The 1,088,618-nt window shown below is 37.9% G+C and overlaps 166 protein-coding genes, 3 long non-coding RNA genes and 6 other non-coding genes across 294 annotated transcripts in view; 89 read left to right on the forward strand and 86 right to left on the reverse strand.

Annotated features, from left to right (window-relative positions):
* Positions 1-9,107: 9,107 nt before the first annotated feature.
* Positions 9,108-13,209, forward strand: LOC140764787 (BTB/POZ domain and ankyrin repeat-containing protein NPR5-like). 2 transcript variants are annotated; one of them, XM_073103539.1, is made up of 3 exons: positions 9,108-9,984; positions 10,137-11,175; positions 11,286-13,209. In XM_073103539.1, the coding sequence occupies exons 1-2, from the start codon at positions 9,499-9,501 to the stop codon at positions 11,166-11,168; spliced, it is 1,518 nt and encodes a 505-aa protein (XP_072959640.1). In that variant the 5' UTR covers positions 9,108-9,498; the 3' UTR covers positions 11,169-11,175; positions 11,286-13,209. The 2 variants fall into 2 exon arrangements, with proteins under 2 accessions (XP_072959640.1, XP_072959638.1); XM_073103537.1 differs by lacking the exon at positions 11,286-13,209 and having other exon boundaries at positions 10,137-11,272.
* Positions 13,210-16,334: 3,125 nt separating this feature from the next.
* On the forward strand, positions 16,335-44,906 carry LOC140764903 (protein CHROMATIN REMODELING 5). Of its 4 annotated transcripts, none has more exons than XM_073103743.1 (32): positions 16,335-16,863; positions 16,953-17,258; positions 17,339-17,984; positions 18,128-18,195; positions 21,768-22,199; positions 23,115-23,339; positions 23,473-23,556; positions 24,796-24,855; positions 24,960-25,063; positions 25,681-25,732; positions 27,565-27,628; positions 33,595-33,688; positions 33,780-33,867; positions 33,969-34,103; positions 35,125-35,316; positions 35,414-35,481; positions 35,766-35,859; positions 35,988-36,112; positions 36,196-36,259; positions 37,495-37,707; positions 38,618-38,860; positions 39,014-39,124; positions 39,231-39,320; positions 39,522-39,704; positions 39,791-39,871; positions 40,004-40,246; positions 40,752-40,907; positions 41,001-41,178; positions 41,259-41,440; positions 43,109-43,459; positions 43,547-43,637; positions 43,982-44,906. In XM_073103743.1, exons 3-32 carry the CDS (start codon positions 17,387-17,389, stop codon positions 44,473-44,475), a joined length of 5,163 nt encoding a protein of 1,720 aa, XP_072959844.1. In that variant the 5' UTR covers positions 16,335-16,863; positions 16,953-17,258; positions 17,339-17,386; the 3' UTR covers positions 44,476-44,906. The 4 variants fall into 4 exon arrangements, with proteins under 4 accessions (XP_072959844.1, XP_072959845.1, XP_072959843.1 ...); XM_073103744.1 differs by having other exon boundaries at positions 16,335-16,750; XM_073103742.1 differs by lacking the exon at positions 16,953-17,258 and having other exon boundaries at positions 16,335-16,750.
* LOC140764904 (uncharacterized) lies at positions 27,638-32,146 on the reverse strand. The gene is made up of 2 exons (XM_073103747.1): positions 29,793-32,146; positions 27,638-29,705 (listed from the first exon to the last, which is right to left on the reverse strand). Exons 1-2 carry the CDS (start codon positions 31,355-31,357, stop codon positions 29,102-29,104), a joined length of 2,169 nt encoding a protein of 722 aa, XP_072959848.1. The 5' UTR covers positions 31,358-32,146; the 3' UTR covers positions 27,638-29,101.
* A 2,376-nt stretch (positions 44,907-47,282) lies between the features above and the next one.
* LOC140765158 (U-box domain-containing protein 44-like) lies at positions 47,283-51,245 on the forward strand. The gene is made up of 3 exons (XM_073104102.1): positions 47,283-48,385; positions 48,480-48,780; positions 49,240-51,245. The coding sequence occupies exons 1-3, from the start codon at positions 47,735-47,737 to the stop codon at positions 50,718-50,720; spliced, it is 2,433 nt and encodes an 810-aa protein (XP_072960203.1). The 5' UTR covers positions 47,283-47,734; the 3' UTR covers positions 50,721-51,245.
* A 624-nt stretch (positions 51,246-51,869) lies between these two features.
* On the forward strand, positions 51,870-56,428 carry LOC140764205 (pyrroline-5-carboxylate reductase-like). The gene is made up of 7 exons (XM_073102641.1): positions 51,870-52,194; positions 52,991-53,039; positions 54,175-54,266; positions 54,435-54,507; positions 55,132-55,252; positions 55,385-55,490; positions 56,034-56,428. Exons 1-7 carry the CDS (start codon positions 52,015-52,017, stop codon positions 56,220-56,222), a joined length of 810 nt encoding a protein of 269 aa, XP_072958742.1. The 5' UTR covers positions 51,870-52,014; the 3' UTR covers positions 56,223-56,428.
* Positions 56,429-57,112: 684 nt separating this feature from the next.
* On the forward strand, positions 57,113-67,876 carry LOC140765623 (CSC1-like protein At3g54510). 2 transcript variants are annotated; one of them, XM_073104795.1, is made up of 10 exons: positions 57,113-57,442; positions 58,207-58,353; positions 59,817-59,880; positions 61,331-61,543; positions 61,940-62,131; positions 63,464-63,762; positions 65,125-65,404; positions 65,860-66,135; positions 66,608-66,841; positions 67,244-67,876. In XM_073104795.1, the coding sequence occupies exons 1-10, from the start codon at positions 57,159-57,161 to the stop codon at positions 67,391-67,393; spliced, it is 2,139 nt and encodes a 712-aa protein (XP_072960896.1). In that variant the 5' UTR covers positions 57,113-57,158; the 3' UTR covers positions 67,394-67,876. The 2 variants fall into 2 exon arrangements, with proteins under 2 accessions (XP_072960896.1, XP_072960897.1); XM_073104796.1 differs by having other exon boundaries at positions 65,860-66,015.
* Positions 67,877-69,737: 1,861 nt separating this feature from the next.
* On the forward strand, positions 69,738-71,256 carry LOC140765736 (UPF0481 protein At3g47200-like). Its single transcript, XM_073104955.1, has 2 exons — positions 69,738-70,573; positions 70,698-71,256. Exons 1-2 carry the CDS (start codon positions 69,774-69,776, stop codon positions 71,176-71,178), a joined length of 1,281 nt encoding a protein of 426 aa, XP_072961056.1. The 5' UTR covers positions 69,738-69,773; the 3' UTR covers positions 71,179-71,256.
* Positions 71,257-74,843: 3,587 nt separating this feature from the next.
* LOC140764440 (UPF0481 protein At3g47200-like) lies at positions 74,844-76,351 on the forward strand. The gene is made up of 2 exons (XM_073103010.1): positions 74,844-75,718; positions 75,846-76,351. The coding sequence occupies exons 1-2, from the start codon at positions 74,844-74,846 to the stop codon at positions 76,312-76,314; spliced, it is 1,344 nt and encodes a 447-aa protein (XP_072959111.1). The 3' UTR covers positions 76,315-76,351.
* Positions 76,352-76,392: 41 nt separating this feature from the next.
* LOC140765616 (probable ADP-ribosylation factor GTPase-activating protein AGD11) lies at positions 76,393-81,108 on the reverse strand. Of its 2 annotated transcripts, none has more exons than XM_073104785.1 (9): positions 80,911-81,108; positions 80,672-80,780; positions 79,757-79,850; positions 78,836-78,911; positions 77,696-77,859; positions 77,408-77,609; positions 77,166-77,282; positions 76,992-77,087; positions 76,393-76,870 (listed from the first exon to the last, which is right to left on the reverse strand). In XM_073104785.1, the coding sequence occupies exons 1-9, from the start codon at positions 80,959-80,961 to the stop codon at positions 76,589-76,591; spliced, it is 1,191 nt and encodes a 396-aa protein (XP_072960886.1). In that variant the 5' UTR covers positions 80,962-81,108; the 3' UTR covers positions 76,393-76,588. The 2 variants fall into 2 exon arrangements, with proteins under 2 accessions (XP_072960886.1, XP_072960887.1); XM_073104786.1 differs by having other exon boundaries at positions 80,672-80,784; positions 80,911-81,098.
* A 1,387-nt stretch (positions 81,109-82,495) lies between these two features.
* On the reverse strand, positions 82,496-85,749 carry LOC140765815 (uridine 5'-monophosphate synthase). Its single transcript, XM_073105068.1, has 6 exons — positions 84,714-85,749; positions 84,275-84,358; positions 84,041-84,123; positions 83,848-83,935; positions 83,499-83,753; positions 82,496-82,868 (listed from the first exon to the last, which is right to left on the reverse strand). The coding sequence occupies exons 1-6, from the start codon at positions 85,515-85,517 to the stop codon at positions 82,740-82,742; spliced, it is 1,443 nt and encodes a 480-aa protein (XP_072961169.1). The 5' UTR covers positions 85,518-85,749; the 3' UTR covers positions 82,496-82,739.
* A 1,773-nt stretch (positions 85,750-87,522) lies between these two features.
* On the forward strand, positions 87,523-87,595 carry TRNAK-CUU (transfer RNA lysine (anticodon CUU)). The gene has a single exon. It is a non-coding gene; the product is annotated as a tRNA-Lys (tRNA).
* Positions 87,596-87,715: 120 nt separating this feature from the next.
* On the reverse strand, positions 87,716-92,912 carry LOC140766223 (E3 ubiquitin-protein ligase DIS1). Of its 4 annotated transcripts, none has more exons than XM_073105699.1 (4): positions 92,819-92,912; positions 89,507-89,745; positions 88,354-88,740; positions 87,716-88,264 (listed from the first exon to the last, which is right to left on the reverse strand). In XM_073105699.1, the coding sequence occupies exons 2-4, from the start codon at positions 89,714-89,716 to the stop codon at positions 87,944-87,946; spliced, it is 918 nt and encodes a 305-aa protein (XP_072961800.1). In that variant the 5' UTR covers positions 89,717-89,745; positions 92,819-92,912; the 3' UTR covers positions 87,716-87,943. The 4 variants fall into 4 exon arrangements, with proteins under 4 accessions (XP_072961800.1, XP_072961797.1, XP_072961799.1 ...); XM_073105696.1 differs by lacking the exon at positions 92,819-92,912 and adding an exon at positions 90,848-90,990; XM_073105698.1 differs by lacking the exon at positions 92,819-92,912 and adding an exon at positions 90,082-90,400 and having other exon boundaries at positions 89,621-89,745.
* On the forward strand, positions 92,773-94,543 carry LOC140766221 (cytochrome P450 94A2-like). The gene has a single exon (XM_073105693.1). It carries the CDS (start codon positions 92,829-92,831, stop codon positions 94,344-94,346), a length of 1,518 nt encoding a protein of 505 aa, XP_072961794.1. The 5' UTR covers positions 92,773-92,828; the 3' UTR covers positions 94,347-94,543.
* LOC140766224 (annexin D4-like) lies at positions 94,481-96,217 on the reverse strand. The gene is made up of 6 exons (XM_073105700.1): positions 96,062-96,217; positions 95,757-95,941; positions 95,436-95,651; positions 95,104-95,328; positions 94,929-95,000; positions 94,481-94,844 (listed from the first exon to the last, which is right to left on the reverse strand). The coding sequence occupies exons 1-6, from the start codon at positions 96,099-96,101 to the stop codon at positions 94,641-94,643; spliced, it is 942 nt and encodes a 313-aa protein (XP_072961801.1). The 5' UTR covers positions 96,102-96,217; the 3' UTR covers positions 94,481-94,640.
* Positions 96,218-98,339: 2,122 nt separating this feature from the next.
* Positions 98,340-100,081, forward strand: LOC140766222 (annexin D3-like). Its single transcript, XM_073105694.1, has 6 exons — positions 98,340-98,576; positions 98,674-98,819; positions 98,922-99,149; positions 99,235-99,447; positions 99,555-99,644; positions 99,743-100,081. The coding sequence occupies exons 1-6, from the start codon at positions 98,384-98,386 to the stop codon at positions 99,947-99,949; spliced, it is 1,077 nt and encodes a 358-aa protein (XP_072961795.1). The 5' UTR covers positions 98,340-98,383; the 3' UTR covers positions 99,950-100,081.
* Positions 100,082-100,273: 192 nt separating this feature from the next.
* Positions 100,274-102,822, reverse strand: LOC140766225 (mitochondrial fission 1 protein A-like). The gene is made up of 5 exons (XM_073105701.1): positions 102,626-102,822; positions 101,789-101,918; positions 101,501-101,622; positions 100,728-100,791; positions 100,274-100,545 (listed from the first exon to the last, which is right to left on the reverse strand). Exons 1-5 carry the CDS (start codon positions 102,716-102,718, stop codon positions 100,460-100,462), a joined length of 495 nt encoding a protein of 164 aa, XP_072961802.1. The 5' UTR covers positions 102,719-102,822; the 3' UTR covers positions 100,274-100,459.
* Positions 102,823-103,138: 316 nt separating this feature from the next.
* Positions 103,139-104,456, forward strand: LOC140765935 (uncharacterized). Its single transcript, XM_073105273.1, has 3 exons — positions 103,139-103,194; positions 103,303-103,485; positions 103,561-104,456. The coding sequence occupies exons 2-3, from the start codon at positions 103,372-103,374 to the stop codon at positions 104,104-104,106; spliced, it is 660 nt and encodes a 219-aa protein (XP_072961374.1). The 5' UTR covers positions 103,139-103,194; positions 103,303-103,371; the 3' UTR covers positions 104,107-104,456.
* A 100-nt stretch (positions 104,457-104,556) lies between these two features.
* LOC140765923 (F-box protein At3g54460) lies at positions 104,557-113,883 on the reverse strand. Of its 3 annotated transcripts, XR_012105247.1 has the most exons (10): positions 113,174-113,882; positions 110,329-112,962; positions 110,030-110,243; positions 109,672-109,929; positions 109,531-109,590; positions 109,328-109,458; positions 108,859-108,973; positions 106,973-107,122; positions 104,977-105,183; positions 104,557-104,801 (listed from the first exon to the last, which is right to left on the reverse strand). XR_012105247.1 is itself a non-coding variant. In XM_073105256.1 (9 exons), the coding sequence occupies exons 1-8, from the start codon at positions 113,665-113,667 to the stop codon at positions 106,976-106,978; spliced, it is 4,053 nt and encodes a 1,350-aa protein (XP_072961357.1). In that variant the 5' UTR covers positions 113,668-113,883; the 3' UTR covers positions 104,557-104,801; positions 106,973-106,975. The 3 variants fall into 3 exon arrangements, 2 of the variants coding, with proteins under 2 accessions (XP_072961357.1, XP_072961356.1); XM_073105256.1 differs by lacking the exon at positions 104,977-105,183 and having other exon boundaries at positions 113,174-113,883; XM_073105255.1 differs by lacking the exon at positions 104,557-104,801 and having other exon boundaries at positions 104,808-105,183.
* Positions 113,884-114,031: 148 nt separating this feature from the next.
* LOC140765937 (uncharacterized) lies at positions 114,032-116,915 on the forward strand. The gene is made up of 3 exons (XM_073105275.1): positions 114,032-114,253; positions 115,501-115,538; positions 116,505-116,915. Exons 1-3 carry the CDS (start codon positions 114,181-114,183, stop codon positions 116,616-116,618), a joined length of 225 nt encoding a protein of 74 aa, XP_072961376.1. The 5' UTR covers positions 114,032-114,180; the 3' UTR covers positions 116,619-116,915.
* A 325-nt stretch (positions 116,916-117,240) lies between these two features.
* On the reverse strand, positions 117,241-124,606 carry LOC140765924 (condensin-1 complex subunit CAP-D2). Of its 2 annotated transcripts, none has more exons than XM_073105258.1 (17): positions 124,450-124,606; positions 124,018-124,343; positions 123,792-123,952; positions 122,567-123,707; positions 122,292-122,483; positions 120,999-121,649; positions 120,699-120,875; positions 120,486-120,553; positions 120,167-120,389; positions 119,977-120,076; positions 119,777-119,892; positions 119,630-119,687; positions 118,643-118,794; positions 118,303-118,501; positions 117,871-118,038; positions 117,687-117,777; positions 117,241-117,503 (listed from the first exon to the last, which is right to left on the reverse strand). In XM_073105258.1, the coding sequence occupies exons 1-16, from the start codon at positions 124,580-124,582 to the stop codon at positions 117,716-117,718; spliced, it is 3,927 nt and encodes a 1,308-aa protein (XP_072961359.1). In that variant the 5' UTR covers positions 124,583-124,606; the 3' UTR covers positions 117,241-117,503; positions 117,687-117,715. The 2 variants fall into 2 exon arrangements, with proteins under 2 accessions (XP_072961359.1, XP_072961358.1); XM_073105257.1 differs by having other exon boundaries at positions 117,242-117,509.
* Positions 124,607-125,671: 1,065 nt separating this feature from the next.
* Positions 125,672-136,313, reverse strand: LOC140765926 (PH, RCC1 and FYVE domains-containing protein 1). The gene is made up of 9 exons (XM_073105259.1): positions 135,908-136,313; positions 134,499-134,585; positions 133,868-133,957; positions 132,706-132,786; positions 132,361-132,555; positions 130,134-132,269; positions 128,815-128,961; positions 126,785-127,146; positions 125,672-126,149 (listed from the first exon to the last, which is right to left on the reverse strand). The coding sequence occupies exons 1-9, from the start codon at positions 135,965-135,967 to the stop codon at positions 126,017-126,019; spliced, it is 3,291 nt and encodes a 1,096-aa protein (XP_072961360.1). The 5' UTR covers positions 135,968-136,313; the 3' UTR covers positions 125,672-126,016.
* Positions 136,314-138,984: 2,671 nt separating this feature from the next.
* On the forward strand, positions 138,985-146,865 carry LOC140765928 (protein LONG AFTER FAR-RED 3). Of its 2 annotated transcripts, none has more exons than XR_012105248.1 (15): positions 138,985-139,143; positions 139,242-139,390; positions 139,814-139,915; positions 140,450-140,522; positions 141,117-141,223; positions 141,309-141,432; positions 141,694-141,888; positions 142,264-142,349; positions 142,860-142,967; positions 144,218-144,313; positions 144,401-144,499; positions 144,640-144,714; positions 145,391-145,457; positions 145,631-145,746; positions 145,901-146,042. XR_012105248.1 is itself a non-coding variant. In XM_073105263.1 (15 exons), the coding sequence occupies exons 1-15, from the start codon at positions 139,053-139,055 to the stop codon at positions 146,073-146,075; spliced, it is 1,728 nt and encodes a 575-aa protein (XP_072961364.1). In that variant the 5' UTR covers positions 138,985-139,052; the 3' UTR covers positions 146,076-146,865. The 2 variants fall into 2 exon arrangements, 1 of the variants encoding a protein (XP_072961364.1); XM_073105263.1 differs by having other exon boundaries at positions 145,391-145,522; positions 145,901-146,865.
* Positions 146,866-147,100: 235 nt separating this feature from the next.
* Positions 147,101-148,177, reverse strand: LOC140765933 (protein IRON-RELATED TRANSCRIPTION FACTOR 2-like). Of its 3 annotated transcripts, none has more exons than XM_073105271.1 (3): positions 147,887-148,177; positions 147,456-147,803; positions 147,101-147,365 (listed from the first exon to the last, which is right to left on the reverse strand). In XM_073105271.1, exons 1-3 carry the CDS (start codon positions 148,175-148,177, stop codon positions 147,279-147,281), a joined length of 726 nt encoding a protein of 241 aa, XP_072961372.1. In that variant the 3' UTR covers positions 147,101-147,278. The 3 variants fall into 3 exon arrangements, with proteins under 3 accessions (XP_072961372.1, XP_072961370.1, XP_072961369.1); XM_073105269.1 differs by having other exon boundaries at positions 147,101-147,362; positions 147,456-147,806; XM_073105268.1 differs by having other exon boundaries at positions 147,456-147,806.
* Positions 148,178-150,049: 1,872 nt separating this feature from the next.
* LOC140765931 (uncharacterized) lies at positions 150,050-154,360 on the forward strand. Its single transcript, XM_073105266.1, has 8 exons — positions 150,050-150,253; positions 150,348-150,632; positions 151,759-151,812; positions 151,903-152,112; positions 152,482-152,627; positions 152,729-152,826; positions 153,759-153,883; positions 153,966-154,360. The coding sequence occupies exons 1-8, from the start codon at positions 150,065-150,067 to the stop codon at positions 154,110-154,112; spliced, it is 1,254 nt and encodes a 417-aa protein (XP_072961367.1). The 5' UTR covers positions 150,050-150,064; the 3' UTR covers positions 154,113-154,360.
* A 378-nt stretch (positions 154,361-154,738) lies between these two features.
* Positions 154,739-157,063, forward strand: LOC140764441 (putative pentatricopeptide repeat-containing protein At3g25970). Its single transcript, XM_073103011.1, has one exon. The coding sequence runs from the start codon at positions 154,739-154,741 to the stop codon at positions 157,061-157,063; it is 2,325 nt and encodes a 774-aa protein (XP_072959112.1).
* Positions 157,064-158,161: 1,098 nt separating this feature from the next.
* LOC140765936 (NADPH:quinone oxidoreductase) lies at positions 158,162-159,736 on the reverse strand. Its single transcript, XM_073105274.1, has 3 exons — positions 159,529-159,736; positions 159,249-159,440; positions 158,162-158,677 (listed from the first exon to the last, which is right to left on the reverse strand). Exons 1-3 carry the CDS (start codon positions 159,626-159,628, stop codon positions 158,370-158,372), a joined length of 600 nt encoding a protein of 199 aa, XP_072961375.1. The 5' UTR covers positions 159,629-159,736; the 3' UTR covers positions 158,162-158,369.
* Positions 159,737-161,092: 1,356 nt separating this feature from the next.
* Positions 161,093-162,498, reverse strand: LOC140765932 (AT-hook motif nuclear-localized protein 28-like). The gene has a single exon (XM_073105267.1). It carries the CDS (start codon positions 162,305-162,307, stop codon positions 161,510-161,512), a length of 798 nt encoding a protein of 265 aa, XP_072961368.1. The 5' UTR covers positions 162,308-162,498; the 3' UTR covers positions 161,093-161,509.
* Positions 162,499-164,048: 1,550 nt separating this feature from the next.
* LOC140765927 (ABC transporter G family member 23) lies at positions 164,049-166,041 on the reverse strand. Its single transcript, XM_073105260.1, has one exon. The coding sequence runs from the start codon at positions 165,999-166,001 to the stop codon at positions 164,136-164,138; it is 1,866 nt and encodes a 621-aa protein (XP_072961361.1). The 5' UTR covers positions 166,002-166,041; the 3' UTR covers positions 164,049-164,135.
* Positions 166,042-167,655: 1,614 nt separating this feature from the next.
* Positions 167,656-171,051, forward strand: LOC140765934 (uncharacterized). Its single transcript, XM_073105272.1, has 4 exons — positions 167,656-167,886; positions 168,019-168,158; positions 170,218-170,322; positions 170,414-171,051. The coding sequence occupies exons 1-4, from the start codon at positions 167,869-167,871 to the stop codon at positions 170,838-170,840; spliced, it is 690 nt and encodes a 229-aa protein (XP_072961373.1). The 5' UTR covers positions 167,656-167,868; the 3' UTR covers positions 170,841-171,051.
* Positions 171,052-171,700: 649 nt separating this feature from the next.
* Positions 171,701-174,331, forward strand: LOC140765929 (non-specific phospholipase C2-like). Its single transcript, XM_073105264.1, has 4 exons — positions 171,701-172,409; positions 172,952-173,469; positions 173,556-173,735; positions 173,854-174,331. The coding sequence occupies exons 1-4, from the start codon at positions 171,850-171,852 to the stop codon at positions 174,174-174,176; spliced, it is 1,581 nt and encodes a 526-aa protein (XP_072961365.1). The 5' UTR covers positions 171,701-171,849; the 3' UTR covers positions 174,177-174,331.
* Positions 174,332-174,460: 129 nt separating this feature from the next.
* Positions 174,461-176,016, reverse strand: LOC140765930 (aspartyl protease AED3-like). The gene has a single exon (XM_073105265.1). The coding sequence runs from the start codon at positions 175,972-175,974 to the stop codon at positions 174,625-174,627; it is 1,350 nt and encodes a 449-aa protein (XP_072961366.1). The 5' UTR covers positions 175,975-176,016; the 3' UTR covers positions 174,461-174,624.
* Positions 176,017-177,307: 1,291 nt separating this feature from the next.
* Positions 177,308-181,785, forward strand: LOC140766101 (hydroxyproline O-arabinosyltransferase NOD3-like). Its single transcript, XM_073105519.1, has 9 exons — positions 177,308-177,532; positions 177,752-178,381; positions 178,986-179,053; positions 179,147-179,348; positions 179,570-179,667; positions 179,774-179,843; positions 179,941-180,012; positions 180,199-180,312; positions 181,365-181,785. The coding sequence occupies exons 2-9, from the start codon at positions 177,962-177,964 to the stop codon at positions 181,428-181,430; spliced, it is 1,110 nt and encodes a 369-aa protein (XP_072961620.1). The 5' UTR covers positions 177,308-177,532; positions 177,752-177,961; the 3' UTR covers positions 181,431-181,785.
* A 4,470-nt stretch (positions 181,786-186,255) lies between these two features.
* LOC140764378 (protein LATERAL ROOT PRIMORDIUM 1-like) lies at positions 186,256-194,518 on the forward strand. 4 transcript variants are annotated; one of them, XR_012105031.1, is made up of 4 exons: positions 186,256-187,906; positions 188,002-188,424; positions 188,742-188,856; positions 193,500-194,518. XR_012105031.1 is itself a non-coding variant. In XM_073102928.1 (3 exons), the coding sequence occupies exons 1-2, from the start codon at positions 187,237-187,239 to the stop codon at positions 188,379-188,381; spliced, it is 1,050 nt and encodes a 349-aa protein (XP_072959029.1). In that variant the 5' UTR covers positions 186,256-187,236; the 3' UTR covers positions 188,382-188,424; positions 193,500-194,518. The 4 variants fall into 4 exon arrangements, 3 of the variants coding, with proteins under 3 accessions (XP_072959029.1, XP_072959028.1, XP_072959026.1); XM_073102928.1 differs by lacking the exon at positions 188,742-188,856; XM_073102927.1 differs by lacking the exon at positions 193,500-194,518 and having other exon boundaries at positions 188,742-189,042.
* A 147-nt stretch (positions 194,519-194,665) lies between these two features.
* LOC140764377 (phosphatidylinositol 4-phosphate 5-kinase 6-like) lies at positions 194,666-199,074 on the reverse strand. The gene is made up of 8 exons (XM_073102924.1): positions 197,664-199,074; positions 196,935-197,099; positions 196,650-196,815; positions 196,434-196,550; positions 196,135-196,328; positions 195,913-196,019; positions 195,732-195,825; positions 194,666-195,412 (listed from the first exon to the last, which is right to left on the reverse strand). Exons 1-8 carry the CDS (start codon positions 198,884-198,886, stop codon positions 195,124-195,126), a joined length of 2,355 nt encoding a protein of 784 aa, XP_072959025.1. The 5' UTR covers positions 198,887-199,074; the 3' UTR covers positions 194,666-195,123.
* Positions 199,075-203,528: 4,454 nt separating this feature from the next.
* LOC140764635 (rho GTPase-activating protein 7) lies at positions 203,529-217,962 on the reverse strand. Of its 3 annotated transcripts, none has more exons than XM_073103301.1 (22): positions 217,445-217,961; positions 216,703-216,739; positions 215,237-215,313; positions 213,735-213,805; positions 213,555-213,633; positions 213,280-213,424; positions 213,040-213,159; positions 212,676-212,753; positions 212,458-212,513; positions 212,296-212,365; positions 211,447-211,534; positions 210,057-210,297; positions 208,769-208,990; positions 208,080-208,403; positions 207,921-207,970; positions 207,138-207,198; positions 206,961-207,044; positions 206,372-206,485; positions 206,111-206,280; positions 204,761-204,830; positions 203,951-204,139; positions 203,529-203,877 (listed from the first exon to the last, which is right to left on the reverse strand). In XM_073103301.1, the coding sequence occupies exons 1-22, from the start codon at positions 217,505-217,507 to the stop codon at positions 203,689-203,691; spliced, it is 2,598 nt and encodes an 865-aa protein (XP_072959402.1). In that variant the 5' UTR covers positions 217,508-217,961; the 3' UTR covers positions 203,529-203,688. The 3 variants fall into 3 exon arrangements, with proteins under 3 accessions (XP_072959402.1, XP_072959404.1, XP_072959405.1); XM_073103304.1 differs by having other exon boundaries at positions 203,685-203,870; positions 217,445-217,962; XM_073103303.1 differs by lacking the exons at positions 216,703-216,739; positions 217,445-217,961 and adding an exon at positions 215,675-215,876.
* A 2,000-nt stretch (positions 217,963-219,962) lies between these two features.
* Positions 219,963-221,512, forward strand: LOC140765785 (U-box domain-containing protein 16). The gene has a single exon (XM_073105017.1). It carries the CDS (start codon positions 220,231-220,233, stop codon positions 221,242-221,244), a length of 1,014 nt encoding a protein of 337 aa, XP_072961118.1. The 5' UTR covers positions 219,963-220,230; the 3' UTR covers positions 221,245-221,512.
* Positions 221,139-225,386, reverse strand: LOC140765786 (uncharacterized). Of its 2 annotated transcripts, XM_073105019.1 has the most exons (3): positions 224,528-225,386; positions 223,255-223,610; positions 221,139-221,274 (listed from the first exon to the last, which is right to left on the reverse strand). In XM_073105019.1, exons 1-2 carry the CDS (start codon positions 224,975-224,977, stop codon positions 223,263-223,265), a joined length of 798 nt encoding a protein of 265 aa, XP_072961120.1. In that variant the 5' UTR covers positions 224,978-225,386; the 3' UTR covers positions 221,139-221,274; positions 223,255-223,262. The 2 variants fall into 2 exon arrangements, with proteins under 2 accessions (XP_072961120.1, XP_072961119.1); XM_073105018.1 differs by lacking the exon at positions 221,139-221,274 and having other exon boundaries at positions 222,853-223,610; positions 224,528-225,383.
* Positions 225,387-230,437: 5,051 nt separating this feature from the next.
* On the reverse strand, positions 230,438-239,156 carry LOC140764866 (protein CLT1, chloroplastic-like). Its single transcript, XM_073103685.1, has 10 exons — positions 238,446-239,156; positions 237,599-237,744; positions 236,647-236,684; positions 236,440-236,555; positions 235,527-235,626; positions 235,399-235,434; positions 235,229-235,279; positions 235,031-235,154; positions 233,723-233,848; positions 230,438-230,820 (listed from the first exon to the last, which is right to left on the reverse strand). The coding sequence occupies exons 1-10, from the start codon at positions 238,838-238,840 to the stop codon at positions 230,642-230,644; spliced, it is 1,311 nt and encodes a 436-aa protein (XP_072959786.1). The 5' UTR covers positions 238,841-239,156; the 3' UTR covers positions 230,438-230,641.
* A 567-nt stretch (positions 239,157-239,723) lies between these two features.
* LOC140765702 (uncharacterized) lies at positions 239,724-241,866 on the reverse strand. The gene is made up of 4 exons (XM_073104909.1): positions 241,802-241,866; positions 241,548-241,671; positions 241,264-241,336; positions 239,724-240,146 (listed from the first exon to the last, which is right to left on the reverse strand). The coding sequence occupies exons 1-4, from the start codon at positions 241,830-241,832 to the stop codon at positions 239,898-239,900; spliced, it is 477 nt and encodes a 158-aa protein (XP_072961010.1). The 5' UTR covers positions 241,833-241,866; the 3' UTR covers positions 239,724-239,897.
* A 1,638-nt stretch (positions 241,867-243,504) lies between these two features.
* Positions 243,505-260,124, forward strand: LOC140764593 (protein transport protein SEC31 homolog B-like). 3 transcript variants are annotated; one of them, XM_073103236.1, is made up of 22 exons: positions 243,505-244,006; positions 244,222-244,276; positions 244,370-244,492; positions 245,562-245,658; positions 245,770-245,806; positions 245,910-246,009; positions 246,332-246,389; positions 247,888-247,985; positions 248,102-248,221; positions 249,102-249,144; positions 250,904-251,025; positions 251,095-251,222; positions 251,312-251,831; positions 251,967-252,059; positions 252,971-253,156; positions 253,238-253,451; positions 254,922-255,016; positions 255,140-255,319; positions 258,217-258,336; positions 258,419-258,701; positions 258,918-259,156; positions 259,619-260,124. In XM_073103236.1, the coding sequence occupies exons 1-22, from the start codon at positions 243,684-243,686 to the stop codon at positions 259,709-259,711; spliced, it is 3,327 nt and encodes a 1,108-aa protein (XP_072959337.1). In that variant the 5' UTR covers positions 243,505-243,683; the 3' UTR covers positions 259,712-260,124. The 3 variants fall into 3 exon arrangements, with proteins under 3 accessions (XP_072959337.1, XP_072959338.1, XP_072959336.1); XM_073103237.1 differs by having other exon boundaries at positions 255,143-255,319; XM_073103235.1 differs by having other exon boundaries at positions 243,506-244,006; positions 255,116-255,319.
* On the reverse strand, positions 259,969-261,939 carry LOC140764595 (xylan glycosyltransferase MUCI21-like). Its single transcript, XM_073103238.1, has one exon. The coding sequence runs from the start codon at positions 261,887-261,889 to the stop codon at positions 260,462-260,464; it is 1,428 nt and encodes a 475-aa protein (XP_072959339.1). The 5' UTR covers positions 261,890-261,939; the 3' UTR covers positions 259,969-260,461.
* Positions 261,940-291,700: 29,761 nt separating this feature from the next.
* Positions 291,701-295,201, reverse strand: LOC140766041 (uncharacterized). Of its 7 annotated transcripts, XR_012105273.1 has the most exons (9): positions 295,084-295,201; positions 294,686-294,988; positions 294,440-294,603; positions 293,373-293,997; positions 293,210-293,301; positions 292,964-293,115; positions 292,784-292,826; positions 292,625-292,671; positions 291,702-292,429 (listed from the first exon to the last, which is right to left on the reverse strand). XR_012105273.1 is itself a non-coding variant. In XM_073105433.1 (7 exons), exons 1-6 carry the CDS (start codon positions 295,084-295,086, stop codon positions 293,010-293,012), a joined length of 1,293 nt encoding a protein of 430 aa, XP_072961534.1. In that variant the 5' UTR covers positions 295,087-295,201; the 3' UTR covers positions 291,701-292,826; positions 292,964-293,009. The 7 variants fall into 7 exon arrangements, 2 of the variants coding, with proteins under 2 accessions (XP_072961534.1, XP_072961533.1); XR_012105272.1 differs by having other exon boundaries at positions 291,702-292,671; XR_012105271.1 differs by having other exon boundaries at positions 292,784-293,115; positions 295,084-295,200.
* Positions 295,202-298,388: 3,187 nt separating this feature from the next.
* On the forward strand, positions 298,389-302,258 carry LOC140764305 (serine/threonine-protein kinase-like protein At3g51990). Its single transcript, XM_073102792.1, has one exon. It carries the CDS (start codon positions 298,537-298,539, stop codon positions 299,977-299,979), a length of 1,443 nt encoding a protein of 480 aa, XP_072958893.1. The 5' UTR covers positions 298,389-298,536; the 3' UTR covers positions 299,980-302,258.
* Positions 302,259-302,559: 301 nt separating this feature from the next.
* LOC140764306 (protein N-terminal glutamine amidohydrolase) lies at positions 302,560-305,693 on the reverse strand. 7 transcript variants are annotated; one of them, XR_012105010.1, is made up of 7 exons: positions 305,488-305,693; positions 305,172-305,277; positions 304,749-304,826; positions 304,513-304,646; positions 304,039-304,109; positions 303,129-303,221; positions 302,864-303,002 (listed from the first exon to the last, which is right to left on the reverse strand). XR_012105010.1 is itself a non-coding variant. In XM_073102794.1 (6 exons), exons 1-6 carry the CDS (start codon positions 305,622-305,624, stop codon positions 302,815-302,817), a joined length of 714 nt encoding a protein of 237 aa, XP_072958895.1. In that variant the 5' UTR covers positions 305,625-305,691; the 3' UTR covers positions 302,560-302,814. The 7 variants fall into 7 exon arrangements, 5 of the variants coding, with proteins under 5 accessions (XP_072958895.1, XP_072958894.1, XP_072958898.1 ...); XR_012105009.1 differs by having other exon boundaries at positions 304,039-304,163; positions 305,488-305,690; XM_073102794.1 differs by lacking the exon at positions 303,129-303,221 and having other exon boundaries at positions 302,560-303,002; positions 305,488-305,691.
* Positions 305,694-308,453: 2,760 nt separating this feature from the next.
* LOC140764429 (large ribosomal subunit protein uL1c) lies at positions 308,454-312,430 on the forward strand. Its single transcript, XM_073102997.1, has 7 exons — positions 308,454-308,902; positions 308,974-309,153; positions 309,244-309,298; positions 309,679-309,806; positions 311,042-311,125; positions 311,819-311,944; positions 312,059-312,430. Exons 1-7 carry the CDS (start codon positions 308,561-308,563, stop codon positions 312,194-312,196), a joined length of 1,053 nt encoding a protein of 350 aa, XP_072959098.1. The 5' UTR covers positions 308,454-308,560; the 3' UTR covers positions 312,197-312,430.
* An 881-nt stretch (positions 312,431-313,311) lies between these two features.
* Positions 313,312-318,900, forward strand: LOC140764428 (protein RETICULATA-RELATED 4, chloroplastic-like). The gene is made up of 8 exons (XM_073102996.1): positions 313,312-313,954; positions 314,949-315,017; positions 316,060-316,191; positions 316,291-316,344; positions 316,462-316,506; positions 317,871-318,010; positions 318,364-318,489; positions 318,574-318,900. Exons 1-8 carry the CDS (start codon positions 313,433-313,435, stop codon positions 318,620-318,622), a joined length of 1,137 nt encoding a protein of 378 aa, XP_072959097.1. The 5' UTR covers positions 313,312-313,432; the 3' UTR covers positions 318,623-318,900.
* A 908-nt stretch (positions 318,901-319,808) lies between these two features.
* Positions 319,809-324,401, forward strand: LOC140765968 (AP2-like ethylene-responsive transcription factor SMOS1). 3 transcript variants are annotated; one of them, XM_073105324.1, is made up of 9 exons: positions 319,809-320,269; positions 320,758-320,840; positions 321,113-321,121; positions 321,227-321,315; positions 322,410-322,483; positions 322,565-322,615; positions 323,001-323,077; positions 323,177-323,753; positions 323,857-324,401. In XM_073105324.1, exons 1-9 carry the CDS (start codon positions 320,040-320,042, stop codon positions 323,864-323,866), a joined length of 1,200 nt encoding a protein of 399 aa, XP_072961425.1. In that variant the 5' UTR covers positions 319,809-320,039; the 3' UTR covers positions 323,867-324,401. The 3 variants fall into 3 exon arrangements, with proteins under 3 accessions (XP_072961425.1, XP_072961423.1, XP_072961424.1); XM_073105322.1 differs by having other exon boundaries at positions 319,810-320,269; positions 323,177-323,748; positions 323,853-324,401; XM_073105323.1 differs by lacking the exon at positions 321,113-321,121 and having other exon boundaries at positions 319,811-320,269; positions 323,177-323,748; positions 323,853-324,401.
* Positions 324,402-324,759: 358 nt separating this feature from the next.
* On the forward strand, positions 324,760-337,280 carry LOC140765967 (uncharacterized). Of its 2 annotated transcripts, none has more exons than XM_073105320.1 (18): positions 324,760-325,421; positions 325,890-326,433; positions 327,649-327,891; positions 328,346-328,437; positions 329,318-329,528; positions 329,612-329,793; positions 329,951-330,193; positions 330,969-331,153; positions 331,393-331,486; positions 331,585-331,641; positions 331,722-331,871; positions 332,306-332,371; positions 333,133-333,246; positions 334,277-334,438; positions 334,517-334,645; positions 334,759-334,860; positions 336,486-336,565; positions 336,652-337,280. In XM_073105320.1, exons 1-18 carry the CDS (start codon positions 324,849-324,851, stop codon positions 336,941-336,943), a joined length of 3,519 nt encoding a protein of 1,172 aa, XP_072961421.1. In that variant the 5' UTR covers positions 324,760-324,848; the 3' UTR covers positions 336,944-337,280. The 2 variants fall into 2 exon arrangements, with proteins under 2 accessions (XP_072961421.1, XP_072961422.1); XM_073105321.1 differs by having other exon boundaries at positions 331,722-331,856.
* Positions 337,281-337,721: 441 nt separating this feature from the next.
* On the reverse strand, positions 337,722-339,844 carry LOC140765970 (sm-like protein LSM5). Its single transcript, XM_073105325.1, has 4 exons — positions 339,704-339,844; positions 339,405-339,528; positions 338,403-338,475; positions 337,722-337,990 (listed from the first exon to the last, which is right to left on the reverse strand). The coding sequence occupies exons 1-4, from the start codon at positions 339,738-339,740 to the stop codon at positions 337,958-337,960; spliced, it is 267 nt and encodes an 88-aa protein (XP_072961426.1). The 5' UTR covers positions 339,741-339,844; the 3' UTR covers positions 337,722-337,957.
* A 2,096-nt stretch (positions 339,845-341,940) lies between these two features.
* LOC140765587 (villin-2) lies at positions 341,941-354,137 on the forward strand. Of its 4 annotated transcripts, none has more exons than XM_073104745.1 (24): positions 341,941-342,083; positions 342,163-342,343; positions 343,443-343,568; positions 343,775-343,874; positions 343,980-344,048; positions 344,135-344,371; positions 344,464-344,641; positions 344,742-344,874; positions 345,581-345,740; positions 345,810-345,966; positions 346,043-346,143; positions 346,248-346,406; positions 347,138-347,206; positions 347,285-347,353; positions 347,482-347,619; positions 348,810-348,938; positions 350,504-350,651; positions 350,774-350,784; positions 350,893-351,033; positions 351,113-351,238; positions 351,687-351,752; positions 352,441-352,807; positions 353,241-353,473; positions 353,638-354,137. In XM_073104745.1, the coding sequence occupies exons 3-24, from the start codon at positions 343,513-343,515 to the stop codon at positions 353,749-353,751; spliced, it is 2,961 nt and encodes a 986-aa protein (XP_072960846.1). In that variant the 5' UTR covers positions 341,941-342,083; positions 342,163-342,343; positions 343,443-343,512; the 3' UTR covers positions 353,752-354,137. The 4 variants fall into 4 exon arrangements, with proteins under 4 accessions (XP_072960846.1, XP_072960847.1, XP_072960848.1 ...); XM_073104747.1 differs by having other exon boundaries at positions 341,948-342,083; positions 342,193-342,343; XM_073104746.1 differs by lacking the exon at positions 342,163-342,343 and having other exon boundaries at positions 341,942-342,162.
* A 1,398-nt stretch (positions 354,138-355,535) lies between these two features.
* LOC140765804 (phospholipase A1-Igamma1, chloroplastic-like) lies at positions 355,536-357,757 on the reverse strand. Its single transcript, XM_073105055.1, has 3 exons — positions 356,895-357,757; positions 356,316-356,785; positions 355,536-356,023 (listed from the first exon to the last, which is right to left on the reverse strand). The coding sequence occupies exons 1-3, from the start codon at positions 357,720-357,722 to the stop codon at positions 355,780-355,782; spliced, it is 1,542 nt and encodes a 513-aa protein (XP_072961156.1). The 5' UTR covers positions 357,723-357,757; the 3' UTR covers positions 355,536-355,779.
* A 3,504-nt stretch (positions 357,758-361,261) lies between these two features.
* On the reverse strand, positions 361,262-362,896 carry LOC140765633 (microtubule-binding protein TANGLED1). Its single transcript, XM_073104807.1, has 4 exons — positions 362,730-362,896; positions 362,486-362,628; positions 362,342-362,400; positions 361,262-362,250 (listed from the first exon to the last, which is right to left on the reverse strand). The coding sequence occupies exons 1-4, from the start codon at positions 362,808-362,810 to the stop codon at positions 361,427-361,429; spliced, it is 1,107 nt and encodes a 368-aa protein (XP_072960908.1). The 5' UTR covers positions 362,811-362,896; the 3' UTR covers positions 361,262-361,426.
* A 1,203-nt stretch (positions 362,897-364,099) lies between these two features.
* LOC140765912 (glycerol-3-phosphate dehydrogenase SDP6, mitochondrial) lies at positions 364,100-371,480 on the forward strand. The gene is made up of 7 exons (XM_073105227.1): positions 364,100-364,513; positions 365,596-366,069; positions 367,233-367,564; positions 368,412-368,572; positions 369,472-369,730; positions 370,773-371,070; positions 371,156-371,480. Exons 1-7 carry the CDS (start codon positions 364,150-364,152, stop codon positions 371,158-371,160), a joined length of 1,893 nt encoding a protein of 630 aa, XP_072961328.1. The 5' UTR covers positions 364,100-364,149; the 3' UTR covers positions 371,161-371,480.
* A 1,130-nt stretch (positions 371,481-372,610) lies between these two features.
* LOC140764346 (uncharacterized) lies at positions 372,611-374,104 on the forward strand. Its single transcript, XR_012105024.1, has 2 exons — positions 372,611-373,696; positions 373,792-374,104. It is a non-coding gene; the product is annotated as an uncharacterized lncRNA (long non-coding RNA).
* Positions 374,105-374,360: 256 nt separating this feature from the next.
* On the reverse strand, positions 374,361-398,543 carry LOC140764345 (vacuolar protein sorting-associated protein 54, chloroplastic). Its single transcript, XM_073102868.1, has 19 exons — positions 397,537-398,543; positions 395,461-395,523; positions 394,867-394,946; positions 394,175-394,292; positions 393,155-393,229; positions 391,960-392,116; positions 391,777-391,865; positions 390,858-391,117; positions 389,592-389,763; positions 389,392-389,475; positions 388,867-389,222; positions 388,368-388,521; positions 384,598-384,679; positions 382,454-382,533; positions 381,207-381,368; positions 379,119-379,186; positions 377,709-377,789; positions 377,359-377,606; positions 374,361-377,197 (listed from the first exon to the last, which is right to left on the reverse strand). Exons 1-18 carry the CDS (start codon positions 398,350-398,352, stop codon positions 377,465-377,467), a joined length of 3,039 nt encoding a protein of 1,012 aa, XP_072958969.1. The 5' UTR covers positions 398,353-398,543; the 3' UTR covers positions 374,361-377,197; positions 377,359-377,464.
* Positions 398,544-399,479: 936 nt separating this feature from the next.
* On the forward strand, positions 399,480-404,258 carry LOC140765249 (cell division cycle protein 48 homolog). The gene is made up of 9 exons (XM_073104230.1): positions 399,480-399,555; positions 399,669-399,831; positions 400,204-400,432; positions 401,242-402,008; positions 402,111-402,332; positions 402,430-402,501; positions 402,587-402,868; positions 402,954-403,313; positions 403,504-404,258. Exons 1-9 carry the CDS (start codon positions 399,521-399,523, stop codon positions 403,801-403,803), a joined length of 2,430 nt encoding a protein of 809 aa, XP_072960331.1. The 5' UTR covers positions 399,480-399,520; the 3' UTR covers positions 403,804-404,258.
* Positions 404,259-404,395: 137 nt separating this feature from the next.
* Positions 404,396-407,870, forward strand: LOC140765618 (putative disease resistance RPP13-like protein 1). 3 transcript variants are annotated; one of them, XM_073104789.1, is made up of 2 exons: positions 404,396-404,807; positions 404,937-407,870. In XM_073104789.1, exons 1-2 carry the CDS (start codon positions 404,499-404,501, stop codon positions 407,244-407,246), a joined length of 2,619 nt encoding a protein of 872 aa, XP_072960890.1. In that variant the 5' UTR covers positions 404,396-404,498; the 3' UTR covers positions 407,247-407,870. The 3 variants fall into 3 exon arrangements, with proteins under 3 accessions (XP_072960890.1, XP_072960889.1, XP_072960891.1); XM_073104790.1 differs by having other exon boundaries at positions 404,673-404,807; positions 404,978-407,870; XM_073104788.1 differs by having other exon boundaries at positions 404,396-407,870.
* A 3,660-nt stretch (positions 407,871-411,530) lies between these two features.
* On the reverse strand, positions 411,531-413,337 carry LOC140764450 (polygalacturonase-like). Its single transcript, XM_073103030.1, has 4 exons — positions 412,912-413,337; positions 412,315-412,604; positions 412,002-412,230; positions 411,531-411,755 (listed from the first exon to the last, which is right to left on the reverse strand). Exons 1-4 carry the CDS (start codon positions 413,335-413,337, stop codon positions 411,531-411,533), a joined length of 1,170 nt encoding a protein of 389 aa, XP_072959131.1.
* A 2,141-nt stretch (positions 413,338-415,478) lies between these two features.
* On the forward strand, positions 415,479-417,873 carry LOC140765573 (3-hydroxyacyl-[acyl-carrier-protein] dehydratase FERN, mitochondrial). The gene is made up of 4 exons (XM_073104721.1): positions 415,479-415,797; positions 417,219-417,334; positions 417,410-417,516; positions 417,647-417,873. Exons 1-3 carry the CDS (start codon positions 415,489-415,491, stop codon positions 417,504-417,506), a joined length of 522 nt encoding a protein of 173 aa, XP_072960822.1. The 5' UTR covers positions 415,479-415,488; the 3' UTR covers positions 417,507-417,516; positions 417,647-417,873.
* Positions 417,874-418,224: 351 nt separating this feature from the next.
* On the forward strand, positions 418,225-418,746 carry LOC140764451 (uncharacterized). Its single transcript, XM_073103031.1, has one exon. It carries the CDS (start codon positions 418,225-418,227, stop codon positions 418,744-418,746), a length of 522 nt encoding a protein of 173 aa, XP_072959132.1.
* Positions 418,397-427,086, reverse strand: LOC140765604 (OVARIAN TUMOR DOMAIN-containing deubiquitinating enzyme 12-like). Of its 2 annotated transcripts, XM_073104768.1 has the most exons (13): positions 426,927-427,086; positions 424,994-425,100; positions 424,733-424,847; positions 424,478-424,647; positions 423,057-423,130; positions 422,250-422,304; positions 421,489-421,563; positions 421,251-421,324; positions 421,096-421,144; positions 420,541-420,625; positions 420,119-420,175; positions 419,465-419,498; positions 418,397-419,390 (listed from the first exon to the last, which is right to left on the reverse strand). In XM_073104768.1, the coding sequence occupies exons 2-13, from the start codon at positions 425,024-425,026 to the stop codon at positions 419,357-419,359; spliced, it is 855 nt and encodes a 284-aa protein (XP_072960869.1). In that variant the 5' UTR covers positions 425,027-425,100; positions 426,927-427,086; the 3' UTR covers positions 418,397-419,356. The 2 variants fall into 2 exon arrangements, with proteins under 2 accessions (XP_072960869.1, XP_072960868.1); XM_073104767.1 differs by having other exon boundaries at positions 424,733-425,100.
* A 596-nt stretch (positions 427,087-427,682) lies between these two features.
* LOC140764453 (probable inorganic phosphate transporter 1-4) lies at positions 427,683-429,290 on the reverse strand. The gene has a single exon (XM_073103032.1). The coding sequence runs from the start codon at positions 429,288-429,290 to the stop codon at positions 427,683-427,685; it is 1,608 nt and encodes a 535-aa protein (XP_072959133.1).
* A 466-nt stretch (positions 429,291-429,756) lies between these two features.
* Positions 429,757-432,890, forward strand: LOC140765919 (uncharacterized). Of its 2 annotated transcripts, none has more exons than XM_073105246.1 (7): positions 429,757-430,034; positions 430,197-430,340; positions 431,047-431,114; positions 431,211-431,261; positions 431,470-431,529; positions 431,630-432,079; positions 432,512-432,890. In XM_073105246.1, the coding sequence occupies exons 1-7, from the start codon at positions 429,866-429,868 to the stop codon at positions 432,599-432,601; spliced, it is 1,032 nt and encodes a 343-aa protein (XP_072961347.1). In that variant the 5' UTR covers positions 429,757-429,865; the 3' UTR covers positions 432,602-432,890. The 2 variants fall into 2 exon arrangements, with proteins under 2 accessions (XP_072961347.1, XP_072961348.1); XM_073105247.1 differs by having other exon boundaries at positions 429,758-430,034; positions 432,522-432,890.
* A 779-nt stretch (positions 432,891-433,669) lies between these two features.
* LOC140765920 (ethylene-response factor C3-like) lies at positions 433,670-434,638 on the reverse strand. The gene has a single exon (XM_073105248.1). The coding sequence runs from the start codon at positions 434,583-434,585 to the stop codon at positions 433,923-433,925; it is 663 nt and encodes a 220-aa protein (XP_072961349.1). The 5' UTR covers positions 434,586-434,638; the 3' UTR covers positions 433,670-433,922.
* Positions 434,639-440,090: 5,452 nt separating this feature from the next.
* On the reverse strand, positions 440,091-445,040 carry LOC140764999 (protein KINESIN LIGHT CHAIN-RELATED 2-like). 5 transcript variants are annotated; one of them, XR_012105121.1, is made up of 4 exons: positions 442,951-445,036; positions 442,045-442,251; positions 441,083-441,191; positions 440,091-441,006 (listed from the first exon to the last, which is right to left on the reverse strand). XR_012105121.1 is itself a non-coding variant. In XM_073103911.1 (3 exons), the coding sequence occupies exons 1-2, from the start codon at positions 444,582-444,584 to the stop codon at positions 442,071-442,073; spliced, it is 1,815 nt and encodes a 604-aa protein (XP_072960012.1). In that variant the 5' UTR covers positions 444,585-445,036; the 3' UTR covers positions 440,091-441,191; positions 442,045-442,070. The 5 variants fall into 5 exon arrangements, 2 of the variants coding, with proteins under 2 accessions (XP_072960012.1, XP_072960010.1); XR_012105120.1 differs by having other exon boundaries at positions 441,083-441,268; XM_073103911.1 differs by having other exon boundaries at positions 440,091-441,191.
* A 192-nt stretch (positions 445,041-445,232) lies between these two features.
* Positions 445,233-445,907, forward strand: LOC140765606 (uncharacterized protein At4g14450, chloroplastic-like). The gene has a single exon (XM_073104770.1). The coding sequence runs from the start codon at positions 445,429-445,431 to the stop codon at positions 445,768-445,770; it is 342 nt and encodes a 113-aa protein (XP_072960871.1). The 5' UTR covers positions 445,233-445,428; the 3' UTR covers positions 445,771-445,907.
* A 442-nt stretch (positions 445,908-446,349) lies between these two features.
* LOC140764389 (uncharacterized) lies at positions 446,350-455,323 on the reverse strand. 3 transcript variants are annotated; one of them, XR_012105032.1, is made up of 9 exons: positions 455,117-455,323; positions 454,773-454,882; positions 452,942-453,150; positions 452,750-452,838; positions 451,978-452,080; positions 451,690-451,832; positions 450,631-450,762; positions 448,364-448,466; positions 446,350-446,974 (listed from the first exon to the last, which is right to left on the reverse strand). XR_012105032.1 is itself a non-coding variant. In XM_073102944.1 (8 exons), the coding sequence occupies exons 1-7, from the start codon at positions 455,309-455,311 to the stop codon at positions 450,664-450,666; spliced, it is 948 nt and encodes a 315-aa protein (XP_072959045.1). In that variant the 5' UTR covers positions 455,312-455,323; the 3' UTR covers positions 449,105-449,244; positions 450,631-450,663. The 3 variants fall into 3 exon arrangements, 2 of the variants coding, with proteins under 2 accessions (XP_072959045.1, XP_072959044.1); XM_073102944.1 differs by lacking the exons at positions 446,350-446,974; positions 448,364-448,466 and adding an exon at positions 449,105-449,244; XM_073102943.1 differs by lacking the exons at positions 446,350-446,974; positions 448,364-448,466 and having other exon boundaries at positions 449,835-450,762.
* On the forward strand, positions 448,957-449,700 carry LOC140764454 (LOB domain-containing protein 29-like). The gene is made up of 2 exons (XM_073103033.1): positions 448,957-449,235; positions 449,341-449,700. Exons 1-2 carry the CDS (start codon positions 448,957-448,959, stop codon positions 449,698-449,700), a joined length of 639 nt encoding a protein of 212 aa, XP_072959134.1.
* A 752-nt stretch (positions 455,324-456,075) lies between the features above and the next one.
* On the forward strand, positions 456,076-456,582 carry LOC140764457 (transcriptional regulator TAC1-like). Its single transcript, XM_073103038.1, has one exon. It carries the CDS (start codon positions 456,076-456,078, stop codon positions 456,580-456,582), a length of 507 nt encoding a protein of 168 aa, XP_072959139.1.
* Positions 456,583-458,462: 1,880 nt separating this feature from the next.
* On the reverse strand, positions 458,463-459,005 carry LOC140764458 (transcriptional regulator SUPERMAN-like). The gene has a single exon (XM_073103039.1). The coding sequence runs from the start codon at positions 459,003-459,005 to the stop codon at positions 458,463-458,465; it is 543 nt and encodes a 180-aa protein (XP_072959140.1).
* A 1,380-nt stretch (positions 459,006-460,385) lies between these two features.
* LOC140765209 (probable alpha-1,6-mannosyltransferase MNN10) lies at positions 460,386-464,163 on the reverse strand. Its single transcript, XM_073104170.1, has 5 exons — positions 463,696-464,163; positions 463,507-463,539; positions 463,329-463,419; positions 460,900-461,160; positions 460,386-460,737 (listed from the first exon to the last, which is right to left on the reverse strand). Exons 1-5 carry the CDS (start codon positions 464,161-464,163, stop codon positions 460,640-460,642), a joined length of 951 nt encoding a protein of 316 aa, XP_072960271.1. The 3' UTR covers positions 460,386-460,639.
* A 248-nt stretch (positions 464,164-464,411) lies between these two features.
* Positions 464,412-466,286, reverse strand: LOC140765208 (uncharacterized alpha-1,2-galactosyltransferase C1289.13c-like). Its single transcript, XM_073104169.1, has 6 exons — positions 465,712-466,286; positions 465,381-465,413; positions 465,169-465,259; positions 464,834-465,094; positions 464,673-464,766; positions 464,412-464,553 (listed from the first exon to the last, which is right to left on the reverse strand). Exons 1-6 carry the CDS (start codon positions 466,165-466,167, stop codon positions 464,532-464,534), a joined length of 957 nt encoding a protein of 318 aa, XP_072960270.1. The 5' UTR covers positions 466,168-466,286; the 3' UTR covers positions 464,412-464,531.
* Positions 466,287-467,714: 1,428 nt separating this feature from the next.
* Positions 467,715-471,139, reverse strand: LOC140764178 (uncharacterized). 5 transcript variants are annotated; one of them, XM_073102597.1, is made up of 9 exons: positions 470,872-471,139; positions 470,704-470,763; positions 470,564-470,614; positions 468,955-469,175; positions 468,640-468,784; positions 468,414-468,541; positions 468,258-468,320; positions 468,107-468,175; positions 467,715-467,983 (listed from the first exon to the last, which is right to left on the reverse strand). In XM_073102597.1, exons 4-9 carry the CDS (start codon positions 469,144-469,146, stop codon positions 467,912-467,914), a joined length of 669 nt encoding a protein of 222 aa, XP_072958698.1. In that variant the 5' UTR covers positions 469,147-469,175; positions 470,564-470,614; positions 470,704-470,763; positions 470,872-471,139; the 3' UTR covers positions 467,715-467,911. The 5 variants fall into 5 exon arrangements, with proteins under 5 accessions (XP_072958698.1, XP_072958696.1, XP_072958697.1 ...); XM_073102595.1 differs by having other exon boundaries at positions 470,564-470,623; XM_073102596.1 differs by having other exon boundaries at positions 468,955-469,189; positions 470,564-470,623.
* A 2,686-nt stretch (positions 471,140-473,825) lies between these two features.
* Positions 473,826-478,952, forward strand: LOC140765134 (uncharacterized). Of its 3 annotated transcripts, none has more exons than XR_012105145.1 (4): positions 473,826-474,127; positions 475,211-476,955; positions 477,301-477,438; positions 478,433-478,952. XR_012105145.1 is itself a non-coding variant. In XM_073104071.1 (4 exons), the coding sequence occupies exons 1-3, from the start codon at positions 474,085-474,087 to the stop codon at positions 477,162-477,164; spliced, it is 1,872 nt and encodes a 623-aa protein (XP_072960172.1). In that variant the 5' UTR covers positions 473,828-474,084; the 3' UTR covers positions 477,165-477,201; positions 477,301-477,435. The 3 variants fall into 3 exon arrangements, 2 of the variants coding, with proteins under 2 accessions (XP_072960172.1, XP_072960171.1); XM_073104071.1 differs by lacking the exon at positions 478,433-478,952 and adding an exon at positions 477,081-477,201 and having other exon boundaries at positions 473,828-474,127; positions 477,301-477,435; XM_073104070.1 differs by lacking the exon at positions 478,433-478,952 and adding an exon at positions 477,081-477,207 and having other exon boundaries at positions 473,829-474,127; positions 477,301-477,435.
* Positions 478,953-480,261: 1,309 nt separating this feature from the next.
* Positions 480,262-483,323, forward strand: LOC140765119 (ATG8-interacting protein 1-like). Of its 2 annotated transcripts, none has more exons than XM_073104045.1 (3): positions 480,262-480,327; positions 481,044-481,819; positions 482,942-483,323. In XM_073104045.1, exons 2-3 carry the CDS (start codon positions 481,064-481,066, stop codon positions 483,047-483,049), a joined length of 864 nt encoding a protein of 287 aa, XP_072960146.1. In that variant the 5' UTR covers positions 480,262-480,327; positions 481,044-481,063; the 3' UTR covers positions 483,050-483,323. The 2 variants fall into 2 exon arrangements, with proteins under 2 accessions (XP_072960146.1, XP_072960147.1); XM_073104046.1 differs by having other exon boundaries at positions 480,271-480,327; positions 481,049-481,819.
* Positions 483,324-483,840: 517 nt separating this feature from the next.
* Positions 483,841-487,251, reverse strand: LOC140765716 (pheophorbide a oxygenase, chloroplastic). The gene is made up of 7 exons (XM_073104930.1): positions 486,674-487,251; positions 486,270-486,505; positions 486,042-486,168; positions 485,550-485,686; positions 485,011-485,170; positions 484,424-484,702; positions 483,841-484,189 (listed from the first exon to the last, which is right to left on the reverse strand). The coding sequence occupies exons 1-7, from the start codon at positions 487,088-487,090 to the stop codon at positions 483,935-483,937; spliced, it is 1,611 nt and encodes a 536-aa protein (XP_072961031.1). The 5' UTR covers positions 487,091-487,251; the 3' UTR covers positions 483,841-483,934.
* Positions 487,252-488,052: 801 nt separating this feature from the next.
* Positions 488,053-489,088, reverse strand: LOC140764459 (expansin-A16-like). The gene is made up of 3 exons (XM_073103040.1): positions 488,851-489,088; positions 488,451-488,769; positions 488,053-488,362 (listed from the first exon to the last, which is right to left on the reverse strand). The coding sequence occupies exons 1-3, from the start codon at positions 489,086-489,088 to the stop codon at positions 488,053-488,055; spliced, it is 867 nt and encodes a 288-aa protein (XP_072959141.1).
* A 1,110-nt stretch (positions 489,089-490,198) lies between these two features.
* LOC140765763 (zinc finger protein ZAT5-like) lies at positions 490,199-490,939 on the forward strand. Its single transcript, XM_073104987.1, has one exon. It carries the CDS (start codon positions 490,240-490,242, stop codon positions 490,885-490,887), a length of 648 nt encoding a protein of 215 aa, XP_072961088.1. The 5' UTR covers positions 490,199-490,239; the 3' UTR covers positions 490,888-490,939.
* An 840-nt stretch (positions 490,940-491,779) lies between these two features.
* Positions 491,780-496,721, reverse strand: LOC140765101 (uncharacterized). Of its 2 annotated transcripts, XM_073104018.1 has the most exons (12): positions 496,498-496,721; positions 495,855-496,035; positions 495,711-495,773; positions 495,498-495,603; positions 495,257-495,361; positions 495,106-495,182; positions 494,907-495,036; positions 494,373-494,445; positions 493,687-493,878; positions 492,902-493,022; positions 492,297-492,521; positions 491,780-492,221 (listed from the first exon to the last, which is right to left on the reverse strand). In XM_073104018.1, the coding sequence occupies exons 1-12, from the start codon at positions 496,572-496,574 to the stop codon at positions 492,162-492,164; spliced, it is 1,410 nt and encodes a 469-aa protein (XP_072960119.1). In that variant the 5' UTR covers positions 496,575-496,721; the 3' UTR covers positions 491,780-492,161. The 2 variants fall into 2 exon arrangements, with proteins under 2 accessions (XP_072960119.1, XP_072960120.1); XM_073104019.1 differs by lacking the exons at positions 494,907-495,036; positions 495,106-495,182.
* Positions 496,722-496,738: 17 nt separating this feature from the next.
* On the forward strand, positions 496,739-501,563 carry LOC140765100 (probable pectate lyase 5). The gene is made up of 4 exons (XM_073104017.1): positions 496,739-497,213; positions 497,299-498,184; positions 498,255-498,460; positions 501,273-501,563. The coding sequence occupies exons 1-4, from the start codon at positions 496,876-496,878 to the stop codon at positions 501,496-501,498; spliced, it is 1,656 nt and encodes a 551-aa protein (XP_072960118.1). The 5' UTR covers positions 496,739-496,875; the 3' UTR covers positions 501,499-501,563.
* Positions 501,564-502,867: 1,304 nt separating this feature from the next.
* On the forward strand, positions 502,868-505,334 carry LOC140765260 (probable pectate lyase 8). The gene is made up of 6 exons (XM_073104241.1): positions 502,868-503,122; positions 503,212-503,295; positions 503,416-503,484; positions 503,590-504,336; positions 504,419-504,557; positions 504,640-505,334. The coding sequence occupies exons 1-6, from the start codon at positions 503,007-503,009 to the stop codon at positions 504,859-504,861; spliced, it is 1,377 nt and encodes a 458-aa protein (XP_072960342.1). The 5' UTR covers positions 502,868-503,006; the 3' UTR covers positions 504,862-505,334.
* Positions 505,335-506,310: 976 nt separating this feature from the next.
* Positions 506,311-509,667, reverse strand: LOC140764222 (uncharacterized). 2 transcript variants are annotated; one of them, XM_073102671.1, is made up of 3 exons: positions 509,381-509,667; positions 508,250-508,437; positions 506,311-507,022 (listed from the first exon to the last, which is right to left on the reverse strand). In XM_073102671.1, exons 1-3 carry the CDS (start codon positions 509,596-509,598, stop codon positions 506,835-506,837), a joined length of 594 nt encoding a protein of 197 aa, XP_072958772.1. In that variant the 5' UTR covers positions 509,599-509,667; the 3' UTR covers positions 506,311-506,834. The 2 variants fall into 2 exon arrangements, with proteins under 2 accessions (XP_072958772.1, XP_072958771.1); XM_073102670.1 differs by having other exon boundaries at positions 506,311-507,025.
* A 3,251-nt stretch (positions 509,668-512,918) lies between these two features.
* LOC140764569 (uncharacterized) lies at positions 512,919-517,250 on the forward strand. Of its 3 annotated transcripts, none has more exons than XM_073103194.1 (4): positions 512,919-513,075; positions 513,795-514,051; positions 515,698-516,847; positions 516,959-517,250. In XM_073103194.1, exon 3 carries the CDS (start codon positions 515,709-515,711, stop codon positions 516,831-516,833), a length of 1,125 nt encoding a protein of 374 aa, XP_072959295.1. In that variant the 5' UTR covers positions 512,919-513,075; positions 513,795-514,051; positions 515,698-515,708; the 3' UTR covers positions 516,834-516,847; positions 516,959-517,250. The 3 variants fall into 3 exon arrangements, with proteins under 3 accessions (XP_072959295.1, XP_072959296.1, XP_072959297.1); XM_073103195.1 differs by having other exon boundaries at positions 512,926-513,075; positions 513,790-514,051; XM_073103196.1 differs by having other exon boundaries at positions 512,946-514,051; positions 516,975-517,250.
* A 1,027-nt stretch (positions 517,251-518,277) lies between these two features.
* LOC140764442 (myosin-6-like) lies at positions 518,278-547,781 on the reverse strand. 2 transcript variants are annotated; one of them, XM_073103014.1, is made up of 39 exons: positions 547,415-547,781; positions 546,937-547,065; positions 546,343-546,486; positions 546,068-546,213; positions 545,828-545,990; positions 545,658-545,716; positions 545,416-545,575; positions 541,036-541,185; positions 540,796-540,932; positions 540,562-540,708; positions 540,381-540,482; positions 536,350-536,407; positions 535,702-535,803; positions 534,626-534,663; positions 534,381-534,507; positions 532,632-532,799; positions 532,395-532,526; positions 532,161-532,270; positions 531,985-532,045; positions 529,042-529,219; positions 528,709-528,914; positions 528,260-528,379; positions 527,482-527,580; positions 526,977-527,189; positions 524,117-524,256; positions 523,873-523,996; positions 523,744-523,782; positions 523,560-523,649; positions 523,317-523,487; positions 522,520-522,675; positions 522,229-522,411; positions 520,362-520,514; positions 520,216-520,286; positions 520,034-520,133; positions 519,876-519,932; positions 519,437-519,493; positions 519,255-519,335; positions 518,860-518,930; positions 518,278-518,784 (listed from the first exon to the last, which is right to left on the reverse strand). In XM_073103014.1, exons 1-39 carry the CDS (start codon positions 547,415-547,417, stop codon positions 518,670-518,672), a joined length of 4,560 nt encoding a protein of 1,519 aa, XP_072959115.1. In that variant the 5' UTR covers positions 547,418-547,781; the 3' UTR covers positions 518,278-518,669. The 2 variants fall into 2 exon arrangements, with proteins under 2 accessions (XP_072959115.1, XP_072959114.1); XM_073103013.1 differs by having other exon boundaries at positions 523,744-523,791.
* Positions 547,782-548,835: 1,054 nt separating this feature from the next.
* Positions 548,836-552,776, reverse strand: LOC140766252 (putative pentatricopeptide repeat-containing protein At3g23330). Of its 3 annotated transcripts, none has more exons than XM_073105745.1 (3): positions 551,138-552,776; positions 550,916-551,048; positions 548,836-549,195 (listed from the first exon to the last, which is right to left on the reverse strand). In XM_073105745.1, the coding sequence occupies exon 1, from the start codon at positions 552,755-552,757 to the stop codon at positions 551,198-551,200; it is 1,560 nt and encodes a 519-aa protein (XP_072961846.1). In that variant the 5' UTR covers positions 552,758-552,776; the 3' UTR covers positions 548,836-549,195; positions 550,916-551,048; positions 551,138-551,197. The 3 variants fall into 3 exon arrangements, with proteins under 3 accessions (XP_072961846.1, XP_072961844.1, XP_072961845.1); XM_073105743.1 differs by having other exon boundaries at positions 551,133-552,776; XM_073105744.1 differs by having other exon boundaries at positions 551,129-552,776.
* A 184-nt stretch (positions 552,777-552,960) lies between these two features.
* Positions 552,961-564,170, forward strand: LOC140764802 (uncharacterized). Of its 2 annotated transcripts, none has more exons than XM_073103576.1 (11): positions 552,961-553,004; positions 555,850-555,965; positions 558,279-558,437; positions 560,372-560,467; positions 560,675-560,770; positions 561,432-561,524; positions 561,623-561,766; positions 562,410-562,517; positions 563,195-563,246; positions 563,325-563,374; positions 563,546-564,170. In XM_073103576.1, the coding sequence occupies exons 2-10, from the start codon at positions 555,870-555,872 to the stop codon at positions 563,360-563,362; spliced, it is 882 nt and encodes a 293-aa protein (XP_072959677.1). In that variant the 5' UTR covers positions 552,961-553,004; positions 555,850-555,869; the 3' UTR covers positions 563,363-563,374; positions 563,546-564,170. The 2 variants fall into 2 exon arrangements, with proteins under 2 accessions (XP_072959677.1, XP_072959678.1); XM_073103577.1 differs by having other exon boundaries at positions 552,973-553,004; positions 555,828-555,965.
* A 763-nt stretch (positions 564,171-564,933) lies between these two features.
* Positions 564,934-567,367, forward strand: LOC140764801 (crocetin glucosyltransferase 3-like). The gene has a single exon (XM_073103575.1). The coding sequence runs from the start codon at positions 565,735-565,737 to the stop codon at positions 567,196-567,198; it is 1,464 nt and encodes a 487-aa protein (XP_072959676.1). The 5' UTR covers positions 564,934-565,734; the 3' UTR covers positions 567,199-567,367.
* A 1,735-nt stretch (positions 567,368-569,102) lies between these two features.
* LOC140764780 (uncharacterized) lies at positions 569,103-575,007 on the forward strand. Its single transcript, XM_073103528.1, has 2 exons — positions 569,103-571,405; positions 574,386-575,007. The coding sequence occupies exons 1-2, from the start codon at positions 569,777-569,779 to the stop codon at positions 574,713-574,715; spliced, it is 1,959 nt and encodes a 652-aa protein (XP_072959629.1). The 5' UTR covers positions 569,103-569,776; the 3' UTR covers positions 574,716-575,007.
* An 830-nt stretch (positions 575,008-575,837) lies between these two features.
* On the reverse strand, positions 575,838-581,233 carry LOC140765102 (histone-lysine N-methyltransferase family member SUVH2-like). 2 transcript variants are annotated; one of them, XM_073104021.1, is made up of 2 exons: positions 579,076-581,233; positions 575,838-576,470 (listed from the first exon to the last, which is right to left on the reverse strand). In XM_073104021.1, exon 1 carries the CDS (start codon positions 581,069-581,071, stop codon positions 579,152-579,154), a length of 1,920 nt encoding a protein of 639 aa, XP_072960122.1. In that variant the 5' UTR covers positions 581,072-581,233; the 3' UTR covers positions 575,838-576,470; positions 579,076-579,151. The 2 variants fall into 2 exon arrangements, with proteins under 2 accessions (XP_072960122.1, XP_072960121.1); XM_073104020.1 differs by having other exon boundaries at positions 579,058-581,233.
* A 1,095-nt stretch (positions 581,234-582,328) lies between these two features.
* On the forward strand, positions 582,329-585,561 carry LOC140765104 (uncharacterized). Of its 2 annotated transcripts, XM_073104022.1 has the most exons (4): positions 582,334-582,834; positions 583,443-583,547; positions 584,502-584,558; positions 584,990-585,561. In XM_073104022.1, exons 1-4 carry the CDS (start codon positions 582,589-582,591, stop codon positions 585,317-585,319), a joined length of 738 nt encoding a protein of 245 aa, XP_072960123.1. In that variant the 5' UTR covers positions 582,334-582,588; the 3' UTR covers positions 585,320-585,561. The 2 variants fall into 2 exon arrangements, with proteins under 2 accessions (XP_072960124.1, XP_072960123.1); XM_073104023.1 differs by lacking the exon at positions 584,502-584,558 and having other exon boundaries at positions 582,329-582,834.
* A 790-nt stretch (positions 585,562-586,351) lies between these two features.
* LOC140765106 (photosystem I reaction center subunit IV-like) lies at positions 586,352-588,087 on the reverse strand. Its single transcript, XM_073104025.1, has 4 exons — positions 587,763-588,087; positions 587,252-587,317; positions 586,687-586,792; positions 586,352-586,505 (listed from the first exon to the last, which is right to left on the reverse strand). Exons 1-3 carry the CDS (start codon positions 587,937-587,939, stop codon positions 586,688-586,690), a joined length of 348 nt encoding a protein of 115 aa, XP_072960126.1. The 5' UTR covers positions 587,940-588,087; the 3' UTR covers positions 586,352-586,505; position 586,687.
* Positions 588,088-588,256: 169 nt separating this feature from the next.
* On the forward strand, positions 588,257-591,013 carry LOC140765105 (photosystem II reaction center PSB28 protein, chloroplastic). Its single transcript, XM_073104024.1, has 2 exons — positions 588,257-588,467; positions 590,320-591,013. The coding sequence occupies exons 1-2, from the start codon at positions 588,395-588,397 to the stop codon at positions 590,793-590,795; spliced, it is 549 nt and encodes a 182-aa protein (XP_072960125.1). The 5' UTR covers positions 588,257-588,394; the 3' UTR covers positions 590,796-591,013.
* A 1,130-nt stretch (positions 591,014-592,143) lies between these two features.
* LOC140764266 (probable folate-biopterin transporter 9, chloroplastic) lies at positions 592,144-595,450 on the forward strand. Its single transcript, XM_073102736.1, has 2 exons — positions 592,144-592,931; positions 594,177-595,450. The coding sequence occupies exons 1-2, from the start codon at positions 592,439-592,441 to the stop codon at positions 595,235-595,237; spliced, it is 1,554 nt and encodes a 517-aa protein (XP_072958837.1). The 5' UTR covers positions 592,144-592,438; the 3' UTR covers positions 595,238-595,450.
* A 757-nt stretch (positions 595,451-596,207) lies between these two features.
* Positions 596,208-601,839, reverse strand: LOC140764987 (uncharacterized). The gene is made up of 10 exons (XM_073103887.1): positions 601,380-601,839; positions 600,179-600,391; positions 599,868-600,068; positions 599,461-599,568; positions 599,158-599,295; positions 598,780-599,031; positions 598,327-598,647; positions 598,059-598,230; positions 597,870-597,938; positions 596,208-596,558 (listed from the first exon to the last, which is right to left on the reverse strand). The coding sequence occupies exons 1-8, from the start codon at positions 601,788-601,790 to the stop codon at positions 598,063-598,065; spliced, it is 1,812 nt and encodes a 603-aa protein (XP_072959988.1). The 5' UTR covers positions 601,791-601,839; the 3' UTR covers positions 596,208-596,558; positions 597,870-597,938; positions 598,059-598,062.
* A 508-nt stretch (positions 601,840-602,347) lies between these two features.
* LOC140764460 (membrane protein PM19L-like) lies at positions 602,348-603,077 on the reverse strand. The gene is made up of 3 exons (XM_073103041.1): positions 602,919-603,077; positions 602,651-602,828; positions 602,348-602,561 (listed from the first exon to the last, which is right to left on the reverse strand). The coding sequence occupies exons 1-3, from the start codon at positions 603,046-603,048 to the stop codon at positions 602,348-602,350; spliced, it is 522 nt and encodes a 173-aa protein (XP_072959142.1). The 5' UTR covers positions 603,049-603,077.
* Positions 603,078-604,084: 1,007 nt separating this feature from the next.
* On the forward strand, positions 604,085-612,193 carry LOC140766235 (uncharacterized). The gene is made up of 10 exons (XM_073105718.1): positions 604,085-604,260; positions 604,347-604,477; positions 605,631-609,045; positions 609,129-609,209; positions 609,842-609,994; positions 610,138-610,301; positions 610,379-610,526; positions 610,704-610,826; positions 611,049-611,136; positions 611,759-612,193. Exons 3-10 carry the CDS (start codon positions 605,980-605,982, stop codon positions 611,932-611,934), a joined length of 3,999 nt encoding a protein of 1,332 aa, XP_072961819.1. The 5' UTR covers positions 604,085-604,260; positions 604,347-604,477; positions 605,631-605,979; the 3' UTR covers positions 611,935-612,193.
* Positions 612,194-612,598: 405 nt separating this feature from the next.
* LOC140766236 (uncharacterized) lies at positions 612,599-614,702 on the reverse strand. Its single transcript, XM_073105719.1, has 6 exons — positions 614,460-614,702; positions 613,950-614,082; positions 613,575-613,712; positions 613,402-613,463; positions 613,037-613,124; positions 612,599-612,936 (listed from the first exon to the last, which is right to left on the reverse strand). The coding sequence occupies exons 1-6, from the start codon at positions 614,631-614,633 to the stop codon at positions 612,845-612,847; spliced, it is 687 nt and encodes a 228-aa protein (XP_072961820.1). The 5' UTR covers positions 614,634-614,702; the 3' UTR covers positions 612,599-612,844.
* Positions 614,703-616,861: 2,159 nt separating this feature from the next.
* Positions 616,862-618,700, forward strand: LOC140765796 (ammonium transporter 1 member 2-like). The gene is made up of 2 exons (XM_073105029.1): positions 616,862-617,693; positions 617,875-618,700. The coding sequence occupies exons 1-2, from the start codon at positions 616,945-616,947 to the stop codon at positions 618,566-618,568; spliced, it is 1,443 nt and encodes a 480-aa protein (XP_072961130.1). The 5' UTR covers positions 616,862-616,944; the 3' UTR covers positions 618,569-618,700.
* Positions 618,701-619,252: 552 nt separating this feature from the next.
* LOC140765342 (DEAD-box ATP-dependent RNA helicase 13) lies at positions 619,253-630,948 on the reverse strand. Its single transcript, XM_073104383.1, has 15 exons — positions 630,732-630,948; positions 630,387-630,653; positions 629,945-630,141; positions 629,428-629,613; positions 628,606-628,782; positions 627,063-627,451; positions 625,600-625,780; positions 624,711-624,833; positions 624,507-624,623; positions 622,437-622,541; positions 622,005-622,145; positions 621,752-621,817; positions 620,670-620,828; positions 619,816-619,897; positions 619,253-619,711 (listed from the first exon to the last, which is right to left on the reverse strand). Exons 1-15 carry the CDS (start codon positions 630,916-630,918, stop codon positions 619,656-619,658), a joined length of 2,433 nt encoding a protein of 810 aa, XP_072960484.1. The 5' UTR covers positions 630,919-630,948; the 3' UTR covers positions 619,253-619,655.
* Positions 630,949-631,930: 982 nt separating this feature from the next.
* Positions 631,931-634,869, reverse strand: LOC140765359 (uncharacterized). The gene is made up of 3 exons (XR_012105176.1): positions 634,695-634,869; positions 632,785-632,861; positions 631,931-632,638 (listed from the first exon to the last, which is right to left on the reverse strand). It is a non-coding gene; the product is annotated as an uncharacterized lncRNA (long non-coding RNA).
* Positions 634,870-635,201: 332 nt separating this feature from the next.
* Positions 635,202-636,974, reverse strand: LOC140765865 (noroxomaritidine synthase 2-like). Its single transcript, XM_073105156.1, has one exon. The coding sequence runs from the start codon at positions 636,775-636,777 to the stop codon at positions 635,281-635,283; it is 1,497 nt and encodes a 498-aa protein (XP_072961257.1). The 5' UTR covers positions 636,778-636,974; the 3' UTR covers positions 635,202-635,280.
* A 4,514-nt stretch (positions 636,975-641,488) lies between these two features.
* LOC140765406 (uncharacterized) lies at positions 641,489-644,957 on the forward strand. 2 transcript variants are annotated; one of them, XM_073104473.1, is made up of 8 exons: positions 641,489-641,868; positions 642,288-642,742; positions 642,828-642,900; positions 643,046-643,126; positions 643,241-643,304; positions 643,771-643,858; positions 644,029-644,113; positions 644,722-644,957. In XM_073104473.1, the coding sequence occupies exons 1-8, from the start codon at positions 641,755-641,757 to the stop codon at positions 644,758-644,760; spliced, it is 999 nt and encodes a 332-aa protein (XP_072960574.1). In that variant the 5' UTR covers positions 641,489-641,754; the 3' UTR covers positions 644,761-644,957. The 2 variants fall into 2 exon arrangements, 1 of the variants encoding a protein (XP_072960574.1); XR_012105182.1 differs by lacking the exon at positions 644,722-644,957 and having other exon boundaries at positions 643,781-643,858.
* A 212-nt stretch (positions 644,958-645,169) lies between these two features.
* Positions 645,170-645,243, reverse strand: TRNAI-AAU (transfer RNA isoleucine (anticodon AAU)). Its single transcript has one exon. It is a non-coding gene; the product is annotated as a tRNA-Ile (tRNA).
* A 259-nt stretch (positions 645,244-645,502) lies between these two features.
* On the reverse strand, positions 645,503-648,846 carry LOC140764639 (large ribosomal subunit protein uL14). The gene is made up of 4 exons (XM_073103310.1): positions 648,746-648,846; positions 648,264-648,548; positions 645,867-645,908; positions 645,503-645,742 (listed from the first exon to the last, which is right to left on the reverse strand). Exons 1-4 carry the CDS (start codon positions 648,756-648,758, stop codon positions 645,660-645,662), a joined length of 423 nt encoding a protein of 140 aa, XP_072959411.1. The 5' UTR covers positions 648,759-648,846; the 3' UTR covers positions 645,503-645,659.
* Positions 648,847-649,008: 162 nt separating this feature from the next.
* On the reverse strand, positions 649,009-652,605 carry LOC140764637 (probable inositol transporter 2). Of its 3 annotated transcripts, none has more exons than XM_073103308.1 (6): positions 652,475-652,605; positions 651,078-651,251; positions 650,914-650,984; positions 650,499-650,834; positions 650,316-650,423; positions 649,009-650,232 (listed from the first exon to the last, which is right to left on the reverse strand). In XM_073103308.1, the coding sequence occupies exons 2-6, from the start codon at positions 651,208-651,210 to the stop codon at positions 649,159-649,161; spliced, it is 1,722 nt and encodes a 573-aa protein (XP_072959409.1). In that variant the 5' UTR covers positions 651,211-651,251; positions 652,475-652,605; the 3' UTR covers positions 649,009-649,158. The 3 variants fall into 3 exon arrangements, with proteins under 3 accessions (XP_072959409.1, XP_072959408.1, XP_072959407.1); XM_073103307.1 differs by having other exon boundaries at positions 651,078-651,244; positions 652,333-652,605; XM_073103306.1 differs by having other exon boundaries at positions 652,333-652,605.
* Positions 652,606-653,911: 1,306 nt separating this feature from the next.
* Positions 653,912-662,855, forward strand: LOC140764636 (uncharacterized). The gene is made up of 11 exons (XM_073103305.1): positions 653,912-654,040; positions 654,627-656,049; positions 656,198-656,335; positions 659,248-659,283; positions 659,458-659,529; positions 660,608-660,649; positions 660,796-660,885; positions 660,980-661,090; positions 661,192-661,284; positions 661,444-661,523; positions 661,596-662,855. Exons 2-11 carry the CDS (start codon positions 654,715-654,717, stop codon positions 662,368-662,370), a joined length of 2,772 nt encoding a protein of 923 aa, XP_072959406.1. The 5' UTR covers positions 653,912-654,040; positions 654,627-654,714; the 3' UTR covers positions 662,371-662,855.
* A 223-nt stretch (positions 662,856-663,078) lies between these two features.
* LOC140764638 (cyclin-dependent kinase inhibitor 5-like) lies at positions 663,079-666,210 on the reverse strand. Its single transcript, XM_073103309.1, has 3 exons — positions 665,635-666,210; positions 663,614-663,814; positions 663,079-663,497 (listed from the first exon to the last, which is right to left on the reverse strand). The coding sequence occupies exons 1-3, from the start codon at positions 666,057-666,059 to the stop codon at positions 663,428-663,430; spliced, it is 696 nt and encodes a 231-aa protein (XP_072959410.1). The 5' UTR covers positions 666,060-666,210; the 3' UTR covers positions 663,079-663,427.
* A 3,841-nt stretch (positions 666,211-670,051) lies between these two features.
* On the reverse strand, positions 670,052-677,129 carry LOC140764198 (E3 ubiquitin-protein ligase PRT1). 2 transcript variants are annotated; one of them, XM_073102628.1, is made up of 8 exons: positions 676,979-677,129; positions 676,205-676,233; positions 675,946-676,125; positions 673,074-673,145; positions 672,802-672,969; positions 672,510-672,695; positions 671,429-671,544; positions 670,052-670,471 (listed from the first exon to the last, which is right to left on the reverse strand). In XM_073102628.1, the coding sequence occupies exons 1-8, from the start codon at positions 677,104-677,106 to the stop codon at positions 670,163-670,165; spliced, it is 1,188 nt and encodes a 395-aa protein (XP_072958729.1). In that variant the 5' UTR covers positions 677,107-677,129; the 3' UTR covers positions 670,052-670,162. The 2 variants fall into 2 exon arrangements, with proteins under 2 accessions (XP_072958729.1, XP_072958728.1); XM_073102627.1 differs by having other exon boundaries at positions 672,504-672,695.
* A 3,834-nt stretch (positions 677,130-680,963) lies between these two features.
* On the forward strand, positions 680,964-690,476 carry LOC140764568 (transcriptional corepressor LEUNIG_HOMOLOG-like). Of its 6 annotated transcripts, none has more exons than XM_073103191.1 (18): positions 680,964-681,123; positions 681,263-681,401; positions 681,497-681,594; positions 682,391-682,500; positions 683,443-683,741; positions 683,821-683,890; positions 683,980-684,085; positions 685,611-685,660; positions 685,744-686,037; positions 686,166-686,234; positions 686,314-686,532; positions 686,648-686,789; positions 686,861-686,970; positions 687,219-687,368; positions 688,430-688,585; positions 688,650-688,775; positions 688,915-689,112; positions 689,813-690,476. In XM_073103191.1, the coding sequence occupies exons 2-18, from the start codon at positions 681,370-681,372 to the stop codon at positions 689,954-689,956; spliced, it is 2,373 nt and encodes a 790-aa protein (XP_072959292.1). In that variant the 5' UTR covers positions 680,964-681,123; positions 681,263-681,369; the 3' UTR covers positions 689,957-690,476. The 6 variants fall into 6 exon arrangements, with proteins under 6 accessions (XP_072959292.1, XP_072959288.1, XP_072959293.1 ...); XM_073103187.1 differs by having other exon boundaries at positions 680,965-681,123; positions 686,160-686,234; XM_073103192.1 differs by having other exon boundaries at positions 680,965-681,123; positions 686,160-686,234; positions 688,659-688,775.
* Positions 690,477-691,059: 583 nt separating this feature from the next.
* On the reverse strand, positions 691,060-692,645 carry LOC140765524 (uncharacterized). Its single transcript, XM_073104662.1, has one exon. It carries the CDS (start codon positions 692,447-692,449, stop codon positions 691,301-691,303), a length of 1,149 nt encoding a protein of 382 aa, XP_072960763.1. The 5' UTR covers positions 692,450-692,645; the 3' UTR covers positions 691,060-691,300.
* A 4,905-nt stretch (positions 692,646-697,550) lies between these two features.
* Positions 697,551-697,637, forward strand: TRNAM-CAU (transfer RNA methionine (anticodon CAU)). The gene is given in 2 exon segments: positions 697,551-697,588; positions 697,602-697,637. It is a non-coding gene; the product is annotated as a tRNA-Met (tRNA).
* A 120-nt stretch (positions 697,638-697,757) lies between these two features.
* LOC140764214 (probable inactive beta-glucosidase 14) lies at positions 697,758-703,979 on the reverse strand. 2 transcript variants are annotated; one of them, XM_073102655.1, is made up of 12 exons: positions 703,415-703,979; positions 703,156-703,222; positions 702,439-702,497; positions 702,238-702,313; positions 702,087-702,161; positions 701,857-701,944; positions 701,521-701,773; positions 701,239-701,354; positions 699,604-699,853; positions 699,343-699,445; positions 698,640-698,748; positions 697,758-698,174 (listed from the first exon to the last, which is right to left on the reverse strand). In XM_073102655.1, the coding sequence occupies exons 1-12, from the start codon at positions 703,538-703,540 to the stop codon at positions 697,955-697,957; spliced, it is 1,542 nt and encodes a 513-aa protein (XP_072958756.1). In that variant the 5' UTR covers positions 703,541-703,979; the 3' UTR covers positions 697,758-697,954. The 2 variants fall into 2 exon arrangements, with proteins under 2 accessions (XP_072958756.1, XP_072958757.1); XM_073102656.1 differs by lacking the exons at positions 702,087-702,161; positions 702,238-702,313; positions 702,439-702,497 and having other exon boundaries at positions 703,415-703,978.
* A 912-nt stretch (positions 703,980-704,891) lies between these two features.
* LOC140764216 (beta-glucosidase 18-like) lies at positions 704,892-708,059 on the reverse strand. Of its 2 annotated transcripts, XM_073102657.1 has the most exons (12): positions 707,767-708,059; positions 707,596-707,662; positions 707,447-707,505; positions 707,281-707,356; positions 707,139-707,213; positions 706,968-707,055; positions 706,631-706,883; positions 706,415-706,530; positions 705,804-706,053; positions 705,563-705,665; positions 705,384-705,492; positions 704,892-705,263 (listed from the first exon to the last, which is right to left on the reverse strand). In XM_073102657.1, the coding sequence occupies exons 1-12, from the start codon at positions 707,887-707,889 to the stop codon at positions 705,044-705,046; spliced, it is 1,539 nt and encodes a 512-aa protein (XP_072958758.1). In that variant the 5' UTR covers positions 707,890-708,059; the 3' UTR covers positions 704,892-705,043. The 2 variants fall into 2 exon arrangements, with proteins under 2 accessions (XP_072958758.1, XP_072958759.1); XM_073102658.1 differs by lacking the exon at positions 707,767-708,059 and having other exon boundaries at positions 707,281-707,352; positions 707,596-707,666.
* Positions 708,060-708,078: 19 nt separating this feature from the next.
* LOC140764213 (subtilisin-like protease) lies at positions 708,079-710,744 on the reverse strand. Its single transcript, XM_073102654.1, has 2 exons — positions 708,507-710,744; positions 708,079-708,195 (listed from the first exon to the last, which is right to left on the reverse strand). Exons 1-2 carry the CDS (start codon positions 710,724-710,726, stop codon positions 708,112-708,114), a joined length of 2,304 nt encoding a protein of 767 aa, XP_072958755.1. The 5' UTR covers positions 710,727-710,744; the 3' UTR covers positions 708,079-708,111.
* Positions 710,745-712,094: 1,350 nt separating this feature from the next.
* On the forward strand, positions 712,095-724,537 carry LOC140765817 (uncharacterized). The gene is made up of 14 exons (XM_073105070.1): positions 712,095-712,183; positions 712,250-713,127; positions 713,815-713,989; positions 715,289-715,372; positions 715,487-715,728; positions 715,825-716,053; positions 716,928-717,007; positions 717,088-717,172; positions 718,340-718,471; positions 718,576-718,689; positions 718,794-718,841; positions 722,478-722,562; positions 723,200-723,253; positions 724,030-724,537. The coding sequence occupies exons 2-14, from the start codon at positions 712,925-712,927 to the stop codon at positions 724,137-724,139; spliced, it is 1,641 nt and encodes a 546-aa protein (XP_072961171.1). The 5' UTR covers positions 712,095-712,183; positions 712,250-712,924; the 3' UTR covers positions 724,140-724,537.
* Positions 724,538-727,119: 2,582 nt separating this feature from the next.
* LOC140764265 (uncharacterized protein At4g14342) lies at positions 727,120-729,134 on the forward strand. Its single transcript, XM_073102735.1, has 3 exons — positions 727,120-727,211; positions 727,297-727,420; positions 728,792-729,134. Exons 1-3 carry the CDS (start codon positions 727,120-727,122, stop codon positions 728,837-728,839), a joined length of 264 nt encoding a protein of 87 aa, XP_072958836.1. The 3' UTR covers positions 728,840-729,134.
* A 734-nt stretch (positions 729,135-729,868) lies between these two features.
* LOC140764264 (casein kinase 1-like) lies at positions 729,869-736,781 on the forward strand. Of its 2 annotated transcripts, none has more exons than XM_073102731.1 (15): positions 729,869-730,124; positions 730,535-730,649; positions 730,752-730,792; positions 731,323-731,392; positions 731,474-731,622; positions 731,772-731,867; positions 732,415-732,485; positions 732,777-732,838; positions 733,032-733,095; positions 733,218-733,302; positions 733,406-733,532; positions 733,664-733,737; positions 733,823-733,883; positions 733,958-734,091; positions 736,166-736,781. In XM_073102731.1, the coding sequence occupies exons 2-15, from the start codon at positions 730,574-730,576 to the stop codon at positions 736,463-736,465; spliced, it is 1,410 nt and encodes a 469-aa protein (XP_072958832.1). In that variant the 5' UTR covers positions 729,869-730,124; positions 730,535-730,573; the 3' UTR covers positions 736,466-736,781. The 2 variants fall into 2 exon arrangements, with proteins under 2 accessions (XP_072958832.1, XP_072958833.1); XM_073102732.1 differs by having other exon boundaries at positions 730,568-730,649.
* An 840-nt stretch (positions 736,782-737,621) lies between these two features.
* Positions 737,622-747,668, forward strand: LOC140764509 (COP1-interacting protein 7-like). The gene is made up of 13 exons (XM_073103106.1): positions 737,622-738,114; positions 738,515-738,694; positions 738,816-738,936; positions 739,012-739,051; positions 739,626-739,678; positions 739,761-739,819; positions 740,165-740,317; positions 740,957-741,162; positions 741,780-743,368; positions 743,889-745,133; positions 745,720-746,113; positions 746,776-746,838; positions 747,238-747,668. Exons 1-13 carry the CDS (start codon positions 738,056-738,058, stop codon positions 747,303-747,305), a joined length of 4,230 nt encoding a protein of 1,409 aa, XP_072959207.1. The 5' UTR covers positions 737,622-738,055; the 3' UTR covers positions 747,306-747,668.
* A 920-nt stretch (positions 747,669-748,588) lies between these two features.
* On the reverse strand, positions 748,589-751,180 carry LOC140764511 (large ribosomal subunit protein eL14y-like). Its single transcript, XM_073103107.1, has 5 exons — positions 751,051-751,180; positions 750,845-750,946; positions 749,121-749,250; positions 748,931-749,043; positions 748,589-748,849 (listed from the first exon to the last, which is right to left on the reverse strand). Exons 1-5 carry the CDS (start codon positions 751,051-751,053, stop codon positions 748,793-748,795), a joined length of 405 nt encoding a protein of 134 aa, XP_072959208.1. The 5' UTR covers positions 751,054-751,180; the 3' UTR covers positions 748,589-748,792.
* Positions 751,181-752,053: 873 nt separating this feature from the next.
* LOC140765762 (uncharacterized) lies at positions 752,054-753,649 on the forward strand. The gene is made up of 2 exons (XM_073104986.1): positions 752,054-752,249; positions 753,208-753,649. Exons 1-2 carry the CDS (start codon positions 752,121-752,123, stop codon positions 753,430-753,432), a joined length of 354 nt encoding a protein of 117 aa, XP_072961087.1. The 5' UTR covers positions 752,054-752,120; the 3' UTR covers positions 753,433-753,649.
* A 316-nt stretch (positions 753,650-753,965) lies between these two features.
* Positions 753,966-757,333, forward strand: LOC140765579 (glycolipid transfer protein 1-like). The gene is made up of 7 exons (XM_073104731.1): positions 753,966-754,171; positions 754,722-754,861; positions 755,077-755,132; positions 755,443-755,573; positions 755,666-755,801; positions 756,816-756,947; positions 757,033-757,333. The coding sequence occupies exons 2-7, from the start codon at positions 754,744-754,746 to the stop codon at positions 757,066-757,068; spliced, it is 609 nt and encodes a 202-aa protein (XP_072960832.1). The 5' UTR covers positions 753,966-754,171; positions 754,722-754,743; the 3' UTR covers positions 757,069-757,333.
* Positions 757,334-763,035: 5,702 nt separating this feature from the next.
* Positions 763,036-764,390, reverse strand: LOC140765720 (protein LIGHT-DEPENDENT SHORT HYPOCOTYLS 3-like). The gene is made up of 2 exons (XM_073104934.1): positions 764,167-764,390; positions 763,036-764,022 (listed from the first exon to the last, which is right to left on the reverse strand). The coding sequence occupies exon 2, from the start codon at positions 763,988-763,990 to the stop codon at positions 763,403-763,405; it is 588 nt and encodes a 195-aa protein (XP_072961035.1). The 5' UTR covers positions 763,991-764,022; positions 764,167-764,390; the 3' UTR covers positions 763,036-763,402.
* Positions 764,391-768,326: 3,936 nt separating this feature from the next.
* LOC140765898 (probable E3 ubiquitin-protein ligase XBOS34) lies at positions 768,327-773,082 on the reverse strand. The gene is made up of 9 exons (XM_073105201.1): positions 772,655-773,082; positions 772,448-772,562; positions 771,844-771,924; positions 771,645-771,733; positions 771,483-771,574; positions 771,225-771,306; positions 770,571-770,673; positions 769,852-769,937; positions 768,327-769,646 (listed from the first exon to the last, which is right to left on the reverse strand). Exons 1-9 carry the CDS (start codon positions 772,754-772,756, stop codon positions 768,813-768,815), a joined length of 1,584 nt encoding a protein of 527 aa, XP_072961302.1. The 5' UTR covers positions 772,757-773,082; the 3' UTR covers positions 768,327-768,812.
* A 564-nt stretch (positions 773,083-773,646) lies between these two features.
* LOC140765976 (PH, RCC1 and FYVE domains-containing protein 1-like) lies at positions 773,647-782,491 on the reverse strand. 4 transcript variants are annotated; one of them, XM_073105333.1, is made up of 10 exons: positions 782,246-782,491; positions 781,883-782,155; positions 781,180-781,266; positions 779,962-780,051; positions 779,333-779,419; positions 779,096-779,215; positions 776,353-778,398; positions 776,089-776,235; positions 775,084-775,544; positions 773,647-774,270 (listed from the first exon to the last, which is right to left on the reverse strand). In XM_073105333.1, the coding sequence occupies exons 2-10, from the start codon at positions 781,928-781,930 to the stop codon at positions 774,105-774,107; spliced, it is 3,252 nt and encodes a 1,083-aa protein (XP_072961434.1). In that variant the 5' UTR covers positions 781,931-782,155; positions 782,246-782,491; the 3' UTR covers positions 773,647-774,104. The 4 variants fall into 4 exon arrangements, with proteins under 4 accessions (XP_072961434.1, XP_072961436.1, XP_072961437.1 ...); XM_073105335.1 differs by having other exon boundaries at positions 782,242-782,491; XM_073105336.1 differs by lacking the exon at positions 779,962-780,051.
* Positions 782,492-783,379: 888 nt separating this feature from the next.
* On the reverse strand, positions 783,380-788,623 carry LOC140766024 (pre-mRNA-splicing factor SLU7). The gene is made up of 10 exons (XM_073105404.1): positions 788,485-788,623; positions 787,217-787,380; positions 787,008-787,120; positions 786,392-786,808; positions 786,131-786,266; positions 785,715-786,014; positions 784,947-785,163; positions 783,959-784,062; positions 783,813-783,881; positions 783,380-783,703 (listed from the first exon to the last, which is right to left on the reverse strand). Exons 1-10 carry the CDS (start codon positions 788,498-788,500, stop codon positions 783,626-783,628), a joined length of 1,614 nt encoding a protein of 537 aa, XP_072961505.1. The 5' UTR covers positions 788,501-788,623; the 3' UTR covers positions 783,380-783,625.
* Positions 788,624-789,904: 1,281 nt separating this feature from the next.
* On the reverse strand, positions 789,905-791,644 carry LOC140765200 (transcription factor MYB30-like). The gene is made up of 3 exons (XM_073104157.1): positions 791,119-791,644; positions 790,888-791,017; positions 789,905-790,510 (listed from the first exon to the last, which is right to left on the reverse strand). Exons 1-3 carry the CDS (start codon positions 791,249-791,251, stop codon positions 790,039-790,041), a joined length of 735 nt encoding a protein of 244 aa, XP_072960258.1. The 5' UTR covers positions 791,252-791,644; the 3' UTR covers positions 789,905-790,038.
* An 882-nt stretch (positions 791,645-792,526) lies between these two features.
* Positions 792,527-799,035, forward strand: LOC140765522 (cryptochrome-1-like). 5 transcript variants are annotated; one of them, XM_073104660.1, is made up of 8 exons: positions 792,527-793,449; positions 794,181-794,399; positions 795,155-795,867; positions 796,561-797,251; positions 797,672-797,742; positions 797,869-797,995; positions 798,082-798,705; positions 798,831-799,035. In XM_073104660.1, exons 1-5 carry the CDS (start codon positions 793,137-793,139, stop codon positions 797,680-797,682), a joined length of 1,947 nt encoding a protein of 648 aa, XP_072960761.1. In that variant the 5' UTR covers positions 792,527-793,136; the 3' UTR covers positions 797,683-797,742; positions 797,869-797,995; positions 798,082-798,705; positions 798,831-799,035. The 5 variants fall into 5 exon arrangements, with proteins under 5 accessions (XP_072960761.1, XP_072960760.1, XP_072960759.1 ...); XM_073104658.1 differs by having other exon boundaries at positions 792,529-793,449; positions 796,561-797,229; XM_073104655.1 differs by having other exon boundaries at positions 792,530-793,449; positions 796,561-797,229; positions 797,672-797,995; positions 798,082-798,276; positions 798,465-798,705.
* Positions 799,036-802,079: 3,044 nt separating this feature from the next.
* Positions 802,080-814,856, forward strand: LOC140765520 (protein ENHANCED DISEASE RESISTANCE 2-like). 3 transcript variants are annotated; one of them, XM_073104652.1, is made up of 24 exons: positions 802,094-802,201; positions 802,307-802,574; positions 803,737-803,811; positions 803,931-803,984; positions 804,089-804,154; positions 804,229-804,290; positions 805,050-805,090; positions 805,366-805,455; positions 805,522-805,568; positions 805,641-805,741; positions 806,239-806,334; positions 806,422-806,486; positions 806,568-806,639; positions 806,743-806,889; positions 807,040-807,356; positions 808,236-808,299; positions 808,387-808,559; positions 809,449-809,550; positions 809,626-809,676; positions 809,776-809,919; positions 810,022-810,117; positions 811,945-812,046; positions 812,248-812,339; positions 814,820-814,856. In XM_073104652.1, the coding sequence occupies exons 2-24, from the start codon at positions 802,401-802,403 to the stop codon at positions 814,839-814,841; spliced, it is 2,253 nt and encodes a 750-aa protein (XP_072960753.1). In that variant the 5' UTR covers positions 802,094-802,201; positions 802,307-802,400; the 3' UTR covers positions 814,842-814,856. The 3 variants fall into 3 exon arrangements, with proteins under 3 accessions (XP_072960755.1, XP_072960754.1, XP_072960753.1); XM_073104654.1 differs by lacking the exon at positions 814,820-814,856 and adding an exon at positions 812,446-812,489 and having other exon boundaries at positions 802,080-802,574; XM_073104653.1 differs by lacking the exon at positions 814,820-814,856 and having other exon boundaries at positions 802,080-802,574; positions 812,248-812,578.
* A 1,632-nt stretch (positions 814,857-816,488) lies between these two features.
* LOC140765864 (auxin response factor 18-like) lies at positions 816,489-820,459 on the forward strand. The gene is made up of 5 exons (XM_073105155.1): positions 816,489-817,319; positions 817,434-817,503; positions 817,608-818,761; positions 819,116-820,032; positions 820,265-820,459. The coding sequence occupies exons 3-5, from the start codon at positions 817,643-817,645 to the stop codon at positions 820,332-820,334; spliced, it is 2,106 nt and encodes a 701-aa protein (XP_072961256.1). The 5' UTR covers positions 816,489-817,319; positions 817,434-817,503; positions 817,608-817,642; the 3' UTR covers positions 820,335-820,459.
* Positions 820,460-821,823: 1,364 nt separating this feature from the next.
* LOC140765879 (exosome complex component RRP4 homolog) lies at positions 821,824-827,818 on the reverse strand. Of its 4 annotated transcripts, none has more exons than XM_073105171.1 (9): positions 827,686-827,818; positions 827,410-827,525; positions 825,545-825,707; positions 825,372-825,473; positions 825,152-825,197; positions 824,915-825,004; positions 824,392-824,457; positions 822,514-822,582; positions 821,824-822,406 (listed from the first exon to the last, which is right to left on the reverse strand). In XM_073105171.1, the coding sequence occupies exons 3-9, from the start codon at positions 825,694-825,696 to the stop codon at positions 821,984-821,986; spliced, it is 948 nt and encodes a 315-aa protein (XP_072961272.1). In that variant the 5' UTR covers positions 825,697-825,707; positions 827,410-827,525; positions 827,686-827,818; the 3' UTR covers positions 821,824-821,983. The 4 variants fall into 4 exon arrangements, with proteins under 4 accessions (XP_072961272.1, XP_072961273.1, XP_072961274.1 ...); XM_073105172.1 differs by having other exon boundaries at positions 825,545-825,715; XM_073105173.1 differs by having other exon boundaries at positions 827,410-827,532.
* An 811-nt stretch (positions 827,819-828,629) lies between these two features.
* On the reverse strand, positions 828,630-833,822 carry LOC140766203 (double-stranded RNA-binding protein 6-like). The gene is made up of 3 exons (XM_073105672.1): positions 833,275-833,822; positions 831,015-831,234; positions 828,630-829,872 (listed from the first exon to the last, which is right to left on the reverse strand). Exons 1-3 carry the CDS (start codon positions 833,518-833,520, stop codon positions 829,010-829,012), a joined length of 1,329 nt encoding a protein of 442 aa, XP_072961773.1. The 5' UTR covers positions 833,521-833,822; the 3' UTR covers positions 828,630-829,009.
* Positions 833,823-836,045: 2,223 nt separating this feature from the next.
* Positions 836,046-838,376, forward strand: LOC140765253 (probable aquaporin PIP2-2). Its single transcript, XM_073104233.1, has 4 exons — positions 836,046-836,433; positions 837,430-837,725; positions 837,858-837,998; positions 838,086-838,376. Exons 1-4 carry the CDS (start codon positions 836,118-836,120, stop codon positions 838,197-838,199), a joined length of 867 nt encoding a protein of 288 aa, XP_072960334.1. The 5' UTR covers positions 836,046-836,117; the 3' UTR covers positions 838,200-838,376.
* Positions 838,377-840,103: 1,727 nt separating this feature from the next.
* Positions 840,104-841,868, forward strand: LOC140764502 (small ribosomal subunit protein eS17-like). 2 transcript variants are annotated; one of them, XM_073103098.1, is made up of 2 exons: positions 840,104-840,578; positions 841,630-841,868. In XM_073103098.1, the coding sequence occupies exon 1, from the start codon at positions 840,154-840,156 to the stop codon at positions 840,571-840,573; it is 420 nt and encodes a 139-aa protein (XP_072959199.1). In that variant the 5' UTR covers positions 840,104-840,153; the 3' UTR covers positions 840,574-840,578; positions 841,630-841,868. The 2 variants fall into 2 exon arrangements, with proteins under 2 accessions (XP_072959199.1, XP_072959200.1); XM_073103099.1 differs by lacking the exon at positions 841,630-841,868 and adding an exon at positions 840,853-841,207.
* A 529-nt stretch (positions 841,869-842,397) lies between these two features.
* LOC140764499 (IAA-amino acid hydrolase ILR1-like 5) lies at positions 842,398-845,221 on the forward strand. Its single transcript, XM_073103095.1, has 5 exons — positions 842,398-842,857; positions 842,967-843,092; positions 843,732-844,046; positions 844,155-844,283; positions 844,519-845,221. The coding sequence occupies exons 1-5, from the start codon at positions 842,489-842,491 to the stop codon at positions 844,924-844,926; spliced, it is 1,347 nt and encodes a 448-aa protein (XP_072959196.1). The 5' UTR covers positions 842,398-842,488; the 3' UTR covers positions 844,927-845,221.
* Positions 844,555-847,542, forward strand: LOC140764500 (psbQ-like protein 3, chloroplastic). Of its 2 annotated transcripts, none has more exons than XM_073103096.1 (3): positions 844,555-844,696; positions 846,555-847,044; positions 847,127-847,542. In XM_073103096.1, the coding sequence occupies exons 2-3, from the start codon at positions 846,592-846,594 to the stop codon at positions 847,220-847,222; spliced, it is 549 nt and encodes a 182-aa protein (XP_072959197.1). In that variant the 5' UTR covers positions 844,555-844,696; positions 846,555-846,591; the 3' UTR covers positions 847,223-847,542. The 2 variants fall into 2 exon arrangements, with proteins under 2 accessions (XP_072959197.1, XP_072959198.1); XM_073103097.1 differs by having other exon boundaries at positions 844,557-844,696; positions 846,582-847,044.
* A 396-nt stretch (positions 847,543-847,938) lies between these two features.
* On the reverse strand, positions 847,939-850,413 carry LOC140765019 (large ribosomal subunit protein uL23). Its single transcript, XM_073103933.1, has 4 exons — positions 850,297-850,413; positions 849,457-849,498; positions 848,336-848,699; positions 847,939-848,242 (listed from the first exon to the last, which is right to left on the reverse strand). The coding sequence occupies exons 2-4, from the start codon at positions 849,473-849,475 to the stop codon at positions 848,158-848,160; spliced, it is 468 nt and encodes a 155-aa protein (XP_072960034.1). The 5' UTR covers positions 849,476-849,498; positions 850,297-850,413; the 3' UTR covers positions 847,939-848,157.
* A 7,375-nt stretch (positions 850,414-857,788) lies between these two features.
* On the forward strand, positions 857,789-861,706 carry LOC140764272 (cytokinin dehydrogenase 3-like). The gene is made up of 5 exons (XM_073102743.1): positions 857,789-859,353; positions 859,470-859,597; positions 859,698-859,958; positions 860,039-860,301; positions 861,124-861,706. Exons 1-5 carry the CDS (start codon positions 858,774-858,776, stop codon positions 861,476-861,478), a joined length of 1,587 nt encoding a protein of 528 aa, XP_072958844.1. The 5' UTR covers positions 857,789-858,773; the 3' UTR covers positions 861,479-861,706.
* Positions 861,707-862,107: 401 nt separating this feature from the next.
* On the forward strand, positions 862,108-863,020 carry LOC140764739 (uncharacterized). The gene has a single exon (XM_073103468.1). It carries the CDS (start codon positions 862,205-862,207, stop codon positions 862,727-862,729), a length of 525 nt encoding a protein of 174 aa, XP_072959569.1. The 5' UTR covers positions 862,108-862,204; the 3' UTR covers positions 862,730-863,020.
* Positions 863,021-866,436: 3,416 nt separating this feature from the next.
* Positions 866,437-867,597, forward strand: LOC140764740 (two-component response regulator ORR5-like). Its single transcript, XM_073103469.1, has 5 exons — positions 866,437-866,813; positions 866,889-866,935; positions 867,036-867,113; positions 867,213-867,283; positions 867,357-867,597. Exons 1-5 carry the CDS (start codon positions 866,675-866,677, stop codon positions 867,442-867,444), a joined length of 423 nt encoding a protein of 140 aa, XP_072959570.1. The 5' UTR covers positions 866,437-866,674; the 3' UTR covers positions 867,445-867,597.
* Positions 867,598-867,780: 183 nt separating this feature from the next.
* Positions 867,781-872,886, reverse strand: LOC140764735 (rhodanese-like domain-containing protein 8, chloroplastic). Its single transcript, XM_073103466.1, has 8 exons — positions 872,471-872,886; positions 871,768-871,821; positions 870,948-871,097; positions 869,793-869,967; positions 869,364-869,455; positions 868,528-868,631; positions 868,178-868,450; positions 867,781-868,097 (listed from the first exon to the last, which is right to left on the reverse strand). Exons 1-8 carry the CDS (start codon positions 872,822-872,824, stop codon positions 867,941-867,943), a joined length of 1,359 nt encoding a protein of 452 aa, XP_072959567.1. The 5' UTR covers positions 872,825-872,886; the 3' UTR covers positions 867,781-867,940.
* Positions 872,887-873,806: 920 nt separating this feature from the next.
* LOC140764738 (UDP-glycosyltransferase 82A1) lies at positions 873,807-876,607 on the reverse strand. Its single transcript, XM_073103467.1, has 2 exons — positions 876,009-876,607; positions 873,807-874,979 (listed from the first exon to the last, which is right to left on the reverse strand). The coding sequence occupies exons 1-2, from the start codon at positions 876,472-876,474 to the stop codon at positions 874,039-874,041; spliced, it is 1,407 nt and encodes a 468-aa protein (XP_072959568.1). The 5' UTR covers positions 876,475-876,607; the 3' UTR covers positions 873,807-874,038.
* Positions 876,608-877,665: 1,058 nt separating this feature from the next.
* LOC140766212 (cytochrome P450 86B1-like) lies at positions 877,666-880,344 on the reverse strand. The gene is made up of 2 exons (XM_073105684.1): positions 878,967-880,344; positions 877,666-878,235 (listed from the first exon to the last, which is right to left on the reverse strand). Exons 1-2 carry the CDS (start codon positions 880,173-880,175, stop codon positions 877,834-877,836), a joined length of 1,611 nt encoding a protein of 536 aa, XP_072961785.1. The 5' UTR covers positions 880,176-880,344; the 3' UTR covers positions 877,666-877,833.
* Positions 880,345-881,136: 792 nt separating this feature from the next.
* On the reverse strand, positions 881,137-885,275 carry LOC140765392 (serine carboxypeptidase-like 35). The gene is made up of 8 exons (XM_073104453.1): positions 884,960-885,275; positions 883,592-883,699; positions 883,285-883,473; positions 883,092-883,180; positions 882,521-882,820; positions 882,248-882,393; positions 881,700-881,792; positions 881,137-881,602 (listed from the first exon to the last, which is right to left on the reverse strand). The coding sequence occupies exons 1-8, from the start codon at positions 885,201-885,203 to the stop codon at positions 881,305-881,307; spliced, it is 1,467 nt and encodes a 488-aa protein (XP_072960554.1). The 5' UTR covers positions 885,204-885,275; the 3' UTR covers positions 881,137-881,304.
* Positions 885,276-885,777: 502 nt separating this feature from the next.
* Positions 885,778-885,850, forward strand: TRNAF-GAA (transfer RNA phenylalanine (anticodon GAA)). The gene has a single exon. It is a non-coding gene; the product is annotated as a tRNA-Phe (tRNA).
* Positions 885,785-887,589, reverse strand: LOC140765781 (uncharacterized). 3 transcript variants are annotated; one of them, XM_073105009.1, is made up of 4 exons: positions 887,389-887,589; positions 886,835-886,989; positions 886,617-886,717; positions 885,785-886,526 (listed from the first exon to the last, which is right to left on the reverse strand). In XM_073105009.1, exons 2-4 carry the CDS (start codon positions 886,930-886,932, stop codon positions 886,039-886,041), a joined length of 687 nt encoding a protein of 228 aa, XP_072961110.1. In that variant the 5' UTR covers positions 886,933-886,989; positions 887,389-887,589; the 3' UTR covers positions 885,785-886,038. The 3 variants fall into 3 exon arrangements, with proteins under 3 accessions (XP_072961110.1, XP_072961112.1, XP_072961111.1); XM_073105011.1 differs by having other exon boundaries at positions 886,617-886,715; positions 886,835-886,997; XM_073105010.1 differs by lacking the exon at positions 887,389-887,589 and adding an exon at positions 887,153-887,365.
* Positions 885,911-885,982, reverse strand: TRNAT-UGU (transfer RNA threonine (anticodon UGU)). Its single transcript has one exon. It is a non-coding gene; the product is annotated as a tRNA-Thr (tRNA).
* A 1,200-nt stretch (positions 887,590-888,789) lies between the features above and the next one.
* Positions 888,790-910,559, forward strand: LOC140765379 (myosin-1-like). Its single transcript, XM_073104437.1, has 23 exons — positions 888,790-889,440; positions 894,381-894,482; positions 894,570-894,713; positions 894,813-894,963; positions 895,065-895,092; positions 896,393-896,558; positions 897,014-897,077; positions 897,209-897,222; positions 897,307-897,391; positions 897,888-897,991; positions 898,063-898,201; positions 898,481-898,599; positions 898,686-898,838; positions 898,917-899,006; positions 905,520-905,597; positions 906,393-906,551; positions 906,637-906,840; positions 907,097-907,302; positions 907,379-907,514; positions 907,861-907,990; positions 908,115-908,261; positions 908,345-908,424; positions 909,595-910,559. Exons 1-23 carry the CDS (start codon positions 889,177-889,179, stop codon positions 910,267-910,269), a joined length of 3,438 nt encoding a protein of 1,145 aa, XP_072960538.1. The 5' UTR covers positions 888,790-889,176; the 3' UTR covers positions 910,270-910,559.
* A 778-nt stretch (positions 910,560-911,337) lies between these two features.
* On the forward strand, positions 911,338-912,533 carry LOC140765380 (DNA-directed RNA polymerases II, IV and V subunit 12). Its single transcript, XM_073104438.1, has 4 exons — positions 911,338-911,478; positions 911,555-911,629; positions 911,724-911,816; positions 912,193-912,533. The coding sequence occupies exons 2-4, from the start codon at positions 911,587-911,589 to the stop codon at positions 912,213-912,215; spliced, it is 159 nt and encodes a 52-aa protein (XP_072960539.1). The 5' UTR covers positions 911,338-911,478; positions 911,555-911,586; the 3' UTR covers positions 912,216-912,533.
* A 926-nt stretch (positions 912,534-913,459) lies between these two features.
* On the reverse strand, positions 913,460-914,895 carry LOC140765405 (GEM-like protein 7). Its single transcript, XM_073104472.1, has 4 exons — positions 914,632-914,895; positions 914,428-914,508; positions 914,042-914,316; positions 913,460-913,927 (listed from the first exon to the last, which is right to left on the reverse strand). The coding sequence occupies exons 1-4, from the start codon at positions 914,867-914,869 to the stop codon at positions 913,745-913,747; spliced, it is 777 nt and encodes a 258-aa protein (XP_072960573.1). The 5' UTR covers positions 914,870-914,895; the 3' UTR covers positions 913,460-913,744.
* A 4,534-nt stretch (positions 914,896-919,429) lies between these two features.
* Positions 919,430-932,161, reverse strand: LOC140764373 (protein TIC110, chloroplastic). Its single transcript, XM_073102916.1, has 15 exons — positions 931,489-932,161; positions 931,345-931,404; positions 930,229-930,352; positions 930,028-930,096; positions 929,840-929,938; positions 929,306-929,372; positions 927,346-927,410; positions 927,098-927,192; positions 924,321-924,448; positions 924,126-924,226; positions 922,905-923,118; positions 922,345-922,499; positions 921,365-921,490; positions 920,206-921,174; positions 919,430-919,894 (listed from the first exon to the last, which is right to left on the reverse strand). Exons 1-15 carry the CDS (start codon positions 931,995-931,997, stop codon positions 919,649-919,651), a joined length of 3,027 nt encoding a protein of 1,008 aa, XP_072959017.1. The 5' UTR covers positions 931,998-932,161; the 3' UTR covers positions 919,430-919,648.
* Positions 932,162-932,499: 338 nt separating this feature from the next.
* On the forward strand, positions 932,500-933,656 carry LOC140765805 (aquaporin TIP3-1). Its single transcript, XM_073105056.1, has 3 exons — positions 932,500-932,777; positions 932,876-933,123; positions 933,270-933,656. The coding sequence occupies exons 1-3, from the start codon at positions 932,645-932,647 to the stop codon at positions 933,654-933,656; spliced, it is 768 nt and encodes a 255-aa protein (XP_072961157.1). The 5' UTR covers positions 932,500-932,644.
* Positions 933,657-935,023: 1,367 nt separating this feature from the next.
* Positions 935,024-938,026, forward strand: LOC140764814 (alpha-galactosidase 1-like). The gene is made up of 15 exons (XM_073103597.1): positions 935,024-935,183; positions 935,266-935,324; positions 935,456-935,512; positions 935,755-935,789; positions 935,858-935,961; positions 936,072-936,147; positions 936,262-936,320; positions 936,393-936,458; positions 936,549-936,632; positions 936,792-936,856; positions 936,970-937,052; positions 937,146-937,236; positions 937,333-937,382; positions 937,466-937,609; positions 937,818-938,026. Exons 1-15 carry the CDS (start codon positions 935,035-935,037, stop codon positions 937,905-937,907), a joined length of 1,212 nt encoding a protein of 403 aa, XP_072959698.1. The 5' UTR covers positions 935,024-935,034; the 3' UTR covers positions 937,908-938,026.
* Positions 938,027-938,429: 403 nt separating this feature from the next.
* Positions 938,430-952,794, forward strand: LOC140764813 (uncharacterized). 3 transcript variants are annotated; one of them, XR_012105095.1, is made up of 9 exons: positions 938,430-938,959; positions 940,683-940,814; positions 942,311-942,437; positions 943,772-944,202; positions 944,584-944,660; positions 944,755-944,890; positions 950,382-950,585; positions 951,293-951,608; positions 952,244-952,794. XR_012105095.1 is itself a non-coding variant. In XM_073103595.1 (8 exons), exons 1-8 carry the CDS (start codon positions 938,495-938,497, stop codon positions 951,350-951,352), a joined length of 1,632 nt encoding a protein of 543 aa, XP_072959696.1. In that variant the 5' UTR covers positions 938,430-938,494; the 3' UTR covers positions 951,353-952,237. The 3 variants fall into 3 exon arrangements, 1 of the variants encoding a protein (XP_072959696.1); XR_012105096.1 differs by lacking the exon at positions 952,244-952,794 and having other exon boundaries at positions 951,293-951,429; positions 951,608-952,237; XM_073103595.1 differs by lacking the exon at positions 952,244-952,794 and having other exon boundaries at positions 951,293-952,237.
* Positions 952,795-954,357: 1,563 nt separating this feature from the next.
* LOC140764979 (dof zinc finger protein 1-like) lies at positions 954,358-956,294 on the forward strand. The gene is made up of 2 exons (XM_073103876.1): positions 954,358-954,572; positions 955,029-956,294. Exons 1-2 carry the CDS (start codon positions 954,549-954,551, stop codon positions 955,788-955,790), a joined length of 786 nt encoding a protein of 261 aa, XP_072959977.1. The 5' UTR covers positions 954,358-954,548; the 3' UTR covers positions 955,791-956,294.
* Positions 956,295-957,701: 1,407 nt separating this feature from the next.
* Positions 957,702-962,409, reverse strand: LOC140766061 (uncharacterized). The gene is made up of 3 exons (XM_073105465.1): positions 962,083-962,409; positions 958,990-959,138; positions 957,702-958,117 (listed from the first exon to the last, which is right to left on the reverse strand). The coding sequence occupies exons 1-3, from the start codon at positions 962,266-962,268 to the stop codon at positions 957,979-957,981; spliced, it is 474 nt and encodes a 157-aa protein (XP_072961566.1). The 5' UTR covers positions 962,269-962,409; the 3' UTR covers positions 957,702-957,978.
* A 621-nt stretch (positions 962,410-963,030) lies between these two features.
* On the forward strand, positions 963,031-965,607 carry LOC140764461 (pentatricopeptide repeat-containing protein At3g16610-like). The gene has a single exon (XM_073103042.1). It carries the CDS (start codon positions 963,031-963,033, stop codon positions 965,605-965,607), a length of 2,577 nt encoding a protein of 858 aa, XP_072959143.1.
* A 627-nt stretch (positions 965,608-966,234) lies between these two features.
* On the reverse strand, positions 966,235-971,706 carry LOC140765473 (calcium-transporting ATPase, endoplasmic reticulum-type). Its single transcript, XM_073104584.1, has 9 exons — positions 971,336-971,706; positions 969,746-971,232; positions 969,299-969,404; positions 969,100-969,221; positions 968,342-968,620; positions 967,835-968,218; positions 967,453-967,562; positions 967,151-967,379; positions 966,235-966,945 (listed from the first exon to the last, which is right to left on the reverse strand). The coding sequence occupies exons 2-9, from the start codon at positions 971,102-971,104 to the stop codon at positions 966,385-966,387; spliced, it is 3,150 nt and encodes a 1,049-aa protein (XP_072960685.1). The 5' UTR covers positions 971,105-971,232; positions 971,336-971,706; the 3' UTR covers positions 966,235-966,384.
* Positions 971,707-976,187: 4,481 nt separating this feature from the next.
* LOC140765475 (uncharacterized) lies at positions 976,188-979,220 on the forward strand. 2 transcript variants are annotated; one of them, XM_073104587.1, is made up of 4 exons: positions 976,189-976,313; positions 976,439-976,554; positions 976,652-976,739; positions 978,760-979,220. In XM_073104587.1, the coding sequence occupies exons 2-4, from the start codon at positions 976,441-976,443 to the stop codon at positions 978,888-978,890; spliced, it is 333 nt and encodes a 110-aa protein (XP_072960688.1). In that variant the 5' UTR covers positions 976,189-976,313; positions 976,439-976,440; the 3' UTR covers positions 978,891-979,220. The 2 variants fall into 2 exon arrangements, with proteins under 2 accessions (XP_072960687.1, XP_072960688.1); XM_073104586.1 differs by having other exon boundaries at positions 976,188-976,554.
* A 222-nt stretch (positions 979,221-979,442) lies between these two features.
* Positions 979,443-982,923, reverse strand: LOC140765474 (plant UBX domain-containing protein 10-like). The gene is made up of 4 exons (XM_073104585.1): positions 982,000-982,923; positions 981,171-981,341; positions 980,830-981,033; positions 979,443-979,862 (listed from the first exon to the last, which is right to left on the reverse strand). Exons 1-4 carry the CDS (start codon positions 982,774-982,776, stop codon positions 979,632-979,634), a joined length of 1,383 nt encoding a protein of 460 aa, XP_072960686.1. The 5' UTR covers positions 982,777-982,923; the 3' UTR covers positions 979,443-979,631.
* Positions 982,924-983,310: 387 nt separating this feature from the next.
* Positions 983,311-985,592, reverse strand: LOC140765308 (ycf20-like protein). Its single transcript, XM_073104324.1, has 2 exons — positions 985,333-985,592; positions 983,311-983,785 (listed from the first exon to the last, which is right to left on the reverse strand). Exons 1-2 carry the CDS (start codon positions 985,482-985,484, stop codon positions 983,341-983,343), a joined length of 597 nt encoding a protein of 198 aa, XP_072960425.1. The 5' UTR covers positions 985,485-985,592; the 3' UTR covers positions 983,311-983,340.
* A 681-nt stretch (positions 985,593-986,273) lies between these two features.
* Positions 986,274-992,398, reverse strand: LOC140765772 (26S proteasome regulatory subunit RPN13). Of its 2 annotated transcripts, none has more exons than XM_073104997.1 (14): positions 992,291-992,398; positions 992,025-992,074; positions 990,381-990,473; positions 990,221-990,280; positions 989,558-989,596; positions 989,378-989,452; positions 989,227-989,293; positions 989,054-989,144; positions 987,723-987,841; positions 987,603-987,626; positions 987,422-987,516; positions 987,268-987,336; positions 987,137-987,191; positions 986,274-986,775 (listed from the first exon to the last, which is right to left on the reverse strand). In XM_073104997.1, exons 2-14 carry the CDS (start codon positions 992,046-992,048, stop codon positions 986,627-986,629), a joined length of 960 nt encoding a protein of 319 aa, XP_072961098.1. In that variant the 5' UTR covers positions 992,049-992,074; positions 992,291-992,398; the 3' UTR covers positions 986,274-986,626. The 2 variants fall into 2 exon arrangements, with proteins under 2 accessions (XP_072961098.1, XP_072961097.1); XM_073104996.1 differs by having other exon boundaries at positions 987,268-987,345.
* A 243-nt stretch (positions 992,399-992,641) lies between these two features.
* On the forward strand, positions 992,642-997,299 carry LOC140765779 (uncharacterized). Of its 4 annotated transcripts, none has more exons than XR_012105225.1 (10): positions 992,642-992,835; positions 992,927-993,246; positions 993,864-993,953; positions 994,048-994,284; positions 994,436-994,657; positions 994,776-995,070; positions 995,147-995,352; positions 995,428-995,537; positions 995,627-995,766; positions 996,834-997,299. XR_012105225.1 is itself a non-coding variant. In XM_073105007.1 (10 exons), the coding sequence occupies exons 1-9, from the start codon at positions 992,685-992,687 to the stop codon at positions 995,740-995,742; spliced, it is 1,725 nt and encodes a 574-aa protein (XP_072961108.1). In that variant the 5' UTR covers positions 992,642-992,684; the 3' UTR covers positions 995,743-995,766; positions 996,834-997,299. The 4 variants fall into 4 exon arrangements, 3 of the variants coding, with proteins under 3 accessions (XP_072961108.1, XP_072961109.1, XP_072961107.1); XM_073105007.1 differs by having other exon boundaries at positions 992,930-993,246; positions 995,646-995,766; XM_073105008.1 differs by having other exon boundaries at positions 992,933-993,246; positions 995,646-995,766.
* Positions 997,300-1,003,543: 6,244 nt separating this feature from the next.
* Positions 1,003,544-1,007,297, forward strand: LOC140765640 (uncharacterized). Of its 4 annotated transcripts, none has more exons than XR_012105215.1 (6): positions 1,003,544-1,003,606; positions 1,004,930-1,005,150; positions 1,005,521-1,005,586; positions 1,005,658-1,005,743; positions 1,005,825-1,006,203; positions 1,006,313-1,007,297. It is a non-coding gene; the product is annotated as an uncharacterized lncRNA (long non-coding RNA). The 4 variants fall into 4 exon arrangements; XR_012105216.1 differs by lacking the exon at positions 1,003,544-1,003,606 and adding an exon at positions 1,005,336-1,005,415 and having other exon boundaries at positions 1,003,652-1,005,150; XR_012105213.1 differs by lacking the exon at positions 1,004,930-1,005,150 and having other exon boundaries at positions 1,003,559-1,003,606.
* Positions 1,007,298-1,008,046: 749 nt separating this feature from the next.
* LOC140764243 (trihelix transcription factor GT-2-like) lies at positions 1,008,047-1,010,666 on the forward strand. Of its 2 annotated transcripts, none has more exons than XM_073102705.1 (2): positions 1,008,047-1,009,021; positions 1,009,278-1,010,666. In XM_073102705.1, exons 1-2 carry the CDS (start codon positions 1,008,753-1,008,755, stop codon positions 1,010,458-1,010,460), a joined length of 1,452 nt encoding a protein of 483 aa, XP_072958806.1. In that variant the 5' UTR covers positions 1,008,047-1,008,752; the 3' UTR covers positions 1,010,461-1,010,666. The 2 variants fall into 2 exon arrangements, with proteins under 2 accessions (XP_072958806.1, XP_072958807.1); XM_073102706.1 differs by having other exon boundaries at positions 1,008,786-1,009,021; positions 1,009,274-1,010,666.
* Positions 1,010,667-1,013,204: 2,538 nt separating this feature from the next.
* Positions 1,013,205-1,026,179, reverse strand: LOC140764592 (electron transfer flavoprotein-ubiquinone oxidoreductase, mitochondrial). 2 transcript variants are annotated; one of them, XM_073103234.1, is made up of 18 exons: positions 1,025,704-1,026,179; positions 1,024,159-1,024,235; positions 1,022,620-1,022,726; positions 1,021,824-1,021,905; positions 1,021,625-1,021,733; positions 1,021,220-1,021,266; positions 1,021,001-1,021,075; positions 1,020,504-1,020,620; positions 1,018,881-1,018,949; positions 1,017,061-1,017,153; positions 1,016,548-1,016,650; positions 1,016,197-1,016,321; positions 1,015,993-1,016,042; positions 1,015,838-1,015,904; positions 1,015,621-1,015,700; positions 1,014,265-1,014,393; positions 1,014,032-1,014,098; positions 1,013,205-1,013,616 (listed from the first exon to the last, which is right to left on the reverse strand). In XM_073103234.1, the coding sequence occupies exons 1-18, from the start codon at positions 1,026,092-1,026,094 to the stop codon at positions 1,013,533-1,013,535; spliced, it is 1,872 nt and encodes a 623-aa protein (XP_072959335.1). In that variant the 5' UTR covers positions 1,026,095-1,026,179; the 3' UTR covers positions 1,013,205-1,013,532. The 2 variants fall into 2 exon arrangements, 1 of the variants encoding a protein (XP_072959335.1); XR_012105066.1 differs by lacking the exons at positions 1,013,205-1,013,616; positions 1,014,032-1,014,098 and having other exon boundaries at positions 1,014,336-1,014,393; positions 1,015,787-1,015,904.
* A 1,354-nt stretch (positions 1,026,180-1,027,533) lies between these two features.
* On the forward strand, positions 1,027,534-1,032,492 carry LOC140766134 (aldehyde dehydrogenase family 3 member F1). The gene is made up of 10 exons (XM_073105576.1): positions 1,027,534-1,027,853; positions 1,027,977-1,028,045; positions 1,029,002-1,029,098; positions 1,029,587-1,029,793; positions 1,029,932-1,030,056; positions 1,030,792-1,030,896; positions 1,031,059-1,031,219; positions 1,031,334-1,031,424; positions 1,031,497-1,031,646; positions 1,032,154-1,032,492. Exons 1-10 carry the CDS (start codon positions 1,027,659-1,027,661, stop codon positions 1,032,388-1,032,390), a joined length of 1,437 nt encoding a protein of 478 aa, XP_072961677.1. The 5' UTR covers positions 1,027,534-1,027,658; the 3' UTR covers positions 1,032,391-1,032,492.
* Positions 1,032,493-1,034,429: 1,937 nt separating this feature from the next.
* Positions 1,034,430-1,035,836, reverse strand: LOC140766132 (GATA transcription factor 2-like). Its single transcript, XM_073105572.1, has 3 exons — positions 1,035,583-1,035,836; positions 1,035,259-1,035,473; positions 1,034,430-1,035,115 (listed from the first exon to the last, which is right to left on the reverse strand). The coding sequence occupies exons 2-3, from the start codon at positions 1,035,310-1,035,312 to the stop codon at positions 1,034,537-1,034,539; spliced, it is 633 nt and encodes a 210-aa protein (XP_072961673.1). The 5' UTR covers positions 1,035,313-1,035,473; positions 1,035,583-1,035,836; the 3' UTR covers positions 1,034,430-1,034,536.
* A 4,046-nt stretch (positions 1,035,837-1,039,882) lies between these two features.
* On the reverse strand, positions 1,039,883-1,043,578 carry LOC140765371 (Golgi SNAP receptor complex member 1-2-like). The gene is made up of 8 exons (XM_073104424.1): positions 1,043,553-1,043,578; positions 1,043,278-1,043,462; positions 1,042,985-1,043,178; positions 1,040,972-1,041,061; positions 1,040,811-1,040,882; positions 1,040,618-1,040,747; positions 1,040,345-1,040,457; positions 1,039,883-1,040,258 (listed from the first exon to the last, which is right to left on the reverse strand). Exons 2-7 carry the CDS (start codon positions 1,043,408-1,043,410, stop codon positions 1,040,360-1,040,362), a joined length of 717 nt encoding a protein of 238 aa, XP_072960525.1. The 5' UTR covers positions 1,043,411-1,043,462; positions 1,043,553-1,043,578; the 3' UTR covers positions 1,039,883-1,040,258; positions 1,040,345-1,040,359.
* Positions 1,043,579-1,043,979: 401 nt separating this feature from the next.
* On the reverse strand, positions 1,043,980-1,052,942 carry LOC140764905 (probable NOT transcription complex subunit VIP2). Of its 6 annotated transcripts, none has more exons than XM_073103753.1 (14): positions 1,052,802-1,052,942; positions 1,051,195-1,051,331; positions 1,049,924-1,050,029; positions 1,049,670-1,049,836; positions 1,049,150-1,049,519; positions 1,046,934-1,047,143; positions 1,046,755-1,046,856; positions 1,045,973-1,046,058; positions 1,045,688-1,045,870; positions 1,045,145-1,045,576; positions 1,044,996-1,045,048; positions 1,044,855-1,044,896; positions 1,044,331-1,044,475; positions 1,043,980-1,044,232 (listed from the first exon to the last, which is right to left on the reverse strand). In XM_073103753.1, exons 2-14 carry the CDS (start codon positions 1,051,210-1,051,212, stop codon positions 1,044,161-1,044,163), a joined length of 1,986 nt encoding a protein of 661 aa, XP_072959854.1. In that variant the 5' UTR covers positions 1,051,213-1,051,331; positions 1,052,802-1,052,942; the 3' UTR covers positions 1,043,980-1,044,160. The 6 variants fall into 6 exon arrangements, with proteins under 6 accessions (XP_072959854.1, XP_072959851.1, XP_072959850.1 ...); XM_073103750.1 differs by having other exon boundaries at positions 1,045,688-1,045,876; XM_073103749.1 differs by having other exon boundaries at positions 1,049,670-1,049,848.
* On the forward strand, positions 1,049,924-1,050,001 carry LOC140766364 (small nucleolar RNA snoR35). The gene has a single exon (XR_012105403.1). It is a non-coding gene; the product is annotated as a small nucleolar RNA snoR35 (small nucleolar RNA).
* Positions 1,052,943-1,053,602: 660 nt separating the features above from the next.
* Positions 1,053,603-1,056,265, reverse strand: LOC140765227 (uncharacterized). The gene is made up of 6 exons (XM_073104201.1): positions 1,056,098-1,056,265; positions 1,055,950-1,056,005; positions 1,055,185-1,055,308; positions 1,054,985-1,055,091; positions 1,054,113-1,054,179; positions 1,053,603-1,054,027 (listed from the first exon to the last, which is right to left on the reverse strand). The coding sequence occupies exons 1-6, from the start codon at positions 1,056,177-1,056,179 to the stop codon at positions 1,053,951-1,053,953; spliced, it is 513 nt and encodes a 170-aa protein (XP_072960302.1). The 5' UTR covers positions 1,056,180-1,056,265; the 3' UTR covers positions 1,053,603-1,053,950.
* A 313-nt stretch (positions 1,056,266-1,056,578) lies between these two features.
* Positions 1,056,579-1,076,790, forward strand: LOC140764781 (tubulin-folding cofactor D). Its single transcript, XM_073103529.1, has 17 exons — positions 1,056,579-1,056,860; positions 1,057,174-1,057,721; positions 1,059,557-1,059,659; positions 1,061,238-1,061,414; positions 1,062,665-1,062,853; positions 1,065,160-1,065,276; positions 1,065,486-1,065,590; positions 1,066,247-1,066,417; positions 1,066,537-1,066,752; positions 1,067,313-1,067,511; positions 1,068,433-1,068,638; positions 1,068,866-1,069,090; positions 1,069,185-1,069,739; positions 1,070,697-1,070,963; positions 1,072,180-1,072,224; positions 1,075,696-1,075,881; positions 1,076,328-1,076,790. The coding sequence occupies exons 1-17, from the start codon at positions 1,056,678-1,056,680 to the stop codon at positions 1,076,616-1,076,618; spliced, it is 3,783 nt and encodes a 1,260-aa protein (XP_072959630.1). The 5' UTR covers positions 1,056,579-1,056,677; the 3' UTR covers positions 1,076,619-1,076,790.
* Positions 1,076,791-1,077,607: 817 nt separating this feature from the next.
* On the forward strand, positions 1,077,608-1,081,421 carry LOC140765263 (asparaginyl endopeptidase Rep2). The gene is made up of 9 exons (XM_073104246.1): positions 1,077,608-1,078,049; positions 1,078,394-1,078,558; positions 1,079,053-1,079,209; positions 1,079,290-1,079,375; positions 1,079,459-1,079,658; positions 1,080,034-1,080,082; positions 1,080,167-1,080,373; positions 1,080,654-1,080,860; positions 1,080,938-1,081,421. The coding sequence occupies exons 1-9, from the start codon at positions 1,077,816-1,077,818 to the stop codon at positions 1,081,118-1,081,120; spliced, it is 1,488 nt and encodes a 495-aa protein (XP_072960347.1). The 5' UTR covers positions 1,077,608-1,077,815; the 3' UTR covers positions 1,081,121-1,081,421.
* Positions 1,081,422-1,081,700: 279 nt separating this feature from the next.
* LOC140765354 (phosphatidylinositol/phosphatidylcholine transfer protein SFH11) lies at positions 1,081,701-1,087,925 on the forward strand. 5 transcript variants are annotated; one of them, XM_073104397.1, is made up of 13 exons: positions 1,081,701-1,081,823; positions 1,082,031-1,082,398; positions 1,082,624-1,082,723; positions 1,083,587-1,083,853; positions 1,084,523-1,084,600; positions 1,085,913-1,086,014; positions 1,086,100-1,086,149; positions 1,086,217-1,086,325; positions 1,086,440-1,086,532; positions 1,086,647-1,086,727; positions 1,087,263-1,087,364; positions 1,087,436-1,087,507; positions 1,087,601-1,087,925. In XM_073104397.1, the coding sequence occupies exons 2-13, from the start codon at positions 1,082,115-1,082,117 to the stop codon at positions 1,087,604-1,087,606; spliced, it is 1,344 nt and encodes a 447-aa protein (XP_072960498.1). In that variant the 5' UTR covers positions 1,081,701-1,081,823; positions 1,082,031-1,082,114; the 3' UTR covers positions 1,087,607-1,087,925. The 5 variants fall into 5 exon arrangements, with proteins under 5 accessions (XP_072960498.1, XP_072960500.1, XP_072960501.1 ...); XM_073104399.1 differs by having other exon boundaries at positions 1,086,647-1,086,715; XM_073104400.1 differs by having other exon boundaries at positions 1,086,440-1,086,493.
* A 151-nt stretch (positions 1,087,926-1,088,076) lies between these two features.
* LOC140765355 (vesicle-associated protein 1-2-like) overlaps positions 1,088,077-1,088,618 on the forward strand; it is a 3,171-nt gene continuing 2,629 nt past the window's right edge. For all 3 annotated transcript variants that reach the window (XM_073104402.1, XM_073104403.1, XM_073104404.1), the window contains exon 1: positions 1,088,077-1,088,618. This exon is cut by the window's right edge. The gene's annotated coding sequence lies outside the window, so the exon portion shown is untranslated.

Genomic DNA, 1,088,618 nt, shown 5'->3' on the forward strand with positions numbered 1-1,088,618 from the left:
CCCCCACAAGCATATCTACAAAACTGGACTGATGTTCACAAACCGACAGATCTAATCTAAATAGTCTAGTAAAATTTTAAAAAGAAAATTCTACTATTCATTGTCCCATACCTCTAGCATCCAATTGGGCCCATGAAATAATCTCCTCTTCTTTTCTTTTTCCCCTTGTTTTTTTTTCCCCCTTGAGTGGAACCCATGAAATAATCTCAATGTATACTTTGGTAACTATGCAAACTTAGCTGTACCCACTCATTGAGACAGATGGAATGAGAAAGATGGGTGGAAGGAGAGAGCCCCTCTTCTCTCCACACACAAACACACACACACACACACAAGCAGAGAGTTTGAGAGTGAGAGAGAGAGAAAGAGAACGCAACTTCTGGCACGTGATTTTCACAACCCTGACAAAGTTAGCAGTACCACCCTTTCCGGCGTCATACGTGCACGTGTCGATTGCTGCAGGGATCGCCGCAGGTGAGGGCCACCGGCACGTGTGCGTGCTGAGAGAAGAGGGAAGAGGGAAGAGGGAAGAGGGAAGAGGAGAGAGGAGCGGGATCGTGTGAAATGACTGGAAGAGTCAATGCGGGGTCCTTCACTTTCCATCCATCCATCCATCCATCTATCCATCTATCTATCCATCCATCCGCCATGGAAACCTCACCATTCCCATCCCCATCCCCATCCCCATCCCCACCTCCACCCCCCCCCCCCCCCCCTCCCTTCTTCTCCCCCCCATTTGGGGGGACCCCCATCCCCAAAGATGTCATGTCCCATCACATCCCTTTCTCTTTCTCTCTCTCTCTTCCCTACTATCCCTCTCTCCTTCTTCCTCCCCCCAGACCCAAACCCAATCTCAATCCCAATCCCAAGAACCATTCCGTGACGTGAATTTAAAGTGTGTCAGGGGGAGACACGAGGTCGGTAATGTATGCATGCTTCCGGATCCTCCATCGTGTCATGGGGCATCATGCCATGGAGATTTTCTTTTCCCTCCTCCCTCTCCATGCATTAATTACTCGTACTCATACCATTACTCCCGATACGTTTTTACTACTACGTAATGCATACATACGTACGTAACACAGTTACACCTTAGGATTTACTTAGTAATTTTTTTTTTTACTATTTCTTATTTTTATTTTTATTTTCACTTGCACTCGAAGTAATTGAGTTACAAACTTTATTTACGGGGGGAACTATATAACTTCTAAACATAAAATTGTTATTTAAATTAGTAATTTTATTTTAGATGACAAAGAATAAGTGCACGCAAATCTCAAACTAATCAATAGACTAGTGGCCACTTTATTGTTGCTAGACTATAAACACTACTGTACTTTTATTTATTTTTTCAATATATTATTAAATCTAGTTTGACCCCCGGGGTTTATATTTGATCTAGGTCAAGCTCGACTTTTTTTAATTTTTTTTTCGGGAAAAGTGGAAACTTAATGATGTCTCAATCAACCCAAAAAGTTTTATAATATGAGCGTCTTTAACTATCTAACTATTATCTTATTACCTAAGTTAAGCTCTATTGTATATTGATAACTAATTTTCTAAATAAATAGGCTAAAAGATCTAGCCGTATATAGAGATCAAACTACCTCTCGGATATCTAATTTTTACGATAATAACTCGGCAAAGTGGTGAGCAATATGAGGTAGTTGGATATCAAAGCATATGACAACGTTAATTGTTAAGCATGCAACAAAGCCCCAAAACTCATCACATGGACATGTTCTCAGGATCCCAAGCCCCTTGGCATGTAGCACATTGTTACCTTGTCTCCATTATTTCATGACAAAACCCTAAGTTTCGTTTTTTTAGGCCAAAAAAGAAGGGAAAAAAATCTAAACCCTAGTAGCAATAATTAATTGGTTGGTGGATTAATTAATCCAGTTTAATTAACTTCTTGATTCACGTAGTTGATATCGTACATTATTTGTGTTTTTAAGTCTCTAACTATTAGCATTATTCTATTTGAAAAACTTTAAACATTAATTAATGACCGTAAGCTATCGGCATTTAGCTGTTTCGATGAGGGCATATGCAACCACATTTGTCTCATCTCTTTTCTCAAGAAAAAATAAACTAATTTTCTTATCTATATAAAAACGATGACTGAGTTTTAATCTTCAAAATTTTGATCTAAAATTAGCTAAAAGTTTATCCCTAGTTAAGTCAACTGAGAGAAATGCACTTATTCTGAAACTTAATTTTCTTTTTTTTTAAAGAAAAAAAAAAGAGAGAGAGAAAGAGAGGTTGCAGATCTTGCTTCTGAACCCTAATCGAATATATCAATGAATCCAGATATAATTATTGGAAGAAGAAAAGGGAAATTTAGCGATATTGTCGAATAAAATTATAAAGGAGTCAACGAACAGATTCCTAGCAAGGAAAAAAATTATAGAGGAAGCATATATTCTACTTCCATTATGATAGCACACTGCACACAGCCGATGACAGCTATGCTAAAATCACTGTTTAGCCTCCATTAAAAAGCTCCAAGCAACTTGGCAAGAAAATAATAATAATAATAATAGTAATAACAATAATAGTAGTAGTAGTAGTAGTAGTAAATCTATAACAAAGTTGTGTTGGAAAAAGTGTCAGAAAAGTTCCCCAAATAGCAAATGTTCAACAGTTTCATAAAGCATGTCGGAGGCAAGCCAAACATGTGGATAGTCATGGAGTGATCAATCCCATGAACTGATGAAAGAAAGAAAGAATTAAAGAAAACCTTAGCTTTTATTTTTCTTATTCTTTCTCTTTCCTGTTCTTTTATACAATTCTCTGTGGAATACCCTATTCATGAATTGTTAGGGTTCTTAGCTTTGAGTTTGGCTTATTTATAAATGATTCACATATAGTAAAGCCAAACATTAGAAGCCTTATATATATATATATAGCCAATGATTCACATTTGGCCAATGATTCAAAAGGTGTCTGTCTAATTATAAGTTCTTATTTAAGATGTGTAGTCTATTATGGAAACCTATGATAAGTGCCATGGCACAATATTTGTTGGTTTCTATTTTTTCCCCTGTATATATTATCATGACAACAATTTTAATCTTGGGACAGTACAATTATAAATTGAGTTAAATTATCACAATAAAGGTGTCTTGAAATCAGAATATGATTGGTGTGCTTAGATTATATCTATGTGAAAATACTGTAAGTTTTGTTTCTAAAGGATGTTTGAAGGCCACGACTAAGAAAGATGTACACAGTTTTACTCTAATTTTTGATGAAATTGCTTTCACGGCTAAAGTTCTTATATGATTCTAGGTTATATATGGTAGAATTAAATAGCTGTTATCAATCAAATTGTGGCCTTGTTCAGTAGACCATAAGAAACATGAGGATAATGGATAAGGTCTTACCTTTGCATAGTTGAGTTGTTGAGGTCACTATAATTCTATGTTTAACCAAATACCAAGACTACTTGGCATTTAATTGAAAGGGAGAGTGGTTAAAATTTGACTTAAATGATTAGGGCACTCTTTTTCAAAGCTTACACATCATATATCTACCACCCAATTGCAACCTTTGTGGAATAAGAAAAATTTAAAATTAGATTAAAATGAGGAGTTATTTTTGAATAAAGTGACCTTATATTATAATTTTTCTTAGATGTTTGGTTGCAAAAGTAAGGATAAATGCTAAAGTAAAATATGAGATAAAACGGTGTTCCATTATGATTGTTAGGATAGGGATAAAAATCATCAAATTAACATTATCGCCTTTTTTATAGTTAAATGTAAATAGATATTTGCTATTATTTTTAGAAATATGGGGGATAGGTTTTAAATTAAATATACATTATAATTTTATTTTGAAAAATAGTATAAAAAATGGACATCCAAATTAAAATATTTCGCTATATATATATTATTCTAATATGTTATCTCCATTTTATAGTCATATTACATTATTCAACCCGAATGTAAATCATACTATATCACAATAAATAATACATAAATAATTAGTGGCAATGATAAAAAATTCTAAATAAAAGGGTTATTTTGTTTTTCTTATTCTAAAATCTTATTCCACATCTGTCATGAATTATCTAGAATAGAAGAGATTTACAAATTCAACTTATTCCCCTCGACCAAACAGCTAATTGGTCTAAATAAAAGGTGAATAAGGGATAACTTCCCTTTGGCTGAGAATTATTGGTGAAATAAAACCAAGGTTTAAAGATTTATCTCAATCATAAAATATGGCATCATTGGCTATAGAACAAAATTTTGGCCACATTTGTAAGGTGCAAGCTAGTGGTGTATTAATTGCAATGAGAGATCACTTTCCATTCACAACACTCAATAATTAAAACCATCTCATATTCCTCTCTTTCAGCATGCCAAGTAGGTGGAGAGAGCATTTGGTTGGTTAACAAAGTTTGCATTCAAGTTAGGTACTATTTCCCCTTCCTCTTCATATTCTTAGTTCTTAAGAAAATTTATTAAAAACAGCATTTATTATTCTCTTGATTTTGATTTTATCATATTTTATTGTATAATATAATAATTCTTTTGAATAAGTTAATTAATATAAAAATTTTTGTTTGGTTATTATATTACGAATGAGAATGTGAACTATAATAAATATCGAAATATGCATAATTTTATCTTATATGTATATACAAGTGAGTATTTAGTTGTGAAATATATTTATAAGAAACCTAATTCATGAGTATATATGCATAAAACAAATGCCACCATGATGTTAATAAGCCCTATTAAAAATAAAATGTAGGGTTTCATTGATAATTACTGATATGATAGGATGTGAATTAGGGTATGTAATTTTAATATTCTAGAGAAAATTCTCTTTATCTGCTACCCTCCTTGTAGGCATTCTATTTTAGCTCCCAAGATTATAATATATATATATATATAAAACACTTTATAGATATTCTACAAATAAAAACTTATTAAATCTTTGGTTTCTCTCTTAATCCCGTAACTATCACTAAAGTGTCTTTAAGCATATATATATATATATATATATATATGAATAGATAGATTGGTGGATAGATATTATTCTAATGGCAAATGATTTAACTAAAGATTAGGTTTGGTGCAGCATCTATCATAGGCATGTGAGGCAACAAGAAGCTGTAACGTCTCCGTTTATATAATGATCATTAGGGGCTCATGTCTCCCCTCATTTATGTCATATTTAGAATGGTGGGTCCTACGAAACCCTAAGCCTTGAGATCCGTTCCTTGCCAAAAATAACTCTTCTTCTACAGCACTTGGAGAGATCTACATGGGAATAGTTAGGGCCTCTCTCTCTCTCTCTCTCCCTCTCTCTCCTTTTAATATCTCAACGTGCACACAGTTGATCAATGGTGCAACTAATCATTGTGACACTATTATGCATTTTTGTTGTACTACACTGCACTCTAATGAAGTAGCTTAATGTGGAACACCTTCTAATAAATTCCTTTATCTGTACTTCCTATGGCTGTTTAGGGTAACCAACCTAATCTTAATCCCTAATTAAAAGACAAATGAATCATGTCAAGGGGAAAACTTTAGCTCCACCTACAACTAGCAGTTCAATTATATTATTAATAACCACCTGATGCTCTCGCAGGATACCAGAATTTTTTTCTTTCTTTCCCTTCCTATTCTCTTTAATACTTATTTTGAAATAATAATAATAATAAATCAAAGAAGATGACACCCATCATATGGGAAGTTATTTAAAGCGCAAGTTATTTTTTTATTATTTTTAAATTTCATTTTCTATTGAGGGATGGAAGAGTAGTTGTACAGTTGAACAGTGCAAGAGAATGGCAACCATCACAGCCGGGCCGGTGTGGGGGTGTACGATAGGAGACTAACACAGCAAAGCTTATCGAGCCCCCCCTACGGCGTATTTTATCCTCCCCCTGGCCTCTATACGTACGACGCAAGAGTAGTAGTAGTAGTAGTAGGATAAAGGAGGAGGAAGAGAAGGAGGAGAGAGAGAGAGAGTACACGCCCTTCCACCCATGAGTCGTATACGGATTGGAGAAGGATGGGGGCTAAAAGAAGAGAGAGGGAAGGAGAGGGGGGGCAGAGAGACTGGGGGATGGGATGTGAGATATGGGGAGATGCATGAGAGAGAGAGAGAGAGAGGAGGGAGTGGGATGGAAGGTCAGCAGGGAGAATGACTAGTCAAACGTCACCTCCGACTCCTCAAATCATAAGACAGTCAGTGATGTGTCAATCACTCAGATCCTTCACAACACCCCACCCCCCTCTAATTCTAGAGATAGAGAGAGAGAGTAGTAGTAGTAGTTTTCCAGGGAGTGGGATATGAGGGAACTGGCTCTTATTTTGCTTGCTTACTTGGAGACATATGGAACTTAATCGTATTTCTAATCAAACTCATCATTATATATATACTTATATATATGAACTCTTAGATCTAAGCATCGTTAAACACAAGAATGAAGAAATGTAGCTGGCGTTTGAAATGCAAAAGAGGAGGGACCGAGGGACCCGCTCAGAGTCTGAGTCCAGGCGTGCATGGCTCCCAGTCCCCGGCGTGAGGCCCGATGCCAGAAAGGCCATCGGCCCGGACGCGGAGCACGATGGCAAGGGTCGCTCGGAAGCCCCAGTCTTTTCCCCCCCCCCCCCCCCCTCTCTCTCTCTCTCCGCTGCTAGCTATAAGTATATAAGATATATTAATATTTCTTTTTTGCTATGATGTCCATCTCTCCTTTTCCCCTTCTCTCCTACGAAGACTTGCTGCTCAGTCCCTTCTCAGTCTTAACTCCGACTCCTCCTGAGCAAAACAACAACCAGTACAGTTACAAAAAGTGTGTGCCAACTTACAATAACAAATAATAATAATAATAATAATAATAATAACCCTACACCTGTCACAGCATAAATTACATATATTACCCTTCTACGAAAAGTATGTTTTTACTCTCAAATCTATATCCTTTATTTCATGACAATATATAACTTTAAATTAAAATATATTTTACTCTAGTTTAAGAAGTCGAGATTGATTGACGTATGCTCGATATTTATGCATATATGCTATGCATACTTTGACGTGAGAATTACTTTGGGAATTAAAATCTAGTTTAGCTTCTTTCCTCTCTCAAATCAATAGTTGTCGCTCATCTTTTTACTCAATTCTTTGACATCACATGAGAAATAACTTTAGTACGTCAAATCAATTGAAAATTTATAATTGCGTAGAGTGAGATTCAAACGAGCATCAATAGTAGTTAGTACCTCAAGTTAGTGTAGTCTTGATGTACGGTTACAAATCTATTCTTAATATATATTAGGAAATTATCTAACTAGCATCCAAATGCGGCCCAAGCTATCAGGACAAGTAGCCTTTAGGAAAATATAGTGTTTTGATTGTAAATAGATTTTAGTGGTGCCATAATTATACTTGATATGACAAGTATAATTAGTAAATTTAAAAGATATTTTATGTAAATAATAAATATAAATTTTATGGTGAGTGGACCAGAAGAGAGGAGAGAAGATATGGGACATAAAATATTAAAATAAAAGTTTATATTTTTAAAAGATAAAATAATATTTAATTTTTGTTGATAAATATAAAATAATTAAATAAAAAATAAAGAAGAGAATTAAGAACAACACTTTATATAAGACACGTGTTATACTTACATAATAAGATAATATCACATCATTATTATGTTCGCCGATGATAATAATGGCTGAGATGGAAAGAGAAAAGAGACATAATTATATTACGTCAAATAAAAGTGTTGTCAAGCGTTTACACTACTCTTTATATAATTAAATTTAGACCTTACGAACTATTATTTTTATTTTCGATAACATATTTAACTATATAAAAGCTTCCAAAATGTGGCTATCATGTGATTAATTTTAGTGTATTTTATCTTTACTTTAGAAAATAAATAAAGAGTAACATAATCATTTAAAATCCTTTTTATATTAACACCGTCAAACACTCTATAGAATTGATGCACAGAGGATATAAAAACTTAACCAACCTCTCTCGCCAAACTATAAGTTAAGCTAACAAAAAGTAAAACGAGGGGTAGAGAGAGAGAGAGAGAGAGAGAGAGAGAGAGAGAGAGAGAGAGAGAGAGAGAGAGGATGCAGAGGATGGAGACGAAGTGAGAGAGAGGGAGGGAGAGGGGAAAATTCCGACATGGGCCATCAGGTGTTGCCATCGGTGGCCCGGAGTCGCGTGCAAAGAAAATTTCAAATGGATCCAATCCAAGAGTGGGTCCCAATTCCTTCATCAAGAACACTGTGGAATGGTTAGCATCTCTCTCCACTGTTAGGTTCCGGGGGCCCCACCCGATGTCGACCGTTCGATCTAATCACCTCGCACAACCTTAACCCTATGTTAGTGCACACCGTGTTTAGCTTAGAGGAATTATTGACCACGTTTATATATATATATATATATATATAGTTATATAGATATTGTATTTTAGTTAAGTTTTGAGTCTGACCTTGGGAAGCTTAATTTAGATAAGATTGAGCAAAGTATTCTTGCTTGTAAGAATCGGTCTTTATCCAGGGTGTCGTTTTTATTATTTTTCTTAAGCAACTCATGACAGCACACAGCTTAAGAAATAAAATCACATCACTAATAGCTTTGTATTTGTCAACAAAAAGGGCTGTACTCTACTCCTCCCTCCCTCTCTCCCCCTTTTTCTTCCTAATTAATCACATATATCAAGAGGTTAACATCGTCTTTTGAAGTCTTCCCTCATGTTTTTATGTGTTGTTTTCTTCGGATAATTTATGGGAAGAGGAGAGGAGAGGAGAGGAGAGGAGTTATTGGACATAATAAGGGACTGTAGTAGTACTAGTGGTAGGGAAATGAGATGTTAATGAGATGTTAGTAAGAGTTAATCATGGTCGCATAATTGTGGGAGAGTGTCAGTGTTGTAATTTGAGATGTTATCTGTGGCTTTTTATATAATAAAAATAAAAATAAAAATATATAGTTATGGTTTGATATCAAATATCTGTATCCAATTTTCGCTTTTTAAACCCTCGAATTACTTAAATACCCCAGCCGCCCAGCACAACCACCCAAATTGCTTCCCCCCCCCTCCCACCCCTTCCCCTTTTCTTTTCTTTTCTATTCTCCACCTCGCCTCTCGCTTCTCTTTCTGTGTGTGTGTATATCTCTCTCTCTCTCTCTCTCTCCTTTTCCCTCTCTATCCTTCAGAGATCTCCAACCCCGTCAGCAAACGTAGTAGAAGAGAGAGTAGAAGGAAACACTGGAGAAGAATAAGAAGAAGAAGAAGAAGAAAGAGAGGAGAGAAGATAAAGGGAAAAGGGAAGAAAGAGATCGGTGATGAGGAGGAGGGGCTCGGTTCCACTAACCCTCGCCCTGACAACACTCCACTGAGAGAGAGAGAGAGAGAGAGAGAGAGAGAGAGCTTCGTATACAACCTAAAAGTCGAAAACAAAGCCCAAGGAAATTACCAAAAAGGGGTTTTTGGAGATGGAGGACTCCTTGAAATCCCTGTCGTTGGATTACCTCAACCTGCTCATCAACGGCCAGGCGTTTAGCGACGTCACCTTCTCCGTGGAGGGCCGCCTCGTCCACGCCCACCGCTGCATCCTCGCCGCCCGTAGCCTCTTCTTCCGCAAGTTCTTCTGCGGCGGCTCCGATCCACCCTCTCCGGGCATCCTCTCCCTACACGGGCCCCGCTCGCCCTCCTCCTCCGCATCGTCGCCGCGCGGCGGGGGGCCCGCCGGCGGCGCCGTGATCCCGGTCAATTCGGTCAGCTACGAGGTCTTCTTGTTGCTGCTCCAGTTCCTCTACAGTGGCCAGGTGTCGGTCGTCCCCCAGAAGCACGAGCCCCGCCCCAATTGCGGGGAGCGCGGCTGCTGGCACACCCATTGCACCGCCGCCGTCGACCTGGCCCTCGACACCCTCGCCGCCTCCCGCTCCTTCGGCGTCGAACAACTCGCCCTCTTAACCCAAGTAAATCCCAATTAACAATAATCTCCCCCACCACAATTATATAGATAGATCTTTTTTTTTTTGAGGGGGGTGGGGGGGGGAGGGGGGGGTGTAAAAATCAATCCTGTTTCTTGATGCTTATATTTTATGCTGATATACTATAATAACAACAGAAGCAACTGGCAAGCATGGTGGAGAAGGCGTCGATAGAGGACGTGATGAAGGTATTAATGGCGTCGCGGAAGCAAGACATGCACCAGCTGTGGACGACTTGCTCCCACCTCGTGGCGAAGTCGGGGCTGCCGCCGGAAGTCCTTGCGAAGCACCTCCCTATCGATGTCGTCGCGAAGATCGAGGAGCTCCGGATCAAGTCCCTCTCCCGCCGGTCCCCCTTCATGTCCCATCACCACCACCACCCACACCATCACCCCATCGACGTCGTCGGCGCCGCCTCCTCCGCCGACATCGACGACCACCACAAGATCCGCCGCATGCGCCGCGCGCTCGACTCCTCGGACGTGGAGCTCGTCAAGCTGATGGTGATGGGCGAGGGGCTCAACCTCGACGACGCCTTGGCGCTCCACTACGCCGTCGAGAATTGCAGCCGTGAGGTCGTGAAGGCGCTGCTCGAGCTCGGCGCCGCCGACGTGAATTGCCCCGCGGGTCCCGCGGGCAAGACGCCGCTCCACATCGCGGCGGAGATGGTGTGCCCGGACATGGTCGCTGTCCTCCTCGACCACCACGCCGACCCCAACATCCGCACCGTCGAGGGCGTCACGCCGCTCGACATCCTCCGCACCCTGACCTCCGACTTCCTCTTCAAGGGCGCTGTCCCGGGCTTATCCCACATCGAGCCCAACAAGCTCCGCCTCTGCCTCGAACTCGTCCAGTCCGCAGCCATGGTGATGTCCCGCGAGGAGGCTAATAACAACGGCGGCGGCGGCGGCAACGCCAATGTGGCGATCTACCCGCCCATGAATTCGGAGGGCAGCAATTGCAACAACAACAGCAACAGCAATAGCAACAGCATGGTGAATCTTAGCCTGGATTCGAGAATGGTGTATCTGAATCTTGGGATGGCTGCCCAATTAGGATGCAAGATGAATGAAGGGAGTGAGGATGACAGCAGCAGTACGAGGTCGCAAGGTGGAGGCGGTGGCATTGGTCCCTCGTCCATGTATTCTTCTCATCATGGATTTCCGTAACTACTTTGTAAGCTTTAGAAAAACAAACACCTCCCTTCTTCCCTCTCCTTCTCCTTCTCCTTCTCCTTCTGATTCTATAATATGGCATTAAATCTTTTTGTTCCTGTCTAAACGTAGAACATATTGATGATTGGGGGAGGAGGCATGGCAAGAGGCAAGGTCTTATGATCGAGGTGATGGGATTTCCTTAACACTTAGAGAATTTTATTTCGGTAGGATTAATGGGAGTTGGGTCTATGTGCAGCTGGATCTAGAGGAGAGAGATATATATCTTGATTATTATTAAGGTTTCAGTTAATGGTGTTTAGGTTTTGGGATTGTGATATTTTCTGGAGTATTGGTAAATGGGGGTGTACAGGAATGTGGGATGGATTGGGAGAGGGAGACACCGAGAATCTAAGTAAGCTTTGAGTGATGGAGGAGATGCAGGTCAATCTCGCCTGTCATCCCTTTTGTTTTTATTGCTGTTAGATTATATCATGGACAAATTGATTATTCTTAGATAACCTCTTCGATCCTCTCTTTCTATTTATCTATAATCTCTCTCTTTCTCTCTCTACCATTAATGTTGGGTTTTGATATCATGGTGGGTGTACTAGTTGCTAGCAAAATAGTTAGCAACTATTACTTCTACTAATGGTAGTTGGGATCATCTCCATTTAAGGAGGGGTTGGTTCCCCTTTTCCCCCATTGCCTTTAGTAGGCTGATTGGCCTCCCAATTGAGGCTTTTGTATTGGTAAGGATATGGCATATCCAAGTGAAAGGAAATGAGCTGTCTCCTCCCACAGTAGCTCCTTCTATAGTGCATGGATTTCTTTCTTTCTTTCTTCGTTTTTTCTTTGGTTTTTTTTTTCTCCTCTCTTTCCATGCAACATGGCCCTCTTTATTTTATGACCCTATATCTTTAATGTATATTATATAGAATAGGAGCCAAAGATATCAGTGAGCTGTAGACAAATGCTTCTCTTGTCTTGCATGAATGCAACACTGAGTGTGACTACACGACACCCCCATGGAGTGTTATTCTACTTAAATGTGGATTCCCTCTCTGTGACCTGCTTTTGTTCTCTTCCTTCTCTCTTTCTTTCCTTTTTCTCCTTGGTCTCTTTTGAGGCTCACCAAAGCCTCCTCTCGGGGAGGAGGCCTTTATGAGCACTATGTATCATCTTACCTGCAATAGTTCCCAATAGTTTTACTCCTGTGCTGGTCTTTGAGTTTCATTTTTCTAGTTTGTCGATGTTTGACTCCATTTCCTTTCCTCTTTCCCCTCCTCTCTCTCTCTCTCTCTATAAATATATATATATATATAAACTTTTCTTATCTCCTTGCTCTTGCTCTTGCACTTGTGAAGGACTTAGACTGCAACAACTTTAGCTACAAGGATGAGGCCAGAAATTAATACCAATATTAATTTAGAGGGATATAATTTGTTAGGTCATTTTGCTTTTTAATCGTAGCTAGGTGTCAGTGTACGACTTTATGGAAACACATGCAATAGTTAACTGCAGTCATGTGTATGAACCCTACTGTTTAACCCCTAAACAAATTGTTCGTTAATATTATATATAGAAGCAGGAGACTGTGATGTTTAGGTTTATGGCATTCTTTCATGTCATATTTATGATGTGGCAATTAGTGATCTTGCTTTAACCTTTTTCTTCTTCTAGCTGTTGAATATTAGATTTATGTTTATTGTTAGTTGAATCTTCGTAGTTGCATTCATTTATACTATTTGTGTCCAAAAATTAAAGAAAACAAGGATAATCTTGTAGTTTGATCTAAATTGAAAAAAAAAAGCTGTTGATGAACTATGAATTAAATGGTCTTCTTATTGTATCTTTGTGGTGCTAAAATTCTATGTGCTGGAATAGTTTTAAACCAATTATCGATATTATATGCATGGACAGTGGTTAATCATGTTCCTTATTTATTGTGATGTTCGAGAATAATAAGACGATTCATGAGGTTAATTATGAGGCTTGTAAAGGTGCTACTAATTAATTAATTATTCATAAGCGAGATAGAGATTTTAAATTGCTAAAATAGTGTGTACAACAATTGCACATAACAACACTTTCTTCCAAAGTTGAGTAAATAGTTAAGATCTATTATTACTGAAACGAAAGTTCTTGACATTTTATTTCTTTACAGGTAACTTGTGATCATGTTAACCAGCCTTGTCTATGTTATAGATTGCTATGAGCTGCATCTCATATCGATGCAATGCCATATATTTTTGCTGGCCTTTGTAGTGAACTCTAGCTCATTGTTCAGGTCACTTCCACGAACTACATTAGATCTTTATAAGGAAATTGACTTACTTCTTTGTTTCTCTTTTAACTACTTATAGATGAAAAAGTTAAGAAATATATGATGATTTACTAAATTAGGAATTTTATATATATATATGAGTTGTATAAGCTATTAGATGTCTTTGGATTTCGGATGGATACTAATAATGTTTTGGTTTTAGAGTACAGAGAGTGTCAAAAAAAAGAAAAGAAAAACGAAGCATTGATGCAGTAGGCGTCTTGGAAGGGATCCAATATATAGTTCAAGAATAATATTATTAGCTTGGTGTTAATCCAAAGCTAGCTCTCCACTTTGTTTTTCATTGTATATATCGAGATTATCTTAATACCCAATATGAAGTTAATGAAAGAAAACATCATTCAGAAGCACTGAGAAATGCCATTTCTCAGTTACTGGATATATAGTCATAACTATCAAAATTTTCAGCCTATATTTGTGGAACAATGATGAGTGTCTGATTGATTGATGATAATACTTCAGCCATTATAGAAAATTATCATTTCTTAGATATCTGTAGATAGTATCCTTTTCATTTATTTCTAATATATATATATATATATGACAGATTAGAGAGCACATATCTTGATATTATGTGAAATTAGGTATACTCACCTGTGATCGATGTGCAATTAATAGACATACTACATCCACTGTTTATCTCCTATTCTGTCATTGATTGCACTAGTATAAGAAGCATTGAAGATGTTGCAGATGAGGTCCCTCAGTTCCTTGCTGCATGTGATCCATTTTTTTCGGTGTCATCTCGACGAAGTCCGAAAAAAATATATATACACTAATGGAAGTATCATAAGAACAATTTCAGATGCTTGCAATGTGCAACTATAGCCTGAATGATTCATGTTTTGTTTCATATGAACACTATACTTTATGTCACTTCCACTCTTACAGTTACATCTCAATTATTGGAGCAAATGCAATGATAGAAGTTCTTAGTTGTTGACAAAATGAGTGCCATTTTTGAATCTGCCTCCTCATACCAATTTAGGCAATGGATCCATGGAGCCGTTTCTTCTTTGAAATTAAAATGGGAGTCTGAAAGATCTAGAGCTAAGTTTTACATTGAGTTGGCTAATCTTGTGTGCACTGCAATTGGTTGTTTTCTAGGTTACAATGATATGACCATCTGAAGCTTTAATTGAAGTCTACTGCAGTACTACTCAACTCTTGATGATTAACGCAGAAAATGACCCACTTCTTCTGTTCCTGTGAAAAAAATAGATCTTACAACTATTTAACCTATCACTGACAGGTAACTCAGAGCAGTCAATTAATTGCCCACAATGAATGGTCAAAACTATGCCGTATAACTGTATAAGTATTCAAACTATTGCATGATATAGTTATGATCCAAGTGAAGAACAAACTATCTGAATCTATATATATGCTCTTCAGTATCTCTACTTGCTCAAAACTAGGATTACTCAAAACTTGTTAATGATTTCATTTCCATCTCAATGCCAAACTAGTCGACTTAATCTCTCTCTCTCTCTCTGAGCCCATGAAGTTCTTCCATTCTCTCCATGCGATGATGCAATGCATTGTGAGCATCACGTACGTAGTCATCAAATATGAACGCAGTGAATAGCTTTGATGTCTATTTCATCCATCTTATCCTATGATATAATTAGAATAACAACAGTAACTTTACTATACAACGATGGTTATGGTGATGATTAAAGCAACTAAGATGGCGATTAGGATCGATGACGACGAAGGCAACAACCACTGCCACGACAACTAATCTTACATTTTAAATATTATTTAATAATAAAATGAAGCCAGTAGTGTGAACTTATTAGCTTACATAACATTATACCTAAAAAATATATATTATTAAATATAATCTAACTGATGGTTGATCCATCCTGGCATAAAAAATATACCTAAATATGACAATTGCAGGCGACAAATATAATGCATCCGAAAATAGTGTGACCAATCGTGACACCTTTAGTTAGTCAGCATTTGATGTTACCTACGTGACAACTACTTTTAGCATCGAATTTTGTGCAAACATTTTAATATATATATATGTGGCTACGTTCTTTGATCTTTATCAAATATTTGCCAGTAATAACACGAAGAATCTTTGAGTAGGTGGTAGATGCATCGTAAAGCGTGTAGATCGGCCCATATGCTTACTTAGCAGCCCATATGATCATATTGAGACCTCTCCCCAAACTCAAGAAGCCCAAAGCCCAGAGCCCAAAAGAGCTGTAGAAGTTTTAATAGGAGAAGAATTATAGATTAGTGGGACACTTTTGCAATATAATTACAGTTTTAATAAGATTAGTGCAAGAGAAACAGTGGCATTTTGGGATAATAATTTTTTATTTTCTGGAATTTATCAGGCCATTCTTGCCATCTCGGAGATTGTGTCGGGTTGAGTATATCGTAGTAAGCCCGATAAGGTTACCCGACCCGTTATAATGAAATTAATGGGCCAGAAGCCCAAGTAAACGTTTGAATGTGAGAAAAATAATAGTTGCGGAGTAACGGTGGAGATGACGAAAATATCCTCAGGTGATTCGAAGAAGAGAGTAGCGGTGTAATAGTTGTGTGGGGGGAATACGTCAGATGACAAATTTCCACAGAGAGTAGTGGGTAATTACGTTTATAGCCCTCAAGAAGGGAGGATTTGGGCCGGTTGGGCCTCAAGAGGGTTCGACCCGGTAAGCCGTGCACCGCCCCCAAAACTGGGTTCCCTCCACGTGTCAGTTAATAACTAGCTAATCGCATGGAATTAGGGTGTCCCCCAGACCCAACTCGCTATTGCCCAAAAAGCCGAAGGCCATCCCCCTCTAATCTCTATAAACGCGTGTACCTTTTCTAACCCTCTGCTTCTCTCTAATCTTTTCCCCTCCTCGCCTTTCTTTTCCTTTTTCTCCTCAAATATAATTTTTTTTTTCTCTTTCTTTCTTTCTTTCGATAACATCCCTCTCTTTCTCTCTCTCATCCTCTTCTCCGCTTCGCCGCCACCAAATCGGTCGATAAATCTTACGAAATCCGACACGGATTCGTTTTTCTATTCGTTCCAATCTTTCCCCCTTGTTCGATTCTTCATCGAAACTACCCCAAGGAAAAGGGAGGAAAAATCGTTTAAAAAATCAAATAATTTTGAAAAATTCGTATTTTCCCACCACCCCCTGCTCCGCTTACCTCAGCCGCGCCGCCTCCCGGCGCACGGCCGCTAACTCGCGCGCCGATCGTGTAGTTTGCTCGATTCCGCCCTCGTCCTTCTCGGGAGGTAGGTTTCTTGGCGGGGAATCCGTTGTCCTCTGAGTCGGTGTTGATCACCCCCTGTCGATTTGTGGTCCGATCCGGGGTCCGTCGCTTCCGCGTGTCGGATTAGGGTTTCGGGTATCGGTTTCGTGGTTCTTGGCCGTTATCTGTCGATCTGTTCTGGTTCCCCTTGGATTTGATCTTTCTTGTTGCTGATCGGGGTGCAGGTCCTGGAACTGATCGCGGCCGGGGTTTTCTTGATTGGATTTGGTTTGGCTCCGGATTGATTCGTTTCTGTCTCGATTGATCAGCGTATCTACTGCGCTGTTGTCGGTTTCTTGGTGGGATTTTACTGATCCCGGGTTTAAAACTCTCATTCTGGATATAAAAGAACGGACTTGAGTTCCTTGTTCCTCGCAATGGTTTTCTTTTGATGCAAACATCGTGTATTTCTTCTTTGGATATCATACTGTGACTATTCTAGTTCGTATAGTTGGTTTGCTGAGTTGTATATAGGGTCAAATTTGTATTAGGTTGGGTTTGGAGCTTCATTCTTTTATTTCTGAAATTAACTGTGGGGGTAGAGCTAAAAACTACTTCCTTGTACTTGCAGCTGTGAGAGTGTGGACTAGACCTTGTGGTACTTCTATGTGAACGTGCAATGGCATTCTTTAGGAACTTTGGGAACAAGATGGAGTCTGGTACTGACTTAAATGAGAAAGCAGATGATAGTGTAGCCGGCGGAGCTTATGTTTCTGTAGGGAATACAAATGTCGATCTGAATTCTAGTAATCAGAGCGATGATGATCAGTTTGATAGTACTTGGCAGCAGACTGGTAATTTGGATCCTAATGCCATTGAGAAGGCACCTTCTGGAATGTGGGGTTCAAATTTTTGGAAGGACTGCCAGCCGACCTGGGATTCTGCAGAAATACGTGATGACGGTGATAAGGGCGAGGGTCCCTCTGAAGCTAATTCTTCTGAATATTTGGATGGGCGTAAAGATGACGAATGGCCTAAGAAAGGCCATGTCGATGTCCCTGCAGATGATATGCTGTCTGATGATTATTATGAGCAGGACGGTGAAGATCAAAGTGACTCGTTGCATCTCAGTGGACCAAGTCGCCCAGGCAATTCTGGTTCGAGATTACCAGCAAAGCAAACTTCTGTTTCAAAAACTATGTCAAAGCGTTCAAAAGCCGTGAAGTATGATGAATATGCTGAGGATGAGGATTATGATGAAGAAGATGAGGAAGAAGGTCATACTTGCAGCTTAACATTATCCATGGTTTTGGAATTCTCCATACGATAAACTGCAATATTTGACTTAAAACCTGATATTATCTTGTGCTTCTAGTTTATATCATGTATCCTACTAAGTTCTTGTTTTTCTTGTTTGTAGAGGATGATCCAGATGATGCTGATTTTGAGCCAGACTTTGGCGAATCAGGCAAGGGTGCAAAGAAGAAGGTTGGTCAAGAAACTAAAATAGGTCATCAATTGAGTTCCACACTTCCCTTTTTCTTGATTCCTTTGAGGTTTTCTTTATCAATTGCGACCCATTATTTCATGTATAATATCTCTAAGTGTTTTGTCTATTCGATCTAAGAAAAGTGGGGAATGCACATTTGCTTGAAACATTTCCTGAACTTAGCATGCCTTATCTGACTCTATCTGATCACTGGTGAATATGTAATGCCTTTGCCACCTTTTAACTGCCGCTATCTTTTAGAACTGTGGAGCTTATGTTATTTCTCTACTTCACTTTTGGTCTATTTTACAAGTCAAAGAATGCTCAAAAAGGGGAAATCAAGAATAAGGCAAAGCTTAATTTAATTCAGCCATGATAAAGCATGATGCAGTCTTTCATATGTAATATCTCTAAGAACTTACGGCACCTTATCTGAGCTCTATCTGACTGCTTTTTAGAAAATGTAATGCTTTTCCCACTTTAAACTGCCGCTTTCATTTGGAACCTTGGAGCTCACGTTTTTTCTGTACTTCACCATAGTCTATTTTAGAAGTCAAAACATTTTGGTCAAAAAGCGCAAATCAAGACATTTAAGGTAATGATTAAATTAATTCAGTCATGATACAGCACGATGCAGTCCTTTAAATTATCAATTTTTTGCAGTAAAAAGAAGTGAAATATGGGTACCTCTTGACCTATATAATACAAAATTTTGTCATAAGGAGTTTGTAGATATTACAAGTGGGTCTGGTGCAGGTCTTTAGAATTTTGACTCAGATCTGAAAATTAATTCAAAATTTATGTCTTTTTGACAAGGTCCTATCACTCTATTATGTAGTTTTATGTATGCCATGATATTAGGAAATCATAAATAAGATAAGAGAAAAAATGAATTTGGAAAATGTAGAATTTAGTCATTTACATGTTTCAAGGACCTACTGTTTAAGTACAACAAAATATTATAGCTGCAAAACTTAAAATAATAAGGCTCAAGTAAGCCATCTGCAATCTTATTTTTAGGTTGGTCTTATATGGGTAAGCCTACTGACTGAACAGATACAGGGCCATATATACACATATATAGACCACATTTTTTGTAGCGTGGATCTTCTTTTTTTTTCAAGTGATAATGTTAACAGATGATTTTTTCTTTTTGATAAATGCTGATAGAGCTATCGTGCTAAAATATAATGAGCTGGCGGTGATGATGTTTTTGATCACCTTTGGCTTTCCTTGTCCAGTATATAATTACACTTATCAAGCAAATGATCCATTTCCTCTAGTACAACTTATTCAACTAAGATTTTGGACCTTGAAATTTTTAATTGTTATAGATCTATTAGGGTGCTCCAGAAAGTGCTGAAAAATCTGAAAGTTTGTTTACAAAAAAGTAACACTGGAATTCTATTTTCATGTTCCTATGTTGTGCGTATCATTATCTCGTCTTAAATTCCATCTGCCTAGTCCATGGTATGATCTTATGATTTGATGATGGAGAAAAATATTATCTTTTCATGAGATTAAATTGATTTACAATAACTTCTATGGATGATGAATTCTCATTACTGGTGACAAAATCTTTAATCAGTTACTCTTGTATATTGACATGGGGACATTGAGAATTTGAGATCTTGATCACAAGAGAATTGTTTATACTTTTTGTGCATAATGTAACTTACCTTGATTTAACCAAAAAAAAATTTATACTTGAATTTGACGGATTGGATGCATTTGCATGAAATTTTTTTTTATGTCGGAGTAACAAGTATTTTGATATGAGGAAAGATTAGGAGGCGTACATCGATCCATACAACGAGAGAGAAGATAGGGCATCTTGTGATTCCTTGTTGTGTTGCAATTTGATAATAAAAGAAGAGTTGAGAGCAGGGGATCCACCATAAAAGATTGAAGACAAAAAAGGATGATTGAAGAGTATACATGGAGTTCTCTACAATGTTATCTTTTTTTGAAAGAATTTCATAATCAAAATTATGTATTTTTTGATATTTTGTTGGCCTACATAAATAAATCACTGGATGACACCAGATCACGGATTAAATTAGTTTAAATCTTTCCCAATTCATTCTCATTATTAAGTTGGGACTCCTTAACAAAAATTCTACTTAAGGTAAGGCTCGAGAATAATCAAAATGTCTATCTTGATATACTGCCATGTTGTGGATTTCGAGTCTCTTATTCTGACATCCTATATCAAAATTATGTATATACAAACATAAGAAGCGCAATCTATCTACATAAATAAATAAATATAGATTTGATGACCCAGACTACCATCTTGATCCTCTTCCTCTCATTCTTTCGAATCTGCATCTGCTGCCAAAGCGGTTAAATAGTATTTCTGGTCTCTCCTTGGTGGGAATTAGATTTTGAGAAGATAAGGCATCTGATTCCTTGGTGGGTTACCTCCTTATCTTTTTCCGCATTGGCATATTTTCTCATCTCTAGGCCATATTAATTTGGTGTCAGAGCAAGTTTAAATCCGACGAATTCAATCATAAAGAAAATCTAGTTTTCAAATATCAAGACTGAGTGCATAATGATCAAGTTAACTTATGAAGTTAACTTATGTAGATTATGAAGATAATCTTGAGATGAGATTTATGCAATGAAAGTGTGATAGGAATTAGAATATTTGTCTATTTTTTATTTTCAGATGTATTTTTATCTAAAAATTAGATTTGATTTTAGAGTGTCCATTTTGGTTAAAATTCTTGAAAATCTAGGGTATTTGATTGTTAGTTGGTTTTAAGATAAATTTATTAGGATTTGATTACTTTTTAAGTTAAAAGAGTTTTAGTTTAGTCTCATATTAGACTAGAATATATATAAATATGATCAATTTGTGATGTGATGTAGTCTCCTCATCTCTATATATAGAGGTGATGGGAATTCTGAATAAAAGTGGTCAAATTTTGAGAAGTAATATTTTTGTAGAGGATTTCACAATTGTCCCTCTTCCCCCTTCTCCTTCCTATTCTCCTACTCCGTTATGCTCTCTTTTGTGGTGGATTTTATGTTTCCTTTGTTCCTCACAATCTATATGAATTTGATTTTCTCCCCCCCACAGCTCGGTTGGTTATTTTCTTTCTTTTGTATCTATCTAGCCATATTATCATGAAAACGGTACTTGGAGGTAGATAAAGAAATTCATAGAGACCCTATCTTTTCTCTTTGGAGTTGGATCTAGATACGCCCTTATCTTTTTCCATATTGGTATGTTTCCTCGTCTCTAGGCTACATCTACCCCTCCCTCCTTCCCTCCATGAATGGTTTGAGACTCAATATTCTTCTGCTTTTATTTATTATTTATCATTTAATCTATTCTTTCTTTGGTTCACAATGTGGTGGCATTGCTTTTAGGATTATTCTCCTGGGTTTTGAACTTGCTTGAGAGTCTCTGTGCCTGAGAGTTGTGCTTGACCTCCTGGTTCTGAAGGAAAGCATTGTCAATATTGTTCCTTAAAGAAATTTTGTGTTTATGATTCTATCATGTAGATAGCTAGTTGAAATGTTAATTTTGAAGTTACAAATGTTATTAACTTAATAACAGGGCAAAATGTCTGAAAGTGATTATTTTGATGAGGATGACGAGGATGAGGATCTTGATTTATTGGATGAAGATGATATTGGCTTTACAGAAAATTGCAGTCGTACAGTGCGTCGTAAACTTGCACGAAATCTAAAGCCTAAAGAAAGGAAGTCCTCTGTGCATGGTCGAAGAAAGCGTGGGAGATCATTTTCAGATGAGGAATCTTTATCAGGGGAGGAGTCAGATCATGATAGTGATGAAGACCTTTACCATAAACCAAAGAGAATGTTGCAGCAACGCAAGAAGAATGTTAGCAGAACAGATGTGTCATTAAATGCAAATTCGCATGGCAGTGAGCTTCGTACATCTGGCAGATCTGTGAGAAAGATCTCATATGCTGAAAGTGAGGAAAGTGAGGATGCTGGTGAAGAAAAATTAAACAAGTCACAGAAGGTGATGATCTGTGCTCATGATCTCAATTTCTTTCTAGACAAATTTGTTGAAGAAAATCTGAAATGATGAATAGACAGTTTTACTGGATCTGTTGTGTGGTTGATTTCAAGCTATTGTTTAATCTTTTTTTTATTTTGTTTATTTCTTCCTTTCAACTCTTGAATTTTTCATGTGCAAATATCTTTCTTAGTGTGGTTATCCTTGTCTTCTTATAGAGAAAAATGGAGATATTTTTGCTGGCAATAATAGTTAAAACTTGAGTTTAGAGCATTTGCAACAGCTTCCCTTGCCATTGTATCTAAATTTAGGCAATTTACCAATTTGGTTTCTTTATTTATTTTAGAGAACCACCTTTTTCTAATAGTCCGCATCAAATTTCCTATTCCCGGTTCTATTTTGATAGTATTTATCTCCATATTCTTTTCTCTATTAATTACTTGAAAGTTATGTTATGCCAAGTACCATTATTGCACTAGAGGAAGTAAAGAATTTTTTAAGAAATTTGGAAGATTACAGTGCCACTCTACATTTAGAGAAATGTAGCTTCCACTAGATTTAGAGAATGGATATGGAAATTGATGTGGAAGGTTTTCTTTGGCAAACCTTGTCCTCTAAATTTTGGAGCAGGGAATGAGATTGGGAAAGTGATGTGAATGTTCTTAGTGGAAAAAAAACCACTATTAGATTTGAACCATTGACTTGCATGTAACCATTCTGTTGCTCTTACCACTTATTTAAAAGCTGTTTGCTTCACTTCATGAATTAGCCATTCTCATTGTCCAATGTTTGTGTAGTATTGCCTGCTGAGTTATTTGGTTGTTTATGGTTATGGACTTATGGTAGTAGCCATCACATCAAGTTCATTTATTTTAAACCTTTGAAATATTTTGATTCTTTCTTTTCTTGGTTTCACAGGATGATGTTGAGGAGGATGACAGCGACACAATTGAAAGGGTGCTTTGGCACCAGGCAAAGGGTATGTCTGAAGAAGCTATAAGGAGGAACCAATCAACTCAACCTAGTGTGGTGAGCACCTTGTACGATTCAGATCCTGAGTGGAATGAAGTGGAGTTTTATATAAAATGGAAGGGCCAGTCTTACCTACACTGTCAATGGAAATCATTCTCTGATCTCCAAACTGTAAGACTTCAAACTTTTGTGGTGGACATGTCTTCTGCTGTTGTTGTTAATATGCAAAACATTATTCTTTTCCATTTTGTACAAACCTCCCATTCCAACGTTTAAAACCTGATTTACTTGTTGGGAATGACAGCTTACTGGATTCAAAAAGGTTCTGAACTACATTAAAAGAGTGACTGAAGAAAGCAAGTACAAAAGGGCCTTATCACGTGAGGAGGTAATAACACTTTTACTTGCTGCGTGACCCAAAATTTCAGTTGTTGAATTGAATCTAATAGTTCATACTCTCTTCTGTTTCTAATTGCTAAAGCTGGCATGTTGCCTCGTTCCCAATTTAGTTGGGTGGCTTGCAATATGAGCATAACCTCCTCATCTTGTAGAGGAGGAAAGGAGAAGAGGAGAATGCTTTTGTAGATCTATTATAGTTGAACAATGGGTCTGTACAAACATGTAATCTTTTCTAAATTCTAATGATATGTTAGGATATAGTGCTATTCATATTCTTTTTCTTCATATATTTCAGCACTTGCTCTACAGTTCTCAATACTTTAGTTAGCAAAATAGGTATTTATGATACTATGATCTACTTCACTGTACTATTCTTGCTCAAAAATCTTTTTCGGAAAGAGAGGTGTTTGATTCAGTTTTGGCAATACTCACTAGCTCAGACGGCCTTTATTGCTGTATCTTGTCGACCTCGGTGATATTCATGCCAGGAGGTATATAGCCTATTAACTATATATATGAGATCACTATATATGGATTGATAGCATAATGCCAAAATGAAGATGTGAGGAATCTGTATGATTTTGTTGGAATAATAGAATAATATATTATTGTTTTTACATATGGTTTTATAATCTAAAGATCATCTTTTTTAAAAAAATAAATAAAAATATGATATAAAATGATTTGGGCAGCATCCTGGTTAGTTTGGCTTATTAGGATTCCTATTGCTAGGTTGATCTTGTGCTTGGTTTGAGAAATTAGATTTGGGCAAGCACATGGTGGGGTTTGAGCTCCAAATCAGAACTTTGTCTGATCCTACCATTTGATACTCCTATTTATTAGAAAGGAAAATCACTATAAATTAGTCGTATTGACTGTGGTAGTCAGTAGATATTATAATTTATAATGACTTTGTTTTCATTTATTATTTGGCAGGTAGTTTTGTTTCATGAGCCATAAACAAGACATTAAAGAATGTTCCACATATTTTGATCCTTTGGATCTCCATGTTTTCTATTTTCTTCATCATTCATTGTAACATTGACATGATCCCCCTAGTTCTTGCTTCTTGAAAAGGAAGAATATATCTTCTACGATACGCCAACTTTTCATTAATGGCAAGAGCCCATCCTCAATACTCTGGTTCTTTGACATGCAAGTTCGCAATTATCAAACTTGGAGCTCTTTGTAACCTAGCTCTATAAATATAATTTCTCCCCTTTAACAGGTTGAGGTTCATGATGTGAGCAAGGAAATGGAGCTGGACCTGCTTAAGCAATACAGCCAGGTCTTATCCTCTATCAAAAATTTCCAATTTAGGTTTCTTTAGAACCATTATTTTTTGCCTCTTTGATATTCTTTATTTTATTTTTTAAATGTAAATCTGTTCAGGTGGAAAGAATATTTGCAGATAGAATCAGTAAAATTGGTGGCGATGATGTGGTACCTGAGTATTTAGTGAAGTGGCAAGGACTCTCTTATGCGGAAGCAACCTGGTATCTTTTGCACATAATTCATTATTGAATATATACATTTAGAAACTTGAGCTAGATGGAGAATATTAAAGTGTAATGCGTAATTGAGAGTGTTATTACCACTTTTATTTTGCTTTTTCAGAAATCAGAATATCTTGTATCTACATAATGTATCCATGTTGTGCATATAATCATTATGAAACTTAACATTGTTGGTAGCTTCATTGCAAGGCCGCTGTTGGTTGGTAATGAAATATTTCCCTGACCACATTATGAGTTCATTTGGTGTGAATTTAATGTGAAATTAAAGCCAGCAAGTTTTTTTCCCCCTTTTATAACAGGATTATATGATTAGATATTAGGCCTATGGTGGTTATGTTATTGGAGGATGTTTGCTATGAGTAATATTTTCTGTTGTGTTCAACTTATGGTATTAAGTGTTGATTTGACACAATTTATAGTGGCGAGTTCAATATGTGAGTCACATAAGTCATCTTGTGCTGGCAAGATGCCGATATAAGACCTCATATTGTATAGTACTGAGAAGCAAAGAGTTCCACCTTCCGCCCTTCTTTATGCTTGATTTTCTAGTGCAAGTTTGGTAACAATAATGTTAATAATTGTATGGCTTACTGCAGGGAAAAAGATACTGACATTGCATTTGCACAGGATGCAATTGATGAATACAAGGTACTTGCTGTCTTTTAGCTTTATTTCTTTTCAGAAGATATATGATTGCTTTTACTTCTTTATGTTTTATGATCAATTTAGTATGATATAGCACACATCACCATCTTTTTTATTGTTTGGATCATTGGTGTAACTTCTGGGTCACATTTAGCAATGTCGTGTCACATGCCACAATCCTTAAATCTGTTTCGGACCTCCTGACTAGCATGTATTGACATTGCCTGCTTGGCTTGGATTCTTGAGTATTTTTCTTAGATAGTGAAGCTTGTAGGACTTCTTTTTGCCTGCAGATGCTTAGCAGATTCAATTTCTTCTGGCTATTACAGACATAATTTTTTTATTACCAATGAACAAGAAAACCAAATGGATTACACCTTGTGGTGCTGTCTCTACTGACCAGATTGTTTGATCTGTAGTTGGTAAAGCATAATTGCATTGGTTGTTTTCTATGTATTAATTGTGCTATCATGTTATGAGGTGGTTCTATATGCATGTGTGCATGTTAATAGGTATGTCCTTAGACCATACATCTTGGTATGTGCACTATCAACTGGATGGGATAAACGTTTGGTTCAACAAACCATTTGCTGTTTTCTTGTGCACTATACTTGTTTGCTGTTTCTGTGAGTCGTGTTACAGAAGATAACAGGCGGAATGCATGATAGGGAGGTGGTAAATGTTTATTGTGAACTATACTTGTTGTTTCTGTGAGGGCATATTTGGTTGTTAGCAGGTGAGGAAAGTGAAGTGAGTATTTTCGGAAACTGTCTCACTTTCTATTGTTTGGTTGCTGGAAGCCTGGAAGTGAATTGGAAAGTGATTTTTCTGCATTCCCTTAAATCATCGGGCTAACTATTTTTGGCCTAATTCACTCTCCAAAAAATGGAGAATGCACTTTCCAATATTAGTTATCAATCACATGCAAAGTATTTGACTATGAAGTTTCCAGAAGGTTTTATATTTCAACCCATAGTACTTGTTTTGAGTTTTTTCCTACATGTATACCCTTCTAAAAGCTCTTATTTACATACTCCTCTAAAATTAATGTTTATGATTATCTCCTTTAAAAGACTTGGTTTTTGCATGGATACATTTTTTTTGGCTACCTCTTAAACCTAGAACTCTAAAAATTTCATCAATTTGACTGTGAAGATGACAAAAATACCCTTATTTATTGATTTTACACATTCTGTTTAGTTAATGGTATTTATGTATATGTATCCTTTGAGTACTAAAGATTTCAACTTATACTTGCCAGTAAGTAACCCAAAGGGTATCAATACCTTTCGAAGGATACACACAAATATAAAATTTAAAATGGTATATGTAGCAATAAGAAACCTTGGAGGGTATAGATGTAAACAAATTTTTTTATTCTTGTTCAGAAGTTCTAACAAAATTTTCACTTTTCTCTGCCAAACTAATAAACAACTTACAATTCTGATCTCACACTCTATGTTCTGACTAAACATTAGGAAGTGATAAGTTTTATTAGGAAGTAAGTTCCCTAAACTTCTACTTTCGAAGATCACTTTACTTTTCTCACTTTTTGACAACCAAACACGCGTTGAGTTATGTACTCATGTTAGAAAAGACAACATTTGGAATGCTTGATAGGGAGGTGGTAATTATGTTAGTAGTAAGACGCAGCTTGGCTGTTACCAAGTCTATAACATGTGAAGATAACTTTCTTTCTGATATGTGCTGAACCTTGATTACTATGCATATGGGGCATCTGTATGATTTTCTATAAAGCAATCAAATTATTCTTCACTCATAAAGGAATTTTGCATGCTTGTTCCTGTTCTAATGGGTTTTATTTTTCACTAAAGGCCCGTGAAGCTGCTACGAGTGTACAAGGAAAGATGGTTGATTTTCAGCGGAAGAAAAGCAAAGGTAGTATCCAGGTGCACTAAAATTGTAGTATTTTATTCTTATTATAGACAACAAAGTGAATGTATTCAGTTGTTTGCTTTCTTAATTCTGCATTAATATCTCAAAATTAACTAATAGAAATATTTTAAGACACTTTATTTGACATATATGAACAATAATTTGAAAATGTAGATGATATACCTTCCGTTGGGAGTTGAAAACAATCCTCAAATTTTTGTTCTTAAAACTGAATATTTGCAGATTAACTTATCTTTGTGCTGTTACATGTTGATGAATTAATATGATGTGATGTGATGTGCATTTTCTTTACAAGAAGTACTTTTTATAGTGCATAGCTAGTTCATTTGACATTTTAATCTTGCATTAAGGATTTCTTATATATGTATTTACTTAGAAAGGGGATGATTTTCAGGTAGTGAAAACAGGGTAATTCCTATTATACATATTTACTTAGAAGTTAAATATCTGACATCTTGGTGACTCATTTTGTCTGTTTACTTGTAATACCTCCTTTCATGAATATACTTCCAATGTTATCAGTTCTGTCAACTATGACACATTTTGTTCCTATGCTTTATTGTAGAAATGGTTATTCAAAATAGTTTTTCTTCAGTGACTATTCTCTTTGTTATTTATTTTCTCAGTTTTAAATCTTTCATTAAGGTTACTACTTTTCTTGTGCTTCCAATACCATGTGATGTCAACCTGCTAGAATTAGTCCAATTTTATGCTTTATGGTGGTGAAGTTTTTCCTTCTTTAGATGAGAGCTGAAATTGTGATGCTGGCCTGCTATATAATTGGCTTTTTTTGGGAAGTTCAACTTTGGTGCATATGTTAGCTTGGGAAAGTTCAACATATTGGTGCATATGTTCGCATGCTCTATGTGCGTATAATATAAGAGTGATTTGTGCACCACCTGCTTGTGGAAACAAGCAAACACACAAAAATGAGGGTAAGGCACAGCATAATATTGAATTGATTTATCAAGGTAATCTGCTATTTAATGTGACTATCATTTGTTGTACATATGACTAGCTATGAAGCACGGATACGGATACGGGATACGGATACGATACGATACGGATACGGGGATACGGCAAATTCTCAAAATATAGGATACGATACGTCTAGGATACGGCAATTAAAAAATTATATAAAAAAATTATATTCTAATGACAACATATACATAATATTGCATTCAATATTTTAATACATCTATTATCTACATAAGCATTTAATAGCAAAAATGAGAGTAATAGATATCAAAGACAATTAGACAAAGAATACATCAACGTTCAACAAATAATGCACCAAAATGAGAATAGTAGTATCATTGCATTCCATATGAGTAACTCATAGACTCATAGGTCATAGCACTAAAGTTTATAAAGTATCCACCAACATTTCACAATTTGTATGACACCAAAATGAGAGTAATAATAAGTCAGTAGTGTAATTGGCAATGACATTAATTATTCATTTCCATTTAAGCCAGTCTCCTCATTGCCTTCATCAGTGAATACAATAGCCTCCAAATCAGGTTCATCAAGCGAGAGGTCAGCAACTTCAAGAATACCCGCTCCATCGAATGAATCAAATGAATCTCCTCCAACATCCCACATTTTGGTCTCCCCTTCCATATACTCAGTCGATCTTCTAGAGAGAAGACGAAGATTGTTATGGATAAAAACTAGATCCTCTGCTCGTTGTGGAGTGATCTTGTTTCTTTTCATTGTGTGAATAAATGAATATGTGCTCCAATTCCTCTCACAACATGATGATGAACACGGTTGCCCGAGTAATTTAAGTGCTAAATTCTGAAGATTAGGTGCAAAAGCACCATGAATGACCCACCACTTCTTTGGATCAAGAATATCTCTATCTTCAATAGAGTCATAGTTATCAAAACCCTCTGTTGCAGTTGAGAAATTGGCATACTCATTATTTAAAATTCTCCTCTCTTCTCCGTTTGCAAAGAACCTCTTTAAACATTTGTTTCTCATACGAGAAATTTCTAGATCTTTGTGTGGAGGAGTGCGGTTTGGATCCTCACTAATCCAAGTATTGGTATAATACCTAGTAAGAAGAGCACAAAAGTTAAATTAACAAAACTATAAACCAAAAGAAACAACTATGTAATAAATTTTTAAGCATCGACTTTACCTTGGATTCAATGAGTGTGCTAAACAATGAAGAGGAGTATTGCTTCTATCCCATCTATCAACAAGAATTTTATGCACAACTGAGTAAAAAGCTGACTCTTCATCTTCTTTTTTTGCCTCATGTCTGTATATAGCTGTTTTCACTCTTTCAATCATATCATCCCACATTTCATAAATCAAATGGAGGCAAGGTTTGTCAGTATCAGCCAATCTCAGCATTGAATAAATAGGCTCAGTAAAAGATAATATATATTCAATTTTGTCCCACCATATATCATCAAGAACCTTCTCTTTCACAAATTGTGCTTTTGCTACATCATCCTCTCTATAAGAATTCCATTTATCATTAATAACCATCGTTTGTAGCCCACATTTGATAGTTTTGAATCTCCTCAGCATCACAATAGTTGAGGCAAAACGTGTATCAGCAACAGCAATCAACTTCAAATTTACAAATTCATTGAAAATGGCAAGTCGCATAGAGTGTTGCATGATAAAATTTTTGATGCACATCACATCCCCTGCCACAATGGATATCCAACTGCATTCATCAAAAACAAGCTCATTCCCCTCAGTGTTTTTTGATGCACATATATTTTTTAATGCAAGGTTGAGGGTATGGACAACACATGGAGTCCAAAAAATATTTGAATACTGAGCCTCTATAAGCATCCCAGCTGACTTACAAACAGGGGCATTATCAGTAATGACTTGCACCACATTTTGTGCTCCAACCTCTTCAATTACTTTACTGATCAAGCTAGATATAAAGAATTTATCTTTGTACTCCCCTTCACAGTTTACAGCTCTCAAAAACATGGGACCATTCTCAGTCACTGCCAAAAAATTGATAAGAGGTCTTCTTTGTGCATCTGTCCAGCCATCACACATAATGCTAACCCCTTTTTCCTTCCATGTGCCCTTAATGGGTTCCAATAACCTTTCAATGTTTGCCCTTTCTTGTTGCAGAAGTGTGGTTCTCAACATATTATATCCAGGAGGTAAATAACCTGCTATTTGACTATTAGTTGCAAAAGTATAAGACTTAACATAATATGGGTTCCTAGCAAGATGAAAAGGTAACCCAACAGAGTAAAACATTCTAGCAATTTGACTGTGTAATTGATTACGAGAAGCCATATTAAATGACTTCTCAAGAGCTGTTTCTCCAGACCTTCTCTTCTTTGATCCATAGGGCATGTTAGAAGAAGAAGTTGCAAGGGGCTTACTAGAAGTTCCATATTGAGTTGACATTGGCAATGGTACTGACTTTGGCATAGAGTTCTTTATTTTTAATTCAGCCTGCTCCATTATCCTTTTCATTTCCACAATATGCTGACTATTTACTTTAGGGCATGGTTTGATTCCACATCCACTAATTCTCATCACATGAGCCTTTACTCTATAATAAGATCCTTTGTATATTTGCTGACAATAATTGCATTGAAACCTCATATTCCCTCCTCCTTCTCCCATCTTTTCTAATTTGGTTACATATTTCCAAAGCGGAGCACTCTCATCTACCGCCACACTATTAGTACTAGAACTAATACTTTCAGTAGCCATTTATCTGTGATAAAAATAAAACAGAGAAATTCTAAGTTCTTACACTGTACTAATCTAACTATTAGTATTAGTTCTAACTGGTATACTAATATTTAAGAAGATGAATTCATGATTTCATGTCATTCAAATTAAATATAACCAGCTAATCTAGGAATCTAATAATGGAATAAATCTGAAAATTCAGAATTATAATACTTAAGCAACTAGAGAAGGTTTAAAGCAATAAAAATTCAGACATGCAATACTTAAGTGATCATACAGTTAAACTGTAAATAAGGCAAAGTAGAAAAGGAAAAAAAATCAGAGAAGAAATCTGCACAATCGAAGAAGAAAAAAATTCAAACATGCAATACTTAAGTGATCATACAGAATTAATTAAACTGTAAATAAGGCAAAGTAGAAAAGGAAAAAAAAATCAGAGAAGAAATCTGCACAATCGAAGAAGAAAAAATTCAGAGAAAGGAGAAAAAACTGAGAAAAGAAAAGGAAAAAAAAAACTGAGAAAAGTAACTTAAAACAGAATTTAAGAAGGGAAAGGGGAAGAAATCAAATGAAAAATTCAGAGAAGAAATCGAGGAAAAACTGAAGAAAATTGAAGAAAAAAAAAAGCTAGTTCATCGAGAGAAGAAATAAACATACCTTCGTCGAGAGAGAGGAGGAAGAAGGGAGAGCGGTGGCTTGTCGAGAGAGAAGGGGAGAACAGGGAGCGGCAACGGCGGCACGGTCGCGAGAGAGAGGGAGCAGCGTCGTCGAGAGAGAGAGAGAGAGAGAGAGGGAGAGCTAGGGCACGGTTTGAGATATCAAATTGGGGGTGGAACGACGGGGGGGGGGGGGGGGGTGGGGGTGGGTAAGTTAAATTTCTTAACGGGTTTCTTAACGGGTTTATAAAATTAAACTCACCCGATTACCCAATTAAACCCAAAACGTATCCAAAACGTATCCGAAACGTATCCAACACGTATCCAGCCGTATCCACCCCGTATCCGAAAATAAAAATTAATTATTTAAATTTAGGATACTCTGAAAACGTATCGGATACGTATCCGGGCCGTATCCGGCCCGTATCCGTATCCGATACGTATCGGATACGGATACTCCACCCAAATTGGAGTATCCGTGCTTCCCAGATGACTAGCCTACTATCTGATAATAATTTTTGGTGATCCCTTTCCCCTCTTGTATCATAGAGAAAATTCATGATAATTGCACATGTCAATACCCTGTTGAGAAATGAGAGTAAGGCACTAAGGTAGCATACGTCTTCTTTCTCTAGATCCAAAGGTAGCTGAGAGGTTAGTGTGTCGGAGGCCCCCTTTATGCCCATTGGTGTGTCTGGATCTATTGGAGCTACTGCAAGTGGGCTAATGGTAGTCTTAATCATTGATCAGCCACCATATTAGGAAGTCTTAATCATTGATTATTAATAAGTCTTTCCATAGACAGCTATGGCTGCTGTGTACTGCTGAACTCAAGATTGATTGATTGACCTTTGTGAGTGGAAAAACCAGATTGCAGCATATAGTCACTAAACAACGAACTGGGGGCTTAACCTTCTTTGATTCCTACCTATTTCATTGCCATTTTGCTTCACTTCATCCTTTTGCTTGATTATTATCTGAGATTGAGTGTTGAACGGGCATTCCGGATTTTCCTTTGTCTATAGCTGTTGAAGGACAATGACATTTTTTTATGATATTCTGGTAGACACAAAATGCTGTTGAAGGATGTTGAACCTTACCTTGGTTTTCTCTCAAGGTCATTCAAGATAAGTTTGTTTCATCAACTTCTTGAAAAACTGCCAACTGTCAACTAGAGTATGCATACAGTGATTCAAAGGTTTCACATGGTCATCATTGGCTGTGGTACTTGTTATCTTTGGTCTTTACTAGTGAAACTTCAACTAGTCTATTTATTACTTCCATCTGTGCTAGAACTTTGAGTTATAACCACTCCACTTTCAGGAAGAAGCTTGAAAAGAGTAGATAAAATATGCAGCTATGCCTAGAATTAGCTTTTATTAGAAAATGAGACCCACTACTTGGAAAACTTCCTTACAAGGTCTTCTTTGTAGACTAATTTTCTTCATAAGAACTCTTAAATTACTTTCCTATACCATTGCTCTTTGGTCTTTGATGCATCTTTATCCATTATATGTAGTATTTTGCACTTAGAATATCATTATTCGTGTTAAGAAGAAAATCAAGAGATGCAACTTGACTTTGTTTTCCCATGTTTAGCTAGTTTGCGAAAACTTGATGAACAACCTGAATGGCTGAAAGGAGGTAAACTTCGTGATTATCAGCTTGATGGCTTGAATTTTCTTGTTAACAGGTATATTTTCACTTGTATCATCCATTAAATATAGAATAGCAACCAATTGCTTTATATATGGTGTTTCAGCATTTTGTGTCTTGTAATGCAGTTGGAGAAATGACACAAATGTAATTTTAGCTGATGAAATGGGTCTTGGTAAAACAGTTCAGTCGGTTTCAATGCTAGGTTTTCTGCAGGTTTGTGCTATTATGGGTCTTTGCATTTTCTTTTCTCCTTGAACTGTCCTGTTTGTTTTTTCATATAATTTTTGTTCATTGTGCTTTGCCTTTTCTTGCAGAATGCTCAACAAATTCATGGGCCTTTTCTTGTGGTTGTACCACTATCTACGTTATCAAATTGGGCTAGAGAATTCAGAAAATGGCTTCCTGAAATGAGTATAGTAGTATACGTTGGAAATCGTGCTAGCAGAGAGGTAAACTATATTTGTACTTGTTTGTATTTTACTCTTTAATATTATTCTTGACATATATGAAATTTGCAGGTCTTCAAAATCCCCTAAATTGAACATGGATTACATTTAGGAGTTCAGTTTTAGTCAGTTACAAGAAAGTATCTTACCAAAGTTACTATTTTGGTCGGTTTTGAGTCTTATTTTAAGAAAAGAGTTATCTTTTGTTATAAATTGGATTGCGACTGATTTAAACTTGATTGCTTTGTGATTTTGTGTCATGTACTTATCTATTGTAAATGACTGAGGAGGAATCTGAAAACATGTGACCTTTATGATGAATTGTTAAGAAATTGTTTGAGGGGGGAGGGGGGATTCCAGGTGCTCCTCTTCTTTGTATCCTTCCCCGTCTTCCATCTTTGTGGTGGATTTGACCTTATACACTGTTCTTCTCTTTTTTCTTTTCTGTTTGAATTTATCTAATTCTGCCATATGGAAAAGATATTGGAGTTGTGGAAAGGGATCCCTGGCCCTTATCATTTCTATTATTTTCGAGGATCCCTTGACCTTCATCTTTGCTCATATAAACATATTGCTTGTTTCGGGCTACATCATTTCTTATATGATCAGGAAGGTTTTACTAATATTTTGTTATAAATGTTAATGTTAAATGCTATTTCATTTGTCATGATTGGTGAATGTGAAAGACCCCAGTATTTGGGTTTCTTGCAACAATCATCTCTTCAGATTTTCTTGTCATATTTCTCTTGCTTTTTCTTTTGCAGTTTTAACTAGATTGCTAGAGATACACTTGCTTTGTACAATTTAAAAAAGGTTATCTTGTACTTTCTATCTGAGGTTAGGGGTGTTATTTTCTCTACTGTTTCATCATTTCTCATTTTTCTCTATTCTTGAGGAATCATGAGTTCTCGTTGTTTTTGACTTTTTTCCTTATATTTTTCTTAATATTTTCATGTTTTCACATTTGCAAATGCTGAATTTCTGTCATACTGCCGTTTAACTTAATTTTACTTCCTCAAAGCAGGTCTGTGAACAGTATGAATTTTATACAAACAAGAAGAGTGGAAGACACATAAAATTTGATGCATTACTAACTACATATGAAGTGATATTGAAGGATAAAGCTGTATTATCTAAGATTAGGTGGAACTATCTAATGGTTGATGAAGCTCACCGACTAAAGAATTGTGAAGCATCTCTATATACAACTCTTTCAGTAAGAAGTTTTTTTGCTACTGCAATCTAAATATTTGTTGTAAAACTAACTTTAGTTGGTTTCCTAATATAGTTTTGTTGGATACTTTTTTCCTCAGGAATTCAGCACCAAGAACAAGCTTCTTATCACTGGAACGCCTTTGCAAAACAGTGTCGAGGAGCTATGGTATATAGTTTTATTGATATTATTGACAATGATGTTACTATTGCTTTCTGAATTTTCATATCTTTATACACCTCATCATTTTAAGGTATAATTATTGCTTATGTCATTCCAGGCTATGATAAGTTAGTTTTGATGATGATGGAGACTTTTATTTCATGATCCATATGTTATACATTTATTGTTGCGCTTGCCTAATCTCTTATTTCGACGGTTAACATTTGAATTGACAGACTTTTCTTTTGTTTATCTTTATTTTTTCATCTCTTTGCTGTTGTTGGTTACAGGGCCCTTCTTCATTTCCTTGATCCAGAGAAGTTCAACAATAAGGATGATTTTGTTGATAGATACAAGAATTTGAGTTCATTTAACGAGATCGAGGTGCAATATATTGATTAGTTAGTTTGTCTTACTACTTTCATGTTGGTTAAAATCTTTGAAATACAAGACAGGTTCTCTTCTGCTGTCATGTTCAACATTTCAGCTACCTCTCTCTTTCTTCTGTTTAGCTTGCTAATCTTCACAAGGAATTGAGGCCACACATTCTCCGAAGAGTCATAAAGGATGTGGAGAAGTCCTTGCCTCCAAAAATTGAGCGTATTCTTAGGGTTGAAATGACTCCCCTACAGAAACAGTAAGTTCTATAATCAACTTCACTTAAATATAAGTTGTTCCTGTTTCTTAGTATACATCCTAAATACGGGTAATGTTGTACAGGTACTACAAGTGGATTTTAGAGCGTAACTTTCACAATCTCAACAAGGGTGTTCGTGGCAATCAGGTACATTTTAGTTATATTTCATGATTTTTTTGGCTATTACAGATAATGAGATTCCATGTGTTGTAGTAGTTCAATATCTTTTCCATTTAATTAGGAATCGTCTAATGGCTTTGCCACATATATATGCAGTGCTTCTTTTCCTATTTGATATATAGTATCATTATATAGACTTAGTCTTTCATAATTTCTGACATTTAGCTTTGACCAGCAAGATTTGATGATCATGACAAGAAGATTGTGTCAAAATCCTTTTGATCGTCATGAGAAGCCAAATGCACCGCTCTGTATGTCATAGTCCAATTGATTAAAGATCATATTATCTTTTATCTTAGTAGTCACCTCGAAAATTACTTATGATCACACAACCAACATAAGTATCTTTTCTCTGGAACCATATTATTATGTCATGTGCAATGGTTATTTTAGGTGCTGCAAAGGAACTCAGATTTCTATAAGCTCCAGTTAGTTCAAAGTGATATTCCTCTATAAAATTAATCAGATTTTCTGGTTAATATTTTTTAAAAGTTTAAATAGTTCTGTTATCTTTATGATGTAAAAGATTTCATAGTGTTTGTCTTTTGATGCTTTAAATATTCTCATCCTCTTGTTTCAGAAATATCCACTAGTTTCTGTGAAGAAATTATTTTGAGTTTTTGACTATCCAACTATCTAAAGAAGTTTAGATATAAGCACATGGCCTATAGTCAATCTTAGAATTCATATATTTATTGCCATTAAGTTATCCTGAAACTGGTAATTAGGTGATATGATAAGAGCATATAACTGACTCATGAAAAGGAAAATGTACCAGATGTTTTGTTGTGGGCAACTGCAGTTGCAGGCAGATTGCAAGTGAATGTTGTTGAGTGATATTCAGATGAACTGTCGCAGAATTTTCTGCTGTTAGTGTCTGTTTTGATTCTTGACACATGACCTAGTTGGCTTTTTATCTCTTGTCCCTATTGCTTGACCGCATATCAAACATGAGATTAGAAGAATTACACCAAGCTGTTTCATCAAAGTGTGGATCCTCACTGCCCTTGTAGATAACCTTTGATGTCCATCTCTTTTTTGCTGACATAACAATGAATATGTTTGCCTTTTTTCACCTCTTAGTGGACTGAAAAGGATTTTGTGATGTGCAGTACCTGAATAGCACCTTGACTTGTTATGTGATTCTTTATCTCTACTACTTTATTGCAGTCAGATGTTCATCAGAATTTTTAATTGTGCAGGTTTCGCTGTTAAATATTGTTGTTGAGTTGAAGAAATGCTGCAATCATCCTTTCTTATTTGAAAGTGCAGATCATGGTTATGGTGGTGATACTGGCGTCGGCGATAGTAGTAAGGTTGAGCGCATTGTTTTGAGCAGTGGAAAGCTAGTTATACTTGACAAATTACTGATTAGGTTGCGTGAGACGAAGCACCGTGTTCTTATATTTTCTCAGGTTGGTTTAAACTTTAAACAAGATCTCTACAAGATACTGTAGTCGCCAATTTTTTTTTTTTTTTGGGGGTTTGTGTCTTCAACTAATGAATAACATCAAACGTGTAAAGCTACGAATGAAACAGAACCATGTTTGGAGTTCTACCATGATAGAACAGTACCATTTGAAATTTGTTGAAAAGTAATAGCTCATCGATCGAGGCTGAAATCACATTTCTGGTTTTGACCATTGTTTCAAACCACTATCAGCTGAAACCGACCCATTTAGGCCCAAAATTTCCATTTTTATAGGGACCAAAACTGAAGGCAAACTGACACCGAAATTGCAAACCATGAAGTGAAACATCCGACATAGCCAATGGCAATTGTAGGACTCCGTTCCACATTGGAGCTATAAGAATATTTGTCTTACTATTGGTACATCTCATCAACAGACACCTTTTGGGTGTAACACATTTTGCAATGGGGAGAAAACCAACTTTACCCGTCATTGTTACTCCCATGACTTTCAAGCAGATTGTCTGTATGTTCCTTTAATTTTCAAGCAAGACTGGTTATTTCTTTACTCTTCTTTTCTTGATTTAGTTACCATCATGCTATGTGAGAAGTGTCCAAGTTTGTACTGTGTATTTGGTACACATGACATTGTGGAAATATTACATAATGGTGTTTACTGTTGTACAAATTGGGAGTCGCTATGCACACTATTTTGGTACAGTTGAATGATAAAGAATTCACTTGTCTGGGCAGTATCTAATTATCTGTATATGTCATATGCTTCATCCCTGATACTTGTTTCCTTTGAATATTTGGAAATTATGTACAACTAGGGCCAAAGCTGAAGCAAACTGAATTAAATGGTTAAATATTGCTGTTTGTTTAACCGGACTGAACTCCTATTTAATGTGCAGATGGTTAGGATGCTGGACATCCTTGCGGAGTATTTATCACTTAGGGGATTCCAGTTTCAGAGGCTTGATGGTAGTACTAGAGCTGATCTTCGTCACCAGGCAATGGAACATTTCAATGCTCCGGGAAGTGATGATTTTTGTTTCCTTCTCTCAACACGTGCTGGTGGGCTTGGCATCAATCTTGCTACTGCAGATACTGTTATCATATTCGACTCAGACTGGAATCCTCAGAATGACTTGCAGGTTTTATTGCTCTCTCTCACACACATATCTTTGTAGAATTTTTATTTCACAGTTACACATTCATAGTATTCATGTGACTAAAATTTTAGTCCTGTTTATTCATTTCAGGTGTTTTAGCACCGTGCTATAGATTATGATTGATGTGTTTTTCAGGCAATGAGTAGGGCGCATAGGATTGGTCAACAAGAAGTTGTCAACATCTACCGTTTTGTCACTAGCAAGAGTGTTGAGGAGGATATCTTGGAGCGCGCCAAGAAAAAGATGGTATTTGTGTATTATTATGTGATATTTCTTTTGGATAGTCTTCTTTTGTACACCATGATTGCAGAATCTTGCATACAGGCTTCTTTATCTTCTGTTTACTTTACAGGTTCTTGATCACCTAGTTATCCAGAAGCTAAATGCTGAGGGCAGGCTTGAGAAGAAAGAAGCTAAAAAGGGCACTTCCATGTTTGACAAAGTGAGTCCCCTTTTCTAAGGTCTTGATAATGAACTATATTTTTAGTAATCATGTGTAAGTGTGAAGTCCTTTCTTCCACAACTAAAGTTTTATACACCATTTTATTTTATATTGAATTCTGCTTCTCCCTTCTTCTTTTTTCTTTTTTGGAAGTTATGCCAGAACTTATCTATTTCTAACGATTCATCTCGGTCTTTGCAGAATGAACTTTCTGCTATATTGAGGTTTGGAGCAGAGGAGTTGTTCAAGGAAGAAAAGAATGATGATGAGAGTAAGAAGGGACTTGAAAGTATGGATATTGACGAAATTCTTGAGAGGGCTGAAAAAGTGGAATCTAAAGCAATTGAAGGGGAGACTGGAAATGAATTGCTAAGCGCTTTCAAGGCAATATACTTTTGCATTTGCCAAATAAAATTTTGAGATCTTGAATGTTGTTTTATATATCCCTTTCTATTTATTTTTTATTTTAGGTTGCTAACTTTGGGAATGCTGAAGATGATGCTACATTTTGGAGTCGGTTGATACAACCAGAAGCTGCAGATCAAGCTGATGTAATCTTATAATATATTATAAATATTTACTTGTCCTATCCCTTTACATGTCCTAGCATGATCTTTTTTCAACTTTTAAATTCTGAAGTCATTAAGCCCGTGCATCTTTTTTCCTTATTAATCATATCACAGGAAGCCTTAGCACCTCGTGCTGCCAGAAATACTAAGAGCTATGCCGAAAACAATGTACAAGAGAAAAGTACGGGCCGGAAAAAGAGGGCAACTGAATCTCGAGATAAAGCTCAGAAGCGTTCCAGCAAATATTCTGACGCTCTGGTTTATTCATTACCAGTGATTGAGGGGGCAGCTGCTCACGTAAGAGAATGGTCTTTTGGGAACTTATCAAAAAAAGATGCTTCACATTTTGTTCGCACGGTAATGTGTTTATTCTCTGATGATCCAGACTTGTTATCTTTATCTGTTTGCTGAGCTACACTGTCTAGCGATGTTTTTATGACAATTTCCACTAGATACTAACATGATAAGTTTAACTTATGGGAGATAGTTCTGGTTTCCCGAAAATGATGTATCTTTATTTATTTAGATGGAGTTGTAGTATGATTTATGCTATGTTATATGCTGATGGAATAGAACTGCACTTCTGCATATGCCATATGTTATGTTTGCACTTTGTTCCTTTTCTTCTTAAGTCTTACATGAGCTTCTTTTTCATTGCATTTGCACGGAGTGCATGTATGCCATTCTGTACCCACGTACAGTAGCAGCAACTTGCCCACCTTTATTCAGCATCTGCTTTTTAAAGCATCGAATAATGATGGTCAACACTTGATAGGAGTACAGAGTCGGTAGAAACTTGTTTGTTTTCTCATGGAGACCAGTTTTTGCAGTACTTACAATATGACTTTTATTGTTCTTTCAGGTCAAGAGATTTGGAAATCCAAGTCAAATTGGCTCAATTGTGGCTGAAGTTGGTGGTATAATTGAGACAGCACCTTCTGAGGCCCAGATTGAGCTGTTTGAGTTGTTGATTGATGGATGCCAAGAAGCAGTAAGAGGCGGAAATATGGATGTTAAGGTTTTTCCTTTCAAATCTTTTTGACATGATGCTGTGCAAGGTTATTTATTCTATACAACTGAAATTGACTTCATTGTTCCGTTGTGTACATAGGGAACTCTACTGGATTTTTTTGGTGTACCTGTAAAGGCCTATGAAGTACTAGATCGCATAGAGGAACTTCAGCTTTTGGCGAAGCGCATTGGACGATACAAAGATCCTTTTAAACAGTTTCGTTTAATTACACAACATAAAAGTCCACAGTGGTCCAAAAGCTGTGGTTGGAATGCAGGTAAATGCTGTCCGATATTTGCCATTTTATTCTTTGTACATTCTCTTCTGTTAACATATATCTTTCTCATTCTTTGGCAGTTGATGATGCAAGATTGCTTCTTGGGATACATTATCATGGATATGGAAATTGGGAAAAGATAAGGTTGGACACCAGGCTTGGTCTTACAAGGAAGATTGCTCCAGTAACACTAGGTGAAAGGGAGACCTTTTTACCACGGGCTCCTAACTTGGACAATCGTGCTAGTGCTCTTCTTCAAAAGGTACATTCTTCTTGTAGTATTCTAATCCTTTTACTGAGACTAACCTACACCTATATATTGCTACGGTTGTTCATCTTTTCAGCTTTATTGTCTTGTTAATGTTTGTACCAGTTTTAGACATATGTGCATGTTGTCAGCCCATTGATTGGAACTTCTTTCACCCTCATTTGTTTCTTTAAATAACTACAATCTAGGAAACAAAGAAACTTTAAAACTTTAGTTGTATCATATCAGATACCATATTGGATATGATACTTTTCAAATACTTCATGTATACATGTCGGATTTTTCCTTTGAGTATCTGACTTGTTAACATATAAATAAAAATAGGATACACTTGGATAGTAGTAAATACATTCGGATAGTAGTAATGTATGTCTTGGGCAAGATCTGCTGTCAGATCTTGCCAATGGCATGACATCACAGGTCATGCCACTGGCTACACTACAAAAGTGTTGAGAGAGATGAAAGAGGTGGGTGAGGGGCGGCATGACTCATAATTCCCAGCATGAGGACATCACAAGTGCTGACAGCTGGGTGTTTGGGCAGCATTAAAAACCTTGATCCTGAGTTTTATCTACAAGCAGAAAACTATGTTCTGAAAGAGGGTTGATTGTTTTTTTTTTTTTTTTTTGAAGATAAAAGAGGGTTGATTGTGAAGAGGTAAAAAGATGTTAGTATTCAAAAGGAATGTCAAAACTCGGCAAAAATGCAAGACTGATGAACACTATGAATGGTACAAAATTGTGGTTGATTAATTTGGTTGCCTGTTAAATGGAGAGACTAACTATGGTTCCATGATAACTTTAACAACTTCTAATATCTCATTTGTTTATTTGGGTATTAACTGACCTTTTAAAGTTTATCCTTGTAATCGAATAACTTAATCAATCAAAATCTGAAGTATATAACTTGCAAATTTATATCCAATTGGTATGCTCCAGCAAGGGTGATTTCACATCAGGGAAAAGTTGTTATTCTCAATATAACATGCTAACCTGAGTGATTACTTCTGCTTAACTGTTAGTGCTTGGATGCTTCTAATAAAAGCACTCTTTCTTATGTTTAGTGTTGAGAATTTGATCTGTGCCCTAGTCCAACTGAGACCTAGATTTGATTGCTAAGTAGATGTGGAAACAGGAAAATCAAGCAGGAACAAGCTTCTCGTTCTTCATAAGATCATACAGATTGATCATTCAGGGAAAGATTTAGTGCATCATCAATTGAGATATGGGCCGATGCACCCGTCTTTCACAAATATCTAATACCACCTGTATGATTTATCACCACTTTAGCTAGTTTAGCAGCTTGGACTCTTTTACTTTATTACATTTAAGATGATTTTTCTCCATATTCAGTATTCTGACATTGTAAAGTTATGTGTTGTCAATTCTGCTATTTTCTTAGCCACCATTGATGAAATCTTGTTTTTTTTTTTTCTCAAATCATATTTGATCGCAGTTTGTTATGTGAAGAATAGAAGGTATGCTAAATAGTTGTCCATCTTTTATTTGTCACCCCTCATCCAGCAAATGAATTGTCAGAAATAAACTTAGACAACTGTCTGCATTGATGCTAAATATTATATCCAATGTAATTTATGTTGTTGTGGGTTGTATTTTATTTTCATGTTATTGTTCTTCTAATGAAGTAGGTTTTCTCTCATAGGAGTTTGCAAGCATTAATGGCAAGAGCTCCAAAGTTAAAGGTTCTCGTAAGTCTTCTAAGAGTGGAGGAGAAAATATATCAAGGGTAGGTGGTAGCCAACAAAGGGATCTAAATACAAAAGTTGGCTTGCCTAAAATTGATTCTAGAAAGGATCAGTTGCAGAAACATCAAAGGGTAGAGCCTGAAATGAAAGAGGAAGGTGAAATATCAGATACTGAACAATATAGGCCTCCCCCGGATAAGGAGGAAAAGTGGATTGGATGGTGTGCAGTTGTGATGGAGGATGAAGAGGAAACACTGAAGCGTTTAGAGAGGTTGCAAACTACCAGTGTAGATCTTCCAAAGGAAAAGGTTGTCTGGACTATTTTCATTTTCTTATCATTCTGAAAAGGATCTATTTGTTTTGCCGCTGTATTTTATTTTCAACATGCATTTCAGGTTCTTTCTAGGATTAGAAAGTACCTGCAACTTGTCGGAAGAAAGATTGATAAGATTGTCCAGCAACATGCAGCATCACACAAGCAACACCGTAAGTGTCCTTTTAACTGCACTCTATCATGACTGTATGTACTAACAAGTTGATAGCAGCTTTCATGGCTAAGTTAGACTTATGTAAATGCTGCAGCATAAGTTACTTTGGTATTGCGTTTTGTCCGAAGCGAAAATACTACTAGATAAGAAGCAGTGTTCCTGCTTCTGGTCTTATATTTTTGATGTTTCTGTCATGACATACCATACAATATTTAGAGGGTACTAGCTCTTTGAATATCATAGTAAAATCATCAAGTTATTTTACTTTGTCATGTGCTCTACTATGGCACAGGAGAAAAAGAAAAGGAGTAAACTCAAGGCTTTCTTAATATACTTTTGCAGGAATGACCAGAAGATTGTGGAATTACGTATCTACCTATTCAAATCTTTCTGGGGAAAGGTTATATGATATCTATTCTAAACTTAAGGAGGAACAAATGGAAGTTGGTGTGGGAACTGCCCATTTCAACAGTTTTGCACCAGGTCCCAGTGATAGGGATGGTGATGCAAGTCAGTTTCCACATTTTTACAGCGACTACCATAGAAAGCCAAGACCTTACCAGCATCTGTCTGTACCTTCAGAATCATATCATAAGAATCAAAACACAGGGAAGTCAGAATCTTGGAAACGTCGAAAGAGATCGGACCCAGATGATCACTTCCAAAACCAACCTTACCAGCAAATCAACATTGCTAATGGGAATCGAGTACCAGAGCCAAGCAACTCTGCAGGAATTCTTGGTTGGGGCCCAGTAGAAATGAGACGATATGGTAATGAAAGGCCAAATAAGGCACACACTGGTCGTTTCTTTCCTGGACAAGGGCATTTGTCATAGCACAAGTAGTTTATCACTGGGCTTACCCATTTCACACCAGAAGATGAAGCTCACACGAGTGCGAGCTCAATATAGCAATTGCTTTAAATTCTTTTCTGAAAGAAATAAAGGTCCGGCGATCTGGTTTGAGGATCTTAATGGCCCCCACGAAGTTGCTATTCCTTGAGGAAGTACTGCAGCATGTCATAAAGATGGTGATACTGAAAAAGAGTTAAGACGCTTCTGACCAAAACTACAGTTGCTTGTAGAAGGCAAAGGCAGAGAGTCTGCAAAATTTTGTCAGGAGTTTGGTAATCCATACTCCAGAGTAGAATTCTTAATCTTGGTGAAGTATTTGAAAGTTGCTTCACTGCAAAGAAGTTGGATCCATACATGTATCAACTGTTTTTACATATTGAAAAGCTTTTATATTTAAAACTTATTCTCTGGTTCGCAATGCTGTAAAGCCTCTGCATCCATCTCCATTTGGTTTGAGTTGAATATATTTACTTGTTTTGGGTTCATGCAGATCAGCTTGTCAATTGATCCGAGATGCTCTGCTCACTCTGCCAGAAGTAATGGAATCATTTTACCACACGGATCTATTGAATCTTTACTTTCTGTTTTCCCCCATTATGGTGCAGTTCAGCTTAATTCATAGTGCAATAACCTTGGAAGGTGTAGTGACGACTTATTTGCACTATTCTCAAACGGTCAGGAGCCTTTGGATTTGAAAGGAAAAGCATATTGGCTAGTGATTGGGAGGACCCAATTCTTTGACTGGATGTGACATGAAAGGCCTCTGCCCTTCCATCCTTATAGAGAGGGAGGGCAGAGCTCCAATACTCAATTCATTTTTTCTTTCTTCATGTTAGACTAATGTTAGACTAAGTGAGCTCGTGTTCATTTCTTCTTCCTTTTTTTTTTGTTCTTTCTTGAGAAGAAGATTGAGCTTGTCTTCGTATTTACTTATTCCCTTTTGAACAGTTGTAAGCAGTTTGCATTAGCAATCATGTGCTGGGCTGGACTAGCTGTATACTAAACCATTTTCCCTGAAGATGGAAAGGAATTGTAAATAGAAAGTTGTGGAATTGTGTTATTACTTCTGATCATGGGATAACTATTGAATTGACGATAAATAATTTTGACCAGGGATGATAAATAAATTTGCACCCTTGATGCGTTGTTTTCAGTTTGTGTTAGCCAACAATATGCAGCATATGAGACTAATTAAAAGAAGCTTCTCTGGTTTAAAATTTAAGCTTATTATTCTTTCTGGATAATAATTAGTAGTGAGGTGTCTATAAAGTGGAGTCATATCTCGATTACGCTAGAAGGCCAATGAGATGGAGATATCGTCGTGTATATGCAACTATCCACGTGTGCTCATTCATGGATGTCTAGTTTCTTCGTTCTCATCTCCAGTTAGTTGCCCGACAAATTAAATTCAAGGAATCATTCCAAAGTCTTATGTGTGGGGGCATCTCTCACCTCTTCTTTTGCTTATATTTAAGCCAAGGCATCTAATCTCACCAACCTTTTTAACCTTTGAAGAGGAATCCTATCCCCTGGCTCTTCACCTTTCGGCAAGAAATAAAGAGGAAAGAAAATAAAAATCTAGATGCCAAGCAGCAAAACATCAAGCCGAAAGGACTACCACATCTAAAGGGTTTTCCTTCACAAGCAAGAATAACTCATCTTCCACATTACCTCCTTTTCTCAAGACTTTTCAGACCATGAACAAGGCAAGGAAGTGGTGAAAAAGGTTATAAACATTTAATTCAACTGATTCTCCAGCCATCGACTGGCCGCCAAGTGTGTGAACTGGGGGAAGTTCTTGCACCTGGGGTTGCAGGGGATTCTTCAGCCACCTTTTAAAAAATATCTCATTGTTGGGTATATAAACATGTCCATTGTCCACACCAACTACATTCCTGTAACAAAATCACCAAGCTGATCAATACTTGACTTCCCTCCATGGATAACACTTCAGGGCCCAAAAGCAGGCAGCCTCCTCCAGGTAGTCTCTCTCTCTCTCTCTCTCTCTCTCTCTCTCTAAATAGATATATAGATAGATATATATAAGAACAGATAAATGTATGCTTGCTTACCTGGGGCTTTGTTTTCTTTTGCTATGATGATTTGAAGGCTACCCGGTTGAGACAGAGAAACCCAAGAAGAAGACATGCTGCCATCGTACAAAGAAGAGAGGAGATAGAGGGTTTATTGAAGGATGGTAAGTTTATATTATGTATATTAACTTAGAAACATGAGAGTAATTTGCTGATAAGAACTAATAAATTAATCCCACAATTGCAGTCTTGCTGCTCTTTGCTGCTGCTGGATCTGTGAGTCATGCTGCTTCTAAAGGAGAGAAGGCTAACAGGAGCTGCAACTACCATAGGAGTTATGTCATCCTAGTGGGCTTGTGAACTTGTTTCAGTGTAATAATTCTGCATACTTGATTGGTCTGACTGTGATTTATACTGTTTATTATCTGATGTATGAAATAATTTATGTTCTGATGAACTACTTGTATTATTTTGTTTAATTATCACGTTGTTGTCAGGATATATCATCTCACTATTTGAATAAGTCAAAGGCGTGAGCTACAAGGTTTTAAATCTATTTTTAAGAACCACTAGAAGTGCTCATTTCTGCTGAAAAATAAAAATGATAAATAAATACGATAATTAATCTTCTTTACATATTATAATGTGTGTATATATATATATATATCATTTAAAATTTCTTATTTGCTTGTCTAGAATTAATAGAATAAAAGGCAATAATATCCAAGAAATATGTGAAAATTAGTTTCAGAAATTATATATGGAAGCCAAGTGTCTTGGCTTTTTGAGATATTTAATATAAATAGAAGATTTTTAAAGGGTATATAACGTTAATATGTGAGTAAAAAAATAAAAATAAAACCCTTAATGTATGAGCTCTTAATAAATTGTACAAAAAATTAAATGGGGTCCACACGTTTGAGTAACTTGTGGCCAGTTAACTAATAACCGCCAAGTGGCAGAGATAAAAGATAGCGACTGCAACGTATTTTACAAGAATGCCACGCTCCGTTCCTCACTCCGACGTCTTCCTCCAAGTGGCAGAGAAGACCGGAGACTTCGTCTCTCTCTCTCGCATGCCGCCCTCCCTCTCTCCTCTTCCTCCTCCTCCAAGTGTTACTCTTTTGCGAAAAATCCCCTCTATTTGTTTGTATTTCTTCTCTACCTTCTCTCTCTTTCTGTAGTGTCTCCAAACCCCAATCGGCACCATGACTCGTAATCTCACTCGTGGCTTCTCCGACCTCCTCTCCGACCTCGATTCGTCCGCCCATGAAATCCTAGCCCTAGACTCGCCTCACCCCCTCTTCGCCGCCTTGATTTCGCGGCTCGACCCCGTGCTCGAATCCCTACGGCAGAACGAAGTCTCCGATTGGCAAATCTATGACGCGTTGGAGTCGCTCGAGTCCGAGCTCGACCGCGCCCGAGCTGTGCTGACGAGTCCGAGTGGGTCCACGGTGACCGCGCAGGACTTGGAAATCTCGATTCGTGGCATTGGGCGGTGCCTGGGGCTTGTCGTTGATGCGTGGGTGGATGCGCCGGAGGAGATTAGAGAGCGAGCTGATGAGCTGCGAAGAGAGATGGTGACGGTAACGTTTGGTGGGAGGATGGTGGATCGCGGTGGTGATGTTGTTGTTGATGCGGAAGATTTGGTGGTGCGGGTCAAGAAGGGGGATGCGGGTGAGCTCGGGGTTGTGGTTTCGGAGATTGCAGGTTTAATTGGGGAGGGGTTTTTGGTGGAGGAAGAAGGTGGGAGATTGATTCCGGCATTGTTGAATCGATTGAGCTCCGCTAAGTGCGATAACAGGGTAAAGATTATTACCGTCTTGAGGAGCTTTGCGGCGTCCAGTGATGAGAACAAGGTACTACTTTTGTCTTCGTTTTCTTTTTAGCAGAGTTAGGAAATTTTGATCAGTTTATGGCAATTCATCAACACTGCAATCTGGATCATTGCAGGAGAGAATGGCAAGTATTGAGGCGCTTACAAGCATCGTGCGGTCCTTGTCGAGGGATATTGAGGAGAGAAGAGAGGCAGTTGGATTGCTTCTGGACATATCAGCCATTGTGAAAGTTCGGCAAAAGTTAGGTAGAATACAGGGCTGTATTGTTATGTTGGTCACGCTGCGGAATGGAGATGACTCATCTGCTAAGAATGATGCGGTTAAGCTGTTGGGCATATTGTCGAGCAATACCCAGAATGTGCTTCTAATGGCAGAGGCTGGTTACTTTGCACCATTGATACACTATTTGAAAGAAGGTAATTCTAGTGTAACTATTTATGCGTCATTGTATCTTTATTCTTGATATCTCCTGTAAGAGTGCTGATATTGGATAGGATCTCATGCATGACCTCCTGGTAAATACTGAAGCTCCAGAGCCATCTTAATGTAAATAATTACCTTCCTGTTCTTTAGTGGCATTGTGCCCAACATGAAATTGTAAATTTTAAACTCATATATAAGTAGAGTTACTTGTTAACACAAATGTGGGGGGTTGGGTTTAAATATATATAAATCTTCTATCATACTTCACTGGTCGCTTATCAGGCAATATTGTGAAGTTTACATTTTTGTACTGGAATAATATTTTCTTCTATGCTCCGCAAAAATCCCACGAGAATGAAATCTTCCATTGCATCTGTAGGCCTTCTTTACCAATCTTTTTCATACATTTTCTGCTTTCTGATTCGTGCACTGGATTGGTACTTGTTCTTCAGGTTCTGATACAAACAAGGTTCTCATGGCAACTGCTATTTCTAGGATGTTACTTACAGACCAAATGAAAGCTTCCCTTGGAGAAGAGGGTTCAATTGAATCCCTTGTATATATGTTTGCTTCTGGAAAACTTGAAGCAAAGTTAGCTGCCTTAGGTGCTTTGCGAAACCTTTCAAGCGTGACAGAAAATATTGAAGACCTGATAAATTCAGGTGTGGTCGCACATCTGTTTCAACTCCTTTTCTCTGTAACATCAGTGCTGATGACTCTTAGAGAACCTGCTTCAGCTATACTTGCAACTTTAGCACAGTCTGAGCGTATCCTTCTTGTTAAAGACGTGGCTCAGCAAATTCTCTCGCTTCTAAACTTATCCTGTCCAGCTATCCAGATTCACCTTTTACAGGCACTTAATAGAATATCCAGCCATTCCAATGCTAAAAGAGTCAGAGCTAAGATTAGAGAAAATGGTGCAATGCAGCTTCTCCTACCATTTCTTACTGAGAGCAATGCCGGTATCAGGATCCTTGCCTTGAACGTAGTGTTTAATCTGTCGAAAGATTTTGGAAAAGAGTTGAATGGAAAGCTTGGGGAATCCCATTTGAATATTTTGGTGAAGATTTTCTCCTCATCAACATCTGAGAGCGAAAAGGCTGCAGCTGTTGGAATACTTAGTAATCTCCCTGTGAAGGACAAAAAGGCAACTGAAGTTCTTATGAAAGCGAACCTACTTCCACTTCTAATCTCTTCACTAGGGACAAACATCGCAACTTCCTTGACACCTGCAAGGACATGGTTACTTGAAAGCATTTCTGGTGCATTAATTCGGTTCACTGTTCCCTGGGATAAGAAACTGCAGAATATAGCAGTAGCACAGGGAGTATTTGCTTGCCTTGTGAAATTACTCTCGGATGGATCAATAGTTGCCAAGTCTAGAGCAGCAACTTCACTGGCTCAACTGTCGCAAAATTCACTTGCTTTATGTACAGCTAAGTCATCAAGATGGTTTTGTGTATCTCCTTCCTTTGAATCGCACTGTGAGATTCACAATGGTAATTGTACTGTCAAAAGCACATTCTGCTTATTCAAGGGTGGTGTCGTAGCTCCTCTAGTACAAGTATTAGAAGGCAAAGAACGTGAAGCAGATGAAGCAGTTCTAGAAGCTCTGTCTACTCTAATGCAGGATGAGATCTGGGTAAATGGAAGTAAGGTTATAGAGAAAGCATTAGGAGTTCAGGCCCTTATGAGGATTCTTGAGGTAGGTAGTTTAAAGGCCCAAGAGAAGGCAATTTGGATCCTAGAAAGGATCTTCAGGCTCGAAACTCACAGAGAACAATATGGTGAAGCTGCTCAGGTTTTATTCATCGATCTCGCCCAGAATGGAAATTTTATCTTGAAACCAATGATTGCTAAGATATTGGCTCACCTTGAGCTGCTGCAGATGCAGTCAAGCTACTTTGGAGAGGCAACAGTTTTGGCGCAGTAAGATATTGAGAAGTAGTGAGGAGAAATTTTGCAGTTTTGCTTCTGTTTATGTGTATAAATACGTCCAGATTAGATATGTGTGGTAATGCACATTGATCATGTCTTGAAGATATCTAAAGAGTGATGGTTGCTTAGGTGCTTCGAAGCCTTGAGCTCTTGGCAGATGCCCTCAGCTGAGCAGTTCTTGTTTGCAGATCTTCAGCCATGTGGCATTAATAAAGAAGATAAATACTGTGAATCTTTTCTTTCAGCAAATTATTTTTTTCCCTGTTGCATTTACAGATTACTTATGAACAAATATGGAGAAGAATTTTCCTTTTCCTCTGGAGGATGAAAGACTTCAATGGAGGGAAATGTTTGCATTCCAGAAGTTATCTTGCTTCCCTTTTGTACATATAAAATGTGAATTGTATTGTAAGTTCTTTATTGTATAGAATTCTCTTATTTCTGGGACTGAGACACGAATTGTAAGTTATGTTGCTTCTCTTTTATATTCTATATTCCAACACAAAACTTATATGTTATCAACCGCAAATATTAATTTAGGATATCAGAGTATGTGATTTTTTTATGATTGCATCTATGCTCAATGGATATGATCCCATTTTTTAGCCTGCAGGATTTAAAAGAAAAGGTTGACAAAAATTGAATATGCTTTTCCTTTAGAGCAATGATTTCATGTTAACTAATTAAAAATAATTTTTATCTTTCGATAAATGGAAAGGTATATAAGATATTTTATATATGTGACTAGATTAATCGATAAAAAAATTAGAATTTAAGTATTTTTTTATTACTTAATTTTATAACTGTTTTCTTAATAATAAAAGCGTCAATTTTTACTAATTTATTATTATTTTATTTTTTTATAAAAAATAGATAACTAAGAGAGAAATAAAATATGACTAATTTATTCTTACAATTTTGAAAAATGATCGATACTTTCGATTAATTTTATTTAGTATCATTTAATCTCAACTGTTATTAATTCTTATGAATTATTTGGCTTTCCTTTAATTTAAGTCAATACCTGAAATCAGCACATTGACTTGAACCTAGATTCGATAAAGTATAGTATTTGACTTCCGCAATTTCAAATCCCATGAATAGCGGCGACAACGACTGAAATCGGAGCGCTTCTTCCGGACTAGTCGGAATAAGTATAAAACACAAACCCATCTATCCCACTCCCACCCCTTATTCGCGTATTTCATTCATCTGCTAGGGGTTTCTTCCTTTTTCAAACTCATCCACGAGCGGCGGCGGCGGCGGATACAGTGCTCCCACCCATCGCCATGGCGGACGTGTTCAAGCTAGGGTTTATCGGGGCCGGGAACATGGCGGAGAGCATCGGGAGGGGAGTCGTCAACTCCGGCGTCCTCCAGCCGGCGAGCATCCGCACCGCCCACCGCCGCGCCGAGCGCCGGGTCGTGTTCGATTCCTTCGGCGTAAAGATCCTCGAAAGCAACGCTCAGGTGAGGGTTCGATGGATGGAGTGGTTTGGTGGCCTAAAAAGTCTCCTTTTTCTTTTCCATCTCTCCTCTTTTCTTGGTTTAGATAATGATCTCCCTTTCTGTACACATTAATATAGTATCTTAAAGGAGTGATATTTGAAGATGGCAACACATTGATCATGACAAAATACCAGAAACGTTGAAGATTTGACTTTCCCATCTACTTATTCGTTTTAGGATTTCCTAGTAACCGCACTTAATTTTCGTTTGATTACTGGCACTGGTGGAAAAGGATTCATGTAGTTTACGACCGGTTGTTTTATCATAAATCTAGCAAAAATATCGATTTACCAAAGTTCCTTCTTTTCCCGATTTTGGGTGATCATTTAAATTTTCTTTTGTCTCATGAGTTAAAAAGTCTCTTTCCTCTAATCTAATATGCAAATATGGAAATATCTTTGATATAGATATGCAGTTAAAACTAGCTATTAGTTGCTTTCCCTTACCTCTATGATGTAATTTGTAACACAAAACAATAATTTATTGATTAATATATGTTGTTTTCTCTTAGTGGAAAATTAGACTGCCATTGCAATAGCCTAATTTATAAGATCCTTAGTTGCGCCATCCAGTTTTTATTTCTTTACCTCTTTTAGTGAGTTCTGATTTGCTTAGCATCTTAAAGCTTCAACATGTTTAGGCCGACATGCATTCTTATCTCCTCTTTTAGTGAGTTCTGATTTCCATTGCATTTAATTTTTTCCTGATTTTCTGTTACCTTATGTCACAATGTTCATATATTTTTCGCCACTAACAGGTAGTTGAGGACAGCGAGATAGTTGTTATCTCTGTGAAACCTCAAGTAGGTAAGTTTTCTTGTACACCCTCAGAAAAAGAGTTCTCCTGTACTGTTTTTCTAAAATTCTCATGGAGAAAAGATTGTTTCCAGCAAAATTTGTCAAGCTAATATTACTAGATTTTCTATTGCCTTTTCAAGTTTGTACCAAGAATTTGGTTGGTCAAAGGAAAATTGTTTTATTGAGATTTGAAAAATCTGGATTCTACTCAAATGCTTATGAAATGGAAAATTTAGTTTCTAGATGTTGTGCCAATCTGTTATTTTCCTCCAACGGTTCTTTTATTATAATCTACAAATTCAAACGATTAGAAAATCTGCACTTTCTTCTCTAAGGAACTATTTCTTTCTTTCCTTTTTCTCCTAGGATTTACTAGCATCTTCTTGTAATGGAAAATTTGAAATAGAATCTTTCTCATATCTGTGCATCTTTTTGAGTATATTGTAGCTTGTTCCTACCTGCACTGAGATCTAATGTTGGTATCTGCAAAGAACAGTGATGTAATAACCTTATATATATGTACCAAGAAAAGGATTATGTTATTTATGTGCAAGCTTAAGCGCATAGTTACTCTAATAGGAAAGCTGAGTAAGATTCTGAGTAGCTTGCTTGTTTCCTTGATTAAATAAATAGATAAACAGGATTTATATCCAAAATTTTAGCTAAGGATTTATATAAAGGATCTCCAGATGTACATACACCATTTCTATTTTTCTTTGTGGTGACAGTTCAATGAACTCTTACAATAACTAGGTCTCAACTTGTACTAGTATGCTCAAATCTTAGGCCATACAAGTTAGGAAGTGAAGATCTCCAAACTTGCTCGCATTTAGAAATTTTTTCCCTTTGGTTGCTTGACAACCACAGTAAACATTTCTGAAGAGTAAAAGCATCCATAAGCATGATCTTTTATGAGTACATGTAAGGCATTACTTGGAGGTGCTTATTGAGAACCCATCTGAGTTTGTGATGGTCATGATAAGAACCAACTATAAATTACTGAGGAACAATTCTCAACTTAAGTTTTATATTATACTGTTGCTTTTATGAAATTTTATCTAGGAATTATGTTATAGTGCTTTGGCACTTTTTGCTGTTGGTATTTAATAGAATTTCTCTCAGTTACTGTTCTTTGACATTGCAGTTAAAAAGGTTCTTCTCGAGCTAAAACCTATTCTTTCAGAAGAGAAACTTCTAGTCTCAGTCGCTGCAGGAATAAAAATAAAAGATTTGCAGGTGAGTATGCAACTACGGATAATTTCTTCCCAACACTGTTCCAGGAAATGGCTGGAGAATGCATTTTAATAAATGGAAAAATAGTAAGATGGCATCTTACTAAATAGGAAAAGAGGAAGCAATAATTGCTTTCATGATTAAGTGTCTTTATTTAAATCATTCATGCAGGAGTGGTCTGGTCAACGTCGAATTATTAGGGTAATGCCAAATACACCTTCAGCTGTTGGTCAGGGAGCATCAGGTATGGTAGATTGTTGATTGCTGTTTTTAAGTCAAGCAATAGCTGCTGCTTTGGTGGGGGGGAATTATAACCTTACTTTCTTAAATATAAACAAAAGCAGAGTTAGTGATCTTGAGTGACCAATTTGTGAGCTGTAACAATACTATACACCTCGTTGGCTCATTCCTACTTCCTGTTCCTTGCAGAACTTGCACAACCACTAATGATTCAAGGTTTAATTCTAGATTTATACTCTATAGAGTGTATATTCCATTCCTCTTTCCATTCGCAAATTTGGTGCTCCCCCTATATATGGTTCATTCAATGGCTTAATATCTTTCAGGAGACTCCAAAGGAGTTTGTGGATGGGATATTAAGAAGTTTTGATAGCACTTAACCTATTAATTTTATGCACCTAATAGATTACTTCAAATGCTATTTTTACAGTTGATTGCTGTTCTAAATAGCTTATATCATATGAGGTAGGTTTTAGACTGCTGCACTCTTGTCCAAATAACATATTTGTTCTTTTGTTAAGAAGAAGCACTCTAAAATGTAACATGTAAAACTGGGGAAATATGTGATTCAGTAGAAGTTTTTGATAAAATAACGTGCTGAAATTGTTAATGTTCTTGTATTTATTAGTCATGTGTGTGGGAGAAATGGCAACAAAGAAAGATGAAGAACGTGTAGCCAGCTTGTTCAGAGCAATTGGAAAGGTATGGGTAGCTGATGAAAAGTATTTTGATGCTGTAACTGGCTTGAGGTATGATTTCAACTGTTTCTCGCATGTTGTGGATTGTGATTGTAGTCTGATGTACATTTTCTTATCTTGCATAGATTAGGTACATGATTGATCATTCATCTGAAGTTTGACTTGATATTATCTGAATTCCAGTGGTAGTGGGCCAGCTTACATATATCTAGCAATAGAAGCCATGGCTGATGGTGGGGTGGCTGCTGGCCTTCCACGAGATCTTGCTCTTGGTCTAGCTTCTCAGACGGTATGTACTAGTCTACTTACTAGATCATATTTATACCTTTTGCAAAATTCAGCTATACTGTCTTAAGAGAACAAGATATACTTTTGTATTGTTCACTTTCAAACAGTATGGAACATGGATAAAGCTCCTTGATTTTCTCGTGATATGTTTGTGTTTGTGTAAAACTGTAAATCACTAAATCTTAGATAGTCCTCTTTCTATTGCCTAATATTGATGACTTAATTTTTTTTCATCAGTGTTTGGTTAATCCTTATAATCCAAATATGATCTTTCCATCCAATAATTTCATTCCAAGTCTCCAAACTTGTGGTTACTTATTACAGTCTTTTTCTTATGAGTAAGCTGCTACAACTCATCCATGAGAAGGATGACAGGCTTGTTGACTTATAATTCATTTCTCTTTCCATTTTTTTCTCATATTTTTGGCTGTGTAGCATGTTGTCTCACCAAACAAGTGAAACTTCCATCATGTGCTTATTGTGTGAACAAAGGAAACCTTTCGACTTATCATGGTATGTTTATGACAAAATCTTTTCTGCGCAGGTGCTTGGAGCTGCAGCGATGGTAAAGCATACTGGAAAACATCCAGGTCAGCTAAAAGATGAGGTCACGTCTCCAGCAGGGACTACTATAGCAGGGATACAAGAATTGGAGAGGGGTGCATTTCGCAGTAACCTAATCAGTGCTGTTGTTGCTGCCACGAACCGATGCCGAGAACTCTCACAATCATAGTTCTACTTCTTTCGTTAAGTTCTGCTAATTGAGTAAAAGCTCCATTTAATTGATGTCGGAGATTTCTTAGAATCGTTTGTCGCAAGCAATGAATGGATCTTCTCAAATGTCGGTACATCTTCATCTAGCAGATTGGGTAAAGCAATTTCTGGAACTTGTAGACGAGCTTCCTCTGAGAATCAAATATTAAGAATGATTGTTTAGTATCTATAGTTCAGAAATGTGTTGCTTGATTTTTCATCATACCTCAGTTTGAGAGTATCTGAAAGTTGGAACATACTACAGGGGGTTATTTCTCTTTTTCCAAATAAATTCAAGGTAATTCATATTTGGCGTTATCTTCCTTCTCTATCCACATTTTATTTTTATATGGATTACAGTGAAAGTGTATTGCATTCCTATCCTCGATCCACTTCTCTCAAAAGCCAAAAGAGGCCATACGCATCCCTATTATAAGATGTATAATGTATTTTCTTCTTTTTTAATTCTCTTCTAACTTATATTATAAGCTTCTAAGCTTAATTATCCTATCTTCTGACTAATATTATAGTCATTTGATGGCTCCAATAATAGCTGAGTTAATTGTTTCGCATTAGTGATGCAAATATTAATTTAGGAAAATAGTTTGATTTTATATATAAATATATATATTTTGAGTTAATGATTTGTAATTTTTTTTAACTGAAAGTAAATTATTATTCTTTTTTCCATTACCGTGAAGTGCGGCGAAAGGCCTACGTGTCAAGTAAACGTACGGACCCCTTCTTCGGTAGCCACGTGGCATCAACTCGTTCCAGTTCCGAACCGCCCTCGTCTTCTTGCATTCAAAAGAGAAACGAGTCCCGAAACTCCTCACTCCTCTCTCTCTCTCTCTCTCTCTCTCTCTAAACCATCATACCAAGAACTCGCTCCATAGATCGATAGGTGTACGTAGAGATGAATCCAGAGAGCCTGGTGGCATCGGCAGCGATCAACTTAGGCTTGGCCTTGGTGGTGCTCTACCTCTTCTCCGTCCTGAAGAAGCAGCCGGGGAACGCGCCAGTCTACTTTGCGCGGCGCATCGCCGCAGGCGAGGAGGTCCCCGTCGACCGCCCATTCTCTCTTCGCCGCCTCCGCCCATCCGTCTCCTGGATACCCGCCGCCTTCCGTCTCTCCGAAGACGAGGTCCTCCGCCGCCGCGGCCTCGACGCCCTCGTCGTCCTCCGCCTCTTTAAGTTCGGGTATTGGAACATGATCATGCCCGCCCCTTCCTTTTCTTTATTTCTTGGTATTCCTTTCCTTCATATGATTTTCTTGTGCATTAGTTATTTCCTTTAAATGGACACCTTCTTGTTCACTCTTTTACGATAAAACGATTTATGAGAAGAAAAACTTGACCTTGGTATCGTCTTATTTCTTTCCACATAAAATGTTGATGGAGAGACCCTGTGAAGATAAACTTCTATTAGTCAAGTCTGGTTCTTCTTGACATGAACCAATACATTGCTATTAATGGGCTTCGGGAATCAGGGGTGGATATGTTTGTTGTTATTTTCCTATATGATTCCCTATATATATAATTTTCTACGTATTTTGAGCGTAAGTTCTGTTTAATGGTGATGAGTGACTTGTAGAGGAAGAGCACTTAACAGGATTGATGAATAGGTGTTCGGGAGAGAAATAATTTCAAGTGCATAACGAGACTACTGATTTCAGTCCTTGATTCATGCTTCATACTTCGTTAAAGTTACTTGTTTGATGATGTTAAAATAGCATTAGGGAATATAAAGAAAGTTTTTATTACAAGTATAGTATGATAGCCCACCGGTGATAGGTATTAATTTTCTGTGTCATTGTACCTTTTCCATTATGCGAATTCATGTTGTCTTACAAATCTGTTCTCTCACATTTGGTGGGTACTATTGAGTATTTGATTTATTTGTTGGAAACGTAGACGTGTATGTGTCCTACTAATGTGCTCTTATTCATTTTGTCTGCTATGTAGGATCAGATTTTTCACAGTTTGCTCTGTTGTTGGACTATTGATTCTTGTACCAGTGAACTACACTTGCCAAGAAGATCCTTCTAGTGTTAAATTATCACACTCCATGGATTCTTTTACAATATCTAGTGTTAGACGGGGCTCCAATAGGTGAGATGTTTTCTTCCATCATATCCTTAAATTTGTGAATGAAATTTCACCTCATTTCTGGGCCTTTTTGTGATCATATTTCGATACTTGTCTTTTTTTTGGATTTATTTTTCGAGCAAAAAAGAATGGTCAGATTGGTACAATCAAATTTATCGGTTCCAATCTTCTAGTTGTTACATTCTCTATTATTACAAATTTACAATATGGATGTATACTTGTGTGTGTGCGAGTCAATATGAGTTTGGGGAGGATATGGCTCAAAAAATGATATAATTGTGAACACTATGGTGAGGATTGAATTAAGTAGGCTTTTGATAAATAATCTAAACTCTATGAGGACCCTAGATATAAATCTTATAGTTTTCTTTCTCGTTATTTTTTTAAATCACCTTATGCCTCTCTCATTTTACCCGATCTTTACAATTGTCATGTGAAGTTTTTTGATATAAAGATCCAGTTAGTCCAATCAACCAAGTTTGATTTTTTATTTTTTGAGTGGCAAATTAGCTTATGATTTTAATATGCACTTGATAACTTGTTTTGAGCTAGATTCTTTTTTTGTTGATTGACATATTTTTCTCTTGAAGTTATTTCGGAATTTTTAAAAGTGAATCTACAAAAATATTTAGGATTTTCTGTGATTTCTTTTTTAAAATAAAAATAAGAAAAAATTGTTGCGTTCAAATGCTCATACTTTTGCGCTAGAACAGCTTGAGTTTTTGTTTAATATGGCATCTGAACCCTAAAACCCATCTTCCCCACCTTCAAAGTTCAAACCCACCATCCCACATTAACTTGGATTAATTGTATCAGATATTAAATTATGAGTTGATTGTATCATTGTTTTCCCATATCCGATTATTTTGAAGAGTGAATTATAGTTGGCAGACTTACATGCCAATTGCCTAGGTATGTCAGCAATCACATGATGTATTTTCTGAAAGAAAGCATTATCAACAGCCCATGATCATGGCAAGGTTTTTGAATTCTACTGTATTTCTATATTTCTCCCTCTATTCCAATGCTGGAATACCTTGTAGCATGCAGTTTTTGTAAAATAAATTCACCCAATTTGCTTTTTGCTTTTTCTTTAGAAGCTTCAAATTTATGCACTTTGTTAACAGTCAAACATATCTCTAAGCCAATCATGCTATCTTCATGAATATAATTCCAATGTGCTATTAACAGATGTTGGCCTCTTTGTTATTACTTTATCTTCTTTCAGGGTATTGTAATTTTAGTGATATAATTTTACTATTCAAGAAGCATGGTGCAAGTTAATGTGATGAACGTCTGTTTCCTGTCAATGTAGTGTAGTGAAGCCATTTTTTTCTTCAATTTGGATTGTTCATTCCTTCTTTCCTTTTTCTATGGACACGATTATACTCATGTTTTTTGGATAAGTGATATAAATCTTTATCTTGCTTTTCTGCAGTTATATTAGGAGATCTTTTCTTTTGCAGGTTATGGGTACATTTTTCATGCCTGTGCTTCATATCATTCTACGTAATGTATTTGCTGCATAAGGTGCGTATCCATGGATAACCTTAAAGTACCTCATATATTTGTATTAATATGATTTTTTATTTTAATGATTTTTTATTTTAATTTTTTCCAGTATATCTGTGTTGATATGTTGCTCATGTGCAAATCTTCTGCTAAATGATTTTGTTTTCTTCAAGCCTACTGTTTGGAGGCTTACGATCTTATTTAAAGAAATAAACTTCTGATGATCAGTATTTATTACATCATCTTGTTTTTTGGCATGTTGTAATAGTTTGCTAATGTTAATCCCCATGTCATAGAAGGTACCACTACATAACTCAAAGTATATGTTAAATGTTAATCACAGAATGCTTAGAGAGTTATAACGTGACCCAAGGCATGGCTTTCTTTAAGACAACAATTGGAAGGGGAATGGTAGGTGGTGGTCAATTCTTAAAGGTCAAGAAAGTTTTAAGTCTAGGTGGCTCTTTGAAAACAAGGTAACAATGAAAGGGCGTGAATGTTGTAATGCAGCTCATGTTTTTTACAAATGTCATGGTAATCAGCTGACTAGCTACATGCATTGTTCAGAAGAGATCCCCCGATTAAGTGGTTATAATGTATCATTTAATAAAGTAGAGTGCTTCACTGGTGTGATGGTAAATGTTTCAATGTTTCAACTTATGGAAACAACCTCCTCAGTAATAAGGTAAGGTTGCATACATCTTCTCTCCACATATGCTGCATCCTCGGGGGCCTCATGCTCTTGCCACAGCAACCAGCTGACTAGCAACATGCATTGTTTGGGAGAGATGTCCTGAAAATGTGGCTTATAATGTATCATTTAATAAGCTAGAGTGATTCACTTGATGTGACAGCAAAAGCTAGCCCTTTGCATCCAAGGGGGTCAAGGTTTTAAGTTGTGGAAATAACCTCCTCGGTAATAAGATAAGGCTGCATACATCAGCTGCCCATATCCTGCATCCTGAGGAGCCTCATGCTATTCGACGCCCTTTTTGGTATCATTTACGAGTTGAAAAAGTTGAAGCAAATGAGATCATCTGTTGCAGGAGAAACATATAGGTCAATCTTGAAAGGTGGACAGTTCGCATGAGATTTAATGGTGAATAGGTACAGATTATCCACTAATCACAGGATAGACAGCGGGGAAACTTTTGCGACTTAATTGCTGGAAATGGAAGTATCTTAATTCTTAAGTGAATGTTTAGTAAAATAAGAATGTCTAAGTGGGAGTGGGGAAGAAAAAGAACAACTTCTGTACCTCACGTGTATCTAACTAGAAGTTGTATCAACTTTTACCAGGCACTAAAACCTAAATCTTATAAGAAATTTCTGATACACGTTTAGTTCTCAACAAACTGAGAGCATGTAACAAGGTACTTTAGATTTAAATGTTTCATTCCAGTTGAGCATTAAACCTCTTCACTCTTCTCAGTTAATATTTTTTGCATTTCTCCTTGATTTGAAGCAGGAATACAAGAGTATACTCAAACTTAGGATTCTACAGATTGGTTATCATAGGCAGCATCCTGACCAGTTCACTGTGCTGGTTCGAGGAATTCCTTTATGCACAGAGCACGATGCCCGCGGGTGTTCTGTTGATCACTTCTTCTCCAAGTACTATCCTTTTACATATCAATCTTATCAGATAATTTATGATGGGCAAAACATTGAAGAACTGTTGGTAAGCTATTTAGCTACACAATATAGTAGAAAGTACTCATTTCTTGTGGAAATTCGATTGGATGTTCCACCTACAACATCTTTTTTGTGATACTATGGATTACTCCTTACTATTTACAAGGTAGCTCTATCTTTTTGATTTTTTGCTAAGGAACACACTGAACACACTGGCCTGTAGTTTGTGTAACCTGCTACACCCCATAGACATGTTTCAAGATTCTTTTTGGAGATTGAATGGGAACTTGCTTGAAATTTGTGGACCTGATAAGCGGTCTTGTTTTGTAAAATAAAATAAAATAAAAATCTTAGCATTAACTTTGTTATAGCTTGCTATAATAAAAAAGAAACAATTTGCTATATTCTATCAGCAATAATATTCAACCTATGCTGATTGCAGAGCTTAGCATCCTCTATTGAGATAAAAATAAAGAAATTGCAACACAAGAGATTTCAGAAATGCTATCTTGGGCACTGGTTATGTAGTAAATTCCGGTCAGATTTTGCAGATGTGGCAGTGTATGAAGAAAGACTGAAGGAGGTATGCCAGAGAATACGTCTCCTGCAGTGTGATAATATTCTTAAACATAAGGTACTCCTGCTAGTTCCCTTGAACTTTCTTAGTTAAACTGTTTCTATACTATCATGATTGTGGGAATTCTATGTCTGCACCTTAGTTATAGTTCTGGACCATTGTTCTTTTCTATTCTAAATTGCTTCTAAAATTGTTAATCTTTGTTTAATTTAGCTTTATGCTTGCTTGTCCAATCTCCTTGCAGCCTATGATTTGCAAAGACTTCCTTTTTCTCAATGTTAGCTGCTAGTTATATTAATCGCTGGAATATTGCAACGAAGTTTTGCTTAATGTTGTGAGAAACGGTATACAGAAACTGATCAGAATTTCTTATTGGTGATATGAAATGGAAAAACAGTTTCTTTTTCTGTGCACCTACTACAAGAGATGCTTCTGTTTTAAATTAAAGAGTTCCAAATTATTATACATTTGCACTATATACGTTTGTACATGGAAATAACAAGTGAGACAGGCATTAGGCTTGAACAACTGTTGGCAATTGAACTCTCTGTGATCAAGTTGTGGTTGTGGTTGGTAAAACATCTTCATGATAACTTGAATTGCGATCATTATCTATGTATTATTCACATTTAACCTTACCAAGGTATTTACCCTGTCCACATTTAGTCTGTTCTCACATTCTATCTTGTGCTTCCTATTCAACAAGCACAGGGGAAATTTTTTTGATTAACATGTCTCACAATGTTAATAATATCTTATCTTGCTTGACCATAGGATATTCAGCAAGAATTAGAGCTTCAACTCAAGATTTGGTGTGACAGATTTGTCAGCATGTATTAGAAATAGAACTATGCAAGCAATGTTTTTTTATTATTTAGAATGAGGAAGAGTGTCAGGTTGATAAGGACTCTGAGTATAATCAATTATTTTCTAGGATTATTTTGAATAGCTATTCTGAAACAGAGGTTTGTTTAATAATTGGGGCAAACTTTTAAGGATCAGGGAAGAAACCAACAATGCGAACTTTTCAATGTAAAGAATTTTGGTTGTTTATATTATCTTTCTTCAACTTCAATCATTTTCTCAAACCACAGAGGCAAATAACTACTTGATTATAACTGTACCTTTTACCTCAAGATTATAAATATTCTCTTTCAAATGAAATGGGTCTAGTTGGTGTTTTTGAATTATGCATTTCCACTTTATTAAGCCTGTTAGCTGATACAATGTCTGCATATCTATCATTTTCATATGGCATATAAGTATTCAAATTTGATGTGATAGAACCATGTCTTATATTTTGTATGCCAATTGCACCATCTGAAGTTGTATGTTCATACAAGCTATTGTAGGAAGCTTATGGGTTATATTTTTGGAATTAAATTACAGGAGTTACCTGTTGCTTTTGTCTCATTCAAGTCACGTCTGGGTGCTGCTCTGGCTGCTGAGACACAACAGCATGTAAATCCACTACTATGGATTACAGAGTTTGCTCCAGGAACAAATGATATATTGTGGCATAATCTGGCTATCCCTTATCGTCGCTTAGCTGTTCACAGAATAGGAGCTCTTATTGCAGCGGTGTTACTCATAGTTTTCTTTGCTTTTCCTGTGACGGCTGTTCAAGGAATAGTACAATTTGAAAAAGTAAAGAAGTGGTTTCCACTGGCAAGAGCTGTGCAATTGATGTAAGCAATCCTAGGAATTATTTCCTTGCCGAAATTTCCTTTATTTTTGGATTTTTCTTATGTTAATGCAAAATAGTTTACTTTCTGTTTTTCGTATGTAAATATTTGACAGTAAATAACTTCCACAATTGTAGCCTCAGTTGGAGTCAATTTTTTATTGCGTCACTTTCCATAAATAACTTAAAATATTAAGGATTTATCAAGTCTTCAAGTTCATACTTGAAGTCTGAAAACTGTGTCGAAGTAGAAAAGGCTGTTTTTGGATTCTCACTTCTTTGTCAAAAGAAGTTCTCAATGATCTTCTCCTTTTAAAATTTCTCACAATTCCTATACAATCTAGATTTTCATTTACAGATTAAATATGCAATATCATTGCCAAACTACCACTGTTTTCCTCATGCGTCATGAATCCGGGAGGGAGCTCAAGTTGGAAAATCAGAGAACTGTTGCACGATAATTATAATGTATTTGTCATAAGAGTTTAACTGAAGATACCTTAGTACCTTACATAATCCATGATTCCTTACACTATGTGGTGGCATCTGTAATGTAGCTTTTGAAATCTTGAATGACCAGTCTTCCATTGTTCTTCGTTAGTTGGCTCTGTTTATAGGCTTTTTAGGACTGTAGTTGAGAATAAGGTAGTGAAGCTTATTGAATGATGCGTTGAAAGTATAGCACATTCTGGTGTGCTACATCATGCTTAATATATATATATATATATAAATTGGATCCTCAGTAAGTCAGTAACATAGATAGCATGGTTGATGGCTTGATGCCTAAAGCACGTGTATCAGTCTATGACCGTCTCTAGCGTGATCATGCAATATTCCTACAATACTTATGGAGCATGCTTTTCTATTAACTATCTCTGCTACTACCTGAGTAATACTATTTTATATCAAGTGTTTTCTACTTTAGTATTTCCATGATCTTCTCTTCATGGGGTACACTTTATAGTTTCACCTCATCGTTCTGAACTAAGTTTTCTCTCAATTGAGACTGAAGAATCCTTGGTACAATTTATGTTTCTGCAGAGGAATCACTTTAGTATGCCATGTTTCCACAGAGGAGTCTCCTTAATAGCATACTAATTGTTTGCTTGTGATTATTCATATCTGAAGTTGAAAAGGATAATTTTTTAGGGATAGTTTCTCCTGGATGCCCCCTTGTAAATTTTTTTTATTAGGGGATCCAGGTGTAATTATCCATATTTTTAAGGGCATTTTGGTATCTAGATGTTTGAAGTATCTTGATAATAATTTATTTTTTGTGGCTAAAAGTACTTCTTTAGGTATACGTTTTGCAGGTAAATAATTCACTTACCTATGCTACTGTTCCTCTGTCCTGATTATACTGCAGACCAGGGTTGAATTCTATCTTAACGGGATATCTTCCAAGTGCAATTCTCAATGGGTTCATATATTTGATTCCTTATGCAATGCTAGCGATGGCCTCATTAGAAGGTTGTGTCTCCAAGAGCAAAAGAGACATGAAGGCGTGCAGCATGGTATTTTATTTCTTGGTAGGGAATGTATTCTTTTTGAGCTTACTGTCTGGTTCTCTACTTGACCAAATTGGAGAGTCATTTGCTCATCCCAAGGATTTTCCTAGTCATCTTGCAAGTGCTGTTTCTGCACAGGTAAGCTATATCATGAAACCTTATAAGAATATACAGATCAAAGAGTATCATCTTTGGACGTTTGTGTGTAAATTTTAAAGATACCTAAAGACAAAAACGTCTCAATACTTCGCTAACCGAAAAGAAGAATCTTTTAATCCTATTTTGTCTTCTTCTTTTTTTCCCTTTTGATGCACCTTTTTCTTTCTAGTGAATCTTATTGTTTGTACATCCATTTTCAAGTTTCATGTTGCGTGCAAGTCAAATTGTCAAACTAATGTTTAAGCCACAAATAATCGTGAAACACTAATAATTTGCAGGATGTTACAGATTAAAGAGTAATTTTCTGTGGATGACTTTATTTTAAGATACCAAAATACAAAGGGAATTTTTCTTCTTTTCCCTGGTGCTCTTTTCTCTTTTTAGTTTCTGAAGAGTGCTTAAAGATTCTTATTGTTTCTCTATTTGTTTTGCAGTCAGATTTCTTCATTACATATATTTTGACAGATGGTATGTCAGGATTTTCATTGGAAGTTCTTCAGCTTGGTTTACTTAGTTGGCATTTTATGAAGGTCTCTATTGGACAAGGAACAAAGGAAGATCCTTATCTTTATGGTTTCCCATATTACAGGGTCGTGCCCATAGTTTCACTTGCAATATTGATTGGGATGGTTTATGCTGTCATCGCACCATTGTTGCTTCCATTTCTTATAATTTACTTTTTACTTGGTTATGCCGTATACGTCAATCAAGTATGTTCTTCTCTCTATAGATAAAGATATTAAATTAATTGTGTAAGATTTCTGATATTTTTACTGTGAATCTATTGCATATTTGCTTTGTTTAAGTAACCCTTATATGGTGAAATTGGACTTCATAATCTAAGATTAATCTAAATAGGGAATTAATGGAACTACACAAGTAGTTATTCAGACTTCTATATGTAGAAATCTTTTGTGAAGAAAAACTTCTTCATACATATCTGTAGATATGCGAAAGTCTGTTCATTGACACATGCGAATTACTTTTGTGGAAAGTTCCTTTGTTCGGATCCTTGTAATAACTGAGCTTCAGCACATTAATAATTATCTTTCTGTTTTAGATAATCGCTCATAAAGGTATGGGAGGTAATTTTGTTCTTACAAGCATAGGAGTGAAATCGACTTCTTCATTTCATTTTGTTTGGTTAGCTGTATAATTAATTCTCTAATATACTTTATGCAGATGCAAGATGTATACGAAATTGTTTATGATACATGTGGACAGTACTGGCCTTACATTCATCATTATATTTTTATAACCGTCATCCTCATGCAAATTACGATGATTGGTCTTTTTGGACTGAAGTCAAAGCCAGGAGCTTCAATTTCCACAATCCCACTACTTGTTTTGAGCTGTTTGTTTAATGAGTACTGCAAGATCCGTTTTCTTCCGACGTTTTGTCATCGCCCAGTCCAGGTATCTTTTGCACTAAATAATCTATACTCCGTTTTGCAAATTAGGATTGTGTTGAGAATATGATATCTACTGGAGATTAAAACCTGATTCAATTATATTAGGTTCTTTACTTATTGGAAACAGTAGGAATTGAATAACATTAGATATATATATATATGCTGTCATTTCTATTTACTTGTTGAGATGGGTTTGATGCAATGAGAACTCTTTACTCTTGAAGGAGAGAGATTTCCTCTTATATCATCACCTATATTTGTACTGTTCATCGGAATATAAAGTTTTACTCATTGTTTTCAAGGTTATCTTATTCTGCTCGGACAGCATTAAATTTTCATCGGCCAACTTATTTTAAAGATTTGTATGTATGAGTGAGCTGTGTTTTGATGTTATCTTCCTTGTCAGAATGCCAAGGACAATGACAACCTCGACGAAATGGAAGGCCTCGCTGAAAGCAATCTAGGGAGTGCAATCAATGCTTACCAGCCGCCGTGGATGCGTCCAGTGTGTTTTACTGAAGAACCTAGTTCTATACAACCCCTTGTAACTTCTTGATTTCTTCTCTCCATATATATATATATATATATATATATATATGGAGAGAAGGAATGTGTATGTGTGTGTGCAGTAACTGCCAAATAAATTGGTATTAATATAACGTGCAGTAGATCTCATGTAGGAGTAGACTAACGGTAGGCAACGAGTTACAACCATTATACTGCTTCCACCCAAAGAATAGCCCGGCCCCGGCAGACTATATAGGATAGTCCTGCACGGGTCTTCTTTCTCTTTCCCATTTTTTCTCATCTGGCTTAGTCGTGTGTTAGCTGAGGAAGTCCAGCAAGGGTTGGGTGCTTGCGCACTACCTCTATCCTCGAGTCGACCTTCGCCCCCTTGTGCTATCATTGTCGTCGAGTTGCAGTCGTCGTTGCATATCATAATTGTTGTTATTGTTTTGGATAGAATATGCGTTATTATTCTGATTTTTAATATGAGAGAGCTAAATATTAGTATAAATTATCCTAATGTTTAGTTTAATGTTAGTATAAGAAGTGATAATATATTTTGATGTGATGCGTATTCGAAGAATAATAAATTTGTATTGAGAATTTGTGTGACAAAAATACTATGTTAAATTTATAATGATAAATAGAATTTTCTATTATGATATTTATGGAGTTAAAGTATTATCTGTATTATATGTAAAATAATTATGTACCTGAGAGGGGGTAAATCTTATATTTTGTGTGAAATAATTATACATTAGAAGAAATAAAGAGGTAGTGTGAGATAATGCAGGATTATAACTCTGTAATATATATAAAATAATTATACATTAGAGAAAATAGAGATGTATTGCAAGGTAATATGAAGTTATAATTTTATATTTTATATAAAATAACTATGCAATAAAAGAAATAAAGAGATTGCATGCTAATGCGAGGTTATAACCTTGCACTTTATCTAAAATAATCATTCACAAGAGGAAACAAAGAGACACTATGAGATAATATAAATATATAATCTCATACTATATGTAAAATAATTGTGCAATAGAAAAAATAAGGAGTACTATGGAGTAATATAGAATTATAAGTGCGCATTGTAAAAAAAAAGTGTGAGCTTAAAAGAAAAGATAGATGAGAGAGAATCTAAATTGATATTCAAAAGAAGAGATAGAGGAGAGACTGTAGCGGTTATGTATAATGAAATATTGTCTAATCTATGAGCAAAATAATAATTATGAGTTATTATTAATTATTTTTAAAAATTGTATAGAATAAGATAAAAGAATAATAAATTACTATACCAAAATAACACAAGTTATTATTTAGTTATTATACCAAAATAAAAGGACTTCATTTAGAATAAATCTATTCCTATTTCATAAGTAAACAGGGTTTATAATGTGGGAGGAGGACAAAACGTGCCTTGCTTGTGTATTTGCCTTTGGTATTGTAGTATTGGCAATTGTAGTGGCAACGGTCGACATGTGTGAGGCATGACACTCAGGTGTTTGGAGATAGGATGTGGGGAGGTTTGGTCGGGAATTTTACCACCAACACCATCTAGAGTCAACGTGTTGATCGATCTCTGATTTGAGTCATGTTATGCTTTCCCTCTTTCCATTTGGCCCTTTGGCCCTTGAGAATCTCAAGAAGGAAGGAGTTTTCTTTGTTATTGTAGGTTAGGGACTCATGTTTCTTCAGCCTTCAAAAAACTTTAGAGTTGTGAATCCATAGGCACTTTGCTCCTGGATTCACCAGAATTGTGCTATTTTATTGTAGTTAATATTTATACTTTTGGCTTGATATTTTGCTTATCTTAGTAGAGTTGTCTACTGTTGTAGCTAAACGTTAAAAAGGGTTGTCGTCCTATTCTTCCTTTTATTTTATATATTAAGCTGTAATTAGTGTATTAATGATTTTTTGTTTGATAAAATTGTATTGATAAATCTTTGTGCCTACAGGCTTTCCAGCAAAAAAAGAAATAAAATAAAATACTGGGTCTACTAATAAGATAAAATTGATTTTCTTTTTTAATTTTTAGACTTTTATCATGTTGGGCGATGTTCCTTATCAGCAGCTGGGAATCGCGTGTTGTTATTCCCTCGATCACTGAAAACATAAAAAAAAGAAGATTCCCGAGTGTAACTTCTTTTGTCTCCTCCTTTCTCATATTTGTGATTGAAGTCTCTATACAGCTTTGCAGGCTGTCATCATGCTCGTTCTAATCTTCAAGGATGAGTAAAGCAATTTTCCACGTCCCATTTATTCTTAATTCCTTATCCCGTACGTTCAATTCCTGATTCTTTGACTGTAGCGCAATCAAAGTTTTCAACACTCTTAATTTGTAGACCAACTTAATAAGAAACTAACATCGGTAGCTAGAAGTGACCACTCAAAGCAGTCGAAGGGAAACAAAAACTATACCAATGGAGGCCAACAATAACGTCGCTACTCCTGAATCTCATACGATCGAGAATAGCTTGATTTTAGAGGTGCTAAGGAGCATCGAAGCTATAGACCAAACCAGCGAGCTACAGAAGAAGTTAGAAAAAGTCCCTGAGCTCCTCCGCAAGAACAAGGAGCGAGGCAAACCCTTCGACCCGGTCAGCGTCGCCATCGGCCCTTACCACCACTTCGACGAGCATCTCGCCGGCATGGAGGACCACAAGAAGGCCGCTACGTACGATTTCACGGGGACCCAAATGGACGTGTTCTGCCACAAGGTCGCCGGCGTAGCCCAAGAAGCGAAGAGGATGTACCTCGACGTACCTCCTGAGATGAGTGAAAGTGATTTTACCCTTATGTTATTTTTCGATGGCTTTTTCGTGCTTCACTTCATTGATAAGTTCGTGAACAAGTCGAACGAGCAAAGGATGAGCAGGCACTTGCATGGATTTATCCTGCGGGATATGTTCTTGCTCGAGAACCAAATCCCTTATATTGTGTTAGATGCACTGATGAGCGTAAGGAAAGTTGATATTGACAAGTTCCTCAATCAGATCATGGGGATTGGAGCAATTGGCAATGACGTCGCCAGCCGCCCCCAAGGACGTGCTCACCTCCTCGCGCACCTGCGGGAGAAGCATTTGGGACAGAAAATCGACAACGATGTTCGTCTCTGTTGGGTAGAGGACAACTCGTGGCTGTCGTTCCGGTCGGCCAAGAAGCTCAGCGCAGCCGGAATCAAGCTATGCCAGAGCGGCAGGCCAGACATGAGGAGCGTGAGGTTTGCCATGTTAATGATATTATGCGTGTTTTTTATATGATATTTATGATCATTGAAATATTTTTAATAGGTTCAAGAAGTACATATTTATAAGTCAATATATATATCTTGATAATATATTAAGGTTCGAGCCGCACTACTTTGGGGGGAAGCTGATGCTCCCGTGGATGGTCGTCGACGACCTGACGCGGTCGCGGCTGCTGAACATGGTCGCCTTTGAGATGTGCACCCGCGTGCGGTCGGACTACGGCATCACGTCGTTCGTGTGGCTGCTCGACTTCCTCATCGACCACGCCGACGACGTGAAGGAGCTGTGCGAGAAGGGGATATTCTTCAACGCCCTCGGCAGTGACGAGCAGGTCGCCGACCTCTTCAACGAGATCGCCAGCGACCTCGTGCCTGACCAGCAGGCGTACAACCATGTCCTGAAGCAGATCGCCTGTCACACCAAGAAGAACATCAGAAACGAGATCTACAAGTGGACTCACCAGCTGATAGACACTCATTTCAGCAGTCCATGGACTGCCATTTCCTTGGTTGCTGCAGTTGTCCTTCTAGTTCTCACTGTAGTCCAGACAATTTTCACAATCCGTGCAGCAAAATAAACAAAAATCAACACCAATAACTGCATGAGATCGACTCCAATAATGTAGCATTAATTTGGTGCTTCTAGCTAAGTGAGTGAGGACTAAATATACACGATCTTGTTGTTCAGTTAATAAAATCAATTGTTCATACTTGAACACATTACAAACGCATGCATGCTTTTTCTATCATCATTAACAACTACCAAAGGAAGTGAGTTACAGTTGTATACCAAGTCAAACAAACTAGAAGAGTTGAAGCTAAATATGTTGGTCCGTTTAATTGGTGACTGACTACTGGCTGAGAGGAACGCATTCCAGCTCGATTTCCAATTCACCACGTTCAACGTTCTGAAGTCTCAGAGTGATCTTCTGCTTTACCTTGCCATCGACGAGCGAAATGAGGCTATCCTTAACCAGGGTGTTGTCGTCGTTGGCCTTCCATTTCCCTAGCTGCATCGAGTCGGAGATGGAACTAATGCGCACAATACCCAAAATTAGTTTAAAATATTTTAAATCTTTTATTAAAACTATGTTAAAGGCACGAAGATGTGCCAAATGGCACAGCCATCTTTAGTCATATGACGTATTTTCTGAAAGAAAGCATTATCAACAGCCCATGATGATGACAAGGTTTTCCAATTCTACCGTATTTCTCCCTCTATTTCAATGCTGAAATACTATGTAGCACACGGTTTTTGTAAAATAAATTCAACATGTTTATCGCCCGATTTGCTCTTTCTAGATCTACAAGCTTCAAGTTTATGCACTTTGTTAACAGTCAACATATCTCTACACCAATCATGATATCTACATGAATATAAATTCCAACGGTCTATTAACAAGTATAGATACCTTATCATTTAATAAGGTAGAGTGCTTCACTTGGTGTGATGGTAAATGTTTCAACGTTTCGAGTTATGGAAACACAATGGTTCCTTTGTGGATTGATCTGTGATCTGACGGACTAACTGCTGCTCTATTTATATAGGGGTCAGATGTGAAAAGTACGGATTAGTTTTGATAACTGAAGCTGCTGTTATGCGGAAGGTTTTGCTGTTTTTGAAAGATAAGAATTTTACCAATATTTATTTGGAGTTTGACTCTCTCGTCCTCATCAACATCATCAAGGGCATTTGTCCATCCTCATGGTTAGTGGAATCCATTACTGATGATATTCTACTATTAACCAGCAATTGTTATAATTGTGAAGTTAAGCACATCTTTTGTGAGGCCAATTCCGCTGCTGATTGGCTCGCCAACTTAGGTAGATCTTTAGGTTATCGCTGTAGGATGATGGTTTTCCCAATAATCTTTTATCTATTTTGGTCTCCGATTTTAACGGAGTTTTTTGTAAAAAATATTTATAGTTTTCCTTTTAAACAAAAAATAGACTTATGAAAACAACCTCCTCATTTATAAGGTAAGGTTGCATACATCTCCTCTCCGCAAATGCTGCATCCTCGGGGGCCTCATAATTTTCCCACAGCAACCAGCTGAAACATGCATTAACTGTTTGGGAGAAAGGTCCTGAAAGAGTAGGTTATAATGTTTCATTTAATAAGCTAGAGTGATTAACTTGAGATGCCAGTAAAAGCTAGGCCTTTGCATCAAAGAGGTCAAGGTTTCAAGTTATGGAAATAACCTCCTCGGTAATAACTAATAAGATAAGGCTGCATACATCATCTCCCCATATACTGCATCCTGTGGAGCCTCTGCTCTTCTTCAATGCCCGTTTAGGTATCATTTATAAGTTGAAAAAATTGAAGCAAATGAGATCATCTATTGCAGGAGAAACATGATATAGGTCAATCTTGAAAGGTGGACTTTGAGTGCGCATCACATTTAATGACGAAGAGATACAGATTATCCAGTAATCACAGGATAGACAGCGGGGGAACTTTTGCGACTTAATTGCTAGAAATGGAAGTGTCTTAATTCTTAAATGAATGTTTAGTAAAATAAGAAAGTCTAAGTGGGAGTGGAGAAGAAAAAGAACAACTTTCGTACCGCGTGTATCTAACTAGAAGTTGGATCAACTTTTATTTGGTACTAAAGCCTAAATCTTAATAAGAAATTTGTGATATACGTTTAGTTCTCAACAAACTGAGAGCATGTAACAAGGTGCTTCAGATTTAAATGCTTCATTTCAGTTGAGCATTAAACCTCTTCAATCTTCTCAGTTAGTATGTTCTACATTTCTCCTTTATTTGAAGCAGGAATACAAAAGTATACTCAAACTTAGGATTCTACAGATTGGTTATCACAGGCAGCATCCTGACCTGCTGGTTCGAGGAATTCCTTTATGCACATAGCACGAGGCCCGAGGGTGTTCTGTTGATCACTCCTTCTCGAAGTACTATCCTTTCACATATCAATCTTATCAGATAATCTATGATGGGCAAAACATTGAAGAACTGTTGGTAAGCTATTTAACTACACAATATGGTAGAAAATACTCATTTCTTGTGGAAACTCCATTGGAAGGATAATTCACTTACCTATGCTACTGTTCCTCTCTCCTGATTATACTGCAGACCAGGGTTGAATTCCATCTTGACGGGATATCTTCCAAGAGTGCAGTTCTCAATGGGTTCATATATTTGATTCCTTACTCAATGCTAGCGATGGCCTCATTGGAAGGTAGTGTCTCCAAGAGCAAAAGAGACATGAAGGCTTGCAGCATGGTATTTTATTTCTTGGTAGGGAATGTGTTCTTTTTGAGCTTACTATCTGGTTCTCTACTTGACCAAATTGGAGAGTCATTCGCTCATCCCAAGGATTTTCCTAGTCGTCTTGCAAGTGCTGTTTCTGCACAGGTAAGCAATATCATGAGACCTTATAAGAACATACAGATCAAAGAGTATCATCTTTGGACGTTTGTGTGTATATTTTAAAGATACCTACAGACAAAGATGTCTCAATACTCTGCTAACCAAGAAGAAGAATCTTTTAATCCTATTTTGTCTTCTTTTCTTTTTCCTTTTGATGCAACTTTGAATCTTATTGTTTGTACATCCATTTTCAAGTTTCATGTTGCGTGCAAGTCAAATTGTCAAGCTAATGTTTAAGCCACAAAAACACTAATAATTTGCAGGATGTTACAGATTAAAGAGTAATTTTCTGTGGATGACTGTACTTTAAGATACCTAAATATAAAATCTAGACACATTACATAAATATAAATTATATTTTAAAATATAATTTATTAATTATATAATTATAAATAAACCTAACAAAGTGGGTTTACTAATAGGATAAAATTGAGTTTTTTTTTTAATAATTTACGACTTTTTATCATGTTGTCGATGTACTTACCAGCAGCTGAGGGTCGCGTGTTGTTATTCCCTCGATCAATGAAAAGATAAAAAGGAAAAGAGAAGAAAGAAGAAGATTCCCGAGTACAAGAGAAGTTTGCACTTTGTCTCTCCTTTCTCATATTTGTGATTCAGTCTCTTTACAGCTTTGTAGGCTGTCATCATGCTCATTCTAATCTTGAAGGATGAGTAAAGCAATTTTTCACGTCCCATTTATTCTTAATTCCTTATCCCGTACGTTCAATACCTGATTCTTTGACTGTAGCGCAATCAACACTCTTAATTTATAGACCAACTTAATAAGAAACTAACAACGATAGCTAGAAGTGGCCACTCAAAGCAGTAGGAGGGAAAAAAAAAACTATACCAATGGAGGCCAACAAGAACGTCGCTACTCCTGAATCAAGTGATGGCCATGAACTCCTCCTCCCTGCCGAAACTCTCTTAGCAGAGCCATCTCATACGATCAAGAATTGGTTGGCCTCAGTCACAGGAAAGAGCATCGAAGCTCTAGAGCCAACCAGCGAGCGACAGAAGAAGTTACACAAAGTCCCTCAGCTTCTCCGCAAGAACAAGGAGAAAGACAAACCCTTCGACCCGGTCATCGTCGCCATCGGCCCTTACCACCACTTCGACGAGCATCTCACCGACATGGAGGACCACAAGAAGGCCGCTACGTACGATTTTGCGGGGGCCCAAATGGACCTGTACTACTACAAGGTCGCCGGCGTAGCCCAAGAAGCGAAGAGGATGTACGTCGACGTACCTCCTGAGATGAGTGAAATTGATTTTACCCTCATGTTATTTTTCGATGGCTGTTTCGTGCTTGACTTCATTGATAAGTTCGTGAAGGGCGAATCGAAGGATCTAAGGATCAGCACGCACTTGCATGGATTTATCCTGCGGGATATGCTCTTGCTCGAAAACCAAATCCCTTATATTGTGTTAGATGCACTGATGAGCGTAAGGAAAGTTGATATTGACAAGTTCCTCAATCAGATCGTGGGGATTGAAGCAAAAGGCAATGGCACCGGCGGTAACGGCAGCAGAGGCGTCGGCAGCGGCCTCCAAGGACGTGCTCACCTCCTCGCGCTCCTGCGGGAGAAGCATTTGGGAAACGACGACCAAGCTCGTCTCTATTGGGTGGAGGACAACTCGTGGCAGTCGTTCCGATCGGCCAAGGAGCTCAGCGCAGCCGGAATCAAGCTATGCCAGAGCGCCAGCCGACACATGAGGGATGTGAGGTTTGTCATCTTAATGATATTATGCGTGTTTTTTATATGATATTTATGATCATTGAAATATATTTAGTAGGTTCAAGAAGTACGTATTTATAACTCTCTCTATATATATCTCGAGAATTAAATCAAGGTTCCAGTCGTACTACTTGTGGGGGAAGCTGACGATCCCGAGGATGGTCGTCGACGACCTGACGCGGTCGCGGCTACTGAACATGGTCGCCTTTGAGATGTGCCCCGGCGCGGCGTCGGACTACGGCATCACGTCCTTCGTGTGGCTGCTCGACTGCCTCATCGACCACGCCGACGACGTGAAGGAGCTGCGCAAGAAGGGGATCCTCCTCAACGCCCTCGGCAGCGACGAGCAGGTCGCCGACCTCTTCAACGAGATCGCCACCGACCTCGCGCCGGACCAGCAGGCGTACAACCATGTCATGAAGAAGATCGCCTCGCACTGTGGGTCCAAGACTAAGGTGTTCATCTACCAGCTGATAGACACTCATTTCAGCAGTCCATGGACTGCCATTTCCTTCGTTGCTGCAGTTGTCCTTCTAGTTCTCACTGTACTCCAGACAATTTTCACAATCCGTCCAGCAAAATAAACAAAAATCAACACCAATAACTGCATGAGATCGACTCCAATAATGTAGCATTAATTTGGTGCTGCTAGCTAAGTGAGTGAGGACTAAATATACACGATCTTGTTGTTTTGTTGAAAAGAATCAATTGTTCATACTTGAACACATTACAAACGCATGCATGCTTTTTCTATCATCATTGACAACTACCAAAGGAAGTTAGTTACAGTTGTATACCAAGTCAAACAAACTAGAAGAATTGAAGCTAAATATGTTGGTCTGTTTAATTGGTGACTGACTACTGGCTTAGAGGAACACATTCCAGCTCGATTTCCAATTCACCACGTTCAACGTTCTGAAGTCTCAGAGTGATCTCCTGCTTTACCTTGCCGTCGACGAGCGAAATGACGCTATCCTTAACCAGGGTGTTGTCGTCGTTGGCCTTCCATTTCCCTAGCTGCATCGAGTCAGAGATGGAAGAATTTTCATAGGCTTTGGCTGCGGAGACCAGTGGCTGGATATCTATTTCAGCCTCCCCCATACGATCATCCGTCGAGAATGTATCCTTGTCATATACTTGCTGTATGCCAAGAGATGTGCACAAGATACTCAGTTTTACATTATATATATTATAGAATTAATGCGCACTTCATGGAGGAGGCATTTTGCCATCTTTTAATTTCAGTCACACACCAACTTACCAGTTTCAGTGGTGGGATGGGATCTGGGATTGATAGCATTATCCTTTCATTCCATACAGGATTCAAGTTGCTCTTTATCACCCTAGTTTTCATCGACTACGACAGCGAAAAAGGAGTCAAAATAACTTAAAACAGTCTCACAAAAACAAGTTAGAATCAGCATGATTGACTTACTTGGTGTCCCAAGTTCAGAATTACATAAGGATCGCTAGTCATCATATCGCGAACAGCTAAGTTGGTTCCCCTTATGACGTTGACTTTTATTAATCCAACAAATTCTACCATACCCATCTACAAAACAATGTTAATGATAAGATTCAGAATAGCTTGAATATGAGATGTCAGTATGTTGAGCAAATTAAGTTCTTGCCAAGCAAACTCAAAAAGTATAGCAAGTGTTCATTTGTGAACCGCACCTTTTTCTTTATTGCCTTATTCTCTGACTCCTTTTTTCTCCAGCTATTTCGAAAAGCCTGACCTAGACCATGACGGATACCAGTCTGCTGTTTCTCATAGTTCTTATTGCTGGACCCATTGTTCTGTGTGCTATAATTGCCAGGTAGTATACATGCAATCTGTCCATCAGAATTCACAAATTGTTGCAGCTCATACTTTCTCCTGAATATCAAAGAAAAACAATTTAACAGTTTGAATATTGCAAAAATCTTAGACACAATTACGGTAAAAAGATTGCTTTAATGTACCTAATAAAATCAGATCGTTCCTCTGTTGAACAGTCTGGTCTCGGCTTTTTAAAAGTTTCAGGCAAAAATGCCTCATATGTCATGTTCACAGCATCATTACCACCCCTATCAGCCAAAGAATTGACCTGTTCATCTGTCCACTCATCTAGCTTCACCGATAGTACCTGCAGGAGAAGCCAGTGGACCAGATAGGCAACCAGAGTAATTGATGCAAAAGCAATCAAGCCAACCTTATATGTTAATGTTCTATGATTCCATCTACTTCTAATATAACCCAAAAAAAAAATCTACAGATATTGGGAACCCATATTACATCTTCTCATCAGTTCCATACTTCCATCTACTCTATTGCTTCTAGTTGTCTTAAAAGAGAAATAGACAGATACATCTATTAGGGGTTGGTATGCAGGTAACAGATTGACAAACCTCATCCATGTTCATATGCTTTATATAGTTTTTATTCTAGCAGCAATAGCATGTAAATTATTTTTTGATACAGTAATTCTCTTCTCATGGTAGGGAGACGATGTTTTCTTATAACTTGATAATCATGCCCCTAACCCTTCTTGAGATGCTTGCTTTACATGTACCATGAAATTTCACTCGCATACCAAAGGGCATTTTCTGGAGGACAAAATCTCCAAATTTTAAAATGCATGATGAATAAATTGATAAAGAAATTTAAACATCAAGATACTTCAACAGTATTCTCTTTTAGTTTTTCAAAGTCAGCTTGTAGGTTCATATGGTCCAGAATGCCCCCCCCCCCACCACCACCCCCCACTATTATACAAGGCCAGTAAGGTCCAAAAGTGAACAGAAGCTTACTACATGGGCAATTAGGCCAACCCACAGATGACCAGTATCATCTACTTATTAGGGTTATCTATCCCTAATTTGCCTCAGGGTTTTCTTGCCTCACTCTGATGAATACACCTCCCTACTAACTTGATTAACCGGAGGGGAAACTATCATTCATTATGGATAACAAGGAACTGAAATTGCAGATAGAAAACTATAAGATCTTCGTAACGAAATTGACCATTTACGGCTTTTGCTCAGAAAAAAGAAAAGAAGGAGAAGATTATAAGATTGTGGAGAAATGGTAAATCATGAAGTACAGTTAGGATTTAGTCGTACCTTCGATATGTGTACTCCGAGGCTCCTATGAACTCCGGAACATTTGATACAAATAAATACACCAATACTCAATGACCTGAATATCATGATTTGGTTCCCCTTAGACATAGAAATATTGAATAAATATAGAGCAATAGCATAATGAGGAAGTACAACAATTTATTTCATAAGAGCACAAGAATCAAAATTCCAAAATAACTTCGCGTAAAATTTGAATAGAACAAACAAGTAGATGTAAGTGCTAACTTGCTGATGTGGAATTCTTGTCAAGCTAAAAAAAAACACCTGTTGATGAGTAATCCTAAATCATAAGTACACAATTCAAAAGCGGGATAAGGCTAGTCCAAGCTAATACTCATTCACCAAGGATTTTAGCCAGCTTAGTTGTCTAGATAATGTACTGTCCTTGAATAAGCAGTGCCATGGTTCTGATGAGGTTTGTAGTTTTCAATCCCATATTTACCAGGGACAATGGGTGGAAATGCTTCTTTTACTAATGCAATTCTAAGCTCTATTTGTGGTGCAAGCTGCCCCCTTTTCTCCCCTTAACTTCTTTGTTTACTTCTTCACCAACACACATTCCCCTGCTTCATATTTTCCCTCCCATCCCTTCTCTTATCACTTTACCCTTAAAAATAAGTAAGAAGTAGGGTACCAAAAAACTGGCAGTACGGGAAGTCTCCATCATCAACAAAGGGTTGTCTCATCCTTTCCTCCTTTATGCTGAGAAGCTGAAGCATCTCCTTCAAGAAATATGTATGCTAAAACTACTGCATAATTAAACTCTTAAAGTTACATCTTTAGTTCTGGAGATTGACATTACTAGCCAGAGATAACTTATAGCATATCGGAACATATGAATGAAAGTGTACAACAAATCAAAGAAGGCTCAGTCTTAAGTATCCAGGATTAAATTCTTACACCCATTTTGGATCTGGAGAGCCACAGTCGGCACAAAATTTGTTTGCCGGTTGGCATAACAGACTTTCTAGCCTCTTTGATGGATCAGACTGACCTGTAATTTGTAGCCATACATTTCATTATTATCAGGGACTAACATGAAGCATCAACTATAGACTCACTGTAGCATGTATGCATGTATATTTATATGTTGCAATATCAAGAATTATAGAATGAACGATAGATGTTGACGAATATATGGCATAATTTACAGCAAGAAACAAAAGAGGATCATCTAAAGCTCATTGATAAACTCAATCAGTCACCTCAACCGTCGCCTGAAGTTCAATTAGGTGGATTTAGATAAGAGTCTTCCAAAGATATGTTAGCTCTACATGTACAATTACTCAAATCGACTAGTTGGCAAAGTGCAACGAAGACTATAGAATAAATCAATAGGGAGTGATTTCCCGATTCAAGTGAAAGGGACACAAGAATGAGATACTTTCTAGGAAGCTACAGAAACAATTTTCTAAGTGTTAATTCCTTATATTGCTTAATAGCTACCCAAGAGAAAGCATTTAAAAGCAAGTTTTTCACTGGTCTAATGTACAATATCCTTAAAACACTAACAAACATTCGTCCACAAACTACATTTGGAAGTCACATTCTATCTTCTTAGATTAAAATTCTCCTTTCTTGCCAAATCCTCAGGTAGAACACTCATTCCTACCAACAGAGTTTCATGATGTTAACAATGGTAAAACCCATTTCCTAGCAAGATAAACACCCAAATTTCCAAAAATGTACCTTTGAGAACCAAATTATCAACACAGAAATTGTTCGAGAAACGATTGATGGCAACAATACCAACAAAAATCGAACGAGAAAAATGAAGAGAAAAAGAACAAATTTATAATAAATGAAAAGGAGAACCTCGAAGGTTGCTGGCATCCTGCTTTTCTCGTTGTGTCGTCATTTGCATAGAATTCCCGGGATCAAACCAGCCGGCTTTTGATAACAACAGTTTCCATTTGCTTTCGCCCTTCCTAGTGAAAAATTGAAGAAAGAAAAATATATAAATATTCCATGCCTCTTACATTTGGATCAAAGAAAGCATTGACAAAAGAAAACGAAGAATCTGGTGGAGAAAAGAGATAAATAGAACTCGATACCTCATTGGAGAGGAAAGAAATGGTTTCAGCCGTGAAGGCGATTATGATCATCCATACGATTTGATCACCAAAATCTACCCAAGAGACGAAGAAGGAAATGATTCATCGTCCTAACGTGTAATTATTTTCTTCTTCGGGTTCTTTTTTTTGGTTAAAAATTTCAATAAGAGAAAGGAAGAGAACAGAAATCGTTTTGGAGGGGGGATTAAGTCAAAGCCTGAGCGCGGGGTGGACGGAGGATGTAGAGTTCGTTCCACCGTTGAATCGGATCGTCTGCGTAACCTGTTTGAGGAGTTTCGTACAATCAATTATTTGGCAGCCGTTGGAGCGTCAATTACTTTCTACTGTTTGCCCGCCGAGGATCATTCGGCAGACCAAATGAGCTCACGAGTTCGACTCTTAGTTTAACTATTCAGTAGTGTGTTGATTTAGATAAATAAATTACCAGCACAACAATTTAAAACAGTGCTTCTATAGCGTTTAATCCGAAGTAATAAGTTGATAATATAACAATGTGGAGTTTATACCACATAATTTAATATGTTAGCTTAAAGCTTAATAGAGCCAAAAATATCTTTATATCAAGAGAAAGATCTCTTTATCTAATCTATATCAATTTTTCAAGCTCTTAAATAATTCAAATTTTTTTTATTAGTTTAGTATTTATTCAACCCATATCTAAACTTCACGCTCTTAATGATAAAAAAAAAGTAAACAAGCTATTGCAATGGATAAAAGCATAGAATAAATGGGTTAGTATGCTAACTAGAATTTATAAGGAGGATTAGCTAATTCTCGTGTCTGAGTCATAGGCCTTTGAATGATTAAAAAATAAAAAAAACTTTGGGAAACAAAGAATTTTGAAGCCAGTTGAGATTGATAGTTACACATTACGGGCTGAAAGAGCCCGTTGATAATTTGAGTGGCCGAGTTTGGGTCATTCAAGTAGAGAAACAAGGTTATTTAGTACAAAAAATATATATGATTAAATATATTTTACATGATATGCTTTGATATATTTATTTATAAGTCATAAGCTATTTGTATTATAAATGAATAATTCAGTCGACTAGCAGATTATTCATACAATAATTGAGTTATCATATGCGAATTAATAAGTTGGATAAATAAATAAGTTAATAAATTGAGATAATAAACACAAACACAACCTATTTAATAATAAAGTTAAATAAAATTAATCTATTTATCAATCAATTCAATTATATTAAACTCAAACTCAAACCTTTTTTAACCTATTTAAACTCAATTCAATTGCTTACTACTTTTAAGCCGAAGCTCTTAATCGCAAATAATCATTACCTTTCAATGTAATCCTAGTCATAGACAACATCTTCCTAGTCATCATTGTTATAAATCACTTGTACACTAAACCCAAAATTTCCTGTCTTCAGAACATCCCATTTAACTGAGGATCATCAGATTTCCTCCTCCACAAAAGAAAGAATGATACTTAATAAAATGGAAAATCTATGAGATGATGAGATACAATCACTTGAATGCAATTCATCTAACTATGTAGAAAAATGGATGACATACTACAAGCACTAAGTAGACTCACATAAAATCAATCAACTTCATAAATTAGTTAGAACTGATATATCGTCTAATAAATATTATAATAATAAGGATTATTGTAATAAGGAAAGTAGCATTACAATAGCATTAAATAAGCAAACACATAACCGCTGCGACTAATGGTTCTTAACTCTTTCCAAGCAAAATTGATCGAGAGCTATACGAGAAACACAATCAGCCACCACCTTGCACTTTATTGAAGCATAATTTAATGGAAATTGGTGCAAGAAACTTTATGAGCAACTAGATTTGTAAGCTTCCCATCCCTGAATCCGGTACTCCCTTGCTACTTTGACAGGATCACTGGCCTTTATGATTCCACGGCCAACTATGATGATATCACTACCTCTATCATTGATAACCTGCAGTTGTTATGGAAGTTAGCTGAGTAAAAATTTAGATGAGCAAACAAGTGCTATCAAGTTTTCAACAATTCATAGGGCGAAGAAATCAGAAACTTCACCAGGGGTTCAGGGGGAATCTATAGGGTGACAATTTGGTGCATGCTACATTTTATTATAAAGAGATGTGCAGCACAAAGTCACTGGCAAATTTCATAGATCATGAAAGTGCAAGAATATGAAAAGTAGCGGCCAAGTATATGTAGTGGGTAAATGCTCATATGTAAAAATAAATAAAGGATGGAAGGAGTTGGGCACAAATGGTGATGCATCTACTGTATCCTTTTCCAACAAAGGAGGGGGTGACACTTTCCAAAAATAAATGTCAATGATATCAAATGCTCAATCAAAACAAAATGTTTCTCTATCCTGATGAATGACAGTGGATGGTTTTTGTAAGACATGAATGTTCTCCTTCTATCAAGGAAAATTGCTAAAAAGTCAAAGCTCCATGAACTTTGATGATTGACCACACATGACAATACCAGGGAGACCTATTAGGCCTTATGATAGGGTTCTGATAGCATTAAGGTAAAAGAAATAAACTTGAAAGCAATAAGCAAACAAAAGAAACAATCCAAGAAAACTCACAGAATGAGGAGTGTTATATTGCTGGCCCAAAGAATCTCCTCCAGAAACCATTTGTACTCCTGGAGTTGCATGAATAAATACTGGATTTAATGGCACCTCTTTCCATGATGCTGGATTTACTGATATAAATCCAATTACAAAATCTGAATGTTGCTCAGCTATTTTAACCGCAGTAGATGTATAATCTCCATGAGCAAGGTTACCAGCTGAGCTCATTTCAGCAAGCAAAAGCAATCCCCTCCCTCGAGGCAAACCCTTTAAAAATCAGAGCAAATATGGCAATAAAGGATCAACAACTTCTCAACACAAAGTCAATGATATTAGCTGGTAGGAGATGAGATTAAGAAACCTTCAATTTCAGACCATCCACAATTCCTGGTCCAGAAATAATATGTGCATTAACAATATCAGCCCAATCCAATATGTGGAATATTCCTCTGAGACAAGAAGCACAACATATAATTATTATGATGAATTATCATAGAAAAGCTAATAGATACCAATATTCGTAAATCAACACAATAGAAAAGGGTGCATCTCACCCTTCATATTGCATGGTTACGGTATTTCCAATGTCAGCAAACTTGCGGTCTTCAAAAATCAAAAAGTTGTGCTTTTCTGCAATCTTCACATAGATAAACAATGAATGAATATCAGTGAAAGAAATCAAAGTTTGTCAGCACGGTACTTGCTGGGCCGGATAATATTGTGCCAAGACATGGTAAGCCAGGGCAGGCTTATAATACAGAGCAATGACTGATTGGTCAACAACATACCGAGCGGAGGCGAGGACCAAAGTCTGATGAAAAATCAGGTAATATATCCACATGAGTTTTCAATAAACAAATCTCTGGTCCAACCTGCATATCAATTAAGTAGATCAGGCAAATAAAATATTTACCAATAATGAGCCCCTTGTGATCAATTTACTACAAAAAATTTAAGTATCAACAGAATTTACTCCAACCTTATAGATAGGATGACTTCCACAACTAGTCAAACTACCAAGTCTTACTCCTGGGAAACAGAAATTTAATTCTATCCATAAATAGGATATGCTTACTCAGGTTTCTTAAGCGAAATAGCAACAAAAGATGACTTCTTTTTATCTCTTTGGGAACAATCAGCAATCAATAATCCATCTCTGAGCTACTTTGTCAAAATGCGAAGTTTTGTCAAGATATTCTCTTTTGCAAGTTGCAACAACATTCTTACCTTATCAGCGATTTCAAGCAATTCTTTCGCAGTCCCGACATCCGCAGCCAAGCAAAGGTTGCTCTCTTTTGCCTCCATCACCTCAAACAGCCTCTTCCCCATCGGATTCTTCGCCATCGTCGCCCTCTCCGCGTAAGGAATCCTAACCCTACTCGTCACCTTCGCTGTGGCGGGACTGGGAACCGCAACACTCCTATTGGCATCCAAGAACGCTCTCACCTCCCTGGCTTTCTCTTCCCCGACCCTCCCCTTGGCCACCAATACTCTCAACACCTCCGATAGCGTCACCAGCGCGTGCAACCTTATCCCGTTCTTCGCAAGATTCCCACTCCCTCCCTGCTCCCTATCTATGACGACGACCGCGTCTTCCACGGACAGCCCCTCGGCCCTAAGCGGCGCCGCCGTCTCGAGCACGGACGTGCCGCTCGTGACGAGGTCTTCAACAACGAGCACGACCTGCCCGGCTCGAAACGCGCCCTCAATGGCGCGGCCGGTCCCGTAGGACTTGACCTCCTTCCGCCGCATCACCATGGGGACGGACTTGCCGGCGGAGATGACGGAGGCGATGGGGAGCGCAGTGTAGGGCACGCCGCAGACGAGGTCAAAGGAGGAGGAAGCGGTGGCGAGGGTGAATAGGAGGTCGGAGATGCGGGAGAGGAGATCAGGGTAAGAGACGATAAGTCGGAGGTCGATATAGATGGGGGAGGAGATGCCGGATTTGAGGGTAAAGGTGCCGAATTTGATGCACTCGATGTCGTGGAGCTCCAAGACGAGAGACTCAACGGAGGCGGGATCCATGGCCATTAGGGTTTTGGGTTGGGGTTCAAGGAGAAGAGTGGAGGAGGAGGAGGACGACGAGGAGGAAGAGGGAGGAGAGTGGAGTGCGTGCGGCGGAGGAAGAGGATAGGTGTGGGATGGTATTAATAGGCGACGACGAGGAGTTCTTTTTTTGTTTGGGTTAATAGTGGAGGTGTCTCGGTCTTCGAGGCGCAGACGAGGGGAAGGGACCAGGACATAGGTGGTGAGCAGGGACAGCATATCGAAAAGTGCGAGATAATATTAACATTACGGAAAACACTTATATCCATTCAAATGTATAAATTAAATTATTCTTCAACATCGTCAACTATTCTTGTTATTCCGGTAAACAGATAAATATTTATTAGGGTTAATTACATTGACACCCCTAAATTATATCTAATTTTTACGTTAACCTCCTAATTTTTTTTAGATTATAAATTCACCCCTAAACTTTGGAAGAAATTTTTATATTGCACTTCCGTTAGTTTATCGTTAGAAAAAATAAGCGAATCGACTTACGTGGCAGTCATGCTAGAGTTCATCAATTGTGAAATGACCTAAATTTTATTTTGGTCTAACAATAATGAACCATTTTACCCTTCCACCTTCCTCTGTTAACACCTTGTGCTCCGCGAACATTCTACTTAGCAGCTTATCAAATCTCTTATGTAATCCCAACATCCTCCTCCCCAGCCCCTAAAGATCCATCCACGCCACTGTTGGCAAGTAGTCTCCGACGTTGACGAGCTTAGCTACAGTCATCAACTCCACCACCATCTTCTTAAACTGACTCAACTCCGACGTTGATGAGCCTACACCTCGAACACCCGTCGCTTTAGTATAACTTGCCCTATCATATTGGCCATTGAACAACATCTCCCTAAGCTCCATCTTGTCGCTTGCTCTGCTCAACTTTAATAGAGACAACAACATGAGTCCTAACTCAACTCGCCGCGCGCTGGTCCAGCCCTTAAGCACCTTTGGAGTGAACATCCCTAAGCTGCAAGTTTCACGCATGAGGCTCCACCGTGGGCCGTAGTTGATGATGAATAGGTCCTACTCATTGTAGGCGATGAGGGTTGGGGCAATGCCGATTGGGCGGTTGGAGAAGTTAAGGTCAAGAGTTTTAAGGAAAGTCTAGCTGGCAAGTGGGGTGGAAGCTATTACTCTTTTCTGTCCTAGTTTTTGATATATTAATGGGCTGTACTACTTGGCCAAGCATGACGAGGTGACGTGCGACGTATGGCCAAGCAACGGTATTATGCCTAAGATAGGAAGCCACGTGGGCCAAGTGGCAGAGGGCGGTGCACGGAAAGAAGGAGATGGCGCATGAGGTGGTGGAGGAAGTAGAGGATGATGACATAGAGGAGCGCTTCTCGTAGAATAACTAAGAGGGTATTTAGGTAATTTTATAGATTAATTCTTTTCTATTGGCTAAATTGATTACCTCATTAACTTGTTAAGGGTATGGTTGGTCATTATGCATTTTTTGTCACTATTGTTATCTATTTCACTTTGCGTCAAAGTTTATAAGTGACATTGTAACCTAAAAAAGAGTTAAAAGACGACTTCATAAAAATTGGATATACTTAGCATGATTAACCCTATTTATTATTATAAAAATAGATAAACACATTGAAAAAATAAGCATAGTTTCCTATGGGTCCATAAAAAAATATAGGCATATAGCATATAGGGCCCTATTTGGTTTAAGACTAAGTCTCGAATTTGATTAATTAGTCTCAATTTATAGTCTTAATTTTTTTAAAAATAAACTTAATTAGATATAAAAAAAATAAAAAAATATTTAATTACTGAATCAGTTTAAAAATTCTTAAATCAGTCTAGAAAGTGTCTGGGCACTAAAGAAAAGAAAAGGCCCTGAGATTGACCCAAAGATGCAAAACATGTCTTACCAGTCACGACCAATATGAAAAACAGAGGATAGACGAAATATGGAAAGTAAGAAATAGGCTTAATATAGTATTTTTTACTATAAATGCCAAATGCCCGTCTAGCTCAGTTGGTAGAGCGCAAGGCTCTTAACCTTGTGGTCGTGGGTTCGAGCCCCACGGTGGGCGTGCAGGAGAAAATAAGATACATATTTTAATAACCCTTTTTTAAATCATTCTAAAAAAAAGTAGGTTTTTCTAAATCTTAGTTTTGTTCATAACATCATCCATCAAACAGAACTTCAGCAATTAATCTATGAATCGAAAAGGAAAGACTATATGATGTTCTGCATCTGGTAGTTTTATAAATAGTTTCACGCGAGTAGGATCCAATTTATGCATAAGTTCAAAGCAAGGAGACATTGCCACCATTAATTATACATCACTGGCCCCAAAATTTTGTGTTCTTCAGACATACAGAAAAGTTGGCCACCAAGCACCAAATCGAGTAGACAATAAGATTTAAAAATAGACATCTCATTGTTCCTTCCAAATTCTTCCAGTCACCCGCAGCTTTAGTTCCTTCCGATCCCCGCCTGAGAAGAACAGGGCCATGTTCCGCTGAATGATTAACCCATCATAGCTGTCCCGTACTTTGCGGTGGCTATCTCGAATGCTGCGGGGAACTCCTTGCCAGATCATCTTGCGACCATTCCCTCCGACCTCAAGGCTATAGCTGTAGTTCTTTGCTTCTGCATCATCCCCCATAAATCTCAAGAATGCTATGTAAACAGGTGCCATGCCAAGTTGAAATGCCTCAAAGTGCAGACAGAAGTACTGGCCAAAGCAGCTAAAAACCTATTGTGGAATTACGTAGATTCACACATTATTGTCCTACAAATATAAGAATATTACATAATGGAAAACAAAATTATGAAGTATTGTACCGTTAGCATCCATGTGGCATTCTCAACCTCGTGAGGATTTGACTTAACATATCGGTGGTTGAATGTGTTTCCACTGTGCATGTCAACCTTGTGATCATCTTTTAGATGTGTTACTAGGTATGGAATGTCACCACAGACAGTGCATTCAGATCCAGCATATGGACAATTGTAGGGTCTGAACTGGCACTGTGATTCATGCTTCAGCTTGCAGTAGTAAGGGTATATACCGATACATCCAAAGGTTTGGTATTTGCATGGCAGTTCAAGAGAAGCAGCCACTTTCTCCAAAGCAAGACATCTTATGTTACCAAGCTCATGCCTGCAAGTGGGGCAACGATTGTGAACTCTAGGCTTGCAGCCGGAACACAATGTATGGCCATTGGAACACTGCATGTACAACATGAGTATGATATTATATTCTGCAAAACTTATCTAGTAATTTAAATGCTTTTGATTAAGAAGAGACACAAATACAAAAAGATAGGAACAAAGGTGTGGCAGAAAATAAGCAAGAGAAACTATTGGCTATATTTGACTTCTTATCAATCATGTAAATTTGATTTTCAGTGAGAACATGAAAGCTATTTTAGATCAGAGCAGAAAAATGTCTTGCGTAACTCTAGAAGAAAAACATTTTCTCATGACCAAAAACAATTAACATCTCGAGATTTAAAAGATACCAAATTCACTAAAATCATCTAGAAGCTACAAGCATCAAGTCAATCAAGAGTGTAATGTTAAATGAATCTTGAAACAGTGTATAAGAAGCATATCATACAAAACCAATATGGCATGCAGCATGCAAATCATTTTAATATCATTATATTATGCAGTCAGAATGGTTTCATTGACAGCGGACAGTATGTATATACAGCACAATCTTAATAGGGCCTATTTGTCTTGTAAATTTGCAGTGTATAAAACTATAAATGTGATGACTTCCATCACTAAATTGTAACTTCCAGAATAATTAGAAATGCTCAGGAACACTTGAGAAATGTTAAAAAGGAATCGAGTTATTAAGAAGGAATTACCAATTAGGACCTTAATTAGAAAAATTATACCCTCAAAACTAATGAGAAAACCAGATACATATCATGTCCAAGATGGAGGCTGAACATGTTAAGAAAGAGGGCTTGCGTAAAAAGAAAACCTGATGAATGGGAGGATACATGGCACTTAAACACACTGGACACTCCAGGAGTTCACGTACGCTGCTAGTTACAGTCACATTTGGCTTTGGTGAATGTTGAATATGGTCACTCACATGTTCACTGACATCCATCATTTCTTCATTTTTCGGGGGCTCAATAGTCTCTGGGCTGATCCTCATATCATCAAAATAAACAGCACTTGATGCCATAAGTAGGCAATTGAGACAATTGCAGCTCCCTGTTAAGAGAATAGACCAAGTTAAAGACATTAAATCTTTCATCAAATTAGGTCTTGGAAATTCTCGTCAAGCAATTAGAAATTATCGCATGCACATACTACATGCATAGCCAAGTGAAAGAATCAGTCTTGATCAACTCAAGAGACAAATCAACTTAGAGCAATGGGAAATCATGATCTTAACCTCCAGTTGGATAATTGACTAATGTCCTAGTTAAAAATGCATATTTCTCAGACATGAAGAAAAGGTCAAATTATGAAGCTCCATGGTTAAGTAGGAATAGGATCTAAAGATAAATATCGCAGATAATAAACAGAGAAAGTGGATCTAAATACATGGAGCTAAATCGCAAAAATATGATGATCCCACTATAAGGAGTACAGGAGACATGGATCTCCATCAAATTGTGTAGCAGACAAAAACCCAACTCATCCAATAATTGTTAACTAATGAACTGCAACGGGTAAGGAGGAGAAGAAGTGGGCCAATGAGAATAGAAGAATATAATATGGAGTTCACGTCTAGATAAGAATTATTTGATCAGATAGAACAAAAGGGATATATAGAGAAAATTTTCAAAAGAAGACAAGAAGACTGGACTCAAATAACTCGGTTAAAAATTTTTCAGAAGAACTTTAGACAGCAAAATAGTACATCTCGCAGGGATAACAAATACCCATCAGCCAATGCAGCTTAATTGCGCCGTTGCCACCCAATTTTTATAGCATAGATATATCAGATCGAGCGATTCAACCTCAAAAGGGCGTGGCGCCACAAGGGAGTCCAAAAGGACAGCACTCTCTATAGATCAATCAAAAACCTCATTTAAAACAGAATAGAGCATGCTCATCTGAAATTTCCACCAAGAAATGCTGCTGCATTGAAGCCCCCTTAAAAATACAAACTAACTTCAGCGAGCGAATAAAACGAAAAGAAATCTAGGAATACATATACGATGAACAAAATCCAACACTGCATTTCTTGCACAAAAACCACGCACAACGGGAAGGCCACATCCAGATAGCTCCAAACCGAACATTCCTTCAAAAATCAAAGAGAAGAAAAGGAGAAAGGAGATGCGAATCTCTGAGCCATCATTACCTCTCACGAGAGGAGAGAAGAGGGAAGAAAGCTCCAAAACCACGGAGAAGGCCAAAATCCCTTTCGGAGTTCAGAGGAGCAAACCGAAGCTTTTATGGCGAGCTTAGCAAAGAGAGTGGAAAGAATTCGAATTAAAGCTTCTCTGAGCTCTCTCTCTTTACAACTCTCTGACCCCGTTTGAGATATAAGTAAATATTTTATTCTTCGAGGGCTCGAGGAGTTATGAGAGCGGTACGGTGTACCTGCGGACCGCCGGATTTATCCTTACTTTCTACGTGCTCAATACGTACGTACCCCAAAATGATGTCCGCTACAACTATATTTTGTTCTCTTTGCAGGACAAGGGATATTAAAAGGACCGAATCTATATAAATATATTTATGAGGAAAATATATTTACCCCTTTTGCAGCAACGTTAAATTTCGAAGCGTTTTTTATTTATTTTTAGATACCTGAAACCAATTAATTCCGTCCTTTATGTATAAAATACCTACTTTATATCTATATTTGTAGAGGAGGAGATGAAGAGGTATTGTTTGGGTGTTCGTTTCCTGGATTTGAGACATAATAAATGGAATTATATGAGGAGCGCATCTACCGTCCACATTCACGTGAAGCTTATTTTAATGCTCAGCTAACTGCGCTCCTCTTTTGGTGACTTCAGTGCTTTCTTTATTATATATGAACACTGTGAAAGTATAAGATGGTCCGGCGGATCTTCAAAGTTCCAACTTCCAAGTTCCAACGGGCTTTGGAATCCTTCAATTGATTTGAATGCTCGTGGCCAGGTGGGTTGTCCGCTTTCGAAGACGGATCCCGCTTAAACTGGGGATGGATGATAGCGAGAGAGAGAGAGAGAGAGAGAGAGAGAGAGAGAGATCCCTTATTTTCAAAAACTCATGTGTACAAAAATGAAGTTTTGCCTGCTCAATCATCTCCTTAACGATTTGCATGAAAACAAAAGTCTCATAATTATAATACGGAGACTCTCTTACTCATTTAGTTATTATTGAAAGCGTGAATTTATTTATATATCTTAGCAAAATTAAAAGCATATATTTTATATATATTTTTGCATATAATATGTACCATTCTTCTTTTACTAGATTTATATAGCGTTGTCTATAGTTTTGGGACATGATCATTTTCATTTTTTTAGTTTGTTAGGACTAAATACATAAAAGAAGTGCGAAAATGTGATTCAAAAACTGAGTAATCTAAAACTATCAATACCCTAACTAAAAAAAACAGAAATCATGCAAATTGACTAATGATACAGCAACTTAACATTCTATAGCAGAAAGAATAAGTGATGCAAGTGAGATGGAGAAATAGAGAAAGCAATTTGTCGTTTAGGAAAGGTATCTTTCTCCTAAAATGTTTGATTGGAAGCTATGGCATGGTAGGGTTCATTGCAGCGTGGATTATCCGCTGGAATCGGATGGTTTTGTACGATTCCAACTGGGCTTATGAAAGTGGCAACCAGGCTACTTTACCCAGATTGATGATATATGGTCCAGGCCACTAAGTATGTGTTGCGACTTGCGAGTTAGTTTGGCTTAGTTCGGATCCGTTATGCCAGATGTGCAATCAATTACTTGCACCGGACGGCAAACATCTCACAGTCCTAAGTCCGAACCAAAATAAGCTACTTATAACTTAAATCAATCCTGACTCGAATTATTAGAGTTGCAAAATTCCGACCAGCCGAAAACCCGGTTGAGTGAGTTAGGGTAGCCCAACTTACCTAGTTGCATTAGGCTTGACCAGATGATGATTTACTTAGCCCGATCTCAATAGGGGCTTTTTGTAGGCCTCCTATTAGACTATGAACTTAGATTCGTCTAAGTGGGGCCAGCCTTTATGGAATCAGACAGATTAAAAAGTTATAAAAGTCAATACTAACTAAATGACAAAAAGCAATCCAAACAGTATACAGAGAGGCGAGTAGAGAGGAGAGAGAAGACATACCACCGAAAAAATGGAGGAATCCACAGCTCTCCTCTCTTATCTCACCATCTCCATCGTCTTCTTCTTTTATCTCCTCCTCCGCCGTCCAACCACCACAAATCACTGCCCCTACCCCAACCCCATCCTCGGGAACCTCCTCCCCTTCTTCCGCAACCGCCACCGCTTCCTCGACTGGGCCGTTGACCTCTTCCACCACTCCCCCACCTCCACCATCCAAGTCATCACCCCGCTATCCTTCTCCAACGGCGTCGCCACTGCCAACCCCCTCGTCGTTGACCACCTCCTCCGCTCCAACTTCCCTAAGTACATCAAGGGACACCGTATCCGCTCCGCCCTCTACGACCTCGTTGGCGATGGCCTCCTGGCCGCCGACGGATCCCTCTGGTTCCACCAGCGCAAGATCGCCAGCCGCGAGTTCACCACCCGATCCCTCCGCTCCTTCATCGCCGACGTCGTGAAATCTCACCTCGAGGACCGCCTCCTCCCTCTACTCTCCTCCGCCGCCGACTCTGTCGTTGACTTCCAAGACCTCCTCCGCCGCTTCGCCTTCGACAACATCTGCGCCGTCGCCTTCGGCACCGACCCTTGCTCCCTCCTCCAAAACCAGAACCAAAACCGCCACCAATCCTTCATCGACGCCTTCGACGAGGCGGTCGAGATCTCTTACGCTCGACTCTTCGCGCCCTTACCCTGGATTTGGAAAGCGAAAAGGATCCTCAACCTCGGGTCCGAGCGCCGGCTTCGCAGCGCTCTTAACGTGATCGATGATTACGCCATGCGAATCGTCGAATCGAGAAAAGAATCGCGAGAGGTCAAGAAGCAGGACCTGCTCTCGCGATTCATGGTGGCCATGGAGGAGGACGGCAACGAGCTCGGCGCGATGTTCGAGAATCCAATGAGGAAGCGGAGATTCCTAAGAGACGTCGTCGTCAGCTTCGTGCTCGCCGGCAAGGACTCGACCTCGTCGGGCCTCACCTGGTTTTTCTGGCTCCTCTCCAAGAATCCAAGATGTAAGAGTAGGATTTACGACGAGATCTCACAACAACAACAACAAGGCGGCGAAGAGGAATCGAAGGGGATGCACTACCTCCACGCGGCAATCACGGAGGCATTGCGGCTGTACCCGCCGGTGCCGATCGATTCGCGCGTGGCGGCAGTCGATGACGTGTTACCGGACGGTACGAAGGTGAAGGCCGGGTGGTTCACCGACTACTCGGCCTACGCAATGGGGAGGTCGGAGGAAATCTGGGGGCCGGAGAAGGAGGAGTTCCTGCCGGAGAGGTGGCTAGACGCGAAGGGGGAATTCGCGGGAGCGGATGCGGCGAGGTTTCCGGTGTTCCATGCGGGGCCGAGGTCTTGTCTGGGGAAGGAGATGGCGTACTTGCAGATGAAGACGGTGGCGGTGGCGGTCATGAGGAGGTTTGAGGTGGAGCCGGCGGCGGAGGAGAAGCCGGGCCCACCATATGAGGTGGCGGTGACGCTTAGGATGAAGGGGGGATTTCCGGTGCGTATTAAGAGGAGGGCGTGAGCATTAAGTAGTGGGCATTTCATCGAACAAGTAGCATGTAAGCAAATTCCACCAAGCAACTCCTCAAAAAAGTATATAGTTTAAAAGGTCTAAATGCGATCATTCTCAAATTAACAATCACCTCAGAAGTGTGATTAGTTTGTAAGTATAAATAAATATCATTGAAGGATAGAGCCACAAAAGTACATTTCTCTCAATCACTAGTTCAACTTTTTATTTGTATCTCCACACTCATGGCAGACATTAAACAGAGAAAAGCAAAAGGAAAGATTCACAAACAACGAGTTGAATCTCTCACTGGCCAACCAAGGAAAGCAATGCATCCTTGTAATGGCCATGAGTGTTCTTAGCTATCATGTCCTCAAGTTTAGCTCCATACTGCTTCTGATAAGCTTCTCTGATCTCCTCCATATCCACATCGGATCTTGACACAATCACCCGGGTAAGAGCATCCTTTGCGCGCTTATCGGCATCTTTCTTGAAAGATATATCTATCACCTGAAACCCAATTAAGCAAGCAAATATTAGGATGATCAAAGAACAGAGACAGGGACAAAATACTTGGGTCTGTTTAGACATCACCTGACTGAAATATTTAGGAGGTGAATCCAAGCACTTGACCGCTTCTTGCAAGCACACCTCATGGCTCAAATCCTGGTCAGATTCAAGAAGGAAAAAGAAAGTCACAAACACAATCAAAAGGGATAGATACATAAACAAACTTGCTAAGAAAGTAGCTGACATGCAGAAGACCAACCTCCTCAATTAACTTCTCATGCATTTGTTTGTAGTACTTGAAGACTGCTCTCAGATGTAGTTTGCTCCTGGTGGTCAGTATCCTGATCACCTCATTGTTCTCCAAAAGCTTAGCCGAACCTCCACTCTTCACGGCATGGCCGAGAACCTTGGCCTCTGATTTCGCCACCTCCTCGTCGACCCGCGGGCCTTCGTATCGATACGAGCTGACGAGCCCGACCAAGAGCTGATCATCAACCACAATAGAGAGTTGTACAATTGTTAAAAAGATTCATTTAGTGTAATGGTGATCCGGCTGTAAAATGGAGAGGAGTAAAGTATTGTATTGCAGACATTGCGGTAGTTCTCCTTGACATGGTAGGCGACGTCTTCCTCAAGCGAGTGGTGGAAGAGAGCCTGGTATGCCTTCCTTGCTCCGAGAAGCTCCTCCGATGATCGAGTGCACGCGATCTCCAAGATGATGGTGGATGGATAGGCCTTGTGGAGGACGTGGTGCGCCCAACGAGCATCCCTTTCCCATGGATGCATTGCCCAAAGCACCATGATGTTCTACGAAAGTTTGAGCATCGCGTTGAAAGTATGATGCCAAATTTGATCATCTCAGCATCAAAGACTAACAAATAGGGAAGGGGAAAAGGAAAAACAAAAGATCACCTTGAACCGGGAGAACTCGGTCTTAAGTTGGATTATGTAATCATCCTCGCACTTCTCTATGATTCCTTTGTCTGTGAAGAACCCCGGGAAGTTTCTCCTGAACTGCGCACGCTTCTCCGGTTGCTTTCGCCATTTCGCCACCGTCGACACCAATTCCGTCTCGTCGACGCCGAGCCCGCCGAGCCCTTCGCCATCATTACCACCACCACCACCATCCCAATTTGAATCATTGGTTCAGAATTCGCATTATCGTTACGTATACGATCACATCCATCAAATTTTAAGATCAAGATTACATATCATACCTGAGAAAGCCTTGGTGAGTGACTGGTACTCATCAGCCATTGTTGTAATTCTCTTCTTCCTCTGAACAAAGAAGAGAATTGAAGACAAGTTCTTTGGCTCTGATGCCTGGGAGGAGGAGTGGAACCTTAAAAAGGATCTCTTTTTATGATCAAATTAGGAGTTGACTGCAATTTTGGGGAGTCAAGAGGGCATTGATGGTATCTTACTTAAATGTTTGTTTACAAACGTAGTAATTTAATGCAATTAAGTTTGCATGCTTATAAGTTTTGATATCTAAAGTTACCTGTTATTTGTAGCATAATCAATGTAGAGGTATAAGAAATTAAGAAGAATTAAAACAAAAATAAATGGTTTTGTAGTAAAAGATCAATAGCATTTGATAAGCTAATAATGACCCTAGAAATGATGTTTATATTATTATTATATTTAGAATAAAACAAAAGATTTGTTTAGATTAAGCTGCAGTTGCTCTGTTCTCATAATTTTCTCCTCTGTGCTAATAATATTGAACATTTAATCTCTCTCTCTCTCTCCATTCTTCATGAGCTCTGTTCAGTGTTCAGAGATCTCCATGTCTCAAGATTATAATCCAAGAGACCCAAATGGCATCATTCAGACCACTAACAAACACTTGGAATTCTGAATTGTTCACATTGATTGATGTGTTCAACATGGAGCCTTTCAAGGTATGGCCCAAATATTATTCTCATTTTCACAGTAGATATCTTTCTCAATCATCCAACTAATAATTGGTGTCCTAATGTTATTGGCACACCAATAGAATATATGGAGAAATGTTGACATGGCCTTCAATTTATTAGACATTTTGTTGCATCTTTGTTTGATCCTCCTCAAGATAGAAGTTCTTCATGACATGGTGGCCATTAAAGTAGTGATTTCGAGAGCTCACCTAGTGGCATATTAAGCCACTGCTCACCAAATCTTTTATGTTCTTTTTCTTGTGGTTCTGCTCAAATTCCAGTGAAATGAAATATGAGCTACTTCAAGAATTGGCTTGCAATTTGGACACAAGACAAACACAAGTTGATTCAGCTTAACAGAGAAAAGAGGAAATAAATATTCACAAGGAATTGAATAGGAAAGGAGGAATATGCTGAGATTTGATAGAGGAGCTCTTTGTGATCAGCCAGCTATTTCTTTATTTGATTTTGTCTAGCTACTCCATAATGTCATGCAGGTATCCAAGATCAACAGGAATGACCAATGGGATGTATAATACATTATGATCATGTAGATCTTAAGTGCAATAATTTTGAAAGCTAGCTTTATCCATCTCATCAATTGAAAAGAGACAAAAGGATCCTAAGTCAAACACTCAAAGATGTAGATAAGATATACTATCATCAGCAATCCAATTAGTGTATAGGTTTGTTACAACTACTTGTACAACCAAGTGTAACACAATAAGAACATAAGATACACACCTTTGAGGATAATACATATATATATATATATATGAATATGATGATTAATTAGGCATGAGTTTGTAGTTATCTTTCTCAATCATGTAGCTATGGTGGGGAACAAATATTATCAACTTAGTCCAATAGCCAGCTTCCTTTGCTCTTCCACGTTTTTTGTCCTTCCTAATTCTTTTTTATTTTCTTGTTTCTTATGATAATTGATGTAGTGATGTGAGATCTCACCTAATGCGTCTCATTGTCAAAGCTTACTATTGAGATTATGTAGATAAGATTGAGGTATTTAATGAGGATTAATTGAGTAGAAGATAAAATGTCAAAGGTCAATATATATATTTGGTACAAAATTTTCACCCAATTGTTGTGACAGTGTTGCTTCAACCAATAACTTAGGTACTTAATTTAGGGTACAATCAATAAATTAAAGGTTATTTGCGAAGTCCCTTAATTTTTCTTTATAGATTATGAGCTCATATTAATTATTCTGATGTGTAAGTCAGAACAATTAATCTAAACTTTTTAGAAAATAGATCATAATAAATTCAAACTTTGTTGATATAATATTCTACTAACATCAATCTCAACATTAAAATACAAACCATAAACTGTATTATGAGTGAGTAGAACTCTGACTATTGGGCTACAATAATCAGCTGTCAATCTAACGTAAGGTTTAAATTGCATTTAACGTAGAAATTTAATAGTAATAAAATTAGTACCATTTTCCATTGTGATGCCAACTTCAGAATAATCATAACGTAAGGCTAGGCTGTCTTCATGCACTAAATCCAATTTAACTGGTCAAGTTGGCCAAGTCTTAAATGGGGGGAGAGAGAGAGAGAGAGAGAGAGAGGGGGAGAGAGAGAGAGAGAGAGAGAGATGTGTCTGTGTTGCTGCTTTGAGTGTCTCCCTAACGTCCCTCCATTTAACTTGATCCTCCATCAATTTAGCCATTCCTTAACACCACAACAAGAAGAAACCGAGGAAAGAGAAGCCATGGCCTCCATTCTTGTTCCCAATCCCATCCCATCCCCAACTGAGGACGCCCAGACCATAAGAGAGGCAGTCCAAGGTTATATGTTCTTCCAGTAATCCTACCATTTCGCTTAATTTATCCGAGTTCTCATGATCTATCTATCTATTACTTGGTTCGATGTGGATTGGTATAGGATTAGGAACGGATGAGAAGGCGCTTATACAAGTATTGGGTCGCCGGACGGCTTCACAGAGAGCCGAGATCGCCCGGAGCTATGAGAGACTCTACAACGAGTCGCTTATCGATCGGCTCTATTCCGAGTTATCCGGGGATTTCGGGGTATTCTTCAACCTATCGTTCGATTTTATTCCAAGTTTTCTTTTTGCACTGAGGCCCTCGTAGATTCTTCTTATTACTAAAGAGTCATAATCGGTGGCTCAGAAAGCAATGGTGTTATGGGCAATGGATCCCGCAGCGAGGGATGCAAAGTTGGCTCATGAAGCTTTGCACAACGACGGCGACCGCCGGCCGTCGGTGGTCGTGGAAGTCGCCTGCGCTTCGTCTCCAGATCATCTGATAGCTGTGAGAAAGGCCTACTGCTCCCTCTTCTCCTCCTCCATTGAAGAAGAAATCGCCTCCTGCTCTGCCTACGAAGAACCTTTGAAACAGGTTGAATAGCATCTCACTCTCATCTTAATCAATTCCTTGTCTGTTTCAATAAGATTGATCAGTGTAGAGGTTTGATATCTGGCAGTTCTTGGTGCGTCTGGTGAGCTCTTACAGATATGTAGGTGAGAATGTCGATGATAACTTAGCAAGATCTGAGGCAGCTGAGCTCTGTGATGCTATCAGAAAGAAGCAACCACTTAATGACGAAGTTATTCGAATAATTAGCTCGAGGAACAAATCGCAACTTAAAGCGACATTTCAGCATTACAAGCAAGATCATGGAAAGTCCATTGACGAGGTACTTCGAAATTTTTCAAAAAAATCCAAGAGAGCTGCAGATGATATGAAGCATTTGCGAACATGATCAAAACCAGCAAAACTCTTTTTGGTTAATTATTGTGGCAGGACATTGAGAAGCATAGTAGCAGAAAGCTTTCTGGTGTGCTGAAGGTAGCAGTTTGGTGCTTAGTTTCTCCTGAGAAGCACTTTGCAGAGGTAAATAAGAACATTTCAAGAGTAGCATTGCAGAAAGTTTTTATTTTATTTTATATGTATATATATATCTTTGTTGAAATCTTGCTGCTGTTCTTCAGGTGGTGAGGTCTTCAATCCAAGGATTTGGCACAGATGAGGACTCCCTTACAAGAGCCATAGTGTGCAGAGCTGAAATCGACATGAATAAGATCAAAGAGGAATACAAAATCCGATACAAGACGACGCTCACTCGAGATGTTATTGGTGACACCTCTGGGGATTACAAGGATATCTTGCTTACCCTAGTAGGGAATGAAGTGCCATGAAATACAATTACATGTGATCAAAAAATATTTTATGTAATTCAAATGTTATGTGCACTAGAAAACTTTGTGATGACTGGTGATTTCCTAGTCTATGCAGTTGATTTGTGAATAAAAAGAATGATCATTTTATAAGATTCTCCTAAAGTATTGCAAGTGTGATCCTCCAAAATAATTTCATCAATGTTTACTGAGTAATCGACTGGTCTATCTATACAGATACAAAACTTGTTTAGAGATCATGCCGCGCACCCTCTTCTTTTGTTACTGCAATTTCCATCTACAAAATAAATGTTTAATGCAATCAACAGGGTTTTGAAAATAATATAAAAGAACAAAAAGGGCTGCATATTTTCATATAGATGAGGGGAACCATTGAAAACAGAAGTTCACATCAGAAGGGAGTCAATATATTCTTATTGTCTACGCATATTTAAACTATTAGATCAACCACAAAACAAAAACAATTTGCAAGCAGCTGGCTTTATGGAAACAAGAGCATTAGAATTCCTTTCAGTTTTTCCTAGCAACAGCAGCAGCTATCCCACCCACTAGAAGCCCGACGGCAGTAGTAGCAATTCCGATGCCAATCAAACCATCTGTGTCATAAATATAGCAACTATAAATTCTTAACTGTACATAATAGAAGCAAATGGTATCTATGCATATCTCTACTCTCCAAAATCATTCCAATTTAATAGAAGTAAACAGAATCTTGTAGGTAATAGACTCTATATCTACATGAGTCATGCACATTTAAATCTAGGCTAATTTCGCTCACCTTTAGCAATTTTATCCTCCACAGCCTTTTTCAAAGTCAGAGCTTGCCTCCAATCAGGTGCCATCTGTAAAGCAGTGAACAAAATTAACCAAACATGTAGCAAGTATAAGAGTCTGATATCTCTTGAACACCTTGATGGAGAAATATAGTTATTTATCTTCCATTCAACCAAGGTGCATGTTAAATAGTAAGAATGAAGATCTAAAATTTTCACGTTTAAACTGCACTACGTACAATTCATGATTTAGTAAGAACTAGAAGAAAGGTACATAATATCATTTGTAATATTATCTTGATGGCATCCTTAGATCTATGCTTGTGGATCTTGTCCAGAGAAGAATAATATAAATCCAGCCCAACTTTTGCCAGATCCTTCTCTGCACTAGTTAAACTCATGGACAAAGACAGAGAGAGAGAGAGAGAAAAAAAAAAAAAAACATATCTGCACCTGAAGTTTGATTTAACCAGAAGTCTGGAAAACACACTGAATGATGGTTACTCTTGACAAAGGCAAACTTTAGGCAATACAGGGCACACAAATAAATCTGGAGTATTATTTGTTGGAAACGCATCATCTATTTTGTGTTGCATCCTAAGCTAGTACAACAAGCTAGCAATAACTTTTTCTCATAATGTAGATAAACAATATACAGAGAGAGACATGAGAACTTGACAAGCATAATCTAGATTAAAGCTCACAAATTTCACACCGATTGTTACTTCTAATAAACTCAAAAAATAAATCCACAATGAGTTGAACAATGACACCACACCTCTAAACACCGATCTGTAAGTTGCCGACTTCTTGGATAGTCTCCATTTCTATAATGCCCAACAGCTAATAAGTAAAGCTTCTCACGCGTTTGCAGTGGGCTGCTCGTACTGTCCAAAGAAGCTGCCAACACCACATTGATTTAGTGCTCAAGACAGATGCTCAAAGCAGTTGAAAAGGATGTATAGTATAACATAATGCCCAAGCAGAGAAGATCCTTCTTCCAAAAAAATAGATATAATATCAAAGAGTAACTGATGCTAAAAAATAATGAAAGCATGTATTTCACCTTCAAGCATGCCTATTCCACGATTCACATCATCCGAGTGTTTAGAATGAACAAGAGCCCAAGATAACCTCATGAGACTATCATTCTTGTGTTCTTCGGTCGCAGCCTCAGCAACCTCTTTTTCACAACCCTGAACACAAGCATAAGGTTGTCAACTTCCATAAATGGATGCTAACAGAGTAAAAGCATTCAAGTGATGGACAAAAGTACATGCAGCTAGAAAACATAAACAAGGACCATGTATGAATGTCAATATATATCTACATATAGCAGTTGGTAATTAATTTTAAACAACTACAAACTGATAAAGCATGAAACTTCAGCTTTAAAGACTTTGTTTACACCTTTGTATAGAATATATTTTCAGGGTCAGCATGCAATAAGTTCTTAGTAGCACTTGGCTAACATAGCGAGACAGGAGTATCCCCTCGATATCTAAACCGTGGATAAGTAACACCAGTGTAACCACTGCTCCACAACCTAAAAGATAGTTTCTCCACCTAGGAATCCGACAGAATGACTCGTATTATAGATCCATAAAACTTAAGAATCAGGTCACAATGCCAAATTTTCAAGTTTGAAAAAGAATAAAAGTCGAAATAAAAGTACTTCAGTTTGCTTATAAACAATCATGAAAAGCGGGACCACGACTCCAGAAGGATTCAAGTTTGCTTATAGATCACATATGAATGAAAAAGATTGGGTCCTTTTACACCCCCAACCGTCCGGAGCCAAATAGACGAACATTTAGGCCCCATGCACTTTCCCCGGTCATTTGCTCAATATCCACATGAATCAAGACAGCACGAAGACTAATTAAAGGAATAGAACTCTTACGGCGATGATATCGCGATCGCACCAGGGGATGTTATCCCCGCCTTTGAAGAAAGAACCGACGGAGTCGAAGAATTTCCCGATCTTGGCATCCATGGATCCGCTGCTGCTTGCGCTCGTCGACGAGTGCTAGGGCTTTAGTTTTTTCAGAGGAGTGGTCAGAGACGAAGGGAATCAGATGCTTCAATGCTAAGGAGAAGAAGAGGGAGACGACTCCAGATCTTTATAGATGAGGGCCCATTGGATCGTGGATTTATTTACCGTATGATGTAATTTGTGAGTCACTCCGTCGAGTTTAGCGAGTCGACTCGGAATACATATAGACCCTTTCAAAAAGAAAATGACACTAAAACCACCGCCTGAGCTATTTATCATGCTTCAAAATATCATTTCTATTTGCTTGTCGTTTTATTTTTTCTGTTTAAAATTGGAATGTGAATGACATATAAATAACGTTCTCACGCCTAATTTTTTATTAATCTTCTCTTAATATATATATTTCTCTCCCAATCTCAAATTCTAAGGCGATTTTGTTTCTAACTCCCTCTTAATATCTCTCAATTTATCTCTCGGTCAGTCAATTTCTATCAAACTCCATCCTTCTTCGCAATTTTATAAAATCAACAGCTCTTTTATTAATCGTATAACTAACTCTCTATAAATATCTGGTCATTGTTCAGCGCGTCTGGGTATAGAAAGTGAAAAAAAAAGAAGAGAAGAGGATCGTAACTCGGAAGAGCCTAGTTGCAATGGAGCAAGAAGAACTCCACTACCACTACCATTATCACTACCGCAACCCTCCGACCACCGTTATTGCTCTCAATGCTCGGCTACCCATCCCCGACCACCCACCTTACGCCGAGGTAAACTTCCTTCACTTCTTCTCCCTTCGCTTCTTCTTCCATTCTTATCTCTTGTTAACTCTTCTCCTCCACCAGATGGTCCAAATGGCGCTGCGATCTCTCTCCGATCCCGGAGGCTCCACCGAGTCCGCCATCTCAAATTACATCGTCGCATCTTATGCTGACCTCCCTCCCGGCCACGCTCGCCTCCTCCCTTACTACATTAACAAGCTCGTCGCCGCCGGCGACATAGCCGCCTCCTCCCCCGGCCGGTACCTCCTCCCTCCCCCTCCCCGTCCTAACACTGACCCTAATGCCAACCCTAGACGCCGCGGGAGGCCGCCTAAGAACAAACCTAGACCGCCCTGCCGTGGTCGGGGTAGGCCCCGCAAGAACCCGGAGATGGCGTCGAGGCCAGCACCGACTAGGCCGAGGTTTGTCATCCGGCTACGGAGGAAGAAGCCGAATTCGGAAGTCGGCGACCGTTCTGGGGGCGCACCGGCGACGTGGGCTCTGGTTGGGTGCGGTTCGGATGGTGAAGAAGAAAGCGGTGGGAATGGTGAGCTAAACAAGTCGAAAAAAGAGCAATTTGAACCGTTTGAACAAATGCCACTGTCGAAACCATTTGAGCCGGAGTTTTAAGAAACGCTTACTACGCCACCACCAATTCAAACATGGCACAAAGAAGTGGACAGATTGGCATATACCCAGTTGCAGTTGGAGCACAAGAGAAGAGAAGAGAAGGGAAGCTGAGCTTTCAGAGTCGAAGGCTAATGGTATCAGTGTTTGAGAAGAAATTGGCTTTTGTGCTCTCTTCTCTCTGGTTTTGGAGCAATAATGACTTCTGTTGTTCACTACATCCACGCAATATGAGAATTTGAGTCTATTGCCGCTTGTTTACTTGGTGAGTCTTGTGTGATAGTTAAACTAATGAAGGGAACAACTTTTCTTTCTTTTTGTAAATTCATTGGTTAAGTTTCATTAATGTTAGATTTCTTTTGTTTGGTCGGATGTTTTATTTTATTCTATATGGTTAACCGCAACCGCAACAAACTCTGTAAGTATATGTAATAAGAAACCGAAACTACGAGATGGTAAAAGATCCACTATCTTTTTAACTAAAAAGGGAGAGAGAGTGAAGAGTACTCTACTCAGCCCAGGGAACACAAAAATCCGATGATTGGGCAGTCCAATCATCTGCCGTACAGTTTAATCTTTGGATTTTAGACCGTACAAAATCTAAGGTAAAATGCAGCATCTCGCACGGGTCCGTATGACAGCCTCTAGCGATGTTGAAACTGACAAGATCGATGGGCCAACAACAACGCCATTGACTGCTGCTTATATACAGGAAGGCAATTTTAGTTATACACCACCACTAGCAAAATATACATCAAAATTACATAATCAAAGAACCAGAAAAATAAATCATTCCTGAGTACATTAGCAAAACATGGTCTGCAACAACCAGCCAAGATATGTTAGTGAAACAAAATCAAAAATTTATATAACCTGAAAATTCTCATGGATATGCTGCTTGGCTATCAAATGTCAGTTTTCTTTGCTTTCTTTTTGGAGGGGAGGAGGTTGAATACTATTTTGGTAAATCACTGGCATCTTTGAGATCAGTCAAGGCGTGATACATGGGAAACGTCTTCCTCATCCTCCTCATCAATGGGCATTAGTGGGGCGGATGGCAGTTTGTCATCTGAGGCTTAACTGAATTACAGAAAAAGCTACAACTGAACTATATGGTGACAAATAGATGACAATGCTCTAAAAGAAAGACATACACATAACAAGGGACATACAGGAAATAACAGTAATCAGTAGAATATGTGAAGATGTCCCGCATACACACAAAAACACACATGGTAAACGATACACTTGTATACTATTTCCTCACATATACACCTGCTCTTGAGAGAGAGAGAGGAGAAGAGAACACTATTGCAAAAGAGAGTTAATACTTAATACAAATGGCTCAATCTATAATTTCAAAACTAGTTTTCTTTTGTTGTCTTCGGGTTTTGGGTTTTATACCTCTAAATGACCTAAAATCAGCACGGAAAAGTAATTACTGGTCTCTTTATCTAATAGTTGAGACTGGATTCTGTTCAGAAACTTTTACAAATGACTTGAATTTGGGTAGAAGCAAGGAAGATCAAATGCCAATTTGTGTCCAAAAAATTTTCAAAACGCATAAGACCGGAAAGTCTAGCCCATGTATAGGGTTGTCCTAGCAAGTAGCAAAATGAGAACATTCGATTTATTACCTCCTTTCCAAATGAATATTCTCAAAAAAGATATTTCCACCCACTTACAAAAATGTCAAAAACCTAAAAGTGGCTGGAACTCCAGAATGTTTTTTTTTAAACAACTGAAACTGAAATTGAAACTTCTATGCTCTAACCTTTGCCGTGACTTTAGCTTTCTGTCTCTGCACTGGCTTGCTTAATTATTTACATCATTGCATTTGGATAACTCCAAGTAGGCACCTGTGGCCACAGATTTAACTTTTTTCCTTGCTTTTCTTGCTTTTCCTATTAAATACACATTCAATTTGAGACCATACTTAATTGCATTCATGACTGAAACAAATATGTTTCAGCCAGAACAAATCGGTCTCACCAAACTCAAAACCATGATTACAAACTTACTACAGGAAATGAAAATATCCATCTCGAGACATAAATGTTGAGGCCTTATAACACTGATCACTGACGTGTAGTTTGAAGAAATTCTTAGACATTGAAAGCATCTGGAATTCAACACCCAAGCACGTCAACATCGTTAAAAAAGTGTCCCATTGCATGAAGCTCCCACCTACGCTAGGTCTAGGAAGGAAAATATGTATCATATTACTTAATAAGGCTGTCTCTAGGACTTGTCCCATAACCTCCTGAATACAAGGGGCAACATATCCATAAAATTATGTGACTCCCACTCCCTCTAAAAAGGGTGCAATTATGCAACACAAGGACTCTTCCCAAGGAATCACTCATCCTAGTACCACTCTCACTTAAGCATGCTTTAACTACAGAGTTCTAATGAGATCTAATTCTCTAGTGCTGGTTTGATTGCACCTGCATCAACATATTCAAATCAATTAATAAGCCAAGATAATTCAAGACCCTTTAATGAGATATTCACCACAGTCAGTATTGGATGATTATCCTTTCCCTAATATATAGAACAAAATGTTGACTGTCATCAGATTTCTAAGGTTTCAATGACAATAAAATGATCCCCCTAACCATTTTACCTTTACAGAGTAAGACACATAATCATCTAAAAGAACATCTCTTAACAAAATAACAATATATATATGTCAACACTCGACAATCATTGTAAAACATACAGAGTATAGTAGTACTAAGGGAATGTGATATACTCCATGCTTCAAAAAACACTTCTATTTTCCTTTGCAATAAGTCAAATCAACAAGCTGCCATACTACTTATCAATTAAGATTACCAGCTTCGAAAGAGGTATTATAGCTGTGTACCTGCTATATCTGGACATTTGTCCGAACAGAACTGAGGTGAGCCAAATAATTGCTTTCAGCAAAATCATGCAGTGTACGATGAGTTCGGGTACCTTCATGTTCACGTCGAATAAATTCCTTCTTCAGAATTCTTCTACATGCATCGGGGTCCTGAAGAGGTAACTGTATTACTACTAGAGTAAGGAGAAACAGAACAGCATATACCACAAGTAGTTATGAGTATCCTTTATGAATATATTTCAGTAGGCTGATATATAGGTAAGAATGAGAAAATGCAACCCTACTTCTGAAGTTATTGGAATCCAAACTATCCTTATAGAATAATAACTAATCTGACAATTCTTGGCAAAATGTAAAAGCTAGAAGTGTGCTTGACAGAGTTTCTAGGGACTAAAGATGACTATAAATATAAACTACTACCAATGAAATTTGATGTATGATCATCTGCAACCAAATATTAGTGGTATTCTAAAACCAATGAAAAGGCTTATTAGTGCTAATTTGCACCATGTGCTCTAATTTATTTGTGAGGCTAAATACATTTTACCCCCTTATATTTACATTCAAAATCATTTTATTCTTATGAACTTCAAAAAATCCCAAACCAATCTGTATACTTACGATTAAAATGTGAGACCGTTAGTTTTTCTATCCAAGTTAACTGAACGCGCCCAAAAAATATATAAAATTAAATGGCGAGGCAAAATTCCTCCATTTCTATTTGTTTATAAACAAAAATGCCATTTTCCACTTATATAAGCATTTCTTTCTCTTCAAAAAGTACCCACATATTTTCTGTTCTTACTTTCTAGATTGTATCAATCATATAGTAAATATTACTAAGCCTAGGTTTTTATGACGTTTTGTAGTTATATCACATCTAAGAAAAAAACGAATTCAAGTTAAACAAAAATCAGACCAAAACCTTATCTGTTTTGCCTAACAAACGGAACGATCTATTTTGGTTATTTGGGTGCGCTTCGTTGACTTTGAAAGAAAAACTTATCTCACTTAGTCATAAGTATAGAGACTGCTTTGAGATTATTTAAAGTACGAGAGGAGATAAAGAGATTTTGAGAAAAATACAAAGGGTTGAAATATATTTAACCCTTATTTGTTTCACCTAATCCTGATAATTAGAACAAATATCAAATTCACCTAAGTAAGAAATTATGAATGGATATCAGAAATTATTTTACCCATCTTTGAAACTTAGATCCCTGTTAGGAGAATTATTAACTAAATCTTTACTTCTTTCCCAAGTTATATTATATATACATACCCATCTTTGAAACTTCATTCTAATAGATTGTCATATCCTTAGATTAAGCTTCAGTAACGGTTTCGTTATAGTCTTGCTTAGCCACTTACCTTTTTGTAATTTTCACTATTTCCTCATGTATGCCAAGCTATATACAATTCTATTTTCTCACAAAGAATTTTGGACCTCACTATTCCACTATCAAATCTCTTATGGACCTATTTTTTCAAAATTGGCCGTGTTGATAAAGTATCAGTGCGACAGTAGGTACATGCAAACAGGCAATAAGTGGCATTAAGAATCCTAGATCCTAGGAGAATCTGTGCAGCCAGGCTTTCAGAGATTCTGCTAAAAATCATACATTTTGCATGTTCTTCATTTTTATGCAGAACAACTATTCTTGCTAAACATGCCCTAGTTTTAGAAACTTGTTAATAAGCATTAACAGGAAACAACACCAAATCAATCAGATAAAGTTCAACTCCCTTAAATATAGAGATATTTGATTTAAACTAGAAATCACAATGAAATTAATGAAACATTCTCTGTAACCAATAAAATAGATTAACTAAATAACTTGAAGACAAAAAAAAATATCTTAATTTTAAAGAGAATTTACACTGACCTGGAGAAATTCCAACATTTGCTCTTCTATTGTGCCACGCATTGCCAAAGTTTCCACATATATTGGACGAGTAGCACCCATGCGATGAGCACGACTAATCACCTGTTCCTCCATGCTAATTGAATGCGAGGAATCAAGTTGACAGCCAAAAGACATCAATGCTATGCAAATAGAATCAAGAAGCAGGAAAAATAACCTTCCCAGAGAAAAGGGGAAGAGGAAGGCAGATATCATTTATACAATAAAGAAATTCTATTAAAATCTATATATAATTATTAAGCTGCTAAATATAGTCAATTTCTTGATAAGAAGATAATTTAGCCATCATCTTCCATTAAAAGGATCAAACATTCTATAAGCAATCTTAACCTCAAAAGCATTATTTAGTAACTTATTAGTTCTTTTCAAATGCATAATCAAAGATCTACTTATGAGCTTAGCTGATATCAGATAGAAGTACCAAAGATACCTTCTGTCCCATATTGGTTCCATCAAGAATACATATGTAACAAAGCTCAAATCAAGGCCTAAGGCAGCACTTCCATCCATTAATAAAGCCATACAATTTGGATCATGTTGAAACTCCATCAATGATTTTGCCTGTAAAGAAAGAGAGAAATAAGCAGAGATATATACTGATATGCTTCCAATAATCATTGCATTGATAACAACCTTTTTCCATGAGTGCAGGGGACTGTACATTCCAGCACATTTAATGCCAGCATGTGTCAACTGTATGAAAAACAACATCCATAACAATCTATTTAACATGGTGAACCATAAGATTGATAACTTAAACTGCTTTATATTTACCTGTTGTTCTATGACATTAATATGCTCAAGAAATTGAGAGAATATTATGACTTTTTCGGGCAATATGCTACCAGACTTGCCATCCGCTGTAGAAACAGTCTCTTGACAGGCAGAAACAGACGTAGGCACCTTGCTATCATCATTCATGTCAATGCAGTAACCACTTTTTTTATTATGTTCTAGCAGACCCTTCAATCTTTCTACTAGGTAGGCAACTTTGCTGCTCGATGTTGATTCCCAATCTGGATCCCAGTATTCCTGCATAAAATTGAATACAATCAAACAGGAGAAAATGGAACTGCTGAAAGTAGTGGTGCAGAATAAGGTCGATGGTGCTTGATGCTGCAAGATGACATGCCTGTTTATATGATGGCTGCAATTCAATGAGATCCTTAGGAACTGGCCATTTCGGATTAGGATTTTCTGGCCGTGCTAATATTTCAGGAGACTGCATCTCATAATGGTTGTTACAGCCTGGCAAAGTACACTTTTCACTATCCAAAGCTACACAATTAAGACATAATAAATGCCTACATGGTGTAATAACAGGTAACCGGCACCATTCTTTGCACCTAAGAGAGGAGAACTAAGAATAGTTAGGAAGTTAAAACAAGGAAAATAACAAATAACATGTGACTAACAAAGTGTGTCAATTACCTAAAACAGTTACATCCATTCAAAATTGAAATTCTTATGAATGTATACTCTTCTGAAAGAGGATCTAGACCATGCTGCACTAATATATCCATTGTTTCCTGGATATCCTGACCAGCATCTGTTACTTTGATATGCCCATCCACGCAGCAAGATAATCGAACATTCCTGATTGTGGCACTACGGGACTTCCATTGTTTGGGGTTCAGAAGTGATTCAACATGAGAAGGGTCATTCCAGTCCGCCATTAAAATGTTACGCCTGACAGTAACAACTAATTCATTGTAACTTTTTGCATGCTCAGCGCTAAAATTTATCAAAGTTATCTTTTTTATGCATGGAGGAATATCTTTCAGATCTACTTTTCTTGCACTAATCATGGTCCTTTGAAGTATCTGTAGAAGACGAGATCGCCCCTCCTCCATCTGTGCCTCAAAAGGTCTTTGGATGCCAGCCTCCCAACATTCCTGATTTTGGCCATAAGCCTCTTCATGAAGAAACTTAAGCATGGGTTGTAGATGGGCCACTTGACTATTTGGTGTATTAGGAGTCGGTGTACCAGTTAAAATCCACCGACTTGATGCAGCCAAAGAGCATGCCATCAGCAACTTGTTTGTCAAACTGAGGCCTGAACCAAGCGTATGCCCTTCGTCTAGCATAACCCTATACCAGTGTACTTGCATTAACACACTCCTCTTCCTTGGATCCCATTCAACACTTAATCGGTTAAATGTGGTTATGATGATGTCATAGTCCCAAGCAAGATTGTGTGCGCTAGGCTTCTTATTATCTACCCAGAAATAAACTCGCAATTGCCCAGTCTTAATATGCTTCTCTATCTGGGTCTTCCAGTGATCAACTAAATTTGCAGGGACCACAATGAGGGTTGCCCTAGATAAATACAATCTGAGCAAGTCCAAGGGCTTGGTCAGAGCAATTCTAAGTGCAGCTGAATCAAATTCCAAATTCTCGAGCATGGGCGGATAATGCCACCTACATAAGACTCTCTGAAACTTTTTTACGAGACCAAATGATTGAAATACCTTATGATATTCATGGGCATCTTTATCAGAATACAGTAGGGGTTCTAGAATTGGGCATCTCAAGCCAACTGTTTCCATCTCTAGAAGCTTCTCATGTGGGAGATTAGCCAACCAAGTCAAAGCCTTCTTTGTACCTGAATTGAACAACATAAAATGCTCTTTCAGAACACTAGTAAAAAAGAGCACATTTTCTTCTTTACCCGGTGGAGTTCCTTTCCTAAAAAATCCTGGCAAATAAGTTATTCTCCTTTTCAAGTCACAAGATTCTTGGGGATCAGCACAACTCTGACGCAAAGTGTCATCATTCATATTGCAAAACCATAATGTTTTAGCATCAAGTATACTTCCACTTCCATCTAACTGTTTCCGCCACTTTCTACAAGCATCACATTGGACCCAGATCTCATTAATATCAGATACGGCATCACTCTCTCTCTTAGACTTATTAAATGTAATACGCAGCTTTGAAGGATGTTGAATTTTTGCTGCATTTGACAAATTTGTGTTGGTTTTGACATTCTTGTTGTTCCTTCTAGTATTAAAATCTAAAACTTTGTCATATGTATCCAAAAGATTTCTTCTAACTTTGCTCAAGCTTCGAGCAGATCGAACCACACGTCTTGCTGGCATTGAGTTTGTGACAGCATAAGATGTAGTATTTGGCTTCTCACATGAAGATGCTGCTGCAAACCCCAAAGATTGATCGATGTTCATTGATCTGCCTCTCTTTCGTGAGAAGGATCTTGAAGTTTCAAGTGGACTAAGTCCAACTGGGGACTTGTTAGAACAGACTTCCCCCCTCCCAACATCTTTTCCCATAGACCTCCATGTTGACATAAACTTACCTGTCATGAAGTTGTCAGCACTGAGTTCATAATACCCATATCTCTGATCAGGTCCATGTGAGGACCATGTTACCTCTACACCATGAGGTGGATCGGCCAATGTTCCTTGAGTTTTCAAAATAAGAGATAAAGCAGTTACCGTCTTCCCTAATCCAGGTTCATCACAAAACATTCCTCCACGGAAATCACTAATAGATGGGGCTACACCCGTAAGTATCTCACCAGAAACAGTATTTACATAAAAAGAGAATCCATCCTCAGTGCAGAAATCCTTAAATAGGGGATGTGTCAGAATCTCAACGTTACACTCTCGCCTTAACATCCACTCAATGGCTGCCTGCTGGTGGGGAAACAGTTTAAGCTTCATATGGGGCATGACAGATGCAGTCAAGGACCTTAGATGATGACAAGTAGCTGCAACCCTACATAGGTCCTTTGAGCCAAGAAGATTCAATGTTCTGGTTAACACATCATCAGGAATATCCCATATACCAGGAGTTAAAGAAGCAATTTCAGGATTAACTCTTGTAGAAAGCATCTTCGTTTCCTTTCCCACACTAGGCAAACTCTTAAAAATTTCATGAAGATCAAACAAACTTTTATTACTAGATACTGATGTTCCATGATGCATCACACATTTAAGGACATGGCAGTCAGAATAGCTCCAAATGTATTGATCATCTTCATGTGGGTAATCTTGAGCACTCAAGGTAAAATCAAGCAAAGAATTTCTTAACTCCCAGTTACAGCTGTCGAGAGAAGTTCCTGAGTTTTGTTAGCATGGAAGTTTAATTAAGCAACAACAAGAAAGCTATCAGCATATGGATAGGAAAACGCGTCACATGCACCTCAATAGCAAATATCAGGAGAGTTGCATGTTTTACAAAAGAACATATTAGTTTCAAGTTGCTATGGCTTAATAAAACATTAAAACTTAGAAACATGATTCTAACTCCGAACCTCACATGCTTGAAGAGAGAAGCAGCCACGGCGGGCAACCGAGGAAACTGCCAACCAGACCACACCACGATCGGCAAGTAGACGTCAACCAGCACCACAGCCCTCACGTCCCCATCCTCCTTAGCCGAAACCCTCAAAACCCTCGCCTTAATTCTCAAGCACTTCTGCACTACAAGCGCGTGAAGCTGGTGGACCACGCTCATGCTCCCATTCACCATTGCCAAGCCCTTCCTCCGCCTTTTCCTCAAAGGGGCCTCCGAAGTCACAGAGCCGTCGCCGCTCTTGCCCTCCTCCGGCTCCGGTGACCCATTGCCGTCTCGAAGCGGGACTAGAGAGACCCCGTTCTCAGAAAGGAAGCCCACGTTGGATCCGTCGGTCAAGAGATTGCAATTAGTTCCAGGGGCTAAAATTCTGCATTGGGAAGAGGAGGCGACAGAGAGGACCGCGCGGAGGAAGCCACAGAGCTTGTGACCGTGGAGCGGATCGTCCTCCATTGGAGGAGGACGAGGAGGCGGCGAATTGGATTTAGGGTTGGGAAAAGAGAGAGATCTAGGGCTAGGATTCGCCGGGAATGAGGAAAACCTTCGGAGAGGAGATAGAGGAGGGCGGAAGACCGAAGAGAGACGAAGATTACGCCGAGAGGAGAGGAGAGGAGTGGAGAGGGAGATATCGAATCCCGATACGGTTTTCGTCTGCGGGGTTGGGCGTTATATTGGTACGGATGTAGCAGTATCCTACACGGACTCTCGCCTTGGAGTTAGGGGTTTAATGGTAATTTTCATGAGACTCTCGCCTTGGAGTTAGGGGGTTATTTTGCGAAGAAAACCTCATAAGAACTTTTATTCACCTCTTTTAAGTCCGGATAAATCTCGGTCGACAAGAACTCTCGGGTATAAAGCCCTACAATCACCGAAGCCAAGAAATCTCGGCTCGACTCCGGTTTGGTATCTCGGATTCGAACAAAGAGTCCCTTCTCCTCTTCAGCGAAGGCAAAGGCGGCGGAGGACATGGCGAGAGACAGCTGCTTGGCTCGCGTCACCGCAGGCGTAGCTGTTGGCGGCGCCGTCGGCGGAGCAGTCGGTACACTTGCTCCCCTCTTCTTTAAAACCCTAAACGCCCAACGTTTTAAGATTTCCTTTTTGCTTCTCTTTACTCTGTAGTGGATTTCATAGGGAAGGGAAAGTAGCAACCCTTTTTGAGTTTATGAAAGGTTATTAGATGGATTTGGTGCTATAATTTGTTATCGAGTTCAAGCTATGATCTTTTGGTTGTTGTTCATCAGTATCTGACGTATGATAAACAATTAGGGACTTTATTTCCTCGGGTAGATCACTTTATTCATTTGCGTAAGCGTTTGTGATCGTCCTTATTGAACCATTAACTTGCTGTAGATTTTGAAATTCTTACAGATGCTAAAAGCATCAATAAGGCGGAGTTGCCATGAATCATGGCTATAGTATTGGGGCATAGCTCAAAGAAAGCACATTGCTGGAGCAAATAAGAAACTTGCACAACGTACATTGTTATTTAAGAAATTATTATTGATCAAATATAGTGCTTTGTGTGTGTAATACTCTCTTCTTGGTGAGGACGCACTAAGAGTGCTTTGATAATGGAATGTAAGTCTATGGTTCATTCCATGGCTGCAGTAGCTTTATTTCTGCTTTGCCATCCTGATTTGTCTCTTTCATGACTAATTTACGAGCCCCTAACTTTACTCCAAGATGAATCTTCTGTTGCTACTCTGAGCCTTTAGGCCTTTGTGTCTCAAAATGCATATGTTAAGGCGAGCACCTCCATCTTCTATGATGGTTCTCCTCCAGACTAAATCATCAAGTAACAATTAGATTGCCTTTGCTCATAAACCACCTATTAAGAAACTTGACAGTGTTGACACTCTTTCTCTTCATTAACCAAATTATTAATTTTTCAGTAGCTAGCTCGTTTTTGTATTCTGCTCAATTCAGAATCATGCATCCAAACTTGTCTGGAATAATTTTGATTTTACAAATCCATATAATTTAACTCAAGGTTTAGCTTTGCAAACAACATGAGATTGGCTCCATAATTGATGGGACGATGTTCAAAGTGATAGGACATTAGTAATACCGAATGAAATTCAATCAAATCATTGACATGGGGAAAGTTGCCAGTTTTCATCATCTTGGCTGTACGGTGCAGTGCTGCACAGATTGATCTATACCCACCTTATTTTTTTTCTTTGTTTTCTTCCTCTTAACTTTGGTTCCTGTGAGTTCTACTTTGGTGTTTCTTTATCTTTGAATTGCTTAACCAAGAAAATTATTTACAAGGATTAACCTTTGCAGGTGCAGTTTATGGGACATATGAAGCTATCAGATACAAGGTATATTTCTTGATTTTCTAACCACACATCTTTCTTCTGTAAGATACAATGGGATGTTAAGTTTTAAGAAAATAATAAAATAAGTACCTACTTGTATTGGCTGCACCTTTGGCTTAGAGATCATGTGAGGTGAATGCTGTTAGCACTTGATTTTAAGCTCACTGGTTGTACTTTATCTTTTATGGTGTTACTCAAGCTTTACAATGTAAAGCCAATAGATTGGTTCTATCCCTTGAGATTTTTTCTGGTCCATCATTTGCTAACAGGTAGTACACATCACACATTCATTCGCTCAACGCTTTTTAACTGAAAGATATCATCAGCTAGTATTAACTGGTGCATGGATCTGTGCTTTGAGGCCTTTATCCTCTTAGTGACTAGTAAAATGTTGTTGATGTGTGACGCTGGCCCTTAGCATGTGAATTCAGTTGTTTCCTGGAACAGTACTTGGAATCCTTTTCTGTGATTTTGCTTATTTGGAACAGTAAGGGATTTTTCCAAATCAAAGGTGAGTAAACTACCCTATTTCCTTAAAAGACATAACACTAGCTGCTGATACACACACCCCTCAAACGTCGGTACACATCATCCCCCAGAAGGAACCAGTTGCCATATAATCATGTTGCAAAGTTCACTGAGGCATCTTTTTTCATTAAGCACCCCGTTCTTGATTCTGATCCAACAAAGAGTCCTCAATTGTAGTCTTGATGTTCACTTTCATCAATTAAGAGCTTTGTCCTGGTCTATGTTTTCATCTTCTTTTCAGAGACTTCATCTTGATTTTTTGCCTACTAGAAGAATTTAGATGTAACTTCAAGGTATTCCATCTACTTGCCTCCTTCACTGAAAGGATTCTTTTTCTGACGACATTGAGCTGACGGTTTTCCATGTACCTTTCACTGCACACTATAAAATTTTCCTCCAAAAAAATGGACCATCTACTAAAATGTTGTTTTTGCATCACAGGTCCCAGGATTACTCAAAATCAGATATATCGGGCAAACCACTCTTGGAAGTGCTGCAGTTTTTGGACTTTTCTTGGGAGCTGGGAGCTTAATACATTGTGGAAAGTCTTATTAATTACATCTGTGAAACACAGGAGCTCTTCTTCTTGGCTTTATGTTTCACAAGGTGATCTAGCTGTTTCTCTGCTTTTTGTTGCTTATGTGAAGCAACCCTGTTTGATGACTTATGGTTAAGATTAACATGTCTTGGGGAAAGAGAGGAACTATCATGATTGTGCTCAAATTAAGTTGTCTTATTAGTTAGTGTTCAAATTTGCTCAGGAAAATAATGAGCCACTCTTTTTCTAAATCCGAGGAAAATTATTTGAGGAAATCATGAAAGAAAAACTGAATGACGCTGTGTTATTACCAATTTTGTGCTTGCGTATATGTTGGAACAATCCAGAGAACATCATTTAGATGCTAATGCTTTGATCTTCTCTTTGATTCACACAAGATTATATTTTCCATGTAACTTGGTTTTAATTCTTCAGATGACTGTCATTAGATCTTTGAAATCATATTTTAGGTCAGGACTGGTAAGATATGTTGGTGTATATATCATCATGATATCATCCATACTTCAAGCTTTTTGAAAGAGAAGTTTTGATGATGGATTACCTCTTTTGAGCAGGTTAACTTTACTTTAAGAGCTAAAAAATGCCATCCACCGGAGAAGCATTACAACAATTCATGTATCTAATGTATTTCTAAAAGAAAATCAAAAAGAGCAATCCATGTATCTATTATATAACAGACTGATATATTAGAAATGGGTTCATCTGTATACAATATTTTACACCCTGAAAAATGTTCAGAAAGAAACCAAATCTTAGGAGAAGGTGTGTTGGTATATAACTGCCATGGCTAGGAAAATGACTGAGCGTGCACCAGAAGAATAGTTATCTATCAAAGCCAATTGAGATGCAACTTCCTGATGGTTAATTTAGAATAACCGTATCTGCAACTTCATAAACATACAGGTTATCAATGGCCATTTAATTGAAGTAATTTAACACGAAGAGATTTCAACTTCATTAGCAAGGGTAATCATTGCAATTTATAGGAAATCATTGCTTTACGTGGAGATGATTCAAAACTCAAACCAAACGCCAAATCTTGAAGCTAAATCAAGATGACATACCTTCTACTTGAGCTGGGGTTTTCACATCACTATCTGTTAGATCTCACAGTGGCCAAGCCTCTGCTTTTCTTTGTTCTAGATTTCAAAATACCTGAATGGCTTCCAGAATAGTGAGGCTTTGAAAGAAAAAGAAAAATGATGATGGATTTTTAACTTAAGTACCCTGTTATGGCAGTAGATTAACCTTTGCGAGAAGTTTTTGGCGATTGGACCTCCATATCATCTGCCTCAGCTTCTGTCACAACACTTGAGACACTACTCTGTTCTGACCTCGTATCATTCGTATCAGGCAGATTCTCCTTCTTTATGATTTTTCTCCCCATTGAAGTGTTAACTACTCCATCAGTTTCATCTGTAGGAAAATAAAAACCTCTTGTGCATAATGAGCAGAAAATGATATCAAGTCCAACGGTCCAATACAATAAGAAGATTGGAAAGATAAGTATTATTTCAAAAACTGAATTATACACTGATTTGGCCATGAGTTACTTTAATGACCAAATTATGTCAGATCTGACTTGGAAAGCTAAACAAAGATGGTTAGTACTTAAAAGCTTAAAATAATAATGTGAGCAAAAGACCAAGGATCAAGAAAGCAGTAATTCAAACTGATTACCTTCAGATATATTTTCATTGTTGTTTCCACCACCTCTATCATTCATCAGGAGGCCTTCTAGAGTACCGATTTTCTGCTGATGTGCCAGAGCATTTCTGGCAGTTATCTCTTGATCCTTCCTTTCCATGTGAATCTTACTAAGCTTCTCATCGAATTCCTCAATGCAAGCTTTGAACTCTGGTTTTGCAAACTTTTTGCACTATTTATGACAGGTAACATTATAAAATATGTTAGTAGCATAACAACACTTTCAAGTTGGTCGCTCCCAACCTCAGCAGTAATGCAATTTAATGCCTTCACAGATGAATAAAGAACATTAATGCTTAAGATATGTCATTACCTTGGCAATTATGCTTCTGAAGTGATTCATCACTGATTCTTCAGATAACGCATGTTCATAAGCTTTGAAATACTCAATAAGCTTTTTCAGCCCCTTTTCACTGAATGATAACTGAGAAAGGCAATAAGCTATATATTCCCACTGTCTAACATCTGCAAGAGAGGACATGATTGAAGAAAACCATCATACTCATAATTCTTGGGAAGATAAAAGCAATGAGAAGTAATTAACAAGTGCTTAAACCTTAAGACAAAGAACACCATGAGTATGGGAGAACCTAAAAGTGACTTCCTCAGATAGTAACACACAGTGAAAATAAAACATGCAGCAAATAAAAAGAGAGCAGACATAAGCTGATCAATATAACTGTACAAGAGAGGAGCCTAAAAGTGTCCAATGATTATTACTCTATTGGGGTAATTACCCTCTAACATGACTAGGCACTCTCTTTTCCTGGAAAGTGTAGAATTTAAAACTATGCTGGCTAACCACTTTACGACACCCGCATAGTATCAAAGGACATGCTGTTATTTTACTTGGAACCTTTAGCTTGTACATTGGTGCTTTACAGCAATAAAATGTCAAACTGTCATCAAGGCTAATAGGTGATATACCATTTCTTTGCTTTTATGGCAGTTCCACATTTGAAAATCTGAATGACTGAGAAGTTAGCTTGAGAGAGCAAAAAAATTTCTACACTCTTCTTAATCTAGTAGGAACTTACTAACTTTCAGAATGGTATAAAAAGTACTTATAAAAAAAGAGCTGAACAAAAAGCAGATGATTAGCATGTAAAGGATGAACTAAATAGTTGTGGCTCCAAACTTCGGTCAGATTGATTTTAGCCAATATTGTAAATCTCCTGTAAACGGAACTTAGAAGTTGGCAAGAAAGATTATTCCACAAGATGATTGAATAACCAATACCAAGGAAACTTGCAGGATACATGATAGGCAGAAGAAACTTAGGAGATGACAAGGGTCCTACCAGTTACACCAGTGAACCTATTGCAGAGCTTCTCAACAAGAGCTTCCATTTGTCTATCCTAAAGATAGTCATAACAAATTCAGGAAACAAGAGTTAGATGACAATAAACACAAATATGGATTGTCAAGAAAGAAAAGGCATCAAAACCTTCTTGATAGAACTTATTAGAAATTGCATGATGTTGCAGAAGGATTCTTCCTTAAGATTCTGGTTGCATAATCTTCCCAGGATATCTGGAAGTAGATTATAAATTGGATTGCTTCCTTCAAGAAACAAGAAATGCTGTCATCAGATGCCAGTGTGCCAGAGGCGTTAGTCAAATTTTAAATCAACCAGTAGTAAAGTACCCTTTTTTGACAACTCATGAAAGAAGAGCTTGGCAAGACTTGAGATCCTCTCATCCTTGTCTTCTATACATACAGCCATTTCATTTATGTACCCTTTGACCTGTGGAACATCTCAATTTTGTTATAATGGAAGAAAGGGAATAGAAAGAAACTAAGGAAACAGATGAGTGTCAAGTCAAGCCTCCTCAACCTTCATCATGTCATTCAGTATAAGATGAGAAAGCACCAGAACAGCATTCTTCCTTACAGATACTGAAGGATCTTGTAGTCGAGCATACATATACTCGGTCCATGGCTCTAAAAGATTAGGAAAACGAACAGCCAAGTCTCCAAGAGCCACAGTGCAATTAGAGCGAACAGTTTCTGATGGTGTGCTCTTGGCAACAGTAAAGAGGAGCTGGAGATTAGCTTCACTGTAAGTTCAGAAATTGAGATTACAAGCTGCCATCATTTGCAGCATAAATCTGAAAAGATGAAAATGTGCAATGCATGATGCATGAAATCCTTACCAAAAGTGGGAATCAATAATCATTAGTCTACAAAGAGCAAGCATCGCAGAAGCTTGCAACTGCGGAAACTACAAAACAGCAATGGCAAATGCCTCTGTGGTTAACAAAGAATGACAACAGTAACAAGAATAGGATAGCTATATTACTGTTAGAAGGAAAGTAAAATTCAATACTCAGTTTACATGTAATAAACACAGGAAACTGGGAAACAACCTTTTGCATCAAATTTAAATTTCTACAAAGCTTTGAGAGAAAAGGTGCACAATATCCTATAAGGTACTTTTCAACGGAACCACCAGAAACAATCTCTCTCTCTGCTCTTTCGGCAAGTGAATCAATCAGTGCATCTACTGATGCACCAAGGCCCAATTCATCATTTATACCTTGCACCTGTCACAATCTCAGAAAAAGAAATTGTAAGAAAATAATTACTTTTACATAACTAATTAATTCCGTGAAAATCAGTTAGTAAACGTATTGACTTTAAAGTAGTTGTACTGGGTGAAAACACACCTCAGTTGCTTCGGTTGGATGAACATGGACAGCCTCAGACAGAGAATCCAATTTTTCTTTCTTCCCCTTCTGTTTTGTAATCTTCCTAATACAAGATTCAATGTACACCAATTGATTCAGAGCAATATGACTTATGATAAACAGAAATCTACCAAGCTTTGCAGCTGGCATTGTGGAAAGAAAGTCGATGCTTTCTTCTTCTGCACCATTGGACACTTCATCTCCTCCTTTACAACTGAATACAGAACTGAGAGACCTCTTTACTACATTAACAGCAAAGATCTCAGGTGTCGGGTGTACTGAATATATGGTGCTTATTGCTTTATCAGCAGCAGCATACCAAATGTTCTCTGGGAGCCAGAAGTCAGTTATTAAGCTTTGCAGAATGCCAAAAACTCTGCTTCCAGTGCTTCTTAGTTTTTCCTTATCTTCCTCTGACAGCCTTTCAAGAGCAACACAAGCAGTTCTTGCTAGTAAAGGCTCCTCCTTAGCCCACCTTCCAAAACCAATATCAATAATATCCTGCAAATGAGCACCTAGAATACTGGGAGATGACTTTGCTGCCATACAAAGAATTGATAAAGCTCCACGGCTTTGCACTGCAACCACTCCCTTGACATTAAAGTTAAAGAAATCCCATAAAGCTGAGATCTGTAGAGAAATAAGAAAGTTCAATACAGATTAATCTTCCTGTAGCATGAATAAGCAAGAGTAATATTTTTGTAGTTTCTGTGTCTTCACAGACATATTTGTGGTACACACCATGTGTTTCCATTAATAGGTTGGTTTTATTTTACGTACATACAGGTTATTTTTAAAGATTCTCATAATGGTAACCACTATATATTTATCAGCATTCATGATCTGGGACTGCATACAAACAGCAGTTTCAGAATAAGAACATAATCATTAGACAGAAAGATATTGTGTCCCAAGTTACAATATCAACTAACCGAACTAATTGAGACATAATGATATATCTTTTATGTTAGTAAGTTACAGACTAAAAAGTGAAAACTACCACTTTGATCAAGTACTAGAATATGATTTGGATCTGCCTTGATTACAATAGTGTCTTCAAGAATCATTTATTTGGTGCAATTGGTTCATAATAGATAGATGCATGAAGAGAACTTCATAATAAAGGCCACTACCTGGTTAAAAAGTAAGAGAAAAGAAAAGGGAAAAAATAATAATACTAGCAAGTTATGAGAAATAATTAGTAAGAGGATCTCCGAATCATCTATCTATACAACAAAGAGGACCAGCAAGTTTCATAGCAAGAGTAAATACCGTGCTTGACGATATCTCCCCTTTAGATACCAAAGAACTAATTAAACATTCCAAAGCTGCAAGGTCTCCAATACTGGAACCAATTGCAACGCTCAGCAAATTTTTAGCAGTTTCCATTGGACTTTTTCTGATATATATAGTGATAAATGCATTTTCCACAGCTTCATATATAGATTTATCCTGGGAGAATACCTGTAGAGAATCAACAAAAAGGAATCAGCATGTGCCTACAAAATGTTATAGCTTTCCTACATAGAAGGTTCTTTGAGCTTTACCAGAGGCAACATTCTGCGGAGACACTCTTCTGAGCCATCAATCTGGAACTGCCTGCATCTCATCAGAAGAAGGATCGTGTTCTCCACATCAGTGGCAGAAGATGAAGCCAACAACTGGACTAGGGTCGGCATCAGTGAAGTTATGCACCTTGAGAACCGCAGACCAGCTTCTAATGAGGCTACGAGTGCCCTGATCTGCTCCAGATTACCGATATCTGGAATCGTTGCATTAGATTCTTTCTGCTCTTCACTACAGGGCAAACAACTGTCGCTAACACTTTCTTGTTGCTCCTCTACCACTTCTCCAGTTTCAGCATCATCCTTAGGAGCGTCTTCTGAAGGGCAAGAAGGCTCCATGCCATGCAACTTTTCTTTATACTTCTCTAAAGTTGCCTCAAAAGCTCCAATACGAAGCTGTGGCCCAAAAGGGTTATGCTGCAGCATAGTGATGAGCAAATTCAGTGCTGATTTCCTCACCATTGCACTCTTATCCCCCAGCCTCCCAGAAGCTATTGAGGCCACTTCATTCCACAATCCAATGGAGACAGAATTTTGCTCACATAACTCTGCCCACACCTGAAGAACCCGACTTCTCGTGTACGCTGACACATCCCGGCACCGCTCGATCAGAATCTCCAACATTGCTTGCTTTCCTCGCAAGCGCAGGGCTTTAGAGCTCATATCACCTTCAACATCCCTGTAAGCCAGTGCAACCAATTTGCCCAAGACAGCAACAAGAGCATTCCTAATCTTATAAGAGTCTCCACCAAAATGAGGGACTAGAACACCAACATTAGTGGACACAAGCTTTGGAGATAAGTGGGCCATCTCTATTAGGAACCTCCCAACATTCTCTGCTCCTACGCCATCCCTCACGTAATCCTTAGGATCAGTGCGCCCAATCTCCCTGATAAGGGCAACAGCAAGGCTTCCATCACCAAATTTCTTCTCGGCAGCAGCAACTGCTTCAGCAATGTGTGGGACAGCAAAGTCAAACTTGTGGATCAAGTTCAAGATTGACACACATGTCTGATCAATGCGGTGATGTTTAGTGGCAATAGTGCCTATGATACGACCTAGGGCATTTCTGGTATCTTCATCCTTTAACAAGTTCTGATTCTCATAAAGAGCAAAACCGCACCTAAAAATTTGTGAACAGTTGTAATGACAGAAGTAAAAGAATGGCAGATAGAAGAAATGGAGATATCACATAACAAAAGCCTACTTTGAGATAAAAGAAAGATAATTCTCATCAGTTTCAGTTGACCCGAAGAGCAAAGAAAGGTTGATTTCAAGAGAGTTGGCAATCAAATTGACAATCCGACTCCTCTGCACTTCCCAATTCCACGAGTACCCTGGATTTTTCCTTCGTCCTTGAACAGCTACCTAAACAAAGATAACAAAATTATCCTTTTCACTCAGGCCATCAAAGAAGATGAGACAGTATATACCTTGGAACTACCACCAGTCTCATTGCTGGACTCCTCCTTGAGGGCAATGGTCAGGAGGAAAAAAGAGTAGATCTTAAGGGCGTTGCGGTGGGAGGTGATGCGCTCGGCAATGGGGGTTTCCCCGCACGGTGACTGCTCAGGGGCCCGCGAAAGGGAGTCGACATTGGGAAGGAGGACGCTGAGGTTGGAGCGGAGGGTTTCGACGAGGTTGAACTTGAGGGAAGGGGAGAGGCGGGAGAAGTCCCTCACGAGGGAGTAGATGCGGTCGAATAGGTCCTGCTCCTCGATGCAGAAGAGCTCCTTGTCGGAGAGATCAAAGGCCACGCCTTTTTCACCGAATTCAACGAGTTTAGAGATTAGTGTCTTCGTTCCAAATCGAGAAAGAGAGGGAGGGAGAGGGGACGGGGAAGGGAAAGGAGGAGCAGGGCTGACCTTTGACGAGCTCTTCGAGTTCGGCAGGGCGGAGACAGGAGATCTGAACGGCGGATTCAACGCGGAGGCCGTGCTCATCTGATTCTTCTTCGAGATTTTTGAGATCGGAGGGGAAGAAGAAAGGGGGAGCCATAGGAGAGAGAGAGATGTGGAAGAGGGTGTGTGATCTTTTAAGAGAGGGAAAGTAAATGGGTTTTTGCGGTTTGAAGCAGACGATGCCTAGGACGAGAAGCGGGAAACTTTTGACGAGTTTTTGACAAAACTAGCCCCTCCCAAAGTCTTTCTTTAAACGCATTTACTCCCCTTCGAAACTTAAAATGCGTCGAATAAATCGGAGAGTTTAAGTCCCCAATTAATATATTTAAATATGAAATTTCCACAGATCACTTTTTTGCTTCAACAAATTATTTATAACGGCATTTCACTGAGATACAAGTCGCACTAACTTATATTTAAAAAATGAATACAAATTACCAAATATATTAATTTTTAATTAAGTTATTTATATTTGAAAATCAATGTCCGATTTAATATCTTTATAATTAGATACGACGACACAAAACTCACCTAAATTTATATTTAAATTATATACCAACTAGTCAAAAATTCACTTTTGCCGGATGATTTTTCTCTTTTTGTTGTTGTTAAGAGAATTTTCCTGCGTATTAAGTTATTTACCCTCATATACATGTAACATGAGAGGCCGTAGCCTTTAGACTTTATTGTCCTTTCTTAATGGAAAGATTACTTACTAGTTGGAACCCACAGGATCAAGTACAAGAAATCAAAAGTCAGCGAGATTCCTCGATTTTGGGTCTGATGACCTCAGGGTAACTTTCATTTAACCGATTGTTGAAATAATAAGCCTTCTTTCAAGAATCTAGTTCTACTTTGAAGGACAAGATAAAAGAGGGGAAAAAATCTCCTGTACTTTTAGATGACCCAAGTCTGAGTACAAACATAAATCTCACAAAAGATGCCAAATCTTTAGAACACTATTATCCTTCATGTCAAAAAAATAATAATAGATTTCTAGTACAACTACTGAAATTCACCTTGGGTAGGCAGCTGTTCAATAACTTTTCTCTGCCTCTCAAGAAAGAAATAAAAAGCAAAAGGTTTCCTCTGAATAATCCATAGATGAAAAATACGAGGTGTAGATCCGAGAGACTGCTTGCATCGTATCCAGCCATCTCCACACAATATAATACAGCTCGGTAGCTGATTCAACAGTGTTACTTTGAATTTGTCAGATGATGGAAGAAGAGAAAAAAGAAGTCAATGCTTTCGCTTATGAATTTACAAAGACCAAAATATTAGCAACCTGCCACTAAGAATTTACATTTCTCAATCTCGAACTCTCACTCTAATTTTTCACACAATAAGAAGAGGAGTAAAGATCATATAAGAGACCAACTCACAACTCTTAATCAGGCACCTATATATTCTTTAGTGGGGCTAAAATAAAATGATAGCCATGTCTACAACCGCTCGATCAATGGGAGCTTCCTTGTGATTGGAGCTTGAGTTCAATTGATAGTCCAATGCATGGGTGGTCAATCTTATATCAATGGGATACTTCTTCACTGCCAATACTAGCAGTAGACTTGTCAGCCATGCGAACGTTATACTGCTCGTATACTCTCGCACGGTTCTCGGCCCACCATTGTTCCGCTTGTTTCTCACTGAAGCGCTTCCGACTGAATTCAGAAAATGAATAAGTGGATGCTATTGAACTGAACATTAAATTTGCACTTAGAACTTGCATTTTCCCAGGTGCCACAAACCACCATTTGATTCAAGAAAGAATGTCAACTAGAAAATCAAATGCAGCAGCATTTCTATAGCTGATATAATCATTAATTAGATTACTGCTTATAATTAAGCTTAACCATTGATAGGAAGTTCAACTATTGAAAGTACTTTTGAAATATTTCTTCATGTTGTAACTTTCAACCACTACCAATTATTGGCATAAAGTATATTATAACAATATCATACATAATAGACTGCTCCTATGACTTTCCCATAATAAATATTATCTTTACTTTTAGTTCAGAGAAATCTATATTTGGACGTCGAAAATTGATAGTCTAATGAACAAAGGATTCAACTATGTAGGGTCAGGATTATATATTAATAAGATAATGTTAATACAGATTGACAACTTAAGTATGCCTTTTCTTTTTCTGAATAAGCTACTTAAAACTTGGAAACAAGCAAGAAGCAACTAAAAGTTGTGCTTCACTAAGTAGCATAAGTTTATCAAGAAACGTTAGTATGGAATGCCATGATAGTTTGCTTTTGCTTTTGGAGAGAAGGAACTTAGACATACCTGAAGCGAACTCTCTTGAGATCTTTGGCACCCCCAGGTAGAGAAGTGAGGGTAATGTACACGCCTGGCTCATCTTGCTCAACCCATTCAGACTCATGCTTAGGGTCTGACTCTGTTAATTTGGTTCCATTCTTGAGTACTTCTGAATGACCTGCTTTATTCTTGTTGCTGACGAAATTTGGTCCATTTGAAACAAGTAAACCATTTGAATCTGGTTCCCCAGAAGTTATTGGGCTGATCATACTTTCAATAGCTGCAGCTGATATGTAGCTTGAAATTGGACTACTGTTGAGGGCTGTTAAAGAAGGTAATTTAGTGTTCTTGGCTGCTCCTACAGGTAGCCTTTCAGCCATGCCCTTCAACTATTATCAACAAGAGAATCCCATAAGTACAATGGACCATGCTTTAGCATAATTCAACTGAATTAAACAAATTGATAACGATATCATTCAGAATTGCACTAGAAATTTTTTAATTTATTTACAAAGAAAAATTCAAGTTATATAAACCATGAAAGAATTCCAAGCTATCAATTTTTCTCTAGATTGAAATCTTTAGAGGAAGTCTGCAGACTAATATAAGTGAGTACCCACTGTGCAGTTTAAGTGTTTAACCTTTCACATCTATAACGAATGTGATGCAGAAACAAAAGAGGATAATTGGGTGTATCCAAAGGATTCATGATTGAAATATTATTCACCAACCTTTTTAAGAGATAATTATCAGAAATTAAATCTTACGAAGATATCCACTGAAAAAGAAATAAACTGGAGTTTGAACAGGAAAACAGGCTGTGATGAGATCAGCATTGAGTGGGATTTAGTGCTCCAAGAGAAGACGTGATTATGGTCAAAACTCACCACAACCAATGGTTATTATGACCAAAGGTGGATCTCGGCCAAAATAGATCAATTAGGTCCCCAAATCAGCGATATTACTGTATTAGGAAAGTTCTATACTTATATCTTTTAGTGTAAACTCAGAATTCAATAATGTTTGTTCCAATGTGTTCAGGTTGAGTTATGATGAGTCCTGGTCGAAACTTCTCATAAATGGAAAGTGTGTATTTTGTCGGATTAGGATTTTAAGTCTCCTTTTAGTCTTTATTTAGTCTTCCGGGCTTGTGGCCGCAAAGTGAGAAATTATTATCTTCTTTTATGAAACCTAGTTTGCTTGGAAATGCTTTCTTGATCTTAGGTGTATTTCTTCTTGTGAATGTTATTTGATATGTAGTTCTTTGTGATCTTCATTGAGTTTAACGAGGAGTCATTCTGTATCTTGTGAATTCATCTAAAGTGGTGATCATTTATCCAAAGCCTCGTGGACCACTATACATTTTCCCAGAATTTTACGACAACAGTTGGTATCATAGCATCCATATCGTTCCATTTCCAGTATCACTGTGTTTTCTTTTTCAAAGGCATGCTGCCTTTAGATCAATAATTCAGTATAATCAGATGCTCAAATGGTTTTTCTTGGCTTTAATAACAAATCCTTAGGAGTTATAGTAAGAGGTTACTGTCTTAGCAAATTAATTGACCCCCAGTCATAACAAAGTCAAAGAAACAAGACATATCACCATACATATTTTATATCCTTAAGTTGCCAACCATGCCACAACATAACATCATACTGCAACAATGATGAATATTAACCAAACACCAGAAGAATTATCTAGACAATGTTATAGTGATAAAGTGATAATGTGCCCCTCATTCAAAAGATTGATGACTTTGTGCCACTTTGGCAGCAGCTATAGTAGGATTGATTCATTAGATATGTTATGACACAGAATATGAAGATATACTACGAACCCATTTGAACATGGATATTTCATTCAAAATCAATTTAGGCTGGACAATATCGAAATGTATAATAAATTGTTGTTTAACTAAATAAGGTTGAGAAGATGGAAGTCATAGTAATATCATGAGTTCATAGAATAACCATGAGGAAAGCAAATTTATGCAAAATATTTTGCAGCTATCCAGAAACTCATCCATGTCAACACTTAAAATAAACAATCTTACCTGTGCTGTGAGAGACTTAATAACTTCTTTTGCTGCTTTGCACTTCGCAGTTTCTTCCCCTGCAATAGCAATAGCCTCCTTCAACTGTTTAGTTGTTCTGTCCAACTCAACTTCTTGAAGTTGGGATTTTCGAGTAAGAGTTTCCACCTGAAATAAGGATTCATTTATAAGGTTGCAAACTTTGGCACTTTTTAAATTTATAACTCACAACACTTAATATCAGGTTACCTAGGGAACTTCTTATGATTCACAAACTGCATAACCAGGTGAAATGGAAGACATTCAATAGACATGCATCTACTAACCAGACATCATCAGAAGAAATAAATCATACATTATAATACTAACTGAAAAGAAACTGGTTATCTCTGTACAGAAGCACATATTGGGAACTAAAGCATTCTTAATATGTAATTCAAGTAAACGTAGGTGGAAATGAAGTAGCAGCTTTAAAAATCCAATCAAAAAGCATACCAATTGGATGAATAAGTAAGCATTTATTCAGTTCTGTCAATTAACATTGTCAAGAAAGAATATAACTGTGGTTTTTTGTTATGTAAAATAAACAGTGAAGCTTCAAGCTTGCACTTGCAGTAATCTGCATAAAGTTCTTGCAGATAGAACTGCCATCTGCCTGGCAGAGCTAGCACAAGTGGCTCGTTTGGTAATTTTTTTTATTCTAGCTCAAAAAAATCTATTCTTAGGCATGTCAATTGCTTTATTCGTTTCTATTACAGAAAACTAGACATCTAGGTGTTCTTATATAGCAAGCGTTCTGCTAATGAATGACATAATTGATTCTGACTGATTTGGAGTTCACAAAGGAAGGTCAGGGCACCATGTTGTCCATTCAAGAGCTAAGAAAAGAGGGTTGTAGTGTACTACTCTACAAAGTGCAAAAAACTATAGTATTGAATCAATCCAAGAAAATGTGGTGAAGCTACTTTAAATTCTTATAGCTCCTATGATTTCTATCTACATTGTCCATCACTCCATCATGTATCTGTTGAGCTAAACCTTGGCAATAGCTTATAAGGTAACAATTTTTCACGTAGTCCATTTTGAATTTCATAATATTACTTTTATTTAATAATAGATTAATAATATAATATCCTACTATCCCTTATTTGGTTAGAAAAGCCACAGCCCAGAAGGATATATCCATTATAATCTACTTTCCTCAACAAATTAAATGTCACATAATCTGATATAGAGATCTCCTCCATAACTATGAAAGAGCAAAATGCTTTCCTAAACAAAATTAACCCAAAGATGAGTTACATAGGACTCAGAAATGGATAATATATTAAAACATGTACCTGCGCTCTCAACCTAAGAACTTCTTGGCTTAGGTTATCATCTGTTTTGTCTACATTGTCCACAACAAGTTTCTGAGAAGTTAGACCTCCCAGAGTTGGCGTTGGTGTTGTAGAACGCGGAGGGCTTGTCCTTCTTGATATCGGTGATGTTGCCCTAGAAACAATTCTGGATCCAGGAACAGAAGCTGAAAAGAATTTTTTTGATGCTCCAAATACAGGGTTGAATGACTTTGAAATGTTAAGGGCACCCCATTGTGAACTTCCATTAGGGATAGGAGATACACGACTGCCATTGAATTCAAATTTCTTGTTTCTCTTGGAAGAACTGCCTTCCACATGCTTAAAGGACTCCATAGAAGACAACCTAGATATCTGTACATTTGATCTTGCATCTAATTTATCCTCTTCAATAATATCATTGCATCCCTGGATAACATTTCCTTTCCTGGCAGTTGCAGAATAAGATATCGAGTCAGCTTCTGCTGCCCTACTCAGCTTGCTGTAGCAGCTGTCACAAACACGATATGGTTTGTTAGGATTAGGTGCCATTGAAGCCCTAAGAGTCTTTTTACTGCTGCAAGAATGGCAAAATACAAGTGCACAATTGTAGCAATTATGCCGTTTCCTCTTAAAATTAAATGTGAGGCGGCAGCCTGAGCACATAGACTGATCAACACCAGACACCCATTTATGAATACAGATAGCTGCAGTAAAATTAGTGCCACAAACAACACTCCTGACTTGTTTATCTTTTAAGGCTTCAACCAATGTAGGTGAATTTCTATCATCAGTGTCACCATGACCTAATCTGCCATTTGCTCCTTTACCCCAAGTGTACACTTCACTCCTTGAAGTCAGGACTGCTACATGATAAGCACCACAGGAGATCTCTTCAACAAAGTTTTTAAGAAGCTTTCCTTCAACTCGTACAGGGAGCTTGCCATCTGCTTGTGGATTTCCAAGTTGACCATAAACAGTGCTTCCAATTGTATAGACATGGCCTGAGGTTGTAAGTGCAACTGTTAGGCTATGGCCACAAGCAACTTGACAAAAGTTCGGCTCGACCAATGCAGCCACACAAGTAGGTACAAGTCTTGGTTCTTTGTCCCCATGTCCCAGACGACCTTTATCACCATCACCCCATGTGAAGAGCTTACCAGAAGAGCATATGCTAGAACTTGAATTCCCTGCCATAACTTCTACAACCGCAGCAGTATGCCAAACACCACAAGCTGCACGCACGGTGCGGAGCCCTTTGAGGGATTCCACTTCCTTAGGAGTCGAGAGACTTTTGCGATTTCCATGACCTAGGACACCAAAAGTTCCGTCCCCAAAGGTAAACAATTGCCCAGAAGAAGTGACAACAGCTGTATGCCAAGGTCCACAGGAAATTGATGAGACATGTATTCCCTCCAAAGGTCCATTAACCCTTTTGGGGATCCAGTGGCTTACTTCATTTCCATGACCAAGAAGTCCAAAATTAAAAGTACCATCACCCCATGTGTACAAGTCTCCAGAAAGTGTAACAGCACAAGTGTGGTGCTCCCCACATGCTACTAGTTCAATGTTCGTATTAACAAGAGCATCAATAAGTTTTGGCTGCGAGACATCAGAATCTACTCCATGTCCAAGCCTGCCTCCTGATTCCTCCCCCCAAGAGTATATCTCTCCTTGCTTGGTGACAAGTGCAGCATGTCTTCTACCACATGAGATATTCTGGACATCAAGTATTACAGCAGATTCTAATGCTTTTGGCACATGGGAATCCATTTTGGCACCTAAACTGCTACTAACTCTTGTATTTCCACCACCCAAAATTCCATCAGCAGTTCCTTCCCCCCATATGAGAACATCCCCTAAAGCATCACCATCATCATGACCAGAGCCTTGACTTGATGAACTAACGGCACTTGACAAGCTTACCCTGAACGCATCCATCGTAATGCCTCTTGAATGCCCGTTCACATTATCTGAGTATCCGGATGACAAAGAGTGGACTGACCCAGTAGTGGAATCTGATGGAAAGAACCCCTTAGGAGGAACAGCATATAATACAACATCAGAAAAGGCCTTGTCTAAACCATTCTTTGGTGGGCTATCATATGGGCTTCGGAGCTGAAAGTTGTCACTGCCATCCTGAGTTAAATAAAGGACTGAGGACTTTCCAGATTTAAGCATCATATAGCAACAATAATGAAGAAAAGAATTTAGAATGAAGATGGAAGACCTTCTGCATGCTTTCATTGCTACCAAAAGGAGAACTTAACGGTGAACTTCTACGAGTATATGTTCTTGGACTGCTTGTGCCAGTTGACACTCCATCACTTCTTGATTCTGTTCTCCATTTTCGATGATGGCTACGTGAGATCAATGTCTTTAGACCAGCAAACCAAACTTCTGCTTCATCTTTATCCTTACATATCTGATATAGGTAGGAATGAGATACTCGACCTTTATAATTGGGCAAATTCAATGGAAAATAAACAACACAGGTGCTCATAAAAGCTACACAATAAGCAGCAGTACAATCATGTGATGTTCTAACAGTACAACAGGAATAGAGACAACTTACAATATCCAATGATCTATCACTATAGATTAGAGAAAATGACTGGCATTCCTTCTCAGGCCGTGGATACCTCTGAAAGATTGCCTGGAAAACAAAAAATGCATCCCTCATCAATCCACAGTTTTTTAAGTATTACTAAATCTAAGCCAATTGATACGCTTGGTACCACAAATTAGACATCATAATTGCTGGAAAATGACTACATATTTTGAAAAAACTTTATTAGATTCTTTTGTGTTCTGTTTACTACAGAAAATATAGAATCCTGCACAAACCATACACCATTCTCATACTATTCTGACCATATCACACCTCATTCCAGAAAATTCAATGCCAAACCAAGTTTGATATATATCACGACCATCCCTGTCTCTTTCCATCTCAACTTCTCAAGAAAAAGGAGAATGAGTGTCAGATGTGTGAAATTCTGATGTCAGTAGGATCTTCAAAGCATAATGCAATATGTCCTTGCAGGGCAAACAAGAAGAAACAAGTTGTAAACTCTCACTCAGTTGGCCATAAAGTGAAGATTAGGACAGTCCTCTCACATGGACTGAATTTCCACATAATTGTCCAATACTAAACATAGTCATGAGATTCTCAAAATGACTTCTACAGATTCTAATTTAGATATATTTAAAAATACTGTTTTGGAGATCAAATATTTGCCCCTAATCAAACTTAAACGATTTGTACTAGCAAGAAAGCAAAGTAGGGATACTCAATACAAATGGCATAAAAAACAAAAGCTGTCATGGAAAAGATAAAAATCGGATGAACCAAATGATGCAAATATAGATTGGCATCTGCGGTTTCTTATGATGAAATATAGAGAAATAACTGAAAGTGTGTTTCTAATGTCCAGCGAAAGATAGAATTTGTCTAACATACAAACAAATATTTTGTCTGTATAAAGTGAAAATACCAGCAGATAAGAAAAATGACCTGAAACTCAAAAACGAAAGGTATAATTGTACATAAAAAAGTTATAAAGGAATATACTTGAAAAAATATGTATGATGTGATTGCATGGGTTACTGATTTGCTAGAGTTAAACAATCATCACCAGTGACCAGAGAAAAAATTGATACAAAAGACATCCTCTTTTCATGGCAGTTAAAATTGAATTATGAAGACTTCAGAATAAAAATATATGAATTCTTACAGTTCGTTGTCCAGGCATAATTCTGGATACATGGCTCAACTTGAGGTGTTTCTCCTCTTTTCCAGAGAACCATATTAATACAGATTCATCCTGAAAAAAGCAAAATCCAATCATTAGAAGTAAGAAATATATTCTAGCACATAAAGAAACAGAAGAAACAAACAACAAGACTAGAACATACAAGCAGACTCAAGTACTGCAGATATATATGAATGTAAGACACAAAGGACACATATCCGTCTGTGATTTCACAAAATTATGCATACAAGCATACAACTGTGGCTTAAGTTATCAAAAGAGTAGCAAATTGATATAACCATATCAATCACTTTGTCAACGACCTCCTATTTAATTGTTCACATAACCAAGATAGAACAGCTTGCAAGATTTACTTATTAATAGCAAATAAATTTTACCAAATGGGCCATTAAATTATAAGCAAGGTTTGGTTAAACATTTGTGTTTATATACAAGAAAGGTGTCCCCGGTGCACAAGGCTTCTACCAATGTGAAAATTCAGACCAGAATATAGCACATTCATAAACCATGAATAGATGGAAAACAAACAACAACAAAATTGGTCGGTGCAACTTGCTACTCTGGACAGAAAGAATTTAAATCTCAATCTCACATTGGACAGTCTAAATGGGCAAAACTTGGGCTTCCCTCTGCGCCCATACTTGAGTAAGTATGCTCCTTTCTTAAGAGCAGTGATAGCCTGTAAAATTAGAAAAAGGAAACATTCTGTCAAGATTCTATAGCAAATAATATGAATAGCGCACAACATGATATATACAAGAAGAATCAAAGAAAAGCACGGACCTAATAACACTAACAAAGCACTTTCAAAGCATAAGCAATACAATTAGTAAGTGTATGAAGACTGGAAAACAAGAATCCTATATTCCTATCAGAAAGCTGCAAAAACAAAATAAGTGAGCACAACAAATGTGTAGTTGTTCTCTGAGTAAGAGCTACAAGGTAAAGTCCAGCCAGAAAAGATTCTCCTTGTTTCATAATTCATCAATATTATATCAATTATGCAAAGTCACGTCCCTGAAAACCACCGAAGGCACAAGAAATGCACTGCAGCAACTGTAGATTGATTTCAGTCTAATTATAATATAGCTGGAAGCACGATAGGGATTAAACACAGATATTACTTGATAGCAGCTCTTCTAAAATTTTATAAACATTCTCTCTCAGACAGATACTTGAATTTCAGTTCCACAAAAAGTTGTGCAAAAAGTCTTTCCAAACATCCATATGTCCAGCTTAGGCACCCAAACATAGCTAAGTTCCTGATTCACTGCCTAGTTCACAAAGGTCTGACTTTGTAAGATATTAGGTTAGCTCTTTCTTTTCCATGGCAACATGCATAGATGAACAACAATGATCTTGTTATCCTCACATTGCTCAGAACCTATTTTGCATTTCAATCCATAAATGTTAATTTTGGTAAAGCTAACTGCCTAACTCTGCCTACTGCCTAGGCTTCTTTCACTGAACAACAGATGATCTTCCCCCTATTAGTGTGTGTGTGTATTTGTGTGTATGTGTGTGTTTCTAGCTTACCTCCTGTTTAATCATTTCTAAACTCTACATGCAGTCTTACCAAATATCTACTATATTTCCCTCACTTCTACTGCACCACAATATTCTAGTGGATTTCCAACCGCCCAGTTCAATATAAACCATAATCTAAGTATAAGAAAAGAAACACAACAGAAACAAATTGTAAAATTCCTCATAACCCCATTTCACGAAGTCCCAATATAATCTAAGCACTGAAATTAACCAGCAGATTCCCCAATTTTACAGGATTAACCAGTAGTTGTCAGGACCCCAAATTGGTTTGAGATAACTAGAGCACTCACTAAATCCCGTAGCATCAAACGCAATGCCACAAAATGCAGTTCATTGTTCATACTTTATCCAGAATCGTGTTTGGCAATCAAAACCAAGCAGTTAAATCTTGAAGGAACAAAACCATACATTTTCTTGCAAAAATATCCTACTTTTAGCAAATCGAACCATTACCTGCTCGATATCCCTCTCGACCGGCCCTGCCCGGCCAAGATCCGACGCCGCCCCCGACATCCCCTTGGCCGGCGACCAAGCATCAATATCCGCCCCCTCCTCTCCTCCCAATACGACTCGAATCCACCTCCATTATATTTAAACTAAGCCCTACCAACGATCCAATCCGATCAAAACAGAACTCGAATCGAGAAATGCCCGTCGATCGCGATTCCACCGTTGATTTCAAACTTTCCGACAACAGATTGAGTCGGGAGATCTCTGTCGCCTCTACTTCCGCTTCCTTTCTTCGATTTTGGGTTCGGATCCAAATGCCGGACGTGAAGAGACTAGTGCGTGTTTGGCGGAATCGAGTAGAAGAGAAAAAGGAGAGAGAGAGAGAGAGAGAGAGAGAGAGAGAGAGAGAGAGAGCTCCTCTTTTTTGCTTTCTTTACTGTTTACTGTTACTGTGGCTGGTCGATACTATCCCCACTAGTTTATCCAATAAGGAGGAAGGAGAAGCAGATCGCCTATAAAAACCCGACTGTACCATTCCCCTGAATGACCACGTGCCATCTCTTGGCTGGCTATTAAATCGTAATCTCAGTAAATTACTTGGATGCAGAGAGTTCCTACATCCATGGACGCATACGATCTTCTCCAAGAGAATAGCTGGAGGGGTTTAGTAATGGACCTGGTCATTCGAATTATTTACAAGGCTACCCCTCTGTACTAATTCTCATTGCGTAGTGCGGAGGGCTGATATTTCCTTTCTTCCTTATAGCAAAGTTCTCGTTTAGTTTACAATTTTTAGTACTGGAAATTACATAGCTCAAAACTGGATTCGACGACAATGACAACACGAGCTGGATTCAGATGCCATTTTGATATCCAGCTTACTTTTTTCCTATCGACAGCCTGCAAGATTGATCAATTTGTTTACTTGTCTAAGAAGCCAGCTTCTAATCCAACCAATCAATAATGGAGATCAAGATCAAAAGACTATTTGGCCTTGGTGCACTTGACGTTGACTCATTAAAGGGCGATAAAAAAAAAGGAGAGGAGAATGATCGATTACCTGCAACTCTTTTGTTGTTAGCTCCTCCAGGTTGGGAGATTTGTATAAGAGATGATGAGATAAATGTGGATAAATCTATAGAAAGAGGCAGATGGACCATTGCTAGCTAATTTGATGTGGTGGGTTGTGCTGGACACGAACAACTTCGCTTTCTAGAGACCCAAACGAGCTGTCCTTCATCTGGAGCTCGGTGTGATCAATTTCGTATTTTCGTTGTCGCCTTTTCCAAACCCAGGGAGGAGTGGCATTCTTGTAGTTTTTTCCGGTCGTTCGAGCATTTATGTAGCGCTGTCGACGAGAACGCAATTAGCAGTGATATTGTTACCCCTCGCGGAGGATATCCCCCACGTTGACATCGTCGGGTCGGATGAGCGGAAAGAGGAAAAAAGGGGCGTGAGAATAGTGGCGCCCATGAAGGGAGGGATCTTTTTTAACTTTTAACCTCGTCTCTGCGCTTTTCGGCACGCACGTGTGTCGACGTGTCGGTTATAACGCCGTTAGAGATAACGGCGGTACGTATCCAAGTCCCGCAGCCTACGGCCTATGGGCGGGCGCCACCGTGTCCCGTGGGCCCCAAACTGCCACGGCGGCCCATGGACGTGGGCGGATGATTTCCCTCATGTCGTGACAATTTTATTTATTTATTTATTTATTTATTATTTATTTTTTGGGGGCGAAGTGAGATGGGGAGTTAGTGTCTTAGTGGCGGTGGTAATAGAGATTTATTATGGACTAAACTGCAAAATTAATTGCTTAAACAACTTCCTCCACCCCCGGGCAAATCCACCAATCCCACCTCAGACGAGTACTTAGTATTAAACTGTGGAGTAGTTGTTAGGGAACCAAATGTTTTATTTAGGAGACAAAACCCAGAAAAGCATGACTCGTAGATAGGAGACATTTCAAGTCTTCTTAACCTCCAACTTGGGTCATCCATGGCATGATGCCCGGCATTGGAGGTCGTGTGAGCTCTGTTTTCATCGCAGCCTCTGTCTTTTACCTTCACAAGATTCTATAGAATCTAACAATCTCTAGTATTGCAACTGTCCACAACGCCTCAACTTGTTTCTCTTTTTTTTAAATAAACCTACTATTAAGTAGAGTATCACCCAAAACTAAAGAAAGCTTTAATTCCGAGGAACAAGCCCAGAATATACAGCAATAGTCTTAGAAACAAGTATTTCTCTTACTAATAATAAACTCCATCCTCAAAGTTACACGACTATAAACTACAACAATAAATTATGAGGCAGAAGTCTCTTGTCTCTCTTAGCCACTTTGGTTAGAGAAAGATACTAGGAAGAAGATATGTTAATAAAAAAGTGGTGGATCAGAGTGATATTCGCAAGTTAAAATTTATTGTAAAAAAAAATCAACTTAAAAGAGATAGTGCAAATTTATTAGCATGTGATAAAAATTATAAATGCTACTAGTAGTAGTCACATCATATATAAAAAAGTTAGACAGTACCACTCCTTTTATAATACAAAATATAAGAAATAATATTCTCGGTTAGTTAAAGCCTTGAGAGCACTTAGTGACTGAGTTTAACCTAGTTTGATCCCCCAATTTGCCATGAATAAAGTGGGTCGAGCCCAATTCTAAGCTCGACTAATTCTAGTAGGTCTGAGCCTAGTCCACCTGGATATATATATATATATATATATTATTTTGAAACCCAAGCCCACTTTTTATGTTCATAGCTCAACCCTGACTCATTGACCCAGCGAATAATATTAGATATCTGTAATCTAACAAATATTAACATGCTAAATATGAGAGTATATTACATTAGTAATATAAATATTATAGATAATAAAATTTAATATATTAATTTAATTAGGCTAAGCTGGATCGGGTTTCGTAATTTAAGCCCGGCCCGGCCCAATATACTAAGCATCTTTGACCCGACCCACCAAAAAAAGGGTCGGGCTACCGAAGTCTATCCATGACTTAACCGCGCCAATGTTTAATGTCACAGAGATATAGGGAAGATTCTTGTGTCGCTCTCGCTCTCGCGCGCTCTCTCTCTCTCTCTCTCTCTCTCTCTCTCTCTCTCTCTCTCTCTCTCTCTGTACCCACCCGTCCATGGCGATCACCATCAAGAATCTGCTCACCTTCATCTCCGCCGCCGCAGCTCTCTCTGCCATCATCCTCCTTCCTGCCCTCAATCCCTTATGTAATTAACTCTCACTTCGCACGCATACAGGAAAACAAAGCGAGAATCAAATTCTCTATCGTCTTTCCATCCATGACTGAAACCGTAAAAAATCGCAGGGATTGCTTGGAGACGGGGTAGTCTATCCGCGGAGCTGGTGGTGATGAACGCGACCATCTACACCAGCGACCCTTTGCTTCCCTTTGCGGAGGCCATGGCGGTTAGGGATGGCCGGATTCTACGAGTCGGAAACTATTCGTCCATGAAGGTCAATCGGGTTTCTCTTCTTTTACTTCATCTTCTTGCTTGCTTTTTGGCTATTGCAACAAGTCTTTTTTGTTGTACAGCATATTTTAGCTACTGCCTGAATTAATCTTGAAATTTGTAGACAAATTAGATGTATATGACTAAAGTTGAACCGTTTTGTGTACTGCAATCAATAATGTCTTCAGGGTTCATTCTGGGGTATGTCTGCCTAGAAAGATGCACCTGTGTGGCTTGAGATATTGCTACATTGCATTTTTCTTTTGGGCATTTTTGCAGATGTCTTATATGCGTTTGACATTCTCAAGCCCTCTGATACTTTCAGTGTCGAATTGTGTATTTTTTTCAAAAAAATTTATGTAGTTCTTGTTGCCGCTACAATATAGTCTAAAACATTCTTTCATGCAAGTTGTCATTGTCTATGCAGGACTTAAAGGTTCATGATACTTACGAATTGAATCTAAATGGGAAAGTTGTCTTACCTGGATTTATCGATTCCCATCTGCACTTGATATTTGGTGGCTTGCAGGTACTTTGTTTTTATGTTGTTGATCAAAATTTTCTTTGTTATAATATATAAACTTGGGAAGTAGGCAAGCTATACGAGTTATACATATATCGGTTATTGCCCGCCCTTCCTTTGATTCCATCACTTTGGAAAAATTATCTTGTAATTAGTTTCATGATGGCACTTGAATAGTCTAATTGCACATCCCTTTGCTAAGTTTTAGTTGGATGGAAAACAATCACCTAGGTGAGGAGGAAGGCCATTATGTAGTTGTGGTAGTTCTTTGGCATTGAAGATATTGTGCTAGCATGTGATCATATAATCATCATTTAGGTATTGTAAATGATTTTTTGTTAATATATAGAAGCCTACTAATATGGAGTCTGGACTATGGCGATGATATAGATGAACTTTCAATGCAGTATACCAATTAAATCTCCTTATGCTACCTTTTATGTACTTACTCCATGCTGTCATCAGATTGTTTCCTTTTCATAATATATTAAAATTTGTGGAGTCCTTGACTTTATTGCTTACTTGCTTATTTAATGTCAGATGGGGCGAGTGGAACTTCGAGCTGTCAAAAGCAAAAATGATTTTGTTAGGAAGATCAAGGAAGCTGTCAGAGGTTTACATTCAGCTATATATTTTATTGTTAGTAGTAGTAGTAGTTTAGTGCTGATAATTCAGCTGTTTCACTGAGATCGTAAAATCATTATTCTGGTTTATTTCCTTGGTGAACATATTATTGTTTTTTCTTTTCTAAATTTCTCTAATAGATGATTGATAATTGTTGTCCCAAAAAATGTAGTGATTGTTCCTTGCTGCTATAGTGACACAATAGTTTTGCATTTATCCTAATAAAGGGAATTGATGGCCCTAAATACAATGTTACAGCCAATTCTGAAGCATCTTGTATTCATTTTCTAAGTGCAAGCAACATATGATTGAATCAATTATAAATATTATACTTCCAGCTTTTTAAATACATTAAGATGCAAATCTAAGTAACTGATTCCGCAACATCAATTTTTGTATATATGAGGTAACTTCTGCAATTATTATCTGAATTAGTTCCTGCTTTTTGTCAATTTGAGCTTTGTTGAAGCTGTCAATTGTAACCACACTTCCTGTACTATGCGTCTTTATCTCATTAATTTGGTCCTTTAGTAATTTTTTGATTGATCTGAATATCTGATCATAGATGAACATGTTTTGTTAGATAAGCTTCCTGGTCAGTGGGTTTTAGGCGGTGGTTGGAACAATGATCTCTGGGGAGGCCAATTACCCGTTGCTTCTTGGATAGATGACATCACACCAAACAATCCTGTATGTTCATCAAACAGGCATGCATTAGATTTCTCGAGAATCTGCCGGAACTGAACCCTATTGTGAGAACTTTCATTGTCTACAGGTTTGGGTTTCACGCATGGACGGCCATATGGGAATGGCCAATTCACTCGCTCTAAAGATTGCTGGAATCAATAGAAACACCCATGATCCTGTTGGTGGAAGCATTGTGAGAGCTATAGAAGGAGGTAAGGCTATGTATTCAACCAGAGCACCAATTAGCTTGGGGCCTCTTTCATCCGTTTGATGTCTAATACATAATATATTGCCCACATGTAGTAAACAATACGATAAGCATCTTTATTCACCAGATTGTTGATTATCAAATTTTGTACCAACAGTAGTTTCTGCATGGTTGTACTCAGAAAAGATTTAATAATCACATTGTATAAAACACTAAAATGGAAATGGGGACTCATTTTAAGCTTCTATCTTATCATTATATGCAGAGCCTACTGGTCTTCTTGTTGATTCTGCGATGAAGCTTCTTCTTACTGTGATCCCTGAGGTTTCAATCCATGAAAGAAGAGATGCCTTGGTGAGAGCAAGCAGACATGCAGTGATGAGGGGGGTGACAACTGTCGTTGATTTTGGAAGATATTTCCCAGGTGCATCAGTTGATCATGTGTGGCAGGATCTTTCAGGTTATTAAACTTCTTCTTGATGAGATTTACAATTGTTGGCCCTCTTCTGTGCAAGATTCAAGTACCCCTCACTGTGTTTGTTTACCTCAATTAGGGATTACTGCCCTTCCAAGTTATCCTCTATCAGCGTTCAGCAATTGTATTCTCATTTTGTAGCATACAACAACTTCCTGAGAACCTTATTCAACATTAAATATCATATTATGAGATTATCTGGTCGTTATATATGTTCTGAAGTACAAGAGGGAACTTTTTAAGGATCTTACTTATTTTTGTTTTGATGTACAAGAGGGAATTTATTGAGGGTCTTATAGAACAAAATTTCCAAACTGGTTGTATAGTTTTCCTAACTTTGGGCATTCAATGTGTCTTCAGATGTTTTCAAATGGGCTGATTCTGCTGGAAAAATGATGATAAGGGTTTGCTTATTCTTCCCAATGCCAACATGGTCTCAACTAGTTGTAGGCACTCGCCCCTCTGCAAATCCGTAAAACTATGTCTTTTTATTATATCAACATTACTTTCCTAATTGATCTATTTTTGAATTTTGGTATGTTTTCTTCATCATAGAAAATTATAGGTTCATAGTGTTCACTTGCTGTATGCTGATCATGTCATACATACTGAGAGGGATGTAGATTTTGACTAGTAAGGAGATAGGCAAGTACTCAAACATGCTATAATTTTTTCAAAAGAATATGAATGTTTTGCATTGTAAGATAGCAATCTATTAGAGGTCAATCACTTGGTGTTATGGTGAAGCTTGACCCTTTCATTTCATTTTCAAATGGGTTCAAGCCACAGAAATGACTTCTCCAGGAATGGGCTTAAACCTATGTACTTTATTGTACTCCTTAGACCCATTACCATTAAGGCCTCATCCACTGGGACACCATCTTCAATTTATTTCAGAAAGTATATGTTTTTAGACAATATACTGCTTACATTACTTCTGTTCTTGGTCATTGTAGGATCTTATCCAAGAAAAAGGTAAATCATTGAGTCATTGGATACATCTGGGCGGTGTTAAAGCTTTTGCTGATGGTTCACTAGGTTCCAACAGTGCAATGTTTTATGAGGTGGGATCTGGGCAGTTTCTTCTGTATATTTGTTGTGCTTTAGTCCATTGAAATGCATAGCACTGCATATTACTTTACCTTTGATTTATTTACTTGGAGATAATTTTACATCAAGGATTGGGGAAACTGATTCATGGCAATATGCTCCAACCATCTTTGTTTATTAGACAAACTTTTGTAAGCGTAGAGTCAATTAGTTTCTGTTGGTTGATAATTCAGTAGATATGATTTCTGCAATACTATTTCGTTCCTAGCATTATGCAGAATGTTGTAATTTTATAGTTGACCAATTCCCCTTACTTATTTTACATATGTTTGAGCTTATCCTGACATGAATATGAGCTTAACTTTTGGTAAATCAAGTAGGCACGAACCCAATACTTTCCTCACCTAGATTGTGTTCCTATAAAATGCAGGATATCAAGGGTTAACTCTTACCGGAAAGACTGCAATTTCAGATTCTTAATATTAATTATGCAATTCTGCTCAAAGGTGAAATTCTACTGATAATTAACCTTGAGCGAGCAAGGCTAAATTGGCAGCAAATAGGAGAAGTTATCTACATAATGAGAGCAGTACCTGATGGTATTGGTAATAAATGAGAAAATGAATTGTTTCTAATCATAAACAAAACAATCAGCTTAGTAAAATAAAAATAGAAAAAATAGCAAAATGGCAGAAAATAAATACTATAGGCCAACCTTACTCCAGCTATTAGAGTATCATCCTCTCCTGGGGCCTCATACCATATTTCATGTCTCATGTGTATACCGACCAAAGAAAATATGCTATCTTAAAAGTTGATACTATTTAAACAGCACAACCATTGTTAGGGAAGCAAAGATTAAGGAGGTACAGCCAAACATTTTTCAGGACAAAGAGGAGCAGAGAGACATAAAATCATTGAGTGCAACATGCGACAACCTTGCCCTTAATTTTAGTTGCTTAATGTTTGTCCTGACTTGTGAGTACGATTAGTCTCTTCCACAATTGTATCCTAGTATCTTCATTAAGAGTAGCATTTCGATTAGCAATTGATTTCTTACTTCTTTCTTGAAGATTAAGAATTTAAGACCGCTATATCATTTTTGTTCTTGTTTTCATTGCTTTATACTGAATATCACTATTTTTCTTTTCTTTTCTACAAATAATTTGAACATGTTAGTTTAACTGTTTTCTTGTGCAGATGATTTCCAGTTCTGTATTACATTCTTGCACTTAAAGAAAAGAATTTTATTGTGTGCCTGTAGCCTTATGAAGATGATGCCAAAAATTATGGTCTACAAGTGACAAATATGGATTGGCTTCTGAATGCAACACTAGAATCAGATAAATCCGGACTTCAGGTATATTTCTGTTATTTGGAGTTTTATACTTTTAGTTGTATTTCTCCTGGGCTTTCTAGTGTTCTGATTTGTTTTAATGCAACTGAGGTTGCAATTCATGCAATTGGAGATAAAGCTAATGACATGGTGCTTGATATGTTCAACTCGGTAGTCACCTTAAATGGAATGAGGGATCACAGATTCAGGGTAATCACTTTCTTTTTTTACTTTTGTAACTCCATGAGAAATTGTTTATTGTCTGTGAATATAAGTTGCATATAGTTTTGCAATCTTCAGCTTGAATGTTTAGCGTGAACAAGGACTAACAGATGACATGAATTGATCAGATTGAACATGCCCAGCATCTGGTCCGAGGTACAACAACACGCTTTGGTAAACAAAATGTTATTGCTTCTGTACAGGTAAAATACAAGCTGGTTCATTTATTCCTTCATTTGTTCTTTGCCCTCTGTAATTATAATTGTTATTCTCAGCCATTTAACGTACTAGTATTTTGACCAGCTTTGTCCTATGATCAGATAGAAAGAAGTAAATTTATGTGAAAACATTAACAAGCAGATGCAGGGGGAAAAAGTACTATTTCAAGTTACTCATATCTGATAATAATGTAATTGCATTATGTAGAACTCGTTGCTTTCATCAAGTTGTAAATTAACAACTGACAGTTATGAAGACCACAATGTCCGGTATGGAATTTGGACATTATTTCTAGACGTCAAGATATAGAAGTTTGTATTATATACCAGAAAACGTGAAACACAGGAGCCTATTTTAGTGTGAGTACAGATTCCAAATTTTAGCTTGAACAAGGAATGGCAACATGGATATCTTAAGTTATTGATATATTTAATGACTATAAGAAATAGAACCAATGAATGAACATACTATATGCAAAGGTAGTAAGCAATACTCACTCAGATACCAGGTAGTCACACTGAGAGTGAAAGCATGTATCTCCATTTTTAAGCCAATTCATAGGGAAAATAAAACACAATATGACATTTTTTATTAGTTTTATTTTGAATCATTATTATCCTTATCATTATGTAAGAGAGCAAGCCCTTACTTCGTTTACAGCCAAATCATCTGCTGGATGATGCTGATTCTGCTGAAAAGAAGATTGGAAGAAACCGAGCTCAGCAAGGTTCTTATTTATTTCAGTCCCTTTTAGCTGGTGGTGCACAGTTAGCTTTTGGATCTGACTGGCCAGTGAGCACTTTTAACATAAACGTCTATGCTGCGTTTAAGCTCAAATGTCAATTGTTTGGTTGTATTACTGGCAACAAACATATGTATTTCTATTAAACTCATTTTCAGGTTGCAGACATTAATCCATTAGAAAGTATCAGAACTGCGCTGCTCCGTATGCCCCCTGGATGGAAAAATGCTTGGATTCCAAGTGAACGTATTGCACTGGATGATGCTCTAAAAGCGTAAGCTGTTTTACTTTTGTCTTCAGTTACAAAAAATATATTATTTTGAGTAATCGGAAACTCATCAACTAAGACTTTTCCTGGTAACCATTTTCTTAAGGATTATGTTATAAATTCTATTATGCATTCTACAACTGAATTTGATTTGTCACAGGCATACAATATGGGCTGCCTATGCTTGCTTTCTCGACCAAGATTTGGGTAGTCTGTCCTCAGGAAAATATGCAGATTTTGTCGTTTTACCTCCCAATTCGTGGAGCGAGTTTGCCAAGGAAATACCAGATGTGGTCTTGGCCACTTACGCGAATGGAAAGCAGGTGTATCCATGAGATCTCAAAAGTCTTTATTTTTATTATTGAGAATCCTCAAAAGTTGGGACATATCCAACTGTATCATATGATGCTACTACTAGCTTGATTTATCTCTTCAGAGAACAAACTTCAAACTATGGCAATTTATAGCTTTAGAAAATTGCAGAAACAACACTGGTAATTTTTTGTTTCTTAAATTTCAAGTGTATATGATCAAGTGAATTTATTTTAGAGATGATTTTGGATAACGAAATGGTAGAACATTGTGAACATTGTGCATTTTCATTTGGAGACAGTGAAAATATTTTTTGTTGGAAGTGAAAAATACAATCTGCCTTCATTTCAGATAGCAAATTCATGTTTATATCCACTTCTCTTACCAAATAATATATGCATATGATACAAATCGCCTGTCAGAAAATATCTATTTTTGGTATCTGCTCACTGTTACATGACTGTAAAATTTATTCAATTACACAGAAAAATATAGAGAATTTGTAGGAAAAATAATAATCAATCATTATGCTATTCTAGTATTTTTGGTCAGAAGAATTCGGGCACGAGAATGGACAAGGCTTGCACGAGCAGTGCACGTGCTCCCACTCGCAAGCCACGCTCTCTTCCTGTCCACGTCCATGCCTATTCTTTATGTTTTTCAATATATTAACAAGTCTTGTTTCATCATCTCCTACGTAAGCAACTGGTTAAAGATAATAATCTTAACCTTCGATCATGTATGATACTGTTATATTTGTTAAAAATATCTTCTTGTTTTATTTATCCAAGTGGTATTCTATCTTGATTCTGAGATGTTTTTAAGAGTTTATGCATGCCACGATATTCTCATAGATGCCCAGATACCGGCATAAAAAGTCTCAATCTATACTTCATTCTTGAATGGCACTTTGTTTCTTGGAAAGATTAAATGGATAGGAAACTACTTATGTAGTTATCATTAGATGTTTGAAATAGAAGATTTTAGGATACGAGAGACTTTTTTAGTTTTCCTGTTCGGTTTTCCGACAAAGATTCAAAGTTCAAAATGATAAGAAATCACCACAAAATCTTTGGATAAATTTCAGATTGAGAATAAGTAGACAAGCTTTTTCTCTCATATATATAAGTACTAAAACAGATAGTTTACATAAAGCCTATATCGTAAAGCCTGAAACTTTCTCATATATGCTTGGTGATTTGATGTCCGGAGGAACTCATCCAAGATCATTGTATGAAGGAATCGCATCTTGCTTTCTCTCTAATAACTTTCACCAGATGCTCACAAGCCATGTTTGTGCATTGCTTTATCTGCTATAAACATATGCAACCAAAACTTTAATCTGATAAAATTCTTAAAAGAAAACATCTACTAGCTAGGAGGAAATGAAATTGGATACATACCTTAAGATGCAGGCTATAGAATCTCCCGTATCCGAAAGTGGTGGAAGTTGATGCATGAATTAACTCTAGTCCCTCTCCTTCCAATACTCTCAGAATCTTAGATAGAGGAACACTAGTGACGTTCTTGTTCATGATACAAATATGAACCATGACTTCTTTGTTGCTGAGAAGAGTTGCAGAAACAACTGGAGAGTCCTCTATGCCATCTCTAATTACCTGCACTTCTTCTCGCCTCGTTGCCATCATCGCTATCTCTTCCTTCCTTCGTTTTAACCTCACAACCTCTCTTTGTAGCTCAGGAATGTACTTCAACACACGAGAAATCGTCGATGGAATGCTCAACTTCTTCTGCTACATATGTAAACAAATCACAGTCAGTACAGGAGTCTTGTACAGAATCAATTAACAGAACGAGTTCGAACGGGTTATACACTTCGATCGATCTCGGGAAGCAAGGCATGGAGAGAGGTGTACAAGGTATTGAGCTTCTTCCTGCGATCTCGCTCGTACGCGTTGTGGTTCAACTTCTTATGAGAGCTTGACGACGCTGTGGTTGTGATGGATTGTTGCAGGTGATCATCAAAGTGGTTGAGTTCTGGTTGATCGTGTGCGATGAAGTTTGCGAAAGGATCTTCGCAGGTGAACTCATGATCACGAGTGCTCATGCTGTCATCTGCTTCCCAAGCTAAGGTTGAGAAGATTCTGGGAGAGAGAGTTAACATGGAGATATACTAAACACTTCTTACTTTGCCCTAATCTTAGTGTCTGCAACCAACCTATGGTTTATATATATATATATATATGTTATATAAATGATTGATTGATATTCATTTAGTTGTATGTTAAACTTTGAGCCAAGTAATAATATTGGACTAATTAAAGATCTGAGTGAGGAGATGGCTTGCACGTGCCGGAACGAGCTTTATCCGTGTCGACATGAGCCTTGAGGAAGTAAGGTGGAGGTCTCAGCTGAGGCTCTCATACTTCCATGGTTCCTATGCTTTTCTCTTCAATTGGAGCTAAAAGTACTTCAAATATTGTATGTTGTTATGCTACCTCATTGTTTAAGCTTGTATTAAGATGTTTAATTGTAATTAAATCTGTATAGTTTAGGTGTAATTATTATATGAATAGCAGAGATATTTTGGAGAGTATAGAGGAGTGGCACAAAAGCTGGTGTGACCCAATAATTTGAAAATGTATGACCTGACTTTTAAACAGGTTTTAATTTAGTTTAATTAGGTTTAGGTCATAAATCATAACTATTAAAAAAGGTTGTGTTTGTATTTATTATCCCGACATATTTAATCTGTATATGTCCCTATTTGTCAACCCATTTATGACACGATGACTTATTTATAATTCAACTAACTCGTTTATAATATAAAAAACTCACTTATAATCTAAAAAAATCAGTTTATAATTTAAATAATTTATATAATTATGACACACGTTATATAATATGTTTGATAACTGTCATGTTCATAGAACATGTTTAGAAATTCCTACTCATTTTCTAAACTGATTGTATTAAAGTAATATTTTTCACAAGTAAAATAATAATTAATAAATATAAAGAGACTTATACCGAAATAAATTTATTCTTATTCAAATGGAAAGCAAAGCCTAAAGCATATAAAGATGCAATTATCAAGGATGCAATATTGATCTAATTATTGTTAAGAAGAATAATAGGCTTCACTCAAAGTTGTAGCAATACATGTAGCAATAACAACTATAATTGTGCCAACAAGCAAATGAATTATATGTTTGAAGAGTTACTCATACACCATAATGTAAGCATAATAATCCTACAACCCAATCATGGGAATCAAAATCAAATGGAGGTTCATGATAGAACCACATGAACGGATATGCTTGTTTTCATAGTTTCATTGAATCTTACTTTCCTCTCTCAAAGTCTTTGATCATGATCACAACTCTGCTAATATGCCTCCAAGAATGGTGGGCCAATGCATGGGCCTAATTGAATGTCCATAATGTGTATTTATTAGGCACTAAACATGGATGAAAGATATGACACGATGATTGTGAGTCTATATTTAAGCAATTATATACCCCACAAAGCTTGTTAAGAATGGTGCACTTTCCACCAACCAATCCAACCTTTTAGGTTCTTGTAGGGTGGTGGTCCACACGAGGAAAACACCATGGAAATCCTATCCAAGCTCATTGTGTTCATACATAACTTCCAATGCCATAAATATCATGGTCTTTTTTTTTATACCCAAATAGCCCCTTTCTAAACTTTATTTACCAAGTAAATCAAAATACCAAATCATTCCTTAGTAAATTATGCCACCTTTTTTTTTTTTTTTTGATATTATAAACTAGAGGTTGAATTTGAATAGTTTCAAAATTGCTGATTTGATAAGTTTTTTTAATAGATCTAAAATAAATAAAAATATATTCTTTAATTTCCTATAGCTTTGTTATTTTTAAATTTGGCCTCTAATTTGGTTAGATATGATAAAAAGAATTATTTTAATTTAGAGAATAAAATTACAGGAGTTGTTGGGCTATTTATACTCGAATGTATAACTTCTCCCCAACACACACACACACACACACACACATACACTCCGATCATGAGCTGCACCCCCTGGACTCCCCCCTCCCCTCTCAAGCTCCACCATTCTTCCTTCCCCAAGAAGAAAAAATTCCTATGTTGCAGTCTTCATGGGGATCCCAAATCCGACGCCGTTACCAGCACACTCCCCCGCCTCCTCCTCCACGACTCCCTCGACGCCGCCGGCATCGATACCCTCCACGCCAGGGTGATCCAAATCATCCGATTTGATCCGCCTTTAATCAACGAATCTTCAACTTCTTTTTATTTTGATTTTTTTTTTAATCTGGTTCTTGTTTTAGGCGGCGAGGGAGGAATTCTGCCGGCAGATCAAGCGGATGACGGCGATCGACGCGGAGACGAGCATCACGATAAGCCGGGGGCCCGACCTCGCGCGGGCGGTGCTCAACGTGGGGGCGGAGGACGACTCGCTCGTGTCGCACTCGTCGGTGCCGCTCCCGGTTGACGCGTTCATCGACCGGCTCGATGACCTCTCCATGGGTTTCTGCTCCACCTACATGCCCCCCTCTAGCGCGCCGCCCGAGGTGTACATTGACAATTTGGAGAGATACTTGTATATCCACAAGGTATGGATGGATGCGTTCTTATGGTGGTTTAAATGCACTTTATATGTTCGATGGAATAATTTCTTTTTGGCCAAAGGGGTTATTTTTTATTATCTTGGATTCAAGTCGGCTAATATTTCTGAGAATGGGATGTGTGGCTGCTCTTTTGCATACCCTGTTTTCTCCCTTTTTTGGACTCTGTTTTGTTCTTAATTGACAACTTGTTTCCTGCCTCGGTGCTTTCACATCAATCTTCTTATAGTCACTAAATCGGTCATTGCTTTCAATTTGCCAAGTTTTGCTTCTTCTTTTTTGTTAAATGGTGGATGAGACTAAATTTAAAGCTAAATGCTCCCACTTTTGGATGTGGATTAGTTTGTTTTATGGTATTAGATCTGATCTCTGAGACGAGAAACGTCATAAGTCATAACTCATAATCTGATCTAATACAGGTGGTGGTGAGTGAGGCAATTCATTTGGAGATTTCCATTTAGCTAGTGTGCCAAATAGTACTCGACAAGTCTTGAACAGGTTATAAATTACTCATGATGATGACTGCTGAGCTGTATTTGGCAACAACAAATTCATCTACCTACACTTACTAGTAGAACTGTTGTCCTATATAAACTGTGACTTATTAGTAAATAATAATGTTGAAAGTGATGGTACACCCAAAAAAGGGTGCTGATGCAATCTTGGCCGTATAGTAGAGAAATTGGGACAGCGTTGTGCTGAATTTGATCACCTAAGTTACATCAGATCTGGTATTGAAGCTAAAACGTGCTTATTAGGTAGTGAAGTCTGGTATGACAAAATGAGAAAGTGGACCAGATGTTATTTTCATCCTGAAATTTCTAGCAAAATTATTTAATTATCCTCGGGCAAAATGTTTTAGTCGTATTCAGACTCATGAATTGACGGAACAGTAATTCTTTTATAAGTTGTTCAGCTTAGTTTGTGGAAAATTATTATCTGGATGTGCTTTTCCTAGTATAACATTAGAAACCTCGGTTACTCAGAATTGTATTATTATTATTATTATTATTATTATTATTATTATTATTATTATTATTATTATTATTATTATTATTATTATTATTATTATTATTATTTCCTGCATGAGTGAATTTATTTCTCAATTCATCAGGGATTTCGCAGATCAAACGCAATGTTAGATGCTCGAGCTTTGTATCTGCACTCGGTAAGCTTTCTTCTACTTTTCTGTTCCATAATACATCATTTTAGTTCTGTTGTTGAGACATTGTTCATTCGCAATTTACCCAATGACCAGGCTCTGACATGTAGATCAGGATCAGTTGATATGCTGTCCTTAATATATTCAGAAATGTTGAAGATGCTGCGCATTTGCTCCTTTCTAGAATTTGATGTAGAGATTTACTTTCCCCATGATCTCGACAGCCTTCCTAGGGGGTACCACAAGCAGAAAAGCAAATTGTCAGATGAACATCATATTATGACATCAAAGTCTCTTCTTGTGAGGGTGAGTTATTTGATCCTGTGTTTCTGACGGAAACATTTGACATTTACTACATGAATTATATTTCTGCACATCTACATGCATACAGGTATAAGCACATGAAACATTTACCATAAACACTTGTTTAAGTATATATATATATGTATCCATTATGTAGGCTATCTTGTATCCTCTTCAAGCTGAAAATAATAGCATCAGTATATCAGCAACTTGATACCATTTTTAGTATATTCTGTAGACCATATTCAATAACCTTCTAAAAGCTCTGGTACATTATATCTGGCTTAGAATCCTACCTGTACTCAATTATTCTTCAAATGTTCAAAACATTTTGCTGCAATTTTAGTGTTTCCCTGACAATCCATTTTGCAGATACTGACAAATCTGAAAGAGGCTTTCTGGCCATTCCCGTATGATCACTCTAGTAATTTATTTCTGAGGGCCATGCGTGCTGCGAACCATATGTATGGACCTGGCAGTGTAGGTGAAATGTACTCAAGGACACATAACAATGTGAGGTTAGCTTATCTCTAGAGAAAACCTTTTTGCTTCACATGATTTTAGATTCCTCTAGTGTCACAATTGATATAATTCTTGGTATCATTTGTTTTACTATCAGTGGTTTAGAGATAGCTTCTGCTAAAGCTGCTCAGCATAGACTAGAGCGTGGAGTTTGGACTACTGCTCGTTTTGGTGATATGCGGCGTGCATTAGCAGGTATCTCTTTTTGATTCTGTTGCTTCCAATCTAATTTCACATTCCTTTTAAGCATACTTCATCCAACTTAGTGAAAAACGTTGTGGCTAGACTGCTTTTGAGTATATAGGATAACAAGAGAGATATTGAGTTAAAATAGAAATACGATGACGATGATGTAAAAGTTTTCTTTTTATCATGAAGATTACGTCGAGAGCCTTGATCAAGCTAAACAACTAGTTATATCTGTATAAGGTTGGTATATATCTCAACAATCATGAGCTCGATGCCAACTCTATTTAAACTACTTTCAAACCATTGACTAATATATATTTCTATTATGGTACATTCTCTTCATCGTCATGACAATACCAAAGTTGATACATTTTTTTTCAAAGTTGATATAATTGATATCTTGGGAGGGTGGATATATACTGACAAGTGGCTTGTTACATTGTTTGGGTTCTCAAAGTAATATACAAGCGATCACATTTTCAGTTCATCAACTTTAACTGTTCATTATTTTCTCTCTTGGATATATATTGACAAGTGGCTTGTTACATTTGTTGGGTTCTTAAAGTAGTAATAAGCGTTCACATTTTCAGCTCATCAACTTTAACTGCTATTATTCCCCCTCCTCAAATTGCTTATTAGATTGTTGAAATATGTTTTACTTTGTCATTAAGTTACGCTCCAGCTAAAAGTTAGAAGGATGATCTATTCAACTGAATGAAAGTTGAATCGACTGCTACTTCCAAGAAACCAGTCATTGCATCTCAGTGGATTCATGGACCTTATCTTATCCTTGTTGACCTGCATAGGAAAAGGAAAAGTTCTCTGTGCGTCTAGTATCACACTCACTCTTCTTACTCTGCTTAGTCATACGAATTATTCTTCACGAGACTGCCCCAAATCAATATTGATCTTATGAACTAATCAGTCTCTTTTGACAGCATGTGAGCGGCTTATACTCCTGCGTGACAGCTACCAGGAACTAAGAGACTATGCTGCTCTTCTTTACCATTGTGGCTACTACGAAGATTCTTTACAGTGTTTGACAACGTACCAAAAATCAATGGTAATAATGTCCTAAGTAAGTCATGCTAAGCCACTATATGTTGGAAGTTAACTAACATGCATCCTTATAATTCCTGGAACAGGACTCTCAATCTGATCATGTTGATTCATCGAAGGAAGACGCAGTAAAGAATCTTATGGCACGGCTAAACCTCATTTTGGCAGAGGAAGGTTGGAACAAGCACAAAATCAGCGCGAGTTATTGGAGTAACAAATATGAACCATGGTAGCACGAGTTCATAGTGAATCAACAGAACTTGTCCTGACTACGTTGCAGATGAAGAGGGCCGAATACATACTTGTGGCACTGAAAATTGGTAAAAATGGAGATATATCCATGACTGTACCCCTGTAATAGTAGATTAAGTTATATCAAGTACATATTTTGTATGATAAATGCTACCATGATGTGCAGAAACCACTTGTATAGCTATTTTTGACCTAAATACATCGATTATAGCATCTCGAAAGTTCCAAATTGGTGTCTGTTTTTATCTTTTCTCTAATCTTTTGATTTTGGTTCCTTGATTTCTCCTCACAACATTTGTGTCATTGTCTCACCATTTAGTCATGTACAGATTAAAACTCCGTTACTTGACATGTCCACATTATATGAGCATATGAATTTATGCTACAAGCATCTCTTCTCTTCTCATCCTCACTGGTAATGTAAGATTATCCTCGCGTAATAGTCTAAAACTCTTGAACATGTGCATAATTTATATAGTAGATAAAAGCACAAAAGGTTAATCTTACTATATTGGAAAACTTCTAAACAAATTGTGTTGCTTCTTTGCAAATAAAAGGGAGTTGTTTTGCAATTATAACAAAGAGGAGCACCTTTCTTTTTGTTTACATGGTGAGCACTCTCGTTCTCCATGCGCTTCCGCCCATCTCCTCCCGCAACCATCCCTCCAAGCCCCACGTCTCACCGTCCATTTCCAAACCACCGTCTTCTCCGTCTCAGCTCACCGCCCTCTCCATCAAGTCCAATGTCTTCTTCTCCAACGCAGCCCAGTCCAAACCATTACACCAGACCCTCAAGCTCTTCCACCTCCTCCCCGTCCACGACACCGTCACATGGAACACCGCCATCTCCGCTTGCCTCCGCCATCGCCGCGCCGACGCCGCCCTCCGCATCTTCCTCGATATGCTCCTCTCCACCTCGTTCCCTGACCACATCACTCTACGTTTGGTCTTGAACGCCTGTTTTGACTCGAAAGATTCCTTCTTGCTGCTCCAGATCCATGGTTACCTGATCAAGCAACGCGGATTGCTTTCTCGCTCGGAATTCACTGTGTTATGCACTAAATTAGTAAGCTTGTATTGCGAATTTGAGTTAACTGGAGTTGCCCGTAAGTTGTTTGACGGAATTCCTGATAGAGATGCTGTCGCGTTTACTTCCATGATGGTGGGTTACACTGATGCCGGTGAGTATGTTGAGCCTTTGAGAATATTTGCGGAAATGGTAAGGAGTGGTTGCCTGGAGATGAATGCATATGCCTATTCGTGTGCTCTTCGTGCCTGTGTGAGTATTCCTGCATTGTTTGAGGGCCAGCAGATTCATGGCCACATTGTCAAATCAAGAATGGGATCTGATTTGTTTGTGGGGACTGGTTTGGTGGATTTGTATGCAAAGTGTGATGAGATGGAGAGTGCAAAGAGAGTGTTTTGGGAGATTTCTGAGCCTGGTGTGGTGTCATGGAATGCTCTGATGGCTGGGAATTTGGGTAGAGAAGAGTGTCTACACTTACTTGGTCAGATGAGGGACAGCGGAGTGAGACCAGATCATGTCACCTTTGGTTGTGTTCTTCAATCTCTGAAAGAACCAAATGTTAACTTTTTCGATGTCGTGCAAGTACATGGTCTAATTGCAAAGATGATGGAGGTTAAGTTGGATGTGTTCGTGAGCAGTGCTCTTTTCGAGGCCTATATTAACTATGGTTGCTTTTATGAAGCTCAGCAAGTTATTGATGAGATGGAGGAAAAAGATGATGCGAGTTTTAATTTGGTAATCCAAGGGTATGCTAGAAATGGGCATGTCACAGAAGCTATTGATGCATTATTTGAAGCTTTGGAGATGGGCAAGGAGCTCCGTGAGGCTACTGTGAAGACACTATTAACGACAATAGGACTGCATCAGGGAATGCGGTTGCATGCTTTGGTTATCAAGTTTGGATGCTGTCAGAGTAGTTCACCCATAGTAAGCTCTCTCATTAGAATGTATACGGAGCACCATCTTTTAGATGACGCACTCCGTCTTTTTGAGCAGATCCATCAACCAGACATAGTCCAGTGGACTTCTCTTATAGCAGGATTTTCTCGAAGTGGTGAAAGTCATACAGCTTTAAAATTGTATGTCAGAATGCTATCTGATGAATTAGCACAGCCTGCAAATAGTTACACATTCGCAACTATTCTAAGTTCATGTGCAGAACTTGCAGCAGTGGAAGAAGGCAAACAGATTCATTCCCAGATAATCAAATCAGGTCTTCATGTTAGTTGCCATAATTTTATTGCTAGTAGCTTGCTGTATATGTACGCTATGTGTGGTTACATAGAAGAAGCAAGTGATATATTTGATGAGATACAATGGCGAGACTTGGCCTCCTGGAATGCCATGATTAGTAGCCTATCTCAGCATGGGTTTGCTAAAAGAGCCACTGAAGCATTTCATGAATTACTGAACATTAAGGATATGCAGCCCAACCACATCACTTTTTTAGCGGTCCTCAGTGCATGCAACCGAGGTGGAATGGTAGAAAAGGGATATGAATATTTCAAAGCTATTGAGAAACCAACTATTAACCACTATGCTTGTCTCATTGACATGTTTGGCAGGGCAGGAAGGTTTAAAGAGGCAATTGATCTTGTAGAGAGAATGCCTTTTGATGCCAACGAGTATATTTGGACATCATTACTTGCAGCTAGCAGTTTCCACAGGAATATTGAATTAGGAGAGTACTCAGCCAAACAGCTTTTGAAATTGAATCCAAAAGACCCTGGAACTTACATTGCCCTATCAAATCTGTATGCTTCTGCTGGAAGATGGAAGGAAATGAGGGAGATCAGGAAGCTAATGAAATCTCAGGCAGATAAGAAACAATCAGGAATCAGCTGGATAAGAAGGGTTAGAGGCAAAAAGTATGTTTTCTCTGCAGATAGCAGAAGCCACATCTGAAATAAGATTGTGTGCGATGGTATGAGAGTGGCATAAACTTATCAAAAGGGAAAATACTAAAGAGTTCAAGTTTATTGGATATGGAGGTAACTTCTTCTGGTTGAAACTCTGATATAGTTTCTCATAGATATGGAAGAGAGTATGGAGTTCGAGGTGAGCTTCACCAGACAAGTTATATAGATCATCTGTTGCATGCTTGCCTATAGAGAAATGTCGTCTGTACGAGCGTTTTGTTTGGTAGCAGCTTGATGATTGCAAAAGCAGTATAATTCCTAGTGGCATGCAAATTGTCTAAAAGAAGTATTAACATGGAGACTGGCGGTTGATTATGAATTAATGAAGAGGAGCTTACTGTATAGAGTATAGACCAGTTTTTCTGTACTCTCCTAAGACATACATAATGGCAAGACATTGTACAAAACATGCAATATCTGTAAATATATATATCAAGTACATAAAGGAGTGTGAATCCATTATATTTACATTTAACTTTTTTATATATATACTTAATCTGTAGCCTCACTTAAAGATACAAAATTTGTTTATCACTGCCTGCAAGATTTCAATAAAATTTGTGAAGGGTTTTGTATGAGTTTAATTTTGAATTTATGTGAGAATTGTCATGTCAGAGGACTAATTTTCTATAAGTGCATGATTTGCAGAAATCCACAATTTGGTACAGTAAATCTACTATGGAGGAAACATTATGCTTTCCTTTGGATTTAGACTACTTCAATGGAAGAAATTTGAGGGATTTGTCTTATTATGATAGAATCTATATAAAAAAATTCAGTTCCATTTTCTAATACAACTAAATAAAAATAGAGAAGAAATGCTCTAACAAGCGGGGTATTTGTATAAAAAGAAATAGTTTTTAAAATAACAAAAATAAGCATTTGTGTTTATCTTTTATATAAATTATGTGCATTTCATTATAAAAATATATACATTTGATATAGAAAATGAATGCATTCAGTTTTAAAAGCCCAATCTTATTATTACTGAAATCTAAGAAATTTTTTTTCTACAAATAGCTCCATCGGTATGTATATGATAACATAGATGACCTGAGATTGCTCCAACATGTCACACAAAAAATAGCGAATAAATACTCTTTTATTTATTAGTTCATCCAAATCATCTAACATGATTCCCCCAATTACATAGAAGAAATTGAGTTGATATGGCATCAACAAGATCTCTCTTTATCATAGTTTCAACAACAAAATGTAAACAAGAAGCATAGCATCAGCACAATATAGCTGAGATAGGTTACTTAAATGCAGTGATCTAGTGATCAAAAGATTCAACTTTTTTCACCCTTTAGCCTAAGGGTGAAAGCCTGCAATGATAGGATGATTTGCTTCAGCCGTTCTTTAATTTCAGGATCGATCAAATTCCCTTCGCTATCAAACTTTTGCGGAGGTTGGAACGCAGAGACAAACAGTTCTGGCTTATTAATGAAATGAAGATCTAGAAAAACTCCGACTTGGCGGAGATGGTATTGCGATCGTCCACCCCCGAACCCTCCTCCAGCACTCACAATAGCAGCAGGCTTGTCTGCCCAACAATTTGGGTACCTAGATGCCCAATCAATAGCATTCTTCAGAGGACCTGCATGAGCAACAGAGCAGAAATATCGATTGCACTTACTGCCTATAAATTTCCAACACTGAGACATTATTTATGCCTAACATTTTGCTTACTACTTTTATTTATCAACCTATCTCCTTGACATGCACTTGTCACAATGCTACAATTCGTATTACAGGTCATATGTCTAACAAACTAATCAAAACTAATATGCATATCTTCCAATTTCTAGTATGTCCTTTTTCGATGTATACATCACTCCCTATTGTAAAAGTACATATCTCAAATGGGCAAAAATATGCACTAAAATTATAGGATGCCTTTGTCTCTTATATTCCGAGATTATATGCACTAATTGAGTTATTCGTATAAGGCTAACAATATTAGCTACTGAATTTATCTAAACTTATTAACAAATACATAATGATGTATTCGATCACAGTAACAGTTTGACTAATGCTCTAATAGCAGCGTCAACTAATAAAAATAGATTCTTGGTCATATCCGCAAAAGTTCTCATCGACATAAACACAAACAGCTTCCGGACAATTCAGTATAACCAAACATATCGAGAATAGTACGATTTCTTTACCTGCAATAGAATAGTTATACTCCGGAGAAGCGAAAAGGTATCCATCGGCTTCGAGAATCTTCTTGCGAAACGCCTCCACCGCCGGCGGAAATGTGCCGTCGACCTCGAGATCCGTGTTGAGCAACGGGAGGGGCGCGATGTCGACGTGCTCCAACTCCACCCCGGGGATGGAGTCTTTGCAGAGCTCGACGGCTTTATCCCGAGAAGAAAGAATAAGATTAGCGCAGGGGGATAAGGTGAGACGAATAAGAATAACCAGAGAGGGGAATAGGGAGCTTGCCGGATCGGATGAGGCCACGGTTATAGGAGCCTTTCCGGAGAGAGCCACTGATGGCCGCCAACCTGATGACGGGCTTCGCCGCGAGTATTGCGCCTTCCATTTCTCGCTCTCTGATTTGGTTTCCTTCGTGTTTGCTGTTCGACTCCCGTATACCGTGCTTTTATAACTGTAAAAGGAAACGGCGTATAGAGGATAGAAGGATAAAGTCCGTCGTTTTAATAGAGAAAAAGAGAATAAGTAGCGAAAGCGAATAAAAACTAGTAATACGCTGGGTGTTTAGAATACAGACCAAGAGTAAGAATATCAAGTGAACCAAGTGGCTTCTTTGCAATTTGACAGGTCATTATTAAAATAAATAAATATTTTTTAAAAGCCTTTAGTTGGTTGAAGGTAGGAGGGGCCCATCTTAGCGTAGCATATCAACAATGGCTTATTTGCCAGGTCATTTCGGAATAAAGTTAGTAGTATTCACAGGAACACTGGAGAGGCATCTCCTTCAGATACTATTATTGCCTTTTAAGAAAGGAATCATGGACTTACTAAGTCCCGAACTAAATTAGTTAATTATATATTTTAATTATTAAATTATTATGAATATTTACTCTAATACAAAATACTGCCAATCGAATCCAAGAGTTGGAAACAGTCCGAGTCATTAATGACTAATAACTCCATTCAAAAGTCATCGGTTTTAACGATTCAAATGGATCTAATTCCCATTTGGGGGTTGGGGAGAACATGGACTTGAATGGTTGAATGTGATGGGATAGCAGCCAGTTTCTTTACAATTAGCCTTTTTTATTGACTAAAGGTCAAAAATTGCATCTCCGTGTTGTAATAACGTTGTAAGATTGGGAAAGGAGAATTCGTTATTAAAAATAATAATTAATGTATTATTTTATCTCAATTCAATATGATATATAGGAATAAATTTAGATTTTGACCTGGTAGTTGATTAGTCAACGGTCTTAGGCTAATTCCGGATAGAAACAAATCAAATGTCAATCGTTGTTATTGTAGAAGTTTCCAACGTCCTTAGACTAAGTATGGCTGCTTCGTTGAACGGAGTATTACTTTTTTAGATAAATTTATCAAAAAGCACCCTGTGTTTTATAATTATTTTAAATTGAGATTAAGACCATGAGAGGATAGCTAACCTTCAAACATTTCTGCCGACAGCTATCGGTTCCGGAAAAATCCGGAGGTCCCACCGGCCTCAAATAAACCTTACAAGAAAGTACACAGCGGAGCCCACGTTAGCCAAAAGTGGCAAACCCAATCAAGTTCGAGTACACCATCTCTCATCCCTGACGAGTAAAAGTGGAACACGGAGCAGCCGAAAGAAACTCCAACACACCTCCTCTGTTCCAAATCTTCTCTTTTCGCCATTGCCATCTTTCTTCGTCAAAAGAGACGAGGATTGCAGTACTAGATCTCTCTTTCTCTCTCTATATGTTTATATTCTCTTTCCCCCTTTCCCTTTTCCCCTTCTTTTTTTATCATCAAGTTACGGATGTGGCCATGTGGGTGCGTTATAGAAATTAAAAAGAAGTGTGAGGACCAAACTTTAATTTGACCAACTTGACTTCTGGAGTAGAACATAAGCAACCATTACAAATTGAGTTCAATATAGGGTGTTGTATGCAAAATTCAGCAAAGGAAAACCAACGAGCGAGTAGTAGTATTCACTAAAACATCCCATCTTAGTATGAAACAAGATAAAAAAAGAAATTAAAGGGGGAAAGAAAAATAGAAGGGCCAAGCTTTTACTGTCACTCGCCGTCTGATCTCTTCATACTCTTTAAGCCTGCATGGGGAGTTGGGGTGTTGTTCTTCTCTTCCCGAGGAAGGAGAAGATTTGCCACTATTTTGCTTTTTAGCCCTCGCACTATAAAAAAAATATAACGCCAAGTACCCTCTATTTTTTTCCCCTTCAAAGAAACAAGTTTGATGATTAAAAAAGAGAGTCTAATTTGCTTCATTAGTAGTGATGACTAGGAGGACGAGATGAAGAGGGCTGGGCCCACAAAACCCTCTCGTGGTGAGGGGTAACCTGACCGGAGGTGAACGGAATAACCCCACCGTAAACCTGCACCGGTTCAACCGCGGCGGCCGGCTTTATCTCTTCCTCTTCTTTCGCATCTGTTTCGTCTTCCTCCACCGGAGGTAGCCGGTAGAACTCCGGCTTCAAGAACGACGCAGCCACCACAACCACCGCAGTCGCCGCCGTCAGCGGCCCCGCCACCGTTCCCCCTATCACCTGCCCCTGCGCCCCCGCCAAGGAAACAGTGAAGGGGGATGAGCTCGCCGGGGACGGCAGGAAGCTCCCGGAGATGGAGAGGATGTCGAACCGGCCGTGGAGGGTTATGGTGGACGCCGGCGACGTGGGGTGGCGGAGCGCCACGTTGGCGACGGCGCCGGCTCCGCTGAGTACCGAGATGCCGACGCGGCGGCGAAGGGCGAAGGCGGATATGCTCCCGATGACATCGGCGCCGGCAGCGAGCTCAAAGACGACGGGCTGCATCGCCGACTCACTGTCCCGGGTGATCACCACGGGGGGCTTGGGCTTGTTCTTGGACCCGGGGGGCCGCCCCCGCGGCTTCTTCCCGGCGGAGGAGGAAGACGTCGACACAAGCGGCAGATGTGCCGGAGGCGGCGTGTCGCCGGAAGCGTGGGTTTTGCTCCCGCCGTCGTCGTCGTCGTCGGACACGTGGCTGCCCTCGCGTGCGTGGGAGAGAGGCACCATGGCATTGCTGGATCTACTAACGTACTCCGCCATTGAAAACCTTTTATAATATAATAGAAGTAAATAGTAGACGAAATCGGAGAAGATAATATTTTATATAGTGGAGACTGGAGTGAAAGAGATGGGATGCTATGGCTTTATATAGCCAGGAAAGAGACGGCAAGGCCTACGTGAGGTACGTTGCCCTCGCGGCTTTATCTTACGTTAAACTTCACCTGTACGCCATCCCAGCCGTGCGTTCGATGTGACTCCGAATCTTGATGTCGCGAAATTTGACACAACACCCTCTTTCTTCTTCCCAGTGATGCATTCCCAAATTCGTTTAAATCGTAGGGTGTGGATTTCGAGGCAGTAGAGTTACGGCGTGGGTCGAAACGTCTAATCGAAGGCCACCGAGCGAGAGAAAAAAACGTGGGGCCCCCCGGCTGGCTCTTACGTCACATCACCGGTCTCGGGTCGAGTTTTGCATGGTCAAAGTAGGGGATTTTGGGGGGAGTTATTAGTTGGACTCGTTGGTTATTACTCATTGGTGGGGGGGTTAAGCCGGCGGTTAAAGCTGCAGGATGGTTTAATTAGTGTGTGTGTGTGTGTGTTTGTTTGTGTGTGTTTGTGTTTGAGAGAGAGAGAGAGAGAGAGAGAGAGAGAGAGGTTTTGGCTCAAGATATCTATATGCCAAATTCTGATGAGAAATAGTAGTCGGATGATGCCCTGCTTTTACTGCCTCAACCGTAGAACGAGGCGAGGTCATGAGAAGATCGAGTGAGTTCCTCTTTAAAAGATACGAGCAGTTTTAGACTCATTAATTATGTACTTATTTTCTCCTTTATACTCTTCATAAGCATTATATTCCCTTTTATAAATTAAAAGCAAGAGCATCAAATCTCAAACTTCATCTCTCACCTTGATTTCAGTGACTAAAGTTTGACAATCCTTCACCCTATGTACATAACATGTAATACCTCTATAGTTAATTATTCTTTTAATAGACTAAACTCTCATGCGTTCTTCCGTTTTCATACATGTACTACTACTAGAAGCCTAAAACTGGAGGTAAATAAATTAAACCTCGGTTATATATAACAAGTTAACTCCACCACATACTATGAATAGAGTGGATGGCCAGGATGAGAGATGAAGTACTTGTACTTTGACTGCAAAAAGGGCGCACGCGAAAAATAGCCTGGAGTAAACTCGATCACAGCTGCATCCATCCGCCAAGACCTGCAGCTTTTACTGTTCTTCTATTGGTTTTAATAATTCTAGTTTTTTATATATATTTTTTCGTTCTTGCTCTCCCCTCTCTCTCTCTCTCTCTCTTTTTTTCCCCCACCTCTTGCATGCTTTTCCTTTTTCCAGTTTCCTCCCTTTGACTCCACTCACGGAATTGATGGGTTGAACTCTGCGCCGCAGTGGGATAGAGGCCAATAGAGAGCCGACGCGTGGAGTTACTGAGGCTGCAAGCGAGCGCGCATGGACGCCGGCCATCTCTTTCCACTTGACCCTTCACTGTTTGCAATATTTGCTTTCTTCGATTCTCTCTCTCTCCCCCCCTTCTTTTCTCTCTCTCTCTCTCTCAATATCGATCTGTTTTGTCTTGTCTAATCACCATGGGTCATGACTTACTAAGTAAAAAGTGCACGATTACCGAGGAGCTAATGTAATCAGATCGGCACCCCGATCGCGTGCAGGTCTGGTTGCAGAGAACTGCTGCATTCTGTAGACTAAAAAGGTTTTGGTCAAACGCGTATAACATTTCATGCGTTGGTCATAAATGTTCAACATAAATGAATTGATTTGATTTAAGAATATTTACACACAACATCCGACCGTTTTCACACCAAAGACGTTACTTTTTCATCTCTCACAGAGTTGTCCTGGAAGCCCTTCTTTGGAGTAGAATCCAACAGAGCACTCTGTAAACCAAGAAGAACCCACACATGATCCCCACGTTGACCCATCTCGTGTCCTTCTCCAAACCTCTCCCTCTCAAGATGTCGCCTCCAGTTAGCGTGCAAACGGAACGCCCACGCACTTGCTGCCAAGTGAAGCACTCCTGTCTAGCACTCCAGTACTCGTTGATGAGGAGGGAATCCAAAGGATACTTATAGAGTGAGACGTAGTACATGAAGATCCAATACTTTGGGATGCTCTCCTTCGGTATGAAGTATCCTGAGAAGAGGAAGAAAATCCCTAGGAATATAGATATGAGTGAGTTGCCTAGCATGAAGTCAGGTGAGATTGCACTCAGGAAGAGCACTAGAGAGCTAGCCATCAACACTATCAACCACACGACCAATACGAAGAACAGGAATGCAGTCAAGCTTGGATTGAGCCCTACTAGCCAATACACCGGCACGGCGAAGAGGAAGGCGACGACGAGCAAGAAGGGCAGGAAGACCGCCGTGTTTGCAAACATATAAGAGGATAGCCGATACATTCTACGAGATGATTCCCTCATGAGAACACGCCGTTCTTGGAGGAAGATAGGCAGTGCTTCGACTGTAGATGAGAGGAGGAAGCTAAGGCTGAAGGCAAAGAGGCCGAGCCTATTCGCGACGCCGTCGGCGTCGGTCTTGACATGCAAGTAGACGCTTCCTAACCCTAATCCACCCACGATTGCTTGCATCGTCCTTGCAGCAAATAACTGCTTAGTTCGATAGATAATTTTCCAAAATCTCCAAGCTAGTGAGGTTACCTCTTGCCATACGGAGCAGTAGTGGTCACGATCACGATTGTCTATATCCCCATCTAGAATTAAAAGCTCTTCATCCGAGCAATCTTCTTGCGAGAACTTTCTGTCGTAGTGCTCCTCCAGTTGCTGTGTGATCTCCATTGCGTACTCTAAAGGATTGAGTTGGGTCGGAATCTTTAGTCCCATACGTGATATGGTCTCTTCGAGTGACTTGAGACTGCCGTAGTGTGCTACAGTGCCATGCGACAGTAGCAGAAAAGTGGATACGTACCCAAGAATCCGATAACTAGGCTGGTGAATCGTGAGTATAAGTATTTGTGCCCTCGACTTAGCCATGGAAGCGAGTAGCTCAACCACTTGTAGGGCCGATCTACTATCCAACCCCGACGTCGGCTCGTCGACGAGAAGAACCGGCGGGTCGTGGATGACATCGACGGCGATCGACACGCGCTTTCGCTCTCCTCCCGATATCCCTCTGAATTCCTCGTCGCCGACGTAGCTATCGGCGATGTGATCGAGACCTAACTCTTGCATTAAGCTCATGACCCTCTCCTCCTTCTCCGACAAGCTCATGTCCTTGAGCCGGAACTTGGCCGTGAACATGAGGGTTTCTTTGACCGTGAGCAAAGGCAGGAGGTTGTCTTCTTGAGTGACGAAGCCGCACAGCTTGCGGAGTTGGGCAGGGCTAGTCATGAGCCGATCGTTGAGCGAGATGGATGTAGGGTTGAACTGGGACGCCTCGATGCGACCCGAGAGGATGCGAAGGAGAGTTGACTTCCCAGCCCCGCTCGGGCCGACGACGGCGAGGATCTCCGAGCTCCTCGCGGCGAAGGAGACGGAGGTTAGGATGCTCCCATTGCGAGGTACTCGGTAAGAGATGTTTGACACGATCAGTTTACGGGATGGGGTGATGGACTTGACAGAGGGAGGAGAGGAGTACTGGTAAAAGGAGGAAGACGGGGAGGTGGAGTCGGGTGGGGAGTCGGAGGTGGCGGAGAGGAAGGCGGAGTCGAGCTCGAGGCAGAGATTGTCCATCGTTTTTTAGTGCATTAAGATTGTGGGAATGGAGGGGGGGCTTAAAACAAGGGAGGAGAGATTTGAGTGGAGTTTTGGGCTACTACGCTGGTATAACCTAACAGGTTTGAAATCCGTTAGATGGAGGTTGGACCTAACTTGGAACCTCTAGGAATTGATTAAATTTCTTGGTAGCGTTAGGTCATCAATATTGTTTGACCGAGTTTTACAAAACTTATTCACATTTCGTGGGCCTGATGGATGAAGTCCATTTTACAATATACGGGCCTATTTTGGGGTTAAGAATCAATATCCAAGAAACATAGTCCCATTCAACAATTTAGATTGCTTAACAAGACACACAAATGACCGAAGAAAACGAGCACAGACACCACCCTTCAAATAAAAAATTGCAAGACTCATCAGAGAGCAACCAACAACTGCAACCACCACGAGTAGATGTTGATACTAACTAACTACTACCAGATGCCTTCTTCTTAGGTACATTCTCCCCGGCGCGGCCGCCGGAAGGCGGCGCTTTACTTTCCAAATTAACCCCTGCACTCGAAGCAACTTTACCCTGACCGCCGCCGCCGCCGCCGCCGCCGCCATTGGTTACATTCTCATGAGCTAACTCCTGGCATGGTTCTTGCTCCGCCACGTTGAAATCCAAAGGGAGAGCTTGAGATGCTTGTCTCCGGTGGCGAGGCATAATTAATCACTATAGAGTGAGAGAGATAGCTAGTAACAGTGTCCAGTACTACTCCTCCTCCTCCTACACTATGGTAGGTTAAATAGGCAAATAGTTGATGGGGGATGACTGGATGAAGGATGTTTTGGTGAGATGGGTGGAATGGGATTCTTTTGGAGGGGGTGAGGCGTTGGTTGGTGCAAATGAGGAGGGTGTGACATGGCCCTACACGTGTCAGTGGTGGCATCCACTCCCTTCCAAGTGTACGACCAATAATGGCCGTGATCGATCGCGATCTTGTCTGGGACAAGAGCTGGGGTTGGATCGACTTTGTGGCAATAATTAATGGCTCAAGTTTGTCACTTTTCCTCCGACTGCGTCTCCGAAGATGCTTTTGCTGTGTGTCCTGAGTCGTGGGAAGAGGGGAGTCGCACATTTGAATCATGGGCATTAACACCTCGTTCGGTGTTCGATTCGTTTGGTTGTGATTTTTTTTAGATTTGTTCGACTCGGCAAATAATTGCAAACCGGAGGAGGTAATTAAATTTATAACTGCGTTAATATACATGATGAACCGTTTAGTTAATTATTCAAAAAATTATATCTAAATTAACAAAGGATTTTAAACCCATGACTTTTATAATTAACAGGATAAGGATATTAAATTATCAGAAAGGATAAGGCTAAGCATCCTGCTTGTCCCACTGTGCGGCCAATCAGATACTAAAGATTGAAGATATACACAAACCTATCCATCTCCGGAGGAACACCAGACCTCCCCCGTGAGTCGGTGGATGCGTTTTTTTTTATTTTATTTATTTATTTATTTATTTTTGTGGATGCGTTTCCAACTACCGCCCTTTGCCTCGTCGCGCAAACCATAATCTATTAACTCAAATAATGGGATAAAGTGAGCGGAATTGGAATCTCCAGAAAATTTATTCCGTTTTTTATTCCCCGAATAAACCATCTTATCTGCCTCTTCTCCTTCCTTGCTCTTTCTTTGGTGTTCTCTAGCGGAGCCCCCCGCCCCCCAATTCGTCCCCCACCTTATCTATCTCCTTCCCCCTTCTCCTCACCCCCGTTGATGATCGAGAGGGAAGCATAATCTTTTTCCCTTCCCTTTTTACCCTTCCCCTTCCCCTTCCCCTTCCCCTTCCCCTTCCCGTCCTGCCCCATCTAAGCGCCTCCGGCTCAATGGCCACGGAGATCCCGGTATTCCATCTATTTTTTTGTCCAATAGCGCTAGATCGATCGATATCTTGTAGATCTGTGGAACTTTCGATGGAACTGAATTGGGTCGGTTGGGATTTGAGTGATTCTTGATCTCGGTGATGGTGATTTCAGGTGGGTGGTGAGGGGAAGGGGATCGGATGCGATGGGTCGAGTACGGTGGAGGAGGTGGATTTCGGGTTTTGTGCGATTTGTTTGGAGAAGATAATCTTGCAGGAGACGGCCATTGTAAAAGGTTGCGAGCATGCTTACTGGTTTGTCTAAAAACTTCTTCTTTTTAAAGTTGGAGTCTTTCTATACTTCTAGTTCTTGCTTATCTGGTGTATCTTTCTGCTTGCGATAGCAAATGTGTAATTTAGATCTAAGGACGGGGATTTCGGGATAACTGAGTTGGAATACATGTGTTGTTGATGAGAAAGTCAACCTGTGGAATTCTGGTATTTGAGGCAAATGGATTAGAGCTCGTCATATGCAACATAATAACATCACCATAACTTACAAGTATCAGCATTTTAGGCAGACATTAAGGCACAAGGATTGCTGTCATGCTGTGCTGCCATGGGTAGCATTACTTCCTGGATGACTTGTTGCCATGGTTATGTAGCTATCATTGGTGACTTATCTCATACGCTAATTGAATAGGGTAAAAGAGAGGAGAAATAGGGAGAGAGGAGTAAGGGATCAAAGTGATATTATTACTGCTCGCCATTGGAGAGCACCAACATCCACTGGATTGGTATGAAAGGATATGTAAGAAGTGTGGCTATCTCAACGTAGATAGAGGAGGGCAAAAGGTATCACTGTCCTCTTATAATTAGTTAAACCAGGTCTACCTAGGCAACCGGAGTTTTCCAAGATTGACGCAGCTAGAAGATTGAATATCTATCTGTCCTTCTTATTGACCTGATTTGCTCAAAAGCGTTATAAAATCTAGAAAATTGAACGCCTATCAGTCCTATTGATCTGATTTGCTCGAAAACATCATAAAAGGTGGTGAGTCAGCAACATAGCAAGGCGGCATGATAGTGTCTGTAAGATCGTTGGCCTTCAGTGGGCAGAATAGGTCTTGAGACGTGTCAAATCTTCAATTAGTTATGTTATATTCGAGAAGACAAGATTTCAAAAGACCCTGGGCAGTAGATGGGCAGACAAGGGGTTAGTTGACGTATAAGATGTATCTCTAAAATATATTCAATGAACTGACTGAACTCGAGGACTAATTGGACGCTTCTTAATTTTTCTTTTTACAACCATATTGGAAAAAGAGGAGTCTATTTCTATATAGGTCAACTTTAGTCTTAAAGTGCGTTTCCACAGTAAACTGCTAGCAGGAGGCAATTTCAATTAACCATTTTAAAAGGTCACTCGTGTACTATAATTCAGAATTTAAGTAGTTCAGACTTGAGATGTGTTTAGGAAGTGAAATTTAGCTTAGATGATAAGGTCCAAATGAATTGTATTAGTAAGAAATATGGAAATGATTGTATTCGTGGCAAGTTGGGCTTGAGAGTTGTCTATTGAGATCTAATTATCTCCAAATGAGACCACACAGGCGTTACTAAAGAAGAATGATTGTTAAACTAAAGGAGTCAAATGGTGGAGATGAAGACCAAAGATTATTCTATGTAATGTAGTTTTAAATGAAAGAGCTTTTCCATCTATAAGTTGAATAGCATAAAATCCTCATACTATCCCTAAGTAAGTGGAATAGTGATCTCCCACTCCTTAGTAAAGTTATGAAGAGTTAGTATTAGAAGTTTTTACTTTTCTTTTCTTTTTTGGGTTATTTGAACCTACACCTTTTCATTGATAATTGGCATTGCCAACTGCTCATATACTGGGAGATAGATATCATAAGGAAGATAATGGGCCTGTTATTTCTATATTTTTGTATGAGCCGTATTGAGTTATTAAGTACTTACATTATTAAGTCGTTAATCATAATAAGTTAATAACCTGCTAAACAGGTATTTTTATTTCTCTGAACCTTGCTGAGTTGTTGGTTATGCAGTTAAAGAGTTCTTAGTTGCTGTTTCTTCGATTAATAAGGAGCCTTATGAAAATTGAAGAGCATAAATTGAGGCTTCCTTGATATCCTCTTGAGCATGTTCTGGGGAGCTTATCATTAACCTTAGTTGTTGAATGTTCAATTCTATTGATGCAGAAATTGTACATTCAGGATAATTAGTTCTTAAACCTGAAAATTCAAATCAAGTCCAAGCAAAAGTTTTATATTAGAGTATATATATATATATTAGGTAATAATACTGCCTTTGATGCTAATGTTATTTGAGTACTGTCTGTTATGAGCAGTGTGACATGCATCCTTAGATGGGCATCTTACAATAAGAACCCTTCTTGTCCCCAATGCAAGCATCCATTTGAGTTTCTGAATGTTCACCGCTCGCTTGATGGCTGGTACGCTACCCTTTTGACCCCTTTATTGGAAAGAGTAGGCAGCTGTGCCTGAATTTGTCCCTGTAAAATAATCTACCGTTTCCTTTTGCAGTATTCATGACTACATGTTTGAGGAAAGTGTCTGCCTTCTGCTTAGAGCCACTTGGTTTGTGCCTTTGACAGTAGATCCTCGAGATGAGGTTTATGAAGAACTTGAAGATTTGTATCTATTTGAAGATGACGATCATGATGATGATCTCGAGGAAGCTTACTACATCAGCAGCTCATCTAGTATTCGAATTGGTAACAGGAGGTGGGGTGACAATGGTTATGTCAGGGCAGGAAGAAAGGAGGCACGACCCGTTACTCGCCAATTCATTGACGACTCTGATGCTGGTCCATCCCATGGCCCTAGAAAGAAAGAGGCATCGAAAGATGTGACAGGGAGACGTGCAAAGAGGGCTTTGAAGCGAGAAGCCGCAGACAAGGCAGCTGCGGCAAAGCACCAGCAACATTTGCAGAGGTTGGGCCGCAAGTAATCCTTGTTGTGAAGTATCATGCTGCTTCTGGCCGCGAATAATCTTCTTTCGGAAGCACAGCACAACGCCGCCCTTGTATAATGGCAACTCAGCCGCATATGTACAGAAATTTTAGCCTTCTTTAGTTGCGTTAGTTTCATCTGGCATTTAATCGCTGTTGTTACTGATTCTGGAGAATTTCAAATCTAATCTCCTTAGGATGTTCAAAGTTCATTGGGCTCTTTTAATTCTGTTGACTTGTGCACAGCAGAATCCTGCAATTAGCTTGCGGATAAAAGGAGAGTTTAACCGACAAGTTATGTTGTGGTCCTGGTTACTCCTAGGTTCAGCCCACCAATTTGGCTTCATATACTTGTGCTTCTATAAACATCATAACTTGATTGTTTTATAGCATATTAAACTAAACTCATCGGATGCTTGTACACAGTGGTTGTCATAGGAGATGGAATACACGCAACGCGCAAAAAAGCGTTATCATATCATATCCATCTTTGTGTTGTTGATGGTGAAAGACTTTGTACTTTGTAGGCAAGCTCTAATGGGACAAAGCGGGAACCGGATCCAAAGTAACGACAGGCTAAGTTATTTAAGGCCATTGCAGTGGGCCCCCATCCATCATGATCATCATCATCTACTACCTTGTGGGGAATTCCCTGCGTTATATCTTATGTAGACGCATCACCAAAGGTTATCTATCCCACACAACTACTCAACCAGACATGAATTAATCTCAGAATACTGGAATTTTAGTTAATACTCTTATTTATAGCTTCTCGCAGTAAAGAACCAGTAATTATATCCCACCTGTCCTCCGAAAGGATAGAGAACCACTATCCAATAAAAGCGCACCCCAAAAGGAAGGCTAGACTTAGTCACAACCATTCCCCTCGGTATTCGGGATTCCCTACACACACACACACACACACACACACACACACACTCTCTCTCTCTCTCTCTCCCTCTCTCTCTCTATTCCACTCCGAAGATAGAAAAGAGATAAGAAACAAGAATGGCGCAGCAAAGTAATCGTCGCCTCTCATGCTGCTTCTACCTTCTCTTACTCCTATTTGGGCCGCCGGCCCAAGCCGCCGGCCCAATCAAGACCGTGGTGGTGGTCGTCATGGAGAACCGCTCCTTCGACCACATGCTCGGCTGGATGAAGCGGCTCAACCCGGAGATCGACGGCGTCACGGGGACGGAGTCGAACCCGATCTCGGCCGCGGACCCGAACGCGAGCAGGGTCTACTTCAAGGACGGGGCGCACTTCGTGGATCCGGACCCGGGGCACTCGTTCCAGGCGATCCGGGAGCAGCTGTTCGGATCCGATGACACGTCGGCTTCCCCGGCGCCGATGAACGGGTTCGTGCAGAACGCGCGGTCGATGTCGGCGAACATGACGGATGCAGTCATGAACGGTTTCAGACCTGAGATGGTGGCGGTCTACAAGGCGCTGGTGGAGGAATTCGCGGTGGTCGACCGGTGGTTCGCGTCGGTCCCGGCCTCGACCCAGCCGAACCGCCTCTTCGTCCACTCCGCTACCTCCATGGGAGCCACCAGTAACAATCGCAGGTACATTTTATTAATTATCGAAAGCGATTTGAAATAATATAATCTCTCATCATGAGGTGGGCCCCAGAGTGGATGCCAAGCTTAACGATGGAAGAAAACTGTCGGTAGATCGATCGATGAATCGAGACAGAGAGAGAAAGAGAGAGATTTTAACTGGGGAACCCGCGTTAATATGTAACTTTTTGGAGATGGTGTAGTAGTAACAATAACTAGAGTTGAAAAAATGTCACACTATCACCCCTTCCATTCCATGTAGAAGAGTCATCATATGAAGTACTTTGTCAATGGTGGATGAGCTAATGATATATTTAATGACTTATTATTGCCGAGGAATGCTAGTTAGGCCAAGAAAGAAATCATGTGATTAATTAATTAGAACTTTTTGTATAGATGCTCAATGTTGGAATGATCATTATCTTAGAAATTAGAACCTTCAAATATCCTTTCATAATCAAGATCTGTACACAATTGCTTTTCTTTCTTCTTCTTTTTTTTTGTCCCCTTAGGAGAAAAATATTGACATTTGTTTAAGTACCTGGCAGTTTGCTGGTGAAGGGCTACCCCCAGAGGACTATATTTGATAACCTCGACGACGCAGGGTACTCCTTTGGCATCTACTACCAGGATCTACCAGCCACCCTCTTCTATCGCAACCTTCGCAAGCTCAAGTACCTCACCAAGTTCCATTCCTACGCCCTCGAGTTCAAGAACCACGCGAGAAAAGGATCTCTTCCCAACTACGCTGTCATCGAGCAGCACTACATGGACTCCAAGGCTCATCCTGCCAATGATGACCACCCTTCCCATGATGTATACCAAGGCCAAATGTTCATCAAGGAGATCTATGAAACCCTCCGTTCCAGCCCACAATGGAATCAGACCTTGTTAGTGATCACTTACGATGAGCATGGTGGCTTCTTTGATCACGTTCCTACGCCCGTCAGGGGTGTCCCGAGCCCTGACGGCATCGTCGGCCCGGAGCCCTTCTTCTTCACATTTAACCGATTGGGAGTACGAGTTCCGGCGATCATGGTGTCTCCTTGGATTGAAAAGGGTACTGGTAAGTTGGGGAAAACCAATGATAGATCTAATCGTTCAGCTAGTGACATACATCATGTTGATAATTTTCGTATGTTTTTGTTGCAGTTGTTCATGGTCCGAATGGTGTTCCATTTCCAACCTCAGAGTACGAGCATTCATCCATTCCTGCAACTGTTAAGAAGATCTTTGATCTACCATCACCTTACCTGACCAAGAGAGATGAATGGGCTGGAACCTTTGAAGGCATTGTGCAAACTAGGATTCAACCAAGGACGGATTGTCCAGGTGAGGATTTTCTTTTTCTTTTTCTTTTTTTCCAACAAAGAAAGAGTGGCATCTAGGATCATATATGATAGGCTATTATATATAAGTTGTTACTAACTATAATTCGTCATCAATGCAGTGGAACTCCCAATGCCCGTAAAGATCAGGGAGGGGGAAGCTAATGAGGAAGCCATGTTGAGCGAGTTCCAGCAAGAGCTCATGCAGCTTGCGTCGGTAATGAACGGCGATCATCTTCTAAAGAGCTTCGAGGAGAAGGTCATAAAGCAAATGAAAGTAAGAGAAGGCATAGCCTACATGAGGAACGCCGTCAGGCGATTCTTCGAAGCAGGCATGACTGCGACGAGGATGGGTGTTGATGAAGAACAAATCGTGCAGATGAGGCCATCTCTCACAACTAGGACCTCCTCCTCCTCCTCCTCCTCCTCTGGTTCTCATCCTTAATTAGCAACTGTGTATAATAATAAATTAAAGATGTCTAGTTATTTACATAGGTCTTGTAAAAGGCTCTACTTTAGCACCTCTAGTAATTAATTCCTGGTAGTAGATATTTCATTTGAGTTGAAGAATAACTACATGGCTGGATAGATTGCAATCTAGTAACACTCCAAATATCGAGCATGACTTTTTGGAATTATTCCGTACTCGAATCCTTTGGCAGCACTCGAGCATCGCTTGAAAGCTTAAAAGATTTACGAGACGATCCGCGTCACACTTAGATGCGATAATTACCACTAAACAGTCTTAATTGCAGAAGAATCCAAAAGCCGAAAACTAGAAAGAAGACAACGATAACAACAACATGAAACGCCAAATCTCGATCTAAGACAAACTCAGGAACGTGACTACGCGCTACACAACAATAGCGACTGAGAGCAGAGCCATCTCAATCTCAGGCAGCTGTGCAGCGCTCACGGGAGAAGCCAATCCTGGCATTGGGGACATCGAAGAGCACCCGGTGGTTCTGCTGCTGCATGTTGGCAATCACATTGAGCACGGAGTTTACCCCTTCCGGCGCCGCCGCCGCCATTGCCAGGCACGTGATGCCCCCCGCCGTGCTGTGGATGACGACGTTCTCCTCCGGCAGCGTCACCTCCATCGGTCCCGCGAACATGAACGTCACGGTGGGCACCGCCACACTCACGTTGTAGCACGTGTCGAACCCCCCGAGCGGCGGCGCCAGTGGCGCAGCTACCCGCCGCCGGAACTCGTCCCGCATCGCCGTGTAAGCCGGCGCCACCAGCCGGGTGAACATCGTCCCGGAGTCGACGATGGTCCCAGCCCCGGTGGCCGTGTCGAACGCGAGCGCCGACGCCGGGATCGGGACGACTCGCCGCCCGACTCGGATCCCGGTCATGTTGACATAGTAGAAGGAAGACCTCCTCGGATTGAATAGCAAAGGAGTCGTCTTTATGCGCAAAGGCTGGCCCTTTGGGCCGAGGCGAAGCGTGCCTGAGAAGTTCAAGGATTTAAAGCTAGGGAGGCAGTAGGAAAAGGTCGAAGCGTACATATTCTTGGTTTGGGACAAGAAAGAGAGCGGTCCGCGGCCGAGGCCGAGGAGCCCCTGAGGTGGAATAGAGCTTCCGGTGACCTTCTGCAAGCAACCGAAGGCGTAGGTGTTAATCACGTCGGACGCCAACGACAAGGAGTCCTGCGAGAGAACGGCTTGGACGGAGGAGGAGCCGTAGGTGAGGTTAAAGGCGCAAGAACTAATTTGGCAAGATGGGTTCGGGACTTGAGAGCATTGGGGAGAACCGCAGGGGATTTGGCGGAAGGTGGAGGAGAGGGATGGGGAGAAGGAGGCGGAGGCTGAGGAGCAGCCGACGCAGGAGGAGCAGGGGAACCACGCGGCGTCGTTGCTGGTGTCGAGGGCGGCGAGGAAGGACTGGGGAGGGGAACCGACACGGGCGCGGACGACGTAGTTGGGGATCTGGAGGAGCTGGCGGCCAGGGGCGATGGGGACGAAGGAGCGGTGGCCGCCACCGGCGGTGGCGAGGGAGCTGAGGAATTGGAGGCGGGAGGCGTCGCGGTCGTTCTGGGAGGTGAGGAAGGAGGCCCAGGAGGGGAAGGGGGAGGTGGGATGGAGAGGGGAGCACGGCCCGAAGGCATGGATGATGTGAAGGGTGGAGCCATGGTCCGCTGGGGTGGTGCAGGTGGTGGTCGTGGCTATGCAAGTGGAGGAGAGGAGGAGGAGGAAGAAGAAGAGAGACATGAGTGGAAGTGGAAGTGGAAGGATAGCCATTATTGAAGCGAAGTGGGATGTGCAGTGGAGAGTGGAAGTGAAGCTGGATATATAGAGGGAAACAGGGAGTGGAAGTGTATTTGGTAGTTGGTGACAATAGATGAAATGGAGGTGACCACTGAGCTTTCGATTCCCTCTCAGTTAAAAATCTATAAACTAAACAAGTTTAAACTATCGTAAAATATTACTCATTACTGTTAGATAACTTAATTATTAGTTAAAATTTAATAACTTTATATTAAACTTTTTTTAAGACGCTTTCTTATGTGAAAATGAAAGATGATAGACTTAAATGGTATGTCACGTATATACATCAAACCTTTTAAGACCATGGTAAGAAGTAGCAGTCCCATACGGTAGGAGTAAAAATAATTTACACAAAAATGGACCCTATTAATAAAAGAGTCCTTTAAAAGAACATACTACGTGATGGGTCCACTGGTCACAGTGACCCAGACCAAGAGAACATTAACTCGTAGAGTCATAGTACTCATCGGATGCCAATATCTCCCAATCAACCTCTGCCAAGTACACCAACTGCAGGAAATTCATGCATTTCTCCCCCTTCGTTCTACTTCTACCTCATGCACAGCCCGTGTGACGGTGTGAGTCGGGGGGAGGGGAAGCCAAAAATTGTTCAGCTGCATCGGTCCATACACCTCGCTCCAATCCCGACGAACCGGAAGACGCCACGTCGACACAGATCGATGATCTCATGTCACGTTACCGTTAGGATCTGGACAGCAGAATCCCTACAACATTCCCGCTCGTATTTACATAATATATATAAATTAACTAAGGCTAAGGTGGGCATGCATGTGAGCGAGAGGTGAAAAGTGGAAGAAGAAGCCAAAAGGAAGTGCACTTTCGAGATATTCTCCTGCGAATAAAAAAAAGTAGGATAAAGAAGGGGTGGGGGGGGGGGGGGAATGGGAGGGACAGGAATACCCAATCTTTTTCAAAAGTTCGTGAAGCTCAGATTGTTATTATACTTATATTTGATTATTAAAAAAAAAAAAAAGGGTAAAAGCTAAAAAAGTGGTGAAGCTTTTCCTCCCCTCCCTTCCCTTCCCATCTCTTCCTCTGGAGGATGTCTTGAAGTTTCGACAGGTATCTCGTGATTGCCAGCTCGGTGAAGTACAATAATCTATAGTATAATGTCTCAGCTAATAGTTCTTTACTGATAAAATGGGCTTTATATGCTGTAATAAATTCTCAGGGCTCATGGGCTTTTAATAAGCCTACCTATTTAGCCCGGCCCATTAGAGTCGCATTAGGATTTTTCTAGAAGCATGGTTGGTATCAACGTAAATATCTTCGAACGTAAAACGAGGAACCGGAGTGCCAAAATTTGTTGCTGAAGCATTGGCATCGGTTGTTTTCGAAGTTAAGAGAAGAATTGGGCCTTAGTTCTTGTTGTGTATAGTTTGAAAGATATAACTCTAGTATGTTCGGAAGTGGAGGCCTACAAGCATCTCTTCCCTTTTTGCTCGTTTACTTCTCGCCTCGCCTCCTCTCGGATCAAGCCCAGCGTCGCCGTGAAAATCTTCCCATTTTGGTATGCAATTTTTTTGGTTTTCTCCTTCAATTTTTCACTGATTAGTTAGTTAGTTAGTTAGTCCTTCCTCTCTCTTCTGTTTTGGCGATATATTGGGTTTACTAATGCCAAGGTTCTGATTAGTGCTTCACTTAGAATTGTTTTAGAAGGTTAAATCCTTGCAATTGTGCGTCCTGTCCCGTCTGTGCGGTTGTTTTAATGTGGGGTCTTTGCTTGTAGGAGTTTCGAGGCTGTGACTGCGTTTGATTAGGGTTTCTTGGCGACTCACTTGATGAGAAGTTTGTGATTTTTTGATGGTATAGACTAGATTTGCTTCTAGTTGGAAAATTATTACATAGGATAGAGCTGGATTTGGTCAAAAGTTCCCATCTTTGAGGCACCAATTTGTGGCGAAGCATCTGATGTTATGTGAATAGGTAGGCAGCAATAATGAATGGGAGGAAGAACACGGGGAAAGTATCCCCATTCTTGTTGGTCCTCTTGGCAATTGGGTTTTTCTTTGCCACCTACAACTTCCTCACAATAGTGATGCACAACCGGAGCGAAGATGCGGGGAGGGAATCGCTGGAGGGTGTCACCCAAGATTCCATTATTCAGAGGCCTGATGAGTTGACGAGGTTAGGGGAAAGGAGGAGGCCCAGGCCCTTCCATGTGGCCCTCACGGCGACGGATGCGCCATATAGTAAATGGCAGTGCCGGATAATGTACTACTGGTACAAGAAGATGAAGGACAGAGAGGGCTCAGAGTTGGGAGGGTTCACACGGGTGCTCCATTCAGGAAAGCCAGATAATTTGATGGAAGAGATCCCTACCTTCGTGGTGGATCCTCTCCCTGATGGTATGGATCGGGTGAGCATTTCTCATTTTATAGCAATCGTTATTTCTTCTGCTGCCTCTGTTGTTGGTTTGCATTCAAAATCTGATTTTGTAGATTATCAACTCTTGAACAAAATGCACTCTGTTCTCTCATTGTGTATCAACCCATGCATGACTGAAAATGTAGCAAACAATTTGTAGGAACAACCAACTTGAAGAATTTTGTGTTTTGCTGCTTACTGTCGTTTTCTTGTCATTATTAAGGAAGTTGTAGATGACAGAATTATGCTGAATAGAAATACGATAAAGTGTCATGGAAGTTTCAGTTCATGTCAACTATACCAGAACAAGGTCATGTACAATATAACCTCCAAGAGATTATCAGTCTGTTCATGTTCTTTTGACGAGAAGAGTTTGTCATTTGTCATTATCATGTTATAGAAGAGTTCTGACAAAATGTCTAGGTAGCTACTGCTTTTGCATAAGTTTTACAAAGTTCATAAGGAAAAAAGAAAATACTGTTCACTTAGTATGCAAAACTTGAGAAAAAGATGGCTTGCAGTAGATGTTTTTGTTGATTCACTTCTTAATTAGTTAAATTCTAAAGATGTTTGCATCTACTCAACATTTGTACCAGGGTTACATTGTCCTCAACAGACCTTGGGCTTTTGTACAGTGGCTGGAAAGAGCAAACATTGAAGAGGAGTGAGTACATGCGAATCCAGTTAGCTCTTGTCCTGTATTTATTGTTTATCTTTGTTCAGTGAAATGCTTGCATGACTGATGAAACTATTTTAGGTATATACTAATGGCGGAACCAGATCACATCATTGCTAACCCTCTACCAAACTTAGCTCGTGGAAATGACCCGGCAGGGTTTCCATTCTTCTATATTAGACCATCTAAAAATGAAAAGATCATAAGGAAGTTCTACCCAGAAGAAAAGGGCCCCGTCACAGATGTTGACCCTATTGGCAATTCTCCTGTTATTATCAAGAAGGTAGTTTCCAGTTGAAAAGTGATCTCCTCTGCAACTTGGTCGATTGTGAAGGACATTTTAGCTTGTTGGTTTTTTGGCATTCTAAAAGGGTCTATCTTTTCTCTCTTTCTGTACAACAATCTATTTTGTAGAAATTTACTGTGACTAGCAGAAGTTTTGCATACTTTTGTACTGTATTTAACTTTCTGTACTTTCTCTGTGAACAAATTGAACTACTCCAGTCCCAGCTGGAGAAGATTGCTCCTACTTGGATGAATGTTTCATTGAAAATGAAAGATGACCCAGAGACGGACAAAGCTTTCGGATGGGTTTTAGAAATGTGAGAACTACTTCTGCTACATATTCAGTTAATTATCTTATATATTTAGTTAGAGATCTATCTGATCCTTATCTATTTCATGTCTTTCTTTCCTGCTCATATCCAGGTATGCCTATGCTGTTGCCAGTGCATTGCATGGCGTGCGGCATATTCTGCGTAAAGATTTCATGATACAGGTAGAACTACTTCCTGTTTTGTTAAAAGATTAATTGTCAACATCTCAGTTATATGGTTTCTGAGTGTGCTTAAGTACCTTGAAAATGCCAATTGCAGCCCCCTTGGGACTTAAAGGTGGGAAACACATTTATCATCCACTATACTTATGGATGTGACTATTCATTAAAGGTAACTATATTCTGCTGGTAAGCATATATAATAGTTTAGCAGTAAAAGAGATCTCACGTTGATATGTCGGCCGCAGTTGAAGCTGTTCCCTGGACATTTTTCACATGATGATTTTATATGACAGTTCGTTAAACCCATCATCATGTTCTTGTTCATCATGATTTACTTCATGGAATTTTGTTTTAGGGTGAACTAACCTATGGAAAAGTTGGGGAGTGGCGCTTTGACAAAAGATCCTATCTCCGTGGCCCACCACCAAGAAATCTTTCATTGCCTCCTCCAAGAGTTCCTGAGAGTGTGGTATGTTTTACAGTTATCCAAATCTTTGAGAGTACCTTAACAACAAATTTTCAGCTTTATGAGACATCTTTCGCAGTCTTTTTACCTTCCTAATTTTTTAATTTCGGATTACGTATTAGAAATTGCGTCATTCTTATTATACTTGTTGGGCATTTCTCACTGGACTTGTATCTTTATCTCGCTACATTACCTTTGGTATCAACTGCGTAGTTGCCTATTAAAACACTTCCATAACAAGAAGAGGTACTTGCAGTCTTAGAATTTTGTCCTGATTTAGATTCTTTAGAGTAAACCTATTTGCCCATGTGTATCTTTGTATCATCAGCTTTGAAGTTAGACAATAGTAGGAGCTGCAATTTCCTTTAGTGAAAGCTAGTAATGTGCTCGTGCAAATGTAAGATGACATATACATTATTATGCTGCGAAATGATATAACTAATAATCATGAAAATGAAGAGAGCTATGTTGCTGTAATGACACTAGTATTTGCACTGGAACTTCATTAGATTAGCTTACCACCGCTCCCTTAGTTGCCTGTTTGTGCTTTATGATACCATATCCAAGCTATAATGCGGTGTACTGTTTTGCATGTAGATGACATTGATGTTATGACTGTGTGTAAATGTTTGATTATAGAGATAAAAATGGAATGAACTATTTATGAATATGTTGGCTTAGCTTGATCACATCGTGGCGAGGTTTGTCCATTAGTAGCTCTGATTGAAGAGGTGCCCTGAAAGAACTTCAAATCTCAGGTTAGCTAATAAAAGTAGAAGTTAATATTGTTTCAGTAGCCAATGAGCTATACAATCTAATCCTAAGCATACAAGAGCCAGAAAGGAGCTGCATTCAAGAAATAGTTGTTCGATGCAGTAGATATAGCTAGGTGGAAAAATAATTCTCTTGAGTCTCAACTCGAGATCTTGAACTTGTAGTGAATAAAATATTCAAAAATTTTGTGGAGCTTTATCGTTTACTTTGAATTGTTCTCCGCAAACCATACTACTAATTGTTGATTTCGTCGATACTTTCTTAATATGTCATTGAATCAGGTAACGCTGGTGAAAATGGTCAACGAGGCTACCGCTAATATTCCTGGATGGGATGATGGAAGCTAATGACATCCATGGAGGACTGCCCAAGGAGTCCACAGATACAGGAGTAATACATACAGAAACAAAAGGGTAGATGCCACTGAGCAAAACCTAAGCTGTTTCAACTGCTCTAGTGACTGTTCCGACAAGTTGAAGCAGCACTGATTGATTACCCTTGCATTTTGAGACGTCTTTCTTTTCCCTTTTTTTTTCACCTTTTTCAAATGAGTCTTGTAAAGGTGATATGCTGGTAGGTCTGGCTATATTCCCTGTAAATGTGACATAAAGCGAACCAACTCTCCTGCTAATCTCTTTTTTTAGCTTTGACTACTACACGAGTACACACTTGCAGTGAACACCACCCTGCGTTTGAGATCAATCATACGAAATTCTGGGCTTAGGCCCAATTCCTCGTCCCATCAGCCCAAACAGCCCTTATCCTTTGAAGTAAACTTTAAAATCACAAGTTGTTCTCAACTTTGAGCTATTGGAGTCAAGAATAGCAGCAGCAGCACAAAGAGAGACATTTGACTCGGATCATGCGTACACGTAACGCCAGGAGCTGGACTATATCGCTCATTCAAATCATATAGAAAAAAGTATATAAGAACATTATAATAATATCTTATCTTATTTACGTGGGACCCAGCAGTCACGTCAATGGCAGCTAAATATAAATATTTAAAAACAAAAAGAGTTCGAGAAATCAATCGCCGCTCGCTTTTTACAACTGGGGGGATACCTCCGGTCCCCTCCCAACCCTGCCATCGCGGGGCTCGAGGCCAGCTTGCCTCGGAAACCGCGATCCCGCCACTGAGATCCCTGCGACCCTTCTCCTTCCATGCCCCATGCTGCATCACCCCTTACATATCCGCCACGTACCCCTACTTATTTTCCTCGTGGAGCTAAAACGAATTAATTAATTCATATTTTTTTATTTTTTTAAAGAAAAAAAAAAAAAAAAAAAACGCCGACTCATCCGATCCCCGTACAACCCATGGAGGTTGGGTTTTGGGCTTTTGCTGCATTTCCTGCTACTTTGTCTCGGTAAAGAGTAAAGTAGTGCGATCTTCTCTAACGACAGTACGTATGAAGCTACGTAGAGTTAATACGCAGTCGATAAAGCTAGTCAAAATATATAGCCGTTGAGGGCCATCAAAGTACGTAGCCCACTTCTTCGTATATAGACCGAGGGCTTATTATTAATCTGCAAGCCCTCGAGGTAAAAGAAGGGAGCGAGGAATTTATTATAAGCTCGATAGGACAAAGTAGTGAGTACATTTAATGCACATCCATGACTAATTACTTCTCCGGCCATTTAAGGCAGATAACGACATACATATCTCGACGTAGCTTAAATAAATATAATCACCAGTTTTGACGAAGACGGAGAGGGGAGTTAAAAGTAGATGCTAGTATATAGGAACGTGGCACGCGTCATGACGTGGCCCCACCAATGATGTGATCTATCTCGAGCTTTCTCCTCCAGGAAGCTTGTCCTCATCTCGTTTAATCGCATCCATGTCTTCGATCGCCGCTCTCGTGTCTTGCATGCTTGGGATAGAAAAGAAATTTGAAGCCCATGTTTGTCATATTTGGCATCTCTCGCTTTCGTTGTACTGCTTTTGGAGCAACTGATCATCAATGTGTTTAACGTAAACAACTTTGGGGTTTGCAGGCTCTCTCACCAGTACTTACACATCTCTCTAATAATATCTTAAAAAGATTATCCCAGCATTACCTTGATAAGTGTGAGGTAATGTAGGGCTTAGAGGAAGGCTTTTTCGAAGACATGCCATTTTAATTTAGGAAGAATATAAAAGCTAAGGATCTTGATATTTTTAGACTACACACGAGTGCAATCACTATTATTTGAATAATATATATATATATATATATATGTACGATTAATATGCTGTCACGAACCAATCCCCTCTCCCAACTTGACAAGCAAATATATAATAATAACAAACAAAGCATCGTGGTCACGGAATATGATCCAAAACTCATCTTGTGAGATGGAGTTTTAGTTATTTTTATTTGTACCTCCCAACTTTAATTCCCCATTAATCTTTATCATCTTGTTATAAAGAAAAAGGTAGCCAAGGTATAAATCAAAAAGTCCACTCACAGACCTAACATTCGGTAGGGCAAAGGACTTGAGGGTGAGGGGTAAAAGGCCTAGCCTAGTATGCCTAGCTACCGTCTCCGTCTGACAAGGACCGGTTGCCTAAGTTCACCCACAGCCACAGGCCACAGGCCACAGGCCACAGGCCACGACCTAGGTGTGCGTGACTAGAGTAAGAGGGCAGGGCCCACCTGTAAACCTACCATTCATTGGACGTCAATAGGGGCTAAACGCAAGATGGAGGCAGCGAGCATTTCCATCGAACACCTTGGAGTCCTGTTAGATTTTTTGTGATTCAAACCCTTAGACCCTTGCTATACCTCCAGAAATGATTTAGGGATTCTCAAACTGGCTAAATAATCAAATTATTTCTTTTTATATCTTTAGAATCTAATTAAGCTGACTCTTTAAAAGATTAAACCAAACAAGGCCTAATTAATTTTATTAATTTTCTTTTTTTTTTTTTTTTAGTACAAGAGGTGGGTTTGATAAAATAATATCACCGTGCTCAAACTAGCATCGGTACAGTGAGTAATAGAATTGTTATTTCTAGTGGTGTGGTGTGTAAACTTCTAACAGTAAGACTAGCACAAATATAATTTGAGCAAACGTTGACAATACTAGAGATATCGATGACTGTATTAACAACTTCGAGAAGATCGTTGAAAATATAAACACTTGAGTTGGTAGAAAAAAGCAAGATACCCCGATCGAATGGATACATATTGATCCAAGCACAATCAAGCTTTTTCAGAATATATCAACCCTGACGATGAGAGTGGGTGGCCATGGAGGAGAGCTGATCGTAAGGTAGCAATTGCTTCAATTACCATAGGAAGGAGACAATAATTTTTGCTTGAAAAATCTAATTATCTATTAACTTTCATATTACCGAGAGGGTGGAGAAATTGTGAGCAAAGTTAATTAATCGAAATATAAGAATATCAGGTGATAATCTATGCATCCAAAGTAGTCAGTAACTCAGGCGATCGATGACTGGAGATGCTGGTAAAACAAAGGAGTACGGATAGAAAGAAGCCCTAGCCCACATAAAAAATTAAGATGCTAAGAGGTAACCAACCCCCCATACACCTCTCTATATGATGTTCATGATTTATAATAATCATGGCTTTTTATCATAAAATGGTAGGACACTAGGACTCATATATGTTGGGCTCCATCTTTTATTTCTTCTAATTTTAAATATAATACAGAAAAAGATTGACGAGGACATGAGAATCTATACACTATGTGTTTGTTATGTTTTCCATCACGAATAACTCGTGCCTTTTGCAGCTTATAATTAGAACTTATTTTTTAAATTAATAAATAATAATAATCTCTAAGATGTACGTGAATCATACATAGTCCACGAAAGAAACTTGTATCTGTCGTTGAATTTTTAAAACTAATTGATGTAAGACAGTAAAATGACACGGTGTAAAATGCAATAAGCACATAACACAGGGTTTTAAACAAAAAGAAAAAAATTTAATAAAGAGAGAGAGAGAGAGAGAGAGAGAGGGAGAGAAGAAAAAGGAAAGGGGGATGATGGGTGATGAGGACCACGGATTCAAAGCTCGGTGCTCTAAAACCCACCGCTCTGAGACAATCCAAGCTAAATTTACGGAGGTGGTGGAGCGCAGATGCGAGGTCCGTACCGAGACCCCCCCCCTCTCTCTCTCTCTCCCCCCCTTCCCACCTGTGGGCCCCCACACCACCAATAATTGCATTCAATCTCCTCTTTATTACTCTCTCGTATCTACCAGCCCCATCTCTTTCGCTCGCTCGCTCGCTCGCCTAATTTTGCCTTGTCACCCCTCCTCAAACAGGAGATGAGGAGCAAACAACGATTCAGATGCTACCAGGTTACTACTGCATTCACAGTCACAGTAGCTACACTTTGATTGATTTGACGGCTTTCGAGATGGAGATTAATTTTTGTTTTATCCATGCTAATGCTAGTGATGAGTCGAACCGAAGACTACTACAATATGTTACTATATTATATTATTATCTGATACAAAGAACTGGGATACATAGAGTCAGCCGGAGCATGGCTGCGTGTCCAATCCACACCAGTAATCGTCATGTCAGAAGAATTGTATAATAAAAAACTTTGGAGGGGGAGGGGGGGAGGAAGAAAGGAGGAGGATAGGTGCGGAATTCGGGTAGCATAATCTAGTGGAAGTCTCGTGCTTATCTACTATAATTGCAAGACAATGGCAATAGTAGTTATTTTTTTTGGGAGGGAGGGGGGCATATAAATTATAAAGTAAGTAGCATGCACACAAGAGCCGGGCTCTTTTTGCTAAATGGCACATAGGGTCGTTTCTGTAAATAGCGCAGCATGAAAGCTATGGCATATATTCCAACCCTTTCGTGTATTATTTTAGAGCTCCATAGGCACGAAAGCGCGTGGAAAAGTGACATAAAAGAAAGGGGAAGTAGGGGGAGGGGAATTTTCACCGATTGTATTTCAATTTAAGTGTAAATTATACTTTGTTTTGATCAGATATGCAAAAAGTCTAAGCTAGAAGAAGTATATAGATGTAGGCATTTTATTTAAAAAAAGAGAAGGACAAATTTGTATATAAAAGTAAAGTGAAAAAATATAGGGTGACAGGAGTGAGCCAAAATAGAAGAAGAGAGGGGAGGGGGACTGGGACTAGTAGTAGATCGGCAGGTCTTGGGTGAGCCGAGAGACATCCGGGGCTTGGCTTGCTGTAATACACGTGGCCCATCTCCATTGCCTGCTGCCCACCCAAGTCGTCTAGTTCGATTATTTACCGTGGACGTCCTTTGCTTCTTTACTACGTGACACGTGACACGTGACTTAGGCGGAGGATAACAATAAGGCCAATATGAGAAAGAGGGAGGAGGCAATACAAACGGGAGAGAGACAGCGAGCAAGAACGAGCCGAAAGCTGAGAGCTTATAGCTTTTAACGTAGCAGCAGCAGCAGGAGTAGCAGCCGCTGCTGCCAGAAGCAGAAGCAGAAGCAGAAGCAGAAGCAGAAACAGAGAGGCAGGAGTGAGACAGAAGCCTGCGTAGAAAGAAACAAAGAGAGAGATAGAGAGGTAGGGATAGAGAAAGACATAGGAAAAAGAAAGAAAAGGCAAGAGGAGAGATCCCGATCAGAAGGAATTTCAGAGTGTCTCCCCCATTCTTCTCTCCACTCATTATAATTATTAGTCCCGCCAAATATTTACACCAGGAGGAGGAGGAGGAGGAAGAGGAGGAGCAGGAGCAGGAGCAGGAGCAGGAGCAGGAGGAAGACAGAAGAGAAAAGAGAAGAAGAAAAAAAAAAGAAAACGAAAACGAAAAAAGAATCACCCATACCCATTAACCACCTACTATGGAGGAGGAGCAATAGCTGTGCAGGTAAATCATAGGAGCGATTTGTAGCGGAAATTGAGTAATAAATTCACTTACCCTTCTTAACTACCTACGAGGGTGGCTTCTGGGCGGCGGTTCCCATCCGATACTGGCGCCTTCGCGGACTGGGTAGCATCTTCTGCCACCGGCCGCGGCGACGATCTCTGCCTCGGATTCAATGCCGGAGGAGGAGGCGGAGGAGGAGGAGGAGGAGGAGGAGGAGGGAGCGGGAGCGGTAACCCTACCGGCGGCGGTTCCCTATGGGGTGGGACGGGGTCGTCCGCTTTGAACCCGAGGCATGCCCTAAATTACGGGATTGCGGATATGGGAATGGTCGGCCTCCGCGATGTTCTCGTCGTCGCCCCCGCCGCCTCCTTCCACCACACGCAGCACCATCACCACCATCTCCACCACCATCACCACGATTCGTCCTCGTCGTCTTCCTCAGCTAATCTCCTCTCCTCCTCCGACCACCCACTTATTCCCCTCCTCGCCACTGCCCCTTGCCTCGTCGATCCCGACAACCCCAAATCCATCCCGGGGTCCTCCGCCGCCTCGGGGATCCAGTTCTGGCAGCCCCAGCCCCACCCCGGTCCGCCCCAGCAAAACCCTAACCCTAATCCCAATCCGACCACCACGATCTCTTACCTCGGGAAGCCCGTCCCGAATCTCGAAGGCCCGGGAGTGCTCGGCGGCGTCTCCACGTGCCAGGACTGCGGCAACCAGGCCAAGAAGGACTGCATCCACCGCCGCTGCCGCACGTGCTGCAAGAGCCGCGGCTTCGAGTGCTCCACCCACGTGAAGAGCACGTGGGTCCCCGCCGCCCGCCGCCGCGAGCGGCAGCAGATCGCCGCCGCCTCAGCATCCGCGGCCTCCACCTCCGCCCCAAAGAAGCCGCGCCTCGTTCCCTCCCAGACCACCACTTCCCACACCTCCACCTCCAATACTACCCCTCCTCGAAGCTTCGATACCAGCTCCAGCCATCACCAACAAGGTAACGATAAGCTCCCCAAACTTATCCCGTGTCTATTATCTACATACTCGAGTAAGTACTTATCGAATTCCTTCCCTTCCCGCCCTTTGGTTTAGATGCAAGCTTTAGGGAGAGCTTGCCGCGGCACGTGCGAGCGCCGGCGGTGTTCAAGTGCGTGCGCGTGACGTCCATCGACGACGGGGAGGACGAGTACGCGTATCAAGCCATGGTCACCATCGGTGGCCACGTGTTCAAGGGTTTCCTCTACGACCAAGGAGTCGACGATGGCCAAAACCACGACCACGACAGCGTCGGAAACGCCGACACCACCGTCATTCCCAACATCTCGGAGCTCCACCTCGGCGGCGGCGGCAGGAACGGGGGCGCCACGTCATCGTCTCAGATGCTGGCGTCCTCCGACGTCTACGGTGCCGGGGCGTCGCAAGGCGGGGGTGGGTTCCTTGGAGTTACCAACTTTGGCAACCCAATAAATTGAGCTCTCTTTCTCTCTCTTCGCAAGTACTTACACGAGTCCAAAGGTTCTATTCTTTTTCTTATTAAGCTCTTCATCATGTGTATGTGATCATTTATGCATGGTGGCCTATGCCCATGTTGGTTTCACCTATTGTTCTTGTTGTTGTATAACATATGCGTGTTCTTATACGACTCTTTAGCTTCCTCCTCCTTAAACTGCTAACTTCTTCTGTGTTCGACATTTCGCTTCGTTTGACTGATCTTTCCTTCCTATAGAGCCAATCCATCTACTATTATCATCATGCGATCTTGTTGGCTATATAAGTTCTTCGATCTCTTGCGTGGGTTTGTTTCCAATCTGATAATTTTTAAAAAAGAGTAGGTGTAGATAGGCATGCGCTGTAGAGCATCTCATTGGAACTTGCAACGGATTGACGCTTTCACCATCCGACTGTGTTATAGTGCATGTGGTGGATGACAACTCTATTGCTACGCTGGTAAGTTTAACTATACTTGCTGCTTTACTCCTTACCTTTACTGAAGGGCGCAATGTATCATACGAAAGCATCGTCATTTTGCCATTCCCAATAGTTTGTGCAATCGCATTTATTATATTTTGCGTGCGAATCCCATCAAAGGATGTGAGATATGTTGCCTTGATATTATTGGCATTTTGCTATTCTATGTTCTAATACTCATCTGTTTTTTTTTTGGGGGGGGGGGGGAATATGCTTGTTCTAGTCACATTGAGGTTGATTTTGGACCTTCTGGATACTGTTTAAATAGTTTAAAAAGCATTGATGGAAAATGAAAGAAGAGAACACATTGATGGTGCTACTGGATCAAAGCTGAGTACTTTCACATGGTACTTTATGGACCTTTGTACGATGGACTACCATCATGACATGCAAGGGTATAAATTTTGTTTGGTAATCTACATAATTATTTGATCTTAAATGGTTTACCTTTCCCCAACTTTGTTCAAGGTTTGGACGGTTCCACTGATGAGTTGATTTTCTTTAAAAATGGAAATATATACTTTTTTTAGCCCATCTAGGTTACATTCTCTTTGACTGGCCTATTTTTTGTTTCCTTATTTTGCTTTTAGGGCATAAACTTCTGATTTAATTCCTGTCTAGTTATATAGGTTGCTATAATTTGAAACATAGCATAATCATATTCTTAAAGTCCTTCCATTTGTGCTTGTAGTATATATGCATGAAATAATACCGCTTCTTGCACCATTTATGATGATTTCGTGATCGAATTTAACAGTTTGCTGACTAGAGGCACCATTAATAGTTAAGGGTAGTACCTCATCCGGGTTAACCTATTATTAACTATATTATAAAGTTAGAATTAATTAATAAATATTCCTTATCTACTTAGTATATATCATCATTTTCTTATTTTCACCTACTCATCGTACTATGTTGATTGCAAATCATGTACAAGTTATCTTTCTTGCCATTTGGTGATAGCTTAACAAGTATGAAGAACCTGTTGAGTTAGAAGAACCCGTAATAGTTTGAGTAGATTTTTCTCTCTTTTGTAGTTATAGTGGATTGCCAGACAGCGTAGCTTGATTGAGGGAAATGTCATAGGCTACCTATTGACACTCGATATGTAATATGGTTCAGTTTTTAAGTTGTAGGAATTCTGCTGTAAATTTTATACAATGGCATTAGTTATAGAGCAACTTTGAATTTGATCATTAAATTTAGATTGCTTTTCTAGATCAAACACTTTTAAGGAACAATTGTGTAAACCATTTATCAGTTAGCACTAAGCAGGTTCGAAGCTTATTGCGCTACGTGGCTAGGATTTGAGTTTGAGCTGGTCTTTTAAAAATGGTATAATATGTTTCCAAGACAAACTGATATGTCTGCCTATGAGAGTTGTCTTTCTCATTAATGATAGTATCATAACTATTTTTTAGGAAGGACAAGGGGTCAGACCTCATAAGCCTGTTCCGGTTCCCTACTTTCTATTATTTATATTGATGGGTGTGGATGAGGTCACAAATCCTTGTCTATCATTTATCCATGTGCCCTGGATAGAGGCCACATGTGATAAGTTATGTTGAAGATGTGATCTATTATCTATCTTGTTTATTTGCTACTTAATATTTTAAGCTTTTGGGTTAATTGGTTATCTCACCATTGTTAGTGTCATTTACTATAGTAATTCAAATTATCTAATAAGTATAAATAAAGTTTGAATGATGTCTTTGTTGAATAGGTAGTATTTTTTTTTTTCCATTTATTTATTTGTGTTCTCTTGAAGGTTCATACATGCAAAATTCTTTGGCATTTAGAGATAGTAAGATACTCATTATTTTTAAAACTCACGAGTGATAATTAATTACCTTTATATCACTTCATACTTTATTTGAAAATCTCCAATTGACTAATTTATGTTTCTAAAGCTGCTAATTTTGTAGATCTCGGCTTATCTCAAGTCCATAACTATATAAAATGGTTTATAGATGTTCCCAAATTTTGTTTGTTTAATAATTAATAGTTAACAATGACAATCATCGTTAGCTCGATAAAGTCAAATTGCATTGTCTTTTAGGGTGGTTGATTTATGTGTGATTTCAGCATAATTTGTGTAGGTACTGTGATCACTGAACTGACTGGTAATATTATTACTATCAAATTAATTTTCTTGTGTAGCTGAGTCTAATCGCATGTAAATTGCACAACTAATTGAATCCCTTATTTTGTTTCAGTTAGGATTTATTGATCTAAAGATAGGCTCCAATTTTAAATATGCATGGAATTTGTTATAGTATGGTATAAACACATTAAGAAGACTCTGATCAACGTAAATTTCTAACATCTATGTGGTGCTTACTTGCTATTGGCAGCTGTTTTATTAATATAGCTAGGGACAAGTAGATATAACTGACGTGTTTAGAAGTCTGTTACAGGAAAATAAGTATTTCTTGAATCCATATAATTGTTTAGAATGTATTGTGTTTATCAAGATTGATTGAGGGTCTGTTATCCATTTCTCTCGTTTCCCTTGGTTTGCTTTGACTACATATCGTTGATATCTCAAAAATGCTTCCTTTTTTCCATAGAAGGACAATCAAAATGACCCTAAATATGGAGGAATACTTGTGAGAAATATGTTCATTCTGATTTTCTTTTTCAACATCTGTGGAGTCACTCACTCTTCATTGTCTTCAAGTATAAAATTCTCTCCCACTTCCTCTATTATTTCCTGTCTTTTCTACTTCATATTCCTCTTATGTTGTAATCTATTTAAACCTTGAAGATTACCTTTATGCCGTGCAAGGCCCTTGAGTTCACTTATCCACAGTCGTTGCATGTGTCCAGAACTAGGTGAGACATTGGTCCTTACAAAGTTACTATAGAGTGCTGATAACAAATCATCTATTGATTCTTGAATACCATGAACTTGTAATTTGGACAGACTAAAGAGTACACATGTTTGAATTAGTTTACTCCTGGATTTTATCATGTATCGAAATGTGATTCTTTGTAAATTGCATTTTGGTAGATGCCATGTGCATTGTTACACTCCAGGTTAACTTGCACATTAGAAAAACTCACACTTATTTCTTACATGTAGCCTTGAACTTTCTTTTCTGGTGGGTTACAATATTTATATGTTCTGTTACCTTTGAAGCTTCTTGATTCTCTATTGCAGATGTGAATTTCCTTGTAGAATACAAGAGATAATGCAACATACATTAGTGGAATGATTGACTGCTAATAATTTGGACAAAACATATTAATAAACTATGTTCTGGATGAAATTTTATTGTTGGCAGAGTTGACTATGCTCTTCTGGTTTCTCTTGTTGAGTACTGAAAGTGTTATCTTTAGTTAGTGTCAAAGTAGGTACTTTTGATGCCAAGAATTGCACTTGTAGGTCTAGGTGGAGGCAGATTTACTCCTAGAAGTAGTGGGAGTGTGGGAAGGAGGGACTACTTAAGTATGATAAATTAGACTTTAATGGTGACCTAAGCAGGATGTATGCTTGTACGACTAGTAATTGTGTTGTGGTATTTCTTTAACATAGTTGTGAAGCCAAGTTGCTAGTGTATAGTTTGTTCTCTTGTCTGTAAGCTTTTTAAGTTTTTACCTTTCTTTCTCTTGCTGCTGATCTCTTACATGTTTGCAGACCGAACTTTATGCTTATTTAGATATGTAGTAAATTTGCAAACTACCTATCTTTATTTCTGTGCAGATATTAGTGTCTGTAGGATTCTTAGCTGTGATTACAAGTGCTTAATAATCTCTTGTTTGATATCTACTGGTGGATCTCAAGCATGTATACTTCTGCAGGAACTTATTTAAAACTTGCCAAGAATATTTTTTTTATGTTTTATTTATGCTTAATAAGTCATATTTGTTTTTAAATTACTGTCTGTATCCTTGAAATCCGTTAGGACCAGTGGGGTTATTGAGGCTGCATTTCCTAGGTTAAAGATAATTCTGGATCTCTCAATCATATTACATGCAGGTGCACAGTTCTCTCAAAGTGATTGAAATTCAATTTAGAGTTGTATTGTTTGCTTAGGTTTGTTAAGAATGATTATGGCACTTGAGCTAAATGTTTAATCCTGTTTGAGTTACGTTTGCATGATTGTTGCTGCTGTACTTATCCATCGTCATGATGAGATGATTATTTAATTGATGTTTGGTTTATGATAAATAGAGAGATGAGTATGATATGTCCATAGTTTTCTCGTAGATAGAAGTTTTCTATTGAAAGATCTTTGTCTGGATTATATTTATACTAGTTATCAAATCATGTCTTCTTGTGAACCGTCCGACTGCTCGCAGTTTGCCCTTTTCTTTTCTTTTAGGAGTTGTGATTATTTCTAGTTTAGTGCAAACAATGATCAATTCATGATATTTATTATAGGATTATATTCTTGGATTCCCTTCTCATTTGCTCAATAAGGATATACTATTCTTGTCGTATGAATTCACTCCTGAGTGGAGTAATTTGAAAAAATGGATTGGGGAATTAAGGAGAAATTATTTAATGTTTGCTGTTATAATAAAATACTTACTGTCATCGTGATATTTCTTGTGATATATTAGGTTTTCTCCATTTGGCTGGCCACTATGATTTTATTCGTCATATTGAACTGCAGAACTAGGTCGAGTAGCTGCCGGGTGTGTATGCCAATGTAGCAGAAGCTGAGAAGATAGATTTGAATAGAAGACTGCATGCATGGAGGAAGGCTTAATAAGTTGTGTTGATAAAAAAAAGGTGCATTTATACTTACACACATACCAAGATTATGATGAAGGTCCTAAATTTCTCAAATGTTGCATACTAGACTCAATATTTAGGGGAGGAACTAGATTCCTTTATTCTAGTGCCAGAAAGTAACCAAACATAAGATTCCTTGGGATGGTAATATTTGTGACATGATATTTGGAAGGTTAATTTACTGTTTGTTATAGGTCCCTTAAGTATCTAGCCTACAAAAGATAACTGGGTTTGTAGGTTTTGGTTATAGTGAACACTAGGGACACCATTTCGCCACGCCTACTTGAGAAATCAATGGTTCCTATTTATAGCAGTAGCATGGGAAGGAACACCATCGATTCCAACTTCAATGGTGCGCTACCTTTTCTTGACATGGTATTCAAATGCTAAGGTAACAATAAATGCTCTCCTGATGAATCCTTGTGCATTCCTCTTATAATAACGTCATATTGATGCTATATTTCTGTTCTAAGTTCTTCGAAATAAAGCAACTGAAGAATAATAACCTGTGGGGAAAATGAGTAGGAATGAGTGGAGCAAGTTGGTAAACTAATCTTTGTTATTGAAAAGAAGGTGATGAGCCTATACAAAGCTACACAACGAGATTAGTTTCTTATTGATACATAAGTTACTTGAATATTAAATAGGCCACGGTGGGCCAAATAAAAGGCAATATGAGGCATCGAAGGTTCACAAGTGATTAATGCCTGGGGTTTCGTTCAATATTGCCTCGTTGTTCACGAGTCAGTGTCAGGTGGGCACTACACTGCAGGTGACAGTCTAAACTTTGCCTGCTTCCCATGTCTATTTCCATCTCACCTCCAGCAAAAACTGTCATCATCACGAATTGGCCAGACTAAAAGCTAGCTAACAATCATATGGCAGAGCTACAAGACCCCAGAATAAAGTAATCTTGTAGTCAATGAAAGCAGCCAGGGACATCAGCCCTCTTTATTGCCAGAAGCCCAGTCATTGACGCCATTATTTCATCTGCATGCCATCTGCAAATAGGTAAAGCACACATCCAGACCTGGTCGAAAGAGATACTGTACAGTGTCTTTTAGAATTACATCTTCAGCTTTCTAAGAACAAAACTGATTACAAAAAGAATGATATCTTGTACATATTACCCTCAGCTAAATCATTTACAACTATGAATCAGCTTGCGCTCTCAATTGTTACAAACTTCTATCTATAGGTTTAGTAAATATGTAAATGCTATCTATATGAGTATACATTTAGTTGACTGTATAGATATCTTCATATTTAAATGGAGATGAGAACCAAATGGTTCATTTAGACGACAAGCGCACCTCGTGCCGCTCTGATCATCCATCGATCCACTCGTCGAGAGTGGCTTCTACTAGACGCTCTGATCATCCATCGATCCACTCGTCGAGAGTGGCTTCTACTAGATGTTTCCTCTCTGATGCAGAAAAAACTATTCTGAAGCTAGCTCCATTTTTACAAGCCATGGCAGCGCCGTGCATCTCAGGGCTCTTTCAGGTGTCCTCCGAGAAAGCTTTGAATATGAAGTCGTGGAACCGCCTTGAATACTGTTTTGGATCAACAGCTGATATTGATGTCGGGTCATAGTGAATAGACTTGTATGCATGCTCTAGCTTTTTGCTGATATCATAATCTTGGAGTATATCTATGATTCCGAAATATAACACCACTTCATAAAATTCCCCTGTTGGTTCTCCAATTAGCTGGGAATCATGATCACTCCTCCTAACTGTCAGTACAGCCCTGGCTGGCATGTTTGCACCGAGTTTGATCATAGCCGACCTATGACACACAGCCGTATGTTGAGGACGTAGATTCTTACTTGTTTATCTCACATTTCTTATATGATAAAGAATTTAATTAGCAAAGCGTACATGCAGTTTTTGATAAAACTAACAAATAACTTTTTCGACAAGAAATCAATACTGATATGATTTAGAAAAGCAATAGTGTAAACTTCGGATTAGTATGTAGTCGAGTAATATCACTAATGATCACGATAATTATAGTCTCAAATTTCCTCTTTCTCATGAACCACCTATGTCGGAAATCGAAGAAAACAAAGTAGGAAATTTTTTCCAAAACAGAAACTTATAAGCACCTGTTTGGATCACAAAGAAACTGGTCCGTGTCTACTCTGAGAGGACAAGGTCCATGAGGATTTGTTTGTCTTGTGTTCTCAGCATCAACAGTACCTTAAATAAAGACAGGATTATCAGCAGCATGCATACAAAAACTAAAGAAAGAATTGTAATATAAGGCAACACGACTTTAGGATCAACCTTCAGAAAAATGCATATCTCTGGCATCTCTAAAGTGTACGCCAACCAAAAGGCTGTAATCCATGATTCTCTCATGTTCAAGAAACTCGATATCCTTATTCGCTTGCCTATATGAAAAGCATGTTTTACATCGATCAACATGAGAGGACTCAATGCTAGAACTCCATAGTGATAATAAGCTCATAATAAAACAGATTTGGAGACAAAGCAAATTTGAACTACCTCTGAAATTCCTGGAACCATGATCTTGGCAGTCTAAATATGAAATTAAGATCAAGGTCCTTCAGAGTTGTATACTCATTAATCTCTGCCTCAGGCTTATCAGTCATTCGACCATGAGAAGATCCTTTCAGATCAAAACGCCTATGAATAGCATACGTAGAGCAGAATAGATTCCCCATTATAACAAAGCGTACCTGGTTAATTATATACAAGACATACTCAAAATGCAAAACAGAAAATATCGTCTGTCTGACATCATCTGTATGACGTTACACTATTGTATGACAGTTACTTCTAACCTTCTTCTGGGAAGTCCCAGTTAATTTGACGCAGTGCAAACCAAAGAATTTGGTAACCAAAGTACTCTCAAAAGAGCGGACATGATTATAATAGGCTGGAAGCATCCTCAGAAGCACCTGTACAAGGATGAGTGATGTAAAAAGTCAGCCAAGGAAATTGTGGTCTTGTTGCGGTAAGAAGGTTGGCAAAGGAACAATTCAAAACTCAAAACCTACCTTTACTTCAGCCTTCTTCATTGTCTTAATCATGTAGCGATCGTCATTTGTGAGGTAGAAGAAGCTTCCACTCTTACCAGGAGATGAAAGTTCTCGAAGGGCGTCATTCCCACAGAGTGATATCATGTAATCAGCTGCATCAACCTTGAAAAGTTTGCGGAGCGTCCTATTCAATGCATTTCACAATAATATCTATAAACAAGCCCAAAAAAGATTTGGAGAATGAACCAAAACTGTCATTTATCATGAACACAAAGGCAAAAGTTGCATGTCTGAGGACCTAACCTAAACACCACCGGGCAGTAATCCTTCCATTTAAAATCACAAGATTGATGTGGGGGTGTATATTTTGATCCTTCAGGAGGGAACTTTGTCCATACTTTTTCCTTGGGGTCAAAGGCTGATGTCTTCAGATCAAGTGTTGTTGGACCTTGTTTTCCTACAGCACATCTGTTCCACCATACCAAGCAAAAAAGTGGTGACAATTCTGCTCAAAGGAAATAGTAATTATGAAATTGTCAACTAGCCAAGATGTATAAATTACATTATAAAAGTGGTCCAACACTGCTTCTTATAACAATTCAATTTTGGCATGACCAAAATTCAATCTTCTTTACCTAGCATGGAGTCAGTGTCATAAAAATGGTCCTACACTGCTTCCTATTAGAATTTAAAGGAGATCCATGTAGGTCTCTAAACCAAGGAAACAGAAACCAATCAAATGAAACCTCTATACTTGCTAAGAATTAGGTTTTTTTTTTTTTGCAATATGAGACAAAACTAGCACTTTCCGCTTACCATTTTTATTTTGCCTGACATGCAAATACATGCAAGGTGATCGAATTAGCTATAGAAGAACATAGACCATCTATGATAGGTAAGAAGACACAAGAAGAATTTATCACAGAATAAGATCATTCTATCTCAGAATTGACTCTGTTTCCAATTATATCAATTCGTACCAAAACCCTACCAAACCACCACAAATCAAACCAACTACGGGTGGAAATTTACCTGATCCCAAGCTGTAGATTGAGCATGAGCTCATAATTCTTATGCCCCTTGGATATCGTCTCCCCCTGCTTCTTCACCGCCGTCGGCAGCGGCCACCTTCTCTTCTCCCCCTCATCCGCTCCCATCCCCGCGCTCAGATCCTCCTCCACCTCTCTCCCACCACCCACCGCCGGATCCGTACTCCCATTAACAATGTCGCAAGTTATATCACCGTCCGACTCCCAGATGCAAATCCGATCAAACCCCTTCTTTCCCGACCTCACCGTCAACCAATTCATTGTCTTCTGCGACGGCAGGATTGAGACCGCCTCACCTGCTGACACCTTGCATTCGGGCAGCTCCGTCGCAAACACCTGGCGTGGGTCCCTTGCAGTCGGTGATGATGAAGCGATCGACGGGTAATACGCTCCTTTTTGCCTCACTTCGCCGGATTCCTTGCTCCACTCCCCGACGTAGAGGCTTCCGTCCGCCCAACGGAAGCTTCCGCTCCCCCGCGGCGATCCTTCCTCCCACCCGCCGTCGTACTGATTCCCATTAGCCCAAACTAGGGTTCCCCGGCCGTGGATTACTCCGGCGCGCCACTGGCCGATGTACTCGGTGCCGCTGGACCAAACGTATCGGCCGTTTCCGTCTTGGAGGCCGGCCTTCCATTCGCCGGCGTAGAAGTCGCCGTTGGAGTAGGACTTCTTCCCGGTGCCGTGCTTGAGGTTCATGGACCAGAGGCCGCGGTAGGTGTCGCCGGAGGCGGAGACGAAGGCACCGAAGCCGTGCATGAAGCCGGAGAGGAACTCGCCGTCGTAGGCGGCGCCGGAGGGCCAGGAGAATTTTCCTGAGCCGGTAGGCTTGCCATGCCTCCACTCACCCTCGTAGACGCATCCGTCAGACCAGAGGTACTTGCCGGTGCCGTGTGGCGCGCCGGAGCGCCACTCGCCGGAGTAGAAGTCGCCGTTGGGGAGGAGTCTCTCGCCGGAGTAGCTTGTACCGGTGGCGGAGGTACTGGTGGAATCGTTATCGTCGGCGACGGATGAGGTGGTGGCGGACGAGGAAGGGGTGTCGTCGCCGGAGGAGGTGGTGGAGGCGGCGTCGTCGGTGGTTGGGACGACGGACATGGGAGTGAAGATGCACACGCGGCGACGTCCGGGTGGGTGGGGAGGGTGTGCTTGCTGTTGAGCCTTCCGCACGGTGGACTCCCACGCCTTGGCGCGGTGGTGCTCTTTGTACATTATATATATACTATTCCCTTCTCTCTACTCCCTATACTTCTCTTCTCCTCTCCTCCTCCTCCTCCTACCACCCATTTCTCCAAGGATGCTTCTCTCAACAACACAAAGAAGAAGGAGAGAAGGCAAGGCAAAAACAAGAGACAGAGACAGAGAGAGAGAGAGAGAGAGAGGAGGAAGAAGAGACGAGAGCGATGCTGGGGAATGAAAGGCAGCACCTAGCGTTTCGCTTTTCTTTTTTTTATTTTTTTATTTTTTTATTTTTTTTTTGTCGATTATTTCCAAAGGGCTAAAAAGCAAAAAAGCCCAAAAAGAATGGAATGGAACAAGGCTGGCTTTAGTTTCCCGTCACTTTTGTTTTTCAGTATTTCCTTTTTGCCAATCGCCACCTACATTTTAGTCTTAATTACAAACGAAACCCTTCTCTCTTCTTTCCACGGGAATGGAGAAGGACAACCAAGGGAGGGTCAGTCTAATTTTTACTTTTTTGGGGGTTGTCATGGCTAATGATTCTCGTCCTCTTGCTCCTAGATTGGCTAACAGCCCCAAAGCTCTCCTACAAATGGAAGGAGGGGGTAGCAAGGCAACCCCTACTTTCTTGGGTTCCTTTCCTTTTGTCTCTCTCGTAGACTTTGAGGGTGGAAATTGCAAGAACTCTGGAGTACTTATTAGTAATATAATTTGATATCTGGAGGTAAAGTGAAAAAGGGAGAGGTCGTATATCTTAACCACTAATGGTTGTGGCTGGTTTGACCGGTTCAACGCTTCCCGGGTTGCACAACGCATAAATTATATATATATATATCTAATAATTTTAACTATATATTTAAATATATAAATATGTGATAATTACAATAAAAACGGTCGGATAATTTTTTATCACTTTTTTAATAAAAATTTAGTATCTATTTACATCCATTAAAATGCATAAAATAATTTCGAACATGAGGGAGTTAGTTTCAGCTAATTTCGAGCCTACCCTAATTTTAATGTTGCCCTAATGATATAAGTAGCATTGAGACTTAAATCTAAAATCATTCACATAATATAAACTCATTTTTTCATCCGGAGTATAAATTTCATTAATAACGATATCTCACTAATTATCGATACACAAAATTCCATCTACTTTTATAATCCTCGTAAATAAAAAATTATACATCAACAGTATTATTCGACAAATTCATAGATATCTGTAGCAACGATGTCCCTATCATTTGGATACACTCACAATTCGACAGGGAGATAGAAATCCTAGCTTAATACTGACAAAAGATGAAACAAAACTAGTGTGCAGAACCTCTAAAACCATTGGAGGTTGCAATTAACCAATTCAAGTGATTGTTTTGCCAAAAAGGATCAAATCACGAGGACGAGGATGAAGAAGGCAAGGAAGTTACGCAGATTGTTGCTAATAAGAACAAACTTACCAAATTCTTGGTAAGTTGGTATCAGTTAAAGATAAGAGAGATGGCCAAGTAGTAACTGTGTCTCTACCAATTTAGTTCCATTTCTATCGTATTCATATATAGGTAGGAGAGATCTTTCATATGCACAGATCTCTCTACTGTTGGGAAAATTGACATGATGAATGAAGTAGAAGGTCTGGATTAATTTATCCCAATGCATGAACCCAACCGGAAATTATTAAAATATTAATATTTTTTCATAGCAATCTATAAATTAATATAGTATCAATCAGAGGTCACCCCCTGCAGATAAATAGTTGGGTCTTATTAGCTTATAACAAAGGTTGTGGGATTGGTTAAATAATATAATTTATATGTTGAAAAAGTCTATGATTAATTTAAGACTTATAATATATATATATATATATATACATAAGGAAAAAAGAAAAAGGTAACATAAGTTTTGAATATGTTTCAAAATTAAAATGAGGTACTTTGAGAGGTAACAAAAAATAATACCTTTCTGTGTCATAAATATATTACCGTGAATATGAACTCAGGCATTGGAATGTAAAGAAGCAATTACCTTTTGGCAAAGCAAAGCCAAGGATTTGGTTTCTCATATCCCTTTCTTAATTACATCACGAGAAAAAAAAAATGGCACCCACTCTATGATAACTACCCGTGAAGGTGATGAATTTAGCATCTTGGACACGCGTCACAAGTACTTTCTGTTCCCTTAACACTCGTGGCATGTTTCGTTAGAGATAAATCTTCTACTTAATAATTTGCTTCTATTCATGAAGTTGGAATTTATAGTTCAATTAAAGAAGAAGGCTAATAAAATGGTGTTGATTTATAAAGTTGTATGCCTAGCCTATCTCAATAATTTGCAAGATGGCATATGAATGAGCACTGTTTGCAAGTAATAGATGTTTGCTAATTGTTATTGCTAACCTTGTTGTGGGTCACCGGTGTCTCATCGTGAAAAATCTAGGCTAATACTAATATGATCAGAAAATGTTGAGCAAGGTAAGCGCATCGGATTTACGTGGAAAACCCTAAATTTGAGTAAAACATATGAATCTTTTCACTAGGACTAGATTAACCGCTTAAATAATATAGCAAATGCAATAAATAACATACTTACAAGCTATTTGCTAAATTCCATAACTATATGAAGTTTATTGCTCGCTAGATCCTACGATAGATTACTTTTAGCGATTGGTATACTAATCTCTGTGACTCTTAAGATCGAACAAAACTGTCTCGATGAACCTCGAGACAGTTACTTATTGCATCGAAGATTGTAGTAGAAATGATGCTAAGATATTTTATCTCCTCTCATCATCGAAGAACTCACAGAACTCTCGAGAACTAACCACCACTTCTGCATAAGCATTCGAACGTCCGATAGACTGTTTGAACGCCTCGGACAAACTTGTATGCTTCAAGCAAAACCATCTGAATGCCCACGTGGTTGTTCGAATGCCAATAACTTCTCAAATGCTCTACTAGGGGCCCGTTTAAACGCGGCAGCAAGGTGAACTGTACCTCAGGGATAGGCATTGGAACACCAAGGGGGTCCGTTTTAACTCCACAAGCTAGTTTTGTTCCTTGAGCAAACACGTTTGAACGCCTTATCTTCGGTTCAAACGCCCTCTTGGAATCATTTATCTTTTGATAAATTAGATCTCCATTGTCACGCTCTCTACAAGATATTCTTACACATTCCATATTTGTTCAACTGAAAAATCTAACACAATCAACTGCAAGCTAGGCAGAGGACCAATCAGGAAATGGCAGCAGAGCAGCATCCAACGAGTAACTTGAAGAAACAAGGCATATTCTACTCTTGTGGATTGGTATGTGATAGCGATGGATTTGAAGGCATGAACGTGATGCTGTCGCAAATTCCTACTAGTGGATTGGCTCTCAGTAGAGCCCAGAAAGTGCTCTTTGTTTGCTGAGATTGTGAACACGCCTTAACAATGGGGGTGGGCTCCGCTGCTCTATCCTTTTGTCTCCTGCCTGTTTCCCTTTTGCACCACACCCTCCTCTTCCCCCCTTTCCTATCTCTCACACTAACTCGATATTCTTTGCCTGCCAAGAGAGGGAGAGAAAAAAAATAAGTGGGTTAAAGAGCCTAGGTAGGAGGTTAATTAGAGGGAAACATAGGCTATTATTTTAGCAACTTCCAGCCATGTCAAGTTGGAGATGATTGTTTGCTTTAGTGGCAACTGGGTCTATATTTCTTTAGAAAAAGGTAGATCTTGAGCCCAAGCATTATATCTTAGTGGTGGGATTCTATCTGCTCATAGAATTGATATTTGATCGCAGAAAACTATGTATCGAAAAAGGTTAGTCCTCTTCTTTTTTTTTTCTTGAAGTTTTATTATTGTAAGAGATATGATGTTCAACTCCTATATAGTTTATAAGCATTTAATGAATGGATATCAATTAACTCAAATCTGTCAGCCTTTGATACAAGACGTTGGACCGAGCTTCTTTAGGTGTGGGTTATAACAACTAACAAAGTAAGTTTAAAACTTGATTTGATTAAAAAGGAAAGAAAAAGGCCTACCTAACTGGATGACGAGGTGGGCATTTGTCGTTTGTCGAGTATAGGAAATAAGTGACGGGAATTATGATATTTAGGTGATGTTCTCTCACATCGTGCCGTGATGTGAAGCTCCATATGTTTGATTAGCTCCAACTGATAGCTAGAAGATGTAAACATTCCAACTTTTTTAAGCGGAGCAAAATTGTTTAGTTGTTAAGAGGTATTTATGCGTGAATACTATCATCAGTTTTGCATGTGTAATCTTATGGTTACTTTTTAATAATATGTAACATTTAAAACCTTTTAAGCATCCTTGCCAAGATAAAAATATATTCATATAAAAACAATGTGCTATCCGAGATATTCATATAAAATATAAATATTAGAGAGATACAAAGGATTTTAGAGAGGCATGTATGCGGAAAAGATAAAGAAAAAACCTCTTTCTACTTATAATGATCTTGAATATGGCAGCTCACAAACACCAGCAATGTCACATATTGTTTTCCACTGTGTAGAGCTCATTCAGATCACATTTCTTCACAGAACCAATATTAAATTGCATTAAAGAGAAGCATCTCTTAAAGTCCAGTGGTGGAAAAAGGAGTTAACATTAGATACACAAATGATTCGATCACTCCATGTAGAAGTGATTACGAAAGGGAAAGTGATCAAGACTAAAGATACAAAATTTACATTCTCATGAAGGGTTTTACAGAGGAAAAATGAGAAACAACCAGATCTGTTCACGTAAACCAACATCAAAACAAGAGAAATATAGAAGCAGATGACTTGATTCAAGGATATACAAATGGCAGTTATAGACGTCTCTCTCATCTTGGGCTGTTCCACGGAGGTGACGACTTGTATAAGAATCCCTGGGAAGCTGCTCCATGACTCAAATCAAGACTATGGAGTTGTTCCATTAGTTGTGATCTCCGCTCCTTGAAGAAATCAAGACGGGTCGTGAGTTCTACGAGAGTGGAGGATGCCACTGATGGTTGCCTTGGATATCCTACACCCTGAGATAAAAACTCAGCTTGGCTTTCATTCACCTAAAAGTACTCAGGTGTGTGAAACGTGGCTTATCCTTACCTCACATATTTTGGGGGTGGTAATACTCATAGCAGAATTTGCTTCCACTGACATGCTGGTGGATGCCTCCATGCCTCTTGATTCACTTGCACATGTATCTAAAGAATTTTTCCGAGAAAGCTGCTTCAAACTAGCATAGGGTAACACTTGCTGTTTGATGCTCCTCCAATCTGCTCCTGATGAGTTTTCCTGTTAATAGTTTTAACCATTAGTCATTCAGATTCAAAACAAGCAATGCTTAGCCATCTGTTTGCTTATTACAAATTTACATATCACATGCAGATACTTTTAACTAAGTATATACTGCTCATAAATAAAGACCACAAGGGGCATTGTATAAACAAATTGCAAACTACTGTAAAATTGATAAAGGCAACAAAAGGATGGCAAACTTTATAAAAACCTGACCTTTGAAATGCCTTTAATTTGTTAACTGACCCTTAAGCCACTGATATTCACATCACATCTTTGAAGTTTGAACCATATTATTATGTTCACAAGATGTAGAAACAATAAAAACAATCAATGGCAAAAGAAATATGACTTCTCTAGTCTACACAATAATTCTAGTTGTGGAGGTTGTTCCTATTACTGCAACCTGCATTAGCATGGTGCATGTCTCTAGTCTTAACAAGGCAAACTAAGTGATGACCTCACCTAAAAGTAGTAATGCTTGAATTTTGGGACAACAAGATGATATAGACACTACTGATACAAAGATACACCTAAAGCTATATGTCTGAAACTTTCTTTGCTAAAATATCCATTTTTAGAAGTAAAAAAGCAAGAGAATTGATTGAACAAACATACCACACTTCTTTGCTTCTTTTCTTGGTTGCAGAAAGCAAGGCTCATGTCAAAATCTTGTTGAACAATTTTCCTGCAGCATATTGAACCCCAAAAGAAGTGCATTACCAAGACAAAATGTTAAGAAAGACCTGGGAAACAATATAATTTCTTCACACAAGCAATAAACAATAGCACCATGCATCTGTATTGATGAGAAAGAGAAGTGCAGAATTAGCATCAATTGCCCATACAGATATATTTGAATCAGCCATTTCCCTTTTATAGAAAAATATACGAAGCACATGATAATTAATTCACAAATGATAACAAATTGTTCAATGCAACTAAGCTTGTCCAAGTGAGTGCATGTAAAGGACTCTATTTTGGTCACAAGGAATTAATTTGGGACAGCTATCAAGTTTGTTCTCAGGGCACAGACTCATCCCAACTTGAGAAATACATGACCAATTATGGTATAATCAGCATACAACTATAGAAACATGATAATACAAGTCATCCATCCTCTAAAGCAACTGTATTGCTCACTTCTCTTTCAATCAGCCATCTAGCAACTTCACTATAAAAGCTAAACTTAAGCCACAGCAGCCCCATTCAAGATATTCTAGGTTGACTAAAGTCACTTAAGCCAAATCAAAAGGAGGGTCACTAATGTATTTATAAGGCTAAATTATACTTTCACCCCTTGTATTATCATTCCACATTTTATGACAACCTTGAAGAATATAAGAATATTCATAGTTTTCTTGACAAACGTTTTCTCTGGTTGTCAACATAACACAATCCTCCTTTATCTTTGTTTAGGACTGGCTACTGAAAGATTACAGTGAATGTGCATTGGCAAACAACTGGAGAAAAAGGATCCAGATAGTTGAACCCAAATAGTTGGGACTAAAGGCTTGGTTGTTGTGATTGAAAGGAATGGTTAACTTAATTTTGTAAATTCAAATGCTTGAGGACCTTTGACAAATCCACAAGTTGACGTGCAGATCTTTTAGCAGCTTTAGAAAAGATACCACAAAAGCTCCCATATGCATTAGTCACTAAAACAAATGATAAACCTTGTGAAAACAATGCAAACATGCCATGATATTGTGAATTCTATTAGACACATTCACACGTCTCCTTGAGGAAAAAAAAATATTGGTGTGAACAAACTTAGCAGAACAATAGATGAGCTACAATAGTCTGAATATCTTACTGTTGTAAACATGCAATGAAATTTAGAATTCTATTTCACATTCACACAAGCCTCTTTGAGAAAAACATGAGCCATTCAGTACGAATTGAATATATTGGTGTGAACAAACGTAGCAGAACAATAGATGAGCCACAACAGTCTGAATATCTTACTGTTGTGAAGTTTGAGACGGAAGGTGCTGATAGCGATCATTTGCATCAGTAAAAGATTGATGGTGATGTTGGCGCTGCTGGTTAAGTTGGAGGTGGAGTTCAGCAACCTTCTGCTTCAACCTTGCTACATCTGCTTCAGCAAGTGCAATCTCCTCGAGTTCTGCCCTTGTCTTTAAAGAGATATAAACATAAGGTTGCATACACCGATTCCAACATAATAACATTAACAGAAAAATGGTAGTGATCAAGCAAAATATAGACCTTCGAATCCATAGTACGAGAGCTAGAAAACTGTCCAGAAGACATGCTTAACCCAACTTCCAGTGCAGCTCTAAGATCTCTCTCAGCTTGTAATTGCTCTTGCAGTCTTGAGACCTATAAGAGTGAACCACAGAGTACAAGGGACATTGTTTGAGTTAAGCATATAGTTACTTAAGTAAATATTTCCTACAATGCAAGTGCATTATACACAAATAATCTGAATAAGTACAGTTTGTGCACATAACGTTTCTAGAAAGCCTTCAAAATTTATCTCTTAGGCTATAATGTTTCAACCGTCTCAATGGCCCAATGAGACAAGCATGCTTTAACCAAGTCCAAGGCTTAAAACTAAGCATTTTTAAGATTTTCAGACTGACCACGACCTGTATAGTTCTCTTTTGATGTAAATACAAATAAGCTAATGAATTATTTACAAGCATTGTGTGACTTGTTAGACCTTATAACAGTGTCAACCTTTATAAAGCTCAATACTCCAAACCTTTTAAGGCTATCGAGAATATAAATAAACAAAACCCATATTTGCAGGTAATGGTGTATAGTTTAACGGAGCAGAATAACATTTGCATACATCTTGCTCTAGAGCTAACCGGCGCTCATGCAAAGCCTGCTTTCTTCTTTCCAAACTTGCTTGCAGAATAGCATTGCCTTTGGCCTGAAAAAGCCATTTTCAAATTGAGGCAGTAAGAAATCAGCCATATTATCATCAAGAGCATGTCCCCGTAACAAGGGAAGCATAAATGCATACCTCTTTTGCAATCCTAATCTGTAGGTCATTCTTTGTGATCTCAAGCCTTTGAATAGCAAGCCTACAAAATTAGAGAATAAGCTATAGTGAAAGCTAAAACTAAGTAGAAATAATTAAGACATTTTCTTATGAATGATCGTTGACTTGAAATGATTTAAGTCCTCAAATAATGATCGTCCTCCCATTTTGAAATAAGCAAAAAGAATTAGAAAGTTATCGATCTAGACTAAGTTAGATATGTAAATTAAGATAACTAGATATGTAAATTTCCAAGCATATTGACGTATTAAGTTATTGATCTAGACTATGAATGCACATGTCACAAATTTCAATTTTCATCATTATCACCATGTTGCCTTTTCCCAATAATAAGAGGGCTATGCTAGAACACAAACATGAGAAGGCTCAGTTAAGAATATCATTGCACTATTGGAAGAAAAGTGATGCATTCATATCATATAGAATGTGTATAAACACAAAAACATTAAGAACAAATCTTTTCATTTCTTCCCCTAACAAAAATTTAAGAATATCATTGCAGATTTGCTTTACTTTTATATTTTACAAACTGAAATCATCATAACATGGATAATGCACTCACTGTCCCTCGTAATTCATAAATTTATAATGTATCAGCTAAGGAAATGCACCAGACACAAGGACAACAAACATCAGAAAACCATAATATCAATACAACAGGTTCAATAAAATTATGTTTTGGTTGCATATGCACAAAATAATATTCTACAAGAAAGTGAAGAAACGGGAAAAAAAGATACTTACTCTTCTTCACCAGATGAATCAGCTGAATCTGATGGATGGTTTTTTCTGGCCTACAAAACAAGATGAAGATCAAAATCACTTTGAGGACTTATACTGACCATACCATACTCCATATAGAAGCTTCTTTCTTGAATTGATTGTAAATGTCAAGTGACTTACAGTACTGCGGCCCCAAAAATTACTATGTTTAACATGTGTAAGTGATCCATTTAGTTTGGCTTGGTGTCTGTCTACAAAATATTCAGCTCCATGACCTGGGAAAGAAATTCCAGGATCCAAGGAAGATAGGATCTCTCCCATCGACAAGGGAGTCTCACGAATAGGCAGCAGACCAGGCATACTGTTTTCAGCCAATGTCCTCTCGTTGTTTGTTGAAACCAGTTCATTAACATGAGCTTGTGAACCTTGAGCCAAATCCGGTTTTGTTGCTGAAGTTTGATTATCTCTAGGGATTTCAGTATCCGAATCATCACCAGCAAACACCTGCTTTCACATAGGGAACACGTAAATCTTGTTGTAAATCGTAACAGAAATAATGAGAGCTTTCTTCAGGCAGTACAGCATCACAAATAAAAACATAAAGCCGACCTTCATGAAAGCAGATGGCATTATTTAGGGGAATGAAGCAAGTTATCATGTCATTTTATAAGATAAAATAAAAGAGAAAGTGGTACAGAAAACCAAAATTCCATTTGATGTGTACCTGAAGTAGGATGAATTTGAAAATAACCTATCTATCACGTGTCAAACAGCAGTTAACTTCCATTACTAAAGACTGGACCTATAGAGACAAACTACAAAATTGATAGAAAAGTGAAAACATCTTGGAACACACATGAAAAGCTAACCTTATAGTCATAAAGGTCCCTGCCAGAATATCCACTGCTTTCACTAAGCTTTCCACTAAGTACTCGTTCTGCATCATCATCCATTTCTGGATCTACATCATTTTCTGCATCATGATATCCATTATCTTTCACATCTGTACTTCCATCATCTGTTGACTCTTCACTGCCACTGACTTCCACTTGAGAGTCCGGTGACACAGAGCAACTGTGTAGATTATCATCCTGAGTAAAGGCAAAATTATGTTATCATGAAATTAACAGTTCAAGACAGAAGTAACTTCAGCAATACCCATTAGAACAAACACAGTTCAGACAATGTAGATAAAAAGTAAACAACTGCTTTAAGTGCAAACAAATGTTCTGACACCTTTGTAAGTAGCCATGTAAAATAAGTGAAGAAAAGTGACCAAACAAAATGGTTCTTATGTTGGATATATTGTGGCTGACCTATCAGCCCAAGGGAGAAAGCAAAATCAAGCAGCATATTGGAGTTTATTATGAGAGCCATCAGATCCATCATATCGATACATCACTCAGTTTTGCCATCTCCATAGTTGTGATATAGATTATAGACCAGATGACATAAAGTTAGCATTTGAATATAACTTAGCAAGTCAGGTGCACGTACAGATAAAACGTGGAAAGAATATCAAAGATGATTCTGACATGTTTAACTGTGAGTATATGGTGCTACTAATAAAAAAAAGTCATTCAAATACGCAAAAAATAAGACAACAAAGATAAGAAGATCAACAGATACGAGGCTAATAAAAGTTACAAAAGTAAGAAAAGACATCCGAATCCTTCCAGTGAAGAAAAGTATGCGATATAGAACTATATGGAACTGTACATGTGCTTTCTTAAATTACAAACATCTTCAAGCTACTTGTGTAAGAATTTGTGGTCAAGGACAAATTTCCTGTATCAATATTTCACATTTCTTTCAATACTCATTGATTACTCGGACAAGCATATATTTACTGATGAGCTTATGCCTTATAGGCTTATATTACCCATGATCTGTATGTCCATGAGAGGTCTGTAGCAATTGGCAAACATATTCTGCATCCTGATAAAATTAATAATGAATTATTTCTAACAAATACCAATACCATCACTCGTTAGATAAGAAACCATGTCATACTACAAGCGTCTTGAGAAGAAAAAAGCAATTTCTTTGGTTGGTTAATGAAAGAAATCAATCAAATAAATTTAAAGAGCATAGCAAAATAATGTAAAAAATAATAAATAAATAAAATTTTAACCTGTCAGCCCGTAAGAATCTTACATCAAATATATTCTCATACTGCTCTAGGAGTGTTGTGATTATAGCTTGAGCATTGTTGGCAGCATTTGCTGCAGCAAGAAGCTGAGCAGAATTATCCCCATTCACATCAAAGTCGTCCATTTCACATTCACCAGCCAAAAGTGGACGCAGCAAAAGAGGAGCCATACAAGCAGCAACAGCCGATGGGGTCATTCGATTTTCAGCAGTGTGTGAAGCAATTGCATGCATCATCTTCAAAATCCTGAGATGCAAAAGTACTGAAGATTAAAAACTGTACCAAGTTTCTTCAAAAACAAAAGGACCAATAGACAAAGGGCGGTAAAAAGATATTTCAGTAATAGTTGCAATAATAGAATCATTAGCAGCACTAAAATGAAAGCTCCTTGCAAAGTGAGGCATGGCACACCATAACTGCCATGAAGTTTCTGAGGCGATTTTATACAAGTTTTATCAGCACATGAAAAATAAAACAGCATAAAAATGTGAATTTAACTCTAGCCTGGTAATTATTGCAGTCTAACAGAATCAAAAAAAACTTGGACCCGCCAAATAATGCATATGCAAGAAAAAGACATTGTAGAAATCCTTCTAATAGCTTGACCTGTCCTCAAAGCAACAATATTTTTGGACAAGCGAATCTGGACAATTTATTCAGCTACTAAAGTAGTTATGATAATCACATTCAATGGAAACGTTTACTCCATTTTATCTAGACTTACTCCCATGCTTGATAATTTGAGAAGAGTAAACAGGAGCAAAGCCATTTTAACAAGACCATTGCTCACTGTGAACAAGTTGAACTCTTAGCATCACAAATCTCTAGCATTATTGCTTCTCAGTTCATTTCTCACTAGGTAACACAGAAGAAGGAAGTTTCACATTATAAAATATGAGCATGTTATCATTCTATTATCCGCAATGTTATTACTCATTCTTGTTATTCATGTAATGAGCACGCTTGGTTATCTATGTATTATAAATTGTAGAACTTATATTTTTAAAGCGTGCTTTACAGATTATGATTTTCACTTGCTAGTTATATAGAATGGGTTTATCCACTGAGCTAAAAATATTAACTTATCTTAATATTTTAAATAATGATCAGCGTGGTGAATAAACACGGTGCACTGGAACTCCTTTACCAGCACTTAGAACCTTTTTTTCAAAAATCTCCACTTAGAACTTCAGTTTTCCCCTTTTTCTATCATATATGTTATCCACAGTTAACTTCTTACAAAAACTTTCAAAATTTGAAGCTCCATGACATCATTGTTTTACATTCCTAGTATTACTATATTAAAAAATTAATGTATGTAACTTAGAACAGAATTAAAGAAAACAAAGTGAGGCGCAGTAAAGCAAGAACTTTAAAAAAAAAAAAAGAATTAACCTCTGCAATAACCGTTGATTTGGTTCTGGAAATGTCTCCAATATGGCAGAACGCATAGCAGTAATGCGATCTTCCTTGGGTTCCAGCCCTTTAACAAGTAAATATCAAGGTAGACAATAAGACAATAAGGTAGACAATACGCCATTGCTAGTAAAGGAAAGGTAAACATTCAACAAATGATGCCAGAAGTGTTTTTGATATAAACTGAAACACAACTGTAATCCAGCAAAATTATATTAAGGCCAAAATGACCAAATACCTCACTGTTCTTCAAATAGTGAAATTATGAAGACTACCTATGTGTATGTGAGTAGGACAAAAGCCAAACTATGGCTACCAGCTTTCCCTTGATAGAAATCAACTATCGTTACACAATCAAAGTCAGCTGATAAACATTGACAGCATTTGCAAGATGTCTGAACAAGAAAATATCGGTCTTTTGATGAAAAGGTCCGTATGATAAAGTTGGCATTGCTCAGTGGTGTAAGAATACAACCAACTTAACATTGTTGAATTTGGACTATAAATGAAAGTTCTTAGATCTGTATTATAAATATGAGATCAACTATAGTGATACTTTAATGGTTTTTAGATTAGAACATACTGATTTGACCCAATGGTGGGGTCATCACCAAACAATAGTGTAGCTATTAGAGATCACCTCCTGCACTTTTTTCCTAGTGATATTCTAATTGCTACAGAGAAAAAAGATTCTTCAACAAGAAATAATTTAATTATACTGGGACAGAAGTCCAGAAATTTCCACAACTCTATGATGTATGATTAACAAGAAACAGATGAGATAAGTCAGTCGGGTTCTTTTGAGAACCACTTGATAAGCAGGCTTACTATAAGCTTCCAGCAATGCAGTACAGCAGGATGCAGGAACAGGAGAAGACGGCAGCTCCCGGAGAACATGCTACAAAAAGATTATAATATATCAGACTCCTGGAGAACGGGGTATATTTAGTAATCAGCAAGTCACTCATCTGGTTAAGAGGTAAAAATCACCTTGACACAGTCACCAACAACATGAGCATCCTCATCTGCTGCAAACTCTGCCCTACCTGATGGAAGAATAAATGATGCAGTTTATAAACATGCATTGAAAGACTACAGTGTTGTGCTATACTATGATGATAATAAGTTGCCGACATTAAGATGCAAAAATATACAAACTGTAGACAAAGAATAAATTCAATATATTGCAAAGAATCTGAAGTCTAAACCTTGCTCATATTCTTGTACTCTCCGATCAACTTCCTCCACATCAGCTGATTGACGCAAGATTCCTTCCACCTTAGTTCCTGGGGCAGAATATTTGTGCAGCCAATTAGTTTGTGCACTAGATCTATTAGCAATGTTCGTATAGCAAGATGGTGCTCATTTCACATCTTAGAGGTTTAAGGATTATAACCAACATATGGATAAAGACAGAAAGGCATATATCAAGATAATTTATTTGTAATATAACACTATTTTATCAGCAGTACAAGGAACCATTTGAAACAAACTATAGTTCAATACAACAAGGAAGTATCACAAAACTAGTTAGGAAAACCTATCAAAATGCGTCAAGTAATTAGTGCCTACCATATCTCTCCAAAAAGCGCAAAGCTTTTTCTAGGAAAGAAGGTCCGCCATCAATGTCTTCAAGTGCAAGCAGAATTGGCCTGCCAACAACCAGTGATTTGATCGGCCGCTTATCTCTCCCTGTATAATATATAGCAAATCAATATTAAATGGTCATCAGTAGATAATATCCACAGTAAGAAAGCAACTCCAAGTCCTATTATGTCAATTAAAGCATAATCTTGTTAAAGAGGAACTAACAATGATGGATAGATCCTTCAAATGCATCATTATTGTCGTTACGAAATATTCCATTGTGTCCCATCACAAGAGCAGCATTTGGAGCTTGTGCAAGAGCACGTTCAAGTGCAGTTTTCCATTCAAATAAATCTTCAGACGTCTCTGCCTAAAAGGTACAAAGAAAAGAAAATATAGTCAGAAAGTGCATTATACCGGAAAAAAAAAATGCAAAAGAACATAAGTTGGCAATGATGTCAAACTCATTTCATCCAAAATGAATACTAAACTAAAAGTACCTTCAGAGTGAATGCACGCCCATCACGCCCATCCGGAAATAAAACAGTCAATAACTTCTTATCTTCCCTAACTACCACACTGAAGATAAGAGATATAAAAAGATTTTCTATTATTTTATCAGAATTAAGAAAAAAAAGGAACATTTTCAAAAGAAATGTAAAGGTTAGTGAAAAATGTACCTCCCAGAATTATTCAAGTCAATGCCCCCCAAAGTAAGGTTAACTTCGCCACCTCTTTGGGGCAATGCGCTCTACAATATCACCAAATAATCATCACATTCCAAGTGCAGAACAACAGAATATTATATAAGATTCCAAAACCATAAAGAAACACAATTTGCAATGCAAAATAGACAGATTTCAGCGTGAAACATAACCACCAACAATATGACCAAAGAAGTCTGAGAAAAAGGACTCATCATTCATGCAACCTCCGCAGAAAACAACTAAGGCCCCGTTTGGTTTCTGTTTAAGGAAAAAAAACTAAAGTAGCTATTCTAATTTTTACTGTTCAAATTATGCCTCTAATCTAGAGCAGGGAAATAGGGTGTTTTGTTAGAAACTAGAATAGCGGTATAATAATTATCTTTGATATGACATAAAATTAAGGTGAAAGTACAAATAAGAAGTAAAAAATTGACTTAAAACACACTTCATTTGACTTGTAGGTATGTATTACAAACTTATATGTACTGCATACTTGAGTAAGAAATGAGATAGATGGGTGATAGGATAGAGGAGATAGATAAAAAATATTGAGCAAAAACTTCTGATTTGTGAAATAAGATGACTCATAGGTAGGTAGTAAGAGAGAGGAGAGGAGAGAATTTTTTATATGACATGTGAAATAACTTTAGTCTTTAGTCAAATCAAGAGTAAAATTATGTGTACAATATTTTGAATAGTGTTTCTAATCTAAAGTAAGAATAATTTAATGTTTGATTACAAATCTAGAGTAGTGTTCCTTAATTTATAATAGAAAATTCCCTAACCAGGAATCAAATGGGAGCTAATTTTCATAAGGAGATTGAAAGAAAAAAGATTAAAAACCTAATCAGCCTCAATCCTAACCAGACTCAACCTAACTCGTATTCATGAACTGGATCCAAGACCCAACAAGCCAAGCCCGAGCGCATCAAGTTTTGGGTTGGTTTGGATCAAGCCTAAAACACTTACAAAACCTTTTACCTTCTTCTTCCACTCCCCTCTTTGATGGTCATCAACTCACCACCATTCTATCTCCTATTCTCCTCCTCCAATTCCTCCAACTTACTTTCACTCCGCTTCCATCCCTCTCTCTCTTTTGCACTCTCCACCATCCATGGTTTATTGTTCAGTTCCACTTGGCTTCTATTCATCGCTTCTCGCTCATCATGTTGCTATCAGCATGATTCCTGTGTTGGCGGCATTAATCATGCTGCACCACCCATCTAATGCCAACAAATCCACGACATACCCCTATGAAAGATCTTTCAAGACCTTGGTAACGTTGAACTTGAACAATCATTTTTTAGTTGTAAATTTTACTGAAAGCAGTGTTCCTTATCTTTGTGTTACATACAACCCCAACATATTAATTACTATCCTGTAAAATTAGATACAACAAATATTCTCAAATAACTGTCTAGCATGACACAAAGATAAATATAGGAATATTTATATTGATTGCAATAAGTACTGACAGGGTCATTTTTGAAGAACACTAGCGAGGTTCGTGTGAGGATAAACCAACGCTTTTTCCATGATTTCCAACCAATTCCTGCAATGTACAAAAAACAAATGGCTCATTGAATAAAAGCAACAGAAAACAGAAATGTCTATAGCTAAAATGGAAATAAAGCAATAAGGTAGTGAATCTGAAGGAGATAATTTAATTAATATGCTCAGAACATCAGCAATATAATAAAAGTTAATTTTATTATATGGGATGATTTTTCACTACATTTCCAAGCCGCATAACAGGAGATGTGTGGAGATTATTGTAACAGAAAGGTGTTCAAATGGGAAACAGCGCAAGAGAAGCATAAAGCGCCATCCAAAAGGAAACTGTTTGCATTCTGAAATAAGTTTCAAGCATAGGTCTAAAAATAGGTAGAAATTAACAACGGACTGCAATTTACCATGCATGTTTGCCGCAATTTCTGTTACTACCATCTGACACATCCTTGGGACGTAGGCCCAGAGTTACTGCAGAGTGCAGAGCCATGATAGGAAGCAAGTCTGAGAGAAGGAACATATTCTTTTGTTCAAAAAAGAAGGGAACCTAGAATTTGGCAAAAGCTAATAGCCCGTGAATATGTTGTGTTATAAATATGTATCTGGTATTTTGCAACATGCTTCTGGAAATAATCATCCTATCCTTTATAAACTCCATTATATAGTAGTCCACGATATTCTATTCCAATTAATCACTGAGTGGATTAATGAGATGACAAACTGCCTTGCCTACTAACTGATAGCACTGGCCAGCCTTGAATTAGTATGTTAGACACAGCTTCTGATCCGAAGTTGGAGAAGTTCTGAATGAATTACCATGCTGAGTGCACAAGTCCATCATTCCAACGTGCCAATTTGACTGATGAATGTGATTTTCAAAACATATCCTATGTATAGAATCTATCAATTGCAAAACAGAATAAGGGAGTAATTTTCTTCATACAAAATATAATTTAGCAAATGAAACTTTACTAAGATTTCTGCTGATCTGGATGTCAATTTACCAAAATTTATAATAACATTTCTAGATTAACATTTATAAACATGTTTCTTTATGATACTTCATCATTATTACCCATATAATACTCATAATACTTTATAGGTAACTTCCGAACTTCACTATGATAATTTGTTGATGCAATCTCAGCATTCTTGATAATAATCAGAAATACATTAAGAAGTATCATTCATGTGCACTTCCCCAATCGAAGCAATCCATACTTTGCATTTTCAAAGACAAGTAACAAAAATAGATTACTGCAGCTGTCCACATATTTACCAGGACGGTGATACTAAACACCGACAGATAATTGAATACATGGGAAAAGAATGCATCCATGTTTTTCCTAAGAAATAAACCATTCTTATGAAAAATGCATTTAAGCTTCACAATTTTTAGTTACTTCCACAAAAAAATGAACAAGTAGCTGACCTTTGGATGATATGAAAAGGGGCCCGCTCTTGAAAACCTGTATATGGAGTTGGCATCAGACAAAGATACATTCAACAGAAATTTTCAGGCTGTAGCAAGAAATAGTGAACACAAGATCCTGCAAAAATACAAGATTCTTTTTCCTGTCGAGTGCTGCCCAACTTTCTATCAGACACTAGGATTTATGATCTGTAAACCTAGACGAGAATCCCATAACAAAGGGAAGCAGTAAGGCTTTCTAATACCGGTCAATTAAACAAGACAAAGATACCAAAAATTATTTTGGTGTTGTTCAATAGAGGAAAACAACTCCTCATATAGCAGTCTTCGATGCATGAGGCTGCAAATTATGCAAAAGCAGTAAATAGACAGATGCACATACCAGTTTCTGGATTAATCAAAATTTGATTTCTACGATTAGTGATTACAAGTAATAATTAATTTTCTACATGCAATCTGTAGTGAGCAACTTAATAGGACAGAATAATTAACACTGTTTAGCCATGATGCCTCCTTTTAAAGTTCGTAAAAGAAATTGCACCTGTTTAGGCAAGCAATTCTACATTTTACACCAATGTTCGAGAACTTATCCTCCAAATTTTCAAGAAACTTGCAGATAGCACATAATAAGATCTACTGGTTCGAGATTACTAACAATGTACCCATGCAACGACTTCTTGAACACAAGCTCGACAAAAGAACAACTTGAGCGCAGAATATGTTATCTTTAAACAGACCATACCGTGTTCGACGACACAGCTCGCGACCGCTCAAACGCCGGCGCAGCGGCTGGAGCCGACGACATCTCACCACGATCTCCGGCAACGAGACGGCTCCCACCAGATCAGCCGCCGCAACATCCCGATCCACTCCGAACCCTAGAATCGAGTCAAGAGACCAACTCCCAAGAAAAATAGGCCCAAACAGAGCACCCGCATTCGATCGAAACCGCGAAAAGAAGCAACCTCGTCGCAGAAAATGACGGATCGGCCCACCGATCTGGCGTGCGAAGGGGGTTTGGTTAGGGATTGAGTTAGGGTTTTGAAAGCGAAGGACGAGGGGAAGCGAGATGGGATGGATGCTGAAAGAAAGAGACACGGGCTGCTCTCTCTCTCTCTCCTCCAGCTATGGATTCCTCTACTCTTTTATATAATCCCAGTAAAAGCTTCTCGGAAAAGATTAAAAGAAGAGGAGAGAGAGGTAGATCGAGCTACTAATGCCTGCTACTAGAAGAGTGGGATTAGGTGGGCGGGACCGCAGGAGAGAAAAGAACGGTAAAGAAAAGAACGGGGTTATAAGTACTATTTTGTTTCATTAAATACGGATGGTGGATTTATTATATTCAGATTTTTATCGTTTTTTTTTAATATATATTTCTAACCTACTACAGTGTGCGTGAGCGTGTGTGCAGTGGTGGAGAAGGTGCGGGGGAACGGCTACTTTTTATTTTCCTTCCTGGATCTTTGTCTTTTTTCGAACAATAAAAATAAAAAAAATTTAAAATTCTCGGAGACAGATCGACCAACTGGTGTTTGTAACTGGAAAGCTGATGTGCCACCTTTACTTTAAGTTGGACAAATTATGGGGAACAAAACACGATAACTTCTCTAAATAGATTGGTTTAACATTTAAACAAAATAATAAATAACATTCTACATCTTAATTATATTATAAAAATAGTGAGTGGTAGTCTCTTACCTAACCTAATCATTAAAATACATGGTTATTATCTTTGTACAGTTTTGTATCTCATCAATGAGGATGATCTAACTACAAGACTACACCGACTCTCATTAAGGTCAGTTAATTAAGGTTCCCTTATACGAGTCATCATGGGCCATATCGCCCCTTAATAGAACGGCCCAATAGTAGACACTCCTACGACTAGTTATCAAATAAGAAGAGTATATTGGGTCCTACCAATTGTCGTCAGTTGAGCCAACTTGAACAACGTGCTCGATAATCTAAATGTAGTTGGTGACTCGAGCCATAATTGAACCAAACTCGATGGGCCAATTAAGCTCGAGGTGCTCATCAACACCTCGGTTGCTTTGCAGGTCAATCAAAAGAGCTGGAGAGAGCTGGATTCCACCATCCTATGTTCCGTTGGGAGATCTGTCATTCTAAACCGCCATTTGCATATAAAATAATAGAAATCATTTGGTTAATTAGCAATTTTTATTAGTAGTGAGAGAGAAAAAAATTTACCGGCTTCGTTGAACGATGTCGGTTATAATATTTGTACTCGATTAAAACAAGCTTTGGATGGACAACATAAAAGAATTTAAGTATAAGATGATTGAAGTAGTTAATGAGATTAACACATGCACACTCTTTCTCTCTCTCATTAATTTCAATATTTCATGAGTGGGTTGAGAGATGGAGGGAAGAGACGAGGAGAGTGTAGTAGGCCTCTACAGTCGTTGTCGCTGAAATATTGGTTTCGATACTATTATGGCAACATGCCATTGCTCGTCTGTCACTTTGTTAATGAAAGCTATAATAGAGTTCACGTGACAACGAAGGAGCCACTTATGCGAGGGAGGACATGTGACGTGCTACTTTCATGGGGAGCAAAGAGAGAAAATTTCTGTGACTTTCTATCTTTCTACCCGGCGATTTTATCCCGGTGAATGCTTCTATAGTTTTATCGAAGAAGCTTGGGAGTACGGACTGGATAATATTGGATCCACATTTGAATTTATATTTTTAGTTTCAATACTAATTTTAAAAGTTAGAATTATATATAACTAAATGAATATGGATAATTTTTGAATAAAAGATCGAATTTTAAAAACAAATTATAATTTTGCACATTAAATACATACAATTAATCTTTACAAATAATATATAATAACATAATATTAATATTTACTATTTAAATAAATAAATTATAAATTATTTAAAAAATATGTGAATAAATAGATATCTGATATCAATATTCGAATCCAAAATTTATATGATTCGAATCGAGCTGGAGCTCGAACACATAAGAGACCGGTCAGACACTGGCTTCATGATGGGCCTTCCCTTCCAGAAGAAAACAATTAGACAATTATGCACAAAGGCCCTTCCTTCTAACGATAAATCACGGGCAAAAAGGGCTTAGGTATACATCAGCCCAGCGGATTTTGTCAAAAGTTGCAACAAACTTCTTGTTCACAATGCCACGTGCATTAGAAGTCACCCGAAGTCAGCTGGAATCTTCATATCCCTTTCCCGTTCCCATCTTCTATATATATATATATATATATATATATATATGTATATCCAATAACACGACTTTGCGTAAATAACCCACAAAAGAGGGGTTGATCCGATAAATGTTGAATCAAAGTTGGTAGCTCGACCTGGGACATCGAGTTCGACCGCGCCACTGCCACGCCATCTATCGTAAAAGAACTCCACGAATTGTGACGTTTCCGGAATTTCTCAACTAATTCCTCCATTCACCCTATCCTGATAGAACGGAGATTTCCGATTAGATTATTACTATTAGTGTTTGGACTTGGGAATTAGAAAACGGAGATGGAGGTGAAGGAACGGACGGCGCGATCGCTTGTGCGTAAGCTTACCTCCGCCGCCGACGAGTCCGCTGTCGCCGCCGCCATCTCCGAGATCCGCCTCCTCTCCAAGCACGACGCCGAAATCCGTCCCCTCCTCGCTGATGCCGGCGCCGTGCCACTCCTCGCGGACCAACTCCTCTCCGGCGGCTGTGCCGCCGAGGACGCCGCCGCGGCCTTACTTAATCTCTCGATCTCCTCCCGCGAAGCTCTCATGGCGACCCCGATCCTCCTCGACGCGCTGGCCGCCGCCCTTCGCCTCCCACCGCCCTCGATCGCCGCCCAGCATGCCGCAGCGGTGCTCTACAGCCTCCTCTCCGTCGACTCCTACCGCCCCATCATCGGAGCCAAGCGCGATCTCATCTCCTCCCTCGTCCCCCTCCTCCGGAGCCCTAACCCTACCCGCTCCATCAAGGACTCCCTCAAAGCCCTCTTCGGGATCGCTCTCTACCCTCTCAACCGCCCGACCCTAGTCGAATCGGGTTGCGTCCAAGCCATCTTCTCACTCGTCGTCAAGGACGGGAGGAGCGGCGTGGTGGAGGACGCGACCGCCGTGATCGCGCAGGTCGCCGGTTGCGGCGAGAGCGTGGAGGCGTTTCGGAAGGTCGCCGGGGTGAGAATCCTGGTGGATCTGATGGATCCGGCGATGGCGGCGAGCAAGAGGGCGAGGGAGAACGCCGCGGCGGCTCTGCTCAATCTAGTGATGGCCGGCGGCAACAAGGCCGCGGGGGACGTGAGGGAGGTGGAAGGGGCCGAGAAGGTGGTAAAACATCTCGCCGAGGATCAGGCGGCGAGCGCGAGGGGGAAGGCGAAGGCCGAGGCGCTTCTCAGGGCGCTGGACGGCGCTCGAATGGGAAGAAGACATCATCGAATTGATGATCTCAATGGCGATGATTATGATGCATACTCATCATCCCCGTCACCATCGTCGTCGCTGGTGTCGGCTTCGTTGTCATCTTTTGCTGGCTCGGAAGGATGATCATCACAGCTTCACTAGGCAAGTAGGATTCTGTTTCATTTCACGTAGTCAAATGTGTTTGTTTGATCTGAATTCTATACTCTATGAATTGTTTGTGCATTGTAGATACATAGAGGAGGCATAGAATAGAAGTAGCACAAAATGTAAAGCTATTGGTATTGGATTGCCAAGTTCTGAGAACAATAATTCATCTTTATTGAGAACTGGCTTACATTGGTACATCTCTCCATAATATTATACATCTTGGCTGCAAGCACTAGGATTCAATAAGTGATCTACATACTTTACTAGAATAATTCTCATTCAATTTTGAATCCATTTTCTCTCTTTACTGATGTACATAATTTTAGAATTGATATATTTCATCAAAATTATTCATGTCGAAAATTGAAGAGTTCCATTAGGCGACTGGGTCCTGGAAATGGAGGTTTTTCAGAGACATCATTCTCGTTTGCCTGGTTCAATGTTTGATTCTCTGATTTGCAATCCTCTTGAGTTGGCTTGACTTTTCTTATGCCCGCTATTCTATTTCCTCAACTAAACACTTTAATTGTCTCATAAATTTGCTAACAGATAACCTGCGATTCTATTGGCTTCAGGTACGAGAATTTCTTGGAGTGATGTCTTACATTTAAATTTCATAATAGCCTTTTACTTTACTGCAATAGAACGATTACGCAATGTTAAATAAGGATACATATCTATCTCATTAAAAAAGGGGTACATTCAGAGCTTTTTTAACCCAACTATCTCAATCCCTCCGGGAAAGAAAAGGGCTTTTTTTTTTTTTAGCGTAGAGGTAATTGTTTATTTGATGAAGATCAAATGTTTAAGATCATCATGATTTTAATAGGAATACAATAAATTTAAAAGATATTATCGATTCAATAAGTAGTTATTATTATTTAAATAATATAAATAATTTATCAAGTAAAATACACATATTCTTAACTGAGAGTAATATATATATCAAAATAAGGGTATTAATATCTTTTTTATAATTAACTTGATGAAAGTTTAATTAAATTCTCTTTGATTATTTTTTATTATTTATATATATCTCTCATTAGTTTAAGTTTAATTTAAATTAAAATTTAATAACAGATTGAGATAGAGAATCATATTTAAATTGAAGTCAATCTCTAGAGAATCAAATTAAATTGTTTAGTATTAAATGATATCTCATATAATTAAAGCATAATCATATCTATTATAATCATATTTAAGAGAGAGAAATCTTAACCGAAGAAAAAAGAAACATGTAATTTGAAATTTAGGTACATGTAAGTAAATCTTCTTGACTAACATGCTCCTTAAATTAAGATTATAAATTTTAACAGGTGTATTAAAGTATTTGCAAAAAAAATGCGTCTAATATACTTTAAATTTTAAATAAGAATTAGGCGTGTTTTACCATGTTAATAAATCATTGTCTCGAACATTGCTTGTTAAATACAAGTTGCTGATTAGATTAGTAACTCATGTAGAAATTTAAATTGTCCCTTTTTAATTCAACAATTTATATTTAGAAGATGTTAAACTGAAAAGCTACTTATATAAAAATTTAAAATAAAAAAGAAAAGCTAATCCAATTAAGCTTATATTTACAAGTCAATGTTAGAATCAACAGTTTTGTTACTTATTTAATTTCGTATTTAAATTTTAAAGTGAATTAAATAAACAAAATTGGGCATACTTAAAATTGACAAAAACTCTGCATTCTTGTACCTATCTTTTGACTGTGTCGTTGATTTCAGAGGCAAGTACAATGTATTTGTACTGAATTGTCGGACTCCTTCAAATTTTGACTTCATCAAATGGTGTAGAAAGTTGACCAAAGACTATAATTCAACTAGTTAAAACTCCAATTTAACTTTGGCATCTATATATATATATGTTCCAAGTCTCTTCACCCGGGTGCGGGTTGACTGGTTTAAATTTCCTTTATCTTGCATACGCCATACAGATCAAATCAAAATTTTAAACTGGAGTATTGAAAGTGGATCAAACCTCATCAGTTATCCATAAGTCCTTGACAAGAGCTTGGCAATTTGCAATTGGGTATTGGCAATGATCTCAGTTCGCTTCAAATCCATCTCTCCTCTCATCGCCTCAGCTTTTGCCTTCATAATCTCCACCTCCCTCATTGCTTCAATTCTCCCTTGCTCCACCTTCAGCATCACCTCTGCAAACCACTGTATGCTCTCTATCACCTCTGAGCTCTCCCAAGTTCCCTTCTTCCTTCTCTTCTTTCTCTCTACTTTTTTCTCTCCCTTAGATGAATCGTCATCTGACTGCATGCTACTTCTCTCCTCTATTTGGGTCTTATTTGGATGTAGCTTGCCTCTCGTCTCTTCACTCTCATCCTGCCATAAATTATTTTATATAGATCAAAAGATGCGTTGCTTACTAAAATAAAGGCCAGCCTGGGCTTCGCAGTACACTCATTTTATACAATTATTAACTTACATTGAAGTAAAGCTTGATTTTGATAGTAGAATTACTTTGCAAATTATCTGATACCAAACCGAATAATGACTCTTAAAATCTTTGAGCTATTGTCCATTTTTATTTCTTATAACGCTTTAGATTTTTTTTTTTTAGCTACTTAATATCTCTTGTTTTCTTGATGATACTAATAAAAAATGTTAAATAATTATTTTGCCCTTAATAAAAATGAAGTAGGTTTTAGAGTGTTTAAAATGATGCTTAAAGTTGACAAAAATAAAATATTAATTTTTTTATTTAAATTAACAGTGCGGGCTCAAAAATATTTTAAAATTAAATGGAGGGTTAAATTTCCTTTATTTTTATTTTTACTTTTTTTTACAGATAAAAATATCCTTCTCTTTGTATATAAGCATATTTTTCTCTTTACAAAATATCTATATATATATATTTTTTTTTCTTTTGTTTTCTAGATTGTATTAAATATATAGTAAATTTATTAAATCTAAGTTACTAGTTATATTATATTCATGAATAAGATAAATATAGATTAAAAAATTAAATCAAAATTTTATCATTAATTTTGACAGCAAAATTATCGATTTCATTCCAGTGAAGTTGTAATTATGCTTATGCGGAGTGGTTTGAGTTTGAAGTACACTACTTATTTTCAGCATAAGTATAGGAGTAAAATTTATCTAATTCAAAATTAATTGTGAGATATTTTTTAATAAAAAAAATTAAGACAACCAACGCGAGGGACAGTTCAAAGGTTTTACATATTTAACTAATTTATATATATATATATATATATATATATTTAAAAAAATCTAACCTTCTCCGCCACGGCGGCTCCATTAAACTTGGGGGAATTCGACACCGCCACCGGGGTGTGATCGATCTCGACCAATCCTGTGGGCGGCGCCGAACACCGCACCATCCCATCGAGGCGTTCAAAGAGCGGCCACCTGGATCGGGCCGCCGCCGACTCGGAGCGGTACCTCTTCTTCATGGACTCCACCTTGTTCTTGCACTGGACCGGTGTTTTATTGCCCTTAGTCGAACCGGCCCGGTTCGACACGGTTCGGGCCACGTCCTCCCAGTCCTGACCCTTGAGCTTGGCCCGGTTCCGGAGAACCCATTTGGATTCGTAGGCGTCCAATAGGATGGTGACGGCGCCGTCACTCCACTCGTCTCGCTTGCTCCACCTTGGATGGGTTCCGGCGGCGGCGGTGGTGGCGGTGGTAGGGGTAGAATGGTCATTGTCTTGGGTTGGGCCTTCCATGATCTCTATTGTATGGTAGAGGAGGAGACGAAGGCAATGCAAATCCTACCTTTTATTTGTATTTATTTTTTATATGAGGATCTATCTCTATGTCAGATGATATCACTATAAATTGAAAGGGATTGAAATTATTTAAGTAGCATTACTGATAATTATTTGGATTTCATACTGTCGATAGATTTTTTTTGGGGGCAGTTTGGCGTAGAAATGAGGCTATTCTGACTTCCAAGGACGCGATGAGGTGACTACACCGCACAATGTGGTGCACTCTCTCTCTCTCTCTCTCTACTGGGACTTAGGATTCGTCCACTTTCTGCAAAGGCATGAGAAATGGAGGAAACTGAAACTCGGAGAGAGAGAGAGAGAGAGAGAGTGCACCACATTTCTTTCTGTGGGCTGGCTAATCCACCAAAAGAAAAGGAAAGGAAAGGAAAGGAGAGGAGAGAAAAGAACAGAGGAAAAAAAAAAGGTGAAAAAGAAAAAGGAGCGAAGTGGTGATGTGATTGATGCTCGTAGGAGTCAATTCTATCATTTATAGTCGCCGAAAGTGATCACTCCCAAGAAGACCACTGTGTATGCTCACCGCCACTACCCTACCGGTTCCTATTTCTTTCTGCCACTCTTCTGTGATGTGATAGGATGGTGTTGATGGTAACAAATTAGGTTAAAGAGTGGACAGAATTGCTGCTGCTGCTGCTGCTGTTGTTGTCGTTGAGAAAATAGCTATCAGTTTCATGATTTAGTTGGGTTGGGTTTGGGCCGGGAAACCTCAATCCAAATTGAGCCTTAAATAAATTAGATGTTGTATTATTCTAAACAACTCGGTCTCAGTCAATTACACTTAAAACTCTCAGAACTATGGTGTTTTTTTCTTCTAAACGGACACCTTTGACTGTGTAAAATATATTATTTTACTTTTATTTAGAGAGAGAGAGAGAGAGAGGAAAGAATAAAAAAGTAAGACGTCACCACTGTGCATAAGATATTAGATAGTTTAAGAGTGAAGGTCCCACGGAAATATATTACGGTTGTTGTGAAAATATGCTATAATCCAAAGTGCAAACTCATAGTTTACTTTCATATAAAAATAGTCACTTGGGCTTAATAAGAGCTTAATAATTAAAGCATTTGGACTGTTTTAATGCTAATGCCGTGCTTAGGACCGACAAGCTTCACTTATCTCCTGTTTTAGGAGGAGAAATTCGTGTACATAATGTGAAGATCATTGGCTCTCTTAACCAACGAGAAGCTCGTCTTTATAATCATTTCATTAGCCATTCTATTGAAAGCTTGAAACCTTTGATCCCCTTGGAGAAGGTGACAGGTTTTAAATTTTCAAAATTAATCCGTTGGGATTTGAAGAAAAGACTTGATGACTTGCACAGTGCTCCGGGGGTCCTACGAATGTTGTTTACAACCTATAAATAGAGGATGATTATTGTTGTTTACAACCTATTTTTAGAGGAATGATTATTTTTTTCCGAGCTCTTTGGAGTTTTTGACTAATTTAAATCTACTTCAAATATTTTTAAGAGTTTAATACATTTTAAAATTAATACACAAAATTAGTTGTATTTTGATATCATTTAGTAACTTATATGAATATTTTAAAATCACTCAAAAATTATAAGTCTCGGAAAAAACTTTTCATATAAATCACTATTTTCAAACTTCGCAGATTATTTAAAGCAATTTTAAAATTTTCATAAGCACCTTTAAAAATCGCCGACGAAGCAATAATTTGAAAATACACTTAAGGGAAAATCAAGCTCTACATTTAACCTATTTTGTTATTTGCACCATGTGTTTAAGTATTTTATAACTTGGCTCGTCATTTTCTCATATAATTTTTTTAACACTATGACGTTATTTTGACTAGCATATATTAATCAAATTACTAAAATACCATCACATCTCTACCCCTCCACATCTTCGATCATATTTCTCTTAGCCACTTCCTCTCGTGGTTGTCGCTGCCACTACTAAAGGTGTAAACGAGCTGAGCTTGAGCAAAAGCGAGCTAGGCACGTCTCAACTTGGCTTGAGAGATGAAAAGGTCCAGCTTAGCTCGTTTCGTCTCTAGCTTGGCTCAACAACAAAGGGGAGATCTTGCGGTCTTGCTGACAAAGCGGTTGTCGGGGATGAGAACAGCAACAGACGTCCACCACTCACTGTTCAAACAAATACCCCGACAAGCGAGAGAGAGAATGAGATCTCACCGTATTGACATTTTGACAATGCTCCACTTCTCGACATCACTGCATTCCTAAATGAATCATCACACGTTGTCCTAGGAAATGTCATAGAAGAAGGCAGTGCGACAGTCACCATTGGATCATCTTCTCTTGTGTCTTTCTCTTCGTCGTCAAATCTGTTGTCACCATTGCCCCGTCACCATCGACAAGGCAGGGTTGTGGAGGTGGATTGAGAGGACAAATGAGGCCAAAGAAGGAGACAGTGATAGAGTTTGGAGAGGGTTCAATGGTGAAAGGTTGGGGAGATGAAGTGTCGGAGGCTAAGATTTCTTTTAACATCATAGAACATCATAGTATCATATTAACTGTTGGATCTTAGATTATTGAGCGAGCCGATGCTGGCTTGAGCTAAGCTCTTAACAAGTCGAGTCTCACGAGCTCATGAATTTTTTTGATAGCCCTAGCCACCACCTTCCATCCTCCTTCTCCTCCTCTTCCTCCTTTACCAATTCTACGAAAAAAATGTGAAAGAATGAGAGGATAAATAAGACAAGGGGTCATGCGAATATTTCATAAAGTTATTAGCGTGTTATAATAGAATGTTCCGGTACCATTTATGTTAACTCAATATGTTAAATAAAAATTATTAAAATAATAATAATCAGATTATAAAATTCTTAAAATAAAATAGATAAAATATAAAGTGTAATTTATAATATTCCTTACATCTAATTTTGAATGAAAATTTTGAAATGCGTTAGACCCGTAAGAAAAAATTCTAAGGGCTAATTTGGTCAAAAAGTCAGTTCTTTGTACCAAGGAGGAGGACTAGGGCCACTTTGAATACTATTCAAATTGTTTAATATCCCACAGTGATACAGCTTCACAAAAGTCCGATGCCGACGGTGTGTCGTTGGATTCATTGCATCCGTAACAAACTGAAAGAAAAAGAGGCATTCTCCAGAAAAGCATGGTTGCATGCAGTCTTGACACTGGACACCACGTGGTCCCTACTTATTGCCACCACTGTTTGCTTTGCTTTTTTCTTTTTTCTTTTTTCCTCTCTTTCTTAAAAATATAAAATATAAAATATAAAATATAAAATATAAAATATAAAGTATAAAGGATGTGCCATTGGGAGCAATGGGGGCATGCATTTGGCATCTTGAGATCGTCCTGGTTGGCATAAAAGATTCGAAGGTGAGAGGAATTGAACCAAGTAGCTTGTATTGTAGTACACATTTAAGATCGTCACTTTCGTACATTCTTTTGTGCGTCACAAAAAAAAAAAATCTAATAATTAATTGCCTTAACTATTTAGTACGGTGGTTGAATTCTATCCTCCTCCTCCTCCACCATACAAAAGATACGAGGGTCAACTTCGCAAATGGTATAGGATACAATCATACAATGTATGTATATTTGGCCCATTGTTATACTGTTATTTGGAAGGATTGATTTTATTGTCTAGCTAATAAATAATCTACGGTCTTAGCAATTAATTCGTAGGATTCTTCTTCCGTGTGCCTTCTAAAATATAGAGTAAAACACATGTACAGAGGTCAGATGAGTTGGAAGACCGTGTATATGCCAATAATGGAAGAATACTGTTGGGAAGACCCGAAAAGTGTTACATACAGTTAAGTTAATAAGCTTGAGCCATTACGTACAAGTTTTGGGATATTATTATTTTTATATACCAAGCTAGTTTTTTCTTAAAATTTTTTAATTGAAATTGACCGCTCACCAAGCGTAACAGATCTATTTTATTATAACTTTTAATAAAATGCTGATAAAATCGGTGCTTTACTTTTAGATAAAAATAACAACAAATTCAGTATTTATATTTGTAAGTTTATTAAATAAAATGTTACATTTTATCAGCAATTTATATATGTAAAATGTTATACTTATCAATAATTTATTTATAAATTTTAGATGGAATATTGATATATTTAACTAAGTCTCTCTCTTTTTTTTGCGAAAGTATAGAGCATTGATCGAATTAATATTTTATATATAAAATGAAGTCGTTAAATTATTAGCATTTTCTCTTCTTAGATGAAATGTTAATAAATTTAGTATTTTACTGGCAGCTATAACAAAATAAATTATTTTTATATTAAATATAAGAAGTAGTCTATTTTAATAAAAATAAAATTTAAATCAGAGTTAGTTTAGTAAAAAAACTCAAAAGATTTGGGGAGGATATACATTTGGTTTCGTTATCTAATACCAAAGAAGATTGAAGTTCGTGAGCCAAATTGACCTGATCTCAATGTTTTAATTATGTTTGAAAGAATCTCGATGTTTAATAAAGAATAATAGTTTGAGAGGCTAGTAGTAGTAGTAGTAGAAGTAGTACCCAACATATTCACGTGCCACGGAATGGAGGCTTGTCTCCACAACCATTTAAGTTTGGATCGCCCCTGGACCCTGGTCCTCTCTTCATCCTCTTCTGTACATACAACACTCACACACTGACATATCCAGTTCATTGCATTGCTCTTTTCCCGTATCCCCGTCATATTACTTTGGCCCGCTGGTCCATAATCCCCCCTGTACTAAATCCTCTCATTTGTCCTTTTTCTCAAAAGCTCCTTGGATGGCCTCGCATCATTTCCTTAAGCTCTCCGAAACGGTGCTGAGCTTTAGCTTTAGCACGCGAGACGCACATGACAGCTGTCGAGAAAGCACCTTTTATATACACACACACACACACACACACACACACACACACACACTATATATATATATATATATGCACATGAAAGTAGAGAAAAGATCATACAAATTTTAGTATGATTGCGAACTCTTTCCTCAGGACCTCTTTTAAGGAGATCTAACAATAGAAGGAAGGAAAGAGGAGAGGAAGAGCTCATGGTTTCTTACTTCGATGCAAGTGCAGTGGCGGTGATGCTGGTGTTGACTGCTGCTCTTCTGTTGCTACCTTTGGTGCTCCCTCCTCTGCCACCTCCGCCACTGTTGCTCCTCTTGATCCCCGTGGGGATGATTCTATTACTCGCCTTTCTTGCTATTGTCCCATCTCATGATGCTTCCGTGCCTCCCAACATTCCTTAGTGAATCATAACCCATCGTTGATATATCTATATATGCAGATTTCTGATTGCTGCATCTTCCATTTCCGGCAAATGATGTAGATCCTTCAGAAGAGAGAGGAGAGAGTTGATAGATGCATTGTAAGCTACTATTTGCATCATTGAAGGAAGTGAGGACTGTATCACTTAACAGCAGTATATAAATCTTCTGCATCAAATGTTACGCTATTCTGTCTTTATTTTCTTCCACTCATGGAATAAGTGTACAAGCATGCGGGCAGGTGGCCTTAAGGAGAACTTCTGTTCTGCCCAAAGGCTATACAGATGAGCACAATAATACAAGTAAACATGAGAAGAAAGAACGAGAAGGAAGAAGGTAAAAAATTGGAGGGGGTGAAAGTTGCATTTCGCTATCCATGTGGCAGCTGTGGTGATTGTCGTCCATTGCATGAGCTCGGTGGCGGAAACAAGCAGTAAAGGAATAAGCCAGCCACGAGTACTGTCGCCCCTGCAACAAATCCTGAGGGGAGCGATGAAGCCACTCCTATGTATGGCAACGGCAGCGTGAAGGCGTAGATGGACAAGGGAACTGCAACAAAACCATCACCAGTTAACTGTTAATTTTTTTTATTTTTTCAAACTAACACGATGTAACCGGTTGCCCATGGGATGATAAAAAACTGTACAAGGGGAGAGAGAGAGAGAGAGAGAGAAAAGGAAAAAAGATGAAGAGGTACTTCTGCTAAGGCTGCTCATTATAAATTCATATTTATGTTGTTACTTTCATTTATCATGCATGTTCAACTCCATAAATAAAAAGGCAAGAAAAAATAAGATATGGCTAATGATTCATATTAATGACTTATGGTGGAAACTTTAAGAAACACCAAAAAGGCAGTTCGTGAAACCAAGTGAAATGCCAGGTAAGACAACTCCATCGTTGTCGACCACGAAGGAGCCCACATATTGGAAATACCACATCCATTCAAACTCCTGTATCTCTGAAAAGGAAAGAAGGACAGTAATGGCAGCTGTCTTAAGAGATCAATTCTTAGAATCCTAAGCCAAAAGCAACTTACTTAGAACCGGAATGGGACATGTGAACAACCATACGGTGGCACCAACCAACTAATAAGCAATATACTTCTATTTTTTGGAAGATAACTACATCATGAAAACTATATCAAATATCACGCATATAAATAAAATTCTCACTAAGTCTTCTCATTTGCATGGTTCAATCAATCATATAATATGTCTTGAGAAATCAAACTTTGCACCAAAGAAACTGTACGGCTTCTATCATCTAGCTTGATGATCTGCGAGCTCAGTTTTGCTAAGGTAATTCTAAATTTCCCATGCAACAGCAGAACTATAAGTCTAGAACACTTGGATTCCCATGTGTGTTTAAGCTATCAAACATGCATAATCTCAAGAGTGGTAAATCTCAAGGCTAAAGTAAAGGTGCATTCTGCAACCACTTCAATTGTGTGCAGTCTTTTGGCTTTATTGCACAATTTAATTAGAGAAACATGCTAACTTATAAGTTAGAAAAAAGACCATCTCTTTTTATATTTTAAGGAACCCTTTATCGAATTACCCCAACTAGGTGACGAGAGATCAATACCCTTTTTTCTTGTGTCAATGTCATAATGTGATTTCAGGGATAGTACAAGAATTACTTTTATATCATTGATTAAGCAAGCATTTCTCTCTGTAATCTATTGGCAGCAGCACTGCAATACTTTCTCCATCATAACATGGTCCTCTTCCTTCAGAACAATTAATCAGGACCATTCTGGCTGCTGACTGATCCGTACTAGATTCTTTTGTGTTCTTAGCCCAGATCCACTTTTTCTCATGTTGATCCAGGCCTGTCCATTTTGCTGCCTTGCTCTCGGATGGACTAGATTCAGATTACATACCATCATCATAATGACACAAAACGTTTTGTAGAAGAAAATAATCCTATTGGTCAGCACAAAAGATAACTAACTGCAAGTTGGAACTACCCCTATGTTAGGACCATGAAATTGCTTCGGTATTGGTCAGCACAAAAAATATCTAGTTGCAAGTTGGAATTTCCCTACTGATGGATGGACCATGAAATAGGTTATGGATAATAATAGTCCAATACCCTCACCAAAAGAATGTGAAAGATTTACATTTTTCCCCTATTAAAAAAGGGGAAAAAGATCATCTAAAAAACCACATATTTGGAAAAAAAAATTGATTTAGCTGAGTGGTTTTCTCAGAGATGGGTCGAGAACTGGCATTTCTACCTTAGAAATAAGACATCCCCTTTTCAGCAGTGTAATCAACAAAATATGGATCAGAAAGTCCAAAGACATCCTTGAAGTTGAAAACAAGGTGCTGGTAGCAAGAAGCAAAGAGATCTTAATAAAGGAAATGGGAAAACAATAGAGAAAGATCCTCTGAATGTAACTAGTTGTTGCATATTGGTGGCCTCCTGCCAGAGATGTAGACAAAGCAATGGAAAGATTTGTAAAAACCAACTTTTTCGAACTCATCAAACATCCTTCACCAGGAAGACAAGAGCAATAGCATAGAGATACTGTTGTACTATCCATAGTCCTGCTCACCTAAACTCTACATAAGAACAATTCAAAACAAATTTCTTGTTTAACTCATAAATCCGGATTAACTTGAATGCTGTCTTAACAATTTAAATTGGTGCCAATTGTGATCCAAGATCAAGCTATAGCATCAGGTTATGTAATCTATTATAGTATTGCACCAAACTCGGTCTATGGGCTTTTAACCAAGGAATTCCTTTCGATGGCATGTGTCCATACTAGTACTGAGACTGACATGGTGATTGGTGTACTCCTGCCATTTGCCTCATCTAGATGCAACAAGCAAAAACGTGCAGCTAAATCAGAGCCAGTGACTAAAATCCTTTTCCAGAAAGTTTTATCGTATTTGATTATTTGTGTATAGTTATTTTCTTTAAACTTCTCAGTGTCCAAATGCAACATTCAATGAAATATGGTTTTACCTTTTGTACAGCCAAGATATTTCTATTTCTGAAGATGTGCGCCTGTGAAGGTTCAAATCAGATATGGTCTTAAACAATATAACAACAGAAGCAGGGGGATCAGTGGGCCGCTGTACTTGGCTGCTCAACTGGTTATTAATAACAAAACCTTATCATCAACGTTATAAATGGTAATTTCTGTATTTCAAGTATCATAACCATGGGATGGAGCAGGCCTGACTACTCTCCAATAGAAGAGATGAGTAATTATAAGAAGTGATTAAAACATTTATCCTGCAAAATTTCAGGCCATAGCTTTATTACTGCTATTACACAGCACATATATATTGATGAAGTTGGCAAGTGCAAAGAAACTTGAAGCATAATTGTTTTGATAGTATCACTTCAGAAAAGAGAAAAAAAGCAGATAGATAACATAATGTAAATAGTTATATGTGGACAGGAAAGTTAAAAAAAAAAAGAGATAATAAACCTGAGAAGGTAGAAGCAAGGCAAGATACTACTGCAGAAGAGATTTTGAGAAGGTGTAGCAATGATATGTTGAATGCCATGTTAACTGCTACAAAGAGCAGTGGTAAGAGAGGTGCTCCTTCACATCCTGTTATAATCCAGCATGTCATAATATTCCTTTTCCACCAATATTCATTTTGTCAAAGACATGACCAGAATAAATTTACAGAAGATTAAAATTCATTATCTTAACTTCCATATAATGTCCTCCAAAATATCATGTGTTGAACTCATTGATAATTTTCTTGAGATGTGAATTTCAAGTAGAGGTGAAAATTTAGCAGAACAGTTATGAGTTATTCCACATTATCTGAAATATCATAAAACATGGAGACAAGGTTCTTCTAATAGACAGTAGAATTATCAATGATTTCGTTATATGAGAATATTGACACAAGTGAAAGGTGCTAATTATACCAAAGCTTTAATAGGGGTATTTGCACAAAAAATCTCCTTTAATTTTCAAAATAGTAAATATAGGCCCCTATGCGTTTTTCTTATGTAAATTGTGTACATCTAGTATAAAATATGAATGCATTCAATTTTAAGAGCCCAATCTTATTATTATGGAAACCAAAGGATTATTCTTTTCCTTCTGCAGATAGCCCACTTTAATGACATAATTAAAATTGCTCACTTTGTTTCCACTTATGTTGCGCATAAGTAGGAGTTCTCCATTCGACCAAGGATCTTATTTCTAATATTCAGCTAACATAGACCCTTATTAACATTGTTAATGTCCAGTGGATCAAGGGCATAGACATCCAAAAACCTATTTCTGTTCACTTGACTCAGAGGCTCACATACCTCATGCCCAACCTGGTTTATACTGAATTAATCACTTAATATTTTTGCTGCTAATCACAAGATATCATGATGACACTCTCCAATGATATGTTATCAATAACGAAGTCATTTATTTTGATGCTATAATAGGTAACCTTACTAACATTCTATAAGTTCATTTACGTTTCAGAAGGTGGTTGACATATAACTTGCAAATCAAACTCTAGCATATCCGAGATTGATGTACATAACAATTGCAACTAAGTTCTAGCCACTACATATCAACAATTGATGTACATAACAATTGCATTCAGCTATATTACAAAGTAATACAAACAGCTTTACATTGAATAGCAATCTCATAAGAATCATTGCTCATGTATGCTACACATCTTGACTAGAAGATAATAACCACAGTAAAATGAGTGCTGAAAGCCTGAAAGTGAAGTAAACAAAAGGAAAAAAAAAATGTGCCAAGGCATACCAGCTGACATTGATCCTATATTTAGAAAACAAGCTGCACCATCTCTAATGTATGTTGGGAGAAGGTAGAAAGGAACTCCCCATAACTTTGACAAGAAAGGTAACAAAAGACAAATAAAGAGTGCCTGCATAGAAAATGATTTCAATATGGTGCGAACAAACACAAACTCTAAAATGATCAATTGGAATTACTGTGCACCTGATAAGCAGAACCAAACGAGTTGACAACGAAAAGGTCAACTGATCCTCCCTGATACACAGGTATTACTTAATCAGTATCATTTATAACAGCCTATCAAACCATGAAGAAAAGGTAACCTGTGGATTTATGAGTTTAATCTATCAAATCAATGACATCGACAAGTATACCTTCAATTTCTTAGCAGCATCCAAGAATATTATCTCCTACAAAGTAACAATATTTTACTGCATCAGAAGAACCTTATCTTTACAGAAAGGAATAACCAGTTCTCTTTCTCTTATGTGCGCAACAATACCTTCAACACTGTATCAGCAGCTTGGAACAAAAATGATGTTATCATCAGAAGTGGCCAAAATATTCCAGCACTTTTCAATGAACTGCTAGCAGCTGACCCACTGTAATGTGACATAGACAAAACTTATTCAGTCATTTCTTGCTTACTTGCAGGCTTGCAGTTGCATAAGAGCTATTTCTGGAATATATCAAACTCTTGAACAATATATCAAGATGATGATAAATATAAATAGGAAATCAACAAGACAATAGAAGCACTTTGCTTGAAGCCAATGCGGCAATTAAGTAAGCTGAAAAGGCACTACACAATAGCCTTACAGCTTGAGGAATCATAGAAGATCTAGAATATGAACTAGCTCTTAGATACAAACTTATCCTGGAAAATATGTACTGATTGAGAGTGATTCTAGGCAGTTCAGTGCAATGGCATCACTAAGATACCCATTTAGTCCTTCACAAGTAGTTACTTCTGTGATTCTGTACTTTATGATGGCCACAGTAGCAAGTTGCAAGTTGGATGATGAAAAAACTTGGTTAACTGAAATCCTTAGTTTTTGAATGGCTAAGAGGCCAGCTTTCATAAATTGCTTTTAGCAATAAACAGAAGTCATGATGTGCTCCTAAAATGTGCACTTTCATTAAGTTCTCATTGATACAATCAGCGATGATACACAATTGTTGAAAAGAAAATATGTTTTTTCTCACAATCAAAGGATTTGATGTCACCCTTTCATGGGATGTTCATAGACTGTATTCAAGCTTATCAATTGGCCAAAAAACGAAAAAAGGAAAACTGATAACAGCCAATTTTAGTTTTCAAAATAGTGAAATCACATCATGTCAAGATTTTTCTCTTTCATGAATCAAATTGTCATTATAGTCCTACTATATGTGTGCTGTTAATAAAATACTACCTTGCTACCGTTATCATCACACCAATAGTCACAAGAAAGCATCCAAATATTTGGTTGAAACTATATCGTCTCTTTAGAAAAATAACTGACAAGAGAAGCTGCCAAACAAGAAAGGTCTGCAAAGAAATCATTAAAGACTGTATCAGGTAATCTGGATTCTATGTGCGGACAACATGATTTATACATAATGTTTATAAATATCATCACCTGAGATAGTATTGGAATTGAAGCCCCTGATAGTACAGCTATTCAAACAAAGAGCAAAAAACATAATAGTATAAGTATAAACATTCAACAATAGAAATAGGTTCAATTAACTAAAGAACTACTAAAAAGGTGAGCCTAATTAAATAAGCAATAAAGCTGCCGCACAGTGAGAAATCCTTGGGACATGATTTCAAAATATGCAACAAAAGTAACGTAAACTTGCACAATCACAAAATAGTTGCTAAATGTTGCTATAAATTGGAATGAAGTGTAAGGCAAAGCCTTTCCCTTTACATAATATTACACATTGTTCTAAAAAAGTTACAAGGCCACAATAGTGGTTTTCAAGGAAGCTCTGCCCCTCCTCACTACAATATTTGGTATGGCCATCACAAATAATCTCAAAGCTTGTACTAGGTGCTATGCTGAACCACTATTGCTCTGATTTAAGTCATTTTACCCATCTTACTTCAGGTGCTAGGGATATAATCATTAATTAGGGTAATGATGATTAAAGAACTAGATTCTCTGGAATATTACAACAGTTGATGTATCTAATGATCTTACTGGACACTGTAGATAACTGACTTTAAGAATTACTGGTGCAAGACTATTATCAATCAAAATGATTAAAATATAGCACAAAAGTTTAGTTACTCGCACTTCTTTTAGTCAGCACTTCGGCCTTCAATATGTTTTGCCAGTCTAAGTTATAATACTTAATCAAATTATATCACGAAGATTAGTTCTGAACTACATCTTGGAATTTGAGAAGTATAATACTAAGAAGAAGAAATCTACACCATCTAATTGTTAATTGAAAGAATGTAGTATTATGTCCACCACCAATATTACTTCAGATAAGTGATAGATAATCTCAGGACTGTGACGGATTGTAAGCACATGTATATGAATTAGCTGAAATGAAACAATAAAAACTCTAAACTTTTACCTCCAGCTGCCATCCCTGATACTGCACCCAGAGCTTCCAAGAGTCCTACAGCAAGAAACGGAGTCTTTGGTAGAGAAAGCATCTCTCGAGTTACAATGCCAGCATGATAGCGAATATACAGGATTGAGAAGTATACGACCACATATCTACAAACAAAATATGTGTTACAGGGCATACTATACCAGTATGGCAATATGCAAATAAAAGAATGAGTAAACCCATATATACAAGAGATCAAGAGTAGTATGATATCTAAGATGTTTCAAGACATCATTCCACTGAATGAATTCCATTTTAGATCCAGAATAAACCTATAATCCATATTTTAAGAAGTCTATATAATCAATTCATAAGACAAACAGAAATTTAAAAAAAAAAAACACATCAACTAAAGCTGTGGCAACAGCTTCTTACAGCCGCATGTTATACACGACATATGTATCATGTTTACACTCTGGAGAAGCCAATATCCTAAAGAAGAGGTGGTCACAAACACCACATGGAGCTACAAATATATTACAAAATTGCAAACAGTACTAAAATAATTGGAATCTTTTGCGTATCAGCACCTACATTTAGATCTTATTGCAAGAAAAAGGCCTCCAGCCACCTTTTTGTATATTTACATATCAACTCCTTTTCATCACATATATCCGCAAAATATCTACCGCCACACAAATTATAAGAATAAGAACGTAAAAAAGGATGGTCTTACTTGAAATACGGCTAAAAGGCAGGTACTGATAAGAAACAATTTATCATATTCGTCAAAAAGAGCATCAGACCATCAAAAAGCGGATCAATAAACGAACGATCTATGATCGAGGGTCGGTTTTGGTACACGCACCCGAACGTGGCAAGCTGGGCGAGGAAGAAGGGGTATTCCTTGAGAGGCACGAGGGCGAGCTTATACAGCACGCGATTACCGGCTCCGAGCACCGCCGTCGCCGCCGCCGCAAGAACCACCTGGACCGCCCTCCCCCTCCGCTCCTCCGCATCCCCGATCCTCTCTTTCACAGCGCAGCACCGCACCGCCCCCAATCCCCCCCTCCGCGGGAGCTTTTCCGTCTCTAGAGCTCGAATCTTGGCCTCCAGGTGTAAAGATCGGTACCCCCGAGCGATCCCATTACGCTGGATCAGGCGGTAGGAGATCGTCCGACGCGGGGGCCAAAACAGCCGCCGATCGGCTCGCGATTCCGTCATCAGAAGATGGTCGATAACTCGGCTAGTCGACGAAGCCATCGTCGATCCCGGAGCGAGTGAGAGAGGGAGCGAGAGAGATACGAGGAGACTTGTTTTTAAATATAGGGAAAGAGGAGGGGAGCACCGGATCGGATGCAATCACAGATAGCAGCAAAGAGGAACTTTCCTCGAAAATGGCGCGATGCGTGGCTGAAGTTGAATCTCACCACGTGTCGATCGGAGAGTTTATGAGGCGGCCGGAGTGGAGTTTAGCGAGGTTTATACTCACTCCTCTGATGTCACCGAATGCGTCGGAGGAGTTGCCGCATTGGTGACCGTGGCAGGGGTACACTTTTGAGATTCTCGATGCCTCCTGCTGCTTTTATTATAAATATTATGTAATATTTATTGAGTGCGTAGGACCACTGCTGGACCAGTGAGCATTGTGGCCGGTGGTGGAAACTAATAACTCTCTTAACTTTTGGGTGTGTTTGATTACTAAAAATTAGGAAAGGAAGTAATTAATTTTTAAAACTCCTTATTTTTTAATATTTAATTAAAAAAAATAATTCCATTAACTTCATTGATATCTACTTTTTAGCAACCAAATACATATTATTGTCTAATATTACGATGATAGAAAGATCGATTAAACGCCAGTGTTGCCGCTAATTCTCATGTATATTGATCTATATATAGATGTTTGAAAACGGAGAAATACTTTACATCTTCTTAAAATATCATTTTTAATCCATGCTGATATGTTAGTATTCGATATCTGGCTGGAGGATATTATCCCTAATTACGAAGAGAATAGAAGTTGATTTAAAACAGCTCTCTCTCTCTCTCTCTCTCTCTCTCTCTCTCTTGTTTCTTCCCTTTTTGACTCTTCCTTGCAGCCGCCGAGTACCAACTACGACGCTAATATAAAACCAAATTTATTGAAGAAGAAAAAGAAAGAAGAAAGCTACATGGGGGGTGTTTATATGTTGCTTATTTTGAACGTTTTGTTGAAGTACATAGTCTTAACGTTTGAAACTCGGGACCGAGTACAATATTACATACGAGAGAACAAAGAGATCTCTTTGTATGTAATTACTGTTTGGGAGATTGGCATTCACAACTTGTTGGTCTTGGTAAGAAAAAGAGCAGCGGCAGCAGTAGCAAGAGGGATGACAACGTCGTCCGAGAATGAGTTAGCTCCTGGGATGATCTTCTTACCAAAAAAGGCACATATAGGTGCACCATATATCAATGCCAGTATGTCCACTGCTTTCCCAATGTGGATGTCCTCCACTTTGATCAACTCTTTGATGATTTTTTCACATTGCGCTTTGCTCAGCGCGCCGCCGTCTTTCTTGTTCTCCTGCACGAATGTTGAAAGAGCAATGAAATGATTCGATAATAACCGATTAGTTATTAAAATTAATTTTTATATATTGATAAATTTAAAGAGATATATATATATATATATATGATATTTTACGTATGTGACTAAATTAATAGATAAAAAAATTAAAATTGAAGTATTTTTTTATTGCTTTATCTTTACAACCGTTTTTTTAGTAATAAGAGTGTCAACTTTTATTAATTTATTATTATTATTATTATTTTATAAAAAAAATAGATAGCTAAGAGATAAATAAAATATAATTAATTGACCTTCCATTTAATTTTATTTAGTATTATTTAGTCTCAACCGTTCGATTATAAGAGAGAAACTAATATTTCTTATGGAATCATTTGCGATGTTATAATAGGCCTCGTCACCGTTACATTTAATCTTTAATCAAAGTAATTATAAGAGTAGATTACAATTTATCCCTCTGTGATTCAGACTAAGTTATAAACCCTTGGTCAATTATTAACAAAAATAAGAAATACTTGATGATGGTAGCGGTAATTTGGCAATCTGTATTATTAATTTTAGACAGAAAATCTAATGGCTATAACTGATATAGACCACACGAGGTCAAGTGTTTAATTTAAAATAGATGCACATGTGTTAATTAAAATTGAGTCAAATCACTAACGGGTTAAATATAGTGTGCCCTAATTGTAAAATAATAGAACAATCAAACAAACCAAATTGTTTGATGGAGCTTAATACTTTGATTCGATAATAGTGACTATATGGAATACTTTAAACTTAAGTACTTAATCCTTTCTTGGGTTACACTAACTTATAATAATTAGCTAGTCATTAACGAGAATGTAAAAAATAATTAATTATTTGCATAGAAATACAGTCTAATTTGAGAATTATATAGACAGTTTGGTTGATTATTCACTGTTAAGTTTTGATATAAAATTTAACAATTTGGTGTAGAACACAAAAGAATTAAGTTTTTAAATCTAGGTATAGCAGGCAGGTAAGTTGAAATCGAATCAAATCACGGAGGGTAAACTGTACTTAAGCTTTATAGAATATTTAGCATTAAAAATGAGCATAATTCATTAATCTAAGTGCATAACTTTCTTACCTCGTATGCTTTCTTAATTTCAACACTAGAGCGTAACTGTACTTGTATGGCTCCGGTTCTTTTACGAAGCTCTCTGAAACATTTAAAAACAGCATCGCAAGATATAAAAGAAATGATCTTTCCACCCCCGCCAAACAAAAAAAATGTTAAGTATTAGTGTAGTTTTAATTAATAATCTCTTATTTTTATCACTCATATTCTGAAATATTATCAAGCCATGGGTTTCGCATCAGTATATATGTAGCACATTATCAGTGTTAATTTCTTCTTGAGAACAAACTTACTGGATAATTTCGTGGACTTCATGGTAGAAAGAATCAAAACTGTCTAGGCCCTCGAGGTTCCTGCCCTTTATTATATCACTCAAGGTTTTCGAGTCGCTGGATTTAATGCTGGCCTTGTCTTGTCCTATTAAAAATCAACAACAATAACAACAACGACGACGAGAAGTAAATATTCAGATGCTTAGCAGTTATATATATGTAGAAAGATTAATGCAAAACAATAAGAAGATACGATGAGGATACTCTTAGATTACCGTTCTTAGACTTGTTCATGGCCTGCCCCATCTTTTTGGTTCTGTTGGAGAAATGCTTGCTTGGGCCAAGATGGTGAGTGGCATGTATATATAGCAACCTGGATGTTCTTTGGGTACAGCAATACTAATGCATTACTCTCATGGGAAGCAAAGAGAGCCGCACAAGAATGGGAAAGCACATTTGGTAGGCATTGCCTTGAGCAATGTTAGATTCTTCATTCTTGCAATCCAACAATAAGCATGTGGCAAAAGAGAGTAAAGTAAACACGCACCGAAATTTATACATCTAAACTCCTACTGCAGTATAGGGCCTTTTCTGCATGTATGTCCTTCTGCAATCTCTTGTTTATACATATACATATATGTATGTATGTATAACTAACATTAGAAACAGAGAATAACAGAAAAAAAGGGAAAAAGAAAAAGAAAAAGTTAGTCGACCAATTCAATCTTTGCAGGACTTGGTGATCTGAAAATAAATTTGTAGGTGTAAACCACAAGTGACATGAAATTGGAAGGACATTTGGCATAGGAATTTCTGACCATAAAGAAGGGCCCACTAAGCCACTAACAAACACCCATTGAAGAAGACATAATTGACAGAGACAACATATTGGATCACTAGAGCTCCAATGTTACAAACATGGAAAAGATAATGGAGTTCTCCTGTCAAATTTTTTTTTTCTACCAGAAAATTGTGGTTTTGGGCTCAGGAAGGGTATATATCTAGACCCAAATATGAGTTCTGCCAAAGACTCAATTGAAGCCCACCATTGTATTATTTGATTTGGCTCTTAAAAGAACTCCTGATTTATGATATATTTGCAAATCAATATTTTTTTTTGGGCTCACCATCTCCCACACCATAACATAGCATCTTGGCCAATGCATCGAAAATATTTCTTTTGAATGAAGTAATTAATAAACGAGCTTTTGTACAAATAAGCACAGAAAATGGAGATGTAAATTTGCTGAAAAGAAGAATCCCTCTAAATATTAGTTTATATTCAATATTAAAAATACTAAGCGTGAAAATTTGTCGTCTAAACATTGAGAAATTAATAAATTTATAAAATTGCTGTTTGAGGCAGAGATATTTTTTATGTGGTTATTATAATTAGTACATGCAGTTAAGAGACAGAGGAGTAGAGCCTCCAGTGATTCAACACCGACTTGCAAATGTATCACAATGTACACCTCACTGAGCTCCAATTCTTCTTCTCATTCTGTATTGTAAAATTGCAAAGAGTTTTTCCCTTTTTATTATGTTATTTCATTATTCTTCTCTCTACTTCTAGGTAATTAAATAATTTCAAATGACAGACGTTCATTTATTTGGAGGTGACACTTAGTAGGAAATATTATAAGTATGGTAGGTATGTGCATCATCATCAGTTGGCATATAAGATTAATTGAAAGTACAAGCACTGAAATGTTCAAACTATTCCCTCCAACAAAATTCTGTGCAACCTTAATCGTCAAGACGTAGCCGTAAACTTGAGCTCGAAGGAAATTGATCAATATTCCGGTTTGAGAGGGTTATAAATATTAATCTTAACATCACACTAACCGACCAAGGCACCGTTTACATCACAGAAGAATGGATTCTAGCCGTTGGATCTTTACCGATATGATTGAATGAGGCAAGCGAGCCATTGATGCAGCCAGCACACGCTTGTAAATAGCGAACGAAAGCCAGGATAACACAAGTTCACCGGCGTGTTTATTCTTAATTTCGCACCTCGACGCTCCTTTTCTTCGCTCGGGATCGTCTCACTGCCCCTCCCATCTTATTTGGAGAAGGGTAACGGAGCCAAGAAAGTCTAGATCTAAACGGAAGTAGGGTTTGGCGATCCCTTTGCTGAGATCGAGATCCAATTCCATGGCGTGCATCAAGAGCGCGCAGCGATCGGCCCTGGTGGCCTTCGCCCCCGAGTCGCCGTACCTGGCGGCCGGAACCATGGCCGGCGCCGTCGACCTCTCCTTTAGCTCCTCCGCCAACCTCGAAATCTTTAAACTCGATTTCCAATCGGATGGTCCCGATCTTCCCCTCGTCGCCTCTTGTCCCAGCACCGAGCGATTCAACCGGCTTTCTTGGTCGAAGCCCGGATCTGGCGCTGGAGATGGGGAGTACTCATTGGGCCTTGTGGCCGGCGGCCTCGTGGATGGCAGCATCGGAGTTTGGAATCCGTTCAAGTTGGTTAGGTATGTGGAGTACAATTCTTGATCCTTTTCACCCTCCCCACGAGATTATGCGATCGTCTGTGATCTTGGATGGATGAATCTTCGATGAATGGCTAACTCCTAATGATGAACCTGATATTTTTCTTGGTGAATTTTGAGTTGTCCCAGTATGATAGACAGTGTTATAGGCGTAAAGGATTAACTTAGCGTCTTTTCTTGAATACTTTGCATTGCAGTTCGGAGGATCAGGATGGTGCTTTAGTTGCGCGTCTTGAGAAGCACACGGGACAAGTAATTCTGACAGTCATTTTCTCGGAGTTCATTTTATGAGGAATCTTATTGTTTACATCTTTCGGATATATATTTCATGCAAATATATTGCAGGTTCTTGGCCTGGAATTCAGTGCTCTTTCACCAAACTTGCTTGCTTCTGGGGCTGATGAAGGGGAGCTTTGCATCTGGGATCTGGCAAATCCTACAGAGCCTAATCTCTTCCCTTCCCTCAAGGTATGTGTAGGCTAGCTCTTGAAGACATCCTCAGTCGCATCATTGCAACTGTTCTGAGTTGATGATATAGGCCATTCATTTGCTTCATTCAGTCTTGGAAATTGAACCATCGTGTAAGTGTCGTATTGCTCAACTATTGCATCAGACAACTTTTCATATACTTTATTAGTAAAGTACCAAATAATTTTTCACACTTTGCCAACTCTCGTTAATATTTGGGCTCTGTAAGCTATTGATCATCTTCCAATCTTAATTAGGATGGCAGGATCTTCAATTTGCATCGATTTTGTTTGCCCTTCTTTCAATAGACATTTGAGGATGGCAACAATCTTATCGAACATTGAGGAAATCTTTGATGCAGAGTGCCCGTCACATGTTTCAATAGAAACAGGGTCAATGTCCTTCTTTTCAAAAGAAAAAGAGAAAAGAGCGCCAATCATATCTCCAGATTATTTATTCAATACATGAGTTTGCCTTCCCTTTGTTTCACTTGCTCTATTGAACTTCATGTTCTGCGAGTTATTTGTCATGATATTGGATAAAAACCACCATACCAAGCGAACCATAATAGTGGATCCTGTTGCGAGCAATGTTCCCATTAATTTGGAGCAGGTTAGAAGAACTTAAGTCCTCGTATGGTCAATTGTGTGTCCATATTGGCAGAGATCTCCATATGCTTACATCTTCCCCTCTTCACTGTCTGCATCAGCTGGAACTTTGGGCACTGAGAAGCCTATATTACTTGCTAGAGATCTCTATAATTTTGTACTAAATTAAATGCTACTCATTTAAGTTGTCCAGTATGCATTTAACTTCTCAAGCTAGAATTTTTATTTATTTTGTGGCAAATTACCTTTTGCTTCATAAAAAAGAGGTCTTTTAGGGTTAGGATTACTATATAGAAGATTGCTATATAGAAGACTTTTGATTATCTTTTTTCTGCATGATTTGATTTTCTGGCCTTTTGACACATAGTTATTCTTTTGATTTCAAACAACAATTACATATTCTCGCATGTTAGTGTAATTTTTTTTATTGTATTCTGACTCATTTTGTGATATTTATATAGAGTGTTGGTTCTGGTGCTCAAACTGAGGTCTCATATGTGTCGTGGAATCCCAAGTTCCAACACATACTAGCATCCACCTCTTACAATGGGATGACAGGTAAGAGATGCTGTCCTCTTTCCCTTTCTATCCTTTTTATCATTGTGGATCTTCATTTTTACGTCAGAAGTAAGTCATGTTGGTTTCTTCCTTCAATTCTGTCTCTTTCAGTTGTTTGGGATTTAAGACAGCAGAAGCCTGTGACAAGGCAAGTACTTTGCTCATTATTCAGATCATTTTCGTTTATCTCTATCATTTTCGTAAGTGCTAAATTTCCATGTCTAATATCAATTTTTGTTGATCTCCTGCAGCTTTTCAGATAGAAGGAGATGCTCTGTTCTGCAATGGAATCCTGATATTTCTACGCAACTAATAATTGCATCTGATGATGATAATTCACCTTCTCTTAGAGTAATGCTTAAATAAACAAGATTTTCATATTTTATTTCTGACAAAGCTATAATAAGTTTTATTTCAGTTTCCTTTTGGTTAGATTGTAACATGTTAGACAAAATTGAGCTAGCAAATTTGTTAAGTAGCTGTTTTTGTTTATCTTAAATAATTCAATTTTAATTTTATCTTCTCTATGGATATCATGCTTTTGAGAGGATTAATTGACAGTTTTAGAAAGGGATAAATCTAAACATTTTTTTCCTATATAAGAACATTGAAAAGTTATAATCTTTTGACTTAGCCTCTTTTGTTACTTGGGCTGTTTTATCACTTTGCGCAGGTTTGGGATGTGAGGAAAACAATATCTCCATTAAGAGAGTTCGTGGGGCATACAAAAGGTCGGTTCCCAATCTGTGTTATTTGTGATAGCTCCTTGACAATTTCTTTGCTCGTTTTTCTTGCCTTTAATGTATATGATGCTAGATTATTATACGAGTACAATTATGATATATCCATTAACCTTTTTTTTTTTTTCCATTTGTGAGGTGCAATATTGTTTTCAATTCATATTATTTTCTTCATTTCTAAGTTTGGGCTACATGTGACTCCACACTTTCTCCCCATATTTCTGTTCAAACTTATGTATTGTGAATAAAATTTTGGAGCTGGCCATCAAATAAATAAAGCATGGCAAAAATGCTGTTGTTGTTTGATGGTGTGATTAGAGTTGGTTAAAGAGTTGCTTGTGATTGAGATTCTACAAATGATTGCACCGGGATATGGGAAAATTTATTCAGGCTTTGCGTCCAGAACTCCAGATTAATCTTTTCAAAAGAATTGTCTCTAGTGTCTGTGATTTTCATATCCCCTTAAGCTAAAGGGAGGTTTTATAGGAGGATCGTAATGTGGTAACATCATAAAAGTTGAGTGTTGAGATGGATGATTTGATTAGTATATGAGAGAGAACAAGTAAATATTCTATTCAGTAGTTAGGGTGGTTCGTACAGAGTGATAGTAAACCTAACTAACAAATATGGGAGTTATGAAGGGGCAGGTGGAAGAAGTTATGAAACTTGCTGCTTAAACTAAGAAGCATGTGACCTTTCACGACTCTTTAGGAGTAAATAGGATTTTCCAAAAGGCTACCAAGATTTAGGCACTATACCTTCTTAGGCAAGAAATTTACAATTCTACTTATGATGTGAATCATAAGTTCATAGCATGATGCCAGTCAATTAGGGTTTCTTCTCTTCGATCCATTTCAAATTTGCAAGAGAGTTTGCACAATGAAAACGTTGTGTTTCCCATACTATGTTCCTTCAGTTTATATAGTGCTTAAATATTTTATCACATTTGGGTGAGCTTTAACATTACCGTGCCCACATGCAGTATGTAGCATGTCCTCACATGCATGTTATACCACCAGGTTGTGCTTCTCTATTGTGCCAAGTGCCAACACCTTGCAGGTATAGTATGGTTGGTTGGCAAGGACCTTTGCTCCTTAATATCTAAATCCATGGAGGTCTAATTTGTCATTCATGTGCGACATACTTGATAAATGATGTTTTCTGTGACTCTTCTATTGTTTGTGTGCTTCTTTGTTTCTTACCTTACATTACCTCTTTGGCTTTCAATTAATTCCATTGAAGCTGCTTCTAGTTTGTCTGTATGAATAACTCCTTTTCTTTTGTATCACTTTTTCTGTTTGGAATTGGCATTATCTCATTTTCAAAGTGCTGCTGTTTCTCTTTCAATTTGGAAGTTGCTACTTTTCTTTATTTTCAATGTAGGCTCTTTGCCGTTCATTTCTTTTTCGTCCTTTAGCCTTTTTCTATCCTATGCAGCCATGAAATGTTCAAAAAGATGTAATTTTTTGGAATTCCTTGTCTTAACCAGGTGTGATTGCTATGTCATGGTGCCCTTATGATAGCTCATTTTTGCTTACGTGTGCCAAAGACAACAGAACTATTTGCTGGGATACACTTAATGGGGAGGTATGGAGGCAGCAATGAGTGTTGTACTTCTTTAGTAGATATTATGTGAATGCTGAAGTTACCATTTGCTTCGCGCTGATGGCGAAGCTGTCTGTTTTCTCCATTATGTTATGCAGATAGTTAGTGAGCTGCCAGCAAGCACCAATTGGAATTTTGATATTCACTGGTACCCAAAGATTCCAGGGGTTATTGCAACATCTTCATTTGATGTCAAGATTGGGATTTATAATATTGAGGTAAATCTACCTCATATCTTCCTTTCATTCTTGTCATTCTCGAGGAGACCAAGATTGTTCAATAGCACCCTATTGACTGACTATTGAGAATTTAGACATGTTCAACTTTCAGTTGTCTTGCCATTTTTCACAACATGATGGCAGAAAGTAGGTAAAATGAAGAGAGTATAGGGTCAAACTGGCAGTTAGTCCTTGCATGTATTCTATTCTATTGGATACTGGTTCAATACTGCAGAATCTCAGGAATTACTTGTTAAGCTATTATGAAAATTATTCATCTTAGAACTGAGATATTCTATTCCCGTCAGTGTTTTGAATTTGATGCAATTGTGTGACTGACTATATGGGCATTTTTTTTTAATTTTTTAAATTTGGTTCTGTCGGTTAATTAAAAATGTTTAACTTATGTATTAAAGCCAGTAGATACAATGCTGGTCCTGTCAATGGGATAAGCCTCGATGCTTGGAACTATGTTCACTGTTTGGTGAACAACATGGAGTTACTTGCTGATAGCTAGTTATGACAAATTGTGCTCAAGCTTGTGATACTGTAGTTGGAGATTTAGACTATTTAGTAATACGTGGCTCATGATGTACTTGTTGCGAACTTTCATATTGTGATATTGGCTCTTAGTTTAATTAGCACAATTTACTAAACCACGAACCTGGTTAGTCCACATGGGGTTCTGAACTATTTGTTTCTGTTTATCTACTGATTTTAAACAACCAGCTGAGAGTTTTTTTTTTCTTTCTCATAAACACTTGGATTCTAGTTCTGCATTCAAAAGTAACCTAATTTTCTCATCTACATTTCTTCTCATGTTATGTGCTCTCTTTGAAGTTTTTGTTATTACAATTCTCCATTTGACTTTCCTTTTCAGGCTTGCAGCCAGTATACAGCTGGAGAGGGCTTTGGTACTCCAGGTAGATAGTATGCCTAATTGTATTTGGTTGTTTTTACCTCAAAACAAGCATCCTGCCTATAAGAAAATTTTGGCATTGTTCTGATTTACCTGGCTACAGTGCATCTAGGATTAGCTTAGATATGCTTTACCTATATAGCTATATGCCTTTATATAGTTCAATTTTTACATGTATAACATGATCTGACAAACATTGTTTGTTTTTATTTGTAAATGTTGCTCCTTCATAGATACTACATTACTTATAATAGAGTTCATGCCCTCACTCTTAAATATGTGGGAGGCTAGAGGAGCGAGTGTTTTTTATTGTTTCATTTTCTGTTAGCATATCTCTTGCCATAATTGTTTCAGTTATTTCCATTCTTGGATCCATCTGTTTCTTATCTTTTGAACCATAGAATTTAGATCTAATTAGTTGTGAGTTTTTTAGTAGTGATTTTATATATGACAGATACTTGACATATTTTTTCGCCGTTCTTAAGCTCTCTTGATTAAGCAGTGGTTCATCTAAACATATAATCTTTTAGAAGTCCTGTACATGATGTGTTCCTTATGACTTAGTTAACAACAATGCAAACAAAATGGGGATTTATATTCCATGCATAATCATAACAAATGTGCTTTTTAGCTTTACTTCCAATCAACGATGATCGTGTCACAAGCACGGCCTATGCCAACCGTCGGCCGGCATGGCACTGCACGGCACATGCCATAAGAAAAGGAGAGAAAAAGGTAACAACGTTGCCATCACTTGAGTTCGCATTGGGTGCCCTAGCTTCTGTGAGAGAGAAAGAGAGAGAGAGAAACTTAAGAGATTCAGATCCGCAACTTAAGTTTAAAACGATTTTAAAACGATAAACTCTCTCTCTCTCTCTCTCTTCCCCTCCCTCGGGCTAGGGCACCCGACGCAAGCTTGGGCGACGGCGAAGGCCAGCAGCGACGACGAGTTGATGGAAGCTATTAGGAGGGGTGCCGTGCGGCACCCCTCGTGCCACGTGCCGGTACGCCACCGGCACGGCCATCCATACTTCCAATGCTTGAGTAATATTGTTACACCTTATGCGAGTCCAAAACTATTTTTCCTTTTAATTACTACATAAGTACATATTATAAGGAACCTATTCCTGTTTATTGACCTCATAGCACAAAGTTTAGGATCACATGTTTCAAGGGTGACTTCATTGTCATCCCTAGTTAACCGACTTCACTATCACCTTTCTATAATATCAGATATTTGAGCGATTGTTTCCAATGCCGTTTTTGGTTTACTAAGCATACTTGCCAGCATATCATTTCTTATAGAGTTATTTCATCCTGAGATTTCGAAGTGTTTCACCTTTTCTGCTCCACATGAGATTGCAAACCTGGTTGACTGCAATAATTCCTTTCCTACAAACTTAAAGTTGCTAACAGTGGCCAATTACTGCATTCCCGCCTTAGCTTAGTATGCCCTTGTCTATTTCCACTCTTGCGCTCCACATAAGCTATTTTAGTCCTGATTTTCAAACCATTGATTTCCATGTAGTTAATACAACTTGAACAGAAATGTTAGAGCTTTTCTGTTAATCAAGTGAAACAAATTGGTCATTGATATAAATCCAGGAATGCAATAAGCTACTTCTTAATTCTTATGACATTTGGTACTTCTCTTCTTCATATTGGTGCACTTCCATGCTTCCATTTATTTTTAGGTAGGCCCCTATGCACCATGATAATAGTCTATTTTTTGTGTTATCACCTAACTGGCTTGAATTCTTCAGCACGTTTGAGAGCTCCGAAATGGTTGAAATGTTCGACGGGTGCGTCTTTTGGTTTTGGAGGCAAGTTTGTTTCATTCCATTTAAGTTCATCAGCACAAGGCGCTCAATCTTGTGCTTCCGAGGTAAAACTTCGTTTCACCATTACCTCCTCTTTTGTGCTTTGTCATGTTATCTAATTACCCTCTTTTCAGGTTTATGTGCATAATCTTGTAACTGAACATAATTTGGTAAACCGTTCGAGTGAATTTGAAGCTGCAATACAAAATGGGGAGAAAAGTTCTCTTCGAGCATTGTGTGATAAGAAGTCACAAGATTCTTTGTATGGAACCTCTGTAGGAGCATATGATAATTGGTATATAGTGTTTTAAATTCCCATTTCACTTTTTTGGATTTTTACTTTTTGAACAGATCTGAAGACGACAGAGAAACTTGGGGCTTCTTGAAGGTTATGTTTGAGGAAGAGGGAACAGCAAGGACACAGTTACTGGCTCATCTTGGTTTTAATGTGCCTAGTGAAGTAACTGAGTATGCACCTGATGATCTTGGGGAAAAGTTAACGGAGGCTCTTAATTTTGACAACAGCACACTATCTGGAGGTCGAGATAGTGAATTCCCTGTTGACAATGGCGACGACTTCTTTAACAATCCTCAACCTTCTGATGATAGCTTACTCTGTGGTGATGACAGCTCAATTAGTGGGAAACAAATACAGGAAGAATATAAGGAAAAACTAGTCACCTCTGATCCTTTAATTGACAACAATATTCAACATGCATTAGTTATTGGAGACTATAAGCAAGCAGTTGTGCAATGCATTGCGGCAAATAGAATGGCTGATGCTCTGCTAATTGCACACATGGGTGGCCCCTCATTGTGGGAAAGCACCCGCAATCAGTATCTTAAGAACAGTATCTCACCTTATCTTAAGGTTTGTTTCTTTATGTTTCATTTATTTTATTATACATGTACATGAATTAATAGTAATTTGAACTCTGTGCTTTTCATTTTTCAGTTTGCTCAGTTATCCTGAATAACTTGTGTTGTGAATTCTTTTGAAACTCAGATTGTGTCTGCAATGGTGAGCAATGATCTCATGGCCCTTGTTGGTACCAGGCCATTGGACTCATGGAAAGAAACACTCGCTCTTCTTTGCACTGTAAGCTTCTCACTTTCACTTTTAGCGAGAAATAGAAAAAGACATCGTCTAATATTCTTTGTAGCATCTTCCACTGTTTGAGTTTCTTGGAAACTATTTCATGGAGGCCATAAAGTGGAATGCATCTTCATCTATCCTAAGTCTTCTTCTTGTATTGTGTTGATTTTTCAATTTTGAATGCATGTTCAAAGCTGTTTCAACCTGGCATTCTAGGTCTTTTACTGTTTACAATGTGAAATTTGATTTGCCTGACGCTTAAGAGAGTATGTGCTGATTGACACGGTTGGCATAGGGCAGCATATAATTGCCTGGTAATTTTTGCCATTTGAGCATGGAGTGACCCAAGTTTGTAAGGGGTGGCATATGGTTGACATGGGGCAGCATGACTGCGCAACAGACAAGTAGTGCAACCATCCAGCTTATTTTTCTGGTTCTTGCAGAACCATTTCTTAGTCTTTGAGACAGGATTTAAGAGTTTTATGTTGGCTTTCAAGCTATCTAGTAGGATTTAAAAGTTTTACTCCTTTATTGTGGCTTGGAACTGGCAAGTATGTAAAAGTAAGCTACACAGCAAGAGTTTGTTTGAGTATCTTTGTTACCGAAAACAAGCTGCCGATGGGTTCACTATTGAGAAGATATTTTGACTATTTGAGGCACACCACAGATGACGGCCATACTTGTGACCCTATGGAGGTTTACTCAGACAAGATGCAGAACGATTTTTTGACAATATTAAATTATATACAGTTATTTATTATGATGATATCTCTGAGAGGTGTTTACTCTGGCAGATGCTAGATATATACGTGTCCCATGTAATTTTTATTTCATCCTGTTTATTTTAAGATTTGGTTTGCTCCATGTTACTCTGATATTTAAGGAATAACTGGTCAACTGTTATTGCCTGACAGTTTGCACAGAAGGATGAATGGACTATCCTGTGCGACACTCTTGCTTCTAGGCTCATGACAGTAGGAAACACACTTGCTGCAACTCTCTGTTATATTTGTGCTGGAAATATCAACAAAACTGTGGAAATTTGGTCTTGTGGCTTGAAAAATGAAAGTGAAGGAAGGTCTTACATTGACCTTTTCCAGGTGATCTTTTAGTACCATAATTTCAAGTGTTGCATGTATCAACACAGCCAGCTAATTGACAATTTTTTTATTATAATGAAGGATCTAATGGAAAAAACTATAGTTCTTGCCTTTGCAACTGGACATAGGAAGTTTAACACTTCCTTATCTAAGCTTGTGGAAAACTATGCTGAACTGCTAGCTAGTCAAGGACTTCTTACAACTGCAATGGAGTACTTAAAGCTCTTGGAGTCAGAAGAATCTTCGCATGAGCTAGCAATCTTGAGAGATCGAATTGCTTCCTCTGCTGAAGTTGGTAAGACTGGGAAAAGGACAGCATATATGATATATTCATATCGTCTCAAATGAATTATAACTTTATTTATGTTGACTAATTTGTGCATAAATTTTAGAAAGCTTTATTTATGCACCAGATGATTTGTTTCTATCAAATATTTCTCAATAGTCAATTGGCAACCTTAATTATCATGTGATAATTTGTATAAATTAATGGTTGCACTATTTATTATGATAGGAATTTTAAATTCTACCTTTGTTTTGGTAAAATTTAAAATGTAAATATGCGGGAATTGAAGGTTCTCTATAATATAGTAAAGTATGTTTCAATTTTTTCTTACCTTCTTTTTTACGTGCTCTCGTTTTGCTGCTTGTTCATAAAATAGGTTAGCATTCTATTATAAGTCTCTTTTAAAATTCTCTCATCCTTCTTTCATTTAAGCATGATTCTTTCCTGTCATCTTTCTTTGGAATAATCTTTTAAGGGTTTTTTACTTGTACATTCCCATGTCATCAAGAAAAGAGGCAGATTGTGGCTCAGGCCATGTATCCGTTGCTGAGTTTTAATTAAGTGCCCCTTTTGCTCTTCTACTAACCCAAAATTTATGGCTTCCACGTATGAGTAGCTTATGTGTGCACCTAGCTTCTTGCATAACCTATCTTGAGGAACCTATTCATAGATCATGACACTATGGTAAGAGAACTTATATTCCTCATGTCTAACTACGGTAGTCAATCCCTGCAGTGATGTAGTTCCTATCTCTTGCCTGCAAAGTTGCTTGGGATGTCATATAACTTGTAAAATGCAGAGCAATTTCATCATTACTGCTTGCTTGATGAAATAGTACCCAGCTGCTGATGCAGTTATTCTTTCCTATCCTTGAAGGAGAAATTCAAATTCTTGTTACTGGCTGTTAAAAACTTGATCTGGTTTTGTGTTATGTTTGGCTAAAACATTGAAAAAGATTTTATGATGTAGCAGCAACTGGACATTTAAGGGCTTATGCGCGTAACAAGTATAGCATACCTCAATATCTATCCATCTTGTACGTATATATGCATGGAACAAGTATAGCATACCTCAATATCTATCCATCTATATACATATGTATGTATATATATGTAATTGTATTATCATGAGCATATTATAAGGCTTTTCTCCTTTTCAATAGTAAATCATATAAAGATGCGTAATATGCAGCCATCTTATAGAGGCATCATAAAGTCGTAATGTGTGCATTATTATCTCTATCCCACTCTTGGGTCTTAGCCATTTTTATATTGAGATGCAGCCGGTTCTTGGCATAGCTTGCCTGAGTTGAAAAGAATCTAAAACAATTTTTTGCATGAATGCTCAGCATGCAAGTTGCATGTTCATATTTTAATTCATCAAATATTTAAGTTAGGTGGTGAGGCCCTTCCAAATTTTGCATGTTCATGTCAGTTCTACATGATATAGCATCTTAGTTGGGTTGTTCATATTTTGCAGAGAAAGATGCACCCAGAAATCTGCCTTATGAAAGCAGCACAATGGAACCTGGATCTTTTTATGGTGTTGTTGAGAACTCGCAGCATTCTTATCAGGTGTTTGTTTCTAAATTCCAAATCTCAGATAATTTTATTGTTTCTATTTTAATGTAAGTCTCATATTTCTGTATTCATCCTGCCACATTTTCTAATTAGGGTAACGCACATGTCCAACATCAGCAGAATGTTCCTGCTAATCAATATGGGGAAACCTACCAACATTCATTTGGTTCTTCCCATGGAGGGTATCAAGCTGCACCACACCAGCAACAGATCCCAGAGTACAATAACCCTGCAACTTTCCAGCCTGCACAGACAAACCAGATGTTTCTGCCATCACAGGCACAACAGACACCCCAAGTATGTCAAGTTGGTAATTAGAATACTTTCTTGCTGCCATTGCACTGTTTTACTGGACTAGATTTCTAGTATAATGAAATTGCGACACCTTGGTAAGCTCCATTCCTGCATGTACCTTACATGTACTAAGCTGATGGTTGTCTCAATTGCTGTGAATATGTGGCATGTCATGGAAGGTAATAAAGAAACATTGTTAATGTATATTATATGCCACTCATGTCCCACAAGACTTATTTAGGGATGAACAAAAATTTTAGGGCATGTGCATGAACAACTAAAAATAACTATTTAAACTGGTACAGTTCAATGATCCATACATGCCCCAGCTCAATGGCAGGTTTTTAGAGAAGTCAATCGCATAATTATAGATGTCTATGCCATTCTAGTCCTAAGGACATGAATCCAGGGTTACACTATTGCATTCTTGATGTGGCCTAGGGATAAAAAAAATGCCAAGACTGAAAAAGATAAGAAGGTACTAATTCTCTCTCAAGGAGAAAAGATAAAGCCTCTGTAGATCTCTTTTTCTACCTCGAAATATCATTTTTCAAACTAGCATGGTTAGATAGATAGAATCATAGAAAAGATAAAAGATAACTCATTAAGCCATAGGAAAGGAAGATCAAACCCACCTAGTTGTGAGGGAAAGAAGACCAACCCACTTGGCTATTAGGGAGAAGAAGAAAGTGTGGAATCCGCTACAAAGGAGATGAGGGAGGAGAGAGGAGAAAAAAGAAATCGATAAACGTGAAATCCTCCACAAGTATGATAATTTTTAATTTTTTATGAGTTCTTCTCTTTCACCTCTATATATATATAGATGGGGAGATTACATCAAATCAAAACTTATAATTATCTGAATCTTTCCTAATCTAATTTATAACTAAACTAGGATTGTTTTAACTTAAAATTCGACCAAATCCCAACAAAATTTATGTAGAAACAATGTAATGACTCAATTTCCTAGATTTTGGGAGTTTTGACCAAATATAACACTTTAAAAACAAATCTACTTTTAAGATAAAGAATACATCCGAAAATAAAAAATAATAGAAAATCTAATTCTCGTCATCTGCTTCTACTGTGCAAATCTCGTCTCTTGATTATTTTCATAATCTACATATTTGAAATTTTCTTCATAAGATATGTAGATCATTATGCATTCGATGTTAATATTTGCCAACTAGATTTCTTTTCATGATTGAATCAGCCAAATCTGAATTTGCTCTGATATCAAATTGATATGGCTTAGGGATGAAAAAACATATTGATATGAAAAAAAGATCAAGAGATACCTTGATCTACCCTGAAGGAGAAAAGTGCCTTTATAATTTTTTTTGCTTTTAAGCAATGATGGTCGTGTTAGTGACACACATTTATAATATTTTAATAATTTTTAAAAAATATTTAGAAATATTTTTGGGTCTTTGGCATGTTAATCTTTAGTTTTTGATTTAAATATATGTATTAAAATATTTTTATCTTTATATTATTTTTGTAAAGATATATTTTTATTAAAAATAAAATAATAGTTAAATATATAAATATTATTGAACACATAATATGATTGAGTACCGTCATTAAAATTAAAATTAATTATTAAATACTTCATAATATGGTTGAATACTCTATAATATAGTTAAACGCATAATATTAATTTATAATAGTTCAATAATTAAAACTAATATCTAGTTCATTGTAGCATGACGAGGAGGATCAAAGATTTCATTTGCCGGTACAAGAATAACATGAGAATATTGCACTAAATATTATCGATATTTTTTAAAACTCATTCACTGATAGTATTGCTTATTGGTATGTCTTACATGATCTTTATATAAATAAAATTTTTATAATTCTCCTATGATATGATACGAATATCGAACGTGCATATGAACTAAAGTTGATTTGATGATAATTGATGAAAATTTTTTTTTAAAAAAAGAAGGGCTCCATATGCATGTCGGATGGCATGCAGACGTGTCGGTAGGGCATGGCATGCATAATCCCCTTTTCACCTTTATATATAGAGATGAAGAGATAAGTTACATCAAATCACAACTTGAAATTATCTGGATCTTTCCTAATCTAATCTATAATTATTATTGGACTCTTTTAACTTAAAGATCAACCAAATCCTAATAAAACTTATCTTGAAATAAAATAACAACCCAATCTCTTAGATTTTAGGAGTTAATTAAATATGACACTTTACAAACAAACCTAATTTTTAAATAAAAAATACATCCGAAAATAAAATGTAATTATCAACAATTATTTTATGGAAACAAGGTATAAAATACCCATGTACTAAATCTCATCAGTAGGGGTCTAATTGCGGCTTTGCCGAGGGAAAGGTTGAACTGAGTGGCCAGTGAATGTCTCCAATTATTTAACATGAAGAGAATGAAGTCTACTGAATTAACTGTGATATCTGTCTTAGAATGTGCTGCTTCTTTCTTTCTGAAAAATGTCTCTACCTGTCTGTAAAGCATTACGCAGTGTCCAACATTTCATGATAGTCATTTACGTCCATCCAGACCAAGCTAAAGCAGGTCTTCATAAACAGCTTTTAGTGTTCTTACTCACCAGGGAACTATAGCATGAATGTAGGCAGTAAAGGTGAAGCACTTGCTGGAACATTTTAGATCTTGATACATTATTTCCTTAGCATTCATATATATAAAATATTAATACAATTTTGTGAAGCTTACCCGAAATTACTGCTGTATACCTTCATTATATTTAACTCAGATATGTTCTCAACATATATAAGGTTGAGGGAAGATTTCTGTTTGCAGGTAAAACTTCGGTTGAATTGTGTTTGTTTAAATATTGTGTGTTTTTCGTCTTTGTTTTGCCGCTATATCCGAATTGTTGATTTTCTTTTTCAACAGCAAAATTTTGTACCAGCTGCGTCGCAACCTGCTATGAAGACCTTTATTCCTTCAAGCTTACCTGGCCTTAAAAATGCAGAACAATATCAGCAACCCACCCTGGGTTCTCAGCTTTATCCGGTATGTATTGTTGGATATCTAAATTGTAAAGTGATCAATCTGTTATATGAAGTTCATAATTGAAGTTATCATTATATGTTAGGGGATTGCAAATCCTTCTTATCAATCGGGACCAGTGCTATCTTCCTCTCATGGTGTTGGTACATCTCAACTGGGCACAGTTCCTGCTCACAACTTCCCTCAATCTGTTTCAGCTACCCCAGTTTCTAGATTTGTTCCAGGAAGCAACCAAGGTTTTGCTCAGAGGCCTGGTTTGAATCCTGTGCAGCCTTCTAGTCCAACTATACCATCGCATGCGCAACCAGCTGCTGCTCCTCCAGCTCCCCCACCTACTGTGCAAACAGTGGATATTTCAAATGTGTCTGGTAATCTGTTACAGTTGTTTACTGGACGCAAAATTTTTATCTTGTCTGCTAACTAGGAATTACACCTACTTTGTCACCATAGGACATTCTTCTTAGGATGTGGTTTCTTTTCTTGTTTGTAGCCACTTGTCCCAATACGACACTACATGGATACTTTTCCTATAGATGGCTCCTTTAGTATATCAAGTGTTAAAATCCTTGGTTGTGTACTTGCAGCTGAGCTAAGACCTGTTATCACAACACTGACCAGACTCTTTGATGAGACCTCAAAAGCTCTTGGAGGACCGCAAGCAAAATTATCTCAAAAGCGCGAAATAGAGGATAATTCCAAGAAAATTGGGGCCTTGTTTGCAAAACTCAATACTGGGGACATATCTGCAAATGCTGCATCAAAGCTCATTCAGCTATGCCATGCACTGGATGGTGGAGATTTTGCTGCCGCAATGCACCTCCAGGTAAACTTATTCTGTTTCTGGAATTGTCTTAGAAATATTGAGCACCTATAGTGCAGTCGGAAGAAGTATATCACTTGTGTGACAGTATGAAAAAGGTTTCAACATGCATACACTGTGCTGCTATGTAGTGCAGATCGCCTTGACAAGTGACAGCCAATACAATGGGCGTCTACAACTGCCCAATGTGGATGACTTTCTTTCTTCTCTTTCCCCTTTTTTCCCCTTATTTTGTTGTTGGCCTCATTTATGGTCTTCCTCTGCCTCTATTACATAATGAGTTATTTCATGCTGAGACCACCTTCTTAGTACTGAAACTCCAAGGCCGTCAGTTATTTTGCACTTATGGCAGAAACATGTGCATATGCTTACGTTCTTTCAAGTTTGGTTACAACTAGAATTTTTGGAACGAATCTTTAGTCTTTTCTTGCCTTCCATTATGATAATGTGATATTGTTGTGCCAGGTGGTGCTAACAACAAGCGACTGGGATGAGTGCAATTACTGGCTGACAGCACTAAAGCGTATGATTAAAATAAGGCAGAGCATTAGACTGTAAGTTAACGAGTTGGAGCGACCTGTCATCATGAGAGTCAATGCATATATTTATGCTGGTTTTAGTACAATTTGTTTCTAGCTGTGATCGTCGGTTCATACACATCCACATTTAATTACCTCCTTGACTGAGATTCTGGAGGCCTCTTGCTGCTTAAGAAGAGTCATCTTTAATGAGCCGGGTTACTCATGCTGCTAATTCCTCTTTTTTATTTTATTTTATTTTTTTTTAATTTTCTTCTAGCAACCAACTTGTCTTAGTTTTATAACACTAATTTCTCTTCTTCTTTTTTTTTTCTCTTTCCTATATGTTTCATATTTTCTAAAATTCAGCTATTGTAGAAAATAGTTCGAGGAATTTGGCTGTTCCTTAAATATGTACTAACACAGATGATAAATGTCTGGCATTTCTCTCGACGACTTAGTTCTACAACTTGCAGCAGTGTGAGGGCATCACTTGGAGTAGGAAATCCATCTTCTTCAGTGGACTATTTGGTTGTGGATTTCACATTGGCAGGAGAAATTGGTGAAATCTGTCCCTATTTCACTTGCAAAATTACATTCTCATATCCCACTTTAGGTTGTTTGTAATTATTTTTGGCAACTATCCATACATAAGGTTCATGTTGTACGTAATTCACCTATCTTTTGCTTCAAGATTAATTACTCCTTTTATTTTACGAAAAAATCTAGATACATCTTATAACTCTTTTCTTCTACACCTGGCGAGTAGGCCAACCTGAAACAACATATGTCAAACTACATCAACCTTCTCTTCTCTTCTCTCCAAAGCTACCCTTTTGAATACTCTCGCCAGTGTCTTCCTCAGGCGTCCCGCATCCAATGTCACATTCTGACCTTTGAGGTACAACTCCTTGGTCACTTCCCAACCTTTATTGGCTCTCACGCTATCTGGATCCTTCACCACCGGATCCTCCTCCCCGTATCTTTGGTACAGAGAGCTCTCCCTTGCAAGGATTTTGTACTCCTCGTATTTTAACCCCATCTTTGTCGCTGGTTCCCCATAGCAAGTCCACGCAACTTTCTCGACTCCAAGTGGCACAATCTGAATGAACTTTGACCCCGGCCTCATGAACAAGAAGTGGGTCATCGCAGCCCCGTGCACTCCCATCATCACGTCGCATGAACTCAACAATGCATACATCCTCTTCATTGGCATAGTGTCCGCCGGAGTCACCACTTCCACATCGAATCCAACCTCCTTAGCCAATCGCACCACCTCCTCCTCGTTCTCTATTGCCCTCGTCTTCTTCCTTGATATGATCACTAGCTTAGGTGGTCCATCTCTGCGTTCTCGCTTAAAGCGAGGCTCGTATGCCTCCGCGAGCATTTGCCGGAAGTCAAACATGGTCTTGTTGTCGGGGAGCTGCGAGGGGTTGATGGAGAGCGTCTCGTGGAAGCGGAGGCCGACGGTTGCTTGACGAAAGCAGTGTGTCCTTGTGTCGGTAGAGAAGTCGATGATCGGATAACCAGAGAGGCCGGCGAGGATTTCTCGGTACTTTGGGAACCACCAGTGGCGGTAGTTGAGCACGACGAGGACGACATGGCGATGGAAGTGGTGGGAGGTGATGTAAAGAGGGATAATGCCCTCGTTGAAGTCATGGAAGATGTTGCCAGTGTAACCGCCGGCCGAGAAGAATATCGCAGGGACGTCGTGGCGTACTTCGCATTGCCGAGAATCGCCTCCTTTGCTGGCGATACGGAGATGGAGCTCGTCAATCCTATCCATGATGGGACCTTCCCATTTGCGATTGTAAGGTCTAATTCTTTCTTCCGTTATTGATATGGATTTGTTAAGTGTGCGAGGGTAGAGGAGGACAGAGGAAGAGGGAGAGTGCGTTCTTATGTCTCCTAACATGAAGCAAATGTCACCATGGTAATTTCTTCTTTCGCAGCAGATGGAGTAGTTGGGGAGAGAAGAGCAGGGAGGCTGGCTGTGGGTAGTAGTTCTAGCGGCGTCGTAGGTTTTTATATCTTTGTCTCCAAAGAAGGCGAGAAGAGAGGTGGGTGAGATTAAGAGGAAGCGGCAGGCAAAGAGAAGGGTGAATGATACGAGGAAGAAGAGGAGAAGTAGGTGGAGAGGGGTTTGCTTGCTCTTCTTGGTCTCTTCTTTCGCCTTGTGGGAATGGTGGATTTGTTGGTTGCCATGGTTGTGAGCCATGCTTTTCTCCTGTGCCTCCTGGGTGAATGCCTAATCTTTTTTGGTGAAGTATGTGGAGAGAGAGAGAGAGAGAGAGAGAGAGAGAGAGAGAGAGAGAGAGAGAGAGAGAGAGAGAGGAATAGGAAGAAATGCAGGATGTTGTTACAATTGTCAGGGAATAAAAGGGAATTTGCTGTCAACAGAAGGAAAGTTTAAATGAAGTAACAAATGATAGATTGAATATTTATCCAGCTGTAATGAGCAAGTAAGTGCTCAAAACTATACAATGTATGCGGTCATGTAGACATCAATGCAATTTAAATCAAAACTAATATAGAAATATCTCTCTGACTGTAACAACAAAGCATCAGGAGTCATCCAATTAGCGATCAGTTGGCACATTCATGCAGACAGTAATGCCCGTTTTCCAACTTAGGGAAATGGAAGGCTAACGATGACAACGCCCTGGTTAAGGATAGGCGTCGTTTCGCTCGTCGACGGCAAGGTACGTTAAGTAGGAGATCAGAACGTACGTTTGAACGTGGTGAATTGGAAATAGAGATGGAATGTGTTCCTCTCAGCCAGCAGTCACCAAACAGACCAACATATTTAGCTTCAACTCTTCTAGTTTGTTTGATTTGGTGTACAACTGTAACTAACTTCCATTGGTAGTTGCCAATGATGATAGAAAAAGCATCGACATTGCAAAAAAGCAAAACATGTCTTCATTACATAGGCGTTAATTATTCTCAGATACAACCTGCACAACAATGCACCAGTAAGTTGAAAGCTCTATTTCATTGTTATCAAGGACTAGCTAATTCCCATTTTCTCCAAAAGTTTAAGCTTAGGGAGCACAGTGTCTTTCAATTTTTTTTTTATAACATATATATTTATAAATAAATAGATTTGGAGCAATTAAAACTCAGGAACTCCTGATAAATACCTCGGATGCTTACGTGAGAAACTACTCGGTGGCGGATTTTGTCAGAGAGTGAGACCTCCTCCGGCAAGGCGACAGAGCCATGCACCTCTCCTCTCCTCATCGAGGACGGCGCCGTCGTCGTCCAAATGCTGCAGAGTGGTGCTACGAGGACATGATATGTGGGTCAACCAGGAAATTGATTTGTCGCATCGCATGACTCAAAACTAGGTCTACAGAATCTATTAAGTATCACGTATTGACCAAGTTCTATAGAAGCCCGCTATATCCTGATCAAAGTTCCAACTACCACACCGCTTACTGTATCATTATAGAGCTGACCTCTTTAGTTGACCCAATTACCCATTGATAAGTTCTCACTGTCTCACTTGGTCGAAAAAGAAACGAAAGAAAGGAAAAAACTAATACACTCAGAAAAGTCAGTATGATCATGTTTGATTTCTAGAAGTCTTTTGCTGAGAATATTTCTGATTCTGAGAAATAATCTCTCAGATTGCTGAGCAATTCACTCAGAAAAAGAATCATTGGACTACCATAAGAAACCTTCAAATTATCAACAACCAGCAAATTATCTGCAAATTATTCAACCTGAATAATGACTTCATTATTAATTCGGGACAAAGAATTTATGCAAGAAACTCTCAAGACTAGCAGAATGAAAACGCGCATTTCTCCTATGATTATTCTTGATGTGTTACTTCTCTGTTGACCTGTGAATGCTAGTTTCTCTGGGCACCACACAAACAAGAGCTATTTATTGATTTTGAACTCTTTTTACTTGACTTTCGAATTAACCGAAATAATTTGACATAGTTCATGAACTTCTATGGCTCATTTGGGATGACCCCTTGAGGTGTGGGTAATCGAGAGAAGAAAGCGTCCTCATCTCGTTCTTCGAGCTCGGAGATGAAGAGATGGGAGTAGTCCGCCGAGGAGGCGGCGGCCCCGACGGAGGAGGCCATGGAAGGCGACTCTTAAGTGGGGCAAGAGAAGGAAGACGATATAGAAGGGAGCAAGAGCCAAGAGAAAGAAAGAAATATGTACACAAATAGAATAATAGAGGAGTGTAAATGCGCTACCGGGTTTGGATTCTCTTATACCCGTTACCCGTTACCCGTTATCTTATCCACTATAAAAGCAGACCTACGCTTCTCATTTCATTTCAAACGTAGAATTCGAGATTTCGAAAATTGAGGGAGAGGGGGAGAGAGGAGAGCCGGGAGGGGTGTTCCTCGAAAACGTTTCTTTATTTTTTCCCAAATTTGGAAACGTTTCGTCGGAAACCCTCTTCTTCTTCCTACGGTGAGGGCGATTCCTTCTTATTTGAATAGTGAGGCATCTAGGATGACGGTGACGGCAACCTTTGAATAGCGAGGCAGAGGTAGGTTACTATCTCGGCCGTCCTTACGTCAACTTTTATTTCCAAATATGGAAACTCCTTCAAGAAGAGCCATTCCTTCTCCTTCTCCTTCTCCTTCTTCTTGATCGGAATTCATCTTTCTTCTTGGAGTTCTTAGATCCAATTCGGAGACAGATTTGTGTCCGTTGGATTACCAAGATTACTTATATGAGTGACAGTTTACAATGAATGGTTCTAATATATTTAGATATTTAAAGTTCTTGGTTACAATTTTGTTTTCTCTATCTCGTTTGCTGTTGCTATTTGTACTCAGAATTTTTATCGTATCTCTTGTACTTTATCTGACGTACTCTAACAGTGGATTTCTGATTGATATGTTCTGGGCATTTTGTAGATGTAATGTAATGGTGTGTTAAATTATTTAAAACCCATGATTTCTGAACCCAGTGAGACCAAGCTTTTCTTGCCTACCTAAAGGATTTTTAACTGTAGTTAATCCATGGTTTTGGTTCTAGGAATAAGGATTTTAACACTGTGGCTAGGCAAATTTGGATGGCCTGCTTCAACGCAGGCAACCATTTGCAGCCATTAGTGGGCATTGCTTTTGAAATTTGTCTTCACAATCTTATTTTAATTTATGGAGCATAGGAAATTAGCAACTATCTAGTTTGATAGATGGGCCAATATAAGTCTCATGGTAATTGCAACTACGTGGTGGCAAAATGGGCACGGTACATTAATAGACCTTTGGCGAGGCAAATTTCGGATGTCTTGCCTCTCGATAGGCAACCATTTGCAGCCATTAATATTCAGTGGGTTTGGTATTGAAACATCATACATTTCTGTCATGGAGAAGTTCCAAAACTTATATTTATATTCATTATTCGAAACATTATCATCTATAGTGATAGTTGAAAATCTGAGCAAGAGTTCAGGGAGTTATTTTGAAATATATGCATCATTTTTGTTTGCTTCTTACTTGGAAAGCTTGATATTCTTGAGTTTGGTAGAAGGCCAATGTCAATCTCTTTCACTATTCTAACCACTTAGCACTTCATGAATATGTGCCTCCCCTTCTTGTCTTTATATTTTTCATTAATATAGTAGATACATTAGAAGCTTATTAGCGTCCTTTATATTTGAAGTTTACTTTGGCTTTTTATCTTTAGTATCTGAGATGCTAGACCTTTTAATTAGTTATGGTTTCCTATCTTTTATTCATCTTTATTCTCATATAATTCTTGATTATCCTATATGATGATAGAAGGTAAGAGGGTATACTTTATTGCTGGTTCTTTTGTCTTTTCTGTTCATTTTTGTTGTTGAGTTATCTATTTGCTGGTTTGATGTCAATTATTAATATGTTCATTATTCTTTTTTATTGTCCTTTGCCTTTGGTTTTTCTTGTATGTCTAGTGCATCATAATATTGACAACATTTAATTGGTAAAAGACGTTGGGAGCACAAAAACTTTATGCTTATGTGGAAAAGCATAATCTTTTGCTGCAGATAATAGAATTTCCCTTTTCTCTTAGGTTAAGCCATTAGTTTAGATCTATTTCAGCTGCTTATTGTTCTCCTTCCTTTTGATTTCTTAACCTTTAAATATTCCATTTCCTTTTTTATTGGATTTTTGGTATGATTATGTAATAGTGGTAAAGTGTCGTGGTCGGAGTAAAAAATTGTGGGGAGAAGTTACGATTGGGAATATGATTAGAAAGTATAAAGTTGAAGCTCATTATTTTTTCTTCTCTCCGTTTTCATTCTTACATTGAAGTTATTATTTTATTGATTCATGTGTACCTTTGTTGCATTGTTTTGGATTCTTGACAATCATTTTTTTGGAGGTTTGCTTGTTGATTTTTGACTATGATGGCTTGAAAAGTTCATGCTGTATAGTAAAATCCATTTTAATTTGTGAAATTTTGTTTATAAGTACCTCTCTTTTACTCTGTTAATAAAAAAGATATCTTTTTCTTTATCTGTAGTGAAACAATGCAAAAAGTTAAGTCTTGTTAATGTGCTATGGTGTTATTAACTTTCTTATATTTCGGTATTTTCTTTTTTTATTTGTACTTCTGTTTTTGATACACTTTATGGAGTGTGTAGAGCGGTCACATGTGCATGCACAAACTTGGCCTAGTGCAGGATGCAGATTGGAAATTTGTTAATGTCCTTTATATTTGAAGTTTACATAAGTCTTACAAAGTTTTTCCTTTATAGTTTTTAACTTTGATTTGTCAGTACTATACATTTCTTGAAGGATCTATATGATGATAAAAGTTAATTGATGAGCAATCATATGCAGAAGTTAAGAGTGCAGAGGTATGACTCTGGTAAATTGATGGTTTTAGGATCATGCTATGTAGTTAGATCTATTCTAAGTGTGTAGCAATGTGAAAAGGTAAAGCTTGTGTGTTTTATACAATTTCCATAAATAGGTGTCACGCTTGTGCACAAACGAACTTTTACCTAATGCAATGCATGGACAAACGTCCTAACCCTGTCGCATGTAATCTGAATTCTCACTGTTGTACTCATGAATTTATGTGGACACACTCATGCATATCGGACGTATTAACAAGCATTACAATATAAACTTCACACATCGTACTAGGGACATGCACATCCATGTCTCTACTATAAAAAGTAAAAACATGGAACTAGGCTTCTCAAATGAGATAGAGGAGAGAGTTTTTCCAAGGGATTGATGACCTTTTCTTGGGAATTTTTTTTTCTCCTTTCCAAATTCAAAAATGCTTCTCTATCTCTCCAATTCCTTGATGACGAGGCAGCTTAGATAGCCGTGAAGGCAATCGCTGCAGCTAATTCCACCTTATGATAGATCTGGTTTGAAAGAGAGATGGGTGGCCTAGGCAGGTTACCCTCTCATATTTGTGTGCCTCAATTTTTTTTTCCAAATTTGGAAGCTCCCTCTTCTTCTTGCAAAGCCATTGAGTCAAAATCGTTCGCTCATTCTCAAGTTCTTCAGGTCTAATTTGATATCTTGATGGCATCGACAAGTAGCTCTGATGACCACAAAGGTAATTGTCCAACCATTCCACTTTGGGGTGGATCTAATTTGAGTAATATATGGGTAGACTAGAGGTAGGTTACTCTCTCATCATTGCTTGTCTCAATCTGTTTTTCAAATTTGGAAACTTATTCTTTCTTTTTGAGTAGAATCATTATCTCATTCTTAAGTTCTTCAGGTCCAAATTGAGATCTTGATGGTATGGCAAGGTAGTTTGGATGTTCACAAAAGGCAACTGCTATAGCTATTTGGCCTTATGACCGATATGATTGGAACTAGAGATTGGTAGACTAGAGGTAGGTTACATTCTCAGCCTTGCTTCTTTCAATTTTTTTTTCTTTTCGAATTTGGAATTCCCTCTCCTCAGAAAATTATTTAGTCAGAATCGTTCTCTCCTCAAGTTTTTAAAAGTCTAATTTGATATCTTGATGGCATGGCAAGATATCTTGGATGGCCACAATGGCAACCACAACAGCCATTCCATCTTAGGATGGATTTAATTTGAATATGAGAGATGGGCAGATTAGAGATAGGTTATTCTCTCATTCTTTACGAAATTTGAAACTCCTCCTTCTCAAGTTCTTCAGGTCCAATTTGAGCTCATGATGGTATGGCAGGGCAGCTTGGATGACTGTAAATGCAACCACTGTAGCCATTCCACCTTAGGATGGATTTGATTTGAATGATAAAAGGGCACACAGAGCAGTTTACCCTTTCATTGTTGCTTGGCTTAATCCTTTTTCTTAAATTTGGAGACTCGATCCTCTTAGAAAGCCATTCCTTCTTCGTGAGTAAAAATCATTCTTTCCTCAAGTTTTTCAGGTCCACTTTGAGATCTTGATGGTATGGCAAAATGGTTTGGATGACCATAAAGGCAACCGCTGTAGCCATTCTATCTTATAACGGATTTGATTAGAATTATAGATGAGCGACTAGAGGTAGGTTACTCTCTCGGCTTCGCTTCTTCTCAATCTTTTTTTAGAATTTTCTCTCATTCTCAGTAAACCATTCAGTAGAAATTATTCTCTCCTTCACAAGTTCTTCAGATCTAATTTGATATCTTGATGGTATGGTGACAGCTTGGATGGCCATAAAGGCACCGTTGCAGCCATTCCACTTTATGATTAATCTGACTTGAATGAGAGTTGGGCAGACTAGAGGTAGGTTACTCTCTCGTCCTTGTTTGCCTCAATCTTTTTTTTAAATTTGAAACCTTTTTTTCCGTCTCGAGAAGCCATTCATTCTTCCACTCAAGTATATATCCTTCTATAGTTATCGAGTTCTTTAGGTCTAATTTGAGATATTGATAGGCATGCCAAAGTGGCTTGGATACCCATGAAGCCAATCGTTGCAGTTAACTCTACCTTAGGATGATCTTGGTTTGAAAGAGAGATGTATGACCTAGGCTGGGTTACGCTCTCGGCCTTGCTTGCCTTAATTTTTTTTTGCAAATTTAGAAATCCCTATCTTTCTTGGAAAGGCGTTCAATCGAAATTGGTCACTTTTTCTCAAGTTCTTCGGGTCAAATTTGAGCTCTTGATGGCATGGCAAGGCAACAGCTTTGATGCCAATAAAGACAACCATTGTGGCCATTCTAACTTAGGATAGATTTAATTTTAATGGGAGATGAGCAGACTAGTGGTACGTCATTATTCTATCTGTGTTTGTCTTAATCTTTTTCTAGAAATTGCAAACTCGCTTTTCTTTGAAAATCATTCTTTTTTGTTGAGTAGAAATCTTTTGTCATTCTCAAGTTCTGCAGGTCCAATTTGAGATCATGATGGTATGGCAAGACTGTTTCTTGGATGGCCATATAGGCAACCGCTGCAGCCATTCCGTCTTTATGATGGATCTGATTAGAATTAGAGATGAGCAGACTAGAGGTAGGTTACTCTCTTAGCTTGCTTTCGACAATCACTTTTCTGAATTTTGAAATTCTCTTCTTCTTAGAAAGTCATTCACTCAGAATATTTCTCTCAAACTTAAGTTCTTCAGATCTAATTTGATATGCTGATGGCTTGGACGGCCATAAAGACAACCACTGCAGCCATTCCATCTTAAGTCATATCTTATATGCTGATGGCTTGGAAAGCCAGCTTGGATGACCATAAAAGCAACCGCTGCAGCCATTCCACCTTAAGTCATATCTGATTTGAATGAAAGATGGTAAACTAGAGGTAGGTTACTCTCTCATCTTAGCTTGCCTTAACATTTTCAAATTAAGAAACTTGCTTCCTTGGAAAGCCATTCCTTTTTATTGAGTAAAAACTATTCTGTCATTCTCAAGTTCTTTCGGTTCAATTTGAGATCTTGATGACATGGGCAAGGCAATTTAAATGGCCATAAAGGCAACAACTGTAGCCATTCTACCTTATGATGGATTTGATTAGAATTAGTGATAGGCCTACCAGATGTAGATTATTTTCTTACCTTGCTTCCTTCAATCTTTTTTTTTTTTGAATTTGGAAGCTCCCTCTCTTTCTCGAAAACTATTAAGTAGGAATCATTCTCTCCTCAAGTTCTTCCGGTCCAATTTGACATTTTGATGGTATGGTAAGACAGCTTGGATGACCATAAAGGCAATTGCTGTACATAAGTTCAACTTAGGATGATTTTGGTTTGAATGAGAGATGGGTAGCCTAGTCGGGTTATTCTCTCGTCCTTGCTTGCTTTAATTTTTTTTTCTAAATGTGGAACTCTCTCTCTTTCTTGGAAAAACATTGAGCTGAAATCATTCTCTCCTTCTCAAATTCTTTAGGTCCAATTTAGCTTGGATGGCCATAGAGGCAACCGCTACAGTCATTTCACATTAGGATGGATCTGATTTAAATGAGAGATGGGCAGATTAGAGGTAGGTTATTCTTTTATCTTTGTTTGCTTTAATCTTTTTTGTTTCCAAATTTGGAAGCTCACTTCCCTCAAAAGCCATTCCTTATTTTTAGAATTGTTCTGTCCTTAAGTTCAACTGTATATATCCCTTCTCGATGTATGAGATGATGGATGATTTTCTTAAGAGTATCTACCCTGTGTTGTTAATGGCTCGGTGAGCTATGATAAAACATGATTAATGCTTTGGTGAGCATGGAATGACTAAACTACTCTTTTATTGCTATGCATAACATGTGAACACTATAATTGAAGTTTGTATGAATAAAAGATTGTATCAAGCTTTAGATCTGTGTGGACTTATCTTGATATGATTAGGAGTTTGCATGTTCCAAGATAGTGACTTGTAGTCTTTATTGATTGTATTGATTTAGTAACTCATCTAGACAAGCGTATTTGTTATTGCTAGCAACTATAAACATGCATTGGATATGCACCTGTAATTTCATTGTTATATATTGTATGGATTCTATTCGTCGGGCTATGTACTCACCACATCTCGGTAGTATTATTTTAGAGCTAGGAGACAAAGGTGCGGGTAGCGATGAGTAGCTACATTTTTATTTCAGTTATGTCTATTAGTTGTATTGAGCCCCTGCGAGGGCGTTACGATTGACGTTGTATTTTAGATTTTACCGTTGTATTTTGGATGTGTATCTTAAAGGCTTGTTGTGGCCTGTGGAACTTGTATCCGGACTCTTATGGTTGAGTTTATTTATGGTATGAACTTGTGCTGCTATATGTCTTGTGAATTCCTATTACTGACAGGTAATGTGATGCACCGCGTGGGGGATTTACCCACGCGGTTTACACGTGTATTTAGAGGTTTTGGTGTTTCAACTTGGTATCACAGCCAGGTTCACCATAAATCCGGCAAGTCTTCCTAGATACTATCCAAATTCATAGGAAAGTGATAATAATAATGAACAATAGAGTCACATACGACTTTTGACATACTTCTGAATTAAGAACTAAATTGCGTTGAACTTAACAGGAATGCTGCCTAGACGTGCTCGGTCTGTGCGTGGACAGGCTTCAGCCCCCATTGACGAACCGATTGCCAGTACTTCAGCCAGCATCGAGGCTCTGAGATAGATTGTCAGACAGCAAGAGGTTAATCGAAAAATTAGTTCGAGAGCGCACGACAGCTATGTCTAGGATGCACATATCGAGGGAGCCGTCAGAGCATATTGCTCCAACCGAGCAGATTGGAGGTGGGTCCGCCTGGTCGCTGAACCGGTTCATGCAGCTCAACTCCCTTTTGTTCAGCGGCACGACAGACCCCGTGGAGGCGAATAGGTGGATTGTGGATGTGCGGAAGATCTTGACCGCTTTTAAGTGCTCGGAGAGTCGTCAGGTGACCTTTGCCACTTTCCTTCTCCGCGGAGAGGCGGAAGAGTGGTGGAGGGCCACTGAGCGTATGATGCCGGATCGCCTTACTGGGGAGTACATCACTTGAAGGACGTTTTCGGATTTCTTTGACTAGAAATATTTTCCTGCATCCCTACGTTTCGAGTTGACGAGGGAGTTTACCTAGTTGAGGCAGGGAAATATGACAGTGGCACAGTATGAGGACGGGTTCAATGCCTTATTCCGCTTTTGCCTCAGAGTCATACCTGATGATGTTGCTAGGGCTGACTAGTTTAATATGGGCCTCCAGATCGAGATCCGCAAGCAAGTGAACATAGTAAAGAATCTGACCTACGCAGAGCTGGTGGAGAATGCGGGGATAGCAGAGAGGGACTTATTGGAGGAGCGCTCACAGCGTCAGGAGCGAGTAGCGGGTCATATCGGTCGCTTTGATGGGCGTCCGCGTGGAGGTCATTCTGGTGGGAGTAGAGGTCGCGGTGGCGCACGATCGGGACCTAGCAAAGGGCGGGACAGACGTACCGGCCGAGTTTTTGCTATGACCCTGTAGGATGCTGAAGCGTCTAATGAGGTGGCCACAGGTAACTGAGTAAATTAACCATGTATTTAAGTTTTACGTATGTTCTATTTATACATGATGTTAGATCGTCTTTCCTAACCTTGTGCACATTGCATAAAGTGAAAAGTGCATTTTTCCTATTTTAGTTAAAACTTATATACGCAATGGCAGATACTATGATATTATTTGCACACGCCGTTAGGATTTTGTTTGACCTTAGGGCCACCCATTCTTTTATTTCTACATCCTTCTTGGAATATGCGAACGTGGCGCCGGGACCTCTTGTGCAGCCCTTGGTCATAGCCACCTCACTTGGTGACTTTCTAAAAGTTCACCATGTTTATCGATCTTGCATCTTGACTTTTGGCGAGTGAGATATCAAGGGGGACCTTCTACCCATTGAGATGCATGACTTTGATCTAATCCTGAGGATGGATTGGTTAGCCGCCTACCACACCAGTATTAACTATTACAGCAAAGAGATTATCTTACAATTTAATGATGGCATTGAGTGTCGATTATGTAAGGATCGACAGGTGGACCGTTCGCAGTTGGTGGCAATCATGTCCATCGAGTCAGTTGGGACCTAAGCCCTGACTGACTTACCAGTGGTACGGGAGTTTCCAAATATTTTCCCAGAGGACATTTAGGGGTTTCATCCAGACAGGAGAGTTGAGTTCACCATCGACCTGATTCCGAGGGTAGGATCGGTCTCTAAGGCACCTTACTGTATGGCTTCGAAAGAAATGGAAGAACTGAGAGAGCAAATTGATGACTTGCTAAGTAGGGGACTCATCCGGCCTAAGAGAGGGCATTCGGGTTGATCAATCCAAGATTACTGCCGTTCTCAATTGGAGGCAACCGAGTATCGTCTTGGAGGTCCTTAGTTTCCTGGGTTTGGCTGGGTATTACCGACATTTTGTGGAAGGGTTTTCAAAAATTGCCAGTCATCTTATTAGGCTGACCCGAAAGGATCAATGTTTTGTATAGACAGTTGATTGTGAGGAGAGCTTCCAAGAGCTGAAGAGAAGACTTACATTTGCACCTATCCTTATAATTTCTCATATTGGAGGGGTCTACTGGGTCTACTGTGATGCTTCATACTCGAGCTTGGGCTGTGTTCTAAAGCAGGAGAGCGGAGTTGTCGCTTATGCATTCAGGCAGCTCAAGAACTATGAGCAAAACTACCCTACCCACGACTTGGAGCTAGCAGCGGTAGTGTTCGCTCTGAAGATTTAGAGGCATTATCTCTACGGGGAGAAGTGCGAAATTTTTACTGACCATAAGAGTTTGAAGTACTTATTCACCTAGAGAGAGTTGAACATGAGACTATACAGGTGGCTTGAGCTGGTAAATGATTATGACTGCACTATTAACTATCACTCTAGGAAGGCAAATGTGATGGTTGATGCCTTGAACAGGAAGTCGGTGGGAAATTTGGCTAGTTTGATTACTCAGCAGCAAGACATCTTGCGAGATCTACAGAAGATGGACATGCACATCATAGCTAAAGATGTGGGTGCTGGACTGCTGACCCAATTAACTATGAGGTCGACTCTAGCGGAGAGGATCGGAGTTGCACAGGCAGAAGACACACCTTTACTGCAAGTCCTCCAGCAAGTTCGAGACTCAAGTAAAAAGAGTTTTTGCCTTGATGAAGTGGGAACCTTGAAGTTTGGAGGAAGCTTACCAGACCTCTTACAGTGTGCACCGTAGGGAGACGAAGATGTACCATGATGTTCGTAGATACTTCTGGTGGCCAGGACTGTAAAAGAGCATTGTAGAATTTGTATCTCGATGCTTGATTTGTCAGCAATTCAAGATCAAATATTAGAGGCTGGCTGAGATACTCAGTGAAAATGGGAGCATATCACTATGGACTTTGTAGTGGGTCTGCCGAAGACCTTGAAGAAAAAAGACTATATGGGTAATTGTGGATCGATTAACCAAGTCAGCTCACTTCCTCCCAGTCAGTACCACTGATTCTATGGATCAACGAGCCACCTTATTCCGGGATGAGATTTTTGCCCGCCATAGGTCACCAGTTTCTATAACTTCTGACCGGGACCTCAGGTTCACCTCTAGGCTGTGGCATCACTTTGCTAAGTCGCTAGGTACCAAATTGTAATTCAGCACTGCCTATCATCCTCAGACTGACGGTCAATCGGAGCGAACGATCCAGACCTTAGAGGACATGCTACGTGCTTTAGTTGTAGACTTCGGACTCTGTTGGGACCGACCCTTCCCCTAATTGAGTTCACCTATAATAATTGTCATCACTCCAGCATTGAGATCCCCCTTTATGAAGCTTTATATAGACGGAAATGTCGGACACCTGTCAGTTGGGACAAAGTGGGAGAACAGAAGATAGAGAGCTCAGAACTGATTCAAGAGACTGTGGACAAGGTGCGGAAGGTGCGGGAACATTTGCAGGTTGCCCAAAGTCGACAGAAGAGCTATGCTGACCGTTGACGTCGAGATCTGGATTTTTAAGTTGAGAACAAAATTTTTCTCAAGGTCTCGCTGTGGAAACGGGTAGTTCGGTTTGGGAAGAAAGGCAAGCTTAACCCTCGATATATAGGCCCTTATAAGATCTTGGCACGGATAGGACCGGTTGCTTACCGAGTGGATTTGCTATCGGAGCTGTCTCAGATTCATAATGTGTTCCATGTGTCGGTATTGAGGAAATATCTATATAACCCGTCAATTGCTGTCTCAGATTCATAATTTCGAGGGTGAAATTTCTTATTGTCTTCACAGTCAGCTGGTTCAATTGTCGATAATCAATACAAAGGTGGAGGGTACCATCCTTCTTTACAAATAGGACTGGAGCGCCCCAAGGGGATGAGTTAGGCCGAATGAATCCCCTACTTAGCAAGTCATCAATTTGCCCTCTCAGTTCTTCCATTTCCTTCGAAGCCATACGGTAAGGTGCCTTAGAGACCGATCCTACCCTCGGAATCAGGTCGATGGTGAACTCAACTCTCCTGTCTGGATGAAACCCCTAAATGTCCTCTGGGAAAATATTTGGAAACTCCCGTACCACTGGTAAGTCAGTCAGGGCTTAGGTCTCAACTGACTCGATGGACATGATTGCCACCAACTGCGAACGGTCCACCTGTCGATCCTTACATAATCGACACTCAATGCCATCATTAAATTGTAAGATAATCTCTTTACTGTAATAGTTATTACTGGTGTGGTAGGCGGCTAACCAATCCATCCTCAGGATTAGATCAAAGTCATGCATCTCAATGGGTAGAAGGTCCCCCTTGATATCTCACTCGCCAAAAGTCAAGATGCAAGATCGATAAACATGATGAACTTTTAGAAAGTCACCAAGTGAGGTGGCTATGACCAAGGGCTGCACAAGAGGTCCCGGCGCCACGTTCGCATATTCCAAGAAGGATGTAGAAATAAAAGAATGGGTGGCCCTAAGGTCAAACAAAATCCTAACGGCGTGTGCAAATAATATCATAGTATCTGCCATTGCGTATATAAGTTTTAACTAAAATAGGAAAAATGCACTTTTCACTTTATGCAATCTGCACAAGATTAGGAAAGAGGATCTAACATCATGTATAAATAGAACATACGTAAAACTTAAATACATGGTTAATTTACTCAGTTACCTGTGACCACCTCATTAGACGCTTCAGCATTCTGCAGGGTCATAGCAAAAACTCGGCCGGTACGTCTGCCCCGCCCTCTGCTAGGTCCCGATCGTGCGCCACCGCGACCTCTACTCGCAGCAGTACTAGCTCCCGATTCTCCAAATGTAAATGGTGTGGTAGGAGTGGCTGGCGCTCTGACCAACAAAGGACACTACGTGCGAACATACCCAGACCCTCCACACTGGAAGTAGGTAATGCGAACACTGAGGCAGTCACGAGATATGTGACCCCCCTTGTCGCAAGCAAAATAAGTCCGACCGTCAGGGGTAGACGGCCGTGCAAAACCACCACTGCTCAAAACTGCTGCTGACCTCCTATCACTAATAAAAGGTCAAGCCTTACTCGGCCCACCTGAACCCTGAGGGCTGGGTCTACTCGGGGTAACACTAGAACCTGCACCACCAGCATAGGGGTGAAACCTTGGTCGCAAGAAGGTCCCACCAGAATGACCTCCACGCGGACGCCCATCAAAGCGACCGATACGACCCGCTACTCGCTCCTGACGCTGTGAGCGCTCCTCCAGTAAGTCCCTCTCTGCTATCCCCGCATTCTCCACCAGCTCTGCGTAGGTCAGATTCTTTACTATGTTCACTTGCTTGCAGATCTCGATCTGGAGGCCCATATTAAACTAGTCAGCCCTAGCAACATCATCAGGTATGACTCTGAGGCAAAAGCGGAATAAGGCATTGAACCCGTCCTCATACTGTGCCACTGTCATATTTCCCTGCCTCAACTAGGTAAACTCCCTCGTCAACTCGAAACGTAGGGATGCAGGAAAATATTTCTAGTCAAAGAAATCCGAAAACGTCCTTCAAGTGATGTACTCCCCAGTAAGGCGATCCGGCATCATACGCTCAGTGGCCCTCCACCACTCTTCCGCCTCTCCGCGGAGAAGGAAAGTGGCAAAGGTCACCTGACGACTCTCCGAGCACTTAAAAGCGGTCAAGATCTTCCGCACATCCACAATCCACCTATTCGCCTCCACGGGGTCTGTCGTGCCGCTGAACAAAAGGGAGTTGAGCTGCATGAACCGGTTCAGCGACCAGGCGGACCCACCTCCAATCTGCTCGGTTGGAGCAATATGCTCTGACGGCTCCCTCGATATGTGCATCCTAGACATAGCTGTCGTGCGCTCTCGAACTAATTTTTCGATTAACCTCTTGCTGTCTGACAATCTATCTCAGAGCCTCGATGTTGGCTGAAGTACTGGCAATCGGTTCGTCAATGGGGGCTGAAGCCTGTCCACGCACAGACCGAGCACGTCTAGGCAGCATTCCTGTTAAGTTCAACGCAATTTAGTTCTTAATTCAGAAGTATGTCAAAAGTCGTATGTGACTCTATTGTTCATTATTATTATCACTTTCCTATGAATTTGGATAGTATCTAGGAAGACTTGCCGGATTTATGGTGAACCTGGCTGTGATACCAAGTTGAAACACCAAAACCTCTAAATACACGTGTAAACCGCGTGGGTAAATCCCCCACGCGGTGCATCACATTACCTGTCAGTAATAGGAATTCACAAGACATATAGCAGCACAAGTTCATACCATAAATAAACTCAACCATAAGAGTCCGGATACAAGTTCCACAGGCCACAACAAGCCTTTAAGATACACATCCAAAATACAACGGTAAAATCTAAAATACAACGTCAATCGTAACGCCCTCGCAGGGGCTCAATACAACTAATAGACATAACTGAAATAAAAATGTAGCTACTCATCGCTACCCGCACCTTTGTCTCCTAGCTCTAAAATAATACTACCGAGATGTGGTGAGTACATAGCCCGACGAATAGAATCCATACAATATATAACAATGAAATTACAGGTGCATATCCAATGCATGTTTATAGTTGCTAGCAATAACAAATACGCTTGTCTAGATGAGTTACTAAATCAATACAATCAATAAAGACTACAAGTCACTATCTTGGAACATGCAAACTCCTAATCATATCAAGATAAGTCCACACAGATCTAAAGCTTGATACAATCTTTTATTCATACAAACTTCAATTATAGTGTTCACATGTTATGCATAGCAATAAAAGAGTAGTTTAGTCATTCCATGCTCACCAAAGCATTAATCATGTTTTATCATAGCTCACCGAGCCATTAACAACACAGGGTAGATACTCTTAAGAAAATCATCCATCATCTCATACATCGAGAAGGGATATATACAGTTGAACTTAAGGACAGAACAATTCTAAAAATAAGGAATGGCTTTTGAGGGAAGTGAGCTTCCAAATTTGGAAACAAAAAAGATTAAAGCAAACAAAGATAAAAGAATAACCTACCTCTAATCTGCCCATCTCTCATTTAAATCAGATCCATCCTAATGTGAAATGACTGTAGCGGTTGCCTCTATGGCCATCCAAGCTAAATTGGACCTAAAGAATTTGAGAAGGAGAGAATGATTTCAGCTCAATGTTTTTCCAAGAAAGAGAGAGAGTTCCACATTTAGAAAAAAAAATTAAAGCAAGCAAGGACGAGAGAATAACCCGACTAGGCTACCCATCTCTCATTCAAACCAAAATCATCCTAAGTTGAACTTATGTACAGCAATTGCCTTTATGGTCATCCAAGCTGTCTTACCATACCATCAAAATGTCAAATTGGACCGGAAGAACTTGAGGAGAGAATGATTCCTACTTAATAGTTTTCGAGAAAGAGAGGGAGCTTCCAAATTCAAAAAAAAAAAAGATTGAAGGAAGCAAGGTAAGAAAATAATCTACATCTGGTAGGCCTATCACTAATTCTAATCAAATCCATCATAAGGTAGAATGGCTACAGTTGTTGCCTTTATGGCCATTTAAATTGCCTTGCCCATGTCATCAAGATCTCAAATTGAACCGAAAGAACTTGAGAATGACAGAATAGTTTTTACTCAATAAAAAGGAATGGCTTTCCAAGGAAGCAAGTTTCTTAATTTGAAAATGTTAAGGCAAGCTAAGATGAGAGAGTAACCTACCTCTAGTTTACCATCTTTCATTCAAATCAGATATGACTTAAGGTGGAATGGCTGCAGCGGTTGCTTTTATGGTCATCCAAGCTGGCTTTCCAAGCCATCAGCATATAAGATATGACTTAAGATGGAATGGCTGCAGTGGTTGTCTTTATGGCCGTCCAAGCCATCAGCATATCAAATTAGATCTGAAGAACTTAAGTTTGAGAGAAATATTCTGAGTGAATGACTTTCTAAGAAGAAGAGAATTTCAAAATTCAGAAAAGTGATTGTCGAAAGCAAGCTAAGAGAGTAACCTACCTCTAGTCTGCTCATCTCTAATTCTAATCAGATCCATCATAAAGACGGAATGGCTGCAGCGGTTGCCTATATGGCCATCCAAGAAACAGTCTTGCCATACCATCATGATCTCAAATTGGACCTGCAGAACTTGAGAATGACAAAAGATTTCTACTCAACAAAAAAGAATGATTTTCAAAGAAAAGCGAGTTTGCAATTTCTAGAAAAAGATTAAGACAAACACAGATAGAATAATGACGTACCACTAGTCTGCTCATCTCCCATTAAAATTAAATCTATCCTAAGTTAGAATGGCCACAATGGTTGTCTTTATTGGCATCAAAGCTGTTGCCTTGCCATGCCATCAAGAGCTCAAATTTGACCCGAAGAACTTGAGAAAAAGTGACCAATTTCGATTGAACGCCTTTCCAAGAAAGATAGGGATTTCTAAATTTGCAAAAAAAAATTAAGGCAAGCAAGGCCGAGAGCGTAACCCAGCCTAGGTCATACATCTCTCTTTCAAACCAAGATCATCCTAAGGTAGAGTTAACTGCAACGATTGGCTTCATGGGTATCCAAGCCACTTTGGCATGCCTATCAATATCTCAAATTAGACCTAAAGAACTCGATAACTATAGAAGGATATATACTTGAGTGGAAGAATGAATGGCTTCTCGAGACGGAAAAAAAGGTTTCAAATTTAAAAAAAAGATTGAGGCAAACAAGGACGAGAGAGTAACCTACCTCTAGTCTGCCCAACTCTCATTCAAGTCAGATTAATCATAAAGTGGAATGGCTGCAACGGTGCCTTTATGGCCATCCAAGCTGTCACCATACCATCAAGATATCAAATTAGATCTGAAGAACTTGTGAAGGAGAGAATAATTTCTACTGAATGGTTTACTGAGAATGAGAGAAAATTCTAAAAAAAGATTGAGAAGAAGCGAAGCCGAGAGAGTAACCTACCTCTAGTCGCTCATCTATAATTCTAATCAAATCCGTTATAAGATAGAATGGCTACAGCGGTTGCCTTTATGGTCATCCAAACCATTTTGCCATACCATCAAGATCTCAAAGTGGACCTGAAAAACTTGAGGAAAGAATGATTTTTACTCACGAAGAAGGAATGGCTTTCTAAGAGGATCGAGTCTCCAAATTTGAGAAAAAGGATTAAGCCAAGCAACAATGAAAGGGTAAACTGCTCTGTGTGCCCTTTTATCATTCAAATCAAATCCATCCTAAGGTGGAATGGCTACAGTGGTTGCATTTACAGTCATCCAAGCTGCCCTGCCATACCATCATGAGCTCAAATTGGACCTGAAGAACTTGAGAAGGAGGAGTTTCAAATTTCGTAAAGAATGAGAGAATAACCTATCTCTAATCTGCCCATCTCTCATATTCAAATTAAATCCATCCTAAGATGGAATGGCTGTTGTGGTTGCCATTGTGGCCATCCAAGATATCTTGCCATGCCATCAAGATATCAAATTAGACTTTTAAAAACTTGAGGAGAGAACGATTCTGACTAAATAATTTTCTGAGGAGAGGGAATTCCAAATTCGAAAAGAAAAAAAAATTGAAAGAAGCAAGGCTGAGAATGTAACCTACCTCTAGTCTACCAATCTCTAGTTCCAATCATATCGGTCATAAGGCCAAATAGCTATAGCAGTTGCCTTTTGTGAACATCCAAACTACCTTGCCATACCATCAAGATCTCAATTTGGACCTGAAGAACTTAAGAATGAGATAATGATTCTACTCAAAAAGAAAGAATAAGTTTCCAAATTTGAAAAACAGATTGAGACAAGCAATGATGAGAGAGTAACCTACCTCTAGTCTACCCATATATTACTCAAATTAGATCCACCCCAAAGTGGAATGGTTGGACAATTACCTTTGTGGTCATCAGAGCTACTTGTCGATGCCATCAAGATATCAAATTAGACCTGAAGAACTTGAGAATGAGCGAACGATTTTGACTCAATGGCTTTGCAAGAAGAAGAGGGAGCTTCCAAATTTGGAAAAAAAAATTGAGGCACACAAATATGAGAGGGTAACCTGCCTAGGCCACCCATCTCTCTTTCAAACCAGATCTATCATAAGGTGGAATTAGCTGCAGCGATTGCCTTCACGGCTATCTAAGCTGCCTCGTCATCAAGGAATTGGAGAGATAGAGAAGCATTTTTGAATTTGGAAAGGAGAAAAAAAAATTCCCAAGAAAAGGTCATCAATCCCTTGGAAAAACTCTCTCCTCTATCTCATTTGAGAAGCCTAGTTCCATGTTTTTACTTTTTATAGTAGAGACATGGATGTGCATGTCCCTAGTACGATGTGTGAAGTTTATATTGTAATGCTTGTTAATACGTCCGATATGCATGAGTGTGTCCACATAAATTCATGAGTACAACAGTGAGAATTCAGATTACATGCGACAGGGTTAGGACGTTTGTCCATGCATTGCATTAGGTAAAAGTTCGTTTGTGCACAAGCGTGACACCTATTTATGGAAATTGTATAAAACACACAAGCTTTACCTTTTCACATTGCTACACACTTAGAATAGATCTAACTACATAGCATGATCCTAAAACCATCAATTTACCAGAGTCATACCTCTGCACTCTTAACTTCTGCATATGATTGTTCATCAATTAACTTTTATCATCATATAGATCCTTCAAGAAATGTATAGTACTGACAAATCAAAGTTAAAAACTATAAAGGAAAAACTTTGTAAGACTTATGTAAACTTCAAATATAAAGGACATTAACAAATTTCCAATCTGCATCCTGCACTAGGCCAAGTTTGTGCATGCACATGTGACCGCTCTACACACTCCATAAAGTGTATCAAAAACAGAAGTACAAATAAAAAAAGAAAATACCGAAATATAAGAAAGTTAATAACACCATAGCACATTAACAAGACTTAACTTTTTGCATTGTTTCACTACAGATAAAGAAAAAGATATCTTTTTTATCAACAGAGTAAAAGAGAGGTACTTATAAACAAAATTTCACAAATTAAAATGGATTTTACTATACAGCATGAACTTTTCAAGCCATCATAGTCAAAAATCAACAAGCAAACCTCCAAAAAATTGATTGTCAAGAATCCAAAACAATGCAACAAAGGTACACATGAATCAATAAAATAATAACTTCAATGTAAGAATGAAAACGGAGAAAAAAAAAATAATTAGTTTCAACTTTATACTTTCTAATCATATTCCCAATCTTAACTTCTCTCGACAATTTTTTACTCAGACAATCATCACACGACAATTTGAGGTGGTGTAAACGTTACACGCTTTTGATCTAGTGACATCGACAAATAAAACGGAGGTGGACTTAGCATTGATGGATAGAGACGCCACATTGAGGAGGTGGCGTGCATATCTTAAACTTATTCAAAACCACATGAAGCAAGTTTATAATCATAGCCATAGGAAGCAGGAGTTTGACATCGGCAGTTGGGTCTTTTTGAGGGTACAACCATATCGATAGGTTACCTTAAATCCGATGCGAATCTAAAAGTTAGCACATCGCTACTTTGTTGGTCCATTTCGGGTGTTGGAGCGTATTGGTCCGGTTGCATATCGTTTGGAGCTGCCGAAGGGGTCGAGAGTGCATCCTGTCTTTTATTTTTCATTGTTGAGAGAGCGCATTGGAGATCATGAAATTGTTAGATCGGTTCTACTAGAGCTATTGGATGAGATAGAGATTGTAGAGTCAGTTCGAGTAATTACTAGACACCGACGATGACATGGTACCAGATTAGAGATAAAGATTCTAGTTGAGTGGCTTGGCAAGTCATCTGACGAGGCAACATGGGCGTTGGAGACTGATATCTTGGAGCGTTTACCCGACTTTTCACCTTGAGGGCAAGGTGGGGGAAGCCTGGTGGGCTGATACACTTAGTTATGATCTTTTCTTATTGCATTAGGTGTTTATTTTTATTAAAATAAAATTCCTGTAGGTCGTATTCGAACGCAGGTGGAGAATTTATGTTTAGGTGTATACATAAGTCAAGAGTCCTCTAAGATGAGTTCTATGTTGTCCTAAAATTCACATGATAATAAATTGTCATTACGGGGGTGGTTAGGCTAATTAATTAAGTGAAATAGAGAAATGAGGCTATAAGGTCCAAATGACCCTAAATGGGTTAAGCTCAAGCCTACCTAATAGGGCAAGGGAGGCTTTGGTGGACTAAGGTGGGCTGGGGATCTAACCGCAGCCCACTAAAGGGTTGGGTTGGTGGGTTGCAGGCACAACCCACCCGCCCACCCCGAATCTAGGTTGGTGGGCTGTAGGCGGGAAGGAGGAGGGGGGCCTAGTTTGGTTGGACGGTGGCGGCATAACCCACGCTGCGGAGGAGTCATCGCCCATCCTCCCCGCCTACAGAGAGCGGGAGTAGCTCGCCCCGCGGCTGGGGTGGTCGATGCGGCAGCGAGGCGTGCTCCATGGCCGGCGGCCATGGTAGTCCCTTCTCCCAACTCAAAGGCCCGAAGCCTGACTAGAGAGCCCCTTCCACCGGAGCTCTCGAACCGGCGACTGGATGCGAGGTCGTCGACCGCCGAGTACGATGGTGAGGGGGGTTAAACTACTAAATTACATGGTTAAAGGCTTACCACGGTTTGTGCGCTTGGCTTCGTTGGCTCCGGCGTCGGCAACCTGCGAGAAAGGAGAGGGAGAGAGGTAGCGAGGTAGAGGAGAGATGGTGCGGTGGGAGGGGGAGAAGGGAATTAATGGAGGTGGGATGGTGGCATGCACGGCAAGGGAAGAGGAAGAAGAAGGACGGGGGGGTGGCAGGGTGCTGGGGCGCACGCACACGCTCAGCGCATGTGCGAGTCCCCCCCCCCCTTTCCCTCTGTTTCTTTTTAATACGATTTGGCGTGTTATACCTCTCATTCTTGAAAAGCCATTCAATAGGAACCGTTCTCTCCTCAAGTTCTTTCGATCCAATTTGATATTTTGATGGTATAATAAGTCAGCTTGAATGGCCATAGAGGCAACCGCTGTAGCTAAGTTCCACTTATGATGGTTTTGGTTTGAATGAGTGATGAGTAGCCTAAATGGTTACCTTCTTGGTCTTGCTTGCCTTAATTTTCTTACCCAAATTTGGAACTCTTTCTCTTTCCCAGAAAGTCATTCAGTTCCCTTCTCAAGTTATTCAGATCCAATTTGAGCTCTTGATAGCATGGCAAGACAGCTTGGATGGTCATAAAAGTGTAGCCATTTTATCTTAGGATGGATCTAATTTGAATAAGAGACGAGCAGACGTGATAGGTTACTCTTTCATCCTTGCTTGGCGTAATTTTTTTTCTCTTTCAAATTTGGGAACTCATTCTTCCTGAAAAGACATTCCTTTTTGAGTAAAAATTATTATCTCCTCAAATTATTTAGGTCCAATTTGAGATCATGATAGTATGGCAAGGCAGTTTGGATGGCCACAAAGGCAACCGCTATAGCCATTTTGCCTTATATGGAACTGATTAGAATTAGAGATGGGAAGACTAGAGGTAGGTTGCTCTCTCAGCCTTGCTTCCCTTAATATTTTTTTCCTGAATTTGGAAATTCCCTCTCTTAGAAGAACATTTAACAGATGGCATGACAAGGCAACTTGAATGGCCATAAAGACAACCGCTGCCATCGTTCTATCTTAGGGCGGATCTGATTTGAATGAGAGCTGGGCAAAATGGTGTAGGTTACTCTATCATTCTTTTCTCTTATTTTCAACTCCCTCTTCCTCTCAAAAAATCATTCAGCTGGGATTGTTCTCTCCTTCTCAAGTTCTTCATATCGAATTTGATATCTTGATGGTACGGCAATGCAACTTGGATGGCATAATGGCAACCGCTGCAGCTATTCCTCCTTAGGATGGATTTTATTTGAATGAGAAATGGGCTGAATAGCGGTAGGTTACTCTCTCATCCTTTCTTGCCTCAATATTTTTTTGTCTAAATTTAGAAACCCCCCCCCCCCCCCCCCCCCTTGAAAACCATTCATTCTTCTTCTTGAGTAGAAATCCTTCTCTTTGTCGAGTTGTTTAGGTCCAATTTGAGTTTGAGTAAGAGATGGCAAGGCTGATTGGATGGTCACAATGCCAAGCGTGGCAGCTAGTCCACCTTTACAATGGTCTGGTTTGAATGAGATAGAGATGAGACCAGAGGCAAATTAGTCCCGCAGCTTCCTTCCCTCATTTTTTTTTTTTAATTTTAGCAGCTTCCTTTATCTTGATCTTGCGTTTGTATTTGATTCTGTAATTTCATTTAATTTTTGGGTGCCTGACAGTTATGAACAGATTTGCTGAAAACATAAAGGGTAGGTAAAACTTTTAGTAGATTGAGATTAATGTTCTTTGTAAATGATTTCCTTTCCCGTTTCTATTCAATTTCACTTCTGTTTTAATTTTTGACTGCTTTGTTTTATTTTGCATTGGCTTTTTGATATATTTGGTGTAAAGAAGAAGAGTAAGTCCAAGGAAAGTTAAACTATATCTATGAAAAGGTGAATGTGTGCCTTCCTTCTCTCTTTATTCTAATACGTTCCAAATTTGGTTCATATCAAAGAAGCTTCTTGGTTCAAATTACTCTTATTTAGTAGCTTACATGAGTCACAGTTTAAAATAAATAGATCCGCTATCATTATATATTTAAGCTTCTTTGCTACAATTTTGTTTTCTCATTACCAATCTCATTTGCTACTGCTATTTATACTAAGTTTTCTTATTATATCTTGTACTTTATGTGATGTATTCTAACAATTGATTTCTGATTGATAAAACTTGGGTTTTTTCAACGCGATGTATTGGTGTGTTACATACTTACATTGTGTAAAAGCCCATAATCTCCTGACCCTAATGAGCTGAGCTTTTTCTTGCCTACCTAAAAATTTTTCAACTGTAATTGATATATGATTTTGGTTCTAGGAATAAGAATAACTGTTTTTTGTTTCTCCCTTTGAAAGTTGCTCATTTCTGTTGTGCCACATTTATTTTATTTCTACTACTGGGGTCAAATTAATAATTCTCCTGATTTGGAAGAGCTGACAATGAGCCGCTTTTAACATGATGGGAGGCAAATTTGGATGGCCTGCTTCAATGTGGGCAACTATTTGGAACCATTAGGGGGTATTGCTTTTTGAAATTTCTCTTTACAATCTTAATTTTAGTTTATGGAGCATAGCAGCTCTCTAGTTTGGTAGATGGACCAATATGAGTCCCATGGTAATTGCAATTACGTGGTAGTAAAATGGGCACCATACATTAATAGAGCTTTCAAATAATATCTGAATCTACTGTTTTACATGTTGGCAAGGCAAATTTTGGATGGCCCGCATCTCGATAGGCAACCATTTGCAGCCTCTAGTATTCAGTGGATTTGATATTGAAAAGTCGTACATATATGTCATAGAGAAGTTCCAAAAATATCATTTGTATTTATAGTCATTCATATCAATCATTGAAAATTCAATTTATGAGGTCTGGGAGTTACATTGAAATATATGCGTCATTTTCTGTTTTCTACTAGACTTAGGAGGCTTGAATTTTTTGAGTTTGGTAGGAGGCCAATCTAAGTCTATTTCACTATTCTAATCACTTAGCACTTCTTAAATCTGTTCCTCCCCTTTTCTTTAGTATCTTATATACTACGTCTTTTAAAGTTTCTTCAATATGGTTTCCTATCTTTTATTTTGTCTTTATTCTCATATATTTCTTGATTATCCTATATGATGATATAAGGTAGGAGTGTACACTTTATTGCTGATTGTTTTGCCTTTATGTTCATTTCTTCTCGCACATAAGATATCTAATTGGTGGTGCGCATCAATTATTAATTTAGGATATACTCTTTGCTTATTCTTCTTTTCTTTGGTCTTCGACCTTTGATTTTTAGTAATTTGTTGGACCTCTGGTACATCATAAAACATTGGCAACATTAATGGATAGTATGGTGAAGAAGAACAATCTTATGCTACAGGTAATTGATTTTCTATTTTCTCTTCACTTATATCCTCAATTGAAGTCTTTGCTTTGGTTTACATTCCAATTGTTAATTTAGATTATTTCAGTTACTTATTATTCTTCTTTCTTTTGGTTTCTTGCCTCTTAAATGTTGTATTTTGTTTTTCATTTAATTTCTGGTGTTATTGTATAGTAGTGGTAAAGTGTATCATGTGGTGATCATTTGAGTAAAAATTTGATGTGAGAAGTTAAGATTGGTTAAGTGATTAGAAAATCAGAAATTTTTCTTGGGTTAATTCCTTTTGTTTTTCATTATATGCCTGTACGTATAGTACCATTTTATTTGGAATTTTGTTGGTTGACATTTTGCACTGTCTTGGATCATGCTGTTTAGTGAGATCCATTCAAATTGGTACAACTCAATTTATAAGTGCCTCTCTTTTACTTTGCTGTTGAGAAGGGATCATTTTCTACCCTTCTGATAGAGGTGTTGTGAAGTGAAGAAACGCAAGAAAGTAAGGCTTGTTAATGTGATGAGTTATAAATTTTCTTATCTTTCCATGTTTTTCGTATATTTAGTTTTTGTTAAACTTTACTGAATGCCAATTGTAGAGCTCACACACATTAACTTGGCCTAGAACAGGGCATGCACAATGGAATACGTTCCTTCATCTTCAAAGTTTACTTTGGTTTTTCATCTTTAGTATCTGAGTTTCTAGGTCTTGCAGAAAAATTTATTTATGGTTTCTTAACTTCGATTTGGCTCCATTCTCATATCTCTCTTGGATGTGTTATGTGTTGCTGGAAGTTTACCAGGTAGAAATCATATGCAGAAGGTTAAGTGTGGTAAAATGATTAGGTGTATGCTTTACTACTTGTTGTTCTTGACTTTCCTGTTCATTACATCATGCAGACAATTTATGAAATTGTTTGCTTGATTTGCTAGTTATCAATTTATGATATACCTTTTGTTCATTTCTTTCTCATTTTTATCTGCCTTATGATTTTTAATACTTATATTTATTCGTTGGATGTTTGGTGCGTCATAACTGTTGGCAACATTTAATGGGTAAAAACCATTGTGAGAAGGTAATCTTTCGTTGCAGATAATCTATTTTTCATTTTCTTCATCAATATTCTCTGATGAAGACATTGCTTTGACTGAAAGGTGATGAGGTATTGTAAACTTTCTTATTAGTTGCTTGTTTTCTGTGTTTTGGTACCATTTTACCGAATGCTAATTGTATTATTGAATAGCTGCCACACTTGTGCACACGCTAACAATGCATGCCCACTCTGATAAACATGGACACAGTTGTATGCTCTCACCTGCACATACTAACAGTCAAGCCTCACACGTTAAACATACGCACTCTCACGCACGCTTGGGTATGCAAACATACGCCTGTCAGCACAGCACCACACACAACACACATGCATGTGTATCATCTACACATAGGGCATGTTTAATTGTAGTTTGGATGACGGACGGACGATATATCCTTTGAGATTATTAATCCCAACTTGTAATTTGTCCAATGCTTTGTTTATACACTACTATGCATGTGATAATTAAATGAAATCCTTGATGAAGTAATTAGTAGGACCAATTATTATTCTATTTGGTGTTGCTTATCTCAAATTCAAAGTGGGTTCAATACGGACATGCATGTACTTCGGACAAAAGTTATTTTACGTCCTTGAATATTTTTTTTGTGTTAGTAAATCACTTTAAACTTTTGAGTAAATTATAACTTTTAAGTTTCCTTAACGGTATTTGTGTCTTTTTATCTAAAAGATGTTACTTGTTGAACAAAAATTATTTTATGTTTTGAACTTTTAATTTGTATTACTAAACACCGTATATTCTCTCCAAACACACATCCATTTAAAGAATTTGAGTACTAAATTCATTTTCAGTTTATATTAAATAAAGTGTAAGGAGGTAAACCGATTTTTGCCCGAAGTATATATAGAGTATGTTCAAACCATTTAAATTATATCAATAGTAATATTATTTTATATTTAGAAATATGATAATTAAATGAAATCCTTGATGAAGAAACTAATAACACCAATTATTATTCTATTTGGTGTTGATTATCTCAAATTCAAAGTGGGTCTTATACAGATGCATGTACGTCGGACAAAAATTAATTTACGTCCTTGAATATTTTTTTGTATTAGTAAATCACTTTAAACTTGACTAAATTATAATTGTTAAGTTTTCCTTAACGTATTTGTGGTCCTTTTTATCTTAAAACCAAAATTATTTTATGTTTTGAACTTTTCTTTTGTATTATGAAACACCACAAATTCTCTTCAAATACATATCCATTTTAAAAGAATTTGAAAGTAAAGTTATTTTCAGTCTATATTAAAATAAAGTTTGAGGGGGGGAAACTGATTTTTGTCCAAAGTACATGGAGTATATTCAAACCGCTTAAATTATATTAATGCTTATATTATTTTTTTTATTTATAAATACGAGATAGAAATTTGATATTAAGATAAAATTATATTAAAAATAATTAAATTCGAAATAATTATAATTAAAACTTAAAATAACAGAAATAACAAAAGAAACAATTATAAGTTAATAAATGTCAAAAAAGAAATAAATTAGAATTGAAAATGGAACACCATTTAATATAACAAAAAAAAGTAGAAAACATAAAAACTATAAAAAAATAAACATAAAAAATAGATGTTCAAGTAATTGAATTTGGTACTTGTGAATTTAAGTATAAATTAAAAAATAATATCGTACTATTTTATAGATGGATGTAATCTACCATGACAAGCAGGCTAATTTAATTAGAACTAAATTGAACCCTCAAAATAGTGTAAAGACATACTGGGAATTTCTACTGAAAAATTCATCAAATATGAGCTCCAACATTCACTAGGGAATTTCATTATCTCTATTATGAGCTAACAGAACTTGACTACTAGTTTATGATCTTTTGAAAAAATTCCCGAGTTGCTGCACTAAAAAAGAAAGCCTAACTCACTATCAGATTTTTCAGCGTTTAACTCATATACACTTCACATGCTGTTTCTATCTCACATTCATATTTTCAGTGTTTTAACGCTTACACTTCACATGCTGTTTCTAACTCATTCATACATTCAGTATTTTATCTCCTATATGCACTTCTCATGCTGTTTCTGCAGTGAGTTATATAAGTTTCTTTTTCAGCAAAATCATACAATAACTGTTGTGCTACATTGTTTTCAATTACTATTCAATGGCAATACTTATTGTCGACAACCTAAAATAATAAAAGTTGAACTCTCACCGATACTATAAAAAAAATGTGTCAATATTTACATCTATAGGTGAAATCGGCAGACATTACTCAGAAATATATCCTAAAACAGTCATTAATGAAACAGTTTTTCATTTCTGGTTGCTGCCATAGTTAGACAAGTCATTGAGAATAGGAATTACTCCGTAATAGGGAAAACTAAAGATGGCTTTAAGACTAATCTTAACACAAGACGGGAGATCCATATATTGGTGATAATCAGCAGTGCTCAGTTGACAGAAGTCATGGATAAATACAAATGAAATAGGAAATTGGTGTATGTTTCATTGAAGCATTTCCAATTGAAAGTTCTGGAATGCTTCCGGAGGTTGACATCTAACTATAGCTTTATTCCTAACCATGCTGTGGAGGTGAGGGATATGTTTAATTGTCGTATAAATAATAATCTTCCGCCTTGCCCTACGTTCAAGTATGCAGGTTGGCTAGAATTTTTCTTTGATGATGGGAGAGGAGAGAGTGGAAGAAGTTCTAATGTTGGCGGATTGAGTTCCCTGCCACGACATGGGCACTGTGCCTGGAGGTGAGGTTTTGGGCGTCGGGCTTTAAGGATGGAGAAGGTGATGGAGTCATGGCTGGGACGAGGTTTTACTTCGGGTCGGGTAATATGTAGATTTCAAGTAGATTTGATCCGAGACGAGAATTAAATTACGGGAAGTACTGTTTACCTCGAAATTTGTGGGATTTGTTTACTTTGGTAGTCATCGTGGGTATTTACAACCGTTCGAATAAGAGACAGAACCTCCCCAGTGCCAAGGTATTTAGCTCTTGATGTTGCCGACCGCGACTTTGGTTTCTCCCGAAGTCTACAATAGTTGCTACTATTAATTCGTTTAACAGTAACCAAAGTCTACAGTATTTGCTATCATTAATTCGTTTAACAGTATAACACTGAAGTATTAATTTTCCCTATTTATTGTAGTGTTTTCCGAGTTTAACTTCGTTATGAGGTTGTTTATGCTTTTGGACACCTTTGATGTTTCAGTCTCGATTAAAATTTCGATGATGCGGGACAATGTGCTCTGATGCTGCTGACGATGTCTCTGTTGTCATCGCCGTCATCATTGCCCTTCAATTCATTTTCCACGGTCCGATTGAGGAGCTCATCAAATTTAACTTTTTTTTCGCTTATCAGAGTAACCAACACAATATAAGGAATTTCGTTCTCAAGCAAGAACATGACTTGTAGGATAAATTCCCACCACAAAGTAGCCATCAAAAAATGAGGATAAAATCACTTTTGTTCGCATCTTCTTTGCCTTGTTGAAACATTCATTTTGGGGGCAAATTCAATCAAACGAAAAAACAAAAAATCCCATGAAATCGGAAGGTCCGTCATGCCATTGATATGGATGTCAAAGTAGTGGTAAGGGCCATAGGCCACTACTGTTGGAACCAAAATGCGGAATGCAAGAAGAGAATAAATAAATAAATAAATAAATAAATAATAAAGAGAAATTTTAAGTAGTTCACACAATTCGGACTACATTCATAGAGATATCACTAGTTTTACTATGTAAAATAATTCTTTCAACCCAAAAATAAGAACTCTACGCTCTTCCTCTTTTTTCTTCTACAAAGCACTCGGAATGATATCACCAACCACCTATTAAGGGATCTCACAGGCTTCTAAATTTTGTGAAAAATTACGACTCTGTTCCAACACAAAAGACTTATGGTCTATATATTTTTAAACATTCTTCCAAGGTGAATTCAAACGGCTTAAATAACTCCTTTGTAAATTAGAACAACTTCTTGAATGTGTTAGAACGACCAACAGGAGATGGGCAAATTTGTCTGACTTGTCTCAGCCCCTAACAACTAGGACCGGCCGAAAGGTCTGCCTTGTTCCTTGTTCTTGCGGAGCTCAGGGACTTTTTGTATTCTATGTTGCTCACTGGTTTGCCTAGAGCTTTAATGCTCTTATATGTGATTGAGGTCGTCCTCTTGTTTGTAGCATTCTCTTCTTTGTTAGATGGCTCTGATAAACGAGTTTGGGCAGGGAGGAAATGACCATCACTTGATTCCGGAGTAGCGACGTTCTTGTTGAAATCCGTTGGCATAGTTTTTGAGTGGCCACTTCTACTATCGTTGTTAGTTTCTCAATTAAGTGGCCAGTGATTGCAGCACTGATTGCACTCATTGGTTGCTTTCAGCATGGCCTTCCATTTCGTCGAGGTTGTCATTGTCCTTGGCATTCGGACAAAGGAGATAAAATCAAACACAGCAAAAATAATTCCTCACTAATCACATCTAATAACTTAATTAGTTCATTAATGAAAATTTAATGCTGGCCGAGCAGAACTAGATAGCATTCGAAAATAACGAATAAATTTTAAGGCCAAATAAATTGAACCAAACTAAAATAGAAATATCTCACTGTACCAACTAAGCATCGAGACCCATCCAATAAGTGATCATCCGTTTGCTTCCTTCTCCATTAAAATAATCAGGGGAAGTAGACCAGTAAAATTAGTGACGTTTGCTTGCACATAATGCATATAGAAAGAATGAACGAATGGAACTTGCATCTAAACATAATACCTATTAAACAGAATTGCCCATGTAATCAAACCTTGGCCAAGAGCTGAAATAAGAGTAATCAAGACAAAATTATATCATCCCGGCCACAAAGATGAGAAGATATCCTTCCTGACAATTGCTGAAGCCAATATATTATACACAAATGGACTGACCAGCAATAATCAGATGATAATATAATACCTCGATCTTAGTTCCATCTCATGTCATTTACTATTATCTTCTTTTCTTAGACACTTTTCCTCATGTTGCTTGCAGTAATTAGATGGTAATGCAATGGTGACATATCACCTGTCTTCCCAAATCTTTTCTCGTAACAGTCCCATAACTCAAACCTAATAGGAAGCAAATCATGGAGGACTCAGTTAAGTTAGCACTTCAAAGGTTGATGGAAATTTCATGAAGGAAAAATATGTGTGAATTGCATACCAGTATGCCAAGAATTGGAATGGTGCATACTTCCCATAGATTGCATCTATGTCCTTCTGAACAGAACGAGTGGTGGAATATCTTTTATGAAACTGCAAGAAGATTCCAAAGCCATTAATTTTTTTTATTTCTAGAAGCATGGCAAAGTCCAAGAAAAGACTACCTGTTTTAAATGCCTAATTGTTTCAGTATCAGCTGGAATTCTATGGTAGAAACCCATGCACATAAGAACATTGGCACGTGTGAAAGGACCAAAGCCGCATATTCCAGATAATTCCTCATTCAGCTTGTCATACATGAGTAGCGTGAACTCTTGACATAATTCTTCGAGCATACTCAGATCTACTTTGTGCTCCACAATATTTTGGGCAAGTGACACAATACGTTGCGCTCGATATCCAAGTTTACAGCGTTTAGCCAAACAATCTGCATCAAGGATAGCCAATTCTTCTGGCATAGGAAAATCTCCAAGTTGAGCTGATTGGCAAGGCAAATGTCCTGAAATATGATCGGCAGCAATGGCAGTATCAGTTCTACTACTGGTTAAGAGTTTGGAAGAGTTGGAGCTGCTGTTTGTTTCCCTTATAAATGAGGAGTCCAGAGAGGACTTCTCCTTCTTTTCTGAATACTTGGCTTCTAATTTCATCACCACATCATGTTTGATTTCACGTTCTCTTTTGCGTTCTCTAGACTGAGGTGTCTTTGGTTGGAAATCCTCAGAAAGAGTAGAGTGGTTGTCTAGTTGAAGCTCACATAGTGCTCTAGCCATTGACAAAGATCTTGACCACCTGCAACAAGCAGGAATTATCATCACATGAATGGCTTGCAGAATCAACCTCCAGGAGCAACAGAAAATTAATATATGGCGTCAGGATTGTTGGACCACAAGGTTTGTGGAACATTTCATTAGCTTCAATTAGAAATACCATCCTAGTCAATTAAGAGTACACAATAATGTATTAAGGTCATAGTATAAATGTTTAAACAGAAAGTTGATTAGCTAGAAGAGGGGTCAAAGGTATAAAAAGTAGCCTTCTTAAACTGTTCTAAGTCTTTGATATAGAAGAATCACCATACAAAAAGAAATTACTCACACTTTTCATACTCCAGATAGTGCATAAATGGTTGTTCTTTTCTTTCTACAAACTTATAGGACTTGCAATCATCCTTAATCTCTTTGCAATACGTCCTACAGAGTCTACATAAAGAGCAGAATGCGCATGCACTTACTGACAATTGCAGAGCAGGATGCACTTGACCATGTCTTCGAACAACGTCGGGGACCGAAATATCCGTCCGAATCCACTCTCTTTAGCCGCCTCATGGAGATTGTGGAACTCCCCGATCACTCTATCGTTCTCGTCCGATATCCGAAGCATCCGGCGCACCTGTGCCTGCAATTCCAATCTCATTCGGGTAATCTAACAAACATTAAGATTACACTGCGAAAGTATGTGGCGGTTAGTGTTCTAATACCAAGATGCCATTTTGGTCTTGAGAGGAGAGGGATGAGGTGCCGAAGACTGAGACAAGAAGAGGGTCAGAAGGAGAAGGGTGGGAGATACGGACGGGAAGGGAGAGAGAGGACGAGATGAGGCGAAGAGGGCGGAGGAGGGTTTTTGAGACTGGGTCCCAGCGGTTGGGAGCCATCATGAAGAGGCCATGGCTGCATACGGCTCTCTCCAAGTTGAAGGTGGTGGTTTCTTTGAAAGCTAGCTGGAGAGACACGACGCACCGGTTATCCGCTTTGCCGCCGGTTTCTTCTCCTTTGCTCATCTTCTGTTTGTCAAAATGCAAGAATGAAGTTTGGTTATTTTGCAACTAAAGTCAGTTGTCTGACAAAGTAGCCTAAAGTTTGACCCTTAGCAACTTGCCATGGGATTGTATCTTTGTGGCGCATATATATAACTCGAAACCGAATGCAAGCCCAACTAATTAGAGTAGATGACTCGTGAACCTCGGATGAAAAGATTTGTACGACAGCCCCAACTTAGTCTTTGGCGGATGCCTGGAGGGCTTCAAAGGCCCAAAGAAAAGATAGCTCCTTTTATCAGACCTCAATTCGAAAGGATTAATTAGCTATTTTTCTTATAACGAAGGGAGTTATGGTTTAACTTCAACTCCAAATAATATAATAGAGAAATTATTTGATGGTTTGATAGTTTAGCGGCTTTGCTTAAATGTTATCGGTTGATAGCTTAGTGGTGCGGATGGTTTAGAGGAGCAACTTAGCAACGTGATAGTTTAGAGCAGCTCTCAGCAGCGTTTGGTTTAAAATAATTGTTCAGCAATGCATTTGACTTGAATCATAAATTAGACGGTTTGCTATATTGACTAAAAGTTTCGTGAAACATAAATGACCGTCTCTATCTACCTCGTGAATAATTACAAAAAGAAAGATCGATTAAAGCATAGCATGCTATACAAAACATAATATGTATTAGAATTAAAGTTTGTAGTCCTTTTCTTTTGTTTGAAGAGATTAGAAGTTGGAACCCCTTGTCGAAGTGGTAGCTCAAACAGGCCTATATCTTAAACCTGAAGCGTCGATCTTGAGCCCACTGACATATGGATCACCAATCCCTATCAATCCAAAGTTACAAGGGCCCATCTGTGAGATCCTGCAACCTTCTACTATTGTGTAAGTTGGGTGATATCTATCGAGATCCAGAACTACTATATATGGGGAATCCCAGTGAGGTCCCAGATATCACGGGACGCTTCTCCATTATAATGGTGGGAGACATCTCCAGGAACGGAGAGGACGAGACATACGAGTGGAGTCTAATTCTGAGATGGCAGTGGAGAAATATGCTTGGAACTTCATTGGATTCCATGCAACACATTGACTTATCCGAGGGGCCAACATTTTGGCACAAGAAGAGGAAAAGCAGATGGCTGCTCTTGAGATGGAGACAAGGGTAACTCACAATTAATGAGGTGGATGATCGCTTCAATGCAACTAAGGTTGCAGGAATTTACTGCAATGCTGCGAGGTCTTCTTCACATTAGAGAGGTTGCTTTCAGCTTTAATTGTTCACCATTGTCCATTAACTAATTTGATGTTACTAGGAATAAATGATGTAGTTCTCAAGCCAACACAAAACATTATTAAGTGAACCTGAGACACCTAAGTATTAATCAAAAGGCTACTGACAGAGATTATGGATTCGATTACACTAACAAACATTATAATTAATATTTGATGAAAAATATATATGAATTAGATTTCTTTTCTATTAAAAATAAAACTACATAAATTTACCTTCAAAAAATATCCATACTGAGATACATATTGATTGCCTAAAAATTGACCAAACAACCCCTGCCCCCCTCTGTCTGTCTCTCTCTCTCTCTCTCTCTCTCTCTCCCCTCTCCTAACATCTCATCTTTTCCTTGTCTAAAGGCATAAAGTAGCCAACTGTAGCAAAGTGGCTTTAAAGTGTTGAATTTGAACTGAAGCTGGTGGAAAGTTCAACCTGCAATAAGTGGCTTTAAAAGTATGTCAAATTTTATGGATCAAAAAAGTCTTTGACCATAGTAATCCACTTTATAGCATATAAAATAATCCTTCTTTCCACACGCACACCACCCAACCCAACCCAAACAATACAACAAACTAATAGGGTGATTAGCCAATGAACTGCTAAGACTAAAAATTAAAACCAGATCTTATCTATCATCCAAGTGTAATCTTGTCTTAGAGGATCAGGGCCTTACATTTGTCCTTTAGTAAAACTATATGAACATGTCAGTGGTCATGTGGAAGAGTGGTTGTCCAAGAATTATATACTGCCACATGATGAGACAATCGAAGTTTCCTCTTTATTTCACGAGGAAAACTTAATTTACCAGTTTTATCCGAACTCTTTATAGCCAATTGCAAACAGCTGAGGTGGCGAATTTGGATAGGATTTCTCATTAATCACTCAACATGGGACCATATAGCTTGCCACTTTGTTAGTATATAATTAACTTACAATAAAGGAAGAGTAGTACAATTACAAGTCGATGGAAGTCGGATATGGGAATATTGACCATTTATTAAGTCGGATTTGGTCATATTAATTCATTGTACGGGTTAATTAACAGCGATTTTAATTGCATTCCTTGGCTAGGTTGGTAGTAATCTTTGATAAAGAATCATTTAGACATTGTCATTAGTGGGGTGGGGTGGGGGTTTGCCAATAGTCGTGCAGAAGAGATCACGAGATTCTTTTCGTCCTTTGCTCAACCCACAGCACGCAAGCATGATTGCTTTGTCTCTTTAGCATGCCAGGCGAACTCGAATCACTTAGATATTTATATGAGCTATTCAACCCTAACTAATAATTATTGTATTAGTTATGCACATCCGAATAATTTTCTAAAAATTAAACAAACGAACAGTTACTCATAGGAAACGTCACCCACCTCTTGGAATCTTGGGTTGGCCAAAGGTCCCTATTTAGAAGAAATATATAATATTTATTAATCGAACGGTTTATTTTCTTTTTAATTTCTCAGAAATAATTTTATTTAGAGATATGCAAATAAGCACTTGGCAAAGAATCTTTTGGATGAGTTATCCATCGGAGATTATTATGGGCAAAGGGACTCTTAATCTAATAATGCCAACTTAGCAATTAATAAACAAACTAATAATAGGAGTTTGTATAGGCATTACTAACTCGTTGCTTATGCTATTGAACGATAATAAAGATAGAAGGCTAGAAAAAGGTTGTATCAATGCGCCGTAGGACCACGGAAAGAAGCCTTTATCACGCAAGCACAAGATAAGGTCCGTTACTTGTCGTTCTTATCTTCTTTTCCTTTTGCACCCGGAAGTAAAGGAAATTTTCATTTACCTCCCTCTCTTTTATTGACCTGTTTTGACATAAGGTGTGAAATGTAAAATGTCTCTGACTAGGAACGAATAAACGAGCTACTACGTTAATGCTCCCCCAATAAACATAGAAGTATATATATATATATATTCTAGGGACTTATATTATTATTTTTTCATTTCACACCCTATATTGTATATTTATTGATGGGGAGTTCATTTTGTATGATTTAGCAAAGAAGGCAAGGTTTAAAATATAAATCTATTTACTGATCCAACAATAAGGTTAGAGTTTAATATTCTACTCTTTATTTATTTTTTATTTTTTCTTTTCGGTTACCACCTTCTTCTACTGTCCAAAAAGCGAAACGCACCCCAAAAGTTTTCCAACACCGATTGACCCTCAGCTGCGTCGTTTCTCTCCTCCTTCTCCCACCACCAACCCTTCTCTCTCTCCTTCTTCGATTCTTCTCTTGAGATCTCCGAGATCTTCTAATCGGCCATGGGCTACCTCTCCTGCCGCGCCGACTCTTCCGTTGCTACCTGCCGCTCCATATCCTCTGTCTCCGCCCACGCCGTCCACAGCAAGCGCGCTTCTCAAGAAGCCGGCGGAGAAGATTCCGCCGCCGTCGCCACCATCCACCGGTTCAGCTACGGCGAGCTCGAATCCGCGACCTCCAACTTCTCCGACTCCCACCTCCTCGGCCGCGGCAGCCACGGCGCCGTCTACAAGGCCGTCCTCCCTGTCTACTCCCCCCACCCCGTCGCCGTCAAGCGCCCTTCTCGCCGCCCATCCACCCCAATCCGCGACGAGGTCGAGAACGAGATCGAGATCCTCTCCTCCATCCGCAACCCTCGCCTTGTCAACCTCCTCGGCTTCTCCAATTCCACTTCCAAAGAAGTCCTCCTCGTGGTGGAATTCATGCCCAATGGCACCCTGTTCGACCTCCTCCACTCCAATCCCAACCCCCCTGGGTGGCCTCGCCGCGTTCGCCTCGCCCTCCAGACGGCGAAGGCCCTCCTCGTCCTCCACTCCGCTCGCCCCCCGGTCATACACCGCGACGTCAAGTCCGCCAACGTCCTCCTCGACCGCCACTTCCACGCCCGCCTCGCCGACTTCGGCCTCGCCATTCAGGCCGCCAATGCCGGCCTCTCAACTCCCCCCGCCGGAACCCTCGGGTATCTCGACCCTTCTTATGTGACCCCCGAGAATCTCAGCACTAAGACGGACGTGTTCAGTTTTGGGATACTGCTTCTTGAGATCATGAGCGGGAGGAAGGCCATCGATGTCGCGCATTCCCCACCATCGGTGGTGGAGTGGGCAGTTCCTCTATTAAAGAAGGGGAAGGTTGCCGCGCTCTACGACCCGCGAATTGCGCCGATGAAGGACGCGGCTATCAGGAGGCAGCTCGCCTCGCTGGCCGCCAGCTGCGTGCGCGGGTGCAAGGAGCGGCGGCCGTCGATGGCGGAGGTGGTGGTTCAGCTCGAGGGGTTGAGTAAAACGGTGTCTTCGAGGAGGGCGTGGAGTGGGTTTCCGGTCGTCGGAAACCCTTGCGCGGTTGTCGACATTGAGAGGACGGTGTCGAAGTCGAACGTTTTGGAAGAGCCGACGAACGCAGATGTTGCGGAGGAGGATGTGATGGTTAGTGTGAAGAAGGGATCCCGCCCTCTGAGGAATGCGAAGGTATTCTCTGAAGGTGGCACAAGGGAGCGAAGAAATCTGAAGGAATTATTGGCGCGGTTTGACGAAGAGCCTAAGCGGAGATCTGACATACGAAGGGCGAGGACACTGCGTGTTGCTAGTCATCATGGTGACAAGAATGGAGAAGCGCAGCTATGGAGGAACAATACCTTAAGGGGAGTCCCATCTGAATTGTTTTCGAGATCAGACGGCTTTGAGAGATTGAATGGAAAGCTTCATTCTCCAGCCAGAGATCTGCCTTAGATTTGTTCAATTATTTGAAGGCCATTTGCAGTTAAATTCTTCCTTGCTAATTATGCAATCAACATCGTACCCCGGAGAGACAGCTCAGGAGTTCTTCTGGCTGCTATCTCCAATTGTTGAGTTGGTAATTTCATTTTTTTATGCAATCTAGCAAAAAGGTTGCATTGCCCTATTTCCTGTTTTGGCATCTCAGATTAGTTGCTTGGAATAGTTCCTTCTTCCACATCCTTCGTGTTGCATCAAATTAGAATAGTATACTAGGAACTAATTGTTTCATATCCAATCGAGATAAGGCTTGATAGAAATGCACATTTAATTTAACTACCTTATCATGGATGATGTGTTTTATCACCTTATGATAAACAGAGACTGTTGTTTACTGTGCTCTAGCAAAATTAGTTTTCCAATGTAGTTGAGAGCTTGAACTTTGTCTTAAGTAGAAAACCTCTCAAAAATGAATTTCGTCATGTATATATGTACATATGCTGATTGATCCTTACTTTCCTCAGAACTTTTGCATATTGATGTTTCTGAATACAAATGGCTCTATGATATAATGAATTCCCTGTGATGAGATTACTGTATCTTGTGGATTCCTATTGTAAATCATGCTATATGTATCTGAATGACCATGTCGAGAATCTATATCTTAGGGCCTCTTAAACAGAGCATAAAGCAGATGAACTTACTACTCAAGAAACTGAAGCTATTGATGGCAATTTCCTCATCTGCGATTATCTCAATAGAAAATAAGGTGTTCATGATCTTATTGCTTCCAATCATGATTATTGACATTTTACTTGAGTTTCCTCTTCTTTCAGTTCGAGAGCTCTGGTTCCCTACATGTTCATTATTTCCATTTTTAACTAAGATATCTGGAAGTAAGATAATGGTTCTTATGCATATGTGTGATTCAACAGGGCCTCTACCTTTGGTTCTTACAAACCTTGATTAAAAGCCATTCCTATTAGTGACCAAATAAGCCTTTTAACTATTTAAAAAACTGAATAATGCATGTTCATCACTAGGATATTTAGTATATAGTTCGATTTGCCCAGCTTTGATGCTGTATTCTGTTCATCGTTTATCTTCTCTGCGTACTTTGCAGTGCAAGATACTCCAGCATTAAATCTACTTCATTATTTTCTTATGTTAAAGGCTATTACAGGCTAAGAGATTTGGAGGCTTACAAATGTTTAAGGTTGGCGAAAGGAATATTCCTTGGTACGCAGATTTGGCTATTACAGGTCTTGATATTCCTTCAGCAGAAGTGTAGAACTGCATACAACTTGAGTTACAAGATGAAGTGTTTCAGACAGCAGTTTTTTTCTTTGTTCTAACAGTCTAACTTGATCAGATCAATTTTCGTATTCTCTTAGAATTTTACTCAATCCAATATATATTGCATCCTTGTAGCTAGAATTGCATATGCTGGATGATCTGGATTATCTGTAGAATCACTACAAGATAATGGTACTAGCACATGAGGCAGCTTTTATTGGTAGGAGATCTTCTCCTTCATAAATGTTGATGGTTGACATGCTTGTATGTATCCTATCAGCAAGTATCATTTGTTTTAACATCTTTTGTTTTGTAGGCAAGAAACTTTTCCAGTATCCTGCAGAGGAAACTTTCTGATGCTATTTGAGTTTATATTTGATGGCAAGATAATTGCTCAAGTGGTATCACCTCTGCAACTTCTCTTGTCAGTGATGAAATAAATCGATCTTTTGTTATCTTTCTTCTGCAAATGGTTTGTGACATATTGAAATTTCCCCCGCCATGCAACCAAAAGCATGAAGCAGGAAAACTCGAAAAATGGCGTAAATTCTCATCCATTGCCCTCGAATTCTGACTTTAGCCCTCGAAATAGATTCCTTGTGCCATAGATCATCTCTTTCCTTTCCTCTGAAATAGCTAGTATTCTGAAATTGTCTGTATTGTGGTAATGAAATATTTTGACACTTCTCTTGCTGTTTGCAGAAATCAAGAGAAGTGCTGGCAACAAGAAGAGACAAAAGAGAGACATGATGACAAAGAGGATGAAAGATGAGCTATAAAACAAAGGAACTTGAGAAAAGGGGACAATGCAGAGAAAGGAAGCAATCGATACACCAGAAACGGACTAAAAAGCTTCAGTCTTTTGTTACAGTGCATGCTTGTTTGCACTTAAATTTTTGGTTCTTTTCTCCACATGTGGACATTGCGTGTTAGATTTTCTCTTGATTGTAGTGCCCCCAAGAAAATAATTCTCATATATGCGACGTCAGTGTTGAGCAGTAGCCTTGCAGAGAACCGAGTGGAAGGATTCTCTACCAATAAGATTAGCTGGCGTTATTAAAGGTTCTCTTTGTTGTCATGCTATAAAAGTATCGCCGGTTCTTTCCCATTCTCGTTGGTGTTTTGCTACTTGCTATATTCTCTTCCAGTAACATTTAGGCAGCAGTACAACAGCTGTTTGATAACAAGGTAAATTGCTGGTATTATCCTTTGATTTCAAGGCCACTATGGAATACATGGTACACACATTCCGGAAAATATTATGAGCTCATCGAACTGAGTTTAGGATACTGAATTGTTTGAACAAAATAATTGAATCGTTTGAACAAAAACTTGAATGCCCGTATACAAATATCAATGACAACACCAGCAGCAAAGCCTTCATTCTCTCTCAGAAGACATTTTAAATATAAGAAAACCTTTAGTCCCAACTTTTGGGGAAGTATGCGAACATTTACATCAGATTAATTCATGGAATTAAACTTGGGTTATTATCCACTTACATAAATTAGGTACAGTCGACCTCTTCACTAGCACTCTTGAACAAGTGAAATTCTAATTCGTTGTCAATTCAGAAGGCATAACATTTTTCTGATTGACTTGAGAAAAGAAAATTTCCAGCATTTCTTCACTCAACAACACGCCATATTTGTTGGAGCATACACCATCAACCAGATCGCCTAACCTTGTTATTTCTGCTGAACGCATTTGAATGTACTCTTGAAGGTTATTCGTGGTACCATCTACATCGAGATGAAAAAGGAGAATGGAAACCATAATAAGCTCTCATAACTCCAGTAAGTGTCCTGTAGGAGTTGGTGAAATTGCTGAAAAAGAACAGGAAAAAGAAAAGAAGGTAGAGACATTACATAAATTGCCTCATGTAATTTAGTCTCTTTCATCATTAATTATTGTCAAGACCCCTCAGGCCCAAGCTATATCAGTTATGATTCTCCTTAAATCTGTAAGGAAATCCACAATACCATTTTATCTGTGATTTAGACCCAATTACTTGATCAAAACAATACAAGGTAGCTATATAGAGCTCCTTGAAAAATGAAAGTAATTAACAAAATCATGTCTTTACAATGTCTCCTGGTGGGGTTCCTGACAAACCCAAATATCTTTTGAAAACTTCGCACTAGAAACAGAGAACTAAATCGAGTTACTTAATTTTTTAAAAAGTAAAAAATTAGTATCATTCTTTTACGATTCAACTGATTCCCAGGTCAGCATAGAGATTTTACAAATATTTCAAAAACAACTACTAGTTATCAACAATTTTTTAGGTCCACAAAGATTACATTATCATGCTGAACTAAAATGATACTGAATGAGACAACAATCAGGGTGTTCATACTTCTACACCTGGTAGATATTACACTAAAGAATAAAAAATTAGTATCATTATTTTACGGTATTGTCAGCATAGAGATTTTCTAAATATTTTTTTAAAAAAACTACTAGTTATCATTTATCAACTATTTTTTAGGTCCACAAAGATTACATAATCATGCTGAACTAAACTGATACTGAATAAGACAACAATCAGGGTGTTCATACTTCTACACCTGGTAGATATTACAAGATAAGCATGTTCAATGGCACTTGTATTTAACAATTAAATGATATTCAAATATTCTTATTGGTGGAACAAAATCTAGGCTCCTTGAGAACTCAAAGAAAAAAAAATCCCTTAAATTTCTGATAATGGCCTACCAAAGAAGCAACATCAATGAAGAGAAAATCGTGTATAACAGGTATGACATAACAATTTACCTTCCGCAACAATTGGTTCATAAGTAGGAGGCAAGGAAACCCAATTCCCTAAGGGATCCTTCATGTGACTTCTGTCAGATGCAAAATAACGAAGAAGTATGGGAGCATGAACAACCCGAAAAAGCCTATATAGATGACAATTGCGATCTTTAGTTAATTTTCTCAGATGGTAAAATAGGAAGCTCATATACTGATAGGATTAGATTTAAATTAATAATTCACAAAATAATGCCTGCTGAATAAATTTGTGTAACTCCGTCATACATATGTTCCTGTATAAATTTCCATACATTTGGAATTTGTGTGCACAAACATAATTTTCTGCATTTAAGTAAATTGACAACTATAGTTGAAAAAAAAATCTGTATCTATGTTTGTTAGGACTTAGGATGCATTTAAATACCTATATATGCATAGCAGGAGAAATTTAGCGAAAGTATTTCACACAATGTCAACCACATATGTAATTATTACCTTCTATAGATGGAATTACCAAACGAAAGTGGCCGGATAGCTTCATTAATATACTGCTTGAGAGGAGATGGCAATGGGAGACTTGTATCCAAATCCCACACTAGCACAAGACCATTCCCTTGATTTCGCTTCACCTTACATGGCCACCATCCACAGGTGCAAGATAAATAATTGTTTCAGTAATCAGAGAAGCTTAGCATACCAAATTTATATTAATGATAAGTTTCTGCTTTCACCTGGATACATATCACATGATAGTCCCACAAAACAAGCCCATCAATTGTTTTGCTTGCCTTTTGATACCACAATGGAATCTTGGAATGGCATGTAAAAAGAATTCATATCAGAATAAGTAACGACTCCTGGCAGCAGAAAATATGTTATGCCTTCGTAAATCCACTAAGGTTTTATCTACAACTGGAGGGGTAGGATAAGGTAAATCTACAAAGCATGTCTCCCTATAGCTAGTAAATTTCAATGTGCATCAGCTTAGTAATCCAGTTCTTCAAATGGAAGCTTTAAAAATCAGAGATTCTGTTGACTAATAAAAAAAATAAAAATCAAAGATAGGAAATAAACTTTTACTTAATTTGACTACATTTAAGCGATTTAAAACTTCCATGGAACATAAATATTTAAGAAAAATGAAAAAGATTAACCTTTTTCTCCTCATTGGATATGAACACAACGAAAAGATCAAGTCCTACTGGATCTGCAATTCCACTCGCACTAAGCTTCTTACACAAAATGTAGACATTCTCCTCACTACAAGATAACAATCAAAGTTTTCTTTGCCGTGAATAGACCCAGTATATAACTTCATTAGGGGAAAAAGCAGTGAAAAATAAAGCAATCAGTTGAGGAAAATCACATCGAATCCAGCCACACACGATTGATTACATGATAGGAAATGAGAAATAGGAAAATAAATTGTTATTCCTTAAAACAAGAAGACGGGAGAAAGAGAGGAGGTACCAGTAGAAAGGGGTGTAGGTAAATGAGGAGGCGTCGAGCGAGGATGAAGTCGATGACGAAGGGGACGGAGGAAGCGGCGGAGAGAGAGTTAGATCGTGGCTGCGTTGGTTGTTGTCGGATTCGCCGTCATCCGCCATAAAGATGAGCAAGGCTGAGAAGGGTGACTGTTCTTTACCCACAAAAATTTATGGTTTTCAAACCTGTCGGTTCTCCAATATCCACGAAATTTGTGCTCTTTTGAATGATTGAGATTCAATTAGGCCAAATCCGTGTAAGTTCGTCCGAATATGTTGTTAGATTAATACCAGCATAGTAATTGTTGATTGGCTTGCGAATTATGATAAAAATTTAGACTTTATATGTATTTAGGATGGAGAATAAGTGTATTTTAATCTCCGATGCTCGGAAGACGTTCGTAATCGCTTAGTAATTCTATAAAAAAATTTACGTTTAAAAAAAATATATGCGTGAGTTTTAGGGTTCGGATTGGGCTCAATTAAATTTTATAGCCTCTTCTACTCCCTATTTAAGTGGGCTTAGAGCCATTACATGCTCACGATGATTTGAGGCCGACTAACATTTGCGGATCAAACTAATGAGAGCTTCGCTCAAATAAAATTGCTCAGTGGTTGGGCTAGCTAAGGCAACGACAGGTCTAGGTTACCAACTTTGTATAATAGAAACCAATGAGCAATTTGCTATTGATTTCCTTGATTATTGGGTTCTGCCCTTCTCTTGTTTCCTTGATTTTGACTACTCGATTTTAGACTCTCGTTTATGCAGCTACATAGATAGTTAGCGGCATCCTCTATATCTCTCAGTTGATCTATTTCTCTTCTTCAGCATGGCTGTCCTAGCCTTTCTGGATTCAATTGTTTGTGTTCTCGTATCTCGGTTATGGAATCCCCTAAACCTTGGAACCTCACACAAACGGATGAACACGTTACGAACTTAAGCATCGCGATTGAGAGATTAGACGCCAGGAGAAGCGACGTCAACGTACAGCTCGAGATCTCGGAGAGAAATCAAGAAGCTTGTATGCAACTGTTTGTAGAAAAGGTTAGTGAGGAAATTATCAGTTCTGGTTCTGATAGTGTAATTGAAGAACTAGCTAAGGAAACACTTGCTCTTATCACAGTTGGATGGGCTATGTCGACGAACAGGACCTACCTAGAAATGGCAACATGCACTTGCATCGCTGAAGAAGTCGCGCGTACATGAGATTTCAGGTATGTCGGACCTCAGCTTTGTGCATACAAGACTAAAACTTAGTTATGACAGTTTGCAGGATGATAAGATCAAGGCTTGCTTATTGTGTTGCTCCCTATGGCCTGAGGGTTATTCCATCGCCAAATACGAACTAATGGATTGTTGGATGGGGTTAGGATTTCTGGAAAACATTGGTACACTGGATGAAACGTATAGCAAGGGCTACTCTTATCATCGAAAGCTTGAAGAAAGCTTGCTTGCTTGAGCCTGGTGATATTGAAGACATAGAGGTGAGAGTACACGACATTATCCGAGACATGGCGTTATGGATTGCTACTGGGAATGGTCAGGAGAAATGGATATTGCAAGCAGTCTCCGGAATGAAGAGATTACTGAAGGAGGACATTGAGAAGTGGAAAGAAGCTGAAAAGCTATCACTTATGTGTAACTATATCAAAGAACTACCACACACACAGCCCGAACTTCCAGTTGAAGAAATCCCAGCTTTTTTTTTCCCTAAGCATAGCAACTCTTGCATTCTTGGATTTATCTTGGGCTCCCATCAAAGAGCTCCAAGGAGAGATTGGTTTACTAGTTCAGCTAAGGTATCTCAACCTAGAGCAGACAAATATCATATGGATAACCTGAGAAGAATACCCTCTGGAGTTATACCCAAGTTTATCAAAGCTTCAAATCCTAAACCTTTATGGAAACAAATATGCAGGTCATGAAGTGGATGAGAATATACTTGAATCTGTTGGCAGTAACAAATTGATTCCAAAAAGTCATAAAAAAATTCGTTCAAATTAAATTAAATGAACTCACAGATTATAGAATAAAATTCTGAATAGTCGAGTGTAGTGTTGGACACTATCTCCTTAAGACCAATTTGCCCTCCACCAATTGCTTCTGGAACAGTGGACGTCGGTCTCCCAGGATACAACGACTACCTTGCACTGGAAAGGAAACAACTTTCTAATGCCTTGATTGAACCTAAACTGTGCTGTACTCTTTTTCGGATGCAGACTCGACTCTAGAAGGAATGAACTTTTCTTCTGATGTTGTGTTAAATTATGCAGACTGACAGCCTATTTATAGAGGTAAACAGGCTTGACGAAAAGATGCAAAATGTCACCGAAATCAATTCGGGTCAGAAACTAATTTATAGTTACATTGTGAAGGGATGCAACATTTGGGTCGAGTTTAACCAACTAACTGAATTGATTATGCAACTGGTCATGGTAAAGAGAATTTCTTCAAATAAATATTTATAGTGTTTATTTTAGACTGGGGATATCAAGTTCTAGATCGAATCTAGTACGAGCCAACCTCATGTAAATCGATTTAGGCCTATCATTTATGGGCCAATCTATTAATTGTACTTATTTAACCGTACTTATTTAACAATTTCAATCACACTTATTTAAATTATTCTTTACATATTCTATTAAATCCAATTAACACCGTTGAATATGTACAGTTAATACATGGCCACGCATCTAATAGCACCCAAATTGAATATGGCTTCACTGAAACTGCGGTCTATAATCCCATATTCCTAGGCAGTCGGCACCATTTAAAAGGTCGCAAAATTAAACTAGCGGCTAACATTGAGTAGAATGTTATTATGTTTTTTTAACCCAAAATACAATAATCCAGGCAACGGTCACAAGTTACTCCTCCCAAGTCCACATCGACCATCCAAATTAGCGAAGAACAAGATAGCGTGCACTTATACACACCCCAAGTGGCCACAATTGTATGATCTTATCCCCTCCCCTCTCCTCCCCTTCCCAACCAAAAGCCCAAAGAACCAAACCAGAGTAGCTCCATCAAGCAGCGCTAAAGCGCGGAGGCGGCGACGATGGCCACCGCTACTACCACCATCATTTCCTCTCCTCCCTCCTCTCTTCCCCAATCCGCCTCCAAACCGACCTCCTCCTCTCCTCTCTCCCTCCTCCCCTTCTCCTCCTCCTCCTCCTACCCTTCCTTGGCTCTCCACTCTCTCCACCGCCCCAATCCATGCCTCCCCATCTCCGCCAAGAGACCCACCTTTTCCCCCCTTGCCGCCGTCGCGGAGTCCGAGGTGGCGACGGAGGATGACGCTGCCTCTGACGAGGCCGGCGCAGTCGCAGTCGCAGTCGCTGTCGCCCCGCCTCCGAAGCCCAAGACGGGGAAGGCCGCTTTGCTTCTCAAGAGGGATAGGGTAATTCTTATTCTTCTTCTTTGGATATGTTTGTGAATTATGGAGGATTGACGAGTTTGGGTTTTGGGTAGACGCGGTCGAAGCGGTTCTTGGAGATACAGAAGCTGAGGGAGAACAAGAAAGAGTACGACGTGCCCACGGCCGTTGCTCTGATGAAGCAGACGTCGAGCACCAAGTTTGTGGAGTCGGCGGAGGCGCATTTCCGGCTTAATATTGATCCCAAATATAATGACCAGCAGCTGAGGGCTACGGTATTAGGATTTGGCCAGTTGTTGATTGAATAATGTTAAAAATATATATATATATTTTTTGTTTTGTTTTATTTTGTTCTGTTGGTGTAGGTGAACTTGCCTAAGGGAACAGGGCAGACTGTTAAAGTGGCTGTTCTTACTCAAGGTGGATTAGCTAGATTCTTATGATGTTGCAATTGTGCATTTGCACCTTTTTAATATTCGAGTCTTTAGTTTTTCTCTTTGATTGCTACATTTTCCTTCCGAGAAGAGTGCATATCTCATGCCTACAGAAGATAGTAGGACCAATCTGGCTAAAGGAATTGGAAATGTCATGCTCCTAGATTTTTTGTTTTTGATGACCCCGTCATTAAGTATATTTGGCATCTCTGATCAGACAGTCCATTATTTGATGAAGCTGCAGTATTAGTTGTCCATTTATTCTGTGATATTACTAATCAATCTGCCTGTATGACTCTGTGTTCTTGCATTATCAATTGATTTTAACTTTTCTCGTCCTAATATGTTTATATTTGAATTTTGTAGGTCAGAAGATAGATGAAGCAAAAAATTCAGGGGCTGATATAGTTGGTGGAGACGATCTAATAGAACAAATAAAAGGAGGATTTATGGAGTTTGACAAATTAATTGCTTCCCCAGATATGATGCCCAAGGTAGGAGAAAATGTACCTTGTGCTTAAAAAGAGTGTTTCCACCTTGCATCTTCTTATCGACTTACTTACTGAGGATGTAGTAACATTTATGAAACATGGAGATCCAGATGTCTAAGAGGACCATTTATTTGTTGGTAGTGTGTATGTTGTTCCAACAGTAGTAGTTTCAATCACTGTACTTTGGCAATTGTAATCTTACTCTGTATAAAATCATACTATCAGCAGATTATTTAGTTAAGAAAAGCTGAATATGTAGTAATGCTGCTATAATTAGTTAGATTTTCCCTTTTTTTAATATGGTATATTACTATGATCTGTAGAAACAGAATTATTGCTGGTTCTAATGGCATAATTTGCATCATTGAAATGATTCGTAGACTTTATTTTATACATTTTAGTTCTTTTTTTTTGTTCATCGCAGAAAAGGTGCTAGAAAAAATATTTGCTTTATCTATGGATTCATGGAACGTGTTCAGTTGAATGCAAAGTTCCTTTTGCATATGGCCCATCTAACTGTTGCTAATTGGTTTCTTTTATACTTTTTTTCGTAACCGTATTGGTGGTGTTTACTGTTTAGAGAAAGAAAATTAGAATTTGTATATACTAGCTCCTCTCATCACTTTCCAACTTTGAGATTCTCAGTAGGTCCAAGACCAGAACTTTAAAATAAATAGGTTTTAGCTTTGAAATTAAACAACAAATAGGTTTGGCAAATCCTGAACATAAAACTCTGCTCCTATACCATATTTACTAACCATATGCAAATGACTTGAACTTCTTTGTTTTGTTCATTCTCAAAGTACTGAGGCTGCTAGGCATGATGAATCTTATATATATCTACTGCGACAAGAACTACATGTAATTTGTGCATGGTGTATAACTCTTTATTATTTGTCTTCTTAATTCTTCTCTCAATTCAAATGCATACATATGATGAAGTTATAAGAGCATAAAAGGTCATTCTAGTCCACTTGCCCAATGCGCTTGCCTTCCTTGGAAAGAATGTTGTAGCATGTGCTGAATATGATTGGCCCACTTGAGCTAATTCAAACAGCCGAGGCAGCCTTAATGGCAATATTATTACTGAAGCATAGTTGGTCCCCAGATGACCGATAGACATTATTGCAAAGTGCTTCATGTGCTGGGGATCTATAAACTGCTTTATAGGTCTTGTGTTGTGTTCTTGCTAAATACACAATGATATAGTAATTTTGTTACTCTTGATCTCGGTTCAGGTTGCCAGTTTGGGGAAGCTTTTAGGGCCACGGGGACTTATGCCTAATCCTAAAGCGGGTACAGTTACTGCAGACATTCCTCAGGTATGTTGGGAGAGGATGCTGCATATAACTTTTTCTTGTTATGTCATTTTCACTGCTTAGTTATCCTGATATTGTTTTTTATTTTTCCTGTTGTTTGATATTGTTAATGGGTTATCATGAATAGCATCACAGTATTGTCTTTCTCACCCATTCATGCCTTAATATCTTATTCCAGTTTATTCAATGTGAAAATGGTGGATAATTGTAATGAGATTGTGATCGAAAAGGTGGGAGTGTTCACCTTTTGGGTACTCAAGAAACAGAATAAATTGATGTTCTGAAGAGTTTCGTGTTACTAGTCTGACAAGGTTTTTGTGTTTTACTTTTCCGTCGCACATGAATTCTCATGATAATGTTGATAAATCTCTCCAATTTTACTTGGACACTCATAACATCAACTTATTGATTATCTTTTGGTGTCATTATTGTTCACTTTAGTATGAATTTTCGGTCTAGAAAATATAAGACATTGTTTTTAGAATATAGATTCATAAGTTTATGCTTAATGCAAATTCCCTTTTTCAGAGATCAATGCAGCTTAAGCTTTTTTACCAAAGTTAGGTTGTTATAAACTAAACCTCACCCAAGCATCCACCGAAGGCAACAAGATCTTTGCTAATATTGCATCAACTCTCTAGTCTGCTAGATAGGAAATTGACTGGAGCTTCGCTCATGAATTTCCCACCTTTTCAGGCTATCCAAGAGTTCAAGAAAGGGAAAGTTGAATTCCGTGTAGATAAGACTGGGATTGTCCACCTACCTTTCGGAAAGGCCAACTTTTCTGATGAAGATCTTATTATAAACTTGATGGCTGCAGTGGTATGTATTCTACATTCTACAGACAGTGACTACTAAAAATTTATTATATTTATCTAATTGACATCGAGACTTACTAATGTCAATTCATGAACTCTTCTGTTTCTGTGGTTGCAGCGATCAGTAGAAACAAACAAGCCATCTGGTGCAAAAGGAGTGTACTGGAAAAGCGCACATATATGCTCATCAATGGGGCCTTCCATAAGGTTAAATATAAGAGAAATGCTCGATTACAAGCCTCCTGTTACAGTCTAGAAAACGCAAGCATCCATGGAACGATTCTTCTTCTGGAGTAGACTGCCTTCATTATTAATACTATAATGCTCACAGAAAGATGAAATGATAGGCAAAATCTTAGGGGACAGTAAGTTGGTCCAGTTTTTGTGTTATGGGTCACCAACATCATGAGTTCTCATTGCTAACCTTGGGGTGTAACTAGTCTTGTTGGTTGTATCTATTCGTTATCAGTTCTATTATTCTATTTATTAATCTGTCAGAAATTGATTAGGTATCTGCTTGTGACTAGTTAAGTCTCTCCAAGGACTCCATCTAGTCATGTTCTTTTGTTCGACTCTTGCTTAAAACAACTCAGGGTTGTCCTCCAACTGCTGACAGCCGAAACGGTATAAGATAAGCAAAGCTGGATTGGAAAAAAAAAGAAAAAAAACATTCGTCAAAATGTGCTTGTCTTCAGCTTGGAGAACGTAGTTTCTTGTTCCAGGTGGATGGGAATTAGTTGGCATGTACATTTACATTCTTCTATAATGGCGGTTGGTGTTTGTTGCTTTGCACTTATGCAAGGCCGTAGTATTTAATAGTAGTAACAGTTGGATGGATTTGAAGATGCCACTGCAGCGGTTTAAGTGTTGGTTGTTAGTTTGAATGCCTGCAAGGTGCTCGACAAATCGTCTCAATGTTTATTGTGAGAAAAAGATAATTTTATAACTCATCATCCTTCAATGACCCTTGACAACGTCTTTCCACTCCTTTCTCTGAACCTCTACTGTTATATTTTCAATGTGAACATTATATTCAACTTGCCTGCACTTTAAAGTTCAAACAACTCATATGACTGACCATCTCACAGCACCAACGTTCGCACGGCATCCAACTTTTTATTTATTTTTATTCCTCTTCTCCACCAGCTTTCTCTGACTGCTGAAGTTCCTGCGACCTCGGAGCTCTGATCAATCTTTTACGGAAGCTACCCTTCGCCACCAACTCAAAACCTTCTTCACCAACCGTCCTCCTTGCACACGAGATCTCACTCTGCCCTTAACTTGACCAATAAGAGAAAGCCACGTTCGCATCTCCCATTTGGGTGGATTTATAGGTGCGACTTAGCCGGCCACTTTTTAATGAATCTCGATTCCAAGTCAGAGAGAACGTGCGACGCACGCCCCCATCCCTCTGTCCCGCCCGAACTTTAAAGCGCCAATAAGAGGCGCCTCCACGAGCGGCGGGCTCGAGACTCGACTGTCTTACTCTCCAATGGCGGCCGCCTCCCCTTCCTCCGGACGTTTCTCCTCCTCATCTCTGCAGCTTCGCTCCCCATCCAATCCCCGCCGTCGATCTCTTTCCCTCATCCCATCCCCAGCCGTCCGATCGCCTCCCCGCTTCGCCTCCCTCCGCTTCCGCCGCGCCAGTATCCTCCCCCTCGCCGCCGGATCCGGAGGCGGAGCCGGAACAACCGGCGGATCCGGTGGCTCCGGTGGCGGAGGAGGAGGAGAAGGAGGAGAGGATGGGGATTCGAGTAGGAAGAAAAATAAGGAGGAGGCAGTGCTCGCCCTCGGCGAGATCGGGCGGTCGATGGAGAGCTTGCCTTCTGATTTGGCGGCGGCGATCGAGGACGGGAGGATCCCCGGGGCGATCGTGCACCGGTTTGCTGAGCTGGAGAAGTCGGCTCTCTTCCGGTGGCTAATGCAGTTTGGCGGATTCAAGGAGCGGCTACTTGCGGATGATCTCTTCTTGGCTAAGGTCGGCATGGAATGCGGCGTTGGAATCTTTACGAAGGTAACATTTTTTGTGTTAAATTTAATTCTCGATTCATTTAAATGTTTGTTATGATCTTATTTGCTAAATATGGAGACAATTAATGTTACATTTGTTATTTCAAGTTTTGTTAGTTTCGATCCAAATCTAGATCGTGTTATTTTCTTTTCGATGTTTACAAAGGAGGAGGAAAATCTTTTCTTGTCTGCTGAAGGTTTATAGAACTTTTCAGTGAAAGGTTGACTTGACCTATAATTTAACGAGCCTTTTGCTACTCTTTAGTCCTTACGATACCCTTGAGCACCGTGCAGTCTTTCAGAGGGACTAATGTACAAAGCTATTTTTCGTGGGTATTATAATAAAAAAAAAAGTGTGCTTGAACATGTAATTATCTAAATCTACCTGATACTCTGAGAGGTTAAGAGGGAATAAGGAGGGAATTTCTGTTGAACCCCCTAGATGCCAAAGGTCGCCTATAATAGAGGCGCCTTATTGCAACCCACCTTAGTCGGCATCTAGGCAGCCGCATTGGCCATATATTAGAATTTTGATTCCTTCCATCTTCTACTTCTTAACTCCATTTCATCCTTGAAAAATTGCTTCGACCTCATTAATGTACCTATCCAATATTATCTTTTGCCAGAACAATGTGTCTTGCTGTGATCACAAGTTGTTAGTAATATATACAAGCAACATATCATTATATGTTATGCTTTCTCAAATTTACACATCTAACTGCCCCTGTTGTTCTGGATGGACCTTTTGTCAAGTTGCTTTAAACTGAGTTTTTAGACTACTTCTTTTGTTGCACTTTTCTCCTTTTTCTCCTTAATCTCAGAGATGTTTTCTTGTGATAATGTCTAAATGCTATGAAAACAGTGGAGCATAATACCAATATTCTTGTTGACATGTTTAGTATTATGCTCCTCAGTTATTTGCTGCCTTGGTTTGTTTAAATATTCTATTATTAGTTACTGTCATACAAGTGTTAATTTGGCATATTTTGTTTTTCTAGACTGCTGCAGAGTATGACCGACGAAGAGAAAATTTTATGAAAGAACTGGATTTTGTGATTGCTGATGTGGTATGATGTCCACTGTGCTATGCAGTTCTTTCTAAACTATTATTCAATATTAAGTGTGACATACTGCAAACTATTCTTTCATTTATATGAAATATGGTTATCACTGCTGATCTAAGAGAAGGAAAAATAGTTGAAATTCTTTTCACCTAGTTCAAGAGTTCCTCAAAGAATTATTGTTGCTATTTAACACCAAGTAAATTCTGAAAGGAATTTAAGATTATCTTATCTTCAATCTTACATTGCCTGTAACATCCTCCTTTTTCACTTTTAAGGAAGGAAAATTCATTGATTTGTTCTAAGATCTTCTGGCCTACATTAGTATATGAGGTTTGTGGCACTTGGCAGCCTTGAGTAAGCACCTAAAATTTCCTACACTGCCGGTGCAATTGTGTGACAACCTTCTGTCGTTTTCCTCAAGTCACTTAGAGAAAGCAAGTGCTTAAGTATTTCCTTGCTTTTCAAATATGGTATTCAACTATTCATAATTTCGATGTCCATGCTTACATTAATCCACTAAGATTTTATGTAATGGTCAGATCTTGTTGCTTTTATTTAAATCTTAATTTTAGAAAATTATCTGTCATTTGGTGTGATCATCTTCAGTTTAAATGCCAAATTCTCATGTCACTTAGAGTAATCAAGTGCTCAACCTATTCCTTGCTTTTCAAATATGGTATTCATAAGTTCATTGTCCATCCTTACATTGTTCCATGTTAGATAAAATGTAATGAGCAGATCTTGTTGCCTTTTTAAGTCTTAATTTTAGAAAATTACCTGTCATTTGTTGTGATTATCTTCAGTTTAGATGCCAAATTCATTGCAATAAAAGTGTGAAACTATTTTACACATTCATGATTAATTGATTATACATATAGCAATTTTTATTATATTCTTCATATCAAGGAAAAATAAATAATCTTCTATGATTTTTTTTTCTTTTTTTTTCCAGCTGTTTCATATGTAGTTTATTTGTAATTTTGTAGTTCTATTTCATCTTTATCCTAATCCTTTCTGTCCTGTTTCCGATTCAAATCCCTCCAAGGTGATGGCTATAGTTGCAGATTTTATGCTTGTTTGGCTTCCTGCTCCAACTGTGTCTCTGCAACCACCTCTCTCATTTAGCGCTGGACCCATTGCTAAATTTTTCCATAGCTGTCCTGATAATGCTTTTCAGGTATGTGCTGTCTTGATCAAGTCCAACAGTTTTTGCGTTCCTTGTTCCACTTACTTTTGTAAGAGATGGTTCCTCCAACTTGTGTAACTCTTCTTGCAGATTGCTTTGGCTGGAAGATCTTACTCACTTTTGCAGAGAATAGGTGCAATTGTGGTAAGCAGCACATTTCTTGCCATCTGCTGTGACATGTAGCTTATGTTTTCTAAACAGTTTAAATGTTTAATAACTCACTGCTAATTAGTACCATCATCTAATGCAATCTTTTTTCAGAGAAATGGGTCGAAGCTTTTTGTAGTAGGGACTAGTGCATCTCTGGTGAGCCCAATAATTTCATGCTTTAGAAGATTTATATACTATATCAAGTACATTTGCTTTCATTCCTACTGTCACTGCTGGCCTCGGGTATACTTATAATGCTGGTCGTAAGGAGAAACTTGTCAAATACTAAAAAGAAGGATCTTCCTAGAAACAGTCAGATAATTCTGTAGGAAATAGAAATTTATCTTGAAATCTTGCTCGTTAGTCTAAAGTTTATAAAAAATGTTCATGTGTAGAAATAATATATGATTGAAACATTTGAAGGAAATGGTGTTGCTTTCTATGCTTATTTTGGTCAAAGTGTATGCCACTTGAAAAAACACAAGCGACAAGAGTTGTCTTTGCAGAGATCTTGCTAGTCCTTTCAAGGTTGATTGTCTGAGCATTGAGAATTTCATAGTTAAACATGGAAGTCTTTCATGTGAAATGGGGATCTTCAAAGACAAATGTTTTATGCACAGTTGATTGTACATGCAAAAGAAATTTTTTTTCACTTTAAGAAATCACCATTTGAAGAAAACATGATACTTCCTTTTAGATCTTCAATTATAGAACCCATAAAGAAGTCTGATTTGTGAACTTTCGTCACCTGATGGGATTTGGCACCAAATTTCCGTAATTAGTGACAATGTTTGACACACATCTGAAAAATATCTAATGCTCTGTCTAGAGGTCAAATTCTCATGCTGCTGCTCAGATCTCCAGAAAGCCCAATATATAAATCAAGACCTCTGAAACTACAGTAGCATTGGATTTTACTGAAGAAGATTAAATCTTAAATTATAACAAGTGCAAGGACCAAAATCTGTCTGCATATAGAAAACCAAAGTAAATGAAGCATAGTTACATATAGAAAATAATTTTTACAATACATCATATTAGATTTATATCTTACTGGACAATAAAACCAGCTAAAGTTGGAAAAGAATTTAGATTTATAGCATATATGCAAGAACAGTGAAAACAATATTATTAATTATAATATCCAGACTTTTTAACCTTTTGATTTTGAGCTTCGTAGTATTAGCTTGCTGCTGTGAACATTTCACTGCTAGCATCTCTGTACTTTTTTTGTGAACTTGTCGATGTTACTGGTTTTTATTGAGCAGGTTTAGTTGATGTATAAGGTGAAGTGTTACTTACTCTCTAAGATATTTATGAATGAAAAATGTATTTATATTTATGTGTCCAACATCTCCACATTTGATATTATCCTATGTTGTTTAATGTTGATGTTTGTAGTGTATCTTGGATACAGATTATGATAGTAACTACTAAGTGATGGAAATTCGATATTGTTGATTATTCTTTCTGGAAATTTGTTACGAAAGCTGATTGAGATTATGCTTTCCCTTCTTCAGATTGGGACTGGTGTAACCAATGCCTTAATTAAAGCTAGAACGGCAGTTGACAAGGATTTTGCTGGTGAAACAGAGGATATACCTATAGTATCAACTAGTGTTGCCTATGGTGTATACATGGCAATTTCCAGCAACCTTAGGTATGTTGATGATATTTCATTGATGTTCTTATTGCTTGATTGCTCTGCTCTAGATGAACTTCTTTTCTTAATCAAGCTTGCTTGCTTAGTATGAGTAGATTTTGTTGCTGCAATTTGTATAAAAGTGCAATGAGAGTGCAGTTCGTGGGGCGTAGGGACATAGAAATGTGCACACATACACATCCACAAACATGAGAGAGTCGGTGTCAATCACACTATGGAAATTGAATTACACTAACTCACATGACATTTTTGTGCACTTTTCTTTCATTGAAATCACCAGTGAATCCTCATCGAGATTAATATACTTACTAACAGCTTAGTCTTTGGTGGAAACAATTTGTTGTCAACAGGTATCAGATTCTGGCCGGAGTGGTGGAACAGCGGATTTTGGAGCCATTGCTGCACAATCACAAACTTATGCTGAGCGCCTTATGCTTTGCTGTTCGTACGGGAAATACATACTTGGGATCCTTACTGTGAGCAAACTTGATATCTTTTCATTTTCACCTGTATAAGTTTCGATCTGAGAACCATTTCTTAGCCAACTTTCTTTCAAGCAGGTGGGTTGACTATGCACGGTGGATAGGCATCCAAAAGATTCGTGAATAGGCAAAAACAAATAACATGCTTTTATCCATTGCCGTGACAGTATAATGAAGCTCATTTGAAATCATTGTGGAGGGCAATAATTTGCAGGGGTGAATTTAACATGCAATATTTATTTGCTGTTTAACTAAATTTATTCCATCATTGTAGCTGCTTTCTTGATTTACATCACTCAAATTTTCTCATTGCCACAGAAATCTTGTGGTTGTAGTTTGATCAACGGATTGCATCTTTTCGTTGTATGTAGCATTCCAATAATGTCGTGGTCCTCCAATTAACTACGTCAATATGTGCTTGTTTTGCTAGGAAGTTTCTGAGCATCCCTTATCTGATATCGATCTGTTCCGAGAACTCGGGTAATCCAGATGTCAAATGCTTTAATCATTTAGTTGTGCTCTTATTGGGCAAACTATTTCAAGTGTTAATTTTAAATCATTCTAGAAATAACTTTTAATCTTTTATCGAATGATGGATGGATCTTGGAATCCAAATGCGAAGGGACTAAGCTCATTTTCTGGTGATGTTTCTACTTAAGCTCATGCATTCCAAGTGACATTATCAAATGGGATTATCTTTTTGTTTCTTTTCTTAATCTTAACTGCATTCCTAGTATATTTGACCCATTACTAACAGGTGTAATTACGATATTTTAGGCGATAAATATTAGAAGCCTAGAAGATGGCACGTATTAGTAAGAAAAAATTACGATGAAAGCACGCGTCCATTGCAAGATCTAAAGCATATAGAGTTGAACTTATTAAATAACTATTAAATTCTTTCTCCTAATTCAACAGCTGACATTAAAAAGTATTAAAATAATTAACTGAAAGTACTTAGTTGCCTTTTTTTAAATAGTAACAATAAATTAGTCATATTTTATTTCTCTCTTTTAGCAGTTATAAAAATAAATAATATAACATGCTTAAATTATAGTTTACTTACATATTAATCTAGCCACATATGTAAAATATATTTTTAATTTATGAACATATAATTTTTTTTAATAACTAATTAGTATGTATCTAACCATTGTTAATTGTTAATAATGTAATTCGGTCTAATTTTAAACTAAACGGCGTACAGTCTCTCGCCTCGGATTCCAGGGTGAAGTTTCCTTGGACTTAAAATGGTCGTCGACGTCAGCAAGTATAGTACATACTAAGCCTCGGATACCCCTCGGGCTCTCTCAACTCGATGCTCCCATCTGTAGCTCGCACCGGGCCCACCTCAATCTCCGCTCTCATCCTTCTTTGTCCGAGCTCTTTCTTAACTCGTCTCTTTTCTCTCTCTATACAGTGAGCGCCCTGCTCGTTTGAAATGCATCCCATCTCCACATTTCAAACGATTCTTCTTTCACTCCTCCTTGTCACATCCCCCGATCTCGGATCCTGAGGCAAAGGCCTACACCCCTTTCTCCGCGATGGCGGCGGCTGCGGCTTCGTCGTCGTCGGCTGACGCCGGACTCCCGAAGGTGGAGGCGGCGGGAGGTGAAGGGTCGTACGACGGCGGACGGAGGGGAGCGGATCAGGTGTACGTGGCGGGGTTGAAGAAGCCGAGGAAGGAGAGGGTGTGCACCGCCAAGGAGCGGATCAGCCGGATGCCGCCCTGCGCCGCTGGGAAGCGCAGCTCCATCTACCGAGGCGTCACTCGGTATTTATCCCTCTTCACCACTTTCTACTATCTCCATTTCTTGATCTGTTTGATTTCGTTTGTGAGCATACCGATTAGTCGGACGGTTGGGGTTGTGATTTTAATCTTGGATGCTCTTAGAATGCTTGATTGGGGAATAGATCACTTGTCTTAAACATTATTTTATTGTTGCTTTTATAAATGCATGCTATTTGATTCACACTATACTGTTGTGCAGATTTTTAGCTTATTATGCTTTTCTTGATAAATTTGACTATTTGTTCAACTTTTAGTATCTTTGTATTGTAATTTTCTTTGTTATGCCCTGTTTCACTCTGCCAATTTGTAAGTTGATGTGGACACAGTATAGTTATTTTGTTATTTCTGCCTCTCTATCATAAGCTGTCCTTATAAACTATTTAGGGATGAATTACGGTGATTATAATGTATGTTGTTAACTTCATGGTAGGATCACATCTTCTTTTTACAATCTATATGTTGTGTGATAGGCATCGGTGGACGGGTCGTTATGAGGCTCATCTTTGGGACAAGAGCACCTGGAATCAGAACCAAAATAAGAAAGGGAAACAAGGTAAACATAAGAATCTTTTATTCAAAACGGCCATTCTATATAGCTGATGCCTATCTGCTCAATGCCCACAGAAGTATTAATTGCACCAAGTTTTATACATTTTGGTATTGCCAAGATGGTCTCTCACATAGGCTTATCCAGAGCATTTGATGTATCAATTTCAAGAAATTTATCTACCGGTGAAGATTCTTCAATTTGATTCTCCTTAAACATCTGACACAAATTTTCTTCATTTGCATGGACATCTATTGTTGCATGAACTGGCTATCCAGTATATTTAGGTATGGAACAACTTTTATTAAATGTTTTAGGTTCTTGCTTTTGCTGTCTTTTTAAAAAGTTCATTGGAGAGTTCTTTTTTTTCTCATTTTGCTTATACATTGTAGGTGCATATGATGATGAGGAGGCTGCAGCTAGAGCTTATGATCTTGCAGCTCTGAAATATTGGGGTGCTGGGACACTTATTAATTTTCCTGTGAGAAACATGTACATCTAACAATTATTATTATTAGTATGTAGTTTTTGATTTAATGTTTAAACTTTTTGTCCGCGTAGAATTGTCCATTATGCTTTTCTGTAGATTCACTAAGAGTAGTGTTATACTTGAGTGACTTGCATACATGCTTCTTGAGTGGCTTACATACATGCTTGAGTTGAATACTTGAATATCATGCCCAGGGAGATAACGAACCAGCATGTTTCGACAGGAATACTACCTGTCAAACTTTTTATTGTCTATTATCACAATTGTTGTGGAAGTTGGAAAACAGCAAAACATGTTCTGCTGCCAAATATGAATCTTAACTTGGTGCATAATGAATCTAACCTTTTCAATTGTATGTGCTGTCTAAGAACAGCACATACTACTGATTTTAACTACCTTATATTAGATCCAACAGATAAAACTATAAAAGGAACATGTAAAACCATGTGATTACTTGATATTTAGCTTGCAATTTCTGGGATTTAGCTATATGCTGGGATGAGTATCATCTGATATATAATTAAGTCTTGCAATTTTTTTTCCTGCCCATAGTACTGACAGTGCTCTTCATAACAAATTACAGAATATCAACCTGGTATCTTGTGCATTCTCTTTACTCCTTTGGCACTTAATTTGTGTAAAAATTGAATTGCTAAGATTATTTGAAATCTAGGGCTACACTCAGAAACAATGGCAGGATCTCTTGTTGTTGGTGTCAGTTTTTCGTTAAAACCAAGGCTATCATGATTGCTATCGGTGTAGATTTGGAGGAATTCTTGTTCATTGCTGCATGCTTGATATAATGAAAGACTTCAGAATGTATATACAATTCTTAATTTACAGCTATTGGGTTAGAGATGTATTCATATTTTTAATGCACAGAGTGAAAATGCAAAAAATTTGTCCTCTGTTCTTGCATCTTTATGTTTTCCTAATCACAAATTGTTAGTGGTTATGGATATGTTAACCTTGGACCTACAGATTGTTAGGAAGAATTTTGATTGGTTTATATATTTCATGTAAGGTCAGATTTGTTCTAGCATATGTCTTGCAATGCATATTTTTATACTTTCTTAGTTTTTCAGGTCAGTGATTATGCAAGGGATCTGGAAGAGATGCAAATGGTTTCAAAGGAGGATTATCTTGTGTCTCTTAGAAGGTATTCATCATTATTGGTAATGGAAATGTTTTTTTGACGCTTATCATTTTTAGGACTGAAAACATATCGTCGGTGTTGCAGAAAAAGCAGTGCTTTTTCGAGAGGTTTTCCTAAATATCGTGGACTTCCTAGGTATGTGTTATTAGATAGACTGACTATATATCATTCATGTTTCTCTTATACATAGAGTTCTACCCTATCTTGAATAGCGTGAGAAATTTTTCTTTCATTTCAACAAAATGACATGTATGTATGCCATCTCAATGAAAAAAAATTTAATGAAGTCTGTGCTATCTTATACTCAGAACTGTTATAGTATGAATAACATCAGAATTACTTAGATAAGATAGCTTTCTTTATCTTGAAATCTTGACTTTACTGACATACTCAACCCCAAAAAGAACAGTTATGCTAGAGACAGCTTTAGCAACCTCTAGATTCTGAAATATCAGTATTGAGATTCTTTATCTTTCTACTTTTATTTTCTAATTTTATACTACGCTTTGTGTTTTCTCAGGCAGCCACAAAGTTCACGATGGGATGCATCTTTTGGGCAGTTACTTGGTAATGACTACATCAACAATTTGAATTGTAGTAAGTCCACAAAATTTTTGATTAAGATCAGAAGGCTTTCTAAAGATCTTATGTTCAAAGAATAATATAGTGGATGGATGACTGTTGCTCCTTTGTAAGGTACCAGTAAGGATGGGGCTATAGATGGAAAATATGCTGGGGCCTTTGGTCTGGAGAGGAAAATTGATCTAACAAACTATATTAGGTGGTGGCTGCCCAAGAAAACACGCCAATCAGAATCATCTTCTACTGCAGAAGATGTTGCCCGTGAACTCCGAAGCTTTGAATGCTCAATTCCACCCACTGAGCCATACAAGATGCCTTCTCTGGGTCTTCCACGGAACCTAAAGCCTAGTTCAGGAGGCTTGTCTGCTTGCAGTATTTTATCACGGTCTGATGCCTTCAAGAATTTTCTGGAGAAGTCATCCAAATTGTCAGAAGGCAAGGATGGTAATCTTAGTAAAGAGATAGACCATGGGAAGTCAGTTCCTGCGTTATTTTCTGGTAATGGGATTGATAGATCAGTAGTTAACTTTCGCTCAAGTGAATTACCGGTCCATAGACCCCCTTACCCGTTGGCTCCTCTTCTCTCAACACCATTGAGGAACAGCTGGAATCCTGTTGATCCTGTTGCTGATCCTCTCTTCTGGAACAATCTTGTTTCACCAACTGGACAAACTTTGGCAACATCAGTTATGTTTCTGTCCACTGATTCTCTTCTTTTTGATAAGCTAAGGAAACAAAATTCATTTTCATAATGCATGCTTCTTAGGAACCTTCTTTTCCATTTCTGCAGCTAGGGAAGAATGAAATCAGTTCAAGTTATTCATATCAATGCCAGGACTGAAGCACAAAAGTTTTGGAAAGTCACATGTAGCAGTGAAATCCGAATGTCTTCGTACTCTGGTTTTAGTTTTCAGTTGCATTGCATAGAAGCCCCGGTGAATGTGAATGCCACACTTCTTTCAAAAGCATGTCTATACTCAGACTCTTCTAGAAGGTCAACCCTTTAAACTACACGATCAATAAGTTCGCCTCATACTACAATCAGACAGAATTCATCTCTCAGTACTAGTTGGATCAAGACACTACCAAACAACAAAAGATGAATTTACTTATGTATGTATGCCGAGAATTTACCTACCAGATGATATGTTGCTGGAAAATTCACTTCGTAAATCCCAATGTATGTTAGTTTGGTTTCTCTCCTAAGTGAATTAAACTGCAGCATCTGTGTAATTATTCGCAGTCTAGGTTCAACTTTCTGAAGGGCATATGAAAGGCCCTGCTCAAGTGCAACGATCACTCGTTTGGAACGCTAAGCTGTTTTTAAGTTTTTGCTCAACTAGTTTCTCAAAGTGCTGCTTCTTTCAACCAATATTGCTTGTTGATTTCAGGCATACAGGTTGTATATAAAGTTTCAATAACAATTTAGGGAGTTGGCACTCAAGCAACATCCCCCTAGATAAAATGATCAGGGTTCCTTTTTGGTTGGTTCCCTTTGAGAATATCGATTAATCCAATCTCGCTGACGCCGACTAATTTTCCAACAGAGTAGTAAACACAATTTTGGGTAAAAGACCATCCGCTTACCCGTTTTAATCGGGCCCGGATCCGAAAGGTAATAAAATACCGGATACTTTCCCAGTTTGGTGGCTATAGAATGGACCGGCTTTAACTAATCGTGCTTCCTTCCATTTACGGCCCTTTGGTCCTGTTAACTTTCCATCTCCCAGAACTTTAAATAAACCCTAAACCCCACGAGAGCCAAGAATCCATTTACTTGGACGACATGAAGAGGAGGAAACAGGAAGAAGAACCCCCGGCCATGGCGGTGGAAGCCCCTGCCGATATGGACGAAGACGAAGCCCAAGAAGAAGAATCCAACACTCTCCTCTTTTGCCAAGATGGCTCCGGCGACGTCTGCAAAGCCCTGATGGACCGCTACGCCAAGTCTTCCGCGCCGCATCACCGCCACCTCTGCGCCGTCGCCGCCGCGATGCGCTCCATCCTCCAAGAAGAATCTCTCCCCCTAACCCCTCCCGCCTACTTCGCCGCAGCCATCTCCGCCCTCTCGTCCGGCCCCTCCGACCCCGGCGCCGCGGCGGCCCTCGCCGCCTTTCTCGCCATCCTCCTCCCCCTAGTGCCGGCATCTTCCTTGCCCCCGCCCAAGGCCAAAGACGCGGCTTCTGTGCTCGCTGGATTCTTGGAGAACCCACCAAAGGGTGGGTTGGCCACCGGGACCGCGAGATCGGTGGTTAAGTCCTTGGGGTTTTTGGCGCTGCGTGTAGATTTGGAGGATTGGGGAGCCGTTGAGTTGCCCCTTGAGACGCTTCTTGGGTATTCTGTGGATAGGCGCCCCAAGGTAATGCATGGTTGTTTTTGTCGTTTGGATTGAGATAATTTGACCGGTTAGTGTGTAGAAAGTCAATTCTTGCCTCAAGTCATTATTTTGTTGTCTTGCATGCCAGAAAAAAAAAAAGAATCTCAGATTTCCTATGGCCCTTGATTGCTAACAATGAGATCCATGAGGATATAAATTTTTGTCTTTGAACAATCTTTAGATTGTCATCAGTAGTTTCTAAGTTATGGATAACGACAATGAGGATTATTGTCTTTAAACCCTTTGGTCATTTCTATTAGTTAACACATTATAATTAGGAGTTCCTCTATCCCTCAACAGTTGGTTACCATGATTTCCATCTTCTCTATTATCTCGAGACATTCTCATTTGCTTCTTGTTAGTGTTAATTCTTCTTTACATATTTGTGACCTCAATAAAGAATTGATAGTGAGGATATCTAAATTTAGGAGCTGCTAATTCTTGCTGCAGGTCCGGAGATGTGCTCAAATTTATGTGGAGAAGATCTTTAGGATATTAAAGGGTTCTGCTATTGTCAAGAAGGCTAGTGAAGCCATGCTTCATATGTATGAAAAGTACATTTCTTTGGCTAGAGAATGTGGCTCAATTGAACTTGTAGGCATGCATAAGAGTAAAAAGCTGCCAAATCCAGAGGATACAGAAATCCTCCATATGCTGAATATCTTGAAAGCTTTGGTACCGAACCTCTCTAAGAAAGTCAGGATGAAGATCTTCTCTGAAGTTTATAAGCTCTTGGGATGTCCTTTCTTTGTGCTAACAAGGCATATTCTCAAACTTATTGAGGCATTGTTGGAGCACATAGATGTAAACTTTCTTGATTCTGAATCAGAGAACTTTATTTCTGCTCTTACAGTATATATATCTTCTAAGAAGAATCCTATGGATACGATCATAAGTACATCGGAGTTACTGAAAAATTGCTTGAAGAAGCTTGATAGTACACAACCAAGCAGGTGGATACAAACTCTTCCTCAAATTGTTCTAGCAATTGCAGGTTTGTTTATGTTCTAGCTCTATGATAAAGTGGTGATCACTGATATGCCATTTATCGGCTCATGTTTCATAAGAAAAAAAGAGTTAAATAGGAAAACTCATTAAGATGTTTTTCATTTTTTTTAAAAAATTCTGAACATCCTTTAACTTATACAAGTACACTGTCTTTACGAATTAATTTTCTTTCACCTAATATTTGGATCATATCTACAATTACGACTTGGGATTTATTTCTATAAAAAGTTATGTTTACTCACTTTACTGTTATTTATTGACAATTTGATTGCTTGTATAGTACATATCAGAAAAACATTGTGCTTTTCTAGATCACTTGTTGAGTATCAGTACCCTGCATATAATTACTCTTTTTCTATTTTTCTACGTGGGTATTAATCTAGATGTATCATAGAGCACATGAATGCTTCAACAATACTATCTTTGAGGTTATTAATTGAATTACTCTTGACTTACTAAGCATTTGCTTAACTTGATTGACCCCTTCTGCATATCCAATGAATTTTCTGTAGGCTATCACAATATAAGATTATATGTGATCTAGCTAAAGACATGGACACATGGTGCTCTAAGGGCTTGTTTGGTTGAATAATGACTCTTTTTTTTTATGAATTAGGGATATCTTATTCATGGTTTGTAGCTAAAAGTCATTAAATCTGACATTAGTAATACTATGGTTAACATTCCCATGATGTTACTAATACTACAGATACTGAACTTCTTGTCCTTGTTTTCTTATTTCAACTTAGAGTTGGAATAAGGAAGATGACCATCTATCCTGATATCCTAATAGTGCAACCAAGCAGACCAAAGCTCTCTTTTTAAACCATGGATAAAGAAATGAGTATAACACTACTAATGAATTACCATATTCTGCAACCAAATGAGGCCTAAGTCCTGTGCAAGTGGGGCAACAAGACATAATCAAAGAGATTTCTTGGATGAGACTTAGAGCTCATGACTCGCGGTCCTATATCCTGTAGGTAGACCTGCAGGTTATGAGTATTGTGTTTTGATCCTCAATCTCATAATTGAGTCCCTGTTCTCTATTTTGTTTTAAATGCTGCCCAAAACATTATGTTTCAAGCACAGTGAGCATCGCTTAGTTTATCAACAGGGTTGCAGATTTATCCTTCCATTTTTTGCTTATGAATTATTTGTTTGATGATTAGAATGCTTTCATGCTTCTGGAATTTTGCAGGAAATCTTTGTTCAGATGCCAATTCTTCTAAAGATGCTGCCTCTATCCTGAAAGAACTGATTAGCTTCCATATTAACCAAAGTATATTCATGACTGCTGCAAATCAAACATGCAATTACGAGCATCTCCCTGAGGCAACTGCAATCGTATCCATCTGTTCATCATTTTATGAAATACTCAGCACTTGTGATCTTCCTTCGGAGAATATATTGACAGTTCTCTCAATGTTATTCCTCAAACTTGGTATGTTACCATTGTACACAAGAAAATGATTCTTTATAAATGCGGGAACTTATTCAAGAAATATATTAAGTGTTAAATATGACAGGCTCTTGTTTCTAGCCATTTTGTGTTGTTAGAATCAACTTTATTAATTTTATTTCTGTTTCATAATATTTTGTGTCAGATTTTTTTTTTTTTTTTTGTATAGCTATTTTTTTAGCTTTATGGATAGCTCGCTACATTACATATATTGTTCTATGATTTCAGCTGAGGTGTCTCAAACATGAATTGAGTTGTATGCCTGCATATTGTAATCTTTAATTTGCTAGTATTTGCCATTATAGTAAGTTTTCTGAGGAAAAGGCAATAGGGAGGATTCTGCATGCATTTTTTTCATGTGATGCATGTTGTTCAGAGGCATGTTGTGATGACAAACAAAATGGTGTTAATCTGTTCCACTAAACATTTTTTGCAGGGGAATTCTCATATTTCTTTACGAAGGACATTCTGCTTAAATTATCACAATGGGCAATGAACCTTGATGACAAAAAGGGAATAATGAAGCATGTGAGTTAAAGTTTCTGTTCTTTATCCCTTTTTCACCTATTATTAGCTATTGCTTGCTCTGGCATTATTTGAAAGCTGTACAAGCTTGAATAACTCATGAAAAAAGATAATGGAATCCTAATAAGTTCTTTTGCTTCTGCCTCCAGCATTCAAAAGGTATCACTTTTGTCACTGCATCTTATGAACCAACTCTCTTACCCATCCTACACCCTCTTGTCGCATTGGCTGACTCCATACTGTCCCTCTATGTTATCTTCAGTAGTCTTTTAGATCTTATATGATATTTCACATCATAACTTTGCTCCTAGCTTTCAGAATGCAGTTATTTGTTTCCTGTTCAGTGATATTGCCAAGTGATTCCAACTTTATCATCTCAGTTACACTTCTTCTCTGAACATGTTATCTAGTGGCTTTATGTTCTTGCTTGGTAATGATGTCTCGGCTTAGCCACACCCAAGTATTAAATGTTCCACTTGAATTGAGAGTTAAACTACAATCAGACCTATCTGTTTTGACCATCTATTTTGATATCTTTACTGATCTCCCTGTCCCAGTGGAACAGCAATTATGGTTGGTAGAATCAGTTCATGTATTTCCTTGGCATCACCACAACTTTTTGTTTTTTAATCCTTTGCTTAAGTATACAAACATAATGAGTGTCAAAACAAGGGAATGAAACAAGCAAACATTTTACCTTTTACAAAGTTTAGCTTTCTTGTTTCCCCAAATTGATAAACAGCCAAGTAAATTAGGTTCACTGTGGCAGTTGAGCAATTTGTGTATGCTTTCTTTTTTCCTATTTTTGGCAAAATATGTAGTATATTGACAGTTTCACTGCTTTAAGTTTTTTTGACCATCATCTATTTTATCTTTTTTGCAGATTCAGGAATGTATAGGTTGTGCTGTGATTGCTATGGGACCAGCGAAGGTTCTTTCGCTGCTGCCTATAACTCTTCATCAGGACCAGTTAACTTGTTCAAATACTTGGCTGATACCAATACTAAAAAAATATACAATTGGGGCTTCATTGCAATTTTTCATGGAGCATATTGTGCCCCTTGCTAATTCTCTCCGAAATGCGTGTAATAAAGGTATTGATTTAAACTGTGAATTAAGTTTAACCCTTTTGCATTCAAGGTAACAATAATGTACATCTTCCCTTTTTATGTTTCAGTTATGAATGTATCAAAGAAAAAAAACCTCCAGTCCTGTGTCAATGGTCTGTGGAGTTTGCTTCCTGCATTTTGCCACTATCCAACAGATACATCTCAGAATTTTGAATCTTTGGCCAAGCTGCTCGTAGTAGTTCTCAAAGATAACCCATCATTGCATGAAACAATTGCCACGGCCTTGCAGGTTTTGCTTTTCCATACTATCATGATATCTTTTATGATTTGCACTAATTTTCAATTTATTGCTTCTATTTGTCAATAGAAGTGTTATGTGCTGTTGGATCTTATTATTGCCATAATTCAATTTCATTTCTTTCATAACGTTTTTTTTATCCTCTCAGGCACTTGTAAATGGAAACAAAAGCTTAGTCAGTGGAAATCAAGATACAAGCATGCATGTTGGACTTTTGACTAACTTATTTGCTGAAGTAAATGATGTTGAATCCCAAAATTTGCCTTCTTATTTCTCAAAGAAATCTGCGCGTAAGAACATGAAGGCCCTAGCTTCCAATTCAATGGATTTAATATGGGCTCTTATTGATGCATATTGTGATTCTCCACCTGATAAGCGTTCTTACTTGAAGGTACACAGCTCCCGTCCCTTAGTTTCCTTGGACCTTAGCTTCTTGAATGTATCTTTTATTTTGCTAGTGGTCTTTCTTCTCTCTTTGTGTCTGTGAAAACTGGCATAAAGATGAAACTAAAGACTTAAACAAAACATATGTTATCTTAGATTACATTAGACTATATGTTAATTTCTACTATGGTAAAAGGAACACTTTATAAGGAGGCTATAATACCAACCATGCTTTATGAATCAAATTGTTCGACAACTAGGAGACAACATGTGCAAACATTGAGTGAAGCAGAGATTTGGATGTTGAGACGTATGTGTTGGTTATTATGAGGATAGACTATAGAGAATGAACAACTTGGGATTGTCACCTGGACTACTTGAGAATTGATTGAGATGGTTTGGACATATGATTGGGGAATTATATAAATCACCAGTAAGGAGTAATTTTACTGAAATTGAAGATGCCTTGAGAGGTATGTGACGTTGGAGAAAATAGTAAGAAAAGACATGATAACACTTAATTTAACAATAAAATTCATATAAAAGTGAGTTGTACGAAAGAAAATGATCCATATCGCTGGGCAAAAGTAATTTATAGTGTCAATAAAAATGAGTTTCCTTCCATCAGGAACGCATCTTAACTAACTTCTTTGTCTTTTAATTAGATACTCACAATTTCACAGCCTCACAGGTGTAGATTTGTGTTTCTATTTATTCTTGCATAACAAGTACTTGATGCTAACAATCAACCGACATTTAGTGCTATGCATGGTTTATTACAGGATACGCTGAAATGTTTCGCTTCAGTTATTGGGAGTGCAAATGTCTATAGCTTGTTTCTTTCATTGCTAGAGAGATTTGATCTAGCAGATAATTCCTTGAAATCTGAGAATCTGGAAAGTAAAGCTCATGATGCTGATACAGAGGGAGGAGACACAAGTAAAAGGGAAGAGCAGAAAGAAACGAGGTAAGAAACTGAGAATTATTTCGTCATATTTATAAATTACTCTTCTTTTTTTGGCTATAGGTAAGATGTAGGATTCAGAACATGTAATGATATGAATAGCCTTGCTAGTCTAGAAATTAAGTGAGGGCAGCAGTTAATCATGTTGATATAAGGCTAATAGGCTGCCTCATAGTTGTACTAGTAGTTCCACAATAGGTAATGGAGAATATCAAATGATTATAGGAGGTTTTATTATGCAGGTGTGTGGTGATGGAGCTTATTTCTGCCTTTGTTGAAGCAGCTGACAGGGATCTGATTAGCATATTCTTTGACTTCATTAGGTGTTCTTTGTTGGTAGCCCTCTGATTACTCTTTCTTTGTGGATATTAGAAATATGTATTTCTCCTTCCTGCATAACCTGTTTTATCCAATCATATAATTTCTGTCTATAGGACAGCGATGATTCTTGTCATGGTGAAGCATACTTTGCCTTAAGCCAAATTTTGAAGGTCAGAAGCGACAGATCTTTTCATGTAGAGCCAGATTATTTCTATACCTTTATTATTCCTGATTTTGTGTTACCAAGCAGGAGCACAGTTGGTTTTGTGTAGCTCGAGTTGATGAAGTAATGGTTCTTCTTCATGCTATAAAGACGCCTTTGGCAAGTACAGTTATGAAAAATCGCTTATCATGCTACCAATTTCTATTGGTTTGCATGTTGAAGGTGGGTGACTGCCTGGTATTGTTTTCCAAACTTAGTTTTATCATGAAATACATTTTAAGATATTTTTTCAAGCTCAACTTGTCAACTATTTGTGAGTAGCATATTTCATTAATCATATACCCTCAAGCATGGATGCCCGTGCCGCAAGAGAGGGAGAGAAAAAAGATGAGGGTACATGTGGCACCCCTCGTACCACATGCCGATACGCTGCTGGCACGGGCATCATTGCCCTCAAGAGTCTCAACTATGCACGAGCTAATACGAATGATATATCTATCACAGACAGACAAAATCTGCAGTGTGATCTATCTGTAGAATAGCAACCTTCTAGTGTTGCAATTATCACATGATTTTTTGCATATCCTACCAAATATTTCAGTTGCAGAGTATGCATTTCAAATAGCCTAATTCTTTTTCTTTTTTTTTTGGGTATCTGAATTATTTTGCAGATTAATGAGGAGAATATAAATGCAAAAGCTTTCTTCATTCTGAATGAGATTATACTCATACTAAAGGTTGTGTGTGCTCCTGTTTTTTGATATTGTTATAATCTTCGTTGCCGTCTATTTTGATTAGTTATACCATTGATAATTTTCTTCTTGTCCCGCAGCTTCTATATTCGCAGACCCCAATTTGTTTTTGCACACTCTGAATAGATCTAATATCTAGGTCTAGGTCAAGTCCTCAATTCAATCAATGAATCTGCAATTCACCAAGGTTGCTGTAAGTTGGTTGACTATCATCTTAAAGTTTGGACAACTAATGCATGCAATCATGCATTATCTATCTATCTCGATACCTAGTTATCTCAATCAATAAATGATGCAAACTTTTCAACTCTATGGAGAAGCAAGTCATGTTGCCCCTATAGAGCTTAGCATCTCTTATTAATAATTTCAGAGCTAGATGTTTGCTCTATGCATAGTGACTTGGATGGTGGTTAAGATATGAATATGTAAATTAAACAACATCTGAAGTTGCGACAATTTCCTTGCTGTACTTCTATAGTGGTTATCTTTTTATTTCTGTTGTTTTTGTAGACCGTTACCTTTGTGTTCTGGCTGAACTTATTGTATTGAGTCTCATTAGGATATTAAGTATGTTTTCTCAGAACCATGAACTCTAATTATAATTGTTTTGTATTTTGTTTTACTAAAAATAGTGGATGTCATATCATTACTAGCCTTCTATCTTTTGAGTGGTATGCCATATTAAAGCTATTTATTTTCTTCCTGAGGTTAATATTTGGTTGTTTTATGGGGTTACTGTTGTGCAGTCTAAGAAAGAATCGAGAAAATTGGCATATGATGTGCTCCTTGCTACAAGCTGTAGCTTAAAAAACTCTCAATCTGGTGAGGTAGAATCAGATCTTCAACGGCTATTTACAATGGTAAGGATGCAAATATGACCTGGTTTTTCTTTTTTGGCTATCACATCGTTGCAATTACTTTTAGTTTCAACTCAACATCATCACCATTGTGATCATCTATATTTAAATAGTAATAGCTGCCTTTGGTTTCTTTTGTTAGTTCTTTTATCCTTACAATTTCCCTCTGCTCTGACTATCATCTTAAGCTTGTGTTGGCATAAAGTGCTAATGCTGATTTTCAAACATACTATTGAAACCGAAGTACTACCTAGTATCCAACCTTCTTTAGAAGTATATGCAAATATGCAGGATTAACTTGGATTTTTTACTTGAAACCATGTGAAAGTATCCATTTTTTTGACAGCTGAACCTATTGATCAATATAATAGAGAAGTCAATATTCTGGATAGATTTTACTATAATCATGCAAGTGATCTCATTTCCGATATTCATGATTTTGATGAACTAATGACAACTGAACTCATGGAAGTGCCACCCTGGCACTTTGCTGTCACCTGTTCAGGATTGATGGATATTGTAACTTAGATTGTGATTATGGGACTCTAGAAATTGACTTACCACTCTCTTGGCACAAACAAACTCGAACAACTAGGCCAAAAAATCAGGTGGTGATATAAATTCGGACAAGTTCTCTGAATACCTAGAATGTCATTATGTTGAGTTGGGCTCAAATCTATTACTCAGGGCCAAATTAAATTAGCCACAAATTAATCCAGATCCAGATCAGGTTTTTACTTTCGACAGCTCTTATTTTCTACCCTATGATTATCTGAAGCCTCTTCTCTACAAAGCTTCGTCACCCTCTAGCCTCCATTGATTGTGTTGGTTACATAAACAGAGCATCTAATCTATTTGAGACCATTCTATCACCTGCGGAACAAGTTTGATCTAATTATTTTATTTATAGCAATCTTTGCAGCAAATAACAAGGATATTTGACAACTTATAAGATCTCTAAGAGCTGTAATAGACTAAGACTCTTATGCTGGAAGAAGGATATAATTATTCTTGTCTTCTTTTTTATCCTCAGGTAATGGGCTATCTTTCTAGCCCATCTCCTCACATAATCAGTGGAGCAGTTTCTGCACTTTCATTGCTTATATATAGTGATGCAGACTATTGCCTGGCAGTACCAAACCTAATACCATCAGTTTTAGTTTTGCTGCAAAATAAAGCTAATGAAGTTATCAAAGTAAGTTTCCATAAAGCTTTTTTACCCCAATATTTATATGTAGCCATATGAATTTTCACATCTTTTGACATGTTATAGGCAGCTTTAGGCTTTGTCAAGGTGTTGGTGTCATCTTTGCGTTCAGACAACCTAACAATGCTGCTAGCAGATATTGTTAATGGAGTGTTGCCATGGTCATCTGTCTCAAAGCATCATTTTAGATCAAAGGCAAGTGCACTTGGGCTAAGCTTTAGTTTATTCAGTTATTGCTTATTAAATCATCATGGTTTACTGTTAAATCTTGTGTATACTTGAAATAAGGGATGACATTGAATTTACAGGTCGGGATCATCATCGAAATACTGCTAAGGAAATGTGGTCTTGATGCTGTGGAAATGATCGTTTCTGAAAAATACAAGGGGTTTGTTAGAACTATTGCACAGGTAATGGATCTTTTATATTCACGAAACTGTCAGAGGTTATAAATTTGACTAGTTGCTTTTCTCACTTACAAGCAGTCATGTAAATCAGTAGTGTCTTCATCTGTCTTGTTATCTTGTACTAGAGAAGTCCCTATATACCAGTTTCTTCTCTTTCTAAATTTGACAACTGTTATAGTCTTAGTTGTGCCAGTCTAGTCCTTAAGAGAGCCATATATCATATAAAGGGACAAGCTAATGCACTTGGCTCTTGCTAAGTAGGGTTTCCGAGTAGCCTTATTTTTGTTTCTAAAGAAGCTTTTTCTAAAATTTTAACCATGACCTATTGGATGAGGGGACAGGCCTTTATATCAATCCAACCTACTAAGTGCACCCTTTATTTCGAATAATTGAATTTAGATGAATTGTTCCTATATGGACGTCAGCATGCAAGGCCTCGAGATTGTCTCATCTGTTCTTCCACACAATACTTCTTAGTTTTCTCCGTCGCTATTATTTCCTACAACTATATATGAGTTGTTTGCTATCTAAGGGCCTATTTTGTTGCCTATGTTGACTCTTTTTTATGGGATAAACCTCTCTTTTGTTCCAGAAAAATGCTACCAAACAAGTGTTATCTCGTTGCTTTTTAGGTGGGTTAAAAAAACTGAGATAATTCAGCAAGTTATCATATTTTGGCAAATATTCATTTTGCCCTTCTCATTTTACCCAAGTCTGATTCCGATTAATTTATGGATTAGATTTTTATTTATGTATTGATTATGGTGTTGTATTATGCCACATTTTGAAAGTTAGATTCACATAATATATGTACTTAATAATATTTTATAATATGTATGTAGTAAAAATGTTTTGATATGGGATACCAATCTGTGATACTATCTATGATGGTATATGTATTGTGTAAATTATGGTGAATTCACTGAAATTACTCTTTGGGCACAAATTTGAAAAATAATCATGAGTAGATAATATAATAGTTGTACAATTGAATTACAAATATCTATTTACATTTGAACTAAGGAAAAGGCAATAAAATCAGTTTGGTGATTTTTATCTCTTATTTCAACTATCACAACCAAGCATTATTCTTATCTCTTATTTTTATTCATTATCTCATTATATTTATCCTTCTTTTTCCAACCAAACACAAAAAAAAGGGATAGCACCCACCTTTATCCCGTGATAAGTGTATTTTATCCCTATCTCGTTTTTTTCTTATCCAGCAACCAAATAGGCCCTGTGATACTCGAGTGGGCTTCTAGTTAAATTTATTTTTCAAAGTCTGTTAGATATTGCGGTCTTCGCTATCAAGTTGTTTGGGAGATTAGAAGATATTCTTCTTAGATTTAGGTTGGCAGACTTGTCTAAGTTGTGTGCAGTTTCCCTTTAAATTTACTAAATCACTTTTCTGAGGCTGTTGACAATCTCTTAGACCCCCTCAAGTATCTGGTACATTATGGAGCTCTATTGTTTTCATAAATATTTCTCAACTTCTAAATGCTTAAATCTGATGGATGTCTTGCATCCATTCAGCACCATGTTAATCCTTGTCATGACCTTTCTTTTCTTTCTCTTCTATAGTTCTATGTTTGCTCTGACACACTTCACAATATCTTTATTTGCAGGGTCGGCACACTAAGAAGAGTACCGAGGAAGCTGTAGATTCTGGGAAAGCACCAGAATCTACAGATTCTGCCACGAGAGGGTAGATTCATTGATTATATTCTTCGTAAGAACCTGATTGGCTTATTTTCTGAAAGTTACTTACCATAGCATCCTTTATATATGCAGAGGTAAGAAATTGGGTCGTGAGGATGTAATTGGTCAAAGGAAGAAGCATTTTGTTGCAACATCAAACACAAGGATAGGGATGGCAAAGAAGCACAAAGGGAGCCTCTCCTTGCAGACCAATCAAGCTGCTGGGAAGGGAGGTAGAAACCAGTCAGAAGACACTGCCAGTCGAACTAATTCTAAGTTTGTGTTCCGAAAACATCCTAGAGATGATACTAAGAAAAGCAAGAGGGAAAATATTAATGAGAGACAAAAAGTAGGGAAGAGAAGAAAGATTAGAAGGGAAAAATAGTGGCCATATTCTATATCATACTTCCACTCTTTTAAGTGTTAACAAGCTTACGACTTCAGAGACCACAGAGTGAAAAGGTGGCATGAAGATTCACTGGTGGTGGTCGGCTGCCTTTCCGTCTTTACCAAAGAGCTGAGATTAGGCTAATATCTCGAACAGGCGACATTTGGTGGTGCGCTGCCTTCTGGTGGGTAAAGCAACTCCACCTTTTCCTTGCTTTAAATATTTAACAAGGAGGGTCCTCGCTATTGTCATATCCGGCTCTACTTTATTTACATTGAGTACTGTAGTCTATTTATTCTCTTCATTAAATCTTGAATCTCGGCTTTGTGAAACAGCTAGGTATTTCGATATGTAATTGCGTGCAAAATCCCTGAAACAGCTTTTTACACTTTGAAGTCAGTGAGAAAGCAATTTATAGTGAAAATTCGGGGCGTAAAATTCTCAAATCATGATTCATTTGATGGCTAATCCCAAATAGTTGGGATTAAATCTTGCTAATGGTAGTACTTACTTGCTGCCTGTTTTATTCTTTTGCTTGAAAAGAAGTCCAGTAAGAGAAATAATTCTGATGTAGCCATGGAAGTGATTGATTGTAGGAGTAGCCCCATTTCATGAGGTGATCTCTTCTATTTTCCAGCAATGGTCTAACTAATGTCTTCCATGTAACCGCCCGTAGTGATGACAATGATCAGGTGAACAGAAAAGAAATATAAAAGAAAAGCTAAAACCAAATGGCATCATAGCCAGTGCGCAACCACAAAGCATGCAGAGCAGATAGTAAAAGCTATGACTATCGTGCGTCATAAAAGAAAATCCGGTGCTAATAATGACCCGTTACACGTTCAGAAGGCAAGGCTAAACCTGAAAAATCAAAGAGATATCTGGCGAACGTCCCCTTACATTCTGATCTAATAGCAATTTGTTAGGTTTACAAACTGTTACAGTTTCTAAAAATCAGAAGCCCTCATAGATCTCTTTTGGCTGAAAAAGAGAAACTGCAGCATTTCTGTTTCATTCGGATTCAGGAGAACCACCCGGGACTAGCTGTAGAAGAAATAACCGATGATTTAGCAAGGGGCAGATGAAGATTATTAAAGAAATAAGGTTTGCTTCTGTACTAAGTTCCTGTTTAAATATTTATAGAACAGATAGAAAGGTCACTCGTGCTGCTCAATAAGTGTGAAGACATATTAAAGATTGCACGCATAATCTGTGACCTATCATGTAGAAAGGGTAACAAATATGAAACATTGAAAACATAGTCAAATGCCAGACAAGATTACAAATAACTATATTACCAGTTACAAGTATACTTAACTAATTGCATAAAACGATATAGTTTTAATAGACAAATGGAAGAGTGTCAGTTCTTTTTTCTTTATTTTTAAGAGCTTGCTTGTCAGGCTTTTCTGGAACTAGATACCAATTTAAATTGAATAAGACAGTGATCCCTTACAATAGCAATGTTGTTTCCGTTTAGCAGTATTTGATCAAGCTTCGTTATTCGGCGACCTTCAGCTGTGATTTCACTGCAAGAGATACAAAAAGGTGGCCAAATAAAAAATAATATTCAATGTTAAAGCTACCCTTAATTATTGATGGCATGCCTTGTATATTGCATCATCAATCCATAAAAACTTAAAAGAACACAAAACATGGTGCATGCCCTGCATGCTTAGAAGCCCCTGAACCGTTCTTTCACAGGTCCAAACCTTGGTGCAGATCCACTCAAATCTTATGCACCAAGGAAACATCCTACTTCGCTGCATCACAGTTGGATCATAGGTTATGATTTCAAATTTCCACAGTTCCAGGTCTCCTTTGATCTCATCCAAAAATTTTTTACAAACACTTTAAAAATTCATAACCTAGAAAACAACTCTCACAACTGATGGTTCAGAGACTTCTGGTCGTCCTTGATGTTTATTAATAAGCTCACGGATATTGACAGAGCAAAGCAATGATATTACAAGGCATATATCTCAGCATTTTTGAAGATATATAAAAGATAAGAAGAGCATTAGGTCCATATTGATATAAGTCTCCCATCCTAGAATCCAGATTTTGCCCATACTGAAGCCGGAGGAGAAACAGTGCTGTCCTTCCAATTTACTCCAGTAGAAAATAAGGAATATGCAGGACAAATTTATGACGTCTTGAAGGGTTATACAACATTTATGGGACCTCGGATACCATCAGAAATCCAGATATGCAAATGTTCCCACTGCTATGCAACTTCACACTAAAAAATATTATCAACTTAGATTTTTCACCACATTTTTATGAGGGCAAAACCCAAACTTGTCCAGATTGGTTGGCTACTCATGACAGCTTCTTTGCAGTACCAAGTAAGTGAAGGAACGAAAGGTTCCTCCTTTCATAATAATACCCTAATTTCACAATCAAGTCCACTAAAATACAACAATACTAGAAAGAATACGAGGGGTTAGGGTTTTACTATTCGGTGACATCTTCGAGCACCATGTTGACGTAGACGTCGAATCCTCTGAGAGTCCCCACGAGCTCTTTGTCCCCCTTCATGATCACCCATATCTTCGACCCAATGCACCGATCGATCAACTCTTCAAGATATAATTTGTGCCAAATGATTTTTAATTAAAACAAAAAAAATGAAGAACGACTACTACTACTACTACTACTACGAGAAGAAGAAGAAGAAGAAGAATGGTAGTGGAATCAAAACCTTAACAAGATTAAGTAGCGAAGAATCGAGAGGAGAGGAGAGGAGAGGTTTACCCGAAGGGAGGAGTTGAGAAGGGTTGCTGTGAGACATCGGAGAAGGCGGAAGATTTCTTCGACGGCCTCAGAATTTGACGGACTTATAATGAACCGGGCCAGGGTCGGAGTTCGCTTTCTAGGGTTCAAATTGGGCTCAAGTCCAAATCCACTCATAATGTTTTCAGATGACCCCTTCACGGTTTGACCCAAAAGCTTAAACAGCTACATACTAACATAATGCACCAAAAATAGGGCTACAATAATCTTAATTTGAACAATATTTAGGATATATTATTAAAATTATATATATGAGAATTTATTTTCTCTTCCTCCCTGTCTCTAAGGTTTGTTCACGCCTCTTCGCCAATCCAGCTCGGTAGGGTTCTGCCTTCCTGATATATTCTCATTCCTCCTTTGTTTCGGTCGGAGGGAGGTGAGCTTGTCAATTGTTTTTAGTTTGCTTTTTTCCTTTCTTCTTTCTGGTTGTCGCATCGATGTATTTTACCGGTGTTTTTGTAGAGTTATATGTGCCTAGAAATACAATTTTAATGTATTTAAAATACCGTAGATAGTTTTGATTTTTAAAGAAAATTAATTAAATATTAACATTAAATCCACCTCACTCGGAAGTTATCATTACCCAGAAAAGCTGCTTTATTTATTTTAATAATTCGCTTGAACTGGGTGAGAGCTGTAGCAACTTCGTACAACTTAGGTTGTAGGCCATCTCCCACTTTACGGAAACGTTCACACTTTTTTTTTCCCCCTTTTAATTAAGAAAAAGAAAAATAGAATAGAAAAATAAACGTTGCACATGATTCTGAGATCATATCAACCATGCTTGCGATCCACTTTTCTTGCACGTGGCTTGTTGGGCATTCCCTTCTCCCAAAGGCTTCTTCATAAAGAAGAAGAGGCCCCGGACACTCACTCTCAATCCCACAAAAAAGATACATTGCCCCCTTTTTCTTCCACACTATTCTATAATATTTCCATTCAATTCTCTCCCTCTCCCTCTCCCTCTCCTATCCTATTTAGGAGCTCCGTAAGCTGTGGGCACTAACTTTAATGCGGCCATGGGCCACATCACAAGCCAAAAGTCCCTTAAATCCAGCTTGGAGGATGACACCATGACCAAATTCCTCATTCGCCACTCGTTTCTCTTTAAAATAATTTATATCTTAAGTTTAAATAACAATAAAATATATTATATTTTCTTTTAGAGAAAAGTTGATTACGGACTAAACAGAATAAAGCGGGCAATAGGAGATCTCACCGTGAAACAAGATGGGCGGCTAGGGCTTTGTTTGCTCTGAATTTAGGGACTCCTTAGTAACCGGTTTGGTAATTAAATATTTTTTTTTATATCTAACTAAGTTGACTCTTCTAAAAATAATAACTATGAAATGAAATCAATTAGAGCTTAGCCTCAAACCAAACAAGACTTAAAGGACCGGAGATGTGGAAAACATCCATCCGGGAGTCTTAAACTAGAGGAGTGGCCATAGACGGGGGATTTCAAATGGTCAATTTTGAGCTCGACTCCGAAGAGTTGATGCACATCCTATTCCAGAAAAATCTGAAAGTTTTTGGGTCCTAATATTGATCGAGTGGATTAGGTTTGGGTTAGGAGGAATGAGACATGCCCCAGTTCTATTTGACTTTTTTTTTTTTTTTTTTTTAACATGTCTGAGGTTATAACAACTAGATTAGTCAGTTTACCTGCTCTTTTACTACTATAAAAAGGGAGATCTTACTATGGTTATATATCCTAAAAATTAAAATATTATTTATTAGAATTATGTATGATTTAATTAGGTTACATATACGGCTATATCACATTGTATAGCCTTATTATTTTCCTTTTTTCTATGGAAAACAATCAGACGTAGTAGACTGCAGACAATGTTTTGAAGGATTTCTGAAGGAAGAGAAGCATTCTCCTAATTAATAACGAATCAATATTGGCCGTCGTGGAGGGCTGTGATTTGCCTGATAGCAGTTCGCTGTTGGAAGCCGAGCAGGCGATCCTGACCAATCCTGATAGAAAGGTGAGAATCTAATGGTCGGTCGGTCGGTCGGTCCGTCGGTCGGCGTGGGTCGACCTGGCGCTTCTCGGATCCTTTCTCTTGCTGCAAGATCCGTTTCAAAGGACCTTGGCGTTTTTTTATTATTTTTATTATTATTATAATTTCGACTTTTAAATTATATATTTCTAGTTTACGCTATATATAAATAGCCAAATCTAAAAATAGCAGTGAGAGGGGAGAAAAGGGGAAGTGGATACCGAGAAAGAGAGAAGAGAGCAATCATTCGCTTTAAGCATTGTCTACCTTTTGCCACCTCGATCGCGTTGGTTTCTATTTCTTTATCGATCGTCACCCAGAGATCTTTGCAGGTGCCGATTCCGAATCGATTCAGTCTCTGTTATCCTCGCCATTTCTTGGTGGTTTTGATCGTGTTCAATATTGTTTCAGGTACCCGATCATCGGTGTGGTTAATCTTAGATCTTATTGTATACTTGTTTCTATCTCTCGCTTCTATCTGGTTACATTGCTGTGCGGATCATCCGATCGGATGTGCGACTTGATCGATTTTGGCATTCGATTGCTCTCGCCCGTCAGTTGCCCATTTTCTTGATTCTTTTCTCCTTGGATCGTAAGTGTGGTCGTTTGTTTTCTTCTTTTTCTTGCTTGGCTTTTTAATCTGTGCTCGGAGAATTAATTTGAGTGGATTTACGTATCACATTGGAGTGTAGTTAAAGTAACCTTCAAAGACGATCCTCCTTCATTAGAGATAAACTCTGTTTGGTTGTCTAATATTATTTTTGATCGATCTCCCTGGCATTCTGACGAGTTATTCTGATCCATGATGATGTTTCGGCGACAATGTTGGATATATAGTGGTTTTAGATTTACAGTTGTCCTTCTCCGTTGTAAGTTTCTGGAGCTAGAGTCCGATGTCAGTGCTCAGGAAGTGTATGTCGTGGGTTTTTCCCTTCTTTTGTTGTTAGTGAAGGAGCAAGAAGAAAGAGAAAACCAGAGAGAACCTTATGTATGGATTTGTGATTAGAGAAAGGCAAACTCCAGGACATGTTAAAGTGTGTACTTTTCTAACGTGAAAGTGATATAATAATATCTGAAGTTGAGGTCTAAGTTATGGATATGGTTTGCTTTAAATTAGGTAAATAAGTGTGTTCCTTTGGGTCCAGCTTGATCATGATAAACTTACAATCTTTTAGAATAATATCCATAAAATTGGATGTTATGTAAATCGTCTGTCTTTGCAGCAGCTGCAGCTGACTGACAAAATTTCTATCTATAGTATGCCTACTTCAACTATCCAAAGTATTTTTCCTATTAGCTTAGAACCATTGTGCACCAATTGGGATACTTTGATTTAACACTTTTAAGATCACAAGTCTTGTATTCAGAAGGAGTTCATAATAGGAATTACTTCAAGCTAAAACCGAAATTTTACTAACAGTAAATAGTTGTTTATTTAATTGGTTGTTGTTGATTTCTTTGGGGAGAAGTTCATAACTAATTGTTGTTTGACTTGCCATTTAGTTTTCAACTTATTTGCCACTGTGAAGGAGTTGGAGTTCTATTGAAGTGTGGAATATTTTTGAATTAATTTTGTTCCTTTTTATTTGATTTCCTTTTCTTCTGTGTCTGCAAATGAGCTATGAGCATTATACCCAACTGTGTATGTGAATATGTTCTAATAATTGATAATTACTTTTATTTTTTTTCAGCAAATAGTACCTATTTAGATTCCAGTGTCCACTAGAGGAAGCATTCCAGAAGATCTCTTAGGAATACAAAATGTCAGGTTCTGTGAAAAATCTGGATCCCGCTTTCCAAGGAGTTGGCCAGAGAGTGTATCCTTAGAATTAAATATATTTACATATACTTGCATTGTTTTCTCTCAAGTGTCAAGGTCTTTCACGTGACTGTCAGAGGATGTTCTCATCTGACCAGATATCTAACCATACGTTTGCTTTACTGTTCGAGGTGTTTCTGTAGTATTACATGGATATATAGTGTCTCATTAGCTTCATGTTCAATGTTCTTTAACATCACATAGAGGGACAGAGATCTGGCGTATTGAGAACTTTCAGCCTGTTCCTCTGCCGAAATCAGATTATGGTAAATTCTACTGTGGGGATTCATATATCGTTCTACAGGTGATTATTTCCTTTTTCTACCATTAGAATCATAGTCTAATATTTTTTCATTTTATTTTTTTAATTTTGGTACCTGAGTTTCTGCTTTGTTCCTGCTTACTGCAGACAACTTCTGGTAAAGGTGGTTCCTACCTCTATGATATTCATTTCTGGATTGGGAAAAATTCAAGTCAGGTATGTTAATATTATTTGTTTTCTGACAAATTATCTGTGATTCTGTGAGTTGTTCTCTTTTTTATTTATCTTGTGAATCATTGTAGGATGAAGCTGGAACTGCAGCAATCAAAACAGTTGAACTTGATGTAGTCCTTGGTGGGCGTGCTGTTCAGCACAGAGAAGTTCAAGGTCATGAATCTGACAAATTTCTTTCATACTTCAGACCATGTATTATTCCTCAGGAGGGAGGCTTTGCCTCCGGATTCAAAAAGCCAGAAGAGGAGAAATTTGAAACACGATTATATGTTTGTAGAGGAAAAAGAGTTGTGAAAGTCAAGCAGGTCGTGTAGCATTTTAGACATGTTCCTGTAAGTTCTAATATCGTACCAAGTATAGTGCACGGAAATACTAATACAAACATCGACTCATGCAGGTTCCATTTGCTCGCTCGTCACTGAATCATGATGATGTGTTTATCTTAGACTCCGAGCGGAAAATATATCAATTCAATGGTGCTAACTCAAACATTCAAGAAAGAGCTAAATCTTTAGAAGTAATACAACATTTAAAGGATAAGTACCATGAGGGAAAATGCGATGTTGCAATTATAGGTTAGAGAACTAACCTCTTACAAACATCATTCATGTGATTGTGCCTATGGCATTCATCTCCTACTTTCTTTAACTCTGACATTTGCATCAATAATATCAGATGATGGAAAGCTTGTGGCAGAATCAGATTCAGGAGAATTCTGGGTTCTTTTTGGTGGCTTTGCACCAATTGGCAAAAGAACTATTGGCGAAGATGACATTATTCCTGAAAAAACTCCTCCAATGCTTTATTGGTACTTTTTTTTTCTCATGCATGATATATGTAAAGTTAGTTGAGATAATGTATCGCTAGTTTGGTTCCTAAAATTTATATTTTAACAAAAAATATCTCTAGTTGAACTTTGTGACTGAATCTTTTTGAACGATTTCAACTGAGGGGGAAATTGTACAGCAGGTAATGCTTTTCCTTTTTAGTTGATAGAAGTTCTTATATTTTATTAAATAATGACAAGACTTAAAATACTCTTGAATGCAAACTTGTTGGATGAGGACTACAAGGTGTCTATTATTTATAATGATGTCTTTGAGAGTAACTCTGCCCATGTGCAACCACTGTTCCCCATGTTAGATAAGATGGATGTGCTAGGTGCTGGACAGTCGCCGTAAACTTTGCCAAGAAAACTATGAAATTGGACCCTTATAGATGAAAATCCATTTAGAAAGCCAAACTGTTGGGACCAAAAGTGTATTTGTTGTTTATGTTTTCACTAGCACCTCAGTTTAAATTGTTTGCTTAATAGCAGAAAAAATTTGTTTGAAGTTCTCTTAAAATTTTAAAATGTGTGGAAGCAGGTATTACTAGTTGGCTTTTGAATCTGCTCCTCACATTCCCTGCAAGTGATAGTAATGTTCAAATGAATATTGCAAAATCCTACTATGAGGAATATCTTTCTTCTATTATTATACAAATTAAAAGGCCTTTTCTTTTTTCTCTTTCAGTATTAATGATGGTCTGTTAAAGTTAGAAGAGAACGCAATCTCTAAAGCATTTCTGGAAAACAACAAATGTTATCTACTTGATTGTGGGGCTGAGATATTTGTTTGGGTTGGAAGGGTAACACAAGTCGAGGAGAGGAAAGCTGCAAGCAAAGCTGCTGAGGTAAACACTTGAATTTTCTTTTTAATGTTCTCCTAATTAGGTACCCTTCCTGACATATTTTCTTTGTAGGATTTTATTATAAATCAAAACAGACCAAGAGCCACACGCATTACTCAGATTATTCAAGGTTACGAAACACATTCATTCAAGTCCAACTTTGAATCATGGCCTGCTGGTACAGGTACAGGGACCTCTAGTGGTGATGATGGAAGAGGAAAAGTAGCAGGTAGCATTAGCTCTTATCTGGGATGAATGAATCTGTTTTCTATTGATCCTCAATAACATTTCCTTTTGTTTTATAGCTTTATTAAAGCAACAAGGTGTTGATGTTAAGGGAGTCTCAAAAGGTTCACCTGTCAATGAGGAAGTTCCTCCTTTGCTTGAAGGAGGTGGAAAACTTCAGGTGACATTTCTTTAGCCTGTAGAAATCTGCACTTTAGTGAGATTTTCTAGATTAGTGGAGAAAAATCCCTCTCTTCAAAAGTTAATTCATGCATATCCTTTCAGGTTTGGCGCATTAATGGCAGTGCCAAGACTCCAGTACTGAAGGAGGAGATTGGTAAATTTTATAGTGGAGATTGCTACCTTGTTCTTTATACATATCATTCTGGTGACAAGAAAGAGGAATATTTCTTAACGTGTTGGATAGGAAGGGACAGTAGTCAGGTAATAATGATGCTTCAGGATATAACCTCACACGAAAAAGACATTGTTTGTCATATATTTTCATACAAATACATATTTATTTATGGTACACTGCAATATTTTGCTAGTGGTAGATGGATATGATGTTCTCTCTCCAAATACATAAGAACTAGTTGACTTGAAATTTGCTTGTTTTGTTAAGACTTGAATAACTTCCATGGATTCTTCATTCTTGCGCTATGCTATTCTTATATTGTGTTACGTCACTGGCATTCCCCTGTGGCACGGGTATTATTTCCTTGTACCGAATAATGGGCAGAACTTTAATCGCTGGCTTATTGACTTAAACATCTGACCTAGGAATTGTTATCAAGTTCGTAGCTTACAAGAGGGACTTGCAATAAAAGATATAAGGCTGACTGGTGGATATTATATATATAATTGATTTTTTTTTTCACATTTGCTACTTTAACATCTTTATTATTTTCACTTATCTGTATGGGTCTTGCCATCTGTTTTATTGCTTCATACCAATTTTGCTATTTCCTCTATCTGAATAGATCTCATTCAGGAAATCACCTTGCCCTATCCCTAGAGCCATGTCAGATAGTGTATCTCAAATCAATAGCTGAACTTCTTGAAATATTGATTACCTTTCTTTTTTTAATTAATAATAGAATCACAGAATAATTATAAAACAATTGTGATTTTGTTCTGTAATAGGACCAACATGTGGTATTGTTTTCTTCCAGGATGATCAAATGACGGCGACTCGATTAGCTAATACCATGTGGAGTTCCTTAAAAGGAAGACCTGTTCAGGTACTCTTTCCATTTCTCTTGCTACTTTTTAAAATATACGAGTTACTGAAGGAGGTACTACGTCTGTGATTCCTGCAGGGCCGCGTTTATCAAGGAAATGAACCACCACAATTTGTTGCCCTCTTCCAACCCATGATTGTGTTGAAGGTACTTCTGCTGAAAGAATTTTGCCTCTCATGGTGTAAAGGAAGTGACAAATATGAACTTTTTGTTAATTACTTTACTGGAAAGAGCACTGCTGTACTGTCTTACTAAATGCTGTATGATTTATGCAGGGTGGGATTAGCTCTGGTTACAAGAAACTTATTGCGGACAAGAATCTGAATGATGAAACTTATACTTCTGATAGTATTGCACTAATTCGAGTATCTGGCACATCACTGCATAACAACAAGGCAGTTCAAGTCGATGCGGTATGCATTATTTTTTCTTTTATACTTTAGTATGCCCTCTGCTATACCGATTTCAACAGTTGGATATGTTGTGTTCTCCGGTTAATAAGAAGCTACTTATATGAATTTCTACCACAACTTTAAACATTATGAAGTTCATTTAATTTTTTTTTTCTTTCCCAAGTATGAGAGATGTGACATTGGTGTATACTTTTGCTTAATAATAGTTGAATTTTTTTGAATAGTTGATAATCTTAGCCATCTAGGATATATTAAAATAGCAAATATAGATGAAATGTGGTTATCATTGAGAACTGATGTGCTGCAATTTCACTTTAACATAAGGAGTGTTTCGTTTTCTGTAGATATTGAATGTTTGAAGGATCAGAAAAGAGGTTGATGACCGCATCCTGGCACTCTATACCTTAGTTGAGAAAATGATACTAATTTAAGCTGTAACTGTACTCGCACCTGTCCTCTTTCTTGTATGGAATGTCTGTGAAAATATATTGTATTATGTGATTTACAATTTCTCGCCCTATGAATCAGCTAATAATTTTCTGCATAAACTTTCCCCAAGGAGCCACTTGTCAGCATGCTTTGGCATTTGGCTTATTAAAGAGCTTTCTTTCAACTTGTAGAAGCACCAAGTATGCAAGTATTTATTGGTTTGCATATAATATGAATTTTAACAACAAAAAATACTTATGCAAGGAATCATTACCTAGCTGCACAACTGTTTATGTATGTCATCATATAGTTTTTATAGCTCCCTAAAATTAGTACTTCTATTGTCAGATTAATATGTATTTCACTATTTGTAGTTTTGTACTACCCAGAGAAATCTGTCCATTTGAATAGTTTACTCTTCTATAGAGCAACAGATATGCCCCTTGGATTTGCGCATCATTTAGCTTTCTTATGCCATCTAATATGTTATACTAGCAAATTGCTGCTTGGATGTAGACTGCAATCATTGATACGTTGCTTGGTTCGTACTATGGATTTTTTGCTACCTACTCTAGATTGTCCTATTTTTCCTCTCTTATTTCTCTCTCACATGTTGCTACTCCTTTATAGGTTACTTTCATTTGTCTTCAGCTGTAGAATGCTCTTTCAAATTTTATTGTTGTTGACAAAAATAGCTGATTTAAATATTTCCAATTTTCCATGTGTTTCTATTTGATGAAGTGTACTCATTATCCTTTCAGGTGGCAACATCTTTGTGCTCCACAGATTGTTTCCTGTTGCAATCTGGAAACTCATTATTCACATGGCATGGAAATTCAAGCACTCTTGAGCAGCAACAATGGGCTGCAAAAGTAGCAGAATTTTTGAAGGTCTAATTCCCACAAATTATACAGTGTTTTAGCTTTCTTGCATCTACCAAACCTAACTATGCTTCATCTTATTTTTGTATTGTTCTTACCGTTATTAAAAAAACATAGATGTTTTTGTGCTGAACCAGAATTACTAATACTGAGTTCAATAATTCACTTAATTCATTGGTGCTGTATATCATTAAACTGAGTACTCTAATACTGGACTATTTAGTTTAATGTTCTTTCCAATATGATGCTTATGATTTATTCTCCATTAATCGAACTCTTGGAAGCCCTTGTTGAGATCAAGCAGTGGAATGTGCGTGCTGCACTTACTCTTTCTAGATTTTTGGTTCTTTCTTCTGGTTGGGTGAGGTGCAATCTGACATAATTTTTCAACCTATTCTTATTGGGGTGATAATGAGCCAAGAAGCCTAGGCTTTATTTAGTTATAGGACTCTACCAACCTGTTGGGCTGCCGGCATAGTATGCATAAATCTGGCCTAAGCCTAGACACTACTGGGAGCTGCTATTGGTCCAGATGGCAATTTTTAGTTCATTCAGCCTAAATTTAGTATAGACTTCCTGAAGCTGTCATTTCTTATTTTCCCCAATCAGGCCTAGGTCCTCGAAAGCTCAAGTCTAAGTTTGAAGTTTTCGATCTCAGGCCAGGCCATTGTGCTGTTGGGCTGGTCCAACCTATTGACAAACTTACATTTTGTTCCCCGAAGGACCAACTGAGTAAAATATAAGTTGGAAACTTATGAAAGACGGTCTGTTGAAATGACCAGAGGGGAAAATTGAGGTTACAAATTTAAAAGGACTTCACTAGTTCACTCAGGAAGACAGTTCATTTGTTCTCGAGGTGAATTTGTATAGACTATAGATTTATTCCCTTTAGTTTGACCACTCGACTTATATCTAATCAACATTTCAAATTGTATTAAAAGCCTACCTTCAATTTTGATAGTTGTAAGTACTCTTTGCGTGGTATTTTGGTTTAGGACTAGCATTATGTTTTTGTGATCCATTTAAGAGTGAACCAGAGCTGATGTGCATTTAGAATTTATCTACTTGTTGGTATTAACTGACAGTTTGCCATTATTTTTACTTTTGGTCATTTCCGATAAACAAGTATATAAAAGGAAAAAGAGTTGATTGGCAGAAACATCAGGCAAAAGACTTTCTTTTGTTTTGGGTTCTATTGTCTTTAGACTTTTTTTCCATTTGACAAGTATCTATACATGGGCCAGTTTTCTCTTAACCAAAAGCACTCTTTAACCTTTTCTAAAACAAGTAGATAGATGTTATCATTATTCAACTGTTGCCTCTTTAGAAAGTCTTGGCTCATTTTCTTTTCTTCCAAAAAAATTTATAGTGAACTGTAGCTATAATGTTAAGAAATAAAAAAGAATTATCTAGCTATAATGACTAAATATAGTGTAATAGTGACAAAAATGTTTAGAAATCTTTGGTTATGACAAATTTGTTTGTATCATTGGACTCCTTTTGCTTGTTTTAGATGGATACTGGTCTTACCATCCCACTTCATTTGGCTTACTTTTTTATTTCCTATCCTACAGCCCGGTGTTGCACTGAAGCACACTAAAGAGGGAACAGAGACCTCCGCCTTTTGGTTCGCTCTTGGAGGAAAGCAAAGTCTTTCCACCAAAAAGGTCACACAAGAAGTCATTAGAGATCCTCATTTATATACCTTTTCATTAAACAAAGGTTAGATTAAATTTTGAGAATTTTCTTTTTCTTTCATGTAATTTTCAATTAGTTTATGTATTTTTACCTTTGGCCTGACCCTATCTTATCTTTGCTTTTGTGTTTGGATGACAACTCCTCAGGAAAGATAGAGGTTTGCAAACTTACCACTAGCCTGATATAATATTCAATTTCTGATTTATTTATCTCCTGCATTTTTTTTAATTCCCATATTTCAATGATTATCCTTTTCTGCTTTCAGGTTGATGAGGTTTTTAATTTCTCTCAAGATGATTTATTGACGGAGGACATATTGATACTTGATACACATGCTGAGGTCTTCGTATGGGTCGGTCATTCTGTGGATTCGAAGGAGAAACAGAAGGCACTTGATATAGGACAAGTATGTATTGAAGTTTCTCCTTTCCTGTTGATGTATACATGTAGCATCTAATCAATCAGAAGTTCTTGTTTTTCCACAGAAATACATTAACCTTGCCGTGTCTCTAGAAGGGTTATCTCATGATGTGCCACTTTATAACGTCGCAGAAGGAAATGAACCATGTTTCTTCACGACATACTTCTCCTGGGATGCCACAAAGGCGATGGTAATTTAATTTTTTTTTTATGCAGTAAAAAAATGAAATTTAATAGTGTAAGCTTACAATGTTGCCTTATAAGAAACTCTAGTGTGCATGGTAAGCAGTAGTAGGTTTTCTAATGCAGATAACTACGACACGTTTGCATAATATGTTGTAGAGATAAAGGATTTACTTGCATTGGTGTGTTTTCTCATCTTTCTGATCTGCATGAAATTTGATTTTCTTCTAGTATGTTTTACACTTTATATGCAGAACTAAAACTAATGACAACCAAACCTTTTGCCCCAACTATTTCTGGTCGGCTGTATACAGACCTATAGATGTTAAACAAATTTCATTTGTTTTTCTGATTGCTTGTTATAAACTAGAAGATTATCCTTTTTCTTGTTAAATATTGCACCATTGCATATTGCTTGCTGTTGTAGGCTAAGATGTTATCTTTGATATTAAGCAGGTTCAAGGAAATTCATTTCAAAAGAAGCTCTCACTTCTTTTTGGGACATCAGCGCATGCTTCAGAGGTAAATTGTTTCAGATCATTTGTTCTTGGTGAATGTAACTTACCTATAGCAATAATCTCAATATGCATTTGGCTATGTATACCTGGAAAGGTTTCTTACATATGATGGTGCATAGGATTGATTATAAACGGGCCACCCTTGCCCTTTAGACCACACAACCATAATGCAGCTCAGAGGCCCAAAAAACTGGTGACATATTGGCCCAACTGGGCACTAAGGCCCATATGCCAAAATTTAGTTCTCTAAACATGCACAAGAAGATCTGGATTCAATCCCATTGGCAGGGGGACAAATTTTTCACAGTTCATATCTTTATATGTCTTAAGAAATATGCCATCCTAGTGCACTGTAGTACACTGATATATCTTGTTCAAGTTCTGATCTTTTGTTCTAATTTTACAGTACCACCAGCAAATTTCTTGCTTGTGAAATGTTGTTCGCCGGTTGATGCCATCACTGTTCTTAATCTAATTGCTTAATGTACTAAAACTGGATATATTATCAGATTGTGTTTGTCCACAAATAATTATGTATGTGTATCTTAGTGATCTAGTCATATCTGCATCCTCAGTTTGAAACTTAATCGTACTAGCCTCTATTAAGTCTCACCAATATATTTGTTAATAAAGTGCTTATGTAATTATTGGCATTCATGTGTAATTAATATTCTTTTCTTTGATTATGTCAGTCTAATGATAAGTCAAACTCAAGTAATGGTGGTCCAACCCAAAGGGCATCAGCAATGGCAGCCTTATCTTCTGCACTAAATCCATCTTCCAAAGCCAAAACTGTATCTCCAAAGCCATTGCGTCCAAGCCAAGGTTCTCAAAGAGCAGCTGCAGTTGCTGCACTATCAGCTGTTCTAACTGCTGAACAAAAGGGACCCTCTGATTCCACTGCTCGATTCAGCAGAGGTTCTTCTCCAGTAGCACGGAAGACTATCAGCAGAGGTTCTTCCCCAATAGCACAGAAGAATATGAGCAGAGGTTCTTCCCCAGTACCACAGAAGAATATGAGCAGAGGTTCTTCCCCAGTACCACCAAAGACTATCACAGGTAAGATGGCTTCTTTTATTAAAAATAAATGTTACTTTTGCTGGAATATTACAAGTTTATGACCTTGCTGCCATCTTTGACTTTTTATGCTGAACAAATTTTGAATGTCATATTTAATACAATTTAAATGCAGTAATGCAAGCATATGTTATTTATGTCCAAGCTGGTATTGAGTTGCTATCATTTCAAACCTATTTATCTAAAGGGATGATTATTATGTGATATTATCCTGAATAAATTATAAGTGTAAGGTCATTTCCTGATTGCTCCTGGAGAGATCTAGGGTAAAAATTTTCAAAGTTTAATCCTGATGTTTGAGAAATCTTTAGCGTCATGGCTGTCTGAATTCCATAACATATTGAAGCAACAATAAAGTGGATTCCTTGATATAATGTAGTTCATGCATAAAGGCTTACTTTCGTAACTGATGCAGCACCTTTGAAGTCTGAAATTGCTGCCTCTGAGGCGGGGGATTCCTTAGAGGTTCCTGTTAAGAAAGAAGCTATAGAGGGAGACAGATTGGTGGCCAAGAGCAATGGAACTGATTCTGAGCCGAGACAAGAACCAAAGATAGATGAGAATGGAGGAGAAACCACATTTAGCTATGAACGGCTGAAAGCCAAGTCGAGCAACCCTGTTAGCGGAATTGATTATAAACGAAGAGAGGTTTGCAGTTCAGAACTCACTTTCTTTTAAATTACGGTATCTTTAAAGAAAAAGGACCCGGGAGTTAGAATTGTTTACAAAAGGATATTGATTTGTAATGTTTTGAATGTTCAAGGTTAAGAAAGAGTCACTCTTTTATTTTGTTTTATTGTTGCACTCTGTAGGCCTACCTATCTGATGCCGAGTTCCAGACAGTTCTTGGTATGACTAAAGAGACATTTTATAGGCAGCCCAGGTGGAAGCAAGATGTGCTGAAAAGAAAGTCGGATCTCTTCTAAGTGTATGCATTCATGACAGGGTGCAGCTCTCTAGGTCGTATATTTATTGTTATACTGTTTGTATTTTTTTGCTTTGTCATCTCTGTTCTGGGTGATGCATTCATATTTTCTATTAGGCTTTGCTTGCGGTTGATGTCATGCTGCTCCCTGGTGGTTGTGCGACATATAGGGCATTCTTCCATTTTTTTTCTGTACATGAGCGTTTGATGTTTCAACATGATGGGTCTCCATAGTTGTTCAGTTTGTTTGGAGTAAGGTTCACAAGTATATATATTTGTTTGATTTGATACATATAGATTGTATCTAGTTAAATACAGTACATAATTATGTGTATTGCATTGAGATGCAGGAGAAAGTTTTGATATAAATCCTTGTTGCTCTTACAATATTCTTTGCTATTTATGCCGTAATTTGCATGGAGGATGCCTCTGCTATATTAATCCTTGAAAGCTTTTCCTGAGTGCTTCCGTATGGCAAGATATATGACTTCTGCATTAAATCTTGGTCAAGTATGGTTTCGTATTTTTACGTTGCACGCTATTCAAATTAGACATTTTTCACTTTTGACTGAAAAGACATGGGATGGTAAGAAATGATGTTTTTGCTCACCCTTACATGCCTTTTTTTTTTTCTTTTTCTTTTTAACTCATCAAGGTTGTGTAAAGTTTAAAGCGGTAGTGTACTCCAATAATTAATCCACTTGTTTTGACCCAAAACCTAATTTATTGAGTACAGATCTTAGGATTCATATTTCGATTAGCTATTGATTTTGATTCGATCTGGTTGTTGGATTTGACATAATCCGGTGTGCAGTGTGCTTCATATTGGGGTCCATGCTATAGTATCTAATTAGTTGTTGGCTGAGTGATTCAAGAGCATCTTATCTAATTATTGCTCACAGAAGAAATGCCTGTCCTTTATGCTTTAAAGAAAAGGTCCCGTACGCTTTCATCTGAAAACAAGTAAGGTACAAAATCCCAAAGGTCGATCATTCCAATCTTTACAAAGATACCTTTTAAAAATTTAGAGATCTTCTGCAATTGATTCAAGAACGCCTAACCTAGTTCAGTAATTAAATATTTTTAAAATTTTTTTTTATGTCTAATTAAGTTTACTTTTTAAAATATCAAATCTAAAAAATATGACTAATTAATTGAATTTGAGACTTAGTCTTAAACTAAGAGAGGCAGCCTGAGCATGTGATAATAGAATGAGCAGCTTGATTGTTAGAAAGCCCTTAGAAAGGGAGACATAGACAACCACCTCTTGGACCGTAAAAAAGTGGACGTTGAAGTCTCTCTTCCCACAAAGGCTTTAACAAAAGGAGTTAAAACACGACAATTATGTGCATGTGACAAGTCGGTTCCTTGCCACCACTTCTATATATATATATTTTTTTCAAATGCACTTCTCCTTCAATTGGGTGACCTCGACATCAGAGATGACAAAACTTGATATTAAATTCAACTAACGGGACTAGAACGATAACTAAGATGACGCAGCTGATATTAAATTCAACTAACAGGGCCAGAAAGATTGATCAAATTGTTGGTATTCTTATGCCATTGCATATTCCCAGTGTCCACCCAAGCCATCAATCACCTAGAAAGGCTAAAATCATGAAGGCCAATGCCTTCTGGAAATTTCCTGCTTGTCTGACCATTTTTATGCTTGCCTCCTTCAAGTGGTTAGATAAGTTTTTCTCTTCTTTCTTTTTTGTTAAAATATTATATCCGTTCTGTCCTTTACTGCAGCATCCACTTATCAAATACCTTGGCCAAAAATTGCATATAATAGAACATATACTTCCCAATTTTAATGCACCTACGTCACATGGTAGATATACATATACATATTCTCAGGAGTGCGCTTTAAGATTCGTGCGACTCGGAGATCGATCTTTCTTCCGTCCATCGTTACATCTGGCTCACCTTTTTTTTTTTTTTTTAAGGCTTTTAAGCCCATGAGATAGATACACTGTACATACAAGCCTCGGTTATTGCTTGTGGTGCATGCAACTACTCCTCCTCAGTTATCCTTGTGGAGACCCAGGAGGCGGAGATGGTGATGCGTGTCCGGTGGGTGGTCGTCCATCTTCTGCCTCTCGGCCTGCATCCAACGCCCATCGTGAGCCCTGATCATGCCTTTGTTCTCGTCCTGCCGCCAGAAGGGCGGCACCTGGTGGTGGTCTTTAAGGAAGTCACAGGCCTTGTTCACCAGAGCTGGATCCCTCCCACTCGCTAACACAAACCTCTTACCCTTCCCGTGGTACCTATTATATTAATTATATTATTATGAAACATGCCTGACGATTAAAGTATGGACAGGATAATAATAAGTAATCATCTCAACATACACAGCTGTGTTCATTAAACTAAGTTTTCCATGGTTCAGATGACAGCTAAAGCTAATAAGTTATACATGTTACCATTTGCAATTCCCAAGAAGTGGGCTGTTTGTTTATAGTTTGACTATAACTAAGCTTTTAGCATTTTTCTTGCTGATTAAGTAGTAAATTAGCATGAGAAGATCTACCCACAGGTGAGTTAAGTAAATAAACATACCCATCGAGTAAATGGAGGTGAGCCTCCAAGTTATGGAAGCAAGAAGGATCACTAGTCTCCTTCAAGAACGGGGAGTGCTTATGATCCAAAGCCAACTCCACCCCGACGTGGCTATAACTCCACGGCAACCACTCGGCCAACCTCCTCACGGATTCGGGCATCCGCTCATTGATGAAGATCCCAGGAACCTTAGGCACCGTATCATGCACGTTCACGATTCTCAAAGCTTTCACGCCTAACCCTTCGAACCTCTCTTTGAACCTTCCATTACCAACCCTAGGTCCGGAGAAGGAGAACACGGTCGTCGCCGTTCTTTTACCGCCGGCACCGACGTTGGCCCCCGTCTCGGCAATGTCGTAGGCGCTTAGCATCGCCAAGGCGCTGCCTAAGCTGTGTCCGGTGACGGATATGCTCACCTCCTCCCCGGCATTGGTGTAGTGGTCGACGAGCTTGCGCACCTCGGTGAGCACCTATGTTATTAGAATATATAACAAAAAAATTAAAATTAAAATCTATTGTAATTTTTTTAATCGACTTTTAAGCATCATTTTAGAGTAGTCGGTGAGGTGAGCTGCAGACCTGCTCTCGCGCAGAGTACTTGCAGAAGCGGCAGTTTGGGTCCTTGTCAGTATACAAGTCGGCGAAACCGGACTCGACCTTCACTGACTCGTCCGGGCACGGGATCCCCTCGTCGGCCACCGGCCGGAGGAAGTCCATGAGGTCCGCGACCCACTCGAGCCGCGTTATCGTCCCCCGCCACGCCACCACGATGTCCCTCCGCCCGAGCCGGGCGGCCGACACGTCGGACGCCACCGCCACGTAGCCGATCCAGTTGGCGCGCTGGCTCCACGTCTTGTTGGCGGCTCTCGAGGTGGTGAAGAAGTTGGGGAGGGTGATGTTTGACGTGGCGTAGAGATACCTGGTGACTTCATACCCGCAGGCGGCCATTCCGAGGGAGGGGAAGAACTTGCGGCGGTTGTACTTGCAGCTGCCGCAGTAGCGGGAGAAGGGGTCGTAGTCGAACGCGTCGTAGCAGGCCTGTGCGAACTCCCCGTATCGGATCAGCTCGGCCCGGAGGAGCGGATCCATAGGATCCAATAACCCAGCCCAGTCGAGCACCCCTTGGATCTCGCGCCATCTCTCGGTCAACGGGTAGTGCCGCTTCCCCTCTTCTTGGTTGAGGACTTCGAGCTCCGCGAGGATGGAGGAGAGGGCGGTGGCGGAGTCGTCTCTCATGGCGGAGGGTAGACGTGTAATTTTCGATTTCTCACGGCCGCCGGCGCTTAGGGTTCGAACCGGATTGGCTTTGTAACTAGAGGAGAAGAGAGACGGAGGAGAGTGGCGGTGGCGGTCGTGGGGGATTAGGGCGGGGATAGATTGGGGGAGTTTTGGGCATGGGATTGCCATCTTGGAGTCAGTCAGGTCAGGAGGATGGAGGAGATGGAGGTTAATTTACATATATATGTGTATATATAGGGGTTTGATCGGAAAAATGCAGGGGATAATAAAGTAAATATATTTTAATCTTGGCCTCAAATGTGAAACACATGGTTGACTAATGATTGATGGTCCATAAAGTACAACGCTACAACGCCGAGTTCACGACTAAAATTGACTCATTTTTACCCCCTTTTTATTTTTTATAATCGAAATAGATTACCTTCAAACTTATTTACTAGAGAGGATCTAATTTATTATATTCCTAACAAAAACACTGAACTAATTAATTCAGTATTTTTATTATGAGATAATATTTTTTTCTAAACAGCTAAAAGACTAAGTTAAAAACATTTATATACATAAAGCGCTGAACAAATTAGCGTCGTTTTAGGACTAGACAAAAACGTCAAACTGATCAACGTTTTTACTTAGAAAAAAAAAATACCGATTAGATCAGCTTTTTTGTTAGTTGGTAAATAAGTCTCAGATATTTTGGAACAGAATTAGTTTGGTCAAAAACTGCTACAACGCCCACTCTCCATTCCTGGGGCCTGGGGGTGTATATTTTCTAAAAAGGTCCCTCTATTAGTGGGGGATGTATAGGATAAGTATTCCCAACTCAATTATTCAGGATATAGATTTTATCTCTTCTAACCACATGTTTTATTGAAGCAGTGTCAAACTAAAATACCTAACAAGTAGCAGCAGTATTGGGCTTTTCTGAAAGTGAAATGAACCAAGCTGCACCTTCCACTCACTTTCCCTGCTTTGAATTCAATACATATATTACAAAACAATTAATTTGTTATTTAGATTTATAGCTATTTCCCCAATTACCTATTGATTAATTAGAATATGAGTTAGCTTGTTGTACAAGGAGTACAGCTGGGTAGGTAAAATAGTTTATTTAATAGTAAATGCGTGTAATAATTATTAATTAAAGCACAAACAGTAGGTACCACCACCTCGCGACAACAAACGGTTGTAGGGTCGATTCCTAGATGTGGAAAAATAAAATGTTTATTTGCATGTCCGGATTAGTTTGACTCTCACCGTCGATTTGACTCAGAGTAATAGCTATTAGCCTATTACTCGATAGCGTTTAACTCGCAGGTATTGACACTCTCTGAGTAATAGTTATGATTTATATTTGACCACAAGCCCTTAAATTAATTTATTTATTATTATTATTATTTTTTAAAAAAGAAGAAGATTATTTTGTATTTTTTAGGTAATAAAATTCGGATAATATACCAGCCAACTATACATTAACTACTCTAAAAATTTAAATTATTAGACAATAGTGATTTTATATTATACATTATAATACTCTTTTTTTTTTTTTTACTTTTGAGCTTAAAAACTATTTTAATAGCCTGAACAAATGGATCTAAATTAAATAGATATATATCTTATAATTTTAGACAGCGAATTTATTTTCAGTAGGATTTAAACTCAAAGCTTTTTCTCCGATATTATTTTAATGGGAATTTTATAAATGACATCCTATATTTTATATATTTTATAATTCACATATTGTCTTTGAAGTTTTTATAATCTGACATCTATTTTTTTTATAATTCTCATTTGGTGAAAATAACGTTAGAGTGTTAAACGAGAATTATATAGAAAAAGTAGGAGTTGAGTTACAAAATTATCAAAGACGGATCGTGAATCGTAAAATAGGTAAAATATAGGATGTGATTTATATAATAACATATATTAATTTATTGACTATTTTAAACATCCTTTTCGGGATTCTTAGGAGGATGGACTCTGGTTTAAAAAAAGCACATGAGATAAAGGAGAAAAATTGGTTGCGTGCTCTAATTATTATTAGCTTTTGGCAATTATAGAAATTTATGAATAATGTCTGCCATAATAATAAAAAGGAAGACCTCGAAAAAGTTTGGGCTCAATCTTTATGTTTATCGTTGAATATATTAATAATTAACCTATCATTTCTACGAAACCAAATTTCTTTACTGTTTTGGGTGGGAACAACCACAACCCGAGTAGCAAATGGTTAATAGAAATGACTTTTTCGTGAGCTGAATAGAGTTGGCTTCGTAGTTCGACAAATTAACAGTGAGCCTATAATTATAGATATTCGATATTGATATTTTAGTTCAACACTCTATGTGGAGGCAACGAGAATGAGAGAGGCTTTACTCTTTTTATGGGGCAACACTATCCCAGATTTCTGAATTAAATCTATGACATTATTTAAACTAACTCATTATTATTAAAATTATAAAATTACTCATATATATATATATATACATACAATGTGAAGCTAATTACGTTGCTGATCGATTAGCTGAAAGGTGAAGATCAGGAGTTTTGGTTGTACTTAGGTTAGGTCTTCGATTCTAACTTTATAACCGAAATAGCTAATATATAAATTTATCTTTCTTTTATAAAATAAAAAAAAAAGGGATGGAAGAGTTCTCTTCTATCTGCTTTCAACTAGACAGGTTGTAGTGTAGCACTTTGTACAGAATTCTAGATGTTGTTCAATTAATAAATAAAAAATGAATGGCCTAACTCCTCATGAAAGCTACAATGCTTGAATCTATTGCTCCAGCTGTAAAAGCTCACTATATATCTTATCACAAGGACCACCAGTGGTCAATTCCCTATCTATTTGAGAGCAGGTAAGAGGCTAGATATGGAATCCAACCAGGTCATTATCTACTTTCCTGGTTAACCCTATTGCAGTTGGACACTAATTATCGTCAAAGTTTTCAATGGTGATTAAAAAGGAGTTTTCCAGAAAGCTTAATTATATCTTTACCTCCTTAATTTTTAGTCTATATCATTTTTACCCTCTCTCTCTCTCTCTCTCAAAAAAAAGGGCAGGTAGATGCACCCCTAAAGCTATTTAAACCTATCGAGTCTCGTCGGTTAATACTTCATTAAAAATTCTAATAGAGATAACCTTAAAATTTTGATCTAATTTAATATGCGGATAAAAAAAAATATCCATATCTTCTCTTTTAGCGATACCGGTGAAAATGATACTAAGTAATAGTATGAGACATATAAATAATTTAAGAGTGACATATTTTATTGTAACTTAGCTTATAACATTCACTTGAACCTGGAATTAAACCATTGAGAGGAAAGCTTTTGCATAGTGACTCTAATTTCCTTCATTTCCTGCAATAACTTTTTGTTAGTCTGGTCCTTTTTAAGCTTAAATAAATGCTCCGGCCTAATGGTTGGTGTGTGATTCTAAATTTGTCACGTATTGAGCATAAATGTGTGCTTGTATACCAGCTAGTGATGCTTATCAGGGTATGATGATCTACTATTGCTTTCAAGAATGTGCCATATTTATAGCCTAAATCTTCTCCATAATGTATAACAGTGACAAAAACCCTCAAATTTGCTATGATCTTGATATCCATCTCCATTATTGAAGATATGCCTGGCATCTAATAATGGACTATTCTCATCCATAATTACTTCTCAATGTATTATTTCCAAGAGCATTTTGCAAGAGAATTTACAATGTTCTGCAAATGGATTCTTTTCTGTAAGGGGGGGATAAAGTTACATATTATTGACCCATATATGAAGACAATAAGAAATATCCAATCTCATTAGCTCAATGAGGCCTCAGAAATGTTTACACAAATTTAACCATGCAAGTAAATCCATGGAGTTCAGAACCTTCTGCTGCTAGAAATCCTCACAGGAGTACTAAAACCAGGCCTCTGTTTCAAGCCAGTGATCAATCCACTGCCGCCCCTCTGAAGAGAAATCATCCTAGTCTTGAGTGGAGACACCAATCTACTCGCCAACCGAGACGGCGAAAACGAGCACCGCCGGGCCTTTGGCGCCGCCGCCGCTGCTTTCTGAGTAGGTGACTTGAGAACTACCACTGGAATTGGCTTCCTGGAATTGAGCTGTGACCTCATTGAGGTTGGTGGTGATTTGATCACAAACTTATGTGGTGGTGGTGTTTGCTGCCTTGGTCTTGCAATGATGGGAGACTTGGTCTTGTAAAATCTTTGCTTGTGGGATGATGGAGGAGATAAGGAGAGGAACAAAGGATTAGGAAAGAGCACTGTTTTCCTTGCCCATGGTCTATTCTTGGGTGATACCCTGTTTGCCATGACTGAAGGCCTACTACTACTACCACCACCACCACCATTTGTAACTTTGTCTTCCCTTCTACTTAAAGGCGAATTTGACTTGAATCGGATACGGGATCGGGCTCTGGTAAGTGTTGGAGAATCCGATTCCGTCCGGATGGACTTCAGTAGATTCTGCTTCTCCTTCATTCTCCTCGTGCGCAGCGGAGTGTTCTCGCATGTCGGTTTGCGATTTCGGCGAATAGGATTTGGAGTTTTAGGATCAGAGAACTTGGTGGTGTTTAAATTGGCAGCAGCTGCAACCACTTCTTTTGCAAATTTGCTGGCTTGGAGAATCTCCACCACGGTTTCTCCTAGCAGCATTGCCGGCAACGACATCCCTCGCCATTCCCCTGAAAGTTTCAGTTGGTAAAGATCTAAGAAATACCCAATTGCTCTAAGAAATGCAACATAAGAATTGCCTCTTTTTTGTTTTGATAATACCATTTAAACTGCCTTGGAACTTCCCTGGTGGTGATTTCTTAGCTGAGGCACCCTTCAACCTGTAATGGTGAAGTAGTGGTTCCACCCATCAAAGATAAAGTTGCAAAAGTTCGTGAAGAAAGATGGGAAAGAAAAGGAACAAACCTTAAGGATTCCTGCTTGCATCTTAGACTGGTTCTAAGATACCCTCTTGTGCTACGAGGGCTAAGGCTAATGCCAGAAACCACCTTGTTCCCACCTGTGACCGTGTACTGGAGCTCTTGGAGACGAGCCATGCATCTGTCCACCTTCAGAAAAATTGGGTTCTTTTTTTTTTCAATACCAAAAAAAAGGAGGAAAAACGGAAGTTTAATATGAAGAGATTAGTGCTAAAATATGAGAGCAGTACCTTGCTTAGTGTCTCTCTGATGAGATTGGGGTTGAGACCGGTCGCCATTCTCTTCTCCTTGGTTGGAGTCTTGGCCACCATCTTGGCTTCTTGCCTTCTTCCTTCTCCTCCTTTGTATCTCTTCTCCTCTGTTTTCGAATCCTAAAGGCAAGAGAGTAAAGTGGAGTTTGAACTGAGTAACGGATGTGGGTCTAACGGTCACTTGCTGGATACTCAAGCAAAGGCAACGGCTACTTTATTTGACTTTTATACCCTTGCTTGACAAGTGGATGACAGAGAGTAACGGGGGGTCCACGTTTTTCAAGTCAGATGATGGGCCGGCCGGGCCAAGCTATAACTTAGCCCACTAACTCTTGGGGCCGGTCTACTATAGAAAATATATTTCATTCGAAAATTTACATTTCATACCCTACGTTTGTCCAAATTTATAATTCACATCCTAGAGGAATTTTGCTATCGTCATAGAGAAATTATGCAACATTCAGTTCATACTACTATTCATCATATATACAGATATACTCGCTCTAGAGTCATATATATAAAGGAATAGAAAAAAGAAAGGGTAGAAGTGTTGGAAGCTGAGCAGGATAAGAGTCGGGCACTACACCTGATCCATGTCAGTTCCCAGACGATCTTATCAGCATCAGATTCCATTACAATCCTGTATATTCTAAGCGTACTGCTATGAGTACTTCACAACGAACTCCGTAACATTTCTATTAGATAAATAAATCTTCACTTCTAGACGAGATTATTAACAAATGAGAGGATATATATAAAAATACGCAATATGTTGTGTACTTAAGCTATTTAAGAATGTTTAACTTTAATTTCTTTGTAACATAAAAATAAGCTTTCTTAATTAAGTCTCTATTTTATGTACTAAAATTTTAAATATCTTACAAGTAAAAAGATTATGTGCCAAATATCTTCTCTAAGATTATAAAAAGAGATAAAAGATCAAAAAATTCTTATTTTTATTCTTATCGATGTAGTAGTGGATAAGCTTAAGACTTATCTAACGGCAAATAAACTTAATTCTTGTCTAATAACTATAGTGTCCCTCAAATCCAACTTTACTATTACAATGCTCGGGTTCTTGAACTAATATGGCACTTCGGATTTAATTAAACTTTCATCACAAATAATTATCTTAGGAGGTGATAGTATATATATATATATTATGGTTTTAATTATATAATCTAATATAGCATGACAATATAGGGAGGAGGTTATGTTGTTGACCCATAGCAAAGGTAATATAAAGTTCCGAGACCCAGATCGGTAATTTGCCATCCCCGTCAAAGAGGCGCTTAGTACTCTGCGCTTTTAAGCACATATATAATGTTCCGTTAACCAAGAAAAGACAACAAAATCGAGTTGGAGGGAGAGAAGAGAGGAGAGAGAAGAGAACTCCGAGATGGCCGCTTCTCGATTGAAGGGAATCGGAGCCGTCTTGGCCGTCTCCGGTGCCTCGTGGGCGGCGGTAACCCTCGCCGGACCTTCACCTGCGGCGGCGAGCGATCGATCCTCTGCCGCTTTGGAGGCGGCGAGGCGGAGGATCGCCGATCCGGCGGCTGTGGTGCCGGCGAGAGAGGTGCAAGAGGCGGCCCTGATGGGGACGAGCATGGTGAATCCGCTCGATGTGCTTGTCGTTGGCGGTGGGGCGACGGGGTGCGGGGTCGCCCTCGACGCCGCCTCGCGTGGGCTAAGGGTAGGGCTCGTGGAGAGGGAGGATTTCTCGTCAGGGACCTCGTCGAGGTCCACCAAGTTGATCCATGGAGGTGAGGGGTTTGAATTTTACTAAGTTTGTATGTTTTGCTTTGCGATTGATGCCTCAATTATAACTTGGAAGAACTTTATGGTGGTATTCTTCAATTCGATGGTTATTGTAAGACTTTGTCGTAGAAGAATATTTTGCCATCGGTGATAGCCTTAGCTTGATAATGGATTTGACCACGTAGTTTTTTCACATTGTACCATTAATTTGATGAAACATAGTGCTGGCTTCGTAAGGATGAAAATAGATGGCCAGCTTCTTGATGCTGCCTGTGGACTTATTACAATACTCTTTGGTAATGTTGTTCTTTTGCAGCATGGTGATTCCTGAGAATCACTGGGAGGAATTTTTTAAGTTAGAGTCAAATAAGATTTTCCGTCATGTTTAGGGGACAAACAAGTTAGAGCCAAATAAGATTTGGTGAAGGCCAAAAACTGTAATTATTAAAATAATTCAATTAAATTAATGATGGCTTTCACCTCTAAATCTCTTTTATCAATTTATTTTATTAGAATCCACATTCAAACTTAAATTCTGGAATTTTAGTCCTGATTAAAATTGCTAAGCTTCCCATTTGATAGTTCAATATTAGCCAAAATCAGGTCTGAAATTGTTTGAGTTTTGAAAAATTTTGAACCAAGAAGACTTGTATTGAGATGGAATAAGTTCCACTGTTATGTTTTAACCCAAATAGCATTTATATCACTGCATGCTGTTACAAGTTTTAGAGGTGTTATAGCTACTTTTTATCAAGTGCTAATTAGCAAGCACCTATTTCTTAATAGCTTCTTTGCATTCGTTGTTATTTGTAGTTGACCCTACTTATCCTATCCTGTCTTTGCTCCCAAAATATAATACTTCTATGGTAACATTTTATATAGGTAGTTCATGAAATCTTTCATAATAAGAGCAACTGCATTACTATGTACTGGACAACATGGACATCCAGCTTGTGTGTTTCAGATGATGCACGACACTATCTTTGAGCTAAAATTGGATTTTTGGAAAATTTGCATGATTTATGCTTTGCTCATTTATCCTTTACAAATGAGCTTCTGTACTGATATTCCTTAATTGTGTATTTAGGGGTGCGATACTTGGAGAAGGCAGTGTTCAATCTTGATTATGGACAGTTGAAACTTGTTTTCCATGCACTTAGGGAGCGGAAACAGGTCATTGAGAATGCTCCTCACCTATGTCATTCTTTACCGTGTATGACACCTTGCTTTGATTGGTTTGAGGCTGTATACTATTGGATGGGTTTAAAGTTATATGATCTTGTTGCCGGTCGAAGGATGCTACATTTATCACGATATTATTCTGCAAATGAGTCAGTTGAACTTTTCCCAACTCTGGCCAGAAATGGTCATGATCGAAGCCTGAAAGGAACAGTGGTTTACTATGACGGGCAAATGAATGACTCTCGTCTGAACGTTGGATTAGCATGCACTGCTTCTTTAGTGGGTGCCGCTGTCCTTAACCATGCAGAAGTTATATCCTTCATTAAGGATGAGTTTGGTGAGAGGATTATTGGTGCACACATCCGTGATACACTATCAGGTAAGACTGGATTTTCCTCTTTCTAGGAAATAAGTAAATTTAAACTTTTAATTGTTCAAAATTAGCACATGAAGGACAAATGACAGTTATATTCATGATGCTGATTCTAACAAGGTTTGGAAGGAAATACTTGCTTACTTAGTTGATATAAAATATATTGGTCTTGAGCAGACATAGATTGATGAAACTCTAAATTAAAGCTCTCTACAAGAGTGATTAGCAGTTATTTATGTCCTTGTCGAAACCATTTCTGAGGACTAATTCTTCTTACCTGAATATAACATCATTGGAGCGGTCTATATTTGAATCAGGTACATATGAAAGACTTATGCTCCTATAGGTAAGAAGCTAAACACAAATGAATTCCTAGGCATTTATTTTGTATAAGTTATATGATTCAGGAAGCTATTTTAATTTGCTGAAAGCATCAGAACTGACTTTCAGATCGTTGATTTATTTATTTGCATGATAATGTGTGCAGCAGATACTTCAATGTAGGGATGTGATGTAAAATATGTCCCTACATATTTGTATTTAAGCATCACATTATACTAGTAGGCACAAAATAAATGCACTAGTACAAGATAAATACTCTTACATATTGCATGTTAAATGAAGTAATTTTGCTGGCATAGCAGCAGTACGAATGTGTGATCCTATTAAACCGAGGCTGCCAATTTTCTATGAGAATTTGTGCTTTTTATGTTTTGCAGAATTGCCCCGCTTTCATAATTTTAGAGTGCCACCAATTGGCTACTTTGCCAAGGAAGTCTCATTCCTCAAGTATGATAGTGTTTTTCTTATGCATTGTTAATTATAGAGACTTTTGCATTTGTGTAGTGCTCAAAAGTTATAGTGTGAAGATGTACCCTGAAAACAAAGTTGCGCATATATCTTTGTAGAACTTGTGTTGTCTGAATTTAGCATCCAGAAGTCAGTAATTGCATTCATAACCTCTATAACGTCACAGTTTGTCTATAAACCATAAACCACTCTGTTTGATGTGTATGTATATTCACAAATAATCCTTTATGCGTACTTCATGAGCATCTTGCTGTTCCTACTATTCACATAGAAAGGTCTCTATATGGTTTTCTTTTGTGTAATTAGGTTAAATAGAAGAATTATTTTACTTGCTATCTTACATTGTCAGTGTGCATCAGGCAAAGAGTTTGATACATTTGCTAAAGTTGTTGTCAATGCGGCTGGACCATTTTGTGACTCGGTAAGGCAAATGGCTAACAAGAATGCGCCACCCATGATCTCTCCAAGCAGTGGTGTGCATGTAGTTCTTCCTGATTATTACTCTCCTGAAGGGATGGGGCTAATCGTTCCAAAAACTAAGGATGGCCGTGTTGTGTTCATGTTGCCCTGGTTGGGAAGAACAGTTGCTGGGACAACTGATTCTAACACCATAATAACAATGCTTCCAGAACCACATGAAGATGAAATACAATTCATACTGGATGCTATCTGCGATTACCTTAATGTTCAGGTTTGTAGTTCTGTAGGTCTTCCATTTTTCCCTTTTCTAGAATCTAGATCAATCAATTTTGTTTATTATAGCACACCTGTTGGCAATGTTGCTTATTATGTTGATGTTTGGAGATAGCTATATTGCCGTTGCTGTAAGGAATATGGTCTAAACGGTTCCCTATGCCAAAATACCATTGCATGATAAGCTACTTAACATGTACACTGCAGGCATTCAATTCTGAGTTGTTTCTAGTTTAGAATTCGAAATATTTATTGCAAAATAGAGACTACATCACTTCCTCGGGACCCTGCACATATACATGTTGAAATTGTCAAAAGTAAGTAGTAGTTTCTAGTCTAGAATTTGAAATATTTATTGCAAAATAGAGACTACATCACTTCCTCAGGACCCTGCATATATACCTGTTGAAATTGTCAAAAGTAAGTAGTAGTAAGAGGGAATAAAGTGTTTTAGTTGTGGATAAGTAGTACACATCTTTCTATGCTATGTTGCATGCAAGAATTTGACATGGTTTGGTTAATGTACTATGACTTTTATTTACCCTGAATATTTTTTATTAAAATACAAGAGTGGCATCATTCATATTTAATCTTATACTTTAACAGAAACGCTGCTGTTATAACTTGTAAATGTGATTTCAGTATGAAAACGGTGAGAGATGGTTGAAGATTATTGTGGAATATAATTTCAGTATGAAAGCAATCATAGATAGTTGAGAAGAACTATGGCCAAAAAATTTCATACCTGTGCTTTTCTGTTTATCACAATTTTACATTACAAATATTTGATTGCCCATATAAGTTATTTATAAACTAATTATATGGATAGCTGGCAATTATCTCAGGTAAGGCGCTCAGATGTTCTTTCTGCCTGGAGTGGTATACGACCATTGGCTATGGATCCATCAGCAAAGAGCACTGAGAGTATATCTAGAGATCATGTTGTATGTGAAGATTATCCTGGATTAATCACAATTACTGGTGGAAAATGGACTACATATAGAAGGTAAGAAGTTCATTTACAGGGCATTCTGTTTATCATTGGCAAATATTACTTAAATGTGCTGCTATGGGATTTCATATCCTCCAGGTTCTTTTAAAACAATTCTTTAGCATTATTTATTTTCATCAATTGGAAGGCAGCTGTGTTATTTTGATTGCCAAGGGATGAGATGGCTCATATCTTTTCAGGCAGAGTGCTTTTGTAGGAGTATGTTTAAATATGTAATAACTTAAAAGTAGATAGTCAAATTGGAAACTCTTCAAGTAGATGAAATTCTGATATCCCCCAGTACCATTGCTGGTACTCAACCGTAACCTCATATCTACCAGCACAACAATCCATGGTTTTAACTAGATAGTAACATAACTTTTTTCTCTACTCTTAAGTATTCTCTACTCCTAATGCAGGAAAATATCAGGTAACAATGGAATAGGTGAATAACAATCTATGACCCAAGCATTTGATTTAACCTTGGATTGATGTGCTAACTGATACTGTTCCTGCTGAGTACCAGCTATGGTGATGCATCATACATAGTGAAAATTTTCATTGTGAAGCTCATAGACTGCATTACCTTCTAAATGCATTATATTAGACTAGGATGAAAAATTCTGGAAATGTCTTTGCTAGAGCTATCTCTAACATACTACCCTTTGGCTAATGGGCACAGTGAGATGGTCACCATATACTTGCAACTTCAGACAACTCAGACATTAAAAAAAATGTTTCGAAACCTGTCTTCTTTCACTGAATTCATCAATTTTCATGATTATCTAATGGATTTATATGATCGTCCCTATGGTGATTCTTGTTTATTTTCCGCGATCCATGTTTATTCTTATTGTGTTATGGTGGACAATAACATAACAAGAGTTTCACTATTCTGATTTACTGTTATTCAGCATGGCCGAGGATGCAGTTAATGCAGCTATAAAGTCGGGGAAGTTGAAGCCTGTGAATGGCTGTGTGACCGACCATCTACATATTGTTGGTGCATATGGTTGGGATCCGGCATCATTCACCATACTTGCTCAGCATTATATACGCATGAAGAAGACACATCGTGGAAAGGTTATTCCTGGTGTAATGGACAGTGCTCTTTCCAAGCATTTGTCTCATGCATACGGGACTTTGGCTGAACGAGTAGCTACTATTGCTCAGGTGGGAATTATTGGATTTCATTTTGTATTTATGATAGTATACACAAGTCTTATAGTATTTTATTTGCAAAAACTCTTCTCTTTGAAATTCGACATAATGTACATCAAAATTTTCTTTTCCATTGTGTATATACTGACTTTGGAGTTGCATAGAATGACATCACATCTTAGCTAGCTTCCAGATGAACAATGAGAACTTGATATAGGTAAATTTCAAGGCATTGAATTGGTTAAGTTCCAAGTCCGTTTGCAATGATGACTTCATATGCACTCTAATCTATAAGTGTCTCACAACATTTTAGTTTTAAAAGGAACAGAAAAAATGCATTGAAGGGCTACATGAACTTGTTAGCGATTGAATAAGTAGATAATGCTATCTTCTGGTAGTTCTATTGCTTGTCATCTTATGACCTTTTATGCTAATTAGAATATTTACTTTGTAAGGTAAAGTTCATTTTCTTGAAGATGCACCTACATGTCCAGCGCTTCTTTTATTAATTAAATCCTCCCTCAATAAGAGCATCCTAAAGAATGAGGCCCTGGCGACTGTATGGTATGGTAAGGACAAGATGCACGTAGCTTTACCCCCGTGATTAAAATCCTCTTTTAATGGAGACATTGATGTAATGAAATAATTAGTAGAAGTTCTATTGAAGTTCTTTCTGCATCTACCTGAGAATATCAATAGACTAGGCAGAGGTACAACATGGATATTTAACTCTGCATGTAAGGTGAATTTTTGCCTCATCATAGCAATACTATGGATCAAACCCTGCCTATTTTTTTTACTCTAAATTGAGCCTGCATATTTTGGGTGCTTGTTCTTAAAACACCTGTTATTTTATCGAAATAGACTTCAACAGTAGCCCTAGGTTGACTCAATGATGCATTTTCAACTTACTAAATCACCGTGTCAACTTGACCAACTTGACCAACTTGACCAAAAGTTTGTTATGCATATTAACTTGCAATACTCTAACCCTAGTCGTCATACTGGAATCTTATTTGATATAGCTGATGCACTCATGCAACCTGCTTCACAGAATGAAAATCTAGGAAAGCGGCTTGCTCATGGATATCCATATCTGGAGGCTGAGGTTGCATATTGTGCTCGTCATGAGTATTGTGAATCTGCTGTTGATTTCATTGCTCGGAGGTCTCGGCTTGCTTTTCTTGATACCGATGCAGCAGGACGGGCATTGCCACGCATTATTGAGATTTTAGCTGCTGAACACAAGTGGGATAGGGCCAGGCAAAAGATGGAACTACAGAAGGCTAAAGAATTTCTAGAAACATTTAAGTCGTCTAAAAATGCACAATTTCGGGATGGAAAACATACTGGTGAGCAGCTTTCGTTTTCCCCTGTTTAGTTTTACGTGCATTTTATTTTCTGATAAACTTATGCTATTCTGTGGTTGTATTGCAGGGTAACAAGTTAAAAAGTTTCATAAACAACAATAACTTGATAGCTTGTTCTAATAACAGGGGACTGCTATCCTGGTAATTTAATTCTTTTTGTTGTTGGAAACTAGTTCTCTAAACAATTCTTTTCGTATTAAAATTGCATTATACGGGTGTCATCGTATCAAGGGTCTATTTGAAGTCATATTCTAATTGTACTTTTGTTGGAGTTTTTTCTGGAGCTTCTACAGGCGATAAACAATAAAACAACAAGTGATCATACATGTATTTGTTGGCAACCTGGCCCATAAATTGTGTATGTATGTATGTATATATATATATATATATATATATATATATATATATATATATATATATATATATATATATATATATATATATATATATATATATATATCAAACTTATATTCTGTTTTTTTCTTTCCATTACCCATGCAAATCCAAACCATCAAATTCAGGTGCATTGTATCCAATCCAAATTATGTCAATTTGAGGTTGTCTTTTCTCCAGCTCAGTTAGGTAAATAAGGACTGGGAGCTTTTTCTCTTGTCGCATTGCCAGTGGATGGATGATGTGCTTTGGCTATCTATTCTGGATTCATTGAAACGGGTGTAACACTTGAACGCTGTTAAATAGAATTACTTTTACTCTCATTTTTAGTACCTTAAATTAGTTTTAAGAAAATTGGGTATCTGGTTATAAGCTAAAATGATTCACATTATTACCTTTGTTGTAATATAAAAAAAAAGAAGAAGTTAAAAAGTATTAACTTTAGAGAAAAATTAAGGGTATGTCGTACAAAAGGATTAAAATGCTCCCTGGTTGAGCGACACAAGCCTGTAAAGGAAAGCTTGTGGACTTGTGAGTGAATTTTAACCTTAAAAGAAGTTAAAATTGTATTTAAAAAGTTTTAAATTTTTATTTTTGGCATTGCATCGTTAAGAGAGAGGGGGGCAAACTAAAATAGAGGATGTTATTATTACATCTGTAGAGATTTTTCTTTTTTTTAGACTTAATTTGTAATATGTGAATTCATTCAAACTAAGTCAAACTTATGTACATTTTATTTTTCTTTCTACTCTTATCTCTTGAACTTAGCAATATAGTATTTACTAATCAAGTTCAACTAAAATTCTTGCATGCGAAGCAAAGGGGTTTTGCAACTACATTTAATTTTTTTTTTTATAGTAATAGACACTAATATGCACCGTATATATAAGTTATATACACTTTATTATAATAAAATGTGACACAAATTACCTAAATATATTATAGATGATGGACTCATTGTCAGCCTACGAGTAGGACGTGACACAAATTGCCGAAGAAGTCTGAAGTCGTTTTGGCAAACCCAAAGCAAGAATGCTAGATGTAAAACATCTCAAATCTAATCATATGAATTCAGGGAAAGAAAATAATAATAATAATAATAATAATAATAATAAAAAATTGTCACAAACTGAAATGGTTTACACCAAGGGTTACTCATTGAATGCACTTTGAAAAATCCTCCAAGTAGTAGGAATCATGGATAATTAGTTCATGCAACAACAGGCCAATAATATTCACCTCTGTGATTGACCTCCAATTTTTGGAGCTCTTCCTCCTTACTGGTGGTTGGTGCCCCACGTCCTCAATGTTCCATCTAAAGCCCTACTGGTCCTCCCGTGGAGCAGGACTGCAATCCGGGGGAAACTCAGCAAAGTGTTTGCCCATCTAATTAAGATTCTCTAATGGCTACTGGCAGAGGGAGTATAATTGCCAGGATTCCTGTGACCTCCTGTCTTCTTTGAGGAGTTCTCGTTTCTATCGATGTAATGTTATGATTATCTTCTATATTAATAAATATCACTGAGATAAGACCACTTCTTTTTCTTTTTGTTTACAAAAGAAAGAAGGAAAGAGAAATAGAACATAATCCTAAGTGCATTGTAACTGGAGGATAATGAGACGCAAAGTAGATATTTCCTCGTCGACATGTCCACTCTCGAAAAGTGAAGGGGTTTAGCAACCACCAACTCGGTTTGCGTCGGCATATGCACAAAAAAAGAAAAGAAAAACCTCGATCCCTCCACTTGGCCAAATCCTCCATGGCTCCCTCCAATTGGCAACTCTTCCAAATCCCACGTGAATCGCCATCTTCCAACACGTGAGAGGCAACCCCACCATGCATCCAGAAGTCCAGAGCATCTCGTGCTTCTCCCCCACCTCTCCCATCTATAAATACCCTAGTGTGTTTTGCCTTGTATTCTTCAAATCAAAGAACCATCTCTCTCTCTCTCTCTCTCTCCCCTCCTCTTTTTCTCTACTTAGCTTGTTGCTTTGAAGTAGTAGTAGTTAGAGATGAGGGTTTGTGTGGTTTCTCCGGCCAGAATGCATTGATATAGCTGCATTTGCACCTGCACCTTTAGAGGAATTCAAAGAAAGAAAGAAAGAAAGAGATTGGAGTTTCCTCTACAGGTGCAGTGCATATGCAGCTGTATGCCATTTTGGGTTCTTCTCCCCTTCGTCACTAACTGGAAGGAAGCTCTCCAAGATTGCAAAAGTAAGTTGCGTGTGGTTGTCTTTTTTAGTATTACTGCTGCATTTGATCTTTCTCCCATGTCCTGTTTACTTCTTGTTCCTTTGATCTCCCTGAAGAGGTTACTGTTTGAATAGTAGCAGTGGTAGACCTTTGTGAAATTAAGCACCAAAATAGACGAGGGGGTGAAATCTTCCAGTCTTCTAATGCTGGCAGTTTGCTGCCTCCATTCAAGATGTGGATGCTCAGAGAAAAGGCACTCAACTCAAGGTAGTGGAAAGAAGTGCATATTTCAACATATTGGAGATCAATTCTCAGGCCCTCATGCTGCTGTTCAGGAAGGAGCAGACCAGACCCTATGGATATTAACTGTCAAATTCTGAACATTTAATGAGATCTCAAATCAAATGGAACTGTTAATCGACTCATTAATTTTTAATTGACTCCAAAATTAACTAACGATATTTAGTTCACACCATCAACAAAATAACTTGCTACATATAACGAAATCTTTGACTTCTTCTTTCTAATGTGAAAGCCGGTAACATTTAAAAAGAATTAAGAGAAACCCCAAACTTATAAACTACAGTCAAGCGTTAACAATTCCAAGATATAAGTTTTTATACTCAATAATAAAATACACATAATAAATAAATAAGAACATAGACATTAAGACACAAAAGAAAGATTAAAAGAAAAAAAAAAAATAGAAGATCAAGTTGAAACACTAGTGATAAGAAGTCTTACTGAATCTAACATGCACATCCATGTATTCACCGAGCCATAGAAGAGAAAGAGAGAGAGAGAGAGAAAAAGAAAAATGGTAGATTTGAGTTGTGTTTGGAAAAAATAAAATAAACTATAGAGATAATCTCCGACCGTCGATTAATGAAATGGATGACAAGATCTTGGGTCACTGCCAAACACGACAAGAAAAAAAAGGTGCTATAAGAAAGACAGAAACCAAACATTCTTTCTATCATCCAACTTTAAACCGTAGGATTCAAACGTTATTGGTCGGTGACAATTGATCACGGCTCCAACCTTCCTCTACCACACTAGTCGTAGGTTAAACACAGTCAAAGGGGGAGACTCTTGTAATAATATAAAGATCATTAATTGTTCTCTGAAAATAACTTTGAAAACTTTTCAGGGCAAGTGGTGAATTTAACATAGATAGCATCATAAATATTGTCTGTCATATCCATTTTTTATTTTAATTTTTTTTTAAAAAAATAAATATAAATATATAAATGACTGTTGTGTAAGAAAACAGTAGCAAGTGGTGAAGAAGATTCGTTGAATAATCTTTGATCAAATTAATTAAAGCAGGATGGTAGCAAAGTAATTGGCTTAGGTACATGCACGTGGAGAATATTGAGCTAGTCGATCTCTTTGACGTAGCAATGCCAACAAAGATATCCTACAACTGCCTCCTCCATTGATATCGATACTACTGCTACTGACACGTGTCCCCTCGTCAGCAACCCGTCTCCGAATCGTCCCAAGTGTCCCCCTCCTCCTCCTCCTCCTCCTCCTCCCGTTTTGAGTGGGACCCTGTCACTGGCACGTGAGCATGGCGTCATCACCACCTTCGGCTCACATAGTCGGATCGTCGACTGTTTCGTGTCATCGCACCTCCACGTGTGTCGTGTGCTGAGTCCTAGTTGGCGCGGCGTGATTGGCTGTGTCCACGTGAATTGTCGTCTTACGCCACGTGAGTGACAATCTCTGACTAAACTCGTGCTCGCTAAGCGATAAACAACACATGTGCTTCTCTCTCTCTCTCTCTCTCTCTCTCTCTCTCTCTCCTCTCTCTTGCCTATCAAAAAGCCTACTATTTTTTTTTCTCTATAAACCCCAAAAAAAAAGGAAAAAAAAATTCCGTTAAATATAAAATGATGAACCTTCTAGAATTACGCGTGGATTTCCACCTCCTGTAGTTAGTTGCCAAATCACCTCATAATTCAAATGATCACAATCCGATATATTTTTCTAGCTTTATTGGCTGCAATAAATATTCTCTCCAGTTAATTTATTCGATTGTAATATATTTTAAGTGCTAATTTTATCAGAGTCTTATTCTTGGTCAGATATGTTTGCGACTTTCTTCCGGGGGTTTGATGAGTTGACAGCTACCGTATGCAAAATATGTACCTATTTAAGGATTAAGATTTTAAGAGGTGATCTATTTAGATCCAGACATAGTTTGGACAAAATTTGTTGAGATAATTTTACAATCTTTGTCGTGCTGTCAATGTAGTAACTGTCCAGTCTCTCTAGATAGTAGGTGTCAAAGACTTTTCGCTATGCGGGGCTGTTAGACCGGCTGCCACCAATCAACACCGGCAACAAGCAGTAATAGGTGAGGTTGGGCATATTGAGGCCCAAATAATAAATTTGGAGCCACGCCATGTGTTTGTCTTGTGTTAAGAACATTTGGGTTGGGCCAGCCCGTTGGAATCATACTAGGAGAAGTAAGTCATTTTGTACAATAAAACCTTCCCATTTCTCAAGACTCGGTGTTAACAATTGTGCATAAAAGCCCTTCTAGTGATTATAATTTACCGTTGAGCTAAATTTTAATAAATAAAGCTTACTAGGATTTTGATAGTTCTCCCTTTCTGAAAGTGCGCAGTTTGGATGCCATTGGGTTTTTTTGCCCGCTAATACTTCTCCCTCTCTTAACACTTCGAAAGTACGCAGTGCCCAAAGGCCACAAGCCAGTGCCCAGTGCCCAGTTCCCCTGTTGAAAATATGAGATGATCAACTTTTTTGAATATTATGCTCGATGGAAACCGGTACAATTTTAGCAACTCCCGTCCAATTGGAGACCGGTTCGTTATCAAAACCAGATTTGACTGACTCCGTTGGACCACTGAGTGTATTCTTGACAGTATATGGTCTCAACTCACAGATGAACAAATAGAAAAACTCCTTTGATAGTCCCTGATGATATCCATCCTAAGTTCAAAGTTTTCCACTAAACAATCTGACAACAAAGTAAAAAAGAGAATATTTACTACAGAAATATGCAGGATTAAACAAAGAAAACAACAATACTAGTCCACCTTCAATCTGTTGTTCATATCAATAGTATCTTCTTTGTTGCCAACACTGACTTTTCGAGTTCAAATCTCATTCTCTATATTTTGACCAAAAAAAAATTACACCCTTCACAGAATCTAATACATGACCACCATTTAAACTCGGTGTCTGGCGGCGCTCAGGATCTTAGAGAAAGAACCTATGCATCGAATAGCTCTAGCTTCAAAGAATTTAGAGGCTTGCCAATCAATATATACTATACATTGTCGTATTGCAAACGGAACTCAAGAAATTGATCCCAAAATGGATCTACTGGTTGACTCGGGCAAAGGGTATATAACACAATATAACTATCCAAATGCATAATGATAGAAAATCTTTTCATGGAAAATAGCAACTCAAGGTAATCTAACATCTTACTCAACAATGGCAAGCGAATCAGGCAGATTCTCCATAAACAAATGATTAAGAAGCACCCTGCACAAATTCCAAAGATAAGTTACTGACCTGATATAGCTTTTAAGGATGCTTTCCTAATATTGATATTCTATGGTCATCTCAACAAGGATAAACAAAAAGATAGTATCAGAAGAGAAAAAAGAAGTGAATAGAAATGGTAAGGGAGGTTCCAATGATACCTGCAGAAAAATCGTATCATGCAAGGGGGATTTTGGAATTATTTCCATCACTGAATTGATTTCTCTTAACAACCTTTTATGGAAGACAGTTTCTACTTTTACATGATCATTCTTGGGCAACCTCTGGACCTAGTTTCTCGGCCAAAAATTCATCCAAAAGACCATAATTTGGCACGTCATCTTTACTCAAGTTATCAGAAGGCAATTTGCGGATACATCCAAGAATATGCTGAACATCTCGGTATAATCTGATTGGTTGATCAACAGAAAGAAAAGCTTCAGATAGAATGATATACAGTATTTTTTTAGCCAGAGAATCGAAGAAGAAAGGTATAATGTCTAGAAATAACCTGCTCTTAGCTTGAGGAGTATTGACCTCCAATTTTGAAAATGCTTCGGTAATATGTGAATGAAAAATTTGTACCACTTGCCTGGATGAGAGGACATAAACATGTAATGCAATATTAGCCATTTTTACTCCATGAAAGAATTATAATATTTCAGACAAACACTCTTAAATATGGCACTCAATAGTCGAAGTTCAACCAACAACTAAATACATTCCCACAGGCAACGACGTTTCTGTTTTACTACTTGATCTACTAACAATACAGAATTTTGTAATATTTCTTGATAATGTGCACACTCTCTCAACGACAAGCCAATATCATGCTTTTACTTATATCAGATTAGACATCTTTGGGCTCGCCAATTTGGTTTCACTTTTGTTGTATCTCTGAATTGGAGCAGGGCAACTATCTGATATATAAGACAGGTGGTTGCCAATCTCTTTATGGAACTTCAAGATTCGAGCAAGACCCAAAGAGACCGTGATATGCCCTAGAATAGCAGTCTATTAACTGCTGTACTTGGCTCCTATCACACTGTGTCATGCATAAGCTGCCATTGCCAAATCCCCAAGTCCTCAATAACGACAGGTTGCATATTAGCCCTTGGACTGCTAAATTTCTTACATTCATATAGTAGCAAAATGATTGGTGTATACATCCAATTAATTCTATCAAGAAATGATGAAATTAAGAACCTACATTTATATAACACAGGTCAAATAGGATCACAAGAAGCTTTAGAAGGGCAAAATGAGACTATTCAATGATAAAGCGTATTAGACAATGAAATAGACTGCACTTAAGGGATGTCGTATTAAAAATATTTCTACAGCCATATAGTGTCTAGTTTTCAAGGGTTTTCAATAGGGCTGTCAAAAAAGCTTGTTGACTTGCAAGGCTTGTGACCTCGACTCAAGCTCTAAATGAGCTAAGCCGAGCTGAGGTTTTTAGCTCGAAAACTTAATCGATCCAAGCTGAGCCGCTCAAAGCTTGAGTCAAATTAGATCAAAAATATATATATATATATATATATATATATATATATATATATAAAAAAATATATATATATATAGTTTTGCTTATTTATCTAAAGTTATTAGCACAATTGGTTATAGTATATTTATCCTTACCCAAGACACAAGTTCGAATCCTACTTACTATATTCCTCAAGATAGTGTGTTATTTATTTTAAATAAAGTTCCACTTTAGTCCCACATCGGAAACTAACAAACTTGAGATGGCCTTTATAGCTAAGCTCTTAGACTATTAAAATGTTCTCTCTCAAAGTAAAATAATATTTTTAGACATGAGGCTCTTGAGCCGAGCCCCTATTAGCCAGGTAACAAATACTATCCAGACAGTTGTAATGGAGCTGACAAAAACTCAATAATTATCATGAAGAATCTTCACCTGAAAATTGCCTGAACATCAACCTCAAGAAGAGTTTGAGATAAAATACGATGGAGATAAGTAACTTCCTGCAATATAACGACAAATTAGATGTCGGATAGATCTAAGCAATAAGGGAGAAAAGGATGGCTAAAAGTCTACAATACAAGACAAAAAGCTCCCTACATATTTAGCAGGGCAACTTACAAATTCAAGGTAATTATTGTATTGATACATATCACGTCAGTGAATTATCGACACAGTTGGCACAAGTCGATATGTATTGTGGCAATGAATTAAAGGCACTAGTATGAGGAGAGTATCTCAAATTCTCAATACTCCATTATGCCCACTCATGCCAACCTATGCCACTAGCAATAAAGTATATCTCCTTAAATAAATCCAATTTGGGGTCTTTTCATCTCTTGTGATACACATCATGTCGTGCGCCCTATGAAGGACGGACTGTTATCTTTTGGTGCTTGGATCAATACAAATTACACTACAAAATTTAGAATTTAAAGGGAAATGTTGAAAAAAAAGAGATTAGAATCAAATTACATGAGTTCTAGTGCTTACGGACCTAAAACCTATTTTAAGGCATGTACAAATTTAAAATGTCTTTGGGCATACAAAGGTCATCTAGTGCGCCAACAGCACATCAGCTTGGCATGATATGTGTCGGCAATACATATTTTGTTGAGCCAAGGTTGACAGTGACATACCCCATGTCTCAGACATGAAAATCCTTGCTTCCGATTTAACATATATACATAAGAAGTACAAAAACCAAGAATATGACCTTCAATACATGAAAAGAAACAGACTTCAAAAGAGTATCTGGAAATTGGAAAATACAAGTAACAGGTATCAAAAGAGAGATTTACATTTTACAAGAGCAATCTTTTTGTAAAAATACTTGATTTAAGAAAGATCTTTAAAATGGGTATCAGCAATATGTTATAAGTTGTCCTTAATGCAGATCACCATTAAACATAGGTATCTTACATCAGTGTAGGCAACATTATTTGTCAGACCTCCAACAAATTAACTGATGTACAGAGACAATCCAGCATAACACTATCTAGATAAGACAGAACTTGCTTTAAAAAGACATGAGCCATCTACTTTCTCCCTTTCTCTGTTGTAATGCTAACATTTATACTAGCAGACTAGAGGCCAATTAACATGGTCACCACCTTGACTCTACTAGAATTACGCCACTACATCCAGCTTTTAGTGCACACTCTAACATACAACAGAGGTCAGCTTTGAAAAGCAAGGTTACAGCTTTGAAAAGCAAAGTTACAGCCTTGAAAAGCCAACTTTAAGAGTTCAAACCCACAGTTAAGAACGAATTTGCATGCTTTGAAAATTAGTATTAGGATAATAATCATCAAGATTGATAAACCATGTGACATATAAACATTACACACTGCTATACTACTGGAAATAAAAGAATGAGAGAGGCCATCCTTAGTTCATCCATAGGATTCCAGCAGGACCACTTATCCTGTGTCAGACACATTCACCATATAAAATGGTGATTCTTTCTTATCCCCTTTCTTTCTTCATACTCTCTAAGTGGTACTAACCGCTGAGTGTAAGTATTAACTACTAAGCATGGCCTAAACAAAGTCCAACAATCTTAATCAGTCACGTTGACTCGTATAAGCAGATGACTTGCCTATTTGACCCAGATTGATCCTGCAAAACTATATCAACAACTACATGCCGCTCGATTTTCAGATTCTGACCTAAGTATTAGGGATGACATCAGCCCTTCAGCTACGTGTAAATGTAACATACATATCCTCATTTTGAGGTTAAAAAGGATTCCTCTTGGTCTTGAATCTTTTCCATTCTGAAACGAGTTCAAAGTTATTAGATGATTTTCCAATGTAATATTACAGGAGCATATTCCAATGTCCTTTCTTATTCCCATCCATGACGTATAAAAGACAAATAGAGTGTATGATGCTAGAATAACATTTTGTGAAATGACAGGATATATGTATATTGGTATATATCCTGCAAAAGGAAATTTAAGCAGAAGATAAAAATTAGTAGCAAAATACAGAATTAAGAGCCAGTTAAGCAGGTAAATACCTTGGTGACCGATTTAGCAAACTGACTTGGCTGTAAATCATTATCCTCTGGTACATTCCAACCTTCAACAATTTGAGGCAGCTTGCGCAGATTTGCAAGCAACCTTTCCCTCATTATCTGAACCAGCTTTGTATGTATCTCATCTCGGTGAATTTTGTAATCCTGTAAAAATTTAGAGGAAAAAGTATGAAGGAACTCTTCAAGACGCTTCCAAATCAACTGCAATGCTGAGAGTGGGTGCAAGTTATGCGATGTCAATTTGATCTGATATGAGAGAACTGAAGTTGATGCTAAGAAATAATATTGAGATAGATTACAAAGGAGCTGTTATACAATAATTCCTCGAGAAACTGACCATTCAAGTAGAAATGACATATTTAGTTGTAATGTACTGATTCCACCAAAATGAAAAAAAAAAAACTAAAAGATATTGTATCTTTGCTGTGCCTTTGGGATGCCGACTTGAATGCACAATCCATGCATGGCTGTTGCCAATATCTTGTAAATGAATAGACAAGCAATTCATTTCTGAGCAGCTAGATCAGAAATTTTTGACAAGTAACCACAATCTATTTCATCGAGGATATTGTATAATGAATACCAAATATCCACGACTCACTTATGACATAACCAACTATCCAGCCATTCATAGCCCAAAACTTAAGACACTTTAGCTAAAACAAATGCAACATCTACCACAACAAGTTTAGAATGTCAAAATATAGCACAATCAGCAAAATACAACACAAGTGGGTGCAAACTGACCAGATAATAATCATAATATAAGTCATGCACAGCTGTTGAAGACAATAGTGAGAAGAAATGGATGTTGTAAAAATGGATAATAGATACCCTTAAGAAACCTATTGTTTCTAAGAACACGACAAATGGAGCAACTTGTCTACTTCTGAATGATCCAATGTCCTTTCATAGGTAGTCACAAAACCCCACAAGCATAAACTGAGATATTGTCCTCGGTCAAGTCAAATATGGACTAGCAAATGGTATTTATGAAGAGTAATTAGGGTTCATAACATTGTAGAACGACAAAAATGCATCTGTTGAGGTGTTAAACAAAAGAATCAGGAGGAAAGGAGAAGCAGGGAGAAATACATGCTTGCAAGTTGCAAAGACCAGAGTCATGAACGAGATAACAGTATGATTAACAATTCTAAAGTTAAACAAAGAAAGCATATAATCTATACAGAAAAGGACAAAGAGCTGTAAAAAAATTCCAGACATCATACCTGAGCTACTCTATCAACCTCAGACATCAGCAGTGGTTTACGAGCCTCGGGTATTTTAAGGAAAAGAACACGTCGAATATCTTCAATAACATAACAACAAATTATATAAGAATCAGCAAAATATTCTATATATGATAGGTAAGCAGTAGAAAAAGACTAATATAGTAAGAATAAACAGATTAATTAGAAGTCACTGATCTCGAACTGAAAATAATATGATCAATGTTATGATGCTAACAGGGTCACACATCTTAAACGTAAAATAACTTAATAAGTGAACCTGTGCTGTATATGCCACTGTGTAGAAATACTAATCTTGTAATTTGCAAGCTCATATTAAAGCCCATGATGAGCAACATAGACTCGTAGAGTTTAACAATCAAACTTCCAAAGGACTCTCAATTAAGCTCCATGATCTAAAAAAACTCATTTAGCTAAATATTGAAATATAACAGAAAAAACTAAAATTCCATATCTAGGTAACAGTGGCATAGTTTAGAAGCTTGTAATCATGACTCATGATTAGTCAGGTGTAGGCATGTAGCATTCTTCATGTTTCTTTTGTCGTATTGGAACTTTCCAAACTTAATCATTGGGATGGGGTGAAGGGAGAATTATTCAATGAAATGCCTCAACAAATATTCCTACTAGTCCATCTGGAATTCAGACATGACCTCAACCACACCAAAATTTAATTTAAAACTCACATATTTTACAATAAATATTTCACATTCCAAATTCACTTCATCTACTAAATAATCATGTAAAGGAGTTGCAAGATGTACTAAGAGATGAATGGAAAAAACATTCATGTCACAGACCACAAGATAGTTGGGGCCAAAGGCTGATTGTTGTTATTGTATCTGAAGAACGACTTACATAAATAATCATTAACCTTCTCAGCTTTGCCCCACTATTATACAACAGGGCATGCATCAATAGAACTAACTGTGATTTTATTACTTCAATTATCTTGGACTTGTAATTGAAGGAGTAGTCATCAGGAGATTGAGGATACCTATATTCTCTTAAAATCTGACTTATAAAATTAAATGACCTGGTCCAAGATTTTAGTCAACTTAATGAAATTCACCAATTCTGGTTTATACTTTCATAAATGTGTCTATGTATGGATACCTATATACATAAACTTATATAGACGGTATTATCAAGGATTTGAGTTTCGGCCGATCCCGAGTGGGATCGGCCGAAACGGATCGAGATCGGCTATAGCCGATCCCGATCCAGGCCGAAAACCTGGCCTGCTGCAGGTGGCTGCAGCAGGCAGCTGACAGCTGCTGCTGTCAGCAGCAGTAGAGAGAGAGAGAGAGGAGAGAGAGAGTGAGGGAGAGAGAGGAAGGGAGAGAAAAGGAGAGAGAGAGGGAAAGAGCAAGAGAGAGTGAGAGAGAGAGGAAAGATTAAAAAAAATTGGGCATGAGAGAGAGAAAATGGAAGAGAGAGTGTGGGAGAGGGAAAGATTAAAAAAAAAGGTGAGAAAGAAAGAGAGAAAAAGATAAAAAAAAAGAATGTGGGAGAGAATGAATAGAAAAGAAGAGAAGGAGAAAAAGATATTTTTACTTTTTAGACTTTATATGTGAGTAATTATTATTTCTTATTTTCTTATAATTTTTTCTAAATTTTTAGAAATTTCTCTAACATTTTTAATAATATTTAGAATTTTATTTAATTAAAATAATCCGATCCGATACAGGTAGCCGATACGGCCGATACGGCCGATACGTATCGTTTTTTCGGACGGCCGCCGATCCCGATACCGATTTTTGGAACCTTGGGTATTATGTTATGTATACGGGTATGTATATGTAAACATATAAGCATATGTGCATATATAAGCATATTCACAAAATATATGTACATACATATGCATATGTACTATATTGTACATACTACATATAGTATATGCTTTATTTATGCATCCATATGCATATGCATGTGAATACACAAAAGAGTAAATGTGTACATAAGTATAGATATGTGAATGTCGATATATGCAGTGGACAAGCACTCACAGTTATAAGACACCAATTATAGGTAAACTCAATTGTACTTGTGTAATTAGATTAACAATGATAAAATCAAAGTATCATGCTAGATGTCATGGATGCATACTCAAATAAATTTACCTGGAATTATAGCATAGATGAAACTGATAATCTGACTTGCCAAAGCTAAATGCTTAGAAGTTATGGACTTCAAACCTGATACCTGATACATCAAAATGAACAACTTCAAGAGGTCATTACTGCAAGAGGGCAAAGATAATGGAAGGCCTTGTCATAACAACAAGATACAAAATACTTAGCAAAATACAACAAACATAATAATCATACGACAGCCTTCGTAGAAAAGTATTTGTTAGAACATAAAATAAAAAAACCATCATTCTTTAGTAGCTTAAGCTTTTTAGAATAATTTATGAGTTATCCTAATACTAGAGCAGAGATATTGAATTTGAATCTCACTATGTTTGTTTGTCACTTAAAATATAAAGCATGCAACTATTTAAGTCAAGTTCACTTCTCAAGTCTATCAAAATTTCTCAAGCTCAGGAGTGAGAAAAAATATTAAAATATAAAATATAAAAATTATTGTTCTTTAATAGCTTACGTTTTTAGAGGAATATTGCAAGTATACTATTGCAAATGGGTAAACCACTAAACTAACATAAAACTGCTTCAAACAGATGGAATGGACTGATAGCATAGATCAAGGCATAATAAGCACTATAGCCAATGGAAAAAACCTACAAGATCAATGGGGTGCAAGATCGAGCAAGCAATGACTCATATTGACATAAGATGAAGTAAAACATGCACCAAGGAATTTAAAAGAGAGAACTGATGAAGGTCATGTCCTATAAAGGAGGTCCTAAACAAAATAATACAACAGCTGGAAAACAAGGTGCGTAAGAGAAGAAACCCAATAACAACACAAAATACTTGTCCTAATAAGAAGTAAGACAGTAACATGCCAGATAAGAAGGCTGCTTAGGACCTGTTTAGCTAAGCCCAAATCCTACACAGTTATCAGGCAAATATACCCAAAAAGGATTCCAAGCTTATCAATGAAGCCCAATGATGAATCTTAGATTCAAAGATCAAGAGAGAATCTAGGCAGGAGGTAGACCACACAATCGAGTTGTTGCCCAGTGCAAAGCTGCCTGCAAAAGTGCCTTACTGGATGGCACCACTGGATCTCGAGGAGTTGAGAAGGCAGCTGAAAGATTCGTTGGATATTAGCTTCATCAGACCTTCTCAAACTTGATCTACGATCGGGCTACAATCAACTACAAATTGCAAAGGGCAACAAAGCCAAGATTACATGCGTGACTTGATATGGCGCTTTTACTTATGCCTTTTGGACTAACAAATGCACCTGTCATTTTCTGCACTTTGATGAATGCTTAGCTATTCCACCATCACCTCTACCACTTCGTCCTAATCTACTTGGACGACATTGTTGTCTATAGTCAGACCTATGAGGAGCACCTCGAACACCTGCTGATGGTGTTTTGCATCTTGAGAGAGAAACTATTCTACTTGAAACAGAAGAGGTGCTCCTTTGTCCAAGAAGAAGTCAACTTCTTGGGGCATTGGATTGGCAATGGTGCACTTCTAAAATAAACAAAAGGGAAACCTATGTCATCGTCCAGTGAGAGATGTCAAAAGTCAGTGCTGAAGCTGCAATATCTTTTGGACCTGTCAACTACTATTGACGGCTCATCCAAGGGTAATTGACTGATGCCACACCACTACTGGACTTGCTAAAGAAGAGTAAGCCCTGGTGCTGGACTAAGTGGTGCACAGAGCCATTTGCTCATTCAGAAAAAGGTTGTGATGGAGGAGTCAGTTTTGCAGCTACCAAACTCCTCTAGACTCTTTGAGGTTAACTTTGCTTGTGGCAATGTACTAGTGCAAGATAGTCACCCCATCACCTACAAGAGTCGGAAGTTGAATGAAGCAGGAGACTGTTATACGTTCGGTAGAAAGAGGCACTTGGTAGCCTTGCTAACTCAGATAGAAATTCATGGTGCTACCAGACAATGTCACAAAGATCTACTTCCAGACCTAAAAGAAGCTGTCACCAAAGCATGCGCAGTGGCAAGACTTCCTTGCTAAGTTCAACATGGACTTGGAGTAAAAACCCAGGAAGTAAAAGCGTGCTGCAGACGTCTTGAGCCGAAAGGTAGAGTTGGCAGCAGTGTGCCAATTTAAAGGGAGCCTCCTCGACCAAACCTGCATTACAACTTTGAGGACTTCATGGTCCAAGAGCTCATCAAGTTTGCTGCAGAGGGAAAAAAACCGACATTTTGGGTCAGCGACGAGTTGACCTATATTAAAGGCAGCCAGTGTTCATCCCCAAATAAAGGACCTTAGGAAAAGAGCTCATGAAGTTAGCATCACGACACCAAATGGGTGAACGCCCAAGGCAGAGATGAGCATTGGCCTTGCTGGAGTCTACCTACTTCTGGCTTTGCATATGGAATGATGTGGAAGGCTATGTGTGTATATTTCTTGTGCACCATAAAGTGGATCAGCGGTGGGTCTCTTGGATCCTCTCCTAGTGCCCAGTTATCCATGGACTTCATCTCGACCCAGCCCAAAGTCAGAGACAAAGGTCCATCTATAGGACTGCATCACTCCTATCTTTATTATTGCTTTACTTAGTTGCTGAGAAGGCTGACTCGACCTTACTATGAAGGCTGAGCGCTGCATGGACTTGTCGCCAAATGAAAACACTTAGACTGTGGCAGTGCATTGCAAGTACTTGTCGAACAGGGATGTCAAGAGAGAAGATTCACAAGAAATACCTTTCAAAATTGTTGAAGCAGCTTGCTTAAGCCATATAAAACAAAATAATGGCTAGAAAAAGCAAGCCGCCACTGAATAACACAATTGTATCTAGAATAACTGGAGAAGTGGAAAAAATGGTCTCAGCACACCAAATGTTTGATAATAAAGAAGGGAACTAGACAAATTGCTGAATATTGTAAATTAGCGCATAATAATAGGCTGCAGTTCTTCGTCAAATTTCAGGGCATAACTTGCAGGAAACTTCATCTGTGGCTACTTAGAGAAATTAGATGTGGGCCTTCACACCCAAAACCAAATACTAGAGTTAAAGATTTCTGGTTGTTTGAGACTGATGTATTGGTCCAAGGAAGCAACAATTTGAGGTGTAAGAGACTGCATATTTTGTGGCAAAACAAACTGAAGCTGGTCCTCTGCTATTGAAATGTAACAGCAATGGAAATGAAACGTATCTAATGTGTGCAAATAGAAAACCCAGCACATGTACAATCTCTGAAGGCAGCAAGAGAATTTGGAAGTCAAAATTGTTGCAGTTCATCACAATGTGCCAGCATATGGCTTTAGACTGAGTCCTTGACTGTTTCTAACTCAATGAAGAAGTCAGAGAGAATGAGTCAACATAGAAAAGCCCATGTTCTTTCCATGATAAAAAATCAGTGCTAAGAATTTAAGCAAATTTGCATGCATTCACTGTACAACTGATATGGGAAAAAAAATTCCCTTAGATCTATTTGACTTTTCTTCAATCTCGCACAATGGTTGAACTCACTTGAACATTGTGAAAGAAATGAAAGATTATAGGACTTATTATGAGAAGTTCAGTTATTGAAAAGAACATCAAAGGGAGATGTTAAATGAGTTAATGGCTAACATGAGGTCTATCAACATATCCCACTGTTAAGAACATGATAGAGTCCCTACACTACCAAAGTACAATATATTGCCAAGATATTAAGAATCATATTTTTGCTAAAGTTAATCAAATCATTGTTAATTAAGAAAACAGTTGATAACACCAAAGAAGCATCCTCTTTGTCTCACAGAGTTGGATAACAATAAATCTAGAAATATCCTTAGAATACCTGCATCGCACCAGCACCAAGAACCAGCTGACAAGTCCTGGTGTTGAAAAGCTTCAGTATTTCTACGACACGTTGCACCACTTCGGATGACAGCAATGGCAAACATTTACTAATGTCCACGTATTCAGATAACATTTTTAACAATATCAAGCCACTGCACAAGAACAATTTTTGAGTGCAAGTTAGTTCAAAAAATAAATGCCATGTACCAATGTCAGTAAGACATTAAATAACCAAAAAAACCACATGCTTTAACCAAAGATTTGTACTATAACCAATAAATATAACAATGGTGAAGAAGAGTCATCTTAAAGCTAAACTTGATAAGCAAAAAAAAAAGTTGAATTAGAACTTTGACGACGTCAAATTATGATGTAATTAAAGGGCTATGATTTACACTGTAAAGTACCTGGTAATACTAAACAACATAGGTCATAATGGATTACTATCAAGAGATAGTAACGCCTACTAAACTCCTCTTAACTTAGAGGTGACTAACCAGTTTACCATGTGGTAGCCCACGCCTCCATGCACAATGCTTTGAGATGTAGATCGAATATGTTCATTTGTGTTATTATCATAAGCCCGAACAGGAGGCTTGCAGTCTTGAGTTGACCCAGCTACTTGGTTGCTATGGCCTCCAGTGTTCTCAACTGATACATTCAGACTATGATGTTCTTGATGAGCAGAAGCCTCAGAATCAACCATCTTTGAACTACTATCAGTTAAGATCAGCTCATCATTATTTACTCCCAAATCATTAGAAGAAAGTGATACCACAATGGCTTGAAATTCATCAGGAACTTCCACTGCCACCCATGTCTCCTGATCAAGAACTGCTTTAATTTTTGTCATCTATAAAAAAAAATAACAGTTAAATAGTGATAGAAAAGGAAGCAGTGTTGAAAAATATTGTAGAATAGTTTCCATACTCACTCAAATTTTTATAGCAGAATGATAATGTTACCAAGCTAACTTCTATTAAAAAGGCATGCAAGTGATAGTTGGCTTCCATCTAACTCACCCGAGAATCATGTTGGAAATCAACAAATGCCTTCGACTGTGATTGTAGGGTTCCCCGAATGCTGTAACCTAACCTCCCTCCTATCTGCCAAACAAAACGCTAGTGTAAATGAAACTCCACAAGCATATATGCTAATTTTGATCCATGATGCGCAAAAAATAAGTACCTAATTTTGATCCATGATGCGCAAAAAAGAGTACCTTCTCCGTAGCACCTATAAAATCCTGAGTGATGTTATAGATGCTTAGAAATTCTTGAAGCCGCAACTTGGGATGAAGAAGAGCACGAACACCAAGGAGCTTAGCCCATCGTCCATGAGCAGCATCACAAGCAGCAAAAACAGCTTCTGTGTTTTCCCGCAATACATCAGCACTGAAATTAATTGTCATTTTAAGAACAGTCACAACACATTACTGTAAGAACAGCTGGTGCCAAGTTAGCATAAAGCAAGATCTTAAAAAAAAACAGTTATAAGAGAATATGGCATCAGAAAACAGCTATTTGAACAATTGCAGCAGACTGGCAATCAATTTCACATAATAAAAGCTATCATACAGAAACACGACAAAATGCATCAAGACTTTCCGATAGTTTATTTCTATCATCTTCAGATAGAAGATGATACACAAAAGGTACTACGCCAGTGAATTGGTGTATGCCTTCTGAATTTGAACTTGTAATATGTATAAGATATCAGGAAAATAAACAAACAGAACCAGCTCAATTAGTATTCCACCAAAAACAGTGAAGTGCCATATTTGTTGCTTTTTATGCTATAACTGTCAAACCAAACAAAAAATAGACAGGCGCAATAAATAGTTTTAAAAAGAAACTAACAATGTTCTTTTCTAGCTATCAATGTAGTTCTAAAATCGATTTATTCAGCTGACATAGACAAATAGGAAGTAGGAATTCTATGGTCTTTCTGTAAATAGACTAATGGCGACCAATCGTGCTTACTTTCCCTTTAAGAAGTACCAACTATCACTTATCTCATCTGCATTTCATGTGTCATAACAGCACATATATCAAAATAAGTACATACCATCAATGTCACCAACCTCATGCATTGGTCATTTAGTTCATTAAATACCTCAATGCACAATATATTCCATTAAACTATGAAATTGAACTAAAACAGGTTAACTCCTTGAATTGGAAGTTCAGTAAGAAACAACTTTCATTTGTTAGACATTGCTAACAAGTTGGTTTCTTGGAAGCATAAAAAGTTCACTCAAGATGTAGAAGGTTTTAATAGATGCACAAGCTAGCGGTAAGAGTAGTGATGTTTGGAAGGAGAGACTTCTAGTCTTAGTTAACAAAAGAATCACAAGTACTACTTATTTATATGCAAATTGATATAGTAATTATCCCATAAAAGAAATAAATAGCATAAAAGACAATATGTCTCAGTGACTGATATCATATATTCATATAATTTAAAACTAGAGCTTCAAAGATCTCACCGGAAGTTTTTGGATGTACTTGGAGTAAAATTGTCATTCGCCTTTCCTTGAAAGATAGGAACCTTTGAAGAATTCCGAGGAAGAGTATATAAGCTGTTTGAAACATGATTGTCACTCTCGTGGACAAATTCTGAAACTACAGCAGCTACTGAGCCATGAGAAGCTGGAAAAGCAATAGTATCAGCACCAAAACATCCATCAAGGTTTCCCATGATCCACTCGATAACTCTTTTAACTTCTGCAGCTCGAGTAACATGTGCCTGTGTTCACTAAAAGATCATATTGCATTACAAGAAAAAAGAACTAGATGCTTGAAAAACTTCAAGGTATAATTATATTTTCCTTCTTTTCAGTTATTGGGTCTGCCTCGCCGAATGTAACTTTCGTATACCTTTTAAATCACAATACTAGGAGTTATGCATTAACGTAAGAAGCAAATATCATGATAAATTCATAGGCTTAATTTCACCTTTCTATTTTGCTACTGCCGGAGATAATGATGCTGACTATTAAATAAAGTTGCTAGTTTGGAATATCAATCACACCAAATTAGCATGCTAGGAAAGATCAGTCAGATGAAGGTTGGAACCTTGAAGTTTTAATTTCAGTACTCAGGTACAAATATATTTGTCCTTGAATAACACAACTGTATCTCATCCAATACTACAACTTTAACATGCTTCAATTAGCACCATCTCTACTGGGTGCATACATACACGACATTGAAAGTCCACAATTCCATGAAATGTTGCAGACATGTCTGGTCGCATGAATGTTTGGTTGTAGATTTAGACTATTTAGTTATATCTCCTCACAGTTTTTGTTTTAAAAGTTGTCATTAATTTGGCTGCATCTCCTCACAAAGCAAAAAAGAAGGGGTAGTATTATTTGAATTCAGTACTCATGCCAGTCACCTTACCTGTACAACTTTAAAAATAGCAGCCAGAAGTTGAACAAAGCTTTCAGATGAAAGATTCCTCAATTTGCTCGCCAAAGATAAGCCTCCAGCTATAATGATACGATGAGTATGAGTTCTAAGAGAAGAGTTGAAAATATTTTATATGGCAATAATAATGGAAGATATAAAACAGTATGATCGAACCATCTGGATCCCCAACTCGCTCTCCAGCCACTAAATCAGAATCAAATGGTCGTGCAACCAACACTGGAAGCAACTCCGCAACTGTAGCTTTAATTGCAGCTTTCATATCAGTAACCAGAGTATCACGATAAATCCTCAGCACAGCAGGAAGTTTTGCCTGAAAAAGGACATAGTTGTATGGGACTGGGTCGCACCTCCATAACTACTATACAGCTACAATGCAAAACTAATAAGCAGAGGATGTTATCCTTGCTTCCAAAATCATGTCTGTTAAGTGTCATACAAGACATAATTCAGCATGGTAAGGAAAAAAAATCTGTTTTGTTGAATATCATACAAGAGATTAAAGATGTAGATATACTTGTTCTAATACTTCTAAAATACAGAACGTTTTGAAGTATTGTATCATTTCATGTACTCATTTATACTATCAAAAATTTCAAAACAATCCTAGATACTTTAAAGACTTCAAATCACAGTAACTGCAAGGATTTTCAACCCAGGATCAGCAATATTAGATCCTATTAACCCCTATTAAAAGTCTTAAATTATGACATGATTGTATATCACATGCTCAAATGAGCAAGAAGCATGCTCGAGGCAACTATGAGATGATTATCAATCAAGTAACAAAAATAGCATGCACCACTAGCTAGCGAGTTTAACACTTTTGCTGTGAGCTAATATCAGAAAGATTATCCTAGTTGGAGTAAATCAGATATGCAAATCATCAACCTCCCACTAACAAAAGATAGACAAAAGCTACTATATAAAAGAAGGTAAAAGATAATACAGCAGTGTGCACTAAGTATTTGTGAGCTTATTTGGTTAGATTGCATCTCGCAAAGGTAAAACAAAACATTGTATACTGCCACAATACACTCTGATATGTAAAAAAGCTATCTAACATTAAAGAAAGAACCAAATCTGATGGATATTCCTATAAATGTGAGTAGAAATAAGGAACTGAAAACCCTAAACTATGGTTGCTTCCGTGATACCATGACCATAAGAGTTTAGTGTAACCATGAAAATGAATATATGGATTAAGTAAGCAAGGTTATGAATTATTTTTGTCAATATTAACTCATAAAAAAATTAAAAATTCTGCAGCAACAATGTGAACAATAATAAGCAAATCAAAAGATAGATGTAAATATCAAGACGGCTCAAACAGAAAGGTAGCAGGACTGACTGTTCTCAGCAGGCAAACGATGAGAGGAAGAAGACGATCTCTTAAAAAAGAACTATCATCATCATCTACTTTCACCTGAACACGTAAAGAGTATGGTCATATACATGATAAGCACTGAAATCACTGCCATATACACATAAAAAGAACATATGAAATTGAAAAAACTACATGCACTAAGGCATACAATTTGTAGGCAAATCTAATAGCGGACAGATTTCTAAAAGAACAAGTCGATACTCTACAAAACAGATGTATGTTCCTTAAATGCATGAAAATGAAACATAATGTGAATTTTTCAAAAAGGTCCAAGAGAGGGCCAACAAAAAAGAGAACGAGATTAATGTTTACAAAATAACTCTAAAACTGCTCTGGTGTCTGTCCATCACCATAAAATATTCTTATAATTTGAAATATTGCTACAACTATACACTCAACAGGCTATAGTAAATTTTAGGATTATAAAATTCCTGTGGTTATCATTCAACTTTCTTAAGAGGATGGCTTTAACAGTTCTCTAATTTTTGTCTTTGAGAAGCATCAGCTGTCAAATAAGCCTATAAAATTACATGTATCTAATTTGCAAAAGGAAAATGGTACAACAAAGTCTGTCAACCAGATCACATTTTCCAGTTACATTTCATATAATAACACTATTTCTCCAAGTACAAACCGTCATTAGCAAAACTATAGGTAAATGTCTAAAATTCACACATTTGCACTATTTCTTCAATTACAAGAAGTCATTAGCAATTTAGCAAAACTATTGGTTAATGCATAAAAACACTAAAAACTTGCAAGTAACTACAAAATTACCAGAAAAATAATTGGTTCCGGAGTTAATCTATATCAAGTAACAATGTTTCTTTACAAATGAATAAATTATTTAATTCATGCACAAAATTCAAGTCAAAAGGTTGGCAAATCTATTGAGAGACACACAAAGATTTACACACGTGTAGCAATAGCACACCAATACAACCAGATTTATTAGTAAAAACTGCTGGAAAAGAGAGTTCATACTTCATCCTCTATCCCATTCAGGAGGCTAGAAGCCCTTCTTTTTACGTTTGACAAAATCATAGAGTCTACAGCTTTGGCATCATGTATAGCAGCTCGTAGGAATTCTGCTGAAAGAATGCTACAAGAATGAATATTACCAAGTTAAACAACAAGTTATGACTTATGACTCATATAACCAATGAATTGCAATCAATATTTGACAGAGCAGATGGTGTAGTAAATTTTTATTAAACATTAAATTCCTAACACTATGGCATAACTATTGCAACAGCTCAAAAGTGCAAGATTTAAAGGTCGAAGCTGAAACAAATATAAGAAACACAATAAAATGGTAATCTATACTTCAGTATTTGGCAACAGTCAATAAGAAAATGTCTCTAGTTGCTCCCCCTTGGATGTGAAAATCCTTCCATATACTCTTTGGTTTCTTTCCAATTAGATATACATTAGTTTCCCAAAGTACACCACATGCCAAATTTTATTTAGCTCGGAACATTTTAAACTTGAAATATATACTCTCATGACTCTCAGTTTTTTTTACATAATATATTCTCAATTCACACTGACCCAGACCACTAAAATCAACAAAACATATATATATATATATATATATATAAAGTGTACACATAAAGGACTCGATTGTCAAACCAAATACGTGGCCAAAAGGATTTTGTGATAGGTATATAGTATACCTGTTTACTGAATCTAATGAAGTTGCTAGTTGGTCCCGAAGATGGCGAAAACAATGAAGACCAGCAAGCTCATCAGTATCCTGTTTAATAAAATGGAAAAAATATGAAAAATGAAATGAAGGACAAAAAAGTAGCAAAAGAGGTATGCAAATTTATCTGCCAAGGTCATGATGTAGGGAAGTATCGGAAATTACACATACATATTATAAATTAAAAAAGTTGTCACTGTTTGATTAAGGTAATTTTCTTAGATCGCAATCTGTGACATTTAGGCTATATCCCCTTACCACTGTCTGGATTCTTATTTGATCATAACTCAAAACAGCCCTTTCCTTAAGTTGAAAAAAGAACATGGATTTATGCATCTAGCAAGTCTATCCTACTCTGACTAGAAGTAGAATTAAGGATCTATAAGATTGTAACCATAGATTGTCAGCATAGGCAACAAAATACAAAAGCATATAGTAGGCTACACTAAGTGAAAAGAGTGAAGAAATGCAAAAAATTTAATACAAAACTATCTTTCTACAGGATCCATTTATTTATGGTTGATTAATTTAAGAACCTAGATATCCAATTGCATAGTAAACTTACCAATAAATGTTGCAAGTCATCTGTGACATCTAGAGCGCCAGCACAGTCAGCTGCTGCCACAAGCTGCATGTGCTCAAGTACATTAATCATGCCATCATAAGAAAATGAACTGAGAAATAGAGGGAACAACAAAAGTTAAAGGAACTAAAGATTCCCAGAAAAGAAATAGATTTGCACATAAAACCATTCCAATAAAGAAGTTAAAAAAGAAAATTGGGATAAAATAAGGAGAGCAATTGGCACTGTTTCAAGGGAACCTCAGAATTTGAGCATTTCAGGAAAAGAAGCAAAATCTAGTTAGAGTAGAACCACAAACGTCCATAAAAGTTGTTCACTTGTTCAAAAAACATAGGATCACATTAAACATCTATTAAGTATTAATAACACTCGTAAATCATCGTGAATATTGAATATGATTTCTCATCATAATGCCCCATAAATCAATATCACTTCATTAGCTCCAAAAATAGCCTTTCATCTCTTCTTAGAAAGAGAAAATTCACCATTCATGTTCCAAAGTATCCAAAATATAGTTATGACTTATGAAACAGAAAACCATGGGAAACTCTTGTTCCATGGTATAGTAAAATGATCTAACTCCTAATTCTTTTCTTGCTTCCTTAAATCCGTTGTACCATCAGAATATTCTATTCTTAATTATAATATTGCACTCAACAAAAAGATATGTCTAATTGTCCATAACCTTTAATGTTTGTCTATTTGTTGCAACATGCAGAAGTGAATACCAGTAAATAATTATGTATTTCCTATCACAAATTAAACTTCAAATATAACAGAAAGATGGAAAATAAATCAATCAAGCGCCTATTACATTGACCCATTTCTACTAATCCAATATCATATCGTAATCATATACTTCATGATGCCCAATAAAGCAGTAAAATATAAATTCCTAAGATGCATACCTTCACTCATCTTTCACTCTACCATATACTATTGCTCCATCAAGTATCATGAAAGTAATGCTTATATTTCCATATTTATGAAGTTGACAAACTATTCTATGTTGCGCACCATTTAACTTCTCCTCTCTGTACCGATTGCACAGGTATAAATTATTTCGAGCATAACCTTCAAAATAACATTTGATTCATCTAAAAATTAGTCCCAATTTACCTCAATCTACTTCAATTAATCATCCTTGCAAGAAGTGTTTCAAAAGGCAGTCTTTGTGCACAGACAGCTAAGGAATCAGTCAAGTCCACCACGCAAAATTAAAATTCTCCATTACAACTCATGGTGTTCATATTTGGTAAAGGATTTTCAGCTATATATATATACCTCCCATTCAAACTTGCCAACTTCTGATCACGGAACACCAGGTGATAATCCAAGTTTGCAGCATTTGAACTCATCAAATCTATTTAATAATGCACATTTATTTTTAAAATAATCATCTGGTTCACATAAGCAACCTGGCAATATTCACCTTTTGAACACCTTCAATTTATTTTCCATTAGATCAATTACACACTACAAATGAATCTCAGAATTAGTTCTATGTTTTGAGTATACAATGGGGAGGCTAGCAGTACTCTGTTGATATCAGAATTGATTTCATGATTTCGAATGTATGGTGGGGAGACCAGCATTCTTTAATGATCTCAGGATTAGTACCATGGTTTTCCATGCAGCATATACCACTCCAACAGTTTGTTGCAATAAAAGATATCGAGGCAGGGTTTAATATTTATTGGATCAACATGTGTCTACACTCCTCATTACTCTTCCTATCCCTCTACACCTTCAGCTACAATTACTAGCCATCTGCCCAAGACAAGAGCCTCAAGGCCCATCCCTGCTACGATTTCTCCTATATGAACTCTTTTTCCCTCTTTTCTTTCCTCTCATACTTTCTTGCCATTCAAAAGCCCTCCCTTTCTCTCTCTCCCACCATTGTCCCTATACGACCAGCTACATATATATTCAACAACATATCATAAATACTGCATCAAGAATTACAATACTGTAATACGCTAAGAAAAGATTAAAGCTTTTAAACTTTCTTATCAACCACATGGAACTTATTTCAGCAAAATTCAAGCAAACACTCACCAGCTTCAATGCCGAGAGAGCTTGGCTGACATACAATATGACTGTCAGTTTCTGCTGCAGCGCCACCAGATTTCCCCTGGTAGCATTGAGCTCCTGCACCTGCCTTGCAGTCCCCACGAGATCCCCGTTCAAGATCCTAATAGTCTCCTTGAGCTCCCGGATCCTCACGCACGCCTCCACGATCTCCCCATTGAGCCCCTGCATCTGCCCCTGGGCCTCAAAGAACGAGTCCGACCGCAACGAGATCTCCCTCACCAGGTGCATCTCGACCACATCCAGGTACTGCGTCAGCCGTTCTTGGAGCGCCGTGTTCTCCTCTGCTGACGGTGAGAAGGGGCACGCAGCTCGGAAAGTGGTCCCCTCCTCTAAAGCGAAGTCCTCTTTGAAGAACAACGACGGTACCTCGCGGAGGCACGCAACAAGCGCCTCCCCCTGGCCACGTACCTCGCCTTCCCCTATCGCGGCGGCTGCGGCGGTCTCCTTCGAAGCATGGTTTCTTACATCCTCGAAGCGGGAGTAGGGATCGGAGATCGAAGAGAGGTAGGGTAGGAAGTCAGCGCGGGTGACCTCTTGGAAAGGGACAGAGGGGGTGATCGGCCCGGAGCTATCTGGTACTACGGTGGAGGAGGACCACCAGAGAGACCAGGACGCATCGGAGCGGGTGGCGTGGGGGTTGTTGAGGATGGAAGCGAGGCTCTGGCTAACGGCGGCTGAAGACGAGGAGGAGGGGGACTCGAAGTCGGCGCCTGAGGAAGAGCTGGAGCGCGCGACCGAGATCGGATCGCGACGCTTCGAGAAGGAAGCCGAAGCTTCCATTGCGGCGGGGCCGAGGAGGAGGATTTAGAGGGAGAGGAGCATCGAGTTCGCCGCCGGCGAGGATTAAACCCTAGAATTGGTGGAGGAGGAGTAGATCAAGATCTGAGCACCACGAGTGGGGAGGTCTCAGATCTGAACGAGGAGAAGAATCAAAGTATTGGTAGTTCTTTCTTGTTTTTTTTTTTTATTGTTTACGGGAAGAGAGAGAGAGAGTGGAGGTTATGGTGCTCCGCGGTCATTTAAAAACAGTAGTATGAATCTATCGTAACAATTACCGCGATGAAACGTCTTTGCAAGTACTAAAAAGGGGCACTGTGCTACTTTAGGCCCGTTAGGCTGCGAGATAAAAGTAAATTAGAATCGACATAAAATGAGAATCTATTTTAAAAATAAAGAAATTCCTATTATTAATTTTTCTGAGTGTTTAGTTGTAAAAGAAAGTGTTGAAATAAAAATATAAACTCGGTGTTAGGTTATGATAATTTAATAAAGGATAAAATTAATCTTTGAGAAATATAATAAATAAGTCTAAAATTAAATTTATTATCTTTTTATAGTTATTTTTTAATCAATTTATTTATGTAATTTAAAATTATTTAAATAGAGCATTTCATATTTTTCATTATATATAACTATGTATATTATAGTTATAATATAAATTATAAATAAGAATTATGTGATTCGAGCCTGATCAAGTCAGTATACCGGAGAAATTTAGCTCATTTGATTGATCGCCCAACCAATCATATTCAGATGGTGGAATATCAAAGCAGTCTTCGTCGAGTGTTAAAATGCCTAAATAATATTATAGAAATAGAGGAGGCTAAATTTAAAATTTTGGTGAAATTTTGATTTAAAACCCTATGATAATATATTTTCGTTTTAAATAATATTGCATAAATACTGGGTATAGAAAGTGACTTCCTCGCTGATCAAAAGTTGTCAATTTCTTTTAGTCACTTTATTATTTTAATTTCCTTAAAAGAAGTCACTTATTGTAGTGAGTCACATTTTAGCTACAAGAATACGGATCCGGGTATAGAGATATACTCCGGCACCGCTTCTGTGTTCCTATAATAACTCGAAACCGCCTTGTTTCAGATATAAATATCCATCCCCTCGTTTTCTCCAAATTACTCGAGAAGCTTCTCTTCTACTAGTTTTACGCATGGCGAACCAAGGCGAAGCATCCTCTTCTGATCCGTAACTGTTCTTCTCTTCGTGATTCTAAGGTTATCATTATGTCTAGTTCTAGCTCGGATTCTAAGATTTCGGTTCGCTTTTGCGGTTCTTCTTTCCGGTTGGAACCGATGCAGGAAAGGGAAGAAGGACTACAGCACGGCGATTCTTGAGAGGAAGAAGGCTCCTAATCGTCTGATCGTTGACGAGGCCATTAACGATGACAACTCGGTCGTCTCGATGCATCCGGAGACGATGGAGAAGTTGCAGCTTTTTCGTGGAGATACTATCCTATTGAAGGTGAACAATTCTTCTTTTAGTTGGAATTATTGCAAGGATCGGAAAGATGAGGGTTTTACTGCAGCCGATTGCTTTTTCTTTTTTCTTTTTTTTTCTTTTTTTTGCGATGTCTGGAATTTGAGGGTTTTGGGGACTATCTGCTGTAGTATAGCTGGAAAATATTGGGAAGCTAAGAGGTGTTCTTGATCTATTGAGTTGCTGGATTTGGGGATTTCCTGATGCTGAAGACTTTAGTAAAGCTTCGCGTGTTCATTTTTCTTTTAGTTTAATTTTATTTAGAGATAGCTTGAAAAATATTTCTGGGGGTGTTCAGTTTTGGAGATTTGAGATGAAAAAATTTTAAATTGTTCATTCGATTGGATGTGATTGCAGGGCAAGAAGCGGAAGGACACGATTTGCATTGTGCTAGCTGATGATTCTTGTGAGGAACCTAAGATTAGAATGAACAAGGTCGTCAGGAAGAATCTCAGAGTAAGGCTGGCTGATGTGGTATCAGTCCATCAATGCCAGGATGTGAAGTATGGGAAGCGAGTGCACATATTGCCTATTGATGATACCATCGAGGGAATTACAGGGAACTTGTTTGATGCCTTCTTGAAGCGTAAGTTTGCACTCCTCTTAACATCTATTTTACTTATTGGTTAAATGTAGGATCTTCTAAATAATAGTTCCGTATGTTGATTTTTTATTCCTTAATTTGATTTTATAGCATGAAGCATGTACTGCAAAAATCAGATTTGTGATCTATATTTGACTAGTTGTTTATTGTTGTGATTCATAATGAATGTTTGACAGAATGCCTGAACTGATCTCTACTTGGTTCTTTCCTTTACCGTTTATTGCTTCACTGTCTTGTTGGTTATTCTTTGTCTTGTTGAAGTCTATCTTGCTTTCATCTATATGTTATTCATATCTGATTGACTTCGACATTGCCTTGGAAGTCATCTAAGCCTTACTATCCACAGATAATCTGTTAATTTCTGTTGTCATCAGTTGGTAGATATGACTAAATGGCCGTTTGGCTGAATTAGCCACTATAATAAAACATTCAGGTAATTCTTCTTCGAGCTGGCTCAAGCTTGGGCTTCAAATACAAGACCGGCTACTATCTTGTATTGATCGAGACATCTGGAAATTATGTGTGCAATCTATAGTACTTTGAGGATATGTCAAGAAAAGATCTACCAAGTCAGTAAGTCATACCTAAGCTTCTCATAATATAGGAGTTAGAATACAAATACTGCGGAGTGTCATTGGATATGGATTTATAAGAGAAATCACTTGTCAATCTGTTGTTATGCTGCTTATGCATTTTAATGTCTTAACTTGATCTTATGTGTTTTAACTTGAGATTTCTTTTTCTTCTTATAATCTCAGAGATATAATCATTTTTTTCCTGATATTGTGCAGCATACTTCCTTGAGGCATATCGTCCAGTGAGGAAAGGGGATCTTTTCCTTATTAGGGGTGGAATGAGAAGTGTGGAATTCAAGGTCATTGAAACTGACCCTGCTGAATATTGCATTGTAGCCCCTGAGACAGAAATATTTTGCGAGGGGGAGCCTGTGAAAAGGGAGGATGAAGAGAGACTTGATGAAGTGGGCTATGACGATGTGGGTGGAGTAAGGAAGCAGATGGCCCAGATCAGAGAATTGGTAGAACTTCCGCTTAGGCACCCTCAACTTTTTAAATCTATTGGTGTGAAGCCACCAAAGGGGATCTTGCTGTATGGACCCCCTGGTTCTGGGAAGACACTAATAGCTAGAGCAGTTGCTAATGAGACGGGTGCATTTTTCTTCTGCATCAATGGTCCTGAGATTATGTCCAAGCTAGCTGGAGAAAGTGAGAGCAATCTTAGGAAGGCATTTGAAGAAGCAGAGAAAAATGCACCATCAATCATTTTCATTGATGAGCTTGATTCAATAGCTCCTAAGCGAGAAAAGACCCACGGAGAAGTTGAGAGGCGCATAGTTTCTCAACTATTGACTCTAATGGACGGGTTGAAGGCCCGCTCACATGTTATTGTTATAGGTGCTACAAATAGGCCAAACAGTATCGACCCAGCTCTTAGAAGGTTTGGGAGGTTTGACAGGGAAATTGACATTGGTGTGCCAGATGAAGTTGGACGCCTGGAGGTCCTTCGCATTCACACTAAGAACATGAAGCTGGCTGAAGATGTAATTAGCATTTGTGATAATATCTTAACCAAGTTCCTTTCAATTTGCAACTTCTTCAGCTTTGCTTCAGATCTTTGTATGATGTTCTTCATATTGTTGCAGGTTGACTTAGAAAGAATCGCTAAAGACACACATGGCTACGTTGGGTCTGATCTGGCTGCGCTTTGTACTGAAGCTGCCCTGCAATGCATACGTGAAAAGATGGATATCATAGATTTAGAGGATGAAACAATAGATGCCGAGGTGCTCAACTCTATGGCAGTTACAAATGAACACTTCAAGACTGCTCTTGGAACCAGCAATCCTTCTGCTCTTCGTGAAACTGTAAGTAGCATGCTCATAGTTCTTGCAGCATCCTCATGTGCTGCATGCTTGGTAAAACCAACATCTAACAGTCTAAGATGATGGCTTTGACATGCAGGTTGTTGAAGTTCCAAATGTCAGCTGGGATGATATCGGTGGGCTTGAGAATGTCAAGAGAGAGCTGCAGGAGGTAGGCTGGCATACTCATAGTTGTTCCTATTTTAGTAAAAACTTCAGATTTGTCACTTATTCCTTCATATATGTCTTTCCTGTAGACAGTTCAATATCCAGTTGAGCATCCTGAGAAATTTGAGAAGTTTGGAATGTCTCCATCTAAAGGAGTCTTGTTCTACGGACCCCCTGGTTGTGGGAAAACCTTGTTGGCTAAGGCAATTGCAAATGAATGCCAGGCAAATTTCATTAGTGTTAAGGGTCCTGAACTGCTAACAATGTGGTTTGGTGAGAGTGAAGCAAATGTTCGAGAAATCTTTGACAAGGCTCGTCAGTCTGCACCATGTGTCCTCTTCTTCGATGAGCTTGATTCAATTGCTACACAGGTCGGTTATATTCTGGTATCCTGGTCATTCTTGGTTCTTGTTGCTTGCTCAATCATATTATTTGTTCATGTTTATGCTTTTGCAGAGGGGGAGCAGTGTCGGTGATGCAGGGGGTGCTGCTGATCGGGTTCTGAACCAGCTCCTTACAGAGATGGATGGCATGACTGCCAAGAAAACAGTCTTCATCATTGGGGCAACCAACAGGCCTGACATTATAGATCCAGCATTGCTTCGGCCGGGTCGTCTTGACCAGTTAATATATATTCCATTACCTGATGAGGATTCTAGGTATCAAATCTTCAAAGCTTGCTTGAGAAAGTCCCCAGTGGCCAAAGATGTTGATCTGAAGGCTCTTGCTAAGTACACACAAGGATTTAGTGGTGCCGATATCACAGAGATCTGCCAGCGTGCTTGCAAGTATGCCATCAGAGAGAACATTGAAAAGGTAGCAATTTCAGCTTCTTGTGACATGCCATGGCATCTGCTTTGCATATAGAACATATCCCATTACCAAAGCACTCTATCACAAATGCCAGCTTTAATAGACTCGGTCCTCTTAGTTTACCATATAATTTCTATGTGGTCCGTGGTTCTTGTTTGTTATGCATACAAACTCATAGTCTTTGGTCATGCAGGATATTGAGAGGGAGAGGAGGAGGAGCGAGAACCCTGAAGCAATGGAAGAAGACGAGTCAGATGAAGTTTCCGAGATCAAAGCTGTCCATTTTGAAGAGTCAATGAAGTATGCTCGCCGGAGTGTCAGTGATGCAGATATTAGAAAATATCAGGCTTTTGCACAGACTTTGCAACAGTCAAGGGGGTTTGGTACTGAATTCCGCTTCTCAGAACAGGCCGAAGCAGGAGCTGGTGCCACTCAATCTGACCCTTTTGCATCCGCAGCTGCTCCAAATGATGATGACGATTTATACAGTTAGTTTGCCATGATGTGGTTGGTCTTCATGTGCTAATGGACACTGCAAAAATTGCCTATATGCCCGAAGAGGTGTGCTAAAGTTGTTTATTGAATCAGGCTAGAACCGTTAGGTTCACCAAACCTTTTCAGTCTTGCTGGAGGTTTCAGACGTTTCCTTCTGTCCTATTTGTTTCGTAGAAAATAAGTTTTTGAGGTCTCTCTGATTGTAAATCTGGATTTCCTCTTTCAGTTCTAGGAGTTCGTCCAGTTATGTGTCATGTAAATATATAGCTATAACTGTTTTCTAAAATGAGTTGTTCTTCTTGGTTGGCCCTTCCCACTAGCATAAGAAAAGTTGATCTATTGGCTCGGAGGAACTTAGTTTTCCGTCCAGTTTCTACCAAACGAACCCGATCCTACCTGATATTAGTATTTGTGATTTTGTTCAACTAGACGGAGAGTCGATTCCAATTCTCTCTCACTTGTCTGTAGTCAATTCTGCTCACCTAGATTTTTTTTTTGGGGGGGGTGTGGGGGGTGTTGGGGGGGGGGGGGGGGATTAAACAAATAAGAAAAGATGGTACAAATGATCGCGCAATTAAGATTCCCTTCACATAGAGATTCCTTTCGCGACTGGAGATACCAAGACACCAAAGTCAACTCTTCTTTCTATCCCGACTCCAGCTCTTTCATTTGTTCTGCTGGAAGTAAAGCTCCATGGCTGCTTCAGCTCTTGGAGGATGGATAGCATCGGCCTTTGTCGGCAAGTTGGTCGACAGGATCTGCTCTTATGCCGGAGACCAGTACGAGTACCAGAGAGCCGACGCAAGGGGCAAGCTCAAGGAACTCGAGAGAAATCTCAGGATGATCCAAGCTGCAGTTCACGTAGCTGAGACGAATTCCATCGCAAACCCGAGTCTCGCGTATTGGCTGAACGATCTCAAAGATGCCGCTTATGATGCGGAGGACATCCTCGACGTGTTCGACTACAGAGTTCTCGCAGACAACGCACTGACTGAGGACAAGGTGTGTAGTGATTCTGCTTCTTCTTCTTCTTCTTATAGTAGCTTTACTAGGAAGCGCCGCGCACATAATGCTCTAGAACGGTTCCTTTTCTCTGATGAAGACCTTAATGGGATGATGGCAATTGCAAAGAGGTTTGAAACAATTGCTAGTGAGATGTCTATCTTTCTCAGGCTGGTGGAGATGGAGGCAGGTACAAGGAAGCAACATGAGATGCTTGGTTGGCGCCGTACAACCTCGATGCCTACCGAATCTAAGGTGTTTGGCCGAGCCAACGAGAAAGATCATCTAATAAAATTGCTTCTGAAGGAAGACAAAGATGAAGAATGCGGATCTTACTCTGTTCTGTCCCTAGTTGGCATAGGTGGAGTCGGCAAGACTACTCTCGCGCAGTCAGTGTATAATGAGCAAGCTGTGATGGATCATTTCGATTTAATGGCGTGGGTCCACGTAGCAGAGAAATTTGATGTGGAAAGGGTCACTATACAGATGATAGAATCTGCTACAGATAAGAAGTCTGATGAGCTCCACAATTTAGATAGCCTTGATAAGATACAGCGGATTCTTAAGGAGATAATGATTGGTAAGAAGTTTCTGGTTGTTCTTGATGATGTATGGAATGAAATTAGTAGCCAATGGGAAAATCTGCGCAAGCCATTCCAGTTTGCAAAAGAGGGGAGCAGGGTTATGATAACAACGCGAAATCAAGATGTAGCAGAGTTGACGGCACCGAAGGAAGTGATATATTTGAAGGGCTTAGAAGATGAAGACTATTGGGCATTTTTTGTGCAATGTGCATTTGGTGATACAAATCCTAAGGATCATCCAAAGTTGGAACTAATTGGCACTCATATATCAAAAAAGTTAGGGGGTTCCCCATTAGCAGCCAAGACAGTGGGAGGGGTACTGAAGTCCAAATTGGAGGAGCCACACTGGAGAGGAATCTTGGAGAGCAGACTATGGCAAGTAGCACAAAAGGAAGATGATATTATACCTGCACTAAAATTGAGTTATGAGCACCTCCCTACGAATTTGAGGCAGTGCTTTGTTGTTTTTGCATTGTTTCCTAAAGACTACCTCTATCATAAAGATAGACTAGTTCAAATATGGATGGCACATGGTTTTATTGAGCCCAATCATGGAGAGAAAAGAAAGGAGGACATAGGAGCTGAACACATTGATGATTTACTGCGCCGGTCTTTCATCCAGTGTGTAGCGGGTTCAGAAGACATGTATATGGTCCATGGCTTGCTCCATGATCTTGCTGAATCTGTCTCCAATGGTGAACATTTTCGAATAGAAGGTGATTTTTCAGTCGATGTTCCAAGAAAGGTTCGACATTTATATGTCCATGCTACCAATATGATCAAGATTTATGAACATGTGGGTGAATTGAAGAATTTACGCAGTTTAATAGTTTTTAGAGATTCAGCTGCAATGCGTTCGTGGTTCCCCTGGTTAAACTTTCGTCATGTATTCCAAGAAACTCTAGGAAAGCTTAAGGGCTTACGCGTCTTGATGATTGACCTTCCTCAAGACATTCTTCCTGAATCTCTTGATCATTTAGTGCATCTTCGCTACCTGGATATTCAAAGCAACAGCAGCACAGAACTGCCCAAATCAGTTTTCCGGCTATACCATCTACAAGGGTTTAATCTGAAGGTTGCTCACTCCCAGAATCTGCAAAGGCCTCTGCTGACAGACATGAATAGATTAATCAATTTGCGTTACTTAAATGCTCACCCACAGGCAATTTCGACCATTTCTGGGATTGGTAAGCTAACTTCTCTTCAAGAATTAAAAGAGTTTCATTTGAAGGATAAGGAGGGATATGATTTAGGACAGTTGAAGAACATGAAGCAACTGAGAGGGCAGCTTTGCCTTAGGAAACTTGAATTGGCAAAAAGCTATACAGAGTCCAGGAAGGCAGAATTAGATAACAAAGGGCACCTTGAAAAGTTGTCTCTACATTGGACTAACGCAAGAACAGGAAATATCAAGCATGGTGAGCATGAAGATGTACTCGAAGGCTTGCGACCACATCCAAATCTCATGGAACTCCATATTGCCCACTATATGGGTGCCAAACCTCCAAGTTGGCTGGATAAATCATATGCATTAAATCTTGAATTCATTGAGCTTTCATGTTGTCACTGCTTGAGAGTTCTTCCGCAATTCGGACAACTGCCCTTCCTCAGGATATTGCAACTAAGGTCTCTGAAAGCTGTGAGACATATTGGTTCTGAATTCTATGGTGATACTGTCACAGCATTCCCGTCATTAGAGGAGCTTTTGTTTGAAGACTTGGTCGAATGGAAGGAATGGTTGGGAGTTGGGGTTGGCCGCTCCTTTCCTCGCCTCTGTAAGCTCTGTATTAGACGTTGTGGCAAGTTGAAGGGGCCGTTGCCATTGCCAGCTTCTCTCCATATCTCCTATCACTGAGCTCAGCATAGACCGTGTCTGGTTTCTTTTCAAATGCCTACCACAAATCTGCCTTGCCTCTCTTTATCAATTGGATATCTCTTGTTATTTCTTGAGATCCTTTACCAATGAGCAGGAGGAGTGGCTTGCACAACTTACCTCTCTCAAACAACTAAGATTCTCTGATTGCAAAAGCCTCCGATCGCTGCCTGCCAAGTTGGAGAGCCTCCCGTCACTCGAGGCACTGCACATAGAGAAGTGCCCTGACCTCAAGTCACTACCTGATACTTGTCTACCTACTTCTCTGAAAGAGTTGAGCATCGTCAAATGCCACAGTATATTGAAGCAGCGATGCGAACCGAGAACTGGCCTTGATTGGTCCAAGATTTCTCACATACCTACTATCACAATTGACGAAAAAGACGTAAGAGAGGAACTTCACTCACTCATGGAAGGATAGAAGTTGTTCATTCTTTCTACAAATTCCTTCAAGTATGCTGAACCACAACCATTGTAATTTTACTTCTTTCTACAAGTTCTTTCTGGTCAACAATATTTGTGCAGTACTTCTTACTTTTTACTTTGGAGACTTGTGATGGTGTAATCCGGGAGAAAAATTACATCACAATAACTTTCTTAAATGATTTGAACATTTACCTTACCATTTATTAGCCATTACTCAGTGCAATATAGTACTTCTCCAAATTTGTGTAGCCAAACTTCTCTAATTTGGATTCAACCATTCATTACGAGGATCAAAAGATATGTAAAACTTATGCTTTTGGAGAAAAACTCAACAGGATGGTGATTATTTATCTACGTGCAGATGAGTTACTTATGATGGAAGAAGGTTGGTAGAGTGACATTTCTCGAGTACCCTATGATTGAACAAACTAAATTTCTAGCAAACTCAGAGATAAAGGTTATAAGTGGTAGATAGCCGTTGATGGCATCACAAGTTAATTGTTCAACCAATGTCCATTAGAAGGAAGGCAACATCAGATCAAGATTTTGTTCCAGATACTACATAAGATGAAGCAAAGTATTGGAAGACTGGAAGAATGCTTTCTTTCATTATCTTTTGGAAACTAAATGGAGAAAATCTAGCAAACAGAACATAAAAAGAATCTATGAACGAGGGATAGAACGATAAGCATTATTTCTTCAGCATCCTTGAGAATTGAGATAAAATTGAGCTATATGTATGTTTTTAGAACTACATATGAATCAATAAAGGCTTCTTTTTCTCGAGAGAGCTGGAAAGAACTGGAATTTCCAACAAAGGACCACACTGTCAGGTACAGATCGTCTGCTTCCCTTGACCTGCAGGAATGTTTGTTAGAAATCTTTTTATGATCACTTCTTAAAAAAAGAAAAGAAAAGAAGAAGAAGAAGAAGAAGAAGAAGAGAGAGGATAAGTTTGTTCTTAATTAACACCGATAATATTAGCTCCACGGAAAATATGAAAGAAATTGAAAGACGGAAAAGAACAACAACAAAAAGAAGTTTATACTTCTAAGATCATTCAAGCCTCGAGAGGACACAAAAAAGAAGAATAATCAATTTAATTAACAGCCACTGAGTTGCATGCATGGTTCGGATGCATGCCACGAGTTCACTATCCTGTTCAAGTTACCACGTCATCCACAACAAAGATCTCACGACAAAACTGGGGCCCCACCAATACTAGCTAAATTCCAAAGGCAGTTATAGGGCAGTTATGTGGTGTCTACCAGATTGAGGAGGTTTGGATGCATGTCATCATCTTCGCTCACATGCATTCATCTTTCCTTACGTATGATTCGATATCTTTTAGCTACTATGTACCACAAAACCACATCTTCTTTTGCTTCTTAAACCTAGCTACCTAATTTTTGGTCCCATGAGTACCAAATGATGAAGGGGAAAAAAAAAATAAGTGTGGAAAATTCGTCATTGTTGAGGTCCCTCGTGGCGTCAGTAATTTGCACGGCTTAATTTCTTGCTCTTCTGATGTAGGAAAGAAATATATACAAAGGTTATTAGTTTCTGAAATTATCCTTAAACTCCCAAACAGTTTCTTTGACATACAAGAATATTTTCTTGATCTAGTTGGAACTTTAGAAAACCAAGGCGCCCATTAGATCTCTTTTACATAAACTGACAAGAGCTTACGTGTTGGATATTAGGGTTTCTATGAAAAGGTAACGGGGGTTTAAGGTTTACACTGTTACAGTTTATACAAACAAAAACATTAAAAGTAGAGCCCACCATGATGCAGCTAAGCATAGGTCGATTATAAATTAATTACTTTTTATTTATTTATAATGTACAGTACAAATCATAGCAATAATTCTATATATCAACAACCTTTCTTCCTCTCTTATACTTCCCTATCCCTATCTCTATCTCTTGTTTCTCTTTCTCCATCACCCTCGAATGCTTGACGATTTGCTTCTTTCTGATGACTTTGGGAAGAACCCCAAGTCTTTGAAATCGATCATTCCTACCGTCTCTTACCAAGAATCCCATCTTCTCCTAGCTCTTACACCAAGTAGGTGAGTAGTAATACTATATTACACTCGATATGGTTGGCCTTAATCTTAGAGCTTGCCTCATCTGGGCTATGCTTTTCTTCTTTTCTTCTTTCTTGGGGAGTTTTTCTTTTTTAATCCAAATCTTGACAAGTCCTGTTCTTCTTCTCTTCTTAGATACTTATCCCAGCCTCTCTTCTCATGATCTCCTGGGCTAGCTTGAGCTATGTGTGATTGGATTGGAACAGTCGATGTTTGTGGGTGTGGCATCATCAAGATTCACATGAAAGTAAGAAGCCCTAGATCTTTTTCCTCAGGAAAAAAAAAATTAAAAAAAAATCTTTAGATCTGATTCCACATGAGAATCTTGATGATGCTGCATCGACAATAAGCGACTATGTCATGGAGTATGCTAAGATTGGACGCAAAATTACTCTTTATCACTCTTACCATGTAAGTTGCATCATATTCTTGATTCTGATCATCTAACAAGTCTTTTTTTCCCCCAGTATTTTACTTATATTATGGATTACAACTTTATATGGCATATATGTTATTACTTGTGAGTTTCTGACTGCAGTATTCACTTTTAACTTTTTAATTGAGAGATATTCACTTAAACTTTGTCACTGCGTTAGTGTTAATTTGTTCTGAGATAGAAAGTGAATTCTTTGACGCTTCCTTTAATCTTCTCATCTTCTTAAGATTTTACTTTCTTGCATCATTTGCAGCACACGATCATAGATCAAACTAAAGAGAGTTTTAATTCCATATATTTTGTATACTGCTCGGCATATTTCACTACTCTTTCATCACTTTATTTTTTCGATATAACTCATTAAGTTCATTCTCAAGCATGATGGCCAGTAGGTTTATTTCACATTTTTCTCAATCCATTATTTCCAACGACCTCCTTTCATATATTACACTCTTCAATATCTCAGAATAGATTTTGTAGAAGCTCATTGCTTTTAATTAATTAGTAGGTTTATATGTGACCACACTGTCTGAGAGCAAATTACTAACATTTAATTGTCAGGAAAAAAACAACAACACCAAGGAAAAAGTAGCAATACTCTATTTCAACATAAGAATAAACGTAATGTTTGATTAACTCTCAACTCACTTAGGAGATAAAATATTTTGATAAATCCAAATGAATATTTAATTTAAATGGATAATTAAAGAGTTTATGCTATGAATGACAAATGAGTATAACTGGATTTCTATTCTCATACCTCGTTAAATTCACCGAGTACTCTAAAAATTTAAGCATATCAATTAGAGTGTGAAAAATATCAATTTGAAAAATTAAAAAAAGGGAAACGTGGCATTAAAAATGTGGACTAAATATGGTTTTATTAAAGGTACTAATATTAGATGGAAGCAATACATTCTATAATTGAAGGTAGATGTGGGAGCTGTCCTTTGAGATAAAATAGTAAAAAACATCTCCAAAGTACTTGCAATTACGATCAGCAGAGGTGGACCAGTGTGTGGGATCAAAAAGGTACTAGCCCATCATGTCCTTCAATTAAATCCAGCGCCAGAAGTACTCTTTGATGTTTGCCACCATCAACTTTACTTACTTTACTACCATCCATCTGAACGCTGCTACGTGATCGTACCCCTCTTCTTTGTCAAGATTCTACAGCCTTTCTCTGATGTATGCATTAGTTCGAGATGTTTCAATTTCAAAGATATGGTTGAGTACTTGTAGATAAAGATATATATATATATATATATATAATATAATACTAGCTATTAAATAGTAATACAGTAATATTCCTTCCTATAAGCAGCTTGGTGGGTTAATAACCCCACAGATGGATCCTTTAGCATTGTTGCAGAAGGACTGTGCTGGAGTACCACTGCTCATGTAAGTCAGCTTTATGTCCTGCAGTGCGATGCCGACGCATGGTTTACTGGCGCTGCAGTCGAACTTCACCGCCACCTTAGTCGCCGACGATCCCCGGACGTCGGCGTAGGAGATGTTGCTGATCTTGATCCCTGAGCTCTGCGACCCACAAACACAAGCAATGAGGAGGTTTTAGCTACGTACGTACCTACGTACTTACGTACGTGTGTGTGTGATGTATATGTATGTATATATGTATATATATACAACCCGTAGCTAGCTGCAGGGAGTTTTAAGATTGGCACAGCCAAGGAAAAAGGTACCAGGTCCCACTGTACCAGACTGGTAGGAATTCCTGCAACCATGGTTGCATTCAATCGTCCACCAAAAATAAAAGAAATTTACCTGACCGGGGCAGTTGACCCTTCCAGGGCAGTAGTTCTGGTCGATTACGATCGGGTTCTGGACCTTCTTCATGATCGCGTGCTGGAAAACTACCCCCCTAACGTACCCATCGTAGGGATTCCCCCACGTCTTGATTCTTAACCCGTTCTGGGTACCCAATAACACCACCGACCTCACCGTTATATTCTCCACCCCTGGGTCTCCGGGCACACCCCCTAAGCTTCCAATGCTACATGGATTAAAACGAAGTAATCATTTAGTTTTAATTCGATTCAAAAAGCTTAACCTGTTAGTAGGTAATGAGGTAAGCAACCTGATGCCATGGCCTGGGCCACAGGTGATGCCTTGGATCCTGACGTTGGCTGTGCCGGCGCCCATGGAGATACAGTCGTCGCCGGTTCCTATCGTGGTGTTGACGATGGTGACGGAGCTCGACAGCTGGATGTGGATGCCGTCGGTGTTGGGGCTCTCGTCGGGGGCGAATATCTTCGCTCGTAGCACCGTCACGCCGGAGCTGCCGTAGATGGACATGTGGAAGCCCTCACTGTTGAGTGATGTTAGACCTCTGATCAGCACGTTCTTGGATTTGCTTATCGTTAGGGACTGCATTGCATGCATAATTTACCATGCGTACTCAATTAGGTTAAATTTGTAAAAATACCCACCTAATTCGCTTTATTATTATTGAGACCCTACTACCAGACAAATTTATCATCGATGATATTTTAGTGTTTTTCATCAGGAGCAAGGGATAGGTTAAATCTAACTCGGAATTTTTTTTAAGATAATAAAAATAAACCCACGGGTGTAATGACAAATATATACAATAGAGTTATGATAATAATAATAATAATAATAAAATGTAGGGCGTAAATTATAAGTTTTACTAAAAAATTAATCGTAATCTTACCGTTACGGCAGTTGGGCAGCGCAGCTTAGCAGTCTTGCACGCCCACATAGCCTGCCCTCGGCCGTCGAGCGTCCCGCCGTAGATCGACAAGCCATCAACGTACTGGAACTTAATCCACATCCCTGCTCCCCCGCCGTATCCCGGCGGCGCCAGTAGGGTGCCGTCGATGAACACCCTGATGGCATTGTTCTTGCACGGGCCTTGGAAGAGCCCCTGGCTCACAAAGAACCTTCCGACCGGCACGTAGATCATTGCCGGCTTGGCGGCGCCGCATGCGGCGGCCCAGGCTTTACGGAACGCCGCCGCGGCGTCGGTCTTGCCGTCGGCCTTGGCTCCGAAGTCTACGATGTTGTAGGCTGCATTAGTTGTCGTAGAGAAGGAGACGAAGACGACTAGGAGCAGAAGAAGAAGAAGAAAGCTCTTCATTACTTAGACTTACGTAGATATAATAGATTTGATGAGGAATCTAAAGATTTTAGGGGTGTATTTATAGAGTACTGCTACAAATCCATAGACAGTCTCTCGGAAATAAAGTGAAAGATATGAGAGAATTGCGGATGCCAAAAAGGGTAAGGTAGCAGTTTTGGCCGTTATGTTCGCAGTTGGAGTATATATGAACTTCTCTATCGTACGTATACTTCTTTTCTTCTTCTTCTTCTTCTTCTTTTGATAAATGGACGTACGTATACTTGCTAGTTTCTTACGGTGGTGGCTCACATGGCTACAATATTAATTAGTCTAAGCAACAAAACTTAATTATTCTATGCCATCTATCTTTGAACTCTAAAAAGTTTCCCCTTTATGTAGTTGTACAGCATGAATGACTTGCAATGGCAGCTCTTAGGCTCATTACTTAGTTTTTGTTTCTTTGATAGAATTAGACTAATTATAGACTATATAAAAGAATTAATCATATCTATTATATAGGTTAATAACTAGGTTAATTAGCACAAAAAAAAGTCACTATAGAGCCAAATTTTGAGAGGAACTTATCACGAGCTTATAAGACTTAAACTACTGAGACAAAACGATGACGATGACTTAACTAGTTTATCATTTCAATTAGTTATACTTGGATCTCAATAAGCTAACAATCAAGTTAAGCTAAATGGCCCTTCTTCTAATCTACTATAGATGGGAACGAAACCCAAGGGAAAGAATACATTAATCGTAGGGGTTTAATTCTCTTAAAGAAGCATTAATTAATCCAACCTAATTTGAGTACATGTTGTTAGTACTTGCTTATCACTCTTAGCACGCTGCCCATCTGTTACTTATCTGCAGAAGATAGAAAGGTCTTAAAAAAATTAAAAGTTGTGGTTTTAGTTTGATATCAGTATTATTTTATGTTTGTTTGACCTATCATTAGATCTAAGCATTCATTTTTTTCTCAATTCAGTTTCTAAAGGAATTGAAATTTTATTAAAGAAGTGACCCTATTATGTGAACCTGTGCTTTTGACTCCAACTTAGCTGTAGAGAATGTGTACCTGGAATTCTAAGTAGCTTATCAGATGGGCATTTAAAAAAAATATTCTCTAGAATTAATATGGAGTACCACTGGATAATACCGTGAGGTATTGATCCAATTAATATCAAAGATTGCATAAGTAACCGTTGGAAATGAGTTCTCTTTCCCACCCAAGAGATCTATGACAATAAAAATTAAATAATGATGTCAATTAACAACACTAAACACCAGAAAAAACTAAAAAAATCAGATTTATGTGTAAAACCCTTCTCAAAGGAAAAGAAATCATAGGACATGAAATTGAATCCACTATCAAGAGAATTGGTATAAAGAATATCATCACAATAAGTCTCTCAAGATCACAAGAATGTCATCCATAAGAAAATCAATAACATTAGTTTTAAATTTTAAAGTTTAGAAAACACCTTTAGAAACTTTCTTGAAACAAAAACACTCTTGTAGATGTGAAGAAGAAAATCTTTATGACTTAATCCCAACCTAAGAGAAAACCTCATTTTCTCTTATTTTCTTTTTCTTCTATTTGCACTAAGCGGCATGAGCAAAAGCATCATCTTAATAAAAGTCTAACTCAACCACTTATTAGCCAAGTAAGTCATTTCATGAGGCTAGCCAAAACCAACAGTAACCACTATAGCTCAGTAGTTAAATTTAAGACTTAGTGGTGGCTAATTTTTTAAAGAAGAATCAGCTTAGTTATCCGATCTATATATTAAAAATTGATAATTTCTTTTTTTATCTGGCTTATAATTACCTTCAAGCACTATAAAATTGAGAGCTAAGCACATGGCGCCCTCCATCTTTATGGGCTCTTTTAATACATTAATAAGTAATTCCAAGATCATAGACAAAAGATTTTAAAATTGAATAGAAAGAGAGAGAAGAAAGCTAAAGTCAATGCTTCAGGTGAGCTGAAACGGTTGGTTTATTATAACGGCTATATTTCTTTGATCTGAAGCAACTCAGATGGGCTTGGAGTTGAGGCCCAGTAAGAGCCCATAAGGCCGATAACAATTCCAGCCCATAAGGCTGGAAAGAGGTATTTGTAGTATTACTTGTGAGATAACACGATCAAATCGTGAGAATAAGATGCGACTCCACCGGCTTATTCGGATACTTTATCCACCTCGGTCCATCTCGTTCTGCTCATCTTCGTCGCCCCCTGCCGGAAAAGAAGTGAAGGGGTCGACTCGCCTCCTCGAAATCGGCGACGTGTTGCGCGAGTGCAGGCGGTTCTCGGCGTCCGACGTGGCCAGCTACTCGGAGGTCACCGGCGATCGAAACCCCGTCCATCTCGATGCTGACTTCTCGCGCCGAGTCGCCGGATTCGAAGGGGGTCGGATCGTCCATGGCATGCTCGTCGCGTCGCTATTCCCATCCCTTATCGCCTCGCATTTCGTATGTCTCTCTCTCTCTCTCTTCCTTGTTTCTCTCCGTGATTTATGAGTAAGTAACTCACTCAGGCATTTTGCCGAATAGCTTCTTGGTAGGTGAGCAAAGAGTACTTTTCCCAAAATGGAGTACCGAAAATGTCAATTTTGGGCAATTGCATTATGCTAGGATGAACAAGTAGTTATAATTTAAGTAAGGCGGGTAGATTGCATACCCAAACTCATAAAGAACAAATATAGGACTTAACGGATTCATAAGGGTTCTTAACGAGTTGCGGCTTCGGCCAAAAAATGATAGAAAGAAGTTGACGTACTCTTTTCAATTCGTAAAGCAGGATAAAGAAGTTGTCTCATGTTAGACTACAAGAGGAATAGAATGTTCTTTCTAATTACAATTAAATGAATGAATGTCTGTTTTAAAAGTTCCTAGTGTTTGGGTAGTATGTAATTGAGAAACTTTGAAACCTTGCAATTATGGAGGATGAGAGATTGCAAAATGGTGCCTTGTTAGCTCTTGCAACATACACAAGCCGCAAGGCATAGATTTTTGTAAACCAGCTGCCGGTACTGAAATTTTGTTAAACATAAGGATAGAACCAAAATTGAGAGTGTAAATGTAAATGCACTTTGGTTTCAAGTTACTTTTATTAGTCAGCCAAAACTCAGTAGATTAAATTTTAGTTTTCATATCCTATGAATTTGCACATTAATGCACCGTAAATAGGTCTACTGAGAAAGGATGTGAGAACTGGGAATCATGTCATCCCCAAATGGACTGGTTTGTTAGAACTCCCAATGTCTTTCAAGGGTGGCGAAGAAGACTTGTTTAGTGCTGTCTGATCGCATAATTTAATTGTTTACTGCAGACATGCAAATCAATTTTTGTCCTGATTATTAGATTATGTTAGTCACCTGGGCCTTCCTGTCTGCAAAGCCTCCTTATGAAGAATGGGTTCCTTCAGCAAAATCTGGAGGTCCTTGTGCCTCCGCAATTTGTTTCTTTATCCTCTTCTCTACTTGTGAGTTGTGAGCATTATGTGACTTTGAAATCTTTGGTACAACCAAATATTCCTGTTTGACTTTGCCCTCTCATGACTTAAAATGTGATGATACAATGTACATATGCAAGTTGTATATGATAATAATGACTGATCAGTAAATCATTATCTATACTATCTCAAATTCTAATATGTTCTGTTTCTGTTTCTTTTTTTTCTTTATCTGTTTTCTCATTTACCTACTTAATTTTGCCACCCACTTTCTGAAACCCTATATTCGATTTGTCGACTTCAATTCTCTCATATAATTGCACAATAATGTGCTCCTGCTTATAGCTAGATTAATAAGTCTAGTTTGCAGAAAGGACTTTGTATTTTTTTTTTCCTCTCATGTATTGTCATCATATGACACATTTTGGCAAACATGCAGCCTGGAGCAATATATGTTGCACAGAACCTGAAGTTTAAACTGCCTGTCTATGTTGGAGAAGAGGTGGTTGCAGAAGTTAAAGCAATATATACGAAGGGAATCAAGAATAGATTCATGTAAACCCCTCTCTCACTTTTCACTGAGATTGATTTATTTGCTTATGCTTGAAGAATTTTTCCTCTTGATGGCAGTGCAAAGTTTACAACCAAATGCTTTACAAATCAGGATTGTCTTGTCATTGATGGCGAGGCCACCACCATTTTACCAACTCTAGTGCTGAACAAATGACAAAGTGCAGGTTATTATTCGTCATAGTGTTCTTTAACTTCTGCTTGTCTATGAGGAAGATATGTTTTTCCTCTGGATCAAAAAATAAAATAAAATGATTAGAATATCGGAACAGTGACTTGGTTCCAATTTTATCACAGACGATGACATGAATCACACAGGCTTCATCAAAAGGAAGCATGCAGTTGCAGTTGCAGTTGCTTACAAATTTCCTATCAATCCATTGGAGCAGTTTGTACACTGATCTTTTATTTTAAAGTAAAAAGTGGGGTGGGGGTAGTGGAGGAGGCTTTTGTCATTTAATTGCATTTAATTTGTAAAAATAGATATTAATGTGGGCATTCTATTATAATAAAATATGCATTGATTGTAAAAATATATATAGATTTAGTTTTATAACACTAAATAGAAAAATTAATTGTAATTAAATTGTAAAAGCCTCGGAGGGGAGTGAAAAGGGCCAATGGCAAGAAAAGGAAGGAAGTCACTTTCCAAATTCCATGGACACGCACGTGCGAAACAATGTGTGTACCAATTCCAGATTATAATAAAGTTTGGTATGATCACGTGGACACATGCGTGCGCGTAGCATTCCCAAAAGTGGCGATTCCCGAAAGTGGCAAACTAGTAAATTTGCGCCACAATCCAACGCCTAAACCCTAATAAATAAAAAGAAACTCTAATCGCCGACCCCACTCAAAACGACGAGCCGACGACTATGGCCTCGGAGCTACTACTCTACAAACCCACCCCTTCCTCTCCTTCCACCTCTAAAACCCTAACAAACCCTCCGTCCCAACGGCGGAGCACCAAGAGGTCGTCATCATCGTCGCCGTCTCCGGCGGCGGCGAAGGACCGACACCGGAAGGTGGAGGGGAGGGGGAGGAGGGTCCGGATGCCGGCGATCGTCGCCGCGCGGATCTTCCAGCTCACCCGCGAGCTCGGACACCGCACCGACGGCGAGACCATCGAGTGGCTCCTCCGCCACGCCGAGCCCTCCATCGCCGCCGCCACTGCCGGCCGCTCCTCCGCCTCCACCGCTGCCCCGGGGCCGGGGGTGGGACCGGGTCCTGATCAAGTCGGGCACACCGCCGCCTTTTTCCCCATTAACGGGTCGGACTTCGGGTTTCCGATGGCTATCCAGCGCGTGCCCTACTACACGGCGATGCTGATGCGGCCTGCCGTGGGAGACGACGGAGAGTATCGCGTTGAGCCGACGGGGATCCGACAGGAGGATTGAATGGTTTAGGGTTTTAGGGACTATTAACAGGGCAGGAGTATTTAGGAGATTTTTGTTATCACCTTTGGAGAAGGACATGATGTACCTGTCTGTCTACTTTTAATTCTGGAATAGAAGTAACTTCAATATTATTAGACTACATTTTGACTATCGATCGAGGCACGCAAGGACGGCTTCGCCTTGGATGATGGTCTTTTTAATATTTTGTCAAATAAAAAGTTACGAAAATGAAATCCTAGTATTATTTCTTTATATTTGGTTGTCATTATTGCTATCGAAACATTGTTAGATATGAGTGCTGTAATATGATTGACATATCATACCTTATACATGAAGTCTCAGCCGCCAGAATAATTTCTTTCCATGGAGGATTATAGAATTTCAATAAAATAATGGTTAGTTGGTCACAAGGATTAAAGCTGTGTAAGTTACCAAGGTGAAAGAGAAAAGACAAAGCAAAGAATATAATTTCCTCTAGTTTCCCTATAACTGTAATAAATGATATTTGACCTATAAGGTAAGTAGGTATGTATGTACAGGAAGATAAGGAACTGGGGTTAAGTTAGAACAAAGAATGAATCATATGCCAATCTCTCCTGCCCCTGCTTGATCACATCGTCGAACACTGTTCCAGGGTGAAGTGCCTGGGAAACAGAACGAGTCAAATAACAAAGTCCAAACTGAGCTTTTCTAATGTTTGTTACCAAAGTGCCACCACCTTTTATTCTTCTTAATCTCGGAGATTGGGAAATCTGCGAGAGTAACAAAGTATAGGAAGATTAATCAACAGAACTGCTTTCCAAAGAGAACAAGACATAATTGAACGTTTTGGGATCTTATCATCAAGCGTTGCATTTTCAGCATGCAAACTGAATCACATCGCATGAAACCTCATTACTATAGTAAGGGTGCAAGAAGAGGTAACAATTCAAATATCGATTCAACGATTGGTTGATTTCCCCAAGCTCTAATGCAGACTAAACAGTATTCTACTAAAATACCTTCATAAAGAAAAGCTCTTTTTTATTCAGTGACCTAATGCTTGTAGAGCTGCATGTAAATTGAATCTATCCATCTTCCTTGTATCCATAAATTTTTTACAAAAGCAACTGCAAATCATATTAACGCCAACTTAATAAGGACTACTATATGTTTGTTCAACATTTGATCTGATTCATTATGGATACTCTCAGGTATGAAATTGATCCGGGCACTTGCATGGTCTTCAATCAACAGTAAAGGTGTGCCTCGAGAGACATATACATGTATTATGGAATATAGAGAAGTTGTTCCATACAAATACAGAAGGCAAAAGAAAAAGAAAAAGAAAAGTACAGCACTACAACAAAGAAGAGACAGGAGATGGAGTTACCTCCTTCCGGATATATTGAGTTGTAGTGCACCTCAGCCCAAAAACTCAAAAATATAACTGCAAAAGTGATGAGACTTTCAAACAGTGTAAAAGAGTCAAAGAGATACCATAAGGAATCAAACATATGCATATTGTAGGTTACTGAAATGCTTGCGTTGACTAAGCACAATGTAGAAAAGACAGGACAATAATCAGTCAAATAATGGAATCCATTTTGAATTTTCAATAGCTAGCAATTATATAGGGAATCAAACAACAGCCAATGTATCATAAGTTCATAACTAACAAAAGAAAAAAAAGAAGAAGCTTGCATCATAACTTTGTGTTGTTTATCCGAAAAGAACTACTGTTCCAACCCAAAAATGCATATAATTAATAAAATATTAATCATATCACTAAATGAGAAAAGATGTAAAACATACCTCGTTTTGACTTTTGAACAACAGGCAATATTTCAATGTAGCATGTATCCTTGAATGATGTTAGGATAAAAATTTTGACACCATACTGCAAAAAGGGTAAATTAAGATGCAAAATCAATAGTCTAGCTAGTTTAGAAACAAGGTAATTGTAGAATAATATCATTATACAACATTAATCATGAGATATCTGTACATCTTGAAAAATAATTCACCAATCATAAATATCTCAGATATGTTTAGTTACTGAACTGCATTCAAATTCTCATTAATCAGCGATATAAGCACCCCATTATATAGCAATCCTGCTAAAACAATGATCAAATTAACAAGAACATGGAACTATACTACTACCGTAGTTAACAAAACTCAAGTTCTCATTATTCAGCAATATAAGCACCTTGTTAAGTAGCAATCCTGACAAAACAATGATCAAATTGACAAGATGGAACTGTACTACTACCATAGCTAACAATATTGAAATTCTTCATTGTACAAAAGATGGTTGAATGAAGTCATGCAAAAGAATATTATAGATGAAGAATATAATAGGCATACCGAGTCTGCAGCAGCCTGCAATGTGACATGGTCGCCCCACTCTCCACTCCTTTTTTGTTGGTACAACATGGTAAAGATGCATGATAAGTATTACTTTATAAAGTAGTTTTTTAACTGTACCAGTAATTGAATAACTACGAAGAATAATAACTCACTTAGACATCTTTTTCAGATAGCCATCATAAGCCATAGGGACATATCCCTCATAGATCTCACGCCGCGACTTGAGCTGACAACCATCTTAAAAGAGTGACTTACCAAAAGATATAAACTTAAAAAGAATCGAGTCCAGAAATCCAAAGAATTTGGCCACCAACCAAGAAGGAAAAGTTTAATGTAGTACTAAGGAAAAACAAGTAGAATGAGTATCAAAATCAATGTGTCTCCACAAACCTGATTGACAACTTGCTGTCTCACAAACTTGTGGTGTTCAGTAGTACGATAGAACTGATCAGATAGTGCTCGGAACTGAAAAGGAATGGAATTCAGGAAACAAAGATTGAGAGGGAAAAGAAAAACTCTAGCCAATTCAACAGATAACTAGTAGGAAAAACCAATGAGTCATCATTATTCATTACTCTGCTTGGTTCTAGTATATTGAATGGTATATCCCTAGAGAGCAATTCAATGGAAAGCTAAGTGTGCATCTACTGATGACTGCAAAATATTGGATAATCATTTTTTAATATCAAATGTGGGCCTTTGGCCAAGCATGTAGTGATGTGTAATTAATGTTGAGCATCTTGCATGTCTACCAGAAGTGGATTCTTAAAGATAAATTGTTAATTAATTAGACTTTTAATTACTTTCAGAGACCTTTCCCAATTTTGATATGATGTCTATAGGATGACCCCGTTTTAGTGGATGAAGGTTCTAAATTATGATAAATTTAGACTCCTATGCAGATGTTATCTACTATCATTTCCAAGAAAATATAATATAAATGTGGACCATAATCTAGAATGCATGCGTAATAAGAGCTATTAAAAGAAAAAGAAAAAATAAAGAGCTGGATGGCAGTCAAATGCTAAGTTCACCTCTGGAGCTCACTTTCATGCGATACTTAAAGAACTAGAGCCTCTTCAGGTGATATCCATTAAATAATTTAAGAAGGAAGAAACTTAACAAATAAAGAAGGAATGTAGTTAACTAACCTGACAATTACCATCTCCTTGAACCTTAAGTTCGACCAGATCATATAACTTCAACCTACATATGTAGTCAATAGCTTCACTACCGCATATAAACGTTAACAAAAAAAGAAAAAGAAAAAGAACTAATAGATATGCTTGCAGAGCAACATAACCTAGAACATGCAACAAACTTAAAGGGCGTCCCTATGCATGAAGCTCCCACCTATGCGGGGTTTTAGAAAGGGAAGATGTCAAACATTACTTCTCATATTCTTAAGAAATTCTTTTATTTTACTTACTTTTTCTGTATTTTTCTTATGGATACTTAAGTTTGCAGACTTCAACAAACTTAGTAGGAAAATCGATTGAAATTATCCAAAAAAAGGAAGATACATATATTCATCTATACTTAAATTATTATAGTATAAGGTTTTTATTGAAAAAATAATGATACAAGTCAAATAAGTTCTATGTGTTCTACATGGATTTTGACTACGTGCAGCGAAGGGACCGCAAACACATATCCGATGCATAGATTGCATTTTGGAAAAACACGCAAAGGTAACTTATTGACAATATGTTTGTGACAATTTCAGACCAAGCAAAGGTCCATATATGTGTAAGAGTTATTGACAATCTCATACTTCGGCCAGATTTCAGGACATTACTACTTATTATGTAGACTATAAATGTAAGTTACTGCATTTAGTTCCAATGGTTCAAGATATCCAAGTTTAACAATGTAATTATTTAGAGTTGGCAACAGTGTTGAGTATCTAAGAAATATTTCTGACAAGCATCCAAAAAATCAACTAACTTCATTGTTACCTCTCAAGAAGCCTTTGATGATCTGAAGTAACCTCATCAATAGAAGGCATTTCTCCATTTATTTTAGGAACATGCTGTACGTAAAGAAATCCAGAGAACAATTGTTAACTCAGCATGTACATCACCAAACTACCAAGAGAATTGAATATCAAACACATATTACTTAGCTAGATTAAAATCCTAACAAAGGAAATATGTAATTCCTTGACAACATTTTTCCCTTTCAAGATAGGAGATTCTGTTGCTGTGCAAAGTGAATAGTGACTTCACATAGTGAGCAGAGAACCCCCTAAGCTAGCACATCTGCACATATATAAATTCTGTGCACTTACCCCATTGTTGATGTCTATTCAATGTTCTTGAAGACCAAATAGACAGTGGCTAAGAACACCAAAAAATAAAAAAAGGATAAAAGTCAGAAATGATAGATGATTATCACAGACATCTCATCAAGTACCCTCATAACACCTCTTGGAATAAAGTCATGCTTCATTCACAAATGGCTGTTCTCTTTTCCTTAAAAAAGGATTAGTACATAATTGCCACCGAACACTTTAAAGAATATCATAATAGCCACACATTCTGCAAAATATCATAATTGCCAAGGAAATTATTCAACCTTTTCAAAAATACCATCATCTCAGTTAAATCTAATTAATCACTGTTAAAAGACCATTTTCCCTTATATAATATGTTTTAAATGGTTCTAATTTCTAAAGGTAAATAATTTACCAATATCATAGTACAAGAAAAATCCTTTTTTTTTAAAAGAAAAAAATTAGATACAAATATTTTTATGCTCAACTTAAAAAAAATAAGGGAATTTTAGCCATTTATATGTATTTTTTCACTTTAACAACTACATGCCAACAATATTCCATAAATATTCTGCAAGAAATTAACAAGCATGGCAATTTGGATTTGGAAAGAGGTATATTTCAGTGGCAATTACAATATTTTAATGAATGTAGTGGTAATTATGATTTTTTTAGTCCTAAAAAAAGAATATTGTAATAGCATCAAGTATGGATTTCTAAAGGGGCAGTAAACTGTAAAGCATTAGTTACAACAGGGTCTCCTGATGATATATTACACTTGAGCCAAACTTCAATTCTGATTTTACCCCTCTATTATCTCATACAGTCACATTCCATAACAGCTTTTCCCCAAAGAGGCACTGTAACCCAAGTTTGATGCTCATGTTGAAACTGGACATCGAAAACCCATGGAGGTGAATATAGAATTATATTAAGGAATTTCAATTTTCCCATGTTAGGTAATGCAAATCGAGAAAGAAAGGGAAAAAAAATCCAAATTGGCGTTATCAACCAAAAGCCAGACTGTTAGTAGAACTCATTTTGCATTTCTTTTTTCTTTAAGAAGTTATAGTGATAAATGAGCTACAGAGGCTGAGAACTTACAGGAACAGGAACCATTTGGTTCAATCTCTTGCCTACTTCACCATCCAAGGCAGAAAAATCTTCTGTCAGCTCTATGAAGTGTGCATCTCCATCATGTAACTTTTCTTCAGGACTTGGACATGAACTGGAAGGTTCCATGTCTTCTCCCTCTTCATGAAGAGGTTTACTTCCTACAAAAATTAGATGAAATAATCAAATGAAAGAAATGCATGAGAAGGATAGTAATAGCAACATGTATTCCAGGTAATAGTATACCCGAATTTAAACTATTCATCGACCAATCTTGCGTAAGAACAGATGCATGCAAGTGCTGTTCATCTGCATGTGAAGGTCCAGATGATTCAGCAACAGCAACTTGTGAAAATTCTTCCTGAAGAGCATGGGCAATAATCTCATCGTTCTCTACAATACTACGATCCGTTCTATAACTAATTTCACTGATGTAAGCTTCATCACAAGCACTGGCATCAATTTGACTAGAGTTCCCATATTCTGTAGAATCAGCACAAGGGTCACCTTGAAGAAGATGGAGACCCCATCGCAAAACATCAGGATCTGGTTCGCGCATAATCATCAACTTTTTTGTCAAAATATCAAGTGAATATCCTTATGTAACTTTAAAGCTGCACAAGTCAGAGAATGTATCAAATTTAGTAATACTCCAATAAACTTTTTTTCACAAACGCAAGCACCTGAAATATACTAAGAAATCAAAGAGTACTGATGACTACGGAAAAGAAAGCAAAAGAATAATAAGTTTCTGAGAGTCAAAAATCATTCACAGAGCAAACTAGATATCGCAAATTGCTACTGTTCTTGTTGTTGCTATTTTTTACATAATACTCATAAATCATTCTCTTAGTTAACTTTTCTTACACAAACAAGCACCTGAAGAATACTAAGAGATGAATAATTACTAAAGATTAAAAACATCCCACTTACGTTATGTTTACCTGCTACATTCGTAAGAAGCACCTCAAATTCCAAAGAAGAAAATATTTCTAAATCATCTCAGAATTCCCTATCTTTTGTCTACTATATCCTTTCTTGTGAGAAAATATTCACATAGAGAAATAGAAATTCTTTGAATGATATCTCTTCTACCAGTAAGAGCCTATGAAATGGACAAATATCCAAAATACACAACATGGATGCATTGATATGACAAATCTCAAATAATATGGACGTGATATGCTAAGGATACATAATATTTGACTAGATATGGTAAAAGATTGACTTGCAAATAGTTTTAATTCGTTAAAATGACTTCTCAAGACATTAGGTGCATTTTTATATGAATGAAGGGAGATCCAGAATTTGTTTGCTTTGGTGATTTAAGCGTAGAAAATGATCAATAATTTATAAAATAACTCCACTTATTCCTTTCTCCCTCGCTCTATTTCAGTGTCTTTCTCCTACATTTCACAGCTGCAAGAAAGCAAGCCATCTTCCCTCTTCCTCCAATTTCAAAGTTCACTTTAAAAGGTGAAATAACCAACCACATATTGACTGTACATTCATACTGTGGATTTTTAAGTTGGTGTTCCAACATGCCACAAGCAGCCCACATTACTCTATAATTGGTTGACAGCAAAACATTGCTAAGCCTGCCAATCTGATTCCTATTAGTCAATCTATTATCCAAAATGTCTAGCATGCATTGTTGTTGGAATAATTCCTTTCGTCGACAATGAACCAAAATGTTGGATAAAACTTCAGACATATGACATATTATATACCCTTAATTATGATACCTGGGGCATATAAAATGCAGATAATATGAAGCTCTGAACTCGTCGGATAGACCTTAACTATGCTAATACCAATCTACTTCAAATTCATACCCTGGGACATTGCTAAATTCCCTTCAAAATTTCTTGGATAAATCTAATCCAATATATACTCATATTTATCAGACCTGGTACATGTTATATATGAGAATACTGAACCCTAATCTAATCCGAGAGGTACACTAAACTTCCTAGTAACAATTAAGCAACCCTAGGGTATATCGCACGACTTCAAAATCAACCCTGGGCCAATGCCAAATGCTCTTGAAACAATTTTACTCTTCTTGGGTAAAATCGAAGAACCCTGTTATACAAATATTTTCAGAGGATGCATCAAACCATTATTATCGATCGACATGAATGATGAAACAGAGACAGAAGAATCACATAAATCTATGAGATTCCACCAAATATCTCCTAAATCCGGGAACATCTTATTGGCTAAAAGGGATAAAAAGGAAAAGAGAAATCAAACAAGAGGCACGCAATATCCAAACAAAATGAAACAAATGACAGAGAAATGACTACAGCCAAACGATTCTCTCATTTAAGTAATCCAAGAAGCCCTAAATCCACAAACGATCACATAATTTTTTTCGAAAAACAAATTCGAGAATTCCATTAGGAAAACACACCAGGAAAGCAAGGAACAAACTTACTTGAGATCGAAGCAACGGCTGCTTTCGGAGTCGAAAGCGAACGTTGATTTCGTTGAAACCAAGTAGATAGGGAGAGATAAAAAAGGACTCCTTCGAAAAGCCAAAGATAGAAAGAAATATATAGCAATTGTAGAAGGTACGAATCAAGAAGGGTACACAGCAATATAGGGAAGGACCGAAGGAACCGCGAGGCCGAAGCAAGGTCTTCTACACGACTCACAAATTCGCCACATCAAATGAATCCAATAACATATCGCCACGTAGCATTAGAGACCGTTATGTATTCTTTGCAGACACGTGGTAAGTCACGAGTTAATGAGTTATTTGGTTGTAGGGGATGACGTAGGGAGTCGTTGGAAGAGGAACAGGTCACGTGTACGAAGCGGCGCGACCGTCGCACTTTTTGAATTCGTCGCCGCCTGATCGCCTGATTCCCACTTCGATTGCCGTATCCGACTTTTGTTGTGCTATCCGCCTATCCGCAGGCCAATCGGGGGAATAGTTTGGATATGGATAAAGATATCCGATGCGGTTATCAGGAACAATTGGGCAGGTGAAATTTGTTTATCGAACGTGGAGGTTTTTGGATGGATTTCACGAATAAAAAGAGATCATCATATTATGTAACGTAGAGTTGACTTTCTTAATTGTTACTACATAATAGACGACTTAATTTGAAACAAAATTACACACCTCTAACTCAAAACTATATAACTAGATCTTCTCGTGAGATCTTATACAAAACAATACAAGAATCTAAACATGGACTGCCCTGTTGGTGTTACCATCTCCTTCTACAACTCCATCATCTTCGTTTTCGCCGGATAACTCCTCAAGAGACTTCCCCTTCGACTCCGGCACCAAGAAGGTAAATATGAACCCCAAGAGATTGCACGCAGCGAGAGCGAATAGCGAGTTCCTAACTCCGATCCCCGCCGGATAACCGGGGTCGGCGAGCCTCTTGTCCTGGCTCTGCGCCGCGTACAAGAACCCGAATGACCCCACTATGGCCCCCGCCTTCCCAGCCGCCGCCGAGATCCCGTGGCACGTCGACCTTAGCCTCGCAGGGAAGATTTCCGCCGGCACGATGAAGGTCGTGCTGTTGGGCCCGAAGTTGGCGAAGAAGAAGGTGAACGCATACATGATGACGAATCCGACGTGGTTGCCTGGGGTGGTCCAGTGGTGGTAAGGGACGGCGAGGCCGAGCATGAAAGCGGTCATCATGAGGAATCCGACGAGCTGGATGTTGAACCGGCCGACGACGTCGATGAGCGCGACGGTGAACCAGTAGCCAGGAACGGTGCCGCAGAGCGCGATGAGGGTCTGAGCTCTGGCGAGCTCGAACACCTCTTCTAATGCGCTCATCGTTCTTGCTTTTGGAATCCAGTGGATTGCGGTAAAGATGTCCTTTTGGAATAAGTTCTGGCTGTAGAAGGCGACGTCGAGCAAGAACCAGCACGTGGCCGTGCCGAGGAGGTGGAGGCCGTAGCGACGGAGGAATTGGGCAGAGAAGAGACCGAATTGGTGATTGGCTCGGGTGGGGCCGATGTCGGCGGTGCTGTCAACCGTGATCTCGACTTGGAGTACTTTGGACATGTCCGCCGCCGCCTGCTTCGTGTTCTTGGCGACCAGCGCTGTGTACCTAGCGGTCTCCGGCATCTTTGTCCGCCAGTAGTAGGTGAGGAGGGCTGGGATCGCGCCGAACATGAGGATGAGCCGCCAAACGTAGTCGGCTTCCGCCACCGTGGAGGTTGCTGGGTTATCGATATAAGCCGGCGCGTCGAACCGGCTCTTAAATGCCGCGGAGATGATTAGGGTCACGATCCCACCGGTTAGGATTCCGAACCCCTGCATCGCGAAGACGGCGGCGATGAATGCTCCCCGGGTTTTTTTGTTGGCGTACTCCGACATGATGGTGGCGGAGAGGGGGTAGTCGCCGCCGATGCCGAAGCCAAGCCAGAAGCGGAAGAAGCAGAGCGTGGCGATGACGGCTGACGGGGAGCGGCCGAAGGAGAGACCGGAGGCGAGGGAGCAGACGACCATGAGCATTAGCGTCATGCCGTAGACGCGCTTCCTGCCGAGCTTGTCGCCGAGCCAGCCGAAGAAGAGCTGGCCTGCGAGCGTGCCGCAGAAGGCGACGCCGTTGACCGCGGCTGCGACGTTGGGTGGTAGTACGCCGGGGTCAGGGGAACCGGGGACGGAGTAGTAGATGCGGCCAAGGAGCTTAGTAACGAGGGAGATGCAGAAGAGGTCGTAGGCGTCGGTGAAGAAGCCCATGCCGGCGATCACGATCGCCGTGAAGTGGTACCATTGAGTCTTCGCCACGTCGAGGGCCGTGAGGACTTGTAGCTGCTGTCTGGCCATTGCTAGGTAGTCAACGTAGTAGAGAGTTGAGAGAGACAACTAAGCTTGTATATTAGTTTCTATCTCACGAGGATGAGAAGCTTGAAAGGTGAAGAGCAACACTAGTCAATAGAGTTGAGATAGAGAGGGAGAGAGTTATCGAGCAAGGTGGAAGTGAGGGGGTCAACGGGCTACTTAAAGATACGAGAACAAGGGAGAATCTATACTCCTCATCGGACACGGATAGTCCCATCGTAAACGGGTTAATTCTACTCGGTTTCGATTTTGAATAAGATATTCCATCACTTATTCAGTCTCTGTTGGGAGATAACGAGTTATTCCCGGATAAAAGATGATAATGCACCTTATCAATCACGATGCTATCATATCAAAATCTTTTTAACTTATTACCGACCAATAATAAGCTGCCAAGTAGAAAATCCCAATTCGCAATTCTACTCCTACTCCATTTCGGATTACGAGCTCAGAAAGGAAACCTTCTATTTTTATTTGTTATATGTATGAAGCTCTCAGCTAGATTTCTCTATTCCGCTTTCCGCACCGCGACTGAGATCGAAAGCAAGTGAGCGAGACAAATGAGGGGAGGCTTTGGCGGCGGCGGCGGCCGCGGTGCCGGTGGTCGCGGTAGAGGAGGAGGGGAGAGGTATAGAAACCCTTGCCTCACGATGCACCAACCGTGGGCCTCTCTTTTGGTCTACGGCATCAAGCGCATCGAGGGGAGATCCTGGCCTTCTCCAATCACAGGTATTCCTCCTCTCCTCTTCTCTCTCGCTCCTGGGTTACCCAATCTCATATCTTCATAAGCCTATTTTGTGAAATTAGACTTGGGTTCTTCCGATTTGATGATAACATTGTACGCCCATGTCGAAAATTCAACTTATGATTTATTTATTTTTAATCTTGAAGGCCGACTATGGATTCACGCCGCTTCAAAAGTTCCGGATCCAGAAACTATTAAAGCAATGGAGGACTTCTACAGGGAAATATATGCTGTTAATGGGATCACGGATATTAAGTTTCCAGAACACTATCCGGTTTCTCGACTATTAGGTATGTTTTATATTGTTCGATCATCCGAGATGTAAGTACTAGCAATGTGCAAGTACCATGCATTTTTGTACAATTCCTCCCATACTTTCTTTTAGCAGACATCTATCAATAAGTGCTTGTCTGGGGTGGAGTCATTAGGGTACTCAATCAAAAGTTACTCTTGATGATCGAGATACTGCTGGGAAATTAAATAGTACCACAATGGCTTCTTGCATAAGTTCTCAAACTATACAATGCAAAAAGTAATTGCTCAAATACGATAACTTCATTGGCAATCTAAGAATCAGAAACAATAGTACAAAGTACTGTTAGTGTAAGCATCAACTACAAATATGAACTTGTTATGGGAAACAAAAAGTGCCTTGGTTTCTTCATTCTCCTAGAGTGCAACAGTAATTTTATTTCAGTTGCATATGAAGGTATTGAAAAGGGAACATTCCTTTTGAATCTTCTTTTCTTGACGTTGGAAGTCATTGAGCCAAAGGAATATCTTAATTGTTTAAGTTGGCATAAATTGCATGATATCTAATGAGCCTCCTATATAAGCCTTAATTTAGGTGATGATTTATGTGTGCTGCAAAATTTAGCCGACCTTCCTTGTTAAGAAGCATAACAGATGTGTAGTTTGGAAATAAAAGTAAATTTACTCTTCAAGTTTTTCTTATAAATTTTTTAATGTAAGTAAACCTTTTTCTCTTTATTGCAGGTTGCATTGAAGTGGTAGGCTGTGTTAAATGCGAAGAGCTGGTGAGCTGGGAGGCTGTACCTGAATCGGTAGGATTTTGTATTTTTCTTTCATTAGGTTGTCATTTTTTTAGTAATACTATTAGGCTTACTGTTGTTAATAACTGTTTCACTTGTAACTTACAGGTGAGGCTTGAAGGACTGACAGACTTTTGTTGGCTCTGTGAAAATCCACAAGTATGCCACTACATCATTCAAGAATATTGATTTTTATTCATAGTTGTGCTCAAACCCAATAGATAATCTAATTTTCTTTTAACATTTAGACTAATCAATTAACTAATTGATAGGCACTATTTTTCCTTTCACAACAAAGATGCTCATTTCCTAAGACCTTGGCGTATTTTGGTTTTTTGTTAAAGATAGTTTTCTTTGATTCATGCAGAGGTTATTAGTTCCATTTGAGATGCGAGGTTATCAGGGCGTATATAACTTGGCAAATAAGGTAGCTTCTCCAGCCTTTCTTGTTTTGTTATAAGAAAATTCTTTTTTGCCTTCTATTTGCTTGTTTCTTATATCTTAAGCTTCCTATGCATCTGTCATAGATCTACGAAGCAGCAGTAAGAGGTCTTCGTCCTGTCTCAGCCCCCCTTCCTGTCAAGTTTCCACTTCCAAATCCCCGAGATCCTCTCTCTTTGAAGCCAGGATCTCTTTCATTCAGTAGCTCTGGAACATCTGCAATAGAGAAATCACAAAGTGTGACTGCTGCTATTGAGGGTGCCCGAGCTGCAGCTACACAGTTTTCCAAAAAGGATCAAACAATCACCAGTAGAAACAACAAATTTCCAAGTGAGCATGTATCTGAAGGAGATACTCATGATGGGAATACAGAGGATGATAGCTTGTCTGGTGCCCAAAGTAGAACACCATATCAGGTGAATCACTCTCATAGTGATACACGAAATATCCATGATGCAGGAAGTGTAAATGACGGAGGGAAGCACACTCTAGAGGTTAGAAGAGGTTCTGGCTTGCGGATTGGAGCTAATAACAGGGTTAGTAGTATTTATCTTTTTTAAAATTTCATTTTGGTTTATATATTAATTATATTAACAAAGGAAGATATGAAACTGTTAATGAGCTTTCAAGCACCCTATTGCAAGTTATAGAAGGATCACATCCATGCCTTATGCATATTTCTCTTGCTTGTAGTACTTATATGCCATTCGTTTGAACATGCATTTGTTTGGCTTTTGGAATTTTTCATGCCTGATTCTTCCAAGTTCCCCTATCAGTGCGAACATCAATATTAGTATTTTGGCCTTGTTCATGCATGTTCACCAAATGTCGACACCGCTTGTATGACGGCTCAAGATTTTTTTTGACTTTTGCAATAAAGTTAACTAGCTTTTTTGATTCCAGTTCTTCCTAACTTCTACCTGCTGATTACATTGATTTAGACTGTAAGTAACAGTCTTATTTTGTAGCTTTTCGCAGCAGCCTTCAAGGAAATAAAGTTGAATCAAGCACCTGAAAGCTATAAAGATCGCATGGCATGCAGTGATGCCGAGGCCTAAGAGCGTATGAAGTATAGATTATTAAACTGATTAGAGTTATACTGTATAGTCCCAGATCCACATTGTCCATCTGGATCCTGTAAGCTTATGCACTTGTACATTTTCCAGCCAGTGTCATGTACCACTAACAATTTAAGATTTGTTTCACAACTGAAGATGAGAAGATTATTCAGAACTAGTACTATTTAGGTTGAGTTGCATTGTACTGTTAATTGCACAAGCTGAAGCCAATGGCAATTGTTAGATCTATTCTTCCCATGTAACAGTTGGTTCCTTTTGAGTTCTTTAATCAATCAAAGTTATTTTTAGGTAAAGAAATGTAAGTTATTATCGCAAAAATTGACTGCTGAAAACCGAAACTTACACAGTCAAAATGCTTTCATCACCACAGTTCGAATTCTTTCAGGTGTTTCCTCCATTGGAGTAATCCATCAACCTCTCCTAGGAAAAAAGGAAGAGGATAGAATATGGTTTTCACCACTGCCAACATTTGGACGAACAATAACTCATGACACGAAGGATTTGGTCATGACAGAGACCTCAAAGCAAGTATACGTGAGAAAGTAACCATAAATTAATTGACTACTTAAATTTTTTAGGTGCGCAGTGGACCCTTTTTTTTTTAATACAAAATAGAATAAATTATGGAAGAAAACTCCCATAAATTTTGAACTTAACTTGTCCAACTTGACCAGAACACTTCGTCTTCAAGATCTCTACAGTTTGAAGACTGAAGGAAGCTTCCAAACACAGTAAGATATGGCAGGTTCATCCCCCCCCCCTCTCACTCAGGGCTATATATGTCTCATTCTCGGAGACCCAAAACCTAATAAAGAATCCCCTTAATACTATCTATATAGCAACTAAATAACTATTTAGATTTATATTATTTCTTAACCTCTCACTTTATACATCTAAATTATTTTAATTGAATTATAACAGTAAGTTACTATTTTACTCCTCGATTAAATTTTGACATACATTGCAGAGTGCCCAAAATAAATAGATCCAATCATCTTAGTGATTTTATGATTAATAAGTAGTAGTATATTGGAACTTCTTTTTGAAGGCCTATAACTTTGAGATAGTTTTTAAGCTAACCTCATACCAATCAAATTGACTAAAATGCCCTTGATGAGAATGTTCACAAAGAAGCTGGTGGAGGGGTTGCACCAATCAAGAATTCATCTTCTTGGAAATTGGAAAGACTTTATCCATCAAAATTAGCACCCTCCATTACAACATCCTTGTAGCCCAAGAAAAAGGGGGGAAAAAAGAGAGGAAAAATAAATAAAAAACAAAGAAAGATAGCATGGAAGATTCAAAAGTGGGTAGCCACCACCTCTGAGGAAGTTCTTAGGAGCTCCTCCAAGTACTCTTCTCCCAAGTCTTCCAACTCCACCACACTGTGGATGCCGACCTCCCTCCTCTTCTTGCTTATCGGCTTCCGCCGTATCGAGTGCCGCCTCTTCAGTGCGACCACCGGCGAGACCCCGTCCTCCGCGCCGCAGTTCACCCCCCGCAGTGACTCCCGGACCCTCTCCACCGGGAAATTCAGCACCGCCATCGTCCCCCGCATCGCGAACGCCGCCTGGTCGTAGGCCAAGGCCGCCGCCTCCGCGGTGTCGAAGGTCCCTAACCACACCCTGATCCCGTGCCGCGTGGAATCCCTGATCTCCGCCGCGAATTTCCCCCACGGCCGCCGCCTCACCCCTCTGTAATTCTGGTTATTCGATTTATTGGGCGTCTCGGAGGGCGACGACGATGAGGGCTTGGTGACGGTCCCGGCCGCGAGCATCTCGAGCAAGAGCATCTCCTCGGAGTCGTTAATGTCGAAGGGAAGAGAGTCCTGAGTACTCCAGTTGTGGGGGTGGCTCCACGAGGAGGAAGAGTCGTCGGATCCGGCGGAGGATTCCGGGGAGTGGTGGTGGAATAGGGGGTGGAAGATCGACGAGTCCATTGCCTCTTCTTCTCTCTTCTCCATAAGTGGGAGTGATGCTAAATTTTGTTTCGGTTACTCTGTTTGGCAATAGAACCGTTGGGAAGCCCGCCCCTTTTTATACTTGGAAGTGGAGGGAGACGAAACGAGGATAAGGGCACAAGCGGAAATACAAACAAAAGTGGCGGTGGGTCCTACGTGGGATTTGTTCAAATTAGCACGTGGGTCAATTGTGCACGGCGGCCACGTCGGATACGCATCCAAAAGTGTGGTGTATGTGCAAACGCCATCATCTGGAAGCTATTTGATGCTTCTACTTGAACTCCCCCAATCCCAACTTCTCCTTTTCTTTTTCTTTTCCACATAAAAAAGACTACATAATTATTTTATTTATTTATTTTTTTTAAAAAATAAACACTTTGTAGCCATTAGAAGACCATTAAAAAAAATTTAATTTAATTTTTTCACCTTGGATGAAATTTGTGATCCAAGGAGCATCTCAATGGCAGTAAATATGTGATTTTTTAAAAGTCAAATTAAAGTTTAAATCTCTGTCGTTGGGCCTAATTAATATTCAATGGGTTAAATAATCAACCCTGTTACTACCCCCCATTCACATTAGTATTTTGTTAGAAGCAAGCTGCTAGATGACTAAATTAATTTTTACCATCATCAAATCATAACTCTATATTTCTTTTAGAATAATTAAGTCTTTTTTAAATCTCTGTTAACGATCGACCGCCTAACGCTTGTAATTTGATCTAGATTACAAGGAAGGTTTTAAGTTTTAAGTATATATGAGTATAAGAAAATCGAGTCAAACCACGAGAGAATAGAATGTAATTTATCTTTTCCTTTTCAAGTTTACGATAAAATTTCTTTATTTTCGACAAAAATTAGGAAATCGAACTACAACATCGTATGAATAAATCCCACAACTTAATAAATATCTACTTCTTACTAAAAAAAAAATATTAGAATAAGTCTAGGGTTATAGAAAGGATATTATAAGTTACACAACTTAGGTGACAGCGTGGGTGCAAAGAGCTCACACTTAACGGTTCCATCACAACTATTGTAAACTTAGGCATGCATATCCTTATAAGGCATTGAGAGTTAATTGTAGAAAAAAAAAAGGGCAATATAAACATAATAATCATTACTGATAGACAATATATGACGAGATAACTAAGTAAACTAAGGGAGAAAATAAAATAACAATAATTTTGGATAGTTATAAAAATACGACACTCATTGAGTTTCAATAAGAAAGGTTCCCAAATATCCCTAAACCTCTAAACACATCCCCTACTTATAGTCCCCAACAGGGAGTAGGCCAAGCAAAAAACTCCCTATAAAAGAAACCGAGCTCTTTCATATGATTTACCTCATCATATTGAGCGTCGACACTAAGACACAGTTTCTTCGGTTACCAACTGCTCTAAAAGTTTAAATTGTTAGATGATAATATTTTTATATTTTACATTTAACATTTCTCTTCACTTAGAGATAAGATATTTTGACGAACCTAAGATGTAGACTTGATTTTAATGAGCGAAGATTTTACATTGCAAATTACAAATAAGCCTGATAGGATTGTACTCAAGAACATTACTCCAATACTATATTAACTCATCAACTATTCTAAAAATTTAAACTACTAATAAACAATGATTTTTATACTTTATATTTAGCACAATCCATGTCTAATAGTAATAGTGAAAGAATAAGAGAATAAAAAGAGAAGAGGAAAAGGAGCTGCAGTACAAAAGAGAAGAAGTGAGAGTAAAGTAGCAAAGGGAGAGAGAGACAGACAGAGGCCCATGGCCCCCTCCTCCTAAATGTAATAGCTAGGGGAGAGAGACAGAAAGAGGAGGCAAGATGATAGGGGGAAGAAAACCCTTTGTTAGGGTTTGACTAGGGGAAGGAAACTCACAAGTTTTGTTCTCACACTGAAACATATTATTATCTCTTCTATAGTCAAATTTTCACTTTTTAACTGCTTCTGGGTCTTGGGTCTTTAGAGACTCACTTTCAATGGTTAAAATTCTAGATGACTTTAACACTACTACTCCTTGGATCATCCTTCTTATTATCTAAGAATGTTTTAGATGGTTGATTTTATATCCCTCTATTTAGATCTGTCCTACAGGTAGGAGACAGGCTCTTTGTCTTCAAGTCTGGCTTATGATACCTTATGTAATTTGGATTATGAATGATATCTAATTTATGAGCTTTCTTTTTTTAAAAATAAAAAATAAAAACTGCTTTCATATACTTATTTCAAAGATAAATTGAATCTTATGGGGCTTGTTCATGGATGACATGATTCAGGTATGACATGAATCAGCCTATCCTCTGCTTATTATGCATGACCAAATCAGTAGTTTAAGTCACACTCTCCCATAATCCATCCTCTCTTTGGAAATTCCTCTTCAACTATTCCCATCAAAAAAGGAGTATAATACATTTGAGTTGAACAAAGAAATGGAAGTGAACAAAAGTCTCTGCTGGATATGGCTTTTAATTCACTTCTTCTTGTAAGAGAGAGAGAGAGAGAGAGAGAGACATAAACACATCCATCTCCTGATCGTCACTACTCGTGTCAAAAACTCAGAAAGCTCCAACGTTTTAGGAATTGGAATCCAGTAGACTTTCGCAGAGATCTCCTGTTAATATTCAATCCTTAGTCTGAGATATCACATGAAATTTAGACCAGATACAGACTAAATTTCAAGATTCTTCAGGAATTAAAGTGTAAGTTTGAAGTCCTCCCAGATGGGTACTGTGATTCTATTTGCCTTCTTTCACTGTTCGGTAATGGTAGTAGAAGATCTTCGTAGGTCTTTATCTTCTCATCGATGATGATTTTTTTTTAACTAAAATAAAAGAGGATTAAGTTGTGAAACTTTATCAGAATGCAATTGAATTAGTGATAATGACATCAAGAAAAGTTTGAGCCTCACAAAATCCTTTGAAGTGTCCCAAAGAAACAAACTGAGCTTTTCCATCACAGTTGATGGCATGACCATTGACTGGCCAATAGTTCCTTAACAGCTTAACCCATGCAAAAGTGATTAAACTCTCACTGTGATCATCATGGAGAAGTGAGTGAAAGAAATTAAGAGGAATGCTTCAAATTAGTTGCAGAAAGAAAAAAGAAAAGAAAGAAGCTGAGGACTAATACAAGAGTGTCAATCTTAAATACCACCATTATATGTTTTAGAATATCATACTTGCTACTATTTTTTTTTTTAACTCTTTTAAAGTTGTTATTATGATTAGTTAAAATACCCCTCTTTATTGAGTTTTAGAGTGCAAAAGAGTTTATCATTTTCTTCTTCTTCTTCTTGTATTATAACATTGAATAACATTAGATAGTTTTAAATCTAGGTTTAGTTCAATAATTAATGATACTTTGAAAGTTTGGTGCAATCATGTACAAATATCTTTTTAAGAATATAATCAGATTCAAATCTGAAACATGCTCAGCAAAGCAGATGTGAAGAGAGAATGAGATGATAAATGGATAGAGAAGCTAATGAAGACAAAAGTGGGACCTAAAACAAAGACAAAGATGATACCTAATGTCATATTGCCAGCACCACAGAGAGCATGCATTAATACAATGAACGTAGGACCACACAATTGCACTTCAAGACTTCAAAGAACCATTCTTGTCCTCAGAGGACCCTTTCAATTTGCACACAGAATGGTGACAGATGTTAGGCAGCCAAGTATACCTTCCATCTCCCATGATGTGCTCCAGATGCAGAGAACCATGCCACTACTACTGATACTACTTCTTGTTACTATGTTTTATTTTTTATAGTAATTTTGTTCTCCATTACACATCCAAGGACCCACCAAAGCCTTCTACTGCTTACTTTCCAAATGTATAGGTTGGTGAGGTGAGGACTTTAAGAAAGCAATGTGGAGGCATTTCCAGGAAGGAGCATTTGAATTGAAGCTTCTCTTATTCTAAAATCATAATTCCAGGAATAAGGAGCTAAGATTGGAGGGATTTGTTTGGAATATTTTCTTGGGTGTCAGAGTATTTTTTTTTTAATTTTTTATTATTATTTTAATAAAAGTAAAGAAATATTCTCAATTTCGTATATAATTCTTGATGGGTTCGATTCTTGAGACATTATCATATAAGCAAAACATGTCAATTAACATGAAAGATAAACCTTAGACCAATTCATGTGACAAAAGTAAGATGGTTCTATTGGAACAAACAACAAACTATTATTCTAAGTGATGGATAGCATATCATATCATATCATATCAAAGCAAATGAAACAAATAGGAAAGGGATGGGAAAGAGCTTAACTTTGCACACGTGCACTTTTATCTATTCCACTTTTGCCTTCTGTATCTCTATCTGCTATTAATCCTCTCCTGGGAAGGTGCATGAATCTAAGGAAATGTTATATACTTTTGATGTCATAATTAATGGGACTAGAAAAGGAGATACTAGTTTGAAATTCTAAAGATAAACTTGTCATATTATTCTCAAGGCTAAGTCGGATTGATGAACCCAATTTATATCAAATCTTATGGTTCATTATAATCGGCATTATTGGTGGGAGAGGAAGCAAAAGTTGACCACTTCTCTAGGCTATGATCAATTAATTCTATGTGAAGGTTTCTTTCTTTGGTCATTAGGATTTTGCTATGTAAACCTCAGGATTGGAATAGTTAATCCTAATCCCTGTTCTAAATGTTGATGAAACTATTTCTACAAGACCTCTTTTTAAAAAATGGAAAAAAAAAAAAAAAAAGAAGAAGAAGAAAAGAAGATTTTAATTCGTAGAAATGGATTAATATTATTATATCTATCGTTTTCTAGCTAGAAATGAAACCAGTTAGGATTGAACACTAAAAGTAAGCTCTTCCAAAGAGTCTCTTTCCATGTAGTTGGTGACCCACGTAGCTTCTTATCTTGCACTACTCAATTAATCAAATATGTCATATATATATATAGATAGATGCACTTTGAATAAGAACTAGAGGTTGCTCGAGCACTTAGGAAGTGACACAATTCATTAATATAACTCGGTGATCAACTATAGGTAATGCTCTGCTACACGAAACCCATATAGTAATAGAAATCAACTTATTTTTTCATGCCAAAAGTACTCTCGAGATGCCAAGAATGAGTCCAAGATTGTCTTTCTGGAAGCAAGATTAAATAATTTAATATGCATTGTTAATTACTTGTATAGTTTCTAGCCATTAGTTTGATAAGCTATAAGGCAAGGTCCAACTGCAAGCCTTTCTTGACCAGTCTCATCCTCTCCATAAGACTAAAGTTTGTCCTCTCATTCTATATAAAGATTCTCTCTGATTTGGCTTTCCATTGGTATCATTTCTAAATTGTGAACAATTAATCCTTCATCAATTGCTTCAGTTCTTCTGCCTTACATCTCCAACTATGCCATTTCCAACCTTACCAAACTCCCTCTCTCTCAATTTTGCTCTCTTCTCTTGGCAATTAGTTCTTGAGTTGGACCTCTCTTTGAATCCGATGCCAGTGTTTGAAGCTTTTATCACTGATCTTGGTGGTCTTCTTCCTTACTGTTCTGAAGCAAGACCACTTAATCCAACTTAGTATTGGCTCATGGACCGTCGAGTCTGAGTATCTTCTTTGCGACTTCTCCATCTACAAGCTCGATTACATTCGATGGAGTAGCATTACTGCTTCTTCCAAATATGTGTGAGTTGTTGCTGAATCCTTCGATGAATAGCATAGTATCAGTTGACAAAATGTGAAATAGTTTGTATATAAAAGGTAGATAAGATGTGCAGTGTTGCATTCTGGAATCAATAGGTGCCATGAGAAGTTGTATATAGAAACCCTCATAGATCTGCATATGTATATACTGAATACTGGATTTGAATTGTAAGTGCTATTGTTTGTATCAACTCAAAGTTTCCTTAGTGCTTGTATTTCATTAAAGAAAAACCAATACATGCTTAAGGGATTATACATGGTATAAAATAAACACGAACTAAATTAGTTCAAGGGCACTATTAATGAGCAAAAAAAATGGAAAATTTCTCACTATAAAGGAAGCAACAGAGAGGCCAGACTCAGGCAAACACTAAAGCCATAATTATTTGGCATTATAGAAAGACTAGACCTAGTGATTCTTCTTAGAACACCAGATACAGCTAGAACCTGCAGAAGGGATTTTGCCTGCATCTGGAGAAGTCTGAAAATTATCTGTGAACATCTCTAAAGCAGATTGCGGAGCTTATGAACACCACTTTCTTTTTGGATTCAAATTCAATGAAATATCTCTCTTGAAGCCATAGTAATACTAGATAACTCAAATCACCAATAAGCTTATGCGAGTTGAGTCCCCATAGACGAATAGAACTAATGTCTGTCACCCTCTATCTTTGACTCCTGCTCTCTGTAAGTAGCTTCCAATTCAAGTTTCATACCTATGTTCACCTGCTGAAAGGTCTATTATTGGTACGATCGGCATAAACATGCCCACTTGTTCACGTCTTAATTTTTAAGATCATACCTCAATATAGCACTCAAGAGGTCCATTAATGACAACGTGATCCTGACCTGTTAATTACTGCAATCTGATGCTAGCAGACTTGATAAATGTAGGAGGCAGAATTCGGTCACTGCACATAATTGTGTTCAGTCAAATATATCAGGAAAATAATCATGCAGCTTCTATCTTTATTCCTTAGCTCTATACCTGATATGAAACGGTAAACAGAGCCATTATTTAGAAAACTGTCATTGTCCAACTGATGGAGAACATGTAGCACAAAATTATCTCAAACATAGTCAAAATCGCTTGTCACAAGTATTTACAAGGAGTTAAATTGCTTAGAATTATCTGAAAGTTTGATAATGAAATTTTAGCAGGTTAGTGTCTTAGAACTTCTGTTTTATGACAAAAGACAATGCAAACATAAGGCAGAAGAGAAAAATAAAAGAAGATAAATGAAAGTAGATTTCCTGAGGTTACTTTTAATTTTGCATGAGATTGAAATGAAAAAACAGCCTACTTAGAAGACCAAATCAAGATAAACATGACAGAAACCCACCACCAAATATTATGTCTACATGAATTTCTTAGTAGCCATTTACCAAACGTGAATGAGCAAACCTGTTTTTGACCCTTTCAGTTGGGTATATGTGTCAGTTCTGGTTACAGTGCCAAGTTCAACTTGACCTAATCAAAGTTTACTTTAAATTGAGGCTTCACACGTTTACCCACCCATTTACCACCAGATAAGACCATTGTTCAAGAGATCTACTTCAAGACAGAAAAAACTGACTAATTGGCTGGTCTGCTCTTCTTCAAGCTAGTCTACTTTTCCTTAATAGATGAAAATTCCATTACCCAACCGGGCGCACTCCACACCTAGTTACACATTTTGTTGATGTACTTACGGATAGTTATGCATAATAATGGAAAAAGAATTGTAGAACTGAGAATGACACTTATCAAACATTTTAACTTACGTCGCAAGAGATTGCTCCGAGCAACATCACTTCTGTGGCAGCAATGGCAAGGAATTTGCAGGAAATACAGCAGAAGGTGATCCCTGAGCCTTTTTCTTTAGCTGCTGAAGTAGCCGGTGAGCTTCTCTTAAGTCCTCTATGGCACTAGACCCATGCCTTTCCCATGCATCTATAACTCGTTGTTGAGAATCCATTGCAAGCGTGTAACTGTAATTTCCATTGGCATATAATATTACAGACTTTCAAGTATTTAAATAAAGCAAAGAAAAGATGGATCAATCATGCAATTATCCAGTATTAAACAGAGAAAAAGGGCAGTTTATAAGCCCATTAAATGCAAGTAATCAAATCATGGATGCTATGAAGCAGGAGCCCAGCCCAGGGTTCATTTCCTCCTTGAAGCAATTATACTCCAGACTTTATACAGGAACTATATGATGGTGCAAGATGCACTACTGATGGAGCTCATATGGGCCTTGCTTATATATTGTTCAACCAACTTAACCTACGAGCTCTAATTAACTAAAGAGAAAATGGTATGTGCCAAGATAAAATGTTACATTAATTTGCTTAAAACCGGAAAACCTTGTAATAGAGTCACAATGTTGAAGCAAGTGAAATCATGACAATCCAATGTTGAATCTTTTGTTGGAATTATAGAAACTCTGGAATTGTGAGACGCAACCATCGTGAATTGAACAATAGAACAAAAAAAGCCTTGTTCCTGTGGCAGCTGATTACAAGGAACCAACTATAGACCCAACAATGGAGTACCTGCATCATGAATACAAGGAACCAACTATAGGAAATTTTAACTTGTGTAAAACATAGTTACCTAGCTACAGACATACAACTAAGATAGCATATGCAGGAGACCAGAAATTTTCAAGATAATATTCAACATACCTCCCCATTATTCCGTATGCATTAGCAAGGAGCTGGTTTATGTCAATTGAATCCTCATGATCTGATCCAAAAGAGATATCAATGATGTCTCTTGCAAGTGTAAGAAACTTCACTGCCGATTGTGGCTGATCCATATCCAAATGCGCCTCTCCCAGGTGCTTAAAAACAAATCCCAGACCAAAATGCTTTGACCCAAAACAGTTCTTCAGCTTCTCAATTGCACTATCCAAGTATGGAACAGCCTGTGGAACTCTCTTTGTCAAGAGAAGCAACCAACCAATTCTAGCCAAGATGCTTCCTTCCAGATGTTGCTCATCTGGGAGTGTCTCAAGAATGGCAAGAGTCCTCTTCATCAATGACAGAGAAGTCTCGAACTCACTCATCGTTTCATATAACATTGATATCTCTGCATATGCCTCAGCAACCTTTGCAGCACAGACAGCCTCCTTCTTATCAAGAATACCACAAGCTATCTCCAAACACCGCCTTGATTCCCCAAACTTCTCCTGGCAACACAAGGCCCTTGCCATTGCAACAAGAACAAATGCCCGGGTCTCGCTGTCCTTCTCAGCTTGTTGAATCACCCTTTTAAGCATATTAATTGCCTCATCTAACCTTCCCAGACTAATCTGTATGTTAGCAACATCAATTCCAACCTGAAGCAATTCAGTAACCAACCCTAAACCTTCCAAGACCCTCATGGAGACCTCGCTCTGTTCCAATGCTTTCTCATTCTCCCCTAATCCAACATAGATAACTCCAAGCAGGCGCCGAAGCTGGCTCACCTCCATGGAATTCAACCCAAATTGCTCTTTGTAAATGTCCATTGCCTTCGAACAAAGTGGCAATGCCTCTTTAAAATCCAATACCACCGTATAAGCCTCAGCCAAATCCTTATAAGCCGTTCCCAATTCCAAACTATTAGGCTCCAAGATCAAATCTTTAAGCTCCACGGACCTCCGTAGATTGACCAAAGCTTCCCATCTTCTACCCATTGCGGTTTTCGTGCTAGCAAGCTGGATTTGGACGGCAATTCGCACCAACCCAACATCGGATTCGCCGCATCCTTCCTTCTCCAACGCACCCAGAATCTCATCTGCCGTGTTTAGTGCCTCCAAGCTTTCCTCGAACCGCTTCATCTTGCAACTGATCGAACCCATCAAGCGAAGGGCCTTCGCCACCGAGAAGGACCACCCTCCATCACTCTTCTCAAAGATTTTAACAGCCCTGAGAGCAAAGGCGAGAGCTTTATCAAGTTCCTCAGACCCAAACGACTCCAACTTCTCTCCCACCTCCAAGCAAGCCACGCCGAGCCTCTTGTCGTCTTCGCCGCCTAAAGAGGACTCGAGTGCTTCGAAGGCGGCGATGATTTCTTCTGGGGCGGGGTTGGATTCCATTTCTGGGGTATATGATCGGGAAGAAGGAGGAATCCATGGTTGGGTTTGGATGGAACGGTGCGAGGGGCATCTAAGCGAGGACTGGGAGTAAGGATTGGAAGAAGGGGCGAGATGGGAAGGATAAATGGGAGAGTGGTTTCGGAGAGGGAGGTGTAAGAAGAGATTTGAGAGGAGATTGACGGACAAATGGTTGGATTTGGAGAGCGAGGAGAGAAGGGAGGAGGAAGCTCTTCTCATGGCGCGCGGCAGGGGAAAAAGAAAGGGTTTTTTGTGGAAGTGGGAATTAATACATGAAATTTGGTTAATTACCTCTCGAATTAACGACGAATCACGCTCTTATGCGTATCTAATTAATATCTCGTAATACACTTCCCGAGCTCTAAACCAAAACCCAAATCCACACTAACCATGGCCGCAGACTACACTCGTCGACGCCGGCATCACCACCATCCCTTCCTTCTTCATCCACCCGCCCGAGAGTCTCGTCAACCACCCCCGCGTCGTCGACCTCGGAGGCGCGCGGCGCGGGAGAAGCTCGGGTTCTTCCTCACCGAGGAAGAAGGTGCTCGACGAAATGCTTGAGAGAGAGAGAGAGAGAGAGTGTGTGTGTGGTACAGCAGAGAGGCGATGTATGTATTCTTTGGTTTGCATTTAGTAGTAATACTAATAGATTTGAGTAGTTGATTGGTCATCTCTACATGCTTAATATGTCTCTATTAATTTCTGAAATCCTCTTATATGCTGTTGCCTTTTATCATGTAGAATTTGACTTCCCCTCTTCTAAGTCCGATCTATTAATCCAATCAAGATCCTGCAAGATATAAAATAGATTACATATCCGATTATCTTGCACGACCCAAGTATATATATATATATATATCTATTGTATAAAAGAAGAAAAGAAAGAGAGTAAGTATAAAAGATTCCAAAGCCTCCCTCCCATGTTCCGATCCAGTACAATACAACTCGATTCCAACTCAAAAAGAAACGATTCCAGTTCCCCAACTCACTCTAGCTATAAATATAAAATCCACTCATCCCACTATCTTTCCTTCGCCCATTTTATTCTTTGGGAATTGGGATGGACGGGCTCGACGCCACGACTCCGGTGACCGGCCGCGGCAAGCTGCGCCGACAGAGGAGCCGCCTCCAGATGCGCGCGCCGTCGTCGATCCAGGTGAGCCCCGCAGAGCCCGCCGCCGTCGCCGAGTGGAAGTCCGCCATTCCCCTACTCTCACCGCTCGACATCTCGACCGTCCCCCGAGTCAATCGGACGGCGGAGAGGGAAGAGGAGGTGGCGGCACCTCCCTGCCGAGGGAACGCCGTCGCCGTCGGCTCTACGTGGCAGCACCCGGCCGCTCCCTTCCACTACGAGCCCGTGCCGGGGAACGCTCCCGCCTTCGCATTCCCCCATTATGCGTGACCTGCGGTTAAATCTACCTAAGCATTGTTTTTCTTTCTTTCTTTATTTCTTACTACTTTTTAATTCGATTCTGTATTTTAGACGAGGCGTTTATTAAAAAAGAAACCTTTAAATTTGTACCAAATATAAACTAACTTTTTCATATCTATTTCTTATCACCAAAACACATCCTAACAACAAGAAGTTTTGGGCTCTTAGAAATTGATCACCTCTATTTTAACACTAGATACATATATTTAAAAAGAAAAACATAATTTACATAGAAATTCATTGTACTACTTTTTAAAAAATTTAAAGAGCTTTTTAATAAATTGCTCTGGTTTTAGATAAGAACACTCGACAACTGTTTCTTCTATTCTATCAGACTTAACGTCGATTAAGTGTACCTAAATTAAAATTTCAACGGCACCAATTTAAGTGAGACACTAATAAATTTCAACTTCTCACAAAAAATAAACGAGGGCGTAAATCGAAATAAACAACATAAGGGTGCTTAGTTTTCATGAATCCGAAGAAAATGTATTAGAAGACATAAACACCAACCTAAAACCAGTCAACAGCAAATTATGCCCAACAATATATAAGACATCATTGGCATTATATGGTTGAACATTTATCGAAACAAACAGATTGGTAGATTAACTAATACGAAGCTGACAATGGAATCCTCAACAGTCGTAATATAAAAGGAACAACAAAAACATACTGACTTCACTACAAGATCGTGCCAATCCACCAATAACACAACATACTGCACCTAATTTAATTACGGATGTCATACATTGTAACACACGATTTGGAGCTCCAACACTTGATACGTAATTGATACCTCGACCACTGTCACTCTGCCATGTCATCAACCATTGTTCTATTTAATTAATCTTGTCAGGACACTATGGTAACGCCGAGCTTTCATGCTCCACTTCACTTGGTTTCCCATTAGGCTCCTGTTATGCAAAAGCCATGGCAATGTACAGTCGTGCTTTACGTACTGGACCCACTCTTTCAAGTCTCAAGCTTATATAAAATACCACTGTTTACGAGTACTTGGAAAGGGATCTAATGAAAGGAAATAAAGGGAGAAAGTTAGGTAGGCAAGACAAGTGATAATCCCAAGAGTCACATGGCATTCACTTCTCCAATTTGCTACTTTGATTGGTGGGTGATAGCACGCGGACGAGGATCCCCGAGGAGAAACAAAAGCCTGGTAAAAAAGTGAAAAGATATCATCCTATCTGTGTGAAAGCAAGAAAAATAAAAAGATTATTGAAGACTTCAATTCAGATTAGTTGAACGAGAACACAAAATAGTTTTAATCCTGTAGAATTGTACATTTTTTGTTTCTCTGTAGAATTATTAGAACTCTTTTTTATTATCGATATGGAATCTATGCTTACCTGCCTGAATAATCCAACGATGTATAATTAGAATTGATTAGTACTACAAAGTGAAACAGAAAATAAAAATCTTACAAGAAACAAGGATCATTTTGATTCTTCATGCAAATGACCCAGGCAATTTATCAGAAAGAAAAAGAGAATAATAATAATAGAATAAGGACAGCTTGGTATTTAATAATCACTAATAGGAAACAGAAAATTTCAAATTTTCACTTCCTTTTTCCAGCATGTAGTAACTTCATCTGAATTTCACCACCTCTTGGATGTACAAAGGAGAAAAGTGAAAACCTAATAGTGGCTATTTTGATCCATAAAGTGGACAAAGGAATACAGATTCCTAAGAAGAGTAACAAATTAAGAGATAAATCTATTGAGAAAGAGTTGCATTTCTGATCTCTGTGGGACCGATCGATGTCAGGACATGATTTAGGCTCTATATGACATATAATATTGTTCTCATTCCTGGATGTGACAGGAAAGCTCAAAACCCATATGGATACACCTAAATATATTGCAACTGGATTTAAATAAGTACCATATAATATAGTAGACAAGAAATCGTACCTTTAAAGATGAGAAGGCTGCAGGCGGGGATTAGTGAAGTTCTCAAGTATATAATTTCTTTTTCCCTCAACAATAGCCATTTGAAAACCTAGGCATAGCTTGCATTCAATTATTTAACTAGTTTAACCTGCAAATTGTTGAGCAACTTATGGTTTTTAAAGCCTATCGAGTGTCTTTTCCTTGATGTCTCAAAATACAGCCACTACACTATGCCTTAGTGGCCAACAAGTACATATGACTGAAGTCATGGCAAAAGGTGGAGGATAATGGCTTCCAGGGAGGTAATAGTAACACCATGCACAAATTGCTGCCGCATCTGATCTTCTAATCAGAGTGCAGTGATAAGCGTGACCCCACCAATCTCCTGCAGGGAAGATTGTGGATAGAAAACTGACTGAACCCTAACTTATAATATTTTACAGGCCATATCAACTCATGCTTTGCAGTAGCAGCAACCCTCAAACAAGTATTCATAGGTTGATGACATTTTATAGGCTAAAATGGCCAGTAAAGAGATTATGTCAAAGCCCTCTTGCTAAAGCCAATTAGTGGCAACTGAATGGACTGAAAGCAACAAAAAGAAATGTTACACATCATAGTTATACCTGGTTAGCCAAGCAACAAGTTACCTGATAGTTTTCCGGAGTGTCAATGTTAATTGCTTGTGATTTGCCCTGCTTCTTGTTGGTCAGGTGCATTGCTCATTTGCTCTCATAGTCTCATGTCCATTTTCTGTGGGTAGGAACAAACCAAAAATTTGTCATGTGAATCAAATAATTCAAAGCAAGGGACAGGAGAGATTGAAGACCTCAATGTTCTTTCCTTGTATAAATTAACAAAATGGACACTAGTCAGAAAATTATAAAAGGGAAGAAAAAAAGTTCAACTAAGTTTGCTTTTAGTTATAAGAGCAAGGACCTATATGTCACGTAGAATTATTGAATCACTGTGCAAGTAGATAGAGAACAATTGCTAACTTTGTGCGTAGTATTGTAGCCTTCTCTGATGTTAGAATCTCATATGGGCATATAAAAAGAAGATGTGAAAGAAGACTAAATGCATAAAAAAATTGTAGGCCATCACGGAGACCAAGCCAAATTTCTATTCAAGAAAAATAAGACATATAAACACTCTTTCTCTAGCATTTATAAGCAAAGCCAGTAGGCCCATACTGCATCAATACTTAGCACACAAGAAAATACACCAATTCCTGAAGGTCAAGATGACAGGCTTTGGCTCTCCCTGCGGAGCTTGCAAGTTCCTGAGAAGGAAGTGTGTCAAGGGCTGTGTTTTTGCCCCCTACTTCTGCCACGAACAAGATGTCGAGCACTTTGCAGCCATCCATAAAGTCTTTGGTGCAAGTAACGTGTCGAAGCTCCTCATGCAACTCCCTGTGACAGACCGTTCTGAGGCAGCCATCACAATCTCCTATGAGGCCCAAGCTAGGCTGCAAGACCCGATATACGGTTGTGTTGCGCATATTTTCGCACTCCAACAACAAGTATGTATGCTGCATTCATCATTCAGCATTTAGCATGTCATGTTAGTCCTCAAACATTACTTGTTCTATGCATAATCTTCACATTCTCAATGTCTACATGCAAAGGTCATGAATCTTCAAGCACAACTAGCCTCTCTCAAAGACCCAGTAGAAGGACCTGTGACTTGTTCTGCTACCAGTCCAACACCTCAGTATAACAAGCTCTACTGTGAAGACCCACCTCACGAAGGAGATGGACAAGACCTCTGTCCAAATTGGGACGGCCTGAACTATTGCAACAACAGGCTTCTTGAATCCAAATGTATGCAGTCTTTTCATGGGTATGGCTTAGATTCTGATATGATAGAAGATAGCTCTTATAGTGCCATAGCTTCTCTCGACATGCAAACTAACACTTGCAGGCCAGAGTACAATGACATGGAGGACCTTTTGTCAGTTGCTTATGCTTATGTCCGTCGGCCATGAGGATGTTAATTAGTAGACATCTTCACTAGATTTTGGTCTTACTACTGTTCTACATGCAGAAGGCTTCTTTTTATCTTAATGAACTCATGTATCACATAGGTAGAGCTGGACTAAGGTATCCATAACAGAATTCAAATCAATTTAAGAGCATCAGTCAGTAAGTTACGAACTCAGAACCACTTCATATTAATTTCTTTACATTATTTTCTATTTTACATGCAACTAAACCTTACTTGTAACTCTCGATGGTTCTCTGCTTCATGCATGAGTTGCTCAACAAATCTAGTTCGTGCTAACTGAAACCATGTGAAAAGACAAGATAATCGGCTGTAACAAACAAAAAGAAATTTTTTCATGTAAAATCTATTTAAAAGCCTGGAAGTTGCAGGCCCACTATTTCATAGCAATTCTTTTAACCTTTAACTCTTTACATGTGGAGCTGAGACCTAATCTGACTTTGGTATTTCATTATTTTTCTCTGCCATATTTTTTTCCTGCATTCTTCCTGGATATATTGGACCAAACATTTAATGATTCACAATCATCTTCCATCTAATAGAGGTCATGGAACGAGTAAAGATAAAATGGACCCTTCTCTATTTCTCAGAAATAGGTTAAAAATTGATAAATTGACTAGTCGGTCCATCTTCACTAATTAACCTCCATTCCATTTTGTTATCAACAATTTCACTATTTCAGTACTGTTTTACTTTCTATTACAGTAAAATTTAACATTTAATTCTAAGCATATTATCAAACCTATGACAGATGTAACATATATTTGTGTGTATATGTGTGCATACATAAGTATGTTTATGTAAATAAATTTTATCTTTACTAATTTTGAAGTCTAGCATATATTAATCACATTTATATTTCAACTAAATCTGAACAATTTGAAGAGCAGAATCATTTATCGTACTACTTTACCTCCCTCAAAAGATAAATATAAAGTTATAAACTTCATATGGGCTTTTGGAACTTCCCATGTACCCAAACCCTACGCATCTTCTTCCCATTCCGATGATTCACTGATCTTACACGGCAATATTCAAGCTCCAACTGGATGAAAATCAACATATATTAGTAGATCAATAATGAAAGTGAAAACCAACATATAATAACCATCAATGAAACTGAAAAAAAAAAAAAAGGGTTTGTCATCTACTTTTTATCTAAAGTTGTGTCAGGAGCACAATTGAGAAAATCCAATATAAGGTCAAACAGTAAGACATATAGAACGAAAAGAAGAAACTTCCGACAATATTTAATAAATATTATAATATTTGTTACTAGATGTCAATTGCATAGAACAATAGAGAAGCAAAGGACATTTCAATCAGACAAGGCAACAGGATCAAGTAAGGGCATTTGAGATATCTTCAATGGAAGGATGTTCTTCCATTCATTTGATTTCTTATTCTAGGAGAAAAAAACTAATATACACCTGGTGAAGGGTTGATGAAAGTGATTTCACATCCAATTCCTGTACATCACCTAACTTGATTTTCCGCCATGATGCTCCAAGTACCATGCCAGGCACGGCCTGATCCATTAGGAGCCTCATAAGAGAGTGCCATGAGATGCAAGGTGCTATTCCAGCAGCAGCTTAGAACAGCACGTTGCACAGGCAACCTTGGTTTGGCTCCATGCACCAAAACAGAGGCAAATGCAAAGTGTTTTTTCTATAGAGGTTAGACAAGAATGTGCTACTTGGGTTTGTTACCTGAAGTAAAAACTTGATTGATAGGTTCCGATAACTTCTTATGAATCAGTCAATCAGCACAACCTTAACTTTAGCTCAGATGGTTAGGCAGTTGGGCCTATGAGTTAGATGCTATCTAGTATATATAATGTGGAGTTAGAGAGGTTTACACCATTAATTCATATGACTATGTTGCCTACCACTTTTCCAAGCTAGCATCTCAACATCGAATAAATTGCATAAATATGACAAAATTGATGATATCGCTATTGTTGATACAGTACCTTGATAAAGCCAGCTGTAACAAAAAGGTCCCTAACAATATCTAGGGAGAAAAAATATGAAAGCGTGCCATCTGATCGCATGTACTCTCTGTACCCCACTCTTTGGTCTGGCAAAAATCGCAGCATTGTCATGTCATAAAGACCTGAGTGCCACAAATTAATTGTTAGCTAACATGTAGATTTCACAAGTAGCAACAAATGATTCAGTGGAAGAGGAAATTAATCAAATATCTGCCCTTGGAAGAAAAGGGATGAAGTGTGAACCAAGATTGGACATTACATCATTACCATAATCCCTAAATAAAACCAGACCACCAGGCTTTAAGACAGAGAGGCATTTCTCTATGATTAATGACATTTTGTTGAAAGGTACTGCAGATAATGTGAATATCTGTAAAAGAGAATTGAGGTTAGATATAAGATTAACAAAGAAGAACTGCTTGCATCAGCTGACTTATAATGCATACAGAACTTTCTTATTTTATCAGCAAATCACAAAATAGTATCATGAAAAACTATAATGTTATCAAATGTATCAAAGCATTATTTCAACAAGTCAAATATGAAAATAGTTTGCACTCGGATGGTTTGTAAAGACTGTTTAATATTCTGCACTACTAGTTCCACTTACCAAGCCACATACTAATGTTGATATTGAAACATAAATGAGATCCATGCTACTCAAAATAGGGATAAATTACTAAGTAGTCTAAAGTCCACTTGTATTATGTTAATTATATAGATTGAAGTACGCCCCCCACTCCGAGTCAATTTAAGATATGTATTCCATTTCCATTATTTCATATCCAAGCAATTCTAATCCTAGGGAAAAAGAAACGCAGTGAATTAAAAAAGGATCATATGCACTGAGCTTCAAAGACTGAAATTTGGAAAAAGGATACATCATTGTGTTTCAGAGATAAATAAAGCGGACATTAATTCGAGTGATGATTTGCAAAATCATGAACTTGAAGGACAAGAAAACATTAAAATGGGTGTTCTTCAGTAAAAGACATGTAAAGCATAAATGAGAGCACTACATGTTGTGGCAATTACATACCAAAGTAACAATATCAACACCACCTACGCAACATTGATTTTCTCCCAAGGAGGAAGGATCTGATCTTGTTAGATTTTCTTGATTAGCATCTAGAGAAGAAGATTGAAAACCAGTAAATCAAGGTTCTTGGAAGATACATAGAGAAGAAAAATCATAGGACCCACAATTAATAAAAAAATATTAATTAATAACCTTGTGATAAGGTTCGATTTTCATTTGAAGAACTTTGACAGGACATGCAGAACAACCAATCTGGAAAGTTATCTACAGAAAGATCCAGTACAAATGGGAGGAAGTGATTCTTAACAGGAACCCCGTTAGAAGTGGCCACAATCTCCTTTGCCTTCTCTATAATGTCTTCACTACAGTCACAACCATAGACAACAATAGTCTGACTTGCACTGCAAGGAATATAATGCTGCTTATCACAGTTGTTTGACAAGAAAGAAAGTAGTTAAGTGCTCAAGGATAAATATAAGCTTCATCATTTAAAGAGAAAACAAGGGTAACATATGTTAGAAATAACTGCTAGTTCTCTTTCCTTCATTTCCTGCAGAACTTTTTCATGGTACAAAAGCTTATTAAATGTGAAGCAAAATGTAGAACACCAAAATAAGATGAGCCTTCAAGAGAATAGAGAAGCTGATAGACATAAAGCAATAACTTCTCGGAAAATTTGTTTGCACCAATATGTGTAACTCCGTGTGGTAATGGAAATAATACAAATTGATCGTATAATCAGGTAGCCCATTATAGTGGGCAAACTGGCAACCCCATACCTACGAAAATAAATCAACGTAAAATTGCTAATATGCTAGTAAAAACTTTAAAGATTCATATGAAACTTTAAGAATCAAATGAATATTTTTTTCAGACAGGAACTGTAAGCCCCATTTGGTTTCTGGTTAAGGGAAAATTTAAAGTAGCTATTCTAATTTTTCTTATGAAATTGTACTTCTAATCTAAAGTAGGATAATTTAATGTTTAGTTGTAAACTAGAATAGTAGTATAATAATAACCCTTGATGTAACATAAAATTGTTGTAAAAGTATAAATAAGAAATGAGAATTAACTCATACACCATTGATTTAACACATAAATTTAAATTAAAGCTCTCATTTTCTTTGTAAGTATGAGTTACATACTTATAAGTATGCAACACATGCTTGGGTAAGAAATAAGATAGATGGGTGATAGGACAGATAAGAGAGAATTATTGAAATAGCTTTAATCAAATCAAGGGTAAAATTATAATTGGGTTTATGTGTAAAATAATTTGAATAGTATCTCTAATCTAGAGTATAAATAATTTAATATTGTTACAAATCTAGAATATGGGAAAAGATAACTTAGAACCAAATGGGTATCTAGAGAATTAGGGCTGAGAAAAGATCAAACTACGTTGAACCAAAAAAAGTGTTGACTGACAGGTACCTATTAAGGATTCATGACAGGATAAGGGCTAGAACATCTTTCCCTCCGAAGACCCCACATTGACGGGAGCCTCATGCACCACATTATTGTACTTAACAACCAACAGGCAAAACATGTCCATAGCTATACTGTAGATTTTTGCAAAATAAAAGAAAAAAAAAAAACAGCAAGCATATGTACTCTTATACTCTTACTCCCTTGAGATTTCAACAGCTGCATACTACTTGAATCAAAACAATTTCGATTAGCTCAATTTCGCACAATATTACTGTTACTAGCCTTGACATCATAAAGCCAGTTAGATGATTAAAAACTAATGATATCCAATAGGATGAGAGAACGATCACCATCAATTAATATATTACAATTGCAAGGAGGTATTCTCATGAAAAAAGAAAGCATTAAAGTGCATACTTAATAGAGCTCATATCAAACAAATCTGCAGATGATCAAAGAGAGCCAAAACTTAAGCTATGACAATGATCATATTACTGACAAAAATAAAGGAACATCTAAATTTGGATGGATCTGAATTATATGTCCAACAAATAGGCATTACACATTTAAAAAAGAAAAAGAGTTAATATACCGCAAGATGGGAAGAACGGTGCTCCCATTTCCACATCCCACCTCTAAGACCTTGACAGAATCTCCGCAGCTAACCAACTCGGGAAATTCCTTCAGCAAGTACCTTCTTTCCTGGCACCACCAAAAATTCACCAATTTAGTAAAATCTGCCAAGGACTCGCCATCAACTGCGTTCCGGTCGTCAAATCCTTATCAACAGAAATATTGCCATTAAACGACGAGAAATTCTAGCCGGTTATGGGAATAACCTTCAAGAATCGGGTTTGTCCAAAGAAAACAAAAGTTCCTGGCGCTAATCGAATCAACGAATGAAAGAGAGAGATCTGAGAAGGGTACGGCAACAACCTTAAAGAATCTTCCGGTGGCATGGCGGCGGTGGAATCTCCTCCACGCCTCCGATTCAAGCGAAGGGGGGGAGGAGGAAGAGGAGAGGAAAGGGTCAACGTGGTAGGAGAGAGACGAATCCTTCTCGATCTCGTCTCGGAGCTCCTCCCACTCGAAATCGCGAGAGTAGTACTCCGCTTCCTTCTCTTCCGCCATTGGACTACTACTATTTACAACAACCAAAAACCCCCTTATTATATATATAATAATGGAAACAAAACAATCCGGATCTTATCGCGTTTGATCCGAAGTTCAGAGTCCGACATCAAACAGATCCGAACCCGAATACGCAACTCACGTTACAGAAATAAAAACCCTATTTATATTTTCAGAAAAGATAATTTATCAGAAAACACCCTGTATTTGTTTTTATATCAAAATCTGTGTTAGTTTTAATAAATTTGTCGACGGAATAACCATCTAATGTTATGCTATAACATTGGATGCTTGACTTCAAAATTTTGACCAGTTGACTGCTGACGCTTCCACGCATGCCAATGTGAAGAGGTTATACTCGTATTAACAGATTATATCTCTAATTAAACATAGAATACATACACATAGATAGAAGAAATAGCTCATAACAGAGAGAGAATTAATTAATTAAGATCCTTAACCGCGTCAATTAAGCATTCCGGGGTGAAAGCAACGTGACCTATTAGCTACAGACACACTGTTAAGTGTTAATTATAATATTTAATTAAAAACTATCAACTGGAATAATGAAGAAACTTAGGCAGTGAGCTAGCAAAATACCAAGGCCGGCCAAATATAATTAATATACACCATAAACTACACGTCAAGTTTACCACACTGACAATAGCAATGCTCTCTTCTTGTCTCTGACTCTAATTTCTTGACCCTCTCTTCTCTCTTCTCTCTCTCTCTCTCGCTCTCCATAGATTAGGAGTTAGAGATCGATGGAAGCTAGTCACAAAAATGGCTCCAAGGCCTTAAGTGATGAGGCAAGCTCCCCTGAGCAAACCACCGATGACGGCGCCGCCGGTAGGTCGTACTACGAGTGCGTCTTCTGCAAGAGAGGCTTCTCGAACGCGCAGGCGTTAGGTGGCCACATGAACATCCACCGCAAGGATCGAGCCAAGATGCGGCAACTGCCACCGACGACGACGTCAACTTTGTCGGCGAAAGCCGGGGAGGAATTCGAGGCCGGTGGTTATTACAATCCATATCCGCCAGTACTGTCGGAGGCGTCGAAGAATTATGTCATGTACTTCGGAAGGGAGGATGAGCAAATGGATTCACATAGGCCAGTACAAGAGTTGAGTCTCTTTGGTGATCATCAGGAGTTGCACTTGGGGTTAAACGTGCATGGCGAGGATTTTCGCAGCAAAGTGGGTGCATCCGAGAAGAGGGAGACAGAAGAAAGAGAGGTGGATTTGGAGCTCAGGCTAGGTCACCAGCCTTAGCATGCATGAATATATACTACTACTGGTACATACAAAGTTTTAAAAACTATATTTATATATATATATATATATATATATATATATACATGTATAGAAAATATTGCATGCATGCATGTATATATACTTTGTTCATCACTTGATTTGTTTCTTAAGTTTTAACAGGGCTTAGAAGAAGCTGGTGATATCTATGATGTGGATGTTAGACAATTGAAGAAAGAATGGCAAGGCTTTTAAATTTATAATTCTAAAGTGAGTCGTGCAGAATATATTTTTCTTGATTACATACTACTGTGCATAGAAATAGAAATCAACAATATTTAATGAAAAATAGGCTTCCAATATATACTAGATATATATGTTTCGTAACTAAATTCAATTGAAATTTTTGCAGTGCTTCAGAGCTATAAAAATAGGTAGTATTTAGATGTTCTTTAATTCTACTAGTAAGGTATAAAGCTATATATGTATACATAACTTCTAGAGAAATTAAACTTGCGTGGCGTGATCCAATTTTATGCAACAAAGACCATGAGTTTAAACTAGCCCAAAATGTTCGAGAGAAGAGAAATGCATGCATATGATCTTCTAAGCAGCAACAAAAGCATGCAACACTAGAACAATACCAATAAGAAAACTTTGGCTATATATGAGTAACTAAGCATAGATCAATCCTTGGATACTATTACTAGAATAATTCTAAGCTAGAAAAGAAGTTCTGCTAGGATAAATGAACATATTTCTTTTATTCTTCTTAGGTTCAGTTGAAAGGAAACGAGTCGTAGAGATTGATGTTTACATGACCCAAACTTATTGGCCAAAAAGAAGAAGTCATCAAACTGTTCCTCTTCAATGGATCTTGTGAGGAAGTAAGGAATCAGTTCTACTTCAGCAGTAGCCAAATGCAAAACTGCAAGCTATGTGAATATATATATATATATATATATATGTAGATAGAGCTCATCGTGGCTTGTTTCATGGAAGAAAGGATCGACCCAGATGTCTAATCTATCTAAAATGTTACATGAACTGGGGAACTTAATTAATGGACCGGACTCTTTGTTCAACCACTGACTCCACTCCTTTTTATTAAGAGAGATGCCCCAATTCGCCTAACACTCTTTACTTTTGCCTGAGACTGACACCTCTCCCCTTCCATTCCTCGTATGGCAATGACCATCATTTCCACAACTTTTCCAACGCACACACCCCCCCTGTGCCATAACGCACATAAGATAAAATCCATTGGGAAGTGCATCCACATAGATAGATAGATGGATAGATATGCACAATGACTAAAGGGACATGATTTCAAAGGGGATACAAAGGAACTCCAAGTAACTAGAATTAATATGTGATGTTGTTAATCAAGGTTATTTTAGTTGCATACTACTCTTACAAATTAACATAGTTTTTAGCATGCATATTACCACATAGAAGTTGAGATCAATGTGTTCATATCTATACATGGATACATCCACTTAGGCATTTTATATACGAACACAGTGAAAAACAATCAAATATATATATATATATATACACGTTATAAATTAACCTCATGATAAAATGATGTCATAGTTCTTAATATGGTTAACTAGTCACAGAATAAAATGACTAAATAACATGGAAATGAAGGCAAGTAGCTCGGCATCATCACATTCAAGAGATGGAGACATAGATCCGATGAATCCCACAACCTTACATGACATATCTGTAGTCAAACAGCTAAGCCCTCATCATCTGATCACCTTGGATACAAGCATTCATTCCACCTCTAGCAATGGTGTCATTTTTTTTTTCCTTTTTGCAAACAAAGAAAGAAGAGAAAAGAAACAACAAAGGCAAATAACTAAGTACCACACAATGGTGACAAAGTTATACATTTAAGAGTACCCAAGTCGAAGTTCTAAATCCAAATCACTGCAGACTCCCATCTCCAAGTCCAAGCTCACAATCTTTCTTTTTGCATTACTTTTATCCTCCACCATAAGACCTTTCGTGTCTGCTTCACCAACCAAGCTAGCTTTCACTTCTTGGCATCGCGGGGGGAGCAGGTCAGCCGACGACGCGGACGAAGGGGATGAGCAGAAATGAGGGCGAGGAGAGGCCAAAGAGGAGAAGGTATATCTCACTGGAGAGAACTTAGCATCACTGGTAGTAGAAGGTGGTGAAAGGTTAAGGTTTGGAATAGGGTTAAGGTTAGCAAGTGAGGTGTCCCATGGAGGAGACTGTCTGAGTCTAGCTCTATCTCTTCTATGAACATTCATATGACCACCAAGAGCTTGAGCTGATCTGAATTCCCTCTTGCAAAAGCTACAAGCGTATGACCTTGGAGGCCATGAGAAGCCATTCATCAAGCCACCATAAAGATGATCACCTCTTCCCCATTTGTTGTTCTCTCTAGAGCATCTCCCAAACCTCTCCATGGAAACAAAGATGACACTAAAATCTCTAGTGCTTCTAAGACTTTGTAGCTGGAGATTATGTAACAAGAAAGAAGGAAGACAAGTACTTTGTACTCAACTCACCTGAACAGTGTAATCATGACATGGTCTTGGGTTCTCTTTCTCTCTCTCTCTCTGTCTGTCTCTATCTCTATCTATCTATGTGTGTGTATGAATTGAGATGTTGGACTTATGATTTCTTCATCTGACGAGAGAGTAATGGAGCTGCAGAAGTGCCCATCAAATTGTAACCCCGAAACTGAAAATCCCATTGGGAGTACCTCCTGCAAATGTCTGTTACCATAAAAGGGCAAAGGTTTGCAAAATTGGCACGCTGGATGCTGCCACCTTTATATACCCCTATGCTATACTTGTCACCTCCATACTCCCCCCCAAAAACTCTTCCTTTGAGTGCTCCTGGGCTTCTGCATGTGAGAGGAATGGGCACTGGAAGACTGGGGAGACATTTTGGAGAATTAAAAATATATTATGGCATGTATATATATACACACATTGATATATTAAATCAGTTGACCTACAAGTTTAAGTTGTGAGTAACAAAGGTTCAAAGTTAGTCATCTACTTTTCTTTAAAACTATGGCAACTCCTTTTTCATGTGATAAAAGAGCAAAAAAGAGGAGTTGGATTTAGTGGACAACTTAGAAGTGACTCAGGAGAGACAAAGGGATCCCAGTCCCACCAAACCCTAGCCTTAGATTTGGGAGACAAAGATACCCAATAGTGTGCATCCTTTTGTTTGCTAAGTCCAGGGCATCTTTAATAAGGATGCATGGCTAAAATAGCAGATGTTACCCAGAAGAGGTGGGGGTTTGCTTCTCTTTCACTCTAACTCTCAAAGGTCTTGCAGTTTATAACCATCTTTTGTACCCTTCACACTGAACTCCCCCTAAAGCAAAATAACTTTACTATCCCTAGTGACCTTGATAGGAAATCCTAGTAAATTTTTGATTTTTTTTTTAAATTTGAGTTCTTGGGACCTTTTTCCATGTCCATCTCTAGCTAGGAATCTGGTCTTCATGGTTGAGATGTCACTTCTACTATCAAAACATTCCATCAGTCTTCTCAGATCACAGACACTGTCATGAATTAATCTCTCAAGCCATTCAGATTTGGTACTTGGATTCACCTGCTTGTCTGCCAAATGAAGGCATAGCCTTTGATTGGTGGATAGTCTTGCATCTATAATTACCAGCACCAAGATGGAAACAAATGGAAAAGGGAAGGCAAAAGCAAAGCTTCAAACTTCTTGAATGGAGAAAAAGTTAAAGCTTACTCAGATTTCATAGTAGCAGGAATCACCTATATACCCTGTTAGTCTTGCAGCAATCAAACACCAGACAATTTGGAACCCCCAATTCAAAATTCTTCCTACCAAATTTTAATAACAGAGAGGCCTCTGCTCTGGTACCAGAGCATGAAGCTTTCATCTATAACTTCAAGATTTTTCAAACTATACAAGAGTATAGCAGCACAAGCTCTAAAACTTGGTACAGAAGATTACAAAGTTATACATCTAATGTCACATTACAGTGTAAAAATTAAAATTAGACCATGTCACACTAAGCTGAACTGGAGGAGGTTGATTACATGTGTGGTTATATAGTTCTCATTTCTTGGAGAAATTTGGCAGCCCATCTCCTCTTGTCATCTAAGCCAGCTAGGTGCACCATAAAGTCTCCATCTGAATAGGCCCCTGAATCAATCATAACTACTGGGTCAAAACAATATTTACTATAAAGTTGGTTGAATTATTAAAATAATTCATGATCCAAAGAGAAATTATGATGTTTTGAGAGACGATAAATTAAATTTTACTGGCATAAATAAATGGGAAAAAGGAGGAGAATTAAAAGACCTTGCCACGTAGTCCAAGGGGAAAAGATCAGACGGTAGACAGATTTCCACGTGGGAAACCAAGGATAGGAGTTGAAGAGGCATTGCATCGGCGCTACGCCCACGTGGACTCGCGATTCCTCGGGAGGGAGGCGGCCGATCAGGTGCTCCATCGCCGCGTTATCACCGCTCTTGGTGGAATCGAAGCGAATGAACGATGTCAGATTCCACCACGTGTCTAGGAAACTCTCGCTCCACGACGATCGCCGTACGAAGAAGACTCCTGCCCAAAATGAGATTAATAAATGATTTATTACACTAAACTCCTCTAAAACGATTAGCCGTTCTCTATGTACACATTCTCAACTCTTTTTACATCCACGTATATATTTTAAACTTAAAACAAAATTCCATATAAACTTTTTAATTTAGTGTCTATAGGCTTAAAAAGAAAATTCTTAGTTCAAAAAATCTAAGTGGGTAAAAGAAAATTTAAAAAAATGTATGTAAATTATCTTATTCGAAGCAGGGGGAGGACTAAGTTTAATCAACCATTTTCTCCAATGATGGCGGTGGTCATTAATTAATACATTTTTTTGTTATAGATTTGTCACTACCTGAGTACTTGCTTCAGTCAAATTAGTAGTAATTAACAAAATAATGTGGCATTAGGAGATAGAACAACTTAAAACAGGACCAACTAATCTCGTTTTTCAACCTTAAATATGGTTGAGATTTAGAAGAATTACGAACTTGATTGTAAAACTAAATTAATAGTGTCAACTTTTTTTATTTGATATAAAACTCATCTTTAAATTCAAATAAGAAATAGATTTAAAAGATATTTTATGTCAACGGATCAGAAAACTTCTTGTAGTGGAGCAAAGAGATTGTGAAAAAGAAATAGGACAGAATATTTTATATGATTTCTTGTCAATAGCATTTAAATTTGACTTTGCTGATAAACTTATGTAATTCGCTACTCTAAATCAGATTAAAGAAGAAAGTAGATTCTCCCTAACCTAGTTTCAGTATGAATTAGTATTTTGTTACGATGTCATATTAGTGTTTACTAATTTGATGCTATTCGGACTAGATCGGATCACCTTGAAAGATATTGGGCTCAATGGGTTGAGTCTAATTATCTTATTTGCTTATTTGGCTTAGTTAGAACCTTAGTAGGTTAGGATTTTATTTAATTAGTTAAATTTAGCTATGCGCAGTTTTGAAAAAAATATTCGCAGAATATTCTACAAGCATCCGAATAATATCAAACTAGTTAGATAATATTGTCAATCTCTAGATCTACAACTTTGGTATTCGTGACTTTTTCAAATTCAAATATGCGGTGAAACGATGGCGACGAAACGAAAGGTTAATCCGAAAAGATAAGGAAGACTGATTTAGTTAGTTTGTTAGGGTTTTAACTTAATTGTTTTAGTCCCTAAAGTGAGCATCTATAAATATGTGGAGAAAACTCTAATTGCAATTTTAATCTGATAATTGAAACGGTATTGTGTCTTTATCTCCTTCCTTCTTACTCTAGCAATTAGCGCCATCTCTCACCTTCTTCCTTTTACAGCCCAAGCCTTTGGTCGGCTTCCTTTAACTCCTAATCTCTCTCTTTTATAATAACTTCTCCTCCTTCACTCCGAAGAAATTAACATAGTACCTATTTAGCCATCCAAGAGCTAATAAGCTAAAGTTCATCCAACCTTCGGCCACTGTTCGACCGATATATCTCAAGATCTACCTATCCAAACTCTGCGATCTTAGATTCGTTGGAAAGCTATTTTCAAAGGCGCCAACATATCCAAAATTTAAAAAGATGCAACGGTTAAATTATCTACAGTTTTCTTCGAAAGTCACGTTCTTAAACTAGTCCACAATCATTACATATCCAACCGAACCGGTTCATAACATAATCTGTTTAAAAGAACTCTTAAATTCAATCATTATCCAAACGAAGTTAATAGTACTTCAGCTTATACACAACCACCTAACCTGTTATTTACTCGAGATAAGTTGAGAACTTATTTTAAAATGAAGAAAATTTATATTTAATTTCTTGTTGCGTGCTTGGTTGTAAAAATAGAAATATTGCTGAAATAAAAATATAAACTAAGATGACATTTAATTGTGATAGTTAGAACAAAAAAGAAAAGGAAAAATAATCTTATTAATTATTACCCTTTCATAGTTTTATATAAAGAAATCTTATTCTAAAATATAGGAAATAGAGTTACAAATTATATTATAGTTAATTTTATAACTCTTATTATTAGCTAATTGGATAGAGATATTTAAAAAAAAAATATCCCAACTAAAATTGTATCCGGTGTTTGGCATGGAATTTTTAGAATAAAGAGAGTTAATTAATAAGCAAATCCTCATGGAATCTAATTAATAAGCAAAAGATTAGTAGGAAATAAAAAAAGGATGCAAAATTACCTGAATTAACCCCGTTAAAATCTTCCGTCACCACTAGATCAGGTGAGGCGTGGAAATCACTGTGACCGATGACGGCAATCAAAATATTCTCCTGCGAAACACCGCCGACTCCAATTTATATAATTTTGTTCTTAAAAATAAAAAAAAAATTAGAAACAAGAATTATAGAACCGCTTACCAATTCGACGGCCGGATTCATCACGACGGTGTCCTAAAAGCCAGCACAGAAAATATAAAAGATATTGATAAAGGTAGTAATATTTCAGTGATGAATAATATTTTGAATGATATAATAATGATAATGTATAGTATTTTAGAAGTTTTTAATTATAAAATAAGTATATAAAGGAAAAGGAAGTAAACTCACGGCGTCGTTCCAGAACACCCAGTCATAGTACGGCAGGTGAGATCGGACGGCCAATATCTTACTCCAGTTCGGCGGACGGCTGCGATCCACCAAGCCCCTCGCATCGATGAAATCGTACCCCATCCCCGCCGCATAAGCTCTCTTGTTCCCCTCCACCGTCTCCATCACCCCTCGAAACGACCTCCGCGGCCGTCCTCCGCCGCGGGAGGCGGCGAGGACCTCCCTATCGTCGGAGAAGCTCACGATCGCGATCCTCGGCCGGATGGTATCTCCTCCGGAGGAAGATGCTGGAGAGGCGACGTGATCCGGCGAGCACCGCCTGCCGAGGGCGTTGGCGCGTCGGAGGACGGGGGCGGAGGATTCGAGGGAAGCGAGCGCGACGACCAAGGCGGAGATCAAGAGGGGGATCCAGAGCCGTCGATTTCGGTGGCGGGTGCGGGGCCAGCGATCGGACGTACGCGGAGGCATGGGAGGAATGAGAGGCTTCTCTCTTCTTCGTCTTCTTCTTTGGAGGCGAGAGGAATTTTGGGGAATATTTTGGCACGTACGTGATTGAATAATTGATTACAGCTACGGATAGAAGTATCCGTTTTGAACCAGAGTAATGCCAATAAATAAATATTAAAAAAAACCCAATTCAGAATTAACTGTCTTGTAGTTAATCAATTTAATCCTAGTTTTATAATTCGCTTAGTACATCCACTTGCATAATTCCAAAGATATTCTATCTTTAATTTTTTTAAATAAATATTATCTTATCAAAGTCAAATCTCCAGAGTAAAAATTAAAAAGGATAAGTATTAAAGATGCAGTGGACCATAACGAAGCCAAACGATTCAAATTGCGTGTCCGACAGACCTGCCATTCAGAGCGTTATTTATTTATTATTCTTTTGAGGGTATTATACAGTAAAGAAATCTTTAACGCAAATTAACGTTAACACAAGACTTGATCAAAGGAATTTGCTCATCTATTACTTCTCGACTAGATCTTGGAGTATATTAGCTATCCATCTCTTCTTGTCATCTAAGCCAGCGAGGTGCACCATAAAATCTCCATCAGAATAGGCTCCTGCAAGCGTTGTTAAATGAGGTTTTGTATTATATTATATGTACGATCGAATGTGACAGTGTGAAACCTTTCCAAGTCGTCCAAGGGGAGGAGATCAGACGGTACGCAGACTTCCACGTAGGCAACCAAGGGTAGGAGTTGAAAAGGCATTGCGACGGCGCGACGCCGACGTGGGCCCGCGATTCCTCGCTGGGGAGGCGGCCGAGCAGGTGCTTCAGCGCGGCGTTGTCGCCGCTCTTCGTGGAACCGAACTGAACGAACGAGGTCTGATTCCACCACGTGTCCAGAAACCTCTCGCTCCACTCCGATCGCCGTACGAAGAACACTCCTGGGGCGGAGATCGCCAGCATTTATTAGAGAAAAATAATTACAACTAATAGTTTATAAGTCAACTGAGATTACCGGCGTTAACCCCGTTGAAATCCTCCGTCACAATGAGATCAGGTGACACGTCGAAATCACCATGCCCAATTACACCAAACAGAATACTCTCCTGCAAAATATATCTACCTAATTACTTCCAACTACTCTCTCTTACCACAGTTAATTTTTTACACACACACACACACATATATATAGAGAGAGAGAGAGAGGGATTAGAGGCACTGTCTTACCAAAGATACGTCCGGATTCGTTACCAGCGTGTCCTATAAATCATCAACATAAAATAAGTATTAATTATGTTTCCAAAGTAAACAGTTGGGAAATTTTCACATAGCACCCTAGATTTTATGATTTTGATCTTTCTTGCCTTTGGATTTGCCGGTAGATGTTCGTTTAATTAATGATACTAGTAGCGTTACCGGTACTATTTTTCGTAAGGAGAAAAGGAGGACTACTTATGCCAATATTGGTTTGGAATCGCAAAATAGTTGAAATATAAGGAGTTATAAGATTTTTTTGTGTGGAAAACTAAATAGTAGTAGTATTTGTCTTGGAGCTTACGGCGTCGTTCCAGAACACCCAATCGTAATAACGCAAGTGAGATCGGACGGCGAGTATCTTGCTCCAGCTCGGCGGACGGCTGCGATCGAGCAAACCCCTCGCGTCGATGAAGTCGTACCCCATCCTGGCCGCGTACTTCCTCTTGTTACCCTCCACCGTCTCCATCAACCCTTTAAACGACGACGACCTCCGTCGCCCGCCGGCGACGGAGCCGGCTATCGACTCCCCGTCGTCGGAGAGGCTCACGATCGCGATCCTCGGCTTGAGGTGCCCACCGCCGGGTGACGCCTCCGCGGGGGAGCACCGCCGCCCGATGGCGTTGGCGTGGCGGAGGACGGCTGCGGAGGCGTCGAGAGAAACGAGGGCGAGGAGGAAGGCGGTGATGGAGAGGGGGAGCCAGAGCCGTCGGCTTCGTTGGCGGAGGCGGGGCCGCCGCTCGGACGGACGTGGGGTCATCGGAGGATCGAAAGATCTCGTCGCGTCGTCTACTTCTTCTTTGGTGGTCGTGGTTGGGTTGGGTTATTAATTTAAAGGTGGAGAGAGAGAGAAGAAGGCATCCTCCGTGTTTGAGTTGTCAAACTTGTTTGGTGTTCGTTTTGGACTGGAATTCTTGCGGCAACCGAAGCTTGAAAGATGGTGATGGGAAGGTTTTTTTTACAAATCACACCATGCATTTTTATCGTAGAGCGCAAAATTATTAAAGTTATAGGGGTTTATATGCAATTTTGTCTCATTTCATTCGTAAGGAATGAGGCCATAAGAATAAATTAAATAAACCACCCCTCCTAATGTCCTAATCACTGACGTACTAAAGTCATCGATAGATTTAATACCGTGAAAAATACAACCAAACTACTAGAATAGTCAAACATTTTGGCGATGGTCGTAGCTAAGACCAGCCAATAAAATAATTTTGTAATATTAAAACGGATCGAAGCATCCAATGATGCTCTGGATGATCTCAACATACCAAAATGAACGGTTGAGATTCTCAGTGTGTGTTGTGTTGTGACTTCTTTAGTCCCACATCGGCTACTAATGAAAGTTTACTTTTGTTTATATACCACCGCGGCACCAAATCTGTCGCCGAGCTCAGCCGCGCGAGCTTGTAACCCGAGTGGGGGGCTATTGGGGTGATGTTGGACGATCTGTCTTACTCCGCGGGTCGGGTTTGATTAGCTCTTAGTTGGCTCGCCCGTTCCAAGTTGTTGAGCTGAGTCACGTGGCTTGGGCGAAGGCTCAGGCTACTTGGCTCCTAGAGTGGAGGGCAACGCGTGAGGCTGGTTTCACAGAGCAGCGACTACTTCCCGCTCTCAACGGTGGAAGGATAACGGGCCCATGCGAATCAAACCCGCTATGACCCTACGGGTTTGACTTTGATCGGACCATCACCTTTTTACTATTTTGAATTTTCTAAGTATAATATATAATTAAGATGTGAGAGGTTCATTCATAGTTTTGAATTTTCTTTCTTATAATTATATTTTAAGGGAAGTATAATAATTAAGATTTATAATTTTAAATTGAAGAATTGAGGGGTGCTTTTTTTTTTTCCGTTAATTTGAAGGATATGATAAGATGGGTAGATTTAATGGAAGGAGAATAATTCTAATATCATTATGGTAGAAAATACTCTAATAATTTGTATACTTCCTTTCCTATTTTAAATTATTCTAAAAGCAGGTGTTCAAAATAATACAAAGAGAAGTTGGATGATAGTTTAATTTTAGATACGGCGGGACAATTTGTAATTTACTCTGAAGTCTAATAAGAGAATTAAGTGGATATGCTCTAAGAAAAAAAAAACCGTAGTTATGCTCTCATCTTTACCAACTAAACTATCCCTCCCGACATCATAACCCTAGCAATTTATGCTTAATACTTGAATAACATCACAAAAATACCCCACAAAATATATCACATCCCCGGATATCAACAAACAGACAGTCAAACTAAATTAGGTGCTCGCCAGTAGTTGGGAGATATCACACGCAAGAGAGTCGTATCAAAATAGCCAGCAATCAGCAATAAATTTTATGGATGTTTGTTAGTGTACTCAGTTGCTATCAGGTACATTACTAGTTAAATAACTACAGATGGACTTTTAGATTGGATTTGGACTTCCAACACGAGCAGGAAGAACAGCTCTCCAATCTTATATTTGCTCAAACATACATCATCTTGGAGGGTTGATTTCTTCCTACGAGTACAGCGTTTTCAATCTCTTTGCTGCGTGAATGAAACCCACAATCACCTGCATCTCGTCCAATTGCTTCACAGTTGGGAGAGAATAAGATCAGCAGAAGTAAGGATTTTTATCAAAAGATTGAAAGGAAATAAATGAAGTGAGATAGAAACTATGATCAACAAACTATTCAGGAATAAGAAAAGGCACCTGAGAGAGGAAATGGTGCTGCACGCCATGAAGCAGCTGCTCCTTTGTTGGGTTAGGATTGATGCTCACCTGAATCATTGTAAATACTCATTACAGGTTAGATATAGTTAACTCAACTGACCAAAAATTAACAGGGGGTCGAGAAACATACAAGGTTGAAATGCCTCCAATATCTCCACAAGGTGGCAGTCCCTAGTTTTGTCAAATTTGCTCTCTGTAAAAAAAAAAAAAATCATTAAGTTTAATTACCACCAGTAGGTGACAAACCTTTTTAAATACATGAAATATGAGGAGATTTATTTATTACCATTTGTCGCTTAAAGATATGGGAGTGAATATCTCTATATCCGCTTCGGTTAGTCGACTTTACAGATGATGCCCATGGTCTTGTATGTCGAACCCTTGGCTTTGTTGGTTTATGGTATTCTATGCTGGCTGTTGCCAATAAAAAATGCATATATAATCAGTGGATTTCATTTCACTGGACTGTAAAATAATTAAATATTTATACCAGCTAACCATTAGTATCTTACAGTAATCCATGTCCTTCTCTCCCATGTCAGAGCTGCTGCAGAAAGAATTATCATAGTCAACGTCGTCATCTTCATTACCTGTTGGAGCTTCTAGAACACTCAAAGCATTCCTCTGCAACTTCACCTCTACTCCATTTTTAAGGACCTGAAACCCCAAAATGGCATAACTTCTCTGACAGAGTGAAAGCAAATAATAATACTGAACCTAGATAATATCATAACATTACAGGCATATACAAGCAAATAATGTCAAATGATGCATCAGATATGGCTCAAGGCAAGATGTAAGAGGAAGAGGAGGTAATTGTTCTTTACCAGCCAATGCCAGCCACCAAGACCAACAGCCTTCTTCACGACACCCTGAAGACCAACCAAAACAGACTTTGTTCTGTTGTTACCAGTGACAATAACTTTAGTGTGTCTGGGAAGCACCGAAAGCTCCTCATCTCCACTTTCTTCTCGTGATGGAGATAAAACCCGAGATGAACAGAATTCAGCTTCGATCATTGCATGTAAAATGCACCAACTCCAATGAGCTATTCAAGAATAACTAAAATTCCATTAGTATCATCAGTATCTAAAGTCATGATGCTAAACAGATATATTTTTCTGGTAACATCAAACAGGAAATTACAACTTCATATGAAGAACAAATAAAAGAACTGGATCCCAACAGTAAGTATCATTTGTAGCACCACAACTTTCAAAATTAAAGAAAGAACCAATGACTTGAAGTCTCAAATACAAGAGATATCAACTTGCGCACATGTTGGGTTGGCTGGCTAATTGGTGGATCCTGCAACCCTGAAATATCCTATATACTCAGCTTCCCAGCACTTACAAATATTATGCACCCTTATAATTGAAAGCATGTAGCCATGTACAGTGTGAGGACACAAGATGAAATCAGATTGGTTTTATTTCTAAATCAGCATTAAAACAGTCGTTGACAAAATAGAAGTTTGTCTGGAGATGATTTTATGTTATTATAAGCATACTTTCTAACAACTAAATGTTTTCTCAAACAACATTTTACAGCTGTTGAACAATGTGGATTTGGTGCCTTTTCATTGACTTTGAGGTGAGCACATGGATCTGGATAGCTCAGGTGGACAACATATGCACACCTTCAATGTAATTTGGCTTGCATGTGTTAAATGCAGTTGTCACCATTACCTGCACCAGTGTTTCTAAATTCGATGGCTTAACCCCTCTTGTTTAAGTTTACTCTGCATCCTATGCTGGATCACAGCATGCAACAGATTACAGAATTGTTTGACTAGAATAGGACTCAGGGAAAATCTCCTATGGTTAGGTTAGAGGCAGCCTGGTCATGGTCAGCCAGCTAAGAATAGGTAGTCCACTTCCAGAAAGCAACATGCAGTTTGATCCTTAAAAGCAATTCAACCTTTAGATTGCAGTAGACTGTATGGGATGATACATAACTTACACAGCTAAGCAAATTCTAACACTTAGCAGCTGCTGGGCCCACCAGCCCACGATTGATAACTCAGTTCATGGTAAGGTATGTGTCCCGACCAAACGTGACAGCGATCTACCAAAAAACTGGACAGAAAGAAGAATGCACAATAAACTAACCAAGATTCTACATCACAGTCATACTTCCTTCAAACTAGCCAATTTACTTAATTTTACAAAGGCCTAATACTTGGTAACTGAAATCGAGCAGTATATTGATGTCCTAAAAGAATCTCAGCGCGGCAGGGAACTTGCACTAAAAAACAATTTTGCCCCGACTGCGGTTCCTCATGATCACCTAAAAGGTCACTAAAGACAACAACCTTGGATCCAAAATCGCAAAAGCCCTGCTAAAACTTGCATTCGAGCAATAAAAAGATGTAATCTGAAACTCCAAAACAAGCTCAAACAGTGGCAAGTAATCAAACTACACTAAATCTCTCACCTTTAGTTCCTCCTCTTTTATCGAGCACAGATTGCACAAAAGTACTCTTCCCTGCCCCCACTAAAACGCAACAAGAATGAGAAAATATCCAAACTTAAATAATAAAAAAAGCAACCTTACAAGCATAAAATTCTCCTTACCTAAATTCGATTTCTAAATCCTTCTCTATAACTCCCAAACTCACAGATCGCACTTCAATTCTATTAACTCAAACACCGAATCCATCAGCTCACACTCAACCAATGCGCTAAAAATCCAAAACAAACCAAACAAGCAAGAAATAAGTTCATGATTTGAAGATGCCTCACCACAATCCCCCAATTGCGTTCCTTGACCTAGTAGCAAGCCGGCGGTGAACAAGAGAATGCGGCAGTTTTAAGCAACGGAAACACCGAATCCAAGGTTTTCCGCCATGGAGGATCGAATTCCGAGCTCGAATTAGCCGGAAAAAGGATAGATCTAAGGGAATGGCTGCGTGGGAGGCGGTGGAGTGGGGAGTTTTGATGCGGAGAGCAGAGCAGAGAGCAGAGAGCAAGGAGAGGGAGAGAGAGAGAGAGAAGGCACACTAAATGCTTCCCAACTGCCAAGGTAGTAAACGGGGAACAGGCTTTAAACGTACGGCTTCTCGCTCTTCGTTTGGCTTTAGCGAAGCCGGCTTGGATGACCGGCTCGGGAGTATTGTGCTGGTGCGGCTTATTATATTCAATCGGGATAAATTATTCCCCAAATTCGGTGAAATAAGTGGAAATAAAGTCCTTATATCCATTTTATTCCACCTTAGACGAGAATAAGATGAGGATTTATTTGAGATTAAAAAAAAATGTATACTAATTATGAGAGTTAGGATAAGATATATAAATATGATTAGATTGATCTTTTCTTTCTAGTTTAATATAAATACATATTTATTATTTTTCAAAAGAACGATATGAAATATATTATAATTTTATTTTACAAATATTAGATTATTATGATTATTTCTAAATTTTTTACTAAAATATAATATAATAAATTTTTTTAACAACTAGCCCGTGTACATAATGTATAGCGTGTACACATGAGATTATATTTGATGTTAAAAAGATTAAAGAGAATGCTTGTTATTAAAGCTTAAGTTTCCCTAAATACTGGATTCAATGGGTTATGCATGCGGATAGAACTAGTTGTTTATCTATTATGCTTGTTATTAAACCCGAATGGATTTTCATTTGGGTTGTGATAATGTTTTAGAATATTTAGCTAGAACAAAATAGTTCAGTGTTTACTGGTAGATGCAAAGATATAGAAGCTCTCCATCATAAAATAACCTCCATGTTTTATTACCGAGCAAAGTTGCAGGAGGTGGTAAAAAAGCCTAAAAAGATGATACAGTTGCTAGATATCAAAAATGGTTAAAAACAGGAGTTTGTAGGTTTTCAGGCGGTTAACGCAGTTCTTGAATGAATATACTTTGTTTTGTTTTTGATTTCTCTTGTGTTCGGATGACCGGTTGTCTTTGACTAATCGGCTAAACTTTGAATAAGTTGTTTTATTTATTTATTTATTTATTTTTCTTGAGGCTGGGGTTGTGTGTTCAAACCACCTGTTTGGGTTGTGTAGCTTAACAGTTGTTTTCTTTTATAGTGGGGGGACATGCTGATGAACTATGTGGGCTTTTGATATATAAGGTCAAAACCTATGTGATGCTTATTTATTTCAATGAAACAGTGAGCTCGTATCTTTTATTAAAAAAAAGGAAAAAAAAATTACCCTCACAATTTCGTAATTTATTAATTATATTTATAATCATTCTGGATGCAAGTCAATCCGAACATGTTAGATGTCTCTCATCTTTTACCACTCGTACCTAAGTGATAATCTCGAGGCACATCGGACTGCTCGGAGAAGCCGCCATTCACGTGCCCCCCACTCCCGAGTCCCAACGATTTCCCAACCCGAGTCGAGCCGCGCCAAGCCGAGCCAAGCAAAAAAAAGAAAGGCATCAACTTAGTGTTACTTGGGGGGCCGGGGGGGGGGGGCCCAGCGACGGCCCACGTTTCCGCGTCCATCGTCCGAGATTACCTCCACGCGATTACGACAACCCCAAGGAAGAACCTCCTATCATAACCCCAACCAGGTGGGTTAGCAAATGGGTTCACAGCACTAGGTCGCTTTTATCCCTACGAGATGTTTTCTCTAGGCGGGTTTAAAGTCCGGGTTTTGGGGGCTGTTAAGTCCGGGTGGCAGCTGGCGGGCATTAACATAAAATTTCAAAACCCTGTCCGTTTCCTGGATTTGAATTCAAAATTAAATTAGGATAAATGTCAAGAAAAAAAGGGGTTAACAGGGAGGAGGCACAGTGGGGGAGCACATGGCCTGCATTTATTCGACCATTTAATTACCCCTCCGTACGCCATTTGATTGATACTTGATAGAACGTATGACCGCCTGATCATCTCAAACCTAAGCATGCAGGACTTTGCTACAAACCCAACGACCCACCTCTAAACGTTCCCCATCTGTCTGCTACACTCGGCCCGTTTTAATTGGCCCGTTTTAAAGCCCACCCATCCTCTGTACTAGTTTTCTTAAGTTCGATCCATTAACCCGTCAACCAATATATATATATATATATATATATATATAAGATAAAGGACTAGAAGTGACCACAAAAAGGAATACATGGATATCCAACGAGGCCTACAAGATAAGTGTACCTAGGAGTGGGGCCCAAGTGAGCCACTTGGTATTGTCGCCTAGGTAACCAATATAAATAACACAATTAAATTAAAAAGAAACATAATTTAAGAAATAGACCTCGAAGAGTGTACCCGAGTTCTGAATTATAGCCTATTCTAATTTTATTTTTAAATAATATTTTCGCTCTTCTGTTATTTAAAAGAAGCTTGTGTTATAATGGTACTTTCGAATTTGGGTTTTAATTGTATTTATTTTAAGTTCTTATTACTTGTCTCAATAATATGTCACTAAGTTTTAAAATTAAATAGTCATCTTATTCTCAATTTTATTTTAATTTAAAAAATGCGAGTAAAATATTTTACTAAGCTAAAAGTGTTAATATAATATAAAAAAATTAGCGATAGTTTGGGAGTTGGGTACACGTGTAGTATTTCCATGATTTTATAAGCTATATTGAAAATAAAAATAAAAATGCTAGATATACAGTAAACAAGCAACATGAGACAAGTTAGAGAGAGAGAGAGAGAGAGAGAAGCGTATAGAGACCCTCGGCTCACGTTAGTAGGAGGCAAGGTTCTGGTTGTGATCGTGATACGGTCGTATGTAATAATATGGGCCTTATCGTGCACCGTTCTGTGTCTTTCTTCTCTCGCGTCTTCTCGGCTAAAAAAATTCCTCCTTTCCAGCTCCCTGGTGAAAAATCAGATGCCGGAAACCCTAGAATTCGATCCAAAACCCTAATTTTTTGATCCATTGAAGTCGACACCTCCTACATCTCTGAATCTTTTGGGAACTTCTTGGCTAGAGGGTAGCGACATCGAGCTTGGGGACTGTGTGAAGCGATGGAGGGCTTCATGTTCTCGACCCCCATGATCATTTCTCCAAGTGGGGTTTTTTTTTTTTTTTGAATCTCTTGATTTCTTCTTGTTCATCTAGGGTTTTGTCATCATTGTATTACTGTTATGATGTTATAATCTCTTCCCCCCCTTTTTTTTGTAGTTAGTACCTTCAGTGTTCCTTTGATTGCCAAGGCGGAGCTACAAGAAATTAAGACGTCTTGCTATTAAAGATATCAACTTTGGATTAATTTACTTTCGAGTATATTAGAACTGTTATGGTATTAATTCTCTGAAAAAAAAATGATCCTATTTAGTTAAACTTGTCTGCGTGACGTGTTGTATGCAAATTCTTCCAAGAAAACAAATTAGGGGGAAAGTTTATAGGAGTATATCCATGTGATTCATTCATTAAATAATAATATAATATAGGAAAAGAAAACTCAGTTGCATGTAACTTTAGATTTTTTGATAATTTTCCGCAAATGCATGGAAGTGTTCTTTATCTTATAAACTTTGAAATGAAAAGTATTACGTCATATCAACCGGGACTAATTTTGTCAAATCCTATGTGTAGTTGTGTATACCTATACAATATGTCAATGCCGTATGCTGTTCCTGATGTGTCTCTTAGGTTCTGCATAAATTTTGCTTGTGCATTGTTTGGGGTACATTTGTTTCAGGGATAGGAGGTTATCCCGGGATGAAGCTTGCTTGGCTTATGAGAGAGCATTAAATCTGATTTATTACTTATTAAACATAGCCCACGAATATTTTTTACAGATTATTGCCCATTTATGATTTTGCGGTTTTGCCTATTGGAGGTGAGACCTTAAGCCACCTCAAGGCTTATTCATCAATAAGTCTGATTTTCTTACTAAGGGGAAGAAATGCAGCTTTGAATCAACTATAGAATGCTAAACCGATAAACTACAAGGGAGGTCATACAGTTATACCAAACCACCAAATACGACTATGCGACTATGATGGGACCTTTAAGATCCACCCAGTATCGTTAGCATCATCTTTACAATTGTTGCATTTACACTAATTGCAACCATTGTATTGTTCTTGATTCTCAGAAAGGAATTTACTTTGAACATGTTGTCTGATTAATTTATGTCTTTTGCAGTTGATGTGGAACCTCGTATCAGCGATGTAGATGAAATGTTAGAAAATTCTGTTGGGAGGGATCTATTTGACCCAATTCAAGAACCTTATGAAGGTATGGAGTTTGATTCTGAGGAAGCTGCCAAGGGATTTTATAATGCATATGCTGCTCAGATGGGGTTTAAAGCACGTGTCAGCTCATTTATCCGCTCAAAACGTGACAAAACAATTATCTCTAGACAGCTTGTGTGCTCAAGAGAAGGTTTTCGCTCAGCAAAAGATGCAAAGAGTGAGGGCAGAAGCAAAAGGCCACGGATGATTACTAGGGTGGGCTGCAGAGCAATGATTATGGTAAAGAAACAAAGCTCTGGGAAATGGGTTGTCTCAAAATGCGAGAAGGTTCATAATCATGTACTTGGGACACAAGGGAAAGTAGTGATGTTGGATCATGATCCTTATGTGCGTCAGGAGGATGACGAAGTAGATAATACAGTAGGGAATGAAACAGATTCACTTGTTGCAGGCCATGCTGATGAAGTGGTAGTCATACCACCTGAAGTGGAACCTAGTATTGAACCACGTAAGGGAATGGAGTTCGATTCGGAACAAGAAGCACAAATTTTCTACAGAGAATATGCTAGGCGTGTTGGGTTTAGAGCTCGTGTGAGTTCATACTATCGTTCCAAGCGTGACAACTCAATTATCTCTCGATTAATTGTATGTTCAAAAGAAGGATTCCGTGTGAAAAAAGATGATAGTGCTGAAGAAAGGCTTCAGCGGCCGAGGGCTGTTACAAGGGTAGGATGCAAGGCGATGATCATGGTGAAAAAACGGGTTTCTGGGAAATGGATTGTATCAAAGATAGTAAAGCACCATAATCATGAACTAACTCCTAAGACGGCATCAGATGATGAACATTCTGACGCAGAAGATGAGGAGATGGACGAAATGGAGAGGGTCTTGGTTTCAGAAAATGGGGATGCAATTGTGGAACCATATGAAGGTATGGAATTCGAATCTGAGGAGGCAGCAAAGATTTTCTATTTTGCATATTCTAGACGTGTGGGATTTAATATGCGTGTTAGTACATATTACCGTTCAAAGCGTGACAAATCAATCATATCTCGTTTATTTGTGTGCTCTAAAGAGGGGTTCTATTTGAAGAAAGATTCAAGTAGTGAAGGTAAGATAAAACGACCACGAGAAGCCACAAGAGTTGGTTGTAAAGCAATGCTCATGGTTAAAAAGAATATTTCTGGGAAATGGATTGTTTCAAAATTCGAGAAGGATCATAATCATCCATTAGGATCACTAAGAAAAATAAGAAAATTGCGGAAGAGAAAGCATTTATTTGGTCATTTGAAGAGTACCGCAAACCAGATTGAGCTGCACCATGGTTGTAAGGAATCACCAACTTTGCGGTATAACAATCTCTGTCGTGAAGCCATGAAATATGCAGAGGCAGGTGCAGCATCTCCAGATGTTTATAATGTGGCAATGCTTGCTTTACGAGAAGCTGTCAAGAAGGTTGCAGCTATTAAAAAGAATGCTGGAGAAGTCTCAAAACTAGGAACAGTTGTCAGTAGAGTAGAAGATAATAACCAGGATGGTCAGGTTGAAGATGTTACTCGACGATCTAGGATGCGAACGCACTCTTCCAGTCCACAGTTTAATCCAAGTTATGATAGGCCTTCCAGGAAATTGCGAATGTCCATGGCAAGCAAGCAGCTGGGTGATCATGCCAGTTTAAATTGTCCAACAAATCAGGTAGTGAAGTTTTGAGATCTTATAGTTCTCACAATTTTGGTACAATCATTTTCTTATTCACCTGTTTGCAGTTGGTTTCTTATAACTTGACTTGCCTGTCTACTTCCGGATGTTCTAAATTGCAGCATCTGAGCATCGTTTCTGGTGAAACAAGCAGTACTTTCTCTGATGAACCAATTAACGAACTGATTCAGCAGGCTATCTCATAATTTTATCAGCTTATACAGCAGTTCATCATGTACAGATGTAAATGTAATTGCAACTGTACCAGCATGTTTTTTTTTTTCCTACTAGGAATAAATGAACTGGTTGCTGATATAGACAACATATCTGATACTTTTGCAGGTCATTGTACTATAGGACCTCGACAAGTGAGACTTGACAGTTCATTCAACTAGGGATCTTTATGTTTCCAAGCTGAGACTGATGGATTGAAGCTTCTGGGCATTCAGTGCACTGGAGCAGTCCTACCAATATGTCAAGGTAAGTATACTAAGTTTTAGTTGTTTTTAGTATTAGAATCTTGGGCTATCAAAGTAGTACCTGAATTCTGTCTCTCTTCTCCGTATTCATTTACAAAGAGGTTGTATCTCAATCTATTGCCTCAAAATTGCACTGTATACATTGCATCAAGACTACATGCCTATCTCAAGGTTTTCAAGAAATGCCCATGGTAGAAATTGTGTTCTCAAATGAATTACAAGAATGATGGGTATGTTACATGGGCAAACTTCATTCCATTATAGTCATACATCATAATATAATAAATTTTATTTCATTAATAAAATATAGAGATCTTATTGTTGTTAACTGCTGTGGAATTTGTCAAATCAATTTTCAGTTAAGCTGTTTTATACTTCTGTTGTATAAAGAGACATTCTGAAACCATCATATAATATTGCCAGTATTTGCATGGTCAGAACTTTGAAAACGATCTATTTGGAGTTGAAAAGTGGTAGTTGACTAGTTGCAATTGCTGTTATGCTGATATAACAGGCCACAGCAATAGTATGATTACTTTGGTTGATTATATTGCTTGTTTAGAGTGTAAAGCAATTTTCGGTGGACTGGAGAGTTTAGTTAACTAATTGAAACATTCAAAAGTATTAACTATTACTGTTAAACAATGTCAGAAGAAAGGGATAACAACCAAATTCCCCTGTTATTGGAGTAGCTATTTTCTATTTTGTACTATGACATGATCTCTTACTCATTTTTGTTTGAAATAGAGCCAAAAGCTAGCAGGTTCAGTGTTCCTGGACAACTCAAAACGATTTTGTATGGATCATCCATTTTCTATTCCTTGATGCAGTCATCTCTAACCTTCTACTTTTTCAGCATTTAAGCATCAAAATTCAAAACATTTTTGACATTACCAGTTGCTAGCTTATGCAATTATCAGAAACCATTACTTCTATATTAAGAGAACCTCATTAACAGTCTTGTTGCGTAACTGAATTTTTCATTTTGTATACAGCTTGCCAAGAAGTTGTACAGCGGGGAGATGATTGAACTCCGACGGCGAGAATCTCGGTGTACAAATTCTGTTAATATTGTTGACTAACAAAAGATTGGCATTATGTGTCATGTAGCAACTGCTATCAAAAGCAACCTGCATCAACCATTTACATCTGTACTCGTGCGCTACGACCTCTTATTTACCCTGACAGGAAAAAAGTTTTCCATGTTCAGAAATCCTCATTACAGGTGAATTGCATATATACCTACACAGGCAAACAAATGCCAATGGTGATGGTAAAGTGTAAAAATCCATTGTAATCATATACCTGTGCATCATACCTCAAAGGATATAGGATTGCCTTCAATATATTTCAGTCATGGCAAAGAAGCAGATATAGTAACTATCTTTTTTTTCTTTAAATCCTTCTTAACACTGTGGGTCATAATAGAACTTTTATTACAATTACAAAAACCTACTGTTTCTTTGCATACTCTGTGCTAGAGGGACAAATCTGAAATAAAATTCTGATATCCTATCATTTTTATTCTCAAATTGAAGAGTGCATACATAGCTGATGAATTCATTTCCAAGCTGAGCTGCTGCCCTAGTTTTATCCACTTTCCTTCTTCAAGCTTACATTCATTTACAACTGGAGCTAGCAAAGTATATTTGACTCAGTAAAGCCATAAAAATGAGCTTAAATATTTGAAGTCAACCCCAAATATGAATCAAACAAATATAAATTATAGATCCAACAAGTACAGAAGTTCTCTTCTATTTTTTTTTTCCTTTTTTTTCCTGAATGATTCTTTATTTTTATTTTCTTTCTATAATTCCACCTAATCATGGTCAACAATATATTATAACCACATCTGGTAGCTTCTCAAATCTCAGTCTTCCTCCCATAGTTTTAGATCATTTCAGACCCATAGATTTTAAATCATATGAGCAGCAACTTTCATATAATGAGAAAAAACTCCCTCTCCAAGCATACAAAACCTTGAATGGGTATAAGCATTATGCTTATATAATAATACTAATAATACAATTTATGAGATCTAGAAAATAAATCCAATATGACCAAAGTTTATCATCATGTCAAAAGGTAAAATTTTGGGCTCATGTCGTGCCTCCAAGACAAACAAATATAGTTGAAAATATTATGTCTTAAATGAGGCTTTTACGTGCTCCATGTTTCTACGTGCTGTGCTTCCATTACCAAGATTAACGTACTATCTTAATGCCCATTACATCTCCTCACGTAGAGGAAAAATAAATAAATAAATATATTCATATAGTTCTTATAGTTGGGCCCCACCCTTTCATTTGACCACAAAGTTTAGTAATATATGAATATGGTCTTTATTAGAGTATTGCTAATATGATAACTTGTTATCCAAACATAGTAGATAACGCCGTAATTTATCATTAAGGTGAAGGGTGGAGAGAGGGGAAAAAAGAATATTATTCTTGTATATTAATCTTGGAAATATACGATGGATTCAATATTCCGACAAACTATTTAAATCCATTATTTATACTTGAAAAGTACGCCACAACACCCAAGAAAATAAAAAGGTTAAGGTCTTTCTTGCAAAATAACAACACTATGGGGTGGTGACGGGTCGGATCCAATAGCGGTATACGCTATAACGGATCTGGCATTCATGTCTGAAATGGGGCAAAAGGCTAAACGGGTATCAGTTATGGATCCGAAAACGAAAAATATCAGGTCAATGGATGACCGTTTGATGCCGGTAATCCCTGGCACAGCCCACTGGTTCGGCCGGTTTCAGATTACTTCCCGTTATAAATTAGCCCCTCGTCGAGTCCATTCTCCGCCAATTCTTCTCCCACTCCTCTCTTTCTCTCTCTCTCTCTCTCGTAGATTTGCTCTCCGATTGTTCAAGGTAATATCGATTTGGATTTTCTTTATTTCTTTAACTTTCTTAGCCTTTTGTTCTTGGTTTTCGTCATCGAAATTAATTCTCGTTGTTTCAAGTCGAAGACCGAATTGTAGTACGTCAGTACGGTGACTTGTGATAGTTCGATTCGTGGTTTTGTGACTTTCTGTGATTTGTTTGCCTTCTTGCGTTGATTCTTATTGGTTTCTCTTGGGGATGCTTGGTTCATGGATTTTGTTGGAAATCAGGGTTCTGCTGTAGTAACTTTTAGTTTCTTTGGATTATGGAACTTGATTGATCAAAAGATTTGATTTGAGTAACTGGGTAGTTAAATGATTCGTAGTTTTCTCTAATAACCGAAGGTTTTATTCCATTTTATCGGAAAAATTGAGAAAAAGTTCCATTTTGATGATAAAATGTTTGATGTAGACTAATTCATCAGATCATAGATTAATTTATTTTAACTTTGAATACGCATTCTTTTTGTGCAATGTTTTGATCCATTCCCAGTGATGTGTCTTGTAATCTTGTTATATTCCCATGTCAAAGTCAATAATGTCTATTTCTATATTTACATGGCCATTTCATGTATCAAATGGTCTGATGTTTAGTGAAGGTTGGATTCTTGGAAATGGCGGATGGATTCAAAGTCAATAATGTCTATTTCTATATTTACATGGCCATTTCATGTATCAAATGGTCTGATGTTTTCTGATGTTTAGTGAAGGTTGGATTTTTGGAAATGGCGGATGGTGAGAAAGTGGCCGAAGAGGTGCCCTCTCGGGGAGCTGACTGGGAGGTTGTGAATCTTACACAATCTACTTATACTGATGCGCCAGCTCCAGATGAACAGGAATCTTCTGACGCATCGTCATCGCCGTCGTCTACCAATGATTCTGTATTCCCCCCAAGTCAGCATGAGAATCTACCAATAGTAACCGAGTTTACTGAAAATCCCAGTGAAAAGGAGGCCTTGGAGGTAAGTTGTGATGTGAAAGATGATGGTGTATCAGATGCAACATATGAGGAAAACGTGCAGGAAAAATCTGACGCTGCTGATTTAGATGAAAGTCAATTCGTTGAGAAAGCGAGAAGCCTTGCTATTGATGATATAGAGTTTAAACAGGGCAAGGGGTTGCAAGGGATGAACTTGGTCTCTGAAGAAGAGGGCATCTATGTTGATCCTGAATTTAGTGTTGTAAATGCTGGAACTGATAGTAATGTTGATGAACCAACTGAGCGCAGTATAGAGTCTCCTCTGCAGTACGCCAAACTGGATGAAGAAGATAATAAAATTGTTCCTAGCTGCCATTGCCCGTGTCAAAGAACGTGGAAGAGGTGTGCTGAACGTTTATATCTTCAAGCGAAGGAGACAAACACATTCCGTTCTGTAGCAGTGGCTGCTGCCATGATGGGGCTCGTAATTCTTGGGCAGAGGTGGCGCAGAAATAAGTGGCAGCTTCACCAACCGACATGGCAGTTCAACCTCACCCATGAGGTACTCTTCTTTCCATCATATTAAAAAAAGTCATTCTCTTCCTCCTTTTGAGAGTTCTTAGTATTGCTACTATTGCATTTTCTTTTCTGCTCTTCCAATTGGTCATTAGCAAATAGCAAGTCCGTTTTGATTGTGTATAAATAAATTGTTCTACATCAGTTCAAGATTAGGTTTCATGCTTCGTCCTCTGGGTTACTCCTTTTTGTTGTTGTGGCAGTCTGGCATTCATTCAGACTGCATGTTGAACTACTCAGGTTATTTGCAAGTCTCATTTTTTATTTCTTGAATCATCTTGACAAATTGTAATTTTTTGCTTTGGCCATGTCTCTCTCTTATCTTGGCTGTTTTAGTGCCATTTTTTTTTCCTTTCCATTGCTCTTTGCTTTGTTCTTTATGCTGAACTGAGTTATGTTATTTAGTCTGATATAAGAGGAATGCTGGGTTGTGGTAGTGCCAAAGGATGGCTACCAGAACCATATAAATGCATCATAAGAAGAACAAATTAAGTTTGAAAATTATTTAATCATCACTAGAGAAACATGTACTATGTCTATCTCTGTCCATGTCGGAATTCTCCTTTTGTCCTCAAACTATGTATCTACTTTCATTTGGAAATTTCATTGTATATGGTGGTGTCTTGTAGTTGTGATGAACTCACATTCATCCAAGCACTAATATTAATAATCAGAGTAATCATGTCGATAGCTAGAGTGGTGGTTTTACTTACTGATATGGAAAATTATTATTGTTCTCTAGAATTTCTTTAAACCCTTCCTTTTTGAATTATTGAATTTTCGTTGTCATCTTATTATGACTCGATTGAATGCAGCAGTCTCTTGTGAGTTTATCTGATATTTGGGAGAATTGCTCTGTCGGTTTGAATAATGCTCTGCATGAATTGGATCCTCTCTTTTCAGTTTCTTTACTTTCAAACAAGTTCTTGGTCTAAAGCAGTGGTGGACCAATGCGTATTAGTATCGATGACATAATCGTATCCACCGCTTCAGATGCATGTTATGACAACTTGTATCTGTTACTGCTGTTGCCATCTATAACTTGGGAATTATTCTCCTATTCTTTCTCAAGTTTATTCAGTAATTAAAACTTTTGATCACTTGACAGAGGATGAGCAAGTTACTGGGACCAATCACTCGGTTTAAGGATGTTCTTGTTGGTGTCCATCAACGCACTCCACTGCTTGGAGGTGGTGGATTCATTTCGAGCCTCTAAGTTTGACGATGATGGTGATAAGAAAGCATTTCTGGATGAGAGGGAGATGGATTTTGAATAAAATGCCTTTTTCATCTGAGGATACCACAGTTTTACTGCTGCTATGATCAGGCTTGTGTTTGATTGTTTCACTATGAATTCTATTTCTCAATGTGTTGTGAAATATATTTTTGTCTATTTGCCTATTTGATTGATTGCATAACAATAAAGAACCATGTTTTGGGGCCACTTTTGGTTGTGTAATAAAAAAAGAACATGATAAGAATTCTTCTTCTTTTTTGCCTTCTATCTTATCCATTATGTTTATCAGTTTATCCCCATTTGGTTGAGAGGTGTGAAATATTGGTGTAATTATTACTTGGAAATTGGAATGAATTATTGTTTGATATCATATAGAAAAGGAACAATAAACTCTTCTTGCATTCAGGCCACTGGGCTTATTTGTAGAATTATTTTAAATAGCTTTAAAAATTATAAAAAAAATTATAAAGCAATATAATTGTATTTCTTCTATTTTAGCCATTTTCAACTAATATTTAAGTTTAGGTAGATCAAATTATATATTTATATGACTTAGTACAACATCATATGTCAATTGCACTTTTAATTTTAAAATTATAATTATTTTAATTGTAGGACTAAATTATCTTTAAGGTAAATTAATAGAATAGTAGGTGATTATGGAAAAAACAAAGACCAACCCAATCGGTTGGCAGAAATCCATCCAAGTTGAAATCAGATCAGATAGTTCTGTAACTTCCCCAGTTATAACTACTGAACAAATTCAAGGGTACACCAAAATTATTGATCTCCTACTAAATTACAAATATAAGTGTGACTGGCTAAAGAAATTTTACTCTACAAAAACAAACTCATGAACTGTTTTCAATCAATATTCGCATGCACATAATCCACAAACACAAAGTTCTTCTGGAGCTCATGCATTGCATACGCCAAAGAGGCGGTCGCTACAGCAGCGCCTGCCAGCAGAAGCCGGAGCTGGATTTCTGGAGGAATTCCAACAGACACGCAGAGAAGCACAGTTGCGCCGATAAATAACTTCTGCAATGTCTGGAAAGAATCGTAAGCTGCTTTGCATGACGAACACTTGAGAGTGTGCTGCTCATATCTGTCTAACATCTGCATAAGTGGAACATCTGCTATCAGCTTGTTTATCGCAAACACACAAATGAATCATGAAGGAAGAAAATTGTATAAAATGGTTCACATAAACTCAACAGCAAGACATAAATTCGACTTGAGAAACATTTGATGGCTTTCTGCCATGCTCAAACTTTATAAGTGAATGATAGGTTCTTTGAAGCATATAATGATGAGATAACGACACTAGATTTTTAGCAAGCTAAGATGTACCTGACGTTTGGATAGGACCGTCGAAGGCAATGATTGTTGGTTGGCATAGCCAAACCATTCAGGTTGGCTGTTGCCATATCTCTTCAACCAATTCCGGAATGCCAACACCAAACGGTCTGCCTGTGTAGGGGTGAATGTGATTTTTGTGTACTGCTGATTAACATCAGCAGAAGATTCCATGGATTTCGAAAGGAATGTCTTCTCCTGACCTTGGAGGACAATCATGTCACCATCATAAACCTTATTTGAAGTCCAGTGCTCGTACCACCTGGGGACTAGCTGCATCATCAGAAAAGAATATATGAAGTAGAATATTCCTGCTTGTGATAGATCAAGGTATAAAGGGAGAAAAAGAAATAAAGAACATAGATACGACTGAAATTAAATACACAAAAAATTCTAATTCTGACTCTCATCTATTTATATCTGTCAGTTCAATATTTTGGATGCAATTACAAGTTGCTACAAATTTAAATTGCAATACAGTCAAGGTTTGAACATGCAGGAACATGTCAAATGATAGATGAAAAATAACTCAGTTAGAGTTCATTACTGGTTGGAAAAATAACTCAGAATCCAGTTTCTACCTGCCACCATGCAGACCCTGGCATTGTAAATTGAAAAAAGTTCCGAGCACTACAAACAATAGAACGAGTCTTCCCAGGAGCCATAGGCACATTGAAAGAACAAATCCATATGACCCATTTCTGCTCTCCAAAGAAGGGCAGCTTCGTGTCTATCTCTATTCTGGAATAACAAAAGCCAAGAAAAGAAGGCTAGTATTAGGAGATGAATTGGGATGCATCTTAAGTCAAGTTAAGAGGAGAAATTGTGCTTTCCCCTTATAAGCTTTATTATGCAGTTTGCAAATTTACTTTTCTCCATACAACTTACTATAGGATAAAAGCACAGAATGATTAGTTTAACTGAACAGATCATGGATCTGGTAATGGAAAATATTCAGGTAGTAATTATGGCCTTATGGGTCGAATATTTTAAAAAAAAAGCCTACTCAAAATACACAATAAGCGGACAGAAAAATATTTAAGTCAGTCATATATATTTTGAACAAGACCATAAAAGAATTAATATAAAATACTAATATAGGCATCAAGCCAAGACTCACTTGTTCAACGCATAGCAAGGGGCAATAAACGTTGCACTGATACGTGGGTTCCCTTCATTTGATCCAGAGTATCCCCAAACACCACTAGATTCCAACTTAAATGGCAAAGGTTTGGCTCTATCCCTCCGCCCAGTGACCTGTTAAGAAAAGCATCCTAGAAAATTAAATCTATATACATAAACAGATCTAAAACTATAAACAAAAGGCCTTCATCAACCATCTGTTCCACCAGCAACTATAACAATTGATAGAAGTGGTGCTGCTCCAAAAGTGCTGCTGTTGAAAGTTAGTGGCACATGTTTACAAATGCAGGTAACCCAATTTGTCATGCATTATGGAGGGAGGAATATGACAAGCAAAGCATTGGAAAGCTACATATCCATGAACTATCATCGATTCTTTTAATCACAAAGGTAATCACAAGTTCAGAACAGACCAATCAGCAGAAACATTGCAATTGAATCGTATATTGGTTGATCTACAAACAAGTACCTTATGGTGTGCGAATTCAATATGGGAAGGATCAGATACATTCTCCATCAATGTATCATAGCCGTAGAACAAGTCCCTTTGGATTGACACCGTCGAGAAGGCTGGATTGTCAAGATCTTCTGGCAGCCTAACAATCAAATTCATCAATCATATCACCAAGCTGAGTTCAATCCAATGCATAAAACTAAGAAACAACAGTTACAGCTACTATGTTTCAAGCTAACACACATGGGAGGCTTGGTAGCCGCCGCCTTCTCCCATCCCTTCTCATCTGGCCAGACGAAGAGCAATCCCTGGGAAACAAGTGTTGGAAATTTACTAACACAAGCTCTCGGCGAACGAACCGCCCGGGCCTCGGGGCCTTCGGAAGCGGCCTGCGGGATCTGGACACAAGAACCCGTCCCATCGAAGGACCAACCATGGTAAGAACACTGCAAGCATCCATTCTCGTCGATCCTTCCTTCCTACCCCAAAACAAAGAAAAATATTCATGAACACTCAAAGGTTTTAGCTTTCGGCAAAATTAGCGACGCGCACACACCGAAAGGATTAATAACTTCTTCAAGATCCCAATTTTGTGCAAAATCAAGAAAACCGACATGGGAAATGAGATAAAGTTCGGATCTTTTTACCGAGAGGGGGGCGAGGCGGTGAGGACAGAGGTCGTCGAAGGCGACCCAGTCGCCGGACTTGGGGTCTTTCCATAAGACGATGTCGCGGTTAAGGAGCTGGAACGGCGTGGGGAGCCGCGGGTCGAGGTCCTCCACGAGGGAAACTGGGTACCAGTGGTCTCTCCACGAGAACTTCTCGGAGGAAGAGGCAGAGGATGTTGCAGTCTCCTCTTGTTGGTTCTCTTCCTCGTCGTTGACAGGGGTCGTCGGCGCCGGAGAAGAAGGCGCCGCCACTCGTAGGACCGGCGGCCGGCGGCGTCGGAGGTGGGAACGAGGAGGAGCAAGAGAAGAAGGGGAAGTAGCAGTAGAAGAGAAGAGGAGAGGGGGTCTGGGAAGAGGAGTAAGAGAGAGGGAGTGAGGGAGGAGTGAGAAGGCCATTTGGGTCGGAGGAAGTTTAAGCGTTTAATTGGTTAGAGAAGAAGAAAGGTTGATCTATTAATATCAGGCGATGACGTGAAGAATTGGAGGGTTGAACGAGGAAGAAGGCTTTGGTTTGGTGCGGAATAGTGGAAGATTTGGAATCGAGCAACACGGCATTAATTGTGTGGTGTAGCAAAGTTGGCCAAGAATTGAGAATTATGTATGAAACAGGGGGAAGTCGCCGGTTTTGGAAAAGAAAAACTAGAATTTTTATCTGGGTGGTTTACAAGAAAAACAAACACGGTTTTCTTTTTTATCATTTATGATCCAATTTTGATTCTTTTTTTCCTTTCAATTAAGATTTGTTCTTCAATTTTACCGTTTTTGATGTGACACTAGAGAGAGAGAGAGAGAGAGAGAGACATTTGCACTATTTTTCTTCTTTTTCTTCCATTCTACCCAAGATACATGCAAGCTATACTTCATCCCACCATCCATCCCCTCTTGGGAGGATTTAAGACTCGTTTAAAAGGTTTGATGAGATCGATGGAGTTAGATTTTGTAGTTAGGGTGCCTAATGTCAATTCTCGAAAAAGTACCTAGCTTAGCACTTCTGGATCGAGATTGACTCTCTTATCCTCACCAAAATTATTCTAAATGTTGCTCTTCAACCAACTCGGAGCATTATTGATTCGATTATCTCAGGCATACTTCACTAATGTCTTCAATTTGTTTTTTTAAATACAGAGAAACGTAGGATTATATGAATCACATTTCAACTTAGTACTTCGTTAGGGATACCTCATCCAGTACAAAGTTATTCTCCCACTACAGTATCATCTATAATTGGTGTATAGCTTGCTGCTGACCAAGCTCGATCGCAGATACGATGCCATCCTTCCATCCATCGCTAATTAAGGAGTTTTGATGGTAGGAGAAGTGAAGGGAATAATCCAAAGTAATTCACTCTCTTCTTAAGCTTAAGCCTTGAAGTTTTTGCCTTCGTAGGTTTGGCCAAACTGCCAATCCCGAGGGGTGATGTGCCAAGAAGTTGATCTCCGACCATCACTGGTTGTCACCCTGAAGGTCAGAGACTGGCCAGTTAAGTCCTCGCCGGTTGCCCAATATTGGCCCCAATTCCGGGTCAGCATCGTCCACTTCAGCTTGTTTCCTTTCACCTGGACGCTGTGGACGTCGCCGGCGCCGGCCACGTTCCACACGAGGATCAGGTTGAAGTAACGGTTGCCGGTGATCGTGAATCGTATGCCGCCTTGCTTCTTGCATGGGACCCTGATCCAGATGATTCAAAAGTAACTTATGCCGTTAAGTAAAAATGTGCAGTCTCTCATATGACAGATATAATTATTGAGGTTTTCACCTGCGATAAGCCACCGGCACGATTCCGGCCTTGTATTCGGCTATCTGGAGATAGGCCGGCATGGTGAGGTCAAAATGTGTGAGCGGCGGGTTGCACCACCCGCCATTGTCGCTCGCCAAGTAATAGTTCGGCGGACAGAGGTTGGTTCCTGTGACGAAGATGGACGGCTGGCCGGGCTTGCACCATTGTGGTTCGTCGACGCACTTGATCTCATAACAAGCTCCACAAGTGAGTCCATTATTGAACAGAGCTGTGCTCAATGCAGCAGTTTGCAACCCATACCCCTGGCTCACCGTGTCCTCATAACCACATGCTCCAGCTGCAATCAATAAATTCATCAACAAACTTAGCTTATTTATTTCTATTATATACTTAGAAGCTGATCACAGAGAAATGTTACCCGTGGTTTGGGAGCCGTCGTTGCCTCCGTAGAAAGTCGCATGCGCAGAACTCCATCCACTGGGCGTAAATTTGCCATGCCGACGCTTGAAGTGATGGAGACGAGAGTTGAAGCGATGAACGCGGCGTCCATGCCGGATTATACCTTGGTGGTGGCCACGGCGAGCCTCAATGAAGGGCGGCGCGAGTGCTAGTAATGCTAATATGGACACGATGAGGACGCTCGTGGAGGAAGCCATGGCGCCTCGGATCACTCGTAGTGGAGAAGGTAATGGTAATAAGATAGCAAAATTGAATGGTTTTGAACTTTTTTTTGCCACCTTCTTATACATATATATATATAGAGAGAGAGAGAGAGAGAGGCTATGTTTGGTCTGGTCTTTGTTTAGTTGATCTTAAAATTTAGGAGGTTTAGAGTGATTTGTGGGGGGGAAGTCAATGGAAATCCTCAGCCCTTCTCTCGAACCTCCCTGTCCAACTACAACACTTCATATTTAGATGATGCTTGTTATTTTGACTGTATTGGTGAATCTCCACAGAAACTGCGGTTTAGGTTCCAACTTCCAACCTGAATTAACAAAGAGTAGTTATTTTGCATGGCATTCAAATTCAATGCCATTTTCTGGTTGCTATTGGACTTGGGCCTCTAAGATCTTGGGCCTAGAAGGCTTTAGAATCTCACCAAGAAGGAAGGAATAAGGTGGAGGACTCTATCCATGAAGGTGGATAAGTATTGAGTATGGCGGTAGCAGCATGAGCTGAGAGATAAGTATATGGGGAGGTGTTAGCTGTGAGGTCACTATCTTTTGGAGGTTTGGATGCCAATTTGTTGTCCACCTATTTGATACATCTAACAACGCTAACAAGTAATAGTTCCAACTCCCAGGTGGGACTCTTAACTGCAGCTACATCACCATACTTGGGATTGCCGCTCTCTACATTGCCCACATTGCCCTTAATTTCCCATTATCAATCACTAGTATATATCAAACTCCCCACTACTGTTACGCCTAATTCCATCGTATTTAATAGGTACGGCTAACGGAAGTCAGTGAGTTGTTATCATTATAGAGTAAATTATTGTTTTAACTCTTGAACGAGTATATAGAAAGACTTGATTACTTCTATACAAATATAGTTTGAAATGGTAAAAATACTTTGATCGTTTAACAATTTATTTATAAAATATTGATGAAAGTAACCAGCAAGTGTCAACTGTCAAGCAAACTAAACTCCGGAATTCCCAGATATAACTTCATTCCAACTAATCCTCAATTATTCTTCATTTATATAATAAATCCTCGCATTCTTTCTTGTTCTGTTTCTTATAACAACTACTATAGATTAAAGTCTAATATATATACATATACATATATATATATATATATGTATGGAACTCCAAGAACTCATGGTCTCCTCCTCCTCCTCTCCCTCCTCCACCAACGACGCTGATTGCATGCACGCCGTCACAGCCGTCGTGAAGAGCAAGCGAACCAAGCAGCACAGAATCCAATACTACTCCGCCGAGGAAGATGAAGACATGGCGAATTGCCTCATCCTCCTCGCCCGAGGCTGCAACCTGGCGGCTAGAAGTGACTCCTTCGGGTGCAAGTCGTGCAGCCGAAGCTTCCCTTCCGCCCAAGCGCTCGGCGGCCACCGCGCCAGCTGCCATCGTAAGAAGCTGAAGCGGCCGCCGGCGGCGGTCATGAACGCCTCAGCGAGTGAAGAGATGTTGCTATACACTTCGGAAAAGTCAACGCCAGCACCGAAGGTCCACGAGTGCATGATCTGCGGATCGGAGTTCAACTCCGGCCAGGCGCTCGGCGGCCACATGAGGCGCCACCGGCCGTTAGCCGTCGTCCCCGAGAGCCAAGAGTTAATTATTACCAAGGAAGAAAGGAGCGCTACCCACCTATCTTTCGATCTCAATCTCCCCGCGCCTCCGGACGAGGAGGCTTTCACGTGCGCCGGTGGGCGGCCTTCCTTGTTGTTCCCGCCGTCGGAGTCGGCGTCGGCTTTGGTGGATTGCCATTATTAACGATCTTATTAATCGGAAATTATATATGCGGCTCATATGCGAATTATTTCTTATAGTTCTTTTCATATATATATATATATGTATGTATATCATGATTCTGGGATGCAGTGTATATACTACGTTTGTGTAGATGCCAAAACGAGGCAAGTCGACCGTAGAGGCCTCTCTCTCTCTCTCTCTCTCTCTCTCTCTCTCTCTCTCGTCACTTGGGTGTAACATCGAACCTGCCACGTGGCCCCCAACCCACCTTGGTCTCGTAGTTATATAAGGTAGCTGCAACTGTGTGGAACCTTTTCATTATTGTGATTAATAAGCACAGGGAGAGACCACACTCCACAGCAAGCAAGGAGGTCGGATGTGACGAGTTGTTTGTGTATTAATGCACAGATGTATCTTAGTCACTACTTGGATTATTTCAGGACCAAATCATCAATATAATCATTAATCACCAACTGTGCACTTGCCTTATCCATGCCCATCCAACCACAATTGGATGCTTAGATTTACAAGCCAAGCAATTCGTCGACCAAACAGATCCTGTCTCATCCCATCTCATTTAGCCCTGAATTGTTCAATGAACTGGCAGCCAATCACAGACTTTACTGCAGGAAATTTCTGCACACATAAGCCACTGCCGAAGACCCACTACTAGATTTTTCTCCCCATCTCATATTCACACAGCGTGCGACATGAGAAGATATACTGTGCACTTCCTATTATTGATGTCAAGTGGGCTGCGCAAGTAGTTTATAGTCGTTGCAGTCACTTAAATTGTCCATTGGCATGCCGTATTCTAACGGCTTTTAGTGAGAGGATGAGCTAATAGGGAAGGGAGAAAAATATCAAGTATATAAGAAGGCCACAATTTCGAAGGGAAACAGATAAATCAAGAGGATGTCAATGCTCAAATATTATATTAGTGATGAACGTGACGCTACGTTGCTACATACATTCCATGATACAAATGCAGGGTATATAAGTGAAGCCCACCTACATTTTTAGCCCATCCAACTCCAGTGACAGTATCAGCTTAGAATAGTATACAAATATAAAAAAAACTAAACAGTAGAAGTAAAAGCCTCAGACCAACCTCCACTATAATCAAAACCCAAAACTGAAAAAGCTGACCACGAGCCGGCTAAATACAACATCAGCACCATGTGTTCACACTTCGCCTGGACAACGATAAGTATATCCCACCACATATCTTCTGTATTTAGAGATCTGAAGCAACATAATACTTCCCTCTGAGAAAAGAACAGATTGCTTATGTGCTATTCTGAATTCCTTCTGGGAATCATGTTTTGTAAAAGATATGAAGCTTTGTTCCGAACCTGAACATGAGAATAAGGTTGTTAGTAATACATAGAATGTGCATCTTATTTAAATAGCAAAAGTCATTTTCACACCTTTGATGCATAAGATCTCCAGTCTGTGCTAGTAATTTGGCTGGAACAATTCCGAAGATACTTACACCACATGTCGATAATTACAGGTCTTTCTTCAAACAGATGAGAAGATAGAAGAAAATTATCTGCTAAGACTAAATAAATATACAATTTGAAGAAGTTACAGCTTTTCTCCTTCACATTCGTTGAAATGAGCAACTCCAATGTTTCTTTAACATCAGTAACCTACACAGGAATATACACACTTCTTTTAGCTTATATAATGTAAGCATCTAAGTATGAGCATTTGTCATACTCTGGCGACCTACTTAAAATTAAAAACAATGGAAACCATTCCATGGTGTCATGACGCAACCTCAACACAAATTTTGCTTCACAAGAGGGTTTAATATCTTGCATTCTTCTAGTTAACCAAAACAGTATGATGAATGAAATAGTGACTGAATTACCTCTCACAGATACCATTTCCAACAAACCATATCAGAAGAATCCATACAAATATTAATGCACTAGAAAGATGAAGTGAAAGTAATTGTAGCTACAACAACAATTACCAAAGGCAGTTTAATTGTTCACTCTTAAAAGTTGAAACAGGTTGTGCTCACCTTCCTATCAAAGCATTTCATGAGTATTTGAAGGGCCAATTGACTTCTGAGGTGCTTACTGCGATTGTCAACTCCAGTAATGCATTCAACAATTCTCAAGCAGTTGAGGTCCTTTGGGACTCTGCTTCACACAGTAGACCGAAGATATCTCAGTGACCAAAGAAACAAGAATCAAATATCTCATATCTATTGCCATATAAGTTTCAATAAAAGAGGAAGCTCATCAGTCAATAATTTTGGTGGCAAGAATTTTAATAGGATTGAGGCTGCACTAAAGAAATTAGACTTGAAGACAGGGTATATAAGCAAAAGCTTGAAAGTCAAACCACAGGTAAGGTTGGTAGTGTGCAGTAACATAGGATGGCTCGAGCAAGAAACACCAATTTTCTATAAAGGGAAAGCTTGAAGAGAGTTTATTCAAATTGAGTTTGAAGTTAATTGTGTCTCTTTGTTCTCTAGGCAAATAGAGAATCTGAGGAAGAATGGCAAAGAACTAGAAAGCTTGAAAATCAACAGGATTAGATATTTCCAGGCAGATAACAGAATGGTGGAGCTTTGGAAAATCCAAAAGATAAATCAATGATTAAGAAGCATTTGGGTGCTCTCTTTCTTTTTGTATTATTTGAAATTGTGATTCTCAAACACAATAATTTCTATATTTACCAAAATATTCATCTAGTTATTGCATTCAGTCCATTAACTAATATGGGTAAGTTCACCTGATACCATGTTTGAATACAAAGTAGATACCAAAAGTTCTTAGCTTTCTCGCAACCAGAGTTTACCTGTGAGCAATAGATTCTGCTACTTTCATGCAACTGACGTTCCATTCACTCTCGCTAAAGAAATATATAATAGATTGCAAACATGCACTCAGTATAAGTGCCAAGCCTTGTAGTTGACGGTCCAAAAAAAGGAAAATAACTATGATAAGAAACTCCTCTGCTTCAGATGTAGAGAAGATAGGTCTGACATTTCTGTAGCAAGAACAAAGACCACATATTAGACAACAAAAACAACATTTAGGCAAACTTTAAAACTACACGAGAATTAATATTATCATACTGATCGTTAGCAACAATTAAGCCTTCTCCAACTATAAACAGCAAGAGTGCAACCTGAATTTTGGAAGGCTAAATGGAAGAACCTATCAGTTACAACTGAAAACACCACGAGAACTCAATGTTGTAGATTCATACCAAAGAAAAAAAAACACCCCAAGAGAGTAAATAAGCAAATAGCAACAAAACTTCTTAACTCTAGTTGGCTGGCAACCCACAGTAACCCAAAAATTCCATTAGATATGAATAGTGTCAAATGAGAAATTTACTAACAATATTCACAAAAGTGTGGGCAAGGTGATGTTCAACTAACAAATATGTGAACCATTTAACTGTAATTTGATGTTCAATATCTATGGCAGCATGTTGTGTAAACTGGCCACAACAGTTTGGTAATTCTCCACAGTTACCTGATCTGACAACATGCAGATAGAACTCTTATCCATGAACTAATGTTTCCTGGAGGCCCTTCACATAGAGAATCTGAACGATGAATAAACAAAGACTGTTACAACACTCACTGACTTGCTACTAAATTTTATTGATAGTAAATGTACCCTAATAACTGAACAACTATTTGCACAAAATTAAAGGCTATGTAAGAAAAGACTAGGCAAACAGGATTCACAATTTTAGTAAGACATCTTTGTTATTGCTTAAAAATCCAAAAAATACTATTATTGCAAACTGGGAGGAAAGAAAGGAAAAGGAACAAAATTTGATTGTGGGTACTGACAAAAAAATCATATATATGTATATATGTGTGTGTTTGTGTGTGTGTGTATTTCTGCAAGCTGCTATGTGACCTACAAGTTCAACTAAGCAATAATAATAATAATAATAATAATAAAATAAAAAATCATGACCTCAAGTTCTTAGAACATTTTCGTCAGTGTCCATATACATAAGCTACTAACAAATGCAAATGATAATTTGGACATAACCTGTGGGAACATCTTGGGAAGTTGAAGAACAATTATAAGATGTATCGTATAAATATCCATAGGTTATTAGAGCATCCTGCAATATTGAATAGCTAGGAAACAACCCAAGTTTCACCAATGGCTGATCACCCTGCAAATTTAAAAGGATTTAAACATAGTGCACCAAAGCAACCAATATACACCCCCCCAAAAATAATACCTTGTTTTGAGATAGAAGAATTTTACACCAAAAGTCACATGCAGAAACCTGCAACTCCTCATTAGGAGAGTAGAGCACTGATGGCTAAAAAATAAGGATATGATAAGATAATCTCATTAAGAAAGCCATAGCAAAAGATTGAAGGACCAACTTTTTTGAAGTGTCCATGTTGCAATAGGATCTTCCACGAAACCAGATCTGAATGCCAATGTTGAAAGCCATCCATTAATCAACAATCCTTCCAGGAATGTGTCCCCTATACCAGCATTGTCAGAACTCAAGTAGTTAAAAACATATAAAAAATAAAATCTCTCCAAAATCCTATAAAGCAAGAAGAGAAATTTATAAAACCATAAAATGTTTATACTATTAACAATGATATAAATATAGACCTTGTCCAACATTCACATCAAAAGCTGAAGTAAGCTCATTCCCAGAGAAAGACTGCAGAAGGTTACAGTTTCCAAGCCCTGAGAATTCCGGCACCGGTGGAAGTTTCTGTGACTCATCATAACAAAGAAGCAATCAGTTATGACAAAATCTAGCACTTTGTGTTCAATAAAAGAACAACACTGTTAGAATCAAAGCAGATTTTCTTAAGAAACCTGCTGCCCAAAAACTTTCTGACCCCACAGGGAAACATCATCTTCAGTATCTATCTCATTTACCTGTAAGTAGAGGACATATCAGACAATTCACAGAATAAAAAGAATCAAGTCAAACAGGAAATCAAGGTTTAGTCTACTTGCTTGTTTCTGACAGTTATTAACAAACTTGCAGAAAGTGATCTCGTTTTCTCGCATCTTTTTATCTTCCTCATCTGAGTTATAGGCTTTGGATGCATTTGACCGTTTAGACTTGCAATGAACAAACTTTTTCTTCTCAATGCAATAATCCGTAAGAAGATCATCCAGACCAATAACCTTTCTCCTGCAAACGAATTTGATGTAAGTCGCCTTCCATTAATAAAGTATTTGTATGTCCAATCTGGCTATCAAATTTCAAGCTTTTCATTGCTATTGTATCCCTATCTAGCGAACAAACATCGTTAGTCGGATTAAAGATATTGTACTAGGCAGCAAAAATTTAGCCACTGTTTGTGGGATTAAATCACAGAAGTTGCATTACATACATATCTCGCCACGATTTCTCTAGTAAGAAAGATTACTAATTTCAAGTGGAATCGAGCTTTCCCGCTTCTGATGGATATCAAGTATGTGGAACCAAATAAGGAAGAATCAGAACGATAACTCCCATCACCCGCATCACCCTTACAAATCCCGAAAACCCTCAAACGAGGCAGATCCGGAAGTGAAAAGAAAAAGGAAGGGAGAAACAATCCTTGCGAGGAAATAAGACTAAGGGCTTAGGGTTTTAGAGGCGAAGACCAACCTCCTCTTGGTGGTGGCGCGAGTATTGCTGAGGAGGAGGTCCTCCTCCTCGAAATCGAGGGGGTCGTCCATAACCATTAGCTTGCTGCTCGCTTCCCCGCTTCTTGGAACCGCGCAAAGGCGAGGCTTTTCTCCGGAGGAGGAATCGAGGAGCCTTTCTTGCGGGAAGCGCCAAATAAACACCCTCCCTGGTTTGGATTCTTGTAGTGCTTTAACGGGCCGGGCCGGGGCCTGGAAGAGGTTGCAACTGCAAATATAATCCAACTAATGCCCACAGTTTCTCGTTTATTACATTTTAACCATTACTACCTATACAATTAAGGCTTAAATAGTAAATCGCATGGATTAATTTGCCAAAAATAGAAAAATAATTAGTATTATGTCTTCCCTCCTCTCTCTCTTCCACACTTCCCCAAATCTCACCTCCCGTCCCAACTCTTTACAGGTCTACTCCGTCGTTCAAAAAGCCCTCCTCTTCTTTTATCTACTGCACAAATTACTAGCATCCCACATTTCCCCCCCAAAATCCACCTTCTTCCTCCTAATTTCCACCATCAAAATGCTTTCCCTCCCCTTTCTCCTCCTCCTCCCGACCTACATTCTCATCCTTCTCCTTCCCTTCCCCTTCCCCACCTCCTCCTCCTCCCCTTTCCCCAACTCCTCCTTTCATCTCCACCCACTCCCTGACCCCGACTCCGTTGTCCTCGAGGTCCAGAGGTAGTAATCCCACTTCCTCTCTCTCTCTCTCTCTCTCTCTCCCACATTACTTTCTACGACTCACTCCCCTTTCTCTACATTTCAGGAAACTCGACTCCTCTCGCCGCCGCGTTCTCTCTTCGTCTTCCTGCTTCACCGGGAACCCGATCGACGACTGCTGGCGCTGCTCGTCCTCGGACTGGCACACCGACCGGCAGCGCCTCGCCGACTGCGCCATCGGGTTCGGGCGAGGCGCCGTCGGCGGGAAGGGCGGCCCGATCTACGTAGTGACCTCCTCCGCCGACGCCGACCCCGTCAACCCCGTCCCCGGCACCCTGCGCCACGCCGCGATCCAGGAGGGCCCGCTCTGGATTGTGTTCTCCTCCTCCATGACCATCCGCCTCTCCGAGGAGCTCCTTGTCAACAGCTTCAAGACCATCGACGGCCGCGGCGCCGAGGTCCACATCGCCGGCGGCGCCTGCATCACCCTCCAGTACGTCTCCCACGTCATCATCCACAACATTCACATCCATGGCTGCCGCCCCGCCGGCAACGCCAACGTGCGCGCCTCCCCCACCCACTCCGGCTGGCGCACGAAGTCCGATGGCGACGGCGTCTCCCTCTACGGCGCGCGCGACGTCTGGGTCGACCACTGCTCGATATCGGAGTGCGCCGACGGCCTCGTGGACGCGATCATGGGATCGACGGGGATCACCATCTCCAATAACTACTTCTCCAACCACGACGACGTGATGCTGATGGGCCACAGCGACGATTACTTGCCGGATTCTGGTATGCAGGTCACAATCGCGTTCAACCGATTCGGGGAAGGGTTGGTCCAACGGATGCCGAGGTGTCGCAGGGGCTACTTCCACATAGTAAACAACGACTACACCTACTGGGAGATGTATGCGATCGGTGGGAGTGCGAATCCCACCATTAATAGCCAGGGGAATCGATACACTGCTCCGTCTGATCCCAATGCCAAAGAGGTATCTTTGTAACCAGGTTGATTTGGCGAAGTGAACAAATTGGTTAATTAATGAGTTAGTTATATTGCAGGTGACGAAGAGGGTGGATGCACAAGAGGGTGATTGGGACGGATGGAATTGGAGATCGGAGGGAGATGTGATGGTGAACGGAGCCTTCTTCGTGCCGTCCGGCGACGGACTGGGGGTCAAGTACGGCAAGGCGTCGAGCGTGGATCCGAAGTCGGCGAGCCTCGTCGACCAGATCACGCAGAACGCCGGAGTTATCGGTGGACCCAGGTGCGTATTGCTACTACTAGCTTTCCTTGTCCAGTCGTCTTACTTTAATCATGAGTGGGTCCCATTACGCCGTTTGCCTTTATAATACATAGCCGAACGCGTGAAAGTCTCTTTGGATCAGGTGGGATTGAATTACAAGTTGTTGTTACTACTAATTTCATAGGACAATTAAGTTTCTACATATGCTATTTTGAAGATCACAGAGGGAAGTGACATTGTGAGAACACAAGGGTCTTCACCATAGGGTTATATGCTTGTAAGGGAGAAGCAAACTGGAAATCGATCATTAAGAAGCAGGGTTATGGGATTTTATCTGTGTGTTCATAACCGTCAAATGTGCACGATTGATGTAATGCAGGCATCTTAGGTCAGGTAGCCTCGACTGGCGGACTGAAACCGGGTGCCGGAAAACCTATATATGCTAGTTGTTGGGTGGTATTTGGTCATTTGTTGCAACCTAAGCAGTCTTGTGATATGTGGTCCAGTGGGAAACCAAGGCTGAATTGTCAAAGGGCTTTCAATGAAGCTTAGCATTATTCTCTCCGTTTGAAACATTGGAGATGGTGGGGGAGGAGTAAAGATGGGGAGTACCATTAGGAGATCATTTTATAAATATCCTTCATGTGGTTTATCCTATTGCTTTTCCCCAGTCTGCCTTGGTAGCCTTTGTCCTTTTCCTTTACTCTTGGACCTTATAAGATTCGTAATGTTTCGGTAAGTTCTTCTATTCTTTCTACTCTATAGTTTTTATTTTGTTTATGCTAAAGGTGTAGTCCAGTTTGGCCTGTGTGTGTAAAGGAAATGGTGGGCCTAGCTTGCCTCCATGGTTAAATAGCACAAGGTCTATGTGGGTAAGAAATAAATACACGGATGAAACTGAACAGAACGAGAATATACTGTACTTAAGCTTATCTATGTAGAAATTAGACTTAATTATGGTCCCAAACAATAGCTCGACTCTACTTTATACACTTGTCAAATGGGTCTTAGGGAATCTGCTCTGTGCCCAACGGTCGATAACATTCCGGGCCCATGTCAACAGCCAACTTTCCTTTTGAATAGTAAAGTTGCACTTCTTTTTTCCTAGTTCTATTTAGAGATCTTTACATAATTGCTATTAATTTCTTTTAAAATATCATACATTCTTTAAAATATCATAACAATTATAATTATTGTGCTCTTTAAAAAAATAATATTCCGTTAGTTCAATCTAATTTATTATGATTAAAACACAAGTTAGATTAAAAAAACTATTTGTCCTTATGTAAATTATATAAAATAGTTTATAAGTTATCTGATTTTATACTCAATATCATAGTATAACAAAATATATCTTTTATGTGAGACAAAAATTGAAAAATATTTTATATTCTAAACTTAAAAAGGAGAGTTCTTTTTATCATTTAATGTGTGTTTTTAAATTTAATAATAATCTATTAGGAATATTATGTTAAAAACTAAACATAATAATAATTTTGAAAGAATTAAAAGATTTTAGTGACAGTTATGTGAAAATCCCTGAAGCTTACAGTAAATAGAAAGAAAATGTTGTATATATCTTATAGCAACTGCTTAAGACAAGGAAATGGTGACTTATTGGTGGGTCTCACTACTGTTAAAGATAAGAGATTGGAATCCTATTCTATGCATAACCATGCAGATCCCCTGGATGTCTTTTTCATGAGGGTGGTAGTATGTTACAAATTATCTAACTGGTCCTCATTGGCCAGCTAATTTGTACCTTTTTGCCAGCAAATCTTAGATTCATTGGTACTTAACCATCTTCTAAAGTAGGAATTATCTTTACATAACACAAAGTTGGTCCTGAAGAGTAGTCATGGACAAGGATAGCATATCTTAAGGGCTAATTTGCAGATCTCCTGGAGGCGCGAGTGAGTTCTGAGTGCAGGGAAAGAAGAAAGTATTTTTAGTGAGGTCCGATGAATGATTATTTTCACATACCTTGTGTGTTTTTGTTTCATTTCTAGAACAAAGTTGCATAGCATTATTTTATCACTTACATTGAAGCCGTTACTCCAGTTGTTTTGCTTCAAAGCATGATTATTGCTTGATTCATTATTAAATTATTAAACATTTATGAAGAAAAGGACTTAATGGATCCACTATCTTTCTTTGTATGCTGCGATGCTATTATATTGTCTGCGTTTGGATAAAGAGTAAGTATAATGAGGGCTATACTTATATAGTATCCAAACAGCAGTCTATCTCAAAATTAGTTTAATGATACATATTCCTTTCTCCTCTTTTCTTTCATCCAGTTTTTATATTTACTAAGAAAATTCAGTTACTATTTTTCCCTTGAAAAAACATCAACTATTATTTTAATTCTTCTCTCTCCTCTCCTCTCCTCTCCTCTCCTCTCATCTTCTCATTCATCCACTATCAAAGGCATTTTGCCCATTTGGCAAAATATCTCTTAAATTTATTGTCTTCTTATGTTACATCAAGTATAATTATTATATCATTATATTGATTTGCATCCTGTAAACCTATTTAAGTTAGCTTATATAAATTTAAGAAATAAGTATAGTTAAACTAATTTAGAACTCATACCACATTCAAATACCACCTAAATGTATGTGCTATTATGTATGTGGGTGAAGTTTTTTAATCTTGTAAATAAAGTGACACCAATGGAGGGTTAGATCCCCTCCCCTTTTATGTAAGCATATGTTCTGCTACAGGTAAGCTTGTCTCAAAAGTTGCTGTAACGTATTTCTTAGAATCAAACTCTTTAGTTCTGCCGCATTTGTGACAAATCTTGAGGAAGTTTCATTTCAAAATGTGACAGGGATAATGGCGACGGGGGTGGAAACTCGGGGGTCAATTACGGTGGAGGTGTGACTACAGCCGCCGGAGGCGAGGGCGGCAGCAAAGGGGGAGGAGTGGGATTTGGGTATCTTGGTATGGTGTTTGCAAGTGGTGCAGAATTGCCTCCCTCCCACTGCTACTCCAGTCTGTTCTTAGCTATCACTCTAGTTATTGCCCTCTTCTCTCTATGTGTGCATCCCTCATAGTACTCCATGATGAACTTAATTTATTATTTCAAAATTTACGAGAGGAAAACGAAAAAAAAAAAATTAACGGGACAACATGACTTATTCATACTTTCCTGGATAGTAACTGGCAGGATTTAAGATGGGATAACGATGCTTAGAAGCACATCCAGACACATCATCACATGCCAACTGTATGGTGTCTTTATACATCGCTTACTGCAGTATAAGATTCACTAAACAGTCAGCATGCCCATGTTCAGACACATATCAATGAAGCACATGGCTTCCACATTGTTGCATCACATGGATGCATGTTAGAGAACACTTGGATTCACACTTATTCGTGTAACATTGGTGACAAGGAGGGTATTAAAGGTAAAATAATCTAGATGCCATGGATTCCTTCACAAATGTGAATTGGGCTTAGAACAATAGGGGTGAAGAGCATGACACACACATTCACAGAGAGAGATTCGAATATAATCTTGTCTTATTTAGGTACAAGTGTGATTATAGTTATGCATTGAAAAAGAAGAGAACAAAAGGTAACAGATCCAGTACCAATCCATTATAAGATTAGATCAGTGGACGGTTGCTCCTACGAAGCATCAAACAAGATCCTAACTATATAAAAAATAAATAAAACTCACTATTATAAGTTTTAATAAACGTAAACAGTATTTTACGTGCTAAGTACACATGCGTCCTACATGGTACAATGTGTTTTGATGCACATGGATGCCTCCCATCTACATTATATATATTATATATATATTATACCATTAAGAGTCTAGTTTGGTTGGGATTTAGATCATACCAAGATATGTGCGTATGAGCATGAGACATGGGCAATGGGGTCGGTGTACAACTTTCAATGGAATCAAGTGACACCTTATTCCTTGAGGCCAACTGGACTTCTGCAAGATTAGGATACTGTACTTGGTACAATTTGAATAGCAATTAGGGAATTTCTCTCTTTGGCAGCTAATGAAAGACGGCCATGTTTCGGATCGCACGAAATTCCTGCAATTGGGGCAGCATCAGATCCTTTTCCTAGCAGTTAATGTGGATTAGGCTTTGGGGTGATTTATTTAACCGCGGTTAATGGCATCTCAAATAATTATTAGCGTTTGATTAAATGCGGGATTAAGAATAGATAAGTTGGGCTTGATTGCTTGATAGTTAGTTTGGAGCAATTTAAAAGGTTAGATTAGACGTCTAAATATGTCGACTAAGTGTCTCTTTATTCCGAAACAGTTGGTTTTTAGTTTTCGGGCTATAAACAAAAATATTTAACCGCGGTTAACTAAAAAGGAGAGGGTTAATTAGCAAGAGTTAGATGCCGAGGAGCGCGTCTATAAATCGTTGCTTCCCTCCGAGTTTTTCTTGGACTTTGCTCCTCTCCTCTCCACTGCGCTTTTCCCTCTTCTTCTTCTTTAAAGGGAAAGCAGCGAGTTAGATAGATATAGAGATCTAGAGAGAGACAGAGAGAGAAAGAGAGAGAGAGAGAGAGATAACAAAAGGCAATGGCAATGGCGGGGGCGGCGGATCTCCGGTGGCTCCCATTGCTGGCTCTCGGGATCCTCCTGCTCCTCGCGGGAGGCCTCGGCTGGATTGGTGGCGAGGAGTACTCCATTTCTAGGTACGTCTCGATCCCCTTCTCTTGTCTAAGCTTCCATGGGTTTCTCTTCTGAAGATTTTGGATTTTCCTTTTTTCCCTTCTGGGGATAGGTTTGGAGGAGGTGGAGTAGCGAGGTCGAGGAGGAGCCTTCGAGCGGATGTGGCGGCGAATGAGACGTCGGCAATGGCGGCGATGTGAGTTTAGTATAGTAGTAGTGCGAAGCTCTCGCTTTCTTTTTGCTCTCCCATTCTTTTTGCTCTCCATTCTTCGATATACTAAAAATGAATAAAAATAAACCCAAGCAATCTCTTCAGGATTGAGAGAGACGTGGATGTGGTGGGGGCCGTCGATGATCCGGAATTGGTCGCATCCGAGGTCCACATGTAAGTTTAAATTTTATTTTATTTTCCCTTTTTTTCTTCTTCCGATTTTTCTAATTTTCTTTCGGGGGGAAAAAAACTAGATTTTTATTATGAGGAATGGAACAGGGCCATCAACATGAGCAGAGCACGCCGCTCCCTCGGCTACCTCTCATGCGGGACCGGCAACCCGATCGACGACTGCTGGCGCTGCGATCGGAGGTGGCACTTCCACCGCAAGCGCCTTGCCGACTGCGGCATCGGCTTCGGCCGCAACGCCGTCGGCGGCCGCGACGGCCGCTACTACGTGGTCAATGACCCCGGCGACGACGACCCGGTCAACCCCAAACCCGGCACTCTCCGCCACGCCGTCATCCAGGACGAGCCGCTCTGGATCGTCTTCAAGCGTGACATGGTCATCACCCTCAAGCAGGAGCTGATGATGAACAGCTTCAAGACCATCGACGGCCGCGGGGTGAACGTCCACATCGCTAATGGCGCCTGCATCACCGTGCAATTCGTGACCAACATCATCATCCACGGCCTCCACATCCATGACTGCAAGCCCACCGGGAACGCCATGGTCCGCAGCTCGCCGTCTCACTACGGGTGGAGGACGATGGCCGATGGTGATGGCATTTCCATCTTCGGCGCCAGTCACATATGGGTCGATCACTGCTCGCTCTCCAGTTGCGCCGATGGCCTCATCGATGCCATCATGGGTTCCACTGCGATCACAATTTCCAACAATTATTTCACGCACCATAACGAGGTGATGCTATTGGGTCATAGTGATTCCTATGTCAGAGACAAGGCGATGCAAGTGACCATCGCCTTCAACCATTTCGGTGAAGGTCTCATTCAGAGAATGCCAAGGTACCTCCTTTAGATCTAGTCTTGAGCTAATTAAGATGTAGATATATATGCCAAAACTGAAGTTGTTTTGGATTAATATCAGATGCAGGCATGGATACTTTCATGTCGTTAATAATGATTACACCCACTGGGAAATGTATGCCATAGGTGGAAGCGCAGATCCGACCATCAACAGCCAGGGCAACCGTTATCTTGCCCCCGTTAATCCATTCGCCAAAGAGGTAACTTTTTCTTCCATATTAACTATCAACACCCCCACCCCTTAAAATAATAGTATTGAAATAAAAAAAAACTCTTGTATAGGTGACAAAGAGGGTTGACACATACACGAATGCATGGAAGGGTTGGAACTGGAGATCAGAAGGTGACCTTCTACTAAATGGTGCATATTTCATCCCCTCTGGAGCTGGAGCCTCTGCAAGTTATTCCAGAGCATCCAGCCTTGGAGCCAAGTCCTCCTCCATGGTCGGCTCCATCACTTCAGGCTCCGGCGTCCTCGCTTGCCGCTCCGGCTCTGCTTGCTAGAAGAGTTCATCGTCAGACTACTACTTGACAGTGTTACAGATTTATTTTCCCTTTTCTTTTTTCTTGTTATTGTTGTTTGTTTGTTTGTTTGTTTACACAGACAGTTTATCTCCATTTCCCCATTTCCTCATTTCTCAGCCTCCCCCTGCTTCCAGTGCTAAAGCTGTCTGTGGAGCAGGCGCGAAGCATTGCTGATCTGTTTCTTGTTTATTTCTCTGCCCTTTTTTGCCTTTTATCTGGTTGCAAGGCCTGGCTACTTGGATACAATATTTTCCTACTTCTCCTTTATTTTCTAATAAGTCCTCAACCTGGGTATCCATTTGAATTATTGTAACAGTTGAGTACTTGTTGTTCTTTAGTTAATGAAACGAGTAATTTGTAGTATATTTGTGTGTTCAAATTTCTTCTTTGACACTGACATGCTGAAATGTAATCTCACAAGCCAAGAGTGCAAGGTGAAATGATAATTGATGAGTATTAAGTTCATGGTGTCTGAGACACATGATCTATTAGCTTATACACTGGAGTGCAGCTCTTATACTGACCTCAGGGAAATGTTTCAGAATAGCACTGCATCTTATGGTTCAAAGTCACAATAATGGTAATAAGCAGGTAATGAAGAACTCACAATCTCATTACAGAATGGTACATGTAATCAACAATAAAGTCTTTAATTACTTCCAACCTTCATTTGATATACTGAAGAACAGGACAATAAATAGAATTAACTCTGAAAATGCAGAATATACGACGAACAATTTGCATGGCAGTATGGAGAAGACTGAATTCATGACTCAAAATGCATGACACCAAGATGTATGCCAACAAATATTGCTGTCACACTACACATCTATCTGAATATCCAGAACATAACATCAGTACAGTTGGATTACATATTATTGATAAGCTGGCTTTGACTCTTATAGTAGGCAGAACAACATGGTACATGTGAGGTGGGGGCTGTTGATAGCTAATGATCATCTAAGATGCAAGAATATCTTGTGCAACATGGATAAGAAGCTCAGCTAATAAACATGCAAATCTTATCCAGGCTCTGCAACACCTGAAGAGTTGCCGCCTCTTAATTTCTTGGATCACATCTCAATCTTTTTTGCATTTGCATATCTGAAACCAGAAGTTGGCCCCTCAATATCTTATATTGAGTATTCCATACAACAGATCGAGATGTAGGGTTAAATTAGCAGCTCCTAACTTTAGATAGCGTGACAGTTATGAACTGACCAATTATTCCAAGAGCAACATGATTAATCAACTATAAATTTAACTAAGGCAATACCATGCACAGCGCACATATTTGAAGTAGATAGGCATGAGAGAGAAAGAGAAATATGTATAACATATGCCATTACTAGTATATTTATCTCTTAAGTAACTGCTGCTGAACCAACCAATATGCCAACATCAACAAAATCAACTAGGATATCATTAGAATACATCAGAAGACAAAGTTCGCAGTTATTGGGTTGTATCTCCTAGCTACCTAATCAAAATTAGGTATCTTTCAATGGAACATGGAAAGCTGTTTAGGTTGCAACCCTGGCACCAAGCAATAAAAAGCTGGTACTAGTTGAGCACAATTTCACAAGGCCAATTGAAGTTCAACAGATAAAAGAGCATGTATATGTGTTTCTTAATGAGACAGAAGCAACATTACAAGGCACACTGATAGAATCAGAGTATCAGACAAATGCAGCCACCTAGAAGTTTATTAGCCTAAAACTTAAAAAATCAGAAATTTGAATTGACAAATTTCAGTCATCCATTCTGTTGTCTTAATAAGTCTACTTCCTCTTCAATCAAGAATCTCCCTCTATACTTTGCTGTATGAAGCTATTGGAATTATTTGTTCCTTTACTTTGGAATGTTTATTACTGGCATGATATGCTTGACAAGAGAGTTGGAACTTGGAAGTTCAACCCTCATTAGAATGATTACAAGAACCTGAAGCCAGTTTACTTCGCCAAGGTACAAGGTGGGGACTTGCACTCCTTGCAGTCCACAACAGGTAGAGGCGTGGTGTTATCAGGAAGAGTTATTCTAAGCATTTGGCGATTCCCATCATCTGAAGGTACATCAAGGATGGCATCCATTAATAATATGTCCCAGTCTCGGTGCTGCAGGAATGTAGACCAAATGTCATCTGCTGCAGAGATGTACAGAAAAAGTCAGGATCAAATAGAGAAGCAACTTCAGTAACATGTCAATGGACCACAAAGAATCTATACATTACAAATTTTATGTGATCATTTTGGTTTGCAAATGCTGGTCAATCCTACTACATGATGAAAGTTACTCGCTAATATCTGTTTGAGAAACAAATGAAATTGATCCAACGAGCCACAAAGAAGCACACAAGATAATGGCAGCAGGACTGCAGTGTTAAGTCATAAAGCTATAGGAAAGCAAGAGAGAACATAAGCAACCAGGTCCATTTTGGATTGCCATGTGATATCTCCATCTAACTGCCATAAGAAACTTGAACTATCAGTAATGGATGCCACAAAATCATGGTAAATAAGAGAAACCAGGTCATTTTAATTGAAGAACTGGTTGCATCATTGGGAAAAGCCATCCACGTTTTGACTCTAAATTAAGCCTTCACTCTATATGAACTACCCTGTGAAATGTAAATTACATTTTTTAGTCTCTCTTTCTTCACTCGTTGATGTTCTTTCCTTGAATCACTTACATTTTAGCAGTTATCTATTTTTCTCCCCCTCCTAGAAATTAATATGGTTTTGTAATTTACTCATTTTCACTCTCTCCATTCTATACCTCTTGCTAGAAGATCAGTGGTCCATAAACTACTAGAGATATTTCTGGACATAAGGAAGGCAACCAAAAAGTTGTAGTGACACTTTTAAGTGCTCAGGAAACTAGATTATTAACAGTCACCACAGAAAAGTAGGGAAAAGTTTAATGTCTATTTTGCAAATACTCAGGTTAGTTTTTGCAAAATAAATGAAAACTAGAATTGATGTCAAATGAAATTTTCATTTTTACCATTCTACTATCAGTGGAGAACTGGATGCATCTTGAGCTACTCTTCTGTAGTACATTTCACTCTAGAAAAATTCGAAGATACTATTACACTAAAAGAATATAGCATCTACATATCTGTAACTAAGTATCCAATTTTAAACTAAAAATCTCTTTTTACCTTGAACTCAGATTTTGCACCAAAAAAAAAGAAAAAGAAAAAGAACTTGAACTAAGATACAGCTTACATGCAGATAGCACAAGAGACTAAAAGGAATTTCAAATTTGACTACTAAGTTAAGCAAAATGAAGAACTGTAGAATATGACATAGATAGGACGAAATTATCACATGAGCCTAGTATAACTGTATTCAACAGATGAACAGACCTCCTGATCTAACAGCCTTCAATTTGAAAATTCCAGTTCCTTGTGGACCAGACACTGGAAATGTGCATGAAACAGAGTTCCTCATATAATCCACAGCAAGAGAAGCATTATACCAGGGACCTCTTACAATTGGCTCGCCAATAGCTTCTACAATTTTCTGATTCTGACTGGCCTTCTCTATAGCCTGGCTGAAACCAGTTCGTGTGTTAACAGTATAGTTAATTTCCTTCTCAAAGACAACAAAATATTCCCAATGAAATGCTATATTCAACAAAACTGAAAATCATGGTAAACCAAAAAGAGTACAGGCTAAAACTACTGGAAAATGGGAGCTAAAAAATAGCAACTTTGATCTAAAATTATTTAGTACGAACAGATGCATGTCATTATTGTCAACAGCAGAATTATGGAGATACCAATATCAACATGATTCAAATGAAGTAAATACAATAAGAACCAAGACTGCTGCTTAAATCATTTTTCTGTAATACACTACTGGTCACAGATATGTTCTTCTAGTTGGATTCTATTTGATATGCAAGAGTTCTCAATGATGTATTATATGAAAATATGATTTAAAGCCTTCTTGGCTTTGTTTTAGGTTTTTGATGCGCTGATAAATCTAATTTTGGGTTCAATATCTGCGCAGTTAAGTTGGAATTTTGTTTAATGGAGAACCAAGCAAAAGGCTGAACTAGAGCACCATATGTACTCTACTACTAGAAGGATGCATTATTTGTCAATTCCAAATGAGGTTCAATGATACAGTATGGATGACAGTCTTTCCCCATTAAACAATCTACAGGATAAGAATCCTGTAAAATGCCTCCCATATCTCAACTCCCTAATCTCCCAACCCATCCTAATTACTTTTATTTTACTTTTGAAACAAGCCAGAATACCCGAAGTCATCAATCGAACTCTAATAACTGTCACTACTGTTCAATGAACTCATTCTATACGAATAATGAGAGCCAAGTCAAAACAACTATCTTGCATTAAGTCAAAAAGTCATCTGAGACAGCAAACTATTATTTGTAGCCCCAGACTCCAAGATCGAATCTTTTCGATCCAAGAAGCGCAATACTCCATTTTGAGCAAGACCCAGTTGACAAAACTAAGAATTGACACCTGCTGCATCCATGGAAGACGAGGAGATCATTGAGTGCGCTGAGAGCGACTCCTCCGGTGAGACCAACCAACAAGATGGGCACCGCCCGGCGAGCCAAGGAGCCCTTCTTCTCGCCGCCGGTTCCGGCCACCTCCGCCACCGCCGAACGGGAGGAGAAGCAGCCGGGAGAAAGGTTTCGCTTCAGGAGAGAAGAGCCCGCAAATTTGCTCCTCAACATAGCTCGGTCTACGCTTCGCCTACTTCGACGAAAGTTTCTTGGTGTCTTATGGAGTCCGGCAGTCCGTGTTGTAAATTGGAGTCTAATAAACAGCCACGTATGCACAGGAGTAGGGCTTATTAGGGCTGCTAAGAACTAGATTATCTTAATTATAATATTAGATAAAAGTTGTAAATAATAAGGAACTTTTACATAATTGCGAATAAAAACTTTTAAAATATCATAATTATCATTATATTCTTTTAAAAATAATTATCACTGAAATTAATATACTCCTTTAAAAATGTCATTCTATTTGTTAAAGCTAACTAGTCATGATTAAAATTAAGTTTAAATCAAATGATTTGTATTACCCTTGTATAAATTGTTCAAAGTATAGTAACTGTTGCCTTTTGCTCCTCTCTCCTGCTCAAGGCCCTTCTCAAAGGTGCTACCGACTTGAGATGACCTAGAAGGTTGGATGGGAGAATCGGCTCAAGGTCTATTAGTATTAGATCAAAGCCCTTTGTAGTAACCTAAGTTTGCTTAAAGAGTTGCACGAGTCAATCTCTTGGAGGTTCACGATCTTGAGAGCTTCTCGGTGGGTTCCCTTAATTCTCTCGTGCTGATATATTCGACTCTAATTAAGAAATTAGTATGCAGAAAACTTTCTTGCCGTTTAAAGTGAAGTGTTTTATGTGGTTGCCTGTCCTTCGTCAAGTCCACATGGGAGTTCAACTCGCTAAGAAGGGTTTGATTTACCGTTTCCCTTATCCCCTATGTGGGAACTTGTCAAAATCGCTCCAACACATTCTCTTTGAATGCGTCTTTTTAAAACTCTTTTGGGACTTACTTCATTTTTAGTCTGAAAATGCCCTCTCGTTCGTATTTAGGAGGAAGATTTGAACAACAACAAACTTGTGCATATATATATATATATACTAAATCACCCTCATAAAAGTGAGAAAATACTTCTTTTTAAAGTAAATTTGCCCTTATTTCCTCAATATTGCGTAAAAATGGAAATCCTCGTCTTTGCTAAGCCCTCTATATCTCCATCTCACATCTTTATTTTTATTTCACATATTCACTTTCTTATAAGATCTTTCTACACTTCCTTACATGGCCCTTCACCGCTAACCAATATCATTCTCTTATTTTAAGTGTGATTTCAACATTGACATCCTTTGAAGTTAGGAAAGTTATGAATTTAAAAGGGCAATGCAATATATTAGGATGAGAGAAAAATAAATAAAAAGAGATAAGAGGAGAAAATGGTTATTCTTCAATATTTTTTAAGTATAAGACAAGAGGTCTATGGAGATAAGAGGGGTTACATTAGGGGACAACTCTATCTGAAAGGCTTCATCCCACTAGCTTGGCCACCTCCAAAACTATGTATGATTTTCTGAAAAAATCGTTGAACTATCACTCATAGTGGGACGACTAGAAGAAAATTTGGGACTTGGACGTTCCCCAAAAGTTAAGATGTTTCTTTGGAAGCTCAATTGGGACAAACTATGACTAAGCCGTATTTGGTCAATATTGGCCTGGCTCAGGATGTTGGCAGCTTGGCATACAATTTTGAAGCTTAAGTCTATCCCCCACCTATTCTTTCATTATTGGGTGGCTTCTACCTTGTTGGATTTTATGAAAAATAGGCTTTCATTGCCTTATTCTTTTAGGGATTACTGGATAGATAATAGGGCTACTATGAGCCTTAATTGGTATTTATTAGCATGAAGAATTTGAAAAGGTCTGGACTCGCTCATTAAACTTAACCTTCAAATACTTTGAGAACAATTATGTTGGAAGCACGAATCCTAGTGCTCCTTCTCTATTCTACCGTTGGGAACCACCACCTCCGAGATGGTTCAAGGTCAACACACATGGCTACAACATTGTCCCTCCTTGGGCCGTGGAAAGTATCAAGATATTATTAACCTAACTTATAATTATCATAATTGTAAATTTATTTATATGTTTAAAAAAGCTAATCACACTGCTGATTAGTCAACAAATCTGGTAGATTTTAGGATATGGTTGTATTAGGGGGGGGTGGGCGGTATTCATGGTCTAACTAACTAAACCTCTACAATTGTGGGTGTTTGCTGTCGGTATTTCCTAACTATCATTTATGCTGAGACAATTAGGGGTCGCAAGACTCTCCTTTATATTAAGAATGAAAATTTTGCAAATCTTTGGATTGAATCTAATTCACTACTATTGATCAACATTCTGAATGACAGCATTATCTCTTCTTAGATAGGTGAAAAGTCTCACATAAGATATTATTAACCTATCTCATAGTTATCAAAATTGTAAAATTACTCGTGTTTAGAGAAGCCAATCACACTACTAACCAGCTAACAAATCTGAACAAGTCTTCATGATATAGTTGTATCTAGTATTGAGAGTTTTCCTATAATAAAATTTTTATTTCCTAAAGGAAAAAAGAGAGGGGATACATGTTCAATTAACATTATGCAAAGGTAGTTTGGAGCTTTAGCATCTCAATTAATGTCTCAAAACCTAATAATTTTATTTCTAACTATAACGAGAGAAAAGTAATTCTACAGTATCTATTAACTTAATATTCATATAGGTTAGAAGTTTTTTAAAATGGATTAGGAGATAATTTGTAGTTTTAATGTATGTGGGAGTAGACATGATCAAACGGCCCAGCCGCCCTCACTCGGCCCGATCCGACCCGGACCTGGTTTAGGCCCAGCCTAGCCCGAGCCTGAACTACCCATGGGTGGCACGGGCCAGCCCTTTGCCCGCTCGACCCAACCCGAAAGCCCGCCCATTTGGCCCGCAACTAGGCCCGCCCGTCTGCTATAGTACTTTACCTATTCTGCTATAGTAATTTACCACTGCTATAGTAAAAATATTTTGGTATTATACCGTTTTGCATTATTTTAAGCACACCTTTAAAATTTTTTAATTTATTTTAATTTTTTTAAATGGAGGAATATAAATATTTTTTTAAAAAATAAGCTAATAGTTAAAAAAATTCAAAAATAGCTAAAATATGGGTTGGGCCGAGTGATTGGTGGGTCGAGCCGGTCCGGCCCGACCGGTAGCCCGATCTCTCACGAGCCGATGGGCGGTAACGGACTAGACTATTCTAGCTCGGCCCGAATGATTGGTGAGTCGGACGTGAACAAATACTTTAACCCGATTAACTCGAAAAGCCCGGCCCAAATCCGGCCCGGCCTGCCCGATGATCAGGTCTATGTGGGAGTAATCAAACTACATGGGAAGATGGGAGTAGAGTGTAATTTAGTTTTTCTTTTTCATATTTTTTTATTTAAGATAGGTTGATGCTTTACCGTACTCTCTTCCTCCAACTATTTAATGAGAATAAGAGCAAAACTTCCACCGCATCCTCCCGGAGGAGAAGAGAAGAATTAGGGAAGGGGAAAAAAAGAGAGAGAATTTGGAATTCTTTCAAATTAGATTGCAGAGTTGGGCACATCAATCTGCAGAATAACTGTAATATCTACAACTTTATATTCGTGAACTTTATCGGTTTTATTAAAGAAAGTCTTTATCTGTGCTCATCTTTACGGTGGAATCCGATCTTTTGTTGGGTTTTCGATTTGAGCTTTCCTTATCGATCGGTTTCGCGGTGTCCGATCTCGTCCGTTTCGTGGGTTGCTCGATGGATTCTGGCCTGAATTGGGGATTATTGATGTTTGCCGATCGGCATCCAATCAGGGCTCAAGTTAGGGTTAGGTTTAGAATAAATTGGAGCGACGGGGCTGATGGGTTTCAGATAGCTTGGTGCTGGGGGAAATGAAGGGTTTTGGTTAGCCTTTGCCCTTTGGATCTAAAGATAAGCTTTTGGGCAGAATTCTTTTTATTTTTATCAAGGATTAATTAATTGTCTTTTCATTGGATTCCGATTTCATTGTTCCTTTTTTGTAAGAATTCTTTATAGTATTAATGTTTGAGCATTATTACATCTAAAATATGGAAAAGGGGCTCGTCAGATTGGCATCATAGGTTGGGAATAACAGTCCAAACGTTCGATTATTGTTTAAACTAACTTACTCGAATGTTTTGAAGAAAGAAAGAAATGAAAACTTCATCTTGGTTTCAATGAACCTTGTTTTATGCTTAAAATGTATTGAAATGGTGTCTTCCTATCTGAAGACATCTTGGGAGTTCCCATGGATGACCATTCTCCTTGTTCCACAATTTAAGTGCAGGGCTTAGGACTTGTTGGTGAATTGTGGAGCATTACTTAAATTTTAGTGGTTGAGTCCAAGCTTATACTTTCTTGAAGATTTCTAGGGCATTGGATTGTTTGTTGCATGCTTTGGAAGGTTTTGTCATTCTTTGAGGATTCTGCCCGTGTATAGATATTAGTTGTCAGAAGAAATTGGATCAGTTCTATTTGTTGGATCGGATACTTAATTATATTGGTAATACAGAAGTTGCAGTGCCAAACTTCAGACCGTCCCTGGTGAGTATTGTCAAATCAATGGACCTTTTAAGAAACTGTTGTTTTGCCTTTTTGTTTCTTTCTTTCATATCGCACTATATGTTTTCATTGAAATGCTTGTTTGTAGATTAATTGGGTGCCTCTAATCACAAGTATGTTGACTAAACAGTTCTATTTGTGCCATTTAGTTATTTCACATGAAGAGCAAGTAGTTCACTGAATTAAGAAATGGTGCTGCCAGGATGAAGGAGAAAAATCTATATGGATTGAATTACAATTGACATGTTAAAAACATGAAGAAGATTTTTCAAAAAATCGACAATCTTTTAGAAAAAGAGAAGCATTGAAACTTTTGTTTTTTGTAGAATTATGCTTCACTCAAATTAAGTGTATTTATTCTCTTCTTTATTTTTTACTTTTTTAATAGCAGTCTGCTGGCCTAGACTAAGTTCCAGAGTTATTTGATCAGTTTTTAAAGATCCTTCGTAACATTTGTAGAGAAGAATAAATGGCTTCTGTTTTAAACATTCTCTAGAATAAAATCAAGGTTACCAGTTTTGGGGGATAAAGCTGATACCCTAGTTTCGTTTTTTTCTCCTACCTGAGTAAAATGTCTTATGTGGGGAGGTCTTAGGGGATCAAGGAGGATCCAGTGCTGAGACAAAAATGGATTAGATATTTAGATTTTGATGCATCAGTAGAGAAATAGAGTCAGCAAGTGAAGCTCTTGGGTTTGAGTTTTCTGCTCCACTCCCTCCAATAATTTGTTTTGGTCAAGGAATAAAGCAACTCTTGTTGAAGGACACTTACCTTTCTGTCTTAAGAAGTCACCAATTTTTCCGATGTTAAGCTTGCATATCATAAATTTTGCTCACATGATCTAATCTTTTCAGTAATTTTTTTCTTGTGAAACACCAATTTAGTTCAAGCAATCACCTAGAGATCTTCGAACTTGTCATTCTTCTGCAAAAGGATATTGAGAGGATATGTTGTGCCAGAATAGGTGTTGTTTGGCATGAGGTAGCAGGTAGTGTGGTGCTTATGTAGGGTTGTGTCCATGATAACCCATCCATTGGCTGAGATTGGACTGTTTAAAGCTGGTAAGGGATCTTGAATATGTGAATCAGTTTTCAAGCTGATAAATCCTCTATGCCAAGCTGGGGAGTACTCACTTAAAGCTGGTTTTTGTTACACAAGTTCCTCCAAGTTTGGTGGTTGAAGATTACGCTGGAATTAGGGAAGTAGTGAATTTTCTAATATGTGTACTCAAAATTAGTAAATTATAGAAGTTATAAATTAGTAATGTTGAAGAGTATTGGAGGGTAGATCTTGTAGACCTCAAATTTAAAACTATTTTAACTTGAGCTAGACTGCCCAAACTTGCAATGAGCTATTGAAAGTTATCTAGCATGACAAATTTCATTCAGTGTAGCTAAAGGACCCATTATACTCTATTCTTTTCTCCTCCTGTTTAGCTCCTTGTTCTATAGGTGGCCGCACTCTTATATTTATAATTGATGAAACAGGATTCTTTCAAGTTCTGTTGACATACCTAATTGTTTGGCAAACTTTAGCTTTGGTTGGATTAGAAGTTCTAATGATTTTGATTATGTTTCGGCATGTGGGTAACTATAGTTTTTCTAACAATTGTATTGGGTTCACTACAGTCACCTTCAAGATGACAGATATGCAAGGCAGCAGTTCTACAGTTGCAGATATTGCTGCTTTGCACAAGGAATGGGACGAGGCTTCATGCCCAATTTGCATGGACCATCCCCATAACGCTGTCCTTCTAATATGCAGTTCCCATGAGAAAGGTTGCAGAACTTACATATGCGATACAAGTTATAGGCATTCTAATTGTCTAGATCGATTCAAAAAAGTGAAAGCAGACAATAGGGACAGTTCTCAAGCAAGCTCTTCCTTCCATGAGAATTCTGGTAATGGAAGTTTAGGTCCAAGGGCTCATAATAGTGTCATTTCTGAACCTCTTTCAGGGAGCCCAACATTGCGAAGAAGCTTTGTTGCTACCCATGAAGACTACATCTATGAAGATAACACTGGCCAGACTTCTGTAAGCTTTTCTGGAGCACTGGAAGAAAGTAACAATAACCAAGAACCTGAGAGGTCTATGGAAGCTCAGGTACAAGAAAGAGTTGGGATTGAAGAATCTGGTGGGCATGCATCAGAGTCAAACACCTTAAAGTGCCCTCTCTGCCGAGGAACTGTAATCAGTTGGATAATTGTTAAAGAAGCAAGGCAGTATCTGGACCAGAAGTCAAGGGCGTGCTCTCGGGAATCATGCATGTTTTTCGGAAATTACAGGGAACTTCGAAGACATGCTAGAAGAGTACACCCTACAACGAGACCTGCTGATGCAGACCAATCGCGGCAACGTTCTTGGCACCGCCTTGAGCACCAAAGGGAGTATGGTGACATCCTCAGTGCAATCAGGTCAGCTATGCCTGGTGCAATTGTGATTGGGGACTATGTTATTGACAACAGAGACGAGTTATCACATGACCATGAGAACACTGGATCTGGCGAAGGTGACAGACCATCATGGGCGACATTCTTTCTGTTCCATATGGTCAGCAGTCCTATTAGGTCACTCGATGAGGCAAGGAGCTCATCTCGTGCTTGGAGGACACATAGACGCACAGGACACCGCAATCTTTGGGGTGAGAACCTATTGGGTCTGCAGGATGATGATGGTGATGGTGAGAACCTAGATGATGACATACCAGTACCAAGGAGGCGTCGAAGGTTCATGAGGTCCAGATCTGATGAGGATCATCCATGACGTGGATTTCCCTGGTAATTAGATAATCCTATTCTTTCCCCATGAATTAGATGGTGATAACATTCATCTGTTCTGACATTAACCTTGTAGATGTGATCTTGCTCTGTTAAATGTTGTCTTGATAGTTTGAGCCCGTTGCAGTCACTGGAATGGGACATGATGGAGCTCTAAAGTGGATTGATACTGGAATATTTTCGTGCTGCTAAGATTTACTAGCAATTTATTCAGTAATGTTTATGCACATGGTTGTGATAACTAAGAAGGTTCTTGATTGATGGTGATAATGACCTGGATGTTCTAGAATTCTGGATTGGTTGTTGCAATTCGAACGCACTAAAGATGCTTATGACCTGCGTGATGACCTTCATTAAACATACAGAACGTTGGCATTTCTAATGTACTACTTTCTTACTGTCATTCTTGTGATTTGTGATGTTTAATGTTCACCCAAAATGTCAACGCAGAGCTGCTGATGCGGTGCGCTGCATACTTTAAAAAAAGCATTTTGCACCGAATGGAGCTAAATAGATAATCCCACAAATATTGGGCCTAAAAGCTTGCGTTTTCTTCTCTTTTCTTTGTTTTCTATTTCTTTACAACAACACACACGAAAAATAAAAATAAAAAAAGAAACTGGGGAGGGCTAAGAGTTTGGGTACTGTTTAAATGGTTGTAAATTAGTTTAAAATTATGATTGAATTTGCACACTTGTTTTAAGCTCCGGATTATCGAGTATAAGCATTCCGTATATATAAAGTGGGCCGAACCCAATAATATAAAGTGAAGGAGACAACACGGGAAGAATATACAGGAAGAGAAAGAGGGGCTGCCTTCAACTAATTCTCCGAATCCGAGCCTCCTCCTGAAGACTCAAACTGTTCCTCTCACAAGTAGCCAGCATATTGATTTTTGTGTTCTAACTTCTAGCAAATTATATTATTAAATTTAAGGGGGCCACTTCATTTCACCAATGACTACTTGCACCACCACTTCTTGTCTCACTTTATGAGACATCACTGGAAATCAGTAAATTGTCATTTCTTTCTTATACACATAACTTGTCTTAATCATATCTTATGCGTCTTCAAAGAGGATAGACAACCAACTGATCAAGGGCTATCTATGCAACTGACAAAGCAAGCACTGACTACTGAGGACTGTGTGAATAATTAAGCTGTTAAACCAGATGGCAAGAAGTAAGTACTCCAGCTCATGAAATAGTAGCATGTACAAACTCTGATGTAGTTGGCAGCAAAAGACCTGTCTCTGTGATGGTCAAGAGTCAAAGATGCTGGTGACAGAAGAATTCAACAAAAATTTAGATCACTGGATGTTTCTGTGAGACATACGGGACATTGCCTACTCTGGCTAATGTTATATAAAATAGATCAGAAATATCTTTCAACAAACACACTTACAATAATGCGAAGAAACAGATCTAGTATAAATATGCTCTCTGAATTTGTCGCTTTACAATAATGCGATGTTTTGTACAATGAAAAGGAGGGCGATGTCTTGAGACACTGAACGATGCTACTTGCCGACAAAGAATGCTGCTTGACTAAAAAGAAACACACTTTAGACGCACTATGGGAGGGTAAAGTAAAATTCATCCCAACCCAATCAACCAAAACTTCGGAAACTCACACCCCTAAAGAGAATAAATTAACATACAAGCCCACTAAGGCGACTGGCTGTAAAATCAGAAGCAAACTGAAAGAAAAAAAAATGGTGTGAAATGGGCTGAACTTTCATCTTTTTAAAAATGCCCAAAAATCCATCTTGGAGGAGAATATTGTGGGTGAATGCAAACACAATGCTTGGCTTTTGTAAGCCCTAGCCCTGTAAAAACTGGAAGGCTGGGTTCTCAAGAAGCTCCTTTGGTAGATCGACATCTGAAAAGTCGATATCTTTTATAGAACTTGATAAATCGTCAGCTGCAAAGGGAATGCTGCATGAAAGAATAAGGGATCTGAGCAAGTCTACACCTTACTTGATGTGCCACAATTTACAAAATATCTCCTACCTTAAATCATCATCCAGCAAAAAGGCACTGTCTGTATCCTCCGTCATTGACGCCCTCATGTTTCCAAGGACCTGCAGATGAACAACGAAGCAATGTTACCGGTCATACTAGGGCATGCACACAAGATTGAGAACACTGACCAATGGAAAGGAAAAGTGTTGCAATTAAGCAAATACAACATGAAACCTGTCAATTGTTTTGAGATCACTCTTTTTTCCCTAAATTAAAGCATACTGAGAGGATGCAAGTAAAAGTCAAAATAACAGAAAATGGACAGTAAGAATAGGATATGCATAGAGTTAAAGACCTGGTAGTTTATTATATAATATGGCCTGACTAAAAGAGAAAGGTGCAAAACTAAATGATATTCATTTATTTCAGTTCTCTGCACTTACAGTTGAAGACACACTTTGGCTGTTGTATTTGTCATCCCAATACTGAGTGCAAATTCTGTAGAGCTGTTGGACATTCAACACCTACATAAAGAAGAGTTAGAGCAGATGCAATGAGGGAAGTGAGCTTAGGAATGTTTAAGTTCAAGCCTGCATGTGTCACACAGAGGGGGAGGGGGTTTTACCGGGCAGAGGTCACTGACTATCTCATCATAGGAAACTCTGTACTTCTGAAATATCACCTGTACAGTGGCACAAAAAGGATACACATATTAACATTGATATGATTGTAAACAAGAGAAGTTTTAAATTGTGAACTAAATAGCAATCTCTTCCATAGCAATTGCATGGGCCCTCAATGCAAATTACAAGAGATAAATTTAAGCCAAGATCATGATAAGCTAGTATGGATGTTGTAAGCACGACGTGCAAAGTACTGATAGAAGAAATAAATCTACAAACAAGAAGATCTACAAATTGAGTCCCTACAAATCTGTGGATATGCATCAGCATCAAATGCAATATGAGCCTATAAATAATGCTGTCTAATTCTTAAGGATAACAAGAACTACTTAACATTATACAAACTGACATGTCTAATGTTATCAGTCATGCATTACTTACCAAGAAACCTACAGCTTGCCTTATGTGCTTAAGTTCATCCCAACAAGATCCAGCATACTGCAAATGTTTGACATAGAAGCAAGCAGAAAGTAAGACATACTCAGACGCCAACACAAACATATGGTTCAATATGTCACATTAAACATTGAATTTGTTACCTCTGGTTTCACTCGTGTACACCACAACTCTAATTCTGTCAGACCATATTTCACATACTCCCCATTACTAAAAGAGCAACACTCACGACGCAAGAGGAGACTGACAAAAAAAAGCAAGGAATTGCAAATAAGTTAGAAATATCACAAAGAGAATAGGTTAAACCAAAAATTTCAATATTCACCTATTGAACAGTTGAACATTGATGAATGAAAAAATCTGAGTAAAAATCTTCTGAATAAGAATTCTGGGCACCTGAAAAGCATCAAATATTACACATCATCGAGCCATTCTAAGCCATTCAATCTACTTTCACGAAATAATGCTTACATAGTTTCCTTGCAATGTGTCCAGAAGGTTGTCGAGGTTGTTAATGATGCTCTGCCAATGACTTCTCCCTTGACTAGAATTTCTACTAAAGGAACGTCCTCTCGCCATACTTGAAAGCCCTCTCACCATACTTGCTTTTGCTGTTCTTGGTGCCTTAAATTTCCAATCAATTATTAGTAAGACAGTCAAAGATCTGATGACATAAAAGTCGTGCAAGAGATGCAGGTGAAAAATCTGAAGAGGGTGGTACTGAAAAAGTTAAATGCAAATCAATGACAAACTAAATTAGGTATCAACTCAAAACAATTAATATGTAGATCAATGGGGGGCCATAAGCCCGGAAGAGAAAGAGAATAAGGCACTTGGCGTACAATATAAAATGTATAGTAGGTATGGAGTATGTCTCTCTGAATAGTACAATTTTGCATATGATTTATATTGAGATAGTGCAGCGTTTTCCTGACAACATTGTTAGTCTGGTCTTTGGTCCAACTTAATATTTGGAAAAGTATTGGAACTTTCTTTTGCTAACTCATCAAGGATAACTCTGGCAAATCAATAGGTAATATCCATATTGCATCATTGTTGACTACTTGTAATTACTGTTACATGGCACATGAAAGGTACATAGTCTTTCATTTTTTTTGGTAGCAAATGGGAAAAAAAACTCTTCTTTTCTTATCCTTGCATAACAGAATTGAACAAATCCATAAACTACCCTGCCGTTCCTTACACAATGTTAAGAATACATATAACATTACAAGATATGATCTCTACAAAGGTTTAGAAAGGTCAACACTCAACATATAACTTGTAATAATATCTTTGGTCTCTAATATGTACTTTATAGATATTAAAATACTAGAGAAGATCCATGGGTCTTTCAATACATCCTAGAGTCAAAGACTTCACTGCATAGTGCATATGATTTTGATCGACTTGCCTTACTGTTCTGCCTTATTGGTTGATCAAGTTACCCAACAGTCCATAAGTTTTTTATACCTTTTATGTCAATCAGCATCCTAGCCACCACATCGTCCCTAGTGGAGTGCAACAACTAGAATATCTTTCCTATTACAAACCCAATTTGTGATAAATTTATCATATACTTTCTAGTTGACAGATGCACAAGGTTATCCTGCAGAACATGCTAATGGAAGTCCCATGCATTTGTACAAGCTACAAGGAATCTGCCAAGATGTCTATATTTGTTAATTTAGACTTGGCTATATGGAGTTCAGTTAGAAAGTATTCTCTCTTGATAAAAGGATGACTATAAAACCTGTATGAAGTAATTGAAGTTAGTATTGCTAATAGATTAGAAAAGGAAAAATATGCATCATGCAATGTAGTGAACCTTTTCATAGACCTACATATCTTTTACATGTCAATTCGTGCCTCCTACTGTCAACTGGTAGGCATATCAAAATGGAAAATGTGAAATGAATTTTATGGACAATTAAATCTAAAATGTATATATATTGTGTATGTGTGTGTATATATAAATATATATAAGTATAGAACTTGAAGCATGAACAAATATTGAAGCTTATCCATTACGACAATTCCACAAGTCAAGAATGAAATATATATTTCAAGTAATACAGCTCCTCATGTCATGATACACCAAATTAGGCAAATTATATATCTCTCAGCTTTTGGTTTTACTGTCACCATTCTATTTTTGTGAAGGCAACTGAACTTGCAAATTTAAGATCTCACAAAAGCCAGCATCCCCTTTTCTCAAATTTCATACTCTTTACACTTTCTCACTCTCTCCTTGAGCAAATTTATATGTTAAATATATATTGGGATGCACAGAGAAAAGGAAGGGGTGGACAACGAGACCAGAAAATAATAATATTACCTGGATACACAGTGAAAGTATGGAAGTCAAGTCCTTCTTCACATTATCACGTATGATTCCAAATATCTTCTCCACATATGCTGTAAGTTGCTGCTTGAAAAGCAAGGCAGGGTATTTGGCCTCAACTTGGCGGTTGACAACCATTCCATCCACAGAAAGGTTTGCAGATGAAGAGCGAAACCCCTAAGAAGTACATATTACATAATAAGAAAGTCAAAAAAGGGCTAAAGTTCATTCAGCAAAATAACAGCCTAGTAGCCTAATTTCATGCAGTTAGGTGTCATCACAAACCAGTGCCATTCTCCCAAATAATGTTGTTGGAGGGGGTGGTTTCCGATGTGGAGTAGACACAGTTGAACCAGCAGCTTTTAGATTCTTTTGTAGCAAAAATAATAAAGCAGATGCATTTGATAACCAATAAGCAAGATCCTCATTGCTCTCCTGGTTCTGCATCATATGTTTTGTCAATAAAAACTGCAATCAGATGATGGACGCTATAGATTTTAAAGAGCGTAGTAGCAATGAGCAAGTTGAAGAGAGCAGAATATAGAATTTACATGCCAAGCAATTTATCAAGAACAGTGATATTTGTCATTGAGGTAGTACTCGGGGTATTATTAGCATAGTTGATCCTCATGATTGTGGTCTCTCAATTAATGTGATCAGATAAGCGATTGCCAGCTGAATTCTTCGAATCAGGACTATGTGGATAACTGATTTGAAGTTGATGATTGGCTACCAGGTTACTATTAATTATTTGTTAGCTTTCAAGGTCACATAGTTGATTTTGTAATTGAAAATTAGCAGTTTCTCCAGACTAGGTAGAATGTCAATTGAACATCCCTCTTGCAATGCACCTTTATTTAATTAACTTAAATTTGGCATCTTGGAAGATTAGATCAAATGCTTTCATGTGGACAATTGGAGGATTTAATAAACAAACTAGGAGCTATATAATAATAAGAATGACAACCATGTAATTGCCCATAGAAAACAAGCTATATTTTTCCCTTTACATACTAAATAGTTCTTGATCTAAGAGTTGATCCTAACAAGACAATCAAATTTCAACAATGAACAATAAGTACCTCAATTACTGAACCAATCATCTGGATAAGTCGGTCAAAGACACTTGTCTTTTCTGCTTCAAAGGACTTCCAATGAAGAAGACACTTGTATATAGTAAATGCAGCCACTGGTTTTCCTTGGCTGTGTTCAATTCTTCGAGTAAGACAATCAATAAGTGTATCAACACTCTCCTGTATGAAAATAATGTCAGGGTCAAACACTGTGAGTCTAACAAACATGATTGATTGCACAAGGAACCATACATATATATGCTGTCTTTCAATAAATGATCTTCTTAGCTTAGGATCAGAGCTGCCATAATCCTTAAAAGATGGAGGCGCACTTTGAGGTTCCTGCAAGAAGATGGTGAGCATCAGGAGAAAGTTACTACAATACAGACAATGAAGAAGATAGAGCAACAAGTGGTATCTGATATCCATTTCAGACCTTACGACCCATGCTATGTGGCCAATCATTATCCAAATTCTGCAAAATCTTGAAAAGGAGACAGACATGAGAAAAGAAAGATTTCTGAACAGAAAATTGGAAAATTTAAACATATATCTATATATGTACATGTTTTAAAGGAGTTGTAGGAACTTCTGGATGTTCAGGGGCTTGTTTTACAGGAGAATGTAACAAGGCCTGCTGCCGGAGAACCTGACTTTCAGATTCCATGTTAGCCAGCTTGTCTTGAAGCCTGTCATGAAATTTACATAACTATCTTAGAAAGTAGTACGCCAAAAGTAAACAACCAATTCTTTTTTACCAAAGGAATGTGTCATTAAGGAAGACCTAAGGAAATACATCAAATGAGTACCTTTGCACTGAATTATTCAATTCTATTAACTTAGACTCTGCCTCCACAGCTTTTTTCAGCCTTTCCTCGCTAGTTCTGCTTGTTTCTTCATACTTCTTCTCAGTTTCATGAATCTTTGTCTCGAGAGAGGATACCAAGGCCTGCAAGTCAGAGAAATGGATATTGTGAAAAAGAATCATTTGGACGCAACAAAATAATCTCCATACCACAGGCAAAAACAAACCAAGTTGATACAATTATATAGAATGAAATATATACAGGAAATTTGCAGATGACACCACATTATTGGTTTATTGTAGTCAAAACCTACATTATCAGAATTTGCAAAACGACACCTGGATTCTATCAAACGTACTCCAAAACACCCTACAGTTATTTTTCTAGTATGACCTAAATCCTAGACAGATTAGAAGTGAATAACCATACATTGGAAGTTACTAAAATACCCTTGCATGTCAGAAGTTAATTATAGCAATCCAACCCAAGGCCTAACTAATAAACTAAAAGCCCGAGTGGCCAAGTCCCAACTCCCTATAAACCCAACCAAAGCTCCATTTCTACCTCGCTATCTCATCTCCGTACTTTGCTCCCAACCACTTCTTTTCAATGGAGAAAAATGTTGGCTAAGCAGCAGCCATTCGCCAGCACAACCTGCCCTAGCACATCAACGTGGACTTGCCATTGAGGTCGCTAGAAAGGATTCATCAGGTAGGCCTTCTTTTTGGTCTTAAAGGGCACCATACCTCCTAGAGTAATTGAAGAAGAATCGAAGAATCACAAATGACTTGACAAGTAATTTGGAAAATTAAGGTTTTTTGAAAACAACCTCTAGAACATTTATAAGATCCAAAAGAACAGTGAGAAAACTAGAAAAGTAGTGGAAATCATAAGTAAATACACTGCACATACTATCCAGTCAATTTAATGATAATGCCTTTTCACTTGCATCTATGTGGTCGCATAATCTATTCCCTTTACAAGTTCTTGACAAATCCCAATATAGTAGCATACCATTATGAACTCCCACCAAACATGAGCAAGAATCAAATTCTTTTGCTTGTCCCTGTTCTGTCTCTGGTATGATCTCCAAGAGCTCAAGCTGACAAGAACAAAGTGCTCCTTTGGATGCACATATGCTTCTCTTTATCTGTTAACATCAACTCGTTTCCATAGTATTTAAGGGCCCCTTTGGTTTGAGTTCAGAGAGGGTTTCTGAAATGGTTTAGGGATCTCTAACCTAGTTCAGTAATCAAACGTCTTTTTATCTTTTTTATACCTAATCAAATTTACTTTTAAAAAATCAAGACTAAGAAATAAGATCAACTAATCAAGTTCGAAGCTTAATCTCAAACCAAACAAACCCTAAGAAAACTCAACTCAAGCTTATTGGCCACAACAATTTCCATTATCTTTTCTTATACATAAAAGAATTAAGTGGGAAAGGGCATGAGGTCGTAGAATTAGCTGCTCCAATGGGGCTATGGACCACTAGTTGGGATGCTCCACCCAAAGGGCTTATTGCCACGATAGTCTAGTTGAAAGCTATCTAGAGGGATCATGCCGCCACAACAACCACATATTAAGGCCATCCATCACTGATGGGGCTGCACCGACTGGATTGGTCCTCTAGGGAAGAAGGATTCACTGTCAGATTTGGTGCTGTGAATATGTAACTGTGAATTTTGTTGTAATTTTGGGAATAAGAAATTATCAAATTAAAGCTAACATAATATTCTATTCGAGATTCCTTTCCATCAAAGGACATTCTCGGTCTGCTCAACTTAACCCCAGGTGATTTTAGGAAATTTTTACATTTTAGGATAACACGTGTTAACCATAAAAAAGCTAATACTGTAGGGTGTATTTGCAAGTTCCAATATATACATCTACATGCTTATGCGTATCACAGAGAGCAGTTTAGAGCAGTTCCTTAAGCAGCACAACTGTGCAACTGGTACTTCTGCTCCACAATTGAATATGGTATCCAAATCCTATCTTAGTTCGATGTGCTATAACACTACAGACATTCCCCAGGTTAATAAAACTAGGCAAGTTTTCTCACTTATACTTAGAACTTGGTTTAACATACTTGATAATTAACCCAATGGGGGAAATGCAACACAAATATCGATGGCCATGACAAGTAACATATATTGATACTGGCATTTCTATACTCTAGAACAGTATAAGTAACTCCTCATCAACAATGGGACTAACAAGGTACTGCTCTCTATTAAAGTTATCAGGTTGGGTTTACCAATGCAAGATGTGCTGATCCTGTATTACCTCATGCCACCACATTATGAACTACTTAATCAATAATGGCTAGTTGGCATGAATGCATTCCATGATGCTGACACATAGATTGCCAATTGCTCACCAGCCCAGGGACAAGAAGCATTAAGTCAATCCTTGGTGCCCACAACATCTACATACCTAAATATGAGCGTATCTGTACAAATATGTGTATATAGGAGTATCTCTAATTGAATTACACCAGATATAATATTCTGTTCTTATATACAATTCTAATGTTCCCTCAAAACCCTAGAACATGTTGCCTTTCCCTGATTGCCTTCTAGATTACATCTTCTGCACCTCATTCAGAATCTATCTCCTCGAGCCAGGGGTAGAAATGACATTAGAGAAGAGATTCCAGCTAGACAGGTTATTGGATATTGCAAATTATCTATTCTATAATTCTTACAAGTCGCTAGAATATGTAGATCAGTAGGTATTGATAATAAAAAAACTGACTTCAACATGTAAATCTGAATGCAATTTAAAATCATGTAACATCTCACAAGAACAGAGATCAACATAATATAATGGAAAGAAAAGATATGTGAGTCATGCTCACCTTGAGTTTCTCATTTTCAGCAGTAAGTTTATCTGTCAGAGCTGTATCAATGACAGGGACCTCTTTTATCAAAGCAGCTTTTTCAGATGTCATTTTAGCATTTTCCTGCTCCCTTATCAACAAATCCTTGGTTTCCTTGAACTTCAGTTGCATATCCTGCAAGGCTAACTGCAACTTTGCATTTTCTTGAGTTTTGGCTTCTTCCATATCAGCCTATAGGAGAGGAATCAAAGCTTATGAATAACAAAGACAAGGCCAATCACCAGATTAAACTTGTACTACCTGCACATGTCTAAGGAACTAGAACATTTCTAGTTGGCAAATCTTTTCCAGAGCCATTGAATATAAACACGTAACACTAAACAGCCTTACAATGGTACAGTAACTATTCTTATCTGCTTTAATGACGCAACAGTGATAACACTTCAGTAACTCAGTCTACTTCAAGATTTTAGAGAAACAAAGCAGAGAATCATTACAAAGATGAGCAGAGCCCAGTGATTACCCGCATTCTTTTCTCCAGCTGTAGTCGCCAAGTAAGCTCCTCTACTTGCTTCTCTAACTTATTTTTGGCAGCTTGTAAAGCACCAGTTTCCTTTGCAGCCTGTAAACAAATATCCAGTCAGGAGACAAGAAAACAATACCTGAATTTCATCATATGAATCAATTGTGGTAACCCTATCAATGTGGGGAAGAAATTGACACCATGTCGATCACGTCCCACCTACAATGTTTCTCTTCACCGTAACTCCACCTCTCACTGGCACTTCCCATGCCACCATGATGACAACCGTTGTTCTAACTGATCTAACACTTAGAACATCTTTTTCCTAGAAATGCAAGCATAAAAATACACATCTAAATATTGTATTTCTTCTCACATGTTCTTTATGTGAATCCTAGTCATATGAACCAAAGTCCTTTGCCTTTCCAATTTGCATGGCTTAAGGGCTTCAAGCTTGGCTAGGTCAAAATCGTTGAGATAGTATGAAAAATAGATGAACCAAAGAAGACATTGAAAGTTACGATATAGGAAATGAATTATAGAAATTTGTGGAAATACTTAAAGAGACTATTCGATAATCAATGTTGTGTGAGAAATTTGGGATATTCCACACAGTAAATACAGATGTTACGATGCTTGGTATGAATGTGAAACCAAATGTATTTTTCTCTAGAAGCATATGATGACCATATCATCATAATTACCCACATTAGCCCTAGCACTTGAAAAAGAAAGTGTCCAATTTTCTCTTAACAGATCACAAGATATATCTTCTTACTATTTTTAGTTTTCGAAGCTCTCTCCTGGCCAATTTTCCTCTCCAAGCACATTGAGTGATAATTGCCGCCTTCTTTAGCTTCATATATGCTGACTGTATCAAGTAACGCCGGCAATGACTCTGTAATAAGAAGTAAAAGAGATTGAAAAAATTGAAAACTTTATTAACGAATAACAATGTATTAAATGAAAAGTTTGAACTAGTAGCGGTATATTGAGTTTGTATGTGTAACTAAAAAAGACGACCATGCCATACTGTGATATACATCTTAGCTCCAGCATTTCAGAATTATATTGACTGCCAGTTGAATGCATATAAAGAAGCAAGAAAACCAACTGAATACAACATAGCCTTTCAGAAAACAGATAGAAAATAAAACAATGACACTGATATGTATTATCCAGAAAAAAAAAAAAAGCAGAATCAAGTTTCTGGTAATGTTCATTTACTTGAATAACAGTTGCAGCTCTTGTCTGCCGCCTGAAACGAAGTTCCTCACGAGCAGCCATACCACGTACACCAGCTTGAATAATGATGGATGCGGAGGATAGATCTCTGTAAGTTTTTCTTGCATGGTACATGCGGAAGCATGTCTGAATCCTCAGTGAAGCGGCCTCTCTACGCATGTTCTCATAATATTTCCGTGCAATTTGTCCTTCAACAACATTAGAGTTTAAAGCTTTTATATCCACCCAAAAAAGACTATTATTGCATTAAATGGAAAGAGCACATCAAGATATCTAATAGGGAGCAATCAAAGTTGCACATTATAGATATGTTACCTCTGCATATAGCCTGAAATTGTGTAGCTGATTTGCGGAGCAAAATAAATTTTTTATGAGCCAGAAATGAGCGAACTTTCCTTTGAATAATGCTGGCAGATCGTCCTAACACTTCATTCCTGCAGGCATCTAATTGAGCCATCTGACCCGCCCGGAGAAACACCTTTGTTTTCCCTATCTGGAAGATTTGGGTGACATAGAAAGTTTATAAGATAATGATCTATATAATAATGTACAGAAATTATAGAGTTACAGAAGTCAGAAATTAAATATCAATGTAGTGAATTCATCTTCATTACTATGCCCTTTATTTACTTATGAAAAGAATATAGCACCAAACAAGGATAAAAAGACCATTCCCCAGAGACAAACTTGCGTTGCATTTTTGTAGAAAAAAGCTTCATCTTTCTTGTACTTGTTATAGGAGCTGATAACACAACCATGGCTTAAGTTGTTCATGCTGGTACAATCAAATTTTCTAATTTCTAACGTTCATCATCCATCTGTGTATCTAACACAACTTACAATCAAAAAGAAAAAATCAGGAGAAAAACAATGACAAATTGTACTACATTTAATTTGAAAAGTTTTAGCATGTTCTGTCAGTATCAATTTATCTAGTACATAGTGAAAGGAGAATCCTTATCAGCTGATTAATCTCATTTTTCCTCTTCATTTTCCATTCAATCATGTTCCAGTTGATCTCCCTGAACTACTACACAAAGGAGATGACAAATGAAACCACATTAGAGCAATAGAACTAAATCTCATGTTACCAGACAATAATTCCTGCTTCTCCTATTTGGCTACTATGAAGTGAAAAGCTACAAAGAATCTCATGGATATGAAGTAGGCAAGTTGGATGCGTTAAAGGGGCAGTTAAACCCATGGATCTCAAAATCAGCCGATTCTAAGTCGGATCAGCCATAACTGATCCTAATCAAACCGGTTTCGGTCCGGTTTTGGCTATTATCGGCCGGTATCGGTCGGATTCGGCATAATTGGCCAAAACTCAGTCGTAGCAGCTGAAATTAATTTTTTTTAAGATTCAGGTCGAGTTTAAAATATATCTATCCTAAGAGACATTAATAATTAATGTCATCAACTGCTTTCTTTTCAAATTTTTCGTTTTTTACTCTCTATCTCTCACACATTTTTCTCTCATTCTCACATTTCACCGAGTTCATTTGGCGACCGTTCCAGTGAACCCTTTTGGCTAGTTTATACTTTGGTGAACTCGGATAAGTTTCTTTTCTCATTTTCTTTCCTTCTTTCTCACCCACTTTTTAACTCCTTTTTTCTTACTGCTATAGAACAACAATTGAGAGATCTCTCTCTTCATGTTATTCTGCAGTAATAACTTACGAGTATAAAATTTGTCTAATTCAAGTCGAAATTCATTATAGTTTTGAGTGGATTTTTTTAAAGTTTATGTGACTATTTTTTTTTCTTATTTTTTTGTTATTTTGCATAATTAAAAATAGTTCGATCCAATACGAACAGCCAATATAACTGATACAGCCGATACATATTGTTTCCTTTAACAACCGATCTCGATCCCGATACCGAGTTTTTGAACCTTGATTAAACCTTTTTTAAATGGTGAGCACATCTTTCATTGACTCATTATTCTGCATCATAGCTGCACATCCTACCGTGAACCTCCTGATCTACAAACCAGACTTCAAAATCTGCACCACTTAATTCATATTGTACAGCAGAGCAAACTAGCAGTCATGCTATTTTCTTGCTCAAATATGTTTTCCTTCAACCCTCCAGCCCTTTCTTCCATTTCCCTAGTAATATATGTCAAACCTGGTCCATACCTCAAATCAAGTCTAAGGATTCATCAATAAATAGTTCTTGTTAATTACTCAAAAAAAAAAAAAAATCGTCTAAAGCTTCTCTTAAAAGTTAAAATAATGAGAAAAGGAATATGCAATTGTTCCAGATGTTCATCAACTGTTTGCAAGATTGCTACACATGTTGCTAACTATATAGTTACGCCTGACTGAAAAAACAAAACAAAATCACAGATATTGTTTTTCAATTTCTGTTACCTGATGTTCCTAGCTCAGTTATATAAGGAAATATTGATATTAAGGGATGACCCAGAGAACAGGATGGAAGTCAGTTGACTCTATTCATTAGTATCAACTATCATAGTGAAAAGTAAAACTCCATAAATTGCAAAAAATAACGTTTTAACAGATAAGAACACAGATAATGAAGTTAAACCAGTCTTTGCTTCGGTCACAAAAGAAAAAAAAAAAAGAAAAAAAAAGAAAGACATATGTTCATACAAATTAATCAGCATGAGGTCAAAGGACAGTTTAGATGATCAAGTGCACATTAGATAAACAGTAGGATACTGCATCAATTTATGAGAATGCCTAGTCTCGACATTATAATTGACATATCTAACATAATTAAGAGTGATGTTGAAGAGCAATTAGTTCTTTGAGTGTAGTACTTCTTTCAAAGCTATCTGAGCCCCTCTCAACTAATTTTTGACTTCACTTCCTCTCAGTTGCTTTTTTACTTTCATTAAAAAAGAAAGAACTCCTAAGCCCAGATTATTTTAGGCTTTGTTTGGTTTGAGGTTAAGCTCTGAACTCGATTAGTTAGTTTTATTTCTTAGTCTTGATTTTTTGAAGAGTAAACTTGATTAAATATGAAAAAGATAAAAAGATGTTTGATTATTGAACCAATTTAGGGTTCCATGAACCAATTTAGTGGGGGTCTCTAAACTCAAAACAAGCAAGACTTTAAAGTCTGCAGCTTAAGATTCTTTTAGAGCTTGCAACTTAAGATAGAAAACTGGTATGCTAACAGATTGCACTCTGGAAAGTGCAGATGGACTTTGTTCTCCCGGTGAATAAAAAGAACAAGAGAGACAATATTACAACTTTACAAGTTCACTACCATTTTTACCCTATTTACCTGATATCCTTTTAGATCCACCTTCTCAAGCAGCCTCTTTACAGCAGTGACTTCATCATAACTGATAAGGGGGAAAAGAAAAAAGAGAAGAAAAACAAAAATACAGATGCATGTATTAACTATTAAACTGAATGGCAAAATGTCTAGAAACTCAACTCAAGATATTCAAACATTACCGTCCACCCATAGTTTCTGGTGCCAAGACGCCAAAACGATCTAGGAATTCATCAAATGTACGCCTTGTTGGATATCCTGCACAGCTTATCCTAATTGCCTCCAGCACTCCCTAGTAACAAAGATAGATGCAGAATGTATGTCAAGTAGAATGATTGTTCCCTAATGTGCATGATTTCATGTCAAGAAGAGTGATTGTTCCCTGTCCATACGCAAGAAGTTGAATATCAACTTACCCCACATCTGAGCTGCTGGATAACATTACTATTCTCAAATATCGCTGGCTTAAGAAGATTGTTCGGCTTAACACAGCGAATATAGTGTGGCTCTGTAGCACTCAAAGTTTCTAATAGAGCTTGCAATTGTTGCTGAAAAGTCATAGACAAAGGACACTCAAGAAAACGTAGTGCAGATCATGTAGAGAAGTTATTAGATAATACAGTGCGCAATGAACCAACAAATCATGACCATACCTTAAACCTTGACCCTATTGAAGAAAATTTTGAAGATTTAGATGACTCAGAGAGAAGGGGAAATAGCCTTGAGACAAAGGGACACTCAGAAGCATTTAATAGGGCTTGATGCTCATTGACAACATAATCTTTGTTCTTATCAATAAACAGCTCCGTCTGATATGTTACCTGGAAAAAAAGGAAGAACATTTCTTAAATAAATACTAATGAAGTAGCAATAAGCACATCGGGTGTCAATGGTCTGCACTAACCCACATTCCAACAGGTCCAACCACTATGAGACTGGGATGAATAATTTGGCCCTTGACCTGGTTCTGGACGTCGGTTTAATTATTGGGCTGAGTGAAGCGAGAGAAAAGAATAAGAAACTGAAGCAAAAGAAGAAATGACATTTTTGTAGATTAAGAATTGATGTTCAATCAGTAGTTGCTTCTTCTTTGTTTCTTTGTCTCATTTATTTAGTGTCTTTCATACACATCAAATAAGATTAAGAAAGGTGAGAAGGAATTTGACCCTCTAGATGATGGATTCACCGGGGAAAGTGATCATATGGGTGATTGGCTGCAAGATGGGAAACATGAGGGCTCGTTTCTTTTGTGAGACTAGGAATCTACTAAAGTAACTAAACCTTCCAGATTATGATGATAGGGATTAAGGAGGAAGGAGTTATAGGCATGAAGGCATGGACTAGGGAGCCTGTCGAAGTGTCTCCACAGATTCCGGCAGGGGACAATGATTTTCTGTGCCAGTTGGCATGGCACATGCAAGGTCTGATACTGGCACCAGTGCTTGGAGCTGTCAAACAACCCCAATACCACTAAGTGAGTTCTGGACGGCACCTATTCAATAAGTGAAAAGAGACATCTTTTCTCACTCACTTTTGTTGCTTTCTCCAAGGATGGAGAAGACAAGATGAATGGAGAGATTTCACTTTGCTGTGAGTTTCTTCCTCTCTTCTCCAATTTCTGAGATTTGGATAGTCCGAGAGGAAAAGAAGATGAGTGTTTTAGTGAAAAAGATAAGGATATATCAAGAATAATTCTCCTAAATTATCAATAATGAATGCCTAGTTGTTCTTGTAAAATATATGTAATAGAGGGAAGGCCTCTGCCAATATGTGAAAGGTGAGTTTTCCCAATAGTATAGGTGATGATATGCACAAAAAAAGGGGGAAAAAAAAGTCTTCTTGTAATTCATCTTTTAGTATTAGATTTCAACCTAAGCCTCTATAATTATTATCTTCAGGAGTCAGGACTAACCTTTCCATGCCATTTACCTTTCCAAGGTTCGATGTTATCAGTTCAACTTTAAGGATAACTCAAAACTGAAATTCTCAAACAGACCCTAAAGCATATGTTCAAAACTTTGACATGGAATGCACTTTCCCTACTCTCTCCTACACCAGTGCATTCTGCTTAGATGCAAGTTGCACCATATACTAATGCAAGCAACAATTATAAACTGTGGTATTAAACTTAATTTTAGGCATTCTAATGCATGAATGTTATTTTTTCAGATACTCCGCTAGTCCACTGAATTTTCACAGATAATAAATATATAAAGAAAATTGGAAGTCATAAAGGAAATGCAGCTCTTCTACATCTGGGCCTAAGCTCTAGACAGGATCTGATCCTAACTCAAATTTATATTCTCATGGACATTTGTTTTGCCTACATCTGGACCATGTTTTAGCACATTAACATCCCATTGACACCCGTAGATGGAGACAAACTAAAAAAAGCTACTCACATCACCAGCGTAGTGATGAATGGTAAAGTCGGACCGTGATAATTTTGGCTTGCTGAAGCGGGCATGATCTTTAAATGATTGATATAGCTTCTGAGCAAAGGTTTCATGAGTTGATCTTGGCAGCATGCTACAATAAAGAGAGAAAAGAAACCAGCTGTCTCAGCATCTCAACTATTTCAACTCTGTTAGAACTGATTTTGATATTTATAGAAATAAAGGAAATGCAATTATATAGTCATACATACCAAGTTTCATCTAGAAGAGCAATGATTCCCCCTGGTTTCTGAATAAAATATGGAAAATTGGAAGAAGAAGAAGAAGAAATATACTGTTACTTACAATCTAAGAAACGGAAAAGATTAGACAAATACTTTAAGTGATAAATTTAATATTTGTGAGTATTATTTCTAGAAGAGGAAAGGTATACAAGACATAGAAGAATGGCAAAAGATATATAACTAATCTCAGCTACACCAGAGAGAGTTGTATGTGGACCGAAGAAAAAACAACAAATATGCAGAATTTTCATGGATCTCATGCAAGAACACGTGATGTCACACTTTTTTTTTTGCAAAGATACTTGACTTTCCACAGAGAATTTTTTATTCAGCAATATGAGTTCTTTTTTTTTCATTTAGGCTAAACAGGATAACTTTAAATACATCCAAAGAAAGGGCAAACTTCCAGTGAATAGAACAATATACAGCAGTAAAGATGTGGAACTCACTAAAGGTACACTCGAAAAACTATTAATTCACATAATAATTTTTATTTCCCAGAAAATATACTCTTTTAATCCTAAAACAGACAAATAAAGCAAGTAATAGTATATCTAGGATGACATAAGATAAGGCTGAGGAAAGATTGTTAGCCTGGAGAATACCGAGAAAGAAGGGAGTGAAGCTTACCATCTTTACAGCAATGCTTAGTGAAAGAAAATAGCTCCAGCCAAATTAGAGATGTGGAAATCCTACTTGTTCTAATTTTCAGGTTTATTATCACACAAAAGGGTATGCAAATGTCTGCAGTACAAGACAGTTTCATAGTTCTTTGACATCTTTGGGGCACACTATTCCCAGTTTTCCTTCACTCGAGGTTTCAACTGTTTCTAGTTAAACTGATTTATGGTATAACCAGTATATGTATTATGTCTACATAATAAAAAAAAAGCCATCATAATAAGGTCTCAACTCTTTAACTTTGATAAATTTCACAGTACAAATTTTTCATACTTGAAATCTAACACATAAAACTATCATTTATTCATTTTGATAAAAAATAAAAGTACCCACTGATTTATTGATGAAGTAGACCAGAGTACCTTTTCAATGAGATCAAGAACATCTTTGTTGTCAATGAACTCAATATAACTCCAATCAATTTCTTCTTTTGTATATTCTTCTTGCTCCGTCTTAAAGACATGCTGTTTCATGAATCTAATGTGAGTGCAAAATCACTATATAGGACAAATATGCCAACAATTGGGATAGAAGATGTCATACAGATAATACAATATAGGGATAATTACACTTGGACCCCTTGACTATTGCCATATTTCCACATTTACCCCCTCATCTATTTTTCGTGACAAATCAACCCTCTTAATTAATGAATATTTCCAAAATGCTTCTTCCATTAGTTATTCATTAGATTTTTCTATTAAAAAATATGCTAGTGTCACATGATCAATTTTGGCCTCTCTAGGTATTATTTTACCCATATTTTAGAGGAAAAAGAGAGCAAAGTTGAGGATAAAATGGTTCTTTGATGTTTCTTATTAACATCGTCGGAGAGAGAGATTTTTCATAGTTTAAATGGTTAATATATACCCAAAAAATATTTTTTATAATTTAGGAGGTTAATAAGTACTAAAAGAAGATGAGGGAGTGCATCGGGCAAAAGTTCAGAGGATCTTTAGTGTAATTATTCCTAAAATATATTCAATAAAAAAGAGTTTTCCTGACCAAACCTGATTAAAATGTTGTTGCAGCTTTTCATTTGTCAGATTAATACAGAACTGTTCAAAGCTGCAAAATACAAGTTGTCTAAAACGTCACCACTGGCAAACATGGGGAAGATACTTTCAACTAATAAGTAGTACAAAAACAGCAGCCTATTGAAGCTCTGATATTGAAGAAGCCCATTATGATAACAAGGGGAGACACTACTATAAGAATCAAGTCATAAAATAAAAAGTTATGAAAATTAATAATAGTTCTAATGCCTAAAGAAATTATCAAGCAGAGAAACAAAATAAAGATAAGGCACTGTAACAATATATCAATAAGCTGTATTGGGATATAGGAGACAATGAATGCAAAAGCATTTCACATGCATTTTGCTCTAAAACAAAAAAGAGGTTCATCTTACTCCTTGCTCTGTAACTCTCAGAGGTTTCGAAGTAAGAACCACACATTCACTACCATGAAATACAAATGAAATGTTTCAAATTGTAAATGTCCTTGCAAAAGAAGCCATCCTACATAATGAGATATTATAGTACAAACTAAAGGGAAACAGCCCCTATTAAATATACTAATAAGTTATAAGACAAGGAAAGTAGGTTGAGAACCTCCAAAGTTATACCAAATAAAAGGCATACTAAGTAATAAATTTGACAAAGAACTATAGAGTTTAGCCACAGTCCACAGATACCAAATATTTTAATGATAGATAACTTTCCCTTCTTCTCTTGAACATAAAACTTATAAACTTTGGAAGTTATAACTGATGAAAAATAAAATCCCCTCCTACATTTCCTTCAATATAGTAAACAGTCAGAGCTAACTTTATTTCAGATCAAATATGCACTAACTCAAACTATTTTATTAGAACCTTCCTGACAAGGTCGGAGCCAGAAATTTCTTGTCCAGGGCCCAGTAGTGCTTAATTACATAGTTAAATGAGTTGTTTTGGAGGAAGATGGGGAGAAGGCCATGACCTCCCTTAGATGCATGATCATGTGGCTCTTTCCATGCCTCTAGAGAGTATATATGTAACACCCCAATCCACAAAAAAAAAAAAAGAAAGACTGACGCACGACCCTGCCACCCTCTGTCCTCTCTTCTCTTTCTTTTTCCTCTTCCCTTGTCGTGCACGCCACCTTCCCCACCTCCCCTTATCTCTTTCTTCCCCTCACTGTAGCCATCCCAACCCCCCCATTTCTCTCCACTGCTTTACCTTTTTCCCTCTCTCGCGGGTTGCCGACGTCGGAGCCGACGAAGCCGAGCGCGCGGATCACGGTAAGCCTCAACCTTGTCGTTAAATCTCGATAACTAGCTTCCCTTCCTCTCATGATCGTCCAAGGGCTCCGGTGGGAGGAGAGAAACCCTCGTGAGATTGGGCTTCGGGCCCTCATTGAGGAGAGGAGGCACGCTCCATGGTCGCCGACCATGGAGCGTGGCTCGTCGCCGTCGGCCCTCCTCCTCCCCTCTTTCTTTTTCTCCCCCCCCCCTACTTACCCAACGGCCTTGTGCTGCGCCGCCAGCCTCGTGCTACGCCGCCCGCAGTCCCGCAACCCCGTGGACCTCCTCTCTCCGCCTCGGTCTCCTTCCCTCGGGAGGAGATGGTGTGGGAGGGTGGGGGTTTGTTTAACCCCCACCCATCCCCCCTTAGTGGTTACACTGGTCTGCAGCCCACTAAGCTGGTTTTGGTGGGCTGCCAGCTCAATTTTGGTGGGCTGTAGACCGTAGCCCACTAGCTCGATTGTGGTAGGCTGCGGTTGGACTGCAGCCCACAGCAAGCCTTGGTGGGCTATGGTTGAACCCCAGCCCACCTCTTGCAACCTTGTGCTAAGGCCCTCTTGCCTATTGGGTTTGGGTTAAGCTCAACCCTATACCCCCCAGCCTAGCCTATTTGGGGCCAATTGGACCTTATAACCTGTTTAACTATTTCCACCCAATTTAATTAGCATAACCCCTCCGTAATGACAATTTATTATCATGTGAATTTTAGGATAACATAGGACTCACCCTAGGAGACTCCCGACTCATGTATATGCCTAAACATAAATTCTCTAATAAGAATTAATTTTATTAGGATTGACACCGCGTGAGGAGGATTTTGGGATTCCGGAGGAGCAGGTTTAGTATACTGTGGAGACCCCCCAGGAGAGTAGAGTTATACAAATCTAGAATAATGTAGTTACAGTCATTATACCTATCATGACACTGTAAGAAGTGTCAGTATTAATACATGCATTTAGTATACCATGTTATGTCTTTACATATGCGGTTATTCATAATTTGTTCATCATGATATTATGAGAATGTTAATGTAGCAAAACTCTACATGTATCCTGTATGACATACCCTTGCATATATGTATATCTGTTGTGAATATAGAATGTAACGATCATGATGACTATGACATGCTTTATACACTCATAGACACTGCACCACTTCCACCTATCATTAGTAGTTGGATTCTAACTAGGCAGTACTCTTACTCGCTCAGCCCAGGGTTAAGGATAAAGTGTATTTTATATGACTATACTATTAGCGGCCTACACCTGAGGTCGGGAGCCTGTGTGGCATTTAGGTAGTTATACTACATAATCAGGACTAGATTATGATGATAGAAGAACATAATTGTGAGGCGGGGATATAACTCTAGCGGTATCCGACGACGCAGGCTAGGGCGTCTGTTGATGAGCCGAGGGCTCCCGATTCTCCCGCTGAGGGCGGTGATGATTTAGAGAGAGTAAAATATGAGCTTACGACCGGGATCCTTAGTCTGATAGCCACAGACAACCGGTCACTTATAGTGTCGCCATACACGTGTAGGTGGCATTACCGTTAGATGTGTATATATCCTCCCTCGATGTATGAGATGATAAATGGTTATGTGATGAATGATTGTTTCTTGAGAGTATTTACCCTGTGTGGTGAATAGCTTGGTGAGCAATGATAAGTATGAAAAATGCTTTGGTAGGCATGAGATGACTAAACTATTCTTTTATTGCTATGCATAACATGTAAACACTATGATTAAGAAGTGTACGAATAAGAGATTGTATCAAGCTCTATATCTGTGTATACATATCTTGATACGTTAGGAACTAGCATTTTCCAGGATAGTGACTGGTAATCTTTATCGATTGCATTGATTTAGTAACTCATGTTAAGTCATTTCAACAAGCATATTGTTATTGATAGTAAATATAGGCATACAATGTTTATACACATGCGATTTCATTATTTTAGATGGCATGGATCCTACTCGCTGGACTGTAAGCTCACCACCTCTTGGTGGCATTATTTCAGAGCTGGGGACGCAGGTGCGGATAGCGAGGAGTAACTACCTTTTTTTTCAGTATGTCTATTAGTTGTATTAAGCCCTTGCGAAGGCGTTATGATTGATAATATATTTTGAACTTTAGCATTGTATTTTGGATGTATATTTGGAAGGCTTGTGGCCTGTGGAACTTGTATCCGGACTCTTATGGTTGAGTTTAATTATGGTGAATTTGTGCTATTGTGTACCTTGTGAAATTCTTGTACTGACAGGTCACGTGATGCACCGCGTGGGGGGATTTACCCACGCAGTTTACATATGTATTTGGAGGTTTGGGTGTTTCAATATAAATGAAAGATCTAGAACTTAGTTCAGCACCTTAAGCAAGCATGAAATAATGGACTCAGTTATTTGCACCAAGTACCAAAAATAAAAACCAAGAAAACCTAGAATAATATAGAGAAGTTCCTCTAGAGGTTCACTTTTGGGATGCCTAGGCCTACTTCCACTCTATATGTTCCTCGCCTTGTCCTAACCAAGATGTCCTTGTGTTTAGAAAGGTTTAGATTTAATTTTTCACTCAATAGTTACTTAAAATTGCGTTTAAAACAATAAATATTATTCAGAATAAGCTCACAAAAAGACAATCTTCAAAGTCAAAATAATTCCAATTCAGAATCTTCAGTTTGCTTCTAGATTATTATTGGATTGACATAAAAGTTGGACAATATTAACGTTGAATTCAAAAGCATACCGGTTAAGCACCTGTTTGTCTTGAAACTTTCAAAGCCATAAATATCCAACACCCCGATCAAAAATTTTGAGTTGGCATCCTGACCAATTGATGTATTAATCTTATCCACAAGCCTGCAATCAAACAAGAAATTAACTTCAGAGAGAAATTTCAAAATCTAGTTAACAATTGTATAACAGTATCAACACTTACCAATCAAACAAACACGAGTATACAATTTTGGCCAAGGAATCTCTACTTAGGGCTGCAGCTTGTGGGTTAAGATCTTTTGTAATGCTCTCACCACGTGTTACAATAATTCGCTTACATAATGAATCCTCAAGAGCCTTTACGTCACACCTATGAAATGTTTTTAAATAGCTTGTAAGGTAGAAGCACAGAAAATCTGATATGCAAGGGTAAGGCTGTAAGAAAATAAAAATATACATGAAAAGCTCAGCAGCAGTTCTAAGATGGAACCAGGACTTCTCATCTTTGGGTACAGATGAATCTGTTTCTTTTCCTTCTGTAAATTCAATATTTCCCAAATGAAGAATGGCAGCCACAACTCTGAATATTGCATCCTGAAATAAAGAAATTTGAAAAATAAGCAGAATTGCTTATTAAAAAAGTCATTTTCACAGTAGATGTAGCAACAGAAAAAAAAAAAAAAAAAAACATTATTACCTGCTCATCAGAACTGATTCCAACAATATTCATGGCCCTTCTAGTTTCAAAGTATTCCGACGAGTCATCCAACGTATCAAGCTCAAAGCAGTTAGATTGGTTAAGATAATGAAACATTCTAGGATTCCCCAGTTTATATCTCTCAATGTCCTACGTAGACATTGAAATTGAAATTAGTAACATTCTAGGGCCATGTGACATTATCTTATGCAGAGGACATTAGCAATATAAAAATATGTATTCAAAAACAACTATGGTACAAGAGCAAATAGGAACTGGGAAAATAGTGACTGGCAAATACTACGTGATAGAATCAACACAATAATATTCTATTAATTTCTCTAAATATAACTTCTCAACCATTTCCGTCCTTTCCAAACACCAAACTACCAAAGTCTAAAAGTCAATAATAAACACATGGGCAACCAGCGAAATGGTATAAGGAAGTGCTATATGAATAAAAAAGTCACAACTGGTGAGGAAGAGGAAAATCTAAAATCAAAAGGAATGAAAGAACAGAGGGAAGAAAATATGCTCCTCTATATTTCTATACGACTGTATTACCATTACAATAACTCTCAAGTTCCAACTTCTCCAGAACACACTGCCTGCTAGTAATTTAAAAAAGTTACTTATCCTAATTCCGTAATCATCACTTGAAGAGTAAAGACTATTAAACTAGCGGTCACTTAAATTTAGTCATGACTTGCTTTTTCAACACAATTGAAGCCAAACAATTTCAAAATCCTAAAACTTTAAATTCACATGAACTTTTTCTTGCAAAGTCAAATGGCAGTGTTGTACTTCTAGTCATCAAATAAGTAGAACATGAGGAAAATGGAATAAACAAAGTTCACTAGAATGGCTAATTATGAAAAAAATACTTAGTTTGATACAAACCAAGTTAGATCAGATCACATCATGAGGATAATGGGGTCGATGAATCAAGTCAATTTGTCTTTTAATTGATTCATACTTATCTTTTATGTAAGCCCTTAAGGCAAATCTTGTAATGTCATATAAGTCTTTAAGATAAATTTAATTAAGTTATGTAAGTTTTAAATGTAAGTTTAGTTAAGCCATATAAATATTTAAGATAAGTTTAATTAAGTCATATAAGCATTTAAGGTAAGTCATATAAATTTCTAAGACGGATTCAATTAAATCATATAAGCATTTAAGACAAATCTTAATTCAAGTCGTATAAGCTTTTAGGCAAGTATTCCAATTTTGGCCAATCCCGAGTGGGATCAGCCGAAACGGATTGGGATCAGAAACCCCAATTTTGACCTGTACACCTACAAACAGCCACCTGCAGCAGCAGCAGAAAGCTGCCTGCTGTAGGCTACTGCCTGCTGCTAGCCTGGCTGCAGCAGCTAGAGAGAGAGAGGGAGAAAGAGAGAGAAAGAGAAAGAGAGAAAGAGGAAGAGAGAGTGAGGGAGAGGGAAAGATAAAAAAAAAAGAGGGTATGAGAAAGAGAGAAGGAAAAAGGAAAAGAGAGGGAGGGAGAGGGAAAGATAAAAAAAAAAGCATGAGAGAGAGAGGGAAAAAGGAAGACAGAGTGAGGAAGAGGGAAAGATAAAAATGAGGAAGAGAGAGAGAAAAAAATAGAAGAAAAAGAGTGTGGGAGAGAATGGATACTTTAGATTAACAGTTAGAGGGATAGGAAAGAAGAGAAGGGGGAAAAGAGATTTTTACTTTTTAGGTTTTATATGTAAGTAATTATTATTTCTTATAATTTTTTCTAAATTTTTAGAAATTTCTCAATATTTTTAATAATATTTAGAATTTTATTTAATTAAAATAATCCGATCTGATAAAGGCGGCCGATATGACCGATACAGCCGATACGTATCGTTTTTCCGAACGGCCGATCCCGATCCTGATCCCGATACTGATTTTTGGAAACTTGCTTTTAGGGCTAGTCCTACTATGACTCATTATACCCGGTCTCTCTATATAGAGAGATTGGGCTCCTTTATTTAATCTAAGATTCCCAGTTTCAGCTAATACCCGATCCGTTTCAGGCTCGTCGATACGGACGAGAACGGGTCGAATCCGACCCGGACCCCACCACCTGCTTCTTCTCTCTCTCTTATCTTCCTTTCTCTCTCTTTTTCTTTTTTTCTCTTCTTTCTCATCTCTTCACCCACGATCGATTAAATCTTCGACGACCTCGACTTCTGACAAAGATCCAACAACGTCAACCTTTAGCGACTTCAGGTGAATTTTTTTTTCTAGTTTTTTAATTCCTCTCTCATTCCCTCTCTATTTCTCTTCCTGCACCGAATAAATCTGACGACCTCTATTGTTGCTACTGCGGTGAAGCAGCAACAGGTGCTATGGTGAAGCAGCAGCAGGTATTGCGGTGCACTACAGCAATACCAGGCACTGTGATGCACCTACAGCAGCAACACCAGTTGCTGAGAGCCTAAGAGAAAGAAAAGAGGAAAAAAGTAAAGAAAAAAGGAGAACCTTGTCTAGTAAATAATTTTTTAGTAAGTTTTGAATTTTGAGCGAAGAGAATGGAGAGAAAGAGCTCGGTATTCATCAAAGTTTTGAATTTTAAGTAAGTTAATATATTTTTAAGTTTTTAGGCTTCATATATAAGTAATTTTTATTTTCTTATTTTCCTTTCATTTTTTTCTAAACTTTTACAAAAAAAATTTTTGCATTTTTCAAATATCTAAAATTTTACGTAATTAAAAAATAATCTGATCTAATATGAACAGCCGATATAACCGATACCGATCCCGATACTAGGAACCTTGTTTAATCATCCATTCAAGAATTGATAATTATGTTTTAGTCTTAGTTTATCTTAGGAGTAAGAATAAGAGTAATATATGAGTAGTCATAAGAGTAAACTAAGAGTAGAAGTAAATTTATTTTCCATCATCACCTCCATTACTGCCCATCTTCTCTTTCCAGACTCTAGCCATCATCTTCCTCCACGAGCGGCCCTACCTTACAGCCGTCCCCTACCACCCTTGGCCATCTGCCACCCTCCGACAACTATCACAACATCAAATATTTATAATTCTGTCTAGTTCCGACCTTTCTTCATTGTTTTATTTTTATCTTTTCACTTCAAACCTCGGAATCATATGAAATTAAAGTCAAAAGAATCCTAACTTGTGAAGTTTCTATCTATAAAAATATCACAATTTTCTTTCAAACAAATTGATCCATATCTGGATCATAACATAGTTGGACTTTGGCAGTAGATTTTGAGGATGCCAACAAGCACAAGCTTCTCACCGCCAATTAGTATGGCTAGCACTAGTGGAGGTGCAAATAAGACTCTCATGTGTTTCATAAGGCCATAAAACCTACTTGATTACAGAGTAAGAATGCGTATGTCATGCTTTCGTCAAATCAACCCTCACACATATGAAAAGGAATATTGTGTGCTCTATTTGAAAACATATGCAATATACAGATACATAGGAGTTATGGAAATCCTACTACTAAATCATGCCTCTTTTAGCAAAGTAAACTAATTCGATGATGCAAAAGAGAAGTTCCTACAAATCTTCAAGGTAGCTTTTCATTCATTTATTGAACAAGTTGATGAAAAACAGAAACTACGCCCAAAGGGAGCAGAACCTGTTCTAGCTACTTCTCTTCATTCTCTATTATTTATGACATTGTTCAGTATTCCCTCTCTTTTTCTTTTTCTCTGATTTGTCATGGCTTAAAACACTGTTGTAGATGAGCCTGGTTTGTAATGTGAGATGCCTAGCCAGCCAGATATTTGTCCGAGTATGGATGATCATGTGAAGCATCTTATTCTTCTGTTTCCCTAAAAACTTAGTAAAGTAATAACAATAAAAAAGTACTTCAAATAATAAAATCATTTAGCTAATCAAAAGAGAATCCTCTGACCCATGGTAATCATTTCCTACAATATCTTTGCCCTGTACTGTATATCTTACTATATATCTTTCAGCAATCTTTTCTTTGCATGTGTAGCATCCTTTTGATTTCTATTTTCCTTATAGTTTGCAACATAAGAACGTAAATCATTAATGTACCCTTTTCTGGATTGGCAAGAATACACGTTGTATCCACTGTGTAATAAAGGAAGGTCGCTGGGCAGGTAGATGTATTAAATCATAGATTGGATCATTGGAAGTGGGCCAAGTGGCATAAGGAAGATTTCCTCAACTAGCATATCAGCAACTTCAGCATTTGCTATATGTAAAGTCCATATTACATTTTAAAGAATCTACTTTTTTTCCAAGTTCTTCAGAGAAATTGGTAAAGGAAAAGAATGACTAGAAGTAGAGACTAGAATGACTAGAAGTAGAAACTATCTTATGAAAAACCATTAGCATAAAAGTAGGAATAGTTGAGAATTATGTAAGAAACCCATACCTCAGGTGGTGCAGCACACAGCATGTAAAAGCAGTGGTAATTTCTCTCAGGATCAGATATCTGACAGACACGAGATCTTTCCAGAAGGTATGTTCTTATTGCAGCTCCGGAAATCCTTCCTTTCTGATCAAACTGAATCTCCACAAATTTGCCGAAACGACTGATATATATATAGCAATATATGAAGACATCTAATCAAATGTAAATTGCAACATACATATATAGATATGTACATATATTACCTTGAGTTGTTATTTCTGACAGTCTTTGCATTACCAAATGCTTCAAGAACAGGATTTGACTGTATCAAAAAAGTTGTGAGTGTTCAAGAAGAAAATAGAGCCTTGATATCCCATACCCACAATCACTCAAACAAAAGGAAAAAAAAAAAAATAGTAAGCAACTGTCCAACCTCCAGAACTTTTTGTTCCACAGTACGCCCTTCAGCTTCAACTTCAGCTTTACCGCCCATGTAAGCTAGATAGCGCATAAGCATTTTGGTGCTCTCCGTCTTACCAGCTCCACTTTCTCCGCTTACTAAGATAGACTGGCTGACTTTCTCATGCATCATGAGTCTGCATAGTTTAATAAACTATGTGATGCAAATGCAAAATTTTATTTGCCTAATATTTGTATGAAGCTCAATACATACCTATATGCAGCATCAGCGACAGCAAAAGGATGGGGGTTTAAGTCACCAAATTCTGCCCCTTTATACTGTTCCATCATGTGGTTGTCATAAAGATGAGGAAGTCTTCGAAAGGGATTCACGGCAATTAGTATATTCCCAGTATAAGTCTGGTAGCACAATCACATCCATTACAGATAGTTAATAGACTCCAATTAGTAGTGTCACCATCACTAGTCACACATAACTAACACTTCAGTTTAGGTAAGGAGTCAAGCTGTTAGCAAAGATTCACTTACATAGATTTCATTCATGTCGTATCTTGATCTTAAGTTCTGCATAACTCCTGGTTCATGCAAATATGCTAGCTTTGTCATGTCATCAACACCAAATGGTGATGCTTCTGGGTCCTTAGAATATACAGTGGAGACCTTAACTGTTATCTGCAGAGAATCAAACACATCCTAAAATTCAGAAACTGGTCGATTCCAATTCATGAAAAGGAAACAAAAGTCCAAAGAATGAAAAGCTCTCATATATAAGCTCCAATTTGATCACGACAATGCATAGCATATTTCTTAGATAAGTTCAATAAAACACACACACACACACATACACACAATTTACAATTTTATACCATAAGGGTTTTAGGTTTAGAATTTTTCTATTCTTTCTACAATTTTTTTCTCCTTTAATTGATGTTAAACTCAAGATTTAAATGCAATATCCTCTTCCTCTGCTAGAAGTGAGATTTGTGGCCCGCAAAAATAAGAAAGGGAAAAAACATTTTAAGCATTTTAGTAGATGACATATTGATCTTGACAAAATAATATCAACCAAACAACTTTCTTATTGCCAAAAAAATAAAGCAATCCTTTATTTTGTGTACTGACCGTCTTTCCGGAGCAACAGTTGACTTTGATCTCATCGCCATTGACCTCCACAACCTCCCCATCTATCCAAGCCTCGTCAGGATCCTCGACCCACACCAGGGACCCTTCTGTGATATGGGTTTGAGTTGTCTGTAGTAAAAGGAAATAACAACAAATTCATGAAGCAAAAGAACATAAATGCTGCCAACATTTTATTTGAGGAAGATCTAATGATCGGTTTTTTTTTCCCTGAAATTATTTGAAGAATGCCGACCAGAATCAACATCACAAGATTAAAAATTAACGAATTTTATATTATTATCGGTTATCATCAAGTCTTCAAGTCCAAGAGGATACATTGGTCTCATTGGTCTTAATCGCAATATAACAACTCAAAACTGTCCGAGAATTCCTCACAATCCAAGAAACAAGCACCATTGACCGAAGAAACTAAAGCTCAACCAAGAGGGCAAACAAGCCAAAGGGAGGAAACCAATACCATTGTTGTTAACCAAGCAGGTCAAAATCTCGACAAGCTTCTCGATCCACCGCCTTCTTCCTCCGAGAACAGCATCCAAGACCAAGCAAACAGAATCCAAGAATCACCGCTTCCTCAACCCAAATCAAGATACCCGGTTCTCGATTCAAATCCCCTCTTTCCAGGTTCGAATAAGGAGGGGAGGAACACAGACTTCAAGAGCCTCGCCCTCTCCTCTCCCTTTCCCTTGGAAAGAGCTCTCGAGAACTAGAAATATACCTAGATAGACGGAGAGGATGGAGGAAAGTTTCACCCTCTCGATTGCGGCAAAAAAGATCCTCGTTTCCGCCTTCTCCTTCGTATGTTTTCGTCTTCTTGTCTCCTATATTTATTTCCTTCGTCGGGTTAGAATGGTTCTTGAGATCGCACGGATTATACATACAGAACGAGGTCTAACGGAATAACGGGTTACTATATCACCCTTCAACGTTCTATTATTTACGAAGACTACCCCCACTTACCCGCGTCGTCACGCGAGTTTCGTTACGTTGACGGTGGGAGCGGATTCTGTGCTTACTTGGCGCGCTGTGAATGGCTGGAAGATTACTTACGGCAGTTAAAAGTGAAAAGAGTCATATTTTTATTTTACGCCCTACATTATATTTTTATTGCGAATTAAACCTTGTGTTTCACTTTTTTCATTCAACCCCTCATAAAAATGTCAATTAAATTCAATTCTTAAATATTTTTTCTCACCAACCAAAGGAGGCCAGTTCTTAGACTCTTAGTGCCTTGTGACTTGTGAGGCTCCCCAATAAGTCCATTCCCTGGCAAGCAACAACTTCACGGCTTCAAGTGGCCCCCACTTGCCTCGGTCAACGATGAGCATAAGCTTCTTTTCAAAATGTGATCCATTAGATCAAGGAACAGAGGGTTTGGATCAAATTGACCAAGCTCTGAGTCCATGTGCTATAGGATAGAATTTGATTTCAATCGAATGACCATTTCCTAATCCACTACGACAGTTGATCGAGCTATAGAATTTGGCATACAGTTGAGTGCAACAACTTTTCGAATATAAAAACCATTTCTTTCTTATGTTTCCTCTTTTCTAGTTTGAGTTTATAAAGCTTTATTATGAGACTTGTTAGAAAGGTTTTCACTTCACAGAATATGCATTTATAAGTTCCACTCGCGATTATGATTATAATGCAACAACATAAACATCAGAACTCAATGAGTCATCGAGAAACAGAGAGATGGGGATGTCTCGCTGCGAGATCAACTTCCGCGACATTTATTCAAAAATCCACAGCAAAGTTAAAAGTGTAACGCGTATTTAATTAAAAAGGAAACTTACAGAACGTTACATGCAAATATAAACATTTATAAGAATTTCGGTTTTTGATTCAAAACAGAAGCTTACAGGTTACAATTGAATAACTTATCAATAACCCACCCCCACCAACCCTGCTGTCAGAAGAAAAAAAAAAAGAGAGAAGAATGTGAGTACAACATATTGCACATTCTCCAATTATCGAATGGCCAGGATGCCCTATGTCTTGAATCAGGTGCAATCTCGGCTGTAGGATATCATTAGTAAATTTGAAACGGGACGTTAGAGGTGCCGCATTGGCTACTTCTACAATGAAGAGGCTGCAACAGCTGCCTGGATTATCCCTTGTTAATAATATTCAATCATCTCCCTGAAAGCTTGAGTCATCTTGAAATCCCATTTCTCATGCAGCCGATCATCACCAACAGCCCACCGCCCACCATCAATCAAAGAATCACCTGCAAATCTGAGTTTCTTGCAATTTCAGCTTCAGAATAAGCAAAACTATTTACAACTTCGGCATACAACATTTGAATTAAGTGCCATGCCTTTCCCAAATTTCATGAAGGTTAAGCATATTTTCAGGTTGCAAAGCCAAATAATGGAACCTGACATCAAACAAACAGATCTGATAGAGTTTCTAGAACTAAAACCCCAAGCCAGAAGAGAACCAATAGTTTGAATGTCAGCAATCTGCATTCGTTGCATCCACAAAACCAGAGCACAATATTGTCTCTCTGTTAGTAATGCCATTTTCCTAGTTCCATGTCTATATTAGATTAAATCATACGGAAGTACAACTGTAATTTAACACAAGTCTGACAACTAAACTGCAAGATGGAATTCTTAATATATCAACAAAAGGTGTGCAATTATCATCACAGTCAAAAGTGTTAATCTCATTTGCTGGGAAGAAATGACTTGGATGATGAGAGCAAAGAATTGGAGCAAAGTAGGAAATGTCCAGATAAAGAAGTACTGAGTAACAGAACATATTTTTTCTTAATCCTTGTTGTCAAAGAAAAAAGAAGCATACAAGTCTATTCTCTCTCACACTAAAAGATATGCTGTTTCTATGAAATGTTCAAGAATAAAAAAAGTTTCTTCACATAGTATGTTGCAGATAACATCTAAGAGAATTATTCTAATGAGGTTCTTGTGACTTCATATCAATGTCCACTGTCAAGAAGCATTGCACAGGTTTTATATGGCCCTATCCGTTAATAGTAAGCATATGCAGACCATGCTGCCAAAGCTCTGAACCACCAAAGGTAAATATGTAGGTGCAGAAAGGTAGATGAAAAACCAGGATAATAAATGCTAAAAGTAAATGTTTTTTCATTAATAACATAAATATACAGATTCACAGTCCTCCTGTTGTACATTTACAGATTCAATTCTATCATACTTATTCAGTGTAAAGCAGCATATGCTGTTGGATATTTTCTAGCATACCTTACATACATTTAGCAATACCTTGACATCTGCATATTTTAGGGCAAAAAGATAAGTGTGCTCTATGACAGCATAGATGTGAGAAATACAACTTTTTATTTATAAAAAGAGTCACTAATTTGCCATGAAGAAATCAAAGGTGTCAACCTCAAGTTATTGGAAAAGTTTTGGATGATGACGGTAACGATCAGTCAAAAAGTCAGCCATTTCACAAGTTTTGCAACCTTAATCCAGCAAAAGATTGAGACGCAGTTGAAAATGCCTAGACAAAAGGGAGAGAGTGCATTTGCAAATAAATAGTGAGAATGTCTTACTATATTTATTTTTTTCTAATTACAAACAACCAAGAAGTGGACCAATGCATTCTTTTTAAATCGTGTCAGCATACGAAAAACCAGCTGATGAAGATTTGAAAATTTCTGTCTGACTTTATTGGTAGTAATAACTTGTTAAGGAAATGAGAAGATTATATGATTTTCTTGTATTCCATGTCACATATAGTTTCTAAACTTAAGTTCATGGCAATCATGGTCCCAATCCAGTGGGAGAAGTACTCTTAATTTCTAACTCAACTTTCCAAAGACAAAGTAGGGAAGAAGAAGGTGAAGTTACATAAAAGGAACAACAATTGAATCTCATGACCCCATCTACAACTTTAAAGGACTTCTAAAGCAAGCAGTGAAAGAATAAAACATAAATGGATTGAAATAACATGATAATTAATTATTTACCAAGATTCAGCAGAGCTGTACAAATCATATGTATGTCGCCAAAAAAATTTTCTTTCTCAACAGGAGGGCAGTCTCTCTCTAAAGCAGCAGCGATCCAAGCATAAAAGATACATACTTGGGAATGCTAGTTTACCTGAAGGGCAACAAAATTATTGATGCTAGTAAACAAGCATGAAGAAGGCCAACTCACATTATAAAGAGCTAAGAATGCACCTGCCTTACATTGCTGCCAACATGAGGTTGTCGAATCCTGAAAGAACTGCATCTGAATAACAATGAGACTTAATAGAGCGAACTTTTCATGCTATTCACATTTATCCAACTGCAACCAGGCATCTTTCTCAACCCTTTTTCCTTCATCCTTCTCCTCACCTGTTCCACAATATCCCATCTTCCAGAGGAGGCATTTAAATTCGAAAGGGAGACAAAATTTGATGGATTCTGTTGTTCCAACTGAAGAAGAGATTTATAGGCCACTTCTTGCATTTCCTGGTTGTTGTGCATAATAGAAGCATCAAAAAGAGCTCCCCAAACACTAGGAGTGGGTACTACTGTCATTGACTTTATAAAATCCAAAGCATGATTCAGCAGTCCAGCTCGGCCCAGCAAATCAACCATGCAGGAGCACATTTCAACAGTCGGAAGAACCTCATGATCCTTCACCAACAAATTGTAAATTTCAAGGCCCTTCACTACCAAACCAGCCCGAGAACAAGCCGAAAGAACAGCCAAACCAATCATGTTATCTGGTTTAATCCCAAGGCCGCACATTTCAAGAAATAACACAACCGCTTCTTCTCCCTCACCATGAATTCCATAACTCGCAATCATTGAGCTCCAGGATATTGCATCCTTTTGCCAAGATCCATTATCAAAAACACGTCTTGCATACATCAAACTTCCGCATTTGGAATACATGTCAACCAAAGCATTATTCAAAGATACTTCTTTACTCAATCCCATTCTAAATGAGTATCCATGAATCTGTTTTCCTTTCGCCAAATTTGATAGAGACCCAATGCCTGGGAGGATGCTTATCAAAGTGACTCTATTAGGCACAATTCCATCTCTAACCTGCATATCATGAAAAAGCCTCAGCGCTTCCTTGAACTCTTCATTCTCAACATATCCCCCTATCATCGTAGTCCAAATCACCAAATTCCTCACCATCATGCTGTCAAAAATCTGCCTTCCCAAGTCCACTCGCCCACCCCTGCAGTACATATCAATCAAGCAACTACCAACATGGAAACTCGAAGCCAAACCCAATTCGTTCCTCACCACATAGCCATGCATCTCCCTCCCCCGAAGCTGCCCGGCATTGCCACCATCGTACAGCGGCAAAACCACGGAGACTGTGAAACCATCCGGCTTCAACCCATCCATTTGCATATTTCTCAAAAGGTTCCAAACTTCCCCATCGTTATAGCAACTACCCAGTTTGGAAAACTGTGAAATTAGTAGATTCCAAGAGGCGGTGGTTCTCATGGGCATATCATTGAACAATTGGCGGGCGCTCTGTCGGAGGCCGCAGCTGGAGTAGAGAAGGACGAGGGAGTTGCAGAGGACGACGTCAGAGATGAAGCCAAGGCGGACAGCAAGGGAGTGGAGGGTAGAGCCGGCAAAGGGGTCGGCGAGCTCGGCGGCGGACTTGGAGAGGATGGCGAGGGTGAAGTGGTCAGGGAGGAGGTGAGGGAGCATATGGGAACGGAAGAAGGATAGAGCACGGCGGAAGTGGCCGGCGCGAGCGAGGGAGGCGAGGAGGGAGTTGTAGAGGAGGACGTTAGAGGTCGGTTGGGAGGAAAGGTAGGATAGGAGGGAGGAGGTAGAAGATGGAAGCATTGGACAAAAGTTCTTTATTTTTTTTCTTCTCTCTCTCTCTCTCTGTTTTGGCGTTAGATGCTTTTAATATAAGAGCCTTGATGATACTTTCCCGTAAAGGACCCGCGTTTTTCCGCCCCATAGTTCATACTCCATACAACTAATGGGGGGTATTTTCGGAAGAAGGGACTATAAAACTCAATGGAAGTAATAAAGGGATTAAGGTCAGAGAGAAAGGAAAGAAGAAATCGAAAGTTTCGTCAATAAGGTATTCTTCGTCCCCAAATTCCTTTTCCTTCCTTTAACTTTCTTTTATTGTTCTTATCTGTTCTTTCTTCTTCTTCTTCTTCTTCTTCTTCTTCTTCTTCTTCTGTTTTTTAAAAAATTCATGAAGAGAGAGAGCGAGAGAGTGATCGCATAATGATTGTTGGGTGTTACTTCGGAATTATTCCGCCGTTTTTCTTACTTTCTTTTGTTGTTTTCTAGGGTTTCTTAGTGTTATGTTGAATCGAATAAAGAAAAGATGATATCAAGAACAGCATTCTTTGCTTTTTTTTTCTTTTTGGTAATGTCGGGAAAAAATTACTTTAAGAAAGTGATCTAGTTCAGTCGTTCCTTGTTTTTTTTTTTTGGGTAAAATCATTCTCAGGAAGAGCAAATCCTTCTTTTACTGTTCTGTTCATCATTATGATCCAAGTGTGAGAGGTTGATCAGTGTTCCCATATCTTTTATGTAAAACCTTAAATAAATAAATAAAATCTTGGCACACAGTCTGCCGGCCACAGGGGGGGCATTCGTGATGCCACTGATCATCATCTCCTCCCTCAGCTGCTGATCAAGCTGTCGTGATTAAATTCAAGCTCCAATCCATCTCACTTCTTTTTACCCCTCTAAACCTCTATCTCCTCCTCAAGCCGTCATCTCCATCTCTTATTATTTTTCCCTGCTTCCATTCTTCTCTCCCTCTCCTTTTATTATTGTGGATGGTGTTCGACGCTTGGTTCTCCCTGCCGGAACATTGCGGGAGCTTTTGGACCCCAATTCTCTTTCCGCCATTGTCTCCCTCAATGGCAGTTGTCTCCTGTCTGCCCAATCTCACTCCACTCCAAGAGTACAAGCTGGGAGAACTTTCAATTTCGGTCCTCATGGCCTGCTGGACATTTTAGGTCGGCCATGGGAGGTGTGGTCTAGTTGTTGTCGGCCGCCTTGGCCTATGAGCCCAATCTTCCATCGTGTTGCCCTCAACTTCTTCCCGCAGATGTGTTTCTCGAAGCCGATTGGTGTGTGATCAGCTGACAGTGAGGTTGGCACCAATGGCATCCCCGATTGCCTCCCTTCTTCCCCCTTAGTTGTGAAGGAGAAGAAGGGTGGGCTCGAACCTAACCCACACCTGCGCTGTGGATGGGTTGCGGCTCAACCACAACTTGTCTTTAATTGGTGGCCTGTGGTCTATACTACTACGAGCCAGCTTGGGTTGGGCTCTTGGGGTCCAACTCGCTTGCTTGGTTGGTGGGCTACATAATAGCCGCAAGCTAGCCCAACTACTTGGGTCACGAGCCGGCCTAAGTTTGGGTTATTTATGTTGTTAACCCCTGCATGAGCCTTTTTTCATCCTTAGTCTTGTTTATATGGACATTTACTTTTGGAGGCTTATTGTAGCTTATGGTATCGGCTTTTTAGTTCTTGCCTGCTCGAATTTTTGGTAAATTAGCTTTTATCTCGTGTACTATGTGAAAATATTAGCTAACAAGTCATGTGAGAACCACATGAGTTTTACCCATGTGATTAGCTTGTGTATTTATTGATGGGTGTTTCAATTTGGCATCAAAGCCAGGTTTACCAAACGATCCGACACCTCCTACAGGATATTGTCCCTATGAGCTAAGTATGAATCATATAGACAACGTACATCGGAGTATGAATACCTGTAGCAACATCTTGGTATAATTTTGGAAATCATAATCGCTCGTTCAGTTAGTAATATTAGCCCTGATAAGGTTTCAACTCTGAGCCAGTCATTAACACCTCAAATAGTATAGCATGGAGATTATTGGATAACAAGAAAGACTCATCAATGAACTCATCCAAGGGCATACCAAAGAGCAAGTTAGCGACGAATCATCTTTGCCACTAAACCATTTCATGCAGCTTAATTCTCCAAAATTTAGTGGCACAACCATTCCTATGGAGGCAAACAAATGGATCATCGATGTAAAGGAGGTTTTGACTGCTTTCCAGTGCCCAGAGGACCAACAGGTGACGTTCGCTACCTTTTTCTTCCGTGGGGAAGCTAAGCAATGGTGGAAAGCCACCAAGCGCTTGATGCTAACTCGTATTGCTATCAAATATATTACATGGGAGGCATTCTCAAACGCCTTTGACCAAAAATATTTCCCAAGATCACTTTTGGTATAAGATGATGAGAGAGTTCACTTTGTTAGAGCAAGATAGCATGTCAATAGCTCAGTATGAAGAAAGGTTTAATACGTTTTCTTGTTTTGCCGACATGGTAGTGCCCGATGATACATCTAGGGCTGATCAGTTCAAGATGAGCCTTTCGTGTTGAGATTCGCAAGCAAGTAACATGGCAGGAGACCTAACTTACGCGCAAATGGTGGAGATCGCAAGCATAGCAGAGAGAGAGAGATTGGCTAGAGGAGCTCTCACAGGAGCGTGCAACTCGACATTCGGACCGTTTTGATGGACATTACCGGAGTGGTGGACCTAGTTGGAGTGGATCAGCCGCATCTTATCAGTTGGGATTTCATCCCTATGCTAGTAGTTCTTTGGGTGCCTGTGGTGCTAGTTCCAATTCTGCTCCAAGTCAATCTAGCCCTCGGGGGTCTAATGGACCTAGAGTTTTTAACAGTATAATGATGCTAGAATTTAAATTACTGTCTTGCTTATTCATACATTACTGAAGTGATTCTCGATATTCCTGTTGAGCAAGGAATCCACGAAGGTTTGCTATCCATTGTGCAATAGAAAGATTTTTTTTCCCCCTTTTAGTCATTTTCTCATCTGATCACATGCAGCATATATAATATTTATGGAGTGATGCATATTATGCACAGTATTGCCTGCTTAACAGGTGTCTCCGTGATTATTGTCAGAGTTATCTCCTTGGCTGTCTATGGAAGAGAGTGATGCTTTCTATGTTGTTCGAAAGGGAAACACTGTTGGTGTCTACAGAAATTTTAGTGACTGTCAAGCCCAAATTAGCCGTTCGGTACATATCTTTGATCCATAAATTTTTGTTGTGATATTCTTGGTTTAGAATTTTCTTCTCTTTTGGCTGATATGCAACATTGGTCCTTTTGGTTTTTTATATATTTTCCCTTGAAATTTAAATTTCAAATGTTAATGGCTTTCATATTATTATCGAGCAGCATATAAGGTTATTCTTATTTCTACAAGTTCACAAAGTATGTATTGGTTTGCAGTGTTGTTTAACAACTTAATGCTTTCCAAAATAACTTACGGTATCATTAATGCTTTCCAAAATAACTTACGGTATCATGCAATATTCTGTTGCATACTCTCCTTATTATTGACTTACCAAATTCATTGTGGTGATAATGTAAATTAATACCTCAGAAATTAGACATTCCCTTCATCGGACAGTTTCGAGCTCATGAGCCAAGCTCTATACATAAAGAATTAACCTGTTGGATATGCAGTTTCCAGATGTAAATGGTTCACAAAACAAGGCCATTATGGGTTGTTTACGAGAGACTCTTAGGTGGCGTCCTTTGGAGGACAATGCTGTAAATGAAGCTCCATCTCTCACAGAAGATAGGAGATGAAATTGGATTGTTAAGATGCTCCAAATTCAAGTGCATTAGCAATGGAATGTTATCCAACTTGTGAAATTGCTACTCAGGCCTTAATGAATGTGGAATTGAGAATCCGTTATGATATGGCTGCTCTATCCAAGTTTTGCCAAGAGAAACTAGTGGCAATTGTAGAAAGCGTAATATTTGCCAAAAATAGAGGAGGTTGTAGGATAGAGGTTAGGGAATGTGATCAGTCAGACCATGGGAGGATGAGACCTAACAGCGACTGAGTTGGGAGTTGGGACCTCGTGCAGAAGTTCCAATGCGACACATTTTAAGCTTTTTAGCCATGGTCAATATCTTTTATCCTTAATTTATATGGTCTATCATTAGTTTATTGTATGATAATTAATAAAATAATGTAATAATAAATTGGTAATTGTTATAAAAGATCACTCACTATGTTGGAAGGGTTGTGGCACTGCTGGAATCAATAATGGAGCAAGATGATACATGGGTAGACTAATAATGTACATGGTGTTTTTTAGTGTTGATGATATACCTATTTATCTTCTCTCTCCCTCTTTCCCTTTCTCACACTCTCTGCCATTCTGAGTTGGTTAATCACATGAGCCTTTATGTTTTCAATTTAACACTATTAAAGGGCACGTTTGGATCACATGCATCAAATTTTTTATATGCACTAAATATATAGAAGGAAATATCATAAGTATAATATTAATAAAAATTGATGTTATCGAATTAAATATTTATTCAAAGATGAAATAAAATCTTTCTTTTTTATAATAATAGAATAAGAAATCTGGAGAAAAAATAATTAGATGAAAATGTGAATATTTTGATATTATTAATAGTCTTATATTTTGTAAGATAAAATAATATATATTTTCTATGTATAACAAAATTTCATTATTGTAAACTATAAACTATTATTATATTTAAAGATGACTTTGTTTTAAGCTTTAAATAGGTAGAACTAAATTAAAAAAGTATAGATATTATTTAAAATTAAATTTATTCAAATTATAATAGTCTTTCTTTATTATTATAAATAATAAATTATAATGCATTCACATCTCTCTTCTTTATAATAATACTCTAAAAGATCATTAAATATATGAGAGTTTAAATATTGATAATATATTATTTTATAAGATAAATTTTATTTTATATGTAGAATAATTTCTTTCAACCGTGGAATATATAATTTATAAGGGGTTAAGGTTATCCATGAAAATCTTAATATAAATTGTTCATTCGGAATCACTGGTTCATTCATTAACCAAACAATAAAGTATTTATTAATGCATGCATCAGCTATTCATGAATCAGTTCATCTTAATTCAATCCAATCCAGACATCCAAACAGGCTCGAATTCAATTATGACTTTATTGAATGTCATGGATTATTTCTACTCAGAAATAACTGCATGGGTCAATGGAATAGTAGAGGAAGGAAAACTGATATTTGGTGACCTTACAATTAGACTACAACAGGAGAAATTCAGTGTTTCTTTATTCCCAACTATTTATGATCAGTTATGTGGATCCATTTGTGTCATTCAGCTCTGTTTCTGGTCAGACAAGTGTTGTCATTCTTCTTGTTACATCCATCTAAATTCTGCAACTAAATTTAACAGTGAATAATTTATTAATGCAGATCAACTGTATGGAATTCTGCAAGTTCCATGCTTTTCTTGGCTCATGTTGTATGTTTCTTACAATTCTTGAAAAAAATTCTTTAGGTATGCGATCCTGCTGTCAGTGCCTACAAGGGTTATTCTTTATCTAAAGAGACAGAGGACTATCTTGCTTCTCGTGGGCTTAAGAATGCTTTATACACCATTAATGCTGCGGATTTGAAAGAGGATATGTTTGGTACTCTTTTGCCCTGTTGTTTCCAGGTAACATACAATCATAGTCATGTTCAGATATTTTATTATTGTCAATCTAGCTGCCAAATTGTCTTATCTTTGATTGATATGATTGCTCTTTGAAGAAGGTAAGTTCATGAGCTGATTGATTTTCAACTATGACATTGTTGAAAGTTGAAACTAGGTCCTTATCATGTGTTTGAATTTGTTAGTTGTTCTTTGCTTTCTCATACTTTTTTATTTAGTACTAAGAATCATAAAAGAAGCAATCTTGTCCATGCATGATTTTTTAATAGGGGTGAAAACAGGTTGGTTTACTCCAACCCGGCTTGATTTGGACCGGATTCGGATAAAAAGTTTCTATCCAACTTGGATTCGGATACAGGTAAGTTTTTTGAAAAAAGAAATCCGAATACGGGTAGGTTTATTTTAAAAACCGGATACAGATACAGGTCGAATATAATTTTTGAGATACGGATATTTACCCATAATTTTTGAATTATTTATAGCTTTTTGTTTGCGTATTTAAATTGTAAATATTGATATTGTTACTAATGATGTATTTTATTCTTTTATATTGTTTGTAGAGATTGATTTTGTTAACTTTATATGTATTTGACATGCAAAAAAATTATTTTTTTAGAACTCTTAATATTTTGTATTAATTGTCTTTAAAAGAAAAGTCATAATTCGTTTAAAATTTGATCCACATCTGTTTAAGATCTGATCTTTAATCTAAGAATTATCCGATTTGTATTCGAAAACTATTTGTATCTGATTACTTAAGATATGATTTTAAAATTTATTATTTGTCTAATATTCATATTCGGACAAAGAGTATGGATTTAGATGTGGGTTGAGTACTATCCGATCTATACCTGATATGTTTTCACCTCTATTTTTTAAGGAAAAAACATGTATGTCTTCATAACCACTTATGTGTGACATGGTCTGCTATTGTTGTGAACAACATGATGATCCACCTTAATGCAATTTATTGTATAAACTTTGATTTTGCAAGTGATTTTGGCATTTACAAAGGTGTGACAAGTGATATATGATGTAATTTTGCATGGACAGTTTGTAAGAGTATATATGCACAAACTCATGCACGTACAAGTCTTACAATATAATGAGAATTAGAATATGGTATCATATTTTTCATAGATTTCTTGACAAAAGTTTGTGGTGCTTGTCAGACTATCCAACACAAAGTCCCTCCTCTACCTGGGTTTCTGACCGACCATTAAGAGATATCATAGAAGAGAATTAACTGCTGAGGACATTGCACAAAAAAGTAGAGCAAAATGATTAAAGTTTTAGAAGTGTTTCTAGTGTGTCATGTGATTGTAGTGTACCCCTTAGATAGAAAGGAAAGTTGTCAGAATGACCATAAGGCCAGCAATTCTTTATGGATCATGATGTTGGATAACTAGAAAACAATGTATTCAAAGGTAGAGTGCTGCAATGATGAAAATGTTAAGGTGAATAAATGGTATTACTAAAAAGATAGAAGAAGGAACAGTAATATACTAATATTAGACAAAATCTAGGGGTAGCCCCAATGAGGTTAAATTATGCCACTAGATTAAGATAGTTTGGACGTGTTTAATGATGACCAAATAGTGCACCAGTAATCAATGGCTTATATCTCATTGAAATAGAAAGTTTCTTAAGACGTGGAGCAGACCAAAACTGACATAGGAGAGGTATTAGGAAAATATACAATAGAGCTTGATTTGACACAGCTCTAAATAGAGATGAATGAATTGCCAGGTTTTGTAGTTTCGGCTAAAGGCTTTGTTGTTGTTTTTGTAGAATTTGATGTCATCCGCTTGCACAATTGTTATTTCATGGAAATATCTAGTCAACTGATCTGCCATGCATTACTAAGAAAGTTAACAACTATTTCTTTGGGATCTTGTTTTCTCACAGCTTTATGTCATGTCATTTCTGTTCATCAGGAGGTATCTGGATCTAACCCTCCCTGTACCGGTCAAGTAAAGAGGCCTATCGATCTAGATTATTTTGTTAATGAAGAACCTGTTTCCTGCAAACGTGTAAGTAATGTTCTGGACACTCCGGAGATGTTTTCACAAATTTGCTTTTTGGTGCAATGGCCCCTAGTTGAGCACCCGAGCTTTTGTCATTTGCTTATGGAGAATGAGAATATTTGTGTTACTTTTAATATGTTACTCATTTACAGAATAACTTTAGGAGTTAAGATATCTTTGTTTTTCTTTTCTGGAATTTGATTGTTTTTACAGCATGTAGGTGGATCGAACCCTGCTTCCGCTCAGCTCCTAAAGAAGAGTCTCAGTCTAGGGCACTGTGTTGAGGCACAACCTGTATCCAATAGACCTGTAAGTGAGACAATATCTTAAGCTTCACATTGTGGGTATATGTCTGTGCTTGGATAACATTTGTGGTATTCACATACCTCTCATCATCTTCAGATGTGTTTATGAACTTGCCTTATATTATGTAGAAATGTATTTCTTTTGATGTTAAAAAATTATACCTATTAATGAATGTATTGTCTGTTTCTGTGTTGAATTTGGTTAATACTATCTTAGTTGCTGTCCCTTCTTTCTTAAGGATATGTAGCCAAGTTAAGCAATTTATCATGATTAGGAGTGAATTTTGAAGCATAGCAGACCTCACATCAAATTGGGTCATGGTTGAGAGTTTTGACTTATTTTCGTTCCAAAAAATTATTCTTGTTTTATGTTTTTGTTCACCTGCTTAACAGACAGACAGGTCTGTTTAATATTCCACATCTGGTATAAATTTAGTGCATGTCTTTGGCTTTAAAGGAATATTATTTACATATTACAGGAGTGTTTACAAGGTAATATTTTGGTGTGGTTTTGACAGCTAGTGGGTTATATGCAACTGATGTAAGATTTGAGATTTTTTTTTCTTCAAACTTTTGTCATTGGAAAGAAATATTTTGTAACAAGAATCAGCTCTGGCTTACTGGCATTGTACTACAAAGATAGGTTCTGATGTTGGTTTTTCCAGATGTTATGCATTCTTGAATTTGATGGCGCTTCAAAAGGAAATCCAGGAAAAGCAGGTGCTGGAGCAGTACTTCGGACTGAAGATGGAAGACTGGTAAATACTCTGAACAGTTTTACTGTGTATCCTTGTGGTTGGATGACTCCTGTATTTTCTTTCATCATTTACTATGCTAACGTAACATTTGTCTGAAGATATCTCGACTTCGTGAAGGTCTGGGTGTTGCTACCAATAATGTTGCTGAATATCGAGCAGTGATCTTGGGAATGAAATATGCTCTTAAGAAGGGTTTCAGGCGAATTCATGTGCGAGGTGACTCACAGCTGGTCTGTATGCAGGTTTGTGATTCTTTTGTTTCATTGGATTGTTTACCAATATCTTATCAGTTTTATCCAATTTCTTTAACCTTATATGCTAAAATTTAGATTCCGAAAGTGAAATGCATTAAAACTTCTACCATGAACTTTATTCTTGGTATTTTCTATTAAGTTTAATTTCATGGCCCAGAATGTGGCATCTGCTGTAGCTTATTTCTTGTTTTGGATGTAAATGAACTGAGCGACAGTGCTTGCATGAAAAGTTGCATCTGTTGTTTGGACTTTGAATTGTGCAAGGACTACACTCTTGTTATAGTCAGTTCTGTAGTTACTGGCTACTGCAATACAAATTCAACAAGGCTGCTCATGCAACTTAAAGTTGTCCTTCATATACTGAAATAAGTGTTACATTTTGAACCTTTACTATTCTGGTAACTTTGTCCAAATTTTCTTAGTTTAAGGTTTTTTTAGATTTAACAAAATGGTCAATTTGGTTGGTCCCTATGTCATGCACAAGGGTCCTATTATTCCAGTGGTGTTTTTTCAAAAGTCAGATTGGTTGATTTAGGCCCTTGAAAACAGATGTATTATCGGTACTTGCAGTTCTGCCATACTATTTTCTGGATCTTTTCATCTGATGATATTGCTTGCCTTCTTAAAAAAGGTACAAGGTCTCTGGCAAACCAAGCACCAGGACATGATCAAATTGTGCAAGGAAGTTAAAGAACTTCAAGAGAATTTCTTATCATTCGAGATAAATCATATGAAGAGGGTACATAAAAATTCCTTTTGTATTGCTATTACATATTATATACATTTATACTTCAAATGCTTCATCTTTTGAGGAAATTATTTTATTTAGTTGATCTGGCTTAGTTGGTACGGCACCAATTGATTGTCTGACTAACTTGAACCTTTCCATTAGTTTAAAAGTGCAAAGTAATGCATATTTTAAAAATTATATAAAAAAAAAAAACTCTCTGCATTGGCTAGAGCCTCGTGCAGTAGAACATCCATCTAGATTTTTGTTACATAATAAACTTTGCAGTTAAAAACAAAAGAAAAAGGTTACGCAAAGTGCTTCACATCTGAAAGAAGTACTAGAGTTGGAGATTGATAGTAGATTCTTGCATCCATTTTTATGATTACTTCTCAATTATGTTGTTAGGAGAGTGGGATGATTTTTTTTTTCTACCAACATCTAAACTCTCGCTAATAAATGTCGGCTTTAGCTTTGAAATGTTATTTTGCTTTCTGAAGAGAATCATGCATCTCGCCATTTTTGTCCAGTCATGCATCTTAGTCATTGTCCATTTACTTGCCGTCTTTATACTGTCAGAGGGATGATTTACTTCTTCTATCAACAAACAAACTTCTTTTAAAAAATAAAAAAAAATAAAAATCTCTGCTGTTTGCTGACATTTTCTTTCTAAATGCTCTCTGCTGAAGGAGTTCAACGCTGATGCTGATAACCAAGCTAACATAGCTATTAATCTCCCAAGTAAGAACCCCCAATTCCTAACTTTTTCTTGCAAGTTACATCATTGCAAGTGGTTCACATGATCAATACTAAATGCAGATGGTGCAATTTCTGAAGAGTGCGGCGAAGGTTTCTAGTTCTGGCTGAAGGTAAATCTTTTCTGTCCATTTTGGTTACTTCTGTAGTAAATTATTTTAAAGGGGTTGGGAGTAACAACTAGGTAGTCAGGATTACGAAGATGGTCTTTAAATTCTATAAAGAGTTTTCTTGTTGCCAATATATGTTCCTTTCTGGGAAGCTAATTCTAACTATGGTTTTAGGTAAACGTGAAGCTTCTCTCTTGTTATAACAATCCAAGTCATACTAAACTCAGGATAAAACTTGAAGCGTACCCTGAAGCATCATTCTATAAATTGGAATATTATCAAGGAGTAGTGCTGGACACAACTTGGAGTTATTTACTAAAATTATCTGGATTACTTTAGACTAAATTTATACTAAGATAATATTATCAGAAGCCATTAAATTTGGATCAAGCTGGAGTAAAAGCATACCTTGCTATCTAGATGGTCAGAGTTGGCGAACAAGATGTGGGAGAGGAAGGCCCGGCAGGGGCGACCTGAGAACACACGAGAGCCGTCGAATTGGGATCGGTCCAGGTCTCATGTGTTCGCAGGTCACTCCTGTTGGAACTCCCCCTTGGATCCTTGATAAATCTGATTTCCTCATTAGGAAAACAAAATATCTTTGCCAAATAGGCTATTTACTCTTCTCTGGGCATTGTAACCATTGTTATGACTAAGATTTGGGGTTGCTTCAATTTATAGGCTTCCATTCAATTGGGGGTGGTAATTGTATTGTTGTACTCCAATCACCACATGTACTGGAAAGAGTTGCACCCAATTATGGGGAAGTACAAAATTAATAGTACAGTCTTTGTTCTAACTCTGTACTGCCTTATCTTCCCAGTTTCATTTGTGAGTAGGAGATGAAAAAAAATTGTTGATTGTGGACTTTGTATGTTTCTACTCCCTCATCTACTTACTATGGCAGTAAGTGCATTTATGTGGTCAGAACTGTCCTCCTATCATGACTAGCCAAAGTCCAGATGTTTGTTGGGAGGTGGATTGGACATTGAAAATGTTTGCTGGCGATGCACCGGATCCAAGAACTCGTCCGTAATAGGTACAAAGAGCCTGCAGGATCGCTAAGATTCTGAATACAAGATCATTCTCAAATTTATAGACTGACGCAGAACTACAATTTGGTTTTCTGAGACGAAATTGTAGTAACAAAGATGCGTGATAATACATCGGCAGAGGATTGTAAAAATTGAGTGGTTGGAGAATGAAGTGGTTGGACTAGACATGATCAAATGGCCCAGCCTGTGCCCGGCCCAACCCGGCCCGGCCCGAGCCCGAACTACCCATGGGCGGCACGGGTCAGCCCTTTGCCCGCCCGACTCGACCCGAAAGCCCGTCCGTTTGGCTCGCAACTAAGCTTGCCCGTTATGCTGCTACAGTAGCCTAGCATTTGCTACAGTACCTTGCGTTCTGCTACAGTAATTTACCGCTGCTACAGTAAATTTTTTTAGTATTATACCGTTTTGCATTATTTTAAGCACACCTTTAAAAAATTTTAATTTTTTTTAGATGGAGGAATACAAATATTTTTTTTTTAAAATAAGCAGATAGTTAAAAAAATTCTAAAAATAGCTAAAATATGGGTTGGGCCGGCCCGGCCCGACCGACTAGCCCGATCTCTCACGGGCCGACGGGCGGTAACGGGCTAGACTATTCTAGTCCGGCGTGAACCCGGTCTGGCCCGAGTTATTGATGGGTCGGACCGTGAACAAATGCTTAAGCTCGATTGGCCCGAATCCGGCTCGGCCCGCCCAATGATCATGTCTAGGTTGGACACATTCTTTATCTTTGCTCCAACATAAGCAACACAAAGATGAGGCACTAAATTTTGCTTTCTATTTGTAGGTTGCAAAGATGGCCCACATGAATCATCTTTGTGGGCAACGTGTCAGCTTCTCACATGTTTTGGCTTAATTGCGTGCCTTATCCTGCAACCTCTTTATCTCTGATTTTATTTTAAATCTTTGTGAATTATCACCGATTTTAACACATATTTTTCTAAAAACTATTTCAATATTGTATACTTTTTAATTGAGAGTATTGTTTGTTACCTCTAAAACTGACTGATTGACTGAAGTAGTCGAGTTCTAAATTTTATTTATCAAAATATGTCTATTATATTATAGTCCTAAAACGTTGAATTTATAAGTATTTTAGTAGTTTAGGTTTAAATTTTTATTTTTTATATAAAATTGTTTATCTCAGTTTTAAAATAAAATTATTTTTAATAATAAATTTGAAGAGCGAGCTATATTGGTAAATAAAATTTAGAACAGAGGGTACTTTGGTCAAGAAAAAAACTCCTTGTACATTTCATTTACAAACCTTGGAGATTGTCGAGAGCCATCGTCTTCCTTCGGGTTGTCATGGCGACAAGAGATCACGTAGTGCTATTCCCTTTCATGGCCCAAGGCCATATCACCCCCTTCCTATCCTTAGCCAACCTCATACAAGAAAGGCACCGCTCCTTCACCGTCACCCTCCTCAGTACCCCTCTCAACATCGCCAAGCTCCAACTCCTCCTCCCCGCCGCCTCCCGCCTCCGCCTCCACTCCCTCCCCTTCGATGGCTCCCACCATGGCCTCCCCCCGAACTCCGAGAACACCGACTCCCTATGCCCCGCCGACGTCGTGCGCCTCCAGCTCGCCTCCCAGTCCCTCGAACCCCACTTCGAACACTTCCTCCAAGTCGCGCGTCCTGCGGTGATCATCGCGGATATCTTCTTGGGATGGACGGTGCTCTCCGCCAGGAAGATCGGCGGCGGCGTCCGCCACGCGGCGTTCACCACGTGCGGGGCGTACGGTTTCATGGCGTTCACGTCGATGTGGCTGCACTTCCCTCATAAGAGCACCGGCGATGATGAGTTCCACGTCCCGGGGTTCCCGCCGAACTTCCGACTGGATCGCAGTCAGATCTCGCCTTACCTGCGATCCGCCGATGACTCCGAACCCTTGGCCGCCTTCGTCCGCCGCCAGATACGCCTCTCGCTGCTCGAATCCGACTTCGTGCTCTGCAACACCGTGGAAGAGATCGACTCGTTCGGACTCCGTCTCCTTCGTGAAAACACCAAGCTAGCGGTGTGGCCGGTCGGTCCTCTCCTTCCATTAGAGGCGAAAGAATCTTACAATCGAGCCGGGAAAAAATCCGGCATCAATTTGGAAACTTGCATCCAATGGCTATCTCGTCGTTCTCAGGGTTCGCTTCTCTACATCTGCTTCGGCTCTCAGAACACCATCTCTGCTTCGCAGATGACGGCGCTGGCGGTCGGGTTGGAGCTGACCCAGACGCCGTTCATCTGGGTCATCCGCCCGCCGGTCGGGTTCGACATGAACGGCGAATTCAAGGACGAGTGGTTACCCGAAGGATTCGAGTCGCGGATGAGAGATAGGGATCAGGGCATACTGGTACGGAGCTGGGCGCCGCAGCTGGAGATTTTGACCCACGAGTCGACCGGCGCGTTCCTGACTCACTGCGGGTGGAACTCGGTGCTGGAGAGCTTGAGCAGAGGGAAGCCGATGGTCGCGTGGCCGCTGGCGGCGGAGCAGTTCTACAACGCGAAGATGATGACCGAGGAGCTCGGGGTGTGCGCCGAGATCGCGAGGGGACTAGAGAGAGAGCTCGAGGTCGATCGCGTCGTTACAGTGATCGGTATGGTGATGGAGGGAGAGGAAGGGAGGGAGATGAGAAGGAAGGCGGCGGAGTGCAAGGAGTTGATACGAGACGCCATGAGAGAGGAGGAGGGAGGGAGCAAGGGTTCGTCGATCAAGTCGGTCGATAACTTCATCCTAACAGCGGTGTCGGCAACGAGGACAGAGAAGGAAGTGATCTGACGCCGACTTTCGACTAGAATGTTTGCAACTACTTATCGCGAAATTTACATTTAGCAGCCATTTGTTTTCTTTCTTTCTTCTTAGTGTTCTTATCAGTACTATGTATCACAGCAAGATAGTAACTATGCAAAAGGATTCTAAAAACTAGTTCTTATACTAACTAGACACAATACCATGAGGTAATTAATTTTATTCTCTCAATCTTTAGTATGATAATAATTTCATCATCTTCATCTAGATGATGCTCAACGAATAGATCAAAATTTATCACTAACAACTCATCAGCTTATGATTTAATCTATGTTTGAATGATGCATCTAATAAAGTTAATTCTAATAGCTACCACTACATCAGGATCACTTCCCTTACCATACAGAATGCACAAGCTCTAGTATGGCAAATTTCATTTCTTGGTAGTTTCTCTGCCTGGTTGAGTTATATATAACATGGTCAGTTTACATGAGAAACCTCCATTATAAACTAGAGCTTATTCTAATGTGCTAATGGCTAATAATTAGATCAGTCTCTTAATGCCAACTTCTTTATACAAGGAAAAGCATGTGCAGTTGTGCACCAGCACATGACTCACACTGATGCATCCAAACGCATGCATATATTCATATATACATATTCTCCACAGCACAAGTTCTTATTCAAATATTTCCACCAACCTAACAGCTTTATATATATTTTTATGAGCTTGTAGCTAACCACAATTAAGCACATCAGGGCTACTTACTACCTACAACCACATATACTATCAACCATGCAAATTAAAATACCAAACTTGGTTTTGTTTTGTTCATATCTAACATGCAAGGAACTTTAATATTAGTGCACACACAAACACATAGCTCTCCAGACCTTGGAGAAAGAGAAGAGGAGAGCTGAACTAAGGGCATCTTTGACTCCCCAAAAAAGGGGAGGAGGACTCGTTTAGATTGCAACTACCTCTCTCTCTCTCTCTCTCTCCCTATCTCTTCTTCTTTTCTTATAACCTTTTCCCAAGAACAGTCACAGCCTTTCCTCTCTCCCTCTCTCCCTTCCTCCTCTTCCAACAAAGAGCCAACCAACCCCCCTCTCACATGTGGACAAATATATTATATAGGCTTAAATTAAGCCTGCCAAGTTCCAACCAAAGGGTTTTAATGGTGGCCCCAACCCTACCCTACCCTTCCCTATCTCTGCCCCTGTTGGTCCATCAAACAGGGCTAGTAGCCCTTTGACACGGATAAGGTCCATCAAACAGCTTATGAGGATTTGAAATTTTCGACTATATATATCGAATAGAAAAGTGCTAACTCAAACTAACTAATCACTATTATTATTAATACATTTCTCGAGCCCCTCTAATTATTTTTTTTTTCTTCCATTAGTGAGTGAGTGGGCTTTTAAATATGTTATTGGGTAGGATTAGTGCTAAAGAGCTCCTTGGACTGCCTGATCTGAATCGGAATCCGGAATGTCAAATCTTGGGCTTAATGTCGTGGCTCGGTTTTATTACTCGGTCTCTTGGATTTATGCAAATTTAATGGCAGCGATGGCGGATTATCGGGGCGGATCCTGCGGGATCCGAAATCCAATCGGGAATTTTTTTTAATTTTTTTAAAAAACTATTATTATGTTCAATTTTGACCAAATATTTGATTAAATTCTTCTTTTATCAGGTTGCCATTATGTGTTACCACGAACTGGACCATTCCACGTCGACGTACGCCGTCCGATCGATTACACCGTTGCGACGGAGATGGGATCCCGGCCGTCCGTGTAGGTGGGACCCACGTGAGGGCATTAGATCCACGATTCGATTCGTTGTGCCCAAATCCCACACCGACGCGAATTATTTGCGCGGGACCCCACAAGCCAAAAATAGAAAAAGTTGCATCGCCCCTTTCCCCCTTTCCTTCCTCCCTAAAAATCCCACCTTTCTCTCTCTCTCTCTCTCTCTCCCCCTCCCCCCCGCTTGCTGTGTCATTGGAAAACTGCTGCTCTCTTCTTCTTCTTCCCTCCCGGGGATTCCTTTCTACACACACACACACAGAGAGAGAGAGAGAGAGAGAGAGAGAGAGAGAGAGAGAGAGAGCGAGAGAGAGCGAGAGAGAGAGAGAAAGAGGGCGAGAGATAGAGTCGTAGAGAGAGGGAAGTTGGTGCGTTCGTTCTTTGTCCCTCTCTCTTTGGTTTGGTGTTCCTTGCTTTCCTGTGGCTCTTTCTTTCTTCTATTCCTTCCTTGAATCCTCGTCGATCTCTTCCTTTTGATGTTAATGTGCGTGTTGGTATCTCTATCCGTGGGTGGAGGTATGTATTCGTGTGCGGGCTGTGCGATTCTGTGAGGGGTTGTTTCTATCTTATTGTTTGCAGGAGGGAGGTGGGTTTGTGGAGAAGCACTTCTCTGAGGTCAGATTTGCTGGAATTGGGTTTCTGGGTAGGGTCAAGATCAATTATATATTTTTATTTATTTATTGATGTGGATATTCGCTGGGTTTCCTGGTTTGGGATTTGTGTGATTTCTTGCGGGGAATGGGTGGAGTTTGTGTATAATTTTCTGGTTTTAGGGTTCTGATCTTGATCCGAAGGAGAAATGTCTGCGATTGATGCGTCCATGTATGCCCACAGCCCCGTCCACAAGGCGGTGTTGGATCGGGAATACGCCGGCCTGAAGCGCTTACTTGCATCTCTCCCGCGGCTTGCTGACCCTGCTGAGATCCGGACGGAGGCGGCCTCGATTGCTGAGGAGGAGAAGGCTGACGCGATCTCGGCCGTGATTGACCGCAGAGATGTTCCCAATCGCGAAACCCCGCTCCACCTAGCTGTCAAGCTTGGGGATGCCACCTCCACTGAGATGCTAATGGTGGCTGGTGCTGATTGGAGCCTCCAGAATGAGCAGGGTTGGAGTGCTCTCCAGGAAGCAATCTGCACGAGGGAGGAGAACCTTGCGAAGATCATAGTTAGACACTACCAGCCACTGGCCTGGGCTAAGTGGTGCCGGAGGCTTCCGCGATTGGTGGCGACTATGGGGAGAATGAGAGATTTCTACATGGAGATCACTTTCCATTTCGAGAGCTCGGTGATCCCCTTTATATCACGTATCGCACCTTCTGATACCTACAAAATTTGGAAGAGGGGGTCGAATCTGCGGGCTGATATGACGCTGGCTGGATTCGATGGTTTTAGGATTCAGCGGTCTGATCAGAGTATCTTGTTTCTTGGGGAAGGGTCGGAGGATGGGAAGGTGCCGCCTGGGTCACTGTGCATGATCTCTCACAAGGATAAAGAGGTGATGAATGCATTGGATGGAGCAGGGACTCCTGCCTCCGAGGCGGAGGTCGAACAAGAGGTCTCTGCAATGTCCCAAACAAATATCTTCCGTCCGGGTATTGATGTCACACAGGCAGTGCTCCTCCCACAGCTGACGTGGAGGAGGCAGGAGAGGACTGAGTCGGTCGGTTCTTGGAAAGCTAAGGTGTATGATATGCATCATGTAGTAGTTAGTGTGAAATCGAGGCGGGTCCCTGGTGCCATGACTGATGAGGAGTTCTTTTCATCTTGTAATGACAATGATACCGAGACTGAAGAATTTGATGACATCTTGACGGAGGAAGAGAAGAAGCAGTTGGAAACTGCCCTTAAAATGGAATCACCAGATATAAATGAGGAAGGCCGACCTGATGCCTTCACAGGCCCTCGACATAGTTGCTATGTGCAAAGGGATATTCCTGTTGAGGACATGAGTAGCTGTAGCTACAGCGAGAGTAAGCAAGATAAAAAGGGTTGGTTTGGTAACTGGGGAAAGAGGGGACAGAGTAACAAGCCTGATGGGCACAAGAAGACTGTAGCACCAAGGAGCTCACTTTGTGTAGATGAGAAGGTTAGTGATCTCCTTGGTGATTCTCCATCAAGGTTTCAGCGTAGGCCAGGAAGGCATTCGGTTGAAGTTGTTGTCAGGGGGGAGGATCTTAGGAAGGCTAAGGATGGGGATTCAAGAAAATCTGCTACGAGTTTAGAAAGTGGGCATCGCCGTAAAGAGGGTAGCAAGGAAAGTGAGTATAGAAAGGGATTAAGGCCTGTTCTCTGGCTTTCTCCAGACTTTCCACTTCGCACTGAGGAGCTTTTACCACTACTCGATATTCTTGCAAACAAGGTCAAGGCTATCCGTCGTTTAAGGGATCTACTTACAACAAAGCTTCCTGCTGGAACTTTCCCTGTCAAGGTATGGGGACTTACATTAGTTGATATCTTAAGTCTTAACTATCTATCACAAATATGATGTCAAGCAGTCTTTAATCCCGGTGGTACTGGTAATTTTGCAGCTATATTTAATGCAGTCATATGATGACACACACTCACACTCACATCTGTATTATGAAACTTCTTATACTAATTGTACCAAATTTTGAAGTTAGTGAATGTGTCTTTTTCACAATGTTCCATCTAGAAGTAATAGTCACTGCAGCTATCGAAGTAAAAAACTTAGTTTGAACCTGACTTTGGTTTCCACAATGTTTAATGTTCTTACAATGAAAAGTGAACTATTCATTCAAACCTGGCTTAAATAGTCTTACAATAAAAGGAGAAGTACATAAACTTGTCTATTTTTTGTGTGAAGTGTTTCTTTTCTAAGATAAATGTCCTTTGATGTGTTAGCTATGAATCTATGATGGTACCTGCTTAGTTTATCTCTTCTAGTTATCACTGTTTTGCTTTTCAGCAATTGGACTGTTGTTGCCGTACTTTGGTTTCGCCACTCTTCTTGATATCTTATCTGCAGTAGGAACATTATTTCATGTTAATACTGGAGTATAATAATGGTTGTGTTTATTCTTTGAGGTTAACAACTAGCCAAGTATTGATCAAGAGTAATACAGACTTATTCTGTTGCAAAATATTGGTTTTCTTTGTGGTTTGTTAATCTTATCTAGATGTAGGGATGGCTAAGTTTGGGTTCTGAAAATCTTGAAATTATTGTTTTTCTAATATGTTGTGCTAGAGATTGGCTGTTATTGCAAGTTGCAACTGTATTTTGTTCTAGCTAATCAATTGGTATTTTCCTTTGAAATGTTGCTCTGCTTTGTTCAGTTGTGATGCAGCTATATTTTCTATCTTGTAATGTATTATTTGGTGAATGGGACAATTAAGGAGCATTGAGATTATGAGTATTCAGTAGTATTTGCTCTACACTTTGATCTTTTGATGCCAACTCTGGGATCAGTGAGAAGTTTTATTTTGTTGTACATAGTTTAACTGGCTTTGATTATCAAAATGCCACTGCCACTGCCACTTGATAATGGCTTTTTGTCACATATCACTTTATTGTTATTGTTGTGCTTGACTTTTGATCTACTTGGCAGTTTTATGTTCTAGAACCTGCTATTTGGTGTTTCCTTATGTACTTATCTGAATCTAGAGTTTCATGACTGTATTGACAGTGATCATGCTTGCTTCAGGAATTTGAAGTCTTGTTTATGAATCCTCACGAACCATTAGTTAATGTTAAGTGTTTGTGGCATCAAGTGGTCTTCTTCGAGTAAAGAATACTGATTACTAGACTTTCTAGTAATTGCTGAACTGAAATGAAAATTATAAACCTTTCATATGCTTGACTTGGCTTTGTATCATGCGTGGAACGGTCTTGCTATCACGATTATATTCTGACTTCTTTTTGAAAATTTTATGTTTTTAGGTGTTCTTTAGGAAACTCTCTTATTTATGGGAATTATTACGGCTATTTGTTTTCCATATTAACTAATGTTCTACAAAGCAAATTAACTGATATCTCACAGATTAAATTTTCTGATATGTAAGGAGGATGAGTTGAGACTGTTGAAGATTAGCAGTCTTATCTCGATAATTGCTTTTGTCTTAACTTCTGAAGAACTCTTTGAATATGGTTTCACTCTGGCTTGCTTGCATTTTCCTATCGGTGAACTTTACCTGTGCTATCTCCTACACTCTCCTAGTATCTTTGGCCTTAAGTAGGCAAATGGCCTAGTTATATTTGAATGCAAACCTACTACAACACAAGACGATGCAGTATTAATCCCATGATTGACGGCTCCAATTGAAAGCACCTGATGGGTGGCAATTATAAAACTTAGATACTCGATATTAATATCCAAATTTCTAAATCATGCAATGAGCTGCAATTATTAGACTTCTGTTACAAAACAAAATGCACGATCTCTGTACTCTGGTACTAAACTTGGACCCTGGTTGCAGAGGAAGAATAATTTGTACATTGTTCAGCTTACTCTAGCAATAGTGCAAGATACCTACATTTGACTATAGAGAGGACTTCTCTTTTGACTTCATCATGGTTTCACTGTAGATGGTTGGTACTTGTGAAAACAGACCCATGTATCTGAAATTGACAACACTATGACATTTAGCTATATGTCTTTAGCTGCAAATCCTGTACAACACTGGGTCTGGCTAATCATATGTTATGTTCTAGCTAATCCACATAAAGGACTGATGCATTGTAGCTTGAGATGATATAAAAACTAGGCACATAAGGAACTTGTCAGAAATGTTCCTTCTGTACAGTCCTTTATGTGGATAGGCCTCATATATGCATCAGGTCATGATGTTCTGACAGGTGTAAACTAATATTCTGAATATTATTAAAAGGGTCTTCCGTCCATTGTTGTTCACTATATTCAGTTATACTAGTCTTTGAAGATGCTCACTTGGCTTTGCAATGAGGTCCAATGCAACATCAGCGATTGCAAGGTTTAAATTTAGGCCATAATTGTTCTTGTACTTTAAGGAATGCAAATTACGTTAGTTTCTCTCTCTCTCTCTCTCTCTGCTCTGCTGTTTATTATAGATGTAGTTCTTCAGTTAAAAGCTCAAAATGCTGATACGATTGGATACTGCATGACTTTTCCTATTGTTGATGTTCCATAAGCTTAGTAAGTTCTAGCACATGAAAATATTTTTTCCATTTTTGGTTAGCGGATATTTGAGCACTAGTGGACATCTCAAGTCAATTTGCAACAGAGTCAAAATTGCTTATTTTCCTTGTTTGCTAGTAATATACACTAGAAGAGGTGCAAAATGACAGCATGGTGTATCTCAGTTTATCATCTCCTGATCCATATATGTTTTCTTTCCTTTTGTCAAATTTAATACACCAGTTTTCAGATATTCTTATGTTTAGCATCTTCTCAGTAACGAGTTAATTCTTCCAGGTTGCAATTCCAGTTGTACCTACTATCAGAGTCCTTGTGACATTCACGAAATTCGAAGAGCTACAGCCACTGGAAGAGTTCTCAACACCTCCTTCAAGCCCTGAGAAGAAGAGTCCTGTAACACAGCCTTCAAGCTCTTGGATTCAGTGGATAAAGGCACCTTACCGACAAAACTATTCTGTGACATCAGGACCCAGTAGCCGCGTCGAAGACATCCAGGATCCTTTTGTGATACCTCCTGAGTACACTTGGACAACTCCTGAAGCGAAGAAAAAGAAGATGCAGGAAAATAAGAGCAAGTCTAAGAAAGGAAGAAATCAGAATCATTGATGTTGTGCACTAGATGAAATTTGAGTGGGATTCTTGAAAGATATGCACTACAAAAATTTGGGTGTCGTTTGACTGTCGGTATTCTTTCAAAACCATGCTGATTAATGACAACTGTAAAATGCTGCCTGGAGCTGTTCTCTCTTGTTGAACTTTGAATGAAATGAATTTAGCTAACCTGGAGGATGAATGTAAAATGTCAGGGACCACTTGTAGCCATGTTCGGATGTTAAAGATTTATTGAACATTCTTTCTTTCTACCAAGTTAATACACCTCTCTCAGTATCAACTTGTCTTGTCTTCTTTATATTGTGCATGCATATAGTTTTGTATCATCATGAGGTTTATATGCCCTCTTCATCCTTATTGAATTTGATATTATTAGCTCATGCTAAGATTTTTCTTTTTCTTTTTTATTTTTCGAGAGAGAAGTGAGAATTTATTGGCGTCCAATACATTTTCTAAAGCTGAACTTTGCATTAGACTAATAAGAAAATTGAAACCAATCGTGCTGACTTTATTCTCTGGGCTAGAAATTGCGGATGTAACCTTTTGCTCCTGAATAGCTAATAGTGATGTTCATTTTTCTTGTTACCCGTTGATAGAAAGCCCGTGAGCTGCTTGCTATATTCAGTGTTCAGGATAGATTTTCCAACAGTTCAATTTCCAAATGGTATATAGCATTTGATTCCAAAAATCTTATAGTTTACATCAGAACTTTAATTTACAAATGCATAACACTAGGAACACGATACAACAAAGCAAAGCAAACAACAGCATCAAATATTCCCTTCCAATCACAGGGTTAACCCTATGGATCTCCCCGATGCAATCTGCACCATTTCGTCCATTGCAGTGTGGCGATCCGGTGCAATCTTCACCATCTCCGTGTGGTCTGAAACATAACCGTGCTCCGGGATCTCTCATCACCACCTTGCTTCCAAGCAAGATAGAGTTGGTCACTCCCTGTATGTTGTTGTTCACATAAATATTGATGCAGAAGCAATCAGTCCCCCGGATAAGCAGCGGACATCGCCGGATAGACATTGTAGCTCCTATATTCGTGCCATTTGAAGCAAGATGATCATGCTCAGAGTAGGCAGAAGAGCTGTCTCCAGGAGCCATCAATATGCAACACTAGACCATTACAGTTCCAAGAGAAACAAATGGTTCCATATTTACTGATACAATCCAATGCACTTTCTTACAACAGCAAGCAAGGGTTCAGATTCCTGAGAATTACTTATGCCTGCAAGTTTGCCTCCATATGTGAATAAGCCATTGCCTTGTGAAAGCAGTAAACTTTTGTCAGTTGTGCCTTGAATATAAGCTTTGAATCTTTCAAGATTTACAAATGAATGCAAGCAAAGGTTTGCTACTTGAGACTCCCAACACAAAAACATTCAGAAACAACTACACTCATGGGGCATACTTAATGGTGTGGAGTGATGCATTTTTGATAATGTACAAACTATATTACACATGGATTCATTGATAAGTACACGATTACAGGGAAGTTACAATGTTGAGTTCACAATACCCATGAATCTCCTTACAACACCAAAACTTGTCTCAAATTGACCAAAGCTGGTGTCTGGTATTTATTGCCTTGGGCTTACAAGCAACTGTCCTGGAGATGGGGAAGAAGATCCTGTTAGTCCCAGTGCTCCCATTAGAGGGCCATATTACCACAACACCCTCACCTATTCCAGTGCTACACTGGAACCAGAAGCACATACAAAATGCTGAGTGGTTTCACTGAAAGAAATGAAGCATAACACTTTCAGTCAGTTCTAGTGAAGTTTCATCTTGAACAATTATCAATAGTATTGCACTCTCAGAAGCATTAATAATACTTGGATGATTACTAATTTATCACCATTATAGCACATACCAGAGCAGAGGGATAAAAGTAACACTGAAAATAAGTAAGAAAGCAGTGTGCAGAAGAGAAGGACGCATTCTTTCTACACATCATACTTTTGACAGATCCTCTGGAAACTAAAAGCAAAACAATGCTTGTACTAGTCATCCAAGAATATTTAATTATGCTTAAGCAATTAAATGGACCTTAGTAGAAATCCAAAACACACTCAATGCTGACAGTCAATTGGTGTGCTACCATTGCGATAGGACTATGTTAGATTCCATTGAGTTCAAAGAGTAAAATCAGTACTATATACAGTTCTACAACATGTCAACACCAAGGACTGATTGAAATCATATTTTATAACCTGGAATATACATCCATGATCATAAATAAGATTTTGGATTCAAATTCAAACTGGAGATTTGGAACAATTTTTGAAGCCACGGGAAGTAGTTTTAATATAGTACACTACTACTCTGAAGACTCTCATCTTTTTAAACCAGTTCCAAATCTTCCAATGCAGATGTCATGTAATGTTCTGACTGGCATCTAGGTCAAAGTGTGGCTCCTTTTGTTCAGGTCATATCCTCCAAAACATTTTGACATGCATAAAGATCTAATGCATTCCAACAATTTAGGGCTAACCTCTACAGAACCCCAAAATCCCCATCAGCAATCAACAGTTATTTATTTAGAGGGACGAGCTTCGCCACTCATCTACATTAAAAACCAGTAAAGGTGATTGCATTTCACTTATTAGTCCCTCGTTGTTCTGTAATCTCAGAATAACCCTTCTTGCAACAAGTTCATATGAATCCTGAGATTTTACATTATTAAAACCTAGTTCCCCTGTTCACCTACAGGAAGACACATCATCCTAGGTATCATATGACTTGCAGAGTCATTCCTATAAAGCGTCTTCTGACCTGTTCTCCTGACATCCTTCCATTCCATCTTAGGTGCCCAGGAAGGCCTGTTAGCCTGATCACCATGTGACCTGTAATCATAGACTCTTTACTCATCATACAACTTGTTCTCCTGACAAAGAGACTATGGTACCGGATGCCAAACCTTTAGAAAGTAGTGAGCATGACATATTCACCAAATAGAAAGACCATGCTGATACCAACTATCACAAACTTGGCTACCTCATTAATTATCAACCGAGCAAACATCCAACTTCCTGCTCAATATCGGTTAGCCTTAATGCTCACATGCCAGCAAGACTTAGTGAAACAATTAACAAGAAGAGAAGTCACAAGACAGTCCGAGAGAAGTGGAAAGGAAAATAATTTTTCACTACAACTCTTGATTATAACTTTCAGAGGTTGCAGAGAAAAAGAGCCCCTATACACTAGGATATACCACTGGGCATTCGTTCATTATTAGAGCATTCTAGATTACTCTAAAGCCTTCTCACTAAAAGAGGTCCTCGAAATACCGGAAGCTTCTAAAGAAGATTCTAGATTTCTTGCAAAATATCTTAGGCACCATATAAGTAGTATGTGCATTATTCTCTATAAGGTTCTTAAAAAGCTCTATATTCCATAACACAAACCTTGAGGAATTCATCTTATGTGGGTGTGAGTGAATGTATTGGGTTCAGGACCTAAGGTGGCGCAAAATTTTCCAAGCCCCTAACATCAAGTTGACCCCTAGAATAGGTACCCAAGCTGGTCTCTCTAACCATATTAACTGAGCAACAAAACCTCATCATTCTGGAGATTGAGGTAGGCTATACCATGAGGCAAGCCTATATTTTGATATTTCTAGCCCAAATTTCACCCATTAGAGAGGACCAAAAAAGAAATGGGAACAAAAAAAAATCACAAAGGTCATTTAGAGAGCAAAAGCCCAAAATAGCCTTGATTGATGGGCTTTATGCAAGAAACGTCACGACATTAAACTGCCATTACACTCTCCATAGGACTGCTTTTGGAGGAAACTTCTCAAAAGTTTCATTACAGCATATATAACTATGAACCAACAAAATATAAGCAACCAATAGGTTTTAATCAAGTGAAGGCTCAAATCCTCAAATATCATTTTTTGAAAAGGTCGACCAAGGAACAAGATTTCAGATTTTCTTTCTAGGATTTCCACTAGGGACATTAACTAGGATAACTGCCACTAGCAAGGAGAATACTTACAAGGATTAATAGCAAATTAACTGCTTGCTATATACTAACTATCAAAACTTCCTGACAGTATAAGGCATTATCATATGTTGTAACCTAATGTAGGGTACAAGCACAATCGATTATGAGATTCTGTTTGAGAAACAGGAAGAAAAGAAGATATGGTCATTCACAATGTGGTAGATACAGTACTGGTCAAGTGAGCTTAATAAGGCAGCAAGGCAACAGGAGCATTAAGAAAACAAAGCTATAAGAGGTAGATATATGCAACGAAGAAGATAACAAGGGATATTTATCAAGAGGAAAAATATGCAGAAAATTTGATTGGGAAAATTACCAGCGCCAGAAATTTTACCCAACAAAATGGCACATCCACAAAAGGAGCATTAAGATGACTTCAGAATGTATTGCCTTCTACAATAGATACTCAACTACAGCATTAATTTCCCCACCCATTCATCTATCATCCCATAATCAATGCTAAGCTCTCTTAAAGGTGGGATGTTCTCCATTGCAAAAATCATCAGATGCGGATATGACGTGTTATAGTGATCAAACAGTACAAACTGCACAAACACGTTAGGGCTGCAGCTATGGCTCACATAGCAAGCTACATTCCTTGCTCTCGACACATCTATAGAGAAATTTAAATCAGGTAAACATGGAAAATCAGGTGGCGCGTAATCAGGGACGACATCAGAAATGTCTCCCCACTCCAACCATCTCGCCGGAAACCGGTTAGGATATACTAAACTGCTTCCATTCATTGCTTGCTGCTCAGACTGCTGCTTCGTGAGCACAAAGCCACTAAATTCGCAGATAAACTTCCCAGCTCGAATCAAATCCAAGGACCGAACTCCCCACCCTGTTTCCCTTGACCTAAAGACCTCCAACCGGTTCCTCAGCCCATTCTGGCTCACTCGGTTGGGGCAAGTCACTGGGCACCGGCAATAGGGCCCACACTCGTATACCAGAGGCTTCCCTCTCAGAAGTATCCCATTGCCATCATAAGCAAACTCGCCACCATTCCTCTCTGCGCAATAACAACCGATAGAGCAATTTGACGTGCACTCACACCCACCCCCTCCTTCCCCAAACTTGCCTTGCAAAGCAGAAGCAGGGAAGATTGGGCGAGTGAGGTACTCAAACAACAAAGGGTCCTGATCATCATCAATGTCATTAAACAGCAAAACAGGAAAATTCTCCTTCCCCATCGAAATGTCAAGGCTAAGGTACCCTGCTGGCCTCATACCCAAAGGATTCCCCTTCAATTCCTCGGCAAGCCTGAGATTCCCACTTCCCATCTCCTCCTGTCCCTCAATTCTCAACATCTTGTATTTATACACTCCAAACCCCGACTTTCCAACATCCATCCAGCACTCCACAACCTTATACAACCCATCATACACATAAACCTTGTTCGTGGGGCTCTTATCAGACTTCACTCCTCGAATAACCCTAATCTCAATGCCATAAGTCATGCTTCTCTCAAGCGCAAGATTGCCGCCCTCTAACTTCTGATCAATGCAATGCTTGTTTAAATTTCGGTCCCTGCCACCGTGGCCAGTGTATATGAGCATATCACCCTTGTCGTCATCGTCCTCATAGCCGCCGGACACAATGATGCTAGTGGCGACGGGCTCGCCAGATGCAGAACGCGTGGCGGACACATAGTCGATTCCGGCTTGCACCTGGCCGTGGAGGCCCAGCACGCAGAGCTCCATGCGGAAGAAGAAGGCGTCGCCGACGCCAATACCGGGGATAGACCCTATAATTCGCTTGTCGCGGTTGAGCCAGAGCTCGCGGTCCGCCATGAGTGCGGCGGCACGGAGGTCAGCGCGAGTCCGGCGGGTGAGGAGACCCAAGGTTTCAGCTTTATCTTCCTCCTTCATCAATAGGGTTCGCAAGCACTCGTAGGTGATGCGCGCGCGGCGGACGAGGTCGCGAAAGTAGATCTGGTCACGAGGGTTCAGAGAGGACACACGGACCATCTCAGAGGAGCGGGCCTTGCGCTTCCTGGAGACGACGATCGCGCCAGCTCCGGCAGCTTCCTCAGTCAATGGCGCCGCCGGGACGATTGCACCAGCGCCGGCGCCAGCGGCGGAGAGGAAGAGGTGGGCGAGGCGGTAGTACTCGGCGAAGAGCGCGTCCTCATCGGAGTTGGAGGAGAGGGGGTTTTGGAGAGAAGCCAGGAGAAGACTAGAGCTATTGCTAGTATTTTGGGGGAGGAGGGGAGGTGGAACTGGCGTTTCTAGCGGACCGGCAGGTTCGGGCAAGCAAATCGGCTCCGGCTTCGGCTCGCGCTTGGGAAAGGGGAGGAGGTTAAGGTCTGGGAAAGGAGAGGAATCCATTGGAGAGCGACAATTTTACCCTTTTTTGGCAAATGCGCTAAAAATTTAATGAGAAGATCGATTTCCGGAAGGAGGAGGAGGAGGAGGAGGAGGAAGAGGTAGATGGAAGAAGAGGGCGGAGGAGGAGATGGTGGAAATGCCCAGAAAGGACATTTTCTCGGAATAAACAAAAGCGAAAAATAAAAATAAAAACCTTTGCTTTACTTTTATTTTCTTATAAAATATGTTTTGAGGGCGTTGGAGCTACCCTCCTCCTACGACTCTCAAGTGCTCTTGGTGTGAATGTCATCCCTCTCATCTGATTGGTAACTTATTATTACCCAACAACTACCCCCACAGTATTCTTATCATTCATTCACTCTTCCAATTGGTTATTATAATGAACAAACAAATAAGTTATGTTGTTTTCTTTCCTTTAAATTTTTTTTAAAAAAATTTAATATATATATATATATATTAGATAATTAGACTCAGGGAGGTTGCGGTAAGCGTACGCATGGTGATGGTGGTAGGTTAAATGAGAGATCCCCTCCATGGATATCGTAGGAATTAGATGATGGAAGGCAATCAGGATATGCCAAATTGCGCCGAAGCAGTGACTTTTCCTGCACTTTCTGATGACAGGATCTGATCCAACTGAACTAGGACAATAGGACAGATGCTTGAACTTGCACTATGTTGGCGTACACGTGTCCCGCAAGAGGTTAAAGCCTTAAAAGGCTGTCGCTACCTGTGTTGGGCACGTGAGTCGCGCGTGTGGACTGTCATACTAATATATTATACACACACACACACACACAGAAAGAGAGAGAGAGAGAGGTGTGAGGTGTTTAAAGAGGGATATGACCTCGAATATTGGACTTAGTGGCAGGCAGGTGCTTGCGGTTTGTAAATTGTAAAATAGATTAGACATATGACAAGGACCCATCAACTACAATTCCTACTTTAAATTAAAATTTCCTCTCTTTATTATTATTATTATTATTATTATTAATTATTTTTATTACTCAACTATTTACATTTTTGGGTCAATGCATAAATTATGTTGGTATGATTAGTCTTCGTTGCATAGTTGCATTTATGTAATAATAGATATTCTTCCTCCAATCATGAAGAATAGCACAAAGGCATCTCAATGATATTTCTAAGCATCGTCATCGTAAATCCAAGAGCTAGCCCATTCGCAAATAAACCGCCTCAATGTGGCACTTTTTATATATCCAGATAACGTCCAAAGGTTATTCACTATTCAGGATAAGGATTAAGGAGTAGCTATTCTCCATCCCACTTGCTTCGACCTGAAGGAACCTCTCTCTTTTTTTTCCTGCTTAAATGGTTGAGAGCTGTCAGCTGTGGAAACTTATCCAGCCTGATAGCCTCCGCTTCGGGCTTTTTGTACGGGAATAAGCGACTATTATCCGACTTGGATAAATTTATCGGTGGCAAAGCCGTTAATACTTCGAGAATCCTGTTACCGAACTTTCTTCTCTCGTCGGGCTCTCGAGTGCTCTGTGGCAATGGCGGAGCCTAAGAGAAGGGAAGTAAGCAAAGAGGAGAGTGAAAGGAGGAGGAGGAAGGTAGGGAGAGGTGGCGAGGAGCCTCCTCCTCTTCCTTCTCTGGCGAGGGATCCGTTGGTGGTGCTGGGGCCGGACATAATGGGGAGGATTCTTGAGTTCTCGGACGCACGCAGCGTGGCACGATCAGTTGTGTTGTCTCGTGGGTGGCACGAGGTTGCCACCAGCGACAGTCTTTGGGGTCCCAAGGTCGGTTATTGTTTATCCTAGAATTTTAATTCCTATAGAGAGTTGGGTTCTGATTCGATGCTTCCTGTATGTTTGATGAATTGATTAGTCGTAAAAATTGGGTCTTTTTTTTTCTCTTGGTGATACCCATTTCTCATTGGATTTATGGAAGCCTGTTTGAAATTAACTATTCAACTTGAAACATGGAGTTTGATTTGATGTTTGTGCAGTATTGGCAGTTTTGGCTAAAGAGAATTAGTAAGGATTATAAAATAAAAGGACTAACTGCCATTATAGAAAGCAGGGCAATTGATTCTTATTGCAGCACCTTGTGCTATTGATATTTCTGACAAGGCATGTATGCTTGCATGACCTATTGCTATCTTTGTTGAGTTTCAAATGATGCCATGCCATTCACCTGTAAATGAGAGGTCATAATTTCGGCAGTGATAGTAGAGGATGGAACATGAACTATGTATAGTAAACTTCTCTCTTGAACATATGCATGCCATAATTATTTATAAATTTCCTTCTTGTGTTAGGCTATAAGCTATATATTACCTGTGTTTTGTTCTTGTCTTATCCTCTTCTCTAGATTTTTATATTCTTAAACCTGATTCTCTTTGCAGTGCGAGGAACTATGGATGGGGAAGGCCCACATTCCTCGCGTGTCGAAGATACGAGGAGCTGCGAGGTTAGCAGTTTATTCTATGTCCATTATGGATGGCAAACGGGTGAGTGGAAGGTTCAATTGGATACTAGATTGATATATATGTTTTTTTTTAGCAGTGCAGTAGTGAATATATGATGTCATGAACAAAAGCGGCTTGCTCGATTTCCAATATATTTATACTACGACTTTCCCTGTCAGAGATATTATGATATTGCTGGTAGAATTTGAAATTGCTGCAGATGGTTATATTTCAGGTGTTATTTCTTTTCTTTGTTGTTGTCTGTATGATAATTATTGATTCTTAAGGCATCGAAAACTTGCTTGCAATCTTTTCTTTTGTAGTTGCCGCAGGGATTTTTTTAATTTAGTGCATTACAGTGCGCAAACTTGAACACATTTGGCAGACCACATGTATAAGAAATACTGTGATAAGACTATTAGACATAATAGGAAGTTAGGAAGATAAGGTAAAGTTTGCCTATATAATCTTTTGTAACGTTCAAGCCCTCTTAGGAGGGCTTCAGTAAGGAAAATAAGCCTTTTCAATATATGTATATGAGCTTGATTTATATCTTCTAACACCCCCTTAGGCCTACAAGGGAGAGAAGGCATTGAACCAAATTACCATTGCACGAGGGCTGTTCTTTCAGCTCTGTTTCACCACTCAGGTAGTGTGGGAGCAACTTTTCAGAAAAAAAAATGAATGTGTGTTTGTCCCGAGCACTAAATAAATGATAAACTAAACTGTATGTATGTATCAGAGTGAACAGTCAACTGTAATCTGCAACTGAATTGTTGTAAGTTTTGCATTTTGGAAGGAGAGGGGGAGGGGGAACCATCCCCCTCCTAAAGCCTCCCTTTATAGAATACAGATTGTTAACTGTATAACGCTTTTAATTATTTACCTCTGGAACATACTGCTATAGAATGTTCTCATGATATAGTGGTTTAAGTTGTGAGTAGGAACTCTTGGATTATATTCTGATTTTGCAGAACTTTTGATTTCATGATTCAGGCTCGCATTACAAAGGACGATCTCTGTGACCACATGTGGGAATATCGTTTCAAGAAAGTAATTCCACTGTTTCTGTGCCCATTTCCTTGATTTGTTACTGTTCTAGTCTCAATTAGAATCTTTGTTATGCTTAGTCAATCTGTCATCCATGAAAGCCTTGAAGTTCTCCATTTGGAAGTTGCTATCCTCTGTTTTTCATTTTTATGGTGAAACAAGAGGTAGATAACTGCCCATAAAACTACTTGCCAAAAAAGGTTCTTTGGTGACAAACCTCTGCATGCCAATTCTCTCTATCTCTGAAATGCACCATTTCTGTTGATTGTTGTATGTAAGTTTATTTTGCCAAAGAATTTCTTGACAGGACTGTTACATTATGTGAAGCGATTTCTTGAGATACACAGAAATGTATGCAAACAAAGCCATTTGCTTTTTGAAGTTACAAAGTTCTTATGATTCATCAGTATTCATTCCAGCGTCTGTCTTTGCAGACAGCCCCAGAATATTGGCGCAATCTGGACCCTTCATGGAAGGGTACTGGCCCACCAATGCGTCGCCACTTCCACCCTGATGGCTTCCACACTGCAGACCGTGATGACAGAGTGTGGGGTGGACATGAGTGCACATTCTTAATCATGACCAGCCATGTCGGTGATGGGCGAATCAGGGAACACTATGTCAGGATCAACCGATGGCCTCCAATGACAATGTCGAGGAACGAGGATTGGAGCTGGGAGATGTCCAACCAACTCTGCTGCTACAATAGTATACCTGATGCTGAAAAGGAGGGTGGCACAGGCCCACTCTTTCCAGTCTGGTAATTGTATGACAGTGTTCTAGTATCTCCACGGGTTTTAGCTAAATTTTATGTATATAATATGACAAAAAGATCTTACTAGCTTGTCAGTTTGTCCTGTTTATATGTAATAGTAATCTATTATAAGTGAACCTTTGCTCCTATGTGGTAACTAGTGGTTCACTTGATTTCTTGTAACATTGGCTAGTCTTGGTCAACAGTCTAACATAATCATTATTTACTCGAGTGAGGCTTCAACATCCAAAAGGGTGGACATGGAATTAGTCACTTTAGCATCTATATCGATTACAGGATCAGGTGCTTGTCTTTTAAGTCAGAATGTTTAATAGCATCATTTTCCTGTGTAATTTCTGATCTGTTTAGTAGTGAATGAGGACACATTATCACGCTCTGTATGTTGGAAATTCACATATTTACAGAACCTACAAAATAAAGCAGCAAACTTTACTCTAGTTGAAAAAGAATTGTGCTGTGTTCTTGTGATATGTTTAAGCTAAGTCGACAAGAAGCAGGATAAAATGTTGCTCAATGTCAGATAATAATCGAAATCACTGATTATTACCGTATGAGATTGCACACCCAAGTTTTAACGTTTAGATAAGACAGTTGCAAGAAACCGACAGCAGTTTCATGGACTGATTTCTTTGAGCTTCCTTTTCTCGTAATGTTAGGAATTCCCAGTGTTGACAAATACTACCGATGCATGGAATTAAAATGCAATCCTTGATTTCTTTGAGATCTTTGCTTGGACATTGGATATATCAACTGTATGTAATCCTTGAGGTTTAAAATTTAGTAGTTCTGGATATGACAGAGCTCCAGAGTTCACTGAGAGTTCATTTTAGTTCTTTGTTAAAAGATCATTTGCAGTTCATTTTAGTTCTACTTCGTGCAAAAAATTATCCATATAACTGCTGGACAAGAATAACCTGGAGTTATTCTCAATGATCTTCTAGGGTAACTAATCCTAATTTATTACCAATTATAAGAATAAGGTGATGGTATCATCTGATTTCTGTGTTTTCCATTATTTATTGATACAATATCTGAATTTAATCGAAATAAGAATTATATAGAAGAAGACATTTGTATCAGATTTCTCTTTTCAAGTATATGTAAATATACAGTTGTACATTTATGACACAACAAAGGCATAACCAAACATTTGTTGCAATGATAATGTCATCCACCTACAAGAGCAAGAAAAACAGCTGAAAGAATGTGTGATGACAACTGCAAAAGATCATATATAAAAACATCCAACCACACGAGAAATTTCAATGCATTCTACTTAAAATTAATTTATAAAAAAAATTACACAAGATTTGAGCCTAATATGCTAGAGACTCAAGATGACATAAAGATCTGGACCTCAATTCAGTTCTTTGATCTCGTCGAACGCATAGCTGTTTGTCGAGACACCGGCGTAATTGACCTTGTTGAATCGCACCACCACAGGATACTGGGTTTTTGGGTCCTGGAAAGATAGAAAGTAATGTATGTGAGTAGTTGTTCAAGTGTACTAAATGACTGAGAAAGCACAGGAATAGTTAGTAGTATCTCTCAGGGAGCATTTGATTTGTGAAAACTCTGTGTCATCAAAGGCTTTAACCATAGGTTTAGCCAGTATGCATTTTATTCTTCATCATTATTCTAACGAAGGCTTTTCATTAAAAGTTTCAAGTTTCTTATATGAAGATAATGAGTACTTTTGAGTTCATGAAAGATACTGATATGAACTGAACTTTTTTAGTTTGTCAGGTTTGATTTACGGGCAAAAATTCGAGTTTCCAGTTTTCCATATGATTATTTTGGTTCAAGTGCATAAATTTTGTGATCTTCTCATTATGGCTCTGAATTACAACTAGTCATTTGGCAAGAACAAAATGCATAGAAAGCATACCACATCAGAACACAGATATAACACAAGTAATACCTGATCAACAGTCACTACTGATCCAATGCCATTGTACCAGTAAGATTCCCTCCTAAGAACTTTTACCTGCAGGTGATCAATGAGCTTATGTACAAAAAATATGCTTCAAGTTTCATAAATTCCCATTGAAACAGTTTTTCTTTTTTAATGTTCATCTAAATATCTCTCTCTCTCTCTCTCTCTCTCTTTCTATATACATATGCATATACTATCTTACAGTTCTAAAAGTATTCATTTTTTGCTCAACATGTGCTTCAAGTTCAGAACAATGCAATGGCATTGCATTATCTTGAAAATTTGAACAGCTGATGGAATGAGTACAGCGGTAAGAATTCTGGTTGTGCTTTCATGTTGATGTTCATTGATCATATTAACTTACCATTACTTTAGAAACTCAAGTTAGTAGAAAATAATTCTGTTTATATTTATATTCTCACACTCTTCTCCATTTATATCAACTCTTGAGCTGTTAGAGAAATAAATTTTATAGTTATATTCCAACAGGTCATACCTGTGTTCCTCTCTTAGGGCCGACCGACGGCGGCGGCGGCGGCGGGGCCGGAGGTTGCCCGCCGCCCTCTGCGCGAACCACCAATCTTCTGTTAGCACGTGGGGAAATCCTGGCGGTGGATACGTTGGAGGTGAGCACGAAACTTGATGCAGCCGAAGCCATGCCGGTGGTTGCCATAGTGGTAGTAGTTAGTGAGCAGTATACGATTGATCTCCAATATGGCCTCAGAGATGAATGAGAAGAGTTTTATCTCCCAGTAGTCGATGTCGGCGCTGCAGTGAGTTTCCTCCACTGGGATGTCGCCACGTTGCACCTAATCCACTCGGTGTGGGAGGAATTTCGTGCGACTAGCTGGGTACGTGGTGACCCGTGATTGGCTGCTGTGGATAACGTCTCAACTTTTATAATTCATGTGGGATTGGATTTGGGCCGAGATCCAGGCCCAGTCCGACTACTACAGTTGGGCTTGATAAAAGGAGAGCAACTGATGAATGGCTATCTTTGGTACACACCATAACCCAATCACTTCACTACGACATCTCCTAAGGCCTTCTCTCTCCTCACCAAAATCTCTTTGGCACTCCTGACCACTCCTCTGCTCTCTCTCTCTCTAATCCTCCAACTACCAGAGAATGGCTACAATGCGATCTCTGGGCCTCTCCTCACCTGTTTCCAGATGCCATCGACCTCTTCACAATCTTGCAGGTTTCTCTCCCCTCGTCTTACCATGAACTCACCTGTAAATGGCTTGTGTTGGTCTGAGCTGAATTAGTTTTGCATGTAGACAAGAACAGGGGGAGAACAAGGGGTTTAAGGAAGTGGGTCATGTTTCTTTTTTCATTGTCCCTCCATTTTGCTTGATTTATGCGTATAACTGGTCTGCTTTTATTAGTTGTTAAGTAGTGTTCTTGGCTTACAGGTTTCATGAAGGGTTTGAGAGGGATTGTTTGATTTCAACTTATTTTGACATTTGGAACAGTATATGGCTGATGATGCTTGTTGGAGATTTAGTTTTATTAGAACTTATTATATAATATTCCACAGAAGGACATGAAGAGATTGAAACATTAGAAGTAACAAACATGACTCCAAGACACCTCTTTTTTCTTCTTTTTTTCTGTTTTTTTTTTCCGGAAGATGTTGATTTTTGTCAGGCATTCAATGAAGAAGCCCTAAAGTTAAATGTTGTAGCAAGATAAACATAAAATATGTCCTGGAATCTTTAGACACTTGAAGATTATAACTGCCTTAATGTAGAACTAAATACATTCTAAAGCTAAAGAGTTCTCAGATACTGATAGCCCTTCATGGAAACTCAGAAAGTAACTACGCGCCTATTCTGAATGAATCTGAATTGTAATTGTCTGAAGCCATGTTTTGAGAGATTTGTTTTTAAGATGTGCACAATTTTAAATAGAAGGTACTTATATAATTTCATTGATTTGCTAGTTGTTGTTGATTATTTGCTGTTAATAAACCATAGATTCCTGGGAAAGACAAATAATTTAATATGATATAAAGTCTCTCAGCCTTAGGTAAATTTAAGAATAGTTGGGAATTCTTGTTGAGTTAAGCATAACAAAGGTTGGGACTCGCATGAAGAGAACTGCTCAGCACTAAGGACTTTAGTAGTGAAAAAGCTCCTTTATTTGAAATCACGCAAAGCTTAGCCTAAACAACTAAGATTGAATAAAACTGCACATATTTCTAGTCTATTTTAGTCAATTGTCAAAGTCGCTATGTTGTACAGTATAAATTGAAATATAACCATTACTATAGCTCAAAACTACTTTCTTATCGTACTCATCATAATATCATGTACTTCCTGGTATATTGCCTACTTTTAGAAGATATACCAAGTGTTGGAGATACTGTTTATTGAGAATTCTTGTCAAACAACTTTGCTAAGGTTTCTATGTATTACATGACAGTATGAACTATCCAGCTAATATGTGTTTGCATATGGGTATCTCAGATTACCAGCTTCAAAGAAGGAAAATTTGGAGGCACTGTACTTAATTTAACATATCCATCTGGTGGAGTTGACAATACTGTGAAAACATGAATTAATTCTTTCCTTTCTATTCTTAAACCAGTCTTTCGATGGTTGCCTTTTTTATAAACTATTTAATGACAATATTTGTCTTTTACTTCTTCCACTCGTCATTCTAATTGTGTGAATTATTATATCCACCTGTTTTTGTAAGAGCTAATTTCACAGGGTTTGTCAAGTCCTTAAGATGTGAGGTTTCTCCTTTTCTGGTAGTAATAAATCTACAATAGCTTATTCTGAATTTCGTGAATTTGACAAAATGACCATGTTGCAGAGGTAATAGTTGCTTAAAATACTATGCTATATTATACTTTGCTGGGCATTTCTCCTGGCAATCTCTTATTTATATGAAACTTCTTAAAACAATATTTGATTATATGAGCATTGAAATTCTAGCTTTTCTTTTTCTTTTTCTCTTTGTCAAAGACACATGTTTGTTGATAGAACCCTTTATTATATCATTCTGATTGATTATAATCATTTTGACCTTTCATTCTTGTGCAGGCTTAGTATCTCTGTCTGGAATCCCTTGCCAGAGCATACATTCCTCATTCAATGGCCAATCTTTGAGGATATCTTCTCGAAGGGCCGCTCCTATTAGAGGATGCTCCCGATTGTCTACACAAATTATTATGATGGTCAAGCCAGCGATTCAATTTATCCAAGGCACCAATGAGCAGACAATTCCAGATGTTCGATTGACAAAATCCCGTGACGGTACAAATGGTGTTGCCACTTTTATCTTCGACCAGCCTTCAGTATTCGACTCATCTGGCGAGCTGGGAGACATCACTGGCTTCTTCATGATTGATGAAGAAGGCGTGATTCAGTCAGTTGATGTCAGTGCCAAGTTTGTCAATGGAAAGCCTTCGAGGATAGAAGCCAAATATATCATGAGGACCCCAAGAGATTGGGATAGATTCATGAGGTTTATGGAGAGGTACTCCGAGGCAAATGGTCTGCAATTCTTCAAGAAATGAGGCTGCCCAAATCTTTCATTACTTCCTGTTTCCTGTCTTTCATTCAACTATGCCAATGCATGTGTTGTTGTTGTTAAAAATGCAAAATTTTGTTCATTCAATAACAGTTATGATATCCTCCTCCTACTCAGTTTCTGTTGAGGTTTCCATGTCAAATTACTTCCTTCATCAGTATGTAATCTAATTTTTCCTCAATATATACACAGCTAGAATGCCCAGATTAAGATTTTGCCCTCAATGTGCTACAAGAAAGAACTGTGGCATATGTACTAGTTCATTATCTTGATGACTATTCTGATACCTTTTTTTAGGGAAATTTTCAAATTACACCCTATATTTTCTTACTAGATTTGCTAAATAATCCTTGATAAAAAAATATTATAAAAAAAAAAGGTACTTCAGGCAAGGGTAGAAGTTAAATGAAAGGGGAAAAAAATGATCTTTTCTTCTTGGTATTTTAAAAGCTAAAACTTTAGTGTGGCTAATGAAATACTCTTATTGAGATATTGTTTTGTTAGAGGTTAATTAGCTTAATTTAACAGAGAGTGTGACACCTTTATTTATGTGTTGTAACACATTATCCTTAATCATATTAAACTTTTCAAAATATTCTTTTCATTAGTTATTCCTCATTTTTACTAGAAAATATCCCCTGACTGTTCTGTGATCCATTCAAAACCCTCCAAGGATTACTTTACTCTTATCTTAGTGAAACAAACAAGAGAAAAAATTAAATGTAAAATGACCATTTAATATTTCCATTAAGACAAGAGATATTAGATATATAGATAGTAAAGTATTTAAATAAATGAATAAAATATATGTGAACATAAAGCTGCAGTTAAAAGGGTAACTCTTTCATTTTAACCTTTCACATATGCCAATATTATGATGTGGTCCATCTAGACTTAAAAGGATTTTGGATGTGTCCTAGAGTTATAAAAAATAAATAAAATAGTTTATGTAAAAAAATGAGCTTTACTTCAGGTGTTCAGGTGTAATTAGTTAATTTTTTATTTTTATCCTTCGCATATAAAATAATTTTATGATGTGGTCCATGACCTAGGGACTTAAAAAATATGGATTCAAAGTAAGCATGCTTCAGAGTTCTTGACAAACTAGCCCTTAAGTAATTTTAAAATTACTTATTCGTATTTATAATATCTTAAGTGAGTAAAAAGAGTAATTTTAACACACCGAGTATTTAGTTATTATTATTTTTTAAAAAGAAAAAGAAAAAGAAAAAGAAAAATTAGCCGTTTAATTAGGGTTGACTTAAAATAGTAGGAAAACTCCGTGTTTCACCGTGATCGCCTCTTTCCTTCTCCCCCGACATCGATTACGACGGTATCGAGCATTGGTTGCAATGCACCGTTTTTTGTTTTTAACCCAGCAAGGCCCCAAAATTGACATCTTTCGTCTTCAACCCTAACATCCAAAGATCCGTAATCTCCAGTCCCTGCCAACCCCATACTCTCTCTCTCTCTTTCTCTAAGACTCTAGAACTCTCCTTTCTCTGTCTATATATCTCTCTCCAATAAACAGAGTCAAATCCTACAAGGAATCACTTCCAAGTCTCATGGCTTTGAAAGGATTCTTCTCGGCGCTGCTTCCATCTCCATTCTAGTAAAATTTTTGAAGCCATGATTTGCCTTAACTCACGAATTCCGTTCAAACCAATCACCCAGAGCCACAAGCCTAGAATCCTACAGCCTCTCCATCACCACCTCACACCCGTCTCCTGCTCCAACCAAGAACCAACCAGGCCAAGAGGAAGAGGAAGAAGAAGAAGTCACCAATCCAATCATGCCCACATCATAAAACCCCTTGTTAACCCAATTCAGAAGCCCATGCTCCCCTCTCCCACCGAGATGGTACCAGGGGAAGGGAGTAGCCATGTGGGCGTCCACATGTGGGCTCTCTGTGGATTTGGGTATTGGGTGCAGGGGTTCAGGTGCTTTCCGTGGCTAGCCCTTAATTTCCACCTTGCTCATGGCCTTAGCCTCAGCTCATCTACTCTCCAGTTGATGCAGAGCACTGGGAATCTGCCAATGGTGGCAAAGCCCCTCTTTGGAGTCCTTTCTGATGCCATTTCCATTGGGGGTGCTCATAGGCTGCCTTACATCTCCATTGGAGGTTGCTCCCATATTGCCTCTTCTTCTCCATTATTTTTTTTTTAAAAAAAACTAGTTGGTAGTGTCTTTGTTTCCATTGGGTTGATATATTAGATATGATAAAACAAAGTTCTGAAAGAGGAATTATTGGAATCGGTAGTTGTTGTTAGGTGCTGCTGTTGCATGTCGATTTATTTGTCCTCTCACAATTTGATCATGGTCTTTAATGCACGAACTTTGTTTCCTCTTTCTTAGCTTTTGAGGAATAAATTTATGATGCATTATAAATGTTCTGTACATTCCTTTCTTGAATCAGGTTAAAGGAAGAACTGTAAAGTTCTTTACTTCTTTTAAAAGTTATTCTAAGTTTGATAACTCTGCATCTCAATTTCCTCGTTTTGACTTGTTCTGACTTCAAAAATTACTGCAACTGTGACCTTGTCTATCTGTGGGAGTAGTACAAAATAAGGGTCTAGATTGAGGGCGCACATTTTAGTACAGTATTTAAGTTTGAAAGCTCAGTGTCGACTTGACATTGTCAAGTTAGTCTCAATAACTTGGGAATCATCGCCGTATATGTAAAAGAAGATATCGTTGTCATTAGCTCTCAATATGTTGTTCCTCAGAATCTCCATGGCATGATAGAAGATAGTTTTTTTGATAATTATGGGAGATTATCGGAAATCTAGAAAAGAAGAAACATTTAGAGGAAGAAGACATTAAGAACTCGAGTAGGGATAATGATTCAGTGTATCTTTCTTTTTCATATACTCTAATTGTTCTCAGTTTCATGATGTTACATCTCTCAGCTGCTAACAAGCCTGAATATCTCCCGCACTTTTACTTTAATTTCTAGTTTTCTAATGCTAAGAAATCAGTTGTTGCATAACTGAATATCAATTATATCATTCTTCAAAGTAGAATTCTGCAGTTACTTTCAGAGAAAAAAGAAGTTCTATTTTCCTAGTGCAAACTTTATAGTGTCTTTTGAACAATACTTAAGTCAAACATCCGTAACATCATTATTCCAAAGATGTTGAACTGCTAAATGAGGATTATGTAATCTTATAGAACAGTGTTGATATCTTTATCTGCATTCTTATTAGGACTTAAGAAATTGCATTTAAATCAGAAAATTCAATGTATGCAGTATGATCTATATAACTATTAGATTGGTTAAAGAATAAGATATAGGAATTGATAATCTCTCTCTCTCTCTCTCTCTCTAGTCCTTTCATTGGATTTGACTAATTTGAGATATTTGCAGTTTTTCTGCAACTTATGTCTTGGGGGATGCTTGCCATCATCCCAGTCACAGGGAACATGTTTCCCACTCTAATGGCATGCATTCTTCTTAGTAACCTCGGAGCGTCCTTCACAGAAGTCGTAAGTGACGCTTTTGTCGCGGAGTCCAGTCGAATGCATAAAGTGGGTGAGCTACAGTCTTATGCATTCCTCGCCCTAGCAGCAGGAGGAATCTTGGGCAACTTGTCCGGTGGTTACTTCCTACTAAAAGCTCAAGAGCCAAAGGTCATGTTTCTCACATTCGCTTTCCTTCTGACATTCCAACTTGCACTTTCCTTGGCTACAAAAGAAACTGTGCTTCACTCCAGACAAAGCTCAGATCATCATATTGTTCGATATTCCATACCAAATAATATTCACAAGCAATGCTTGAACTTGGTCACAGCAATTAATGAGGAGAGGATCATTTATCCTCTTTTCTGGATGATGGCTTCAGTTGCAGTTGTTCCTGTTCTTTCAGGATCTATGTTCTTTTTCCAGACGCATCACCTAAAGCTTGACCCTTCTATCATTGGTCTTTCAAAAGTCATTGGGCAACTGATGGTTTTATCTGCAACTGCATTCTACAACAGATACTTGAGAAGAGTCCCATTGAGGAGATTGATCTTTGGAGTTCAGATACTATACGCTATCTCCCTTCTGTCAGACCTGATCCTAGTGAAACAAATCAATCTTATGCTTGGGATATCAAATAAAGTTCATGTGCTGTGTCTGTCTGCTCTAGCTGAAGCTATCGCGCAGTTTAAGATACTTCCCTTCTCAGTTCTCTTATCGACTCTCTGTCCATCTGGGTGTGAAGGATCGCTGTTTGCTTTCTTCGCGTCTGCACTTTGTTTGTCATCGATACTAGGTGGGGTCTTTGGTGTTGGATTGTCCAATTTGATTGGGGTATCTTCAGGAGACTACTCCAGCCTGCCTTTAGGAATTGTATTGCAATTTGTAGCTGCTTTGGTTCCTCTGGGTTGGATATCTTCTCTACCGGCAACATGGGGTGGGGATGAGAAGATAGTTAAGAAGACATGAAGAGATGATGAGCAGGGTGATATATCTCTTGGTGTAACACTAGAAACAAGTTATTTCTTTCCTTCATTACACAGGATTTTTTCTCTCAATTTTGTAGAGCTTTCAACACTCAGATTCCAGAAGATCCTCCTTTTTGTAATTTCAGATGTAAATGGGTAATTATAAATTAGTTTATACAATGTATACCAGTATCTTAAGTGCAGTTTAATTTTCTTTCCCTGTGCAATGAGTTGAATTCTTTTGGTCACAGTCGAATTCCTCTCATACCATAAGCAAAGTAACTTATAGGAATATAATTCTATGGATGATATGTTGCTTTAAGGGGATTAGGAACAAGGGATTTTATTGCTTTATTCATCAATCTACACCGAAAAGCCTTAGACAATTCCGATAATATCATCAAATTCTGTTATCAAATTTAAGAAAAAAATTATCATCAAATCCTTATTGTTTATTCTCATCTCTTTCTTTCAGAAGTCGCAGTAAATAAATTTAATACAAAAAAGAAAAGAAAAAAAGAAAAGAGATGAATGATAAACAAGATATCCAATTTCATTCTCGATACTTAAACAGCTTGATCTTGATCTTGGAAGGCAACATGAGGTCAGGTGACTAGTACTTCCGGTAATCTAATTCTCATATCGGATCGGATTTGATCTACTTGGATAGTACATATTAACCGATCCGAAGGAAACTCTCGTCCTCTTCCATATTTAAACCCCGGTCCAAAACCTCACACCCACGCCTAATGCCCGTTTCAAAAGCTTCTTCCACTCTCTTCTCCCCTCCTCAATTCCTTCATCTGAAAAATTTCCACGAGACTACCTTGAATTTAGTACCGTTTTCTGGAAGGATGAATCAATACAACAGTCCCAAGGACAGTAGACTGTAAAAGAGGAGCCTGGGCATTAATTAATAGAAGAACAGATAGCAGCTAAATGAAAACTGTAACTTGGATGACTCACTTCAGTAGAAGCTACCAACAAAATTTCAGCAAATCAAAATAGTAATTTAAGATCAGTGATGAATTCTCTTTAGATATAATGTCCTCGATAAAAGTAGTGAAGCCAACTGAGGCCACTGAGCAAGTAACGTAGCTAAAGCCTTGTGTACATGACTATCAGACAATATCGGTTAACTTGGTTATATGTCATTACAGTTGGTACATTGAAAATATAGGCATACAAGAAAATAAGAGGTGAATGGCATTCACTTTCTTTCGTCTGTTCCTCTTCCAAAGTCGTCTCATTCAGCTAAAGAGAGATGGCTTGGAATTCGTCAGCCTCAATTGTTCTCCGAGAACAATGTGGCTGCACGTGAGCTGCAGTTTAAGTGTAAACAAGTAAATGAATTAAGAAATAAATAAGCTTTTTGTTGCAAAATAAGATAAAAATGTACTAATACAAGATTTTGTTCCAAACTATCTACCTAGAACGTAGGATACACATCATGCTTGTATTAGCCTCTTAACAGACTTTACATGCCTCACGAGACACAGCTTATGGCCCAACTTAGTCTCAAAATAATAAAAGTTTAAGATCCTCCTAATGAATTAGCCTACATACACACTTAATCACCCAATCTAACTCGTGCAATTCAACTGACTACAAGGAAAAAGTGGAAAACACCAGTAACTCTGAATCTAAGCATCAGATATACATGTCATCTGGTGCATTGCAGACAGCAGTATCCATCTTATCTATCCTTCATCTCAGACAACAGTATTCATCTTATCTATCCTCCATTCCCTCTTCAAGGGGTGGTTGGTTGGAAAATTGGACTTCAAGTATTAATGTTATTTCGTACTGCTGCTTCTAAATCTATGATTTTGTAGAAAATGGAGTACAGAAAAGGAGCGAGGACTTGGAAGGTAGTTACAGAAAAGAATGGAGGGAATGCACACTTTCCCAGTGTTGGGAGAAGTAGATTTAAGATACTAATGGTGGTTGAAAATTGGTTTAATCAAAATTTTAATATCTACTCTTAGTATAAATTGTAATAATATCTTTAAAGTCCCATGCTCTCCAGACAAAGTATAAAGGGAATTACAGCAGAATCTAATAAAAGAATACCAATATTCAAAACAGCATCACTTTGCCTCGGTAGATGACATTTAAATTAAGGTTCTATTATTTCTCCCAGCTACACAACTAGATATATAGGGAGTGATGACACCATAAATTTTATTTCTCACATAAAGGTCAACATGTACTTGTGGCCTCTCCTCTACTGTTTTAAGTCAACTGAAGAAAAATGTAGCACAGATTTTCATGAGTATGCGCTAGTAAGAGTTACCAAGATTGAATCAAGACATGGTGAAAGTAATTAATTAAATTTCATGGCACACGAAAAGATAAAAGTGGCTTTTACGATGAGAGACTATCCCCACACAATATGTAATTAATTGACATCAAGATAAGACTAACCTAATACAGGAGGAGTTTGCTTAGATGGAAAATCCCTCTTTTCAGTAGAGACTTCAGAGTCATGTCCCAAATAAAAAGAACTAAAATATATAGAGCAGTATGACAATGAAGTTACAGTACCATACACTTGTTCTAGGGAGTTAAGTGAAGGAGCATTTATCCAATGAAAGTAGGCAACTCATTAGTTTGCACAGAACGGAAAGTACCTCAGCAGCCACTCATTTGTCTTTGACATCCATTAAATGAGAAACATAACTGAATCGGTTATGTACACCCTGTGTATCATAAAAAGTAATCATAGAAATGTAGAATATATTACTTTACAAGATCAACAGCTGAAAAGGGAACAGTAAGATAATGTAGAAGGTTCTAGTGACAGAGTGAAAGAGGTGTACTGGGTCATTTCTCTTCCTCCTCAGAATCTGACTCTGCAAAAACTGTTTTGGGTTGCGTCTCTGCATATGCAGGTGCAATATATTTTGGATCTTTTGCCGCAACATCAGCATATTTAAGTATAGCCTCCCTTGGATCTTCGTCCATCCAGGTCTCCTTGATTAACCCACCTTGCTGCAGTTAACATTGTTAGAACTGGAACATCTAACAATGTATACGAATTTGGTAGCAATAATAAAAGAGGAAGAAAAGATAAATCAGAACTTCAACCTTCAAAAGGTACTGCGTTAACAAGCTGCCTTTAGTAGTACCAACTCTTCCACCGAACCCTGGACCAGTAACGGGAAGTTCTGGTTTGTGGGATTTAAAGGGATCTTTTAATGCTTTTTCTCGTTGGCGCTTACGACTAGGCTGGTCTCTAAATAAGGGTAAGGCATGTGGGTTGTGAATAACAGGCTGAGCCTCAAAATCATCAATGGACTTTTTCCTAGGTGCTCGTCCAACACATACAAGAGCCCCTCTCTGACTAACAGATGGGTCATACAACACATGAATTCCTCCTTCCTTCTTGTCCCCCACTGTTGCAAAAACCTTCAAAAACATTAAAAAATTGTCAGAATTTCTCCTGTCTCAGATAACATCACACAAAACAGACTTATGGGATATCCTAGCACATGAATACAATTACAATACAACTCCAATGAATGAGGGCTAGAACTTAACCTGATTAATTTTTGGATGCCAAAGACAGCGTATGACGCTATAGGTTGGAGAAATTCCCACCCTTGATACAAGCTCGAGTTTCCTTCGATCAAAAAAGCACAATAAACCTCCACTTGTACTTTCTTTTTCAACCGAAGTCCCAGTAAGGATTAGTTGTTCATCAGGACTGAATACCACATTTGTCTGAGCATAATGATTAGGCAAATCTTCAAATGCTTTAACAGGACTTTTCATCTGCCGCAAATCCCACACCTATGCATAATAAACAGAAGATCTTTGTTTGCATCCAAAATTATGTTTCAGAAAATAATATCATTTTCACTATGGTGTCAGTTGCCCAAAATAAAATATCTTAAGTTTCCAAACAAGTAAAATAACCTTAAGAGTATTATCAGTGCTCCGTGACACAAGAACATTTCCATCTACAGAAAACTTAAGCCCAGTGATATCATCATCATGTGCTTTCCCAACATGTATATCTGGTCTGCTTCCCCACCCAGTCTTAATGCTCCATAACTGACAATATATGGATAAGCATATCACAATTTCAGAAGAAAAAAATTTAAAAAAAAAGAAGAAAATATTACCATGATAATGGCATTTAATGAAACAAAATAATGGCATTGCATAATTTGTCTACAGTGAGTTTATGATTAAGAAAAGTTACTGATCACACTTCACCTGTATGGAACCATCTCCAACGCCACCAACGATTCGCTTGCCTTCATGATCCCATGCACATGTTGTGACTGGAACTCTTGCTGGCCTTGCAAGCTTAGGCTTGACAACCTATCATGAATGACATTATCCCAATGAACTTGATCATATATATGTTAAGAGTTCATTTGCAAACTAAAATCATTGAAAAGGGGTAAGATTAAACAAGTGTAGATGCCCTTCACTGGAAACTCTAAATAACATGCAGGAAACAAAATTATGGCAACATACAATTAACCAGACACTCCTCTAGATCACCCAATTGTTGGGGAAAAAAGAAGAGACAGTTTTACCTATTACTTCTTAATCATATGATTACCCAAAATTCTGACAGATATTCTAATCTTACTAAGCAACAACATAATCCATACCTGCTTTTGACTTTTGAAGTCTGCTACATCCCATATACGCAAAGATCCATCTTCTGATGAAGTTAAAATAGATTCCTTTGATTTGGGATTCCACTCTCCACAAGTTAAACCAGAGATGTGACCCTTGGTATTCTTCAAATCACGTATATACATGTCTCCTTTAATGAACTCACCTAAGGTAAGCCCATCACGATCATAAATCTGAGGTGAAGCTATAACATTTGTCAATTATCTATATAGAATGATAAATTTCAAAAGCAAAAACAAAGTACTTCTGACACATATATAGGTTCCATGAGAAAACAGGACACCTTAGCTTGTGCTGAACCCGTTACACACAAGAATCGGTCAGCAGTTGGGCTCCAGCTTAAGCTTCGAACTTGGTGTCCCTCACAGGGTTCTAGTTGCCTAAATGATTGCAACTTTGAATTCATCCCTTGGAAATCGTACATTCGTACTGTGTAGTCATAGCTACCAGAAATGACTCTTGATCCTGAATGGTCAACAGCGAGAGCTGAGACAACCTACAAGAAATGTTAGAGAAAAGATCAATCATTAGGATTATCGTTGGGTTAAATAGTGAAACATAAGGGAAGGGTAATGCATTTCTAAAAGGGAGTTGCCTTCGTAGATTGAAAACAGATTAAATGGTCAGAGATTTTCACCATAGTTAGGTCAGTTTTATCGTTCATGGTTGAGAGTTAAATATAAGCTCTCTAATAATCACAGCTCAACACTGCATCACAAAAAGGAAGTGCGACAAATAGACACACCTAGAAAGAAATGTTATAGTGACAATATGTTCTTATTTTTATCAAATCCTAGCCTTGATGAAAATATAAATTTTCAGCCTTTCGGTCATCAAAGAGTTAAACTTAGCTTAAAAGAATCGATGTCACTACGTAGAATTTAATCTCATGTTCGAGAGATAGTTGTACAATATTCCCGCAAGAGATAAATTTTCAGCCTTTTGCTCATCAAAGAGTTAAGTACTTAACTTAAAAGAATCGATGTCACTGTGTAGAATTTAATCTTATGTTTGAGAGTTAGTTGTACAATATTCCCGCACGAGATAAATTTTCAGCCTTTTGGTCATCAAAGAGTTAAACGTAGCTTAAAAGAATCAATGTCACTATGTAGAATTTAATCTCATGTTCGGGAGTTAGTTGTACAATATTCCCGCACGAGATAGACTCCATCAAACATAACATGAAATTACACCGACGGAAGTCGATCTTCTCTCTTTTCGGGCGACAAACATCTATCTGAATTTGTTAATTAACATATTCTAGACTTTATTAACAATATCTTAACCCAGAAATTCATCATGTGTACGAAACACGACATTTTGATGTTGAGCCTTGTCAAGGTTTAAATATCAAATTGAGGTAACGGCCTACACAAAAAAAAAAAAAAAAAAAAAAATTAAAAAAGGATATCAAACCATGAATTAATCGTCATATTTTCTTGGCCAGAAAATTCGTTTTTATCTATCAACGTAGATTTGAGTACCTTTGTATGCCCTCTGAGCACGATCTCGTTGCTCGTCGGAATCCGACGCAAATCCTGTGGCAAGTGATCGCCATCGTCGTCGTCGAAGTCATCATCCGACTCGTCAGCTGTATCCTGATCCGAAGGCCCCTTTGGGGGCGGTCTTGGGGGGCCAATTATCTCATCTTCCTCGTCCGCCTTGTAGGCTGCCGCCGGAGGCGGACGCGGAGGGCCAATCATGACGCCGTCGGTTTCATCCGCGGCGGCGGCAGAGGAGGAAGCTTGCTTCTCGTGTACGGGATCAGGGTTAGGGTTCACGGTTGCGCGACGAGTGGCGGAGTGGACGGTGGAAGGGTGGGCTTGGGGCTTCGAGGGCTTCCCGAAGGATAGAGGAAACTGTGCCCTAATCGCCTCGTCCATCTCTCCTTCCATCCTCTCCCTCTCTCTTTCTCTCTCTCTCACCCTTCGGTGTGAAGGTCGGCTAGCTTTTAGTAGCCCATGAGCTATTTACACCTTAGAATAAAAGAATTTTGCATTTAACACCTTCTTCTTTTATCCCCGACGTTGCAATATAAACCCTACAAACACTTCTATTTGCATTCACCAAATTTTCATTTTAGACCTTATATTATTTTATTCACGATTCAACCCCAATATTTCCGATAAATCCTGCAAAAGCCCTCTCTCTCTCCTCTCTCTCTCTCTCTCTCTCTCTCTCTCTCTCTCACTCCTTCTGCAAACTCCATTCTTCTAGTTCTTCACTTTTTTAAGTCAAAATTACTACGAGACCCGAAATTCCAATTGTTTGAATAAAAATTTGGATCGTGTGTGAAATTATTTTAAATTCCAAATTTCTACAATCATCAAACTACAACTGCTACAAGCAACAATTACACTCTCCAAAAAGATGACCATTATAAAGTCAACAACAACACGTAAAGCAAAACACTTACATGCAGCCACTACCATACTCTAATTCTACCACAATCCTAAACTACAGTCCCCTTTGGTTCAGCTGCTGCTCCACCGCCCATGCCATAATCCGGATCCCTGTAACCCGGCCCGTACGAACTGCTGTACATCCCTGCGTGGAGAACCAACACGTAGAGAAGCTGGGTGAAGGCCAGTATTATGACAAACGCCTCCAACACCCTCAGCCTCCATCCTCTGTGCCCTCCTATGGCTATCTCCTTGCATGCCAACCTGCAACCCAATCAAGAAAAGAAAATAGTATATATTTAAAAAGCTTGCTTCAAATTCTAACGTATTTAAGAACGTCGAAGAATCTCTACCCGAAAGCTAAGGCAGTGACGGCCCATGCAATGACGGCGGACGAGGCGGCGGCCGCGAGGCTGTCGTTCCTCCAGGCGCGGACGTGGTTGGCGCCGGCGAGCTTCGACACGACCCCGATCACGCCGGCGAGGATGGCGAATACGAGGAAGTAGAAGGTCGCGCCATTGCCCGCCACCCCTGGATCAAATTAATTTTGGAGATTGTTAGTAAAAGCTTAAAGGGTTAGGTAATGACGCAACGATAAGAGTAGTTCATATATATATATACCAGGGTAGTTAGTCTGGCCATTGATGAAGTGGTTCAGATTCCAACTCGCAAAGCCCACCACTATTAAGTACATGATTAGATTCAGAGACACCAACGGAGCTGCTACGTTTCTCCCACCAGCTCTAGCCATTTTGCCAATCAATCTCTCGTGTTCTTGGTATCAGAGGAGAGGAGAGGAGAGGAGATGCATAAATAGGATGAAGGTTGTGAGCACGGCAATTTACACGTGTTGAGACGAACGTATGAGCTCGGAGTTCGCCAACTCTTTGGCTACTCTGGTTTGCTTACAGGTGGTCGGACACGTGTCCCCCCGTTTCTTACGTGCACCGCCACCGTCTTCTTCGCATAGTTGTAGATCGTCTGTTATCCCGGTCGCAGAGAATCCTTCTTGCTAGTTTTTGATTGGTTCTATTCGATCGTAACCAGCCACGCGCTGCCGAGTAATTTGCTTGTAGTAGATCTTTGCACTTCAGGCTGTAGAGACTATCGGCTGCCACGTCACCTTCTGATAACTTTAACTAGGTTTTAAGCATCTCTATAGAAGATTACGGATTAAGAATAAACAATGGTAGATAACTTGTAATCTTAGTAATCTAAGAGTAACGTCGAGGGATCAAATGACCATAGTATAATACAAATATATAATACATGAAAAATAAGAGTTATAGGGCAAGACCAAGTGATCCTAAATATTTAATTTCTTTTAAAATTAATAATTTTGTAGCACTAATATTTATAGTCATAAGTAAATTATTAAATAATCAAACCATCTGTTTATTTTTAGATTAGATTGAGTTTCTACGGGTTTATAAAACGGACTTTAAAATTAAGAGGATAAAATAATAATAATAATTTACGATAATTTTAAAATACACGGAAAGGTATAAGTTAGTAATTAGCTGATATTTAAGGTTTTTTTTAATTAATTTTATTTTTTTTACAGCCTGAGAGATGGAGAGACTTTTCTGGGTAGGATTCTGTGGGCACGTCAAATTTCGCTATCAAAATTCCTCCCAAGTCTCAACGGCTATTAACTATTTTTTTAATTAATAAACGGCTATTAACTATTAATTAATCCCGATTGCGTCGCTCCAAATCTAATCTCGCTAGATTTGCTGCTCTGACAGGCGCACCAAACTCTATTTACCGACTCGGTCTTGTTCATTTCTCTTTTTCATCATAGTGAGAACCAAGGATCCCTCGTCGATCCTTCTCCCGTACAGAAATACCACTCCTCTCTCGATCTGGATCTCGATCTTGATATCTTCCGAACTGTCTCTTTCTCTTCGTATTCTTGCTGATGCTGATACCGAATCGGGAGCTCGAATCTGCCGACGACATGGTAATCTCTAAACCGTTGAGATTTTAGCTGCCGTGAAGAGATTTAAGTCGTTTATTTCTTTAAAGGTCGTCAATTTGGTTGTGTAGAGTTTGTCCCTTGCTGTTGACCCCGAAGACGGCGAGTGCACGGATGGTTATTGAAGAAAAGCCCAAGAAGAGAAGACTGCGACCGGCATAAGCAGTCTTTGAAACCAAATCGCGGGCTGTGAGCTTTTCAGGTGCTTGATAAGTTCGATTAACTAGCTTCGTGGTTTCGCTTGGTACTGAAATTTTTGACGCGGATGCTCTTCTTTGTTACGATCATTAGTTTTAGGGCTTGTGGGCATTTCATATTTCAACTTCAATATGCACTCAGGGTAGAGTTACTATTGAAAATGTTTTGGATAATTGTGGGTTTTAGGGAATCTTGATATTGTGATCCTCAACTTCAAGGTGCCTCCTAGGTTTTTTTTCTTTTGATGCAAAAGATTAAAACTTTGCAAAATCTGAATATGTGAGATTCAACTTCAAGATATGTTTTTGCTAATGGTGTTGAGTGAGGGCTACCTTTCGAATGTGGGTTTGAGCAAGTTTATTTTGTCTTGCCATGCCCTCTCTTTAATCTGTAAACTCTTTTGCAAATTTGTTCCCAACACCTGTTATGTGATTTTGAGCTTCATATGTTCTTTTTCTCGTTGATCAGTGATGCATGCATTATATACGTCTGTCCAAATGATTTACTGCTTGTGCCTTTTTATTGTGAATCATCTACACTTGTTAAACCCCGAACTGTGCCTTGATTCTTGTATGCCTTCAAAACTTTTACTATTTAAGGTTCTTCTTCTTGTTGGTGATGAGAGAAACTCATTAATTTCTACCTTGCTTTTTAAGATTGTTCAGTTTTACAGCCTGCTAATATTAGGGCATGTCTGTCTTCTCTATGTTTCAAGGAAAACATCCTCCTTCCCCTTTCAAGATTATAGATATTGCTTAATAGCACCGTGCTGAAGTGAATTGATGCCTGAATTGATGGAAGTTGGTCAGTTATATTGTTGCCACCTGTTACTGCTGATTTCCAATTACCTAGCGTATCCTGTGCTAGTCTTTTTTGGTTTTACCAGCACTACTTCAATAATGTTGATACTAATGTTGCTCCATTTCTCATCACTTCTTTTATGACTTGTATTACTAGAATACTATTGTTTTTAAGTAATGGACTGATCATGGAACTGAAAAGTTAAACTGATCTGTTATATTAGATACCTCACAAACTTTGGTAATGGTAGGGCGGAATTTTGGAGACTGCTTACTCATTTTGTTGCATTTAATTTGTCTTTGCAATGATTATTCATAATTTATGTTGAATTTTGCTGATTTTATGCATCAATTTAGCGCTTTGGGAGATTGGCAATAAAGCAATCAGACAGCAAGACCCTAATCTACTATTCTCCATATACAATCTGCACTTCTTCCAGTCTGCTAAGCTTGTGGAATGGTTCCTATCTTTCTTCCGAAATTATGATGTAGATCATGCCATGTACTTTTAAGATGATCGTGATATTCTCTTCTGGCTGTCAAAGAGAGATTCCTAACCATCATTATTTGAGACAACCTAAAGCATCAGTATTGTCCATTGGGCTTGACCAAAGCTAGCAGTCTGATTTTGTTTTATGTGTATTAGCATGGTCTCTATGTGGGAGCCGTTGCTTCTAAAGAAGATAACTGAACAGTAAAGTTAGGCATGTGGTCAGAAAATTTTGAGGGTCACAAAGTTCCAATGGAAAGTAGAAAAGATGTAGCTGGTGCTGCAGGCCAAAGGTTTGCACAAGGGCCATCTAATTTGACTAATGCCAGTGCCAGGTTACGTGAGTTTAGTGCCACTGGCGGTATTGGTCCTATTCTGAATTATTCAAGTCAGACTGGTGAGGAGTTTTCTCTTGAATTCATGAGAGAACGAGCAATATCCAAGAAGCATATGGCCCCAAGTACGTCTGCGGACCAGAATATTGGCACTGGTTACATGGGCTTGAGAGGTACACTTGGAGCATCACAAACAGGATCAGAAAGTGGAAAAGATGCTCCATCTTTAACAAATGCAAGTAATCAGGCGTCAAAGGAGATTGAAAAGAAGAGTGTCTCTGAAAGTGAAAATAAAGGTCGCTACACATCAGCAAGATTAGCGCCACGAGCCTTTTCTAGTGATGTAAGTAACCGAGGTGGTTCTCAGGTTTATACTTCTTCTGAGGCTTCTGATATATCTGCCAAAAAGATGAAATTTCTCTGCAGTTTTGGAGGCAAAATTTTACCGCGACCAAAGGATGGAAAGCTTAGGTATGTTGGTGGTGATACACGCATTCTCCGAATAAGTTGGGATATTTCCTGGCAAGAACTCATGCAAAAGACAACAGGCATCTATAACCAGCCTCATATGATTAAATATCAGTTACCAGGTGAGGACCTTGATGCCTTGATCTCTGTGTCCTGTGATGAAGATTTGAGAAATATGATGGAGGAATGTAGTGTTCTAGAAGGTGGCGAGGGATCACAGAAACTTAGGATGTTTTTGTTTTCTTCATCTGATTTTGATGACATAAACTTCAGCATGGGAAGTATGGAAGGAGATTCTGAAGTCCAATATGTTGTTGCTGTCAATGGGATGGATGTTGGAGCTGCAAAAACTTCAAGTGGACATGGCTTGGCAAGTACATCCGCAAGTGATTTGGATCAGTTGCTCAATCTGAATTCGGATAGTGACCGTGCAAATATTAGCAGAGAAGCAACTGATTTGGCTGGAATTCCTCCAGCATCTTTGATGCCTCCCACTATAATATCCACACAAATACAAACAAATTCGTCCAGTGACTATGATACACATTTCCAATCCTATCAGGGCCATGGGATGGAATATCTGGAAGGTGCTCATTATGCATACACAGCCATTCGTCCTCCTGACAGATTTTACAACATTAATAACAGGGATTCGGTACCTCTATCTATACCTTCTGATTATGGATATAGTTCGCAGTATACACCCAATATAGGAAGTTCTGTTGCAATGCCACCCTATGATCTATCTTTTAATCAGGGTGCACCCGAGGGGCTGTCTAGGAGCAAACAAGTTCATGAGCAAGACACATTACTGAAAGAGGAAAAACAACCAATCAACAGTATGCCTTCAGAGAAAAATAGAATGGAGCACATCCAATCTCTAGAAAACTTCAATGCTCCCATGCATCATCATGATGCTTCGGTTTCAAATCATATGCACACAGAAGTATCATCTATTGCTTCTGCACAGGAGGACTTAGCTTCTTTACTGCCGCTAAACGTTAATGGGAAGCATCTAGAGGCTGCACAAGTTTCAATGGGAACTAATACTGTGCCTGCTGGTCAGGGTTGTGAATTTAGTGAAGATGATCGCTACTCATCGGGTGGAGCTCTTACATCTGGATTTTCTGACTATGAGGCAGATATGACTGATCATAGTTACAACGACACACCTTGCCCTGCAAGAGTCTATCATTCTGAGATGATTCCAAGGGAGCAGCCAGAGTTCCTGAATAGACTATCAAAGTCTGATGATTCTCTTGGTTCCCAGTTTCTAATACTTCATTCACGATCTGATGTAGCTAAGGAACCTATTGCAGAAGCAGTGGATCCTGCACTTGAAGGTCTTCCTGCATCTCAGATTGAGAAAACTTCTATAGCAGAAAAAACATCAAACCTTAGTCCTCCAGCGATCGTAGATGGTTCGAGGCAGTTCAGTGGATATAAAGAACTGGCTGAAATGGGAATTCAGATGAATCAGTATGAAACCACCTCTTCTCCAGAAGGTTCTGACACACTGAAATTTCCTTGCTCACCAGCACTTATTAAGGAACAAGCTGATACCAGTGACGACCGAAGACATAAAATAGAGTTGAAGATGCCAAAAGCTGAGCTGAACAGTGCACCTTTGACCACCATTGTTGGTCAGACCATTGATGAAGATAGGATCTCAGATGAGACAAGCACCGGTACCAGACACATTCAGAAAAATATAGTTGGTGAAACAGATATGGCCAAAAGTAAATTGAAAGAGCCAACAAAGGATGTAACTGAGACAGGTGCTGACATTAAGCAGCAGGAAGGTACTGCTATCGTGCTACCTAATATCAGCTGGGAGGAAATAACTGCAAAGGCTGCATACCCCATTGATGTTGATCATGACTCCGATTTGCCCTGGTTAGGGAGCTCTTCTATACCAATTTCTCAAGAAGAATCTTTGGCTCCTAACACAGAGAAGAGAGATATTCTTATTGATATTAATGATCGATTTCCCCCTGATATACTCTCTGATTTCTTTTCGAAGGCTAGAATTGCTGCAGAATATTCAAGCATAAGTCCTTTGCGTAAAGATGATATTGGTCTCAGTGTGAAGATGCAGAATGATGAACCTAAGCGCTGGTCTTTCTTTAGAAATCTTGCCCAAGATGAATTTAAACGCAAAGATGTTTCTCTTATGGATTTGGACCATACTGATTACGCATCTCTCTTACCAAAGATGGAGGGGACAGTTCCCAGATCTTATCAGTTTGCAGGTGTGCAGAATTTAAATCAAATGGGTCCTCAAATTGATTTAGAGGAGGAAATGCAACAAGAACCTTCTAGCACCACCGTACAGGATTCCAACATTGTGCACCCGGGTTATATATCATCACAGGTTGGCCATCCACATTTAATAGAAAAGGGTGGTGCAGCTTTGCAGGGTGAGAATCCTTTATCAAAGGTGGCAAAGAACCAAAATGAGCCTATCTCAGAATATGAGGTATCTGTCTCTGCATAGTAGAAGTCATCTGTGATTACACTGTAGAAGCATTAACTGTAAGCAGAAACATTTTTGCCCTTCAGGAACTTAAATTTGAGGATGTGGAAGCTGCTGGACCAATTCTAGATGCTTCCTTGGCTGATATTGATCTTAGTGATTTGCAGGTATGATAATTTCAATTTTTCAACAGAGGTCAAATTTTCTGAATCTGAGCACTGCTTTATTTCCAATAAGCTCTTGATACTTGTTGATAAAGCCTTCTACAATATATTCTATGTTACAAAATAATATTGAAGAGCTGCTTGCTATCACAGTATCACTGGCATCAGTATTGACAGTTTAATTTTCTTTTTCTTTTCTTATTTTTCAGTTTTACTGGCACCAATTCTTTCAGATATTTCTAGCTGCAGTATCATTTCTCGCTGATAACTAGTATCTAATAAATAGATGAGGGTTCAGGGAGTATCTACTAGGATTCCAACTATTTCTGGACATTAGTTCTGGTACTAAAACATTCATGTTCTTGGCCTGAGAAGAGTTAATTTCTTGATCTCGAGTATGCAAGCATATCAAATAATCGTTCAAACACTAATCGTATGTATATATATATATATATATATATATATATATATACCAGTTAAATTTAGTTGAGTTTCTTTGTTGTTATTTGCATGTTGTTGCATTATCAAAAGTCAAGAAAAGACTGGAGTGCCATGTGGAGCACCTTCAGTCATGATAGTAACAATTGTTGATTATATGATGTGTATTCTTGAACTTACAAGTGAGATGTCAGCAGATCATAAAGAACGAGGATCTTGAAGAGCTTAGAGAACTGGGTTCTGGCACATTTGGAACTGTATATCATGGAAAATGGAGGGGCACAGATGTGGCCATTAAACGGATAAAGAAGAGCTGCTTTACAGGTCGATCATCTGAGCAAGAAAGATTGGTAAGCTATCCATTTTTTAAATTATCTTTTTAAAATATATTGCATATCTCTTTTCCTACAGATTGTTGTGTATGAACAACTCAGGGATCCAATATTAAAGTATCCGATTTGTTGTTACAATTTACAAAATACACATTTTGCAGACACTTGAATTCTGGCGAGAAGCTGAGATTCTTTCAAAGCTTCATCATCCAAATGTTGTGGCTTTCTATGGAGTTGTGCAAGATGGGCCAGGTGGCACCTTAGCAACTGTCACAGAATTCATGGTTAATGGTTCTCTTCGGCACGTCTTGCTGAGGAAGGACAAGTAAGTGCTTGCTGGTGCCTGTTTTTGAGCTTATTCAATTGGTCTATTCTAATTGACATTGACTTTGAAATGGAAAGGTATCTTGATCGTCGTAAACGGCTTATAATAGCGATGGATGCAGCCTTTGGAATGGAATATCTGCATTCCAAAAATATTGTACACTTTGATTTGAAATGTGATAACTTGCTTGTAAACCTCAAAGATCAATCACGTCCTATTTGTAAGGTGAGTTGCATATAGACTTGTAAGTCCATTTAGATAACTGATTTTTTGTTTTATTACAATAACTACTGCATTTATATGCCTCAAGTTGGCTATCCTTGCACAAGTACTAAGTAGAACCAACATATTGGCTGATCTCTAGTAAAATGTTGACTTTGAGCGGTAAATGTTTCAATCCAGGTAGGTGATTTTGGGTTGTCAAAAATCAAAAGAAATACTCTGGTTTCTGGTGGTGTAAGAGGAACACTGCCATGGATGGCCCCAGAACTATTAAATGGAAGCAGTAACAAGGTGTCTGAAAAGGTAGCCATCAGATCCTTTTTCTTCCTCTATATGATGGTTAACAACTTATTTTTTGTGTGCTTGAGTGCAGTTAAGATGTAAGGTCCCTTATAATAAATGTATATCTTGCTTTACAAAAGAATAATTTCTATGCATCTAAAGGCACTCAGAAATGAATCTAATGCTACTTTTCAGGTTCTCCAATTCTTATCATTTTGTTACAATCATAATACAAATTTGCAGGTTGATGTATTCTCCTTTGGCATTGTCATGTGGGAAATTCTCACTGGGGAGGAACCTTATGCCAATATGCACTATGGCGCAATTATAGGTATGCTGATTCTACTACATTTTTTTCAAGATATACCTAGCAGGTGTCTGTGTCTTGTGATTTGAACTTTCTATGTGTTCGTAAGTTTTCCTTATAAGCATGATAACCACATTCTAGGAGTTAATATTGTCATAGTATAGCTGTTAGTTCTTCTAACATGCAGGATTATGGTTCCCAAAACACAGCTCCAAATTAAGAAGGCTCTGCAAATAGTCGGAAAACTTGGAACATTTTCATGATTGACTAGTAATAGTCTACAAATCAGTATCCAATTCATGGCTGAAGAAAGAAATTAGAGGACATGAGATTGCAATGAGACCAACAAATCCAATCACCTAAATGATTACAGCTTAGTCTTTTACAAAAAGAAAAAGCCTCCACAAACTCTTCTTTTGAACGTGGAAATGGTCTAGAGGGATGATTTCTTTTAATTTATTTTTGGGGACCGGGGATTCCTCTTCATTTCTTAGGCAAAACTAAGTAAAGGATCCAAATGAATAGAAAGCCTTGTAAAATTATTAGCTGCACTAGAAACTGTCTTCCTTTAACCTATCATATATTTTTGAATTTTTTTCCTGAAAAGCTATTCCCTCACATAGTTGCTCATCTCCGACCCATGCAGGAGGTATTGTCAACAATACATTGAGGCCACCTGTGCCAGCGACATGCGATCCAGAATGGAAACGAGTAATGGAACAGTGTTGGGCACCAGATCCAGTGCAGCGGCCATCCTTCACTCAAATAGCTAGCAAGCTACGTTCCATGTCTGTCGCAAGTCAGAGCAAGTCAGCTAAATGATGCCCTAGTATTCCACATTTTGATAGTCCACCTTCATTTATTCACAGCCTCATTAAACCGTATAATTATATTATAGAGTGTAACATAGTGTGGTATATGTACTGTTTTGAATACAGAGACTGTCCTGTTGTACGTCTTGTTCTTCTCGAATGTGAGGTTTTGGTCTTGTTTCGGGAACACACATTTTTGTGAGTTGCACATTGTTCTAAACAGGAATATTATCAGACATTCATCTAATGGAAAACACAATGTTCTAGTTTGTTGTGTGCTGTTTATCTCGGCAGATGCATTTGATTGCTACGAGTTTTGGGATTTTCTCAGACAGATTTGGCAAGAAATATATGGCATAGCTGTGAAACTCTTTAAACATTCTTTTCCTACAGCTTTTTTCCTTTTCTTCTGTTTGTCTTTTCTAACACAGTGTGATTATACATGCATATCCTACCAAATGCATATTGTGCATGAACCTTGCTTTTGGAGAGAAGTTGACAAGTAAGAACATAGCTGGGGCAAATAAACAGATCCTCAGTACTTAAAACGACCAAAATAATACAGTTATTCTGGATTGCTGTCATTTTTTTCCTCTTCTTTTGGAAATAATATCAACGCTATGCATTCTTCTTGAAATCAAGAGGATAGTAAAAGGCTTACAAATCTTGCTAGATTGCAATAAAATGACCACTTCCATAAAATTGTAAGGCATGAACAAGGCTTCCCATTAGAGGGTGGCGAGTACAAGTAAACATCAAATTTGCTCTTATTCCTCCATTTGCATTTAAATTCCAAATGTGAGAAATAATAACTTGGAAGTTGCCAATTTATCAGATTGCAGATCTTTAATACATGTAAGGTGGTGAAGTGGGTACAAGCCTGATGCAGGAAGAAAACAGATGCAGAGAAGTGCAATTTATCAGCTTGGTTCCTTCTTCTGTAGTTCTAGCTGAGAGAACGCAGATAGCATTGATGACCTTGAGTTTGCTATTTCTACAATCCCATCAAGCGCTGCATGAAACAAGGAGACTTCTTACTAAATGCACATCAAAATAGATGCAGACTTTAGGGAGGGACTTCTAAAGGAAAGATACAAGGAAAACACTGAAACCTTTCTCAAATGAAACTTGGGCAGCACGAAGTTTTGGAGAAACCAAAGTTCCAAATACCGCTAGTGATTTAGACCTCTCCTTCTGTATCTAAGGTGCCAAAGAAGAGATTTCAAAGAAATTGAAGAAAAAGGCAATTGATATTAATTCCTAGCTGAATCAAGCAATCATAAAATTTTCTGGAAATGGAACTGACTGATTACAGGCAGTCATACATCAAAGAAATAGTGTAACTTCCATACTTTGTGTGGGTTTTATTCAAGTTAGTTCTGGATCTAACTATTTCATTAAAAGCTTACTCCATGAGAGTTGCCTCATAATTCCAAACTTTTTTATGCAGTAAAATGCTTAATGAAAAGAAACTTACAACAGTACTTGTCATCGCAGTTTGCGATCCACTGCCTGCTGAATTTGACTCCTGGCTGCTATCTTAAAACCAAGACAGCAGAATATAATCTTAAACAAAATGCAAGCACTTCAAACTTACCAAGCGTCAAATATCAATAAGATAATTATGGAAGGAAAGGAACAAGTAACAACCTACGTAACTGGATGGGCCTCGATGTCTTAGTTCTGAATGATTAGACCTTTTCTGCAACCCACTATGTTCTACATCCTCAGGAGAATACGATCCTTCTCTCGTAGCCCATTTTGATAGAGTAAAAAGCGGTTTTGGCCCTGCATAATGACCAATAAACTTTCTACGTTAAGAACCAAAAAGTGCTAGCAGTTAGTCTATATTAAGAGTAGGTTATCAAAATTCTGATATAATTTATGCTATCATAGCATTTCCAACAAAACACCGCCATGAGTTGGCGGCTACTATAACATTTTTTTATTTGTTTATTTTGATCACTGAAGACACCCTACGCTGATGTCTCAACTAATAAATTTATCAAGAAAATTCATCAGTACCTGATACATGATCGCCGAGTGATTCTGTTACTTGTACTGTAGTGGCAGCAGACTGCACTTTATGATCAAGTAATGTAGTAGAAATGCGCGAGGAACCCATTGAATGACGAGCACTGGCTAATTCTAGCCATCCCTGTTAACAAGAAAAGTTTAAGTTCCTTCACACTGACGAGGACAAACATTTTACATTAGACTAGAATGTTAACCTAGAGCAGTAAAGAGCCCAAATGAAAAGGAAAACAATTGGCAATTATAGAAGCAGTTGTAATACATTGAAGTCCATCATATCTTTTACAAAATTAAAGGTATATTATAACTCATATGAAACTAAAATTATATGAATTCAGTTTATATAACATAGAAATCTTAGCTCAATTAGAAACTATTATACACAAATTTTCACCATTACCCCATTATAAACAACAAAAATCAACTCCAACTTGCGATCTAAAATGGGCTAAAAGAAGTAAGAGACGACAAAAAGAAACGAAAAATCATCGAGGGTTTTACCTGGCGAAGGGTAGAAGACAAGGAATCGACGAGAACGATGTAGCTATCCAACGAATCCAGAAACCGTAGGACGTTCTCTTCCTCGTCGCCGTTATCGGCGCTGTCGGAGTCCTCGGCTCCTTCTCCTCCTTCTCCATCTCGAGCATCGGCGACGAACTGCTCCATCTCCACCATCGTAAGGTCGAAAGCCGCCGACTTTAGTTTTCAACCGATGGAAAATGGGAATAGAGTAGAGAGACCAGAGAGAGGTCTCGACACTGTGTCGGCCCATTTTGCTATATGGATTTGTGGATTTTGTCTTATGATCCGACCCGATAACTATCTCCCTCTCATATAATTAAAAAAAAAAAAGGGAAATATTATTAAATTTATTGTCCCTTGCTTTTATATTTTAATTATAATGTTTTAAAAAAAATACTTTGAGTTAAATTTTCACCTAATAGCTAGCAACCAACCAACGAACAAAACGAAGTATATTTTATTATTTAATAAATTAAAAAAGAAATTCTAAACTTTATTAGGGTTTTGGTAAATCTTCTCTTCCTTAAAAGCCTCCCTTCCCTCCAAGATAAGTTTTCATGGAATAAATATTTGTTTGACTTCTATCTCTAAAAAAAAATAAAAATAAACCCAAAGATCGTTGTCGCTTATGCATGAAATTCGATGGAGCAGTTGACTTTTCGTCGCAGTGGCAACAAAATCATAGGTGAAAAATTGCATTCAAAATTTTCAACTAGTTTTCTTGGAAAAAAATTAAGATTATTTTTTGAGAAAAATCTTGATTAGCTTCTCCCATCTCGTTTCTTATTCTCACTTGGTGGATTCAAATTGTATTATTTATTTTATTATAAAATAAAAATCTATTGTATAAGTCTGTATATACTACGTGCAAATAACTACATGTTGATTCTTTATGAGACTAGATAATAGGCTCGTTCAAAGATGAACATTTCAACTTGGCAAACAAGAAATCATGCATTAAAGAAGTGACACCAAGATATATAGATTCCTAAATAATGATCATAAGAATCTAATATTTTTTTTTAATTAAAAAATATATTATTTGCTATATTTCCCTAAAGTTGTAAGGTGAAAATTCTTCGATATACCTAGGGCTAGCTGCGTCGATCATCGACGACGTTGACCGAAATTTTAAGTAGAGGAAATAATAAGAAAGAAGAGCATTTTTAGGTAGCTTACAATGTAATACATCTTGTAAATTTCTTCTAAAAGGATAATAAGTATATGTAATTCATATTATACATCTCTCTCTCTATATATATATGGAGAGAGGAATTCTTACAGACCTAAACCAGGAAGTAACCTCATAATTATATCATTTATTTTCTCCAGGATTCTTCTAAATAGCCAACGGATGTTAGATTTGGAATCATGCATACGTAGTTTAATGACAGCATTGGGGAGTTGCTGACTATTGAATCTCAAGTTTTAATCCCAAAAACCAGCATGAAATAAATAAATATTACAGCTAATGCTTACCTTTAATCGTTTGATTTATCTTGTAAGTATATGGCCAATTCAATGATTCAATTTATTTAGACATAAACTTAAATAAATATTATAGAGAAAAATAATAAAATAAACTATGTGGGTCTGAATCTACCAAAATAGTTCCTCCAACAATTGTCATAAGCTAATTAACAAGTTTTGCATTCTAGCTGGCTAAATCTCGTGCACAAAATTACTCCTTTTATAAGATATTTATAAGATGATGATTATAATAATAACAATTAGATCATGGAATGCATTCCCACTTCTTCTTTTTTAATTTTTTTTTATATTATTTTATGATAGTTTTCTAATGGAAAGCTAGAAAGTTTAAGTCGTAGCAATCTCACTTTGTGATGAATATATGACAATAGAATCTTAGATAATATATCTTTGTCTGAAAACAAATAAAGGAAACAAACTTTAAGGAAGAGATTATTTGTAATATATCATATAAATTGGTAAAAAGTAGTGATATATAAAAGAAGGGAACATCAAGAGTCCTCAAAGCCAACAGATTCCATCCTATGAATCTACTAAGTAACTCGAACGCATAGAATTTTATTAAAAGAATTCAAATAATAATTTCCATTTCTAAGGTTTTTATGGAAGAAATTAAAGAGTAAATGATTTCATATTATCGACCTCATTGTTGAACGAATCAGAAACATTTGGCTCCACATAATTAAATAATATTAGTATTAGTATTAGTATTATTAATCCGACCAACATTAATTCACTCAATGTACGCTAAGGTTAATGGTTGTGGTCGAATATAATATGAATATAATATATATAAAAAGAATCCACAATCCCACAAGAAAGATCCCGTTGATTCCTGATTCCTCCCATGGTATCTTTCTACATCCCTCCCTATATAAACCAACCTCTTCGTCCCTAAGCTACATCATCGCCATAGCTTGGTAAGTAAAGGTTATATAACGAAGCAAGAGATTGGATTCCGTTACTTGCCGCCATGTCGACGTGTTCGTCTGACCTGGGTTCCCTCCTCGGCGGTGGCAACGTCGCCAACGCCAGTGAGACCGCCGAGTACATCTGCGCGCAGTTCGCCGACACGACCTCTGCCGTCGATACGACGTACCTCCTCTTCTCCGCCTACCTCGTCTTCGCCATGCAGCTCGGCTTCGCGATGCTCTGCGCCGGCTCCGTGCGGAAGAAGAACACCATGAACATCATGCTCACCAACGTCCTCGACGCGGCAGCCGGCGCGTTCTTCTACTACCTCTTCGGCTTCGCCTTCGCCTTCGGTTCCCCTTCTAACCCCTTCATCGGCAAACAGTTCTTCGGCCTCAAGAAGCTCCCGGAGACCGGCTTCGACTACCCCTTCTTCCTCTACCAGTGGGCCTTCGCCATTGCGACGGCGGGGATCACGTCCGGGTCGATCGCGGAGCGGACGAAGTTCACAGCGTACTTGGTGTACTCGGCGATGCTGACGGGGTTCGTGTACCCGGTCGTGTCGCATTGGTTCTGGTCCGCGGACGGGTGGGCGTCGGCGTCGAGGAACGCCGGAGAGGCCCTGCTGTTTAAGTCTGGGGTGATAGATTTCGCCGGGTCCGGGGTGGTCCACTTGGTCGGAGGAGTGGCCGGGTTCTGGGGCGCGTTTATCGAGGGTCCGAGGCATGGAAGGTTCGATCCGGGCTTTGATGGTCTCATCCTCCGCGGGCATAGTGCATCACTCGTCGTCCTCGGCACCTTCCTCCTCTGGTGAGCTAATAGAAAATTTATGGAAAGTTACATCGAGAACTCTAATATTATTCATCACTTCACGGTTCATTTCTAATATGTTAAATAGGGCGGTAAATGTAAATACTGAAATTATTTGTAAAAGTGTAGGGTGTGAAATGTAAATAATTTGGTGGATGTTTTCGTTTTTTTTTTCCTACAGGTTCGGATGGTACGGTTTCAATGCGGGTTCCTTCCTGACCATCTTGAAATCCTACGGGCCCCCTGGTTCCATCCACGGCCAGTGGTCCGCCGTTGGCCGCACGGCCGTGACGACTACCCTGTCCGGCAGCGTCGCTGGGCTTACCACTCTCTTCAGCAAGCGCATCTTCATCTCCCACCACTGGAGCCTCATCGACGTCTGCAACGGTGCGCTCGGCGGCTTTGTCGCCGTCACCTCCGGATGCTCCGTGGTCGACCCCTGGGCCGCCGTCATCTGCGGCTTCATCTCGGCGTGGGTCCTCATCGGCATGAACCGCCTCGCCGCCAGGTTCAAGTACGACGACCCCCTCGAGGCGTTCCAGCTCCACGCTGGCTGCGGCACCTGGGGGATCATCTTCACCGCCCTCTTCGCCCGGGAGAATTACGTCAACGAGGTCTACCAAGGCAGGCCGGGCAGGCCGTTCGGGCTCTTCATGGGCGGCGGCGGGCGCTTGCTGGCGGCGCACGTGGTGCAGATCCTCTCCATCATCGGGTGGGTGAGCCTCACCATGGGGCCCACCTTCTTCATTCTGCACAAGCTCGGGTTGCTCAGGATCAGCTACGAGGACGAACAGCAGGGGATGGACCGCACCCGCCACGGTGGACACCCGTACCCGGAGGACTGCCTTCACCCCCATAACCCGCCCGCCGTATAAACGGGGGAATCCCCACGTCTGATCTCTTCTTGAGAGCAGCAGTAATAATCGTTGTGCTCTGATTTGAGAATTATGTGTGGTGAAGTGGATGATGTGTGGGAACGTAATTTTGGTGTAGAATAAAACTTGGGAATGTGTTTGCTGGTTTCGATTGCAGAGCTCCGTGTGAATTGCTTAGTCTTGTACTGTTAAATTTCTTGTTTAAGCTGTGACTCGGAGTTGGTTTTATTTATTTATTCATTTTGTTCAGATTTTGCCTTTTCTTCCTCTCTCTAACTATTGGGGTTCTTCAGGATTATATTAGCAAACTATCAACAAAAGAAAAGAAAAAATACATCACTTTTTTGCACTCCTTTACCTGGCTATGTCTAATTTAGCTTAAGCCTCTTTTAACTTTTCTGATGACCATTAGTGATAAGGAACTTCCAGTGTCTAGTAGGGGTTTAATGGATTTAATTCACGAAATTATATTAAATAAGGGTTCGGAAGCTCAAACCTGACATAGCATGCAGAACGAATTTTGATCACAAGCCCAAGATTATATAACTTGCTAAACAAATAAATATCTCTTTATTCATTCTCTAATTATTGATCATAGTAGTTGTGAGAGCCCAAAGAGAAGCGCCATTACTTTGAACACTTTCCTCTTCTAGGCAGAAGGAGAGACATAATACCCTTGAGTAGTATTCAGGATGCCAACCGAAGCACCACACTGGCTTCTGCTTGATTTGCGTTAGTATAAAAACTTTATGCCACAAGTTACATCAATAGATATACTAACAAAAATTGAGTAATATCGTACAGACAAGCATACGACCTGCCAAATGGCTGTTCAGCGATTATAGAGCAACTTACTTTGTGGCAAAATCAGAATAAGAAGTTAAAAGGGGCATCTAACGACCCACCAAAATTTGTTCATCTTCAAAGCCATTCTGATCCTTGTTTGTATGTTTGACTTTGTGGTGTTCAAGAAGTGCTCCGCAGGTTCTTGAACAAATGCAAGGAAGTAGCAGCAACTGCAAGTACCGTATTCCCCTACAGGAATGAAGAAACAACTTATCTTCGTAGATCGCCAATACAGTATCTTCTATTTCATCCCCTCTTTTGCTTTTCTCTTCTGCTTTCTCTTTTGCTCTCGCGAATCTAGCACATACAAGCAAGCAAAATTTTAGGAGACAGAAAATAACCTGTTTAGTGAAAAGATAAGGAATTTTTTTTGAAAAAAATGCCAAGAAAGTGAAATTTACGCTTCTTTTCTTCTCGTTTTTTCCGTTTCCATGTCTCAGCCAATCTCTGCATTTCTCTCTTCTTCTCCACATTTACACAAACCTGCAATGAGTGTAAGAGATAAGATTCCACCGAGGAACAAAATTTGGTGAGTTTGAGATAACTGCAACGATGAAGATCACCATGAAAAAAAAAGGTAACTTTAAAAATGCTCCATCAGGCAAAATATTACCAATAGGATAGCATTCAGATAGTTAAAAGGGGCTCCAATATATGAGTACCGAATTCGAAAACTACCGGCATCAGTTTAATTGGGGCATCATTAAGCTCCCACTTCTCTCTCAAAAAAAAAAAAAAGGTCTCAAGCAAAATATTAAAAACCCTGCTGCTTTTGCACAAATAAAAAGTCACATCAGACTTCATGCAACTAGAAAAATACTTGCACATGTTAATTTTAAAGTATGTTAAAATCCCATCATATCATTTTGGGCTGCAGTAAAAAGCTACAAATATTCATAAAACATGTTGATAATTATCTTGTTATTGCTTAGTTCAAATTTAAATAACTGGTAATACTGAAGATTATCGGCCCTGAAAAATCAAATAACAGCAGATAATCCCGCATTATCAACTTATATTCTCGAGTCTCAACACTATGTTACTTAAAAGTTAAAAGTACCATTACATGACAGTCTTTTCAAACAGCGTATAATCTCTTCCATGACAGTCTTCCAAAATGAGATAGCAAGTACCTTATCTAAATATATCATACCACTTATCATGCCATAGTAGATATTAAACAAAACAATGCAACAAGAAATTTGCTGATGCAGATCACTTCCACGAAAACTAAACAATTATGATCAATACATACCTCGTGTCCAGAACTTCGAAGGGCCTGAAGGGGTTCAACACAATCCTGACCAATGACCACAAATCCAGATCTTTTATTCTCCTTCAAATTCAATTTGCCAACCATTTTCTTCTTTGACAGTTCTTCCAGTTGCTGCTGAAGAATTGGGGTAACACCAGCCTGGGAAGATCAAAATTGACTATAAATCCAAAGGATATGTTGTATAAGAGGAACAATCAACCCGAATCTTTCCTAATGTATGGATCCAAATGTAACTCCAATAATTAGTAGACGAAAGATTCTACATCAAAGAGAAAAAGAGGGGAAAAAAAATATCAACGGTTTCAAATATTTAGAGGAAAATATACAAAAGGAACTCAGTTTAGTAAGGCAATAAAAGATTTGAAACACATTTTAGAAGGCTCCAAGCTTGCAACAGAAAAGAAGATTTGAGTTGAAGAAAGGTTCTATAGAAGACATAACATAGCTACACGTAAGAAAGGTTCTGTAGAAGACATCACATTACTACAAGTACTATTATGGCTTTCAGAAAGTAGTACTGTGAAGGCAATTACAGGGGAAGAAGAAAAAAGAAGGAAAGCAAGCTATCGAAGGAGGGAGAGTTCTTTGTCATTTATGCTCTTCTGGCAATTTCACTAGTACTTAAACAAAAATGATTTTCAGTCGAAGGCAGAAAATCTACTTGAAGTTATATTATATGAAGATGAAACTCCACATGAAGTCCTTTTTCTTATTTACAATTATGAGCTGTCTTTAAGAGTTAGACTTATATAAGAAAAAGTGTATTTTCTAAACCGCAAAAGAAAGAAACTCATAAAATAAAATGATGGATATGAGTTTGCTGCGTAAGATTGAACAAGCAAGGTGCTTAATATGTCAGTTTCAAAAGATTCTGTGCTCAAGGAAGATACTGTTGGAAAAGGCATACAAAAAGCAAACAAGAAATACAGAGGTAAAGAGATTGCTAAGCTCAAATACCAGAAGATCGCTATGAAATAATTGCTAGATAAGGACAACAGAATAAAATACAACCAAGTAGAATAAGCTGAATGACTTCTTTCACTCATAATAGAATGACTAACCCCGGCAAAGAAGCGGCGTGAAAATGATTTTGATTGTAAGGGACGCATTAAGTGGTCATTCAATTCCTGAAATTTGGAAAAGTAATCAAACATATAAGGAGAAAATAATCACAGAGAGAGAAAACAAGCAGAATCCATCAATCAAATATATAGAAAAAAATAAAGTTCATCAACCAGATACAACTATATAGCATATAACTACATTTAGTTTCCTGATATATGTTAAAAAGAAGAAATGATTTTATCAAAGAACCTGCTGCAGCTTCTTTAGATTAGCAGAAGTAATTTTCTTTGTCTTGTAGTCCTTTACTCTGTCTTCCTCGCTGTCACTGACCTCCAATGCTAATTCCACACTCTCAGCATTTCTTTTAAACCAGTTATTCTTGGCATTTTCCTACATAAGACACAGTTGTAAACTGAAAGAAGATGAAAAATATAAAGCCCTGTATCCAAGGGAAACAATTAAAGGATAAACTGGAACTAGAAGAGAAATTTAAAAAGCTTTTGTTTCCAAGGGAAATACTAGAACAAAAGGTCAAAATCAAAGATCCATCCTATACTAAACACATCAACCTTCTAGATGAGAGCACAAGTAAATCATGTGGATTAGAATTGTGATTGTGTATATACAATGTAATATCATGAATACATGAAGATAAATTAAACAAAAAGTAATGGCTCTTGCCTGGGAGTTTTTACGCGTGATATTGTCAATTTGATGTGCAAGAGATAGCCGCATCATTACTTCAGGCATGTAAGCATCATCTATAGGAAATTGTCGAAGGCTTTCCTGCAAAATTAATATCGGAAAGATGACATGGCTTCTGTCAGCAACTTTAGGAAAAACATGAGTAGCATGCAGAGTGAAGCCATGAAACCATATAGAAACAAATAAATACAAATTCACTCCAGAAATAAACATGCTTACATACTAATGTACTTCCAGAGTGAAGACACGGAAGTAACCATATAGAAACAAATAAATACAAATTCACTCCAGAAAGTGAACATGCTTACGTACTAATATACTTCCAATTACCAAAAACGATATTAAAACATGCACAATGCATCTCCTAGTCACCAGCATGAGCAAAAACATAAAGATGCATATTTTTCATTCAACTAAGTCAATAAAACGCTTGAAAATAAGAGCAGAAGTATAATAGAGAGATGCTACTGATATACAGCTGGATGGCTCTTCCTTCACCGCTCCAATGGATAATCCAGCGAATGATAAGGAACGCCTCAAGAATAAGGTCTTGATGGTTTAGCAGTAAAGTAAGTTTCAGGGGGGTGTAACTACATGCTAATATCCTGACGTAGAAACAGCAAAGCCACCGTAAAAACTGATAGGAATCACCAAAAGACCATCTAGGAATCCCCACTACTAGAGAGGATCCTAGATACAACAAAAGGGAAACCACACTGTATAGGGTGTAAAACAAGATAAAAAAAATGATATATAGTAAGGATCATCATACTAAACATCAAATTTAATAGGCAATTGTGGAGATGGTGATTCATTTAGAACCACAATGAGCTGACAGAATAATGAGCTCTGAAACTCAATAAAAAGTTGTTGACAATTTCCTTACTTTTGGACAGTTGACTGATATATGCAATTCTATAGTAACTTCTACGAAATTGATATGTAAATTCAGTAAAAGATTACTAAAGAATTCTAAGAAATACCTCAAGTTATTCTCACGAAAAGTTTTGTAGCTGTTCAATGAACTATAAAATGCATTAGTATCATATGCTTCTACCGCATCCTAACAAATATAATAGTTAGTTAATAGTTTGTTTGCAGAAAAAATAAAAGTTCCAGTCAATCAAAAGAGCAAATCTCGGGATAGAGCCGTTCGAACGCATTTACCCGAGAACAAAAGATTAATTAGGTGTTCGAATGCTCTCAAGATTGTTCGAATGCGTTTACCCAAGAGCCAGAAAATAAATTAGGCGTTCAAACGCCCTCAAGACCGTTTGATCGCCCGACAACAAGGAACCTCAACTTAGGTGTTTTAATTAAGTTTTTTTGTTTAAGTTATGCAATAAGATTTAAGTTTACGCGATCATATTGCCAAGTCTAGTCAACTTAGAAAGCCACTTATAAATAGATGCGGTGTGCACCTGAATAATCATCTTTGATTATTGAAATTAATTTGTAATATCGTCTCCTTCCTCCTTCTTTGACTATCTCTAAGCTTTGAAACCCTAGCCACCATCTAGGATCTCCTTTGTTGCCCTCATTTTCATCTGGCCACACCCCCTTGATTCTAAGGAAGGATCATACTTCTTCTTTATCCCTTCCCATACGATTTCATCGACTTCCACCATTATCTCCATCACCTTGCCATAACCCTAAGTTGTTCACTATCACGTCTCTTCAGTCTCCCCTTTCTATAATCCATTCCAATAGATTCGTTCTCTATCCTAAATCTATCTCAATCTCAAAAGTACTTTACCATCTAATTGTTGGATCTCTAGTCCACTCTTAACTTTAGCAATCCGCGGTTACCCTAACATTCTTTATGTGAATCAGAATCTAATTCCGTCTTTATATTTGGACTTGTAGCGATCGTGGGGTCAGGAAGGTGATCATTACAGCAAACCAACTGATGGATCTTACATTGAGCATAGCATGTCCTACCCTTTTCAGGTAAAATAAATAACATAAAGTAGATAACAATGTAAATGGCAAGAAACAATATCCTGAGACATGGTAGGCGAGAATAATACATGAATCTACAATTACCTTGGATAATGACTTGCACAAAGAAAAAAACTTGGTTTTTTCACTGGGAGAGATCAATGCAATACAGCAGCCATCAGCAGAAGCTCGTGCTGTCCTTCCACTTCTGTGGATATAAACCTAGAAGAAATGAAAGTTCCACTGTGAAACAAAGATGTTAAGAAGTTCAGTGTATTACTCAAATTAGAAAAATAAATAATAACCTACTTCAGCTGAGTGAGGCAATTGATAATGGACAACTGTTCGGACATGAGGAATGTCCAGCCCTCTTGCAGCAACATCAGTAGCAACTAACACTGCATTCTCATTTCCACGAAAACGATCAATAGCCTGATTAAAAATGGTTAATGGGTAAGGTAAGTGGAAAAGAAAAACTTACGTTTACAGGAGATAATTTCGGGTATCTTACAACAAACTAACTATATCCATATGAATTTCAGATATTTTCAACTACTTGCTATAGGGCCTATGCAGACTTTCAGGCACTCAGATTAATGTTCTTCATTTTCCCCTTCAATGTCTCAGGATATAATCATGTTACAAATGCAGTGGTGTTCAATTTTAACACTTAATATAGTAAATCCTGCAAGACTAAGATCTAAATAAATTTATGCAATAATATAGTAAACACTACAAGATTACGATCTAAGTTATGCAATTTTGAGTCATCTAAACAAAGAATTCATAGTTGTTGATAAGTTTATTGTTGCTCATAAACTCATCATATAATCTTAAAAAACAATGGCTAGCAATGTAAGTGTTGGATCCTTAATTTCTGTTTAACAAAATTCTGATGGTTAGTACATTCCAGAGCTAGAAAGTCTTCTCGATATTACAAAATAATAATTATTATATGCTATAGATAATAATGAAAATAATAATAACAACAGAGTAGATCATTTTTCAATAGCTAATGGACAATGAATAACTAGTAGGGTTTTTTACTTCGTAAATCACAAAGTCTAGCCTTAAATCTGTAGTCATGCAATATAGGCTTGATCTTAAGCAGGAAAGTGCCAAGGATGTCTCTGAAGTATTTTAAGATGTCTAAGCAAAATGACCATATAAGTGCACTCTGAACTATAACAGCAGTCACCTTTAACCGGGCTCTCTGTTGCATCTGAGCATGAAGGGTCCAAACATTGATACCAAGGATGCGCAATATAGAAGAAATGTGACGTAGAGCCGCAATTGATGTGCAGAAGACAATTGTCCGGCCTTGGCCATGAACGCTTAAAACATAGTACAAGTGTGCATCTTTATCTTCTTCACTGCAGCTGTAAATAACAGCAAGAAACAGAATCAGTATGTTTACAGTGCTAATTGAGCAAAAAATTTAAATGATTACAGTACGTCGGTAATTACATGTTAATAAAAAAACATGGTTCACAACAGGGCTGATGCTCCACAATTCTTCAAGAATGCATATACTGTATCATTCCAGTATTTCTCCTCATCTTGCTCCCAAAATACATGCAATTATTTTTTATTGTTTGCTTTATTCTCAAAAAGGATGTCCACAGCATAATGTGCTCAAAATAGATGCACTATTTTCAATTAGCATCCAGAAGGATCAGCAGGAAAAAGAAATCTCAACATCATAGAATTACATTGGATATCAAGTCCACAATTTGTTCCTAAATCCTGAGGCATACAATTTCTTTTTTCACTCATCCACTATTTTATTTTGTGTATCAATTTCACTGGTTGATGGCTCGAGATTGTTGCATAGCAAAAAATAAGTATTCTATAACTGTACCCAAGCAGAGGATTCTATAGCCCTGCTAATACTAAAATTCAAAGAAATAGCAATAAAGTAAGAGTCGGTGCCCCCAACAGCTCAACTTGTTGACTTCCAAATAGATAATTGCATGATCCAAGCATTAAAGGGCTGCTTATACCAGCTTAACTGTTGCAGAACAATGTATAACTATTTTAGGAGAAAAACAAGCAAGAAACTCGTATCGATTCAGTCACATATAACAAAAAATACTTTCACAGATGAAAATTGAACTTAATTTGCTGAAAAAAAGAAACCAGCACTAAAGAGTATATTTTAAGGGACAACTCAACTTAGACCCTCTGAACTATCGTTCATTTCTATGTACATCTCTAAATTTTATTTTATTTTTGCTATAGATAGACCCCCTAAACTATTAGAAATCTTTAATTACACTAATACCATCAACTGAAAAGATGAAAAGACAAAAATATCTTTTTGATTACATGATATAAAGTGTAAATTAACATTTCTCTTTCTTTTTTCTATCCAAATAAACGGTATAAAAATCACAAATCTACTCATGTATGAAGCATATAACAAGATATTTTCAATAGTTTAGAGGGTCTATATGTACACCCCCCCCCCCCCCCCCCCAAAAAAAAAGCTCAAAGAGTACGTGGACGTGGAAATGGGCAATAGATCTTTAGGAGGTCTAATAGTATTATCCATATTTTTATATAATGTAAATGCACATTATGAATTTCATGAATATCAATAGTCACTTCAAGAAGCATATCATCAATTTATGAGAAACAATGGGAAGGGCCAAAAAATACTTGATAAATGATTCTTCAAGTTTATTAGCAACTATTGAAGCATTTGTCAGATCAACTATTGCAGCATCAGGTCTCATTCCAGCTCGCTCTGAAAGTGCTTCTATTGAACTTAGATTATCCGACATGGATGACTTTGGAATAGATAATCCACGCTTGAGCTTTCTACGGAAGTTATCAGATAGGGCAATCGTAGCAGAAAACACGAATGTCTGTCTTTTCTTTCGCTGTAAAATTGGCACAGTTTTGCAAGTTGGAGTACTTTGTGATGATTGTTCAGCATAGCCATTTATAACAGGAAGCATGTCAATGATAGATTGTAATTCATGAAAATGTCCATTCTCTATCATCCGATCAGCCTCATCCAGCACGAAGAAAGACAATGAGTGTAACTGCAATACAAGAATATAAGCGTTAGCAGGAATGTGTGCCATTTGCAGAAGGTAGAAACAGCAGCATTACATTTGTGCGTAGCTAGAACAACAAGTGGTTTAGTTTTTTACCTGAAACCATCAAAAAACTATACTGCTATAAAATGTTCTGCATGCTAAAGTGCAACTAAATAGAAAAATGTTCCTTAATTTCTTGAATCCTAAAAAACCTTTAGGACTTTGTATATACATATACAAGAGAGCAAACAAAGGAACACAGTAGACATTCCATAACCAATAGGTATGTTGAAAGATTTGACATCTACATGTCCAAAAATTCAACACTGAAACTTGAAACAGCCCATCATGATCCGTGGCACGACGATATAACCAGTTATGCAGAATGATTCTAACAGCTGAAAAGAAATACATGAAGCAACTAGCATTCTACGATGAAAAGGAGGTTTGTGCACAATGATTCTAACAGCTGCCCATATTCTGCTTGGTCACGGAGTCATGCATGGATTTATGTCAAGCACAACACAAAAACATATTTCATCCTCCACAAGAAGAAAACTATGTTGCATCCAGTGAGGCAAGAAGCATCAACAATCAATTCCAACAGATGCAAGTTACTGATGAAGATATCAACAGCAGGATCCTCTGCTGATGCTATTCCTGGGTTTCTACCTCTTATACTTCTATCTTTTCTAGCAACAACTCTCATCAATCTCAACATCCCAGCCTCCCAGCCTAGACTATACTCATATCTTGGACATGTTTGCTAATTGCATAATCTTCTAAAAACCAAACGTCGCAGGTTATTATGGATAACCTACAAAACTTTTGTTATTTAACATAAAGGGCATAAAAAGACCAAATAAGAAATAACATATGGCAAGTATCCTGCGTTGTTTCACCTTTAACATGAAAGATTAAAATATATCACAGTAATACAACATAAACTAATTTATAGAATCAGGAAAATATTGCAGACAACCTTACACAGTTATGATGTATTGTGAAAAGGTTCCAGTTGCTCCTCCTAACTCAAACACAATATAGCTTCTATCTACCTTACTCTAGTTAACATCATGACATGTAAAAACATGGCTACTAGTAATTCTCTTTGAGAAATAAAAATTTAAAGCTGTGCTTCATAATGGCCCACTAACCTCAACAAGGTGCTGGTCTCCTGCTGACATAAGCTCCCACAACCTCCCTGGAGTTCCAACAACAATCTCAGGCTGTCTTTTCAAAAGTCTTTCCTGCTTTTCTGAAGACATACCACCAACAATAGGAACAACTACAATGTCAAGAAACTTGGCTGCTTCCTTCAGATGATCAGAAACCTAGACAAAGGATTGTCAGATCAGTGAGGCCACAACACTTACGGGTTAAGTGTTCTGAAAATGAAATATACAAGAAGCAAACTGCACGCACAACATTTTTATAATTGAACATAAATAATTCCTAATTATTAATAAACTAGAACATAAGCAAATGAAGAAAGAAACATATTGTAACGAGTTTCAGTGTTTTCCATTGCATAAACCTACAGCAGGTTAATGTGGCGATGGGCTAAGCTTTGCTTTATAATGAAAAAGGGCTTTTGAATATCATCAGCTACATTTTTAGTCTTGTCAAAAGAAATCCTCATATTGACAAAATTGCATATTACAGCATCCTTTTTTTTAGAGATATTTGCAGCACATTGGGACACTGATCCTTATTATTGAGTATGTTTTGATTATAAACCATCCAGGTGGTTTTGCTGCAATAAGTAAAAGGAGTCAATGGACAAAATTGTCAAATCTAGGGCATCGTTTTTGCAACAAAGCTAGTGTGAAGGTGATGATTTACAGGGGAAAACCTAATAGAAGAATTTCAAGTAAGATTTTAACTAAAGATAGCAATTGATGACAAAAACAAAAGAAAAGCCCGTGAAAAAGTGAAAATTCACAATAAAATAATATCGATGAGCGGGCTACTGATACCTGCAAAGCAAGCTCCCTTGTAGGAGTGATAACTAGAGCTCTAAGTGGACCTCCTCTTATATTTGACTTTGAATCTTCTTGGAATAATCTGGCAACTTTTTCTCGCTCTTCAAGAAGCCGTTGCAGGATAGGGAGACCAAAGGCAAGTGTCTTACCAGAGCCTGTTTCTGCAGCACCAATTACATCCTATCACAGGAACCATAGTAAGAAAATCTGTCAAATTATTGTTGACTGTATACAGTTCTTTTCTTTTCATTGTGATTTTTATAAATGTCAGTGGCCACACTAGAAGAGGTAGTTAACTGAAAAGGTAGAACAGTACTCCTCATTCTTCTTTTTTGAGATTAATGGGAAACAACTCTCTGTCTACAACCACTATTTTGCATACCAGAATTATTGGTTTATATGAGACTATGTATACTTCTACAAAGAATAGTTGGCCATATACATCTGAAATAGGGAGAAATAGCATTAATATTATAAGCAGAGAGGAGGAATAGTTCAATAGGTAACCAACCTTTCCTTGATGAGCAGCAGCAGGAATGCAAGCTCTCTGGATGGGTGTTGGTTCTTTGAATCCAAGTCTACGTATTGACTTAATAAGAAGAGGATGAAGCCTCAACACGTTCCATGCATAGATTTCATCCTCGCCAAGAATTAGCTCATCATCATTATCTCCCTTTGCATTACTTTCACTATTATCATTCTGCACATCTGCAGAAGTGCAAAGTTCTAAGTTTGACAAGCAGACAAATTGGTCCTAAGTAAGTCATATTCCACAATTTTCGCTTTTCCCTAGGGCCATCAAACTTCTGAATATCTTTCTTATATCAAATCAACATCAAGAACAGGCTAACTACTCTTTCGGGAAAGCAAGATAAAATCTTGCAATGCAAGATAAATCAAAATTTCAAGAAAATTCAAAAATGATAAGCGAATGGCGGGAATCAAGAAGACACCTTCCACTTTAGCCTCGACGAGTCCGACCTTGTTCTCCTCATCCACATTCGCGGGCTCACCCTTCTCCTTCTTATTCTTCTTACTTCTAGTTTTCCTCTTCTTCTGTCTCTTTTTACCCTTCACCTCTCCGCCCTCTCCGCCCTCTCCACCGTCTCCGTCCACTCGCTTCCTCTTCTTCTCCTTCTTCTTGGCTCCCCCAATCGGATCCGGAATCCCTTCCACGAGCCCGTAGTCCGCCTCGTCGATCTCGTCCAACGAAAGAAACCCTAATCAAGAAAAGTTAGGCGCAAAAATCGCAAGGAAACGGAAGATAAGAGAGAGAGAGAGAGAGAGAGAGGGAAGACCTCCTTCGTTGCTTCCGGCGAGGAGGACGAAAGGATCATCGGAAGGGAGGGACTCGTTCCAACGAAGGGAATCGAGGCAGCCGGAGTCGGCGGAGGCGCCGTTCTTGTCCGGCTTCGGCGCCGACTTCCTTTTCTTCTTTTGCTGCCGCTGCCGCGAATGAGGAGGCGGCGATGCTTCTTCGGCCATCGAGGGAGAAGAAAGAAGAAAGAGAGGGAGGGAGAGGTTTAGATGGGGTATATACACTTTAGTAAATAAATAAATAAAATGTTGCTTTTGCGTATTACCCCTCAAAATATTTGTTTTTCCGCATAAATACCTCCTAGGACACTAGTTACATTCTTCTGTGTCTACATTGGGCATGATCCAAAGGGAGATTGAGGAATATATTCTTAATTATTTTTATAAAAAAAAAGAGAGATATTTTACCACAAAAATAGTGGCTTGAATTAGAGTATCATTTTTCACTGTCAAAAATAAAATTAAATAATAGGAAGTGCATAAGATATCACCAAAAGATTTACATGAAATATGATTTTTATTTATTTTATTTATTTTTTTCCTCTCCTTTCTACTGCAAGACAAAATTCAATATCATACCAGAAAAACTGGATATAGTTTAAAAGGATTATACAAAGCTAGTGTCTAGTGGGATGTTGCCTCTCCATGGGTGAACTGTTGTAAACCGTAATAAAGAGATAATATAGGTTGTGAATCGAAAATTATCACTTTTGTGTAATTTACTCCCTGCATTTTTGGCTTATTACGAATGACCTCCTGGCTGGCTCCTGAGCAGACATATATGTACAAAGGAATTCTTGTGGACTCGGGGTTTAGGGTTTTCTCTCTATAGACAGATAGACTATAGAGTGACGATGTCTTCCTCCTCCAAGGGTCGAAGGGCATCTCTGCCGCCGCCCAACGGCGCCGGCGACGGCGTCCTTGCGCGCGTCTCTAGCGCGATCTCGCAGTCACCCGTCGTCTACCGAGGCCGCCGAGCCGCCTCGGACGCCGCCGTTGCAGCTAAGAAGCTTCTGTGGAGCACTGGGCACGCCGCCTGGATCGCCGGAACTACCTTCCTCGTCCTCGTGGTACCCCTCATCATCGAGATGGATCGCGAGCAGCAGATGAACGAGCTCGAGCTGCAGCAGGCCAGCCTCCTCGGCGCACCGCCGCCTCCTTCCGCCGCCAACTGATCAGGTGAGTGGTGGCCTCGGGCTTGCTTCTCGATAAGGATTGAAGTCGAAGTGGTTCAGATTAGGGGCTTTCTAGTGGTCAGGTGATGACAAGATCGAGAAAGCGCTGAGATTTGGGATTTTTATTAGATGAATTCGTGCTTCTGTTTTGCAAAACAATATCTTTTAGTTGAATGCATTCGTGTGTTCAGTTACTCCTTTCGATTCCTGTGAGCTTTTGCATAATTTTGTCTCCTTATCATACTGAGTTCCATTATCATCATTTTCGCCTTGAACTAGAAATTTAGGCATGAGGTTTTTTTTTTTATTTGAATTATAGCCATGGTTAGAGATCTTATCATACTGAGTTCCATTATTCACAAGATTGGTGTGGCCGTATGAATCCTCTGCTCCATTCAACTCTAATTGGGCCATGTTCTGTAATTAGTCTATTACTTGTAAAAATAATTGTGAAAATAAAAAGAAAAAAAGGAGCTTTCTTGATCATATCACTGAACACTTTTCAATTGTTAGGAAATCTGATATCTTGATTCAAGCGATTCAAGAACTTTTCAATTGTAGAAAAATCATCATGATTGACGACAAATACAGCATTGGCGAGCTTGGTTTGCTATATGAATTTGCTGCCAATGCTTGCTTGAGCTTAGGGGGACCAGCAGCAAGGCCTCGGTCAGAGCTCTGCTGGAAATCAAAGCCCTAAAAACTGCAAGAACCTGCTATGAATACACATTCCTTCATCAAGATTAGACAAGATGACTAGAAGTTATAACACTAATTACTAACTATTAAGAAAACTAGTTGTTCTATATTATTCTGAGAATGCTGGAGGATATATCATCTGATAATGCTATTTAATTACCTGGGATTAACATACAGTCACCTTGATCACCTCTAGATCATCACAATGCGCCTTGTAGTTCTTGAGAGCGTCCACACCTGAGATCATTCATAGTATTATTCTTTACTTAATCTAAACTGTTAGTGTCAAACGGCCAAGAGGCTGAAGTTAAAAACATTGACCATATAGCTTCACGCAAAGTCAAGGGATGATTTTTTGTTTAACTTGTCCCATAACAATCAGTAGGCATCAAATAAGAACTAGCACATTCATTAGATCTACCATATGGAGTGAAAGCACCATCCTAAAATAAGAAGAAAGAAAATTAGATTATAGACTTATATGAAAGGAGAGTTTCTGGAGTCAAATTCATACTGTTTTCATTCTTCTTTAGTATTTTATTCTTCACTTCATCCAAACTCTTAAATTGGTTGGAAACTTTATTATCACTTCACTTTTGGTATCAAACATCTAAAAGGTGGAAGTTAAAAAATTTGACCCTATAGCTTCACTCTAAGTTGAAGCAAATCATCTCTTCAATTGTGTCAGTTTGTACTGAAGCTATAGGGTCAATTGTTTTAACTTCCAGCTCTTGGATGGTTGACGCCAAGAGTGAAGTGATAATAAAGCTTCTCACTGAAATTCGTAACAGTTTAGATAAAGTGAAAAATAATATACTAAAGAAGAATGAAAATAATATGAAATTGCCTCTAGAATCTCTCTGTATTCATATAAGTGTATAATCTAATTTTCCTTTTACTTATTTCATAGTAGTGTTTTCCATCTGACAAAACTGAAAAGGTAGAAGAGCTGGTAGACTTTGAGAAATTATTTCTAGTGCAAGAAATAAATTATAAACTATACATGATAGACATATGGAAGATCTAATAAATGTGTCGTTATTTTTTATTTGATGTCTATTGACTGTTATTGGACAAATTAAACAAAAAATCATCTCTTGAATTGTGTTAGCATGGAGTGTAGTTATATGGTCAATGATTTTAACTTTTACCTCTTGGACGTCTGACACCAAAAGTAAAGTAATAATAAAGCTTCACAGTTTGGATGAAGTGAAGAATAAAATACTAAAAAATATGAAAACAATGTGAAGGTAACATTTTGGATAAGATGAAGAATAAAATGCTGAAAGAAAATGTGAAGTTGCCTCTAGAATCTCTCTCTTTTTATATATTTCTTATTACAGGATGGTGCTTTCCACTATGTCTTCTTCTGTAAGGAACATTCATCAGCAATTAGGAGAAACTAATGGATGGTGATGTTACCAAATTTATTATCACTAATACAGCCATAGTAATTGGCATAACACCATAATATATCTTGCTAGTAATTACTCTGGTTATTACAAATTTATGCTTAATGAATAACGAGGCCCATGTTACCAAAACATAACACCATGAATGAGAAGCCTAATCAATCATCTTGGCCATCCATTCACTATGAATTTATGGTTGTAATTAGATCTCCTATTTTACCAAAACCCTGAAGGCAATACTGGTAGAAAATGTCCAAGGGGCCTTTGGCCAATCCAAAGTGCAAACAAAAGATGAACAGGAAGTAAGACATGAAGTTGAAAATAAACATACTTAAGATCGGTTAAAGAAGTTAGACGCAAAAAGTATAAATAAAAATAAGAACAAATAGCATGTATGAAAAATTGTAAAACTGTAGAAAAAACAATAAGAACAAGCAGAAAATCTTCAGCTCCTTTCAGGAAGATCAAACTTGTATAGATATAATAATCCTTTTCCCAGAGAAGACCAGACAGAAAAGATAAAAGATGATGGCGATATCTCATCTATTGGAATCCTCATTTGCTATCACTGTTTCTTTTGACTATGGCAACAGCAACTAAGAGAAAAAGAAAGAAAAATTTCAAAACAGGGGAATCGAAATAACAGTAAGACAGATACCTCATCTCAGATTAAACGAGAGCTTTAGGAAGTTCGATCGGGTTGCTGATGTTGTACTCTGAAACGATTGCCCTGATTATTTCTAAATAGTTTTGATCTTGTATTCTGAAACAATCTGATTCAGTGCTAAGCATCCCCTCTAGGGTGTTGTGTGGTATTGGTAGGTCAATCAAAACAGAGGACACTTACAAGAGAGGAAGTCGTTGCTTAGTCATTTGTAATGACTTTCGTGCATCTCTATTTGTTGATATTAACGAAGATGGTTAAAAAGAAAGTTTACAGAGAGAAGTGAAAAGAAAAGAAAAAATCTAACGTTTTGAAAGCAACGAGCAGAGGGGGTGGGGGGGGGACCCACTGAAAGTAATATCTTTCACTCCAGATTTGCCACCGAGGAATGATGTGATATATTTGTCATGCATGTCAGAGAATCTTGTACTTTGGCCAAAATGATTATTAATTTAGCACTTCAAAGGGAAAAGATACAAAATATTAAAGAACACTAGTAGATCCAAACCAAATCCAGAACATTACAACAGTGATCTTAAAATATCACGACACACTCTTAATCAATTCATCACACATTCATTCACACCCTCCTCTTGATCCTCACTCTGAGACCATTCTTCATGTGGAGGATAATAGAAAGCTTTGGTTCGACCACATGCCCTTCTTCCACTTCAACCTGGAAATTATACACCATGGCAGCCACAACTGCCTTCATCTGAGTGAAAGCCATCTCCTTCCCCAGACAAGTCCTTGGCCCAGAATTGAAAGATAGAAACTTATAAGAAGGCTCGTACTTCAACCTCCCAGTACTCTCTGAGATCCACCTCTCAGGCTTGAAATCTAAGCAGTCCTCCCCCCAGACCCCTTCCATCCTCGCCATGGAGAAGGTGGACACGAGTATTCTAGAGCTGGGGCCGACCTCATGGCCGCTCGGGAGCACGTCCGGCCGGAGGACGCCTTTCTGTTCGAACGGCACCGGCGGGTAAAGACGAAGCGACTCGCATATCGCTGCATGGAGATATGTCAACTTTCCGAGCTCCTCGGTTCGGAAAGTCGTCATGCCGGCATCGATGTCGGTGGTCGTGCAATTCGCCTCCAGTTCGTTTAGAATTTTCCTTTCGACTTGTGGGTTTTTTGAGAGCATCCAGAACAACCACGTCAGGCCGGAGCCGGTGGTGTCGCGGCCGGCGAGCAGTAGATTCACGACGGTGTCTCTTAGAAATTTATCGAAATTGTCGTTGTCTTGGTCGACGTAGGAAGATAATAGATCGCTCCTTGATTTGCTCTTCTCGGCCTTGGTCTTGGCGATGTGCTCGACGATGAACTCGTCGATCACTCTTTTCGACGCAGCCAGCTTCTTCTCCTCTCCGAGGTTTAGCTTCCTCAGCAGCTTCCACCATGGCGGTGGCGCGATGTGCCGGAAGAACACCGCCGCCATGGCGTCGTCCATCGCCTTCGCGAACGGGATCGTCGGGAACTCTACCGAGAGGCAGCCGGGGTCGACGCCGAACACGAGGGTCGAAGTGGTGTCGAACGTCAGCCGCAAGAACACATCTTGTAAGTCCACGACGAGCCCCTTCGCGGCGACATGAGAGAGGAGAGGGAGCAGCCCCTCCGTCACCTTCCTCCGGCTGCACTCGGCGACGAAAGCGCGGAACCTCGGCTGGGCCATCAGCAGCTGCGCCTTCGTCCGCTGGCTCCGCCACGTCTCGTCGTCGGAGTTGAAGATGCCGTCGCCGAGGATGTCGAAGATCTCCAAGAACTCGTCGCCCTTCGGGTAGTTCGCGAAGGCGCCGGCAAAGATATGACGCACGTTGGCCGGGTCACACGTCACCAATAACTCCATGCCGCAGCAAATCGGACCATGGAACTCCAAGTTGCATCCAGCCTTACTTAACACAGTAGTGCACCACTCATGGCAGTGGTGGACGTTGGCGAGGAGGGCCGGGAACATTCCGACCACCGGCCAGTTCGTCAGAATACTCGACTTTCCATTAGCTTTGTAGTAGTAGTAACAGCAATAGAATAACACATAAAGGAAGCAAGCAATGGAGAAGAACAACTCCGGGAAAGCCATTGTTATCTCTACAACTAAGAAATACAAAACCAAACCACCATATATATACACAAACTTCTAGCCTTATCTTTGTAATTACCTACGTGAAAGAATCGCATTGGATTAGGTAATTACCATAGACGAGCGGATAGATAGATAGATAGATAGATAGATAGATACCAAGGATGATTTCCATATAGATATTCCAATATGGAAGAGGAAAGTGACTATTATGATATTTCTTAAAATTATCTGACATTCCTAAAACGACCGAGACTTTCCAGCTTTCAAACAATAGTTTAGAATTGGAAACTTTTATTATTATTTCTTATTAACCATAACTTTGATTACTCTCCTTGCTATCTGCTCGTCTAAATAAGTCCAGTTTGTGGTAGGCCAGTGAGATATATCTTCCCCACTGTACTGTAAATGACCTTGTCTCCCCGCCCAATAATTCTCCTCTATATTGGCTACCTTCATCTTTGGACTAACAAATAAACAAGATATATATCTCTGTGTGTGTGTGTGTGTATGTGTGTGTCTGTATGTGTTGTGGAAAAGAAAGTTTAAAAAAGGCACAGAAATTGTTCAACTGTGAATAAATTTAAAGTGTAATTTAATCAAAAGTTCTGGGAGAAGATAATCCACTGGAATACGTTATCAATGGGGGTGGGGAGAGGATTTGTGGCCACGATGTATGATGTGAATATTTTTGGAACTTATGTGAAAAATTTGCCTTCTTCCCTAAGAGTAGCCAAGTACATCAAAAAGCTATTCTAGAATCTAGTTTTGGAGGTTTCCTTAATAATGCATGTGCCAAAAGTAATAGATTAGATCATCTATCATCTATCATCCATCGTCTACAACCTCTACTTTAACAAAATCCTAAATATTCTCTTAAACTTTGTTAGAACTAACTAACTAATTATCTCATAATTCTTTTCTATTAGAGCTTAAATTGACAACGATTGCAATTTCTAAGTTTAGTGTTTTCACCAACCCTATTCATTCAAGGGGGAATAATAGATAAAGTCATCTATCATATCCAACCTCTCGCCTCGCTCTTTTTAGGGATGCCAGATAACTTTGAAACTTTGTTACAGCATTCTTAAATATCTTTATATTTGTTGTAACCAATTATCTTGTAATTTTTTCTCAGCTCTATTTATAGAGCAACAGTAATAATGTCATATATGGATAACACCATTCATACATTCTTTTGTGGTATTAAGCCCACAACGATTGCATTGCAGTTTTTGCGGCACAAGTAACTGTTTGTACCAACCCAATTCACTTGGAAAAAAAAATAATATACCAAGTCATCTATCGTCTCCAACCTCTACTAAACAAAATCCTAAATATTGTCTCAGATTTTGTTACAACATTCCTAAATATCTAAAGATTTATTTTAACTAATTATCTTGTAGTTTTTTTTTTTCAGCTCTATTTACATAGCAATGATAATGATAATATATATGAATAATTTCCATGCACAAACTCTTTTAAAAAGGACAAGATAATTTCCATGCACAAATTTCCATTCCAAATTTATTTCTTAGATCTATCTTAAAATGTAGAGTATAATACCATAAAATATAACATTTTAATCATCAGTCTCTTAACACACCTGATGCATGGAGAGAATCCTTGGAATTGTAATTGTACGAGAGACAACTCAGTTGTATCTGCAGAATTGTTTGTTTGCTACGATGTCCTTTGCAAGATCTAAGCCATGTTACGATGTTGTGCTAATAGCCAAATGAGGGTGATAAGAAGCAAAACTAAAACTTTTTTAAATAGAATAATAATAATTAGGATAAATTAAATATTAGCAAAGCTAATATTTATATTAATATAAGAACTCTAATTCTAAGATACTAAGTTGTAAAGATATTCTAAACCCAAGTTAATTGCAAATAAGAACTCTAAATATATGTAAATCACAGAGAGAGGGAGAGAAAAATAAGATTTACGTGGTTCGACGATGTGTATTCGTCCACGGGCGGAGCAATCTTTAATCTACTTTGCAAATCACTATATACAAAGAGTTTATAATTCTAATCTCACTCTGAACAACGTTGGCTCTCCCTTATAATTTTTCTCTCATATAAATGCGCACACTAAAACCTAAAACTCAAACATTTCAATTAATAGAACTGACTAAAGCTGTTGAAAATCTCGTATGGTGTTCAAACGCCTGCGGTGCTCGTTCGAACACCAATATAACTCTAATCTAGAGCGCATGAGGGTGTTTGAATGCTTGTGAGGCTGTTCGAAAGCCTGTAGAGTGCAAATCCTCTGAGAAAAACGTATTCAAACATTCTCTCAGGATCATTTAAACACTTACAGAATACTCTAAGGGTCCGTCGGAGTGCCCTCGCAAGTCTAAAAGGTCTAAACTTAGCCAAACTTCTTAACATATCAGAGTTTCCAATTCTTTCTCAAGAAGGTTTCTTCCTTTCTTTCTTGATGACCAAATGGACTCCCATCACTGGAATGAGTGGACAGAGGAATAAATATATTAAAAAAAGAAAGAGGAAAGCTGTCTATTTGATGAATAGTATGCATTATAGTGATGGAGTACTGACAGCAACTTCTTTGGCTCATCAAGCAATTAATATATGGTCTCAATCTATTAGGTGAGATGCAACTTTCTTTGGCTCATCAACTTCTGCAAGTCTCCTATCAGAAGGGAAATAAAAAGGGTTCTGAAAGTTGAATTCAGATGGTGAAATCCACTTCCTCTTCTTATAAACCAGACACATGATAGACTTTCTTTTTGAGAAGAAAAACACATAATAGAATTTGTTGCGAGGAAAAGAAAAGAAAAGAAAACAAAAAGGGTGAAACTTCAACCTCTTGAATCAACCAACCACCATGAAAGATACCTATACGAAGGAAAGGTATCAATGGTGATGTTTAATTTCCTTTTGTTTTAACCAAAAATATATATTTTTTACTTAGTTTAGAGTGAGGATATATTTTGGTTAGGTACTCTGCTATATATGGTTATGTGAGATATATTCTATGATTTTAAATCTCTATGATAGATTGATAGGCTAACTGTATGTGTGATGCCAGTATCCATAGGAAGTAATGCCATTTACACTGATGAATTTGTTCGAATATAAATAGAAAGATTATTATTTTCTAACCACCTAAGTTTTGATGGTCTATTAATATATCTCAATCTTAAATTTTTAAAGTAGTTGATGAATTACAAGAGATATCTCAACAAAACAAACTATAACAGATGCACAAGTTCCATCGATTATCCATTATAGAAAGTTTCAATAACCTGAACTATGAGGATTGCCTACTATTTTCATGAAAAATAATAGTTGACGTAGCACAAGAATTATCCAAATCTATTGTTACCGATAGCTTGGGAATTGGTGCCAAGTGGTCATAACGAAGGCGTGGGCTGTGAGGATAGGTCTTAGAATGGTGAACATAACCTGCAAGATTATAGTGGAGACCGACTCTCTTGAGTTAATAAGAATCCTACAAAAGGAGACGATAAGTCTATGTAGAGTGGACAATGTTAAGATTCAACGTTTTCTTAGAGAAGATAATTGAGTTGCTAACTACCATAATCGACACTCTATACCCATAACTTTGTAAATTTGTTTTGTAAGATTCCTTTATCATGTAGTGAGAGGAGAATATTCAGTTGAATACAGCTCGGTGATGTTTAACAAAATACAAATAAAAATATACATATCTAGATGTTGAATGGTTTAGTGGCAATCTAAGTGTAGAGTAGATATATGCATATAATTTCTTACATATATAGAAGTTCGCTGTAATTAAACAATATCCAATAATATGATGTAAAGGGCTTAGTTTTTATTATGCTGGTTATATTTAAGGACAAATATATACCTTTTGGCTATAGAATTAAAAACCAAATTAAGTAATGATTCTGAAAAGAGAAAAAGAAAAAAAGGATTGTGTTTGATCTTAGTGGAGTTGGCCTTGAGATTGGCCTAAACGAGCCGAATTCAGAATTGGATTGGCCCTTACGATTGGGTTGAATCTTAATCCAACCAAATACGGGCCAGACTCGATTGATCCATCTATGTGTCAGGCTTATGCTTATGGGCCTACAAATTAGAACCCAACACTAACATAACTCGTCTATTATATATATTAAATATAAATATGACTTATTTATAAAGTCTTTGAGATTACCACCATAGTTTTTTATTTTATGAAAAGCATATAGGCCTGTAGACTTAGTAAGTTTATTCATTCTAATCAAGTTTTATAAGTTTTACCGTCACTGACACAACAAGAAGAAATAAGTATTAAGCTAGAGAGCTTACAAGATCTAAATACAACTCAAATACACAAATAAAAATATAGTTTTATCACTATAATGGATCTTAAAGTAAGGTTTCAATTTAGTCTCCGTAATAAAGTAAAAATGAGACGAGACCAAAATGAACCGATAGTAATCCCTACCGTCTCTAATATCTTATCACCGAACGATGCCCTTTAGTTCAGTAAGTGAGTCCTACTCCTACTAAGTAATATTTAATTTTCTTGTCGGGATTAATATTTAATAAAATTTCCACTGCAATGCTATATTTGTCCTGTCGTGCCAATCAGGGGGCCTAGTTGCCGAACCTAATAAGGATAACACTAGATCCGAATTAGATATGAGATCCCACATCAATGATATTTGGTCTGCCTTTGCAAATTCCCGACAAACGATTCGAAAGGAAATTTAGGAGGGCGTTTTTGCAAAACCTGCATTCTTTGCCGTTGCTTGTCACCGACTTTCTCCCGATTCGTACCATTCCACGGAGACACGCAGAACACCGTTCGTTTCGTGTTTCTCGGAAGCCCCGCAATAAACGGAGGAAGGCACAGCTCTCGTCTTTCTTTCTCTTCCTCTTTTTTTCACCTCTATTCCTTCTCTTTTCTCCCTCTCTCTCGATCTCTCGATCTCTACGGTTGTGAGAGATATAAAGGTTAGGGTTTCGCGACGTCATGCTCGCGTGGAAGGATAAGGTGGCCGAGAAGCTGTCGCGCCTGCTCGCGGACTCGCCGTCGTCTCCCGTCTCTCCGGCCGTCGAGTCTCCATTCGCTCGGCGCGATTCCCAGGTAATGCTGTCTGAGTCCCATCCTTGTTCCATCTCTCTACTGCCGTGGTCGAGGAGTTGCCGAATCTGATCCGCATTGCCTTGGTTTCGTGCGCTTGATCTCTTCCGTTTTTGCTTTTAGGTTTTCTTGATAGGAATGCGGTATTTTGAATCTGAAACAGGATTATTGCCGTGTTGATCAAGATATCTTTGCTTTGATCTAAAGAAAGTTAATTTACATGGATTCTATACTACCCAGTAGCTTGATTTTGTTAAGACTTGTAGATATATTTCCTTAATCTCCATTCTTTCTGGATATGCTTATCGTAATAATAATCATTTTAATTTTATCATAATCTGGTTCTGATGTATCTTAGGCAATTTATTTATAGCATTTGTGATACTAATCACGTAGTATAATATGAGAGTTTGCTTCTGCAGGCATTCTACTTTCCTACGGATGAATTCACTTCTCCCAAGAAGTCTTCTTTCTCGTCATATGTATTATCTTTCCTACCTAGCAATAACTCCGGTGGAATTGAGGGGCGCGAGGTCTCTCCCTCTCCTTGTCCAAAGAGTATAGGACCATTAGCTCTTAAACCCCTTCCCAGAAGGTGGAATGTCAATGATTTTGCGTGGAAAGATAGACCACTAGAGTGCAGTGAGGAGTCTGGGACGGAAAGTGAGAATGATGAAATGATGAAGCAGGAGTGTGTGTCGGATAGGAAAGTCGATGTCTCAAATGGAACTCAAGAAGCATCGACCTCAGTTGCTCCTCAAGAATTTCTTCATCACTTGGAAGAGAAGTCTGTGTTTATCTCTGCAGATTTGTTTGAGTTCCTGCAATCATCTCTACCTAATATTGTGAGGGGGTGCCTCTGGGTATTGTTGTACAGGTAATCTGCTGTTAGATATATTCCATTCAGTATGTATTCTTACTTTCCTTCTGATTCACTATTACTCTTTTCAAATGAAGGACAGTACCTGGAAACATGGGATATCACTTCGCACGCTTCTTCGCAAGAGTGTTAATCTTGAGGGTCCATGTCTATTAGTAAGTAGATTCTTGATTTGGATTCAATTTTTCCTCTTTCAAGTTATAAAGCTGGTCATTCTTCTTACAGCATCTTATGGAAAGATCATGGTTTTATCATGTAATATTTCCAAGGTGTGTTCTAATGTGGTACCATGTTGACTAGATTGCTGGAGATATGCAAGGTGCTGTATTTGGTGGACTGTTGGATAGTCCTTTGAAGCCTACTGCCAAAAGAAAATACCAAGTGAGTTCCTATAAGGCTATAATACTTGAATGATAATCATTTGTAAATCCGTTGCTCTGCTTATTTTCCTTCTTTTCCCTTTGCTGCTGATGCTTTTCATATTTTTGCGACCAGGGAAAAAGCCATACATTTGTATTCACTACGATATATGGAGAGCCAAGGCTTTTCAGAGCAACAGGTAAGCATTCATTGAGAAACAGTTTATCACCAAAAGCTTACAGTTTCTATCACTCTTAAATCAGTCACAGTAGAGTATATTTTGACAGATTGTTTTGGCTCTGTTTGTGTTATCTCTGTATCACTTAGTGGAAGATTGTTTTGTTGTTTCATTTTTTATATGGCTGTTTGGCTGGTTATCCTGTAAAGGTGTATAGGTTGTTAATATCTACTTGTTATTAATTAAGAATCGAATGAAACAGGAATATATTCCTTCTATTAAATAAATAAAAAATGTACTTTTTTATTGGTTATGGGTGGATTGACGTTTCTGAAAAAAGCTGTCTGTTTGATGAAAGAGAATCCTTAGATGAAAATATGCTTTCATAGCACTGTGGCATGCATGTCTTAGTTGATTTAATTCAGACAAGATTAATGTCATCTTAATTATATTTAGAAGTTAGAACTCATGTTGAAGTATGTACTAGGTGCAAACAGGTACTACTATTTATGCTTGAATGATGTGTTGGCATTTGGTGGGGGAGGAAGCTTTGCATTGTGCCTTGATGAAGATCTGTAAGTATATATATATTTTTTCATCTGTCAGTGTTTCCCTTCACTATAACAAATTGATATGCTTCATTTTTCCTTTTTGTGTTTCTTCTTTTCTGATCCATCTGGCAATGAATATTGATGATCTGTAAGCTATCCTCTTCCTACTTTCTTGAAACTTTTCTGTTTACTAGATTACATGGAACTAGCGGCCCGTGTGAAACCTTTGGGAACTTATGCTTGGCTCATAATCCAGAATTTGAGCTAAAGAATGTTGAGGTATGTGTATTTATTTAGAGAAATTTGCAAAAAAAAGCCCCTACATTATGGGTTTTCTTATGAATCGAGCACTACCTTATTGTTTTTTTCTATAAAAACCCCCTTTTGCTTTATAAAAATATTCAGAAAAGCCCATGAGTTAGTTTAACCTCATATTAGCTTAACAAAACAAGAATACCCATTTTTATTTAGATTAATATTTTTTAAATTTCAAAGTTACCCCTACTATCTTGTTATGTAGAAAGTGTTAAATAAAATGTTGAGGATAATTTTAAAATTTCAAAAATACTAATTTAAATAAAATAGAATTTTCTTATTTTGTTAAGCCTAGCATGAAATCAAATTAACTCAGGGACTTTTCTGATTTTTTTTTTCTTTTTGATAAAACAAGAGGGTTTTTGTAGGAAAGCAATCAGATAGGGCTCAAACAACAACAACAACAACAACAACAACAACAAAAACGAAAAAAAAAAAAGAGCCATAATTTAGGGGCTTCTTATCAAAGTTTTCAGATTTTAGAGCTTGAAACTCACCTGTTTAGACCCTTGTTTCATACAAATATGATCTTATATGTGATCTCAAGTCTCTGGTCATCTTTGTTTCTGCAGCTATGGGGTTTCGCTCATTCGTCAAGTCATCTACTATAATCGGTTGCGTTTGCCGCCTATGTTATACATCAATGCAGCTATTCTTTTCCTGTTTCTTTATTCTTCAATCGATTTCTTTATTTCTTATTTTTCTAATCCATTGTATTCAGAATTATGATATGCACGATGTAATGATCTTTCAGCAAAAGCAGGGTGCTCCCTATTATTGGTTTTCTATTCTTTAGGGCAGGGCCGGCGGAAGATTTATTCTAAGAGGTCATGGATTAAACCTATGAATGAAACCGGAAAGAGTAAATATTCGTCCGAATACTGTTGACAGAACCACGTTTTATTAGACCAGAAATTGTTTACTGGGAACGTCGAGTGAGACTTTGAGATGCCCCAGCGGATTTAGACATCATCACAAAAATATATAATATGAAAGTGAAGAAGAAAAAAGATCATATTTTGGCCCATGCAGGTCTCGAACCTGCGACCTTCGCGTTATTAGCACGACGCTCTAACCAACTGAGCTAATAGGCCAGCTGAAAATTTTGAAACTTTTTCCATATCAGAACTTAACGCCCAGTTACTAACGGCAGCTTGAATAGCACAAAAGCTGAATACAAAATTTGGACAGCGAATGGTTGCTGGGAGACAATACCCATGAGCCTAATGAAGAATTAGATAATTAGAGTAAAGCAGCAAGCCGCAAAGAAAACATGACCCAGACAGTATACAAATTTATAAATTCCAAGATAACCTAAATGAGAGAAGCAAGAAGTATATATAAACCCAGCTCTTGAAGCACATCAAAATTTGATTACCAAGCAAATTACAATCTAAACAATCAGGCTTTTACAATATCAAGAACAAACACTAATGGTAGTACTTTCAGTTTCTCCTTAACATGGTATCAAAGCAAAACACATCTCCATTCCTACTGAGTGATAACACCATTAAACAATAGCATTAGCAGCACTCGCAATCCTGGGCCACAAATCAGCGCACTCCTTTCCTATGGGTCCAGTGATTGCAGAACCTGCAGGAACGAGAAGAGATGAAATTAGTGACTACTACTTGTAGTTCTAGGCTTACATTGGATCATTTAACAACTGCATAGATGCAGACATCTAGCATATAGAATGATGTTTACTACAGCCTACCTTTCATTTCTCCCTTGGGATTCACAATTACTCCTGCATTATCTGCAAAATACATAAATTTAAAGTGATTAAATATGCTGATTGAGACAAATGCAGAAATATTTTTAAGGTACACCAACTGCATAAGATTTAGAAACAGGACTCACTCAGGATAAAAAAAGGCAGAACTATTTTTAAACATTGAACAATGACACTACCCACAGAGCTCTTCCAATGAACTCTCAATGAAACATGCAAAGCTATCAGCTTCATTAAAAGGGAAAACACAGTAGCAATCACCAAAGAGATAAGGGAAGAAAAAAGAGGTAACTGGAACAAAGGTTAGTGGACAATTGTACAGCAGGAAGAAAACACATGCACATATGTTTGTCTCATGGCCAGTCCCAAAAGGTAATAGCAGCGATGCCGCTCCTCAAGGCGATGGAATATGAGACTGCTTTCAGATGGATGAACCCCCTGATTAGTCCAAGAGCCATCAACATCCAAAGGCTTGCTATGCGACGTTTACCTAGGAATTTGCAAACATGAGAGGGTTTGCTCCAGAAAGTAGAAGGAATTTTGGTCCTCCCGTCACCACCACATGGAATATTAGAATAATTAGCAGTCCCTTGAAAAGGCAAACATGTTCGAGATATACAAAATTCAGATTATCTTCTCTTATGTTGGAGAAGCACGTAACTGTAGAAGCAGAATTCAAAATAATATCTCTAGAAAAGACACGAACAGATTTTTTAGAAACAACAACAATGGTCAAAATCTTCATCAAATTTGACTTGTTCTTTGAAGATGCAAACACCATCAGCTTCCTCAGGATACCGAAAGAGACAACACTCACCACAAAGAATATCAGAAAACGAAATAAAAAAGAGATGAAATGAAGTTCTGTCGAAAATTGTAGAACAGGAAGAAAACACGTGTGCAAATGATATGTTTGTCTCATGGCAAGTCCCAAAAAGGCAATAGCAGCAATGCCGCTCCTCAAGGCGATGGAATATGAGACTGCTTTCAGATAGAGGAACCCTTTGATAAGTCCAAGTAAGAGCCATCAACATCCAAAGGCTTGCTATGTGATGTTTACCTAGGAATTTGCAAACATAACAGAGTTCGTTCCAGCAAGAAGAAGGAATTTTAGTCCTCCCGTGACCACAACATGGAAGATTAGATGAGTTAGGAGTCTCTTAGAAAAGGCAAACATGTCCGAGATATACAATTTTCAGAATATCTTCTCTTATGTTAGAGAAACAGATAATTGACAAAGCAGACTTTAAAAATTCTCTTGAAAAGACAAGTCTTTCGAAACAACAATGGCCAAAATCTTCATCAAGTTTGATTCTTTGAAATATGCAAATGATGTCAGCTTCCTCGACAAATGGAAAGAAATAACATCCATCAAAAAATAATATCAGAAAACAAAAGCAAAAAAGAGAAGTGAAACAAAGTTTAGTGGACAATTGTATAGCAGGAAGAAAATGCATGCACATATGTTTGTCTCATGGCCAGTCCCAAAAGGTAATAGCAGCGATGCCGCTCCTCAAGGCGATGGAATATGAGACTGCTTTCAGATGGAGGAAATTCTTGGTAAGTCCAAGAAGAACCATCAACATCAAGGCTTGCTATGTGACGTTTACTTAGGAATTTGCAAACATAACCAGTTTGCTCCAGCAAGTAGGAGTTTAAAACATCCCATCAACTTAACTCGAAAGATTTTGAAGAGCTAATATGAGTAATCTCCTAAAAAGGCAAACTCTCTGAGAAACACAAAATGCCAGATTTTCCAACAAATTTATAGTCCTCAATTGAAAATTCAAAACTTAAGTTGAAAGAAGGAAAAAAAAATACAGAAACTAAATAAATAGATGTAAATGGAACAAGCAGATTTTGTTCAATGGACAGTACCAAAAGGTTCTGTAGCAATGCTGCTCCTCAACACCATGATATGAGACCACTTTCAGGTGAAGAAATCGTGTTGCAAAGATAATTATTTCCGAGAAAAAGTCATCAATATCCAAAGGCTTCTTTTTGAAGTTTAGGCAGGAATTTACGAAGACATTTAACGTATTTCAACCCAGAAAGATTCCTTGGCTACAAGGAATAACGTAAGAACCTGCCAGCTTAAAATTGAAAAAAACTATTTCAGAGAGAGACAATTTTCTCTAACTCAGCATGAAGATCAACAACGCTACACAAATAAAAATTGTTTTGGTGATTCCAAACTAAGAAGAAATGATGAGAAAACACTGCAAGTTCCAAAATCATACTAAATGTGACAAAAAATAAAACGTTTTACCAACTTAATCGTCCTGAATAAATATTTCGTATAACAACAATCAGAAGCCTGTTTAACCTACAGGATACACAAGCAAAGAAAGAAGATTAGATGTATTAAAGATATATTACCTTCAAAGTACATGTATACGCCGTCCTTTCGGCGCCACGGCTTGCGCTGCCTCACGATGACGGCAGGCATGACCTTCTTCCTGAGATCAGGCTTCCCCTTCTTCACAGTGGCCATCACCATGTCACCCACGCAAGCGGATGGGAGACGATTCAGGCGACCCTTGATCCCCTTCACCGATATGATGTAAAGGTTCTTCGCACCAGTATTGTCGGCGCAGTTCACGGTCGCCGCCACCGGAAGACCCAGTGACATCCGAAACTTGTTCCCAGCCGACCCTCCCCGTCCTAATAAAGGATCACAAAATCGCATATGTATCACAAAAGATCATAAGATCAACTGATAAAAAACGAAACCTTAACAACGTCATGCAGTTCTACGTTCGATTCAGGATCGATCGTTTGGGCACCCATCAGAACTGCCACAAAAACCTCGATCTGATCACAGGAAACCCTAAAGAGCGGGATGGAGGAATGTGATTTACCTCGCTTCGACATAGCGGCTCTTCGATGGTTCGATAGGGGGGAGGATCCGTGACTCCTTATATAGTGGTTCCTAGGGTTTAAGGTGCACCAAATGACTGAATTACCCTCGCCAGCAATGCAGTTAAGCCTTTTTATTATTATTATTATTATTATTATTATTATTATTAAATTACTGATAATTCTCACATAAACCTTTTATTTATCTTTTATAACACTTTGGCCCTTAAATCATCTAATTCTCACAACAGAGCACCACAGAGGAGACAAAGCCACTAAAAAGAAGTCCCTATAGATGGAATGGCATAGATGCAATGTATTATTATGATACAAAGGAGGTAAGTTGTTATTAAATAAGAATCATCGGTGCAGTTATAATAATAATAGTGGATAACAAAATCCGAGGAACAGGGAACTAAGGGTGAGCTTGCACTGGACTCTTCTTCCAAGCTTTGTAGTTTTTCCTCTCGAGCATCTTCTCCACCTCTTCGAACGGCAAGCCTTTGGTTTCAGGCACAAGGAAGAATATGAAGACCAGCGCCACGGCGGAGACGCCGCAGAACAAGAGGAACGTGGGAGCTGTGCCTAGAGCCTCCGTTAAGCTCAAGAACGTCTGGGTGACGATGAGATTAGAGATCCAATTGGAGACCGCCGCAATACCACCACAGAGACCCCTAAATCTAAGAGGGTAGATTTCCGAGTTCACGATCCAAGGAACGGTACCCATGCCGGGGGAGTAGGAGATGATGTACGCCGCCAGAGCAATCAGAGCCAGCCATCCAAAGTTGCTGGGGCAACCTTGAGTGTACCACTCCCGATGGCCCGCATGGCAGACGCCTTTTACTGCGTCATTCTTCGCCAAGCATGCACCAGGAAGAAGCTTGTTGCCTTCATGAGCGCAGAAGCCGCATGCAGATGAGGCTTTTAAGCAGTCGGTGCATTTCCATATGATTCCTGAAGCAGGGTTGAAATCGGGGCACGTGGAGTTGCCAAAGAATTGAGTCTCTGCGTTGCCGACGACCGGCGAATGGGTGGCGGCTCCGAAGAAGACGCCGCTGAGTAACGCGAGGCAAGTAATGATTCCGACCAAGCTGAGAAGCATCAGACGCCTCCTCCCGACTCTGTCTACGAAGTAGATACTAACGATAGATCCGAAGGCGTTGAGGCCAGAGGTAATGAGAGAAAGCGCCAGTGCAGTGCTGTTGGAAGCAAAACCAGCCAGCTGAACTATCGTAGGACTGTAATACATCACCGTGTTGATGCCTACGAACTGCTGCGCAACCTGGCAAAGAATGCCTGCCACGAGCCCTCTGCGGACTACTACGCTACTCAATGCTTTCCTCAGTTTACCGATTAAGCCATCCTCTGCAATTGATCCATCCTCGGCTATCTCAACTTCGATCGATTCGCGTAAAGCCTCCATTTCTTTGTCAACTTCATCAGAAGGGTATATCTTCCGTAAGATCTCTGCAGCTTCCTCTTTTCTATTCTGTTCAATGGAATCAGATAGATGTTGTGATACTGAAACAGCTGAAAGCAAATTTAAAGGTAAGAAAAAGAGTGTTGTATGACCTTTCTATATAGCCACCTTGGTGATTCTGGGAGCATCAACATCAATATAAACTGCACAAGAGCAGGAATCCCTGCGACACCGAGCATCCAGCGCCAAGTTCCCGGTGCCTGGATTCAAAAGAATCCACATTTGTAAGTTTAATTGTGATTAAACATAAGGAAGGAAAGGATGCTGGGAAATACCTTAGTGAAAGCCAGATTTATAAGGTAGGATAAAAACTGGCCTCCTGTAATCAGCAAGCCATTAGTGCTGACAAGAGCACCTCTAATTCTAGCAGGAGAAGCTTCAGATATGTAAAGCGGAGAAGTCATGGAAGCCATCCCAACTCCAAGCCCCACAAAAATCCTCCCAAGGATTATAATACCAGGAATTGGTGCAGCAGCCATGATTATAGCACCTATAAAGAACAAGATATCGGCAAGTATAATAGAAGGTCTCCTTCCAAATCTGTCATTCATCCAGCCACCAAATCCAGCACCAATTATAGCTCCCGCAACCGCCATGCTCACGATTGTTTCCTATTATTACATTAATATTACAAAGTTTGAGATCTATCTTTTTCTGTCTGAAAGAATGTTTGCAAGTTTCAGCAAGTACCTGCAGGACGGTGCTCCTTCCAACTGAGCTGAAATCATCTCGAATGTACAGAAGTGCGCCCGATATGACGCCTATATAGATCGTTTGTTAATCCAAAAATAATAATTAAGAATGTAATCTGATCATAAGCAAACAAATGAATCAGAATATGTCTGTCTACCAACCTGTGTCATAACCAAAAAGAAGACCACCAATGCCGGCAGAAAATGCGAGACGAAGAATGTAAGGCTGCTTCCATGTCAAATGGAGGCATTCCTTGAATTCAGTTTTGTCTGCTTTATGAGGACCCCCTTCCATTTCATGCAACAAAAGCTATATGTATATAATATATCTGCAACCTTCAAATTTCAAATATAAGTGATATACTATGTGACCACTGGAATATTAGAAGACAGCCAACATAACTGCATATTTGGACAAATCGAAACAAGGAAATAGATATGGATACATAAAAGCAAGATTGTTTTTATAAGAGGAGTTGAGAACATGCTACTGTCAGCATATAAGCCTTTTAGAACAAGTTGATCAAGTGAAAGACTATTAAACCACGCATTTCTTAATCCAGCAATGGGAAAGAGAAGGAAATTTGATACTCTTGGCAGAGAATAGTGTAAAGCATCAATGAATAGGATAAAATTCAAAACAACACCTTTCTGGCTTAAACAATGCTAGGAAGAAGAATGAAAAGAATCAAATTCCTATAACCCCAACAAACAACAATTGAAGTTATGGGAGATTTTTTAACTCTTCCACTCAAACTGACTCATCCTTGAAAAATAGAGCCAGCCCTCTCATGATATCAAAACATTATTCATCTCTCCATGAAAACCCATGGCTTTCCGGCCCCAAGATAGATATGGAACAACACTACAATAAACAGAGGTCAAGCCCTCCTAAACAACAACACATACACTTTAAAAGAAGTCAAGAAACCCATCAATCTATACCATTTCGTTTGTTTCAATATGTTGCATTTTCATGTTATATTCATCGTCGTTAATACGAATTAACTACACAATGTATATATAATAAAAATGTGATAATGACACATAATCTTAAAAAACTAATGATATTTTATTAAACAAATTAACCCAAAACAACTAGAAGGAAAGACCTGGCGGGGGGAGGTGAAATATGCACCTGACTTAGGAATGAGGAAGTAACTTAAGAATATATAAGAAGAGAAGAGGCATAGGTTGGGCGTCATTAATAAATTATCACACTGAAGGTAATTACGGAATATAGAAAAGTTTGGTTTAGATAGAAACAAATTCTCATGGAATTACACATCAAATCATATGATTTCGGAATCATTCCAAATCAATTAAATTCCTCTTATCGAGACATTCCAATCATGGAATTCGAAATCCACATAAAAGATAGACAAGAAGAAACAAAACCCAAGCCTCCAAATCCTACCAATGTGCTCTCTTCCACCCTGAAACAAGTCCTTGACCTCTGAAAAATCTCAGGAACCTCTTGCGGGCTCGGATGCCAAGCCCTCAAGATTCGAAAGCTTGAGAGAAAGAACGCCAAAGTAGAGAAGATGATTGAATTATACCAGAAAGCAGAGGTGGGTCGGAGAGACAATTAATAATAGTGATGGTTCCTTTCAGAAATAGCAAATTATAGTTGTCATTGTTGGGCTGCCATTGGCGGTCGCGAGATAAGCTTCTGGCCTGGCTCAGGAGTTCTAATTCCGGAATGAGTTTACTGATGATGGAGTCGATAATTACGTTCTTATAGCTGTTTATTTTCTTTTATCCCGCTTAAAAATGAGCATAATTAGTTAAGCAGTTATTAAGATCTTATCCACTCTGAATAATTCACGGGTTAAGTCCTACTTATCATCGGATCTAGAATCTAGTCAAATTGATTAGAAACACCCCTTTAGTATCGTTCATGCCCTATTTTCTGCACATTTTTTATCCCGCTATTTTGGTTTTAATATATTAAAAATACCTTGAATTTTGTTAAATTTACCAAATATTAGGGTGTCACTTTGTCACGGTGGAAATATAAAAAAGCCCCTACATTTTTTAAAGGACCTATAGTAAGGTAGATGGTTGCACCTGAATGAAAGCTGCAAAGAGATTTTTTTATTATTATTATTTATGAGTCCGAAGGTTAGATATGAACTGAATAATAGGTAAACCCTTTTTAGATACAGAAATATTTAGGCTTCATTAAGCTTTTAGCTATCTAGTGTAGGCTTCAAACCATATGCGTTGCCAAACAATTGTTCAGAATCAAACGCTGCCGAAACCTGCTCAAAGCTATCGCACTACCAAGCTAATTGCTGAGTTATCAACCGAATCGAATTAAGCCACCAAACCATCAAATAATTTATTCATAATATAATTTTATAGTTGAAGTTGAACTCATAACCATCTTGATCATAGGAAGGTACCTACCAACTTTAATTCTACCGGTAAAAAAATCCCAACGTTACAAGTTTTTTTTTTTTCTAATGATTTAAATCTTACCTAATTTTATTTTTCACAAATTCTTTTTTCTTTTATCAAATAGAACAAAAGTATTTTAGTTCTATTTAGATTAATATTATTATAATTCCAGATTTACTCCTTACTATCTTATTAATTATTATGTAGAAAGTCTTAAATAAAATACCGAGGATAATTTTAGAAATTTAAAAATATTAGTTTAGATAAAATAGAATATTTTTGTTTTATTAAGCTAATATGAGTTTAAATTAACTCGAGAGCTATTTTTAATTATTATTATTTTTTTTAAATGATGTTTTTAGAAAAAGGTAGAGACGAACCATAAAACAACCCTATATTATATAGGGTTTTCTTTGCAAATTTCCCTATAAAAATGTAGGATGTTTTTATCAATTCTCATAAAAAATCTGACGGCCGTGTTATCGGATCCGATCTCAGCAGCTGCGCCCTATGGATCGGATCCGAAACTATATCCGATCGGATTCGGATCTTGCTTGACTTTGATCAATCCCAGCCGCCCATTTCCGATCGAGCCATTCCTCGCTGATACATCACAGTAGACAAGTCCGAAGCCATTCCTGCGTTTCCTCTCGTCGCTGCTTCGTTCGCGAGCAAGAAGCGATTTCGTATCTCATCACTTCGCGCCGTGCGGCGCCGGCGAGGTAACAACTCGGATTCTTTGTTCTCTTTCTTTCGCGTGGGTGGATTCTCGGATGATTCATTTCTATCTGGGTTTTGGTGTCGGAGATAATAAATCGGTCTTTTTTAGGGTTTCTCAGTAGATTTCTGAGGAAGTAGGGTGTGAAATTTTCGTTAAGGATTGCGAAGGTTTATCTATGTTATGGTGATGGGATTTGGCTGCTTCTGGTTGGGCCTTTTGCACTGATGGGCGTCTGTTCACGCCTTTACTTCGTTAGTGGCATTAGATACTAGAGATAAAGGAGAGGCACACGATTTCTAGTTGTTCTTGGGAAACTTGGATCATCTGCGGCCCATTCTTCTTTTTAATAGAATTCTCAATACTCTTGTCATGATGAGATTACCATTGTTCAGTTACAGTAGGAAAATGTTTATTTGATATCAATTTGGCCTCTAAATTTCTCTTTTTTGTTTTTGTTTTTGTTTCTATGCTTTAAATTTGGATTAAATTAACTACGAGAAAAAGATATTTTATTTTGCTCCATGCGGACTTCCTTGAGGTTTGTTGACATTGAATGGGTTCATTTGCATTTTTGCCTTTCATTGTAGAGTTTTGGAAGGAAATTTTGGCAGCACGACTTGCTTATAATTGGATGATCTTGCAATAGTTAATGTATGGTATTTGCATCTGAGCGAGATGAGTAGGATAAATAGGAGTAAGGGGACAAGTGAGAGAAGTTCCAATGAAGGCACATCGGCTCGTACAAGGCCATTTAGCTTTGAGAAGATTATGTTGCACCGGAAAAAGAAGCTCAATCCTGAAGAAATAAACACTGATCTTAGGGAATCATTTGGAAATGACGGTGATGAAATTCTCTCAGATCATGTAAAGCCTGAAAGGACAGATACGAGCATGAAGGATCTGAAACATATGGGAGCTAAGAGCTCTAAGGAAGGGTTGAAGTCTAAAAAGGAAGATCGCTTGAAGAGTACAATCGGTTCTGAATTTGTGAAAGGAAAATCCAGCAATACTGAGAGAGGTAGAGACAGAGAACGCCTGGACGAAAAGAACAGTCATATCAGGATAAGAAATGATAACAGGTCGGGAGCTGCATATGAGAAACTATCTGAGAGGAAACAGCAAAATGAGACAGCAGTAAAGGATATAAGTGTGGAGAGAGATCAGAAGTCTACAAAGGAGGGAAAAAGAAAGAGCCATGGCCATAATGATGGGAAAATCAGATCAGAGATTGATGGGTCCAGTTCAAAGAAGCATGGCTCTGGAAAAAGTCGAGATCTAGATTATGAAGAAACAAATGATCGGAGGAAGGTACATTCAAAACCCCACTATGAAGAGCTAAGGTCAAAAAGAAGAAGATCTAGGAGCCGAGAATATGATCGAGAAAGAGATAGAAGGTCTGTATCATCGTCACCAAAGGCACACAAGCGCCCCTACCATGGGAAGGATTACGCTGAGTCACCGTTTGAATCATTTAGAGAAAAATCAAGGCGGAGATATTCTGAAGTTGACAGGAATAGATCTTCTGGGAATGGTGGGTATGCTAGTGGGCATCACCGGAAACATGATAGTAGACTTGGTGGCTACTCTCCAAGGAAAAGGAAAACTGAAGCAGCTGTTAGGACACCATCTCCAACAGTTCGTTCCCCCGAAAGGAAAACATCCACATGGGATCAGCCTCCGGCGGGATCAAGCAATCCCGGAGTAGGATCCAAAATTGCCAATTTCCAGCCACCTTCAATTAAGATACATGAGATACCGTCTTCTATTTCAGTCACACCAGTCACAGTAAAACCACAGTCTGCACCTTCGCTTGAGACTGTGTTAACAGCAAAGAGTGCATCTATAGATTCAGTACAGCTAACACAGGCAACCCGCCCACTGAGGAGACTTTACATAGAAAATGTGCCAGTATCTGCCTCTGATAAAACAGTGATCGACTGCCTTAATGATTTCTTGTTGTCATCTGGTGTTAATCATATCCAAGGAACTAAACCATGCATCAGCTGTATTGTAAGTTGGCTACTCAATCTCTCTCTCTCTCTCTCTCTCTCTCTCTCACATTCTTTTTTTGTTTTTTGCTTTTGCTTTTTCTGAAATTGTTACAAAGTCCATCATGTCTAATAATCTCCTTCTCGTCATCTGAATCTATTTATTGCAGATAAACAAAGAGAAGTATCAAGCGCTTGTTGAATTTCTTACACCAGAGGATGCTACAGCAGCTCTTTCTTTCGATGGGAGATTCCTTTCTGGATCAATTTTGAAAATTAGACGCCCTAAAGATTATATTGAAACAGCCGTAAGATTTCTAATCACTCATTTTGTTTCTTTCCTCTTTGTTACTCTGCATTTAATGTTATTTGTTGTTTTCTTGTTAGAAGTTTTAATTTGGTTTTTATTTTAACTATTTCAAAGTTTTTCTTTTACTTTTGGTGCCAAATTTCACTTCTTAACTGTTCTTTGGTTTAAATAGGTTCCTTTTAAACAAATTGTGGAATGTTTTGATAGATTTTTCCTTTTTCTGTTTCTTTCCATTTTGTTCTCTGCACGAACTCTTAAAGGTTTGGAATCATGTCTAGGTACAGCTAGCATACTGGATCCATTAATTACATTATTCTTCAGCCAAATGGGGCCTTAGTCTTGGGCCTATGTTGGTGACCTTTTGGTTTTGCAAATTTTCCTCTTTTTTACTTGATTGTGAAGTTACTACTAAGATATTCTTAGTCAATTGCTTGATATATATTTGGATTATAATAAAAAAAATATGGTCCAGGTATAAAGATTCTGTTTTGGTTTATTTTTCATTGTTGTGCTATGTGAAATGGGAATAAAAAACATTAAAAGTAATGTATCATTTATTTGATAAGGGTAGAGCATAGAGATCTAGTTGTGCTTATATACTACCCCTTTCTAGTCTGTAGAAATATACTTATCCTAATGCTGGTCTATGTAAACATTAGCACAAGCTCCTACATCTAATGCTCTCTCTTGGCAAATATGACCATAGTACTTTGGACTTTGCATCACACCCAATGCATGAAAGTGAATGAAGATTCATTCAAGTTGCTGTTGACACATGAAGCACAACTGCTGCTGCCTCAATATGACAAATTTTTGACTACCTACTTGTGATATCTAATTTTATGTTGTCATAACTGTGCATTAACGTCTCTGACTTATTGATTTAGAAAATATGCACTGAGTGTAATATGATACCAATTTTCTTCGTGGAGAATGTGAAGCATGTGTATAGTTCTCCAAATATGTATAGAACCATAACAAGTACATTTTGTAGACATTTTCGGTGGATACAGTATGCATTGTTATCTTTCTTATTCTCATTTTTCCTTGAAGAGTATGCTACATTACCACTTTATATGTCTGTAATGTAATGTCTATAGTGATAAAAAATTGAGAATAGGCCTTAATTTTTATCATGCTCAGAAGTTCATTCTCATACTTTTAACATGTGCAAGTTGAAAAGATATGATGCAATAATTTCTCATTCGCCATTTTATGTTAATTTACTATAGTGATAACTTACCATTATTTTAGATATATGATTTAAAACTTGTCATGCTAGAGTTCATCTTCTTAAATGACATTGTTTTTTCTTTCATGGAACTCTTGTACTTTTTAGTCATTGGAAAATTTCCTAACAGTTTTGGTTCTGCAAGACATGATATGTTTGTATATTAGATGAAATCATATCTGATGGTCATGTTGGAATCTTTCAACTAGGGTATTTTAATTTGGTGTGTCATAATCCGCATTCAGGATTGTGACAGAGGGAGGACATTATAGAGCAGACTTCCAGGTGTAGTGGAACATTCATATCATTGCTGCTTATTTCAGAACTGATTTCTGGTGGCTGATTTAGACTCTTGCTAGAGTCCTTCTGGTGACTCATTGTGGTGCTTGCTTTAGTTTCATGGCAAACTTGGCCCTGCTGGAGGCTATATTATTTTAGAGGTTGAGTAAATGTAGAACTGTTGAGGATTTTATTGAGCTATTATTTGCAAAAGTACATTGCAATTCCATTGCATTTTCTTTTGTTATGGTTGGGATATCTAAATTCTCAAATGTTTCTTCTTTTTATTCTTTTCTCACATAACAATCTAGTGTAGGCATGCTCTAGCAGCAATTATCATAAAACTTTCTCAGTGTATTCTTTTGTCTTCATGCACCCATATCATGCAATGGAAGATGCTACAATGCTACACTGCGCCATTATCACATGGCGATGAAGTTTTCCCTTTTAAATTACAGTTCTTTTCTTGTAGCTTTCATGTTTTGCAGTATTTTTCTTTTCTTCTGAATATCAAGATTTTTCTCTTACTGTTATAGTTTTGATATTTGTTGTCAGATTTGTTTTAGAAAGTAAGCATAGTGCATAAAACATTTATGCCCAAAATCCATTTTGCAGAAATATTATTTAGCAGACATAGATCTACTTTGTAATGAATCTTGAGTTGCCTAAAATATTGAAGGCCCTTCAAATTGTTCTCATTGAGTCATATGAAATTTATGGTAGGAAATAGATCATCCAAGTATCCAAGTCCAACCTTATCTAAGAAGCTTTACTAGATCTATTAAACTCAACCGCTCAATCTTATATATAGTAACTTCATGGTTGCTTTTGCTTAAGAATAATTTTGAATGGTGACTTAATATCCACTTTTTCTTCAGAAAATTGATCCCTCATTTTCTTTTTTGCATTTATAAGCATTTTTCTCTTATACAATATATGTCTTAGACTTTCTCTTTGCCGGTGTTTTACTGAGTCCTTTCATTTTATACCTTAGCTTCTTGAAAACTTTAGTTATATTATTATGCTCTTGATGGCACAATCTAATCTTAGTCTAACTATTAGTCCAACTTTTAGACATTGAACATGTTTTTTTGTAATTATCTCTTTGTTTTTCATTTGAAATCTTCACAAAGAGTTCCATCCATAATGCAGTATGACATTCCAAAAGGCGGATAGGCAGACAATTTTGAATGTAACTTCTCTCATAATTTATTAACTTATTTCATAATTGTGGACATGCAGTATGACATTCTTTTTGTTCCACCCATAATGTATTTTAACATTTGATCTGGTAGTCCTTTTATTGTTTGTGTTGACAATAGTGCCCCTAAATTTTTTTCAGCTAGATTTGGTTAGTGATCATGTACCATGTTTTCAGACAATATTTTATTTTTGTGCAGACGGCAACTCCAGTGAAGCCGGTGGAAGAGGTTAAAGTAAGTACTGATGACATCTGGATTTGTCACTTGTTACCTATCAGCGGATGCATTTCCTGTATAGTTGTTTGTTTCTGTAGTCTAACATTTTGTTTCCTTGTTTCTTGTACTGTCTCCTTGTTGATCTTTATATTTCCTTTACAAGGTTTTCAGACTATTCCTATTTGCTTGCAGACTCCAGTTCCAGAGAAACCGGTAGAAGTGGTTAAAGTGATATCAGATGTTGTGAAGGATTCACCTCGGAAGGTACTCGTTCAGAGTGATGGCCATTTGTCTTAGCTGATTCATCTCATTATACTTTATATAATGGATGCTAGTTGTCTGGATAAATGATACAGTTAGACATTCATATTCCATGATACCATCATCTGCCTTCTAGATCTATGTGATGTGTAAGAGCAATGTCTCATCTTTCCATTTTACCAAGTTTCTTCAATTCTAAAAGACGAGAAATCATTCGTCTGATAAAGTCAAAATGGAAAATGTAACACAGAAAATTGATAACAATGGCGAAATTGATATAGTCTAAGTGTGTGCTATTTAGACTATCATCTGCATGTGGAATAAATGAACAAGTTCACATGTTCTTACCATAATCCAGTGGCTCCTAGCATGAACTTTTCTTGTACTGAAGTTAGTTTAATGAATATTAAGGTAGTATGTTGTATCTACCATTAAATGTTAGGAAATATGAACTAACACATGCTAGTTTAACTATCATCCACCTTTTAAAGAACAAGATGTGATCTGCATGTGTATAAGCTAGATTATAATGAGTTTGTTACTATTTGAGACGTGGTTCTTCAATTTAGGAGGGTGAACAGCACGTTCGCTTCATCCTTCAGATAAATTCTAGCTATTCCCCAATTACCATGTAGTGGCAGTGGATTTTCACCAGCAAGTCTTAAAATTCCTATTATATCTCATTATGTGTTTCCTGTATCTTTTTAACTATAAAATTAGTTCTAATACTAAAATTATGAGGATGCTCTCCATTCTATTAAATGTGCAGGAGTTTCTTAGTTCAATCATGTATCATAAGGGTTGAAAAATGCCAGATTTATATATTGTCATTTTTAATTACGTCTCCGTTTTAGAAGTCTCTTACACTCATAGCCATTTCAAAATTTTGCCTTAGCATTTTGTGGAAGTTCTACTGTCCTTATTCTTGACGGGAGAACAAAATTTATTGAGCCCAGAACCTTAAAAAGAAAACTGCTTTAAGTTTGATGTATCATTTGGCATTGCTTGTTTAGTTATATCTTTTTGGGTATTTAATCTTTTAGCTGTGATATTACATAGCTTGTTTTACTTATTGTTGCAGATTTTCATTGGCGGAATCTCTGGAGCTCTTTCATCTCAGATGGTAAATTGCAATGTGATCATTATATATGAATATTGTCCTTTTGACCATACTTGTTATGAGCAATGAACATTGGATTTAACTGTTGTAATAAATAAAATTTACTCATGACCTCCCATCTACTTACAATTGTCTCTTGTTTTCTTTAGCTCATGGAAATTATTAGTGCATTTGGGCCTTTGGCTGCGTACCGCTTTGTGTATAATGAAGAGCTTAATGGGCCATGTGCATATTTGGAGGTATAGTGTGCCAAAATCTTCTCGAATATGAAGTTCTTTTGTTTCTTCTTTCATGTATTACATTTTAGCTGACCAATGGTTGCTTGGATATCAGTATGTAGACAGCTCCATTACTTTAAAGGCGTGTGCTGGACTGAATGGGATGAAGCTGGGTGGACATGTCTTAACAGCACTTCAGGCTCTTCCTGATTGTTCTGAAGAGGAGGTATCTCTAGTTTTGGGCTCGTTGTATCATTTGCATTCTTGCAGATCCTCGTTCAAGTTTGATCTTACTTACATGATCCATTAGTGAACTTGTTTTCTCAGGGAAATTCTGAAGGTCCTCCATTTTATGGTATTCCTCTGCATGCTAAACCCCTTCTTGCTGATGCTACAAAGGTCCTGCAGCTAAAAAATGTGGTACATTCTATTCATAAGTCAATTTAATGTTAAAAATAAATTTTCTCTCTTTTAGCATGCAAAACATGACACAACTTACCTTAAAGTTATTGTTGACTCTCATATATCCCTCCCTACCTTTCGAAACTTTAACCATATCATATCTTCCTTTCTGTTTAGTTTGATCAAGATGAACTTTTGCTGTTATCCGTACCAGAACTGGAGGAAACATTGGAAGATATTCGTCTAGAGTGTGCGAGGTGCGTAATGTTCATTTGATTCTTCTTAAACTTATCTAAGTCATTTTATCACATTTTTTAATATGACTACAGATTTGGAATTGTGAAGTCTGTGAATGTTGTAAGGCAGACTTGTAGCTCTAGAACTGCCACTGATGCTGCTCAAACAGATCCAAATGGTGGATCGGCCGGCACTGAGTCCAGAACAGAAATTGGTAGTCTGAAGAAAAGTGGAGATGCACCAAACAAGAATGGAGCTGAAGAACACCAAGCTATTGGGGGTGTTCCTGAAGACAAAAGAACTGATAATACTGTGGTGCTGGTAGAGAATCTTGAGAGGAAAGAACCTGCAGACTCTTTTCCATCGGATGGGAATGCCGTGTGGGAGCCCTTGTTGCCTGATGGGTCTTCTGGGGATCAACAAAATGACAGTGTATATGTTGAAGAAAAGATAACTGGTTCTGCGAATGGCATAGTGTCTAGAAAAGCAGATTGCTGTACAATACAAGTGGCTGACTTAGAACATGCTGCATTGGGTAAAGCAGAGGTAGAGAAAGCAGATGGCTCCATGCCTTTGGAAATTTCTAGCTTTGACGTTCCCCGAGAAAATGAATTAGAGGAAAGCAGAAATGGTGGGAACAAATATGTTGATGACACCAAAGGCACTGTAGTAGCAGTTAAGACTGAAGTTGATTCTTCAGGTCATGATCTTGATGCTCTTTTACCTGGTTCTGTACTTGTGGAATTCACGAGAGAAGAGGCAGCATGCATGGCCGCACACTCTTTGCATGGACGGCTTTATGGGCAGCAGGTTGTGATGGCTGGCTATGCCCTGCATGATCTTTATCTTGCGCGATTTGGAAGATGAACATCAATATGTTGGCATCTTGAGACTTGCCAAGCCTTTATGTGATCTTGTGAGACTTTGTGGGGGTTTTAGTCCCTTTAAGCAAAAGAATACAGCACATAGGTTGGATTTAGATATACCTCCAGTTGGAATGGACGAGACGAGAGTTTCCCTCCAGTCAGGCATCTCACACCATTGCATATTGCGTACACCAGTCTATCAAATGATTTGAGAATTTGGGGAGGAGTCATGATTATTGTATGGTTCTGTACACTTAACAACGGTCCACTACATCGCTTAACTTGCTCCTATCTTGCCTGTATTTTTGAATTCCTCATTGATCTTTCCCCGACCTGGCAAATATAACATCGTCTTTCTATTCTCAATCTGTACAAGAATCTGGAATTTCTGGGTCGATCTGAAGTGTCCTGTAACATGAAATTGTATTGAATTAGGCTCGATAGGCTTGGATCTGCAAGAATTTTGACTATTGTTTTGATCAGATCTATGAAGGCATCCAGCATTTTTTGATGCCCATAATTTGCCAGTATTTCTTGTATCCTGGGCTTATGGTTTACTGGTGATGCCCCCAGTTGAAAAGAATTGCATGCCATTATTAGCCTTAACGCCCGGGGCATAGAAAAGTTTGAACAACTAACGTAAAATTTAACATTTTTGTACATCCATCAGCAGCAGTACCAGGCAAAATTCCTAATCAGACGCACAGTGTCACCTTAATACAAGAGACTACCTTGATTTATATCAATTACATTATTTCGTCAAGGAAAACAAAAGAGATGATTGACCCCATAAAAGAACCTCCAGAATAATATGTAAAAAGAGTTACAGTTGATCTGGAGTGAAGAAGGTTGTCTTTTCCCAAGTGTAATCCATCAGCTATATCTTACAAACCATTAGACTGCAGACACTTTGGGACCCTTAGATTTTTAAGGCAGCAGAGGAAGAAGGGGCGGCTATCACCACCACCTCCCTTGCACCTCGACCCTCTGAAAATCCTAGGAAGAGATCATCGATGAACTAGCAAGAAAAGGAAACTGTGCCGCAGCGAAGAACACATTTAAGAGTCCAGTTTCACCCACTCATACTGACCGGGGAGCGGCAGCTCATTCACAGGGTCAAAGTTGTACCTACAAGATAATATCCATACAACCAACAGATATATAAGTTACTACATATTAAGCCATGGCTAATCCAGATCAGTTGAAAATTAACACATTAAAGAAAGGGTAGCAGAACTACATACTTTGCCATAAATGTTCTTTGTTGGAGTTGTTCAGCAGCAGCAAAAAACTCTTCCATCTCAAGTGTAGTAGGGATGTTTCTATGGGTTGAATTCTGCGTACTGCGGTTGGTGGCTGTTGATTTGGTTCTGGTTGTAGAGCAAGGTGTGCTTATTGTATCTGAATCCCTTATCAGACTGCAAGGAGTGGTCTCCCTGACATTCCTACAAACAAATGCACATAAGACCTCCTTAGTCATGTCTGCATAGCTATTCTCATGGAAAAATGTACAGCATCTACATGACTCTATAAAAGTAATTTCAAATAATACAATTAAAGCATACCAAAAGAATGCCCTGAAAGCCCCAACATTTTCTTCTGAGCAAAAGATGGACAGCTCAAGAGTTCTAAAACTAAAGTTATTGCTTATTCATATGGAATAGCTTTTATAGACAACCATGTCATCACAGACACTTACATTTCAATAAGCATCAGATTAGAATAAAGCTTCTATCCTTTATCACAGACAACAACAACCTATAGTTAAGACTTCTTTTCCCCTTCAACATGCAGCAGCAAAAACAAAGCCAACAAAAACAGTACAACTACCAGTCAGACAATTCTGAGCTGAAAGGGTAAGGAAGAACTCCAGGAATTCAATGGCATGAGACAGCACTAATATGGGCCCAATCTACTGCTTAGAGGTAAAAAAAGTGGCAACCCTTTGAACATGGATAGCTTGAGGACCACATTACAAATCACTTATGGACAAGATAAGTTGTTGACGCCATTACACCACCTCAAAAGGGTAAAGTTCCAAAAGCAGAACATAACCAAATTATTGAACCATGTGCATGACTCCACTATCACTATCGATTTGGATAATGAATTGAGGTCTCAATAATTGGTGATCTAGGATTCCGGGATTTCCTTTCTTCTTTTCTCAACTGACTCTTTTGTGACACTTGTCAAGGGCCAAGATACACTGAGAGAGCCCACAGAGGAATCAATTAGAACATTGCCCCAGGATGACTTCACTTGTGAAAAAGAATTAACTTCTTCAAAGATAGGACCACAGTGAAGTACTTTGGGACAATGCATTGAAAGCTTTCAGCTTTACCATTCTAAAAACTGTAGCTGAAATGCCCATCTCACCAGGGGAGAGACACATGGTCAAAGAAAAAGAGATCTCTTTAATTAATCAAGTAGCCAAGGCCCACATAAAGTATAGCCTCTGCAGGGGATATCAATAGAGCTTTCAACTAGAAGCACATTAACATCACAAGAAAAGAAACATCAAACTTTTCATTACAGCAGCCAGAGTATGTTGATGAACTTTACCAGTAAGTTAAATGTGGAATCTCTAGAAGACTATTGGCATTCGGAAAGCATTCTAACAAATAGATGATGAGCATTCAGTCCAGAGAATTATCCCTCTCCAATCAAAGCAAAATGCACACACACACTTGTATACTTCAAGGACAATTTAGGAACAAAAGAGGAAGTAAAGGTAAAGAACAAATCTTTTCTAAAGAGTAAAATTTTCCAACTAAAAGAAGCTTTCAGTGGGAGCGTTAAATGGTATGTCGAAGGTTTCAGGGACAACAAAAGCTGCAAAGCCGGTGAAGAAAAGATACACGAGAGAGGAAAGGAGAGCAAAAAGAAAAGATCTTTACAAAAAGAGAGCAATTTCTAGGACACCGCCAAGGAAATCCAAAATAAACAAGAGAGGAAGGAGAGCGAAAAGAAGAGATCTTTACAGAAAAACAAAGCCATTTCTAAGACACCGCCAAGAAAATCCCAATGATTTCATTCCCTTAGCTCCAAACCGCTAATTATTCATTTTTAAGCACCGAACCTTAGAAGAAGCCTAATCCCAAACAAAGATTACCCAAGAAAGGAAGTCCTACGAACTTAAAACAAGAAGAACGGGGAAATCTACTTTGATTTTTCTGAAAGAAAAAACAAGAGCACAGTAAAAACCCCTAAGAAAAAACTGCCTTTCTTAAATTTTTTTACCCAAGAATAGTGGCCAAAATCTCACCTTTCTCCCGCTTCTATCTCTAAAACATTCTCCCCGAACGACACTTCTATTTCCGGACACTCCTCCAACTCCGTCGCCGGATTCGAGCAACCCCTCACAGAGCCAGAACTCGCGGTTCTCGACCTCGAGCTCGCTTTTGGCGAAGTGGGCCTCGCTCCGCTGCTCTCCTTGCACGCCTCCTTGGCCTTGACAGCCGGAGGCGGCGGCTTCTCGAGGCGGCGGCTACGCAGCTCAAGGTAGGCGAGAGAGGATTCCGGAGAAGCGGGAGAAGAAGAAGAAGAAGAAGAAGAAGAAGAAGAAGGATTCTGGAGTCGCTGGAGGGCTAGCGTTCGAGCTCGAGTGCGGACGCCGAGGGTTGTTTGATGCGAAATTTCCATGACGGCTACCTCGCCGGACAGCTTGGCCTTGCGCATGTACCTGCCCATGGGAAGATATGAGCGCGGTGGGTTGGCAAAGGAGGGAATTTGAAGGGGACCCAAGTGCTGAAAGCAGTGATCGAAAGGGAAAACGAGAGAGAAGGGGTTTGTTCTCTATTTGCATACAGAAGGTAAAGCGTAATCAGGAGAGAGAGAGAGAGACAGAGAGATTGGATAAAAAAAAAGTGCGCGAGAATATCGAAGGCTTTCTTTGTTTCATTATTTTTTTTCCTTTTTTGCGTTATACTCCTTAAAGAATACTTATTTACGTATAGTACCTTTTTTAGTATCCAAAAACTTATAATAAATATGAGAAAAATCTAACATATAAAGTTTCTAGATACACTTGTAGTAAATAAAAATATGTACAATCTTTCAGTGCATCATTAGATCACTGGCACATAAGAGAGATGTGACTTGACCTCCAAGTCATTGGATACTCTTCCATAATGGACAAGTGGAAAGATATCTTGGGTCTCTTCTGCCACCTCCTCTCTCCCCCTCTCTCTCTCTAACAAGGGTTTAAATTTCTCTTGCCAAGGATGAGTGGTGGTGAGTGTGGTAGCCTGGCATCCACTAGTGCATTATTATCACAAATAAAGCTCTTAAATTTTGATAATATATTCAATAAATATTTTTTATATTTATATTTAACTAATAATATTTCAGAAAATTTTATTCCATCCTCTTTAATTTTATATTTAATAATATATGGAAAAAAATAATAGAAAGTATATTATTATTTTAATAGAAAAAAACTTAACTTGATTTTACCACTGGTCACATTTATTAATTGATTAATTGGTCTTAAAGAGTGGCATTCAATGGGATGAGAAATCTTTTATTGAATTTGTCATCAAACTCTGTAACATGGGTACTGAGATGTGCTATAAACCTCATTGAATGGAAATAAAATTTATAATGAGCTTTGTTGGACAAAAGCAGTGGCAGTTGTTGTTGCCCTCACTGGATCACTCACTGCATCCATCCATGGAAGTTTTTATGGCCTCACTGTTTGTTTTCTTGCCTGCTGCTGAGTGAGAGTGCTGAGAGGCTCCAAGTACAGGTGATCTTGCCCCATTATTGGCATTACCCATGCTGCTTGTCTCTCAGCTTTACTCACAAATGGGACCTCTTTGGACACTTATCAGGAGGAGGACTTCAAGCAATGCCCAATAGTATATTTACACCTAAAACCCTAAATTATTTCTTGGTAATTCAATAGCTTGCACTGCCATGATAATTGGAGGGCCTATACACCACCTTACAGTAAAGTAAAGTGGTCAGATGAAATCACTCAAATTTTCTCCTTTTATTTTATTTAAAAAGTATGGGAAAAAAGAAATTTAGCTAACGAACATAATGAAACCGAGTTATCTTATGAAATAAAGAATTATTTTTGGATAATGTTTCCTATGTCGTCGTAATTAATGGAGTTGGATTGGAATTAAGAAGGAGAATAGTTTTGCATTCATTGGGTGGGGTTGGGGAATGATGCATGGATTCAAGAAGAACACCCAAAAGAGACACCGTTCAAACATTTCCCGCCAAACAATTCTCCGCCGAAACAACGACCGGCGTCCCAAATTTCCCGCGCGTTCCTCCGCACGTGCCCCCCGGCCTCCGCCTTTCCCGCCAAAATGGGAACCGAGAAGGTGGACCCCAGTCAAATACGCGACGCGATAATAATAATAATAATAATAATCACTTATTAATTATTATTATGATGTCGGCGCGAATTTTGACGCAATCTCCTCTATTTACGCGCCCGACCCCACCACTCCCCCGTACGTGCGGTGGCAGCTCCACTGGCCGGAGCAGGAACTTGCTACAGTACCCTTAGTCGGCAGCAATTGATTGGCTGCCAAATTGGCTAAACTTCATGTTAAAACCACTATATTTAGGGTTAATCACACTTTAACTCCCTAAACTACTATTTTCATACTGCACCTTCTATATATATATATATATATTATTATTTTTCATGGAACCTTAAAAAAAGGATTCTTAGTTTACTTTCTTTTCTTGCTCAAGGGTTTATATAAATATATATATATATATTTCTAATATAGAGATTTTATATAGATAATCTTTAGAAATAGTAGGTAGAAAACTAGGATAGTTAATTATCCCTTTTATATTTAATAGGGTATACAATGTGGTGGTTAGGCTATAATATTTTTGCAATATATTATTGTTTATTTTAAGAATAATTAGTCTTGGACTGTCATTTTTATTAGTTGGTCTGTTTTATATTAGATGCTTTGAGATTTGTTTAATACTTATCTGTCTACAGTGTGAGAGGAGGAATTGGAATTGAAGGTATTAAATAGCATGTAGTATAACATTCTCTTAATATCATTAATCTTTTCTTAGGGAGTTCCAAATTCCAATAGACTTTTGAGGCTAAGATCTATATCTTTTCTTTGATCCAGAAAAGAGGAGCACATAATCTTTCACTACTTCCAACCAGCTACTTTCCAAATTGAAGCTCCAAAACTATGGAGGGAAAGATTTAAATATGAAACTGGGTTAGTTTCACCATTACAGTAAAATTATTATCCAGACAATAATAGTTTATATGAAAGTTTGTAAACAATTTAAGTAGAAATTCTCTCTCTCTCTCTCTCTCTCTCTCTCTCTACGTAAGTAAAAGGTAACTAATACTTAAATTTGTAGGTGAATTAACGGCATGAAATAAAAGTTTGAAAGACTTAAAATAATAATAATAATGACTTGGAAAAGATGGACTCAAAAGAGAGAAGCAAGCAACAAAGTGAAGGCACTTCCCATTTCCCAATGGGAGTGGAGTGGACTCCCAGAACTGAAGAGAAGAGAAACTACTCCTTGGCGGTGGTGCTCCATCTCTCCACCTCTCAGTGGACTTTGAAGTCTTCCAAAGCCTCCTTTCCTCCTCTCCGATTAAGTGTCAGAGATAGCAACAGTGAAATCCATGGATGCAACCAAAAAGGACTCCGTCTGTGTGTGTTCGTCCTTTGGGAAGCATGGGAATATTCATTTTTCTCTCCAAGGAAACTAGTGCTATAAAATACTGGTGAAACTAATGTTTTTACTTTTAGATTAAAATACTAATAAATCTAGTATTTTATTCAGTTTACGTATAAGAAGAAACTCCTTTTTAGGTATTAAGTTTAGAGCGATCTATTTTGATAAAGAAAAATCTAAATAAAGGCTAGTTTGGTTAAAAATTCATGAGTTGGGTGTTTTACCACTGTAGGTTTTAGCACTTTCCTCCTGGCCAGTGTGGCCAGTGGCCATGAATGAGCTCAAAGCTTTGTCAGCAAAGGATGCACTGTAATTCTGGTGAGCCATTGGGTCATCTTTTAACTTAAACTTATTGTAAAAATATCCAATCTTTTCAAACTTGATAACAGATAGAGAATCACTTTCATCGAAAATAATTATATCTATTCCTTTAAATAATTTAGAATTATTTATTTAGTAAGTTAAAAAAAAAACACTCTTACTATTATTCACAAAACAAAAGAAAATCTATTATGGGCTTATTTTTTGCCTTTACTGCCAATGTAAATGCTGATGTGGTACAAAAGTCACCTCTTCTAGAAAGTATATTGGGATGTCACCTATTTCGAAAAATAGTTTGCAGGTTAACTTGAATGAAAAGGATTCCAACCAAACAATATTCCATTGCATCACATAGTCACCAAATGCTGTGAGTATTTATAAAGTTCACATAGTTCATAGTGGTAGCAAGTAAAAGGAATCAAATTTAAGCTCTGGGGTGAAGCTTAGAGGAATGCCAATGATGCTCAAGCAATGGCAAACAAAAAGTCAAGAATATAACTTCTGTTTTCATATTTTTCCTACATTTCAATCTTCCATTTGCAAAAACATTGAACAGGCAGGTACGAAGAATTCCATAAATTTTCAGAAAGGAACTCGTAATGAAAAAAGCGAAACAGCAACTAACAAGGCCAGAGATGGGAATTTTAAACTTTCAGGTTTGCAAAGTTATAGGATTATGGCTACTTGTTCTCATCGTATTTTAGGAAATTTAAATATCGCACAAAGTGAATTCATGGAGAACATTATACACAGTCAATTGAAGTTTATATATAGAATATCCTCTTCTATCTCACCTCATCTTCATCTCCATTGTCCTCTGGTATGATCTCTAGATTCACATGGTCTTCGACATTATCATCAAGAGCAAGATATGCTTCAGGTTGTCGATGATCTTCTTCTGGCATCACCCTGAGCATCATTATATTGTGCAATAACTGTGAATCATTAAGCTCAAACTTGTGATCAGGCGTGTGATGCTGATTGAATCTGCCAGGAAGTTTCGAGCTACTACTGTAGCATGCTTCGCACAAGTCAAAGCCAATTTTCTCTTTGCAATCCTTGCATCTATACCTTTTCCCCATTATGGGATACATCTGGACAAACAATATTGTAAAACAATTGCACTTTAGTTCCTTTATTAGGGGAAAAAAAAACTGATAGCTTTAGATAGGAGTAAAAGAGAAGAGAAACTTCAAAAAATGATTCATCCAGTTCATTTTGACTTTTGAGACAAAGAACTGCTAACAATATCTTTATAATTTAACGAGTACTAGTTATATGATAATCGTAAAACAATTGCACTTTAGTTCCTTTATTACGGGAAAAAAACAGATACCTGTGCTTTAGATAGGAGTAAAGAGAAGAAGTGGCTTCAAAAAATGATTCATCCAGTTCATTTTGACTTTTGTGACAAAGAACTGCTCACAATATATGAGTACTAGTCATATTACAATGAGATTCAATCAAGCACTTCTCTTTTCCTGTGACTTTGCTATTTTCCTTTGTACTGTAATGTGGTCAGGAAATTTCTTTGAATAATTCAGGTTAAGGGTTAGAATATTTAAAGGTCTTTTGCAAATGGTACCCTTATTTATCGCTCTATTGCAGAAAATGACTTCATTTGCAGATCAACTCCTTTATCAGGTATGGACAAAAACCGCCTGTTTTGAGTAGGATATCAGCAATATAATTCCTGCCTTCCACATTTACATACAATATCCCTTGTCTTTTAAGGGTATTCTTCTCTCAAATCCTCTTCCTACAACAATTAAGCATTCTCTAAAGTCTAAAGAAACAACCTTAAAGAGAGCAAACTTCGTCAATAGCATATGTAAATATGTAAGGAAGGGAAAGGATCTTCTTAACTATAAACTGACAATGAACCAGTGTCAACTTACAGCATGGTTTTATGCAACTATACGGAATAAGAAATGGTTTAAAATAACCGAGTGGAAGTGGTCTTCCAAAATAAACATATAAGGCAAGTGTCAATTTGCAAAAATATAATAATTATGCAACATTAAGAAAGGATATGAAATCCATAAACATACCCCACATGAATCACAGCCAACACCAAAGTGAACATCTGATAAGTTTTCATTCAGGCATAGATGGCCATCCTTGATATGAAAGAATTTGCTCCCTTGATTCTCTGTTGGCAAAGCACCTAAGTGGCATAAAAGCTACCTTAGTTATCAATATCCATCTGCCCACATAGTAAGAGAATCAACCCTAACAAACAATCGAACCCAAGTTGATGTGGCAAACTGCCGCTCAATGCAAGAAACCTCAACTGATCGGACTACATGGCACATTAGCTTTTTTGCAATCAAATAGAAGTAATGTTTTCCAGAAGCACAATTCTAGCGATGATGAATATATTAACTGTAAAGCACGAAAACGGATGCACACCAAGAATAGAACATTGTAGCTCCAGGATATGGATGACATATCTTGGAAGTGCACATATTTGCACGCATTTATTTACGCACATAGCATATATAGATATTTATTTCATTTCCTTTTAGGAGAAATCAAAGTTGTGTTTTATGCTTATAGATGGAACTTATGTATCATTTACGGGATGTCAAAATATGTAAAAAAAACAAATTAAGAACTAGGAAATGTTTTGCTATTACATCAATTCCCACTTACTGCATCCTTCAAGCACCAATGGACATAACATCTGTGTTAAAAATTAGAAATCTAAGCATCTCTAAGCAAAGTATTAGAAGGTAAACCTTCATCACAAAAGGAAATCCCTAGAACTGGAACCAACATTTGAATACAAGTATTCTCTCTTCAATCTGGCCTACTATAGAGCACTCAACTTTAGTGGAGTCATCTTCCTTATATTCAATTTAAAAAGAAATTCTGACAAAGTTATGCACAAGAAAACTATTGGACTTCACCAAGGTACTTCAAAGAAGTATATACATAAGTACAAGCATGCGAGACATAAAACCCAATCAAATTATGGTTTATCCTTACGATTTCTTACGTGAATGTCTAATTTAAACAGAAACAACCAATTTCCAGACATGGTCTTGCTACAATAATAAAGTCTAAACACACAATAAATCAACACAAATAACTTGAAGATATAGCATAAAAAACTTAATGAACCTTCACCATTATTCTGAGCCTTCTTAAGTTGCACTTTTTCTCTCCTTGATGCATACTCTATTGGAAATCGTTCTTCCAAGAAATGATCCAGATCCAAGCAAACATTAGGAAATTTTCCAGGATGTAGGCTTTGACAAACTTGACATTTAAGTGATTCACCAGGAAAGCTTGATAGGCAAGATGCACAATACACTGGGCAATTAAAAACGAAATAATTGTCAGCCATTTTTTTGTAAGTTTCTAGAAGGAAGGCAATTATAGTAAACTTTTACTCCTAATCTCGACAACAAATATTCACCGTGTCCACAATTTAGAACAGCAGGTTGATACAGCAATTCCTTGCAAAGGGAACATAATAAGTCATCTGCAGAAACTCCACTAGCCATGCCAGCAACTTTTCTTAAATGCACTTCTTGGAATGATGCAGTTACCCCAGCTTCGGTCTTGCCATCAGCTTCCTCAACGTCTTATAATAAGCAGGTTACTTTATAAGCAAATATGACATGTCACCAACCCTTAACATGACGCCAAATTATGGAAGTGCGTAAAATACTGAGACATGATTCTTACCAGAGTGAGCCCTGTCGGTGATCATATCATCTACAAACTGAGGTGAGTAGATCTTACGATGTTTTTCTTCCTCTGGAGTGTGAACAACAAGAACTAGAATAAGTGCGTGAAAGTATGCAGCCATATGCAAAGACATGTAGTGATATATAAATAAACGATGGATTGAATATCCCAGCACTGAAAGGAAGGACTTGTCAATCATGACATGACCCTGTACAAGAAACCATGAGCATTGTACTACAAGATAACACAGGCCGACATACAGTGCTACAACCTCATGCCAAATGGTGATTTAAACAAGAGGCTGTATGGATTGGGATGAGGCTGATTTGACAACTGCATCCATAAACCTATATGTATTAGCGTCAATATAACACTGTTATAGCATGTGCCAACCTCTTCTAGTCAGTATGCTTGGCAGTGGCAACACATGATAAATAGTACAAAGAAAGAGCAAAAGGCTGCCTGATCTAGTCTTTGATCAATATACCATAAAAAACAAATATTCATGTTTAGAAGGCAATTTGACATGAGTGACATGAGAGAAATCAAATTTATAAGCAAAAAAAGATAAAGCTAAGGATAAGGTATCATCATATCCAAATGTTAAATGCATGTCAGGTTGCTTTCTTAGTACATATACATGAAGCAAGAACTACATATAATGTTTCTAGCCTAGCAGCTTCACTTCATGTCTCACTATTATTACCATGTTGTTAGTGCCTGTTCCACGTTTATATCTCTCATGGGCCAAAATAGCTAAAAGAAAACATATTTCAAGTTATGATGGTATGAAAGCATAGTCCAGCAAAAAGGCTGTTTCCAATTTCTACATACCTGAAAAACAGTAGATGTCACTCCATTCCACCAGTTATGATATTCTCTAAGATAAATTTATGCCTCAAGAAGCAGCTTATATGCTATCTTATGCCTAGCAAAATTAAGATTTATAGTCACTTATTTTTCCCCCAAAAGGAATGCATTTTGGTGATATTTGGCCTCCCAAAATTAGTGTTTCTTTCCGCACTTGCAACCAGTCTATTTTCATAATATTCAATTACTATCAAACCTACCACTAAAGTAACTCGCACCTATCTTTAAATCCACTATGTGCTTTTCTTCCAATTACCTTGCAATTGACTATCTCTTATATTAATGATTTAGCCCTCTATACTTAGTAGGATGTCACAAATGACCACAGAGTCACATTAGATGTAAATTCAAATAGTCCATTGATAGAACAAAGGTACAATAAGGGAATTCCAGTTTTGCTTCTCAATAGGGTTTAGAAAAAAGAGTGTTAAACTCACAAAAATTATGCCCTCGTCTCGGAATTTAGGACTCTTTCACTACTGGAATAAGGCCAATACTAACATAGCTATCCTAATTTTTTATGCTTGCATAAAAAAATTTATACCGGTATAAGTTGTTCCAATGTTTAATTGTATACTAGTATAGTGTGTAATAATTATACTTGATGTGATATAAAATTAAAATAATAGTCTGACAAATGACTAAAATATTTTTTTATAATGAATGGATAAAGAAAAGAGAGAGAAAAAAAGGAAAAAGAGATAGTTATTGAAATGAATATTCTTCAATCCTTGCTATTTCCTGAAACCTCCCCGAAGACTCTTGTACAAGAAAGATGACAATTGAACTAAAACTGAGAGATCCATTTTACGGATAAAATAGCAATTAGTAAATATAAAAATATTAAATAAAAGTTGAGAGGAGAGAAAAGTATGTATTGTTATACACTTATATTAGCATAACCTAAGTGATTGTTTACTTGTTATACTAGTATAAAAAGGCTTATATCAAAATAAACATATTCTTATTCTACAAACAAACAGAGGCTTAAGGTATGAAACCAGAGGCAAAGAACTTAAACAACAAGATATGATTCAAATTAATATGTAATAACTCCTCTTTTATTATTCTACTTTTCTTCTTTCTCTATATTTACTTTTGTATTTTGTATTTTGTTCAATACTAATATCCAAAATTTAAACCAGAATTAAGAAAACAACGAAAACAGTAAAAGGGAAATTCTATAGCCTAGGTGAATCGATATAAAATTAATTTGAAAGCTTGCTTCCATGCGTGTGTAACTTACAAATTAGATTAAAGTATCTTGCAACATAAGAAGACTGCTGAATATGAGTGTTCACTGTTTTCTTTGTTCCCAGCAACCAAAGAATATTTGAGAATATTTATACTTAAAAAAATAAAAGAGATGAGGAATTGTTATCTCTGCATGCATCCATCCTTGTATCATTAGCACTACATAAGCATCAGCATATACAAAGCTCTGATCAGGCTCTGTGCTTTCTTATTGTTCCTCAGAATAATGTTGAGAATATTGAGTTGAATAGCTTTGTTGGCCAATCAGCTAAACAGGATGGGACAACCTGATTGCAAATATCAACCAAGAGATGTCCTATAGTTGATTTAAATTAAAATAGACAATGTTTTCACATATCTGTTTTCCACTTCAACGCAAGTTTTTTAAATTGAAAGTTCAAAATTTCAGCATCCTTACTTCCGATTTTGGACTATAATCTAGAGAATAGGAAGTTCTTTTATGCAGACTCTATCTTGATCCTGAGATGCCAGAGGCAAACAAGATAGATCGATAAGAAAACACTAGATGCACTGTACAGATAAGATCTTAAGAGTACTAGAGAGCTCAATTTCACAAAAAACTCTACCTTGATCAGAACATCATCCTACAAGTATTAATGAATTACTTGGATATCTGACTGGTGTTAATATCTACATCAGAAATTTGATAGCATAATGTGGAGGAATATAAAACCAATGATATCCAGTACTTTAGTTACTTGGTATCTAGAGGCCAGGAACTCACCTAGCACTTCTTGTTCCCTTCTTTTGTAAGCTGCAGGTTCAAGCTTTAGAAGCAAATCGTGGAGTAATAGACAGATGCCAGGAAAATGATTATATGGCTGTCTACATGTAGGACAGTGTGAAGCACGCAAACCATGCATGGCTTGGTGTACACACCAAAAGCAAGAAATATGGCCGCATGCTGCAGTGAGGAAAAGAAAAAGACACATTATTATGATGCCTAATGATTGCAGTTCTGAATTTAAGTGATGAACTCTTACCAAGAACAATTGGTTTGTAAAGGAGATCCCTACAAAATCAAAGGGAAAATAAATTAGCCATAAAGCAGTTCAAGAGACCACCAATACTTATGACATGACATCTCACATCCCTCAAATGACTCCCTTATGGCATGTTAGCTCTTCCAGAGAATCTATTGCAATTGCAAATTCAATTCTAATTCACTGAACAACTGAGTCATAAAGGAGTCACATTGTTACAATGACAAATTCATTGTGTTCTACAGAAGTTGAGTTCACTTGACTTCTTTAACAAATCGTGAGCTATCTTTCTTGGAAATCTGAAATGAGATCACAAATTGTTTTCGTTTTAATAGGCACTTCCCTTTCTCGCCTTACGTCAAATTTCTTTTGCAGATACCATGATTCATATTTGATTGGAACCGGAGAAATCCTGCCAACTTCAGCCAACCCATGAAAGTTATCTAAAATTCTTGTTATTTCTTAAAAAAAAGTCCTGGATAATGCCAAGGTATCAAATTTACACCATCTAACCGGATGTAAATAAAAGATCTAACCCTAAATAACTTATCACCAACCATGCAAATGATTCCAACACGTATCCAGGTTCTTGGTAAAATCAAAATCAGAAAAATCCTATACTGGTTTTTCGTCCAGGTCTTCTATTCAAAGGACATTTTCCACAACCAACGAAAAATTCCAACAAAAATAAGGTAATTTGAGAATAAGAAGATAAAAGGAGAAACGCAAAGCTCCGGCCTTTGGGGATTGCGGAGGAGGAGGAGGGAAACTCACAGGCAAACGCAACACTGGAACGCCGATTCGGAGAAGTCGTCGACGCCTGGTCCATCGGACACCGACTTCGCCGAGGAAGAAGAAGAAGAATCCATCAGAGGCGGTGCTGCGTTATTGTTCTCGGCCATCTTTTCGAGAGGAAGAGACGAAGGCAAGGATTATACTTTATAATGAGAGAGCTAGGCTATTTAATCCCCTATATAATGCTTCGCTTTTCTGTTATTTTATTAGGTAAATTTCAAATTACCTCGTGTGTGTGGTTACGTATAAAATTAGACTACCGATGAACTTTCACTGATAAAAAAATAATTTTATTAATTTCAAAACAGAAAATGATATAGATATTTTTTAAAAAACCCACTATCAACACAGTACAAAGAAAACAAACATTAAGCGCAAAGGACATACAAGGTAATGCCACTTAACTGTAGTTTTATAACAATTAACACAGATCTTGAAGTAACGTAGCTTTTATGGCCCTTATAGAAACAAAAATAACCAAAACCAAGAATAACGAAACCCAATGGAAACTGAAACAAAAGAAAGGTGAGATGGCAAGGCAACAACGGTAACGAGGTTGAATGGTGAAGGAGGGTGACGAGATAGGTGTGGTGAAGACGATAAGTACGATGTGGTAATTGTAGTGATGATAATGTAGTAGTGATGACGGAGAAAGTGATGACCGACAAGAAGTTGGGCTAGGATTGGTTTGTTGCACTAGATCAAGCCTTGCTTGGCTCTGTTGTCCTTCGTCTCTAGTGGCTCAAATTGGGATAGCCTTGAAGATTCCTTTGTATAAGAAAAATAATGATCATGTTGTTTTTCTTGGCAAATGAAACTTTTAATTTACTCTAAGTATGTTTCTACATATTTAACAACGACCGAATACAAATCACCTTGTTGGTCAACCAAAAGAATAAGGGGTGGTAGCTAGGCAGAGATGGCAACGAGGAGAGGTTAGGGCAAAGCTGGCATCCTCAAGATAGTGATGACAACGGGAGTGAATGTGGTAGGAAAGAGAAGAAAAAAGAGAAAGAAGCAGCACTACGAAGAAAAAAAGCAAAAAAAGGAAGAGATTGAGAGGGGAAGGGGAGGAAAGCCCCTAGCCACTTGAATTAGGAATATAGTAAGAAAGAGAAGAAAAAAGAGAAAGAAGCAACACTAAGAAGAAAAAAAGCAAAAAAAAGGAAGAGATTGAGAGGGGAAGGGGAGGAAAGCCCCTGGCCACTTGAATTAGGAGAAGGAAGAGGGAGAGATCGACGGTAACTACTAGAGGACTCTCCCGAAGGAGAAGAATGAGGTGCCTAATCTTAGGTTTAGATTAACGCAAAATTATTAACTTTTCTGTCTAAACTAGAAGAGAAAGTATAAATTACCTTTAAGAGTAAATGTATATATTTTACCCAATTTTTTAAAAGATAATTAAACTCTTTAATTTGAAGAATAAGATACGATAGATAAATTTAATAAAAAGAGAGGACAATTATCATATTTTAATATTTATTACAGTGGAGAAATTCTCTACGATATTTTTTTAATTTTTTTATACTTCTTTATTAAGTTTAGATAGAAAAGTTAATAGTTTTATATTAATCTAAATTACATGTGGCAAAAATAGGTATAAAAGCTTTTAGTAAGTAGTTCAATTTTATGCAAAATCAGATGGGGCAATTTATAATTTACCCCGTTTAATTTTCATGTCTACATAATTTTAGCGTTACTCTTAATTTGCATCAAAAATATATTTATTTTTGATTTTAAGTGTCAAAATAAATCCCTCTTTTAGTTCGTGTCAGAAGAGGAAAGAGAAAAATATATAATTTTATATTATTATAAAATATCAGTATGTCTAATCAGCTAATTGGATGTAAGATATATTTAATACAACTAATAAATAATTTTTATATAACTCTCCTCTTTCTAAGATAGACTATTTTAATCGTTATTTTAATACTTCAAACTTACACTTAAGATCATATGACTTATACTTTTCTTATCCTCTATTTTGTTTCTTTTTCCCCTGTCCCACCTTTTAAGTGTTGACAAAAATGTTTCGCTCCGACTATTTTGGAGCATTTCTTTTATCCGGTAAAAAATATCTTTAAATCCATTTAATATAAAATCTTCAAAGCTAATTCTAGTGTTGAGATGTTAATTGAGTTCACTATCCACATTTAAATCGGATCCTACTATGAATCCTACATGTGTAGTATCTTTGAGTCTTTTAAGTGTCAAGCGGCTTGAGGGATTGAGAATGTGATTTGAGAACTCATAACAAGTTGACTGCGAGGGTCTTAAGTTAATGGGTCTCATAGTATACGAGTAAACGGATATTCGATATCTGAATCTATATCTGAACAAATATAATATACTTGTACACGGAGTCGGATGTGGATATTTAAATCTGAACCAGGTAAAACATTTGACCAGCATCCAATATGTTTTCACCCATACTCTTATTTATTTTGAGGATTGAAACTAAAAACACAACGCATAGAGCTGCGAAGTAACGTAAGTGGGCGGATTGGTGAGACAGAGCACTACGATATCTAGGGGCAATGTATGTGTCGCCTTGCGATAGAGGCGGCGAATTAGGATGTCTCGAAGTAGAAAAAGTTTTCTTTGAAGACGATGACAGTGACATATACTTGGATTTCTGTCAAGTTTTATTTTGATTATCCTTTTTCATGTGAATTCTTAGTATGTATGGATTCTTAACAATTTAGTTAGGTTAGAATTTTGTTAATAATATAAATTTATTGCATCCGTATCTTTTCTTTTCTAAATAATTGTTGCCTTTAAATTTTTTGAATAAAATGATACTATAGTATTTCTTTTGAGTTGCCGGCCTTCTAGTTTGGCTATGGACTTTTTGATTTTTTGATTTTTTAGATATTAAATATAATAAATGGTAAGTTAAAATGACAATTTCTAAAAAGTTTAAAGTTTTATTTCTATTTTTTTAAAATATTATACATTTCTTCTCCCAACCACTATTTTCCGCCAACCCATATTTCTTCTCTATCACCGCCACTACTAATTCTAACTAGCTAATTCCTATACCCATCTTGTTATCCTAGAATAGGTATACCAAATGAAAACACTAGTTGAAGTGGATTCAACCTTGATTATAATTGTAATATCCAATCAAATAATAATTTCAAATACATCAAAGATCGTAGAGGTTGCTCATGTAAGGGGTATAAAGTGTGATAGTCTAAGCACGCATGGAACTAGATGGAGCATTGAAGGATATGACTCACCATTGTCAGTGGCTCGATAATATGTCATCGACTAAGAGAACTTTACTTCTAGAGAAGTAGAGAGTTGAAGAAGTGGTGGTGATATCCATCATGTCACAGTTGCAAGCTCTAAAGCTTCGCGTGGAAGCAATCAAACAGAACTTGGAGACGTGGAGGGTTAAGCGTGACTAATTTAAAGAAATTCTTAACAAATTATAGTTAGTTTTTTTTTCTTTTTTAAATAGTTGTTGCCCTTAAATTTTTGGAATATATTCTATGTATATCAATTTGACGGATATCGTTAATATGTGATCGGTAAATATACTCTATGTATGTGGGTGGGCTGATTGGTCGATAAATATATTATAACCGTACATCTTGTCTCGTGGACGACAACTCGATTTGACGGAGATAGTTGACGTGTGATCGGTGTATATATTCTATGTATGCGGATGGGCTGATTGGCCGATAAATATATCGTGACTATACACCACGTAGCGTGGACGGCAACTTGCGCCTCAGAAATAGTAAAACTCGCATAGATATTTTATTTCTGTACTTTTGCCTGACATCAATGGCTAAAACTAACTCTATTACCTCATCCACGGGTAGCCTTCTCCCACACTTGGAATATATTTTTTTATATTTCCTCACCATTTTTTATATTTCCCTCACCAACTACTCGCTTCGGATGCGAACAGGAAACTCAAAACAGGTATCCGTTTGATGTCTAACCCGCACCTCTTTGGTTTCTGCCCAATCCCCAATTCCAAATTTCCAACGCCAAACCAGGAATAAATTTTATCCAGGGTTTGGATTCATGTCCCTTGGCTCTTTCTTGTAGTAAGACTGCCACTTTTATTATCGATTCATTATTGGAGAACACCAATCAGACAGCTAAGGGTACGCTTTCTCTTCCTAAATTTCGATTTCGTTATTGTAATCGAAATTGATCTTGATCTTTTGCTTTACCCTAATTAGGGCGGGAGATTCTTGATGTCGATTTCGATAGATTAGGACATGATTCTTTTCGTTTTTGAAGGATTCTTTGATCAGCATGCGGTCGAATCTAATTTTAATGGTGAATTAGCGATGCGATCGCAGGCGTGAGATTTGGCTCTCTGGTGTGTTGGATTGAAGAGTATAATTATGGCGCGGAATAATTGGGAAGCAGACAAGATGTGAGCATCTGATCACTCTATGAGATTCTTCTTCCTGCTGGTTCTGTTTGGGATTTTAGTTGATTTGTTTCGTGTTTTTCTGCTTGGTTTGTTAGGCTTGATGTATACATTCACGATTATCTGGTGAAGCGGAATTTGCAAGCTACGGCGAAAGCCTTCATGGCCGAAGGCAAAGTTGCGACGGAACCAGTAGGTATGTGTTCTGTTTACTCTCTGCTGATCTTACTTGTTCTTTTTACTCTCTTCTGGTTAGGACTGGTTTATTTTTAAGTCATGTTTGAATATTTTTATTGAAGCGATACATGTTTCAAGTTTTAGGAAGCAAGAACAAAGCAAACATTTAGTCCCTATTTGGGTCCAATTTGTAGATTTCTTGATAGCAATTCTAGATTGGCTGTCAGATTTCCTACTGAAAACTGTAGTCCTTTTGTGGTTGAGATCGGCTGTTGAAAGATACGGCACTTCAAACTTTATGCAATGCTAAATTTTGAAAAAGTTACAACTATCGGTTTAAATTGTTAATGTTCTAATTTAGCTTTGTTGGGGGTTCTGGTCATTTATTATTGAGATTTAAGTACTGAGGTGTTGATTTCTTCCAATCAGAAATATAGGATCCATCGATAAATTGACCACTGTCTTACTGAGTTGAATCAAGACTGAACATCTAAGCTCTCTTTCCTTTTGCCCACCTTCATGATGTGCGATTTTTAAAGTCAAAGACATTCTTGTCCTTGTGTTAGCTCTTTTATCTGTTGTTTCTTCTTTTTGTTATTCCGGTTGACATGGTCGATCCTATATCAGATTCTGGAATTTTGAGAAGGTAACCAGTACTACTTTATTCTTAAATTGCTTAGCTCCTCCTTTTTTTGTTCCTATCTTCATTTTAATTTCTTTTAATGAGCTAGACATCCAGAGGCCCTATCATGCTAGTCGTAGTTTGTGCATATAATAATTCCAGTTTTCTATCTAACCTTAGCTTGATCATGCAGCAATTGATGCTCCTGGAGGCTTCCTCTTTGAATGGTGGTCTATCTTTTGGGATATCTTCATTGCAAGAGCAGATGAGAAGCACTCGGAGGTTGCTGTTACATACTTAGAGGTGTAGTATCCTTTTTAGTACTACTATGCCTCATGTCATGATGCTTCATCTTATCGCTTTCTTTTCTTTAGAAAAAATTTCAAGAGATCTTTCAGTTACACAGCTTTGTGCATAGTAGGGGTTTTTTAAGCCATTACTGCAGTGTTCAAATAATTTTTAGTGCATTAATTTGTCTGTTGCTGTTTGGCTACAGTTACGCTTAGATAAGTGGGTGCTTAGCTTCTAGCCCCCTACTACTAAAAGATTAAATCAGTCCATACTGATTCTCTTCGGACCATTTCAGCAGTTTCATCCAAAACCTGCATTAGGCACAAAAAAACAATAATTCAAATAACAAGTAAAAATAGGATTGAAATGTCAAATGTGTAGCTGGCAATATCAGGTGGAAACTATCAGTTATAACCTAGTTTGGACCAGTTTGTGTCAAAATTCTTACCATGCATAAGATTGAACATTGAACTTGTATACCAAGCACAAATATTTATAAGTACATGCACTATACCCTATTGACCATATTGTTTAAATTCTAATGCGAGTGAGTAGGAAAAAGAAAACAATTACTGACACTGCTGAAATTAGAATATCATATAATAGATACTGATGAGGGAGAGTATGATTGAGACTTGTGAAATAGGTATCATGATTGGGATTATCTTGGCTGCATTTAGTGGTGTATGCTGTTATATATTAGTATTACTGAAGAAGCATGCAAATAGAAAGTTTTACTGCTGCGTAATTTTGGGAGTAAGTCTATTATGGTTATCACAAAAATTCTTACTCAATGATACATCAAAACTCTAGTCTAGCTTACTGATATTTTTACTGTTGGAGTAGTGAATGGCCTATCCTCTTTGGGCTTTATAATTTTATTGTTCATAAATACTGGTACATATAAATAAAATTCTTTTTTCTCTTTCTCGTGTTTGTTTTGTAAACTTGCAGGCACAACAGATGAAAGCAAGGGAGCAGCAACAACAGTTACAAATGCAGCAACAACTGCAACTCATGCAGCAACGACAAGCGCAATTGCAGAGAAGAGATCCAAATCATCCTGCTCATAATAGCGTGATAAATACCATAAACTCTGATGCTATTTTGGGGTCATCAGCAGCCAGCCTTCTGGCTGCTAAGATGTATGAAGAACGTATGAAGAATCCCAATTCAGTGGATTCTGATGCATCTCCTCAACTCCTTGACGCTAGTAGGATGGCTTTCCTCAAGTCAGCAACAAATCATCCCAAGTAATATTTCAGTCCTATTATTCACTAGGATGTTTACTAATAGGAGCTGTAGATTATAATTCTTCTTCCATTCGCACAGTCAATTAGTCCAGGGCAATTCAGTCAACATGTCAGCTCTCCAGCAGATTCAGACACGGAATCAGCAAACTGTAAGTCTGTAATTACTTGAACTATCTGTTCCTCAATAATTATGTGTTGGTGAATGTGCTGCTAAATCATTTTGGCGCAACCTTGGCAGGACATCAAGAGTGAACTAGGTGTACCTCAAAGATCTTTGCCCATGGATCCCTCTTCATTATATGGTCAGGCTATTATGCAGGCAAAACCTGGATTAGGTGGTGCTGGTAAGTAACTCCTTTATGCTCTGTTTGGACGTGGTTTAGACATAACTTTAAACTAGTTTAGTGAGCATTAAACTTGTTAGTATCCAAACAACAGTTTATCTCAAAACTAATTTAAGGCAACCTACTTCAACTCATTCTTCTCTCTTCTCTCATCTTCCATACGATATTTTATTTATTGACAAAATTTAATTACCATTTTACCCTTGAAAACATATCACTTCAATCAACTATTATTTCAATCCTTCTCTCTCCCTCTCCTCTCCTCATCCATCCAATATAAAAAGTATATTGGTCATTTCATAACATATCTTTTAAATTTATTACTTTTCATATCACATCAAGTGTAATCATGAGTCATGACACCACTAAACCAGTGTACAAGCAATATCATATTTTCATAAATTGGTTAAGCTACCTTATTCAAGTTTAAGAAATGAGCTTAGTTAACCAGGTTTAGGAGTTATACCACATACATAAGCCACCTCGAAGAATGAATGAAGATAATGTCTACTATGCAAATCGATGAGGACCCGAGTGTTTTCTGGTTCCATAGTGATACATAACTTCTAAAGATTCAATTTGGCAACACAATGCAGCATATGACATACTATTGGAGGACAAAGTAGTAGTTAGATCATGGAAAAAGGGCAAATATCTTGAGTCGGTGTTCTAGTATTACAATTTGATCTTCTTGAATATGTTGGCTATAGGAAGAGATCAATCTGGCTGTCCTTTTCTTCTGATACTACTAAAACACTAAAAAACTATTGTGCACAAGCCCATCGGATTTAATCATGTCATGTATTCATAGCACTGTGTTTAACAGAAAAGAGAATCTTCTCATAAGTACCTTTGAAATTTTGGTAGAATTGATAACAGGTGCTATTAGGAACATCCCATCAAATGACAACTATGTGCCTGAACATTTTTTTTGAGGTTTGTGGTATCTTGCTACTTTTGTAAGTAGCAGCACTTAATGTTCCTAATGAGAAATTGCCATTTTTCACCCTTGTCTGGATTATTCCTGTGTTTGAAGAATTTTCTTGTGGGATATGTTCTGGGTTTAATGAGCCTAAATTGCAACCTAGAAGTTAGACACTTAGACTATTTTACCCAAAACTGACTTTATAACTATGTGGCAAGTCCCTCTGCTGTCTGATTTTGCTTTGCCTAGGAAATTGACACCAACGTTGAGGGGTTAACAACAGGCTGATAGCTGATCATAGAAATTTGTGAGCTCTTTTGGAGCATTTTCATCTTTGACCTGTGCTCTAAATGGTCCCTTACTGTTGGCAAAGGCTTGGATGAGTATAATATTACCCAGGATTCACTATAGGGTCATATAGTAGAATTCCTGACTTGCGTGGTTCTTTTGTACTGAGTTGTATACTCAAGATAGTAGGTTAAGAAGGAAAAAGTCCCACGAATCAGTAAGGGACTTTTTCTACTATGAAATATATTCAGAGAGGGTAGTAGTACTTATTTTGTGGTGCTCATTTTTTCCTTCCATTCGTCATTTCTTCAGCAATGAACCAAGGTGTCAGTGGTCTTCCATTGAAAGGTTGGCCCCTAACGGTAAGTAGTATATATAGTCTTCTTTCCTTTGTCTCGTAAGATAAAAAATTAACTGAATTCAGAAGTTTATTTGAGTTCTGTAGGGTATCGACCAATTACACCCAAATTTGGGTGTGCAGAAACCATTTATGTCTTCTCAGAATCAGTTCCAATTGTTGTCCCCACAACAACAATTCATAGCTCAAGCGCAAGGACAGGGAAACCTTGGCAGCTCATCCAACTTTGGTGAAACGGATCCTCGAAGATTTAGGACCTTGCCTAGGGGTGGTTTGAGTGGAAAAGACGGCCAACCTAATGGCAATGATGGATCAGTTGGTTCTCCACTTCAGTCTAGTTCACCAAAGGTCAGACCTGACCAAGCTGAATATTTAATGAAGGTCAGCACTCTGATTGTTCTATTTGATTGAGGGTGAACATTTAGTTGAGCTTCTTTTTGGCTGTATAAGTAGAAACTGGCATTGTAACAATTCCATGCATCTCTTATTTGTACTATTATTAGTTGAAGGTGGCCCAGATGCAACAGTCCTCTAATCAACAATCGCAGGAACTGCAACAGCACCAACAGTTGCAACAGGTACCACAATAGAAGAATCTCTCTGTGCTGCTCTTTTTCTCCTGTATTCAATCTGATGAATTACCTATCTGCACTCCAGAATTCTAGAAAAAGGAAGCCTACTTCTTCTGGAGCTGGAAATAGTAATTGTACGGGTAATACTGTTGGGCCTTCTCCGCCATCTACTCCATCCACTCATACCCCTAGTGATGCTGTTCCAATGGCTAGTAACATGCAGCACATGAGCATCGTGCCAAAGGGTTCTATGATTTATGGTACAGATGGAATGGGTGGACTTGCTTCATCTTCAAATCAGATGGTACTTGCAGTTCCTTGATACTAGTTACTTCGAAAATGAAGAGGCGGTGTTCATTGCTTATGTTACTCCATCAGTCCATCTTCATTAAACCTTAATGGATTCTCTTAAATGACAGGATGATCTCGAACATTTTGGGGACGTTGGTTCTTTTGATGATAACGTGGAATCATTTCTTTCACATGATGCTGGAGATACACGTGATATATTTGCTTCAGTGAAGAGAAGCCCAGCTGAGCACAATTCAGAGTCTTTAAAGGGTAATCGTTATCTACATTTAGCATCAGTATTTTCACCTTATGTAACAATACAATTTCCATTCTCTATCCAGGTTTTTCCTTCAACGAAGTTGGTTGTGTTCGTACCAGCAACAGCAAAGTTCTTTGCTGTCACTTCTCTTCAGATGGGAAGTTGCTAGCTAGTGCTGGGCATGAAAAGAAGGTATAGTATGTAAATTTTACTAAGGATATTGACATTGTTATGGCAATATTTTAGGAACTACTTTGATATTATCATGGCCAGCAATTTTTACTCAAGAATATGTTACCCCTTTACAATGGAATAGTTATTTCATTCTGTCAAAAAAGTCGTAAGGATGTGCACTGCACATACTATTAAGTCAATAGTGCTTAATTTCCATAAACATGTGTTCCATAATCTGTGAGCCTTATGTTCATCGCAATTGATAGGTCATTCTCTGGAATGTGGACACTCTGCAGACAGAGAGCAAAAGTGAAGAACACTCGAACTTCATCACAGATATCTGTTTTAGGCCGAATTCAACCCAGCTTGCAACATCTTCTTCTGATGGAACTGTGCGACTATGGAATGCAGCTGAAGTAATAAAAATTATAAATTTACTTCTTCCTAGTAGTTTAATTATTGTTTTCATGTTTGTACGTGCTTTTTATAAATCTACGTAGATAATCTATATTGTTTGTTAGCTCAAAAACATGCCTATAGGATAATATTTTGGTTGATTATGGTGACGTTATACATGAAGAACCTTCTGATCTATTTTTTGCTTGATTGGTAATAGAAAGTAAGAGAGACCTTTGTATGTTCCAGTATTGATTTTTGAGGAAGTGTATCTAGTTTGTGAAATTAGGGTTCCTGACTCCTGATTTGGATATGGAATTCACTTGTGGAAATCTGATTGAGGACTTTTAGAGGCGTACTTTATGTTAGTTATCCTGTCAAGTGAGAAATACTTTAAAGAATGAGTAATGCTTGTGCAGTGTTTTACACTTTATTTGGTTTGTAGATGTTACATGTCAAATCTTTAGTGGGAGCAAGTGAGAGTGAGATCTCAAGTCAAGCTATATGAGGTCCTTTCAGCAATCATAAGTAGTAAGCGTGAGCCTTTTCAAAAGAGTTCTGATAAGACGTATAAATGAATAATTGGGGAGAGATAGAGGTGCAGATCAGTTGGGGTATGCATACAGTTTATAATTGTACGCACGCTTTCCTTTTCTCTTATCCTTTAGTTATTATTAAATCACTAGAGATACTTGGGTATTGGTTCTTCTGTTGAGAGGTGCATCTGTCTTTCACATCTCTCTGATTTGTTTTTTATATGATTCATATTAATCTGAGATAAATCAAACAGTGCGCAGAAAAGAAAGAAAAAATAAAAAGAAAATCTGAATGCAAGATCAAATACATGGTACATTATATTGATTACAACATAATAGATCTGGCATATTTTTGCTAATCTCCTGTTCACACTTTGTGGTCTCCATCAAGGTCTAAATTCTACTGCAGTGACATTTATTTTTCCTTTATTTTTCTGATGATTTGCCTAGCAACACTACTAACTCATTGTGTCGGTTTAAGTTTATTGCCATCAAGCTATTTTTCTTGTAATATACTTATTAAAGTCGTTTCTTCATTTTGGTAGCGAAGCGGTTCTTTACAGATTTTTCATGGGCATAATTCTCAAGTAACTGCACTCGATTTTCATCCCAAAAGGACAGAACTTCTTTGCTCCTGTGACGGTAATGGAGAGATCCGCTTCTGGACTGTCGGCCAAAGTGCACCATCACGTATTACTAGGGTTGATTCGAAAGCCTCTGTTTCTTTCTTTCCTCCATGAGTCTTTGAATTTTATATAATTGTAGATGAAACAGGGAGGCACAGGAAAAGTTAGATTTCAGCCTCGAATTGGACATTTCCTTGCTGCGGCAGCTGAAAAGATATTAAATGTTATTGATATTGAGAAAGATCTAAAGACACACTCCTTCAAGGTTCTCACTTTTACTACAATAAGTTTTACGTAATATTTTGTAGAAAAATATGTGAAGAATATCTAATGTGTGCCAAATTATTTGAACAATCTTGTTTAGTCTGTACTATATTGTTTATAATATACTTTTCCAATTGTAGGGTCATAGTAGTGACATACTCTCTATCTGTTGGGATGAAAATGGTGATTATGTGTCGTCCGTCAGTAAGGATTGTGTGAAAGTATGGTCGATGTCATCAGGGGAGTGCATCCATGAGCTAAGATCTAATGGAAACCAGTTCCATTCTTGCATATTCCATCCAAGACATCCCAAATTTTTGGTTATTGGAGGCTATCAGGTAACATTTTGCTCAATATCCAGCAGTGTTGAATAAATTGCTATGTGTAATCATCTGAAAATGGTGAACTTGAAGGTTGACTTATGATTCCTGTGTGATAGACGGAGTTGTTTCTATATTTCATTGTGTGTAAGGCGCGCAAGCTTTTGTGCTTTATTTGGTGGAGAAATTTTCACTTTATTTTACATTGTGCTGCTTTATATATCCTTTATCTTTTGAAAATAATATAGAGAGGATTCTACATTATACTTTGGCAAAATCATATGCTATTTTTTAATATCTGCCATCTCTAATGCAACTCCTATTAATGTATCTATTTCCTTGATATTCATTTCTTTTAGTACTAGTCTTATGAAAAGCTGGTTATCTGCAACTGATTTTGGCCCAGTTTGTCCAGTCCTTGAATGTTTCTATTTGCAATTTTGGTAAAAGAGTGGATAAGGGATCTCTCAATATATTCTCATGTTTCTTCAACTTTCTTAATAAGTAAATGAAACGCTTTATATTAAGGTGTTGGAATCGTGTGACAAGGTTATACATGTTATTTCATTTTCATCATTCCATGATGCTGGAACTCTTAAGCTTAACTCTGATGTCTTTGATAAGTCTCAATAGACCTTTCGGGCTTGTTGCCGCAACCTTACCCCAGAAGTTTTATTTATTTTGCTAATACTAGTTTACCTTGTTTGATTATCTGCAGTCTGTGGAGCTGTGGAACATGGCTGATAGCCACAGAATGACATTCCAGTTACATGAAGGCGTTATTGCTGCTCTTGCACAGTCTCCTATCACTGGATTGATTGCCTCTGCGAGCCATGACAGTTCCGTTAAAATTTGGAAATAAAAGATGGCACCTAGATCTCATTCTTGGCATATTACCAACTCAGCCTGAAAAAAAAGGAGAACGGAAGGTTGTGAGATCACAATAATATGCCCATTTTAATTATTTTTATTTTCCTTCTGATGGCAATAAAAGGGAAGCTTAGTTTTCTGGTGCGCATCCTGCATATATTTGATTGGTAGGGTGAAGAAATTCTTGCTGATTGGCGTGGTGGCATTATATTATACTGGAGAGAGAGCATATGAGAGGAAGGGAAGCAACAGGATACTTTTTTTTTCAAAAGAAAATCTTTCTATTTGTACTTAAAACGATGTAAATGAGATTGTCGGTTTGCAAGACAGCCCCATATTTTGAAAGTAATATTTGATTAGTCAAAAGCTTCTTGACTTGTCAGAGTTCTTCTGTAGGTCGAGCCAGTTCCTGTGCTATGTAAGTTAATGTAGTTTTACCGTATTGTCTCCATGAATCTATTTGTTTTGTGTGATAAACTAAAATATGAAGTGCATGTGATTCTATTTTTTTTTCTTTCTCTCGAGATATGGATGGTATTTATTAGCTATGCTAGAACTTACAATTAAAGTTGGTTCAAGTCATGGTACTTCTGCTGGGTGCAAGGATCATGCCGACCACCGACTGGCACGGTAAGAGCCGCGGTATTTGTCCGTCGTGCAGTAAGAAGAGAGAAAAAAAAAATACTCACCTCGCTTTTGCTTTCGCTTTCGTTGTTGTCATCGTTTGAGCGTGTCAGGTGTCTTAGCCCAAGGGAGGAGAGGTCGATGGCGATGGCGATTAACAATGAGGTTGATAGCGAGTGACAAAATTATTAGAAGGGGTGTGTGGCATCCGGATTGGCATGTCCATCCATGGTGAGATTATTACTGTAGGTCTTTAGCAAAGAGGAGAGAACTTACCTCCTTACACAGGAGATTATCACTTTCATCTAATACTTTGGGCGTATTCATTAAATTAGAGTAGAGGTTTTTAATTATATTTGGGTGTTTTTTTTAAGGTACCAAACCTTATTCGCGATTCTTGAACTCTACATCAATCGTCTTATTCAGATTTGAATTGAAGCTGCGGGATAAATTTATATCAATCAAACAATCTTTATTTAAGCTTGCGCCAGTCAATTTATCAAACAATCTTTATTTAACATTCAAACCCTTGATACATTTCTACAATAGTAGGACCAAACTCTCAAAAGTGCAACAACAAATGAACAAAACGAGAGAGGATATTAAGACCATATTAAACTAACAGCGTTGTTACGTTACACTTAAATCACATTAATAAGAAATAATGAGAATAGGTGCATGCCATGCAAACGTAATGACTCTGCCTCTCTCGTCAATGACCACCGCCACCGATTCCACCACCGATTCCGCCGCCGCCGCCGCCTCCGAACCCTCCGCCACCACCGGCGCCGCCGCCGAACCCTCCGCCGAGACCACCGCCCTTACCAAAACCTCCGCCGATCCCACCGCCCTTGCCAAAACCTCCGCCGAATCCACCTCCAGCACCGCCGCCGCCACCGGCACCACCACCAAGTCCACCGCCACCTCCGGCACCGCCGCCAAGTCCACCTCCAGCACCGCCACCGAGACCGCCACCTCCGCCAAGTCCACCTCCGGCACCGCCGCCGAGTCCACCTCCACCTCCGGCACCGCCACCGAGACCGCCACCTCCGCCAAGTCCACCTCCACCTCCGGCACCGCCGCCGAGTCCACCACCCTTTCCATAACCACCACCTATGCCGCCACCAAGACCACCACCCTTACCAAATCCACCGCCAACACCGTGGCCAATGCCACCGCCGAGTCCACCGCCCTTTCCAAACCCACCGCCAAGTCCACCACCCTTTCCAAACCCACCGCCAAGTCCACCACCCTTCCCAAACCCACCACCGATTCCACCACCAATGCCGTGGCCAATACCACCGCCAAGTCCACCACCCTTTCCAAACCCACCGCCAAGTCCACCACCCTTTCCAAACCCACCGCCAAGTCCACCACCCTTTCCAAACCCACCGCCAAGTCCACCGCCCTTCCCAAATCCACCGCCGACTCCACCACCTTTACCAAAACCACCACCAATCCCATGACCAATACCACCACCAAAGCCACCGCCTTTACCGAACCCACCACCAATGCCATGACCAATACCACCGCCTATGCCATGCCCAATGCCACCGCCAAACCCACCACCCTTACCAAACCCACCACCGAGTCCACCCCCACCCCCATAACCACCCCCACCACCAAACCCACCACCACCGCCGAGTCCACCGCCACCACCCAACCCACCACCTTTGCCGAATCCACCCCCAATACCACCACCCTTACCAAAGCCACCGCCGAATCCATGGCCAAAGCCACCTCCTTTATGAAGCCAAAAGAGCTTCTTGTCCTCCAATGGCCTTGCCCATGAACTCACTACGAGACTACTCAAGCATAGGATTAATGCAAGAGCGGATCCCCTCATCCTCCCCCTACCCATCTCTCAGTCTCACTCCCTCTAGTTTGCTTTGGACTGGCACGATGGGATTGGGTGCTCACCGATGCGTCTTCTTATATAGGCCTGGCTCGAGACCAGGCGCATTTAAGAGAACCCAACTGCTCACACTTGCTACTTTTAATGAAAGACAGAATTACATTTTAAATCCTCTATCTTTTACAAATTTATCCCAAGTTTTACATTAGTGTTTTAAAACTGCACTCTTATCTCTCTTAAATATAAGAGTGGATTGGTCAGCTCAGACACCTCATCAGATACTATCAAAGCATCAGATGACTCTAATAAATTTAATCACACTCCAAAAGGAATAAATTATAAGGTATGAGCGAGTTGAATATGATTGACTTTTGATTTTTTATTCAGTTAATCATGATGATGTGTTCTTAAACCCAAAAAAGAAATCCAAAACATCATGAAAAAAGTAGGATCCGAACCTTAAATTTATGAAAATAGAGAGAGTCTTCTTCGTTCTTCTAGGTGGTCATGATATTTTGAGTTGGGTTTGGTATGGTATTTTGGGTTAAGTAAGCTTGTTGGGTTAGACAAAGGTATTTCTGCACAATGATAAAATATATGGTTGGATTTGCAAATGAGTAAGAAAAGAAAGGAGGATTCGGCTACGTGACTCCCTTGCTGCAGAGCGTCATAAAGGCTACGCGGTTTGGGGCAGTTGAGAGAGAGAGAGAGAGAGAGAGAAGAAGAAGAAAGAAGAAGAAGAAAAGTGGAGATATGAATTGATCTGTGTCTGTTTGTGGGATTTGCGTCATGAAAGCTATGTATTGGCAGTAGTGGGGCTGCTGTTCACATGGCTTAGCAAATGCATGAAATGCAACATGAAACCTTTCCCTTTCCTATGATTCTCTACATCTCTTTTGCTCATCGCCATGAATCATGATCCTCTGCTTCAAAAGCTCACTGATCCCTTCCCTCAGATACTCATCTGATTGCTAGCCAGGGATGATGAAACTCTTTAAGATATCAAAACATTTAGCCATATAAACTGTTTCTAAATAAAAATGGAGTTCTTCTTCTTTCTTTTATTTCTTTTATTTTACTTTCACATGATTGCCTGAAATCATAGAAATTAACAGACGTATTTAAATAGTTAAAATTTTCTTTCATTGCACTATGATTTCGAGTAGTATTAGATAGGTTTCAGTTCATTTTAAACAACATTAGACAAGGCAAAAATAATATTTTCTTAACCTAAGTTTCATTTTTAAGTGACAATAGTGGTATTTTGAGGAATGGACTTCCAATTATAATAAATCTTCTTCTTTTTTTTAAAAAATATCACTGGGAATTATGTAAAAGACCAATAAAATGTTATCGCGGTGAGATAGATATGCTCATTCAATGCTATCACCCATTTGGAGAAGCATGCAAGTACTGAGAAGAAAATTGGTGCTTCTATAGAGAGAGAGAGAGAGAGAGAGAGAGAGAGAGAGAGAGAGAGAGAGAGAGTCTAAATTGATTATCTCATTTACTCATGCATTCATTGTTTTAACTCATTCTATCACATGCATACACAGAAAGGAAATTTATTACGTACATATATGCTCAGTTTCATCTTGTCTGGTTACATGTGATATAAACTTTGCATTGTCTATTAATCTGTACTATTAGTAGCTCATATTGGGGTCATACGTGATTAATGCATGGAAACTAGAAGAAAAAACTCCATTTTTGCATGTTATAAATGCCAATAATATTACAGGGAATGGTAGATGTACACATGGGCACATATATAGTATTGCACTATATATATAGATTCTACATATATATATAGAGAGAGAGAGAGAGAGAAGGAGAGAGAGAATCTTATGATTCGATAAAAGAGAAGAAATAAAACTAAGTTACCTTTGGATGTGGAAGTGAGGGAGTAATTAGCTCTCCTGATAATATTAACCGGTTCTCCTGGTCGATTTTATAGTGTATCTTATAATTTTAGAGGTAGAGTATTTGAATTATTTATCCTACAAAATTTTCTGACATGGTATCTTAGTTTATCCCTCTTGGCACTCAATCCGGGAATAAGAATATTCACTCAAAGATTAAAGAAGAAGAAGAAAAAATAAAATAAAATAGACAACATTAAACCATCAGCCTGGCCGAGTAGGATTGGTGGTCAATTTGATAAAGGGATGAATGCATGTCAGGAATAGGGATAAGAATAGTGACTTATCCGAGAATAAACAGTTGCCGTATTCATTGATCAGAATAGACAAGAGACATAAATGTAGGGATATGACTACCAGAAGACAGCACATGAGACTACCCTTCTTCTCTATCTGCTTCTCTCTTTCAATGAAGCCAGCTTGTTAGTAGCATTACTTGCTTGATATAAATATCCATCAGCTGTCAGGAGGTTATCGGTTGCATTCAATGACAATTGGATTGGATGTATGCCAGGGAGCTCTTTCCTTCCAATTAGATTTCGCTCGCACTCCATTTTCCACATCACTCACAGGTTGAGACAAAAGACATTTTATCTTAGAAGAGAAAAGGTACTGAAAGAATTTATATAGATTCATGAACGCCCATCACTTAATATATAGTTCTAATTTTTCAGATCGAATTAAATTTGATCAAGCTTTCTGGCCAACTTTGCTTCTTGGACGATTGAGGACTCCATTGTCTCCCAACAATTAATACCAGAGAAGATGGTTTTGTAATCATAGACTGCTCAATATATACATAAAGAGAGAGACTGGAGTCGAGGATAACAGTTGATGTTAAGATCATCATTTGTGTATATATTGAGTATAATAAAAGTTGTAATTCTTCTTTATAACTTACCTATTGTGTATATATATTAAGTAGACAAGGTTAAAAGACTCATGGCTGGCTTTTATCTCATCATCTTCCTGTTTCCATGAAATAGATAGAGGTAGGCACAGCTAACCAAGTCAATGGTTTGGGGCCCAAGCTGAGAAAAAAAATAAAGCTTTAAAGTGGTATTAAAGTCTTAATGCTAGCTGTGATCAACTTCTCACTTGAATAAATGTAGCATGTGGATTTAATGCTGGCATTAATTTGGGGCATCTTTATTGTTGTTCTTTAGTAGTGAATTTGGATAAACCTAATAAGAGAGCGAAAATCTTATAACTTGTTGGGGGAAATTACAAATAGAGTTGAAATAGGAATATCAATTCCTATATATTATTACTAAAAAATGGGAGAATATTTGATATAAGATGTAATTTTGATGAATAGTATTTATATTCTAAAATAAAATTATTATAATAATTAGCTATTATTTTAGAATAAAAAAGATTATTTCTAAAAAGAATGGGGCTAAAATATTATACATCAAAATGTCCTAATTTTCTTTCTCCTTCTACTAAATTTACTGAATATATCACATTCTTCAAACTAAAAACAAAATATAATTTTTATGCTCAAGATATGACCATGAAATAGAATGATTAATATGACATGAGTGTTATGGTAATTTAATGCCTCTATTACTGGACCATAGGCTAGGTAAGAGTATAGGACCAAAGGCCCAACTTATGCTACATTGGGCCCAAACTGGTTGCTAAACTTATCCGTCCACTGTGAAGGATACGCCTAATTGTAATAAACGTTAAACGTTAATTACCAGAGTAATTTAGCCAATTCATGAAAATATAGAGGTAGTAAGGCGGTCTAATCTATATTTTAAATCGTATACGTTATTTTTTAATATTAAATCATATTAGTTGCCTCCAGATTTTAAATATTATTTTAAATTATTATACTGTTTCTCTAAGTCAACTGTACACGATCACGAATACCCAACCTTATAAACAACAATTTAAAAACAAGATATAGGGATGTGGGTTGACTCGTGAACCACGATAAATATACTATTTTTTTTTTTTGTGCACATCACTGCCTGCATTTTAGTCTTATTACGGATCGCAACTTACTCCTTTTAATTTGGTCCACGCTTTTTTGTTTTTGTTTTAAATAATATGGTAATATCCAATGATAGGTATACAAAGGAGTGGTCAAAATTTGAAGGCATTGTGCAGAGCGAAATAAACACATATATAGGGTGTGAAATGAAAAAAGTCGGAAAGAATTTAATACACGTTGGAAGTCAAACGTTCGTCTGACGAGTTTGGAAAACAGTTAGAGAGAAATAACTCTGTCATGCATTTACTTTGCTCTTGGTTCATGGTGTCGTCTGACCAACCTTAACTCTTTCTTGATCTCATCACCTTATATATATATATATATATATATATATATATATATATATATATATATATATATATGTACACCCCTCTAGCTTCCAGGATCTCCATCGTATAGCAAAAGTCAAATCCTTCTACTGATCACAATGAGTGTTGTGAGTGCATTCGCCGTAGTACTTGTTCTCTTGGCTAGTGATGCTACTACGGCAGAGGTAGTAGTAGTAGTAGATGGGGTAGTGGCAGAAGACAAGCACCTCTTCTTTGGCCGCCGCCATGGGGATGGTGATGGTGGTGGTTTGGGCCATGGCGTTTATAGCAAAGGGTTCAGGCATGACTTGGGCCATGGTGGGGGTGGTGGAGGGCTTGGTGGTAATCTAGGAGGTGGTGGCGGTGAACTTGGTGGAGGTGATGCAAGTGGTGGTCTTGGTGCTGGTGGTGCTGATGGTTCTGCTGCACTTGGTGGAGCAGGAGGTGGTGGTGCAAGTGGTGGTCTTGGTGGAGGTGATGCAAGTGGTAGAATAGGAGGTGGTGGTGGTGGTGCAAGTGGTACAGTTGGTGGAGGATTCGGCGGTGGAGCGGGAGCTGGCGGAGGACTTGGAGGAGGAGCTGGTGGTGGAGGCGGATTTGGCGGTGGCGTCGGTGGTGGATTCGGGGTTGGTGGTGGGTTTGGTGTCGGCGGTGGAGGTGGAGGCTTTGGCTTTGGTGGAGGTTTTGGTTTTGGAGGAGGAGGAGGTGGTGGTCACTGATCAAAGTCCTTTTCATATTGTAGCTAGCTCCTTTTGCATGGATCATATCTTTGTCTTATTTCTCACAGCATCGAACTCATAAACTCCACGAGGATGTAGGACTACAAGTAGCATCTAAGACTTGTTATAGTTATTTTAAAGTATTTCTAAATGGGGGTGGTGGCGCAGTTGGCTAGCGCGTAGGTCTCATAGCTAAAGCGAGTGATCCTGAGGTCGAGAGTTCGAGCCTCTCTCACCCCATAAATCATTTTTTTTTCTCTTTTATAAAAAAAGGTGTAAAAATTAAAGATAATTCCAACCCGCCGGTTTTGCAATTAATTCAATACATATTTTATTATAATAGAGCGCACACAATTTACATATCTAATGGGCACTAGAGTCTATTATTACATATTAAAAAAATTAAATATATTAATTACAAAAATCCCTTTCCAACTTAATAACAAAATTTTACATGTATTATACATAGTAATTAGAAAATAGAGACAGACAAAAGAAGCATACAGCACATTGTGTGAAGAAGTAAGTTATGCTGTGGTGTAGCAGCTAAATTTTGACTAGTGAGCTAAATCTTGTAGATCTGAGTCCTCATTCTTGTTGAGTAGTAGATTTGAATCTTTGAGAAAATTCCTGTACCATTTGGCTGATAGCTTTGGTGTTCTCTCTTGTGTCTTGAAGTCTACAAAATAGAGTCCGAACCGCACAGTGTAGCCCATCAACCATTCAAAATTATCAAGCAGCGACCATAGAAAGTAACCCCGTACGTCAGCTCCTTTCCTACAGCAGCGAACAATAGATGAACAAACTATTTCTGCATATTATTTGTGTCGATAATCACAGACGTTATTCACTAACAAAGCAAAAAAAAGATGTAAAATTAGTATTCCTAGCTATTGTCAATATTACCGTTATGTTATTTCTCTAGATTCTTTCGTGCTTAAAGAGTAAGGATATAATGCGTAGGTATCAATAGCTACATAGGATTCCAACTAGTCTACAAAAAGATTATCACGATGTCTGCAAATATACTAGGAAGAAATATCATATGGTCTGATATGCTGTAGGTGAGACATACTACTTCATGTGTATTGGCATCTACTTGCAAATATACTAGGATGCAATGTCATATAGACTTAGAATTAAGCTGTGGATGAAACATATTAGTAGGGTATTTGGCATGTAGAATGACAAGCTTACAGATGTACAATATGCAGGTTAAGCATTTTTCTTCCTGTAAATTACCATATGGCTGAAGACAAAGCAGTAAGATGGCCATGTATATATTCCACTCTTTCGACGTCATTGGTTAAGTCACTGATGGATAGGCTATCATCGCTTCTATCTGGATAACCTGAAAAGCAAAACACATGCAATTCACATGTAGCAGTAAATAAATAGAACTATAGAACTTTTAGGCTCAAGAAAGGAAAGAGAAAAATTGTCCAGTATTAATATTATGTATGATGCACCACCTTCAAAATATGATGAGTATCCCTTTCTTTTTAGCTAGGAAGTACTCAAGCTTAGCATCATTCATCCAAAGAACAAAATGTATTCACATTTCTGTCAGAAACTATCACATTGCCTTTTTCAGTTTAATCCTGTAGTTCACCAAAATGATTTTCATTTATTTGTTGGAGTTATAAGTGGATTTTGACTGTAATTGTGCAGCTTGGTTAGATATTCTGGACTGTGGACCAACATAAGAAATGAGCCTGAATAGAACTGACTCAATCTTTCGTCCATCATAGTGTGGCTCTGAAAAAACTGGGTCCTGGTTGATCATGCAAATTGGTTCACAAATGTTTCAAACTATGTTAGAACCCAAGCATATAATAGGTGTGTTTCTTCCCTGAAATCAGCGCTAGTGCATGAGATAGTTTGGCTACATCTCCAAATTATGGTGTTACTGGAGGAAGTTAATCATGTTTTTGCTGCAGCATACCATTTTCTGTAATATACATGGGTGTATTGTTATATCTTTGCTTGATGTACATCACCACCTTCTCCATGCCATATGGAACTACGTAGAGATTTTCTACTGAAGTCTGCAAGATTTAGTATAGTTTATTTTTAGTTTAACTATTCATGTAATAAGCTGTGACATAATAGCATGATACTGTTGATGGATGGAAAGAGTCACAGAAAGCATGTGCAAAGTTGTATCAGTGAAGAACCTTATAGGTTTTAGTGGTAAACTTCATACTGGATTTCCAATTGGTACTCCATTTCTGTCTCCAGTAGAAAATACTAGTGCATTCCCATTGTAGTCATCCACTTCGCATGGAGAGATCATGCAATCCTTAACATATTTACTTGTATAGTGATTGATTCCAATGAAGTCCAATTTGTTTTCCAATAATTTCTTCTCTTCAGATGAAAATGTTGGTAACCTTGAAGCTAAGACTTTCCGCATTTCAAGAGGATAATCACCAAACATTATAGGATCCATAATCCTTCCACAAACAAAATATATTGAGAGCAACATGTTAGAAGGACGGAAATATAAAATAAATCAATGTATGATTTTCAGTATCAGTTATATCTGAAGTTTAATGTGCTAGATAAGCTTCTGAATTTCATTGTTGCCTACCAGACAGCAGGTAGAGATTCTGAACATAGAAAGAAAAATACACAATAAAAAGGAGTACCAGAATTTCGAAACTAGGACTATTTCTGGAATTTCTATTTCAAAGAACTAAAACTGTACAAACTTTCATGTTTCAGAGAAACTCATAGTTTCCTATGTCAAATGTCATCCACTTAATGAATTGTGATACCAGAGGATGTCCCACAGTTTCTTCAATTGAGGTTCACAAATAGTGATGATTACATATATGCTACAGTGTGGTCTTATGCAATCCTTTTTAGCTTTATCTGAAACTCCATAAAAAAAAAAAATCAAATGAATACTGATAAGAGATCAGAGCGTAATATAACCTTCTTTCAAGAAAAAGGATTGATGCATCATTAAAGTTGCCTTGCAATCACTCACAGAATGGTGGAGCGGAATGCAAACACTAACATGTTCTCATACTCTGTTTTTTGAAGACTAACTATTCATCTTATCATGAGGTTGTCTTTCTTCTTTTTTTTCCCAATCCAAGCCTTGGAATGTTCATTTGGAGGTATTGGATATCCTCTGCTATTGTTCACTGTCGCTACTCATCATTCCAAATTTAGCCATGAGCTAAAAGGAGGAGTTTTCTTGGATACCCACATTAGAGAAGAGGTTATCGAGTCTACAATCTTGTTAAAAATGTAGAAACTTTAGACTCTTCTTGGATGATTGTCTAGTTGAAGATCACTCTCCTGATCCTACCATTGAATTCTACACCTCTGAGGTATCAGATTATTGTGGATTTCTGAAATCTGGAAAGGTCTATGTTGAACTACTTATCCTTGCAGGCAGGTTACATGTTTTCAGTCTATGATTGACAAATAACAATCAACTCTATACAATGCTCCTCATTGTCTTCTATGGAGGTCCAATTTAGTGTGAGGCTGGCTGTAGAAATTTGAGCTCTAGAAGAAAAGCACCTGGATTCTTACTCTTGTGCTAGCTAAGGTAGCATGCCAAATTTGTTGTTTGAAATCAGTAGGTGGATAACATACACAACAGAAAGGATTGTAATCAAATCAGCAACTAAATTACGAAGTTAAGGATAAGATGAGATAATCTATCTAACCAATCCCCAATACTGTACAAATCCAACGAAGAAAATGTAATATATTTTTAATTCAAGCTCTAACACTGACAAGGAAATTTAGTTGCTAGAACTTTGGAGAGGAAAAAGGTGTTCATTAGCACATGATTACTATTTGCGAGATATATAGTTACCATCCAATATCAAAAGACAAAGCTCGTTGAACTGCTAATTGATCCACTGTGATATTCCTCAGTGGCTCAAACCACATTGTGCTGATCACAACCCCAATAGAGCCGCCTTGCTTGACCTTAAGATAGATTAGTACAAGGAAACTATTCATTAGATGTTAAGCAAATCTGGTTTTGGTTAAAGTTTAGTATTATCATGGAAACACATAAAACAGAGGAAGATTGTGGATTTCAATTCTGTACAAAATGAGATTATATAAAAAGCCTACCATGAATGTTCTATACCTGATATCTTCTCCTGTAAATATCAACTGCAATTGCATGTGATAGTATGACATTATGGGCTGCAATATATGGTTCGGTTGTAGAATCTCCAAAACTACAATTTCCAAATGGTTTAGAACATCGGCCTGGAGGATAATGTCCAGAGAGATAATCATATTTCACCAGCACATTTGGCTCATTAAATGTAAGCCAAAATTTCACTCTATCTCCAAATGCCTTGAAACATACTTCGGCAAAATATCCAAAATCTTTCCTGGAAAGTATATGAAAAAGTAAGTGAATTGAAAGAAGAATTAATATGTGCATGAAGTCCATAATCGGAAGACCAAGACATACTGTATCTCTGGACTCAGCCATGCACCATATTGGGCTTCTAATTCTTGTGGAATATCATAATGATTTAATGTAGCAAATGGTTGAATTCCTGTTCAAAGAATTGAATTGGAACATAAAGATGTCTGCAATTTTCTATTTACACTGAATATATAAATAATTGAAGACCTTGTTTGCCCACGTTCAATGCTTAACCAGAATATGTTATGACAACAGAAATTAACCTCAAGTACCTTTGAGCAAGAGGGCATCAATAAGGCAATTATAAAAGGCTATACCATCTGAATTAACATCTCCAAACTGACCTCCTATGAATGAAACAAACTTCTTAGGTAACAAATGGTGTAGATTTTTAAACAAAATTGATGAGATGAAAAAACTCACTTGGAAGAATTCTAGACCAGGATATGGAGAATCTGTAAGAGTTGACACCCAGGGAATGCATTAATTCAATATCTTCCTGTTCATGAGTCATCTAAGTCAAGTGATGTGGTGGTACATTAATCTTTTATCAGAAATAATGCAACAAATTTTTTTTATCATGCAACAATATGTTTAGAAGTACAGTATTTTTTTTCTCTGTACCATGTAGAGATGATAATGGTCATCAGCAACATCACCATTGCTTCCGTCCTGAACCTTCCCTGAGATAGAGAAGATAAAGAAAAATCTTGTCTCACAGGAAAAATGGTGGTTTGAGCATGTCCCGCTTCCATAAACTCTTATTACAAATCAAGATAGCAGAAAGGAGATTTTGCAAAGGAGAAAGCTTAGATTGGTTGATACATGAATAAGGAAATCATTGTGAAAATTGATGTGCAGATAGAAATCAACAGGAATGGAACTGCATTATGTACTGCTGCAGATTCTCCTTCCATTGCTTGGATAATAATTAAATTATGAAACCTAAGATGACCTAGTATTCATATTTCCATGCCGAAAGCTTATCGTTTCCTTTCTCTTTAACTGAATTCCAAAGTTCTTATCTTCATATTCCGAGCAAACCAAAGTGAATTGACCAACAGCCAAAACATATGCAATCAGGTCCTGGTACCGCAATGGAGAGTGAAGGAAGAACACCTTAATTTTTTCTCAATGAAACCTGAACACCAACTACTTTTTTCTTCCATGCAAGCAAGGAAATAAGGCATACAAAATTTCAACTTGAGAAGGTCCTTTATAATTACAACCACATTAGATGTTAAAATAACATGTCTAAAGGTTACAAACTTGCATCATTTCTGCAGGAAAAGAGGCCAAAACATACATAAAAAAAATTTAATACATCAAAGCAAGTGTCACCTGGTATGTGAGAGAAAATATCCCAATTGCTAGAACCTTTATTACCTTCTGAATATGCACCTTCAATCTGCAGATAGAAGTAGAAGTCATTGAAGAACTTTTAGACGAACCATAAGATTGGATTCTATTCTTAAACCATAAGATTGAACTACTGGAATGCATATCCACCTGCCTATAGGGGATGGCACTGGTCAAGTAGTAATTTGTCCAATATGCAATTAATACAGCTAATGGGTAGTTTCAGTTTCAAGAATTATACCTGATAAGAGGAAGTTGCGGTCCCAAATAGAAAGTTTGGAGGGAATTGGCTTCTATCAAGGCATGATACCAAGGAGAGCAGCTGAAGAAATAAAGCGATTGCCAGATCCCTCTTCGTCCCCTCCATTCTCTCGTCTCTCCAACTACTCTGTGAGCAGATGAGCAATTATAGGGAACAACCCAGAGATATTTATCTTGCTTGGTTTCCATTACTGTTATGATTGTCTCTAGGGAATGGGCGGTTGGAACCGTCGCAATGTGAACAAGAGAATATAAATGGCGACCCAGTCCGTAGATTTGGACATAAATGTTGCTGAGAATTGAAAGAAGCAAAACATCAAACAGTGGACATACATGTCACAAGACATGGATAGAAAGAGCTAACTCTGTTTTCATTCTCCTCCTAAATGCTTGCAAAAACGGAAATGATTCACGTCCAAGCATGACGGCTTCACCTCCTTCTACAAAAGGGTAAAAGGTAAATTTAACACCTTATTATCACTCGTTTTCGAATCAATTGTCTTTTGCGTTCCAGATTGAGATCCCAACCAACAGTAGTTAGATGCGGACAGTACGTCAGCGAACTGTTCGACGTTTTGCTCCATCGAATTTTTAATTATCAAAATCAATGAAGTGGGTCGCCGTTTGGATTCTCTAATTTATACCACAACGTCAGTACAATAAATGTAAAAGTTGAGTGCAAGGCCAAAGATTTCAACTGAGTTCTGGGATAGCATAAAGGTATATCCCAGTTATCCTCATCCGTTTCAAGCTTATCCTCCAGATGATTGATGCATTATAGGAATTGGAACTTTGTGAGTGTATAATTCGAAAAGATGCTTTAGGAACTTAGCCAGTGGGTGATGGGAATGATATAGAGCTTAAACAAGTATTATTTACTTGCTTATGTCCTCAAGAATCTTCTCCTTGATCCGGTTCATATATTATATCAATCAAGCAGTTGTCTGTGGGCCATTTAGGCTCTCCAAGTTGTCGAAATTGGCAACTTATGAATTGTATTGTCCAGAAAAGATGGGAGTTTTTTTTCTCTAAGTTTGGTTGCACATCAAAAAACATACCCAAGTAGTCGAGGTTAAAACTTATTTACAGATGTAGGTAATTCATATCTTAAACTTAGTACCAAAATAGGTCGAAACTTATCAGTATTTTATGTAAGTTGTAGAGCGCTAAAAAATCCAGTGCTTTATTCTAGATGTTAAACACTGAATTCATCGGCATTTTATTTTTATTAAAGACACATAGTAAGAAAGAGTAGATTATTTCTTGATTTTTATTTATCTGTTAATAGGATAAAATAGAGAGATTTATCATACTCCCATAGAGTAAACTAGAGAAATATTGAATTTAGATATTAGATATGATAAACACAAATCAAATATTCTTCCTTCACTTTCCTTACATGTTTTAAGATTTGTACTACTTCTTATTTTGGGAAAAAAGAACAACAGGGCAACACAGAAAAATAAACAGTTTGGATTTCCTCCATTTCATTTGGAGAGGACAAATGTAATGCTAGATTGATTGCAGAAGAGAAGTACATAGAAATTTTTAATCTACAAGTTAACTTTTTCCTGCATCAGACTAGTAGTAGCTCCACTTGGATCTCCATCTAGTAAGCTAAGTCTTGTGGATCCAAGTCCTCATTCTTGGTTAGTAGTAGATTTGAACCTTTGAGAAAATTCCTGTACCATTTGGCAGAGAGCTTTGGAGTTCTCTCTTCTGTCTTGAAGTCCACATGATGAAGTCCAAATCTCATGGTGTAGCCAAATGCCCATTCAAAATTATCAATGAGAGACCATACAAAGTAACCCCTCACATCAGCTCCTTTCCTACATCAGTAAACCATAAAATTAACAAACTATATACTTCTCCAAGTAATTTTGTCGATCGAAAATTAACAGTGGTTAACAAATAAAAGGTTATTTTCTAACATCCTTTTTATAAGTTACCTTATGGCCAAGGACAAGGAAGTAAGATAGTCATGGATAAATTGCACCCTTTCGACGTCGTTGACAAAGTCACTGACAGATGAGCTATCACTGCTGTGTTGTGCATAACCTGCAAAGAAGGGAAAGAGAATGAAATTTACAAGTTCCAGAGCCTAAACTTGGTTCATCTGTTTTCTTACCATTCTCCGTAATATACATTGGTATATTGTTATATCTATCCTTGATGTACATGACCACCTTCTCGATGCCGTGTGGAACAACGTAGAGAGTTGGCATTGCAGTCTGCAATGGTGAGTGCAGTGAGTGTTAGTTTTTATGCAGAGTTACAGGACGCAATTGAAGAGTTTTATGCTGCAATCTTACTTGCAAAGTGATGTCAAAGAACTCATTCTATGAGGCTTATAACGTTCAGATTCTTACCAGATTTCCAATCAGTGAGCCGTTCCTTTTTCCAGTAGATAAGGCTAGTGAATTACCATAGTAACGATCCAATTCACATGAGGAAAACATGCAATCCTTAATATAACAAGTTGAGTAGTGATTGATTCCAATGAAGTCCAGTTTGTTTTGCAGCAATTTCTTCTCTTCAGGTGAAAATGTCGGTAACCGTGAAGCTAAGATCTTGCGCATCTCAAGAGGGTAATCACCAAGAATTATAGGATCCAGAATCCTTCATCAGGTAGAAACATTTAAAGAAGAATGTCAGAAAACAGGAATAAAGGACATTTTTGAATTTCATTGTCACTTGCTAGATAGAAACAGATAAATTAGGTGAACATAGCGAAAATAGTGCAACAAAAATTAGCACCAGAATGTTTGAAACTAGTATGAACATATGGATAGCAAAACAAGCAGAATCAAATGCTTCTTTTACCATACAAAACAATGCACTACACAAATCCAATCCAGGGAACAAGTGAATTTTTTTACTAAGACAGTACAAACAAGAAATGTTCACTGCTAGAATTGAGAGAGAATTCATTCAGAAGTATGCATGATCTTTATTCTTTCTTAGGAGATAAATTATTTACCATGCAGCATCGAAAGTTAAAGTTCGTAGAACTGCTAATCGATCTGCTGTGATATTCCTTAATGGCTCAAACCATGACATGCTGACCACAATACCGATAGAACCGCCTTGTTTGACCTTTTTAAGAAAGATAAGTATAAGAATACTACAGATGATAAAACTGTTTCAGAAAGTACTCCATTTCTTTACGAATGACCATAACGTTAGCACTGAATACCTGATAACCTCTCCTGTATATGTCGACAGCAGTTGCATGTGATAGTATAATATTATTTGCTACAATATATGGTTCCGATGTAGAATCTCCAGAATGGCAATTACCAAATGGTTTGGAACAACGACATGGAGGATAGGTTCCAGTTAGATAACCCAATTTGGTGTTCAGGTTTGGCTCATTAAATGTGGTCCAGAACTTCACTCTATCGCCAAATGCCTTGAAACATACTTCTGCAAAATATCCAAAATCTTTCCTGGAAAATATAGAAAAGCTAAGATGATTTAAAAGAAAAACTACTTATTTCTAATGAAATCAGGATGGTGAAAAAAAGACATACTGTATCTCTGGACTCAACCATGCACCATATCGATCTTCTAAGTAGTATGGAAAATCAAAATGATTCAACGTAACAAACGGTTGTATTCCTGCTCCAAGTATCAAGATTGAAACTTAAACACACGTAAGATCCACAATTCTGCAAATAACAGTAGAAAGCAAAAGCAAGTACCTTTGAGCAAGAGAGCATCAATAAGGCTGCTATAAAATGCTATACCCTTTGGATTAACATCTCCAAATCGACCACCTACGAATGAAACGAATTTGTTTAGTAACAAAGAGACATAGATTTTAACAAGATGCCCGAAACTCACTTGGGAGAATTCTTGACCAGGATATGGAGAATCTGTAAGAGTTGACACCCATAGAGTGCATTAATTCAATGTCTTCCTGCCCAAAATTTTTTCAAAGTTCGAAGATTATACATCAATGATTAAATCTTTTATCAGGTTAGAAGTTTAATGTTTTCTTATCAAGTACCATGTAGCGATGATAATGGTCATCAGAGATATCAGCATTGCTCCCATCTCTAATTTTCCCTGATATAGAGCAGATAAAGCTAAGTCTTCTCTGATAAGATAAACTTTATAGGATATGTGTGTGTGTGTGTGTGTGTATGTGTTAATTACCTTCTGTGTGAGTAAAAATGTCCCAATTACTTGGACCTTTGTTATCTTCTAAATAAGCACCTTCAATCTGAGTAAAGAAGGATTGAATTTAAACAGATTTTGAAGCTTTTGATTGTTCTAAAAGACATAAATTGGATAAAAATTGCATGAAAAAAATTGATGAAAAGTTACCTGATAAGATGAAGTTGCAGTCCCAAATAGGAAATTTGGAGGGAATTGGCTTCTATCGAGGCATGAAACCAAGGAGAGAAGCTGAAGGATTGAAGCCATTGCCAAAGCCTTCTTCCTCTCCATTACTCCCACCTCTCCAATCCTTCAGTGTATAAATTAAGGAGAAGAAAACTACCATTATATCTATATACCGTGCATAGATTGCTTCAATTTTTCTCTTTCTTTTCGTACTTTCATGATATGTTATTGCTGGCTTGGCTGAAGTTGCTCCTGCGATACGGCTTTGAAAATTATCTTTTTTGTATTCCACCCTTTGTCCTCGTTTTAAGATAAGATAGTGAGAATTTATACAGTCTCAATTGTAGAAAAGAGGAGTTGAATTATTGATTCTTTTGGGGTTGACGGCGACTTCAACATCTGACTCTTCAACTAAAGGGGAATCACAAAAAGGTGGTTAGTGGCATTAAATATACCACTATCCCTCTCAATTCCATCAAATGGTTGGTGAGCGGAATAGTTTATGATACGAATCTTATCACTCAATCTTCACATTTTACCTTTTAATATCTTAAAGAATAAAACTAAATTGTACTTAAAAACTAAATAATTTGCAGCTTTTCTATGTACATGTAAGAGATGAGGCATAAATTAAAAATATTCCTAAAGAGCAACAAGTGATATAATACATCTATTTAGGAGACCAAACTATATGTGAAGGTGATGCATATGGGACTCCTCACATTGTGCTTCTCTGAGATCCACCATAATTGCCCTTCTGAAACTTTGTCTTTCATCAAATTCACATCTTTGATCCTCAATTTAACGTGAAACCTTTTCCTTTGATTTAGCTTGGAAAATGTAAGCTTGTTTGGGATAACATCTACTTGTACTCCATTTGGTTCCTCCACTGTTACCATGTATCTGGATTTAGCTTCCCCTACATTCGTTACATGCCTAGTAATATTCTTCTCAATGTTGTTGATGTCTAAAGATACTGAAATTGATGGATAATTCAATTGATCTGCGTAACTTTTTCGCGTTCTTGAGCAATAGGTGCGACGGCGGGCGAGGACTGTAACCTGTTCATCAGTGTAGTTTAGCCCACAAAGGTAATGGATGTAGTCATAGTAATGCAGTTCATAGATCAATCCTGGATTGCTAGCTAGTACTGGATTCACTACGCCGGCGCCGGTTGCGAAAACACTTGCAAATTCGCCGTGTTGCTCGTCGGAAATTGGCAGCCCATCAAGGTCTAGTCTATCAGCAGTTGTTAAGATTGCAGATCTCATTGCAGCTGGTGACCAATGTGGATGAGTGGCTTTGAGCAAAGCCACGACGCCAGAGACATGAGCAGTGGCTATGGATGTGCCAGTTAAGAAGTTGAAAGCTATGTCTGATGAATTAGAATCAGATTCAAGTGGCCAGGCTGCTGCTATATTCTCACCAGGTGCAATCACATCTGGCTTCAGGATGCCACCATTGATCAAGCTCGGCCCCCGCGATGAAAAGGCGGCCACCGCCGGAGCCGGCCGGGCACCGAATTGTGTGCCATGGGCTATGATCTTTGCTCTGGGAGATGCAGTCACTTCTAAGTAGGACATAAGCTTGAGTGCATTCTTATGGCTCAAATGGACTACTGGAATCACATCTACCTCAGCAAATGTAGTGTGGCCTAACTCAATAGGATTTAACACTATCATAGCAGCTCCTTTAGCCTCCTTAACTAGCCTTGCCATGGCTGTGCTCTTGCCATATCCACCTACACATACAACAATCTTTCCCTCTACATTAATACCATCAAATGTGCCTCTTTTGCAACCTTTATATCCTGCGAAAAAAATCGGTAAAAATGTCGAATTGAAATCCGTCGATCCGGCAGTAGATTCTCCGTTGACTGCCATTGCGCCGCCTAACTGCACCGTGGCACTTATCCGTCGATCGGTGGAGCTAGCGCCGACGGTGACGATCCACGGGGCATCATTATATATAATGCTTCTATATGGCCCAGAATTACCTGAAGGTAGACATGCAACAATTCCCTTCTTGACTGCAGAGAGTGATCCTATGGCAATTGGATCATCATAGAATGGCCTAGCGTGATTACTGGCTATAGAAATTGAGAGAATATCCACTCCATCATTGATGGCTTGGTCTATTCCTGCTAGGATATCACTAATGTTGCAACCATCTCTGGAACAAACTTTGTAGATAGCTAGGTGGGCTTTTGGTGCAATTCCTGATGCTATGCCCTTGGCATTGCCTAGCACATTGGCATCAGCAGTGGGACGTCCGGCCACCGTCGCCGCAACATGAGTACCGTGGCCGTTACTGTCGTCTTCGACGACCGCCAGCACCGGTCGCCGGCCGCCGTCGAATGCCGCCGCACCGATGATCTTGTTGTTGCAGAATGACACGTTAAGGAAGCCACATTGGCCTTTCCATTTGGCAGGAGGGGTTGGCATAGAGGCATCACTGAAGGAAATGTGGTTAGGTGCAATGCCACTGTCTATGACCCCAACAATGACTCCAGTCCCATAGACTGACTCATGCCAGATTCCATGGTCCAATTTGCTCAGGCCCAGGAAGCCAGGAGTGTAGGTTGTGGCCAATTGGATTCTCTCATCGGGCCGGGCCGCGACGAAGCCTTCCGACGACCGCATCGCCATAACTTCGTCGGCGGTGAGCTTCGCCGCAAATCCTCCGATCGCGTCCCGGTACGAGTACACCAGCCGCGGCTCGCCGGAGTCCAGTGTGGTGTTTGGCAAGAAGGACTTGTGCCAGTTCTCAATGTCTATGCCTGAGAACAACTTAACACTATCACTGCGCCGTTGTACATGGACTATGTAGGTCTGGATTTGGCCTGCATCAGCATTGCCGTGGCAATGGATGGCAACGACAAGAGTTAGTAAGTACAAGGAAAGGAACAGAGAGGATGGAACTAAGAACTTCTCCATGGTCATCAATAGAGCCTAGATGAGTGGTTTGATGCTAAGTTAAAGAGAGAAGGTAATGAGATGTACTATTCCAATTATTTGCACCACAGGGATATAATACCTTGATGATTGACATAGTGCTTATTTGTTGTACATGGAATCCTATGAAGGAAAAAATATATTTAAAACTGGCTTGAATAATAGACGCACTAAGAATCATCTAATGGGCCTGCATTAATTCGGCTACGATCCATATATGCATATCGGATTCGGGTAGATAAAATTAAACATGACATCCCACCACGTTGCTACTAATTTCAGTTCAACATTTATTTTTTCTGGCACGTTTCTGCACATTCCCATAGCAAAGAATATATATATACCACTAAGGTAGTTGGTGTATTTTTCTTTTGTTTTTTTAAGAGATGGTAGTTGGTATACTTTAGGGTATATTTATTGAGAAATATTTTTTGGGCAATATCCACAATTAATTCAATAAAAGTTAAATTAATCTCGAAACTTTAGCGCATTTAATAAACTTTATTATATTTTTGAATACATGAAGGACCATAATATTTAAGTGAATGTGACTGGAATCATTAGAAGCACACAATTGATATATTAGCATATATTTTATGTGGTGCTTTATTTGATTTTCAAGAATTAGCTCATTTTGAATTCTAATCTTATTATGATTGGCAAATTATAAAAAAAAAGGTGTGGGATTTAAAAATATTATAATTCTCACTATATTATTAAAAATATTATTACTCTTATCGAAATCTTTGTGTAATTTAAAAGAATAATGCTATGCCTACTGAAAATATTTTTAATATAGTATTATGTTATTAATTGATAGCGATGACTATGAGATAGAAAGAGAAGTCAAACTATTTCACTTTGTTTGTAAAATATCTGTAAAGTGTTATAATATTATTCTTCTAAGAAAATCATGTCATTATTTCTATCTAACTAATTATAATTAAAATTAAAATTAAACTTAGATTAAAAAAAGGCCTATTTACCAATATTTTATCTAATATTATATTACAACAAAAAATATTTATTCTATGCGAAGTAAAAATCATTGATAAATGTTTGGCATTTTAAACTTTAAGAAAGAAGGGTTTATTACATATTTGCATATGTTTGTTAATATTTTTAAACTTTTAAAAAGCTAAGGATTTAAATTTAGGTGGCTTATTGGAGAAAAAGAAACTTTTCTTTCAGATGAAAATTAAAAAAGAAAAAAGAAAACCAGGGGATCTGGTCTACATTTTAACCTTTTATTTATTTATTTATTTATTTATTATTATTATTATTATTATTATTATTATTATTATATATATATATATGTGGTTTTTAAATTCATAAAAAAATAGCGAATCCGGTAACCGTCAGGTGGGAAGCGCTCAAGAGGCCGTTGTTTCGATGGAGCGGGAATGGCGATGTCCGAGGAGTCTTCTCCACGCCCTCATTGAGCGGTAATCCGAAGCACCCTCCGATTTAGGTGGCATTTGCCCTAATCCTATCCCCTTTTCCTTTTTTAGACCCCGCTTTTCCTGCGATCTCCCCCGAATTTAGGGCTCCTTTCTTGTCCCACCTCGCGGTCCTCGTTCTGGTCGGGAGGCATTGTCATCGGATTGGGGTATCGTGAGTTCTTTCCGGAGTGATTTTGAGTTGGAGTGGGTGCGTCGAGATGGATTGGTTGATTTAGGTGGGTTGGCGGTGTTTCCTTTTCTGATGTGGGTTTGGCCACGGTGTTGGTGTTCTTGGTAGGCATTGCTATTGGTGATTTGGTGGTTATGGTGTCGTTTTGAGAATTTTGAGCGTTCTTTGCTCCGCTGGTCGTGGAATCTGCAATAAAGATCGATTCTTGATTTGCTTGATATGAGGAGATCGAAACTAGATGTTGATGTTTGACACATATGCATCATCTTTTTTTTCTTTCTTTCTTTTTTTTTTGGGGGTTAAATTAAAGTTTCTTTCTTTATATATTAAGGGGGGAGAATTGAGCTCGGTTTTCTTCTTCTGTAAATACTCCAGCTGGTAATTTCTTCGTCACCATGCTTACCATTGAAGGTTGATGCAGAGTTCTTGACATACTTATATGTATATTAAAAAAAAAATACAGAATTCTTGATAGAGGGTATTAGGAAAGAGAACGGTTCTTTTTTTTCCTTCAAGGTGGATAAAAATTCGGGTTGATATTCTTGTGGGGACTGATGGATTCTGCAAGGAGTTGGTTCAATAAATTCCAGCCTAGAGAAAAATCTGCAATTAGGAAGAAGGATATGCCGCCCAGTGGGAAGGAAGGGAGTGAGGATGCTCCTTCAAATGCAACCAAGCAAAGAGTTGCGGCTGCAAAGCAGTATATAGAAAATCACTACAAAGAGCAGATGAAGAACTTGCAGGAGCGTAAGGAGCGGTATTGCTGCTATAATATTATTTCCTTGTTTTCTGTTCCTTACGTATCTTTTGATAAATACAATTCCTCGGTAAAGCCTATATTTCTTTCTTGTTCTTTTTAGGTTATAGATACTTATTAATTTGAGGAACTGTAATTCTGGAAAAAGAATAATCAACTTGTGTGATTTACTAGATTGATCTATGTTCAATTGCTTCTTATGTCAATGTGCTTGGAAAAGTGAAACACTGAAGATGGTGAGGTCAACTTTTGCATGGCGTGCAATTTCTCTTTCTTTCTATGTCATTTATATTGTAATATTTAACATAATTTGTTATTTAATGTTCCCACAATCACATTCAGTTATCTCAATTTTTTTCCCATTGATAATGTATAAGTAATTAATGTGTTATACATCATATATGCTGTATAGGATAATACGATTGTTTCTTAATTCCATAAGCAAATGAGTGAAATGAATATAAATGGTAAAATGACACTTTGCATGCTTTCTGCTACATACTTATTCATTTTGAGACAAATACTATTTATTGACAAAAGAAAAAGGATTGCAGCAGACGAGTCATAGAGTAATCGGATTGTTGGTGCAATGTTAGAATACTTGGGGAAAGTTGTCTGTTCACTTATTTATCGAACTTCATTGTAGTTTCTTCTCATTCTTTAACCAATGATTATTGCTTGGTACAGGCGTTACAGTTTGGAGAGGAAGCTTGCAGATGCTGACGTGTCTGAAGAAGAGCAGAATAATATTTTAAAACACTTGGAAAAGAAGGAGACAGAATACATGCGTCTTCAGAGACATAAAATGGGGGTTGATGATTTTGAATTGCTAACAATGATAGGAAAGGGTGCATTTGGTGAGGTCTGTTTCTGTGCTAGTTTATGAGCTTTGAACCATGTACTACATGTTTTTCCCAATTGTGTTGTGGCCATGAAGCTGGTCATTCTCCTGTTTCTGTTGTAAGGTTGCTAAGATGAATACTAGTAGATTAGATGAATAAAGGTGATAGGAATGGAGGTCTAATCACTCTCGTTGTTCTATATATCAAAGGAGATGATGTCTGGCTGCGGGAGGAGAACATTTGTTGAAATGGACGAATCTTAGGCTGCGCGTTTGAACAGCCTTCATGGCGTTCGAATGCCAGCTCCTGAGAGCAAAAAGGGCGTTGGAAGCATTCGAACGACCTTCCTTCCGTTCGAATGCAAGTCCGGTTTGCCTGGGGAAATTTCAATGCGTTCGAACATCGCTCAAGCCATTTGAACACCCAATGGTTTAGTTTTGTGTTTGATTAGGTTTTGACTTGTTTTCTTTCCTTAACTGACTAATCTTATCTCTTCTCTCTCAAGTCTAGTCGGGGGGCTAGGGTTTGTTTTCTTCTTTATTTTAACCATTATCTTGTGGTATTGCTTGATAGTGCTCCGTCGGGTCGGAACCTATCAAAAGGGAGCATTTAGAAATATAGAATTTTATGTATGCAGGAATTTCTTTCAAAGATGTTCCTTCCCTTGAGTTGCAAGCAGAACCTAGCTGCACTTTATTGGCAAGTAAGAGCATTATTTATCTTATTTGTTTAAGGGTTTCACTTGGCCGATGGTGAGTCCTGCATCTGTCCACCCAAGTTCAAGTTATAGGAATAGTCTCATTAGAAATGGAGTAGGGTTGTATACATCTTTCCCATTCCAATCTCGCATTGATGAGAGCCAGCATCAGGTTTTCTGTTTGTGCATGTTAGCTGTTTCTTTGTTCGATAGTAATTCTTTGTTTGCAGTTTGTACTTGGAATTGTTAAAGTTGTACTGATGAATATTGTCGAGATAAGTTACCTTTCTGCTAATAAATCTTAAGCTTGAATTTACAGCAGAATAAACATTTTGACATTTTTCCAGATGTCCTGCTTATTAGATGAGATCAACAGTCTGTAAGACAGATAAATTCTGATGTCAAATTTTCTGACTGTTTCCTTGTGGGAAGATTTTCTTTTTCCTTTTGATGGCTTATGATTTTGTATTGCAAATTTGCAAGATGAAACCTAAGTCCTATCTTTTGTATCCAGGCACCTAACTTCCATAGTCTCAATACTTTTACCTTTTTCTGTATCAATTATATTTTAATCAGAAATATCTTTTTTTGCTTATAGCTAATATTCGATTTGATACTTCAGGTCAGAGTTTGCAGGGAAAAGACTACTGATCATGTCTATGCAATGAAGAAACTTAGGAAGTCAGAAATGCTACGTCGAGGACAGGTATTACATATTTGAATTGCAAAACATGGGGGTGCTTTGTTAGGTTACAAGTCTATTTGGTGTGTATGTCTTACTTCTGGTCAGTTTTATAGTCTTGAATTGGAATTTGTCTAGGTAGAGCATGTTAAGGCAGAAAGGAATCTTCTTGCTGAGGTTGATAGTAACTGTATAGTGAAGCTCTATTGTTCCTTCCAAGATAATGAATACTTATACCTTATCATGGAATATCTACCTGGTGGAGACATGATGACATTGCTTATGAGGAAGGATACATTAACTGAGGATGAAGCAAGATTCTATGTTGCTGAGACAGTTCTGGCCATAGAATCGATCCATAAACACAACTACATTCACAGGTCTGTTGAGGTTGCAAATGTGATTTGGCTTTTCAGAGCCTCATTTTTCATTTTGGATTTTTCAGCACAGTAAAGTTCTACTTCTTTGTTGTTCAGAGATATCAAGCCTGATAATCTGTTACTAGACAGATATGGTCACCTGAAATTGTCAGATTTTGGACTATGTAAACCACTAGATTGCCGTAGTTTTCCCAACTTACATGAAAAGGACATGGCACATGGAAAGAATTATAGTGGGTCTTTACAAAGTGATGGTCGTCCATCTTTACCGAAGCGCACACAACAAGAACAACTGGAGCACTGGCAAAGGAATAGAAGAACATTGGTAAGTACATTTTGTCATGTCATTAGATTTGTTTCCTTGGTATTTGTTTTGGATTTTGGCTCAGTCTTGGACTCATGGTATTTTATACTTGTTGAAATTGGACAATGCCAGGCATTGCACAAGTAACATGTCATTGGCAGGCTAGGCATCGGGATTGGCCGACTGGCATATGTATTGAAGGCTATGCCTTCTCCATCCACTTGCTGATGCCCCCATGCCATGTCACTGACAATTTTCGGTCGAAACAAGAAGAATGTGTGGCAAGTTGGCCATTCTGAGTAGCAATAATTGAAAATTGCTAATCCTGTAGATGGTTTTGTTATACCAAATGTATGACATAATGTATACAATTAGTTGGAGTTATTCTATTGTGGTGGGAAGTTTCACAAGTGGGAGAAAAAGATTAATTGAGTGCTTTTTAGAAATAGTGAGATGATAGCATGGCCCTTTGCTTAGCTGAGAAAGTGAGAATATTGCCAAATAAATTTGAATGTGATGTGTGATCTGTGCTTCTGAAGAAGAAGGAAACGAGATACTAGTGACACATTAATAAATCCCCACGGAATGTAAGGTGTTCTGGTATGCAGATCTGTATCCTAGATCAAATCATTGTATTTGGCAGTCTGGAGTCACTAGACCCTCTTTTTATATACACTGTTACTAGAACTTGCTCAACATCATGTTAACCGGTAACAATTAGCTATAAAATGTGAAAACATATGTAGTTTTCCACCTAGCCTCATCATGAAAGAGTAATATTTTCCTGAATCTTCACATAAATGTAAATTTTACAGCTTTTGGAGATATTTTAACCAGGTATACATTTACTTCTGCTTAGTCTGCCTTATCTATATTAAGTTTTGGATATCTGCAGGCGTACTCTACTGTTGGCACACCTGACTATATTGCTCCAGAAGTCTTGCTGAAAAAGGGTTATGGGATGGAATGTGATTGGTAATTTCTTTTATGTTGTTTCCTATGCAGCTAGATTATCGTACTTTATATGGTAGAAGTAATGCTTTTTCTTCTTATAGGTGGTCACTTGGAGCTATCATGTATGAAATGCTCGTGGGTTATCCTCCATTTTATTCGGATGAACCAATGGCGACATGCAGGAAGGTAAATGATCAATTGAATATATATATATATATGAATATGAAGGAGCTTGTGTTTCCAATTTTGGCTTATATAATCAATCTAAATTATTTATCTTTAGCATCTTATATTTGTGGAATTTATGCTAACCTTAATTTAGGAAATGAATGCTTACTGTGAACATTCAATATTATGCAAATAATAAAAAATATAAAGCAAGTCAAAAAAAGTTAAAAACGGCAAACACCACAAGATTTTTTACGTGGAACACGGATCTTTGTCCTAAGATCAAATCAACCATTACTAAATGTTGCAAATGCAAGAACCACTAATAGACCCCTTGTTGAATCACATAGCTCTATCTGAATTTTTTTTTATCTCTAGAACTTGCAATGAATTGCTTCTAAGTGGTTCATCAATCGATCTCAATGACCTTCAAGATTGGATGTCCTATCTTAATGACCTTCGAGACAATAACTTACTCCAAGAAAGAAAGTAGCAACAACAATCAACCCTAATATTCTCTGATCTCTAAGAATGTTTCAATAAATATCTTTAGGGCTGTAAAGAATAATCTCTCAGCGTAACCCATGACCTAGGGTTATTTGATTTATATAGGTGTAGAGAAAAAAAACCAAAAAAATCACTTGAAATTGGACCAAAACTCAAACTTTCTCAACCTGGGCATTCGAACAACCAAGAGCTTTTTCTTGTATTACTCCAAACATTATGAAACTGTTCGAATACTTCTAAGATGGCTTTCATACTGCCTAACATGTCATGAAAAAATTCAAACACCTTTCTAATGATCCAAAAGATATCTTTTACTTATTTGAGTGTATGATATATAAAAATTTAAGTCTTCTATAGTCATGCTCTTTCAAAGTATTTTAAATACATCCAAATAGGTCTTTTTATATACGAATTGTCAGTACAAAATTCTAACTATGTCTCACTGTTAGTCTGTTACGTCTATTTTGTAACTTTGTAGTTCTTTGTGAAGCCTATAGCATTTGAAATCATATTATGTGCTTATCTAGACACCTGATTCATATTCTTTTCTCTTTCAACGCTCAAGAAGATTATTTAGCTATATAAATAGTTTCTTGTTTTTGACTTTTTTCTGCCTAATAGTATTGCAAGGAGACATCCAGTATGAAAAAGTAACATATGCAATATTGGCTTGTACAGATAGTAAATTGGAGAACACACTTGAAATTTCCTGAAGAAGCAAAACTATCTACAGAGGCAAAAGATCTCATCAGCAGGCTCTTATGCAATGTTGACCAGCGTCTTGGCACTAAAGGTGCCAATGAGATAAAGGTTGTTAATGCCAGATGGATTTGACGTCTGAACCTCTTGCAATAGATTACTTGGGTTTTTATTGAGGAACTTTATCATATTATTAATTATTCCATCAATTTTAGGCCCACCCTTGGTTTAGAGGAACTGAGTGGGACAGATTATATCAAATGGAGGCTGCATTTGTACCAGAGGTTAAAGATGAGTTGGATACCCAAAACTTTGAGAAGTTTGATGAGGTAACCTTTTTCATGATATAGTCTTCTACTTTTTTCTCCCTTGTTGCTGACACTCTATCACTAAATATACTCCTACTTATCTTTTTAATTATGTATGGTTGCAGTCTAGAGACCAGATTCAGACATCTTCAAGGTCAGGCCCTTGGAGAAAGGTAAATAATGCTCTTGAGGCTATTCTGCATGTGTTCTTTTCACCTGTATAGCTTCAGGACTTTCCTTCCTTTTATCATAGTTGTCTTTAGTTGTTTTCTTTTTTGGTCAATTTTTTTTATACATGATGAAAATGAGAGGAGCTGCTCTCTGAGAAGTGAAAATTTTCTGTTGACAAATATGGAACATACTTGTCTATTTTGCAGAAAACTTTTAAATTTTCATATGCATGCACAATTTTGAGGATTGATAAGTGCATTGATAAGCTCATAAAGGACAAAACTATAAGGGACAATATCTATTTGGTAGTTTCAGAAAGGAGTAGAAATGCAGAATGTTTGGTTCTCAATTGCTGTTAATTGTGCATGAGGATTAATGAATGAACTTAAAAGACAGAATTAGATCATCAAGGAAGTAATATCTACTTGATAGTTTTAGTCTTTTAGAGAGTAAATGTTGGTTTCTACATATGGTGCATGCTGTGCTGAACCTATAGTAGTGGAACTTGGTTAGAAAATGAATCCGCATGAATACTTGAGCACCTGCCCTGATGACCTAGCAAGACAAAGAAACATCCTGTTTGGCCATGAAGGAGAGGCTGTCTAAGTCTTGCCTTCTGGGCACTGGAATATTGGAAGCCTCTTACACTAGGACAGACTCGCGCAACAATATATGTCTATGTATTAGAACCCCATCTATTTTAATATCCTTAACTTTATTGAGAAGGGTAAGTTTCTGGGTTTTGCCACAGCCAAAGAGTTGCCTTTTGTCAGAAAAATAGCCACCCGACATGTCATTCATGGCGGTATTCTAAACAAGCATTCTCATGATGGATTTATATATCTGTTTTTTTAGGATTAAATGTTTGTTAAATGCCTTCCGAACTCAATTCTTATTTTATAATAGAGAAATAGATCTAAACAAAAAGGATTATTGAGAATGACAAAACAACCATAGGATTATTTAGTTTTGAATGCGCTATATTCCAATTATTTTTTAGGGGTTAGGATGGGGGGGATTTTATAATGTTAGCATTGATCAAGGCAAGGTAAGAAAATCTATTTGGATATTAAAAGAATTTCTAATCAAGTTAGATGTAAGAGATATTAGTTACCTATAAGGAATTATTTTGTTTATATGTGACAATTAGGAATAAATAAAATAGGTAAAAAGAATATGGTTTGCGTTGCGCATTAATGATCAATCCAAGGTTGGAAACTCGGGATTAGAATCAGGATCAATCGCCTAAAAAAATAATACGTATCGGTTGCCCGAATCAGATCGAACTATTTTTTAATTACATAAATTCTAAATATTATTTAAAAAAGTAGAAAATTTTCTAAAAATTTAGAAAGAATAATAATTACTCACACATGAAACCTAAAAAACAAAAACGTATTTACTCAAAACTTTAATGAATATCGAATTGGCTCTCGTGAAAAAAATTTGCCACAGTGAGGAAGAAGAGAGGAAAAAAAACCACAGTGAAGAAGAATAGGATAGAAAAAGAAATACAAAAAATCACATTGAGGTCGCTGGAGTTGGATTACCATTGCTGGAGTTTGCCGAAGCTAGATCTCTGCATCAGAGAAGTAATGACTATAGTAGGAAGAGAAAGAGAGAGGAGGAAGGTGATGGAGATGGGGACATCACGTCAACCTAAACTGACCGATCTCGATCAGGATATGCTAGTCCTACCGGATGTCAGTCAACTGTCTAGGGTTTGGCGTAGATCATGATCGACCAATTTTACAATCCATGGTTCAGTCCCCATTGTGAGCTTCCATCGAAACTAAACATTGATATAGAGAACTAGTAAACCATTCTTCCTTTCTAAATAACGTGCAAAAGTTTATCATATGATCATCATGTGATTGACATAGGCTGCATAGGGTTGATACGGGTTGACACACGGTTAGCATAGGTTAGTATGAGATCAGTATGGACTATATAGGAGTATTAAGATTTTCCCTATGTATCAATGCCAGTAATTTCATGACATTATATGTACCGACCCTTGCCTAGTCGACACATCAATACGACAATATGTGATGAGAATAGTTATTTATTTCAAGGTACCTCATCTCTTTGTTAATCATTAAGAAAGAAAGGAAAAACAAAAGGAAGTGTAGGAAAAAATGATGAGAAGATATTGGAATATCAATTTGGAAGAGAGTCAAGAGTTTGGATGTTGGAGTTCATTTTGGTTATGGTACTAAGAAATAGATACCTAGAATAGCCTTTTGCATCTTGACAAAGCAGAAGAAGATATATATTATTGACATTTTGATGTGGCCTAGAGATGAGAAAATATATTGATATGCACAAAAGATAAGAAGGTATGTAGATCCACACCCCCAAGAAAAAAATATGTTCTTAATGAATCTCTTTACTTGCCTCCAAGTATCCTTTTCATACTAGCATATCTAGATAGATAGAAAAGGTAGAATATAAACCGCCAAATTGTGAGGGAAAGAAGATCAAATCCACCTAGATTGTGGAGGATAAAGGAAACAAATATCCACTACAAAAGAGAGGAGAGGAGGGAGGAGAAGAGGGAGTAGAAGGGTAAAGGAATAAATATTGAATCTTCCACAAAAATATTATTTCTCATATTTTGTTCTTCTCTTTTTTTTTGGAATTTTCATCACCTCTATATATAGAGATGAGGAGATTACATTAAATCATAAATTGATCTTAATCAGAGCTTTCTTAATCTAATATATAATTAAAATTGGACTCTTTTTTACTTAAAAATCAATCAAATCCTAACAAAATTTACCTCAAAACAGATTAACAATCAAATCTCCTAGTTTTTTTTTTTTGAGTTTTAATCAAATCGGACATTGTAAAATCAAATATAGTATTTCGATAAAAATTCATCCGAAAATAAGAAATAATAATTGAAAATCTTATTCCTATCACTTTTCTTATGTTGTCAGCATAAGCCATTTGCTTGATTGGTCAGTTGGGACCGAATATAAGATCTTTATCCGAGTTTTGAACTAACTTTATCATTTTATCCTTTGCATGCTTTTGCAATGATCACTCTTTCTTATGTCTTCATATCTTTATTGTTCATGTCTTAATTACCTATCGAATCCTTTTCTTTTGTTTCTCTGATGCTTGGAGCAACTACATATTTTTGGTGGTAAGATATCTGTTTCTGTGGGGATCTTCTTTGAATTCTTTCAACAGCATATTGAGTTGGCTGAATGTGTTTCTTTATTTGGCTAGTAATCTAGTGCGATTTAGAGTGGAGGATATCCTACAATTGAATCCATTTGCTTCGTTTGCCCCTCTTGGACTATTAGATGACTAAAAGTATTGCAGCCTGTACTTCTCTATATATGAAACTAACTGAAAATTTTAGTGTGCTATACAATTTTAATCTTTTGGAGAAATTTTAAGCAAGTTACTATAGAAAAATGCTCTAGCAAGTTACTATAGAAAAAGAGATCTACTTATGTAGATTGATTTATTTTCTTTTTCTCAAGTTACTATAGAAAAAGATATCTACTTATGTAGATTGATTATTTTCTCTAATTTCTTATTCCCATACTCGCCTATCAATATCATATATACTATTAGTATTATTCTTAACAATGCCTATGTTGGTCTTTTTCTGACCCCTGCAGATGCTTTCGTCGAAGGATATAAATTTTGTTGGATATACATATAAGAACTTCGAAATAATAAATGATCCTGAAGTGCCTGGTATAGGTAATTCCCACTTCCCATAAATATTGTCTTTCTTTGTGCATTTACTTCTAAGAAGCAGAGTATAAGATGATATCTGAATGCAAGCTATCAATAATATTATTAGTGACATCTTGCTTTGTGTGTAGTTTCCAATCTTTGATCTGTTTGATGTTTCATCCCAGTTGTATTTTGTTTTTGCCAGGATGGGTTTAGTATCCAAATTGATCTTATGATCTATGAATTGGGTTAATTGGTAATATTATCTGGAAAAACATTGAACAAAGTCAGCAATCAAGTTTATCCATGAATCTGATGTTCCTAACTTAATTTTTATGACTGTTAGGTTGTCAATACTCAATAGTACAGCCTTTTAATTGCTTAGAATCTTTATAAGAGTTTGGGGATTCTGGAATATATCTGTCTTCCAGCAATACAATCAATCAGATGACTAGCGCAAGTTTAAATTGTTTATAGACAAGTAGACACCAGGGGAATAGTAATCCTCTACACCTGAAGGGTTTGTCAGAAATTTTCTAACCATGCCAGTTGTTCGACATGCCTTAGTCTATTCTATTCCTTAGGATTCCCATATCATTTTTATTATTTATCTGCCTGCTTATCAATCTGATTGATTACTCTTCTTTTATTTACTTTGCAGCTGAGTTGAAGAAGAAGAGCAAATCAAAGAGGCCCACCATCAAGTCTCTATTTGGTACCATCTCCTATTCTTCTTCTGTCAACTTTTCTTCTCTTTCTTTTTGAGATTCACTGGAATTATTTAGAAACCTGCCATAACTATTTGAGGCTTCTTAAAATGGTACTTTATTAGTTGAGTGTGTCAGTTTTGCTATCTGTGTGCATTCTCATATGCACAGATGCAAGAGTCTGTATGCATGCAATGACAAAATTTCATGAAACAGCACCTTTTCCCACTTGAGCTGTTTTTTAAGAAACTACAGGAACATCTGGTTAGTGTTTTATGCAAATAATTACCACTTTCTGATACTCGCTCGAAGTTCACTTGTTGTGTTAACATTCAAAAGTCTGTTGCAATCGAAAGTACCTTAACTTTGACATAATCAATGATGTGGTGCTCGATACAGCTTTCCCTGTAAATATGGTGGAATTTCCACCCACGCTATCATTTCCTGTTTGTATCAAATGTTAATTTCATATTTGATGGGTCATGGAAGATTAAGGAGTAAAATGCTTTGAAAATTAAAATTACTGTTCCAAAAGCTTCAATGTCCTGATTTCAGGATACACCACTGATAACTATCAACATTTTTTTCTCTGGTTTGATAAGAAATATCTATCAACACGTACTGACACTTTTTCAAAATAGGATTGTTCGAGATCCAGAATAGATTGTCTCTGCAATACTTATCACTTTGAAGTACTGTTTTTAGAATTTTATTCAAGCAACTCAAAAGATAATAATTTTCATTTGGTGCTGGCTTCTCATTTCTCTTTGTGGAAATTTTTTAGAATCTGAAGACGAAGATGATCAATCTGATGAATCTCTTCATGGGAGCTTCCTCAATCTCTTGCCTTCAAGATTTGAAATTTCAAAAAGCCAGAGCTCATCTTCTTCATAGACCCTGTTGTGTTTCCCCCTTGTGTATCAAGAACTCTAGCAGTCGTCTAGGTGCCTTGCCATTCAGATGGACAAATACTTTTGAGCTGTAGAGAGCAGTACTTGCTGCAACAGTTTTACAGGAGTTGAGATCTCTGTCATGCAATGAAATAGTAATGTTTATTTTCTAAGAATCAAAGTTTCCAGTGGTTTATTTTCTAAGAATCACTTGTTCTCTTTTAAAAGACCCAGGGCCTTGTAAACATTTCAGTCATGTGAGAGCAGATATTTATCTTTTCTTCAGTTTAATCTTTCCTTATCATTTTTTGTTGTTGTTGCAATCTTTGGTTGTATGTAAAATTATGGTACTCATGCCCCCGTTACAATTGCAAGAGACTTGGATCTGCTACTCAAGTTGAACTCTCAAGTGAAGTGATCAAATTTGATTATATTTGTCTTTGCAAACTTGTACTTCGTTCATCTTACATGATAAGTCAAGAATTCATAGATTTGTGGGGGAGGTTCTGCTGTCCATATTAACTATTTCCAATATATGAATAGTCTCTCTCCATGTCAAAAAGTTTTGCATGTCCATATTGGAGCATTTCTTGGAGAATGCTTGTAGTGGAAGGCATAAAGAAGAAAGTACTATTAAGCAGAAAGTAGCATTCTCATTTTATTCCAATATAAAAATTTTCCTGGAACATTTTCTAAAGATCACAGCAGGGTAGGGGTGAAATCGGACTCACTCAAGATGGTGAGGCTGGGAAAGAATACAAGAGTATGTCGAGGAGGGAGTATGAATTAAGGCTTAGCTCGGCCGGAAAGCTCAATGAGGTAAAATAGAGTTTAGATGTGTGTTTGTGGGTTCTCGTACGCCTCTCATCATCGTCTCAGCTCTTAGAATAAAAAAGAACAAAATAAAAAAAAATAAAAATAAAAAAATAGCAATTTTATTTTATACTAATATAAAAATTTCCCTATTATTTTATACTAAAAATTAGACATTTCAAACATAACAATCTTTGTCCTTAATAATATAAAAAGTAGATGCACTTTTAATATTTATTTTTTTGTAATGTGATAATGGAAAATGGAAAATGGAAAATGGTTGGTTCTTTTTATACAATGTTTGTCCTGGACCTCCCCAGTCAGCATTTTGATTCGATTATCATTCATCTCGGAGTCGGGCTCCTCCAACCGTAACCAAGACCGACATCTCGGTCTTTAAGACGAACCCTCGACGCCAACTACAACCTCCGCTGTTTTCTTTCCTATCTCGCTCTCGCTCTCGCGCTCTCTTGCGATTAAGCATCGTATCGATCATCTCAGCAACGATGCAGGTAAGTCTTCCACTTCGAGCATCTCTCTCGCTAAAACCTTCGATCTATACACCGCATCTGCAAAACCCTAACCCTAGGCTATTTGATGCCGAGTAGAAATCTCATTTTGGAGATGTAGGTTGTAATTTATCAGATGCAGTCTCTATGCATACACTGGCATACACGAGTTGACTAGAGATCTGATGGAAATTCCGGTTGTTGAAATTTGACAGTGTTATTATTTGCTGCAACTTTTCTTTTTTTTTTTCTTTCTTTCAGTTATTGGAAATTTGGAATCTAAGTAAAGGCTTTATTCCTTCTTTGTGGTAATTTAATTATGTGTACTCTAATCCATTTGATCCAGACAAAACTATGGGTGTGGATATGAAATCAGTGTATCTGTACATACATTGGAAAGAAATTTAATTGCCGTATCTATGCATACACCAGCATTCGCATCTTGTAGTTAAGCCCATGTACTGCAAGTTTGAAGTAGAACGAATTGCCAAGCACACTCGCAACTGTACTTTCATAAGCTTTGATCATCCATTCTGTACTATGATTAAACAGCAGATTCTTTTTAAGTAATTGGAGGGAATTATGGGAATTGAACTATTAAAGTATTCCTTAGAAATTCATATTGATGCCTAGCAAGTGGCACCAATGACATTTTAAGTTGGTAAATTATTATGTCATAAAAGGAGGATTTAAGATGAATGATTTACTATTTGAATGATCTTGTAACCTTAAAATTAGCACTGCCATTCATGTTAAGACCATTATGCATTGGTATATTAGGGTCACTCAAGCATAATCATGATGGAAGCAATATTGGTTTCTATTGCCCTTGTGTATCATATTTGTTTTAGATGTTTTCTTTTCTCTTATTAATGTCTTACTGTTGGCCAAGTATACCCATTGTAGAGGTAAGATTTGGACTTTGGAAAACACTAAAGCAGGCTTTAGCCCAAGAATGGACCTACCTAGATATTTAGTGCTATTCTAAGAAGCATGGACACTTATATGAGACATGGATTCGACACGGGAATACGACCAATCTTGAAAAAATAGGACACAACAAAATAAATACATAAAAGCATTATATATATGATTGATATGTTTAAAGAAATATTTTTCTGAACTTGTTAGGCATGCATAAATTATTCATAAGAGAAAAATAAAATGTACACAATACCATAAAATAAAAAATGATAATACTAATATTTGACAATACAATTCAATATTATGAGAATGAATAACTAACTACTATAACTTAATTATAGTGGATCGCATAGGCAAATCTGTGATTATACAGTAATTTGCATTAATATTAATTTTCTTGGACACACTAACTTGCGATTATTGCATTATATTTCTATAATATATACAGAAATTCTTGCAATAGATAATTTTAATTATAAAATTTAATAGCATATGATAAATCTTATGTCCAAAAAGTATCTTAAGAGTATGCAAAAGTGTCCAAAGAGTACTCAAATTTATTTTATAATTTATTAAATATCATATATGTTGTAGAAGTATCCAACACGTATCTAACAAGAGTCCAACGAGTGTCTCAGTGTCCGACAAGTGTAGGACACAAACACATCATGCTGTTTCAAGTGTCTGTGCTTCATAGTTGCTATTGTTTTCACTTTATGAGAAGTCTCTGTTTCTTTTATGCAGGCTAGCGATAGGTTCAACATTAATTCCCAACTTGAGCACCTTCAGGCTAAGTATGTTGGAACTGGGCATGCTGATTTAAGTAGATTGTAAGTTCCAAGTCGTCAAAAAGACAATTCATACTTTTGCAGTATTGGAACAAGATTTTGGCTGATTCTTAACAAAATTTTGCAGTGAATGGGCAGTGAATATCCAGCGTGATAGTTATGCGTCTTATATTGGTCACTATCCCATGCTGGCCTATTTTGCTGTAGCAGAGAATGAGTCAATTGGGAGAGAACGATACAACTTTATGCAGGTTGGACTTTACATTAATCTCCTATTGATTGACATTTGTCTGTGATAACTCTCTCTACCTCTATTTAATAATAGTATACATAATTATATGGAGGAGGTGTGACAAGAATAACTTCGTGTTTTCTATAATTTGGTCAGTCGTAGTTCATTGCTTGCTTTTTTGTATTTATTTTTACATGAGTGGTAGTATCATACATGTATTTAAGAAAATATATTGATGCGTATGACTCTGACATGCTCTTTATTCTTGCTTAGTCATGAACTCGCTTTCTTTTTTTCTGAGTTTGTTGGCCAAGGGGAAATCTTTGTCTTTTCAAATATATGCGATAGTTCAAGAGCTAGAATATAAAGAAAGATTTAACATATGGGATTAATGTAGAATTTGATAGGTTAGTGTTGTGAGAGGATCATGTATCTTTGGGAGATTCCTAAATAGGCAGTAGAGTTAGGGGAGGCCGAATGAAAAAATTATTGCAAGATTAAGAAGCTTGAGCAATGATAAGGATAGCAGGGCTTTTGCTGAGTAGTATGGGATACTTGTTTAAATGGTGAAAATCAAGGATAAAATGAGATTGCTTATTAAGACAATTCAAATGAGGTTTGTGAGAATAGTGTATAATTTTCAGAAGATAAATAATTTTAGTTATTAAGATCAATATAACCTTGGAGCTCAAATTGGTCTGTCAAGAAGTATATTATTAGAATTTATTTTGTATCTTACCAGAAAATATAGAAATCAATCTATTTTAATGTGATTAAAGCCAGCAGCTAATAGAATCTCTCACTGAGTTAAATTGATTAGTAAGTTAAGGGAAGAAGCTAAACCTATTCATTTATTTATTCATAATATATGACAGAGTATTATGATGGTGGTGTATTCTGGAGTTGTACCTGCCAAGAGCAAATTGTTTTTTCAACTTATTCCACTAATTGGATAGGATAAAAAATAACTGTTGTCACTGAGATGCTCATCAAGTTACATGATAAATGAACATGTTGCAGACTGACTTCATTATTTAGCACAGTAAGACGTGTTAAAACCATACGTATTGTACTGTTTTGCAGCAATAAATGGTTTCCATGTGACAGAAGATAGGCTTGAGAGGGATAAGGTTAATGTCTTAATGACATTCTGTGGGAGAACTTGAGATGGTGGAATAAGGAACTCCAGTGATTCACTAAACAGATATGGTAGAGGGAAGCTGTTCTGAATTTACCTCACTGAGTTAGGTTATTTTGGCAGTAATAGTAAACAATTTTGTCCTTCATTGATCTTCGGTCTAAAGCTATTGTCTTGATACAATCATTGCATTTTATGCTTCCTAATGTTTGATTTCCGAAATAATTTATCTCGAGTGCTCTTGTCTTGCAGAAAATGTTGTTGCCATGTGGTCTTCCACCAGAGAGAGAGGAGGACTGAATTACTCCAACCTTGTGAAACTGCTATGGCATATCTTGTGCAACTAAATATACACATCTTCAGCATTATTATGTCATCTGTTGTTACCTGTTTTGCTTCTTTAGTTAGGAGATGAACCGATGCTGCAATAGAGTTCCTTGCGAGCCACTATTTTCATCGGCAATATACTTTTGTTTCCTTTGGATGCTCTGACGATATCCGTCTACTTGGTAGTTATAAATTTTGCTGATAATTATACATTTTCCTTTGGATGAATCTTATTTGCTGATAGTTATAAATTTTGCTTTTCTTCTCAGCCTTTATATCATACAATGCTTCTTACATATCACTCTGCCCAGGACTTTGTATGACTTCAGTATGATCAAACTGACAACATGGGATAGCTTTGCATTACTTGGCCAACTAAATTTAGCTAGATACTACTTTATAATGATTGATGAGCATTATTTTGTAAGAAAATAAATGGTACCTTTCTTTGTTCGAGCAAACCGTCTTATTTCTCTGAAGCATTTTTTTTTAAAGTTTGTATAAAATAAAATGAAAGAGAATGATGAATTGCTATACCACAAAAAGATAAATTATTATTTGATTATTAAATCAAAATAAGTAGATTTATTTTATAATAAGTAAATACTTGCTTATTTTGTGTATTTATGCCTATTGAGACGCAAAGGAAAAGCTTCTCTGCAATGCTACGGATTAAAAAAAGAAACCGTTTGCTACTTCTTAAAGCGAATGGATTTAATTTGATAAAGAACTAAAAAGTATTTTCAAGCAAGTAGAAGCTGTTGGCTAATGTTGCTTTAGAAGTAAACTCCTCGAATTTATTATAATTTCCAATCGAAATCTATTTTAACATTAGGAATCTAGTTTGGTGCCAGCCCTACTAATTTAATTAGATTACGCTGAGGTAGATTAATTAGAGTTTACCCAACTAAACTGCCCAAGGGCAATCCGGGCCCACTAATCATCGAGTACATGTAGCTCTTATGAGTAGAATATAAAGTGGTAAAAAATTGCAGCCATAACCCTCGATTTTTCCTTTATTTTATTCTCCTCCTACACAATCTTTTCGTCTCTCCTCCTGCTACTGTCTTCTTTTCCGCCTCCTCTCCCACCTTCCCTCCTACCCTCGCATAAATAATTCGGGGGAAAGAAGTATAAATCTCCCTGAAATTCCCAAATTTGCGTGCTTCTCTTCTAACTGTAGTCGTTTTCTTCGATTTGAAGCGGTTCTTTCCTCTTCTACTCTGCGATCTGCGATCTCTTGGAGCGGCGCCTATCGGTGAGTCGGAGGCTTTGGCGTTGGATTTCACGCTGTATTTGGGGATTCTTGGGTTCCAGATACGGGTTGGCTGCTTCCTGGGGAATATGCTTTTGAGTGGGGAGTTGGGGATTCTTAGTGTTTCGATTCCGGTTGTCGGATTCTTTATTCTGGAGGTGTGCGAATTGGATTACGGGGAAGAAGTATAAGGTTCCATTTCGCGGGGTAATGTAGTTAGACTCTTGGACTGATTCTTTGGTGGAGAAAGGACTGGGAATTTGTTTCAAGATTAGTTTTCTTTTTTCTTCTCATTTTTCCGGAGTAGATTGTAATAGGAGATTCGTCTTATCTTTCTTTTTTTCTTCACGTTTTTTTGGATTGGAGTCTATAAATTGGCATCAATTTATTTTGTTGTCTGAAAAAGTTTTCAGTTTTTCTTGCTTGGATCTCGTATCCTAGTTTAGATTATCATGGAGCACGCCGTTGGAGGAAAGTTTAAGCTCGGAAGGAAGATTGGGAGTGGATCTTTTGGAGAGATCTATCTTGGTATGCTTGCTAGGATGGCTCTCTTGTTTTGTTCTTTTTAATTAACAGCATATTTGTTTACTAGATTGTCTGACGTTCTTGTTTGTCTTTGATTTCGTTCAGGTGTCAACATACAAAGTGGAGAGGAAGTCGCAGTCAAGCTGGTATGTGCTCATGAACTTCTGCAGTAGTCTATATGCTCTTTCCTTTTCCTACTTGGGTGGGTAAAGCAAGAGTACGTCTTTGGTGTGCCATGATTAGGTACTGAACAATTAAATAGCTAGTATCCTTTCAAAGTTGATTAGTCTTAGCTAGTGGCTCATGGCCATATTTGTTTTAGGTAATTACATGGAAAATTAATCAGAACCTTGCAGAACTCCCTAAACTTGGCTGGTGTCAGTGAGGCATCAGGCTCGCTGGTCTTATCCATATCTGCCTAACATTTTATACCTTGATTTTCATCTAAAAGATTACCTTTTGCATGGTTTCGTATTCTAATTTTTAAACCTTGAGCATGTTAGTGAAATCTAGAATCTTCAAATTTGAATGGTACGCTAAAATTTGTTTGAAGACATTTAACATTATTAGAGAAAGAATGACTTTTATTGGTGGCAGCACAGTTTCCTTGGTTTGGTTCTTTAGCATTGACTACTAAAAATGCTTGTCTAACTACCTCTTATATCATTACTGCCAGGAATCTGTTAAGACAAAGCATCCTCAGCTTCATTATGAATCAAAATTGTATATGCTTCTGCAGGGAGGAAGTAAGCTCGTAAAATTTCTAAAATGGTTTATTTTTCTATATAGTTTTAGTGATTCCTTCTCTTTATGCTTGTCAAATGAAGATGGTATTCCACACCTGAAATGGTTTGGTGTGGAGGGAGAGTACAATGTCATGGTCATTGATCTTCTTGGCCCAAGCTTGGAGGACTTGTTTAACTACTGCAATCGGAAGTTGTCACTAAAAACAGTACTTATGCTCGCTGATCAGTTAGTAAGTACATCGATGTACATTCACCAGTAAATGTGGTAACATATCAATAGTTTAAAGCAATTGTAATTTGATCTAGTTCTGCTACTGAGTAACTCTGTATTAAATATATTATCTTTTCCTTATTAATGTCCCTTGATGTTTTTGTGTAGATCAACCGTGTTGAGTATATGCATTCAAGAGGATTTCTTCACCGTGATATCAAACCAGACAACTTCCTCATGGGTTTAGGTCGTAAAGCAAATCAGGTCTGCAGTTATGGGCATGCTCTTTTGCATCAGTTTAATGCATACAGATCAGGGAAACTCAATCAATTTGATGTATATATTGTTCCACAAATGCTAGTGTGTTTCTTTTCTTTTGACCTGGATGTGTTGCATCATATAGAATTTCATGGTTTAGGAATGATGTCAGTTTCACCAGTTCAAGTCATTTTTGCATTCTTCAAGCTAACAGGTAGCATATGACCATGGATGTAATTACTTGAAAGTTGAATCACTACAACTCGGTAATTTGAAGTTATCCATATTCCATATGACTTGTTCTTTTACCAATGCTAAGTATGTAGAGTGTAATGGTTTAATGTGAATAATCTAGGAAGTTGGAGCACGCTCATTCAAACTATTCAAGATTTTTGCCAAAGAAAAGGGCTTCTCCTTGCATGTGCTTACCATGATAATTATGTAGTTCTTTCTAAACTCTAGTGCAAATGGGATAAAGAGGCCTCAGTCTTTGTTATAACAGATGCAAAATGCAGGACGAAAATAGTCTATTGACATTTTACTTGCCATGCAGGTTTTTGTTATTGATTATGGACTTGCAAAGAAATATAGAGACCTTCAAACTCATAAGCACATACCGTACAGGTGAAACATGGTTTATTCTCATCAATTTTTGGTGTGGAGTGTCTCTGCTGCTTGCATTTTATGCAAATCTCTTCATATTGTGGTTATAAATGAATTTGATATTTGTTGTTCTTAATACATATTATTATATTAATTGTTTTCTTGAATTTCTTGAATTGTTCATATTTAATTTCTTGAAGTTGTAACTGGAGATTTTACCTTAAACATGCCTGTTTTTATCAATGGACTCTGGTTTGGTCTGCTAGACTTGTTGGTGAATCCCCTAAACAGCTAATGAGTCTTCTTTTTCAGGGAGAACAAAAATCTTACAGGAACAGCTCGGTATGCCAGTGTTAATACTCATCTTGGAATAGGTGAGTGACATATCTTAAAAACGCTAGGTTATCATCCTCTAGAGTTATGCTACTATGGGCCAGATTGACAGAGGTGAAGCTCTTATCAATGGTTGAAGATCACATTTAACAGGAGGAGAAAGTGATTAAAAAAGTCTGACATCATCCTTAGAACATTGTTGTGTTAGCCTTTAATAATTTTTTTTGCATGCAGAACAAAGCAGGAGAGATGATCTGGAATCTCTTGGTTATGTGCTTATGTACTTTTTAAGAGGAAGGTAAGATTTGTAGTAGAATAAAGTCAACTTTTCTGTTTCTAATATGTTCTCTTTACTGTCATTAGTGGATGCCTCGATGGCTTTTTTTTTCCTTATCATTTTCCTTTTCTGTTGTATGTCAGCCTTCCCTGGCAGGGATTAAAAGCTGGTACTAAAAAGCAGAAGTATGACAAAATTAGTGAAAAGAAAATGCTTACTCCAGTTGAGGTACTTACAATGGTCTTTGATAACTTAAGATGGCAACGCAATTGATCTTAAGAGTGACCTGTTGAGGAATTAACTAGAAATCTCTTTTCTAACATTGTAACAGATGCTATGCAAATCTTACCCACCGGAGTTTGTTTCATACTTCCATTATTGTCGATCCTTGCAATTTGAAGACAAGCCAGATTACTCTTATTTGAAGAGACTTTTCCGTGATCTATTTATTCGAGAAGGTATGCAACTTTAGTGGCTCCTGCTTTTAACATCTTCCGCCCTGATAGTCTAGAATGTTGCTGGCAATTCTTTCTGCACGAACGCATCTTCTTCGGTGCCACAAATTGTTCTTGACAGAACCGTTTTACAGGATACCAATTCGATTATGTATTTGACTGGACCATTTTGAAGTATCCTCAGATTGGTGCCAATGCTAGGTTGCGAGTATGTTGCTTTTCTCTTTCTTCTTTCTGAACTATGCCTGTTCTTATATTTGCTGAAGTGGAATTATTCTGTTGCTCACCATCAGCCTAGTGGAAGAACAAGTGGAACAGTTGGCCCATCTGTAGAAAGGACAGAAAGGACTTCAGGTCTGTATCTATTACAGTAATCTATTTGATGATAAATAAGCAGCATGAAACTTGAGTTTCTTCTCTTATACCAGTGGGACAAGAGGTCCGTGACAGAATCCCTGGTGTACTTGAAGCATTTGCTAAAAGAAAAGCCTCAGGTTCTGGTCATCATGGAGAACACTCCAAGAACAAAGTTATAGAGGATTTACTATTTTCCTCTAAAGAGGTTATACTACTACTGGCCTATTGCATATTACTGAAACATGTTTGGTGACTTTTGCACTTTCTTTGGTTAAAAGTACGATACAATTTTCCTCTTAACTTCAACCTTCTCCAGTCTCTCGAAAGAAGTCTTAAATTCAAATTGTCAAATTCTGGTGGATTTGTAAGTTGAAGAGAAAAAAAATCATCTAACATGGATGGTGTAACATAGTTGTCATAACTCATAAGAACAACAAAATACACTCCTATGACAGTGTAATATATTAATCTTACATCTTGAAGAGCCTTTTCTACTTTCTCATAAAATCATCCTTACCAACCAATATTTTGAAAGGCGGCCGCGGGTGGCGGGCGGTCACCCCACCGCCTAGCTCCTAGGCGGAAGGCGGGCGACAAGGTGGGTGACAAGGCGGTTTAACATTTTTAATATAAAAAAATAAAAATAAATAAATATATATATATAATATACATTACATACAGTAATTACTGACAAACAAACTGATAGACTAATTACTAACTGATTAACATTTAACAGATTAAAACATTTCAACGGATTAAGTGATTAATAGATAATTACTAATTTACAACTTTATAAGCATTTCTTCTCCAACAGATAATTAATTTAGTCGACTTTTAACTTGTCATTTTGTCTAATTGCCTATCATAACTGATTAAAACATATTTAAAGAAAAGGACATTTGATTTGCTCAATTGAGAGAGTGAGACTGTAAAGGGGGGAGTGAGAGAGAGAGAGAGAAAGAGGACTGTGTGTGTGTGAGAGAGAGAGAGAGGGAGAGAGTGAAAGAGATAGGGAAAGAGGATTGTACCTCTTTCACTTCTCGCCGTCCATTCTCACTCCCTGCCAACTCGTTCGCTTCTTGCTGTTGCTGCACGATGCCACTAGCTGTCGCTTTAGCTACCTTGGAGCTCGTCGTTGGCGGTCGTGGACGGGAGAGCTGAAGAGGATCGAAGATTTAGGCCCTTTAGGGTTTCTAATTTCTCTACCGAGACTCGGGAGAGGAGAGCAGAGAGAGAGAGAGAGAGAGAGAGAGAGAGAGAGAGAGAGAGAGAGAGAGAGAGAGAGAGAGAGAGAGAGAGAGAAGAGAGTTTTTATATTAAGGTTAATGAGTTAGTTATCTTAGTGGATAATAACTCGATCCTATACCCGTTTGTAACCCGATAAGGCTGGTTGGCGGGCCGAACCGCCATTCCGCCTTATCGGGTGAACGGCCCACCTAGCGCCTTTTGGCGCTCAGGCGACTTGCCAAAGCGGCAGCCCGTCTTATGCGAGCGCTATACCGAATGGCGGGGCGGCCGGTGCATCGCCCCGCCATGGCGGTCGTCTTTTCTGATTTTCAAAACACTGTTACCAACTTACCCTTAGGCAAAGTTACAACAGTTGCAGAATTATTTTTTAAAAGTTTTTTTAATTTAATTATTGGCCTAATTCATAGCTTTTTCTGACTAATCAGCAGTTGACTCAAGTTTTCTCTAATATCAAGGAAAAATATCAAAAAGAATAAAATAGAAAAAACATATTTTTTAGGTAATGCTATGAATTAAAATAACTTAAATAACATGTTATTGTGTTGGTAAAATTTCATTTTGCATCATAACTTTTAAATATTTTATATTTCATGCTTGAGTATCCATTATTTACAAATCTAACCCTCTGCTTTGAAGCGTTTACCTATTAAATTACACTACACAGTTACAATGCCATCCTCTAGTGATAAGTTTGAGTAAAGTGACTCTTCTCATTTCATACCCTGCCTTATGAGTTTATTGTGGTTTGCACCCTGCCCAATTTCACTAAATTACTCAAAGACACCCTGAGCTTGCATTTTCCATTGCATCTCCAGAAAAACATCCTGAATAGATGTTTTAGATATATGTGCTTTAGAAGTCTTAGCTATTTATGCTAAACATTTCTATCTGTTCAACTATTCTCTGAACTAGGTTCAGGAGTAGTGTGTTCTAGTTGATGTAACTTTTTCTTTTTTTCATGTTGAGCACCTTGCTGGCTTAGGCATTTGCTTGTAATGTGTATCGTACTGAAATTTCTCTTGATTTCATAGGTTATTAATTCAGAGAGAACACACCAATCCTCTTCTAGAAATGGAAGCACGTCAAAAAGGGCTGTTGTAGCATCTAGCAGGCTGAGTTCTGGAGATCCCAGTGAGCAGAATCGCACGAGCCGGCTTTTTTCCAGCAGCAGCAGTAGCAGACCATCCACGATCCAGAGGCTTCATCACTCCAGTGGGGTTGAAACCAGATCTTCATCAGTATCTAGAAGTGGAGCAGGAAGAGGCAGTCGAGATGATCCCACTTTCCGAAATTTTGAGTTCCTCTCTATCAATGCTGAGAGGAGGAAATGAAAAGGTGTTCTGGGCTTCTGGCGATACGAAGTGGCTGCTGCTCTTTGAGTAGTCGCTATTCTTTCACTCAATTTATGTGCAGTCTAGCAAATGATTCTTCCCCTTCCGGGTTAAAAGTTGTTGTAATTCTTAAAAATATTCATTCTATTGGTTGCATTTGTTTAGTTAGTGATTCCTACAAGTAAGGTGCCTTCTTATCCAGTTAAATTGTTTTGAATGCTTAAGGGGGGCATTTTTTAACCTCGTTGTGAGGCTCCTTGGCCTTTAATGTGAAGGATCTTGGAAAATTGTTTATATGAAACTTCAGTCAAATAAATTTTTTGATGTTCTACAATCATCTATACAACCTTTGGCTTCTCGAAATCTTTTTTGTTGATTCAAATTGCATTTTTGCTCTCAATGTCATCTACAAACACAGGGTCAGACCTCACTTACAAGAGCAGAAGAATTTTGACGCACCACCACCAGGCATCACGTTTAAGCTAAGATACTTCTATGATGAGGTATTAATTACTGCTGGAATTTCAGATAGCTTTCTCCATGAAGTAAAGCGGAATACATAAGAAAGATTGAGTTTTAGAGGAAAATGGTGGAACTTCACTGTGATATGGTATAACTCTCTAATCAGGAAGGCCAGCAAGAGACCTGGCAATAGAAGTCTTCCACGCTTCGCTTGCCGGGGGGCCATGCTAGGTGTTCTTCTGCAAATCGACAAATCTAAAGGTGTTCATTTTTTCTGGGGTTTTCTGTAGTATTTTATTAGAACTATAGGGACTAAAATAAGTTAAGCTAAATTACATCCAATACAAATACAAGGTTTAGGTTAAAAATAGTTAAGCTAAGTCACACCTAAGCTCTCTAAATTATGGCATAGTATCAATTATATCCCAGCCCATGTTTTGGTTTGGAATAAGTGGACTATATTGGTTTAGTAATGCAAACTACTATAATTTTATATCTATTATTTTACATTTTAGATCATTTTTTAAAATGTTTTCTAAATTTATTACTTATTCATATGATACCAACCAAACACTATTATAGTAGAATACAGAGAAGGTGTAAAATGAAAAGATCTCTTTTTTTGTTTGTTTTTTGTTTACAGCATCCAAGGGTTGTATACTGGTACTGTGACTATTGTCGGATTCTAAAGCCCCACTCCTGAGCAGTACTGCACTCCACTCTCTTTCCCTCCCGTAAAGTAGAGATTTTTTTAGCTTTATTACAAATTCTTCCCTTTTCTCTCTCTTCTCCGAGTGACTCTCCAGTCTTTCTCCACCATTAAAGCCTCTTTAGTTGCTTCTCCCACCTCTTCTCGTGTTTCAGAGATAACATGTAGGGGAAGCAAAGTAGTGTCTTTGGTTGGTGAGAACTCTCTCTCTCTCTCTCCTCTGTGTGTGTGTGTGTGTGTATTGAGAGAGAGAGAGAGAGAGAGAGAGAGAGAGAGAGAGAGAGAGAGAGAGAGAGAGAGAGATCTTAAATGTAGGTAGAGAGAAAGACGAGGAAGGGAGGAAAGAGAGAAGCAGAGTGAAGGACTCTGGGGGATCAAAATCCAAGAAATTTGTTTGGAGCATTGCTGCTTCTGCCGCGATGAAGTCGGACTGTCGGCTAGATTCGGCGGTGTTCCAGCTAACGCCCACTCGAACAAGGTAAAACCCTAAATCTTTCCAAAATGAGCTTCTTTTTTGCCAAGAAAAAAAGAAGAAAGAAAAAAGAATCTTTAGGCAGTTTGATGGGTAATCGCATTAATGGAGTCTGAGATAGTTTGAGATTAGAAAGATGCCATCTTGGAAGGCTTTTTGGTGTTTTTGGAGTGAAATTATGTAGTTAAGATTTCACGAGGCTGATTGTATATAAGGGTCGTGGATTTTGTGAGCTCTTGTGTCTATAGCTATAGATTGCTCCAATATTTCTCGTTATAATTAAATGACTAAGAGATGTGAACATAATTTTGCCATCGATGAGAATAATATATTATGTAAAAATGTATTATAATTTACCTTTGTAAAACGTTGCAAATGGTTAAACTTGTGTTCTCCTGTTTATCAGGTGTGATTTGGTTATAATTGCAAGTAGTAGATCAGAAAAGCTAGCCTCTGGGTTGTTGGAACCGTTTCTAGCTCATCTGAAGACTGCCCGCGATCAGATTGCAAAGGGAGGTTACTCGATTACACTAGAACCAGATCCTGAAATAGATGCAATATGGTTTACTAAAGGAACTTTAGAGAGGTCAGTGACTCAATTCTCTTTAATTATTTGTAACTATGTTCCAATGCATAATATTTTGTTTTCTCTCAATCACCAGTAATGCATCGTGTTACATGAGAAATAAATGTTTTAACCTTTGTAGATTTGTTCGTTTTGTGAGCACACCTGAGGTTTTGGAGCGAGTGACCACGATAGAGTCTGAGATATTGCAGATAGAGGAGGCACTTGCCATTCAGGGGAATGATAACCTTGGTTTAAGCACTGTATGTTAGTAAGATGATAATCTATGACCTGTTTATAACAGTGAGATGACGCCATCTTGTTTATGCCATTTATAGGTGGAAGACCATCAAAGAAACTCGGCAGAATGCATTGAAGGTACGACACTAATGTGGCTTGAATATTTTAACCATTTTGATATGTGAGTTTGGAAAAATGAACTGAACCCATCCAACGTTTTGTATCTCTTTTTCTTGAATGTTTGTACTTATCTTGGAAGATGTGGGTCACAAGACAGGACCTAGGGTTACCTTTGTCTTTGAATTTAGTCAATACTTACTGTGTGTCAAATGTACCACCTTGTCAGTAGAATATATCTTAAAGTATGGTAAGAAGAAATTGTCAATACAGATCAATAGACATTGATTGAACCCTTAATTGAACCAGCTAACCAGGCAGAAGATAATTTGATTTGCCATGTACTTCATTTTGGCCCTGTAAGAAGATATTTTGGTCTTGAAATCAAGGTTTTCCACCTGTTACTGCTAATTGTTGCAGCAGCATCTGAGTAGAAATTTTGTGTTTCCCATGGTGCATTGGAAATTCCTTCGGCTTTAAACTCACAGAATAAAGTGATTAAGCGCCTTGCAGTTATCTTTGTTCCTGAAGTGAGTGAATATTTGTTCTTTAGATGTACTGTGATATGGTACTGATATTGCGTGGTCATGGGCAGGTAGCAAGTCAACAGTTGATGCTGATGCAGAGAAAGCAATAGTTCTTTATAAGGTATTAATGATGACAATTTTCAATACAAATGATTTTCATTGAATGATTTGATCTAATTGTGAACCCTTTGTATTAATGGCAGCCTGGGCAGCTACATTCACCAACGTCCAATGGAACCACAACATATAAGGAGAATTCAAAGTACATAACATAGAGATTTTCTTTTTTTCTAGAATCTTCATGTTTACATATGCAAGAATCAAAATATCTGAGTAATATAGCAGTCCAATCCATAATAAATATATAATGTAAATTAGGAGTTCACAAAAGCAAAGTATTATTTTATGCAGTTTTATGTCAATATATACTTCACAGATTAAGAGCTTAAATCTTCACCTAGTGTAGATATTAATTGTCACCATAGATCTATGTTTTAGTATAGCCGTATAAGTCTCTGCTTGCATTTTGTAGCTTGCACTTGTTTTAGTGTATTGCAAATAAGACTTTAAATGGTCTCATAGTTCTTGTCTGTAATACTATCTACAGAGTTAAGCTACTGAGAGTGCTTGAGAACCGTAAAATTGCGTTGCAGAAAGAGCACGGCATGGCCTTTGCACGTGCCATAGCAGCTGGTTTTGATAGGGATAGCATGGCCCATTTGGTCTCATTTGCTGAGTGCTTTGGTGCCTCCCGTTTAATGTAAGCTCCATCTCTCTTATGATTCCCCAGAACTCTTCTTTCTTTTCAGTTGTCTTCTAAATGAACATGAACTGCAAACTTCCGGTGGATCTACCAACTTTTCTGATGACCTATAGCTCTTCTAGTAGCTTACTTATTACTAAAAAAGTAAGTTCTACATGTTTGAGAATCAGAAAGAAGTTTAGGAAGTCTGATTAGTTTTTTCATTGTGTCTGCTATCTTACTGGGTGCTTTGATGCCATTAGGAATTTAGGATGCTTCATCTTATATTTTAACATAGTACTTGACTAGGAAAAACTTCTGTTTCATCTTGTGGGCTACCTCCTTTTTCTATTTGAGACAAGCTACATTTTCTATTCTCATAGGTCACTAGTATTTCTGTGCCCCTATTGAGTTTGTTATCTGTTAGTACTAGAACTCAGGGATAAAGTTGCTATGTGAAATGAAAAAATGTCCTTAGATGCCGAAAATATGGAAAATGTGAGTAGGGAACACATTTCTGCAATCTTAGCAGACATTGATGGATGTGCTAATTGCAAGACTAGTTTGATGGAGTTATGCTATTTCTAGATAATAGATTCTTTGAAAATTTCATTTTATACTCCCATAATACTATGTCACTGTTTTATGTTACTCTAGGAACGCATGTTTGCAATTTATGGAGTTGTGGAAGAGAAAGCACGAAATTGGGCAATGGCTTGAAGTTGAAGCGCCAGAACCAATATCGTCACAATCTGAATTTTATTCTTTCAATGCATCTGGCATTGTACTCCCTGGAGATAGCAAGAAACAGAACATGGAATCCTCTACTGCCCATGTGACTGCAGAGAACACTGGAAAAGCTGGTATATGTTCTCTCAGCTTTAAATTCACAACAATAGATGTACCTCTGGTTTGTGCAGTCTTACCTTTGAGTTTATGACCCGACCAAATACACCTTCTGATTTGCTTTGACATCTTCATGGGAAAGGAACTTCAGATCTTTTTAGTGCTTCAAGGGATGTTCAATTGCTCATGCATGGAAGACTTTATAGGCCCTGAAAAGTCATAATTTTGGTTCTTACATTGTAAATTGTTACAATCTCATCTCCATTTTGCTAGAAATACAGTACCCTTTTTATATGAAATTAATTTTTGGATTCAATTTTTCTTATGCTTGTTTGAAGCTTGTTTTTTTTTACTTCTAAAACCTTTTCATTATAGGCCTTCTCCCATGTAATCATTGATTTTGCCAATTGATATAATTTTCCTTTGTAGCAAACAAGCAAGTAAAATTTTGTTTATCTAATCATCTGCATGAACAAGAATGATAGCCTCATTGGTCGACATGGAGACTTGCTCAATATTCCTTATTGTCTCTTTGGTTACTTTACTTGAGTTATTTCTAACTTTTATATTCTTGTCATTTCTGCACTATTATGATATTGTTGTAACTTGTGTTAAGTTTGCTTCTTCTGTCCAGATCAACAGACCTCTTCAGATCCTCAGCATCCACTGCTAGCCCATGAATATTTCCACAGCCAATATCACCAGCCTGGGTATCCCTCTTGGCAAATGCATCCTCCACCAGGTCCACACGTCTTTCAAACTTATCCCATGCAAGCCATGCCATACTATCAAAATTATCCAGTGGGTAGTCCATATTTCCATCCCCTGTATCCTCAATTGGATGATCCTAAGTTTAACACCCCTCCAAGAATGGGCTTGAAAAGGCATTCAATGGATAATAAAGATAACATTGTCAGTTCAGAGACTTCAGAAATGGGTGTTCCCAGTACAAGATCACATGATGATGCAAACCTCTGTGCGTCAGAGTTTGAGAAAGAATCTCATGGCTGTGAATCACAGAAGCAGATTGATTGTTCAGGAAATAAATCTGGTGGTGTTGTCATTAGAAACTTAAATTACATATCACCAAAGAAGCATGATTTGTCGGGAAATGAAGCACAGTCAGCTTCTGGTGTTGACATTGTAGAGGATGGCATGGATATGCATTCTAGTTCAAGAGGGAAAAAACACAGGAACACTTCAAGTTCTTCAAAGAAAAAAGAGGGTTATGGAAATTCTATAGAATATTCAGATGCACATGTCAAGGATGAAATGGCTTACCAACAGGAAGCAGACACGGGAAACTGGCAGGTCTTTCAGAACTTCTTACTGAGAGCTGAAGAAAAGGCAAGGTCTAATGAAAAAGATATATCTGCTAGTGAAAAAGAGCCTTCGACAAGGAGAAAGGAGAATATAAATGGAGCTGATCCTCTCCTCCTTCTAAAGAGAGATTGTGGAAGTGTTCAAGAACAGAGGACAGGAGGATTTGATCCAATGAACAGGAAGGCTAGTCGAACGAAGCAGATCTCTTCCAATGATGCAACTTTAATTTCAGATGAAGGAATAGGTTTAATAGATAGCCAGTTAAAGGAGATAGAAGGTGGAATGGGAGGATACCTGAGGGCTACCAGTGATGATTTTATGATTTATGGGCATGAAAGACAAGTAGCCGTTCAGAGTTCTGTGGACCTCTCAGACTGCAAATATGGGCATTCCAACAACTTGGGAAATAACTTGTACAGTGTGACAGATGATTCTTTCATGGTTCCTCTTAGGTCAGCTTCACTGGATCAGCTTAAAGCAGTAAGCAGAGACACTATTGATATAGAGTCTGAGTTCCCTTCATCTGTTCATAGGACTGAGGATTCCGCTGGTAGGCGAAGAAATCAACGGAGTTATGAACCAGATGTTATAACCTTGATTCCCAAGCGTGGATTAGAGAGTGGGTCTGTTTGTTATGATCCAGTAAAAGACTATGACAATCAGATTCCTGTCAAGCTGAAAGCTAAAATCCGAGAGAATGCTTCACTTAGCATCAAAGAAGTGAAAAGATCAGGTATAGACAAGAAACAAAGAGTTTCACAGGATGGATCGGAGAAAAGGAAGGATGCACATGCAAGGAAAGTGACATCCTCAAGATTGAATCCACCTGCTGAAGCACAAAAACGTGCTGAGAAGTTGCGTGCATTCAAAGCTGATCTTCAGAAAGTGAAGAAAGAAAAGGTACTTTTTACTCATTCTTTGTTGGCTTTCCCAATAATTTCTTGGTTATTCATACCCCTTTTTCCTAATTTGGTTCTTCTTAGCCATGTCGTAGATCACTTTATCAATCATTAACAATGTATCTTTTCTGCCATCACTTGGATAATATATTTTTCTCTTGCTCTTCTTGGTAAAAGAAATGGTTGCCAATCTATTATCTGCATATTCTAGCTTTTCTTTTGTGGTCTCCTAAAACACTTGATATGTAATATACTGTGATGGAAACTTTCTTGTTTCTTCTTTTGTCTTGCTGCTGAAGTTATTCACAGTATAAAATTACTTGCAATAAAAAAAATTCTTTATTTCATTTAAAAGGTGTATGTCAAGGGTTGATAGTTTAAATTTAGTTTTCTTTCAAGATGTTGTCGCAACCAACTTTTCATTTGTTTAATGAGCTTCTTTTGTGTAGTTTGGTATCTCTAAGTTCCCATCTCCAACTCTCTGATTATCTAAAGTGTTGAGGGGCTTCTTCCACTTTCAGGAAGAGGAGCAGATAAGGAGGTTGGAAGCTTTGAAAATAGAGAGGCAAAAGAGAATTGCTGCAAGACGTAATCTGAATGCCACTCATTCACCATCGACCCAACAGAAGAACAAAGTCAGATCCGCACCGAAGTTTTCTCCAAGTTCTTACAAGGGGTCAAAGTTCAGTGACTCAGAACCTGGATATTCTTCCCCTCTCAAAAAGTTTCCTATTAGAGCAAATTTGGTGGGGACAACTGACTCTAAGAAAACCACAAAAACTACTAGATCGAGTGATAGTTCACATGGATTAAACCAACCAGTCTCATTGTTGAGTAAAATGAAGAATGGTATAAATGATGTGACACCAAAAGCATTCCCAGTGTCTGTTCAAGCTAAAAGACTTTCCAACCCCAATGGTGACAGCAGCCACCGTGCTTCTGTGTTGAAGTTAGTTAGCTCTGATCAAGTACGTAGGAGAAGTATGCCTGATGTGTCTCAGACAAAGAAGATTACTGAAATTATGCAGATGGGAAAATGCAAATCAGCAAGTCTGCTGGAACTGAGGACAAGCAATTCTAAGCAAACCACAAAAACTACTACATTGAGTGGTAGTTCACATGGGTTACATCAATTGGACTCATCATTTACTAAAATGAAGAAAGGGATAAATAATGGAACACCAAAACCATTGCCAGTACCTATTCAAACTAAAAGACTTTCTGATCCCAATGGCAGCAGCAGCTACCGTTCTTCTATGTCAAAGTTAGTTAGCTCTGACCAAGTACGCAGGAGAAGCATGCCTGATGCGTCTCAGACAAAGAAGATTTCCGCTACGATGCAGATGGACAAAAGCAAATCAGCAAATCTGCCAGAGCTGAGGAGTAAATTACCAAAAGTTCCTTCTAGCATCATCAAGAATAGTTTACCTAATAATGAGATATTGCAGGGAGGGCCTGCAAGCAAAACTTCACAAACCATCCGATCTAAAAGAGCTATTGACAAGGTTCCTAGGATAAGCAACAGTGACGACAACCTGGTAATTGAGAAGACCGTTGTGATGCTTGAAAATGAGGTGGTTCAAACTCTGATTCCTCCTCCTAAGTTAATGGATGAAACCAATGAATCACATAGGGATAGTAGGAAGGAGAAGAGTGGGCTGAAATTAGATTATGCTGCTATCCGGGCTCCACCTTCTCCTGTCGTTGTCAGGGCAGTTGAGAATTCTGCTAATCTTAAGCTCGTTGACCAGCTGAACTCTTGTGAGGTATGTAGTTTTCGCTGTACAGTAAATCTTATTCTTTCAACTTAATGTCCTTATTTAATTCATGCAACCATATTTATGGTAATTAAATATAAAGAGTTGAGGGATTAAATATCTAGGTGGAAGGAAATCATATAATTTTAATCTTGAAGAGAAGGATGTTCACCTTAGCATGCTTTTACACAAAGACGAGATAGATTCTTATTCTTCACAGAGCAAGAACTTTATTCCATTTAGATAGGTGTCTTATTCTTTGATATACAGTTCCTAGTTCATACAATACATAAATTCAAGCTGTAGAAGTTCTTGGTGTAAAATCAAGAACAGAACTAGAGATTCATGTTAATCTTAATATTTCCATCTCCTAAACATTGAAGGTAACATCCATAAGGGAGATGGCAGTACAACAAATTGTGCTTTCCCATGTCTTAACAACTATTAACTGCTTCTTTGTAATGACAAGTCCAAAAATAATATAGTATTATACATTTGAAAGAAAGGTGACTCTATAATGGGTGATGAATTCTTCCTTGCTACTTCATGGTATGTTACTGATTTCTTAATGAGTTGTTATGCTTGTGACTGTCAGGTAGGTATTGATTACTTAAAGGACAAGACACAGAATTTCTCAAGCTCCGTACTCGTGGAGAAATCTTATCATGCACCTTATGCTAGAGCAACATCCTTGGAGGATCCTGCCACCAGGAATTTGGCATGCCATGAATCACTACCTGTGCTTGAATCCAAAACAGCAATGCATGTGGAGAGTGTTAAAGCACAAGTATCCAATTCACCTGATGTGGATTTGGTAGATCAAACTCATGAAACATATGAGAAGCCTCAAAGCAAAGAATCAAAAAGTTTTAGGAAACTTTTGAAATTTGGTAGAAAGAGCCAAACTACAGCTTCAGGTGAAGTTAGCATGGTTTCTGATGCATCACCAGTTGATGATCGCCCAATGACTGTTGTTTCATCCGACAATGGTATAGTATTACCTCTCTCTTAGTCCATAAAATGCTTATTAAATTCAGTAATATGCATTACTGATTTTTTTTTTCTTTTCCATGTGTCTGCATATTAAAACAGCAAATATACATCAAAGAAAATAAGCCTACTTCACAAATGAAAATTAAGAACTTGGTAATAATATCTTTTTGCATTCATGGTCCAGCATGTCCTCAAAGCCCAATACACTACTTATTCTTGCTATTAATATATGGAGAGAAGTAAGAATCTAATAGTGTCTCAATAAAATTAGCGCTATTGAGATTTGAACACGGAAGTACTCATACAGCATCAGCCCTTTGAACCATCTAAGCGCAATCACCCATGGGTTGTTCTTGCTATATTGTGTTTCCATTCTTGCACAAATCATTTGTCTTTAATTATCCTGCCTAAGATTCTTTTGGAACACTAGACCTTGTAGCATATTTTTCTTGAAGATATGAAAGATGTTCGAGTGACTAGCATCCAACTTTGAGCTAGTAGCTCTTGGACACTGGAGTTGTCTTAAAAATAGTTGGAAATTTCCAAGAAAGGGTGTTGTTATTGATTGAAATCATTTCAGGTCTCAAAAACTGCTGATCAATACATACAATATTCAAGGATCATTCCTTTATCTGATAGTGCTTTATTATCATTTCAGCTCACACTCTAAAGAATCTCATTGCTCAAGATGCTACTGATGTTGGAGAGACCCCAACGAAAGGTTAGAAGTATTTAATTTCACGATTAATCTTAAATGCCATTCTCTGTGTAGAAGCGAGTCTTATAGTTCTGTCATTTAACATATATTTCACAATTCTCAACTCTGACTACCCTTCTCAATAGAAGGAAAGTAACTCGGTGCTTTTCTTTTGGAATTTCCAGTAGATAAACTGTTCTTTCTGAGATGAAATTCTAACTTTTTTTTAAAAAAAAATTTAATTAGTCTGGAGAGTTTTCTAAATCGTCAAAAGTTCTGCTGACACATCATAGTTGTTCTTTATTTAAAAATATCCATTGATTGTATCATTCTCTCACACTGATGCTAAATTACTCTCTCTAAACATTTGGCCTCACGACTCAAAAAGGTTTATTTTCCTCATTAGCGTGATTTTCCTTGCAGTTTCACGACACTTCTCCCTGCTATCACCTTTCCGCAGCAAGGGCATTGAGAAGAAATCACCTGCCTGACGATGCCACTAAAACAAGACGACATTTTGCCGAGGACCCTTCTGCTAGGAAAGCTGCTGAGTTAATTATTATACTGGTTCTTTGATTTATTGTATTACACAAAACTCTCTTCTTTTTTCAAATTCATATACTTTCCAAGGAATCTCTCTTACATCAAGGAATCTCTCTTACAGAAATAACTTTTTAAAATTTTACGATTGAGACCGACAAAGAACCAATCTGCTATGTAGAACTGAGCTATTTAATGTGAGGTTTATGCTCAACAGTGTCAGCATGGAGGAATATTGACTTCCATACACAGTAGTCTTATTATATTGGAAAGTTGTATCAAATCAAATATCAGTAGCTCAAGACGTCAGAGAGACTTGATGAACACGATATTATAAGTGGACTTCCTTGCCCTTTCTTGATAATTTAAATTTTTTTTACAGGAATTCATGGAACGATCGTAGAATTTTCCAACCAAAAGAAAGAAAGAACAATCTTCACATCCTTTAGGCGTGTCCTATTTGTTATTATGATTGGAGAAGTCAAACCAAAAAATTATCCTTTCAACAGTGTCAGCATGGGAAGGGCATCACTCCATGCCGAGGCTAAAGTACGTGTGTTGAGAAATTCAACAACCCTTCCATAAATTCCTACAAAGTTTTAAATTATTAAGAAAGAGAGAAAAAAGAAATGAAAATACTATAAATAAATTTTTTTTTTTTCATTTACAACATTGCCACAGAATTTCATGAAATATTAAAAAATAGGGCAACTATTATAAGTAACCAAGCTAATATTTAAAGATCTACTAACCCAGCAGATGTAGCAAAAGACTCAAAGCAATGAGACTAGATTTCAACCAACCGAAAGACTCAAGACACCAACTCACTAAGTTGGGTCCAAGGCTCAAACCAACAAAGACTATCACATGAACTGGGCTGTCAGCTGCCTAACCCACCTGAGCAAGCCAAAGCCAAGCTGAGCTGGGATTATAAAACAGTAATACTTTTCTCCATAATAGGGTTTAAGAGATCAGAGAGATTTGATGACCACGAAATCAGAAGTGGATTTCCTGTTCCAGTGATACAGACCAAACACACCACAATAAAGTCCTAACCATCACGCTTATTCTAACTAGCACCAATCATTCGTTGGATCTACCGACTAGCATATGTATCAGATAATATTTCTGTGTCCTGCATATTTTGTGGCTAATATAACCTTGACGACATTAGACAAACTATACCACAACATACACACAAAACTTGGGCAAAATTCAAAATAGGACGAGAATGTAAATGAGAAGGTGGAAACAGTCACATCAGGATTATCAGTCTTAAGAAGTTATTCAGATGAAATTTGTCAAAATTGGTCGACTCCACAAACTAACACAAAATGGCCATCCTGTATATAAGTTTACATCTATTTCTCAGAGGAAAATCGAGAGCTGATTGCACTAGAAACAAATTTTGAAAAATCTGCTAGTCTACCACAGGAGTTCAAGCTGTAGTCTGCTTTTTGAGTTTTGCCAGCTCTTGGCGGATAGCACCACCCCTCTGGAGAATGAAATAAGAAAGAAATTAGATTATACATATATGAATGCACACATGCAGAGAGAGAAAACACTTATGACTAACCTTGATTTTTGCTAACATAACCTTGAACCTGCCAAAATCATTTAGCGAAGCTCTCCTTTTCTGGACAATTAACTTCCTGCCCCATGAACTGTTTTCCCACTTATTCTTAACATCTGTAGCCAAAATTGTATTAGTTGTATCAAATCCAGTACATAAACTTTGTGGAAGTTTCAAGAAAAAACCATCCTACCAGCTGCCTCCATTGCAGCAATCAAGGATTTCTTCTTTGGGACCCGTGGAATCTCAATTTTAATATCAGTCAGGGAGAGCCTCTTGAAGTTCATTTGGCTTCGCACCATGTCAGGAGCATCAACAAGAGCCTAAAAGATAAAGAATTTTTTTTTGGATAAAACAGCAATATAGTACAATAACCCATCATAAACAGAATAGCATGTTTATGAATGAGTTCAGGAAACCCTCTAACTTGACCGTGTCTCTCTTAATGAAAAATGGCGAATCTACATATAACTGGTCTACATGAGGAAACCTTGAGTCATTAGCAGTTCATAAAGAAAACAAGGATAAGGGAGCCATGAACTGTGTGGCGCATTGTCTACTCTGATCCTAACACCACTCCACCGCACTAGATATACATGCCATCTGATGAAACATTTTTTCAGACAAGCAATAAGTAGTAGTGTTGCCTAAATTTAAGTTCTACTTAAATTATTGATATATTGTTTGCTTGTTACTCGCACTTCTTTACACCATCCAAATTTACTCTATATTAAACCTACCATTCAGCATGTCACACACAAGGGGAGCATAGAAAAGCGGGTGGGTGCATTGTGGTATAAAGAAGACTTCTCCCTATAAAAGCGGGTGGGTGCATTATGGTATATAAAGAAGACTTCTCCCTATAAAACATTCATTCTTCACTTGTGTCGTCAAAAAACTTATTCATACGACTATCCCTAATTCCTCCTGTATTTAATTAAACTAAATTTGCTTCTCTAGTCTTACTTTTTTTACATGAAACTAATATGCTTTCTTTTATAGCTGACATCTCTAAAGAGGATGAGCTAGCATTGCACAGTTGCATACAGGATTATGAAGACGTCAAAATAGTCAGGTTATAGTTCTAAAATACTATTGCATCTTCTTGTTCGACCTTTCAAATAGCTTATTTTTCTCATTTTGCATACATTACTTATTTGTCATTCTAATAGGTTTTCCATATAACTTCCTTCATTACTCCGAAGCATTTAGCTCATTATATATTCACTCTCAAAATTATAATAGTTTAGTTTATATTAATGTTATCCAAACAAAATATTAGTTGTTAATATGTGACTTGCTTATTAACGTATTTCAAATTTGTTCACATCTTTCTCGACTTAGTTGCAAAATCTGTAAAGCACCATGAGGAAAGTGCCTTTAGTCGTCTCGGCTTCTTTTTCTGTTTCTCATAACTCCTGACATCTCTTCTCCCATATTTTATAAGCTAGCATTTCAAAAATTAATTAGATATCTTCTATTGATTTCTTTCAAGACATTTTCTTTTTATTTCAGACCTAGTCATGCTTGTCCTGTATAGACAATTTGACATTACATGTTTGCCATAGCATTTGCAACATTCTTAGTTTCAAGTAATCAAAAATGCTATTATGTTAAGAGCTAGACTGCAAACATTTTGCGCCTTATGACTTAAAAAAAAAAAACGTCCAAGATAGATATCAAATCCCCAAAGATTACTCGGTGGCTACAAATGTGTAAACTTTTATGCAAAAAATTAACAGAAAGCTCGTAATCTCACTTTTTTTATTAATTGTATTGCCCGTTATGTTATGATCTAATCACCCAAAAATAACAACCCAACAACAAAATCTTTCCAACGTCGATAGATTACATAGTAAACAAGAAACGATATTAAAAGTAAAATGCAGAGAGTGAGAGAGAGAGAGAGAGGTTTACTCGATTCTGATCGATAACATCGACGATGACGACAAGCCTGCCGTATTCCTTGCCATAGTTGACGAGGGCCACCCTCCCGATCTCCACGTACCTCTTGAACGGCTTCACGAATCACCCGAGAAGAATCCAACAAAATAAAAAATAACTAATCAGAGACGAAAGAGTAACAGAAGATCGATAAAAAGAGACGTGCTTCGAACTCTCACCATTGCTAGATCAGAAGAGCGAGAGGAGAGAAGAGAGGGATGACGAGATGGGTGTTAGGGTTTCCGGCGCGGCTTTTATTAGGGTTTTCTTTTATATGATCAAAATTTGGGAGGTTTTTATTCACGATTACCTCGCCCTCGCCTCGCCGTTCGATCTAGGGCATCTACTTAAAATCAAGTTACCCCCTCCATTTCTTGAAATTACCAAAGTGCTTTCACTATGCACATTCACCCCTGTCTCTTCTACTTTCTCATTTAAGTCCCTCCAATTATTAAATATAGTTTTTGTTTTCGCCCGTATTAATTATTAGGTTATTATCATAGTTGAAGGTCTTTCTTAGAGAGTTTTCTTCCCTATTTTTCTTTGTTATATTTGTATCAAACTTATACGCCAATTATCTACGATGAATAAAAAAATCTGACAACTGACTTTCCCTTCAAATTAAAAAAAAAAATCTCTATAGAAACTCTAGCACATAACTCACTTACCCAAGTCCTAAACAAGCAATTAAGAATATTAAAAGTACTTAAACTTCTTGTAATAGTCCCTAACCACCTTAATCTAATAATATTATGTCAGTTTCCACTAAGTACAGGAGTGCAAATATTTTACCTCTTGGGATAGGGGACTAGGTTCAAAGAATGCATTCAATTTAGTATCCCTAAGATTACAAACCTACATTAAATGAGCTATTAGTATTCATGTATATCATGACTTCCCCCACAAGTCCTTAAAAGGCAATCCACATGGTCTCACTTAGTATTATTCCGCATGTCATTCTTGAGCACTGGGAATTGCAATTTCTGCATGGTTAGTGGTGGATTCTCAGCCAGTCTCCATGCCACAATCCACCACTTTGACCACCCAACCCACCAATTGCTTGCCTATTTCTTTTCATTGTGGTGATATTCCTTTGATTTGTTTATTTGATTATTTATTTCAAAGATCATTAAAAAAAAAATTATCCCCTACTTTATAAAGCACCAAAGCCATCCCCCCCCCCCTCCCTTCATTGCTTACAAAGGTGTTAGAGCTAGCAGAGAGCTTAGGGGAGAGAGAGAGAGAGGGAATGGAGAAGGAAGAGGGGAAGAAGGTGATGGATGTGAGCCTGAAGGAGCTCTCAAAGAAGCTTGAGGAGTTTGCCAAGGAGAGAGACTGGGAGCAATACCATAGCCCAAGGAATCTACTGCTTGCCATGGTTTGTATTGTTCTCTTTTGCATCTATACTTACTTATGATCCTAAGGTAGTGTATCTGGTGACTTCATGAGAAAAGTTCTATGAGTTCATAAGGCAATATATTGCCCACTTGTGTTTTGTTACAGCTTACTGTTTCATTCATCCACAGACATCAGGCCATGACTAATTTCATTTATCTTTTGAGTTGTTTTCCTCCCATTCCTGGTATATATCTGCGTGCTTCTTATGATCTAAAATCTTCAGTAGAACAAATAAAAGCAAAGACAAAAACACAAAGATTCTTGTTTTGCTACTTTTTCCGAGAATAACTTCAAACATCGCTCTCAAAGTACAATCATTTCATCATGTCTTGTTTTCAAGTATATACTTAATGTGCATGAATACTAGAATTTTGCCATGATCTGGAGGAACTTATTTCGTCGTCGACTTAGTTCCATGAGCTTGAGGGCCCTTCCGAAATTTTCCTAGTCTGAGAAAAGACAGGGACAGTGATGAGTGCCCTGATTTTGAGGGACACCAAAACTGGACCTGATTTAATATGGCAAGTAAAAAGGCTTCTAGGTGCCCATGGTGTTCTTCTGATATCTAGTGATCATAATAATGCGTTACAAGTAGCATGTCATCAACTTTATATGATAACAACTAAGGTCAAAACAGTCAAAAATCTCATCATAAAAAGCTTTTATTTGATGACTCTCTTAATGGATGACACACTAACAGCTGCAGCCAATCAGAACATTAAACTGTGCCTCAGTTTTTCCCATCTGAGGCTGCACTTTACTAGTTTACTGTACTACCTCTGACGTCTGTAAATGGAGAATTCCTAGCCATGGCATGAAGTTCCTTGGGAGATTACTTCTTCTTCGGCTATGGCTATCGAACAAATGTTAAGATTTCTTTGTACTACATGATAAACTCTTTCAGTTCGAAATTAATGCTTCTTTTAATCATGATATAGGTTGGCGAAGTTGGGGAGCTCTCTGAAATATTCATGTGGAGGGGAGAAGTGGCGAAGGGTCTACCAAACTGGAAGGAATCCGACAAGGAGCATCTGGGAGAGGAGCTCTCAGATGTCTTACTCTACCTGATAAGATTAGCTGATATATGTGGCATCGATCTTGGAGATGCAGCTATCAGAAAGATCGTCAAAAACGCCATCAAATACCCTCCCAAGGATACTTAACAGTAGCTCAATTTTATAGCTCGGATGCTTCCTTCTTTTGCTATCAATAATTTTGAGCCTGGGGATTCTTATCCCTGAGCAATGTGGCATGTAGTAGAAGAACCAACCATATGAAACTTTTTTCCATATTTTTTTGTGGTGTTTACTACTAAATTGAGTTCTCTTTGCTGCTATGAATGGAGAAACTGCAAATTGGAGGTTAAAAAGTTTGCATCTTTTTTGTAATATGAACTTTCAACTGAGTCATTGTATTACTTCTTCTTTTTCATTAAACAAAAAAGAACCTCAAGTAGGGTGCTTCGCATGATTTAATTAAAATTTAGGATCGAATTAAAAATAGTGAAAAGGCAGGGTTGGGGGGAACTAAAATAAACACATATAGTATAGGGTGTGAAATGAAAATGTCCCTCGTTTCAGTTGGATGTTGGATTAGACCAATTCCCTCCAATTACGCCTTCCAATCCGACCCGGTTCGGTGTCAAACCGGCGGTCCAATTTCTACTACGTAAATCCAGCTCTTGCTCAACGTGGTCGCCACGAACTCCCCTGTTCTTCTCATCAATCGCAATTCGTGCTTCACTTGTAACGACGAAGCTTCGCATCTTCTCGAAATGATTGAGATTTATGATTTATTTATGGAGCAATCTCTACTATAAATAGATCCACGTTCTTTTCCGAGTATCGGAGAGCGAGTCCAAAGGATTCGTTGCGAATCGTGGGAGTATTCTTCTCGGAAACGGTTAGTAGCTGCAAGAACCCCCAATTTTTTCAAGCACTTTTTTACGATTACTCGAAAATTTTCGTCTTTTTATCATGTTATGATCTTGATCTAAACACCCAATAAGGACAAAGATGGGAACTAATGCTAAACCTATGTTTTATTTAAGATTTTTAAGGTTAGTCGGTTTCAGATAGCTTGGTCTCCCATTTGGTTGGTGTATTAGGGATAAATTGACGTCTCTTGATTCGTCGAGATAACGCAGATTACGAATGGTGTGGTATTAGATTCTTGTTCTTTGCTTTTATTTTCTTATTTGGATTGAATTATTTTCGTCGGATGCATCCGGGGGAGGTGAGATTTGATGGCTTGTAATAATCTTGGTACGAAATTGTTAGTCAATACCCGGTTAAAGGATCGATCCTCGCATCAGAATTTGATCGGATTGGTTGCCTGCATTTGGCATTGGTTGCTGACCCAGCAAGATGTTGCGTGTTAGCTTATCAATTCGATTTACTATTTTGGGATCTTGGAGTGAGAAATTCTGGATCTTGGTGGTGGATCTTGATAGGTGTAATTATCGAACCGCCTAAATGGAAGGGACGGTGTTCACTCCCTCGTTGGAAGGAATTAAGCATGTCAAATCGGAGAATGGTGTGATGCTTACCAAGCCCTTCCTTGAAGTATGCAAGCTTATTCTGCCTGTATTAGGTAAGTGAAGTTCATTTTGATAACTCTTGCACATGTGGATTCCTAGTTTTATCATGCATAATCTGTCACTGAATTGGTGAGTTATGGAGCTGTTAACATGTTAAACACTTGTAATTGACAAATTAGTTAGATCATATAATGTAGTCTTTCAAGTGCTTAGATTGTCAGATCTTTATTCTCTGGATTATTGATCTCGAATCTTTTACGTGTACCAGATAAGTTTGGAGGTGCTATGTCACTCGTAAAGTCTGATATCGGGGGTAATATCACGGTAAGAAGTTTTTTTTTTTCGACCAATGAATTATGAATATATGTCCCTTAATTTACAGGAACAGATAACTTCTATGTAGCATGAAACTTTATGTTGTCAAATTTTCACCTGTTTGTTCTTACTGCATTACATTGGTCATTTATTTGCTGATAACCCTTTAGTTTATCAAAAGAGATGCTAGATGATGAAGCATGTCTAATGTTGAGAACTTGTTGGTTTATGCTTTTATTTATCTGCTTGACACTCTTCAGTTCTGCTTCTGGTTCCAATCCATTCCAACATATCATAATTTGGCGATTTTCTTCCTCAGAGGCTGGAAACGAAGTACTCTTCTGATCCTTCAAAATTTGAGCACTTATACAGCATGGTCCAGGTAGAAGTTGAATCTAAAACAGCAAAAAGTTCTTCTAGTTGTGCCAATGGGCTTTTGTGGCTAACAAGGTATTTTTTATGCTCTTTTTGCACGAACATCCATTTCTCAAAAGGAAAATTGCATGTAGAAAATGTTATTAACTTGTGTGTCCATTTTTCAGGGCCATGGACTTCCTGGTTGAACTTTTCCGCAACTTGATCGAGCATCCAGGTCGGACCATGTCACAAGCCTGTACAGATTCATACAGCAAAACCCTAAAGAAATGGCATGGCTGGCTTGCCAGTTCTAGCTTCACGGTAGCAGTTCTAACTTCTTTCTTTCAGAAAAATTGAGGTTATATAGCAGTAGCTAAGAACAAAGCATTATTGATTTTTTAACGTTCACTTTGGCTTCCCAATTGTGTAAGGATGATACAACTCTAGTTGCTTGTGCTTTGATAAGTGAGTTCATAGACTCAAGTTTCATTGATACAACTCTAGTTGCTTGTGCTTTTAAGCAAGGTTTTAAAAACTTGGTCCTTGCAGAATTTTGTTTAGTAGTGTCAGTGGTTTTGGCAATTTCTTCCTATCCAACTTTTGGATTTTTGATCAAAATACTGGAAAGGGTTACAAATACAGAAAAGTGAAAAGAGATCTATGAACCTCATTACTCTGAGTTGTTCTTGGAGAGAATCACTCTTAGTGTTTTAGGCGTGTATGAGCTCAAATACATATATAGAAGATCAATGCCACCATCCAGAAATCTGTAAATGAGCCACCACAGTGAGCATATCAGGAGTATATATATATATATATATGCGGGCATACAAAATGTCACTTTAATGCTCTTATGGATCCAAACTCTTTTTTAAAGATATTCGACATATCTTAATAGATTTAAGTAGGGAACCGCAGGAGACAAATTCTCTGTGTAATAAATTTCCATTTGTATATTTGGCTAGTGTTTCACCTAGCTTACTTTTCTAGTATGTTATCTATCACTTTACTGTATGTCAACCTTTTGCCCATAAAGTTATTGAAATTATGGACAGGAGGCTCAAAGGAAGATATCTTAATAATATTCCCCACGTTTCGATGTCCCATTCGGAACAATTGAATACTATGTCAAATCATGTCAGGTTGGTTTAAGATAAATGGGTTAGGTGATGCTTCTTATCTTGGGAAGGTACTTTTAACTTCAAGAGACCGTCGTCATCCTATTGCCTCTCCAAATTCAGCAGCTGCTAGAATGGAATTGTTTACCTCTTAAATTTGCTTTTACTGTTCGTATATATCCTTCATCTAGAATGATTAATATGAATAGAATTACAGGTTGCCATGAAACTAGCTCCTGATAGGAAGAAGTTCATGGAGATTATTGCTGGCTCAGGTGACATCAATTCAGATATAGAGAAATTTTGCACAACCTTTGCTCCTTTACTTGCAGAGAATCACAAGTTTCTGGTATGATACGTTGTCGACATACACCATGTTGGTAATTTGACTTCATCCTGTTCAGGTCATAATCTGAAGACTACTATTCTTGCAGGCTAGTAAGGGCCTTGATGATCTGAAGGCATCTTGATCGAAGTTGTCGGGGTCGGAGATCACCACGATAAAGAAGTCATCGCCATCCATGCATTTTAGCACTTGCTAATTAAAGCAATTCTTTTGTTGCAATATAACACCATAAAAAAAATATATCCTTTTATTATTATCTATATAAATTTAATGTATCTTTCGATCGCATTCAATCATCTCTTCTTGCTTTGATGCTCACTGTTCCATTTCATGGAAGCCTGTGCGGTTTACTCGTTCCAATTTGCTACTAGTCTTAGTCATAAATTCATTCACCTTGAGATCTACAAAATTTGTTTGTATAAAGATTTCAATATTGACATCCGGTACAATGAATGATGAATGAGCTCATCAATGCAGTGACGAATGAACTACCACCACGTCACAAACTTATGCATGAGTTATATTTTATGGTAAATATCTCATTTGGGCATTCAATTGTTCAACATAATAATAATTATAATTATAATAATAATATGCAGGCATACGAATACGAATTAGCCACGACCTCATCATCTATAAATTTAATAGAGAAGAGAGTAGCTGTTCTATGATCATCAAAAATTATTTCTTTTTTTTTTTTAAGGAAAAAAGAAACTGAGAAACTGTAGTAGCAGAAATTGGTATGATATTATTGACTTGTGAATAGTGGTTGACAAGGGCGATGGGGGAGACATGGCCATCTCTAAGAACTGTGTGAAGACTTCCTGTCCATACTGGTGTACCGCATCAGCAGTACACACTACCACAGAGAGAGTGCTCAAAAGAGATTAAATATATTTAAAAAAAAAATTTGATAGCTAATCGTACAGTTAGGCACAGCCTAAAAGACAGATGGGAAGGGAATTTATTCCACTGGAGCTTCCTTGCCCGTCTGCCTGCGTTGAAAGATGATATCAAAACTTTGTCGGAAGAGGGAAATGGAAAAATTAAATGTGACATATTTGGTTTGTACCACGGTATGCAAAACTACTGCAACCATCATTGAGTTTTAATTTGACTACTGTAACCAAACAATATTGTACTCATGGAAATGATATATGTTCTACCCTTCTACTCTACCGAGATGTCTCTCATAAACGCCTATCAAAATTCAATTTTTATTTTTTTGAAGATAATTTTTTATACCTATCCTTAGTATAATTATTATATTAATTCTTTTAAATAAGAAAAAAAGAAAGACACCAATAAAAACTTCACCCATCTATCTATCTATCTATCTATCTATCTATGTATGTATCCACGCACGCACGGACGCACGCACGCACGGACGGACGGACGCAGAGAGAGAGGGACGGAGTTGGCGGCCGTTTCGATGGGGTGACGCGACGTAAGTAAGGGTAAGCCCCAATGTCATCCGTACGACGTAACGGGCGAGTGGCGCCTCTCCACGTCGAACCGCGCGGTTGGTGCTGGGCCCTCCGCCGACATCAGGGACAGAAAGCCACGTGGGACGGCACGACCAGGAAGGCCCCAGTATTTGCGGGCGTCACATCATCAAAAGAAAAGAAGAATCCCCCGACCTACATATCTTTTTTACACTCCCAACCCTCCCTTTTCATTATTATTATTATTATTATCATTATTACTAATAACTATTAGATAAGCTGTTCTGCACACACAAAAAAGAAATATATATATATATATATATATATATATATATATATAAAAGACTATTAATACTTGTATATCCAGGACTGTTAATTTAGTAATTATATCAAACATGAGGCCCAAGATTCTGTCTTGGATTATTGGAATTTTAAAGCTCAATTAGTTTAAGAGGCTCCTATGCATGAGGGCGGCTTCTAATCCTAACATCATTGATTCCGAATGATCGTTGAACTTTGAAATTCTCTTCTTAATCAATTCATATGCATTTCTTTTTTCTGCTATTAAGGGTGCTAGTGCTTAAGTGTTAGTTAGAGCTATAAACTAATATTTTATAAAATTAAAATATATTCAAATTGTATTGCACTGCATATTTATCTCTGTAGTATTACATTTAAGCATCACATATCTATCTCTATAACATTAGATTGTATTGCATATCTATCTACTTAGCATTATATCGTCTATCTATCTTCCTAGATTATATATGTAATACCATAGCGTAGCATTGCATAGATAACTCTAAGCATCACATATATAAAGTATATCAATTTTTTTTTATCATCTATTCTATAAATCTACTTTAAATCAAATCGAATGATATTTTAATAATCGTTTCTTATTTATCTTCATTTTATATCAAATCAAATATAATCATTACATATTTATTCTAGAATATAGGTAAACATGAAGATCCTTAAATTTAGTAATAATAAGTTTAACGTTGTTATTCCTATTTCACACTATTCCAAACGTGAACGAGGCCAAACGGTTTTAGACCCTATTTTTCTATCTAATATCATGAGTATCAAAGCTTGTATGATATAAAATTAAAAAAATTATTTACCGGCAGTTCTCTCGAAGAAAAAACAAAGAAGAAAAGACTGTAGATGTTTAGATAAATATCGTTCCTTTTAGTTTTTGGAGCAAGAAATGCCATTGACTGACGTAAAAGCAAAGCGTAATATATACTTTTAGATCAAACTGATGTAAGAGTAATTTAGGGCTTTGCAAAACAAATCAAATCACTCCAGAAACTGTCACATTATTATGTGAGCATAATTGCTTGCCAATTATTTGCATTCCTTTCGGTTGATCATTGTCCTTTTACATATGTTGCTACTGGTGGCTCTATAATCACTTGCTAATTATCTGCACATTTCCCAAGATCTAGAACCCACATAACTATTACTTGAATAGTTTGATTCATGATTGGGGAGAAAAATTTTGGAGCTTATAAAGTTAAATTAGAGAGGTAAAATTACTGTTTCTTTTTTAAGATCTAACCGGATATGTGGATTAATATTCTAGTCATGCATGTATGGATCAAGTATGGCTACGTGCATGCTTTGGCTTTGGACATTTATAAACATAAAATTGTATATCTATGTTAGATTTGTACGTATGTGAATATGGAGCCCTGTATATGCCTCATATTTAATATAGTATTGCATAAATATCAAATTCTTACACAATTAGTTGTCTAGTTAGTTGGCACTAATACGAGACCATACAAAGGAAACATTACAAATCTTGCATGATACCCAAACTAGCATTGATCACCAGAGCTAAGATAAGTGAAAACTAAGTAGTATTTCAGTTAAACTCAAAAACACTTATCTTAATTATATGAGTACTATCTCATTAGCTTAAAAGATTACTACTTTACAATTCAAATAAAAACCTTCTTTCTTGGCATTTCCTAGGCACTCCATTTTATATCTTCCTTATTTTCTAAGCCTCCTGAAGGAGATAATGCAATTAATCGGTCCAAAGACTACTGCTCAGAACTTCTTGTTCTCATGAAAGATTAGTACCTACTTAGATAAGTGAGATTATTTAATTTGTGTCTTTTTATTCCATAATATCCTCAAAACTTCTATATGTGTATACAATCAAAAGAAAAATCAGTACTTAAATGATGCTCTATTTATTTAAGTATTTTTCTATAGAACAAAACTACAAAATATACAGCTAGTTATTTTACATCAGTATATATATATTCCAAACTCGATGCTTTTGTGTATACCTCTCAGAAACCTTATTTTTGGTTCTTTATTGCATGGATAACCCTAAGGTTATTTATTTGTCAACTACGAATCAAAATTTGAACAATTTAAAATAAAAAATATATAAATACAGAAGTACCCCAGTTGATAGGTCTCGTTTTTTTTCTGTACTTTTAATGGATCATATTTTTGAATTTCTGGTCTTCTGATTGACAACTTAAGCTTTCATTTAAATTTCTGTTATGAGTTCTTGGATGCTTTAAGATTAAATATTGTGAACTTTGGTAAGATATATATAAGCTAGATTAGGTTGTTTCTCTCAGAAAGTTATTAAATCTGTACCAAATCTTTGATTAAGTAAAAGAAAGTGAGAAGCACATTGTTAGATCAAACTGGAAATTAATGTTAATTTTAGTTAATATGTAGTCTTTTGGTTGTTGGTTTAATACTTCACTTCCATATTCATCACATAAGAAAGAAAATAATCTTTCAGGGTGACATTAATTTATAAGCTCTGAAGGAAACGCTTTGGTTCTAGTTACACAAAGATCTCATTTTTTAAAAAAAACTTTAGTTTATATATTACCTCATCGGAGAACTGCATCTAATCTCTAACAGGTGTTCATATATATGTTCTTGAAAAACGAAGACAAATCCAATTAGGTCTTACTATATATTAATATTGTGAATCCTTATTTGATCTGGTATAACACCCAAATATATCTAAGTAGACAGTACAAATTCGTTCAATACTATTCCTCTTAAAGCTAAATAGCTAAATTCTACCTACCTAGTTTGCATCTGTGCATAAATTTTAGAGCCTCAGACAGATCACATCATGCATATGTGGCTGAAACTTGCAACAGGAAACCATGATGTAACACATCCATAGTATCCACTCCTAACAAGTTGAGAGAAACCATCACATCTTTAGATGATTTAAGTTATTAAATTTACGGTTGTGAAAGCGTAACTATTTCAATTGGATCAAACAACTATCAGTACCCTTGAGATAGCTATGCAATTATAAAATTAAGAATGTCGTTTTCAACTCATTACAACTTTTAATATTTTAGTTTTTTTCGTTCTGAGAAAGAAGTTCTAGAATATTTCAATCAGAAGACAGACGATCTGAGAACCGCCACAATGAAGTTAAATGGTTGACTTTTTAATAAATAATTATACGATACATACTAGTCATATTAAAGAAAAAGGAAAGAAGTACAAAACCTTTTCTTTATATGTAGACCTTAGCTTCCAGTATGTATATTTAGTACATTCGTATATTTGGAGAACAAGTGTGGATGAGATGGATATGTATTTCTATTCAGAATGTTTTGTCGTTAACTTAGCCACAGGAAAGACGGATATAGAAATTGTAGCCCTTATTAGCAATTAATCTTGAATGGGAAAAGCCTACCCACTGCATCCTTTTGTTACAAATATTTTTTCATAGTTATAGTTAAAGTAAGATAGTAGGGTTCAACCAAGAAGTATGCTAAGTTTATTTTTTAAGAAAGTGTATCTAGATTTTCTTTCTTACAACATTAATTTGATGTCACATTCTGTGGAAAATATATGAGAATACATATATGTATATATTATGACATTTTTAATTTGTCAAGTGAGATGGTTCATCCATCATTTGATTGATGTATGCAACATTGAGAGAGCACCATAAGATTATCACATTAACAGTAAGATCTTAGATAAATGCCGTAAGAATGTGATCCTTAGATCTCGATCTCATCCAAAACGATTTCCTTAACAATCTTGTAACTGGATCGTATTTGTTATAAGTTGATTATAAATATTCTCCACCGGCATACCTTTCTTCATTTATCTATTGTAACTACCATGTCCAACATCTCTCAGGATGAATAGTGTTCCTTTTGTCCTCTCTAATGAAAGTGCTGATGGAATCCCATTGTTCTAAATCAATGTGGAGTATGTTTGTGCGGTCAGTGATCATGGAAAGTTTGGTAGAGAGCACTGGATCGATAAAGAAGCTGTTCTTTTTCAGTATAATCGCTAAGCTAAAACAGTAGATTTTCTTGAAGAAGCAAAAAGAATCCAAGACCAAGAAAAGATCTCACCTAATCTTGTAAAGTAGAGGAACAGAAGAAAGAAAGAAAGAAAGAGATCTAAGGTGCAACATGGGTGGAGAGCTGAAGCACTCATTAGATCTCTCCTTTCCATATATAACATTAGGAAGAGCACCAATTTATATATAAATATTCCATACTATCTACCTCTAGTACCATAAAAAGAAAAGAAAGAGAATACAAAAGGAGAGCAGACTTGACATAAGATGACAGATCTAAACAAGAGATCTCATGAAGACCACGATCTACATTAATGGATTCTCAAAGTTCAAAGTACAACACTCGATACTATTTTGGTTCTTTTTTTTTCCCGAAATAAGGAATGCAACACCAAGAACTTGAAAGAAGAACATACCACATATACTCCATCCATCTCGCGCTTTAACTGCAGAGTTCTACTAGTGGTTTTTAAAGGGTTTATTCGCCCTTGCAACTCCCGCTACAAGCAGACACAAACTCAAAGACTACTACTGCTTACTGCTACTACAACAACTACTACTACTAGTAGTAACTCAAAAAGAAGGTAAGGGGAAGAGCAAATCAAGGAAGAAGAAAGAAAGCATAATAAAAATTAATGCATCGTGGGCTGTTGAAGAATTTCATGTGATGATAACGAAATTCAGCAAGCGGCGGCGGGGGGCGGCGGTGGGGGCTGATCGTGCTGCGGCTTCTTTCGCTTCTTTTTCTCGTAGCTGATCCCGCGAGCCCTCGCCTGGTGCTCGCGGACCTCGCGGAGGTAGAGGCGGACGGCGCGGGCCCCGAAAGGGTTCGTCTCCGGCGTCCCGCCGTTTTCCTCGTAGGCGGCACGGAGGCGGCCGATGAGGGCGTCGAGGCTGCCCCACGCCTGCCGGAGCGGGCACGGGCAGGGGGCAGGGGGGTTAGGGTGCCCGAAGAAGGGGCACATCTGGCTGTGGACCTTCGTCTTCCCGAACTGGTCCAGGTACCGCAGGAATTCTAGGACGTGCGCCCCGCTGCACTGCGACAGACTCAGCGGCGGCCGGTGGTTGCGGAGGTACTGCCCGAAGGTGTTCCAGTCCCGCCGCTTCTGCGACTCGTATCGGCTCGGCGACGGCGACGGCGACGACGAAGAAGATGGAGAAGAAGCGACGGTGACTCCGGTTGCCGCCGTCGATGAGGAGGCTCGACGGGGGCTCCCGTTGTCAGCGCTGTTATCGGAGTTGGGGCTGTCTGGGTGTGATAACTCCATCGTGATATATATCACCACCTCCCCACCCCTACCTATATATAGAGAACCATCATATATTTTTTTATGTATATATATATATATATATATATATATATATATATATATATATATATAATAGTGAAAGAAGAAAGCATGCTAATTAATTAATTATATAAATACTGTTAACAACTATATACCTTTGTGCTGCTAGTGATGGAGGAGGAGGAGAGTCCTAGTGATTAGTGTTGCAGAGAAGGATATGTGCATGTGATATATGTGGATTAGTAGCTGCTGCTACTACTACTACTACTGAGGACTTGTAGAAGTGCTAGCTGCACAGCTGAGAGGGGGATTGTGTGGGGGAGGACTGAGGAGGCCTGGAATTTTTTTCTTTCTTTCTTTTCTACAAGAGAGGAGGGGATCTAGTGTTTGGCCTAAAATGGGGATGATGATACTGGTGTCTGGGCACTGATTTATGAGAGAGAAATATGAGAGAGAGGGAGAGAACACAGTAGGGTTTTGGTGTTAATTGAAGGAAAGTTGACAGTGGAGATGATGTGACAGGAGAAAAGTGGTATTTCTTTCTTTTTATTAAAAAAAAAAACACAGACAGATAGAGAAAAGCTGGGTGGGGGAGTGAGGGGGAGAGGGAGTGAGGGGAGAGGGAGAAAGATGTATTCAAATTAGGGTGAAAATGGGTTGGATTAACTCCGATGCGATCTGCTATCCGATCCGACTCGGATCGGATTCGGATAAAAAATTTTTATCCGACTTGGATTCGGATTCGAATACGGATAGAATTTTTGAAAAAAATTCGGATATGGGTCGGATAAATTTTTCGGATTCGGATACGGATATCGGATATCCGTTTACCCGCATATTTTTTAAATGATTTACAGTTTTTAGTTTGCTTATTTAAATAGTAAGTATTAATATTATTACTAATAATATATTATATATTATTTATAGAGATTAATTTCTCTAATTTTATATATTTGACATACAAAAAAAATTATTTGTTGTAAAACTCTTAATAATTTTGTGTTAATTATATTTAAATAAAATATTATAATTATTTTAATTTTAATCAATATCCGTTTAAGATCCGATCCTTTATCCGAAAATTATCAGTATCCGTTTAGTTAGGATATGGTTTTAAATTTTGCTATCCGTCCAATATCCGTATCCGAATCCGTATCCGAACTAAAAGTACGGATCCGGATATGAGTTGAGCACTATCCGATCCGTATCCGATCCGTTTTCACCCCTGATTCAACCCTAAGAGATGCCTGCAACAGGATGTATGTAGGGGTGAAAAATGGATGATATTAAATTCAATTTTATCCTATTTTGTATTCATCTTAATATTAGAATTGGTATCAATAACCCGATAGTGTATGTAGATTGAAGAATAATATCTGAATCAATATCTACATATCATTTTATTATAAATATTATATAATAGTAATCATATGAGATACTTTTTTTACTACTTTTATATAAATTTATAATCTAGGATTTACATATATATCTACTAGTGTCTATAGATTGTAGTAATTCTATCCTAATTTTCATATGCATTTAGATAATAAATATGGATATATATATATATATATATCTGATATGGTAATTAAGTTTACTATATATATATTCACAATTCTTATCTAAAGAAATAAGTGGGTCAATATATATAATTTTACTACTATCCACATCTAGTTCATTTGCACCCTCTAGATGCATAGAATACTTAAAGTGTCAAACTAAAATTTTATTTAAGTTTTTATAATATATGCTTATTTTATATCGATTTTATGTAGTATATGTTTTTCTAGTAGTGGTTGTCTGGATGAAAATTTAAAATGGTTTTCCATTTTACAGATCACTCACTTCTTTTATTTACCACTGGCTTTGGATAGTTCTGAAATATGAAATAATAATTAAGTGCTACTGAAAAATTAATATTAGCGAATTCGGTTCTTCATGACCATTTTTCTTATTATTCATAGTCTTTAATAACATTCAACTAGAATTTTATTACTTGTTCACCCGAGGAAATATTTTGGAAAAAAAGTTCGTCAAATATAGAAGGTATATAGGGGAAGAAAATTTAATCAGAAACTAGTTAATGATGCTTCGCATACGTGACTCTTTAAATTAAGGATAATATTAATAATAATAATATATGAAGTCACGTTTATGTATATCATAGAGCTAGATCACAAACTAGAATGTGCCATTAAGCCACTCCTATTCTAAATTAATATGAGAATCTGAGTCAGTACATAAAAGAAGTGTCACAAACGATCAGACCCGTGAAGAAGCTACCAACTCAATATATATATATAATATAAGAGTGAATTATTTTAAAAAAATTATTCTAAAAAATTCATAGCAAACATGGGATATAGCTTCGATATAGAAAAATAGGATAAATCTCTTTTTTTCAAATATTTTATTGAAATAAAATTGGACTAGTTTCATATAAAACTGTGTAATACGAATATAATATAGTTAGTAATATGTTAAAAATATATTTATAGTGAAAATATTTTGATTTGAATGTCTATCACCACATATTTATGGTGATATTATATTGTATAAGTTATAATAAATTAAATTAATTTTTTAACCAAGAATTATCAATAACAATAAGAAGAATATAATAGTTATATAAATAAAACTATAATTTTGAACTTATTTCTTATGTTTCTATAAAAGAAGAAATAACAAACAATTTATTTTCATTAAACTGGATAATAATAATAATAAGATTAATTTGATCATTTTTATTTATTAATTCTAACTATCTGCGCATCATCTTATCTTTACCTTATTTATCCATCTTTTTACAACCACACAAGTACCAAACGAGAAATCAAAACTAAATTTCTCTTTATTTTTGAATAAAATATTCTTTTAATTTTCTTTTCTTTGTCAAGCAACCAAATCGGAAGCTGGGGACCAAAATTAATTTATTTAGTAGAATAAATTACTCCTAAATTTAAATATCAAAATGAGTTTATTTTACTGTAGATCTAAGTAAGATACTTCTAACTGTTAAATATTTTGCTTAAAACATTGATAAGATTAGTTTTTTCTTAAGTAAACAATAATTTTATCAGCGTTTTTATTAAAACACAGTAAATTAAATAGTGCCGTTTTGATATTTAAATTTAGGAACAATCTATTTTGATAAATAAATTTAAAGATATATAACTATTTAGGTCAAAAGCTCACCAAACTGGCCCTAAAGATAGAGTAATACGGAAGCATTTCCTCAGTTAGCTTTAAAGGACAACATGATCATCGTAAGACAGCATACTCCAACATATATAGACTCTGTGCTCTCTCTCTCTCTCTCTTTCTCAATATATATATATATATATATATGGCTGTAGGTTGGTCAAATTGCATAGTTCTAGAGCAGTAAAGAATAAAGACACATATTAAATATTTGATAGCAATGAAAGAATCATCTTGGGCATGCAAAGCTCCAATTTAAAGCCATGGCATATTGGAATCTTGAATGGGTAACCAATACTGCTAACTTTTAATTAATGTGGTCTATTTTGAACGAGGTATGAGTTCAACTATCATTTATTATATTGTCCAAGATGTCTTACGTGGTACCTGGTACTCTCATGTTCAACATGAACATCTATCACTACAAGTAGTTGGTAGTAGAGAAAAAAAAAAAAAGTAGGATACCCAATAAATTAATTTTCACAAATATAGATATTGGAAACCGTAGTTGGGAGGAAAGGAAATGTGAAATGGTTGCATGCATGAAAGAGATCACACATTTGGATATAAAAAATTGCATGCACGTGCGTCACGTATATTAAGGCGAGGATGATGAATTTTTGGAAAAGTTAGCATTAAAGCTGCATGATTTCTCAAAACCAGTATATATATATAAATGAATTTGAATGTTTTCATAGACTAAAAGAGTGTTTGAAAGTACAAGTGATGCACCTGAATTAAGGGTTCATCTTACATAGGACAAGCCCATGAAAACAAATAAAGACTCAAAGAAAGGAGCACTCTCTGTCAACTCTTCTCGCTTAAAGTGATGGATGGCAGCAGGCAAGGAGAGACACAATAGCCCGAGTTTCCATTGTTGAATGCCTTTTTTTACCTTGAGGAGACCAAATGTTTGGTACTAGACTGCTCATGCCCCAAAGCTCCCAAACGTGGTGGAGAGAGTATGTATGAATAACAAAAGATCGAGCTCATGGAAAGGGAATTTAAGCTCTCAAGAAGATATAAATTGGGGAGGGAGTACCATTGAAACACTCAACCAGGTTGATGTTTAGTAACTTGAGTCTATATAAAATGATGAAGCCTAAAACAAAATAATAATCACATCTTCGTCTCAAACAAATACATATATGTAAATAAATCTGGGCTCTTCGTCACTCAGCTCTTGTACTGAGCCTGCCCAGAGAATTCGAACCATCAAACTCCTAAGAACCAAGGGAAGGAACTTTGGTATTCTCCTGTATTCCTTCTTTCTAGAAAAAAGAAAAAGAAAAGATAAAACTTCAAGGGAAATATATTAAAATACAACAGGACTGTGTACAGTGTTTTTGCAGTTGTAGTAGTAGTAAGAGTTATATATATGCAATATTACCAATCTCCCCAAAGTCTTAAGTGCATCAGGTATAATATATTACATTGCACTTTTATTTTCACTGGAAAATTTATATTTAAAAATGACAAAGGCCAAAAATTATAGATTTGCGTATATATGATTGAGGGATCAGCAATGGTAGCATTGAGATCCTTGTGTAAGCAGCTTTTGCCCACAGATTACCCATTTGCTTTCCCTCAAAATTACTGCTCAAACAGCATAGAGTCTGACAACCTGGTCTATTTTGGCACGGCAAACAGGGCATCCCCAATTCTTCAATTCGATTTCCCTTAAGCATGACATGCACCCAGCCATGTGACCACATGGTATGCAAGCACCCTCCACTGGGGCATCCAAGCAGATTACACAACCACCTGAGGCACTGGCACTACCACTATCTTCTTTAACTTCACTATTTGTTTGTTTGCAAGAATTATCACTAGCTCTGCCGCTGCCTAGTTTAGTTTCACTTGCTCCTGACCTGATATACATGGTTGGTACATTTATATCCACGGGGCTGGAATCTATTGATGGGTACTGAATAGGACCACTAAAGAATGTTTCTGCGACAATTGGAGGAGCGGAAGGAGCTAGTGTTGGAGGTGCCTCATTTGATGATGATGATGATGATGATGAGGCAACTATTGGTGTGTCATTCTGGTTCATAGAAGGCTCTGATGAACTACTCGGCCTCACTTCAGGCACGGCCCAACCGTTGTAGGTGTTGGTTCTTGGATCATCAAACCTGCTTTGGCCACTCATCTGTGAAGGTGTGGCAACATTTGGCGACCCCCAGCCATTGTGAGTAGAATTGTCTGAAGAGCTTCCCCAACCATTGGTGTTGCTGGTTTGAACATTTGGACGGACATCATGCACTCCCTCCGCAATAGCTGTCTGGATGGATGCATTGATTGCCATGGCCAACTCGACGTCTTCTGGATTAGATATAGGTACTCCAGTAGACGTTGCTGCAGCATGTAAGTTGACGAGTAATGGAGTTTGTACTGGGGGCCTTACAGGTGTAGTTGGAATATTATTGTTGACCTGATCAAGAAAACATCCACCAAAATTGTAAAAAATAGATCAGTTGAATGAAAAAAGATTCAAGTTTTGCCAATTTCTTCCAAACTCAACTGGCTTGCAGTATAATTTGTGGATATAGAAGTCATCATTTGTAGTATTGACTATGTTTGATTATGCCTTGTATTCCATACTTTGGAGGTTTACTTCTATAAAAAATTGTGGTTACCTGAGGTAGTCCTCGGCATGCATTGTAAAACCACTGCAATTGTTGCTTGTCACCTTCATGTGCTGACAAAAATTTGTACCGTGCTCCTGTGCAGATAGTGTAATAAAAAGGTGACCACTTATGTCTCAAGGTTATGAGCAAGAATCTTCAAGACTATTACTAGCAGAATGCATCTAAAAAGGCAAGTGCAGGACACCAACAACCATGTGGGTCAACTGTCAAGCAAGAGCCAGATTTACACAACATCATTATTTGCTTTCACAACTTCTACTATATGTTCTGACTCTATTGGATCAAGTCAGATACTCTGCCATCTACCACTATTACTCACTACTAGGGAGAGAAAATGCTATGTTTCAGAGATTGGACCCCGCCCCTTCCGGTATTTCTTCTGCCTACTGTGTAGGGAAGAGGCGGAAATTCATAAAATAGCAAGTCTAAAGATATCATATATCTGCTTAAAAAGAGTAAAACCTACAATTCACTTTATTGACTAATATATGTTTGGCTTTTTTAAAATAAAGCAATATACTATATAATCCCAACTGCCAAAGTATTGTTAAATAAAACTAAAAGGACAGAAATATTTCATTCAAAGAGAACATAATGAGAATAACATCGGCGGTAACTGCTAAGTATGAAAATATGAATGATGTTTTCAAGTTATTATATCTCTAACAAATTTTTGGAATAAAAGTTTTACATGAAATAAACCATACTTGTGGCCTTATCAACAATAACCACAGAAGGATCTGACTGGTTGAATTTTGGTTTGTCGATGTGAACTTTCCAAAGAGAAATCACCACACGCGGCTTCGCAACCTGCTTGTAAGTAGTAAATCAGACTAGTAACATTTGCAAGCTATTTCACCCTAGATAAAGAAGCAATAGTACAAGAAAAGGCACATCATAACATTGTATATGGAGAAAGAAGAAGCGGCATATGCTGATTTTGCAACTAAAAGCAAAAGATAAAGTAGTTGACCCAGATACAAGACAATAGTCACCGACTTTTCCTCAATTTGTATACTAACTTGATATGGTATCAAAGACATGTAGAGTAGCACCAATGTTAATAAGTTCATGTGTCTTCATCACAGTGGCACTCGAGCACTCTAAAGAACAATAGACAGAATTTTCTCTATAAGAATGAAGACAGTCTATAAGCTGAATCTTAACATAATATATAGTTCTTCACAACTTTAGACATTGAAAGACCGTAAATGATTATGGAGGCAATAAAAGTCTAAAAATGATCCAGAATGTAAGTTTCTTTTATGGCAATAAACATGTTATGGAGGACAGCAAGAAAACATATACGTCTACATGACAATGATGAAGATATATCTTATAATCCTACATTTTCTCCATACCTGCAGTTCAGGATATACAGCTAACTCAAACTTTAGAGGCTTGGCAGGATTGCGTGCGTCACAGGGTAAAACCACAGCCCAACTGTAGCATATGAAAAGACATTCAGTATCTGCTTATAAATCTCCCATAAGATGAATTACCTAGAATGATAAAATAGAATCTATGTGCTCAAACCTAAAGCAAATCTGGACAACCAGATCTGCTTTTACAGTAAACAAAAAGATGCATGAAGGGATGGAAGAACTAAGATTATCTACATTTTCCTTGACATCAGTTGTGGAACAAATGCTTCCAGAAAACCAGGACCATAATGCTCCCGTAGCCAGCCAGAAAACAGAGAGATGCGATTCTGAACACAACTAAAAGCAGTTAGCAAGATATTAATGAAGTTGTGTCATTGATCTAAGCAGAAAGCATACCTCAATTGCTCGGACAACTTTGTGGTGGCCCTTCTCTCTAGCCATATCAAGTGCAGTATGACAATCATCGTTCACTATGAAAGGGCTTGCTGCAAAGTAACAAGGAAGTATCTGTGAAATACTGAATAAGTAGCAAATAAAGCACATTAGTAATGACAAAAAGAAAACCCAGCCAACCATGAACTTCCATAAGATTTACCTCCATGAGATAGAAGCAAATGGACAGTTTGCTCAAGACCTTTCTTTGCAGCATGGTGCAATGGAGTTCCAGCATTGCTTCCTAAAATGCATAAAAGAATCAGATTGCTGTTGATTACTGAATTGCATCAAACTCTTTAAGTTACTAAAGAAAGGTGAATTCACTTCATTTGGATGACATTTTAAATGATTGGGTACTTAAACAGCTTATGCTATCAGAGACAGGAAAATTTATCATTAATCACAGAAATCAGTATGAGAGAGATATCCAACAAGTCAGTATCTACTTGAGAGAGAAACTGACTAGAACATTTTCATATTTCCACTTTCCAATCACCACTTTCTTATCAATGACTTGTTTAGTTCTGTGGATTTCACTATAACAGAAGTGTAACTCTCAACTCTGTAATCCTATAGCACAAAATAGATGCAACATCTTCCTTGCTACGTATTAGCAATCAGTACAGACAGTTACTATATGATCCACACAAAACTCAATTAACTCGATTACACTCAGAGACTTTTCTTATTTTTATAGCCAGTTCAAATACTATCAAAATCACCACATGAATATAGAAACCAATGACCCAAATTAGGGTCCTTACCAGGCCTGTAGGCATTCACATTGGCACCCAACTCGATCAAAACTTTGGCAACATGCAAGAGATCGTGCCTCAAGCACGCCAAAATTAACGGAGTCTTCCCTTCTTTGTCCATCCACTGCACAAATTTGCAACCAACCCAATCCAAAACATCCGCTCAGACTTCCAGAAAAAAAAAAAAAACAAAATAAATAGCACGAATCAGCTTACTTCGAGTCCGGCGCCCTGGTTGCGAAGAGACCTAATTCCATGGAGATTTCCGTTGTTGACCTCATGGTAGAGTAGCTCATCCTTGGATTGCTGTGCCCCCATTAACACCTCTCAACCAAAAGAACCCCCAAAACTCGAAATTGAACCAAGGATTCAGCTCTCCCAAACGTTTCAATCCCGAAGGAGCATGACCCAAGTCTCAAAATCGGATCTTTCCGCCCAAAACTGAAAGAAACCCAAAAGATCACCACAATAGGCCAAAAAGTCGAGCCCCTTTTAGAGGAGAAATCTAATTTATAGTTGGTTGACGGAGGAAATGGATTGGAACCGGACACAAAAATTGCTTCTAGGCGAAGCGATTGATCCCAACATAGAAGCGGTCCGTTGGTGAATTTTCCATCAGTTTTCCGTATTTTTCTCGATTTCGTGTTTAGATAACGTATGAAAAATACTAATTAATCTAACCTAAAATAAAATTTTATGACCATTTCAATACCTACGTCCTACCCAACTATTCGGGATTTTGGCAACTTAATTATATTTATATTTTTAATTAATAATAATGAACTCCTCTGAGTATATAACAGTGTAAAAATTATATACACTAAGTTATTTAAAAGTCCAAATTTACTAATTAAAAATAAGACTACAATTATTTTGCAAAGTGCACCAACTACTTTCCCATCCTTTTGGGAAATGTATTATTGAACAGTGGATATCATTGAGGAATATTATTATTATTAGTTTGGTTGATAGTTGATGCAACCACAACGACTTACAAAGAACGACTTTAGAAAAGCTAACGCGTTGTCGTGTGATTAATGTCAGTTTATTACCGTGTCGATCTCAAAATGATTTGCTAGGTAAGTTAGCCAGAGTTTGGTTTGATTAATATGGAGATGGCAGAACGTTGCTCAAGCTTGGAAAGAAGAAATTGAAAATAATAACAGTATTCAAATTGTTCTCGAACTAGTCCTTAAACTTTGGTATGATTTGGAAATATCATTCTGGCTCATCAAATTTTTAGTATCAATTGCAAAACGAAGAGTCAAATGATACAAATAAAAACACTACAAAATACAACAAACATAAATGAGAAAAGAAATTACATTGTGATCACTAAAATGTTTAATCTCCTCCTCGAAGCGCAGACTGCGATGGGTTTTCGAGTCTCCTCCGAATTATAAAAGCAGTCCCCTCTCTGGTGAATTTGTTCTTTGAGCTTTTCACTTCTTCCCTTGTAATTTCTTTGCTTTTCCTTATTAATAAATTATAACTCAGCTCAGCCCACTTACTGTGGAGAAAATTAATTCTTCATCTCCTTACTGTCCTATTGCACAAAAATGTTCATTTAGTAGGAAGTATCTCCTATTGTCATCCTTCAGAAAGAATAGAATTATCCCTTCAAGTATGATATCATTTCGACATGGAACTCCTCGCTTCTTGGCATTTAGGATGGAGGCTCAGATGTTGCACCCTGTTCCTCAGGAGCTGGTTGTGCATTTGCTGATAGTGTTGGAGCAGTTTGAGGGGATGGATTGTTATACTTCTTAAACACCCTTACTTGATTTTCTTTCCACCACACTTCTGCCTGCTGCTCAGCAAATCTCCTCTTGCTGCTCAAAAAATGAATTACAGTGAGAGAAAAAAGTTCAGGAGCACAAGGAAATGGATAACATGTTTTAGTATGTGCAACTTTAATGTAGAAAAATTGATACACTTACATTAGAACAATGACCTGACTGTAGAAAAATGAATTTAGACCATTGCATCGTAGATAAAGACAACTAGATGCAAGAAAGGAAAATTGTACTTTATTTACTGAAATCCAAAGCAATGTTACTTAAATATCTGACATTTTGTTACCAAAGAGATCCATTAGTATTAATTACAGTCGTGCAACATTTATCAGTTTGACAGTGAGCGCAATTTGTAGTTGTGCAAATATATAAGCTAAATCATCTCATATTAGTATACCTACAACAAATAGATTTAGAGTACTGACAAGATATGATATCCAGCAAATGCTACTACAGTTGTGAAGGATTCCAGAATTTCAGCATAGATATCTACCAATAATGTTGTAACTGAGCATAATTATCCTTCTTTTTATAACCTAGAGAGTGTGGGAACAGAATGAGACAAGGTGCACTGGAGGAATCATGCAAAGAAAGTATATCCATAGCATGCTAAGGTTCACTAGACTAATAAATGTAGGTATCACATTCGTGCATATTCATATAAGTCTTGTAATGCATTGTGATGCCTGTAAACAAGATTAGATATTAAAATTTGTTTGAGGTCTGGATTGACATGTGTCATCTAAGTGAAAAGAAAAATACACAATCCTAGATTAGGAAAAAGGAAATAGGTTTTTTGTCTCAACCAGATGTTATAAAATAATTGTTTGTTGTATTTAAGAGACCTACCTGAAGCGAACCCGCTTGAATACCTTAGTACCATCTCGTAGCTGAACAAGGGTTACATATACTCCAGGTTCAAATTGCTCGATCAGTTGTACCTCCCCATGACTACCATACCTTGGTGCAAAATCTGGAGGGATTTTTGAGGTGTTTTCTGCATTTTGATGAGCTGCAGTCTCCTCGATATCAGTAACAGATGGCTTTCTAAAGTGCAGAGAACTACCTTCTGTAGAAGCCTGCAATAATTCTGATTTTTCCCCATTGTTTGCGATCTTTTGGTCTGTTAAATCAATGGCACCTTCACTTGATAGGTGACGATGATCTTGTTCCATAGAATCCGCTGCCAAGAGTGGGGAAATTTCTGACACACTGATCCTGTTATCTCTTAGCAATGCGTCTGCTTGAATTTGCAAGGCCTTTAAGTTGTCACCCACCTCAGGTGGCAGCTTATCTGCCATGTCCCTCAGCTTCAGAACCAATTCAGGCATAGAATAGAATAACAGTAAGAACCAGTTGCTCTCAGAAATTTGGTACAGAATGAACTGTATAAATTACTCGGAATTTAGTAACCTGTTCCCTAAACTAATAAAAGTTCTTTCTTTGCAAAAGTCACATTAGTGATAAACTTCGAGATAATTATAGATTATTGGAAGCTAAACATAATATTCATGCAATCGTATTAAGAGCCAAACATTCATATGGATTGTGAAGTAAAAGCTTAATGGACGTAAGTGAAAGTACAAAGACTCAGAACTGATCTAGCAAAGACACAACTAACACGTCCATACATGAAACTAACGCTTGTTTATTAACAATGAAACAAAGACAATTATGTGAGATCTAAAATCAAACATGCTCCTTTTCTTTACGGTATGAATGATACTATTACTGAAAAGGACAAGATCTTGTGATTAAATAGAATAACTATAAGTTGAATTTACATACCGCAATGATAATAGGATAATTATTATAACTAAATTGGATAATAGTGTTAAAATATTAGGTAGGTACCTGGTTTTCAAGAGATTTGATAAACTCCATTGTGGCATTACCCTTGGCGGAGTCTTCTGCAACTAGAGAGGCAGTCTTCTTAGCTTTCCTCTCAGATTTTTGCAGCCTTTCATCTTGAATCTCACATTTATGTTTTAAGTTACTAACCTGGAGAAAATCAGTCAGTTAGTAAAGTCGTTTATCATTGAGTATGTAAAAGAGCAAGTAAATGAATCAAATTACACATGTTTTTGAAGCTGGAAACATGATTATTCTCCTACTTGCCTGTGCTTGCAACCTCAACACTTCATGATTCAATAGCTCATTAGTCTTTTTCAGACTATCAATGACGCTTTTAGAGAATAGTGGAGCTGAAGGAGGTGGAGGGCTTGGCTTCCTTGAGTATGGTGACGTAGGTATGCTATTGTTAACAGATATAGGAGTTGATGCAACTATTGGCCTTAAAGCAGTTTGGAGCGCACTCAGTGAGCTAGGAAAAGAGATATCTTTCATCTGTAACAATGATGGAATTTGCGATGCTCGGATTAGAGAGAGAGAATCTGACTTCATCTCATTCTTGACTGATTTTACCTCAACATACTTCACAGGTTCTGTAGAAGGCGACAAAAGAATCCTTGAGGACCTCATTTCTGTCCTTTCTGATCTCTCTCTGGTATCAATGGAGCGGCGAGTAATAACATTTTTTTTATTAGCTGCAGCTGCATTACTAGATTCTTGTGCCTTAATTTTCATATAGCATGAATCACACACACGATGTGGTTTTCCTGGTATGGGTGCCAAAGCAGCTTTCAACACTTTTCTGGAACTGCAAGCATGACAATGGACCAATCCACAATTGTAACAGTTATGTCTCTTTCTTGTAAATCCAAATGCTTGCCTACAGCCAGAGCATATAGATTGGTCTGCACCAGATACCCACTTATGGATGCAGATGCATGCTGTGAAATTTGAACCACATGAAATGCTTTTAACATGGCGATCTTTAAGAGCTTCAACAAAACTAGGTGATTTCCTATCTTCAACATCACCATGTCCCAATCTTCCATTAGCCCCTCTACCCCATGTATATACTTCACTTCGTGAAGTCAGTGCAGCAACATGATAAGCTCCACATGATATCTCTTCAACTAACTCACCAACCAATCTATCTTGCACCAAGCAAGGCATTTCACCATCAGACTGTGGATTTCCTAGCTGTCCGTATTTAGTACTACCCATTGTAAACACATGCCCAGATGTTGTGAGGCCAACAGTCATAGTATGCCCGCAGGCTAGCTGATGGAAGTTGTAGTCAATAAGTGACGGAACGCAGGTAGGGATCAACCTTGACTCTTTATCCCCATGACCTAAACGATATTTATCTCCATCTCCCCAGGTAAATAACTTCCTAGACACTATGTTTATGCCTGTCTGACCCATAACCTCAACAATTGCTGCAGTATGCCATACTCCACATGCAACTTTTAATGTTTTTAGTCCACTCAAAGAATCGATTAACCTGGGGTAGACGACGCTCTCGCGATCACCGTGTCCCAGAACACCAAAAGTTCCATCACCAAATGTGAACACTTTTCCATTTGTGGTGGCTAGTGCTGAATGCCATGTGCCACATGAGATGGACAGAACTTGAAGTCCTTCTAAAGGTCCAGAAACTCGTTTTGGTATCCAGTGGGTAACTCCAGTGCCATGGCCAAGAAGTCCAGCATTATAAGTGCCATCCCCCCAAGTATATAGGTCGCCTGAAGCAGTAACAGCACATGTGTGATACTCACCACATGCAACATAATCCACATTGGCCACTGCTAGTGATTCAACTAGCTTAGGTCGACTGATACCTGAATCAGTTCCATGGCCAAGACGCCCACCAGATTCCTCACCCCAGGTAAATACCTCCCCTTGCCTTGTGACAAGAGCAGAATGCCTGGAACCACATGCAATCCGATGAACATCTAAAACAACATTTGACTCCAAAGGTTTTGGAAGTAAGACATCCACTTTTGAGCATAAGGAAGTCGTACGTCCATCTGATAAGGTCCCATCACTCCATACTTCTCCCCAGACATAAACATCTCCTAAGGATTCGATATCATCTGGTCCAGATCCTTGACTGGAACAACTCGGTGTGCTGGAAACACTAAGTCGACTACCATCTCCTGTACTTGCTCTTAGTTGCATATTTGCACTGTCTGAACCCACATCTGATCTTCCCGTATTAGTAAATGTACTTGGATTACAGCTACATGAAATAGTTGAAGAAATATCTAGTGCTGCACCATAGAGACGATAACTTCGGACAGAATCCCCTCCATCCTGGAAACACACACACAATTTATTAATCCACTGCAGCTTCCTGATTCAAGTAGGTGGCCCACCTGATGTCCAAAAGACATATGAGGAGTAGGCAGATCCTACTTAGGCATTAGCATAAGAAAGATCATGTAACAAAAATTCCAATAGATTATACTAATTACTAACAGGATAACTAAATTAAGTTGAAGAAAGATTCTGTTTAAAATGTTAAAATATAAAAACCACCCTTAATTGACAGCTTAAGCTTTTAGAAGATTTGGTAAGTTGACATGCAAATGATTATTGAATAAATAGAAACAATAGTACAATTAAAAGTTTTCATCTGGAACTAGATGCATGCACGCGCACTCATGTGTGTGTGTGTGTGTGTGTGAGAGAGAGAGAGAGAGAGAGAGAGAGAGAGAGAGAGAGAGAGAGATAGTAGAGGTGTAGATGTAGCAAGACTCTTACTTTATAGACAGTAAAGTGGCCGCTTTGGATCAGACATTATAAGATATTTGAGATACCTTAAGATGCCTACAAATCTTAGATATTTCAATCTTCAAAATTACCTTCATACATGAACAATAGCAGAACTGTCTAATCAGTAGAGATCATAGTTGAAATATTCACCTTGCCCTAAATAATCTAGACATATAACATGAAAAATTGTGAAGGATTATATCAGAATAAAATAACTAATAGAAGAAAAACTCACGTCAGAAAATGCAAATCCATCACTGTGCCTGTCGGTCCTTGATTGTCTGCATTGGCCTGAAGCAATCAGTGCTTTAAGGCCTGCAAACCACACCTCTGCTTCAGCTAGATCTTTGCAAATCTGTAGATCAGCAAGAACTAAAAGTAATAATAAATCAAACAGTCATATGCAATAATTTCTGGGTAAACAATCTTTCCTTATCATGCAGCTAAAAGAAGCACATCATGTTTTACTAACCAGATCAAGGGAGCGTTCACCGTTTTTGTATATGAGGGAAAATGACAAATAATCCTTCTCAGGGCATAAATATCTCTTAAAAACAGCCTGCATAGGGAATGGAGTAAAATTTGATGTACAAAGTGACTTGAAATTTTGAATGGCTATTTTGCAAATATTTGTTTCTGTCCATCGTGTAAATAAAAAAAAGTTAATTACACTTACACCCTCTGAACTATCATAATTTTTTATATATCTCTTCTGCATTTTCTTTTGTGACACATCGATTTTTCTAAACTATCAAAATATCTTAAACATTTCTTCCGTTAGATTTCATTGTTGTCTTTTCCATCCATATGTTATCACGTGTAAGTAATATGAGCAACTATATGACATATTTATCCTTATATTTTAGAAGGAAAAGAGAAACTTTATTTCATCAAAACACCCTTACCTTCTCAAAGGGGTATTTTGATCTTTTCATAATTTTTGTTTACAATGTCAAAGGGGTGAGACATTTTTAGTAGTTCAGAAATTTTATGTACCACAAAAAGAAGTTCAGGGGAGATATGTGGCAAAGAGTGATAGTTTCAGAATGGTCTAGGTGTACCTAACAAAAATTTACTTGGCGCCAAAATTTTGGTACTTACAGTTCTCTGTCCAGGAATGATTTTCAAGATAGAAGCTAATTTGATGTTCTTTTCCTTCTTATGTGAGTGCCAAATCAATGTTGTTTCATCCTGTGATGGCACGACATCATCAATGCTGGTATAAACACCAACGAAGGCACATATATTTAACTTACATGTATGAATTTCCATGTCTAAATATGCATTTATGCACAATTACATTCTAAAAGAGAATTGTGTTAGTCTCCTCAAGTAGGATCTAGACTTTAATCCTACCAAGTGAAGATAAACAATACTTATTTCAAATAGAAGGCATCTATAATATTTACAAAGAAAAGAATCCAGCAACTGGAAGGTTTCCCTGCCCACTGAATGGCCCCAAGACTGATTCAGCAAAGAAGAAAGGAAAAGAGAATGGCTGCAAGATTAACCAGCTCTAATTGCATGATATGATGATGAACTGAAATTAATTCTACCAGCTTATATTCAGCTTGGCATGATCAACAGAAAGAAGAACAATAAAATACATGCCAAATCCTTTCTTCAGTCCCTGTCTAAGTAATCCTGTCTTCCTCTTCTAATTTGTTCACACCTCAGATCTTAAACCTAAATCCTCATCACAAATGAACATATGCTCCCTTCTTGGAATTCTTAGTGGGACTGATACATCACCAAGGACAATCGAATGTTTGAACATCAAACCACCAAGGTTGACTTGTTGTATCATGGCATATGTAAATCGCTCAAACTTTTGTTAAGAAATTTTGAAGTAGATTGAAATGTAGGATATGAGCACTAATATGTGATAATAAGGAAGTATCTTGAGGTCAGTGGCCTCAATTCATTTGACAGCTACATCATTCAAATTCTCAATAAACCACTTGAAGTGACCAAAGCTCTAAGTGAGCCAGTAAGAAGATAAAAGTATCCCATTCACGAGAACATGTGGACATAAGGAACTTTGTCCAGGGATAAATACTGCAAAACTAAGAATACAGAAAAACTAAATTTACCATAACATTGAGATATAAATTTGAGCATCTAAGAAAATAAAGTTACACCGAAAATTACAAAATGCTTAATATGTAAAGATAAAATACAAGTAATCTTAATTGTTGAAACTTGAAACTGAACTACTGAAGATACAATTACAATCAAATAATATAATTACATGACTGAAATGGCATGCAAACTCAACAAGTATACCTCTGTGATATTGCAGAATGTAATATTACTCACAGTGGAAACTCTGAAATTACGAAGCTTGGGTTTTCCTGTCCGACTGTACTTGATTAATTGGCTACCTTTCTTCAAAGCAACAAAGGCCTTTAAAATGAGGAAACAACAAAGCCTGAATTTAGTCAACAATCAACAATCATAATAATTGCACTTCTGTAATGTAGGACGTGATAGAGATCCATAAAAATAAATGCCATGGTATAGTAAAGAGTAAAAACTAGAAAGTAAATAGCAGCAGTATCTAGAAGTCATACAGTATCAATTAAGCATAACACTGGTCAACCATTGATTTTAAAAAATTTATCACGTCTTAATTACAAGAAAAAAGCAAACAGAAGTGTACCAAGGACGTGCATTTAACTAGAAGCGATGTAAAAGGTTTACACAAAGCATTTAACTAGAAGCGATGTAAAAGGTTTACACAAAGGTATCCAAAATATTAATTGACTCTTGTACAAAATTCATCCTAGGCAATAAAGAGATTAAGAGAACAAAGAAAAGCACTTCTCAACATGCTTCTAACCCAGCATTCGCTTCCACCAGAACATATAAACATCAAGATACCAATGTCATCTCCCAGTTTACACATATATTTTCCAAGCGGGTTCTCTATGCACGCATCTAGCAAGACGATTCTTTTTTTTCCCTTCAAGAATGGAATTACCCACGTAAGAAAGAGAGGGCGAGGATGGAGTGAGAAAACCTGTTCTACGTCGCGATCAGGGTTCCCATAATTAGCTAGATCTGCCATTCCATCTGACAGGACTCTTGGGTGGGGGATGCCGTGGAAGCATCAGGTGTGGCGGCGACGACCCGATCTCCATGTATTGAAATGGAGATGGCGATGGCGATAGCGATGATGACAACAATGGCTATAATCAAGATTCAGCTCCACTGTGCCGAGGCCTCTCATCAATTTCCGATCTCTTCCCTCTTCCCGAGGAATCCACAGCTGCAGCAACGACCAGATCCGAGGCTGTAGCAGAACCACACATCCCAAATGTTTTGGATCAGCATCTTGGAACCAAATCTTCAGGAAGGAAGAGGAATCAAAAGGATTACCCACTTGAGACGCATTCGAGCATGAGGTGTTCGACGCAATTCCTGAGAGAATAGGAGAGACAAGAATGGGACGTCGGAATTCTTTCTCTTGCTCCTCCGGTTTAGTAGGAGTTAAAAGGGAGACTTAAACGGGCATATTCTACTGTTCATATTTCGCGGGAGAGTTGGGGGATTGCAGCACACGTGGCAGCGCACAACGTTTCCGTTTCATAGCGGGGTAGTATTCCTCGTATGCAATGCCCACAAACCACGTAACCTGACCAGTAGTTTAACTACCCAAAATTGATTGAAAGAAAATTAATACGAGATTAAGATAGATATAGATATAGGTTCTTTCTTCTTCTTTTTTGCATACATACCCTCAAAAAATCCCATATTTATTTATATAGACATATATGTACCTCTTGGAGTTATTCAACTGTTAAATTTTAATAATTTAGATATAAAAATATGAAACTATGCTAATTCTAGTCTTACTATAAATTTTTATTAGTTAAGATCAATTTTACCTTTAAGAATTACTTTTTTTTCTTATTCTAGAATAAAAAAATTACATCTTTTATTACACACTAATTCAATAACTAGTTTACCTTGGTATTTATCCCATCAACCAATTTTATATCAAATCAAAGATTATTCATTATAATTTCTTTTAAAAAAATTATTACACTAAACGTAAGAATAAATGTTTTTTAACATAAATATTTATTTTTGAAAGAGAAAAGATAAATATTTATTTTATAATTAACCTTACTACTAAAATTAATGGGACCTTATCTTTTTATAATAAAATATTACATTAATTTGAAAAAGTAATCACTATATAAATAACATATGTTTATGGAGGTATAATAAAAATATCAACTTTAGAGATTTAGAGGGGGATCAAAACAAATAAGGAATTCCTGCAATTAGCTATATCACACAACTATTAGATATAGATTCTAAATGTGAAACGTTGTATCCCTAATTTGTGAGGAAAAGCATCACCAATGGATCTCACTATGAAATCAACCATCAACAAATTGCAAGGTGTGATGCAAAAGGCAAGTGCTCAAAATGCAATCAACCTGCTAGCCTTAATTTATTTTCAGGGCGTAAAAATTCAGTAAACATTACCTGACTTGGATCATTGGAATGGAAGAGAATCAAAATTTCTCATTTTTTATTCCTCAAAAGAGAACTCTTGTAGTGTCTTTATAAATCCCACACACAAGATGGGGGGTCCTCCTATTTCATTGCATTTGTTGTCTGATTTCTACAGAAATAGTTATGCATTTGATACTATTCAAGTAAAGAAACAGCAGCAACTGAGACCCCAAATCTCCACATTCTCAGTGATATATACAACACAACGGCCAGATAATCAAACATCTTAACATTGTTAATGGAGGAAATCTTTCATTGGATCGTCATGATGAACCCTCTTCATCCGGAAGGCCTCCATATCTTCAGCAGTGACCTGCACAATAAAAGCAGCTTGAGCAATCTAATTCTATTCTAACAATGTAACGCCAACATACTAGTAGCAAACAGAGTATAAAATGCAACATCCAATCCAAGAAACATACCTCATCATTCCATTTCACATTGTATTTCCTCTTCCTCTCATCCCTCTCTTCCTTCTTCCTCTCGTCCTCCTGCCAATAAGCAAGCCAGGTTCAGCATCTATAGCTTATGACATATCAAGAATCAGATGAATCAGGAACCAACTTACTTTCTTCAAAGCTTCAGCAAGTAATTTCTTGTCTAAAACTAGGTCATCTGGGACTTCAGTTCCCCAAGTGGCAAGCCGCTTCTCTTCGTGTTGCTCAGATTTGTCTGTGATACAACATAAAAAATCAGGGATCAAATCCATATAGATAATATGAACAACTCAAAAGTATATTACTCATGCTATTTAATCAGGGAGTAGCTCAGGAGATGGAACAAATAAATAAGGGCCTCAGACGAGAAAATAAGCAATATCAGCAAAGCAGAGGGTCCTTAGATCCATTCGTTCATCACTCATACAGTTCTAAATTTGGCTTAACTACTGTCAGCCACTAAAAAAAAGTTTATGCAAAATTAGCTAACTCAGGCTCTGTCCAATTTCATCATTAAACGAGAAACAGATTGCTCAAACTTCCCTAGCAATTAATAAGACTTAATCCATTTTAAAATTGAGCCACAAGATGGACAACAAGAGATGCATTACCCTTTCATATCAAAAGAATCACTAGTGGCCACTGACAGAGAAGCAAGCAATTACTCAGCTCACACCTTCAAAATTATGTTTGTCTTATTGCTTAGCAGTGATGTTTCCACTAGTTTAATGGTCTCACATCCAATAATAGATCTGATTGATTGACAGTTAAAGTTCTTAACCACCTGTGCCTAACAAGAGATGTTCCTTTTTTTTCCTTTCGAAATGTTTAGATTTTTTATAATGTATGAATTTAAGTATAGGAAGAGGATGGCAATTAACCTTTAGGCACCAGATGCCCCTAATTTATCTAAGATAGCTATGAAAGGTCAGTAATTTAATATTTCTCTTGTATCCAGATCAAACTAACTTCCTGAGAAGATAACAAAAGGCATGTTATGATCATTAAGTTTTGCAGGGAAAAAGAGAGATCAATGAAACAAGGATGGGATTCCAGTCATCAAAAAAGTATATATACATAATTATAGTATATAAATGAGTTGCCGAGACTTATACTAACCGTCAGTGGCCTCCTTGCGAGCCATGTTGGTCTTCATTAGATCTGCTGCAGCCTCAGCAGCCTCAATTCCAGCTGACCCTGTGCAGTAGCTGTTTCGGATTGTTTGTCTGCAGCATTTGTATCCCCACTGGTGATCTTTCCACCATGAACCCCACACAGTTGTGTGGTTATTGATGTAGACATCTTCCTCATATTTACTCCTTGGAAGAGATGCCTCCTGCAAACATATCACAATAACATAAGACTTGAATACTTTGCCATGGATAATGAATGTACTTGAACTGGATGCAAGATACTATAAAGAATGTGCATCCACATATGCATGCAGATCCATGGCTACACTGCCATAGACCGCAGGCACATTCCTTAAGCAGCCGAGTTACACAATGGTTATTTGGCAACATGCCTAGGCCTACTGTAATATAACTACATAGGAAATTAGGCACTAAAGTAGACAACTGCAACCTGAAGGCTTACAAAATAGATTCATTTACATTTTTTGAACTTTTGTTTCAGTTATTCATCATTCCAATTTTACATAATTCTTAAATCTGCTTAGCTTTAACTGCATGTCAACTAATACATACTATGCACTTAAGCACAACATTGTACACTACAGTCGCCAACTTTGGAACATTGAGGATGAAGATCATAATATACAACAGACAATTACTAAAGCAAAGTTAAAGCTGCACACCTACTGGGATAGCTACTTGCTTTTCCAAAAGTACAAGAAAGAAAAATGAAGGAATCCAGAAGATGACATACCTGTCCTTTAATAATTCGACCAGCACGGTCATATTCAATCTCTTTCTCACTTTGCCCTAGAAGAAGTTCCCTCGGAAGTGCCTCCTCAGATGCTGCATTTCCATATCTCTCCATAATGGTATCCTTCATTCTATTTTTCAACTTTTCTTTGATAACCTGATAGTTCTTATATAGTAATTCTGCTTGAGATGGGGCAGCTTGCATGTGTATATCTTGTCCTTTTTCAAAAGCTTCCCAAGCATGAATATTGAGCTGTTTGAACTCCAATGCTTGTCCACTAACTCTATATTGGTTATCACCCTACAGTAAAAGATAAAACCAAAGAATAATCACATAAGAGATTCTTTTCTTCTTCTTCTTTTCTTTTTTTTTTTTTTTTTTTTTGCGCGAGGGGAGGTGTTAGATTGAAAACTCACTTCATAGAACTTCTCATTTGGATCCATGTCTGGCAAAGGATCCTCACGCATCGAGCGGGTTTTTGGGTCGTAGTGGGAAGAGTTTACATCAAGATTCAATAGGTACTTTGCAGTATCTTCTCTAATACGCAAATTCCTGAAAAGAAAAAGGAGATTTTACAGTAAATATCAACAACTGAAGAAAACAAATATGAATAAAGTAGTGGTTTTGGACAATAAAAGTGCTAAGGAGAAGCTCCAAGAGTTCCAAGTTAAAATTACCTTACAGTCCCAGTGCTTCCACCACCAGTAGTACGCACACGCTTCTCCACCTTTGCAAAGTCCATTTGTTTGCTCTCATCAACCTTAGCCTCATCTACCTTCAACTCATCCTCATCATCATCTTCATCACTAACCTCGCCCTCCTCAACATTCTGATTATTGTTCTTTTCCTCTAGCTTTTTAAGTTGTTGTTCCTTTAGATACTTTCTCCTAGCTTCATCCCTAGCTTCATATTGTTCGATCACACGAGCATAAGTGGACGCATCATACCCATTCCAACGGTCACGTTTTCCATCATAATCAAGTTCGAACATCTCCACTTTTTCATCTGGAGCAATATACATATTTGTGAACTTAGCTCCCACCTTACGGGGTCGCTCCATGCATGACTTCTTATCATGAGTCATCGCCCCACAACTACAACATAATAAATATATATAATGAGACTTTTTTTAACTAAGATGTAAATTGAAATATGGAATAGTTTGAGACAATAATTAAGGATGAAACATGAAACAACAATAGCATGTAATTAGGATATATGCAGTATTTGCTCTATTCAAGGTAGAAAGTGTAATTGAATGGGAGAGGATGATTCTAAATGAAGTATACTTACTTTTCACAAGAACCTTTTCTAAATTTATCCGCCTGAAATATTTTTGCACCTCTATCGTACCATGATTTTGTGTAATTTGGGTCAGACTTCCATTTTCTCTGATGCTTCAAACTCTGAGAACAGTTGCAGTCAGTGTTAGTCCTCTATCAAATACTACTGCAAGCAAGCACTAACAATAAAAAAAAGGAATATTAGTTTAGAAAACCTACTGGTCTCTCAGCATTAAGATACCAAGGTGCAGATGACATGTACTGGGGAATGTGCGGATTAATCTCCTTTCCATCTTCATCAACCTCAGCAGGAGCAAGCCCAGCCTTGCGTGCTTCCTCCAACTCGAGTTGTTTACGATGGTCTTCACGGGACTTGAATGACACTACATGAAAAGATAACAGGTTAGAATTAGAAACTTTCATTTGTAGTTTGGCACCATATACTAAAGAACTTTTCCAGCATATCGTATATAGAAACATGATAAAATAAAACCCGTCACATGCAATGCTGTACTTATCAGATATACTTATCAATACCTAGTATTGTTATAATTTTTAAATCAGTTCATTATGAGAACAATTGGAGAGTAAACAATTTTAGATAATAATTTTAAATAAAATGAACTGTTATCATACATGCAACTAAAGTATATGCTCAATTATTACATCCTCATTTACAGGTAATGCTCATCAAGAATATAACTTTAGCTTAAAATCCTTTCCGGACTCAATATAGACAAAGAGGGTAGATATCAGCCACATGTTCCAAGAATTCGACAAGGTGAAGCAGATGCATGCAAAAAGCCAAAACACATAAAAAGAAATTAAAAAACCTCCTGAATTAATTTTTGGACACATCTAAACCCCCCTTTTCCACACCAAATTGCATTTTGCAGCCACAACCATCACTCCAATTCTAGGATCACGCACTCTACCAGATTCACAAGGTTACTGGCTCGCTGCTGCTCAAAAGCCACGAGTTTATGGCAAAGACCGGAACTTTGTGTTGGGCAACTACGTACAGTTGACCAACAAGGAAATCAAAGCAGCTTCAAACTCTTCATAGGTCTCCAGAAGACAGAGACGAAGGTTTCAGATGATTCGAGGACGTTTCAATAAACCAATATCTTGCCATCTTGATACAAGGTAGCAAGACGCGATCGCTTACCATCTTGAACCGCGATCTGTAGTTGCCTATGTCAAAAGTCCGGACTTTCAAGCAGCGTTGAGGTCGAAATCCATGAAAATTACAGAGGTGCGTGGAGAAATCGGGAAGTGGCGGCAGCGGCCGGAGAAGTCAGAGATTTTGAGTGGAAAGGGAAAAATCAGGAATCACCTAAACCCTAGTTTCTCACCAAATCACTAACCACCTCGGATTCAAAAAGAAATCAAGGATACACAAAAGCATGACACCTGATCCAATTCTCCCGAGAAAAATCCCTTAGGAAGTCAAAGATTTAAAACAAGAGATGGATTAGAATCTTCACCTGATGCCGTCGCCATGATCGTCTCGCTCCTATCTTCGAAACCCTAGACTTCGATTCTTTGGGCAAGGGGTCGAGGAAAAGGAGAAGAAAGAAGAGAGGTGAGAGATTAGAGATAGGAGGTCGCGATGAGATTGACAAATTTGCCCTCCCCGATGTTATTTATACTGAAAGAGTCAAGCCCAGGTCGAGTCGGAGTCGGTGATTTAGCGGGCCGGAGTGGGCCTGATTCTGTTGCCTCCAATCTACAGTTTCTAGGGGAAAATTATATTTCACACCCTATTGTTTTACGAATTTACGGTTCCAACATACCTTTTTTTTAGTATTTAGACTTCATTTTACAAATCATCCCAAGTTAATAATGGCTAAATGGAAGAATATTCATCAAATTTATTTCTAAAAAAATAAATGCTCTCTTATCTCTCTGAAATATACCGGCATCTTACAGAATTATAAGGGGATATTTTCATAATATTAAGTTAGGTTTGTTACATTTATAGCCCCATGAACTTTCATCGTCTTTTCTATATCTTTTCGAATTTTATTTTAAAATTCGATCATTTTTTGTGTCTTAAGTTGTTAACGTATTTACTATTATATTTTAGAGAGAAGAAAGAGATATAAATTTCGGTTGTTAAAATACTTACCTTTCTCAAAAGATATTTGGGTCTTTTTAATTTTTCTATTTACGTTTTAACTGGGTGAGGGTGAGATATTTTCTAATAGTTTAGATAATTTATATATCAAAAAAAAAAAGTTCATGAATGATTTGCGAAAATTGATGACAGTTTAGAGGATTTAAGTATAATTATTTTTATTAAATTTAATTATAAATTAACATTATATTTTTTTCATTTTAAAACTTTTAGCCTTATTTATAATTTATTTTTCACTTTGTAATAATCTTAGCCAAGTTTAAAGAGTCTAAGCCGCCTGGTTTAGATATGAGTTTAATCCTTCCGGGAAATAAAGGCATTAAAGCTCTTTTAAACTTTAGCTAATATACTAAGTCAACTAGTTTAGATTTTAAGTTATGTGCATCGTCAAACTATTGAGAACGGTACTTATCAACCCTGCTAGAACTGATTAGTATTTGTATTCATTTCTGATTTTTGTTTACCAGGTCCAGAGATGAAAAGGTTGTTTGAACTTATGTGAAAATTTTTATTATTCAAACAACAGTTAGACTAAGTTGATACACCATCTATTCAAATGTTGAAACTTCTATCCCTAACCTTAAATACTTTTTTGCCTCAAAAAAAAGTATTACATGATGCTGATTGCTGGACCTGCAAAAGCTCACCAGAAATGAGTTTTTATTCTGACCACAAGTAACAAATAGACCCTAAAATTTAAAATTTTAAGTAGTGAAATTGTTTAGATAATAAACTATTGGTATGTAATGAATTGAAGATCTATATCATGCTTTAATAGGTCTGCATTAATGCAAAGTAGAAATGTTTCCCCAAATCACAAACTTTTGCACTTGTGCAAGGTTCATAGCAAAAACTTCTACTAGTTTCCTTCTCACTTGCTCAAATGTCCCCCGGAATTTGCTCAAATTTGTGGCAAATCCTTCACATCTCCAGCTTCCATGAAGATCCTTAACCAGAAGTCCATGTCTTCACTGTTTAATGCGCCCAATGAGCTGCACTTCTCACCCATTATTCCATCATAACATACTTCCAATCCTCTGCTACGCATTGGCAATGCATCTGACATCCAAAAACTCTCATCAATCTCTCCAACCTCCTGTGAAGAGATGCTCTCATCTTTGACACCAACATTAGCTGCACTACTACTAGTAGTGATAGTTGATGACTCAGTAACTGAAGTTGATAACTCGTCACTCAACGATCGTTGAGGCGAATTCGACTCAAGACTAGTTGGAGATTTGGATTCAACCTTCTTCTTCTTGCGTTCTTGGGGTGTTTGTTTCAATGCAACCCTCCTCTTCAAGTGGGTGTGCCACACGTTCTTGATCTCGTTGTCTGTTCGACCTGGCAGCCTTGCTGCAATTGCAGACCATCTGCAGACAAAGTGAGAAGTATTTTTTTAAGGCATCTCCTTCATATATTAAACAGAGATCTGATCATATATTCATATTATAAAGATTTGATTCCGACAACACGAGTTCGTTAGCGAGTTATTTATTTGGCCCAGTGTTACAGCTAACCGAATTAATTGCATCTTATGGTGCTTTGTGCATTATTTATATATTCTTATTCATTTATTTATCGCACTCCTCCCCTCATCTCTTTCCTTCTGTGCCCATTTATGATCTTGGTCATGAAAAAAGGACCTACTGTTTACTAGTAATTCTATTATTTTTTTTCTAGCTAAGATTATAGAGTTTCTTAATCAGAGGAGGAGGAGGAGGAAGAGAAAGAGGGAGGAGGGGAGCACCTGTTTCCAAGCAATTCATGCAAGTTGATGATCGTCTCCTCTTCTTCCCTGGTGAAGTTGCCTCGTTTGATATCGGGCCGCAGGTAGTTCGTCCACCGGAGCCTGCAGCTCTTTCCGCACCTCAGCAGGCCTGAAAGAATTCCAGAGATGATCATATATCAGAACTACTGCTAATTAGCTAAGCACCTCTTTCTTGAATGAATTCAAGAACACCCAACACGAGAGCATCACCTGCTAGCTTGGGCAGAGTGCGCCAGTTGCCATGGCCGTGATTGCTGATGAAGGATACGAGTATCTGGTCTTCTTCTGGAGCCCATGGCCCCTTCTTGAGCCCAATCTTCTCACAGCAAGGGGCTCTCACCATCTCAGAAGCTGAAGGAAAGCCCTCTCTAATTTCTTCCTCTCCTCAAACTCCAAATAGGCTTTAACGTACAGAAGAGCAACGAGCTCCTCAGATCTTGCTGCTATATGTTCTCGCAAGGCATTCAATTCTCCCACGTGCAGCGATTAATCAAAGTTTTTGTCAACTTTAGCAACTTCTGGGAAGTAGTGCTTTGGATTATCTTAAGAAATATACATCACAAAACAGTTTTGAACGATGGTATACACAGTTCATGGCACTTGGAATTAGGCTATTAAGTTTCAAAACTTCCTCTTTGTTGATACGTTTGCAGATGACGCTCGCTATTTTAATCTGAATAGAAGCAGATTCAAAGGTTGGAATAATTTGTGGCCGTCTTTTGACCCTCGATCTTATTTTCTTTTCTTTTCTTCTCTACTTTTATATAATGGATCAAAAAAAGAAGGCTGCTGATTGGCTCCCGTCCTCTGATAGTAGAATGAAGAGTATCCCTCACGTCAAAGTCAAATTCGTACGCAGATGAAAGGTACGAAGTAGTAGTGATGGCATTCATTTGGCGACGGAGTCGGCGACGACGGCGGCGAATTTGCGATAGTCTTAGACGCATAACCCAGTACGCAGTTTCTTTTCTAATACCAGAAGAGAATTAATATCAGTATAAATTATTCTATTATTTCCTTGAACATAAATTATTAAACACTATAAAAAATATTATTACCAACGTACAACTCCTATGGCAAATAAACTTAGGTGATTAAAAAGCCCCACCAGGGCCACCACCGTCGGTCGCTTCCCGTATGTGTGAAACCGTTGTCGTGAGTAATTTTGTCCTCGTCTAATAATCTAATCATCGTTGTACTTGGACCACTCCCAGCATGGGCAGGGGGCTGGCCACTGCCAGTGCCCAGTGGCCATGAGCGGAGAGAGAAACAGAGCAGCGCTGAGGGAGAAAAAGAAAAATTTACATTCACACCCGGGATTTTTACGATTTTTTCTTTAACTAATTGTTCTATACTATAAATAAATGTAAATCATATATATATTTCAATTAATATCACTATTTGGCCCCGCCCTTAATTAAAAGTTTCTTTTAAATATAGTACGAGTAAAAGTTATCCTGAGTCCTTACTTGGTCCCAGCTGATAATAAATCCTAGGTACGCCTTGCATGTGATGAAAAGCAAGGTGGGGGAAAGAAAGGAAGGAGGTAGAGACAAGTTGTTTTCTAATGCATTTATCCCATAAGATTATATCCTGAAGGGTATGCCGGCTTGGTGGTGGTGGGTCCTGTACTTTTGCCAAATGGAGGTGAAGTTCTATTCATTGCTCGTCTCAATTTGTCCATTTGTGCTCTCTTCGTCGCTGAAATCCAAACTTAATGTCGGATAAATGAGTAAATAAATGAAGGAAGACGTGTTGCAGTTGGAGAAGGGATGCTTTCTCAAGTGGCCAACTTGGGGGTACTTCGGGATTCAGTAGGTGGAAGGCCTTCTTGGGAAAAAGATAAGGTGGGATTTGGATTAAGCTCTCATAGGGATTGGATTATATAGATTTCTTCCGAGGGCTGACGTGTTGCGTTTTGCTGATCGCTCTGGATTGGGGGGTCAAGGTTGGATTTTTTTGTGTGCAGAGCTCCCGCTTCCCCTGCCCTATCTGTGATTTCCTTCGGAAAGGTGGAATCTTTTTCTTGATTGGGAGAAGAATTTTAGGGCAGGAAAGATCTCTCTGTTTGGTTGCTTGGTTTGTACGAGTTGGAGCAACTTTTGGGTAATTTCCACCCCTCCATCTACTTTACTATCTACTGGTGGACGTGGAACAATCTAATATTTCATCTATCCATGATTTGAGTATTGTTGTGCTAATTATGGTGGTCTGAGATCGGTGTGATCATGAGTAGTCCATCCAAGACCATTGTTTGGTTTAGGAGGGACTTGAGGATTGAGGACAACCCGGCCTTAGCTGCGGCGGCAAAGGATGCTTGTGTTCTTCCAATATTCATTTGGTGCCCTAGTGAAGAAGGGCAGTTCTACCCGGGCCGAGCTTCTCGGTGGTGGTTGAAGCAGTCGATTGCGCACCTCGACCGGTCATTGAAGTCGCTTGGATCCCCTCTTGTTTTAATCCGAGCAGAGAATACTCTTGCAGCTATTCTGCAGTGCATGGGCGCAATTGGCGCTTCTAGACTGGTTTATAATCATCTATATGGTATGCTAAATCCTTGTCTCTATCCTCCTTTTGCAGTCTCTGTTCTGCACTTTGTTTTCAGTTGGCCCCTTTCAAGAATCAATTCCTGCCAAGAGCTCCATTTGATGTACTTAACTCCATATCCCCAGTTGTAGGGAACTTTATTCTACTATATAAACAAATATTTTCTTTTAATTTGCTACGCGCAATGCATCAGCTGTGCTTATATGCCAAAACTGGGTGGGAAGATCTTAAGCTAGTGATATCCAGATGTTGTTTTCTCACCAATTGCAAGTTGCAATTTTTTTCAATGAACATCCGTTGATAGAAAATTCATTTAAAGATCTTTGGAACGACCTCAATAACAATGGGGGGATAGAGGTGGTTCAATCCATTCTTTCCAAGTAAGATCTTGATAGGTTAGAGTGACAAGGTTTATGAGCTATGGTGTTTGTTGCACCTGCTCATGAAGTATATTCTAACAGAGGGAAACAAAGAAATCTACCTAGAGCACTCCTAGACTAGAGGGTAAACAGTGCAGTCTACCTTTAAGGCCAATACCATTAACCTGAAACAGCTCCATCTAGAATGCTCTACTGCATTTTGAATGTGCTGTTAGAGCACTTGTAATAAAATATTGCTTTTTTGCTTATAGGAATCTGGTGGGAATATCTCTTTTTGTCTATATGAAGATCTTTTATTTGTAGCCTAAAGTTTCTTCGTCATCCTTACTTGCATTATCTCAATTTCAGACCCCGTTTCACTTGTTCGCGATCACAAAATAAAAAATCAGCTTGTTGCCCTTGGAATCTCTGTGCAAAGCTTTAATGCCGACCTGCTTTACGAACCGTGGGATGTCTATGATGAGAATGGGCATGCTTTTACAACCTTCAGTGCATTCTGGGATAAGTGCATGACCTTGCCAATTGAGATAACATCAACTCCTCCATGGAGGTTGGTGCCACCCACAGGTGCATGTTTAATGTAATTCTTATTCAATTAATTTGTTTGAAGACAATTTTGTTCAGAAATAAACTCTTTTTGAGTAATTTACTTGACCATCCTTGTAGTCTATTCTTTTCCCTATGGTTCTCTCCGAAATTTCAGCTTGCTATATTAAGGATATTTCAATGTCTACTTGTGATTAGTTGTTATAAGGCATAGTCTAATAGAAAGAGGGATGTGACATCAGAAGCTATATGACGACATTCAGCAAGCATGACAATGCAAATTTCTACTAACAACCTGTTAGATGGCCCATTAGCTTTACAAGGCATTGGTTAATTGAGCCATGAAGAATTATTCATAGTAATAATCATTGAGAGTAAATGTACAACTAGGACCAGCCTCTGAAGTGGAACTTATTATTCATTCAGTTTTTCTGCACATTTAATTAGTATTTATTGAATGATGTTTCTAGATTTAATTGGTCAGGAAGGTGCACATTTGGTTATGCTTTTATTGAATGCTGCTCATAGATATTATTGGTCAGAACTCAGAAGGAGATGGATACATTCTTGCAAGAGCAACACTCATGATGTTGTCCCAAATGGATGTGAGATGTATATACGTACTCCCGTCCCATGACATGTCCCTGAGATGTAATTACTGGAAAAATAATAAAAAATTGCTTTGACTTTTGGGATGAAGTACTTGATCTGTTTAAACTTCCATGCTGTCCATATAGAACATGTTTCATGGTTTATCCTATTATTTGCTGTTCCAGGAGTAGAAAATATTCAATCATGTTCACTTGAAGACCTTGGTCTTGAAAATGAGGCAGAGAAATCAAGTAATGCTTTGCTAAGCAGGGGATGGACCCCAGGGTGGAGCAATGCAGACAAGGTGCTTTCTGAATTTGTTGAGGGGCATCTACTAGAATACTCAAAAAATAATATGAAGGTGGAGGGAACAACAACTTCACTATTGTCACCATATCTCCATTTTGGTGAACTTAGTGTGAGGAAAGTTTATCAAACCGTTAGAATGAAGCAGATTTATTGGGCAAAAGATGATGACTCTGATGCAGAAGAGAGCGTGAACCTCTTTCTACGTTCAATTGGTCTTAGAGAATACTCACGTTATCTGTGTTTCAACTTTCCGTTCACGCATGAAAGGTCATTGTTGGGAAATTTGAAACACTATCCTTGGCGTGCAGATGAGCTTCATTTTAAGTTTTGGAGGCAGGGAAGGACAGGTTTCCCATTGGTAGATGCAGGCATGAGAGAACTTTGGGCAACTGGTTGGATACACAATAGAACTAGAGTAATTGTTGCAAGTTTCTTTGTGAAATTTCTTTTACTGCCATGGACATGGGGAATGAAGTACTTTTGGGATACATTATTGGATGCTGACTTGGAAAGTGATATCCTTGGTTGGCAGTATATATCAGGTAGCTTACCTGATGGACATGAGCTCAACCGTCTTGATAGTCCAGAGGTATGTGATTGCTTGATATATGTTATTTTACAAATTAAAACGGTTGCACTTTGAAGAGGAAATTAAGAAACCTAATCACCTTGCTTTTCCTGCATGCTCCCTTTACCTAACCTAATTCACCTAACCTAATTCACCTAACCTGAGATTGTTGGAAAAATTGACTGGAGATGTAGCTCACTCAACATACTTATTAAAAACAATTTCTTATTCAACTGAAGCAAATTTGTGTTATTTGTGTTTAAGATCATTATCTAATCGAGTTCATTATCTAATCGAGTTCCTTCAATTAAATAGTCCCCAGGTTTGGGGTACAGTACTACGTGTTGTAAACGAAATTTGCCATCTCACTCTAAATGAAGAAAAAAGATGTATTGTACTTAATAGTCTTTCCATGTATTGCAAATTCCCATATTCTCAACCAAGAAAGGAAGTTCCCTTCAGCATTCTGATCAGTAGAGAAGTCTCACATTCCTATTGATTTAAATCAAGAGAGTGCCCAATCCATTCCTTTATTTCCGAGTTAATTTGCTTGCTTTACCCCCAGCACACACCCGCCGCCCCCGCTCCCCCCCCCCCCCCCCCCCCCCCCCCCCCCAAAAAAAAAAAAATTCTCTTTCCATTCAGCTCAATTATATTTACTTAAAAGCATGAATTGTAACCTTTTCATTTTTACTTTCTTATCCTGGAAATTAGGTTCAAGGTAACAAGTTTGATCCAGATGGTGAATACGTTAGATATTGGATTCCTGAACTTGCAAGAATGCCAACGGAATGGATCCATCATCCATGGAATGCTCCGAAATCTGTACTTATGGTTGCTGGAGTCGAACTAGGCCTGAATTACCCAGAGCCCATTGTAGACCTCAATACAGCTCGTGAACGCCTAGATGATGCTGTCTCTATGATGTGGGAATTGGACAGAGCTGCAAAAATTGCAATATTAAGTAATTCGGATGAAGTCGTGGATGATAATCTAGTTAACATAAATAGTTTGGACATTCCGAAGGTCATTGTAAAGAAGGAGGTAGTCTGCAGTAGTTCATCTCTTGATCAGAGAGTGCCCTCTGTCCATAACATTAAGGCCAGTTCATGCAATAAGGGACTGAAAGGCTTAAATGTTCAGGGACGAAATGGAGACGAGTTGAGTGGCAAGGTGGAGACTTCGGTGATGGATGAAGATTTGCGTTCTACAGCAGAATCCTCATCTGCAAGGAAAAGAAGTGTCAGTAACCGTCTGTTTGCTTTACCAAATTCATGCTCTTCTTCATCAGAAGGAAATCCTTCAAAGCAATATAGTTCTCATGCTCCAATGGGATCTCCATTGCATCCATCACTACATGCAGACCAACTTGGAAGAGAGAAGGTAAGCATGGAAAGTTTAACAGGTACAAATCTGTGAGAACACCTTGCTACTGTTTTTGTTACTTAGAAAAATTAATTAATACCTCATAGCATAATTACTATTCTTCTTTCTCCACGCCCTGTTCTAAGTTTCTAGCATAGTTTACTTGATACTCTTGAAAATGAGTCGTTTTCTTTGTTGGCAGAAGCATGATCAACTTATTTACAAGTTCGACATTGTCATGCTTCCTCATCGTAATTAATGTTGCTCTTCCTGGTTAGATGGTTACAATCAACTTCATTGAATAAGCAAAATTTGTGAAACATTTATAGACAGTAAAACAAATGCAATCAACCTATTAAATTCCTTGGTGAAGAGTGTCTCCCTTATTCATAAATTGGTCACCTAGATTCAATTGCTTAGCTGATCTCAGGTGTTAACCAGGCTCCAATTTTTTTCGTAGGAAGAAGATGATGTAGATGCACAGAGCAGCATCAATGCCTTCAGACCACCCAAGAGATCTGCCTGACTAATGTACAGTGCTGTTCCACTTCCGTCTTGTATCATTTTTGAATTAGTACAAGAAAACTAAAGCTCATCTATCAGAGAGTTCTGTATTCCATGTATTCTATATTTGGTGTATATTCTTATATTGTTTAGGGCACTTCAGAGAAGTATAGAACTACTGGCAATCATTAGAGACTAAGCTAAGGGCATGCAGATTACTATGCCCTTCTTATATTGAAAGTGGAACGGGCCGCAAGCTTTGTAGTAATGATCTTCCATGGTAAGAACTGGATAAATAACTATGTAATTCCTGCGAATTTGGATATTTATCTGTACTATATTCATTCATTCCCCTTTCGTTCTCAGGTTGGTACAGAAATCTTTGAAAGAAAAAAGATCTACCTTGCTGCAAGCTGCAAGCTGCAAACATCAGATGACAACTTCAGATGAACAAGAAATGGATGATTGGCGTGATCGAACATTTTGGGCAATGAGATATTTGTTTAACTTAAGGTTTTAAGCTTTTAGGTTGATTTGGGATTCTACTACACATGTTCAGCTGTGAGTTGCTAGGCATCTCATCTGATCTAAATAATCAGTATTAGTGTTAGATGTATAGATTAAAAATTATCTTTATAAATGAGGTTTGACAACTTAAATTCTTCACCCTTTTTAAATTGATTTCTCTTTCTTATATTACATAACGAGGTACATGATCTAAGATAAAAGATATCCTATCTGTTATACAGGGCAAAATTATGAGTTCTACCTACAGTTTTTTATAGTGCATGGCTGACTGGTAGCTAGTAATTGGCAATTTGAAGAGTAGCTGGTTGATAGAGGAACTATATCAGAGAAGTGCATGAGCAACTACCTAATTTTTATTAATTTTGCCTCCATGGATCCTCCCCCTCCATCCACTCCGCCTCCCGAGGTTCCACTGCTTCCACCGGCTCCAGCACCACCACCTGGTGAATTCCTTGATTCACTGTAAGCAATGAATTTCTTTCTTTCTTCACTATCTGAATTTATTTTGAGAACTATAGGTAGTTATTTGCAACAAAGAAAGAAAGAAAAAACTTATAGACTTTTACTTTCTATTGTATGAATTGCAGCTTGTGGTGTCTCTGCTGCTGTGGCTTATTCACAAATTGCTGTCCTCCTCTGTTTGAGCCTGGACTCCCACCTCCCTGACAAACTATTGTGTTGCTTATTATTGTGTAACAAGGAAAGCATAGATTTCTTCTCTGTTTCCCTTTCTAATTACAACCTATGACTTCTATTTGAGTGCCTTTGTATTTATACTTGTTTGTTTGCTTTTGATGTCTTCTCACAATTTTATTTATGTATCCAATAGAAATATCCAGTTAATATGGTTGAAATTTACGTTTCTTAGATCATAAATTGTGAAACATTAGCAAAGGAGTTATAATATATAGTTCTCCTAGCACTTGGCCATTGCGTTCACCACGCCCAAGTTGGATTTGATTAACTTATGATACCAAATTAGACTCTCGACGAGAAATTACAGCTACAAAGTGTTAGTTTTCCTTCTTCATTTTTCCTAGAAATTTAGCTTATAATATTAATGTAACATAGTAAATCTAGTATTTATATTGAGAAAAATAATGAACCAATAATACGGAGCACGCTCAAATATAACTGTCTTAAAAGATAGTAACATTTTCTATGCATTCATCTATAATTTCCCCAAAGAATAACCGAGAATCGGTTGTGTGTCGCCGATACAATCCTATCTGATCAAAATAAAATATAGAAAAAGATTAGAAAAACTAAAAAATAAAAATAAAAAAATACTTTAATGTTGTTATATTTTTTTCATAAGCTAATCGAGAGGTATTCATCGGTGTTTCGAGACCTTTAGAGTTCTTTAAACCCTTGCAAGCCCTAAATTAATTCAGTCACTTAACCATTAAAAATATTTTGTATACAAACTATTAAAATTCTTATAATACTTGAGTTTTAAATTCTTTTAATTATAAATTATAAATTGATTTAAATTCTACTATTAATAACATAATTTTAAAAAACTTCCACCACTCCTACCCATCCCATTTAACTATTAATACCTATCACTCAAGATTCCCAGCCCAAAAGATGTCAACATAACAAATTTTGCCATGCAAATTTTGGCCATACCATACATACTGGCATTTTCAGATAAATCCACAAATTCTAATATCAGTAAAGCTCATGCCCTAAATTCAATTCAATTCAATTCCTTTTGATAACTAATATCCTGAAAAAAAAAAATTGTATGTCATCCCTGATATATAGATTAAAAACAAAATCACTAGATATCAACTCCAACATTCAAGTTAAAAGTCAAACCGATAATCTTGATCATAAATCGATAAAACTTAACCACTAAACTATAATAATAATCTATGTAAATAATGTACTATGGAGTCTACTTTTGTCTTGTGAGTAAATAGAGAGGGTTGGCATTACATTGTTTAACCTACCAGATGCTTGAGAGTTCAAAACTTGCACACATATTCTAGCATGATTTGGACATATGAGCAAACATAGGAGCAAGCTTAGTAAAGTATTTATTACTACTAGTGTTTGTTTTGACAACATTTACTGTCAACATCTATGATTATACAATGATATGTTGGCCTCCAATGATTGAACATCAAAGACGTGGCTTCAACATTAAACAAATGAGGCTGCCAAACCTAAGTAAGCCTGCAAAATATATATATATATATATATATATATATTGTTTGATTAAAGTTTGTCAGGCATATGTAGTGTGAGAAATTAAATATATACTCCTCCAGTAATGTGTCACATCACATGTGATGGATGTGCTTTATAAGCAAAGGGCACTCTTAAGTTGGATTAGATAATTAATTAATTTGCTTGAATTTAAGTTTTAAGTAACCATCTCAGATACACATTGGCTGGTTTTTTATTAAAAAAATATATGAAAATAACATTAATCTAAGCATACAAGAAGATTAATTGCTATGTTAATATCACCAATCATCAAACAGATGTTAGTGAGAAATTTCACACCTTTGTTGTAAAGTGGAACTGAAGGTTCAAATGGCATATTTTCGGATTCAAACTATAAATTTAGAGTATGTAATGACAAAAGAAGGGAAGAATTTCTTGTAGGTTAAAAGACTTGGTTGCCCTTCTTGTTCCTCATAAAAGGGGAATCCTAAATTTAGGACATTTTACTTTCTCAACTATTGCTTGTGAGGAGAAGAACCCCTTGGTCAGCCCTACTGTAAACAACCAAGATTCTCTTCATAGGCTAGAGGAAGTATGGAGGCATTCCCCCCCTCCTTATTTTTTCTTCCTTCCTTACTAATAGAAAAGAATCTGTTCTAGTAAAATCTTATATAATCAGAGGGCAATCAAATGGCAATACCTCCATAATCAGAGGATAATTAAATGACAGCGCATGATTCTAGCCTTAATTATTGAACACATTTTCAGTACTGTTATTTTCTAACTTTAGAGATATGTCGTGTTACTTATTTCTTGATTTTCTTGTAAATTTGTATAAATTATATTCAACTTATCAATTCAAGGTATGCGATTATTTAATTAATTTTTTAAAAGTTTATTTTGTGTTACTCCCTATGCAATCATTTAACCAATTTCTTAAAATTTATTTTGTGTTACTCCCTCCCTCCTCCTTGTTCTCTCTCTCTCTCTCCTTATTTTACGTCGTTGTTGCTTCCCTATTGTTGAGGCCCGTTGCTTCCTTCATCCCCGAGACTTAATGCTTTCTCAACACTGTCACCTCCCTTCTTATCGTTGCTAAGCTTTAGCTGCGTCACTTGATTATTAGTAATCCAACCTTGCCAAATTTCATTTTTTTTTTCTTTTTTCTAGGTTGCTCCTTAGTTTGAATCCGCTGAGGCCACGACAAAATCACTTAAAGCTAAGCTGAATCTTTTGTGTTATGATTGTGATTTGGGCAAATATATTGTTTTTATTTTTGTGTAACTTTTAGGTTTGATAAAATATTTTCTTATTGTACTATTATTTTCTACCAAATAACCGGTGGAGGATATCTAAACTATCTTATTTTCTCTTCTATGTATCAAGCTTGTAATCATCAGGTTGGAATGAATGATATTTTTATCTATCTAATTAGTTAATTAATTTTAAATTATATTTTTAATAAGCTTATTTCTAACAAAGGAGTCTTGATATCATTTGATAATTTCCAACATATATATAGTAATAGTTGAGCGGGTCAAAAATGTAATTAACTTTGTTTTTTTTAATCTTATTATTGTTTGAGTTGTTTACCTATTTTATTTTTTGCCGAGAGCTAAAGATTTCCAACCTACGCGAGGGAGGTGCGGAGGGGGGGAAGTGGGTGGGAATTTTGGCCATTGCCGAGATTCCTCTGACTCCCCAGTCCCCTCTCATTGGGGTCAGAGAGAATTGTTTCAATCACATCTCTTTCTCTAAATTCTCTCACTACTTAATGCTCGTACTTATCAAACTTAATTCTTGATTGTGTTTTTTGTCAAAAAAAGAAAAAAAAAAGTTCTTATTCTTGTTCTGTTGTCGGCCAAATCGCCCTGGGCATCATCAGCAGCAGAGCAACTCGAAAAATTCCATTTTTATTTATCCGATGAGTTCCGGTACCTGAAGGGTGAGAGAAAGGATTATTGGCATTTATTCCTTCTATGGCTGGCGGAATCACCGAGGAGGAAGAGGAGGAGGAGGAGAGGAGGATGGAAGGGTGGCTCTACATAATCCGATCCAATCGCCTCGGCTTGCAGTATTCCAGGAAAAGATACTTCGTCCTCGAGGGCAACGCTCTAAATTGCTACAAGGCCGTGCCCGCTTCCAAGAAAGAGGTAAAGAGTTCATCTTGGTCCTTTCAAATTCTTTTCTTGGTTTCTTTGGCTGTCTTGCGTATTTGGTTTTTCGTTTCTTTAAATCTTTTTTTCCCCTTTAATTGGTTAAAATATGAAGGGAATTGAGAGATGGGTTTTCTTTTCATTTTTTGAACAATATATATTTTGATTCTATAACTGGGTCGTAATTCCTTGTATTTGGATTTGGATTCCATGCAATCCGAGAGGCAGTCATTCTTTTAAGAACCTTGTCAAATTCGTTTTGTGCTCCATTTATCTCCATATTTTCGACGAATAAGATGATAATGAGAAAAAAAAAATTCAAACTTTTGATGTTTGACACCTTATGTTTACATTATATTAGGTGCAGGATTCTCTTAGTTGTACTAGTTTTATATATTTTTCTTTTTCAATTTGCCCTAAGACAACCCAGTTATCTGATAGGTGCTAAAGATAACTCGTGGTTTTGATATAATCTAAATTACATATATTGAATAGCTATAACATAATGCTTAGCTAATATAGAAACTGTTCTATTCCACGTCTTAGCATTTTATTTATTTTATTTTGAATAAACGATGTGGAAATTTGATGAAAATTTCTTGTTTCACCTCACTTCTTGAGGGGCAAGTTTTATCGAATAAGCAAATACAAGGTTATGTGTTTAGTTTACACACAATATCTGATGCAATTTACATCTTGCTACTAATTTTTTATTCCTTATGAGAGCTGCTATCGACTGCCATGCATGTAAGGTAGACGCCCCTGGAAGCAAACTATTTAATCCGAGTAGGCAGAAGACACCTTTGTGGTCATAACACTCAGTTCACAGATTGGAGATATATACACATATTCTCACTTGAAAAGGAAGGGCTGGGTTTTTTTCAGTTTGACAGCAAGGAAACAAATTTTCAATGTGTCATAAGGTGTTATGATTCGTTGCATTAACCACTTTGTTAGTCTAGATGCTGTTCAACCAAGTTCATAACCAAATCTAGCTCGATATATGCACTCTCATCTTACATGATCTCTTCTGAGATTTGTCTCTAACAAAATCTAACATGACTAAAGGCCTTTATCCTTGTGTCTTGCCAAGTCGCCATATAAGTCTCAATGCTTTGCCTTATATATCAACCTTTAGACTCTTTTTGCTTTTTGCCAGGATCCTGTGAGAAGTGCACTTGTTGATTCTTGTATACGTGTCACGGACAATGGGAGAGAGAGCATACATAGAAGTGTAAGAAACCCCCACCTTTGTTTTTAATTAATAATACTCACTGTTCAAAACTTCATCTTTAATTGTATACACTTTTCATTTAAATGTTATTAACCATCTATTTTGGTGGCAATTCGCAGGTCTTTTATATATTTACACTTTATAATATTTCTTACCACAATGATCAACTTAAGGTACAGATGAGTGTTCACTTATCTTGACAGAGTTCTTCTAGCACTGGTTGTTTTCCATATAGCTCCTCCATCTTGGAGAGTTTTAAGGATGTTTGACTTTGCAGTTGGGTGCTAGAAGTTCAGAAGAAGCAGCTAGGTGGATTAGATCCTTGATGGAAGCAGCAATGAAGGTTTGAAACCTTTCTTTTATCTTTAGGTTTGGTATACTCGTGAAAGCACTTCAATAATGTTCTGCTATTTGCAGGAGTGCCCAAACAAAGAAGAGAATGTTATGGATTCTTCCAAAAGAAGATGGAGATCTCTTAGGTTGGAAATCAACTTTTTTGATGGAGTACATCACAATCTAGTTTTACATGCTGTTATCTCTTGATATTTTTTTGTTTGAGCTTGTCAATTCAGTTTAATTATAAGTGTATTTATTGTTATCTATGATTCTAACAAAAGGAGTTATTCCCCCTGTTTACTTGTTAATCACTGCAACATTCTTGAATCTTGACAAATATCTTTCCAATGTCGTATTGTTCTGAGTTTATAGGAAAGAGAAAATTTTGTAACTGCATTTTGATGTTGCTATGTGCTATTAAACAAGATCTAGATAGAAGCATTGTTTGACATCAGCTGAGATCTTTGGCCTTAGATGAGCTGGATGGTGGAAAAAGGATTCATGTGGCAAATCTAATTAATTCTAGCAAAATTCAGTTGTTGTGGTTGCAATTTTTTGTTTCTGGACTTCTGTTTCATTGTTTGGGTATGTGGGTTCATGGATAATATGTGATGGTCTACATTGGTAGCCGACAAGATTCAGGCAACATCATGACCCTTATTTTAACTGCTTGATCTAGAAAAGTCTGTGGTCCATTATGAATGCATGCCTGGTGCCCATATGTTTTGTGATTTGCTGCTGCAATTGACAGGCACATTGCCAAACTACGTAATTTGCTGCTGAATGAAACTGAAAGTCAATATTGATTCCTTATTGTAGTACAATGATTCTCAGAGTTTTTTTTTTTTTGGGAATGCTGATTCTTTTAAATGGCCTTATTGACTTGTATATTGATATAACAGATTGAGCCGCACCAAGAGGAGTAGTCGAACACATTCTATTGGTAATCTTATTTACTGTTGTTTCCTATTTCATGTCATTGCATTCAAAAGTCTTAGCATGAGTAGTTTTTTTTCCTGGCAAAGGCTATAGTATCTTCTCCATATCGCTAGACAAATCCAAGTATACCTCAGCTCTCGCCAAAACATATCTAGTACAAAGATCTGCCAAAATATCTTTTGTAACAAAGATTCTGATTCTTATAGGATTTTCTGTACTTTAAATGTCATTATTTCTGTTTCCTCATTTTAATGCTTCTTTACATAAAAATGTTGCCAGATTGGACTGTATTTTCTTCTGGTCACACTGATCCAATGGCATCTGATGTTATTGCACCTTCCCCATGGACAATATTCGGCTGTAAAAATGGTAATATTGGTGTTTCTTATCTCATTTGATAAATTTCAACTCCAACCTGTGGAAATTTCTATGTAGGCTTGCGACTGTTCAAAGAAGCAAAGGATGGTGATTTTTGTCAGAAGGTACTCAATAGCCTTTTAACAGATGTCCATTCTATTTAGTTAGTGCAACACTAAGATTGTTTTTTTCCTCAGCACTGGGATGATCATCCAGCTATAATGGCAGTTGGGGTGGTTGATGCAACTTCAGAGGCTATTTTCAGAACTGTTATGTCTTTTGGTCGATCAAGATCAGAGTAAGATGCCACATTCTTCCATATTTAGCAATATTTATTTGGCTCTCCTTTAGCTTCTCAAATATTATCTGTGCATTGGGAATTTAAATATATCATACACAGACAAATATGCACATACTCTCTTCTTCCTTATTGTGAACTTATCTCCCTTATTTATCAAAAAATGTCCACCAGAATACCCTAATGGAAGGCCTATCATTGATTTGATTGTAGTGATCCATGTGGATTTCCAGAAAAGATGTCCAACCTTATGCATTTTTATTTTGGTGTTAATATGATCCATGGATGGAAGAGTTCTTGGCTGTATATCTTTTAATCTTTAGATACTTCTACTGATGTACTCATTATCAGTAGAGTAAATTTTCTATTTTCTGTTGGACATTGATTTTGGAACTCCAAATCAAATTTCACCAATATTAAATTATCTGGTTCTCTATTATTATAGACCATATATGAATGTCCATGTTCCATACTTGAAACATTAAGATTTCTTGCAGATGGGACTTCACATTATTAGAAGGCAGCGTTGTTGAACACCTAGATGGTCATACTGATATTATCCACAAGAAATTGCAAAGTGATTGGTTACCATGGTCAGACGTTGAACATTTGAAATTCATTAAAAGTATGATGCTTGTTTGCAGTAAGGACTTCCTGATAGTGATATGTTTTATTTTCAGGGGAATGAAAAGGAGAGATTTATTATTAAGACGCTATTGGAGGAGGGAAGATGATGGAACATATGGTAATGCCATCAGTAAGACCTGGCAAATGTCATTTTATTGAATTTACCATAAGCTGACTATATATTTTTTTTATGTTACAGTAATTTTATTCCATTCAGTTTTCCACCAAAAGTGTCGACCTGAGAGAGGCTACGTTCGTGCATGTCTTAAAAGTAATGTATGCTAAAATTTTGGCAGCTTCTATCGTGTACTCACTCAAATTTAGAAATTGATGTTTGTTTTAGTACTTACCATGTAAGTGAAACTTTTTTGCAGGTGGAGGATATGTAATATCTCCCTTAAATCAAGGAAAACAATCAGTTGTAAAGCACATGCTAGCAATTGATTGGAAGTTTTGGAAGTCTTATTTGCTTACTTCATCTGCAAAGTATATCACTATACGGATGCTAGGACGCGTTGCTGGTATGGTTTGTGACATGATAATCCTAGATGTTCTTAACCATTATATGTCCTTACAATTGTCATAAAAATCTAGGTTGCTTTAGCTGAAGATAATCACATTGATACTTATTCAAAACTTTTCCCAACAAATGCATTCTAATATCACTGCAGCTCTGCGAGAACTTTTCAGAGCAAAACTTGGTAACTGTGCATGTTCTGATTATTCATCGGGTGAACTGAGAAGGGAGAGAAGATTGCTGCAGAGTGAAAAGGAAGACATTAAGACAGAGTTGGAGTCAACTATAGAGAATACTAGGTGCAAGGATCCCGGAGAAGAGTCAGAAAACCCTTCTATCAGACATGCAAATATTACTGGATCATTCCTTCAACTGAACGATGCGGCAGATGAGTTCTTTGATTTTCCGGAAGAGTCAGAGTATGACCAAAGGGAGGTTTTGTGGCCTTCTGATGAAAGCTTGCACTCTCAGGTGAGAGCTTATTGTGAATCTATGTATCTTGGGGATATTTTTCCTCTTTATAAGAGAAAGTATGAGTAATCTTTTATTATTCTGCTAGCTGGAGAAGTCAACCATTAGATGCTTTCTCTTTATTGATATTAAGATAGGCTTTGCTTCTATTCCTTCCATGAGATCTCCTAAAATCCCTCCTGCACAAAATAACAGAAGATCACTTCCTTGTAAGCAAGAACAGTCAAGCATGAAATAATGATAATGCTGCAACAATCATTTTCTGCAAGACAACAACAATTACGTTAATGAGAATGACAAAGATGATGACTCTTGTCAATGATTGCAATGAAAGCAGTAGTGATGATGAAAAAAGTAAGGGCCTTTTACTATACATACCTTTCATCAGCCCAATGCATGAGGTGTTGATATTGTGAATACCCATATGTCATTTACTGCCGCCGCAACTGTTAAATGCAAATTCTTATAATTAAGCTTGCAGTCATTTACTTTATTTATTGAAAAGATTGAGTCACTAAGTTGGTTTCTCGTATGACACTATTTTGATGGCTAATGAAGAACCTTCTTATAAAGTAGATGCCACATGTAGTGTTAAGGGGAATATTACACTGAAATAGCATGGGTTTTGTTTTGTCACTATTATAGAATGCACCAAGTTGGTGGTTGTTTATCCATTGTTAGTGTTATCATTGCATATAAGCATCTAGGATGTTAATCTATGTCTTTCATCAAGTATGCATCATAATGACATTGTTTTTCATTTCCATCTAGTGTATCAGTTGTTTGAAGAAGCAGTTCAAACTTTCATCTATCCATTGTTTCGTGACAACTGACAAACCAATTAGTAGTAACTTCAATTTCTGACACTTCATTGGACAGGATCAACGCCACGCCAAGTTATCAACTGCTGCAGTTATTGTGAAAAGGTTGCATGACCTTGCAGGTGTGTCTAAAATCTTGTCTTATTACTGAGGTTAGGTCTCCTGAATGCTGGTTATTTCTGTACTACATTTTTCTTTGTTCTTCATAGTTCAAAAGAGAGGATATATTGATTTACAAGATGCTGCAATGGGAGAAACTGTACCATGTTATGGTGCAACCCTTCCAAAAGATCCAAGTTGTAGCATGCCCTGTAGTTGGGCAATGGCAGATCCTTCAACATTTTTAATTCGTGGTGAATCTTACTTGCAAGACCATCAAAAGGTATTCCTGCTTCTTACTGCCTTAGGATGTAAAAATACTAGCATAGCACCATTATAAAATAACTATTCCATTATTATTTTAGTTTGTCCTGTAATAAACTGCATTGTGATGGTAAAGCTTACCTTTGCATCTAAAAGGTCACGGGGAAACAACCTTTTCAGAAATGAGGCTAAGTTGTAAGGCTGCATATATCTTTTCTCCCTAGACCCTGCACTGACAGGAGAGTCATCCACGGGAATGCCTTTTAATGTATATTGTCATTACTTCATAACACTATAACAGATTACTGGATTTGATTATTTTGCTTGCATGATACTTAACACTTGAAATTAAGTAAACTTTGGAGGTTGTTAGATGAATATAAATTTATATATTTAACTTCTGAAAAGTGAAATGTACTATATGAATTTACATCACGAGTATCTTTTTCCACGTCACTATAACCTAGACTTGTGCAATGAGTCATGTACTCATGTCATGTTATAGTGATGTCACTGCAAATCTGTCCAAAAGATGCTATCTAAAATTATAGAATTTGTTCTGATTTTGTTTCATCCTATGGTGGATTTGCAATTACTTGTTTCTTTACTTGTGCTCAGATTGAGTTATCAATCACTTTATCTACTAGCAAAATGAGATTAGTAAATAAACCTTTACTGCACAAGTACAGTTCTATGGAGCACTTCTTCGCCTGCATATTTCAATATCACAAGTTGCTTACTGATTTTTCCGGACCCTCAGAGTATAGACTGCTTAAAGTACAATATTGAACATATTAAACATCAAGCTAAATCTCTATAATCTACTATAGGTTTGGTTTTTCTGTGTTTTCCTTGTATTAAATGTATAAGTAATTGATATATATAATAATCACTCTTCTGCCCAACAGATTAAGGCTAATTCTACCTTGATGCAATTGGTTGCTGCTGACTGGCTAAAATCTGATAAGCGGGAAGATGATCTTGGTAGTCGGCCTGGGGGCATTGTTCAGGTATCTTGATCAAGTGCCTACTCCCTACTGTTTGTTTCCTTTTACAACTGCTGGTTCACCAAATTTTGTTTCCAGAAATATGGAGCGCAAGGTGGGAGCGAATTTTTCTTTATTGTAAATATACAGGTGAGCTAGTATTTTCTCATCTGCACAGGAAAGACTTCTTTATGAGAAAAAGGATTTCTGACTCGACCTCCTGAAATCTTGTCATAATTCCAAAAACAGGTCCCTGGTTCAACCACATACAGTCTCGCATTTTACTATATGATGAATGTTCCATTGGAAAAGGTTCCGCTATTAGAGAGATTTGTTAAAGGAGATGATTCATTTAGAAACTCAAGATTTAAACTCATCCCATATATCTCCAAGGTTTGTCTACATGTGATAACATTTTTTCCAAAACTTTGTTTAGTCTTGCTATTACTTGCGAAATGTCACTCATGAGTTTGTTTTTTTATCTAATGTGCATAGGGCTCTTGGATAGTGAAGCAAAGTGTGGGTAAGAAAGCATGTCTAGTTGGTCAAGCATTGGAAATCCATTATTTCCGCGGGAGCAACTACTTGGAGGTAAGGCACTAATGTTTAAGTAGCACAAAACTTCAGAAGCTGGTTAAGATTGTCTGCAGTCTGCACTAAATCATTCCGGTATGAAGAAAGTATAAGTAGGGTTGTTTGAGTCATATAATGCACAATAAGGTCAGCAATCTGTAGTTTACCTAGATATGATACATTTTAAGGGAGAGTATTAGGCTGGACCAGATGGTGTTTCATAGTGTTCAGCATATAAATCAATTTTCTTGTATAAGACCTTTATGGCCATGCTTCTGACAAAAAAAAAGTCGTCGATTTTAACTTTTATAGACAAAATGAAGTATGAGGTGAAAATAACAAACACCAGTGAAGAATGGAAATAGATATTAGATACACATACTATCTAATATATAATTTTTGGTACTTCAAATATGGCAAAGTAGGATATATCATGGCAAAAGATATTGCTATACAATCACACGCATGTAGGGATGTAGGTATTAACATTATGGTAAAAGTACTTATAGATGGTACTTTTTAAATTAGTAGCATATTTTTTTATGATAATAATCATAAAAAAAATAATCACAGCAGAACATTGTCTAGATGAAAAGCATCCAGAAATATATAAAGGTTGATCTAATCACTGGCACGAAATCCAAGGATAGTAATCCTTCAAATCCACTAAAAACATTTTGGTCTCAACTTTGAATTGAGCAACCTCTGGTTTGTACTTGTAAGCTGCTTTTTGAGAGGCGGCTAATGTTTAGAATCTAAATAGCCAGTTTATTAAAATATGTCTTATTACTTAACTGGTTTGTACGTTCTATGCAAATTAATATTTCTGAGTAGCGGTGAAAACTGGTCGGATTTTATCCGACCCGATTTGGTTCCATATCCGAGTATTGCCAAATATGGATTGAGATTTTCTTGTCCATCCCGAATTTATACCCATATTCAGATAGTTTATCTGAATGCAGATATTTGTTGAAGAATAGTATCTGAATCAATATCCATATATCTATATAGTTTGAAATATTATAAAGATAGCGGTATAAAAGGCTATATTTATACTTTTACATGAATCTCTAATCTACTTTTCCTATATGTTTACTAATTATGTTATAGATTCTAGTAATATCATAAGTTTGTATAGATTAAAATACAATTTGCGTATATCCAATCTGTATTCGTGTCTACACAAAGCGGATAAGTAATTGAGTTCACTATCCATTTACTATCCGATTCTCTGTCCATATCTAAAAAAATGTGGATCTAGATATGATTTTACCCTTATGTGATCCATACCGGTCTTCACCCCTACTTTTGAGACCACCAATTTATACACTACAGCCTGCCCCACTAAATCCACTGTACTTAATTGCTTACTGCTAAGTCACTCGCCAGCGGGCATACAAGCTATGAGCAAAGCATGCAGTAGGGCACACTTGTGGACCATAGAGCAAGATTGAGCAGCTCTTCTGAGTTGCACCTGGATAATATGTTATTTAGAAAATGATGGGATTGGAAGGTGCTTTGGATGATCTCCATTCTACCAGTCTTGCAGATTGCTAATCTGTGGTTCACAGATTGTTTTCAGCCACATGAATTTTCGATATTTCTTTTTATTTCTCATCAAACAAATGGCATCTTCTTGGGAAAATCCTAGATACTCTTGGCATGATATTGAGGAATCTCATTCCTGTTACTTAAACCAGCATGAAACAGATGCTTGCATATTCGTCTTTCATAACTAATTCTTTGCAAATGTTAGCCATCATGTACAGCTGCCAAAATCTTATGCTTGTTTCGAGTTTGTAAGTTTGACAATAACCAAAAATTTAATATGTACGTTTATTTCAGCTTGGAATTGATGTTGGATCATCAACTGTTGCAAGAGGTGTTGTAAGCCTTGTTCTTGGGTATTTGAACAATCTGGTGATAGAAATGGCATTCTTAATACAGGTAACATAAATCATCATACTCATATTCATTGGAAATTTCCTTTATAGTGTATAACATGTCAAATCATGCTTTTATCACAGTAGATGCATAAAGCAAAGTCTGTTATTGTTATTTGCTTCTATATGGCATCTCAATATAACAATAGTCATATTGTTATTTCATATTAATCATGAAAAGAAACTCAAATTGAATTTCTGACAGGGTAATACGCAAGAAGAGCTTCCAGAGTTCCTCCTTGGCACCTGCCGATTGAATCATCTTGATGCCTCCAGAGCAGTTTCAATTAATACATGGTAATAAAGGATGGATCTCACTAATTAACTTTGAATGCGACCATCAGTGGGTGCCAGACACTTTAACATAGTATTTAGTTGTTTACTCTTTCCTTCTCTTTCGCAGATTTATTCCAGTAATTCTTTTATTTGACAGAAGTACGAGGTCAAGCATTTTTTTTTTAACCTCACCAGATGCTTAACGATTTGTAAAGATCTTCAATCAAACCTCTGTCATTCTTTGACATAGTTACCAAGTATTCCTATCTGAGTTTGTATATTAATCTATCATAAATCTTAAGAATCCTATATGGCATTATTTATATCCTATTGTTGAACATAGTTAGTCATTGAGAAAAAGGACTCAATCATACAAATCATAGCCTACTTCATGATCTTATGCGTCCTTTTTACTATAGAAATTAGACTCTCTCCTTTCTTTTTTAATCTCTCTAGGACCTCCTAAGATTCCCATATGGCTAGGCCAGCTCATGCCCAGCTCTAATAGATCATAGACCATATTGCCCTATTAAAGTTATTGGTAGTTGGTCATATCCACTGATTTTGGGCCAATATTAGAAGGTCAACAACATAAAGAATCAAAGAGTGGCCAGATCCCAATCAGCTAAGTCAAAGTACAACGTTACCAGAGACAGAGCTAGAGGATCCCAAGAAATGTCCAGAGTCATTGCATTTCCATTGTAGTGTTCTCTAAAGCTGGTACATTGTAAGTCTATATGTCTATATGATTATTTAATTAGAACTTTATCTTTAAAGAGTTTGGTGAAATAAGCTAAAGATTATTGAATGTGCCTTAAGATTAATTTTGTGAATCTCGAGCTCAATTCATTGTACGATTATAAAATATGTCTGTTAGACATATTTATTAGAATGGTAAGGGAGCTAAGTAAGACAAATAAAAGCTTTTTAAGTACTTTAACCCCTATATAGTCTTAACTAAAGTATATCCTTTATTTTATTTTTAATCTTATTTGACCATATTAGAAGTTGAATTTAAAAATCTTCATTAGAAATAAAGTTATAGAGTATTAAATAAGCTTTTCAGTACATCTAAAGTAATACCAATCAGATTTCAAATGATAAAAGAAAGAGAGAGTTATTTTAAAATTCCAAGCAGTATAATTGTGACTTGTATAGATTAGCTTGTGCATATCAAGTAAGGGTATGTTAACATCACTGTTTAAGTCTAATACATAACACTAAAAGTCCATGTGGATAAAATTAGAAGAATAGGTTGTCTTGGAACAATGAATATCTTAGTCAAACACAAAGACCAATATCAAAAGGATGGAACCATGCCTTCCCTAATTATTCTCTCCTCTCTCCTTGGTGGGGCTTCTTTAGATTAACACAAGTAATAGGCCAACAGGCTTATTTGGGATTTTATTTTTCTCTGTGCTTCACAAGTGAAACCCCCCAAAACAAAGGTAATTAAGTATATTTAGTCTAACTATTAATTAAGATCAACTATGCTCCTATAGATTGCAAGTTATATACAAATGACTACATTTATAGGGCTTAGGGTAAGGACCAAGACATAAGCACTTCCTTTCTGTAAATGTAGGTCACATTTATGACTTCCTTGGAGATCTCATCAAACACAACAAAATAGAGGAGTGATTACAAATTTCAACTCTCCTTGATAAGCTTACATTTTTTTTAATAGACATCATGAGCACGATAACGGGGCTAATTATCTACGTATAATAGACACACGTACATAGGTTAATACATACGTGTTGTGTTAAATACTTTAGCCGTACGTATACGATCGAATGGCGGCCAATCCCTAGTGTTATGCAGAAACAAACACAGAATGTAAAACCTCCTACTCTGACTCCTGAATCTTTGTTCCCTTTCCACATGATCAATTAACCCATCTATACTTCTCCAGTATCATAATTAACAAGTCAATGCTCCTATGCTTGTGTACCATATAGTAAGTAATAAGTGTCATAGAAAGTAATGTCCATTTGCAACTTTCTTTGTATAAAAACACTGTCATACTAATTGTTATGCTGATCCCAATGCCATGATCCAACCCCCAAGCTTGCGGCACAAGGGGTGGGTTGGTTGGTTGGTTGGTTTTAGATAAGATATATGAAATGATATGTAATTGTATCAGACCAACAACTTAGAACAACTTGGGCTACATCTTTTTAATAAAAAGAGTGTAGATGAGGCTACACATCTCACATGCAAAACTTTAATTGGATGAAGTGTAGAGAGCTGCACTTACTGATGTCTCTCTTCTTTGTTTGTTGTCTTTGGTCAAAGAGACTTAGATTTTGGAGAGGAAGGGAAGAAAAAAAGGGACAGCTTGGCCATTTGATGCAATTGAAGCATCTCACATGGCCCAATCAAATCACATCAAGTCAAATCAAATCAAATTTACTCTCGATTTTTTAGCTATTAGATAATTTAGTCGATCTAAAGATATAAATCTTATTGGAATAATTTATTTGACTATTTGTCAACAGGAGGAAGGTCGAAATCCATTGATCAATTTAACGCTTGTCGCGATCCGCTCGCTACAGACCCCGTCGGAAAAGAAAAATCCAACCCCCACGTGCGGTTGCTTGTTGGCCCACCGGAGTCCGCCACGTGTGGACTCCGAGTACTGTGGGTGACGTGCCGCGTCCCAGCTGTCACGCCGGAACCGGTGGGTCAAAGTCGCGGGTGCATCCATAACGCAGGGAAGGGGGGGGGGGGGTTGGTGCGCACGTTAGCGAGTGTGGGTTGGACCGGCGCACTTTAGAGGATGCGGCTTCGGAGTTCGGTTGTCGCTGTCCGTATCCGACGCCGCCGCTCCGTCGTGGGACCCGCACGAGGATCGATCCTATCGCCGATCTTTTGCAAATTAATCGCCAGCGTCTCCCCCCTTATATATATATATATATATATATATACTATTATTATAGTTATTATTATTAACGAACGCTAATCTATCTGGATAATTAATCCGTCGTAACAAAATATTATAGAACTGGGGTTGGGGTCAATTTACAAAATCTTAATAAATACTTTATTCGTGTATTTAATTTTGAATATTTACTACATTCTCTTTAATCTTTATTATGAATCCCTACTATGTGATCAAGAGAAGGATGAAGTAAAATTGGGACGTCATATGAACTATATATTAGCTACCTTCTTAAACCAAGAAAACCTTAAACACTTGGATATAATATATAATTAGCCAGCCAGCTAAGCGACGACCAAGCATGCAATACAACAGTGAGGTTACAGTGCTGTTTCCTATGACACCCAGCAACTGCATGCAGACGATCAAAAATAAAATAAAATAAAATTAACAATGATTCAGATTGCAAGTAACTTGGAGTCTTGACTAGATACAAAAACAAGCTTCATACTTGATAAACTTTCCAGTATTTCCTGTCGTTATGCTACCATAAACTAAGTTGAGGAAGATCTTGTTCATATAATATTTAGGATTAAAAGTGGACTTTTTCTTTCTTTCTTTCTTTCATTCATTCTCAGCGCACGCTTCACTGTCTCATTGTGTCTTTATTAGCACGGCAATCCATTCATTAGCCTTGTCATTACAGCTCACAGGATTGAAACCAACTGCAGTAAAAAGAAGGGATTGTTTTTGTCTTGGCCGAGTTTAAGTGAGCATATGATGTTGTCTAGAGAAGGAGAAGTGAAGCAAAGAATGGAAGTAGTCCTTGAGTTATATTTTATGGATATAAGTTTCTATCAACAAACTATTATCATGTCTTCCTTGCTAGTTGTCACTTCTTCTTCTTATGTCAATCATTGTCCTTTTCTTTTTCTTGCAAGCCACCTCTTCTGTGAAATTAATTTACAAGAAAAGATTATGCAATATACCATGTGATGTTTAAAATAACTGGAGTAGTTATGACTGATGTCAGCGTATTAGAGATGATAATATTTGAGCTAATGAGTGTTTTAATTGATTCATTCATGCATATATCTAACGGTATTTTATTGGTTTGTTGATGAAATGGTTAAGGTTTTTATTTTATTTTTTGGAGGGGTTTAATTTGATTGGGTAAGGGTTTATCGTTTACAGTGGCAGAAGAGAAAATAAAGAGAAAAGGGAGGTTAGTTAGTTGGTTTGGAGGAAGCGCAGATCTCGTCGCAACCCAACCCGTGCCCGAGTTCTCCGCCTCGGCTAGCAATCGCCGAGTTCATGGTCGACTAGGGAAAACCGACGGCCCCGACCAAAAGATCGGTGGTTTAAACCGCAAGCGCCGGTCAAAACGGCGTCGTCCTCGGTGCTGCATCGGAACACGTGGCCTTTTAACTCCCTTCCTTGTCTTCCTGTTCCGCACCGTGTACCGGATCCCGTTCCCTCTGTTCCAATTGCCACTAGTCGACGAGCAAAGCTTCCCATGAATTGATTATTTATTACCTTCTAACATAGTACTCTTTTCCTCTGGATTTCTTGTCACAGCTTTCTCCCACCCACAAGCCATAGAGATATAAATATATATATAAACACACATACAGAGAGAGAGAGAGAGAGAGAGAGAGAGAGAGATAAAATTGTGTACACAAAAGGATCACTTGAGAGGAGTGGATGATTAGATGGAAAAGATGCCACCTTCGGTTGGGAATCTCTGCTGAAAAGAGAGCATGAGGTGTCTGCTGTGTGGATTTTGTGGTGGGTCAGGTCCCGATGTCATCACTCGGTAGGATTTTCGAGAGAAAGATGAGATTTTGGGATGTGGGTCTTTGCTGGAGTGTGTGGGATTGTGTTCTTTTGCCGATTTCAGTGCAAGAAATGGGGGGGTGTTAGGGTTTCTATAGAGGAGGAGCTCTAGTTTTCCATTGCTCTGGAGCTTTGGTTTTGTAGATCTTAGAGAGCTCACTGTGGACTAGTTGAAATCTAGATTGAGGAAAGCTCGAAGCTGGTGGATCTTTCTCTCCTTGTCCAGTTTGAATTGGAGGCTTCTCTTCTTGATCCTCTCAACTAGTTCTGCTCTGAGATAGGTAAGACCTCTGATTGAGTGGAATCTTTTCTTCTTTTTTTTATTTACTTCAATTACCATTGTCAAATTTTGAAGGGAATTTTGTCGTCCTAATGTGAAATTTTTATGGTTGTAGTGGTCGTTTTCAATGATCAAGATAAAGAAGGAAGTTTTGTTGAAGGAATGAATGATTTTCTAGTAGAAAGGTGTGAGAAAATTTCTGAACTTTTTGATGAATTTGTTTTGATTTCAATAATTTCTTGTCTAAAAAAATAAAAACTCTTTTTTTTTTTTTTAATTTCTTTCTCAGCATTCTCTGAATCTAGTGAGAATTACTCTACAATCATGGTGATGTTCGGTGAATCGACAAGAGAACTGTTGAAGGAGACAGACAAGTGCTTGGACCCCCAGCTCTGGCACGCGTGCGCCGGCGGAATGGTTCAGATGCCGGCGGTCCACTCTACGGTCTACTACTTCCCCCAGGGCCACGCCGAGCATGCCCAGGGGATTGTCGACTTTGAAAACTCCACCCGGATCCCTCCGCTCATCCTTTGCAGAGTGACCGCCGTGAAATTCATGGCCGATCCGGAGAGCGATGAGGTTTTCGCCAAGATCCAGTTGGTTCCTACGAGGTCCAATGAGCCGACCGGCTACGGCGACGATGATGACGGAATTGGCCTCGGTAGGAACGGGCCCGACGGGCAAGAGAAGCCTGCTTCGTTCGCGAAGACATTGACGCAGTCGGACGCCAACAACGGCGGGGGGTTCTCCGTTCCTCGGTATTGTGCGGAGACCATCTTCCCCCGGTTGGACTACTCCGCAGACCCTCCGGTCCAGACTGTGCTCGCAAAGGATGTGCATGGTGAGGTATGGAAGTTTAGACACATCTATAGAGGAACCCCTCGCCGGCATCTCCTTACGACGGGGTGGAGCACGTTTGTGAATCAAAAGAAGCTTGTCGCCGGGGATTCGATCGTGTTCTTACGAGCGGAAAATGGGGATCTTTGTGTGGGTATCAGAAGGGCGAAGAGAGAATTCCCGTCGGGGTGGAATTTCCCGATCGGAAATTGTGCATCGGCCTACGGGGGTTTCTCGGTCCTCCTGAGGGAGGAAGAGAACAAATTGATGAGGAGAAATGGCAACTGTGGTAAAGTCTCTGCAGGTGGGAATATGAGGGGAAGAGGGAGAGTGAAGACTGAATCAGTTCTTGAGGCGGCTCGCCGTGCAGCCGACGGGCAGCCATTTGAGGTTGTTTACTACCCGAGAGCCAGTACGCCTGAGTTTTGTGTGAAGGCCGTCGCGGTGAGAGCCGCGATGAGGACACAGTGGTGCCCTGGAATGAGATTTAAGATGGCTTTCGAAACCGAGGACTCCTCACGAATCAGCTGGTTCATGGGAATGATATCTTCTGTTCAGGTTGCTGATACAATTAAATGGCCCAATTCTCCTTGGAGGCTTCTTCAGGTACCCCCACATTTTACAATTTGATGCTCTTTTTTAATTGTTCTCAGATGGAGAATTAGATGAAGCAAGATTTGGAGTATGAAATGTTAGTGTAATTTATATCTTCTATCTACTCTTGTGATCTTCTTTCTACATGACAGATGTTATTATCTTTGACTCTTGAACATTCTTTCGGTGTGTTCAATTGTGATAATGCTTAAACTCCCGAGTACCTCTGAAAGAGGAATTTAGATACAGGCATGAAAAATTAGCTCTCGTTTATTAGCATTGAATGTGATAGTTAATTTTATCGTTGTAGGCTACAATTGGTTGATTCAGAAATTCTGTGGCTCATAATTTCTGATGCGTTTGCAGGTGACTTGGGATGAACCAGATTTGTTGCAGAACGTGAAACATGTGAATCCATGGCTGGTTGAACTTGTTTCGAGTATGCCGTCTATTCATCTATCACCCTTCTCGCCGCCTAGGAAGAAGCTCCGCGACTCCCAGCATCCCGAGTTTCCCGTCCACCGCCAACTTCCGACTCCGATATTCCACGGAAATCCACTGAGGCCCAACACCAACTCTTTCTGCTATTTCCCGGACAGCACTCCTGCAGGCATACAGGGAGCCAGGCATGCTCAATTTGGTATATCTCTACCAGATCTCCACCTGAACAAACTGCAGTCCAGTCTGTCGTATGCTGGGTTTAACCATCTAGATCACCACACAGCCCCAGCTTCAAGAACTACAGGCCCTAACATTAGCAATCCCCGCAGCATACATGACGACATCTCATGCTTGCTAACCATCGGCAATCAGAGCACAAAGATATCAGGCACTGGAAAGATACCTCAGTTAGTACTCTTTGGAAAGACTATACTAACTGAGGAGCAGATGTCTCTGAGTGATTCGAGGTCTGAACTCTCCCCAGGGGCCACTGGAAACAGTTCGTCAGACATGAATACTGAAAAGACAACGCATAATACGTCGGACAGTTCTCGCTCTGCATTTAATCGGAATGGACTTATAGAGAGTTTGTCGTCTGAAGAGTTTCCATGCAACTGGAATGGCAGGGTGTCGAAGATTGGATCGGAGGCTGCACCTTGCAAGGTATTCATGGAATCAGAGGACGTCGGTCGCACCCTTGATCTCTCCGTCTTTGGTTCGTACGAAGAGTTATACGGGCAGCTAGCTGACATGTTTGGGATTGAGAAAGCTGAGCTGATAAGCCACTTGCTCTATCGTGATGCAACTGGTGCAGTTAAACACACTGGAGATGAACCTTTCAGGTGAGTATCATTGTTATCATATATATTTGTACCCCATAATTCCTTTGTAATTGTCAAAGGAAGCTAACTAATGCCTTTCATGATTTATTATTCTTTCTTCCGCGAATGAATATCTGCGGCTATACTGTGACCTAGATCATGAACACTGTAACAAAGCTTGATTCTGAGCTGAAGATTTCTATGAACTGCATCTCATAGCCAAATTAATGGTCTTCTGTGTTTAATTATGCAGTGAGTTCACAAAAACAGCAAGGAGGCTGACAATACTAATGGATGTAGGCACCGATAACTTAGGGATGTAGAAGCAGAAGTCGATACAAATACTACGCCGGTTTGAGTTCGTCTTGATGAAAAAGAATGCCCGCGATGTGGAAACTTTCCTTCTGAACTAGTACTGATGCAAGTTCTAAGGGGGGCGGGGGCGGGGGCGGGGGCGGGGGCTTCCTTTCATTTTAGTTCTTGAAATGAGGTTTAAAGTCCAGAGTACTCCTTATTCAGTAACCTCCTTGTTCTACGAAATGCTTAATTACTAGCACATTAGTTGCCATTGTGTTTATGGATTGGGAAATTAATCATATGCCAGTGATATAAATTGTTGGTGGCTTGGACTCTATTTAATCTTCTTCGTCACTGAATCGGCCTTATTCTGTGCAAGGTTTGGAATGCTGTAGCTCTTGAAATTATCTTTCTTTTCTTACACCCTTCTAACTTTTATTATTCACACAAATAGTAGGCAGATATTCCCTTAAACAAATTAAAAATCCTCTGAGGGTCCTTTCTTTTGTCCGATAGTGTCGGTCTCATCAAAATATAAGTCGTTTTTTTTTTAAAGTTTAAATAATCTATATTTATCTTTTTAATAAATAGTCAAAATTTCGAGGTAAAGGATTAACAATAAAAAATCTTATATATATATATATATATATATATAGATATATTGAGGGGTCAACGTTGGGAGGCGAGAGACACAATTGCCCTCGGGGAATGGATCTCGCACGTGTGCACAGAGTCAAACACTTCGCGAATGTTGCGCCGCCTCGTGGGTCCCGGGTGTTCCGTTGACCGGGACTACTCGGTCGCCCGTGCCGTTGGAGAAATTGCGGCGGAAATAGCGTAAAACTTATCGAGAAAAAAAAAATGGTATTTTTCAAAATCAACCCTATGTTTGTCATTTATTGAAGATATCGATCGTATTTACTCGCTACGTCTGCCTCCTTCTATGTTAAACGAGAGCATTATTATAATGTTCCTGGAAGTTTGAGTTAATAAATTGCCTCTCCTTGCCTTCAGTGCATAAATGAATATATATATATATATATATATAATATAATATATATTTCTCTCTCGATTATTAACGATAACAAGAAGTAAACATCACGCACGCCTCCCACTAATCAAATTTAAACCGTCTTAAATGTAATTAATTGCTTAATTTATAGATAGAAAGCGTGGAGATTAAGGAGCAGAGGGACAGATTTTATTCCCAACGTCTCCTTGTGTCAATACTCGTATTGGATTTCGGGCCTAATTCTGAATTTCTAAGGGACTTAACTGTAAGTTATTACGGTATTACTTATAAATCAGTATAGTGATATAATAATTATGATTCATGTGTTATAAAAATAGAGATTGTTTGATTAATAACTAAAATAATTAAAATAAATATAAAAATATGATTAGTCAACTAATACTAAGATAAGTTAAGATTATATTTAAATTAGTTTATGCTTATTACACACAAAGACACAAGTGAAAATTTAATAATAAATCAGTTAGTAATTAGAAGCCAGCTACAGATTAAGATACTTTTTCCCTTCTTCCACAAAACAAACAGAAGATATTATATTCCCTAATATTAATTAAAATTTTATAACCCCATGAATCTAGAGTGTAAACCAATTTTAAGTGAAAAAGAAAGAAAGCATCTGCTACTATTACAAACAATACTAGCCTAACTCATAGATGCACGGCGTTGGACCTCTCTCTCTGCAGTCTGAATAATAAATTCTCCTCCAAGCATGTCATAGATGTCAATATTTGATGATGAACTTGCTTCAGCTGTTTCGATGATGGATTCGACAGTCAAAGTGAAGCCCAAGATAGAAAGCACACGGATAGCATTCGCCATCCTGCATATGTGCTTTCTTATCTCTAGTGGAGTGCAAGAAGCCTCATCTCCCTCTTTAACAGTCGATTTGTTCTCCTGCTCTTCCAATATCTTGTTCCTTTCTCCAGCTTCAATGTGTTCACCCACCCAGATGTATCCATTGCATCCAAGAATCATGTCAACGCTGTATTGTTCCAGATGGTGGAAGTGTTGCTTTCGTCGCTTCACCAAGTATGCAGGGACTTTCAGCAATTGACCCCTCTCAAGCTACATTAGAGCACCCCTCGAATCATTGACACAAGTTGTAATCGAAATTTTGTTTCGGAATAATCCAAAGCTTGGCATGAAAACTAGTACATATTAGCACTACCGACCTTTCCATACTTTTGACTCCTTGCTTGTAGGTGCAAACTTCCATCATGCTGTAAACCACGAACTTCAGCCTGACAAAGTAAATAAGAGTACAAACATTTTGATAATCATTTATCAATCAAATTTAAACGAGAAAAATGTTCCCAAGAAATATAATACCTAATAAATCTACCCATGTAATAATCTGCTCTAATATAAGCTTGTAACAATGCAATGTATATACTGAGCCAATTAGTCGGGTCGGACTTAAACTGACCCATTTTCACCCCTATGGTCGATGGTTGAGAGAGAGAGAGTACCAAGCTAAAGGCTACCACTGCCGTTGTTGTTTGAGCCATTATCCACCACCATAACTACTCGCCACACCCCACCCCTCGAGAGGAAGAGGAAAATGGCTTGAGTTTGGACAAAAGAGAGGGAGTAGGGATTAGTGATTTTGGTGAATCTTTTTTTATTTAATTGTGATCTTGAGTCTAAACCCAGTCCGATTGGGCATGACTCGCCAAGAATGCTAACGACGCTAGCCCGCCAAAGCCCACCTATGCAGTCCACCCGCATACTTTGTCCACTTGGCATGACTTTGCCAAGAATGCTAACTACGCTGGCCCGCCAAAGCCCACCTATGTGGTCCACCCACATACGTAAGCTGCATTCTGTGTTAGCAGGCAGCCTGTGGGCCGCCCTCAACAAGGCAGCCACTGTGTGAACCGCTTTTTAATACATTAGGTTTAACTTCTGTTCAGGTTGCACACAGACAATTAAAGTCAAGAATTGCATTTGCCAAAACAAATCAACTAACCTCTATTATGCAGCATGTATTTCCTATAGGCTATAGTACATCCAAATGATGTCAAAATTGTATAATGACTGATGCCTGTATATGGTAAGAAAAAACTCATTTTCATTTTCTATAATTCTGCATGAAATAAAAATTGATATTTGATACAAAATAGAAAGCTTACAATTAATCAATAAAGTTAAGAAACTTCTTAATCTGAACTATAAAGGTGAGAATCTCAAATCATCCATCAGTCGAATAAAACTGATAACTTCTAATTCCAGTTTGATTTTTAGTAAATATTCTTAATTATAAGGCAACAGTAAACTGGTTGTGAGTTGTGACAGGATTTTCTATGTTTCTGCAATATTGGAACTGACTCACAGACACATGCACAGGTGGCCATGCTTGAATTTTATATACAACTACAAGTAAAATTTATATAGAGATCCTCCAAATACTATCTTTAGAGATAGCACCAAACAGAATGTGTCAATTCCAGGATTCAAGTGGCCTTCAACTTTGAGGAACTGATTAGGTCACAAAGTAGCACTTCAGAATCAAGATTCTATCTGAAATCCAAATAACTTTTACAAGATATAATGATAGATTAAAGAAAAATATCAGTAAGCAAGTAATCTAACAAAAGAGTATCAAATCTAGTATCCAGGAGTTGCATACATTAGTATCTGCTCTCATAAGTGAAACTGTCCCAAGAAGTAACGATGAGCACAAAGATGGTAACAAGAAAGAAAATTGTTAAAATGAAAAGGAAACATCTGTGCAGGAACAAAAGAAAAAACAAGACTGAGAAATAAGTAAATTAATTATAGGAAAATAAGTAAGAAATGGTATGTGATCTTATGTTCGTATGACATGATGCTTAGTCTGGTATTCACAGCATGTATAATGCTTTCAATAAATATACTTATTACTTATTAGGCAAACCGCACAAAGAAAGTACTAGCTGATCCTTACTCAATGATCTCTTCAAAAGCTGATATAGTTGACAGTTCTCTTTTCTTCCAGTAGATGAAACAGTTATGATGCATACTCAGAAAAAGAAAAAGGAAGAAATTAGCATAGCAAACTAAATACTTACACAAACAACATCATTTTCTTTAAAAATACTGCGCATGTTGAGCTCATCAACAGCAGTTCTCCTCCTCTAGCAATTAGAAAAATCAAACACAAAAGATCAGCTAAAAGAGATACTGAAGAAATAATAGTCCATTATATTCTTTGACAATGGCAGTAGTGTAAGATGAAGACCTACGCAAATTAAAAAGAACATCAGAATACCATAATTACCTACCATGAGAAGCAGAAAGAGAAAAGGTTGTGGAGCAGTTAAGAATCAATAAGACTACTTTATGAACTAATCAACTGTGGCCTGGTTTCCATTTTGATAGGTACACGCCAAGCCAAGCACATAGGTTTGTTTCTATATCGACACTTGTCTTCAAAAGAATGTTCCCAAGGAAAGTTGGATGCTTAGATCCTTTACATACTTCCAACATGTCATAAACTATTTTGCATTTATGGGCAAATTTGCAAGTGCTTATTTAAAATTACTCAATAGAAAGCTTGTTGCTGTGTTAAAAGAAAAGAGTGACTGATTTTACCTGATTACCATCCGGTAAATTCATTGCTGAAAGCATTAAAACTGCATACTGAGTAAAATTTATCTCCAATTTCCAACGTTTTGAAACGATCTTGAAAAACACAAACAAAAGAAAAGACAAAATAATCACTTATAATTTCTCAAAGAGAATTCTCCATTAGAAATATATGGTAATAATTAAAATGAATGTTGTAAATAAAAATTTCATCATAGGTCAAATTGTACATCCAAGCAATACCTCAACAACACGGCCAACAATAATATCACCAACCTCTGGCTTATACCTATAGTACAAATAAGATTCTCAAACTGCATACAAATAGCACTAGCCCAACTTTGCAAAGAAAAGAAATCAATAGTTTTCTTCTCTTTTTTATTCCTTCAAAAATATTCAATTGAAAGAAACTTCCACAAATAAAGGCAAACAAATCTATCAAACAGGAGGCTAGCATGATCACCTGGCTCTATGAGAACGAACATAAACAAGTTTATTGACTCGCTCGACCACACCACACATGGTCGCGACAACTTTGTCCCCTAACTCTGATGTTCCATGACCCCTAACCACATATCAAAACATATAATGAGCAGCACAAGCAAGAATTGAGTAAACTAATGCTCTTGATATTACTTGAGAATGTTATCTTCATGGTCAACAGGGATTGCATCGCCGACGGCAACAGAGGAGGTGGCAGCGGATTGGCTTAGAGCTTCTAGTTGTTGGAGAGCTGCTTGGAGACGAACCCTCTGGGTTTGGTTTAGAGGGAGGTGTAGATCTTTCATCTCCTTGAATCCTGCAACCCTAAAATGGAGGATACGTGAGAAATAGAGGAGTACAAGAAAGAAATGGTGAGTTGCTTTAGAGGTTAATCGCACCTCATGCCCCACGAATTATAACACATTTTCCATACTCTCCTACCTATTCTTGTGACACTTTTATCCTCAACATCAAATTGCTATTTTACCCTCAATCTCTTTTTTTTCTCTAAAATAAAGATAAAATAATTCCTAGAGTATCTCAAATATAGAGGTGACTATCAAGTGGGTTGAGCCGAATTTTTCGAGTCAATCAGGCTTAAATATTTATTCACGGCCGGACCACCAATCACCAGGATCAGGTCAGGCTAAGCTAGAATACTATAGCACGTTATTGCCCACTAACCTATGAGATATCATGACCTACGATGGGCATAATAGGCTTACCGTAATGGGCCAAATTTAAAAAATATTATATCTTATCAAGCCGAGCATAATGAGCCTCTATGAAGATTTTTTAGTTATCTTTCGTAAGAATATACTTATATATTTATATCTAGTTTACTAAATATCTAATGTGGGACTAAAAAGCAATGAGAATAGACATGCATAACGAGTCAGGCCTTGGCGGGCGTAGCAGGTCAGCATTCTAGCCGGACTGAGCGGGCAAAGACCTAGCCTATACCACCCATTACCATCTTGGGCTTGGATCGAGTCGTGCCAAAACCGAGCTCAGGCTAAGCTTAGCCTAGTTAAAACCGGGCGGGTTTGAGCTAGGCTTGGGCGGGTCGGGCCCTATAATCACCTATACTCAGGTGGATCTCGTGACATTTTAAGAGAAAATACAAATAACTAACAAAAGGGTCATTTCAGAAGTTAATATGTCACGAAAAGTAAATCAGATGGTGAGTTGCATGTGGCACTCTACATCTTTGATTTCACTCTGAAGTTTCTAAGTTACCCATCTTTTGTGAAAGGAATTCTAGTTTTACTTGCATGGCATCGTTTTATGCTGCTTAATTTCCTAGGAAAGAAAGACATCAATATAACAATCGCAATACATACATTAAACAATCCAAATTTATGCAAAAGTTCTATGAATACGTACTCTGTAAAGAATTGATGGCATCTCAAACAGGAAAAAAACATTCTGAAAATTATAAGTCCTACAACATTTATAAGTTAAAGCAGTATTATAGAAGGCAATGATTCGGGGGAAAAAAATCTCAAAATCTTTCCAGACATCCAACGTCAACTTCTTTTTCTTTGTTTTATCATCTTGAGTAACAGTATTACTTTTATCATCTTGAACTGATGCAATTATAGATGCCACTGCAATTTCCTATACTGTAAGAAAAAAAAGATGACAGACTTGATACTTCTCGTGTTGTAGAACAGAAAACTGTACATAATGGAAGATAGACAGATAGAGCAGTTTTTCCTCTCTAGACTTTCGCAAAAGGTCACAGTCAAATCAAAATAGCAAAATCCACATAGTAAAACACCAGAATAAGTAGGACAATCTACATAAAAAAGGTCATACTATAGCAACTAGCAAGTGTTAGATAACACTAATAAGCATAACAAGGAACCATGTGTATATTGAAGAAGCACAAAAAGGCGAATGAGATATCTTTCCACTTATTTCTAAGAGCTGCAACAAGCATAAATTTAGAACATGACCCAAATCATCAAAGCACCAGAAAAGGGACAAACTTTAAGGCATGAGCAAGAAAGTACCTAGCTCTCAGTAGGATCACAGAAAGGAGACTTCTTTAATTACGCTTCTTTGCCTCTCGAGCTGGAATCAATCTCTTGCGGGGTTAAAATCTCTCTTTTCCACCCAAAAGAAAATCCTACAAACTATCAAATATCAAATAAAAATCCACCAAGAAAGGTCTAAAAAATAAGAACAAAACAATCAAGGACAGAAACAAGAAGATCAAATATCCTTCTTCAGTAAAATCGAAAATAAGATATGGGTATTGAGGAGTAGAAGAAGAAGAAGACGAAGACCTTTTATAACGAAGTAATACACGCCGAAGAGGGATGGAGGCGGCGTCCGGCGGGTGACGAGGGAGAGATGGAGAGTTGTCGGAGAGAGTGAGGGGGAGACATGGGAGGGGGTTATGGGTAGGGTTTTGTGAAGCTAAATTGTTAATGGGTCGGGCAGACGGGTTTGGGTTACTATTTATTTACTAACTAGCTATGTATAAAGTATGTAAAAGGGTACCACTATCTATATTCATATTCGCATGTCTGCTGGGAAAAAATGAACTGTAGAAGGTCATATATATATATATATACATACAAGCAATAGATCCATATTCACCTTGTCAAATTAGCATCAAAATTAGTTTAACAATAGACTCTTTATATTCAAATTAGAAGCCTCATTTTTCTAACATGGTCAGGTTGAAAGCTTAGGCGAATATCTATTTTCTGCTTGTCTGTTCTATTAAATTATCAGATTATATATCCAGCTATGGAAGAACAGCATTTGATGAAGTGCAACATAGATTCCTAGTTTGAGTTAAAAGATAAAGTTTGATTTAATAAACACGTTTGTGCATATGTGCCTTTTATTTTCTTTCTTGAGGGAGTAAAAGTAATAAAAACAAAGTGATAGTTAAAAGGCTCAAGATATATAATTAACCCTTTCAAATATACCCCAACCCATGAACCCTGAGTCTGAGTAAGAATCCAACGAGTCTATCTAGAATTAGTTCCAAATGTATCCTAGGTAGTCAATAAAAAACCTTCAGATTGCTCGACTTAAAAGTCATAGTTCCTTCTAGCATGGTCAAAAGGTAAGTGATGTTTCTCCTAAACTCTATTGGTTATCTTCTCCTGTAAATTGGTTGTCTTAAATTGTTTATAGAGCAACCTTACATTCATAAGGTTGGATTCAGATTGCCATCTTCCCCTTGTTCAATAGCATGAGAAGAGAAGCCAAAATAACAGCACCACACAATGGTACATTGATTTACACTCTTTCTGGACAAAGAAGAGAAAGTACTGGAAGAGAAAGGACTGAGCATTGGGTTATCAAGATCCTCTGAGCAACTATACAAAATCTGCTCTGAAGAACTGATATACAACCTCATCTGCTAACCCAGGAGGCTTTGAAGCTGCATATGAACTCAGTGTACACAAATGACTAACTGTTTGAGATTGTTGCTATCAAGCTAAGTTCCTAGTAAAATGTAAGCCTCCAAAAATTCTGACACTGCAGTAGAGTAACAAACCTAAACAAGCCCAGAGGCAAAAACAGAGGAATGCAAAAACAAGGAGGTGGTCAGACTCATGAGTCTAACGGCTTCCTGCACTTCATCAATCATCAGATTTCAAGGAATTTCAACCTATCCAGTGCTGCAGAACCATCTAGATCCTTCGCTTGTACTTCCACAATTCCCTCATCATGACCTGAAGACGCTGGGGAGGTGTCAACTTTTGGTGCATCAGCACCCATAAGTTGTGGTTCCTCAATAACGACAACAGTTGGAGTTGCATCCTCGATGGTTTGAACTGCTTCCTCAATCTGAACTAAAGGACTAGTAGGCAGTGAGGGCACTTCAATTGTTGACACTTCCTTTACCTGAACTGGCATTATCGGAGTCACAGATGGAACCGCAGGTGGAGCTGCAAAGACCGGAACAGCAGGCCTGATATGAACAGGAGATGCCATTTGGATTGGTGGGTGGCTGACGACAGGAGGATTTCGGTGAGCATGTGTTGCCGGTGGTGGAAGAGGTGGGGCAGAGAAGACTGGCACTGCTGTCCTTACTGTTACAGGAGGAGCCATGCCCCGGTAACACATTCCAAAGTGCCTAACTGGAACGTATGGAGCTGCTCCAGCTGTAGGGAACTTCTGCATTTGGACAACATGGTTTTCCATTTGCGCAAAGGGTGATGATGGGGCCCTATCATTTGTTGCTGCAGAGACAAGTCGTAATCTTGGATTTGATTTAGGCCGAATCAGAGGAAGGATCTTTGAGCACGTAGATGAAAAAGGTTGTACTGATGATGCTCTCTTATCTGGCTTTATTGGAAACTTCTTTGGGAAGGGTGTTGGAAAAGAATTATTTGCCACTACCATCTTTTCCTTCAGGCGATAGTTAAGGAGGGCTCGAGCTATCCTGACCTGCTCCTGCTCGTCATTGTTATCTGGCTCATTTGATGAGGTTGCTGCTTGTTGTGCCACTGATGCATGGGAAGAAGGTATTAGGACTCAGCAGGAGATAAAAGCAGTTCCAATCACAATATTAATCAACGATATAGCTGTTACTGCAGCTAATTTGAGCAAAAGGCAAGAGAGAATTGGTTAGATTCCCTAAATTAGAGGGTGAAAAACACTTTGCATTTTCTTTTAAGTATATATCATATTACAATGAAAGACAATATGAGAAAACATTTACTTATACGCATAGGGCCACAAAAACTTGTGCCGGTCAACATGCCTAAAGATAATCCATGAACGTAACCTTCACCTATTTGACATCATATGCCACAAGTTTGTCTGTCATTCAATGGTACTGCTTGAGACAATTCAGGTCAGTCTCTTAACTAACAGGTGTGAGTTTATATATATCTTACAGTGATTAAGAACATCTACAAATATAGAGATCTTCTGTTTTATGCCATGCACATAGAAATTGATTTGGTTATGCTTCAAAAGATAACTCCAGTCAAATGAAAGTAAACTTCCTATCACAAAAATGTAGTATTGCAGTATGCATCTCGCATTATGGCTTCCATTTTATTTATTTGTCTATCCATGAATATTTATATGGAATGGAAGTGATGTTGAGCCTAATAAAATGGGAGCCGTTAAAATTATATAAATGTTGAAGTTTTATATTTGCTGAGAGATAGTACTGCATGTACAGCTAATAGAAGATACGGCACAAGCCAAGTGCAACAACAGATGGCTGGATAAATATATGCATCTGGATAGGCATATCATCTCCTCGAGATAAAGATATTGCATGATAATGTACTGACATAGAAAAGTAAGTTTGTGAACCCAAAATGTAGATACAAGTGGATCTCTTAATATATTTGGAAAATGGAGTACATCTCATCTAAGTGATGCACTTACATTTAAATGGCATTCATCTTATTAAGTTTATTCAAATGTGATTTCCTGGATTTCTAGCTTTTCAGAAGACCTTAATGCACATTCCTGAGTGCACCATAAGTGGCCTACATTCTTTCGTACAAATGAATTAATATACATATGCTTTAAGGCAAAGATCCGCAACCAACACAAGAAAAGTTTTTCTCCCTCTTGTATGTGTATTATTGCAGAGAGTAAGAGGCGATTATGAGAAGGATAGACTCACATTTTTTCAGTGAAGACCATGCTGCCATAGCTGCATTCTTTTCTGCCTGTTTCTTGTTCTTAGCTGGCTCACCAGTAAATGAAATGTCAGCAAGTTGCACTGTGCATGTGAAAACAGGTAGGTGTCCAAGGCCAGAGCGTACGGTTGTGTATGATGGCAATGGTGCTCCAACTCTCTGTGCAATTTCCTGCAGGAGGTTCTTGTAAACCCCCGTCTCATCCTGTTTTAGACAAGTATTAACATTAACAAATTGCTACTTATGAACCTTATAGACAGAAGGACAAAATCACATCAATGAAACTTCAGACTTGTTTTTATAATAATGTTCAATAGAAAGGAAAGATGGACTAAGAAAAAATAACCCGGCTACAGTCAACTTCAAGTTTGAACAAACATGAGACTTTCCAAACTGACAATGGAATAAGATTTAGATTGGAACAAAACCATCAACCTCGATAAAAATTTAGCAAGTGATGCAATGCGAGAAGAGTATCCTTCCTGCTGACTTAAAATTTCTATTTAAGGGCACTCGAGACTTTCCTCATGCTGATTAATGATGACTTAAATAACACTAAATCTGTTGGCAAATATTGTCTCTACCTGTTCGATATCTTAGTAGCCAAGAAGTCTTGTGCATGATATTTTAATGGACACATAGAACCATGAAAATTGAAAACCATTTTTTTTCTAAAATGTAAGGAATTCTAACAAGATTAGCATACATAGAATTATACCAAGGAAAAAACTTGGGCTCTCCTGAGAAGGTACAAGAAATGTTTCATTCATAATATTATTTTCAGCCAAAATATAAGGCACGGTCATGGCCATGAAGCCAAAACAAAAGGATCCAATATCCAATGGGAAAGAAGAAGCTTTGGAGTGACCGAATCAACTGTGCTACCATGAGAGAAGGCAAAGCAGGAAGTGAAATCGGTATATGGCAGTGATGCTGAATTGCTAATCCTCCAAAGTAGAAATTGAAAGAGAAAGGAAGCAGATATAGATGGTAATCCAAAAATGGTGATGATGATGACTTGTGCCAACTGTAGGACCTTAGACTCCAAATGGGCCTTAAACACCAACAAATAGTTATCTATTCAACATCCCATGATAACATCTCTCTGAGCACAAGGTCTTTAGTGTTTCACAGCTAAGGCCATAATTATGTTGATCTTCTCTTCAACTTGATCACAGCCAAGGAGGAAGGAGAAAGACTCAAAATGTAACTAAACTGTCGTTGAGTTACTAATTTGCTAAGTCCTGATGCAGGAACAGTGTATAACAATGACAATTAACAAAAGAATGGGAAAATAAAAGTCCCCCTCTGACCAAAACATAAATAAATTCTAATCAATCTGCCACTAAGAACTTGGGCCCCACCTGCTTGACCAATTTGGGTGGGTTGGTGAGTTCTTAATATAAGACTGCCATTGATTATCACAATGAATCCACCCCTGGACATTAAGTCAGCCCCACTTACGAGAACTTGTATATTGAACTGCTAATGGTATAACATAAGCTGTAAATACTATTAAAGTTAAGCCGTGCTGCAAAAGTCGTCTATCAATTAATAAACATAAACAAACAAATTGCACATAATTAAGAATCTTAAATGAAGCATGTGAAAATTGACTAATGACTACTTTGGCAGCTGTTCAAGAGGCTTCTTCTCCCAAACTCCATCACCGTTCTATCGAAGCTCTTACTAAATTAAACATAAACTCCTACTTCCAAAAGAGTCCACTAGGAACTCTGAATTAATTAAAGGAATAACTCATAAGATGTGATTCCACTTTATTCCTGAATTTTTTTTTCAGAAAAAACATGATTGTTAGAGAAAATCTTTTAAATTACCAAAACTACCAATCATGTAAATAATCTTTTATTTGTCTAAAAAGTATTAAAAAAAATTCTCAATTTTTATTCACTATGATTATCTAATCAAACGAAAGTACCAACCTCACAATTTCTTTCTATCATTTGCTAAGATATATTAGCAAACTGAGGAAGGCATAAACGAAAGACTCCTTTCACCAATCGAAAAACGCAAATTTAACCATATTTTGAAAATCTCGAAGAAAATTTGAATCTTTACCGAAATTTCACCTTTCTGCTAACCATTAACGCACTCTAAACCCGATTCCAATCTCATACCACCATTCACACAAAGTATCCCACTTTACCACTAAAAAAGGGGGACAGCGAAAGAACCGACTCAAAATATCGTTTGTTATCGCAAAAAGTGATCTTTTCCACTCACCAGGATCCGAGCGGCGAGGAAGTGGGAGGGCCCGTGGTGGGAGAGGGCGTTGAGGGCGACCTCCGCCGCGGAGTGCTCCGCCTGGCGAAGCGTATTGCAGAAGGCGGGGCTCTCGAAGACCTCGCCGTTAAAGTTGACGGCGGCCTTGAAGCGTGGGGCATGGTCGGGCCCCTCGCGGAGGCACGTGTACGACGGCAGGTTGAAGCAGCTCCGCTGCGCCAGCTCCTGGAGCTGGTTCTTATACATCTCTTTCTCTCTCCTCTCCCACTCTCTCTCTCTCTCTCTCTCTAAGCTTCGATCGGCAAACCCTAATCACGGATATCTGGATAATGCCCTTCCCGAATCGCCCGAATCGAGGTACTGATCGACGTCGTCCGTCGCCGGCTTGAATGGTGAGGCCGGCGGTAGGGTTCCGGTGGTATCTGGGCGTTTGGATGCGGGGTTTTAGGCTTTTAGCTTAGGTTTCGTGGCTTTGTTTTCTTCTGCTCTCTCTCTCTCTCTCTCTGTGTCTAGAGTTGCAGAGAAAATACAAGGAGAGAAGAGAGAGATAAGTGAGCAAGAAAAAACGGTGGAAAGTCCCTTTCTTTTCATTTGTGGAGGGGTCTTTTTACAAACTTCCCCTAACGATATTGTTGTCGATAACGCCTTACATTATGCATATTTATATATCAGCCCCCTCTATACTTATGCTTTTACCAAGCCTTCCTCGCACTTTCTTATATGCACTTAGACGCCTTAATTAATACTTTATATAGTTTAAGACCCCTAAAACAAATAATCAACGTAAAGTAGAGCAATTTCGTCGTCTCCTTTATTAATTCTACGAGTCCTTTATCCACTACGTCTACGTGCATGGAGATGATCTTGCGGAGTTCTCCTAGTCTTAATTCCATATTAATATTTTAAATAATTACCCTTATGCTTAATTCCATATAAATCTCCTTATACGTATAGACAATAATAATTTTATATTTACTAATTATTATTTATTAAAATATATCTTTTTTTATATCACAGTAAGTACAATAATTATTTATTATATTAATTTATAGCCAAATAAAAATAATTTGGTAGGTATCATTTTCATGGAGATCACGGAATAAAAGTATTTTCGATGGCTCAACTCGATTGAAGACTTGGCAATACTGTTGGCTTAAAGAAATAAAAATTAATTATTTATCTAACTTATATCTAGTCTTTATATTTAAAAATAATAATAAAAATGTTTAAGTGAATGCAGGGTGGTTCCATTGGCATGCCTCATGGCAAATGGGACAGTGAGCAATTAGGAGGGGTGGCCCACCCAATAAAAGCTTGGTCCAAAAGTTTGGCCTATGCACTCAATGTAGTGCTGCATTTGGCCCTAGGGTTACTAACTACAACTCATTTGGTCTTTATTTTATAGTGCTAAATGTATGTGTCCATATCTTTGCACATCTTCTTGTGGAATCCAATCAAACTTTAGCTCCAGGCTCCAGTCTTTAGGAAAATTGTTCATTTCCAGTACTAATTACACCCTGCATTCAGTAAAAGCTAAATAAATAGTTCCTCCACTTAAATTGGTTGACTTTGACTAATATTAATGAGAAAATTATTGCATGATAATGTAATTACTCTGTGTACTTTCTTTTAAAAAGTGAAAACTTGATAATGTCTGAATTAAGTCAATATTCATACTGAAATTTAGTTTATGTTTACTGTTACATTTGTAATTATCTTCAAAATATACTCAAAAGAGTAATAGAAAAACAAAGATAAAAGACCATCTTATCCAGTAATTATTGTGACATTCAAACCTGGACAATGGCTGATAGAGCAAAGGCTTGGCCCATCAACTTATAAAAATGGGCCAACTTTGCAAATGATTTCAGAGTGACTCTAAAAATATGTTTAATTTGACTTTAATAGCACTTATCTTAACCAAACGCTAGTGATTTGCAAATAGTGGGATATATAATAAGATTCCAACCATGAAAATGAAATAGTTCATCTCAACAAGGGAGGGATTTATAGAGTTCTTCTGAACTACTACTATTTTTTATCAATATAACTATTCTCCTCAGAAACCGAAGGAGACTCAAACAAGCGACGCCACTTCGAAACCGCCTCTGGGATCTGACACCGACTACTGACGTGGTCGCATCTCTGGTGTGGGCCCCCCCCCCCTCCGCCTCTGCTCGTCTCCAGCCGATCAGCTCATCGGCACTAATCACGAGGCCGTCGAGAAGTCACATCAACGTCACGTCTTTTTTCTTGTCATCATTAGGCCCTGCCACTCCACGTGGCGCCGACCACCGGATGTTATATTGGTCGCATCTTTGAGTGCCAACGACAGGTGTGCGGCGTGCGAATTGCACCCCAAATGATTTGAACAACAAAAAGATATTATCCACGTGGCGTGACATTTGTGTTTGACCTTTATATTGGTCGCATCTATTTTTTTTTTTTAATATATATTTAAGTATATATTGGGATTAAATGGATGCTCAATACTGGTATATATCACAACTTACTAAAACCCTAGTAGGGAGAGCTGTTACGCTTAATAGTGAAGTCTATGAGTAGTTGGCCCATAAAAGCCAGCTCTGAGATGATCTAATGGTGAGGCTTTAGTCGGTTCTGGGCGGCAAATTAGGCCCACCTCTAAAAACGTAGCAATTAACAAACTGCCCCTCTAATTAACTAAAATTAAACCAAAGCCCCACTCTCTTGTCTCCGCTTTCCGCACAGCCCCCATAAATACCTCCTCTGCTTCTTTCCGACTCCACAGGGGGCAAGGCCGAAGAAGAAGAGGAAGCCATTCTCAAGTTTCGACTTTTCCCAAGGGGTTTCTTGCAAAAAAGATGGCGAAGGACGTGGAGGGGGTAAGGGATGGGGGTGCGTTCACTGCGAAGGACTACGTGGACCCGCCGCCGGCGCCTCTCGTCGGGTTGGAGGAGCTGAGCAAGTGGTCGCTGTACCGGGCGGTGATCGCGGAGTTCGTTGCGACGCTGCTGTTTCTGTACATAACCGTGGCCACGGTGATCGGGTACAAGCGCCAGTCCGACCCCAGCGGCAACAACACCGATGCGGCCTGCGGCGGTGTCGGGATCCTCGGGATAGCTTGGGCCTTCGGGGGCATGATCTTTATCCTGGTCTACTGCACTGCTGGTATCTCAGGTTGGACGACTCCTCTCCTTCTCCCTTAACGTGCGCCTCAGGTTTGAAATTAATGAGCATGTGTATAATACACCTCTCTAGTTAAAATTTCACTGAAAATTTTATCAAAAACACCCCACTTTTCTCTTTAATTATTCCCGACATTTTAATTTTAATGTCTTAACAAAATACTTAAAAATAAAAAAAAAATAGAATATTTTGAATACTCTTGTTTCACCTTCCAATTTTCGTTCCTTCTATAAAACTAGCGGGAGGTGTTTTTTGATAAACTTCTCTATATATTTTTTATTCTTCATGGGTGACTCATAATAGTGAGTTAGTTATACTTCGTGATGTATACTTTTTATATTCTGACCCCTTTAACTATTATTATTTTTATTTTCTTAATGAAAAAAAATGGACACGTGTAGTCTTTGAATTATATGATTGTGTTACTAAGTTTTTCTGTTAAAAATGTTGACTAACTTCTTCTCCTCTCATGTTAAAAAGTGGATTTAAAGGGATTAGAGAAGATTCTTCTTGAAGATATAATACTACGAGAAGTTATCCGGCCATTAAAGAAGAAAATTGAAGGATCTGAAAAGAAAATGGAGACATTTTTATCCATATATTAAGATAAGTTTAATGTTAAGATGATTTAATGAATATTAGTGAATGAGTATTAGTAATATATTTAAGAAAAATTAATATGCAACACTCTGCTTTTTTATTTTTAAAAACAACTAAAATAAAATATAAAAATTCGTTTGATTTTAGTTAAAAATATTTTTATAATTTTTAAATATAATTAATTTAATTTAATATTTCGTTAAGTTTAATTAAGAGATTTAACAATATAGTGTTTTCTGTCTGAATTATAGGGTTTGATTTATAAATAATAAGAATATTGAGTGTAAATCGTAAATTAATTATATGCAAATTTTGTTATAATTAAATGGCTTAAGGGAGTACGTGTTAAGTTTTTAATTTCATCTACGTATATGTGTATGTATACAGGAGGTCATATTAACCCAGCAGTGACCTTTGGGTTGTTCGTGGCACGGAGGGTCTCATTGGCCCGGGCGTTGCTGTACGTGGTGGCCCAATGCCTCGGGGCAGTCTGCGGCGTTGGCCTCGTCAAGGGCTTCCAAAAGGCCTACTACGTCCGCTACGGCGGCGGCGCTAACGAGCTCGCCGCCGGCTACTCCAAGGGCACCGGCCTCGCCGCCGAGATCATCGGCACCTTCGTCCTCGTCTACACTGTCTTCTCCGCCACCGACTCGAAGCGCAATGCACGAGACTCCCATGTCCCGGTAATCTTTTATACTTTATTTATGAAGTTTTTAACTGTTGCTCTGTTTTTTTTTTAATAAAATCCATTGCTCTTATAAAGTCGATTGACTTTAAGATCTCTCTCTCTCTCTCTCTCTCTCTCTCTGGTTAAGGTGTTGGCTCCCCTCCCGATTGGCTTCGCAGTGTTCATGGTTCACTTGGCCACGATTCCGATCACCGGAACGGGCATCAATCCGGCGAGGAGCTTCGGAGCCGCCGTTATCTATAACACAGACAAGGCTTGGGATGATCAGGTATATATAGTATTTGATAGAAACTCTTCAACAATCTCTCTGAGTTATTTGATACTTCTAAAAATGTCTACTTGTCTAATGTTACAGTGGATGTTCTGGGTGGGGCCCTTCATCGGCGCCATCATCGCCGCCGCCTACCACGAGTATGTCCTGAGAGCTAGTGCGGCCAAGGCTTTGGGGTCCTTCCGGAGTAATGCATGATCCTTAAAACTCCGCCACCTTCACCTCCTTCGTCTTCTTCCATCACGAGCTGTTAGCAGTTAAATAATGGAGGATTTCTAACTGTAAGATATGCATAAGACTGGCTGCATATTGATGTACCCTCTTATATTATATATGTATCCTGTCATTATTATACAAATTGCCAATTCCGCATCACCAATCTGGGAGATGGATCCAGATCATGATTAATGATCTTTTAATAAATTATATTTAAAAAATTAGCTCTAAATACTGTGTCAAAATAAAATAATATGTAACTTAACAACGACCAACTTAACTATATAAAAAATACAATATATATATATTAGAGACTAAAAAGGGTTGTTTTCAAACAATCAGCTAAAAGATAAGGATCGAAAAACAGGGTGCGAAGAATAATAAACGCAAAGGACAAGTCTAAGTTAATAACTTTTTTTTGAAGAAAAACTTATAGGTATTTGCATTGCATTCTCCCAAAATATCATAATAGCTGTTTTACACTTGTATAAGTTATTAAAAGTAGTTTAAAAAATAATTTAATATTTAGCAACAAAATATATCTTATTTTATATGAGATTAATTATAATGACAATTCTAAAAGAGTAAATTATTAATATTTTACAGAATTAATTGACAATTATAATATTTTAAAAGTTTATATCAAAATAATAATGAGTTCCCCCAACGTGCATCCCCTCTTCACGCTTCCCCTTCTCGTCTCCTCGACGCCAAAAGAAAGCCATTCTTATAATCTTATCCAGGCCTCTTCCGATAAGACTCCTTTATCCAAGGATTAGAGAGAGAGAGAGAGAGAGAGAGAGAGAGAGAGAGAGAGAGAGAGAGAGAGAGAGAGAGAGAGAGAGAGATGCAAATATGGCCTTCGTTAACGCTGAGGGAGACGTTCATAGACAACTACGTGCTCAAGCATCTCGACTGGGATCTCGTGACCGCCGGCAAAGGAAGCCACGAGAGCACCAACCACCCACCTCTTCTCGCCTCCTCCACTGCTCGCCATCCGGATTCGCCTCCAAGTAAACTAGCTGGATTGGTCGACTTCTCCCGCGATCTCCTCCTCCTCCTCTCTTGCTGCTGCTGTTGCTTTTGCTGCGGAGGTGAATTAACCAACCTGACCTGACCTGACCTGACCTTCTTCATAAAGTTCTCTCTTTTGCATGACTATCGAAATGCTTACAGTAACTTTGCGATCATCGCAGCGTTCGATGGCGAAGAGGAAGAAGGTTTATAACTTTGCATTGACGAGTGGAAGAAATGATCAATATGAATGTAGATAAAGTTTCTTCTGTTTGCATTGCCGCGAAGAATTATTTGTGTAATAAAAAGTTCTTCTTTATTTTTTTTTCCTTTTACAAATTAATATGGAAGCAAATGAGTCTTCAAAATAAAAAACATTAATTTTCTTCGATGTTTTAGCCTGAATGGAAAATGCAATACAAAGAAATGTTCTTAATGCTATTAAGATATAGACGAGAACATTTTCCTTAAAAGAAAAAAGTAGAGAAAATTTTTAATTGGATTAGCCGATAAGATAGTGTAGAGAGGTTGTGAGGGGAAAAAAATAGTTAATTTAGAAATTCTATGTAAATTTTGATATTTAATTATAAAATAAATAAGTGAAATATTTATGTAAAATTAGATTCACTTCTTACTTGAAAAAAAAAAATTCAAACAATTTAATTAAACTCCATTTTCTCTTAAGTCAAATATACATTAAATGGGCTCAGTTATAAAGGGCCTTAAATAACTAGTGATGGGCTGGCCTCATCAAACTTTGGGCCTGGACCGTACAATCATAATGGACGGCTGAGATGATGATTGCGATCGGCCAATCACACAAGCCTTAACCACGCGGATCTCCCTTGTCTTCCTAATCCCCTCGTATTTAAAACCCTAGCCGCCGCCGCGGGCCGAGATCAACCCACGGCCATTGCCAACCATGGGTCGAGTTCGCACGAAGACGGTGAAGAAGTCCTCCCGCCAAGTGATCGAGCGGTACTACTCGCGCATGACCCTCGACTTCCACACGAACAAGAAGATCCTCGAGGAGGTCGCCATCATCCCCTCGAAGCGCCTCCGGAACAAGATCGCCGGTTTCTCCACCCACCTCATGCGCCGCATCCAGCGCGGCCCCGTGCGCGGCATCTCGCTAAAGCTGCAGGAAGAGGAGCGCGAGCGCCGCATGGACTTCGTCCCCGACGAGTCCGCTCTTAGGGTTGATCACATTGAGGTCGACAAGGAGACGATCGATATGCTCGCCGCGCTTGGGATGGCGGATCTGCCTGGAGTTGAAAAGCAGGCTGATGCACCCACCGTCCCGGTCTTTGCCGGGCGCGCTGCCTTCGGCGGACGTCGTTAATTTAGGTTACAATCTATATCTTTTCTTCGTAAATGGCTTATTAATGTTGCAATCTAGATCCTTACAAGTATAATTTCTTTTTTATTGCGATTCAATATTGACGGTTGTTTGAAAATTGAGTGCTTTCGATGTTTGTGACATGCCGAATAGTGCAATTACAGATTGATTTGCGTGTAAATTAGTTTACGGTGAAACTGTGATCGTCTTCTAAACATTGGAACTTAAGTGTTTGGAGTAATGTCATTTATTTTGATGTGCATCTTTCCTGTATTTATGCAGACTGTTAGTGGGCTTATTACGATATCTCTATGATGTGTCAATCTAAATCCATCGCCGCTGGAAAGAAGAGCAATTGATCTATAAGATTTGGATTTAAGATCGCAAAATATGTGAATAGATTATGTTTTGTGATGCTTTTTATTACTTGAAGATTCAGATTATGTTTATTTTTTGTACTGTTTGCCTTGACATCCCATTGTACTTCTTTAAACTTCCTTGTGTCGTAGATTATGTTTTTCACATTGAAAATCCATTTGGGAAATAAAGCCTTATATGTGGTGAATTGTCAAAAAATGTTTACATTAAACTGCCATGTCTTTCTCTTTCAATTTATATCTTTATTGCTGTTGAGTTCTGCAGTTTCTCTTACATAATGCATTTCTGACTGCATTTTGTATAATTTAAATGTTCGATGTAATATAACTTGTTAGAGCGAGTTATGCATAGAATGTGATGGCCAGGTATCTAAATACTTTGTTTAGCAAATCTAGCACCACTCAGTGATTAAGCTCATTGAAGTTTCTGTTTTAATTGTTCGTCAGGTCATAGTGGTTTACTAATTTGCTACTAGCTTTTTCTAGAACTTCTTTGTTGTATTGTCTCAATTGGAACATCATCTTTGTTGAACAATGAGATATTACTGCAAAAATTACTTCTCCTTGCTCTTATAAACTTTCAGTAAGTTATTGTTTTACTTACTTACATGCCATCTATTGAATTAATAGGAGCTATATTTATCATTGATTCATTTATGCCCCCAACCTATTGCCTATGCAGGTTATGCGATACCATGCTGCCGGCATATTGCAGCTGCCTCTGAGAACATTTTCTTCTTCTTCTTCTTCTTCTTCTTCTTCTTCCTTTTTGTTAGTGCTGGATCCTTAATTTGATATAGAGTCTTACTAGGCCAACAAAGTTTAGTTCCGCCGTGTGTGTAGCGAAGAAGTGTAACTTACTCCTCTGGTTGTGTTAATGCATCTTCGACCTTCTCTCCTTGTGTGATGGGAGCTTCCAAATATTATCAATCTATCAGATTCTATTCTCACTGCACTTCTTTTATGATCATTATATATGTTCTCATCTTCATCCATTTCCACTAGTTTCTGCAGGTAAAATTTCTGTTATCACCGAGCCGAATCCTGTGTTCGTCTCTGAACTTTCTTTCAGAATTGGACATTTGGACTTCCAAAATCCCTGCTGTTGGTATCACCATCTGGTGGAGTTGCGGATGAAATCTAGAAATTAGGATGATCCCAAATAACTAAAAAAGATGATAAAACTATAAGTTCGACTCTATCCACTTCCAAGGTACACAAAGAAACGATCATAAAATCACATAACCACTGGAAAGAAAGTTCCTCGAATCCTTCATAAAGTCAAATATGGTTTGCGATTTCCACGTGCCAGGTTTCGACGTTTGCATTTTCTACACGTGGTTAAGAAAACGACAACAATGTGATGATCGAGAAAAAGAACAAAAGAGGGAACTATATGAAAGTTGGTAGGCTTTGTGCAATATGACCACAACGTAGGTGGTGAAATGCAAAATAACCGAGAGAAGTTATAAATTCTCCGGAGTTAATGGGATACTTTCCCCAAAGTAGTCCTCGGACCAGTCACCCGTCTAACCGTGCTGATGGCGAGGAACTCTTATCCAATCCGCCATCGCTCCCTCTTCTTGCTCTCTAACCTTCTACTCCTCTCTCTCCCTCTCTCCTCTTCTTCTCTTCCCTTCCTCCGCCACGATGCTCTCTACGCGTCGCAGCTCCTTCAAGTAGCGGCGGATGACAAAGATTGGCTACTGTCCATCCGCCGCAATCTCCATGAGCACCCAGAGCTCCGCTTCCAAGAGCACAACACCAGCGCTCTAATCCGCGCCCAGCTCGACCTCCTCGGCGTTCCTTATTCCTTCCCATTCGCCGGCACCGGCGTCGTCGCCGAGGTCGGGTCCGGCGATGCCCCCATCGTCGCCCTCCGCGCCGACATGGACGCCCTTCCTCTCCAGGTGCGTCCCCTCTGTGAATTAGTTACTTTGGGAGATGCGTTTTGGAGGATCTGTGAGTTTGGTTGCGATTTTGGTGTAAAGATTTGATCTTGGCGGTCGCGGGTTTCAGGAACTTGTGGAATGGGAGCACAAGAGTAAAGTGGATGGGGCGATGCATGGATGCGGGCACGACGCGCATGTCACGATGCTCCTCGGAGCCGCGAAATTGCTCAACCAAAGGAAGGACCGGCTTAAGGTAGTGGGTAGTGCGTCTATAAATATCTAGCTTAAAGTTACATTCTCTTGTGTGTTCATACTAGTTCTTTTTTTTTTCTTTCTCCTACTTGGTAACTGTTCTGTGTGAGATAATTCTCCGAAACTAGATCATATTCTCAAGCATTTTAACTTCAGTTTGTGAATTATGATCTGAAATGAGGATCTCTCTTTTCCCATTGTAACTTAAGTTGAATTTGTGCAATGATCATTATATTATTTCATTATGATGAAAAATTGCATTATCCTAGGCTAAGGCATAAATGAGGTCTTTCCAGTCTTCCACCTTTGTCCTTTCTTCCTTCTCCTTTTCTGTTTTCTGTTTGTTACTTAATATTCTTAGAAAAGAGCAATTGGATGAATATCAGGATACCTACTTACATTAGGATGATGAGTTATTTGCTCAAATCCTGCATAAATAACTCGTTTCCTAGAGCTTGCTCTGGAATCCCCCCCCCTCTCCTGTTGATGTTGCAATAGTGAGATGTACCTCAACTTGTTTTTCAAGCTAAGTTTATGTCTTTAACATCAATATCAATGATTTTGACATTTTATTATAAAACCTTGGAGGCATGTAGCTCCGCGAACATTCATGTGTGCTGCTATATGTTTTATGTTGCAGGGTACTGTAAGACTGCTTTTCCAACCAGCAGAGGAAGGTGGTGCAGGTGCATCTCATATGATAAAAGATGGTGCTCTTGATGGTGTGGAAGCAATCTTTGGCATGCATATTGATTATCAAATTCCCACAGGTACAGTAGTATCCCTTCCAGGTAACACACAGGCTGCCGTATGTTTCTTTGAAGTGAAAATAGAAGGTAAAGGTGCAGAAGCTGCAACTCCACATTTTGCCATTGATCCGATAGTTGCTACATCATTTGCCATTCTAGCATTGCAACAGCTCATCTCTAGAGAAGATGACCCCCTTCACAGCCAAGTATGGTTTTGTTCCCATGAACCTCCGAACATTTTGTTATCTGTGTTATCTTTGTCTCTTGTCACTTCAAGGACGTTTGATCTTAATTGTCTTTTTAATTTCTGGAAGGTACTTTCTGTTACCTATGTCAAGGGTGGAGAAGGATATGACGTTACACCTTCAATTGTTAAATTTGGAGGAACTTTAAGAAGTCTTACTACGGAAAACCTACTCAGGCTACAGAGAAGGGTGGAAGAGGTTAGTCATTACTTGATTAAATTTTATTGCATTCAATCACTTTGAAGATATCCTTATTTGGAATATGACTAAACTATATATGGTTTCTAAACTATTTAACAATTCTATCAATATGACAATAGTTGCAGCATTTAGCAACATACTTGGTTGTCATGCAGAGCTAAAGAACTATTTCATGCACATATCTACAATTTGTTCTCTGTGTCCTTACTCATATAAATGCATGTTTTATCAGGTAGTAAAAGGCCAAGCAGCTGTACATAGGTGTAAAGCAGTGGTCAGTATGAAACAAGAGGATTACCCGATGTATCCTGCGGTCATGAATGATGAAAAGTTGCATCATTTTGTACAGAGTGTAGGCAAATTCCTGCTTGGTTCAGATATGGTGGCGATGGGTAACAAAATAATGGCAGGTGAAGATTTTGCCTTCTATCAACAATTGATTCCTGGTGTAATGTTTGGTATTGGGATAAGAAATGAGAAAATTGGTTCAGTCCACCCTGCACACTCCCCTTACTTTTTCATTGATGAAGATGTTCTTCCAATTGGAGCAGCACTGCATACTGCAATTGCAGAAATGTACCTTAATGAGCACGATAATTTTGATCATAGTAAAGCTGTACCTTCTCATCATATAGATTAACTGATTGCTTAAACATCATGTATGTATTCTGGTCTTCTGGAAGTCTAAGCTGTATGTCTTAGATAGGCTGCGTTTGGTTCCAATGCTTGCATGAAAGAGCTAACAGCTTGTAATAATCTACTCTTCTATTCTCTGAAGGATGACACTTTATTATATAATTAGTATAGCTTGTTGCTCATTAGAATATCAATAATTGCAGTCTGAGCTGTTAGCAATTGTAGACCAGAAATATCTTCTGGAATGGTCTCTTGTCCTCCTCACCTTGACACTGGCCAATGAAAAGAAGACTTTCACACTCCCTTACTTTTTCATTGATGAAGATGTTCTTCCAATTGGAGCAGCACTGCATACTGCAATTGCAGAAATGTATCTTAATGAGCACAATAATTTTGATCATAGTAAGGCTGTACCTTCTCATCATATAGATTAACTGATTGCTTAAACATCATGTATGTCTTCTGGTCTTCTGGAAGTCTAAGCTGTATGTCTTAGATATGCTTTGTTTGGTTCCAATGCTTGCATGAAAGAGCTAACAGCTTGTAATAATCTACTCTTCTATTCTCTGAAGGATGACACTTTATTATATAATTAGTATAGCTTGTTGCTCATTAGAATATCAATAATTGCAGTCTGAGCTGTTAGCAATTGTAGACCAGAAATATCTTCTGGAATGGTCTCTTGTCCTCCTCACCTTGACACTGGCCAATGAAAAGAAGACTTTCACACTCCCTTACTTTTTCATTGATGAAGATGTTCTTCCAATTGGAGCAGCACTGCATACTGCAATTGCAGAAATGTATCTTAATGAGCACAATAATTTTGATCATAGTAAGGCTGTACCTTCTCATCATATAGATTAACTGATTGCTTAAACATCATGTATGTATTCTGGTCTTCTGGAAGTCTAAGCTGTATGTCTTAGATAGGCTGCGTTTGGTTCCAATGCTTGCATGAAAGAGCTAACAGTTTGTAATAATCTATTCTTCTATTCTCTGAAGGATGACACTTTATTATATAATTAGTATAGCTTGTTGCTCATTAGAATATCAATAATTGCAGTATGAGCTGTTAGCAATTGTAGACCAGAAATATCTTTTGGAATGGTCTCTTGTCCTCACCTTGACACTGGCCAATGAAAAGAAGACTTTCGCACTACCTTACTTTTTCATTGATGAAGATGTTCTTCCAATTGGAGCAGCACTGCATACTGCAATTGCAGAAATGTATCTTAATGAGCACAATAATTTTGATCATAGTAAGGCTGTACCTTCTCATCATATAGATTAACTGATTGCTTAAACATCATGTATGTCTTCTGGTCTTCTGGAAGTCTAAGCTGTATGTCTTAGATATGCTTTGTTTGGTTCCAATGCTTGCATGAAAGAGCTAACAGCTTGTAATAATCTATTCTTCTATTCTCTTAAGGATGACACCTTATTATATAAATAGTATAGCTTGTTGCTCATTAGAATATCAATAATTGCAGTATGAAACTGTTAGCAATTGTAGACCAGAAATATCTTCTGGAGTGGTCTCTTGTCCTCACCTTGACACTAGCCAATAAAAAGAAGACTTTCCATTCTAGAGAAGATACCTTATCCAGTATTACTTGGCTTCACATGTTACAGCCATTCAGGACCATTCATTGATTTCAGGCAAGGAGCAATGGCTTCAACAATGGCATTGCAATTTTGCTCCAGAAGACCTCCAAGCTTCACTTCCACTCCCAGGAGCTCTTCATTATCAGACCACATTACACAAAATCTCCATAAGCAAATCAACAGAAGAAAACTAGCTACAACAGCTGCCGCTGCTTCAGCTTTCTTGCTTCAAGAACTGTTCTTCACTTCAAACACTGCTTCCTCTTTTGACCTCAGAGTCACTGTTCCAGACCAGACGCCGGCAGAAGCCAACACTGTGGTAAAATCTCATGCCCGAGATCTTCTCGAGATAAAATCTCTTATAGATTCGAAGTCATGGCGAGAGTTGCAGCTTGCACTGCGGGAGAGCTCGCCGTACCTTAAGCAAGATCTGTACACATTAATTCAGGCGAAATCAGGGAGTCAGAGGCCGCAGCTAAGGAAGCTCTACTCCCATCTCTTCAACAATGTCTCGAATGTAAGTTCATTACTCCACACTATCTTTGCGTACATTACGAAAATTTCTATTGAGTTTTGACTTGAATTTTCTACAATTGCAGCTAGATTATGCAGCAAGAGACCGCGACGAAGTTCGAGTACAAGAATACTATGACAACATTGTTACAACTCTTAATGAGATTTTTGCTAGAATTTGACAACTTTGAATTGTTTGATTTCATCCAAATTAAGGAAGAAATATTTTACAGGGAAAGTAAAATAAAACGAGATAGAAGCAGCCGGGATTAGTAATGGTCAAAGTCTCTCCCTTTTACTGATACACTTAAGTTGTCTAGTTGCAGATTAATCAGTTCCCAGCACAAAATCTTAATAGAATTGTCGATTTTTGTAAGGAAATGCCCTGAAAGAAAGCAAGGACCTAAACTATAATGTCAGGTTTTGCTCAGAGCCCAAACAATGCAGTGGCTTGTTTGTTTTACTTCTTTCTTGGTTCTTTCAGAAATGCAATCTTTCCATACTCCTTTTATCCTGGATATGCTAAGTATTCGTATCACATAAACATGTATAATTACAGAGATGAGAGATGAAACAGTGCTGTAATAATTCATTCATATATATATAAAAAAGAATCAATCACAATTTGGTAGACAAGAAAAATTTAGTGAAGTATATTGTGTCGAAAAATTGTGACTATATATGCACTTAATAATAAAAGTATAATGCCTATTGTAATTTGGTAATATTCTTAAAAGGAAATGATTGTATTGCATGTATTAGTCGATTTTTAGGAAATATTTTATGGTCCTTCAATAACATCCTTCACGGTGTTGTTGGTATATATATATATATATGGATCTCCATTTGGCCTTGGAATGGAATGCACAAAATGTTAATGATCCCACTAAATAGCAAAGGTAAGACTTTAATTGCCTCAGCATATAAATACTTCTTGATTATAATTTGTGACAGCACAAAAGGATGAATGCCATATTGCCATAGTACATTTCACTAACAGATCATATCCTACAAGGAGGCTAGGGTGTAAGTCACCAACAAAAGTTTAAGTTTATCATCTGAATTACAAAAACTAAAATTGCCATTCAGTTACAAAGCCAGACTCTAGCAAAATAGACTAGATGATTCCAATTTTGTTTGCAACATCAAGAGCATCGAAATCCGGGGTCAATCTCACAAAGGCCTTCTTTGTGCCGTCAGGCCTAAAACAAGCAACAATAAAGCCATCAAGAAAGGCACCAATCAATTATCTCAAAGTACAAAACCAAGATAAAGAAAAAGGTAGCAACACTAACCTGATTAGGGTGTTCACTTTCTTTGCCTGGATGTCATACATCTTCTTCACGGCTGCCTTAATCTTCTTCTTGTCAGCTCGAATGTCCACAATAAATACAAGGGTGTTGTTGTCTTCAATCTTCTTCATGGCTGATTCAGTAGTCAGGGGATATTTGAGAATCTGATAATGATCTAGCTTGTCCCTGGGAGGTGCGCTGATTCTGGGATATTTAGGATTTCTGTCTTTCTTCAAGGTCTTTGGCCTGTGGAAAGTCACAGAAGTACGGATCTTCTTGGCCTTCTTTTTGAGGGCTGAAGCCCCTGACTTCACAGCCTTAGCAACCTTGAGAGCCTGCGCTTTGCCATCAGGCTTCTTGGTGGTAACTGCTTGATAGTAATAGCATAAGATAAACAAAAAAGACAAATCAGGAATCTCAATAACATACAGAACCAAAATTTGTCTTAGCCATTGCATGTAATGGAGCCACTTCTACAAACCATGGAGACCCCAAAGATAGGAGAATTAAGAATAAAGGAGCAAATGAAAAGATCATGCATAACAAATGAATCTTGTGAATCAGCTAAAAGTTAATTAGTGCACTAGAACACAAACAAATACACAAAGAGACCATTGGCAAATATAATAGCTATAGCCAATCTTGCACTTGTATGTCCATTTGCACAAGAGATTAACACAGTTGGCCCACTGAAGAAACTGGATTTACTTCAAGCATGGGAATTAGTAAATATTTAAACAAATTGCATAAGTTTAAATGTATATAAGGGTTTTAAATCAGTAAATATCAATTATTCAATCCAAAAGATTCTATTATGACGACACAAAATTATATTTTACTATATTCTTTTGTAGCTCTTGAGGACAAAGTTCCATATACAATGGGCTATAAAATAAGCCCCGTAATTTCAGCCTGGAAAATGTATTATAAAGCTAACTTTCTCCATACCAAGTCATGTTTAAATTAGCTCGGGAAATGCAATATAGTTTATTCAAATTCTATGATACAAAAGCTTCAACAAGAAAACTACCCACATGCAGAATAGAAACATCCTTATTCAGCTATTCAACTCTATTTTAAGCACTAAACTTAGATCTTAATTCAGTTTCAGGAACGGGTCTTACCTTTAGCAGGTGGCGCCATCTCGAAAAGTAGATTCACTTAACCTGCATTAACGAGAGTGTCAGCCTTGCGATCCAAACAAGCAGGAAACTACTGGTAAGACATATCAACAAACTAGAGAGATCAAACAGTCGTCAAGAAACAACTTACCTTCAAGCTGAAGATCCCACAAGATCAAAACCACATTTGTTTTACTATTAGTTACAGTGCACATATATAAATTTGCAAAACAGATTCAGGTATTAGAACAATCACACCCAGCACCTATTTGAGGTAATATGTGGATTTCAATGTCTACTATGACTACAAAGACTAGCTTGCTCCTGTCCAAAGAAGGTCAATAGTTGGAATATTATTATGAATAAGTTTAGAGAGAAGTAAATTCGAATATCTCATTGTAGGTAATAACTCTTAAGTATAAGAAAACTTAAAACAGAGTAGTATATCGGAACCCCTGACAAAAGCTAATAATTCCTTTTAATTGAAAGAAAAAATGCTGCCTAGAATGGATTTTCCCGTGAAAAAAAAAGACACTTTTTCCCCCGAGAAAGCTTCACATATCATTTTTCAAACTCCAAACAGCATGGAATTGCTACCTAAAAACGAACTTTTGGTACACCTAACAAGACTTCTTTCGACTTTGTTCCAGAAAAAAAACGATAACTTTAACACTACCCACGTAAAAACAAAAAGAAATCCAAGCGATGCAACTACGCAGATAACACGAAGTCACGAAAATGCGAACAAGCTCTATCACATCACATTAAACATACTGAAAACGATAATCTATAATACGAGTTTGATTCCACCACGAAAACTAGGGTTAGGGTTTAGAGACTGACCGTTTCAGCGGAGAACAACAACTCTCCTCTCCGTGCTCGCTACCCAAAACCCTAGCTTCCGACTGTTGCGCAGATAGAAAAGCAAATCCAAGAATGAATCTCCTCCGCCCAATTCCTGATCAACGGTCTCTGATCTTCGGATCACAGAATTCTCCAAGTATGTTAAATGACGAAATTGGCCCTGGATGGCTTTGGGCCAAGCCAGGCCAGGCCGGGATTCCATAATGGGCCACGATAGCTATCACTATCATATCAAGTTTATGAGATAATTTACATTTAGACCCTGGAATTATCATTATATTTTATATACCTCCGAACTTATTTTATGCCATTAAAGTACATTTATATTTATAATTACGGTGGAAAATTTATGAACGTATTCTATATCTTTTCTCGTTATCAATCCCTGAATTGGAATTGAGAGGCCAAAATCTCCCCCCATAAAAAAATTAAAAAGAAATTCCAACGCCTTCCGGAATCGGTCACCATTGTCTTGCCGAGGTAATGAGGATTGATGCTTTCTCCTTTTATTTTCATTACTAAATCTTTTGATTGTTCTATTTTCTCTCGTCAAATCCTCTAGTGCTAAACCTACTTCTTTTGTGGATCATACGCTGTTCTTTTATTTACTTACTATTTACAAGAAAATAATGCGATTATTCTTCATATCGTCGACTAGATTAGAGGTACATAAGTTTGATGATAGAAACCTAGTACAATGGCCTTGAAAGCTTTGATGCAGGAATGGGACTGTTATTTCTAGTGCTTGTCTACTAATAAGAGGAAAAAAAAAAAAGGTTTAAACTTTTGTTAGGAATATATTGATTCGATTGGGGAAGATGGAAAAGTAAAAGCAAGCCTTTGTGGGGATTTGGATTAAGTCATCAGGTGACATTACCTTCACAGATCAACACTAAAACTTAGTAGTTGGGAAGGAAAAGGAATAGATTCAAGTTTCAAATAAGCAAATGGGAGAAGTTCCTGGAGCAAAATGAGTGAGAATGGATATGCCAAGCATAGCATAACTTATCAGAGGGGAATCTTCATTATAATAAATACAATTGTTTTGAGAAATTGTTGAGAGATTCTAATATTCTATAAAGGTTGCTGAAGATTTTATCTGCGATTTATTTGGACTCCTGAACAAACGAGACGAATCTCAGCGAATTTAATGAGGCCCCACTGAAAGATTTCAATAGTTGTAAGATAGTATGAATCGTAGTTAGTAATCCAAGCGGGACTCTGGTAAATTCTCTGAGAGGTAATGAACATATTCAGCACTGGCTACATGGATAATCTCACCCATGTCAGCAGAAACATAATAAATGATTTGCTTTTATGTCATAAAAGACATGCAGTTGGCCTTCTCTGATATCTCTAGAAACAATGTAAGTAGTCCATGGGTGTGCCGCATGTAATCTTTGTGCAAAGAAAGCATGAATAAGTTTGGAACTTAAGACACATAGCTGATGAAATTTCTTTGACTTTAAAGTAGCAGCATCAGTTGTAATGTTATGTATTGATTTCAGTACCGCTAGGTATGAGATAAGCTTTGAATTTAAGCCTCTAATACTCCATATATGTGAGATATGGGCAATCTAAGAAGTAGTGCAAATGTTTACTGCAAGAGGACCCATGGATGTTGAGATCCAAACAAATGAATACCTGTGGATGCATGAATGGAACATATACAAGACAAGTTTTCACTACTTGTTGGGCCAAGGAAAGATCCTGTTGGTATCTGCTGAAAGATTTGCATCTACCCACCAGAGAGTTGATGGCACTGACATCTCATGTGTCTCTCAACCTCAGCACCTTAGACTTAAAAGACTTCTAAGATAGGTCCAGTCTGAGTAAGCTGTTATAATTGGCAATCTTTTCTCTATAGCTTTTCTTTTCTTTTCTTTTGGTACTCTATCGTGGTCATTAGACAGACTCAACCACTGATGCAAATGTAAGCACTCACTGTCAATCAAGAGTTCATAAGTGCCAATTGGCAAATAAAATAATTTGGTTAGGATTTACATTCTTTGTTCAGTTTGAAAATTAGTGTGCATTTTAGTTTGCTTACGATTGAACAATCAAAATGGAGAGCAGATTGGTTTAGATTCCGAGAATGAGGGAAGAGGGTGCTAGATATGCAGTTTTACCTCTATTAATAGAGGCTGTTTCTATGACTCAGCCACTCCACTAGGATGGTGTTGTGGCAAACCTTCATAATAAATGATGCAGTCTTCTAGATCGACAATTTTTATCAGAAACTTTTTACTCACTGTAAACAGTAATTGTCGCGTCTAGATCGGTGTGTTGTAACGAAGTATAATGAATGATACTTGACGTATTTCAAGTTGAACTCAAGTCTGCAGAGTGCACACATTTTGGTTGCTGGAGAAGGTTAATAATTCATCTATACAACAGCGAAATCCAAACTGCAAAAGTATACTTAAAATTACATATGTATAGGTCTTATCTTTTAGCCGAACATCTGTAGAATGCTCCGCTAGTATGATTTGAGTGTTACTGTAATCCTGGCCTACATCACATAATAGAACAGTACATAGAAGACTACACTTTTGAGGTTAAAAAGGAGATAGGAATCATATGAATTTTCATGAGTCTTAAAAGGACAAAACACAGGAAGAAAGTTGGAATTTGGGAAATGCAATCTCCATGTTTCAGGAGCTCCTTCACATCAACATGTTGGCAAGGGGATAACAAGGCCAAAATAGCAAGCCAGGAAGAGTCCAGAAGAGAATATAAAGGAACATATAGAGGCAATCTAGACAACTAAGCTGATATAAGATCTCAACCAACATCGTGAATAAAGGAAAGCAATAAGAGAGGACAGCAGCATCTAATTAAATGCTGCACATATGTCTTGTTTTCACGAAGCAAGTGGGGGAATGAGTGCTCCCTTGGCAATAATAGAATTTCTTCTCATGGACTATTCTACAGAGATTTTAGTCTTGAGGGCCTCTCTCTCTCTCTCTCTCTCTCTCTCATATATGCATTCATAACACATGCAAAGATTGTGAAATATTTCATGGGTGAGAGAGAAAGGAAATTTTGGAGAATTACGAAAGAATCATTAGAGGAACGAAATTAATAAGACAAAAATTCTTCAGTTTATTGCAGAGTATGTGCAATCACATCATTGAATAAGGATCACCTATGAAGTTGGATCGGTGTCAATGCAACAAGTCCACAGACTCACTGTTCTGCTCTTTATGTAATCAATCACAAGAGAGAGGGAAGTGATTTTGAAAGTCTTCTACAAATGCTGCAAGTTGAAGATTGCAGAGTAAAGACAATTAGATTAAGTAATGATTGAAGGGGGAAACATGATTCGAAGCTAATTCATTTTCTATGTTGATGTTGGCCTAGCTCCTTTGAAGGCTGTGGTAGATTAAAACAATAAATACTCTAATATAGTAGCATAGAGATAAGATCGTCTACTTCCTAATCAACGTGCCTCTTGTAACAGATGACTGTTCATTGACAACATAGTCATCTTCTGTTTTTTATTTGTAAGAGATATACACCCCACCATGCAGACATGCGTGCATAGATGCATGTATTCATGAGTGAAAGATTTGGCAGCTCCACAATTAATGAATTTTATGCTTCAAAACGTAGTTACCCTCAAACTTTGACGTACGTAATAAGTTGATTTGTAGGAACACTCACTAGAACTCTATGATGCCATATTATGATTATACTTTTTAATTTCACTCCAAATTGTGGGCAGATGTCGACACAATCATTTTGAATAATCTTATCCTGTTGAATAGATTCTAATAGAGTGGGACATTAGGTTGAATAATCTTATCAGCATGAATATCTAACCTACGAGCAAAGTTGATCACCTTGCTTGAAAGCAAATGCAAAATGGCATGTTACATAGAAGAGACTTTCTTTTTCTTCTTTTTCACAATACCTACTATTTTTTTCAGCAGAACTTCAGTGTAAACTTATCCCCTGTGCAACTACAACTTGCAAAAAAGATGAGATGCCTATTGAAACTAATCAAGGGAGGCTTTTGGTTTAAATGTTAATGTGCAATGATGGAGATGAAGGTGGTGTTTAATACCAGCAGGTGAGGACCACCATCTTGCTAATAACAACCATTTGGGTGGCTTTTGTGTATTGAGCTATTAAAGTTCAAATCTCCCTGGCCCCCAGCTATTCTGATCCTCCCACTTTTGAGTAGTTCCAAAAGGGTATGCCTGCTCTTTCTTCACAGATGGTGAAATGGACTATTAAGGCTTATTGCCTTTCAAAGTGCAAGAAAAGAGGAGGAGATCTAAAGAAAATCTAGTGGCCCACCTCTGTTTCTAGTAGGGTAAGTCCTTGGTCTCCCGATGGCTTGGTTGTGGTGGAGAGAACAATATGAAAGTGATCAGAATATGTAAGATCAAATCTATATTGGGATCACAATGTGTACCCTGTCAGTCACTTTAAAGTAAGGCATCTTAGATGGTTTCTCACTTAGGCCCTTGGATTGCGTGATAAGAAAAAAAAATTAAGATCGGAATAATAAGAAGACTTATTTTAAAAAAAAAAAATTCTAATTTTCTATTTGTTGTTCGGTTATATATAAAAAAAAAAAAAAAAAAATATATATATATATATATATATATATAATTGCTCAAATAAAAAATATGGGATAAGATGGTATTTATTTGTGATTATTTGAGTTTTGGATACAAATAGAAAATCAGTTTAAAATTACATAGAATTGTAACTTAATTTTACAATCGTTTATATTGTCTTATCACAAATAACTTCATAATTCATGGCCAAAAATATATTGTAACTTAATTCGTTATCATTTGAATATAGATACCATCACAGATTGATATAATATCGAAACATGTTAGTCACACATTGCAATTCAGTAATATATTTAGGATTATATTTAGAATATATTATGATATGTTTATAGAAGCCATTTTTGGTCCTTTCTTTTTTGTGCACATTGGCATAACAATATTCATTTTATAGCAGAAAGCCATCTCTGTCGCATTTTGGACTTTCTTTTTCTCAGCATTTTATCGAGAATAATCCGTCATTTCCTCTTGTCATTTTGAAAGGAACGTTGACAGAACGTCTGCAATTTCTATCTTTTGACTAAAATGTCTTTATCCTAAGATTGTGATCTAACTAATCCTCAAAGATTCTTATTCCGAATAGATGTCTTAATTTGATAATTTCAGTCTGCAGATTTTTTGAGTGTTCCACTGAGATTTAAATATTTAATTGCATCATTTCAAATATCTGGGTTTACCACAATTCACTGTAATTTCTCCATTACCAACACTTCTGCTTTCCTAAATGAAGTTTTTTGATCCAAACTGTTTTGTTTCAGTGATGATGAACTTCTTACTGCAATTCCATGTATTTACTGTTCTTCCTACTCTTGCTCCTTTTTATTCCAGCTTGATGACAGATGAGAGAAGAATTATTGTTTTAGAATGGAATCAATGAATTTAAATAGGTTCAGTATTGATATCTTGAGATATTTTGGGTTCGGTTCAAAGTACTTGTCCCCTAGATTTTTGAAGAAAAAAGGGTATAATTTTGAGGTTGATGCTTAAGCATGGATATCTTCACAATTAAATTTGTTAAATTATGTGTCTGTTTAGATGTCTGAATTAGGTTGGATATTAATGAATCAAATGAGTGCTCTAAAATATCATTAATAGCTTATACTACATGTACCAGTGATTTTGTTTGTTGTTTGGTTAATAAAATTTCCATGGATGAAGTTAAAACCTTATAAATTATATATTCTACATTTATGCCTTTTTTTTCTATATATAAATATGCTTTATCTTAAAATAATATATTATTAAGAATATTAAAATATCAAAATTTTCATATATTTAATGATGTTTTAGAGCAAATTAATAGATAAGGAAGAGAGATGTGATTGCATTATTATTTGTTATTTAAGCAATAAAAAATACTATTCTAATTTGAATATATTTATACTTTCTACATTTGATTCTACATATTAGTGCTTGTAACAGAACAACACTTTTAAATATTATAATATTTTATATTCGACAATAGAAAAATTGTATTGTATATAGAAAATATCTATTTGATTTTATCTTATAAAATATGAGATTACTAATAATATTAAAATATTTACATAGTAAATATATTATTTTATCCTCGAATACAATATTTATTTTGAAAAATTATTAGTTTATTATATTACACTTTTGAACTTATTCGTGTATTAAAATAAATTGTACTTATTTTCGTGGAAATTAAATTATTAGCATTTCTACTTTTTAAGTTGATTTTTATTTTTTTAGTGTAAATATAAATATATTTTTATTATTATATCCAATTAAGTACTATACTTTTAACAAATTTCTAATATATATACCTCATGTTTAAGAATTTAGAATTTAAATTAAATTTGATTATTATTATTATGTGATGTGATGTGATATTATATTGAGGAGTATCCTGCAATTCGTTCTGCTCGATATATTTACGGTTGATTTCACTCGATCCATGACTAAAAAAATAGTATATTAAGCAATGTTACTAACTGTCTCGTACTTTTCCAGGGTAAGATTTCCTGTGTGTTTCTAAGACAACCCATTTTGTCTTAAATGCAACATATATCAGCTATAGATTTGATAAGCCAAAATATTTATAGCTTGCCATGATTTAGACCACATATTATATAGGCTGATGAGCTCCAAAATGTTTTTAGCCCGGAAGCTTCACTGAATCATGGCTTTATCCAAAATGAATGTGTAGAACAGTAGAAGTCCCCCCAAATAATGGTGCTTCAAGATCTATATCTTTCCTTGAAAATGACCCAACTCATCAGAATTTACCTCAGGGATGGCTAGCCATCCATCTTTAGGAGTTGTAGATCTTCAAAATGTTGTGCCACTCTTATCATATATGCTGACAGTATTTTTGCCTGGAAGCTTCAATCATGCATGGCTTTATCCCCCAAATAATGGTGCTTCAAGATCTATGTATGTCCCTTCCTTGAAAATGATCCAACTCATCAAAATTGACTCAGGGATGGCTTCAAGCCATCTTTATGAGCTGTAGATCTTCAAAATGTCATGCCACTCATTTGCAGAAGTCAATTGTTCTCTTGATTTGCCTCAGAATGCCAAATTTACAAGTAGTAAAAGTTCCAACCTTTTCTCTTGGTTTGGACTAACGTGATTAATTCTCTTGGTTGGTGATGCCATAAAGGTGAAGGCTTGAGGATAGAAAGCATAATAAAGAAAGAGAATAGAAAATTGGCAGTACTGTTAGGAATGTAACAAGACTATGGACGAGCCCAAGTTCAATCACGCAAAAAGAAGGAAATTTTAAAAAAAGGGTTGGCATTTGCCAATTGCACAAAGTTCACAGATTCAACCCAGAAAATCTATGGGTATCCTCTTGGATGGGTGGTGGCCAATCATCATCACTGTGGCTGGGGTTCCTGGCCACAACAGTAACTAGCGGAGTATAGTTAGTGCAAAGGATTTGGTTCCTGGGGCTATCAACTCTTTCTTCTATCTTATTGCACCATCCATGCCATGCATCTGTCAGTTTGTTTAACTTAGACGGTAAGATCTTTTCCTTTACTAGAAGTCTGTCCTTCATAACCATCTGATATTCTATGTACAACCTTGAGAGAGAGGATTGAGACGATGAGGGTCACATGATTTCATCCTTCATGCCTGGATTTGTAATCCAAATACGATTTGAAACCGGGGCCTGGACTTTAACTTAACTTCCCCATACTGGATCCTATAAATAGAGACACCTATAGCAAAAGGCACAGGAGAGTTCTGTTTCTGCTGTCCTTTCTCCCTCTCCTTGACACTGTGGGTGGTTGATTGGTTTCATTTCCTCTTCATTCTGGGTATACAAGATATAGATTTTGTAGGGAGTTGGGTCTCTGTGGTACAGGTGAGAGAGCATATTAAAAGAGAGAATAGATGTAGTTGCATATCACATGGGATCCTATAGGTATGTGACAGCTTCTCCTTTTGGGTGTTTTTAGTGCTACCCCTTATCTCTTCTTCTGTTCTTCATCAAACCTCTCAGCTGTGTAAACCTCTCAGTTCCTTCTATAAGGCTTCTTTGTCTCGTTCATCATCACCTTCTTCCTCTCAGCTTCTGTTTTCATTTACTTGAAGAGTGTCCCTTCCTCTCTTCCCTTGTTCTCCTCTGTGTTCTCTTAGACTCTTACTCATAAATATGCACATGCTCTGATCCTTCTCCAGATCTGTTGGGCTATGCATTTACCCTGTAAAAGAGGTCCTTGCATGTTTTTGTAGGTGGAGGCAGAAAACCTTCTAAAGGATAAGCAATTCTTTTTGCATTAGAAGAGTTGTTTCTCTTTCTCACCTTCCTATAATAATATAAGTACAGTAAATCTAGTTCTATCACCTTCTGTCTCTCTTTGCTGGTTGAGAAATTTGAACACATTTGAGCCCATGGAGTTTGCTCTGTTCTGTACTAGAGTTAATGTCCTGGTCCTCCTCCTAGCTCTCTGCACTCCATACAAGTTCATCCAGAGCCCTATGGATTTTGGCCCCTTGAACCTTCTCCAGGCCACCAATATTTCATCGCTCGACTTTGGAAGGCTTCTCTTCAACTCTCCTTCTGCAGTCCTGAGGCCCCAGTCCCCTGGGGACATCTCTATGCTTCTCAGCTTCCTCTCTGCTTCATCCTTCAGTAAGGTCACAGTTGCAGCAAGAGGAGCAGGCCACTCCATCCATGGCCAAGCTCAAGCTCTTGATGGGATTGTTGTTGAAATGGACTCCATCGTTTCCTCCATAGAAATCTACAAGAAAGAAGAAGGAGAAAATGGCTTCTCCTATGCAGATGTCAGTGGTGGTGCTCTCTGGATTGAGCTTTTAGAGGAAAGTTTGAAGTTTGGGCTGGCTCCAAGGTCTTGGACTGACTATCTCTATCTTAGCATTGGTGGAACTCTTTCCAATGGCGGAATTAGCGGCCAGACTTTTAAACATGGTCCTCAGATCAGCAATGTCCTTCAACTAGATGTGGTGACAGGTAAACGAAGAAGAAGAAGAAGAAGAAGAAGAAGAAGAAGAAGAAGAAGAATTTAACTCTTCACTTGTTATCTTCTGTTATGTTTTGAGAGTGGATTTCCTTCTATTGTTTTGTAGGAAAAGGAGAGCTCGTGACATGCTCACCGACCAAAAGCCCAGACCTTTTCTATGCAGTTCTTGGTGGGCTAGGCCAGTTTGGCATTATTACAAAAGCAAGGATCATACTTCAAGAAGCCCCTGACAAGGTAAATCCCAAAGGCTTCTATTTTTCTGATTAATAGTTAGTTTCCAACCCCATACTATTCTTTGTGTTCTAATGCATTGGATAATGTTTGACATCCTTAGGTGAAATGGGTCAGAGCCTTTTATGATGACTTCCATACCTTCACCAAAGACCAAGAGTTGTTGGTCTCAATGCCAGACTTGGTAGACTATGTTGAGGGATTCATAGTTCTCAATGAGCAATCTCTCCATGGTTCCTTCATTGCCTTCCCTGCCCATCTGGACTTCATCCCTGCGTTTGGCTCAAAAGGGCACTCCAAATTGTACTACTGCCTAGAGTTTGCTGTCCATGACTACAATGTCAAAGACATCAATGTAGAAAAGGTGAAGTCCCTTGCCTACGGCTACCCATAGTTCAAGACTAACTAAAAGGTCTAAAGTCTCATGGGCATCCCCTGTTTCAGGTTGTGGAGGACATCTCAAGGCAAATTAGCTACCTGCCATCCCATCTATACAGTGTGGAGGTCTCCTACTTCGATTTCCTCAACAGGGTGAGGATGGAAGAGATGAGCCTGAGGAGGAGAGGCCTTTGGGACGTTCCCCATCCTTGGCTCAACATGTTTGTGCCCAAGTCTGGGATCACAGAGTTCAAGGACTTACTGATGGACAACATCTCCCCAGATGACTTTAAGGGCCCTATTCTCATATACCCTCTTCTTAGAGACAAGTAAGAATAATAATTCACACTTAACCACCAGTTTATTTCTTTTCTCTTCCATGTTCTTGTCATGCCATGATATATATATATATATATATAAATTCTTACCATAACGAGCTTACCTACTTCACAATATGGGTATCTTCTGTTCTGCTTTATGGATACAATTTTTTATGTCTACTTATTCACTAGTGGATTGTTTCTTCCATTTTGAGTATGGCCTATACTATATAGTTCCAGTGCAAGTAAAGGCCAAAAGGCCAGAGAGTAGAGACATAGCTTTGCCTCCCCTCCCCCCTCTACAATATAGTAGAGAGAATCCATGCTTATTGGTTGCAGTAGTGTAGTAGGTGGGCAGCTGCCTCGGTTCGTGTGCAGGAGAATAAGATCGCCTTATTTAATGATGTGATAATAATGTAATGCCTCCAAATTTACACTCTTTCTGGTGGTCCAATAAAAATGGTTCTGCACCAGTGACCGAGGTCAAACATCACAGTAGCAATGCTAAAAGGTTTTCTATTCCTTTCATCCATCAGGAAAGAGAAGCTATCCGTAGAAACTCGAAAGTGACTCTTTTCGTAGATTTAGTATTATTTTATACTCAATTTCTAAAATCAGTAACACTCAGAGGTGACAAATAGTAGGAGGAGATCAAACGTTGATATCTTAATAATTAAATTGATAGAACAGTCGAAAAAGGATTGACACATTTTAACCGACCTCTATTCCTGCATCTTGTTAAGTAATTTAGCAATTCAAATTGTTCTTTCCCTCCAAATCTCCATTGAGCAATGGCAATTGTATTGACAATTACATAATATGTAATTGCAGGTGGGACACCAACACATCAGTGGTACTACCAAAGGAGGAGGCTACCGCCGGTGAGGAACCGGTGATGTACGTCGTCGGGGTGCTCCAGTCCGCCAACCCGTCTGATTGCTCCGAAAGTTGCCTCTGTGAGATCCTTCGCCGCCACCGCCGGGTGGTAGAAACCGCCACCACCGGACCGCGTATTGGTGCAAAGCAATACCTAGCCCACCACCCCTCCCCGGCGCAATGGCGCAACCACTTCGGCCGACAGTGGGATCGGTTCGCGGCCCGCAAGTCCCGGTTCGATCCACTTTGCATACTTGGGCCGGGCCAAGGCATCTTCCCTAGGATCTACTCTGCCACCTCCTTTATTTGATCTAAAACCTCTATGTGCATCTAGAAAAACTTTCACTCTGGAAATTATGGATATGGGATTGGGGGTTACTGTGATCCTGCTGTTACTACTATGTCCTATTTTCACATTTTTGGACCAAAGAAGAAGGGGAATTTGGAATTTTGTACATGGTGGGGAGATAAAACTGGAGCAAAACTCTCTCTATATATATTTTTCATATGAATACACGAAGTTGGTTGTTGTTTCAAATTTGGTGCTCCTCTGCTTGGGCTTTATGTCTACGTCAGATGGCATAGATTTCTAAGTAGATATGAGATCATTTTTTAAAGAGATTCGTGATCCACCTGTCACTGCAGGAAAATTTGTGCCGTTTTAGGGAGACCGGCAAAAGAATTAGATTTCATACACTTGGACATTATTATAGTCTTACTTAGCCGCCCATTAAGATGTCGGACCACAAAAACTTATACCCGCTTGCTCGAGTTAATGACTAATCCATCCATATTGAGTTTAATCCACTAAGGTGGTGGGGCCTCCCAACGGTAGCTATACTTCAAATAATTGGGCCCAAAGTCCAGCTTAAACAAATGAGCCCAACTTATAAGGAGGGCACGAGTCACGGCGCGGATCGATCACATCGTTAGTAGAACTTGAATGGCACCGTGAGGGTTTTTTTCTTTCCCTTTCTTCCGTCGTCTGTTCCTTTCTCTTCTAGAGCTTTCTCGTCTCCCCCGTTCTCCTCTCAACATGGCCTTCTCCTCCTACACCGCCGCTGCTGTCATCCTCGCCGCGGTATTCTCACTCCTCTCCCCTGCTTCCGCTCGCCCCGGCGTTGCATTTCATCCCTGTAACATCCTCCTCATCTCATTCTCCGCCGATAACAACATCGCCGACGCCTACTTCTTTCGCCACCCATCCGCCATCGTCTCGATTTACCGCGTTATCACCCCATTCCACCCTTCCCCAGTCGATCTCGACCGTGAGGTCCTGATCCGCCGCGCCAATCTCCCGGCCGCCGCCGAGAAAGTCGGCGTCAGCTCGCCGCGCAATCGCGCTAAGGATGTCGTCGTCGTCGCCGCCGGTCTCCTCTTTGGCTTCGGCTGCGGTGCCGTCACCGCCGCCGTCATGTATCTCGCGTGGTCCCTTGTCGCCGATCGCTACGAGATCTACGAGGAGGAGGACGATGACGACGAGTGCCCGAAGAAGGCGGGATATGTTCAAATTCCTGCCGCCGACATGGATACGGTGAAAGAAGGGTATGGGAAGAATTAGGTTTAGGGTTTCACAATAAAGTCAAGAGTTCGGGGTTGAGGAACACAGTGTATAGGTGATTACGTAAGTATCATGGGAAATATATATGTGTTTGTGCTGACCTACACGATTCCTAACGAGTTCCTTTCACATTCCTGTGCTTCTGGCTACTGACATGGTTGGTGAATTTGCTGTTTCTTTATTTATGTCGTTCTGATTAGTTTTTGAGGGTTTTTAAATTGGTTTGCTTCACTGAATTTGTTATTCATAGTGTTTCTTTGTTGATCCCCATTTTTAAGTTTCTGCACCTTTTAGTTTGATGATATCGTCTATAATTGCTCTGAATTGTGAATGTAATGCCATAGGGGTAGCACGAGCAGGAGTGTTATGTCTTGAAGTAGTTGAATTTTGCATGATATGGTTCTCAATTTCAGTTGTGGTAGCAAAATTATTTCATGCTGCAGAATTTAACTTTGTAATTATTTACTTATTTGTTCTTACCTTGGGGAACAGTAGTTGATTTTCTTTGTAATTTCACATGCTTTTATCATGCCAAAAGTTTCCTATGGTCTACAATTCGCCATTTAGTTGAGATTATCAGTGTTTGACGAATAATACTCGCTGTCAGTAGTCTTTATTGTTCTTTTTTGTAGAGCATCTCTTGCCTGCCTTTCATGGATAGTTCTCTCTTTCATGAAAACAGCATTTGAAAATACTAGTAAAAATATAAACAAGTTGTCCTATAAAGACAAATGTTTAACATGCATTTTTGGATTTGGGTTATTGTGTTTGAAGTGCTAAATGTTATTGGATAATAGTAAACAGTAGAATTCACATAGAATAGTTCTATTATGGAAGTGTCTGATTGACTAGTTTAACATGAGAGCTTACATGTGATTTTTGTGATAGTTGGTCTATTCCCAGCTATTGCAGATTAAGTATCATTTATAGTCTGCATTGAATAGAATGAGACCATGATACATTTACTTCCTACCTAAATCACCTTAATCGTTATTGCCTGCAGCACCTTTGAAGGCATACATCACGCAAAAGATGTATATAAGTATGTAAGCTATTGTAATGATGTAAATTACATTGAATGTCTGATTGCAATTAATATTTCTCGAGAACAATATAACCTCAATTATGCACTATATCTTCTATTCTATTGATTGCCTTCCAAATTCCATCTTCTTTATTCTTTCTAAAGTTCATTTGCTTTGTTTCGTCTGTATTTTCAATATTGACATGTATTAGGATTGGTGAATTTTGGTTTTAAATTGATGCGAATTGGATCAGGTCGGATCAAATCAATAGGGATATTAGGCTCGATGAATTGAGTCTATTTATTTTTTAGTTAATTTATGTTTATCTCTTATGTAAGCCTTTAAGTCAAGTTTAGTCAAATTATTTAAACCCTTAAGGTAAGCTTAGTTAAGTCATGTATGTCTTTAAGACAAGTTTAATTAAGTTATATAAATCTTTAAAACAAATTTTAATTCGAGTCATGTAAGTCTTTTTGGGTTAGTCATAGTAGAACTCGTTATATCCAACTTATATATATAGGAGCGGGTCAATCTCCTTTTTTAATCATCCATTGAATCCAAGTATTGAGAAATTACTTTAGCCTTAAATGTATCTCAGGAGTAAGAGTAAGATAATTTAAAGGTAGAAGTAAATTAATTGTATCCGTTTATTTTTCTAAGAGTATATTTAACTTAGAACCCTAATTCTACTTTCAAATTTTATCCATTATCAAAAAATGCATTTAACTTGGTCGTTGGTTCTCGACACCACATTTATCTTGCAGTGAATTACAATAAACATGCTGAGGTTAACACTTCAATGATTTGCATCCTAGCCTAATTGAAGATAGTGAAGTAAAAGTTGGGTTTGAGATTAGTAATTGGAACATGGAATTTGTATAGTTTACTAACAACTTAACTGTGGTAGGTTTAGGACTTGCTGTCTAATTGATTCAGACTTCAGATGTCTCAGAAGATAATGTGGATTAAGATGTGTTTCATGTTACTGTTTCATTGAGTTCAGATTGGCTGGCAGATCATTAGGTTGAGAAATGGACCTTATAGAGTTATAGTGTAGTCCTGGTCAAATTGTTGCAGGGCCAACATTTGTTTCCTTTTTTTTCCTCGATCTGTTTAATTGATAGTTCAGTCAAAGGAAAAAAAGGGACTTTTTGCACATTGCAAGGGATCTGTGAATATAGCTAGTATTTGCTTGATGAATAACTGTTCAGGTAATGGAGCCTGATGTACGCTTACATTTGAAGCCCAGTAGAATTGAACTTGGCTTAGGTTTCTACTGTCTGGTGCAGTATCTAGAGTCCATTGAACTTTGATATGGGTCAGTCTTATTGTTAAGTAAAATAGTTTGTGCTACAAATATCTTAGATGCCATATCTTTAAGAGTAAGTTGAATCTCTCGTGTAGGGCCATAGAAAGAGAGAAGGCAATAGTGTTGTTAGCCTGATGTTACTTGTGATGTGGAACCTCTATTAGCCCGTCATTTATGAGTACTACAGAACAATATTTATTGACACTACATTGATGAACATAAAGCTGTTTACTTAATGCTGTACCATCCTGCTTGCTTGTCCTCCTTTCTTTTTTATACCCAGATGTCATTCATGCTGATTATTACATCTATAAATGCTGTTGTTGCCTATATTTATGCAGAGAGAATTGGTAGGATCTTCCAATCCTACTGATGTTACTCATTGTTTGTTCTCCTTAATTTTATTTAAACAGCAATTGGGTGGCTTTTAAAACATGATAGCAACTGCAATTTTTAATCCAACAAAGTTATTTGTGTTGGTTTAGATACTTGGAGTATAATGAAGCAATGATATTGTTGTCCCTTTGGAATAATGCAATTGACGCAAAATTTGGAAGAGTATCTATCATGTTGATTCCAAACCATGTTGATATATTATTTCAGTGTAAAGTCTATCAAATTTAACCCTAATAATTAGGGAGAATTAAATCTATTGTCTTTATCTTAGAGTATATCTTTTATACACAGAGCAAAATATTTGAGGATTAAGGATGAGAACATCAAATTAGACATTACTGGCTCAATTACTCTAATAGAAGATGAAGGTCAAGGTCAAGGTCGATCTCACTCGTATCAGAACCACAGGATACACACACCACGTGGCATCCCACTGCCGCTCGCCAGGCTGGTCGGACAACGTCCTCTTCCGACCCTCGGGTTTATTCGTTCCCTGGAACGCCGTACTTCCGTGCGGAGGTCGGCGGGTGACGGCGCTGGCGCTGCCGCTGCCGCTGCCGCAGCTCCGGATCCCGTCCGACCTCCCTGACCACGTCAGCTTCTAAGGGATTCGTTTCGTGCCCGTTTGACTTCTCGATATAGATCGCTTCGGATTGCGTGCAGAAGATCTGCTTCGCTCTCCCAAGTATACGATCCTCTCATCATATCGCTCACCTTGGTCAAATACTATCCTTTTACGTCTATTCTTTCTCTCGTCGATAAGAAATAATGATCACAAAATGAGAAATTAAAAATTAAAAATTAGAAAACCACCCCATAAACGAATATATATATATATATATATATATACCCACGTATGAGATGGGTCTGTCTCTCTACAAGTCAGCCCTGCGTCACCACACACACCGTAGAGACATAGATAAGCTCCGTTCAGAAGTGTATCTTTAAAAATCGTGCTTATTTATTACCCAGATACGGTGGCTAGCTCCGTCTCCGTGACAGAGATTTATTAGAGATTTAGAGAGAGAATGCAAGGGAAACAAATCACCACCGTATCGTAGCAGTCGCAACCCGATTCGGCCCCTGCCTCGAGATACGCGCTCTCATCTCTATATCTCTCTCTCTCTATATATATGTATCTCTCTCTTTATATGTGCTTGTGTGAGGCTCAGTTAGTCGGCAATTTATATTAACGCTCTTCTTCTCCGGCCGGCAATGGCGACGAGGGGCGAGGGGCGGAGCACCGCCGGGGGCGACCGGAACCAGGACGAGGAGCCGCACGTGATGGCCGTGGACGATAGCTCGGTGGATCGCGCCGTCATCGCCAATCTCCTCCGCAACTCGAAATATCGCGGTACGGACTTTACAATAATATATATATATATATACTTATATATTTGCTTCACTGTTCTTAATTTGCATGTGGCAGTGACCACTGTGGATAGTGGGAAGAGAGCTCTCGAATTGCTGGGCTTGGTACGCCGTTCCTATTCCAGAATTAATATCTACAAATTTTGAGGAAAATATATATATATGCATATATACATTATATATTATAAATAATTCTCTAACGTAGGAGCCAAATGTGAATATGATCATCACGGATTACTGCATGCCGGAGATGACAGGGTATGATCTCCTCAAGAAAGTCAAGGTAACCAATTCGAATTCTTTTTATTTCTTTTATTTATTTTTTTAAAAAGAAACCTGAACATTTACTCGGTCTGCCTGCTGCCGTTTTGATTGATGGTAGGAATCATCCAACCTGAGGGAGATCCCCGTGGTGATCATGTCCTCCGAGAACGTCCCTACAAGGATCAACAGGTTTGTTTCGGAATAATGGTTTGAATATTTTTTCAAACAAAATTTTGAATTCATAATGGTTTAAAATTTTCAGGTGCTTGGAGGAGGGAGCCGAAGATTTCCTGCTGAAGCCCGTCCGGCCGTCCGATGTGTCTCGCTTGTGCAGCCGTGTGCTGCGGTAATGGCCGTCCGATCCGGTGATCGTCTTTGATAGATGGAAACAAAAAAAACACTATATATATATATATTAAAAGTGATGTTTTGGTTGTGGTGGTTCTTTTTGTGGGACTTTCTTTTTGGTGGAACTGCAAAGAAATAATATGCACAAAGAAAAAGGCCCCAAATTGGAGAAGGGGGATTTGGGAATGTTTGTTTCTAATTGTGGACATTTATGCCTCTCTTTGTGACAAATACCCTTGGCAAGCTAATCTCTGCGATTATAGACTTATAATGTTTAGTATGGGTGGTAAGTTACTAACCGTTAACGAGAATGTTAGGAAAAACAAAGAGAGTTGATTATTCTCATAATAATAAATACTGATTTGATAATGGTGGGAAGTGCAGAAATATAAAGTTAAAATGGATGAACTTTTGGTGCATTTCTAATTTGTACAACAAGAAGGATTATACAGTACTTGAGGTAGGCATCTCAACAACAAGAAGAAGAAAGGTCCATGTTTATAAGTTGCTACTTCTTTCGCACAGGCTGCTGTCACGATATATATGCCACTTCTGGTATCTCTGATGTCCGGTTATGACCGGCCGCAGTCGAGGAGCATTTGTGCAGTCGGAACAGCAGCACCCTCTTAATTCTTTCACGCATGAGCTGCAAGATCTGATGGAGATGGAAGATTGCTAAATCTCTGTACACTTAAAAACAGTATGGCAACTAATTAGAAGGTGGCAATAGCTTACAGATAGAGCCGATTGCAGTCGATATTTGCACAATTTCGATGCCTAAAATCAAGCAGCTGTGATTCACATACATAGCATCTTGCAAGGAGACTTCTTTCGGAAATCCGCTGTGCACTTTCCTCAGCGTCTTCACCAGGCTTGTAGGTAGAGGGGGGTAAGGAAAGACGCGAATCAAAGACGAATAGATTTCCCACCCATGCAGTAGGACCTTCACTCTTGAGGTAATTAGACACTCCGCCACTCAAAGTATAAAGGTTGTGGAAACCTTTTTGTCTGAATCAAAAGCCCAGAAAGGGTTAGTGAAAGATTATGATATAGTGGTTTGCGAAAGTAACAAAAAGATTAGATACCTAAGAATTGTAGAATACACATCGCACCGTATCCCACCAGTGCAGTACATTAGTATGTCTGTTTTCGCTTTGTCGATTCCGATCAGAGGATCTGAAGTGTCTATCTGCATTTAGAAAAATAGAATTTTATCTTGCCCAATAGATAAGAAAGAAGATAACAAGAAACAGGAAATGAGACTAGCATGACAAGAATAGTAACTTTCGACTACTCAATCTTCAGCAATCAGCATCAAAAGGCAGAATCGTTGATATTTCTATTGCATTTCTTCTAAATCAAGCAAAATTTAATTGGAAATTATGCTGGCAATTGTGACAATAAGGACAGGCTTGACAAGATTTTAGGTTGTAATCAGAGTGACAATAAGGACAGGTTAATTACCTGTTTGACCATGAAACATCTGACAATTATTTTACTTTCCAGTTTCTACATGTAACAAGCAGTTGAGCAAATAGATCACCATGATATCTTAGATCCAGATCAGATCAACTAAAGACAATGTGCTCTCTTCAAGCATAATCTTGCAAAGGAAGATGATAAGAAGCCTATTGGACATGATTAGAAAGCACAGCCTCAAGTCAATAGGATACAAGGCCAGGACACAGAGGTGATGACATAAAAATATCATAATCTCGCGAGTAGAAAAGAGAAAAAGACTCTCGCAGAAGGAAGACAGAGAATGCAGTGTCAATTCCATCTAAAAAGAATGCAGTGTCAATTCCATCTAAAAGGTTTGCATCTTATTGGTACAGATCGAGAAGCTCTTAAGTTAAAAACCGTCCTTGTCAATTACATCTACAGAGCTATATGCAGATATTTGTTGAAAACATGACCATACCTCTTGCTCAGAGAGCCCAAAAGAAGTGGTTCTAAAACAATCCACATTAGGGCGCTCAGCTCCTTGAAAATGGCCAATGTCCCACTCATAGCCTGCTTGCAGAAAATTTTGGAAACAAGTAAATAGATAAGTACAAGGTTCCAAATGATCATTCTAGTGCTATCAGTAGAATGGCAAAAGTTAAAACTGACATACCACATATAAGGAGAATAAAGAAAAAGGCTCTGATTATATGGAATAAAGTTGTACTTCTTTATGGTTAATCTTGCATTTGACAGTTCATTAGAATATAATCATCAGATGACATGAGAATAACTATTATATATTAATCTATGACTGAGGACGCAGCCACAATGCCATCTCATGGACATCAAAATAATTCATAGAGGACACCATAATTGACAGCAAAAAGAATATAAAGATACTTGCCATTTCTAACATCCAGTAGCAGAGATTTCCTATTGGAGACTGAACTATCTGTTTCATGTGCAGATTTATCAACATTGTTCCTCGTTTGCAACCTTTCCCTCCATTCAGATGGAGTCAATGGTGTAGCTCGCATTGTTGGTTTCAATAAAGGAAGGTGAGAGATACCTCCTTCCAACTGAAGAATATGGTCCTCAGGTTAATAAATTCTGATGAGACATCAAGTAATAACACAATAGCAACCAAAAATCAAATAATGAAATGATAAAAAAAAAGTTATTTATGACCAAGATATTTATGAAATAAACTAATCAATTGAGCTGATGGAATAGAACTGCTGGATGACATAATCGTATTATAGGTAGAGATGTTTCAAATGCAAAAGTTTTAAAGTGAGGATTTCAGATTATGATAAAGTCCCTGTACAATTTGAGACACCACATATTCATGCACTCCTAATCTAGTGGAAAACATAGTTTTGGGAAGTTGCAAAAATAACAGGAAGTAATAAATAGTAATGTTGTGTTAGGGCGCCTTTGTCCAGGTGACTGGAGAGAACCTATCTGAGAAAGCAGCAGTCTTAGGTACAGTACCACCAATTCAAAGTTCATCATGAGCTTTCTGTAAATAAGAAGTTGCTGAACCATCAATTAGCTAGGGAATTCAAAACATCCACATGAATTTGCAAAATAGGTCATGAAGTTAGCCAGGATTTGCTCCTAACATCTGCCTTCTACAAGAGACTTGTCTGTCCCATCCTCCAAATCATGTACAACCTTTACGACATCAACCAGACCAGCAACCTACCTAAACAATATGATGCGATGTGTAACTGGAAAAATTAACATCAAGTATGCAAAACTTTGTGCTTGCCAAAAGATATCTATCAAGGATAAGAATGAACGGAGCTTGTGAAATATGCAATATAGGGCAAAACGATGTGTACATGACACCCCTAACATGCAGTGCTGTATACTTATGCATCACTTTGTGTGGGATCACCCATAAACTTCTAACACATCCTTCAACAGATTGTCTTACCTTCTTGAAGGCATCATGTAAGAGAACAAAAAAATCTAATTTAGAGCATTCATGATCTAAAACCTTCCAAAAAGATCTAGGACTAGTATGCACTAAGAAACAGTTTATATTGCTTGCCTGTACAAGTGAAGGTTTATACCGCAGTTTCAGTCGAGGAAAAGCATGCCCACTTAAAGCTGGTGAAGTCTGGACCAAGATATCAGAAAACCGAGGGTCTTCTTTGAGCCAGTCAACGTATGACATTGCATCGTTTTCTGGACCACTGTACTGTAATGATGTTAAATGTTAGCATCAACATATGGCCTAGTTATTAACTCCAACACAATTATGACATAAAAGGAATTCACAACGTGAACAAGTGTTCAATTTAACGGAAACTATGACACCAAGTGTGCTTTGGCATCTACTGCATATATGCTTCTCCAAAACATAAAATGTGATTGCAATCAAAGACTAAGAAAAGTTCTTGATTTAAAATCAAGAAAAGTTACACCGGAATAATCTAAGATCCCAGAACAGTCAAAAGCTTAGCTAAAATCACAGAGCAGCTAGGATTCTTTTTTTCCCCTTTTTTTGAAACATTCCATATTTGATATTTATGACTGATCATTTTGCAAGAAGTTTATAAAGACATGGCGCATGCCAAAAGATTATTTATCAATTTTTTGACTTAAGTATACTTACATTGATACATTCGCTACAATTTTCTTTTATCTGGACATTTCATTTTAGTTTCAAAATCATTGGGACCTCAAATCTGAAACAAAACCAATCTGGCTTTTGTTGCTCTTCCTATTTCCAATTATAATAGGATAGACCAATAGACACACAACATTTCAAATAAAAGCCTACCTCTAAGTAGGACAAAATCATTCATTAGTATATTAGTACATTACCATGTCGTATGGACCAAGATGCATATAATACATAAATGTACCTGTGCATTAATCCCTTGCTCATTTACATATATGCGACCATGTATATCACGTCCCTGGTAAGAGCAATGTAGATTATAAGTGTTTCTATTCAATGGTGAAATAGATTCTCAAGTCTTATTTAAGTTGAATTATCTGAGGCTTGAGCCCAATAAAAGAACAAATCAACTTTTATTAAAATAAAATCTAATAAACCAACATTGTTTGCTTAGCAAACGCTAAACAGAATGAGTAAAAAATTGCAGATTGCATGAAAAATGAAACAAACACAATACCCGAACATCTTCAAGACGCTAAGTACACTAGAAAAACCAGACTAAGCTTTCACTAGCCAAATCAGATAACTTAGAGAGTTTTACAACCACAAATCCTTCTTAAGTAAATCATATGCTTCGTTTAACATTCACTAGCTCGAATACATAAATCATGATTGTCAGACCAAAATTTAATTTACACAATAGTAAAGAGATTCTAATCCATATCTAAGTGTTCATGCAATTGATTTAGTTTTCCATAATTTTTTGCAATATCAACATCGACAGAGGTAAGACAAGGTGCGTAAGAAGACCCGTGCCTCTTCTTATGTGTTATCTCCTGGTTCTTATGTACAGAATCAAACCAAGGTACCAACTTGGGCGACTTTTAGAGAACAATTAGTCACGAAAAGAACCGTGTGAAAGAGGAGAAAGGATAATAAAACAAAACCTGGAGGAAAGATAGATGATTGGAGACCTCGGCTTGTGGGTCTTCGATGAATACGAACTTATAGAAGTTGACAACCAAGAAATCGTCCTTGCCCGAGCCTTCCCCTCCATAAAAATCGCAAGAGGAAGACAACCCACTTCGCGGTTCGCCTCCCCGCCTCGAGATTGCACGGGAGAAGCAACGGAGACCCCTCGGGCTTCTCCTTCCTCTTACAGGAGAGGATAAATGGACAGGAAAAGAGAAAGAGGAAGGGAATGGAGCTCTGAGATGAAGACAGCAATGGCGATGAATAGAGGAGGGAGATAATACAAGAAGATGGCCGCGATAACAATGGATGCCGCTCCCTATCGCCATCCTCGACTCCTCCTCGTCTATCTGCAAGGCTGCAAATTTGGAGTGGAGCCAGAAACTAAAGATAGTGAGAGGGAGCAGGAGCGGGAATTTTACATTTAGGTCCTCAAAGTAAATCCTTCGATGAGAAATAAACATCTATTTTAGGGCTTTAAATGCAAAAGAACGCGACCAAACCGATGCCGACTTTCATGATTGCATCTTTCAAATATAATTCGCTCTCTACTAAATTGGATTCTTTCGGAGAGTATCAAGTAGAACTTTTAATTCTATCTACTGTGCCTAATCATTTGATTCATAGATTTGAGAGATTGAAGCATTGAAAAGGGAGTATTTTTTTAGGTTAGAGGAAGCAAGAATGGAGATTCTTGGATTTTGCAACAGGTTCTCCACAACTCCAAGGAACAAAAACGGTAGAAATTAATGCGTTAAAATTAAAAAATCTGACTCTAGGGTCCATTTGGCTGAGACCCTTAATCTGATTTAGTAACTAAATATATTTTTATCTTTTTTATACCTAACTAAATTTACTCTTCAAAATCCAGAAACTAAAAAAATAAGATCAACTAATCAAGCCAAACAAGCTCTAAGTCATCTGTTTCTTATAAAAGCTATCTTTAGTTTTGATAACGCCATGCCACGAGTGAGAGACGGATATTGTTTGACTCCTAAGCTATTTAATTACCTTTTTATTCCCTAATAAGCTTTCACATAAAAACATATGTAATTTGCCCCTTAAAAGAATAAAAAAAATATATTAGTATACATAGAAAGAGAGAGAGGATGATATTAACAAATCCTACTGGAAGAGATAAAATTTCTCAAATTTAGTTTGAAGCCAATCAAAACTTGTAATTGGCTCACGACCTTTGGCTATATCTCGGTCGGTGCCTATCCTACCCATCTTTTGCAATTGTTCGTCTCAGATCTCAATGGTGACTATCGTGATGAATTAATTAAATGAAATCCTGTCACTGTTTAAAAGAAAAGGGGGGGGGGGGGGAGTTTGCCATATATATTATACATATCTTCTTCTGTCTATGGGGATAAGGACAATGGGAAGTAATATACTTATCCAACCACCTTTCACAACCAATAAAAAAAGCTAGTACTGCAAACTGTATGAAATACTTTAAAAAAGATTGTCATGCTATATACGAAACCGCTTATATAACATATTAATTCTACGTGCAGGTGCAGTGCATGGATGATCATAATTAGCTGCCTTTCTTGATTGCTTCAATAAAGATTTGGAGGTTAGACTTAGCTCTACAACTGGTTCTCCCCTCCATAACCTCCTCCCTCAACCCCACCACCCTCTGCTTCATCTCCTCCCCTTCTTGCCCTCCCATGACCCTCTCAATGCATTCCTCCACCACACTCCGGTTAGTACTACCAAGCCTCATCCCAATCCCCCAAACTTCCACAATATAAGCACAATTCACAAACTGGTCCCCGGAGATAGGATAGCATAGCATTCTCTGCCCATGTAGTATTGCTTCCAGCGTAGAGTTCCAGCCACAGTGAGTGAGGTAGCAACCCACCGCCCTGTGCCGGAGCACCGACTCCTGCGGTGCCCACTCGACCACCTTCCCCCGCCCGGCAACCGTATCGACGTACCCGGTTGGCAGACCGCCTCGCCATGCGTGTTCATCCTTCAACACCCACAAGAACGGCCGGCCCGTCGCCGCCAGCCCTCGCGCTAACTCCTCGATCTCTGCCGGCCCGATCGGACCGACCCAGCTGCCGAACGACACGTAGATCACTGACTGAGGTGGCTGCTTGTCCATCCACTCGATGCAGCTCAAGTCGGCATCCCACATACTTGGATTGCTCTGCTGGTTGACTTCATCAACATGCTTGTTGCTGTTGTTGGCTAGTAATGGACCTACTTCAAGGATGCGTGTGCCATGACCAAGGTGTTCGACGAAATCCCCGCCTCCTGGAGTTTCTCCAGGGAATGAATTGATGAGGATCCAGTTGAGCGTTCTTACTCTCTCGAGAGTCCATAGCCAGAAGGCGAATCTTGATCTCTGTGAGGCCGAGTTGCCCACCAGCCATGGCAAGTCCTTTGTGCTTAGCTTCGCTTGGGTTGGTAGTTGGAGTTCTTCTACAATTAGCTGTTGGCGGCAGGGGAGCTGGGGGTGGAGAGGCATTCCTGCCATCATCCATGACAATTACAAAGCAATAAACAACCTAGGTTTGCAAAGTTTACACTCCTCTTTCTATAAAAAAGTTATAGTACTACAACAAGCTTTGGGCAAGATCGGTGATGACGTGATTGATATCCATGACGCAAATTAAGAACTAAACAATCTTTAGATTAGGCTCTTGCAAACTTCAAGAAAACGAAAGAAATAATTTGTGTCATTCTTTAGTGCCAAGCATCTCATCCTCCAATAACTAGCGATTGCCATGCCTGTAATCAATCAATTATTCGGCTATTTTTTTACATGGGCGTAGAATATACTCATTGACTTGGCATTTGGGCCAGCCAAGAATCACTGCTTGTTAATTAGCAGGAAACCATCCCATGTTAACTTAAATTCTCTGTAAGGAAGGTGTTCCGTCGAGTAAAGCACCTCATCCTCCATAGTCAACTAGAGAAGGGGGGAAACTTTTAAGGAACATAAGAAAAAATAACGACAGGGACAGATCTCTGCAATCTATCTCACATGGGTTGGAAAAATTCCAATCCGTTATTCTAAACAAATATGTCGTACTCCTCAAGAACATGCTTGCATGCAAAGAAACCCCTTAAGTTACCTCATTGACAACAACTAGGGTTGACCAAGAAATAATTAAAAGGCATTTAGAAAGGGAAAAGAAAATTCTAAGAGAATTTAATGGTGTAGATATTAGTCAGGCATTAATTCTAGATCGCACATGCATGAACCGAGTGCCTCTTATAATATGCTTCATATGCACTTATTTTCAGCAGTAGATCCATAAACGCGTCATCCTACTTCGGATTTTACTCTTAAGCAAGCTTAACAAGATATATGTAGTACAACTTTGTTGCGTTTCGTTTGTCTGAATTGCAAGGTAGATGCATAGTACAGTATATGCTGCTTTCATGCATGAGCAATCAAATGGGCCTACGTGAATTAAAAGCACAGCTGTAGGTTTTTTATTTATATCTCAGTAGCATCAAATTAGGTAGGTACGATGAATTATTACTTCTTACCACACTCAGAGATGAAGCCCTTCCTCATCAGCTCCGGTATCGCCGAGATTATCCGATAAGTCGCGAACATCGCCGGCCAGAACCCGGCGACCGGCACGCCGCACCGCGCGGCGACTGGGATCGCCCACGAGGCCAGGAGGTCCACCACAACGCACGCCGCCGGCTCCGGGCCGACTCCCCTTATCAGGTCCTCTAGGTGAGCCGGCATGTGGGCCTCCATGGCGCCTACGATCGTTGCGAAATCCTTCGGGGAGTCTCCGTCGCCGAGGCCGCTGGGAATCGACGCGAGCGCCACCCGGGCGTCCGCACGGTCGGCTATCCGGCGGTGGATGAAGTCCGGACAGGCCACGGTGGCCGCAAACCCGCGGGCCTCGAAGGCGAGGGCCAGGTGTAACATAGGTGTGACATGGCCCTGCGCCGGAAAGGGTACCAGAATTATTTTGCCCTGAACTCCTGTTGCTCTCATATTCTCTTTCTGGAAGAACAAAATTTTCCTCAGTCTTATCTTAATCTCTCTGTGAATAATATCTATATATATAGAGAGAGAGAGAAGTAGGTTACGATGGATCGAAGTATATGGGAATGGGATCCGTGTTTGAACTAACAGTAGCAGTCACATGAAACACATGCCCCCATTAAGAGTCGCAATTTATCCTCTTCTTTTTCCAAGGTTTCTTTTGGACTTTTAAAATTCTAGGTCACTTTGTTAGGCATAAGAGCAATAAGTGGCTAGCTGATTAACTAATCATGATCGGAATCCAGAGTATTATAAGATCTCGACAGATGATTCAGGTGTTAGTCTCTGTGTAACTTGTGCTCGATTAAGTTTAATGAACCTTTATTAGACTTTACAGCGTATTAAAAATTAGGGATCTTCCGTCCTGACTCCTGGATTCAGGAATTTATTTACTGCCGACCGTGGCTAGCTCCAATTCAGGCGAAGGTAGGTCGCGTCATTTATTATGGAATTTGAGCACAATAGCTTTTGCAAAAGGGTTTGGTGGAAAAAGACCAAATTGAGACGTGTGAAGGGATAATTTCTTTATGGGCATCTTGCCTTTTTTTAAACAAGGAATGGGCTAGATTACAATTTCAATAATTATATATATATACATATATATTGATAATTAGTGAAGGCCATTAATTCCTTTGACTACGTCAGTCTGAACAAGAGTGGAATAAAACCGGGCACATTGTAGCCATGCAAATATTGCATGTGAACATTTTCCGGTAGAGAATATACGTAAAGGTTCCTGCGACCATGGAAAAAATATATTATAATGTTCATTTTAAAACTTGGTGTTGGTGGTTTCATAGTACTGTAGCAACGTGTTAAGTGCTAATTAATAAAAGAATTATACCATCGTTACCATTGCCGGCAACTTATTAATTATCTTTAATTACGCATGGAGCTGACCCAGAGGAAGTCTTCGCCTTTCACTAGAAAATTTTAACAATAATAATAATAAGAAAAAGAATTAGGAAAATTACATTTAAACACCCTTTATTCGGCTTTTATTACGCATGGATGTAGCTTCGTGGAGACATCCTTTCGAGTTCAAGTTCCTCATGTCGATTGGTCGATCCCCAAGAAAGCAATTAACGAGAGATCTTATTCACAAAGGGTATTGTATTAATGAGAAAGGGCAACAGCTAATTAAGCTTAATGAGCTCCTTTAATTATATAACAAGCAACGTAACAAGCAGTACTAGTTTGAACTTCACACATGTTGACATATACAACAGATTCATAAAGCGTAAACCAACTCCAATACCGTAGAAAAATATTGTAGACGTGCGTACGTAGCTAGTTAGCTAGGCTCTTCTATGAGTTGACCACAAGGTTAATCTTGGGGGCTTCGTCTCTCCTCGTGAGCGTGACCTTCAAGCCGTGCTTCATGTACATGGTCAACGCCATCTTGGGGGCAACGGGGTGGTTGTCGACCACCTTGACGTGGTAACGGTGGAGAATGGAGGCGGCGGCGAACTTCATCTGGTAGTAGGCGAAGTCCTTCCCCAAGCACAGCCGCGGCCCGCCGTTGAACGCCGTGAACTTGTACGCCGACTCGCTCATGAACCGGCCGTCGCGGAGCCACCGCTCCGGCTTGTAGTCCCGGCAGTCCGGGCCCCAGATGCTCTCCATCCTTCCCATGGCGTAGATGGCGTAGATGACCTTCGTCCCTTTCTTCAGCACTGTGCCATCCGGGAATACCTCATCCTCCACAACCTAATTAATTTTTTTTAAAAATAATAATAATTAAAGATAGACTGAAAATTGTTGTTTAGCTTTTTCTACACGTCATTAATATTCTCAATCAATCAATCGCAACTCCCATTAACGTGTACAAACCTTAATTGGCTATTAACACGTTCTCGATTCAAATCCCGATTTTAGAATATTAAGCCAAAGTGCTCGTCCTTTTCCAACTTCCATCGTCTCTTTAGTACGGTACGTTAACCCCATTGGAATTGGCTAGTTATCGTATCTTTTAGGACAAGTTAGTTCCAACTACCTACCAGCGCAAATGAACTCTTGGACACGAAACTCTCCTGCTATATTAGTATGAACTACGTATATCCTAACTTAGCCAGGTTATATTATACTTATCATATGCGTCTAGTTACCTCTTAGACTATTAAAAACAAAACTAACTGCTCAAATTAATCTAAGTTATAAAATGAATAAATAAACAAAAACTCTCATAGTAGATTTCGATCTGCGTAAAAATCAAATCCTCCCTTCAATCAGAATACTAAATGTTTTTCTGTTTGTTTGTTTGAATAGTTCGTCTAAGCTAAAAGTTTAACTTAAATTAAATAAATAAAGAAATGAGTTTAAAAGACCATTCACATATGTACGTACGTATATGTATATATATATATATATATATATATATATAAGTATATATATATATATATATATGACTAGTTATAGTTTACGCATGGCGACGTACGTACCTCCTTGTGATCCACTGGCACCGACGGGTAAAGCCGAAGCGCCTCCGACAGCGCGGCCTGCAGATACTCCATCTTCTTCACCTCCTCCGGCTTGAAAACCAACTCCTCATCCCCATTAGTCGTCTTATCCCTCCCTTCCAGTATCATCTTGATCTCTTCAACGATCTTATCCTCTACCTCTGGATTCTTATTCAGCAACCAGAAGAACCACGCCAGCGCCACCGACGACGTGTCGCGTCCGGCGAGTATAAAGTTCACGCAGATGTCCCTCAAGAACTTGTCCGAGAACGCCGCGCCGCCCTCGTCCTTTTGCTTCATGAACACCGTCAGGAGGTCTGGCCTTGCGTTGTCTCTCGCGTTCGACTCTATCTCCTTCTTCCTCGTCTCGATCACCTCGTACGCGAACTCATCGACTTGCTTCAGAGATCTCTTTAAGCTCCTCTCGCTGCCGAGGTCCACGGCCCGTAACGCCTTCCATATCGCCGTCGGCGTCACGAAGCGGATGGTGGTGGCCTCGGTGGCGTCCTCGAAAGCCTTGGCGAAGGGTATTTTCGGTAGTCCCAGCTGGAGACAACCGGGGTCGATGCCGAAGGCGATCATGCAGACATTGTCGAAAGTTAGTCGTAATAAAACGTCTTGGAGATCGATGGCTTCGTTGGTTTTGTGCGCAGAATCGAGCACAGGGAGGAGCCTCGAGTGCACGAGCTCGATCAGGGATCGGACGGTCATCGATCGGAACTCGGCGGAGTGGAACTCCAAGCTCGCCGCCTTGCGCTGCGTCCGCCACGTGTCGTCGTCGGCGCTGAAGATACCGTCGCCGAGGAGATCTTTCATCGTGCTGCGGAAGTAGTCGCCCTTGGGGAAGTTGGCGAATTTAGTCTTGAGGAGGTGCTCGAGGTTGCGGGGGTCAGCGGTGACGACGCAGTGGAGGTTGGTCATCCACGGTCCCCGGAATGTGAACGTGCCGCCGCGCTCCTCCAGCACGTGCGTTATCCACTCGTACATGTCGTGCCGGAGGCCGAGGAGGAGCGAGGGGAGCATGCCGACGACCGGCCACATCGCCAGGCCCTCCCGCTTGCGCTGCCGTAACGAGTGGATGGTTAAGAAGATGGAAAAGGCTAGAAGAACCTCCACGGTTCGGACCTCCGGTAGTAGCCGGAGAAAGCTAAGGTTGGCGGTGGAGAGTGTTGTCTGGTTGCCTGAGTTCATTGTGCTTGTGTAGTAGTAACTAAGCAGGAGAAGAAGGGCATGGTAGAAGTGTGATAGCTCTCCCAGTTATATATAAGACATGGAAGTGTACAAAAATTAGTTTTGACCGTTTGATTTGGTGAGCTGAAAGCTAGCAAGGTGGGTGAGAGTGGTGTGAGAGAGAGAAGAGGATGAGAGGATGTATATTAGGTGTGACTTTAGTATGGTGGCCAAACACAACTGCCTTAAATTAAGCGTTCTAATGGATGCGTAATTAATTAAATCTCTTTGTCCAGGGTACTGAGATCTCTACATAACTAGTTCCACGATTGACAAAGGTTATAAGTTGTATCAATCACATACATTAAAACCTGTCTATCAAGTCCATTTGAAAAAGAGTGGCAGAATTTGGAACAGGATCTCTAATTAATTACTGCGAGATTATTGACTTTAGTGTCAGGAAGATTAATTTCGTCTTGCTTTCTCTTACTCTTTCCAGGTGGTTGGACCATCATTGTCGCAGGTTTCTTGTTAGTTTTAGTAGTTGTGCTGGCTTGCGAGGTAAATAGGCTCAGATGTGGATTTGTTGAAGACTAGTACATATGCCCTTCTTATGTTGGAAGTACATAAACTCTTTGCAACTGTTTCAAGTCAGAGGAGGTTAGCTCGTAAAGCTCCACCAAACACCTACTAGATTATATATGACAAGTTCAACGAAATAGATCTTGCAATAAAAAGGAAAAAAAAATTGATATGAAGTATCAAGTACTATAATTAATCACAATTGATCCTAGATAATGAGGTCGTCGATGATGTGAACTTAATATTAATTAAAGGCAAGTTGCCTGCCTCAGGTCAAGCACGAGAAAGCTTGATAGGCTTGGGTGATCCACCATATGTAAATAATATTTTATTTCTCTTCTCGACTCCTACTTAAGCCATTTTTAACAAGATGAAACAATTAACAAGTTAGTTTTCTCCATAGCAAATTATCACCATGATCATCAAATCTTATCCACCTTTCTCAATTTCATTAGATAGCTTACAATTCTACACCATATTCAAATACTTGATCAACAAGGTACAACGACAGCACAGAGGAGAATTCCTGCCATGCAGGAGGAGCTTGAACACACTGCATGCATGCAGCCTAATTAAGCTGAGAGAAACGTGTGGAAGGCAGAGATCTGCCTCCGAGAAAGTGCGAAAAGAGCGAAAGTGAGCGGTCCGGTGCGAAGACCGGCACTTGGTGGCCAGCCCCCCTCACTGTGGCAAAGGTCAGCCCTTTCTCGTACTCCACAACCCATCCTGCCACTTGCTCCTTATAGTACCATGGCCGCCATCCTCCCCATCCTTTCCTCTTCCTCTTCTTCTCCTTAGCATGAAGCTTCATGGCGTTTATGCTGAACCTCGTCGAAGTCACCGGTACCCTGCCGTCGGTGTCTCCGCTTCACCATTAGAAATTTAACACATGGAAGTTTGTTAGATAAAGAGTTTTCTTCACGTGGTCTGGGAGGTATGAAGGTGTTTGATATGGTTTTGTACCTGTAGACCCAGATGCGGATACCAGCATTCATGAGCTTCTTGAGTACAGGGAGTACAGTGGAAGGGGAGTCGTTCCATTTGTGTATAATCTCACTGCACCATAATGGAATTAGGATCATTACTAATTTACTATGATAGAATTATGTGTATAAGGAATAACTAATATCTTCTGGCTACCTCTAGCTTATACTTAGGGCCTTTTGGTGTCTACTTATTAAAGACCAAGGCAATTAAGCCAATTACTGAGGGGCTTATGGGGATTGGAGAGTAATTAATGGTATAGGAATTCAGTCTGGTTGTAATTGGGGTCAGCTTGCAGCAAAGCAGAGAACAGAAAGAAGTAAATATAGGGGAGGTCATAAATGGGCTTCATAATAATACAACTATATATATATGCAAGACACGGAGATATAAATGCATCAAAAGAGACAATACGACCACTACTTATGAAGACGAATTACTAACACTGTAGAAGAAGCAGGTTAATCAATATATGATATTAATGCATTCAGTAAAAATCTTGAATAGAGAGAGGGAGAGAGATTGACCTGCAGGGGGAGTATGCGTAGGTGAGATGGGTCAGGTTGGCATGCAGAGCTCTCTGCACATCTTCTCTATTAAAATACTTCTTCACGTAGTCCTCTGTGCATGGATCATAACCTGCAGGCATACTCCTTATGCCATGCCACTGCTCCTGAATTTGTTCCAAAAAAAAAAAAATCCTCAACCCAAGTTTATCATATTTCGTATGTTGATCTATTACCTAACAACTTACTAACTCATAGTTTCTACACGTAAGAGAAGAGTATACCACAGCTTACATGTTGAGAGAAGAGATGAGGGGCCGCGCGGAGCTTGGAAGAGCGTCGAGAACTAGATAAGGAGGAAAGACAGATAGGAGTGTAGATGCTATAAATGTCGATGTCATCGTAGGCTTGGAGGAAGGCTTTTACAGCAGGAGAGCAAGCCTTGCTCGGCTTCCCTCCCTCTTCTTCCTCCTTGAAAGAGTCGCACTCTTTTCTCACGGCAGAGTAGAGCTCATCTGATATAATGGCATGGCTCCATGCGTACTCCACCATCCCAAGTTGGTCCGTCTCATCGTTCAGCACTGCGTTGCCAATCTAAAGAGCAGTAAAAATTAAGTAAAGTTATTCAATAGTAACCTAGTGATATGCTTTAGGTGTTAAAACTAAAGAAGAAACAGATGAATACAGCTTTGGTACTCGGAAATGGACTTTTTTTTTATGGAATCTTCTTTTCGTGTGCTCTTTTCCTTTTACTTCCTTTACTAATTAAAAAGAAGAGAGAGTGCGTCTCCTTTGTTCTTTACATTTTTTGCTTCACTAGTATGTGGAAGTAATAGTTAAGTAAAATAATAAAACGTAATCTTACCATGAAACCTTTGAGGTTGATATATGTGTCCTTGGTCGCTTCTTTGTTTCCTTCAAAGATACTCTCTGCAAGTTGGGGAACATAGTGCCCTGTGGAGAATATAAATATAATTAAGAACAAGATTTGTTAGAAGCCATGTGCTTATCTAAATCTTGTTTAAACTTTAAAATCGATGAGTATTTAATTATTCTACCAGCGTAGCTCTCTCCTGCTATGAAGAAGTCATGGGACTTGAACCTGGGAAATTTTCTGAACCAATTTAGAAGAAAACTGTACGAATCTTCTGCAGTGATACGATCTCCAAGCTCCTTCAAATCCAGGGATCGATTTGTGTAGGAGAAGCCTACTCCAACAGGAGCCTCCAAGAACAGGAGGTTTGCCACTGTCATGAACAAGTTTTTATTCGTACAGATTAACACAAGGAGAATAAATGGAAAGGTAATAAGCATTGTTCTAGCAAAAAAGACAGTGATTAAGGGAATAAGTGTTTGTATGCTTGCCCTTATTCCAGGAATAAGCATTGAGTGTGAGGTTTGGCCCATTGCTGCGCACTAGAAATGGACCCAATTCCTGAGCAGCCCCATATGCTACAGATGAGCACCCAGGTCCTGCATGCATGCATGCATTATAATCCAATTACGTTTGTATCAGCAAGAACAAGAACATATGTTAACTGACTGAGGAAATTCTTACTAACAAATGAATCATGAATTAATTTGCTTAATAAGTAAGATAGCAGACTACACAGTCCTTTGCTTAATTAATGATTTTTGGTACTTCAAACAGAGCAAAAAAAGAAAAGAGATTTAACACATCTTAATAAGAGTATTATAGTCATTAAACAATATCCACTATACAAATATGAGAGATGTGGACTAAGCCATGAAGACATTTGACTCACTAGCTAAAATGAATCTCTCTACTGTATAATGGCAGCACTACATCCCATACATGAGCCATACTTTTAACATCATGTCATTTTTCAAGTAATTGCCCTCTTGTCCTGCCTCTCTTGCAAAGCGTGTGCACATGCAGTGAGAGACAGAAAGAAGAATGGGTGTCATAGTAAAGTATTAAACTAAAGCATAAAGAACCCACCTAGTATATTAAAATAAACACCACACTCTGATGCTGGAGGCAATTGTGTCTGCTTTTTACCATCTACCACACAGTCAGACCTTCTCATTTGTCTGCATAAGGACCAGATGGATACTTCTGCTGCTATCTCATAAACATATTCTTTTATTAATCTTTTGATGGTACAATTAGATCTTTATCCCCAACACTTATTTCTATTGGTCCCTCTTGCCGTGGAGAGTGGCAAAGCTTCTCAAAGAGAGACTGCTAGCAAGAAAAGGCTGCAGCTTTTGTGGATATAGTACTAGAAACTGAATGATGCATTTTTTTCACTCCATAGAATGTGTTGACTAATTATTCATGACCTTTAAGCATAATGAATTTGACAGAAATTTATGGCAGTGTGGTGATACTTGCATATATGACACTTTAGAAGGATAAATCTACTAAAAAAGAAAACAAATCCTTTTGTCTTTTGGATTTTTATTTTTGTGCTGTTATTATCACTACCCAAATCAAATTTGTGGGCTCTCTCGACTTTGGCAATATTGGAGACGGACTACCTGACCTCAACGCACTGCTAGAAAAAGCAATCGGTTTGCAGAGTTGGAATATCCTACACTAAAGTTGCTTCTTTTTAAATTGTCCAACCCGCGACAAAACCGAGAAAAGACGAAATTAAAGCACTAAATGCAAATCTAAATTCAGATCTGAAACTAAGACAGCAAACTGGAGAAGGCAATTTTGAAATTTGGAAAAGAGAAGAGAGGGAGAGATGAGATTTAACCGACCTCCGTTGAGCCAGAGGACGAGGGGCTTCTCCTCCGGCTGTTGCTCGGCCTCGAAGAACCAATAGAAGAGAGCCTTCCCCTCCTTGCGCCCCACCCCCACGTAGCCAGCGTAGTGCCGAAAACCCACCGCCGGTGGCTCGCCGGGGAGTCCTCGGACGAGGTCGGCTTCCCCTCCAGCGCTCCGCATTCCCTCCAGTGTTACGGCCATGGCCAAGAAGACCACGACCCAGAGGAAAGCGGCCATCTCTCTCTCTCTCTCTCTCTCCTTCCTCTTTCTTCTTTATTTTTTTTGGGGGGACGGAGAACAGAGAGGGAGGGTTTGGGGGGGGGGAAGTGGGGAGGGAAGAGATTTTAAATGGACTTCAAAGATTTAGAATAGATCTTTTGCATTTGCGCCCCTATCAAACTTTTATTTATGTATGTACCTCCTCCAATTGTCCCATGTGAGGTCCCCCCCAGTCCGAGGGGCATGCACGTAAGCACGTTTGTAACCTTTATTTAAAGAGGTTATAAATTGTCCTATAAAAGGTGCCTCGATAATAAACTTGTAGGGTTATAAATGCAAAAAGGCCAAAAAAATAATTAAGGGGCCGATTTGCTTTAAAATAAATTGAGCTTTATTATATGGGATTCTCGTCCCGGGACGGCGTGTCACGACTCACGTGCTTCTGCAACTAGTCAGTTACTGTTGGATAATGGATGTGAACAGGTTTTTGTATTAATCCGGTACGACTATTCTGGATTTTAGTACGTGCAAAAGATTTAATATGAACAGATTTAATATGACTATTTATATAAATTTTAAGTACATTCCACATGCGGGGATAGCTCAGTTGGGAGAGCGTCAGACTGAAGATCTGAAGGTCGCGTGTTCGATCCACGCTCACCGCAATTACCTTTTTCCCCGCCATAAATTTTGGAACTAAGAAAAAAATCTATATATTTACAAACTGCCCCCATGCAGGATCGAACTACAGACCTTCAGTTTACAAGACTGACGCTCTACCACTGAGCTATAGGGGCTGTTGTCGTTTGAAATTTTTTAGTAAAATAAAAAAATAAATCTTTCACAAAACCACCTAATAGTTTCTTCTCTTATTAAATAACTGCCTTCCGGTGTGCTGAGATGCTTTCCTCAGCCTAAGCTGCGCCGAGTTCACATGCAGCGAGACCTCCCTAGTCTTCAACCTCACATGGTGATGCCTCCCACTCTCACGTCTCCTTCCTCTGGAGCTCATCCTCTTCGGATAAAGAGACCTCCGCATCCGATCTCTCCTCCTCTCCCTAACCGATGTCCGCCGCCTGATCACTCTAAAGCTTCCATGATCATCTCCTGAAGAGTCATCATCTACTTCTTCACCGTAACTTGAACTGAGCTCTTCTTCCACGTCTTCAAACCGACGGCGATAGACGCGCTTCGTGTTCCTTAACTTGTACCAGAGGAAGCATGTCATCTCTTCCATTGCAGCCCAGTAGGTGGAGCATGCAGCCCATGTCATCTTGCAGAGGCTTCTCCCTATGCATTGGATTATGCCGACTTTGAACAGGAGGTAGACAAAGAGCAGAGCTGGAACACATACCAAAGAATAACTTAACATAATGTTGGCATATATAGAGTTTGTCACATATTTTCAGATGGTATTAGAGAAGTGCATACTTATGTAGGTGAGGACCAACACCATGAACAGTCTGACCAAGCTTGATACGCATAGATGCTCAATGAAGCAGATGATGTCCCATGTTCCAGAGCAGATGCCTCTTGAAAGAATTCAAATAAGATATAAATATAATAGTGTCAATTTTCGACAAACAATTATACAAAACCTTGGAGTAATAATTAAGAACTTGACTGCAATATATAGCATCGTCTCATACTCGCAATTCGCGCCAAATATGGTCTTAAATGGAGCGGCAAATGCATTGCCTAGAGCAGCACCGAGGCCTCCTGCAGCTTTGCTGATGACTGTTCCCATTGTTAGAAGCAGTAGCCCATTCCTTTTTCCTTCTTGCAACTCAATCAAATATTTCCCCTGTTGCACTAATTTGTGATTGAATAAGAAAACTCAATTCATATCATGATCAAACATGAGCAAGAAGTTTCTTTTAAAATTAGACTCTAATATATCTATTTCTGATGCGAGTTTCTCTAATCTGAAGTTATAAGTATAAACAATTTCTTGAAAATATTCTAACCTTCTATAAATAGGAAATACAGAGAACTTTCATGAACTTTCATGAACTTTCATGATAAGACAGTAAATAATTAAGGACTGCGAAAGAAGAAAACTTGATGAAGTGATTCATTAGGAAACCACCCACACTTGAATGCCCAAGAGGAGGATGAGAAGAAAGAATCAAAAGAAAGCAGAAGAGAATACAATTAACAATAGAGGAAGATTACGGGGAAGTTTTACTGCGTTAATACCAACCTTCGCCACCAAGCGACCAATGGATCAAGTCTGGAGTAATTTGTGAGGCAGATAAATTTTTCTTCAGAGAAGAGAGAAGAGGAAACGGTTTGGTTTCCATCGGACATGTTTTCCTGCCGTTTGATTTGCAAACGACGGTTGACATGATTTCTAACCGTTAACGAATGATATTTCTACACATACCCAACCTCATCTCGAAACCTCATCGACACCCTCATGACTCATGAGTACTCCAATGTGATTAGCTCCACATGCATTATTGCATGCCTTTGTCAAAAGAAGTCTCTCCTACCTTTGATTTGTGTCAGCTCAACCATCTCCTCCTTTTTCCCATCCCCCATCCCCCATCCCTTTCTTTTCTGGATCTCACCCACTTACACATGGCTAGTAGTTCAATTTAGAGAAGCACTGTCCCCTTCTCCCACTCTTCCCTGTTCCCCTGCTTTGCTGGCCTAATTGACATATTCACGTAATTAATCCAAACACATAGCTAATTCTTTCTTCTTCTTCTTCTTTGTGGTGTGAGTGTGTCCTATTTCTACAGTCACTGTTGTGGAATTGGATATTGCTTTCTAATGCTAAAGTGCAGTACCTTTGGTCCACTGGATTGGAAGGGACCAAGACATGGATCATGGCCAGAGGCATGAACTACTAGAGGATGGACCATGCCATCTCTAGATTTGAACAGAATTCTTCATTATTGATGTTCTATGTTGTAACAATTTCTAACCGTTTACATAACATAAATCCTCTTATTTATTTTTTCTGTCACACTGTCACACTAACTCTCGTAACCATATAAAACTTTCAAAATGCCTGGTGTCATTAGTTGTTTATTTCGTGATTATTTAATATATTTTTTTTATCAAAGTAGTCAGGAATAAAAAATATTAAACAGTTGAATGAGTCAAAGTGTCACTTCTATATGAAAATGAATAATAATTTATGAGGTGTACTTGTAATTAAACAATAATATATTGTGTTAAATGAGTTTGTTTCGAATTAGGGAGTGTTTATATTACGCCTTAAGAAAGACGAGAAGAACAAAAAGAGGGACCTTCTCCCGGCCGTCCGATCGCAATCCAACGGTTTTGTTCAAAAGCGGGTCCGAGATGTCTCCCTCCTAAAAAGATTCCCCTTGTTCGTTATGCTCCCGCGTCTATTCGATTAATATATATCCGTTACATTCCCTTTTTTGTCCCTTATAACATACCCGTCTTTATACAATATTAGAGGATGAATAAGGGTTAATTGGTCATTAACCTATTTTCTTGGTTCCAAGAAAGATCTTTTTTTTCAAGAAATACTAATAATCTCAAATATCCACAAAAAAAAAGTACTTTATTTCTTGATAAAAAGGCGAGGAGAAGAGATGAAAGAGAAGAGCGCAGAAGAGAAGGCCACTATTCTCTCTCTCTCTCTCTCTCTCTCCTCTTCGTTTCCAGTACTTTTAATTCTTTTCTTTTCTTCTTTTCTTTTTTAATCTTTTTTGTCCTACAGATTACAAGAACCTTTTCTCCTGCTACTTGTCTCGAGATTTCTTTTTTTGTATTTTCTTCAAGATTTCTGATTCTGGACGATGCTTAGATTCAATGATCGTGCATTCGTCGTTGTCGTCATCTTAGTTGATTTTTTCTAAAACTTTTTCGGTAATGGTAAAGATCTTGTGAGGAAATATTAGAATCACAGCTGAGAGTTTGCAAGAGTCGTGCTCCGATCGCGATCGAAGGGCTTATATAGGGTTTTAGACCGATTTCGTGGGGTTTGGGAGAATTCCTTGTGGCATCGATGGAAATGCCGAAGAGATCGGTTCGGTCGGTGCGATCGCTGCCACTCGATTACGGATTCGGTCGTAATCCGTACCCCATGGGAGGAGGCGAACGAAAGCTAGCGGAGGAGAACGATGAATCGCCGTACAGTTCCAAGAAAGCTCCACGGGAGGAAAGGTTCTTGGAAGAAGACGAAGAGCCAGTGATCGCTCGTCCTCAGATGATGTCTTCGTCCAAGATCGAGTCCCAATGGAGTGATACTAGATCTTATGCTTCGAAGAAGGTGACGAACTCTTCTTTTCTGCACAACTTCCCTTTTCTAACACGAGTTTAGCTAGAATGCATAAGTTTATGGCTAAAGACTATATCTTGTTTTCAGTAGACCCTATTCCATGCTTATATACTCAATATATCAATATTTATTCTGCATTGCGCAATGAAAATTTTCTATTGGGTTTGTATAATGTTGAAGAAGTAAAATTCATTTGATAATAAATATTGATATTTACTTTAATATATTACCGTGACCAAAGATTTTACGCAGAGGAGTAGGTAAGGGACCAAAGAAGGCATAGTAACTAGGCAGGCACTTAACGAGATGCCTAGAGGTCAAGGAATGCCAAATTTAAACTATTAAATATTTGGCTTTGGTAACATGATGTTCTTCAATATAATTACTTGGAGTTTTAATTACGAATGGCAAAGAGACAAAGTTCTGTCCGTTTGGTTGATTACTTCCAAGATTATTGTCAGCCAACGTCCCCAGATGAGACCCAAATCAAAAGGCTGAGGTAGATGCTTAGATATGCATCTAGGTGGTCAAATGTCACGGGCTTAAAAAGAACACTCTCCTTTCAGTCCGTCGATATTCAATTCCCTTGAAAGAACTAAGTTAGCCTCACAAACACAGCAGTAAAAGAAAGCAAGAGACTGTGGTAAACTTTTTTAATCTCAAAAGTTTTCTACAAGATTACTTACTGGTTGTCGACAAGATTGAGGGAGACTTCTCCTTTTATAAAGCGGATGGTAGAGATACCCTATACATGGGCTGCCAAGTGGTTTATAGGCTCTATATTTAGGTGGTAGCTAAATGACTTAATGAAAGAGAAGATAATTATGCTGCGTAGGAATTCTGCAGCCTTTAAAGCTGTCTTGGAAACTTGCAGCATGTAAACTGTCTCAGGAACGCACTTTGTATACTGCAGCAACATTTGAGGTTGATTCCCCAAGGGTTGAGGAAGAAATGTGAAAGTCTCTTACATAAAGGTGCCTTAAGGCTGCGTTTGGTTATTAAAAAGTGAAATTCAATAAAATGACTCTCTTATTTCAAGAAAGGAAATAAAAATTAAAAAGTTTAGTTAATTTTTGCAGGTAAAGTCGCTTTAATTTATTTTTAGCAATAGAATATTTAAAATAGAGAAATTTTTGGAAGTGAATACTTTTGTCCTTTACTTTCTAGCAATTAAACACCCCTGAAATAATACTATTACATTGCAATCGCCCCCACAAAAGATGATTGTCTATTCGAGTTGCTACTTTGGACAGAACTAAACACGTAACTTGCGAAAATAGTAGGGATCAATCTAACCGTCGAAATGATCTGAGATTCGGATATATTATTCTCTAAAAGTTAGGAATTCAGCACAATTAGAATCTCATCGATCTGGTAAGTAGATCAAAAGATATGGAGGAAATAATGACCAAAGGTCAGGGGATGGTAGGATGGACGTGAATGATGAAAGTTAGTGATATGGTTAGGGTTAAGGTTATTAAAGAGGATGATGGCTGTGGTGGGTGAAATAGTATCTTAAACGAGATGAAGAGGAAAAAAGGGAGTTTTTAGGTATGGCTAGTCGCTGGAGTGAGGATGGAGAAGTGACGGAGGATTAACCTCGGTTGTAGAAGGAAGCTTGGAGTGGATACCAAGGGGGAGGAAGAAGGAGGGAGAAGATTGGCTCAAGCCTAGATGCAAAACAAAAGCTCCAATAGTCAATAATTCAAAAGTGGCTGCTATTTCACATATTTGGAGGCTAGTTAATTGTACAAAAATCATAAATAAACCCTAATACGAAATAACTTAATTGACTAGCATTCGAACGCCTTTCAACCGTATTTGAACGGCAAAAAACAAGATTATATGTGTGAACGATGTGTAGACGTTCGAATGCGACGTTCAAAAGCCCTTTAACCGTATTCAAACAGCCAAAAATAATGTTTTGTATGTGCGAACATTGTGCGGGTGTTCAAATGCCCTGCGATCATGTCCAAATGCCTTTACACCGCATTGGAATGCACCGGCCAAAAGTTTTTTTTTATTCCAAAATAAAAACAGATATGATCCAATTCAAGGTGGGTTAGTCATGCCCAATCTATATTATAATCAAGAACTGCAATAACCCACTATGCTTTCCTCACCTTACTCTCAAGGTGCAAAATGAGGAAAACAGTTCATCAAATTGTCCTCTAACTTCTACGTCGCCGCATCCGTGGGCCGTCTTAGCCACTCTACTACAACCTCCATCTTCATTCGCCTGTCGTGTCGACGTCGCCGCTTTCAAACCAGCCGTTCATCCAGGAAGTTGTGCTTACTCCCCGTGTAAATGAGGATATGCACAGGATACGCACAGGCCTATGACTAATGATGTCACCTACCCGTAAGGTCTTCGGTGGTGTAGCAACTCCGAAGTAGGCATACAATGATATACCCACCCGTATCTCCTCTGAATCATTCTCCTCGTCAACCACTAGCTGTTGCTCATCCTCATGCTACGCACTAACAGCGACCTTGTCCTCATGTACATCCTCCTTAGTCTCACCATTGATAAGCATCACCGAATCGATCTGTCGCACGCAACGGTGTCTCGGGGTGAACTTTTCATTGCACCTGAAGCACAACTCTTTGACCCTTCGCTCCTCCACCCGGGCAAGTGTTAGAGTAAGCATAGGAGGCCTTAAAACCGTCTTAACATCGATGGGAGTGCGATATGGTGGTCGGTGTCCCACAACACCCATAGGAGCCCTCGGCTAGTAGCCCGAGCCGTTGAGTGTATGCGTCGGCTTCGACTGTGGCTTGCTTCTCCATGGGTGCCTCGAGTGCCCTCTAAGTGCTTGATGTTTGTCCTCTATGAGCATAGCATTCTCTATGGCTTGCCCTAAATACGTAGATCGTAGAGCTCGTACATCGACTTGAATGTCTTCCAATAAACTGGTGATGAATGTGGATTTCAGTTGAATATCCGACCATGGTAGTGTGCATAGGCTGGACACTCGTTCAAATTCATCTTGATAGGCTATAAACGTCGTCTTCTGAACTATCTTCGTCAAGATAGCATGAAAGTTTTCGTAGCCTAATGATCTAAATAGTTTACAGATCAAATAGTGAAACTCCGCCAACATTTTGATCAGCCTATGAGTGGTAGCCGATCAAAACCACCGTAGTGCCGCATCCTCCAGGTGGAAGGATGTAAGGAGAACCTTTTGGTCCTACTTTGTGCTTTGGAAGATGAAGAATTGTTTGGCACGGTAGAGCCAATAAATTGAATCTTTACCTTGAAATTTGGGAAAGTCTAACCGAACAGTGCACCCGCGGATGTCGGTATCATGGTTGGGTTCAAATCTTGCTCCAATCCTAATTGGAGGTGGGTGCTCCTCTAGGCATACATGATTCCTCTGACATCCTTTATCAGCTTCTCAATTTTTCTCTTCATCTCTCTCAATCTAGGGATCATCATCATTTTTGTTTCCAAACCGCGCTCATCGACTATACCCACCTTGCCTTGGCTCGAGCGTGGTTTCTCTTTCTTGTCCTTGGCCGATCGGTGGAACCATCATAGGGGGCTCCGATGTGGAAGATACCTCATGATCTAAGATAGGCCCTTCTCGAATCGTCCGCAACAAATCGACGTTTTGTTGCACAATTGTTTGACTCAAGATTTAGATGATTTGGACGATGATGGTGAAGGTACGTCCCAAAGCATTAATGGACCTTGATAGAATCTCCATATTTGGGTCAATTGTGGAAGGTGGAGGAGATAGCGTTGTGTGTGCACGGTTCTCTTGCTTTTGGTTATTCGCAGGTGAAGGTGTAGAGTTACTCTCTTTCGCGCTCGTGGATGTCTCCCCTTCTTCTCTTCTTTGTGCTGCCATGGATCTAGTGGCTGTGCCATTGCGTATGCGTGCCAAGGAAGGTTGGCTCTGATACCAATTATTACAATCATCTTCGTAGAAAATGATTGTCGATTTGAGTTACTATTTTGGATAAAACTGAATACAAAACTTTTGAAGGCAATAGGGATCGATCTAACTGTTAAAATGATCTGAGATTCAGATATGTTGTTCTTCTAGAAGTTAGGAATCCAACACAATCGGAATCTTATCGATCGGGTAGGTAGATCAAAAGATACAGGGGAAATAATGACCAAAGGTTAGGGGATGGCAGGATGGACGTGGATAATGGAAGTTGATGATGTGGTTAGGGTTAGGGTTATGAAAGAGGATGATGGCTGTGATGGGTGGAATAGTATCTTGAACAAGATGAAGAGGAGAATGGAGCTTTTAGGTATGGCTGGTCGTTGAAGTGAGGAGGGAGAAGCGACGGAGGATTAACCTTGGCCATAAAGAAGCTTGGGGTGGATACCAAGGGGCTAGAAGGAGAAGGGAGAAAGTTGACTCAAGCCTAGATGCAAAACAAAGCTCCAATAATCAATAATCCTAAAATGGCTGTTATTCCATATAATTGGAGGCTAGCTAATCGTCCAAAAATCATAAACAAACCCTAATACGAAAGACCTTAATCAACGGATGCTCAAACAACCAAAAACAGGGCTCTGTATATGCTTGTTGTGTGGACGTTCGAATTTCCCGCAAAAGCGTCCGAATGCACCAGCCAAAAGTTTTATTATTTTAATCTAAAACAAAAATAGAAAATGATCTAGTTCGAGACGGGTTAGTTATGTCCAATCTGTATCATAATCAAGAACCGCAACATGTTATTTTGTATGTTATCTGCTGTTGGTTAAATGCCTACCGAAATGTCATGATTCTTTTTTTATTTATAACTTAATGTGTGTAAATTTTGTGTCTTAATTACAACAGCTTCTGTTGGTACTTACTACATATATTCATGTTGTTTATTAGATTAGAGTTATTAGATTTATATATTATCTAATTTTGTTGATTGATTGGTAGACCTGCTGACCTACATCTTGAAGTTTATTTTTTCAGAAGCTTCAAGCTTGGTGCCAACTTGCAAATGACAAATGGGCATTAGGGAAGATACTTTTGACTTCTGGATCTGAGACTGTTTTGTCTCTTCCTCAGGGAAAAGTAAGTGTTTCTATGTTTGATGTCGAGGAAAATTTTCTTTTTTCCGCAGTATATGGTGTACTTCATCATCTCTACTTTAATCTTCAGGTGCTGAGGCTGAAAACTGAGAGTCTTTTACCTGCAAATCCTGAAATACTTGATGGTGTTGATGATCTTTTGCAACTAAGTTATTTGAACGAACCATCAGTATTGTACAACTTGCAACATAGATACTTCCAAGATATGATATATGTGAGTACTTGCAAGTCATACAAATAATCTTCATTTAGGATTTGTCTCTTCACTGTTTTAATTTTTGCACCATATATTTAAGACCCTTCTGTCTTTTAGACTAAAGCAGGTCCAGTTTTGGTTGCTATTAACCCTTTTAAGAAACTCCATCTTTATGGAGATGATTTTATTCAAGCATATAGGCGAAAAGCTATTGAAAGTCCACATGTATATGCAATAGCAGATAGAGCAATTCGAGAAATGATAAGAGGTAACTTAACTTACTGTATCATTTGCAGATACCTAATGTAATGTGTCTATCATATACATCTTGTTTACCTCTAATTATGGTTATGTTCACTTTATTTGCAGATGAAGTGAATCAATCAATTATAATAAGGTTGGTAGTTAGTTGTCAAATTCTTTGTAATTAATGGCACAACAAGTATCATGGTTTGATCCTTTTCTTCATGCAATTGTATATATGTTGCCTTGTCAGAGTTTATCTTGTTACGACAGAGGATAAAATTGCAATGTCCCAGTTAGATTGAAATATTACCTGTCTTTGTTGTGATTTGAAAAATTCACCATCATTGTCAAAGAAGGCTTTTCTTTATTTAGTTTATAAGATTCTTGTCATCTTTTTGTCCCTTTTAGTTGTTCTTCCCATAACAGCTGTTTCAAGAGCTTTATCTTATTTAACTCCTCTATTTCTAGTTTCTCTTTAGATTCATTAGAGTGTCTAAATAATATTGGTATAACTTTCTTCTATCCAAATGTTTTCAATTTAACATTGATGATGGAATTAATTTTCTCTTTTTCTTACTATAATCTGATTATGTTATAGCTTTTCCTCTTGGGGCTGTAGTAGTTCCTACAACTTTTATCCTCATCTTATGTGATTGCTAGTTGTTGTTTCCTTTTCATAAAATGGTCTGTACTTGGACTTCTAGATTCTTAGCATACAATCATTTATAACTACAATATGATTTTTTTCTGGTGTCTTCTATAGAACACAAAAATTCAGATATTCTATCTCAAGCAGATCAGGTAGATGCTAAACTTGTACCAGTTCTGTGCCTCTACATTTCCTGACATCAGCTAAAGTTTGCACAATGTTCTGTCTCTTCTCTTTTCCATTGGAGTACATTATTTTCATCTTAGAAATAAGTTGAAATCGAGCAATCATTGACCTAAAATAATTCTAAATACATCCTAATGAAGACAGAAGATCTTGAAAAATATAGAACTAAAAGGTATTTGTGACTTTGCATATGATATGTCACAAATTATGTGATCCGATAACATTTGCATGTTAGAGGTCATCAGCACCTGTGCAGAATTATCATTTATGCTAACTTAGTTGTCTGAGTTTAAATCATGTGACCTGTTGGATCTTCGTTATTGATTCGATATAGTTAAAAAAAATTTAGTAAATACTCCTACATGCCATATCTAATAACATCTTTTCAGGATCAATCAAGTAGAAGATAATAAAAAGAGAGTAAAGATTTAAATTATCTTTTCATGATATATGGTATCTCATACCTTATTCCTTAAGATTTGGCTATCCTCTTTGTACTAAATTTATAGTGATCTTGGCAGTTGTGCTTGCCAATTGCACCATAACTTTCTAGTTAGAAGTTGTGAAACAAACTAAACTCTTCAAATACTAAATTTTTACTTTGTTATTTTTCTAGTGGTGAGAGTGGAGCAGGAAAAACTGAAACTGCAAAGATAGCTATGCAGTACTTGTCAGCTCTTGGAAGGGGTAGTGGCATAGAATATGAAATCTTGCAGACAAATCCAATACTTGAAGCATTTGGCAATGCAAAGACATTAAAGAATGATAATTCAAGTCGATTTGTGAGTTATCTACCTTTTGTGACCTTTTCCTTTGCAGTTAATAATTCCACTTGAGTCCATTCAGGGCTTTGGCATTAACTTATGTTTGATGCTGTTTTGCTTTGTACTTGGAAGTTGCCATTCTGTTTTGCTCAAGTTGTCTCTAGGCCCTCTACAAGCATGTTTGGCAGTGCAATTGTAAAACAAATTATGACTTTTGAGAGAGGAGGAAATGAGCTTGGAAGTCAAATCACGCTAAATTCTTTAAACAAATTGTGACTCCTGATTTTTTATTTACTCGAGATTAAACTTCCATGATCCAGATTTCACAATTTTGACATAAAAAACAAACAAAAAAGGAGGAATAAGTGATGTAAAACTCACTTTAAAGTACTATTGATTGAAATTTGTATTGTTTATTATTCACTTTATTATGCTATTGAGATATTTCCTCTAAGTTCTTTCTTGCAACACAGGGAAAACTTATTGAAATTCATTTCAGTTCTACTGGAAAGATTTCTGGTGCCATGATTCAAACATGTAAGACCATATTCTCATGCTGGAGTATTCTTCTTTCTTTGCATTCTGTAGCTATGCTGTGATTTCACCAATACTTATTGAAATTTGTGACTTCATTTTCTTTCTGCCTTTGACTCACCTTGCTTGGACAGTTCTGCTTGAGAAGGTACTCTAATTGCCTAATGTTCTGCTTATACTATTTGCTTTACGTTCCACTCTTTTTATGAAGTCTCATTTCATCTTTGTTCAGTCGAGAGTTGTACAGTGTGCAATAGGTGAACGCTCCTATCATATCTTTTATCAGTTATGTGCTGGTGCTCCTTTGTCAATTAGAGGTAGACCATATTATTTCCTTATTTTGTGATTCTTGTATGATATTTTGATAATTTAAATGTGTTGATGGAAAGTCTTTGCCTTCTAATCTGTTGAGTGTTCTCCTATGCTTGGAGAACAATCATTTTTTCTTCAAGCATATAATAACCATCAAATAGCATTCTCACACTTTAAGGTTTTAAGTTATTGACAACTGGCCTTGAATAGGAAAATATGCAATCATCAAACCTATTTGGTTTCTTTAATTAGAAAATAAGCATTTGTTAATTTCCTTGTTTTGTGGTTTTGTAGTTCTTTCTCTAACTGAAACAGAACCTGATACCTTATGATTATATTTGTAACATTATCAAGTCAAGGCTCTTCTTAATAGTAATGTTATTGTCAGTAACTGATATTCTTTGGATTTTGTGTCCTTCTTTTAGGAAGATGTTCTTATGTTTTTTTTTTTTAAACTTTTTATTGATCTGCTAAGTAACTGTTTTTTCCCCCTGAAAACAGAGAAATTGAACTTGAAAAATGTGGAAGACTACAATTATTTGAAGCAGAGTACTTGCTATTCTATAGTTGGGGTTGATGATTCTGAAAGATTTTGCACTCTGATGGTAACATCTAATCTAGTAAATTTTACTATCTTCATCGTATACTATCATTCTCACTAAATTTTGGGTTTCAGGAAGCTATGGATGCTGTCCATATCAGCAAAGAAGATCAAGATAATGTCTTTGCACTGCTTGCTGCAGTTCTATGGTTGGGAAACATTTCCTTTGCAGTGATTGATAATGAAAACCATGTTGAAGTCGTTGCAGACGAAGGTAAAACCCTCACCATGTGATGAAGGATACTAGTTTGAGGTTTGGACATTGTCAGTGCACTCTGTAAATCTTACTTCAATTACTATAGTGTGAATCCATTTTCCTTCTAAATTTAGGTTTCTATTATCATCTAAATATTAGTACCTCAAAGCCAAGTCTTTAAAATATGTTCGTTTCTCAATCGTTGGAATTTTCCCTTGTGAAATTGATGCCTCTGATTTTTTAATCTTTAGATATTTTTGTTTTTTATCTGTAACTATCCTGTACTTTTTTTTTCAGGTGCACATACTGTTACCCAACTTATAGGATGTAGTATTAGTGAACTTATTTCAACTTTGTCGACTCGTAAAATGGTAGTTGGTGATGACATTATTGTCCAGAAACTTACTCTTTGCCAGGTATATGTTTTTCTCTGTTAGATGCACATAGCTTTCATCTTTAATTAGCGATATTGTAACTTTCCTTATTAATTTCTTTCTTCTAGGCCATCGACACAAGAGATGCATTGGCCAAATCACTATATGCTGGTCTGTTTGAGTGGCTTGTAGAACAGATCAACAAATCACTTGCAGTGGGCAAGTCCTGTACAGGCAGATCAATCAGTATTCTTGACATCTATGGCTTTGAATCTTTTGATGTACTGTTCATCTGACCTATTCTTCCTGATTGAGATAATTACATGTTTTCTCATGCTATATTATTTTTGCTTCTGCAGAAAAATAGTTTCGAACAATTTTGTATTAACTATGCTAATGAAAGGCTGCAGCAACATTTTAATCGTCATCTGTTTAAGCTGGAACAGGAGGTAAGTTGCGGCATCTTTAATATTGATGATAGTGTGGTTACAACTTACAAGATAACATAATATGGAGATACTGATTTTGGGCTGCTTAGTCCATTAATCACAGTCTTCCATTTTTCTTGTGCTGCTTGCTTTAACTTTTGTGTTCTTGTTTTACATTTTTTTAATATTTATTTATTTTTATTTTTCCTATGATCTGTTGTCTACTTGTCTATCATCTGGTCTTACCTTCATACACACATGATACTCTCAAACTTTACCTTAAATGCTCTTTATCTTATTTTATAAAAATAAGGAGATTTGCATTTACCACCTTACCATTTTATGTGTTGTGGTTTACACTTTGTATTTATAACTTTTGTAAATCATACCCTATATTTTATCAAATATTTACAAAATTTACTTGTCATTAGATCTGAAACAATAGAAGATCCAAACCTAAAATGGGTTGGAGAGAAGGAGAGAAGGAGAGAAGAGAGGAGAGGATTTTAGTGAATGTATTGATTGATAATGAAAGAGAGCTAATTTCTATATATACAAAGTCACCATAAAATAAAATAAGTAAATAATATATGATCTAATATGTATCTGTTGAAGGGCCTAAAGCTCATCCGCCATAGCCTGCTGCCACTCTGGAACTTGGACGGCCTCACAATATGATTTGGGCTGAGGGGTAGAGTGGATGGCTGCAAGGAAGATGTGAAATTGGGAAGAGTATGTAGCGGAAGATATTAGAAAACCATACCAGTTGGGAGGGCGTCACTCACGCTTTGGATAACAATGAATGGGTGCAAGGGCTGTCACAGTAAAGGATGGGATGGTTGGAGGGATACTATCAATAGAGAAATGCTCAGCTGTAAAAGGGGGACATGACTTGCGAGTGTAGAAGTATGGCAGGGTCGTCATGGGAAGGGGTACTCTTCTGGAGGAGTTGGAAGCTTAGCAAGAGAGCAGTCGGGAAGGACATATGGAATTGATAGTAAATGAGTATCTATAGGAAGATGAAGAAAAGATAAGTTCGAGGGAGCTAAAGCATTAGAGGTAAAGAAATGTATCTCTTCTAGAAAAGTGACATAGCGCAATATCTTAAGACGACGAGCATAAGTGTCATAACAACGATAGTCTTTATGTTCATCACTATATCCTAGAAAGACGTATTTAGCTGCTTGAGGGGACAACTTATTGCATTCACTCGGAGGAAGAAGAATAAAGCATGAGATAAACCTAACATATCTCAGAACGTTGACGCATGAGGTAAATCCAAGTGAAACGAGATTTAGGGGTGTAAACGAGCTGAGCCTAAGTGAGCTGACTCTAGTTTAGGCTCAGTTCAAAATTTATTTTGAGCCTTATTTTGATGTTTAGGCTCGGCTTAGCTCAATTGAGCCGAGCCAGATTAAGCTCGAGCCGAGCTCAAGCCAGAGTCCAAGCTTGATTAGAGGAGGTGGCAAGAACGACGACTTGTCGAAGAAGGAGGTGGCGACGAGCCGAATGAGGAGGAGGCGGCGACAGCTTGCCGTACGAGGAGGCGGTGGCTTGCTTAGCGAGGCGGTCGAATGAGGAGGCCAAAGGAGAAGGAGGATGAGGAGGCTGGATGAGATTTTGTTAGTCTATCTCTACGAGCCATTTGCAACCTTCAAACCCAACTAATTCTTTCAATACTTGGCCATTATTTGGAGGAGATTTTGTTCCCCTTTTCAACGAAAGGGGTTGCTTTCAATAAAATTATGATCATAGGCCATAGTTAGTATACTACTGCCACTCCCTTACCCTAACACCTTTTTGATTTTTTTTATTGACGGGACACCTCTTTGATTCGTCAAAGCCCAAATTAAACCACACGGCTACAACAAAGGTATAATCGGGCCTATTGAGCTGCCTGAGTGAGCTGATTCGGCTCAGGCTAGGCTTAACTTTAGCTGAGCCGAGTCGAGCTCGAGCCGCTCATTTATTTCGACACCCCTAATGAGAGTAATCATCAATGAAGTATACATAATAGAGAAAGCTAAGACCAGACAAAAGGGGAGCGGGACCCCAAATGTCAAAGTGCACAAGATCGGAGAAGGAATCGGAAATACTCTCACTAAGAGAAAAAGAAAGAGCCTGATGTTTTGCCAACCTATAGCCAGTACAAGGAAACAAACATGAACTACTATCTAAAGATTCAAACCTAGATAAGGTCTTGAGACGCTGACTTGATACATGACCTAAATGTCAATGCCATGGGTCTGAAAGAGACAGGGGAGTGACGGGACAAACACTGGGACAAGGTGGAGGAAGATGAAGCTAGTCCAAATAATAGAGCCAATGAATCCGACGACTGGTCCCAATCCTCTAGCTTATTGATGTCTCATGCACAACACAAGAAGTAGAAGAGAAAGATATAGTGTAACTAGAGTTAGAAAGTTGAGTAATAGAAATAAGGCTCATTGTAAGACCGAAAAAAAGCTAGATGTTAGATAAAGTAGGACTACCAGTAGGATCCATGGTTGAGGTGATATAACCAATGTGAGAGATAGAGTAATGAGTCTCATTAGTAGTGTGAACGTGAGGAAAGGCGGTGGGAGCAGGGATGAGACTAGTGAATATGGACGAGTCACCAATCATATGATGTGAAGCGCCAGAATTAAAAATCCAAGATTTAGTTGTACTAGAAAAAGCAGAGGTAGAAATAGAGGCACTAGTGAAGTTTAAGCTCTCAAGGCTAACCAAAACACAAGATATCATTAGAAGAGCAACCTATCAACACCTTGAGGGTGTTTAAAAAATTTCTAATTCAAACCTTTCGTCAAACACCTAAACAGTGCTGCTAACCTTGGCGCGCTATTAAATAGGTGGAAAATTTGGATAAATCTTCTGAAAACTTGAGGGCTCAACACTGCAGATTTTTGTCGAACAATTAATGAGCACTTGCTGAAAACAGAACTACTAATGAGCTCGATGGAGTGAAATTTCATCAAACACTAGGTGGGTGCTAGATGAAAATAATGCTGCTGGAAGAGAAGGCTGTGAACAAGTGAACTTCCGTCAAACACTTGGTGGGCACAAGCTGGAAATATGCCGATGCGCTGAAAAAGAGTGAACTTTATTGAACACGTGGTGGACGCTCGCTGCTCTGCTGTTGCTGTACAGAGAAGAGAGCGGAGAACGGTGGCCACTGCTACTACGTTGCTGTGGCTGGAAACATTGGCTGCTGCAACTGACTACGGCAGTTGCAGCTTGAGAGCGTCTTGCAAATATCTCACTCAGGCCTTTTGACAAACAGTTGGTGAGCAGAGTCTTAAATCCCACTGAGGGTTTTCGTCGAACAGGATGAGAGCACCTCAGTGTGTGCAGGGCAGCAGCAAAGCTGCTGGATGGCGACCGGTGAAGAAAATCAACAGTGATCGGTGAAGGCTTTCGAGCGTAGACGAAGCTCAAAGCTCCTCCTTAAAGGACTGAAAAGGAGGGGGCGCGATAGAGAACAATGAGGTCGAGGCTCGGCTACGAACGACGGAGGTGCCGATGGTGGTGCGACGCGGCAAGCTAAAGACTGCTCTGATGTGAAATTTTGAGTAAGGAAAGGGGAGGGAGAGATCGAGGGATGGAAACGATGAGAGAGTTCAGAGATCGGATAGTTTTGATACCGTGAAACATTAGAAGATTCAAACCTAAATGGGTTGGAGAGGAGAGGAGAGAAGAGGATTTTAGTGAATGTATTATTGATAATGAAAGAGAGGCTAAGCCCTATTTATAGGAAGTCACCATAAAATAAGATAAATAAATAATATATGATCTAATAACTCTAATAAGATTCATTAACTAAACTTAACTAAGTCTTCTAGGTTATGTTACTTTACTAAAATATCTTACTCAATCTAAATTTACATTCACACCAAAAAAACTCATTTATTTTAAAAGGGCTATTTGTAGAAAAAAAAAACCTTAGATTTTAATAAAATTAAGCTCTTGAAATTGACTGCATATAATGAAATGTATATAATTTACATAAGAGATGCGAAGAAGGGGCCATTTTTGCTTTTTTAAAAACTAATTTTTTTCATGTGCAAATACCCCCTTTTAAAACCTAATATACATTTGTCAAACAAATAGAATCCACGACTAGGAATTAACACATGAGTTTTATTCAATTAATTTAATTTTAAAGAACTCAAATACGGATCTCTAAAATTTTGAATGGGATGTAGCTTCCTAATAAACAATGAAGGATAAATGAGAGTAGAGGAGAAGAGACGGTTCACGACACCTCTTATTTTCTTTCACTTCTAGCTTTTGTCATTTTGGCCAAACAAGCCGGAGAATCATTGAGCCCTAGAAGGAGGAGGGTATCTTAGGCATTTTAGTAGACAAATGGTTTGAACTAAGATAGAATATTCTGTTAGTTATCTGCCTAAATAGTGTTGGTGTTATTTTGAATCAAGATGTGTTCGGTAAATGTTTAGTAAAACACCGAGCCCGATTTGTAAATATTAAAAATGTAAGGTGTAAATCACAAATAAATGAAAAAGTAAGATATTAAGTACAAATTTTTCTATAAAATAATATCAACTATGCGTGCTAGAATTATATAAGCTTTCTAGCATAAATAGATTTTTGAGGAATAATATAGTAAGACAACATCATAGTAGGAGAGAGATTGAATTCAAATTCCAGCAGACTGATACAACTAGAGCTAGATCAAGTTGTATCAGAAGGAATAAATTTGCTTGAGAAAATAAGGCTTTCTGTCGGGGGGGGGGGGGGGGGGGGGGCGTTCGAACACCAGAGACTCTCATTCGAACACACCATTCGAACGTCTGTATGCGTTCACAAAGACGAAGAATGAGATTTGCGCGTTCGAACGGCCTTGGGCACGTTTGAATGTGCTGCAGTGAGAACGCTTGGTTTTTGAGAGATTTATTTTGTTGTTTGGGTCAAAAGGGTAGCCTCTAAGTACTATGGAGTGCACCTTAGTTGAATTATTTTATGAATGAATCTTCTTTCTCTCTATCTCCTTTCTTCTCTCTCCTTCCTCAAGCCCTAACTTCACATTGACCCTAGCCGATATCGGCTAGATCCCCCCCCCCCCCCCCCCCCCCCCAATCCGATATTTTCTCCTCTAATCACACATATCCCTATCACTATATTCATTCCACCTTCATTCCTCCCACCACCATTAAAGAGCTTCCTTCAATCCGAATACCCAATCTAAACCTCTCTTGAGTTCGGTTTGTAACAGAGACCTATTTGTAGTAAAAAATATTGAATCTCCACCCACCTCTAGCATTCACGTCTTGAGCCTATTAAAATGTCTTGAGCTTAAGGTGAGGAGTGTTAGAATATCAAGCACTAACACTACACTTCTCTATTTTAAAGTAATTGATAAGTTAACAGTATGTGAGTAATCCATCATGTCCATGATAATGAAAAATATCACTTTATCGACATCTCCTGTTCCAATTTGCATACAATTGATGATCCATATAAAGTGTAAAATTCTGAACCTGCATTTGCATGACTGATGATCATATAATTTCTCAAAAGACAATATCTACATAAGCAAATAGCTCGAGTTGATGCAAAAAGAGGGAGCAAGATGGAATTGTCATTCATCTTATATCTTGGAAATAAGGAAAGACATTTTTGGAAGATTAAAATAATTACGATGGAAATTTCTTCATCCTCTTTATTTAACCATTTCTTTGTGTTATTTGTCTCTGATGTGGAAGCAGAATATCCTAGTATAAATAGCTAATATCTTTGTAATGTTCAAACTATTTCTACAATTCTACTTGTGCTAGAGAATGGAGATTAATGTTTGCCAAATGTACTTTTAAAGGCTACAGTTTTAAACAGGAAACCCTTTGAGCTACTTTTCAGATAGAGTATATTAATATCTGATTTCTACCATCTGGGAATAAACTCGGGGAATCTAAGTTTTTGACTTATCAACTTTTAGACATAACCTCAACCGTTAGCCTTATCTTAATCTCATAGTTTAGATTGATGGTAATACTTATACACTTTATTCTTTAGTCGTAATGTGAAATGTTAATCTTGTTGCTGTTTAAAGTCCTTCAGTTACCAGAAACTAAAACACAATTTACAGTTTTACACTCATAAGTACTTGAAAATGGCTTGCTGAATCACTTTCCCTCCATTATGCCCCTCAATTAGCTCTGGTCTGATTATATGTCTTGATGCCTTCTGGTGTACTTTCTGCACTTTAACCTAGATATTTGTTGTTTGAGACTTTGAGTTGTTATAGGTTTGGTTTATCCAAAGAGAAATATTTTTTTTTTCATTTCGTTCCACTTTCCTTTCACTGTCTTAACTTTTTTGTTGTCTTTCCATACCATGTAACTCTCTCGTTAGCTTAGAATTTGCAGCAAGCTCATGTTTATTGAGTTAGACTGAAGTTCAGATTATATGAGTCAGTTATTTTATGAAAATTTAACACCACTCTTTTTTTCTACTTTACCTCATTCAGAGGTTTTAATCCTTGTATCATAACATCTCTATGGTTTCTTTTACTAGGAATATATTCAAGATGGCATAGATTGGGCAAAGGTTGACTTTGAGGACAACCAGGATTGTCTCAATCTCCTTGAGAAAGTATGCACTACTTTTATAGCACTATCATTTTGGTTATATTTTTCTGTGATTCTAATCCTGACACAAGAATGGATACCTGTCAAGAGGATTCTTCAATCAACATTTTATATCTGTAGTTATTCTGCTCCTGCTATTAGTATTAAACATACTTACTGATTAATTTTTATTAGCACTCTGATTTCCTTGACAATCTGAATTGGACTTTTTGTTTGATACTCCATAGTGATAAGAGTGCTTGGCCAGCATAAGTCAGTAGCAAACTATTTCTGACAGCAAAAAGTGTCATGATTACATATTTCTCAGTTTCCAGTGGAGTCTGAACTTCCCCACCGGAATTCTCTTTGCTGTCACTGACTATTCTGCCTAATTTTGTACTAATTTGTCAGGGATAGTGATATCACGTTATTAAATATGTCAAGACATACATTCTCATAGAGGAGTGGTTGCATTGTAGTAGAAGGTATCTTGAGAGGGAGGGAAGGCCATAATTTGTGTGTTCGACTAGTCCAAAAAAGCATGATAAGATGTGATCTTATAGTGAAACCTTGCACTGTGTTGGGGGTATGGACATGAAGGATCTCTATATGCAATCCAAATATTTGGGTGTAAAGGCTTGGATACTTGCTTTACTACAAATTCTTCTGGAAATTTCTGCCAGCTCAGATTACAGTTGAGATATTAACCTTAGAGTATAGTTATGTTACTGCAAACAATGCCAAATACTGAATTATCTGTATATTATTCTATGGAATAATTATCTATAAAAATTTTATGTACCTCTTTTACTTGGTGCAGAAACCATTGGGTTTGTTGTCTCTTTTGGATGAGGAATCAACCTTTCCTAGTGGTACAGATCTTACTTTTGCTAATAAGCTCAAGCAACATCTGAAATCTAATTCTTGCTTTAGGGGAGAAAGAGGCAAAGCTTTTACTGTTCATCATTATGCTGGAGAGGTTGCAACTAATGTTGTTCATAACTCACTTCACAGTTAACTTTTCTTTTTAATCTTGCCCAATATGATTGTTTAACTCCTATCAGGTGCTCTATGACACATCAGGATTTTTGGAGAAGAATAGGGATTTATTGCATATGGACTCTATTAGACTCCTGGCTTCATGCAAATGTTCTCTTCCCCAAAATTTTGCTTTCAAAATGCTCGTACAATCTGAAAATGTGGCACTTAACAACTACAGATCCAGCAGTGCAGATTCCCAAAAGCTAAGTGTAGCGACAAAGTTTAAGGTTGTATTTCTAAATTATATCTAAATGACTATATCCTCTTTGATCATATGTATGTCAGTGTCAGCTTTCTATTTGCTTCATTTTATTCAGTAGGAAAAAAGAATGAAAATGTTCCTTTTATTCAAAGGGATTTAATGTCATTCATCAATTTTCACCTGCAATTTCGTTGGAGTTTGAAGATAACAGTTGGTAATATTAGACTGAATGTAGACCGGAAATTTGACAATATATGACTTCTGAATAATGTTGCATCTAGGGACAATTATTTGAATTGATGCAAAGACTTGGGAATACAACACCCCACTTTATACGCTGCATTAAGCCCAACAACTCACAACTTCCTTCGACTTATGAGCAAGGACTTGTACTTCACCAATTAAGATGCTGTGGAGTTCTTGAAGTGGTTCGCATATCAAGATCTGGTTATCCTACAAGAATGTCGCACCAAAAATTTGCTAGAAGGTGAAACTTGTTTCTTTTAGAAGTGTTGCGTAAATTTCTGTTTATCTCAACCAGATCAATGTTTTTAAATTATTAGGTATGGCTTTCTTCTTCTTGAGAATGTTGCATCTCAAGACCCACTTAGTGTTTCAGCTGCAATTCTTCGACAGTTTAATATCCTACCAGAGATGTACCAAGTTGGCTACACAAAATTGTTCTTCCGGACTGGTCAGGTGAGATGAATACACTAGATGGATAAAATTGATACAGATTGATTTATATAGTAGGTTATTCCTGTGGTCTTCTTGTTAAGATTTAGGTCTGCTAATTTTCCTATAATTTCTTGCTTATAAGTTATGATCCATTGCTCCACAAGTATTCCTTAACACATGGTGCTCCATTAGGCATTTAAATTTCCTTTAGATTACACACATTTTGGTTTGCACAGATCATAGCGGTCTGTTGTTATAGAAAAGGAGATGAATAGATGCACAATTCTAGCTGAACACTATTAGAACAAGCATTTCTTGTTCAAAATTATATTGTGTCATTTTCTTTTCTTCCTGAGCTTTGCTGTAGATTGGCACTCTTGAAGATACAAGAAACCGCACACTCCATGGTATTTTGAGGTTTCAGAGCTGTTTCAGAGGCCATAAAGTGCGTCACTATCTCAGGAAGCACAAGGAAGGAATTGTTATACTGCAGTCATGTAAATTCTCTCTCGCCTCTCTTAAGCTATCTATCTAGGCTACAATCAGGCATCCGCCATCTAGATTAAGCCGTTTGGCTGTTAATACTGTTGCTAATAATTTAAGGGAAATTCTATTATGTAGTTATTCGAGGTCAGAAGATGAGACAAGAGTATTCAGGCTTGTTGCAGAGACGCAGAGCTGCTGTTGTTCTGCAGAGATATATAAAATGCAGAGTTGCGAGAAAGAATTTCATGAGTGTTCATAATGCTGCAGTTGTAATGCAATGTGGTATGGAGCTTCTTGTTCCTGTGGTGTGCAGTTGATTACAAAGCTCAGTTGTTTTCTGATGGATTCTTTATTGTATTAAACAGTTATCCGTGGCTGGCTGGTTAGGAGGTGTTCCGGTTACACAAATCAACTGAACACTACAAAGAAACATGAAGGCACAAAGGTAAAGTGCATATCAAATTTTATTATCTAATTGTCTATAGTTTTCCTTGTTCTGATTACTCATTTTGGGTCTGCAATAAAGGCCTCCACATTTTCAGACCTGCTACACCCTGGACATTCATTGCAGCAAGATTATATAACATTATAGCCTCACTAATATGCATTTCAATCACTTTTGACACTAATATTTTGACTGCAGTATTGCTTTTCTTTTAAACGTAACTCATGGAGTTAATCATGGTTATTATCTATATATTTCACTGCACCTAACAGCAATCCCAACAAGGATTGGATGAATATGAGGCAAAAATCAAATAAATTTACAAGTTTCACTTTTTTAACCTCGTGTTATAGCCATTGATAGACACACTGCAGCATATCAATAGCTTTCACTTGAACTTATTTGGCAAAACATCACGTCTATACTCTATAGTCTATTGGTGCTTACTGTATCTTTTGAAGACATACTCTGATCATGATCTTGGAAGTCATGGTGTTTAAACCTTGCTTACTGCATCTTTTGAAGACAAATACTCTGATCATGATCTTAAAATTCATGGTGTTTAAACCTTCTTATAATCTGACTATTTCCAGTGTTTTCTGTCAAAAATTGAGTCTTGCATTGTAACAAAGAAGCTTCACGTTTCTTGATTTTTCTTTTGTATCTGAGCTGCACAAGTTATTTGATGGATTTGTCAGCTCGTTACACAAGGAATCAAGAATTCAACTGTGTTCATGCAAGTTGTAGTGAAAAAAAAGTAGTCCATCCTGACCACATACAAGGTATAAGACTATAAGGTATTGTTGCCAAGGAAACCACCATAGATGAAATCCTTGTAAGCATGCCTCTCAAATCAACAGCTCGATACTCTTTTGGAGTTTGACTTTGACCACAAGAACACCGGCTTACTGGTGTTTAACTGCTTGCCATCTTCTTGGAGCTATTGTCATGATGCTCGTCAATTAATTTTGCTCTGTTTCCTTTATAAATGCGTGTATGCCATGAAGGGTAAAAGGTTACTCTAGAAGTTTATATTCCACTGGCAATTTTATGATTAAACAAAATGAATAATACCTGGTCCATGCATCCCTTATGTTATAAACTGGCCTTCCTTACGTTGCATTTCTGCTCTATTGGAATAACTAAGGCCACGTATAAATTCTCTCCCAGGAGACTGACTCCGACCAAGTTATGGTTAAGGAATCCGTCCTTGCAGAGCTTCAAAAGAAGATTCTGAAGGCGGAGACTGCACTAAGAAAACATGAAGAGGAGAATGACCTACTCCATCAGAGGCTCCAGCAATATGAGAGTCGATGGTCAGGGTATGAGCAGAAGATGAGATCCATAGAAGAGGTATGGCAGAAGCAAATGAGGTACTTGCAGGCCAGTCTCTCCGTCACAAGAACAAGTCTTTCTATAGATGACGCAGGGCGAAGGTCTGATGCATCAATAGATCAAACTTGTGACAGTAGTATAAATCATGTTCAAGTCACAAGGCACACAAATAATGGGTCGCAGGCAGTGTTGCGCTCACTGAACCGAGAAATGAGCACTGGCCTTGGTATTATCAGCCGCTTGGCTGAAGAATTTGAGCAACGAACTCAAGTATTCGCAGACGATGTGAAGTTCTTGGTGGAGGTGAAGTCTGGCAAGGTGGAGGCTAGCTTGAACCCTGAGAGAGAACTCAGGAGGCTTAGACAGGAGCTTGAATCATGGAAGAAGGACTTCAGTGTGCGACTTAAAGAGAGCAAGTTGATACTGAGCAAGCTTGAAGCTCTTGAACCAAATTCAGTCAAGGCAAAGAGGAAATGGTGGGGAAGAATTAATAACGCAAAGATTACATGAAAGCATGCATACATGCATCTACCTACTGCATACGTAGGGAAAAAAATCCACACTTCTTCTACTTCAAAGTTGGTTGAATGGGAATAGATACTCCGGCAACAACAAAATACGCGTATACTTTCTTCTTTAAGCTTTAGAGGAGTTATAATTATTTTGCTTTGCGTTGCTGAACATATGCTTCTGAAGGTCCACAAGTTTGGATAATCCAAGATGCAACAGAGTCTTCAACACTTTTTGCTATTTGTAATGGTCAACAATTGGTTCAGAACAAAAGGGCTCCCTTCTTTCAATGGTGATCCTCAACCCTAGATGGTTTTGATATCATTCGCGTGCATCCATTTGTTTCTTTTTGGCTCTTCCTGTGTTTTTACTCGTATGCCTGTGCCCAATTTTCTTTTTTTGGTTTCTATCTCCTGATAAATTCGTTCCAGCGTTTTACTCTATGTGTATGTGTTTTTCCTTTTTGGTTTTTATCTCCTGATGAATGCGTTATTTCTTCAAAATCTTTTTGGTTTTAAATGATAAATATGCATAATTTCATCCAGTCGTCATCCTAGTTTCAAATGGCAGGCTCTTGTGCGGTTGACTAGTTTGGACATATATATCAGGCAAGAGAGTGCTGCAAGTTTATACTGTAACACCATCTACTTGGTAAAGTTTTGACTTACAGAAATGGATAAACTTTTCAGTTAGTTAGAGAGATTGAGAAATGATAAAAGAATATTCGCATGTTCGTCCTTCTAACATCTCATGTTTGCATGTATACATCTCAAAAGTTAATATAAATACTCTTTGAAACATTTGAGGGCTAAGTAGTGTTGGACAATTGGGCTCAATATTATCCTTCAATGTTCAATCTCTTCTGTAATGAATTGATATAATTCAACCACTATCCGATAATGGTGACCGGAAAAGAATTTTATTCTCCCATCAGCTAGAATAATTATTAAGATGATTAACCGGGTCAAACAGCTTGACTTATGCCCGCCCCCATCCAATCCAATCGTTTGCCGTCCTGGGGTCGAATTCCACCAACTCGCGATTAAACAAACGTAGTATTTCTAATCGGACTCGGGCGAGTTGCCGATCCAATTCCTAGTTCTTCTGCTATTTTTATTACAAGCGACTGACTCGTCCAAGTCCTCATTGCTTAAACCCTTTGTCTTTCGCTCTCTCTCCATCGCTATTCTCTGCTAAAGAAACCCTAAGGTACTCTCCCCAAGTCGATTTGGTCGTCGATTTCATTCTTTTATCCTGATATGTTCTAATTGGTCGAACGTTTTAGTTTTGTGAACCCTAGTTTCGAGTTTTAGATCCATGGATCCCCAGCAGCCAGAACCCGTAAGCTATATCTGTGGAGGTATGTCACCGAGGTGCTATTTATTCTCTCTTTCATAAGTTTCTGGTTGGATTTCTCGATTGTTTTGTATCGCATTTGGAAATTCTATTATCAGATTGTGGAGCGGAGAACACGTTGAAGCCGGGCGATGTGATCCAGTGCAGAGAGTGCGGATATCGCATCCTGTACAAGAAGCGCACTCGCAGAAGTATGCATATCTGAATTCCTATGATTCTTGACAAGAATATTCTGTTACTTAGTTATAGCTTTTGGTTTATCTACAGAATTTTTTCCCACAATTTTTTCAGCGCTATGAATGATACGGAGTACCAAATCACTGTTTCCTAGTTTATTCTCAATCTCAATTTTTGGTAGTATATTTTGATCATTCTAGCATGTTAGTTTTTGCTGGATTTATATTCTCTGCTGTTTGGGAATTTGTACACTTAAGCAACTGATATAGAGAAGTTGGTATTTTATTGCAAATTTAGGGTTCAAATCTTCACACATGCCTATACATATATGTGTGTGTGTGTGTGTATAAGGATTATCAGGAAACCTTATAATTCTTATCTTTGATGCAGTTGTGCAATATGAAGCCCGCTGATGACAAAAGGAAGGACATTGCTGGTCTATAATGCAATCTATTGAAAATGTATCTGGAACTATCTAAGGATAAAAATAAAGTCTCGAGTCAGTACTATATGATTCTTGTAGTCTTCATGTGTTTTGAGTGCCCAAATGGGGACAAGAAAGATTAGTACGAGTCCTGTATTATGCGATAAAGTATGTCTAAATGAAGTACTTGATTGCTGAGTGCTAATTGTTTTAAGTGATGGCAATTGGTTAAGTGGATTGTGGTGTGGACTGATCAATGGCATTGATTTATGTACTATATATCACCCTTTTTGTTGGTAAGTGATAATTATAGATCTCATCTTTTGAATGCATTGCCTATAATATGAGTGCTCCTATAAAATATTCTCAAGTGGCAACGGATTAGCATGGATGATAGTATTGGTACTCTGATGTCTGAAAGCATTATCTTATAGATTGCATCTATTTGGCTTGGTATATTGTTACAGGGAACTGCTAGTTCTTGCCACTGACCTAGCTCATCAACTCATGCAACGCCAGTTGCATTCTTGTAGTAATATTCTGGGAGAAATTCTCAACATAGTCAAATTCATGTGTAAGTCAGAACACTATTTTGATTCTGCACCATTGAATCCACTATAATTATTGAAGGGAAAAAGAAAGATGTAGCATTGTTTACTGCAGCCTTCATTTTGTAATCTTAAATCTGTTTGGACATCAAATATTATACAGTGGTCATTGCAGACTTGCAGTGTGAATTGTTTTAGTGAGCAACAGATAGAGGTAGTCTCTTCGCTCTCTTGTTACTCTGGAAAACTAAGATCCTAAACTTTTCAAGGTGGAAGCTAAGAAAGAGGAAAGGAAGCATATCTGTGACCTTGAAATGCTTGCGAAAATAGGGAACGGGAGGTTTCCTTTGTTCCAGTGCACCTTCTTCCTTGACCTGTAGGTGAGAGGAATCCGTGGGTGATAAGCTGGTGCCTAGTACTAAACATTCTTACATGAGGGCCTCACATTCCACTGCCAGAACTAGTCAAGTGTATTAAGTTTGACCTTAGGAGAAATCTTAGCTTCTAAGGCATCTTTTGTTGAAGTAATTAGAATACAATACTATGCTGCTTCTTAATCCTCTTTCTTTCTCTTTGTTTTTTTTTAAAAAAAGTCCATAGCTCCACATTGTCATTAATATTAGGTTGATCTTCTTCTCATGGATTCAAATGAAACATCTATTTCATCTTTTCTTGTTTCGAAGAGTGCAATGCAACATTCACACCTTTTAGCATTCAAGATAAACAGTTACAAGATCAGAATTCTTCTGCATCTACCATTACAATGATTTGGCCATGATGTATGCTACAGAAGAATGACAAAACAAAACCATTCTCCTTAAATCTTTACGAAACCTGCTCTGATGAAAACCCAAGAGCAAGCTCTGAGACAAATCACAACAAGATATTGTGTCTATATCTTCTCTTTTACTCCATGTACATATCCCACTTGCTACCTACCGGTATTCTCATAGTCCTAACCTGGTATAGATCATTGTAGCTCCGACTCTGAGATTGCTTGTTGCAGATACTTGAAGGATTTGTTATAACTAACAAAGCCCATGAACCAGAACTCGAACTCGTCAATTGTAACTATCTGGATGTATTTTTGTTCAGGCTTGTTCATGTTCTCACTTGGGATGGCTCCCTTAATCCTTTCAAGAGGAATCAGGACCTGCAGAAAGGAACGAGTTTAAGTTAGACAAAGTATTCATTATTTGTTGCACGAAGCCTAATAACATAGTTTGATTTGGTATATTAATTGGATGATTTGTGGATCAAGGATTACCTTGTAAGGAACTTGTGCCATGTCTCCTTTAGGAGAAGTCAATGCCAAGGATCTATCGCTGCGGAATGCGATCTTCTCGGTTGATATGAAGAGCATTCCTGCGATAGGACCAGCTGTGGTTGACAAATAACACTGGAAGGCCTTCAACAATCTTTCTCCTTTCTCAACAGAGAAGGATTGTCTGAAGACTCTCTCCAAACCACCAGCTTGAACAATCCTTGCGCCTAATCTCAACTTCCCTTTCACAGTTTCAGATAATTTGGGTCCCAAAGTCACTGTAATGTCAAAGAAGGAGAATAAATTGTTCGTCAGTAATGTTTCTAAATATTCAACAAGTAAAAATGCAATTGAATAGGTCGTAATGGAATAGGCTTTTAGATGATTACCATGTTCTCGGATGCCTTGCGCGTAATTATCTGCTTTTTTGCTCAACTTGCTCATCCAATGAATAACAGAATCCTTCTTGTCTGCAATTCAGTAAGATGACAATTATATAGATGTTGTTTATTTTCATCTGCTTCAATTCATAAGAGAAAAATATGAATATGTTCATATTGAGAGAGAGAGAGAGAGATGGAAGTGATTATTACTTTGTTTGGAATCAAAGGATCCACATGAATTGGACTCTATGATTAAATTGCCAGACTCTGAAGGAGAAGAAGCAGATCCTCTTGTCAAGTCCTCTCCTGCATATGTTACAGAGCTGACAGGAATTCCAATTGCATGCTCATGGTTCAAGCTCTCCATCTTTGAAATGAAGCTCCTCTTGGCTATTTTCTTCCCTTCTCTGAGATGTGTCTCTCTTCTAAGAAATGCTCCTTGCTTCATATCACCATTAGGGGTGGATTCCTTTTTATAAGAAGAAGCAAACCAGGAGGTGGTGAATTACTTTAAAGGAATGAAGTGGTTAGCTGAATCAGACATTGTGCTGCAGAGTCATCATCACCTCATCAAGGATAAAAAGAAGTCTTAATGTATTGATCCATAGAAGAAAAGTAGGAAAGGGTCCCAGTGCTTTTGAGTCATCCATCCAACTCCTACAGGTTTTTTTTTTTCTCTCTCTAAAAAGAAGGCTTATCCATGAATTAGCCTTAACCTATGGTTGAATAGCCGCCTAACTTTCAAAGAGATTTATTATCATTTTCTTATCCAATCTCTCAGGCTGGATAAACTATTAAACCCTTTGATTAGAAGCCATCATAATATTGTTTTAACAAAATAGTTTCCACCTTTTCCTCCTTTCTCCTCTCCAATAAAGGGCAAATAAGCCCGGGTAAAACTGTGCTAGATAATTTATCAAGGTTAAATATTATACTGCTTATTAGAATCTCTATTATGTAATTTTGTTATTTTTTTTTTTTGCTTAAAAGACCACTGCAGTATATTCCTCCTCCAAGTTTAAAGGTAGTTCTGGATTTCTCCATGATGTTATGAGTAGATGAAGTCAAAACTTTTATAGCATTTGATGACCAGAAATGATCGCTTTGTTGCTTTAAGGATTTGCATGCTATTAGTTGCCACACATTTGATTCAATTAACATTGAGGAGGCCCTACCAACTTAGATATGCAAATATGTAACCAGATTCTGCATTCAAAAGTGGACCAGCTGATGGTTGGCTGATGTGGAACTAGACCCATATGATCTGTAAATGAACCTACTTTTAGAATGATGTTATTGGAACACCATTACTCTCTTGCTGATATGGAATGAGAGCCATCTGATGTGTAAAAACTAACTACTTTCCTGTAGGATTTAGTTGAAAAATTCCTTCTCTTCTTCTTCAAAGCATTTATCTTTCAATATTAATAAAAGAGATTATTACATTTAGACTTTCTAAACTATTATTATTTTTTATATACTTTTTCTAAACTTTTTTATGACAAAGAGATCTCCTCGACTATTAAAAATGTCTTACCTTTGACGTCGTATATGAACAAATTAAAAATACCAAAATATTTCTAAGAAGGTAATGACATGTTGATAAATTAAAATTGTTCTATCTTTATTCCTTCAAAATACAGAGATTAACACATTTTATAATTACTTATATTACTTGCACGTAATAATTTATGTATGAAAAAATAATGTAAACCTAATGAAAAAGATGTTTGAGATATTATTAATAATTCAAAGAATCTATATATCAAAAAAAAAATAATATGAAAAATGGTGATAGTTCAAGCAGTCTATTAACCCTAAATAAAATTGGGCCAATTTTTCGACAAAATGGGAAGAAAAGGTGATCATTTGTGCAAATTCAAAATCTTGACACCTATTCTTATAAACAGCTTCAAAAAAAAAACAAACAAAAAAGAAGAGATTTTCTTTGTTTTCACTTTGATTACTTGCAGACCCACTTCTTCTCAAGATTATTTCTTCATCCAGGGTGAAAAGTACTTCACAAGTAAACTCTAGAATGATCTCATCTGGCCTTTTCAAGAGGCCCACAATGTTTGTTAGAGCAATGAAAGAGAACACAGTGGATCTAAAGCATTGGTCGCCCACCATGTGGTAGATAAGGCATCAAAGATCGATCTCCATGCACATTCCTGTCCCTTTTGATGAAAAGATGCCGACAAACAGAGGTGGTTTAGGCTAAATGTATCAATTTTTCTGGCAGACATTGATGCATTCACTCACATGAACATCATTATCACCTAACCATATCAACAGAACAAACTAAAGTCTATGTCCTCATACTTTGGAGTGAATAAAACAGAGCTACTTTATAAACATAAGAAAGTTCAGAGGAATCATAGTTTGCAGAGATGTGCACAATTCATATGATGATGTTGATTTTCAGATTCTGTTTTCAAAAGATCTAAGACCATCTCACTGCTTTGGTCAAAGAGATTGGTTAACAAGTAATTCATTTGATATTTCTAAGTTAGTAGATTATCTATTTGCTGTAGGTATTACAGTAGACAACTAAAGTTTGTGGTCATACTCCTAAAACAAGCAGAATGAAGCAAATTGAAGACAAGCATGCCATTCTTGCCTAAGAAATTTAGGATTTTATACTAAACAACTCTCAGTAACACATTGGCCCATTTGCAAGTAGATAAATTTAAGACAATCTTTTAGTTTCTCCATCAATCTAACAAGAAGGTTTGCTTACTAGAATCTAATTATGATTAGAATTATCAGTTCTCATGCTAGCTTTTGGAATATTCTAATGGAAACCATTTGTATCATTGTATGGTGTTATGTTTGGAAGTAACCTCAATTGTATGGTGTTATGTTTGGAAGTAACTCTCTCTCTTTCCTCTCTCAAAATTTTTTGTTACAATTAGTCATTGAGAGGCACCTGGGATATGACAATATCAAAGTATCTATGAGCTAGGCAATTAAAGTCATTACTAAAGAGCTGAATTAGAATTCTTTACATCCACTTGCGAGTTTATTTTAGTATAGAGAAAGTTAATTAAACTTATATTGCAGTTAGCCAGTTCAAAATACAAAACCTCTTAGACTTTGAATGAAACTTTCTTCAGTTCTAAGCTATCTAAAGAATAGAAAATTCTCATTATCATAAACCAAGCTAAGCATGAGACTAAGTGATGTTGCATTTCTCTTATTGTTTATTCAACTCCTTGTGATCAAACTATCGTATGATGCGAATATTATTTGTATTCAAATTCAAATTCTCATTGACAAAATTTTATTGGGTAGGCCCATCTTCCGTATCTTCTCTGACTTGTGACCGGAGATATAATAAATAAGGCTAATTATATTTAAATCTTCTGAATTATTCATTTTTTAAATTATTTCTAAACTTTTCTCAAACACATAAACCTCTCGAACTTTTCAAAATATTTCACTCCCTTCAAGCGCCAAAGAAAAGTTGAAAACTCCCTTGGAAATTAAAATTATTTTATAAATTAAAATGTCTCTTTTTTCTCTAAGATATAAAGATAAATATATCATATAACTACTCACGTAATTTGTATGTTAAAACTTCTAATGAAAAGAGTGACGAAAACCTAAATGACTCAGATCTAATGAAGTAGAAATCAAGTGCAGTTAATTACTTAAAGTGCAGCATCAGTGTTAAGGTTAATTATAACTCCTTTAATTAGTGCCTATTTGACAGACTATCGTTTTTTTTTATCCTCTCTATTATTATTTATATTCAAACTCAAATTCTTATTGCCATTTGCCAAGCCATGAAATATTTATTGGGCCAACCTTCTTTCCTAATCTTCTCTGTTGACTTTGACTCAGTTCAGGAGATATACGTAATCGTTGATTTAATTAATTACAGTATTTAATATATCAACGGTTAGAAGGGCAGAAAAGAAGAACTCTACATTAATTATTTCTTCCATACGTTAATTACTGCCGGTGCCTTATTAGAACTTAATCACCGCCAATAATATGCGTACCCAATCCACGTCATATACTGTTTGCATGCTCGTTCTTCGTCTATTTATATGCGTACCCAATCCATTCAAGAACCCAAACATCCACACACATAGATATATAGAGTTATATACAACGAGATGGTCAACTCCATTGTGCTCACGCTGTTCTCTCTCTCTTAAGCCCTAACCTACCCCAAACTAAACATAGCTTCTCGCCGCCGGCTTCTCGACAAGTGCGACGTCTCCGGCTACTTATCGGGCGTATCCGGCGACTGCAACACCGACAACAACGCCGAGTGCTGCCAGGACGGCCAGTCCTATCCGCTATACCAATGCTCACACCGCCGGTGACCGGAGACACGTCAGGGTTGAGGACCCTCAACACTTCGCCGCCGGCGGGCGACGGTGGAGACAAGTCTTTATGTGATGATAGCTTCCACTGTGATACCGAGCTAGTGGTGGCTCTGTCCACTGGTTGGTGTGATGGAAAACGCCGCTGTCTTCAGAATATTAAGGATTAATGTAATGGTCACTCGGTGTTGGTTAAGGTGGTTGACCAGTGTGACTGGGTCAACGGGTGTGACTCGCCTTACGCGTTCCGAGTGCCGTGTCGGATTAATATCGTGGACGCATCGTGGGCAGATTGGGGAGTATCAGATCACATGGTCCGACGCATAAAAGCTTCTCGAAGATCGTGTATTTAATGTATTAGTTTGTGTGTTTAATTTTACGTTTAAGGTTGTTGTTAGTGGGTGAAAAATAAGCTGCGAACGCAACCGTGTGCTTCTGTGAATTTCTACTAATAATATGTGACAGAGATGTATAAGACATAGCATCTGAACAGTGAAACCAATTTCATGCAATAGCTATTGAAAATTGAAAATATTCACAATTTAGAAGAAAAGAAATGGAGAAACCTCATTGAAATGAGACATAAATGAGTCAGTCACTAGACATCTGAAAGAACCAAGATTTAGATGGTAAAAATACTCTGGTTGGAAAACAGGAACGAGGAAAGGAGCTGGGAGTAATGTTTGAAGCTGCCATTACATCTCATAAGAACGACAGACGAGTAATAAGTTGAATAGGATTTTGCGGTACAAAAAGGCAGTTGAGCTGTACAGTCTTGAAAGTATAGACCTAAACATTCATGTAGATAACGAGAAAACTGAAGCCTCACACTATGAAAAATCTCAGTTCTAATAAAGACTAAAGTTGATTAACAAAAATAATGGGCCGATCTAAATTGCAAACTCGTCCTCTTCATCCGCAACCTTCAATACTCCTTGCTCTGCTGTGTCGCGCAGCATGGCAGCTGTTGAATCACTTATGCCAAGCAAGAACTGTAACCGGGCAAGCTTTTCGGGCATCGGTATACTCTTCAGGTATACACAGTATAGGTCAGCAAGCTCTTCTTGGGAGGACCAGGACAAGGGTTCAGAAGGGACGGCCATGTCGCATGCAAGCATGTCATTTAGGGATGCAACCTGCACCGAGAAAAAAAAATTTTAAAAAAATAAAGTCATGGTTATATGTTCTTCAAGCCAACACAACAGCTATATATTGCATTTTTTAACTGAATCATCACAAAATTTTAGGACACCAGAGAATACTGCAAGTTAAGACATTTTAGAGGATGAAATTTGACTAACTTGATCACATGTACTACATTATATCTGATGAAAAAATTCATTTGTATTATTTTATTTATCTTCAGATGAGACGAAGAAAATCAAATCCCCAAGTATAAAACGAAAGTCGGCAACAAGCACGCATGACATGATAGAAAAATATTTACCACTCCTTCTCGGTTCCTTTGCCGGAGTAATGCGACAGCTTGAACAAGTGAGTTTTGTATCCTAGCCTGAGCAATCTCCTGAACAACCCCTTTTGCCTTCTCCAGGTTTATACTAAGATCTGCTGGCACTTTTTCATATACTTCATGTTCATCAAATACACCTTTACCAGATGAAAAGATCTCTTCCACTGTCTTCTTAAAGATATTCTCTCGCAAGTTTTCCGAGATCATGCTGTCCAAATCAATATTCGCTTCTTTTAACTCTCTAACTTGTTGTATACCAATCCTCCCTCGATTCACAGCCGTTTCAATTGCAGCTCCCATCTTTGTTGTAGTTATATTCTTAATAACTTTTTGTGCATATTCAGCAGGCAAGCCCACCTGCTTCTGGACCTCACTAAGTTGTTCTATCCTGGCCTTGGTCAATTGTCCATCAGCTAGAATCACCTCAGCCCGTTTCATAAATGACTGTTCAGCAAACTTGATGTGGATATCCACAATCTCTTTACCCGTCAAACCAAGAATTCCTCCAAGTTGATTTAGCAGCAAATATTCTGAATTATCTTTCTTTGTGGTAATCTGTGCCCCAAATGGAACCACAGTGACCTCCCCCGTAAGACAAAAGAGCAAGTATGTTTCATATAAATCAGCTCTGTCCCTAAAGGGAAGGTCATCTTTGAGCGTTATTTCTGTCTGACCAGGCTTACCCATCTTAGCTTCGAGTTCTTTGCTAGGCCTTGTTTTTCTTAATGTTTGCAGTGACTCCCATTCGTCTTCTTCCTCTGTTTGATGAGATTCAATATTAACAGGTTCAGCTGATGCTGCTGTCACCTCTCCTTTAATGTCAGATATCAATTCAGTCACTACCAAGGTGTTGAATGCTATCATCTTTTTTAGCTCTTTTGCAGTTTCAATGCGGCTGCCTGCTCCTCTTGATCGCTGTACATAATTCATAAACATCCTGCGCACCTATGCAAGGAAATAAGAAAATTAACAACTGCAAGTACAAAGATTTTCAATATCAAATGAATCACCAAATCATTTCTGTAGGAAACAGATTTTCCCTCTCTATGAGTAACGAATGATGTGACCTTAGACAAAATGCATACTGCCTTGTGATAAGATCATAAGAGATGTTAATACTAGGGTAAATACATACTGCTTTGCTAGCAATGGCCATGGCATCTTCCTTTGTTAAGCGCAAGCCTTGAGAAGCTTTCCTCACAGATGCTCTAATATTAGCGTCATACCCTTCAACACCTGAAGCAATTGCATCCTTGACAACCTGAAACATTAGTCAGCATTAGTAGTAGCAACAAAAAGGACAAGAAAAAAGAAGCCATAATCTCAGAAAAAACATTGACCATCCTGAAGTTGATCCTAAAGCCAAATGCCTCTGTGGTAGTAATATTCAAAACACATAAAGAAAACTGAAAGCTACAATTATAGCTCATTGGTTAAATCCAGACCAAAACAAAGATCATGGACTCGATTTTCTCTATAAATGTTGGAGATGATATTTAGTAAATTTTTCATGAAAACTTTTATGTGCATATTTGCACCCGTTATTTGGTGAATTTTCCATGGAACCTTATATCCAGACCATAATCCAGTTGTTTAACCTTTGTTTAGTTTACGGTCTTGTAACCTATTTAAAAAAAGAAAAGAAAGCCAACATGACAACCAAAGGCACTACCAACTACTAAAATAAACAATGTAAGCAGTTATTCCTTCTAAGGTCTAATATTAACAGTGAGGGTAAGAAACTTATTTTCTCTCAGGAGATGCATAAAGAATTTTAAAAAATTTGGTTTAAGTAACAGAACAGAGCACCAAAAATGAACAAAGAGTAGGGATATTTTATCCAAGGTAGATTATCAATAAGAGATAAAACTAAGTAAATAAATAAATAAATAAAAACAGAGAAAAAGTCGGTAGCCCCACAGACATCAATCACGCTAGATCTCCTTTACCACATCAGCAGAAAGCACTGCTGAAAGTACAAGTATTGTATGCTTGAAGTAAACTGCCAAGGCATTGAGTGGTTAAGTTTGATGAAATAAATGGTCACAAATTCCAGTGAGTTGTTTCAATAGAGAGCCTATTTTGAAAAGAAAATAGAAATCTAAAACTAGGTACCTTCTCGAACAAGCGACCACATATGTCAGCATGAGCTGCATCAATAGTTTCTTGAGGAATACATAGACGGACTTGATAGGCCATTAAAGCTTCAACTTCCTCCTTACTCAACTCTCCATCAGCTACAAACTGCTGAAGCTTTTGCCTGTAAATGTCTGCGAGAAGTTCAATACATCAGAACCTTATAGTCATGCTCTAAATGATCATAATATCTCTTATGAAAACTAACAATAAAAGATACTTCAGCATGTAGTGTATCAGATATCTACAATGATGAGAAGGCCCTATGATGGTGATATTACTACATGGGCGTCACTGAACCAAATTCATACTCTAAGCTTTTACAAGATGCACCTGCCCTCAGAACAGAAAGCAGGTAGCACTTAACAATGAGATTTTATGGTTGATTAATTTCAGATATAAATTTCATTCGGATAACAAAAACATCAGGATCACCTAACATCACATACTATAATAACATTTCAAGAAATGAAACATTATCGCAAAGACTGACAGAGGAACTCTACAGGGCATAAGAAGATAAAATGCCCATTAAGTACCTTCATGCATCTTGCTAGCATTTTCTGGATCAAAATGCAACTCTTCACACAGGTTTTGGAGGAAGGCTGCTTTGCTAGGAGCAGCTTCAAGATCACTGTTGAAAACTTTTGAAAGCCGTTTTCTATAGACCGTAGAGGTAATATCTAGCATAATTGATTCTGTCTCCCGCTTTCCTAGACCAAATATGTTCTTCAAATTGTTCAAAGAATCAAGCTGCAAAGTTTTTTCCATAGGAAATACAAGAATAAGATATCAGTAAATTTAACCTTGAGAAAGCACAAGTATCTGGAGGAGGCTAGGCAATCTGAAAAGAAAGTTACTTTAGTTTGTTCAGAAAGACATGGAAAAGGACATAACAAGCATAATAAAGAGCTCCGTCTCTTTTAGAGAATTTTACGGGGAAAAATAACCATCATTAATGTTCTAATACATTGACAACATCAATCTTGTTATTTTAGAAACATTTTCGAAGTATAACATAGAGCAACTGTAATGTATAGAGAAAAGACTCCATTGAGCAGATTTCAGGGAAAAAAAGAACAGAAGAAAATCAAGTCTGAAAATAAGGTGTACTTTTGTTTGTCTTCTCTATTCTCCTCCCTTCCCTTATTTCTTTAATTCTCTTCTATATTTTTCCACACAGCCTGTTTGTTTAGTAGTCCTCGCTTTTCTTCTCCTTCCATTAGCCTCCTACAAGCTGTCGCTTTTCCTCTTCTTTCCTCCTTTCCACTCAGAGCCAGGTCAGTATTTTTTATCTTACAATTATTTCCCTTCTCAACCCTTTCTCCCAGCTCTTTAATATTGTTCATGCTACGTTCATCCACCAACTAAGACCTGGTTCTCCACCACAGCCAGTTGGTTTAATCTTGTTCATTTTTTTCTTCTACTTCCATTAGCGTCCCACACTGTGGGCCTTCCTCTTCTTCCTTCTCCTTCCCACTCACAGCTAGGTAGATATTTCTCATCTCACACCAATTTCTCTCCTATCTTCTTCCAAATCTTTAGTGTTGCTCCTGCTGCCTTTCTTCCTATAAGATGAAAAGCCTTTTTTACTAGTCAAATTCTCATGATGATTAAAAAATTTCACATCCCCCAATGTTGATTTAGAAGTTCAGCTAGTAATTAACTCGTGTATATATGGAGAATGGAGAATTATAAGCATGGTAGCAAGAGATCATCAATCCACAAATCATGATAACAACAATAAAAATAAAATTGACCTTTTTCACATCAAGATGTCCATTAGGAAACGCTTCCGTTGCGTATGCTCTATAAAGAAGCTTTAAATCATCCATCTTTCTATCACCATCATACTCTCCACCTACGAAAGAATATAGACATGAATGCCATCTTTTAACATGTTTGCATACTGGCACAATTTAAAAAACATACAAGATGGATCAAGATTACCATACCTAACAAAGAAATAGGTCCCACACCCGGAGCGAACTGACCAGATTCAGCATGTTTACCTAATGAAGTCAGCAAATCATTAAACGCCAGAACCTTCTCAAGCTCTTCCATAACCTGTGTTGTCCCCCTACTGGCATCCCTCTGATTTGTCAGTAATAAAACTATGCAGTTCTATTATATGCCGTGTGATTTATCACAAGACATAAATGGGTAATGTAAATAATTTTGCATATTCAGTTTAATACCATCTTTTCAACGGTCACTTGCATAAGAAAATAAAGTGATCTAACCAAAATACCATGCCATCTTTCTTTCATTACTTGTATAATGCCAAAAATAACTCCACTTCATGAAAAAATCTTGGTTAATTCAAAAGATTATCAAAAGCACTCGGTTGCTAGGTCCAAGGTTTCCAGCTTTGGCTAACCTCAATCCTATCTTGAAACTCATCTATTGACTGATCTCGGAAGGTGACAAAGATAAGAGAGTGAGAGAAAGATATGGTAGGGAGCTCGTTAAAGAGAGAGAATAAAAGAACAAATTGCATGTCTGAGATCGACAGAGTTGGATCTGCGTTGGAAGAGTTCGTCAAATGTTGGAGTCCAAAACCACATCGGAGAAGCATCGGCTTGAGATAGAGAGGAAGGGTCAAAGTGTTAGGGAGAGACAAGGAGGAGAGAGTTGGAGAGGAAAAGGGTTATGAGGGAGAGACCAAGAGGAGGGTGTCCGAGGGAGAGAGGATTTTGAGGAGACAAAGAGGAGGGAATTTTGAGAGAGAGAGAGAGAGAGAGAGAGAGTAGATTTGGTTTTTTTGAAGTGAAAGTGAGATTAGAAAAAAGGAGATGGGAGAGAGAATTGTTAAGACAAATAGTAGGATAGAGGTTTGATAAAAGAGAGTTTGTGAAAGAGAACTTTTTTATTTGTTTAAGAAAGGAAAATAGAGTGTGTGAGTGGTAAAATGGGAGAGAGACAAAAAGTGAGAATATTTTTTTTATTTGAGACTTCATATATAAATAATTTAATATTCATATCTTATTATTACTTTTTCTAATTTCAGTATTTATGACAAAAATTTAAATGCAAGTCCATAACGCTGATACATCCTACACATTATTTTTTCGAAAGGCCGATTCCGAACTTGGCAATTGATCTCCTTCATAAACCTAATCGACATTAGTTGACTAACCTTCTGTTAGGCATTCATCGACTTTTTGCTCAATAATCATTGGCTTCACAACCAGAGAGGAGAGAGAGGAGGCTTGAAATGGTAGTTGTTGTTAAACCAAGGGATTGAGATCAGTCGCCCAAAAACACAATATTATCAGCCGCCCATATCCAATCAGATTTTTTAATTCTGTAAAATCCTAAATATTGCTCAATAATGCAGAAAATTTTCTAAAAATGTAGAAAAAGTGACAATACAATAAGAAAATAATAATTAATTGCATACAAAGCTAAAAACTAAAAATATTAATAAAAGTATTCACTCAAAGAAAGAAGAGAGAGGAGCGAAAGAACCAAAAGAGAAAAAAAGAAAAACATTAAAAATCACTTATTTGCTTCTTCTACACTAAAGAAAAAGAATAGAAGAGAGAAAAAGAGTAGAATAACAGAAAAAAAAAAACTTCAACTTCTATAGTGAAAAAGAAGGAGAGAGAGAGTGGAAGAACTGAAAAGAAAAAAGGAAAAGAATTATGTTGCTTATGCAGTGAAGAAGAAGAAGAAGAAAAAGAAGAGAGAGAGAGAGAGAATGGAAGAACCAACAGAAAAAAGAAAAAAAAAACACATTTTTTTCTTCTACAGTGAAGAAGAAAATGAGAAGAAAGACAACTGCAACGAAGAAGAGAAGAGGGAAGAAACAAAGAAAAAAGAAAAAAAACCTACAAATCTAAGGTCTGCCAAAGCACTTTGGTTGGGAGAGAGAAAGAGAGATGATGACAGGGACATCAATTATTGATGTCTCTGGGTCGAATGTGAGTCATATCCATTATGGATATAACCCATTTGACCCAAATCGGTTGATCCTGACTTTGATCGGTCGTTACGCCCGATACCAACCCGAAGCTAGTCAGCTGGCTAGTATTCGAGCCAAATTAGGATTGATCGATTTTTGGATCCATGTGTGCTTATGGATCATAACAACACCCTACCACTTATATTAGCTAATTGTGTTGAAAGAGGATTACTATCGCTTCAATATATCATGACCTAAACAGATGTTCAGTTAAGTTCAAAACCACTTAGCCGACTTGACTAGCTAATACAAGTACTAAAGTTTTTTTATCCCTTAGGAGTTGTGATGGATACATTTCAATGGCAAACCCTCTCTTTTCGGTTGGCCAAGGTCCTCTTCTCCTACCCAACTGAGGGACACACCACTTATGCCACCCGGGCCAGAGAAGGGACATAACAACTATCACCCGAACCAAAGCAAGCAACACAGCACATGCCACCAAAATAATAATACTTGAGCGCAAAGTACCAATAAGAGACATGTTGAACAACAGTTGAAACCCATGTTTTTTAAACAGTAACTCATAATTTGCGCCTAGTACATGACATTGCACATGAACAGTAAGCAACCTAGCAATGGCAATGTTGTGTATTATTGTTATGTAAGGGAGGCGCTTGGAAATAGAATGTCTTTTAGCCATGTTTCTCAAATTTAATTGAAGAATGAAATTGACTAGAAAGTCCTTGTTTTGCAAATTAAAATTAATATCAATCATAAAAAAAGAGTCATTTGATACTACTTTGGAACAGATAATAAGAGTCATACAGTGCTTTTGTTCGAGACTTCAAAATATCAAGTGCTGCTGTGACATTTTCTTCAACTAATTTCCTTGTGTGTTCTCTAAGCATCTCAGCAGCAATCTGCAAGGAACCACAGAGAATTTAAGGATCAGAATTCATGATTAGCACTTAAAAGACACTAAACAATATGCTCAATTGAAAGAGAAGAAAACTATGCTTCAAATATCTATCAACTTTGGCAGGCCAAAATGAATAAAACCTTAAAGGGTTCACCTCATCAGAAAGTTTATAAAGGACTTGTGCTTTTCTCAACTCAATCAGCTGTTGTGCCTCAATATCTAACAAAAGAAAGAAAAATCATGTTTATTTTACACACAACACAAAATAATTGATATGTAGTGCGTACAACAATGAAGAGGATATAGAGAAAGAAAAGAAAGACTACTTAGCCAACTGGCAACAATTTCAGAGCTATCTATACCTTCAGTCTACATGACGGTCTCACAACAAGCAACAACCAAGTAAGATCATGAATATTTTAAACAAGTTCCAGATCTAAGGAAGTTATACAGTAAACTTACCTTTAAAGTGAAGTTTCCAAAATGGAACCTAAATTTGATATGCCTAATGATATCAACATAAGAAAGAAAGGATTGAACTATCAACAATATATACACCACTATTTTCTTATTTCTTTATGAAAAGAATGGAAGCAAATCGTGTCCTACCGACCCAACAGCAACAGGTGTGCTCTGGGGTGAAGAATGTTGTAACTATTGGAGTAACAATGACATGACAATACTAGAGACATCAGAGAGAGTCTGACATCCCAAACTCACCTCCCATTGCCTCTCTTCCAAGGAAGAATCCGTAGACATAGCACATTGATACACTTAGTTAGGATCTTTTCTTATTGCATTAGTTATTTATTTTTATTAAAATAAAATTCATGTAGGTCGCGTTCGAACGCAGGTGGGGTCACGTTCGAACACCCTTACGAACGTCTGTATCAGGTTCACAAATACAGATAACGCATAATGTGCGTTCGAATGCAATACAGGTGAGTTCGAACGCCTTTTCTTATTGCATTAGTTGTTTATTTTATTAAAATAAAATTTTTTTAGGTCGCGTCCGAACGCAGGTGAGGTCATGTTCGAACACCCTTACAAACGTCTGCATCAGGTTCGCAAATACAGATAACACATAATGTGCGTTCGAACGCGATCAAGCGAGTTCAAACGCCGCGTTCGAACTCACATGCATCGCGTTCGCACATATAAAGAACGTCTTTTATGTGTTCGAACGCGATCGGCGAGAATCCTCTAGAATTAAGGTTACTTATTATTATTAAAACTTGTTGGCTAGCATCTATAAATATATGGATGGCAGTCAAATTCATTATGGAATTGGATTATTAATTTCTTATCTCTTATCTTCTCTCTAAACTCTCTCCCTCCTCCCTCTTCACCAACCTTCTCTATCATTGACAAGGTTTCTCCTAACTTCTAATCTCCTTCGTCTGTCAAGCCGCCCCTATTCTTTGGGATTTCGACCAAATCGTTTCCTTCGTCTACATCCCTTAACCACCTCCATCATCCACCTTCACCTCCATACCCATCCATAACCCTAACATCCACTCCACCCGTCACCACCACCATCACCCACGTTATTTCGTGTTTTCATCCCAGTTACAATTCAAATCTACGAAGGGTGTAAATACGAAAGTTGTAGATCATAAAGTTACAAATCTAATCCACTTGATTTCGTAATTTTCTAACTACCGGTATTTGACAAATATTTTTCCACTGTTGCCCGAACTAATTCCTGTACTACATCCAGATTTTGACATAGCCGATCTTTTGGTACCATAACCCATCACACATGCTTAAAATAATGGACATCATACATTCAGTGAGCCTTTTTTTTATCAAATATTAACTCTAGGAACGAAGAGGTAACTAAGAAAACCACACTTAGTTGAGTGAAATGAACAAAAGTAGCAATGAATATCATGATATCAAATTACAAAATCTCTTTATCAACTAGGTAAATGTGTCATTTATTTTTGTGATAAAAGATATGCAAAAAAGTGGTAAGAAACTAGCTACATTATATCACAGTGTCAAACTATGATAAAAGCTGAAATATGAAATCATGTTCTTTGAAGGGTAAAAAGAATACTAAACCTAATATAAGCAAAGTTAATATACAAAAACATAATTTCATGTGTCACCTCTTCCAATAGATTCTATCTTGAAAGCATACAATCTCTTGGCATTGTCTCGAATAGCAATATCAACCTGTCATAGAATCACAATGTGTTACGAAAATTTGATGAGTCAAAGAAAAAGTACAGGCACTATAACAAAGACACCATAAAGAAGATGTATCATCATATTTACTAGAACCAAAACATGTTCAAGTAAAATGGGGACTTGCAGAAAAGGTATGGACAGAAGACAACTAGTGACATAATCATTATCAGCTGATATGCAAATCATATCTTTCTACTTAAGTTATCCATTGGGCCCTTTAAAATAATTAGCATAAATACTGATGTATAAAGTCCTGTGCACACTAATGGTTCACCCACTAGTACACCCCACAAGCACACTACTAGAGAAAGCTAGAGACAGCATGCAATTCTATATTAATCCATAACCATGTCCCAGCAGCGGTCCCTTCACCAATATTTCCTATGTTGACATATTAAACAATACAAAATGGGAGAAAAAAATTAATAACAGTATCAGCTACAAGTGAATACCTGAGAATCAGTGACCTTAAAAAGGCGTTTCCAAGGCAAAAGGAATGTTGATGCTTCTCCAAATACAAGACTTGATACATAAATGAGCTTCTGAAATGCCTGTGCAATTTTTCCAATGGTAACATTCCGACGGTATTGTTGCCTCTCAAAGATGCTTAACAAGGTGGCTTAAAAATATTAGAACCTACCCGTCGTTGCTCCATATCAGCATCACGATCTCCCGTTTCCAGCCTTTCCCGGAAGATTCTTCTTCCAATCTATGACAATAGCAACCAAAAGGAAAATAATTGGATAGGAGAACAAGAAGAACAGAGAAATGAAGATTCAAAGCACTTGATTAAAGAAAAGTATAAAACTAATCAAAAAAATAAGGAACCAAATTACAATACCTCCATGTGAACATTCGCTGCATCTGGATCATCAATTCCAAGAGCTTGTTTGAATTTTATAATTATCTCAACCTCATTACCTCTGAGATTTTCACCTCCAGGTGGGAGAACTGAAGAGACAAACCTAAGTGAAAAATGAAAAGAATATAAACCAACTTTCTAGTTGAATAGCAGAGCACAACTCAAGAACTCAACAGACTCTCAACATAATAATGAGCAGAAAGTAGAGATATTGGCAACCAAAAATACAAGTCTTTGTACATCTTTTTCTTCTTCAAGATTCATGAAGATGGCCCCATTTGATTTAGCCTATTGGGCATATCCAGGTAATATTTCCTGTACCAGTAATAAGCATTCCCCTAGGCAAAATTGATTTTGTGCATGTAAGGACATGATGACACTTCCATTCAAAGTTATTAAGGGAAAATTTACACAGTGACCAACCATTCAATCAGTAAATACTTAGTGCTGCTGATTACTAGTTGTATTAACCATATTGTAGTGCCTTACAACACATTTGCAATGAGGAGAAACCAGTGCAGAAATAAACAAGGGTTAAAAGACCCTATCTTAAAGAAGATCATATACACTTCTAAATATTCCTAAGAGAATATAAAAATTGTTAGAAGTTAGAACTGTTGAGAAATCCTAAGTATCAGTAATTTCTCTTTGTTTTATCACATAATGGCATTTTTAAGAATGTTGTAAAAAGTACTAGACAGCCATAATGCTATAACAATTCATCTAATGCATGTTGCTCTAAATTGCCTTTGAAGTTTGAACATATTCTCCTTCACTTGGCATGCCCTATTATTTTCTGGAATCCTGTACCTGTGAAAAGATAAATTCTGTCTCTAGTACTAGATTGACAGTCTAAATGTAACTTGTGAGATAAGATGCTACCTAAAACAGTCAATTGCAACATAAGAGTAATGTGTTAATATTTGGCAGGTAATATATCCTTCTGAAGGAGGATATCAATGATTACTCAAACAAACCCACAGATGCATCTTTATGCATTCAAAATATTTAAGCTTTACATGCTTTATAGTGAATTTATGTCTCTCCATAACGTTTTATTAGCCGCATTGTAACCAAGAGGAAGGAGTAACTAACCTGCTATACAATTCACAAAGTTCTGCTTTGAAAGCCTCATCTTGCTTATCAACGCCGTATCTGCAATACCAAATCAGAAAAACCAATTAGGTGATGAATAAAATAGTTGCCAATTCATAGAAACAGAGATAGAAGCCGAACTACTTCTTAGCAACGGCTTCCACATCCTCCTTTCTCAGCGCCGTGGGATCATCGCAACCTGCCACAAGATTGTGTAGATTAACGGCGGCGACATCGGGCACGCTCGCATTTAGCGCGTAGACAGCCGCCCCTCCCGCCGCCCCAAGCGCGGCCGCTCCAGCGAGCCCCGCAGTCCTGCTACCTCCAAAGCGAAACCCTAATCCATACCCGGCAGCAATAGCCGCGGCAGCGATTACAACGGAGCTCGCCAGCCTCGCCGGCGGCGACAGGGCGTCAACGAGCGTCTGGAAGCCGGAGAGCTCCTTCTTGCCGCCGAACACGGAAGGGGCAGCGGCGGTGGCGGAGGCGGTTTCGGAAACGAAGCAGCGTAGGCGGCGGCGGCAGCGGCGGGGGAGGGAGAGGTTAGGGTTCCGGCGACAGTGGAGGAAGAGGAGAGGGGAGGGTTTTAGAGGGGAGAAAAGGAGAGGAGAAGAGGAGGAGGTAGGGGTGGAGATTAGGAGGGAGAAATCCATTGCCGCCGTGGGTGGGTGGCTTCTTTCTTCTTCTTCCTCGTGTACTTGGAGTGGTAGGATAGAGAGGAAGAAGGATAGAACGGAGTGGACGAAGCCAGAAAGGGGTTTCGGATTGGTGTTCTTGGGACAGAAGATAGAAGGAAGGATAAAGTTACCGTTAGTTTAGAAGGGAGACAAAAAAAAAACACACAGAAAAATAGAAATATATTCCTTTTCCTTTTCCTTTTCTTTTCTCTTTTCTTCTTTGAAATAGCTAATAACTGGATCGGCTTAGAGTTGGGCCCAGACCGGCCCGGCCCGAACCAGTACCATGAAACAGGAAGTTCCTGCATTCGAGATTGCAGATAATCCGCTCCTTTGTTAATCTGCCTTCGTCTTTAAGCATCATCTCTTTGTCTGAACCCAAGATTCCGACCGAGTTCAAGATAAGCACATCACCGCAAGCGGTTCTGCCCACTTCTCCGACTCCTTCCTCAACGTGCCACTCCTCCCACTTCCCCTTTCCACACGTGTCCACGCACACTAGTTACCACCTTTCTTATAATAGCTCTCTCTCTCTCTTCTCCCTTCCTCGTGCAAAAGCTAGCTGAGGAGGAGGAGAAGAAAAGAGATCGATTTCTATCCCAATCCATACTATTAATCCAACCATGCCGCCTCGCCGATTCGCTGTCGGACGGACCGAGGAAGCCGTCCACCCTGACTCCATCCGCGCGGCGCTCTCCGAGTTCATCGCCACCGCCATCTTCGTCTTCGCCGCGGAAGGCTCCGTCCTGGCTCTCGGTATATACCATTAAAGTTTCTCCTAATTTGTGAGCTCATGCATGTCTATTATAATAACAATATTGGAACATGCATGCATGTACGCACGCATGCTACAGAGAAGCTCTACAAGGACACGTCCACCGCCGGCGGTCTCGTGGTAGTCGCCCTCGCGCACGCGCTAGCGCTTTTCGTCGCGGTGGCGGTGGCCATTAACATATCCGGCGGCCATGTCAACCCCGCCGTCACGTTTGGCGCGCTCGTCGGCGGTCGGATTTCCCTAATCCGCGCCTTTTTGTATTGGATCGCGCAGCTCCTCGGTGCAGTGGTTGCAGCTCTCCTCCTAAGGCTAACAACCGGAGGGATGGTAAGTGTCGCAATCTCCACTTTCGAGCTTTATATATATATATACACATTATTCCACTTGCGGATGATATGTATTGTTATTGGTCCGTTATTCTATTATCTAACTCGCACATGCAATACGATTGAGCTACAAATTTTAACATGCAGCGTCCGCCGGGCTTCTCCCTCGCTTCCGGAGTCAGTGAGCTGCACGCCGTCGTCCTCGAGATCGTCATGACCTTCGGACTCGTTTACACCGTGTACGCAACCGCGATCGACCCGAAGAGGGGGCAGCTCGGGACGATCGCGCCGCTCGCCATCGGGTTCGTCCTCGGGGCCAACATCCTCGCCGGGGCGCCGTTCGACGGGGCGGCGATGAACCCGGCGAGGGCGTTCGGGCCAGCGCTGGTCGGTTGGCGGTGGAGGCACCACTGGCTCTATTGGGTGGGCCCGTTTGTCGGGGGTGGGATCGCCGGGGCGATCTATGAGTTCCTTGTGATCCCTGCGGAGACTACTCCGTTAGCGCACCAGCCTTTGGCACCCGAAGATTACTGAAACTTTTGGTTGGAATAAATGTCCAGTGTTTGTTAATTTCCTTCGTAATCTTTGTTGTGTGTTTGGAGACTGCTCTATATTATATATATATATATATATATATATATATATATAAATAGAGAGAGAGAGAGAGAGAGAGAGCTCTGTTTGTGGTGTTAATGTTCATTTCCGATCGTAAAACAAATAAGCTTATAGTGCAAACCTATGCAGTTATTTTCCTCATCTTACGCTTGTACTAATATATGGACCTTTATAAGTTTTAATTAATTTGAAAAGGGAAATCAATGCGATCTTTAGAGCGAATGTTCGTATATTTCTGCACCGAATTCCAACAATTAAATTCGAGCTTACAATAATATGCATGTACTCATATCCATTAGAGGATCTAAATCAAAATAAAGTACTTTAATCCGCGTCCTTAAGTTGGTGAGTGTTCGCTGGCTAGTCGTAGGATGCAGGACTAATTGGAATTTTCACAATAGGAGGTTTCTGAATACTGATAATTAAGGAAGAATGTGAACTGTGTAGCCCACAAGAGGGCAGAGAGATAGAATCTGCTAGAGGCAGGACCTCTATAATTATACCTCGGCTGTGGAAGATGGGAATTTCTAATGAAATAAAAGCTTATGCATAGATTGTCTACAGTAATAGAATCTCGACAAGAGATTATTTGACTAGGAAAAAATAGTTTAGAACTAACTGTTGTAGTTTTTGTAGCAAGGAGGAAGTGATCTGAGACTAATTGTTGTAGTTCCTGCAGTAAAGAGGAAAGTGTAAGGCATTTCTTTTAAAGTGCAGATATGCAAAAGAGCTCTTACAGATGGCAATAGGTTCCATCCTTGTGTATAGGAGATTATTGAATTCGAAGATGATTAATTACATTAGTTTGGTGGTTGTTTGGAGGTGTGCAGTGACAATTCTCATGTCTTCTTTTGTTATCTGTTTTAATGTGGAGTAGCTGAATGAACAGAGAGAGTAAATGGCTTTTCTAAATAGAGAACAAAATCCACGTTCATCAAGAAATAGTCAAACTGGATGGGCTCGGATATCCAAACTACTTTTCCACTGCTACGTGATCTCACCGGTCGGTGGCTATGGATAGAATCCGTTACATGAATTAAAAGAAGAGATGGGAAGATTAGGCTTTAACTTTGCTTTTTGTTTTTTGTTTTTTTTTTTAAATCAACTACGACGTAAAGAGATGCAGTTTGATGTGAATAAAAAACTTGCCGAAACCACAAGATATCATAGAATCCATATCCACAGCTGTAAAGTTGCCCTGGCTAAAGGTTGGAAGTAATTCCTATCCAGGAGTTAGTATTTAAAAGGTTGCATTGGAGCTTCAGGAGTACTACCTGAAGGGAAGAGAAAGGAAGAGATGAGGAAGGACATTTTGTTGCATGGCATGGTTTTGTTACTTTTTCTTGGCTCATGGATGAGGGTGGAGGCGAGGAGGATGGTGGCCGCCGACGATGATGACCGGAGGAGTTTGCTTGACAATGGGCTTGGTTTGACACCTCAAATGGGGCAAGTACTCTTCTTTTATTATCTTGTTCACCATAGATAGAATGGATAGAATAAATAACAAGATAGTTTGTGAAAATTGCAGATGGAATAGCTGGAATTATTTTGCTTGCAGTCTCAATGAAACAATTATCAAAGAAACAGGTAAAAGATTGATTTACTCTCTAACTTCTACAGAAGGATTTATACTTTAACTTTATATATGTATGATGTATATTTGTCTTTTAATTATTTTTTATAGTTGTGCTAAAGATTTGTTATTGATTCTATAACAGCTGATGCACTGGTGTCTACTGGTCTTGCAAAGCATGGATATGAGTATGTGAACTTAGGTACTCCTTTCTTTGCCATTCTACTCTGTTTATATATACATACAGGAAGGAGAGATGAGAGTGTTGAATAAAATAAGAGATAAAAAATAACTAGAAAGAGAGGAAGAAGCTAAGAATGAAGAAAGATAAAACTTGTTGCACTTAGCTCTCAGTGAGTTCAGAATTTCATTTACTAAGTGTACACAACTTGGTCATTTTTATATTGAGCAGCTAATGGAAATTTCACCTTCTTAATGACGCAGATGATTGCTGGGCAAACTATAATCGCACATTAAAGGTAATTCAAGTAATTTAGAAAATTACATGAAAGTGAGAGATATATAAACAACTGTATGAAACTTTCAGGGAGAGCTACTTGGAAATGAGATGACATTTCCATCAGGAATAAAAGCCCTTGCAGATTATGTCCATAGCAAGGGGCTTAAGCTAGGAATATATTCCTCTGCTGGGTAAGTATCCTACTTTAAGCAATCATATTCTTCGTTTTGAGCAGTCCTTAGAAATTATGGCATAATAATTATAAATAAGGTGGAATAAATTGATTGTTTGTCATTCTTAGGTTCCGAACCTGTAGCAATAGGATGCCAGGATCACTTGGTTATGAAGACATAGATGCTGAAACCTTTGCATCATGGGTAAGAATGTGAAAAACTTTCTGAGTACTTCCATTCGAATTCTTATAGTTAGATTAAGTGTAACCATGTTTGTATATTAGGCAGAGCACTTCATTTTGAACTTAATGAATGCAGGGTGTTGATTATTTGAAGTACGACAACTGCTACACTGATGGTTCAAATGAAACTGTGAGGTAATCTTTAGGTTTCGATGATATAAGTTATCGTCGCGGTACTAAAATTATCATTATATAACTGTTATGTAGGTTTGGAAAAATGTCTCAATCTCTAAGGCAGGCAGGGCGCCAAATCTTTTACTCTCTGTGTGAATGGTAAAGCAATATTTGCATGGCTACTTCTTGTCTTCAGCATTCTCTTGATATTTTTCTATTAGGATGACCAAATTTGGTATGGAATTTTAGGGGGTATGAGGATCCAGCAACATGGGGTGATATGGTAGGGAATAGTTGGAGAACAACTGGTGACATCAATGATACATGGACTAGGTATGTCTCATGTTTGATTGAAACAAAGAAGAAGCTAAAAAACTACGATGCACAAATTGCTGTGGGATAAGATGACTTGGTAGTGTGGAATCTCATGCAGTATCTTTCATTTCATTTTCTGTAAAGTTTAACTTGCATAGGATCACATATCTGTTGCAGTATGCTCTGGAATATTGATCAGAATGAAGTTTACGCCGAATATGCGAAACCTGGTGGTTGGAATGGTAACAGGCAACAAAAGTTGGCTGCTTTTTTAACAGCTTGAGGCATAAATCTTGTAACACCATACTCTGTACTCTAGAAAGAATTCTATGACCATGTATTGTTCCCTTTTCAGATCCTGACATGCTAGAGATTGGAAATGGAGGAATGACAAAAGATGAATATGTTGTACACTTCAGCCTGTGGGCTGTTTCAAAGGTAAATTTACACCTTTATACAGTTATCGTAAATTGTTTACATCCACCAACAAGTTGCATCACCTTAGTTATATATTTCGTTGTAATTCTGTAGGCTCCTCTTATAATTGGTTGCGATGTACGAAACATGACGAAAGAGACTTACGACATCCTTACCAACGATGAAGTTATTGCGATAAATCAAGGTCAGAAAATTCAGAGTTCATCCTACATACTGATACTGAACCGCGCTAATAACAATTTCTCATTCTTCTGAAATGCCATTTGTAATGCATGGACAGATCCTATCGGTATTCAAGCGAAGAAAGTAAAGAAAGATGGAGATCTTGAGGTGTAAAACTTCTTCTATGTACTGAATTCAGAAAGCTTTTCATTCACTGTATGAATTGGCCATCAAGTTGGATGCTTCTGCAGGTATGGGCTGGACCTCTATCCGAAGAGAGGACAGTAGTCCTTCTATTAAACCGAGCAGCTACAAAATCGAGCACGATTACAGCTCACTGGGAAGAAATTGGAATTCCTCCAAACACAACTGTGGAAGCAAGAGATCTTTGGAAGGTAAATATGTACTGTTTATATTGATTCATTCATTCTCAGGCCAGAAATTAGCAACTCAGCATTGATGAGTTGCTGATGTCTACAATGTTTCCTAGATCACCTTGGCAATCTATTAACTATTTTGTTTTCAAAGAAATCAATGCATTTTATGCACATCTTACAACTGTATGATTGAAAATTTGTAACCTTTTCTTTTGCTTCCCTGCAGCACAAGACACTGAAGGAGAAGCTAACAGGAGAGCTGACAGTCACTGTCAGACCCCATTCATGCAGGCTGTTTATGTTACAACCAAAGTAGATCATCACAGAAGGACTTGGATCATAGGAAACAAACAAAAAGAAAAAGGAAATAGTTTCTCTCTGTCTTTTGGTACTTAATTTCTATTAAAGATGAATCAGTTGAATGTTGTTACAACTCTGTCAATGACTTTTAATATATATATATATATATATATATATTCAAAATAGTATATAACTAATTTTAAACAGACATTCTTGGTATGTTATATAATCTAAGTTATTTTAATCCATGATTTATTCAAACCCTCTCCATTTTAATGGCAACTGTGATATTATGAAAAATGCATTAATAAAGAAGTTTCTAGAAGTAACTTCAGACAATTAATTAGGTTAAATGTATTTTATTTTCTTATATTGTAGAATAAAATTACTTTACCCCCCTTGAATTCACCTTGATGTAATTTTAACTAAGTTGTGTCCGAAGTTAGTAAGATATAAATGTATTTTACCCAATGTAATTTATTAAAAAGAAGGGTGTGAAATGAAATGAATATTCTAAATTTCTATTAGATGGCATGGCACACGTTTACTTTCCCCGATTTCCCACCGACACCATAAGCAAGAGCCAAAAGCTTTTTCCAATTCATGGACCCATCCGCTTCGAAATCCGCGCCACCGCCATTCGAGACCCAAATCGTCACCTCCACCTCCTCCCCGGAGTTCTCCCTCCTCCGCCATGCCCTCCTCCACTCCTCCGTCGTCGCCCTCGACGCCGAGTGGAAGCCCCAACGTAGCCGCCGCCTCCGCCGCCCTCAGACCACTGGAGACGGCGATGGCGCCGCTACCCCGCCGTCGTTCCCCGCCGTGACCCTTCTCCAGATCGCCTGCCGGATCCGGCCGGTGGCGTCTGATCAGGCGGTCGTTGTCGGCGGCTCCTCACCGGTGTTCCTCGTGGATCTCATATCCGTTCCCCTCGCCGAACTCTGGGTGCTGTTAAGAGAGCTGTTCGAGTCGCCTGAGGTGCTCAAGCTTGGGTTCAGGTTTAAGCAGGACCTCGTCTATCTCTCCTCCACCTTCGCGTCACAAGGTTGCGGTTCTGGTTTCGAGAGGGTAATTAATCTTTTCTTTCGTTTCTATTGGGGTTTGAATATGTTGAGACCTTGAGACCTATGAATTTCTTGGTACATGATTTGAATGAAGAAGTTATCTGACCTAGTTTGTTGATTACAAACATCACCTATGGACTCGTTTATTTGTCGGACAATGATAACGAGTCGGATCTTAAATAATTAAATGTGGATTGTGCAAGTAAAGAGTTTCTCTAGTTAAACGTGGAAAAAGACTGCATTCTATTGCCTTTACTAGTGATAATGTTGTAAATACTTGCAAATTCTTTTTTGGGACCTGTATCTATAGGTTTTCTTTGTTTTTCAAGTATGTGGGCGTTATGCATCCCTATTCCGTATATATACATACCAATGTGCACAAGTGTTTTTTTTTTTTTTTTGTTTGTTTTCTTTCCTTTTGAACGCGTATGATTTACCTGGAAGATTCCTAAGATTGTTTGAGCCTTTAAAGTCCTCGACTTGCTAAATTCCTTCCAAATAATTATGCTAGTTAATAGTTCAGATTTATCCCATGGTTTACTCACCTTAACGGATCAATTGGACCTAATTCAACCAAAACCAATGTTATTCTGATTAGATTGGTTTATAATTAGATGGGAGACGCCTATGTATGATTGGATGGATCTCTCATAGATTGCTTGGACTTGGGTTAGTCTTTAACTCAACCAACTATGCCTGTGCTTGAGTGTTGATGCATGAGAATAATTTGCTGACAGGGAGAAAGCAAATTTACAGATAACATGATGTCAAAATGATCAACTAGAAAATGAAAGTGTTAATATATGAGTAAATTGAGGATTTGGTGATGGGGAGGAAAAACAAGAGATCTGATTTACTTTATGCTATCTTAAAACGCTAGCTTGAGAAGAACTTACTGAATTTACTAGTAGTTTGATACACTTTTTCTGACTTGATGATTAAAATAGATTAATGTCCGAGGGGAAGCTTCACTAAATAAATCTTGTTAATAATGTTATATAAAACATGAAAGAGGAAAAAACATTATGTAGAATGTGGTCGAGAACTCAGAGGATGTAACATAAGATTGAAGGAAACTAATATAATGTGTGAACAAATTGAAAAAAAAAAGGAGAGGAGAATCAAGAAGATGTTAACGCTGTACTAAGATGAGATGACTTTTGGTTTAAAAAAGAAGGTCAAATGCCGGCTTGACTTTGGAGCCTTGCTTGACAATTTGCACCATGGAAATCCAAATATCAAAAGAACAAGAAGATTTTACCTGGTGGGTTTGAGTTCTGTTGCTATGTCTTAACTGTTTTCTGAATTTACTTTATCATTTCTCATCCATAGCCATTGGCAATGCAATTGCATGTAATAAGTAATAACATTTGCCTTGGTTAACTATTGACATCCTTTTATTTGTAGAAGTGGGCATAACCTGAATAAATTATAGCATCTACTGTTTCTTTTTTATTTCTTTGCTAATTGATGTTTGAGGTATCTATTTTCTTCTAGTATAAACAAAATTTTGTATTAGGCTAATCTGCTATCAGAGTAGACAGTAATTTACCAAGTACCTGTATATGACCTTCCATTGACTCATTAATCATTTCTTTTAGTTTGTTACTTGAGTGGAACTTGGAATGGAACTTTTTAAACAAAATATTTTATATCATGATATTTTCCTTATTTCCTATACAAATGTGATAACTTTTGGGATGATGTTCTAAGATTTTGTCTATCAGGTGGAGCCCTTCTTAGATATTACCAACATTTACCATCATCTAAAGAATCAAAGTTTAGGGAAAAAGCTTTCAAGGGAGACTAAAAGCTTGGCGACTATTTGTGAGGAATTGCTAAACATTTCTCTATCTAAGGTGCAGTTACTTTCACTTGTCCTTTTTTATAATAAGCTTTTAAAAGGCTTTTACAATTTAAATTTCGTTAGTCCTCTTTATAGAACAACAATTCATAATAAGAAGAAACTGACCTCTAGAATGGTCGACTTTAAACTTCATTTTAACTTGGATTGTACCATGTTGGGTTATCCATATTTTGTGCTATGCTAGGACCTTTCCAATGTGACCAAGTTTTAGAGTATCGAGATATGTCTGCCCAAAAAATGATACATATCAGCCCATATCAAATATATCAACCGATACGGTATCAGATTATATTTTATTTATGTAAAATTTGAAAAAAGATTTAAAAATACAGGATTTTTTTTTTTTGCGAAGTTAGAAAAGCGAAAGTTATAAGAAAATAAAAATTGCTCATATATAAAGCTTAAATCTAAAAAAATACTCATCCAAACTTATGATAAATTTTGAGCTGAATTTAATAAATTTCTGTGCTTGTATATTATTACTATGAAAATGAGATGAAGAAAAGAATCTCTCTTTTCATTATTGTTTTGCAACAATAAAGTTGGAGACTTAAAGAATGAGAGAGAGAGAAATTAAAGGGGAAAAAGAAAACATTCATCCGAGTTCACTAGAGTGTGAAGTAGTCGGAGGCGCTCGGTGAAGTGAAAGGAGATTGTATGCGTGTGTATAAGAGAGAGAGTAAAAGTTGAAAAACTAAAACAAAAAAAAATTGGGGACATCAATTACTGGTGTCCTCTAGGTCGGATCCATTTTAGATCCTAACCGGATTGAAAAAAAAATCAATTTTGGTCAGTTTCAATCAATATGATCTATCCTCATCCACCATTACAGCCAATATAGTTGAAACTAACCGATGCTAGACCAAAACTAGTCACTTCATTTGGTATAGCTAATTTTGATCCATTTCAGCGTGGTCAGTCTTAGGATCAACTGAAATTATGATTTGTGGTGTGGACCAAACTGCTCAACACTTAAATCATCATGATAGGAGAAATTGTATTGCTCTCTAATTTCATTTTCATGGAGGCAAAAATGTTTACCAAATTGTTTTAGATTATGATATTTAGGGTATTACAATCTTGTATGGATTTGTCTTTCGTTAAGGCATGATATATATTATTTTTCCGTTATCTAGTAGCTCTAGTTCTTATTAAATTGATTATCTAACATGGTGTAAGTCTCAAATTTTCTAAGATCAAAAGTTTAAACCTTGTCCAATGATTAATCCCTGTTCTCTATTATCTATTTTGGTACAATGTGGGGTTGTCATCCTCTTGTCTATCATTTTATACATTCGGTGCATAATGGGCCATATGTGAGGGGTGTGTTAAGGCATAATATAAATTGTTGGTATGTTATCTAACAATTGAAGCATTTGGATCAATTGGTTATCTATCATGATAATATTGTTATTGTTATTCTCCTTAAAATGGTCATAATTACCACTGCTATGAGGCAACAGATTGTCATATGGAGTTTATTTTCAGGAACTCCAATGTAGCGACTGGTCATGCCGTCCTTTAAGTGAAGAGCAGATATTATATGCTGCAGCTGATGCATATTACTTGCTACAAGTATTTACTGTTTTTCAGCAAAAAGTTATTACTGAAGAAGGTATGTTCTTTGGTAGTGAAGTTTTTCATTGTAATCATTTTATTTATTATTCCCTTCTTTTTCTTCAATCTTGTGCTTTGAAATTTTTGTGAAATTCTTCACAGTTAGATAAATCTTAAAAATGGTACTTTCATAACGAAATGATATTTCTATTCTGTGCTGAACTTCATTATAAATCTTTATAAATGTCCATGGATAGAAAACATTTGACAAAGGTCAAATGAGTTCAGTTCGCAAGGGTGTGTGTGCAATTTCAACATCTAATGGTTGTTGACCTCCATTCGCTGCACCTTGGCTCACACTGGTTCAGAGACAATTATTTCTCCAAGTTTTTTATTGGTATTGTGAAAGAAAATTGCAAGCAGATTGGATATACTTTCCTGACTGTTTGGGGGGCTTTCAATATTGTAAACCGCTACAACCTGTAGTAAGAGCAAGGTCACGAAATTTAAGAGCCTAGTTGATGTTTAGAGCATGTCAGTGAATTTCTGGAGCTATTTTTAGGTGTACTTGTAAGATGACAAGGTCATTTAAGCACACTTAGTTCCATATCATACGATCTTTTAGTGCTAGTTGATTTCTTTGTTTCCTTTGAATTTCATGTCTACTTTAATTGGAAGTATAAGAATCTCTATGTTTCCTTGGCACCTCCGGAACTTTTTGTATCTAGGCATCTGAATGCCCAAGGCTTGCTGAAAAGGTTGTTCGAGATTTCATCATATATTAGCTTCAGAACTTTAAGAAATTCTGAGTATTTCATCGGGTCTGCATGCAGATGCTATTTCTGTGAGAACATATGAACTGAAACATTCAGTGGTTCTGAGCTGTTTACTGGAAACACAGGGACGGGGAGGTGACAGTACTGCCTATATTCTTTCTTACAACCAGATTAGGTGCTGGTAGATTTAACCGTCCTATGGTCATCTATTCTGCAGATTAAACATTACTATGTATTCATCTTCAGTGCCTAAGATTGAATAGGAACGGTTTTTTATCAGTTAATGATCAACTATTGATTGACATGATTTCAATGGTATTCTAAGTATGATACATGTCAGAACTCAGAACTTAGAGTAATAGCTATACACATTATTCAGTAATGGTAGAAGAGTCAAGATGGTTTGGTTGTGGATGTTAAACTTAAATATATCCGTGAGACACTGTTGCTCATGAAATAATATAACTTTCTATTTTCTCCTTTTCACTCGTTTTAGTAACTTCCAGCTTGACAAAATTTGTCAATCTTGGTCTTTTTTACTTCTGCTTTTAAAATGATTTCATCCCTTGTGAATTGATTATTTTGGTTACTTTGTAGTTCTTGGTGATTATTTCAGGAAAATGTTTATCCAACTGTGGAGAGCTGAATCCATCTATTCTGTCTGTTGAGCCGGATGAAATGAACGAAGAACCAAACCTCTTAGATAATGGTTTATGTATTACTTCTTCTGAAGTAAATGATATGGTAAATTCATCCATTTCTGATAAAAATATTTTAAGTCATTGTACAATAGACTCATACTCATGTGGAGGCACTCTAGCCTTTGATGATTGCATCACAAGCATTGTCGGGGAGTATGGTGAGAAGATTCTATTGGAGGAGTCGGACAAAAAGCCCAGATCCTCGAGGCGAAAAGGAAAACAACAGTCACTGGTCGATCCAAATTGCAAGGTGCAGTTGCACTTCAATAGTGACTGGCAGGGTCCTCCACCATGGGATCCTTCTGTTGGTGGGGATGGATATCCAAAGTTTTTATGTGATGTGATGGTAAGATTTCTCTTCATCCATGTTATGTAGTTGCTTCCTAGCTGCTTATTTTTGCTTGAGTCAACATACATGGCTTTGTAATAAGGTGTATCCTAAGATTCATGCAAGCATTGTGTATCACTAGATAATTGCAAATATTCACTTTTCATATTTGAAACTAGATTATTGATATTTGAGTATTTGACAATTGACAGAATGTGAACTCAATTGTATATCTTGCAATCATGGGTCAGCATGAACTTCTTTACATCCTTAGTTGCATCATTCATTTGTCTGATGGCCTTTTCCAATTTTTGACGGTGGAAAGTACTCATCTATTTGTTTCTATTTCATATATGGTTGAATAAAAGTACAATTACATGTATAATTGGATTTGTACAGGTCGAAGGTTTGGCAAAGCATTTGCGGTGTGTTGGAATTGATGCTGCTATTCCATTTGTGAAAAAACCTGAACCGAGGTTGATGATCTAAATCTATTGACTTAATTTTTCTATAAGAGAAAAAAAAAATGTACCTATTTTTTTTAAACTAAAAGTTATTTATTGTTTTTAGGCAATTACTCAATCAAGCATACAAGGAGAAAAGGATACTTCTCACACGTGATGTGAAACTATTGAAACATCAGTACTTAATAAGGAATCAAGTATATAAAGTGAGGAGTCTGCTGAAGAATGACCAACTGCTTGAGGTACTTATAATGGTTTGCTAGATATTTCTTGAACCTGTCATCAACTTTCAAGCTAATTGTTGCTAACTGGAATATGATATACATTGGTTAAGATTAAAAGTAATCCATTTTCTTATGCTCAACTTGTTACTACTTACTAGATGTAGTATTTTAAGTTTTGATTTTGTTATGGAGTGCATGTTGACATAACGGATAACAAATTAGAAGCATATAATTATGCAGTTTGTTTAATGAGTAAGAAATCGTTCATACATCTTCTCCAGGTATGCAAGTCTTCAAAGACATTTCCCCCATGTGTTTCTTCTGTAATTGTTTTGCTACTAAGCTAATTTATAGTACTTATAATATGGTCGCTTTCTCATGATACATAAACATGTGGGAGTAATGTAATGTGTTATAGGAGGAGATGTGGTTGATGAAACAGTGGTAGGATATTGACTAGCTTTGTTGGTGGTGATTTCAATGCCATAGGTATATCTTTGATAGAAAAGAAAAGAGGGGATGGCAAGAAAGAAGCACTTTCAATAAAGTGATAAATGATCTAGAGTTGGTAGAGCTGAAAATGACCAGAAGGAAATTCAGTTGGACCAATATGAGAGAACAGCTAGTTCCGGCTCTTTTGGACATAATTTTTGTTACTACTGATTGGGAAAGTAGGTTTACCCTAACCAAAGTCACTGCCTTACCTTGAGTCTATTCTGATTATGTGCCTTTATTGGTAATTTAAGTTCTAAGAATATTAAAAAACAATATTTCTAGGTTAGAGCTTTATTGTTTTGCCAAAAATAATTTTGATGGGTTGGTGAGAAAGTGGTGGAATTATTTTGTGGAAAGAATGTCTGATATGGATAATTGGACAACTAGAATCAAGAATGTGAGGCAAGGGTTGAGAAGGTGGAGCAAAAATAATAAAAAGATAGATCGGGCTAAAAGAGGCATCTGCTTGAGACATTAATAAGTTGGATCTTTGGGGGAAGAAGGGAACTTAACTGTTGAGAAATTGAATGCTAGAGGGGGGTCTGATCTCTAAGCTTACTCAATTCTATAAGGAGGAGGAGCTGCTGTGACAGCAGAAATCCAGACAGAATTAGCTATTGTAGGATGATATGAATACACCTTATTTCCTTCCACGCCATTGCCAATGGCAAGAAAAGGAGAAACAAGATCAGTTCTTTATTGATTGATGGAGAGTAGGTGGGGGTGATGATAACTATTAAAAAATCATATTATTGACCATTATGAAAACCTGTTCGATAAGATGCATGAAGAAAGCTAGGATTTTAAGTTGGGAGAAGAGAAGGCTCAACTATTGAGTGTGCCTTTTACAGAGAAGGAGGTGTATAAGGCGATTCATGAGATGGTTGAGAACAAAGCACTGGGACTTGATGATTTTAGTATGAAGTTTTATCACCATTTTTGTTATCTATTTAAGAATGAGTTGATAAAATTTTTAGGAGTTATATAATGGATAGTCCTAATTCTAAAAAAAATTGGGAGCTGAAAGACTTGAGGATTTTAGACTGATCAACCTTTTAAAACTGTAACTATAAGATTGTGACGAAGGGGTATATTTTGAATAGTATGGTCTGTGCCCATGAAATTGTTATAGGGATAAGGAAGAAAAGGAAGAAGGGATATTGTTGAAGCTTGATTTCGAAAAGGCTTATAAATGTGAGATGGGATTTCTTAGCTGATATACTAAAGTGGAGAGAATTGCGAGATAATTGGGCCCATTGTGCAGTTAGTTTCGACGAGTTTCTCTGTTGTTTTAATTAATGAGGAGCTTGTCTAGTACTTCAAATATAGAAAAGGGCTACGACAAGAGGATCCTTTGTCATTTTATTTATTTTTATTCGTGATTGATAATTTAAATAGAATGATCGAGCAAACTAAAGCTAATAGGATATTAACTGGCTTGGGTTTAGAGATAAAAGGATAATAAATATGTAATATGCTGATACCTTGATTTTTTTTGCTGTGATCCTCCTTCGAAGCAACCCGTTTTAGTCCACAACCAATTTTGGACAGCAACTAAGACGGATCTTTTGAAAGACTTTTTGGAGGATTTAGTCATTGGATCGATGTGAGATTTTGATATGTTGTAGATCTAAAAGAGAGTTTTCCAACGAATCTAATATCTTGATATTGCATAGCTAGATAATGATATATCATCAGATAAGTGATGGAAGGTAAAAAAGGGCAGAGTTGCAGGATAAAGTTTAGAACTGGTTTTTAGGGTTCTGTGGATAGAGGCACGGCTTCTAAGTGTGGGATGGTGAAAGTAGGCCGGCAGTGATGGGGTGACATCGGTAAGGTAGATAGTAGTGAAGGGTTAGGGATGCTGGTGGTGTTGGGAGAGGATAAGGGCTAAGCTTGGGTAGAGAGAGAAATATCTACTACTCTTAAGGGAAGGGAGGGATAAAGAGAACTAGCCTTAGGTGGGTGATAGAGTTCAGGCAATGAGGAAGGAAGGCAGCTAGTGGAGCTCGAGCTGTCCTTGGGCGTCGCCGACCTCTAAAGGAGGGGGGCTAGGAGCAAGAGAGAGAGAGAGAGAGGGAAAGTTAGGGAGAGCTAGAGAGAAACTAGGCAAATGTCCAATAATCTTCTTTTGGGTGCTTACTACACTATTTGGTGGCTATCATAGAATCAAATTAGGTGGGCTCATGACCAAAGAGCCCAATTACATAGTGCAGAATTTAACATGGCTCACTCAACCAAATTAAGTGCAGAAAATAGCCATATAGGAATTAAAATAAAAGGACTCGATCTAACTAATTAGACCCTTCCAAGTCGGGTCATACCATTTTTTTCCCAAAGGCTGATGAAAAAGTAGGGACCTTAAAATTTATTTTCTACTGTTTTGAGGCAATTTCAGAGATGCAGATAAATTTTGAGAAGAGTTCCCTTATATATTTGTGGTCAAATATAAAGAAAGGGAAGAGGATGGCACATTTACTGAATTGTCAAATGGAAAAGTTGCCCATAAAATATTTTGGGTTACCTTTACATGGCAACAAGCTTAGGAAGTGTGATTGGACTCCCGGTTATTGATAAAATTGAGAAGAGATTGGCAATGTGGAAAATCTATATGAAAAAAGAATTTGGGGGTTTGGGAGTGACAGATCTTATTGATATGAATAGGGCTTTATTAGCAAAATGGTGGTGGATGTTATTTAATTCTAACGGTCATCTTTGGACTGAGGTGGTTAGGCAACGATATTATAGAAGGGCTAAGATTAGGCCTTCCATACTACTAATTTGGATAGAGTATTCTCTTTTTAGAAGGGTGTCTTACAAACAGTAAGTCTTTGAAGACTAGGATGAGTTGGACAGTGAGAAGTGGGAACAATGTGAAGTTTTGGATAGATACATGGCTGGGGGAATGCAGCTTGGCTATCTAGTTCAGTTACTTATTTGAGATTGTGTGGATCCAGATGCTACTCTAAAGGAGGTATGGGACGAAAATATATGGAACTTGCAATGCAGAAGGCAGTTGTCTAAGCAAAAAAAAGAAGAGTGCAAACTATGAAATACGCTGGTTGAGACCAGTGGTATCATTCTGTTAAATAATCCGGATATGCCACAGTGGAGATTGAATAACAATGAGATATACACTGATTGATCCTTATATAGGTTTCTGAATAATGGTGGTATTATGCTGAAAAGGTTTCCTGGGATATGGAAAATGAAAATTTCTCTTAAAGTGAGCTTTTTTTATGGCTGATGTGTTAGAATAAAATTTTAACGAGAGATAATTTGTTAAGGAAGGGGTGGATTGGCAGTGCCCAGTGTCTTTTGTTCTAAAGAGGAATCAGCAAATCAACTATTTTTTAACTGTTAATATGTGAAGAAGAATATAAATGAAGCCAGAAATCTCACGGGGATCACTTCTAACACAAGGCATGTGAAAGATTGGTTCCTAGGGGAATAATTTTGTCAGAAGAGAGACAATGACAAACTTGTATTAGTTTGGCTAGCTGCTCTGATTTAGAGTATTTGGATATAACAAAATAGCAGAATTTTAAATATTGTGGAAAGAAATGGGATGCTCAACAACATAGAATAACATCTTTGTTCTTATGCCAATGGGAGCAGATTGCAAAGAAGGCAAAGAAGATCATTTCTTGGCCAGTGGTGATTCAGGAAGACGATAAGTATCATCTAAACTCCTTGGAGTCGGCCTGGTGGTTCTGCAGCCTGAAGACATTATCTTTATTGTTTTGTTCACCATTTACTGATATGTTGTTTGGTTATTGTGGTGGTGGTGATAACTTTGCTTAGTGTGTTTTGGTTCTGAGATATTGGTGTTGGTTTATTTTTGAGATACCCCTTTAGGTTGGGTATTTTCTGCTTTTAATTCTATTTTTAGGGGGATCTGCTGTGACTGGAATTTGGTGGATGTTTCTATCAAATTCAATCTGTAAACTGTGTGAATGTTTTATAGTTTCAATGAAACAGGGCCTCGGCCTTTTGTCCCAAAAAAAAGAAGTATTTTGAAAGGTACATCATTGAAACTGAAGGCAGCATAGCAATATTTTTTTTTTCTAGGGAGCAATCTGAGTGTAATCAAATATAGGCTTTATGATTTGGAAACTTGATCTATTCTCTGATGAAAATATGGAGCATCGAGAAGAATATTTTACTTCTCAATCTTTGTTATGGGTTAAAGTTAACCAATTTTTTCTGCATGTTCAGTATGGTTATCGTTCCTTCTACATATACAAAGATGTAACCTGTTTGAGCTTCTTCTTGACAAGCTGTTTGACTTACCTTGAAATCTGATCCTTATGTAAGAAACTAACCAAGAAATAAGTTGCAGGGAATTATTTAGTTGCTTCCATCTAAAATAGGTCTGATCTGCCGGCTTCCGATTGGGTCCATTCAAAAACATTTCTGATTTCGAATTACAATGACAGATAGATTTTGAAGTACTGTTTTTAGAGCCATCAGTTTTTAGCATATGTCAAAACTTATGCTTTTACCATTGGCTTTTTTGGACTGGGCTCTTTATTATAGATTTTCCAGTCTCAATTCTACCTGAAGGTCATTGAATTGTTCATGTCCTGATTCATGACTGTTAAAAATCCAGTACTTATTTGACATTATTTGAGTAAGGTTTATACTTACTAGTTATTTCTACTTTTTGACCCCTCAGGAAATATGAGTTATGTATGTGCTGTCGCTGAGATCATGTTAAAATCAAATTTCTTGATTGGACTAGATCAAGTTATAAATTAATGAGCTAACAATGATATTTACAAAAATCTGCCAAAGCACATATGGTTTGAAGATATGCTGGTAGTAGCTTTAGTGTATCTTTCTTGGATTTCAATATTGTCTGTCTATAGTTTGATCACAATAAATATACTCTTAAAGGTTTCGAAGCTCTTTAAAAGCCTTGATGCTGTTGTGGTACGTGTATACGTATAATTAACATTAAAATACTTATGGCACTCAGCATGCCAAATTTAAGTTGATTTAACTGTTACAGGTGATTGAGACCTTCCAATTGAAGATCTCAGAGGAACAACTCATGTCAAGATGTACAAAATGCAATGGAAGCTTCATTCAAAAACCGTTAACTATTGAGGAAGCTATTGAAGCCTCAAAAGGATTTCAAATCATCCCTTCGTGCCTCTTTAACCGAAATTTGGAATTCTGGAAATGCACAGACTGCAACCAGCTCTACTGGGAGGTAATCGAACTAATCTTAGATATTTGTTTTCCCTTTGCTGTGGTTTTCTTTTCTTGCATGTACTCGTTAATTATTGTATCCATCTAGTCGTGGCAAAGGACAATCTTTTTTTTTTATATATATGCTACAGGCCTATAATTTAGTCAGAAATTCCAGCTTGCAAAGATGAAATTCCAGTTCTTTTTAGGTTTACATACACACCCTGAAATTGTTTCATGCTTTGAATATGTCCTGGAAGATAAGTATTTGCATATCAATTGAGATAATAATTTTAAACTTGGATTTTCCATTCTGCGTCAATTTAACTAGCTGAACTTTCCATTCTGTATAACTAGCTTGCTCCCATGAGATAAGTGACTTAATTGCACACCGAACAAACCTACTTGACTGAGTCAGATATTTGGTGGCTTTTATTTTCCTGTGCGAAGGGCAATCAAATTATCCTCTTTTTTTATCATCTTTTTTGGAAAATTCTTTTTCCATGGTTGATCGAGGAGAAAGACATCCAGCTGCTATATCCTGTGTCTTTCACCCAAGAAATTTAGCCAGAATTTCAAATTTCACCCAAAAGGCTCACTAGTTTGGCATTATTCTTTTGTCCCATTTATTTTATAGTTCTCGTGATTTGTGGCTGCTACATATATATTTTTCTAATGCTTCTTTGGGTATTAATACACTGCTCAATGACAGAAGACTCTTGTTCACAGGGGACCCAGTACCATAATGCAGTCCAAAAGTTTGTGTCAGTCTGTAAGCTTAATGACTGAGCCAGCTGAAAACCAAATTGATCAACTTTCGCAGATGCGTTCAAACAGTGGGAAACACAGTCAGCGATGCAAGCATGGTGATGACTTTCATCTAGAACTAAATTATGACTAATTCCTGTACATAATCTAGCGTGTTTCTGCGGATGTCAGTCACAGATGGGGACTCCGCATGTCTCTTTGTTGCACCTATATACTATATGTGAAGAAGGCAGCCACTAGGACTGTGTTTGACTGGTGGATTCTGTTCGATTGCAGAGTAAGAGACTCTTTCTTCTCTCTACTCATTATTCAATTTCGAGTGCTCTCAAGTTCTCTAACAACGCCACTGGAAAGGACCAAGAAGTACCATGCATATGCTTATGGGCTTATAGCGTACGTTTCTTGTTTTACTTTTCTCACCGTTGTGTAACTTTTGAGCACGGACGAAGAGAGATCCACCAACCGTGATTTGAATTGGTTAAGCTGACATTTTCTCCGAGAGTGGAAGGCAGCAAGTGCGTGTTCGGTAAGATACTGATCAGGATTCGGTTTGACTCTCTGATGGGGCCTTAGTAGGCTAACCAATTGGAGCAGAGCGGCATGGTGGTGGGAGACGAATGTGACAGTGGTGGTGGCCCAAATGCCTTCTCCTTGTCTTTATCTTTCTTGGTTTTTCTTTATATATGTCATTGTTTTTTGTTGTAGTTTAATCGAGCTGAGCCCAAATGAACTACGCGCACAGCAAACTAAGTTGTTCGTGTTAGTTGTTAACTTTTGTTATTAGAGAGTATCGCTTAGTATAAATAGATATAGTAGGTGAACTATTAACAACCCCAACCTTACAAATTTATTAAGCTGGAAATTCCATCTCATCGTATTAACTAACAGTGATGTTTCTCCTTTGAACCGAAGGAATTTACTAGCAGTAGAGATCCGGGGGAAGGGACTCGGAAAAATGGAGGACAAGCAAGCAGGAGAGGTCAATCTTGGTGACGTGTCAACTCACGGAAAAAAGAACAAGAAAAAGAAGAAGGGGAGAGAGATAAGATGGCGTGCAGTCCACGTCCGGTTGCCGCAGATTTAATGTCCTGAGCTTCCGGGAAGAAACCAAAATTCCTTTATTGATGCGTGACGCTGATATTATCGTCCATGTGTAGAATTTTCTAATCAGAGCGTAAGCACTTCGATTTGACTCACCTGCTGAATACAAGGCATCGTATCTTCTCGCGCCTTTCGTCTATCACCGTGATGGAGTCGCATGACAATGTTAAAAATATTCTAGGGTTATCTCTCTCTCTTTTTTTCTTTTTCTTTTTTTCTTCTTCTTCTTCTCGTGTTGTATTTATTTTTACCATTTGATTTGTTCTTATTTTCTCTGTGGTGCTGTTCGCTATTGTAATCGAATATAGAGAGAGCTTGTGTTAAAAAGAGTCTTTGCCTATTTCTCCACTCTTATTATGTATCAAGCCATCTCTATTAAACGAATAGAATACAAGGCATCCTCTACATTTTTTTTTTCCAATGTTCATCAGGCCACGAAAGTTATCCTAGACAAGTTTAAGCCTAATCGGAGAAATCTTCAGACTAACTCTACTCTCACATCCTCGGTGTAGACCAAATCCTTGAACTAAAATCCAGTTGAGGGCCAGGTCCTTCCTGGATATCCTACCTAATTTCAACATGTCCATATTCACAAAAGGGAAACGTTGTGGTGCTCTGTTTATGGACCATTTGACCATATATCCTGTTATTTTGTCTCTATTCATTGCATTCGATCAACTAAATCCTACGTGGCCTTAAACATTAATGAGCTATCAGCCTATCACTCACACACAAAAAAAGAAAAAAAAAGGTATCCATCCTTAGATTAATAAATACGTCCTGGAAACAATATCAGAATTTTTATGTCGCCAAAGATATACTTTTTCTTCCTAAATAAATACATTTTACTATTCAAAAATCTACTAATTGTACACAAAATATTACTATAACAGATAATGCTTTTATAAGTTAAGTACCTTGTAATTGATTAGAAAAATTGGCCCCGAAATTCAAAACTCCGAGTGCATTCGGGTTCTGTTGACCACCTTATCGAAAGAAGCGAAAAAAAAAAACTCTAATCTCGTTCATTTGAAAGTATTCGTATTCATTTTAATGGAATAACACGTGCTTCTTTTTGAAAATGATAAGTAAAGCATTGGGTTATTCTATTCTATTCCATTCCATTCCATTCAAACTCGTTAAGCCGAGCAAAATGGATTCAAAACACTTCAATAATGAGATTAAAAATGAAACAGAAAGGATTCTCTTAGGAGAAAGTTAAGCCACACGAGGTCCCAATTGAATCGAGACAGGATGCCACCTCAAAAGGTCGCAAACTGCTATCCATCCTGCCGTGGGAAACGAATTTGATTCCTAAATTCTCTCTGCACTCATACGCACACAATAATCACGCCATGATGTAGTCATTTTGTTTCATAGGAAAATCTATCTCCTAACCGCGTTAATTAAACAAGATTAATAACCATTTTAAAATTTAATCACATGACACTCACATTTAATCGAGGTGGTGAAATGTTTTAGAGATTTTTAATAGTTAAGTCAGTCAATATGGCATTTAGTTTTTTAAAAAAAAGGACAAATCAATAAGAAAAAAGTGTAATAAAAGAATAATAAGTAGAGAATAGAGGGTGCAAATGAAAAAAGAAAAAATAAAAAAGGTCCCTGGAGAGAGAGAGAGAGAGAGAGAGAGAGAGAAGTGGGTCTGGGTCACCGCCGGCGTGTATTCGTTTCAGATATTGTCGGTGGCGCACGTGCTGAGTCCACCAACGCACGTGCGTGAGCCAACAACCGCCACCCATTTCTCGATTGGTCGCTTCGTTCCTAATCCTCGCTCTCACACTGTTCCCAGAATTCGAGTCAACAACAGCAGCATTCGACAAACCTCTTTACACTAGGAGAAATCTTTTCCTACCATTATTAAATTCGATGTAGGAATAATAAAATATTAATTTATTAAGAATCCACTACAACTATCAACCTCTCTCTCTCTCTCTCAAAGACATGAGAGACAATACCCACATCACAATTCCACTCAGCAAGCCAAACATAGACACGTTCTTGGCTTGTTAAGCTTAACTTCCTCTCTCCTCCTCCTCCTCCTCCTCCTTCTCCTCCTCCTCAAATTTGTTATCTGATACAAAGTCAAGAGTATTGCATGGATGCAGCTCAGTGGCCTCAGGTGATTAAATTAGAAAAGATCTTGTTAAAATTTTCATCCTCTATGCTGTCTACTTCTTATGTAACTTGTCCATGGTGTGTTGGATCTATTCTTCTATTTTGTTTTTGGGTATGAGCATGAAGGCTTTCTTCTTCTTTTGGCTAGCTTTAATCCTTGAAAGCAATCAAGGCTAGGCACCACTTTCTTTTCCCCACCTGATCAACTTTCCTTCCTTCTTTTCTCATCTCTCTTTTCTTCTTCTTCTTCTTTTTTTTTTTTTCTGTCTCCTTTTCCTTTAACTATGCGATAAAAGCTGAGGCAGGAAAGGAAAATAAAGTGTAGATTTGTTGTTGTGATGTTCACAAACTACATACTATTGTATACCTAACTAGCTAGCTTTTCGAAAAATATATATTTGTATGTAGTATTAATTTGTTTATAAATTTGTCATGGGGATCTTGTGGTGGTCTTCTTCAGGAGATGGTGAGCTCCAACACCACCAGCACCAGGGCACAACTAATGGAGAGGAAGCCAAGGCCACAGAAGGAGCAAGCCCTCAACTGCCCGAGGTGCAACTCCACCAACACCAAATTCTGCTACTATAACAACTACAGCCTCACACAGCCCAGGTACTTCTGCAAGACTTGCAGGAGGTATTGGACCGAGGGTGGATCCCTTAGGAATGTTCCTGTGGGTGGTGGATCAAGAAAGAACAAGAGATCCTCCTCCTCCTCTTCTATGTCTACTACCAGCACCACTACATCTATGTCGATGATCTCCAACTCCAAGAAGCTGCTTCCTGATCACCTCACCATGCCACATATCTCACTCTCTTCCTCCTCCTCCTCTTGCCAAGAACTCAACCTTGGTTTGATCAACACAGCCAACAACAACAGCAGCAGCAGTGGCACTCTTTCTGCTATGGAGCTGATGAGGAGTGGGATGAATGCAAGAGTTGGCTCCTTTCTGCCAATGCATGAAATTCCAACTGGGTTTGGATTTCAGGACTTTAGGGCACCAACCCTTAGCTTTTCCATGGATGGAGTTGGTGCTGGTGGTGGAGGCTTGCAAGGGGTGCAAGAGAGCAGGCTTCTCTTCCCATTTGATCAGGACTCTAAGGCAGCGGTGACACCAACAACTGCTGAGTTTGATCAGCAGAATAGTAGTGGGCAAGCTGGAGATCATACTGGGATTTGGAATGGCATGATAGGTGGTGGAGGTTCTTGGTATAGTAATTGAGAAGAAGGTATAAAGAGAAGATGTAGTAGCATTTCAAAGAGGCTTGCTTGGAGTTTGTTCAGGACTAACAGCAGACAAAGGATACCGTCTCCTTTACCTTTGTCTCTTTTACTTTCTTCTTAATTAGTTTCTCTCCTCTTCTCATTTGTAGACATATGAAGCTTCTTTTTGGGATAGCTTCAAGTGCTGTCTTAATTAACAACTCAAACTAGGCTTCTTTTACCTCTTCTTCTTTTCCTGCAGGAATATATAGACCTGACTACAGTGAAAGGAATTAAAGGAAAGGAAAGGAAAGGAAAGAATGGGCACCAATGTGTTGTATGTTTTGGTGTGTATGGAAATTCATAACATGACACTGTAGAGATTTAGATGTCCAGGATTGTAATGGATATCAATGTAGATGTCAAGGAAATGAGAACTATCTTAGTTTGTTTATCTATATAACCATAACCAAGGATTTGAGTGTAATACATGTAAAATATATCCAGCTTTTGTCTTTCTATCTGTCAAATATTTTTTACCTCCTCCCTCCCTCCCTCCCTCCCTCCCTTTATAGCAGATCTGAGTTGTCATGTCTTATCATCTCAATCAAGATTCTTCCAGCCATGAAAGCACTAGAGGAGGAGCTTGAGAGAAGAGAACAAGTTGGTATGACCACACTCTCAAAGTACTTATTATTTTGTTATCTTATGTTAAGGCAACTGTGATATTTTAATATAATAAGATGCAACATTCCTTTCTTTCACCCATCTTGCCTTTCCATGGGTGGTTTGAAGACCAGTTTCACCTGCCCAACCAAAAATTTCTTCCTCACCTAATCATTCCTGCACCCACTCATACCATTTCCATGTAGGATTAATTACCATCCATCCATCCATCCATGGCTTTTCTTCTTTTATTTTATAATATACTCGCAAGCCACTCCACATCCCCATGCATCCATCCATCCATCCATCCATCCACCCATCCCTCCTTTTCTGAGGAGAGGTGGAGCCCACAAAAACATTCCCCTCGGGATGCGTGTTCATAGTTTAACTCTAATTATTAACTCCATTAAGCCTGTTTGGATGTGATTATGATGCTTATAATATACTATTAGGGAGGGAGACCTGGAGAGGGGTTGTGGGCTGTGGCTCTTGTACCGAATAATGCATGCTTGAAACCAAGTGGTCCTCTCATAGATCTAGTCTTTGTGCCCATACCTCTACCTTTGTCGGTTTGCTGTTCTTTCGTATTTTTCTTATATTTCCGAGGTTCCTAGCAAACTAGGTGGAGGCATTAATTTTAGCTTGTTTTTAGTTGCTGTGATCATAAATGGGATGTAACACCCCACATCCATTATGTTTTTAGAATTGCTTCATAGTTACTTGGTTACTATACTTTAGCCTAAGTTTTTTTTTCTCTTTTTAATAGAGATTTTTTTATATAATTACCACAGAAGACTTTTTAAAATATTATAATTACCACCAAAATTATTCGAAAACATTGTACACTTTCGAAAATATTATTTATTTTTAAATTAATTTAAAAGCCATTTAAAATTATAGAAACAACGAATTATATGATAAAAGTTTGTAGTACATTTATAGAGGGAACAAGGAGTCAGCTACTCTGCCATCCAATTCTTACTAATAGCAAAGTCCAATGGTGAAACAACATTGCATGAGGTACATAATTGAAAGTTTATATAAAACTTGATACATATATATATATGTATGTATGTACATTTTAATGAAAATCTTTCTTAATTTCACTGCAGTACTTCATAAGAAATAAGTACATTTCCCTAGTTCCATGCCAAACCTCTCCCAAGGAACATCCTTAATAAGTTCATGCAATATTGTAATCATGGAAGATAGTGCTTCTTGTCATAATTTCAGCAACCAAGCTTCGATTACCAACAAAGATTACTTGCAATCCATTAAGCACGAGACTACTTATTTGAAAGAAACAAGTCATAGAAGGAGAAGCTTACATTGTAGCACTCCAACATGTTTTTGCAACAAAGCAGTATACAGACAAAGTTCATCATTTACAGGTTCTTTAAGCGATTTCTGTACAAAAGTTACATACTACTACTGATGACTTCAAGTGCTAGTCATTGTTCCTCCATTCTGGCCCATTCAATAAGTTATGGGCATCTAGTAATCAAGACAAAAGATATCCACAAACTATATAACGAGCAGTCTCAGTTGCCTGCATTTATTCCAAAGATGCGGACCTTGTGCATGTTAGGCAATTTGGCAACAACGAGCACAATCACTGCAAGGGTGTTGAGGAAAAGCATTGGATGTCTGTAGTCTGTTGTGTGTGAAGCTATCAAGTACCTGCCGGAAAGGAACACAAGGTAATTGGTCAATATATCTGTTAGTTGATTGAGGCTCCAACTCTGACTTAAAGGCGAGTTTGGCAGGCATAATATGGAATCATAGTACAAGAACACGGATTTCAACACTATCGTGGATTGGAAGCTTATGTTCTTACATGTGCAAAAGTAGGATCAAACTTTGACAAAAAGTTTCTGTCCACAGACAAAAAAGAGAAATATGCATACTGCTTTGACAAACTTAAAACAGAAAGGATCATATAGAAATAGATGAAAAATAGCTGTCCTGGAGCTCATGCTGTAATTGCTACAGGCTAGGATCACAACAAGTGCAACATGTGCATACCTCAACAAAAGAAATTTAGTCTGACCAATAAAAATACACCATTATTTACATAACTAAACTACATTGGCATAGCTCTATGCCTTAATTAAAAAGTTAACAAATTATATTGTTCTAATCTGAAGGTACAAATTTGAAGAAGTTAAGCTTCAACCAAGTAACAGTTTGACATCCAAACGTAGGCATAGCTGTGGACCTAAAAAGTGAGAGACAAAATTGGACTTACAGTGAGCCTTTTATACCTCTGCAATTACATTTTACCTATTGCTCTTTTATATGCTTTTTGTCATCCTTATCTTCAACAAAGAAAGAAAAATGTTCTGTACTCTTTCAAGTGAGACATATTTCTTTACCAGAATTACCTCTGAAAATGCAAATGAATTAACCAGTATAAAGTAGAAGATGAAATTATTGTGGAAAATACATATTCCATGCTTAGTAAGTGAGGCATCATTATGCAAATAATTCATTTCAAAGTTTTCAAGCCTAAAACTGCAGAACAAAGGAAAAGGATGACAAAAGTTTCTTACAGAACCACAGGGACCACAGTCAAAAACTTCCTATTACGAGTAAGCTGCTTGCCATTGTCCATTTGCTCCCACCAGGTCAATGTGTTGTACATACCCTGGTCATCCGCAAATGGAGTTCCTTTCTTCCAATGGAAAAAGTGATACGTGATCTGAAATATAATACCACAAGTAAACCTATAGAATCTAGGAAGGAGCAAGGATAGAGACTGTACTCAACCAGATAACCATGCAAGGGAAAAAAAAAAGCATTTATGAATTTAGGAAGCAAGCCATATATCAAAATAATTTCAGTTACCATCTGTCCTTCCAATAGTAATGAAATAATTACCTTGTGAAAAGTACATTGAATTATAAGGAAGCAACAGTAAGTGAATACAACATAAAAAGTCAATCAATTGTAATTCAATGTTCAAACAACTATTCCACAAACAAAATAAAGAACAAATTCCTTAAAATTCTTTCAGACATTTATTCAGTTAAAAGAAAAGCACCCTGATTCATGCCTTCCAATTATTTGATAGCATATAGTAAATTATAAATAGGCTTAACTATGTTTTATTCTCCTATACTTTGATTTAATATTATTTTATCTCTTGTACTATAAAAACGTACAAATTGCTCCTTGGCTTTAAAAACTTATAACTAAACCATCTGTTAGCCTACTGTGAGCTAAAAGCCACATGCTAAACATGTGAATAATAAGTTTTACTTTCATATAGACACAATTACCCTCATGAAGGTGGGAAAGTTTTTTTTTTTTTTTTGGAACAATTTTGTTCTATCTTCTTCCTCAAGCTGACCTAAAGAGGGCTTGCGCTCTTTTTTTTTTTTTCAAGCCCTCAACTTCTCCATCCCATTACTCCGCTTCCATATCCCATATCCCATATCTCCATCTTTTGTGTTTCCTCACATGGCTTTCAGTAGAAGTAGCAGCAGCACCAACATATCACTTGAAGATGTGTTTTGCCATTAAATAAGACCAATCATCTCAAGCTCAATCTCCGTCGAAATGTATGTGGTCTTAAAAGTCAAGCAATGTTTCTCCTGGCTCCTCAACTATTAAATGCTGCCCAGTGGAGAGTGAACAAGAAGAAGAACAACTCCTTCATTGCTCTGCATGCCTATATAAGGAGATTGAGATGTACATTGGTTTGGGGCACAGGTAATGAACACATGAGAGGTGTTTTGCCACCCAATTGGGTGGAGTTGTTGGAGCTAATTTGACCGGCTCGGGGTGGGGTGTGGGGGGCCCATTCGGTCTTGGATGCAGCTTTGTGTTGAAGTGGTGGGTTTGAAGGATTTTGTGGTGGCATTGGTGGAGGATTTGATGGCAGCTGTGACGAGGACTACGTGGTGGTGGTGATTATGGAAGAGGGTTTGGAGCTAGAGGAGGTGCTGGTGCTGGTGCTGGAAGTTAGGTTGGAGATGGTGGAGGATATGGAGGAGGAGGTGGTGGACTTGGTGGTGGAGGCGGTCAGGAAAGAGAATTTGGAGCTGGGGGAAGGTGTAGGTGGTGATGGTGGTCTCTCCAACTATAGAGGGGCAGAGATTAGAGAGGTAATTTTAAAGGATTTATTAACTGCATCTAAGGAGTTATAAGTTTTCAAAAAACTAGAGAGCAATTTGTACGTTTTTATAATACACACTACGCCAAAGTACATGAAAGAAAAATATAATTAAGCCTTATAAATAACTACATATAGTAGTAAGCAAGTGCAATTTTTGGCTGACCAATGAGTTGGGTGTTTGTAAAGCTGATATTGATTGCAATTCCAACAAAATTTTACGCATTTTTCACTTCTTTTAGATACTTCATATATATGTATAAATATAGCAGTATATCAACTCTACAGAAACTTTTACTCTCCAAAAATTATACTGACAGATGAGAGCACATAAGGAATGAAAGGAAAATTTCAATCATATGCAAGGTATGCCACAGAATTTGGTGAAAAAACCCAGATGAAGGGAAGCCTCTAAATCCAGTATCATGCAACTAGCAATCAGTAGGAAAAATGAATGCGATGCAAAAGTGAGAATATTGAAAGACAACCTAAAATAGTGATGTTCTCAATTCAAATCTGTCCATAAGAATCTAAGGGGAACAAAAATCTCTAAATAGAGTTTTTTCATTATACCCTCAAGAAACCAAACATGTTAAACTGTTCACATCATACTCATAATCGCCTATAAATTTCTTCTGCAGGAACAATATTATCTAAAGGCCTTAAGAACTTTGATTGTCTTCCACGTCACACCATTTAAAGTACAGTAAGCTCTCCCTTTTGTTATGGACCTTCGTAGCTACGGAACTCACTTCCATCTAAAAGAATACAAGAATATCAACTTCCTTATAACTGACCTGATTCACCATAAAATAGGTGACGGTTTAAGTCTTTTATAGAATCTCCAGAGTCACAGCATCAAGTAATAGATCATGAACTCACCATAAAATAATCTGTACTAATTCACCATAAAATAAAAGACGGTTTAAGTCTGTCATAGCATCTCTAGGTTCACACAATCAAGTAACACAGAACGGACTCATGGCATGATTCTTCAAGGACATGGGAAGTTTATTATTAAACTAGTGACTTGAGAAAGTTATCAAAGCCCGTCAACTAGCATGAAGCAAAGCAAGCCTGTGAGTCATCCTCCAAACAAGAATATAATGAGTACTTCAGCATCAAGGTAGTCCGTTAAGTGCCCTAATTGCACAAAAATTTTCAAGATCACATCTTTAATTCTCTATCAAGCATAAGCCGCATAATTTGTAGTTCTATACAAAGAAACAAGCAAAAGGAGCTTCTTTCACCAGCCATCCATGTAGAAATGTGAATACCCCTTGGGTTGTCCCAATCAATTACCTCAACCAAACTATCAGATCATCCAATCTCAGAAGCCCAATATCAAACTTCAGAGAGAAACAGAATCAAATAGGTCGAGAATCCAAAACAAGACGGAATCCCAAGAAAGTAACATAGCGAACAAAAGGAAACGAACAAATTCATCGATAGTCCTTAAATTCATCACCATGCGGTACCTATTCTACCAAACAGAAAAGTAATCATAGAGCAAGCAAGAGGGGCGTACGGCGAAATGGGAGAGGTTGACGATTGTCCAGGCCATGCCGGGAGAGCATCCGAGGACGGAGAGGACGAGAAGCCACGAGAAGAAGAGGATTAGGATGTACGTGGTCCAAACACCGGGGTACATGAACCACTCCGTGTTCTTGTTCAGATCCGGCGGCGGCACCGCCTGCACGTAGAGCTTCGCCATCACCTTAATCCTCCTCTACTGGAATTCTCCTTTGTCGAAGCGACCGCAGAAGATTCGCGAGAGATGTATCGATCGAGCAAGGGGTAAATATAAAAAAGAGACCTTTTTAATGGGGTTACAGCGGCTATTATTGATTGCCTCTGGCCTAGCTATAAGAACCAAGACAAAAGATAAGAGATAAATCATAAGTATACGTAGCTCAAAATTCATGTGAAAATAAACCACGGAAATAAATAAACATATAAAGGAATAATAAAAAACTTTGTAATTTTTTTAATTTAATTAAAATATATAAAATAAAATAACTAATTGGTATTCAATTTTGTATAAATTTGAGTGCTTTTTTATATAAATAATAATAATAATTTACATTTCCAATGATTTAACTTAGATATCTAAACTATTACTATTTAAAAGTTTAGAAAATATGTGCAAAAATGACGATAGTTTAAAAAGTCTAAATAAAATTATTAAAAAATTAATTATATTATATCTTTGTGAATAATATGTTAGTTTATTCTCTAATGTTTTTTTTGTCACAATGCAAGAATATATTCTGAAGGACGTCTTAAGGTGGTATCATTCATTTAATCATTGTGAATAAATCAATGGCAGTCTTGAGCATACTTCTTCCAGAAGGAGATGGCGATTTGCAAATATGACAAAAAAAATGGAGGAGTTTTTTATTCTTTTCCTGCCTCTTTTCCACAATGGAATTAAAATGTAGGCGGTCGTCGGTAAGACATTTCTTCAAGCATGTGGATGGCAGCCTCAATTCCTCTTCCTTTGTCACCTATAACTCAACATCCAAGAACAGCTTATCTCCACGCTCACGGGGACCGCCATAAAACCAATACGTTGTCTTCTAATCAACAGTCGCTTCTTAAGAGTCGAACACTTCCTCTCCCTACTCCCTCAACCCAAAGAAACAGAACTCTTCTTCTCAATGACACATCCGATTACGCATCTGCCATTGATTCCTGCGACTGTCCCTTCTTTGGGCGTCAGATACACGCCCATGCCTTCAAGAGAGGTTTCTGTGGTTGTCGTGAGTTCCTCGAAACGAGAATACTGATCATGTATGGTAGATGCTCCACTGTTGAGGTTGCTCGCTTGCTGTTTGACAAAATGCCTCATAGAACTATGTACTCGTGGGTTGGAATTTTAACCGTAATTGTCGATCATGGGTTTTTGGAAGAAGCCATTTTTGTTTTTTTGGAGCTGATATCTGTGGAAGTTGAGTTGGAATTCTTCATATTTCCGGTAGCCTTGAAGGCTTGCGGTGGACTTGGCTCACTGGAGTTAGGGAAGGCACTACATGGTTTTGTTTTGAAAAAAGGCTTTGATTCGAATTTGTATGTTGGTAATGCTCTGATTGACATGTATGGCAAATGCGGCTTCGTGGATGAGGCTATAAGGGTATTGGAGGGGATGCCAGAAACAGATTGTGTTTCATGGAATTCTGTCATCAATGGATGTGCTGCCAATGGAATGGTCTTTGAGGCATTAAAGGTTTTAGAGAGCATGCAGCAGTCAGATGCTGTTAAACCTAACCTTGTCTCGTGGAGTGCAGCAATTGGAGGTTTTGCTCAGAATGGTTATGATAAAGAGGCCCTTGAGCTACTTGGTAGAATGATAGATTCCAGCATTAATCCAAATGCTCAGACCTTGGCTGTGGTCTTGCCTGCTTGCGGGAGGCTAGAATTGCTCAATATTGGCAAGGAAATGCATGGCTATATTGTGAGGCATGAGCTCATGTCAAATGCTTTTATTGTTAATGGACTAGTTGATGTGTATAGGAGGTGCAATCATATGATTGCAGCCGAGGTGCTCTTCTTGAGGTTCTCAGTAAGAAATCTGGTGTCATATAATACTATGTTAGTTGGGTATTGTGAGAATAATGAGTTAGAGAAGGCCAAGGAGCTGTTTGATTGTATGGAACTTGATGGAGTCAAGAGGGATGCAATCTCATGGAATTCGATGATTTCTGGTTTTGTTGATAATGAGAAGTTTGATGAAGCTTTAGAGATGTTTAGCTACATGAACAAAGAGAAAGGCATTGAATCTGACTCCTTCAACTTGGGAAGCAGCTTGTCAGCCTGTTCAGCCTTGGGTAGACTCAGACAGGGAAAGGAGATACACTCCTATGCAATAGCCAGAGGTCTGCACACAAATCCTTTTGTGGGTGCTGCACTGGTAGAACTATACTCTCAGAGCCAAGATTTATTTGCTGCTGAATTGGCTTTTGGTGGCATAACAGAAAGGAACACAGTGACATGGAATATGTTGATATCCGGCTTTGCTCAGGCTGGCAAACTGAGCCGTTCCCTGGAGCTGCTTGCTTTGATGAGAGAGGATGGGTTTGAACCAAATATCTATACATGGAATGGAATGATCGCAGGTTGCATGGAGAATGGGCAGAACGAATTGGCTTTGCATATGTTTTGCAGATTGCAATCTGAAATGTTAAGACCTGATATTTATACAATTGGAATGATCTTACCTATTTGTTCAAGATTGGTATCTATTGTGCGAGGGAAGCAAGTCCATGCATACTCAATTAGATGTGGCTATGACTCGGATGTCCACATTGGGGCAGCCCTTGTGGACATGTATTGCAAATGTGGGGACATTAGACTAGGAATACTATCATTTCACAGGATATGGAAGCACAATCTGGTGTCTTACAATACTATGCTTGCAGGGTTTGCAATGCATGGACTTGGAGAGGAAGGCCTTGCACTCTTCAGTCAGTTGATACAATATGGAATTAGACCTGATGAAATTACCTTCCTATCTGTTTTGTCTTCGTGTGTTCATGGTGGAGTAGTCGAGGAAGGCCATTTCTATTTCAATCTGATGACATGTTATGATATAAAACCTGATCTGAAGCACTACACATGCATGGTTGATCTTCTTAGTCGTGCTGGGCAGCTAAATGAAGCATATGAGCTTATTCAAAATATGCCAATGACGCCTGATGCTGTGGTATGGGCTGCACTGCTTAGTGGCTGTGTCACTCATTGCAATGTACAATTAGGAGAGATTGCAGCAAATAGGCTTTTTGAATTGGAAGAAGGAAATGTAGCAAACTATATCTTGTTGGCAAACTTATATGCCCTAGCCGGTAGATGGGATGACTTAACGAGAACACGGCATATAATTAAAGACAAAAGGATGCATAAGAGCCCAGGATGTAGCTGGATTGAAGTACATGACAAGATTCATTTGTTTCTTGCAGGTGATAAATCTCACAGACAAACGAGTAAAGTTTATGCTACCTTGGAGTCATTGAATTATCATATGACGAGACATGATGAAATGGCAGAGATTGCTTAGTAGCCTATATGCTCGACAGCTTCCAGCCACAATATTCAATCTTTCTACAGTTGATTCATGAAGGAATCTTCAGCAAGTTTTACTTTTCGGGGGAGAAACTTGACCCCCTTTTCCATTCATTAGGAACCAAAAGCAGATACCGAATAGCAAGGTCAGATTACTAGAAAAGGCAGAATAAGAAATGATTGTATGTGGCATAAGTTAGGGGTGGCATCAATAGACAAAACAGAAGGTTACAGTTTCTGACTTCCAAAAAAGTGTAGATAAATGTATATGTTCAATATAATTTGGCTTCCCAAATCTTGAGACTGTTATGTGTGTATGCAAAGTTCAGTGCAAGTCTGAGATAGACTATGCTTTCCGTTGTTTGTGATCCACAGAAGAATGAGACACCTTGCTGATTATGTGTATAAGTTATTCACTCCAGGTTGGAGAAGACTTCCAGAATTATTCTGTAGTCGATGTGTAAAAGTTTTCTATTCCATGAGCTGAATCTAATTGCATAGCACTTCTTTCATAGAGCCAGTGCTACGTGGTTTTAGCTTAAACTCATAGTAAACTATTGGATTTATGCTAAATTTTAGACAGGTCATTTTCAAAAAGAAAGGAGTGGCAGACGTAATACAAGTGAACCTTAAAATGAACATGGACTCCAGAATAAATTGTAAATACAAGGATATATTGAACAGAACATTTTATCTGTACAATGTCACGTGTTTAGTATGATAGTAGCTATAGTATCTTTAATCAGCACTTTCTTTGAGACTTTGGATGTTTCTATGTGGCTTTATACTTTTGATTACTGCACAATTGCCTCCTCCCTATGTACTTGAGTGTCTCGTCAATGAGCACCACTGGAGCTGAAATCAAGATGACCAGAAGCCACTCATTCAGGCTCAATGGCACAATGCCGAAAACACTGGCTAGGAAGGGAACATAGAGAATGAGAAGATGGAGGCCAAAAGAAACCAGCATTGCCACAAGAAGCCAAGGGTTCTTCCATGGAGGCATCCGCAGTAAGCTGTTGTCTTCTGACAGAGCATTGAGAGAGTTGAACATTTCGATTGCTACCAAAACAGAGAGGGATAGAGTCATCGCCTTGACTTTTCCGACAGTGAAGTACTCACAGGGGTCTGCCAAAGATATTACGCGGTCGCCGGCCAAGAAAGGATCCGGCGAGAAATCTGTCCATGTGGGGCAATCTCTCCATGAGCGGAGCTCCGCTAGGGAGACTAATGTATGGCCATCGCTTGATAGATCAATGCCCATGAAGGAGGGCTGAGTGTACCACAGAATGAAGATACCAACAGTTGCCATTCCCACATATGAACCAATTACCTGATGCAGAAAAAGAGCAAGAAGTTATATCAGTACTAATGCCAAAGAGTTGGCTTCCAACTTCGAAGGATCAAAACCATATGATGATAGTGACGTTACAAAGAAAAATTGGAACTAGAGGATGCAACTAGGATGATGGATTTCTATGCTACATAACTTGGCACTACTTAGTATCAGTGCTGATTATTGTGGCCATTAAGCTCACCAGATAACGGAAGAGAACCCAAGAGTTGATGAGAGCATCATTGCTCTTGCGTGGTGGTTTGTGCATGATATCAATGTCAGCAGGGTTGAAACCGAGGGCCGTCGCTGGAGGACCATCGGTCACCAAGTTGACCCAAAGGAGCTGAACCGGAATTAGGCATTCAGGTATGCCAAGTGCAGCAGTAAGAAAAATAGAAAACACTTCTCCAATATTAGATGATATCATGTATCTGCATGAGAGAAAAATAATTCTAAGTATGTCTTCAATAGAAGTGAAAGGACTAGAAATCAATCGTAAATTACCTAATGAAAGATTTCATGTTATCGTAGATAGAACGCCCCTCTGCAACAGCTGAGACAATTGTACTGAAATTATCGTCTGCAAGAACCATATCAGCAGCCTGCTTCGCGACCTGAAATAGAAATCTATTATCAAAACCATTGCGGCAATCCACTGCAGCTGCCAACCGAGGACCTTACAAATATGTAAAGTTGACATTGTAAAGTGTAAGCAAATGATGGATAATTATTCATTGCAACAGACATCGATGAAACTTTTCTACAGTGAACTAATAGTTTGATATATGGCAGAGAACAAAAATGTTATTTATAACAAAAAACCAAAGGTTCAACAAGATCCAGTTGGGTAAAAGAAAAGGCATATTTAATTAGAAATCATCCTTACCTCGGTTCCAGTGACACCCATGGCAATTCCAATGTCAGCTAGTTTCAGGGCAGGTGCATCATTAACACCATCTCCGGTCATGGCAACAATCTCCCCCATTTCTTTCAGCAGACGCACAATATCTTGCTTATGTCTTGGCTCAGCACGAGAGAATACTACGCCTCCGGGCATTGATACGACTTCAATTTGCTTAGATAATGGAAGAGCTGCAAACTCTTTACCGGTGAAACTTTTATCTTTGAGGCTTGTCAGTGTAGGAAATAAGCCTATTTCCTTGCAGATTGCCTCAGCTGTGGACTTGTTATCACCAGTTATTACTATAACTTTTATACCAGCACCTCTACAATCATCAATCGCCCTGTGCACTTCATCACGAGGAGGGTCCTATTCAAGTTGCAGCATTGTCCTTGTTAGTGAGTAAGCAAAAGTGGTCAGAGTTTCGTAATAATTCAAATGATGAGGCTAAAGGATGCTGGAAAGAATGAGACAGTAGCAAGGAAGACACACCCTTAGACCAATAACTCCAACAAAAATTAGATCACTTTCAATTTCAGAGTAGTTAACCGGGTCAAGCAACTTTCTGTGAGCAGGATGAGTGTTTGCATAGTAATCTGAGAACTCTCCCAAGTCATCTTTGAATGCAAATCCCAAGCACCGCAAGCCTTTTGAACTCATCTCTATGACGTTCAACATAATCAACTGCCTACATGGTTCATCCAATGGAACAACGGACCCATCTGCAAGCTGGGCAAATGAACTTCTCTCCAGAATAGTCTCAACAGCGCCCTGAAAAACATAAGTTTAGATCCAATAACCGAGGTATTAAAATGAAAAAAGCTAAAGAATCCACAGTGACTAAGAACAACTTTTCTCTAAGTTCTTTCCCAATTAAAAAGTTCAAATGCTCCAGAATATAATATATCCCAACTTCCAACCGCAAGAGCATGTCTTATTTGTGACTCATAATCTTATAACAGAATTCATTTAATGATCGTAGAAAATATCTATGTGATTCAACAACTTTCGGATGAGCTTGGATACTCATAATCCACTCTTCAAAGTTACAGGGAAAAGCATCCGACAGGGCCTTATTGCTGTTGGGAAGAAAGAAATATAGTTTATGAATTAGAAGTAATTTTTTTAAGGATCTAACAGCTTGCAATATGACAAAGAACTTCAGGCTATAAAATGAGAAATCCTTAAACACATCCCTAACTGTATATATATGTAATTCAAGCAGGTGTTAATCAAAACGTATAGAGCACCTTTACAAGAAGACGATTACTCCCAGTTGGTTCGTGGACAATAACGCTCATCGATTTACGAACTCTGTCAAACTCCAAAGTGGCAATCCTGCTCGATCTCTTTATCCACCAGTCACAGCAGCCTATTTTTCGCAGAAATGAGCAACAAGTTCTCATAATATATCATCGAATGGCATATAAACATTGGGTTTCTACTCACCTAATTTTACACAGTTGCGATCATTGGAATAGTCAGAAGCAAATGGTGCATCACGGATTCTGCTCCTTGCCTTTGTATCTGGAACTCCCATCTTCTCAACCAGTACCTTTTACCAAAAAGATGGAACTCAGTCACTGGAGACATCAATTGCTAAATTTAACTAGGAATATTTTTTTTAAAATAAATATTATAGATTGACATTTACAGTTGGAGAAAATCTTCTCTCCAAAATCCTCTGAACAAGGAAAATTTTCTTTCACAGTGATGTTCAATAATAATAATGAAGAAAATCATGGTCACTGGTTAAAACTTAACTTTTAAGAGATTATATATAGTCCAAAAGAGGAGACTAATATAGGCATGAGTAAATCATCTGCCTAATATGCAATCACAGTACAGGAGAGTACTTATGTATGTAGAAAACATAAGAAGAAAATGAATAACAACCTTGAGAGCTGCTTCAGTGGGCAATCCGGTGGCTCGAAAAAGATAGTCATTGCAATAAATCCCAGCATCATTGCAGATTGCACATATCTGTGCTAAAGTTTGCAAGCTTGTATCCATGTTGTTGTAGCTCCATCCAGTGATTCCTCCATCCTTGGGATTGTACGTTGTACCCTCCACATGGAACATGCGGGACATCGTCGGCTCCCCACCAAGTGTGAAAAATACATTGACAGACATCTGGTTGGTAGTTAGTGTTCCTGTCTTATCTGAGCAGATTACAGTTGTACATCCTAAGGTCTCCACACTAGGAAGCTTCCTTACAATTGCATTCTTCTTTGCCATCTTCCTGGTACCCAAAGCCAAACAAGTAGTGATCACAGCCGGAAGGCCCTCAGGAATAGCCGCCACAGCGAGTGCGACCGCTGTCTTAAAATAGTATGTGCATTTTTCGAAAGAGAACCGGAAGTTCCACAAGGATCCATTAGCATCCCAAGTTAGAAAATTTCTGTAGTTGATGGCCCAAACTATAAGGCATATCATTCCAATTATGGTAGTCAGCTTTCCACCAAACTCATCCAATTTCTTCCTCAGAGGAGTGTCATCTTCCTCAAGTGAGGCTTCATGAATCTGAGTCTGAATTTTTCCTATTTCAGTACTCATACCAATGCTGGTGACGATACAAACACAGCTTCCATTCACAATTGTTGTCCCTGAGAAGAGCATACACTCCTTTGCCTGCAATTCACAGTCATCAATAAACACAGGGTTCGTCCCCTTGATAACCGGCATGCTCTCTCCGGTCAACGAGCTTTGCTCCACCCTCAAGGTTGAGGTCTTAAGGGTCGCTATTCTCATATCAGCGGGAACCTTATCTCCAACCCTCAGTTCTACAATGTCACCGGGGACTAGCTCCCGTGCGGGCAACTCCGGGACATCGTATCCATCCCTGCGAACCTTGGCATTCTCGCATTGCATTTCCTTCAGCGCCTCAAGAGCCTTCTCAGCATTGGTCTCCTGCCAAACTCCCACAATGGCGTTAAGAACAAGAATCAAGACGATAACAAATGGTTCGACATAGACCTCGAACCCCGCATGCCCGGACTCGCTCCCCTGTAGGTAAGCAAGAGCGAAGGAGATAAAAGCCGCGACAAGGAGAATCTTGACGAGAACATCGTCGAACTGCTCCAAGACGAGACACCACAAGGGCTTTCCCTTCTCTTTCTTGAGTTCATTCCATCCGCATCGCTCCCGCCGGTTGTCGACTTCAAAGGAGCTCAGACCCTTATCTAATTTTACTCTGTATTCGTTCAAGCACTGCTCCACAGACCAAGCCCATGCAGGAAATGGCTTCTCTTCCATGATCCAAATACGTCACGCACCACCACCCACTCCAAATTCTATTATGCTGTTGCTTCAAACAGGCATAAACTCGAGCAGGAAGAGACCTTTAGCAGCATGTAAGACGGATCTCACTACCCAAATCTCACCTGAGAGTCGAGAAAAAGATCTTCTTTTTGAGACGAAAAGAATGGAAGAGAAAAGAAATATAAATATCAAAAGATACAACAATAAAGAACAAAAAGCAACCACCTTTCCTTCAGCAGGAACCGCCCAAATGGAAAGAAAACCACCACTTTTAGAGAAACCCAACGACAACCGTCACGCTAAGCCCAAGAGAAACCAAAATGGAGCCTCGGAAGCGCTGCAGCGCGAGCTCAGAGTGTAGAGAGAGTGAAGCGAGTGGGCAAAAACAAAATGATAGGGGGAAGGAGACAAAAGAGTAAAGAATCGAATCGCGCGCGAGAGAGAGAGAAAGAGAGGAGGAGAGAGGAGGCTTCTCTTCTCTCCCTAGTTTGGAGGAATATGGAATGAGAAGAAGGTTCGCTCGTTGGCTTCGCTTGGGATGGAAGCAAAGCATCTATCGAGAAAAAGCGGGAGCGAGCGAGAGAGAAAGGAGAGGAAGAGAGGTGGTGGGGGCTTCGGTTCGGATTTGGATTTGGAATTCCACCTCGATCGGGAGCTACGGCCTACGGGATTCGGGACTCGGTACTTGGGAGTCCACAAGACAAAAGAGTTTTGACTCTTCTGGTTGTGGGACCCGCTCTCTCCGGGTAATCGGGTCTGGAACAGTTGCCACGTATCGGCTGGGTCCCACTGTTGTTTACTGAGAAACTTCAAAACTACGTCTTTTTGTTACATTCCATATAAAAAACACACTGAAATTTTATCACTATTATTAATTCATTTCATATATATATATATATATATATATTTTTTTTTTTTTTTTTTAATTTTGAGATACAACTCCTTATTCCAAATAATAACTATACAAACACTAATATCAAAATTATATCTTATATGACATACCAACTTACTTACTAATGATATCAAATTAAAAAGTATTTATAGTAATTTTATAAAAAATAATTATTTTTTATCTTTTTATTTATTTTATATCACATTAAAATTAATTATTACGTTCTTATTTCATAATACAATCAAATATAAGAATTATTATTTCCAAAATAAAGACCTTATTATAAAAATAAGAAAATAGTAATATCTATTCTATAATTAGTTTATTCAAAAAAAAAAGTGAATAAAAAAGTAAAAAAAAAATAACCGTTATATATGTATATAGTTTAAACTTATTGTGACTCACTTTTTAAGATGAGTATCTTACTTATACAATATATATATATATAATTTATACTTATGTGATTAGGCTAAAACTCATAGTATAATTCTAACCTATATTAATATAATTGGCTAAATGGCGCTAATTTTAATATTAAAAACTTATAATAACTAATATAAATTATTATTATTATTTAGATCATTCTCACAAATATTCTACAATAAGATAGTATAAATAACAAAATAGTTAAATAATTAATATTTATAATTAAAAAATGATTTTCACCGTTAGTTTCGACCGATAAACTACCGATTCAGATATACCTTAACTATAGAAAAAAAATAAGTTTAGGAAGATACTTTAAAACTTAACCTAGTAAGTAGTAACCAGGGATAAAATATATTTTCCCCGGAAAATTAATGTTAGAAGCCCTTCTGTCTCTCATTTTTTTTCCCTTTAATTCTTTCCTAATTAAAATTTACAAATAAGAGAAAACCTCTCATCCCTAACTTTCTCTACTCTTATTATGTCTCTTATATTCTCTTTATCAAAACAGTGTATAATTCATTTACAATTAATGCTATAGTTCCTTAAAATGTTATGGATAAATATATAATACATGAAAAGATAATAAATATTAATAAGTCTAACAATGAGATAAAACAATAGTTTGTTAATTAAGAGATATAGTTAGTTATGTAAAGTATTCAAGCCATTTTCCTTTTTATATAATTAAGATGTCCTATGTAACATGATTATAAATTACACACATAATTTGATTAACATTCACAACCTTATTATGCATTATAATTTATTTATTTATTTGCACTCTCTAAAGTACACTATGAAAGGGAAATATTTCTTGTCCCTTGTAACAATCCTTTATAATACTGACAATAAATATCTTTGACTATTAAAATGGTATTTTAAAAAAAAGAAAAAGAAATTTGATACAAAGTTATATACTCTATCTAATTACACCATAACACTACTTGAGTATGGACTAACATATTTGACAATGATTGTTAACCAAAGTTAAACAAATTAATATCTTTTGACATGATCCATATGAACTACATTAAGATTCCAATTGTCTAGTACTTGTACTTTGCCATTAGGGCATTTTATTTTGAGTGAAATATTTAACAATTATGGTGATCATTGAACTAAAATATCATCTCACAATTAAAAACAAAGTCAACCATGTACTTGATATCCATCTTAAAATCTAATGATAGTTACTAGTTACAGGAAATCTTTTTTTTTTTTTTTGGGTCAAGTATGATGTGTGTTTATTAGTCAATTATTAATGAGGATGTGAGAAGACTTAATTCTTTCTTTATAAAATTATAATTTGATTTGAAAATGATAGGAAAATTTTAGTAATGCCAATAAATCTCATTAATTATAGCATTTGTATTTCTTTTTTATAGCTTGGTCTGAACCATATTTTTTTAAGCTTTAATAAAAGGGAGAAAGAGTTAATTACTCCATAACACTTATTAGGTATCGTGATAGTAGGATTAACCACTAGTTTGCACTAATCTCCTTTGGATCCTTGTAAAAACCTAACAAAAGGACATTGACGTATATTAAATAAGATTAAAGGATACAAAGCATTACCCACTTCACTTCCAAAATCCAACCGGATGAAGGTATCAAAAGATTACTCGACCACTCCATTACTTGAAGTCAAAAGATTCCAGAAAGAGAGAGAAGAAACTTCTCACCACTTTCCATTACCACTTTCCAATTGGAATCTCTATTTCCAAAAGAATCGACCTACGAGCTTTAATTACGTATATCTTATTATTAAGTCTGAGTCGAGTCAAGTAGTGTTATAATTATTAAAGAAAAGTCAAGCTCAAAAGTTGTTCCGAAACCTTTCTTTTCTTCTCTTTTCTTTTTATTTTTTTTTAGGACTAAGAGTGACTTCCTGGAACTTACTAGCTCCTGGTCCTGGTGGAAAGTATCCCATATTTAGGCATGGGCTAGCTTTATTTATTTATTTTTTGACCATTTTTGGGGTGAGTTGTTGGGTGATGGTTCTCTACTTTAGAATACAATGTTAGTACCTTGACTTATACAAAATATTATATTTTATAATATAGAATTATTATTATTATTATTATTATTATTATTGGATTAAATTTTGTGATGGTTAAAATTAGATCATTGTTATCATTAATACTCTCTACCTATAATGCAAGACATGCATGAATTCATGTTAACTAAAGTTTGTGGGCTTGTGAGACTCATGGGTTCGGCTCGGCTTAAACTCTAAATGAGCCAAGCTGAGTTGATATATCAATATATTAAGCTGAGCTGGAGCTAGCTTGCTCAAGCTTGGCTCAATTAGGCTCAATATATATATAACTTCTTAAATCCTAGATCAGTTAATTAGGCTCCCATGACCTCGTCCTCTCTTCTCCTTTCTTCCCTCACCCTCTTCCCTTTTCCCTCTTTCCTCTTTTCTCATTTCTTACCTATATCGATGACTCTTAGTCACCGTCTCCATCCACCTCTATGACCTCCCCCTCTCCGCCCTCCTTTTTCTCCTCTAAGCCTTCGTCAATGGGACGTCCATCATCGTCCTAACTCCCGACAGTCGCTTTATTAGCGAGATCTCCCCTTTCTTTCCTCATTTTAAGGTTAATACTCAAAATGGTAAATCGGAGCTTGAGAGGCTAGTAAGCGAGTCTCTTCACATTTCTTTGGCCCCGTGGGGCATCACCGTTAATGTCCTCTCCCTCAATGAAGATGGGGATGATGCCGAGGTCCTTTGTCGCTTTGCTTTTTGAAAAGCCCTCCCCACCACTAGCAAATGAGGAAGGCTCATTGATGCCGAGGCCCTCTTGCTTAAGCTCTCTACTCGATGTCGAGTCCCTTTATAGTAAGCTCTTTGCTCAATTCTTTTGACGAGGTGGAAATGAAGACGGGGACGACACCAAAGCCATCTCTCTCCTCTGTTTGACTCATTAATTGATGACCAGCCTCTAAATCCTCTCATCGAGCCTCATCAAACTGGAGATGAGCCAAACCAAGCTAAAATTTTCTAGCTCAATTTGAGCTTGACTTAGAAAATTCAGCAATCGAGCCAAGCCCCAGCTTGGCTGGTTTACACCCTTAATTATGAGCATTCCAAGAGAGAGAGAGATGTTTTGATCAAATAAACTTTTTAAGAGAGGTCTTTTTTGATAGATAAAGTCCTTGCAGCATCTAATTTGTAAAAAAAGGGGAAAAGACAAAAAAAAATCACAATAAATACAACAATTAGATTAATAAAATGTCAAGATGCGAATGACTGAAAATAAATAGGAAGACAGCCACCGAGAGCATAATGGGGACTGTTTAATCAGAGGTACTTTTTGCCCAACCAGCTCATTTAATGTGTCTTCAAGTTTCATAATTACTTTTCTACTATACAAATATTGATTTCTTTAACACAAAAACTAGTATCACCTCCCTTGCACCCACCAATTGGGCTATAATTCAAATCTAAACCCCCTCAATCCAGTTGACTTTAGTAGATCCCAATACCCAAATTTAATGCAGCCTTTTAAGAGAGAGAAAGCTCGTAGGTGAGATATCATTCAATTCCATCATAAAATTACAGCTAAACAGATAAACAAACCTATTACACAGTACCTTAACTTGGGCCCAGCCTGATTCCCTTAAGGATCATGTGAACAAATAATTTTCTATAGATTGTAGCCCAACAAATTGGAGTTGGCCCATCAAATTGTACACTTTAAATCCTTTGTCTGGTTAAAATTCAGATTTATATTGGACTGTAATGGGAGAAATGGGAAATCCCAAGTGACCGACCAAACGAGGAGGTTTCTGAAATAGATTCCCGACATTTTTATCATGTTAAAAATCTCTAGGGTTTAGGGTTCCTGGAACTGCCTCTCTTCGACAAATTCCTAGGTTCTTCTCCCTTCTTCCTCTCAAGATCATATATTCTGTGGAAATAGTTGCTCGAATTCGTTCTTTTCTTCACGAATTTAACGAAATTTGGATCCTTTTGTCCGTTTCTCGACGGAATTGGGTAGTGATGGATTTCTGCCCTTACTGTGGGATGTTGCTACAGATCGAGCCCGCTCGGAGCGGGCGAAAGCTGAGGCTTTTCTGCCCCACCTGCCCTTACGTCTGCCCGGTTGAGAACAAGGTGAATCGGTTGCTCTTTCTCTAGCTTCTCTGACCATAATTTCCTTTTATTGTTCTTTTCTGGGGCATTTATTTGTGTGAATTTTATTGGGGCTTAGATAGTTAAGAAGCATCGTTTGGTGAAGAAAGAGATGGAACCCATCTTTAGTGGGGCGGATGCGATGAAATTTGCTCCCAAAACTGGAAGTAAGTGCTTTTAATCTTGGTCAATATTTGATGAATATGCCATGCCACAGAATTTTCTTGTATTATAAATTTTATCATTGCTGCTAATTATTCATGTGAAACACACACTAGAACATGTTGCATGTCGTTGAAGAGTATGTGGTTTGGAAAGGTTTCTTCTTGTATTCTGTTTGATATGATACTAGTAGTGATTTTGTTACATTGTTATTCGTAAATTGTAGTGCAATCGCACCACATTTTGGAGATTTGTTACAATCTGGACGGAATGCTAGGATCTAGCTTTGTGCTTGCTCATTGAAGGATCCAACGGTACCAAATGTGGATAGGCCCTCTATGGTGTACATAAGCATCTATCTATGAACAATCACACACATGTGCAAGCCGCATACCAAATTAGTGAGTAGAAACAATAGAAAGAACTAAAATTATCTGATGTTCTTATTACATGAATCCTCTTGGAGTTTTGGACTATTCAACTGAACTTTAGGTAATGACTTATAGTTTGAGGAATTGGATAGGATGATTGAATATATAAGATTGTCAGTTTCTCCTCTTCATGGTGTCCTTGAATGTCCTACAACAGGGAGATTAGCTTGCATGCTCAGTCTAAGTTGAAATTGTTGTATACTTCTCATACTTAAGGTAGAAAAGGAAACGAGAGATTTATAGTTAGTGTTCTATTTAAAGGTTGAAAAATGAATGAATAAAAAATTAAAGATTTAAGGGAAGTGGTGCAATGTTAGATTGGGATTGCGGTAACTTTGGGGCTACATATAAACATTACCTTTGTCATCCAAGCCTTCTCCCAGAAACATATGGGGTTGGTAGAGAACTAAAAGTCGAGAAGGCTTCATGTGAGGCAAACTTGAATGGCTGCTAGTCAACCTAATATCTACTGGCCAGGACACTACTGAGCAAGGGAAACTGGATGGTAGGGTTTTCCCTTATTCTTCTAGACTTAACTATCTGTGCAGCCAAGGAGAAACAACCCAATGATTTTATATATTAACATGGAGAACATCCACATGCTTGCCATCTATAGAGTCATCTCAAGAAGATTGCATCTTCGAAATTCAGTTGGAGATGGAAAGTTAACACGATCTACTGCTGAGCAGCTGAGAAACGTAAAGCGACGATATTTTGTCCTTCCAATCAGGTTTTATGGTAGAACTAGCATGTGAGCATAAAAAGCCAGATTTCTTTCTTAATGGTGTTCTTTAGGCTCTACTTTCAGGCTTAAAGACTGCACAAGCAAGGTAAAGCCCCAATACATGTCCTGATAAATAATTGATCTTCAGGCAATTATCAATGGTTCTTGCCCTTGAAATTCTTCTTCCTAGAAATTATTGAAAAGGACAAGAGACAATGGTATCATCTTCTTGCACCCTTTTCCTTCCACATTGGTCTACAGATCTCAAAATTTAGCAGGTATTATGAAATAAATTAGTTCATCCATCCATTAATGTCAATCTTTTAGAAGGTGCTCAGTTAGGCCAAGAAAAATTAGGTCATGAGAGTATCAGGAAAAAAAAATGATATCAATTACTATGCAGAGATACCTTATTGGCCATTGTTGAAGCTCTTGCAAACAAACAAATAAACACTGTTTTTACGATGGTCGTTGTAAATTTTGAAGCATATATTATTTCTCATACACAATTAATGCTCTATTGAAATGTGTGGCTGTGTGGCGAGCATATGTGAAAAGCATGGGGCATGTTTCAGGTTGATTGTTGTAAGTGAAATGAATTCCGAGACTAGATTTTACGAACTACCTATAGCTGCTAAAGAATCTAGTGCATCTTCTTTCTTCTGCAAGAAGAGAGTCTTGAATGGGTACATGGGCCATGAATAATTAGAAATCAACTTTTCATTCCTCTTGTTCACTGGTAGCATCCATCAGGTGAAACTTATGAAAGAAAAATTGTATGAATGGTGTTTGTACCACTTGTGCTGTCTTATGGTTCTCAGTTGACAAACATATTCCCTGATGATGATTTCATGCTCTCTCATCTTGCAGCAACCTGTCCAAGGTGCCATAATGGAGAAGCATACTTCAGGCAGATGCAAATCCGATCTGCAGATGAGCCAATGACGACATTTTACATGTGCTGCAATGAGAGTTGCCAACACGAATGGCGGGATGACTGATCTCTTCCTATCTGCATTTTCCTTTCTTCAATTGCACATTGCACTGCTCTTTGAATGCTGCCAGTGAATGACCAGAGACTAGAATTATCAGAGTGCGTATACTAGCCTCTGTGTGGCGCATACAAGAAGAATTTATATCTTGATAAATTGCTATCTTTCTTGAGAATAACCTATTTGAGATGATTCCTTGGACTTCTTTTTTTTCGTTAAAATGTAAAAGTTTTATAAAATATATGTATTGTCAGTTCCTCCTCTGTATATGTGAGCTTATTCTGTCTCAAGGTCTGAACATATAACTCAAAAGTTATGTACTGCCTTTTCTGTGAACAACTTGTTAGCCCCTGTTTGGTTGGCAAACCGTACAAATTTTCTGCATATTTTTTAACCAGAACTGCTGGATGATTTGGACGAGTTAATAATGATTCGTATAACGTATCAATAAAACTCATGCAATGACTGCTTTCCATACTACCACCCTCACTTCGACGTACATAAACAAGAAAGTTTACGATCGCAGAGAACCAAGCCAATTTATTTAAGGATTCAACAAAATAGACAACTAATGCCCTCATCATTGAATTATAATCTCCAAGGAAGAGTTTATCTGAGAGAAAAGAGGAGCATAACAAAGGGTAACGTTCACAACGCTGATGTAAACTTTTCCTCAAGTTTCTTGTATTGGAAAGGAAATAAAAGAAGCATCTACAAGCATTCGTTATATTATCCCTTCACATCTCAATTTCATGATTCCACTTCGATGAACAAGCTTGCCTGCGGATGTAAACCTGCTTCTTTCAGTGTCAGAGAGTGCTTTTCTGAGCCATAGGACACACGGGGGAAGTTTGAGACTAGACTGTATTTCTCAGCTTTTAAGCAATCCAACGAATCTACATAGTCATAGAGAGAACTGATGGTTGCTGAACTGTGGAATCTTCTTTCTTTGCGCTCCCCCGTAGGAAAACGGATAAGAACCTGTAATTATTGAAACATTTCAGTTAGATTCATTGCCAAGGGGTTGTCAGGTGATTCAAAAAAAGTGGTGGTATCACTGAATTACCTAAAGGCTGAAACAGTATATTTGATGTGGTATATATGAAATAAAAGCACGGTGCAGTAATGTTAAAAGTTCTAAAGACATGAAGGTGTCAAGAAAAGTTCTATGCAAGCTACCAGAAACAGTTTTTTAGTTATAAATGTTCTAGAATAAGTACAACTAATACATGGCATTCTAGCATAGCGAATTTATCTAGTTACTGGATATATCCAGAAAAGAAGCAAAAGACATTAAAAGATAGTGCTTCATTACAAATGATCATGTCTCCTTGTTGATAAACAGTTTATTCATGTCCTGACTCCAGAGCATTACAATAATTACAAAAGCATCAACAAAGGAATAATCATTTTTTAACCCATGGGAAAACCCAAGGAAGAATGTATCCATAAATGTAAAAATGAAATACTGTGTTTGATTTCTCATGTAACACGAACTCATCCAAAATGAAGTATCATCATATCCCTATTAAAGGTTCAAGTGTTCAAGAGATCCTGTGATGCTTCCAAATAGGCAAATACTTCTACAAGTTTCTTTTTCATTATTGTGATCTATACATAAGACTGCCTTAAAAGTTCAGCGAATAGCATAAGGAAATTCCTAGTAAAAAATTCACTAAGGATAGTTCACACATAAAGATAAATTTGTGCACGATATAGATCAAGTGCCACACAAGTGCTTACTAATTGCTCAAACCATCTAATCAACAAGTTGGATGTGATAGCACTCTCTAAGTGTTTATGTTATCCAACCTCTGAAATCCAGTTGCAGAAACTATGAAGTATAAGGGAAATTTTAAGCTTTGGCTATGTAGAAAATAATTTGATAGGTTGCACATAATTTTCAGTCAGTAAATGCAAAGTTGCGATAAGGAAAATGGAAAGATACTTGTGTAACATCAGGCCCTTTTTCAGGTTCAGCTCCCAGGGACAAGGCTTTTTCTTGCCGCCTTCTTGCAAGGGCAGCTTCCTTTTCAGCAGCTTCATGAGCTGCCCTTATCAAAGCTTCTTCTTCCTCCTTACGTATTCGCTCAGCTTCTGCAGCTTCCCGTTCCAACCTTTCTTGTTCTTCTTTCATTTGACGCTCTCTAGCCTAATTTATAGTGCATTGACCGAGAATAAACCAACAAAAATCAGCATCACAGATATGTCAAAAAATTTAATATATCATATAATCTGTATGAAATCATTAGTGTCATGGAAAAAAGTAAGCAAAGAACAATAACATACTTGATCAGCTTCAAGTGCAGCTCTGTATGCAGCATCTTGCTCCTCTCTTAAACGCTGGTTAATTTGCCGCTCTTCTGCTTCAAGCCTTGCCGCAACCAAAGATGGAGCATACTCTTCAACTACCTTTTGTAGGATAGTGAGCATTTCTTCAGGGGACTTCGGTCCTTCAATCTTTGCAAAATGTACAGTATGGCATAGTCAGAATGAAAGTTCATATTTGAATGCTAATATGCTTGCACATGACAGAACAGAAAGAAAAAAGTTAAGCATTTCTCAAAGCAGTACAGACATCAGATAGCAGACTTAACAGACAGAAAAGAAAAATATGCATAAAACCATTTTGACAGTACAAATCTTTGATAAACTCAACGAAAGTGCCAATGTAACATGCAAAAGTTCAAAATAGTCTATTCCCCACAGGCCAATAGGAAAAAGTTAAGTGCAACAATCACATCACAAAATTTGGATAATTTTGAAGGTCGACTGTTGCAGCTTGAAACATGTCGGAAGGACATGGGTCTAAGTTTTTTCTCCAACTAGTAAAACCAGAACCAAGTTAGCAGATCATTAATGGTTAAAGTTGATGCAAGCCTAACTGAATCCAGTAAGGACCCTATCACCGGGATATTTGGCAGGAGCAACAACAACTTTTCTATCCTCCATGAAACGAAGTAGTACAAATCCTTTCTTACTACTTCGAAGTCATTGTAGTCTTCCTCTCCATATGAGGCACTGTCGATTTGGCTGAGATAATCTCTCTTTTGCTAGTGCACTTATACATCGTACAATGTCCAAAATAAAATTCCACTAGAGAGAGAGATTTCGGTACCTGCTGAAGGAGCACAACTCGTTGGTTGGCTGCAGCCATAACGACGGCACAAAAAGGGAAGCAAGATGCCTTCAAGCTGTCGCTCATCTTGAAACCCTCCGTCCTCCTAATGCTCCCTCCCCAAGCCACGAAGTTCTCAGTAACAAACTCCGCCACGGGAGCCGAAGACAGGCAACCCGAGCAGAATCCTGGCACATCAGGGTGGTCCGGCGAGTGCAGATACACGAACAGCAGCTTGTACTCGCGCTGCGACCTCTGAAGCGCGTCCATGAATCCCTCGGCCACAAACCTCACCGCCGGCGCACCGAATTCCCTCGTGAATTCCGCGACGAAATCCGCGGCCTCCGAGGCGGAGGCGGAGAGGGTGACCAGGCGTTCCGATTCTTGGCCCCGGTGAGCGGCGAGCCCGAGAAGGTGGAGGGATCGGGAGAGGACGCCGCCGGCGACCCAGACGCCGAGGCCGACGGCGCCGGTGACGAGCCCGATGCCGCCGGAGACGACGTAGAATGGGAGGGTCACGAGCTTCCAGACGAGGCCGGGAGGGGCAGGGTTGGGCCGATCGGCGCCGGCGGAGGAAGAGGATGTGGTGGCAGTTGCAATGGTGGTAGTAGCGGTCGGGAGATTTGGGGGTGGGGAAGAGGAGGAGGAGGTGAAGGAGGAGATGGCGAGCTCGAGGTCCCAGTTGTGCGCGGAGAGGATCTCGGTGCAGAGATCGGGGTCGTCGAGTCCGGTGATGGCCTGGAAGTAGGCCAATTTGTCCTCGAAGCCCTCCGCCATCGTTGAGGATCTTGGAGGACGGTTCGGATTAGGATTAGGGTTTGGGGAAGGGGAAGGGGAAGAGGGCGAGAAGACGAAGGATCTTTTCTTGGTTGGGTGTTAAAACTAGAAAGAGAAAAGAGAGGATGTCGACTTCTCGAGAGGAGAAAGACAAATTAAAACGACTTGGTAATCTCGTTGTATTACACTATTTATCACTACTGCATACGTGTTTAATTTGGTAGCTCTAAAATGGGATTGGACTTAGTTGGAGTCGGTCTGGATAGCGGATCGGGTTCGTATCAGGACTCAAAACAAATCCGAAGCTTCAAATTATAAATTTGGGTCCAATCCATAAGTCATCAAATAGTTCTTTTTTTTTTAATCATTCACAACACAAAAGAACTCTTATTTAAATGAAAAGAGTAGAATGACCCCTCTTGCAAGTTGCTTTTACCACCAAGCATCAAATTTGAGAGAGACTAGAGATTTCCAAGGCCAAGCTCAATAAAATTATCATCAATCATGGTGTAGTTATTAGGATAAAAATAATCATTAAAAAAGGCAGCTTCATATATGGATTGCTTAACTTCCAAGTTTAAAGGCATCAACAAAGAGGCCCAAGCATACACCAGCTTTCCAGTAGTTCACCATCACAATCAACAATTGCCATCTTCCAACAGGTGTAGTGAATGGTTTTCTGTACATAAGCATGCCAATTCCCTCAATAGCAGCCACTATGACACCAGCAACCAGAACATCCCAGTCGCCGGTCTGCCCTAGGATGGTCGCAAGAGCATTGGCGGTGTAGAAACCGAGGAGGAGGAGGAATATTTTCATGGGAAAGTTCCTTCTTGCAGAGTTCAGCTTCTCAAGAAGCCGGCTTGCAGCAGCTCGGACGATTGTGCCCAACCTTGTTCGGCCAAGGCCTGCATTGTCTCCCTCAAGGTTATCTTGATCACCAGTATTCGGAGATCCGCCTGTGTCCAACGCAAAGGCTGTTCTCCATCTATGACCTCTTGCCTCATGGCTACGCAAATGAAGAAAACTCTTGTCAATTAAAGTTCTCCTTTTCCTACAAAAGGAGTTGAATAATACTCACAAAGTACTGAACAAACCATCTCTGCACAAACGCACTTGTGCGACTGCCTCAACCAATGCTATTAAACCAAGTTTGTAGGACATCAATATATTAACGACCCGAAAGGTGACACCATGATATAAGAAGGTTGTAAGTTGATAACAAGTAACTCATCATACCAAAGAAATATTTTGCTTTGGTACCCATTTGCCCCCATATATTATTTTAACCCCAAGGAAGTTCACATTTGACATCATATAAATTATTCTTCTGGCATATGTAAATCCATATCCTTCATACAATTCTTGATCAATCTAGAACAAATAGGCCATTATAATTGATGAATAAGGTAAACCATGTATAACTGATATGAAGTTCATAAAATTTGTGATCCATCAGAAAAAAAAATTATAGTCAGTATTTCACGTATGATTGATCAGAGTTTGTATAGCGTGGAACTGCTTCAAACTCAATAAACAACACTCCCTGCTTCTCAATTGAAAATAACTCTTGAAGAACTTTGTTATATGTATTAAAACTAGGGCAACTGTTATCTAAGCAAATTCCAAACTTATATTTGCAATTCAGGAACATTAGATTGGTCCTATAATAGCCGAATAATGCTAATGGCAAAACACCATGATACAGTGAATGAATGAAGCTAGACTAGTGACCGTTATGACCAGATCTCCAAAATTCAGTTAGGATGGTGAAAGAAGAGTTTAGAATGAGCTAACATAAGTGCAAAGGACCATTCAATCTGCACTAATCCCCCTAATAATGTTTAGGGTCACACAAATTTTCAATGTGAAGATCACCACTAATTAAGTTTTAATGAGACAGGGGCTATGACCTGATTTGTCCCCCCCGCCCCCCCAAAAAAAAAAAAATTTCCAATGTGAAAAGCACTAAATGGTCACCCTAACAAATCAAGGAATAAATGTTATCTCACTCTTTGCTTCAAAACAGACATTTCAATAATACCTCTTTAATTGATTTATCCTATACAAATTCTCCAACTCCCAATCTTTGGATACAATAGTATCAACATAACCAACCCCAAGAAGTTAGGACTTAGGAGTAACAGCATGTAGAGTTCCCACCTCCCAACACTCTACCCATGATTACATCTCCCTTTCGATTCCCTCAATTTGTGAATCTCTCCACACCCCACCCCTTCCCGGCCAAATCTTTCTCTTTTCTCCATCAAAAGAATTAGGTAGCAGATAATGTAACTCATTCACAAGTTCTCAAATCCTGAGTTCCTTTTGGGACAAACTAAACAAAGTTTAACAATAAACGATCCGGATGGGTATCCCACTTCATGCCTCTGCCAGACCCTATCCAGAGGGAAAAAGCCAATCCAAATTGTCACTGGCTTAAGAACGAGAGCATGATTTCATGCGCATAAACCACAAAGGTTATTTCCCAAGTTATTCTACTACTCATATCTTCTTTCTTGAAACACAGAAAATCGCCTTGAAATTCTAACTCACCTCAGTTTGGTAAATGGTCTAAGTTTCGCACCAAACTCCGCACACGGTCGATTCCCCCATCGCAGCTGCAATCCGCCGGGCATGATTGGAGGAAATCGATGCCGCTCGCCGTCCATTAACAGCGAAGTTCGCTGCGCTAAGACCGTTCCCATGCTTATTTGGATGTCATAATCTAGCAAAATCGGGTGAGAGAACGAAACAGTATCAAGAATTAGGGGGGGGGGGGGGGGGGGAGAGAGAGAGAGAGAGAGAGAGAGAGAGGAACAAGACTCAGCTTGGCTGCTGCCCCAAATCGCTGTGTGACTGAGGCTGGAGGAGGAGAGAGACGGTAATTGTCCGGTTCAAAAAAATAAAAATAAAAACACGGACCAGAGATTACTTTCCGCTTATTGAGCCCGGTATGATTATGAATACACCCATTAGATTTTGAATTTTTTTTTCCTTTTTTTTTTTAAAGATTGGTGACAGACTCCAATTAAGCTTTTATTAAAATAAAAAAAGAATAAGGGTTATGAAAACATAATTAATGATACAACAATGAATTAAAAAATTAATTTTGAAAGGAAAGAGTAAAAAAGCAGCTCCAAATTGGATCAAAGGCGGGAAGGGTTTTGATTAGTTTTAATTTTGACCATTAGGAAAAGAAGATCAGAATATTTGAAACAAACAATTTCCTACTCTCTTTTTTTCAGTTTAAATCGATATTGTTCCATCTCGACTGAAACATAATCAATGGTATAAACCTTAAGCATAAGTAATCAAATAACATAAAAAGCAAAGAACAGTCCATGAAGTCCAGCAAAACAAAGGGAAAGAAATGGAATATATTTTAGACCGGGCTCTATCTTTTCCAAATTACTGCACTTCGAGCAGAGACGATCTTTGATTGTTCATGCCAACATCTTAGTACAGCCAGAAAATAGTATGGAATATGAAAAGAATTTAATAACTTATCACAGCATTTCTTTCTTTGCACTTTAGTCCGTGTAGTCACCCAGTTGTAGACGAAGGCCTAATACACAACTCAATACAGTCAATCATTCTAGGATAAATAGCTAATATCACTGGCGTAGTTTATTGATAGATTATCTGCCGATAAAATGAATGCTACAACAAAACTGACCATCGCTTTTTCGCACTCTTTTCTCGCTAATAAGCCAAACAGACCATCACAAAGATACCCGAACCGAGACCTGAACCTTCCACAAATTTATCTCATGCGATGTAGGAAAGCATAATTTCCCTCCTCCAGTAAGAGACTTGTGAAATAAATTGCTCAATAGAGCCAGTAGTGTCAGCTTTCGTCCATAGCATCACTGCCGCTGCATCTCCGCGACTCAGGATCCTTGTTCTCGTCCTGCATCGAGTCTGCTCCTCCAGATTCTGAAGCTTTTGCAACTGAGTCTTCAAGAGCCTCGAGGAATGAAAGAACAGTATACTTGTCTGTGTAAAACATTAAGAAAACTTTGACTATCAACAGACGGATATAATCATACACTGCTGTCCTATGAAAATGATAGGTGGCACAGGTGTCTAAAGTAGTTAGCTGATTGTGGATTGAAATTTTCTCCCACTCTTAATGGTAATTCATTAATTCAGAATGATAAAATGCATGATCTATCATGGAGATGCCACTCAGCTAGACCAACTGCATGGCACTTTCTCAATTCCATTAGCATTTATTATTTAAGCATGAGATTTATGATGCAAATATGGAAACCTAGAAACTTTTTAAGTATGGAAAGAAAGACTTATTTTGCTGAACATTTTGAACCTTCTGAACTAAAAAAAAGAGAACGCTTACATTTATTTGGATCGATTCCAAACTGAGATAAATCAATCTGACCAGTTCGAAGTACCTGGTTTCAACAAATTCTCATATTACTAGAAATTGGAGACAACGCCAACATAATGAAAGAAAAGTACTGCACTGACGTGAGTAAATGTGTCTAGTTGTTGACGAAATGGTGGACTCTGCAACAAGTCTATAATATCAGCAGGAGTCTGTGATCCCTGAAATGACGTAAAACTAAGAAACTGCTGACAGGCCATCAAAATATGTTTAATGAAAATGAAAAAGACAAGGTACCTCAGGCAAATATGATGCCAATCGTTGTTCAACTGGCAATGTTTCAATTAATGGCAAGACCAAATCGGGTTTCAAAATGTCTCCTAAACTCAATCCTGGAATTCCCAGAGGAAAAAAAATTCAAAAAATGATAGGAGAGAATGCCATATATATTGTAACATATATTCAACAATGTGTTTACCTGCATAAGGATCTTCGATAGCATCTTGAACACCACAAAACGTGGAAAATGGTTTAGATACTGAGAAGATCATTAAAAAAGATGGTTGCGATTATGAATATGTTAGCATTCAACTTATACCTGCAGGTTGGATGCTCCTTAATATTCTCTGTAGGTCTGCTAACTGTACTGGTCCAGCAGAAGATGTTACTTCACCAGTCAATTCAGCTGCCATACTTTGATCAACTAAGTTTCCAGCTCTGAGTACACAAAGTACCAAAAAGCATAAAAATAATCCTTTAAGGAAGTCTTTAAAGTTTAATCGAAAAGAATATCAATGAAAGACGAAAAATAAAAATCAGGTTAAGCATATGAAAATAGTGACCACTAAAAACTGATTACAGGAAGTAGTTAGATGTAAACAGACATCAAAGTGACGAAGGTACAGTATAACATTTCAACAGTATTAACAATTTAACGAACTGGCTAATTTTATGGTAAGCTTGATCAAAATGCAAGGATGACACAAGGCAATTCAATAATTTATCAACCAATTCCACAGTCAGATTAGGAATGTCAGCAAATTGGTAAACCAACATCAAGTATTGTGATATTGTCAAGACACCAAAAATTGTATTGTGAAGAAACTCGCAGAAGATTAGACACATTCCTATTTTTTAAACTCAATCAACGAATCCCAAACATGGTTGGCCTTCTATGGGCCAAGTTTTCAGGTCATTCAAAAGAACTGCTTAATGTTGATATGATAATAGCATGACAGTATGTAAGACAATTTATTTGGTCCAACTGGTTCATACATGACCAGTTGTTGTCTCCCACCCCTAAATTCCTATCCAAGGACCTTGATTCCATCTCTTTATTTAGACTCCCACAACCTGTGCCACCCTTCACACCTTAAACACTTCTCCAAAAGAGCCTTTATTACCCTCTCTCGCAAGTTCATCCTCTCATTGCACAATCTAGTGCCCACTCCTGTCTTTCTCATTCTTGATTTGCCGCCTATTTTTCTCCCGACAGACATGTGCATCATTCCATTCCATGTCCTAAATCCGTAGGCCTCTCATTGCAAACCAAGTGACCAGGTATTGGCCACAGTTGAACAACCTATTTAGGATCCATAAATAAAAATGGATAAGCATTACAGATAGGTTGCAAATGAACTGTATCTATTCCGATAATTCAGAAAACCTAGGTTCCTCCAAGGAACGTGTTTTAAATATCAATAATAGAGCACTCTAATACTGATCAGCAGCATTTATGTCTAATTAACATCTAACTATTAAATTACTGTAACAGAAAACTGAAATCATTTTTTCTGGCAGCAATCTTACATAGCAGATATGCATGCATGGCTCATGAGAGGAAAAAGACAAAAGTTAGCAAAACAATAGTATTAACACTAAGGTTGAACTTATAATCTATTTGCTTCTTATAAGTTTGATCAAGCACACCTGGAAGACAGATCATCCTCAGCCGTATCTTCTGACATTTCATACATTTGCAGAGGTACAGAAGCCTCAGCATCATCTTCACCAATTACATCTTGATGAAAGGAGAAAGCAATGGTTACAACCCAATCAGACACAACATCAAGACAATATTTCATCTCAATATCTAGATATACCTAAAGGCCGATTGATCAAGCAATTGACCGAGTTGCATATTTGTAAATCGCCATCATCTGTCGGCTCCTAAGTCTCATTTAAAACATAAAGGTAATTAATAATAAAAAGACTAGTAAGTAAACAAATAGATAAATCTGTAGAAAAGTTAACCTGCATCCAAAAGAAAAATTTCCTGTCATCAGAGTTAAACTTCAGGATGTATACTCTTCCGGAAGATTGAGTCACCTGGATAAGTCGAACAGGAGTTTAGATCAAGTAGTAACAGCAGAGATGTCTAAGAAAAAGATGCATTCAGAAAGAAAGGAAGAAGTCCATTAAAACATGAAATACCTTCTCAAAGACAGCCTCATCTGGAAAGATGATCTGATCCTGTGTATCTAGGTCAAGGAAAAAGTGACCAAAGTTCTGATGGGGAATCTTTATGATCAAATTGAAGACATAAGACATGCTGTGAGGGAGGACTACAAATAGAAATCTTTGGTAAAGATATTTGAGGTCCATCAAGTACCAACAAAAAGTTTTGTTGTGAAATAAGAATAATTAATGGATACTGGAAATACATGAGGCATCTGCACCAAAAAAACCATGAAGTTCTGGTAAGTGGTAATAGCAAGATTAGGCTTTTGCGAGCACTTTCTATAGGAATTATATGCACTTCCTTCTAGAAAGGTATAAATCTAGTATAGAAAATGGATAAACTCAGTTTCCAAGAGTTCAATCTAAACATTTTTGGTGCAAATAGCCCGAGATACATATTCAAACATAATTGTGATAAAAAAAAGCATCCAATAACAAATAAGAAATAGCTTGTTGATGAATCACGTGATACCTTTTGGACATTTTTATGGAGAATAAATGCACTAAGGAAATAAAATGAGTGAAACAAGAAATATAAATAGCTTTGACACTGCAGTTAACAGAGAGAGAAAATCATAACTACAACAAGATCATAATGTTAGTATAACTCATGCTACTTGACCAGATAAAGGATACATGTTCAACAATATTCTGGCTTCGATCAAGCCACTGAAAATGAACTAATCCCTCCTCACCCTGGAAAAGCAGCTTGTTAGAACCAAAAAGTAACTTCAAAGTTACAATACTCATATTTGTAAGGAAGCTGCATTTGTCATAGGCTAGTAACGACACATACCCTCCCAATGCGAACAAGTCCCTTGCGGATGTCTGGAACCACTCGTGCCCCTTCAAGAGACATCTTACCAGCGCGAAACTCCAACATTACATCCTGGAAATGGACATACTTAGTTAGCCTTTTAATAAGAGAGAGAGAGAGGGAGAGAGAGAGAGGAGAGAGGGAGAGAGAGACCCTAGCCATGACATGGATCCTAAAAGATAATCTTATTACATCCATGGATTGAACTATTGGCTAATCTCAATCCATGTCGTCAAAATGGATTGGCTCACGGCTGATCCCCAAGCTGAATAGTCCGGAACGGATGACCGATGCAACCGATACGGCGAATACATGTTTTTTTTTCTCATCTAGCCGATCTCGAGCTCAAAACTGATACTTAGAACCTTGATTACAGCATAAGAACACTCATACTAGTAAACATACATTCCATTGGAAGATTGAAGTGATCCCCAGACTCATGCTGGCTCTCTGGTCATAGAAAATCCATGCACGTGTAGTAGCTCTTGCTCCATTGCACTATAACATTCTTTTATTGCAAGATGCACCATGTTTCACATCCAAATAGACAAAAGTACAATTCGTTCTTAACTCGCAATTTAAACAACAGTCATCTTTACATCAGGAATTGAGTCAAGAACATCACAAATGAGGTCTATCCCTTATCAGCTCATCCAATTAAAAATTTGAATCTTAATGTTCTAAAAACCAAAACCTGCATTTTTAAACTACAAATTGCTCCCAACAAATCCAATACATTATCAAGATTTGGATTCATATGAATATACAATCCAAAATCATTAGTATCTTTAAGCTCATTGCAATTTTCTGAATTATCTACCTTCAAGATGTCAAACAAGAGAGAGAGAGAGAGAGAGAGAGAGAGAGAGAGAGAGAGAGTGGAATCAAGCTACTGTTTCATTTCATGAGTTCAAACTTAGGCCTATCAATGGACAAATAGGGCCTACACTATATCGTCCACATTTATTGGTTGAGATATCCTCCACCATCTCACCTACTTCTAGCACTCCTATACCATAAGCAAGATAGCAATCCAACCCTAGACAATCTCACTCGACACTAGACCAGATCAAATTCATCTTGTATCTTTTACTATCTTCTTACGTTCATTTCCGTTAGGTTGCAAAGAATTTCATAAATGCAACCAAATAAAGTTTAACAATTTTTGATCAATTCAACAGACTTTTAATCTACACGCAACATCCTTTTGAGGTTCCCATCTAATCCCGAAAAAGGAAAAGGATAAAAAATGAAAGGTATCGTTGTAAATACAACACAAAAGGTAAAAAGATGACTGAAGGAGAGGACTACTCATGCTCGGTTCTTCTTAGATTCTTGCACCTCTTTCGTTAACTCTTAGTACAACCACATATCAACGGAAACACCACTATCCAACACTAACCTGCTGAGCTATGCCCCACGATTGCTTTGGTACTCAACCTATCCAAAGCAATTCTCCACTGGAACCCAATTTCCATAAAAAAGAGGTCGTTTCTTTTTGTTCGCGCTGGATATAAGCACTACAAGAAGCAGATTACGTAGTACTACAAATTTCGAGCTTAGCAGCGACAAACCATAAAAGTAGATGGCAAAGAAGCCAAGATCTAACCAATTCACGAGTACCTGTAAGGGAGACGCGTCCTCCATTTAAGGCAATCCGATAACTCCAAGACCTAAATAGTCAAAACAAGAAAGATCAATACGAACATTAACCTTCTAAGCACATGTATTCTCGGTATAAGAAGAGCAAGAAAACTTGAACAATAAATGGTAATCCTCCAGTAAAAAAACTAGGGTTTGCACTCACATAGCAAGCAAAACAAAGAGAGAAAAAAACACACAAGAAGAATCGCTGAAAAAAAAGAGAGCAGACGAAGCGAATCCATTACCGTTTTAGGGTTTGATGATGCCGATCGATTTGGTCGGGGTTTAGGGGAGAGAGAGAGAGCGAGCGAGCGAGCTTCAAGGTTACAGATTTTTTATTTGATTTGTGTTTATCTGAACTATGGGGCCTATTAAAATTACTATAAGACCCTTATTAAAACATAACCGGGTTCGGAGTCGAATGAACTCCAAACCAGTCTCCTATTCGGGTCGGGCCACGATCCAATTCAACAAAATAAATATCTTCTGTAGCTCTGTTAATGAAAGATAAAATACAGGGTGTGTATGTATAAATATATGATCCGTTTCTGATCCGGATCATAACTAAATATTCCGTTACCCGCTCCACTAAAACCCTATCGCCTTCTCCAACCCACTAAAACCGCGACCAGGAAACTGATGCCTCCACGATCAGTAACCAGGAAACTGCCGACCAGATCATCTGCGAATCCCGTGAACTCTCCCCAATCTGAGCCCACCAAGGACGCATCGAGCGCGCAAGATCTAATCACTCACTCTTCCATGGAGAAGATTGCTCCCCGAATCGATGGTATACCCCCTCTTTCTAGGGTTTTTCCTTTTCGTTTTCCTTTTCACTTCTCCAACCATTTCCTGATTCGATTTTGATCCATTTCTTATAGTAGCAGAGGAAGATCCAGAAGAAGAGCTTGTTGAAGAGTACGAGGAAGAGGAAGAAGAGGTGACGGAGGAAGTGGAGAGGAAAGAGGTAGCGGAGCCAAGCAATCAGAGGAGGAGGCAAAGGGATTTCGAGGTGTTCGCCGGTGGCTTGCCGAGGGACGCCACGGAGGAGGACCTGGAAAGGGTTTTCGAGAAAGTGGGCGACGTAGTGGAGGTGAGGCTCGCAAGGATTCCGCACTCGGACAAGAACAAGGGATTCGCTTTCGTGAGGTTCGCGACTGTGGAGCAGGCTAGGAATGCCACCGATCTCAAATATATTCAGGTAGAGATTTTTTTTTTCCTTGATATGTACTTGTCTGTTTAAATTTTATTTATTGCTTCTTTTTAGGATTTCTTTGTTTGGATCTGTGCGATATTAAGATGTAGAAGGTTTGGGTGTGGGAGTTTTGTTGTAAGAAAATCATGTTGAGCAAAAACCAGTGTATCTATTTATAGGAAAGATTAAACGACCTGCTAGTTTTTAGGAAACCCGAGTATATGCATGAGGACAGTTAATTTAGCAGTTGAGATTAAGGACCAGTATGAACATAAAGTTTGGTAGCCGTGACACTCTGGCTGTAGGATATCTTTTTAACTTTTATTAGCTAAAAAATTCTATCTTATATATTGCTTTGACGCTCAAAAATGATTTCTTTTCAACAATTTCTATTCTTTGTTTCCTATTTTGAACCCTGGAAGAAGGCTATTTATATATGCTATTGGATGTTATGGATGCACTTGCTTCCGTCTTGAAAATTCTGTAAGGCGTTTGGAATCTTAACATAGGCATCCACATTTTTTGCTTAATTAGGTTTATACCTTGTGTTACCAGCATAATAGCTAGTTTTTGTTTTACTACTACGATAAATGTTTGTACTTTATCAATTACTACTTTTGCAGGTGAGAGGTAAATCATGTGGGGTAACAAGAAGCATTGGTAATGAGACCCTTCATTTAGGAAACATATGCACTACTTGGACAAAAGATGATGTATGTTCCTGTTTCTTTATAATTGATGACTCCAATTGTATCCCTATTTTGCTTGTCTTAAGTAACGTTTTGGCATCGTGTCTTGATTATACAGTTAGTTGAAAAACTAAAGGCCTTTAATTTGGAGAATCTTGAGGAAGTCCATCTTATTGAGGACCCAAATAGGAGAGGCAAGAATAGAGGCTATGCGTTTCTTGATTTCAGTACACATATGGATGCCGTGGCAGCTTGTTCCAAACTACAAAAGAGAAATGTGTATTTCGGTACTGATGTTAGAGCAGAAGTGTCATTTTCCAAAACTGTTGAACCAGATGAAGAAGTTATGGCTCAGGTATGGATTTTTATATCTGTGTAAGCCCATTGTTGTTGTTTGATGAACTATATTCTTTTGGATTTGCATTCTTATTATTTTTCTATCTAGGCATCTGGATTAGCTAATCTTTTTTGTTTCTTGTATTAAAGTGATTAATCTTTCGGTGCAGGTGAAATCTATTTTTTTGGATGGGTTGCCTACTTCTTGGGATGAAGCCCATGTTCGAAATCAATTAGAGAAGTTTGGTGAAATTGAGAATGTGCAACTTGCTAGAAATATGCCCTCTGCGAAACGGAAAGATTTTGGTTTTATCATCTTTAAGACAAGGCAGGCGGCCTTGGATTGCATTGATATGGTCAACAAAGATGGTATTGGTGAAGGAGCTGAAAAGGTACTGAAATTAGAGCTGACATGAATGAGTTAATCTTCATGTTATTTTTTTTTCTCCTTGTTCATTCGTTTGCATTTGCTTCCATCTATGTTTGATGTAATTAACTTTTTGACTGCAGGTTTTATTGAAGGCTACTTTAAAAAAGCCTTTGCAGAAACGAACACGATCAGTGTTGGGTATTAGGAGAGGGTACATTGGTAAAAGTTATGGTGAGAATATGCATCCATATAGTTTCAGTCGTTCAACTCCAGGAAGACATTCTAGATCACATGAACTGTCAGCAAGAGGATACAATGACAATGACAAGTCTAGAAGCATTAGTAGGTTTCCTCCTAGAGCTGTTGAGGAGTTGTCTCCTCCTGCAGGGAAATATGGAGATTACTACAGAAGAGATTACACAAGAGAAGTAACTGGTAAGCTGTTATTTATATGCTAGGTTAATAAGTATTGCTTCCTTGGCTGCTATCTGGTTTTTGACACATGCCACAGTCTCCAGCAGCAGATATAGAGATGAGTACCTAGAGAGCAGTTATTCAAATAGACATAGTGGCAGTGGTTATCGAGATATTCCTTATGCATATTCCCGTTCTAGGGAACCATATTCTGATGCTCATATGTATGAGCTCCATTATGAGCACCATGATGATTATGAGTATGCTGCAGTATCTGGGTATAAGCGCTCATACTCCGGCTATGTAAGTACTGATGTCTTTCTCTATGCTGTTCTTCACAATTTCATCCTGTAGATTCATGATGTTTTTCTTGTCCAGGATCATGATTTGCCTTCCAGCTCTCAAACAAGGCTTGGTAGAAGTAGGCCAGATTTACAAATGGCTTCTTATCCTCGCGATAGTAGTTCTGGATATGATGAATATTCCAGGTAATGCAGATCACTTTCCTGTTTGATTTGTAGTTTTTTTTTCTTTTCTTTTTCTTTTCTTTTTTTTTACCTGATACCACTGGGTTAAGATCTTTGATGGTTCTACAGACGTCTGCCAAATGAGCGTCCTAGTTATGGCAGGACTGGATATACCAGCAGGGAATATGAAGACCGTTATTTGCCTGCTGATAGGGCATACTATTGATTTTGAAGAATGATCTTTCTCTAGGTAAGATAAGTTCTGTTTAGGAAAAACAATAGATTGACAAAACAAGGAACATATCTGTATGTGATAGTTGATCTCGATGCCTTATGTATTGGTAAATTTAGATTCTACTTGCTACAGCATGACACAGATATTATTAAGTTTTTTTCTTATAAGAGAGAAGTAAGAACTTAATGGTGCCATAATTAAACCAATGTCGTCGTGATTTGAACCTGGGTATACTTATTCAACACGAGTCTTTTTAACTATTTGAGCACAGTAGATTAAGCTTTTCTCTTTTGTTTCTGTTTAATTAAGCACCATGTCATTTGACACTTTTGTAAGGTGCCAGTTCTATCATACATCCTATTGGACATCCAAAAATGTTAACACTTTTGGAGTCAGTTATCTTTGGTATTATGTATTAATTATTAATTCTGCTTCCTGCAACCTTTTTCTGAAGCAAATGCGCTCTTAGGCTCCTTCTGGCCCATACTTCTGGTTTGCAACTTTTAAGCTCTCCTGAGACTACTGCATTAGCTGTGCGACAACCCTGGGATTAGCTGTGCTCTTATAATCGTTTGAGTATGGCACTTAGTATAATGGTTATGGCCTGCCTCATGTTCTTGTTTTCGTGGATTCAAAATTGTGAAAATAGGTCTTCTTCTGATATCCGTCCGTAGACTTCAAGTTGTCACGAGCCTTTCCACTAGGATGCCTTTTTCCTTTTCAGAAAAAGCCAATTTATGTAGTTTTGCTGGTTAGCTACAATCATTATACTGGTTAAGGCTGATAGTGGAATTTTCTAAATTTCAAACTCTTTCTCACCAATAGTATGTATACTGTGAAACTATGTTGTATTTGAGTTTTAAATGTGGGTCTAATTCTGGACAGAACCACAAGCACTTCTATGTTAATAAGCATTATTCTCTATGAACATCATCCTTATAATTATTTGACATGTTGTAATATTAGTAAGATCCTGAGGAAGGCCATGTATGAACACAGACCGCCGGTTCGAGTTTGTACTTTAATGCAATAGAGACTTCAGATGCATGCTTATATAAATCTTTCGTATTTAAATTCCTCAGGTTGGACTTCTTTTCACTGTCAACCATTCAACCCAATGGCAAACGACATCAAGAATCAAGGATTGTTCCAACTTTGTCTCAATACTCTCTCCAGTTCACAAGCAAGATCATATGATTATTTATGTCATCGTGAAAGATGCAGTTTAAGAGCCTTTGTACTTGATTTGTGCAGTTTAGAAGCCTTTGTACTTGATCTGAATCACAAAGCAGCAGTCTAACGGTCTAACCTACTATGGGGGTCCAAGGAGATTTTGCAATGTTATCAGCTTTTAAGGTGAATTCCATTTGGCTTTACAGGGAAAATGAATAAATGAATGTACTTTTCACTTTCTCCCAGCCAAGCTCCCTCAGCTATCTGAGTGTGAACTGTTAAGTGCTTCTAACTTGATTACATCCATCTCGTTGGAGCTACTTTTCTTCTGTAACAACAGTGACTTTAAATCTAGTAATCCTTTTATTAATCTAAGAGTTCTGATACCATCTTTTCTTGTTGGCGTTTCCTTATGTATCTCAACAGGCAATGCTTTATGCTGTTTAATTCTTGCATACAAAGCAATTGGTTTTGCTAAACTGGAATTCTTGCTTCTCCATTCTCCAACGATATTTGGGCATCATTTTAGTTATCTTATTGCGAGGACCAAAGAGCCTGACGGTCTAAACATTTCTATACTGTTTGCTTTACCAACGAGTTGAAAGAGATACCAAGCAACCCATTCGATAAAGTAATGGGGGCATATAACAATTACTAGAGAATTTTATAACAAACACCTTATATTTTATTTTATTATTATTTACATCTTATCAACTCAAAGAAAAATATTCCGTTACTTTTAAAATTTGATTCTGTTACCACTTTTATCATAAATTTAAAAATTTGGTTCAAGAATATTAATGTTATTTTGCATTTATAATTTACTCAACTCATTCACCCGTTTGGAAAACTAACATAGTAATTATTGAGATATTAAAACTATAATACAGTGATTAATAAATAAATAAATATCTATATATATATAATAGAGCGGTTAATAATAATAAAATTAAAATATACATCTACTATCCTTTGGACTATTTTTCCTTTTCTTTTTTCCTTCCAAACAGGATGAATGTACTATCCAGTTTGTCCAGAGAGAAAAGAGTCACGGACGTCTCCATTGCCTCCAGATTCTTTGCAGCCCAAACTGTAGCCCGTGGTTAGCTGCCATCATTTGGCAAACCCAAGAATCTTGCTGATGGTTGTTAAGTCTGCAATGGAAGACAGACACACACACAGAGAGAGAGAGAGAGAGAGAGAGAGAGAGATGGGTCATATATAACATGTGAACTATCACAAGATTCCCACAGAAGATTGTCGATTTATTTACTAATAAACTCCTTGGGGTGAGAGCTTAATACACGCTTTTAAAAAGAGTATTAGAAAGGAGGTTGTCAGATGAGATGGGATCCAAATCCAATGCATGGCAGCTGACGTTGTTGGTCTTTCTGGTTTGGGGAGTGCGTGAGGGTGAGACCGGAGACCCCCATTTGAATGCGGATTCCTCTTTTTCCTCCCACACTGAAGGAAAACCCCCTACTATTACTATACCACTCTCTCTCTCTCTCTCTCTCTCTCTCTCTTTCTCACTCATAGACCTAGCTACTTACACTGTTACACTACCACCATTAACTCTATCCATCTTTTCTATCCCTGTCTCAATCTCTATCTCTACCCCTATCTTTATCACTGTGCAGAGGACTCGTACAGTCCTCTAAAAAGACTCTTCCCACGGTCTAACACTGACTCCGCACGTGTCCTTCTTAGTCTTCCTAACTCTCCTCTAAATCTAAAATAAAAAAGAGTATGAATTGTTTAAAAATATTACTAAAGCTATATAATGGTACCAATACTTTAGTACAAGAAGAAAACCTTTATCTTCCCTGTACAAGATTAATGGCAAACATGTAAGAAAAAAAATCCCTTATTCAATATTAAGATTTGAGTTCTCAAAACCATCAACACTGGAAGATAAAATCCCAATTTTTTTAAAGAATTATGTTAGTCATTTACCTGAAAGAGTTATAAGATTGCAATCATAGTGTTTAAAAGAAAAAACACAATCCATGATGCACCCAGATGGACTGCAAATATATAGAGAAAACATCCATTTCATAATAGTGAAAGTTGTATTACCTTCACCAAGTACAAGAATCTTTACAATCAAATGGGAAAAAAAGATGAGGAGAAAAGGTAAAATGATCAGGTACCTGCATGGTAGACCTTCTAAAAGAAAAAAGAGACACATCATTAGAAAAAAATTCTTATCAAGATTGCAGTTATCCTGCCAAGTCCTTGTAAAAGAGATGCATCACCTGCTAAAAAGCTTAGAGACAGATGGGAAAAGAAGCATAGCAAGGCAAATCAAGGGAAAGAACTACTTTTTTTGTCTCACCCAGACAACTATTTCTCTTAAAAGTATGAATTAATTGAATAACTTGATGGAGATTTGAGTAAACCAAGAACTCACCTTGATACTGAGAGAGATGTAAGATCTCATAAAAAAAATAAACATTTTTGCAAGAGAGGTTAATGTATAGATATAGAAGAAAGAGACAAAAGAACCCTTCAATCACAAGGTAATGATGACAACCTTTTCCCCCTTCCTGTCAGAGAGGAAAGGCAGAGAAAGTAAATTAAGCAGCAACTAGATTGCCCCAGTATGAGTCAAAACACGCCATCATTACAGCAATCTGCATCTCCTCAAGTTGTAGTCATCAAACCACACCAGTAATAATAATACTGCCAGGGCCGTAAACTTATCAAGAAAACCATAATAAAAATAAATCTATAACTCACTGACATAATATCCTGCAGCAGATATGCTGGAACACAGCAAGCACTAGTTCTTGATTTTGGAAGCTATGATTGAGGGGAATGAAGCCTGGTCCGAGATCTCTCTCTCCTTCACATAGAAGTGTTTGGCCTCGAGCCAGACAACATTCCCCACAAAGAAAAAAGCTTCCCTTCTCTCTCTCTCTCTCTCTCTCTCTCTCTCTCTCTCTCTCTCTTAAATCCAGGCTTGTTTCAAGGGGGAGAGAGGGCAGTCAGGTTCTGGGTTTGCAGAAAGAGAAAGAAGTAATCATGATGGGGGTGGAGTGATTGCACTAGAACAGGGTTCAGAGACTTTAGAGAGAGAAAAAGTTGGAAGACAATAAAGAGAGGGGGGGAGGTGGAAGAAGAAGAAGAGATGGAGCAATGAAGACAAAACCCTACAGCTGTGAGTTGTGACTTGAGGGATGACCACCACTTCGTTTGCATCCATCTCTCTCTCTCTCTTTCTCTCTCTCTCTCTCTCTCTCTCTCGCTCCTTCTTCTCTCCTCTTCTTGTGATGAAGGCACCTTGGCTTCTTCTTTATAGGGCCTCTAACTCTTTGATCCGCCGTCCATTTGGATTTGGACGGTGCAGGTGGTGTGGGTCTGTAGGGCAACGTAAGGCACTAAACCCTAGATGGTATATTGTTTGCCTAAGGGCCGAGTCATATGGAAGAGAGAGAGAGAGAAGCGGAGGGAGGGGGGAGTGATTGGTTTAATGAGTCTTCCCCATAACGGTAAAATCCTTACACACACCTAGAGTTGTTAATGAGATCAATATTCTAATTCAACTCAAATTGTAGCTCATCCATATATTTGTGTACATAAAGCTTGGGTAGAAATTTTATAATATGTTAGAAAAATAAAAGCTCTATCACTTTTTGTGAGGAAGGAGAGAGAGACACACACACACACACACCAAAAAAAGGGTTACACTCGCTTTATTTGTTATTACAATATTTTTTATAGTCGAATGGACCACAATATATTACCGACAACTTTTCTCGCTAATGATTAAGATTAACTACGAAGGGTAAAATTTATAGTCTATTTTAATCTTGTTTCGTGACTTCTCTAATCCTAATCAATAATCTAGTCTTAGAGAACGTTATGAAGAACCCTAGAGTAAGGTTAACATATTTTTTTAAAGATACTTTTCATTCCTAGGACATTGTATAAATATATGAGTATCAATTGGGATTGATTCTTGTTGTATCTTTCTATTTTTTACAATGGCATCATTAATTCAACTATAACATACAATTGAATTCCCATTATAACTTTTATTCTTGCTACTACTTGTCTTGAGTGAAAAGTGTTTAACTTTAAATTTTAGATCTTTAAAATGTCACTTATGCCAACAATTCCTATATATCCTCATATTTCAACAATGCGTTAAAAAATCATTTGTCGATCTTGGTGGCTGTCCCAATCCTAGTTATATGTTTTTCTCTAATAAAGTCAGTGTTGAAATTGAGGAAAAGGGAATAATAATAACGTGTTTAAAAGAAAATATCTTATTTGTGTATACCTATCTAGAGTTGATATTTACATGTACACGTCTCAAAATGAATATGGCTATAATATATGATATTAGAATATGTTTGTAGTGAAAATATTTTGATTTAGGATGTTCGTCTGCGACGGTATCTATATTGTGCAAATACGGTGAATTACATTAAAATATTTTTCCATTGTATATATGTTTAATAAAAAAAATGGAAATATACTTTTTACTTTTATCTGCTAGAAATTCCTGCAATCCTGTTTGCAGAGAATCCTCTCCCCTCACAAAAGGTGAGGCAAAGTTGCCAAGGATATGGTCTTGTAGTACTTGTGGCTATTCAAAGAGAGCATATTCCTTGCAAGGATAAATGCCTAAATTATTCAACTCCTAACTCCTAAGTAGACCATTTAATTTGTGGCCTTTTAATTCCATCCATCATCTTCTCATTGTATAATGTTGTGAGGCTTTAGTGCTTTGCATTAATGGGGCAGGTAAGGCTAATATATATGATGGCATTTCCATGGTCATGGAGGGACCATGAGGTACAAGTTTATTGAAGGATGACAAGTTGGCAAGTTAATTAATAGGCCCAAGAAGCCCCATCCTATTGAATGCATGCATGCATGTATGCATGGTGTCATCAGAGATGTTATGTATGGTCATGACTGGACCTACATGACTAAAATAATATTAATCTGTTTGTAAAGTAACGAACAGTGATATTAGCAGAAAGAAAAAGTTGATGTGGACATAACAATCACACATAAATGTTAGTATATTTGCCCTTGTTGTATTCTATCACCATCTACTGTAACACTCTTTAGATGCATGCATATCATTTGTTATTGTGCATAAAGCTCTCTAAGTAATGCTTCATCATCACGATGCCAATCTTTAAATCTATATTATCAAGTCAAAGTGTAGCATAAACTCACTAGCTAGCTATATAACATCATATACAGAGATCATGAGTAGTACTACGTACTTCAACTTTGAAATCTCCATACCAACTGTACATATATGCAGGTAGCCTATATAGAACTTTATCTCAGTTTTGCTGACACCAATCCAATCCAAATATCCAATCCTCTCTCTCTCTCTCTCTCTCTCTCTCTCTCTCTCTACACTGTTACTCAAGTGCCAGTAGTGCCCGGGTTGCACGCTGCCTTCTCTTCTTCTTCTTCTTCTTCTTCTTCTTCTTCATCTCTCTCTCTCTCTCTAAATATGTAAATATATGAAGAAGAAGATGCTACTCCAAACACAGCAGCACCTCGGTAACACGATCTGACTCACACACACACACATCAACTGGCAATCGCAACCCAACAACACGTAAACGTCAAATCTTTCCCTCCAACTCTCTCATGGTAATAAGCGAATCGAACCCCAACTTTTTTCACTATTCGCAAAACGTAGAGTTAGTTGAGGTGCTAAATGTAAACGTGATCTCCTTCTTTTTCTTTTTCTTTCTTTCCTCTCCCTGCCCGGAATCCAATAGAGCAACGTTCATGGGTCGTCAGTCGTCCATCTACGTACTACTATTCCTCGGAATCCGGCCCCCTGGCCTTCTCGATCCCCCACCTCTCTCTGAGAAATTTAAATCCTTGTCTGCTTGGGAAGATAAAAGAAAGCTGTACATATATTATGCGGAGTTGTTGAGAAAAAAGAGAGAAGAAGAAGATAGTTAATAATATAAAAAGTTTTCTTAAGGCTATAGGAGGTGAGAGGTTGATGGACTTTTGAATGCTACTCCGGTACTAACTATAATAAATGTGGATAAGATGGGTTATGTCGTACGTGCATGCATGGGTTCTGTAAAGTTTGACCTCGCTATGAACTAGCTTTGACTTGGAAGGGACAGCCTTCCATGTCATGCTTCACCTTTTATTTTAGAACAAATTATATGAAATTATATATAACTATATATAAAGAGAGAGTTGGAGAGAGAACTGTTTGACTCGTGTTAACTGCTCGGTTTGTATGCCTTGCTTTCCGTCATCGTGATGGATGGTAATTTAGGTTTGCTTAATGACTTTGAAAAAAGATTAAAAGGATATATTTTACAGCAAATCGAAGTAAGAAAGAAAATAAATAAAGCCATATGAGGTCGGATGGTAGGCTCGTAACTTGGGCTGGGCTTAGGTTCCTCTCGGCCCAAACTATGGATGAAAATTTGGGATAATTACACTAAGATCCCTGACTTATTGCATAGTACACATTGACCCCTAAGCTCTGGAAACCTTTGTGAGGGCGTCTGTGACAATAGGCAATTGTCCAGGGGTCTTGGTGTAATTATCCCTAAATAGTTCGCTCCGATGGATTGAGGTATTTATATTAGGGCATGCGAAATTTCGAGCGGGAAGGGGGTCAGGGAGGAGGTTACTCGAATTTATAGTGAGAGAGAAGACGATGGATCCGGTACGCTTCTTAGTTCTTTCAGTTGATGATATCAAATTGATGTCTAATCTTCGTGGCTTTTCTCTTCAAATTTTTAGTTTTATGTTGATCGCTTCACTTGCTGCTACTTCTGGGGTAGAATCTATATGTTTTAGAAATGAGGAGTTTTTAGATTTCCAATTGGATTTTACTTCGGCAAAGATTTCCAATAACTAGGTTAAAGATAACAAGGGAAGAGATGGATAAATTTCTGCAATGAGAAGGAAGGTTGCATCACTGGTTGAACCACCTACTTGTTATTTTACTCTGCTTCTGCTTCTACTTTTCACACAAATTGGATCTAGTCAGTAAACATAGAAGAGATTGTTTTATTTAATTGATCTTGAAAGTTGCCTCCTTGTTGTCTACTTGCAACTCATGTAGGTTCTTGGGCATCTAAACTGTGAGCATGGTAATGTTCAATATAAGCAGAAAATCTCAGGAAACAAGACTTTTCTAGTGTACTTGCACTTTTCTGAAATGAGTTTGGGTGATTTTAGGTAGTCCAGCTAATGACATCAAGGTCTTATGTATTTATGAAAGAGTTTGATATGGATTGTTTCAGTAAGTTGGTTACAAATTAAGCTGTGTCAAATTTTTGAAAAAGAGCTTGAGAATCGTAGAAAGTATAACCAGAGTCATTTTAAAACCAGAGCTTTTCGCTTTCCAGTCATATTTGTATCTATTAATTGGGTGCTCATTTCTCACGGAGTGGCAGAACTTATGACCTGACCTGCAAACCAAAGGCAACTAAACAATGATTTAGGGGTTATTACGCAGAAATTCGGAGATTATTGTTTCCCCCTTGTTTTCTTCTTCTTCTCCACCATAACTCAATCATACACTAGGTCAAGTTCTTACATCAAACACATTGAATATCCATTCAACTATGTCGACATTTAGCACCATTGGTCATTCAAGGAAAAGAATTGGGAAAATAAAAATTTTGGAACAAAAAAAGAAAAGTTCAATACAAAAGAGGCAAAATTGTAGTCATCTCAGACTATTTGGAATAATTGTATTGCTATTCTCTTGATTTATCTCTTTAGCATGTTTCAGTCTTCTGTGATAATTCTGATTTCAATTTCAGTGTTGTCACGAAAATGTTTGAAATATATTACTGTCAATACAAGTTGCCTAATTCAGGTAGCTGATGATGTGACTGTGAGAGAACTCATGAAGCATAATATTCCTTCAGTAAAGTTTCAATTAAGTCTGTTCTCAGTGTCATATTATGTTCTTCATTCTATTAAATCTCCTATTTGTGGAATCTTGCTGTTCTGATGGCATTGGGCAACTTTTCAGATGCACTGTAGGTACTGATGGCAAAAATAAAAATTGAAACAAAAATGAAGAAAGTAGGAGCTGACAGTGAATGATTTCACTAGCTGTGGTTCTATTACTTCTTTGATTTCAAATGCACTGTTATGATGGCATTGAGTTTGTGGAATCTTTCTACTTATTCCCTCATTCCTGATGCAATGGACAAAGCTCTGTTTTGATTGGTTTTATAATGCCTGCAAAAGGTCAGTCTCTGAATCATGAAAAGGCTAGGAACCTTCTGCTGTTCTGTGTTAAATTGTTTGCTTTGTGTTTTGTACTTCTCTTCCAGTAACTCTGCAATGTGTTTAATTGTCTGGTAGTTGATCTTCTTTGTCTTCACCTTAATTCTACTAAGTCCCATTTAATGATCTTTTGGTTGGTTTAATAGATGAACTATAAAAGAAGCTTGTTTCTTGCTGGAATAAGTACCCATTTGGAGGTTCCTCCATAAGCTCAAACCATCATTAGGTTATCATTAAGTTATGAATCAAACTACCATCCATATTTAGATCAACTATGTTCCTTCACCAAATAATTCCTCATATCAAATGTACTAATTCACTTGACTTTCAGGGTTCACAATGGAAGCAGGCTGTATGCATTAACGTACAGTGCCCTTCATCAGTAATTGTCTGCAAGGTTAGCTATCTATCTGCATGTGTCCACTCACATCATGGTTGCATCTGACTCTGACTTCTATCACATGGCAGATCAATTAGAAGACATCAGGATGACATAAAGCTAGGATGCCATGAATATGTCGACTATAGGAGCCGTAAAATCTTGTTAGAACAAAGTACTTCTCTCTATCATCGGGTATTTTTGAGCTCTTCATGCCAATTATGCACCTAACTGTTCTCTTTATTTTCCTCTCCAGTTGGCTTTGGTTGTAAAACATATTCTTGTGTTGGAAAAAATACAAAAGGGTGCCAAGTGGGGTTACTAATGAAGCAACGATAACAGCAGCAACAAAAACGGCATTTAATATCATGCTTTATGTGTGGTTGACGGTTGCAACCGATTTGCGGGGGAGGGACATTGGGATATGCTATTGCTTGCACACTTTGACATGCTTATATTCCCTTTGAAAGCTTGAAGTATTGATTCTCTCATCTTATCATCAGCTACCTACCATGTGTAGCTACTTGCAACAACACTAACTTCCTACTCATCTCACCTGATTCATGCAACCTATGCATAATTCAGCAAAATATCTGAACACAAAAATAGCACTTATTTTCTATCTTGGACTTCAGGTTTGTATTCACACCTCTGAATTCAATATTTGCGTGATACTGTGATGAGAGATCTATTTGATTGTGAGACACTAATACACATTGCTCATGCTCTTCTCGCTGCAATTAGATTCCCTTTCCCTGCAAGTATCAAGAAATATGTTGGAAATTTCAATAGGAATTGCAATCTCAGAAAGGGCAATGCTTGTGGAAGGACTTAGGATTGGAGAAGAAGCATGAAACTGCCATGCATTGCTGCATTCATAGTGCCTTGCTGAAGCTACATTGCTCAGTGTGGATGTTCATTTAGAAACTTCCCAGTTATCATCTTTGATGGAGATTTAGGAATATAGAGAGTTTAATTGCAACAGTATATCAGTGAAACATGTGATGTTGAGTGTATATCTTATTTTGCGGGAGTTTATTAAATTTACACAGTGATAGTTCTTATCATGCATATATTTATTTTACATCTATTACATTTATTTTGCAGCATTCCACCTCCAATGAAAGAAAGACCAAGACATGAAATTAGTTGGTGAAGTATAATTGCTATAGAGTAGTTGGAGCATAGAATGCATTGATAGTGATACAAATGTAGCAAAGTTTTCAGATGGAGGTTAGTTAAGGCTAATTAGGAGAGGAACAGGTAGCAGTAAGGCAGTTGGTTTGCCAAGCCTAATTAATTAGCTATTCCATCTATGATAGATGTGTGGATACCTTAAGCATAGTGGTTTTCCACATTGAATGGAGAAAATAATATTGTACGACAATCTTTTACATGCACTTGTACTCTTCAGAGGATATTACTATTACTTTGATCCTTTTTACTGCGTTAGCTAATAACATATCCAGCATTGGTCCACTACAAGGTAAATTTTATTCTCTTGCTCTCTTCTCAACGAACGAAAAATGAAAAAGAAAATATTCTTTTGCTCATTGCAAGATCCAAATGGAAGGTGGTCCACAAATAAATAAACCACGGCAGTAAAAATTGAAAGAATTATAAAACTTTCTTTCTATTTAATATTGTATATAAGACGGCTATTCTACCATAAGTGTGCCCTTATAGATTTGAGTTCTTTATATAGGCTTAGGTCTTGCCTAGTTCATGTAAAAAGTTTTTTAAGGGATAATTTTACATGTATATCTTAAACTTAAATTAAGTATATTTATAATTTTACTTATATTTTATAATGTAGTTGTAAAATATAATGATTACTTTAAATAAATTTATGCAAGAATTTGTGTTCAATTTCTAACTATGAATAAGTATATTAATTGTACTGAAAATTTTGCTTAGAAAATATGTATAATTTTATCGCACATTTTATTTTTGATAAAATTTTGTGTATAACTTATCATATGACTCACATTACACAATGTTTAACTAAAACAATAGTAAGTGTTTGATTGTAAAACTTATTTAAAAGAGTATTAATTTATGAATAAGTATTCTTTATGCACGAACCAAATGTCACTTTACTATTAACACAACATGCTGATGATTTGGACTCATTATTTGTATTTATATTTTAACATCTTAATAATAATAATTAGGTTCTTATAGACGTGTCAATATTTTATATTAGATGCACATCTTTTTATAATAGAATATATATATATATATATATAGTAGGTGTACACAAAAGATTAATTTTGTTATCACTAAAAATTAAAAAAAAAAGAAGTTGTTGGATATAAATAGGAAGATTAATTGTCTATCAAATACAAAAGATTAATTGTCAACTCTACTTTACCATTAACTGACCCATTTCTATCTCTCTTTCTCTGTATCTATACAGTGGGTGAGGGTGGGGGTGGGGGTGGGGGTGGGCGGGTGTCCAAACTACAGCTGTTACGATATTCTTATCCATTCCGTTTTGCTACCACTTTGATTTTGATCTTCTACTATCGCATTTATCCTCCATTTTATTCAACCAAATTGGTCGCTTTCTTTTCTCTCAAGCTGGGCCACCACCACCCCTCACCCACAAATCACCGTTCGTAGAGAAGACCAGAAATCCATCGGCACCGTTGATTCCGTGGGGCCCAGTCCAACTGGGTTTCCTATTTCAAGCCGCTGCTACTTGCTCATCAGCTATATATTTAATAATCTTTGTCACAGGTTATAGGCCCATTATTATCTTCTCGTCCCTATGCATCATTAATCCATTCATTTGTTAAAAACTCTTCTTTTACATCTCTCTCTCTCTCTCTCTCTCTCTCTCTCTCTCTCTCTCTCTCTCTCTCTCTATTTCTCTCGTCAGATCCCCCTCCTTCACTTTCTATCTAACTTCACTTCTTCTTTTCTCTCTCTCTCTCTCTCTCTCTCTCTCTCTCTCTCTCTCTCTCTCTCTCTCTTTTCTTCTCTTTCTCTGATCTTGCCAGTTGTCCATTCTCCTCAGTCCCCATATTTTTCACTCTCTTCTCCTTCCTATCTCTTTATAGTTTGTAAATAGAGAGATAGAGAGATAGAAGAGAGCAATCCAAGTCATGGTTCGTAAGTAGTAGCTAGCAGTGGCCAGCTTCAGTGGTGATATATCAAAAACTACACGAGAGAGGTAGCCATGCAACAACAAGGACTACTGCCACCATATGGTAATGGTACGGCCCAATTCTCCTCTCAAATGGCAGAGGCGGCGCCACCTATCAGGAGCCGGCCTCCGCCGCTGCCGGGTAATTTCGATGAGGGCGATGAGGAAGCCGAGCGGAGCGTTGCGCCGGGGAAGCGGTGGCCGAGGCAAGAAACTCTTGTCCTCCTCGAGATCCGGTCCGAGATGGACGCCGCCTTCCGAGACGCCACCCTCAAGGCCGCTCTCTGGGAAGAGGTCTCCAGGTATGGTCCGCTGGCCATTAATTATTAATAATTAATAAATTAATTCTCCCAATTAGTTTTAGTGCAGAAGAAGTTGGAGTACGTACGTAGTCATGTCATAAGCAGAAGAGAAGCATCTTTTAAATAATTCAATTAGAGGTAGCTTCCCAGATCCGATGCATGAATGCCAACCAACTCGATCATGACGCAAATTCTTTTTTAATGATTAATTAAGGCGTAGGTCTATTATTGATGGGTATTGGGTGGTGGTAGACAGGAGGCTATTGGAGTTGGGGTACAATAGGAGTGCAAAGAAGTGCAAGGAGAAGTTTGAAAATGTCCACAAATATTACAAACGTACCAAGGATAGCCGTGCCGGCGGGCAAGATGGGAGGAGCTACCGCTTCTTTACTCAACTCGAAGCACTCAACGCTACTACCCTCACTGCCGCTCCCCCTGTTCTCGGGACCTCAATTGGACTAAATTCCAGCAATGTGATGCCTCTGAGTACTCCTTACCTCGCTAATTCTTCGTCAACCGAGCTGGACAGCTCAGATGATGACAAATATTATACTGAGGAAATCAGCGGAGCCCAGCAGCAAGGGAAAGGGAAACAACGGAAGAGGAAGGGCCGCAAGATGATGATGATGATGGCGTTCTTCGAGAGGGTGATGAAGCAGACGATGGAGCGCCAGGACGCCATGCAGAAGCGATTACTGGAGACGATCGAGAAGCGGGAGCAGGAGCAGACGATGCGGGAGGAAGCGTGGCGGCGACGAGAGATGGAGCGGCGCAACCGCGAGGAGGAGCTTCTGGAGCAAGCGAGCGCCGCTGCGGCGTCGCGCAACGCTGCAATCATCTCATTCATCTATAGGAACACGGATCGGCTGTCAGTCCCAGCAGCGCCCAGCACCGAGATGGTTCCGGTTCAGGTTCAGGTACAAATTCCGGCGCCGCCGTCGCGGTGGCCCAAGGCGGAGGTGGAGGCGTTGATCGAGGTGCGGAGCGGGCTCGAGGCGAGCTACGGAGAGGGCGGAGCGAAGGCGCCACCGTGGGAGAAGGTCTCCGCCGGGATGAGGAAGATGGGGTACAGCAGGAGCGCCAAGAGATGCAAGGAGAAGTGGGAGAACATTAACAAGTACTTCAAGAAGGTGAAGGAGAGCAACAAGAAGAGACCTCGCGATGCCAAAACCTGCACTTATTTCCACCAACTTGATGCTATCTACCGCAAGAAGACCACCAGAAGTGATGTTGTTACGACTCTAATAGAAGACAGCAACGATAACAAGAATTCAAATTATAGCAACGGTAACAAGGTCGACCAAGATGACGAGCAAGAAGAAGAAGAAGAAGAAGAAGAAGAAGAAGAAGAAGAAGAAGAAGAGGTAGTGGAGGACGAAGACGATGGAAAGATTCAATTCCATGCATCAACGCATTCTGACCTCGCCTTGGTTGAATAATCGATCCAAGTCTTCTGCCATGCACCAGATATTACCTTATTTGTTTATTGATTTGTTTTTAAAGGAAACAACTAAACAAGTTGCGTGGAGATCTCCTCCTGTTACAATTATGCTGTACATGCATTTGCGATTCTCATCGTCATTGTATTGTTCACTACGTCCTCATTTGATTCTATGGACATTTATTTAAAAGACTTATTTACCGACATTTTAATCTCTTCAAAGTTGTTTCATAAAAGTTATAAGGAACTAAGCTAGATGTTCAGTTTGTTCATGGCATAGGATTCACTAAGCACCAAAGAGAGAACATTACTCCATGTTATCCCTTTCATCCTTCTTCCCCACTTGCACCCTGAGCACATGGTTTCACTCTTCCTTCCCTGCTAATAGACAATACAATGGACCCCTCTCTCCCCCACCCTTATTCCTGGGTCCTTATCCTTCTTCTTATACTTAGCCTCAACGTTAGAATTTGAATCCCGAAACACTTATACACTATAAGCTCCTTTATCATCCCATTAGCTAGACTCAATGCATTTTCTTTTTTTAGTAATAAGTTTTCTTTTTTTCTTCTTCACCCCTTGGCCGGTCCTTGCTTTGCTAAGGTTCAGAACAGGGGGCTTCCTCCTTCCTCGGATGGTCTTGTCCTCGCGCCGACGAGCCTTCCCCTCCCTGCTCCTACTAGCCTGAGTGGGTAGGAGAGGAGAGAGAGAGCTTTCTTGCTTCCTTACTCCTCTCTTTCCTTCCCTGTCTCCCCCTCTCTTTTCCTCCCCCTCCTCTCTTTCCTCAACCATCGCCGCTTCCCTTCCTGTGCAGCTCGTTCGCCTCTTTCTCCACCCTTCCCTTTGCTCCCTTGCTCTCCTTCCTCTCCTTCTCTGCCGCCGGTCTCCTCCGAGCTCACTATCCATCCCCTCATCGTGCCGGATCTTTACTTTGCCGCTGCTCACCCGACGAACCTCCGCCAGCTTCATACCTGTCGGATCTATGCTCTACGACCTGATCACAGTGTCAGCATCTTTAATTCTCGGATATAAGCGTCGTGCTTTTCGGGGTTCCTAGCCATGTCTTTTTCCTTTCCCCCTGTTGTTGGTTTAGAGCGTTTTAGGATCTTTTTTTTAATTATTTTTTTTGATCTTCTATCTTATAGACCGACTGATATTATGTTTAACTTGTGTTAATGAATTATCGTTATGATATCTGGATGCTAATAAATTGTTCAGGCTTTTTCTAATATTAAAATAGAAAAAGCTAGGCCCATTGCACTATTATTATTCTACCCCTTGTTTCTATCGTTAAAGAATAAATAAATCTTTGGTTTGTGGAAAGGGCAAAGAACTCGAGCCTTTTTATGCAGTGGAGTCCACTAAAAAGGTAACTAGAAAACTGGGTCTACCACCCACAAACCTGTGGCGTCATCCATTTCACAGAGCAGAGTCAGTAAGAAAATAAGAACATTATGTACCTGGGTAATGGAAGAAAACCACGAATCACACGTTATGTGAGTACTTCTTGGGGCTGCGACTCTTACATGGAGTCTACCAGTAATTTAAAATTACTTTTCTTGGGATAAAAGTAATTAACATCAGCAGTTCAAAGCGTATGAAGTCTCTACGACTTGAGATTTAGACCTAATCTGGACTTCTTTTATGCCTCATTATTCATATTGATGAATCTGCAGTGCCTTCACCAGTACATGGTCTTAATTCTTAAATGGAAATAATATAATCCATGTGCTGGTGTATGTACAGATCATCATTTCAATTTATTCACACTGACTGCTCATCGGAAGTTCATTCATCTGATATAAAATGGAAAGATACAACTAAACATGGATTGAAAAATTTATTCGACAAATAAAGTCCATCAAACATGATAAGGATCAGACGCAAGCAAAGGATGACTAAACCACTATAAATAGCAACTAAGCCAAGAAGAGAAAGTTAAAAAAAAATAAAAAAATTGAAGAGATCCAGGCATCCACAACAGTCAACAGCAGATGGCGACGATGATGAAGCTCTCTTGGATCCTCTTCTTTGTGTTGATCAACATCATGGGTATAACTGAATGCTATATTCCTCCAACCAACTTATTTAATTAAGCTAAAATGAGAGGGTGTTATGGTTGCAGGCCCAGAGGCAAGGGTGGTGGACGCTGCTGCTCCGATTTGCTCGGCCTATATGTGCGAACCTGCTGCATGCCAACGTCAGTGTGAGACCCACATGCCTAATCCTTCCGTGCAGGGCGTCTGCGTAGATGAGTACCTACACTGCAGATGCTTCTATCCTTGCTAACATTTTAATGTCTGGAATGAGTATGTACCTGAAAACAAATAAGGGGAATAAGATGCAACTTTTAATTCCGTAGTTGATTGTTGATATTCAGGCTTGATGAACAAGATATTAGCCATCAAATCTCTCTTTTATGTCTGGGATATGAATGAATATAAATTGGGTAAACTATAATTTACAACCACTGTAATTAGGCTAAATTTTAAATAGTCCCCATTATAGTTCTCATTTGTAACAGGATTTAAACCAAAACTTCGAACAGTCGTTAATTTTTCTTTTATCTATAGATAATAATGAAGGTAATTTTCTGTCAAAAACATTAAGCTTTTTGACCTTTTTTTTTTGTATTTCCTCTCCTGGTTTAAAAGATTTGCAATGTTTAAATGCAAAAGTGAGAAATATGAGATGAAGTATAAGACTAAATATTGTCGCCACAAAAAAAAAAATCGCTCCAAATAGCTGTAAATCAAAAGAGATTTCTTTATTCCATGTTTGTCAGGCAATTACATATAAATCATAACCACAAGAGAGTTAAGTGACAGAAATTAAAACTCAGGGAAGCACTTTAAATTTCGCTACAAAAGGGTAAAGGGTATTTTTCTCCATATAAATTCCTGTATTGTGCTGAGGGTGGAAATTTCTAAATCAAGACGGTCTCTTAAATTATTGCTAAGTTCTAACCTAACACAAGAACCAGCCACCATTAGGCGCAGAAAGAGTTCGGCCGCGTTTAGATTTACAGTAGTACAATGAGAATCTGGTTTGAGTTACCGACTAACAAAATCTACATAATTGTATACCCAGGCCCACCACCACCTTCGGGTACAGTCCACTCAATATTTTGCCTTGGATCCTTAATATCACAAGCCTGCAACATCAGCAAAGATGATGAATGAGACGAAAGGTTAAAGGAGAAGACAGCACCTGATGTGCAGTAACAATTTTTCATATGGTGAGCATCATTTGGAAGAACCAAGTTCAGAGCTTAAAAAATATTGAACAAAATGGAAGACGTTCATTTCTAGAGTATGACTTAAAAAAAGCAAATAAAAGGGCATGCCACTACTACCAGGCTTAAGCATCAAAAGGACTTTGCAATAATAATGTATATGCACCACGACAAGATGTCCTTCAGACTATTTTAGAGAAGTTGAAGGATCTGTGTTCTTTGAATTTGTCCTCTTCTCCCTTCATCATTAAGCATAAATTGATACCGACTCTGGTACGAGGTTCTCTAAAAATAATAATGTAAAATATTCTCTTTCATAAGAAAAATGTAGTACCTTGCAGTGAAGGCAATTTTGAGCATTTATGTGGAGTTTCAAACCATGTTTCTCATCAGGGACATACCTTAAGGAGAAAAAAATGTGTCATAAAAGTCAAAACCAGAACTTTAACCAATTAAACTTTTCCACATAAACTACCTTTACAATTCCTTTGTCATTTTAGTTTAGAATAAGGAACAGAGGAAATCATCTTAATCCTATGCAAGCATCATGACATTTATTTCTCTTACTCATAAACTCGAGCTGGGCAGTAGCGTGATTCTGGTCCAGCATACACTGGCAGATTTACAAGTTCAGGTATTGTAGGATCTCTCAAGCGGAGATGAGCAGGCTGATTGTGTTCATGATTTGTGTTGCTCCTGCACATAAAAAGGTCAAGTTCACATGAAACTAACTGAAACAAAGTAAATGAGTTGATTAAATACAGAAACTTCATAAATTGTTAATATTGAATGATATGCCAATCTACTTTATGCAAAACTTGAAGCTCTACTATATGCACAGCTAATCTAACTACAACCTGCTGATATTGGAAAAACAAATTGTAATCAGTAAAGAACTTTGGTTCTCAATTGTATTCCTTCATAGGGCTCCTTTTGTTTCTTATTATGTTTAGAACTGAAAGACAAAGTCTGCTTCAGTAAAGTGTCACCAAATTCACAGAAGGTTATACCCAGGACCCAGATGATTGCTGCAATTAATCGCCTACTGCAGACACACACGTCTTTTAAGGTGAAATTTTCTTGCCACTTAAGTACTGAACTAATCAATTAACTACTACATACATGGGGCAATCATTATTGTTACATAGTATGAGTAAGTCATGAAGATTTCATTAAAGGATCAGGATCAACTATCTTTTTATAGAACTGGAAATCAACCCAACATATCTTATAAAACCTGACTTTAATTCTCAAAATTGGTTTACTATTCCAAGCAAAGGAAGACTGAGGCAAGAGTTGCATATCACCTCTTGCTTATTTGTCATAAATGAAGAGTATGCAACCAGGGCTATCACCTCAAATTTCGCAGATATAAAATAAAATCTGGAGAAAGGGGTAAATGAAAAGTTCTGATAGAATAAGCAACATTTCAAACATGGATATCTTTTATCAACAAAAGGGAAAGAAAACCTATGAGCAGTCACATTCTTAACTGATGCGCACTCAAAAACCGGTGACTCAAGTAGCAGAAATAGGCTTAACATGGCTTTAATAAACAGATAGAGTAACACAAGTTCATAATATTCATCAGCTCCAGTAGTCATGCATTAAGATAATGAGTATCTTTAGCTAGCATTGATAAATAGGAAGATGACCATTCCATGAAACAAGTATTCTCTCTGTTAACATTTGCCAATGAATCAAAAATTTTAAAAAAAAAGTGAAAATGAGAAATTGAGAATGCAATTGCTCCAGATGGCAAACAGGAAAAAAATAAAAATAAAAAGCCTCCCACAACATCTATGCAAATTCCACAAGTAACTCCTGCACTGCACTCTCAGAACCATTCATGAATGTAGATACTCGTGTATAGAGATAAAGGAAAAAAAAAAGACTCATGTTTCAGTGTGCAACATATTTGACCTGTACAATGAAGTTGGCACATCGAAGGAAATCTGCCCATCTGGCTTTGGATACTGTATTGGCGTATGCATACTGGCAATCTGCAAATGAGCAATTATCCTGGTCATTTTTCCACTGACACCAGCAATCAAAATGCTAAGCATCTACATACACCTATTCCAAACACCTAGAATTCTTCTACTTCAACTATACAATTCTGATGGTAGTTGATCCTCACATCTGTGGCTTCGTGATCAGGTTTCCCATGCTTTAATGTCAAAGGTAGTTTTCCTTTAAAAATATAGCTAAAAGAAACCAAACCAATGTCAGCAATTAAGAAAGCACATCAAATAAACAAGGCAAACATATTGCATTGTGAAGAAAAAAACTCACTGCTCCAAGGCAGACAAGGCCAATCCAGGAATAAATCCGTACTCAAATGCCTACAAGAGAATCCCAGTTAGGTGCCTGATATACTGGTAAAGGAAAATCAAATGTGCCAACTGAAGTTGGCTCGTCCTCTCTCTTGCCTGATAAGTCATAATATAGTCTGCCAATGATAGTTACAAATGGATCAAACATGATGGCATCACTTACTGGTCGATAGTTCCGAACTTTGTAGAGTTCTTCCCAAATCCATGATTTCTTTAGATTTTCCCAGTACATTTCCATCTTTTCTCCTTCAACTAACGCCTTAAAAGCTGTTTCTGCTGCAAGCATACCTGTGGGAGATAATGTATATATTACAAGTGGCTTTTAGAGATCAAACATTAGCATATTACGACAAGCCAAAAATCTGGATATTTCCTACATCAAGTGAACCTGATCACTAGCTATCAGGTGATAAGTGCTTCTTCAATAAGGATATAGGACAGAAGTCAAACCATGAAACAACAAATAATGATTTAAATGTAATCCAGACAATGTAGAAATCCAGAAAGGACAAACCTGATTTCATGGCAGTATGTGTTCCCTTTATTTTAGGCACATTTATAAATCCTGCAGAGCATCCAATAATTGCCCCTCCGGGAAAAACAGGATTGGGAATTGACTGTAAATAAAGAAATATATTATTTATATCTCACAAATTTGTTTTCAAGAAGAAAAAAAAACTAAGTAGATCTGATTACATGAAAATTCCTAGTTTGCCACTTAATGAATAAACAACAGAGATGACTGCAGTGTTCAGATCTGCCAACAAGTTTCACTTTCTCTAAAAGTAGGACAACATTATTAAGTTATGTAAATTATTCTCCCTATAGCTTTAGTGCTGGACAATCAGCAGAAATTATACAGTTCAGAACAAATTCAAGACTTGAAAGGTTAGGTCACTCAATAATAAATATTCACTTATCATAAAGTGATCCATTGATTATAATATAGAGCATTTTTCATAGATGGCCTGCTTGATTTTGAGGCCCCATTTCTTACAATCTTACTTATCAAGAATCTCAGATGTACCTGAAAACCACCTTCATTCAGAGTGCGAGCACCATACTGGATAACAGTTCCACCTTCCAATAGTCGTCTGATGGCTGGATGGTTCTTGAATTTCTAAAAATATGACAGAAAAAATAATGTCAAAGTTTCTTCAGAAGATCCACAAAACTGTGCCAGCTACTTAAGCACAAAACTATTATTCTTTAGAACAATTTCCCATGGAAAGAGAGGAGAAAGGAAAAGGTAAATGGCTCAGGATTGAATGATCAAAGAATTGCCCGATTCCCTGAACAAATCCACATAGACTAAAGGTGCAGAGGTGCAGTGGCATAAATAATATCATGTAATATCAAAGTAATCTTCATTACTCATTAGACACTTGAGAGGAGGGAATTTTTACATAACTGGGCCAATGACATTCTGTTTCTCTTGTGTAGGTTCAAAGGAAGAAAATGTTGATAATATCATTTTCTCGGAAGAGAGTGGTCAATATTGCCAGGCCCCAAATAGTTGGAACTAGCAGCTTGTTGTTGTTTGTTGTTGTTGTTGTTGTTCAAGTAGAGAAGGTAACATTTCCAAAAGGGAAAAGAAGAAATATGTAAACTTCACTATGGAAGAATTATACTGGAAATTAAAGGCAAGTAGGCACCATAAAGAGAAAAGGAGTAATTCTTAAAGAAAGGTCAATAAGTCATATTTAACTCTCAATGTATAACACAGTGATAATTACTCACCTATGATAGGATGATCTGAGAAACTAATGTTTCACAAAAGACTGCTGGTGAAAAAGAACATCAAACTAGAAGTCTAAAACACAAAGATATGAAAACCACATGCTTTAAAAGAAACAAAGGAAATAAAGAATATTGATATTCTAATAATACTAAAAAGATGTAATTTATTTCGATTACAAGTTTACAACCAAAACTTGCAAGAAAGATAGATCTAAGAAAATAGTCAATTCAAGGAACTACTTTTTTCTATCCAAGGTTTAAGGGTTACAAATACCAGTGAAAGAACCAGCATTGGCTTGTTCAAACTTATAATTATCCTTCTTTATGCCATTTGACTCTATTGAACTATATTATGCATTTGCCAAGTTTAAAATCAGTTGCTTTTCTGTAACAGTGTAACTTATCCACTTCACCAGACTAAGAGATCAGTTTAACCTTTTACCACTCCAGTCTGATAACACTGGTCTTTCTAGAGTCCAGACAATTCTGACGTAGTTGAGCAACTTTTTCTTAATGATGTTGCCTGAAGTCTTCATTCCATATTTCTTAATTCAAACTTCATCTTAACTGCTTTATAGCCTTTCTGCAGTCCAGTAGTTTGCACTTCGCAGTCCCCAAGAATAAAGACTGTATTGTAATTTCCCCTTTTTTCTCTTTCTTTTCAGCAGTGGTTGAAGCAAGAAGGTAGGTTAAATTGCTGGTCTTTTTAGTAAAAGTCATGTGTATCCAAAAAATTGCGCTCACAAGGTGCTATGAAAGTGAAACATCAAAGTCAACAAAGTTTCTTTTTAACAACAATATTTTTGGGTGTACAGAACTGCATGATACTAGATGTTAAAATAGATCTCTTATCATAACAAAACAGAAAAGAGAGAAAAGTTCAAGGCAATTTGGGGAGAAGTTACAGAAGTACATAAATAAAATGAAATCAGGAAAGAATGTCCAACAAAGTATATTGTCTTCCTCATGAAAGATGAGCATGGGATGCACTAAGCTCGTACAAGAGATAAACGTATTAATACATGAAAAGTTTGCCTTGTCTGAATATTGAATGATAAATCAATTGCCAAGATAAGAATCAACAGAAAATATCTTTTACAAAGTTACCTGAAACTCATCATATGGGCTTAAATAGGGGTTGCAATAATTCAAGGCAACAACTAGACCAATTGATATCTGCATATCACCATATAGAACTGTTAGGTCCTTACTATTATCAAAAGAAGCATAAACACATGCAAGATTTTTTTTTTTAAGAAGAGCATCTGAATTCTGAGTTACTCCACATCAAAGAAGAAACATTCATCAGTGAATAAACCTCAACAATGTCTCAGTTGTAAAATCAAGCATTGGGTACAAATTTTTGCACATGACTCGTGACTCTCCAACTAATTGTTGTAAACTATACAGGCCATTTTTCTCCACATTTTACATTCCAAGCCAAAATAAAATCAAGAAGCCGTCTCAAAGGAGAATATAAAAAGTAGTGTCCATCTCAGAACATAACCAACCAAAATAGCACAAACAAGGGATAATTCTTATAGTTTCAACAAACAATTAGAGAACTAATTTAATACTATTAATTTACCAATTGCTGTAAGCCCCCGTTCACATCAGGAATAACTCATTTTCTATTCTAAAATACAAGTCCTTATTCTAGAATAACAACTAAATATCATAATAACTCTATTCTAAAATACAAACACTATTCATCAAAATTATATTTTATACTACACTAACTCAATTACTAATTTACCATTAATATCTATCACACTAACCTACTTTATATCAAAATCAAAGAGTATTCATGATAATTTCATAAAAAATAAAACATTTTTTTAATTTTTTTCTTCACTTTATATCACATCAAAAGTAATTATTATATTTATTTATTATACAAGTGAACATAAGAATAATTATTCTTAGAATAAAGACATTATTTAAAAAATAACCAATAAAAAATACCTATTCTAAAATTTATCTTATTCTTAAAGTAAGCGAGGCCTTAAAGTTTAAGCTATTAGAAAACAGTAGTTTTTATATTTATACGATAACACTCTCCCTTCACCTTTGAGATTGAGATATTTTGATAAGTCCAAGAAGTGGACTTGACTTATATGGGTGAAGGCTTTATATTTTTATATAAAGATAGGTATTATATTATTTGAACTCATGATCTCTTGCACTGGTATCATGTTAACCTACCCACTATTCTAAAAGTTTAAGCTATTAAAAAATGATAGTTTTTATATTTTTCAACAAATACAATTAAAGTGCTAGATATTGCAAAAGAAATTTGATTGAAGTAATTATTCAAAGAATGAGTGAAATTGGTTAGTAGAAAATATCGCATGCTTCTAATTGGAGAAAGTTAAAGTAGATGCAACCGCATGTTGTTACCCTTCCAATGTAGCCAACGAAGAACTAAACTAACTTCCATAGTCAAAGCAAATATAATTGAGGTAAATTCTAATATAAAGGCTTTAAAGTTGTGGAATAAGGTATGCAACATCATAGACGACAAGAGCACTTTAATTTATAAAAAATAACAAGTACAGACATTAATACAAGAATCCAGCAACATACATAATTTGAAGCCCTACCTCTATGACTAGAAGAGTCATAGAATAACAATATGTGATATAGAAAAGGTAATGTAGAACATACCAATATTCAGACCTATCCTTCGATATCTACAAGCCTCTCAAAGTAAAGAAAGGTCACACCTACCTGCCTATCATTCATGTGATATAGAAAACTTCCTCCATATGTGCTCAAGTCTAAGGGCCATCCTACTGTGTGTAGCACAGTGCCTGGTTCATGCTTCCTTTCTTCAATCTCCCAAACCTAAAAATACCACATCCTATTCTCAGAAAAAAGTAAAACCACAAACTATAATATTGAATTATATTTACAATCTACAAAGACTACAGCCATATAGAAGAGATGTAACAAAAAAGAGTATAAAGTTATTATCATCAGGAGCCCCAAGATGGACAATAAAGTCAGCGGAAACAGATAATAAAAATCAAATCTTTCTTTTAGCTTGTCCTAGTAGGTAATAAAGGAACAGAATTCCAGAATACAAAGGGAGTCCCTGTTTGCTAATAGAATCTTGGTGAAATAAGAAGCACCAGGATAGGTATAAATGTATAATCGCGAGGGATTACTTCTTGCAGTGAGTAACACTGGGAATAAGAAAAGTAAATTTGAAGAATGTAAATTACCTCCTTAATGCCTAGAGCATATGTCTGATGTTGTCCCATCCCCTTTTCTCGTAGTTTGTAATTCAGTATCAGTTTCTAAGAACAATAAAAGAAAAAAATGTAGATGAACAAGGAGTAAAACAACATCAACATGCAAAAGGGCAAAGAGGGTGAAAAGAAAATTCACTAGAATTAATCAAGGATCAAGATATTATCAAGTAAATAGATATAATAGCAAACCTCCGATAGCGAGCCTCGACATCCTTCACCCATGAGTGTAAGACGTCCTGCATTATATTTTTTAATTCACTGACCATGAAAATAATAAATCAATAAAATGATTAGTCACAACATACTATAAGAACGTGAAAAGAAAATTTCAAATAAGAACATAAATATAGCACTGAATATGGATCTTCCTTGTCCAACCAAAGACAAAGGTAACAAGACAGGTAGTTCCTAGAAGATTTTCCACCTCTACAATTGCCAATGAGTTAAAATCATAAATGTTTAAAAGTTCATGAGAATGCCTCAATCGAATTTGGTTACTTCCAAATGGTCATCTGATACATGTGCCCCAAAATATATGCAGGAAATTTTTTCCAGCAAAGTATTAGCAAAAAGAACCAACATAAGAGTGCATGCCTCTCACTTCCACACCACGTTGAAAAGTTTCCCTTTTTGAACCATCTTTAGCTATGCCCAAATCATTGGTTGCAACACCAACAACCGTTTCATTTGCATCGTACAAAATCTGGTAAATTAGATGTTAAAAACAAATGAAAATGATTAGGTCTTCAGTATCCTATAATTAGTAATTACTATAATAAACCTCAGAAAGTACCTCACTAGCAGCAAAACCTGGATAAATTTCTACACCCAATTCTTCAGCCTTTGCTGCCATCCATCTTACCAGCTGGCTCAAACTGCATAGATGAATTAATAGAAAAAAGTGTATAATAATATGAAAGTACCAAGAAGAATCGGGACTGAAGCAGATAAATATCTAGAAGCTAAAATGCATATCATGCCTCCTAGACATGATCATTTTTTTTTTGGCTTTAAGATGATTAAAAATAATAGACATAATAAAACTCGTGAACCTAGAAGATTTATTTGCCTTACAAAATGTGGTGGTATACCAGCTCCTCAGATATTACAATTATTTCGCCAACCCTTCATATTTAAGATATCACCTTTATAATTTTAATATTTTACTATTTTTACCTATAATACCAAAGAGCAAGTTGATAGGTAGCATTTATTGTCTCTGAAGAAAGAATTACAGTCCTACCTCTGTTCTATAATAGTGAGATATGAATTCCTTTTTTGGCAGCAATCATACATACCAATCTGCTAAAATTTTCTTATCCTACATTCCTACTTCAGTATATTGAGCTCAAGAATAAAATAAGCATGACTTTTCAAATAAAGGCATTTTCAGAAGATAGATAACAATCAAGACCACATGGTAATTTAAGGCAATTGAGACAATCAAGCCAAAATGGTAATGTAAGGCAATAGAGAAAAACATTAGAAAAGGAGTTAACATTCAAAAAAATTGTATAATAATCACAAAATTGGTATGGTCAAAATTAGTTTAAAAAAATCTTAAATCCTTGATAGAAATTTTTGTATACCTTATCACATAGTTTCCTTTATTGTTAAAGGGAGATGGAAGTGCCAATGCTCTATTCTTTGTGAGCAACCAGAACTTGTCAGAAGAGACAGGGACTTCAATAGGAGCCTGGTGAACATGAAACAGACAGATAAGAAGCAACCCTCACACTTTTAAACTGAAAAACTGCATATCCATTATATGATGAGCATTCCTAGAGCAAAGTTCTTAGTTACAAATAACTGTAATTGTTATACACTTAAACATTACCTATATTTGTTATATTGTGATATTGTATATACTTAACAGCAAGGAACAACAACCCTTATTTAATTGGTCGTCCTCTATTAGACAAGTTATCATTGCAAGACCAAAATAGATCCAAAGAGTTCTGCATTTTAATTCCCTTCCAAAATGACTTTAAGACTAGAGGCAGTCAATGTTGCTTTCAAATTACAAATATGATGCATAAAGCAACAATTTAACAAAAATACTTCTACTAGATGCAAATCATCTTCTAGTCAAGGTTTCCAGTATCAGGATCAAGATCGGTATCGGTCGTTCGGAAAAACGATACGTATCGGCCGTATCGATCACTCGTATCGGATCGAACAATTTTTTTAAATACATTAAATTCTAAATATTATCCAAAAATACAGAAAAATACAAAAACAAAAATAGAAAACTAACAAAAAATAAGAATATAAAAATATCTCACATATGAAGTCTAAAAAAATATATTAACATACTCAAAATTCAAAATTACTGCACCTACAGCAACATGAGCTTCTGCTACAAGTGCACAAAAGCAACTGCTGCTGCTTCATCGAAGCAGCAGTAGAGCAGTAGGTAGACAAAGAGAGAGGAAATGAGAGTGGAATAAAAAACTGAAAAAGGAGATTAAAAAAAAAAACTCACTCAAGGTCGCCATAGGACGACATCATCAAATCCTGGTTAGAGAACGTCGCTGGAGGTCAAAGTTGCCAGAGATCTACTCGCCAGTGGAAGAGGTAAAAAAGAAAGAAAAAAAGGAGAGAGAGAGAGAGAGAGAGAGAGAGGGCTGGTGGGGGGACATCAATTATTGATGTCCCCTAGGTTAGATCCGGCCCGTTCCCGTCCAAAACGGATCAGGTATCAGCCAAAACCCTAGCCAATAGGATTAGGAATGACTGAAACTGGAAACCTTCTAGCCTTCCAGCAACAATTTCTTTACACTATTATGCAGCATCTAATTAGTCAGGCACCATAAACAATGGTGCTGGTCCTTCCCACTTAGGTAGTCCAGATCTAGGTGCTAGGTTGAACAAGTTGAAGTTTCCAAGGAAATCAATCTAAAATTTTAGTGAACTATTCATCTAGGAGCAGGGAAAATTTACTAAAGATATGCCATATGAAAGTGACCATACAATGGTGCTGGTCCTTCCCACTTAGGTAGTCCAGATCTAGGTGCTAGGTAGAACAAGTTGAAGTTTCCAAGCAAGTCAATCCAAATTTTTAGTGAACTATTGATCTAGGAGCAGGGAAAATTTACTAAAGAAATGCCATATGAAAGTGACCATACACCCTCTTGCTGCCAATGTGGGATCAGTTCATCCAATGCACGAGGTTCAAAAACATTCCCTGACAGGATATGTGCACCTGAACAGATGTGCATTGTCATTAGATGAAAAGAATTGGAGAAAATGGATCGAACTATGTCAAAGTAAAACTTCAGATTTAAAGAAGACAATATATGATGGTTTAAATTTTGGTTGATAATCAAGCTCAATTTCCAAAAGTCCATAGTATCTTTTTGAGATATCATTAGTATAAAGAAGAATATGATGTTAGCATATATTTAGCACTAGAGTTAGAAACTTTAGGCCACTTACACTATAAGGAGAAACAAAAAAAAAAGTAGTTGAGGAAAGAGGACGGTGATGATGATTAATGAGAGATTGTAAAACAAAAGTAACAAAAGCTTTTAGATATGGCCTATAGGTCTAGTGTCATAAACACATTTCCTACCCTTTTATAGGAGAAACTCCTTTTCCCTTGGTTACAGTAAGCAGTTCACATGACTACTGACTAATCACCCCAACTGGTTGCCTCCCCCGTGTAGGAGCAAGAAGCCTGAATGAATATTAAAGGAGGAAGTTCAGCTATGACCTATAGACCCCAGATCATACAAAATTCATTTCTGATCCCTCTCCATTTTCCAATTTGTGTCCTTTCTTCCTAACATGTGGTCCTTTTTGCTTTTCTTCAACTTACTACTTTGCCATTGAAGAAAAAGTGAATAGCATAACAATTTGCCATGATAAGATCTACAAGTTTGATTGCTGGTAACATATTAGATTCAGGAACAACAAAAGAGATAATACTTTTCAGGTGCTAACACTCTTGTGCTATGTCAATGCATCTACAGAGAATCTGTATCAAATTTCTCTAGACAGTCTATAGGTATTCAAAGCTCTTGTTTCCAAGCAGGACACCCTTCTAGTTTTGCTCACTCTAGCCCATTATCCTACCACAACCTCTATGCTTCAAAGATTGCGCCATACGACCTTTGATTTTTAGTATATGTGAAAGCCACATCCCAGTTACGTGAACTCTCATTTATTTTATATCTGTTTGTATCACACTGATTTGATAATGACCTTGATTTATAATAAAGTTAGCTTAATTTCTCGATAATGGATTATAAAACATGGATTTAAAATTTAATCCTAGTTTCTTCCTTCCTTTTTTTCCTAATACATATACTAATTTCTTGTTCTAAAACATGAAATTTAGATCTGTATCAGATCTCTCGATGCACTATCATGGGAATCTGCATCAAATTTCTGATACCTATCTTAAACCGTGACATTCCTCCATATCTGCAAGTTCCTATCTAATGAACTTGATCTCAGATTTCTTTAATTTCTGGCACGTAGTATATTAATTTGAAATTTCTTTCATATTCCATATGCATACACCAAAGGTCCTTAATCATTTTCCTATCTGGAATGCATGATCATGAACTTATATGTACCTGGCATCCGACTTTTGATCTTTATTTCCGAAAAGCATCTCATCCTTCTCTCCCAAAAAGATAAGAAATACAAGAAAGATAAAAGCTTACCCACTTCGGAACCCTTCTCCAAGACGCAGACAGAGAGGTCAATGTTCCTTTCATGGCACAACTGCTTCAGCCGAATCGCCGCCGACAACCCCGCCGGCCCCGCCCCCACGATGACCACATCGTAATCCAACGCCTCCCTGCCGTCCGTCCCACCGCTGAACCATCTTGATCGTCCGATTGAGAACCCTGAAACCGAAACCCTAGATCGAGAGCGGACCAAATCGACCAAGTTAGGGTTTCTTGGAGGAAACCCAGATGAAGAAGACGAAGAAGAGAAGTGGCTCCGAACTAGATTCTTGCAGAGATAGAAGGACGGATTCGGCGACGAAGAGCTGGTCTTGGAGAAGGAATTATTGACGAGGTTTGATTTGGAGGAGAGCAATCTATACATGGTTGCTGCTTGTTTCTTGATAAACGAGGAGTGAAGAGCAGAGGGAGAGGAGGAGCTCCCGGTCTCAAGAAAGAAGGCGGAATACGAAAACGTTGTTTCCCTTTTATAATAATCGTGTACACACTTCATTCACGCGCGTGTAAATCTCTATTATTCTAACATTTTTTAAAAAATGACAAAAAAAATTTCAAATTAACCACCTACATTTTATCTTATTTGCAAATAATTAACCGGGTGGCATCCGCAATTAATAAGATGTACATGAAAGAAGGAGTCGATTTGTAAATTCCGAAATATAGGTGGTTATTTGCAAAATATACGACAAGCCAAAAAAGTGTGGACCATCAACCGAGCCCTCAACTCAACTTCTTCTCTCCCCTTCAATCCAAATCCACTAAGATAAACTCAACGGATTCTGCTATTCAATTTAAATGACTAGACTAATCGCCACTTATAAATGCTTAATCCAATGCCATTAATTAATTTAAGTGGCCCATGGAATCCCAAAAAAGAAAAAGAGATTCACTTGGGTAGCATTTAATTAATATATACATTAAGAGTGGACAGGTAAGAGTTGCATTTAATACTTGGGTAGCTAGAATTGGTATCATGATGTTTAACTTTAATTCAGGATTAATTACATTCTATCATATATATATATTTATGCATAAAATTATTTTAACCCATGTACAATTTTGTTGTACTAAACTAGTCTAATGAGAGATTCTTAGATTTTTCGTCTACTTTCTCTAAATTACTAAAATAATCATTTTATATTTATTAGGCAAGCTAATTGGTGAGAAGGGTAATTTGGGTATTTTAAAATTTTATTTTATTTATTATATTTGATATAAAGGCGTAGTTTAGTCATTTAGATAAATTAGATTATATTAGATGAAAAATCTAATTATCACACACTTTGCAGAAGTAAATGGATTAGTGAAAGAACTGTATAAAAGGATAAAATGATTATGAGCATAAGCGAAGGAGGTAAACTATATTCAGTATTTTAAATGTTTGATTTGATTCAATTTAGTTGTATAATTAATTGTGTCTACGTATCTATCAAACAGTAAGATGTGGCTTTATAAAGGCTCTAGTTGTAACCCAAGAGCCATAGTACTGCTAATTCAAATTGTAGCTTTACTTGAGATTAAGGCCTCTAACAAATTTGTTACCAACTACTAGCTAACTTAATGACATGAGATAATTAATCTTTGGTGGGCATTAAGCCTCTTAGTTGATCAATCTTTTGCCTTTAAGTTTTAATTGCAAACACCTACATGTGGAATTGTTTAATTGGGGCGGGGGGGGGGGGGGGGGGGTCTAATGGTCCCCATTATTTTTTCTCAAATAAAATATCCACCGAACACGCCAGAGGCATGTGGGAGTCCATTCATCACTCGCTGCACTTACGTCTCTCTCTCTCTCTCAGCCTTCAATGCGTCATTACTTCAAGCACTGTATTCTGGTGAGACTAATTACTGCACCTATTCAAGAGGAGGGCATGGGCATCTCATGATCCCCAAGCTTTGCAGCAGGAGGTAAGTCCCATGCCCTGGAGATGGAGGAGTTGGGATTTGAGAGTTTGGTGGGTGAGATGAGAGAGAGTTTTGAGGGTGGGAAGACGAGGAGTCTATCTTGGAGGGAGGCTCAGCTGAAGGCTCTTTTGAAGCTCTTCCAGGAGAAGGAAGAAGAGATATGTAAGGTTCTCAAGGAAGACGTAGGCAAAAGCTACGTTGAAGCATTCAGAGATGAGGTTCATATTCTCATGGATGCTCTCTCTCTCTCTCTCTCTCTCTCTCTCTCTCTCTCTCTCTCTCTCTCTCTCTCTCTCTCTCTCTTCTCTTAAGAAAGGAAAAGAACTGCTTAATTCCTGTAGGTCGGAGTAGTGACCAAGACCCTCAACTCATCACTGAAAGATTTGAAGGCATGGATGGCTCCTGAGAGGGTGAGAGCTCTTCCAACTTTTTAATGCTTTGTTATCACTTGCTTAATAATTAAAATAAGTCCTTTGAGTAATAAAAGTCGAATTCTTCTCAACTCAATATATTATATCAATAATCATAAAATTAAAACATCCCAGAATTTTGCAACTAAACATAATAACTAAATAATAATCTTAATATGTACAAAAATATAAATAATTAGTTGATTAAGTACTTTTATATTCTTTTTTTTCTGAGAAGCCATAACTCTCTTTTAAATGATAGGCATAATCTTTTAATATACTGTACCACATTGTACTTATGCTTAAAATTATTTTACCTTTATATATTTTAAAAAGTTTTAAATGAGTCCATATAATTATAAATCAAGTGAGATTATTAATTTTTATATCAAATTTAATTAAGCTTAACTACTTTGATCATTTATTAATATTATCTAACTGAAATATATTTAATGGAAAAATATATGAAGCCAGAAGGTTGGTTATATTGAACATTGTCCTGGCCAATGACCAGTGAGAGGGGTGAATCATAAATATGCTACGAGGAAAGATGAAAGGGTACGATCGAACTTGTCCTTATATTCCTTAAGCTATTTAATATTCTAGAAGTTTTGATTAGTAATAAGGTAAATATTTAATAAAAATTATTAATTTCTCTCTCCTAATTAAATAAATAAAATTAAATAATACCAGTCAATTTTCTAATAAGAATAAATTAATCATATTTTATTTCTCTCTTTTAACTATTTAATTTTTATAAAAAATAAAAATAGTAATACATTAGTAAAAGTTAATGCTCTTATTATTAAGAAAATACTTAAAATTTAATTTTTTAGAGATGAAAATTATTTTTAATGACTAATACTATATAATATACAAGTATGTTGTATATAATTTGTATTGATTATTATTTTTTCGGTTTGGATTATTGATCTAAAGGGGAAAGAATGCGACAGGTTTCGTTGCCTCTGGTAACGTTTCCGGCGAGGGCGGAGCTGGTGAAGGAGCCGCTTGGCGTGGTGCTTGTGTTCTCCTGCTGGAATTTCCCAATAGGTTTGGAATAGTGTCAAATGCCAATGGGATAGTGCTAAGATAATTAGAGGGGTTTATGATGATGTATGAGTATTGCTGGGTTCGAATCCTAGCAGTATTAGTTTAACTGGAATATCATTAAGTTTTCACTTCAAATTGGTCGCCTCGATCTCCTCCTTGGGCTTCGGATTTGGTTTTTTCTAGGGCTTCGAATGAGATTTTACTAGATTTTCTTCTCGGTTTTTTCTGCCTATTTCAGCTGCTGGAATCTTTATAGAAGTTGTTAATTTATTTACTTTTTTTTAAAATTTAATTTAAGATTCATAACTCTATATTTTGGTCCAGTTCGTTTTACTGTTATAATAATCTCAGCAACCTTTGTATAATAACTACGATAATATCTTCCGCCGAGAAGAAGGAAGCAATCTTGCAAGAACTAGCTGATAATTCTCTGTGCATTTAGTGGTAATTTGTGGATGTTGTTGGCTATTAACCAATGCTATATGTAGGATTGTCCTTGGAGCCATTAATTGGAGCCATTTGTGCTGGAAATGCTGTGGTTCTGAAGCCTTCTGAGATCTCCCCAGCAACCTCAGAGTTTCTAGCAAACAACCTATCCAAGTATCTGGACAATAAATTTGTGAAGGTCATTCAAGGTGGTCCACAAGTAGGAGAGAAGCTCTTGGAGCTTAAATGGGATAAGATATTCTTTACTGGTAAGTCCCAAGTCCATTTCTACTGCAATGGAATAAGCTTCTTGAGCAGGGTTTTCTGTAAGAATATTATTACAAGGACTTAATTATATCATTGCCTTTATTAACACTTGTGACATAGTTTGGTTTGAATACATCCAGGGAGTCCCCGGGTTGGACGCATTGTCATGACCGCAGCTGCAAAGCATCTGACACCGGTTGCTGTTGAACTAGGGGGGAAATGCCCAGCCATTGTTGATTCACTTGCGAGCTCAAGAGACAGAAAGGTATTCAATATAATATATCCCACTTTGCCACAACATAGTAACCTAAAATTCTCTTTTTACATAAATTAGTCCCGCTATAGAAGTGTTCATGGATACGGAACAAGAACATACATTCCAAGGATTGACATATTGCATGTGCTAGATCTGGTTTGGCCAATCAACATGGGAAATCATCAGGAGTTGGGAAAAGGATCCAAGGTACAAATGGAGTTCTGTCTTGCGGGGAAGATGTGGCTTGACTTCTGTTTATGTGTCTGTTGGATGGAGATGGAGAAGGAGGAGAAGTGAGGATGAATGAGTCTTCTCTTATCCATCTATAATTGAATGGTAAGCCAGGATCCAGCTTATAAAACTGGTACGTTTGCAAAGCTGAAGTGGATGGCCTTCGGACTGCCTAGAGTTGTCAGAAACTTGGTCATACAAATTATTCCTGAAGGAAGACTATGAAAGGCTTTCATCCCAGAGCATAATTCTAAAGAAATATATTCATTTCTTGCTTGAAGGTTCAGAGTGCACTAGGCTTCCATGAATTAATTTCCTACTGTTCTTCTGATTTTTCATTTCAAATGGATGAGTTATATTAATACTTCAGAACCATTGTTCTTCTTTCTTCAATACTTCCACAGATATTGTTGGTTTTTCAGCTTTCGTTGTTCATTGATAGGAACTTTTAACCCGTTATTTTCTGATGATCATGATCTAGTACATGTGCTCTTATTTTCTACCTAAATATAGGTGGCTATGGCTCGAGTAGCTGCAGGAAAATGGGGTTCTTGTGCTGGACAAGCTTGCATTGCGATTGATTATCTACTGGTGGAAGAGAAATATGCATCCGTTCTGGTATTTATCAGTCACATATCAGTTCTTGTTCTTGTGAACTCACAGTACCTGAAATCATGAGCTTCATGATACATCTCACTCTTCCACTCTTCACTTTCTCTGTTGAACAACAATGCATACATAGTATGATGTGACATTATTCTTGGACCTTCCTTGCTCTAGGTTGAATTACTAAAGACAGCAGTTAAAAGATCCTACAGCGGACCTGAGAATATGACAAGGATTGTTAATAAGCAACACTTTCAAAGGCTAAGCAGTCTCTTGAAAGACCAAGAAGTTGCCAAATCTGTTGTGCATGGTGGTTCCCTGGATTCTACAAACTTGTAATCCCTCAAAATCTTTCATCATCATCTTAGTCTTACCTTTCTATGCTAATGACCTTCAATATCTGATGTTTAGATCTAATATCATCTAACTGACAACGTACCATCGTATAGAATCATTGAACCAACCATATTGGTGAATCCCCCACTAGATGCTGAGATCATGACTGAAGAGATATTTGGTCCATTTCTTCCAATTATCACGGTAAGAAAAGGACTAGTATTGTTGATTTAATCAAGAACATATAAGGTTCTCATACTGATCCATGCTCTACAGTTGAAGAAAATTGAAGACAGCATCAAATTTATACGAGCACAGCCAAAACCACTTGTTATCTATGCTTTCACCAATGATGAACTGCTGAAAAGACGAATCATAGAGGAAACATCTTCAGGAAGTGTTGCCTTCAATGATGCCATCATACAAGTATGTTTATTCTTTAGGAGCTATTGTTATTCTATTTCTCATCAAAGTAGCCATCCTTTTAATAATTTTGCCTGCATGCTTTTGATTTCTTCTGTTGGTAAATCTTCTTTGCAATCATTAGTTAATGATGACATGGAATTAGATAACCTACTAATGATAACATAAGATGATCCGTTAACTCACCATCTTCTCTAAAACCTTAGGTGAATAGAGAAAAAGTGAAATTTGAACTTTTATATTACGACAAACACACCAAAGACATTTAATGGGCGTAAGATGTGAAATTGTGGATTGAAATTAAATGATGGGGGGTTTTATATATTATTTCATATATTGTCTGGGCGGTATTCAAACTCGTGACTTCTAGCTCTATTACCAAGTTAAGTTTTCGCCTTCTCTAGAGCGGATCTTTCATATGTTTCAAACCTTAGCCATCACAAATGACTTATTATTGTTCCTGTGTACCATTGTTAAATTACTTATATCTTGCTCTTGTAATTTTTGCAGTATGCATTGGATACACTACCATTCGGAGGAATTGGCGAAAGTGGTATTGGGAAGTACCATGGCAGGTTCTCTTTCGACATGTTCAGCCATAAGAAACCAGTTCTGAGAAGAAGCTTCCTGGTCGAGATTCCTTTCCGATATCCACCATGGGACGAAAGAAAGCTGCAACTAATAAGACATGTGTATCAATTTGATTATGTTGGATTAATTCTCTGTTTTCTAGGTCTGAAGAGATAAACTTCATAGTGTGGACGCAATTATGCACATATGGATTATTGATTTCCTACTTAATATTACTATTCTCTCAATAAAGGAGAAGTATTCCTTGAGGTTTGCTTACTTCTAAAAGTTCTAAATTCATTGTTACTGAATTGACGGTGTGCGGGAGAAGTTCCCTCTTGAGCACCGCTAGGGTTATCACTGTCTTCTCCCTCTCCCATCCCCTAGCCAACTTGGTTAGATATAAGGGAGGGGCCTCTCCTCTCATCGGGATCCTCTTTCCACATCTCTCTTCTATTTTCTCTCTCTTGGCGTGCGTCGTGTGACTAGGGAGGGTTAGTAAGGCTCGGTCCCTCCTCGGCTTTGGCCATGGGGAGCTTTGCCTGGACGTCTCTAGTGTATCCGTCTTATCATTATTTTTCTTTCTTGCTAGATTGTTGCCCAACAATGGACTCTTGTTCTGGCTTCCTGTCACTAGAGGGTGCAGAGGCATTGACTCTTCCGGTGCAACCAACTTTGCTTTACTTTTTATTTTCCTTTTTAAGTTGTTGCTCGTGGCGTTTCAACCCCTAGTATCTAAATCCTCAGGATACCTTTATGCTGTTGAGGCTTGATACTTAGTATTTTGATATTGGGCAGCTTATATAGCAGCTACATTTGGGACTTATTCTAGGGCAATCCTCCATTTTCCGCTGTGTATCGAGTTGTATTATATTTCTATGTTACGGGATATACAGCATACTCCGAACTTTCTCTTAAAAAAAAAGAAAAAAAAAAGAAAAAGAAAAATATATTAGTCGAACTCATCAATTATTTTCCTTGCTTCAATTAGAAGAGTACACTCTCTGCAATAATTATAAATGTGGTCTAATAATTAAAAGAAAAGAGAGAAGAATGGACCCTCTCAAAACCTAAAATATTATCAGAATCTATCCAACTTCAGAAAGCAACGTGTTGTCTAAGCATGAGATGAACGACAAACAAAGCCCATGCTGCTGCTCCTTATCCTCCACTCCTGATTAAAATTACCTAATTACCCTCGGACACGTGAGCACAATCTCTTGGCCACTCCCTCTTCAGTCATTGTCCTGCACCGTAATAATGTACAGTTTGTTCGGCAGCACCCCAAATAAATAAATTAATTAATTAAGAAATAATCGGTATCCAAAGACAAATAATTTTTAAACCCTGATATTAGTAGCCCTGAGGATGATATTGGTTAAACTATATGTATATAGCCCGGGCATAGCTAAATCTCGGAGGTTTTATAATATAATTATAATTAACATATAATTAGTAAGATTTGACTTTTGAGAAATAGTGTAGTTATATATAGTTTAATGAACATTAGAATTCTTCATTATTAATTAGAAAATAAGTAAGAGTAATTAAAGTGCAAATGGCCCCAAATCCCCTGACACAGAGCTCTAGAGAAGAGAGTCGAGTCGAAAGAAAGAGCACAAAAAGGACGGTCCCCTACACCGTACGCATCTTTCGGCCAATAGCTATCATCATCGTGGTTATTTTTTTAAGAACAGAGCACGCCTCCCTAAATATTACAACGCTAACTAATGATTAAGAAGAGATGCCAACTTTTACCATTTTCAAACAGAGAAGTAATTGGTTTGGCATCGATCTCTCTTTAGATAATGTGGAGCTTACAAACACCCAAAAACAAAATTCAAATCAAAGGAAAAGGAGAAAGAAGATCAAAACTTTACCTTTTATTCGTGTAGAAAAGAAAAAATAAAAATCAGAGGTAGAAACATATAAACTAGAAGCACAAAGGACCCAGTACCTGAACAATGCCAGAAAAGAGCAGGGACCAAGGAATAATAAACAACAACCAATTTGTACCAATCTCCCATTAAGTTTTACCTTTTACTCCATGTCCTATTACTACATAAAAAACTTTCACCCCTCACTTATATATATATATATATATATATATATGGATCAATTACTAATATCTCTCATAAGTTCCAGTCCAACTCCTAAATATAAGAGAAATCTTTTGCTGCACTAAATCCTACGAAGAGAAAAGGATAACAAAAAACTGAAGGTTAAGATCGAAAGAAAGATATATAATAGTACTAATAATTCACCAATGCGTTTTACTTTTACAAACTAGAGCTAGAAGAGGTCCGGTCGGGTCCTGGTCGGGTCAAAATGATACGACCGTGAGTTGGGCGTCCTCGGACTCCTTCGCGCGGCGCATCTCGAGGACTCTGCGGTGTGAATTGGAGTGCACGTGGCTGACGAAGGTGGGGCTACACGCCGGCCTGTACTCCGGGAGCAGCCGGCCTGACTTGTAGCGGACCCCGCACGCGTTGCACAGCGTCTTCGCCCCCTGTGGGCCGGCTCTCCACTGCGGCGTCTTCTGGGCCCCGCAGTGGGTGCACCTCCTCTCCCCTCCTCCTCCTCCGCCGCCGCCACCAGACGCCGGAGGTTTGGGCTTCCGGCCGCGTTTCTTGGGCTTCGGCTTCTTGGGTGGTTGCAGTTTGTCGTCAAAGAGGAGGCTTGGATCGTATATAAGGGAGGTGGAGGAGGAGGAGGAAGAGGAGGAAGAAGAAGACGAGGAGGAAGAATAAGAAGCCATGGGAGCACGTGAGCGCTTGCTGCGCTTGGATTTGATGGATGGGGTTGGGGAAGTGGATTTGGTCACCTGAAGTGGAGGTGGGAACTCGAAGAGGGAGTCGTCGACTATCAGGGAGACCCACTCCAATTCCTCTGCATCATGAGCCTAAAATAGAGCAAAAGAGTGTTAAAAAAATCACATGAACTCGGAAACCCATGCAGCAAAATCGCTCCTTTTTAGCTCAAGAAGAATCAAAACCGCAATAAAACTAAAACCCAATAAGCAAAATTCCTCCGGTTTTGCCTTACCGGGAGGTCGATTTCAAAAGAGGAGGAAGAGGAGTTGGAGTTCTCTGCAGTCATGGCGGCTCTGCTTCCTCTTCCTCTTCCTCTTCCTCTGCTTGTCTCTCTTCTTGCTCTGCTTCCTTCTCCGGCTCTACGAATTCTTGAAGGTCAAGCAGATCTTCTACAGAGAACCCATCTCCTGAATAGTTCACTTCCTCCATTCTTGTCTCCTTCTCTACCTGCACCCCAAAAGAAAGAAAAGAATGATCAAAACGATGAGAGAGAGAGAGAGAGAGAGAATAAAAGATAAAGATTCCTCCTTTTCCTTGTTGCGTTTTGTCTATTTACCTGTGAAAACTGGGAATAGTAATACTTTGGGTAACACTTTCCAAGGCAAAATGGCAGAGAGAAGAGAGGAGGAGGAGGAGGAGGAGGAGTAGGAGGAGAAGGAGAAGAGTGAGAAGAGGATGAGATAGTGGTGTTTGGAGAGGAAGAAGAGGAGCTAGAAGAGATGAACATCTGGTAGAGCATTGAATGATTGCCAAAGTCCATGGCCTTAGGAAATGTACTGTTAACCTCCCACCTCTTTACCATATTACTACAAACAACCCACATGAGTATATGCATCTATTTCACTTTTTTCCAAGTGCGGATCCTCCACAACCCCTGCTTGCACGAATTAACTCCAGTTTATTTTATTATCACCTTTCCCAAAAGAAACTGTTTCCTTTCCATAAATATATATATATATATATATATATATATATGCTACCCAGGCTCTTCTTCTTTTAATAATAAAAATAAAGGAATTTACTAATTAATATATTGGATCTGAGGTTCTGAACACTATGTACTTATAGTGATGGCATAGTAGTAATCCTCTAATTAGTCCTATTAATTATACTTGATTTATTTATTTAATTTCTTTCACGCATTACCATGGAACTCGGGAATCTCTCGCTCGCACTCATCGTCGCACCGTCCAAATTTGACCACCCAGTTACCGGCTACTCTTCAAACCTTCGAGTGCAATGACCAAAAAGGCCATGGAATAGATGAGATCATTATTTATGTGCTTGCTTTGGGACTCAGATGTCATTTCCTCTTTCCTCTGGGATAGAGGTGGAAAGGAATTGCTTCTGGCCGTCGTCTTCTACCGCGCGACGACACGTCAAGTTGACCACGTGGTTTTGGTGTTGCACCTGTGACGAATAGAAGTGCGCATTTTCCAATTTTGCCCCTCCCCCCTCTTCCCTAACCTTGATTAGTATTTAGTAATCTTTTGATTAAACTAAGAAGAAATATCATTAACAAAGACGACAAGCCAACCTAAATGAGCCTACTTTTGCTAAACACTCCGCAATATTTGGTAGTTTGCGACTCCATTCTGATAGATTTTGACAAAAGTCTACCACAGAGCAGTATCTAATTGGTAGTGGTGTTTAGATGGAATGATTATAATAATAATAATAATAATAATAATAATGCTTCAAAACACTATCATGGTCTATTAGTAAATTTCTTTTCTTATTTTGAAAGAAGCATTGTAGACCGCTATTATAAAGTTAGGCAGAATTATAAATGGCATCTAGCTACTCAATCAAACAGTGGCCGGAAGACCTTAAGTGAATAGCATACTGGGCCAAATTATGCACAAGGAAATTGTTGCACCTGCTTAGTAAACCCTAGCTTAATCAAGGGGTGCTTAGATAGCAGACGTTGACAATCAAGCACCGTACGATGGACTAAATACTCTAGATTAGTCACTTAGTCGTTGATCCAGCTAATAGATAGTTGATTATCGATAAAGAGTCACACCGCACTTCTTGAGAAAAAAAATAAAAACTTGAAGAGCTATGTCAAACCAGCCTAAATAGCCCGTGCTTCGCTTGGTAAGAGGGCACACGTAATGTTCGAGAAAGACTAATTTAGCTAAAGAATAAGAATAAGAGTTGCGCCTAATATATATAAATACTAATACCATCACAAAGTGCGTTGCACGAAGCTGCATCAACCTAATCAGCACAAGTAACTACATTATCGGGCTCTATCGATCGAGAAGAATTATTTATCTAGTTCAAATACTGGTAAAATCGCTAGTAGCAATTCGTGTGAAGCTTGTTAGCATTGAACACTACATCTTTTGGATTGAGGTGTAGTACCAGCAATAAATCATAGGTAATGTGTGATAGATATTGGGGATAAACTGATATTGGGTCATTCAATTCATCATCTGTAATGTTGTTTATACTAAGAATACGTAGAACGACGGTACAACCGCGTCTTTTATCCAGCGGCCACGTGCCCTCGGGTTAGGTGCATACCAATTACCAATTACCAAGCCCGAACCCGAGACCACGAATCGCGACCACCGGTAGGACCCATTGGCTAACGACCACAGGATTCTGGGCGGCAAATTAGGTGACCCGAAAGAGAGAGATGAGTTCACGTGATGGGCGGTGGAAGATGGAATTTTAAAACCACATTTAAAAAGCTTCCAGGAGAGGAGGTAAATATAATCGTAGTCATAAATTTAGTGGTCTCTTAGATGTATATAATTTAAGCTTATCGTGATGTTTTAGTAGAGGAGTTGGCCGAGTTATTCATCCTATTCCTATATGTTGGAAAGAGTGAATATCTGAGTCACGTTTATTCTGGTAAATGACGCGTGGTGAGTATAAGTGGGTGGAGATGGATGGGATCCACCTACAATTAAAAGTTATATTTGGTTGGGTTTGGCTGTTGGCACTCGGAAGCTACGTCTCTTTCTCTCTTCATCATGCATAGTTGATAAAGTTGACAATGTATGTTCTTGATGCAAGAAATCAACAGGCTACCCTGAATAATAAATTAGAGAAATGGTCTATTTATTATTATTATTATTATTATTATTGTTCATGTATTTATTGTTCTGTAGTTAACGTCTCAAAGTAGCCTGAGGTAATTTGACCTATCAATCGTTGATGGGAGAAAGAATTGTTATTAATTTGAAGTTAATAATTGTAAAGAAAAATTAAAACTCAAGTGTTATGAGAGTTTTAATGGATTTGTAAACATAGTAGTATTTTTAATAGTTAATGGGTTGAATAAATTTATGCGGTTATATAGGTTTAGAGAAATTTGAAAAGCCTCTAAACTATCGATATATCCCCCTTTTGCCTATGAAAAAAAATAACAATAACAACATCAAAGTTTCGTTTAATTTTCTCTTTTAGTTTTCTATTTCCTCTTTATATTAATTTCATCGGACTCAAGTAATTTGACTTCTAAAAAAGTGTCGTATGGCTATGCTAATTGACGTTATAAAAATGAGATTGCACCTTATAGATGAGTAATTATGCACAGAGAGTATCACTTTCATTAGATCAATTGCACTTCGATGTGACTCAAAAGCTAAAATTTTTAAAATTTTACCTTATTTATACTAAATATTTTTTTTTATTTTTGTAAATATAAAATTATATTTGCTAAATATTATATGCTATAGTTGAGGGGAAATCCAGATATAATTAACCCTAAAGTGTTACATTAATATTAGCATTTTAAATTTTAAAATGCAACGATAGTCCTTCCTTGAGAAAGTTTTCTGAGGTTTAAGAAAAAAATACCGATTCATCTTTCATTTGTATTTTAACCTTAGATAGCTTTCTCAGGACTATTAAGATCATTCTCTATTCATATTTAATTTAACTCATCTAAATGGCAACTACCCACTTGAAAGAAAAAAGAAGCTAAAGTAAGGTAATTTTGAGACATTAAAAACTAAAATATAAAAGTTTTGATAATAAATATCCAATATGATTCAGATCTGTCTTTCAATGATTTGCCGACGATCCAAGAAGACAAGAACCTGTCTGCCGTCCACACGTCTCGAGACGAAGAAAGAGTCGTCTCTACTGTCCACGTGTAACTGCTACGAGTAACTCAATACTCATGCAACCCACCACGTTGCATGCCAATAGAAACCTTAAAATCCAAAATCTTTGGCTTCTTGATTTATGGTTGTTTACACCCATCGGTTGATTTCTTAGATCATATATATCTCGCGATCGAGATGCGAGGAATCATTGCACTGAAGGGAGCTCGAGTGATCTCTAATGGCTGGCCGGGGCAACGGCGTCTCATGGTCGGCAAAGCAGGGAACCGTGCGGCTGTTCATGGAAGCAGGCCACCGGTGACTCAAACCGTTAACGTAAGAGAGACATGCATACTATGCATGTAGTAAAAAAGACAAAGAAGATAGATTATTTCCTCTTTCTTTTTCTTTCTTTGGATTACAGTTTTGATGCGTTGGGGTTGTGAATTGTTTGTCTTCGGATAGATGGAGGAGGTGGAGGAGGAGATCAATAAAGGGAAGGAGGAGAAGCAGAAGAAGCGGGAGGTGGTGGAGGAGAAGGTGGATTCCAAGATCAAGCGCTCTGAGGACTCTAGTTAGTTTAGTTGGACGTTCGTTTTCTCGTCGTATTATGCATGATGGTTGTTAATTATATTTCGTGATATGTTCGTTGGAATGGCGATATTGGAGGTTGAAGTTTGAAGTAAAGATTTGATTCAGATAGAAACTTACCATTTAATATGTGACAATTAATAACGTCAGATGGCCTGTCAAATTCTTGCACCAATTAGTATGGGAAAGAAATTACTGAGCAACCTTTCAATTATATAGTTCGGATAGAGAAATATCATCATTAATTGTGCAAGCTTAACATATAGAATACGAAGCAGTGGGAATTGGATTCTACTTTTTGGCACTTAAATTACATCCTGAAGAGCTCTTAATAATCTATTACGAAACCAAATAGCAACTACAGGATGACAAATGTCTGGGGCTTTGAGAAAGCTATGTTAATCCCTGTACAGAGATATTAACAGCTCTTCCTAAATCACAAGATCTCCTGCAGGTGATTCTGTTATTCATAACACCATCTCCTCCAAAGTCGACTTTAAAGTTAGCTCCTGGCGAAATGATTGTTCCATACATACGGGTGAGATATGAGCTGGGTGTAATGGGAAGCTTGGGAAACCTGTCAATTATCCATGCCTGACTGTTGTCAGAGGAATTAAGTCCCAACAACCACAACAACAACAAACAACATCAACGTCGCTTTACCTTTTGTTTCAGAAATCATTTGGAGATCCAGTAAAGTATGAGGAACAAAGTACACACAGCAATAACAGCTGAGAGAACTAGCGTATCTTTTGACTTCTTCCGCTTGATTGTCCCTGCATGATGTGTATATGAATGAAGGTCCAGAGAATGCAAATTAATGGCAAATGTGACCGTGTGGATATCAGTATCAGACTATTAATAGTCTTCGATAATAATTGAAACACGAAGTTCTTTACCAGATACACACAGAAGTATGGAGTGATGGAGTGATACCTAGGAGGTTACGGATCACAGGAAATCTGTCACTCAGTTGCTTCACTTTTCCTTGAATCTCACGGAATGTACTTCTTTGAGAGGCCAAGACTCCCCTCATTGCCTCAGCTTGATCAGTTACCTCATCAATCTGTAATTGGCAAGCTTATCTGAACAATATCCAACTAGTGAAATCTAATACAATTTTCATCACCTGTGTAATGCTTCCATGTATAGCAGCTCGTTCTCTTAGTAAATTTGGTGCTGACTGCATGCTTCTTGATATCTGTTTTCCTTATTTATTTCGTTAATACATAATTAGGATTCACTAAAGCAAACCTGAAAAGTATTCATCTCTAATAACAGGTTACGAACCTTGGATTCATTAATGTCATTGCGCACAGAAGTAAGAAGCTCAGCATGTTCCCTCATTGTCATTATGTTTCCCCTCGTTCGCTTGAACTCCTGACATGTCATAATAAGAAAAAAGAAAGAAAAGCAAAATGATAAACCGGATCATAAGCTTGCTATGTAGGCAAAAACCGACAAGATAGAATGCCTAGCATGTTAATTATTAAATTTGGGCATGGAGAGATGTTTCCAGAGGACACATCACAAGTCAACCAAATGTTGTACCATATAATAATAAAATACACATCTTTTGGTCCTCACAAGGATTTTAATGATCATTCACAACATAACAGATTTGTGCATCAAAATATATTTTTCATTAGTTTCAATTGAATACCAATATTAGACAATTGTTGTACAAGATTTCTCGTACTCTTGTGAATGAAAGAAAAATCTTCATTATCTATACTGCTTTTTAGTCATGATGGACGGATGATTCATGGCTGTCTGGACCCCAGATAATGTCATATACACCAGCTGAAGGATCATAGTCCTCATTTGCGTCCATTTGGTTTAGGATATTTTCATTTAGCCATGAATTAACTATTATAAAGGCTCCCTCAAGCAATATAATTTTTGATGTGACACATCACTTGTTTAGCTTCTCATTTGCTTCCGGAACATAATGATCTTTTACCAGCAATTTTATGATATAATAAATAACTATATCAAATTTGCTACAATCAATTTTCCTTCTATTTACTAATATAACTAACTACCCATACAATAATGAGGGTAGTTGATTTAGGCAAGGATATAGCTGATACTGTTCTTCTTTGAACCTTCTCTGGATTGAATACAAATTCGATCATTGACAGGCTAAGACATTAGGCAGTCTGCTGCCCTATAAAGCATTGGGCCAGGCTTTTCAGCTTTCTGCATAAAAGGGGGCTTAAAGTTAAGCCTCAAAATAAATGTCCTCAAGGACCTATCTAGCTAGTTCTATATGAAATGATCAATGCTATCATGCTAAAAGTCCAGCGTTCCAACATAACATAATAACACTGTCTATCGATTGTTCTTGTAATCAAATTGAACTTATTGTGCCCTTCTGCTCACTATAAGTAAACAAACAGGAGTAATATAAGTCCAACTAGTTGCTTTTCGCAAACAATCGCAATCCGCACACTGTTTGTGGACAAACTGAAATTTTCCGTTCAACTCATGAACCTCCGACGATAAAAATACCCAAGGTTTAATCTATTTGACAGAGTATCAGTTTGCTCTGCAAGAACAACCTAGAGAAGCAATTTAATTGACTGTGGTAGTTGCCACTTCTTTACTCCTAGTAAGAACAACCTTACAAAGAATGACCATATGTGTTCAAGTCAAGATAGAGAACTCGGGTCTCTTATTTGCCTAGAAGAAAAGAGCAAAGTGAAGAATTTGACAGAAAAGTAAGCCCATCAAAGTTAAAAGCAATGGCCATTTTTTTTTCTTCTTTTTAACTCCTAGAGGGCTCAAAAACTTCTCAACTTGGACTAAGTTGACTTAAGGGACTCTTTCATCATATTAATTTTAGCCCATCTCAAGGTTATAAAATTGTGACTTTTGTTGAAACAAAGATTCCTTTATCCTTTTCTATATTTTAGATCGACAAGATATGGACCTGTCAACGTACCAAATCTTGGAGAACAAAATTATGATATGCTAACCAAGTGAGAATAGACAAAATTACCCTATAATGGTTCCTCTTTACCTATTATCGCTGAATCTTAGTTAAACTATACCACATATTTTTAGTTATTTACTTCCTCCGGCAATCCCCAATTCGTTTTCCAATCGAACTCCCAAGGACGCACCTCCTCTCGAGCATTTCAAGATTATTTCCCATCTCACTCTATAATCTTACTCTACAATCGAATTTAAACGTATTCATCCACGTATCTTTCGAAGTGACCCAACAAGACAAGAGAAGCTATTACCAAGAAAAAGATGCGGAACCGAAACCAAGCGAAAAGGCAAGCAGATCCGAACCTGAGTGAATTCATGAAGGATGTCTCGATGTCTAGTAAGCTTCTGGGCGACGGAGGAGGCGGGCGTGGTCGCGGCGGAGGCGCAACGGCTCATCTCTTCATTGACGTCGATTAACCTCTCGAGAAGCGTCTCGATCTCCATCTCCACGGACTTCCAGTGCGATTCGCTCGTCGGGATCCTCGGATCCGAATAACCTACGACCCGTCCAAGATATCATAAGAAAAGTGGGACAGAAGAGAGAGATAGAGAGAGATGGAATTGAGAGGAATGAGGAACGGAAGCGAGTGATGTACCTCCGAGCTTGGCGTAGGAGGAGAGGCGGACGTCGAGATCGCCTTCGAGTCTACGGGCCTCTTTCCTTAGCTCGTCCCATTCGCCGGCGGCCGCCGCCGCGTCGCCGGCAGAAAGCGAGGAGACGGTTGCCATGCGCCGGAGACGGCGAAGAAGCGTATAATCACTTGAGCCACAGACAGTCCAACTGTTGAACAAGGCGATGATATTATTGTTTTGGCAAAATTATTATAATTATAAAATTTAAGATTAATAATTAGCGCATTGCTCCTCATACCGAGATTGTACGCTTAAAAAGTGTAATTTTAGTTAACTATCTTGGGATTGACATTTATTCACCAAAACGTCCAATTCTTAGATAGATCGAGAGCTCCGTTTTTATTGTTTATTACTTTGGTCATAGGCAACTGGGTTGGTATTTTGCAGGCATCATATCTACAAGAGTTTGAGAAAAAGAAAAAATAGTTACCTAATACTTTTTCTTTCCTCCTTCACTCGCCTCGCCACTTGATAGAAATGATTTTGATATATATATATATATATATATATATATATACAAGTAAATAACCAGATCGAAATCTAAATAATTTACAATTAGCTTTGGAAAAATATTATGTATGTGAGGATGGATGATCGGATATTCTTCCCTTCCCTTTCGCTTTACTTTCTATCCTTTAGTTCTTACAATTATGAAAGGATTGGTGTGAGAGTCATGTGCATAATATTACTTCTGTGAGCACGACAATAACCAACTCTAAGAGAAATGTACAAGTACTAAAAGCATCTGGTAAAATGGGAAAATGAGGGTTAAAAAAAAGAAAAAAGATTGTGCTTATTTTAAAAACAATGAAACACGAGCCACATTTTACATGGAAACTTTCTTGGTTAATGTTGAAGGCGGGCAGAAACAAGTGTTGGCTTCTTCTCCACGGCCTCATAATGGACAACGAAGTTATCCTGCAGACATGGCGAATGGAAAATTTTGGCAGGTAAAATATGGTATAACACAAAATAACACAAATGCAGACAGAGAATAGAAAGTGAAATGTTTCAACCTTACGAATTGTGTCCCATGTGTGGGGGTCGAAACAAAGATAAGATCCCCTCTCATAGGCGTTGGTCTTTACAAGAGGCTCAACGTTTGCAATTCTTGTGAACCATAATTGATGCTCTCTGTGATAGAACCATCCGCGCGAATATCTGGATAGGCATATAATACAGAATCATAATTAATCAAAATTGCTAAATATTTTGAAGGGTAAAGTGTGAAAAGAGAATGCAGAAAGTCCAAATTCTTTTGATTTTATGGGGGGAAAATTAATAGAGCTTGAAACTGCAAATCATCCCCTAATAAAGTCCAAATATGATAGTTGCAGTCGTGCAAAAGACCATGAATCTACTCAGTCCCGAGTAAACATCGACTCCTTTGCAAATTGGAGAAATTATTGCAAAGAGGTTTGACTAAGCATCCGAAACAATAAATTAAGCATGAGAATCTACATGTGTTTAAAGAAACATCAACAACAATAGATATATAATATGCAATGGAGGAGGAGAGAGGGAAGGTGTGAGGCAGTACAGTTCAGAAGCAGCACAAATCTGAGCTTCATCCTTTGGCATACTGCAAGAGAAGCGCAAGAGAGTTGGGTAAATGGATTAACTGAATAGCAATTGCATTAACTGTAGTAAATAGAGTATGTAGTTACTAAGCTAAACACACCTGTAAAAGATGAAGAACAGCGTTGCAAGCTGGAATCTCATAAAATGCCCTTGCTACATTGTCAAATGCATGTTCATCAAATGCTGTTCATTATGATATATAGATGGCATAAAACCTACATAAGAGAATACTAAGAGATAAGAATAAACCTGCAGTGGAGGTGGTGATTGTGCAATATAACAAGGTGGAATGCGATAATCTGGCTCTCCTTTGGAAGACTCATCAGTCCATGGCGAGCAAAATGTCTTATGGAGATTATCTGATGAGTTCAGATTCAATCCTAAAGTTGTCAAGTCAATCCCCAGAGCAAGGGAGGTTAGATCTGGATCGCTCATACTAATAACACCTAGCAAGCCAAGCAACCCAAACCGATCAGGAGATGTTTGCGTTCCTTGTGATGATTTAATATTCTGATCTCTATAGGATTGTGTCGCGACAGACATCTGTTGCAGCCTGACTTGAGATGGATTCTGCGAATGTTGGTATTGCTGAATAAGCTGCTCATATGCTCTCAAACCCGACGCTGGTCCAGGTGAGCTCAGTGGTCGCAATCCAATGCTAGGAGGCCCATTATTTTGAATCTAATCAATTCAAGTAAAAGAACTCCACTTATCATCATTTTACAGGCTTTGATTCATAGTTATATATTGCACAGTAATGCATGTAAAGGAACCATTAAATAAATAGTATACCTGGGGGTGGTAGGTTCCATGAGAGGATGGAAACAAATCAGAACCATGCAACTGGAGAAAATCTTGATTGTTTCCAGGTGTAAAGGCAACCCCAGCATTACTGACTGCACCAGGGTGCTGCTGTTGTTGCTGACGATTCGAGGAAAAGGTCCCTCCTAAGTTGAATCCAGAAGATCTAGTCATCTGCATCTAGTGCACAAACTCAGTCATCATTCAAGAACATTATGTCATAAATATACTGAGTTGAATGATTAAATCTCAGTTAAATGAGAGATATTGACGCACAGGAAAATGCTGTGAGGGTATCATAGAGGCGATTTCTTGAAACTGTTCCTTTTGATGTAAATCTGTGGAAAAATCTGTGCTACCACCTACATAAGAATCAGAGTTCTGTCACATGCCGTTAACAAAATATAGCCATGATACTATAGCCAACCAGAAATAACTGATTAAGCAAATATTTTCTTGTGTAAGATGCCCAGAATTTACTGCACAAGTGTGAGAGACATTTATCATTATTAGTTGCATACTCATATCTAGGATGAAGCAAGACAATACAGCTGACAAGAGTAGGCATGTTATCATACAGAGATGCAGATCAGTCTAGACAAGACCAATTAGTTCATGCAGATGATTTCAATGATTTAGCTTCTAAAACTCTTGTGAGCTTTCTTCATTGTTTCAATTCATAATATAGTCTACATGTTGAGCTGTAGCACATATGCTTGGTGGATGACAACTAGCAGCAGGCATCTGCACTTTTTATGGCTGAGGTTTCATCTCATGTACTTGCAAGCTATGATAGTGAACAATGATTATGTGAATTTAATGGTTCAGACGAACAGGTAAAATATAACTTGATAAGAACAAAAACTATCCACATTTAAACAAACCCTCAACATGATATGCCCTCAAATAACAAAATGTCACATGAACCACTCATACAACCATGATCAAGGTAAATAAATCAAAATGAATCAATAAGACAACCATGAGGCACACATATATGAAAATAAGAATCAAGAAAGTGCAAAGCAAAGTCTAGATGAGTATGACAACTGAAAGACCTTTGTATCCAGGTAAAGCAGGAAAATCTTCATTTTGGATGCTAAATTCTTGGTTCTGTTGGACAATGGAGCTAACACCAGCTGCTTGCTTGCGCATGGAACCTAAAACTTTAAAGATCAGCTGGCAGTTCAGAATATTTATACAAAGAAATGAGTATCGAAGTCAGAGTAAAATTTACTCAATTGTCCTTGCGGTCCTCCTGCTGAATTTGGTCGTCCAGTCAATTGGGGAAAATCATTCATGTCAAATGGAGAACTGTCATTGGAATTTACATCATTTAGCATCCCTATTGAGCTTAGTGAATTGTTAGATCCTTGTAGCTGATTGTGGGATAAAGGTCCTCCAGATGCAGTGTAAGAACTTCCAAGCATTCCCATCATTTGCGGTGCTACAAATATACAGAGTCCAGTAAATGTCTCAGGGAACATCTTTATAAGAAATGAATATAGTTTTGAGAGAAGAATGCAGGTCAATGGTTATAGTATTAGTACAATAGTACTTATACAAGCTACAAATGGATATACTAAATCAGCAAAAATAGAGATACATTGATCTGATAGACAGTTTATTATGAAGTACCGTATCTGCTGGTATTTGAAATTATTTGACATCTATGTGACTGAAAAACCTTTAGAAAGACAAGAATAGAATCAGAAAGAACATTGTCTACAGATTATAGGACATACAATATATACATGCCCTTAAATTGTAAGAAGAGAAAATTGTCTGAAGCACTAAGGAATCAATTTGAAGTTAACAAAGAAGTCATGGAACATATCAAATGAATCAACTCTGGGATGGATTCTGGAAGGAAGAGAGAGGATTAGATAAAAGCACAACAGGATCAATCCTATGACCTTATGATGTCTAAAGAGAACTGAACATTGTGAAATCAAAGCTTTCTTGTCTCTCAAGCTTCTAATTCAGATCCATTGTTGAAAAAAGCTATTATTTTAAAGCTTCACATAGTCAATGTCCGAGCTCCTAGAACTACTAAAAGATCACCATGCCTATTTCCTTCAGAACCACTGTGTTACATCGACTTCCAGGACAAAAACGACTGAATTTATTAATATATGAGAAACTAATGCATCCCATAAACTTCATATAATAACTGTTTGCTGCTATATGGCCAAAAGCATGCTTCTAATTATCAACTCCTTCGACAACAGCTATCGTAAGCAAACAAGTAGCAATAAATTTCAGTTTACCATATCATTGCTAATTGACTGCAGGAGATATCCACGTCACTTAAACAAAAGAAATATGAAGGGTCAAGATGTCTAAAAAGATTATGATATTGATCTCATTGAGAGTACTACAGTATCGCTCCAACCAAACTTTTCATTGTTATAAGAAACCACATGTTCTATCCAACCAGATATGCAACTTTGCCATCTATTGCTGAAAATACTATTCAATCTACCAAAAGGAGGCATGTCAATGCACCTTTAATTGGCATGTTGACATCAGCCTAGGGTAACGGCATAGTTCAGAACATTATCATCTAGTAGTCACAGAACAAAGCATAGTTGATCATGAAACATGATGATTAAAATTCTTGAAGTTCTCTTTCAGATGTGTGCTTATTCAGCATCTCTATAAAATGCTCAAATATGTTATAACAAGCTTCTAATTCAAGATATCAGTAGGTTAAAAAAGTCAATACTATACTTGACCATGAAACGTGATGATTAAAATCTAAAAGTTTCTCTTTCAGATGTGCGCTTATTCAGCATCTCTATAAAATGCTCAAAATATTGCCACAAGCTTCTAATTCAAAATATCAGTAGGTAAAAAAGTCAATACGTCTAGTATTTCATGTATATTACATGCATGTACATGTGTCACACACAAAGCCCCACGCATATAGGCAGCTACAAGCAAACACATGTAGATACACATGTATCTGACTCAGAACTTCAGATGTGACAGAGATGGCTGTACCGTTGTAGTATTGAAAAGGAGAGACATGTGTACTGCTCCTTAATGTCATTCATTGTTAACCAGAAGCTAAATTTACAGGAGTCATCATTCCTCAACTTAAGTGGACTATTATCATAGACTAGATGGTAGAAGAGTCTACTCAAGATTTGATCTTCTCTCAGGTGCAACAAATCCAGCAAACTATTTCTCATAGGATCCATCAGTTAGTTTGTTCTCAAAAAAAAAAAAAAAAAAAAAAAAAACATCCATCAGTTAGTCCTTCACTTGTGCCTATCTTAGACTTCTGGACTAGGAGATCTATTTATGCATAGCTAAAGTGGGCAAGTGGTCAAATTATAATCAACGATAAAGGATATATCATCTACTAACATATACCATGATGAGAAAGATACAGGGAAATCTTTGAATTTTCTAATCACTAGAAACTAGAAAGCTTAAGAAGTTCACCTTGTTGAAGCATGCCTCCCATCAATCTGCTGGATCCTTGCATGTTAAGGCTCCCGGACCCACTATTTCCAGCTAAATTTACACGGGAACCACCTCCAGGAACAGATAACCCTGCGGAGCTTATGCTTCTTCCAACATTACCTCCACCAACAATATTTCCCATTGAGCTTGTGATTCGAGGGCCTACATTTCCTAAAATTGGTGAAGTACCCAGGCCAGGAACTGAACCACGGTTGCCAACAGCACCAGAGCCTGAGGAAATCCCTGATATTGAACCGCCAACTCCATTAATGTTACTAGTATTAAAAGCAGAATTTCCTACAACACTGATCCCTCCTCTATTTGTCTGACCAGAATACCCATGTGAAATCTGCATGAGACAAGAAGACAATGCACAATATGAAGTATGAACATCTGGAAATAGATGGAACATTAATCGAGAGATATGAGAAAAGGACCACATATTAATATGCCACTATGAAGCATCATATTGTTAAATAAAGAGGCACTTCATATACACCTGAGATAGAGCAACTGGAACATTATTTGATAAAAACCGTCCTCCAGAAATCCCTCCCCCGGGTTGTTGTACACCATTTGAGGGAACACCATTCATTGCTGCATTTCGGGATGCAAGAGAGCTAGACATGTTCAGAATATTGAAGCTTCCATGAATGTTGTGCAACCCTTGTAGACCACCTATAAGTTAGTACCACTGATATTAAAAAGTGTGCCACATACTCGTTAATTAAAAAAGTGTATGTGACAACTCACCAGAGTGATGAAAACCTGGACTTGTTGCAGATTGGCCAGAAAATGGTGTCGTGAAAGACCTTCCAGTGGAATCAGGGAGATTTGATGTTGATCCATTAAGAGTTGACTGCCAGAAGATAACAGTTCAAATTTAGAATATAATCAAATTCTATGCATATATAGGAATACATAAGTATTACGTAAACCACAACAGGACACTTTACCGAAAGTCGGTAAGTGTAAATTGCATTGCATCTTTAAAAAACCAGCCATAAAAGAAAACAATGCAGCCTTATGAAAGAAAAACAATTCAATATGAGAAGACCATGATATCAAATTAAGTCACAATATGGCGCAATTGATTTTGAATATTATAAGAAGACTTATTGAGTTATTCCTGGACCAGCTCTCAGCGGTTGAGGTGATAAGCCTTATATGCATGAGGACTGGTCATACACATGAAACATTTGAAGCTCCAAAACAATTTGTTGATTTTTAATGCAGCAACTAGTAGTAACCTCCACAGACCTTTTCATTAAAATTAATGAAGCACGATAACAATGAAGTTTTATGAGTCAAAATGTTGTTACAAAATATAAATACGGCCCATTTGAGACAGTAAAATGGAAGTTGTAATCATAATTAAGAAATAGGAGATAAATATTTAAGCAATGAAAAGCTACAAAAGTTGAAGAGTTATTGATACAACCCAAGTATCAAATTATGGTAGTTACTTTCCTAATATTACTGGAACTCTGATGACGTGATATTATTAATTAACAGTAGCACTTAGAGCTTGAGGTAATGGTGAACTCAACGAAGTATGTTTGTGCTCCTGCCATTGATACAAGATAATAAATGCTCTATATTTCTTGGGCTTATGGAAAATAGAACACAGTTCATGCAAAAGCTCTCTTCTAGAAATATTGTGGATTTTAAATCACTAGAACTAAAGAACTAAGAGGTAGACTGATGGGTCGTCTAAAAGTCAGAACACAGCGAGAGGATATGAAACAAAAGCAACCTGTCAGACTTTGCAACAGGTAGATCTGTAGAAGGGAAAAACTGGGATTACTCTTAATAGATGGCCTACAATTGTATTATGATGAAGAAACAGATCGATATGCTTTCCACTCTTAATATTGAACACAAGTTATGGTGAAAAAAGAAACTAATTCTATACATATATAGTCAAGTATTTAGAGCCTATTTAATTTATTCCTTTATCAAAAAGTGGAGCTGCAATACATCAATAGATTTGGTCTGCTAAAAGTATTGAAAAGAAGAATTACATTAAGCATCCCAGACATTGTGATGATGTCAGAAAAAACTCAAAAAAAATTCAATTCCAAGTGCATTTCTTCACTTGTTGGGACACTGAAAGCTTTCCAGCATTTTAACATCCATTTTCTGCTTACAGCGATTAAATCTGAAAAAGAGAGATTAACGTAAGATTTATAAAAAAGAAAACGATTCAAAGAAGACATGAAGCTTGCACAAGATTAGAACACTTACATTACCAGTTAAGAAACTTACACCAAGAACGAACTTCATTATATCACAAAACATAAAGAAACATGTTCCTACAAAAAGAAATTATCCAAAAAGCAGCCACACAGACCACATATGCGGCCCCATAGGGGGTGGCAGTGGGTCAACCGCTCTGCATATGTACTATACAGTTCGATCATTTATAGGCTGCATGTGCATACCGCATACCTATGCATCCGCATATTGACCGCTAAAAATCACATATTTGTCACATATATGCCTTCATATGCGTATGAAAGTGTTATACCAATAATATTAAGATATTTATAGTGCTTCATAATAATTTGTCATTTCTTAATTTTTTTGGGTGCAACTTACCAAACTTGAAAATATATGTTAGTAATTATAGGATTAAAAAGTAGCATCCTTAGTGGATGGAATACACGACAATGATTCTCCATATATTACTTTGCAACTTTTACCTATTTATTAGCTTATTATGCTAACATATTAAACACACTACATGAGTAAATTATTTATTATTTAATTTTAATATTTGTATTGCTAGGCCGCATAGGCACCTGGATACCACATAGGCGCCTGCATGCCCGCATACCACAGGCACTTTTCACAGCATTGATTTTGACCATCTTTTGACTTTCATCCTTGGTCCTCTCAAAGATAATAATAGCACGTTTCTGTTTCCTTATATCATGAGTTTATTAAACACAAGATCAAGACAAAAGGAAAGAACAATGGACAGACAATCTGATAAAACTTAAAAGGTAAACTAATGCCAAAAAAACCCTTATATTAAACTCCCAATCTTCCTGTGCTATCTTAATTATCACAATAACTACATGGATAAGTTTCATGTCTTCGCATCATGCAGTGGGCAGTATTCCAAACAATTGTGAACGCCTTAACTGCTCCTTTTCTCACTTTTGTGCATCCCACCTCCAACTAAGTAACACACATCTTATCGTAAACATGTTACTGAACATGTCCATCGTTCTGACACCGAATAATGCAAAGTAATTCAAGAATATGCAGCACAGGCACAAAACTTCTTCTTTTATCGCACTCACGAGATCAAGAAAGCGGGCATAGCAACAACTCCACCGTTCTTGACACTAAATTATACATAGATATTCAGGAAGATGCAGCACCGATGACAAAGTTACTTTTTTCATCGCACTCGTCAAATCAATAAAACCGAATAGTAGTAGTAGTCGGAGAATGAGGGGAATGATTCCAAAAAGATATAGGTTAAGTGGCGTTAGTTAGGCTAAGCTTTTGTGGTTTCTGGGATGACAGAAATCTAGGCCGGAGCACCGCAAATTTCTCCCCGGAGGAGGTCGATGGCAGATCTCACACCAAAGAAGAGGAGAGAGAGAGATATATATACCAGAATTCGTTGGAGTTCACCGGAGGTTGCCGGAGTAGGATCGTCGGTGGTCTGGAAGAGAGGTCGGAGTAGCGCCGTGGAAGCGAGCAAGAGGGCAAGAACTCGGGATCCCAGAGAGAGAGAGAGAAGGGGCTAATGGGCTACGGGAATGATCGAATCGCCAAGTTGCAAATATCTACTTCAGCGGAGACAATTACCAAATCCGACCCGCTACCACCCCCAATCGGACTCGAATAATTTCACGACGTTCTTGATCCTGATCCGAAACCGTATCTCTCCAATAATGTTAACTGGGGATTTCGTTTAAATAATAATAAAGAAACAGCCAGATGGCAGTTTATATTTATAATAAGATCCCACGTGTTTCCTTTTAATTTCTACTCCATTTGTTTTATTATATATTTTTCACAGTATACTATATATTATCGATATATCTGTAACCATTCATATCCTTATATGATTAATGCTGCTCAATTGTGAAACAGCATGTACTTATTATCCGTGGTGCATCTGTTTGGATATCCAGAAACAGTTCATATGTACTCGTAGTCATGACTAGGACTTGCTGATGGGTGATCCACTAAAAATGATTGGGATTACTAGTGTGCATATTTTATGTCAACGCTGCATGATGCATGCAAGTCCTAGTCAGTTGACCTCCACTATTGCTTTGGCTTTTATCAAAAGGCAGTTCCTTTTGTTCCCGTTGAATTGAATGTTTAATTTAAGCGAAAAAAAGAACATGGATTAATGCAAATCATGGATCATATGGCAGCTCACTAGAAGAAGCTAAGAATACTATACTCAACTCAAAAGACAAGATATATATGCGAATGCCGCAAAAGGGACAGAGATATTACATTGACTCTCCGAACTTTCAAAACTATCAAAATTTCGCTTCAAATCCTGGGTGTATCTAACAAAAATGCCACTGGGAAAGTATAAGTATCCCTCACAATACAGATAAACCTGGTTCTGCATGATCTGACAAAGAGTATCTAGTTAAGAGTACTGATTGTTAAAATTAGGCATAAATATCCCTTCCAGCGCATTATGAAATATTTTCTTCCAGAACAGTATCCATTTGATTAATGTCTCATCAAATTCGGCGACTAGCTCTAATAAAATGCAACTATTGAGGTTGCACATTCAGGGCACTCTCTTAGGAGACATGTTTCGCACAAGAGCAACTGTTGTGAAGATAACAATTACTTGCAACAGCACACCTGGTTCCAAAAAGAAACAAAAGGGCATAAACAGTTGGTACTTTGATTTATCAATGTATAGACAGACAATACATATGCAACTCACCGAGAAAAACATGGATAGTCCCAAAGAGTTCAGAATTCATCATGACCTTCATATGATAGTGGATAACCTGCTTAATAATTTAATAGAATCAGCGATAACGAGTCCTCAAAGATTCTCAAATGAACATACAGATACTCATCCAAGGTATAAAGATAAACTGAGACATAAAATGTACTGCAGTTAAAGTTGATGAATACACATAGAATTACATCTTCGGGCCAAAAACAAGAAAGAAGTGGTGTGGCAAAGAAGTGGGGTAACTCACCTAACTAGACCATACAACTTCTCTATATAAGTATCAACCAACCGGTTTTACTGATCATTTGAGATTTTCCTATCAGAATAATAGATGAACATGTACACGTTTGTATATCTGTATATGCATCATTACATTTCAGGTACCAGTATAAGCATAATAAGACCAAGATAACATGATCAATAACCACGATTTTGTGGTTGGGAGCACTTTCCTTTACGGAAGTTGGTAAAAATGCTTCTTATAAATCATAATTGTTAACCATATGCAACAGAGGCAGGCTTGAGCCGTCTAGATATGGGGATAAAAACAACTTAAATGATGGATTTATCTCTCTACTCATCTTTCTCTTGTCTAACTATCAGATAGAGCTCTTAATATCTATCTGTTTCAAAATCTTCTAAAACTAGAAGTGGAATCATTGAGTGTGACTACTTCTTACAAACTAGGAAATACAAGACATGAAAGAAAGATAGCCTGTAGGCCAACATTTTAACCTCCATGTATTAATAAGCAACACTTTTAATGCATACTTAACTATGTGCAAGAAAAAAGGAATAGCAAGTTGTGAAAAGATAAAAGAATGGTTCAACAAATAATAACAGTAGAATTTCACCTTGACAAATGAACCACTCCTAATAAGACATGCAACAGTCGATGCAATAGCAACGGAAGATAGAATGATGTACAGTCTCAACAGAATCACCTGGCTTCGCCTCCGACCTATTAAGAACAATACAACCTGAATCAGCTTATACAACTTTACAAAATTAAATACCGAAAAGTAATTTAAGATAGATGAGAATGCAAATAAACCTAATTCTCCAATGACAAGAGAAATGAGTCCAATTGAGATAGATAAGATTTCAGGCTTATTAATTTCCTCTATTTGTTGTGTAGATAAAAACACCCATAGAAAACCAATCACTTGGTTGATAGTCTGCAACCAAAATATCAAAGATGAGTCAGCCGAGTAGATTTTCAAATAAATTTCAAAGAATTGCATTCTGACAGAAATAAGGAGGCTTCGCCAACTAGAATATGCTTATGTGGAGTATAACACTATCTTTAGGGGACAAATCCTGAACATGAAGGGCGAAGGCCTCTACTTTTCAAGTACAATTTTTACTATAACCAAAGTAGATGAAATTGTTGTTTAGCCCTTGGTTGTAGCTAGCTACTTGATGAACCAAAATTATGCGCAATGAACCAAACTTATGTGCATCAATTGAATGATGAATCAAACTAAGATTATAGCGATGGCAAAATTAAGAGAAACAAGAAGCGCAGACAAATTTACTTGGATTTCTAATTTGCTTAACTCCACGGGGGACAACATTCATTTCACTATTCTTGAAAGACAGATCAAGGTAGACGGTAAGTAAAGTTGCACATTTTGTACTACTAAAACCCTACTCGATACAGGGGAACGTCTTAACATATATGATAGGAATAATCGAATACATACGCGTTAAATTACAATTTACTAAAATACAACAGTAAAATATACCTTTTTTTTTGCATTCTAATCTAGGGATCTTAAGCCCATACGGACAGAGATGGAATTGAGGATGTGATCACCTGAGCCACGAGTAGAGTTCCAAGGCGGGACTTCCCCTTTGCAACCTTCGTGTATCCTGCAGTACAATTACAAGAAAAACAGAGTAAATTAATTTCGCTTATCACATTAGATAAGAAATCTATATAACCTTCTTATCTGAAAACTTACTTGAATCCACCACCATGCGATAAGAGTAATCCGACCCGTCAGTCCCCGATGGACGACCGGAAGCAATCTTTCTCTGCTGCATATTGTCGGCAATCTCTCTTACAATTCTGAGGAAGGAACGGGGGAGAAGGGGGATTAGGTTTTCTCGGCCGATCTGCTCGGCTTTGTCCAAAATGTTTATTTTTATTATTATTAATGGGCTAGTTGGGCTATTCAGAACACATTTAGGAGATATTTGCAAATAACTACCTATCTTTTGATCTTATTGCGAACTAAACTGATTAATACTTTTTCCCCCACAGTCTATTTTTGATAAAGAAAATAAATTAAATGGGTCTAGATAAAAAAAACTTGTCTCTGATTGGAAAGGCGAACTTAATATTTTGAACATATTTAAAAAATATATCATCTTAAAACTTATTTTGTCGGAAAATAGAATATTAGTAAACATAGGTGGTCATTTGGCAAAAAGCCCAAACATCCCCGTTACTGCTTGATTCCGGGCAGAGCAGTTCTTTCCTGGCCGAATCCTTTTGTTGCTTCTGTGAAGCTATCCGTCGCTGTCGGACGGAGCTCGGCAATGGAAGAGGCGATCTCCCTGGCTTCCTCGGATCCCATCCAAGACGAGGAGCACGAACCTAAAGATATCATTCTCCTCCGCTACTTCCTCCAGGAGTGGCAGCTCGTCAAGTCCCTGCTCGACCGGATCGTCTCCAATGGCGGCGTCTCCGACCCTTCCGACGTTAACAAGATCCGCTCCATCGTACGCTCTTCTTACCCTGATCGCTGATACATCAATAAGGCAAATAATTTGCTCTGCTATGCTGTTTCTATGATAGTTGATTCAAGATTTACCAGTTCTTGAATTCTAGTCACGTTAAAGACTCCAAGGGAGCAAGAAATTTGATCTGTTGGCTCCTTTTTTAGGAGTTTAATTTAAGATTAGCCAGTTCTTGGATCCTTGTTAACCTCATTCTTACTAAAGCCCTAAGAGTTTAAGAAAGATTAATAGTTTCATCTGTTCTTTCCTTTTTAGGAGGTTAAATCAAGATGACCTTTTCCCTTTTGTTGCGCAGATGGACAAGTATCAACAAGAGGGGCAGCTTCTTGAGCCATACCTAGAGAGCATCATCTCTCCACTAATGTCCTTAGTCCGATCACGGACGATGGAGCTCGGTGCCTCTTCTGATGAGCTTCTTGATATTATAAAGCCTCTGAGCATTATAATTTACACACTTGTCACGGTCTGCGGATACAAGAGTGTTGTCAAGTTCTTTCCGCATCAAGTCTCGGATCTTGAGCTCGCTGTTGCGCTTCTCGAGAAGTGCCACCGGATGTCCTCGACTACATCGCTGAGACAGGAGAGTACTGGCGAGATGGAGACCAAGTGCATTGTGCTCTTGTGGCTTTATATTCTAGTCTTGATCCCTTTTGATATCTCTTCTGTGGATACTAGTATGGCGAATGGTGATCAGGTAGATGGATCCGAGTCAGTGCCTTTGGTTGCGAGGATAATGGAGATTTCCAAGGATTATATTTCGAGTGCTGGGCCTATGCGGAGGATGTCTGGATTGTTGCTTGCAAGGCTTTTGACTCGTCCAGACATGTCGAAGGCTTTTCATAGGTAATCCTTACATTCTTTTTTCCTGGTGTTAATTAGTATTTATGCTAAGTATTGCTAACTAGACGTTGGGAAAACTGAAGTGAAATACAAGTTCTCATTTTTGCTGACTTGTTTGTGCTCTATGTGTATATTATGATTTCTAGTGCTTTAATTTAATCAGTGATGAAGGATTCAAGTAGTTGATATCAAGACGATAGAATAAATTGTAGTAATCCATAGTCTCTTTCTTGCTTTACTCAGAATTTTTTTTTCTTAAAGCTTTTCCAACATTTTGGCACCTCCAATTATTTAGCACTAGGGTTGTTTCTTACGCATAACTACCTTGCATATTGAGCCCACTAGAACACAGATGTATGCTGATGAGAGTACAACATTATATTGTTACCATCGAATTGTTTAATCCACGATATTATAGAGGTGTATCAAGATATTTAAATCATTGTACTACCACCACCAAATTGCTCAATCCACCAGATTATGGAGGTATTATTAAGAGAATTGACCGCTTAAAGGAAAGAAATTCTTGCTAGAAACTGCATTTGATCTGTTATATTTATGGAATATGTTGGGTAGCTTCTGGGGTCAGTAGCTTTCTAGGCCGCATAGCATGTTTGTTTGACAATGTTGATATGCTCTTCAAACATTTGTCAGTCATGTATTCCTATTTTCATTTTCCCTTGTCATTTGATGTTCTATCAGATGGAGAGAACTATCTTGCTTTGTTATGGAACTTTTAAGTGGAGCCCTAATTTCAAGCATGCTCCACATATGTCTCTGTGAACATGACAAACAAGAGCTTTGATTAATCTTTGGTCAATTAGATAGTTCTTGTGGAACCGGAGTGCTAAAAGATGCATATGTTGCATGTGTGCACTATCAAAGGCCTTGATTTTCCTTGTTTACATGTCTGTTTGTACTGCCTGGGTGATAACCACTTTTGCAGTCAATAATTACAAGTGGGGCTTAAATATACTCTAATCTTGTTTGAGCTATAAAAAAATTACAAAGGAAACACTATTAGATGCAAGACGCGAGCTGGATTTTGTGATGTATGATAGGATAATAGCAAAAATATTACTGTCCTTGGTAATGTTTATTTGCAATCTATCTTGATATGGTGCAATCCAGATTTGCTGACAAATACGTATTGGAGTTTGTGCCAAAGTCTTCCAATGTATATTTGCTGTGTATCACTCTTAATTTAGTTTCTTAATTTATTTCCTCAAATTTCTCAAGGTTTTTAGAAGTGATGATGTTGTGAATCTTTTATCCAACAATGCATTTTCCACAAATCACATCATCCTAAATGAAGTCTCTTTAATTTAGATGAGTTTTTTCTGCTAAGATGTCTTACTTCATGCTGATAGCATCATGAACTTGAATGATTCTGCATCAATTTGCTGTGAAAACAAAGAGAAAATGTCTCGAGAAAGGAACTAAATGAATATGGGCCCTTTGTAGCTTTTCTAGTTATGTATATACGAATGAACTGGTACTTTATGCCATCCATGTATTGACATCATAGTTCTTGTGAGTTGAAACAACAGTGTAGTTTTATAAGACTTTATAGTTAAATGTAATTACTCATACACTGCAGCTTTTAGTTTTGGTGCTCTACAATTCCCTTTATTTGTTAATAGTTTCTCTGTTCTTGATGTTTCAGTAGTCAGATCAGATGTCATTTTATTTGAATTTGAGTACTGTTTATCTGATTGTTTGAGACTTGCAGCACCTCTCTGTGTAAAAAGATGATTTATAATAGTGGAAAATATCTATCAAGTTTTAACATTATTTAGGGACAGGTTGACTTGTTAGTTGTCTTGATTTATTTTCAGTTTTATGGAATGGACACACGAAGTCCTTTTATCTGCGACAGATGATTTTGCGGACCACTTCAGGTTAATTGGTGTTGTGGAAGCTCTAGCTTCAATATTCAAGGTTTGTCTTTCTTTCAATTGATAAATCACAACATGCAGACTCATTGATATGATTCCTGAAGTCTGACTCTATATTTCCTAGTGGCTGCATTTTCACATAGTAATATACTAATATAGTATACAAGATATCCTGTTCCTGTAAGCTTATAGATTTGCGTATATTCTGTGAAACTTACCCATGCTCCTCACCCTATCACACTCTAGCCCATATCAGCAACCTTCATCTGAAATCAGATTGTGTGTATTGACTATACCTATTACATTTGATGTTGGAAAAAGTCAAGTACGTTGGAAATAATGTTGAGAGTTGTTGTGAATATGACAACAACTGTCAATCTGCTAGTTAAATACTTAAATGGGTTAAAAAAATAATCTGCTAGTAAAATACTTAAATGGGTTAAAAAATAATCTGCTATCATTTGTAAATAGGAATCATATGCATGACACTTTAAGGAGAAGAGGACCAAGTAATTTTCTAGGAATACTTTAGGAATCATATGCACGACACCTTTTGCTAAGATAACCTGGCAAGAAAACTTGCTTGCACATTTTTTATGAAGTACGACAATCAGTTGTTGGGTTTGTCTGATGAGAAATAAAATATTAGTATTCTATCAACTTAGTCATGGAAATCATCACACTAACTTGTGAGGTCTTCTTTTTCTTGACCCTCATAGGACACATTGATATGTTCGTAGGGGTGAAAGCGGGTCGGATTAACTCCGACCCGACCCGCTATCCGACCCGACTCGGATCGGATTCGGATAAAAAATTTCTATTCGACTCGGATTCGGATTCGGATACGGATAGAATTTTTGAAAAAAATTCGGATACGGATTCGGATATGGGTCGGATAAATTTTTCGGATTCGGATACAGATATCGGATATCCGTTTAACCGCATATTTTTTTAAATAATTTACAGTTTTTAGTTTGCTTATTTAAATAGTAAGTATTAATATTATTACTAATAATACATTATATATTATTTATAGAGATTAATTTCTCTAATTTTATATATTTGACATACAAAAAAATTATTTATTTTAAAACTCTTAATAGTTTTGTGTTAATTATATTTAAATAAAATATTATAATTATTTTAAATTTAATCAATATCCGTTTAAAATCCGATCCTTTATCCGAAAATTATCCGTATCCCTTTAGTTAGGATATGGTTTTAAATTTTGCTATCCGTCCAATATCCGTATCCGAATCCGTATTCGAACTAAAAATACGGATCCGGATATGGATTGAGCACTATCCGATCCGTATCCGATCCGTTTTCACCCCTATATGTTCGTGGTTCCATCTTTGTGGCTGTACATCATGTTGAGACTAGTTATTTTTCTCTTTTTTGTTCATTAATTTATTTATGAAATTATGAAATTGCAACTGTTTAAATTCCATCTTTTCTGTCAATTTCTTGTTCAGACACCTTTTCTAGTTTCTCTTTCTCAGACAATATAATGTTTTAGTAAGTAATTTCATTGTTCCACTTCTTTAAACCTTCCATTTTGTTGCTAATAGTCTGTGATTTTGTGTGCTGATAACTAGTTGTTTGCTTCCAAGAGTTGCAGGTTGGCAGTCGAAAAGTTATCTTTAATGTGTTTTCTACTACTTGGAGTGATAGTGCCCTTTTAATGAAATCAACTGTTGCAGCTCGAAGTCCATTACTTAGAAAATTTTTGGTAAAATTATCACAACGTATTGGGTTAACTTGTTTGCCTCAACGTTCCTCATCATGGCGATATCTGGTACAGCACCTTCTTAACTTCCTAGCATATCTATAGTGAAGATATATGATAACTTCTATATGTTTGTTCTACTTTTCTTCCTTCATGACAGAACTAGAATTTTTGTCAACACTTTTTAGTTCATGCAAGGGATTCTAGAGAGCTAATAGCCTACTGACATTTTTTAATCCTGACTGTTATATCTTTATCAACTGTGTTTGTTTTGGAGATGCTTGAATCACGTGGAGATATCTATTTCTTAAGATGGTGCTAATAATCAGCTAAAGAAATTGTTAATAACATCTCTATTTAATACTCATATTAGTACAAAGTACAAACTAGACATGAATATGGAAATCCTTTGACTGATACTCTTTTCCACTACTGGGAGCTAATGATAATCATCCATCTGTTGACTGATTTGAGTGGAAGTAATGCATGTTGTGATTCTATCAGTTCTAATATGGTACTGATTCTAGTACCTTGTGTCCCTCTTCCTTCAATCTTTCCAATTCTGTATAATATATAGATCTAGAGAATACTGAGCTTGAAAGCTCTACAGTGTAGTGAATTTAAAGCTTAAGTTTACTAATAGATCATCTTCACACTTTTAGACTGGGATTATTGCTTCTAGATTTTTCTCAACAAAATTATGTTTTAGCTAAATATGAATAGTTTTAATGGTCTTACAGAAGTCCAGTCTTAGTTTAACAATGCTCTAGAGGTATCCCTTGAAGTCATTTTATATGCATTAGGCAAAAGCTTTCTGCTTGTTTGAAAATTCTTGATCTGCTCACTGTTTGAATTCATTTTTTATACATTGGATCAGTTTTTTTAGTTTGTTTTGGGAATCTCTATCACCACAAACTAGAATATGCAAGTTGATGCTATTCCTGCAGAGGTTTCTGTGCTTATGTCACAATCCTTGCATCACAAGATAGGCTTGACCACCAAAGAACTACTTTTCATCTTCAAGTAGGGAATATGTTCTTTATTTCCTTTCTACCCTGGGTTGTGGTATCATATGTTTTGCTCCATTGATGTTTATAGGATTTTTGACACTTCACAGTATATAACAAATACACAAAAGAATATGCATTTTATTTTACCTTAGCCTGTTCGGCATATCTGTGCAGCAAGTCAGCAACAGCTCTTTAATTATTTCTTTTACAGCTTCAGAAAGATCTAAAACCATGTTACATTTTCTTATTCTTGGTGTCAGCACAGATTACAAAAGCTTCTTAAGCTAATTAATTTGCCTTCTCATGCAGGGAAAGAGTAGCTCATTACACGTGAATCTTTCAGTGGATGTTGCTGGAAAGGGTTCAAGCCATTGTTGTCAAAATACCGACCAGCTTGATCATACGGAAATTGCGAGTTCCCCAGAAGAAGAGGATATGGATGTTCCAGAAATTATAGAGGAGATAATTGAGTTATTACTATCTGGTTTGAGAGATTCGGTACGTGTGGATTATTAACTGATATATGTTCATTCTTCTAATTGAGTAGAAGATTATATTTAATTTTAACTATAACAGTACATTGTTGCCATTATATCTAATCCCAGCCTTCTCTTCCTGACAAGGTAAAACTTTAAGCAATTATCAGGTTTGTAGTATGTCCTTAGTGAGGATTTAATAAGAACTGAGGAATGAACCATACTAGCAGATACATTTTTTTAGGCAACAAAGTTATTAGACTGTGTACTATATGATAACTTTGATCTCTAGTTAGAAAGATAGTATTTTTATTTTTTTAAACAGAAATATGGGTAAATAAATGTCCTTGTGGTATCAATGTGCTTTGCCATTGATTAAAAAATATATATATCTCCTTGAAAATTTTTATTTTTCTGTATATATGCTATTTTATGAGAAGAGAAGAACGTTCATTTCATGCCATCCATTGCAATGTTCTGTGGGAACACCAACGTTTATTTCTGTAACTTTGTGTTTATTATGTGGCTGATATTTTTCTTTTATTTTCTTCTTCAGTTTCTTTGAGTGTTGTTGTATGTGACTCATCTTGTATTCAAGTTTATGAAATTCTGTTCAATTAGAAAGTAGCAAAATGTTACGCTACATATTCTCTTATTGGTCTGAATATAAGCCATATACTTGGCTCACTATTCAACTATTCAAGTTTAAGGCCAATTGCAACAGGGAAAAAAACCATTCTGGAAGAAATCTCCTGAATGTTTCCTCTGCTTTTGCTGGGCATTTTCCTTTTTACTGAAGTCGAATATGTGACAAAGAATTTGCTGGAATTATAAGCTGTTGTTGGAAAAACCATTTATCTTTGAACATAATGTCTCAATGGAAGGTAGATGATAAATTAATGAAAAGCTAAACTAGGATCATTCATGATTACCACTTCAATGTCATGTGAAGTTTTAAGCAGTAATAACTATGATATTTTATTGATATCTGAAAAAAATGGATGATCAGTAGCAAGCAAACAATCATGTAGAGATCAAAATTTCTTTGTTTTTATGCATATCTACACGGATATACCCTTGGACACGTGATTATATAAACCAAAGGAACATGGTGGTCTATAAGTGATGACCACCCAAGTGTGTTCAGACGGACCAAAGGTGGGTGAAGCCGCAAGAAATGAAGGGCTCAGCCTGGCGTCCTGGTTTGACCGGCTAGAGCTTTTGGGTGTCTCATGCTTTTTGGGTGCGAATATGAACCTGCTACTTGGCTAGAGGAAGGTGTGTGGGCCTTAGTAAGAGTTGACTATGGATAGGGCTCAAGATTTAGGCCTGGACATTGGTCAAAATTGAGAAAACTCTAGACTAGGCAGACTTGATCGAGTCTGGCTAGATCGGTTATGGCTTTTAGGGGTGGAGTCCGGGGTTGAAATTTAGTATGCAAGTGAGGTAGACTCTTAGTAAGAAATGAGCTAACGTCTGGATAGGGTTTGAGGTATGGATCAAGGCTTAAGGGCCAAAACCCTGATTGGCCTGCAAGTGCTTGCGCAATTGGGCCTTGGGCTGGCTAGGTTAGTAACTGATCTGGATGAGGGAGGCTTTGGCTAGGGTTTTGGCTGTGGTGAAGCAAGCGAGATAGCGGTTAGGTGGTGGAATCAATCAGTGAACCAGGGAGGTTAATAGTGACAATGGTGGTTGAGGCTAGGAGATGGAGATTGTGCAGCTTGGTGCTGATGGTGTGGTGCATCCAGGGTGCTGGTGGGGGGTAGGGTGGTGGTGGTGGTTCAGCAAGGGATGGTGATTGTGGTTAGCGGATGCGGAAGGATTCTAACGACTATGGTTGGCCAACGGTGGTGGTGGGCAAGACGAGAACCTTTTGAGAGGTAGAGATAACTAGGGCTATAGCGCAAAGAGAGACAAAAGTTAGAGGTAGCAAAGGAGGAAGAAAACTAACTTAGGTTCCATTCAAGCATAAGCCTATTCGTGCTGTACTCCACATATTTATAGAGACTAACCTGACGACTCGACTCATCTGACCAACTCAGCAAGGATCTAATTAAAGCAAACTATAAATGGGTTTGGACTAAACTGTACATTGACTCAAATTAATTAAATAAGTAAATAACTGAACCAAACATAATAAGCAAAGGACTCGGCTCAATCGACTTCGAACTCGAGCTAACTTGGTTTCGGGCTCAGCTCAAATCGTAACAATAAGTTATTGCTACAGTTTTCTAGAAGTCAAGTTGCACTAATTGTTCATCTCTCCTCTTTCTCTACAGTTCCACATTAATTCTTGTTGAAACATGTTTTAATTACTTCACAGTACAGGACACAATTGTGAGATGGTCTTCAGCAAAAGGTATTGGTAGGGTAACTGCACGTTTGACTTCTGCACTTTCACAAGAGGTGTTGTCTTCCATATTGGAGCTGTTTTCAGCTGGTGAGGTTTGTAATAACTTCCTCTACTTTTCTATGTTTAAAAGTTATTGCTAATAGTGAATAACCATTGGGCAAGGACACTGTTCCAAAGTGCTTCTTTATTTAAGAAGTTCCCATTTTGCTACTAGAAGGGCAAAATTCTTGTTGCTTGGTTTTCAAACATTTCTCACAGTATAAAGAAATAGGAGTAACTGCTGGTTATTTTCTTTCTCTAGGGAGATAGTTCTTGGCATGGCGGTTGCTTGGCTTTGGCAGAGCTGGCTCGCAGAGGGTTGCTTCTCCCTGTTAGCCTTCCTAAAGTGCTTCCTGTTATAATAATGGTAAAGCACTGATCTCTTGCGTTGGTGCTATATAAAATAAGCTTAATCAATACCCTCATACCATTAAGAACCTTGTCTTTCTTGGATATTCATTTTCTTTACTTCAAATTTTACACTAATACTACATGAATTATGTGAGAACCAAATGCTGTTCTGGCAGTATTGCTGGATGAGTTTATGCATAACTTTTTATTGCTTAAAAGCATGTTTCTTACGTACAATATTCTTGCGCTTCTTTTTGGAAATTAGGCTCTTCTATTTTTAATTAAACATGAGGTTACTTATTCAAATTATAAATAAACATGATTAAAGGCTTAAATTTAAGGATTGTAGCAGTAAATCTTCTTTGAAGTAACAAATTTCAAGAAGACCAAGATGAAACATCATTCATTTAGCCTGTAGAATCTTATATATATGTTGTCCTGTGTAACATGTATGATTACTACTTTGTAAAATCTTATCTTGTGAATCTTTTGCTAGGCAGAACTTAGTTCATATGAGCTTTCCTATGATCTTCATGCTATTAGCTTGACTATTCTTTTCATGTCAATTATTTAAGTTTGGATATGTCTCTGACTTTCCGGAGCCAAATAGAAATCTCATAAGCATCAATTATATGATGACATAATAAATTACTAGAAGTGTGAAATTTCCAGGCATTGCACTATGACATACGGAGAGGACCACACAGTATTGGGTCTCATGTGCGAGATGCCGCTGCATATGTGTGTTGGGCATTTGGTCGTGCATACTCTAACTCTGATATGAGGAGCATCTTAGAGCAACTAGCACCACACCTTTTAACGGTTGCTTGTTATGATCGAGAGGTAATAATTGTTTCTAATGGACTAGTAGTAAGATTTGCAGCTCTATCATTTGTAATCAGAATTTTGTCAAAGGTGCTATTCAATTTTTACTTTTATTTTGTTTGGTGTATTGATGCTAGGTTAATTGTAGAAGAGCAGCTTCTGCCGCTTTTCAAGAGAATGTTGGAAGGCAGGGAACTTTTCCACATGGCATTGACATAGTGAATATTGCGGATTATTTCTCTCTTGCCTCACGGTTGAATTCATATCTTGATGTTGCTGTTTGCATTGCTCAGTATAAAGAGTATCTGTATCCTTTTGTGGAGGAGTTGCTTTGCAAAAAAATTAATCACTGGGTATGATACTTCTATTTATAGTACTGTGAAGCTATTCAGTTTGATAATCATCTTTTCAAGAATAATTCCTGAAGCTTGCACTCAATCATTTTACGTGGTTATTAGTTACTTATTTAAAGTTGGGTTTCACACAATCGTACAAATATTCTAATATATATTTTAATACATATAATCAAATAAAAAACCTACGATTGATGTGTTGAAGACCCAAAAATATCTCTAAGTACACTAACTTTTTTGTTAAAAATGTGTCAAAGATGTGCTAATGCTTGTCAGTAGCATGCAGGAGTGTGCCAGTCGGCATGCCCTATGCTGATCAGCATGTGCTGTACCGACCAGGGATCAGCACGGTACATGCTTTCGGCACGGCCATCGTTAGTTTGCTATATTATCATTTAGCCTTGACTATATTACTTGAAATCTCCTATTACATGACATGCCAAACTTCTGTTTTGGTTTTATATAATCGACCTATGTATATTCAAGGCTTGTTATTCATGAAAGAACAAATCTTCTTTATTGTTCATCACAGGATAATGTCAGCATTGTTCACTTTTCAGGAGAAAACCTTAAGAGAACTGGCTGCTGAAGCCCTTTCTGCTCTTGCACGATATGATTGTGAATATTTTTCTGGGTATGTCCTTGAGAAGTTGATTCCCTATACTCTTTCATCAGACTTGTGCACACGTCATGGTGCAACATTAGCAGCAGGAGAGCTTGTTCTAACCTTGCATCAGCTTGGTTTTATTTTTCCCAGTGGTTAGTATTTTCCCTACTTTGAGCTTCATTGCAGTCGGATGTTTTGATTCTATAGTTACTCTTTTCAAGGACAAGGATATTACCCCACAACATATAAGTACTTGTACTCAGTTTTAAGTATATCATATTGATCAGTGACTATCTTGTGAATTATGATGCAAAATATTTACCTTAACAAGGTTTGGAGTCCATCTTTGTCAAAAGATAAACCTGAAACAGAGAGTGGATACTTATACTGGTTCATCTAGGTGCTCAAGATAAGATTTAATACTTTCAGGAACATGCTTCTTGATTATTGTGGCATCAAGGAGACTTCCAAGCATTTCAAATCGTTAATCCTACATATCTTCTTTAATACTTCTACAAAATAAATGTAAGCAAACATAAAGTTTATCAGGGATTTTATTTTGGAAAACTGTTCTAATTTATATTTCATCCTTATTGAGGGGGTGTCAGTGTGACAGTAAGGCCCCTGCTTGCTTTATGGGTACAAATCTTGGAAACAACTTTCTCATAAATGAGGGTAAGATTGCATATATTTTTTCCCCTAGATCTTGTGTAAGTGGGAGTCTTGTGTATGTAGATACCCCTTCTTTTTTAATGTATATGGACATACATCAATGGTATAAAGCCATGTGTTAAGTGTCTAAAGACTCTAAACCTGACTGCATCCCCTAATGAGATCCTTTTTGACACTGTGATACTTGACAACAACACTAGGTCCTATTAAATTACAATACTCTTCATCGTCATTTTCTAACTGATTCAGGCATTTACTTTTGTTGACCTTCCATATCTTAGTATGCTAACAGTTCTGTCAATATTCTTTTATTTTTTTAATTCTTCTTCTCCTATTGGGTATGGTTAACTTGACTGGAACATAATCTATTTGAAGTGTCACATTTACTTTCTTGTTTGCAGACAAGCAAAAAGCTCTTTCAGGCATTGTTCCTGCAATTGAAAAAGCACGCCTTTATAGGGGTAAGGGAGGAGAAATTATGCGTTCTTCTGTTTGTCGTTTCATTGAGTGTATGTCGCTTTCTGAAATATCCTTAACTGAGAAGACAAAAAGGAGTTTACTTGATACCCTGAATGAGAATCTAAAGCATCCTAATGCCCAGATACAGGTAAGACATCTGAGTTTCAAATTGTTATCTTTTCTCTCCAAACTTTGCATCTAATTGTCAGGATACCTACTAGCTAAAGAAGTGGGATGTATATTACTTTTTACTGTTCCACAAATATTTTGATTCCTTGGTATATTAAGTGCATGTTATGTTTTCTAATGGATCCGGATCTTTCCAACCATTAATTTGCTTATTGGACTGAACTTTGTTGATTAACTTTTGTTCAGTGTGCTGCTGTTGATGCATTAAAGCACTTCATCCCAACATATGTCATTGCTTCTGGAGATAAATTTGCTACTACAATTGTCTTAAAATATCTTGAATTCCTAGATGATCCAAATGTAGCTGCTAGAAGAGGTGCTGCACTGGCTCTTGGAATTTTGCCACATGAATTCTTGGCTCTACAATGGGAAATTGTAATAACAAAGCTATGTAGCTCCTGCACAATTGAGGTAGTATGTCTAGATTTCAATTAAAAGGATTAGAATTTGGCCTGGGGAATTATGTGTAGTAGTATGGTTGCAACTAGTTTGATTTTACTTGCAGGATAAGCCTGATGATCCTGACGCTGAAGCACGTGTAAATGCTGTCAGGGGACTAATTTCTGTTTGTGAAACATTATCCAACACTTCTACTTATAGAACTCCAGAAGATGAATTTTTAATATATTCACTTATCAAAAGTAAAGTCATGGTGACTTTGTTTAAAGCACTTGATGATTATGCTGTGGACAACAGAGGAGATGTGGGTTCTTGGGTACGTGAAGCAGCAATGGATGCCCTTGCAAGGTGCAGTTTCATCCTTTGCAAGAGAGACTCTGTTGCCTCCACAATGGCACCTGGCGTTCTGCATCAGTCTGAACCGCAGGATAATGATTTTTGTGCAGCTAATCATGGGTATCCACTGTTTGATGCAGATATTGCTAAGAAACTTGTTGCAGGCCTTGCAAAACAAGCTGTTGAGAAAATAGACAAAATAAGGGATGTAGCTGCTAAGACCCTACAAAGGATTCTCTACAACCAAAAACAATATATCCCTTTCATACCTCATAGGAAGTTGCTGGAAGATATTGTCCCCAGCAATACAGATCTAAAATGGGGAGTAAGTTAATGACATTCTCTATCTTTTAGTTGTGCTGTTAAAACTGAATGAATTGTAATTACAATCTGTTTTCCTATTTAACTTGGCTTCTTTCCCTGACAATTTTCATCTGTCATGATCACTAATTGAACATCATGATCATTAGAGGAATTCTTTAGCTTATGGAGTATAAGGTCTGGAGATATTGTTGATTTGTGGTATCCTTTGATCAAGTGCTAATTTGTCAATTTTATGATTGGTCCTATATATTGGTTTTATCTCAATAACATTCATCTCAATCTGTTCATGTAACTTTTGTGGTTAGTTATATATTTGTGCATTAAGTTCAAGTGCAGTACTAATAAGTCATAAGAGAAATGAGATATTGCACACAAGATTTTTCTCAAGCTTTTTCTGCCATATAGCATAGAAGTTCTTTCTCTAAACTTCTCAATATTGGACAAGTCTAGAAAGTCCAATAGAATTTCATCTCATTCACAGGAAGTACTTTTCAAAACATTCTTTAGATTTTCTATGATAGGATATTGCCATGAAATTCAATCCTGTTTTCATTACATTTCTGCACTGTTTTCTGGCATTGTTGGACTTCTCAAGATCGTCTTGTTGCTATATTCAATCCTCAGTGCTGCTGCTGGAGTCTTTAGAAGCTACTGTTTCTGCTGGTTTTGGTGTACAATAAGTTGGGATAATTTGAACATGTAAGAGATTAAGACAGAAATATCATCATATAATAAGATCTCTGTGCATAAGAGATTTATGTCATGATATAATAAGATATGACAAGTTGAATGTGTAAGAGATTTTGAGAACCCTTTCATAGCCTTTCTATCAGTATGTGCCTTTATAAACTACATCTTATTGGACTCGCATTAGGAAGGTGGTCAATGTTGTCGGACAATTTATCGAGGTCATTTTTCCTTGTAAGTCTAACAGATTGTGTTTCTTTCATGTAAGCAGGTGCCTGCTGTGTCTTACCCACGTTTCGTGCAGCTTCTGGGGATCAGCTGTTATAGTGGCCCTGTGCTTTCTGGGCTTGTAATCTCTGTGGGAGGATTGCAAGAATCCTTGCAGAAGGCATCAGTAGCAGCTCTTCTGGAGTATCTTCAAGCTTCTGAAGTTGGAATAGATGAGAGAAAAACAAGGGAGATAATACTGAGTGCTGACCTTCTTTGGGTTCTCCAACAATATCAGAAATGTGAAAGAGTTGTCACACCCACATTTAAGGTATTAAAATTACCGGACTTTGTTAGGTATCTTTACATAGCCCCATAGCCATGTACTGTATTGCAAAATTTACTTCCTTCCTCAGTGGCAGATCCGGGATGGCGCATGATGATTTCCTTAATTTAGAAGTATAGTTTAGAAACATTTTAAGGATTTAGCAAAAAAATTTGAACAGTGATTCCAAGGCTTGTGTCCTTGGAAGGTTTTGCTCAAACTATTGGAACTCCATGAATCTTGAGAATGAGAAGCCGTTTGTATTTAGTGAGCATAAACTACCAAAGTCAAAGGAGCATGATTCGAACAAATTTTACTAGCAGCAGGTTGACATGAATCAATTAACACAATTTAAAGCACAAAATCAAGAAGTTTAATGTTGCCTATCGTTTCTCACTGGAACTTTTGTTAAGTTCTGTTTTTTCCTCATATAACAAAACTTGAGAAGTAAAACACAATGAACACTATGATATAGTCCCATTAGGAGGGCATATAGCAACAGAAAATTCTGAAATATTTCATAATTCTAGACAACATACCGAACCAACATAGGATGTGCAAGGATAATGAGTAGAGTAGGTAACACTGAAATGTTAAGTATATATGGTACTTACTTCCTTTAAACTAAGCAGATGTTAAATATCTCTACATTAGGATATCCACTTAACATGATATAAATGCTCATACTTCATAAAAGAAGGAAACAAAGAAATACTTCTCTAATGCATCATGATTTTGCCAGACATGCATCTGACCTAGTAAACTACATGAGATAAAAACCACTGAGATAGTTTGTGGTGGATTATCCGATCCTTTCCTTGTCTATGTAATCTAGTACACTAATTTGGCCTATTTTCCAAGTATTGCTGCAGTTTGGTTTGAATAATTTACTGAAGTACAAGTTAATTAGATAGAGAAGTGAATAACTTCACTAGAAATGCTGCCAGAATATTTTCTGTTCACCTGTGTACCAATTTAGATGAACTGTATTGTGATAAAGTAAACTCTCTGCATTTTTTCCTATTTAATATGTACCATTCTGTGCATTACTATGTGGTTAAAGGCCCTAAGACACAATATCATAATTTTGGGATGTCGCTCTATTATATTTGTATTCAATTTTATTTAAGTGCAATTGTCTGGTTAAGTGGTAATCTATTAAAGTAATCTTGATATTTGCAGTTGTTTGTTTTGCATCTAACAGAATTTTTTGTTGTTACAGACAATTGATGTTCTTCTCAGCAAAAAGGTGTTCTTGAATATGGAGGTCAGTTTTTCTTATTGGAGTTAACTTTGATATTTCCCTATGTATCATTTGTGACACTAGACACTAGGATTTAGGACACTATAATCATGATAAATTTGCTATATGTTATGCTTGATCATATGAGGTACATTTAGTCTGATTTCTTTTAAAGCTTATATTGTAAATGCTCTTATATTTTCTGCATCCCTTAAAATCAATTTTTTTTTAAAGTTTTTGTTATTGTGTTTTGCCTATTTTCAGCAATATTGGCCTTAGGCAATATTTGATAGAAGACAGACTTGCTTCTCTGTCTCTTACCAGAGTTTGCAAATTGGGCTATATTTGAGTTCCTTATTCATGATAAGTACTTTATAGCAAAGGCAAACAATGGGGTTGGATGTTTAGGACATGCAACCGGTGGTTTGATGCATCCATAGTGCTACGCCTACAAATAAGTTAACCCTGGAACTCATGAGCTAATTCCTTTCATCATCTTATTAGACCCCCTTTCTAAAGAATCTATAATTATTTAGTTGTTTAGCATGCTTAGTCATTTGATGGATGGTAGAAGTCATGAAAGTGTTGCTACTACATAATCAAAAAAATTTACAATAACACCATACATTTTGACTGTACGACAAATAAAATCCTCTATTTTCATTATTATAAATAGAACCTTCTATTTGTTCAAAAATACTAAGCCACATCGTACTGTTTGATAAAGAGATATAATTTAATCCAACCATCAGATTGACTTAATTATATAACTGAATTAGACCTCCAAAACAGCTTGTAGAAAACATCAATTTTTAATAAAATAGGATTGAATCAAGCCTCTAAAATACAAAAATGGCATCCAAACACTGAATACCACAAGATCAATGGACCCAAAACTGTTGTTGTTTAATCTCAAATGTCATGTTAGAGGAGTGAGATAAGAATAATTTAGGAAATATAAAAATATCATTTGAATTAAATGAAATATTATACTTTTTCCATTTTGTCAGGTGCTTGTTATACTAAACTTAACTCATGGTGTTGCTTTGTATTTTTTAGCAAATAGGAGGTTCTATTTATAAATAATAAAAAGAGAGCATTATTTATAATATAGTCAAATTGTTGGGTCTTATTTGTAATTTTCTTACACCATTATTCAGTTCCCAAGGTGTCAAATTGGTTATGCTAGCGAGCCTAGCTTCTTCACTGATACTTTTGCAAGCTTGCAGGTGGAGGTTACTAGGTTTTGTATTAATAGTGGTGTTGCTTGTAGTCTTGTGGCTAGGGGTGAATACAGGCTGGATTAAATTCAACCCTATCCGGTTTTGTATACGAGTTTTGCTAGATATGGGTTGAGATTTTTCTATCCATTTTGATATCCAATATTGTGAATTCGCATCTATATCTAGATAGTCTATGCGGATACAATATGAGTTGAAGAATAATATCTGAATCAATATCCATATACATTTAATGATTTAAAATATTATAAAAATAGTCATATAAAAGGTTATTTTTGTACTTTTATATGAATCTTTAATCTAATTTTCCTATATCTTTACTGATTGTACTATAGATTTGTTGCAACTATACTCAAGTTTTTATAGATTCAGAAAATAAATACTGATAATATCTAATGTCCAATCAGTATCCGTGGTTTAGTTGTACTTAGCGGATATGGTAATTAAATTTACTAGTAATATTCGGATCCACATTCGAAAAGAAAATGGATATTGATATGATTTTACCACTATTTGATCCGTATCTGATTCATTCCCCCTATTTGTGACCATTTAAACAACTGATAAAGTTTCAGTGATTTTCACAATCATGATCGTCTCATGGATGATCTGCAATATATAGGTGGAAGTAAATTGTAGGAAATATTTAAATTGAAGAATGAATATCTAATTCTCATATAGTTGTATTTGGATTCCGTCAATTCAAAACTTGTTTATATGCAAATAAATTGAAGAAAGATCCTGGATCAAAACATAGTTATAAATGTCTTTATTATAAGAATATGGCTCTGTCAGTGAATTGCAGTTTTTGATGATTTTCAAAAATACAATGGCTTTGACCTACCTTTGTCAATAGACCACATCTTGCAGTAAATGATGATTGGTGATTGCAGGCAATAAAAATCTACTGTTCCGAACTGGTACAGTGATCAGATTGAGAACTATTCTCAATCCATCCATAGCCATCATCAAAAAGTTCCAGCCTTACAGTATGATTGAGAGGTTATGAAGTTTTAGGCCCCTGTTGAACTGATAGGTCTTGGGTCCTAAGAGAGAAAACAACCAAATAGTGTCTAAATTCAAATGCCAGGTAGTTGTTTACTTTTGTAATTGGATTTATGCTTTACTTTCTTTGATACTTTATATCTGTTGAAGAAGTGGAGAGAAAGGGGCTTGTAGTATCCTCTAAGGATGTCCAAATACCATAGTCATCAGAGCATATCCATTACTCGATGTTAGACTGGTTATAGTTTGATATATTTTAATTTCTGATCTGAATACTTAAATAGTATCTTTTATTGCTAACCTGCTAAGAAGACTGAAATTGGGACTGGAACGCAGTTTTCTGCATGATGAACTTTGTACTGCCCAGTGCCTACATCAGTTAGATTGACCAGGGGTTTACCTCCCTATATCCAACCCTAGTTGAAATTTGGTTGCTTGTGTCATCAAATTTTCAGAACGAGTAGCCAAGGAACTTTGGCAGGAAGTTTTCTATTATCAGTACTAGGATCTGTATTTCATTTTCCTATGTTCTTATATTTATTAGAGTTCAATTAGCATAAGATCTTTGCTAACTACAAACTGCTAAAAGTTGACAATCAGGGTTCAAACAATTTCTCTGTAGGACTTGTGAGACTTATTAGGCAGAGTATAACATCCAATTCATGTATTAATCTGATTTTCTTAACTACATTATGTTTTATAATTGGGGGCATTTCAGGTGGCATTTTAATATGTTCTTAAATAATATGTCAGAACTCAGAAGTCCTCTTGTTAAGAGAAAAGAGTATTGCGAGAACCCAACTGTGCTCTCCAAAGAATGCCATACTACGTTGCCTCATGGAGCCAAGTCAGGCTTAGTTAGCAAACTACATGCTTCCAGTTTATGCAGTCATTCATTCTCATTTTTAAGTGCATCCCTACCAGGATTCATCTTCTTGACACAATTGGCTTCTGTCATGGAGGATCCAAGGCAATACTTAAGCACGCTTGGATGACCAGATTGTGTGGCATGATCAGCTTGCACGAGATTTACTTATAGTGCTGGTGGTGCCAGCAATCCATAATAAGATATTATTTTGGCAAATAGGGACACTAGGAAGTTGTCCAAATTTGATATTATGTGTCTTCTTTTTTTGGGTGCTTTATGTAGCAAAGTATCTATTATGAACTCATACAGTTAAATTTTTATTGTATTGTAATTGAGATTCAGATTGCAAATTGTTTTCATATAATTAATCATGGTATACAGGGACGGAGTCAGGACTTCTTCACAGGGCTTTTGGATTCTCTTGCCATTGAGATGAAAGCGACAAAGGACTTCACAAAGTTATGTGCAGGTCTTTCGATTCTTGGATATATTTCTTCTCAAACAGAGGCAAACAACTCTCGTGCATTCTCTCACCTCCTCTCTTTCCTAGGCCATCGGTACCCAAAGGTTGGCACATCCTCCTCTATTAATTAAGTAAAGACTAATGGGCTTTTGTTGTCAGGAATTTCCCATAGTAGGATTTTTCTTATTTTTCTGGTTCTGGTGTTAAATAAGCTGTTCGGCTGTTCCCCTTCTGCTTATAGCCTATATATGACAATGAAAGGTTCTAGGACATTGTATGTCCATCTGTTCAATATCAAAAGTAAATAAATTATCTGTATCACTCATTGGTGCTGCTAAAGGGTATCACATATAGTTAATAAGTCTTGCTCCTTGTGCATAAGTTAAGGATGTCTATACGTTGCTCCTCCTAGATCCTCTACTAGGAGATCCTTTTCTTTACTAATATTTTTCTTTTTGTGTGTGTGTGTGCGTGCGCGCGTGTTACTGCCCACTTCTAAATTGATAACTCAATTTAATATTTCATACATTTTGTTTTGTCCGACCTCCAGATTCGGAAGACTGCTGCTGATCAAGTATACCTCGTCCTGCTACAAAACGGAGATCTTATTCCAGAAGATAACATGGGCAGAGCACTTGAAGTTGTTTCTGATACCTGCTGGGATGGAGCTGTGGAGGAAGCAAGGAGTAGAAGGTTGCAGTTATACGAGATGGCTGGCTTGGAAGTATCTGCCTCTCAGAATACTAGCAGTAAAGAGAAAAGCAGTGCTGTTCAGCGAAGGGCTTCGGTAGCTGATGAGAACAAATCATATTCATCATTAGTTGGTTTTTCTGGATTTTAGCTACATGTTCCTCGTTCGTTATTGTCATCTTTACTGCACCTTTGACGAGGAGGTTACCGTTTTTATTTAGAAATGTGTATTTTATTTTTCTCTTGGAACTTTTTGGCCAAATTTTCCCAAAGAAACAGAGAGTATCAATTGCAATGCGCGAGCCCAACATTTATGTACTGAAGACCATTATATTTGTTGAAGCTCGAACCCCTCCTAGTTTGAACAATATAGTCAAAGTAGAATAGACCAGTAATGACCAAATATCTTGTTAATAGATTGATGCATTTTAATGGGACTAATTTGATTGCTGAGAGCAAGATCAGTTGTTAGATTTGATTCATTTGCTGGTTATAACTTCCTTCAGTCAGTCACCTCTTGCAGCTACACTTGAACTTACACCAATTGCACCACTGTAGCTCAATGATTATTATTTTCTCATATAATATGCATTTACCATTATCCATGGCCATCTCTATTCGGACCTTTCCAATGAGATGCGTCGTTCGTGTGGGCTTAATCCCTACCATGGCAAGTTGGTAATATGACCATGATGGCTAATGTAACTGACGACCTGCTTAAAATCTGGGAGAGTCCCAGACACGACGGCCTCGATATCCACGTTTCAGCTCCCCCAACCCGGAGCTGTCGACACGTGTTTGAACGTAACGCTCCCGCATTTCCAGTCCTTCTACACAACGTCGCCGCGCAAAGGAACGGCGGGTATCAAGTCACGATTTATTGCGAACGCCGAAAACAAAAGGAGAATAGATAAACAAGAAGCCACCGCTTAACTATGACCGGATCATCTGCAGTCCATGCAGCACAAGTTTCCTTCGACCCACGTACTCGTCGGCCTCCTTAATTTTTCATATCATGGTTGAATCCGATTCCTATGTCGGGACTTTCACACGATCAGTAAGAGGAAGACGAGTGCCGATGTGTGGGTCCCGTCCCGGAACTCTCACGTGTCGCCTCTTCCGTTCCCGAGGCGCCATTTCCATTGCATGGCACTGTGGCTTTCGCTTACTGGGATTACCACTGTGGCGAATCCAGGAGGTGAGCGGTGCAACTGCACAGCTATAATTTCCTCCCCTCTCTCTCTCTCTCTCTGTCTTCCCTTTCTCCCCCTTTCCGAAGCTCTCTTATCCCCTTCTCCCCCGAGAAAGTAACCCGATTAGTACCGCCCCCGGATAAGCTAGCTAATCCATGGCGAAGAGCTCTTGGGTCTCGGGATGCGGCCTCTTCCTGATCATGCTGATTGCCATCTCGCTTCTCCAGAAGGAGAGCTCCGCACGTGTGTTGGGGGATTGGGATCCGGCGATTCGGATGCCGAGCGAGAGGGTGGGAGTTGAGGGAAGCGAGGAGGAGGAGGATGAGATAGGCACGAGGTGGGCGGTGCTCGTCGCCGGCTCCTCCGGCTACGGCAATTACAGGCATCAGGCGAGTGTTAGGGATTTGTCCGCATATTTCCACCTATTTTTTTGATTATCTTGCGGAGAACTCTTTTTATACACTTGCGAAAATTCCTCTGAGGTCGATTCAAAAAAAGAAGAAGAAGTTTTTAGTGCATTTAACTCTTTTTTTCTCCACTAACAAAGAAAACCTCTCGGTTTTCCTTTTCGAAATAGCTAAAGAGTATATGGAGAAACAACTTTTAATTGAAAACAAATACTGGTATATATTTGGATGATGTGAAAAAAATTACATTATATTACGTAATTAGGAGAAGGGGTAAAAAGATTATGACGAATTTGGTTGTAAATGTTTTCTTGTGCATGGGATAGGCGGATGTGTGCCACGCATACCAGATATTAAGAAAAGGAGGGTTGAAGGAGGAGAACATCGTGGTTTTTATGCACGACGACATCGCGAACAGTCCACTGAACCCGAGGCCAGGGGTGATCATCAACCATCCCCAAGGCCAGGATGTCTATGCTGGAGTTCCCAAGGTATAATGCTACTTCTTTTACATCTAATTTGATAATATCTATTCCGACAATCGAGCCTTGTGATTCTAGTTTAGAATGATGTCTGAATTGGAGTACTTTTTGTTACTTGAGTGTAGTATGATTTGAGAGGTAATCGTTGCACATAATATGATACGACTAAATACTTGTTATCTTGAAATGTTATGAACGGTTAAATTGTCGGATTATACAAACTACGTGGATACTACTAGTTAATCAGTTGAGCCATGAATACTAAATTATCATTTATTAGGTAACAAAACTGTAAATCATTTCTTATGTGGATAGAAGGAAATGTGCAATAGATGATTAAAAAAATAGAGGGGCTAAATAAGGTTTGAACTGTAGATCCTTAGAGAATTAGGTTATGATTTTGACCTAAAAATTTAAGTCATTAGATAATAATTAACAATATATATCATACTTTTAACGTATACAAGAATAGTTGCTTGATTCTAAGTTCACTTGCGTTGCAGGATTACACCGGGGAGCAAGTCACTGCTCAGAATTTTTATGCAGTACTCTTAGGAAATAAGACCGCAGTCCAAGGTGGGAGTGGAAAGGTTATTGATAGCAAACGAAGTGATCATATCTTCATCTACTACTCTGATCATGGTGGACCTGGTGTTCTAGGTTGTCTTCATTCTTCCCTTTCTTATGCTGTGTTAGTAAATCAAACATATTTCATGTGTTGACCTCTGATTTTGTGCCAGGAATGCCGAATATGCCGTATCTCTACGCTGCTGATTTTATTGGGGTGTTAAATAAGAAACATGCATGCAACAGTTACAAGAAGATGGTGAGAAGAGTATTTTTTTAATCCTCCTTTTCTGAATTGGTTTAATAGAACTTCATGGATAATATTTAGTGATACTTGAGCAGGTTATCTACGTTGAAGCGTGCGAAAGTGGGAGTATCTTTGAAGGTTTAATGCCGGGAGACCTTAATATTTACGTGACAACAGCATCCAACGCACAAGAGAGCAGTTGGGGAACATACTGCCCGGGTATGGAGCCCTCTCCACCCCCTGAATACATGACCTGCCTTGGGGATCTTTACAGTGTTGCTTGGATGGAAGACAGGTTAATTTGTGTTGTATCTTATTTCTTTTATGAATCTTTGCACAAATTTCTATTGATTGCTTTAGCAATTTAAATACAACTGGGGTACATTTCAGCTGTTGGAGGAAATTATTCTAAAATGCCACTGTCAAAGAAAAGTAACTTTTGTTCCTATGATGCTCATCTATATATTTATTACTTTTTTTCATTTGGAAGCAGAGATCGTTTCTTGTGATGTTTCCTTCCCGGAATTTGTTTAGTAATTAAAGCTTCTCTTTGCCATATGCTAGCTAAAAGTATCTTTAATGCAAAATATATGTCATGGTACTGTTATATCACAGTTAACTGCATTGCACTTTCTATGAATTTAATGCCTCCTCCTATGAATATTCGCAGCGAGACTCACAACCTTAAGAAGGAAACCATCAACAAGCAATACAAGAATGTAAGTTTCCAATGGTGTCATTCTTTCCTTAAAGCTGCTGCAGAGTTTTACTTAGGAAAATTTTGACGCCTTGGTGGTACGCAGGTGAAGGAGAGGACTTCTAATTTCAACACCTTCACCGCGGGGTCACATGTTATGGAATACGGCGACAAGAGCTTCAAGGGGGAGAAGTTGTACATCTACCAAGGCTTTGATCCAGCGAATGCCAATGTTACCGAGAACGGTCTTTGGCCTGGCATGAGGGGAGCCATCAACCAGAGGGACGCTGACCTTGTTTTCCTGTGGAAGAGAGTAAGCATTAATGAATCCTCTCCATTGTCTTGATTGTCATTTAATTATGGCTTAAGCATAGAATGTCTTTAAACCTCACATCAAAAGGTAATCGGGTCTTTGATCTTGAAGGATATAGCAGACGCTAATCTAATTGTGTTAAATTAATTTTGTTAAACTCTTACCACAAATATGAAACTTCAGTGAGTGCTTAGGCATTGAGCTCATAATTTCAACACAGTTATGGAAGTTCGTTAGCCTAACTGTAGTCATATCTAACCTCATCTATTTTTGCTTCCAGTATGAAAGATTGGATGAGAGATCAAAAGAAAAGAAGGAAGTTCTCAAGGAGATCACCGCAACTCTGACGCATAGAGAGCATATTGATAGTAGCATCGAATTTATCGGCAAGCTTCTTTTTGGAATAGAAGGTGGCCCTTCTAAGCTGCAAGCTGTTAGACCACGAGGACAAGCATTGGTTGATGACTGGGATTGTCTGAAGACAATGGTAAATCTATCTCTCTTCTAACAATGTTTTACTTACTACTCTTCTGCTTTATCCCTTCAATTAATTATCTGCTTCAGGTTCGAGTATTTGAATCACAATGCGGATCACTCACACAATATGGCATGAAGCATATGAGAGCATTTGCAAATATTTGCAACAACGGCATCTCCAAGGATGCAATGGAAGAAGCTTGTGTCAGTGCCTGTGGAAGCTTTAACTCGGCAAGATGGAGCCCTCTGAGCCAAGGATACAGTGCTTGATTCCAGTCTCTACTGCAAACTCTCTATCAGTGGAAGAAGCTTAACAAGGATTTCAACGATTAATTTCTAGCTTCTATGTTGTTAAGTAAATAATGGATAAGATTACCCAACAGAGCCTGTTTGTTAGTCTACAGCCTTGAGCTTCTTTGTTAGATGTACACTGTACTACTACATGTAAGCTGTTAGTGAAGAACATAAACCCAAGCAGAATCTCTGTGTGTTGTAGTTTTTTTTTTTTCTTTTTTTAATAAAAGGAAATATATTAAAGAAATTTTACGTTGTGAAAAATATTGTAATAGTAAATATGTTCGATTCTTCTGGTATCCCAGTCAGTGTCATGGATCTCTCGGTGTGTTGTAGTTGGACATAGTTAATTCTTCAACCGTATATTTAGTTAATTTATCTTTAGCGGATCCAAATGTAGATCCTAACGGATGGTCGGATTTGGATGATGCTTTTGGTGGTCCGGGTAAACAAATATCTACCATATAGATCCGATTATTTGACGGGTCGGGTTCGATCGATATCGGACCCCGTTGATAAAACTGTTTGAGACCCATGTTTCCTCCTCACGGTTTCTTTTCGCGGTTTTAGGGGAACCAAAACGAGGAGGAAGAAAGGAATAAAGGAAGAAGCTTCGTTGCTTCTTCTTCTTCTTCTTCTTCTTCGCCATGGAATCCTCATTTCCATGGGCAAGAGAATGGTATATGTTCTTAACGAACTCTCTCTTCTCCTTTCTCCACCTCTATTTCTCTCCAATTAGAGTCGCATCGTCTTGCTTAGTTTTTGATCCTTATTTGTTGCCATCTTATGTTGGAATTACCTGTTAGTAATATATGTACGTTTTTCTCCTTTTCTTCTCTGCTTAAATTCTTAATTTCTTATATTATGATCACAATTCTTTTGCTAGGTTCGAATCCATTGAACGGAAGGGAATTTTGTGGACATTTGAAAATTAATTACCAGAGCTGTTGCTTTGGCTGAGAACCAAGCTATGGGTTCTAAAGAACTTCAGCATCAGAAGAAAAGGACAAGTACATTCATTACGCCTCTAGAAGATCATTGGTGTCTTCCTCCCCAAGCGGAGAAGAGGTCAAGCATGAGCTTTAAGTCCGTCCAGGGGATAATCGCGAGGATTAGAAGAAGCAGCACACTTCGGAATATCATTCAAGGCGTTCGTGATCCAAAGGAAGAACATATGGTGCACTCCTTGAGGGAGTTACTTCTATCAACCAACCAGCTTCCTGAGAAACATGATGACTATCATACTCTTTTGCGGTAGGATCCTCTATGAATATCTGGGACCCCAATCCTTTTCTTACAAGCATAATATTTTATTGCCACTTGATGTGAGCTGTTCAAGATGAAGTATAGGCATCAAGTGCTATTTAATGTCTCGATTGCCTACTTTAATATTGTGGTTTCAAACAACACGTTTTGATATATTAGGTGGTGACATATCTGACAGTGATATGACTTTTTTAAGTTTTGGTCTTATTGTAGTTTTCTACGAATGAGAGACTTTAATGTGTTAAGGGCAAAAGACATGTTTCTAAATATGATCAAGTGGCGTGAAGATTCTGGCATTGATAATATTGCAAAGGTAAATAGATAAATGATGCATAGTTAGATCTAGAATCTGTTTAAGACATAGCTCTTTGACATTCATATTATTTTTTGAGTTCCTCGTTTCATATCTTTGTCATGCTAATAGCCAATTAGCCATCAAGGAATTCAGAATATTCTTAATGCAAAATATTTTACAATATATAATTTTACAATATTTTGTACAGCAACTTTCTCCTCACGTTGTCCTTTAAGGTGCTATTAGTTATTTGTTTATAGGAACATGAACGTTTGAATTTTTAGAGCGAGAGAGGGGATGAGGGAGAGGGGGAGGGGGAGAGAGGGAGGGAGGGTTCACATTTCTTAGATAATTTAAGCAAGAAACGTTATGATAAATATTGGTCAGTTGGAACTTAAACTTACAACTGGTCAAATGCAAGCAAATTATTGATCTGCAGGGGCAATGGAAAGCAAGTTTAGAGCTCTAAGTTTCATTGTTTATAGTTTTGGTCAGATATATGGAGTTCAAATTATTTATTTTTGATGATTTCAACAGTCAAATAAATAAGAAAAGTCGCTGTAAAATAGGAAATCAAGAGTAAGTTGAAGAAGTATATAAGGATACCCATAGATTAGAGTGAATTTGTTATCTAATATCCTTACTGCTGTGGCAGGGTAACTACATGGGATGCTTTATGACTTCTCTAATTAGTATGTTCATCCTCTTTAATGTCGACGCATTATTGAGTTTATCATTTGTATTGACAGCCTCCGCCATATTGCCATAGAAGAATAGTGTGTTTTTCATCTTATTGTTAAGCTTTCATTAATTTAGTAACAGGATTTCAATTGGCATCTGACATGATTCCATAGTTACTTTGTAACGGTTTTCATTTGCAGGATTTTAAATTTGATGAGTATGAAGAAGTCAAAAGATGCTACTCACATGGATATCATGGGGTTGATAGATATGGTAGACCGCTATACCTTGAAAGGATAGGATTGATCGATCTCAACAAGTTATTTAAAGCTACTACTGTTGATCGCTTTGTGAAATATCACATATCAGAACAAGAAAAAACATTGAACTTGAGATACCCTGCTTGCTCACTTGCAGCTAAGAGGCATATAGCCTCCACAACCACCATCTTGGATGTGAAGGGAGTGGTGAGTACTAACTGTTCAAGTAGAATTATCTGTTGCATTTGTGAGTGTTGAAACAACATACCTTGAGTCTATGAAACTGCTAGGCGTTCCAGAAAAGGATTTTTATGTTAATGACACCCAAAATTCCCAAAATTGGCAAAAATGAAATTGTTCTGTCTCAGGGAAAAAATATTGTCCGAATAAACAGGATATCAAATGCTATTTAATTTATTATGATGTAACTGCAGCAAAAGATGACATCGAGTCGGTACTGAATCCTGTTATTCCTAACAAAAAAGATTCTACTGTTGTACGTCACTTCACTGTTTTCTTCTTCTTCTTCTTTTTTTTTATTCGAGCGTTCAATGCTTCAAACAACTGGTTACCAGACACTTGCACCGTGTCAAGTTTCTAGGTAAGTTATTTCCTAATATGAGTGCGACGGCATCCCTTGCTTCATGATTTGAATCTTACTAGTTTCCATTATGCACTAAGAATTTATCTAAAACCTCTTCTTGGCTGTTGTTTTCTTTCCCTAGCTGGATCTTTTATTTTATTTTTATAAAAAAATGGAATTTAAGATTGTGTTTGTTTTCTGTGACCAGAATGCTGTTTGCATTTCCACTATCTAGCTTGAGTTTCACACTTTCTTGGTGCATGGTTTAACTATGACTTGATACTTTGATGTAGGGTATCAATAGCTTTTCAAAACCTGCTCGAGAGCTCTTTGTAGAAATCCAGAAGATTGATAGCAATTACTATCCAGAGGTAACCTTAATTTTTACAGAGCAGTGACACATTTGTGTGTTAATCCAATTGTGATTAATGATTGCATAATTTTAAGGTATCTTTGCAGTGCCATAAACTAGCCAAAACCTATACTGTCAAAGATTTTTGCCAGAACATAATGCTAAATAAGGACTTTAGAGAGTGCTTATTGTTCCCTCACTAGATTTGTTAATTGCTTCATACTAATATGCTGTATTCATCTTCCTGATCTCTTTGATGAAACTATGCTTTTCTGACCACCTTAAAGAGAATAATGAACCCAAAAATTAGAAAATCAGATTTGGACAGTAAATTTTATGTTAGTACCTATTCTTTTGATTGATTTGCTCTCAATGAATGACTGATGAAGTCACCTGCACAATATAACTGTTATTATCTGCTAGAGTTGCTGTTATTTCTTACTTCTTTTCATAGATGGACTTATTATCCATATTGCAAGTGCCTAAAGTAAGCTTTTTTTTCAGTCTGGCTTGTATTATGTGATGTGTCCCTGAAGGTAAGATTAATCTTTGTTAGATGAAAGGTGCTGTTATAAATGAGTAAATTAAGAAGCTTAAAACCAGTGATAGAGCAAAGTCTTGCAAGGGTTAAAGCGAGAACGGCAACTACATTTCCTGCATTTATGATGTACTCTCACTATACTAGTAATAGCAGCAAACTGATGGAAATTGACAGGACCCTATACTCTACTTTTGACCGGTGTAATTCCTTTCTAAAATGACCTGTGCAATAATCTTATGTTTTTATTTGTCAGTTTTGTCTACTTATTAGGAGCCATCTGGTAAATTATCTGTTTCAATGACCTAACTTTGTTTTAATTTTTTTTCTTAGATTTAACTCTGTCCAGCCACCTAAAAGTGGGCTGCACGTGCCACGTAACTAATTGTACTTTTTAACGTAATAATATGACAAAGTTATGTTTTTTGATTTATGTGAAAAAATGTCAAAGTTTTTAGCTTCTCTTTTTGTTATCTGACTCCGCACTTCAGAACGGTTTTGTGTTGTGCAAATTTCAATATTATGCAGTGTTCCTTGGTAAATTCAGTACTTCCATTTGATGTTTTAGGACTTTTCTGACTGCTCTTTTATATATTTAGGTGTTTTTGGCTTTATGCCTTTCTCTTTCACTGTGATATGGATATATTACATTTCTCTTGCAGTACTTGCTTTATATATTTAACAGCATATCACATATTCATAAACAACAGTGGTTTTAGATAAAAATTTGTATTACTAGCCATCTATTTCTGTTACATGTTACAGTCAAATTACATTTTTTGTCTAATGGCAGACTCTAAATAAACTCTACATAATTAATGCTGGATCTGGGTTTAGAGCCCTGTGGAAAGTCCTGAGTGCTTTCTTGGATGCTCGGACATTGTCAAAGATACAGGTTTGCTTGTTTTTGCCCTTCATCCTGTTGTCATCTTTTAGATGGAGGCTGAGAATACGATCTATTTATTGGCTGGCACTCTCAGGTGTTAGGAAGCAACTACCATAGTGCATTGTCTGAATCTGTAGATCCAAGGTAACACCTTAGTTGCTTGTCATGAACAATTGCTTGTGTTTTATGGGAATCTTATATTCTTCTACAGTAATTTGCCAAACTTTCTAGGTGGAAGTTGCACATGTTCTGAATACGGGGGATGCTTACTAAAAGATATAGGACCTTGGACAAATCCAGAATTTAGTGGTCTTTTGCAAGTAAGTTGTGTAGGTGTTTCTTATGGTTCCTGTGGAATTGCATAGGACTGAGATCAAGGTCTCAGTGAAATTTGTTTTCCTTTGTTGAAAATGGTCTGTTTTTTTTTCCTACAGGAAGTTTTTGGTCAAGGGCAGAGGTTTACTGATGATAAAACAAACATTACAATGGTGACTGAAGAATCTTCTGACATCCAGATTCCATCCTTGGTGCCTCATGAATTATTTTTTAACTATCCTCTAGCATCTATTTATCAGGTCTCTTTCCACATTTCAGGTAATGTAATTATTTTTCTGATAAATGCTTGATCTCTCGTTTTGCAGGAATCATTTTTTAGACAAATCGGGTCCAACAGTGAAAGAGCACTTGACATGACATTAGATGATACTGAGGTGCCTGATATTGTAATCTTCCTCCAAATTTATTGTCCTTTCATTTTGACTTGAAACCACTGAAATGTCGAGATGCCAAAAGAAACTTTATTTAGTAGCTAGCATTATATGAAGCTTTCTTGTTTATGATGTTGGATGTCATGTTTGGGTTCTTAGTTTGCAGAATAACACAAAGACGAGAACCATAACAACAAGCCTTCATCCCAAGTACTTTAGATGGGCGCATATTTTCTTTTCTGCCACCCAACTATTCTTGAATTCAAAAGAGCTTGATATTCCTTTTCATAGTGGACCACTTTCTTTAAGAGGCCTTCTTGTTTGCCATTGATTAGCCCTTTTGCCTGTCAAGTTGCTTTTGATATGGAAGTATCTTTAAAATACTTTAGAAACATAAATATAAAGCTTTACATGAAGATTTCATATAAGTCTCTGAAATACTTGGCATCTTTTCTCATTCCTAGATAACCTTTAACATTCAATTTGTTTCAGCTTGGTAATAATAGGATACTTTGGTTAATGCCTCATATTGTTAAACATTATGATCCAGGATCCTTATGGTTTTAACCATAATATTCGACGGAATCATGTCAAAGAGCCTATATCGCAGAAGATTCTACAACTGGAAGGTTGGCTTGCAGCCAGCAATGAGGTGAGGGAAGGAGTTTAACTGTCATATAAGGTACATAACCAACCATCTAATTGGATCTTTACTCCTATCAGATCTTGGGTGCACTTATAAAGAAGCAGCAAGAACTTGCAGGTTATATAAATCAGCTAAAGAAACTCACCTCAGTAAGATCACATCACCTTGTTAAATTGTTCTATACTCTAAATTTGATACTTTACATGATAAAAAAAAAAAAAAAAAACTCATTCTTTTAACAGGGATGAATGTGAATTCAGATGACATCCATCATGTGGTGAATTCGAGAAATATATTTGTGATTGGTCAAGGGCAGTGCACTTGCAGTTACATATCATTATTGTTGGTTTATTTGCGAACTATACTCACTCTTCCAAGTGTCCAGTGGGAGAAGAAAAATAAGAAAAACCATTCATGGGAAGATAAAGCATGAGGCAAAAAAATGAAAGTAAATAATAAATTATATAATTGGGCAATATTATTGAATAATGATGAATTATTTGTGAATATTCCATGAAATTCATGATGACCTCCTCCCTAATTTGGGGGGAAATTACGGTTTACCAATTGTGATTTGACTCGATTTTAACTTTTAACTCTTCTCTACTTCAAACTTAAAAGTATTTAATCATAAGTAAATTTACAAAATAACTAAATTGCTGTTATCATTTTCAGATTAGTTTATATTTTTACAGGGTAATTAAGTATATTTATAGTTTAGCTAACGAGTTGATTTGAATGGCTAGAGATTAATGTTTAAAGTACGATGAGCAAGTTAAAAATCGATCCCAAAATCATAGTTTTAATTCAATAAGAGTTATGGAGGTCGAGTACTCAAAATAAATAATAAATAGCAGGGTAATTTAACTATGCGGTCTAAGTTGGAATAAAGTTGCACTCTTTCTTTTCTTTAGTGGGGGAAAATTAGATTCTCTCTTTTGACATTAAAGAAGTGTTCACCTCTATAGAAATCATACTCAATGAGCAATATTCATGACAAGTAATGAAACTCACGTACTCATATAAATAAATTAATATTATTTATGACAAGGGTTCGATTTCCTTTATAAGTATTAGAATTAATATTTATTAAATATTATTAATTCGGAGTGATATACGTATATAGTTAAAGACGGACCCATTGATCTAATCTAGCTCATGATTGATTAAATAAATAAATAAATTTAAAACTCACTTGTTTAGGTATATCTTTTTGGTCTATAAACTTACTTGGGTTTATCAAAAATAATAATAATAATA

The sequence above is a fragment of the Typha angustifolia genome, chromosome 8, assembly GCF_048772165.1.
Source record: "Typha angustifolia cultivar Huaian chromosome 8, ASM4877216v1, whole genome shotgun sequence".
NCBI lineage: Eukaryota > Viridiplantae > Streptophyta > Magnoliopsida > Poales > Typhaceae > Typha > Typha angustifolia.

Bases quoted from the DNA above. Each gene is read 5' to 3' on its own strand.
- LOC140764787 (XM_073103539.1), top strand. From the start codon at position 9,499: ATGGAGGACTCCTTGAAATCCCTGTCGTTGGATTACCTCAACCTGCTC. The intron at 9,985-10,136 runs GTAAATCCCAAT...TAATAACAACAG, and splicing joins AACTCGCCCTCTTAACCCAA to AAGCAACTGGCAAGCATGGT.
- LOC140764903 (XM_073103743.1), top strand. From the start codon at position 17,387: ATGGCATTCTTTAGGAACTTTGGGAACAAGATGGAGTCTGGTACTGAC. The intron at 18,196-21,767 runs GTTGGTCAAGAA...ACTTAATAACAG, and splicing joins GCAAGGGTGCAAAGAAGAAG to GGCAAAATGTCTGAAAGTGA. The intron at 41,179-41,258 runs GTAAATGCTGTC...ATTCTTTGGCAG, and splicing joins AAGCTGTGGTTGGAATGCAG to TTGATGATGCAAGATTGCTT.
- LOC140764904 (XM_073103747.1), bottom strand. From the start codon at position 31,357: ATGGCTACTGAAAGTATTAGTTCTAGTACTAATAGTGTGGCGGTAGAT. The intron at 29,706-29,792 runs GTAAAGTCGATG...TCTTCTTACTAG, and splicing joins GCACACTCATTGAATCCAAG to GTATTATACCAATACTTGGA.
- LOC140765158 (XM_073104102.1), top strand. From the start codon at position 47,735: ATGACTCGTAATCTCACTCGTGGCTTCTCCGACCTCCTCTCCGACCTC. The intron at 48,386-48,479 runs GTACTACTTTTG...GGATCATTGCAG, and splicing joins CGTCCAGTGATGAGAACAAG to GAGAGAATGGCAAGTATTGA. The intron at 48,781-49,239 runs GTAATTCTAGTG...CTTGTTCTTCAG, and splicing joins GATACACTATTTGAAAGAAG to GTTCTGATACAAACAAGGTT.
- LOC140764205 (XM_073102641.1), top strand. From the start codon at position 52,015: ATGGCGGACGTGTTCAAGCTAGGGTTTATCGGGGCCGGGAACATGGCG. The intron at 54,267-54,434 runs GTGAGTATGCAA...TCATTCATGCAG, and splicing joins TAAAAATAAAAGATTTGCAG to GAGTGGTCTGGTCAACGTCG. The intron at 54,508-55,131 runs GTATGGTAGATT...TGTATTTATTAG, and splicing joins TGTTGGTCAGGGAGCATCAG to TCATGTGTGTGGGAGAAATG.
- LOC140765623 (XM_073104795.1), top strand. From the start codon at position 57,159: ATGAATCCAGAGAGCCTGGTGGCATCGGCAGCGATCAACTTAGGCTTG. The intron at 58,354-59,816 runs GTGAGATGTTTT...TTTCTTTTGCAG, and splicing joins GTTAGACGGGGCTCCAATAG to GTTATGGGTACATTTTTCAT. The intron at 62,132-63,463 runs GTACTCCTGCTA...ATTAAATTACAG, and splicing joins ATAATATTCTTAAACATAAG to GAGTTACCTGTTGCTTTTGT.
- LOC140765736 (XM_073104955.1), top strand. From the start codon at position 69,774: ATGGAGGCCAACAATAACGTCGCTACTCCTGAATCTCATACGATCGAG. The intron at 70,574-70,697 runs GTTTGCCATGTT...TAATATATTAAG, and splicing joins CCAGACATGAGGAGCGTGAG to GTTCGAGCCGCACTACTTTG.
- LOC140764440 (XM_073103010.1), top strand. From the start codon at position 74,844: ATGGAGGCCAACAAGAACGTCGCTACTCCTGAATCAAGTGATGGCCAT. The intron at 75,719-75,845 runs GTTTGTCATCTT...AATTAAATCAAG, and splicing joins CGACACATGAGGGATGTGAG to GTTCCAGTCGTACTACTTGT.
- LOC140765616 (XM_073104785.1), bottom strand. From the start codon at position 80,961: ATGATCATAATCGCCTTCACGGCTGAAACCATTTCTTTCCTCTCCAAT. The intron at 80,781-80,910 runs GTATCGAGTTCT...TTCACTAGGAAG, and splicing joins TTTCTTTCCTCTCCAATGAG to GGCGAAAGCAAATGGAAACT. The intron at 77,610-77,695 runs GTACATTAAAGC...TTTGATATTCAG, and splicing joins GAACGATCTGATTTTATTAG to GAGAAAGTATGAGCTGCAAC.
- LOC140765815 (XM_073105068.1), bottom strand. From the start codon at position 85,517: ATGGCCATGGATCCCGCCTCCGTTGAGTCTCTCGTCTTGGAGCTCCAC. The intron at 84,124-84,274 runs GTATGTTGTTGA...ATCTATGTGAAG, and splicing joins TTGGTCCTCGCCTCCGCTCG to ATTGCAGAAAAGCACAACTT. The intron at 83,936-84,040 runs GTGAGATGCACC...TTCTTGTCTCAG, and splicing joins GTAACCATGCAATATGAAGG to AGGAATATTCCACATATTGG.
- LOC140766223 (XM_073105695.1), bottom strand. From the start codon at position 90,136: ATGTCTCCTGTACTCCTTATAGTGGGATCATCATATTTTTGCGATTTA. The intron at 89,746-90,081 runs GTATTTAGATCC...TTCTCTTAACAG, and splicing joins TTTTTGCGATTTAGCTCCAT to GGAGCTGCAATTGTCTCAAT. The intron at 88,265-88,353 runs GTACAATACTTC...ATTCCACAATAG, and splicing joins ATGCCACATGGATGCTAACG to GTTTTTAGCTGCTTTGGCCA.
- LOC140766221 (XM_073105693.1), top strand. From the start codon at position 92,829: ATGGAGGAATCCACAGCTCTCCTCTCTTATCTCACCATCTCCATCGTC.
- LOC140766224 (XM_073105700.1), bottom strand. From the start codon at position 96,101: ATGGCTGATGAGTACCAGTCACTCACCAAGGCTTTCTCAG. The intron at 95,942-96,061 runs GTATGATATGTA...ATGATGGCGAAG, and splicing joins ACTCACCAAGGCTTTCTCAG to GGCTCGGCGGGCTCGGCGTC. The intron at 95,652-95,756 runs GTGATCTTTTGT...AAACTTTCGTAG, and splicing joins CCGAGTTCTCCCGGTTCAAG to AACATCATGGTGCTTTGGGC.
- LOC140766222 (XM_073105694.1), top strand. From the start codon at position 98,384: ATGTGTCTGTGTTGCTGCTTTGAGTGTCTCCCTAACGTCCCTCCATTT. The intron at 99,150-99,234 runs GTTGAATAGCAT...GATATCTGGCAG, and splicing joins ACGAAGAACCTTTGAAACAG to TTCTTGGTGCGTCTGGTGAG. The intron at 99,448-99,554 runs GTACTTCGAAAT...TTATTGTGGCAG, and splicing joins ATGGAAAGTCCATTGACGAG to GACATTGAGAAGCATAGTAG.
- LOC140766225 (XM_073105701.1), bottom strand. From the start codon at position 102,718: ATGGATGCCAAGATCGGGAAATTCTTCGACTCCGTCGGTTCTTTCTTC. The intron at 101,623-101,788 runs GTGAAATACATG...TGGTGTTGGCAG, and splicing joins TGGAATAGGCATGCTTGAAG to CTTCTTTGGACAGTACGAGC. The intron at 100,792-101,500 runs GTGTGGTGTCAT...ACTGCTTTACAG, and splicing joins TTACAGATCGGTGTTTAGAG to ATGGCACCTGATTGGAGGCA.
- LOC140765935 (XM_073105273.1), top strand. From the start codon at position 103,372: ATGGAGCAAGAAGAACTCCACTACCACTACCATTATCACTACCGCAAC. The intron at 103,486-103,560 runs GTAAACTTCCTT...CTCCTCCACCAG, and splicing joins ACCACCCACCTTACGCCGAG to ATGGTCCAAATGGCGCTGCG.
- LOC140765923 (XM_073105256.1), bottom strand. From the start codon at position 113,667: ATGGAGGACGATCCGCTCCACGGTCACAAGCTCTGTGGCTTCCTCCGC. The intron at 112,963-113,173 runs GTTCGGAGTTAG...TTCTCTCGACAG, and splicing joins TCTCTCTTCAAGCATGTGAG to CTGTAACTGGGAGTTAAGAA. The intron at 109,459-109,530 runs GTTGTTATCAAT...CTTTCTTTACAG, and splicing joins CCCTGCACTCATGGAAAAAG to GCAAAATCATTGATGGAGTT.
- LOC140765937 (XM_073105275.1), top strand. From the start codon at position 114,181: ATGGCGAGAGACAGCTGCTTGGCTCGCGTCACCGCAGGCGTAGCTGTT. The intron at 114,254-115,500 runs GTACACTTGCTC...TAACCTTTGCAG, and splicing joins CGCCGTCGGCGGAGCAGTCG to GTGCAGTTTATGGGACATAT. The intron at 115,539-116,504 runs GTATATTTCTTG...TTTGCATCACAG, and splicing joins ATGAAGCTATCAGATACAAG to GTCCCAGGATTACTCAAAAT.
- LOC140765924 (XM_073105258.1), bottom strand. From the start codon at position 124,582: ATGGCTCCCCCTTTCTTCTTCCCCTCCGATCTCAAAAATCTCGAAGAA. The intron at 123,953-124,017 runs GTATATACTGTC...ATCTTTGTTTAG, and splicing joins AGACTGGTGGTAGTTCCAAG to GTAGCTGTTCAAGGACGAAG. The intron at 120,390-120,485 runs GTAAGGATTTCA...CTGAACTTACAG, and splicing joins ATTATTGATTCCCACTTTTG to TGAAGCTAATCTCCAGCTCC.
- LOC140765926 (XM_073105259.1), bottom strand. From the start codon at position 135,967: ATGTCGGGGGCGGCGTCGGATCTTGGCCGGGCAGGGCCGGTCGAGAGG. The intron at 134,586-135,907 runs GTAATGGTTCGA...CTAATTTTACAG, and splicing joins TCGAGAGGGATATCGAGCAG to GCTATCACTGCTCTTAAGAA. The intron at 132,556-132,705 runs GTAAGTTGTCTC...TACCTATATCAG, and splicing joins GTGATAGATCATTGGATATT to ATATGTAAGGATAAAGATGA.
- LOC140765928 (XM_073105263.1), top strand. From the start codon at position 139,053: ATGGCGATCACCATCAAGAATCTGCTCACCTTCATCTCCGCCGCCGCA. The intron at 139,391-139,813 runs GTCAATCGGGTT...TTGTCTATGCAG, and splicing joins GAAACTATTCGTCCATGAAG to GACTTAAAGGTTCATGATAC. The intron at 139,916-140,449 runs GTACTTTGTTTT...ATTTAATGTCAG, and splicing joins TGATATTTGGTGGCTTGCAG to ATGGGGCGAGTGGAACTTCG.
- LOC140765933 (XM_073105268.1), bottom strand. From the start codon at position 148,177: ATGTTAACTCTCTCTCCCAGAATCTTCTCAACCTTAGCTTGGGAAGCA. The intron at 147,807-147,886 runs GTATAACCCGTT...TTACATATGTAG, and splicing joins TTCCCGAGATCGATCGAAGT to CAGAAGAAGTTGAGCATTCC. The intron at 147,366-147,455 runs GTATGTATCCAA...ATATGTTTATAG, and splicing joins TCTATAGCCTGCATCTTAAG to CAGATAAAGCAATGCACAAA.
- LOC140765931 (XM_073105266.1), top strand. From the start codon at position 150,065: ATGAGCTGCACCCCCTGGACTCCCCCCTCCCCTCTCAAGCTCCACCAT. The intron at 151,813-151,902 runs GTAAGCTTTCTT...CCCAATGACCAG, and splicing joins GAGCTTTGTATCTGCACTCG to GCTCTGACATGTAGATCAGG. The intron at 153,884-153,965 runs GTAATAATGTCC...TTCCTGGAACAG, and splicing joins CAACGTACCAAAAATCAATG to GACTCTCAATCTGATCATGT.
- LOC140764441 (XM_073103011.1), top strand. From the start codon at position 154,739: ATGGTGAGCACTCTCGTTCTCCATGCGCTTCCGCCCATCTCCTCCCGC.
- LOC140765936 (XM_073105274.1), bottom strand. From the start codon at position 159,628: ATGGAAGGCGCAATACTCGCGGCGAAGCCCGTCATCAGGTTGGCGGCC. The intron at 159,441-159,528 runs GCAAGCTCCCTA...CTCGGGATAAAG, and splicing joins CCGTGGCCTCATCCGATCCG to CCGTCGAGCTCTGCAAAGAC. The intron at 158,678-159,248 runs GTAAAGAAATCG...TTGCTCATGCAG, and splicing joins GTATAACTATTCTATTGCAG to GTCCTCTGAAGAATGCTATT.
- LOC140765932 (XM_073105267.1), bottom strand. From the start codon at position 162,307: ATGGCGGAGTACGTTAGTAGATCCAGCAATGCCATGGTGCCTCTCTCC.
- LOC140765927 (XM_073105260.1), bottom strand. From the start codon at position 166,001: ATGGACAATCTCTGCCTCGAGCTCGACTCCGCCTTCCTCTCCGCCACC.
- LOC140765934 (XM_073105272.1), top strand. The intron at 168,159-170,217 runs GTTTGTCTAAAA...TGTTATGAGCAG, and splicing joins GGTTGCGAGCATGCTTACTG to TGTGACATGCATCCTTAGAT. The intron at 170,323-170,413 runs GTACGCTACCCT...TTCCTTTTGCAG, and splicing joins CACCGCTCGCTTGATGGCTG to TATTCATGACTACATGTTTG.
- LOC140765929 (XM_073105264.1), top strand. From the start codon at position 171,850: ATGGCGCAGCAAAGTAATCGTCGCCTCTCATGCTGCTTCTACCTTCTC. The intron at 173,470-173,555 runs GTAAGTTGGGGA...TTTTTGTTGCAG, and splicing joins TTGGATTGAAAAGGGTACTG to TTGTTCATGGTCCGAATGGT. The intron at 173,736-173,853 runs GTGAGGATTTTC...TCATCAATGCAG, and splicing joins ACCAAGGACGGATTGTCCAG to TGGAACTCCCAATGCCCGTA.
- LOC140765930 (XM_073105265.1), bottom strand. From the start codon at position 175,974: ATGGCTATCCTTCCACTTCCACTTCCACTCATGTCTCTCTTCTTCTTC.
- LOC140766101 (XM_073105519.1), top strand. From the start codon at position 177,962: ATGAATGGGAGGAAGAACACGGGGAAAGTATCCCCATTCTTGTTGGTC. The intron at 180,013-180,198 runs GTAACTATATTC...ATTTTGTTTTAG, and splicing joins GATGTGACTATTCATTAAAG to GGTGAACTAACCTATGGAAA. The intron at 180,313-181,364 runs GTATGTTTTACA...TCATTGAATCAG, and splicing joins CAAGAGTTCCTGAGAGTGTG to GTAACGCTGGTGAAAATGGT.
- LOC140764378 (XM_073102928.1), top strand. From the start codon at position 187,237: ATGGGAATGGTCGGCCTCCGCGATGTTCTCGTCGTCGCCCCCGCCGCC. The intron at 187,907-188,001 runs GTAACGATAAGC...CCTTTGGTTTAG, and splicing joins CTCCAGCCATCACCAACAAG to ATGCAAGCTTTAGGGAGAGC.
- LOC140764377 (XM_073102924.1), bottom strand. From the start codon at position 198,886: ATGTACAAAGAGCACCACCGCGCCAAGGCGTGGGAGTCCACCGTGCGG. The intron at 196,816-196,934 runs GTTAGGTCCTCA...TGCATTGAATAG, and splicing joins TACTGCCCGGTGGTGTTTAG to GACGCTCCGCAAACTTTTCA. The intron at 195,826-195,912 runs GTTGATCCTAAA...TCTTTATTTAAG, and splicing joins AGATATGCATTTTTCTGAAG to GTACTGTTGATGCTGAGAAC.
- LOC140764635 (XM_073103301.1), bottom strand. From the start codon at position 217,507: ATGTCGTCGGCTCCAGCCGCTGCGCCGGCGTTTGAGCGGTCGCGAGCT. The intron at 211,535-212,295 runs GTAAGCCTGCTT...TACTTGTTAAAG, and splicing joins TGCATTGCTGGAAGCTTATA to GGCTGGAACCCAAGGAAGAT. The intron at 207,045-207,137 runs GTATGCATTTAT...TGGCTTTTTCAG, and splicing joins AGATTAGGATTGCAAAAGAG to GCCAAAGGCAATGCTATTCT.
- LOC140765785 (XM_073105017.1), top strand. From the start codon at position 220,231: ATGGAGGTGAAGGAACGGACGGCGCGATCGCTTGTGCGTAAGCTTACC.
- LOC140765786 (XM_073105019.1), bottom strand. From the start codon at position 224,977: ATGGAAGGCCCAACCCAAGACAATGACCATTCTACCCCTACCACCGCC. The intron at 223,611-224,527 runs GTTAGATTTTTT...AATTTATGGCAG, and splicing joins GAGCCGCCGTGGCGGAGAAG to GATGAGAGTGAAGAGACGAG.
- LOC140764866 (XM_073103685.1), bottom strand. From the start codon at position 238,840: ATGGCTTCGTCGACTAGCCGAGTTATCGACCATCTTCTGATGACGGAA. The intron at 236,556-236,646 runs GTGATGATATTT...ATTTCTTTGCAG, and splicing joins CAATTCCAATACTATCTCAG to ACCTTTCTTGTTTGGCAGCT. The intron at 235,627-236,439 runs GTAGTATTTTAT...GTCACATTACAG, and splicing joins GTGATGATAACGGTAGCAAG to TGGGTCAGCTGCTAGCAGTT.
- LOC140765702 (XM_073104909.1), bottom strand. From the start codon at position 241,832: ATGGGGCAGGCCATGAACAAGTCTAAGAACG. The intron at 241,337-241,547 runs GTAAGTTTGTTC...TAAATGTTTCAG, and splicing joins GAAGTCCACGAAATTATCCA to AGAGCTTCGTAAAAGAACCG. The intron at 240,147-241,263 runs GTAAGAAAGTTA...ACATTCGTGCAG, and splicing joins AAATTAAGAAAGCATACGAG to GAGAACAAGAAAGACGGCGG.
- LOC140764593 (XM_073103235.1), top strand. From the start codon at position 243,684: ATGGCGTGCATCAAGAGCGCGCAGCGATCGGCCCTGGTGGCCTTCGCC. The intron at 244,007-244,221 runs GTATGTGGAGTA...TTTGCATTGCAG, and splicing joins AATCCGTTCAAGTTGGTTAG to TTCGGAGGATCAGGATGGTG. The intron at 253,452-254,921 runs GTAAGACTGGGA...CATATTTTGCAG, and splicing joins TGCTTCCTCTGCTGAAGTTG to AGAAAGATGCACCCAGAAAT.
- LOC140764595 (XM_073103238.1), bottom strand. From the start codon at position 261,889: ATGGCTCACAACCATGGCAACCAACAAATCCACCATTCCCACAAGGCG.
- LOC140766041 (XM_073105433.1), bottom strand. The intron at 294,604-294,685 runs GTATTAGAACAC...TTGGAATTGCAG, and splicing joins AAGACCAAAATGGCATCTTG to GCACAGGTGCGCCGGATGCT. The intron at 293,116-293,209 runs GTATGCAATTCA...GCTTCCTATTAG, and splicing joins TTCCAATTCTTGGCATACTG to GTTTGAGTTATGGGACTGTT.
- LOC140764305 (XM_073102792.1), top strand. From the start codon at position 298,537: ATGGGCTACCTCTCCTGCCGCGCCGACTCTTCCGTTGCTACCTGCCGC.
- LOC140764306 (XM_073102793.1), bottom strand. From the start codon at position 305,624: ATGGCGGATGACGGCGAATCCGACAACAACCAACGCAGCCACGATCTA. The intron at 305,278-305,487 runs GTACCTCCTCTC...GTTATCTTGTAG, and splicing joins ACCTACACCCCTTTCTACTG to TGAGGAGAATGTCTACATTT. The intron at 304,647-304,748 runs GTGAAAGCAGAA...TGGCCATGTAAG, and splicing joins ATCATGTGATATGTATCCAG to GTGAAGCGAAATCAAGGGAA.
- LOC140764429 (XM_073102997.1), top strand. From the start codon at position 308,561: ATGGCCACCGCTACTACCACCATCATTTCCTCTCCTCCCTCCTCTCTT. The intron at 308,903-308,973 runs GTAATTCTTATT...GGTTTTGGGTAG, and splicing joins TGCTTCTCAAGAGGGATAGG to ACGCGGTCGAAGCGGTTCTT. The intron at 309,299-309,678 runs GTGGATTAGCTA...TGAATTTTGTAG, and splicing joins AGTGGCTGTTCTTACTCAAG to GTCAGAAGATAGATGAAGCA.
- LOC140764428 (XM_073102996.1), top strand. From the start codon at position 313,433: ATGGCGGCCGCCTCCCCTTCCTCCGGACGTTTCTCCTCCTCATCTCTG. The intron at 316,192-316,290 runs GTATGTGCTGTC...CTCTTCTTGCAG, and splicing joins GTCCTGATAATGCTTTTCAG to ATTGCTTTGGCTGGAAGATC. The intron at 316,507-317,870 runs GTGAGCCCAATA...TCCCTTCTTCAG, and splicing joins TAGGGACTAGTGCATCTCTG to ATTGGGACTGGTGTAACCAA.
- LOC140765968 (XM_073105322.1), top strand. From the start codon at position 320,040: ATGGCGGCGGCTGCGGCTTCGTCGTCGTCGGCTGACGCCGGACTCCCG. The intron at 321,316-322,409 runs GTGAGAAACATG...TTAGTTTTTCAG, and splicing joins GGACACTTATTAATTTTCCT to GTCAGTGATTATGCAAGGGA. The intron at 322,484-322,564 runs GTATTCATCATT...TCGGTGTTGCAG, and splicing joins TATCTTGTGTCTCTTAGAAG to AAAAAGCAGTGCTTTTTCGA.
- LOC140765967 (XM_073105320.1), top strand. From the start codon at position 324,849: ATGAAGAGGAGGAAACAGGAAGAAGAACCCCCGGCCATGGCGGTGGAA. The intron at 329,794-329,950 runs GTTTTGCTTTTC...TTATCCTCTCAG, and splicing joins CAATTGCCACGGCCTTGCAG to GCACTTGTAAATGGAAACAA. The intron at 331,872-332,305 runs GTATTGTTTTCC...ATTATTTTGCAG, and splicing joins TGAAGGTGGGTGACTGCCTG to ATTAATGAGGAGAATATAAA.
- LOC140765970 (XM_073105325.1), bottom strand. From the start codon at position 339,740: ATGTCTCACAGCAACCCTTCTCAACTCCTCCCTTCGG. The intron at 338,476-339,404 runs GTAAAACCCTAA...TATCTCTTGCAG, and splicing joins CTCGAAGATGTCACCGAATA to TGAAATCACAGCTGAAGGTC. The intron at 337,991-338,402 runs GTAAGGGATCAC...TTTCTTCTACAG, and splicing joins ACGGAAACAACATTGCTATT to CTAGTCCCGGGTGGTTCTCC.
- LOC140765587 (XM_073104745.1), top strand. From the start codon at position 343,513: ATGTCAGGTTCTGTGAAAAATCTGGATCCCGCTTTCCAAGGAGTTGGC. The intron at 343,875-343,979 runs GTGATTATTTCC...TGCTTACTGCAG, and splicing joins ATTCATATATCGTTCTACAG to ACAACTTCTGGTAAAGGTGG. The intron at 351,034-351,112 runs GTATGTATTGAA...GTTTTTCCACAG, and splicing joins AGGCACTTGATATAGGACAA to AAATACATTAACCTTGCCGT.
- LOC140765804 (XM_073105055.1), bottom strand. From the start codon at position 357,722: ATGGCAATCCCATGCCCAAAACTCCCCCAATCTATCCCCGCCCTAATC. The intron at 356,786-356,894 runs GTCTGCAGCTCA...CTAATAACATAG, and splicing joins AGTACTCTGCGCGAGAGCAG to GTGCTCACCGAGGTGCGCAA. The intron at 356,024-356,315 runs GTATGTTTATTT...TTAATATAATAG, and splicing joins CACCTCCATTTACTCGATGG to GTACCACGGGAAGGGTAAGA.
- LOC140765633 (XM_073104807.1), bottom strand. From the start codon at position 362,810: ATGGTGGCCAAGACTCCAACCAAGGAGAAGAGAATGGCGACCGGTCTC. The intron at 362,629-362,729 runs GTACTGCTCTCA...ATTTTTCTGAAG, and splicing joins TCAGAGAGACACTAAGCAAG to GTGGACAGATGCATGGCTCG. The intron at 362,401-362,485 runs GTTTGTTCCTTT...TCACCATTACAG, and splicing joins TGCAAGCAGGAATCCTTAAG to GTTGAAGGGTGCCTCAGCTA.
- LOC140765912 (XM_073105227.1), top strand. From the start codon at position 364,150: ATGGCCGCTTCTCGATTGAAGGGAATCGGAGCCGTCTTGGCCGTCTCC. The intron at 364,514-365,595 runs GTGAGGGGTTTG...TTGTGTATTTAG, and splicing joins CACCAAGTTGATCCATGGAG to GGGTGCGATACTTGGAGAAG. The intron at 369,731-370,772 runs GTGGGAATTATT...CCTGCTTCACAG, and splicing joins GAGTAGCTACTATTGCTCAG to AATGAAAATCTAGGAAAGCG.
- LOC140764345 (XM_073102868.1), bottom strand. From the start codon at position 398,352: ATGGAAGCTTCGGCTTCCTTCTCGAAGCGTCGCGATCCGATCTCGGTC. The intron at 394,293-394,866 runs GTATACTATATA...TCATTCTTGTAG, and splicing joins TCATTAGATTCAGTAAACAG to CATTCTTTCAGCAGAATTCC. The intron at 391,118-391,776 runs GTAAGGTGACTG...TAGTGAACACAG, and splicing joins CTATTTTTAAAGTTGTACAG to GCACATGTTACTCGAGCTGC.
- LOC140765249 (XM_073104230.1), top strand. From the start codon at position 399,521: ATGGCGAACCAAGGCGAAGCATCCTCTTCTGATCC. The intron at 402,009-402,110 runs GTAATTAGCATT...ATATTGTTGCAG, and splicing joins ACATGAAGCTGGCTGAAGAT to GTTGACTTAGAAAGAATCGC. The intron at 402,869-402,953 runs GTCGGTTATATT...ATGCTTTTGCAG, and splicing joins TTGATTCAATTGCTACACAG to AGGGGGAGCAGTGTCGGTGA.
- LOC140765618 (XM_073104788.1), top strand. From the start codon at position 404,499: ATGGCTGCTTCAGCTCTTGGAGGATGGATAGCATCGGCCTTTGTCGGC.
- LOC140764450 (XM_073103030.1), bottom strand. From the start codon at position 413,337: ATGAAGAGCTTTCTTCTTCTTCTTCTGCTCCTAGTCGTCTTCGTCTCC. The intron at 412,605-412,911 runs GTAAGATTACGA...CATGCAATGCAG, and splicing joins GCTGCCCAACTGCCGTAACG to TCCCTAACGATAAGCAAATC. The intron at 412,231-412,314 runs GTTGCTTACCTC...TAATCCATGTAG, and splicing joins GGCCCAGGCCATGGCATCAG to CATTGGAAGCTTAGGGGGTG.
- LOC140765573 (XM_073104721.1), top strand. From the start codon at position 415,489: ATGCGACTCCACCGGCTTATTCGGATACTTTATCCACCTCGGTCCATC. The intron at 415,798-417,218 runs GTATGTCTCTCT...GCAAACATGCAG, and splicing joins CCCTTATCGCCTCGCATTTC to CCTGGAGCAATATATGTTGC. The intron at 417,335-417,409 runs GTAAACCCCTCT...TCTTGATGGCAG, and splicing joins GGAATCAAGAATAGATTCAT to TGCAAAGTTTACAACCAAAT.
- LOC140764451 (XM_073103031.1), top strand. From the start codon at position 418,225: ATGGCCTCGGAGCTACTACTCTACAAACCCACCCCTTCCTCTCCTTCC.
- LOC140765604 (XM_073104767.1), bottom strand. From the start codon at position 425,051: ATGATTATGCGCGAACCAGATCCTGATGTTTTGCGATGGGGTCTCCAT. The intron at 424,648-424,732 runs GTATACTATTAC...TAATTTTTGTAG, and splicing joins GATGAATAGTTTAAATTCGG to GAAGTAAACCTCTTCATGAA. The intron at 422,305-423,056 runs GTAACAATGAAG...CTACATATGTAG, and splicing joins CATCAAAGGCTTCTTGAGAG to GTTGAAGTTATATGATCTGG.
- LOC140764453 (XM_073103032.1), bottom strand. From the start codon at position 429,290: ATGGCCAGACAGCAGCTACAAGTCCTCACGGCCCTCGACGTGGCGAAG.
- LOC140765919 (XM_073105246.1), top strand. From the start codon at position 429,866: ATGAGGGGAGGCTTTGGCGGCGGCGGCGGCCGCGGTGCCGGTGGTCGC. The intron at 431,530-431,629 runs GTAGCTTCTCCA...CATCTGTCATAG, and splicing joins TATATAACTTGGCAAATAAG to ATCTACGAAGCAGCAGTAAG. The intron at 432,080-432,511 runs GTTAGTAGTATT...CTTATTTTGTAG, and splicing joins GGATTGGAGCTAATAACAGG to CTTTTCGCAGCAGCCTTCAA.
- LOC140765920 (XM_073105248.1), bottom strand. From the start codon at position 434,585: ATGGAGAAGAGAGAAGAAGAGGCAATGGACTCGTCGATCTTCCACCCC.
- LOC140764999 (XM_073103911.1), bottom strand. From the start codon at position 444,584: ATGAGAAGAGCTTCCTCCTCCCTTCTCTCCTCGCTCTCCAAATCCAAC. The intron at 442,252-442,950 runs GTATGTTGAATA...TGGAAATTACAG, and splicing joins GCATACGGAATAATGGGGAG to TTACACGCTTGCAATGGATT.
- LOC140765606 (XM_073104770.1), top strand. From the start codon at position 445,429: ATGGACGGGCTCGACGCCACGACTCCGGTGACCGGCCGCGGCAAGCTG.
- LOC140764454 (XM_073103033.1), top strand. From the start codon at position 448,957: ATGACAGGCTTTGGCTCTCCCTGCGGAGCTTGCAAGTTCCTGAGAAGG. The intron at 449,236-449,340 runs GTATGTATGCTG...CTACATGCAAAG, and splicing joins TTTTCGCACTCCAACAACAA to GTCATGAATCTTCAAGCACA.
- LOC140764389 (XM_073102944.1), bottom strand. From the start codon at position 455,311: ATGGCGGAAGAGAAGGAAGCGGAGTACTACTCTCGCGATTTCGAGTGG. The intron at 452,081-452,749 runs GTATGTAATTGC...TCTCTTTTACAG, and splicing joins GTGTTGATATTGTTACTTTG to ATATTCACATTATCTGCAGT. The intron at 450,763-451,689 runs GTACTGTATCAA...ATTTTCATCCAG, and splicing joins TTACAGCTGGCTTTATCAAG to TTGGAGCTTGAATATTGCCG.
- LOC140764457 (XM_073103038.1), top strand. From the start codon at position 456,076: ATGGAAGCTAGTCACAAAAATGGCTCCAAGGCCTTAAGTGATGAGGCA.
- LOC140764458 (XM_073103039.1), bottom strand. From the start codon at position 459,005: ATGGAGAGGTTTGGGAGATGCTCTAGAGAGAACAACAAATGGGGAAGA.
- LOC140765209 (XM_073104170.1), bottom strand. From the start codon at position 464,163: ATGCCTCCGCGTACGTCCGATCGCTGGCCCCGCACCCGCCACCGAAAT. The intron at 463,540-463,695 runs GTGAGTTTACTT...GCTGGCTTTTAG, and splicing joins GGGTGTTCTGGAACGACGCC to GACACCGTCGTGATGAATCC. The intron at 463,420-463,506 runs GTAAGCGGTTCT...GGTGTTTCGCAG, and splicing joins TGAATCCGGCCGTCGAATTG to GAGAATATTTTGATTGCCGT.
- LOC140765208 (XM_073104169.1), bottom strand. From the start codon at position 466,167: ATGACCCCACGTCCGTCCGAGCGGCGGCCCCGCCTCCGCCAACGAAGC. The intron at 465,414-465,711 runs GTAAGCTCCAAG...GATGATTTATAG, and splicing joins GGGTGTTCTGGAACGACGCC to GACACGCTGGTAACGAATCC. The intron at 464,767-464,833 runs GTTTCACACTGT...CAACGCTTGCAG, and splicing joins CCCTTGGACGACTTGGAAAG to GAGCCTATTCTGATGGAGAT.
- LOC140764178 (XM_073102594.1), bottom strand. From the start codon at position 469,146: ATGATCGAAGCTGAATTCTGTTCATCTCGGGTTTTATCTCCATCACGA. The intron at 468,321-468,413 runs GTAATAAATAAA...TTTTTTTTACAG, and splicing joins ATATCTTTAAGCGACAAATG to AGAGCAAATTTGACAAAACT. The intron at 468,176-468,257 runs GTATGTTTCTCG...ACAATGATTCAG, and splicing joins ATTGGAGGCATTTCAACCTT to GTGAGCATCAATCCTAACCC.
- LOC140765134 (XM_073104071.1), top strand. From the start codon at position 474,085: ATGGAGGGCTTCATGTTCTCGACCCCCATGATCATTTCTCCAA. The intron at 474,128-475,210 runs GTGGGGTTTTTT...TGTCTTTTGCAG, and splicing joins CCCCATGATCATTTCTCCAA to TTGATGTGGAACCTCGTATC. The intron at 476,956-477,080 runs GTAGTGAAGTTT...TCTAAATTGCAG, and splicing joins TAAATTGTCCAACAAATCAG to CATCTGAGCATCGTTTCTGG.
- LOC140765119 (XM_073104045.1), top strand. From the start codon at position 481,064: ATGGCGGATGGTGAGAAAGTGGCCGAAGAGGTGCCCTCTCGGGGAGCT. The intron at 481,820-482,941 runs GTACTCTTCTTT...ATCACTTGACAG, and splicing joins AGTTCAACCTCACCCATGAG to AGGATGAGCAAGTTACTGGG.
- LOC140765716 (XM_073104930.1), bottom strand. From the start codon at position 487,090: ATGGCCTTCTCACTCCTCCCTCACTCCCTCTCTCTTACTCCTCTTCCC. The intron at 484,703-485,010 runs GTAGAAACTGGA...CTGATGATGCAG, and splicing joins CAGGGTCTGCATGGTGGCAG to CTAGTCCCCAGGTGGTACGA. The intron at 484,190-484,423 runs GTACATCTTAGC...CCACTTATGCAG, and splicing joins CGGTCCTATCCAAACGTCAG to ATGTTAGACAGATATGAGCA.
- LOC140764459 (XM_073103040.1), bottom strand. From the start codon at position 489,088: ATGGCTTCCTCCACGAGCGTCCTCATCGTGTCCATATTAGCATTACTA. The intron at 488,770-488,850 runs GTAACATTTCTC...TATTGATTGCAG, and splicing joins CGACGGCTCCCAAACCACGG to CTGGAGCATGTGGTTATGAG. The intron at 488,363-488,450 runs GTGAAAACCTCA...CATCTGGATCAG, and splicing joins GTGCCGGTGGCTTATCGCAG to GGTCCCATGCAAGAAGCAAG.
- LOC140765763 (XM_073104987.1), top strand. From the start codon at position 490,240: ATGGAACTCCAAGAACTCATGGTCTCCTCCTCCTCCTCTCCCTCCTCC.
- LOC140765101 (XM_073104018.1), bottom strand. From the start codon at position 496,574: ATGGTTATGGACGACCCCCTCGATTTCGAGGAGGAGGACCTCCTCCTC. The intron at 495,183-495,256 runs GTTGGTCCTTCA...TTTAGCCATCAG, and splicing joins AACATGGACACTTCAAAAAA to TGCTCTACTCTCCTAATGAG. The intron at 493,879-494,372 runs GTAACTGTGGAG...TTCTTGCTACAG, and splicing joins TCTGCATGTTGTCAGATCAG to AAATGTCAGACCTATCTTCT.
- LOC140765100 (XM_073104017.1), top strand. From the start codon at position 496,876: ATGTCTTCCCTCCTCTCTCTCTTCCACACTTCCCCAAATCTCACCTCC. The intron at 497,214-497,298 runs GTAGTAATCCCA...TCTACATTTCAG, and splicing joins GTTGTCCTCGAGGTCCAGAG to GAAACTCGACTCCTCTCGCC. The intron at 498,185-498,254 runs GTATCTTTGTAA...GTTATATTGCAG, and splicing joins CTGATCCCAATGCCAAAGAG to GTGACGAAGAGGGTGGATGC.
- LOC140765260 (XM_073104241.1), top strand. From the start codon at position 503,007: ATGGCAATGGCGGGGGCGGCGGATCTCCGGTGGCTCCCATTGCTGGCT. The intron at 503,485-503,589 runs GTAAGTTTAAAT...GGAATGGAACAG, and splicing joins GTCGCATCCGAGGTCCACAT to GGCCATCAACATGAGCAGAG. The intron at 504,558-504,639 runs GTAACTTTTTCT...ACTCTTGTATAG, and splicing joins TTAATCCATTCGCCAAAGAG to GTGACAAAGAGGGTTGACAC.
- LOC140764222 (XM_073102670.1), bottom strand. From the start codon at position 509,598: ATGTTGAGGAGCAAATTTGCGGGCTCTTCTCTCCTGAAGCGAAACCTT. The intron at 508,438-509,380 runs GTGTCAATTCTT...AACTGGTTTCAG, and splicing joins GTCTTCCATGGATGCAGCAG to CCAGGCTATAGAGAAGGCCA. The intron at 507,026-508,249 runs GTCTGTTCATCT...ACATCTCTGCAG, and splicing joins GAAGGCTGTTAGATCAGGAG to CAGATGACATTTGGTCTACA.
- LOC140764569 (XM_073103194.1), top strand. From the start codon at position 515,709: ATGACAGATATGCAAGGCAGCAGTTCTACAGTTGCAGATATTGCTGCT.
- LOC140764442 (XM_073103013.1), bottom strand. The intron at 546,214-546,342 runs GTAAGTGAATCT...TTGTGCTACCAG, and splicing joins ACGACATGAATGAAATCTAT to ACTTATACTGGGAATATACT. The intron at 532,527-532,631 runs GTATGGTCATGA...ATGACTTTTCAG, and splicing joins CAATAGGGTCAAGGTTTAAG to CAACAATTGCAAGCTCTATT.
- LOC140766252 (XM_073105745.1), bottom strand. From the start codon at position 552,757: ATGCTTCCATCTTCTACCTCCTCCCTCCTATCCTACCTTTCCTCCCAA.
- LOC140764802 (XM_073103576.1), top strand. From the start codon at position 555,870: ATGGAAGAGAGTGATGCTTTCTATGTTGTTCGAAAGGGAAACACTGTT. The intron at 561,525-561,622 runs GTAAATACTCTG...ATTTGTCTGAAG, and splicing joins GGACTGAAGATGGAAGACTG to ATATCTCGACTTCGTGAAGG. The intron at 562,518-563,194 runs GTACATAAAAAT...TCTCTGCTGAAG, and splicing joins AGATAAATCATATGAAGAGG to GAGTTCAACGCTGATGCTGA.
- LOC140764801 (XM_073103575.1), top strand. From the start codon at position 565,735: ATGGCGACAAGAGATCACGTAGTGCTATTCCCTTTCATGGCCCAAGGC.
- LOC140764780 (XM_073103528.1), top strand. From the start codon at position 569,777: ATGTCTGCGATTGATGCGTCCATGTATGCCCACAGCCCCGTCCACAAG. The intron at 571,406-574,385 runs GTATGGGGACTT...TAATTCTTCCAG, and splicing joins CTGGAACTTTCCCTGTCAAG to GTTGCAATTCCAGTTGTACC.
- LOC140765102 (XM_073104021.1), bottom strand. From the start codon at position 581,071: ATGGATTCCTCTCCTTTCCCAGACCTTAACCTCCTCCCCTTTCCCAAG.
- LOC140765104 (XM_073104022.1), top strand. From the start codon at position 582,589: ATGGCGGAGCCTAAGAGAAGGGAAGTAAGCAAAGAGGAGAGTGAAAGG. The intron at 583,548-584,501 runs GTGAGTGGAAGG...TTCATGATTCAG, and splicing joins CCATTATGGATGGCAAACGG to GCTCGCATTACAAAGGACGA. The intron at 584,559-584,989 runs GTAATTCCACTG...CTGTCTTTGCAG, and splicing joins GGGAATATCGTTTCAAGAAA to ACAGCCCCAGAATATTGGCG.
- LOC140765106 (XM_073104025.1), bottom strand. From the start codon at position 587,939: ATGGCAACCACCGGCATGGCTTCGGCTGCATCAAGTTTCGTGCTCACC. The intron at 587,318-587,762 runs GTATGACCTGTT...GATCACCTGCAG, and splicing joins GCCCTAAGAGAGGAACACAG to GTAAAAGTTCTTAGGAGGGA. The intron at 586,793-587,251 runs GTATTACTTGTG...CTATCTTTCCAG, and splicing joins CAGTAGTGACTGTTGATCAG to GACCCAAAAACCCAGTATCC.
- LOC140765105 (XM_073104024.1), top strand. From the start codon at position 588,395: ATGGCTACAATGCGATCTCTGGGCCTCTCCTCACCTGTTTCCAGATGC. The intron at 588,468-590,319 runs GTTTCTCTCCCC...ATTCTTGTGCAG, and splicing joins ACCTCTTCACAATCTTGCAG to GCTTAGTATCTCTGTCTGGA.
- LOC140764266 (XM_073102736.1), top strand. From the start codon at position 592,439: ATGATTTGCCTTAACTCACGAATTCCGTTCAAACCAATCACCCAGAGC. The intron at 592,932-594,176 runs GTTGCTCCCATA...AGATATTTGCAG, and splicing joins GCCTTACATCTCCATTGGAG to TTTTTCTGCAACTTATGTCT.
- LOC140764987 (XM_073103887.1), bottom strand. From the start codon at position 601,790: ATGGAAGGAGAGATGGACGAGGCGATTAGGGCACAGTTTCCTCTATCC. The intron at 600,069-600,178 runs GTGTCCTGTTTT...GCTTCACCTCAG, and splicing joins CGGGTTCAGCACAAGCTAAG to ATTTATGATCGTGATGGGCT. The intron at 599,296-599,460 runs GTGAAGTGTGAT...ATATATTGTCAG, and splicing joins TTGGAGATGGTTCCATACAG to TTATGGAGCATTAAGACTGG.
- LOC140764460 (XM_073103041.1), bottom strand. From the start codon at position 603,048: ATGGCTAGAGCTGGTGGGAGAAACGTAGCAGCTCCGTTGGTGTCTCTG. The intron at 602,829-602,918 runs GTATATATATAT...AATTTGATCCAG, and splicing joins TGGCCAGACTAACTACCCTG to GGGTGGCGGGCAATGGCGCG. The intron at 602,562-602,650 runs GTAGAGATTCTT...ATTGGGTTGCAG, and splicing joins GTCACTGCCTTAGCTTTCGG to GTTGGCATGCAAGGAGATAG.
- LOC140766235 (XM_073105718.1), top strand. From the start codon at position 605,980: ATGTGGTCAGAAAATTTTGAGGGTCACAAAGTTCCAATGGAAAGTAGA. The intron at 609,210-609,841 runs GTATGATAATTT...AGATGTCAGCAG, and splicing joins TTGATCTTAGTGATTTGCAG to ATCATAAAGAACGAGGATCT. The intron at 610,527-610,703 runs GTGAGTTGCATA...GTTTCAATCCAG, and splicing joins AATCACGTCCTATTTGTAAG to GTAGGTGATTTTGGGTTGTC.
- LOC140766236 (XM_073105719.1), bottom strand. From the start codon at position 614,633: ATGGTGGAGATGGAGCAGTTCGTCGCCGATGCTCGAGATGGAGAAGGA. The intron at 614,083-614,459 runs GTAAAACCCTCG...TCTTGTTAACAG, and splicing joins TGTCTTCTACCCTTCGCCAG to GGATGGCTAGAATTAGCCAG. The intron at 612,937-613,036 runs GTTTCAGTGTTT...TGTTTCATGCAG, and splicing joins CCAAGTTTCATTTGAGAAAG to CGCTTGATGGGATTGTAGAA.
- LOC140765796 (XM_073105029.1), top strand. From the start codon at position 616,945: ATGTCGACGTGTTCGTCTGACCTGGGTTCCCTCCTCGGCGGTGGCAAC. The intron at 617,694-617,874 runs GTGAGCTAATAG...TTTTTCCTACAG, and splicing joins CTCGGCACCTTCCTCCTCTG to GTTCGGATGGTACGGTTTCA.
- LOC140765342 (XM_073104383.1), bottom strand. From the start codon at position 630,918: ATGGCCGAAGAAGCATCGCCGCCTCCTCATTCGCGGCAGCGGCAGCAA. The intron at 624,834-625,599 runs GTGACTGCTGTT...ATTTTTAATCAG, and splicing joins AACAGAGAGCCCGGTTAAAG to GCTATTGATCGTTTTCGTGG. The intron at 624,624-624,710 runs GTAGGTTATTAT...CATTTCTTCTAG, and splicing joins AATTGCCTCACTCAGCTGAA to GTTTATATCCACAGAAGTGG.
- LOC140765865 (XM_073105156.1), bottom strand. From the start codon at position 636,777: ATGGCTTTCCCGGAGTTGTTCTTCTCCATTGCTTGCTTCCTTTATGTG.
- LOC140765406 (XM_073104473.1), top strand. From the start codon at position 641,755: ATGCTCGCGTGGAAGGATAAGGTGGCCGAGAAGCTGTCGCGCCTGCTC. The intron at 642,743-642,827 runs GTAATCTGCTGT...AATGAAGGACAG, and splicing joins CTCTGGGTATTGTTGTACAG to TACCTGGAAACATGGGATAT. The intron at 643,859-644,028 runs GTAAGTATATAT...TCTGTTTACTAG, and splicing joins TTGTGCCTTGATGAAGATCT to ATTACATGGAACTAGCGGCC.
- LOC140764639 (XM_073103310.1), bottom strand. The intron at 645,909-648,263 runs GTAATATATCTT...TGTATTTTGCAG, and splicing joins CGTATACATGTACTTTGAAG to ATAATGCAGGAGTAATTGTG. The intron at 645,743-645,866 runs GTAGGCTGTAGT...TCGTTCCTGCAG, and splicing joins TCCCAAGGGAGAAATGAAAG to GTTCTGCAATCACTGGACCC.
- LOC140764637 (XM_073103308.1), bottom strand. From the start codon at position 651,210: ATGGAAGGGGGTCCTCATAAAGCAGACAAAACTGAATTCAAGGAATGC. The intron at 650,835-650,913 runs GTACTTGCTGAA...ATGTAATAATAG, and splicing joins GAAGGAGCACCGTCCTGCAG to GAAACAATCGTGAGCATGGC. The intron at 650,424-650,498 runs GTATTTCCCAGC...TTTTGAATCCAG, and splicing joins TAAATCTGGCTTTCACTAAG to GCACCGGGAACTTGGCGCTG.
- LOC140764636 (XM_073103305.1), top strand. From the start codon at position 654,715: ATGAGTAGGATAAATAGGAGTAAGGGGACAAGTGAGAGAAGTTCCAAT. The intron at 661,285-661,443 runs GTACATTCTATT...CTTTCTGTTTAG, and splicing joins TCCTGCAGCTAAAAAATGTG to TTTGATCAAGATGAACTTTT. The intron at 661,524-661,595 runs GTGCGTAATGTT...ATATGACTACAG, and splicing joins ATTCGTCTAGAGTGTGCGAG to ATTTGGAATTGTGAAGTCTG.
- LOC140764638 (XM_073103309.1), bottom strand. From the start codon at position 666,059: ATGGGCAGGTACATGCGCAAGGCCAAGCTGTCCGGCGAGGTAGCCGTC. The intron at 663,815-665,634 runs GTGAGATTTTGG...ATTTGTTTGTAG, and splicing joins GAGATAGAAGCGGGAGAAAG to GAATGTCAGGGAGACCACTC. The intron at 663,498-663,613 runs GTATGTAGTTCT...ATTATCTTGTAG, and splicing joins CAAAGAACATTTATGGCAAA to GTACAACTTTGACCCTGTGA.
- LOC140764198 (XM_073102627.1), bottom strand. From the start codon at position 677,106: ATGGCCGAGAACAATAACGCAGCACCGCCTCTGATGGATTCTTCTTCT. The intron at 676,234-676,978 runs GTGAGTTTCCCT...TTGATTTTGTAG, and splicing joins TTCCAGTGTTGCGTTTGCCT to GGATCTCCTTTACAAACCAA. The intron at 670,472-671,428 runs GTATGTTTATGG...TTGTTTGTCCAG, and splicing joins TTGGCTGTGATTCATGTGGG to ATGTATCCCATAATGGGGAA.
- LOC140764568 (XM_073103187.1), top strand. From the start codon at position 681,370: ATGGCGCGGAATAATTGGGAAGCAGACAAGAT. The intron at 683,742-683,820 runs GTAATATTTCAG...CCATTCGCACAG, and splicing joins TCAGCAACAAATCATCCCAA to TCAATTAGTCCAGGGCAATT. The intron at 684,086-685,610 runs GTAAGTAACTCC...TCATTTCTTCAG, and splicing joins ACCTGGATTAGGTGGTGCTG to CAATGAACCAAGGTGTCAGT.
- LOC140765524 (XM_073104662.1), bottom strand. From the start codon at position 692,449: ATGGGTAGGGGGAGGATGAGGGGATCCGCTCTTGCATTAATCCTATGC.
- LOC140764214 (XM_073102655.1), bottom strand. From the start codon at position 703,540: ATGGAGGGGACGAAGAGGGATCTGGCAATCGCTTTATTTCTTCAGCTG. The intron at 701,945-702,086 runs GTACTTGAGGTT...TTCTTTGAACAG, and splicing joins TGATGCCCTCTTGCTCAAAG to GAATTCAACCATTTGCTACA. The intron at 698,749-699,342 runs GTATGCTGCAGC...TTTGCTTTTCAG, and splicing joins CATGTATATTACAGAAAATG to GTTATCCAGATAGAAGCGAT.
- LOC140764216 (XM_073102657.1), bottom strand. From the start codon at position 707,889: ATGGAGAGGAAGAAGGCTTTGGCAATGGCTTCAATCCTTCAGCTTCTC. The intron at 706,531-706,630 runs GTATTCAGTGCT...TTTCTTAAAAAG, and splicing joins TATACAGGAGAGGTTATCAG to GTCAAACAAGGCGGTTCTAT. The intron at 705,666-705,803 runs GTAAGAATCTGA...TCACCATTGCAG, and splicing joins GCTCACTGATTGGAAATCTG to ACTGCAATGCCAACTCTCTA.
- LOC140764213 (XM_073102654.1), bottom strand. From the start codon at position 710,726: ATGACCATGGAGAAGTTCTTAGTTCCATCCTCTCTGTTCCTTTCCTTG. The intron at 708,196-708,506 runs GTGAGGAGTCCC...ATTCCCCTTTAG, and splicing joins GGATCTCAGAGAAGCACAAT to TTGAAGAGTCAGATGTTGAA.
- LOC140765817 (XM_073105070.1), top strand. From the start codon at position 712,925: ATGGATTCTGCAAGGAGTTGGTTCAATAAATTCCAGCCTAGAGAAAAA. The intron at 716,054-716,927 runs GTAAGTACATTT...GGATATCTGCAG, and splicing joins AAAGGAATAGAAGAACATTG to GCGTACTCTACTGTTGGCAC. The intron at 718,690-718,793 runs GTAACCTTTTTC...GTATGGTTGCAG, and splicing joins ACTTTGAGAAGTTTGATGAG to TCTAGAGACCAGATTCAGAC.
- LOC140764265 (XM_073102735.1), top strand. From the start codon at position 727,120: ATGCAGGCTAGCGATAGGTTCAACATTAATTCCCAACTTGAGCACCTT. The intron at 727,212-727,296 runs GTAAGTTCCAAG...AAAATTTTGCAG, and splicing joins CATGCTGATTTAAGTAGATT to TGAATGGGCAGTGAATATCC. The intron at 727,421-728,791 runs GTTGGACTTTAC...CTTGTCTTGCAG, and splicing joins AACGATACAACTTTATGCAG to AAAATGTTGTTGCCATGTGG.
- LOC140764264 (XM_073102731.1), top strand. From the start codon at position 730,574: ATGGAGCACGCCGTTGGAGGAAAGTTTAAGCTCGGAAGGAAGATTGGG. The intron at 732,486-732,776 runs GTGAAACATGGT...CTTCTTTTTCAG, and splicing joins CATAAGCACATACCGTACAG to GGAGAACAAAAATCTTACAG. The intron at 733,738-733,822 runs GTATGTTGCTTT...GCTCACCATCAG, and splicing joins GTGCCAATGCTAGGTTGCGA to CCTAGTGGAAGAACAAGTGG.
- LOC140764509 (XM_073103106.1), top strand. From the start codon at position 738,056: ATGAAGTCGGACTGTCGGCTAGATTCGGCGGTGTTCCAGCTAACGCCC. The intron at 738,115-738,514 runs GTAAAACCCTAA...CCTGTTTATCAG, and splicing joins CTAACGCCCACTCGAACAAG to GTGTGATTTGGTTATAATTG. The intron at 739,052-739,625 runs GTACGACACTAA...GGTCATGGGCAG, and splicing joins CTCGGCAGAATGCATTGAAG to GTAGCAAGTCAACAGTTGAT.
- LOC140764511 (XM_073103107.1), bottom strand. The intron at 749,251-750,844 runs GTAAACCTCTCT...TTTATCTTTTAG, and splicing joins ATGTTATCGATCAGAATCGA to GCTCTTGTTGATGCTCCTGA. The intron at 749,044-749,120 runs GTAGGATGGTTT...TTTTGGCTACAG, and splicing joins TGCTGCAATGGAGGCAGCTG to ATGTTAAGAATAAGTGGGAA.
- LOC140765762 (XM_073104986.1), top strand. From the start codon at position 752,121: ATGGAGAAGGAAGAGGGGAAGAAGGTGATGGATGTGAGCCTGAAGGAG. The intron at 752,250-753,207 runs GTTTGTATTGTT...ATCATGATATAG, and splicing joins GGAATCTACTGCTTGCCATG to GTTGGCGAAGTTGGGGAGCT.
- LOC140765579 (XM_073104731.1), top strand. From the start codon at position 754,744: ATGGAAGGGACGGTGTTCACTCCCTCGTTGGAAGGAATTAAGCATGTC. The intron at 754,862-755,076 runs GTAAGTGAAGTT...TACGTGTACCAG, and splicing joins GCTTATTCTGCCTGTATTAG to ATAAGTTTGGAGGTGCTATG. The intron at 756,948-757,032 runs GTATGATACGTT...CTATTCTTGCAG, and splicing joins CAGAGAATCACAAGTTTCTG to GCTAGTAAGGGCCTTGATGA.
- LOC140765720 (XM_073104934.1), bottom strand. From the start codon at position 763,990: ATGGAGTTATCACACCCAGACAGCCCCAACTCCGATAACAGCGCTGAC.
- LOC140765898 (XM_073105201.1), bottom strand. From the start codon at position 772,756: ATGGGGGCACAGCAATCCAAGGATGAGCTACTCTACCATGAGGTCAAC. The intron at 771,925-772,447 runs GTAAGGACCCTA...TATGCATTTTAG, and splicing joins TGTGAATGCCTACAGGCCTG to GAAGCAATGCTGGAACTCCA. The intron at 769,647-769,851 runs GTAACCACAATT...TTTCTTGATCAG, and splicing joins CATGCCGAGGACTACCTCAG to GTCAACAATAATATTCCAAC.
- LOC140765976 (XM_073105333.1), bottom strand. From the start codon at position 781,930: ATGGCAGATCTAGCTAATTATGGGAACCCTGATCGCGACGTAGAACAG. The intron at 780,052-781,179 runs GTGAGTAATATT...GTGCCATCACAG, and splicing joins GTAATTTCAGAGTTTCCACT to GATGAAACAACATTGATTTG. The intron at 774,271-775,083 runs GTAGGTCTCTTA...TTTTTTGAGCAG, and splicing joins TTCAAGCGGGTTCGCTTCAG to CAAGAGGAGATTTGCTGAGC.
- LOC140766024 (XM_073105404.1), bottom strand. The intron at 787,121-787,216 runs GTAGGTTTTCTA...AACTGTTCTCAG, and splicing joins ATCTTAATGCTGAGAGACCA to AGTTTGAAGCATCAGAGAAA. The intron at 786,267-786,391 runs GTAATTTTAACT...TTTTCTTTTCAG, and splicing joins GGAAGCACTGGGACTGTAAG to GAATTTGCGTATTAGAGAAG.
- LOC140765200 (XM_073104157.1), bottom strand. From the start codon at position 791,251: ATGGTGAGAGCCCCTTGCTGTGAGAAGATTGGGCTCAAGAAGGGGCCA. The intron at 791,018-791,118 runs GTGATGCTCTCG...GAATTCTTTCAG, and splicing joins CACTCTGCCCAAGCTAGCAG to GCCTGCTGAGGTGCGGAAAG. The intron at 790,511-790,887 runs GTGCTCCCCTCC...CTTTGTCTGCAG, and splicing joins CATGAATTGCTTGGAAACAG to ATGGTCTGCAATTGCAGCAA.
- LOC140765522 (XM_073104658.1), top strand. From the start codon at position 793,137: ATGAGTAGTCCATCCAAGACCATTGTTTGGTTTAGGAGGGACTTGAGG. The intron at 793,450-794,180 runs GTATGCTAAATC...TCTCAATTTCAG, and splicing joins GGTTTATAATCATCTATATG to ACCCCGTTTCACTTGTTCGC. The intron at 795,868-796,560 runs GTATGTGATTGC...CCTGGAAATTAG, and splicing joins ACCGTCTTGATAGTCCAGAG to GTTCAAGGTAACAAGTTTGA.
- LOC140765520 (XM_073104652.1), top strand. From the start codon at position 802,401: ATGGCTGGCGGAATCACCGAGGAGGAAGAGGAGGAGGAGGAGAGGAGG. The intron at 802,575-803,736 runs GTAAAGAGTTCA...GCTTTTTGCCAG, and splicing joins TGCCCGCTTCCAAGAAAGAG to GATCCTGTGAGAAGTGCACT. The intron at 803,985-804,088 runs GTACAGATGAGT...TTGACTTTGCAG, and splicing joins ACCACAATGATCAACTTAAG to TTGGGTGCTAGAAGTTCAGA.
- LOC140765864 (XM_073105155.1), top strand. From the start codon at position 817,643: ATGGTGATGTTCGGTGAATCGACAAGAGAACTGTTGAAGGAGACAGAC. The intron at 818,762-819,115 runs GTACCCCCACAT...ATGCGTTTGCAG, and splicing joins CTCCTTGGAGGCTTCTTCAG to GTGACTTGGGATGAACCAGA. The intron at 820,033-820,264 runs GTGAGTATCATT...TTAATTATGCAG, and splicing joins ACTGGAGATGAACCTTTCAG to TGAGTTCACAAAAACAGCAA.
- LOC140765879 (XM_073105171.1), bottom strand. From the start codon at position 825,696: ATGAAAGATCTACACCTCCCTCTAAACCAAACCCAGAGGGTTCGTCTC. The intron at 825,005-825,151 runs GTATTGCTTGGA...GTGTTTTTCAAG, and splicing joins TTGTTGGCCGTGTTGTTGAG to ATCGTTTCAAAACGTTGGAA. The intron at 824,458-824,914 runs GTAAAATCAGTC...TCTAATTGCTAG, and splicing joins ATTTACCGGATGGTAATCAG to AGGAGGAGAACTGCTGTTGA.
- LOC140766203 (XM_073105672.1), bottom strand. From the start codon at position 833,520: ATGTATAAGAACCAGCTCCAGGAGCTGGCGCAGCGGAGCTGCTTCAAC. The intron at 831,235-833,274 runs GTGAGTGGAAAA...TGTCTAAAACAG, and splicing joins TCCTCGCCGCTCGGATCCTG to GATGAGACGGGGGTTTACAA. The intron at 829,873-831,014 runs GTGAGTCTATCC...CCCATGCATCAG, and splicing joins ATGGTCTTCACTGAAAAAAT to TGGCACAACAAGCAGCAACC.
- LOC140765253 (XM_073104233.1), top strand. From the start codon at position 836,118: ATGGCGAAGGACGTGGAGGGGGTAAGGGATGGGGGTGCGTTCACTGCG. The intron at 836,434-837,429 runs GTTGGACGACTC...GTATGTATACAG, and splicing joins CTGCACTGCTGGTATCTCAG to GAGGTCATATTAACCCAGCA. The intron at 837,726-837,857 runs GTAATCTTTTAT...TCTCTGGTTAAG, and splicing joins CACGAGACTCCCATGTCCCG to GTGTTGGCTCCCCTCCCGAT.
- LOC140764502 (XM_073103098.1), top strand. From the start codon at position 840,154: ATGGGTCGAGTTCGCACGAAGACGGTGAAGAAGTCCTCCCGCCAAGTG.
- LOC140764499 (XM_073103095.1), top strand. From the start codon at position 842,489: ATGGCGAGGAACTCTTATCCAATCCGCCATCGCTCCCTCTTCTTGCTC. The intron at 843,093-843,731 runs GTAGTGGGTAGT...TTTATGTTGCAG, and splicing joins AAAGGAAGGACCGGCTTAAG to GGTACTGTAAGACTGCTTTT. The intron at 844,284-844,518 runs GTTAGTCATTAC...ATGTTTTATCAG, and splicing joins TACAGAGAAGGGTGGAAGAG to GTAGTAAAAGGCCAAGCAGC.
- LOC140764500 (XM_073103096.1), top strand. From the start codon at position 846,592: ATGGCTTCAACAATGGCATTGCAATTTTGCTCCAGAAGACCTCCAAGC. The intron at 847,045-847,126 runs GTAAGTTCATTA...CTACAATTGCAG, and splicing joins TCTTCAACAATGTCTCGAAT to CTAGATTATGCAGCAAGAGA.
- LOC140765019 (XM_073103933.1), bottom strand. The intron at 848,243-848,335 runs GTTAGTGTTGCT...TGCTTGTTTTAG, and splicing joins AAAGTGAACACCCTAATCAG to GCCTGACGGCACAAAGAAGG.
- LOC140764272 (XM_073102743.1), top strand. From the start codon at position 858,774: ATGGAGTTTGCTCTGTTCTGTACTAGAGTTAATGTCCTGGTCCTCCTC. The intron at 859,354-859,469 runs GTAAACGAAGAA...ATTGTTTTGTAG, and splicing joins TCAACTAGATGTGGTGACAG to GAAAAGGAGAGCTCGTGACA. The intron at 860,302-861,123 runs GTAAGAATAATA...ATGTAATTGCAG, and splicing joins TACCCTCTTCTTAGAGACAA to GTGGGACACCAACACATCAG.
- LOC140764739 (XM_073103468.1), top strand. From the start codon at position 862,205: ATGGCCTTCTCCTCCTACACCGCCGCTGCTGTCATCCTCGCCGCGGTA.
- LOC140764740 (XM_073103469.1), top strand. From the start codon at position 866,675: ATGGCGACGAGGGGCGAGGGGCGGAGCACCGCCGGGGGCGACCGGAAC. The intron at 866,936-867,035 runs GTACGCCGTTCC...TCTCTAACGTAG, and splicing joins CTCTCGAATTGCTGGGCTTG to GAGCCAAATGTGAATATGAT. The intron at 867,114-867,212 runs GTAACCAATTCG...GATTGATGGTAG, and splicing joins ATCTCCTCAAGAAAGTCAAG to GAATCATCCAACCTGAGGGA.
- LOC140764735 (XM_073103466.1), bottom strand. From the start codon at position 872,824: ATGGCGATAGGGAGCGGCATCCATTGTTATCGCGGCCATCTTCTTGTA. The intron at 871,098-871,767 runs GTACATTTATGT...ACATCATTACAG, and splicing joins AGCAAGGGATTAATGCACAG to TACAGTGGTCCAGAAAACGA. The intron at 869,456-869,792 runs GCAAGTATCTTT...TTCTGCAAGCAG, and splicing joins GCTACTGGATGTTAGAAATG to GCTATGAGTGGGACATTGGC.
- LOC140764738 (XM_073103467.1), bottom strand. From the start codon at position 876,474: ATGAGAGCAACAGGAGTTCAGGGCAAAATAATTCTGGTACCCTTTCCG. The intron at 874,980-876,008 runs GTAAGAAGTAAT...GGATGATGGCAG, and splicing joins GGGCTTCATCTCTGAGTGTG to GAATGCCTCTCCACCCCCAG.
- LOC140766212 (XM_073105684.1), bottom strand. From the start codon at position 880,175: ATGAACTCAGGCAACCAGACAACACTCTCCACCGCCAACCTTAGCTTT. The intron at 878,236-878,966 runs GTACGTACGTCG...AAAATTAATTAG, and splicing joins TGCCAGTGGATCACAAGGAG to GTTGTGGAGGATGAGGTATT.
- LOC140765392 (XM_073104453.1), bottom strand. From the start codon at position 885,203: ATGGCCGCTTTCCTCTGGGTCGTGGTCTTCTTGGCCATGGCCGTAACA. The intron at 883,474-883,591 runs GCAAGCATACAA...TGTTCATGACAG, and splicing joins TGCTTATTCCTGGAATAAGG to TGGCAAACCTCCTGTTCTTG. The intron at 882,394-882,520 runs GTAAGCTGTGGT...GAACAAATTCAG, and splicing joins CTCATCTCTTCTCTCAACAT to GAGCAGTGGCATGGCATAAG.
- LOC140765781 (XM_073105009.1), bottom strand. From the start codon at position 886,932: ATGGGAACAGTCATCAGCAAAGCTGCAGGAGGCCTCGGTGCTGCTCTA. The intron at 886,718-886,834 runs GTATGAGACGAT...AATTCTTTCAAG, and splicing joins ATATTTGGCGCGAATTGCGA to AGGCATCTGCTCTGGAACAT. The intron at 886,527-886,616 runs GTATGCACTTCT...TATGTGTTCCAG, and splicing joins GTTGGTCCTCACCTACATAA to CTCTGCTCTTTGTCTACCTC.
- LOC140765379 (XM_073104437.1), top strand. From the start codon at position 889,177: ATGGAAATGCCGAAGAGATCGGTTCGGTCGGTGCGATCGCTGCCACTC. The intron at 908,262-908,344 runs GTATGGAGCTTC...TGTATTAAACAG, and splicing joins TGCAGTTGTAATGCAATGTG to TTATCCGTGGCTGGCTGGTT. The intron at 908,425-909,594 runs GTAAAGTGCATA...ATTCTCTCCCAG, and splicing joins AGAAACATGAAGGCACAAAG to GAGACTGACTCCGACCAAGT.
- LOC140765380 (XM_073104438.1), top strand. From the start codon at position 911,587: ATGGATCCCCAGCAGCCAGAACCCGTAAGCTATATCTGTGGAG. The intron at 911,630-911,723 runs GTATGTCACCGA...TTCTATTATCAG, and splicing joins CGTAAGCTATATCTGTGGAG to ATTGTGGAGCGGAGAACACG. The intron at 911,817-912,192 runs GTATGCATATCT...TCTTTGATGCAG, and splicing joins CAAGAAGCGCACTCGCAGAA to TTGTGCAATATGAAGCCCGC.
- LOC140765405 (XM_073104472.1), bottom strand. From the start codon at position 914,869: ATGAAGCAAGGAGCATTTCTTAGAAGAGAGACACATCTCAGAGAAGGG. The intron at 914,509-914,631 runs GTAATAATCACT...ACTGAATTGCAG, and splicing joins ATCCTTTGATTCCAAACAAA to ACAAGAAGGATTCTGTTATT. The intron at 913,928-914,041 runs GTAATCCTTGAT...TCCTTTCTGCAG, and splicing joins TGGCACAAGTTCCTTACAAG to GTCCTGATTCCTCTTGAAAG.
- LOC140764373 (XM_073102916.1), bottom strand. From the start codon at position 931,997: ATGGATTTCTCCCTCCTAATCTCCACCCCTACCTCCTCCTCTTCTCCT. The intron at 931,405-931,488 runs GTAGTTCGGCTT...TTGGTATTGCAG, and splicing joins GTGGAAGCCGTTGCTAAGAA to ATACGGCGTTGATAAGCAAG. The intron at 922,500-922,904 runs GTACTTAATGGG...AACTTCTCGCAG, and splicing joins TGCTAGCAAGATGCATGAAG to ACATTTACAGGCAAAAGCTT.
- LOC140765805 (XM_073105056.1), top strand. From the start codon at position 932,645: ATGCCGCCTCGCCGATTCGCTGTCGGACGGACCGAGGAAGCCGTCCAC. The intron at 932,778-932,875 runs GTATATACCATT...CGCATGCTACAG, and splicing joins AGGCTCCGTCCTGGCTCTCG to AGAAGCTCTACAAGGACACG. The intron at 933,124-933,269 runs GTAAGTGTCGCA...TTTAACATGCAG, and splicing joins GGCTAACAACCGGAGGGATG to CGTCCGCCGGGCTTCTCCCT.
- LOC140764814 (XM_073103597.1), top strand. From the start codon at position 935,035: ATGAGGAAGGACATTTTGTTGCATGGCATGGTTTTGTTACTTTTTCTT. The intron at 937,053-937,145 runs GTAAATTTACAC...GTAATTCTGTAG, and splicing joins GCCTGTGGGCTGTTTCAAAG to GCTCCTCTTATAATTGGTTG. The intron at 937,383-937,465 runs GTGTAAAACTTC...ATGCTTCTGCAG, and splicing joins AGAAAGATGGAGATCTTGAG to GTATGGGCTGGACCTCTATC.
- LOC140764813 (XM_073103595.1), top strand. From the start codon at position 938,495: ATGGACCCATCCGCTTCGAAATCCGCGCCACCGCCATTCGAGACCCAA. The intron at 940,815-942,310 runs GTGCAGTTACTT...GTTTATTTTCAG, and splicing joins TAAACATTTCTCTATCTAAG to GAACTCCAATGTAGCGACTG. The intron at 944,891-950,381 runs GTACTTATAATG...TAACTGTTACAG, and splicing joins AGAATGACCAACTGCTTGAG to GTGATTGAGACCTTCCAATT.
- LOC140764979 (XM_073103876.1), top strand. From the start codon at position 954,549: ATGGATGCAGCTCAGTGGCCTCAG. The intron at 954,573-955,028 runs GTGATTAAATTA...GGTCTTCTTCAG, and splicing joins ATGCAGCTCAGTGGCCTCAG to GAGATGGTGAGCTCCAACAC.
- LOC140766061 (XM_073105465.1), bottom strand. From the start codon at position 962,268: ATGGCGAAGCTCTACGTGCAGGCGGTGCCGCCGCCGGATCTGAACAAG. The intron at 959,139-962,082 runs GTACGCCCCTCT...ATTATATTTCAG, and splicing joins TCAACCTCTCCCATTTCGCC to ATCACGTATCACTTTTTCCA. The intron at 958,118-958,989 runs GTAAGAAACTTT...CCTTTCCGGCAG, and splicing joins ACTGTGGTCCCTGTGGTTCT to GTACTTGATAGCTTCACACA.
- LOC140764461 (XM_073103042.1), top strand. From the start codon at position 963,031: ATGGCAGCCTCAATTCCTCTTCCTTTGTCACCTATAACTCAACATCCA.
- LOC140765473 (XM_073104584.1), bottom strand. From the start codon at position 971,104: ATGGAAGAGAAGCCATTTCCTGCATGGGCTTGGTCTGTGGAGCAGTGC. The intron at 968,219-968,341 runs GTGTGTCTTCCT...CAACTTGAATAG, and splicing joins TTGGAGTTATTGGTCTAAGG to GACCCTCCTCGTGATGAAGT. The intron at 966,946-967,150 runs GTGAGCTTAATG...TTTCTGCATCAG, and splicing joins GGGTTCTCTTCCGTTATCTG to GTAATTGGTTCATATGTGGG.
- LOC140765475 (XM_073104586.1), top strand. From the start codon at position 976,441: ATGGATTTCTGCCCTTACTGTGGGATGTTGCTACAGATCGAGCCCGCT. The intron at 976,555-976,651 runs GTGAATCGGTTG...ATTGGGGCTTAG, and splicing joins TCTGCCCGGTTGAGAACAAG to ATAGTTAAGAAGCATCGTTT. The intron at 976,740-978,759 runs GTAAGTGCTTTT...CTCATCTTGCAG, and splicing joins ATTTGCTCCCAAAACTGGAA to CAACCTGTCCAAGGTGCCAT.
- LOC140765474 (XM_073104585.1), bottom strand. From the start codon at position 982,776: ATGGCGGAGGGCTTCGAGGACAAATTGGCCTACTTCCAGGCCATCACC. The intron at 981,342-981,999 runs GTACCGAAATCT...CATTTTGCAAAG, and splicing joins GAGTTGTGCTCCTTCAGCAG to ATTGAAGGACCGAAGTCCCC. The intron at 981,034-981,170 runs GTATGTTATTGT...ACTATAAATTAG, and splicing joins CTGCACTTGAAGCTGATCAA to GCTAGAGAGCGTCAAATGAA.
- LOC140765308 (XM_073104324.1), bottom strand. From the start codon at position 985,484: ATGGGAACGGTCTTAGCGCAGCGAACTTCGCTGTTAATGGACGGCGAG. The intron at 983,786-985,332 runs GTGAGTTAGAAT...TCATTTGCGTAG, and splicing joins AGACCATTTACCAAACTGAG to CCATGAGGCAAGAGGTCATA.
- LOC140765772 (XM_073104996.1), bottom strand. From the start codon at position 992,048: ATGGAGGACGCGTCTCCCTTACAG. The intron at 987,627-987,722 runs GTATAAGTTGAA...GTGGTGTTCAAG, and splicing joins AAGGAGCATCCAACCTGCAG to ATGCTATCGAAGATCCTTAT. The intron at 987,346-987,421 runs GTACCTTGTCTT...ACGTCATTTCAG, and splicing joins TGGCATCATATTTGCCTGAG to GGATCACAGACTCCTGCTGA.
- LOC140765779 (XM_073105006.1), top strand. From the start codon at position 992,685: ATGCCTCCACGATCAGTAACCAGGAAACTGCCGACCAGATCATCTGCG. The intron at 993,247-993,863 runs GTAGAGATTTTT...CTACTTTTGCAG, and splicing joins CCGATCTCAAATATATTCAG to GTGAGAGGTAAATCATGTGG. The intron at 993,954-994,047 runs GTATGTTCCTGT...TTGATTATACAG, and splicing joins CTACTTGGACAAAAGATGAT to TTAGTTGAAAAACTAAAGGC.
- LOC140764243 (XM_073102705.1), top strand. From the start codon at position 1,008,753: ATGCAACAACAAGGACTACTGCCACCATATGGTAATGGTACGGCCCAA. The intron at 1,009,022-1,009,277 runs GTATGGTCCGCT...GGTGGTAGACAG, and splicing joins CTCTGGGAAGAGGTCTCCAG to GAGGCTATTGGAGTTGGGGT.
- LOC140764592 (XM_073103234.1), bottom strand. From the start codon at position 1,026,094: ATGTATAGATTGCTCTCCTCCAAATCAAACCTCGTCAATAATTCCTTC. The intron at 1,021,906-1,022,619 runs GTATACAAAAAT...TCATCTATGCAG, and splicing joins AAAGGAAACTATGTGATAAG to TTTGAGCCAGCTGGTAAGAT. The intron at 1,016,651-1,017,060 runs GTACATCTGAGA...CTTTATTTACAG, and splicing joins TGAATGAAGGTGGTTTTCAG to TCAATTCCCAATCCTGTTTT.
- LOC140766134 (XM_073105576.1), top strand. From the start codon at position 1,027,659: ATGGAGGAGTTGGGATTTGAGAGTTTGGTGGGTGAGATGAGAGAGAGT. The intron at 1,030,897-1,031,058 runs GTATTTATCAGT...TCCTTGCTCTAG, and splicing joins AGAAATATGCATCCGTTCTG to GTTGAATTACTAAAGACAGC. The intron at 1,031,220-1,031,333 runs GTAATCCCTCAA...ACCATCGTATAG, and splicing joins TCCCTGGATTCTACAAACTT to AATCATTGAACCAACCATAT.
- LOC140766132 (XM_073105572.1), bottom strand. From the start codon at position 1,035,312: ATGACTGCAGAGAACTCCAACTCCTCTTCCTCCTCTTTTGAAATCGAC. The intron at 1,035,116-1,035,258 runs GTAAGGCAAAAC...GCTCTATTTTAG, and splicing joins CTTTTGAAATCGACCTCCCG to GCTCATGATGCAGAGGAATT.
- LOC140765371 (XM_073104424.1), bottom strand. From the start codon at position 1,043,410: ATGGCAACCGTCTCCTCGCTTTCTGCCGGCGACGCGGCGGCGGCCGCC. The intron at 1,041,062-1,042,984 runs GTTCGGATCTGC...ATGACATGTCAG, and splicing joins TCCTTCATGAATTCACTCAG to GAGTTCAAGCGAACGAGGGG. The intron at 1,040,458-1,040,617 runs GTATCACTCCAT...CACATCATGCAG, and splicing joins TGTGATCCGTAACCTCCTAG to GGACAATCAAGCGGAAGAAG.
- LOC140764905 (XM_073103748.1), bottom strand. The intron at 1,045,049-1,045,144 runs GTTTATTCTTAT...TTGACAATGTAG, and splicing joins AATCACCACCTCCACTGCAG to CAAGGGCATTTTATGAGATT. The intron at 1,044,233-1,044,330 runs GTTGAAACATTT...CCATGTCTGCAG, and splicing joins CATGGGACACAATTCGTAAG to GATAACTTCGTTGTCCATTA.
- LOC140765227 (XM_073104201.1), bottom strand. From the start codon at position 1,056,179: ATGCAGCAGAGAAAGATTGCTTCCGGTCGTCCATCGGGGACTGACGGG. The intron at 1,055,092-1,055,184 runs GTTTATTTGCAT...TGTTCTTAATAG, and splicing joins TCTTGTCATTGGAGAATTAG to GTCGGAGGCGAAGCCAGGTG. The intron at 1,054,180-1,054,984 runs GTGAAATTCTAC...ATTATTAAGCAG, and splicing joins GGAGTGGTTCATTTGTCAAG to GTTATCCACTATCATATGAA.
- LOC140764781 (XM_073103529.1), top strand. From the start codon at position 1,056,678: ATGGAAGAGGCGATCTCCCTGGCTTCCTCGGATCCCATCCAAGACGAG. The intron at 1,061,415-1,062,664 runs GTACAGCACCTT...CTTCTCATGCAG, and splicing joins CCTCATCATGGCGATATCTG to GGAAAGAGTAGCTCATTACA. The intron at 1,069,740-1,070,696 runs GTAAGTTAATGA...TCATGTAAGCAG, and splicing joins ATACAGATCTAAAATGGGGA to GTGCCTGCTGTGTCTTACCC.
- LOC140765263 (XM_073104246.1), top strand. From the start codon at position 1,077,816: ATGGCGAAGAGCTCTTGGGTCTCGGGATGCGGCCTCTTCCTGATCATG. The intron at 1,078,050-1,078,393 runs GCGAGTGTTAGG...TGCATGGGATAG, and splicing joins ACGGCAATTACAGGCATCAG to GCGGATGTGTGCCACGCATA. The intron at 1,079,210-1,079,289 runs GTTGTCTTCATT...ATTTTGTGCCAG, and splicing joins TGGTGGACCTGGTGTTCTAG to GAATGCCGAATATGCCGTAT.
- LOC140765354 (XM_073104397.1), top strand. From the start codon at position 1,082,115: ATGGGTTCTAAAGAACTTCAGCATCAGAAGAAAAGGACAAGTACATTC. The intron at 1,082,724-1,083,586 runs GTAAATAGATAA...TTTCATTTGCAG, and splicing joins GCATTGATAATATTGCAAAG to GATTTTAAATTTGATGAGTA. The intron at 1,086,326-1,086,439 runs GTAAGTTGTGTA...TTTTTCCTACAG, and splicing joins AATTTAGTGGTCTTTTGCAA to GAAGTTTTTGGTCAAGGGCA.